Source organism: Ambystoma mexicanum, chromosome 7p, assembly GCF_040938575.1.
Source record: "Ambystoma mexicanum isolate Mex_15411 chromosome 7p, UKY_AmexF1_1, whole genome shotgun sequence".
NCBI classification, from domain to species: Eukaryota; Metazoa; Chordata; class Amphibia; order Caudata; family Ambystomatidae; genus Ambystoma; species Ambystoma mexicanum.
The window spans coordinates 742,500,799-743,615,993 of NC_090939.1; the positions used below are offsets into that span (position 1 = coordinate 742,500,799).

The window sequence follows — 1,115,195 nt, forward strand, 5'->3', positions numbered from 1 at the left end:
TGTGGGAAAATTCATGAGACACAACAGCATAACGTGAAGGTAAACCCCTCCCCTTCAGATGTGGCTCAGGAAACATCTATTAATGGAGGGCACACTATCCAAATTGAGGAGCAGGAGGTGGGGCACCCGTCAATGAGTTGGACGCATCTGCAGACATTTTCTTTTCCAGAAAGCAGCGTCACCTGGCTAAAAAAGCAGCAACTTGCAAAAATAACACCAAGAAGGTGGTTATTCAGCACCCCATTAAATCACCTGCAAAGAAATCTAAGAAGGCCAGGAAGAAAGCTGCCCGCAACAGAAAGTGCCATAGTAAGGGAATGGGCAGCCTGACTAGCTGGGTGATTGAAGACAAATCTGCAGAAAATATGAATTCATCACTGGCTGACAGTGACAACTGTAACACCTCTATTATATCACTGCCGGGGCAGGAAGAAAGGGACATAGCTTCCACTCCCAATAATCATCCAAGCCCCGTAGATAAAACGATTCTTAGCCCATGGCTAATTTACCTACTGTGGATCATAACTTAGGTAATAAGATCTGCTTAATTAAAAACCTAAATCAACAAAGTAGGGGTAAATGGCTTACGAGATCTGCCTTCCTGGGAAGTCTACATTTAATTCCTCAATTGCGGGTACTGGTGTCTGAAGACTTCACATTTGTGGAGCCACTTGAGGAAGAAACCACAATGTTTCGCCGATTCATTGCAGTTATGCAAATACAGTCGAAGTGCTGCAGAACTTCTGTACTCAACATATGGAAGGGGACACCGCCTTGGATGTTGATCTGGAGGCGGAAGATCCTACCTTAACCATAATCCCTAGGGGCCCACTGAACAAACTAATACCAGGGGCATTCCTATCTGAGAAGGACAAGGTCCAGCTTGAGGACATACAGAAAAATGTAAAATGGTTAGCAAAATCGCTTCCTGTAGCATTACAAAAACAATGAGCAACAACTATAATGCCATGGAACACCCGGGGTTTTTCTCATATTCACTCTGTCTCTGCGTCACTTTCATATATTGTGCAACATAATATTTTTCTTCTTCAGGAGACTTGGTTGGTGTCCCCTATAGTTATAGATGGCTATTGTATTTATCAATCAGGTGCCAGAAAGGGGCAGAAGGGGAGACCATATGGTGGCCTAAACACAGGTATAAAGAATGCTTTAAATTCGGATTTGATCTTCTCGACTCCACATATCCTGGCAGTGGAAATGTGTATGCCCCCGGGTAGAAATTACACGAAACCTCTGCTCATAAATGTCTACTATTCTCCTGGGTACCCATATAGGGATCAAATACAAGAAGACTTACAGGAGGTTTTTTTGACGTGGAACAATGAGGGTAATATGGTGGGAATTCTGGATGCGGGCAATTCTATTGCTGCTGTATAGAGGGTCTGGGAACCAAGGTTAAGGGGAAACTGGTGACCAGTAGTATTATGCCAAACAATTCAACGGATAAAGAGGGGGAGGGATGGATACATTTTTTTCACTCCTGGGAATTGGAGATGGTCAATGACCGCTCAAGAAGTGACTGTGCAGGTAAATTTACATTGAAGTCAGGTAATTCAGTAGCAGTCCTGGACTATATGTTTGTGAACAACTCGCTTGCCATAGGGATGGAGGATTTCTGTGTTAGTCCCAATGACTGGAGTGATTACGAGGCTTTAGAGTTAAGTATTGATTCCGTACCCCCTCAGGCAAGTAGTATCTGTTCGGGACCGCTGGGAACAAACCAGAGTGGCAATAAAGAAAACTGGTCAGATCGTAATATCTTGAAGGCAGGCCACAGCCATTTGGCTTAGACCAGATGTCCTGACCTTTCAGGGTTTGACCATAAACGCTATTGAGTATTGGATATGCACTTTTTCAGTCACCCATGCAAGGGTCAGGACGATGGTCCCTTTTAAAGGTACTAAGCCATGTAGGCCGTATGATAAAGCTATCTGAGAAAACAAATGTATGCTGAGACATGATCTCCGCAAACTAAAAGGAATGAATTTACCCTACGAGACATTCTGTAGGCAGGGGAGAGTGCTAAAAAACAATTATAGAAATTGGGTGAAAAGGTGGAAGTGGAATAGTAATAACTTGTTATGCCAAAATATGATTAAGACTCTGGCTTCAAGAGATATGCGTAGTATTTGGGCTATCCTAGGTGAGGCAAAGGGAAATGGCAGTAATAATATGATTAACCCCATTAAAAGTGAAATATGGGAAAAATATTTGCAAGAACGCAACTTGGGTTTAACAGCACCAAGAGCGATGAGGGTGGAACAGAAACCGCCTGGCGTGCCTCTTAACATTTTTGAAGACGATATCTATAAAAATATAGAGCTTGGCAAATGCCATGCTTCGGCACAACTCTTTCTTTTCGTCCTCACTACTTAAAATAAAACTGTATCCGATAAAGTATTAAGTGAAGGTAAAATTCCGAGTTCCTGGCAAACAGCCCACCTTGTTCCAATTTTGAAGAAAGGCTCTCCCCTTAAACCTGGGGAACTGTCACTTACTATCAATGCTGGATTCCTCAGGCAAACTTTTTGCCTCATTTCTGCTCAAAGAATTGCAACAATGGGTTGAGCGTGAACATATAATAGAAAAATATCAAAGTGGCTTCCGTGCGGGATATTCAACGACCCATAACCTTCTGTTGCTTGATCATTTGGTTGATCAGGCTCAGATGATAAACAGACCACCTTTGTATGCAGTTTTTGTTGACCTTAAAGCAGCTTTTGATATGGTCAGTAGGGATTTGCTGTGGAAAAAATTGGAATTGTTAGGCTGTCCTGCTGGTCTGCCATTTTTTGTCTAAAACTACTGCATAGCAATAATACGGTCTCGTTGAGATTAGATAACTCTGGCACTCTGACTCCCCCTATCAATCAATATGTGGGAGTTAAGCAAGGGTGCGTTACCACTCCCATTCTGTACAATTTATTTGTGTGTGATCTCCCAGATTATTTGGCACAGATCAAAGCCTTCCCGCCCAAAATTGGAGCGTCCCACTGTTGGGTCCTGGCATACGCTGACAATCTGGTACTGCTGAATCACACATTTAGTCATATTCAGCGTATTGCCAGGGGCCTGTGGGATTATGCGGAAGAAAATGGGCTGGTTATTAATGAAGCCAAAACCCAAATTATGCTGTTCACATCTAAACAAGTGGCCCGCCCTAGGCTATGTATTCACGATACTGTGATAAACTACTGTCCACTGTATAAATATTTGGGCATCGAGTTTGAAACTAAAAAGGGCTATAAAATCTGCATTGAAAATTGGATTAGAAAGGTGACACAATTTACTGCGTTAATCGTCCAATTTGCTAGAAAACAGGCTGGCTATTCCCTACCTGGTATAAATGCAATGCCTGATTCCGTCAACCATTTATGGGCTAGAGAGTCTAATGGGAATTGAACTGGACTGGCTTCAACTTCTCGAAGCAAGATTTTGGAGAAAGTTGTTAGGGTTACCCCAGTGTATCCCGATTGCCATATTGCGGATTTAACTTGGTCTCCTTTCCCTGAAAGCCATGGTGTTAAAGAAAAGAGCAATGCTTATTATACATTTGTGGAATGGTACAGCCAATCCTTTACTAAACACCCTTGGTGGTATGATAAAGGATATGGAAACCAAGTCAGGTTTAACCAGAGAGATAGCCCAAATGTTTGAGGAAATTGAGTGGACTTATAACTGGGGAGAAGATAGTCCTAACCTTTGATACCGCCTTACAAAACATATTGAATTGTGGAACTGGTGTGAACATTTTAAGCACTTGGGCTCCCACAAACGTTACACCTTTGTTACTGACAGGTTGTATACCTTTAAAAAAAATGCAACCGTATCTGGCACTTTGTCGATCCAAGGAACTGAGGAGATTTATATTACTCCTGCGAATTAACAGGCTTCCAGTTCTGAGTGTGGTTGGTCCGGCATTGGCCCTCCCACTATCTGACAGGACAGGACATGTCGCATATGCGGAAGGAATACTGAACTGGAGACGATAAGGCATGTACCTACCAGTAAATGTAGTAAATTGAAGATGGTATACCTGAAATATCTTGGTAAATTAGTTCATCACCAAGATTCGGTAAAGAGAGCAACTTTCTGGAAATCCAGTGTAAAAGCTCCAAATAAAGGTACATTTCTGGCGCTTTTCTGGGTATGGAAGGTTGCAGAGGGCTATTTAAAGTAGCCCAGCTGAGGCCTTCAATTTACCCTGTGGAAGGACAGAATAGTGACAACTATACCTCGGATTAATTGGGTGGCGCTAAATGTCAGTGTGAAGGATGTGGATCAGCATTTATGCCAGCTCTTTCGCGTCTATTATCACTCCTATCATTATTCTGTGATTAGGTGATCAGGGGATCTCATTTTTATTCATGGCCCTGATATACACTTTCTATTTTGCAAATATATCTGATTCAGTGCCATTCAACAGTCACATTTCCATTGCTGTTGAACCGAGATTGGGTATCAATTAGGCGCGTGGCTGATGGCTAGGTAAAAGGTTTGCCTAGTAAATAGTGATACTGTTTTTGAGTGGTGATTGTAGAATTCCGTGTTGGATTCAATGTTTTTTTTTAACATATTGATAATTGTTGAATGGAAATAAATGTGAGATGGCGTTTTCTCACCTTTGCTGACAGAAAAAGCTGAGTTGGTTAGAAAATACTGTACCAAGCAGCCCACATCAATATTGCAAAGGGATCTCACCATCCTTCCAACTCTTAAATGGCAGTGGCAATACAGACTTTATGCTGGAGATGCGTGTGATCATGAATTTAGCCAACAAAAATATAGAGGGGGAAAAAGCAATCGAAATGCACTGATGTAATGTAGAGCAATGCAAACAATCGATACAGTACTGCTCATAGACAAAAAGCGGAACTTGCAAGCGCTGTTTCATGCCATGCATTATTAAGCGGTCAGTGTATTATTGTCCCTTCATTAAAAGGGGCTTGAGCAGTACTCAGCAAGACCATAGAGTTCTAAAATGTGGAATGTTCTTCTATTTTGTGGATTCTCAAAAAGCTGAGTGCGGATCTCTGAGACACATAGATCAACATGGCAATTTAAAGGGATTTTGTTTGGAAAAGTAAGAAAAGCAAAGAGGTTCAACTCGGGCTTCTCCTTGGGCTGAAACAAGTATGCAACTGCATCACATCATTAGGCCAACACGTGTTTCACTCCTAAACTAGAGCTTCTTCGGGTCCTGTGATATATATCTAACCTTTTCCTCAATTGATTCTCTATTTCCTAATATTCAGGTATTCATAACGATAACAATAGTACAGCATTACTTGCTGATCATTAAAGGGATTTAATGCTGACAGAAATTGTCAAGTCACTGGTGCTGCAGTTCATTTATCCAGATCAGTTCTGTAAATCATTAGAGTTAATTAGTGTAATCTCATCATGTTCGGATTTTTATTTAAATTTAATATTGATGCCCGAAGCCATTGAAAGGGGCCCCTAGGGGACCCTGATGTCTATGGAAACAAGGTGAGTCACCACACACGATAGATACGCCAGACATGAGGTTGTATTCCCAAAGCTAGGGTTTATTGCAAAGCAAAAGTCTCAGTTGGCCAACTCGGTCTCACGCCCCGCAACGTGTATCTCTAGACCTCGAGGGACGCAAGGGACTGAATTACGTACATCAGTTACATATATACAAAATGCATATCAAACAATCAGCTATGACATGTTTAACACCCCCCCTTTTATTGGGTTTCTTTGAACTTGGTGTGATGATGGACATCTCCGACAACTATGACACCTTCAAACATCTATTCTAGTAACAATTTGCAATTTGTGAGTGCGAAGGCATCTTTCAGTTGTTGAATAGAACACATCGCTTCTGTTCTTGCAAGCGAGCTTCATACGGGGGGAAGAGTTGCATTCCGGACCTTGCTATCTATTAGGTGCTATTCGTGTCCTGGGAGCCGACACGCTCTAGCGGGCTCAGCAAAGGGGGGCCGTAAGAAAAGCATAATTCAAGCCTTTAGCGGTATTATTCTAACATATTCTACCATATAACGAGACTGGCTGGCAGCTGCAAAATGATTAAATGCCCTGCAGCTCTGCTTCAAGGCTACATTCGGGAGGGAGCTGGGCATTCTTCCTGGCGCTGCCTACGTTTGTGTTTCAACAAACTCTTGTTATCCTCTCGGCCCTGCAGCCTTGCCCTTTTCACATACAGACAGCAATGTTTTACAGTCGAGCAGTGTAAGCGTAAAATATACTGCGAAGCAATAGGAACAGAAAGCAATGAGCAATGGAGCAATGGTTAGAAAACAAAATGGCGATTCTTGTTACATCAAAATGGCCGTTCATTGGCAAACTCGAAAACCTATATTCTATCATATCGTGCATGAGACGGTTGGCCCACAGCCACCAAAATATGTTTGCGGTCACAAAGTATAGGTATCCATTTTTCTAGACTGACAAACCCTCCTTTGGCCGTATGCCAAACGTCTCATCTATTTATTGAAACCTCCTCTAGTGATGATGAGTCTGAAGTACTTATGTCTGAATTTTGCATGCTATCGTAAACATCATCGTCTTCATCAATATCTATTGCCATCAACTCTTTTACTGCTCTCATCTCATTTGGGTCTGGGACAGTTCGACCATGAGGTTGTTTTTTCTTTGTCATCATATGCATACATCCTTCCGTACATCCCTCAGTTACCTCAGCGCAAACTATGGGTAGACAATGTATACAACAACAGCACGTTAGGAATATTCCAAACACCACTACTAATATTGAGATCAACTTCCATCCCCAAGAACGTAGTATTCCCCAAAACCAAGATCCTATTCACTAGCTCCCTTCTCCAGTAGGGAGTTCAGAGCTTAAGACGTGCATTTTCTTTATTGCTTCAAAGATCGTGAGGGAATAGTCATCGACATAAACGCAACACGCTGATCCCACTATTTTGCAAATTCCCCAACGATCAACCAGGATCACATCGAGAGCCATTCTATTTTGCAGCGTCATTAACCTGATTCCTCATTCTTCCAATGTCATGTTAAATAGTATATCTGTTGTTGTGTTTATTGTATTTTTTAGGATTCTGGACAGTTGCCTTATCTTATAGGAGTTCACTATCTGCCCTAAGAATGGAATGAATGATTTTGCTACATCAGTTGCTATTAAAACACCCTCGTCAGTCCTTTTGACTCTAGTTCTGGATAATCTGGCCATGGCTACTGTTTCTAAGAGGAATACTCCTGGGAACAGTAGTCCTAGGTAACATGTACCTCCCCAGTTTCTGGGCAACCAAGGATATGCTTTCTCTCCACATATAAAATAAACTGGATCACCTACACATACTGGTTCTATTTCCCATTTTAATACCACTGTATTCATACAACCAGTATATGTTCCGACTGAAAAAGAGCCTTTCTTGTTTAGACAAAAAGGGACAGTTCTTTGGCTATAATTCACCGTGTAAAATGGGGGGATTGCATCTTTGTCCCCTTCTGTTCTTACACGAAACGTCATTACAGATATTTTTTCTGGTGGGGACCATCTATCTCGTCTATTTTGTCGTGTTATTTTTTGTGTACTTTTCCTCGTGGGCTCTGGGGCTATTACTTGTGCTTTATGGAAAATGGAACAACCCACAGGCTTTATTATTATCTCCTCAAACTCATTCATGTTGGTTCTGTCTAATTGACCCGTATTACTCTCATTCCATTTCCCATAGAACATTGCACCTAAAGATGCACTACATGCAGAACTTAATGGTAGTGGCTGCACATACCACCCTATTCCTTTCCCAGCATGCTGTGGTAAATGGGCACATACCCAGCAATTTTTTTTCTTCAGAATTGCATGTTTCATGTTCATGATCAATAGCAAAGTATTATTTCCAAAACCTTCCCTGTGTCTTTCTTCCATTGGGGGCAGGGTATAAGTGATCACCTGAACCGGGCTTTCAGTAGTGGATATATTAAACATTGGTAAAAACATTTCTAATGGGTGTATTGTTTCCACCCACCATAATATTAGGGCTGTCCATATTGGTGCTACCACGCTCATGAAGCACATTATTATTGTCAGTACCAGCATACAATTTGTTTTGCCATGTGTTTTTCTTAAGCTTACAGTCTTTATAATTGACTCATTCTCAGCGGTGGTGGTGCAGGAGGAGGCTAGAACCGGTCCCGGCATGTTTCTCGTCGTCCTTCTTCTTTCTTATCACAGTTCGTTGTGGATATCTCTCTTCGTCGCGTTTGCTCTGATGTCAATAAGTTCAACGGAATTGTCACAGTTCAGTTCTGCCTGTCCTTATTTTTGCCTGGATTCGATTATTCGTTTTTAGGCGAGATCACTTGTCTTTTCTTATACTGCTCAGAGGACCTTTGATCAGTTATCTTATCGCCTTAGTATCATGTGTGCCCAGCTTGTCCGCTCTGGTTCCTGACACATGTACTTTTAATCAGTTATCTCATTTGCCATAGTACCATGTGCGCCCAGCTTGTACGCTCTGGTTCCTGACACACGTACTTTTATGATCGCACCGAGGAGCCGCGAGTCTTGAATTGTCCGACTTGCACAATTCTCACGCTTCTCTCCTCTACACCTCTAGTTCCTTCTCCGTCCATGAGCTGAACCAGAGGTTGACATAAACACCAAAAAGAACTGTAGATCATTTTGTCTTTCGAGGCTGCAAGTTGTATCGCCTCACTCCTGGTATCGTGTGATCCGTGAACAGTGCCGGTGCACTTCCAGATTCAGGCTCAAAGCCAGCCTGTGGCGCTACTTCAGGTGCTGGTGTGTGCCGCGCCAATGATGCAGATCCGTTCTTTGGCGTGCTGGCAAATGCTGGTGGGCGCCAAAGGGGTACACAATTTGTTTCTGCTAGTATTTCCAAGGCAGATTTCGTGTCGGCCAGCAGTGATGTCGATTCTGCTGGGCAACGTTGGGGCACTCTTTGCCCTTCCCCCTCTTTGCCAATCGTCTCAGGCTTTGTTTCGAGTTTCACTTCTCTTTTTGGCAGATTAGGTGGCTGCTTACTGGCAACAGTTTCTTTCGTTTCTGGGACCGCTGTCTCTTTCCGGTCATCAGTGTCGGGCAAGTCTTTCAGTGCAGTTGGAATCTTCTTGGCATAGGTGGCATGGATCCACGACTTCCTTCCATCCACCCGTATTGCCGTCTGCGTCGCCAAGAGTACTTGATAAGGCCCGCGCCACCTGGGTGCTAATGATGACTTTCTTTCAAAAAAATTTAGCAGCACCCAGTCGCCTGGCTCCAGCGCGTGCCCCGGACCGGTGTATCTCACTGGTAACGCCTCCTGCTCCTGCTGATGAATTAAACACAATTTCTGCATTAAAAGGCCACAATAAGTACTAAGCACAGGATGTTCTATCTCACTAAGTCGTTTTGGCTGTGGTGCGCCCCATACATTTGCCGGCCTCCCCATCATGATCTTGTACGGGGAGAGCCCAGTTTTAGCCTGTACAGACGTACGCATGCATAATAGTGCTATTGGTAATGCATCCACCCAACTCAACTTGCTTCCCGCACAAATCTTGCTAATCTTTGATTTAAGAATCCCGTTGTGCCTCTCCACAACACCGGCAGAACTCGGATGCCTTGAACTATGGAATCTCTTATCAATCTGAAGACCAGCACATATCTGTAATACCACTGCACCCACAAAATGTGGTCCATTATCAGACCATAGGACACGGGGCAAGCCAAATCTGGAAAAGTACTCCTTCAACATTACTTTTGCTGTGCTCATTGCTGTGCAGTCCTTCAAGGGATATGCCTCCACCCACTTACTGAATGCACAGATCACCACCAAGACGTATTTTAAGTTTTGGCACCTCTCCATCTCTATGAAATCAAAATGGATCCCCTCAAATGGCATAGAGGGCGGGCCAAAACTGCCTGTTGGAGTCACTGTTCCCTTCCCTACATTGTGTTGCAAACACGTGATACAGTTCTGCACCAACCTCTCTGCATTCTTTTTTATGTTTACATTCTGCCAAACTGTAGAAAGGTGCTGTATTATCTTCTTCGCACAGATGTGCGTAGGGCTGTGGGCCATTGTGACCATTGCAGTCACGTACGAATTTGGCAACATCCAGTTTCTAGTTCCCTTGTCCACCCAACAACCCTCCAGATCCAACTCAGCAGATCTCTCTGCCCACCCCTGTATTTCATCGGCCGTAGCTTCGGCCTGCATTTCTTTGACAGTGGCAACTCCATTTTCTATCATACAGGGTACTTCCTCCGTCTGAACCATCATCATTTTGCTATTCAAATCAGTGGCAGTTTGTTTTGCAATTCTGTCTGCAAACGCGTTTCCCTCTCCTACTTTGCATGTTACTTTTTTATGTGCCTCGCATTTCACTATTGCTAGGCGCTTTGGAAACGTGAGTGCAGACAGCAATCGTACAATCAAAGGGCCATGTTGAATTCTGGCGCCATGTGATGTCAAAAACCCTCTCTCAGCCCAGAGTCAACCAAAGTTATGAACCACTCCAAAAGCATACTGACTATCAGTATATATATTCACATTCAAATTTTCAGAAATCTCGCAGGCTCTGGTTGCTGCTATTATTTCTGCGTCTTGTGCTGAATTATAGGGAATTCTTTTGCTTTCTACAACGCTCTCTAGGGTAGTGATAGCATATGCGGCAGTTGTCGTGCCATCTGGTAATTTAAAACATGAGCCGTCACAAAATAACTCTCCATCTGGCTCTTTCTGTGGGATATCACTTAAATCAACTCTCCCCTTAGTTTCTTCCTCAGTGACCATTAAGAAATCGTGGGGGGGTGATTCATTCTTCCCAATTTCTTTTATGGTTGGTGGCATTAATTCTGCAGGATTCAAAGCGCTACACCTCATAATTTGGATATGGGGCGCGAACAAGATAATCTCATATCTTGTCAATCTAGCAGAGGTGAGGTGTTGCGTCTGTGTCCCATTTAATAGAATGTCTATGATATGTGGCACCATCAAAATTAAAGTGTGCCCAATACCATCCCTTCTGTTTGTTTCACTGACACAGCAGCCGCCGCGACAGATCGCAAACATCGTGGTAGTGCGCGCGCTACAGGGTCCAGCGCAAAAGAAAATAGCCGCACGGCCTATATCTTCCACCTTGTTCCTGTGTCAAAACTGCCAATGCACATCCTTCACTTTCACACACAAATAGTCTAAAAATGTTCTCATAATTCGGCGTACCCAAAACTGGAGCCGAGCATAATGCAGTTTTCAAACCATCAACTGCTTTCTGGCATTCCTCATCCCACTGCAAAGGCATAACCGCATCCTTCCTAGTTAAATTCACCAACGGCTTCACAATTAACGCGAAATTACCAATCCATTGTTGGCAATATGAAGCCATGCCTATTATGGCTCTGACTCCTTTTTGTGTCTTTGGAATAGGCATACAAGAAATACATTCTATGCGTTCTGGCGTTTTCTCCCTCCTTTCGAAAGTAGGTAGCCCAAATAGGCCACCTCCTTTCGATTATATTGAAATTTCTTCAAACTAGCTTTGTGGCCATGTGCCGCTAGGTATGACTAGTAATACAGTGCTTTCTTTACAAATCTCCTATGTGTCTGCAGCTAGCAATAGATTGTCTATGTATTGCAAGAGTACACAACCCACGGGTAATTACAGCATGTCTAGCTGCTCTTTTAATGCTCTACTGTAAATACTTGGACTTTCCGTGTAACCTTGCGGAATCCGCGTAAATGTAAATGATCGTCCTCCTAATGTGAACGCAAACAAATATCTGCTGTCCTTGTCCACTGGAATACTGAAGAACGCGTTTTTCAAATCTACTACACTAAAATATTCTGCTGAAACAGGTATCATTGTCAATATTGTAGTGACATCTGGCACTAGAGGAAATTGTGGACTACCTTATTCAATGCACGCAAATCAATTATGAAACGGTATGGTACCTCATTGCCTCCTTTTTTATAAACCGGAAGAATCGGGCTGTTGCATGTACTGCCTGTAATTTCCTCGATTACCCCTAATATCACCAAATCTGTAACAATACTCTTCAATCCTTTCTCACCTTCAGCCGAAATTCTGTATTGGGGTATTCGCGGTAGGGTAACACCTTCTTTCAAGATGATCTTTACTGGCTCTATCTTTAAACATCCTACATCATTGTCATGCATTGCCCATATAAAGGTTGGTACTTTACTTAGTTCCCCTGGTAACCCTTCAGACATGAATTCTGACACAGGGGCATCGTGTGGCCAAATCGTTAGGAACACCCCGTCTGCCTTACAATGTATAATGGAACCTAGTTTTTTCAACAAATTTAATCCCAACAAATTCTCCCCACAATTTTCTGTTAAAAGGAAAGGACAATGTTCAGTGAATGGTCCTATAGTAACTGGGACTGGTTGGGACACTGGGTTTATGACTGGTGTACCTGCGAACCCTACGGAAACATTCTTTGGCCCTGAAAGTGGTATATCCGGAACCAAGTGGTGGTCTATTGAACACTTCTGTGCTCCTGTATCTACAAGAAAGCGGTGCTCCTCATTCCCGACTCTCATTTCTAAATAGGGTCCTCTCTGATTCACGGGAATAGACACTGGTTCCGACCCCTGTCCTGGCTGTCCTATTGGGGAAATAACACATTGTCCGATGTGTAATCATTGCTGTTACTGTAATACGTGTTTGGCTGTGTATCGAAAACTTTCCCACTCTTCCCTCTATTTCCCCCACTCTGGTTTCCATATTGTTGATTTTGCTGTCCCTGACTCTGGTTTGGGGCATTTTGGTTTTGGCCTTGGTTTTGATTACCTCCGTTATTGTGATGCTGCTGCATACTATTCCTATTTGGTCCATTCGCTCCTGGGTGTCCTCTATGCTGTCTCCTCTTACCAGACCCGTTTCTATTCTGTAGATGCAGACATTGCGCTCGCCAATGTCCTTCCTCCTTACAATACGCACACTGATTCGGTCCCACTGTTCCCCCATGCATATTCAAATTACTCCTTCCTTGAGCGTTCCCTCGCCCTCTATTATGTCCTACTACTTGCTGCATTAATACCTGTGTTCTCAAAAGGCATTCTTTCAAGTCTGCCCCCACCTGTTTTAGCAATGATAATTCGTTCACCATCTCCTTCTGTCCCAGTAACGGTAACTGCTGCCGTTTATTATGCGACCTCTTTTGCCCCTGTCTGCCGATATCCCCACTCCTGTACGCAGGTGTAGTAAACATTTTGACAGGTGTAGTAAACATTTTGACATAATCATTATCTAATTCATCTCTAAGCTCAAAAGTCTATATACATGTTCTCTCACTTCTTCATCCCTCTCCCTACAGCGTGCTAATGCATTCAAATCTAACAATCGCTGCGGTGGTAATTTCCCAATTAACTGTTTCCATTTCTCCACCAAATATTCACCCATGCATTCCAACACTACCTGTCTTTCGTTGCTTCTTCGGAAGTCATACATCGAAGCCAATGCTGCCGTCCCATCATTCCCGTCTATATACATCTCTGCCTGTTGCTGCAATTCCACCTTCCTTTCTTTGCTGATTGCGCTGCGAGATACCCTCGTGCATCCCCGTTGGTCAGTCCCGCCTCTTGCCCCTGTGGTTTCAACTTCAACCCCGGGAGGAACGGACGGTACCGAGTCTCTGTCTGAGGCGGGAGGTGCGGATGGGACAATGGGAACAGGGAATGTCTGTTGTGGGCCTAGTTGGCTAATAGGAAGTGTTATGTGCGTGGTCTGAGCCTGTGGCTGTGGGAGGGCTTCAGCTACCGGAGGGGGAGCTTGGGCTACGGGCGGGGTCTGGGCAATAGCTACTGACGTGTCTGGTCTTACTTCTGATCTTGGGCCTTGTTTTGTATGGGTCAATATATTTTCTATTAATTCATCTGCTATGTGTAATTCCCGTTGTGGATATATCTTTTCTATATTCAACTGGTCTCGCCTACCTGCCCTTCTTAGACTCTCAGTCCACTCCTCCTCTTCTTTCTCTTCCGCTACTTCACCTTTCGATTTGTGCCTGCGCGCATGCTTCGCTCTGCTTTTAAATCGGAGCATTGCTTCCTTTCTCCAGTCTTTAATAGTCTCAAATGCTGCAGGACGCGCTTTCTTTCTTATCAACACCCTTTCCAGGTTATCTATCATCGCTATCTCAAAACTACCATTAATCGGCCACTGATGGTCTTGTTGCTTTCTGGTTTGCCTATGCCATGTCTCACAGAATATTATCGCACCCACTCCATACTTCACATACATCTCATACGCCAGCGTTCCCCCAGGTGGTACAATTTGGCCATCTTCCAAAGATTGTCTACCGCAGCGGAAAAACCCAGCTAAGGTGGACAATACCCCAGGCATGTTTCAACCTTCCCCTGGTTAATCAACCTTACCTAGGGCGTTTGATTTTGCAAAGTCAACTCTCAACCAATATCAGGATTACTTTGAATCGGGGAATGACTCACCTGATAAATCAAGTCGTCTGTATACTGACGCACCAAAGGACGGTGTGTCTGCGTTTCTTGGCTTCCGCCTCGTTTCGGGACCCTCGCCTCCTTGTTCTCTAGCCAGGCACGTCGATCAGGGATCAGATGTGTGCAGATCTGCAAAGGAATCTCTCATCACTTTTACAGGGCGCCCCGAAAACCTCTTGATCCCGGCTCGATCGGCCCGTCCTCGCCATTCTCCGCCTTACTCAATTACAACGTTATGCGATGGAACAAGTGGGGGAGGGTCCCTATTCGGGCGCCATCTTGAAAGGGGCCCCTAGGGGACCCTGACGTCTATGAAAACAAGAAGAGTCACCACACACGATAGATACGCCAGACATGAGGTTGTATTCCCAAAGCTAGGGTTTATTGCAAAGCAAAAGTCTCAGTTGGCCAACTCGGTCTCACGCCCCGCGACGTGTTTCTCTAGACCTCGAGGGACACAAGAGACTGAATTACGTACATCAGTTACATATATACAAAATGCATATCAAACAATCAGCTATGACATGTTTAACACCCCCCCTTTTATTGGGTTTCTTTGAACTTGGTGTGATGATGGACATCTCCGACAACTATGACACCTTCAAACATCTATTCTAGTAACAATTTGCAATTTGTGAGTGCAAAGGCATCTTTCAGTTGTTGAATAGAACACAGCGCTTCTGTTCTTGGAAGCGAGCTTCATACGGTGGGTAGAGTTGCATTCCGGACCTTGCTATCTATTAGGTGCTATTCGTGTCCTGGGAGCCGACATGCTCTAGCGGGCTCAGCAAAGGGGGGCTGTAAGAAAAGCATAATTCAAGCCTTTAGCAGTATTATTCTAACATATTCTACCATATAACGAGACTGGCTGGAAGCTGCAAAATGATTAAATGCCCTGCAGCTCTGCTTCAAGGCTACATTCGGGAGGGAGCCGGGCATTCTTCCTGGCGCTGCCTACATTTGTGTTTCAACGAACTCTTGTTGTCCTCTCGGCCCTGCGGCCTTGTCCTTTTCACATACAGACAACAATGTTTTACAGTCGAGGAGTGCAAGCAGAAAATATACTGCAAAGCAATAGGAACAGAAAGCAATGAGCAATGGTTAGAAAACAAAATGGCGATTCTTGTTACATCAAAATGGCCGTTCATTGGCAAACTCGAAAACCTATATTCTGTCATATCGTGCATGAGACGGTTGGCCCACGGCCACCAAAATACATTTGCGGTCACAAAGTATAGGTATCCATTTTTCTAGACTGACACCATGAGGGCTGTTCTCTGCACACTGTGTAATGAAATTACAAGTTCAACCTAGCAGACCAAAATATGGACCACAAGGAGAACACATTTAATTCAAAATAATAGAACATGATGAGATCACACAAATTGATCCCAATGTTTAATTAAACTTATTGTGCATAGGCAGAGACATCCAATCAACGCATCTCGCCTCTATGTTGGCCCCAAATGATATCTGATATATGTCTGATACAGCTCTTTGAGAGACCAGGTATCCTTTTGCCACTAGATGTCTCATTGACACTCAAGAGTGGCCGAAACTACTGCATCTCCATGCCTTGTCCACAATGCATAAGAGAGCAGCATTCTCAGTCACATGAGCACTCCTGCTGGCCTTGCAGCCATAGCATTATTAGACTAAAGATGAAAACAGAAAGATACTCTCTGAAATGCGCCACGTGTTCATTTAATGTTGTTATTTATGCCCATTGGTTAACACGTGTTTCGGCTTAGGGGCCTTTTTCAAAACCGGACATGTGCCGAAGCGTCGTAAAACTGCTTTGTGCAGTAGTGTAGATTACTTGTCACGTTTTGTTGTCCCGGGTTAATTCCCAGGTCCCAATTTCACTGGGGCTCACATCCCCTTGCGGCCGCGATCCCTGTTAGACTAAAGGTCGGAACACTTACCGGGAAGGAAGCAAGCAGCCAAAACTGTTGAGTTGAAGCTCCGAATCCGATGCTCACCTTTTTTATTTGTCTTATTTCAACTACTTAACAAAGGCACCAGTGAAATTCTGATGACATAACTTTAAATGGCCTCGACCAGTTAATTGAACAGACTAAAAAAATATCTCTTGCTCGACATCACTGATGGACTATTTTTAGTCTGGCCAATGATACTAATGACACAAAATCACATTACTATCCTTTTGTTTTAAGTGTAGGCTACTGCAGGTTATGATATGCTGGAGTATAACACTATATATTATTATTATTTTGTTTTTTCGGTGTAATCCAAGCATTCAAGGTAAACCCACTTTGACAGCCGATGAAAGGAGTTATAATTCTGGATAGAGGCAGATGTACACAGCCGATATGTTTACAAACACTAGTGCACCTTTCAATCAATCCGTGTGTTTTAATTGCAGGGTACTGCAGAGTGACAGTGCAACAGCAAAAGGTAGTTGTGTGCCACTTGGCTACGATGGAAATTGATCCTATTACTAGTAGTGTTAGCAGTAGTAGTAATATTGCTATTATTTTCTTTTCTTTGTAGACCAAAGGAGGCCATTTCAGTTCACTATAAGAAAAAGCATTGCAGAGGTTCAAACACAGCCTCTAGGGTTGCTCCCTTATTAAAGTCAAGTGTCCAACCATCTCCCCTGCCAATGCATGCTTAGGTAGCACTGCAAGCACATACAAGCTTAAGGTCAGCACTGTACATCTGACAGTGGGCATTCATCTAAAGACAGTCAGTGCCATCCTGTCGGTGGCACTGTGTGCCCGCACTGCAGGGCAGTGGACAGTGCAGCAGGCTGGGTACGGCTACACCTCGCACATGGGTAGGGCGGTTTCGAGTCTAGCTCTGCACCAGGGAGAGAGTTGAACAGTGGAGATATTTAGCTTTAAGGCCTATCAGCTACAGGAACAATGTGTGGGAGGTTGCTCGACAAGATGCAGGGTCTTGTATTGCGGCAAAGGGTGCAAAGGGAGAACCTCCCTCCACGGGCTGTCCTCAGAACTTGATTGATGGTAGGGAGATAAAAATGGGTCTGTTGAACATGAGATCCTTAAATAAGCACGCATTAGATATACATGATTTCCTGACCTCTCACAACCTAGATATCCTCTGTGTCACAGAAACTTGGTTAACAGATGCAAGTAGTCCAACTATCGAGCTGGCAGTTCCATATGGATATTTCATCATCTGTAAAAATTAACCCACGGGATATGGAGGAGAGGTGGCAGTGATTGCAAAAAAATGCATTCCATTCTTCAACAGTATGAGTATTTGCAAAGATTGCCAGGTTTTGCATTTAAAAATCACCCCATCCCTGTGTAGTTGTATTAATCTGATTCTGGTGTACCCGCCCCCACAGGACATGACCAATTTTAACAAGGACCTAAGACAAATCATAAAACCCATTAATTGTACAAATTGTTCCATGTTGGTAGTGGGGGACGTAAACCGATGGCTCCATAATGCTAGAGATAAAGAAGCCAGCTCATTAGAAGAAGCAGTCCTATATCTGGATGTAAAGTGGAAAATATTGAACCCACTGCCATCTACGGAAATAATCTTGATTGGGTGATCTCCAGGAATCTTGATGTAGCCATGAAGAGCACTACTTCATGCCTAGGGTCTGACCACTGCATCGCAGAGTTTACTATCTACCTAAAAGAAACACCAAAAACGTACCCAAACTCAACTATAACCGTGTATAATCGCAACTTTAAAAAGGTGACACCCCTCCCCCCCAAGAATTGTTCACAGGAAATTATGTTATCGACTAAGAGCGGAGACAACACAGAAATACTGGTAGAAACCTATAACAATATTTTGACCAAGATAGTGGACAAAATTGCCCCTGTAGCAAGGAGAGTAGCGAGGGAAAACAAGAACTATAACAAATGATTTTTCAACTATCTATTAAACCTGAATAAACAGAAGAGAAGCACAGAGCGTGCATGTTTAAAACACCCATCAGCCCCAAATAGAGATATATGGAAGGATTTGGAAGCAGATTATGAAGCCAAAATAGATACTGCGAAAAGGAACTTCTATAATAAAGAGATTATAGGAGCAGCGAACAACACTAAGAAACTTTTTGAAATCCTGAAATCTCTAGAAAAACCAAGGCATTTCACGCTACTGAGGAAGACTGTAATGACGTTCAACAGGCCCATTACCAATTCAAATATTCTGCTAAAGATCTTAGACAGGTTGGCCACAAAACAGCTGCAAACCCACCAGGAGTCAGCATATATATGCCACAACAAGCAATCAGGGTTCAGATCGGATCATCATATGGAGACGGCTGTCCTGGATCTACAAACCAATATGTTATAGTTGATGGACCGAGGGAAAAATTGGCATTTGGTCCTTCTTGACTTGTCCGCAGCTTTTGATCTGCTGGATCGTGATCGTCGGGCTGAAATACTATGACCCAAAGGCCATAAAATGGATTCAATACTTTTTATCTGGGAGACAATCATCGGTTTGTTGGGAAGGTGCTTCATCTCATATGGCTACCATCCTTTGTGGAATTCCACAGGGAGCATGTCTCTCGTCAACACCTTTTATCTGTATATTAGATCTCTCCGTAGCCTGCTGGAATCATATTGTGTTTTGCGTTTTCCAACTATGCAGACAATACCCATCTGATCCTGGAAATCCACAGGGATTACAACACTGACACTAGGAACCTAACTTCAATCTATGGGGTGATAGAGCAATGAATTAATGAAAATTGGCTATGTCTCAATGGAGCAAAAACCGAACTGTTATTGTTTGGTAGCCCAGAGGCAAGAGCAAATCTAGGGAGTGAATATCAACAATTTCTCATCAAAGACAGTCCCATAACCGTAGTTGAAAAAGTGAAGACTCTGGGAGTGTTTATTAACGCCTCTCTCAGTACTGAGACACAGACAGGCTACCTAGAAAAAAATGTAAGTATTACCTGAAACTTCTTAGGAATATTAAACCTTCAGTTCAGAAGTGCACTGTGCCTCGATTGGTCGAGCCATTATTCTTTCACGGCTCGACTACTGCAACTCCCTATATATTGGGGCCAGAAAATAATGTATTCACCGCTTGCAAACTCTCCAAAATGTTGCATTCTAGATTATCAAGAGAACTCCTAGGCAGGAACATATATTATCAGGGAGGGAATACCTACACTGGTTGCCTATCTCAGCCTGGATTCACTTTAAAACAGATACCCTGGTGCACAAGTGCTTACATGGAAAAGCGCCAATATATCTTAAGTCCCGCATGTTCCTCTATCGCCCCAACCGTGCCCTCAGGTCGGCTAACACTGGAACAATCAGATCTCTTCGGTTTAAAAATGCAGGGGTTCTCGGTAAGGCCTTCCCGTGTGTGGAACTCACTCCCAAGCATGCTCCATTTGGAGAGAAACATTTCAAACATTCCGTGCTTAATTGAAAAACCTGCTCTTCAAATAAATGAATTCCAGCCAAACTCAGAAAAAAAGGCTGTCTGTCCTTTTATGTATGTCCTGTTTTAATCGTGTCTTCCGTGTGTATGTTGGCACCCTGATGCCTGAGGGGTACCGGCGCGATACAAACCAATAACTAAAAAATAAATAAATAAAAATTGCGTGTCGACCATTGACCAATTACAAAGGCTGATGACAGCTTAGTACAGCAGATTTATATTGACAATGCTTATGTCAATGAAAACCTATACATTTTATTTCTGCCCCCTGCATCAACTTGTCATTGTGTGACTCGTAAGCACATACCTTATCAATCTAAAAATGCACCCACCCTTGTTTACATTTCTATGGTTGCGCCATAAATAATGAGAATTATTTTTCTCAAGGTACTTGTAAACTTCCTTGGATGTCTTTTTGTGCTGTATCTGAAGTGTAACTAACCCGACAATCCTCCAAAAAGTCTACCAATACGCTCATGTGTGTTTCAAACATCTGTTTCAAGAACTGTAATTATTCACATTGTTTTTTTAGAAAGTAAATGGGTTTGTTTTCATCATTCTTTGGTAGGAAACCCATTACTTTGTCACCATGAAGGTATAAATGGTTGGAATTTAGAGCATGATGTTCCAGGAAATTTGATTCCCCGATGCCCATCGAGAATTGTAACTGATCTGTTTGTTAAGTGCTGTGACTCTTCCATGCTAGATAAATCCACACACAAAATAAAAAAGTGATGGAGACTGGGGATTTCATTGCCTTTTTCTAAGTATGTCGAATGGCACACCTGGGGCCTGATCATGTAACATTTGCATAGGTACTAACAATTGAGCAACTGCTTAGATAATACAAAATGGAGCAAACAGGTGTTGCCACAATGCCTATTATCTGAAAAGTGTACTCTTGTGCAAAAATGTATTCGACTAAGTTGTAATATCTGTGTTGCATAGCTTAAGAAGAAATGTGTTTACAAAATGTATTTTCATGTATTTTTATGTTAAACATAGTAAATAAAAAACATCTGCTTAATTTTTGTCCTAGTGAAAACATTTTTAGACAATACGGTTTGGAGCTAGGCCAGTTTGCAACATTGTGTAATACTGAATCAGAAAGATTGGCGCTGAATTCATTTGCTCCATTTTCTTGCACAGTGGCAACGTTTGGATAATCTGGCCGCAGGAGTTAGCACAGGAACTGCTCAGTGAGATGGAAGTAGGGGGTACCTCGTGCGACCCTGTGGTGCCCTCACCCACCCGTCCCTGTTCCTGACATGCACACCATCAGGTTTTCCCCTGATCACACCGAGAAGATATGCGAGTTAGGAGCCCGTAGAGGCAAGATGAAGGTGCACATGAAGGTGGGCGCACGCACCCAGAGCCTCATCCCAGCCCTCACCCTACCTTCTAACGATATGCACTTCAGTTGTGAGGAAAATGAGTGAAAGGAAGAAAGATGAGTGCAACCAGGGGCGTAGGAGACGCGTACAATCTGGGGAACAAGGGACACCTTGTGGACTTTGCTACAGACACAAACCAACCCATATTAAACCAACATGAGGCCAGGCCAGCCGAGTACTGAAGTTGCAGTCCATCGCATGGAAAACGCACAAACCTGACTGCATTTCACTGTTTGGTGGGACGGCGAACCCAGCCCAAACCACGTGCTATACCCCACCTCTTTGGTGGAGGATTCGTAAATGTAATAAGCATTGCAAAAGTGGGCACTTGAAGTGTCTATAGTGACATTGTCTTCTTTATCGTCAACTTATTCTCCCTCAATTCCATGCACTAGCATCACATGTCCCGTAGTCCCATGAAATGCTCATCCCATCATGTTCTCATCTTCAAGCTCTTGCTAGCAAATGCTGGATACCCAACGCTGGGTACTCTATTCCATTAGTCCACGATCACATTCCATGGCAGATAAAGCCATCAAAAGCCAGGTCCTAATTTCACACCATATGCCAGGCACTGCCATGATAGATTGCCATCAAATGTCCAAGAAGTCATCACGTAGCCAAGAACACTGTCACCTGCCCAGCTTCTTAGCTCATTGAAAGAATTGGTAATTGCCCCATTGCCAAGGATTGGAAATAAATGGCCAGATATTGCTGCATTGCTAGGGGTGGTTCATCAAATGACCACATACTTTTGCCCACAGGCATCAACAATTCCTGAGCTCACTGTATTGTCAAACATGGCCATAAACTGCCTAGGTACTTACGTTAGTAAAGACTGCCATCAAATCCCCATCTACCCACCCTATAGGCACACACTTCCAGCTTGTTCATTCAATTTCCTAGCATTGCCACTAAGTGTCCAGGTATTCACTAGTTGCTAGAGATTTGCTTGACGAGGCCAGTTACACAATCATTGCTAGAGATTGCCATCAAATTCCCTGGTGCTCACCCCATTGACAGGGATTGCCATAAAATTCCCAGGAACGTCAACCATTGCCAAGGATTGACATCAACTGTGTATGTAGCTTCCGAGTTGTCAAGGTTTAGCAGGACATGCCCAGGTACTTGCCCCATTTCTGTCAATCTCCTGGGTACTTTACATTTTGTGGAGGATTTCCATCAATAGCAAATTGCCCAGGAGTTTGCCCTTTTGCCAAGCTTTGCCATCAAGTACCGAGGCACTTGCTGCACTACCAAGGACTGCCATGAAATGTACAAATATCTTCCACATTGCCAATGAATGACGTCAGCTGCTCAGCTGCATGACCCTGTGCCATCGATTGCCATGAACTAGCCACATACTTGCCCTTTCTACCTCCCCATGCACCTGTCTTGTCTGAAGTGCTGGCGTCCAGGGTATGCAGCAAGGATGTATTCTCTCCTCTGCACCAATAGAGCACGTGGCATTAGAAGTAGAGTGCCATGCCATGGGACTCCAGCAGCCTTGCCTGCCTCCTCACTACGAGTGCTGTTTTTTTGTTGGTTCTGTAGGATCACATCAGCGACTGGGAGGGGGATTTCAATATGTATCCCCCAGAAGAAGAATCATGAACACCTGGAAAATAAACCAAGGGAGGGGTGTTTCCTATAAGGTTGTAAGCAAATTATAAAAGGTGCACAACTTTTAAACCGAAAAGGCTGTACTTAAATATTTCATGCAGAGTACAATCTTAGCAAGAGATTTTACAGAGATCTTGACCAGATGGTCTTGTGGGTGGTGTCATACCCCTGATCCTAACAACCACTGTTCGAAGCCTAGCTTCAGCACCACACCAATGTTTAAAGCAGCCCGAACCCACTAAAATAAATGAAGGGTACATATGGATTTCCCCAGATTCTGGGAAAATTTGATTCCTGTCAGCACTGCCTACTGCCACTGACATTGTGAGTGGGAAGTTGGGGGGGAGGGGTGAGAGAGTGCGGCATGCTCCTGCTGCAAAGCAGGGAGGTTGTGATAAAAGGGGAGGGGGTTCAGGGAAAGCATGTCAAAGGCAGCATTAGTGGTGCATGGCATCTCTGCTGTTTTCTTTAATACGCCCAGTTCCCCAGTCCTAGTTCCCAGGAATCGGAAGGTTGTCGGAATAGGGGAGGCAACCAATAAGGACAAGTGTTCGTGGCAGTGTAGTGCAAGCCACCGGCGAGTGAGATGCGGCAAAGCGAATTCCAGTGTCTTGATCTCCTGATGGCAACCTGTGTGGCCTGAGATGCTCTCGCTTCTCAGGGTGCTGTTGTGTAGCGGGCATAAGGAGAACGCACTTCACCATTTATGCTGATCTGTGGGATACTGTAGACAACAGGGGAGTTGCTAGGTCTGGAAAAGACCCGGGGCTAAGCTGATGTCAGAACTGTTGGGACTGGGGGCTAGCTAGTCTTTTGGCTGTAGCTCCTGAGATTCTATCTGGGGCTACAACCAAAAGATCAGGGGCTATAGCCCCCTTAGCCCCCCCTAGCAACGCCCCTGGTAGACAACCACAGAACATAAAGTGTGCTTTGCATTTGTCACTTTCTGGCATAACAAGTATGGCTCCACTTTATGCCTTCATCTTTATGCCAGTCGCTCTTCTGCTGACTTCTGACTTCACCCCCAAAACCCAGGTTATTATCCCAGAAGTTCTATGTGTCCCTGGTGCTGTTCTTCACTTTATATATTTTCCGGATGTATCTTCTAATCCCTTGCTTGTCGCTCCATTCTGCTCAGACCCCCTGTGCCTCATCCTTTGTATACCCTGTGCCCCTTCTTCTTGTCCAGTTGACTTTTCTTCAGCACCCTGCCGCTGACACCCAACTTATGCTGCGTCCTCCATGGCACAAGCATGTGTGCATGGGGAGTATGTTCACTCTGGGAGGGTATACGCCATCCTACTAAGTGGTCAACATGTTCCCCACCAGTGTTTCCACACACTACATTGTCGTTTGCGTTCCACACATGCTGTGTTTCTACTCTAATGGCCTTTTTGCCCTTGCCATTCTATGTGGCACTAAATAAGGGTGAGCAGAGAGTGTGTGACTGGAATGCAGCAAGAGGGCCACTGAGCCACTGTGGGCTTCATTCTCTGCATTCTTTGCAGGAAGAAAAGGGGACAATAGAACATTATTTGAAAAGGTGATTTTCGAGAAAAAAAGGAAAACGCATCTAATGCCTAGGCATTTGCACCGTCGCAGCCCACGAACCAGTCCTGACCTCACGTTAAACAACAAAATCAATGGTTTGGCACTGGCAGCACCTGACTTGAGCGCCGGCCTGAGTATGCGTCTCTGCTTGCCTGCGCCACTTGCCTCCTCATGCAGCGTCACTCACCTCAGAAACCAGCAGACTCAGCACCTCGGCATTGGTACCCCATCTGCAGTCACTCAGCAGAGGCAGGGCTGTCACAAGATGTGGTGAGGCCCGGGTCAACACATTTGGTGAGGCCCCCTTTCGTAATTATGCACTGGGCCAGCAGTGGCACCTTTGCAAACAGGGGACTCGAGAAATCTCCCCTTGAGTTTGTGTGAAGGAACCCAAATATGGTTTATTACTGCAACTGCAAATCAACTACAGCAAAGTTAGATTTCTCTGCTAAAGAAAGGTTTATGCCAGACTAACTTTTGTATCATATGCGTAAATATATATAGGATGGCATGATGGCGTGTAGTGCATGACGCCAGCATTAACGAGCACCCTGCCCCTGTATGCGTATTAAAACACACATCATACACAGTGACAGATATATGATGTACAATGGAGTCTGGTGAATTTCTGAACTGAAGAGGCTTAAATGTTTCTGCCAATTATGCAGGATCGACAGAGCACAGTGAGGGTGCCCAAACCAAAAAAGGGTTGTTTGAGGGGGTTTCTCAGTCCCAAGAAAATGTTTGAAACATTGGATTACAATTATGCATTTTATAGCACTTTCTTTGTGAAATTGGGTAGAAATCCGTACAGTTTGCAATTGGTTTTGTATGAAAGCACATGGAAAAACCCAATAGTTGCAAGTCAACAAACGTGCACAGGAACATTTTCCAATACATTTCATGCCGCCATTGCACACAACATATGCTAGTATAAAAATATATTCATGCTTGTTCCCATGTGGTCCACGCAGACTGCACCAATATATTCCATTATTAGCATGTACCGACTCCCAGACGGTAAGCATGCCATGCCACAGAAAGTATGTGCAGGGTGACTGTGCATCATAAATGTTATTACTGGCTTGAATGGTCTAAATTCAGTGTGGGCCAATTTAGCCCAGTAGTATGTTTGCTTTAACCTTGATGCATAGTCCTGTGCAATATGGGAAAGCAAAACAAGCATTGGCAATGTTAACAGTTTGGGCTTTCATGTATGCATGGTAAAGGCACTGCTGTATTGGTATTAACTGGCCTTTGATGGTAGCAAGTGCAAACTGTTTTGAGTACCTGAGCATCTAATAGCAGTGCCTGGCAAATGCCTAACACTTAAGTACAAGCCAAAACTGTTGGCTTTGCCAATGTTTGTTTTTAACAGGACTTCAGTGAAAGACACGCAGGGTGCAACACCACTGACCAGTTCGGGCTCCAGCCCCTCCCAAAATGTTAGGTTTTGTTGACTCGCCCTGGCTGCATGGGTGGAGCGAGCTCCTGGCTAGGGAGGGCTGAAGCCCTCCCACTTTGAGGCAGAAGGCCACTTTCAATGTGTCGCCAACCCGTAGCTCTCATTATGGAGCGGCAGCAGATCAAACATGCAGAGTACATAAGCCTATCTATACAATATTAACAGGCTAACTTTGATAAAGCCAAAGTCTTAACTTCTGGTCTCAGTTTTTAGATTGCCCACCTCTCCAGCGATTAGCATAGCATTATGAAAGTAAAGAGCCTCTGGATTGGGGTGAAAGGTATGACCAGTGGCCAAAGGGAAGGGGAAATAGGTATCCAGCTTCCTAGCTGGGCTCAGGGTATTGGGAGGGAAGTGGGAGCAGGGCTTTTTGAAGATGTGTCAGGGCTGGTGGGGGCCCATTTCTTTGCGATGTTTGTGGGCCACCCCTGGCCTTACAGATTGGAGAAATAGGCCAGGCACCTGTGGAGTGCTTAAATCAATAATGAAGTCAAAATAATACAGTGAGATGGTTAAAAGCTACAGATTATCAGTAGGTGTCTGTGTCATAAGACTGCCAACACAGGGGCAGCTGCTTGGGGGCCCATTTCAACTGCAAAAGCTGAAAGACCCAGACTCCATCCCTCAGCGAGGAGACTGACAGTGCAATGGGTTTATTTGCCCCACTCACTATCCACTTTCAAAACTGTCATCCAGCCGCTGCCGGGTTGACCAACAGAGCCGTGGCCAGACGGACCAAGACACAGACGTTAAACGTAGGCCAAGGCTTCACTGTTAACAAAGGCCTTGCAATTACTAACATAAAACATTTCACTGTTAGCACCTGCATTCATAAACATACTTTTTTAGGTAACTGAAATTGTGATGTGGGGTTAGCATCTCACAGCATTCTCACAGCATTCCTTGAGTGTGACGTTTCAGAAATGAAGGAGTTAGCTGCTTGTAACATTGAAGCTTCCACAGAATAGTCTCATTCGAATGTCAAAAGATGTTAGATGTGCCCACACAAGTAAGTTTGCGCCTCCCCCACATTTGAAGTGTTAGTCCCACTCTGTCACCCCCCCAAAATGTTAGCCTAGGCGCACCTCTGATGCCATGATCCCACCCCTTAATTAGGTGGCCCGCAGGTCTGCTAAATTTACGGGTGGGGGCTGGCAAACACACTCACATATAACACTTTCACCCATGCATTCATCCACCAGTCACACAACTGCTTGCATGCATGCATGCATACATAAAACCAAACACAGCATTGACACCAACATAAACGCACACATTCATGCACATATACATAGTAATTTAAATACACATACTTACAATTTTAAATTAAAATAAAATCACTTACCTTGCCTCCATGCACCCTTGAAAAGCCCCCGCGCAGCTACGGGACATGTAGACTTGCTGTCTGACAGGAGAGAACTCCTCTCCGATCAGTCAGTGTGTTCACGCTAAGCAACGTGAACACACTGACTGACAGGAGAGGAGTCCTCTCTTGCCATTCAGCATGTCTAATTTGTCAGCAGAATAACAGGAGGCAGTAGAGCTCAATTCTGAGCCCTGCTGTCTCCTACTATTTTGCTGTTTGTTACGGAGCCAAACGGCTTCGCAACAAACGGCAAAATCATTGCAGGGGCAGAGAGGAGACAGCACAGTCCCCCGTGTGAATGATGGTCATGGATGAACTGTACTACCTTCTACTGAGGAGAGGGTGCCGCGAGGCCCCCCGCAAGCGTGAGGCCTCGGCATGTTGCCCCTCCTGCCCCCCTCTTGTGACAGCCCTGAGCAGAGAGCACGTGCAGTTTCGTTCCCGGACCAGGCAGTGCCGTGCCCCTCAAATGTGCGCGTGCAGAAACAAAATATCACTGGCAGGCAGCACCAGTCACAAGCAAAGCCTTCACTTCAGTTGGAAAAATAACCCCTGCCTTTCCCTCGCCTCGCTTCTGATTGTGGAGATTGTGTGGGGGGGGACATTACATTATATCCTCCCTGCTCAAAATTGTGGTGGGGATTTGTCTCCTCACCCCCCATTTCCTACCCCCATGAGTGCAACCCTATGCTGGCAGTAAGGCCCAGGTTTTCCTTGGACCACTGCGCTGCATTTCTGACAGAGGAACATTTTCTGTTCATCATCACGTGTTTATTTTGGATTATTAATCCATTAAACATACAAACATCTGTTAACACAATACATTAAACTGCACCATGTCAGTAAAGATGACATCATTTAAGTACGATTCATCAAAACAATTTAAACATTTGCAAGGCTCACGCCTCCCCGCCCTCCATAAAAAGCCCTCTTCTTGTCCATGTTAGGAAGTTTGCCAGGGCACAACGCACCATCACATTTGACGAAGGACAACAGAAAATTCATTGCTGGTAAGTGGTGCCTGAGGCCACCCACTGCTTTGGAGAAGCCCTTGCATGTGATTTCCTTAGATCATTGTAGAAAGGGAAGAATAACCCCAGTGGATCAAAGTCTCCACTTCCCCACAAAAGCAGCATGTATTTGTACCCTCAATACAATTCTTCATCCAGGTATATAAAACAGCCCTAACTGGTAACAGATTGATCTGGCTCTGGTAAGAAAGTGCCTGTGCTAATTTATATGCACATTCAGAAGATCGCTTGCTAGGCCTTCTACGGATGGCAACGAATATACCGACGGACCTGAGATTTTAAAAGCATAGCATCCTCTCTGATGTTTTCCAGGTAGTATAAAACCTTTGATTTAAGCTCTCCCTGAGAGATGTTCCCATCTGTGTTGGGATCATCGAAATAGGAATCTATAGATGTTTAATTTAAGCTTTTTATCTGCCCAAGCTTATGCTAGCCACCCGGGGAGATTATGTTACTTATCAAATCCTTAGTTTAAAGCCCGAGTTCGCCAGACCACAGATCCTGCCATACTTGTACTGATCTCGAGAAGATGGTATCGGTCAGGCAAGCAGTTGTAGTTTCAATGTGGACCAGGTAAACTGAAGTAGCAGGTGGGACAATTAGAAGCCGTTTAAGAAGGTAATCCTCAGCTTTTTGCAGGGATTCTAGCTTTCCATAGCCCCAAACCTCACATCCATAACATTGCAAAGGAATCACTCTGCCCCTGTAAATTGTTAGCATGTGTTTGGCCGAACCATGTTTCAGCGGCTTTGCAAATCTAAAAATACTGCCTACAATTTGCTGCATCTTCGCAGTTTGCTTTGCAGTGTGATCAGTCCAAGTCAATCGGCTGTTAAATGTCAAGCTCAAGTAGCCAAAGGACGAGCACTGTGAGAGCTGCTGACCCTCCAAGACCGTGGGCGGCCACCTGACAGCAGATCGCGGTGATGCACATCACAATGTGTTTTGACAAATTTGCTTCTAGATGCCTAGACTTCATGTATGAGGAATATTCCTCCACCAGGATTTGTAAGGATCTTGCAACAAGAACATTATCAGCAGCATAGCTGAGGGCTGGCAGTCTCCTTGCCCGACAACGAGGGACTGAGTAGACTCTAAACATGAAGCTTGGGAGTTCACATAAAGGTTCAAAAGAAGAGGGGCCAAAATGTACCTCTGCCGGACACCATTGTTGACTGAGATATATTTGCTTAGTTCACCTCCAGGTCCATGCCAAACACAAATTCCAGAATTCTCATGATGTGCTTCCATCATTCGAATGAGGGGTCTCAGGGCCCCCATCTTGTCCAGGGTTTCCCCAAGAAGTGTTCTCTCCATATGGTCAAAAGCGGAACCACAGGCCATGAATGCCACGTAGACGGGAGAGTTCAGGACCAATGCATATTTGGCGAAGATTAGATACAAATTGAGGCCCTGATCAACAGTACCCGTGCCAGCCCTGAACGCTAGCTCCATGTCCGACAAAACGTTTTCTGTCACTTTTGCATTTGACACAAATGTTTGTCGCTTGGAAAAGTGACATAAAAGTACCACTGAGGCAGCACAAAGCAAAATGAAGAACCTTTGCATTTAGTATTTAGCCACGGGCATCATTAGGCAACCAAGGTTCAGCTGCTTGCCAGGACATTTGCGTTGCACATGCATTTATTAGCTGTAACACATCTGAACATTATTTTGTTTTGAGACATTTATACAGAACCTAACTACCATTATCATGGCCTTTAAGTGCTGTAGGATGTTGGTGAATTCGGTAGACCATAGTCTGGCCATGAAATGATAAATCATATATTGCATTTCAAGCAATTAACATAATTAAATGTACAGTACATTGCAGGTAAATAACAAGATCAACTGTACATTACATTGTAGGGTGAAACAACTATTGCTTTGGTCGAGATGACTAGTATACTGTAACAGAACGTAAAGCAGTTGTTATGTGCAATCACTAGTTTACTGACTATGGGCCTCATTACACGGACGGCGGTGGACCAAGGTGCTAGCAGCACCTTGGTCCATGCCGCTAAAATACCGACACCGCCTTGGAGGAAAGGGGAATTACCGCCCTATTCCAAGGTTGCTGGGGCGGTAATTCCCCCTTCCCCCATTTCCCTTCCCGATTCCCATTTTTGCCCCATAGGGCATAATGGGAATGGGGAAGGTGCTAATTACAGCACTGCAAATTGCGGTACCGTAATTAGCTCCCTGGTCCCTTTGCGGGTTGGTTTTTAACACCTGCAAAAAGCAGGCGTTAAAGTCTCCAACCCGCAAAGGGACCTCGTAGTAAGGCAGTAAGGGTTAACGGTCACCGGTACCATTAACGGTGACCGTTAACCCTTACCACCGTCCGTGTAATGAGGCCCTATGTCACTAAACTAGTGATTGCTGGCATGAAAACCAAATTAGGTCATGCAACTGTGCCGGCTGTTATTGGGATGCTGCACTAAAAGGTGGAGTTAGCAAAGTGAGTTTAAATGCGGCTATGTATCCTAAAGCAACTGATTTCAGTTGTGGGCTCTGCAGTCACATGAGAAACTGTACATTACATTGCAGGAAAATAACAATTGTTTTGGTAGATATGAGTGGTACTATAACTATTGTGCTGAAGTTCCCTGTCTGACCTTGCTGACTGACTATGGGGTGGTCCAAGGGGGTGGGTGCCACTTGATGAACCCACAGGAGGTATGCAGGGCATAACCTGGCCCCAAATGGGTGCCAGCACTATGGCAGGGGGCAGTCATAGGAGTACTCACATCCTTATCATCCATACAGACTAATACAACCTAGGGGACAGTCATAAGTGCGCTTATAAGCTCACCACCCTATAGCCATTCATGACCACCTAGTGGGTAGTCATAGGGTCATTCCCACCCCCACTGTCGGTACTGACATTCAAAATCATCAATGAAGTAGTCCCCGGGGTACGCAACCCTCACTACTCCTACCCACACCAGTAACCATCAAAAAGTGAGGAGAAGGTCCATCACCTTAGACTCGTTCTCATAAAGCCAACAATGTGAGAGAGCTATCCTAGCTTACACACCAGTCCCAAATTGGTAGCATAGGAAATTAAGCCTCTCCGTTTAAGGGAACAATTTTACAATATTTCCATATTACTCACCTTTGCACAGCCGTGGATATTCATTTGCCCCAGAATCACATGGACACTGCAAAGAAGTAAACAAAAGAGGTATATTTTCAAGGTCTTGCTAGCATTGTGGGGAATACAAAGTTGAAAATGATCTGGGACAAAGGCATTGTTAATGTAACCATTGGCTTCCAATGCTCAACAGGATTATTTGACTCCAGATTGACATGCGGTAGGAACTGAGGGACCCGAACTAAAACAGGCAATCACAGAAGGGGTTCGAGAGGCAGGAAAATAACCCCTACACATGTCAATGGCTAATGGTAAGCCTTCATGTAACCTTGCGCCAACTCCCTTTCAAACGACATAGCAGCCAACACATGGCCCAATCACAAAGCAGCCCTGCCCTCAGTATACAGGAGCCCCATACTCTTAGCACCACAAAAGCAGAGGAAGGACTCTACTAGAAACATTTGTCAGTGTGGGGAGTTCAAGTAGGATTTGGAAGAACGAATTTGGTGGAGAGTGTTGAGAGAGAGGGAGGCTTAGATAGAGGATTGCAGGCAGAGACGTTTTGAGGCTGGAGAGAGTTGTAGTTTGTAGGTAGGTGGAGTGTCACTGAGAAAGAGAGACAGAGAAAGCAAATCAAGGAGATTGGAAGGAGAAGTTTAATTAGAGGTGAAGGGGAGTTGCCACATAGAAGAGAAGAGTTTTTAGGAAGAGAAGGAGGTTACCCACATGAGAAAGAGATGTGAGGAGGTTGGAGGAATATTTGGTACTGTCGGGAGGAGAGAACAGAAGATTGAAGGGAGGTCCCCGAGATGGGAGGAGAAGGATTTGGTTCCATGTGGAGAGAAAGAGTGTGGGAAGGAGGGAGGAAAGGAATCATCAGGAGCAAAGTGGTCAAAATAGGTGAAAAGGTGACAGAATAGTTGGCAGGGGAGATACAGCTGCAAGAGGAGAACAGGTGCCAATATTAGAGAGAAAAACCAGGGAGGTTACAAAGGACCACTTTGGTTCAGTCCACAGAGGAACAAAATGGTGCAATCTCACTGAGATCAGGAAACCTACTGCTGGAGGGATCTGAAAGGGGGTGCACTGGGGACGAGGACCATAGAGCAGGGAGGTGGTCAGCTCGATTACTACGCAAATTCCACGAGATAACCCTACCAAACCAGGCGCAGGAAGCATACCATTAGGAGGGGCCTTGAGCAGGAAGACTGTCATATATACTGGGGAACAGGCAGGGGCAAGATGGGTTAAGGACCTGGCAAACTAGACACACCTTGCAGGCATCCACTGCTCCCATTCCACCCTCTCACAATAGGGCTCACTTTACAACTGGCCACGGCCCCCTTAGATGAGCATGATTGGTTCAGCCACACTTCCTGTACACCCAACAGGGGCCCTGGCAGCCCTTTCATTGAACCTTACAGCACGCTCTAGTCTCTGGGCATGGTTGGCTTTAAAAGCCACGCCCAAAGGCAGATCCGTGCTTCGTGTTACATGTGTAGCTTCAAGCAACACGCTCACCGTAATCCTGCTTACTCCAATCCTTGAGTGAGAAACCTTGAAGAACTTCAGTCACCTTGATCCGCTTCTAGCTTCGGATGCTAATGGGTATCAGATGTATGTGATTAAGGATAAGTACCTGACTTTGCCTGAACTGATTAACGGGGCATGTCCAATGAGATATGTAAGTGTTAGCCTCTTTACTCTCAGTCATCCTCTCCCTTGGCCCAGTGTTTGTGTAAAAAGGGGGGAGTGGAACGTTGCAGAATCCTACAAAAATAGAATGGGGTAAAGGCATGGGAAAGGGGGGATACCGCGACTCACTATCGGTTGCCTCACCCCCACTCCCACTCCCCAAAGTTCCCCCACCCGGGTGATTCTCATGCATGCTCCTGGAACTCTGCACCTAAGAGGAAATGAAAGACAAAAAGACAATACCTTTGAGTGCCCGTGGTTGATCCTTCTCCTGGCTCGCCCTCGCAAGTGCGCTCGCAAGCTGCAGCACAACTTACCCGAACTCCTTGGTGAACCAGGGCAGCACTGTGAGTCTTCGCGTACTTCCCTTCCTCAGCAAACTCTTCTAAGAAACCTGTGGAAAGAGGACAAGGATTAATCTTGCATTTACGACGCATTTCTCTCACGCACAATTAGCATACAAGCGCTTAGCATACAGAACTCGCCATAACCCAAGGCTACACCGCAGCCGTTCAGCGCTGCTTCGAATACTTACCTTCATATACTCACGTACCTATGAACTGGGAACAGCACCGGATCCAGTGAAGCAACTGGATATCCGAATTTACCAGCAACAGCACACCTGAAATCCTGCTGGGTGTAGAAACTCAGTGGAATTGAACAACAGTGATACCAGACCCAGCACCAAGTGGAGTAAATGGTCCGTGGGCCCCAGAGACATAGCGCCCCTGCTTCATTCAGGATGGAGAGTTTGCCCAATTAATCCTCAAGGTGAGCCAAACCCCTTACCCAACATCATCACAGCACACTATAGGGGGAGGGAAAAGGGGGGCTCAGGGTCCAGATCTTGACAGTCTAAGCATCTTTACCTTTCCAATGGCAGGTAGTTTGCGGTCCAACTCTTGGGGTCCCAAGGAAGCAGGGAAAGGTCTAGAAGGCTTCATCACTCCCGCAGAGACCCAGATGAGTGTGACAGTTGCAAACATATCGTACAATTCTGAACCAGGCATTCAGCAATCTTTGGAATGTTGTCATTGTACCATACTGGGTATAATTGTTTGCAAATGCTCTTCGCACAAATGTGTGCTGGCCCATGTGCCATACTAACCACAGCAGTCATATATAGCCGTTAGGCAGCATCCATTGTTGTTTCTCTTTGTCCACCCAACAACCCTCATTATCCAAACCCACTAGACCATCACCCTATTGTTTTATTTCTTCTGCGGTTGCCTCAGCCTGAATCTCTTTCACACTGTTAATCCCTTCCTTCATCATCCCAGTCTCAGCAATCCATCTAGCCAAATCAAATACATACATTTTCGAGTGTGGATCAGTGGCACTTTGTTTGGCTATCTTGTCAGCAAAAGCGTTCCCTTTTCCTATGTCGTCAGTCACCCTCTGGTGAGCGGCACATTTCATTATTGCTAGTTGTGTAGGAAGTGCTAATGCGGACTGTAAATTTAAGCACCATGTTGAATCTCAGTACCATGAGATGTTAAGAAACCCCTCTCAGCCCATAACCTTCCAAAATTGTGAGCTACTCTGAAGGCGTACTGGCTATCGGTGAATATATTTGCTTTAAGTCTCTTTGATATCTCACAGGCTCTAGTTAAAGCAATCATTTCTGCTGCTTGGGCAGAGTTATGCGGTATCCTCATGCTCTCGATGACCTTACCTTTGGTTGTGATTGCATAGGCAGCAGTGGAAGTGCCATCAGGCAGCTTGAAACACGAAGCATCACAAAATAGCTCCTCACCAGGAGATTTTAAAGGTGTATCACTCAGATCGACTCTTCCTTTCGTCTCTTGTTCAGTGACGTAAAGGCAATCATGGGAGGAGTCATGAGTGCGGTCCTCCTCGCATGGAGACGGCAAATGTTCAGCTGGATTCAAAGAACAGCATCTCTTAATTTGGATGTGAGGTGCGAATAGAATCAACTCATACCTTGTGAGTCGTGCAGATGTGAGATGCTGAGTCTGTGTTCTGTTTAACAGAACATCTACTGGGTGAGGTACCATCATGGTTAAAGAGTGACCAAGAACCATACCTTCACTTTGTTTTACTGAGACGGCAGCAGCAGCTACTGTCATGAACCGTCATCTACGTCCTTTCTGGACCTCCTGGTCCCTGACTCTCAGGGAATTGCATGCAGGTATCCTTCCAACATGGCCGCCCGGAACGGAATGCTCCGGATCAATCTATACATTCCACGCTGCTCATCCTACAAAAGAGACACGCCCCGTGGCTCTGTGCGTCTCAACGCTACCGCTACCTATATTCAGACATGCTTAGCCGGAGTTCGATCGGGGTTCTCGCTTGATTCCTTGTTCCCAGTTCCTTGAATCCCCTCCTGTTCCCTTCCCTCTCCAATCTCCTGGAAAACCTTCTGCGCTCGAATCACGGTCCTCCGTGCCTCCGAGCGTACCTTATTTACTTCCTGGAATTACCCTGGACTTTATGAACGCTCCTGGAAGCTGAACCGCTACTCTCATGCTGGACGCCGAAGATCGGCGTTCGGGTCTATACAAATCCCGGACCGTAAAGGAGAAGAAATCCCAGAAGGTCGCAAGTACACAACAGAAACAGGTGAGAAGGGGAGAAACTTGTGACAGATTGAGACGCCTTAAAAACGATACACATTCAGAGATGGAAGCAGCAGTCCAATACTTCATGCCAGGCATGCAGGAATTAACAACGGAGGTATAGAACCTCAAGGCAGAGAATGCAGCATGAAAGCAGCTAGTTCTATCACGTGATTCCGCAACCAAAGAAAATGTAATATTGGGACGAATAGTGGACACGTATGACGGTTCTTCCAAGACTCTCCGCTCCTTCCTTGATTCGTGTTTAGTTCACTTCACTTTCAAGCCCTACTACTTCTCCACTCCTAGAGCAAAGGTGGGTTTATGATCTCACACCTCACTGGAAATGCATTAACTTGGGCAACCCCCCTAGTCAATACAAGCAACGCTCTCCTGGATGACTATGATGGCTTTGTGAGAGCCCTTAAGGAAATGTTTGATCGCCCAGAGCAGGTATATGGTGCTCAAGAGAGACTACTCAAGATTCAACAAGGGTCCCAGGATATGCTCACCTATGTTACTCGTTTCAAACAACTTGTGAAAAAAGCAGACTGGTCTCCAGAAGCTAGTTTTACACTCTTCCTAAGGGGGCTGAACGAAGAAATAAAAGATGAGCTTGCTAGGGTGGCCTGCCCAGCTCTCCTTCCAGGCTCTTATGGATCTATCCTTACAGATAGATTTCCGAATCCAAGAAAGAAGAGCAGAGAAGAGGAAGTCTATGGCAAGTTTCCAAAGACCATCACAGAACATGCCCCTAGGGCAGAGTCTACTGTTCCTTCTACCCCGGACGCAGAACCTATGCAACTAGGATCCTTTCGTGGACCCATTACCCCTCAAGAAAGGATGCGACAAATCCATACTGGTCTGTGCATGTATTGCGCCTCCGATAAACATCTTGTGAGAGAATGTCCCATTGCTCCTCCACGGCATTCGGAAAATGCCAGCTCACGATCCTAGATGGAGCACAGTGTCGGGAGAGAGATGTTTGCTCCACATCAATTCCATCCTTGAACTCTCCTGGACAAAATAACCTTGTGGTTCTCCAGGCCCTACTATCTTCTTCCAAGACAGAATCCTACCCCATCCTGGCATTAGTTGACTGCGGAGCTATGGGCATATTTCTAGATCAAGGTTGGGTCACTGCTCATAACATTCCACATGAAAGCCGAGTTACAATGCAACCAGTAGAGGCAGTTGATGGAAGGCCTCTTTACTCAGGACCCATTACCCTTCAGACTAAAGAGATTATACTTTCTATTAATCACCATCAAGAGAGAATCAAATTTGATCTCATTAAATCAGCCCATTTTCCGATGGTTCTTGGAATGCCCTGGCTGCAGAGGCACAATCCTTACATCAACTGGGCAGCCGGCTCACTGTTTCTTGGATCTGAATATTGTATGGCTCACTGCATATCCCTGTATACCTTACCAAAGCCTTCTAGAGACTTTCAAGAGAACCAACAAAGTCCAGTCACCGTTTCTAACATCATCCAGATTCCCAGGGCCTACCAAGCCTTTTCTGATGTTTTTTCAACCGCGGTAGGTCAAGCTCTCCCTCCTCACAGGCCAGAGGATTGTGCCATCGATACCGAACCCACAGCTGTGATTCCTTTCGGCAGAATGTTTATATTATCTGAACCTGAAAAGAAGGCTCTCCGAGAATACCTGGATACTAACCTGGAAAATGGCACCATACGCCCGTCCAAATCTCCAGTGGGTGCTTCATTGTTCTTCGTTCCAAAGAAAGATACCAAATAACTCAGACCATGCCTGGACTACCGTGGTCTAAATCAGTGCACTCTCAAGGATCGTTATCCTCTACCCCTCATCTCGGATATCCTGGAAGCAGTCAGAGGTGCAGTAATCTTCACAAAATTAGACCTAAGGGGTGCTTACCATCTCATTCGTATAAAGGAAGGTGACGAATGGAAAACAGCCTTTAGAACTCCCTTCGGCCATTTTTAATACCGGGTCATGCCCTTTGGACTTGCTAATGCCCAGCAGTTTTTCAACGTTTCATGGATAGGGTGTTCTCGGACATGCTGTTCCTCTTCATTATCGTCTACCTGGATGACATCTTGATCTACTCCAAGGACCTTCTAAGGCATGAAGAGCATGTTAAGGCAGTCTTACAACGATTACGTGAACACAAACTCCTAGCTAAACCCGAGAAATGCCTGTTTCACGTCACTTCTGGTCATTACTTAGGATTTGTCCTTAGTCCAGAAGGAATTGGAATGGATCCTTCAAAGGTAAAGGCCATACTATCTTGGCCGGCTCCCACATCTGTGAAACAGATTCAATCTTTCCTGGGACTTGCCAATTTTTACCAAAAGTTCATACCGTCCTTCTCTGAAATTGTTCAACTGATCATTGCTCTCTTGAAGAAAGATGCTCCATTTCTCTGGTCTACAGATCAAGACAAGGTATACCATCGATTAAAGACAGAGGTTACTGAAGCCCCCATCCTGGCTCAACCCGATATTAACCGGCCATTCCTAGTGGAGATGGATGCATCCAATTACGCCATAGGAGCAGTACTAAAACAGGAAATTGGAGCACCCCATTGCTTATCTTTCATGAACCCTGACGCCCAGTGAGACTCATTATTCCGTCTTGGAAAAGGAACTGCTAGCCATCCGCCAAGCCTTCACAGAATGCCGACATCTACTCCTGGGAGCTAGGCATCCAGTCCAAGTCCATACGGACCATCGAAATCTTCAAGTTCTACAATCTTTGGAGTGTAGGAACAGTCGTCAGGCCCGTTAGGCCTTCTTCTTTGCCCAGTACCATCATGTCCCTGGATCACAAAACATAATTGCCGATGCCCTTTCCAGATGTCCTGACTATGACAACTCTGAGGATCGGGCCTTTCCAAAGATGTTTCCTCACACGATCTTTGTTGCCCAAGCACTCACCCTCCTGGAGAATATCCAAGGCCAAACTCGACTTTCGGACCTCTGGAAGGAACACAAGAGAAATAACAGATGGAATCTCACAGCTAAGGACGGGTATCCATTCAAAGATAATCGCTTAGTCATTCCCACTCCTGGACTGAGACAAAGGATTACAAGCCTATGTCATGATACCTTACATTCGGGACATCGTGGGATAACCAACACTCTCCATCTAGTACAAAGACAGTTTTGGTGGCCCAAGATGAAGGATGATATTAGGATCCATGTCCAAACATGCGCAGTTTGCAATCAGAACAAACATGATAATAAGAAGCCAGCCGGACTCCTACTGCAACCAGCAATACCAACAAGACCTTGGGAATTCATCGCCACTGATTTTATTGTGGAATTACCACCCTCTAGAGGCTACACAACAATCATGGTCACTATTGATTTGTTTACTCATATGGCTCATTTTACACCCTTATCCAAACTACCTTCCTCATCAGACCTTGCCGGAATTTTCCTGGAACATATATTCTGACTTCATGGGTTGCCTTCCAAGATCATTTCAGAACGTGGACCTCAGTACATATCTCAGTTTTGGAAGCAAGTATGTTGTATTCTGGGAATCCAACGTGCCTCATCCTCTAGCTACCATCCACAAACCAATGGAGCCACGGAACGTGTGAACCAGACTCTCGAACAATATCTACAATGTTTCGCCACCAAAGTTCAGGATGATTGGTCACTTCTAATACCTATGGCTGAATTTGCCTATAACAATTCAGATCATTCAGCTATCAAGACCAGTCCCTTCTTCTGTAGTCAAGGATTCCATCCATCTGTCCTACCCTCCGTACTCCCACATCCTACTCCAGTACCTTCAGTAGACTCCTGGATCGAAAACCTCATCACAATACATAAGGAGGTTAAGGAATACCTAGAACGGGCCCGAGAAGATGTCAAACGTTATGCTGACTCTAAAAGAAGACATGGACCTTCCTATTCAGTAGGAGATAAGGTTTGGTTATCCTCAAAGTGCCTTCTCAAACACCTGCGCCCCAATAAACTGGCTCCCAGATACTACAGTCCCTTTTCCATACAAGAAATCATCAACCCAGTGGCCTTTCGACTTCGGTTACCTTAATCTTGGAAAATAATCCATCCAGTCTTTCACACTTCTCTGTTAAAACCATACATTCAGTCATCCCGAACAGCTCCTAGATCTACCCCTGTTATTGTAAATGATCAACTGGAATACGAGGTTTCCAGGATTTGTGACTCAAGATATCGACGTGGTCAACTACAATATCTGGTTGAGTGGAAAGGGTACCCTTCCAGTGAGCGTACCTGGGAACCTGTGTCAAACATGATTGCTCCCAGATTGGTTCGACGATTTCATCTGATCCATCCGGGCAAACCCGGAGGAGCTGGTTTCCAGAGAAGGCATACTGTCATGAACCGTCGTCTACGTCCTTTCTGGACCTCCTGGTCCCTGACTCGCAGGGGATTGCATGCAGTTATCCTTCCAACATGGCCACCCGAAACGGAATGCTCCGGATCAGTTTATGTGTTCCACGCTGCTCATCCTACAAAAGAGACATGCCCCCGCGGCTCTGCGCGGCTAAACACTACCGCTACCTGTAGTCAGACGTGCTTAGCCGGAGTTTGATCGGGGCTCCCATTTGATTCCTTGTTCCCAGTTCCTTGAATCCCCACCTGTTCCCTTCCCTCTCCAATCTCCTGGAAAACCTTCTGTGCTCAAGTCACGGTCCTCTGTGCCTCCGAGCGTACCTTATTTACTTCCTGGATTTACCCTGGGCTTTTTGAACGCTCCTGGAAACTGAACCGCTACTCTCACGCTGGACACCGAAGATCGGCGTTCGGGTCTATACAAATCCCAGACCATAAAGGAGAAGAAATCCCAGAAGTTCGCAAGTACACAACAGAAACAGGTGAGAAGGGGAGAGACTTGTGACAGCTACAGCTTTCAAACATTCCGTAAAGCGCATGCAACAGGGTCTAATGTGGTGGAAAAATAGCCGCACAGTCTGCTTCTTCTCCTATGTTTCTGTGTCAAAACAGCCAAAGCGCTACCATCTGTTTCATGCACAAACAGGAAAAAACCCTTTCTGTAATTTGGTGTACCTAGCGCTGGCGCTGAACATAGCGCAGCCTTAAGCAGATCAAAAGTTTTCTGACAATTCGTGTCCCTGGGTAAAGGCAAAGGAACATCCTTCTTTGTCAGTGCCAACATTGGTTTAATCAAAAGCGACAAATTCGGGATCCACTGTCTACAATAAGAAGTCATGACAATAAAAGCTCAGACCTCTTTCTGTGTCTTTGGAACTGCCATGTCAGAGATGCTTTGTATACGTTCAGGTGTCAGGCGTCTACCCTCCTTTGACAGGAGATAGCCTAAATAGGTGACTTCCTGTTGACAATAGTGAAACTTCTTTAACAAAGCCTTATTACCATGCATCACCAGATGGAGCAATAATAACACGGTACCCTCCTTGCAAGTGTCCTCAGAGTCAGCAGCAATAAGCAAATCATCGATGTATTGTAGCAATGTGCAAGTGGACGGTAATTTAAGCATATCCAACTGTTCTTTTAGGGCCCTATTGTAAATGCTCGGACTCTCGGTGTATCCCTGTGGGACACCTGTGAACGTAAAGGAGCGTCCTCCTAAGGAGAATGCAAAAAAGTACCTACTATCAGCGTGAATAGGAATACTAAAGAATGCGTTCTTTAAATCTACAACACTAAAATGAGTGGCCGTAGACGGAATCATAGTCAAAATGGTGGTGATATCAGGGACAATAGGAAACTGTGGCGCTACTATTTTGTTAATCGCGCGCAAATCAATGACGAAATGGTATGGCAAAACATTGTCACCTTTCTTATAAACAGGCAGAATCGGGATATTGCATACACTTCCGGAAATCTCTTCAATCACTCCTCGATGTATGAAATCAGAAACAATACTCTTCAACACACGTTCACCCTCTACAGATATTTTGTACTGCGGAATACGTGGGAATGTAATCCCTGATTTAAGAACAATTCGAACAGGTTCCACATTTAAAATGTCTACATCATTGTCATTAACTGCCCATAAATGCGTAGGCACCTTGCACAATTCACTCAGTAAAGGCAAAGATACGCATTGCGACATGTAGTATACTTGAAATCGTCAAGTATACTCCATCCGGAGAACAATAAATCACAGCATTCAATTTCTTCAACAGATTTAAACCCAACAAATTTTCGCTGCAGTTTGTTGTCAATAGAAATGGACACAAATCAGTGAACGGTCCTAACACAATCGGCACTTGTTGCAAAACTGGACTAATGACAGGCATAATGGAAAACCCTAAGGAAACATTACTCTGCCCTGACAGTGGTATATCTGGAACCCGCATATGGTCAATAGACACTTTTGAGCTCCTGTATCTACTAGAAAGACATGCTCCCTATTCCCACGTTCATCTCTACGTAGGGTCCTTTCTGGTCGACGGGAATAGGTATAGGTTCCAGAATCTGTTTCGGGCTGTCCTAATGGAAAAAGACATCATTGGATGTAAAGTCTTCAGTGAAGAAAGAGTATGTAGTATTGCCGAAAATGTTTCCACTACCCGTATTCTGTTGCTGTCCCCCTTGACCACTCATATTTCCATCCTGCATTTAATTCTGTGGATTCTGATTCTGTGTAAACTGATTTCTATTTGGTCCAGTCATACCATTGCAAACTCTCGATCGTCTTCCAATTGTCCCATTCATACCATTCATCCTATGTTGGAGAGACGCACATTGTGCTCTCCAATGACCCTCCTGTCTGTAATACGTACATTGGTTCATGTGTACTGGACCCATCTGTGGTACGAACTGACCCCTAAATTGTGTATTCCCACGTGGGATCCTCTCGCTATCCGCTGCAAAAGGACTCTAATCTTCAAGTCTCCTATCTTCTTCTTCACCTTCTCTTTCTCAACGTTTACCCTATTTTCGTAATACTTGGCCATGTGTAGTACCTTGGATTGCGATTTTGCCTGCCATGCCCTCTCAGATGTTACAATCTGCGACTGAATGTTAGGCAACAATCCTCACACAAATTTGTCAACAAAAAATCTCTTTCCATGTTCTGTACCCAAATCCTGACTACTGAAATCCGAAAAGACCTGTTCAAACCGGTTGAAATACTCTGTCGCACCCTCAGTCTTCCCTTGCATGCATGCTGTTAGTTTATCCCAAATAATCCTTTTCTCGGGTACCAAGGTTTTGAGTTCAGTCACTATATGATTCCGCAGCATCAATATGCTTTGTGGTGGTTTCTCGGCTGCTTTTCTTGACCCATCAGCTTGTTCTAACGCACCCCAGGTATCTCCCATGGCGGGTTGGTCATCAACAGTCCTAATCTGCTTCCATAGGTCTGCTGGCAGAATCACAGGAAACAACAAATCGATATCCCACAGAGTAAAAACTGAAGAATTTATTACAGACTCTTTTTCTTTATAGAACCCTGTAGGATTCTTCCTAATTTCGGGAATTGATTGCTTAAGAGTATTCACCTCCTGTCTTGAAAATGGAACATGAACAAATTGCGAAATATAGTGCGCTGGAATAGTTGAGGCAGGTGTTTGTCCTACAGATGGAATTTCTACCTTCGGGACAAGGGTCAGAGGAACCTCTTTCATTGACAACTGTACAGTTGGAAGTTCGGAACGTTTATTAAGTAGTAAAGCCAAATCGAGTGACAATGAAGTTAGCGCAGTATCAGGTGAAAATGCATGTTTATAAATAACTATAATATCAGTCGGACAACACATGTTTCTCTTCAAACATTCATCTTGCAAATACTCAACCATCACTTGTAATACCTTTCGCTGCATAAATGGGGAATACTGACTAAAAGCATCATGCACATCAATAGGTGAAATCGAAACATCTGATATCCACCTAAGGGCGTTTCTCGTACATATACGCATTTGTTCGCTGACAAGTTTCAATGGGGTAAAAACCATTTCTGAACATATGAAGTCTGTCGCGCATCTCCATCTAGTTATTCCCGATGTAAGCAATCAAGTTCCCTTTTATATACAAACAACTTTGAAACATGAGCACGTATTTTCACCACAGTGTCTCTAGAACGGGACAAGAATTCAAATCCTGCAACAGTCAAACCAGTTAGTTCCCCCAAACCTCAGCGAGATACATCCCTATTCGCTTTATCAATATCTTCTGTTCAGGAATACCCCCATGATCTGGCATGGCACTCATAGTGGCTGCTTTGTCACCCCCTTCAATATACGTTTCAGCCCATTCACGCATTTCCTTCTTTCTTTCTTGAGGGATCATGCTGCGTGTTCCTATTCTCAAATCATTGTCAATTGCCTCATGTACTGCAAGTGAGGTAGCATCATAAGTATTCGGTAAAGAAATTAAAAGCAAATCGTGTGCACTAGCTGGTGGAGGAAATACCACTAATGGAGCGGTTGGTACTGTTATTGCTAAGGCTACTGAAGGCGGTACGGGTGCAGATGTCTGTATGGGAGGAGATTTATATGGAGGTGGTGCACTTGGATCGGGCCTTCTCTCATCTAACAATTTATTTATTAACTCGTCTGATGCATGTAAATCTTTTTAAGGGTATATTTTCTGCACATCTAACTGAAAAGCCCTATCCATACTTCTAATAGCGTATACCTGTTTCTGCTCGTCATGTGCTAAGGCTTTTTCAGCTTGTGTCATGTGTTTGTGAGAATGTTTCTCTCTGCTTTTGAGATGTTGAGTGGCTTCCTTCCGCCATCCTCTGATGATGTCAAAAGCAGCAGGCCTAGCCTTCTTCCGTAACAATACATTTTCTAAATGCTGTATTCTAGCTAATTCCAAACTTCCTAGCTCTGGCCACTGAAGGTATGAGACATGTCTGGTTTGTCGATGCCAAATATCATTGAATACAATAGCACTTAATCCAAACTTAAGGTACATTTCATACGCTGGCGACCCCTTGTGTGGCGACGGTTGGCTATGTCCTAAATCACTAGATTGTCTTCTTCTGCAACAAAACATTGCTAAACAGGATGACAATTTACCAGGCATACTGAAAATACTGTCTACCTGGCCAATATATTTACGCATAAATACTACAAATACAAATATCAGGAGAATGCCGGTCTGAAACAGACTCACCTGATTCCAATCGATTCCAAAGTATCAATGTCGTGGCTGGCGGTTTTCCCAAATAACAAATCAGCCTTGAGTCCGGGAACCTTGCTGTGATGACCTCTAGGCGAAGCGCGACGAACGGAGACCAAGAGCAGCAGTCTGATAGGAAACTCGTCTCTTGTGCTGGGACCCCCAGTACTCACTGATCCCATTTCGATGGCCTCGACTCCTCAAAGCGACGGATCATCATTGGAAGGGTCCCTGTTTGGGCGCCACCTTGTTAGTTCAAAAATGAGGCTACTAAAAAGGAATGAAATCACACCAGTCACGAGGAGCAAAATACAATGTTTATTTGCATTTTGTACGAAAGTTTCAGTCTCAGTCATGCATGTGCACAGGCATAGTGTAGAGTGATCCCAGAACGCTGGGCAATGTCCCGTTATGTACCTTCCAGATAGCATATACCAAGCTTGTCCTACGCCTACATGTATTGGGGTTCATGACCTATAGACGTGGACAACTACCATAGCAACATATAGCGAAAACCTGCACATCATGTCTTGAGACAGTTTACTGTCTGGGAACAAGGCAAGTCGGAGTGTGGGAGCATATCTTGTTCTCTAGTATAAGGCAACATTCCTCTCGCTACTTATATGTGTTGCTCTTAGAGCCTAAGGTCAGTCTGCATTTCAGCTTAGCAATACGGTTCCTCTAAAGGAGCACGTTTCAGAGGTACTTTATTGCATTTAACAGTGGAGAGAAAAACACAGCCCCGACAGGATGGCACCTAATTTAAGATTAACTATGCTCTGTGTGAGAGCTTCAAGGTTCTTCAGCGAAAGACAAACAATGGGTTCAGCAATACGTGCATTCCTGAACGGGAGTGTCAGAAAGGTTCATGGAGCAGTCTTTTACCACGTGCATGATGAAATGGACAGTGACTCGAGCAAAGCAACCAAAATGGCAAAAAAACAAAATGGCAGTCTAGTGAGCATACTGCGGTTCAATGTGTGTGTGCATAGGCCAACATTATACCATTGCATTACTAAACAAATGCATGCTTACAGTGGAGTGGAAGCCCTAGGTCCCCTTGTTGGCCTGCCAGTCATGAGGATCTCCAACGCTGTGCATCATCCTGCTTTCAAGTTAAACACGATTTCCGGAAAATACAAACACAGATCAATAGAAATAAAATCATGGTTTAATTTTTGTGAGAACGCAAAGCTTTCTATGGCTGCATCAAATGTGAACATTACCGCAAGCTAGAACGTTTCAAGGTGCTATGATGTAGCCACTAAAACTGACTTCTTCAGTGATACGAGAAATCCCCTATTGGGAAAACTCAATACTGTTAACCTTGCCTACTTGCCAATGCCACTGTTTCCCCTCAGCCAGGAGTCCCAGTGATAGCAGGGTGAGGGTAGCAAAATGGGAGGGCTACATCTGATAATGAAAGTGAGGACTGACAGATGGCCGGCAGTGAAGTTCAATGTATTGCACATTGTAGTGCATTTGGCAGGGCTATCTAAAGCCTCAGATGAACTTTCCATCATGGCTTTTGGTCAATAACTCATTGTTATTTTAGCATGTAGTTGTGACAAGAATTGTACACCAGGGGACAGATTGTCCAAGCCTCGGCTGCCAATGGTGCACATCTTTCTTTCAGGTTAGTTTCCCATGGATAAAGAGAAAATGCTGCTACTGAACATGTACAGAGTGCTCCAGAGTGGCACAACACTTTACTTGTGCCGTCTGCTGGCTTTCACACTAGATAGCACAAGTGCAGAATTTTAGGTACAAAATTTGACAACTCTTTGAAGGTGGCAGGGACCTTGTGGAGGATTCAGTTTGTAATTGGGTCCTCGGCTGTTTTCAAATGCTAGTTTTCAATTTGTTAGTTGTTCCCTTAATCCGTAATTTACAGCTTATATTGTGCATGTGACAGGAAAAAGTGTATTTCTTGTGATTTATAGAGATAAAATAGACTGGTCTACATTTTTCAAACTTGGCAGCAAGTGTCCTTCCACACATAGAGGGGACCAGAGATAAAGAAGGATTACATCAGAAAATGGAAGGTAAAATAGAAATAAAACAAGGGGTGTGGCCAAGAGTGGGGGCATGTAGATGTGTCCTGCATTGACTCCCAGGATCCCACAGCTTGCTGGGGCTGCCTCTGCCCCATTTGAGGTCCTGGTTAACCTGCTTTTGGCCCCCAAAGATTCCTTACAAACTCCAGCAAAATTTGAGGACTTGAGCCTGAGTGGTGGAGGAGAAGTGGCTACTTGAAGCTACCAGTGGTCGCCTGTTTCTGTATTCTATATGCAGCACTGGGAGTTGAAATACTGACAGGCTCAGGGTTGCCCAAAAAGCATTACTCTGACACTTCAGTGAGCCTCAGAAATGCCTTTCTTTGGCCTGACAGGGGTTTATTGCCCAAGACATGAGCAGGAAGCCATGGGGCCAGGCCTCCTGGAATCCCCGACAACAGAAAAGGCTTGCCTCTGTGGACATGAAACCATGATATTAGCTCAAGAGCAATCGAAGAAACACCCTGGGCAAGTATTAGCCAAGGTTCACGCTTCTCTGGAAAATCTTCAATGAAAGAGGAGGCACCAGCTATAAAGAATGACATTGAACAAATGTTGTTAGAATTGAAGAGGGACATTAAGGACAGTACGATAGACCTGTCGAAAGTGTTAGCAGATCTTGATAAGCATGAGTTGGTGGCAGAAAAAAAGTCTGGATGAAGTGACAGACACTATGTGTGACCAAACTCAAAAGCAGGCAGCGCTGCCTAATTGCCTGGTTGTGGTGGGATCCCAAATTGATGCAATTTGGATGAAGCAGGAGGATGATAAGAACAGAGCCTGTTCAAATAACATTAGGATAAGGGGAATCCATAGACACATTCAACACAGAAATGCGGATGAATTTGCTCAAGTCCTCTTCAGAGGCATTTTTTAATTCCAAAAATTATGCTGAAATGGTGCTTCATCAAACACACCATATTTACTCCATCTACTAACATAATCCCTCCCTGCTGTACTGACCCTTGTACACTTCTTCCAGTGAAGCAAAAAGATAAGGGTAGCAGCTAGACAGTCTCAGGAGATTGTGTTCAGATATGCCAAAATTGCTCTCTTTCAGAGCCTGGCTCAGTGGAAAAGTCTTCAATTGGTCAAGGGAAGTCTCTGGGACAATACGGTTAAATATAGATGGAGTCACCCAAGAATGCTACTGTTCAACTAGAAAAAGCAGTGAATTTGATTAAGAGTGACCCAGAAGAGACAGACTGCAATTATTATCCATCGGAGATCATGTAGGAAAAGAAGTTATGAGAGGGGGAGATGGCCTTCTGGGCAGGGTCATCAAGTCCAGGGCCATATAAGAAGGGAATTTAAGGGTTTGGAAATCAATTGATGAAAGTGCCTAAATGTATAGCTATTCTAGATGGGTTTGTGGGCTTGTAGGTTTTTTAAAAATAAATCTGTGTTGCATTCTGCTTACTATGCCATGTTAGTATTATATAGTTTTATAGCAGGAACCTGCTCAGGAGCAATGGAGCCCTGTACAGGTCATACAGCAAAATATTGGTAGGGAGAATTTAGCAAGTCATCAAGTAAACATTAGTAACAATCATAAGAGTACAATATACAGATGGGGTGTGCACAAGATAGCGAGACTCTAGGTAAAACCAAGATGATGTTGGAAGAGCAAGGCCTTCAGTTAATTCTTAAACTAAAGGAGACTTGGAGCAGTCACGATTTCCCCCTGGATGGAGTTCCAGAGGATCGGAGAGTAGCGTGAGAAGGACCGTTTCCTAGTTTTCTCCTTGCAAGTCAGTCTAGTTTCTAGTCTGGTGAAAGTCTTCCTGTGAGATGATCATGTGCAGCCCAATGGTTTTAGTTTGGCCACCAGGTAGGCTGGCGTACCAGCGATGTGTGTCTCGTAGGTGAGGCACTCATTTTTTAACCAGATCCTAGCCGGGAAGGGGAACCAGTGTATGTGAGCAAATTTCCTAACGTCATTGATGAGCCTAGCTGTGGCATGCTGGGTTGCTTTGTGGGGGGCCAGTTGAGCAGCTGGGACCCCTACGAGGAGGACTTTACCCCCTTCAATAAGCATGAGCAATAGGATGTGTTTCACCGTTTTGAAGTCCTGTGTCAGGAGGAAGGGCTTGATCTTGCGGCATGGAGATATCTAATACCATTGCTGGTGGTGGAAGACCGTACAAGGGTTTGGCTCTCGACTGAAGTTTTGAGGCTTCTGTAAACAGGGTTATTATGTTGGTTGCATTGAGAAAGTTCCTATGAAAGGAGTGGGAAATGGGGCATGGAGGAGGGGTTGGGTGGTTTAGGCTGGGGGAAGGAAAGAAAAAGAAACGACCTAGGCTAATTAGCCATTGGTGTGGGTCACACTCCTATAAATCCCCCTAGGGGTTAAATGTCTTGTCTCTTATCCTTAGAAACAGTGAAATCGAATTTCAAAATGTTTTTTGATAAATTCATGATATCTTGGTTATTTGCAATAAAAAATTGGTTAAACATCACCAATTTGTTTAATGCTGAATTGCAGGCAAATGAAAAACCCTCTGGCTAATGCATTTCGGAAATGTTCCTTCTTCAGAGCCGGGTTTAACTACATAGTATTCTTCAAACATAATACAGTTCAAATAGACATTACATTTTTTGCAAAAACAGAGTACCCACAAGTGACAGAAAAATACATAACACAGAAGAGAGAGAACATTGTAGACTGTCAGTAACTTTAGCAAAAGAAGGTTCATGTTTGGATAAAACTTACACATTGCTTTGTTTTTATTCAACCTGGTTTGTTAATGTTCAAAGTGGTTTTTAAAACAACATTGTTGTGCATTCCCTTTGGTTATATCATTACTTGTAAGTGTGGCTAGTTAATTGTCTAAACAAATGATATGTTAACATGTTCGTTAAGGTGCATGGTTCTATCTATATTGTACAAGATTGTGCCTGGTGAATCACCCTCCTTCACCCTATCTTGGCACTAACCTGATAGCAGGTAACTTCCCTGCTCAGGATCCGCGTTAATGTTCGATCTTGGTCTGCATTCGCAGAGCGCTGCGAAAATGAAGCATTGTATCGCTCGTGAATCATCTTATTTATGTATAAAACAGTGTCACTGCTGTCAACCCCCCTGTTTGTGAGATCGCTGCGCTTACCTTCAAAGCGCATACAGCGCTGATGCAGTACTTGCTTCATTGGCATTCAGGTTAGCTCTGAAGCCCGGTCACTGTATGTAAGTTCAAGATTGCCGTGGCAACGTTTGTATATAAAATGGCGGCTCGCTGTAGAGCATGCTGGCCATATTGATGTGGCAAAAGATGGTGGCTGTACAATCAACGGCCAAACTTCATTTCTGTCAAGTTGTGCTTAGAAATGCTTAGGTTATATTGTGTGTTTCCAAAGCTAATGAACTGTATAGATGGATAACGCTCTTAAGTTCTGCAGCATGTGTATATTTGTAGAGGGCGTGTTCATGACACGCGATGTGTGTGAAGGGAACAATAAAGTGATAATGATAAAGTGAACAATAAAGTGATAATGAAAAAGAAAGTATTGGTAGAAAACTTTTTTTTATTTACAGTCGTTGTGTAAACTTAGTGCTTAAACGGTTCTGATTGCAAAGGAACATGCAATGTTAAATGTAAAAAGAGAAAACAAAATACATCTCTTAGACAATGTTGTTCCCTATTGTTGTCTTACTGTCTACTTCACAATTAAAGGAGCACTTCATGTTTGATGGAACATATGATTTCAAAAGTAAATAAAAATCATGCATATTACTTTGGCAGTAGCGTTCTCTAATGGTATCATTGTGTATATTTAAAAATGGTAAGAGAACATCATAGGTATATCATGGGTGATGGCATTCTTTTAGGCATGATGCATCATTAAGTAACATATATTTGAAAAGTGATGAAGACAAACCTTTTCAAAAAAAGTAATTAACAAACAAGACAGTAGGTTGTTAGACAATCACTACTAAGAAAAGTCTGGTGTATCATAGGAAACAGTTTAGGTCAAGCTCATCTTTCATTCCTCGGGGTGATAATGCATCGAGTCTATCGATCCAATAGGATTCTCTCTGTTGTCTTTTTCTCTTGATGTCCGTAGTAGTGCAATCAATGACTTCTAACACCTGAAATTTAACTTGCGAAATATTGTGCTTCTTTTCATTGAAGTGCTTTGCCACTGCTGAGTTGGTATTCTTATTCCGTATACACGATTTATGTTAATTTATGCAAATTCGTAGTTTCTGGCCTGTTTCTCTCACGTAATACACCCCACAAGGACAGTGTAGGCAGTAAACGCATTCTCTGTGTTGCAGGTTGCATGACATTTTATTGTGATTTGCTCTCCTGTGTATGGATGTAAGACAATGCCTCCTTTAATTATTTTATTGCAATTGCTGCAATTTAAACAAGGAAAAGTACTGGTTCTCATTGTTGAGATACTTTTTCTTGGTTTATCTTCACGTGTGTTTACAACAGGCCTCTTAAATTATTAGATCTTTGGTAAGCAAATATAGGTGGATTGGTGAACAGGTCTTTTGTTCTCTCATCTTTAGTGAGAATTTGCCAGTGTTTTTTAATGCATCTCTTAATTTGCATGCTCAGTGTTGAAAATTTGGACACATATACCAGTGATGGTGATGTTGACTTATTTTTAGGAATAAGGGTATTTGCTCTTGTCTTTGTGGCTACTTCTTCTGTTGCCATTTTCATGTCTTCCCCGGGATACCCACGTTCTTCTATTTTCTCGCTCAATTTGACTAGCTCTTGCTCAAATTCACTCTGGTCACTGATGATCCTTTTAAGGCGTAGCATTTGTCCATAAGGTAAATTTCGTAGAGTGTTTGGAGGATGAAAACTCATCCGATGTAGCAAATTATTTCTATATGTGGGTTTGGTAAACAAGGATGTTGTTATCTGTAGGTTATATGTACATTGATGTTAATATCAAGATAATGTGTCCCAGGGTTTCCTATTTCAGAGATAAATTGGATTTAGTGGTCTATGCTATTGATATATTGTAAACATTCATCCAGTGTTTCTCTTGTGTCTTTCCAGATACCAAAAAAGTCATCAATATAACATACCCACAGTTTAAGTTTGTCCTTCCACTGTGCTTTCTGTAATATGTGGGTGGTCTCGAATTGATACATAAAGGCGTTCACGTATGAAGGTGCCATAGTGGCTCCTATGGCTGTGCCAGCGTTTTGGATATAGTATTCGTTCTTGTATTTGAAGTATGAATTTGTTGAGATGAAAATCAATGGAGACAGAATAACTCCTTAACTACCCCTATCTCTTGTTCTCGTAAAAGGAGCTATTCCACTGCTTCTTTTCCCAGGTCGTGAGGAATACTCATATAAAGACTTATCACATCAATTGTGAAGAGGATATCTTTGTCTGTTAGTTGTGTGTTCTCGAGGATGTTCAGGAAGTGTGTGCTATCCTTAACATATGTTTCGGTTTTCTGTATTACTGGGTTGAGAAAGTAATCAATGTAGGCTGCAAACGGGTGCAATATTCCCCCTGTTGCCGCTACTATTGATCTTCCGGGTGAGTTTGTTAATCCTTTATGTATTTTTGGTAAGAGGTAAAAGTCTGGGGTAATTGTTCTCGGTGTCTGTAAGAATGATTTGGTCTTTTTTTGTGATCATTTCTTTTTCTTCTGCTCTGGTTAATAGAGTTTCCAAATTGTTGCGGATATCATTAATGGGATCATGTTCAATCCTTGAATAGACTGTATGGTCATCCAGTTGTCTCTTGCATTCTCTTTCGTTATCTTGTGTGTTCTGAATTACCAATGCTCCACCTTTATCTGCTGGTTTTATTGTTATGCTGTCATGAGAGTATACATTGCATACTATCGCCATTCCACCTCTACTTAGATTCTTCTTTTGTGGTGCTCCATATTTGATTTTTTTCAGATCAGATATAACCATTCTTTCAAAAATGTCAATTGCAGGTACATTGATTAGTGGTATAAATATACTTTTGGGTTTGAACTCTACTAATTCTGTTGGTTCACGTTCAGTACTTTCATGTTCCATTTCAGCAAAAAACACCTTCAATTTAAGTTTTCTTGTCACGTCTAAATGTCCTTATTTTTCTATTTTTCTGGCTTCTAAATCTGTTTTGTAGCCTTCAAGTTGTTTGTTGGTATCTATCAGAATGTCCTTAAATGTTTCCAAACTTGTGAGTGCTGTGATTTGGGCTGTGAGGTCTTTTATCTCTTGCTCCAAAGACAATAAATTAGCAGACAGTTCTTTGATGGTCAATAAAATGAAATCAAGGGAGCACTTATTGAGTATCTGTTCCCATTTTTGCACAAACTCTTTGCTTTCCTTACATATGGTAGGCTTTAAGCCTATTCTAAGTCCTCGCGGTATTCTCTGTGCTTTGTAGTAGCGTCCTAAAATTACTGCATGTAGTTTGCAGTTAATGGTCTTCCTAATGGTATACTCTAACTGTTTGATTCTTTTATTTGGATCTCTGTCCTGGGTGGCAATTTTAGTATCTTTTTTGAGTCCAAGGATTGCATTTGCCTCTTCAGGTGAAAAGCCTAGTGTGGTTGATCTTAGTTCGTTTTGTTTTCAATTTCTTCGTACAACATTACAGCATGCTACTCCTCAGTTAATTGCATGGAAGTGAAATTACTGAAAATGAAGAGTGGGAGAGGGTGCACAGCTAGTTTCAAGTGTGCTTATGTAATTTGTTTGTTTAATGCTCACTTAAATGTAGTGATGCTTAGTAGGGTGCAACCCACTATGTAGTGCCTTGTGCTGTGCACTCCTTATGGACTGAAAAAGAAAGGACCTAGGCTAATTAGCCATCGGTGTGGGCAGCACTCCTATAAATCCCCCTAGGGGTTAAATGTCTTGTCTCTTATCCTTAGACACAGTGAAATCGAATTTCAAAATGTTTTTTGATAAATTCATTTATTCATGAAATCTTTGTTATTTGCAATAAAAAATTGGTTAAACATCACCAATTTGCTTAATGCTGAATTGCAGGCAAATGAAAAACCCAGTGGCTAATGCAATTCGGAAATGTTCCTTCTTCAGAGCCGCAAAAACAGGGTACCCACAAGTGACAGAAAAACACATAACACAGAAGAGAGAGAACATTGCAGACTGTCAGTAACTTTAGCAAAAGAAGCTTCATTTTTGGATAAAATGTACGCATTGGTTTGTTAGTATTCAACCTGGTTTGTTAATGTTCATTGTGGTTTTTAAAACAACATTGTTGTACGTTCCCTTTGGTTATATCATTACTTGTAAATGTGGCTAGTTAATTGTCTAAAAAAATGATATGTTAACATGTTCGTTAAGGTGCATGGTGCTATCTATATTGTACAAGATTGTGCCTGGTGAATCACCCTCCTTCACCCTATCTTGGCACTAACCTGATAGCAGGTAACTGTATAAAAGATTGTCACTGCTGTCAACCCCCCTGTTTGTGAGATCGCTGCGCTTACCTTCAAAGCGCATACAGCGCTGATGCAGTACTTGCTTCATTGGCGTTCAGGTTAGCTCTAAAGCCTGGTCACTGTATGTAAGTTTAACGTTGCCGTATATTAAATGGCGGCTCGCTGTAGAGCGTGCCGGCCATATTGATCTGGGCAAAAGATGGTCAATGTACAAAAAACTTAATTTCTGTCAAGTTGTGCTTAGAAATGCTTAGGTTATATTGTGTGTTACCAAAGCTAATGAACTGTATAGATGGATAACGCTCCTAAATTTTGTAGAGCGTGTGTTCATGACACGCGATGTGTGTGTGAAGGGAACAATAAAGTGATAATGATAAAGTGAACAATATAGTGATAATGAAAAAGAAAGGATTGGTAGAAAAACGTTTTATTTTATTTTTTTTGGGGCCCAGTGTGTTGTGGTCCTTTCGGATGCAGCTTGTGGGTAGGTAGCAGCACAGTACGTAGCTGGGTTTAACAACCCGGTGAAAGGGAATGTGGTTCGAAATATATGCTTTTTTCACTCTCTTTCCTTGTTCTGGTTTCTCTTTAAATTATGTTTTTTGACACATGCAGGTTGATTGACCAAAGTTCTCTAAGCATGGAGCAAAGAGAGAAATCATACAAATGCAACCAAATGACAAACTTACAGTTAGTAACACTGAACGTGTGTAATTCACCACCTAAACATAAGTGCATTCTGTGCAGCCCGAGCAAAATGTAAGTTTCTATTGTGTTTCTTTTAGAGATCCAACTTTATCCAATAAAAGAAATCAAGCGCATGAGTCATACCTGTTACAATCTTTTTCACTTCGAGTGGGATGAAGAAAAGGGAGGTCGAAGTTTTAAGTCGTCGGGGTACCCAATGTGTGAAAAAAATCTATACGCAGTCATCTGATGAGTAGACTCGTAATGGACAAAGGAAAGTTAAATGGACATCGATTTATACTGATAACGCAGAATACACCAAATAAAAAACAAGAGCATTTCTTTAGAGACATCCTTAAGTGAAGGCTAAATAGAAATCAAGGAAAACCTCAAATGTGTTCTTGATCCCAAGGCAGACAAAATGCTGGTTCCTTCTCAGAGACCTCTCTATAATTGAGATGTGTCTTTTTCTTTAAACTTTACTTCTCTTTGCATAGCTTAGGGCTTTCTAAATCATTGCTATGGAGTTAGTTTTTTCCACACTGAGCTGAGCTATTGAAATTGACCTAAAATACCCCTCAGATGATGTGGCGTTCTCCCTTTGACTGCAAGCTTTTTTGCCCTGCCACCTGGAAGGGAGGAAACCTTGGAGGTTAAATGACATGAGCTTGAGAGATCAAGCTGTCCAATCCTCTATCTCGGATACTTTGACTCCCGTTCTTCCCAGAAAAGTCTGCGAGTGAGTGGATTGAGACATGATTTGGGATGGTTTTAAGTGAGAAATAACCAGCAAAATGACAGCCTACGTGAAAACACGAGAGGAAATGTGTTAATCTATGGTGGACATAGTCAAGTCATGCAAGTCACTCCGCAAACACACCGGTTTCCAAAAGGACTTGCAGGCACTGAGAGCAGCCAGGATCGTTTTACCTAGCTTATCCTTCAGACCAAATAGTCCTATTATTTAAATGTGAAACACTTTTTGGCAGCTATACTGAAGTAGAAGTGGATGCTTTATGTTTTACCAAATCTTTGGGGCATCGAAGGCCCAACCACTTTAGTGATGAGAAAAAAACGGAATTGCGCTTAAAATAGACAAGCTTATAGCAGAAGAACTTGTAGATCATTATCTGGTATTGGTTCCTTTTAAGAAAGCTTTCGCAGAATGACATGGATGATCTGGAAAGACAAATATCTCTGGACGAAGCAGAACATGCAATCAAATTGCTTCTTGGACACAAAGCTCCGGCCCAGATGGCTTCTCCGATGTATATTACTATGTTTTTGGCCAATTGACTGAACATTTCAACTCTACCCTCTAGTCAGGATTGGTCTCACAATCAATGGGAGAATCTATTTAAACCGTTTTACTGAAACCTGGGAAAGAGGCTTCTGATTGCACTTCTTGACAAGGATTATTGTTTTCTAGATCTTCACCAAGATTTTAGCTACATGCCTAAAACAGCTACTTCTGTCAAACCCAACCAGATAGGATTAATTGAATACTGGAACACCCATGAAAACATTTGAATGGAGGTCTAACTGGTTTACTGAGGTAACCACTCTGGTCAGATGTTTGCGCTCCTGGAACTCAGTACACACAAGACATTCAACAGTATAAACTGGGTTTACATCAGGTTGCTGTTGAATGCCTTTGGCCAAGGATTATCCAAATTAATACTCAGCAATTTCCAAACATAAGAAAGTTCGGGTCAGCAACTCAATAACAACTTACTAACCAATATTGATAACCAGCCGCACGTGGCAGGCTTCCCCACACCTAATGTTTGCCTTTTCCATGAAACCACTAGCACAGAGCGTGCACAATAGTATAGCAATACATACAAGGAGCAGAGACATTATCCTTTTCCTACTCCCTTACGTTCCCAGTCCTCATGAGGTATCTCGGATAGATGACGATCGTACTCCCTTAAGAGTGTCCAATGTCTCCAGACCTCACAAGGTATCGAAAGCCTGAGTAGCTGCGATAATATCTCCAAGCGAAGATAAGGAAGAAGTTTGGGGTAATCGTATCTGCCTAATCAAAAATCCATACCGAAGCAGTGATCTCGAATGGCTCTCGCAATGAGAATTTATGACAAGACTGTACTCAGTTCCGCAATTACGAGTATTGCAATCTGACGACTTTCAATTTGTGGAACCATTGAGAGGACCTAATCCAAAGGTTTCAGCATTTCATTGTAAATTTCCGTCTACAGCTCAATGTTGAGGACCTACAAAGATGAAATGTTAGTGTCATGAACTTCAGATCACGCCCCTTTTGGACCTCCTGGTCCTTGTCTCAACGGGGCTTACATTCCGTACTACTTCCAACATGGCCATCCAGAGCTGAAGCCCTTGCTCGCTCCATGCGCTGAACCCGGCGTGATCTATTTATAGACCAATCCTTCCGCGGCTCTGTGCATCTCAATGCTATTGCAGAGTAGCCTCAGACGTGTGTTCGTAGCTCGCGGTATTGTTTCCTTTGTCCCAGTGCTATTACCTGCTCCTGACCCTTTCTCCCTTCCTGATTCCGAGCATTACTAGCTTCTCCTAGACTCCCGGATTCCTGGACTCCGCGTTCCCAGAACTAAACGCAACCTGGAACCAGACGAGACTCGAGCAGCACTGTTCAAGACCAGGAGCATTCGCAAGAAGGCAGCGATCAAAGACACCGGCAAACACCGGACCCAGGTGAGAAGGGGGGAACTCCTTGACAATTAGCAGTAGACGTGGAGATAGATGCTGACTTGAATCAAGTAGACCCTAATTGCGTAGAGACGGAAACCACGGCACCAGCCATTAATACATTTTGGCCTATTCTAACTATTGATAAGAAGGTGGAATTAACAGATATACAACAGGTTTTAAAGTGGCTGGCGGATTCATTGCCCATGATGATTTCAAAGCAATGAGATTTTTCCATTTTGTCATGGAACTGTCAAGGCTTTACCCATTTATTATCACCTGAGGGATCTATGGACCAAATAGCAATGTATAGCTGCATATGTCTACAAGAGACATTGGCTATGGACAATTTGTTTCTTGATGGATTTAAGGTGTATCAGGCCTTTGCCAAGAGAGGAGAAAGAGGCCGACACTATGGGGGTTTACTAATAGGGGTAACAAATGCCTTAAGTTCCAGGCAAATTAATGTGCTTCAGGAAGACAATATAATAGCAGTTGAAATAGAGTATGTATGCAAGGGAAGCCATGAAAGATTGCTGTTAGGGAACCTCTATCACCCCCCCTGGGGCGGTACTGAGAGATCTTATCCAGGATGCCTTGCATGATCTATTGGCAAACTGGTGGATGTTCCAAGAGAATGTATCAGTATGCATTGTTGGCGATTTTAACTGCCATATGGTAGGGGGGAGGAGAGAGTAAACAACACAAAACTAAAATCTAAATGTGTGATGGTTCATGGAAAGTATGACATTGAGGGACTAGGATGGTCACAATTTTTTGAAAAGTGGGAGTTTGAAATGATTAATGCAATAACGAGCAGTGACCACCCGGGCAGACACACATGGAGAAATGGTGCAAAGGTTAGCGCGTTAGACTACATGTTTGTCTGTCCAATAATGGTGCAGCTCATTGAAGACATGAGCATTGCATTTAATAAATGGAGTGATCATGCCACCTTAGCATGCACATTTACTGTTTCCGTTGGGAATAAGGAACCTGGAGGTATAGGAAACATAAATGTGAATCATGCAGGTACAAGAATTTGTTGGTCAGACAAGAATGTGCAGTTAGCAAATGAGGCACTGTCACTGTATGAATAACCTCATTTCTCGGAATTCCACTTGATGTCAATAAATGCGATCGAAAATTGGATTCTTGCATTTGCGGGTAGTCATGCAGTGACTCCAGTTAAAGCCATGATCTGTGTTTGGGGGAAACAACCTCCTTTTGATAGACAGATACGAGATGCAAAGAGATTAATGAGGGCCGAGCTTAAGCAGGCCAAGAAAATCCCTGGGTTTTATCTGTTGACGATCAGGAAAATTAAGAATAGATATTGAGCTATGATTAAGGCCAAGAGAAGTGATGAACGAATTAGATCTTGGCAAAAGCAAGTTCAGACCATCTGCTCCAGAAAGTCTTGGGATATTTAGTTGCTTCTCAGTGAGGCAAGGGGGTCCAAGATAGGACAGTTAGTGAACCCTATTGGTAAGGCAGAATGGGTAAGGTTTCTCGAACATCGCAATGCTACTACTTCCCTATAGGAAACTATACCGATGGGGAAGGCTCCACTTATGACCTCTATCGATATATCACACGCTATGCTTTTGACCGAGATTAAATTATTGAAATCCTCTAGAGCTCCTGGGCCCAATGAGCTGGATAACATGAGCTGAGCCTGAATTTTGGGCCTCACTGCGTACCATCCAGTTCAAAAAAATCTTAGTCGAAGGTAAAATCCCGTACACTTGGCAAACGGTGATTTTCATCTCGGTGTTTAAAAAGGGAAATCGCCTCGATCCAAATAATTACAGGCTTCTCTCTATGCTTGACACGACAGGAAAGTTATTTGCTTCTCTAATTCTTAAAAAACTGCAGGTATGGGTGGACCAGACTAACATCCTCTCTAAGTTCCAAAGTGGATTTAGAAAGGGTTATTCCACTGTAGATAACCTTTTAGTTATGGACATCATGCGAACGAGAGCACGGAAAAGCGGGTATCCTTCCTTGCACGCATTGTACATTGATTTTAAGGCCGCATTTGATTCCATCCCAAGATCTAAACTGTGGCTGAAGCTAAAAATGATGGGTTGTCCTGATGACCTTCTTTTTTATCTTAGATTGTTACATCGCAATACCACCGTGAGATTGAAGTTAGATCAGGAAGGTCATATGACTAAAGAGGTCCCGCAGACTAGAGGGGTCAAACAGGGATGCGTTACTGCCCCACTGGTGTATAATCTATATGTCCACGACATACCAGCTGCAATATCTTTAGCTAACAATTGTCCGCCAATTATCGGCAAAGCTCCCTGTTTGGTTCTAGCTTATGCAGACCATCTAGTCATATTTGATCATACCATCAGTGGGCTACGTAGATCTGCCCTTGCACTCTGGGAGTACTCCGAAAAAGATATACCAATAAAAAAACGAGGCGTGTTAAGCTATTTGTTGGCAATGTTGAAATCATGTATGCACCGTGTTATAGATACCTTGGAATTGATTTTGAACCCAGCGGTAATTTTACCATATGTAAGCGAAATTGTGCCATCAAAGCAGCACTGTTTACTGCATTATTTAAAAGTTGTACTATAAAGCAGGGAGGCTACGCACTGTGTGGAACCTGCTAACTTAAATGATTGTGGATTAGATAATGCATTACTTACTGCAGTCCACCAAGAACTGAGTAAAGAAAGTACCACCTGCCTATTGAATAGACATATGGAAAATGTTTTGAAAGAGATAGGTTGGAACCAACGAGCAGGGTACTAATCAGAGATAATGCAGAATGCCTTGGGGAGAAGGGTAGATTTATGGGACTGGCTGGAGAATTTCGATCACCTCCATAGGCTAAAAAAGTACCAATTTATACAGTTCAGGCTTTATACATTTAAGAGCCTGCAGAAATACCTAAACTTATGTCCCTCTAAGAGACTAAGAAGATGTATTCTGCTTCTAAGGTTGGAACAGCTCCCCACTAAATCAAACACGGGGGTGATAGACAAAGTCCCATTGGAACAACGATATTGCCGTCTTTGTGATACCCAGGAAATCCTTGAGACGGCCAAACATGTGCTGACTGAATGCCACACTATGGCGTACGTAATGAAAAATCATGTTGGCAAATATGTGCATAACAAGGATAGGATTGGGGAGAGTTCCTTTTGGATACATTATACTAATACTGAGAGCATGCATTTGTTAACTGCTCTTTATAACACCTGGCTGAAGGTAGAAACAAAACTGGGTATATCACTGTAAAGATTGGGGGCATCTCCAACTTAGGTATAGGCCATTAAGAGGCTTCTGAAGTTACACCTGTATTATTTATAAAAATCCTGCGGGGTGTGTAGACTCTAATACTGTAAAGTGGTATGCTGAAAGATGTGATCTAAATTGTGGATAGAAAATGAAGTGATTAGGTTTTATCTTGAATTTAAACGATGGTATTATTATGATTGTTATATTACCATCGTTTTTGTTTGTATTGGTTGTTTTTTGTTTCCTTTTTGCTCTTATCATTTATTGTACATTTTATATTTTATATTCTTCTCTTTTATATATGCTATCATGTGTAAAGTTTATTACGTAAACTAAACCACATTAAAGAATGTAATTTATTTATCCTTTTCTTAAATGAGCTATGTAGATCTCTACCGGATGTGATGGAGAAGTTGGGCCGTTTTTGTGAGATCCATGATTTCACTGTCAACTTTTTTTGTAATCCAAATGCATGAACATATCAGAATCCTCAGAAGTGAGGAAAACTTTCAAGGAAACCTTCCCTTTTAAATGGTGTACAGACCGTCTAGTATACCATGGGTCGGACTGGGACAAGGAATAGGCCCGGATACCCATAACAAAGTGGCCCACCCCTCGCCTCAAAAAAGTGTCCCACCCCTCGCCTCACGACCCTTGACCTCTGATGACATCACCGGAAGTGATGTCATTGGACCCCACCTGAAAGTGACATCCCGGGAAGTGATGAAACGCAACCTTTCACCCCTTGACAAAACAGGAAGTGGCATCAAACAGCATTGTTCCTAAGTACACTGCGAAAAATATGGTTATGATTTCACTAATGTGATATACATTTCATACAGGAACGGATCACCATATGTATCATTAATATCTGTGTGTATAGATCCATATTGTCAAATTACTGTGAATGCAAGCAGATGTCCAAGGCCAAATGATAATATGTTATTGTATAGCACTTATGCTTAAGCTCTTTTTTATAGAACAAACATGCATACAATATCGCCCAGCCTGTGTTGGTACTCATTTATCGACCTCAGAAAGATGAAAGGCTGAGATGACCTTGCTGGGATTGGAACCTGCAACCTGCAGATCACACACACATCACAAAAGCGAGTGCTCAACCCACTGAGCTATCATATCAGCTATAGTAAAACAAGCAATTATTCTGTAGTGGATACCATTAAACTGGTAACTGAGATTTAACAGACTACAGCGCTGTCCACTGTTCATGAGGTTCCTGGGACACATGCCTCTGCTGCCAGTCACACAGATGTTGCCTGTTAGAAGGATAGGTGTCATATAGTTGTCTATCACATAACAACTGATCAGAACACACGCCTTAGGTCTGTGACACACACACCCCCCCCAACCGCGCATACTACTGTGAAATACATAACCGTTAATTACACAGCTGCAGTCTCAAACGGTGCGACAGTGCTTGCCGTGCTTATGCAAGTTCCTCCCTGGATAATGTCCTGCCACTCGTCTCCTTGTCATATGCCAGCCTGCTGTCTGTTTCACAACTAATCTCTTGCCCACCGATCTGTAACTCACATGTGCTGAAAGTCATATACGTACCGTTTAGCCAAAGGCACTTACCTGGAAAAAAACAGTAATGGGAGGGTGGAGGAAACAGACAAGGTTGCTATCATATTAGGTCCAGGGACAATTCTGATAGAGTAAGTGCATAGAAGAAAGTAAGGGAGGAGATAGGAAAAGGGAGAAGGGAAAGGAGGAGAGGAAAGAGAGTAAGCAGTCAAAAAGAGTGGAGAAGCAAGAGGGGAGAGCGAATACAATTACAGAAGTCAGTAGTAACATATAATGTTGCAAGCCAGGATACAAGATGAAGATGGGAACAGCATGATTCAGGGCCACCATGAGTACAAGATGCAAAGGAAGTCCAGCATGAGAGTTGAGAAAGAGTGACGCACCGTGAATGAATGAAGTCCATAAAGGTCAAAACCAGCATTGGCCACAAGACAGTGATGGTGAAGGAAGGCACCAGGTGGGCGGGGCTTGCTAAGTGGTGAAAAAGAGCAGCAGGCCGGAAGGTACCAGGTGGGCAGGGCTTAGGCCAGGTGACCTAGATCCACTTGCACCTGCTCCCCATCTGCAAAGGAAAAGAAGCTGGAGGGCTCCTTAAGTAGGGAAACTGTCTTCCTTTGTTGAGTCATCTAAGATGCTCGACCCAGCCCAGTCCAGTTTTCGTCCTGGTAAGGGGGCAGAAAGTGTTCTTGTCTCCGTACAGGACGATATGGCCTGGCTGGTTGACGGGGGCGGTATTGGCGCCCTGATTCTTTTAGATCTGTCAGCGGCGTTTGACACCGTGGATCATACTACCCTGCTCGCCCACCTGGATCTGATCAGTGTCTCTGGTCGGGTATTGGCCTGGTTTGGCTCCTTTCTGGAAGACAGATTCCAAACTGTCTCACTTCCCCCCTTTCTGTCTAAATCTTCTCACCTCTGCTGCGGTGTTCCGCAGGGCTCTGCTCTGTTCCCTATTAAGTTCAACATTTACATCTTTTTGCTGATCTTCCTCATCCGTTCCTATGGCATCAGGTGCTATTTGTATGCAGACGATACCCAGCTACTGATTCGCCTAGATCTGGATCAGGCTGAGGTTTTGTCATGTCTGCACAAGTGCCTGACTGCCGTGGGACAGTGGATGGGGCAAAATTGGCTGAAATTGAATGGTGACAAGACCGAGGTATTGGTGGTGGGTCCCCCCCCCCAATCCTTCACTGTGGATTTCCTCCTTCTGGCCTTCTTCTCTGGGCCCTCTCCTGGCTCCCTCGACAAAGGTAAAGAATGTTAGCGCCATCATGTCAGCCAACCGGCCTTCAAGTTTCCGCGGTATGTCAGCAGGGTCATTTCGAGTTGAAAATTCTTAGGAAAGTGCTCCACCTGATTCCTCCCCTGCTGCGTCCTCCTGTAGTTTCAGTAATGGTTCTTAGCAGGTTGGATTACTGCAACTCTCTGTATCTCACACAGCCCAAGGGGCTGATCGGTAGATTGCAGCATCTCCAGAACCTGGCGGCAAGGCTGGCAATGGGCACTCCATATGGGTTTCATATATCTCCAGTACTCTGCTCTCTTCATTGGCTTGCAGTGGTACAGCGTGTTCAATTTAAGTCGCTTTGCATCGTTCACCGGGTTCTCCTTGGCCAGGGGGCAGAGTATCTCTGTGCTAAATTTGAGCGGTACTTCCCCAACCGTCCACTGTGCTCAGTTTCAGCAGGTTTGTTATGGGTGCCTACCTATCGCCGTTCGCATCTAGGTGGTCAGGCTTTTTCTATTACTGCGTCTCAACTATGGAACAGTCTTCCATTGACTGTGAAGTTACTGTCCAATCACTTAGTCTTTCGGAAGGCTCTGAAGACCTATCTCTTCTAGGTATTTTTGTTCTTGGCTGGGTGCCTCCTGCCTGAAGTTTTCCTTCTCTCAGCGCCAAGATACCCTCGGGTGAATGCGCGCTCCATAAATAACGTTAACATAACATAAGATAACATAACATAACTTAACAAAATTCTCACCATAATGTTTGGATAACGTAATAAAATGACAGACAGCAGGCAAACCTACCCCCTCACGTAGATGGGCTCCCAATGCCCAGTCTCCTTCATGAATCAGGGCTGTTCTGCTTGTTGCTGACTTTCTCTCCCTGTCTCTCTGCAGCGCTGTGCTCGACATGTAACTCATTATCCAGCGCGCACTTCTTTGGGGGTAAAACATTGTCAAAGTCCTCCTTGCGTAATCCCTCTGCCCCTTTGTTTGCCTTTTGTTCATCCCCTTGCGGCTGTTTTGGTCTCGACTCGAGCCATTGCCTCGGCTCCGCTCTAGTCAGCAATCAGATTGCCCTGCTACGATTATTGGCCAATTAATATTGGTTTGAATACAGCGCCAAAGACAAAACAATTTCATTTGTTTTTTCTTTCTACCCTTACGTCCACAAACCGATCCATACCTTTAAAATAACAAGTTTTTTTTGGACAGTCACTTTAAAGCAAGCATTCAATTGCAGCCTCTTTCTCTATATCGGACACTCTCTAATGCTACTTTGGTATTGGTAATCTTCCTCCTCCCCTCACTTTCTCCAACAGAAATGTTTCTTTTGATTAATCTATCCAGCGGAACTCACAAATGAGTACAGCTTTGTGTAAAACTAAGACCCAGAGCCTTCTTTTAGTTTTCCATCTACTACGAAAAACTGTTACTATGGGGGGTGATGTATACATTGGCAAACTCAGTATAACTAAAACAGAAATTCAACCCACTGACACTGTTGTAACAGCCATCCTTGTTCGATTGCATTATCAGTAGTTGTTATTAATATCAACACTGTGTGCCCAAAGGTGCAGTGCGCTCTGCCAGGCCCCCACCTCATTAGGCAAGTCCATCCCAGTGGGTCCGAATGTGGCACGTCGTGCAGAGCACAGCAGGCCGATTCACGTGCCGATGTAGGGGATAAATAGGGTGAGATCCGGCAGCCTGGGTTCAGTTTGCAGGGCTGTGTGCCAAATCAGAATCAATGATCTTGTGTCGTGTGTGGAAGCCTCCAGGCTCCTCCTGCAGCCTGCCCTGATGGCACGGTCCTTCAAGGGTGGGCGAGCAGTTGCAGGATGTTACTTTTTTTTTTACAAAACACTGGGAGCGGGGCCAGGCTGAGGCTCGCTCCCAGTGTTTTGTAAAAAAGTAACATTTCCTTCACTATCAGTTCACCTGGTGCCATGGTGTCTGGCGCCGACTCGCTGCCTGCATGCCCTGATCATGCAGAGCAGATCAGAGTAGAAAGGGCCTGCAGGCAGCCCTGAGCCGGCGAGTGACCATCCTAGGCATGGGCTTGAAACCAGCCCCTCGCCTGCCTCTAAAGGATTTAGGCTGACGGCCCAATCCAACCCTGAGAATACCTAGGTGTAAAGTTCACTATTTTGTATGAATACTTATGTAAAGCCAGTAACCCTGCACTGTACAAAGCTTCAACGATGATCTTGAGATTTGGGACCCCCAGAAAATCTCATGGTTGAGGCATAATTCAGCTATTAAAATGACTTTATGTTTTCAAGCCCTTACAATTATGATTCCTATCATTGCGATCGACTGGCTACAAAGGACATTGTTTGTCTTTATTTGTGGTTAAGAGTCCCTAGAGTCCCTAATGTCAGAAAGTATCCAATTGCTACAAAGATAGTCCCATTTCTGAATGGTCTCTTGCCCAGCGGATTATGGGTTGGAAGGACAATTAACGGTTCTTCACTAGGCTCTCGATTCCCAGTTTATTCTTGCCCAGCTTGGTTAAATTGGGCTTGGTTCTCTTGTGCTGTCCACTGCATGCTCTTTGCACTAATGGCATAAGAGGATTGAAATTGTGGGGATCCATGCGGGCTGGGACGGTCTACTACTCCATAGTAAATAATCCAGTTTTCTCCCGGGGATATCAAGGAGCTGCTAGGGAACTTGGGAACGCTCTGCACCTCTCACACTTCCTCACCACCACTCTGAAGGAAAACTACTCACATTGATTGACTGCAAACCCAACTTCCAGCTAGGGGAGGGTACGGATTTTAGAGATGTCCTGTTATGCCAATGGACCCCCCAGAAAGACATCTTATATGTGGGCCCTAGAATCCCTTAGGATTATCGGTAGCTGAGGTATCGCCAAAGGTCTAATCTCTCAACTCCATAGGCTTCTTGACAGTTCCTAACGATGTAATTTACAGCTTTACGTAACTAAATGGGAGCATAAGCTTGGTATCTCGATCACCGACCAGGCCTGGTTTAACATTTGGAAGGGTACTCTCAAATGTACCTTGATCAAGGAGTGTGCTCATAAAATCTGCTTCAGTTGGTGCATGACTCATTTGGGGAATCCACTTAATTTACACAAGCTCCTGCTAGGGGAACTTTGTATAAATTGGAGATCTGGGGCATATGTGGTCGAAATACCCCAAAGCCCAGCCAAATTGGAAAGAGGTCCTAACCCAAGTGAAGGAGTTCATGGGTATTCAGCTTCCTATTTACCCATTAGGGTTAATTCTTGGAAAGAAGAGGAAGATGAGGCATACCCAATGTCCAGGTCCAAAGCAGCCTTGACCATGCATTAATAGAATGCATCCCATCTGTCTCTAACACAGTTTTGGAAATCCCTGAATGGCCCAGTCATGGCACACTGGTGACTAGTGGGTTAGGAAGTCTTAACCATGGAGCAGGTTTCTGCCTTCATTTCAGATGACCTCCCTACATCAAAACATGGTCACCCCTCATTGAATATGTGAAAGTCTGATAAGTACTGTTAAAGGGCTTCCCGGGGCTGTGAAATGGTTGCTGTAATTAGGCCTGCTAGGGGTTAACTTGCTAGGAGGGTGGTGGGCTATTTTGTTTGGGTTGTGATGTAGCAGTTCATCCGTAATGAAATACAAAGCCCTGAATGAAAAGAAGATCCCGCCCTAATTACATATTGAATTTTTCATTAATGTTGTTAAATGTGAACCTTTTTATTTCTTTTCTTAATGCAAATGGTGTGTTCCTTCTGAAATGTGGTTCAACATACAGTGGAGTGTTGATTTATGTACTATGTTTACACTCTTGATTTTTCTTTATGGCCTCTCTGGTTTATATGTCATTTATAAAAAATAAACAAAGCTTAAAAAAAATAAAAATAAACATACTACAAATGGTCCATATGTTCATATTGGTTCCTTGCCCCGTTACTTAGATGCTAATAATAAATGCGTGGAGCCCAATTGTGTGTGTCAAACTCATTTAATTTCTATTCACTCTCTGTCCTTCCGTTTCCCTTCTTCCTCCCCGTCTGCCCTCCTCGCGCATGCCCTTCCCTGTCAGGTGTCCCCGCCCACCTTTTAAGGGAGCCACTCCATTTTCCTCTACAACATTCACCCCTTGCTTATCAAGAAGCCTCTGGTGCTCACATTTGCTCAATCAGCCTGGAAGGTTTCTGAATGACCCAGTGGGGTCGCCCAGGGGATTTGTGAGTCTCTTCTAATTCCCCTTCACCGGTCTTTGCCAGGTTCTCCACTGACAGTTCCATCATTTTCTCCTCTGGCTATCTCTTTCTTATCTTCATCTGTTCTACGTCTCCTCTGTGTGGTTCTATAGTTTTGGTGTCCCTGTTTGCAGTCTGCAAAAGAAGGAGGCATTTTGTGTTATGTCATGCCCAGCCCTTGCGCTGTGATCATAGACCTTTGACTTCGGTCACCTGAAAGAGATCAGGGTCACATTGTGTGTCTGTGCTTCTCTGCTGTCTCTGACAGACTAGAACTTGTTCTCCAATCAGCAGCTGTGGCTTCTTCGCCCACGTCATTGATCGGCCCATACTTTCACTTTCCTTTTCCTCTTGGCATCTCGTTCCTCAATCGCTGTGTGTTGTTCCTGCATGTAGTCTTAAAATTGCAGGAGGTGATTTTGGGGTTTGTATCAAATCATTATCTCTGTTGGAGTCTTCCCTGTGGCCTTGTGGGGTGTACTTTGTAGATTTGCAGCATCTGGCACAGTGCTCGGGGAAACGGCAATTGATCAATGAGGGCTTTCTACCGTGTTCCCTTGATGGTGGACATGAATCGTTCCACCATCCCATTCGCTTGGGGCCAGGGTGGTGTGGTTTTCTGGTGGTGGAATCCAAGATGTGCTGCAAAACCGTCCTCAAGTCATTGCTTTGGAACGGGAGTCCGTTGTCTGTTTTGACTATGTTTGGTATGCCGGACTCACAAAATATTTTGTCTAGAACCCCCACCATACTGTTGAATGCTGTGGACTGCACCATCTTCACCAATGGGAATCATGAATATTCATCCATGGTCACTAGTAAGTGTCCCCCTTCTTTCCATAGAAGTCTATTGCCATTTGCTGCCTTGGAAAGTAACACAATCGTATAGGGCACAGCGCTGTTCTCGCTGCCGCTCTCTGACAGGCCTGGCAGTGTGTTTGTATGTCATCCATCACTGCATCCATGTAGGGGAATCACATCTGATTGCACAATATCTTTTCGTGTTTGCCAGTACTCGATGGCCCTCGTGTGTCTTATTGACAACAGTTTTTCTCAGGGCTTTGGATATTACAAGACAACTGCGTCTCAATAGGATTCCCTGTTCGGTGATGACTAGCTCATCTTATATCTTGGCCATCCTTTCTATCTCTTTCATGTCAACCTTTTTGCTCTTTTGCAACCCTGTCGGTGGTTCTTCCACTTGTTCGTGTTGGTGAGCTGCACTGCAGCCTTAATGTTGGCATCTTGTCTGCTTTTGTCAGTGAATGTTGTTAGGGTAAGCGTCGGGGACAGTGCATTTTCTGACAGATATTGGATCTGGTGTTTGGCTTCTTCCGCTAAAGTGTCTTTTGCTTGTCCTTCCGGGTGTCTGAATAGGTAGTCTGTCGGATTTGCCTCCCCACCAGTTTATGAACAATGTGGAAGCTGCATTGCTGGAGCCTGACACCCCACCTTTCAATGCATGGGGGCATCCTGGTCTTCGGGTTCCATAATATGGATAGTAGTGCCTTGTGGTCCGTGACTAGAGTGAACCATTGGCCAATGAAAAAATCAAGGAACTTTACACAGCCCATACCGCAGCTAAACTTTCTCTTTCGGCTTGTGAGTATGCTGTTTCAGTGGCAGATAGGGCTCTGCTGGTGTAGGCAACTATGCGTTGTCCGGGCTGTTCCACAGATTCTCTCTGGGCTAGGATTGCTCTCAACCCTATCGGGCTGGCATCTACTGTTTTTTTTTTCTGGTTCCCACTTGGAATCGAAGTATTCCATTCTGTGTTTGGTGACAAGGTCATCTTTAATGGTCTTGAACACTACCATGCACTCGATGCTCCATTCAAATGGTGCATCCTTTTTGAGAATCTTCCTGAGTGGGTCTGTCAGCGTGGGGTATTTGGGGAGGTACCAGGCACAGTGCCCCGCCACGTCCACAAATTAACTGAGTTCTGAGTCGTCAGTTGATGGGTCAAGCTTACAATCACACTTATTTTGTCTGGATCAGCAGTCATACCCTTGTCTGAGAGGGTGTGCCCCAAAGATTTCAAACTGGGCTTGTTGTTATCATATTTGGCCCTGTTAAGGGTGAGGCCTGCTACCTGTAAGATCTCACATATCTGCAATAGTGCTCTATCTTGCTGGTCCTGGGATGTGCTGAACACCAATATACTGTTGCTGTAGTTAAAAGCAGCCATCACTGGTGAGATCAACCAGCGAATAGTCTCCTGGGATATTTCCACGGTGGACAATATCCCAAGGTTTAGGTGCTTATAGAGAAAGAGCCCTTCATGGGTCGCAAACATGGTGATGGGCCTGGAGTCGGGGTGGATAACCAGCTGGTGGTAACCCTAGTTGATGTCGAGCTTTGAAAATTGCATGGCCTAGTTCGGTTTTATAATCATGTCCTCTATACTCAGACTACGATGTCTCTCTCTCTGGATGCAGTGCTTGGTATGTGCATGTCGACGCAGAGTCGCAGGTGTCCATTGTCCTTCGGCCCCTCACTGTCTCAATTATGTAATTGTCAAGAAGTACTTGCAGCTCTCGGGACAACTTTGCTTGCAAGTGGAATCCCATTCTGCGTGGGTGTTGGGGGCCGGGGTCACAGTCATATCCACGTGGAGGGTGATTACTGAGTCTTTGAGCTTGCCCATGCCCTCAAATAGTGCCGGGAATGTTGCTTTTATTCACTGGATTTTCATATCCTGCTCTGTCACCATATTCACTGTCAGAAGTCCCTTCACGATCTCCAAATGGTTATAGTGGATGTCAATGAGGGCCAGAGCACGTGCGGTACGGCAAACGCCTGCCTGTGTTGGAACTCTGCATCACATGTATTATTGCAGATACGATGTGCTCTTTGTGATGTAGATCACATCGGAATTGTCCCGTTGATGGAAGCATTGGAATATTCTAATCAGGGAGGGAGTCAGTGGGTAGAGGTCACTTATCATCTGGTAGAGGTTTGCATTCATAACATTTACAGTGTCCACGATAAATTGATGTCCATGATAAATGAGTGATTCAACCCTCTTATCTGGATGGTCACTCTTGGGGCTGTGCCATCGTCAGCCTCTGCATAAGTCGCACATACTCCCGGCTGTATCAGTCATTTTGGGCATAGCCCTCCAGAGCATACACATCTTCCTCCTGACCACTGGGTGGGTTCTCATACAGGTCCCTCATGTATCCGGTGTCATACATTTCTGGATGGCATGCATACAGCTCCACTGTGTATGGTGGGTAGTCTTGCTCTTCCTGATAATGTGGCAGTGTATGCAGGGTGAAGTCTTCCATCGCTTTGATGAACCTGGTCTGGTGTTGGGGCAGTAGCATGTTTCTTCCTTGTGATGATCTCTGGACGGGCTGCTCGGGGTACGTTCTGGTGGTCTATCCTGCCGGCACAGGGGACCTGTATCCTGGGAGGGCTGGTCCTTTTTCCTTTCACATTGCCTGAAATGGTTTTCTCGCCCACACCTCATGCACATTTGCCTGAGGGCTGGGCACTGTCCTCGATGTGGAAATTCAAACCCGCATCTGTAGCATTGCCTTTTTCCTTGAGACCTATGGTATGGGCCACTTTGCCCTGCTCTGAGCAGACTGCCTTGATTCCTGAAGCCTGTTGTCGATGTGGCCTGTAGTGCGGCAACATTGTCTGATTTCCTGGGATTCTCTATGGCGACGGCTTGAACATCCACTCTCTCATACGTGCATGGCTAAGTCCAGGATTTCTGGTAGCGACAGCATTTTTTTCAGCAGGTGTTTCCGGAAGACTGACTATGTGCACCCCTCTATGATCCTGAGTCTAATAGCCTTGTTATATGGAAAGTTTGTGAAGCCGCAGTATGTGATTTTCTTTTGGCGTCTGAAGACAAACTCCCCAATCATTTCATGGGGTCCTTGGGCACATTGATTGAAGGAGTACCTCTCATAGTCACGGTTGGGTAGCACAATAAATGTTCTGTTTGCTGCTGCAATCAACATTGCGTAGGTAGTTTTCTCTTGTGGTGGGATTGTCTTTAGGATGCCCTTTATCTCTTTTCCTACCAGGTTGGTAAAAATATCCGATAGATTGGGCGAGTCCTGGTCACCCACAGCTCTTATGAAGTCATTAAATTCCTTCATCCATTCTTCCCACCTTTGTCCTTGGTCATGTTGAGGTTGTAGGGAAAACGGGCCTGGTCTCCTTAGGAATGCTGCTCTTGATGACATGTGTGCCATGATGCCTGCTGGTGCTCCTGCCCTTGCCTGTGCTGCAGGGTCAGTGGCTGCTTGTGCGTTGTTCACCATCTCCACTGGTAGGCTGACGTCTGTTTGAACTGACTCATTTGCTCTTGTTGCCTCTCCCTTTCCTTTACGTCTGTACCCATCTTCGCCTGACCTGTGTGGTCCTTCTCTTGGTCTGGGGCCCATTTCGGCCATACCTTCTCACTGGCGGTAGCCTTGTCTTTCTTGCACCCCTATCCACCTTTTTATGTGGACTCTTTGCTTTAGGTGTCTTTACTGGAGATCTGCGAGTTCCTCTTTGGGCCAGTATGCATAACCCTCCACTCTATTACAGTGTCTCTGGCATTACATTGTGAGTGTTGGTTATTCCTCTCGGCCACAGAGTCCTTGCCGATGTACCATCCTACTGTCCTGTGTATTTTCCCCTTTTTTCCAAACTTCAGGTTGGTGCACTCATTCTTTTATCTTTATTTCTTTTTTCTCTGTGACTCTTTGTCAAGTTTAATGGTTTTCCGTTCTTATTTCTGCTTGTCTCCCTTCCTTTTTATCAATTGATGTGTATTTAGTCCTTCTTTTTTCTTTGACATCCACCTCTGTGGCTGCAGGGCCCTGCTCACTGACGTGCCCCTCCTCGGCCTGCGGTCAGCTGTTCCTATTCCCTCGTTTGTTGCCCTCTATCCTCTTTTCCTGTTTCATCATGTATGTTTATTTGTTCTGTTCCGTGTGAGCCAGACATCCACTTTCTGGTTGTGTGCCCTTCCCAGAACCGACAGGATCTCAGCTACTCAAACGGTTTCCTTACCGCGTAGTCTGGCAGCTCCTGCCAAGCAGCGCTCCTCAATGCAGCCGGTCCTTTTCCTTGGAAGAGGTCGGAAACTCGCATAGCGGCTCCAGGCTCCACTTCTCCTCCTGTGCTGAACTACGTGTTCTGGCATCAGCAGGCAGGCGCAACCCAGCTAGCAAACGTGGGCCGCCTCATCGCCAGTTGTTGGGGCCTCAACCGGTTACCTCGATGCTATTGATAAATGCACAGAGCCCAATTGTGTGTATGCCAACCTCCTTTATTTTCTAATCTCTCTCTGTCCTTCCGTTCCACTTGTTCCTCCCCTTCCTCCCCGCTCCTGCGTGCCCTCCCCTGTCATGTGTCCTCCCTTAGCATGGGCATCCCAGTGCCTTGTCCTCCCCCTCCTCCATGCTCTGCCCCCCCCTTCTACCCCCCCTCTCCACCCCTCTTGCGACCCGGCATACATATGTCATACATCGTACGTTGGAGAGAACCACTCGAACACGTTTGTAAAGTTGGAAGATTAAAATGCCACAGCAGCTTTATTTTGCATAAAGTCTTGGAGTTATCTTACAGGCAATCCGTAATTCACCACTACAGGTAGCTACTCTGTGTGCGGCTATCTAGGTATCCCTTGCCCTCCCCCCCTCTCCCTTACCGTCTTCGTCCGATGGACGCCTCGGGTTGAGCCCGGCCCTTGCTAATAACCTCTCTCTACCCCCGGCCGTTTGTAAAGTTCCCATGACCGTGTTGTCAATGTCCCCCCGATTTTCACTAGGTCTTGGTTGGGAATGCCCTGCCCCCCTTCCCCCTGACACTTCCCCTGTGTCCTAGATAAAACCGGCAGCCACGCGGTACCTCGCTAGTGTTCAGGTTCCTATACCGGCACCACCACAAGTGCCCCAACGTTACACATATCGCACATCCGTTGTTGAGGCTGACACCGACCTCCGATGTCGGCCCCCCTTTCTGCCTGCCTATATGGTCGTCGCTTTGCGACGCCCGCCTATTATTTTGTCCTTTCTACTCTCCTCTGCCCCCCCTGCATCCCCCAATTGCTGCTTGTACTGGAAGCCCACTCCTATCTATGCTATGCCGCCCCCTATGTCTCCCTTCTGTCTTGCTGAGCCCCTAAGAACTTCCCCAGTTCCCTCTCCCCCAGGGCCTCCCTGTGAAGCCTGACCCAGTGCCCCCCCTTCCCGCGTAATGTCTCTAACGAGTGCCCTATCCCTTCTCCATCCTTCCTATCCCAAGCTTGCTCCTCCGCTCCCCAGGTCCTTCATTCCCCCCCATAGGCCGCCTTCCCAGCACAGTTCTTCCGTACCCCGTCTCCAGTCCCCCCAGTTTTGGTCCTTGCCCCCCTCCCTTGCCTTGGAACTGGCTTCCTCCCCCCTGTTCCCTCTATTCGCCTTGCCGCCCCTGTCTTGGATCCCCCACCTCCCTCCCCTTCCTGCCCTCCTCCTTCCGTGAAGACTTCCCCTTGCTGTTATTTAGTCACCGCTACCTGCCCCCCCCCATAGTCTCCTCTTGTCCCCCCCCGACCAACTTCCCTTGATGGCCTTGTTTGTGAGTTTGTTATTCGCCTCCCGCAATTTTGGGCTTGGAATTGGCTCCCAAGTCCCCTACATCCCTCCCCTTTTTCCCAGGGCATCCCCCGAGCCTATTACTCTTGAGGCGCCGTACAACTAATCTGTTGGCTGATCATTCCCCTGTGGGTCTGCCAGTGCTTCGTTCAGGGATTGGTCTGTGACACCTCCAAGACTCTCTGCTGGCTGCCGGCGGCAGAGAGTTCCCCCCAGCCGGCACAGGGCCCTTCGTGGTCTAAACGGCGCTCGCCATTCCATTAGCATCCCTCCTCCTCGTTCCTTCCCACGGTTTGTTTCTAACATTGAGCGTTCCGTACCACGCAACCTGAACCATCGGCTTCCACACTAAACATACTGCCACTTGTGTATACGCGTGTTATAAATTCCCTATTGCATAGACTCATGTGGCGTTTACTAGTGAACCTTGCCTCACAAAATAAATGCCTGGTCGATCCCCGTCCACACCACGCCGCGCATTTTTTTTTTTTTTGGTTCGCCAGCAGCTTCTCTCTACCAGAATAAAACACTATCGGAAAAGCTTCATTGAAAGTAACAGACTGAACATTTTGCTTGCCGACAGCTGAGCGCCATTTTTGCGTCATCGACAAGTTTTGCCGATGCTGATGCCCAAACTATGCCGTATTGTTGCTGTACTCTGCAAATTATTCCCTAAAATGCATAGAACTCATGTGGTAATTAAGGAAACCTCACCGGCACGCATTCTTTACCCCATGAAGTGTCGCAAAAAAAAAAAAAAAAAAAATTATCCGCACTTACATAACATAAAATCGCCCCGAGTACCATTGGAAAAGTGGTTCGCAACACACCATGACAAAAGGCAGGTCATTACAATTCATCCCAGATTGTTAAGGTAATAGGCAAGGGGGCTGCTGGTAGAATAAGTTCCAAATAGTGTACTTTAAACCATATTTGGTCGTTAACCTTGGTCACATCTACAACACTACTCCTGAAACGCGCCTAACATGACCCAAACAAATTGGCTCACACTAACACGTTGGGGGGCGGGGGGCATTTTGTCCATTGCTCTAGCTCCATTTTGTATTAGTCGGTGATGCCTGGCCCCAATGTAGCAAAGGCCATGGCATTCCCTGCCGTCCAATGTCAGGTCCACGCGGGCCGTTTCTCGTGCACAGACATTTTTTATTCTTAAAAGTGCGGAAAACTTAGGCAGGGAGCAACACACTAACCTATAAATATCTGAATAACACCTCGGGGAACAGGTGGCGCACGCCACAGACATGGCCCCTTTTTCAGGTGGACTCTTCTACGAGCGTGGGCCGGCGTCTGCCCCATTAGCTGCTGCTTTTGAAGCCACCTGTCTGTGGCGATTGACTGAAGCCAGCAGTATGGAAGTTACACGAGGAGACGGCTGACAAGGTTGGAGGGAGGGTTTTTCAAACAAGGCTTTATTTTAATGGATACACTGTAATGTATCTGCCTCACGCCCAGAGTCCTCGTGGGCCCCCTTTTAACCCCACTGTGCCAGTTGTCACCTGCTCTTGACTTACTCCGCCGTGTGCACACCTGTTAAGTGGTTCCAGCTTTTGGCCAGTAAATCAGGGACTTTTGTAGCTTGACAGAATTTCATTTTCATTAACATAAAAAAGAGCTGCATTCAAGTGTATTTCAGGGCAGTGGACTGCGTCTTAAGGGTGATCATGCTATCCCTGCACAATCAAAATTACATTCGAACACAGTTTGTTGCTAGGGAAAATGTTACCCCCCTAAGATTACTGCGCTCGTTACTAAACCCCCCCACCCCCCCTTTCCCTAACGCTAACCAACGCTGAGGCCTTCCTGTGCCACATTCCTTGCTTCCGAGCCCACCACCCCCCAAACCACCCCCCGCACTGCCAGTGAAGTGCAGTTAAACCTCGGTAGCCTGCTAGGTTTTGCTCCGCCACACCGCGCCCGCACACTAATGGCCCTCCTTCTCTTTGTTCATTCAGCTGCCCTCCCCGTCATAAACCCTTACATACCGAGCCCGACGCCAACAACGCTCCTTATCCCGACGCTACCGCCGCTCTCCCGGAACAAACGAAACACGATCCCTTCAACTCCCGAGATCACAATCCCTCCTTTCTGCACGTTCCTCACGAACCCTGCTACTCCTGCCACAGGAACCCCAGACGACTTCTCCTTCCTGGAACTGCATTCCACCAAACAAAAACGATAATCCGACGAGGCAGGAAACCGAGGGAGACTGTGCTGTGTCTTGTACAGCCTGTGTCTTTGTGGGGCATGTTTCTCCCTTGGTTTCCTGGCCCGCCCCTTGCCTTTGGCGCGCTCCCGTTCCTCACTTCCGGGGGAGGGCTATCTGTTCCTCCCTGCCCCCAGGCCTGTTGGAGTCGTGGGGGGGGGGAGGTCGGCTGGGCAGCCCCCACTAAGGGGCGGCGCCCGCCATGCCCCCTTCGCTGGCGCGTTCGCCAGTGTTTTTTAAGACACCCACTCTATTTTCCCCTACAACACTTCAGTGCACGAAAACATCTGTGGTTTCACCTCCCATATCGCATGCAATAGAAGAATACCACAAACACCACACATACTAACAAGGCCAACACGTTTGTTTTTTTTGTAGAGGCATCAGAGTTCTCCAACGTCATTTGTTATACATCGGAGTATGTGCACCCTTGGGTTTTGCGAGTCGATGCGTTTGTTTTATTTTCACAGCCGACCTGATTGCAGAACTGGGGACTGGGGAAGCAGGGACTCTACGCCCATCTTCTACTATTGTCAGTGGGAAACGAGCATGTTGGAATCCGTGCTTTTCCCTGCCTCATAGTGCATAATGAAGATTCCCCCTGCTAATAGCGCAGGGAGCTCTTGATTCTATTAAAGACAAGGAGGCGAGCATTAAGCTTTCTCTTCTTTTAATTCACTCTCCAGCAGTTTCAACAAACATCATATTTTGTGAAAACATTACAATTTTTTTTTTATTTATTTTTTTTTTAGAAAACTTCATATCCCATCATTCTCTGTAGTCCTGGCCTCTAGCCTCTGTGCCTTAGTCCTTCCTGTTCCTGTGTTCCTCCTCTTCTTTGACTGCTTAACTGTAAACCTTTGTAACCTTAACTAGCCAACGGGCTCAACCAGTTCACTTTCCCTGCTTCCTGCAGACTTCGACCTCTTGCTTCGGAACTTGCAATCCGATCGGAACAATTCCTTACTGCACTAGCTTTCACCCGTTCTTTTGGTCATCTCCTAGTGTCAGAAATGAAACAATAGAAATATGTTAGGGCTGGGAATACACACCCTATTTTCAGGAGAAAACGGACATCATGATTATGCACAATTCATATATCTTTCATTACAATATTCTTCCCGTTTTCAGTGTATTTGGGTCGGGAATTTAATGCTCGCCTCCTTGTCTTTAATAGAATCAAGAGCTCCCTGCGCTATTAGCAGGGGGAATCTTCATTCTATGTCAAGACGGAGGCGAGCATTAAGCTTGTTCAAAGCTTCTTGCCACTGCACTTGCTACCGTGCTGATTGGTCTAAAATAAAAAGTCCTAAAGGTCTTATCATTAGCCCAATCTGCTGCCTTCATGATATCTTGTAGGGTCGCGCCTTGCCCTAGTGCTTTAGACGCCATCGCTCCTCTAACTGAGTGTGCCCCGAATGCTGACACATCAATGCCTGCTAGACTCATGATACCTCTGACCCATCTAGCTATCGTGGCTGCTGCCACGCCTTTGTGCGGCTTCCTGCGTGCTATAAGTAGCTGTGTAGTTCCTACCGGTCTAATTTCTGCTGTCCTATTCTCATACTCCTTAATGCATGATGCTACGCACCATTTCGGATAGTCCTGCATGTATGGGTATGAGATTGTAGCTGAGTCTGTCTTAGTTCTTTCTGCCAGATAAAAGGTTACTCCTTCCGGGCCATATGTTTTCCTATCTAATTCTAGCGCCCTCACGTCTGCTACTCTCCTGCACGACACCATACACAGTAACATGGCCAGTTTCCCTGACAATTGTTCTAAAGATAGATATCTGTCGCCGGGCCAGTCTGATAGCAGTTTTAGCACCACTGATACGTCCCAAAGCACTTTGTACTTACGTTGCGGCGGTTGTCTAAATCTTATTCCTTTCAAGAGTCTAATCACTGCTGTATTCTCCCCTACTAGTGTGCCGTCTAGCGGTGCATGCCCTGCCGAAATTGCAGATCTGTAGACTCCAATGGTCCTATACGCTTTGCCATCTTGCAGAAGTTCTGCTAGAAAATTCAGTATCTCGACTAAAGGTGCAGAAACGGGATGAAGATCTCTCCTTCTGCACCATGCCGACCACTTATTCCAAGCTGCGTCGTAGCTCCTTCTGGTCGAGGGAGCCCAAGAATCGGCGATGAGACTTGCAGCTTGCGCCAAAATACCTGGGAGGTTCCAGCGTCTCCTGCTATCCTGCACTCCATCAATGGCAGCGTCCCCCTCACTCTCAGAGGGTGAAATGACCCAACTGGGTCCGTGAGCAGGTCCACTCTTCGCGGTAACATTCTCGGATAGTCTATTAGCATTTCCATGAGTGCCGGAAACCAGACTTGTGATTTCCATATAGGGGCTATCAGTATCAGATTCGCCGCTTCCCTGCGCGCTTTCGCTAGCACTCTGCTCAACCTTAAGAATGGCGGGAAAGCATAAAGGATCTGTTCCCTCCAGTCTTGCAGGAAAGTGTCTACTCCTGCTGGGTCTAATCTCCAGCTGAAGAACCTCTTCGTCTGTGCGTTCAGTCTGGACGCAAACAGATCTCTATAAATCGGCCCCCAGCGCTCCTCCAGCTGTCGGAATACTGCTATGTCCAACTTCCAGTCGCTGGAGTACGAGAGGTATCTGGAGTTCCAGTCCGCTATCACATTTTGCGCTCCTGGCAGATATTCTGCCACTACCGAAATCCCAGATTACAGGCAGGAGTGCCAAAAATCTTTGGCTATCTCCGCTAGGAGCTTGGATCTCGTTCCTCCTAAATGATTGATATATTTCACTGCTGAAATGTTGTCCATTTGCAACAGAATACAGGAGTTCACTTCTTCTTTCGTAAACGCCTTGATCGCAAATGACCCTGCTAGTAATTCTAGACAATTGATGTGAAGCTTGAGTTCTTCCGAACTCCACTTCCCCCCTGTCTGCAGTTTTCCGCAGCGGGCTCCCCAGCCTGCTCTGCTGGCGTCTGACTCTATTATCAGGTCCGGCCGGTCGCCAAAAATGGCTCTCCCGTTCCACGCTTCCATATTCACTAACCACCACTCCAGTTCTGTTCTGGCTTCCTGGTCGATGTGCACTAGCTGATGATATTGTAGGCCCTGCTGAAGGTACCTTATCTTTAGTCTCTGCAGGGCCCGATAGTGTAGGGGACCCGGAAATATGGCTTGTATGGAGGCCGCTAGGAGCCCTACTACTCGCGCTAGGGCACGCAGCGATATAACCGTACTGCTGAGACATGTCTTTATCTCTCTTTTTATGTCTCGTATTTTCTTGTTTGGAAGTTCTAGTGTTGCTGATCTGGTATCTACTACGAAACCTAGAAATTCTATTCTCCTGACTGGCTTTGTTTCGGATTTTTCTCGATTCACTAGGAACCCTAGTGATGTCAGGAGATTCACTACCCAGTCGGTCTGATAGTGGAGAGTTTCCCTGCAATTGGCCATCAGAAGGATATCGTCCAGATAGATAATCATGCGAATCCCCTTCTCCCTGATCGCTGCCGCTACTGGTTTCATAATTTTTGTGAAGGCCCAAGGTGCTGATGCTAGGCCGAATGGCATGGTGGCAAACTGCCATAATCGCTCGCCCCAATAAAACGCTAGGAATGGACGGAAGTCTGCTCGGACGGGTATCGTTAGATAGGCGTCCTTGAGGTCTATCCTCACTAACCAGTCGTCTTGCCGAAGTGTGTCTCTGAGGTGATGAGTTCCTTCCATTTTGAAATGGTTGTAAGACACCCATCTGTTCATGACTTTTAGGTTTATCACGGGTCGCACCTTGTCCTTCCGGTGGACCAAAAACATGTTGCTCACAAACTTGGGTGGGCCCCTGCAAGGCTCTATCGCCTGTTTTCTCGCTAACTGCAGCAGTTCTGTATGCAGGAGATCTATCTCTCTTTGAGATTTCGCTAGGGGGCGAGGTGTCTGCTTCTGAGTGGGAAATTCTATGAAATCTATGAGCATGCCTTTTACTGTCTGCAGCACCCATGCATCGCTGGAAAGCGCTTGCCAGTTTTCCCAGAAAATAGCTGTCCTCCCCCCCACTGGAGGATAGTCTGTGACTCTCACCTGCGGGGAAGTTGTGGCCTCTCCCCTGTCCTCTGCTACGTCTTCCTCTCGGGAAGCGACCCCTCGGAGGGAAGAAAGTGTCTGGTTGTCTGCTTTCCCAGTAGTTATTCCTGTTTCCTTGAGGCCTCCTGAATGATTGGTAGCGACCGGCCGATCGGCCTCTAGAGCGACCGGTCCCTCCAAAAATTTGCGTCGGGAAGATCTTTTTCATGGACGCCTGTGCCTTATCTAGGGACGTGTATGTTCCCACGAACCTTCCCATTTCTTTTCCGAAGGTTTCCCCAAATAGCAAGCCTTGTGCTGCTTCGCCCGCTTCGTAGGATGACAGATCCCCTAATTTCTGATCAATCTTTAACAGGAGCCCTTTCCTGCGTTCCGAAGAAATTGCGCAGTTTGCATTGCCTAACAGGCATACCGCTCTTTGGGCCCAGTTTGCCAGAACTCCTGGGTCCACCTCCTCTCCTGTGTCCTTAGCACGTTCGGCCAGGTCCATGATTTTTGCCAATGGTCCCGCTATGTCCAGAAGCTTCTCCTGGCAGCTTTTCCAAGAGCGGTCAATACCTTTTCTCGGGTCTTTGTTCGCTTTCGAGACGAAAGACAACATTTTCGGGTCCAGCTCCGGAGCCTCTGCTACCTTGCCTGGTAAATCTGGCTTCGGGCATTCTGCCCTCATTCTTTGCCTGACTTCTTTTTCTAGGGCTTTACACAGTCTCTGCGACATATATTTTGTCACTCTTGGTGATGGCACCCATTCGGATGATCTAGGGTTTCTGATCTCCTCGGGGTTAAACATATCGGATGTCTCATCCTCCTCTAGGTTATTGAGCTTCCTGAGCCTCTTCCTCGGCGGAGGTTGGCTGCTCTCGTCCCCTTCATTATCCGCCTCTTCTTGCGAGGAGGTAGGGGATCCTGGGGTCTCCTCTTCGGGAAAACCTCCTTCCATGTTGCCCATATTATCATCCCCTGGGTAGGGGGTCTCGAGGCTTGGCACCTGTGTTCTTTTTATGAACGCTTCTCTGAGCTTACTAAAAGCGTCTACAGCCTCCGGGGTCTCAGTAATTGCCCCCTCTGATTGGCCCGGGGGGTCAGAAGAGTCTTTGCTCTTCCGGGCCTTGCTACACCCCTTGGGATCCTTTACAGTGACCCTGGTGGATGTGCTGTCTTCGGTGCATTTATTTTGAGTACTCAGCTATAGCTCGATAGTATGTAGCCTGTCTTGTAGGGGTCTCACCCCCTGTGCTACTGCCTCTGTGAGCGAGTCTCCCAGCACTTCCTTAAAGCTGTAGGCTAAATCCTCTGGGTAGGTAGCCTCTTCTTCGTCACTCCATTCGAAGTTAGACATTGTTGTGCTGTATAGGTGCCTCTCAATACCTTGTCAGGTGTAGGTGCACGTCCACTGCTCTGCTCTGTGAGGCTCACCTGACTGCTTTTGTACTGCTGTGCAGTGTCTCTCAATAAGGCTTTCTGCCCGAATTTTGAAGGTAATTGTGCAGTTCACATTAGTTTCCGGAGCTTATCTCTGCTCCGTGGCACGAACTCGGTGAAAATCCTTTCAAATTCGGACTCCGTCCGATGCTCCGTGTGTTTAGCTCCTCCCCCCCAAGGGTGGGGGCCCCGAGGAGCCGAGCGCTACGCTCTTATGGGTCTGTGAGCGCATGTGATCGCGTGATCTCGCAGAAGGGGGGAGGACTCACCTCCCTCTTAAGCGCGAGCTTCCGTGTGCTCGCGCTCTGCCCCTGCAAGGGTGGGGGCTTTGATAATTTCTTAGCGCGAGCAAGAAGGGAAACTTCCCGCTCGCGTTGTTGGCCCCGCCCCTCCAAAGGTGGGGGCCGCGAGCCCCGATCGCGCTAGCGAGCGCTGCGGGCTGACTGAAAAGGCTCGGCAGGCCCCTAACGGGCCGAGTAATGCGACACGGGGCCGCCGAGTCCTTCCACCTCTAAACTACAACGTTCGCGCTGCGCTTTGGTTATACAAATAGAGCAAATGAAACCTTAATACTAAACTCTACTACATCTAGCATTAGTTCACGCCACTTGCATATACACACACAAACTTTACGGAGCTCTACTGAAACGATGTTACTTATCTGGAGAGCAGGAAAAGAAGAGGAGGAACACAGGAACAGGAAGGACTAAGGCACAGAGGCTAGAGGCCAGGACTACAGAGAATGATGGGATATGAAGTTTTCTAAAAAAAAAAAAAAAAAAATATTGTAATGTTTTCACAAAATATGATGTTTGTTGAAACTGCTGGAGAGTGAATTAAAAGAAGAGAAAGCTTAATGCTCGCCTCCGTCTTGACATAGAATCACTCCATGCCATACTGTGTGTATCCATTTGCAATACACAACTGGTAAGGGATACACACAGCATGGAATGTTTGCAATGCAGTGCTGCGTCCAGTGATCAGCTCAGTCCTCTCCATGTAATGACATCAGTGGTCACAGTTGAAAAATGTATGGGTTTTGTCGCCAATCAGCATCATTAAATATGGGCTGTGCTCTCATTGCATGTCCAGTTTCTCCTCAGCCTCCTTAGCGAGACTGTCCCTAACCCTGACTAAATTTAATGTTTGAGCAATGGATAAAGACGATAAAACCGAAATGCTTTATTCGGAGGAAGTCGTGAGATGGGAGGGCCCCACCGTTTCAAAAAATGTGATCTCAGAATGGAACCACTCAGTGCAACAAGCATTGTTATACGGTTACAACCCCCTCCACCAGAATACACGTCTTGACATAAAAAGGGTAGCATTACATTAGTCTGACAGGGTTCTCTTCACGAAATAACGTGAGTGGGGCTGCTGCTGGTGGATGGTGCTCTGTAAAGTGCCTCAGCCGTTTTCTCTGTCGATGGCTTTAGAGACCATTGATGTCAGTGCCTTTAAGCGCGTGCTATTCAGGAGAGAAATGACATCTGCTGATGTCTGGAAGCCCTGCCAAACAAAGCGACATTCTTTTGCATTACACATATTCAGCCAGACTCAATAGAAGTCAATGGCAGATAAGTACTGTGATGTTAACCCATTCAATGTATACCCAGGTTGGGCGATTATATTCCGTTTCTTTTAACAACAAAAAAGGCAGGGGTTGGGGGTGAAGGGGGACTTCTATGGACTGCATTGGGGATGTGCCTGCTGGTGTCGCTTGGGAACACGTGCTTCATCTGGATCCTGAGCTTTTGGGGTTTTGTTTTATTTCTTCTGGATTGCGCATGGCCATTTTTGCAAAACTGGATGACTTTTGCTCTTGGGACGTCTGGAGTTTATTTCTTTGTGCCTTGGATTTTGTTTCCTCTCCCTTACCTGCCGTCCCGGTACTGTTCTGGTAAGGTCTCTGCGTTTTCATCTGTGGACTTAATGCCCGTTTGCATCTACGTCAGGCGGGGATCTCTGACCTTTGGACTGCTGCAGCTAATAGGAATTATTCATAGGTGTATCAACCTTTTGACGCCCAGAATCAGGTAGGAGTACTACACGGGGGCGAGGTGGAAGAAGCAGACTACCCTGAGGGGTTGCGTTCCATATGTTACCATAGCAATATTTCCCAGCTTTATCTTCCCTGTAGCGACTGCTGGTTCCTGACTTATTCCTACCTTTTCACCTGAGCCCATGGCCTTGCAATTATATTGTATTCCTGCAGGCGGGATTCTCAGAAGGAAAATCTCCCCGCTAGGGGGGCCATTGACCGTCATATACTTATATGAAAGGGCAGTGGTGCTTGCAGAGGTGCTATAGATCATGACAGATTGAGGAGCCCATATATTTATCCCCCACTGTTGTCATGCAAACTAACCACAATTATATGGCTGCATTATTGCAGGTCTTTTCAAATGTATGCACTGACATGGCAGCAGCTCATGCATCTTTGTATCACTGCATGGATCAAGTCCAGAGTTCAGTTCAACCGTGGCCCCGATGATGAGTTTGAAGACAGTACCGCTACAGTTTCCGGTACCTGTTCCTCCGGTTCCTAGTGTTCCACCTTTCATGCTGCCAGGCCCGTTTCCCCTAGCCCCACCGGAGTGTTTTTTTGGCGATCCAAAAACATATAGGACTTTTATCAATCAGTAAAAACTACATTTTCTGTGTTGCCCTTTGGCGTTTCCAGATGCCACTATTAAAGCTGCTTTTGTCCTATCGCATTTAGGAGGCACTGCGGCTGCTTGGGCTAATCCTCTTTTGGAGGCTAATGACCCTGGCCTAGATGACTTTGATACTCTACTGCGGGCTATGAATGTGGTTTTCGATGCAAGATATGGAGCACAGGCTTCTGGTCTTCAATTCCTGGCCCTAACACAGTGTAAAACCCCTCTCTTGACTTATTTGGCTTGTTTTAACCAGCTGGCAGCCAAAACCACTTGGCCTGAGCAGAAAAAGGCAGCTGTCTTCTATTGGGGTTTCTCAGAAGAGTTGAATGATGCCATTACGGTAGTCCCATCTCTTTTTCAGACTTGTTGGATCTTGTCCTACAGGTCGATGCACGCATGTTACAGAGGTGTGGTGAGAGGAAGATACCCTACATGCACCCAGGGAAAACTGATGCTACTCCGCCTGTTGTGTCCGGGGAACCGGAACCCATGCAGTTCGGCGTTACCTGGGGACCTCTGACCTGGGAAAAGAGAGAAAGACGCATGTCACTTAATTTGTGTCTTTACTGTGGTCAGACAGGACATTTTATCTGTGCTTGCCCAAAAAAGATCCACTAATCATCTGGGAAACACCAAGACTCGCCCATGAAGACAGCCGTGTGGACGAGTCCTGTTGATTTTGGCTTGATCAATTCCCATTCATGTCTGCATATGTTCCCATGTCCTTCACTTTCTCTGATACCCGAGAACTGAATGCCCCTATGGTGATCGACTCAGGGGCAACTGGTAATTATATGGATATCGAGTTTTCTAAAGCCAGTGGTTTTCCTATCCAGGCCAAAACTACCTCCAATGCTGTATGGGCCACGGACGGCCCTCTTCTGACATCCGGCCAAATTATAAAACAAACCAGTTGTTACGCTCACCTGGTTCCCACAGGGGCGTCGATCGGACCCGGACAGCTGCGGTCTCCACCAATGTGATGCATAGTGCAGAGATGACAGTCTGGACTGGCCCGCCTAATCTCGTCTGCTTGACCCGTAGAAGTATTCTCCTGCAAGTGGAGAAAGGGATTTAGCCACCTGTGGATTTTAGTGATGGCCCCTCCCCACTGTTCTAGTTCTCCCCACTAGTCACCTCCGATATCCCCTTTTAGTAACCTCACCTTATGTTTTTAAATGTTGAGCTCTCCATCCTGCGTGGCATGCAGGAGCACGTAGATACCAGTTACTTCACTGGTTTGAAGGTACTGGAGGAGTTCCGGAGGAATATTGACTCCGGGGTTTATAAAGTTCGAAGAGTTCAATATGTCCGATGTTCACTCTTGTTCCATTCCCTTGTTGAATTGCAGCTAAAAAATATTGTCTGGAGGCTGCTGATGGCATTCAGGTAAGAGTCTGTATTACCCAACACTATCTGGTAAAAATTGCATGAGTTTAACTTGTTGTATTCTCTCCCTTTATAGGTGCGGCATAAGAAGATGTGGTGTATTAAAGGGTAATGCCTCCGGTGGTAAATCATGTAAGCCTATGGTGGTAAAAGTGATTGTATTTGTTGGCTCTCTCTTAGCTCACCTTGTTGTTCCTTTTGTTTTCGCCCAGGTGCTGGAGTTCGCCGAAGAAAATGATGGAGGCAGCGCCGAGTCGAAAGATGCTGTGTACTGGTGGGTATAACACGACGCTGCTGCTGGCGATGCGAAGCGTGCTGAAGTAATGTCCTTTCAGGCTCGGAGACGTGCTGGGTCCAGAATCAGGTAGGGGATTAAAATAATGTCCGTGATCTAACCTTTTCTCCTTCTTTCCCTTTTTTCTAGGAGCTCTGGATTCGAGGCGGGTGTGGCAGAAGACTGGATGCTGACTTGTAGGCACGGTGAGCGTTACGCTGCAGAATGCAGAATAACGCGAAGCGTGTGCTGCTGTTCGGGCGTGGTTTAAATAGCCTCCAAAGTAGTTCCAGGTAAGAAGTTCCCAGAACCACACCCGAGTAAAAAATAGTCCCTGTAATAAAATAGTCCCATCCAGGCCTCACGTTGGCTTGTGTTCATTTGCAGCATGGTCTGCATGAGGTAAGTAATGTCTATGAGCCTGGCGCCTATTGCGCCAGGACTGATTTCTAAAATGAGCCTGGCACCTAAGGCGCCAGGACTGAACCCAAACAGCCCCCAGCCGGGGCTGCTGGGGTTTTAATAGGTATCTGGATGCCTGCTCCTGGGGCTGATGGGCTTGAATCGGATGCCCGGGAGGAGGCATCATGACAACACTCCCCCCCAAGGCCCCTCCTAAAGTTGTTCTTCCCCTTGGCCCTGGCTTGTCTGGTAAGTTCCGATGGAATTTTTTCACCAATCGAGGAGCATGAACGTGTTCGCTAGGTTCCCATGACCTTTCTTGTGGTCCGTAACCCTTCCAGTCGATTAAATAAAAAAGTCTTGATTTAACCATCTTAGAGTCCAGGATGTCCTTAACTTCGAATTCAGGTTCTCCATCTATTAGGATGGGGTCAGGTGGTTTGGTTAATCTTGTTCCAGGTTGAACTGGTTTTAGAAGTGAAACATGAAAGAGAGGATGAACTTGCATATTAGAGGGTAATTCTAATTTGACGGCCACCGGGTTGATAATGGCCTTAATGGTGTAAGGTCCCAAATATCTAGGATTAAAAGTCTGAGTTCCTTTCAGAGGTATGTGTCTTGTAGCCAGCCAAACTTGATCTCCAATCCGATATGGTGGAGTCTCACTTCTATGTTGATCAGCATTTTTCTTGTATTTTTCTTTTGCTTGTTTCAAATGTTCAGTTGCCTCCTTAAAGGCCTGTGTAATAGTAGAGTGCAGATGGGTCACTGCCGGCATTTCTAAATGCTGGGGCGAATCGAGTTCTGAGGTTCGAGGATGAAGTCCATATATGGTATAAAAGGGGCTTTGTCCCGTTCCTGAATGTACAGAGTTATTGTATGCGTATTCAGAAATCCATAAAATATCCTTCCAATTACTTTCGGTTTGGTGAAGCATACAACATAGGTATTGTTCAAGAGTCTGGTTGGTCCTCTCCGTCTGACCATCGGTTCGAGGATGGTGACTGGTGGATAACCTTACGTCGATTTGCGCCAATTGACAAAAAAATTTCCAAAATTGCGAAATGAACTGACTACCCCGGTCAGAAATCAATACGGAAGGAAATCCATGTATTCGAACAATGTTTTCGATAAATCCCTTGCCCAAAATTGAAGCGGAAGGTAATCCTTTTAAAGGAATAAAGTGGGCCATCTTGGAAAAAAGATCCACAATAACTAGAATGGTGTTGAATCCATTACATGGCGGTAGATCTGTAATAAAGTTTAAAGACAAAGTGTGCCATGATGCGGGTGGAATATCTAAAGGTTGTAAAAGACCAGCTGGTTTTTTCTTCTGACTTTTGTTTTGGGCGCAGATCCCACAAGACAGTACAAATGACTTTATGTCTTTTCGACAGGTGGGCCACCAGAATTGTCTTTTAATTTTAGCTTCAGTCTTTGCAATACCTGGGTGCCCTTCCATCAGAGCATCATGGTAATTGGAGATGACTAGTTCTTGTAGTTCCTTGTGTGGTAGAAATAGATGCCGTTGATAGTAAGGTAAGTCATTGATGACTGAATAATCTTGGCCCTTTTTCATCCAGTCCTGCAGGGCTGCTGAATCGAAAAGTTGTTGGATTTTTAAATGAATATCTTCTAAAGTCTGTAGAGTAGTTATGCCAAGAATTCTTTGTTCTGGGATTATAGGCACCGGTTCTGGGTTCGAATATGCTTCTCCCATCCCTATTTGGGATAAGGCATCTGCCTTACCATTCTTGCAACCTGGTCGATAAGTGATCACGAAATCGAATTCGGCAAGGAATAATGCCCATCGAAGTTGACGCGATGATTGGGCCTTGGCTGTTTTTAAATACTGCAGGTTCCTGTGATCGGTGATTACAGTAATGGTGTGCCTGGCACCGAGAAGATAATGCCACCAAGCCTTGAGGCGGATTTGATGGCTAACAACTCTTTATCGGTAACCGCATAGTTTAACTCAGGGGCCGAGAACTTTCTGGACCAAAATGCTACTGGTTGAAGTGGACCGGTTTCAGGATCCTTCTGGGACAGGAGAGCTCCCATTACTAAACTGGATGCATCGGTTTCAACTAGTTATGGGAGCTCGGGGCGTGGATGCTTTAAGACAGGTGCCGACGTGAATTTCAATTTCAGCTCTTTGAAGGCCCTTTCAGCCTCTTCGGTCCACAAGAAGCGTTTGTTTTTTCGCAAAAGTGCTATGATGGGATGTACAACATGTGAGAAGTCAGGAATAAATCTGTGGTAGAAATTAGCAAATCCAAGCATGTTTGTACCCCTTTAACTGAACTGGGTGATGGCCACTTGAGAATTGCATCAACCTTTCGAGAGTCCATTCGGACTCCTTTTGGAGTCAGGATAAATCCAAGGAATTCAACTCTGTAGTATGAAAAACACATTTTTCTAATTTTGCATATAACTTGTGTTGGCGTAGTTTCTCGAGGACTGCACGAACGTGCTTAACATGGTCTGATTCTGAGGAGGAGTACACTAGAATATCGTCTATGTATACGACAACACAGACGTCAATGAGTTCACGAAGGACATCGTTTATAAAATACTGGAAGGCTGCTGGTGCATTGCACAACGCGAAGGGCATCACCTGATATTCGAATAATCCATACTTGGTACAAAAGGCAGTCTTCCATTCGTCGCCTTTCTTTACACGTACCAGATGATATGCCCCTCGGAGATCTAATTTAGTGTAGATGCAAGCATCCTTTACTTGGTGTAGTAATTCAGGGATCAGAGGCAATGGGTATCGGTTCTTCACCGTAATCTGATTTAATGTGCGGTAGTCTATGCATGTTCTGAGGTCGCCTTCCTTTTTTAGGTACAAAGAATAAAGCTGAGGATGCAGGGGACTTGGATGGACGAATGAAGCCATTAGCAAGGTATTGGTCCAAGTATTGTCGTAGGTGAAGGTTTTCGGGTTCTGTAAGGGCATAGATCCTACTGCATGGAGGTTGTGCACCGGGTATGAGGTCGATTTGGCAATCGTATGATCTGTGAGGTGGTAAGGTTTTTGCCTGTTCTTTTTGGAAAACATCCTGGAATTCTTGATATTCCTGAGGTAACTGCACGACTGGATTAGTGACTGTGGCCAGACCTTTGTTCAAGGTTTTTTCCGGGTAACAGGTGTGTGTACAATCCGGGAAGGTTATTCTCTTCTCTCGCCAATCAATACAAGGATTATGTGTTTCCAACCCCAGTATTATTTGGAACTGAGGGGCTTTGATTAAATCAAACACTATAGTCTCTCGATGCCCATCTTGACCCAACAGTGTCATCTCTGTGGTGGAATGAGTTACAGGCCCAGAGGCAATTTCAGTTCCGTCGACTGTGGTGATGACATCCAAAGTGGTCTTTTTGCAGAGAGGTAGATTCATCCTAGAAGCCAATTTGTGGTCCATATAGTTTTCTACGGCCCCGCTATCGATGTACGCCCTTACTGCGTGTATACGTGAAGGCTGCCTTGGATCAATAAGGACCATTGGTATGATTAGATGCAAGGTCTGAGTGTCCTTCTTCAAGCTCGGCAAGCGGACCTCTACGCTTGGCGGGCGTCGTCTTTTCCCGAATCAGGCTCTTTTTGATTTCTTTCTTGGATGGTTTTATAGGGCAATCCTGTAGATAATGTCCTGAGGCCCCACAGTACAGACACAATTGCAATTGCATATGCCGTCTCCTTTCTCTTTCCTTTTGAGTTAAGGGTCCCTTAACCCCCCCGATCTGCATAGGTTCTGATGCATCTGTTCCTTTGGTGGTAACATTGGGTTTAACCAATACCCGATTCCCGAACTTAGCTCGATCAGCCTTTCTATTCTGAAGTCGGTGGTCTAACTGGACCACTAAGTCTATATATATTGCGCAATCCTGAGGTGGGTTCACAACTTGGGCCAAAACCTCTTTGAGTTCACCCCGAAGTCCACGATGAAATAATGTAACTCGTTTTTCCTCTGGCCATCCGGTTTCCACCACCAACCTGTTGAAGGTTGCAATATAGGTTAGCAGATCCTGATTACCTTGTCGTAGGGATAAAAGTTCGTTATCCAGGGCCTGTCCCTGTGAATGTCTGGCGAATAGTCTTTCCATGCTCAATTGAAAACACTGAAAATCCCAAAGAAGAGGGTCATCCTGGTTGACTAGTGGAATTGACCAATCCGCTGCGCTGCCACTAAGGTATGATAGTACAAAGGCTACTTTGGCTTGGTCATTTGGAAAAACTCCAGGTCTGCATAAAAATTGCAAGCGGTATTGGTTCATGAACACCGCAAACCTTTTCGGGTCCCCAGCAAAACGTTCGGGTGGAGCTAAAGGAATGCTCCCTGGTAGAACCACTTTCACAGGATTGCTCGATGAAACGGGAGTTGGATTCCCCACGAGTCCAGGTAGTGGAGTTTGCCCAGCTTGGTTTTGCAGCAGTTGTCTAGCAAGATCATCAGTGTGCTCTTTTGACATAATCAGTTCTCTCCTGAGGGCATTGGTTTCTTGGCGCGCGGAGTGCACTTCTGCAACTAAATTCCCCCAACAATTGGGCTAGTTGGTCGGTTTCTGAGGTTTCCATTACACCCGGGTGGGTATTGTAGATAGGCTTTGCATTCTGTTACGCTCACCTGGTTCCCACAAGGGCGTCGATCGGACCCAGACAGCTGCGGTCTCCACCAACGTGATGCGTAGTGCAGAGATGACAGTCTGGACTGGCCCGCCTAATCTCGTCTGCTTGACCCGTAGAAGTATTCTCCTGCAAGTGGAGAAAGGGATTTAGCCACCTGTGGATTTTAGTGATGGCCCCTCCCCACTGTTCTCGTTCTCCCCACTAGTCACCTCCGATATCCCCTTTTAGTAACCTCACCTTATGTTTTTAAATGTTGAGCTCTCCATCCTGCGTGGCATGCAGGGGCGCGTAGATACCAGTTACTTCACTGGTTTGAAGGTACTGGAGGAGTTCCGGAGGAATATTGACTTCGGGGTTTATAAAGTTCAAAGAGTTCAATATGTCCGATGTTCACTCTTGTTCCATTCCCTTGTTGAATTGCAGCTAAAAATATTGTCTGGAGGCTGCTGATGGCGTTCAGGTAAGAGTCTGTATTACCCAACACTGTCCGGTAAAAGTTGCATGAGTTTAACTTGTTGTTTTCTCTCCCTTTATAGGTGTGGCATAAGAAGATGTGGTGTATTAAAGGGTAATGCCTCCGGTGGTAAATCAGGTAAGCCTATGGTGGAAAAGTGATTGTATTTGTCGGCTGTCTCTCAGCTCACCTTGTTATTCCTTTTGTTTTCCCTCAGGTGCTGCAGTTCGCCGAAGAAAATGATGGAGGCAGAGCCGAGTCGAAAGATGCTGTGGACTGGTGAATATAACGCGACGCTGCTGCTGGCGATGCGAAGCGTGCTGAAGTAATGTCCTTTCAGGCTCGGAGACGTGCTGGGTCCGGAATCAGGTAAGGAATTAAAATAATGTCCGTGATCTAACCTTTTCTCCTTCTTTCCCCTTTTTCTAGGAGCTCTGGATTCGAGGTGGGCGTGGCAGAAGACTGGATGCTGACTTGCAGGCACGGTGAGCGTTACGCTGCAGAATGCAGAATAACGCGAAGCGTGTGCTGCTGTTCGGGCGTGGTTTAAATAGCCTCCAAAGTAGTTCCGGGTAAGAAGTTCCACAGAACCACACCTGAGTAAAAAATAGTCCCTGTAATAAAATAGTCCCATCCAGGCCTCACGTTGGCTTGGATTCATTTGCAGCATGGTCTGCATGAGGTAAGTAATGTCTTTGAGCCTGGTGCCTATGGAGCCAGGACTGATTTCTAAGATGAGCCTTGCGCCTAAGGCACCAGGACTGAACCCAAACAGCCCCCAGACGGGGCTGCTGGGGTTTTAATAGGTATCTGGATGCCTTCTCCCGGGGCTGATGGACTCTAACCGGATGCCCGGGGGTAGGCATCATGGCACCAGTCCTGTACAGATGTCTCCCTTTCAGGGACATAAGGAACAGTTGTCTTTTGAACTTATCACAACACCACAATTTGGCATTATATTAAACTTGCCTCGGCTGCACCTTCACAACTCTGTTATCGACTGGGTTGGTCCACCTGTCACCTTTTCCTCACTGTATTGCACCGGTCACTGTCTTGTCTCTGGTCTTCCTGCTACATGTTCTCCCTGTTTGGCCTTGTTATCTGCTCTAGCTAGTATCAATGCGTTTTCCCAGCATCCTGCTTCCTTGGTGCCAAAGGTGTATCATGAATACCTGGATATATTCGAAAAAGAACAATCAGAGCAATTACCACTGCATAGGGTTTACGATTGTCCCATAGACCTAGAACCCGGAGCCACCATGCCACATGGCCAGATTTACTCCCTTACGGTTAAAGAAGAGGTGATAGTGAAAGAATATGTAGAGAAGTCGCTACAGCAGGTTCATATTCAACCATCTCAATCTCCTGCAGCCTCTCCTATCTTTTTTGTGCTGAAGAAGGGTGGAGAATTACAACCATGTGTGGACTTCAGAGCCTTGACTGCTGTGACAATAAAGAATCAGTATCCTTTGCCCTTGATATCTGAGCTCCTGGACCAGCTGCAATCATCAGTTATTAATACCAAATTAGACTTGAAGGGGGCATATAACATGGTCCGGATGCATCACAGTGATGAATGGAAAACGTAATTTAAAACAAGGCATGGCCCATTCGAGTACCTGGTAATGCCATTCAGTCTCTATATTGCCCCAGCCACTTTTCAGTATTTCATCAATGATGTGCTTTGGGACAATGATTGTTTTGTGGTTGTCTAATTAGATGACATATTGATACACTCTGATTCCTTGAGATACACATCCTACATTTCGTCGGGTATTACAGAGACTCTGGGAATATTCTCTTTCGCTGAAGTGGAGAAGGAGTGTTCCACTCCAACATGATGGAGTTTCTGGACTTTATCCTGGCTCCATAGAGTATTCCAATGAGTGATGACAAGGTACAGGCAGTGCTTGATTGGCCTACCCCCCTCTCTGGTTAAGGCATTACAATCCTTCCTGGGATTCACCAGTTGCTATCTGTGGTTTATCGCTTCCTTTTCTAACATAGCAATCCCTCTCACGAGATTGACTCGTCCATCAGTACCCTTTGTATGGAACACAGAGGCACAAACAGCCTTTCAAACACTGAAAGAGTCCTTCATGATGTCCTGGTCCTTAAACATCTGAACCCTTCTCTACCGTTCATCGTGGAGGCTGATGCTTCTGCAGTAGCCATCGGTGCCATCCTTTCACAGAGATGACCGACCATGCACCAGTTTCATCCTGTAGCATTCTACTCCCACACCCTCTAACCCTGTGAGCAGAATTGTACCATCATGGAACAGGAGCTTTTGGCAATAAGGGCATCTTTTAAGGAAGGGCGATAGCATCTCTTGGGTGCTAAACATCCGGTCATTGTGTATTCAGATCACCATAATCTGCACGCGCTCTCCCATGCTAAATGCTCCAATGCACAACACATCTGCTGGCATCTATTTTTTGCCATGTTTAATTTCTTAGTGTCTTACTGACCGGGTTGCTTGCATGGCAAAGCAAATTCCCTGACTAGATTAGGGGCTAGTGTTGATCCACCCTGTTTTGAGTATCCCATTTTGCTCAAAGTTGCAGTAGTGCGCGTTTGTATCATTTCCACCCCATTATTGGACTCCATTCAGTTTTGGGGTACAAAACATCCCATTGACCTAGAAACCATCAATGCCCATGTAATTGATGGTTTTCCATATGTGCAGGATCGTCTGTATAGTCCTACAGAAGCCACTCACCTACTGGCACTACAATGGTCTCACAATTCCAAATTGGCTGCCCATCCAGGTCAATGTAAAACCTTGGATCAATTACATAGGTGGTGTTGGTGGCCTAATATGAAATTAGACTTAGTAGATAACCTCATTACCTGTGCTGTCTGTGCGCAAAGCAAAACTGCCTCGGTTAAACAGATTGGTCTCCTTCAAGCCATGCCCATTCCACACAAATCGTGGTACGTGATCTCAATGGATTTTGTTGTAGAGAGGTCACCTGTGCAGGGTATGACTACTGTGTTGGTCATGGTCGACACCTTCACTAATATGGCTCGGTTTATACCCTGCCAGAAGATACCAACAGCAGCAGAATTAGCATCTTTGTTTTTTTATCATGTTGTTAGTCTTTTAGTTTTACCCTCTATTATCGTTTCAGATCAGGGAACCCAGTTCATGTCTCATTTCTGGCATGCCTTGACAGGTTCTTTGAGGATACAATCATGTTTTGCTTCCTCTTACCATCCTCAGATAGATGGACAAACTGAGATGGTGACTGCCACCATGTAATAGTTCCTGCTTTGCTTATGTCTCCAATATCAAGAAAGCTGGCTCTCTGTTCTAGGGGTGGCTGAGTTTCAATTTAAGAACACCATCCTTTTGTCAGTTGGCTTTTCCCCTTTCTTTGCTCTGTATGGCAACATCCGCGTTCATTACCCCAGGAGCCTGTTTTGTCAGGGGCTGTCCCTGCGGCTGGAGATTTGATGCAATCATTACATCAGATAGCTTGTCTATGCATCAACATCTAAAAAAGGCACAGGATAATACCCAACGCTGCATTGTTGCATTGCATCGGGGTATCAACCCGGAGACAAGGAATGACTGTCCACCAAACATTTGCATATACGTGGTAAACACAAACTGAAGCCCTGCTACGAAGGTCCCTACGAAGGTGACAAATGCATCAACCCTGTATCATTGCGACTGCACATACCAAAACTATGGCACGTAAATACGGTCTTTCATGTCAGCCTCATTAGACCGTATGTGTCAGGAAATCGGCTTCTGCCAAAACCCGCTCCAATTACAGTGGACAGTGAGGAAGACTATGAGGTCAATGCTATCATAGACGTGTACCTGTCGAGGACAATGTTATTATTCGGTTGATTGGAAGGTTTAAGGTCCCGAGGATCGGACCTTGAAGCCTGCCTCGAACATACATGCGCCACGGCTATTGCGTTAGTTTCATGCATATCGCCAGCATATTTGTAAAGGTGGGGGTTCTTTGTGAGGCGGGTACTGTCAGGACTTACCATGCTGTCCCTGGCCAGCGGCATGGTCCCGCTCCAGGCGGGGACTGACATCTTCCGTGGCGCCTGATGCAACGGGCATGCCAGGCCCAACATCAACGTTATGACTGTGTCTTCATTCCTCCGGTGTCCCGCATGTGTGCAGGCTTGCGCCGGCACTTTCACCCCGCCCCCTGAAAAAACGACATCACCCAGCAGGCCATGCACTGCGTCATGTGACAAGGATGTTTTTATGGCTTGCCACATCATCAGGAAGTGTTCTCATTTAACATACCAGCATTTGCAAGACCGTGCTCCTCAAAAGTGTTTCTTCCTGTGGTGAGCGGCGTTGTGATTTCTTTTGATCTGCAGTTTTTTCCCATTCTTACAACCTTGACTCTGTGTACATTGGATTGACTTGGTTTTCCCTACTGGCTAGGTACTTGGCGTTTTTGACTCCCTTTGGATCCATATACCCTTCTATGGATTGCATTGTGGATTTCCTTGGAGGTTGTATCGCTTTGGAACACCTGCTTCATCTGGATCCTGATTTTGTTTTTGTTTTTGTTTTTTTCTTCTGCATAGCGCATGGACTTTGTGGAACTGTGCCATTTTTACTAACTGGTTGATTTTTACCCATTTGTTTTACTCTCCCTCAGCTGCCGTCCTCGTGCCATTCAGGTAAGGTCCCTGCGCTTTCATCTGTGGGCTTTAGGCCCGTTAGCGTCTATGTCAGTGGGGCACTTTTGGTAGGAATTATTCATAGGTGTATCAAGATTTTGACATCCAGAATCAGGCTTTTCAGTTTCTTTGTACTACAAGGGAGGAGGTGGAAGAAGTAGACTACCATCAGGGGTTGCGGTTTGTAGGTTATCTTAACAATATGTCCCTGCTTTTTCTTTCCTGTGGCGTCTGTTGGTTCCTGACCTATGCCTGCCTTTTCACCTGAGTCCGTGGCCTTGCAATTACATAGGGCCTCATTACGACCCAGGCGGTAAGGGGTTTACGGCAGCGTAAACAGCGCCGACCCTTACCGCCTGAGTACGAGGTCCCTTAGTGCCATGGCGGATTTAACACCTGCTTTTAGGCGCTAAGGGACCATGGAGTTAATTACGCCACCGTAATTTACGGTGGCGTAATTAACGCCTTCCCCACTCCCATTATGCCCTATGGGGCAAAAATGGGAATGGGGAAGGGTAAATGGGGATTGGGGACTTACCGCCCCGCCAAGGTCGGAATGAGGCGGTAAGTCCGCCAACCACCATGGCGTAAACATAGTTTACGCCATGGTGGTAAAGTCACGGCCCAGGCGGTAACTTACCGCCTGGGTCGTAATGAGGCCCATAGTATTCTTGCATGCGCCCTTCTCAAAAGGAAAGTCACTCCAGATGGGAGCCTGTAATATACTTGTGTGAAAGGGCAGTGGTGCTTGCGGAGGTGCTACAGATCGTGACAGTAACAATCACAGACATATGTTGTCCTATTTAGAGTTCAGCAGCGTGCACATTTATTTGAGAGAAATATAGCAAAAGTGTGAAAGAAGCAATATGCTGAATTGATGTGGCTAGTAATCTTTTGGAGAGAATGGGCTGTCGCTTTGCAACGCTTACGGGTTTTTCTCTGACTGTGGACACCACCCATTCCGATTTCTACATCTGTGTTCGATGCATCACCAAAATCCCATTTTCTAGTATTTGTGAAACCTTTCCCAATACTCCAAACAAAGCAAACTTCTTTTTTTTGGCATAAAATCGAGCTGGCCCCCCAGGAAATAGATGGAATGTAAGAACTGCCCATCTACCTAGTCTGTTTACGTTATTGACTTGCTTACTTTATGCACCAAGCTCTGATTGGCCTCCAGGTTTCTCTCTGTTTTCTCATTGCATTGCTTTACTGTGTCTGTTGTTTACCAGGCCTTTTTTCTTGATTACATGTGTTGTCTTGACCACTTCTGGTTCCATATGCTTCATGCATTCAGTAATCTATGGTTGTTGTGGTGCTGGCCCTTTAGGGGCGCGCGCGCGACGGAGTGACGTCCACTCCGTCGCATGCAGGTATAAATAAACGGGGCATTCCCGGCGGCCTCAGAGCCACCGGAGAGCCCACACGACCAACACCTCGTCTCCGTGTATGTGTTTTCAGGGAGTGGGGGGCTCACGGGGAGGCGGTGACTGCACACGCTAACAGTGGCGATGAGCGTCGGATACTTGCCCGGGACAGGCGGTGATCTTTGGAAAGGTGAGCGATGATCTATTGTGAGGCGCTCCTTCTGAAATATGCTGCGGAGAGTGGAGTGACACACGCGGTCGGCGGACATTTTGCACAATAGGCCCTGGGAGGCCACGGCTTCATAACGAAGCGACGGTGAGCCATCCAGGCCACATTTTTGGACAATCCAGTAGCGGACAGATACTAGAGGCAGCAAATGCCATTTTCAGGGTGATTCATTTGCTTTTTCACTGTTTTTCACCGAGTGATTGGGTGTGGAACCAAGGAAGGCCTACTGGGGTATGTTTGGGGCCCACTCTGCTCAATTTATGGATCCTCTACTTTGCCTGGCTACCTGATCTGCTACATTGTGGAGCTGCTCCTGCCTTACTGAGCCTGAGGAACATTTGGCATCTGTGGGTTGCCAGTGGCCACGTCAAGGAACATCCTCTACAGAGGGACACTGAGTGGTGTGGTGGTGAGTTGCGGACCTTTTTTCTCTACATCCCAGGGGTGCCTGTGCGCTTGCCACCATGAGCCAGATTAGAGATGTACTTCCGGGCCACAATGGAGACTAGTGATGACAGTAGGTTGGCCACCCTCCTATATTGTGCAGGCCCTGCAGTCCACAAAATTTTTCTGTCCCTTCAACCAGCGTATGGGTCATTTGCGGCGGACAAAGATGCGCTCCACAATCACTTTCTACCAATGGCGAATGCAGATTATGAACATTTTCTGATGGGGGCTGCACGTCAGAAGGATGATGAGACTCTTGACGTGTTCCATGGGAGGCTGCGCAGACTGGCAGTACCATGTGCATGGAATGACCCAGACACCATGATTCATAACCAACTCATCCAGGGGTGTGTGTCGGGCAAACTGCTCCGTCAAATCCTGCGTGAGCCAGGCATCACCCTTCCGTACATTCTGGAACTGGGGAGGTGCCATGAGGTCTCTGAGCTGTGTGCAACCAGGATGGAGGCCAGAGTGCGCCCCAACAAAGCAGATGACAACTGCGCAGTCGGTAGAGGCCGTGGACCCAGGTGCCTGGCGGGTGACCAGGGAGCGAGATGGCAAGCAGTGCTCAAAATGTGGATATGATCTCCCACACCCAGCAGAGTACCCGGTCATTGGGAAAATGTGTGGCCGGTGTGGGGGTGCTGACCATTATGCCCAGATGTGCAGGGCTGTGGCTCCCACAGTGGTCCCCAGAGGGCCCGTTCGAGCTAGCTCCTTCCGCCCCCAGAGGTCATCAAATGTAGCACAGGTGGACCAAGGGGATAGAGGCGCCCTGCCTGAGGGCGACAAAGATGAAGAAGACGAAGAGAACATATTCTTCGTGTCCAGCGTGGGTGTCCTGAGACCCAATGCCAAACGACAGCCCAGGTGCAACGTGCTAGTGAACAGGGACTCAATACCGATGCTGGTGGAGACTGGTGCGTCAGTCAACGTCATGGCCAGGGAACACTATGACACCATGCAATCCCCGCCGGTCCTGACTGCGCCAAAGGTGCGCCTCTTCACTTTTGGGGGCGACCAGCCTATTCCCTTCGATGGTGCATTTGTGGCAAGCGTGCAGTATGGGAACACATCAGTCCGGGCCCGATTCTACGTGACAGCGGTAAGCAACAATACCCTGCTATGCTGTGCTGTGGCAGAGGCCCTGGGGATCGTGACATTTGCATACTCGGTATACCTGGACGACATACAGGTGTTACTGGACAAGCATGCACCGTTGTTTGAAGGTATTGGACAGATGAGTCCATTCAACCTGTGGCGCTCAAACATCGGTGAGTGCCATTCATTCTCAGAGACCTGGTGGATCAGGAATTGGACAACCTAGTGGGGTTAGACACCCTGTGGGTGTCTCCCATTGTAATCGCCCGCAAGCCCAAGCAACCCCCACCATTGACGATATCATAACAAAACTACAGGAGGCAAAGTTCTTCTCCAAGCTGGACCTCAGAGCTGGGTACCATCAGGTGGTCCTACACCCAGAATCACGATGTTCACCATGCACAGGGGTCTGTACAGGTATAAAAGACTGAGCTTTGGTGTATCCTCAGCGGCTGAGGTGTTCCAGAACATCATCAGAGGGTCACTGGCAGACCTGGAAGGAGTCCTCAACATCAGCGATGATATCCTGGTGTTTGAGAGGTCAGAGGCCGAACATCTGGCACGCCTGGTTAAAACATTTGAGCGCCTACGCTCGCTGGGACTCACTTTGCACAGGGACAAGTGCGAGTTTCTCAAGACAACAATTGAGTTCTTCGGGTTTGTCTTTAAAGCGGATGGAGTGTCACCTGATCCGCGCAAGGTGAGGGACATTCAGGAGGCAAGGCCACCAGAGAATGTAGCTGAGGTGAGAAGCTTTCTGGGCATGGTCACGTACTGTGGCCGCTTCATCCGGAACCTGGTATCCCGTTCCAAGCCGTTGAGGACCCTGACAAAGAAGGATACCACATGGCAATGGGGGCCACTTGAGCAAGCAGCCTTTGACGACATCAAAGGCGCCCTAGCTGCTGATGACACCAATGCGTTTTTCGACCCAGGGCTACAGACTGAGATCGTTGTGGATGCCAGCCTGTACGGCCTAGGGGCAGTGCTCATGCAAGTCGGAAGGGACCATGCGGTCCGCCCGATTGCCTACGCCAGCAAGGCACTCTCTGAGACTAAGCAGCAGTACCGTAAATAGAGCGCGAGGCACTGGCCATGCTGTGGGGCTGCAGACATTTCCGCCTGTACATCTTGGGAAGACCTGTCACTGTAATTACGGACCACAAACCCCTGCTTCCCATTATGGCGGGGTGCTCGTCTAAACCACCGGTGAGGATAGAGAGCTGGATGCTGGCGCCCCTCGAATATGGAGTGTCGTTGGTCTACCGCCCAGGGAGCAATAACATGGCTGACTACCTCTCCAGGCACCCAAGAAGGGGCCTCCAATCCTCCACCGGCACAGAGGAGGCGGAGGAGCACGTCCGGCTGGTGATAGAAACTGCCACCCCAAACTCAATGCAGGTGGAGGAGCTGGAACTTGCATCAAAGAGTGACGAGTGTTTTGGCATCCTGAAGACGGCTATTGAACAAGGGGCCTGGAAGTCTGTGTTGGAAGCCTTGGGCCAAAGGACAAATGAGGCGAAGGTGGCGCTGGAGCAGCTCTGGAGAGTGCGGGAGGAGCTGACGTTCTCGGACTCAGGCTTGTTGCTGAGGGAAGACAGGATCGTGATTCCCAATGCAAAGGTCCAGCAAGTTATCGCCCTGGCATACCAAGGGCATCAGGGAGCTCCCAAAACGAAAGCTCACTTCAGGCAAAAGGTGTGGTTCCTGGAACTGGAGAGAAAAGTGGAAGAGTTTGTGGCGTCTTGTGTGTGGTGCCAGGCAGCCTCACCAGCACAACGTGAGCCATCCATCGAGACCATGCCCGCGGAACAAGGCTGTGGGAAGTGGTCCATGCCGACTTTGGATCAACAACGAGAGGCACCCACTTCCTAGTAGTAGTGGACGAGTGGTCCCGATATCCGGAGGTGGAGTTTGTGGAGTCGGTGGCTTTTGACAAAGTCGTGGTGGCACTGGAGAAGATTTTTGCCACCCATGGACTGCCCACAGTGTTGTGCTCCGACAATAAAGCGCCATTACAGGGTGACAGCTTTGCAGACCTTATAAAGGACTATGGTATCCATCATAGGAAGGTCACCCCGCTATGGCCTCAGGCGAATGGGGAGGCTGAGCGCATGATGCGCACTCTGAATAAGGTGTTCAGAATTGCGCAAGGAAAGGGAGAGCGCCTGCAAAGGGCACTGTATGTCTTCCTACGGGGTTATCGGACCACACCACACTCGTCCATGGGTGTGGCACCAGCAGAAGCACTGTTTCAGAGATGCCCGAGGGACATTATACCGGAGGTGGTCGAGCGAGAGCCGGCTGTCATCAATAATGACCAGGTGGAGGAAGAACGCAGAGTGAGGACAGAAATGGAGAATAACAGGAGAGGCTTGAGACCGCCTAGGATTTCCCCGGGTGATGAAGTGCTTGTGAGGAATCGTCACCCACAGGGCAAGCTGTCCCTCACGTATGAACCATCTCCGTTGGACGTGGTGGCTGTCAAGGGATCAATGGTAACCGCGTCCAACCGAACTGCGTCCGTCACCAGAAACGCCAGCTTCTTTAAGAGGCTGGGTGAGCCAAGAGTGGACACTCCTGAGGAAGTGGTCCTGGAGGAAGCACCGGATGAAGGGGGGGTCGTCCCTCCCCAGTGGAGTCTCCAGCCCGCGGTGGGCCAGGGGAAGGGACACCGGCCAGAGAGACAGGCAGGAGGTACCCCCTGAGAACAGGGGGTTGGAAACCTGCCCATTTTACGGACTATGTGACGGACTAAGAAGGCGGTGCTGCGTGATACAGACTGTACCACTGTTTATGTGGGGTGCCCACTGGGGATCCAGGGCGGGTACCAATAAACGGGGGTCAGTTGGGTTTTGTTAATGTGTGCTGTTAATGTGTGTTAATTAGATCCTCGCTTTTCAGTTTCTTTGTTATGGAAAAGGAGGAGTGTGGGCTGGCCCGTTAAGGGCGCGCACGCGACGGAGTGACGTCCACTCCGTCGTGTGTGGGTATAAATAAACAGGGCGTTCCCGGCGGCCTCAGAGCCACCGGGGAGCCCACACAATCAACACTTTGTCTCCGTGTCTGTGTGTTCGGGGGGTGGGGGGCTCACAGGGAGGCGGTGACTGCACACCGCTAAGAGTTGTGACACCGCATTTCTTCACAGTAACCTTGCATCTATTGTCATATTGCGTCATCTCTAGTCGTAGCAGGAGTCATCATCTATAAGAATGTGTTCTCTTGCTAAGTGCATTCTCTTTTGAGAGAGAGAGAGAGAGAGAGAGAGAGAAAGAGAGAGAGAGAGAGAGAAAGAGACCCCTATGTAACAAGTCTCATCCATTCCAGTGCCACTATGTTTCTGGAATGGAATACTTTAGCGAAATACAATTTCACCATGTCTGTGAACCCTAGCCCACTAATGACAAAGGGATTCATTTTGTTCAGGGGAAGCGTAAGAAACATGCATAAAAGCCTTCTGTAAGGGTTTTACCCATGTTTCCTATGTCGGGCCCCATTGTCATAAATGTGTATGGCAGAAATGAGTGGAGCGACATAAGTTGCGTTTCCACCGGCCCCCTTCCTCTTCGCCATAAAAATGGTCCAGCATTTGCACCGACGTGCATTTTCATGCCAGAGCAAATGCTGGGGATCCCTATGGGGTCTACAGTCTTTATGCACTAGCCAAAAGCAGGAGGACCTCTATAGGGATCAATCGTAAACGCTGCCTGACATACGTACATGGCAGTATTGTTGACTTAATTTGCATGCTTGTACGTCGCCTTTTGCCCTGCACTTATGCCTACATTAACCGGTCACCACTACCAAATTACGTGTCTCAATAAAATGAGTCCCTAAGTCTACTGTTATTAGCAGAAACCTCTTGGACATCATTGCAAATTGATGTCATATAGAGACTGCTAGAGCAACCAAGACTATTTGCTGTATTTCATGATTATTTTAAACACCCAGCAAAGCACGTTCGCCAAATTTACCAATGCTTTCTCATCACTGTAGTTAGCTGTATCTGTTCTCCTGTACCAGGTGATTTGAGGAGGAGCGCTAGGATCTTTTTAGTCTTTTTCAATGCACTATTTTGCATGCAAAAGGATACACAGAGCAAAGCATTGAAGTATGTAGCAGCGTCTTAGACCAGCCGATTACCTCAGCCATGTACAGGCCCACAGTCAGGGAATGGGTGGTCCTGCCACCATTAAGGCAGACCCAAAAATCCGCAAAAATGCGGTCAATTTATTTGCTCTGAAATGACAGCAAGTATGCTTTTTGTATTCGAGACATGTTCTTTTTGGACCAGCAGAGGGCGAACTTTGCTCACTCGCAGTTCAATATTGCTCAACACAATAGGATGACATATGTTTCATATTGGTTATAGCTAACTGGAAGCATTAAGTCAAGAAGTATGGTGGTGCTAAATCAGGAGGTTTTTAAGATGGGAATCCCTATGGACTTGAACAATGTTTTCAAACACCGTAAAACAAATATCACACACGTATGTACCTATCCAACAACACTTGAAATGGAACCTTGCCTCGCGTTTTAGGAAGCTAGAATTCAGGTCTTGGTGAAAAGTAAAGGCTTAGCATACTTTTTGAATGTATGACAAATTCTGAAATCCAACAAGTGAACGAGCTCCGCCAGCTGTGCAAAGGACTTATGTTTGATTTTGGAGCATGAGCATACGGTTTCAATTACACGTCCTTCCTCGTCCCAGTATTTACCTTTGAGCACACTCCATGCTCACAGGAACTCCTTTTTCATACGGACCTCATCAGGCCCCTCATAGGAGGTATAACCTCCCACTTACTCAGTTCTTTTTGTTGCTGTTGGAACTTCTAGATCCTCTCCTTTCTGGGCTTGTGAGGGGCGACACTGGTGACCATCACTGGCTCAGTGACTCCCTTGTGGGGTTTGGAGGCTGGCTGGGCATTTGGATGCCTGCCAGGCACCCCTGCAGGGCTGGAGGGGTCCTGCGGATGTTTTCCGGTGGCCTCTGCCTCTTGGGGTGTGGCGCATGGCCGCCTGGATTGGATTTCTCCTGCTTCTGATCCTGGGGCCTGGGGTTCCATGCCCCGCCCTGGATCGCAGGTGAGAGAGGGGGGTTGGTTGCAGGGTTTTCTTCATCCCACCACCCTGGGGTTGCCCGGCTCCGGTGTTGTTTTCTGGCCGGGCCGCCTCTGTTGCTGCAGTGCAGCGGCCCAGCCTGTGATGTACACACTGGCTGGGGCCTCCGCTGTGGCAGCTCCTTGTTGCTGGTTGCTCCACCTGGCATTGTTCACCTGGGAAGAGAAGCCTCCTGGGGCACAGGCTCTTTCTGTTTGCCGGTGTTGACCGTCCCCTTCCTATTGCTTTCGCGGATGTGATTTCTGAGCTGCTGTGGGTCTGGGGCTTCCTTGTTACTGGGCTCCAGCATCACCCTGGCAATGCTTTGTTGTCCGCTGGGGCGCACATGGTTTCCCAGGCTTTTTACAATTTAAAAGCAGGAGCCTTGTATGGTTTTCTCTGCTTTCAGCTTGCTTCTGCCATGGGGAAGAATACCGCTAAGAGGCATCATGTGGATGTGGCTTCTTCCTCTACCTCCAGGCCTGTGAAACGAAGGTGGGTGACTGCCCCTGTCCTGGTGTTTCCAGGGGTGATTTCAAGGCTATTTTTAAGGAGTTTATGTCCAACCATGTTGCTGGTCTTGGTGGTTCACAACCTGCTCCCATGTCTTCTTCTTCCTGCACCTCTACTCCTTCGGACACCACTGCGTCCCCCCCTTTCCTCTGAGTACAAGAAGCCACTGGGAAGTACTTGGACAAGGACGAGGTCCAGCTGGTGATGGACCAGTTCGACTTTTCCATGGGGTTTCAAGAGCCATCAGTGGTGGAGGGTGCTGCTGAGCCTTCTATTAGACAGTACAAACATTCTCCCAAACGGGGTCTTCCATTGATTTCGGACATTAGGCACAAGATCCTGTGTGAATGGGACCGTCTAGAACAGATGTCCATGTCCCGGTTTATGGTGAGTTTGTACCCTCTCCGGGGTGAGGAGTCCTGACTGCCTGCCACAGTGGAGTTGGATGACATTCTGAGCAACCTGTTGGGACGTTCCTCCATGTCGGCGGATGAATTGGCTGCCAGGGACCCGGTGGACCGGATGGTGGATTCTGCCCTCAAGAAGTCCTACGTGGGGTCTCATCTGGCTTTGTGATCCAACACCTGTGGCTTCTATGCCGTGGACACTGTGTTTCCTGATTTTTGGTTGCTGCGTAAGTTACTGGATGATTGCACCAACTGTTCCCAGGTCCTTTCAGACTTGCAGAGACAGGATGAGTTCGTTTCAGACCTGTTTTATGGTGGTGTTCACGGTACTGCAGTGGCCATGGGCATCACTGTGTCTCTGGCAGGCAGCATTGTGTCTTGGGGATTGGAAGGTGGAGGGGTCCTAGAAGTCCTCTGCTTTGAAGCTTCCCTTTGAAGGTTGGAAGTTGTTTGATGACACTCTGGAGACTAAAGTTCACCGGGTCTTGAAGGCAGATAAGCATGCGGACAGGTTGAGGAAGAAGGTGGCTCCTGCAGCTGCCAGTGGTTTTCATCCTCCTTGCAAGTCTTATGTCCCTCGTCCCCAGAAACATCGTAAGAAGCAGGGTTTCCGGGGTCCTTTCGGTCATCCAAGGTCTCCCCCCCAAGCCTCAGTCCTGATGCCCAGTCTTGGCCGGTGAGGGGCATTTGTTTTGCTTTTCTCAGATCTGGGACCTATTGGCCTCTGACTCCTGGACTCGTTCCACGGTTCGTCTCGGGTACCGGCTGGACTTTGTTTCCCTTCCTCCGGAGTCCGGTCTCTGTTGACTCCTCTACCCAGGGACATCTGTCGCTGGGTGGCCTTGCGCTCTGCCCTCCAGGACCTTCTTCAGAAGCGAGCCATTGTCCAGGGGACATTGGGCCAGAGGGGGACTGGCTTCTATTCTTTGGTGTTTCTCGTCCCCAAGTCAAAGGGGGCTATCGTTTCACCTCATCATCAACCTACAGAATTGTAATGCCTTGGTTCAGACTAGGCGCTTCAAGATGGAGACCCTGCAGTCCGTCATCCTGGTAGTGTCACGGGGGGATTGGTTGGTTTCTCTTGACCTACAGGACGCTTATTACCATGTCCCGATCATCCGGAGTCATCAACGTTTCCTGCGGTTTGCCTTGGGGCAGGATCACTATCAATTCCGGCTTCTGCCCTTTGGTCTCAAATCTGCAACGTGGGTCTTCACAAAGCTGTTGGCTGTCACAACCTCTAGCCCTGTAGCACCTGTCCCCACCAATCCGGTAACTCATTCACACATATATACCCCAAGTCTTCCCCGTGGGTTTCATAAAGTACCACCACATCTCCATAACACAGCATTGGGAATCTGGAGGGGACCCAGTTGGACCCAGGCATGGCACTTCTGGCACCGTTGCATTGTTTAGCATTGAGTTAGTCCATTGTTTAGTATTGAGTTAGTCATTCAACATGGAGAGGAATCAGCCTAGAACTAATTGTGGATAGCAGTCTATTCTCTTGGTGTGGCTGGCTATATAAGCCACACCCAGGCATGCCTCCACGCTTCTCGTTAGCCTGCCTCACAGCAGCTGAACGCTCACCGTGCTCCGGATCATTCAACTGCATGTTCGTAGCAGCCTCAGTGCCCCCGGGCCACTCGCGAGTCATTGCAGATCTGCCGAGCCCATCCAGCTTCCTTCCGCGGCTTCCCTCACCTGTTTCCAGCTTCCGCAACGCCTTCAGGCCGGCCCCCTGTCATCTCGCGGCTCACTTACTTCCAGTTTTTGGGTCCGCGACGTTCTCAAGCTCCTTCTTCAGCACACCGTGGCTGGTCGGCTTCCAGCTTCATTCACAAACTCCTCTCCGCTCCGGAATCCTGCAGAAAGAAACGAGAGAGCAAGAAGGCATTAGCACGCATGCACCAGAACCCAACCAGGTACGCCTGAAAGGGCTAGACCCCTAAAGGGACACTAGTGCAACTTACCTTGAGCAAAAAGGGACAGAATACCTGCGCACATCGAACTAATAAACGCTAAAACAGTGCAGCAGGCAATTAGAAGGCATACAGAAAAGAAAAGGCAAAGAGCTTGATAAAGAAGAAGCAGGAAGGGAAGTCCTGTACACTTCAAACTAATAACGCTCCAAACCAGCGCAACGAGGAATTACCCAACGCCATAGCAGTCTTGGGCATAGAATTAACATCAGTGAAGTAACTGATGATTCTGGACTATTGCACCCCTGCTGAGGAATGAGAGCAGGATGGAGAGCCCACTTACTATATAGATAAGGTGAGCGCATTTACAGGCGGGTGGTTCACAGGGAGTGGGGGAAGAGGTGTACATACTATCCTGTTTTCAAGTATTGACGGCCCCATTCTTTATTCCCATCCCAGACACAGTTATTCCTGTCAACCCTGAAGAGGCAGTCCAGAGTTCGACCCTGCACGGAGGTTCCAGGCGCTCCCGCAGAGCTAAATTGAGTGTAATATTGGCTCCACTAGTGGCGTCTTTTCACCTGGCCGGGATTCAGATATCCCCCTACTTCAACAATTGGTTGATCTGGGCCAGGTCCCGGCTCTGGGTCCCGGCTCTGGGTGGTGGCCCATCTTCATCTTGTCTGTCGTGCACTGGTCCGGTGGGGAGACCAGTGAGACAAGCGAGAGGCAAAGAAAGACCAGAGGGGCTCTCTGAATAATGTAACAGGGTAGAGGACCCATGCTCTGCCGTCCTAGTAACATATGAGAGAATCAAATAGATCATGCTTTGCAGCAAATGTTAAACGAGAAAGGAACAGAGTCCAGCTCTTCATTCAGAATAACAAAGGCAAAGAAAGGCTAGGCTCTGAAGCCAGCATGAGATGGAATAAGAGGGACCAGGCTCATCGTTAGAGGCAGGCCCGGCCCTCGCAGGGGTGCTAGAGGGGCAGCCCACATAGCGGGCTGCCCCTCTGGCCACCTCCCTGGGTCCACATACACCCCACCTACTAGGCATCCACCGGGTCCGACACATCCGGCCGCCAACCTGGGTAGTGCTTGTAAGGGGGTGGGCTTGCGATCGCTCATCCTCTTTTTTTGCGATACCCCCCTCCACCCCCGGAGGACAGTCAAAGCAGCAACATCACACACCTGGTCCCTCTACTCCCATAACAGGGGTTATTCAGAGGTATAAACAAGATTTCCTCTTTCTTTGAAACCTCCATCTTTCCATCCCAAGAGGCACACACGCCTCCTTGCCCCACACCAAAAAAGTAGCAACTTGCAGTTGGCAGAAAAGGCTTCAACTCCATTATGTGGCAGGAGTCAACTTAAAGGTGATCTGCCTCTTAACGAACTGGCGTCCTAGCTGTGGCCCACTGGAAGTAATTGTTATTTCCTCGCTCTTACCATGATCTCATAGTCAGATGAAAAAAACAGAAATGCAACATACAAAGACATGTTCTTTGCTGCTGCATCCTTTAATTTTCTTCTGTTTTCTTATTTCTTTTCTCTTGTTTTATACAGTGATATTTGTAATTTAATACGTACTGCTATTTTAATTCTAATTTTGTGAAAAGTCGAGTTCTTTGACTAAAACACAATAATTAAATAAATTAAGCAAAGTCCCCAACATGTCCCCTGCCCCCCCCCCCCAGATTTTATGTGTCTCTTACACCCCTGAATCCGACCCTGCTGATAAGCAGCCACATAGGTGAGAAGTGGCCCTGCACGGGCTGGAATAATACCTGTCCAGGCGGCTTTGATCAAGCCGCACAGAGCCAGGCCAAATGCTGTGCCTCAGGCAATCTTTGCCCGTTAAATAACTGGCTCCAGAGGCAGGAGAACAGAAACTTTCACTCCAAACAGAGCACACACGTTTTCTTCTTTCTTTTCTCTCCCCGCTGTTACAGCTGTCCGAGCCCTGCATGGGGCTCAGAAACTGCCACAAGCGTCACTTTTCCTCTGCTCTTTACCTTCTTTTACTCCGCTGTTGCAGCTGTCCACGCCCTGCACGGGGCTCTGAGGCTACCACAAGTAGTGTTTTTCACCTCTCTACCTTGTTCGCACACACGGCAAACTGCTTGAAAGGTTTCTTGCCTTTCACGAAAGCCCTGCTCAGCCCGCATTCGCAGAAAACTTAATACCTGAAATCGGGCGCGGCTATTCGCTGCAGAGCTGGTCTCGGGTTTCGCATCGGCTTCAGGTGCGCTAAGCAGCCTGGGAAAAGGTTTCCTCTCATTGTGTCCACACTTGGCTGCAACGCATGCAGCAGGAATCCACTGCCCTGGGATCTCTTCTCTTTTGGGAGAATAACCAGCGCAGCCAAGAGGTAGTGACTACTCCCAATGTTATGGTTACCCAATGATGACTGAAACATAGTGTCAGTGTTTGGCAATAAAAGGCTGTGGTTTTTATTGCACATAGCATAATAGTATAAAAATGTAATTACACATAGTACACAATGTACACTTTTGGGCATGAGGTCCAGGGTTGTGTCTCTGCCCTGTGCCGCCACACCTGGATGTGTTGCCGGCCTTCCAGGTTCCCCCAAAAGTTACTTATCTACATCCTCTTGCTTACTGCTAGACCATTTACAATTTCTGTATGGAAATTGTGCATACCTTTGTCTGATAGGTCCGTCCCGTTGCTGTGAAACAGCTCAGGATTAGCCAATGAAATGGCACTGTGACTGATGAAATGGATTCTCCTACTTGTGCAGAATTTTTCCAGCGCCCTGTTGAAATGTTTCCTTGCTATATCTATAACTTTATATGAATTTGCCCCCAACCATATCTTTCTGGGCAGCATTGCTGAATAGAATGTCTCAGTCTTTATCCAGTTATGTGTGATGCCTGCCAGGGATGAGCACGTATCAGCTAGCAATTGTTTTCTCCTTTGTTCCACCAAATCTTTGCCCCCCAGGTGTATAATAAAATATTCAGGTGGATCCCAGAAATCTACTAAATCTACGAGCCGGTCATGTATCTCGGACCATTTCATGCCCCTGTACCTCCACCATGACGTGATGGTGTTTTGGAATCACAGTCTCTCTTGTTTCTTCCGACCATCTCCCTGTCCTGAAAATGAACGTGTGTCCTATTATCCACGCAGACTTCAGAGCGGCATCTTGATCTGTTTGTAAGAAAAGCATCATATGAGTTCTGGTCTTATATAACCTTTGTAACAGTCTTCAACCCCCTATTGATTTAACCTTTTGAGGCCCCAGCCCCCTTGCCTAGCGGTTGTTGCCGCCCCTGTTCTAAAGGAATGAGTTCCATACTCCGTGCTGTCCCAATCAGCCTTTACAATGGTTTTCATAAGCACTGTTTTAAACTGTAATTGACTTAAAGCGCTGCCGTCTCTGTGCACCACGAAACGACCCCCCAACGCATGGGCGGCTCTTGGTGTACTGGTTGGTGATACACACCGGGAAGTTTGCCTTGTCCTCTATGCTTTATTCATTTCTCTTTGCCCCCTGTCTTAGATGTTTGCACTTCCATAGCGATACTATCTACTTTTACCTGGACATCCAATATGCCCAAGCCATTGCTAGCTTTTGTACTTAATGCGATAGGTTCGCTTACCCTGAACGCCCCGAAATATGCCATGGTAAATGCTGCTCTAAACAGATTTGTCTCATATGGGTGTGAGCATACTGTATCTAGTAAGCCAATTAAAATTACCAGTTTCTCAAAATTCAAAGTGCGCCTTTTGTCCTTCTATGGGCCCTCCAGTTTCCCCCAAAAAATGTTATTTATTTTTCTTTATTGTGTTTTAGTTCAAAAGAACTTTTCACAAAGAATGAACATAGACAAAACATTTAGATATATGCAGAGAAAATAAAAAGGTACATACTCATTAGCCAATTAAATATAATAAAATAATACTGCATTTAAATTTATCACCAACATATAATGTACATTATTAAAAGAAAGTTGATTGCATACTTTACATAGTTTACATAGATTAATTATAAAATACAATAGAACAGACATACAAAACACACACCGCATCTAAATACATCTAAATCTCGTTCAATTCATCAACTAGGAGAAAAAGATGACCATAACAGAAACATCATAACTTAGCGTAACCCAAACTCAAAAGGAAGAGAAATCAGATATAATTATAGTTCTGTTAATAACTTTACATTTTCTTCAAACTGCCTAAGGCAAAAATTCGCCACCTTCCATATCTGGGTTGTTGCAATTATTAAATTCCTTTTCCACCGTGCTAAACATCTCATCCAAAACCTTTCGCTGGCAATGTAAGTCAAATCATATTCATATTTTTCCCAAAAAAATTCGAACTATTTCTTATAGATGTAACTCATATTCTTACAACAGGTAAGTACATGTCTTATAGTTTCTTTCTCATTTTCATTACAGCACAGTCTGCGCATTCTCCTTTCCTCCAGGATATTTAGCCAAGCCCCCTGTACCCCCAGAACATTTAGGGGCCAATTCATAGAATTCGGCGCACAAGTGGCGCACGCGGCTGGCGCACAGTGTGCGCGTGCGGTAGTCTGCACCAGCCGCGTGCGCCGAAACACATTCAGGCGCACAGCGTATTCATGGATTCCAACATCCACAACCAGCCGTGGCGCAGAGTGGCGCAGCGACCCTGCAGCAGCGTCAGTTACGCCCCAAGAACGCTCCTTGCGCAGGGAAAAGCCATCAAAATCCCCAATCCATCGCAAAGGGCAGCAGCAAACGCAGAGCGGGGAGCGTGTATTTCAGGGGTGTGCGGGTGTCCCCACACGCGATAGGCCTGGGTACGTGTATTACAGGGGTGCGCGAGAAAATCTACACGCGATTGGGCTGGGTACGTGGATTTCAGGGGTGCGCGAGAAAATCTACACGCGATTGGCCTGGGTACGTGTATTACAGGGGTGCGCGAGAAAATCTACACGCGATTGGGCTGGGTACGTGGATTTCAGGGGTGCGCGAGAAAATCTACACGCGATTGGGCTGGGTACGTGGATTTCAGGGGTGCGCGAGAAATTCTACACGCGATTGGCCTGGGTACGTGGATTTCAGGGGTGCGCGAGAAATTCTACACGCGATTGGGCTGGGTACGTGGATTTCAGGGGTGCGCGAGAAATTCTACACGCGATTGGCCTGGGTACGTGGATTTCAGGGGTGCGCGAGAAAATCTACACGCGATTGGGCTGGGTACGTGGATTTCAGGGGTGCGCGAGAAATTCTACACGCGATTGGCCTGGGTACGTGGATTTCAGGGGTGCGCGAGAAATTCTACACGCGATTGGCCTGGGTACGTGGATTTCAGGGGTGCGCGAGAAAATCTACACGCGATTGGGCTGGGTACGTGGATTTCAGGGGTGCACGAGAAATTCTACACGCGATTGGCCTGGGTACGTGGATTTCAGGGGTGCGCGAGAAAATCTACACGCGATTGGGCTGGGTACGTGGATTTCAGGGGTGCGCGAGAACTCCTACACGCGATTGGGCCTGTGCGAGTGGGGCAGTGTATTACGTAGGTGTGCGGGAAGTTGAAGAGGTGAATTGCCAGTGTGGATCCTCCCAGGTCTCCCCTCTACCCCCTCCATGACCTCTGCAGGCAGCCCACACCACAGGGGACTACCCTGCACCCCTGGTCATGTCCCGCAGGCAGCCCATCCACCATGGGCATGCCCCCCAGCCAAGCCATATGTCCCCTTGCACCCCCACCCCCCAGCACCGTGGGGCACCTGCCAGCAGGCCCCCAACCATGTCCCACTCATGTCCCCTTGCACCCCCACCCCTCCAGTCACCAGGGGCAGCCTCCACCAGGCCCCCACCCATGTCTCCCACCACCCCCACCCCTCCAGTCACCAGGGGCAGCCTCCACAAGGCCCCCACCCATGTCTCCCACCACCCCCACCCCCCAGTCACCAGGGGCAGCCTCCACCAGGCCCCCACCCATGTCTCCCACCACCCCCACTCCCCAGTCACCAGGGGCAGCCTCCACAAGGCCCCCACCCATGTCTCCCACCACCCCCACCCCCCAGTCACCAGGGGCAGCCTCCACAAGGCCCCCAACCATGTCTCCCACCACCCCCACCCCTCCAGTCACCAGGGGCAGCCTCCACCAGGCCCCCACCCATGTCTCCCACCACCCCCACCCCTCCAGTCACCAGGGGCAGCCTCCACAAGGCCCCCACCCATGTCTCCCACCACCCCCACCCCCCCAGTCACCAGGGGCAGCCTCCACAAGGCCGCCACCCATGTCTCCCACCACCCCCACCCCCCAGTCACCAGGGGCAGCCTCCACCAGGCCCCCACCCATGTCTCCCACCACCCCCACCCCCCAGTCACCAGGGGCAGCCTCCACCAGGCCCCCAACCATGTCTCCCACCACCCCCACCCCTCCAGTCACCAGGGGCAGCCTCCACAAGGCCCCCACCCATGTCTCCCACCACCCCCACTCCCCCAGTCACCAGGGGCAGCCTCCACAAGGCCGCCACCCATGTCTCCCACCACCCCCACCCCCCAGTCACCAGGGGCAGCCTCCACCAGGCCCCCACCCATGTCTCCCACCACCCCCACTCCCCAGTCACCAGGGGCAGCCTCCACAAGGCCCCCACCCATGTCTCCCACCACCCCCACCCCCCAGTCACCAGGGGCAGCCTCCACAAGGCCCCCACCCATGTCTCCCACCACCCCCACCCCCCAGTCACCAGGGGCAGCCTCCACAAGGCCCCCAACCATGTCTCCCAGCACCCCCACCCCTCCAGTCACCAGGGGCAGCCTCCACCAGGCCCCCACCCATGTCTCCCACCACCCCCACCCCTCCAGTCACCAGGGGCAGCCTCCACAAGGCCCCCACCCATGTCTCCCACCACCCCCACTCCCCCAGTCACCAAGGGCAGCCTCCACAAGGCCCCCACCCATGTCTCCCACCACCCCCACCCCCCAGTCACCAGGGGCAGCCTCCACAAGGCCCCCACCCATGTCTCCCACCACCCCCACTCCCCCAGTCACCAGGGGCAGCCTCCACAAGGCCCCCACCCATGTCTCCCACCACCCCCACCCCCCAGTCACCAGGGGCAGCCTCCACAAGGCCCCCACCCATGTCTCACACCACCCCCACCCCTCCAGTCACCAGGGGCAGCCTCCACAAGGCCCCCCACCATGTCTCCCACCACCCCCACCCCCAGCAGGCCCCCACTCATGTCCCCTTGCACCCCCACCCCCAGCACTGTGGGGCACCTGCCAGCAGGCCCCCAACCATGTCTCCCACCACCCCCACCCCTCCAGTCACCAGGGGCAGCCTCCACAAGGCCCCCCACCATGTCTCCCACCACCCCCACCCCCAGCAGGCCCCCACTCATGTCCCCTTGCACCCCCACCCCCCAGCACTGTGGGGCACCTGCCAGCAGGCCCCCAACCATGTCCCACTCATGTCCCCTTGCACCCCCACCCCCCAGCAGGCCCCTACTCATGTCCCCCTGCACCCCCACCCCCCAGCACTGTGGGGCACCTACCAGCAGGCCCCCAACCATGTCCCCTTGCACCCCCACCCCCCAGCACTGTGGGGCACCTGCCAGCAGGCCCCCAACCATGTCTCCCACCACCCCACCCCTCCAGTCACCAGGGGCAGCCTCCACAAGGCCCCCCACCATGTCTCCCACCACCCCCACCCCCAGCAGGCCCCCACTCATGTCCCCTTGCACCCCCACCCCCCAGCACTGTGGGGCACCTGCCAGCAGGCCCCCAACCATGTCCCACTCATGTACCCTTGCACCCCCACCCCCCAGCAGGCCCCTACTCATGTCCCCCTGCACCCCCACCCCCCAGCACTGTGGGGCACCTGCCAGCAGGCCCCCAATCATGTCCCCTTGCACCCCCACCTGCCAGCAGGCCCCCAACCATGTCTCCCACCACCCCACCCCTCCAGTCACCAGGGGCAGCCTCCACAAGGCCCCCCACCATGTCTCCCACCACCCCCACCCCCAGCAGGCCCCCACTCATGTCCCCTTGCACCCCCACCCCCCAGCACTGTGGGGCACCTGCCAGCAGGCCCCCAACCATGTCCCACTCATGTACCCTTGCACCCCCACCCCCCAGCAGGCCCCTACTCATGTCCCCCTGCACCCCCACCCCCCAGCACTGTGGGGCACCTGCCAGCAGGCCCCCAACCATGTCCCCTTGCACCCCCACCCCCCAGCACTGTGGGGCACCTGCCAGCAGGCCCCCAACCATGTCCCACTCATGTCCCCTTGCACCCCCACCCCCCAGCAGGCCCCCACTCATGTCCCCCTGCACCCCCACCCCCCAGCACTGTGGGGCACCTGCCAGCAGGCCCCCAACCATGTCCCACTCATGTCCCCTTGCACCCCCACCCCCCAGCACTGTGGGGCACCTGCCAGCAGGCCCCCAACCATGTCCCACTCATGTCCCCTTGCACCCCCACCCCCCAGCACTGTGGGGCACCTGCCAGCAGGCCCCCAACCATGTCCCACTCATGTCCCCTTGCACCCCCACCCCCCAGCACTGTGGGGCACCTGCCAGCAGGCCCCCAACCATGTCCCCTTGCACCCCCACCCCCCAGCACTGTGGGGCACCTGCCAGCAGGCCCCCAACCATGTCTCCCACCACCCCCACCCCTCCAGTCACCAGGGGCAGCCTCCACAAGGCCCCCCACCATGTCTCCCACCACCCCCACCCCCAGCAGGCCCCCACTCATGTCCCCTTGCACCCCCACCCCCCAGCACTGTGGGGCACCTGCCAGCAGGCCCCCAACCATGTCCCACTCATGTCCCCTTGCACCCCCACCCCCAGCAGGCCCCTACTCATGTCCCCCTGCACCCCCACCCCCAGCACTGTGGGGCACCTGCCAGCAGGCCCCCAATCATGTCCCCTTGCACCCCCACCCCCCAGCAGGCCCCCACTCATGTCCCCCTGCACCCCCACCCCCCAGCACTGTGGGGCACCTGCCAGCAGGCCCCCAACCATGTCCCCTTGCACCCCCACCCCCCAGCACTGTGGGGCACCTGCCAGCAGGCCCCCAACCATGTCCCACTCATGTCCCCTTGCACCCCCACCCCCCAGCAGGCCCCCACTCATGTCCCCCTGCACCCCCACCCCCCAGCACTGTGGGGCACCTGCCAGCAGGCCCCCAACCATGTCCCACTCATGTCCCCTTGCACCCCCACCCCCCAGCACTGTGGGGCACCTGCCAGCAGGCCCCCAACCATGTCCCACTCATGTCCCCTTGCACCCCCACCCCCCAGCACTGTGGGGCACCTGCCAGCAGGCCCCCAACCATGTCCCCTTGCACCCCCACCCCCCAGCACTGTGGGGCACCTGCCAGCAGGCCCCCAACCATGTCTCCCACCACCCCCACCCCTCCAGTCACCAGGGGCAGCCTCCACAAGGCCCCCCACCATGTCTCCCACCACCCCCACCCCCAGCAGGCCCCCACTCATGTCCCCTTGCACCCCCACCCCCCAGCACTGTGGGGCACCTGCCAGCAGGCCCCCAACCATGTCCCATTCATGTCCCCTTGCACCCCCACCCCCAGCAGGCCCCTACTCATGTCCCCCTGCACCCCCACCCCCCAGCACTGTGGGGCACCTGCCAGCAGGCCCCCAATCATGTCCCCTTGCACCCCCACCCCCAGCAGGCCCCCACTCATGTCCCCCTGCACCCCCACCCCCCAGCACTGTGGGGCACCTGCCAGCAGGCCCCCAACCATGTCCCCTTGCACCCCCACCCCCCAGCACTGTGGGGCACCTGCCAGCAGGCCCCCAACCATGTCCCACTCATGTCCCCTTGCACCCCCACCCCCCAGCAGGCCCCCACTCATGTCCCCCTGCACCCCCACCCCCCAGCACTGTGGGGCACCTGCCAGCAGGCCCCCAATCATGTCCCCTTGCACCCCCACCCCCCAGCAGGCCCCCACTCATGTCCCCCTGCACCCCCACCCCCCAGCACTGTGGGGCACCTGCCAGCAGGCCCCCACTCATGTCCCCCTGCACCACCACCCCCCAGCACTGTGGGGCACCTGCCAGCAGGCCCCCAACCATGTCCCACTCATGTCCCCTTGCACCCCCACCCCCCAGCACTGTGGGGCACCTGCCAGCAGGCCCCCAACCATGTCCCCTTGCACCCCCACCCCCCAGCAGGCCCCCACTCATGTCCCCCTGCACCCCCACCCCCCAGCACTGTGGGGCACCTGCCAGCAGGCCCCCAACCATGTCCCACTCATGTCCCCTTGCACCCCCACTTCCCAGCAGGCCCCCACTCATGTCCCCTTGCACCCCCACCCCCCAGCACTGTGGGGCACCTGCCAGCAGGCCCCCACTCATGTCCCCCTGCACCGCCACCCCCCAGCACTGTGGGGCACCTGCCAGCAGGCCCCCAACCATGTCCTACTCATGTCCCCTTGCAACCCCATCCCCCAGCAGGCCCCCACTCATGTCCCCCTGCACCCCCACCCCCCAGCACTGTGGGGCACCTGCCAGCAGGCCCCCAACCATGTCCCCTTGCACCCCCACCCCCCAGCAGGCCCCCACTCATGTCCCCCTGCCCCCAGGTCCTGACGAAACGCAATCATGGCAGTAATGGGCAGCATACCCAGCACAAACACCCAGCCAAGGATTGCATCCACCCACATAGTAGATGCAATTAAATGATACAACCCCAATGGCAAGTGTGTAAATGAACACATGTCCCTCACACACACATACACAATGGGTGCAAGTGAATGTCAAAACCCATATCATGACATGCATGAAACCAATGAGAAAATACCACAAATGTAAGTAATAAATAGATGTATTAAAGATGAAAATGAAGTAAAGAAATAAAACACACAACAATGGGGATGACAAAACAAATGGTCCATGTCCGAGAACTAATAGAAAAAATCAAAAAACAAAGGAATCCAAAAACTAATGTAGTCCAAAGCAAAATAATGGGGGGAAAAATAAGGAAAAACCATTGCCTCATGGTGAACACAAATATAAATCCAACAAATGTTTTCCAAACATCAAATTATGTACAAGAACATCCCAGGGTCCATGAGCCCAACACCATAAATTAAACCTACTACTACTAACTAATAATAAAAATATATACAGAAAAGTGGCCATTGTCCGAGCGGTCCAAAAAAAAGTTAAAAAATAAAGGAAAACTAACACTAACTAACTAAAGAACTATATACAATGGCAGCGGGCAAGTCCTGCGGCTCACTCTGTGATGTTGCCGGCCAGGGCATCCTCGAACTCCATGTCGATGTCCCGGAGGCGGGACTCTGTCCTGGCCCCGAGGTCTCGCAGGGACAACCCCGTGTCCACCTCAAACTCCCTGCGAGCTTCCTCGAGGCACTCAGCCTGCCTCAACGCCCGACGCATGGAGAACTCCGCCCTGACCATGGTGAGCCGCTCCTCTTCCGCCCGCTGCCGCTCCGCACCTATCCGCTGGACCAACTGCTCCCACACGGAAGACACTGCCATCCCAGGGTTCTCCTGCCCTCCGGCCGATGCCTGCCCCTCTGATCTTGATGGCCCCGAGCCATGATGCCTCCCACGTCGAGCCTGCTGCTGCCTCCGACGCCACTGCCTCTGCCAGCACGACGGCATCCAGGCTGATGGAATCCACCGATGCGGTCGTGCACGTGCCCTGCCAGATGATGCCGGCACATCCTCCATCTGCAGGGGGACAGTTGCTGGTGTGTCCACCCCTGCTGGACCTTCGACTCCCGACTGTGGCAGGGATGGGGTCCCCACCGAGCTGGCTGTGTTGGTCGGGGCAGGTCCACAGGGGGCCCTGGTGGCATCTGGGCCGGAAGACGGCATGGAGCACGACTGGCGCATAGCCACCACAGAGGAGGAGAGGGTCGCCAGAAGGCCACACACATGTAGGAAACCCCCGACCATGGCGGCTCCCAAATGGTTCACGTACGCACGGTGCTCTTCGTGATGATGTGCATGCTCCTCCCGGGAAGCATGCACCTCATCACGAATGCCAGCCGTGCGCAACGCGACACCAATCAGGACCCTCTCCACACGGCCAGGGGTCCCCTCGTCCGCAGGTAGAGGAGTGTCAGATGACATGGACATCTCCCCTACCTGCGGACGGGCCTGGGATGGGGCATCCCTGCTGGTGCATGGTGGTGCAGTCACAGTGTCAGGGACAGTGACATGCATAGGCACCTCCACGGCGACCTGTGCTGCCTCCTGCCCCTGGCCCTGGACTGCACCACTTGCACCAGCGGGGATGCCCCCACCAGGCCCCATGTGTGGCTCAGTAGCGGCCTCCTCCCCCTCTGTGGAAACCACCAACCTGGATGTCTCCACGCCGTCTTCCGCCGGTGCAAGCCCCTGTGGGGGCTCACCCACCCCTTCCGCTGCAGCCGTGGTGGCATCCCCGCCGCTCTGCTCCACAGCGCCTTCTCCGCCCTCTTCTTCACTTGCCACTGTGTAGAGGGAGACATAGAACACAAGCATCAGGGTACTGTACAATGGTCCCCTAGACAGGAAGCAACAGCAGATGAGTGGCACTGTCATACATCACTTCCATCATGTCCCTCCACAACACATGGGTCAGTGCAGGCAAAACACATACAGTAACAGGCATGGCGCATGCCATGGACATTGGCATACATGACCAGGGGACTCATGATTCATACAATGTTGGTTTTAAACTCACATGCATCATGGGTCTTGCCATCACATGCACACACCTCACCGTAGTTCCATCCATCTGGCCTCGTACACCACAGACGCAGTGGATACAAGGATGACTAGGCTGCATCAGTGAATCTGAACATTGTCACAGACATGTGTCATGCATCCATGGCAGTTACAAGTCACAGACACGCAGGTCAGACACACACACATGGACACCATACGTGTAAATGGGACGAGCACCCATCCCTCACCCCCACCCATGTCCAGGAACAGAGACTGCCATGCTTCCATGTGTCCATTCCGCACAGAGCCCCCCATGTTGCAATAGAACACATGCACCAACCATGTGGTTCACACATCACTGTACTCACATGCCTGACCATGATGTCCCTGCACACACACATACGTACATGGCCTATGTCACACATACAGGCAGGTATCAGACAACCAGCACACTGCAAAATGCCCTGTCTCACACAGTAATGCTTGGCCACTTACCGGCCAACTCCAGATTGGTCTGCCTCCGAAGGATCTGGGCATGGAGCGCTGGGTCTACGCGTTCCAGGACCCTCATCTGGATGTCACTCAGGCGTGCCCGGCCCCCCTCCGCGAGGCGCCGGGCCTTATTGAGGGTCCTGGACCTCAAGTCCTCCCAGCGCTTCTTGATGTGCTTGATGTCGCGGGTTGCCACCCCCTCCGCGTTGATGGCAACCACTACATCGTCCCAGATCCTCTCCCGTCCTTCCTTGTTGGCGCGTGGTCTTCCGAAGAGGGCATCATAATGCCCCAGGACATGCTCCACCAGGACACCAACTTCCTTCTCACTGAAGCTGGTGGCCCTCTGCCTCTCTGGCTGGGGGTCGCCACTGGTCTCAGATGGTGCTTGCCCCGACATGGCGACCCCCGAGGCAGGCGTGGGTGGGCAACTGGGTCCTGGGGCTGGGCTGTGGAGCGATGGTATCCCAGTTGGGAGTCTACTGTTCCAGCAGGGGTCGACACAGCAACTGGACCCCTGCAGATGGCTGATGTGCAGGCACCAAATGGCAGGGCACGGTGGCAGCAGGCAGGCAGGCAGGCAGGCAGGCAGCAGCAGATGGCACCTGGGAGGCTGCTCGGGGCACTGGGGGGCAGTGATTCGGCCTTCAGGGCAGGAGCGTGGTCTTCCGTGTGTATTCGCGTGGCCAGCTTGATACGGAGTGATTTGGCACGTGAAAAATCTGCACGTCAGCGTGTAATTCGAGGAAAGACCCTTAGCGCGTAAGCGCGTCTGTAACGCATACGCATTTTCATTGGACCAAAGGCCCTCAGCGCGTGAGCGCGTCTGTGACGTGTCGTGCGAGGGTGTATCCCTCATTGCACGTGATGACAGAACACACGTGGATTTCAACCAATCGCGTGTGAAAGTTCACGGCACCCCGGAACACACGTACCCAGGCCAATCGCGTGTAGATTTTCTCGCGCACCCCTGTAATACATGTACCCAGGCCAATCGCGTGTGGAACTACCCACGCACCCGGAAACACACGTACCCAGGCTAATCGCGCGTGTAATGCGCGTAATCGCGCGTGAAAAACTGCACGTCCGCATGTGACGTGACGCGCGCGTGCGTTTCCCTCAGCACGGGTTAAAGGTGAGCGGGCCCAGCAGTTCGCTGTACGTGCCTTCCGTGGAGACCGACGTGTGTTGCTGCTTCCAGTTGTTTCGCGCGCCATCTACTTCACAGCTCTCAAGGACGTATCTCTTCTTTTGGCGGGGGTATTGGCTACGCGTGTTTTTCTGCATCGCGCTAGTCAGACGGTGAGTCGCAAACGCTCCTTTTCCCACTGCGGGTGCCCCTGTGTATTGCACCCATTTTCGATGTCATCGTAGCCTGCGTGTCCCACGCGTACGCGTTATTCGTGTTACTGGGTGCCACCGCGTACTGCGGGAGGTTAAATCCACGCACGTAGGCTGCAGGGTTGCGTGCACGGTTTTACTGCAGTTTTGGGGTGCCTGAGCGTTGCGTGACCCGTCACCACATCACCGGGGTCACATACAGCCTTGCAGGTGCAGGGGGGCTGTTAACATCTTGCTTCCCACCCCCTTCACCCCAATTGCCCAGGTCAATTGTGCTGTACACCTCCCATTGGCACCACTCCATCTGTGCCAGCACTATTACATCTGTGCCATGGTTGGGAGGCCACCAAAGGTGAGGGGCGCCTCAGCTGGGCGTACTCCTCGTGGCGGGCGTGGTCGGGGACGTGGCCGTGGTGACCAGGGAGTAGGGGGACTCCAGGGTGTCCAGGGCAGCCACAGAGGGGGAAGAGGCAGGGGTGCGCCACTTGAGCACAATGTTGTGCCATGTGTTGGTGCAGCCATGCCACCACCCCCTGTGGTTCCGGGGGATGCAGCTCCTGCATCTGGCACTGGCACCCGTATGACCCGGCAGTCCGTTCCATCGACTGCCACTGGCCCAAGGGTAGCGGTAGCTGCAGGTGCAGCTGTGGACACCGCCACCCAGGCTCAGGGTCTGCCAGCGCAGGCTGCGTTGGCACTTGAAGAGCCCTTGGTAGATCTCCAACAGGCCAGGGGGGAAACCATAGGGGCACGCCGGGCTGCTCAGACCAAGACACGTGTCCCTGGGGCAGTCATGTCATCTGCTGCCCCGAACAGCCGGGTGTTGGCAAGTGCAGGGGCAGATGCACCCAACAGCACCCCGGTTGTGAGTCTGCCAACCAGGACCGTTGCAGTCAATGACCCTGCCACAGCTGATGTTGCTGCGCAGGGTCCATTAGTGGGCACCCAGCTGCCACTGACACAAGTCAGGCCTTTGGTCATCCCTCCACCTGCCACTCCCTCGGCTCAATCCACCGAACCCACTGGCCATACTGGTCAGGGCGGCATTAGCCAGCCAGGGTCTGCGCCACAGTCCAAGAGGAGGAAGGTTGCACCTGCAGCACAGGCTGGGACCCCACACACAGCCACGACCTCCTGCACGTCGAGGAAGAAGCCTTTCTGTAAGCAGGAACTGGACTTCCTCGTGGACTACGTGCGGGGACACAGCCGTGACATGCTAGTGGGTGCCAATAGTCAGACTACGGCTGCCCAACGTGACACCCACTGGAAGCATGTTGCGGAACATGTCAGTTCATTCGGCCATGAGGTGCGCACGGCGCAGGAGTGCAAAAAGCGCTGGAATGACATCAAGCGCAGCACTAAGGCTAAGCGTGCCTCAAATTACAACTTGACTCTGGTGACTGGCGGTGGGCCTGCACCAGAGGAGGAAGAACTCACTCCGCATGAGGCTCTCGTTGCGGAGTTCATACCACCAGAATTGGTCGAAGGTGTGGGAGAGATGCTGGACTTTGATGCCCAGTCCAGTGAGTGTTGATGCGTAGTTGTTGAGGACGTGTGTGTTTCACTTGTGGGATGTGTTGTGCATGATTGCTGCTACATGTGACGTGTACATGGTTCTGATGTGTAAGTAATGCAAGGCTACCGTCATGCATGTCTCCTCTGCCTGCATGCGGGACTCCATGTGGGCATGCTCCCTTGCCCCTCCTCCGCCACTCTGCACCCCAGTTCCACCTTTGCACTGGTCTGCTACATTCTTGCCAATGTGTAGTTTCTTGTTCATGTGTCCTGTGTAGATGCTAACTTCCAGCTTAGAAACTGCCAGACATATGCCATGTGGTACAGCCTTAGTACTCGATGCAGGGTATCCCACTTGTACTGTGCATGGGTCAGATGTCCCGCAGGGACATGAGTGCCCATTCATGCTCCATGTGCATTGCACGCATGCCCCTATGTGTCCTTGACTGGATGATCACTGTAATATGAGTCCTTGGTTACATACATTGCCTGCCATATTATCGGCCTCCCCATGTCAACTGTGGCTCAGTCCTGCGTTGCACACATGTTTAGGCTCTGACAATCTGTGTGGCTCACAGGCCTCAGCCTGTTCAATGGCCAATGACTCTGTCCAACTCTTGTCGTGTCTTCTTCACACGTGGCTGGCCTCCGGATCTTCCATCATGTGTCCTGCCCACTGTCCCAGCATCATTTGCAGTGTTGTAATTTGAATCACATGAAGCTGTTGATGCCAGTCAACACTGCTTGTCAATACACAGGTGTATGGGCAGCCTTTTGATACCATGCTAGGCATCCCTGCTTTGGTACTGGGGTGGAGGGGTGCTTGGCTGCTAGACATGGTACACATTGAATACACAATGCACGTGATGTCTGAATTTGACATTGCACTGCCTTCACATTTCCTGGCACACACCATGGAGTGCTTGTATATGTAGGTAGTGAGTGGCGTACACATTTTCAGCACTGCATAGACCCACTTCCATGCAAACTGCCACCTTTCAACAGGTCTGATCACAGTAGCTATTCAAAGTAGACCCAGCATGCATGCCAGGTCATTTGTTGTGTGTCACATGTCTGCCGGATGCCTTTGCTGTCGGTTTGTGTGTGTGTTGTGTGCTTCTGACATGTGTAGTGACCTTTTCCTCTCTATTTTTCAGGTGATGACGCAATGGATGCAGAGGATGGTGTTGTCATGCCAGACACAGGGTTGGTAAGACCACATCAACCCGGCACTAGTGGGGGTCGTGGGGTGGTAGGCCACGAAACCCCCCAAGTGCTGCAGTCCATCCTGTCTCTGGCTGCCTATGAGTCCAGCCTTGATGACGACTCTGACGTCCATGTTGAGTTGGATGAGCATCAAGTCCATGTGTCAGGGGTGAGTGATTCTGATGTGGACACTCCTCTGTCTGCGACACCTGCACTGAGGGATCAGACAGTCTTGGTTCCTCCGCCCGTGGTGGATCGGGACGCAGGGTCACCCTCCACACCAGTCACTGATGTGCCTGGGACATCACGTTGACGGGGGCATATAGTCGTGCACCCGCAGGCGGTGCCAACACAGCGAGGACCTCCGGTCCTTGGGTCCCGCAGGGGTCAAGCCCGGCAACGCGGTCGCCGCGCGCAACCGCTGTATACTGAGTGGGAGCAAGACATGACTGCCAATTCCGAACGGCAGGGGGCAGCAATGGAGAACATCGCTGACAGCATGGAGCGTGTGGCCCGATCTGTGCTCCCCCCTGCTAGGCAGGTGCTTCTCCAGCAGCAGGCGGCACGGTCCACGGCCCGCTCGCTCAGGCTGGGCATGGCGGCCTCAGACAGGGCACGCCAGGCTGAAATGTCGTCTCTGCGTCAAGCAATTGCTGCTCACGCAGAGGCGCACATGGATGCCCTGAGGGAGGAGTATGCCTCCCTCAGATCCACTCTGGGTGTCCTTATGATGTCCCAGAGGCAGCAGGCAGAGGAGAGGTTTGCACAGCTTGAGCGCACCATCTCGGCTGAGCTACAGGCTTGCCGGGAGGTGCAGCGGTTGTCCAGCCAGGCCATGCAGGAGGAACTCCGTGTTACACGTGCTACCTTGCAAGAGGAAGCACGTGTATCACGTGAGGTTCTGCATGCAGACCTATGTAACATCGCCACACAGAACCAGGCTCACCTGTCCGGCAGACTTGCTGCCGACGAGGGGCAAGCTGCGGCTAGGCGTGGCCAGGCTACTGTGCCACGTCCTCCTTTCCGGGATGAGCCAGACTCGGACGACCATCTATCTCCCACATAGGTCGTGCTGTGCAGGCGTTGAGCCCATGGAGGTATTTTTTTTTGGCTCAGCATCATCGCATGTGGATGTTGAGCAGCACCCTGTACCTCCCCCCTCCTGGGTGCCTCCCCTCCCCCCCGGGTCGTATGTGGCCATTTTTGATTTTTCGTTTAGTTTAGTTAGTTAAGTTTCTGTTTGATAGTTAGTTTAAATAGGTAATGTAGGTTTTCCATAGTTAGTGTAATTAGTTAATAGTTGAGTTAGTTTAAAATTTGTAGTCTATTGTGCTTTCATGTGACAGTGCGGTGCCTTGTGGTTTTTGAAGGCATCCACTGTCTGTTCCAGCTGGGCCCTTCATGGTTGTCTTGTGTATGTGTTTGCTGCTTGGGTTCCTTGACTCACATATGCCACTCCTGCCTCCCTTATCCATGGGCTCGCAAGGATGGTTCGGTGTTACAGAATTTTACACAAGGGCTTTGGACTGTCATATCTGTGGCATGTCTGGTGCTTTGTGACTTGTGTTGACACCCCTAGTGGGGATGATTTAGGTGTAATTGTCCACTGCTCAGCTTTTGCTAGATGGGGTGTGTCATGATTAATGTGGACATTGATTGCTATGCATTGTGTATTATGTCTCATTTCTTTCCTGTACACGTGCCTGTTGCAATTCATGCTGTAGATAGTGTTCCACACTTTGGAAGTCAAAGACGGACTGATGGTGTGATTTGTGATGTGACTCTCTGACATGGTCAAGTAATGAGATGCCTGATGAGACACACACAGATCACTTTGATGCATTAATCATTTGTTTCATGCACTTTCTGCAGGGGGATGAGGCACCAGAGCACCTTTGCCAGCAGACATGGCCCATTGGACGACGGATTTCCTGACCCGTTTGTTGGTGCCCACATGCACATGTGTGCACGAGCAGAGCCACAGTGATTGCAGACCCACATCCTAGAACTGCTGACATGTTCCAAGGAACTCCAGGCAAGGTGAGCATCACAGGGGGGCCACGACACAGCAAAGCTTGCACCAGGCGAGTTGCACATGCAGGCTTAGTCACAGCACTGAGGGTGAGCTTAGACAAATATTGGTGTTGAAGCACACAATGCAGCTCAGATGTGTTTGTGGACTGATGGCTGTTGATAGTAGGGTTGCCTGGGACACATGCAGGGGCAGTGGCACATACCCTGCGGTACACCAAGGTTCATTGAGGCACTTGTATCAACCATGTAGCCTTCCGAGACATGGAAAGGGGCAGCTCACAGGGACATACAGCAAGGGACATACTTGGGTGCAGTGCATGTCTATTCCACGTACTTCATGATAAATGCACTGCCAACTTTGTTTTGGTCATGGTGGTACGCAACTTGCTCTGTAGTCATGGCTTGCCATATGGGTCTGTCTGCTTACCCAGGGAACATTGCATGTTGTGTGAATTGTGACACATTGGTGTTCCATTTGCCACGCACCCACCAGCGCCTGACTTACTGCATTGACTGTGTATGACCCGTCACAGGGGTGATGTTATATATGGGTACGAAGCATCGAGCACTGATTGTCTGTTTGTAGAGTAGTTTGTTGCTATGGGGCATGTTTTGTGTTGTGTTTTCGTGTAATTGGCACATACAGGTTGTTGACTGTGTCTCTCTTTGCAGCATTGGAGTGCTCCTGTAACCGGCCCTGAGAGTGCGCAGGCAGGAGGCCAGCACTCAAAACCAGAGCTAAGTGTCTTGTTGTTTTCCTTACAAACTGCCCTGCATAGGCTTGCTGGGGAGTGTACTGATGCATGGATGTATGTGTGGTCCTATTTGGTATGTTTTTTTCCCTATTCACCCGTGATCCTATGCAATTATGAAACCTGTACCCTCTACCCGGTGTTCCTGCTTCCCGTGCCTATCCAAGCAACGTTCCCTGACCCTCTTTCCCCACTGGGGTTGCGGATGCCTGTGTAAGCCCCGAACTTGCAGGCGCCAAAACCCTAGAGGGGGTGGTTGGTTCGTACCACTCCTGAGCCTGGACTATAGAAGGCCATGACAATGATGTCCAAGTTTGTTTGGATTGTGTATGTGTTCATGCAGGTTGTAAATTTTCGTGCATTCCCTAGTTTCATGTGTCATTCCTCCTCCCCTCACCTGCCACTCATTCCAGTCATCCAGTGTGTATACTGGAGGGGTGGGGGTGGTGGGAGACATGGGTGGGGGCCTTGTGGAGGCTGCCCCTGGTGACTGGAGGGGTGGGGGTGGTGGGAGACATGGTTGGGGGCCTGCTGGCAGGTGCCCCACAGTGCTGGGGGGTGGGGGTGCAGGGGGACATGAGTGGGGGCCTGCTGGGGGGTGGGGGTGCAAGGGGACATGGTTGGGGGCCTGCTGGCAGGTGCCCCACAGTGCTGGGGGGTGGGGGTGCAGGGGGACATGAGTGGGGGCCTGCTGGGGGGTGGGGGTGCAAGGGGACATGGTTGGGGGCCTGCTGGCAGGTGCCCCACAGTGCTGGGGGGTGGGGGTGCAAGGGGACATGAGTGGGGGCCTGCTGGGGGGTGGGGGTGCAAGGGGACATGAGTGGGACATGGTTGGGGGCCTGCTGGCAGGTGTCCCACAGTGCTGGGGGGTGGGGGTGCAGGGGGACATGTGTGGGGGCCTGCTGGGGGGTGGGGGTGCAAGGGGACATGGTTGGGGGCCTGCTGGCAGGTGCCCCACAGTGCTGGGGGGTGGGGGTGCAAGGGGACATGAGTGGGACATGGTTGGGGGCCTGCTGGCAGGTGCCCCACAGTGCTGGGGGGTGGGGGTGCAGAGGGACATGGTTGGGGGCCTGCTGGGGGGTGGGGGTGCAAGGGGACATGGTTGGGGGCCTGCTGGCAGGTGCCCCACAGTGCTGGGGGGTGGGGGTGCAAGGGGACATGAGTGGGACATGGTTGGGGGCCTGCTGGGGGGTGGGGGTGGTGGGAGACATGGTTGGGGGCCTGGTGGAGGCTGCCCCTGGTGACTGGAGGGGTGGGGGTGGTGGGAGACATGGGTGGGGGCCTGGTGGAGGCTGCCCCTGGTGACTGGAGGGGTGGGGGTGGTGGGAGACATGGGTGGGGGCCTGGTGGAGGCTGCCCCTGGTGACTGGAGGGGTGGGTGTGGTGGGAGACATGGGTGGGGGCCTTGTGGAGGCTGCCCCTGGTGACTGGAGGGGTGGGGGTGGTGGGAGACATGGGTGGGGGCCTGGTGGAGGCTGCCCCTGGTGACTGGAGGGGTGGGGGTGGTGGGAGACATGGGTGGGGGCCTTGTGGAGGCTGCCCCTGGTGACTGGAGGGGTGGGGGTGGTGGGAGACATGGGTGGGGGCCTTGTGGAGGCTGCCCCTGGTGACTGGGTGGTGGGGGTGGTGGAGACATGGGTGGGGGCCTTGTGGAGGCTGCCCCTGGTGACTGGAGGGGTGGGGGTGGTGGGAGACATGGGTAGGGGCCTGGTGGAGGCTGCCCCTGGTGACTGGAGGGGTGGGGGTGGTGTGAGACATGGGTGGGGGCCTTGTGGAGGCTGCCCCTGGTGACTGGGTGGTGGGGGTGGTGTGAGACATGGGTGGGGGCCTTGTGGAGGCTGCCCCTGGTGACTGGGGGGTGGGGGTGGTGGGAGACATGGGTGGGGGCCTGGTGGAGGCTGCCCCTGGTGACTGGAGGGGTGGGGGTGGTGTGAGACATGGGTGGGGGCCTGGTGGAGGCTGCCCCTGGTGACTGGGGGGTGGGGGTGCAAGGGGACATGAGTGGGACATGGTTGGGGGCCTGCTGGCAGGTGCCCCACGGTGCTGGGGGGTGGGGGTGCAAGGGGACATGTGGCTTGGCTGGGGGGCATGCCCATGGTGGATGGGCTGCCTGCGGGACATGACCAGGGGTGCAGGGTAGTCCCCTGTGGTGTGGGCTGCCTGCAGAGGTCGTGGAGGGGGTAGAGGGGAGACCTGGGAGGACCCACACTGGCAATTCACCTCTTCAACTTCCCGCACACCCACGTAATACACTGCCCCACTCGCACAGGCCCAATCGCGTGTAGGATTTCTCGCGCACCCCTGTAATACACGTACCCAGGCCAATCGCGTGTAGATTTTCTCGCGCACCCCTGAAATCCACGTACCCAGGCCAATCGCGTGTAGCATTTCTCGCGCACCCCTGAAATCCACGTACCCAGGCCAATCGTGTGTAGATTTTCTCGCGCACCCCTGTAATACACGTACCCAGGCCAATCGCGTGTAGATTTTCTCGCGCACCCCTGAAATCCACGTACCCAGGCCAATCGCGTGTAGCATTTCTCGCGCACCCCTGTATTACACGTACCCAGGCCAATCGCGTGTAGATTTTCTCGCGCACCCCTGTAATACACGTACCCAGGCCAATCGCGTGTAGCATTTCTCGCGCACCCCTGAAATCCACGTACCCAGGCCAATCGCGTGTAGATTTTCTCGCGCACACCTGTAATACACGTACCTAGGCCAATCGCGTGTAGAATTTCTCGCGCACCCCTGAAATCCACGTACCCCGCTCAATCGCGTATTTAACTTCCCGCGCGCCACTTTTTTGATGCCCTGGGACTCTACCGCCAGCCTTCGTGTGGCGGCCGTGTTTCAGCTTGTGCGTGTCTTTGGCTGTGCGTGGCTTTGCCCTATTCGATTCCATGAATACGTGTGGTTCGAGTGCGTGTGGGCGTTCCGTCTGCTTCCCTGCAGTACATCCCCAGTTACGCCCTTATTTTCGCGTGTTGTTCCCCATTCCGCGCGTTACGCCCCATGTCCCGCCCACTTTCTGGTGTGTGCGCTGCGGTTGTGCCCTTTCAATGTGCGCGTCGCGCACGCCTTTCGCGATGTTGCAGTGACGTGTGCGCCATGCACGGGTTTGGCGCACATCCCGAGGAAGACACGCGCAGGGACTTCCATGAATCGCACGCGTGCGCGTGCGCCTCTTTTTTTCCGCTTGCGCCTGCTTGCGCCTGCTTGCGCGTAGATTTTCGGCGCACGTTTGTTCCATGAATCGGCCCCTTAGTCTATTTAACTTCATATCCAGGAATATTTTCCGATTTACCTTTGAGGGCAAAAGCTTTAGGTAGAACTGAGGTTTTTCATACAGGAAAGGTAGTTTTGCAAACGACCCCAAGGAGCCAAATTCATCGACCCTATCATTGATGTAGGACCAGTCCCACTTTTCCAAGACATTTTTCAAGATCTTCAGCACCGCCCCCTCACCATGGTCACATTTTGGGACAAAAGCAATTCTCTCGAAAACCTCCTGTATTTTTTTCTGGAATTTATTCAGGGCCCCCACATTTCCTCCCTTTAAAACTTCATGTAGTATATGCAGTAGTGAGCCTTGCTCTGCATACCTTATTTTGATATATAACTTTGCTCTGTTATAATCAATTTGGGTAGATAAATAAATCAGACCCATTTCTAACCGGATGACCTGGATAGGTGTATAGTTAGAGAGACCTAACAATCTCCTCCATATCACACCTTCTGTCACATCCGCCCATTCAGACCAATCAGAAAAGGAGGCTTCCAAGGCATACAAAAACATTGCAACCAGCTTTTGCTTATAGATGTCAACAATTCCCAGTAAGCTAAAGCCTGCTGTTTTCTTAGAGAAGCTTACAACAGCTGCTAGGGTTGCCATTATCTTGGTTTGTTTGCTCTTTTGGACTAGTGGGTTCATTTTCTTCCTCTCACCACATATTTCCTGGCCCAAATATTTGTAGCTGTTAACTTTCCTTATTGATCCCAGTGAGCATAATAAGGTGTTTTTTTTTTACAGCAGTGTACCCCAAAGCTCATAAATTGTGTTTTTTTTCAAGTTAATTATGAGACCGTTCTTTTCTGCGTATTCACACAGGGCTGATGCACTATTATGTATGTTATCAATGCACTGCAGGTTGGATCTGAACCCCCTTGAATTTTAGCAAAATAGGTTACTGCTGTCAGGTGTCTTTTCGCCCAATCTTTTTTTCTTCCCCTGGTTGTATGCCCATTCCAGAAATATGTTAATCTCTTTTGTCATTACTGCTTCTACAGGTGTTAAACCTCTGACATTTAGTACCGTTTTCAGACAATTACTATATTGTGCAGTGGTGTTGGCAGCCAATCTTTGTGAGGCCCAATAATAACCCCGTTGCAGGGTCCGTGTTTCTTGTATGAAGCGTCTCTGACAGTGTTTCCCAACACTCTCTTTGAACCTCTGTCATGCATGTGTCAGCCTCTGGGGATATTTGCCGAAATGTGTTCCACTGAAATCGAGATAATGCGTCTGCAATGTTATTATCTGTGCCAGCGATCTGTTTTTCCCTTATTTCAATGTTTCTGTTCAGAAATATGATGATCATGGCCCTTTGTATGCGTAACACCAGTTGGCAGGTGGTAGATCTCCTGTTTACGATTCCCACTACTGCCATGTTATCTGACCATGCAATAAGTTCAGTGTTTGCTAACACTCTCCTCAGATGTGGAGTGCAAGCCAGATGGGGATGATCTCTAATAGCTTAATGTTTCTCATCAGGCCTTGTGTTTGCCATGCTTTGGGGCATAACCCTGCACACCATGCTGTGCCCAGTATTGCCCAAAAACCTTTGCTCCCTGCTGCATCAGAAAATAGAACTCTCTGATTGTCCATATTTAATGGCGTGTGCCATATTGTCGTACCAATGAAATCTGCCAGAAATTCCTCCCATACCAGTAAATCTCTTAATTTCTTCCCCCAACCTTATGTGTAAGTGGGGTTTCTTGCAGCCCTTTGTGCTCATTTCCAGGCTCCTTGAAAACACTTTCCCTTGTGGAATCACTCTGGCTGCAAAGTTGAGGCTCCCTGCTAGTGACTGTATCTCCTTAACGGTTCTCTAATCTTTTCCTCGAAGAGCTCTGATTCTTTTAAGCAACTTTCCCTGGTGGGATCCTACATTCCCCTGCCGCTGAGTCTATCGCTATGCCCAGGAAAATTATTCTTGTAGCTGGGTCAGTAGTTTTTTCTCTTTTGCCAGTGGTATGCCCCATTGGGCTGCCTTATTTATCATTTCTGCCAGTGATTCCTGGCATTCTCCTGTACATGGCTGACCTATCAGTAGGGTATCGTCCAGTTAATGCAGCCCCAGGTCGTTTTTTCAAGAATGCTCATTGGAAAAATGTATTGAATTGTTCAAAAAGTGCACATGATATTGCATACCCCATTGACAGGCATTTGTCTACATAACATTTATTTTCAAACGTGAAACCTAACCACGGTTGAGATTTGGGGTATATTGGCAGTAATCTAAATGCTGACTCTGTGTCTAATTTTGTCATTAATGCGGTTCTGCCACATTTTTTGATTACTCTATAAGGGCCTCATGGAAATGCATCTATGTCACTGCTGTTTCCGTCTCGGGAATCCCATTGTTCACTGACTGGCCCTGAGGGCAGGGCAAATGATGTATTAGTCTAAATTGCCCTGGTTCCTTTTTGGAACCAGACCCAGAGGTAGACAGATGTATTCCCTGAATGGGATTTCTTCCCAGGGGCCTCTAATCCTACCTAGGTCTATTTCTTTCTGTATTGTATTCCTTACTATTGTTGGATTCTCCATTGCAGATTTTAGATTTTTTGGGATGACTTTGGAGCCCTGTCCCTGTAATGGGATGCAGAAACCCTCCAAAACCCTCATTTTTTATAGACTGCCCTACATCTTTGTCCAGGTATGCTGCCATTTAGTGCATGAATTTCATGTCTCTAATGGGTGTTTTGCCTGGTGTCTCTGTCCTCTTTTCTGGGGCCTTTATTTGGTAATTTGGTGCATCCGCTGCTGCTTTGTTCCCCCCCCCATATTTTGCACTTGCATGCTTATATCTGCACTCCCTGCCCCAGACGCAATAGCCTTTCTCACATTTCTAACATGTAATGTTGCTCCTATTTGTGTTTTGTGGTTTGTTTGCATTCTGGCTGCGGGTATTTGACCTAGCCACCCATGGCTGCTTTTTCCGAATGGGCTCCTTGCTCTTATTATGATTTTCTGGTTCTGTGCCTTTACTGCTGATTGTTTGTGGAGTTTTTGTGTGAGTTGCACTCTTCTCTGCGCAGCATGGTGTTTTGGTCTTTAGCACCTCCTGAATGTATAGGCTACTCTGTACCATATCCCATTCCATTTATGAGCATACCACCATGGCCCTCCTAAACTGTTCATCATAGGTTAGCCATGCTACTCCTCCAAAAACTTCCCTAACTTCTCTTATTTTGTCTACATAAGCAAATAGCGCCCTGCCTTTGTTGCGGGTCTTTTCTAAAATTACCTTTGGCATTATGTTAAATGCCTTCAACCAGTTATCCCAGCTGTGCTCGACCGGTGATTTCCTTGCCAATATCTTCTCCTTGATCCCTAAAAACATCTTAACCCTTCTGATGGGCCTCTAATAATGAAAACATTTCTATGTATCCTTTTTTCCATATTGTTTCTTTAGCCACTTGCTCAATAATCCAAACTAAAGATGCCTTAAACCGGTTTAGTACCTGTTTCTCCAGCTCTTTTAGTGTCTCTAGTAACAACAGAAGGGATAGAAGCTTTGAGGGGGAAATGCCAGAAGGCATGCAGCATGAGTCTCACCTGCTGGGAACAATAGTTTGGCCTGGACTGGGTAACCCGAAAATTATGCAGGCAAAGGATTGGGTCACAGGAGGACAGCAATTCTGGAACAGAGGAAGGGACACCCAGCAAGAAGGTACACAGAGAGAAGGAGGGGAGATCTTCAAAGACCAGAAGCAGAGCCAGCAGCAGCTCTGGAAAGAAGCACACAGAGAAAAATGAAGAACACAGGAAAAAAGAGGGAAAGAGTGGGGAAAATGATTATGGAAGTGGTTCAAGGACATCATTTACAGCAGGATGAAATTATTTGGGGGGAAATGGAATTTTGTTTTGCAAAATGGGAAAAAACAAGAAGGAGACTGAGAGAGACAGCACAGACAGCAGTGAGGATGAAGAAAGGAACCACCTGAAAGCATGGGTAGAAAGCACAGCACAAATGAAGGGTAACACAGGCACAGACCACAATATAGTAAGCAAAGGAGCTTTTAAAACAAAATTTGGTAGAGCCACTGCAGGCAACGAGCCCCAGAAAACATTCAAAAGAACATTAGCTTGGCATATAGAAAAGAAAGTTAAAAGGAAAATATGGAGGTAAGAATTTATCGAAATGTTCACACTGCTAGAATTCCAAAAAAGGCTTATGATGTGACTAAAGAGGAGAAGAAGGATGAGGACAAGAGTTTAGCAAAGAAAGTGCCAATGGGACAAAGTTTCAGGACTTGGTTAAGGGCTTTCAACATATTAGCAACCATGTTAGAACAATTCCAAGCAGAGGGGTAGCATTGATAGCCTTCCAGTCCCACATTCCGGAAGTTCATGATGCCTTTGGGGGAGAGGCCTGGCTCAACTATTGTCACTGTCATTGTCACTGAGGCTGCTTCCCTGGAATATTGGACTGCCATGACTCTCTTACCATATTCTGTTTGGGTTAGTTCCCTCCTTGATTTACCTGTACTCCCTTCTCAGAGGGTACTCAACTCTTCCTGTCATGCTCTCATGTGAAGCTTATCTATACTCACCTCTACCATCTGACTACCACTCTAAATTCCTTAACTACTGGTCTCCCATTTAACTTTTAAGTCAAACTTGGGTGTATTCTTGCATTTACTTGAAAGTCAAACTTGGGTGTATTCTTGCATTTACTTGAAAGTCAAACTTGGGTGTATTTTTGCATTTACTTGAAAGTCAAACTTGGGTGTATTTTTGCATTTACTTGAAAATGAAACTTGGGTGTATTCTTGCATTTACTTGAAAGTCAAACTTGGGTGTATTTTTGCATTTATTTGAAAGTCAAACGTGGGTGTATTTCTGCATTTAACATTTGGCCATTGATTGTAACCTGCTAGCCCAGTGACTGTTTAATACTGCTTTACTTGCTTACTCCTCCCTCTGCCTCTTCTCATTTCCACTCATGGCGCTTTCTGTTTCTCCCATCTATTCCAACTGCTTCTCTATCAACTACCCTTCCTTTCTCACTAAGTCCGGAAAAAAGAAATTTAAAAAGGATATCTTGGCCTCCAACCCTGGACTCTCCATCTCTGATACCTATAGCAGCGCCTCTTCCAGACAGACCCTCACCGACATCCTCTTTGTTGTTCCTTCGCGGGATATATGGACCCCCCATATGATCTCTGTGCTTTGTCCTGTCTCCTCCTCTCCCATTAATGGTGGCACTCGCTGGGATGTCCTCATGGCTTCTTTCGACTCCTCCAGAGTCATCCTTAATGTCCACCTAAATGGCACTGTCATGGTCCAAGGTCCTCAGGCCAATCTCCTCCTCTTCGATAGGCGTGTACCTCGCCTCATCAACTTCCTCTCATCTCCAGCTGTCCCCTCCTCTCACTCCCTGGCTACCTTACCCACTTTTTCCTCCTCCTCTGCCACTCTTCAGGCAGGCTACCTGCACAACTCTGCAGGGCGTACCTCTGATTTGTACCCCTCCCCGGAAGGTCTTTAAGGCTGGCAACCTTCTTCATCTTGCCACTCTCAACTCTCGCTCTGCTGTCAAACACGCCTCTGACATCTGCGACCTCCTTGAAGAACTGTACCTTGATGTCCTCGGTCTTACGGAGACATGGTTCACGGCTAGCTCTGTCACAAGCTTTGACACTCTACTCCCTGAGGGCTACAAGATCCTCTCCGCACCCAGATCCACTCGACCTGGAGGGGGCGTAGCCCTGATCTTTCCTGAGTGGATTCCTGCCACTATCATTCCCATTCAGATTTCCTGTTCTTTTGAATGCCATGTCTGCAGGCTCTCACTCTCTCCTAGGCACTCTCTTACTGTTGCTACTCTCTACCGGCCCCCCGGACAAATCACCTCTTTTCTCTCTGAGTGGGCCGACCTCCCTCCTGGCCTCAACCACTCAACTCCTCCTCCTTGGTGACGTCAACATTCACCTCGATTCTCACTGTCCCTCATCGCTGCTCTTTCGCAACCTCTGCGATACCCTCTCCTTCTCTATCCTCCCCTCTGGCCCGACAAACTCTGCAGGACACACACTTGATGTCTTGATCTCCCCTAGCCTCCCCCTCTCTATTCCTCTGACCACTCCTCTCTCTTGGAGTGACCACTGCCTCATCTCCTCCCATCTCTCACTCTCTTCTCCCCAAGCCAACCACACCCCAGCACTTCCACTTACTTTCTCGGACATCCGACCTACGAAGCGTGTGTCAGCTGAGGCTTTCGCTGCCACCTTCTCTCCCCCTCCTCCTCCCCTGGCTGACTCACACCCCGACATAACCCTGTCCCTTCTCTACTCTTCTATCTCTGATACTCTTGATGCTCTTGCCCCAGTCATGAGGATCCGCTTGAAGTCCAAAGCCAATTCCTGGTATGACTCCGACCTAGCTACACTTAAACGTAAATGTAGGGCGGCTGAGAGGAAATGGAGGTCTTCTTGCTCATCCTCTGACAAACTGGCCTGTCGCCTGCTCCAAAGGCAATACCGACTCTCTGTCCGCACTAAGAAGAGAGCCCACATTCAAGCCCGTGTCTCTGCGGCATCCAACAACTTGGCCGAACTCTTTAAAATCTGCAAGGAGCTTGCCAACCCTGCAGCAGTCTCCTCCCCTCCTCTTGCCTCCCAGGCCCTCTGCAATGCCCTTGCCTCGCACTTTATCTCTAAAACCCAGGACATCCTGTCCACCCTCGCCTCCCCTCCCCCTCCTATTTCTTCTCAGTCTGTGCTTGGAGACCCCCCTTTAAGCACCCCCCATCATCCTTCTCTTCCTTTCCTATTTTCTCCTCTGACGAGGTCGCTAGACAAGTCCGATCTATGAAAGTCTCGTCAAAACAGGTTTATCCCTGTTCCTCCAAAACCATCAAGGACCACATTGACACCCTCGCTCCTGCCCTTGCTGATTTTTGCAACCACTCGTTTGTATCAGGATCCTTCCCCTCCCCTCTGAAGCACTCCCCTTCTCAAGAAACCCCCAGCTGATCCTTCCTGTCCTGCAAACTATCGCCCAATTTCCATTACCCCTTTTCTGGGCAAACTCCTGGAAAAGCTGGCCATCTCTCAGCTTAACCTTCATTCAGATTCTGTTGGTTGTCTCCATGACCACCAGTCTGGCTTCAGAGCGGCCAGAAGCACGGAAACTGCTCTCCTCAATATCCGTGAAGATCTGGTCTCCAACCTTAATTCTAACATTCCCTCTGTCCTCATCCTTCTTGATCTCTCTTCTGCCTTCGACACGGTCAACCACACCATCCTGCTCAACCGTCTCCGTGATAATCTGGGTATCACTGATCAGGCTCTGGCCTGGCTGACCTCTTTCCTCTCTGATCGACCCTCCCAGGTCCAACTGGGGTCTTTCCTATTATCTATCTTCCTCTCCACCTGTGGGGTTCCCCAGGGGTCTAACCTCTCACCCTGGCTTTTCAACCAATACCTGGCAACTCTCGCTCACTGCATTGCCATTTTCTGCTCAAATTTCCAGTGCTACGCGGATGACACTCAACTCATTTTCCGGCTGCCCTCGGCCACCTCCTCTCCCTCTCTCATTTCTGACTGCCTAACTGCCATTCAAAATTGGTGTGCCGCCAATGATCTTTGTCTGAATGCCAGCAAGACGGAGATCCTCCTCATCGGCGCACCATCTCCATCCTTTTCCCTCACTCTCTGGCCGGCATCCCTTGGCCCTCCTCCTACCCCTACCTTCGAGGCTAAGGACCTTGGCATCATCTTTGACTCCACACTTTCCTTCTCGGCCCATATCTCTGATGTCTCTAAAAAGTCAAACTTCCGACTGCACCTCCTCAGAGGTATTCTGCCTTTCCTCTCCTTCCCCCAGAAGCTCATGGTATCCCAAGCTCTGGTTCTCTCTAGCTTGGACTATTGTAACAGCCTCTTTGTAAATCTACCTGCCTCTACTCTCCGCCCTCTACAACTTATCCAGAACAGGACTGCGAGACTTGTCCTTGGCCTCAAGCCCTGGGATCATATCTCTCCAGCTTTGAAATCTCTCCATTGGCTCCCAGTGGATGCAAGGATTAAATTCAAAACCCTCTGCATTGTCCACAAGGCTTTCTGGGGCCTGGGTCCAAAATACCTTCAGCTATCCCTCCGCAAATACCTCCCCTCTCAAGCTCTTCGCTCCTCTACCTCTAACTCCCTCAGGCTCAGTCGTTTTTCAAAGAAACGAGCTGAGGGTAGATCTCTATCTTCGGCTGGGGCTTCCCTTTGGAACAGCCTCCCTGCCACTCTAAAACTTGAGGAGAACCATCTCCGGTTCTGGAAGCACCTCAAGACCTTCCTTGTTGCTTCTGCCGTCGCTCCCCTTCTCCCCTGCTGATCTGCTCTCTTGGCACTGTGCACCTGACCACCCTTTGTCCCCTGGGCCCAGGTACCTGCTCACCCTGCCACCTTCCTGCACTGCCTACTGGCCACCCCTTGCACCGGGGACTGTATCTGTACCCATACAGCACCCCTCCCATTTTTCTTCTTTTTCTGCACTTATTCAGACTTACCCAGTCTGCTGCCTTAAACACAGCACTTGCCACTTGCTGGCTGCACTACCACAGTTTGCCTCAATTTTCTATTTATTTTATTTATCTGCGCTCCTCGGCTTCTGCACTTTCCACTCTCCCCCTTCCATGCACTTTTTCCCTTTTCCCTTTCCCATGCACTTGCGCGTTCTCAATGTCACTGGGCCAAGTAAGATCGTTTTTATGTTGTGCTGTGTTCTCCCTTGTTCCCCTCCCTTGCCTAGTCGCGCTCTGAAACACTTGTGTATGAGCGCGATACAAATAAAATATCATATCATATCATAACTATGACAGATACTCAGAGCTGGGGTGAGATGAGGTAGAAGCAAACTTGTACATTTTCAATGTTTTAAAAACCAAAACAATACAGGCAGCAATACCCACGGCCTAGCAGGCAGGCAAAAAAGCCCAATAACACATCCAAGCACAATGACAGCTACCAACAATATGACAAGTGGGGCAGCCCTTTCGTAAGAAGCAGCCCTGGTGGGCCAATACATATATCCAAAACACAACCCACCACCCTGCATCCTCTATGGGGAGCACCCAGAGTGGAAGCACAACAGCATGCTGGACGTTTGAGAAGGGGTTTTGCCACTGGATGGACGACAGCAGATACAGACACCAATGTAGCAAATGTGGGGGAGAACACAGCAGTGCCAAATGCACAAAAAACATACCCAAGTACGTTAAAGCAGAAGACCTCTAGAGCAGAAACAAACATAGGCATTTCATCTATAAAGATACAAGCAATGGCAAAATGGCTAGATTTATACCCAGACCAAGAGACCAGCCTTTATATTACCGGTACAACGTCCTTTCATCGCGGGACATTTTTTTGCAGGTTTTTTTACCGTGAATTATTTAATGAAAAAAATGCATCAAATGTTTTTGGGGGGATTAGAAAATTATATATATGGGATGTGGGTGACTGGGGTGTTTAGTGGGAACCCAAAACATTTTTTTTTTAAATGTGATGGGTTTTTTCGTTAAAAAATTCACGGTAAAAAACCCAGCGAAAAAACATCCCGGAATGAAATGACATGGAACCATATTACCAAGGGTCTCACAAAAGGTTTCATCATCCCTTTCAGAGGAAACAGCTCACCAAACATACCCAAAAATCTCAAATCAGCAAGTGAAAAGAAAGAAATTGTAAGGGCAAAAATACAGAAGGAATTAGACCTGAGCAGGGTGAGTGGCCCCAGGGAAGACGCTCCATTCCCAAGTTCATTTGTTCCCCGCTAGGAATGGTTCCCAAAAAGGAAGGAGAATTCAGGTTAATACACCACCTATCTTACCGCCCCTCCACCCCCGACAGGTCAGTGAACAATGGCATTTCAGAACTAAAATCAGCAGTTTCATATACCAGCTTTCAGAAAGCCATCAAGTTAGTAAAGAAGGCATGGAAAGGGGCCCTACAAGCCAAGGTGGGCATCGAAGCACATGAGCAGAAGACAGGCTGGCCTATTGGAGATGTGCGCATGGAGAAAGAAAGCATGACAATCTTATTAAGAAAGTCAAAAACGGACCAAGGAGGGGAAAGGTAGAATGATAAACCTTTATGGCGTAGATGATAAAGATAACTGTCCAATATGGTTCACAAAGAATTTCCTCACCACACACCCTTATCTAGGGGGATAGTTTCTGATTCACAGAGATGGCAAGGCACTCAGCTGTTTCCAATTTCAGGCAGTCAAGAAGAAAGTGATCGCCAAGGCATGATGGAACCTTTTTAGAATAGGGGCAGCAACATTAGCATGGAAGGGAGGCCTGGGGCCATCGGGAGTGAAACAGCTGGGGGCTGGGTATCGGGCTGTTACAAAAGATACATAAGGCCCGAATTAATCTAACGCAACATTCCCTTGACAGATGATGACAGCTCCTACAGGTCAGCCTGGATTGTAGGGCACTCCTTTGTGTCAAATACAGGAAGATGGACCGAGGACACAAGGGAAGGATTACAATTCAAAAACACCACCACCTCGTTGTGGGGCACCCCAAGCACGCAATAGGAAGAAATACATGACAAGTTAACTGACCTAGTGGGATTCAGAGACCCCTCCTGGAGTACCTAGTAATACACCTGGGGGACAATTAGGGAAGAAACAATTAATGCATGAAATATGCTCATCTTTGACGGGCATACTGCACTGCTGGAAAGAGAGTAATTTCTATGTCTGAAATACTACCCAGAAAACAATGGAGGGGTGCTTATCTAACAAAGCCATAGACCTAGCAAGAAAGAAACTCAACAAAGGTATCACAAATGTTTGCAGGCGCATGGGTTTGATTTTTATTAAACATGGGGGTATATCAACGGGCAACCAGGGTTTGTTCCACAAGGAGGGGACACACCCAACAATAAAAGGGATGGACATGTTTTCTATGGGGATCCTCAATGTCCTAGCAGAGAGGGGATGTAAATAGAGTTATTTTGGGGAACCCGAGTGCCCGGGGACCCATTCAAATGTAGTGGCATGGTCCAGAAAGGAAGCTGCCATCAGGCACAGGGATGCAGCACCAGCCAGATAACATAACAGGTCCACAGAGACGGACCTGGGAAAATGGAACTGTAGGACTAATGTCACGCTGGTGGCACACTGTTGGCTAAGGACAACCTTCGTTTGGCTTGCCAGAGTGCCCAAAAGAACAGAGCAAAGACAATGCAGCACACCTGCTATTGGGAATCATAATACTCAGAATGTAATTGGTATTATGTTTAATAAAGCCTACAGCCTTTTTATTGCCACTACAATCGTTCTATGGGTAATGATTATGGATGCAATGAGTTACAGTGATGTACAACTGCTTATGCTTTTCGTCAGTTTATGCCTTGTGGACTACTCAGTGCGATATGATCCATGCGGGTCACATCGGCTGTTGCTGGAATGCAACAGCTTGTAGCCATGTTGGAATGGTCAAGTCCTGCCGTGGTCCCCATCAATGCATCTTATGATACACCATTGCATCATCGCATTTTGACTGGAGGGTTCTCCACTTAAGTGCCTGAACAATTTGTCACTGGAACGCCGAACATCCGTATGGTAATTTCATCTGCATGATTTGGGGCAATGCGTTTTTCTTGGAAGCAAGACAACGCATAGCAACACAGGTTCGCATCCCGGTCTTGCACTTAGAAACTGGTCTCCGGTATTACGCCCGTTATAAAACAACAATTATAATTATGTGCAGGCTTGGGTTACCTCAGAACAGCCTTTCGGGCAGGATCTGCATGTACAGTTTTCAATTTAGGAACTTACTCGTAAACATTGCCTTGGCAAATGCACCAACATTGTAACTTTTCTCCAGGTCATGGAATATTTCAGTGGTCACTATCAGGCTGACACCCTGTAGTCCTCCGTTCATTATCCACTGTACTTGCGTCTTACTTTTTACTTCAATTGTGGCCATTTGCTTACCATCTGGCTGGGAAAGTAGTTCACAAAGCGCTTTTCTACAGTTGGTACGGGTTATCCTGCGAACCACAACAATCAAGAAGTGAGCATACACCTTTTCTAATTCCAGCTTGCCATGGAGCCATGTGCTATTCACCCTATGCATGCAAAAAGACTCGGGCTTCTTAGCATGGCACCCACGCAAACTCACTTATTCATGAGACTGTTCAGACGATAATCTCCTTGCGTGTTTATTCCCACAGGCTGACTTTGTTCAATCCGTGGGGTGCATTGTTTACTGCTTGTGTAATCAGTGTAGTTTCGCCAATGCATATTTTGATGTATATTTCTCTTACAGGTGGGTGGGTTACTGTGAGCAATGTTCCCTTTCGGTTATGTCTCCTGCAGTATCGATATTGGGTATGTGGTTTAAGCATTGCATGCGTCCAATTGATTATTCTTTCTACCCTCGTATGTTTTAGTGCTAGACATTGTTGCACTCCTGGTGCTTGATAATCTACAGAGTGTTATTGCATGTTTAATAGGCATGTGTTTATCTTGAACACATGAGTATCTATACAAATGTTACATGAATTGTTGCAGGCTTTAGCCTATGTTGTGCCTATTATCATTCAACAGATAGGCAAGTTAAATTCATATTGACATCTTTCTTAATTAGTTGATATAGCTGAATTAATCAACTTTACAACATAGTTAAAAAAGGTGAAGAAAAATACATTTATACAATAAAACATTTCTTAAAACAATTTTAAACAAAACAATTTTAAGCAAAACAAAACACGACAAAATATATATTTTTTTAAATCAATCAAGAAGGCGTCCAAAATTTCATCTAATCTTCTCTAAAATTATTTTTGACTCTTAACAAAACAAAACACATTATTTCAGCCTAATTTGACAAAAATGGCCTCCAGAAATCTCTTAATTGCAATATACACTGACATCCGATTTGTTGAGAAGAACACATTCCATTTTTCCTTTAAATCAAGAGTTTGATATTGACAGTGTTTAAGTAAAAATAGTTCTTGTTCTTTCGAAGCCCCCCTGGACAAACCATAAACAAGTGCCACAATGATTCTCTTTTTTGTTTGTTTCTACATAGACGACAGAAATCTAGTGATTTATCAAGTACCTTTCGCTTATCCAAAATTTCTTCTGTATTGCACAGATTAAATCGAAAGCGTAGTATCGCAGCACGGAAAACTGGGTTCGGATATCGTAGCAAATATGGCTCACATTCGCCAAATTTCTTCCTTGCAAATGTATTATCTCTAAACAGTTTATACATGGAGCATGTTTCTCGAGTTTGGATCCAATCATATAGATACAATTTGTTTTTTGCTCTATCTGGATTCTCCAGAAGGGTTTGCAAGGTTATGTCCGCCGCTAACAAAGTGGCAAACACAGAATTACACCCCTTCTCTGCAAATGGTTGCTTTGATTTTAAGATATACTCTGCAAGCACTGATAACAAATTTTCAGATTTCTCTGTTAGCATGCATTTTCTAAACAGAGCACAGTGGCGCCACTGAAACCTAACGACTAATGATAGTAGTCCAATTTCATGCCGAATAAGTGCGCTTGGCGTACACTGTGGCAGGTTTAAGACCCTCCTCCAAAATTTACTGTCGAGTCTCTCTAAAGTGTTCCCCATGTTTCTAAGCCATATAAAAGGACAGGAACTGTCTTTTGGTTGTAATAAGTAATTATCGGTTTTTATTAAGAATTTGCCATATTTAAACAAAATGATTTTCGATTGCAAAGTTGCTGTTATTACTCTTTGGTTCAGTAGCGCCAGATGGGCTCGGTTAGATTGCTGGGTATCAATTTGCATCCCAAGATAAGTATATTGATGAACTACTTCTAGATCTACCCCTTGCAACAACCATCTGAATTTGTTCGACTTCCTTTGTCGAGCATTACAAATCATAATTTTTGTTTTACTTATATTAATCATAAGTTGGTTATGAGAAAGGTAGTCTGCCAATGCATGCAATGATTTTTGTAGGCCACTAGGGGTTTTTGATATCAGAATCAAATCATCCGCATATAATAAAGCCGGCACCTTCGCTTTACCCAAAGCAGGAGGGTCACACATCAGGTTTTGAAAGATCTCTGGGATGTCATAAATAAAGAAGTTGAACAGGGCAGATGCAAGAATGCATCCATGTCTCAACCCCTTTTTAGAGGAGACAGAAGATGACAGCAATCCCTCCACATTCAATCTCACTTGTAGAGAGGTTTCAGTGTGTAATTTATTTATTATGTCAATAATGGTGACTGGGCACTTGACTCTTTGCAATTTCTGCATCAAGATCTCACGGGACACTGAATCAAAGGCTGCATAAAAGTCAATGTAGACAAAGTACAGAGGTTGCTTGTCAATACGGGCATGCAGCGTGGCGCACTCCCTTGATCCTGCTTCCCAAAGATGTTTTGCAAGGAACCCTGCCTTCCGCCATAATGGGCCCACATAACCACGGTAAGCCTTGGGGCTTGTTCCTGTACCTTTAGCAGGGAAACCAGAAATCTGTAAATCCAAGACTTACCAGCCACTCACGAACAAAGGACCACTCTGCAACCTTTCTTGTACTTCGGCAAGCTGTGTTGATTTGCCTCTGCCCACTATCTTGTAGCTTACACACTCCTAATGTATGAGGTTAGCCATGCCATATTGACCGCTTTGCCTCACTAAGATCCTCCCCACCTGTGCTGACACCAGCCTCTACCTAAGCTATGACTGCCCACTAAAGTTCAATGGGGAGCCACACCGTGCTATCCCCTCGCCTAGCCAATGTCTTGGGCAGCCTGCAAGCCTATGTTGAACATTGCCCACTGTGCCTTTGTGTATCTTAGTCACTGCAGCCCACCGCGCCTTGCCTTTGTGTATTTTAGTCACTGCCTATGCTGATCTTTGCCCACTGTGCCTTTGTGCAATTTAGTCACTGCAGCCCACTGTGCCTTGGTGTATTTTAGTCACTGCCTATGCTGATCTTTGCCCACTGTGCCTTGGTGTATTTTAGTCACTGCCTGTGCTGATCTTTGCGCACTGTGCCTTTGTGTAATTTAGTCACTGCCTATGCTGATCTTTGCCCACTGTGCCTTGGTGTATTTTAGTCACTGCCTATGCTGATCTTTTCCCACTGTGCCTTTGTGCAATTTAGTCACTGCCTATGCTGATCTTTGCCCACTGTGCCTTTGTGCAATTTAGTCACTGCCTATGCTGATCTTTGCCCACTGTGCCTTGGTGTATTTTAGTCACTGCCTATGCTGATCTCGGCCCACTGTGCCTTGGTGTATTTTAGTCACTGCAGCCCACTGTGCTTTGTGTAATTTAGTCAGTGCCTATGCTGATCTTTGCCCACTGTGCCTTGATGTATTTTAGTCAATGCAGCCCACTGTGCCTTTGTATAATTTAGTCACTGCAGCCCACTGTGCCTTTGTGTAACTTAGTCATTGCCTATGCTGATCCTTGCCTACTGCGCTAATGTGTAATTCAGTTAATGCAGTCTACTGTGCTCTTGCTATTTGTACCTTAGTCATTGTAGCCCATTGAGCCTATGCTATCTTCTGCCCATCTGAAGCAGCCTACCCAGCCTACTGTGTTTATTGGAATTTAGTTCTACATCATGAGTAGCACACCTTGCAGCCTGCTATTGTACTTACCTCTAATTATCTTCCACCACAGAGAGGACAATAGCCTCCCCACAGTGCCCACGAGACCCCTAAACAATTCTACCATGACCATCCTCCATACCGACACCAGTATGGAACACCCGGATCTGAGTCCCTCAACTGAGTTTCCTAGCAACCCATGTAGTCTACTCCGTAGAAATTCTAGGCTTAGAGCCAGACTCTCAAAACTCCATGAGCCTCTGACTAGAACCCTACCTCCCACTAACAAAAGATCTAATACCCAGAAGGCTAATATCGACCATCTCAATAACCGGAGACTTCCTCCCACCTTTACCAAAATGTAACCGCCTCATCCGATAGCCCCCCCCCAAAGGGGGATTAATAAATGCCAGATCCCTGACAGCACATGCCACAGACATCTGTGATTTGATAGTGCTCGATAACTTGGACTTCATCGCGATTACAGAGTCTTGGCTGCATGACGCAGCAGGGCCCCTACTCTCCTTAGCAATCCCAGAAAACTTTACAATACTCAGGCAAGACAGAACCAATATGCGCGGTGGCGGTATTGCTATCATCGCAAGGACTAGCTTAGGTGTGAGAATTTCACCTACAATAGCATCCGATTCATGTGAATTGCTCACCCTTAAACTTCCACTAGCCAGCTCCCAAACATTGACTATCCACCTCATCTACAGACCACCTGGACCTCTAGGGACATTTGAGGAGGACTTCCACAACTTACTCTCCAACAACCTTAAAACCTCCTCCCAAATACTTGTCCTAGGGGACTTCAATTTGGGCTTCAATGACCCCTCAGATAAAAATGCCACCACCATTGCCAATTCCCTCTCCAATCTGGGTATGACGCAAAAAACTCTAGAACCCACTCACAATAAAGGGAGAATCCTTGATTGGCTAGTAGACTACAACTGTACAGCCAATATCAAAGCCATTATCCCTCAACCTTGGACAGACCATTTCTTCCTGTCATTTGAATTATCTACCTCCAGACCACCTCCACCAGCTGCCATCATGGCCCCGCCTTGCCTAACAAGAAATAAAAAGAGTATCACCAGAGATAAAGTGATCCCGGCTATTCTACCTACCCTCAACGGACTAGAGGATCATTTAGACCCAGAAACTTTAGTCAATGAGTACAACAAAATTATGTTAACTACCCTTGACAACATCGTACCTCTTAAACTCAGACAAAGTAAACCCAAATCTCACCTAAACAAATGGTTTACCCCTGAACTAAAGGATCTGCGTCTACACAAGAGGAGTTGCGAAACTGCATGGAGGCTTACCCCTTCAGAAGATCATAAAATGAAATTAACAGAAATCTCCTCCCAATATAAAAAAGAAATCCATTTGGCCAAACAGAACTCATTCAATAAGCGTATTTCCAACGCCAACTCAAGCATGAGGGAACTGTTCACCATCCTCAAGGAACTGAGTCACCCATCCCCATTCCGGATGTATGCACCAAAGATAATACTTGGTGCTCTGACATTCAGCAAGCCTTAGCAAATAAAATGTCCTTACTCTAAACGAAAATAGCCAAAAAGAAAGCCTCCCTTACACAATAATCTAAGACCAACAATTCCTTTATGGACCTTGCCCCAAAGGCTCAGGACCCAGCTATACGGTTCATGTTCTCTAAAACCTCTATCCTTGAGGTGGAGAAAGTCATCCTCTCTCTCAAGCCATAAAAGTGTCAGGGCGATTCCTGCCCTGCCCAGCTTATAAAAGATGCTGCTACGGATCTTTCCCCGTTTATTGCCAAACTTGTCAACTCCGTATTCACGTCCGGCACGGTGCCTATCAATCTAAAACCATCCTGGGTACTACCATTGCTCAAAAAGCAAGTGCTAGACCCTCTTATACCCACAAACTACCGTCCCATTAGAACAGTCCCCTTCCTGCTTAAAATCTTGGATAAGATTGCCTATAATCAAATCCAAAGTTTTCTGGAACAACATAAACTCTTAGGAGAGCGCCAATCAGGATTCCGTCCACAACACGGCACAGAGACTGCCCTCATTGACCTAAAGGCACAAATAGATGATCTAAGAGATAAAGGAAAAATGGCTCTCTCTCTTGCTGCTGGACCTCTCGGCGGCCTTTGACCTCGTGGACCATGGGGTACTTCGCAGCCATTTAGACTCTGCCGCACATTTCTCCAGAGAGGCCATAACTTGGATTGAATCCTTTCTTAGCAACAGGACCATGAGGGTGTTCTCCCCATCGGCAGCGGCTGACCCAGTACCCATCCGGTGCGGAGTTCCTCAGGGCTCGTGTGTCTCCCCGACTCTTTACAACATATTTACTAAACCCTTTTTGGATGATCTGGACCATCTCGGTATCACCTACACGAATTATGCAGATGATACCCAGATTCTCCTCCCACTTTCTGGGGATTACAATAAGGATTTGGCCTTGGTAAATAGGGTGTATATCATCGTCCATGCATGGATGGCAACTCATGGTCTATGCCTGAACAATGATAAAACAGAGTTGATCATCCTAGGGACGCATTCTAACCTCAAAAAACTCAGCCAGGACTATACCTCATTCGAAATTGATGGGAATATCATCAAGGTATCGAAAAACGTGAAGACACTTGGCTTCTATTTGGATGCCACCCTTTCTTTCGATAAACAGGTGAAGTCATTGGATTCAGCAACCGCCTACACATGCAAGCTCATTAGAGCAGGCAAACACTTTCTCTCGGACAACAATTGCCTTATCCTAGTGAGAGCACTAATCCTCTCGAGGCTTGACTATTGTAATGCCCTCTATTTGGAGCAAATAAATCCATCACCCACCGAATTAAAATTTTACAAAACAACGCCTTGCGAGCCACCCTTGCTGTGTCTAAAAGATCGCATATTTCAAAGATCAGGCGTCAAAACAACTGGCTGTCTACCCAAAATAAAATCCACTTAAAAAGTAGTGTACCTGGTTCACAAAGCCCTGAACAATGCCGCACCGAGCTATCTCTGTAACAAACTCACAAAAAGAAACCACACACGCCCAGCCAGAACTCCAAATGCCAATAGCCTCATCATTCCAAGATTCAGGCTAACTAAGGCGGGGGTAGCAGCTTCCAGGTTCAAGCAGCCCTTGAGGAGCAGCCCTTTCCAAAATTCAGAACCAACTACATTCATCTGCTGAAGTCTGCCAATGATTAGCCCATTAGCGCCCACATATCCTCTCGCAACCCTAGCATTTACACACCACTATCCTGTTCTCCTTTGATCTTATGGACTTCCTCACTCTGCCCACCTGGCCGATGAGCTAACGTCCATCCAGTGCCTGTATATATACTGTCCTTATTGTACATTTTGCATGTATTTTGTGTGTAAATTGCAATTGCCGCCTACCTGTGATATATTGTATTTTGTATTTTGTATTCTGTATGCATCCCATGACCCTACCCTGTAACTTAAGCTTTGCATTTTCTGTACTGCTGCGCCCGGCTACCTTCAGGTCTGTTGCGCATTATAAGTGAATAAAACAAACAAACAAACAAACATGGTGTCGAATTGCATGCAATGTCATCAAATTGACACTTGTTCCCATCCCTCGTACAAAGCCTGTTTGACAGTGGTCTATCTTGTGATGTTTTGCAGTCCATAGATTGAATTCTCGCAAAACACATCGGGAGAAGATTTTCCCTATGAAGTCAAGCAGTGATATAGGCCTATAATTTTGAGGCATGGTACGATTACCCTTTTTGTATATTGGAATTATCACTGCTTTCGCCACGAGAAAGGAATTACTTTCCTTTCAACAATATTCAGAAAGATGGTATGTAAAATCATTGCCCATTCATGCGGATGGGCTTTCAAGATGGCATTGGTCAGTCCATCTGGCTCTGGTGCTCGTGAACCAGAGGATTTTTTGATGAACTCCTCAATGTCTTCTTTTTCGATGTTTAACAGCCAGTTGTCACATTTAATTATTTGTGGGGTTTGAAATGGCCATGAAAGTGTGTGAGCCATTGTTCTTCAGTGACCCCATTAATTTGAGCTGCCAGTTGTTTCTTTCCCAACAAATTATTCAAAATTGACCACATGTCAGCTGAGTTTTTCGAAGATCAGGTTCTCAACATAGTCTCGCCATCCCGCTGATATTTAATGGCCCTTCTTGCTGAAGTCCAGTTTCTATACCGACATTTGGCGGAACAAAGGGCAGCCTTTCTGTCATCTTTGGGTATATATTTTAATGCATTCTTTTCACGCCGCATATCGGCCTTTCTTTCCCTTTGCTCTTGATCAAAGCAATGGTTTTTTGGTCTTTTGCTGGTGTTCAGGCCATTCCTGCATTTAAAGGCCAGTAAGGCACTTGTGTAGAGAGAATATTTAAAGTTAACTACATTCCACCTCAGCAGTGTGCCCAAATGGGCTAGCTTGTCTTCGTTCCAGCAAAACCTCGTTTTACTGTTATTTATTTCCAAGTGTGACAGTAATGTTCTCTTTGAGGAACTACAAGCTTTGTTTTCCAAGACCATGACATCGTTAAAATATCATGGTCACTGAAGAGTTGCTTAACCACCTCAAAGCAATCAATATGGTTGAATAGTAATCTATCAGTATATGTAAAGTTAATGGTGCTTTTCAACAGTCCTCTTGACCATGTTGGCAGGGGTGGCATATCACCCTCGGTTGCACCATTCATCATTTTTAATTGTCGTTCTTCCATTAAATCCATCCATTTGGTCACTTCCGATTTTTTTTGTTCTCTCTTGTCCAAACAATGTAGATTTAGATCGCCTACCAGGATAATACTTGTGACTTCTGTATCCACGGCTAGTAGGTCAAGGGTGTCCGTTATTCCTTTCAAGAACATGTTTTCACCAATGGCCTATGGATTTCGATAAATATTTACCAAAGCAATAACTTGATCCATAAATGAGATCCTGACTGATTGTGTAAACTGATTAACCTCAGCCCAGGGGCGCAAAGTACAGGATGAACTCAGTTTAGTCGCCACCATCAGTCCCGAAGTGGGTCTACCCTCAGCGACCAACAATGCTGGAACCAATAGTAGATCATAGTCATTCCAGACGGGCGGATTCCTCAACCAGGTTTCTTGGAACACTAATATATCGAAGTCTCTGAGATGTTTTGCTAATGAACTCGTTAAATGAGAGTGACCTCTGGTGTTCCAGCTTGAAAGCCTGATGGTAGCTGCCTCTTCTCGCCCATTCACCCCATTGCTCTGAGGTTATGTGTGGTGTGAAGGGCAAAGTGACCCTGTGGAGGCCTGACGGGCCCCACTAATATGTTTGTTTATTAAGGTTTTAGTGTGGTCAGAGGTCTTGGAAGTCACTTGATCTTGCGTGATGATAAAACCTAGGTCAAACAACTCCTCTTTGGCCTCCCAAATCGTCCACGCCACCAGTCCTGAAGAAATCCAAAGTCTAGCCATCACAGGTTGATATAAGTTCAGAAATTCGACCTGTGCCAGATCAACTGTGGTGAGGTCAATAAGCAGGGAAGTATCCTTGAAGATATTCAGAATATTTGCCCGGCACAGTGTATATTGCTTAAAGGGTGCGGGTAGACACTTTATAATGAATGTGTATTGATCCATTTTGGGTCTTTGGTCAGCTCGATTTTGAATTCTATTTTCGGTCAGTGTTCGTAGTGGGTAGGTCTTGTGCTCTTGAATACTGCGATTTTAACAACGCAGTTGAGTAGGGGTCCCCTCTGCCTTGTTGCATAGAAATGGTTGCACTCTTACTCTGCTGGCATCTACATTCCAAAGGTTTTACCGGAGCCGAGCTTTAAAATTATCTGAAGTAGTAACAAATCCTCCTTGGTTACCATCAATGTTTTTGCTGATCTTCGGACTCTGATGGCTGTTATTCTGTGCTTGTGAGTCCAAATAGGCATCTACATCTTCGCAAATCTCTTTTCTGCGCAATTCTAAGTTCTGTTTCTCCTTTTCAGCCAACGTCCTCACTTGAATTTGCCCATCTTTTATTTTTGTCTCCAATGTTACTCTTACCTCCCCATTTATACCTTTCTGACCAGGGGATCGTTCTTTAGTTATTTCATCTACCAGGTCGTCCAACGGTTGGTGAGATGGAGCAAACACGACTGCCTTCTTGTAACCTGCCAAAGACTTGTTTTTCTTTCGCATTAGTTTATATTTGTTTATGACTGCAGAGCTCGCATTCTGTTGTCGCGTCGCCCATAGTTTCCTGATGAACTGTCTAGCAGATGAATTAGGAATAACATCTTATTTTTGATGTTTTTTGATTTCTTCACTTCTTTTGTTTCAGTTACACTCAAAACTTATTTCGAGTAGGTCTTTAGCGCTTTTTTATTTCCATTCTTAGGCTGAAATATGTAGTAGATTTTCTGATTGGTGCCACACGTTCTGGTATTCGCTGGCTCTTGGTTCACCCTTAAATCCATATTTGGGTCGAAGGCACTAGGAGGCCGAACTTTGCTAAATATTGGTAGCACAGGTGTAGGAGCAATATTGATGTAATGAAGAGGCACCTGTGGCACAGGGATGATGTCATTAGGAGGCTGCCGATCTTTCAATTCAACTTGTGGCTTGCTTGTAGTGAGGGATGTTTGTTTTTTAATCCATTCAGCTATATGGTTGATTTGAAGCGCCTGTTGCGAAATCTTGAGATCAAGCGTTTCAAATAACAGTCCTAGACTAACTAGAGCCATATTAATTTCAGCTAGTGTAATTTCTAATAATGGAGGTTGTGAAATCGGCTCTTGCACTTGTGTCATAGGCATAGGCCGTCTTGGAGTTGTGGCTACAAACGAGACAGAAGCACAAGTGGAAAGAGATTTGTTCTCATATTGCGCCCATGAGGAGCTTAATAAATTATCTTTGTGTAACCTATTTGAAAAGCTAGCATGTAGTGACGGATCAGATAAAGAAGTTTGAGCCAGGTCAAGTGTAGGCACCACACTGGTCGTCATTGGGGTAGAGACGTTGTTACTCTCACGGACAACTCGGAAACTGATATATGGGAGTCATCGCAGGGACAGCTTATGGATTTAGACCCTGCAACTCTAGGAGGTAAGGTGTAATTGACCTGCGCGCTCGCATTAAGCGGACCTTGAGCATGATGCGATTCTTTGATTGTTTCGGTCTCGCCACATGACTTAGATCCACCATGATCTGTAAGTGGCTTGACTAAGGCCCCAGAGACACTCCTCCCCACCCCCCTCCCAAGTCTTTCGGCCCCTGAGTTCGAACTGTGGGTAACACAATAGTCCCGGATATCATGCCTGAATGGGTCTTTTTTGGCTGCCGGTGTCAGGATAATATTTTTTTGGGAGACTTTCCATCGAGCGTGAGCACTGGGGCCCGCCGCCATATTGAAAACAGTTAACGTTGTGCAGTCATAATGTCGAAAAATAATGTCGAATTACAAAAAAGTCGAAAACATAATGTCGAAAAAAAAAATTTGAATGCTTTATTTTTTTATTTATTTGTTTTTTTTGGGTTCCGCATGCATGTAAAAAAGGTTAAAACAGGAAAAAAAATAAAAAGACGGGGTGTTGGTGGGGAACCCCCCATTTCGACCAAAAAAAGTAAAAAAGACATTTGAATTTTTTTTTTCGACATTAAGTTTTCGACTTTTTGACTTTCGACATTATGTGTTTAGACATTATGTATGACTATAAACCACAGTTAATGTATCAGGCATGTTGGTTTTTAAAGTGTACACGATATGATGCATGCAGAACCCAGTTATCTTAGTTTCACCAACTAAGAATTATACAAATAATAAACTAATAAAGAAAAATAAGAAAGAATAAAAATAAGGAACACTAAAATAATAAAACACTCACAATTTGCAAATGTCAAATAGGACTAAAACAATACCAGGATGCACGTCAACAGACACTGTCAGCAAAAAAAACGAAAAATATGTTCTGGTGCATACACTAGGACTCACCAGATGAGGTCACAACAATCAAAACACCAACCTAGGGTGAAATGCCCGATTTACTTCAGCTCTAAGCTAGAGGCCCTGAAGACCAGGCCCCCTCACCGCCCTCGATCCCCGTGGACAGCCGCAGACAGCCCTTAACAACAGCGCTTCACAAAAAGCGCACGCGCATAAAGCACGAGATTTCCCGGGTTAAATGGATTGTGGGTGGAGAGGGCGGGACCAAGGCACATAGGAAATTCCTCTTTTTAGTCCTTTCTTGCCTTCTCCTTTCTGTAGAAAGAGAGAGGTCAGCGTCAGTGTTTCAGTCACAAAAGCCAGATGGCATCAATCTCTTACACTGTAGCAGTTGTACCCTTTCAGCCGTGATGCGTTGACTGGTAAACACTAGAATCACAGGATACGGCACTCCAAACAGCGAGTCCAGCCGTAGACAGCCCTTAACAACAGTGCTTCACAAAAAGAGCGCACGCATAAAGCGTGAGATTTCCAGGTTAAATAGATTGTGGGTGGAGAGGGCGGGACCAAGGCACATAGGAAATTCCACTTTTTAGTCCTTTCTTGCCTTCTCCTTTCCTTTCAGCCATGACGCGTTGACTAGTAACCACTAGAATCACAGGATACGGCACTCCAAACAGCCGTGACATCTTGCTTCGCTTTGTTGGTGAGTACTTCTGCACATTTGTTTTACTGCTGATAGTGCAATGATATTTCTGAGGTTAAATTGTGGTTATTAGTGAAAGTACACTATTGTGTCTGTATATATTTACACGTTGTGATGACCGCATGCTAGAATGATTCCATGCTATTTTTACAGAATGTCCGCGAGAAAGCTCAGCATTTTTTTTTTTTTTTTCATGTTTTATTTTCATTTTACTTATAACAACAAAACATGAAATAACAAAGAAATTCGTAGCAAAAACTATATACATAATTACAAACACATAAATGCCCTCTCCCCCCCCTTGCAGATGCTCAGCATTATTGTATAGGTTTTACGCTTGCTAGTGAGTGGGCACTGGTAGATTGCAAGCTGGTCTTTCTGTTCCCACCAATGGGTACACAGCATTTAGAAGTTATATAGTGTGAGCTGTTTCTGGGTGACATGCATGACATTGATTGTTGATTAATATGTGCACATTTGTTGCAACAAGGTCTTGATAGCTAGCATGCATCTGTTGAACGAGCTCAGTGCTTATCTTATGTTTATGTTTATTAAGTTTATATAGCGCTATACCTCTGATTTGCTCATTTGTTCAGAGCTTTCTTCTTGCTTCATGTGGTCTAGTGAGTAATTAACTCCTAAAAACATGCCCTCCTCACGTTCGTTCCCTTGTGGTGTACGTTGTCTTCAATGTGCTCTCTTGTCATGTTTGTGGCTTCTCTTTTCACTCACTCACTGACTTACATGTTTTATTTCTGAGGGGTGGTGGCTTGTGTTTCGGTCACTCCTTGGTTTGTATTGGTCTTATAGGGTGTTTGTCAGGTTGATTTATCTGGCATGATTGTGGGTTACGTTGTGATGTGGCTTTTTGGTTGCACAACAGGGATTCGGTTGTAGTTTCAGTTGCTCTGTTTTGCTGAGCGTGGTTTGTGCGCAGGGCAGTGGCGTCTCCAGGAAACAAACTTAGGAGAGACATAGAAGGGTGGGGGAGGGGTGGGGGGTGACACCTATACATGAGTGGCGTGTATGCTTTTCCCAAATGTAAGTGGGAGAATTAGCCCAAAGTGACCCAGGGGAGGTAAAATGGTGTATTTTTAGAGCACAATGTTTGAGGAAAGTTGGCTAAAGAAATATTTACGAGCAATTCCGTAGGAAAAATTAAATATTCTAATACTTCTGATGCCATTGTGTTAACTGTAAGTACAATAGCAACTATATACCATAGGTCCATATGAATGACAGCAGTTTTACTATTGTGCCAGGATATCATGCAGTACACATTGCTGGGTTCGGAAATACCACATATAACCTTAGTGTGGCCCAAACGGTGCAGGGTGCTATCAATTCAGGGTGATTTGAGTTGCTAATTAATGTGCCAACCTGCCTGGGGTACTGTTTAAGTACACCATGGTTTTCTTAAACACAGCTATGTTCCACTCAATGTGCCAGCTGCCAGTTACGCATAGCCTTGCCAGTTTTAAACAACTCTTGTTAATCACAGTCAGCATGCCAGTTCCAACAGTGCCATGCCAGCCTTGCTGGAGCCTGCCCCTGTATGACATGTTCTGATGTAAGTGCAGTCTCAAATCCAGAAATAATGCCAACGTATGCCTGATCAACCACCATATGCAATGTTTAGCCTTCCATGTGCTGCAATAATATGCCAAGTGTGGCTTTAAATGCCCCAATAATGCCATGTTATGGTTGATAGAGTTACCATATGTAGGTTAGAGCCCCACAAGACCAAACTCAAATGACCCAACACCACCACCACCCAGGGTGCAAGCCCCATACCTGGCATCATACCTCCCACATCCCAAAGCACCAGCCCTATACCTGGCACCATGCCCCCACCACCCAGTGCACAAGCCACAGGGACTTGGCATCCTGCCCAACCACCCAGGGCACACACCCTATGCCTGACATTGTGCTCCCCCAGCAGCCAGAGCACAAGCCCCATACCTGGTATCCTGTTCCGAACCAAGACAGCAAGCCCCATCCCTGCCATCTTGCCCCTCCCACCCAGAGCACATGCCCCTTACCTGCACCCCACCACATCCCATGCACAAATCCTATGCATGAATCCTGCCCTCGACCACCCAGAGCACAGTCCCTACACCTGTCATCCAGCTCCCCCGACACCAAGATTTCAAGCACCATACCTGGCATCCTGTTCCCCACCACACAAAGCACAAGCCCTATACCCCCGCGCCCCTCCAGGATTGCAAGCCTGATACCTGGCATCCTGCCCCCAAAACCCAGAGCACAAGCCCTATGCCAGGCAACCTGCCCCCTCTCACCCAAAAGCACAAGCCCAATACCTCACATTCTGCCCTACCACCAAGAGCAGAAGCCCTATATCTGGCAACCTGCCACACCCAGAACACAAGCACCGTACATGGCATTCTGTCCCCACAACTCAGAGCACAAGCCCTATAGTTAGCATCCTGCCCTCCACTACCCAAAACACACGCTCCGTACTTGGCATCCTGCCCCCACTACTCATGGGACAAGCCCCATACCTGGCATTCTGCCACCCATCACCTACAGCATAAGCCCCATACTTGGCATCCTGGCCCCCACTACGCATAGCACAAGACCCAAACCTGTCATCATATCCCCCACCACCCAGAGCACAAGCCCCATACTTGGTATCATACCCTCACCACCAAGATTGCAAGATCCATACCTGGCGTCCCGCCCCCACTACCCAGAGCACAAGCCATATACCTGGCATCCTGCCCTCCCACTAATCAGATCCCAAGCCCCATACCTGGCATCATGTCCCCCACCACCCAGAGTACATACCCCTTACCTGGCATCCTGTCCCCTTCACTGCCCAGCGCACAAGCCCCATACATGGTCCCCTGCCCCCACTCCCCAGACCACAAGCCAGATAGCTGGCATCCTGCCCTCCTACTAACCAGAGCACATGCCATACATGGTATCATGTCCCCCACCACCCAGAGCACATGCCCCTTACCTGGCATCCTGTCCACTTCACTACCCAGAGCACAGGCCCCATACCTGGCATCCTGCCTCCACTACCCAGAGCACAATCGCCATAGCTGGCATTCTGCACCCTCACTGCGCAGAGCACAGGCCCCATAAAAGACATCCGGCCCCCACCACCAAGATTACAAGGCCCATACCTGGCATCCTGACCCTCAACAGCCAGAATAGAATCCCCATACCTGGTTCCCACATCCCACTCCCCACAGCAGAAGCCCCATACCATTCAGGCCATGGAAACACCCCCTCCCAAACAAGCCACTTGGAGCGGTGGTGGGCATCGCTGATTGAAAGGCCTAATGATGTTGATCCCAATGTGTCAGCCCAGAAGTGCATTTCCCTTCTGTTCTTTGTTGTTCTATGCTGGCTGGGGTACAGGGGCACAAGGGGAGGCACAACATGTTGTAGGTAAGTCAGGTATCTCCCCTGGCCCTACCCTACTGGCTCAGGGGTGGCAGACCCAGGTCTCGGTGTGGAAGGAGCAAATGAACGAAGGAAGGCTGGTGTATTGAAGTGTGCTTTGAATATGCCAGCGGTTGCACTATATGTACGCAAGGTTTGCGGACAGCCGTTACAGGTCAATGCTCCAGGTATCATACCCGAGGGATGGCAGGCTTGGGCGAAAGCAGTTGTTGTTTGCTCTGCCTGTGGGCATGTTTGGAGCCTGGTCATGCAGCTTGTGGTTGATGCATGTTCTAGATGTTGAGTAAGAGTGATTTCATTTCGAAGTGATTGTGAATGTTCTATTGTGGCTCAGAGACCCACCTCTTCTATGTGCATCGGTGTACATCTTGGGTGGAGTTCCCACTCCTTATGTGCTTTGTGATTATTTTTTCCTTGGAACAACCATACTTTAGCATTGATTCAGGATGGATTCCTCTGTTGGTTGATTACATCTACGTTTCAGTGCTCGGCTCTTGCTGTTTGTTTCAGGAAGAGTGGTGTGGTATTCCCCGAGCCTTGTGTCTTGTGCTTAGAGTGGCTGCCAAGCTCTGTGTTTGTGGAATACTGAGAATTGAATGTGAGGGAAAGTTCTAGGGTTGACATTTGGGGTGAGACAGGATGGGTTCATGGAGAGGGCGATTGCCTTTCATGGAGTATGTTGCCTAACTACATTCTTGTTTCCTGTGAATACAATAAAGACTCACCTTTGGTATCCTATGGATTCCATCATAGTCCTGCGGCTGCCATGCTTCAGTACTGGATACCACAAATATTAGGCTTAGTAACTGGATCTCATCTTACAAACATAGATGCAAGTATAGGAGAATTATGAGTAATAGAAGAGTTTACCTAATTGTGCCTCAAAATGTACTAATCAGTGTCATTTCCCCATCACAGATGCAGGCAAAAAGATCGACTGGGACATCACTTACAGAGAAGGACAAGATTATCTGAAAAACCAGCTGAGGTCCATCTGTGATGACATCATTCATTGGTCCTGGCCAGAAGTGTTGATAGAAGACACCAAAGTCCCAGCAAACCTGTGGCCATGAAGAGAAATCGGGTAGTACACGAGGTGGCAGCACAAAATTGAAGAACGGGGATGCACGTTTAGTGCCTATGGGTCTATTTTAGGCATTTGGTCTCCAAAGTATCAGCTGACCAAAGGAATCTGGCCAAGCTGTATCTAAGACTCGGTCATCCACAGGGACATCTGAGAAATGAAGATTCCAGAAGACGTGTTGCGCGTACCCAAATTGAAACCAGACATCAATTGGAATGGGAATGGACTACGTTCTATTGCTGTGAGAACATCTGCAAATCCAATATTTCGAGAAAGTACAACAAAAACCACTTTCTTCGAAAATAAACATTCCATCAAAGAATAAAAACCAATAAAATACATGTGCTGTGTTATTGAAATGAAATACAATAAACATACATTATTGCAAAATCACTCACAAAATAAAAACTGGATGTACCCTATGAATTGACAACATCTGATTTGGCAAGAAACGTGCACCTTTAATGCAATAATAAATACAATGTGCAATAGACAGATCTGTAATTACACCAGCTGAGGTCCATCTGTGGTGACATCATTCATTGGTCCTGGCCAGAAGTGTTGATAGAAGACACCAAAGTCCCAGCAAACCTGTGGCCATGAAGAGAAATCGGGTAGTACACGAGGTGGTAGCACAAAATTGAAGAACGGGGATGCACGTTTAGTGCCTATGGGTCTATTTTAGGCATTGGTCTCCAAAGTATCAGCTGACCAAAGTAATCTGGCCAAGCTGTATCTAAGACTCGGTCATCCACAGGGACATCTGAGAAATGAAGATTCCAGAAGACGTGTTGCGCGTACCCAAATTGAAACCAGACATCAATTGGAATGGGAATGGACTACGTTCTATTGCTGTGAGAACATCTGCAAATCCAATATTTCGAGAAAGTACAACAAAAACCACTTTCTTCGAAAATAAACATTCCATCAAAGAATAAAAACCAATAAAATACATGTGCTGTGTTATTGAAATGAAATACAATAAACATACATTATTGCAAAATCACTCACAAAATAAAAACTGGATGTACCCTATGAATTGACAACATCTGATTTGGCAAGAAACGTGCACCTTTAATGCAATAATAAATACAATGTGCAATAGACAGATCTGTAATTGATCAAAATAATTGAAAAGCCACAAAAACATGTCCCACCCCCCAAGCTCACAATATCGGGAAAAGGAATTTCTTCCTCCAAACCAAGTACATAGGGCAGAAAAACATGAAGTGCAATAGATCATTTGCGTTAAACCAAGGACAACCACACTTACACTCAGTATTAAATTTGTCTTCCGGAATGCGGTCGCTATCTCCCTAGAATAGTACATCTGCTCCAAAACAAAGGACGATTGCCTGTTTCCTTGGATTTATGAGCCATTGTACATAACCTGGTCTAGCAACAAGAACATTCCTATGATAAAAAGATATACTTTGTTATTTAAGCTTGCTTTCCTTCCTAATCCTGTATTTATAGTCTAAAAACTGCCCACCATTTTTGTTAAAAAAAAAGTGTCAAACCGATGATATGCAAAGTAGATATAATATAGTGTAACGAAGGGGAAGAGGTACGGATATTTGACAACATAACATCTTCAACCAGGCGTCTTGTTAACAACAGATGAGGATTTTCCCATGGTCGCAGCCAATAGAGCAATGGCTGCAAGGATAGAAGGTCTTCAATATACTTCAAATCACATTTTTCATGCAAAAAATAACCTGGAAAAACCCAGGGACACGCCCATGATTTTTCTCAAAAGCTGATTTTCATTCACTCGAGCAGCCTTAGAAAGTGGCTGCACCATAAGTCAACAGCGGAGCCGATTTGGTCTGATAAATCCGGATACTGTGCTCAAACGGCAGCCCACCTGGTTTCCTGTCGCAACTCACAATTGAGCCATTGATTTGGGTGACCTTAGACACTTGTTTTTTGATATGCAAATCCCACCTCATGTCACAGGAAATTGTTACTTCCAAATAGCGAAAAGAACCAATCCAGTCCAGTTTCTTATCTTTACTTGATATTGCATTGTTATGTTATGTTATGGGAATTTATTAAGCGCACGTACGGTGAAGGCATCATGACGCTAGTGGCAGCTAGCAGATATCATAACAGAGTAAAAAGCAGTTAAAATAACAATGTTTTCAATTTGCCTAAGGGTTAACTACCACCAATACACATAACCTTTGCCTTGTCTATGTTGATTGTCAAATCTTTTGTCCCATGTAATCGCTGAACCTGTTAACCAATATTTGCAGAGCGTGCTATGTCCTAGCCATCAGATGTGCGTTGTTCAAATACAACACACACACCTTCTTTTTTCTAGCCATTCTGGGTACATCTCTTTTCTAATTAGACAGCCTGTGTGGCAACGAATTTATATACGGGTTAAAAAGTAAAGGTGCTAAAACACCTCCCTGTCTTACACCTTGAGATACCTGGAATGCTTGCGTTGTTTTGCCTCATGCCCCCATTCTTACTCTTGCTCTTAACTTGGTATGCAGAGCAACCAAAACCTGCAAGAACGGTTCTGGAATTACCAAATCAGTTAAGACCTTCCAGAGCTTGTCACAATGAATACAATCAAAGGCTCTGGAAAGATCCATAAATCCCAAATATAACATGCCTTTATATCCTTGGACATACTTTTCTAGGACCAAACTTAAATTCATAATTTTGATCTGATGTGCCTATGCCTTCTCGGAAACCATACTGATATTCCATCAAAATTTGGTTATCTAGTGCCCAATCAATAATTTTACAATTCAATACTCGGCCAAACAACTTTGCCGAAGTATCGATCAGAGAAATTGGCTGATAACATGCCAGGTCACATTTATTGCCTTTCTTAAAAATTGGTATTATGACTGCCTCCTTCCAAGAATCTGGTATGAATCGCTTACTCTGTGTACCTCGAGGAAATTCACGACCTCCTAGATAAATACTCTCGCCTGTTCCAGGGGATAGGACAGATGGCTGGCGATCTAGTGAGGCTACACATCGATGAGTCAGTGCAGCCCATCGCTCTGAAACACTGTAGAGTACCCTTTCACCTGAGAGAACTAGTGGACAAAGAACTGGACAATTTCGTCAACCTGGACATCATCGAAAAGGTTGAAGGTCCCACACCATGGGTGTCCCCCCTATTGTGGTTGCCAGGAAACCCAAACAACCCGATTCAGTAAGGATCTGCGTCGACATGAGGCTTCCCAACAAGTCCATACGGAGGGAGCGACTCCTAACACCAACGATCAATGACGTTATCACAGAGCTACAAGGAGCTTGCTACGTCTCGAAGCTTGACCTCAGGGCCGGATATCAACAGGTCCTCCTGAACCCAGTCAAGATATATCACGAACTTCACCACCCACAGAGGTCTATACAGGTACAAAAGACTCCATTTTGGGGTGTCATCGGCAGCCGAGGTATTTCTAAATATAATCAGAGGCGCCCTGGCAGATCTTGATGGGGTATCGAACATCAGCGACGACATCCTTGTATTTGCAAAGACTGAGGCAGACCATCTATGCAAGCTGGCCAAGACGTTTGAGCGGCTGCAGTCTCTGGGCCTTACCCTCCATCGGGAAAAATGCAAATTTCTACGACCAACCATCGAGTTCTGTGGGTTCATATTCAAAGAGGGTGGCATGTCCACGGACCCAAGGAAAGTGAAGGACATTAAGGAGGCCCGGCCCCCGGAGAATGTGTCCGAGGTGAGGAGTTTTGTAGGGATGGTGGCCTACTGCGGACGATTTATTAAGAACTTGGCATTCAGGCCAGAGCCCCTCAGGGCCCTCACCAAGAAAGAGACAGTGTGGCAGTGGGCTGTCTCGAACAGGCAGCGTTTGAAGACATCAAAGGTGCCCTCACAGCAGAGGACACAATGGCGTTTTTCGACCCTGCACTCCAGTCAGAGATAATTGTGAATGCTAGCCAGTTTGGCCTGGGTGCTGTATTAACGCAGATCGGCCCTGATGGCAGCGTCCGCCTAGTGGCGGATGCTGTCGGACACCGAACAGCGCTACTCCCAGATCAAGCGGGAGGCCCTTGCTGTCCTGTGGGGGTGCAGCCACTTCAGGCTGTACGTCCTGGGCAGGCCCATAACTGTTGTGAATGACCATAAGCACCTGCTCCCCATTCTGGCTGGGTCGTCATCAAAACCACCGGCAAGAATTGAATGCTGGATGCTCGCATTTCTTGAGTATGGGGTCTTGCTGGTGTATCCTCTCACTCTCACCCTGTCTCGCTCATATTTCCTCTTGCTCATCATCAATGGCACCATCTTTCAGTGGCTTCCTCTCTTGCTCTGTTCCCCTTCTCTTTCTCTTGCACACCTGCACCTCTTATCGCATCCACCTTTGAAACATTGCACTCCTCCTTGCATCCTGGTGCGTATAAATGCAAAGAACAACATTAAACTCAAAATCATTGACTTTGCCAATGCTTGTTTATCAAGAAGGGCGCTAACTCTGTTTCCAGAAAGCCCATCCTTTAGTGTTATAAAGGGGAGACTTGACGGTCTGATCTGCTTCATCGCCTCTCTACCGAAACTCGAGGTTGTGCTCACACCTGCGACTTCCCTTCAGGTCGCTTAGGCCACTGCTACAAGAAGTCTGCGGAGTCTCAGGAGCCCACTGTTTTCTGATGGCCGACGACCATTAATGGGTTTAGCAATTAGACTTACTGCTTTAATAAACAGGCTCGCTGAAGGCACTGGGCCCAAAAGGCAGCTGACATGGGAAGAGGCAGCGCTGGAAAAATTAATGTGGAAACCGAAGAGTTCCCCAGAGAAGCTAATTGATGATGTGGACTCAGCATGGATTGGAACAAATGTTCTTGAAGTAGGAAATGTTGACAGAGATGTAATGCACATAACATGATACAACACAATTAAGAAAACAACTGTTTAATTGAATGATGCGAGAAGAACGTTTCAACGCTGTGTGGCTCAGTGAAAAAAAGATGGGGAAGATTAGGATGCTTTTTATTGAGGCAATGTGGCATATCGATGTTACAGATAACCTGGGAATAACCTTTTGGTACCTCATGTCAAAGTCGCACTGGCCAGGATCCTTACTGGGAGAATGCCAGTTGGCCAGCTTCAGAAATGCCTCCTGCCCTAGACCAAAAGAAATGCTGACTTAACATTAATCAATGCTTATCAATCAGGTGGAATGTTCAAAGAACAGTTCCCAAGCAATGATGGGCTTTTCTCTGCTACACATTTAAGCACTGAGTAAGCTGGTTCTAAAATGTTCATTGGCTGTTTATTATTATTATAATTATTTTTATTGTGCATTCTGGTTAGCATAAAAAACATAAACACAAATGTATATATATAAAAAATATTCAAATACCATTGTTCACCGTTCACACAATAATCACAATTATCAGGAATAGCATAAAAATATAAAACATGATGAATAGATGCTAAATGGTCTTATAATACGGCCAATTAATTAACATACAAATAATACAATCATACCAATTAATAATCTGTATAAAAACCTTCAAATCATATTTGTTCAGAATGCCCTAATCAAGTCAACTTTCCATGAAGTCAACTACTCACGACCCAACAAGAGCCTCACTATCTTCTGCCATACATAAAAGCCTGCACCAATAGCTGTGTATTCATTAGCATTTATTAAACCGTTCGGAAAAAGTTTATTACATCCAAAAAATGATATGGGGCCTCATTACAATTGTGCCAGTCCGGAAACAAGGGTGCCGGGAAGCTGACCGCCACACTGCAAGTCTGCCTGTCGGGGCCGCTGCCCTGCCGGGTGCATCGGCCCCGGTAGGCAGAGCCGTCACAGGTGCACCGGCACAGTTAGCAACAGTGCCCGTGCTTCCGGCTCCCCACTCCCATAGAGTCCTATGGGAATGGGGACTTACAAAATCCGCCGCCTGACTTCCCGCGCTGCCGGGATTTGTAATGTCCCGGTGGCACTGGGAAGTCAAGCGCCGGATCCGGTGTTACCGCCGTACTCGTAATGAGGCACATGGTCTTATTAAATGTAAAATTGCATAGGCCCTGCTAAAAAATAAGAAACTAAAAAGAAATCACTTGATAAGCCGTTTCAAGCCTTTTCCTGCCATTCTCTAATCAGCACATAAGCAGGTTCTAATTCAAAATGTCTGTGACCTATATATGCCTGGGTGGGGACTGATAATGCTTAAATATGGAATGCCGCAAACAGTTTGCTTAGTCAATGCTTCAGAAAGACCTTTCAATTTGACTAGGTCGTTAACTAATAATTTAGGGCCGAATTGTTGCTGTTATGTGCATCTGTCTTGGGAGGATATCTCAGTGGCAACTTGCTCGCCTTGGTAGCAAGATGACACGGAGCACCACAGGTTTGATCCACTGGTCCACGGGTTCTCCGGGTATTAAGCACGTTATAAATAACCCATCATATCATATCTCTGCCTCACTACCCACCAGCCCAAAGGTTGCCTCAACAGAGAGACGCCTGGTATGACAGTGGTTATCACAGGCCGCTCTTGCCAGGGGTCACTTCCTCTTCTACAATGAATGCAAGTGTCTCAACGCCCTGGCAGTTGTTTTTCTCATCAATGGAACGCCACAGCAGATACATTTCAGTTTGATGGAAGAAACACTTGTGTACAGGCACGTTATAAATGCCATATATTATCAGGGGCCTTGTGTAGTTGGCCATCCCCAGGAAGACTCCCAAATGTAACTTCAGCAGATCGACCATTTGCTTAATCTTAATATTAATCCCTCTTTCTTTTAGAGGTATTTGAAATGGTTCTGTACCCCTGGCATGTCTTAAGGGGCTGTAGTGCCTTATAAGGCTCCACTTTTTTTTATAGCCATCCTCAATAACTTGGTTAACAATTGGGGTCTGTTCTGACATGTAACATTTAGGGGGGCTGCTTATTGATTGTAGTAGGCCTTGTTAAATTCTATTGTGTCTCAGAGAGTACAAAAACGCATTCAATGTGAAGATGTACAGTGAGAAATTCAGACAAAAATAGATATAATTCAGACAGCTTTTAAATTTATTTTGCTGCTGGATGCATTTAGTAGTCATGCATCAATAGTATTCAAAAAGAGAGGTATTTGTAAAGATAGCAGACACAAATGCAAATAAATTCTTCACAAATGCTAGGTGTGAAGGGAGGTTAATTCTTAGTCTTAACCTTACCCTTACACAATCATTTATAAGGTAAGTTGCAAAAAAATTCAATGATAAAACTGGGTAATGCTATAAAGAGCACTGTGTAACCACCACCTTTTGTGACAAGTGATTAATGTGTATTCAATACAGGACAATCCAAACAGAAGCAAAAGATGCGAAAACTCTTTGTTGTCTATAGCCAGGCTGAAGGGTGACCTCATACATGGTCGACGTCTAGAAGTGGATCAAAAAGATGTTGGGACCAGGAGAGAAATCTAAGAATTGGTCCTTAGGACGTTTCGGCCGAAAGCCTTCATCTTGGGCCTGGGGTAGGTCTCCCTTAGGGGCTGCAATGCTGCATGTATTTGAGGGTTGCTTGTAGCACCAAGGTAAAGTGAGGTGCGCAAAAAAACAGGTCTATTATTGGCTGCAGGCTGTGGAGGGCTTGCTGATAGACTTTTGTGTGAAAGTTTCACATGAGAGGCGAGGGCAGTAAACCAGCTAGTGTCCGTAGAATTACAGACCCGTCTGGAATGGTGGCTGTGTTATGTCCAAAGCGTTATATGGTCTTGGGCTGAAATCCGAGTCCAAAGCTCTCTGTTGGTTTAGCGATCGAAATCGCGTGTGCGGCTTGTGAGTTAATCGCCGCGTACACCGGAGAGAAAGCATAACTTTGACAAGTGCTACCAAAATGATTGCATGTGCAACCCTATCTTCAAATCCGGTGTGCTCCCTTTATTTCCAGGTCTTCTTTCTCTGTGCTTTCTTTTACATGGATGAGTTATACTATTTTGATCAGTTTGCTTCCTGTTACTCAAAGTACTCTTTTTTAATAGAACCGTGATTGACATTCTTTTATTTTGGTACCACAATAATATTGTTGCTTAGTCTGCTTCTGTACTAGGTCACTGCCTCTGCTCCCCCCACATCCCTTCCCCCAACGTGGATAGCCTGCCCTCGGCCTGAATTTTGAATTTGAATGTATAACTCGCTATAAACCGAAAAAAACGCATCTAAGCGCAGGTGGTTAATCAGTGAGGGAAATTCCAATCTATTAAGCTCGACTGGGCCCTGCCAGGAAGTAATGAGCCCAATTACAATACTGGTTAATTAAACAAGTGTGTTTTTAGTGACTTACAAAATTTGGGAAGCGCTGGAATACTACAGGTATCCAGTGGCAATGAGTTCCACAATCTGGGACCACAGACTGAAAAAAACGCCCATCTCCCCTAAAAAAGTATCTAGAATACAGAACGACCTGCAGTTTTTCTGAGGTACGTAAAGAGTGAGTTGGCTCATAACGAGTCCATCTTTCAGAAAGATATTGAGAGGCAAGGTTCTGTACACATTTAAAAACCAAATAAAGCATCTTAAAAATCGATCCTCTGTTTGATGGGCAGCCAGTGTAAAGATCTCCTCAAAGACGCGATTGGTGCAGAATTCGGACTTTGAATAGAAGTCGTACTGCTGTGTTCTGTGCTCTCTGCAGCTGGCTCAATTGTCACTCTGGAATACCTGCGAGCGTGCTATTACCATATTTCCGTCTGGAGTTGATCAGAGCTGCCACCACCGGCACATTATCTATCTGGGAGATAAAACGCAGTGCCAGATGCAGTAGGCTGAGAGAGTAGAACACTTATTGCGCCTTGGCTCCCACTTGATGTTCGCTGTGGAAGTTGGACTGCCAAATGCAGCCCAGATTTTGTACCTTTAACTCAAAACTTAGTTGTGAGCAAAAGATAGAAGTAGGTGGTCAACATTTGGCTTGGTCCACCAAGAGGTGTTTAGGACCAACCAGAAACACCTCTGTTTTGGTAGGGCTCAATTGAAACCAATTGAGTGACATCCACTCGGCCACCTCTTCTACTGTACTACTTTATGCAGTGACTGTACCGACTTGTTGACTTTATATATCTCAGTATCACCATCATAGTAATGAAAACACAGGTCAAAAAGATACACATTAAAGGCCGTAGATAGAGATTAAATAGAAGGGGCGATAAAGTGGATCATGGAGGAATCCACAATTCAATTGTGAAGTATCCGAAAGATAGCCTGTTAACTTGACTGTGGAGACTGATTAGATAAGAGGGACCTAAACCGTTGCACAGAACCACCTCCCACTGACCCCAATCTTGACAGTAGAATCCCATGGTCCACTATGTACAATGTTGCCGAGGGGTCTAGAATTACCAGTAGGGTTAGCTCTCCATCATCTGCTGCTTTAAGGATATTGTCCATGGGTGGCGGACGCGCAAGCTCGTGACCAAGATGGCCACAACCGTTTGAGCTGTGCGAGTGTAGGCTAGGAGGAGGAGGTCAGAGTCCGGTGATTCCCCTCAGGAGCAGCTGCGAACCAAGTTTGAGGACCCAAACGCAGTCACGTTATAGCCCAGAGTCTTAAACGGGCTGGGAGACGCCATGTGGAGGTGCAACCATGGGCTGCGGGCCAGGTGAAACCAGAGCGAGCAGCGTGTGGAAGGACTGGAGCCCAGCTGCTGACTGCCAGACCCAAAGGCCGGGTGACAAAGCACACCTCGCTGGGCGGTGCAGGTCCCCCCAGGGACAGAGAGAGCAGGTGTGGCAGTGCCATTTTGCCTGGTGCCAGGGTGGCAGGCTGCTTGCGCGCAGCCACCTCAGAGCTTGCATCGGGCGGAAGGTGGCCAGCGGCAGTTGGCATCCTGGAAGTGCTCTGCTTTGTGATAGAGCTGGCTGCTCCTGGGAGGAGCCAGGAGTGGTCTAGAGTGCACGGGGATCCTAGTAACTGACTGGATTATCAACTAGTGCCTCTGAGAGTACTGGAGGGGAGCAGGGGAAGGACTTTTAGTGCTAAGTAATATTGCATTTGGTTATATTCTTGGATCCGCTCTGATTTTCAGGACAGGTGTATGTTCTCCTGTTTAATACTGCACCCTCATCTTCACTTCCTGTTTTGGCTGCATTCTCCCTGCACACAACACGATAGATGAGCATGGGTCTGAGGCATAGGTCAATCATTTAAAGGAGTAACTTTCGCCTGTCGTGGGTCGCATCAGATTTTTATTGCTGATTTACCCTCCTTGTGGATGCAGGCGTGTGATGGTGCAGGCTCTGGCTGATGGGTTGAGGGCTACTGTGCATTGAGGCCCTCCACCTTTTGCTTCTGCCCCCTTCTTTATCTGCTTAACTATTACTTGTGCGGTCTGGCTAGACCGAGCACACCTGCAGAGTGTGAAGGTGGGCAGGACAAGGGCTCTAGGACAGTTACTCTGGAGTGGAGGCAGCCTGGGGGTCCCTGAGGGGTAACTGAAGATAAGTCTCCCCTGGCCGACTGCTCTGGGGCAGCACATATCCCTTTGGTGGCAGCAGGTGGTGGCTGTTGGATGGCTCAGGGCAACAAGAAGCAGGGCCACCTACAATCTACCCAGAAGGAGTCCTTGGCTCTTTTACAAGGGCACCATAGGGACATCCTGTTCTGTGGGGCAAGAGAAGGCGATGATGGTTGGGTCGGCCCCAACTACGCCTGGGGTGTCCACAAGTCCGGCTCCAGAGTTTAGTCTTATATTGGCGGGGATGAAGAGTGGCTTTGCATCTGTGAACACCAAACTTGACGGTATGGAAAACAAAATGGACAGCATGCAGGAGCGTATCGAGAAGAAAAGTGTCAGTCTCCACGAGGCTGAACACAGAGTGGGTGTGCTGGAAGATCGGAGCTCTGAGGTAACCCAGGCAATCGGTGTGATGCAGCGGGAGTTGAAGGACATTTGTGATAAGAACGAAGATCTGTATCTCGTCGTAACAACATAACAGTGGTCAGGATCCTGGAATCGGGTTTGGCGCAGAACATGAAACTGTTTATGGAATCCTTTATCAGGGAAGTCCCTGCTCTCCTCCCAGTTCTTAAGTGAGAGAGCTCATCGCATGTCAGTACAGAAGCCTAGACTGGGGCAGAATCCACGACCGCTTATTGCGAGAATGCTTAACTCCCAGGACCACAATGTCATATTGCACAGAGCTCGTGAACAGGGGGACCTGCAATTCAAGGAGTCCAGAGTGTTGTTGTACCTGGATGTTACTCCAATGATGCAGAGAGTCTGACTGCCATTTCTGGCTGCCAAATGAATTTTAAATGAGCAGGGGTTACAATATACCCTTCTAAACTTTTTAGATCCAGCTGAGGTGGTTGTTTTTGTGGAGTCCCTGCCTAAAACCTGATGGGGAGGCGATTGGGGGTGGTCTGCATCGTGATGTTGTATTGCTCCCATGCTGTTTATTTTTTTACTCTTTTGTTGGGGAGAGGAGGGTGTAGGATGTTGGTACTTTTGGTTACTATTGAGCACAGTTGCCGTTTAGTGATGGTTATGTAGCGAAGCGGGTCAGTTGCTGATTATCCTGCTGTGTAATTGGCCTCTTCCTCCAAGGGTCTGCTCCTATTGGTTGGGCCATCAAAGTCGCTGAATCCGGCGTCCCCGAGCAGGTGTCCACATTGGTGGTGTTCGGATGACTGGGTGGGAGGTCATTGGGGGATATCACTGCAGGTTGGCGTTGGGCAGTGGGGGTGGGAGGGATATGAGTAATTTGAGTGGGGTTGTGGTGGGGTTTGTATTCAAAAGGGTTCACATGGCTCTGCGCCCTGTTGGGCTTGTTGATGTGGGTCAAGAGTCATGATATAAAGATGACTGTCCGATAGGTGCAGCAATGATGGCAACGGGGGGTGCGAGACAGGAGTTGCGCACCCTCCTCAGTTGGAATGTGCGTGGCCTTAACAACCATGCTAAAATACGTAAGATACTGGCGTATCGGACTGGCACAGAGCTAAGATCATGATGCTCCAGGAGAGGAGACTCCTTTGGTAGGGGTGATAAACAAGGTGTTTGCTAAATTGTGGGGTGACGCTCGCTTTTACGCCCCATATTCCTCATACTCTTGCAGGGTTCTAACAATCATTCATAAGTCATTGGGGTTTTGACCTCTGAGCATGGAATGTGATCCCAATGTGTGGTACCTGATTGTTTCTGGGACGCTGGCGTCGCAAGTGGTCACATTGGTTAATGTATTTGGACCAATGGCTCCCTCTGTCTTAAGTGCTTGGCATACTCGCGTACACAGTTGATTGTGGTGGGTGATTTTAATACAATTTTGCATTCATAGTTGGACAGATCAATGTCTGGGGCGTGCATGCTGACACTGGCAGCTAAAGCTATACATGGGGGTTTGGAAGACCTAGGCTTGCTCGATCTTTGCAGGACGTTGTACCCTGGTGAACAGGATTTTTTACTACTCTGTCCATGACATCAGGGACGTCATTTCACCAATATGCCAGGGGTAACGGAAGTGACATCACATGACCCTTGACCTCTGATGACATCACAGGAAGTGATGTCATTTGACTGCACCCCGAAGTGCGGAGCAGGACGATTAGGCGCAGCCAGTTCGGCACGGGCCGATTCGCCGGGAGCCAATTGGGCGCGCCCATTTTGGCGCGCCCAATTCGGCGCTGCGACATTTGGCCGCGGGGATGTTTGGGAGCGGGGTGGGGGTTACAGTATTTTTTTTATATGATTTGCGCAAATGATGTTTTGGCGCGGGGAGGGGGTTACAGTATTTTTTTACAGTATTTATTTTAAAGCACATGCTTTAGAGTATTTTTTATTGTGAATTGCCCGAATACTTTGTTATTTTTTTTTTCTTTATCAATTGTTCAATCATGGGACTTAAATATAAAACTTTTGCTGCCCAGGCACAAGGCCAGTTTGGTCTTGTGGTTAAGTTCAAAGCCTCACAATCTTGCAGGCCATGGTTCGTGGCTGGGCTAAAGCTTTTAATTTTATTCTATCTGCAAAATATCACATTATTTTTATTTAAAAGGGGGAATTAACGAAAGGTTCTGTTTATCCACAAACCATGGCCTGCAAGACTCTGGGGTAAAGAACTTAATGCAAGGCCACTACCTTAGAGGTGGTAGCTGGGAGGTGGTAGTGGGCAGGGGGTGGAGGAGCGAGGTGGTAGCTGGCAGGTGGTGGGAGGCAGTAGTGGGCAGGGGGTGGGGGAGAGAGGTGGTAGCTGGCAGGGGGTTAGAGGTGGTAACTGGCAGGTGGTGGGAGGGGGAGGTGGTAGTGGGCAGGTGGTGGGAGGGGGGAAGTGGTAGTGGGCAGGGGGTGGAGGAGCGAGGTGGTAGCTGGCAGGTGGTGGGAGGGGGGAGGTGGTAGTGGGCAGGGGCTGGAGGAGCGAGGTGGTAGCTGGCAGGTGGTGGGAGATGGTAGTGGGCAGGGGTGGAGGAGACAGGTGGTAGCTGGCAGGGGGTTAGAGGTGGTAGCTGGCAGGTGGTGGGAGGGGGAGGTGGTAGTGGGCAGGGGGTGGAGGAGCGAGGTGGTAGCTGGCAGGTGGTGGCAGGTGGTAGTGGGCAGGGGGTGGAGGAGAGAGGTGGTAGCTGGCAGGGGGTTAGAGGTGGTAGCGGGCAGGTGGTGGGAGGGGGAGGTGTTAGTGGGCAGGTGGTGGGAGGGGGGAGGTGGTAGTGGGCAGGGGGTGGAGGAGCGAGGTGGTAGCTGGCAGGTGTGGGAGGGGGGAGGTGGTAGTGGGCAGGTGGGGGAGGTGGTAGTGGGCAGGGGAGGAGGAGCGAGGTGGTAGCTGGCAGGTGGTGGGAGGTGGTAGTGGGCAGGGGGTGGAGGAGAGAGGTGGTAGCTGACAGGTGGTGGGAGGTGGTAGTGGGCAGGTGGTGGGAGGAGAGGGGTGGTAGTGGGTAGAGGGTTCTTTTCTATTGTGAATTGCCAAATGCTTTATTATTCTTTTTTTATTAGACTGTTCAATCATGGGGGTTAAATATGTAACTTTTGAAGCCCCAGGCAGAAGGCCAGTTTGGTCTTGTGGATAAGTTCCAAGCCTCACAATCTTGCAGGCCATGGTTCGTGGCTGGCCTAAAGCTTTTAATTTTATTCTATTTGCAAAATATCACATTATTTTTTTTTTCAAATAGAATAAAATTAAAAGCTTTAGCCCAGCCACAAACCATGGCCTGCAAGATTGTGTGGCATGGAACTTAACCACAAGACCAAACTGGCCTTGTGCCTGGGGCAGCAAAAGTTGCATATTTAACTCGCATAATTAAACAGCCTAATAAAAAAATAATAATAATAAAGCAGTTGGGCAATTCACAATATAAAATACTACACTTCACGCCAGTCACTTGACCCCAAATTATTTTCAAATGCAACACGTTGTCAGGCACAGTTCCTGTCAACGTGCTGCATTTGAAAATAATTATGCTTTTAAATTTGGCGTGAGGGAGTTTAGATGTGGCTGCAATGTCAGCCACATCCAAACGTCCTTCGCGCCAAATCGGCGGTGCCAGAAAGGCTCCCGCGCCGAAATGGGCGCGGCGAAATGGCCGCTGCGGCCAACTGGCTGCGCCGAACCGGCCCGCGGCGAAAGGGGGTATAACGCCGAAGTGATGTCACGGGAAGCAATGGAACATGACCTTTCACCCCTTGACAAAACAGCACACTACGAAAAATATGGTTACAACATCACTATAATGTGATAAATATTTCATAAAAGAATGGGTCACCATACGTATAATTAATATCAGTGTGTATAGGCCCATATTACCAAATTACTGCGAATGCAAGCGGACATCCAAGGCCAAATGATAATGATGTGTTACTATGTAGCACTTAAGCCTAAGCGCTTTATATAGAACAAATATACATACAATTCCACCCAACCTGTGTTGGTACTCATTTATCGACCTCAGAAAGATGACAGGCTGAGTTGAGCTATTTAGGAACGGGCTAAATCAGTGGCTCACACCCTGAAGTGTGCCTGAAATAAACCTTTAATGAGTCTAGCAATTATTGTATAGAATTCCAGAAAGACACATTGGGCCTCATTACGAGTCTGGCGGCAACCAGCCGGTTTTTCCGGCTCGGTTACCGCCGGACTCGTATTACCATTCCGCCTCCGTGACTCCTGGAATTACCAGGGCATTACAGTCTTGGTGTCCTGGGAATTCCGGAGGCGGAATTCGGTAAATCCCCATTCCCATTGAGTCCCATAGGACTCAATGGGAATGGGGAAGTGGAAACACCGGCACCATCTCGTGATGGTACCGGTGTTCCCACGTCAGCCTGCAGACGGGCGGTGTTAAACCCGCCAGGTCAGACCTGGCGGGAATGACACCTCCCGCCTGCAGGACTCGGGATCGGGCGGTCCGGAAATAACAGTGGCAGCGGGTTTACCGCCACTGTTATTTCCGGACCGCCCGACCCGTAATGAGGCCCATTATTTGTTATTCCTATTCTTTCTTATTTAGGGTCACTGATGAAAGTGTTACACTTGTGGAACCTGAACAAGAAAGCCATCCACTCCAGAAACAAAGAGCCACATGGCGCTGGCCACAGCCTATGAGCTTACATTAAAACAATAAAAAAAGAACTTTTTTCGCAGCTGGGACCCCTGTCGACCCGCAAATTATGTCCCTGCTGCTGGTGTTGACAAATAGGTGCCGGAGCTTGGTCCCAGCAAACACTGGCACAACTTAAGCACTGCTTACATGTCAATGCTGCCCTCTGCGTCCGCTAGTGCATCCAGTGTCGCTAGTGTCCGCTCCTGCCATTGGATCTACAAGTTCCACAGCTGCCAATTAGCACGTATGTATAATTTGTGTCAGGTCCTGCCACTAGTGCCAACTTCTGTCACAACTTCTCCAAGGTCATAGTATGGTTGAATCGCATTGATGCAGAATTGCCAGCAGCACAGCAGGCACACTTGCCTTCTAAGTGAATAGATGAAAGAATTCTACTATCCCTGGATAGAATCGTCAACTGGCTCCAACAACAGTTCCTGGGAAAACGCTTCCTTCAGTCATCCTGTAGTGGCTGTGGGCGTGCGCATCAGCTCTCAGGTAGTTCTACCGCTGGACTCTGCTTCCTTCAGCTCCGATCTTGACACTGTTGAACAATGATAAATCATGCATTGTTTAAGTAACATCAAGGATAGTTCTCTCATGTCGGGTATGTGTAGTTTTGTGTTGGCATCACTAATAGGCTCAGGCACAGCTGTGCACTAACTACTCTGCTCTTCAAACTATATCGTGCAGATCTACTCGAGGCTACCAAGCATAAAGAAATTCAAGATATATTCCTAATGGGATTATTTTAAAAAATAAACTAATATTGACAGAATGAAATCATATTCAATGCTTTATGAAAATACACAATATCATTAAATCATGAATCTATTTCATGACATGCTGGCTTCCTATTAAGCTACAAACGCTTGTTATTTTAAAACAGTAGAAAGAAAAAGGAAATAAGAAACAAACAACAGCATCAAACCATTTGTGTTTTTTTGATTACTAAAATTCAATTGTTAAAATCTTTGAGAGTGGTATTTACTATAAGATTCCTTGAGTCACAGGGCTGCGTGACTTCGTTTGGACGCCCTGATCAATTGTGTTTTTTTACTACTTGTCCTACCTGTGTAGATTAGGGAATCGCCAGGAGCCCTATTGACTATACTTCTAAACAAACAACTCCATATTTCCCTGTTTCAAGACACGTGAGATCCTACACAATCAAGACCTTAATCTCCAAATTGATCTACTCCAAATCCAGTCCCTCTTTACTTACTGCTGCTGTCCCCAGATCATCATTATTGTCATGTTCTTGTTTCCTTCAAAGGCATTAATGTTTTGCATTAGATATAGGCATTTGGTTGGCAGTGATTAAGTTAGGAATTGCTTGCAGATTCCCACGCTATTCCCCCAGTTGCAATGCGGCGGGCCCTCCAAGACAATCCCCCTAACACTTAAGAGGCATAGGCTCATGAAGGCTATGCTGATGATACACAGCTAATACTCGAGCGTGACGGGAAGTATGACACTGATGCTGCACATTTCCCAAATCTACAGAGTGATTGGACACTGGATGACCACCCACTGGATGTGCCGCAAAGGCGGTAACATGGAGCTTGTGGTTTTTGGCTAATCCTAATCCCAAGCCCAAGCTAAATGGGATTCCAGATATTCTAATTTTAGCATCGAGGATGGCAACATTTCCACACTTCAGCAAGTAAAAACCTTCGGCGTCTACCTGGAATCCTCTCTGAGTGCAGAGGCACAGGTCAACCACGTGACAAAAAACTGACAATACCACCTTAGGCTGCTCAGGCACATAAAATCTTTTATTTCACAAGAAAACTGTATTCCCATAGCCCAAGCTATTATTTTTGCAAGGCTCGACTATTGTAATGCCCTCCTAAGGGGTGCTAATAAAGGGTGTCTTGACAAACTTCAGGTCCTGCAGAATGTTTCTCTGAGAGACCACATCTCTACTCTGTGAGAAACCTGAAGGTGTCTCCATAGCTAGTCCCCGGGGATCTGCCATCCAGGTGGCCAGGACACGGCCATCGCTATTTGATCCAATTCCTGGGGGTGGACCAGTGAGGGAGGATCACCTGGATGGGGGTTCCTTGGGGAGTGGGAGTGGGACTCCGACAGGTGAGTCGTGGCAACCCCCTTCTTTCAACACCTTTTCCCCATCCTACCACGTAGGATATTCCAAAACACTGGCCCCCCTTTTCCGACACAAACACTTTTGCACAACATGAAAGACAACCGACTAACACCAGAGCCGTTGTGTTAGGAAAGATTTCGTAATTGTAGGTAATTTTCCTTCCATGTGGCAACCCCTAAACTTTTTGCTGTTGTTTTGCACCTTGTTCTTGACTTTGCCAGAGAAGTGCAGCCTTCTGCTGAACTCCTCTGGGCTTTCGCTCCTTCTTACGGGGAAACTGACATGCCCTTAAGACAGTCAGTACCGGGGAACGCTGTTTCCCGTAGTTTCTTTCATCGTGTTGCGGCTTTCGCGCAACATGACACAAGAGGGCACTGTAAGCTAAGTTACAGCTCTCTTGGGTCTCTAGCCTTCTACAGGCCCTAGATACTCTTTTAGGATGGTATTTGATCGGTGCAAGTCATTCAGGGACTCGAATGGTGGCAGCGATCGTTTTGTTTATTTTGAGCTCCTTTTGGCGTTCTGAGCACTTTTTTCGCACTGAACCCAAAATGGTGGCCTGGCTCCCAAAATGGCCAAACCACGAGGCTCCTTTGTCTTGTCCACTGACCGTCTTGCTCCCTTCACCTTCCCCAGGTCGAGAGACCCGGGGCCTTCCTTATTTGGGCATGTACTTTCCCGCGAAACGTGGTTGCTTTCGCGGGCTTCTACATGTCGTTTGTGTGCCTCCAGGGTGTGGGCTGGGATGTCTGGTCCCAATACACATCCTGGGTGCCAGAGAGTCTAGGGTGGTGTGAATGCCTGGGACCACCGTGGTCCGTGATTGGTCCGCGTATGGTATGTGTGTTGATGAGCGGATCTCCCATTGGCTCCCCTCCGTTTTGGCGCGAAGGGAACCATGGATAAGAGGGAGCTGGAAACACCACTACCATGTCGATCTCCTGAGTTCTCACGAACGAAGGAATACAGGAGCCAAGTATCCTGCAACCAAGAGGCTGGACCGAGGAATCGCTGGTGACCCGCTGAAGGAATCCTCCTTTGCACTGCTGTCGTCCTGTGAAACCCTTTCCTCCTTTGATCGAACCAGAAGGCCTGTACTGGTGCTTCGACCTTTGGAATAGCAGGAACAGCTATTCCCGGCGACTTCATCATCTCCTGCCAAGTAAGCCTTCGGAAGTGTCTCTGGGCCATCCAGTTGACTGACCAGCTTACAAGGGAGTCCTGCTCTGTAACTGCCACCAGGTTGTGTTGTATTTCGAGTCCTGGTCACTCTCCCACGCTTCGTACACTTGGCGTTCCCAAGTCTGAAGGGAGGAGTGTACATTTGGCTCGGATACACACGGCCGCTCCGTTGTCCTGCTGCGGCAACAAACTGTGCTGGTTTCGTCGATTGGGACGTCTTTTTGCTCTACACGACTACGAGGCGTTTCCTGCTCTTCTGAACCTGCCAGCTGCTGAAACTAACGTGGAGAAGCCTGGGTCTGCTTGCTTCGGGGACCGGTGAGTAGTATAGCTAGGATCTGGTCGCCCTCCTGCAGTAGCCCATTGCTTTTCCCCGCTGTGTAAAAACAGCACCCTTTTGTCCGTACTCGCGCTCTGCTTCTGCTCGCTGTGGAGGCTGCGCTTGAGTTGCGGAACCTGTTCTCCTTCTGCTGTGCACTAACCCGAACTGCCTGACTTCCTCCGAAGAGCTTCTCCTTTTGCCCGTTGGCACCGGCGTGGCAGGTACTTTGAGCACAAGGCTCCACTCTTCGCAGGGCTCGGACTTCCATCTAGTTAGGTGCCTCTGAAGGCGAACTGAGTCTAAAGCGTTATCGCACTGCCTGTTTTCCTTCCCTTTCAGGTGGACTACACATTTCGTGCTTATAACGCTAGCGACTGTTGTATTTGTATATATATTGTGTTGATATGGTATGTGTTGGTTTAATATTGTGATATTGTGATTTTCTCGCTACGGTCATTGTTTTAAAGGCCTTAAAATAAATGTGTATCTATTTTTGATATAACAACTGTTTGGAGTAGTTTGTAAGCGCTCTTGCTTTGTGTGCTCATTGCGGGCTTTCAGTCACCCTCACCCCTCTTGAGACCTAGTCTTGACCGCCGCGATCGCTACCTTGATTGGTCTGGCTCGTCCAGAGGTTACCCTGTTCCAAGTAATTAGGTTGGCCTTCTGAACTTCTGCGCCACCAGGACAGAGTTCAGAAATCCGTCTTAACAAATTGGTGTACAGCGGTGGGATACGACTGAAGGTATCCAGTGTTGCGCACGAACTAAGGCATTTCAGGTTATTCCAACCAGTACACGTAGTGAATTGTTGTAGTATAACTTTAAAAAGGCCATAGTCCTATCAAACAGTATGGAAACAAATACCTTGTTAACTTTAAATGCTTCCAAATCAGAAACGCTGAAAAAGATGTGTGCGGAGAGAGGTGTTTCCTCTCAAGGCACAAAATTGGAAATGATCCAGAGAATCGTGGCGTGGCAAGAAGCGCAGCTTGACGCTATAACTTCTGAGGACAGTGCAGAAGGTGGTAGGGCTGCTCTCACTGGTAGAACCGACGGTTCTGCCGCTGCACTGATCCATCGCGACCACGAGGACAGGGAGGACGAGATGTCTAATGTTTCCTCTGCCAGTGCTGATGGGGAGGCTATGCTTGAATTCAAGAAGCAAGAGCTGCGGTTTAGGCAGCAGGAGCTTGAATTCAGCATAGCCAAACTACAAATCGAACAGGCAGAAAAACAGAAAGACAGGGATCACCAGTTGGAACTGGCCAAGCTTCAGGTTGCAAATGGGTCCAAGGGTCCTGGACATGGGTCTGGGGCTTCCTCTCATCCACGGTTTCCGAAAGATCTGCTCAGTGTGTATGAAGAAAGGAATGACATTATGGACTGGCTGAATGCGTTTGAGTATGCATGCGAGGTTCAAGAAGTTGACAATGCTGATAAGATTGCGTGGTTGCTCAGTAGACTGCCCCATTCTGGCTGTAGTGCCATTATGGAAATGTCGAAGGCTGAGCGAGCGGATTTCGCAATGTTAAAGCAAACTCTCATTTTAAAGTTTGGGAAGACTCCGGCCCAATATTTAAAGCGTTTTCTAGAGTATAAGAAAAAGGAAGGTGGTACTTGGGTATCTTATGTCGCTGAATCTTTGAAAAACTTAACTGGCTGGGTCGAAGGTTATAAGGTTTCTACCTTCGAAGGCATGATAAATCTTGTCATGCTGGAACATATTTTTGCTTCTTCTTCCCCGGAGCTTAAGCAGCATTTGGCCGATTTGAAGGAGATAGATCCTAAGAAGCTGGCCATTGCAGCAGACTTATGGGTGTCACATCGAGTGTCCCATAAGGACAAAACTCATCCTGGTAAGCAGGAGGAAGGGAAAAAGTCCAAAGATACGGAGGGTGGGGAATCTGCTAAATCTTCTTCCCATAAGGGCCACAAACAGAACAACAAGGGTAAGACACAAGAGAACTCACAGGGCAGTGGAGGTCCGCCTCCGAAACAGAACTCTGGTTACAATAAGCCTCCCTACGTAAACAGACCCACGGGGCTTGTTTTTCTTGTGGAGCAACTGACCACGTGAAGGGGGATCCCCGTTGTAAGGTTAGACCTTTGGGGGTCCACTCCGCTAATCTGGCCTTCTCCTCCTACGAGGAAGAAGAGATTACAGGAGCATCCTTCTCCTCAGACTCATTTCCCAGCGGAATAGAGGCTGAGGTAGTTTTAGTGTCCCTGGGTTCCTGGGAGCCTAAAGTCGCAGAGGCTTATGCTAGGATTCCGGATAATACCAAGCACTACTTTAAAGACAGTGTGCTGATCAATGGAGTGGATACTCCAGCTCTTAGGGATAGTGGGTGCAGTCGCACTGTAGTGGATTCTACCTTGGTAGACTCAGAGGAAGTTGCCAGAGCTACTCTGATGCCCACTAAGTTGGCTGACGGCCCCCTCCGTATGTTTCCAGTAATACCTGTAAATCTTACTTTAAATGGTACAGCAGTCAGGATTCCAGTGAGCATTCAGAGAAACGTCCCGGGAAAGGTCTTGTTGGGTAATGATCTCAGAGCTTTAGGGCTCGTAGGAGACACTGCCGAAAGACCCTACACACGGTCTCAAGCACGGGCAGCATTGGCCAAGTCCAATACGCTGCCCCAGCCAAAGGGGAAACCCAAGGCGAAAGGAGTCTACAAGTCAAAACGAGGGAAAGAGAATATTCCCCCGAGCTCGCCTACCACTGCGGTGGAGGAAGTTGGTCAATCGCCCGGGCCTGACGAGGAGGTGGCGATGCCTGAAGTATTCGACCCCAACGATCATCCTGAACTAAAAGACTTGTTAGTTGAAGGAGGTCCTGATAGGGACGAATTCAGTAAAGGCCAACGTGAGTGCCCATCTCTGGAAGGCCTAAGGAGACAGGCCTGCTCCCAGCTTGAGGGTAAACCTCCTGGGATGCATAGGATTTACCAGGAAGGTGGACTTCTGTATAGTGAGCCCACAGAGTCTACAGGAGGAGACCATAGGAGGTTGGTGGTTCCCCTTGCTGTTAGGCCCTTCCTCCTGCAGTTGGCGCATGTCGTTCCCCTTGCTGGTCACCTTGGTATGAGGAGGACCAAGCAAAGGTTATCCATGCACTTCTACTGGCCCAAGATGGGGGAACAAGTAGAAAGTCACTGCAGGAGTTGTGCCGCCTGCCAGTTGTCTGGTAAGGTTGGCGCGACAATCCAAGCTCCGTTGGTACCGCTCCCAGTTGTGGGGGTACCATTTGAAAGGGTAGGGATCGACATGGTTGGTCCCCTTGACCCGCAAACATCCTCGAGCAATAGGTTTATCCTGGTGCTGGTCGACCATGCAACCAGGTATCCTGAGGCCATCCCATTTACAACTGTAACTGCCAAGTCAGTTGCAGAAGCTTTACTCGGCATATTTACTAGGGTTGGCTTCCCTAAAGAAGTTGTGTCGGATCATGGCAGCAACTTTATGTCGAAGTATAGGCAGGCTATGTGGAAAGAATGTGGGGTCACCTACAGGTTCTCTTCTGCATACCACCCCCAGACCAATGGTCTGGGGGGGCATTTCAACAGGACGTTAAAGAGCGTGATTGGGGCTCTGGAGGAGCCTCAGAGAAGAAAATGGGATCTTCTTGTTTCATGCTTACTGTTTGCCTACCGAGAGGTACCACAGGAGGGTGTTGGCTTCAGCCCCTTCGAACTTCTGTTCGGTCATCCCGTGCGGGGACCCTTAGCCATCGTCAAAGAGGGATGGGAGATGCCCACTCCCCCTGTTACTACCAATGTAGTTGATTATGTGCTAGGGCTCAGAAAACGGATGGTACTTCTTATGGGCTTGGCTAGTGATAAATTGAAGGCAGGGCAAGCGCTGGTGAAACATTGGTACGACCAGAAAGCTTCCCTCATCAACTTTGCACTTGGTCAGCAAGTCCTGATCATGAATCCCATAAGGCCTCGAGCTTTACAGGACAAATGGTCAGGCCCTTACCCAGTGGTGGAGCCCCTGGGTGAGGTTAGCTATTCAGTGGACCTTGGAAGGCCTGGACAGGCTCTAAAAGTGTTTCACGTGAATAGGCTGAAGGCTTTCGGCCCAAGCGTCGAAATCGCAGCACTGCTACTGGCTTCAGACGTTGCGGGAGAGGAGTCTGAACCTCTCCCCGACCTGTTCCCAAGCAGTCCTTCAGATGGCTCTTTTGAGGGTGCCCGAGTGGCCCCTCACCAAAATGGACAAGGCTCAGTGGTTTACCTTGGACATGAAGTAGGTGGAGGGAGGAGACAGCCTCTACTCAGTCAGGTACAAGCAGTACAAGACTGGCCTACCCCCACTATGCAAACCCAAGTGAGAGCCTTTTTAGGACTCACGGGGTATTACCGCACTTTTGTGGCAGACTATGGCACCATAGCTGCTCCTCTGACTGCCCTCACAACTCCGAAGAAACCCAAGAAGGTAACTTGGACCGACGAGTGTGAGAAGGCCTTCAATGGCTTGAAAGACTCCTTGTGCCAGGCCCCTGTCCTCAGGGCCCCTGATTATCAAAGACCTTTTATCGTGCAGACGGATGCCTCTGACACTGGGATAGGAGCTGTACTATCACAAGTAGATGAGAAGGGTAAGGAACACCCTATCGGTTTTATTAGTCGCCAGCTTAAGGACAGAGAGCTCAGGTGGTCCACGGTAGAGAAAGAATGTTTCTCTGTTGTGTGGGCCCTAAGGAAGCTGAGGCCCTACCTCTATGGGACCCACTTCACTGTGCAGACTGACCATAAGCCGTTAAAGTGGCTAATGAACATGAAGGGGGAGAATCCAAAGTTGCTTAGGTGGTCCATAAGTCTACAAGGCTTCGACTTCACTATCGAGCATAGGCCAGGTGTCCAACATAGCAATGCTGATGGGTTGTCCAGAATGTTTAACCGACCTGAACAAGAGACTCATCCAGGGGTGGATTAGTTCCCCCTGTCCATAGTCTGGGAGGGGCGAGTGTTAGGAAAGATTTCGTAATTGTAGGTAATTTTCCTTCCATGTGGCAACCCCTAAACTTTTTGCTGTTGTTTTGCACCTTGTTCTTGACTTTGCCAGAGAAGTGCAGCCTTCTGCTGCACTCCTCTGGGCTTTCACTCCTTCTTACGGGGAAACTGACATGCCCTTAAGACAGTCAGTACCGGGGAACGCTGTTTCCCGTAGTTTCTTTCATCGTGTTGCGGCTTTCGCGCAACATGACACAAGAGGGCACTGTAAGCTAAGTTACAGCTCTCTTGGGTCTCTAGCCTTCTACAGGCCCTAGATACTCTTTTAGGATGGTATTTGATCGGTGCAAGTCATTCAGGGACTCGAATGGTGGCAGCGATCGTTTTGTTTATTTTGAGCTCCTTTTGGCGTTCTGAGCACGTTTTTCGCACTGAACCCAAAATGGTGGCCTGGCTCCCAAAATGGCCAGACCACGAGGCTCCTTTGTCTTGTCCACTGACCGTCTTGCTCCCTTCACCTTCCCCAGGTCGAGAGACCCGGGGCCTTCCTTATTTGGGCATGTACTTTCCCGCGAAACGTGGTTGCTTTCGCGGGCTTCTACATGTCGTTTGTGTGCCTCCAGGGTGTGGGCTGGGATGTCTGGTCCCAATACACATCCTGGGTGCCAGAGAGTCTAGGGTGGTGTGAATGCCTGGGACCACCGTGGTCCGTGATTGGTCCGCGTATGGTATGTGTGTTGATGAGCGGATCTCCCATTGGCTCCCCTCCGTTTTGGCGCGAAGGGAACCGTGGATAAGAGGGAGCTGGAAACACCACTACCATGTCGATCTCCTGAGTTCTCACGAACGAAGGAATACAGGAGCCAAGTATCCTGCAACCAAGAGGCTGGACCGAGGAATCGCTGGTGACCCGCTGAAGGAATCCTCCTTTGCACTACTGTCGTCCTGTGAAACCCTTTCCTCCTTTGATCGAACCAGAAGGCCTGTACTGGTGCTTCGACCTTTGGAATAGCAGGAACAGCTATTCCCGGCGACTTCATCATCTCCTGCCAAGTAAGCCTTCGGAAGTGTCTCTGGGCCATCCAGTTGACTGACCAGCTTACAAGGGAGTCCTGCTCTGTAACTGCCGCCAGGTTGTGTTGTATTTCGAGTCCTGGTCACTCTCCCACGCTTCGTACACTTGGCGTTCCCAAGTCTGAAGGGAGGAGTGTACATTTGGCTCGGATACACACGGCCGCTCCGTTGTCCTGCTGCGGCAACAAACTGTGCTGGTTTCGTCGATTGGGACGTCTTTTTGCTCTACACGACTACGAGGCGTTTCCTGCTCTTCTGAACCTGCCAGCTGCTGAAACTAACGTGGAGAAGCCTGGGTCTGCTTGCTTCGGGGACCGGTGAGTAGTATAGCTAGGATCTGGTCGCCCTCCTGCAGTAGCCCATTGCTTTTCCCCGCTGTGTAAAAACAGCACCCTTTTGTCCGTACTCGCGCTCTGCTTCTGCTCGCTGTGGAGGCTGCGCTTGAGTTGCGGAACCTGTTCTCCTTCTGCTGTGCACTAACCCGAACTGCCTGACTTCCTCCGAAGAGCTTCTCCTTTTGCCCGTTGGCACCGGCGTGGCAGGTACTTTGAGCACAAGGCTCCACTCTTCGCAGGGCTCGGACTTCCATCTAGTTAGGTGCCTCTGAAGGCGAACTGAGTCTAAAGCGTTATCGCACTGCCTGTTTTCCTTCCCTTTCAGGTGGACTACACATTTCGTGCTTATAACGCTAGCGACTGTTGTATTTGTATATATATTGTGTTGATATGGTATGTGTTGGTTTAATATTGTGATATTGTGATTTTCTCGCTACGGTCATTGTTTTAAAGGCCTTAAAATAAATGTGTATCTATTTTTGATATAACAACTGTTTGGAGTAGTTTGTAAGCGCTCTTGCTTTGTGTGCTCATTGCGGGCTTTCAGTCACCCTCACCCCTCTTGAGACCTAGTCTTGACCGCCGCGATCGCTACCTTGATTGGTCTGGCTCGTCCAGAGGTTACCCTGTTCCAAGTAATTAGGTTGGCCTTCTGAACTTCTGCGCCACCAGAACAGAGTTCAGAAATCCGTCTTAACACCGTTTAACTGACATGTCCCAATACAAGGGTCAGGCAAAGTCAGGCAATTGACCAGAATCACACACACCTGACGGCCCTTTCCCTTCACCACAGGGATAAAAGGTGGAGCACAAGAGCACAAGAACAGCAAGGCAGAGCGCACAACGTGAGAGCTAACTCAGCACGGCAGTTCAAGAGGAGAAGAAAGACGGCGCATACAGAGAGGGTGACCAGTAGAGAAGCGACCTTGCCCTTTCTGACCAAGGCCTGTGAAACCTCTGCAGAAGTGATAAGACTGCCAACAATAACCAGCGTGTGTTGCTGCAGATGTCTACGGTATACAAGATCCTCCTCCGCTGATGACCAAGCCGGAGAGAAACGTGGGTCTCTGTTGTACCAAACTTGACTCGAAGGAGAAGAAATCCAAGCATATCATCACAGCCGGTGCGACGAAGGGTGAGTCGATAAGAAACCGAAATGTGTTGAACGAAAAGTAGCCAACAGCTAATTTGAACTTTAAAAAGTTTAAAGGAACTATTGATGAAAGAGGGGGAAAACTAGCAACAGAGGAGTCCGGCACCACTTGGGTGCTCACGTAGGAAACTCTGGGCGATTACCCGAAGGTAGAAACTACCATAACCAGAAGCCCTTGGGAAGAGGAGGAAAGAGGTCAAAGTGGTCATACAGGGGTCTTGTAAATTCCTCTCTACCATCGAAAGTCTTTGATCGACAGATGATTGCGGAGCTAAGGGAAATTAATTCCGCTTGGTGAAATGAGCACACGAATAGTGTGTTGTAAAAGTTGACAAGCGTGAACCCGGCAGATGGAAGTCGACAGAAAGGGACGAAGCCTGAAGAATTGTTTGAAAAGACATTAACACTCATGAAAGTAAGACAGTCCACAGTGAACAAGAAGGAGAGAGGCTAACGTCTGTAAGGGGTCCGAGCCTGAAAGAGGGAAATCCAGGGCTGGAAAGTTATCACTTAAAGTTCATTGGAAAAGGAACTGTTTAGTTGATTTGTTGAATACGATTTATGAAGGGTCTACGCCCAGAAGAGGGGGACCCTGGGGTGAAGCCATCACCCAAAGCATACCTAGAAAAGAACTTTGTGTTTGTTTGTTGGATACATCAGGACTCGAAGGCAAGAAACTTTTTATTGAAAAGAGGTTTAACCTTTGAAGAACCTGATAGCTGGTACGGAACTGTCGGCTTGTGTTGGGAAAGCTTGTGTGTGTGCTGTGCTCAGGAGACCCGCCACATCCCATGCTCAAAACATGGGCAAAGGAAACCCCTGGCAATCACATCCTGACTTATTATTTTTGAACACTTCTTTCTTTATTGAAAACCCTATCCCACACTCTTTCTGTAATTAGTTGTAAGAATTTGGCAATAGTATTTTTTTAGTATATGAATTGACTTTGACAAGATGCCACAAGGACCGCCTTATTTTTCATTTGATGGTCGAAGCTTGCTCCCATTTTAGATTTAGGTTAGGCATTTTTCCACCCTGCATTTACAGTTTAATAAACACTTTGAACTGTGATCACTTGCGTCTGTCTTTACGGTTGCCAACATGAGTTCCTTACAACTCTCATTAGGGCTATACATTGGCTCCCGGTAGCTGCTTGAATTTAATTCAAGGCAGCTGCATTGGTTCATAAGTTCCTCCATGGTAAAGCCCCAACATATTTGAAGGACATACTCGTCATTTATGAACCAAAGAGGACTTTATGTTTGGGCAACTCTGCTTAAAATACAGCCCTAGATGTAAGCGGACAACTGGTCTAGGTAGGTCTATCCCAGTTGTGGCGCCTCACTTTTGGAACTCCCTGCCTTTGGAGTTGCAACATGAAGATGATCTGCTCTCATTCTGCAAATCCCTAAAAACTCTGCTGTTCAGCTGAAGGGTGTTTTTCTATAAGGTCTTCTGAGACGTCTGCATTGTCCTGTCACGGATGTTTGTACTGCTGTGCTTATGTGTGCCCTGATGTCTTTGGATTTTCGGCACGTTAGAAATAAACAAATAAAAATAACAAGAAGAATCTTGGAGAGGGGAATTGTTGTCCTTTATGGATGCATCTGTTGCATTTTCTATGGATTAAGTGCTTTCCTCTACCATAACATACTAAAGCATGGGATTCTTCTGTAGAGATATTCTTCTCACAGGAACCCTCTTAGGGACTATTAGCACCAGGGTAAAAGGGACTAGTAAAGGTACTGTGGGGTCTATTTCTATACCTAAAAGAGGCCCAAAAAAAGAGGAAGCAACTTGAGCACAAAGGGTTTGCTGTGCCATTCCTAGGCTGGAAGGCCTTAGTGCTCTGCCAGTACCAGGACTGTTACTAAGTGATGTAATTCAAACCCTAATAAGGCCCTCGGGCCAGGAGGCAAACCAGAACATGGCCTAAAAGGCTAAATAGATGGAATGGCTTTCACTGCAAATGGCGGATAATGCTAATACTAATGATGATGATGATGGCTTTTTTGATGCTGATGATGGCATTTTTGGTGTCTTCCCTTCTGCTTTTCCCAGATGGTGAAAGCAAGGACATTCAGGAGTACAATAATATGGCCACTGCCTTGGCAGATTCGGATTCAGGGGCTTTCAAAGAGGATGAGACAGGACAATCAGTGTTTTAGGATATCAGAGAGTATCCTATGTTTGACCCATCAGTCATTGCTCACCCTCATTCTAGAAAATGGGGTCTTCTTTAAAGGGGGCCTGAGTATAGGGATGCCTTTTTGATGTATATATTTGATGAAATAGGACACAGAAAGTTGAAGGCTGGATGCCCTCACCTCAACACTCTGCAAGAATTGAAGGCTACCCAGGTTTTGGATCACAATATAAATTAAACCTTCTCTAAATATAAAAGGTATCATTCAAAAGGGTAGACAGGATTTGGACATCATGTCAGAATAGACTCTTTAATGTTTTAAAGTCGCTCAGTGAAAATTTTAGACCTTGTGCAAGAGATCATATTCTTAGAAAAGAGCTAGAGGTTCCCAGTAACTGGGCACAGGGAGCCATTTGTCTTTTGGGCAATGCTAAAGCACTCATCGCGCCTGAGAGACAAAAGGGAGGTTTACTCAAGATAAGCCCACATTGAATGGTTTGGCAGAGATCAAGGACATCTTATGTTTGGAGACACCTTTTCCTGTATCTTGGCCTCTACAGGAAAACTTTTGCATTTATTGACAAGGCAGAGAGACCCCTGGTGTGTATTTACTCCTGGGCTATCTGCAAGGTCAGGCAGGGTAGAAGGCGTTCTACTGGCTCTTGCTCTGGAATCTTAGGTGGCAGGAACAGACCTAGGTTTACCCAACAATAATATACAAGCAAACCCCTACCTTTTTCCCCAAAGAGGACAGGGTTTCAGAACCAGAGGAGCATGGGTTACCAAGAAAAAGAATTCCATTAACAAGTTTTTGTTCATCCTCAATCTTTGTGGGGTATGGGAGAGGCTTCTATTTTATTCCATATATTTGGCAGATTGTTTCTCAGGACCCTTCAGTTTGGGAGAGGTTAGAAGGTTTCATGACTCATTTTGTTTCCTTACCTGTACAAACAAATCCCCAAAACCCGTGTTCATCAAGAAGGGCATTCTCCTAGAATAGGAGGTTCAGGAGCTGTAAAAAAAAAGACAACCATAAAGTTGGCTCCATCATTTCTACATGGGATTGTCTGCAGTCATTTTCTAGTCCATAAGAAGGCCTCTGGCCAGTTATCAAACCCAGGGGACCTCAACAAGTTTCTGCTTTACCAGCATTTCAAGAGAGGGATGATCTTGGTGTTATGAGGTGTATTGAAGCCAGGGAATTGGTTGGTCAACTTGGATTTAAAAGATGAGCATTTTGCAGTTCTAATTTGTGCTCCTCACAGGAGCTTTCTTCATTCAAGTGTAAAGGGAAACAAAACTAGTTTTCTTCCCTCACCTTCCACCTACCCTCTGCACCGTAGTGCTTCACGAATTACTGAGGCTAATGGTGGCTTACCTCTGGGCACAGAGAACGAAAATGATTATACATGCGGATGGTAGCGTCTTCTTATGGCATCCTCGAAACAGTTGGTCCTCCACAAACTGGGACTAGCAATCCTCCTGCTTCAGGATGTGGGTGTTCAGCATCAAATAGGAGTCAACAGATTCCTTCATTCCAGGCGATGGCATTTTTGGGATTTGTAATAGCCTACGAATCATTCACATTCTGTCTTCCCAGATCAAAGATTGCACTGCTAAAGGAAGAATTGATGAATAGACTTCTTTTTCCGGTGCTATCCATAGAATTTTTGGCCCAGAATATAGGGCTCTGTCATCCTCAATACAAGTGTTTTTTTCCAACTGTGTTACACTAAACGGCTCTTAAAGGGCTAAAAGTAGGAGCTTTCTGAAATGGGCTAGGAAACTGGGATTGGGTTATGTTTTCAGGCAGTGCAAGGGAAGAAATCTGGTGGTGATTTACAATCTGGAGGTGTGAAACACAAGAGCTATTTTCCCACGTGCTCCAGATCTGCGATTAGCATCAGATGCAACTTTATCGAGTTTGGAGGCCAGATGAGACCCTTTTCAGACTGGAAGACCCGATTCTCAAGAAGGAATCATTGTGACACATCAACAGTTTCAAAATTCTAGCCAGGTCATTTGCGATTCAGAGTTTTGAGAAGAACTATTCTTCTTCTGTCATAAGCCTCCTTATGGACAATCATGCAGTGATTGGATATAGCAACAGTCGGAGTCGAAACATCTTTCAGACCTTGCAAAAAAGAATTTGGAAATGTGCTTGCGAAACAGGATAAAGGTCAAGGCAGAGTTGGGACTCAAAATGTGTGCTTTGCGTTCCTGCCACTGGGAAAACACGAGCAACTGGAGACAAAACAGAAAGGTTTTTCAGCTACTTCATCAGCATTGGAGAACCTTTCAGATCAATTTGAGTGCATCACATCTTAACAATAACTTTCGCTCTTCTTCAGAGGGAGAGCAGGTTAATTTGCACTACAAAACATATGCTTTGTTTCAGATGTGACGTTCAAGGAATGCATTATGCATTCCCTCCCTTTTCAATGATTGTGGGGACCCTGCTTTATGCCAAAAGACAACAAAGCTCCCTGGGATGAATAATCCCCTTTTGGTAAGCTTAGTATTGGTTTCCCTTAGTAATGGAGATGGCCACAGGCAGTCATCTGATACTCCGGTCCATGTGGAATGTTCTCCCTTAGTCTTCTGGCATGGCAAATCTACGGGGTAGGTGTGACTGTTTATGCTTCTGAACCCCCTTGTCCTCCCGTACCTCCACACTCTCCTCACCTGAACTTCCGGAGTGGTCTGTATCTAGTAGATTCCGCCGGCTTAGGTAGTCTCTTCCCTTTTTTGGTAGCACTTGCCCATCTCGGAGTGAAGCCACAGTGACCGCTGACTGGACAGGCGTCCCGGGACTCCTCTTCCGGGAGCAGGCCGGAAGATAAGGGAAAAACCCACACGGGGAAAAAACCCTTAGCGAGGAGATCGTAGGCAGGCGAAAGTCCAAGGCAGAACTTGCCCGTATGAAGAAGTGCCGAAATCCGCCGGAAGGATGACGAGGAACACACTCCGGTAGCTGAGGAGATTACTGCGGTTGAGTAGAGGAATCCCTACGAGGTAGAGGACCGGCAGCCGTGGAGGGTAATGTACTATCGAACCACCAGGCCCCGAGAACACGGCCCATAGAGAAAGAGGAAGTGAGAAAGGGAAAACTAGAGGACTGCTAACGGAGAGGGTAGCAGCAAAGGAGAAAAGCAGGGCCCGCCGCCGAAGCAGCAACTGAGAGGGGAAAAGAGAGAACACAGGGATCACCGAAAGATCAGCGAGAGAAAAAGGAAGAGGGGAGATCCACTGCCGGAGAAGAAGGCAGAGAGACAGAAGAAAAGAAGGTAAACAGATTTGCTAGGAGAGCGAAAACAAGCCGGCACCACGATCCGCTGCAGAAGCCGAAGCGGGCAGAGGATAACAGGAGGAGCCGCTAAACAGAGCAAAGGAACCAGGGTAGCTGGAGTGAGAACCAGCGAGGTTGAAACGCAGCGACTGCCGGGAGGAAGGAGAATTTAACTCCCGGCAGCCCCGCGCCCGGTCAATGGGCCTATACCAGAAACAAAGAAGGGACTGCACTCCATATAGACCAGTTCGCAGTCTCCAACGTGGAAGGAGCCGCCAACCGCGGTGGCGATTGCGAATGACAGTATGCCCTCCTCCCCACCTTGCCGCCCCGGGTTTCCCTGGGTAACGGCGGAGAAATTGGGCTAGCAGTCTTGGTGCGTGAACTTGAGAAGCCCTTTCCCAAGAGTCCTCCGACTCAGGATAGCCCTTCCAGGACAAAAGGTATTCAAGACGCCCACAATAAAACCTGGAATCGCGGACACGAGATACCTCATACTCATCTGACTCCGGAGAACGTGCCGGAGCAGACTTGGGAATGGGTCTGTGGTGAAGATCAGGATAGTATGGCTTGAGAAGAGAAGAATGAAAAACAGGGTGAATGCGGCGAAGAGTGAACGGAAGCCGGAGACGATAAGCCACTGGATTCACCTTTGAGAGAATGGGAAAAGGACGCAGAAATCTAGGAGATAATTTAGAAGGCCATGTCCATCTGGGCAAAAACCGGGTGGATAGCCACACCTGATCACCGGGCTCCCAGGCCAGACAATCTTTGCGGTGTCTATCGGCACAGGATTTTGTCCGTTGACGGCTGGCCTCCAGACTCCGGATAGCGGAAGACTGGGCATCCTTGATGTTTCCTAAGACTTCTTCTACTGCCGGGGAGTTGGTGTACTCGGGAACATCTGGAAACACAGAACGGGGGTGAACCCCATAAGTACAGAAGAAAGGAGAGAGTCCGGTGGCAGAATGCCTGGTGTTGTTATAAGAGAATTCAGCAGTAGGAAGTAATGAGATCCAGTTGTCTTGATATTGGGTGACGTAGCACCGTAAGTATTGCTCCAGAGTAGCGTTGAGGCATTCCGTCTGACCATTAGATTCCGGGTGAAAACCCAAAGACAGAGCCCTTTCAATGCCCAACCGGTTGCACAAGGCAGTCCAAAATTTTGAGATGTACTGGCTACCCCGATCGGAAATTATCTTATCGGGAAGACCATGCAGCTTGAAAACATCCCGAGAAAAAAACCTCTGCCATTTTGGCAGAAGTGGGCAGACCTGGAAGAGGGGAGAAATGCGCCAGCTTAGAAAAAGCATCCACCGTAACCATGATGCAGGTACAGGCTTCGGAGAGTGGTAGGTCGACGATGAAATCAGTGGAGATCAATCCCCATGGACGAACAGGGAGTTCGACCTGAGTCAACAGACCCAATGGTTTCCTCAGGCGATTCTTGGCTCTGGCACAAATCGGTCAGGCTTTGACATACTCATAGGTCTCCTTCTTAGCGTTTGGCCAAAGAAAAGTTATAGAGAGGAGCTCAAGAGTGTTATCGGCTCCTCTATGTCCGGCAGAGCGAGAGTCATGACTCCACTTCAGGATCTTAGTGCGTAGGGGACCCGCCGGAATGTACAATCTCCTTTTGTAGAAAAGCCAGCCCCCTTTTTGTTGAAAAGGAGAGGTAGGGCGTAAGGACATTCGAGGCATTTCTTGAACTAGGGCTGTTTTAACCTCTTGAAGGAAAGAACCGATGAAAGCCAAAATCTGATTTCGGTTAAACATGGACTCATTCCTGATGGCAGTGTGCTCTTTAGTGGAATCCTTGTGGGACAAGGCATCTGCCAAACTGTTCTGGGACGTAGGGATATAAGTGACTTGGAACTCGAACTGTGCAAAAAGGTGTGCCCACCTAGCCTGCCTGGAATTTGAACACTCCAATTCTTGAAGAACCTTGAGATTCTTGTGATCGGTTCTGATCAGAAATTGATGTCTGGCTCCTAATAGCAGATGTCGCCACTCTTCACAGGCAAGTTTCATGGCCAATAGCTCCTTTTCTAGCACCGAATAGTTGAGTTGACTAGAAGAAAGAGTTTTTGATAAATACGCCACCGGATGTTCTACACCCTACATGGTCTAAAGAAGAACGGCTCCTACCGCGACCGCCGAAGCATCCGTTTCCAGGATAAATGGTCGTGTTTGATCTGGGTGCTGGAGAATGGGAGCAGAACAAAAAAGGCTTTTAAGATAACAGAAACTCTTTCTGGCCTCATCCGACCAGGAAAACGGGAATGCCTCCTTCTTGAGCAGTCACGTAATGGGGTACACCACATCAGAAAAATTAGCGATGAATCGTCGGTAGTAGTTTGCTAGTCCCAATAATCTTTGGACCTCCCGAACAGAAGTAGGGGCCGGCCAGTCGAGAATGGCTTCAACCTTGGTCTGATCCATGGCGACTCCTTCTTCAGAAAGGACGAATCCGAGATAATGTACTGAGGATACTGCGAATTTGCATTTTTCTGCCTTGACTGCAACTGGTTCTCCTGGAACCGAGACAACACATGGGTGACATGTTTGACATGTTCCTTCATGTTGGGGGAGAAAACCAGGATATCGTCAAGGTAGATTATGACTGAGACCGACAGTAAATTTGAGAACATCCTGTCCATGAATCTTTGGAACGCCGCCGGTGCGTTCACCAATCCGAACTGCATCACCCTATACTCATAAAGACCGTATGGGGTATGAAAGGCCGTCTTCCATTCGTCCCCTTCGGTTATGCAGAGCAGATGGTATGCATTCCTGAGATCTAACTTGGTGAAAATCCGTGCTCCTTGCACAGCTTCGATGATGTCGGTTATGAGTGGCATGGGATACCGATCACGAACGGTCACCTTGTTAAGACCCCAGTAGTCAATACAGGGTCGGAGATCGGTGGTGTCTTTCTTTTTGATGAAAAATAGAGATGCACCGGCAGGAGGCTTTGAAGGGCGGATAAGTCCATTCTCCAAATTTGTGTCCAAATAGCTCCTTAGTACCTTCCTTTCTTACTGGGTAAGCGAGAACATTCGCCCAAATGGAACCAGAGCAGTAGGTTCGAGATCAATCGAGCAGTCTTCTGGCCGATGGGGAGGTAGTCGAGCGTGAAGGTTCTCTTGGAATACCTCAGAGTATTCAGCACAAAAGTTGGGAAGAGTGTGAATCCCCACATGATCATTGGAGAGAACCCTAACAGACTGTTGATCTTCTCTAGCTTCTGACGGAAGACAGTTGGCAGTACAGTAGGGGGAACAAAAGCTCAGTTGGTTTTCGGTCCAATTGATGCGAGGGTTGTGCCTGCAAAGCCAAGGAATACCTAAAATAATGGGGAAATGAGCAGCCCTAATGATGTCGAATTGCAGGACCTCCGTGTGTTGATTGATGACCAAAGAAAGCTGCTCTGTGGTATGAGTGATAAGTCCAGAAGATAAAGGTGCACCGTCGACTCCTTCCACCTTCTGACCTTCCTTCCGGGATATCCGTGTTAGACCCATCTTATCTGCCCACAGAGTGTCCACGAAGTTGCCTGCCGCTCCGCAATCCAGTAAGGCCAGTGTTTCCACCGGTATACCCTTGAGGAGCAAGTGGACTGATAAAACCATCAGTCTGGAATCATCTTGAGATTCTGAGGCCGACACTGAAAGAGTCACGTAGGGACGATGAAGAATATCTGAATTCCCCCGGACACCGGTCCCTATAGGCACCGAGGGTAATCGTTTCCCGCCTTCTTCTCTGGCAATTCAGAGCAGTCTTTGAGGACATGTTGGTCAGAACCGCAATAAGCGCACAGTCCTTTCTCTCTTCTTCGTCGTCTCTCGGCAGAAGACAGAGGTGCTCTTGTGGCGCCGATTTGCATCGGTTCGTCAGCTGGGTTATAAGAGAAGCGTCCAGAGGAAGAGTGTGAGGGGGGTCCACTGGAATTCCCGATCCTTTTTGTTTCCGCCGTTCAGTCCTTCTCTCTTGGAGACGGAACTCGATGTGTAAAGCAGCAGCGAGTAGATCTGAAAAAGTGGGAGAGCGGGGAGATCTGGCTAACTTGATCCTTGATCTCTTCTCTCAGACCCCTCCTGAAAATAGCATACTGCGCCTGTTCGGGCCACCCAGCCCCTGCCGCCAGTGTCTTGAAGGATGAGATGTATGTCAATACATCTAGAGTACCTTGTCTTACATCAAGCAAATCTTCACATGCGGTAAAAGATAATTCAGGACGTTCAAAGGTCTGTTTTAATAAGTTCTGAAACCCAGAGAAGTCCTGCAGAATGGCATTACCACTTGTCACCAATGGAGTGGCCCAGGCCAAAGCGTTCCCCGTCATATTGGAGATAAGAAACCCCACTCTGGCCTGGTCCGTAGAAAAAGTATGAGGTCTGAAGGTGAAGTAGATGGGACAGGCTTCCAGGAATTCCTTCACTCTCTTAGTTGAACCATCAAACTTTCCTGAAGAAAGGGCCATAGGGGGTAGTTCTGGAGGGTGGGAGGGTTCCCTGGCTGATACCATCTGTTTAAGGAGGGCATTCTCGGTCTTAACACCCTGTAATTCCAGTGACATTGCTTGGAAAGCCTTCCATAGCTCCTGGACTTGTTCTTCAACTGACATCTTGATAACTCTCAGCGTTTCAATCTGTGACTGTTTATGCTTCTGAACCCCCTTGTCCTCCCGTACCTCCACACTCTCCTCACCTGAACTTCCGGAGTTGTCTTTATCTAGTAGATTCCGCCGCCTTAGGTAGTCTCTTCCCTTTTTTGGTAGCACTTGCCCGTCTCGGAGTGAAACCACAGTGACCGCTGACTGGACAGGCGTCCCGGGACTCCTCTTCCGGGAGCAGGCCGGAAGATAAGGGAAAAACCCACACGGGGAAAAAACCCTTAGCGAGGAGATCGTAGGCAGGCGAAAGTCCAAGGCAGAACTTGCCGGTATGAAGAAGTGCTGAAATCCGCCGGAAGGATGACGAGGAACACACTCCGGTAGCTGAGGAGATTACTGCGGTTGAGTAGAGGAATCCCTACAAGGTAGAGGACCGGCAGCCGTGGAGGGTAATGTACTGCCGAACCACCAGGCCCCAAGAACACGGCCCAGAGAGAAAGAGGAAGTGAGAAAGGGAAAACTAGAGGACCGCTAACAGAGAGGGTAGCGGCAAAGGAGAAAAGCAGGGCCCGCCGCCGAAGCAGCAACTGAGAGGGGAAAAGAGAGAACACAGGGATCGCCGAAAGATCAGCGAGAGAAAAAGGAAGAGGGGAGATCCACTGCCGGAGGAGAAGGCAGAGAGACAGAAGAAAAGTAGGTAAACAGATTCGCCAGGAGAGCGAAAACAAGCCGGCACCACAATCCGCTGCAGAAGCCGAAGCGGGCAGAGGATAACAGGAGGAGCCGCTAAACAGCGCGAAGGAACCAGGGTAGCTGGAGCGAGAACCAGCGAGGTTGAAACGCAGCGACTGCCGGGAGGAAGGAGAATTTAACTCCCGACAGCCCTGCGCCCGGCCAATGGGCCTATACCAGAAACAAAGGAGGGACTGCACTCCCTATCTGCCAGTTCGCAGTCTCCAACGTGGAAGGAGCAGCCAACCGCGGTGGCGATTGCGGATGACAGTAGGTGGTCAATCAGCAGAAGCTGTGAACTTCCTTAGGCAGTCATGAGCACCCAGCACCATTGGTTCCTGTGACTGCCCATTGAAGGTGTGGATATGTTGGTGCGATCAGACGAGTGTGGACCTCTTTACGGCAGGCCTGGTCCCTATGTACATTTATTTGGCTGCACTTTTTAATTCAAGATCTTATCGAACTGTAAATATCTATCAATAAGCTATTTCTTCTTTTCACAGTTGGGAAGGGGGTGCACAAATGGGTCTTTTTCCTTTGGTTTCTGAGGAGAGTTCTATGGGTGGCCTTTCTTTACAGCAACTGTAGGAAAAGTTACCTATGCTCATGTGCCTGGTGCCTTTTCAAAGAGTAGCAGATGTGAGGGCTTTAGACCCGCCAGGCCCATCTTTCACATGAGATGATGTCTAATTTCGAGAATTTAGAAGGACAAAGGCTGGCTCCTCTAGAACCGATGTCTGTGATTTTCCAGATGGACACTCTCTTGTGTGGCTGGATGTCTAAAATAATACAAACACCAGACTGCTCCTCTAGGCAGATGCCCAGACCAGTCTAGATCGGTGGGCTTGGTAGGTTATGGCCCAAGAGGGAACAGACAGATACTTATTTGGTGCCTATTCCTCCAAAAGGCTATGGCTTTCAAAGTCTTTTTTGCAGGATCCAGACTTCAGGATATCTTTAGGGAGACAGACTGATCTAATTAATCCATCATTGGCAGCATTACTGTAAACCTACTGCCTAGGATTCTTCTACAGTGCTTTCTTTGCTTGAATATGCATATATGGAAGCCTCTGCATCATGACATAGAATGTGGATTATTCCTCGTAAATTACTTTGGAGAGCTGAGATTCTACTTATGAGCACAATGGTGAGTATTATCAATCCCAACGAATATCTGACCCTCCCTAATAGTGCAGTGTTTCAGAGTCAGAGGGCTTCCAATTCCAGAATTTCTTCTGGAGGTACTGAAAGTACTTCAGAGGATTCTTCCTGGTCTCCAACGTTACGGGGTGTCCTGTTTTGCCTCCTGATGCTTCCACAATTAATGGATGTGGAACATCTCTTACAGCTCAAAAAGAGGCAGTGGTTTTGGCTGAGATCAATTTAAGGAGGAAGGAGTTGATTGTGTGGGAAGTCGCATGTCCTGGGAGCAGGAAATTATGGGGAGGTGGTAGTTTAAAAGATACTCACGGATTTCTTATTTTGTTTTTCTAATTGCTTTAAAAAATAAAAGCGTTTAGGGCATTCTACTAACATTCATGGTCTTTAATAGAATCTCTACTCTCTGCCGCAACTTAATAGGAATAATCAATTTGTTTTCAAATTCTGACCCTAATGTACCTTATCACCAACATATCTGACAAAATATGACATTCCTTAAACTATGCACATCATTCAGAAGAAACAATAGACACTCCATACAATGAGTGATAAATGGTATGTTGCATGGTAAGCAAGTAGTTTATATACCACTGTGGTTGGGAGATGATAGAAACAACTGAAATATGAAATTTAGCCAAGATTGCTTCACATGTTTTTGATTGTATATTGCGTATCAAAGCGGGACCTGCGTTTCAGCTTGGTTGGCCAATAGTTCAGAAAGTCAGGCCTCCTTCAGGGCAAGAATAGCTTCAGGATCACATCAGTTGCTCGTTTTGGATACTGAAGAAATAAACATAAACAAATCAGGATATTGTTCCTATTGATTTGTTTGATATAGTTTAAAATATTTTAAGTTGTTATATTAGACTACCTAGAAGCCAGTATTGGAGGGAAAGAAGTCAGAAGAGTTCATCATATTTTGTGATAGAATTAAAAAGCAATTATGTTATGGTGACTGAGAAGATTAACACAAAATGGATGATACCCTAAAATGAATTGATGATGAATTTCACTTTTTAAGAGGATAGTGTTCACTTAAAATTGTTTCACCACCAAGACATGTTTAGTTCAGAATATTCTATTTGTAGACCCATATACCTTCAGTACGTTTGCTTTCTGTTTCTTTTCAATTCTGTAAAACTGTGTGTTTGTGAAGAAGTATGATAACCAGCTTTCATAGTCTCTACGAGTAGCCAAATAAAAGTCAAAGAGACAAGGGAGAGATCCTGCACAGTGGTGAACATCTGCCCTTTTACCCAGACTATAGTGCTGCCGCTCAGAAGCAGCAGCAGATGTTTTTGACGGAATTAAGAGAATCCTGCGACAATGAAAGTCATAGTATTCATTGCTTCCACCAACCCAACTGAGGAAAGTCCTAAGGTGGCGCTAGTTCACATACGAAGCGCTACCTTGCACTGGTGATATGGCAAATGGCAAGCACACAGGAGTGGTCTAACTTAAAAGGTCACGACTGACTGTATTGTAGGCATATTCAATACGGATTCTCTCTGTAGATGTGTTTGTATTGCTAATCAAGCCATTGGACAGGTTGGTGTGGGGGGCGGCTTTTGATTGGTAGGATGGAGGCCTGCCCCTTTATGTTGATGTGTGTATGTGCCACATTTGTAATAATTCCAGGTTTGGCTCTAGTCTACTCGTACCACAGCGTGTCAGGTAGAGTGTTTTATTTGTTATCTCTACTGGTGGTTGGGGTCATGCTGCTCCATCACCTTATGGGGTTCACGGGCAGTTTTTGTTATGCCTCAGGTTTGGGCATGTGGGAGGTCGGCTGGGCAGGTGGGAATTGATATTGGTGGCTCCACTAAGATATGAAAAGTTGGTCGCTATTAGGTTCACTTGCTTTTACAGTTTTACTTGGTGGCCTGATGTCTGGGAAAGTCAAATTATTAATGTCCACCAGGATACCGGCAAACGGAATTACCATTAATGCCACTTGGTACGGTGGAATTATCGTTGGATTACAAGTGGCAGTAGCGGGTGTAAATCTCCATTTCAAATTGGACTCCATGGGGGATTTTGCCAGTATTAGCGGCAACAGTAATACCGGTGCTGGCAATACCAGTGTTTTTTGCCAGCAAGATGCCCGAATGAACTCCAGCTCTTACCTGGAGGTCATTCCTCATGAGCACCACACACCGTGGGTAATAAGCAGCGCTTAGATACCAACGGTGTATTATTCCGCCACCTGGCCGGCAAACTCGTAGTTGGCCGGTGCGGTAACGTGCCGGTATATGTTATTACCGGCATGTTGTTACCGCACTGGCCAAACCGTAATAAGGCGTAATGTCCTGAATGTTATACTTCAGGTAACTTGCAGCCAGTTCAGGACGGGGTAAGATGGTGAAATGTAACGAGCAGGTGAGCAACCGCAGAGCACCCATTCTATAATACTTTCAATGAACTAATAAAGATGGAATCGTACCGGCACCATTTTAAAACGAGTACAATCAATTTGAGAATTGAATAGGGTACTTAACCAAAGCGACACAAACATTCTGCTGGAAAGAATATAGAATATGGAAAACATTGACAAAAACAACAACGTGCACCCCTGGATCCCCAACTTGGCCATGTCCGACAATATGTGTATGTGCTTCATTGCCCTCGTAACTCACCAGTCCATAACATTGAAGCCACATCCTGACACCCAGTACCACTCCACCGCTGAACATGTCAGATTTTAGGCAACAATCCGATCACCATAACAAAAGTCACTTTCAAATAAATTGGCTTGTCAAAAGAGTGGTTTATCTTACAGCTGCATGGGCCACACATTTTGGCAATCAGCCGCGTATGCTGAACCACACAATTGAACTGGGACGGGACATGCAATTTAGACTATTTACTTGTGAAAATCAACATCCGTTCACTTGTATCGGCCCACCTGGAAGGCCGGTGAAATGAACACTGTTAGAAAATGGCGATCATTTGGTCTGCAGCGTCTCTAAAACAGAGAAAGAGATCTAAGCTTGAAGATAGGCGGTGGCTAGCAATCTAGTGAAGCGCAGACATGAAAACAATGGCTCGGAATTTCACCTCCTGCTGAAAAGGACAGGTACTGAAGCACCTAGGTCTGCGGTCCCCGTTGGCAATTTACAAGAACCGGTTCCCCCGTCCCCGCCGGCAATGAGGCAATGCTCATTAAGGAATAGGGACACTAATAGGCTTGCACCCTAAGGGAACCAACAGCTCGAAATAGGCAGTGCTGGAAAACTTAATGTGGAACAAGGGACAATCCCCAGAGAAGATCATTGGAGGATCTAAGTGTACCATCATGAGAGGTACAGATGCTCTGACGGCAAGACTTGCTTTAACCGCTTGGGGAGGAAAGGCGACTTGAAGGATGCATCAGAAAAGAATCTCAAATAAACTATTTTATAGCAACTAAATGACAGGGCAGGCCATTTTTTGGATTTAAGAAGAGAAATACTTCTGATGGCCAGAAGGAAAATAAATTCGGGGAACAAAAAAAGCAACAATCAGTGGTGCCTCAGCTTCTTGTCCCCCATAAGTACCTGATCAGGAGGGAACTATGGGTAGTATCATGGATACTAAAGGGTGTTGTGAGCTGTGTACTGGCATCACAATAAAGTTCAAAGCAACATATCGACGCACCACAAACAATATACTAAAACTCTATGTGCTAATGACTGTGTGTTCAAACGTTCATGAAAAATCGTTGATATTTTTCCATCAATTGAGTTCATTTTGTTTTCTTTTGGGGTCCCGTCATTCTGAAGAGGTGAGACACATATCACCACATTTTCCTCATAGCTGCTGTGCCCTGTAACTAGACTCCAGCTGGGGCCCCATGCTGTAACGCTTACACAACTACTACAAATGGAGCAAGCGCACTTCCCATAAGTTTTGCTGATTGGGAAACATTGAATAGAGCAAAAAGACTTTGCCCCAATCCATAAACATTTTTCCACTGGGGTAAAAGTGTGCCATCTGATTGTTCTACTATTTTCACTGCATCACTTAAAAAGCCTCTGTGTTTCACATTTTAAAATTGGAGCAACATTTTTCTTTCCTTCTTGCAGAAGCAGCAAACCAGTTTGTGCGCTCAAGTTTTCTTGCGTTGGTCGAAGTCATGTTGATATCTTGTTGACACGCAATTTAGAGGCCTTCTTTACTTTCGATTTGCTATTTGAAGAGACTGTCGGTGAGTAAACGTGGACTAAAGTTTGTCATTGTGGTTGCATCGTGTTTTGAAGCTTCATGTTGTCATAGTGTCGGTGCTACATTCGGAGCAAGCTCTATTCCCTATCACGCAGGCAGAAAATCTGGCCACGGCCACTTGAATCCACTGCAAATATATGCAGGTATACGTAATAAGAATTGAGGCAAATCCTGGTGTGCATTTCGTGCACATTTGCACTTTGTGCCGAAGCACCCGCATCCGATTATTTTTATGATGGTTTCTCCATCCTCTCTCTGCATGCATTTCAGCTCGAGAAAGGCACAGGGCCTCATTATGTGTATGGCGGTGCAGGTCAAAATGGGCTATAATGTTTTTACCGTTGCTTTATCGCACCACTGTACGACGAGATTTGGAGGTAAAGTGAAGGAGTTACCCGCCAAAGAAATGCTGACGTTAAATCCTCCACTTTACCAGGGACGGGACCCCTGTGTTTTCCCTTGCTAGCCCTGCAGTCTCCCTTGCTACACTGCAATCTCCCTTGCTACCCCTGTAAGAAAAGGTAGCAAGGGAGGTTGCAGAAGTCCCCACAGCCCCTGCGGTGCGGGAGCCCCGCCACACCAGGTCTGGGGGTGTCCTGGCACAGTCTTCACCCATCAGGGCGAACGATGGGCTCAGGCTTGCTTCGTGAGAAGGAAGTGCTCAGTAGGGGTTGGAGCTGACCGTGACATGTGGCACGTGTCATATGCCATGTTCCGCTCCAACCCCTTCTCCGACTTTCTTGCGGCTCATATACAGCTCTCTCAGCTTCCTGGTTCCTGTTTGTGAGCAGCACTGAGGTGCCGAGAGTGGCCTGTAGTGACGTACCGAAGCTGGAAAAACAGGTAAGTAGGCTTTTTTAAAAATGTGATGTGTATTTTGCATGTGTCACATGCGTGTCAGATGTATCTATGTGCTATGGGTCAGTGAGTGGTGGGTGAATTAGATGAAATGTGATATAGTGTGTGTGTTTGAATGCTCTGGATGGGTCAGTGTGTTCCTGTGTAGATAATGCAGTAAGAGAAGGTGTATGAGTGAGTAACTGGTGGGTGAATGAGTATGAATTTTATAGTGTGTGTTTGAATGTCCTCGGTGGGTGGATGTGTGCCTGTGTAGAGAATGCAGCGAGAGTGGATGTAAGAGAAGGTGTATAAGTAAGTGACTAGTGGGTGAATGAGAATGAATGTGATAGTGTGTTTCAATGTTCTGGATGGGTACGTGTCTGCGTGGAGAATGCAGTGTGAGTGGAGGTGTATGGGTCAGTGAATGGTAGGGGAATGAGTAGGAATGTGATAGTGTGTGTTTGAATGTTCTGGGTGGGTGCGTTCCTGTGTGGAGAATGCAGTGCAAGTGGATGTGAAAGGTTTATGGGTGAGTGAATAGGGGGGTGTTTGTGTGTGTTTGTGTAAATGGTCCGGGTGGGTGGGTGCCAGTGTATGTGAGAGAAGGTATATGGGTGAATGACTCGTGGGTGAATGGGTATCAATGTGATTTTGTGTGTGAATGTTCTGGATGGGTGGGTGCATGCCTGTGTGGTGAATGCAGTGTGAATGAATGTGAGAGAAGATGTATGGGTGGGTGAAATGGGATGCCTGCATGTGTGCGTGTAAGTCCCTGGGAGACTGGGGATCACTAGATCATTTTTGACACACCCTTTATTCACTTTTTGCATGTTTTACTGGAATTTTTGGGCAAAGCCAAGTTCATGTGTGTTACTACATAGCTAGACTGGCATTTTGGTGCAGCCAGTACAACAATTGAGGTCTTGGGTGCACACCAATGGTTCTAATGAGAGTAACTTTGAGATATATAAATATTAATGCTCATTTTCTAGAGGTTGGAGGTGCAGAGGAGGAAAAAAGGCTTTGGCACAAGACCTTAATACATACAAGAAAAACAGAAGAGGATCCACGATTGGAACCCTCCCGTCCCCTGCACACTGTCAAAATCTGCCCTTCTGGCGGTTAATAATTCGTTTTACAAATGTAGAATTCAGTTATCCTTTTTGAATTACAATGAAATGTTTCAATCACAAAACAAAATTACCAGTTGAATTTCTAAAATAACAGCATTTAATCAAAAAAAATATACAAGTGAAAGCGCATCCAAGTGTTAAATGTGTATGGCCGACGCATTTCTAGGTCATTCCTCTTCTTCACAGGCCTATTGGAGTTGTTGATGTCATACACAGAGAAAGAAAACATACAATAGCCTGTAGAGTCCAACCCATACGTTCAATGCAGTAAAGTACAAAATCAATTCAAAACAGTACATCAGAAAAAGTACATATATTATCGAGTAAATATCCATATGTCATGTGTAACCAAAATCTTTGATGTCTCCCTATGATTAGGCTCATGCTTGAGTATATAAATCATGTCTAGCTTGTCCCTAACTCAAAAGAGAACATTCATCGCAATGATAGACTCACGTAGTACTCTAGCAAAGTCTAGCCATTGTTTACTGTGGCATCTTTGATAAAGCAATCATGATAAGTATTACCTCACTAGACTGATGGTTTGGTGTAGCAGCCTGTATATTTCTTACTTTAGCATTACCTTTAATAATTAACTGAGCATCTTTGATGAAGCAAGGATGATAAGTGTTCTTATGGGTCTAGACTGGCTTACATTGGAACCAGTTTGGACATGTTTACTTATTGTGACATGTCACTTTTAATGGGCAGATCAATGGGAGCATTTTCTTACATAGGAGTACTGGCATATATTGGCAGAGACAGCTTTGTGCCTAGTGGCAGTAATGATACTATAAAAAAACATCTAAAAGCCAACATGAGTATGTTTTTATATGGCAATAGTAGCATATGTTGGTGGAGTCAGCATGGAACTGTATGGGCACAGCCAGCATGAAAATGTTTTTATACTGTCATACATTGAAGCGACCAACATGTCAATGCATTGGGAAAAGCGTATAACGCTCACCTTTGCTCCGCAGGGGCACCTGGAAACCTCCGCTACAACTCTGGTATGCACTGGGGCGCAGGATAGTGAAGCGTGTATCTGGAAAGGAATGTGCACAAATGTCAGCTAATGCTATGCTCAGGAAATAACCACCACCCGGTACCACCCTATGCCCAACCTCTGGGGTCCTCTCTCACCTGTTTAAATGTTTCAGGAAGCTCTCTGTCCTGTTATATCTCAACAGGAGCGCTTGTAGACTCAACCAGTTACTTCACTGCCTGCTGGGTTCCGCCCAGACCTGCTGTGGGGTAAAGTTCTTTAAATGGGATTTTCCCCAGTGGTTTGGTACAAATGCTCACGTAACAGTCCTCTTGCGACTGGTCCTTGGAGTTGTGAGACTAGTGTCTTTGTTCAGTCTTGCACTGCTATGATGATGCAGTATGTTTTGGGAGTCTATTGAGTTCCAATTCCAATGTTGGAGTCTTGATTCAGTTCCAGTGTTGGAGTCTTGCTTTAGTTTAAATATCAATGCCTGTCCAAATATACCCTTTGCTGGTGTAGCGCCTCTATTAACAGCAATCACACAAGTAGGCACCTTATTGTGCTTCCTTTGCACTTATGGTGTGAGCACAAGAGATCTGAGTCTTTAACTAACCTTCTTGTGTTTTTTTCCTTATGACAGGAACAGCGCTGACTGCTGTTATTCATCGTGCAGAAGCCGTTCACGAAGCAGAACGGGGCCCGCGGGACAAAACAGCTGATGAGCGAGCGATGCGTGAAGAGCCAGAAGGATTCCTGGATATTGAAAACGAAGGTCCTGAAAGGCGTTGCAGTGAAGACAGAGTGCAGGTAACAGCTGACAAGAACCAGAGGCTGCGCGCGAGCAGACTGTAATGCTTTTCTTTTTTCTTTTGCAGGGAACGGTGCCGGGAGCGTCACGCTGCAGAAGCAGAACGACGCGAAGCAGGGATCGTGGTTTGGGCGTGGCTTTTATAGTAGGTCAGCAGCCACGCCCAGGAGACTGGCCTGCTACAGCAAAGTAGTGCCTATCTTAAAGGTGCAAACAGGAACAACATACACACGATCCGTGATTGCTTAATCCCAGAAGGTGTTTCAGATTCCAGTATTAGTCCATGCATGCCCATAAATGCCAGTCAGTGAAATACCCCATTTAAGCAATGTACTCAAGTGTTTCTGGTATGCCCCCAAACCCGCCATGCCTTAACCCACCTTGCCCCTGCCTGCAACCTGACTCGAGACCACCTACAGTTCTTCAGATGGTGTTTTGGGGCACTAAGACTGGGGCAAGAGACCAGGCCCCCGGAATCCAGACCTGTGACCGTGACAATGGGCTTGTGCACTTTTCTTTCCACATTAATTTTTATTGAACATTTTTCAGTAGGCAATACACTGCATTCAAAACCAAAACAGCAACTGAAACAAACCCTTTTTATTCCCCTCCCCCCTCTCTGTACCCTGCCCCGCAAATGAGCTACCATGACCAACCGTCCGGGTGGACCTTCAGAGCAATAATTGAGACCAAACCTTCAGTTTTAACTAGCGTTTCAGGTTCACTGCGTCACATCTGTGCCCCACAGGAGTCTCCCTCTGCCCAGGAGACCATTGGTTCTACCAAAACCGGTGCCCGCCTTTCCGGTTAGAGCTCTAGGCCTGCACATCCTTCTTTTAACAACACAGCGCCCCACTCAGAAAACTTTCCAAATTATCATTTGCCATCACTGACAATTTCTCATATATAAAGATATCCCACATTCCGAAGCATGACTTCTGCAATTTTCAGGAACCTAGGGGTTTCTGAATCAGTGGCCGGGTTACCTAACAAAATCTCAAGGTAGTGTAATTCAGCGGCCATTCCTACCAGTCCCTTGATCCTGCTAAACCATCTTCCCCTTGAGTGGTCTCCCCTTTCATACCACTAATTGTATCTATTACTTCCTGGGCAGTAATGGGCACTTCCAGAGGTTCTGCTTTTTCCAGAGGGAGGCACGGAATCAGAAGGGAGTCAAGTAAACGGTCCATCTCAGACCTGTCTCCATTGTATTCTGAGGTGTAGAGTGTGTCGTAGAATCTGCAGAACTCCTCCACTATCTGCGCGTCCTAAAGATGCCTAGTACCCTCAGTTGAATAAATTGCGTCTACCCTCTGACTTTTCCTCAGCTCCTTCAACCTCCATGCCAGTCTTGTGTCCGCCTTCTCCCCCTCCTACATATATTTTTGTTACAAGAAGGCTAATTTTCGTTCTGTTTGGGTGACCAAGAGGGCATTTAGTTTAGCTCTATGTTCTTGCAGTTCAGCCCACTTCCCTGGAAACATTTGGGACTTCAGTTTACCCCTGGGTTGGATAGCCTCAATTCTTTCTTTAAGGACCTTCTCTTCAAAAGCCTTTTCCTTTTTCCTCCTTAACCCCATCCCTATTAGTACTTCTCTTATTGTGGCCTTGAATGCCTCCCAGACCCTCGTTGTCTCCACCTCCTCATTGTCATTAATTTCAAAGAATTCTTAAATCGCCATTAGGAGTGCCAACTCTTTGTCTCAGAGCAGCAAGTCGTTGCAGGACCACCTAGCATTTTGTGGAGGTTCCGTGGGCATCCCAATTTGGACCTTCACCAAGTCATGATCTAACCACGGAACCGTCTCGACCATGCATTCGCTCACTCGCTCCCACAGGGAGGAATCGACCAGGGCGTAGTCTATTCTTGAAAACATATCCTTGTCTCCTTGTATGTATGTCCACCAAGCCCAGCTCTGCGTTCACCCTCTGGAAGCGGCAGCTGTCCACTCTTGTGCGATGGTGTAGGAACAGGGACATCCCCTCTTTCTGTCATTCTCGGGGTTTAACACCATATGAAAATCACCTCCTATTACCAAGGGACCATCGGCAAAGGTAAACATTCTGTTCCCAACCAATTCCCAATGCGGTCCTGGGCTTCATTTGGGTAGTAGATGGAGGCCAACATAATCACTGCGCCCTTAATCTCCCCCATAACCATCACGAAGCGGCCCTCTGGGTCTTTGCATTGTACATTTAGTGTAAACTGCAGCCTACTGGATACTAGGAGCGCAACTCCTTTTTTTTGTTGGACCGGAGGTATGGTATACGTCTTTTATTGACTTAGCTCTCAAAATCGGTTCCCTCCCCCTCAACCAATGAGTCCCCTGTAGGAACATGAAATACAATTTTAACCGATCAAATTAATTTACAACTAGGGACCTTTTATGGGGGGAATTCAAACCTCTCACATTCAGTGAACCCAACGCCAGGATGTGTCTTGTGTCATCCATTTGGGGGACGCACAACTCTCATATATCTCTCATGTTCTGGATCCCGATGTGCGCTCCCTCTACGGTTTGCTATTTTACCTCTCTCAAAGTGCATGTCAATTCCCCTGGGAACTGGTCTGGACAGTAGTAGCTTGAAAAGGTTGACTCATACGTTAAGTAATAGTAAACCGCCCAACTCCCCCCTGCCCCCCGGGTGCTTGGATCGCCTGCGACATTGAACTTGCCACTGTCCCAGGCCACCAACTCATACCCCCTTGGGCCTGGTTGATGCCAAATACCACCTCTGAGCCCCCTCCAATTAGCCCAACTATAATAGAAAAGAAAAACACATACATCTCCACCCCCGGATAGAATGAAAATAGTAGAGATCCCCCGTAGGAGAGCTAGACCGCTCATTGGGAGAGTGCCCCATCTCAGGGACACTAGCCGAGGACCTAAGAAGCAGAGAGACGGAGACAGAGAAACTGGCTGAGCATCGGCTAAACATTCAATCAACTAAATTGCTTCTCCGACTCAGACCCAAAGCAGGTTCCTCTGAGGCTCTCAACCGTTTCACCAAGGATAGTCTCTCCGTACACTACCAAGTAGCCATCCTCGGCCGCCATTAGGTGGAGGGGGAGGCGGATTTCACCTCCCCGGTTTCCTCAGCCTCGCCCTGCATCAAGCAGTGGTGATACTGGATTGAGTTTCTTAAATTTCCTATAGCTGCGAACACAGCACCTGTCCACAAATCCCTCAGACTTCTAGGATTCACTGAGTCTTTCCCCTTGAAGCTGTGGGGCATTGGCCGGGGCGGCTTCACATAACAGCTCCTGTGTCACCCTCTGTAAATCGTCCTCTGTTACAAGGTTGAATGTATATCCATCATACTCAAAAGAGAGGGATAAAGGAAACCCCCACCTGTAATGCACTCCTTTAGTATTAAGCCACTTTGTTAGGAGCCCACAAATCCTCCTTCTTGTCAGAATAAATGAAGAGAGATCCTGGTAGACAGTTATCTGTGAGTTCTCCCACTCTATTGGGCCCCTCTTCCTTGCCAATTATAAGATCTTTGACTTCTCAGTGAAGTAGTGAAATCTTTCCACAATGGACCTTCACCCCTAGATCTTCCTCCTGCTCTGTGGGCCCTGTCCATAGTTGGTTTGTTGGTGTTTTCTTCATTGAAGAGTTTCCTGACCACTGCATTGATGGTATTGACAATGTTGATCTGGGACTCCTCGTCTCGCTCCAGAAAGCCAAAAAACCTAAGATGACTGCATCTTTCTCGGTTTTCAAAGTCGTCCATCTTTAGGGCACACTTATCCTCTTTCCGCTTCAATTCCGAGACCCTCATATCGATTTGAGTTTCAAGAAGATCCACAGAGGTATGGTTGGCCTCAAGGTCTTGTATTTGGTCATCCATACTGTCTACTCTTTCATCCAGACCATCTAGCCTCTTGCCTATGTCAGCCCTAAAGCCCCTTATTTCATCCAAGAGTGTGGCCATGCTTTTACTCATGAGAACGCCCCTTAAACCTCCATCTAGGAGTAGAGGTGATGCCCAGAGTGTAGCGAAGACTTTAGGTGATGAACTGCATGATTATTTGACATGTATGACCTCTAGCATCTCTCTCATTTCAGATCAACTGAAGTGCCAGGGTGGGTCGGTCACAGAACACAGAAGAAGACAATTCAGCAACCAACCTGTTACGCTCACCTGGTATCCACAGGGACGCCACCCAGCCCTGGCTGGATGATTTGCACTCTCGAACCCTCTCCCGGTCCCTTGGTAATGCCTCCGATTAAAAATGGGTCTGCAATATTCGAGAGCTGGATTCAATACCAGATTGTCTTTATGTTTTCCCACCTCCCTTGGCCTTAACTCCTTCCTCCTCCTTGGGCCTTCTGCTCACCTTAATATTGCAAAAGGTGGATTCTCCGTCCTGCTCCTCATGGCAGGGGCGTGTAGATGTGGGGGCGAGCAGCGACCAAGTTACTTCACTGGTGCAAGCCCCTCTGTGGGAATCCAGGCCTGCTGCGACTCCGTAGTTTTGCTGCTTTACAGTCTTTATATGTAGTTCTTATGTTCCTCTTAGTTCGAATAATAATGTCTTGCTTCTTTCATTTTAGGTATGGAAAGGTATTTTGGTGTGGTCATGCAGATTGAAGATGAGCATGGGCCGGTAGGCGAAAGTGCGCTGTGCGTGATGCTGTCCGGTGAGTAATGTGCGATGCGTGGTGCTGTTTCTCCTTTTATATTGCTAACCTGTGTCTTTTCTCTCCTTGCAGGTTGCGATGTTCCTCGCCAAGCACCGTAATGTTCCAGCAATGATACTGACCAGGAGATGACTACCCAGGTAAGAATTGTGTGGCTTTCTTCATTCGGGAGGAAACGTGAGTAAAACCTTACTAATGCTGTCTTTCTTTCTCCTCTTTCCAGCTATGGTATTCCAGGATGCATGCGGTGCCAGATGATGGAGTTCATACCTTCATGTGAGTGGAACTGAAGTCAGCGATGGACTGAAGACAGGATACTGTTCCAGGTAAGTTTCGTAGTGTTCTTTCTCTCTCTGCAGGTCTTTGGTTTCAGGTAAGCTGGCATCAAAGAACTGGACACGGTGAGCGTTACGCTGCCCACAGCAGAATAACGCAAAGCATGTTCTGCTGTTTGGGTGCGGTTTAAATAGTCTCAGGTAAAGTAGTCCAGGTAAAATAGCCCCAGGCCAAGCCTGCCATGCCCAAAGTAGTCCAGGTAAAGTAGTCCCATGCCTGCCACACCCAAAAGACTAGACCGAATAGCTAATTTCCTTGTAACTGAGCTATGTGTGTGCCTCCATGTTGGCTGAACCCCTCTAAGTTAAATAGTCCCAAGTTAATAGTCCCATTCTAATGTTGGTCTTCATGATGGTTATGAGCCTGGTGCCAAAGGCTGAGTCCAAGAGAGTCTTGGATGAGGTTTTAAGGCCTTTGACCTGGCCCTAACTGGAAGGCTGACTTGCCAGGGAGGGCCAGGTGCAAGGGTCATGACAGCACTCCCCCCAAGGCCCCTCTCACCGTGGCATTTCTGCCTGGTCCTGGTTTGGCTGGGTAATTCTGATGGAACTTTTTAATTAAGCGAGGTGCAGGGAAGTATTCACTAGGTTCCCATGATCTGTCTTGATGGCCGGATCCCTTCCAATTAACTAAGTAGTATAGTTTGGATCTTGTGTATTTTGAGTCTAGGATATCCTTCACGTCAAACTCTGGTTCTCCGTCAACTAATATTGGTTTTGGTGGTGTTGTAACCCGAGTACCGGGTTGTACCGGTTTCAGGAGTGATACATGAAACACAGAATTAATCTGCATAGTGGGTGGTACGGCTAATTTAACTGCCACCGGATATATTATGGATTCAATAGAATAAGGTGCCAGATATCGGGGATGAAAGGTCTGAGTCCCTTTTATGGGCACATATTTTGATGCTAACCAAACCTTGTCTCCAATTTGATAGTCGGGGGCTTTAATACGATGTTGGTCAGCACATTTCTTTTGTCTGTTCTTGGCTTGGAGTAAATGTTCTGCTGCTTCTTTGAAGGCCTGGGAAATAGTCGTATGTAGGGTTTTAACCGCTGGCATTTCCAAAGGGGTTGGGAGATTAAATTCTGAAGTACGTGGATGTCTACCATATATAGTGTAGAAAGGGGTTTGTCCCGTGCTGGTGTGTAATGAATTATTATAGGCATATTCAGCTATCCATAACAAGTCCTTCCAATTTCTTTCCACTTGATGTAACATGCAACGTAAGTATTGCTCGAGGGTTTGGTTTGTTCTTTCTGTTTGGCCATCTGTTTGAGGATGGTGACTTGTGGATAGTCGAATGTCAATTTGGGCCATTGAACAGCATTTCCTCCAGAAGTTGGATACGGACTGACAACCTCGATCTGAGATCAAGACGGATGGAAAGCCATGTAGCCGTACGATTTCCTCCAGGAATACTTTTGCTAAATTGGATGCATTTGGAAGAGCCTTAAAAAAAATAAAGTGTGCAATTTTAGAGAACAAGTCTACAACTACTAAGATGATGTTGAATCCTTGTCTGGGAGGTAGATCTGTAATGAAATCAAGGGACAGTGTGTGCCATTGTGCGGGAAGAATTTCCAATGGTTGGAGAAGACCAGCTGGTTTCTGCTTTTGGGACTTGTTTTGTGCACACACACACCTCAAGATTGAATAAATTGTATGCTGTATTTACGACTTGTGGGCCACCAATAGTTTTGTTTTACTTTAGCTACAGTTTTGGCAATTCCAGGATGATCTTCAATCAGGGAGTCGTGATAACCCGAAATAACCTGCTCTTGTAAATCTTTACTTGGCAAGTACAGATGGTTCCTAAAATATGGTAACTGGTCTTTAATGTTCTCCTTGAGTACATGAGTACACCACTCTTGTGAGAAAGTGGGATTCATTAAGAGTTGGATCTTGTTTTGGAGTTCACCCTGTGTCAATGCTGTCGTAAGACCCAGGAGTTTGTCTTCTGGGATGGTGGCTACTGGATCTGGAGTTATGTATACCTTTTCATCAACACCCATGTGGGACAAGGCGTCGGCCTTTCAGTTTCAGACTCCTGGCCAGTAGGTGATCACATAGTCATATTCAGCGAAGAAAAGAGCCCACCACAGTTGACGGGATGATTGAGCCTTTGCTGTTTTTAGGTATTGCAGGTTTCGATGATCAGTTATGACCGTGACAGTATGTCTAGCACCAAGGAGATAGTGTCGCCATGCCTTGAAAGCTGATTTTATAGCCAAGAGTTCTTTGTCTGTAATAGCATAGTTGAGTTCGGGAGGTGAGAATTTTTGTGACCAGAAGGCCACAGGGTGTAACGGGCCAGTTCCTGGATCCCTTTGTGAGAGAACAGTTCCCATAGCCATGCCAGAGGCATCTGTTTCAACTATATAAGGGAGGTCTGGGCGAGGATGCCGTAGAACTGGAGCAGAAGTGAATTTTTTCTTCAGTTCTTGAAAGGCCTTCTCTGCTTCTTCGGTCCAATGGATATTTTTATTGTTTTTTCTCAATAGTGATGTAATTGGATGCACTATTTGGGAAAAATCTGGGATGAATCGGCAGTAAAAGTTTGCAAAGCCCAACATACTCTGGATTCCTTTAAATGAAGTTGGTGACGGCCAGTTAAGAATGGCATCTACCTTGTGCCTATTCATTCTGATACCTTTTGGTGTGAGGATAAAACCGAGGAACTCCACTTCGGTGACATGAAAAGAGCATTTTTCGAGTTTAGCATACAGTTTATGTTGGCAGAGTTTAGTAAGGATAGAGCGAACATGCCTGACATGGTCTTCTTTTGTAGCAGAATACACTAAGATGTCATCAATGTAAAAGCAAACGTCGATTAAGTCCCGCAAAACATCATTCATAAAGTACTGGAATGCAGCAGGAGCGTTGCAAAGTCCAAAAGGCATTACCTGCATTCATACAAGCCGTATTTGGTACAAAAGGCGGTTTCCATTCGTCTCCTTTCTTCACTCGAACAAGATGGTATGCCCCCCTAAGGTCCAGTTTGGTATAGATTTGGGCGTCTTTGACTTGATCCAATAATTCAGGAATAAGGGGCAGTGGATAACGGTTTTTTACTGTGACCTGGTTTAATGCGCGATAGTCGATGCAAGGCCTCAAATCTCCTTCCTTCTTTGGTCCGAAGAATAAGGGACTGGCTGCCGGTGATTTAGATGGGCGTATAAATCCATTTGCCAGGTACTGATCAAGATAAGATTTCAAATGGAGGTTTTCTGGTTCAGTAAGTGCATAGATACGACCAAAAGGAATTTGCGCACCAGGTATGAGGTCAATCTGACAATCGTAGGGCCTGTGCGGTGGTAGAGTATTAGCTTGTTCTTTCTGGAACACGTCTTGAAAATCTTGGTATTCATTTGGTAGAGTACTAGTCATACCTAGTACAATCGCCGCCGTACTGGGAGTAGCAGATGTACATAAGTCTGTTTTCCCATTTTCTTGTTAATAACAGGTGCGAGCACAATCATCGGAAAAGGCCAACTTCTTGGCACGCCAATCTATTAGAGGGTTGTGAGTTACCAACCATGGCATCCCTAAGATCAGTCGAAACTGAGGAGCTTTGATGAGATTGAATGCAATAGATTCTCGGTGTCCATCCTGGCACAGTAGGGTTAGTGCTGCTGTACATTGGGTTACTGGTCCGGAAGCTATTTCTGTCCCATCAACAGTAGTAACTTTTTCATTAGTCAACTTAGAGCATAAGGGAAGCCCCATCTCTGCTTCTAGATCTTGGTCTACATAATTCCCAACTGCTCCGCTGTCTATGTATGCTTCGACAGCATGCATCCGAGACGGTTGTTGGTGATTGATCAAAATTACTGATAATGCAAAGTGTGAGATCTGTGGCTCATCCTTCTCGCTCAACAAGTGGACCTCTAAGCTTGCCAGGCTTGGTAGTTTTCCAACTCCTTGTTATTAACTTCCTTCTCTGTGGCTCCAACAGTTCTCCTTGGTGGTTTCACTGGACATTCTTTGAGGAAGTGGCCTGATTTGCCGCAATATAAGCATAATTACTGTTGCCTTCTCTTGTCTCTTTCAGTTTTAGTTAAAGGGGGCCGTACACCTCCGATTTGCATGGGTTCTACCGTGTTTTCCAATGTACGTGTAACATTATCCTTTGACTGGACATACACAGCTCGAGTGTCTAACCTTATCCGGTCCGCTTTTCGGTCTTGTAATCTGTGATCTAATTGCACCACAAGGTTGATGAATTCTCCACAGTCTTTAGGTGGGTAAACCACTTGAGCATAGACATCCTTTAGTTCCCCTCATAGACCCCGATGAAATAGTGTGGTCCCTTTTTCCTCAGGCCACCCAGCTTCAATGACCAGTCTGTTCAATGTTGCTATATATGTAAGCAAGTCTTGACTTCCTTGACGGAGTGACAAAAGTTTGTTGTCTAATGCTTGGCCTTGGGTATGACGAGCAAAGAGTTTTTCTATTTCCATCTGGAAACCCCCAAAGTCATGTAACAACAGGTTATCCTGACTTACCAATGGTACCGACCAATCCGCAGCACTGCCACTCAGATATGGCAAGACAAAAGCAACCCGTGCTTGGTCGTTAGGAAAAGCCCCAGGTCTGCAAAGGAAATGGAGACGACACTGGTTCATGAACGTTGCGTACTTCTTGGGGTCCCCTGTAAATCGTTCAGGTGGGGCTAAAGAAACTGCCCCAGAAAGGATTATTTGTGCTGGATTGGTGGAAGAAGTTGGTACAGGTGCTGGCGGAATCTTACCAGGCAATGGGGTCTGTCCTGCTTGTGATTGGATAAATTGTCTACCTATTTCGTCGGTATGATACTTAGTAACAATCAAATCCCTCCTAAGAGCATTGGTTTCTTGCCTGGCTGAATGAACTTCAGCACAGAATTGTCCCAACAACTGAACTAACTGGTCAGTCTCTGAAGTCTCCATGATGCCCAGGTGGATGATATTATTGAGGCTTTGCATTCTGTTACGCTCACATGGTATCCACGGGGATGTCACCCGGCCCTGGTTGGATGATTTGCACTCTCGAACCCTCTCCCGGTCCCTTTTTAATGCCTCTGGTTAAAGATGGGTCTGCAATATAGGAGAGCTGGATTCAATACCAGATTGTCTTTATGTTTTCCCACCTCCCTTGGCCTCAACTCCTTCCTCCCCCTTGGGCCTTCTCCTCACCTTAATATTGTAAAAGGTGGATTCTCCATCCTGCTCCTCGTGGCAAAGGCGTGTAGATGTGGGGGCAAGCAGCGGCCAAGTTACTTCACTGGTACAAGCCCCTCTGTGGGAATCCAGGCCTGCTGCGACTCCGTAGGTTTGCTGCTTTACAGTCTTTATATGCAGTTCTTATGTTCCTCTTAGTTCGAATAATAATGTCTTGCTTCTTTCCTTTTAGGTATGGAAACTTATTTTGTTGTTGTCATGCAGTTTGAAGATGAGCATGGGCTGGTAGGCGAAAGCGCGGTGTGCGCGATGCTGTCCGGTGAGTAATGCACGATGCGCTGCACTGTTTCGCCTTTTGTATTGCTAACCTGTGTCCTTTCTCTCCTTGCACGTTGCGATGTTCCTTGCCAAGCGCCGTAATGTTCCAGCAATAATACTGACCAGGAGATGACTACCCAGGTAAGAATTGTGTGGCTTTCTTCATTCGGGAGGAAACGTGAGTAAATGCTTACTAATGCGGTCTTTCTTTCTCCTCTTTCCAGGTTATGGTATTCCAGGATGCATGCGGTGCCGGATGATGGAGTTCATACCTTCAGGTGAGTGGAACTGAAGTCAGTGATGGATTGAAGACAGGATACTGTTCCAGGTAAGTTTCATAGTGTTCTTTCTCTCTCTGCAGGTCCTTGGTTTCAGGTAAGCTGGAATAAAAAAACTGGACACGGTGAGCGTTACGCTGCCCACAGCAGAATAACACAAAGCATGTTCTGCTGTTTGGGTGCGGTTTAAATAGTCTCAGGTAAAGTAGTCCAGGTAAAATAGTCCCAGGCCTGCCACACCCAGAGTAGTCCAGGTAAAGTAGTCCCAGGCCTGCCACACCCAAAAGAGAAGACCGCATAGCTCATTTCCTTGTAACTGAGCTATGTGTGTGCCTCCATGTTGGCTGAACCCCCCTAAGTTAAATAGTACCAAGTTAATAGTCCCATTCTAATAGTAATCCTCATGATGGTTATGAGCATGGCGCCAAAGGCGCCAGGACTGACTCCCAGAGAGTCTTGGATGAGGTTTTAAGGCCTTTGACCTGGCCCTAACTGGAAGGCTGACTTGCCAGTGAGGGCCAGGGGCAAGGGTCATGACACAACCCACATGAACATTTATTGGCACCCGAGTTATATGTTGGAGACCTACTTTTGGTCAAGAATTTTACTAGAAAGTTGCATGAGCCACGTTTTGATGGCCGCTTTCGCACTGAAAATATAACCTCTTCAGCTGTGAAGGTCCAAGGGAGACGAGATTGGCTTCACTTAGGGGATGTGAAAGCACATAAAGGTGAGACCTTCCCTCTCACTGTTGCAGATCCAAAAGCAAGGCAAGAAGAAGAATTTCTGCGTGTGCAGACTTGATCGATGACGAAGAAGGAGGACAATAAAGCAACTATTTGTGAATGATACAGATTTAGCTTGGACTAAAATTTGGTGGACACTCTTCATAGATATTTTAGCAGGAGTGCAAAGACTTGCTGAGAATTTTAGTAGGCCGAAATGTTCTTTATAAACACATTGAAGCATCAAAGTTATGTCTAAACGTTAGTTCTTGATCAGAAATTGGAAACAAGATCAGTATCCAGATTCATTTCGTGGTGCATATCTGTTCTGAACAGTTAAACACTTCATACTTACGCACAGTGATGCCCATCGGCTTGTGCTTGTTATTTTAATGTTTATACTTCAATCTTATCCTGCTCTTGTCCGAAGAGATGTTGATATTCACACTTTTTACAGGATCCTAACAACGGCCCTGTGATAAGAAGGCTCATCATTGCCATAAACAAGCAGATCTTACAATTACAGGTGTAAAGAGATTTAATGGGTGTATTAAAAATGAGAAATATAGAACCTGGCACAGTTCTAGAGAATGAACAAGTGCAACAAGTGCCAGGATGGTGCAAAAAGTGGTTGCCGATGTTTTTGTGCATAATATATGCCTGTACAATTACTCTCTTTGTCTTTCGGTTTCTCCTCTTTCACAGTCTCTATCATGCTAGTACTCCCACTGATGTAGAGGCCTCTATGGTCCCCCCCCCCCCACTACGAGATCCGCTTTTCACTTACTTCATGAGTATTACGCAACCTTTACATTTGGGAGACATAAGAGAAATGCAGAGGAAGATAATGGGGGGATAAATACCTATATAGATAATGCAGCACACTAGAGTAATAATATGTGATATCAGCACATGAGACAGGTAGGAGAGAAAACATCTGGTTTGCTTTCATATTCTAATGGATTCTGCAGTGGATGGCAAATATCTTCAAGTTTCTTGGAGCAATACTGGTGATGGTGATGTTTAGATTTTGTGTGATCAGGATAATAATTGCTCAATGCAAAAAGACAGCAAAGAAAGTAGTGGGAATGAAGATCATGATCGATGTTGAATCAGGGTTTGGACCCAAGGAATTGACAGATTAATATATCTGAAAATGCATAGAGGCCAGCATCGTAGCACCTGAAGGAACAAAGTTCCTGTACCCAAAGAATCATAAGAAGTATGTGGGACGATGGGGCTATTGTAATCTGAATGGACAGTGCAACTACATGACCTGGAGTGTAGTTGAGCATGTCAAATCAGCCGGCACCCTGAGGGGGGTGATGAAGATCTGGACTCCAAAGAAGCTCTTCTTCAAGAGAAAATACCAAGATATAGAGACCATTGAAGAGGCGGTTGATGACTCGACCAGAGGGGGGAATGTAGAGGAGCAGCTGTATACCTCTACAGGAAATCCTGCTCCCCTACTCCTATATGTTGGAAGCCCGAGATCATGCCATCCATGACACCAGCAGTTGTTACCATACCTCGGTGAGTATTCGAAAGAAAATACCACCTGAGAAAGCCCTATCAAATGTATTCCTGAAGAGACGACAATCTGAGGGAGGAACTCTCTGAAGGAATATGAAAAAGAGCAAAAAGAGGAGCTAGTGACATCACACGAGAGACAAATATGATGCACTAAGAAGAGTGGATGAAGAGAATGCATGGACCTTACAGAAACGGATGACGCAGTTAAGAATCGAGTAAACTTTCATATGCTAGAAGAAGATTGCATGTGTACGAAGAAGCGCGAAAAATGCAAGCCTTTCAATAACTGTACAGATGCAGTAACGCAAGTAGACTAAATGATCATTGAAGCTGGCTATACACAGTGAATAGACTGCAGGTGAACCCGACATTGTATAGAAGCTGGACATCGGTGTCATGAATTTAGTAAACCCGGACCCATGGAGAGGAAAGGCAGAGAACTGTGTCACAGCAAGAATTAGCTGAGATCGGGGGTACGAATGGTGAGGCTGTCGGGCCTGGTACCAAAGCTGAAGCACGTTAGGGCCGGTCATCTATTCTTGAAGGCAGCAAACATGAGGCGCCAAATCATCCCTTGTTAAGGTGAAAAGAAAGAAACCAAGTATGCCAAGTTTTATTCATTTAAGACATTTAAATGCTGCAAAATTGACCAAATCGCGGTCTCTTGTCATGTGAGCCAAGGATGGAAATAGAGTTCGGCTTGGAGTCCTAGAACAACAATAGTGCATGCACGCACTCCCTTAGATCACCTTCAGGAAGGAGACTTCCTTCACGGCCTTCTGGAAAGCCCTCAAAACCACTCTCTTCAATTAGCCCTGTTCACCCCTTCTTCATTAACGGCCCCACATCCTGTATCCTCAGTGCACCATTACCTGGCAAGGTGCTGCATCGGCCGTTGTCTGCTATTCTCTCCTCTCTGTCACTGTTGTAAAGGTTCAATGTAACCATGAACCACCACTGTTTCCTTGGTTTTCTGTATCCACAAACCACCTGTCCTATGTCTTTTTGCACTACTTTCATGTTTGCCTTGTAACTAAGCTAAGTTTTCTTTTGTACCTGCAACAGTGCCACGATTGCCCAAGGGCTGCTTTGTGCGCTTTGCAAATGTAAAAGAATAAATTAAATAAAATAAATTTTCCCCGAGACAAGAATACGCTGCAAAGCCAAGTTCAAAGACAATCTTCATGGCAGAAGGTATGGGTGATGAGAAATGTTGGGCTAATTGGGTGGGGAGGTAAAGTCAGGTCCACTTCCTGGCACCTGGGTTTTAGCTTACGTGCTGCTAAGTGAACCAAATGTTCCAGACATGGCATAAGCACGCCAGCCAATTGCAGAGGGCCTTATAATGATGGGCCTTATAGTTTGAAGACCAATGATATACTGTGTACTTAATTGTGTTGAAGATGACATGTGTTAGAGATAGGCATGAGTTGTCCACCTGACAGTAGATATCCAATCACAATGCCACCCCTTATAAAAAAAAGTATACTTGGATGTTCCCCTTGAACGTATCACAACCCCTCATAGGTTTTTCTCATTTGCCATGTAGTATAACGTCACATATGATGAATTTTTTGTATATAAATGTGTTTTTATGATAAATTCACTGAGAGCTCGAGCGAACGTCCGTTCTTGTCTGTTTTAACTCCCTGTTTTAGATCATTGTTAATAAAACAGCAATCTTTGCCATCTTCCGGGGTTGGTTCTATTATTTGGTGTCAGAGTTATTCTGCATCTCAATCCATTGCATGCACGCCACCCAAAGGGCCACATGCTCAATGGTGGCTGTGCCAAATGGTTAAGGTAAGGATGAAGTGTCCTCCCTTCTCTTTGCTTCAGAACAAAGTGACAACGAGTTAACAAGCTCCAACTGTGGTTCAGAGAGAGAGGGACCTATGTTGAGGATCGGAAACTCCTGTTGATTGCTCAGACACGGATACGAGTTGAGCTGTGAAGCTTCCAGATAGAAGTGGGCAGAGTTGGAGGAGAGGAGAGGAGAGGCTGTGCTATCTAGCGTTGGTGATTGTTGCTAAGCGACGGCAATGCACACTGCAATGTAGCTGTTAAGCAGGCCTACCATTAGTGGTGGGTTGGCAGCCACACCCAGTAGTCAAGAAGGGGCCTTGCAGGTGGATTGAGTGAACACACAAAAATAAAGAGTAAGGCTAATTTACTGTCAGAGACAGACCAGTCCAAGTTCAGAGAAGCGTAAGCTAAGGAAAGCACTGATCTGTCATTGCCAATGCCCTAAGTTGCTCCCAAGTTGCTTGTTATTTTTACAATCACTGGAGGAACCAATGGTGTCATGGAAGGACTGGAAGGAAGGCTTCCAGACATGGGTGTTGGCAATGTTTAACCCCAATTACGCAGTGGAGAGGAAATATGCACTTTTATTTCACTGCTTATGCCATGTAGGACAAGACATCTTTACAAGACTGCCTGAACCACGCAGTGGCCATGGAGAACACGTTTTAAACGCATTTGAACGTAATGTGGCCAAGCTAACAAGCATTTCAAGGTTAAGGAAAACAAAATACTGGCACACTATTACTTTGCAAGTAGAGAGCAAAAGTTAGGACAAACTATAGAAGAGTTTATGACAGTGCTTTAAGGTCTGCGAGTTTGCTCACTGTCAGAAAGAACACCTATGAGACCAACTAATGATAAAGTGTATAAATGACAAGATGAGAGAGCAACTGTGGAAGGAGAAGGACCCTACACTGAATAGGGTTACTGAGATAGCAAAGCAATTGAATATACTGAAGAATGCATAAAGGAACTTGGCCAACTGATGATGGTGGCATGGCCAATGCAATAATGGGACTGAATAGAAGAACATTGTCCAGGGATAATGACACAGGTCAGCAACGTGAGCTCATGCAGAAGAACCAGCAAAGCTGAACGAGTACAAGTAGCAAAGATACACGTCAACACTTGCTGACTGAGAGAGGGCTCAGGGCTCAATGTAAAGCAGTGCCATAGGTGTGGAAGTACATAACATTTGTTTATGGACAAGGAATGTTTTGCGTTTCCTGTGAATGCAGGTAGTGCAGGAATAAAGGACATTTAGCCAGGCGCTGCTGATTTCGGCAAGGGCACAGGAGAAAGATTAATGAAGTTTGTGATGGAGAAGTTTGCGCTGAAGAGGATGAGGAAGCCACCTTAATCCATTCGGTTAATGGGGTCAGAAAGAAAAAACCTCATGCACAACTAAGGATGAATGGAGTATAGATGAACATGCTAGTTGATAGGGTAATGGCCCAAAATGTTGCCCTCAGAATTCCGACATCCCCAAAATTCTGACTTGTTTTTCTTTTATCGACCCTGCTTGCACCACATATATATGTTGGGGGGGGTATGGGATATAATAGTAGTATGGAGGGGGTCCCCCGCATATGTATGTGGTGTAAAGGGGGTTTTAAAAAAGAAAAAGCAAAGTCAACATTTTTGGCCGTCGGAATTATGTGGGTCGTAGTGAGCACATATATCCATTGATAGTGATGCAGATTAAACATTAATAAGATGTGACATATGAAAGGGAGCTTTGAATTGGTGTACGCTTAATGAATCTAGGGTGAGAGCGAACACATATGGTGAAAATCCCATACCCATTATTGGGGAGTTGGATGCCGAGTTGGAATTTTTGGGGAGATGTACGAAGCAAACCATTTTTATAACCAGTTTCAGAGGTAACTAGTTGTCCTGGGATCACCAAGGAGATCTGGGCATCAAATTGGATCCCAATAGACAACAACAAGTGTACACGGTTGAAGAAGAAGTATAGGCTGAAGCAAAGGAACTGACGCATGAGATAATCAAGTGGGTGCATAGTGTGTTTAGTGATCAAGTAGGTTGCCTGAAGGGGTTTGTGCAAAAGATTAAGTTGAAGAGGGATGCTGTGCCTGTGGTGTCTAAACTCAGATCGGTACCATATGCGTTGAGGAAAGAAGTTTATAAAGAACTCTGCAGGTTGCAAAGGGAGGGTATATTTGAAGCTGCTGATGCTTCTGGATGGGTTAGTGCCATTGTTGTAGTGAGAAAGTCAAGTGAAGCAGTAAGGTTGTGCATAAACTTGTGGGAGCTGAATAAAAACATCATTACAGAGAAGTTTCCCTAACCCAAATTTAATTAACTAGTTTCTGAGGTATCAGGAGCAAAGTTGTTTGCCGTATTGGAACTAAAGTCACCATATGACTAGGCGAGATTACATCCAGAAGCAGCTGAATTTACTACCTTCATAACACCATTTGGGTTGGTATTGGCAGCCACTGTATTCCAAAAAAGAATGCATACATTGTTACATGGCATGTTGGGAGTACACTACTGTCAGGATGACATCTTAGTATGGTGTTGTGAGGAAGGAGGATGATCATGATAGAAGGCTGAAAGGAGTTTTAGAAAATTCTGTGAGTCAAGACCCGTGTTGATGTTGGGGGAAGTGTAAACTTAACCGAGACAAAGTAAACTACCTGGGCCATGAACTGTCAGCAAAAGGAGTTCAACCCACTTTGTATACACTCATGGCAATTTTTGATATGCTGGTCCCACGCTATGAATCCAAAGTAGCATATTTCCCCGTATTGATTGATTATTATGTAAAGTTAGTAAAAGGCATGGCTGCCAAAATCAAGAACATGAGAAAGTTAACGAGGAAGGGCAGCATTTATTTATTTATTTTTAATCCTTTAACACGCTACACACCCATAGGCCTCAGAGTGCACATCAAGACAGAAGAAAGCAGAGAGGAATTAAGAGGAGCAGATCAGGCAGAGAGAAAATGTAAAATCCCAATCATCAGAGTTGAAGAGCATAGTTTTGATTAGCTTTTTGAAGACCGGAAGTGAGGATGACAGTTTGCAAGCAGATGGGAGCATGTTCAATTCCTGGGGAGCACGAACCTCAGAGAAGGTGCCTTTGAACCTTTTTAGGCGAAAGCGAGGTTGATATAGTGAGTGACAGTTATTAGAGCGCAACGCTCTAATTGGTTAAACATGAGAGATTCTTTGTTCGAGATAAAGAGGAGTGACGGCATTCTGGCATTTGTAAGTCAGGGAGAGTATTTTATGTCTAATTCAGTTTTTAACCGGAAGCCAATGTAACTTTTTTATATTGTTAGAAACATGATCATTCTTGGCAAGACCATATATTTCCCTGGCGGCTCAATTTTGTGCACTTTGCAGGCAAGCAAGATTAGATTGTGAAGTGCTGATAAACAGGCTATTGCAGTAATCAAGCCACCATTGTATTAGGACTGTGGCCAAAAGAGACTTATTTTTAATACAGAGGTATAGCTTAATTTGATAACGTAACTTGGTGATGTACCCAAAAGATGAGGGCATGCTTGAAACATGTTGTTTCATGGAAAGTTGGGGGTCCAGTGTGACACAGAGCTTTAACTGATTTAATGATCAGAATATGGTTGCCCATTATAGATAGATGGCAATACCTCAGGTCAATGTTCTTCAAGCAGGAGCTTGTATCAAGAATGAGAAGCACCGTTTTCTCGGTGTTAAGCGCTAGAGAGTTATGGGCCATCCAGGTTTGAATTTCATTGTAAATGTAATTCATATTTTTGAGGTCAGTGGCATAGGTACCTGACAGCTCGAAGAGGACTTGGGTGTCATTAGCATACTTTAAATTTGGACACCTAGGTCCTCAAGAAGATCAGGTAATGGTCTGGTGTATACATTTGTATTTGTATTTGTTTATTATTATTATCGCGCACAGAACACTGAGGTAACTGGGCACTGGAGAACTTGATTGTTACAGGCATAAATAAGACAATGACAACAGATAAAAGACCAGTGGTTACAGATCGGTCTGAGGACAGTAAATTACAGGTGAATGTTACAGGCACAAGTAAACGCTGACGGGGGTAGGAAGTGCAATGGTTACAGTTAGGTCTGATGACAATAATGAGTACAATCAGTGGAAGGGGGGCACTTCATCAGCTGGGCTTATTGCTAAACCAGATTTTTACTCCAGTTTTGAAAGTTAAGAAGGAGGGTTCTAGTCTGTGAGAAAGAGGCAGAGAGTTCCAGTTTTTGGCTGCTTGGACAGGGAAGCTAGCACCTCCTGCCATTTTTAGATTGAACCTTGGTACCACAAGGCGATTGGATTGGGCATATCTGGTATGCCCGAATGGTTGGTGCTTGCTCAATTTGTCTGACAGATAGCTGCATTAGACAGATATTTGTGTGTGATTGCCAACAGACAGAAAGTGATTCTGTCATGAACAGCAAGCCAGTTGGCTTCTCGCCTGATAGCAGAGATGTGGCAGGATCTGGGAAGATTAAGTGCTGCTCTCAATGAATTATTTTGTAAGACCTGAAGCTTGTTGAAGTTCTGTTCAGAGGATCCTAGGAAGAGTGTATTACAGTAGTCAATCTTTGATAACGCTAGGGCTCTGGCAAGCGTTATGCAACTATTAGTGGACAAGTAGGATTTGCAGCTGTAGATTAGCTTATTAGTGTAGGCAGTGGAGGATTCCACAGCACGGACTTATTTTTTTAGGGACAAGGTCGAGTCCAGATAGACTCCCAAGGTTTTTATTTCCTTGGTGACTTTGATCCAGTTCCCGTCAATAATGAAGGATGTGTAACTTTCGTCAAGTTTGTTTAAGCGCACCTGCGTGCCGACAATAAGAAGTTCGGTCTTATCATCATGAAGGAACAGGCTGTTGGTGGCCATCCAGGCCTGGATTTCTATGTAGATATCATTGATTCATTTAGAGTCCTTATTGTAGTGGCCGGTAAGTGGCATAAGGACCTGGGTGTCATCGGCATAGTTCATTAAAAAGAGTCATGTTTTGCTGGTCAACTAAAATGTGAGAGGGAGTTTAAGGACATCAAGAAGGATACTATTGAAGCACAAGTATTGAGAAGGTTTCGTGAGGACTTAGAAACCATATGGTATACTGATGCTTGCGAACCTGGAATAGGGGTGTTAATGGTGCAATGATGGGATAGAAGAGCACACTATTGAGTTTGCCTTGAAGACCCTTAAGGAAGCAGAAACAAGGTATTCAGTTATGGAACAGAAGGCACCAACATGTGTCTTGGAAATACACAAGTTTAGAGCTTATTTTTAGGGAAGGTATTTTGTTATAAGGACAGATCACAAAACGTTAGTAGCAATGTTTAACAGAAAGGTAATGGATGGAATTTCACAGAGGGTAGCAACATGGATTACTAGTGTATAAGGACTGAGGTTTAGGGTACAGTATGTTGTGGGAAAGAGGAATGTGATAGGTGACGGACCTTCGAGGAATTCTGTGTGCGCAGTTTGAGAATGAGGATATGGAACCAATGGAAGTGATGTGAGAGACATATTTGTGATGGAGCAAGGAATAAACAAGGAAAAGTGGGATGCACCATGCAACAATGATTAATCATATGCCATGGTGAAGAAATCAGTGGAATCTGGTTGGCAAATGGCAGAGGATAGAGGTGTGAGCAGGTATTATAGGAGGGTCAAGAATGAGCTTGGGATTCAAGATGAGTATTGTGGTGAACCTGAAGAAGGAGGCTGACACATGGATGACATTTTGGGGGTGTTTATTTAACTAAAAGAACATTCCTATCTATCCCTAATGCTAAAAGGGATTTCCCCCAACTACAAAATGAAACTAAGGGTGCTTGTCCATCATCAAAATCAACAGTAGTCCTCAGTCCAGACCTAATCACTATCTGACCCTACCACTGTGAAAAACAACATCAAAACATAAGACAAAGCAATAGGCTCTCAGCTTGGGCTATGCCCGGCTTACCATCCTCTGAATCTCTCTCTGGAGATGATTTTCAGTTCATACAAAAATAGTTAGAAAAGAAGTGTTCCAGATTTGGTGTCTTCATAGGAAGAGAACAATGTGGTATTCCAGGATTATTACAAAACCATGTATTCAAGTACAAACACCTATGAAGAGAGAGAGCCCTTGGATTGTCTAGAACAAGTGCAACAGCCTCACTTGTCAGATGATGTCAGGACCACATTAGAGGCACTGATAGGGGAAGGGGAGATCCGGCGTGCTATTAAATCTCTGCAGAAGGGCAAGATGCTGGAATTCGATGGACTCCCGGTTGAATTTTACACAACCTTCATAGATCTGCTAGTACCGCAGTTACAGAAAGTATATAGTTATGCTGTGTGTGTCGGAGCTCTCCCGCAATCAATGCGTGAAGCCACAATCATTGTGTTACTCAAACCCCAGAAAGATCTGAGATATTGTGGCTCTTTTCGTCCGATTTCATTGATCAACATAGATGTCAAAATATTGTGTAAAATAATAGCCTTGCAGTTGTTCAATGTAGTTCCTAAATTGATTCTGCCGGTTAAATGTGGCTTCATCAAAGGGAGGAACACTTCTATGAATATCACATTATGGATAAAGTTAAAGATTCAAGAGAGGAACTGGTGATAATGTCCCTTAATGCGGTTAAGGCCTTCGATTCACTTGAATGGTCCTGGTTATTTAAAGTGTTATGAAATTATGGATTAAGGCTGACAATACTGCAGAGTATCTGTACAAATAACCGAAAATAAATAAAGGAATTGACAAAAATGTCGAATTTGGCACAGGAGAAATAACTGAATTCCCATAATTGTAATTTGCGATTTGAAATTTGTTATTTATAACACACTTAATATCCAGAGGTTTCTAAGCAGGGTTGCGGGGGTGTCCCTTGCTCCCCTTGATCGACAATATGGGACTTCGGGGATTGCATGGGTGGCCCCCTGCTTCCATTAAAAGGAAAGCAGGGAATGAAAGGTTACAAAAAGAAAAGGACCCTGCTTCGCCGGTTCTCATCCACGTAAGAGAAGGGAACTGTCGTCACAGAGAGACAGGGAGTTGGCAGCACACAGCAATGTGTTCTGCCAAAAGGTAAGTAAGGGAGTGGGAAGGGGAGCGGGTTCACAGAGTGGCATTTTGCTGCCGGGTGATGTTCATGATTGTTGCTTTTTTAAAATTTCAGGTTAATAATTTTCTGATTCTAAATTTTCGTAATCAAAATAATCACAGACATCCTACTGCAGTGGATCCGTTTACTGTCCCACGGACGAAGGGCAAGCGTTAAGACTGTAGTCTGAACTCTATAGACGGACCCTGTAAAGGGGCACCAGACAGGGTTGCCCGGTATCTCTGATACTATTCCCCCCTGGCATGGGACCCCTTGTCTAGCCATTTTAGGAAATGCATATCTGAGGAGGGTATACGGGTTGATGGACGCACACATACGATTTCCATTTATGGTGATGATGCGTTATTGTACGAGTGTACTCCTTTGTACAATATTCCCATTATCCTGTTGGTACTAGACAATTTCAGAGCGTTGTCTGGGTTCCGGATCAATAAGGATAAATTCATACATTTTCTCCTAGGTGGAATGAGACACATACTTTCATGGAATTTAGGGCACATTTGTATAACACAGGAAGGACACTGACACGGGTTCTAATAGACAGAATAGCATTATGCAAAATGACATTCCTTCCGTGACTATTGTATTTTTTCAACAATATCCATTATATGATAAAGAAGGTCTTTTTTCAGATGTTAGATGTCAAAATCAATGAATTACTATGGGGTACTGGTAGGTGTAGATTGGCGCTATCAATGCTGCTGAGGCCTTACCAGGAAGGTGGTTTGTCCCTTCCGGACTACGAACTGTATTTCCTTGCACCCAGCTGCAATATGCACTTCACTGGAATGATCCAGCTGAAGTTGAGGTTTGCATGCTATTGGGGGGGGGGGGTGCTGCTTAATATATCGTTAAGGGATTGAGCTAATATGGGACATAATGGGCTCTAAAAGGAATCCTTATATAGTACGGGTAGTATGGATGACGTGAAAGAGACTTCTGACTAAATTACGATTGACTGCACTTTGCCACCCTGATTTACCTATTGGATTTGACAAGATCCTGTTTGGGATACATAGGGATATGGGTCTTTCCACTTTGCAGTATACTGATTGGACATCTTCAGCGAGGGTTCTTTGCTCTCCTTCAATCACTGGGCAGAGGAATATGACATGCCCTAAGGACACTTTTTGAATTATGCCAGCATAGTTGGGAGAAGGACCCAATTGTGGTCGGTTATACCAGACAAGCTGGAATCCATCCCATTGCTGCAGGAATTCTTTTCAATATGGAAAGGGAAAGGAATGCATTCGCAGATTTATAAAGAATTATTACATGGAAGGCCGACCCCTGTCCGTGTGCTTAAAGGTCAATGGGAAAACTAATTGGGCTATGCAATAACAGAGCGGGAATGGCTTGCGATGTGAGAACACAATAAAAAGGTATCCAGGAACACCAGGTTCAAATTGATCCAGTTCAATTTCCTTCAAAAGGTCTACATGATTCCGGCTAGGATGCATGTCATTGCCCTAGTGTTGCCCAACGCATGTCCTAGATGTAATCAAGATTCTGCAGGCATTGGCACATAGCTTGGGAGTGCCCTGTGATCCAATGCTATTGGAAGGAGGTAATAGACAAGATCAACACATTACTTTATTGGTCCTATGAACACGATCTGGCCTTGTCCTTATTGGGTAAATTACCAGGTAACTAGAAAGAGAAACAAAGGACAAAGATTGCCCACTTTCCATTGTTATTGGCGAAAACAAGGTTAGAAATAGCAAGGAAGTTTTCCCACTTATCCTTCAATGGGTGTTGGATATAAAAAGCCAAATCAGAGGTGCTATGCCAGGATACATATGTGGACATGGAGGAGAGTGTATTGTTGGATTGGGTGCAACTGTTGAATGCTCTCACAACCTCTCCCGATTTGAAACACCTTGAGGAAGAATGCTTCATTTTCTGGGGGTTGTACTGGTGGCTCATGCCCCGGAGCTATTGGTGGGGAGCTTAAAGGAAATTGTTGTTCGACTTGGTTGCTGAGAGGACTGAGATGGCGTGATGGTACTTACAGAACCAACTGACTGAGGGAGAAGGCCTTGATCAGTACAATGTCCGCAATATTGCTTAAATTGAGGGTATTACGTTGCCGCCTTCTTGGATGTATTATGAGAGGCAATATCAGATATGTTGCCAATAATGTACATGCTCAGACTCCTTGACTGTTTGTTTCTTATGTTATTTTCCAAATCAATAAAAATATTTAAAAAAAAGAAAGGAAGTGTTCTCAGCTCTTCCGTTAGCCCCGTCAGAAGTTGTAAGTCTTTATATAGATCAAATGTCTCAAATTTGCTATGTGGAGGAATGTTTTCCTTATTGCTTTTTCAGCACCTTGACCACTTTCTTTCTATTGGTTCTATAATTGGTACAGGTTTATGGCACCCTCCTGATTCCCTTCTCCTTGTGATTGTACCAGTATCACAAATTTTCAGGGACTCTCCAGGCCCCTCTGACTTTCAAGTTTCTTATCCTCCCAGGTTGTGAATGTGCTTCTTGCCAAGATTTAATTCTCAGATTTAGATGTCCCTATAACCCTCCTTGCCATTCTCTTTTTCTCTGTTGGTTTCTGCTTGCCTCCCTCTACCTTGGGCAACCCTGGTACCTTTTATGCCTCTGGGTGTGCTCCAATGGGATGGCATCCTAGCAGGGTTGATGCCGTTCGCCCTTCTTCATGGTGTCGCCGGCACGTAAGCAACTGCTTCTGCCTGACTTGGCAGTCTCTGCGGTCCTCACGTTCCAAGAGGACAATTCTCTCCTCCAGTCTTTCCTGGACTCTGTGTAGTTTCTCAGGTCCCTGACCCACCACGGCTGCAACATGGTCACGCCACCAGGTAAAACAGTCCTTTCATCCCTGTCTCTTGCTTGGCTGTTTCTCCTTTCACAGTGCCGGCCTTCTGGCATCTCTGACTTCGCTCTGCATCTCTCCATGCTACCGCTAGCTCCGCGGTCTAGCACGGCACCGCCCCTCTAGGGCATCAGTTAAGTCAGAGGCTTGCCTTCACATAGGATTTTTCCTCCTCCATTCAAGTTTCCTCCTCCCTTTATTCTCGGTGTTGTCCTTCAAAGGGGTGTGTTGCTTTTCGCCAGTTGCTGAGTTCAAGGGAATGCCAGTATTACCTTGAGCCAATGATGTAAAAGCAATGCCAGTATTTTTTGGATGCTAAACAGAAGTAACATCAGTTTCTTCTATTCCCATATATGCAGACCGTGTCTTGTTCATAGGGAGCTCCTTGTAGGAATGCGAGTCTTTGTCCCCTAACGGGGAATCACTCCGAGTGAGGTCCCGATTAGCCTCACCACTAGGGAGGGTCTTGCTTAGTGGGCTCACCTTCATAGCCTTAAAGTGGGTGGCTCCCCTTTGGGAAGAAGAGCCAACTTGTTCATATCCGTCACATAATCGTTCCTATTAAGTGAGGTGCTCCCCCATGGGTGGGAAGTGGGAAGCAACATAAAGAGTCCACATTGCCTTGTTCTTTCCCTTTTCGATGTTCGACAGAGAAACAAAATAGCTGCTGATCTAGAAACCATCTCATGACCCGTGCGTTGGAATCTTTCTGAAGGCTCATCCAGGTTAGAGGGTGAGTGATCTGTTATGAATCAGAATTGTGAGGGGTCAAAAATGTGAGATGGACAACTTTGCAAAGAGTTTTTAAAATTCACCATTTTATTAAATAAAAAAGGTTGGATAAACACCTCACTATCCATACCGTAACAAGGATTTTCCGGCATAAAGTAACTAACGGAAGCACTCTAGCAAAGGATATCTGTCCCTCACACCGATAGATTCAATACATCAATAAGGAAATACATGGCAGTTCAAAACAACACAAAAATAATATAATAGAACAATTAAAGTTGTGATATGACCACAGTTCCTTCTCATGATCCGGGTCAATTCCGCTTCTCTTGATTATAGCAGGTTTCTGCTCCACATTTCAAAAGGAAACAAGGAAATCCGAGTTGGAAACAAAGTTTTAACTCAGTTCTTGGTGGCTTTAATTTGAACACCAGAAAGATCCAGTTCCAACACTTTAATGGTGTACTAAAAAAAAAATGTTTTTTCTCCACTTTTAGCAGGAATAAACCTCAGAAGTCACTTCTTCACATATACAACAATATTTGCCTTTGTCAGGATGATTTGCCACAAGTGAATACTTCAGAAGAATTGTAATTCCTCGCCAACAGGTTTATACAGTTCTTCCTGCAACAATCTAAATGATATAACAAATTATTGTCTTTGTTGTGACTACAATTCAGCACTTCATCAACTTCTACCTGGTTTACTCACATGCCAGGCCTCACCTACTACTTCAAAGGTTTGCCATCTGGGTATACTCCCCTGCCTGAACAGCTCTTCACAAACAGCACATGATTTAGTGGTAACATTCAACTTAGAACAACTTCACAGTGTTCATAGCTTTAAACTTTTAGCAACCTCTCAAGGAAACAAGATTCACATTGGTGCTCTTTAATACTGCTCTGCAATGTATGCTCCTCTCCTTCTGAATAACCTTTCGTTTAGAAGGGCAGCCTTTTGCCACTTTTGTTTCCCCACTGCACAAGTAGCCAAGGACAGAGTTTTATTCTGCGTTTTTTTTGTCTTTGGCAATGTGTGTTTATATTAGCTGTTATATAGTTCATCAGATATGTATAACACACTTCACAACCCTTGGGTCTTCCATTACTCCCCTGTTTCCTTTGGCAATATCTTTTATACTTATATTGCTTAGATTTTAGTCTCTCTTGGCTTGGGTAATGGTTGTAGGCATTAGCTTTTAACAACTCCTTAAGACATTCCTCTTCTCCTTTTCCTTCTCCCTCCCTTTACCCTGCTAACCTCTATCCCTCTCTCCCACCTTTTCCACACAGCTTGCTAACTGGCCGCCGGGTGTACCTCAGAATCTCACAGGTCCCTGGCACTCTCGCCAGTCCACTCGCACAAGCCTCCGGGCCAGTACTTGCCTCATCGCTACTGCACTTGGTCAATGACCCATGAGAGTGACATCTCTCAGCACTTACCCCAGCTTCTGACTCACTGGGTGCACTTCACCCTCCCCCCACTCCACTCTCCTGTACAGTCTGTGCACTTGAACAATCTCAAGGTGCCATGCCTTGTAGAACGTCTATCTTCCCTGTCTCCCCTCCTTGCATGGTGGTGCCTCAATGCACTTGGAAAAACTGCAGAATTTTCGTCAGAACTATTTGCTGTTATCTACACTGTTAATTGTATTATATGCACTTACTCTGCCTGTGCAGACTTGTATCGTTCAGAAATTCAAGGGCTTTAAATGTGTGTTGTTTTCCCCCTTGTCCCCTCCCTCCTTGAGCACTTTGAAACACTTGTCTTGTGTATAGGCGCTTTACAAATAAACATTACCATACCAATGTTGCCTCACCGGGTTGTTGGCCCTCCCATAAACTCACATGCTTAAATTTATAGTCACTTGCTTTCTTATAATGCCACTTTTGCTGCTTTCGGATAGTTCGGTATTCAAAAGTATGACTACCACTTCTTTCACTCACACGCATGTGATACTGCCTGCTTGGAACACGTGAGCAGTCTCGGAGTGCCCTGGAACCACTTTCATGCTGTGAACTCAACGGGTAAGTTGCTCGCTCCCGATCCTCTCCGTCTTTACAGGCCTTCTGCTGCAGTGGCTCCCTACGAACCAGCAAACAGTCTCTCCTGGTCCACCTTTGCCAAAGCCACTCATTGCTGGAACCTTCTATGCTCCTGAGAGTCTCTGGTGCACGCCAGCCACCAGATACCTCTCAAGAAGGAAAATATCCCTTGCTGCTTTCACTTCCCGCTATGCAGCCTCTGCCGAATGCACCTTTAATGGGTAAGCGTTCCCTCGACACGCTACCCGCTGCACGACCTCTGCACCTGGGACATCTAGAGGCATAGACCCTCTCTGGACCAGCCACTGTCTTTGACTTCCCAATGGTCCCGGTGTCTCCTCTCTCTAGTCCCGACCTCAACTGCATACACGTTCTGCACGGCTCTTGCTCACACTGCTTTCCTCCTGCTCCTCCTCTGCCTCGGCTTCTCTTCTCTCTTCTAATGCCAGCATCTGAGGGGTCCTTTTAAGCCTCTCAGTCTCCCTTAGGAGTGGGTCATTTACATTAATTAGTTGACCACTCCTGCATTGTTCCTCTTCAGCCCTCTTCCTCGTCACAGTACTTATGGGATTATGGGACTTGAAGTCCGCTGTAACAAAGTTAGTTTTTCTATTACTCATAACCTTTTCTAAAGAGGCATCATAAGGATCAGTCAAAGGGCTTTAATGATAAGAGGAATAAAGTTCTTTTGAATTTAGACCATTAATATTTGCACACTTCATTTCACTACATGTTTGGGTGTTAGTAGAGCTTTTAGTTACATGAGTCTTTTTGGTTTGAGAAGGGGTTTCATTTCTCTTTATGTCAAAGGGTTGCAGACTATTTTTACCAACAGTAAAGTGTTCAACTTATGGAATAGACAGATTTTTATGACAACAAGCAATTATATACTTTAGCATTTGTGCTAGGTCCTCCCTAGAGGAAGCCAAATACTGTGTCTCACCTCACAGATTCCTCTCACTCTGTTACGCTCACCTGGCTCCCACAGGGGCGTCGGTCGGACCCGGACAGCTGCGGTCTCCACCAACGTGATGCGTAGTGCAGAGATGACTGACTTGACTGGCCCTTCTAATCTTGTCTGCTTGACCCGTAGAAGTATTCTCCTGCAAGTGGAGAGATGGATTTAGCCACCCGTGGATTCAAGTGATGGGACCCCCCACAGTCCCCCCCACTAATCACCTCCCAAGTGCCCTCTCATCAATCTCACCTTATATTCTTGAAAGATGAGCTCTCCATGCTGCATGGATTGCAGGGGCGCGTTGATGCCAGTTACTTCACTGGTTTGAAGGCGTGGGAGAGTTCCGCAGAGTATTGACTCTGAGGTTCCTGGCAAGGACCAGTAAGTATCAAGTTCATAGAGTTCAATATGTCCGATGTTTCACTCTTGTCCCCCCTTCCTTCCTTGTCTTGCATCTGAGATCGTGAGAAGATGCTCTTGTGGCAGCTGGTGGCGCTCAGGTAAGAGTCTGTATTACCCGACGCTGTCCGGTAAATCTTGCACGTGTTTAACGTGTTGTTTTCTCTCTCTTTGCAGGTGTGGCACATGAAGATGTGGAGAGTTATAGAATAATGTCTCCGGTGGTAAATCAGGTAAGTCTATGGTGATAAGAGTTATATTTGTTGGTTTTCACGGCTCACCTTGTTGTTTTCTTTTGTCCCCCAGGTGCCGGAGTTCGGCGAAGAAATGAAGGAGGCAGCGCCGAATCGGAAGATACTGCGAGGACTGGTGAGTATGGTGCGGCGCTGCAGCTGGAGATGCGACGCGTACAGAAATGATGTTCTTTCCAGGTCAAGAGGCGAGATGGATCCGGAATCAGGTGAGGAATTCGAAAATAGCTCATTTTCTCACCTTGTCCTTTTCTTTCCTCTTTGTTTTAGGAGCTCCAGATTCGAGGCGGGCGTGGCAAAAGACTGGATGCAGACTGCAGGCACAGTGAGCATTACACTGCTGGATGCAGAATAACGCGAAGCGTGTGCTGCTGTTCGAGCGTGGTTTAAATAGCCTCCAAAGTAGTTCCAGGTAAGAAGTTCCCCAGAACCACGCCCGAGTAAAAAATAGTCCCTGTAATAAAATAGTCCCATCCAGGCCTCACGTTGGCTTGGACTCACTTGCAGCATGGTCTGCAGCAGGTAAGTAAAGTCTATGAGCCTGGCGCCTATGGCGCCAGGACTGAACCCAAACAGCCCCCAGCCGGGGCTGTTGGGGTTTTAATAAGTATCTGGATACCTGCTCCCGGAGCTGATGTGTTTGGTCCTGATGACCGGGGGTAGGCATCATGACACACTCCCCTGGGCCTTTTCTCCCCCCAGGTGATCCTCCCACAGAACACCACCCCCAAGGTCAGGATCAGGAAGTGTCTGCCTTTCCCTGGCCACCTGGGAGGAGACTTGAGGCAGAGGTTTAGTGAGGGATCCGTAGGATTCATCACAGAATCTTTTTCCTGTCAGATAGCAAAGCAGGTGTAATAACACCCATTTGATGGACAAGGCTTCTAATTGAACTGTTGCATATGCCTGTTCTCAAGGGAACAACTTCCAGCGTGTATATAAGATGGGGTGTTCCATCCCATCATGTTCTTGGAACAATACTGCTCCCAACCCGACCATAGAGGCATCGGTCTGGAGGATAAACTATTTGTTAAAGGCCTGCATTTTCAAGAGGGGTTGCAGGCACAATATTTGTTTCAAACTCGCAAATGTTGATCTTCTTTTCCCCCAGCAAGCTTTTGAGATTGAACATTTTTCAATGTATCAGTGAGTTTGATGGCCAAGGTAGAATAATTGGTGATAAACAATAAGTATTAGCCTGTCACTCCTAGGAATGCTCAAAGTTCCCTTTTTGTCTTAGGTACAGGTGTTTGTTGTACCGCCTTGACTTTTTCAGAAAGAGTTTTAATAGGTTGTTTCCTTACAACGTAGCAAAGGTACTTTGCAGCTGCCTCGGCCAGATGATATTTCTTAAGCCTGCTCCCCTGAGGGCTTGTGAAATTACACAAAAGCGGTGCATATGTTCCAGCCAGGTTTTACTGTGGCTTACAATATTATCCAAATATGCTCCAGAAAAGGCAGCGTAGGGTTTTAATATCTTGTCCATCAGCCTTTGGAATGTAGCAGGAGCTCCGTGCAAGGCAAAGGGAAGTATCTTAAAACGAAAAAGCCCTTGAGGTGTGGAGAAAGCAGGCTTTACTCTATCGGTTGGATTTAGGGGCACCTGAAGATATTCCCTTTGTAAAGTCAAGAGTAGAGATATATTTGGATGATGCTAACTTCTCAATGAGTTCATTGATTCGTGTCGTGGGGTAGTTGTTGAACATAGAAATGGAGTTCAGTTTCCGGAAATCTATACAGAACCTCCAAGTCTTGTCCGGTTTGGCCACTAACATGATGGGGAAGACCAGGGCCTCTCTGATGGCTCGATGATTTTGGCCTTGAGCATTCTGGTGAGCATATTTTCTATACATTTTCTCCTTGCATCCAAGATTCGGTAAGGTTTCAAATTTAGCGTCTGCCTGGTAGGTGTACTAATAAAATGGAAAACAATATTCACTCTACCTGGCTGTTCAGAGAATACCTCTGGTAATTGTCTGAACACATCACTAACGTCTTCATGTTGGCAAGGGGGTAGATGGCTGGATATTAATTGGCTCTCTAGGTTTGGTCTGTAAGGAGTGTGGCCATGGTCACTGTAATTTCCTCTACTGGGTTGATCTTTCATTCATTTAACAAGTTCACATGGTATACCTACATCTTCTGACATCTATCCAGTTGGGCCACTATATAATTCAAGGGACCTTTTCCACAATTCTAAAGGGAGCATACCATTTATAAATCAGCTTGTTCTCTGTAGTGGGAAGGAGAACTAAGATTGATTCCCATATGGAGAAGGGTCCTTCTACAACTTTTCTATCATGCAGAGCCTTCTAGTGTTCTTGGGTTCTGCCTAAACAGTGTTTAACAATTTCCCTAACAGCAGCAATATGGGCTTTAATTTTCTGTGCTGTTTGGGACATGGGTAGAGTAGCCTCTTCTCTCTTTTCCCAGTTCACTTTTAGCATGTCAAGTACGTCTCGAGGTTCCCTTCCATACAGTAATTCAAATGGAGAGTATCTTAGAGACACCTGCAGCGTTTTCCTAACAGCAAAGAGCCCAGGGAATCATGACTTCCCTATTAGGTCCATCAGTCTCTACCAACTTATGCAGAAATATTTTAAAATTTTGATTGTACAAGCCCATCAGTCTTAGGGTGGTACACCGATGTATGCAAAGTCTTAATGTGTAACATCTCCTGGATGTCCTGCATAATCTTGGACATAAAAGTTAGTGCCTTTGTCCGTGAGGATTTCCTTTGGGAATCCAACTCGGGCCAGGAAAGGGAGTAGATGCGTTATCATTCCACCTCAGGAACAATACTAGTCAGCCAATAATTTCGTGATACCGAGTAGCATAGTCAACAATTGAAAGAATTAACTTGTTCCCCAAGTTAGATGTTTCTAGAGGGCCCACGATGTGCATTGCTATGCGTGACAAGGATACCTCAGGGATTAGTAGAGGTTGTAATGGGGCTTGGGGTACTGGAGTGGCTGTGTTTTTTTGGCATAGCTCACAGTCGTGATATAACTCTTCACGTCCACAAATACTCTTGGCCAAAAGAACCTTACTACTACTTAGCTATGGGTTTTCCCTATTTCTTGGTATGTGGCGGTAGGATGGCAATGTGCCAGCTCCAACACTATCCTCCTGAGAATTCGGGGAACCACCAGTTGAGTTTGTGGAAGACTGTCCCTCCCAAAGGGCCCTCTATATAACAATCCCTTTTTAAGGAAGAAAAAGGGCCTGGCTTGACTTTGCCCAGCCTCTTCTGACGTTACCCTCCCAAAGGTCTCTGTGAGGGCTGCATCATTCCTTTGGGCAAAGGCAAGGTTGGGAATTGGCGCAATGTCTTTAGTCTCCCCAGGGTCTATATCCTCTCTCAGGAGGTCAGCCTCTCCAAACCCTAGTGCGCCCCTTTTGGTGTCCCTTAGGATTTCTACTTCTTATGGAACTGGGATGAGGGCATGTTCAAGAATCCCGTGTACTAAGGATTCTCCCTGCTTGACCACATAGGGTGAGACACGTGGTTATGAATGATGTTCTTAACCTCTGAGATAATGCGGAACTATTACACCAGCCACAACATCTAGGACATATCGCCAGGCCGGACCTGACTTTGTGGCCTGCCGCACAGGTATCAGGTGGAGGGGAAACACTATGCCGTGTAGGTACCAAGCGTCTCTCGTTAGGCGGTAAGGGGACCTCCTTGACACTATAAAAATTGAATCTGATAGATTGTGTGGTTGCTAGTGTGTGAGGTTTGCCCTTTGTGGGCAATATGGAAAAGGCAGCATCACACCCGCGGAGACAAGAAACCGTTACTGTTGACTATGAGTTCAACAGTTCGAATAGGGTTTCAGCCAGTGTTCTGATATTATTCAACAGATCACAGGATGGACCAGCGTTGATTGGTGGTTTCTTCCCCTTTTTGTTACAGGCCAGATTGCATCCTGAAGGAGGACCTATCGAGGTCTGAAATGCACTGGCCATTAATTTCTCTAATTTGTAAGTACTTGAAAATACATTTCTGAAGAACCTACTGGGTTTACAGACTCCTGCCCCAAACCCACAAGTTTTACTTGCGTTAGACCTGCAACCCGTTAGAAAATTATGCTGGGCAAAAGCAGTTTCCTTTTGGCTAAGGATATGTAATTATTTGAACCTGCTCAAATATCAAGGGGCACTAGAGGATATAATGAACACAGAAGGGAGCAATGAGCTTGCCTTGGTTATTATCTTTAAAAAACTTCCAGGCCTCTGGACTAACCCAGCTGCTATTAATACCAATTCAAAGGGCAATCTGCGGCATGCTCTTATGAACAAAAGTGAAGCAGAGATTGAAAGGAAACCGTAGACCTCATCCGAATGCTGTAGATACTGTGCCATAGAGGCAGAACCAGGGCTATGAAGATGACCTAGACCTAGGCCCTCATTACAACCCAGGCGTTAAGGGGTTAACTGCGCCGTAAAAGGTGGCGGCGCCGTTAAACCCTTAACGCCTGATTACGAGGTCCCTTTGCGGGTGGCTCTTTAACGCATGCTTTTAGCAGGCGTTAAAAAACCAACCCGCAAAGGGACCTTGGTGCTAAGTACGGTGCTGCAATTTGCAGCACCGTACTTAGCGCCTTCCCCATTCCCATTGAGCCCTATGGGGCAAAAATGGGAATGGGGAAGGGCCATGGCGGCATGGGGAATTACCACCCCGCCAACCTCGGAATGGGGCGGTAATTCCCTATTCCGCCATGGCGGAGTCGGTAAATTACCGGCATGGACCATGGTGCTATTAGCACCATGGTCCCAACGCCTGGGTCGTAATGAGGGCCCTAATGTCTCCCAAGGCAATGAGGGCGAGGTGGAACACCAATTCTAGTCCAGTCTGCCCTCTCTGTTCAGGCCTTACGGAAGACGTGGTCCATTTTCTCCTTTTCTAACCTAATTACGCATACCTGAGAAAAGGATCACTAATACCTCTCTTTGTCCAATATTCTCCGACTACTGTTGCTGAGGCTGTACTAATCTGCCCAGCAGCTAAAGACCACCTTACCGCTGTTACCACAGGGTGGTTCTTGATTAGGGCGTGGCGAAAGAGGGCAACATTTGTGAATTAGTTCTAAATATATGGAACTGACTCACAACCTCACCTTCAAGCTGGTCCTAGCTACAGGGAATCTCCGCTATTTATGCTGCTCCATCTCTGGACTTAACACATATTCTTAGGCATATTGGCATTCTAAGAGTTTCATTGTTTTTTACCATCTACCCGAAGAGGTCTGAAAAAATGCTGATACTACCTTGTACTTGTTGAACCATCATGCACTTTAGGCATATTTGCACATCATAAACCCAATTCTATGTCGAGACAGGAGGCGAGCATCATGCTTTTCTTTCTTTATTGCTGCATATACAGCAATTTCAAATTTAAACATTTTAGCACATTTCCAAACTGATCAACACATTTTTTGTTCGTTTTGCGCTTGCAACTAAAAAGGGATTGTTAGTTTCTCTCCACTTTAAAATGTTTCCTAAGAACTACAACCCCCCACAACTCTGTTTTCTTGTAGTCCAGTCTTGGCCCCAGTATCCAATCAGGCTCTGCCCCATGCTATATGTAGTCCTCTTTCCTAGTACATCTCCTCTTCCTTTGTTGCTGCATGCAGATATAAGTACTTATACTTATGTTACTTTCTCCATAACACAATGAAACCGTGTGTGAGCGTATGGTTGCTTGGAATACTGTTAGCACGCGAGTGTATTAATAATGTTAGGATTATCAAACACAGTGGGCCTCATTACACGGAAGGCGGTGAGCCATGGCGCTATTAGCGCCATGGCTCATGCCGGTAAAATACCGGCACCGCCTTGGCGGAAAGGGGATTTACCGCCCCATTCCAAGGTTGGTGGGGCGGTAAATCCCCCTTCCGCCATTGCCCTTCCCCATTACTGCCCCATAGGGCTCTATGGGAATGGGGAAGGCGCTAATTACGGCACCACAATTTTGCAGTGCCGTAATTAGCTCCGAGGTCCCTTAGCGGGTTGGTTTTTAACGCCTGCAAAAAGCAGGCGTTAAAGCACCAACCCGCTAAGGGACCTCGTAGTAAGGCGGTAATGGTTAACTGTCACCGTTACCATTAACGGTGGCCGTTAAACATTACCGCCTTCCGTGTAATGAGGCCCAGTGTGTTGTGACAGGCCGATTTAGACGCGCGTAGCATTGGCGCGAGCGCAAGTTACCGTTTTCATTTTTTTCTTAATGTTTCCACTCATGAAGTGTATCGGAGGTTGGGGCCGGAGCCGCAGGCGGACGCACCCGCGTTAGGAAGCTGGCCCCACCTCCTCCTTAAGCAGTTTGCATTGACGCACGGAGGTCTCTAGGACCCCGTGGATGCCGGCGAGTGAGGAGGTTTTCCCTCCTAACTCGCTTAGTTCGACGAATCTCCTCAGAGAAATTTCCTTTGCGCTTGCACATGGGCAGAGCTGACTTCCCATACAGTGTGACGCGCAAGAGAAGGCATAATATAAGCATTAAAAAAAGAACAAAAGAGAGAAAGACACAGAAATATAACGCTCCGTGTGGCTCATCAGCCGAGTTCCCTTCAGCAGCTCGTAGTAGCTCATTCACTAAAATGGCACATTATAAAGAGCACACAGTGTCTCAGAGCATAACCCCAGAATGGAGTGCTGAAGAATGGGGAGAGAAACCTGCAGCAGAAGAGGAGGCTCTCCCTCAGCTTTAAGAGGGTTCTACGAAATTCCTTGTCGCAGGCAGTTACTGAGAGAATGATGCCTCTAGCCCAAAGGTTAGACCTCCAGGAGGCAATGCTTTATAAGCAAAAGGAGGAAAGTGAGAAACACACGAGGTAGAGGGCACTGAGCCCGGGGAAGGGAACATCAGCAAGACACCCCGAATCTGGGGTTGACAAGGGCTGTAAGAAAGCTCGGAAGAGGACTAACTCTTTGATGCCCCTGAGCACCAAAAAAGGGGTAGACTTAACGCCCCAAGAGTTAGCCAACCCTGTAAGTAGGCTGAAGAAAACCTTTTTGATGAGGGTGGCAGTGCCAGACTCTCGACCCTGCCCCAGGGGTGAAAAATGCGGGGGAGAAGGAGGATGCAGGCTATTCACCAGATGATGAGGGTGAGGAGGACATTGTTATGCCTCAACCCAGGAATACAAGGAAGCCTCATGACGAAGAAGAAGAAAGTCTTCTGGACATGTTTGACACTGAGGCAATTGCGCATCCGAGGTCCTCAGAATGGGTGCCATCGCCCAGAGTGGCCCAATATATGGCACAACACCTGCGAAAGCCGCTAGACAGGGAAGTCAGAGGCAAGATGACGGCAGAATGTCCCAGAACACTGCTGCCGGGGAAGGTCACAGACACCTGTCATGATGCCTACCCCCGGCAATCCGGATCAAGCCCATCGGCCCTGGGAGCAGGCATCCAGATATTTAGCAAAACCCCAGCAGCCCCAGCTGGGGGCTGTCTGGGTTCAGTCCTGGTGCCTTAGGCACCAGGCTCATAATAGAAATCAGTCCTGGCGCCATGGGCGCCAGGGTCATAGACTTTACTTACCTCATGCAGACCATGCTGCAAATGAATCCAAGCCAACGTGAGGCCTGGATGGGACTATTTTACTACAGGGACTATTTTTTACTCGGGTGTGGTTCTAGGGACTTCTTACCTGGAACTACTTTGGAGGCTATTTAAACCACGACCGAACAGCAGCACATGCTTCGCGTTATTCTGCATCCAGCAGCGTAACGCTCACCGTGCCTGCAGTCAGCATCCAGTCTTCAGCCACGCCCGCCTCGAATCCAGAGCTGCTAGCAATAGAAGAAAGAAGAAGGAAAGGTTAGAAAACAGATATTATTCCAATCCTTACCTGAATGCCGGATCCATCGCGTCTTCGAACTTGAAAAGGACATTATTCTACACGCGTTGCATCGCCAGCTGCAGCGCCGTGCCATACTCACCAGTCCTCACAGCATTTTTCGATCCGGCGCAGCCTCCATCATTTTCTCCGCCAAATTCCACCATCTAGGGGACAAAAGAAACATAAGGTGAGCCGAGAGAGCCAACAAATACAACGTCTCCACCATAGACTTACCTGATTAACAACCGGAGGCATTATTCTGCAACAAACCGCAACTTCTTACACCGCACCTGTAAGGAGAGAGAAAACAGCAATTTAAACACACGCATCTTTTGCCGGACAGTGTTGGGTAATACAGACTCTTACCTGAACACCATCAGCTGCCACAAGACAATCTTCCCTTCGACCCAGCTGCAACACAAGAAAGCAATGTACATGAGTGAACATCGGACATATTGAACTCTTTTGAACTTTATACTTACGGGTTCTCGCCTGGAACCTCGGAGTCAATATTCATCCGGAACTCTTCCAACACCTTCAAACCAGTGAAGTAACTAGTATCTACACACCCCTGCATTTCACGCAGGATGGAGAGCTAATCATTTACAAACATAAGTGAGCTTCCTGAAAGTGAATATTGGTGGTGATTAGTGGGGAGAACAGTGGGGTGCCATTACTCAAATCCACGGGTGGCTAAATCCCTTTCTCCACTTGCAGGAGAATACTTCTATGGGTCAAGCAAACGAGATTAGGCGGTCCAGTCCAGTCTGTCATCTCTGCACTACGCTTCATGTTGGAGGAGGTCGCAGCTGTCCGGATCCGATCGACGCCCCTGTGGGAGCCAGGTGAGCGTAACAGAACGCAAAGCCTATCTATAAATTCCCACTCGGGCGTTATGAAAACCTCCGAAACAGACCAACTAGCCCAATTATTAGGGGAACTTAGGGCGGAAGTGCACTCTGCGCGCCAAGAGACTAATGCCCTCAGGACAGAACTGGTTGTGTCAAAGGAACGCACAGATGATCTTGCTAGACAACTGCTGCAAAATCAAGCTGGGCAAACACCCCTACCTGGAACTCGGGGGAAACCCAGCTCCTGTTTCATCGAGCAATCCTGTGCAAGTAATCCTACCAGGGGCTATTCCTTTAGTTCCACCCGAACGTTTTGCTGGGGACCCAAAAAGGTTCGCAGTGTTTATGAATCAATGCCACTTGCACTTTTTGAGCGTAACACCCCAGAATTGGACCCGAAAATGGTGACATTCGTCAAGAAGGTGAAAAAAGATATAAGGAAAGGAGTAGATAGAGCGTGGCGAGGGTGTCAGGACAGAGTCCTGAACCTGGCAGGCCTGCTCGCCAAAATAATGGACCTGGCAGAAAAAGCCAGAGATACAGGAAAACCAGTAGATGCGGTGGCGCTGGGAAGTTGGGCCCAACGGGCAGTGTGTCTATTGGGCAATGCTAACTGCGCCCTGTCGGCTAAAAGCAGGTGGGGAGTATTACTCAAGATTGATAGCAAGTTGAGGCATCTTGCCTCATAACAGGCAAGCAGAGAAGCAAAAGATCTATTATTTGGAGACACCTTTGCTCTAGAAATGTCTCAATTTGTTGGGACATATTCAGCACTTGAAAAAGCCCAAAGCTCCATCCAGCAAATTTTTCCGGTTCGGGTTTTTGCAGGGACCGGACGGCAAAGAGGTCGGGCGTCTGGTCGTTTTGGCCAGTACAGAAGACCTCAAGGACACAGAGCCCAATACTGGGAGAGTCGCAAACAAGACAATTTTTTCCCGACCGGAGATCGCTTCCCCAGGAATCGCGGGGGAGAGGCGCCTACAGGCAGTCGAACACACCAAGCGTGAGTACCCATCGAGCAGTCCTTCCGAAAGTGGGAGGCACAAAGCGTTGGTTCTTGAGTGTATGTCAATAATTTTCCAGCGATGCATGGCTGCTGCAAGCAGTTTCAGGTATGCAGTTAGAATTTGTAGGCAACCCTGCGCAAGTGCGAGTACCAGCAGAGACACATATGCCCCTATAAGAGCAGCAGCTGCTGTACAGCAAACTGTGCAACCTAGCAGACAAGGGAGCAATAGAGAGAGAGAGAGAGAGAGAGACAAGAGGATGAAGGGTTCCTCAGCAACATGTTTTTAGTACACAGGGGAGAAAAGATAAGACCAGTGATCAACTTGAAGAGTTTGAACGAGTGGGTGGTATACTGACATTTCAAGATGGAGGGTATACACCTACTGCAAGACCTGCTCAGGACAAAGCACTGGCTGGTCAGATTAGATCGCAAGGACGCTTATCTTACCATCCCGATAGCAGTGCAACATCTGAGATATCTTCGGTTCCGATGGGGGACAGACATTTGGAGATTCACATGTCTTCCTTTTGGGCTACCATCCGCGCTATGGGCATTTACCAAGATTATGTGCCGAGTGGCAGCAGCCATTCGAGAGAGGGAGATCAGGATTATCTTGTATCTAGAAGATATCCTCATCCTAGGGCAGAGTGCTGCAAACCTACAAGAACAGGCAGCTTGGGTGTGCAAACTCCTATCTTCTCTCGGCTTTGTCGTTAACAGAGAAAAATACGACCTACACCCATCTCAGAGGATGGAGTTTCTGGGGTTCGTGGTAGACACCAGGAAGACTTTGCAAGAGCTCCAGACGGCAAAGATAAAGGCCATAAAGAAGGAACTGAGGGCCATAGTAGCGAAGAAGTTTGTGTTGCTTCAAAGTCTAGCATGGATAGTTGGGCCACTAGCAGCCTCCATACAAGCCATATTTCCCGGCCCATTCCATTACAGAGCTCTTCAGAGGCTGAAAATAAGACACCTCAGGGGAGGCCTAGGCTATCATCAATTAGTGATATTAGACCAAGAAGCCATCACCGAGCTTCACTGGTGGCTGCAAAACATGGAAGCCTAGAATTGCAGGGCCATTTTCGGAGACACCCCGGACGTGGTGATAGAGTCAGACGCGAGCAGAGCCAGGTGGGGAGGGCGATGCGGCTCCTTGGAAACCAGGGGGAAATGGTCCAAAGAAGAGCTGTCGCTTCACATAAACTGCTTAGAACTCCTAGCAGGGTCTTTCGCAGTGCAGGCCTTCACCAAGGAACAAGCCAAAGGCTGTGTTCTTCTCAAAATGGACAATATTTCGGCGGTCTGATATATCAGCAGGCTAGGAGGAACGTCCTCCAAGATGTTGGCCAAACTAGCGAAGGAGTTTTGGCATCATTGTCTACGGCAACGGATATCAGTGTCAGCAGAATACTTGCCAGGGGTTCAGAATACGATAGCGGACTGGAATTCATGATATTTGGTAGACTTCAGACGTGTTCGAGCAGTCTCAGGAGTTAGGGGGTCCCCTAGACACCAACCTGTTTGCATCCAGGCTGAATGCGCAGATCCCCAAGTTTTTCAGCTGGAGAATAGACCCAGTGGCAGCAGGGACGGATGTGTTTTTGCAACAGTGGAAGGGAGCGGTTCACTACCCCTTTCCCCCGTTCGTAATGCTGACGAGAGTCCTAACGAAAGTCCACAGGGAGCAGGCAGAGCTAGTGCTTGTAGTTCCGATATGGAAGTCACAGCTGTGGTTTCCAGTAGTGAAGGAACTTTCTACCGATTTCCTGATTGCTGATTCCTCACAGAGTCGACATCCTTCGGAGTCTGAACGGTCAGCTCCATCCCCTAGTACTGGGAGACATACTGCGCCTGATGGCATGCAGAGTTTCGGGCAAAGATGGCAGCTGCCACGAATTTCGCAGCTCGCTGCTGAGTGTATCAGAGACTCCTGGGCGCCATCTACCATCAGGAGCTATGTTGCCACGTGGAAGCGCTGGAGCGCATACTGCGCAGGAGTCAGTACTGATCCTGTTTCGGCCCTTGTAGTGCAGATACTGAACTTCCTAGCTCAACGATTTGCAGAAGGTGTTGCATACAGGACCATAGGTGTGTACAGATCGGCTCTCACGGCGGGTGATGAGAGGGTAGACGATAGACCGGTAGGCGAACACTTGGCCATTTTACGGCTACTGAAAGGTATTACGATGCAGAAGCTGTAGGAACCCAAGTATTCCTCTCTCTCCTTTCCTGATCCCAACTGTCGGGGGAAACTAGCCATGCTTCTGTTCATCATAGCTTGCAGAAGGGTCTCAGACGTGAAAGCCTTAGAGGTTGACAGAAAGATATTTTACCCGGAACGAGTTGCCTTTAATGTGGTGAATAGGACAAAGTCAGATTCTACAATAATCTCTTACCCATATTTTCCCAATAATAGCAAGTTATGCGTAGCGCAATGCATTAAAGACTACGAGATAGCAACGACACAGGTTAGACCGAGGGGGGTCACGCAGCTTTTGATTGCGCGTAGGAAGCCATTTCATGCAGTAGCGACAGCCACGATTGCTAGATGGGTTTGAGAGGTAATCCACTGGGCTGGCATTGATTTAGCACTGTTTGGAACGCATTCAGTAAGGGGCACGATGGCTTCTAGAGCGTTTTCCGCAGGTGTCCTATTGCAAGATGTCATGAAGGCTGCTGATTGGTCGAATGAGTCCACATTCAAAACCTTTTATTTCAAACCTATCTCCCAGATAGCGAATACAGTAATTGACAGCTTTGAACAAGTATAATGCTCGCTTCCTGTCTCGACATAGAATGAAGATTGCCCATGCTGAGACGGCTGGACAGTCTTGATTCTATTAAAGACAAGTAGGCGAGCATTATATCCCACCCAGGGATATGTAATAAAAGGGCTTCTGTAAAGTGTTCTGTCACATATTTTAAGTGGAATCCGCCCTTATGATTATGTCTCCATTTGTCGCAGGAGAAGACCAGAAACAGACTTGAGCTGAGAAGATCGGCAAGTGCAAGAGTACAGTTCTAAAGATCTGTTGGATTGTTGGGAATCCAGAGAAGAGGTTCCAGTTCCGTTGGTTAAAAGTTGACAGTGGATGACAGTTGACAGTGGATGTTAAATGTTGGATGGACATTAGCTTCCAAAGAGAGAGGAGGCGTACTAGGAAAGAGGACTACATATAGCATGGGGTAGAGCCTGATTGGACACTGTGTCCAAGACTGGACTTCAAGAAAACAGAGCGTTATTGGGGTTTGTAGTCCTTAGAAAACATTTTAAAGTGGAGAGAAACTAACAATCACTTTTTAGTTGCAAGCGCAAAACGAACAAAAAATGTGTTGATCAATTTGGAAATGTGTTAAAATGTTTCAATTTGAAATTGCTGTATATTGATGATTGATGTGTGATGTTGTTTTAAAGGTTTGTATAAACCAATAAAAACAAACAAACAAATAAATAAATAATTGCTGTATATACAGTAATAAAGAAAAAAAGCATAATGCTTGCCTCCTTGTCTTTAAAAGAATCAAGACTGTCCAGCGCTCTCAGTATGGGCAATCTTCATTGCTGTTTAATAATTATTTATTGTTTAATATAAAGGGGCATGGAAAACGCTGCTATTCCTTTGCACTTGCTGGATTATCAGGCACTTTTGCGCCTTTCAAATCCAATTGTTGCGCAATAGTTTATGCTGCTCTGTCTGTGGAATTAACATGTGCCCATGTGTTCCTGTGATGTGATGTCCTGAGATAACACTAGTGGGCCTCATCATGAGTTGGGCGGTAGCCCTTATATGTGGTGGTAATGGGGTTATTGCCACATTTAAGGGTCCACTCAATCATGAGTATGGCGTGTTTATCACCAGCTCAGATTTTCGGAGCAATTACCATGCGGTAATACTGCCAGCGGTAATTGCACTGAAATTGGGGAATAACTTTTAACACCCAACCCGTGATCCACAGTAATACCACTTAACGGGTGGGCGGGCAGTAACGCAAATAAAGTTGGGCGATATCCCACTCGAGATACCACCCAATTTGTGATGAGGAAAACTATGTTTTAAATGTAAAGACTTTCAACAAGTTGGCTTTTATGGTAAAAAATACCGAAATAAAGCTGTAACGAACAAACAAGCAGTGGCCATTGTTGTCTGCTTGTACGCAGAATAAATAACTTTCTTCACCATCTTTTCCTCAATATCATATATAACTGCAAAGACCATATTTTGTTTTCGATATTTTAACCTTAAATTATCAAACATTACAGCATTCTTAGCTGTTGATCAGTGTGCAGCCATCACTGTGGGTTATCCCCCCGTCCTTCCATGAACATAGATTTGTTTGCTTCACTCAGTTTGAGGAGAGCTCGAGAGAAGTACATGTTGGTGGTGGTAGATATGTTGTCAAAGTGCCTGGAAATGTGCATACTGAATGGTACATCGGCAGCAAGTTTGATCCGATTTCTGGAATCGATATTTTGGAGGGAAGGGTTTCCCAAAAGGGTAATCGCAGACATTGGTTCACAAATTCTAGCAAGAGAATTTAAAGAATTTCCAAATAGATATGGTGTCAATCAGATTACCACAGCATCTTATCACCCCAAGGGTGTGTTACAACAGGGCATTCATGGAAGCAGTTAGAATGGCAGTTAGTCCTGAAAGGGACTGGGTGACGGGTTTTCCAATATAGGATCACACTTTATGATTCTACAGGAGTGATACCTTTTGAACTCCTGCTAGGGAGTAAGCCAAACACTCATGTGTGTCCAAGCTGGATGGGAAGATCCAGGATGGTTGAGGTGGAATTGGAGTGTTCAATATAGGTTGAGGGAGTCTGGTGCCAAGTCTAAGGAAACGTATAATGTAAAGAACAGCGTGAGTGAACTGAGGTGTGAACCAGGAGCAACTCTCAAAGTTAAATTGCCAAGACATGTAAAGAAAGGGAAATTGATGTTTTCAGACAAGAAGATGGTTGTTGATGATTACGGCAATGCAGTAAAATTACAAGGAGGTGGCGGGTGCAACAAAAGTAGGATTGTGAGAGTTCGAAGTTAACAATGCCATGCTGGGTTTCACATCACTCTGGGTGATTTATAGGTCATGTCTATAGTTATTCAGTGTACATAGTTGGCATGGCCAATCATTTATCAGTTTAGACATGAAGGCGAGGAGGAGTGTTGTGTTTTTAAGTTGCAAGTGCTTTCACTTTGTACATATTTGTTCATAATGGCTGATGACATCATCTGATTGGAATGTTGACAATTGAATGTGGAGAGAGACAAGGAATGTGAGAAGAATTGAGAGAAAGATTTAGAGGCATGGATAGGACGGTCTGTGAGTGGGGAGTTCAGCAAGATTTAATGACACAAATTGATAAATAAAGGTGGCCGTGCCAGCTGGTTAACGTAAGGATGAAGTTCCCTATGTAAGAAAGGCATGGTATCAAACAGTAAGAGAGACACAAGTGATCACAGTTCAAGGATGTTAATTGAACTTCAACTGGGTTTAAAATCTCCTATCTAATCCTAAATCTAAAGATGGGAGCAAGCTACGACCATCAAAAATAATAACGCAGTCCTAGTGGTGTCTTGTCAAAATAAAAGGGCCTATACTAATAAACCCATTGCCAATCCTTACTTCTAAATACAAATAGTGTGGGAAACAAGGTTATGCAAAAGAAAAGTGTTAAAGAAATGATATGTTAGGATCTTCAATCCGTTGTCTTCCCTTCTCCACGTTTTCAGCATGGGACAAGGCGGCACAGTCGAGCTTAGAACACTCTCTGACTTCTCTAGCATGACGATGCAGTTCAAGAATCGCGGCCTTCTGTGCCAAAGTCTCTTTGTCATTCAAAGTCTCTTATTTCAGAGGGCCTGATGCTTCACGACAACACATAAAAGTTCCTTTCTTTCTCAGGATTTTCACTTATACAACTTCTTGGGTGATTTACTGTTCACCCTGTGTCCCCCTCTGCTAGTCTCATACCCACTTTAATACTAAATCTTCAATGGGTCTCCCTCGGCCGTGCTCGGACCAATTCATCTATTTTTCCAAGCTTTCTCTGTTTCATCAAATTCAAAGACTTTGGACTGTACGCAGGATTTTGCTTGACCCATGCCAGATCACTTTGATTCACATTTATTCGTTCACTTTCAAATGATCTCCCTCTGCCGGGCTCGGATCAAATGAATCTACTTTCGTCACTCTGTTGGATACCTTACAGAGACCCTTGATTGAGCACCCATACAGTGCCGGACCACTCTGTCGAAGGTATTGTAGTTTGCTTCAAAGTTCAATCACTCATCAGCAGTTCACCTCACTTGCGCCTCTCATCACTTGCGTTTTAACAATGTTCGATCCAGCGTTCGCCATACAATGTTGCTGCTTGCAACCTTGGAGTCAACACAGACCAGTCTTGTATCAGTCTCACCAACTCACTGGCTGTGTTGCTTTTTCTGAACCGGCTTTGTTCTTGGAGACAAGGACCGTACCACTGTGGCTGGTGAGGCTCCCTGCCTTGATTATTGACGTCTGAGGGACCCAGGTATCTCTGACACACAATGCAGGATTCTTCAGTCTGGTTTCCTGGTCTTACGCTTCCTGTTGAGATTTCGGGAGAGTATCGGTACCTTATGGAATAGGTCAAGGGAATATCCCCCCTTGCAATCTCCTTAGGTTTTGCAGCCTTTCGTTTCTTACTCAGCTGCCATCTCGAAACTGCTGTTTCCTCGCTTGCTTTGCCTCCCTCAGAGTTTGCTCTCATGGTCCGCCTTTTATCTGTGTGGGGAAGTGTAATGGAAGTCAGGTGTGAGTGATTGTCGATAATTGCCTGACCTCACTTGACCATAGTATTGGGACATGTCAGGTACATGGCTCAGGTGTTAGTCTGTTTTTCCTTAGAGCGGGCAGTGATACAGTGTTTGTGTTGTAAAAGGGGGGATAGAGTTCCTAAATAACCTACCGGGTAGGATGGTGGTAAAGGTGTTACAGGGAAGGGGATACTGCACCTCAACATCCGGTTTCCCACTCCCACTCCTCGAAGACCCCTCGCCCAAGTGATCCTCCCACACTGGTCCACCCCAGGAACTGGATTTAAAAGCGATGGCCATGTCCTGGCCACCTGGATGACAGATCCCCAGGGACTAGTGGGTGAGACACCATCTGGTTTCTCACACCTACCTTCTCTTTGCTTCAGAACAAAGTCTGTGTACCATCATTAGAAAGGATACATGAGACGAGGCCAGGGAGAGAGGTAATTACTTCTGGAGATGGTCAAAGATTCTCCATTTTTTGAGATTTCTACAACATTCGTATACCTAAAAAGTGAAAGATTGCGCATAAGAGTTTGTAACTTTTAAAATTATAGATTAGGTTTGTACATTGAAATAACCTGGTAGTAATAAGCACCTATTATGTTTTAGGTTATTGCCTCAAATGAATTCCCCATTGTTATTTCTCTTTGTGTTAGGTTAATAAGATATTTCCTTCCTCTTTTTAAGAATCAAATGCCTGAAAACAAAAACAAAGGAATATCTAAGCATTAAGTACCTAGAATTAAACCTAGTGGCTCTAGAAAAAGGCAAAATGATCATGGGTACTCATAATTCACTCAGACAAGGTCCCACAGTATGCTTACCTCTGCAGCATGTTGGTGGCTGTAGACACATGATGCCACCATTTTGTTTGAGTTTATATACTCTCACGTTAGCTTCCATTTTGGGGAATGTTAACCAATCACAGTATATCTTTATTTGTAACATCCCTTTTCATGGAGTCAGGCAAAAGACTGTTAGTCTCTTTTATGAAGGATGTTGGCCAATCACAGGGTATCTTATTGGTGACATATGGTTTCATGGAATTAGAGAAAGGACTGTGTTAGTCTACATTTTGGAGGAATTTCACTAATCACAGCATATATTATTGGTGACATCCTTTGTCATGGTTTTAGAGAGAGGACTAATGCAGGGGCTCACCGCTATTAACAGCCATTTTGATAAATTTGCAATTTGAAACAAATTGGATTCATTGCAGTTTAATGTAAAAAGAGTCCATTGTGTGATTGTGCACCCCCACACCCTCCGCAACACCCCCCAAAAAATGCCCTCCATCTCTTGCATGTAAAAATAAAGAAATAACTAATGAGACAGACGTTTTTTAATGGCTGTCATGTTGTTAAGGTAAATACTGCCGCATTTCTATTGCAGAGCTTCCTTTTGTCAATGTCCATTTGACAATAGTTCAAACAATCTGATTAGATGTTAACAAACAGAGCGTTTTTAGACATTGTATCCATAACTGATGTGTAAATGTAAAGAAAGGATTTACAAGACAGTTATCATTTTAGTAAGGTTAATACTATATTGATGTTTAATGTAAACAAGTCGAAGTCGGCTTATGGTACTATATCCATTTCATTCATAGTTTATTCTTTATAGAAAAAACACGTTTTGCCTATTTTTAGTTTACTACATTTATTCTGTCTCATTGTACGGAAGATGTGTGTGTCTCTTCAGCTGTAATCATGTATCATGCCAAACATATGCCTTCAAACAGTATTCTCATTTTGCAGTTTGTGGTATTGTGTTACTGTCAGTGGAATGTGCTGGGCTGTGCAATGTGTGGGTGGAATGTTGGTGCTGTTTGAGTGGTGGTGTTCTGAGGGACAGTCGGAGTGAGCTGGGCTGGTGTGTGGACAGGCCAGTGTTTGTCCTGTGCTACACTTGGACAACCAGTGTACGTCCGAGAACAATAAACATATTGAATTTACCTGGTTTCCTGATTGATACTTGCATGAAGAACCCCCAACTTGTTTACTTCACAGTTCATGTCTTTGATAGCTTTCTTACATTTTATACATTATTTATATTCTTAACCTTTCAATGGAAAAAAGCAATGGACTTTTGTGTACTGACCCTCATGTTATATATGTTGTGGGATCTTCTAGAAGTTATGTTGTAATCATATATAACCCTACCTACAAACTGTTGTTCCCAAGTTGCTCGCAATGGGCAGCTTCACCTTATGGATTGGCATGGAAGACTTTACCGTACAGGTTGACAATGCTAACTCCAGCCCAGTCATAGGCCTAGTAGGTAACATGGATGCATGTTTCAGCAACCAGCCTGGAAGAGCACCCACTTGTATCAACCAAAATATGTATTCTTGAACAATACAATAAGAAGACTTATATGTACTATCCTCCCAGATGATACATACTCCTATCCCGATGTAAGGTCCACACCATTGACAAGTCCAATCCAATCCATTACAAATATAAGCCAGACAGAGTTACATGACAGAAAACACTGCCCCTTAGTTTCAAAGTTTCTGAAATCCCAAGGTCTTATGGAAACCATCCTTTTAAACATTAACATGCATTGCAGTAGTCCCAGTAACAAATATAAGAAGACAGTATTATGAAAAAAACGAATGTAAGTAGTACATCTTAAAAATCAACTGCCATGAAGAGAGGAAGCTGGAATCTTGCACTCCATTGATGCAAATCTAGCACCGACAAGGAGAGGAAGTTCTGCAAAATACAGAGTGAATGTTTGGACCCTGGCACTTACTACAGCCTTTAATCCCATGCTAAAGAGATCTAAAAACCCAGTTTCCTGGAAACAGGCGGTTATCAACACAGTACATAAGGAGGGCAGGAGAGACAGCCCATCAGCCTACAGGCCCATCTCCCCTTCTGACTCCAATTTTAAAGTATTTTGTAGGGGCCTTGTTAGACCAATGGGTCAGTAAAAACAATATTTTGGCCAGAATTCAACTGGGCTTCTGTTGTGGTCTTGGGGCCACTGAGAAAGCCCCTGAGCACAGCATTTGATAATGCAAACAGGGCTAAACTGTCAACTGTGCTCAGGTCTCTAGACTGCCATGTTGAAGATACTTTTAGATAATCACTAGGAAACAAAGGCATGTGTCAGAAGTCGAGGTTTGGGACGCTGTACATTTTACTTGCCCACTGAGACAGGAGTCCGGAAGGAGTGCTTTTTAGCACCCCTCCTGTTCTCCTGTATATCAATGTACTTCAAGGACCATTAGTGGAGGTAGGAGCGGACGTTCCTAACATTGGCAACGTGTAATTTCCTGTGCTGGCTTACGCAGACGATACAGTTCTGCTCGCCAGGACACCTTGAGCCTTCAATCTTTGATAGATATACCGATTTTATGACACAAAAGGGATCTGCCAGTTAATTCCTCAAAATCAGCTATACTTGTCTGCTCCACTGCTTACAAGCAGAAAGCTATCCCAAAAATGTATAGTAACACAAATATCATACCCAGAGGGTCCTCTTTTGACTACCTTGGTGTATGCTTCCCTACTCGCTTAACTGGGTCTGAGCACATAAAAACACAAGCTGCTAAGATGACACAAGGTTTGGGAGGGGTCTCTCTTTTCCTCAAAATGTGTAAAGTGCAACCAATTGTCATGATTCTAAAGGTATCGAAATCGGTAGCAAAGTATGGTACTACGGTTTGGGTCTTTGTAAATCTGACCTCCCTAAAAACGATTGAGAATGGTTTTATCAAAAGAATTCTAGCTTTACAGAGATCAGCTGCATATTATGCCACCGATTTAGAACTAGGACTAGGTAGTTTGGAAGATGAGTTGGCACTTGTAGCAGGGCACCATTGGCTACGTATCTGGTCCAATCCAAAAGCAGATCCCGCCCATTTTCTAATTACCACGCGCCTATACACAAGAAACACTTGTGTATAGGCGCGTTATAAATGCCATATCATATCATATCATAGCAGTATATTAAACAAGTAAAGAGGAAACATGATTCCTTGGTTAAAATACATTAGGCAACTGCTCAGCTCTATTTATGCACAGTGGCACTTAAGCCAGCCTTATATTTCAGAGCACACCATGGCACTTTGTTTTAGAGAGTGCTTTTGTTCGAATTTGCGAGAACTAAGAGAAGGCAACAAGACTATGTAACACTCTAACTGTACACATCTGGCGCTCTCATCCACAATTCCACAGGATTATTTAATCTGGAGTAATCAGGTGTCTGATAGAACGTTTATTACTAGGGTGAGATTTCTCTGCATAGCACTGAATGCAGTTACTGCAAAATGGAAAGCTACTCCTGACGATCAAAACAGCCCACTTTGTGGCCACATTTCTGATGATTTAATGCACTTTATGTTCTTCTGCCCTGCTTATTGACTAGTGAGAACGAGAACAATATTCTTGATTTTGCATGATGCTGGTTTTTACCAATGTCGCCTTCACTGTGTTAATTTTTAAGGGCTGAAACCCAATTGGTGTGCTGGTCCTTATTGTCCTATGTCAGGCAAGCTTTAAATATTAGAAAGGTCTTTTTATTGTGGAATTGATCTGTCATGTTTTATCTCCTTACTTCTTTTAATTCTTATATAATGTAGGCATGTTTCCTATTTCTGTTTGTTTTATGGAACAACTATTTAAGCAATAAACCCGAGCCGCGGGGACATTACTGAGTCAGGTAATGCCCCGGTGGTGAGGTGCTTTTTGCTATTAATACTGCGGCCTGCAAGACAAAGGTACTAATAGCATTTTTTCTGTCCCGAAACACTGCATTTTGGAATAAATAAACAAATAAATAAATGTTTTTAAAAATGGCCGCCGTGAAAGGGAAAACGGAGTCCATTTTCCCTTTCCATGGCGGCCATCGGGAGCGGGCGCGCTGGGGACAGAAGTGTTCCCAGTGCGTTCGCTCCCGAAAAAAGAGAAAAAGGATGGTGTGTGGGCTTGGGGGGGTGGGGAGTCGGTAGTTTGCAGGGGCCGGGTGTGGAAGAAAGAAAATACGTACCTGAATCCCCGGCGGGGGACAATGGCAGCCTCCAGCCATGTGGAGGCTCAGAGCGAGGATTGCCCCGTTTCGAACCTCCTCATTGGCTGAGGGGCTGCCACGCACCCTGCTGGGAACAAAGGATAGGCATCCCGGCTGAGGGATTCCCAGTCGGGTAAAGCCCTGGCGAGGGCCAATTAGAATGTGTCACGACCCGTATAAAAAAAAAAAACCTGGCCAGCCCATGGGCCAGGAGGGGCCTTGGATCGGGTCTCAAACAAACTCAGGCATCCTTTGCAGAAGCCCTCTTGGGGCCAGACCTGGCGCCGTTGGCGCCAGGCTCATACTTCATGAGGACTTGTGTTTTGGGACTACTTTTTTTCCAGTGCCAGCCAACATGGAGGCACCCACATAGCTTGGTTCTCTTGTAACCAAGCTATGCAGTGTAGTGTTTTGGGTGTGGTAGCCTCGGAACTACTTTACCTGGACTACTTTTCTGAAGCTATTTAAACCACACCCGACTTGAATGACACACTTCGCGTTACTTTGCAATCCTGCAACGTGACGCTCATCGTGTTCAGCTGTGTACCTGTGAACCTCAGAAGAACAGCATCTGAAAAACAAAAGGACATCGTTAATAGCAGCAGCTTACCTGTAATTCCATCGCTAACTGCTCTCAGCTCCTGCAAACAGCATCCAAGGATCAGCGACCCTCCCGGACAAACGGATCTGCAAAAAAGGGAGAAACAGGACATTAGACATTTTACAATCGTGCCGGAAGCTTACCTCACAAGTCACGCGATCGACCAGCATCGCATTGGGACTTCTTGCTCCAGATGAGCACCGCAATCTACGGGAACAAAAAGACAATAGGTTAGCAAAGGCAAGGCATCATAGCGCTGCACATAGCGCCTACTTACCGCATCAAGGCTCCCTCGATGCACCATTATCTACCGGCGAGTCTCAACTCTGCCAACGTTCCACAGTGAACTTCCGCTCACCTAAGGAAAGAGAAAAGACATTATTTAACCAAAGAAAGGCATACAAGCATAACAGTAATAAGACCTACCTGAAAGACTCAAAAGGGCCGGCATCAGTAAAGTAACTAGATCGCACTTGCCCACAAAGGAGAACGCGCTCCTGCCAAGAAGGCAGGATGGAGAGCACCCCAAAACCCATTACAAGGTGAGGAAAGGTCCGGGCAGGGGCTGCGGGCATACGGGGTGTTGGGAGGCTCTTACCCCAGTTGCCCAGTCTTGAACATTTCCCACCTGTATTCCAGGCAGAACTTCTCCGCTGATCATACCTGGGAGCCGCTGAGAAGGATACCAGAGTCCCCACAGCTGGGTGGCGTCCCCGTGGATACCAGGTGAGCGTAACAGAATGTTTGTTACATTCTGATTGACACTCGCCGGTTTCTAATACGAAATAAACTTGAAACTGAACGATGAGGCAAGTAACCAATCAAAGTGATTGCTCATGATCTCCTTGAATGTCACTCACCTGCACTTCCTAAAGAACTCCCTCTGTGACTTGCAAGAATGATGGGAAGACATGTTTAACTTCTTCCACAAGAAAATAATCAGTGTAACGCCATTGCCCAAACTGATTGTTAGCCCTACTGCCACCTTTAATGTAAAATCCACACTCCAATTCGTGTATCTCCTTTCATTTCCCAGCATTGAACGTTGCCAAAAAAGAAGCCATGTATTTCAGAGGAACAAACCTCAAGCGAGATTCCTCTACAGCATCAGACCTAAATTGATTTTCCTAACGCCTACCTCCAACCTACGGTTGAATGCATCTCTTCATAAGAGATAAGTGTCAAAACTAATGAAGCATGCCAGATCAACATATCTAGAGTATGCAAATTAAATGTGGATGGGTATGCCCCACTAACAGGTGAATTAGTTACAAAGACAGCAAAAGCAGGCAACTCGAACGAGTCATCATTTAAACATCTTCAATGCTTATAAATACTGAAGAACAGTAATATGTTATTACTACTAGAAATGCCTCATGAAAAACAGGTGCACAAAAAGAACACATAACAGATTACACAAAGTAGTACTGAAACAGGAGTTTTTAACCTTTCACAATGTGAGTAGAGAGGGAGGTGACCGAAGGGTAGATTGAAGCAAATCCTGAAATATTGTGGTTTCAATATCCAGATAACACATGGATATGAAACACAGATCTCGTACCAAGGTATTGTCTTCACCAGGAACAGGCAGACCACGATGAAGAACTTAAAAAAAAATCATAGGTAATACATGCTCCTAAGTAGAAAGGTGAGGTGCTCTGGAACTAAGCCTGTGGGTGAAATTGAACCTAATAAAAATAATACTTCTGCCAAAAAATCCTATATCCTTTAAACACATCTGGGTGCAGGTACCATCCAAACACTTCTCCAGGACAGAGAAGATGTTCAAGGGCTTGCTGGTGGAAGATGGGAAACCAAAGTTGTGGAATGAACGGTTGAGCACCGCAACAAGATGTGGGATTTGGCTAACTGGTAGTGCAGAAATATCAGAATACAGTTCTTCTAAATTAATGTATTGCTCTTCTGGGTGAGCATTCTACAGAAAACCATCATGGGTGGAAATGAAACAAGAATTGATGCCAGTTGGCAAACCAAGGGGGGGGATTATGAAAGAGAGAGCAAGGCCCTTTCAGACCAGGATAACCTGAAGGCTGCAACAAGGCTGCAACAAAAATGACTAGAACATGCACGTGCTCGGAAGGAAAGTATAGAAGAAATGCATACATTGGAAATATTACAACAGCAATATGCGTATCGAGTGTGGAAAGGGATAAGATTGAATTGAAAAAGGTGAGAGATCCCTGTGATAACTTGATTGACTTAATGGCGGAAAAGGGTATTTGTTATGCCAAAAAAAATTCTGGGAGGCTGGAGACAAAAGTGGTAAATTATTGTCCGGCAAACTTAAAGAAATAGTGGAGAAGGCAAGCATAAGATGTATAAAGCGTGATGATGGGAAAACAGTAATAAAAAGCTCTGAAATGTGTTATTGTTTTCGGGATTATTATTCAAAATTGTATACAGAAGATATATCTCTGAATAGTACAGATTTGGAAAATTTCTTAGGAAAATTAAACTTCCAACATTACTGCCAGAATGGAAAATTGGGATGGATGCAAAATTAAATCAAAATTATTGAGGTGCTAGAGGCAATTAAACAACTTAATGTTGGAAAATCCCTGTGTACTGATGGGTTGATAGTAGAATTTTATAAATTATATGCATCTCAACTCACAAAACACTTATGTGATGTGTTTAATCATTCTATATATACAGGATTGCTGTGTAAAACGATAAAGGAAGCTATAATTGTCTTGTTACCTAAGCCAGATAAAGATCATACTCAATGTGGTAATTACAGACCGATATCTCTACTGAATGTGGATTTAAAGATCTTTACAAAAATATGGGCAAATCGATTGAGCAAATACATAGGTGAGCTGGTGGAAAAATCTCAGGTAGGGTTTATGTTGGGAAGGTTTGGATATGATAACATCAGAACGATTTTGGATATTCTAGGTATGAAGGGTGGAGAGAAAACAAATTCAATAATGCCATTTTTTGATGCGGAGAGAGTCTTTGACAAGTTTAACTGGAAGTTCCTGGAATATACTTTAGGAAAAATGGGAATTGGCATGGTCTTCCTATGAGTAACAAATAGTTTATACTGGGATATATCGGCAAAGGTACAAATAAATGGGTCAGTGTCGGCCTCATTTCTGTTGTCAAGGGGCACTAGGCAAGGATGTCTGTTGTCTCCATATTTATTTAACTTGGCGCTAGAATCATTAGCTGCATACATTAGGCAAAAAAGTGACGTACACAGGATTCAAATAGGAGGGGAGGAATTGAAAATACTAGCGTACACAGACACAACACATATATAACGGTGTTACTCTCTAATCCAGATGAATGTTGTCCGATACTGAAAACAATGTTTGAAGAAGTGGGGAAACTGTTGGGACATTAGATCAACTTGAATAAGACAGTCATTTTTCCACTTACAGCAGACTGTGATAAAGGTGTGCTAGCATCATGGAATTGTAGCTGGTCGGTGTCTGGAGTAAAATATTTAGGTGTAGAGATTTTAAGCGAAAAAAGTTCATCATAATATTGATATAGTAATCAGTAAATTATGAATGGACATTAAAAATGGGATAGGATGATTTTATCGGTTTGGGCAAAAATGAATGCAACGAAAATTATTTTATTACCAAAAGGTGTTATATATAATACAGTCCCTACCCCTACTGTTGCTGAAAAAGATTTCACAGAAGGTTGATGTAGTTTCCAAAATATTGTGTGGGAGGGCGAGTAAACGTGCAACAATACCAAAATGTATCCTACAATGTAGTGTAAAAGAATTTGGATAACCAGATCTCGTAAAATATCATAGATGGTTTCTTCTGAAGAAAGCAAAATATTATTTTGATAATAAAAGAGTTCGCGGACACAAATTGGTTGAAAATAGAGGAGGGTGTTTATAAAGCCGTGTTTCATAGATAACTTGTATACAACGGAGAAACTGCCGGGGAGGAGTGGGAGAGTGCCAACAATAGCGGCTACAAAGGTGGCGTTGATATCCTGGTTTAAGGAGAATGACCAAACAAAATATGGTTTAATTACAATGCATCACTTTGGCATAATCCAGCCATTCAAATACAAAATAAATATCTCCATTGGTTACATTGGATTAATCGGGGTATATTAAGAATAGGAGATGTTGTGAGGGAGAACAGAGTTTTGGAATTTGAAGAGTTACAACTATGGTTTGGGCTACACAGGAAAGAGTTGAACCATTATAGGAAGCTGAAGGAGTTGTTGATTGTATGGATGAGTATGTTGGTTGGGATGCTTGAGTCAAGACCTGGGATCTGTAGTTTGTTTGATGGAATTAAACAGAGTGTGTGTAAGTACTTGAATATGAAGCCCATGGAATCTGCTCATTTAGTTTCATGGACAGGAATGAGGGAAAATGGTCAGAAGATACTGTTATGCAGTTATCACAGAGGGTTTGGGATGATTTACTGAAGGTTTCTCTGAAGGCAAAGATGGAAACAGGACTGAGATTGATAAAACAAAGTTTTGGGTCAGCTTTATTGGACTCCGGTCAAGATGTATAAATTAGGGTTGCTTGAAGATGACTTGTGTTAGGGGTGTAGACTAGAGAGAGACACTTTATTGCATCAACTTTGGGATTGCTCACGAGTACAGACTTATTGGAGAGAGGTACTGGATAGATTAAATATGATTTTGGGTATTACTTTCCTAAGAACAGCTGAACATGTGATTTTATTACCGCATGATGGGAGGTGTTCCATTGCATGAGGGTTTGATGACTGGATTGATAAGGATTTGATGATTGGTGTAAAATTAGTTACAAAGGTCTGGAAAACTAGAAAAAAAAATCTATAGATGATTGGATTGCAGAAATGTTAATGTTATCTAAATATGAAAGAGTAATGCTAATGAATAAGAGACATGAACATCTATATCTATTGTCGTGGGATCCATTCAATAACGTATACAAGTGAGTGAGTGTTTTCTTGTGTGTGTTGTCTTGTACTATGTTGTGGTTGTGTGGGTTTCATCCACTACTTGTTTACTTATGGATTAAAACATGTTGATTCAAGGTGATTTTTGTGGAGCTAAATTGAATGCTATGACTGTACAAACGACCTATTCAAACTAATGGAGCACAGTTGGTGTGTTCATCTGTGATTCACATGATGCTGAAAGAGACATGATTGAAAGGTGATCTAAATGTTTCCTTTTCTGTGTGATTTTGAAAATATTTGTTGTATCAATGAAATTAAACAAATCATTTAAAAAAAAGACTTCAAAAAGGAAAGACAGCTGGAGATCGTTTTCACTTAATATACACATCTTCAGTCTCTGAACAAGGAATGTTATTCTACCTTTGATATAAACTAAGTAATAGGAATTTGTTTTGGGAAGGGACATTTCACCACAGACCCATTGTTAGATTGCCAAAAGTTCTTTGAAGCCTGGAGTACAAAGAAGAACACAGAAGAGAGGTTATTTGACAATGTATCTCAGGGTTCGATTACGGGGCCACAGAACTGTAAACAGGCTGGCACCGGCAACAAGTCAGTTATTTTGCTTACCAGAGACCAAAAGAGATTTACCAAGATGGCAGCCATATTTGGAAATAAGAATGTGTTTACTTCCAAGCCTCGTTCTCACAATCAAGTAACCCATGACTTCATGTTAAGGTATTTAAAAATGTATAAATAATAGTGATACGTTTTCTTTGCAATTGCTGTCTAATTGCTTTTTCAGAGCCTATGGAAATCCTAGTTTTTGGTTTAACAATCTTTCTATTTTGTTGTGTGTGGGGGCACTTCCTTTGAAGCTTATCTGGACTGATTATTAGTTTTACTGTTTGGGACTTCCTCCCACCTTTGATGCAAACTATTTATAGTTTCTAATGACAATGGCTGCTTTTGCTAGCCATAGAAACTCCAGTTTGCTGCGGTCTACTGTTGTCATTGGCGTGCAAGTTCGGATACATATCAAAGCGATATGGCATTGTCTCAAACTAGAATGGAACTTCACAGTTAATCAGGGCTCATTGATAGTGTAGCAATCAAGCCCAACGCGAGATCCTCTTTGATAATCAGGTATTCTATCAAAACCCTTGTAAGGTAGGCCCAAAAACCTGAATACCCAAAGAAATCAATCCATTTAGCAATAAAAGTGCACGAATAGCTAGAAAAACTAAAGTTTATTACATGCAGTCACAGCCGGGAAAATTACAAGCATCGTGCAACGTGTCCTCATTAAATTGCGACTCATATAGGAGCGAGTGAGTGACATCATAGCTTTAACATTGTTTCAAGATGCATGTACATTATTATTCACTGATTGGACAGTGGTTGCTGTCCCCTACACATGTCTATACAATTTCTAGCCCTATGTTCACTACTGGCCTGCTCCCGCCCCCCACAATCCCCATCACCACGCCCCTCCCATGCACAACACAAACCCCCAAACACATGTGCCTGTTCACTAAAGTGCAAGTTTCAACTTATTCCTACACTTTTATTTTAAAACAAAACCATTTCAGAATGGTTTCTTTTCAAAATCAAAGTATAGGAACAATAAAACTTAATTAAAAAGAGTAGAGGAGCACTGTTTCCACCCATTTCGACCACTAGCTTTAACAGTTTTAAGATATATCTAAATTATTACTCACCGATTGGACAGTGGTTGCTGTCCCCTACACATTTCTATACAATACTCAGCCCTATTGGCCTATCCAACCCCTTATGACCAATCTAACAACCTCTTCTTGACAATGAACTAATGATGAAGTTATCCTACTTCTCCATTTTTATTGGTTGTTGTGCATGCTTACATTTGGCAACATGCAAATGGCTATCCCACCTTGCACGTTGCATGATGGGTTTCTGCCCCCTTCATTAACCAATTCTTTTGTTCGATGTAGAAATTGTGGCAACAAAAAAGGAATATCTCATCATTTTCTCATGGGACCCAAATGCTGGCACCTTCTGATCGTTCTCAGCCTTGTGACCGAACAAATGAAAGCTAATATTTGGTCTTCTGTTCGGAAACATGTTTCACCTTAAGAAAATGTCCTTGCTTTCTCATTGTGTGTCTACATGATGTCTCTATATGACATATTGTTTGTGCTACTCTAGGAGCATAATAAATGTGTGAATCTTAAATGTACATATATGTGTGGATATGTGTTTGTATATGGCTTATTTATGTTTTATGAAAATATCTGGTTGTGGGACAGTAGGGTCACTTATTTCCCCCGCCCTTCCGTGATACTTTGCTTTATTCCCTGTATTTGAATATGTGTCCTTTTGCCTCTATTGTCGAAGTTCTCGTGTTGCTTGGTATTTGTAGCTTCTAGATAAGTGGCAATTTACAGACAGAGGACAGTGTTTTTCCCTGCTGCTCTGCTGCAGCTGTCCGTTACCCAGCGCACAACCTTGTTCTCACCAAACTGTGGCCTTCACCTTACAACTTTTAAGTACTGTGTAAGAACACTGTTATATTTTCCCTCGCCTGGAGCTTGGCAACCTGCTTTGCCCTGTGCTTCTGACCAATCCCTATGTACTTTTTGCCTTTGCCTCTAAAGGCTCTGACTTTGTTCATGCACCATCTAGAATAGGCATATATTAAGTGTATTTTACTGAGACGAACGATCCATGTGCTTCTTGTGGCCTAATAAAATCCTAGTGCAATTAATAGGCGATAAGACAGATCGGTGCTGCTTTGTAACTACTACCTGTGACATTACTAAACAAAGGCTTTGCCAATGCTTGTAGTGCCCTTTGCATCTTCTTCTGATTATACATGTGTGTCAAACCCAATGTACTACTGCTCAATATTTGCCTACTTCATCATGTCAGATGGGCTGTCTCACAATGTACGTTTCTGCTTTGTATATTTATATTGCTGCCCTACATTTCTTCACAGAGTGCTCTTAGAAATGTATCTCTCGCCCTTGCCGCTCACATAAAGCAGGAGGGGCACACCTGTAACATTTTAACAGCACTTCCGGCTTCAGCTTCACACGGCCGAATCTGCGCGCATTCAAACAACAACGTGCTACATCTTTACACACGGCTAGACACGTGACAACCTTGGCTGGCAGTAAAGTGGTGTGTCTATTTCTCCACTTTCCTGGTTGTGTTCTGATCTGAGACACCGAACGCCGACACGCGTCAGTGGCCTTCCTGAATATGCATCTATATGCATGGCAAAATATGAGTCTACCATTGCTGTGAACTCAGCGGTCCGCTTCATCTATTATGTTGAAGTAGTAAACGCCTGCACTTTTGATTTCCGCAACCACAGCGCCTACAATGGCTTTGATCTATTCCTGTTACTATCACATCGAGCGTCTGCCAATACATTGCTAAGCAATTCTAAAGGGCAACTTTGGGGCTTTTATCCCTTGCCACAAGGACGACATCTAACGCCTGTAGACCTCACCCATATTAAAGAAATTATTCAGATTGACGTCACTCACGTCAACTTTTTTTCTCACTGAGCCTGGAGAAGCAAATCAGTGATGCTACGCATGCATTATAAAATGGGGTAAATCAATAACTCAAAGATTTCCTGGAAGAAATCCTTTGTCCTGAAGATGGCCGTTACATCTACTTCTGAAAAGACACCAGAGATAGTGTCCAAATTAACCTTTGGCCGATATATGTCAACAATCTCGTAAAAGATCACTAATGATAGTGGTCTGGTGAATAATTTTTTAGTGACTTACAGCCCTGTTTACTCTATGTTTTAGTTTCTTGAGTGTTTGTAATGTCTGTGCATGCACTTGTTCAGTCCTTTTTGAGTACTGTTCTTTTAAATTTTGTAGAATAAACATTAAATATTTTTTTTTTCTTTCGAATTTATCTGTCTTTCCTACTCCTTAAAGAATTATCTTCTTAACTGAGTGATCATAATGTTGTTTGAATGCTAAACACCTTGTAAAAACCAACCACTCCAATCTATAACCTTCAGGCCCTTGTAGAGAGGGGTAATCAATTATCTGTTCTCTTTGTCCAGATGCATTTTAACAGGGCCCCAGTCCACTCTATAGGGATTTGTTTAATGTATACTTCCTCTCAGCTTTGGGGTATTGGGAGTACATCCCAACATTCCCCCTTTTCATTCCTTCCTTAACAAACTCTGTCATTAACTCCTTGTCCCTCAGTTCTTCCTCCATTGCCCAATCGTATATAGTCTTTGGCTCCCATATTTTGCATACTTCATGTAAGTTTCCTCCCCCCTTTGCATAATCCCAGGGGCTGCATCCCAGGAAATTGCAATCGTCATTCGCTGTGTGATTGTCATAGTATGATAGACAGTTTTCTGGATCTGGTGGCAGGGACCATATGCTACCTCGGAGTCCTGTTGGGTGTTCTGTGCGCACCATCTTTGATTTTGTTATTATTTCCACCTTCTCTGTCTGGGTGTGTTCATCTTTACTAAGAGAAGTGTCATCTCCTGTTCTTACTGCAAGCAATCTTACATTATTTCCTCTGGACATACAACAGGTCTGTACTACTTGGTATAGACACCAAATAAAAATGATGAGCACAAGAATAGGGAAAAGTACTTTGCATATGATGGTTAGCCAGCTTGGCATCCAGGAAAATTATTTGGCCAACCAATCTGATTCCTTGGCAATTCCTCCCTCTACCTCCATTCCTGTCTGCAGGTCATGGAGTGCTTTGATGGCTATACTTAATGAGCCATTGTCCCTGTAATTTGGGGGCACATAGGTGCAACATGTTGCGCTGATCTTCTTACAAACTCTTCCCTGCCTTGCTGTGAGGAGATCCATTACTAAGCAATTTTGAAGTGTTACAATATGTAGAGCTCTCAGTTCTTCACATACAGCATTGAGGCCATGCTCTGACACTTTGGCTAATCATATGACATTCTAGGACATGGTTTTCAGGCATTTGGCATTCATGGCTGTCTGCACTCCAGGGGCTAGACACAATGTAAAAAGAGAGCTTGGTTTTAGAAAAAACTCTGCAGTGCATTGGTATCTTCTCCAAAGCATCTTCTGATTCTTTGCTGGAATAATTTGACCTTTTTCTGTGGGACAATGTCAGTGGGCTTCTATTTTGTGTCGATGGGGGCATTGAAGGCTATTGGGGGCATCCATTTGGGATTGAAAGGTGTTTCTCAGATATGAGTAGTACTGGTGCATGCAGAGTTAAAACAAAGCACACACCATTCCATTATAGTGGTAAGTGGAAATAAGCTTTATTTCCACACTGCCAGAAAATATCCATGACGGTGGCAGTACCTTCACGTAACGCAGGCATGGCAAAGGTCCAGTTCAAATTAATGTTCTGTCCCAGGGGTACACGTTCTTTGCCTGTGAAGACGAATGAAGGTCAAGTGACTTTGTGTGTCTTAACAGGTTGTTCATGCTGTGGCAAACGTGTTAATCTACTAACAAGAGAGGCCCATATACTTATGCATTTTTCATCTGTGGACCTTATCACATCTTCTGTATATCTCACCAGTCCCTCTGCTATGAACACTGAGTACCCCATCACCCATTTCTTGTTGCAGCAGTTTGCTCCTTCAATGTTTATTTGTGGCTTTACTGTACAACATATATAATTGTATCCATTTTGACCTGCACATTCTGCTTTGTTAACTTTTTCCAACCTTGCATGTAATGTGTGTCCCTGGAACTGGTCCTGTATCTTGCAGCGAACCAGGTGTGCCAAGCACGGAGTCTCTAAAGCTAACACTTCCTTTGATATAAACAATCTGGGGGTGCCAACTGCGTGTGGTATCAACCCACAAACATAGCATGAATTATACTGGGCTCTGCGTATTACTATCATACTATCATACCACACATTTGTCCCTTCCAAATGGTGTTCATCTCTGTTATTGGCTTGTTTGTTTTCTTCTATTTGAAATTATCTTTTTTGTCCAGTCACAAGGTTTTTACTAATCACTGTTACATTTTCTACATTGTCTCCATTAGTCCCTCTACTAGCAACCCCTATATTCAGCATTTCCATCATAGAATAAGAAAAGAGAAGAGAGAAAAACAAACAGGAAATCCCTATGTACAGTTTCTTCATTCTTTTGCTACTCTCTGTATGTGCCTCAAAAATACGTGCTGGCCACTCTGTTCCTGTTTGCCCAAATGGGTGAACTGGATTCATACAGTTTTTCATAATCTCTATTCTACTCAACTTTGGTTAGTGATGCTTTGTTCTGTGTTTGCTTATTGCTGAGTCTCCAGTGCTGTACTGGTATGCCGTTGAACGTCACATGGATGTACCCAGGCACAACAATGTTTCAATTTCACTGTGGTAGTTGTGGCATACATCACCTTGTGTGAACCCATGAACTTAGGCTCTCTCTGCTTCCTGTTGTGCGTCCTCACATAGACGTTCTCACTGGGATGAAGTTTTATGAGCTGTAGTGAGTTTGCATTGCTTGAGTTTTGCGTTTTGCGTTTTGACACGCTTTGGAGGTTTGCTGGTGTGAAATAAGCTCGGCTCATGTTGACAAATCCCTAAGGTACACATTAAATTCTGCCCCCACGACCTCTGCGCTTATGTGAGCGTCTGTCATTGTTCGAGCTGAGGTAACCGGTGCGTGCAACACTTTTATTTTCTTAAATATTAGGATGGTGCAAGGCCTAACTTGCCCTATGCTAAGGTAGGATTTCCCTACCTAAAGAAACTAAGGTCTGAGTCAGAAGTCTGTGTCCAAAACCTTTACTTGCCCTCACAACTAAAGCTCAACAATGTGTAGGGATGTCGGCAACAAAAGAAATAGTGTTCCAATTAAGGTTCTGAGCTTCTTCTAGCTCTTGGCATACTTTCCAGTTCCACTTCCCCAAGTTCAAAACAGTTCCAAAAGTCCTCAGGGTTCCCTTCCCCAAGACGACAACATAGTTCACAAAGTTTCGGGATTGCCTTCGACAAGGCATCAGCTCTTCCAGCTTGTAAACTTACAAGCAGTTCAGGCTTCGTAGTTTTAAAAACCAGTTGCAGGTCAACTTTATAATCCTTCAGGCTTTTCAACAGTTCATACAGATTACTCTCTTTCTCATTGACTTCAGCAATCCTATTGTAAAGTGTAGGTTCTTTATCCTTACTGTCTTTGGCTTTTTCCAAGCAGGGTATCCTTGTTCTAGGCACAGTTGTCATACCACACAGTCCTACCATCACAGGTCACGCAACCGATAACCCTTGGTACTCTTGTAGCTTGCAATATTCTTTAGGTTTTCTTGCTAACACAGGTTTCTCTCTCACTGCACCTCTGCTTTGGTTTATATTAATTGCTGATTCTCCTTGGCAGTCTCTGGGCTAGTTATCACAATGTAATCTTCCACACAACTCACTCCCTAGGGCTCATGCCCTTCCACCGCTTTGCTTTCACTGTATTCATGAGTGCTCATCTCTTGCTTTTCAATATATTCATAAAGATTCATCATTTGCCTTTAAGTGTTTATCACTTGCTTTTTCACAAAATGTTCAAGACGGTTACTTCATAAATGTTCATTAATTTGTTTTCACTTCATTCGTAGGTTCTTCACAACTTTCCTTTAATTCGGTATTCAATAATACTTGTTTCACATTTAGGTTAATTTAATTATAATTGGCAGCTTGCTCGAAATCCAATAAATTCTCACTTTGGTTTCACCCTTGATTGCCACACGTTTCAGTTCATTCAGCATTACCATATGCCCACTTGTAGCTGCAGAAGAGCCCCGGTATGAATTCTTTATTCCACTCACCGGTACTCGGCCGCTCCTCCGGGTGTCCTCTCTTTTCTTTCTTCTGGTGTCCTTCATCTCCACATACACTTTTTGGGAGCCCAGCGAGCAGCGCTCGCCTTCTGCATGTTGCTGCTAGCTCCGATCTTCCCTCGCGGATGCTACCAGTGGCAGTGCAGTACTTGGGAGTCTCCCGTGTCCTACAGCTCGTGGTGCGGGCACAAGGCAAAGGAGACTGTAGCGGTCTTCACCCTCTCATCTCGCGGCACATTCGGGCCCCAGTGTCACAGTCACTCCTCCTGTGCACCCGGCGTCGTGTCCTCCAGGCAGGACCCTCCTTGGCAGCTCCCTCCTGGGCATGTTTCTTCCAGGTCGCTTCCTCTCAGGCAGGCTTCTCTAAAGCCAGTCTCTCCCATGCCAGTTTCACTCAGGCTGTTTTTTCCTCGCCCACTGGCAGTTCCACCTTTTATGCACCTGTTACCTATGAACTGGTTACAGGTGCCAGTCTTTGATTTCAATTACTAGACTATTATTAATTCTATTTTCTGGACATGCCTTTCTCTTGCAATAGTCTTCCTCTGCAGTTCTCTTCCTCGTCTCAGTACCAGAGTGGTGTGAATGAATGTTAGTGTGTACAACTCCTAGTCGCCTCTTCCTCGTCCCATTACCAGAGTGGTGTGAATGAGTAGAAGTAAGAGGAAATGACTGGCAATAACCTATGAAGGTGGGGGAAGGGTAGGATTTATTCTTACAAGGGAAAGGGGTATACCTTGTCTTAATCAAAGACAACGGTCCTCATTATGAGTCAGCCGTTCCGGAAACAACAGTGGCGGTAAATCCACCACCACCGTTGTTTCCGGACCGGCTGATTTTCGAGTCCTGCAGGTGGGAGGCGTCACTCCCGCCAGGTCTGACCTGGCGGAAGTAACACCACCCGTCTGCAGGCGGACATGGAAACACCGGCTCTGTCATAGACGGAACCAGTGTTTCCATGGTCCCCATCCCCATGGAGTCCTGTGGGACTCCATGGGAATGGGGATTTACAGAATTCCGCCTCAAGAATTACCGGGTCACCAGGGTTGTAATGCCTGTGATTCCGGCAACCACAGAGGTGACACAGTATTACCGGTCCAGCGGCAGCCTGCCGGTTTTTCCGGCACGGCTACCGCCGGACTCGTAATGAAACTCATCCTCTTCTCACTCGCCAAAAGTCCCTCCACCCAGGTGATCCTCCTTCACATCTCTACCCCCAGGGTCGGGATCCAAGAGCAATGGCCTTTCCCTGGCCACCTGAGAAGAGGGTCCAAGGGGAGTATATGTGATGATGCCATCAGGTTCCTCACATACCCTCCCCCTATGCGGGTTGAACCTGAATGTTTCACATGGAAACCCGGAGAGAAAGTCTACGTTACCTTGCTATCAACCTTTACGGTGTTCCACTGTGAAACAATAGTTTTGAAGGTCCATGTACCACTGCATAACTCTTGGATTGGATTCCTTTCTCTGACTAATCCACACTAAAGGGGAGTGGTCTGTGATTAGTTGAAATTTGTGACACAAGAGGTATTTTTTGAGATGTAGTACAGCCCACTTAATTACCAGTGCCTCAACCTCGATAACTGAGTAGTTCTTCTCTCTGGGAAACAGCTTCCAACTGATGTACAATATCGGGTGTTCTAGTCCGTTATGATTTTGAGATAAAATAGCCCATGGTACCATTAAGGAAGTATCGGTTTGTATTAAGAATTCTTTGGAAAATCTGCTACGGGGCTCTGGCACAGGGTTTGTTTTAAGGTGGTGTAACAAATATCATCTTCCTCATCCCATTGGATTGTTTGGGGCACAGCATTTTTAAGTGTGTCAATTAGTCATGAGGTTTTGCGTGAAACGTTTGGAATGAACCAGTGGTAGTAACCGATTACCCCAAAAAGGCTCTCAGATCTTTCTTGATTTTTGGTGTGGGTTTATCAAGAACAGCTCTAACCTTTTCCTGCTGGGTTTGGACAGTGCCATTAACCACAAAACAAAACTAGATATTTAACTGCAGATTGAGCCATAACAAAAATTGAGCCTAAGAAGTGAACTGAATAACCTCAGCGCTTTAAGATGAGTAGCAATTGCCCTGGAGATGGATGGGGATGCAGATTTTATTCTTACATCATTAATCAAAATGACTCGGTTAGTTGGTAAAAAGGATAACTGTTTTATTTTCAATTGTCTAAAACAGGGAGCACAACGAACATCAACGAATTCGCGCAATCCTCTTACTCAACAAGTTTCATTAAAAATTGAGCTTTTATATCCAAAGCATGTCATCATTGATGTTGGCCTATTTCATTACCAACATCATCCTACGTGGCAAATTACAAAAACCTAGTGGCAACTGTGATAGGCTCTAAGTGAACATCTAAGTATATGATCTATACTGGTATGGGACACTGAGAAAAAGTGATAGGTTTCTTTACATCAGGTGAGGCAACTAAGCCCTCCCCTCAAAATGGCCACTATGAGCGTCACTAACTACACAATGTCCCATTGGCTACACAAACTATAGGACCCTTAATTACACGGTCCCCTACAATTGGTTGGCACTCTAACCTTCGTCAGTACTTTTCCATCTACGTCTAGCAGCACGCAAAATGGACTTCCAGGTGCTGGTGAGCTCGTCTTAACCCCAGCTTCCCACCAATTAGCATATCAATCTATCATCACCTCAGTGGTCTGCTGGCAATTAGGCTTTGAAGTTCGGCCTTGAGTTTGTTCTGTACTGTGGAGAATCAGGGGAGTGAATGCACGCTCTGCCCTCATGCGTAGATGTGAGTATCTTGCTCATCCAACTTCATCCTTCCATGTGACTGAAGGCCATGACCTTAAGCTTTCACTGTCTTTAACATACTATTTTTGAATAGACCTCTGACATCTTCCTTGCTTGTTCGTGTCTTTTGATCCGGAGTTTTGTTCTTTCCCACGATTTGTATCCAATGCTAGTTGACTTCAGCCTGATAAAACCTTGGCTTCTTGGCTTGGTTTCCTGGCTCATCCAGCCTCGCCTTTTCGAGATTCACTTTTAATTCATGTGTTTTCTTAATGCGACACACTGGAAATGAGGCCTTCTCTCTAAAGTCCAGCTCTGCTATAACACGTAATGGAAACATCGATCTTTTACTCTTTATGCATATATGTATATATTGGTGCATGTGGCAATCTACTATAAAGCTAGCCTCAAGAATACTTTGTCTGTTTGCGTTTCTTTTGCATCTGTACACGTGAAAACTGACTTGATATCTTCATCCACTTCGGCTTCACTTCTTAGCTCCCACCTATGTGGTGAACATCTGATACAACAGCATCTGAACTGCCCATGCTGTGGAAAATCAAGTCTGATGCGCAGGAAATAACATTACAACGCCATCCTCTCAGCAAAATCCTGATCCTGCCCCAACTGTAGCCATCTCCGGAGACAATCAAAAACTATTACCAGTAATATTCTATCCCGCCTTTTTGTCCTGATTAGTCATCTGCACTAGATACACGCTGACTCAGTGAGTACACTCATAATGTATGTATGTACCATAACGATTATAATTCGCTAACTTAACTCTGAACACACATCTAACTACTGCCTAATTGCTATTGACGGCATTACTTACCACTCTTCCTTATGTAGCACTGTTGCATGTCGTCTCTCGAACCTGGGTTAGCCTGGGACACTGTAGCTAACTTTTCTGAACTGAACTAAACCTTTTTCGAACTACCTCCACAAACTTTGAAGGCTCTGTGTAACTGTCTGATCTTGGGCACCTTCCGCCTGGCTCCCTTGAAAGTGGGCCTGGCACCTAAACTTCCTTGCTCACCAGTAGACTGTGCCTTCCTAACTTGCAGTGGTTCTTTAAAAAGTGTTTAGTGTGTATGGTTCCATAATTCTGCTTTTCCCTCCCTTTTTATTTAACTTGTTGGAGTGCCATCGAACGTTAAGCACTCACCTCTGTCTGGAAATAAGTGGTGTTAACTAAGACTTGTCCAACAAGTAATCAGGGATGTACATATGATAATAGTGATTGTGTTTTGAACTTATCTTAACAATTTAGTGCTAGTGTGTTTTATAAGTGTGTGTTAAATAAATAATCATATACTTTCACACCCAAGCTCTGGTCAGTGTTTGCTTGTGCTACTGTATTTCTGTACCTATTTTGTATGCTCTGTATACTGCCTAACTCTTCTTGAGGGAAGTCTGACTGCTCAGCCACAGATACCAAGTGAATCTGTGTGGTACAGACTGCTACCAAGTGGGTTTACTGCCAAACACCTGTAGTCTTAAATCTTTTGCAGTGGTCCCTAAGGGAACTGCACAGGTTTCTGCCTAACACACTAGATACCATTGCACACCTCAAACTTAGACCGAGCAAGCCTAAAGCACATCTGAATAAATGGTTCATGCCCCAACTCAAAGACCTTAGACTTCTAAAAAGGAGCTGTGAAAATACATGGAGACTTCTCCCTTCCACAACTAATAAAACTAAACTCACCGAAATCTCCTCTCAATACAAAAAGGAAATCTTCCTTGCTAAACGCAATTCCTACAACAAAGGCATCTCTAGTGCCAACTCTAGTACTAAAGAATTGTTCCCCATCCTTATGGAACTTGAATCCCCCATCATCACCCCTGAAATCTGTACCAAGGACAAAACATGGTGCTCTGTCATACAAGAGGCCCTCTCTAACAAAGTGACTACCCTTTAAAATAAAATATCTAAAAAAAACAATCCCTTAACTACCCACCTACCCACAGTGCTCCGAATAGCCTCTCGAAGGAAATACTGGCTAACCTGACCCCCCGATTCACTTTCACCAAAACCTTTATTCTTGAGGCAGAGAAAGTCATTCTTTCACTCAAGCCCTCGAACTGCCAGGGAGACCTCTGCCCTGGCCAGCTCATAAAAGACGCTGCAAGAGATCTTGCCCCCTTCATAGCCAAACTTATTAATGCCTCATTTGCATCTGGCACTGTCCCATCCAACCTTAAACAATCATGGGTGTTCCCACTACTAAAAAAAAACATTGTTAGATCCACTCATTCCTACCAACTACCACCCCATTAAAACTGTACCCTTCTTGCTCAAGATCCTAGATAAAGTCGCATATCTCCAGATTCAAAAATATCTGGAATCTCACAAACATCTAGGTGCTTGTCAATCAGGCTTCCGCCCCAAACATGGAACTGAGACCGCCCTTATTGATTTAAAGGCACAGGTCGACGAGCTGAGAGACAAGGGGAAAAACGGCCCTCCTCCTACTTCTCGACCTTTCAGCTGCTTTCAACCGTGTGGATTACAAGGTCCTATGCAGACACCTGAACTCAGCTGCTCAGAGGCCATAATAGGGATTGAGTCATTTCTAAGGAAACGAACAATGAGGGTTTTCTCTCCCTTAGCGGCAGCAGACCCCATTCCTATCACCTCTGGTGTCCCCCAAGGGTCCTGTGTCTCCCCCAACATATTTACTAAGCCCCTCTTTGATGATCTGGACCTTCTTGGTATCACCTACACTAATTATGCAGATGATACCCAGATTCTCCTCCCACTTTCCCGGGATTACCACAAGGATTTGGCCTTGGTCAATAGGTTGTATCTCATCATCCAGGCATGGATGGCTACTCATGGTCTATGTCTGAATGATGAAAAAACAGAGCTTATCATTCTGGGAACCAACACTAATATGAAAAAACGAGGACAGGATTACTCATCCTTCATCATTGATGGTAATCTTATCAAGGTGGCAAAGGAGGTAACAACACTTGGTTTCTACCTCGACTCCACCCTTTCTTTTTTTTTTTTTATTGTGTTAACCATTAGGTTTTTACAAAGTTGAAATCAAAATCAAAATCAATCTTCCTCCTTCGGACACCACTTGATTCCGTCGAGTCGGGAATTAGTCTAGCTCGCCAAGACTATTGCTCCGAGCTGACTGGCCGGTCACATCCGTCCGGTGTGTTCGCTCTTCTGAGAGCAGCGTCCAGGAATTTTGCGGTCATCCTAGACCATCTGGGCGAGTCTCCAGTAATTAGCCTGCTCCAGCGGGTTTCTTCATCGAGACTGATTTCATTAGATGCAAGTGGTGCCAGATAAGTTAGTCTTTCAGTTGTTAGGGCTGTACATGACATTAGAAGGTGGTAGATCGTTTCCTTGCTGGAGGGATCTCCACACAGGCGACATTGATTGTCTAAAGCGCCATCACGAGCCGCTAAAATTTCCCTTGTGTTTAGCAGGTTCAGCCGTGCTCTCATGAATGTCTTCCTCAGCTTCTTCTCCGGGAATTTTTCGCAGTATTTTAGAGGCTCCCTAAGCCGATTGTATGTGGGAGGTAGGTGCTTTAATGATTTGTATTGGAGGACCCTTTCAGCGGTGTTAATCCAATCTTGATCGTCCAGTTTCTTCTTTACCCTCCCCGGGTTATTGAGGAGTGTTTCGGTTGAGCAGGCCACTTCTTCCAGTTTTTCATGTATTTTATTTACCCACGCCAAAAGCGGTTTACTGGAGCCCTTTGTAATTTCGATTTTCATGAGCTGGAAGATTGGTAACGAGTCTGGCGACAGGATTTTTCTGTACAATTGGACCGCACTTTGGATTAACACTGCGGATAATGATTGCAGTCCAAGATCGCGACGAATGGCAGGCATAGGTGCGGATTTTGGGAGTGCTAGAACAGACTTCCAGAGATAACCTTCCAGTTTAGGCCAAATTTCCACTGGTAGTGATAGGTTTGCCGCCATTCCGTAAGTTAGAGCTGGTATGACCTTGGACTTGTAAAACTGAATGGCTGGGGACCATGAAAATTTGCCAAATTTATTGTCAACAGCACGTGTTTGGGAGGTAAGGCTGCAGGTTTTTTCCCATAGCGAATTCAGGAGTGAGTTGTCTTTCAGTGAGTTATCAATCATCACGCCTAGATATTTGAACTCGTTCACAGACTCAATTTTGGTTTTGTTCAGATTCCATGTGGGTGTTTTCTTGCAATCTTTAGAGCTTTTGAGGAAGGAGATGATTTTTGTTTTCTGTGAATTGATCTTTAAGTTGTTGGACTCCATATATTTTGATAAATTGTCGATCTGTCTTTGGAGTCCGATGGCCGTCTGGTCCAGCAAGATCAAGTCGTCCGCGTACCACAATCTGGACATTTTTACCTCACCCAGCTTCGGAGGAAACGCTCGAACCGCTTTTTCGGTCTCTTGAAAATCGCCAATAAAGGCGATGAAGAGCGCTGGGGCTAGGGGACAGCCTTGTTTAACCCCTCTTTCGGTGCGGATTGGATCCGATAAGCTTCCCTGTTGACACAACCTCACTCTCAGTGAAGTTTTTGAGTGGAGGGATTTAATAGGGTCCAAGATTGGTTTGGGGCACTTCCAGCTTTCTAGCTTTGCCCACAATTTGGCTAGATCCACTGTGTCAAACGCCTGTGATAGGTCAATCATGGCCAGACTCCACCCTTTCTCTAGCTAAACAAGTAAACGCTATGGCCTCTGCCACAGCCTACACTTGTAAGCTGATTAGATCTGGCAAATCCTTCCTCTCGGACGATAATTGCATGACCCTGGCAGGAGCCCTGATCCTATCTAGGCTCGACTATTGCAGTGCACTATACATTGGTGCCAACAAATCTATTATCCAAAAGATCCCATCCTTCAAGATAATGCCCTAAGAGCAGCTCTTGGCGTGCCTAAAAGATCACACATCTCAGCGATAAGGTGCCAAAACAACTAGCTCTCTAACCTTAACAAGATTCAGTTAAAAACAGCCTCCCTTACACATAAAGCATTGAATAATGCTGCCCCTAGTTACCTCATTAACAGATTCCAAAGAAGATCTTCCACTAGACCTTCAAGACTTATCAATACTAATTGCATAACTATCCCCAGATTTAGGCTCTCCAAGGTTGGTGGGAGCAGCTTCCATGTTAAAGCTGCCCAATTATGGAACTCCCTACCACACCACATTAGCGAAGACCAGCCCTACCCTAAGTTCTGACTAAGCTACATCAACTGGCTCAAGTCAAATGACATCTAACTGCCCACATCTACGTATCCCTTAATTTGGATCTTCTTCCAGCACCACTACTCTCTTCTTGTATACTTGGTAGTACCTGCATTGTCTACTTGCACGTATCATATATATTTGCTGCTACCTGCTGCAAGGTCATTCTGCATGCATGCTGTATCAAGTACTACACTGTAATTATTCGTACCTGTATATATTGTATATTCCACTGTGTGTTCTCCCTTTTAGACTGTTTTGCCAATTATGTAACCTGTTAATCAAGCTTCGCATCATCTGTAATTGCTGCGCCCTGATACCCTTGGGTCTGGTGCGCATTATAAATGAATAAACTAAACTAAACTAAACTTTATGGCATAAGCTTCTTCACCTTGATCCCAAAATGTCACTTATCGTTAATACTTTCTTGATTCCTTATAGAATATCTGCATTCTCTAGTCTCTGCATCATTTCTAGGAAAGTCAGCTCTGCTTTGTGTGACGTCACCATTCGTCTTGACCATTCATTTGCTCTGCTTCTTCCCGGATTTCATTCAAATGACCATTATATTACCTTGTATGCAGGTACGTTTTTTTTCAATGGGAATCTTGCCTCCAGGATTCTCCTAGGTATCGGTATTTTCACTTGTACCGCACGGTCTCAACAGCACTCATAACAATGAAAAATCCAATAGAAAATTGTAAAAGGTACAAAGTAATTTACCCTGCTTAATGTGGGCCAAGGTTTTGCACCTGACAGTATTTATTATTTTGGATATCATTACAAATAGATTTGCAGTAAACGAAAATGCTGAATCCTCATTACACCGCACAATTGGATCAAAGGTGTAGGGGTGTCCCCTGCTTGCCCTGTACTGTTTAAGGGGAATGGCAGTTGTCGGGGGGTGGGGGGGTCCCTGCAGTCGCAAGGCCGATATTGTGCCATTGCACAATGGCTGTGATATCTTTGTGATAACTGCACGCCTGCATCTTTGCATTCAGAATTTCCATTTGCAACATTTTCGGGAGTGCACTGGTCACAAAGATCCATTATTTTGCACTACCAAAAACTCAATCAAACCAACTGGTGCTACAAATGCCCCAAGACCTTTAACATAATGGTTAGCATGCAAAATCCTCAATGGCATAATTGGACAATAGTTTATACACGATTACCTGTTATGTATCCTTTGCAGATATTATTTTCATGAACAGTCTTCCTATCTGCAGTGAAGCACCTCCCCTAAAAAGGCCTCATTACGAGTTTGGCTGTAATTTATTTGAATTACTGCCAAACATGTTTACCGTTGCTGTCACTCAGACCATTGGATTTACCCGGTATTACGATTGGGGTAATGCCGGTCTTAGTCCCTATTTTTGGAGTCCATGGGGATTTTGACAGACTTATTACAAGCATTAAATCCGCTGTGATAGGACCATCGGCCCATAGAATACCTGTGCATTCATGGCAGTAACTGGCATTGGATATTTTCCCTCAAGGACACAGGAACAAGTTGCTCCAGAGTCTACAAGAAATGAAAATGTCTTGCCTCCTTTCATCACCTTGACCCGTGGTTCCTCTTGGGGTCTGGTGTCACAGATAGTACTGAACACATCAGGTCGCTCTGTGGGCTGTTCTATTGTGGATATAAATTCATCCCTGTACCTGTAAAAGGATTTCCTCCTACCATGACCACACTCCCTAATTTTAGTGTGGGTGCTTGCTGGGCTCCTGTAATCATATTCCATTGTGGTACCATGGCCTGTTGTGTCTGTGCTTGCTGAGTTTGTACCTGTTGTGTTTGCATGGGTACTTGCTGCCATTGCCCTGGTGGCATTTGCATTTGCAATGGTGCTTGATGTATTTGCTGTGGTTGGAGCGCATATGTCTGAGCCTGCGTCTGATCTTGGCCATAATACTCTTGAGGTTCTGTATTATATTGCGGAACATAGCCCATCCCCCCTCTTTGAGCTTGCCAATTTTTCTGCATGCCTCCTCTGCTGTTACATGTTCTGGCGATGTGTCCTATTCTCTTGCAATTCCAGCATTGTTGGGGCTGTCCGCCATTATATCCTTCTCTTCCCGGAGGGTTTTGAAATGCACCTCATCTTCCTCGTCTAGGCCCGGTCCCTCTTCCCCTTGCCACAAATTGTACCCACTCTGATCCATGGGTTATACTACATTTTTTTGGCGCACTGACTACATCTCCTGTGTCACCTCACCTTGTTTACTCATCAATACCGTTCCCAGTATGGCTATTTTTGACAACATTCTGGACTAACTTTGCCTCCTCCTGCTTCCTACTCTCAGTTTTATTCTTATTCTTCTCCTGCATCAATCAGCAGTGATGCATGATCATCAATTGTATTTCTGGCCATGGTTTGGCTTACCTTCCCACCTGTTTCTTCATCTGCTGTTGCACTGACTCAGGCAGTCCCCGAGACAAACTGTGGTCAAATAAGGCCAGTGTTTTATCCCACCGTTCACACCTTTCAGGATGCCATCTCTTGAATGTCTTGAATAGAGGTGACAGGGTCCTCATCCTCCCCATTTTCCTAGTCATAATCGCGCCCATATCTGATGTATAGGGATATTGTACTCTGTGTGCTCGCCATACATCTGCTATACAACTATTAAATCGCGCTCCATCATGCATCGTGTTTTGTGCAGTCACACCTGCGTACCCTGCTAGTTTCCAAATATCATCAACTCGCTCTCCTATAATGGCTGCTAGCAAGACTTTTATGTCACCTATGAATAACCTAATTCCTGATGTCATTCTTTCTAATTCATAAATCCATTTTCCTGCTCCGGAAGTCAAACTTGGTACGTTACATCTTACATTCCCTGTATCCATGTGTAGCCACAGTAAATACTGTGCTCATCCTCCCCCTTTCTCTAATAATGGGAAATGTGAAAATCCTGGTTCATAATAATACCTGCCTGCACTTCTCGTTTTCCAGCCGGGCTAGTCTCACCCGTTTGTCTCCATTCTGGTAGTGCCCTTAATATACTTACATAAGGTGGGGGATAGATCCCCTGTACTGCACAATCCCGCTTGTGGTTGATCAGTATATAGTGTTGATTCTGGTGTTCTTTCTATGTGGTTCTCTAGATGTGACCATTTTACTCCTTTTTCTACAATTGATTCTTTTGAAAATCTGCATGCACCCCCCCTTAGCATGCTCTCGTTTTCTTCCCTTTCTTCCTCTGACATTATTATACCCCAGCTTATATGACTGTCATCCTTTTGTGCATCATCAAGATGTAATCTACTTAAAGACAACGTTCTGTGCTCGTCTGTTATGGCATCATCTGAACCTCCTCCAGTTTCCCTCGATAGAGATCCTTCTACGTTCTCTTCGGTTTTATACCCTTCTTTACCCCTCATTTGCCTATACAAAACCTCAATTCTTTGTCCTATGTCTTTTGCATCATGCTCATCGGCCCATGTTGGTATTATTGGTATCCCTTGCAGCTCCCCGGGGGCTGTTGTGACCCTCTATCTTCCTCAAATCTATGTGCTTCTATGACATAGATACTCTATCTCATCATCTTTTAATTCCCTCCTTCTGTTAATTTCTTCCTCATCTCCCTTAATCTTCCTCTCACCTTCTTTGCAACCTAAGTACTTTCATTCTTGGCACTTCTACCTCCTCTCGTTTCTTCTCATCTAGTCCCTTTCTTTCCTCACCTCATACCTTCTTCGTTCTTCCCTTCGCTTGCATGCTCTTTCTTTCTCTTCTTCCGTTTCCTGCTCGTCCCTTTCTCGAACCCCATCAATGCCCTCATTGTCCAGCTTAAGTAATATTTGTCCTCCCATCCATTAGTTCTGTGCTATTGGTATTCCCTTAACTTTTTCTCCATCAGTCTATCTTATCTATACTTTCTCTCATCACACTGTTTATTTTCATTGCATGTCGAGGTATATTTATGTTCTCTGCTTTTGCTCTCTTCTGTGTTATCATCACTGTTATAAGCAGGGGCTCGTATGTTGGATTAACATACCACAATGCTGCTTTCAATTCCTTAAGGGATAAAATCACTTCTCCTCTCTATCTACACTCTTGTTTTTAGGAGATGAACGGGGAGCCAAAGACGTTACATCCTCCCCTTTATGCTGAATAAGCATCCTCTCCTTCTTGGCTGGATCTGCTTTCTTATTCTGGTACATTTTCCATAACTCTAAAACAGCCAACCTTTTCTGTAATTTCTTTTCCTTATATGTGGCATGCATATATGTCGTGATATGACGCATTACTGTTTTTGAAAACAAACTCTCTTGAGGCCAAGGCATGAGTGTCTTATTAGTCGTGCTCAGACTCAGTCTGAATGATATTTCCTTATCTTAGCTTTTTATCTTGGAAATGTCTTTCATAAGTGTAAAAGAGGAGTGTCCTCCATAATGACAAGTTGATCTTGACTGCCTATACTTACCTGACCTTGTATTCTTTTCTTTAGTTTAACAAATATAAAACACTGATCAATTTGAGCTGGCACCATCAATTGCCACTTATTTATCTGAAAATAAAAATATTTTATCTGCTTTTAAAATCTATGCAACAATGTTATTTTTGTTCCTTCTTTTACACTTTGTCAACTTTAAGAATCTTATTGCTTTATCATTGACATTTTAAGAATCTCTTCTTTATTAGTTTACTTTGATTTTTGTACCCTCCTGATTGGCGTCAATCCCTTGTTTAAAAAAAATCTGGTAATCACTTACATTTTTTACTGTTGTTTTATATCTATTAGTTTAAACACAACGAAAGCTTTACACTGACATATTTATAACCCCATACATGTGCACTTCTTTAATTTTTCTGCATACGCTTTCCTTTACTATCTTTAGCAAATGTATCTCATCTCATTTTTATTCCATCTTGCAGTTTGATACACACTCTTCTCATTGGCCTTGCTTCAGGAATCCTTTTTAGTGTGCACCCTTCTGTCCCCTTGGTACCAGGAATCGAGGTATCTACTTCTCTTCTTTATAATCCTCAAAAAATCCTATTACTTTTATATATATATTATTTACAACACAGTCCCTCCGCCTATTTTTGCCACTTTCAATGTTCTACTTACGTCAGTGGCTCAGCTCAAGTCCCTCAGCATCGACTCTCCCTCAACCGACCAGTTCGCCTTCCATCCACAAGGCACATGCAGAGACCAGACAGGAATTTTGGCAAAGGGAGACCTGCCTTCCGTATCTCCTTACATGTGTTTTTGCACACTGTTTTCCACAGGAAGCTCTGCAGTCTTCTGGCTATTGGCGGGAACAGTCAATTGTCCGGAGGTCTGGATCTGGGGCTAGGTTAATTAGACCTGAACCATCCTCTGCTACCAAATTGTGCTCTAACCCCTTGAAGCATCTCTTGTGCTAGATGGGATTACAAATAAAGATCCCAGACCAAATAACGGTACAGACTCAAAGAACATAGCAAAGGATTACTTTATTCTCAATTTATTAAAGCAGGGCAAACTGGCAGACATTGGACTGATGCTTGCAAACTCACACACAAAATGATTACACAGAAGTTTTATACCCCAATATGCATCATCTATGATGTCATCCTATGTGGCAAACTGTAAAACCTATTGACGGGAGGAATAGGTTAGGAGAACATATCTTCTTATAGAATAAATAGGGTTTAGTACAACATTGGCTGTCCCTTCTCTGTAGGGCACGCCTCAAACTACCTCTAAATATGTATAACACTGATTATAGCAGACAAAATGACAGCGGATTAGTCAATGCAACATTGTACAGCAGGTTACCTCATAGACCCACTGATTGGTTGGCATCCTCGCCCAACTTGGGGCATTAGCAGCACGTAAGCTCGTTGTGTGTTTGCTCATGGGTTCTAATAGCTTTATAGACCTCGCCCTTGGACCGTACCATTGTTATGGGCCCTCATACCTCGGTCTTCAGTGCCCATAAAACCCGGTATGGCCCTTGCTGCAGGTCTATGAAGCTATATTATGTTTTTATTTCGTACATGTTTATCTTGTTGCTTCAGTTACATCATCATTCTTAAGTATTTTCAGATCGTTTCAGTATATCTTTGCACATCTTCTTCATGACATCACTCTACCCTCATCTGATTTCACTCAGCACCCCATGATGTCCTATGGTGCAAGCTGACATCCTTCCACACGATATCCTTCCACTCTTTCAGTGTGAGGATATGGTGGTTTGAGTTCATATCATCTCTCGTAGACTCGATGCGGTATATGGACAACACACGGAGTCCCATATAGGGCTCTTATCCTACTGTTCCAATAGGATAGCATTAGGGTGCGGGAGTTAGGGAAAATACGTCCACCTGCTCCTCTACACCTTTACGGAGCACATGGTGGGATGTGCGCCTTATGGGCAATGGTCATCATACAGGCCAGAGGAGGGGAGGTGGTGGTTTGCAGCATTCTTGTTGACCCAGACACGTTTGTGTATTGAATAACAGTGCTGCTTGATGCAGTGTCCCAGATTGGTAAGGAGTGTTAGCGGGTACCATGAGATTTCATCTTCTGACTCGTGGTGACCCCAGAGCTTGCGGCAGAAACAATACTTTCTCTAGATTTACAGGGCCTGGTTGTGGTGGGCACAGACACTGATGGGTATGAGTGACGTACTGTAATGTGCATTGACCCAATGATGCCCCTCAAAGAAGTGCCAGATGCAGAATTGTTTGAGGATTGGGTTGACAATGGACAGATTGTGTTAGCAATTTGTATCCCCTGTGACATTATGGTGCAACATAGGATGGTAGATTGTTCCTTAAAGGCCCTTGTTGCCCCGCCCCCTTCACTGAAAGTGGCTTAGAGAAAATCCCAGAAAGATTATGGACAGCCAATGCCCACGATGTAGGGCTCCTGCAGGGGGTGGCACCGGTCCAAAAAACACTCAAGCCAGATGCAGTATTGCCCTGAGCTAAACAGTATCTGCTGTCTAAAGAGGCTGAGTAGGGCATACTAGACACCATTGTGGCCCTTCTGAATCAGGGAATAATAATGCCCTCCACCTCCCCATGCAAAACAGCTATATACCCAATCAAAAAGGCAAAAGCGGGGGAGTTGGATGATGATACAGGACCTCCGCCCTCTAAATGACATTGTCCAGGCAGTAGTTCCTGTAGTTCCAAACCGTGCAAGAAACTGCAGCATCCCCAAAGCAGCAACCCACTTCACCATGGTGGACCTTAAAAACGCTGCCTTCTCCATACCTGCATATGCATGGGGATGCGTTTTGAGCACACAAGATGGCCTCAGGGATACTGGGAGTCCTGCAGCATTTTCAACAGGATATTACATACCGACTTAGGGAACATTCAAGTGCCCAGTACCATCATTCAGTATGTTGACGATGTGCTTGTGTGTAGTGACAGTGAGCATCAGTGCTGGAAGGGATGACCCTCCTGCAGCTGCTGATATACAAGGGGTACAAGGTAGACAAGGCAAAGCTGCAATATTGTCTACAGGAAGTGCTCTATTTGGGGCAGATGATATCTGTCCACGGGAAGAAAATTATACCCCATCGCGATGCCTCAGTGCGCAGCACTCCCCAGCACAAAACTGTCAAAGAGATGCAGAAATTCCTTGGGTTGTGTAACTACTGCCGAGCATGGATTCTAGATTACGCTGCATACACCAGGCCCTTGTTGCAGGGCCTCAAGGAAGCTCAGAAAAAAAGACTACAAGGTTGCATGGATGGAGGACATGCTCAACAGCTTCAAGGATCTGAAGACGGTCATTTTCACGGCCCCAGTGCTAGCTACCTCTAATTACATCCAAGAGTTTTAGCGGTTCTCCCATTCCAACGGCCAGCTGATGACTGCGGTACTTACGCCAACCAGCATGATGTGCCACAAGCATTGGCCTATTACAGCGGAGTGCTAGATTCTGTGATGCAAGGCCAGTTTCCATGCAAACAATCGCTTGCTGCAGCTGCACTTGCGATTGAGAAAAGATACACAATTGTCATGGGGTGTTCTGTAACACTGTGGGCCTCATTACGACCCAGGCCGTAAGGGGTTAACGGCAGCGTTAACAGCGCCGACCCTTACCGCCTGAGTACGAGGTCCCTTAGCGCCATGGCGCTTTTAACACCTGCTTTTAGCAGGTGTTAAAATCCATGGCGCTAAGGGACCATGGAGTTAATTACGCCACCGTAATTTACGGTGGCGTAATTAACGCCTTCCCCACTCCCATTATACCCTATGGGGCAAAAATGGGAATGGGGAAGGGTAAATGGGGATTGGGGACTTACCGCCCCGCCAAGGTCGGAATGGGGCGGTAAGTCCGCCAACCACCATGGCGTAAACGTAGTTTACGCCATGGTGGTAAAGTCACGGCCCAGGCGGTAACTTACCGCCTGGGTCGTAATGAGGCCCTGTAAGTGGAACACCCGTTCTTCGCCATCTTGGAGCATTCCAAATCAACTTTGACTACACAGCGGGCATCTGTGTATGAGATCATCCTGTCCAGCCGAAACACTCACATAGTAAGGTGTAAAACAGTGAATCCTGTGCCACGTTTTTGAAAGAACCATGTAGAGATGAGGACCTTGCAGGACATGAATGCGTAACATTTGAGGGGCAGGAAGACAACATCCTAAAGTGAGGGACAGCCAATGCGAGGGGGGGTGAGTACCTTTTGTTGACGGGTCAACAGCTATTGACCAGGGAACAGGTTTGAGACATACTAGAGTGGCAGCGGTCCGCCTAGTAGATGGGATCTATGAGGTTTTGGTACAGAAAAGGCTACCCATGAACTATTCGGCCCAAGCAGCAGAACTTATAAAGCTTACTTAGACGCATCTAACATCACAAGGGTGATGTGGCACCATCTATTCTGATTCGGCTTATGTCGACACCATGGTGCATGCAGGCCTTGCCTGTTGGAAGAGAAGGGGTTTTAGGAGGGTTGACGGGTCCCAGGTACAACATGCAGCATTGCTGTATAAATTGATTGATATACTGTTGCAGCCCTCCTTAACGGCGGTGGTGAAATCCACCATCTATACTAACGGCACAGACAACGTCTCACTCAGTAACGCTGCCGCGGATGCGGTGGACAAGCAAGCAGCGTATTTACCGGTGCCAAGTACTTCTGCATACCTAGTGGTGGCAAAGGTTAGAGAACAGCTGCCAGACTCCTCGAATTCCTTACCAATTGCACAACTGATTGAGTTACAAGGACGGGCTACGCAGGAGGAGAAACATTTGTGGTTAAAAAGGGGATGCAAGCAGTCCCCTATGGATTTATTGTGGCAACAAGAAACATCGGGAAAATCAGTTATTCCACACAAATTGCTAATGGTCGCATTCAACCAGCTGTATCATCCTTCACATATGTCAAAACAACATATTGCTGCAGATATACAGGAGGAGTGGTTTGTCCCCAATCTGCAGGAGGTACACTGAAATGGTTAACTGTACCAGCCTCCACACTGAAAAAAGGTGGACCCCAAAAAGTGTTCATGTGTGTTAAAAAAATAACTGTACCACCTGCCAGACTTACAGCACTGGGCTCACCCCCTGAACAATCACAGGTACACTGCTCCACCCTACTGGGCCATTCCGTGAGCTGCATATTGACTATACGGACATGGGCAAAAGGTGTAAAGGGTCTTGCATGCTAAAAGTAGTTGTGTATCCTTTCTCACAGTGGGTGAAGACTGGTCCTTGTACAAACTGCGATGCAAAATGTGTGGCCAAGTTCTTGGTCAGAGATGTTTTCCCTCAGTGGGGCGTGTGCGAAGTATTATGGTCTGACAGCGGCACACACCTTTTCAATGAGCTCTTCAAAGAGATCACAGCACTATTGGGCATCAAACACCGGATGTGTACAATTTACCACCACCAGGACAACAGTGTTGTGGAAAGGATAAATGTGCTTCTTTTTTTAACGTGGTGCAATCTTGGCTAATTTGCTTTTTCGAACTGGGTGCACTGCTTGCACATGCTCGGTTTAGCATGTGCCCGCAACCCTGTAAGGATCACCACTTATCGACCCGTGAGGTGGTAATGGGGCAGCGTATGTACATGCCCCAATCTTAACCCAAGTTCAGTAAAATACTAACCGTTGAAGCCGAGTACTGCACTCTGAGCCTCACCACCTAGTAGCATTACTGAAGAAACACGTGCAACAGCATATTGACTGCTGCTTCATTCCCGCTGTGTTCTTGATTTTGCTTTTTGAAGGTCCTACAACCAACCTACCTCTATGACACACAAAAAGCACTGATATGCACTATTTGCACAAAATAACTCTCTCTCCCTCTCTTTTTTGTCTACTCCTCAATGGATGTACACGGGTCTAACAACTCCATTTATAAAAAGCTAAATTATTTTTTTCAGGAATATTCTCGTATAACAGTGTTTTCCTCCATGTATACATATGTTATGCACTGGGTAGCTGGTCTGTTTTCTATTTCTAGGTTTGGATTAGGAATATATTTCGGGTGGTCATATAAAGAAGGGATAAGAAATGCAAACATTACTAATGGATCTTTTACTAATGGCTCTTTCGGTTTTTTAACACCTGACAATGTTGCACATGTAACTGAAATTAATAATACTGCAGCCCAAGATACACAGCCTAATGCATCTGCTAATGATACACTTGTCATCCAGCAATGCATGTGAAAGCTTGCAAATTTACTCATGTTACCATTATTTCCTAATGTGGTTTCTAACATAATTGCAAATGGTAGTTTCTCCCCTAGAGTTACACATTATGTTGGTCTGCGACGTTTTAAGAGACTAGTTAGAAGGGCCAAATACGATCAGTACTGAGGACATGGGTTAGAAACAATAGAAGATGTGCACCATCGAGAGTCAAGTAATAGTTGGTATGCAAACATGAGCTCAGTGGGGAAAAAGTAGGTTAATGGAAGCTGTTATGTTTGTTCCTTGACACCACATGCTTCAGGAGCCCCCAAGGTATTGTCACAGGAAACTCTGATTTTGGAGGCTCAACAGCTTCTTCAACTGATCTTGTGCAGATTGCGAAGCACTTTCCAAGCAAGAAGCGTGCAACTCAAAGTAATGGATCCTGATCAACTGCAATGTGCTCAAAACCCCAAAAGTGTGCAGTGCTTACAAAGACCGTACCTAAAGTTGGAAGGCGTGAGGTTCATGGCAAGCAGATGGCAAGAAACTAAAATGAGTTGCATGGAATGCAGACTCGTAGGATTCGTAGAAGTGATGCAAAAAGGGAATGCCGTATGGAGCGGGTATTGGAATGAGAAAGTAGCAAAACTCTTGTGGGTCCAGGCAATGGAGAAATCAGTTAAAGTGCAAAAGAAGGAAGAATCCAAACAGTGTTTTTTCAATGGAGGGAGCATATTTGTGGGAACCAATAGTAGGTGCAACAAGACATTATACATTCCAGATTTCAGGAAAGGCCCAGCAGCCGTGATAGATAATTATTGGGTGTGTGGCCAGCAGGCATTTATGCACCTCCCGCCTGTTTGCTGGCCTTGTTGCGCTCGGCTCTCTTGGTGGTCCCTGAAGAACATTTGAAAATGGAACCAGGTGGCTTGTTGGCTCCAACATCTGCACCAGTTGACATCCCCCCCACAGAAGCCCATATTCCTATCTTGCCAGAGAAGGAGAAAAAAGAAAAATTGTGGTTAAGGAGAAGGATGAATTATTTATCACATGATTCCTCACAATTACTCAAAGAAATACCAGATCAATACCGACTCTACAGCAAAGAAGTAACTTTATTGGCATTGTTACTGTTACCAGGAGTGCAAACAGCTGTGAATGCCAAATTGCTCCAAATTGTGTGTTGGGAAGTGATCCAGCTGGCCAATGACACTGAACAAGGCCTTAACGCAGTCAAGATGGAAATGCGTGCAACCAGCTGATGGCGTTGAAGAACCACTACGTGCTGGACCTCCTTACGGCCATGGAAGAAGGGGTCTGCAAAAAGATTGGCGATTCCTGTTGCACCTACGTACCTCCTAATAATAAAGAAAATGGGTCCCTCACAAACATAATAGGGGCCCTGCACATCTTCAGCACTCACATGCAAACAGAAGCTGGCATATAGGTGAGTGATTGGTTTGACGAGCTTTTTTCCTGGGCAACGTCCTGGATAGGGGCTATCGTGAAGATGTTGGTTCCTGTGAGCGTGTTTGTGTTGGCGATGTTCTGCACCTGCCAGTTGGGGCTTCAACGGCGTGCCAAAGCAGTGCCTATTAGCGCAATGATGATGGTCTCCATTGGGGCACAGGAGGCAACCTCCTGGTACAAACAAAACCCAGCACAGTTCAAAGTGATGACCTAGACAAGCCATGCAAGGTTGCAATAGAGTGTCGTATTCACCCCGCAGGCACCACCACAGTTTCCCCACCTGACCCCAAGAATTACACAGAACACTGTGTAGATTCAGCAGGGGACGTAGGGTGTATATATGACATGTGCTCCTGAGTAATAAGCAAGAGCAAGTGTACGAGCTGTATGCATGGTTTGGGTACCATCGGAAGGGTCACCTCCGTACTTGGAAGCTGTAAGATTGGAAAAGGAAAGAATGATACAGGACGAGAGGCTCAGCTAGGAGTTAGTTAATGTAGTATTAATGAAAGGGGGGAATGTTGGGAAGGAGGAATGATCGTCAAAGACCTCCAAACACTTTCGGATGAGGCAGAGGCCTGGAAGTGTGCATTAGGGGCTTGCAGAGGTTACAAGGGGGAGGGGAGTGTCGGCAAGTGTTATAGTGCGGGAGGATGGTGCATGCTTCAGCTTCAGAGTACATTGGGAATCAAACACCATTTTAAATAGCAGAAGTCATATTGAAATTGAGGCCTATCTTTGCGTTGCAGCCAGGACCCCCGGCCTGAGCCACACACATGCAAATTAGCGTATGCATGCGAGAATATGTTGTAGCTTGGGCACCGGTGAGAAAGGCCAGAGCTGCAGAGATTCATAGATCCTTCATTGTCGCATGTTGCCAACATTAGTAGCCCAGAAGGAATGCACCCTACAAGGCCACAAGGGGAGTGAGAGCTCTCTACGAAAAGTGATCCCACGCGAAGGAGGACACAAGCCTCTAACCTTCCCCGTCCCAGCTCTAAATAACAGCGCCCAGATGCCCCTGTCCCAAGAACCCCAGCATTCTAAGGTACCAGTCAGTACCAGACCACCGAACATAAAACTGTTAGACTCCCAATTGATCACTAAGCAAAGACCAGCTGCCTTCACAGTCATAGGCCATGTGATTTGTGCTGTGAAGTGCCGGGAGGGGCAAAACAAAAAAAATCTAAAACCAGGGTGGGGAGCTTGGGACGGGCGCCGATATGTCTGGAATCGAGCTGTAGTTGGTTAGATGCAATGACCTCGAAGTATCCTGTTAGCCCTTGTCTGCAGTGCATGTATTGTTTTTCTTTGTATAATGACAAATTCATTGTAGCTTCATGCCTGATGATGCGCAAGGATAAGCCCACATGGAAGAAGATGGACAGAAGGGGCTGAGAGCAATGTCCTGGCATCCCTTATGGAGCAGGTAGCCTATGTATAGGGTCTCACCAAACAGCCATTTGGATGTATACATTATGTAATTTATGTCATTGATGATGCTGTGTGCCTTCATAAAGAGTTGCTCATACTGATTTTGCCAGAATGTTCTGTGGCAGCAGAGTGCTTTGCTGGCACATCTCTATGTTTGGGGAAATAAACATTGTTTTCCTTGCAAGAGGTGTGCTGGATCTTTTTCCCTAGTGGGTTGTATTTTGTTTGGGTGTGAGCGTTGAAGGGTTTCTCTACACTACCGCCATATCGCCCACTCGTCAACGCAAGTGAGCCCTGCTACCCTGATGTTTGGAGTGCCTATTCAAGTTGGACTCCCGCCTTCATCAGACTTGGACACCTTCGGCTATGAACGATGAGTGGGTGGAACAAGCACAACAAACCTACAACGAACAGGAAAGTCAAACATGACGCGCCACCCCGAGTGGACTCTAAGTGGGAGACATTGCCCTGGTCAAGAACAGGTCACCCCCAAGGAAATTTTCCCTATAGCATGAGTCTTAATCATAGACAATCACAGGTAAAGAACATGGAATAGTGACTGCATCACGACAGAGTGAGACCGTGACCCAGAACTCCAACCACTTTAGGAAAGTGCTACAGCAAATGTGGAGGGAAACACAGGACATGCCACCCCCTCAACCCCCACCCCACCCGAGACCAGCAAAGACACCCCGGCAGAGAACAAGCCACTGCAGCAGTGGGAAGCAGCACCCTCCAGAGACAATGGGCAAAGACAACCTAAGATGACAGCGACCCTGTGCCGAGAGGGTCAGCCTCAGTATTCCCTCTGGAGTAAGCCACAGCTTCCACCAGGCTAAGAGGGTTTGATCTGAATGGAATCTATCAAAGGTCTGGGAACAGTGAGTGACTATTGAAATCCGACAGCAGGGATTTTCATTTTCTGTGAGATTTGCTTTTCCAATTTGAGAATCGATTGATTTGTTAGTTATTATGCACCTACACAAGTGTTTCAAGTGCAACAAGGCAAGGGGGAACAAAGGAAGGACAAGACAACGATCTTACCAGGCCTCGTATCATTGAGATCATGCAAGAGTGCAACAAGTAGTGCAGGGGGAGGGAACAGGGATAGGTACACCCAAAGCAGCAGTGCCCTGAGTAAAGTGAAAGTAAGGCTGGGACTACAGGGGGCAATCCCAGCCCGGTAGTGGAAGGTTTGCCAGGTGGCAGTGCAAGTTGGGCCAGGCGGATAGTGCAGGGGGACTGGTCAGGGGGGGCATGGTGTCTTGTAAGACTCCAAGGACACCAAGCAGCCAGTCAGCAGATGGAGCAGGAGCATGGCAAGGTTAGCAGGGGAGAGGGAGTGAGAAAAAAGAGGAGAAAGGGAGGTCTTGAGGTGCTTCCGGAACTTAAGGTGATCCGGCTCAAGGAGGAGAGAGGCAGGGAGGCCATTTCAGAGGGAGGTACCTGCAGAGGAGAGAGATCTACCCCCCATTCTATGCTTGGAGAAGCGACTCATCCGCAGAGAGTTTGAAGTAGACAAGCGAAGGGCTCTAGGAGGAAGGTACATAGGAAGAGACTTGGAGGTAGTGAGGGCCACGGCCCCAAAAAGCCTTGTGGACAATGCAGGGGGTCTTAAACTTAATCCTTGCTGCACCCGGGAGCCAGTGGAGGGATTTCAGGGCCAGAAAGATGAGGTCCCTGGGCTTGAGGCCATGGATAAGTCTTGCGTTCCTGTTCTGGATGAGTTGAAGAGGGCGAAGAGTAGAGATAGCCAGATTGAGAATGAGGCTGTTTCAGTAGTCCAGCCTCAAAAGAACCAGGGCTCTGAAGACAGTGAGCTTCTGGGTGAAGGTGATAAAAGGTAGAATACCTCTGAGGAGGAACATCTGGAAATGGGCCTTCTTTGCAAGGTCCGAGATGTGTGGAGAGAAGAAGAGAGTGGAGTCGAAAATGACCTCAAAGTTGTTTGTCTCAGAAGAGGGTGAGGGCAGAGGACCCAAGGAGGGTGGCCAGAGTGAGGGGAAAGGCGGGAGCAGGGGTCCCAATGAGAAGGATCTCAGTTTTACTGGCATTAAGGCAGAGATCATTAGAGGTTCACCATGCCTGAATAGCGGATAGACAGTGAGGGATTAGCACGGAGGAGGCTGAGGGTAGTCTGAAAGAGAGCTGTGTGTCATCTGCATAACACTGAAAGTTAGAGGAAAACGTAGAGATCAGGAGGGCCAAAGGGGCCGGATAGACATTGAAGATCTAATGGGAGAGGATTGACTCCTGGGGGAACACCACATGTGGAGAGAGAGGTGGTGGAGAGAAAGGACCCAAGATGAACCTGGGAAGGTCGGTCCAGGAGGAAGGAGATCAGCCATGCCGGAGCCTGATCCGTGATGCCCAGGGTCTTGCAGAGATGAGTAATCAGGATGTTGTGGTTGACTGTGTCAAATCCAGAGGAAAGGTCGAGGAGAATGAGGACAGAGGTGGAGCTATAGTCAAGATTAGAGAGCAGATCTTCACGGGTGTTCAGGAGTGCCTCTGACTGCTCTGAAGCCAGAATGATGGTCATGGAGACAACCAACAGATTCAGTGTGGAGGGTTAGCTGGGAGATAGCCAACTTCTCCAGGAGTTTCCCCAATATAGGAGTGATAGAGATCGGACAATAGTTTCCCGAGTGGAGGGGTCAGCAGAAGACTTTTTTTGTAGGAGGTGCACATGACAGTGCTTGAGAAAAGAGGGGAAAGATCCAGTGGTGAAGGGGTGATTAAAGAAATCGGCCAAGGCTGGAGCGAGAGAACCAATGTAGTCCTAAATGGTTCTGGAGGTGCGGGGGGGGTCACCTGTGTGGATGAGACTTTCATAAACCGGACTTATCAGGAAACATCTTCAGGCATTAAAGGAGAGAGGGGGGGAGAGTAAAAGAGGAGGCCAAGGAGGTCCTGCGTGAGGTGGGGGGACAGAGACATTTGTGATGTCATCTTTGATATCCTGGGTGTTAGTCTTAACAGTGCACAGTGGTGGCGTGAGTTATGGTTGTTTAACTTACCATAACTGGCGAATTTCAGGCGGTTTTCGGTTTTACTTGGAACCATAACGTCCCTTTAACAAAGTTTTTTTACTGAATTTCATAGGTTTTTAGTAGCACAGCTTAACAATAATATCCCTGACTTTATGTGCATGTAACATGGAACATACTGAACCCCCTCTACTGAATTTGATGTCCGCGAACTCTTCCTATGTCCGCGGACAGGCGCGGACAACAGCGGCACTATCCAAAATATCTGGGGGTATCTTTAATTGTTATATCATAACATATGAACACTGCACAAACAAATCAGCACACATACACATTATATGTAGTAATAAATAAGAAGTGTAACCCATATATATATAACACATCAACCATTCATTTAAATACAATATGTTCTAAAATGGATTATACCAAAAGAAGAAAGATAGGCTTCAAACATGATTACCTCACAGAAACTCCACAACTAAGAGCAACAGCAGATCTACAGACCAGTAACACCTTACCAGAAGCTAGTAAGTGTACTTCATTTTACTCATATTTCTAAAATGTCTGTATTAGATACAAAAAAAGTGATTTAATTTTTTTCTCACAGAAATGTCTAGAGGAGCATTTTTCACGTGGGGAAATGTCTGAAGATAGTGAACCTAATGGTAGACACTTTTCTATATAAACCAATTAATAGATATTATTTTATATACATTTAACATATACATTTTATTTGTACAGACCATACAAACATTGAAAATAGTAAACGAAAAGAAATATTGGATAAGTCTCTCCAGCGCATGGAAGAAAAAATGGACATACTCATGGAAAATTTCAACAATTTAAAACATTTTGTGGAGGATCACTTGAAAGAAAAAACTAGATACCATTGTCCCACATGCACCTGTCCCCCCTCACCATATCCCAGTGTTACGTCTCCTACACCTAACAACCCCTCCGCGGTTGCTACGCCCCCACCCTCGGCCTCTTGCCGTCCCACTCGCTCACATACACACCCGATTGCACGCATATTCAGGCGCCCATTCAGTCATCATACCCGGGGGTTTTCCCATACACCTGGCACTTACCTTCCCTCCCGCTCCTGGCAGCTACACTGGAGGCTTCCATGTCACCAGGGTGCCCTGAATGGACGTCGGAGGATCCGCGCGTCACGTGACTCTCCAGCCCTGAATGGACCTCGGAGGATCCGCGCGTCACGCGCCACGTGACTCTCCATTTCCATTGCAGCAATACTTCCGTATCACGTGATCTCTGTCATCCCCATCACGTGATACGCCTTCCTTGGATAAAAGTGTCCGGAAGTCAATGAGCGTCGCTTCACAGCTGTTTCCACCTGGATTCCGTGACGCTCGTTTCATTGTTGACTCTACGGATTTTTCTCGACCACGTTTTCTGTACCACGGATTGCCTTTGCCTTGCCCAAGTATTGACTTTGGATCACCAGTTGCCGGACTACCTTACTACATTGGATTCATAGTGCCTTTGCCCCTTGTTACCTCGTTTTGGAACTGTTGGTTTTCTCGTTGCCTGACCCTTGGACTGTCCCTGGTTTGCCTCACGGATTTGTTTCTTGTCCTGGATTCTTGGCCTCTGGCCTTCACGCTGGGCGCTTGCCTGTCTGCACACCCATCATCTGCCCTCAATCACTTGGGGAATTCCCAACGCCTCCCTGCTGTTATTGGACATCTTTGCCAACACATTAGGTAAGCCTTTTAGGATCATTTCCCTGGGGTTCTACTCTTGCCAACTGCTTTGTGCTTATCCTATAACCTATTGCCTTACAGCGTTCGAGGGGTCCTTTTCTGGCGGTTCCCGAGTCCAGGCCTACGAACCACTTCACCTGTGGCCTCAAAGACCACACAGGCAGTATTTCTGGTGTTGTCTGTGCGGTACTTGGGGACGGAGGTATCCTTACTCTGCACGACCATCAAGTCTGTAACACCCAGTCAATTATCCCCAAACCCTCTCCATAAACAAAAACATTTTGATGAGACTTCCATCCCTTCTTCACCTCATATGAATCCTCTTGAAACCCCCAATTCTCCTGTGTTTGTCTCAGTTTCTGCTTCACCTTCTCTTTCATAAATTTAACATCCATATATAATAAAGTAAAATTATTATATTGTGTCCTAATTCATTTCTTGTTTTTTTTAAAAAAAAAGCAGTTGAGGTGTCCGCAGACAGCACGGGTGTCCGCAATGTCCGTAAAGAAACAAAAATGGGGCCGTCCTAAGGACACTTTACCTGTCCATACTGTTGCCAGGCAAGTTGAAACTGTTCTAAGAACACAAGAGGTGTCCGTGATGTCCGTAATTAATCAAAATGGAGGTGTCCTAAGGACACTATACCTGTCCGTACTGTTCGCTAGCAGGTTGAAACTGTTCTAAGAACACACGAGATGTCCGGGATATCCGCAATTAACCAAAATGGAGATGTTCTAAGAACATTATGCCTGTCCATAATGTTCACAAGCAAGTCCAAACTGTTCTAAGAACACATTTGGTGTCCGGGATGTCCACAATCAAACTAACACACGCGGTGTACTGAAAAGTTCATAAATAAACGAAATGGGGGTGTCCTCAGGACGCCATGCCTGTCCGTATTGTTCGCAGGCGATTTCAAACTGTTCTAAGAACACAGGCAGTATCCTGAAATGATCATAAATAAACAAAATGGGGGTGTCCTGAGGACGCTATGCCTGTCCGTATTGTTTGCAAGCAGATTGAAACTGTTCTAAGAACAAACCCCTGTCCGTAACTGTTCGTTTCAATTGTGTCGCACTTTTAATTAGTTTCAGGACCCGAACAGTGTCCGTAGAACACCAACGCGCATGCGCAAAACAGTTTCAGTGCATTTGGTGTCCTGCGGACACCCGTTCCCTTCGAGGACATGTTTGCGAAGCCATCATGTGGCCGCGCCCACGCTGAGCGTGTGTTCTGACTGCGGACACTGTTCGTGTCCCCGAACAATTTAAAACTACCTTTTCAGGCAATCCACAATATTTTTCAATAATAAATCACCATAGCACAAGTCCCAGACAGTAATGCTGAATTTCTACATACTTTTTGAACCTTTTTTTGGTGTTCGATCTGTCTGCGGACAGCGCGCACAAGCACCCCTATAAAAGGCCACACCCCAGAGCTCATCCTCATTGTGTTTCTGGCTATCTTACAGAACACAGTGCATTTTTGCTGCCAATTTTCCAGATTTATTTCTGAAACCTGATGGCATCCATGGCTGCACTACTGCCACCTGGTGCTACATCTGCCTCAGCACCAACCCCAACCCCTCCACCACCACCACCTCCCCAAGGGCCTGAAGAGGGGAACAGGAGTGAGTATCCAGAGGAGGATGAAGAGGATGATGAGAATGAGGTAGTGGAAGTCCCTACTACCAGCACTCGCCTTGAGTCTTGGGTGTGGTGGTCATTTACCATTCATGGTAACGTACCTAAGGTGCATGCGAACAAAGTCACCTGCAACCAGTGCAAAATGGTACTGAGTCGCGGGAGGCCTGGTTCGTACAGCTTTGGTACGACTACTATGAAGCAACACCTAAGGTCGTTCCACGGTGGGGCCGTTCGCAAGGTTGTACCTTGCAAGGAGCGTAGTAGGTTGACTTCCTCTACTATATCCTCCGTTTCCGATCCTGTCACCACACCTTTGGGACAGCGTATTCCTCCAGCTGCCTCACAGGCCATTCGCAATGCTGATGACCCTTACCTTTCGAGGGTTACAGTTGTGTGTATGTACTGCGACGCAGTACTCTGCAGGGGGGAGAGACTTGAAGTGCTTTTGAGGCTCTGGTCTCAGAGCATGAGAAGACCTGCTCACTACCTAAGTAAGGCCCACCCTACATCTTCCTCTCTCCACCCGCCCTTTCTTATCCCTGTGGTTGGTGTCCCCCCTTTTCCTTCCTCTCCTAGTGTGCCGTGTAAAAAACCCAAAAAATATATAAAACAACAAAAATAAAAAGTAAAAGGCTCTTTTCAGAGCCACCTTTCACAGTTTAAAAATAGAAGTGGAAAATAAATAGAGCAGGGCCTTGTTGTATTTTTTAGAAGTCCGCGGACATCTAAAATTTTGGGGTACTGCCCTATCATAAACATTGCACTTTTGTCTGGGAGGAAGTGGTGGCTCTGAAAAGAGCCTTTTGGTGGTGTTTGTGTAACGCTGACCTGGCTCCCACGGAGGCACTGACCTGGCCTGGATTGCTGTGACCTCTTCAAGCGTGATGCGCAGGATTCGAAACACTGACTGAACTGGACCCCCAAATCTGGCTTGTCTGGCCCGTAGCAAAATCTTTCTGTAGGTGGAGAAAGGAGATTAACTGACTGCGGAGTATTGTGATTGCTTCCCACCTCCCCTTTGCTCTTCTCTGACCACCTCCGAAATCCCCAATCAAGGCTCACCTTAATGTTTGAATGGATGAGCTCTCCATCCTGATTCTGGTGCAGGGGCGTGTATTTGACCAGTTACTTCACTGGTTTCGGAAGGCGAAATGCCGTAAGTATGCAGTTTAAAAAGTTCCAGAGTAGAGTCTTCTCTTTGTTTGCTTTTCTTAACCTGCGATCTGTCCTTATTTTCAGGTGCAGAGTGGAAGTGATGCTTCGAGGGATATTGCCGGAGATAAACTCAGGTGAGTTTGTGATAAAATGATCCCTTTAAATGTCTTTGGATCCCTCTAGTAATGTCTTTCTTTTTTCCCCTTAGGGGCCGGGGTGCGGTACCAGGCCAAGAAGTGGCGCCGACCCGAAATGAGGAGTGGTTCCGTCAAATATGGCCAGGTAAGTCTTGTGACAGAAAATAAGGCTTTCCTCATTTGTTCCTCCTGCTCACCTTTTGTCTCTTCTTCTCCCCTGCAGGTGCAGAGATGTGGCGGAATGCCCAGAAGGTTGCAGTGGATAGGGAAGAGCCCACGAGGCAGGTGAGTGATGCGCGGCGCTGCAACAAGTAGCGCGATGCTTTTAAAGAATGTCTATCTTCAGGATCGCTGGCGTGATGGTTCCGGACACAGGTAGGAAATTAGATTAAGTTCTTGGTTTTCACCTTTTCTCTTCCCTTCCTTCCTTTCAGGTATCCCAAGATCGAGGCGGGCGTGGCTGGAGGCAAGATGCAGGAGCAGGCACGGTGAGAGTTCAGCTGCTAGATGCAGAGCAACGCGAAGCACGTGTGGCAGTCCGGGCGTGGTTTAAATAGCCTTGAAAGAAGTTCAAGGTAAGTATTCTTCCACGGTCCCCACCCAAGTAAAATAGTTCCTTTGATAAAATAGTCCCTCCTAAACCTCATTTGGCTTGAGGCTTCATGCAGCATGGTCTGCGTCAGGTAAGTGCACCAAACACCCTCTTTTGTGAGCCTGGCGCCTTTGGCGCCAGGACTGATGTCCAACATGAGCCTGGCGCCAAAGGCGCCAGGACAAAGACCAAAGAGTCCCTATTAGGGGCCGCTGGGCTTTTACCCGAGGGCATGATGCCTGCTCCCGGGGGTGCTGGGCCTGTCCTGGTGCTCCGGGGGTAGGCATCATGACAGTTTGTTTGTGTTTGAAAAACTTGAAATAGTCAACACCTACTACAAAATGGATGACTGTAATTCCAAAAAAGGTTGCAATGCATTTTGTACATTTCTCAGAAAAATCTGATTTCCAGCATAAGTAAGATGGACTCCATCTCTGCAAAAAATGATTTGCTACGAAAAATAATATTTTCATTGTGAAAAGAGGACATGCCAACATCTCTTAGAAAGGCACAAACAGCCTTATTGACATTGTGCCTCGCTTTCTCCATTTGTGGACCAAATGAAGAAGGCAGCCACATTTGTCTGCGCAATCCAAGAAAAAATTACTGGAGAATTTGGAAACATGTCCATGACCTTACCAAGTCCTTCTTTCATTGCAAATTGCAAAGAAATTCCAGACACATGTCCTAAACTATTCCCTCCACAATGAATTATCATTATGTCTGGATGATGCTCTGTCTCCAAAGTAGCACAGAGAGGTATAGCAAGTCCAACCACTTCATTCCACGATCTCCATGCCAGTGCACTTACACATGTGGGAATCCAAGATCTACAGCTACTCCACAGCTTTCTGCATGCACCTTCAACCAATAAGTCTCCCAAAATCCAAACAATCTGTTTTCTGAAACACACAGCCATAGCTATCTGTTCTTCTCTCAGGAAAAAGAGTATCTGACAAACTCTCTCCTGGCACAACACACCCACTAAACTTTACTGACCAATCCCTTGCTCTGCTCATTCTCATTTGCATGCCTCCCCACCCCAGAATCCCTGTATGTAACACGCGATGCCCGTGGACTACCGCCATGTCCGCGGACATATTGTAACATGGACAGCCCTTCTACCATTTCCACTTCACTCTTTGTGCCATTCCCTCATTGGATATAGCTAAGCAGTCACACGACCATCCACCAATCACATCCAAGACCTCTACATCTAACTGCATCATCATAGATCAGCACTTCAAATGTACTGTTAATCGCTCTGAGTACAAGTGTCATATCAGTGGAAAGCACCTACTACAAGAAATACTGTACAAGTCTCCAAGATTTCTACTTGCAGCTGCATGTATATCCATATGCATGAACACAAACTACAGGTATGCATATTTTCTGTATAGTACATGTACAATTCTTATACTTTCCTATATACAGATTAACTGACTTTTAACTTGTATAACCTATACAATTAACTTACTGTCATTTTTCCCATCTGCTATAATCAACTGTCACTTCCAAACGTATCTGCTATTTAATTTCTTTTTACACACACATTTGCAAAGCATGTTGAACTAACATATTTAAAGTAAAATATAAAGACTGCACATAGTCAAACAAAATTGCATGCACACACTATGTTCAAATATCAAACAACACTTGTACAAAAACATAAAAATCAATGTCTAAATTAACATCAGTGCTATAAACACAAAAAATTACTAATTTGTTTCCTTTACAATTGCAGTGAAGACCACTCTCCTGAAATGCAGCAGCAGAATTTGAAGTACAAACAACAACTAAGAAGAAACCTGCTCATGCCATAAAAAAAGTAAGTTAAATATCACCATCATATTTTTACTATTACTCAAACACACTGTGGGGTTAATTCATGCTATTTCTGTGCCTAAAAATAGAGATTGTGCACCATTCTGTCCACAAATCCCCATTTGTTTAACAGAGATTTACAGGCAGAATGGTGCACAAATCCCCATTTTTCGGCACACAAATGACATAGCTCAGCCCCTAGATTTTTATATTATAGAACAAACAACTGTTTTAATTCTATACCATTAGATTTACTATTTGTGCTTCTCCTCACCACTAGCTTACTTTCTATTGTCATCTGAACCCCAGTTTAGTAGCACATAAATTCAAGAATACCCATCCCAATTAGTTGTAGTTACCCAATGCACAATCACACACCATCACATACATCTTTATCATTATACTCCGACACTCGTGCACACAGCACATATACATTGCAGAACACCCCAACCCATACCTTCTTTATTTTTTTCAACAGACCCTAAAGAATGCCTACCAAAGATCAAGTCCGTAGAAAGCAACGCAGAAGTAGAGCAAATGAAAATAGAAGTGTCCAAAATAAGCATCCATCTGTAGCAGAATTTGCACAAAAAGTTCAAACAAAACAGGTAATACAGTCATTTAGCGAAACAAAACATGCTTCAAGTACAGAAACTTCGCCTCCTCTATCAAAATGTAAAACAAAACAGAAAACGATTAACAAGAATTCAGCTAACACTACTTTTAAAACTGCTCCTATAAATCTTGATATAGTACCAAGTAAGCATACCAAAAAAAGTATTTTAGCAAAAATGTTCCGCCACAGAGTCCTTCAAAATCTTATGAAAACAGGAGAGAATTCATGCACAACCCTTAAAACCTATCGTAGGAAATTAATCTTAGAAGCTTTGATAGACAGTGCAATCCTTCTCAAAAGAAAGTTATTTATTTTAGTGTTAAACAAAATGAAACCACTAACAAAACTAATGACTAAATTACATAAAAGACTTTTCAATAAACAAAATGTCAACAAAAATAACTTCTTAAATATCTGTGTAGGTGAGTGGAGTCACACTACAAGCACACAACCATATTTTAATGAAGAAGCATACAAACAAAAGCAAACAAATACAATTGCCATATATAGCAGTTGACGAGGTTATGAAAAAGTTAATAATACCAAAATGGAACAAGAAATACTGCTTACAAAAATATCCCCAGAAAACTTAGAATTACCTCTCAATTCAACTGAACCAGAACGTCTAGTATACAAATGGCCATGCACGTCAATGTGTAACATTCCCAAAAAATCTTTCAAGTCTTTACGTCAATTCCTCAATCAGTATGTGAAAGGCAAAGACAAAATCAAAATTAAACTGCAAAATATGGATACCTGTCCAGTGCGCAAGTACACAGGACTACAAGGACATTCATTGACCTCCATTTCAGGACCTACTTGCAAAACCACCTTCCATTCTATCAAAATGATATCAACACATCATTCAACTATAAGAAATCTAGTCTATAAACTGTACTATGCTAAAAGTCCTGCTTTAGCACTAGCCAATTTAAATAACATTCTTCTACATGGTACAGCAAAAGACCCATTTGAAGAAATCGACTATACCTAGAAAAAATATTTTGGAAGTGAAAGCCACTTACAGAATGAAATAGCTTTACAACAAATTAGCAACAATTCTACGCATGGCAACCTTCTACTACACACATACAAACAAGAAATACTGAAATTTAAAAGTACATCTGCTGAATTACCAAACCATGTGTGTGTATGTTGCCGCAGAACTTTTTATAAAAGTAACACAAAAACTGTAGACCTAACATACAAAATAGAAGACAATGAAGATTCTAAATGGTTTGAATTAGCCCTCTACCTTATAGCAGAAAAGACATACGAAATTACTGACCCCTTAATACTTTGCAGTTACTGCACTATAAAACTTGACAACAACCAAACTCCTTCACGTGCTATCACAAATAATTTGGAATATTCCCACTACCAAAATCCCTACAACAACTCAATTTATATGAGAGCATCATAATTCAAACAGTGCACCCCTTTCAAGCAATAATATGCCTTCAACCAAAAACAGCAAAATTACCTCCCTCCGAATTGGTGAAAGGCATTCGTGGCAAAGTAGTGTATTTACCATTAGATCTAAAACAAAATGTGCACACTCTGGAAGTGCAATGTCCAATGGAGCAATCTTTAATTATCTTAGTAAATGGTGTACCTACAAAAGACAAAAAAATTGGCAACAACTGGTAGACTTACATAAAGTTAGACAAGCCTTGCAATATCTAAAAGACAATAATGAATACTACAAAGAAATTAATATTGAAGAAAACTTGAAGGAAACCACTGAAATAATTCAAGAGTCACCAGAAACTGGTCAATTTGAGCTTCTAGATCCTGCTACAGTATCCAATACTTTAGACCATTATACAATTCATCCATTGCACTCTAATGACACCGTACAAGATGCACTAGAAACGTACCAAATGCGACAAACAAAAGGATCACCAATCAGCATATGGGAAAAAAGTATAGAAGCACATGCTTTTCCTCTACTCTTCCCTACTGGCAAAGGAGGAAGGTACAATGATAGACCTATTCAAATAACAGCATCAGAATACCGCTTGTTACGGATGTATTCTGAAGATCCACATTTTGTCTAAATCTGGGAATACATATTCCACCTACTCTTTGAAAGTGAACTAGCAACTCTATGTTACGGAGTTGCACACAAATTAAAATCAGGAACCCACTTTCAAAATATGTCAGCTACACAATTATTACAAAAAGTGCAAGAAAAAGATGAGATTTTACAATCAAGTATTACAAAGTATTACAAATCTATTAGCAAACATGCATGGTACTAAAGAGTACTGGTTCCGACGTCATGGAGATGTACGTTGTATGATAAGAAACCTTGGCCCACCCACTTGGTTTGTTACATTACGTTGTGCAGAATATGCATGGGAAGATTTACATGATTTCCTACGCATATCAAACAAAAACAAAACAAACAGATATACTAACACCTGGAGAACTTTTTTCTCTAGATCCTGTTAATGTTTCAAGATATTTTCATCATCGCTTCATTGCTGTGCTATACTTTATTTGCAATAAAACTGTTCCTCCACTCGGAGAAGTGCAACACTCTTTTGGAGAAAATACCAAGCCAGAGGAGCACCACATATCCACATGCTTTTATGGATTAAAGATGCTCATAAATTTGGTCAAGACAATGATGCCACTGTGTTACAGTGTATCGAAAAATATGTCACTTGTGAAATTTCATCGGAAGCAACAAATAGTGATCTTCATGCCCAAATTTTACAATTTCAAAGACAAAAATGTGGCAAATATTGTCGCTGCAAATACAAAAACAAAGGGAAATACTACACCAAATGCTGCTTTGGTTTCCCTAGACCAGTTACAAAAACAGGTCAAGTGAACAACTTCATGTCTTCAGTTAGACATACTGCTAAAGAGAAATCACCTAAAAATACATATTACATAAAAAGAACAGAAGAAGAAAAATATATCAATGATTACAATGCAATCATTGCCCTCTTATGGAAAGCAAACATAGATGTGCAGTACATTGCAGACAATTCCACTGCAGTTGCATATGTTACAGCATACTTAACCAAAGCAGAAAAAACAGAGCTTCAAGACCTCTGGAATGACCTGTCATCAGACAAAACACTGTCTCAGAAATTATACAGCTTGAGCATAAAAATGCTCTCCCATAGAGAACATGGCTCCTATGAAGCAGCAGATCGTTTAACCGGTACTGCTTTGTATGGAAAATCTGAAAATATAGTATGGCTAAGTCTTGGTCCTGCTAAATCTAGAAAAAGAGTTCTGAAATCATATGATGACATAGAAACAATAGCCAAAAATGATCCCAACAGCCAAGACATTTTGAAAAACAATTTGCTGGACACATACTACCCAAACAGAACTACCACTTTGGAAACCATGTGTCTATACCACATAGCCCAAAACTTCACATACAAAAATAATATAAAAACCCGATGAAAAAATAGATACAGAGTGACAAATTGTGAAGGCAGCTTAGTAAAACTCACCAAACCAAATTTAATTAATCATATCAAATTGTCATTAAAGACTCCTCAACATAAAGAACTATATTACATGTCCCTGCTACAACTCTTTAAACCATGGAGAAAAGAAGAAGAAATACTATATAACTATGACTCCTACGAAGATGCGTTCAAAGCAAATGAAAGCATTAACACTGATGTAAACTTTACACACTACAAAACAATGTTGCACAATGAACAGCAACACGAAGAAGAACTCCAGGCCCAACTAGATAAGGACACTCCTGACAGTAGTCAACCTTCTGTAACAATCAAAACTAAACAATGAGCAGCGTAGCATTTTTCAAGAAGTAACAAAGAATTTGCACATGGTGTACAACATGAAAATAAAGAATGCACCTGCCAAAATTACAAACCTATACTACTGTACGTCAGTGGTGAAGCTGGTTCTGGCAAAACATTCTTAATCAAAATCATCAGCAAATTCCTTCAACAATTGACAAACAAACTGTCAGCTGTTGTCACTTCCCCCACAGGTTTAGCTGCCTACAACATAGGCGTGAAGAGGGAAAATCTAGATCAAACTCCTGCCCCTCACCCCAGGCACATCGACAGACAGGACAGCAGGAAAAACAACGAGTGCACATATCATTTGAACCAGGCACCAGCGCACCCATGGGTGACAAATATGCTGAAAGACACCCACTTCACCAACATTGTAACTTCCATGCTACATTAGCCAATGCAGCAATACCAGAATCCACAAAACACAAGAATCCCTGTTTAAAGGCTTGCAGATGCCTATATGAACTAACCTGATCTAATTGCACAGTGTAAAGCCATGTTTCAGGAAAATCATAGCCAAGTGCATTTGTCTCACTGAACACCAGCCGCAGTGGGGATTCGTGCTGACTTCAGCAATGCTCCTCGCAAACCCAGGAGCAGCCAAGGTCGCACAGTAAGATAAGATTACTTTCTTTGAACGACAGTGAACCCTGGCAGACAAACATTTTTAATTCTTCACCAATATGAGTAAGCCACCGCTGAACATCCAGAGCCCAGTGTTTTTCCCTGGGAACAAAAGAAGACCCACACATCATTTGAAACATAATTGTAACAAGAACGGCTCAGCTCTGGCCAATGAACGCTAAGGGCCCAGGGGCGAAAAGCCTGTTTCAGCTAAAGCTGATGGGAACAGATTCATACTGCAACAATTTTAGAATTAAGTAATGGGGGTGCGCAGCTAAACCAACCCACTGACGCAAAAGTCCTAATGTCCAATTATCAGGCTTCCTATAAGGGCTACATAGATAACCTATCACTTAGCAGCCAATAGCAAGATGAGATAGGTTTCTGGGAGCTGGTCCAATCATGTGATGTCAGCCTGCAGTGTGTTACAAAGCTGGCTTGCAAGCCAGCCCCGGGGGAGACGGTGCCTGGATTCTCGCTGTGCACAAAGCTCTGTGTGTTTTTTTGCTGCCCAGAAATAAACACAGTTTGGAACATGTTGCTGCCTGCTTGGGACTCTGCTGCATTTCTTTGGGCAAAATGGGAGGTGTTGGGGTCTCCCATAGCTCAGACCCCCAGAAGCCCGGGTCCAACTTCTCCCTAACAAGTTGGTGCCCTCTGTGAGGCCCATTGCTCATTGTAAGAATGGGCACTGCATGCACAAGCCCTGCATTAAACTGCCCTCCCTGCCGCCGACCCAAGAAGCTGTGGGACCCTCGCCTGCACCTGAAGACCACCGGAAGACGCATTCACCGGGTAAAGGCCTTGGGGGCCACTTGGAAATACCCTGCTTAAGGGCAGGTGAGAGCCCTGCAGAAGAAGGGGTCTGGTGAAGCACCTTGTTGGGGAGTCCGGTAGCAGAGCAAGTGCCAGTGCAGCATAGGAAATGTAAGTACAAGTTCAAGCAAAAAGCAACAAGGGCTTTGAGGGGAGGGCATGATTGTGTGGGGTAACAATGGGCAAATGTTTTAAGTATTAGGAAGTATTGTTGAACAGTATGTGGTAGAAATGTTAAATTGTATTGTCTGAATAAGGACTGGAGCTTTTGTGTGTAGGGAATGTTCGGTCTTCGAGGTAAAAAGTTCTGGTGAATAACCAGGACTATTGACTTGGACTGCAGAAGTATGTAAATAGAGGTTTACCTCTTCCGAGTTGGGCATTGTAGTGTGGATCATGGATGGTGTATTCCTGTAGTGGTTGGTTGACTGGAGCTATCCTAGATTGTGGAAGGTGTTTGACTGGTTAAGTTTCCTGGAGAGAGGCGTTTCATCCGTGAGGCGACGCCACGGGTGCAGTTTAAAACAAACACAAGTTAAGACAGCTGTGGGGGGAGGTATTGTAAATAGCGTGGTTGGTGATTGTACATTGTCTCAAAATTCGCCATATTGGTGGTGATCGGCACGTCAATTGTAGTTGGGACTGGAGCGTTGGCAGTGGTCCCTTCTTGTGTTTATGATTGGGCAGGGTAGTGACTCCCCACGTATCGGACGGAGTGCCGCGCTGGTTGGTCTGGACGGCGATTACATGTACGGGGGTATGGCTTTCCAATGAATTGACGTTGTAGATCAATGAGTAGATGAGGTTCCCTGCTGATTGAGCGTTGTAGTTCAGTGAGTGGATGATGTTTGCCCGCAGGAGGTAGCTAGATTGTTCCCGAGTGCGGAAGATAATTGGCTGGTTAAGCTCCCCAGGTGAGGGGCGTATCACACGCGAGGCGACGCAGTGTGCGCAGTTCGATTATAACAGTTTATTGTGGATTACCTTGCTCCAGTTGTAGCGGGAAGACAGCTGTGGGGATTGTGGGGTTTTATTTTGGGATATTTGTGGGGTTGGAAGCAATGGGTTATTGCGGTTTATAGTCATAATCTCGAATACAAATATGTCGAAAGTCATAATGTCGAAAAAATAAAGTCGAAAACAAAAATGTCGAATTTCTTTTTTTTTGTTGATTTTTATTCGAAATGGGGGGGTTCCCCCCCAACCCCCCTTTTTAATTTTTTTTTTTATGTTTTACCCCTTTTTTTTACCACCGGAACCCCAAAAAAAACATGTAAATTAAAAAAAAAACAATTCGACATTTTTGTTTTCGACATTATTGTTTCGACATTATTGTAATTCGACATTTTGTTTTCGAGATAATGACTGGACACCGGTTATTGCTCTGTGTATGCACATTTGTCGGTTCATTTGTACTGTGTTTTTATTTTGGTGACGTCACCTTTAGATTGATGCATAGGATACAGATTTTTGACGGTGGGGAGCTAGTGGTGTGGATTTGGAGAGGAAGAAGAAGAGGTGACCCACAGGCGGTGTATGGAAGGCACATGCGCATGATTGTGGGGGTGTGCCGGAGAAGGCAATGGTATGGTGGAGATGGGCTGCACATGGAGGGCACTGGCTAAGGTGCAGAGCTAGGAAGGCTGAAAGAAATTTAAAAAAAATAAGAAAAATTTAAAAAAAGAGAAGAGAAATGTTACACTATTTTTTAACTTTTGCTCCCTGAACAGCGGACTATCGAAATTTTCAACTTGAGGTGAGGTAAAAGGTATCGCACAATAGAGGAATGACTCCCCTTCAACTGTTATGTAGGACACAGCCCCATGCCAAGATAAATGAAAAAACATAGTGTGCAAAGATTAAAAAGTACTGAAGGTAAATAAATAAGACCATGGCTGCCATAGGCGGCTTCTCCAGAGGCGTGCAGCAATTGCTACTGACACACATACACAGCACTTACACGGGAAGAGGCTGAAAAGCACCTGGCTACAGTTGAACTGTGGCACATGATGAAAAGAAAAGTGGTAAGGAGTCAGCAGATGCTGAACTAGCACGAGCAAAGCAAAGAGGGGTCCCACCCTTCTGCACATCAGGGAGTGTAATATTTGATGACACAGATAGTAAGCAAGGAATGCATTCCATGAGAGAAATGAAAGCAGCAGCAAGGACAGATATAGGGATCATTTCAACAGACACCACAAGCACCAACACGAGCACTGTCACCACTACATATACAGACACAGACATAACAAATGACAGCACCACCACCCCAGTACTTAACAAGCATCACAACCCAGGGGCATTGAACAGCAGTCAGCGCCCATACAGAACACTGACACAATAGCAACAGTACCGCTTACATGACTGGGAGGGGTCATAATGGTGGGGAACAACCCTTTTAAAGGAAATGGATTGACATACTCCTAATAAGACAGCCCCAGACAAACTTGATTTGTATCATTCTGCCACGCACACTCAATACTGCAGAGGACAATTGCATAGGGGTGGTGATAGCTAACAAAAGATGTTCCTTTGTGGGTGACAGTAGGGAGACTAGGCCATCCATTAGGGAATGGGCATTTGTGACATCACGAGTAGACTGGATATGACGATTTGATTCACAGACAAAGCCATAACTTGTTCAACACCAGGCATACACATGCTGAACGTAAGGAAGATTGTTTAGGTATGTTGGGGGTGCACGGTACAGAGGGGGGTGCGTAAAGATAGTGCGTTGAAAGAGAGTAAATTGGGCTACATTATGAGCACACATCTTTCTGCGAGGAGACTGGGCTCATGCATAAACAAATAAAACAGAGCAATTAAATGAGACACACAAGGTGGAGGAAGGTGCACTTGAGGGGGGAGGCGTACATTTCATTGACAGTTCACCACAGGAGGAGAGAAATAGGGGTAAAGGGTGGATGATCCATGTTCCCAACAGACACCATTTAGAGACAAAATAACACAGTGCAAGTAGTAATGCCACTAGCGCTTTTGAACACAGCACTGGCACAAATGCACTAGCCAACACACATAGGGAAAGAGGTCATTGCTGCACGAATTGGAGAATAATGGTTGTATTAAAATTTGGGAGTAGATAATGGGGGGAGAAATATATTGTTCAAATTTAACAGTAATAGGAAGTAGTGGAGTAATACAATGCTAGGCTTAAATATATGAATAGTTAATAGACTAGGGTTTAATACAAGTGGAAATGTAGTGGGTTACAGGACATGGGAGTAAATTGTGACAGTTGCGATTGAAAGAAAAAGAGGAAATAAATAAATAAATAAATGAGGGGGGTAGCGAATACCTGGTAGCAAATTTCATTAGTACCAGCGTAAAGTGCAGTTCACTGCGGGGCACGCCCTGAGAAGTTGTGAGAGGAGCCATAGAAAAAAAGATTCAAAAACCCTGCGATTATCTTAACTAAGGAACATGATCCTTTTAATTTAGATACACAGCCACCCTATATGACAGATTTACCACCATGACGTTTTCCTGTTTAGCTTGTCAGTGCCTAATGCCCCCCACCACGGGACAAAGGCGCGCACAATAAATAGCTTAAAGTAAAGTACAGTAAATACAAGACTCAAAGGCCCATTTGTACACCACCACCTAAATTACGTGTATATGATCCAAGTGTGTCATGAGTATATTCACTTACATTAAGTGCAGATGATCCAGATGTGTTAAGGATACAGCTACGGGCTAGTGGTTGTCTACCCATTTTCCAGGTAAATTTCAAATTATGTAACAATTTACGGTCAGACCGCCATTGAACACCCACCAGGTGGTGACAGAATTATGCATAAATGTACCCTTGGCTCCTCCCACTAGGACACTGAATAGTGTAAGAGTCATGCATAGAGGTTAGGTCAAGGAATTGAAGAATATGTACATTTTCAGGTCTCAAGCGCTTCTTTTTCATTTCTCGCCAGATACAAAGTACCCAGGGCAGGCCTGAAGACAACGGACTATTAAAACCCAATGGCTAGGGACTAGAGTGGGATATTTTGCCCTCCTGACAGACTTTGTTAGATGTGTAAGGCGTCAAGCCCTACAAAGCGGTGGCCACCCTGGCAACGAGGGAGCAACGATCAACAGGGCCAACGCAACAGATTTTCATGAACTGCAAAACAGCACGAGCACTCCCGAGTTAGGGAAACATGGCCATCCTATGGACCAACGCACACTAGCAACTAGAATAGGGACCGATACACCCATATCCAAAGTTTAATTGAGTTTCATATTATATTTTGTACACCTACAGCTGTAACACTGTTTTGTTCTTTCTCTTTTCCTCGCACATGCAGGTTGTTGCGTATGTATGCTGTTGGAATTGTGTAGGACATTTCCTTAATGTTATCTCCCATTAGACACCTTGAGGACTACTCATTCAACCATTCTGAAGCTTTTTCCCACTCAATTTGCCCACTCTGTCAGAAAACTCAGACCCCTTAGAGCACGTTTCCCTGAAGTATATTTCCTCGCTTACATTGAATACAAAGCCCAAACTTTTCCCCACTTTGAATACAGTGCATATACTGTCGGACTCACATTGAGAAACCCTCAACGGGGAGGTTTCATTTTTGCCCTTAGTGATTGTTTAGTTCGCGGAGCTTGAGGTTACTAACAAGTACTAACGTATTAATAACGCCTTTCTTGCGATTTTCCGGCGTGCAACTTTATCATCTCATCAGCTGCAAGGACCCAGCAGAGTAAGTGGTTATGGGCAAGCCAATAAGGACTATTATCTTCATGATGGGACTGTTAATGATGAACGAAATAATGGGGGGTGGTCATTTAAAAATTATATGTAATAGTGAGCATTACCGCTGTATCCCCTTCTGACATTCCCTAACCCAAGCAGGAGGACTTACGCTGTCAGTGGGTGAGGAAAAAGCAGCTGCGAAGCAAGGAGAGGTAAGCGAAGCCACAAAGGGAGTAAACCAAACACATCACACACATAGCAGAAGTAACAAACAACATGCACACATTTACAAAATTGGTAGGGACACCACTGGGGAGAGCTGTCCTGACTGCTCTTTAATAACTTATGCCTTGAGAGAATTGATTACAACAGATATTACTACAGCAGAGCACGACGCCCATGTATCTCAAAGGGTTCCAAACGTGAAGAAGATTGCAAGGGAAGACAGCAACATTGAGATTGATGAAGAAAAAAAAAAACAACTAGCAAATGAACCAGTGAGCAAGCTGCAAGAGAAAAAAATAAAAAGAAAGAAAAAACAAAAGAGAGGAGAAACAGTAAAAAGCGAAAATATGATAAGTGCCTAACAGAGTGGGACAAGAGAGCGAAGATGGTGACTTGGGTGGAGAATGAAGAAGGACATATACTGTGAAGGCACCAGCCTTAATATTACCAGCACAACAGTGAAAAGAAGTGGACGAGAATGCTGGATGCAAGAAGGTTGAGGAAAGTAGGGAGATGACAGCAGGAACATTAATGCTTATGGACTGCTATTGAGCATATGCATCTAAAGCTCCAGAGAAACTATCACCGAATTGGGGAGGAGACTGTTCGTTGGTGCACATCAGCATGACCTTGTTGGTGATGCTAAAGGAAGATGTGAAGAATAACACATTCCCCAAGATGGAAAACAACGGAAGAAGAGAAAGAGACAGAGGAGTGAAAAGAGGGGGGAATTACTTTTCAAGCGAGACAGAAGCAACATTGGATGAAGTACGAGCATACAAAAGACTGTACAGCAGAATACACATGTGAACACAGAAAGACAAGAACTGGCTAGCATTTGCATAGTAATGGAGGCCATCATGACTGGCTGGTCGATTGAAGGTGATAACCGAAGCACTGGTACCGAGAGCAGCATCATTGTGCAAGATCAAGATACATTGTGAGATGCGAGAGAACAGCAGAAGATGAGATCGGAAAGCAAATAAGAGACATGGTGAAAGGAAGAGCCGGACTAAGGGAGAAGATAGCGGTGTGCGACATGGTTCCAGCAGTAATAAAGGTGGACACTCCCTGTGATCTGAGGAAGTACGAAGAGAAGTGAGCGTGGTGGAACGCAGAAGGAGAACACGCCTACATGTACTGTTCATCGACAACAATGTGAACAATTATGGACACTTCAAAGAATTGACAAAGATATGCAGACCGGAAGGAGGTGAATGTTGCTTGGTGGTGTGGTCGACAAAGTCGACCAGAGGGGGGACTGAAGAGGGAAAATCGAGATCAAACTCCTGCCCCTCACCCCAGGCACATCGACAGACAGGACAGCAGGAAGAACAAGGAGCGCACGTGTCATTTGAACCAGGCCCCAGTGCACCCATGGGTGACAAATATGCTGAAAGACACCCACTTCACCAACATTGCAACTTCCATGCTACATTAGCCAATGCAGCAATACCAGAATTTACAAAACACAAGAATCCCTGTTTAAAGGCTTGCAGATGCCTATTTGAACTAACCTGATCTAATTGCACAGAGTAAAGCCATGTTTTAGGAAGATCACAGCCAAGTGCATTTGTCTCACTTAACACCAGCCGCAGTGGGGATTCGTGCTGACTTCAGCAATGCTCCTCGCAAACCCAGGAGCAGCCAAGGTCGCACAGTAAGATAAGATTACTTTCTTTGAACGACAGTGAACCCTGGCAGACAAATATTTTTAATTCTTCACAAATATGAGTAAGCCACAGCAGAACATCCAGAGCCCAGTGTTTTTTCCTGGGAACGAAAGAAGACCCACACATCATTTGAAACATAATTCTAACAAGAATGGCTCAGCTCTGGCCAATGAACGCTGAGGGCCCAGGGGCGAAAAGCTTGTTTCAGCTAAAACTGATGGGAACAGATTCATACTGCAACAATTTTAGAATTAGGTAATGGGGGTGGCGCAGCTAAACCAACCCACTGACGCAAAAGTCGTAATGTCCAATTATCAGGCTTCCTATAAGGGCTACATAGGTAACCTATCACTTAGCAGCCAATAGCAGGATGAGATAGGTTTCTGGGAGCTGGTCCAATCATGTGATGTCAGCCTGCAGTGTGTTACAAAGCTGGCTTGCAAACCAGCCCCGGGGGAGACAGTGCCTGGATTCTCGCTGTGCACGAAGCTCTCTGTGTGTTTTTTTTGCTGCCCAGAAATAAACGCAGTTTGGAACATGCTGCTGCCTGCTTGGGACTCTGCTGCATTTCTTTGGGCAAAATGGGAGGTGTTGGGGTCTCCCATAGCTTGGACCCCCAGAAGCCCGGGTGGGGGTCCAACTTCTCCCCAACAGCTGGTGTCACTTTACACCGATTACTACTCCTGCCAGTAGAACACCAAAACAAATTAGACTATTACAAACTTTCTACAGAAGCTGCAATGGAACTACGCAGAGTATTAAATCAAATGAAAATGCTACTAATAGATGAAGTGAGCATGGTCTCCAACCTAATGTTGGCTTTGATTCACCTCAGATTACAAGAAGTACTCAAAACAAACTACGATGAGCTCTTTGGAGGAAAACACATTATTGTTTTCGGAGATCTTCAATTGACACCAGTGAAAGGTGAGCCAATTTTTAAAACCTTAGGACACAAACTCTGCCGTAAAAACTGTTGGCAGCATAGGAAATGTCAACCTTTGGCAACATTTCCGATACAGAGAATTAACAGAAAACATGCGGGAATCTGCAGATCTCACTTATGCCAACATCTTAAAAAGTATTAGAGTTGGTATACTATCTCCAGAAGCACAAGCAATATTGAAAACCTGGCACATTCATGCACTTTATGGCGACAATGCACGTGCTATGGATGTTATGGAACAATTAGCACACAAAAATGTCAATTGTATGACCTTAATGCCAACTCTTGCAAGCTGTTTCAAATTCAATGAAACAATGTTAAAAAAAGAAATGCAACCAATAATTGAAATTAGCGCCACAGACAAACTAGATGTACATGGTATGACACTACCCATGTGTGAGCAAGCCACAACAAGACTAAATGGTTTAGAAAATTCTTCGAACACAGCTGGATTGGAAAAAAAATTAAAATTATCCTTAAATTGTAGAGTAATGCTTAAACGTAACCTTGACGTGGATCAAGGACTAGTTATTGGAGAACTGGGTACAGTTGTTGGCTTTCAAACATACCCACATGACAACATTCAGTTTGTCATATTCTCTTTGACAAAACTTTCAGAAGTGAAAAGGATAGGACGCTCAACAGCTCGATTCCTTCTCTTCAAATACATGTATGTACACAGAGAACAATTTTCTCTAACTCTTGCATATACAGTCACCATTCATAAATCATAAGGTCTTACCCTAGACAAAGCATTGATAGATATTGGTAACACAGTCTTTAAAGAAGGCATGAGCTACGTAGCACTATAACGCTTACGTACACTTGACAGTCTATTTCTAATCAACTTTGATGCAAGTAAAGTAAACGCTGATATTCCTTGCATTTTAGAATACAATAGACTTCGTTCACTATACACCCCCATCTAAAAACATATCCTGTTCCACAAAAAGTAAAATGTTGTAAAAGAAAATTAAATCAAATAGAAATGCAACAGGATGTCATTGCAAATCCTCCAAAGAGAGTAAAAGAAACTAATACTTCATCAAGTACCACAAGCAAAAAAGAACCTATTAGGGAAAGTAAACCAGGTACTTCTTCAAAGAAGGAAGGTACTTCTTCAAAGAAGGAAGACAAACTCCAAAAAAAGCACTCAGATACAGAACTACCTAGTCCATTTAAACTTACAAATTTAACTGGTGTAAGTTGCTACTCAAATATAGCAATGAATATTCTATTTCAATTACCACTAATTGTTGACAACATTTACTTACACAGTGCAGACCAATTGTATTTGCAAATGTTAGTACTTCATAGAAACGCAACAAACAATACTGACAACACGTATAGTGTTCATGGAATAGGACAACAATTGGACTACTGTGCTGGAATGGTGAAATTCACTATAAACTCACAGGAAGATCCACAAGAATTTCTAATGTACTTACTACAAGTACTGGAAAACAAAAACATACCTATAAATGAAATCTTCCAGATTTCATACATGTGGAAACATACATGCACTCTCTGCAACAATGTGACACAAGAACACATCCCTAATGAACACTTTGTGTATATATCAATACCTAATTGTGAATCCGTTCCATTTCAGCAACTTGTACAAAATGCAAACCATGGTAGATTATGTACTACCTGCAATTTGGATAAATCGCTCCACTTTAATAATACAAACACATAGTGAATACGTAATACTAATGCTTCTACGTTACAATGCAGATGGTACCAAAAACAACTGTAAACTGACTGGATTCACACATGGTCAAGTATCACTTGGTAAGACAACCTTCAGAACAATAGGTATAATCTACCACACAGGAGCCACAACCAATGCAGGTCACTATACTGCATATATAAAAAAAAATGTAGAGGTTCGAATGTAATGATAGTACCATTACTCTAAAGCAGAGATTACCAGAAAATCTTACAAACGTTTGTTTAATCTTCTTAAAACCAAAATTTATTAACTAATCTGTACTTAAACATTAACAAAACTTCTATCAAAAAACTATAAACTGTTAGAATATGCCAACAGATATCTAACTGCCCCAAGATTGTACAACAACTAAACAGATAAATGAATACCACTAAATTATATCAAACAATAAACAGAATACGCCAACTGGTATCTAACTGTCCCAAGATTTTACAATATCCAAACAGGTAAATCAATATCACTTCATTATAACAAAAAATAGACAGTTAGAATATGCCAACTGGTATCTAACTGCCCCAAGATTTTACAATATCCAAACAGATAAATGAATACCACTTCATTATAACAAAAAATAGACAGTTAGAATATGCCAACAGGCATATAACTGCTCCAAAAAATCTGCAACAAGCCAACATATAGAACATTAGCCAGAAACAACAAGTGAACACCGAAAACAAATAGAGTGTAGCATAACAAAAAAAGTTTTTTTTTTAATCCAACATGGATTTATTTTTCCCCACAGACCCAATGATTTTAGCAACAAACACAGAAACTGAGCAAATTGCACAGTACACTGGTTTGTAATCTACTAAATATGAGGGTACAAAAAAAATAAAGGGGGCAATTCATGGATTATTTGCGCCGGAAAAAAACGGATTTGTGCGCCATTCTGCCCGCAAATCCCTGTTTAACGAATGGGGATTTGCGGGCAGAATGGCGCAAAAATCCTGTTTTTTTCAGCACAAATAATCCATGAATTACCCCCAAAATGTTGATTATTCAATGTTATAAGTCGTTACAAAATACCAATACTAACATGATCTTTTCTTTTATCACAGAAATTAACAAAAAATATATGTACTCCAGTTACTAAAGCAAACAGTAATTATATTATAATAAGTACAACCACTGCAGCAAATCACACCCATAATGACTTATAACTTCAGTGCTTATAAATTTGGTCTTGGCCATGCACCCAAGACTCTAGGCCCTAGCCACAACCACCGCAGCATATCACACCTATATTAGCTAATATCTTCAGAGTATATAAATTTGGTCTTGTCCAGGCACCCAAGACTCTAGGCCCTGCCCACAACCACCACAGTATATCACACTCATACTGGCTTATAACTTCATTGCTTATAAATTTGTTCTTGGGTCCCAAAGTTATAAGCCACTATGGGTGTGATATGCTGCGGTGGTTGTGGCCAGGGCATAGAGTCTTGGGTGCATGGCCGTATCCATGCACCCAAGACTCTATGCCCTGGCCACAACCACCACAGCATATCACACCCATAGAGTCAAATATTTTAACTATGCCATATGGGCACTTTTAATGTCTGCGAACATTATGAGTGTTCTTAGAACATTTTCGTCTTGCCTGCGAACAGTATGGACAGGTATAGCGTCCTAAGGACAACCCCATTTCATTTATTTATGAACATTTCAGAACACAGCGTGTGTTCTTAGAACAGTTTCAACTTGCCTGCGAACAATACGTACAGGCATAGCGTCCTCATGACACACCCATTTCGTTTATTTACGAACATTTCAGAACACTGCGTGTGTTCTTAGGACAGTCTCAGCTTGCTTGCAAACAATACGGACAGGTCTAGCGTCCTCAGAACACCCCCATTTTGTTTATTTACGAACATCCCAGGACACTTGATGTGTTCTTAGAACAATTTCAACTTGCCTGCGAACAATACGGACAATCATAGCGTCCTCAGGACACCCCCATTTCGTTTATTTACGAACATTTCAGGACACCCGTCATGTCCGCGGTCAGAACAAACACAACAGGGGTGCCTGCCACCTAAATAAATACAACATTTAACCCATCTCTTACTCCCCCACCCTCCCCAAACAGTCTTACACGCCAACACAATTCACTAAATAATATTTTTCCACCAAGTTTCACCGCGCTGTCCGCGGATGTCCGTGAATACAAGATGCCGGGCGTGCCCAGGAAATCTGACGCACCACACGCTCTCAACCACCCAATCAGCGAACACATCCAATGTCCGCGGACACGACGCGCATCGCCCAGCCAATCAGGACCCTGTCCGCAGACTGAAAAGGGAAGTGTGTCAGCGGACCGAACATAGATATCACTAATTTTTTGCGACCTACTTTTTGGTCATTTTAAAAAAAAACTACTGGACGGATTTTCACCAAATTTGCAAAAGCACGCTTTTGGGACCAAGCCGCTGCTCCTGGTCCAAATTTGGCAAAAACCCGTCCAGCGGTTTGGGCTGTAGGCGTGAGCAACGTTTTTTCCCCATTCAGTCTATGGGGGAAAAAAACGAAGTTTTGGGACCCCCCTTATAACTTTGCCCCCCAGACCAAACCTCACCAAACTTTGCAAAGTTTGGTGAGGATACGTCCAGTGAGAGCGAAGTTATAAGCCACCCAAAAAGGGGTCTTCCTATGGAAACAGCAACATAACCATAACTACACAGCCACTACTGTGGCTGTGTAATATGTATATGTTGGCGCATGCCGCAATCTATTCACTATAAAGCTAGCCTCAAGAATACTTTGTTTGCTTGCATTTCTTTGCATATGTACACGTGTAAAATAACTTGATATCTTCATCAGTTCTGTAGTATAAGTTTCTTCATCTTGATCCCAAGATGTCACTTATCATTGATACTTTCTTGATGCGTTATAGAATATCTGCATCCTCTTGTCTCTCCATCTCTTCCATGTACGTCAGCTCAGCTTCATGTGACTTCACCATTCTTCGCTTCCATTTATTGGTCCTGCTTCTCCCGGGATTTCATTCAAATGGCCATCATACTGTCTCGTATGAAAGTATGGCTTTCTCAAAGGGAACCTTGCCTCCAGGATTCTCTTCGATATAAGTATTTTCACTGGTACCGCAGGTTTCTCACGATCTGGTTCCCAACATATAAGCAATATAGGTGAAGTGGTTGAGGTGGGGGTACTTGGCTCCTTCTTCACACTCTTCTTAGAGAAGATGGAAAATGTGTATTGCCTTTGGAGCAAGCGGCAGGGCGGTTTGTCAGAGGGTGCACCCGAAGCTCCCCACTTCCGTTCGGCTACTCTGCACTTGCGTTTCAGAGCGGCCAGATCAGAGTCATACCAAGAATTGCACTTGGTGGCAGGCTTCAGGCAGACCCTTATAACAGGGGCAAGGATATCCATAGTGCTAGAGATGGAAAGGCGAAAGTTGGAAAGGGCTGTGTCAGGATGGGAGTCAGCCACAGGAATAGGTGGGGAGAGAAAGTGGAGGCAAAGACGGCCACTGACACTTGTTTCATAGGGTGAATGACCGCAAAGGAAGGTGGCAGTGCAGGGTGGGTCTTTGTCAAGGGAACAGGAAGCATCAAATGAGAAGAAAGTGGTCAGTCAAGGAGAAGTGAGATGAGAACAATCAAAGTGTGGCCGGCAGAGTGAGTCAGACCAGAGGGTAGAATGGAGAAGGAAAGAGAGTCGCATAGGTTGCGAAAAAGCCCAGAGCAGTCTGGGGAGTCCAGGTGGATGTTGAGATCCCAGAGGAGAAGCTGGGAGGTAGAGGAAAGGTGAGAGTAAGTGAGGTCAGCCCATTCAGAGAGGAAGAGGGTGACCTGGCCAGGTGACCAGTAGATGGTGGCCAAGGTCAGAGAGAGGCCAGGAGAGATAGAGAGGCTGCATACTAGGCTTTCAAAGGAGGAATAGGTCCGATTGGGGATGATGGAAGCAGGGATACTCAGGAAAGATCAGGGCCACTCCGCCTCCGTGTCAATTGGGCCTGGGCTCAGAGAGGATCTTGTAGCTCTCAGAGAGTGTGCCAAAACTCGTGACAGAGCTGGCCTTGAACCTTGTCTCGGTAAGAGCAAGAACATACAGGTCCAGGAGTTCAAGGAGGTGGCAGATGTCAGAGGAGTGTTTGACAGCAGAGCAAGAGTTGAGAAAAGCCACATGGAGCAGGATGCCACTTCTGAAAGACTTCAAGGGGGTTGGGGGATACAGGGGAGAGGAGTACCCACCGGAAGTGGCAGTGGAGCCAAGAGGTGGAAGGAGTAGGCGGCAGAGTAGCCAGAGACGTAGTGGATAGCAAGGGAGCCAGAGAGGTGGAGGACTGAGGTGGCTGAGGAGATGGCATAGGAGCCAGAGCAGTAGAAGGAGGTGGCAGATGAGCCAGAGAAGTGGTAGAAAGTATAACAGAAAGGGAACAAAGTTGATGAGGCATCTATCAAATAGTAAGAGATTGGGCTGATTGCCCTGGACCATGACAGTGCTTATTAATGATGACTCTGGAGGACTGGAAGGGGGCCAAGAGGACCTCCCACCGGGTGCCACCATTAATGGGAGAAGAGGAGGGAGGAGAGTGAAGTGCGCCCATAAGAAGTGTCCATAGGTCGGGTGAAGGAACGACAAAGAGGATGTTGGTGCTGTCTGGAGGAAGCACTGACATAGGTGTCAGCAATGGGAAGGCCTGGATGGGAGACTGACCAGGGTGTCCTTCTTGAGATTCTTCTTATCAGTGTTATTGAAAAGAGTAGGATAGGAGATAGAAGAGCAGTTAGAGAAGACAGGGGGAAATTGAGAACACTGTGGTGGGTGTGATAGAGGGAAGAGAAGGAAACACTGCAGAGCTATGCCCCACAGGGTGCACAAGGAGGGATGTGATGTTTTCATATGACCCGTGGACCATCACGGCGTTTGTACATAAAAGGGAATAAATATGGGCAAAAGCCCGGAAAGCGCACTTTGTAGCTACCAGCGGCATAGCACTTTGAGAGCCTCCATATTTAGAACCTGCGGGGCCTGCTGATCACCCAACCCACGATGCCCAATGTAGGATGGCTATCCCTTTGTGACATTTTATATTGCCCGAATTATTTTTACTTTATCCCTGATGAAATGAAGGATGAAGTAACTCTTGCTAAAGCCAACGGTCGGTCAAAACACACGTTCTCTCTTTGTGCCGCCAAGTCTTCTTCAAAAAACCCACAAACACTGTGCAAGATGCCCCCCTTGTATGCAAAGCAGAACCAAACAACGTACCCACACTGAGGACAGTCCTAATTTGTGTCAATTATTTTAATTGTATCTCCAGAATAATGCAAAAGGAATGTGCTTACATTTTCTTTTTTTAAAGTCACATAAAGAACCAAAGAGAAAGTCTTTATAATACAAAAATGTAATGAACTAAACACACTTTATATTCAAATCACTTTTTACAGAAGTTACATGAAAATATTGAAGAGAAAACAACATTAAACAAAGCATTCACAATATATACATAAATTCACAAAAGAGTGTATTCATTAAAAGCAGTTTGGATAAATTTCAACAACTTAATTGGGGAAAAATCCCAGTAGGAAGCGAATTGTTCCTACAGAGTCAGAGGTACCAGGGTGTATGAACAAAATTACCCTGATAAGTACAGAGAGATATTAGTCAGTCAAATACATTTGTATAGTTATCCTCTTGTATGTAAAGTCACTGTTCTGCTATTCTTGGCCACAGTAACATTCCCCTCTAATAAGGATGAGCGAACCCCTCGCGCAGCTGGTGTACACCATCGACTAGGAACACACGGTCTGCAGCTGCGCTGCAGTGAAAGGCAAGAGTCACCGCCGCCTTCTCCCCTGCACTAAATCAACTCCCTTCACTGCACCGGCTGGTACCAGAGAGGCAGGATGGCTCGGAGGCTCGCATGCCGTGCCTACAGATCAACGTGCAGGGGGCGTGGGCTTGTCCACGGAATTGGGAAACAGGTACCGTACGTGTGTCATTTTGTGTGCGCCTTTGGCAACCCTGATTTCGATTACAAAACAAACTCGAGAGCAAATTGACAGAACAAGGCGCCAATCGACTTGTTTACTACTTTGCAAAACGTAGCAGTGGCTGGGGGTGCTAGCTAGCTGATCCCACCTGAAATTAAACTGGCAGCTAGCATGCCTTGGGGACTGCTGTATCACGTTTACGGCACACCGCGGATGAATGCCTCACACTCGCTGTGTCGGCGGTGTAATCGAAGGCACCTGCATAAGTGCCTGGTTGCAACGCGCGCGCGCGCGTTGTGCTGAACACTCCCGTCCGTTTCTCTTGTATACAAGAGTCAGCGAAGAGCGTTCGCAGGGCTGTGCGCCCACCTCCGAGGCATTCTTGTAAACGCCCGACTCAGTGAGCGGAACGCAGGGCGCAAGGACGTGATGCGGTTGTTACTAAGATGGACGTATGAGGAGGCGGGAGCCGGAATTAGAGGGAAAACAAAGCAGCAGGTGCATCATCACAGGCAAACTGTTTCCGGAATGATGCGAGGCGGTGCTTTGGAGTCAGGCGCGTTTTAAGCGTTTAGTTGCTGGAGATTTGTCATCAAGGATTTAATATCGAGGTTTCCTGTCCTATCTCCAGAGAAATGGAGACATTCTGAAGAACTTTCTCAGAACGTGATATCACACTTAACTGAGTTTGGAACTTAATTGGCAAGGCACAGATAAACTGGTGGGAGGCTTGAACAATAAGGTAGTGTTGAGAGTGAACTATGCATGAATGATTGCAAGAATGAATCAATAAATCACTATGGGCAGGCGCATGCAATAAAACAGGAGCGGAGGCAATATACGTCTGATAGCTTTCTTTATTTCCTCTGACTGCCGCCCGAGGCGGTAACCCCGCATCTAGTACCACGTGGGACGCAACCCACTTTCTACCGCCATAGATAGAGGACTATTCCTCTGAGCATGTGATGGCAATGGAGGTAGGACGTTACATCTTCCCCCCTCTTGAACAAACACTTCGCCTGCGTTTAGTTGGATTCTTCAATCCATCTGAGGGGTCTGCGGATGACTCTCTTGGACGGGCTACGCACCCTTGGGGCTGGTTTTTCCAGGGTGCTGTCGCTTTCACTGTCACTGTCATCCGCGTCCCTTTCTTCTTCATGATAAATAGAGTCTGTGTCCGAGGAGTCACTTCTCGATGTTGTTGATGTGTTGACGGTGGTGTCGGTGTTGTTGAAAGTCTTGAAGAAGGATGAATTTCTGGTGATCGTGCCATTGGGGCTAGCAGCGGTTATCATTGACCCTTGAATGTGGGTCACTCTCATGGGCCCTGGCTTGAAAGCAGGCATGTCCTTCGTGACTTGCTTTTGTCGTACTAGTACTTGGTCGCCGATGCAGATGGTGTTGGGTCGTGCATTTCTTCGGACGTCTGTGTACTTCTTCATCTTATCCTTGCTTTCTTGGTCTTTGCTCCTGGCCTTCTTTGTGTGTGAGGACTCGTCCCTCCTTTGCACAAGATGGGGAAGTCGTGTCTTGATGACACGTCCGAACATTAGCATTGATGGACATTCACCAGTTGAGCTGTGCGGTGTATTCCGATACTCTCGTAGTAAGGTGCAGATGGCTTGCATGAACGATCCATTGGTAATGGAGCAGATTTGTAGGGTGCGTTTAAGGTTTCCCATGAAACGTTCTACCATTCCATTTGCCTGGGGCCACAGTGGTGTGACTTTGTGGTGTTGGAAACCTAGATGTTCTGCGAACATGGCGAAGTCGTGGCTCGTGAAAGGAGGTCCATTGTCCGATTTGACTCTGGAGGGTATGCCGTAGTCAGCAAATGTTTTGTCCAGCGCAGGTATGATGGACTGTGCACTGGTCGAGTGAACCAGATGTACTTCTGGGAATCGTGACATTTCATCAATGATCACCAGCACGTATTTTCCGTTTGCCAGCGGGCCAAACATATCTACAGCTACTTCATCCCACACTTTCAGTGGCATCTCCGAGGTTTTGAGTGGCTCGGGAAACGTGCGCGGTGCCACCGCCTGACAGGCTAGGCATTTTCGTAGTAGCTGTTCTACTCGCTCGTCTATGGATGGGAACCATACCTTGGTTCTCAGTTGCCTCTTGGTCGACACCATTCCCCTGTGTCCGGCATGAGCGATGTCTAGTACCTGATCTTGCAGGGTTTTGGGGACGACTATTTTGTTTTCTTTTAGTAATAGGCCTTCCGGTGATGTGGATAGCGTGTGACGAATTAGTTTGAATGTGCGGAAGTGTTGTTCCTCTTCCGTAGACAAAGACGATGCTCCTTTCGTGTTGACCTGCCATTGGTTTGATTTGAGGCAGGTTTGTACTATCTGGAGTAGCTTGTCCTTTTGGGTCTCTTCGAGCAGTTGTGTTGTGGTGATGTATTTAGGCAGCACGCTGCTGATCAGGTATCTTAGATATTGATTTGCTTTGTGTGATTGGCGCTCGTCGTGAGCTGGGAGCGGGTAACGTGATAGAAAGTCGGCAGGGTTGTTGTCTTTGCCTGGTCGATGTATTATCTTGAATGAATACTCTTGTAGTCTTAGACCCCATCTGGCGATTCGGGGTGGCATTCTCGCGGTCGGCTTCCCATAGATGGTGGTGAGGGCCTGGTGATCTGTAATTATGGTGAATGGTCGTCCATACAGAAATAAGTGATAGTGCTCACATGCCCACACTACCGCTAAGCTCTCCTTTTCCGGTTGAGAGTATGCGCATTCTGTCTTGGAGAGGCTGCGGCTGGCATAGGCTACAATTCTTCTTGGTGAGTCAGGGGGTGCACCACGCCTGGATTGTGCCAGGATTGCTCCTAGTCCAACTGGGCTCGCATCTACCGTGAGTTCTGTGTCGAAGTCAGGGTCGTAGTAAGCCATGCAGGAGGCTGTTGCAATTCTCTTCTTGATTTCTTGGAATGCTTCTTCGCAGGCATTTGACCACTGGAATTCCTGATGTTTCCCGGTTAGGAGTCGAAGAGGCGTGCTTACTGAGGCGAAATCCTGTATATATCGGGTGCAGTAGCTCGCCATTCCCAGGAAGGAGCGTACTGCTGAAACTGACGTGGGCGTGGGTGTCTCAACAAGTGCTTGCACCTTTTCCGGGTCTGGTTTTAGGCCATCCTTTGAGAAGATGTGTCCAAAGAATTTGAGCGTGGATTTGCTGATTTCGCATTTGTCCGGGTTGAGTGTGAGGTGGGCATTTTCCAGCGCCATGCAGACTCTCCTCAGAGTGTCATCATGACTTTCTTGTGTGATGCCGAAGATCAAGATATCATCCGAGTAATTTAGACAGTTGGGAATGTGTTTTATCACTTGATGTATCTCATTTTGGAATATTTCGGCGGCCGACGATACTCCAAAGCTGAGTCTTTTGTATCTGAACAGACCTACATGCGTTGAAAAGGTGGTGATATACCTCGAGGTAGGGTGTAGTTCTAGCTGATGGTATCCCTTATTCAGGTCTAGCTTAGAGAACACTTTGGATCCATGCAGTAAGTGCATCATATCAGTCATTCTTGGGGCCAGATGTCGTTCTCGCTCTATGGCTACGTTGGGGGCCCTCATGTCCACGCAAATGCGGATGCTATCCTTGTTGTCTTTCTTCGGCACGGGTACGATGGGAGATACCCAGGGAGTTGGTCCCGATGCTGGCTCTATGATGTCCTGCTGCAATAATGATTGAATCTCGTCCTCCACGTGTCTTTGTATGTTTAGTGGTATGCCTCTGTAGTGTTGTGCTGTCGGGGTTATTTGAGGATTGATATGTAGCTTTACTTGTTTGTCCTTTAATTTGCCTAACCCTTTGAACAAAGAGGGAAACATTTGTTTTATCATGTCTTTGGGGCTGGTAGTGTAAGCCGACATTATTTGATACATGATTTGGATGAGTCCCATTTGAATTGCAGATTTGAAACTCAAGATGATGCCGCCTGGTACGTCTCCTTTTATGACGTATATTTTGATTTTCTGACTCTTGTCTTTGTACTGACAGTGTGCCATGAACATTCCTTGACAATTGAGAGGCGTGTTTGAGCCGTAAGAGTATATTAATGTGTCTGATTCCTTTAGTGACTTCTTGTGGTTGAGTCTTGTGTAGGTCTCATCATTTATGACATTAACTGTTGCCCCTGTGTCAATCAGGAATTCTCTGTTTTGTCCGTTTAATTGTAGTAGCAGCGTGGGACTGTATTCCGTGGCTATGCTGTTTCCAATTGCGTGCACATATCCCCTTTTCCTGTCCCCACTGGATGAGGATGAATGTGAGTCTCGCCTTCTGAGAGGCGAACTTTCTAGGTGTCTGATCTTTTGTCTGGAGTGTCTCCTGCTCGCGTATTCTCTTCTTTCTTCCCGCCTTCTCCCCTCCCGTGGCGTGTCACGGGATGAGCTTTGAGATGAGTGTCTGGATCTTGTGGGTGATTGTCTCCTGCGAGATCTCGGGCTTTCTTTAGCTGGAAATCGGTCTGACCTCCTCGCATCCCGGTGCACTTCGGTGGATGGAAAGAAATTTATGTTTCTGCATACGGATTGGAAATGGTTTTCACCTCCGCACTTGTCACAGTTGTGTCCTATGGCAGGACATGGGCCGACGTGAGGATATTTGAAACCGCACCTATAGCATTTCTTTTGTTCAGTGGGACGTGGTGCTTCTTTGGATGTTCTGATGGGGCATATTGATGCCGTGGAGGCAGACTGGGTGATTTTGATGTTGTCCAGTGATTCAGTCTGCTGCATGAGAGCAGCGTCCGCTCGAGCAAGTTGTAGTATCTCTTCTAATGTCCTGCTCTTTTGCAATAATTTCTTCCTGAATTCTTGAGATGCACAACCGGCAATGGTTTGAGACTTTATTGCTTCTTCCGTTGAATATCTATCGAAATCACAATATTTCGCTCTTTTTCTAAGACGCATTACAAAGCTGTCCATGTTTTCGCTGCTGTCCTGTGTGGAGGTGTGGAAAATATGACGTTCATAGTCGACATTTCGCAGGGGTGCGAAGTAGGCATTCAAAGCATCGATGATACCTTGGAAGGTGTCTGTGGTGGATTCAGGCATTTCGAAAACGATGTCACGTACCACTGGTCCTAGAGAGTGGAGTAGGATACCTCTAAGTCGGCGCTCCTCCCTTACCCCTGACGCATCTATGTAGACATGCAGTTCTTTGAGCCATCTGGCCCATCTGGGAGCAAGGCTACTTGTGTCCGACATGTCAAAAGGCGGCACAGCCAGTAGTTGTAGCGATTCTGAGCCACAATCGTCTTTGTGAGTGGCTTGACGGGGCGTGGAACTGGAGGAGGGGCTCAGAATACTTCTGTCCGAGTTGTCTTCCGACATGTTTGCTTCTTATCCCTGCGCAGATAACGTCTTGGAGGCTTGCCGTGCAGTTTCCAGCCCTCGCGTGCTATGGGATGATCGCACACGTGGTGGGCCTTTGATGCTGGTGCGTTGCGTAATAATGACGAGCGCGATGTAGCTTCGCGCGTGCTGGGCCTGGATGCGCGTGCTGGGCCTGGACGTAGGCCTGGGCCTGGACGTAGGCCTGAGACAGAACGGCAGTAAAGCGTGATGCAATTCCGCACGCGTGCTGTGCTTGATGGGGCCAGAACGGCATACGCGTGCTCTTTCAGCTGAGTACCGCGTGTGATACGCGGCGCGCGTGACACGTAGATCGGCAGCGCCGTGCCGGCAATGAATGGCTATCTAGGAGTCGGGGGCTCTTACTTGACGGCGATGGAGTGCCGCGTGCTTCGTGAACGGCTCCGGAGCAGTAGAGTAGGCGGCTGAAGTCCCGGAGTCTCGAGCTGACGGCTGGCCGGACTTTCATGCGTGGTCCGGTACCGGATTACAGAAACCTCGTCGCCATTGTTGAGAGTGAACTATGCATGAATGATTGCAAGAATGAATCAATAAATCACTATGGGCAGGCGCATGCAATAAAACAGGAGCGGAGGCAATATACGTCTGATAGCTTTCTTTATTTCCTCTGACTGCCGCCCGAGGCGGTAACCCCGCCTCTAGTACCACGTGGGACGCAACCCACTTTCTACCGCCATAGATAGAGGACTATTCCTCTGAGCATGTGATGGCAATGGAGGTAGGACGTTACAGGTAGCAACATCTTAATTCCTCACTATAAATTTTTGGCTACAAATTCCCGAACGCACAGAAAATAACAATACACGACGGCTCCTAAATGGAACGAACATGGTCTGATTACTCACTATTAAGGCGAATTACTCCAGGTCCTGCTCTTCCTTAACACATTGCTCTCAAGGTCCCAACCTCCATGCCAGCAACCCATTCTACCTTTTCTTTTTGTCTATATGTCCCACGCTCTCCCATGAGAGCATAACTTTCTCAGCCACCACCTTCATGCATCAGTTTAATGCAACCTAAAAAATCAAAACCCATTTCACACCGCTCCAGCGTGGGTGAGGCGGTTTGTGAGTTCTGTGATTAAGAGTAGGTGTGTCAGTATGCCATCTGGTGTGGAGGTATAGCTTGAGCATTTTAAATTTTTATTAATTGAAAAGATGTGGGTAATTCTGTTTCTGAAAGTGAGGTCTGCATCTGACCCCCTTTCCAAAATGCTCCATGCCAAAATAATAGTACAATGATGTGCCTCTGCTGTGGTAGTCTCCTGACACTCCATCAACAGCTCCATGGTGCCAGGAAGGTAGGTTTAGTGGTCACATATGCATTCCTGGCAGCTGCTGGAACAGAAAGTTTCAGCAGGCATAGAGGGCTTCCTAATTGTCTGCACCTCTCAATCAAACATAATTGTGTATCATAGTCCGTATTGACATGTTAAACTGTAAAAAATAAACTATGCCAGGTTGTAGCATTGTGGCTACTGAGGTCACGCGCTGAGGTCAAACTGCAGATCCCAACTTCCATTATTTGCTCAAAAGGGTTTCTTACTGAATCACAAAAAGACATGTTTCAAATATAAAATTCAGGACGTACTTATGTTCCCATAATACTCTATGCTTTTATACTAACCCCTGTCACAAATGCTGTGTTTGAAATGTTTGTATTAGCAGTGAAGTGTAACACTCATCTGTTTTTTTTGTATTTTTTCAGTATTGTTTACTAATGTTTTATGTTGGTTGGTTAAGCCGTTCTTCCAAGGCTTTCAATGCACACTGTAAAATAAATACAAATTTGTTGATGAACAAATAAGTGACATGAGCCGAAATGGGTTAATATTTTCTCTTGAGCTGGAGGCACTAGTGACAGCTAATAGGTTTGCAATTCAGACAGTGTGAGCATTTGTGTGTATTCTAAACTAAGGGTTGGGTAACCATTCTCCCACAGAAAGATATTTGTTAAAACTCTTCCACACTTGAGTCTGGTCCCTCGATAAAAAATAAATAAGTGAAAGTACCCAACAGATGCACTTTTATGCAAACCGCCAGGATTGGGTCCTATGAAAAGATACTGTACTGCATATCCTGGCATGGTACTGTGCCCCTCGACACCGCCCCATTCTCCCCACGGCCCACCCCCAAGGATCAGAGGATTCCCCAAACACATTTTTCCCATTTCCAGCAGTGCATAGTGGTAAAGTGGTGGGTGATGGCAGTTTTGCCTGTGTTTACCCATTAATTTTCCACTACGTGTTGGAAACAATTAAAATAGCTACTAAATGCCCCTTTGCCCAAAGGTGCAAGCAGACGTGGTCATATCAATGCAATTTAGGTTTCAAAAACGAAATGACCATATACCATTTTTGATCAACACTTTTCTACAATGTATATATTGTTAAATTGGTTTATCATGTGACTTGTGCACTTTTAAAGTCATCTGTATAAATTGAGTATTATTTTAGGTTTTTAAATCCAACGTATATTTGTACCAGCTTGAGCTGGGAAGGTATGTGATGAAGTACCCACATTTCAGGCTAGTTTCAATTTCTGGTGCAGAGGAGCAGACGCAAACGTTACTGATAGACCCCACCCCCTCACCTCCGACCTATTGGATGAACAACAGGAATACACTGCATGAAACCAGGTATTATTCCAATGCTGCATCGAGTATATGAGAGACGTTATGCACTCAGACAACCGTACCGAATGTATCCAAGAACCAATGTGGCCTGCAGGAGATTTGCAGACACCACTGAATATTCAAGAGCTGTAAAGGGAATCTGATAAGTGTAAAGTGATGTCATAAGGAGAAAACACGATGACACACTAAAACAATATAAGAATACTGAAGGACGTAACTGAAGAAGCAAAGTAAGCATGTGTACGAGTGAGAAGAAACCATATATACAAAGAAAAGATGAGTAGCCAGATGAATAGTAAATGTATATACGCAGAAACGCAAGGTAGATGAGTCGCCTCGAAGCTTGCTGCAGTAGAAAATATAACATGGGTCAAGTGGCCTTGTTGAAAAGATGGACACCGACTCTGAATAAAAGTAAGCGAGAAGCTTGAAGGAGAGAGACCAGAGCTGCAGAGCTCACAGATGCTGAAAATACAAATTTGTGAATGAACAAAGGATAGCTACTGGCCAGAGATCAAGGATGCCACAGTAAGAAGCAAATTGCAGAGTACAAAGGGAGTCAACAAGGATAAGTGATGTATGACGGACATATTTCTCTTAGATTAAGTAAATAAGCGAACATTTACGAATGCCCACTATTGACAATACAGAAAGCATATGTGAGACGGAGCAACCGAGTCTCCATAGGTCGAAAAAGGTAATGACACCCAAGATATTTGAATCAAATAGCGCTAAATAGAAAGGCGAAATGGACAAAATCATGGTGTCCTCACACGTGATTCAAGACTCGAAAACAAGGCCTATTCATTAGGCTATAATTGAAGATAGCGATGTACCTATACTCCCTTAAAACCTCCAGAGAAGAGAACATGCAGCAAGGTCAAGTACAAAGAAGAGGCCTTCGCTGAAGGCTTGACTGATGAGAGATGGTAGACTAATTGGGCAAGTGGGCAGTAGTCTGACGTTGTTCTCTGCACCTGGGTTTCGTTTTGCTTACATGCTGCTAATGAGCCGAATGTGCAAGGTTGGCAGAGAATGCCAACCAATCATAAGGGCCTATGTAATGGTGAACATACAATGTTGCAGGGGCCAATCCGCTGCTGTCATGCTGCTATAATCTGTATTATACGTAGTTTTAGGAGAGTCCAAGGTATGTATGCTAGAAGAGGGGCAGCCAATGATGTTTACTAACACTTATAGAAGTTATAAGTAGATATGTTCCCCTAACCAATCCCTCTGATAGGTTTTATTATTTGCCACGTAGGATGACGTCATAGCTGATGTACATTGAAGTATAAAGCCTTTTACTGAACTAAAATGTATTGAGAGTGCGTGGACTACGATTTGTTGTATTTTGCCATATTCTTAAAGTCTGTCTGGTCATTTTGGTCCATGGTATTGGTAATTCCATTCTGCGCATAAAAGCATTCAAAAGTGCTACTGCACGTTTGGTAGCGGTGCGGATGGTTCAGATCCAGATCCTCAAATTCTTGATGTGTTCCACTTTAGCCGGAAGACTCGAGAGTTTCCTGCGGATAGCAGTGCTACAACACGTGTGACCTGAGATGGTTAGCAGGCGCCCCTTTGAAGAAATTCCTATCCGGTCCCTGCTAACGCCCCGCCGTAGACTGAAGGCAAAGTGGTTGATTAGGGAAGAGTCGATACCGAAGGCCTCGTGCTGAATAACGGATGTAATTGGAACCATCGAAAGTGGCAAATAAGATGGGAAGGGTCGTATTGTGTGTGTATATATATATATATATATATATATATATAAATGAGAGGGAGAACGTAACAGGATTTATTAGGGAAAAGGAGATACCTCGATACATTTTCTCAAGCATGGTGAAGGGACCGCACCAAACTCCGGAAACAGAGTATTATTTAAAGGATTCCTATGGTTACAGCCAAAGAAGTGTGCGTGACACACTCCAAAATGGAGGAAAATAAAGATGAGATATGTCTATCGGGAGACTAGGACAAGAAGATTGTAGAAAAAGTGTGCACGCGTGTTTTGGGGATTTTGAAAAAACTGTCCGTGTAAAAAATGGGAAAAATGTGCTGGGGAATCCTCTGATCCTTGGGAGTGGGCCGTGGGGAGAATGGGTCATTTTTTTGGGAATAGGCTTCGATTGATGGTGCTGGCCTGAAGTGATTGTTGAAGTTTTATTAAATAAATAATAAACTATAAAAACACAGTAAGTATTGAGAGTTAAAAACGACTTGTCATTATGGGGCACACTCCCCTTTTTCATCTATGCAGGACAATTCCAAGATACACATATAAGATTAAGTGTGATATTTGGTGCAGAGTGGGTAAAAGGCATGACTAATCAAACACTTATGACGTTGCCTCAAGAAGGCAGTGCTGCGATACATGACAACATACTTGCATGCTACATGTACAGGGAAGAAGCTATAGAAAAGGTTAGCTGTTTTAGAACTATGGAAGATGTATCAAAGTGAGATAGAAAACCCACCTGAGAAGGAGGGGGTGCTTAGTCAGCATAAAGTGGAGGACATAACGTCTTCAGCTCCTCTTTCTCCCCCTAAAAATGATAGCACAACGGAAGACAAACTGGGAATCTATCCTTTAAAGGAATTAAAAGCAGCAGGTGGGTATGTTAATCCAACATATGCACATTCCGCTGACAGGAAGAGAGATCACATACCTACCACCTTTCTAACCGCCTCCGTCCTCACTGCATATCACTTCTGTTGAACTCAATCAACGTTGGGGGCTCACCACCTGCCCCACCATGCTTCCTGCAACCATCTCCATAATTACTGGGGTAAGCCTGGTGTTTTTGGGAAAGCGCACATGGTGCGGCAAAAATTACCGAAAAAAATGCTGTTAATTGACTTTTTGACATTGTGCACGTTATGGATTAACTTTGATGGAGCTTCTTTATGTGTGCCTCTGTCCTCACTGCATATTTGTGCCTTCTTTTGGCAACCTTGGATCCAGCTTCATTGTTCTATGGCCTTCTAGCATGGCCGCATGGAAATCCCATCTTGTCCTGCAGCCTTGGGTTGGCCCTGCTCCCCCCTCCCATTGGTTGCTCTTGAGTGTCTGTGTGCCCCCTCTCCCCCCCATGAGTGCCTGTGTGCCCCCTCTCCCCCCCATGAGTGCCTTTGTGCCCCCTCTCCCCCATGAGTGCCTGTGTGCCCCCTAACCCCTGATGAGTGTCTGTGTACCCCCTCTGCCCCCATGAGTGTCTGTGTGCCCCCTCTCCCCCATGAGTGTCTGTGTGCCCCCTCTCCCCCCCATGAGTGTCTGTGTGCCCCACCCTGCCTTGCCCCCCCTTTTATTGGCTCTGTGTACCCTTGCCCCTCTTATCTGCCTTTCTACCCCCTCCATAAATCCCTCCTCTTCCACCTTCTTCCTACTCCCATCCCACTTATTTCTCCCTCCTCTCAGCCTTCCCCCTCTTAGCACTTGCTCTTATCATCTGTTCCCTTGGCTTTTGATAGCAGCTTGTCTGTCTCCCCTCCTCCCCTCCTTGTTCCTCTCCCTTCTCCCCCCAGCCCTGCTTTTAAATTTGTCACAGACAAATTTGCACAGAAGCGTGTTTTGTTCATCTCCTTCTCCCCGTCATACCCTCCCACCCCTCCTCTTGTATACCTCCTGCACTACATCAATTGTCGTCAGTCATAGTAATATCACTGCTTGCTTTGTTCTCCTTCTTTTCCCTTCCCTCTTGCCTTACTTGTTTCTATGCACTTGCACTATCAGAAATGTCGACAGGCCTATTACGATAGTTATTTTTCACATTCTGTATTGTTTCAAGGACTTTAACTGAATGTAACTGTATTTTCCTATGTTCCTTCCCCCCTTGAAGCGCTTTGAAACACATTGTGTATAGGCGCTCTATAAATAAACAATCAATAGTGAAAATAGCCTGGAATAAAGTAAGAATAACGAACGTAAATATATGTCCACACGCAACGAACATAAAGAGCATGATGAGAGAAAGGACGGATAGAAATAGAGGAGGAAGACAGAAGACCGAAAAGAGAGAAGGACAAAGTAGGAATGACAATAGTACAAAATGAGTGGATGGGAGGAAAGATACTACTTAAATCAGATGGAAAGGGCATTGACGATGTTGAGGAAATAGAAAAGAAGGAAAAGGAATGAGAAAGGGCATACAAGGAAGAGAAAGAAAGAGTTAGGAACAGAGAAGGTATGAAGAACAGAATATAGAGAAAGATAGAAGAGCAGAAATGTGAAGAAATGGAACCCAAATATTGAAAGAAAGTAGGTTGCAAAGAAGGCGAGAGGAAGAAGAGAACAGAGAGCTGAGGAGAAGGGAAGAAGATACGAGAAGGAGAAGGGGACAAAGAGATGACGAAATAGATCATATTGTTAATAGAAGTATAATACCCATTAAAGCACGAGAGCATTGGGAAGAAGAGAGAGGATCACAACAGCCCTGCAGGGAGTTTCAAGGGATACCGAGACTACAGACATGGGCCGATGAGCATGAGGCAGAAGGAATAGGGAAACTGATTGGACATCTATATAGACAGACAATAGAGAATGGTGGTCATGAGGCTATGGGGAGCGTCGCAGGATCTCCACCAAAGGAAACAGGCGACAGATTGGACAACACATTGATTGCTTAGCATAGAACGCTGTCCTTAAGTAGACTAGAGTCCTCATCATATGTTGGGCAGAGCAGTAAAAATGATATGATATGATAGGTTATTTATTTAGACTTGTCTGTCTCCCCTCCTCGTTCCTCTCCCTCCTCCCCCCAGCCCTGCTTTTAAATTTGTCACAGACAAATTTGCACAGAAGCGTGTTTTGTTCATCTCCTTCTCCCCGTCATACCCTCCCACCCCTCGTCTTGTATACCTCCTGCACTACATCAATTGTCGTCAGTCATAGTAATATTACTGCTTGCTTTGTTCTCCTTCTTTTCCCTTCCCTCTTGCCTTACTTGTTTCTATGCACTTGCACTATCAGAAATGTCGACAGGCCTATTACGATAGTTATTTTTCACATTCTGTATTGTTTCAAGGACTTTAACTGAATGTAACTGTATTTTCCTATGTTCCTTCCCCCCTTGAAGCGCTTTGAAACACATTGTGTATAGGCGCTATATAAATAAACAATCAATAGTGAAAATAGCCTGGAATAAAGTAAGAATAACGAACGTAAATATATGTCCACACGCAACGAACATAAAGAGCATGATGAGAGAAAGGACGGATAGAAATAGAGGAGGAAGACAGAAGACCGAAAGGAGAGAAGGACAAAGTAGGAATGACAATAGTACAAAATGAGTGGATGGGAGGACGGATACTACTTAAATCAGATGGAAAGGGCATTGACGATGTTGAGGAAATAGAAAAGAAGGAAAAGGAATGAGAAAGGGCATACAAGGAAGAGAAAGAAAGAGTTAGGAACAGAGAAGGTATGAAGAACAGAATAAAGAGAAAGATAGAAGAGAAGAAATGTGAAGAAATGGAACCCAAATATTGAAAGAAAGTAGGTTGCAAAGAAGGCGAGAGGAAGAAGAGAACAGAGAGCTGAGGAGAAGGGAAGAAGATACGAGAAGGAGAAGGGGACAAAGAGATGACGAAATAGATCATATTGTTAATAGAAGTATAATACCCATTAAAGCACAAGAGCATTGGGAAGAAGAGAGAGGATCACAACAGCCCTGCAGGGAGTTGCAAGGGATACCGAGACTACAGACATGGGCCGATGAGCATGAGGCAGAAGGAATAGGGAAACTGATTGGACATCTATATAGACAGACAATAGAGAATGGTGGTCATGAGGCTATGGGGAGCGTCGCAGGATCTCCACCAAAGGAAACAGGCGACAGATTGGGCAACACATTGATTGCTTAGTATAGAACGCTGTCCTTAAGTAGACTAGAGTCCTCATCATATGTTGGGCAGAGCAGTAAAAATGATATGATATGATAGGTTATTTATAACGTGCTTAATACCCAGAGGTTTCTAAGCGCGGACCCAGGGATCGAACCTGTGTTGCTCTGTGTCGTCTTGCTTCCAAGGCGAGCACGTTGCCGCTGAGCTATCCTCCAGAGATGCAGTGGTAGCAGTATTACGGCCGCATTACTGCTCTGCCCCCAACTATGAGTTGGGTGGTAAGTCACCCAGCTTTTCCTCCAGCATTGAGCTGGAGGTAAATCTGGTGAGTTACTGCCCATTTGCAGCGCTATTACTGTTGCACTATTAGCGCCCACAAGCCTCATTGGGTCCAATGTACTTAATTGGAATGGGGGCCTCACACAACCACCCTCGCAACTCAGGATCTGGCACTAATTGCGCCAGACCGAGTTGTGATAACGCGTTGTTAGTGTCGGGCGGTATACTCTCAACTTATGATGATGCCCTAGATCTTGATGATGAGGAAAGGGATAATAGTCATACCAGTTGGGGTATAATGATGTCAGACGAAGAGAGGGAGGAGAATGAGACAGCACAAAGAGAAGGTGCCTGTGGTTTTTCGATAGATCCAAGCATAGAAAGAGCAATAAAACGGTCAGATTTAGAAGATCTGAAATAAAAAACAACAGAACCTACACCATATTCTGAACAACCACCAGCATGGTCGTATAGTGCAGGGGACATGTCCCCGCCTTATGTAAGCAGAGTAAGATCATTTCCAGGAAGACGACGAAGAAACTAGCCCCACACGAAGTGTAGGGGGATATGATTTTGTACTAGGATTTACACAATTTCTGTTATTAGAGAAAGAGAGAGGGCGACCACAATATATACCGTGGCCAAAAATGGACATAGAAAATGTGAAATGTAAATTACTTTTTATTTTTGTTTATTTTTATTGTAATTCAGTTTGATACAAACTTTTTATTACATTTCATCACACTCAAATGTATCCTTCATACTTACAAATATGTTGACAATCACTTATGTCACTTTTCTCAGTCATTTCCTTATACAGGCACTTATTCAAAGATTGGTTAAGACAAAATCTAAAAGTCAATAACGGCACATATCGCCATTTGGTTATGGCCCAAATGGAAGATCTGCCACCATTCCATCATGTTCAAAGTCTTGGGAGCAAATTTCCATAGATAGCGGCATCTTTCATTTGTCATTGAGTGGCATTTAGTTACCAAGTGCCTTATGGATTCCTCTGCATTGTTACAAAAATGACACTGACTGTCTGTCAATTGAACCATTTTCCTCATGAACAGCATTTTTTTGGTCGGATATAAATTCAGTCTCAAACGTAAAAATTGATCTCTATGATATCAACTGGGGAATGTGTCCAAAGTATTTCATGGTATATTTCATTGCTCTGGATTCACCCATTAGATCCAATGATGATTTGTAGTTCCTTCTTTTATTATAGGTCTCGATCCAGTCTCTATTAAATCTTTTTTTTTTTTTTACACACATGGGTTCTCTCTTAAAGCTTTGATGGATATATCCAAGTGTTTCAGTTGAACTAAACACTTCATGAACCAAGTTTTTATCAGTCCCTGATATTCCCCTGATGGTGGGAGAAATATCTGGTATGGTTTCACTGATGATTGCATCAATATTTTTCACAGTAATGTCTTCCATAGGACTATAGATTGGAGGGATTGTAGCCCCAACCCGTAGCGAACTGCTACCGTTGGCACACATGTTGGTAGCCATAACACCTTTCTCCAAAATTGCCCTTCGAAAGCATTCGAAATGGCTCAGTTTAAATTAGCCCTGATTCACTGCCAAAAGTTATTGATGAAGATACTTTCTGGATATAAAAAAGGATCACTGGCTTCATAGTGAATTTCCCATACTTTGCATCTTTTTCCCTGTAGTACTAACGTTTTCCATCTTTACTTTCATCTGTTGGATCCAAGCCCATTCTCTAATTGATTTATTAAAGAGAACTCCCAAATAAGAGATGGCCTCTGTTATTTCTATTCGCTCCTTTCCTGCCTTCCAACCAAATATTCGTCCTTTTTCCATTGATTTTCATAGAATGTCATGATTTTTGATTTATTTGCATTTAAACAAGATCATTTTTATTTAGATACTCCTGTAGATGATTTATTTGATGTTGCAAACCGATTTCAGTCATGTCTTTTAACATCAAATCATCTGCGTAAATTATCCAAGACGCTATGTGACCGTTTACTCTTGGTGGAAATATATTTGTGTTCTGGGATGCCAGTGGGAGGTCGGCTATGTATAACTTCAAGATCTGTGCGGCTAGGGGACAGCCCTGTATCACTCCTTTTTCTGTTCTTACGTTTTCTGTCAATTCGCCCTCTGCATTAAGTTGTATTTATATTGTTGTATCTGTGTGTAAGGAAATGATAGCCTGCAAAATGGCCTTCTGTGCACTTCCATGTCCTAAGTTTCTTCCACATTTTCCATTGATTTATGCTGTCAAATGCTTGGCACAGATCTATGAAGGTGAGAAATAAGGTGTATTTTGATCTCAGAGTTTCAGGCTTTAGCACATTTAGGAGGAACAGATTTAAGTCAGTGCCTACTCCTTTAGTAAAGCCAGTTTGTCTTACATCAATAATTCCCGATTCTTCTGCCCAGTTTAATAGATGTTTTTGAAAAAATGACACAAACCGCTTTCCGATTACGTCTAGCAGTGCAATCGGACGGTAGTTCCTAGGGCTAGCCCTGGCCCCATTTTAAAAAATGGGGACCACTATCGCTGATTTTCCAGGACGATGGAAGTTTTTTAAACTTTGAGATTTGATGGAATAAGACTTCTCAGTCACCAATGTTTTGTTTTAACATGTTTGTAATTCTGTCGGGCCAGATGATCCTGAATTTTTTAGTTTTTGAATAACTTTTTGGTCTTTTTGTATGTTGAAGTCCCAGGTGACTACCATATCTTCCCACATTTCAATAGCTTCCTCCTTTGGTTTGGAGAAGGCCGCGTTTAACCCACTTTTTTGCACTTATGCTGTTACTCAGTGCGCCTTTTTGACTTAGTGTGCCTTCATTGATTATCGCCCATGTTTCTCCTGAATTGAGTTTGTAAATGGATTTTAGCATTCTTTCCGCCTGCTCTTGATCCTGCAGCGTCCTAAATGCAATAACCCAATTTCAATATTGTTGCTTTCTTTTTTTATGAGCAGTTCACTATTTTGAAATGAGGCCTTCTTGATCTTCTTAATATCTCTTCAGAGAATTTTCTTTTTTGCGCTACAATCTCTAGACTATGTACATGCTTCAGTTTTTGAAAGGGCCTTTTGAACCCTACATTTATACATTTCGAACAATGAGGCATAGTTTGAGTCTTGTGTTTTTTCCTCATATTTGTTACAAAGAACTTCAGGGCATCTGCCCTTGGCTTCTCCCATCTCACATTCAAGGTATCATGTTCACTATTCACAGTTTTAATGACTTTCAGCTCAATTATGGTGTGTAACAAGTTCTTTGAAGACCAAATGAAATCCAATGTTGCTTGAAGGTTGTTTTGGTGCCATGTGGGTCTTGCGGGTATATTTCCTCTAGTCTGACCAATTTCTAGTTTTCAGTGCTTTGGCCTATCTCCTTCCTCGTTCTTTACTTGAGTTGCTCGGGTCTGACAGTTTGTTTATGTGTTTTCTTTCCGCTTCTATGCATGTTACATTTATGTCACCACATAGTATGATGTCAGGATTATTAAAAGTTATCAGACTGCCATCAATCAAGTCCGTCACTGATTCAATCAACCTGTAAATTACCGAGTTTGACTACAGGTGCAGGGAAATGGATGTATGAGTTGGAGAGAATGACAGCAGGAATAACGTTAGTAGTGGGTGAATTAAAAGGCTTACTGGCAGCTATTCTAGGGGAGAGAGCAGACAACATTTGGAGATGAGCAAAGTATGCAAGAGTAACTTAACAGAACACAACACATGATGGAACGCCATTTAATAACTGCAGGACAGACATATGGAGGGCGCTTAGAGTACAGTATCCTGACACATCAGACATGGGTGCGATTATGACAAGGAAAATGAAAGAGGACGAAGATCCTGTTGCTTTTAGTCAGACGATTCAGGAACGTTGGTGCCTCGAGACGAGAGAACAGGGATAAAACAGTGGCATTATTTTATCATATTTTATGTTGTGGACTGCCCGAGCCAGTGCAACGGCAGATAAAGAAACAGGTAGGGATGGAAGCAAAGCCATGGCCAGAAATACATTTGACCATTATATATCATTGCCGACTATTGCAAGAGAAAAATAAGAACAAAGCTGACAATAGAAAGCAGGAGGAAGTAAACTTAGTACAGAAAACATTGTCAACCTTCGCTATAGAAGGAGCAGTATTGACAAGTGGTGAAGGCGTTACTACACAAGAATACGGTGAGTACAGCAAAGCAATGTAGTGCACCCTATGGATCAGAGTGGGTGCAGTGCTTGGCCATGAGGTGAAGGGAATGGACCTAGAGGACAAGGTGGATTTCAAAACCCTCAAGGGGGAGGAGGATTTAATGGGGGACAGCCACAATAATGCTGGAATTGTGGGAGAACAGGACATATAGCCGAAACGTGTAGAAGTAGAGGAAGAGGCATGTAACAGAACTGGCTGGCAAGCTCCAAGAGGTGGGGATGGGCTATTCTCCACAGTATAATACAGAATCACAGGAATATTATGCCCAAGATCACACACAGTATCAGATAGGCGTGCCACAAATACAGCAAGCACAGCAGATCCCACAGCAAATGCAGTCGCCACTGGGACAACCACAGCACAACAAACACACGCACAACAGCCACAGTATGAACTGGTGCAACAAGCAACAGTGCTACAATGGAAGGTGAATATAGGAATCCCACAGGTGTCCACCCCCAGGATAGGGAGTGTGACAGTAGTGGGATGGAATCCTTTCACAGGTACCAGGATGAATTTATATCCACAATAGTTCCACCCACAGAGCGACCTGATGTGTTCAGTACTATCTGTGACACCAGACCCACCAGAGGAACCAAGGGTTAGGGTAACGATAGGAGGCAAGACATTTTTGTTCCTCGTGGATACAGAAGCAACTTGTTCCTGTGTTCGAGAGGGAAAATACTCAATGTCTGCCATTGCCATGAATGCGCAGGGATTATCTGGGGCCACAAGTTTGGGTCCTTTTACTGACAAATTACCACTTTCTATAGGTGAATATGATGTGTCAATGCCACTATTATATTCCTGGTAGACACCAGTTAACATATTAGGACGTGACTTGATGACAAAGTGACATATGATGATATCCTTTACTGAGAAAGGGACAGTGGGCCTCATCGCGAGTTGGACTTGAGTCCTTAAATGTGGCGGTAGCAATATCACTGCTGCATTTAAAGGTTGGTCTAATCACAAGCTGGGGGATAATTGTTGTTTTACCACCAACTTTTTGCTGGAGGTAAAAATGTCCACTTACCGCCTGTTTTTGGCCGTTTTTATGGTGCTATTATCGCTGGGTGTGCGTGGAGGTTTATTCAGGATCTCCACCCCTTAAACAATATTGTTGAATACATTTAAAGAATGCCTGCTTTTCAATTCCCCTGCATGAAGACTCACAGGATTTGACTTAATTTTCATATAGAAACCAACGCCTGAAACATACAAGACTGCCTCAGGGGTACTGTGAGACCCCATACATCTTTAATAGAGACCTTCAGATGCACCTAGGTAACATACAACTTGAGTGCATGATAATTCAGTACGTAGATGACATATAAACGACAATACTAGCGGAAAAAGAATAAACAGTAGACAAAGAAAAATTACAATATTGTCAGGAAGAGGTCCAGTACATAGGACAGCTTATCTCTCAACAGAGGAGAAAAGTGACACCTGAGAGAGCAGAAGCAATAATGAAAACTTCAAAACCTGAGACAATAAGGGAAATGCAACCATTTCTCAGCCTATGTAATTATTGTAGGGCCTGGGTTTTTGACTATAGTACATATATTTGACCACTTCTAAAAGGACTCAAGGAAGGGCAGATAAACAAAAGTAAGCTACATGGACAGATAACATGATTGATGGATTCGAAAGAATTGAAAGGGCGATTTGAACAGCCCCTGCATTAGGAATATCAGACTATATAATGAAGAGTTTTATTTATTCTCACATTCAAATGGAGAAGTGATGATAGCAGTACTTACACAGAAGATGACATTAGAACATGGACATAAACCACTTACTATAGTGGGATTTTATACCCGTAATGAAAGGATGTTATCCTTGTGAACAAGCATTAGCAGTTGCTGGTTTCAAAATCGAGAAAGCTAAAAGTATTACAATGGGATGCTCAATAACATTATTTGTCGAGCACTCCCTGTTTGCCATTTCAGAGAAACCCAAAAGTACATTGACTACACAAAGAGCATCTGGATACAAAGTGATTTTTTTCGAATCCAGCAATCAAAATTGTTAGATGCAGAATATTGAATCCAGCAACAGTTATAGCAGAGCCAGTATAAAAGGAGAACTATGTACATGGCTGACAATGTATACTGAATTTTATGATGATATTTCCCATATCAGAAAAAAATGCTCTTGGAGGGGGGAAGTTGCCTTTATTGATGGTTCTTCTAAAATTGATCAAATGACTGCTAAAAGGCATACTGGGATGTTAGTAGTGAAGTTGAAAAAGAATGGTGAATTTGAGGTAGTGACTAGTGTGAGATTTCCTTCACATTGTTGAGTGCAGGCTGCATAATTAGTGGCGCTCATCGCTGCGCTTCAGCGATTTGAAGATGAGGAAGTGACAGTGTATTCTGACTCTGCCTACATGACGGCAACTGTACACGCAAGGTTGTCACGTTGGAAACAGGGGGCAGGGGTTTCTCCGGGTATTTGACACTCTTATGCAGCATGCGTCTCTATTGGGCAAGCCCATTAAAGTACTAAAGCTACCATTGGCAATTGCCGTCATGAAATACACAGCCCATACTAAAGGGGCAGACTTGATTTCTCACTGTAACAAAGCCGCAGATGTAGAGGCCAAAAGAGCAGCATATTTCACAAATATTTCTGAATATTTAGAATTGGAGGATGTTAAGCAAAGATCAGAATGATGCATGCTAATGCAGGAGGGTTTTAATATGTTGTCCATTGTACAGTTAATTGAGCTGCAAGATTGAGCTCCACAGGAAGAGCATGATTTATGGAAGAGAGGGGGGTGTTCTTTATCCCCCACTGAGACTATATGGAGACAGGACAGTACTGGAAATTCAGTTATGCCTCTAGCATTATTAAAGGTGGCAATGGAGCAGCTTCACTACCCCACACACACCACCAGAGATAGTCTTGCTGCAATGATCGCAGAAGACTGGCTTACACCAAATTTGTTAGAACATGTTGCACAGTTTATTGTAAATTACATGGTGTGCCAGAAATTCACAGCATGGCACACCTTGCAAACAGTGAGAGCAGCAATCCCTAGACCCAATGGTCTGTTTCTGCATATCGATTATGTGGATATGTAACAAGTCTGTAACGGTTACAGGTACATGTTAGTAGTATGTCCCTTTTCCAGATAGATTGAGGCAGGTCCATGCACACACCCCGATGCCACATGCACTGCCAAGTTTCTCGTGCATGAGGTGTTTCCCAGATGGTGTGTGTGCAAAGTACTGTGGTCTGATAATGGCCTGAATTTTGTAAATAAATTGTTTGAACAGATAGTTCTTCGATTAGGCACAAAACACACGTTTTCCTCTACCTATATCACCCACAGGTGAATGGTGTCTATGAGAGGCTAAACAGACTTCTCAAAGAAAGGATTGCTAAAATGAAAATCACTCTGAAAAAGGGATGGCTACATTGCCTAACCCTTACTTTATTTGCTCTGAGAAACCAGCCTGGCTCAGATCAGCACCTAACTCCTCATGGGTTGGTTACTGGATGACGCACAAGAGTACCCCTTGCTCCTCCCACTTAAGTAAAAACTGATGCCCACAGTGTAGCAAAAACATTAGGTGATCAGATCCAAGATTATTTAACAAATATGTTTGTAAGTGTTTCTTTTATTTCTCGAAGGATCAAAAATCAGAGAGCAGGGTCAAAGAAGATTGATGAAGACGGTGAAGTCTCATTGAAACAGCCTAGTTTGTACCCAGGGTACTCATTAAGAGTTTTGTACATACTTGGAACACGCCCAATTTGAGGGACCATCCCTAGGAAAGGCTGTGAAACTTCAAGGGAGATGTGCCTGGTTACACCTGAATGACGTAAAGCACTACAAGGGAGGGACCCCGACCTCTCCAGCACCTGTTGACAGTGAAGCAAGAGAAGAGGTTCTACACATGCGGACCAGATCGGCTACCAAGGGGAAGGGCAAATAATCAATGGATTAAAAACGATCCAGAACAAATTGACATTTCCTAAAATCTAACAGGGAATGAATGGACTTGCTGCAGTTCCAGAACTTTTTCAGTTGAACTAAAAAGAGATTATACATATTAAAAATGACACACAAAGATTGTACGACACACTATATGTTACCTGATATGTTGCACATATTTCTGCATTCTGTTTTTGTATACATACACTGAACATATCTCCAGCAGTATTGCGATGAAACGGTTCCCAGTCAATTGGTCGAAAACATTTGGTCGACAGGACAACTGGTCGACACCATTTGGTCGAATGCCAAATGGTCGAATTTTTTTTTTTTTTTTACCCCTTTTTTGGTTTTTTTTGGGGGGGTCCCCCCCCCCAACCCCCTTTTTTTCTTTTTTTTTTTTTCCCACACGAAAACCCACAAAACACATATATATATATATATAAAAAAAAAAAAAAATCGACCATTTGGCATTCGACCAAATGGTGTCGACCAAATTGCAGTCGACCAGTTTGCTGTCGACCAATTGACTGGACACCCGATGAAACTTGAACATTGTTGTCTTTTTTGGAAATCCTAAAAACAGTCCTATCATTCAGAGTTATTATGGCCATTATAATCCAGTTCCTATCATAGGAGTGCAGATTCAAAAAAGTGATTGAAGATGAATAACTGAATTAAAAATGGTAATTTTCCATTATATAAGGCACACCTTACTAACAAGAAGATCAGCTACTCCAAAAGAGATCATGTGGCGTTTGAATACAATGGCAATACGTCTTGTACCTACATTTTGCTTTATGTTCTGTCCAGGGACGTCATTTCACCAAAATGCCAGGGGTAGTGGAAGTGACATCACATGACCCTTGACCTCTGATGACATCACAATAAGTGATGCCATTTGACGCCCACCCTGAAGTGATATCATGGGAAGCGATAGAACATGACCTTTCAACACTGTAATGAATTAGTCTAGCAATTATTGTATCGAATTTACTGCTCAAAGTGTTACACTTGTGGAACCACCTGTTTTTTTTAACAGGCCTCAACATACATTCCAGCCCTTCCAGAAACAAAGAGCCACATGGGTGGCACTGGCCACAGCCCAGGAGCTTTAATGTAAAAAAAAAAACATTTAAAAAAAAGAATGTATTAAATATTTTTTTTAGGGGCAGCAGGGGAGACCACAGGGGTAGCAAGGGAAACCTTAGGGGTTGCAGTTGACCCCGAAATGACGTCCCCGGTTCTGTCTTTATTTTATTATACTTTCTACATTTCGTGAGCTATTGTTTTATAGGCCAAAGGAAATATTCCAGAATGTAACATCCATTCTTATTCCTGACAAAAGCACAAGTGATATTTTTCCTGACATTTCCATACAAATTGTTTGAATTAAAGAGATATTGGGAAAGACAAGGAAGGTATACATTCATATCTTGACAATTCCAACCATTTAAAGAATAACATGTGGTATCAGCACATGAAGAAAGTGGGGAGAAAAATGACAGATGAAAGCTGCTATGTATGTTTCCCTACACCTTATGCCTTGGGAACTTCTAAAACATTCATAACAACAGAGGTATCAATACAAAAGGCACACTGCCTGACACACCTTGCACTTTGCCTAACAAGAGGACAATTTCAAGGCAGGACAGCATCCATAGTGTGGGTGAATAAAGCGACATCCCAAAGAGAAGACCATTATGTGCAAGACATGAAGTCAAGAGCAAAGCAAGAAACCACAAGCGAGGCAATAATCTGCGGTTAACACCCAGCAGCAGAAGTGCATAGTCCAACCCAAGCTCATCTTTTCCCATCTCAAGTGCACATGTGTATAATGCAGATAATCTCTAACAATGTGTGCAATACAGATATATTCCCACATATCAGTTTGCTGAAACCCATCAGAGTTAGTCATTTCCAACAAATCGTCTCATATGTTAGATTTCCACCATGAAGATAACGTCACTAGATCACCCAATGCACAGTGTATTGCCACACTTGCAGCTCTCAACTCGCGCTTGTCATACTCCAAATAAGAAGTGATTAATACGCTCATATATATCCATTCAGAGAGCCACAGAGCAGATTCTTCCCCACCAAAGATCTCCGTAACACCCCAACTGTAAGCACCCTTCTTTAGATAAATACGAGATCACAACTACGCCTACAGAGTCACATCCAATAAGAACCATGGACCTGCATACAATTCCTTTTAAATGCGTTGTGCATTAGTAGAGGTTATCAGGAAGCACTCTAGCAACCTATCCACTGTATTAGAAACATGCATGTTGTCGATCTGTTCTCAGTATGAGGTAGGAGTTACTTTATCCAGGATCATTGCCTTTCATGCCGTCTTCCTCTACATGATTTGCAAGGCTGAATCAAAACAAAACTCCTATTGACACTGAAAAGAACTCATGGGCACCGTAGATGTGGGTTTGAAAGACAACCAATTGCAGTGTCCACTCCACACCACATGGGGCTTTCATGTTGTATCGGCACATAACCGCTATTCCTATTGGAATGTGGTGATTAAAGTTTGCTTGTGAGCACACCACGGCCATCGGAGGGACGTTTGTTATGAACACGATATAAAACATCCTAACAAATAGAACTCAAGGAGATATTAAATTGTTTAGTGGCAGTGGCCATGATACCTCGAACCGACCATTGGATGTAAAAGTTAGAGTGGGGGACCATGCACTGTACTAAGAAACCAGCAGTCTGACAGTATATAACGACACAACTCGGGCAAGTGCACTGACCTTCCATGGTAAAGATACTATGATAAAAAAGAGTTTTGCTTGTTCCGCCGCACACCAAAGCACCATTGATGCATGACGGTCATGTAGCATGAGCGTTAGGGAAAATTCCAGGTACTTTCCTCTAATGCAAATTCTCCGGCATGTTAAATTACAACAATACACGAGCGGAAACCGTTTAAAACATAACGGTAAACATGAACGTCAACCAAGAAACTCAGAAACATAATTTAAAAAAAAATAATTATAAAGTTGAACAAAATTCCAAGAAATTATTTCTCTTTTTTTTTTCTGATGAGTTTTTGAGACACAGAGGCAGAGATGCTTCCATAGGTTCAGGATCTAAGTCAGTTAAAAAAGCTTCAGCTTGTTTGCAGTCCACAAATGAATGCACCTGGCCTTCCACTATAATCCGGAGTATCGCTGGGTAGATCATATAGTATTTAAGATGTTTATTTTTAGTCTTCTCCTTAGCAACATGGAAACGCCTCCTTTTCTCCATAATGTCCTTGCTCAAATCAGCAAAAATCATTATTGTATTTCCTCTCCAGGCAAGATCTCCATTTTCACGAGACTTCCTCAGAATTAGCTCTCTGGTTGGGTACCTTAAAAACTTTACAATAAAATGTCTAGGTCTCTGTCCCAAGGCTGGTTTTTGGCCAAGTGACCTATGTGCTCTTTCAATTTAAAGCGGCATCTTTGGGTCCAAGTTAAGCATAGAGGTTAACACCTTTTCAAGGAAGGATATAGGGTTACCATGTTCGGCATTTTCAGGAAATCCTGCAATCCGTACATTGCGCCTTGAGAAATGTTCTTGCTCAGAGAGTTTAGAAGATAACCTTTCATTTGCCATCTCCAGATGTCTGATTTGATATGCTAGCTGCATGACATGGTCATCCACTGTTGTAAGGTGTTTCTCCACAGAAACTACCTTTGTGGTAAGATCAAAGTATCTCTCTTCTGAGGGGGGATCAGTTTAGCCTTAATATCAGCCATATCAGCCGTCATTTTGGTGTGCAAATCCAAAATCTTATCATCTCTTCCTTCTTCTTCTCCTCCTTTTTGTCTTTTGGCAGGTTGAACAGTCTCAATAATACATGAATCTTCAGCCATAGTGATAATGGATAGTATTTTCAGCAGTTGACACAGGAGCTCAGCACCTAAGCAGCCATTCCTGAAGTTAGCAGTTTTTGAATCCCTTGCTTGTGGTTTCTTTTAGCTATGCTGTGGGCCCTGCGCTGCAACTTTACTCTATATGAGCAGCCTCGCCTGATTGTGAACGAGGAAAGAAGAAAACTGTGTTTTTGTCTGTTTCAGATAGTGTATTGACCGGGTTGGAACATTGCTGATGGTCTCTGTCAATGTGTGTAATATTATTTATGAATGACTTTGAAGGGTTATAAGTTTGGTTGAAATAACAGAATTACATTACTTTAGGGCATATTCGTTTGGTCTTCTTATAATATGTCACTTAATGTTTATATTGGGTAGCTACTGTTTGGTTGTACATTTTAAATAGAACACATGATTGTTTAGTGTAGGTGAATAGTTTTAGGGGGAAGTATATTATTGAGTCTGTTACTCACATAGAAATAGGTCACTGGGGGTAACATTATGGCGAGAATATCACACACTATTAGTAAGTTGAGTTTGATGCAATAACTAGATGGATAGTTTATATCTTTTATAAATTGGCACTGATTTCTGAAGGGTGGTTATGAATAGATCTTGCTTTGTAAATATTGTAGCCCTTAGTGAGCCTGATTACTATTGGGCTCTTTTTATTCGATTCATTTATATGTTTTTGTCTTTTGTGTTGTTGTTTGTTTGGGAGGGGTTAGAACTTCTTCTACCCTGATTCAATTTGTTGTCACTCTATTGTCACTCTAATGTTGTTTGATCTTTATTTTTGTGAGGAACATTTTATCTGTGTTAAACATATATTGAATAATGGTCATATTTAAACTAGAAAGTACAATGATATGGGTTTGTTCACTATAGGCACTTGGAATGTCAGAGGTCTGAAGTGTCCTTCTAAAAGGAAGAACATCTTATCCAGGATTTGGAGGTAAAGGATAGATGTGATTCTAATACAAGAGGCACACTTTGAGGATGGCACGAAGACTCTTCTTACTAATACTAGATACACAAAAGTGTGGCTTAACTGTTATTTCACAAATTCACGAGGTGTTGGGATCATGATTAGGAGAGGGTTGGGTATAAGTGTGGATAAAATGAAGATGAAATGTTTACTATCGGCTCAGTTTATGACCCATGTGCAGCGGGGGACATTTTTGTTTACTCTCTGACTAAACTTTTAGTTGAAATGAGGGGGGAAGTAGTTGTTTTAGGAGGGGATTTCAATTGTATTATGGACTTTAGGTTAAATCTTCGGCATGCTCTTTTACTGGCCAAAGATGTAGTAGAGAATTTTGGGATTTTATAGAAACTTTTGATTTAGTAGGCTCTTGGAGGCTATTGCATCCAAATATGAAGGAATTTTCATTTTATTCCCCAGTTCACGACTCCTTTTCAATGATTGACTACTTACTCACTTTGGATAGATTGGTTGAGACAATAATTGAAGCTAGGATATGTGAGCAGCATCTCTCAGATCATTCCACTGATTTTGGTTAAATGACTTCTTGTTCCACGCTCTCTGGATTCTGCTAGATGGAGACTAAAACCATTTATTCTGAAAGGGGAAAATGCATTAAGGTCACTTTCCAGTTTTGTGTCAAATTATTTCAATGGTAAAAAGAAATACTGCTGACGGTTTAGTGGTGTGGGATGCACTTAAGAGCTCAGCTAGAGGTGAATTGATGAATTGACAAGCTAGAGTGAGGAAGGAGGGAGAAGCAAAAATGAGGGATCTTGAGCTGGAACTGGGAAGACTACAATCTGTCTATGCACATAGTGGAGCTGTTAAGGACCGTTTAAAGATGAACAGATTGAATGAGCAGTTACGTCTAGAGTCTGAGGTTCAAGCTGACCGTGGAACATTTTATTCTAAACAACGCTTTTGGGAGAAGGGGGGATTGTGGTGGTAAATTGCTTACAAATACTTTAAAGGGTCTGTGTGAGAGGTCCTTTGTTCAAAAAATTTAAAATGAGTCTGGTAGAATTATTGTAAAAAGAAAAGAAATTAGTGAGTGTTTTCATACTTATTATGGATCTTTAAATACTGAGGAACATGATCTGTTGGAAAATGACCTGGTAGAGTTTTTTGACAAGATTGAAGTTCCTTGTCTGTCTGATGATGCCAGTGAATTTCTAGACGCTCCTATATTGGTAGAGGAGGTTTTGGAGGCTATTAAAAAGTTGAAGGCCGGGAAGTCGCATGGCCCAGATGGTTTACCGACTGAGTTTTTACCAAACTTTCACTGAGCAGTTAGCACCAGAGTTATGCGAACTCTACAATCGGTTTCTTATGGAGGGTACTTTATGCCCCTCTTTGAGAGAAGCGGTGGTATCAGTGATCTCCAAAAGATGGAAAAGATGTATCAAATTGCTGTAATTATCACCCCATATCGCTCCTGAATGTGGATGCAAAGATATTTACGAAAATGTTAAATTCTAGGCTGGATAAACATATAGGTGCTTTAATTGATAAGACTCGAGTGGGTTTTATGAAGCAACGTCATGGATATGATAATTTTAGGACCCTCTTAGATATTTTAAATTTGTCATCCGCGGGATCAGATTATTTATTTTTTTAATTTCTAGACGCTGAGAAGGCATTTTATAGTGTGAATTGGGCTTTCTTAAGCTTTGCATTGGCAAAGATGGGGTTTGGACCCTTATTCATAAATGCTGTTGGGGCTTTACAGTCGGATATCAGTGCCAGGGTCTGGGTAAATGGGTCTCTTTCAACTTCTTTTTATTTAAAGGTATGCGTCAGGGATGTATTATCGTCTTATCTGTTTAATTTGGCTCTTGAACCATTTTTAATATACATTCGGCAGTCCAACTGTTTGTCAGGCTTTAAAATTGGGGAGATTGAAGTTAAGATTCTGGCTTATGCGGATGATGTAACAATTGTTCTTGATAATCCTGAAGTAGGGGGTGGCATTTTATGGAATATGATTAATGAGTTTGGTAGACTCTCAGGTTATAAGATTAATTGGGAGATGACTGTTGTGTTCCCGGCTTGGGATACTCCAGTGCGTAGACAGTTATTAGATTGTAATTGTTAGGGGGAAAATAATCAGGTGCAATATTTGGGGGTATTCTTGTCCAGGGATATGAAAGGAATAGTTGGGCTCAATATTGACAAGGTTTTAGAAATTATTAGGAATATTGTCCATAAATGGAACAAGCTCCAGTTATCCCTCTGGGCAAAGATCAATGCTATCAAAATGTTGCTCTTACCCAAAGTATTATATATTTTCCAGTCTCTACCTTTAAAATTAAAAAGATAAGTTTGGGGTTGTGTAGAACGTGTTTTTCAGGAATTCTTATGGGGTGTTGGGAAAAAAAGGAGGATACCTCGATATTTGATGATTAGAAGTGTGCAAGATGGGGGTTTTGGCTATCCTATCATTGAAAATGATTACAAAAGTTTTTTGATTAAAAAGTCAGTCTTCTATTTTTCTATGAATGATCCAGGAGTTCAAATATGGGCTCAATTAGAAGAATTTAAAATGAGATTCTTTCGAATTGAATCTTTATATTCGCTTTGTAAATTGCCTAGATCGCTTAGTCATTTACAGGCTGTACTTGCTACCAAAAATGCAGTCACATCAGTGATTGTAGGGGGGGGGCAAGGACTGTATTTATATGAAGAGGCCTCCATCTGGCAGAACCCAGGGTTACAGATTGTTAATAAGATGATATGTTGGAAACGTTGGATGGATAAGGGTATATTGCTTATAAGGGATGTCTGGGGTGTGGAGGGTATGCTATCATTTGAGCTTCTGAAGGGGAAGTATGCACTCCATAATCGGGAGCTAAGGAGATATAACTTGTTAAATAGTTTGATATCTGAGAGAGTATTAATGCTTGATAAACCTTTGTTACAAAGGCCGGAAAGGTGTAGTTTTCTTGTAGTTGCTCCTCATGTAGTGTCGAGTTTTAAAGCTGTTCCGGAAGAGGAAAGGATTCTAATTTTAAGGAATAATTTACGTATTGCATGGTGTGAAGAATTGGGTGGGGAAATTACGATGAAGGATTGGGTAAGTCTTTGGAAGGTCCCAGAAAGGATGAAGATTGATCTGAATCTACGGTACATTCAGCAGAGGATTTTGGGGCGTCTTTTTTGGACCCCGGTTAAGATGCACAGATTTGGTTTAAGAGAGGATAATGAATTCTGGAGTTGCTCTGAGGAAGAAGGCACTATGCTTCACATGTTATGGGGTTGTTTGAGGGTTAGGGGTTTGTGGAGTGATATCTCAGATAGAGTGGACTTGGTTTGGAACATATCCTTCCCTAAGACACAGTTATCGGTACATTTGAAATCTCCAATTGGCACTCGTCATCTGAGTTATGCAACTCTATGTTGGGTTACTAAAGTGGTTCTGGCGGCGACAGAGCACATTTTGCGCCTCTGGAAGACGAGGAAAAAGCCATGTATTGAAGAATGGTTAATATAGGTGCAGTAGCTCTCACGGTTTGAAAAGAATACATTTTGTGCATTAAATGGAGCAGAGTTTTACAAAGAGCAATGGGGTGCTTTTAATGAACTTTATGCTTGAGATGAGTGGTAACAGGTTCCGATCTGTTTAATCAACTTTAGAGTGGTTAATTTGATGAGGTGATTTGGTGTTTGTCTTGTTTTGTGTGATGTTGTGTTTTATGTTTTTTATAGATAATACTTTTACTTATTTTTGATTCTGTGTCATTTCAAAGTATGATTATTCAATTATAATAGGGGTATTTTGATTATTTCACATGTTTTTTCCGTTCTCTTTATACCAATTTGTTTAACGATGTAATGCTTTATTTATATTCTTAATACTTTCCATATATTTTATGTGTTGCAATGATGTAATTCTTTTGAAAATTAAAATAAAGTTGTTAAATAAAAGAGCAAAGCAAGAGACAATGCACCGAATAATAAAATATGAACAGTCTGGAATAAATGGAGCAGGAATCAAAGTTGAGGAAAATTGGATGCTACAATGCAAGGAATAGATAGGAAAAAAAATGTGAATGCTGGGAAAGAGGTCAACAACGAATTAAAGGGACAGTCCTTACTCCTGAGGGAGGAAGCAACGGATTTATCGTGTGTAAAGCAATGGCATTGATAGGACAATGGGAAGTAGTTGTGGTAAATGCAGAAAGTGAATGCAAGTACCAATTGCCTAAGATCGCAAGGTTGTTAACACCATGAGTCGATGATGAGGTGTGTCCTTATGCTTCAAATAATGTCACGATGAAAGTCGCAGTAAATCTCAAGTGTTGCTGTGATGTTGATGTACCAGGCATGAAGGAAGGCACAGCAGTCATGATGGACCACTACTGCGCCTGTGGATCAAGAGCATAAATGAAGTTGCCACCAGAATGGGGAGGAGTTTGGTTATTAGTACTGATAAGCATTCCAGCCTTAGTTGTATTACAAGGCGACCTGCAGATCACAGATTTTCTGAAAATCGATGTACACCTGAGGTAGAAAAGATTGCTTAATCTTATTTGTCATAAAAGGGAGAACTACTTCTCAGCAAAATCAATAACTGCATATTATGATATTCCAGATGAGCATAAATTGTTCAGCAGAACGGCAGTGATATTCACATCTATCTTTATGCCAGGAATTCAGACTGCAGTAAACGCTGCACTGTAGACTAATTGGACAAGTGAGCAGTAGTCTGATGTTGTTCTCTGCACCTGGGTTTCCTTTTACTTACGTGCTGCTAGTGAGCCGAATGTCGAAGGTTGGCAGAGAATACCAACCAATCGTAAGGGCTGATGTAATGTTGAACATACAATATTGCAGGGGCCAATCCACTGCTGTTATGCTGCTATAATCTGTATTATACTACAGTTAGAGGAGAGTCCAAGGTATGCCTGCCAGATGAGGGGCAGCCAATGATGTCACTAACACTTATAGAAGTTATAAGTAGATATGTTCCCCTAACCAATTCCTCTGTCCGATAGGTTTTATTATTTTCCACATAGGATGACGTCATAGCTGATGTACATTGAAGTATGATGCCATTTAGAGAACTAAAAGGTATTGAGAGAGTGCATGGAGTATAATTAGATGTTCACCAGGTTTCCCTTATTTATTGAGCTGATAATAAAGTAGTATTTTGCCATATTCTTTGAGTCTGGCCGGTTATTTGGGTCAACGATTATTTGTTATGGAAATTCCACTCTGCGCATAACAATGCTCAAAATTGCTAGTGCACACTGGCTTCACCACAAAACAGAAGTGTTTGATCCTGGACAAATCATTCAGTCTAACCGTGTCTTAACCACCAAAACTAGATGGCTCTAGAAGTGATTCAGTTTGCAATGCACACTTTTCACAAAAAGTCTCATTCAAGGTTTAACAAACTAACGTTGTTCCATATATAATAATAGTGAACCTTCATTTTACCATACAAATTAGCAAATGTTGTTTTCAAACGTGTCTGTTGATTTGAGGATATTGGTTATATTTCCATTTGCTGTTGCACCCTGTCTCTCGCCTGCATACTAGCATTAACTCAACTAAACAACTCAATTAAAAATGTGCAGGCAAAATGCACATAAAAGAACAATTTTGTAATTCAAACTGACATTTTTTAAGCCACATATTGTCCCTTTTGTATGCTGCAGTGAGGCGGAGACCAAGATACCAGGCCCCTCCTCCACAGCCTGCTGGGAGTAGCCACGGTATTCAGATAGGCATTGTTAGAGCTCACTCAAGCTGAGATAGAATAGGGGCTGGGTGCCACGCTGTTCAGCTCTCACATATAAGAGGAGTCCTCACCCTTGATTTTCCCCACCCAGACCATAAAGGCATGGCTGTGGTGTGTGTACTGCGTGGGAGTAAATGGGAATGGTGGTAAGAAGGAGCTTATATAGAATGACTTGGAGCAAAGGTAAAGGGGGAGTGGATGGAATAGAAATGGCAGAGCAGATGGAAAAAGAAGAGCAGAAGACTGATTTTGCCACTCAATTGTTCTTGCTTCACTTTTGCTCTCGGCTTGTAGTGTGATTTCAGGCTCATGTGAATATAAGGTGCATACAATTTATTCTTAGGGAATGATTAACTGGAGTTCCCCTCTCAGGCTCTTGTTCAGGGGTCTGCAGTGGGCAGTTTTTATGTTTCCAGTTATGGCGGTGGTTTTCACACCTCTTCCCTTTCCTCCCACCATCTCTCCCTCTCATACTCAATGTCCCTCAGTTCGTTCCCTCAATCTATTCTTCTCTTCCCACGTTAGCCTCCCATCCCTCCCTCATTCTTTATTCTTTGCTCATCTCTCTTCCCAAACCCACTCCCGGCGCCATTGCTCTTTTCCTCTACCTTCCACAGTTCTCTCTCTTGCCATCACCCTGCCTCTTTCTCCCGCTGGATGCACTTAGACTGGTTTGTGGTACGCATCCTCGTCCAGGAAAATGCAGAGAAGGTTGCTGTTTTGATCTGCTTTGTGAAATCCTAATAAAGGGTTGTTTATTTCGTGTACTGCAGGCTGCCTATCACTGGCATTGATATAATGTGATGGCAAAGCCATAGCGGGGCTTCACAGGCCCCAGGTCATAAAAGTCTGTTTCTTTCAAGTCTTGTCTTTTATTACTGAGCTGGGGCAGACCCAAGTGTGAAATGGAGAGTGCTAATGACCCCCTTCTCTGGACGTCACAGCTCACTGGAAAGGCGCCATTATCATTCAAAAGCCCCTTACCCTGTGTATACTTTGCAGTAAATACCTTCATCACAGAAACCTGTTTTTTTTAAACCTACCAATGACGAGATTTGATGTGTCTAATTTGTTGACATGACAACCGTGTGTTAATATTGCATTGCTTGCTTGCACATTTTATTCACAAGATGCTTGGGTGAAACGGTGACTTTTGTGGCGTTAAGACAATATTGCAGTATACAGAGATGTCTGGTTGTCTCTTAGAAGGTAAGACATTTTTAAGCATAACATTGTCAATGTTTTACGGACTCCTTGATTTTGGGCAATAATGTGTTTAAAATTAATGTTTTAAACAAGGAAAGTGTTTTAAAGGAAACGCATACGAGCATGGGTATCACTTTAGACAGAGTGCCGCCACCAGGCTCTTTCTCTCCGAAAGTCTCCATAGAGAAGTGGTGGAGAATGGGAGCAGTGCAGTGGGCGGAGTCATCGTTTGAGAGCGAGGGCGACAGAGAGACTACCGCAAAATCATGGGAGAGTGAGAGGCGGGTGAAAGAGGCAAAGAAAAAGAGAAGGTGGACTGGTGAAAGGGACAGAATGAAAGAGAAAGGAAGAAAAAGAAAGAATGGAAAGAAACTGAAATGCAGAAAGTCAAAACAAAAAAATATAAAAAATGAAAGAGGAAAAAGATAGTGAAGAAGAAACGGTTCACCATCATAAAAATAGCACACAGAAACGTGTTTTTTTTATTCGAATCTAGAAGAAAAATCCTTCAACTAATTTCCAAAATTACCATATTTTACAAACATACCCGAAGAGGCTCATGGCACGAGCCCTGCAAATGCCTGGAGATGTTGCTGCCGTTCACTGGGAGCTGCACCTGCACAGGACGGCAGAGGTGACGGGGCGAGGAGGTGCGCACGCCTTGTTCTGATAAATTGGCAGTGGACAGCACTTGGCACAAGGTGACAGAACTTCAACACTGCTCCCAATGAGCTGGGCAGTTATGATCTGGAGGACCCAACCAAGATGCCCATTCAACTGGGGTGGGGGTGGAATGTACCAACTGTTGGAAACCACAAACCGGTACATCTAGCAATGGAGGAGCTGCACAAGTTGCGGCCATAGCTAATCTTCTGAGCGGAAGGTAAGTGTCTCAAGCAATGGTAGACAACAAGGAAAGCCTATGTGCCATATTGCCGAGAACTTTGTCTAAGCCATGTGAGGTGGGGAAATACATCTTTGACTAGTTTGAGGCATTATAATCAGCTTTCCAACTCCAGGAGGTGGAAGCAGGATTGTGGGGTACAGCCCTCATGAGCTGTTACTGACGGCAGGGACTGATGTTATTGAGTTGGCTTCAGAGGAAAGGGCTGTTTACACCAAATTGAAGGCATTCTTTCTCAGAGAGCTTGCAAAAAGGGGAATTAAACGTTTTAGGCATTTACAGATCAGCCCTTGTAGTATCTGAGTGGGTGGGCCAATGTTAACAAAGGTGGCACATTCGAAGGACTGTTTAGAGTCCATGCAAGCATGTTTTTACACATTCTGAGGCAGAGTTCCACCAGTATCTAGGGAACTAGGACATCACCGACCCTAGGAGGTTTTCCAAGCGTTCAAATAGATATGCTATTGAGTACTGAGTCCAGAAAAAAGGATTCCGTGAACACATTCAAACCAGAGAAAAAAGGTTTCTGATAAAAGTAAACCAAAGGAGGGTAAGAACAAAGGTTCTTAGAATTCTGCCTTGAATTGCCCTCAAAAGCACAAGGAGAAATCCCAGCCACATGGTTCATCGTTTCTCACAGAAAAGAGGTGTGAGGATATGCCTATCACTGGGGCACCCACATTCTCAGCACCTAAAGGTTACTTTCGATGTGGGGTCCTGACACATAGGAAGGGAGATACAGCCCGTAAGGTTAGACTCAAACAGGACGTTGTCAGTGCTGGCCTCGTGGAGAAGGCCAACCTTATTGTGGGCATTTTAACTTTAATCCTCACTAGGCCAGAGAGTGGTCAAATGTTCCCTAGTGACTCTTGAATTGCAAAGGTATCTGGTCTTCGAGAAAGCCCTTGTTCCCGAAAATACTGAGATCTTTTTTGGGCACATCTTCATTGATGGGAATAAAGCTCCCGCTTTAACAGAGCTGCTATTGTCACTGCTGTCAAGCGACAATGGGTTCAGGAAGAAATGATAATGTGTGTGTGTGAGAGGTCACATAGGGAGGGTACATAGCTGTGCAGAGAGATGTTGCAGGGAGCCGAAGCCTAAGCAGGGCAAAACGGATCCAGTCAGCTCCCACTTGGAAAGGCTGCCCTGACAGCACCCTCTGGGGAAGTCACTCCCTTCCTGCATCTGCTTCATATTTTTTTGCCTCCCTATTTTAACCAGCCGCACAGCCATGTCCGTTGTAGAAGACTTTGGGAACATGCTGCGCAAGTTCACGCGGGTCTTTCTAGGGGAGTAGAGCACCGCCTGAGGATGACCCTTTTAGATTGATGCATGTTGGGGCAAGTTACATTTTACTGGCTGCCTCAGAAGAGTTTCGCGACTTTGCTGACTGTCTTGGAGTGCATCCGGAGCCTATATTTCTTAAAGGTGACTGCGGGCTTAGAGCCTTGGAGCTTTAGGGTCTCGGTTTTATAGGGTCCTTATCCTACTCAGTTGCAATTGAAAATGATAGCAGGAAACAATGGGAAAGTGCAAAGCACTCAACTGCCAGGTAGAAGGCAAGGGCAAGAAACCAAAGATGAATGGATTGCCCGCACTGACCCCCACAGAGAAGTCCCAAAACTAATTAGATGCATGCCTGAAGGAAGTTGCAGGAAAATTGGATCAATACATTCTGATAGCAGAACCAAGCCCTTGTCGCTAATTAACAGCGAACACCTGCCAACCCATTGGAGAAACCAAGGTGACCCAATTGAATACGATAAGGAAACATGCACAAGCTGCACTTACCTTTACCCATCTACAACCATTGAGGAAGCTGACTTGAGAAGGGATGAACTGATCAACCCCAGCTCTGCTGTGTCCAAAACAGGACACAAACAATTCTTGACTTTGGGCCAAAGGGACTCAGCCCGGAAAACAACTCAGTTGAATCTAAAACGTCTTCAAGATTGGATAAGCAGGAGCTAAAAGCAGCTCCTGGGTATCCAGCAGTAACCAGGGACCAGGAGCTGCCACTGGGGAATGAGGCGCTAGGAAATAATGTTCTGCCAATCTAACTTCCACATGAGATGGAAATATATAATTTTGTCCATTATTCATTTATGACCCATTATGCTTTAACTGTTGTGTAGATGTGTCCTAAAGTTTATTTATAGATTCTCTCAGTGAAAGTCACATAGGTGTGTTTGTTTGGCATCAGTTGGTCTGGCTTCTGTTGGTGGTTGGTGTAACGCTAACCATGCTCTTCTAAGCTACTGGCAGGAGCTAAATGGCTCCCTGCTCCCCTCATTTTCGAATCCTACCATTAATGACTGCCCCCCCCCCTCCAACTCCCCTGTGGAGGTCGTACTGTCTTTCTTTAGAGACCATGGCAGAACTTGAACATAATACTCAAGCAATCATGGATTTTGTAGTTAATTTTAAATCAATTAGTCTGAACCCTTTAGCTATAATGGATGATTTGATTAGTACTCTTAAGCAGGAAGCACTCGCACACACTGGCACTTTTTGCTCACCCCTCCAAGACATCCAAGTTAAAGAAACATTGCCTAATATGCGCACTAACCAAACTAGCCAGTGTTGTCCAAACAGGCCTAATGATGTGGATGAGCCACCCTAGCACTAGTTATGCTTTAAAGGGAAGTGTGACCACTAAAGTAACTGTGCATTCCATGGATAATAAACCTAATAAAAATTCCCTTTTCCTTCCTAATTCTAAAACCTTAAAACCAGCACCAAATCTTCCTCTTTCGACGTTAAATGTACCCCCAGCAGCGATACCTCTGGTGGCAGTAACAGTGGAGTCTAAAACTCTGTCTGCAGGCCATAAAGAAACCTCTTCAACATTAATCAATAAGGTAACTAATTGGATAAATACTAATATAAGAAGCCCCCTAATTAACCCAATAGGAGTCTGTATGGCAGGAAGAATTCACTGGGTTGGGGACACCACCAAATCATTTGATGGGGACTGGATTGCCATTACTTTTTTAAAACCCTAGTCTGACAAATTACATACTTGGATCCAATCCAGGTAGGCATAATGAGATTCCTGGTGCTAGCATAGTTCCCCTATCTTTCTTTAACGCGGTGGATCTTTATCTACCGTAAACTGACAAAATTAAAATATTCAATAGATCTAGCAGCAATAACAGAAGGTGCTTCCTCCATAGCAGACATGTTAATAGCTGGGTCTGTAGAGGCTGGGGGTTGACATAAGTTCCAGAGCGCCCCCTACTACTTAGAAGTGTCTTAACAGTTGGAACAAGACCACCAAGACCACTTCTCTGCTAGATGTGTCAGTCATTGCGATCAGGTTCCAATTTGATGTGCTTTCCTCTATTGAGGAAACCGATTGACTCACATCACCTGCTACCAACGACATACCCACCATTGTCCCTGCATTATTAAATAACCAAAATCCCCGGATCCAACCTGGCAATCTAACCTCATTTATATCCTGGAACATTGCAGGGGCCAGGAGCAACTGGGATAGGCCAGACATCACTAGTTTCTTGATGCAGTTTGATGTCATCCTCCTACAGGAGACCTGAATGCTAGACGAATTACTCCTGGATGGGTATGTCACATTTCAAATCAGAGCCCAAAAGAACATAAGGTGGTCAACAGTCTGGTGGCATGGCGATACAGAGTCTGGACTGTAGCAAAATCGTAATTAATCCTGTCACTAACGATCTGCAAGCTTAAGGTAACCAGCACAGATGCTATGGTAATCATTCATTTTTGTTAACACCCTGCACAAAGCAAATCTTGAAAGTTGGTTAACTGGTTTTAAAACACTTCTTGGCACTCAATGCACACATTGTTATATGGATTACTATTATCTTATTATGGGTGGGGACTTCAACTTGAAAACACGGAATGGGCCCTCCTTTGACTTACATAATCCATCTGAAGATCGATCATTGGGAATATCCCCCCTTCCCATGTTTGACACCCGCGTGTGCGCTAATGGGTAAAACATTTAGAGATAGGCCAGGGAATTCTACCTTTAATGGGAACCAAGGCAGTTCGTCCAGAGACTACATTTGCTTCCCTGCAGCCCAGTGGAACCTGATTAGCGATTCCTTTTTTATATATAGCAGAGGACGTGATGAGTGACCACTTGCCTATTGTTTTGAAATTTTAAATCCCTTACATAAGATCATTCAGTGCGGATTACCTGCATTTGGATAGAGTAATAACCACCAAGATGAACCACACTTTAAAATGGAACTTGCAGACAATCTTACACTGCAGAAGAGCACAACTCCACACTGATGTCTTTAATATTGTCAGGGGTGTTGGAACCCAATCAGGCACTTGATATATTCAATACTCCGAGAACCAACATAACATATGCCAGTTCAGGTTTCACACAGTAACCCTCTCCTAGATAGTGCCAAAGACTGTATCAGGGCCAAACGTTCTCATTTAGCATGATTAAGGAATCAATTAACAACTAGAAATGACATTGTCACGGCTAGAACAAAGTATAAACTAGCTCTCCAATCCCGCAAAAAAAGGTCTGGAAGATTAGGCCTAGGACGAGCTAGCTGCAGCAGCTGAGGATTCTAACTCCAAGAAATGCTGGGAGTTAATCACGTTTGTTCCATTCTATAGAACCAAGGCTAGTAATCCCAACACTGTTGTGTCGGATACAGATTGGGTAAAACACTTTTCTGCATTGTACAACTCAGGCATAGCACTAGCTGAGAACAAAGGTGGAATGTTTGAAAATATTTCTAACCACCCTTTGCAAACAGTCACATTTTCGGTGACTGAAGTAAAACAATAACTGTCTCGCTGTCTGGGGCCGGACGGAATCCCTGCAGATCTGTTCTGGTCAGAAACAGACCTATGGTTGGCCAATCCTTACTATTGGCTTCAACACGACTATAGCAAGTGAGTCCCTTTCCTTCTCCTGGCGCTCAGCAATAATTTACCCAATTTTAAAAAGGGGGACAGAGCATAGCTGGCATCATATAGACTAATTTCCTTGTTTGATTATGTGACAAATTGGATTCTGCCTTGCAGGAGTACAAGGATGAGTTGGGGTAAAGTGGCTCACGGAGCCCTCTCACCTCTACAAACCAAAGCACAATGCAATCATAAATGTAAAACGGGGGCAGTTAAGAGATATACCTCCTTCGCCTTTTATGGTAATGTGGGCTGAGGGAAGGCTATTCTCTTAAGAGGGGTTTGAAGGTAAAGCAGTAGTGACCCAAACAACACAGCATCACATTTCAAAATAATGGAAATGTCCAATCAAGGTTCTTTAAAAATAGAAACACTTTAATTAAACACACCATATGCATGTAGAACGAAAAGAGATTATTACACAAAAATCATCCCCAAGGGAAGAGCAGAGAAGATGCAACAGACTGAAGAAAGTAGCACTCTGAGAGTAGTTTCAGGGGTGGTCGGTAACGTACTACCATAAAAAGGATGTCTACTAGGGGTGAATGCAGGTACTCTGTGCAGTAGAACAGCGGCTCTTCAATGATGCAGGTTTGGGCGGTCCCAGGAACGCTTCGCAGTTGGCCAGGCCGAGTCAGGCTTTAGCCGCTGACAGGGGTTGATGAATAACTCTCCAGAAGTTCAGTCGGCAGGCGACGGTCATTGAAGTGGTGATCTTGGGTGCCATGGTTATAACACCTGTTTAGAGTCGCTGAGTGACTCTCCAGTGATTTGGTTCGCGTCCCAACAGTGAGCAGTTGCTTTGGCCTAACTGTTGATGAGCTTGGGCTGGGACACAATGCTGTGTTGAGCTGGTTGAAGGTGCAAGCAAATGTTCGAATGGTGGAGGAGCACAACAGCCTCTTGATCCAGGTGCAGTGAACGGGGAACTTTGGTTGGTTTAGTCCTCTGGTTGCTGTGAGGCCCAGTCAGGGGGACTCGAGGAGAAGGTGATTCCGTTCAGTGTCTGCTCTCCCAGCTTAGGAGATTCCAGTGTAAAGTGATAGGTCCTGATCCACAGCCGAGGTTACTCTCAATTGGCCCTGAGAGTGGTAGGGGACAGATCTTCCTTCTGCCATGGATAATTCCTTCTTCACCTCAGGCTGAGTGCTTTGGAGAGTACAACTCTCCCAAATGAAGTCCAATGAGATCTTCAGACGGAATCTGCGACCTCAAAGTATCTGAGAGGAACTGAGCGAATCTGCCAAAGGGGTGGAAGACCCCTTCTTTTAAGTTCAAAAGCCCTCAGGTGATTGGATGTAAGCTAGCCTGCCTTAGTGTTCCAATCCCTGCTCCAGACAGAGTGGACTTTGACCTGTTGATGTCACACCCAAAGTGATTTGTGTCAGAGGAAGAGGAGGGAACAAGAAAGAGAAGGAGAGACTGTGAAATTCAAGATGATGGAAGCCTCCTTCCCTTGACCAGAACCCTCCTGCCTATCATAATCCCACCCCTTCCCTTCTCACTGAGAACAAAGGTCAGATATGCATCACCCTGGTCTGAGGCTACTCCATTTGAATGGCTGTGCTTCTTTGATACCCAGACCTGGGACAGCAGCATGCTGTGCGAATGTCTCAGGTGGAGGGTGCTATCTGCTCTCACATAAAGATAAGGAGGAGGCCTGGCCCTCCAGGTTCTCTGCTTCCAGCATGGGCAACCCATGATCGCCATAGTTCTGGGTACAGAGGGGCATATCTTAAATGCTGACTCTGTGTCCCAGGAACTTGTCTTAGTAGCTTTAAAGTGGGCATCTCGTGACCTTAGAACCTGCTATGTGCCGTGAGTAGAGCGGGTGCCATGGATCAGGCTACTGTTGCAGCAGGGCACAAGTGGACAATGCTTCTGGTATGGAGTTGACAGAAAAAGAGGAATGTGGTTGGCAGATTATCCCTTTCTGAGTTGGAATTACCCTCATCATTCTATTGGTTAATAAAAATGTAAAAAAGCCAGGACTTTGCACCCTTGTCAGATGGGAATTCCTCACATGCGCCCAGCCAAAAAGGTTGAGACTCGCCCCTCTGAGTGTCTGGCTCATCCTCCTGTGAAAGTACCTACTGAGGCCATCTGCATTGGGGTGCTGCGATCCAGGTTTGTCTTGAATGCCCACGTCCAACCCCTGTAGGGAAATGGCCCAACGCGGTAACATGGGATTCTCTCCCTGCATGGGTATAAGCCACCTCAGAGAGCTGGGGTCGATTTGGACAGTGAAGTGAGACCCAAATGTGTAGGCTTTCAACTTGCATATTGAACAAAACTACCGCAAATGTCTCCTCAATGGTAGCCCAGTTGTGCTCTCACTTGGTCAAGTGCCTACACAGGTACGCACATGGTTTTTCTACCCCTTCAGAGTTCAGTTGCACTAATATTGCACTGATGCCAAATTCACAACAGTCTGTCTGTATGATAAACTCTTGCCCAAAATCCGGGATCTTTGGAATTGGGCCTTGCATATGCCGTCCTTCAAGCTCTGGAAGGACCACTGACAAGCAGGGGTCCAGGTGACCTTTTTTCTGTAGTTTCTTCGATGTGACATAGTTTAAGGATAGGGCAAGTGCCCCATTCCCCTCAACAAAAGGCCTTTAATAACCTGTGAGGCCAAGGAAGGCTCCCACTTGAGTCTAGGTAGTGGGGATGTCCCAATTTTTCACTACCTGGACTTTACGCTGGAGAGGCTGTTTCGTACCGCCACCTACTTGGTGACTCAGGTAAGTCACAGTACCCTGGTACCTGGATGTCCTGATAGTCAAGCCAGCCTTCCTCAGGGGATAAATGCTCTTCCCAGTTGTTGCTGAATATCGCCACATCGTCTAGGTAGGCGACACTGAAGTCTTCCAGCCTCTTGGGGCCTGCTTCACCATTCTCTGGAAGGTGGCAGGGGCCTTCTTTAATCCAAAAGGCATAACCGTGAACTGGCAGTGCCTGCCTGGGGTGGAGAATGCAGACCTCTCTTTCGCATTATCAGGCAGACCGACCTGCTAGTACCCTGCTGTGAGGTCAAAGGTACTCATGAACTTGGCAACACCAAACCAGTCAATGAGTTAATTTGCCTGAGAGATGGGGGTGTGCGCCTGTCTTCATGACAATATTGTGCGCCCGGTAATCCATGCAAAAGCGGACCTTGATTTTCCCGCTACTGGACCTTTTTGGGATCAATAGAACTGGGCTAGCCCAGGGGCTGTGGAATGGCTCGATCGTCCCAAGGTCAAAATCTTGGAAACTCCCTCCTTGATGGCGTCTTTGACCATGTCGGACATCGAGTGAATACTACTTTTCACCGGTTTACTGTCTCCACTGTCGATATCATGGACACACCAATTAATCTTTCCGGGAGTCAGCGAGAAAAGTCAGACAAACTGATCCAGCAGCCACTGGCAGTCCTGCCGTTGCTGTTCAGTGAGGTCTAGAGAGATTTGAACTCCCTTGAGAGATCCGTCAGTGGGCTGTGTGCGACAAGTCAGTGAGGGGATCTGTCTCCTCCTTGGTCTCTTCATCCGTGACCATAGCCATCAATACGTCATCCCTGCTATAATGGGGCTTAAGGGAGACTTGATGTGTCTGCCACAGGTTCTTCTTCTCAATGAGGTAGTTCACCTCAGCTATCTTTTCCAGCACCACATAGAGCCCAGTCCACTTGTTGTACAATGCACTGGGTTTGATGGGTTCCATTGTCCAGTCCATCGGGCCCGGTGTGTACTCAGTCAGGGTGGCCTTCTGGTCATGCCAGTGTTTCATGAGCTCCTGATTTGCCTTCGGTTTATGGGTTCTCTGTTCCCTGTACGTAGCCATCTTGGATCCAAGACCAAGCACATAGTCCACTATGTCATGTAAAGGAGCTCCGGGATTGCCCTCCCATCCTTCCTGCCCCTGATGTAACGGACCCCTAACAGAATGGCCAAACAGGTGCTTAAAGGGACTGAACCCAACACTGTTCTGTGGCACCTCCCGGTAAGAGAACAGGAGTCATGGCAGGAGAATATTCCACTTTTTCCTTAGGGGCTCATCCAAACCGCCAATCATGCCGTTGAGGGTCTTGTTGAATCACCCAACAAACTGTTTGTCTGTGGGTGAAAGACAGTGGAGAACTTGTAGGTTACTCCACATTCATCACACATTGCCTTCATTTGCGAGGATATGAAGATGGATTCCCCTGTCAGAAATGACTTCTCCAGGGAATCCCACATGAGAGAATATCCTGATGCGAGCCTTCACGACCACATGGGCTTTGATGCTCCTCAGAGGGACAGCCTCTGGGTACCAGGTCGCATAATCAACCACAACCGAGATAGACCGGTTTCCTGAGGAGGTTTGCGGATCCAAAGGAACCACAATGTCCACACCTATCCTCTCGAAAGGCCACCCAACCACGGGTAGTGGAATTGTGGGGGACTTGGTGGCACTGCCAGCCTTGCCGGCTGCTTGGCAAGTGTTGCAGGACTGGACACATTATTTTATCTTTGACCCCAGCTGAGGCCAATAGAAGTGGGCATTCACCCTGTTGCCCGTCTTTGGCAATCTGAGATGACCTGCCAACGTGATGTCATTAGCCAAGTCCAGAATGAACTTTCTATGGCACTGGAGAACCACCAAACACCGGCTGACCCCTGCCTTAGAAGTCTTGTGCTCACTGTACAGGAGACTGTTTTCCTAGTACCCTGAACATCCCTGGGGGGCCCACCCCCTTGGGCCTGCTTCTTTGCCTGTTCACGCAGATCTGCCAAAATCAGATAGTCGCGCTGTGCCTGGCAAAGTTCAGCCTGATTTGGGCCCCCAGCTAAGCGCAAGTCACTTGCCTCAGGAGACCGCTGAAACTACTGTGTCCTCCAACTCAGGTTCAGGTTCTACATCTGTACGCGACCCGTAATTCACAGAGTCGACTGCCGCTGCAGCAGGCCCTTCAGTGGCCACTAGATCCCCTTTGGCAGGAGCAGGTGTCTGTGGACTCTGGATCCAGAATGGGTAGTATCGGTCTTATGCCAGTGTTAGCGAGCCCATAGACCCATGGCCACCAGTGCTGCTTCCCGGGCTGCCTCCTTTGCCCTAAATCATGTGACTGCAGTAGTGACTTTGGTGTTGGTTTTATCATTTACCAGCAGACAGTCTACTGGAATGTCATCTTTCACAGCAACGCAGAGCTGCGAGGTTTCCCCCGCAAACTGAACCCCACATTATCCAGTGGGATTCAGGTGACAGTGGATGTGAGAGGACCAGGTCATCCCTGGTCCTCTCGCATTCACTATGAGTGAATGCGAGAGATACTCACAGCAGTATAACAAAGTGCTGGGACTATGCTCCCGTTAATGAACACATGGTCCTAAAAGATCCCTGTATTCGCTGGAACCAAGGCCTCTTGGGAGACCGAGTACCTTTCCTGCTCAGAGATTTGAGAGTGTATTCGGCCAACCCCAGGCCGTGTGGGAATTCATCATCTAAGATGCCCACATTGACTCTGTCTCCTTCTTCCTCCTACTCCATGAGCATAGGGCTAACTACACCCAGCTTGGGCCTACCTTTGCAGGTGGAATCTCCCTTTCTATGCCTCTGATCTCTGCAGACAAAGCAGCCTTGAGGGGCTGTGAATGTGAGTGCCCCAGTGCTAGGGGTGCACTCACTTCCCTTTGTGATGTAGTGGACGATGCAGGTGACTGGTATTTCCCCTCTCATTTTTGGGGCCCTTTCCTAACAAGAGGTTGCAGATCTTTGTCCTTACCCTCTGTGACGAATCTGAATATATTGTCCCTTCTAGGGTGAGACCTTTCTCATGGGGCCAGGGCGTTGCATCTACAGTACAAAAGTCCTCCTCGGGGTGGTGCACTGAGAGAGGATCACATGGGGAAGGAATCCCTTTATGGGCTTGGGACGACCATCAGCAGAAAATGCAGTTTGACCCCGCTTCAGTACACTCAACCTCTTTTCCAACCGTACATTCTCTTTTCACCCTCTCTAGATAGAGCCAATGTGTTCTGTTGCCAAGTTAGCCAACTAAACATGCATAACAAGACTAAACGATCAGGTAGTACAAAGTATCATGCATTCACTCTTAAAACTGATACTGTGACGTCGAAGATGGCCGGGAGTCCAAGGATCATGCTGGAGAAGCAGAGTGAGAGGTCTAGCTTCTCAACAGTGGTGACAGGCCTCAAGCAGGACAACAATCCCGCATGGGAGTTTGAAAGCGGCTCAGCTGGGATGTAGAGAGAAGAGAGTGGTCCTCTGAGGAGGAACAGCAGGAGTTGTGCACAGGAGCAGGTGACACAAGCCAGAGGGCTAGCGGGAACCAGGGGAAGGAGTGAATCCGAAGGTTGTCGTGCACGAGAGGACTACTTAGGTTGCTACTGAATTAATCCTCTGAGTGCCCTAGGCCATGGTGAAGCATGTGGAAGAGAGAACTTGCTGATGGGAAGTGTCTGGAGACTGCAGACTCACTGCAGACCCCGTGTGACGCTGAACGCTACCGGAGCGTCGCAAATCGCAGCTGCCCGGAAACCTATGTTACCTGCAAGAAGGAAAGAAACTGGTATGCTGGTTGCCCGGGAGGTGCTGGAGGCCCGGGGAAGCAATGGGGAGCCCAGGGAAGCAGGAAAGGGAGCATCCTGGACACTGAGATTAATGAGGAAGAGTTGTGTACTTGGCAGGAGAGTGAACCAAGCAGATACAACACAACAGTGCGAGTCTGAGAGTCCACCCAAATAAGAGGTCGAGGCTAAGAGGGTCTGGGACCCGGAATGAAGGAGAAGCAAAGCAGAAATAGTGGTTTGCTTGGTAGGAGAGTGAACCAGGCGGACACCAAGCTACAGTGCGAATCTGGGACCCACACCCGAATAAGATATTGAAAATAAGAGGATTTTGAACCCTGATTGAAAACAAGGCAAATAAGGAGGACTTGTATATTTGACAGGAGAGTGAACCAAGCGAATACAATGCAACACTGCAAGTCTGGGACCCGCATCCAAATGAGAAACCAAAGGTTGAACTGACAAATACTAAGAGGGTCTGGGACCATGTGAGAGAAAGAGAGACAGTCTGTGAAGGAACACTGGCTCGACAGGAGAGTGAACCAAGCCGTGTAAGATATTGCAAGTCTGGGACTCGCACCCACATTAGAGGTTGAGAATTTAAGAGATAAGAATATTGAACTGACAAAAGTAATCCTACAGTTTGTATCAAACTGCCAAATTGGTAGGATAACGAAGCGTGAAGACAAGACAAAATCCCTTGTGAATTGCCAAGTGACACTTTCCTGGAATGGGACAAAAGAGGCTCAGAAACCCTCAAAGAATTGCATAAGATAAGGAGGAGTCCAGGGGATAGGAGAACAACCCTATCATTTGAACTTTGCATTTTGGAACATTATGTTGCATCACTTTTTGGTTACCAGAGAGACTGGGAACTGTTCTGTTGGTTGCAAACACAAAGAACACTTTTTACTTTGAGAAGAGATCATCATTGCATAGTTGTTTAGATTATTAGTGTTAGGGATAGAATTAGGTTTTGGGACACTATATTGACAGAATCTTTAGTTTTGGACTGCCTGACAATTTCTCTAGTTTCCTTTGAAGTAGGGAAACCCCTCTTAGCTTTAGGGACAGAGAGGCATTTTTCCAACCCTTTTTTCATTAATAAAGGTTTATACCCCAAAACATGCCACCATTGTTTCCGAGCCTTACTTCGGCACCCTTACACCTTTTTGAATGTTTTTTTCTCAACCCCCTTGTTATCTGGCTTGGATGCAACAGCCATTGGTTTCTTCTGGACACGAGTAGCCATAAACCTGTTAGTTTCCTTTGCAAGCCCCTATTGGTCTGTGATACTCTTGTCCACCAGATGCTGGAATAACTCCATCTCACATTGTTTAAGAATGCTCTCAGATGCAATCAGATTAAACATGACCATAAATGTGTCAAATTTTTTACCTGTGAACCAACCACTCAAATATTCATGGATTGATGTGTAAACCTCAAAGGTTTGACTTTCCTTTTTGGTGAGCTCTCTAAAGCTCTTGAGGTATTGTTCTGAGGTCTTGCAGAACTTCCTGAGGATGGCACCCTTCATCTTGGAATAGATCAGCCTCTCTTCAGGAGTCAACTGAATAAAAATACCTGTCGGTAGACGGCTCATAAGAGATGCACCCCACAACCCCTCTTCCACGTCCTGAAGGCAGAAAGCTAACTCCTTCCCCATCTCATACAGGTGGACTAAGTCCTTGGGGAGGTGGTGCCTAGGCTTTCCTTGGGAACCACTGCTGGAGACACTACTTTACTCACTGGAAGTCTTGGTGGCTTCCTTCTAGGCCCCTGATCAGGCTCCGTTAAGGTACGTAGGGTCGTGGTGGTCGGGCAGCACGCAGGTGTCTAGTAGGAGTGAATGCAGGTGCCCAGTGCAGTAGAATGCCAGATTTTCAAATATGCTGCGAGGAGGTTGATGAATGACGCATCAGCAGTTCGAGTCGGTGGGAGACGGTCATTGAAGTGGTGATCTTGGGTGCTTCGATGGGTGATGGGTGATCAATGAGGCAGCAGTTCAAGGTCTAGCTGAGCTGAGCCATGGTTGTAACCCCCAGTTAGAGTTGGTGTGTGACTCTCCAATGGTTTGGCTCGGGTCCCGGGATTGAGTAGTCTCTGTGACGTACCTGGTGACGAGCTTTGGCTGGAACACAATGCTGTGTCGAACTGGTTGAAGGTGCAAGCAAATGTTGGAAAGGTGGAGGAGCACAGCAACCAGTGCTGGTGACTTTCCTTCTTCTCCAGGTGTGGTGAACACAGAGAAGACAGTGTGGTGATCAGGGAGATTCGGCTGGTTTGGTCCACCGGTTGCTGTGAGGCCATTTCAGAGGACTCGAGGATAGGGTGATTCTATTCAGGATCTGATCTCTCAGCTCAGGAGATTCTGGTGCAGAGTGGTAGGTCCTGGTCCACCACAGAGGTTACTCCTGATGGGCCCTGGTAGTGGTAGGGGACAGATCTTTCTTCTGCCTTGGATGATTCCTTCTTCATCTTAGGCTGAGGACTTTTGAGAGTATGTCTCCCCCAGAGGAGATCCAGTGAGATCTTTGGAACGAATCTGCAGCCTTAAAGGACCCGAGGGTAGCTAAGTGTATCTGCCCCCTTCTTTTAAGAGCAAACGTCCGCTGGTGATAGGACTAAAACTAGCCTAGCCTGCATTACTGGTCCAAACCCTGCTCCAGATGGAGTGTACTCTGCCCAGCTGATGCCACACCCAAAGTGCTTTGATCTAGAAGAAGTGGATGGGACAGGAAAGAGAGAGATGAAGAGATGGAGAGAGAGAGAGAGAGAGGGAGAGAGAGGGAGAGAGAGGGAGAGAGAGAGAGAGAGAGAGAGAGAGAAACAGTGAAATTGAAGATAGTGGAAGCCTCCTTCCTTTGACAAGAACCCTCCTGCTTGTATGATCCCTCCCCTCCCCTTCTCAGTGAGAACAAAGGCCTTTAGATATGGGTGTTACCTGCCCTCACGAAGATATCAAGGAGGGGAGGCCCAGCCTTCCAGATTCTCATCCTGCCATTTGGCGGGCTACACTCGGCTGACGAGAAAACACATCACCTTCCACAGCAGAACTGATTAACAGGAGCTGTCACATGTGCGATATCAATTGGAATGTGGCGGTCGTGATCATAAGTAGCACCATGCACTATGCCTGAACATTTCGAGTTTACCCTGCCACCAGCATAGGCGACCCATGATCACCATAGTCTTGGGTACAGAGGGGCATATCCTAAATGCTGCTTCTGCCCCCAAAGGAGTTAGATGTCTCTGCAGCTGTCAAGTGGGCATCTCGTGACCTTTGAACCTGCTCTGTGCCACGAGTAGAGCAGGTGCCACGGGTCAGGCCACTGATGCAGCAGGGCACGAGTGCACTATCTATGCTTCTGGCATGGAGTCGACGGAAAAGCAGAATGTACCCTCATCATTCTATCCTTTTGGTTAATACAAATCGAACTGCACCAAGGATTTTTCAGTCAACTCAGGTGTCCAACAGGGCTGTGTCCCCGACCCTCTCCATTTTTCCATATATATAAATAGGGTACATGAAAGTTTAGTTAATATCAAGGCAGATGTTCTGAGAAAAGGGAATTTTAGTTGCCCTTATTGGCTTACGCCAAAGATGCAGTGCTGATATCAAGAACTCCAAGAGCACTCCAACACCTCATCACGGCGTACACTGTCTTTATGCACAACCTCGGATTGCTGGTTAATGTGGGCAAACCTGCAGTAATGGTTTGCCTTCAAGATAGGCGACAAGTAATGATATAAAAAATGTACTGTAACAACATTGAAATTCCACATGCCAGTGAATTTGATTATCTCGAAATGTGCTTTTCAACAAACCTCCTTGGTGTCCTACATATACTTAAACAATCAATTAAATGTAAATATGGGGCTTTACTGATGTGGACGATTTACAAGTGGCAAAACATTATTTTATCAAAAAATGTCTTGCATTGCCACAATTGACTCCAAATTTTGTCACTCACTAGAAACTAGGTCTTTGCTTCTTGACCGATTACTTTATTATACAGCCTATTTTTCATTGACCTCATATATGGACATACCCAAAGACCTTTCAGAACGCTTCAATAGGAAAAATCCCTCCAGACCTACAAGGACAGTCAGCCCTAACTGCCTCCTAGTGCCCAGATTTAAACTTACCACTATTGGAGGATCCAGCTTCCCAGTCAAGGCAGCTCAGTTATGGAACGCCCTACCTCTTGCACTTAGATCCGACCAAACGTTCAACAACTTCAGAAAGAATACCATAAAATGCTCACCGAGAATGCAACATAAATGGCACTCTACCTCTCGCACCTCCACTTGTACTCTACCTGACTTGCTATTTTGTTCGCCATTGATCTGACTGTTTGGTGGCGCTCTATCTACACTTGTACTTGTCTCACCTGTAGAGCCAAAAAAACTGTCTACTCTGTAACTTGCTTGTTCTGTAACTTGTAACTTCTGTAACCAAGCTGTAAACTTCCTTGTCTCTTGCGCCCTGCTACCTCAGGGTCCGGTGCGCATAACAAATAAACAAACAAACAAACAAACAAAGACTGAACTAACCCAATTTATTAATTTAGCAAGTTTGGTTAAAAGGGGTGCAGTACGCATCAGATGACTAATTCTTCATTAGACGTGTCTGGAGAAAATAGGTTGTCAGAGCTATCTATTGGCACCACAAATCTTGGGTCAACCCTCAGCCTCTCAATTAAGGGCTAAGATTTCTTCCTCCATGCGTGAGAGCTGAGAAACCAAAGAACTAGTTACTTCAATAGGAGCATGTGATAATTACTTTGAACAGCATCTAAAACTATTTGCAGTGGGACAATAATCATTTTGAAAGGTATGCCATAGCAAGAGCCAAATTCAATTGCCTGCTGTCACGGTCGGTGACGGTGGGATGGCAGCACCAAAACCCTTTGAAAAAGTATTGCCCAATATGTTTTGCTCCTGAAGAGGACTTGCTTCATTTCATGTTTTCTCTGCAAAGCATATTGCGATATACGGACAAAAACGTTGAAACTTTTCCTTAGAGAACTTAGTTTCACACAGTGTTGCGCAGCACTATTGTTTTAGTTACGGGCAGTCGCCCGGACTGCATGGTGCGTGTTGAAATACGTGAGGCAGGCACTGTATAGAAGAAATTGCCTACTAACAACATACATATTGAAAGAATTATGATTTATCACATTTGTCTTATGTGATGCTGCAGATTATTTGAGTATGGTAACCAGTGATTCCCAAGTTGCATTCTCTTGATAGACGAAATAATTGGAAGGACACACAAGAATTGTTGTTTTAACCGTTGTCTAGTTTTAACGCTCTGTGGAACCCTGGGGACTACATGAAATGTTTGCACTCATTATATCTGGGTTTTAATCTACCTAATGAAATAGTACCCAAATTCAATTTTGAAGGCCTATTTAAATCTGAACTATATCGAATAATGTCCAATCTCAAAAGTATTTTTTATTTAGGTTTCAACTTGTTTTATTATATTTCTAATTCTCTGATGAACTGGTAAATGAACTGGAGACCTGGTGTATATAGTTTTGTATTTCACAGCCTAACTGGTATCTAGCTGAGAAATCCAAAGATTGCTAATAGAAGCCAATATACTGCAGTAGGACTCTGACGTTAATGCTCTCTTGAGCAACGATTTACTTCTTTTTAACTGTCTGATACTTGATGTTGTATTTTTATTATTATCATGTATGTGTTGTGATCAATGTATTTATTATCTTCTTTTATTGTCTTTGCTGTTGCTTTTATGGCTCAATGCTGAATAAAGCTTATTGATTGAATAATTCCAGCTCCAGACAGTTTTTCAGAGGGTTTGGTGGCCTTAGCCAATTCCTCCTGGCGATGGTAGAGTTGTGCTGGAGGGGGGAAACCTGTTAGCGATGTTTGGCAGTAAAATAATCTATTCAGGTAGAGTGCCAAGAAATGACCTGTTTCCAAGAAATGTCACTGGCCACTAGATCTATGGCTAATTGCTTCCCATTTAGCTAGTTTAGAAGACCCTGCCAAGCCCATCACCAAAAATCCATCGGAAATTGCAAAATAATGGGAATGGAGCAAACAATTGCTTGCACAGACTGTTTGGCACACAGGCAGTAAAATGTCTTCCATTATCCATCATATAACTTCAGCGCGGATGACCTCTGGACTTCTGAATGGCCAGCATCAGCTGTAGCATCAGACTGTGCCTCCGCACACTTTGCCTCTCAATTTTCAAACCACCCCAACATGGTATGTGGAGGTTGCAGCACACGGAAACACCCTGAAAGAACATAGGGAAAACAGCAGTAACCTCACCAGGGACACAGCCAGCTCGATCAGCAGAGGATACCACAACCGCCTTTGGCCACAATGAGCACCACCACAATCCTTTCCAACTTGAGTCTCTGAGCTTGACAAGGACCGTTTGAATTATAGGCAGAGGCAGAAAGGCACAGAGAAGCCCTTCCAGCCAGGCACTGCCATAGCACCTACTCCCCAGTCACATAAAACTGGGAACCTAGGGGACAAGTGTCGAAGCTGAGCATCCTGTCGAGAGGCAAGAAGGACAACCACCAGAAAGGCCAACCTCTGTTATAACAGGTGAAACACCACCTGGCATAAACATCTAAGAAGAGAAGGCAAAGCCTGTTTAAAACTATCCAACAGAGCACTGTCTGTTCCCCCTGTCTGGACTACACTTAGAGCAGTTTTGCCCTCTGGCCAGCATCCCAACTGGAAAGCAAGATCTTCCAGCAACCAAGACCAAGTACTCCCATGTTGGCTCAGAAAGGCTCTAGCGTACGTGTTGACGCCTGGATTAAGTGACAAATCGCGGGATTCAGTCACTTCTCCCCGGGGGGGGGGGAGCCTTTCCTTGTGAGGCTTGGCAGGTGAGCCCACTACCCGATATTCCCCCTAGGGGGGGGTGGAAAGTGGGACCTCACAGGGAGATACTACCCCCTTGAGGACAAGGACTCCCATTCCTAAGAGGAACTTCCCAAATCTTTAACTCTTGAACCAACAGTAACATCACGGCCGGCTTAATAAAGGCCCAGTAGACCAAGCCACTGTTTGTAATTGTGCCATATGATCCACATTCCAACCAGAAGACTACTGTGAAGCAGAAGAGTGAGCGAGTGAATAATACTGACCACTCAGTGGGTAGAAACCAGCAATACTGTGATGAGGAGCAACAAGCGAGTGATGGAGAGCGATCAACTGGAAGAGTAAAAGGACTATAATCCTTCACTGAGATCAGTGATAAGTGAAAACCCGGGAGTTTCAAACCAGCATTGGCGTGAAAGCTGATTGAAAACCGGGAGATTCTCTGTGTTGAGGAAGCAACCAGCTTGCGGGCGAGGAAAGCACCACGAGAACTGAACGCAAAGGAGAGCTGGGGAAGGAAACCCCTAAGACGAGAGCTAGTGATGAGTGGTGGCGTGACCCAAGAGAGGTGGACTGTTCAGTATTGTAACTACGCCAAGACCAGTGTGACGCTGGCACCGCGGGCAAGAAGCAGAGAAAGACGGAGAGAAGGCAGAAGCCGTCCTGTACTGACCAAACGAAGAGAAGTCCCTATCAAGCAGGCCTGGTGACACTTGGAATGGAAGGTAACAAGGACGGCGGGAGGCCCGGGAGGGAACACGAGTATAGCAAATATCCGAATGACTTGTCACAGTAGTCCTGATGTAAGAAAGTCAAGCACAGAATCTTATTGCCACACTCCTCAGGGGACCTATTCTACTTGTCCCAGGGATACGAGAACGAATCAAGAGAGAGAATCATTGTAGGACTCATCTTCCTTGTCTCAGTACCACCAGAAATAATCTAGAAAACGAGAATCATTATTGGAGTCATCCTATTCATCTCAGTAATACACAAAGTGGCCAAGAGAATAAGAATAACTATTGGGTCTATCGTACTGGCCCCAGCGAAAGAACCAGTGAACCAGAAAAGGAGAATTCTGACATAGGATATCTTATTCATGAGGAGTTAAAGAACCGTAGGAAGATGGAGATCTGGAACAACATAATGATAGGTTCTATTTTCCCAGTGATACTAGAGAAAGAGAGACTTTCAGACACTTGTGAAAAGCACAATAAAAGAAAATCAAAGGCCAAGAACGCTGAAGAAGAGGACTTTACAAAGTCAAGAAAAAGGGGAACCAGGGAGTTGGGAAAAGTCCCCTAAAGGAACTGAATGACTTAATACAGCAGATAGCCAAAAACATTCTAAGAATGATATATTAAGGCTGGGGAATCCTTTCAAGAAAAAGGGACTCCGTCTCCTGGGCTTTAGTTTTGTCTTAGTGGTACAGTCAGTGCAGCTTAGTTTTGGGCGGAGGACAGACTGTTCACTTTGGACTTCGAAACAGACAACGAGCACTCTAGTTAGTTTTGTTAGGCAGGGAAATCCATAGATGGGGACAGTGATGTATTTTACTTATTTCAATAAAACATTTGTAAGAATGCCAAAAATGGGTCTGTCTCCACCTTCTGAGCTACTAGAATTAGTACAGATGACCCCTTGATGCTGGAAGTGCATCTCCCCTCAGTGTTGCCCCGCAGCAGAGGCCACTGGCATCTGTAGGAATTGTTTGTCAAATGCTACTGCAGCAGAAACCGCTCAGGAGATTCTCCTGTTCAGCCATCTATGAAGCTTCTTTCAGCCTTGGAGTGAGTGATATCCTGTCACCAATGTACTGAAGTGTCGATTTCCGGAGAGACTGCTCTAAGTTTAGAAGAAAATGCAAAGACTGCAGAATCCTGCAAATGAGCCTCATATGACTGACCAAGAGATTCCGAGAAGCAACCCGGATTAGCTAAACATCCAGGGATAGGAAAGCCTGGAATCCTAGGGCATGAAGATGTGAGATCACCGGGAACATCACTTTGGTAAACACTATCGGGCATCAAACACAATCCCAATTTGATTAGAGAAATAACCCTCCAAAAAGGTGCGGCCAGATGCAAATTCATCAAGTCCAGAACTAGCCGGAATTTGCTGTTTGGTTTTGGAACAACTAAGATGAAAGTGTGTATCCCAGATATCTCCTTCGGGGGAACGTCTGAAATTGCCTCTAATCTCCACAAGACCACGACCTTCTGGAGCACAGACAATGCCATCTTTCATCACATGGGAACGTGGGTTATTATTGATTTGGGCCGGGATGATGGCTCGGGGGCAATATGTTTGTCTTGGAAGTAATACAATGCATAGCCACACAGGTTCGAATCCCGGTTACGTGCTTAGAAACTGGACTGGTCCCCGGTATTAAGCGTGTTATAAAATAACTATTATAATCATAATTAATTCCAGCAGCAGAGGGTGGGAGGTAAATTCATTCCTTTACCCCTTCCTGTAGTACTCGCCTCTGATGTCCACCTGAATGCCAGTCCCTAAGGGGCAAGCCATGGCACTCTAACACAACTGCACTCATCATCACAGCAGCCTCACAAACACCATCATAGGCTAAGCTTGCAAGCATTTCCATCTGCAATTGCACATAGTACAGGCCACGCTCTCACCAACAACCAAAAAGCACCCAACATGGGAGTGGCAGTATCAAGGTGACTGTGGAATCGAGGAAGGTGAGATGAGCCCCAGTGCACGTCATCTGCAATGCAGTATCTGCCTTTCTGACCACTTGGTTCCACACAACAGCCTTATCCGAGGCCATGTACGAGCGACTCACCCCGAAAGACCGGATCATGTCTGCCTGCATCAACTGCGGAAGCAAATGTCCCCCCACCACCAAGGGATATAAGTGGGACATGATGTAAGGTACACACTCCTCAAGTTCCTTCGATTCTTTCAGGGCCACAATTCCCAGAAGTAAAGAAAACCCTAGCACGAGGATATGTTTGATGAGTTGGAGGGAAGGCCCAGCGCCAGAGACCACTACTCCAAAACAGCCGGCATCCATCCAGAGCCGTCCCAATCCGAAACCTGAAACAGCACTATAGCTAGGACCTCCACATTAAGACATGTCCTCCTGGGCTCCTCTGTTTTACCACTGTCCATTTCAGATGAAGACTAATAGCCCTCATTGGTAGAGGACATGGATGTCCAATACAGCACCCAATTGGATTCCTGACTCAGTCTCGCCTCCACCCTCAATGCTGCCTGGAAAAAACAGACTAACTGCCTCGCCAACAGCACAGGCTAGCCTTGTCTTCAGTGCCCAGCAATCCTAGCTGAAGAAGGAGGAGGCCATATAGGGTCCTTATTGGAGGACCAAAGCCTTTGTCCCTCAGCATACCTCCTCAAACTCACAGCAGCATGGAACAGCCACTGACAGTAAGAATGGAACAGCCGCCGACGGTAAGAATTGTCATGCACAGAGCCCAAAACAACTGAGCTGACTCCACACACACATCTAATAAAAACTCTAGGCCCCACGCCAAAAAGCATGCACAACTGCAGCACCTCAGCCATGTTGGTTTGGCGTGCACCAGAGAGATCACTCTCTATTGTAGCAACATGCTTATTTTTTTAAATCTAAAATAATTCAATATCGCTGCAAAAACTTTCAGAAGCAAACTGTGAAACTCCGAGCCACTCATTTAGGGACGGCGGCACGCACCTGCCCCAAATGTAGATACTTAAAGGCAGGCAGCCACGTGTGGCACACTAGGACACTTATACCGACTCGCAGTGCAGTGCATATAAAAAGGCAAACACTGTTTGTGGTAGCGACACAACACAATAGGATTCAAATCCTGCGCGGCCCTGTCAAAGGAACAGCACATCGCCCCCATGGCACAGCTCCTTCAGGGAAAGGGGCGATGTAACTCGGGCACTGAACAGACGCTCATGTCAATGCCCCATGCCAGAGGCACAGCCCAAGACTCCCCACATTAAGTCCTACCTGACACCATAGAAGAGCGACTCTCCATTCTGGGCCAAATGCTTGGTCACGCCTCTTTGGGAGGATCCACTCAGCTCAGCAGGGCTGCCACTCAGTTGACCAATCTTGCAACTGTTGTAACTCGCCCTGTGGTCACACAAGCCAGCCCCGATCAGTGCTGGCGGCACCCAATATACTTTCCAAGTACCTTTGTTGCGGTCTGGCTCACAGGCACAAGGGCCAGGCGGAGGGTTGCTGGGGGCACCCAGCAGACACTTCCAGATCACACGGCTGGCATCAGTTGCTGGTAGCTCCCAGGCTAGCAACTGTGCTGTGGTCACTCAGTGTGAAAGTGGGCCAGGGCCTCCCAGGTTACACATGCTGATCTGGGGGCACCCACGGCATAAGCCTGTATGTAAGCCAGGCTAGCAGGGCTGTGTTCACACAGCATGAGCCTGCAGGACCAATAATGAGATAGAGTGACAGAAGTACCATTCATGGAGACTGCCTCCGTCCTGTAGTACAGAAAGATGTGCAGGTAGTGGGGGAGCACACATAGTTGCCCCTCAACAGCCCAGCTTTGAAAGTATAGCAGCAGGCATCTACGCACAAGAATTTCCGTCAGGACGGCAGGAAAAATAAAAATGAGGCATGAATCATGATGAAGGCCTATGTTGGAGTCTGTTTCAATGTCAGGGCAAAAAAGCTTATGACTAATTAAACTATAATGTTCTACAAATACGAATGATTACAATAGTCCGTTATGACCTTCATTTGCTCTTTAATACCATCCTTTTAGGCACAACACTGAACCAAGAAGCTTGCAAATGTCTGCATGCTGTGTTGTGCCAGTTCATATCTACTACCACACTATAAGGCACCTCCTATACTCTGGAACTATATATGGATCATTTCCTTACAATTTTCCATGAAAGAAAACCAATTGATGATCAGTCTGCAGGCACATGTCCCCAAACATGGGAAGCACGGAAAATGAAGAAGGAGAACAAGCCACAGCCTCTCTCTTAATTCGAATACAAACATTACTGTCCAAAAGAACATGCGGTGCAATTCATCCTATCTGTGGACCTGGCGCTTCCGCTGATATCATTTCGACACAGCCTTTTTGGGGATTTTCTTACTTTTAGATCATAAAGGCAAGGCTAAAAAATAGCAAGTTGCAACCAACTAACTGTGGCGTTGCCCCGTGAGGGAGACGCGCACGCGGTGACGTGACGTTGGACGTCGCCGCGTGCGTCTTAAATAAACGGGGCGTTCCCGGCCGCGTCAGAGCGACCGGGGAGCCCGAAGCACACAGACGTGTCTGGTCTGAGTCTGTGGGTGGAGGGGCTCACGGGCACGCGTGGGGGCACCCAGAGACCCCCAACAGTGGCGACGAGTGTTGGTGCCCGGGCCCGGCGGTGAGAGCGATCCCGGATAATTTTTCTCCGACGACGGAACATCCGCGGATGTTTCGTCTCACGCTGTGGCCGCGGACCATACACGCGGCTGGCGGCCATCTTGCGCATGTGGCTGAGGAACTTCCGAAAGCTCCGGTTTGGAGTCGGAAGGCCATCCAAGCCCAATTTTTGGATTTGCTGACTGCGGGCAGCCTAACCCGCAGGCCCATGCCTGAATTTTGATGTTTTGGCCAATTTTCAGTCTGTAACGTCGTGTGGTAGCTGGAAGATGGACTGAGGTGGCTGGGCCTTCTCAGCCCACTCCATTTTTGGAAGCTCAATTTTTGGAACACTTGGTTCAAGGACCCTCTTCAACCCCTTCATCATCACGTGGGTGATGGCATGCCCGCTCCTGAGATCCACGTTGGAGCGAGACGCCTCAAGGTAACTTCTTTAACCCTTTCATCATCACGAGGGTGGTGGCAGTGTGGGGAGAGGTGCAAGTTGCGGCCCTCAGGACTAGAACGAGGGTGCCTGTGCGCTTGGGCCCATGAGTGATTTCGGCGCCCTGGAGGGTGCGACTGCCACGGCCTCGGAGGATTCGCAGGACGAAGACCTGGCAGATTTGTTTCAACAGAATCCCCCACAGCCAACCCCACATCCTGCGACGTCTGGTGCCGCTCTTCCCCCGAACCAACCACCACCCCTGGCCATGGCCCAAGCCAGGGCGCAAGTGGCCTTGCAGCCCATTTCGGAGTTTGACGCTACGGGTCCTCCGTCCAGCCTGGGCCCCCGATGGAGAAGATGGATTGGACGGCTGGACATGTACTTTCGGGCCGCCCAGGTCACGGACAATGACAGCAAGGTGGCTACGATGCTGTATTTGGCCGGAGCAGCTGTACAGGAGATATTTGAGTCGTTAACTCCGGTGGACAACTCCTATGACCAAGCCAAAGCCGCCCTCCTCGCGCATTTCATTCCCCTTGCCAACGTGGACTATGAGAGGTTCGTCATGCTGTCGGCCAGACAAAAGGAGGATGAAACGCTCGACACCTTCTATGGCCGCCTGCGCCGCCTATCCCAAGGGTGTGCGTGGGGGGATGCGGAGGATATGATGAGGACCATGCTAATCCAGGCATGTTCATCTGGCAAGCTGAGGCGACAGGTCCTGAGAGAGCCCGGACTCACCCAGTCCAGAATCCTGGAGCTCGGGCGGTGCCATGAGGTGGCGGAGGCCCGTGCCAACAAGATGGAGGCCGGATCCCGCGCAGCGAGGCCGGAAGAGGTGTGCGCTGTCTGGCGAGGCGGCAGAGGGGTGCGAAGGCCCGGTGGGGCTCCCAGAGACAGAGCTGGTAAGCCAGTGGAGTCATGCCAGAAGTGCGGATATGACCTCCCCCACTCGTCTGAGTGCATGGCAATAGGAAAGATCTGCGGACGCTGTGGGGTGCCCGACCACTTCTCGAGGGTGTGCAGGGCGACCCTGCCTGTACTGATTCCGAGGGGACAACCCCGTCTGTGGACCCCTCGCCAAAACCGCCCGCCCAATGTAGCTCAGGTGGAACAGGCGGGAGAGGAGACGCCGGCGGAAGAAGCGGAGGAAGAGGATGAGGAGAATATCTTCTTCGTCTCCAGCATGGAAGTCCTCAAGGGGAGGAGCAGGAGACAGCCGAGATGCGTCGTGGAGGTGAACTGCTCGCCGGTCCCGGTGCTGGTCGACACGGGGGCCTCAGTCAACGTAATGGCGAGAGGTCATTATGCCGCGCTCAACCCACCCCCGAGGCTGGCGACGCCGAGAGCCCGCATTTTTGCGTTTGGTGGGCGGGAGCCCCTGCCACTGGACGGTGCGTTTGTCGCCAAGGTGGAGCATGACGGGTCGAAGATCAAGGCCCGCTTCTACGTGACTCCGGTGAGCAGCAACACCCTGTTGAGTTGTGCGGCAGCGGAGGCTCTTGGCATAGTGAGCTTCGCGTACTCAGTCTACTTAGAGGACATCAACGATCTGCTGGACAAATATGCTGACATCTTTAAAGGGATTGGGAGAATGAAGGGTGACCCCGTGAGGCTCCACATTGATGAGTCGGTGCAGCCCGTGGCTCTGAAACACAGGCGGATCCCGTTTCATCTAAGGGACCAGGTGGACAGGGAACTAGACAACCTGGTGAACCTGGACATAATCGAAAAGGTGGAGGGCCCCACACCATGGGTATCCCCTATCGTAGTGGCGAGGAAACCAAAACAGCCGGACTCCGTCCGGATCTGTGTGGACATGAGGCTGCCCAACAAGGCCATCAGGAGAGAACGACACCTGACCCCGACAATCGATGACATCATTGCTGAAGTGCAGGGGGCCCGGTTCTTCTCTAAGTTGGACTTACGAGCTGGATACCACCAAGTTGTCCTCCACCCAGAGTCCCGATATATTACAACCTTCACTACCCACAGGGGGCTCTACCGATACAAGCGGCTGAGTTTCGGAGTGTCGTCAGCAGCCGAGGTATTTCAGAACTTGATCCGAGGCGCTCTCGCAGACCTGGAGGGCGTCCTAAACATTAGTGACGACATTCTGGTCTTTGCCAGGACGGAACTTGAACATCTGAAACGTCTGGCCAAGACCCTCGAGAGGCTGCAGTCGCTGGGGCTCACTCTCCACAAGGACAAGTGCGAGTTCCTCCGCCCGACCATTGAGTTCTTTGGTTTCATCTTCAAGGAGGGCGGTGTATCTCCGGACCCCAGGAAGGTCCAGGACATCAGGACCGCGCGCCCCCCTGAGTCGGCGTCAGATGTGCGGAGCTTCCTGGGAATGGTAACATACTGTGGGCGCTTCATCAGGAATCTCGCCTCGAGGTCGGAGCCTCTGAGGGCCCTGACGAAAAAGGATACCACCTGGCAGTGGGGCCCGTTGGAACAGTCGGCGTTCGAGGACATCAAAGGCGCCCTGACAGCAGATGATACCGTGGCTTTTTTTGACCCCGCCCTGGAGTCCGAGATTGTGGTGGACGCCAGCCCGTTTGGCCTCGGTGCTGTGCTCACCCAAGTGGGCAGAGATGGGGGGATAAGGCCAGTGGCATATGCCAGCAAAGCCCTCTCCGAGACCGAACAGAGATACTCGCAGATTGAACGCGAGGCCCTGGCTGTCTTGTGGGGCTGTCGGCATTTTCGGCTTTATGTGCTGGGGAGACCCGTGACAGTGGTAACGGACCACAAGCCGCTGCTTCCGATCATGGCCGGATCATCTTCGAAACCACCAGCCAGAATCGAGAGGTGGATGTTGGCCCTTCTGGAGTATAGCGTCACCCTGATCTACCGGCTGGGTGCCAACAATGCGGCTGACTACCTGTCCAGGCACCCGGTGGGCGGTGGAGGACCCGCACAAGACTCGTGTGCTGAGGAAGCCGATGACCACGTCAGGATGGTGGTAGAGGGTGCCACCCCCAACGCAATGCCGCTACCCGAACTGGAGAGTGCTGCGGCCAATGACGAGTGTTTCCGCATCTTGAGGAGCTCGATGCGGTCGGGGTCCTGGAAGTCCGTGCTGGAATTGGTGGCAGGGCGCACTCAAGAAGCTAAAGTGACCCTCGAGCAACTCTGGAAGGTAAAGGACGAACTGTCCTTCACGGAGTCGGGCCTGCTGCTGCGGGGCGATCGCCTGGTGGTGCCGGGCTCCAAGATCCATGAAGTCATCAACCTGGCACACCAGGGACACCAAGGGGCCGCCAAGACGAAGGCGAGGCTGAGGCTGAAGGTGTGGTTTCCCGAGCTAGAAAAAAAAGTGGACGACTTCGTAGCGGCCTGTGTGTGGTGCCAGGCGGCCTCCCCAGTCCAGCGGGAGCCTGAAATCGAAGTAATGCCACGAGGGACCCGGCCGTGGGAGGTTGTACATGCGGACTTCGGATCCACGACCGTAGGCACTCACTTCCTGGCCATTGTGGATGAATACTCCCGATACCCTGAGGTGGAATTCGTCGAGTCGGTGGCATTTGAGCACGTGGTGGGCGCTGTGGAGAAAATCTTTGCCACCCATGGGTTTCCCGTGACTCTGTGCTCGGACAATGGGTCCCCATTCCAGAGCGCTAGGTTCTCGGAATTTCTGGAGAGCTGTGGAGTGGCGCACCGGAAGGTGTCCCCGCTGTGGCCCCATGCGAACGGGGACGCGGAGAGGCTGATGAGGACATTGAACAAAACATTCCGGATAGCCCAGGGACAGGGCCAGCCCCTCCAGCGGGCGCTATACCAGTTCTTGAGAGTGTACCGCACCACCCCACACGCCTCAACGGGGGTGGCCCCGGCTGAAGTCCTGTTCCGAAGGTGCCCCCGAGGTCTCCTCCCGGAGGTACATGAAAAGGAACCCGGCGTAATAGATGACCAACGGGTGGAAGCGGAGCGACAGGCAAGGACACATCAAGAGAACATACGGCGGGGTCTTCGTCCGCAGCGGCTGGAACCGGGCGACGAAGTGCTGATCAGGAATCGGCATCCCCACGGAAAACTCTCGCTCCCATATGAACCGGAGCCGCTGGACGTGGTAGCAGTAAAGGGATCGATGGTAACGGCTTCGGACGGGAAGTCGGCTGTCACTCGGAATGTGAGCTTCTTTAAGAAACTGGGGGACTCTCGAGCTGAGCTCCCGCCTGACCCGGATGAGACTGTCCTCCCGGATGAAGATACCCCCCGGGGGGAACTCGTGGGGTCGCCAGAACGAGGCACTGGAGCAGCTGGGACTCCTGCGGCTGAGGTAGGCGGGAGGTACCCCCAGAGGGCTGGGCGAGGGAGACCGGCCTATCTCGGAGACTATGTGCTGGGGCCGATTGACTGTGTTCCGGAGTAAGGGGAAGCGGGAGGCTGACATTAAAGGGGCATGGGCTCTGAGTTTGTAATTGTTATGTTGTGTGCAGTGCAATTTTTGGAAGTGTCTGTTGTTGTTCCTCCCGGAAAAAGGAGGAGTGTGGCGTTGCCCCGTGAGGGAGACGCGCACGCTGCGACGTGACGTTGGACGTCGCCGCGTGCGTCTTAAATAAACGTGGCGTTCCCGGCCGCGTCAGAGCGACCGGGGAGCCCGAAGCACACAGACGTGTCTGGTCTGAGTCTGTGGGTGGAGGGGCTCACGGGCACGCGTGGGGGCACCCAGAGACCCCCAACACTAACCAAGCATAACATGTGACTTGCCCCCTTAGTGCTCCACATGCACACGGCACACCATTTCTTTCGTACTCGCCAAGTGTCTATTATTGTTCGCCAATGACTAGTAGCGAATGCAAATGCTGCGACCTAATTAAATGGATGGTAAACTGTACATGTAAACATAAAGCAATGCTAGAAAATTCAAATACTTTGCAAATGTGCCCGTAAAGGACACGTTACACATTTGAAGAAAGTAGTTCACTTCTGTTAATCACACAGAGGGCAGTCATACTAGCAGAGGAATTCTAAAGCCATAAATCGCTTTGATATCTACCAGACAGTGTAATTAACATGACCCTGGCTGACAGACTGAGAAACCAATGAGCTTGTCAATTCGGCGAAAAGGCAAAGGGGTGAAAGTGGCGCCATTATGTAGGAGCTCCTACTTTGGCAAACAGCACATCTGCTGCCAGCTGATGGTCCTGGGCTTAATGGCAACCCTCATTTGGCATGAGGTACTGGTAGGCATAGCCTTAAAAGATCGAATTACTGAATTTGCTGAAGTCAGTGAAGTCAGGGGTTGCTTAAGAATCGGAGGTGGTACACTGTTAAGTAGGGGAGAGCTTCTCTGCATATGTCATGCCTTTGTTTATGTTCTCTAAATTACTTAAAGACAAAGGTACCCACTTGCTTTCATGATTAACCAGTAGGAGTCAAGAATTGGAGTGTTACCTTGAGGCGTTGTTATCAGGGGAAAGTTTGTTTTTCAGGCATATGTGGAAGGAGGTGAAGGGGAGTTCTGTTCCGAGAGTGTTCCGCAGTTTGGGCTCATCAGCAGAACATCTCCCGTCCAATAGTTGATTTCCCGAGTCCAGCTTACTACCATTGACTGGGTGCCATTTACTGAGCTCTATTTTCTTTTATGTTTAGCCACATTCATTTCTTTCAACTCATTTCAATTCTTTTTTTACAACACTGAGATTTCACATGTCGACAAGGAAAAGTGTACATTAGAACAACATGCAGTAACGTCATGCATATGTTCCTCTGTATCACCCAGTCACTGACAACTCTCTCCCACTCATCCTCTTATTTAAAATTCTCCCCTCTTCTTGCTCCTTGTGTGCTCAATATGTTGTTTTATATGACCCTACATAGCCAACAAGCCACTTGGTTCCTGTCCCCATCGTATTTGGCCCAGTCGCATCATCACCTGGAAGCGATTTCCTCTATCATTTCAAATTTCTCTCCTACCGTTCAGCAGCGGACGCTGCTTTTTCTGGGGGCGACCAGGCCTGCATCACCTATTCCAAGTCTCCCGCCTTAGCACCTTTGGCCTGACCAGCAAAGTATCCCTAATCATCTTGTCATTCCCAATACCTTTCTGAAAGCTGAGCAGCGGTAACGTTTCTCATAGCTTTTCCCTGGTATGCAATTAGCATTTCTTGTGAGTCCAATTTCAGAAAAGTTCTCCCTCCTTTCTTCTTCCACATCCCAAAAGAATCTCTGCATTTAAAGTTTGCGTATCCCCTTATCAAATGAAATCAGCCCTCCATTTCTCCCTCGCAGTTCCTGGACCTTTCTCCGACCCTTCTCCCCATCTCTTGAAGTCTTTTGTGTGTGGATCTTATGCACAAACTTATATTGTAAAAGTCCAATAGTAATGACTTTTGCTGAGGATATGGCCTCCTCCCCTTTTCAGTCTTCAACCTGCCCAGATCTCTCTCCCACTCCTTTTCAATTTGCCCGGCTATACGCTGCCTCTATAGTGTATTCAGCTGGGCACACATTGCAGAAATTGATCCTTTTTGTCACCCGATCTCAATAGCCTCTTCAGGTGAATTTCTCCCTTTTGTCCTCCCTGCTATTTTGAAGCTCCTCCTCCTAGTATGGCCAATTTTCAGATAGTTGTAGAACTTTTCTGTATGCAGGCCAACCTACTTCCTACAGGTTTCAAACGTGCACAGGTTCATCCCTTCATATAATATATAACAATTGTAAATTCACAATATCTGGGTGGTCTTTGTTGTCCCCTAGAGTGCCCACCTGCTTTGCCATGCCTAGGTTTTCTCTGATCATGTGCCATATTCGTATTGATTGTCCCACCATGGTTGGGACTCCTAGTCTGCCAGGCCCATCTTCCCAGCATACTCCAACATCAGCAGTCTCTCGGCTTGACTCCTCTCTATGGTCACTTGTAATGTTCTGCTGTCCCGTCTGTTCAGAGCTTTGTCTGCACTGCTTAGATTTGCTTTTTAAGGGCTTGGAGTTGTGGGACATTCATATTCCTTAAAGAAACGATGTTACTTGTACAACTAAATGAGTAACCCTAATGCACTCCTATGGGGAATCCTCCCTCTAAACAGATCATTTATTAAACATCTCATCGTCAAAAAACAAGACACCTTGTTGAAAATTCAAACTTCACCAATTTATAAATGGTGTTAATTTACAAGGTAAACCCCAGATATAATAAAGGACAGGTACAGCAAAAATAGTAGTGTATCACAATATTCAAAAATTCTCAAGATACAAGAAGCCTAAATACATTCCATAAAGTAATGCAGCTCATCTTCAGCCTATGGAATAGGATCTTATAATATCCCACATCTTCCCAACGCGTTTTGGATAACATAACGTATCCTTCTTCAGGGGTATAACGCCAGCAAGTTCATTTCTGTAATTCACATTCAGCAAATATCCCACTCTGTCATGGCTCATGCCACATTGCACTTGTCACGCCACGCCATGTAGGGATAACCTCTCTTCCATTTCCCCAACAGCACACACTGTAGCTGTTGTGAACTCGGCCAACGAGGCAAAGACTATTCCTACCCATGATTGATACAATCATACACTACAATTGTGCCCAGACTGCACATCCCCTTGAAAGGTTGTCAGTACCTCTTGAAGACTCTGGTACAGGAATACCCTTGCGCCTCCGTTTACAGCTCTATTTACTTGTATTCGCTCATCTTTTCTTGCCAATCAAGATGAGTACAGTAGACATTTTGCACAGCAGTGGAGGGTGGGGGAGGTGCCCTGCCTAAATTCATACCCCCCCCCCCAGGAGATATCATTATCTGTCAATAGTTCAGGCATTTATTAATTGTTTTTACTCATCCACTGGAAGAGGGCCTATTTCAAGCTGTTCCAGTGCTGTCTGCAAAACTCTACATTCCAAGGAGTGAAAAGCTACATCAAGTGACATTATTGCTATGCTCTTCATGACCTTGTCTGCTATCCTCGAGTTCTGTTCTGTTGTTAACTCTGGTATAAAGTCATTCTGGTTGGGTTGCAGGATTTTGGTTAAGTGGCTGAACAATTCTCGTGGTTAGGGTGCTAGGTAAGATTTTAAAGTCCTAGTGGAGAAGTGATAATGGCCTGATAGTGGCCTGTATGACCGACTAAGAGTTTTCCACTTGCATTCCTTTGGGGGTCACGTAATTAGTTGTGTACCATGATTTCATCTCCACAAAATAATACATTGCAAGCTACTGCATGGTAGTTTTCATTGTACGGATAAAATAGTTATATGTAGAAATGTAGCGGTGTGAAGGGATGGCAAGGCTTTGGGACAGGAGAGGACTTGTGTGAAGGTGAGGGTTTATAGGTGGGGATCCGCCCATTAAAAGAAAATAAAAAAAACCAAGATTAAATCTTCCGCAGAGTGCGTTAACACTTGATAATTTGTGAAGATGAAATGGCATCCAACTTTATTTAATTGCACATGTTTTTCATAATATGCATCTTCTTCGGGCAGCTGGGGCACAGTTTTGTCAATATCCGGGTCATGAAGTCCTTTTCTTTCCAGTAGTGTTCTGGCAGAAGCCAGAAGGCAGAAGTCAAGTTCTGTGCCTTGTTTTTGGCCAGCCCTGAATGGCATCTGTTAGGAAAGATTTTCCTTGGGTGCAATTTTCCCTCCAGTTATGGACCCTCCAAACTGTTTGCTTATGTTTGGCTTACCTAACCTGACTTTTACCAGTGGAGTCCTCTGGGCTTTTTCTCATTTGTTATGGGGAAACTGACATGTCCTACAGGTTGTCTACTGGGAAACTATGTTTACCTTAGTCTTTGACTATGTTGCAATATCTTGGTAACTTTTTTATCTATGTGCCAAGTACTTTACAGTACTGCGCACAGGGGTCCTTTTGTTTTATGGCCCTAGCCACACTCTAAGGATTTTTTGGTGTTTGTACAAATCAGCCTAGGATGCACTGGTGCCTGCAGTTTACTTTTGAAGTATTTTTACTTCGTTTTTGTGGACCATACCGTGTTTACCTCGTTTGGCTCAAGACTGTGGCCAGTGCCAAAAATGTGCGTGCCACAAAGTCTTTTGTACTGTCCTTTGGTCATTTTGTCAATTTGGCTTCCCCCAGGTCAAGAGACCTGAATATTCCTTATTTGGGCATGCAGCCTCCTGCAAAAACGGCATCTTTCGCAGTCTCCTGCATGTCACGTCTGCTAGTGCCCAGGAAGAGGGTTGGGACTGTCTGGTCCCAAACCACACTACTGTATGTCTGGTAGGCCTGAATGACTGGAACCACCGTGGGCCACGATTGGCCCACGACTGGCGTGCATGCAAGAGAGCAGATCTTCCATTGGCAGTCCAGATTTGAGCGCAAAGCGAATCTTGGAAAAGAGAAGGGGCTTTGCATCCATTCCAGGTCGATCACCTGAAGTTCACACCAAACTACAGAAGGAGCCTATTACCCTGAACGAAAGAGCAGACTCGTGGAACCACCAGAGACATGCTGGAAGGTTGGGCACCATGACCCTGCTGTTTTCCCGTCAGACCCCAGCTTTTGTATTGTACCAAGAAAGCCTGCAGGGGCGCTTTGAGCCTTTGGAGTAGTGGGACCAACTACTCTCAGCACCTCCTGCTTACATTCGCAAAGAGCCTCTACGGAAGTATTCCTGGATGATCCAGCAAACTGATCAGCTCAAACCCGGGGTATCGTACAGGAGCGCTGCCATCCCGAGTTGAGGCTCGAGACTTTGGGAATCGCTTACTTGTGGTCCTGGGCCCTGTCCTGCCAAAACGTTGTGCTTGCTCCGCTGGGTCGTGATTTATGAGAGTGCGCCATGCCGCGAGCATTAGCGGTCTCTGAGTCACCGCGCTTCGGTGACTGTCGCTGTATTTGCCTGCAGACCTGCCCCCCATGTTCTGAGACGTTCTGCATCAGAACTATCCTTCTCCTTTCTTCAAGAGCTGAGAAAAGGCTACTGTATCACCACAGACAATCGTCCCCTCCCGCAGCTGCTGAGAGCTAGAGCGACCTGTAACTGCAGGGGTGAAACCTGCGAGCGAACTGAACTAGACTGGCAAAGTTTGGCCTGGACTATGTCGAGGGTTGGTGCGTACCTGCATCACTTACCGGTGGCCCCCTGAAGCATCCATCTGCTTTACGCACGAGAATCCCTGAAAAGATACTTGCCTTAGCTATGCTAGCCTGCGCTCCCCAGCTATTCCTGAACTCCGAAAGTCACTCTATCTGCAAGGGTAGACCCTCCTCAAGGAGTAGGGCTTTATTCTTCATCGCCTCAACACCCTTCCTGAGCAGCTACTGCTCCCCTGAAGGGAACGCGATTTTTGCTTTACACACAACCGCACGTTGTTAACGCACTGCTGTATATTGAGCATAAGGCTCCTTAGTTCTTAGGGCTGGACTGCATAAAATAGGGATTGATTTCGAAGAACTTCCTACTGCAATATCTGTGTTGAACCTACCTTTTCTGTTGCAGGTAGTGGTTATTCTCTCCCCTTTCATCAGCATTAGGCTTACCGCATTTTGTATATATGTTACATAGTGAAAAGTGTGTATGGTAACTATTTTATGATTACTGTGGTTTAATTGTGTTTAGCTATAACGGCCTACAATAAATGTGTTTTTGATATACATCTGTCTAAGAGTATTCTGTGGAGTTTTATTGTGGGCTTCGATCACTCTCACGCCTCGTGAGAATGTGTTGACCGCCTGCCAAGCTACCGTAGATTGGGCTGGTTTGTCCAGAAGGTTCCCCTGTTCCACTAAACTAGGGTGGCCTCTTATACTTCTGCCCACCAGGTCAGAGTTTAGAAATCCATCTTAACAACATCTATACATTGTATGTGTCAATTTGTGAGGCATGCTGCCTGATCTGCTGAATTTGTTACAACTGGTACCAGTTTCACTTCCTAAAAAAAACACACCACAATATTGTTAATACAGAACACCGGTCTGATATCCGTGACACTGCACATTAAATTCAGGAGTTGCTAAATTTGGATGTAGTGATATTCGAGACGGGGGAGAACTGTACGTCTAACCTGTTCCAAATAAAAGTAAGTGCCTGCCCTCTGTCCATGGACTGCTATACCCCAGGGTTACCCATTGCCATGCATTGCCATGCATCAGACAGAGCACCACCCAGAATTTGTGCAGGAACCAGGTAAACCACCTAGCATAGGGAGGCAGAAATTGTTAATGTTTGTGGATGCGACAGTACCCATGGATTTTGTAGACTCCCAAAAATGCTCCATGCTCCTCCCCAGTCTGTGGTCAAAAGTTCAAAGGCTTTTTTGCAGCCTGACTCCTTATCTGGGGAGTGTGGTTGACGAAATTAACATGTGTTATGAGATCATGATGCAGCTTGAGGAGTCATTTGCACTGAAGAGAAGCATTGTCAGAGAAAGGCACATATTGTACCTGTTTTACCAATTACAAGGTGAATCAATGGAGCAGTACGTTGCTGCTCTACATGCCCTCACGATGACTTATGAGTTTGGGGCATTCCTCAACAAAGTCCTGAGAGACTAGCTGATGGTGCACCTTAATAACAAGCAGATAAGAGAAAAACACGAGATGATGCATCATAGGAGCCCCACACTGGAACTGGCCATAGCATTGACCATACCGACGGTGCAGAAAAGAATCTGGGCTGAGGAGATGAATAGATGTCTCCTTTTCTACCATTTTGAGGATACACCAGGTGACAGAAGGACATGCCTGTCCAGTTTCTGCCACAAGTACGCCTAACCCTCCTAGAAGAGCTGAGTACTCCAGAGACAGCTCCATTGCTCAATGAGTGAATTCCAATTCATGCATGGCCACCAACAAGAAATATTTGTCATGTGGCAAGCAAGGACATTTTGCCAGGGTGTGAAAAAACCGATGTAAACTTCAGAAACCTTACCATGACAAAAACAATGCGTCTCTCGCCCAGGAGCAGGATTCTGAGCTACCACCCAGTGGATGGATGGTCTTGACAATCAGTTGCCTGGGTGATGAAAATGTTGCTCCCACAGAGGATGTCCTCTTCGTCCACGAGGGGGCGGCCCTATTTTATTCCAGATCACAATACACCATAAGTTAAAAGGACTTGTATGACAGATCATTCAGACGCATTGTGGGCCAACTTAAACCACCTTACACAGGATACTAGGTGAGGGTAGTGTGGTACTTCAAGTTAACCCTTCAATTCCAACCCTTATGGGTTTCTTAATTAATGCTAAATCGGCGGGGGGGGGGGCACTGCAACAATATTCATGATCTGCTGGAAGAAAGGGTTTCCGACGTTTTATGTATTACTGAGATATGGTTTTCTGCCAGTTCTGATCCGAATGTTTGGCAGATGCTGCCTGACTCCTATAACATAATACACTTGAATAGCCCCCCACCCCCACCTTCAGGGTGGTGGCCTTGTTGTAAATTATTGTGCCTCCATTAAATGTTCCCTAATTCCCCTTGAGCATTATTTGCCTCATGAACTTTTATTGGTAAGGGTACAGCCAACCCCTAATATGTCTATCCATATCTTATAGATATATCGCGCACCTTCACAAGGCCTAGCCAGTTTTGTAAATGACTTTCCGCAGTTTACTATGGATTTAGCCCTTAATCATCCGAATGTGGTTCTTATGGGTGACTTTAATTCCCACACTAATGATCCTGCAGATCTCTGCATGCACAAAGCCTGGTGACTAGCCTTGCAGGGTCTCTTATGGATTTCCGTAATCACCTTCGCACACACTGTGGCGGAAACGCACTGGAATTAGTTTTCTCTGAAACTACACGTACTGCCACTTTCAGCCCTCTCCCAGCGTTATGGTCAGATCATTTCTTGTTACCGCTCATCATTGCCTCATCCAATGGCCCCCATAAACCCTCTTCCTGTCCTCAAACATGGTGTTTTTGTAGCAAAGTGGACCCTCTCATACTAGCAGATTGCTTGGTGGCAGCTACTAACCACGCTGTGGTGTGTGACAGTCAAGAGTCGTGCACCGCATTACTTACGCCCTGATTGAAGGAGCTGATTTTTTTTACTTTCGGTCAGTCTAAGCCATCCGAATCCTGGTTCACCACTAGTTTGTGTACCTGCAAACAAGTTTGTCACTGCCTTCAGCGTAGGTGACATGCAAATTATGACCAGGAAGCTCCATTTGCCTATAAACAAGCAGTGGCACACTTTTGTAAAATGATCGGTAAGGCAAAATCACAGTTCTATGCGAGCCGCATTACTGATGAAGACTGTTCAACGCAGGAACTTTTTTAGATTGCTAAAGAACTTTCCTCTCTCCAACTAGTGAAAAACAATATCTCGGCTCACAGGTGAAATGTGATGCTATTAATACTTTATTTTCTGAAAAGATTTGCTTGATTCGCCAAGCTACTGTTAACGAGAGTAGGACTTTAGCTGAGGCTGGTCAGAAGAAAGGGTCTCCTATCGCACTGGCCGAATGACTCCAACCGGGATTATTTCAATTCAAACCGGAGGACGACACAATTGTGGCTAAGTCTTTGGCCCAATTCAAAACAGCATTCCTGAGTGACTCTGTTCCGCTATACATTCTTCAAGCACTTCCTCAGAAAGTTATTTCTATGTTCACTGCAGTGATTACCGGCCGATAGCCTTACTGCCGGTCTTAATGAAAATGATGCAGGCCATAATCACCCTGCTTTTCTCCCGTTTCCTGGAAACCAGTAATTGCCTACATCCCTACCAATCGGGTTTTAGGCCTCTGATGGGTACAGAGTCTGTCGTGATCTCACTTCTGGGTGCTCTAGCCGTGCTAAAGAGCTGTGGAGGGGTCAGGGTGCTGATTCTTCTTGACCTCCCTGCAGCCTTTGATACAGTGGATCATGGCATTCTCCTGGGCTGCCTGGAGCAGGTGGGGATCTCGGGTGTCCCACTGGCATGGTTTGCTTCAGGCCTGTCAGGCCTGTCGTTCTCCTCCTTCTCTTCCCTGTGGTGTTCCCCAGGCATCAGCGCTGCCATCACTTCTGTTTAATCTGTTTTTGCAACCGCTGGCGGACCTAATCCCAGATTTTTTAGTACATTTCTATATTTACTTTGACGACACACAACTTGTATTCCGACTTGATTCGCCTACAATAGAGCTCCCCTGTAAACTGAGAGACTGCTTGTCAGCTGTAGGGAGCTGGGGTTGAAGCTCAACTGGAAAAAACAGAAGCCCTTGTGTTTGATTCCTAGATGGCTAAAACCAACTGCAGCTCAGGTTTTTGGCCAGAATCTTTAGGCTCATGTCCCATCCCCAGTGGTCTGGGTGTTAGGCTTCTAACCTACTAGCTCTCAAGAAGCTCAGATATTGACATTCTGCAACACGGGTTAAATTAAAAGTGCTAAGAAAGATTCTCCCTCTTCTACCTACCAACTGTTGTACAAAGGTGGTCAGCTCAGCGATCATGGGATCACTGGATTACTGTAATGCGGTCTACCTGGGACAGCCAGCGTTTCAGTTGCAGTGGCTGCAAGTGGTCCAGAATTCTGCAGCAGTGTTGGCTCTAGATGCACCAAGACTCACGATCTCTGCGAGCTTGCTGCGGCAGCTTCATTGGCTGCCGTGACAGCCAGAGTTGAGTTTAAGATCTTATGTATTACTCACCAGGCTCTTCAAAAAACTGGGTCAGCCTTTTTGAAGACTAAACTGGAGTGTTACCAGCCCACTAGGTGCCTCTGCTGATCCTCCCAAGCGCTACTAATTGCTATCAGAGAGCTTGGTTGGGTGGCCGTTCCTTTTCAATTCATGCTCCTACCTTGCATGACATTGGAGACTATCTTCCGTTTCATAAAGCTTTGAAGACTCATCTTTTGTAACACTCCTCCTGATGTTGTAGCACACTTGGACTGTCCGTCCTTCTTAGATCCTAGATGCCTTCGGACCTGAGTCCTTGCTCTATAAGTATGGTACATTACGTTACATTATATTACATTATAATTCAAACACTGTTCAGTGTGGGTCTAGTCTCTATTCAAAAGAAAGAGGCACTCCTCCTGGGATACTGTCACAGGTTTCCCCCTTTCTCGCCTGTTTTCGCGGCTTGATGGATTCCATTGTAGAAGATTTCTTCCTTATGGTTCGGGTCTTGTACAAGCCCGCTCGGCCGTCTTCGGCTTTCAGTGTTCGTTCAACTTCTTGTCCAGGTTCGAGAGTAAACTCCAGGAAATCCAGGAAAAAAATAAGGGGAAAGCACTCGGAGGCGGGTGCACGGATTCCGGGAGAAGGTTGGGTAAGAAGGAGAAGGGATGGAATGGAGCAAGGGACCGGGAACCAGGAAAGCAACAAAGTTCCGCGAAGGCGAACTACGGAGCACACGTCTAGCCACAGCTAACAATAGCGTTGAGACGCGCGGAAGCGCGGGGGTGGGCTATTTTATCGAGTGTGCTGCAATGAACGCGAAGACTGGTAGGCAGCGTTCATTGTTTGTGGCCATATCGGTAGTACAACAGAGTGCAAGCCCCGGCGTGACAGGGACCAGGAGGTCCAGAAGGGGCGTGTCCGATAGGTCATGACAGCATGCCTCCTCCAAAAACCCGTCCCGCCAGGTTTTCCCGGGTGTATGAGATGGAACCTTCGGAGTAACCTGAGGGTATTTAAATTGGAGACGGGTTCCCAAGTGCGTTCACTGGGTGGATATCCTTTCCATTCCACCAGGTACTGGAGCTGACCACGTTTATATCTGGAGTCACATATTTGGGAGACTTCATATTCCAGTTGGTCATTGACAAAGACAGGGCTAGGTCTGAGGTTAGTCCGAGAGGTCTGGATGTATGGTTTTAGTAGAGATGTTTGAAAAACTGGGTGGATCTTCTTCCAGGAATCTGGCAATTTGAGGCAAAAGGCCACTGGGTTGATGATTTCTTTTATAGGAAAAGGCCCATAATATCGGGGAGCCAGTTTATTTGGCCGTAGATGTTGAGGCAGTAGTTTCGAGGATAACCATACTTTATCGCCTATTGCGTAGGAGGGGCCTGGTCTTCTCTTTGAGTCCGCCTAATGTTTGGTCTGATTCCGGGCTCTTTCTAGCTGTTCTTTGGCTTCTCTTTGACAATTGATAAGTGTTTCAATCCAGGAATCGACTGTAGGAACCGGTGTAGGATGGGGGAAGACAGAAGGTAGAACCGAAGGGTGGAACCCCTGGCTGCAGAAAAAGGGCTGGTTTTAACAGCCGAGTGATCCGAGTTATTATAGGCGAATTCAGCCAGAGGTATTAAAAGGGACCAATCATTCTGGACCTTGGTAGCAAAACATTGAAGATATTGTTCTAAGGTTTGATTCACACGTTCAGTAGCTCCGTTGGTTTGGGGATGATAGCCTGAGGAGAGAGCACGTTGAATTCCTAGTATTCGACAAATGTGTTTCCAAAACTGAGAGATGTATTGGGGTCCTCTGTCCAATATTATCTTGGAAGGGAGACCATGAAGCCGGAATATGTGTTCCAAGAAAATTCCAGCAAGTTCTGATGAGGATGGTAGTTTATACAGGGGTGTAAAATGAGCCAAATGACTGAACAAGTCAATGGTGACCATGATAGTCGTGTATCCCCTGGAAGGTTTCAATTCCACAATGAAGTCTGTAGCGATAAATTCCCAGGGCCTTGTTGGTAGTGTAGGCTGCAGTAGGAGACCCGCCGGTCTCTTGTTGTCATGTTTGTTCTGACTACAGACAGAACAGGCTTGGAAGTACAGCTTTACGTCAGTCTTCATTCTAGGCCACCAGAATTGCCTTTGTATGAGACGGAGGGTATTGGTAATGCCACGATGTCCAGAGTGAAGTGTATCGTGGCAAAGGTTTATTATCCTTTGTTGTAGTTTCTGTGTGGAATGACTAAAGCATAATCTTTGCACAAATATCTGCCTTTCGTGTTCCGATTATCTGCGTTTTGCCAACTGTTTTTGTCCTAGTGTCTATGTTTCTGCGCCCTGATAGCTGCGTGCTTTGGTTGCAATATAAATAAATAACTAAATAAATGAACAAATTTAAACAAATTTTAGAAAATGCAGTACGACATTGTAAACATTTAGTCTGCCGCACGGCCACATCTAAACAGAAGTTCTCTGGTGTAATATGTTCTATGCTCGAATTTCAATTGGATATGACTAAAACGAACAAGAATAGCTACCTCTCTAGGGGTCATTAAGTCCTCTTGCCACTCCATGTCCATTCCCAATTTTTGTTGAAGGTTCGTCTAAGGGTGCTGTGAAAAAACTGAAGGCATTTCCACACCTACTCCCCTTGGATCCTCTTCTCAGGTGGCCAGGGAAAGGCCATCGCTTTTGGATCCTGAGCCTGGCGGTGCAGATGTGAGGGAGGATCACCTGGGTGGATTTCCATTGTGATAAACCTTACCCAGCTCCTACATTTATAGTTTGCCAGTCTTTTCCTCTTATTTCTCCTCAGTCACACCACTCTAGTACTGGGACGAGGAGGAGGCGACTAGGAGTTATGCACAGTAACATTCAGTTACACCACTCTGGTACTGAGTGAGGAAGAGGCCTGTAAACTATTGCAAGGGTCAGGCATGTCCCAAGAACATAAGTAATTGGAGTCAGGCAATTGAGTTGAAGAGCTCGCACCTGCTACCTGTTAACAGGTCACAGGTGCATAAAAGGTGGAGCCACCAGTTGAGGAGGGGAGACCAGCAGGAGGGGAGCCAGGCCGGGTGTTGCAGGCCTGAGAGGGGAGAAATCCTGCTAAGAAGGAAGCTGCTGAGGGGGGTGCTGCCTGGAGCCCAGGACATTGGTAATTATCAGGGAGGGACTGCGATGCCGGGCCCGAGCGAGCGGTGAGAGGGTTAATGCTGTCAGAGCCTTCTTCGGTCGGGTGCTCACAGACAGAGCTTTGATGCACGTAAGAGACCCCAGCGCTGCAAGCCATTGTTAGTGTCCACGAGTGACGGGCTGAGCTGCTGGCAACCCACAGCGAGAATTCCAAAAGGCGACATGTGCGCAGAGCCGATAATGAAGAGAGAAGCCACCCGGAGGAGCCGCCAAGGTACGGTGAGTGAAGCAGAGAGCGCTTCTAGGGCTACTACAGGACAGATATGACTGCCGGATGAATGTCAAATATGTGTAATTGAAAGTGAACCCAAAGTGAGGGGCTTTATTGAACAATGCGAGCAAGTTGAACTATAAGTGAAAGAAAGTAAATTAAGCATTATTGAATACTGAACTAAAGGAAAGCTTCGATGAGCCTACAAATGGAATACAAACATGTGCAAAACACACCTAGTGAATATTGAAAGCCAAAGAATGAATATTACTGAGTAAAGTGGAAAACAAGTAATGAACATTGCTAAAGATTGTGAAAGTAAGGTGGTGAAAGAGAGCGAGCACCACAGAGTGGAGTATGTGGAAGAACACATTGTGGAAAAGCGAAGAGAATGCCAAGGAGAAACCAAAGTGAATGTGACCCCGAGCACAGGTGTAATGACAGAGAAACCTGTATGGGCAAGAAAGCTTAGGCTTATCGGTTTGCGTGACCAGTAATGGGGGGACTGTGTGGTCCAAAAACTGTGCCTAGACCGAGAATACCCGATTGAAAAAGCCAAGGAAAATGCAGATAACAAATCTCCACGTATGAAATAGATTGCTGTAGTGAATACAGAAGATAGCAATCTGTGCAAACCATTGAGGAGCCTGAAAGAGTGTATAGTTCACCTGGAACTGGTTTTGAGTATTAAGAGACTGGAACTTATTGTGAATTGGCAAGCTGGACAAGCAAACGTGTTGGGGAAGGGAAACCTAAGACCATGTGAACTTTGATGTTGCCTTGGGGAAGGGAACGCCAAGGCCCTTTTGGAACTGTGTTATCGTCTTGGGGAACGAACCCCAAGGGATTTTTGAGAACTGTTTTGAATTTGGGGAAGGGAAGCTGGAAAATGAGCCAAGAGCTGGAAGAAGCTCAGAACTTTATTTGGAATACTACTTCTTTTGTTGTTGACTTCCCAACATAGTATTTTGCTTTAGTTGTGATGGCAAGTATAGGTTTTGGACACAGACAGACTTTTGAGTTGAACTTACTGAATCACACTATCCTTAGTTTCTTCAGGTAGGGAAATCCCACCTTAGTATAGGACAAGTTAGGCCTTACACCATCCTGACATTTACGTTAATAAACCTATTTTGTTTGAACTTTGAATCTGTTGTCTGTGTCTTGCTTCATGATGCGTTTACAGCACATTGTAAAACTATAAGGGATCTGTACAAAGTCGAAATTGCCTTCTCAGCAAGGAGCTCTGTGTGCATATTAGCCTCCACCAGGGTCTATTCGGGGCAGTCATTCTTTTGGAACTGCGACCACATGGCATGCTCGAATTGGATATATTGATAGTTGTCTAACTGACAATTGTGAACTCTGCTTCAGTTCATGGAATGACCGTAGATGACCCTCTGTGAGCACATCAGCCACAACTCTTAGGTTTGTGTCATGATGCCTACCCCGGGCATCCGGATCAAGCCCATCAGCCCCGGGAGCAGGCATCCAGGTATTTCATAAAAACCCCAGCTGCCCCGGCTGGGGGCTGTCTGGGTTCAGTCCTGGCGCCTTAGGCGCCAGGCTCATAGACTTTACTTTCCTCATTCAGACCATGCTGCAAATGAATCCAAGCCAACGCGAGGCCTGGATGGGACTATTTTACTACAGGGACTATTTTTTACTCTGGTGTGGTTCTAGGGACTTCTTACCTGGAACTACTTTGGAGGCTATTTAAACCACGCCCGAACAGCAGCACATGCTTCGCGTTATTCTGCATCCAGCAGCGTAACGCCCACCGTGCCTGCAGTCAGCATCCAGTCTTCAGCCACGCCTGTCTCGAATCCTGAGCTCCTAGCAATCGAAGAAAGAAGAAGGAAAGGTTAGAAAACAGATATTATTTCAATCCTGACCTGAATTCCGGATCCATCACGTCTTCGAACTTGAAAAGGACATTATTCTACACGTGTTGCATCGCCAGCTGGAGCGCCGCGCCATACTCGCCAGTCCTCACAGCATTTTTCGATCCAGCGCAGCCTCCATCATTTTCTCCGCCAAATTCCACCATCTACGGGACAAAAGAAACATAAGGTGAGCTGAGAGAGCCAACAAATACAACCTCTCCACCATAGACTTGCCTGATTAACAACCAGAGGCATTATTCTGTAACAAACTGCAACTTCTTACACCGCACCTGTAAGGAGATAGAAACTAGCAATTTAAACACACACATCTTTTGCCGGATAGTGTTGGGTAATACAGACTCTTTCTTACCTGAACACCATCAGCTGCCACAAGACAATCTTCCCTTGGACCCAGCTGCAACACAAGAAAGGAATGTACAAGAGTGAACATCGGACATATTGAACTCTTTGAACTTTATACTTACGGGTTCTCGCCTGAAACCTCAGAGTCAATATTCATCCGGAACTCTTCCAACGCCCTCAAACCAGTGAAGTAACTGGTATCTACGCCCCCCTGCATTCCACGCAGGATGGAGAGCTCATCATTTACAAACATAAGGTGAGCTTACTGAAAGTGAATATCGGTGGTGATTAGTGGGGAGAACAGTGGGGTGCCATTACTAAAATCCACGGGTGGCTAAATCCCTTTCTCCACTTGCAGGAGAATACTTCTACTGATCAAGCAGACGAGATTAGGCAGTCCAGTCCAGTCTGTCATCTCTGCACTACGCTTCACGTTGGAGGAGGTCGTAGCTGTCCGGGTCCGATCGACGCCCCTGTGGGAGCCAGGTGAGCGTAACAGAACGCAAAGCCTATCTACAAATTCCCACCCGGGCGTTATGGAAACCTCCGAAACAGACCAACTAGCCCAATTATTAGGGGAACTTAGGGCGGAAGTGCACTCTGCGCGCCAAGAGACTAATGCCCTCAGGAGAGAACTGATTGTGTCAAAGGAACGCACAGATGATCTTGCTAGACAACTGCTGCAAAATCAAGCTGGGCAAACACCCCTACCTGGACTCGGGGGAAACCCAGCTCCTGTTTCATCGAGCAATCCTGTGCAATTAATCTTACCAGGGGCTATTCCTTTAGCTCCACCCGAACGCTTTGCTGGGGACCCAAAAAGGTTTGCAGTGTTTATGAATCAATGCCGCTTGCACTTTTTATGCAGACCTGGAGCTTTTCCAAATGACCAAGCCAAAGTAGCCTTTGTACTATCATATCTTAGTGGCAGCGCAGCTGACTGGTAAATTCCACTAGTCAACCAGGATGATCCTCTTCTTCGGGATTTTCAGGGTTTTCAAAGAAGCATGGGAAGACTATTCGCCAGACATTCACGGGGACAGGCCCTGGATAACGAACTTTATCCCTTCGACAGGGTAATCGGGATCTGCTAACCTATATCGCAACCTTCAATAGGTTGGTGGTGGAAACCAGATGGCCTGAGGAGAAACGAATTACATTATTTCATCGTGGGCTTCGGGGAGAACTCAAAGATGTTTTGGCTCAAGTTGTGAACCCACCTCAGGATTGCGCAGAAAATATAGACTTAGTGGTCCAGTTAGACCACCGACTTCAGAATAGAAAGGCTGATCGAGCTAAGTTCGAGAGTCGGGTATGGGTTAAACCCAATGTTACCCCCAAAGGAACAGATGCATCAGAACCTATGCAGATCGGGGGGTTAAAGGACCCTTGACTCAAAAGGAAAGAGAAAAGAGACAGCAGATGCAATTGTGTCTGTACTGTGGAACCGCAGGACATTTTCTACGGGATTGCCCTATAAAACCACCCAAGAAAGCAGTAGGAGTTGCTGACAAAAGTCAAATAGAGCCTGATTCGGGAAATGACCACGCCCGACAAGCGTAGAGGTCCGCTTGCCGAGCTTAAAGAAGGACACTCAGACCTCCCACCTAATTATACCAATGCTCCTAATTGATCCAAGGCAGCCATCACGTATGCACGCAGTAAGGGCATACATTGATAGCGGGGCTGTAGGAAACTACATGGACCACGAATTGGCCTCAAGGATGAATCTACCCCTTTGCAAAAAGACTGCTTCGGATGTCATCACAACAGTCGATGGAACTGAAATTACCTCTGGGCCTGTAACTCATTCCACTACTGAGCTGACACTGTTGGGTGACGATGGGCATCGAGAAACTATTGTGTTTGATTTAATCAAGGCCCCGCAATTCCAAATAATTCTGGGAATGCCATGGTTGGAAACACATAATCCTTGTATTGATTGGCGAGAGAAGAGAGTGACCTTCCCAGATTGTGCACACACCTGTTACCTGGAAAAAACCTTAAACAAAAGCCTGGCCACCGTTACTAATCCAGTTGTGCAGTTACCTCAGGAATATCAAGAATTTCAGGATGTTTTTCAAAAAGAACAGGCAAATACCTTACCACCTCACAGATCATACGATTGTCAAATTGACCTAGTACCCGGTGCACAACCTCCATGCAGTAGAATCTACGCCCTTACGGAACCCAAAAATCTTCACCTATGACAATATCTGGACCAATACCTTGCTAATGGCTTAATTCGTCCATCCAAATCTCCTGCATCCCCAGCTCTATTCTTCGTGCCTAAAAAGGAAGGTGACCTTAGAACGTGCATAGACTACCGCGCATTAAATCAGATTACAGTAAAAAATCGATACCCATTGCCTCTGATCCCCGAATTACTAGACCAAGTAAAGGATGCTTGTATCTACACTAAGTTAGACCTCCGAGGGGCATATCATCTGGTACGTGTAAAGAAAGGCGATGAATGGAAGACTGCCTTCCGCACCAAGTACGGGTTATTCGAATACCAGGTGATGCCCTTCGGGTTGTGCAATGCACCAGCAGCCTTCCAGTATTTTATGAACGATGTCCTTTGTGAACTCATTGACGTCTGTGTTGTCGTGTACATAGACAATATTCTAGTGTACTCCTCCTCAGAATCAGACCATGTGAAGCACGTTCGTGCAGTCCTAGAGAAACTACGCCAGCACAGGTTATACGCAAAATTGGAGAAATGTGTTTTTCATTCTACAGAAGTTGAATTCCTGGGATTTATCCTGACTCCAAAAGGAGTTCGAATGGACTCTCGAAAGGTGTACGCAATCCTCAAGTGGCCATCACCCAGTTCTGTTAAAGGGGTACAAAGCATGCTTGGATTTGCTAATTTCTATTGCAGATTTATTCCTGAATTCTCACATATTGTACACCCCATCACAGCACTTTTGCGAAAAAACAAATGTTTTTTGTGGACCGAAGAGGCTGAAAGAGCCTTCCAAGAGCTAAAATCGAAATTCACGTCTGCACCTGTCTTAAAGCATCCACGCCCTGAGCTTCCAAACATAGTTGAAACCGATGCACCCAGTTTAGCCATGGGAGCTGTCCAGTCTCAGAAGGATCCCGAAACTGGTCAACTTCATCCAGTAGCATTCTGGTCAAGAAAGTTCTCAGCACCCGAATTAAACTATGCGGTTACTGGTAAGAGTTATTAGCCATCAAGTCCGGCTTCAAGGCTTGGCGGCATTATCTTCTCGGTGCCAGGCATACCATCACTGTAATCACTGATCACAGGAATATGCAGTATTTGAAAACAGCCAAGGCCCAATCATCGCGTCAACTTCGGTGGGCATTATTCTTTGCCGAATTCGATTTCGTGATCACTTATCGACCAGGTTGTAAAAATGGCAAGGCAGATGCTCTTTCCCGAATAGGGATGGGAGAAGTATATTCGAACCCGGAACCGGTGCCTATAATTTCAGAACAAAGAATTCTTGGCATAACTACTCTACACAATCTAGAAGACATACATTTAAAATTCCAACAACTTTTCGATCCAGCAGCCCTGCAGAACTGGGTAAAGAAAGGCCAAGATTATTCAGTCATCAATGACCTGCCTTACTATCAAGGACGTCTATTTCTACCACACAAGGAACTACAAGAACTAGTCATCTCCAATTATCATGACGCCCTTATGGAAGGACACCGAGGTATGGCAAAAACCGAAGCTAAAATTAAAAGACAATTCTGGTGGCCCACCTGGCGAAAGGACATAAAGTCATTTGTGATGTCTTGTGGTATCTGCGCCCAAAACAAAAGTCCGACGAAAAAACCAGCTGGGCTTTTACAACCTTTGGATATTCCACCTACACCATGGCACACCTTGTCTTTAGACTTCATTACAGATCTACCTCCGTGTAATGGATTTAACACCATTCTAGTTATTGTGGATCTTTTTTCCAAAATGGCCCACTTTATTCCTTTAAAAGGATTACCTTCCGCTTCGATTTTGGCCAAGGAATTTCTCAAAAACATTGTCTGAATCCATGGATTTCCTTCCGTATTGGTCTCTAACCGAGGTAGTCAATTCATTTCGCAATTTTGGAAGAAATGCTGGCAATTGGCGCAAATCGACGTAAGGCTATCAACCAGTCACCACCCCCAAACTGAGGGTCAGACGAAGAGGACCAAACATACTCTTGAAGAATACCTACGTTGTATGCTACACCAAACCGAAAGCAATTGGAAAGATATTTTATGGATTTCCGAATACGCATACAATAACTCCGTACATTCAGGAACCAGACAAAGCACCTTTTATACCATATATGGACATCATCCTCGAACCTCAGAACTCGATTCGCCTCAACACTTAGAAATGCCTGCCTGATTAGTGTGTGTGTCATTTTACTGAAAGCGTTTTATATTATTGTCGTTGGTAGAAAAGCCAGTTTTGTTTTACTTTATCCCATTTTTCTGTCATTTGAATTTCTGCTTTTAAATTACTTTCTTTTTGAATGGTCCACGCCCTGCACAATTAGGGGGGTGCTGAGGCCGCCCCTTTGGAGACGGACTTGCGGGTGCTTTTCAACCCGTTCTGAGTCCACGGTTCTTGTTTCTCCCTCATAACTGCCACGTAGGGCTGGAACCATAGTCTGTTTTTCATTTTGATCCCATAGCCATCCAGGGATTGGACTATACGCACCGTTACATCATGTGTAGGTCCCGCCGGATGCGCCGCGGATGAGCGCAGCAGGCTGGCACCGAAGTTGCGACTAAGTTAAGCCTGTCTGTGCCCGTCTGTCCCTCAGCTAGCCTTTGGTCGTTTGAGAAACTGTCCACTTCTTCATTTTCTAGGTTGATTAACTGAGCTCATCAGGGTGACCCAGGTATGAGGGGAATGAAAAGACTGTTTATTAGATTCCAGAGATGTGATTAATTTGGTAGAAAATCTGAACTTTGATTCCGACACACAAATATTGGTTACATTCGACATTGAGGCTCTCTATACAAACATACCCCAAGAAAGAGCTGTACAGAGCTTACAAATCATACTCAATAGACAACCATTTCCACATGGTGTTCCTACTAATTTTCTGTGTGAAGCTGCCAAGTTAGTTCTAACCAACAGTTTTTTCAAATTCAAGGAAGAATTCTTTCTACAAACTAAAGGGACTGCTATGGGCTGTACTTTTGCCCCAAATTTAGCCATCATCTTTATGGCTCTTCTTGAGGAAGAAATAATCTTGGCAAACTCAAATCCCTTCCGGCAACAGATGAAGTTATATCGCCGATACATTGACGACATACTCTTAATATGGGAAGGCAATACTCAGTCTTTAATTCAATTCGTGGAGTGGCTCAATAAAGTTGATTCAGATATTCATTTCACGTTTGAGCATTCCACTACGAGGATTGCTTTCTTAGATTTATCTATCTTTGAACAAAGAGGTGTCTTACGAACTGAATTATTCAGAAAGATAACGGAAAGGAACACCACACTCTGTTTTGAGAGTCAACACCCCTCCAGTTTACTACAGAACTTACCTTTTGGTATGTTCCTACGGTTACGCCGGAATTGTTCTGATATTGATAATTTTACCAAACATGCCATTATCCTTGAAAATAGACTATTAGAACGAGGTTACCCTAAAAAGCTTATTAAACACTCTAGAAAGAGAGCCCGTTATGCAAATCGAGATCTGCTACTATTACCTTAAAATGAGAACACCAAAAAAGAACAATTGGTTTGTGTCTCGACCTATTGCAAATACAGTAATACCATTAAAGGCATCATTTAAAAAAATTGGCGGGTCTTGAAGGCATCCGGCATGATCTTGCCAAAACCCTTATTTGCTTTCAAGAAAGGCAAAAATCTAAAACAAAAAATGACACGTGCAAGTAGAACCCCAGTTAAACCAACCGCGATCAGAGACACCCGGTGATAGGGCATTACCCATGCACGTCATGTACTGCCTGCAAGTTCTCAAAAAAAATGACTTCTTTCCTAATGGAAAATAAAACCTGGGACTTACGCACCTTTACAACGTGTAAAAGTAAAAACGTCATTTATGCAATTTTATGTCCTTGCAAAATGATGTATATTGGAAAAACCACGAGAGAAGTAAGTACCAGAATTAATGAGCATCGCTCAAAAATTAATACTCGGAATCTGAATGCTGCTATGGTAATCCATTTTGTTCAAATGGGCCATACTGCGGAACAAATGGAGTGGTTCTGTATTGAAAAAGTAATTGCCTCCAATGTAGCCCAAATGACCAAAAAACTGGCTTACAAAGAACAATTATGGATCTTTAACCTAAAAACTTTAACTAATGGTCTTAACACACTAGAACCAGGGTTTTCATATTCTTAAAGGGTGTCCACAACTGAGACGATGACGTGGGAAATCCCTTGAGTCCCGCCCACCGCGAGCCTGTTGATGCTCTAGAGAACGAGAAAAACAGGCCGGCATACCATTCATAGTCCGTTTTTTACCTTGATTGACAATTTGCAGTCACATGAGCGGTCTTTTTGGTCAAGGGTTCCTCCTACCGCGGTCAACTGACTGCGCTAGCATAGTATTTAAGAAGCCGTAAGAATAGCTTTTACGTCGCCAGAGGGGTGCCGTTGGTTACAGATTTGACATACCTTGTGAGCGAGCATATTTTCAACAGCTCGTCCCGGAATAGTAAGTAGATTTGCCCCCCTTTTTTCATGCCAGAAAGTATATATTTTTTCAACCACGAGTCGCCCAGTATTTAATAGTTTCGCACACAGTGAGTTTTCGGCCCCGTTGAATTGTATATGCCTTCGGCTGTTGACATCCTTCCAATGCCGGGCCCTCTCCCGTTAGTAACGTGAGCCCTGGCGATTGATTATCTTTTCTCAGGGAGTTTTACCTGAATTGTTATTGTGATTTGTGCGACTTAGCTTCGCCCTAACTTACCATATCAATATTTTGACCATCTCTCTCTCCATCCTTTCTCTCATTTATATAGAGAACGGGAGAGTTTTGAATTCCTGGTTGCACCCCTTGAGTCTATGAAAATTAATATTGGAGGATTGATCCTTTCCTCCTAAATGGTGTGTCCTGCAGAAAAACAGCTACTGTAGGATCAAACTATTCCCATATCCCCGGCTGATGGTTACGCAGTACAGACGTGTTGGGACATCGCATATTTGTATAGCTGGTACTCCTGTTCTTCATATCAGGAATTTTCAGCTGTCTTTCTTTCTCTCTCTTCATTCATGAAGGTTAGTTATTAAAAATTAGGCTTGTGGGTGCTCGCACAGCACACTGCTTGTATAAATAGATCACGCGAGTTTAACACATGGGAATTCACATCTTCCTACTAACTAAATGGGTCTGCTTGACGGCCACGAGTGGTGGATTCTCTCTGCACTTTGGGGTTCAATTACTATGGTAGCACTGTTTATAGCATTCAAAGTACCCCCCTTGGAGTCATGGTACAAGGTTGGGGGCAGGTTCTGTTGATTTTAAATCACTTTTAATGAATATTAATTGGTTGATAATTGGGGGGTTTCCCTTTGTTTTTTCTAGTGACTCTATGATGAGGTCTCATATATGTATGTTTCCCTGTCTTTCTAGAGTTGAATTGTTATTCTCCTGATGAAGGCGTAACTTAATTAAAGTTAAATACGCCGAAACCGGTTGAGAAACCAGTGATGAGGTCAACTTTGGACATCGATGTGACCCATCTAAACTGATGACCACTTGAGCAATTTGTTGTTGTGGCTTTTCATATATATTTATTATATATCTCTCTCTCTTTTTTATGAAGACAATAAGTAAATCAATTGTTATGACTTTTTTAGGATAAAGTTTTAACTCACATGTATTATTGTGATGTATGTATGAATGGTTAATGGATGCCTGTGTATGAATGGGATTATATGTGAAATTATGTGTTCTTAATATCTTTCCTGCGATGTAAAATTGTTGAGTGCTATGATTAATTCTCGATTAAAATTTGATATTTAAATAATGGATCAAGTTTAATTAAATTTCTTGATTCCTTTGTTTCCAAAATTGTATCCTCTGGATTCTTTCTTTCCGTAATTAGTAATGTACTAATACCCTGACCCAGAGTGTGGGGTTTCCTGTGTCCTTCAGATAAATATATAATCATTTTGGTGGCCAGGAATGGACAGTGAGGTGGATAGGAAGGTCCGCCAATGCAGGGAAGTAAGGCAGTGAGAGAGGTTCCTCTCTCACCTGTGCAGGTTCCGAGTGAACTTGGAAAAAGATAGCAGTAAATCTTATGGGTCCCATCCAAGGTTTGGGGGACGGTTTTAAGTTTGTTGTGGTTATGGTTGATTACCATTTAAAGTGGTTGGAGTGGAGGGCTTTGAGGGAAGCTACCACGGGTGAACATTTAGCATTTTTTGAGGACGTGTTTTACAGAGAGGGTTTTCCGTCTGAAATTATTATGGACAATGGAGTTCGGTTTTGCTCAGAGACAATGAAGGTGTTTCTCTTACGCTTTCGGATAAGTCATTTGCACATGGCTTTATACCACCCGAGAGCGAATGGATTAGTAGAGCGTGCCAATAGGTTTCCCAAAGGGGGCATACAGCTGGCACTGAGATCTGAGTTATCATGGATGGAAGTTCTGAAAGAGATGGTGTGGAGCTATTGCACCACACCCCACTCTATCACCAAAGTTTCACCATTCGTATCATTAAAGGAACGTTAGCCAGCCACAAAGTTGTGTCCCGATTGGTTGGGGTTATCAGGGTGTGTGGATGTTGACTGACATGAAGTCATGAAACTGATAGCGAAGGCTCAGAATGAGTATAAGCACAGTTTTGACATTGCAGCTAATGTCAAGGTACAGGAGTGGTCAGTTGGGGAATTGGTTTTGATAAAGAATCCCAGATGTGGGTCTAAATGTCTGGAGAGTAAGTTCTTTGGCCCCAAGAGGATCACAGCTGTTCGGGATGGTGTTGTGATTGTAGAAGGAGGTGAGGTTTGGTCCAAGGTGAGGTTGGTCAAGAGTGGTGCTGGGATGAGTGATGAGTTGGAAATGGAGAAGGAGGGTGTTGATAACAATGGTCTGAAGAGTGTGATGGAGAAGGTAGTTGTGAGTTTCAGTACACCAGAAACCAATGGCCAGATAATTGATCAACAAAAAGGAAGGATTAAGAAAATGCCAATCAGATTCAAAGACTTCTATTGCAATTAATGTGTTGGTTTGTGTGTTGTTTTTGTTTCATTATAAGGAGGGAGATGTGTTGTGTTTTGTACTTGGTTTGTTTTTGATGAGGTTCCAGAACTGATTCAAGTTCTGGAACCTAACAGTTGCTGGAGCTGACCCGGGCTGCCTGTGCCTGTTGCTCGCTCTGTTTTATCTTAAGTAAACTATCTTGCCTGATATCTGTGCCTTCACTCTCAACAGAGAGCTCCTCCAAGAGATTGGCATACGCTGGCCCTCTGTGCCCCATCAAGACCACATTCAACCATTTATAATAATCCACGAACGCCTCGCAGATTTTATCTTCCTCCGTGACCTCCCCCCTTCGCGTGATTACGCTGTGAACATGTCTGGGGGGCATGTCCCATTGTTCCAGCCATGCCATCAGTTTCACAGCCTTGTTCTCGACCTCGTATACTCTAGTGCCAGATGCCAAGTAGGCCTGCTTCTCTGTGTCAGTGGCAAGGGTGCAATAAGAGCCCCTCGCCTTCAACAACTGATGCGGTTTTCCCAGGGATCAATCACTAAGCAATTGATGCTCCAGACGCAGCAGCAGGAGCTCAACATCGGTCATCTTAGTAAGCCTCTCCCTCTCCCTGGCAGCAATGGCCAAAATTGCCTACCCCCACCCTCAAAACTTCCTTTTATGCTTACCAAAGTATCCTGCTGCTACTCACCAGAGGTATTAAATCCAACTTATTCTACTGTTTTGTTCTGGTTTTGTTCTACAGTTGGCCCACCACTGGGGGAATACCAAAAAATACAAATTCAATCCCCAGGAAGAACGCCCCTTCACTGGTGCCTTGCCCATGATAATCAACAGCAGAGAGTGATCAGAAAGGCATCTGGGTGGGAGCTGCGTGTCGGAAACCCTGTAAGAGTCCGAGTGGAGCACATAAAAGTAGTCAATCCTTGATAGGAATAGCTGTGCCCCCGAATGGAAGGAATAGTCTGGCTCCTGTGGATGCATCTCATGGCCTACATCCACCAGCCCATTTACGCTCACAAATTACGCTGAGTTTCGTGTGACCCCGATTCAACCCCTTTGGACCTGGCAAGCAATCTCGCCTGCTGTCCATCACATCATTAAAATCCCCACCCATGAGCCAGAGGTCGACCTGCTTTTAAACGAACAACCCCCGAAGCTCGCAAAGGTGATCCATATTCAGTGGCGGCGGGGCCTACACACAGAGCAGCCCGAGAGTCTCCGCCCTGAGCGATCATATCAACAACATATATCTCCGCCTGATGTCCCAAACAACCAAGGAGGTGGTAAACGGTGTGTGCTTCCGAACCAGCACCATCACTCCCTTCGAGCTCATTATAAGCCCTGCATTCACATTTGTTGTATAAATCTTTTGAAAAACATGCACTCTGTTCCCATCACATGCATTTCTTGAAGGAATGCGAATGTGGGTCTATGCCTATTCAGAGCCTGCAACACCATACCCTGCTTGGTCTTGTTGCAGAGGCCATTCCATTCCAAGACATATACACCACCTTCATGTCCTCAACTGCACTCATTCAGTCGGCTTTGGGCAGATCTAAAAAAAATCGTGCGATTTGCGACATTGAGCAAGGAATAGTAATTGCATGTAGCATCACAAATATGTGTGCCCTGCATGTGTAACACAAAACGAAAATGTCCCCTTTAAACCAAACATACCCCCCCCCATCTCATACATCCCATAAACTTGGTATATCTGCCACCCAACATTGAACACTCCACTAAAGATACCTATATCGGGGGCAATGAAAGCAAAAATGTATCCCCGCCGACCCAACCAGCCCGCCGTCTAGGCCCTCCCCCCTTCCACTGAGAACCTCCATCACCACTTCCCCACAGTCATCCACCCCTACACCAATTACTTAAAGGTAGAACCAAACTTGGAGCATGAAAACAATTATCCCACAGAGTCCGGGCCCCGTCATTCCCTCATTCAAAAAGACTTTGCCCCATAATCAGTCACCCTTGTCCACCATATCAATGTCCTGCGTGCCGTCTGCATGCAAGCCTCTGCAAAGCCAGGGTTCTGTCCTGTTGCATGGGAACTTTGCTGGTCCCCTACGTCCTCGGTATCACAGGAGGCCTTCCGCGGTCGCCACTGCTCCCGGACATACACCATACACTGCCCCTTAGTCTGCTATAAGTATGGGAACAACCCTTGGTTTCCACCCAGTCTCAAACTTCGTCAGGGTAGTTAAAAAAGAAGAATTTGTTGTACGCCAGCACCTTGAGTCTGAGTGGATAAAACATCATGTATTTAAATTTAATGTACCTCAGTTTCTTTTTAACCGTATTGTATGTCTTCCACTGCATTTTATTTTTATTTATTTATTTGAATTTATAAAACGTACACCGAACGGCCCTGAGGCATCGTGATGCTGTTAAAGAAGACTCATCACAAGATTCCCTTAGGTACATACAGAGATACAATATGGTACAGAAAACCCTAACAGAGCTGAACATTTATACATACAATTAAAGAATTAGCATGGTAAATTACAATTACAGAATTAGGCATGGTAGGTTCCATGGGTTACATGTGCACTACCTGGATGAGATGCCTAGTTGAAGAGCTTGCATCTGCAGCTCCTGGGTCAAGTCGGGGAAAATGAGTATCGTGGTACCGCCAACCTCAAACAGGGCACACCTCTTAGCGTCCTGAAGCACTGCCTCCCAGTCATGGAAATTTGGATGTTCAGCACTTTTTTTTGTGTGTGTTTTAGTTTATAACAAACCTTTTTACACATTTCACTTTGCTTAAAACTTTACATTAAATTATTCCATAATTTTTTAACTATTTATCGATTACTTTCCTGTTATCTCAGTCATTGTGTCTGATTTTAAAATAGCTTCAATCCGAATTGATATTGCTGTTTGATTTACATCACGCTCATACACAAGTGTTTTAGAGTGTGAAAAATGCCAATCGTTCTTTCTTAGTTGGTGTTTTTAGGGAAATCTTTGTCTAGAACTTTTTCCAAAAAATCGATTCCTGCACAGACACGGGTTGGCTTATGACCAAGTAGGAACATATTCCACTATTCATCTGGCGTCAGTGTTAATGCATTTTTCACATGATCCAAAAGAAAGCTTGTGCGTGTTACTGTTAGTGCCACGTATTCCGTAAGCAGATGGTTGATTGTTTCAAACGTTCCTGTGTCTTTGCAAAACCGACATATAGCATCATTGCAGTTTTCCCTTTTCTGAGTGAATAGACGATCTTTCGTTGGGTATAAATTTAGTCTTAATCGAAGGAATTGATTCCTGTGGAACCTTCTTGGGAATGTTACGAGGTAGTTCAGAGTCGTATTTAATGCACGCTCCTCATGCTGTAGATCCAACATAGATTTATACTGGTTTCTCTGTTCTTGCAATTCTATCCAATTCAGTTTTTTTAGCTTTTTTTTAACTGCACATGGATTGGAAACCAAACATTCTATTGTGGTGCTCAGGTGGTCTAGATGGAGAATACATTTATTGTGCCATTTTTGTAATAGCCATGTGTGTGAAGTTTAGCAATTGAGGGGCAACCACTGGCGGTCTCCTGCCAGGAAGTCTGTGTGCCCTTTCTATCGTGAACCATTTTGATAGCCCTTTGACGCCCAGCGTTTACACTATGATCTTTTTGAGATATAGTTCCGTACTATGCTCTTACTCCCCTTTGGCGATTCCAAGAATATGTGTGCTACATCCCCTGGAGCGACAGTCTGCGTCCACCATTCTGTCTTCCAGGGTTCGAGTGGCCGCTGCCAGTCCATTCATTCTGACCTGTAGGGCAGCAATGGTGTCCTCTGCTTCGGACATCCACTTTTCCACCATGGTAACTCTCTTGTTGACTTTCTTCAGGTCTGCTCGCACTAGCAACACCTCCATCCCACAGACTGTATTTTATTATCTAACAATGAGCCAGGCAGTCTTTTTGATCGCTGCAACCTCTGCTAGCACTGCATGGTCTGTGTGCATCCAATATGGCAGTGTCAACGCTCGATCCGCCTGCTCCCAGGCTCCTCCGTCTCAATACTTCCCAGAAATTCAAAGCTCACACACGGGCCATTGGCAGACATCCCCAGGGCTTCCCCTCAATTGGGGTCCACAGTGGGTGCCATAGAAGAATCTTTCAAGATTTTAACGGGGCACCCGACCAAATCTCCGGTATTTACATCCAAAGCTCTCTGCATCAAGCCACGCCCCCTTAAATATGTTTTCTTGATTAATTCTTTAGTTTGTCATATGTCATTATGTATGCTTTTTGATTTTCTGAAATCCTTTGATTCAACCTAACTCCGATCACTATCAGGAACCACATACATTGTTGTATGAATTTATAAATAATGGCACTCCTCTGATAAAATTCTATTGCTTGAAGACAGTCCCTATGTTGACTTATGGGGCACAGTGCGCTCCAGTTGAGTTGGGAGCTATGGTACACTCTAGAAGGTCTTTTCTGGAGGTCTGTCCTTGGGCTGCGGAACTGTATTCCAATTGTGGTAATACGAAGAGAATTAGGTCTCACCTCACTAACTACAATCATGAACTGGAAAACGCTATCTTTCTGCCGGAAATGTTTGCTGCCACCACCTGATAGTGGTTTTTTCCTACTTGGGCAAGCCATTAAGACAGAAAGGGAATGGCCTCTAGTGGAATGGGGTGAGAAATGTGTGAGCTTACTCAAATCGATTGATGCCACAGAGAAACTCCTAATAGAAAATCCAGATCATGTAAAAAGGAACTGTACGAGTACGATTGGATTGAGACCCTAGACCTTGCGCCGTCATCAAAACTTTATGGGCAGTACTGCACATCATTAAATTAACTAGGAACAACTCCCTTGTACTTCAACAAGTTCCCCTCAGCTATCTTACGACAGCAATTTATAAGATTGCGCCTTAACCTACTTCCAACCAAAGAGATCTTAGAAGTAAGGAAAGCCAAAGGAACAAGAGACTATGCTGCAGGTCGATGTGGCCACAAACTGGAATCGCTACGCCACTTGATCATGAACTGCCAGACCATGGCCCATATTCGACTTAATCTATTACAAAGATTTTTTTGTGGAAAATCGAACCTTGACTAATGGAGACATCTGGCTACTTCTGCTACAAGGAACCAGTCTATCCTTAACATTCACTTTACTAGAACTGGTCTCAATTATATTTGTAAAAGTTGAGGAGAAAAAGAGAGTCTAAATTGTTTAGTTATTTATTAACATCAATCTTTCTGCTTCTTTTTTTTAATGCTTTTCCATCTCTTCTTTCCTCCTCAAAGGACCTAGCAACGTAAAGATTTATGGTATAGCTCTGCTAAGCTCGTTTCGTTATGCACTCCTGCTTTTTGTACTATTTCCACATGCAAATTGGCTCTTATCTGTTATGTATCTTTTTATTTTTTTAGTTTTGTCTAAACACATTTCTATTGTCTATCCTATTTAACTTTGGTGATATGAATAAGCTCTACATATGGGTAAAAAAGATTCAATTGAAACTATAATGCTAATAAAAAAAATTACAAAAATAATAATGTCACTATAGTTTTATATATACATTACCTTGCCAATAGGAACACATTTTTGTTTATATGACTTCATGTACATGTTCACTTATTTTCTGTGTATAACTCACTACCATACCCTTACCTTGAACCAACTATTTCACCACGTGCCTACCTCTGGCAAACACTCATTCTTGAGGGAGTTGTGTTGTGTTTGGTATATATGATGGGATGGAGGTGTGTTGTGTCTTGTCTTATGGAAATGATCCTTTGCAGATCAGCTGCTGGCCATTCCTCATTGTTCTTAGAATGCTGGTGAGTGTGGGAGATTGACAGCTCAAGGAATGTTAGATGACTCATAATATGTTAGTGTTCTGAAAAGTGTTAGTTGAGATCTGAGCTGATATGCCGGAGGATGGCCGGTGGGTGTGCCCCTACTACTAACTTCCAAGAGTAACTGGAACCTGCAACTATGTAAATTATGCTCTGTACTTTTCTATCATGGAGTCTGGAGCCATCTGTCCTGATCTCCTTTTCTGGAGAAGTTTGCTATATAACAAGTAGGTACAGTCTAGTTGTTGCCTAATTAATTTGAACTCGAGATCCATGAGTTTGCAAATTTGCTCCTGGCTGCAACTGTGCCTGATTTTCAGCAAGTTACTCTACTCCTACCAAATGTATCTAAACTGTAAGTAGTGACCACTTAGAAGTTCGATGTTCAGTAACCGAACATGATGCTATTTTACGCCTTGTCCCTTAACCAGCCGTTGTGGAATTTGGTAGATCATCAGAAAGCACCACAACCAAAATCCACCTCCATGGTGATTGTCATTATCATTCTTTTTTTGCACGGTGTAGCACAATATTTATAGCCATCTCCCAGAAGTGCATGTAAAGATGATGTAACACAGGCCTCCAGTTGCTGGGGATGTAGTTTGGACGCTACCCAGCAAATTTTGTGAGTGTTCAAGAGTATGTGTTAGTGCATGAGGATGAAATTAATAACACGGCTTAATGATTCCTTCTGAATACTGCCTTAGAAACCACATGCTGCTAATCAGTTTCTCCCCTCCCCCCTCTCCTCTCTATCCTCCCATGCCACCTCCCTGAACACCCCTCATTAGTGGATGTGCCAGAAGTGGCTTGCAGCACCCGCAGCGTAGACTAAGGAGAGTGCGGTCTGCAGAAGGGACTGAATGGGAGCGGCGAGCGCCTGTCTGTGATCCCACGCTGGAGGCTCTGTGCGGCTAGGCGCCATGGGATGCGGCACTTCTGTGGTGACGGAGAGTCAAGCCAAGAAATCGGAGAAAGGTAAGTCATGCTCCCAGCTCCCACTTGCTCTGATCCTCAAGCTTCTGCCTTGCTTGCCTTTCTGTTATCTGCCCAGAAAGAGAGTGCAATTGCACTTACTAATTATAATGGCCATTTAAAGCGCACACAAGATAAACTGCACAGAAAGGTCTCGAGGCTCTTCCGTAGAGCAAAGAGGCTTTGGACCGGAGCATTATTTAACATAACCGTTCACCTCTCACAAACTGCCATAGTTTGTGTTTTTCTGTGTGGTAACCCATTGTAAGTCACTTCTCAGTGCTTGGTAGCAGAGCCAGCGCAGTTATTTTTCTGGCATGTTCGTAGTCAGTAAAAAACTCTGTGATTGAAGTTCAAATAGCTTGCAGAGGAATCCCCGGGATCTGCAACCTGCTTTCATGCTGCCTGGCCCCAGGCAATGCTAGCTGGGGCTCATGGGCGTTGTAGTCGAACACAGTCAAAGGTACCTCATGTACTGTAGTCTTCATTTGTAAATACTGTGCCTTATGTACTCACGTATGACTTGTGGCGCGCGGCGCGTGCAGTACATATGCAATCTTCTCCAGGAGCGCCTTGCCGCTTGCAGCCTACGCATCCAACCTGTCTATACCTTGGGGAAGTTGCTGTCATTGCGATTTCTAATGGTCGAAATAGCTGAAGGAAAGATGACATCATTGTGTCTTTTTGTTAAGCGTACAGAGCCATGTCGTCTGCTATGGGGAGGGTGAGGCGTACATCCTTTGAAAAGTTTAGAGTTAGGATTTCATGCTTGTAGCTCTCTTGCTCAGCTAAAATTTGCTAGGGTGCTCGGGTGTAACAGGAGGAGGCTGGTGGACTGCTTTGTACATCTGTATAATGAAGGTCCACTGTTTCCAATGGGCCGCTCATGTATTCGGCCCCACGGGGTTGACAGGGAAACGCTCTCCCCGAGACAATATCGCTGACAGGTCAAGTTAGGACAACAGCCCGGACGAAAGACACTGTTCACACTGCACAATGTTCTCTCTCTCGTCTGCCATCTCATCCCATCCCACCTGTCGTCGGGCCATTGTCTCTCCGCTGACTAGGATGCAATGGAAATATTCATGGCGAGGACTTTTTTTTTTTACTTTAGCCATAATCCCCCACCCCGCCCGCCGCCCACACACACACACCCTGGCCAAGAATAGGTTCTCTGGTAACTGCTTTCTTTTAATGGCTGGTCGGTACTAGTAGGTGGATTCCAGTGTAGTCAAATGCGGAAACAGCAAAGGGAGGTGGGAAGCAGTGGGGGCAAATTAACCTCTTTTCAAGCAACCTCGTGGCCTCTGGGGACCCTAAACGTAGCCACACATGTTCCCCATTATCTGAAGCTCATGTGGTTGGGGGCCCTTTGCGGTCATGGGCGTACTAAAAAAAACGCTCTTTTACGTCTGCCAGCGTGCCTGCTTATGATGACGTAGAGACTCATCACACTTCCTCCCGTCGCCTATTTCTGCAGAGGCAGCGTGCCGAGAGGCAGCGTTCACAAGACACCTCATTGGGTTGGGTGCCTGCAATACATCATTGTGTAAACTGCAGATACCGGGTTGCTGTACCAGCAGGGCCTTCTGCTCTTCCCAGGTAAACAAAGCGAGTGCCATTTGCCGAGAACTGCAATTATTAGTTAAGCTCGCAGAAACCATTCATTTGTTGTATGTACGGCGTACATGGCCAACCCTGCTATCGTTTGTTTTAAAAAGAGTTTACGAAAATAAAGCAAGGGGAAGGGTGGGCGAGAGGCACATTTGAAACAAATAAAAAGCAACATTCAGAACCCTTTGATATGGCCACTATGCCACTATATTTAATGTGCACCTACCTGCGGGTATGTCTAGCTTCGGAAGGGGATATTATGATTTATTTTCTGTACCTTGGCGCAGCCTTGGCGACAGGTCTTTAGCGCACGCGCTGGCTTTTTGCTACTCCCAGTTCCCTCGGGTTTGCTAACAGATGCCTTTATTCAATTACTCCTCATAGAGACACGCCCCCCAGGAGTGCTGTGTGGTAAATAAGCAGGGGACCGTCTCCTTTCCCTTCTCGCCTCCTACTGCTGCGCCGGCTATTTGTGTCCGTCTGCTTACAAGAAAGACTGATACGGGTACTAGCGCCTGTGAAGAAGAAAAAAACACGAGGCATTTTGCTGTGAAAACCCTACAGCCACGGTTTATTGCCTAGTAAGCAAAGTAGTGCTTGTAGTGTATAAAAACTCGCATAGTTAGGCGCCGGTGGTTTCAGATTAAGGAAACCACACAGGGCCTGATTCACAGAAGTGTTTTGTAATGGCGCAATCCCATAGGAAAAAGCTGTGCGAATCAATGCGCTGTTCCAGATACAAGATGTCTTTTTAAGTGGGTTGCATGATGAAGGGGTGCCAACTTTTAGATTTACCCAGGAGGATGCAGGGACATGCGTTCCTCTGAGCACAACCTGCAACCTATGTGCTGTCGCCTGAAGTGCCCCTACAGGCGTGACATCACATCAAGTGACCAACAACCTGGGTGAGCGGGCACAGCTAAAGTTCAATCTGCTGGTAATTGTTCTATGAACCCTTAACATTATCTGTTCATTCAATTTGGGGGGGCAGACTCAGTGCCTCCGCACGGGGCACTTCCAATTCAAGCATCAACCAGACCTAGGCTAGAAAGCCCATGGGGAGGGCTGCGCTGTCTTAGTCTAGCTCAACGGCTAGAAGACCGTCGTGAATGTTCATGCACTTTTCATCTGCGTTTCACAATAAAGAATTGCTACACCAATTGTTTTTTCAAGAACCAAAGTGTATTTTTTCTCAAACAAATTATTTCATGCCATTGCAAGTGTGCCACTGCATTTCGGACGGCGTAGTCCTTCACCAGGGCAAATTAGAAAACTGTGTATATTACATAGAGAACATTTGAAAGGGCTCAAGGCCCGAAATGTAGCAATTAAATCCACAAACCGTGATCTTGCCACCGTGATCCATAAAAATTGGGATTATCAGGTGACACCACAGGCACGTGCGTGTGGGAGACATGCTGGCTAGGACTCATATGTTAATATCACGCCACTTCAGAATTAGATTTCACATGTATCATTTATTCCTAACAGGCAAACTTATAGCAACGATCTTGTGAATGAAATGTGTTCGGTAGTTTGATGATCCAACTTTTTGAATTGGAAAGGCGCAACTCTCATTTGTATTTTACATTTATATCGCGCTCGTGACTGACAAAACCGTATAGCGGCGCAGATGAAATAACACATTCATGTAAAACAGAACAGCGACAAAAGGAAAGCAGCGGAAAAGAAGAGTCTAAAGTAAAGCTACCTGAACAAGAATGTCTTCAGGGCCCTACGAAACTGATATAATGATTGGATGGTTCTAATTTCGATTGGGAGTGAATTCCAAACCTTTGGACCAAAAACAGCAAATCTTCTGTCTCCTCTTGTTGTATACACTGAATAGGGAATTGGCATGAGATGACGATCTTTAGATCGCAGAGATCTTATGAGTTGGTAGGGCTGAATCAGTTCGCTCAAATATGTCGGGGCAAGTCCATTCATACACTTAAGGACAAGGCAAGCAATCTTAAATCTGATACGGTCTTCAACAACTAGTCAATGTAAGACACAGCGAGACAGGTACACATGGGCATTTTTACACAACTTAAAGATCATCCTAATTGCCGCATTTTGGGCTTTTTGGAGTCTCTGGATTTGTTTAGACGGAATATTGGTCAACTGACTTTTACAATAGCTGACTATTACCACAAAATGCACAAGCAACCGAGGATAGTAAGAGAGTCTAAACCAACCACGGGGGATTCGGGAGAGTCCTCTCCCCGGAAACATTTTAAAAAATAATGGGTAAAAATGTTGCAGTTTGCACCATATATTCTGTGAGAAATTGGGTCAAAAGCCAAATAGTTTACATTTGGTTTTGTTGGGTAACAAATAAAAAAAAACAATTGATGCAACTCACCAACAGCGCACATGAACTGCATTCCATCAACCCCACCTTACTTCCCAACTGTGAATCCATCTCAGCTAAACTCTCACCCAATGCCACCATCACCCTCCACCTCATCTATCAATCTCCAGGTCCAATCGCGACCTTCGAGGATGACCTCGCCCAACTCATCTCGTCAAACCTCAAGCCTACCACCCAACTCCTAATCTTGGGCGACTTCAACCTTGGCATCAATGACCCCTCTGACACAGATGCCTTCCTTATCCAACTCCTCTGCAGTCTTGAGCTGCATCCAACGCATCACAGACCACACGCATTCCCATGGCTGCATCCTAGACTGGCTCTTGGACCATGAAAGTAATATCACAGTCCTATCCAACCTTACTTGCCCTTGGTCAGATCACCATACCTTCACCCTCCCCATCCCAAGCAAACGCAGGCATCCATGCCATAATCCATCTACCACCCCAACCACTATTCTGGCCCCTTGCACCTGCAACCTGACCAGCGCCAGGCTCATCCCTCTTCTTAACCACGGCCCTCCAACCGCAGGACACTGCCACCTTGGTAGAATGCTACAACACCATGCTAAGTAAAACCATAGACCTCTTGCCCCCCACGCAAAGTCTGGAAAGCCAAAAACATTCTACACCTCAACTCATGTTTCAACCCCGATCTCCGGGCCAGCCAAGCTAAAAAAAAGAGTAGCCAAAGCTGCCTGGCATAAATACCTTACCTCAGCAAACAAAGCTCACTTTTCTAAAATGTCCCTCTTTTACAAACAAGCAATTCATGCCACCAAAGCTGCCGTCTACAATTATAGAATCACCAAGGCGTTCTCTAGTTCTCATGAACTGTTCTCCATCCTCCGAAACCAAGAGACCCTCATCAACCCACCTGCATCTCGACCCTCTCCAACATCATCAAGGGTTTCAAACCTTAACGCTGTAAAGGTGATATCTGCCAAGCCTCCATTGTAAAATAATACATAGAGCCCCTACTTCCACTCATCTCTGCCACCATTAACTCCTCCTCGCCACTTACACTGTTCCTTCCACTCCACTGCTCAAAAAGCCCTCCCTTGACCCGGCAATCCCTACCAGCTACTGACCCATAACTACTGACCCCTTCCTTCAGAAAATTGACAGAGTTGCCTACCTACAAATCCAGAAATTCCTCAAATCTCACCACATTCTGGGCATTCAGCAATCAAGTTTCTGCCCAAAACAGCCTTTCTAGACCTTAAGAATCAGCTAGATGATGCAAACGACCTTGGCAACCCCTCCCTCCTCTATATGCTCGAACTCTCAGCGGCCTTCGACCTTGTTGATCACCAGGTGCTCTGCCACCACCTTACATCCTCAGCCCACTTCTCACTGAATTATGCCAAATGGGTCGCCTCTTTCCTAGATGACAGATTCTTTTGAGCCTTTGCTGGTGGTGCTGTCGCAAGACCCATACCTATATCCTGTGGAGTACCCTGAAGGCGAGCGTCCCCAGATAGCATGCCCTCCCCGCAATGAGAGGCAAGAATGGAATCTCCCACGAATGGGAATAAGGCTAGGACCAAGTGCGGGTGAGCTTAAGGGAAGCTTTATCTAAGTCAAAATAGGGCATGCAAAGAACTCTGCAGACTCCAAGAGCGCTCTGTCTGACAATCGCAAAGACAGGCGTTTATATTTACAAACAGTGTCATAGGCACCTACACACTATAGGGGGCACATAACATGGGGATTGGGTGGCGTCGACTAACTATATGTGCAGCTGTGATGTGTCTCTCTGTGGTTGGTGGACACCGCCGGGTGCCAACGTGGGGTGGGCAGGTCAGCTGGGCTCATCCGGGAGGCGCTGTCCGGTCAGGCGTGGTCAGTGTCATTGATGGACGTCTTTCTTGGCTTTCTGCCCTAAGGGCCAGGCACACCCCATTCATTCAATGCTGCAATGCCAGTTGTCCTGTAAATCCTACAATAGGTTATTCTACAGGTTAGTATAACACAGGAGGAATGTGCATTAGGTGGGATACTTTGGCGATACATCAATACTGGGTTACTGTTATCCTGTTGACTAGGTATTATCGGCCATGGGGTCGGGTCTCAGGGCACGGGGTAAGCTGTCCGAGCTTTGGGTCTCGTTAGAAGTCATGACGGATGCTGTTACACAATGTTAGTGCAATACTAGGTGTCTTCTTTTACAAGCGTCATTGATCTGGGGTGAAATGGTGGGTCGTGGGACCTATGAGGGGGCACCTCTGGCCTCTGGTTATGGCCGGATTTTGCTGCTGGGCTGTAAATAATTCAGGTGGCTGTTCGTGGCCATGTGAGCTGCGGGGGGGGGAATCATAAATGCTTGAAGCGGCTCCAGCCGAATTCGGGGAGGTGAGGCAGTGTAGCTCGGGCCTTTGCTTTCTCTGGCAGGCTTCAATGGGAAGGGAGGGGAGGTGGACTTGGATATGCCCACAATGATAGTCTTCTCGCAAGCTGCAAATTGTATTGAAAATGAAGGGATTTGTATAATGTAAAATGGCTAAAGGGTTACACGTCTATAGTCTTTAAATCAGTACACAGTAATTTCAGAACACGTTAACTATATCAACAGTTCTATTAGTCTTTACAGGGTAAGTAATTGCAAGATTAACAGCGCTAGCATCATATTGTAAACACGATACGTGAGGTAGCATTAGGGTTGGTGGAGCACGCAGGAGCAACAGACCAATACGGTTGACAGTGGTAGAATACACGGTAAACTCGTACATTTACATTTGATGGCATTCTATGTATCTCGTTAAGCAATTTACATGAGCTCACAATAGTGTCGTGCTTGTGTTCCTTTGCACTCTAGAAGCATCAGGGTAGTCATGGCATAGGGACTTGGTATCACTCTCTTTACATTACCCCTAGAGAAGTACATAGTAGGAGGCAAGGGGCCCAGAGTGTGTGTGCATACTGAGGGGGTTTGAGTATCGTGACCATGTGGTCACACAATGACACATTCTTCTGTTCGTACAGTGTTTGTAGATTTTTGACACGGAGGTCGTGCAGAAGGGATATCATTGTAATGCAATATATACATATATGTATATATGTATATATGTATGAGCAGTTTCTTGGTGTTGGATTAAGGCTTTTGTTTCATCGAGGACGGTTTACAGTTATTTTCCAAGCCAGCCCCGATACCCGGGTTACGCTGAGGATAATGATGCACTGCGGAAGGTGAAAGATACAGTGTTTGCTGTAACACTAGCTCATGTCCGACTGGTCGTGGGAACGGGCTTTCAGCGGTCCTGCCAGGGAGCGGAGGCAACAGGGTAGACGAGGACTCTCTGAAGGTGGGGGCCGTGCTGCAGCGCACAAGGAGTCATGTCTTAAGATGGCGTTCTGGTTTTCAAAATGGTTTCCTGGGCCTAGCCAAATACAGTATGTTTAGTCGATGTGTCGGCCAGTGGTCCACCCATCACCTGGGCCCTGGTGGTAGGGGGTCCCCTGACGAGTCCTAGACATCACAAGGAGGGGACTGCAGGGGAGGGGGGTCTCTTTGACCTGTCCTCCCATACATTTCCCCCGCTTTCATTACTTAAGTAACGAATACTTTAAGTCCCCCAATCGCTCACATTCCTTTTCATCTGCCACTCCCTCATCCCATGCCGGGTGCCCTTTATGGGCATCCAGGCCCTGCATACCCCCCTCAGGCTTTCTCCCCTTCTAGCATATTCATATGGGGTACAAGTCAAGTATATACAGTCCCTCTCCCCTTCCAGGTCTACCCACACCTCCATATACCATTCAAGTTCCCGGGGCTCTCTAATTGTTGTGTGCCATAATCTGTCTACTATATCCCCATTGCGGTATACCGGCACCATCTGGTATTTAGGCCCAGGCTCTTCGCCTGTTTGTACTTGAGCTTCCTGCATAGCTTGCACTGTGCCTCGAGCATTGCCCATTGTCACCATCATCAATGTACCGTTTGGTACAGCACCTGCACAACATCGAAGGCCCATCTGGCACACACAAAAAATCAGAAGTAAAAACACTACTGTGGGCATTAGTAGTTTGACAGTCATTCCCAACCATGATGGAACCCAGGAGAAGAGGTTGTCGAACCACGTGCTTGCTTCTGCCCCATCTTCCGTTTTCATTCTTTCTCCTAGGTTGTGCACTGCTGCGATCACGTGGGACAATGTACCATTATCTGCGTCTTCAGAAGGTACGAAAGTGCAGCATGCGCTTCCAATTTTTTGGCAAACACCTCCATCCATTGCTGTTAATAGGTCTAGGACATACCTATTTGCATTGTCATTAGCCGCAGGGCTCTCAGCTCTACCTTGATCACGTTGAAACCTTCTTCAGTATCGTTTGCTAACTGGATCAGCTCCCAAAGTGTTATTTGGAGCCACTTAGCATTTCCCCGTGCCTGGATGCTTGGAATGAGTGAGGCAAAGAAAGTCTCTGTGGAGCTAAACAATCGATATGTGTCTGGGATCTGTGCCAATAGCTCTGATGATGCTTTGGATATGTAGTTTGATGATCGCCTGTTTCGGGACAGCATTTCTTCCTTGTTGCCAGAGGACAAAACATACATCTGTGGTTCTTCTGTTGGTTGGGCCTCGTTTTTGCGGGGGGCGTCTTGCCCTTTCCTGCCCCCACCGATGTGGCTCTCTGGTATCACCATTAGTGCTGAATGTAGTGTGGCCAATGAGCAACTGCCGCTCCATGATTGTGGGAGATGCAAGTATGCCTGGCGGCGGCCACATACCCAGTACATGTCCATGAGTGCTGCTGTCCCCTTCCTCATGTCTGGGATCGTGAGAGTCCTGTTGCAGTCTTTGTTTATTCCCATTGCGGTCTTTCCTTCCCCCTGGAAGCATAGTTCATATGTTATTTCTTGCTGCAGCCTAAACGGTTTTTCAATGGCAGTCACCCATGTTAACTCTGTGATGTGCTCCTTCCAGATGGGTGTACACGTTCTTTCGATCCACTGCAGCTTTTCAGGTGACACTCCCCGCAGCGCCTCCGCTTTACATGTAACTTCTTCGTCTTTCCATCTGTTGTCTGTGAACAATGTCCCCTTTATTACAAAGAATGGTTCTTTCAGACATATTACTCCTTCCACTTTCGGGTAGCATGTTTTCTCGTTCTGCAGCATGCTAAAAGTTATTTCGTGTGCCTGAAAGGTGTTCTTAATTCTGCACAGCGTAATATGAAGGAGACATTGGGCGTTTATCAGAGGCAATTCTTTTGGTAGCAACACCTTGGGCGTTCCTGAGGCATGGGGGATAAGGGAACAGACATAGCAACTCTCATTTGTTGTTTGTTTGGCAGTCGCGCTCATGTCTGCATACTATTTTCATTTGATCTAAACCCAGACCATGATACTTGTCATACTTTCTACTTCCCACCTCCCTTTTCCTTCTATTATTTCTAAGATATCTAGCAGCTTCATGGGCAATGTGTGATCTATACCCCCCTTTTCCCACACCCCCCTCTTCCCATTCATCATATAGCAATGCAAACTGTTCTGCCATCTTTTTGTTCTCTTCTGTTATTCTATGATGTAATGTACTGGTTGCTGTAGGGGTGGTTACTTGTGTGGGCGAGGTGGTGGGGGTATTGTAAAGCCACGATATGACAGAAGGGTTGCGGCCATTTAGACTGTGGGCATTGTAATTCGAGACATTTGGCTGGGGGCTTATGCTAGCATTCGTTTTTTTGCACTGCTTTTCTTGGAGTGGGTGATTGTTTTGGGCAGCTTCGTGTTATACTCCCATACAAGCTGGTATCCGTTCCATACCAAAAAATCACCTTCTCTTGCTCTTTCAGTTGTTATATTTCTATTTGCAATATTACTTCTGTTCCCACCTCCCCCCTCATTCATCTCAACAGAGATGAATGCTATGAACCAATATGTGCTTATGCTGAACAGTATCACAAAAAATAATACGATACACACAGACAATCCACATTCATACGAATATCTACAACTTTCTACTATAGCATTTCTATATCTTGATAATCTATTGTTCTCCGTGGCGGGCTGCCCGTTTGTTGCCATGGTTGTTTCTATTTGAAACATAAAAGTGCATTAAGTATATACATGTAAACATTTTCTTTTCGTATTGTAGCCACCATACAGTTATAATGTGAGATAGAGGGAGAGAGAGGGGAGGGGTGTAGAAAGAATGAGAGAGAAAGAGAGAGAGAGAGAGAGAGAGAGAGAGAGAGATAGACATATTCTCATTCTCATTCATATGTGATCACTTTTTCAATTTTTCACTTCAATGTTATTCATTTATCTTTTTCTCGTACCTGTAATTCAAATTTTTTTGTTTTTTTTGTTAGCATATTAATATTTCTGATACACTTCTTTTTAGCTGTATCTTTTTCATTTAATGTTTCATTTGTTGTTGTTTGCTGTTGTCTGTGCTTCCTCATTCACTTCCGACTGAACATTATTGTACGCCCTCCGTACATCTATTAAATGTATCCAGTACCTCAGCCCTTTAACCTTTACTGCTGTGGGAGTACAAAAAACTACTTTGTAGGGGCCATGGAATCTTGTGGCACTCCATCTGCGCACAAAACTTCTAACATATATAAAATCCCCTGGCATCAGTTGTCCTTGGGGGTCCTGTGCCACAAATGACAGCTTGGTTTCCCTCTTCTCTTGTAAATGGCCTTGAAAGTTGTCTTGAGATTGCACGCGCTTCCCTAGTCAGTTTTTTCAGATAATCAGTAAACTCTTCTCCTAATATCGTGGCGCTTCTATGTGCATCTGAGTTTCTATGCAGCAGGGAGTGTGCTGTATGCATTCATCTCCCCGGCACGATCTTGTGCGGGGACAAGTGGTGGTCCTTACTTGGCTGGTTCCTTAGTTCGAATAGTGCTAGGGGTAAACAATACACCCAGTTTTTTTTGAGTGAGAAGCATAATTTGGACAATCTTCCTTTTAATAGGCCGTTGATCTTCTTGACAACGCCATTGCTTTGGGGGGGATTAATCGAGCAAAGCTTGTGTTTGATCCCCAATAATGCAGTAACTTCCTTGAACAGTTCGTTCACAAAATGAGTGCTGTTGTCTGAGCGAATCACGTCGCAAATTCCCCAGCGCGGGAATACTTCTCTCACTAGGAACTTTGCGGCGCACTTGGCATTAGGACGTGCACATGGACCAGCCTCAACCCACCTTGAGAATGGACATACAACTACTATCATGTAGCGTTCCCCATTACACCTTTCCCCTATGTCTGCGTAATCAATATGTAGTTCCCGGAAGGGCTCTGGGGGTTTTGGAATTGTCCCTCTGAGTGTCCGCAAAATCATCCCCGAATTGTATATCTGACACGTTGTGCACTCCATTGCTAATCCTGATATATGTTCCTGGATCCCTGGCACAAACCAATCTTCCTGTATCTCTGCTGCTATGTGTTGTTTGGCATTGTGTGCTGGAAAGTGTAATTGCTGGAACGCTATCTCCATCAATTTAATGGGCATCACTACCTTACCAGTGTTGTTCTGGCGCCATAGTAAATCCGTTGCCGATTGGCTGCAACCCCTTTTTTGCCACAATGCTTTTTCTTCTTTACTTGCTCCTTCCTGTAACTCTAGTATTTGTGATATGGGCATGGCATTGTACCCTTCTGGTAGTTCCTCACTCGCTTGTTGTTGCAATATGTATTCACCTGCAGCTTCCTTTTGGAAATATGATGCCACCTTGGCGGCAGCGTCCACTGCCGCGTTTCCCAAAGATACAATATCTGTATTGGACGTATGTGCTTGGCACTTGACGATTGCCACCATTGTAGGTTCTTTAAGTGCCTCAGTTAATTCCTGTAGCAACTCGGCATGTTGTACTGGGGTCCCATCCGCCCTGCGAAACCCTCTCTGCCCCCACCGGGCCAGACCACCGTGTACCGTAGTTGTCATGTATGCTGAATCTGTGTATATTGTGACTGTGCATCCCTTGGCTGCACGTAAGGCTTCAATAAGGGCAACAAGTTCTGCTGCTTGTGCGGAAAAGTGTGATGGTAGGTGATATTGTACTAACACTTCGTACTCACCTTCTTCTAATCTCACTACCGCCATTCCTACATGTTTTTCACCTGTAACGTGTCAATGGATGCTGATCCATCTACAAAGTACACTTCTCCTTCTGTCAGGGCATTTTCACTTACCACCGGGCCCTCACCCTGTTCTCCTGTGTATGTTGCACAATCGTGGTTTTGCATGTCTTCTACTGTGCATGGCTCTGTGATGGATGTCGCCGGATTTACTGTTCTACACCTCACTATGTGGATGTTAGCGCTGGATAATATTATCTCATACGCTGTTGCTCGCTATGTTGTTAGTGTGCTTTTTGATCTTTCCAGTATTGCGAAAAGGGAGTGTTCCACATATAATGTAACGGAGCATCCCATTACTATAGTGGCACTTTTCTCAATGGTGAACGTGGCGGCAGCGAGAGACTGTTCGCACGCGAAGTGGCCTTGCATTACTGCGTCGAGTGCGCCACTTTAGTAAGCCAATGGCTTGTGTCCCATGGATGTCTTTTATGTCAGAATGGCTGTCATTAGTGTTCCCTTGCAGTGGGAAAATAGGTAAAATTTGCATTCATAGTCCAGGTTGGCGAGTACTGGAGCGCTTGAAATTAGCTGTTTCAGTGACGCAAATGAGTCACTCATTTCTTTTCACCATTTTATTTCTTTACTCTCCCGCTGGGCCTCCTTGAGTGCTTGTTGTAAGGTTCTTGTGTATTCTGCGTAGTTTAGTATCCATGCTCTGCAATAGTTGCACATTCCTAAAAACAGTTGCATTTCTTTTACATTTTTTGGCTCTCTTACTGCCGTGATCGCTTCTACTCTGTCAGGTATTATCTTTTTGCCATCCTTTGATATCAGCTGTCCCAGGTATATTACTTCTGGTTGACAGTATTGTAGTTTCCCTCTGTCCACGTTGTACCCTTTGTGGGCCAGCAGTGTTAGGAGTGTAACTGAGTCCTTCCTGCACTCTTCCTCATTCTGTGCGCATATGAGCAAGTCATCTACGTACTGAATGATTGTGCTCTCCGCTGTCAGGTTTCCCAAATCTTCGTGGAGGATACGATTGAATATACTGGGGCTCTCACAGTAACCCTGTGGTAACCTGCAATGCTCATATCTTTTCCCCCCTAGTGTAAATGCTGTCAAGTATCTGCTCTCTTCTGCCAGGGGAATGGAGAAAAATGCATTTTTCAAATCAACTACTGTGAAATGTGATGCATTTTTTGGGATACTGCAAAGTATCGATGCAGGGTTCGGGACTAGAGGAAACTCTTTTTGTATGACGTCATTTAGTGGGCGTAGGTCCTGGATCATCCTCCATGCCCCTCCCTTTGCTTTTTTGATTGGGTAAATGCAAGTATTACATGGGGAATTTGAGGGTATTGTTATTCCCTGAGCCAATAAAGCACTTATCGTTTCTTCTATCCCTTCCTCAGCTTCACAGGACAATGGGTACTGTTTGACTCGGGGCAGGATTGCTCTTGGTTTTAGTTTTATCGTGACTGGGGTAACTCCGTGCAACAATCTTACATCATGGGGGCCTGTAGTCCACAAGTTGCTTGGCACTAGTTTCATGTCGTCATCAAAAAAGGAAGGTGGTGCTCCCACTACAGCCATTAACTGTACAGGCACTTGTCTCGTCTGTATCAAGATATCCCATGGTATTGCTATTTCCATTATTATTTCTCCGTCAGTTTCTGAGTCTGAAAAGAGATCCTCATCTGATAGATCACGTAAGGCAATGTCAGCATTGATGCACAACACAGTGCGCCATTCACACCCATCTATGTCCATACCAATTACTGCAATTCTTTTGGCTGATATCTGTACCGCATGCAAATCTAAAGATATCACTGACCCCGGTGTAATGTCTGTGCGTACTATTGGGCGGAAGATGAATTCTGTTGCTACCCTCCAGTCTAATCTTTTCAGCTCAGGTACTTCTCGTGCTAGAGCTTTCAACCCTTCAATGAACACACTTTCGTCTACCGGCATGCCACGTATCTCTGGTGCTGTTGTTCGTGCATGTACCACTAGCATTACATGCAGCGGGCATATTCCTGGGGTGGAGCAAACTATCCCTCTTTCTGTGAAGGATATAGTCTTATTGAGCTTACTGAGAAGGTCCCTTCCGAGCAAGTTTATTGGGGAATGTTCGTAATATAGTAGGGGCGTCCTCACTGTCTTACCCCCCACTGTCACATCCAACTCTTCTGTGTAAGGAACTTCGATGACAGCCCCAGAGAACCCCTGGGTCTCCAACCTACGGTTAGAAAGCGGAAACCGACCCTCACGTATGCATGATTTTTCAGCTCCCGAATCCACCATAAATATGAACTGCTTGTCTCCCATCTGCGCCCCCACTAATGGTTCCTCCGCTGCATTGTAGGTGGTAGATAGGATGGGACACGCAAGTGTTCCCTGTGGGCTGTCATATGCTGGCTGCCTCATGGTTCCCCCTTGACTAAAGACATTGCCTGACACTACTGCTACACCACTGTAGGGGGCGGGGGCAGGTGCCCTGTTCGCAACTGTGGCGAACGGGTTTCCTGGTGTGTAGTGCATAGGTTCATCGTTCTGTGGGTGACCCTGTGTTCTATTGTTTTGAGCGGGTCTTTGGTCCACATACCCTTGCTCCTGTTGCCTCTGTTGTCTTCCCATTGGGAGGCCATATGGGCTCCCTGGGTGGGGGTTACCGTATTGCTCCATATCCTGAAATCCGTTGTTTGGTCTGTTCCTACATTCTCGTGAGAAGTGCCCCCACCTCCCGCAATTCCAGCAGCTCCCTTGTGCACCTCTGGGGCCTTGCCCCCCATATCCTCCATTACCACCGTACCCCTGCCCCCCTCCTTTGCGACCCCTGTACCCACCTAGTCCTCCTCGAGGGGCCCAATCCTGCCACTGCGGACATCCGTACTCCTCCTGTCCGTTCCACTGTTGTTGTGCCGCTCCTGCCCAATTCGCTGCCATCCTCCCCTGTATTGCTACCAGCCTCTCCTCCTCCTCGTCTCCCTCCTTACTATGTGGGAGCGCTGCAACTGCTGCAGCGACCTTCACCAGTTTCGTTTGTATTAACTTGGCCTCATCTGCCAATCTTTTTTGTGTTATTTCCTTTTCTCGTTCCTTTATTCGTTTGCAATGGTGTACTATTATACTCTGTATTTCGGGCCACCCCTTCGCCTCGATCCCTGCAATTTTGTCAAGTGCTTTCTGTACCTCTTTAGGCAGGCCTCTCTTGATTATGAAATAAAATAATGATGTTGACTGGTACCAGGGCGTGCCCGTTTCCGCTCTCCACATCTCCTGTACCCGAAAAATGTAATCCATAGCATCCTCCCCCTCGTTCATTGTGCATTGCATAACCGACTGCAAGTCTAGTGTATCTGGAAATGTCTCTCTTAATGCATCCCACACTCGTGCTCGCACTGTGTTAAATGAGGCACCATCATGACGGTCACAATCTAATGTCACCCCCGGAAAACCGGCTTTTATCCATACTCTATCTGCTTGGTCCCCAACCGCTGATACAAGTAGGCTTTTTACATCCCCTACCGCTAGTGGGACCCCCGCTGTGTGCTTCTCGAATGCATACATCCACTTACTTGTCCCTCCTGACAGCGGTGGTAACAATTTTAACAGATTGGCCTTATCCATTTGAGCCCAGGGTATGTAGTTTGGTCTCCCTCCTCCCCTGTGTATCAATGGGAGTTGTAACTTCCCCTTTGTCGTTCTACTTGTACTCACCTTCGTTCCCTTCTTTCCTAGTGGAGCCATTCTTCCCAACCTATTTCTTAATCGCCCTGTCCATTCCTCATCCATTGTTCTCCCCAGATGAGCACTATCCATTCTCCCACTCTCTTCTCCCATTGCCACACTTAATCTCCCACCTTCTTCTTCATAGTCTTCCACATCACACCACAAATCCTCTCTTCCCCCTGTGACCAAAATTTCGTCATCAGCATGTTCACTCGCCCCGTCTATTTCTATTATTCGCATGGGCTCTTCTTGTATTCTGAACAATATTTCCCCCTTCTTCCATCCCTCCTCAATCGCCCTGTCATTGTTTTGTGCCCTTGGTGTTTGCTCTGGCCGGGCAGCAGTAGTCCCACTTTGCTCAGAGATATTTTTAATTCTAGATAATTCCACTCTTGCTATTGAGAGCCTGGTATCTAAATCCTCTGTTAACTTCTCTATGTCTACTGTGGGTGTGCATATCTGTCCACACTGTCTATGACCCTCATATGGCGGGGGTGCAGTTGGGCCATGTGTTGTTGTAGCTTGAGTTGGGGGCACATAGGTGGGGTCGCTATACCCTTCTGCGGGCACCGGTTTATTAAGTATAGGGTACAACCGTGTCACTTCACCTGTTTTTTCTTCCTCAGTCACTTCTTTATCGCCTTTGGGTATCAGTAACGGGTTGTCTGTGGTGGATGGCAAATTGGTCGTCGGCTCTATCTTTTTGATAGGAGGCACCTCTTCAAACAATCGCCAGAGATCTAATATCTCCCTCCTATTGTGGAACTGTTTCCCCTTATATTTCATAAAGATGCATGTAGCCACCATGTCTAGAACATTTTTATCAAAAGATCCTCCTTCGGGCCATATTTGGGGCAGACCTTCTCCCGTTAACTCCGTGACCCACTGATCGTGGTACTTTCTAATGCGTTCAGCATATCCAGGTAAACTCTTACAGATATGGGCCAGGGGTGTCTCTGTCCTCATTGTATGTGGTTGGCTTGTATAACAATATATATATAGATATGTATCTCTAAAACTTTATACTTTTCTGACACCTTGGCAATAAGGGAGTGTGCGGTTGTGTAGTTTATACTAAAAATTACTTAGGGGGCACATACAAGAGCAAACCACCTTCTGCACACTACCAATATTTCCAGCACAAATACTCAAAAGAAACAGCCTAATTCATTGGGCTTACCACCTTATAATGTCCGTAGGTCACACTTACCATGACCACACCATGATCATGCACATTTTACAATTCACTAAAATCATCATAACATGGCTTTGTTTCAACACATATAATGCATATACAATGATAGTCGATACCCTATCGGAAGTTAACCTTTAATCTCTGTCTTCCCTCCCTTCTTTCACCCAGTCTTTCTTCATTTGATATGAGGTCCCCCTTTTTCACGCAAATCTCTTTTTGTCTTTACTCAGTATTTGACCTATTTTCATTTATAGACCCAGAAAGAATGAAAGAAAAGCATTTACTAATATATTTACTGTGTCTCCCTTTTCTTCCAGACACCTTTATCTTATTCTCCACTTGTTCATATATTCCCAGTACTAGTCAAGATAGCACTATGCGGCACCGCCTTCTACCCCCTTGCAGAGTTAGGTCCCCGTCTCTTTATCTCTTTTCACCTTTTGATCCTAATGGCCATATGCAAAGAAAAAGAAAAGAAATGATAGTATTGATTCTAGTGATCCCAAACGTGTCCCCTTTTTAATTGACCTCGTTTTTTTTGTTTTTTTTTTTAAATCCTGCTCCCTTCCCCTACTCCCATTATCCCTTATGATCACTCGCACTTAATACTCACGTGCCCGTCTTGAACCGAGAGTCTCAGAACTGGGTTTGTCCAGGCGGCGCTGCCACACGCTCAACGGCCAGCCCCAGCTCCGGCGAGCGGTACTGAAAGGGGATTTTTTGAAACGGGATCCCTTCCCTTTTCTCTAATACGTGCGCACTTCTAAGCGTACCAGTCGCCGTAGGCGGGTAGCTTTCCGGAGCAGGCGTACTGTGCGTCTCCCCTTTAGACCGGAGATTTTCGTGCCAGAGGGGACGGAAAGGATGTACCAGGAGATGTAATCACGCAATCGGGGTCACCACTGAAGGCGAGCGTCCCCAGATAGCACGACCTTCCCCGCAATGAGAAGCAAGAATGGACTCTCCCACGAATGGGAATAAGGCTAGGACCAAGTGCGGGTGAGCTTAAGGGAAGCTTTATCTAAGTCAAAATAGGGCATGCAAAGAACTTTGCAGACTCCGAGAGCGCTCTGTCTGACAATCGCAAAGACAGGCGTTTATATTTACAAACAGTGTCATAGGCACCTGGACACTATAGGGGGCACATAGACATGGGGATTGGGTGGCGTCGACTAACTATATGTGCAGCTGTGATGCGTCTCTCTGTGATTGGTGGACACCGCCGGGTGCCAACGTGGGGTGGGCAGGTCAGCTGGGCTCATCCGGGAGGCGCTGTCCGGTCAGACATGGTCAGTGTCATTGATGGACGTCTTTCTTGGCTTTCTGCCCTAAGGGCCAGGCACACCCCATTCATTCAATGCTGCAATGTCAGTTGTCCTGTAAATCCTACAATAGGTTATTCTACAGGTTAGTATAACACAGGAGGAATGTGCATTAGGTGGGATACTTTGGCGATACATCAATACTGGGTTACTGTTATCCTGTTGACTAGGTATTATAGGCCATGGGGTCGGGTCTCAGGGCACGGGGTAAGCTGTCCGAGCTTTGGGTCTCGTTAGAAGTCATGACGGATGCTTTTACACAATGTTAGTGCAATATTACGTGTCTTCTTTTACAAGCGTCATTGATCTGGGGTGAACTGGTGGGTCGTGGGACCTATGAGGGGGCACCTCTGGCCTCTGGTTATGGCCGGATTTTGCTGCTGGGCTGTAAATAATTCAGGTGGCTGTTCCTGGCCATGTGAGCTGCGGGGGGTGGAAATCATGAATGCTTGAAGCGTCTCCAGCCGAATTGGGGGAGGTGAGGCAGTGTAGCTCGGGCCTTTGCTTTCTCTGGCAGGCTTCAATGGGAAGGGAGGGGAGGTGGCCTTGGATATGCCCACAATGATAGTCTTCTCGCAAGCTGCAAATTGTTTTGAAAACGAAGGGATTCGTATAATGTAAAATGGCTAAAGGGTTACACGTCTATAGTCTTTACATCAGTACACAGTAATTTCAGAACACTTTAACTATATCAACAGTTCTATTAGTCTCTACAGGGTAAGTAATTGCAAGATTAACAGCGCTAGCATCATATTGTAAACACGATACGTGAGGTAGCATTAGGGTTGGTGGAGCACACAGGAGCAACAGACCAATACGGTTGACAGTGGTAGAATACACGGTAAACTCGTACATTTACATTTGATGGCATTCTATGTATCTCGTTAAGCAATTTACATGAGCTCACAATACTGCTGTGCTTGTGTTCCTTTGCACTCTAGCAGCATCAGGGTAGTCCTGGCATAGGGACTTGGTATCACTCTCTTTACATTACCCCTAGAGAAGTACATAGTAGGAGGCCAGGGGCCCTGAGTGTGTGCGCATACTGAGGGGGTTTGAGTATCGTGACCATGTGGTCACACAATGACACATTCTTCTTTTCGTACAGTGTGTTTAGATTTTTGACACCGTAGTCGTGCAGAAGGGATATCATTGTAATGCAATATATACATATACGTATATATGTATATATGTATGAGCAGTTTCTTGGTGTTGGATTAAGGCTTTTGTTTAATCGAGGACAGTTTACAGTTATTTTCCAAGCCAGCCCCGCTACCCGGGTCACGCTGAGGATAATGATGCACTGCGGAAGGTGAAAGATACAGTGTTTGCTCTAACACTAGCTCATGTCCGACTGGTCGTGGGAACAGGCTTTCAGCGGATCTGCCAGGGAGCGGAGGCAACAGGGTAAACGAGGACTCTCTGAAGGTGGGGGCCATGCTGCAGCGCACATGGAGTCATGTCTTAAGATGGCGTTCTGGTTTTCAAAATGGTTTCCTGGGCCTAGCCAAATACAGTATGTTTAGTCGATGTGTCGGCCAGTGGTCCACCCATCACCTGGGCCCTGGTGGTAGGGGGTCCCCTGACGAGTCCTAGACATAACAAGGAGGGGACTGCAGGGGAGGGGGGTCTCTTTGACCTGTCCTCCCATACAACCCCAAGGTATCTGTGTCTCCCCCACCCTCTACAATGTGTATAGAAAACCACTGTTCGACCATCTTGACTTGCTAGGCATCTCATATACTAACTATTTCGATGACATGCACATTCTCATCCCCCTCTCTGGTGACCATACTCAGGATACTCTCAGAGTGAACACGATCTGTGAAGCTATCCAATCCAGTATCGCCTCACACAGCCTCTGTTGCAACAATGAATAAACAGAGCTCCTCCTCCTCGCCCCCCCGGCACCCCTTGCCAAATTAAACCAGGCTTACAAGGTGTTCATCATCGACAGGCACAACTCTGTTGTCACCTCCGTAAAAATTCTGGGCATGTACCTAGACTGTTCTCTAAGAATGACTCAATTCATCAACGCCAGTAAACTTTTCCTGCCAGCTAAGAATCGGCTTGAAGTAGCCCGTGCCCTCATCAGCTCCAAACTTGACTATTGTAATTCACTACTATGTGGCACCTATGAAAAAACCATGAACAAGTTACAAATAATACAAAACAATGCCCTCCGGGCTGCGCCAAACATTGGCAAGCACAACCACATCTCGGAGGCCAGGAAGACTGCCCACTGGCTCCCACTTAAGGACAGAATCAAGTTCAAGATCCTCTCCATCAACCACTGCTACCTGTCTAACAACGTCCCCTACACCTCGCTCAAAAAAACAAGAAACACACCCTGGCAAGGCCCTCAAGAATGGCCCACAAGCATTGCCTCATCACACTTAGATTTAATCGCAAATGGTTGAGGGGGATCCAGTTTACCTGTGAAAGTGGCCATTCCCCCAAAAATACAAACCCAAACTCAGAATAAATGGACACACCCTAGTAGGGAATGAGACCAGAAGAAAGATTGCGAGCCGAACAAAGAAAACTTTATATAATAGAAAGTAGGGCATGCAGAGGACTCTGCTGCTCAGAGAGCGCTCTGCCAATAATACAGAAACATGACATTTTAACCACAATCCTCGTCATTGATGATGATTTCTATAAGTGTTACATGGTGCCACTTCATTGGCTCATTTAGCTAATACATTATACGCTACACGGTGATGGTGCTGCTTTATTTTCTGGAGCTGAACGTGTTGCTTCTTGTGGCATGTGAGTCAGCTGGGCTCATCTGGGAGGGGTGAAGGACAGGTTGAGTCCACACCGTCAGTCATCTAACTAATCTAAACTACACAATAATTATTGGTATGTAATGATTAATATAAGACATACAACTTTATACAAGTTCACCAACCTCGTCTCCTCCAATACCAACCTTGGTTCCCAAACTATCCTTTTGGAGACCTTGGTCTTGGACTTGGTTTTCAGGACTCTAACAACCCACAAGCACTAGCCATACAAATTTCCATCACCCAATTGGGTTTCAAACACAGAATCACAGAACCAACTCATTCCAAAGGTCGCACATTGGATTGGGTGTCCGACCTTAATTGCTCCATCACGATTCTTCAAAATGAACCAGTGACCTGTTCAGACCACCACTATATCATTCTCCATCCAAGGTATCATCCCCCCCCAGCGTCACTTCAGCCCCACCCACACTCTCAAGAATTTGCTGCAACATCTCAATTGATAGTCTTAGACCGCTTATCAACAATATCCTGGTGCATCTAAGTTTAAGGACCTTGATTCCAATGAATTGGTTGACCTGTATAATGCTACACTCAAATCAGCGCTAGACACCACCGCACCCCTTAAATTAAGAAAAGATAAACCCATCGCCCATCTCAACGAGTGGTTTACACTTGAATTAAAAATGTTAAGAAACTCCAAAAGGACAGTGGAAACCACTTGGTGCAAATCACCCACCAGCCAGAATAAAATCTCATTCACCTCAGCAGCTGCAACCTACAAGGCGGCCATCCTAGCCACTAAAAAAGAAGCTTACGACACCAGAATCCACAATGCCAAATCAAGTACCAAAGAGCTCTTTAGCATCCTAAAGGAGCTTGAATCTCCAGAACCTCCCTCCCAGGATTGTACCAAGGACGCGGCCTGGTGCACAAAAATCCAACAAGCACTAGCTGACAAAATCACTTTACTACAAAGTAAGATTGAATCTAAAAAATCTAGCCTCCCAAGTTGCCACAGTTCGAAACCTACGCGAGAGTATAGTCATCCTCAATGTACACCTTTTGCTTTCTCCCAAATAACGCCAAAGGAAGTGGAAGACATCATCAAAACTCTGAAACCTTCACATGTCAAAGACTTGGCCCCATTCATCGCCACACTGATAAACCCCTCCTTCAAGTCCAACCAAGTCCCTAACAACCTCAAGAAAGACTAGGTTATGCCTCTCCTAAAAAAACAATTAAAAAACCAACCTTGACCCGAACACTCCAACTAATTACAGGCCCATCACAACCATCCCCTTCCTTTTAAAAATGTTAGACTGAGTCGCATACCTGCAAATTCAGAAGCACCTAGAGGAAAATAACCCTTTAGGCCTCTGACAATCCGGTTTCAGGCCAAGACACGGAATAGAGACCACTCTCCTAGACCTGAAGATCCAAATAGACGAGGCGAAGGACAAAGGTAAGTTAGTGATCGTCCTGCTCCTAGACTTGTCAGCGGCCTTTGACCTCGTCTACCACCAAATCTTAACCGGGCATCTCACTACAGCTGCTGCCTTCTCTACCGATGCATCTGACTGAATCAACTCCTTTCTCTCCAATCGGGCCACTAGGGTTTTTTCTCCATCAGCTTCAGCTGACCCAAGCCCCATACTTTGTGGAGTCCCTCAAGGTTTGTGCGTGTCACACACGCTCTATAACATATTTACAAAGCTCCTATTCGATCGACTGGACAACCTGGGTGTCATCTACACTAATTATGCAGATGACACCCAAGTCCTCATCCCGCTCTCTGGCTGCTATGATCAGGACTCTAAAATGCTGAATGATGCTAGAAATCCAGGCCTGGATGGCTTCCAATGGTTTATGCCTCAAAGACCGAGCTCCTGATTGTCAGCACTCAGGCACGCTCGAACAGGCTTGATCATAGGTATGCATCCTTCAGTATCAACGGTAACATGATCCAGGTATCCAAAGAGATAAAAACTCTGGGGGTCTATCTTGATTCAACACTGTCTCTCAAGAAACAAGTCAGCTCTGTGCCAGCCTCCACAGCTTACACCAATAAGATAATCTACAGCTTAAAATCTTACCTTTCCACTAGCAGCTGCCTAAAACTAGCCAGAGCACTAGCACTATCAAAAATCGACTACTGCAACACACTCTTTCTAGGCTTTTCGGAATTCAACCTAAACAGGCTTCAGGTCCTCCAAAACAGCTCATTGAGAGCCGCACTTAACCTACCTAGAGCCAGCCACATTTCAACACGTAGACGTAATGCCAACTGGCTGTCAGTGCGGGACAGAATCACTCTCTGTACTTTGGCAATCACTCACAAGTGCCTTGCAAACACAGCCCCCTAAAACTTGTCCGACAAATTCTGCAAGCACCAACCATGTCGCACCACCAGATCTGCCCTTTCTCATTGCCTCACAGTACCCGGGTTCAACCTAAAATCTGCAGGAGGAGCGAGCTTCCCTGTCCAAGCAGCCAAACGTTTGAACTCCATTCCCCCTTCTTACAGACAAGAACCCTCCTTCCTGAAATTCAAATCTGAAATAAAAAAATGGTTGAGCAACAAGCTACTCCCTTTAGAACTCTGCTGGAGGTAGCTGACTACCACCCCAAGCTCTACTCTATGTCTGTCTGATGCACTTGCTCTTATGTCACTGTACTAATGCCAGACCTATCTGTAACCTCTGGTCTTCCTAACTGTTATCACGTTATTTTAATTTACAAATGCCCGACCCAGCTGTAACCCCTGGTCTTCCAAACTCTTATTACTTTATTGCTCTTCTACATGTGTGTAACTCATACGTTTTCCAGCGCCCAGTTACCCCAGGGTTCGGTGTGCGATATAAATAATAAAAAAATACAAAAAATACAAAATATGCAGGGTCGTCTATAAATTGTAGTAAAAGGCGCACATTCTTGACCTGGGCCTCAGTGGGGACAGGGGCCAGCTAGGGCGGCCCATGGCGATGGGTCCCCCACCGTCTATTACATCAAAGAAACACAGGGGAGAAAGGGTTACACAGGCAATCATTCCTAAAGGTGGGGGGTTTGGAGGAGCTGGGGCAGGATTGTAGAGACAAATGGTTTTCACAAGCCCGGCTTCGGCCCGGTCACACACAGGGCAATGATCTCAGAGGAAGAGAAGAAATACATTGTCAGTTTGCAACAATTCACGGCCATGCTTCCGTGAGAACAGGACAGCTGTGGTGCAGAGACAGGGGAGGGTGAGGAGACGGTGCTTGGCTAGCTGTGCGCGGCGCTGGAATAGAGGAGAGAGGGATTATTGGGAATAAGAGTGCAGCCTAATAAAACATGGAGTCAGGGCTAATGCAAAATGGAGTGTGGGGGCTTACAAAATGGAATTTGTTATGTTTCATGTATTGGCTCCCAAGCTCCGTCGCCGATAGCCCGGACACAGGGATGTCTCCAGCAATTGAATAAGCATAACTTCCACTTCATACTGGATGTAGGGGGGGTCAAATGGACCCTTCCTCCCTTACATTCCCCGCTTACGTTACATCTAAAGTAACGAAGATGCTGGGGCCCTCAAACGTTTCCGTTCTTCTGCCTCTAACACTGGTTCATCCCAGGCAGGGGTCCCCTTGATGGACATCCAAGCCCTAAATACAGATCTTAGGCTTTGTCCCCTTCTGGCATATTCATCAGGGGTGCAGGTCATATAAATGCACCCCCCTTCTCCACCCAGGTCCACCCATACCTCCTTGTACCATTCTAATTCATAGGGTCCTTTAATAGTGGTATGGTGCAGGTTGTCTACCCTGTCCCCTGTGTTATACACAACAGTCATTCAATATTTAGGTTCAGGGTTCTCGCCTGTTTGTACTTGGGCATCTCTTGCCACCTGTGGTACCTTTGCTGGGCTGCCCATTGTCACTATCATCATTGCACTGTTGGGGATTGACTTTGCAGAGCATCGAATCCCTACTTGGCACACACAAAAAATCAACAGGAAAAATACTACGTTGGGCACCAACAGCTTCATGACAGTCCCAAACCACGATGGTGCCCACTCAAAAAGTGCGTTGAACCAGTTGCTGGATTATACACCGCCCTCATTCTTCATCCTTTCGCTGAGATTGTGTACTGCATCTATGACGTGAGATAATGTCCCATTGTCAGCATCGGCAGAAGGCACGAACGTGCAACATTGCTGTAAGCAGGTCCAGCACATACCTATTCTGCATGGTCATCAACCTTAGGGCTCTAAGTTCCACCTTGATGACGTTGAACACTTCTTCGGTGTCGTTTGCCAGTTGGATCAATTCCCAGCAAATTATTTATAACCATTTGACGGTTTCTCGGGCCTGGATACTTGGTATCAGTGATGCAAAGAATGTCTCTGCTGATGTAAAAAGCTTACATTTGTCAGGTATTTGTGCCAAAAGTTCAGAAGAGTCTGTGGAGATGTAATTCGAGGCCCTCCTTTTTGGAGACAGTCTGTAATGCAGCTGATCTTCTGACAGTACGTCATACATAGAGGGTTCTTCGGTTGTTGACTGGGGTGCCGGTGACATCTTGGCTGGCAATTACCATCAGGGCCGAGTGCTGCGTGGCCAGGTCAAAAGTACCACTCCATGACGGCGGGAGGTGCAAGTATGCCTGTTTGCCGCACACCCAGTAAGTGTCCATTAAAGCCGCCGTTCTGTTCTTCATGTCAGGCAGGATGAGTGTCTTGTTGCAGTGTTTGTTTGTGCCCATTGGCACTTTCCCTTCTCCGTGGAAACACAGTTTGTATTGCAGTTCACGTTGGATCTTGATTGGTTTTTCGAGAGCTGTTACCCAGGTCAGTTTGGTGATGTGCTGAGACCAGGATGGAGTGCTTGTTTTTTTGACCCATTGAAGTTTTTCATCAGATAGTCCTCGCAATGCTTCTGCTTTACACATGACTGTTTCTTCTTGCCATCTATTTTCTGTGAACATTGTCCACTTGATAACAAAAAATGGCTCCTTTATGCAGAGTACTCCTTGAGGCTTGCTGTGGCAGGTTTCCTCAATTTTAAGCAGTTGTAACGAGACAGTATGTGCTTTGAAGGTACTCCGAATTAGATACAGTGCAAGATGAATAAGACACTGGGCATCCGCAATAGGTGTTTCCTGGGGTCTTAGGATTTTAGGTGTTCCTGAGGCATGGGGTATCAAGGAGCACACATAGCAACTTTCATTAGTTGCTTCTTTAGCCATGGTGCTCATGTCAGCATACCATTTATTTGATTGAACAGGGTGGCGTGGGTCTTCTACTGCGTCCAAGCCAAGACCATGATATGCATCATATCTCTTCTGCCCTGCCCCCCCTTTCCTTCTACTACTCCATAATGTAACTTCATTAGCCTCTGGTGGCGGATAGGGAAAATGCCAGCAACCACCTTTTTGCTTTTTTTGTAAATTGGCTGCCAATACTATGGAGTGGAGGGGGTGAATGGGGTAAGAATTTCACTCCCAACAAGCATGTGATTGTCGCTTGAGATAGGATCTGAGGTTGTCTCTACATTAACATGTGGAAACATTAACACAACAGGAGGTAGACTGTTTTCATCATATACATTAGATTCATTCTCATCTGCATCAATTATTGAGTATTCAACCTATGGCGCCTTAATAGTTATATTTTTATGCAGCGTAGTGAGGTTTGTGGAAACATTGTGGGCCCAAATCGTTTTAAAACCATCCCATATTAAGTGGGTTCCTTTTTGTATCAGTTTTACCCCTTTGCCCCATTACAATAATAAAAGAAATTGCCCAGTACAGTCCTAAGCATAACAATATTGATGAGAACACAATAGCAGTAAAACACAGCCACACTCATATGAGTAGGCTCTAGTTGCACTAATATTTCCCCTATTGATAACTACAGGTGTAGCGCTTTCATTGAGGGCCCTCCTTTCTGCCATGTTTGTACATAGAGAGTGAAATATAACAGGATAGGTACACATTCATTTACATCCATTTACTTTTTTATATTTCCTGAGGGTAAAAGGACTATTTCTCGTACGGGAAACCAGTAAGAGAGAGAGAGAGAGATGTCAAGGAGGGAGATAGCATGGAAAGTATGAATTATAATAAATGCATTTTTAGAGAACAGACAAAAGAGGGGGGTAAATAGGGGACAAATCATAAATGCACATTTGGCGATTATATAAACATTTTAATATCTTGTTTTTTGGTAATTATTTACATAATTTTCACATTTTCTTTATACTTACACATTTTACATCCTTTTTTCCCCGCTATGTTCTTATTTACTCACTACTTTGTAAATTCCCTTCGGCTACAGTTGTGCTTTGTTGCCCTTGCTCTTCCCGTTCTGGCACTGTACGACTGTGTGCTTTCCTAACATCGGAGAGGTGTATCCAATATTTCAGGCCCTTAACTTTCACCGAAGATGGTGTGCAATACACTACTTCATAAGGGCCATGAAATCTTGGAGAATTCCATCTTCTCACAAAACTCCTTATGTACATCCATTCTCCGGGCATTAGCTGTGTATCGGGACTATCTGCTGGCAGTGTTTGTGTCAGTTTCACTTTCTCATGTGAAGGGGGGTGCAACCTGTTTTGCTATACTTCTTACCGCACGTGTGAGTTGTGTCAAATAGTCTTTAAACTCTTCACCCAGTATCGTGGCTTTTCTATGTGCGTCAGATGTCTTTCTAATTGGAGAGATTGGGGTTTGCATACATCTCCCTGTTACTATCTCATGTGGGGACAAGTGGCGGTCTTTACTTGGCTGTGTGCGCAATGGAAACAGTGCTATGGACAGGCAATATATCCAATTTTTCTTAAGTGTGTGACACAATTTTGACACCCTGCTTTTACGGAGGCCGTTAATTTTTTTCAACAACCTTGTTCGCTTGAAGCTGGTAAATGCAACATAACTTGTGTTTTATCCCTAGCAGGGATGTTACGTCTTTAAATAGGTCGTTTACAAAGTGCGTCCCGTTGTCGGAGCGTATGATGTGACAAATGCCCCATCGCGGGAAAACCTCTCTGACTGAAAATGTTGCCTCACATTTAGCATCTGGGTGGGTTCAGGGTCCTGCCTCCACCCAGCATGAAAAGGGGCAGACCACCACAATGAGATATCTTGCTCCGTTGCACCTTTGCCCCATGTCTGCATAATCAATGTGCAATTCACGTAAGGGTCCGATGGGGCAGGGCAACGTTTCTCGCAGCGTTCTCAACTTCATTCCTGAGTTGTATGTCTGACATGTTGTGCATTCTATAGTTAATTTTGCTATGTGTTCCTGCAACTGTGGGACAAACCAATCTTCCTGTATATCTGCTGCTATGTGTTTTGTTGCTGTGTGTGCCGGGAAGTGCAAGTGTTGAAATGCAAGTTGTAAAAGCTCTAAAGGCATTACTGCTTTGAAGCCCGCACTGGAGTAAAGGGCGCTGCTGTTGTCTGCTGTTTGACTGGTCTACAGATTTGAAACTTATATTGAACTTTAACCGCACGGATTGTAAGCCTACCAGTAAAGATGCAGTCCCGCTCCGATTCGCATCAGACTGATGGCTGGAGCCGTCAGCGGTTGAAGTGAGCAGGGACTGGTGGAGAGCTTCCCTCTCTCTCCAGTGGCGAGCGTCACGTGACTCCATCAAGCCACACCTACAAGAAGCCTCCTACTAAAGCAGCACAGCGCTCTTGCGGCGTGAAGCCCGCAGTGGAGTAAGCTGTTTGTGGCTGGTTGCGGTAATAATAGTTCATTATCAAAGAGGGAGGAGTTGAATTCCATAAGCTCGCAGCGTTTGGGGAGCAAGATTGTCGTTGTTTACGGCGCTCAGTGATGATGCGAAAGGCCACAGATGAAGAAGGGAGGCGCTTGAGGTGTCAGTGCACACGAGGGGATAAAACAACGGTTTGGAACACCGTAGTCCCCTAAAACCAGTTCCACCCTTCTAATTTGGAGGTAAGACTACTAATGTGAAATCCTTAAACACTTCCAATACAAATATTTTGTTGCACAACGTATCCACGCTTTCAATGACTGAATCTTCTGATCACCATATCTAGGTGACTGTATGTCCCCCCTTACCCTTCTCTGTGAGCCCAAGGTGAGATCTAAGCATGGGGGAAGTTTTGGGGAGTGAGCCGGCTACTGGGCACTATGACTCTTCTACTCGTCCTTGTGTCTCTGGGGAATTTGTAGAACCTATCAGGGAGGACGGTGAGGAGGAATCTGTGATCAGTTTCCCCAATGCCCCCATTCGTGACGGTTTTCACAGCGGGGGCCGCAGTTCTGGCCCACAGGAAAACCGACAGGCCCACACGGTATCCGTGGAAGGTCTAACGGACAGGTTGTGTGCTGCGCATGGGCCATCAAATGCGCACAAAGTACTGGACACCATGGATCTGGGGGTCTGTGCTGAACCATCATCCGGAGCACTGAACTCACACTATGTTAACAAATTACAATTGCCAATTGATATTCATCCTCCACCTAAAACAAGGGAAAATGGGAGTTCAGTATCAAGTTCTTCAGATTTGAACCACGTTGATCTTACCCATAACGCAGAATACCAAAGAGAGACTGTGAATTCTTTAAATAATACCGGTGATCATTTGGAATCTTGGGAAGTCATCACGGATTTGGGACAGTGTTTAAACTCGACAGACATAGACATCTCTCAAGCTAATCGAAGAACAAGACCAGCAAACAAAAAACAAACTTTTCAACCCTTAAAAAACCAGTTAACGTTGAGGAAGAAAGCTAAATCTACGGTTAAAAAAGGGGATCCTCTGGGACACTTGCCAGCAATCCTGAAGAAAAAGGAGCCATCTCATAATCCTACAGACAAAGAAGACAAAGCACTTAGAATCTATAATAAAATCAACCTCGGGCCAAAGAATGTTCCTGAAGAATCAACGCTCCTAATTTCTTCTTTAAAAAGAAACACGACGAGCACCTCGTGCTCGGTGAACTATCGGATGTGGAAATCTTACAAGGAACCGAATTGTCTTCAACTTGGAATTAGGAGGTCCCCCAAGTCTTCCCTTGGATAACTACAAATTTGGAAAAGAACAACCAGGTGAGCCTTTCAAGGAGCAACCAGGCTATCAAAAGACTGAAGAGCCAACAAATTTATTAGACTCTTGTTGGGAAAAAAAACAACGTGAATCCATACCCTGATACCCTGCGGATCAACAGGGAGAAAGGAAAAGAATGAACCAAAGTTCCAACGAGACTACGGGAACCATTAACATTAGTGTGCAGGTTATTAAGCTACCATTTGTAGATACGCAGACACCTCAGGTGATTGCCCCTTGAGTGGTCTCAACAAAGAACGGTGCTCATAACGATCCAGCCCACTTGAACATATCTGTACACAAAGATATAATGTGGCTATCGGCAAGTGACCCTAATGATCTTCTGCCTAAAACGGGCAGTACTTTGGATTCCGTCAACTCATCGCCACATCCATTGTCAAGAAGGCATTTCTCATCTCGACTGTCTGACCTCCCAGAGAAGGATTCTGCCTCAAAAAAGCCGGACTTGATGGACTTGATGTCCATTATTACTATTGCACTGGCGCCTTTTGCAAAACTTTATGAGGGGATTAACGATACAGTCATTGCAATGACACACACAAAAATGACATACCTGGAAGGATATATCGGAGCTTATGAAAATCACAATGAACCTGTATGCAATAAAGTGTCATATAAGAGAGAGCCCATTAAAGTTACAACAAAGGACCAAAGTACTGAAACCGAAAATTTGATCCGGTGCTCAAGATCCACTCAAACATTGTCAACGAAGGATATGAAATTGATGGATTAATTGCCACCAAAGGTAAGCTCAACTGGAGACATGGAGGTTCCAAGTAAATCTAACGTGAATTACATTAAGGAAAGCGTACCCCACACATTGACACCCATAGATGCCAGGGAAAAAGAGATAACAGACGAGAATGACGCAATTCTCATGAAGCAAAACTTAAAAAGAACAAGGCCAAATGGCTGTGTTGTACTGAAGCTGACCGGGGAAGCTGACAAATGCGCCTACATTCAGCTCAGACTATGAATGTTCCTAAAGATACTACATATCCGGTATTTAGGCCTGTAATGAACACCAAAGGATCAGTAGCAAGGAGTGTAACCTTTGCAGAGAAACTGATACCCGAGACTTTAGCTAGTGAGCAGCGTGACGAAAATGAAGACAAGCGGGCGCTCTCAGTTCTTGCACAAACCAGAGATAAAAACAAACTCCCTGTAACTTCTTCGTCTGAAATCACCTATGTTGACCTAACCCAAGCCCAAACATCGTGGTCTCAAGTGATGGAACCCTCTGGCAATGATTCCGTAGATTTGGCAAATTTATCGGTTCACTCTAACGAAGATCTGGAGTCCGACCTTTATTGTCAGGGGGTGGTAAACAAACCTCCTCAAGAGCCACCCAAAGAGTCAAATGAAGACAAACAGAGTTTCTCCTCCCCACCGTTCATGTCTCTTGCTGAAAGGAGGGAAAAGGCGGTTCTATTGCAACAAGAGAGCCTGACTGTCATAACTCATGAGAAGAACTGGTCCTTTACAGATCCAAAGAATCAGGGTACCACCAACCAAGAATCCGTAGGTGGTCATGTTGAGATGACAAAAGGGGTAAGAAGTACAGGACCCCACCTCCAAGAGTGGGAAGGAACTGGCCATCTAATCATGAAGTAAAACTTCAAAAAAAACAACGGAAATCAGAGTAATCATAGAGACACAAGTAGGCCTTACTCAAAAGAGGAACTAAATAATGGGGAAAGGCTCACCTATGAAGAAAAAATAAAAAGTGAACAAAACTTTCTCCTGAAGGCAATCGAAAAATCAGATAAAGTGATCCTTAATCGAAAGAACATCATGGAGCTGTTCCAACGTATTCCTTCATTAAGAGTAATTAGAATTAGAACAGTAATTAGAACAGAGGACATACAAAATTTACCTACATGTTCCTTCTCTGGTGGTGTGCCTGCTAATTCTCAAAGCAGTGGAAAGTCTTATCATCTTGGGCTATGATCGATCAGAATGTGGGAACAATGAGAGGTTTCAGACTCTAAGCCGTCCCTTAACCAAAGACCGCCCTCTCACAGCACGCGTATAGTAAACAAACAGTGTCTCGTCCTAGCTGGAGAAGAACTGACAAGAATGAACTAGACGGTAGGGATGATGAGCTAGCTATGAGAAAGGAAGTTCGCAATTCAGATACCAACAAGGCAAGAGAACCCCTCGGTCTCGACAGGACCAATATAGTAACTTACAAATCCTTAGAAACAGACGATATCGAATCATCCATTGGCCTCTCGAATGTGGATCGTATGCCTAAAGGCCCCTTGAAAAAACTGTTGGTAACTTTTGCAGCTGGAGAAATGAGCCTAGCAGAAAGTCCCGAACATCACAGAGAGAAAGAACTAGCTGCGCTCAAGGAAGGGAAGCAATGAACTTGGATATTGAGAGCTCTTGACTCCGGAAATCGTAGTTAGCCACCCCAGGAAGGGTGTGTCACAGAAGAACTTGCTTGGATCCCCAGCAAAAAGAACATCCAGTTGAAATTGGCTCATGGAATACAAGAGGCTTCGACCATCTTTTGAGGCCCTCGGACCTCCACTTAGGTGATTACGATATATTGTGTCTCAAAGAGACATGGCTTAGGGATAAACCATATATGGACGGATTTGTAACTTACCTGGCACCAGCAACAAAGGGTCTTCTTGGCCGTCCATCATCAGGTCTTTTGACCCTGGTCAGGTCATATAACGAACTGCAAGTTATAAAGGTGATTGAATCATCCTTATTTTTTCAAGTACTCCTAGTAAAGTGGGAAAGGAGCCCTGAGTACCAGGGCCGTCCCCCTGTAACGGAGATTATAATATTTAATTCCTACTGGAACCCTATGGCACAAAGTGATGAACAATTTCTACACAAAGTGAACTCCATCCTCCAAAAAATCTCTGCAGAACACGATTTGGCCCATCTGATCATGTGTGGTGATTTCAACCTATCATTCCCAGGTGTTACAGAAGGTACAACAGCGTGCCGTTTGAAAACTGCAGCAAGTAAGAGAGAAATCAAGTTGGCAAAAATACTGAAGATCTATGATAGGGTAAACCTCCATTCCCTAAGAGGAACAAATGAAAATTTGATCCCAACCTGGGAAAAGGGCAATGCGAGTGCGACACTAGATCACATCTTTGTCAACCAGGAATTTCTTGGACTCATTACAAAATTCCAAGTGGTATCCACCACAAACCGCGATCATAAGCTGCTGGAATTCACGTGGACAGCGTTTCAGGAGACGAGAAGGCGGATGCAGTTCGAAATCGAAGAAACTGGGGGAAGAATAAAACTTAAAGTCAAAGCCAGCAACCTGGGAGATTTGATTGAAAAATATACTGAGGCAGACATAAACAAAAATCATTTCACGCCGGACTTCGCTCAATATCTAAACATCTACAGGCACACGGTTAAGAATGAAAAACCTAACTTGACCGGCCGTAGCCATACGTATGACAAAGTTTTGGTTGCTGAGAGGAAGAAATTGAGGAAAATTCTCCGGCTGGTAAAGAAAACAAAGCTCATAAGGGATATTGAGGCGGCAGCCGTGGCGAAAAAGACTTATAAAAACTGGCTGAAAGGACACAAAGCAGTAATGTATCAAGCAGACGCCGAAGCACTTTTTTGGTTGTTAGACGGCCGCAACTCAAGGGAATTCTGGCGAATAATAAAATCATTTACAAGTGGGACGATAAATACCCTACACAACTGTGTAGATGAACAAAAATGGATATCCCACTTTACAGAACTCTTTAAAAATCCCAACGCAGAGTATCAACCTCTGGTGTCTAAACCAGAAGTAATGTGGTCACTGCTCATTGATGTAACATCCATCGAAATTAAAATTCGTAAATTGAAAAACTGTAGAGCACCGGGCCCGGATGACTTAACAAATGCTCATCTGAAACAAGCCCCGGAACAATGGGCGGTGTTTATCAGAGCGGTTTTTGACAGAATTATGAAAACAAAATCAATACCTCCCTCATGGAAAAAAGCGACCATAGTGCCAATCTACAAGCCCGGCTCCAGAGATAATCCTAAGAACTATAGGCCTATAGCCTTGATAGATGTTGTTGGCAAGCTCTATGGGTCCTCATTATTGGACTCCTTTCAATCCTGGGCCACAGAAGCAAATGTCACTGATCCATTTCAAGCAGGATTTGTGAAAAACATCAGAAACCTGGTTAACATCCTCCTAATTAACACCTTAAAGGAGAAAACAAAAATGGAGGACCCCCAATCTATGTGGTTCAGGCTTTTGACCAGGTCAACAGGGAGCGCCTCTGGGAAAAAATAACAAGAAACAAATGCCCTGATTCTATTTTGGAACAAATTCAAGCTCTTCACACAGATACATCAGTAGCTGTCAGACTAGATCAACAAGGAACTATCTCCAAACTGATCTCCACGTCGAGAGGCGTCAAGCGGAGCTGCCCTTTGGCCACGACCTTGTTTTGTGTGTATTTATGGGATTTCAAAAATACAGAGCCTCAGGTTAGATCATTTCCACCAAATCTGGGTGGGTCCAAGATCTTGCGTCTTCTCTACATGGGCGATTTAATCATCTTGGATCAGACCCCAATAGGGCTTCAGAGGCAGCTGGATAATCTGAGTGCATACATAAGAACCAACAATTTGAAAATTAACACATCCAAAACTCAGATTATGATATTCCAAAAATCATTAAAAGCAAAGGTTAATTTTACTTGGCTTCTGGAGGGAGAAAAAATTCAGACGGTGGAAGAATTTAAGTATTTGGGGGTTACCTTAAGCAATAATCCCACAGACAAGAACATGCAACAAAAACTGTGGGAGAAGATGAAGCGCTTACTTGCCCAGGCTAAGAGTTTTGAAAGAAAATTCTGTAGATTCTCTTTACAACCAATAATTCAATTTTACAGAACAAAAGTTGTTTCAGCGATTCTCCATGGAACTGACACTTTTCTAACTCTGCCAGAGGATCTATGGTGGAAATTTTAAAGTCTTTTCTGGAGAAGCCTATTGAATCTTCCACCTTCAACTCCTATGATCCTGATCCGAAAGGAACTGTGTGTCTCATCTTTAAGTGCTATTCGAGACAGAAATCATTTAAGTCTCTTCCGAAAACTGATAACTCCTAACCGCCCAAAAATTGTCAATATTATTCATGAGGAACTGTATGATCTGAACTATAGCCTTCCTAAATCATGGGCAGAGAAAGCTAGAGATATCCTGAAGGATATAGGATCCTCAGAACTTGAACTCATAAACAATCCAACTAAAGTGACCACGAAATCGGAAATATGGGTTTGGATACGGACACAAGATTCTGCTTTAACATATAAATCAGTTTTGCATCTCGTTCTGGTAAGCCGGAAACTGAATGACACAAGACCTTATCTGAGAACATTTCCAAACCGTGAGTCACGGCAAAAGCTTATGAGAGCTCGTCTGAACATTATCTCCACAAACGAAGTCAGAGCCATTAGAGGGATCTCGTCCTCCTATCTCTGTCTGTTCTGTGATAAGAAGGAACAAAAAGAAACCATCAGACACCTTCTCTTGGACGGTACAAGTTTGGAGAAAGAGAGACTGACTCATATGCTACACTTATTCAAGGTCATATCTTACTACGACGAGGAGGTCTGGTGGAACCGTTTAATGGAGGGAGAGAGACCGCACAAATCTATCGCGGTGACTCAATTCCTGCAGAGCATCGATCTCATGAAATCTTAGAAACAGATCGTGCTACTATGCCTTTCATTTTGTCCCCTGCTCTTTCTCTTCCCTCTCTATTTCCATCTCTCTCCTTGAATCTCTTGAAGGGCTGCGTTAATTTTCTTTGATTTGCAACGATTGATGTAAGATGTGCTTTTTTTGTTTTGTTTTTTGTAAAAGAATGTGAAAACATTTTAATATAAAAAAATACTACTTTTCTTGTGCTATCTTGGCGCCACAGGAGATCTGTTGCTGACTGTGTGCACCCCCTCTTTGCCCACATCTCTTGTTCTTCTATTGGAGCTCTTTTCTGTAAATCTATTATTTGTGAAACTGACATCAAGTTGTATCCCGGCTCTCTTTCCTCCTATACATTTCCTTTTAGTATATATTCTGCTATTTGGGGCTTTTGAAAGTAGGCTGCCTGTTTCGCAGCGGCGTCTGCTGCCGCGTTTCCCAAGGAGATGATGTCACTGTTATTAGTGTGGGCTTGGCACTTCACTAGGGCCACTACAGAGGGTTCTGCTAGTGCTTCTATTAGTTCCTTCAGGGGCTCTGCGTGCTGGAACGGGGATCCATCTGCCCTCTTGAAACCTCTCCTTCCCCACCTTGACAACCCACCATGTACGGTTGTGGTCATGTATGCCGAATCAGAATATATTGTCACTGTGCACCCCTTTGCCATGTGTAATGCTTCAATCAGTGCTACAAGTTCTGCCGCCTGTGCTGAAAAATGCATGGGTAAAGGTTTCTGTACAATCATCTTGTACTCCCCATCCTCCAATCTCACAACTGCTGATCCTACATGCTTACCCCCGTCTCTGGGCATATTTACATGATCCGTCCACAAAATACACTTCACCTTCCTCTAGGGCATTCTCATTTTCTCATTTCTCATGGGAATGTCATCAGCTTCTCCCTCGTATGTGGCACAGTCATGATTTTGCATGTCCTCTAATCTGCATGGCTCTCTGATGAATATGGCTGGGTTTACTGTTTTGCAGCGCACTATGTGAATGTTGGAGATAGAAAGTATAATCTCGTATGCTGTTGCTCTTTGTGTTGTGAGTGTGGACTTGGATCTCTCAAGAATCGCGAATAAAGAGTGCTCAACGAACAATGTTACTGAGCATCCCGTTACAATGGTGGCGCTTTTTTCAGTTGCAAAGGTGGCGGCTGCGAGAGCCTGTTCGCAAGTGAAGTGTCCTTGCATTACAGCGTCAAGTGTGCCGCTGTAGTAGGCTAAAGGTTTGTGCCCTAGAGATGTTTTTTGAGTCAGTACTGCTGTCATAAGTGTCCCATCACAGTGTGAGAACAGGTAAAATTCCTGTTCATAGTCTGGGGTGGCTAGGACTGGGACGGTGGAAATTAGCTCTTTCAGTGTGTTAAAGGCCATATTCATGTCTTGTGTCCATGCAATTGCTGAAATCTCTCTTTGTGCTTCTTTTAGGGCCTGCAATAGGGGTCTCGTGTAGGCTGCATAGCCTAATATCCACGCTCGGCAATAGTTACATATGCCGAGAAACTTCTGCATGTCCTTTGCGGTGTGAGGCCTAATGGTTGCGCACACTGCTGTTGCTCTGTCTGGGAGTATTCGTTTGCCATCCTTTGATATTAATTGGCCCAAGTACAGCACTTCTGTCAAGCAATATTGTACCTTTTCTCTGTCTACCTTGTACCCTTTTTCTGCCAATAGATTTAACAATGTAATCGACTCTGTCCTGCACTGTTCTTCTCTTTCACCACAAATTAGGAGATCTACATTTTGTATCACTGTGCTTTTGACATCAATGTTACCAAGGTCTTCATGCAGTTGTCTGTTAAAAATGCTGGAGATTTCGCAATAACCCTGGGGCAACCTGCAATGTTCATATCTTTCCCCCCCTAGGGTAAAGGCAGTTGGGTATTGTGAGATTGGATCCAGTTGTACCGAGAAACATGAATTTTTCAAGTCTATCACATTGAAACATGTGGCAGATTTTGGAATGCTGCACAAAATGGATTCAGGATTTGGGACAAGGGGAAACTCCTTCTGTATGATGTCATTAAGTGGGCATAAATCCTGTATCATCCTCCAAGCCCTGACCTTTGCTTTTTTAATCAGATAAATGGCTGTATTACAAGGTGAATTTGATGGCACAATGATGCCCTGTTATAATAAGGCCTGTATTGTCTCTTTTATCCCTTCCTCTGCTTCTCGTGACAGGGGGGTATTGTTTCACTTGGGGTAATACTGCACCAGGCTTGAGTTTTATTTTGACGGGTGTGACTTCTTGCAAGAGGCCTACATCATGGGGATTGGCTGTCCATATTTTGGGGGGCACCTATTGCATGTTTTCATCAAAAAATGTTACAGGTGCACTGACAACGCCCATGAGGGGATTTGTTACTTGTCTGTGCTGAATGATTATGTCACAAGGCATGCAAATTTCCATTATTATCTCTCCATCGTTGTCATTGTCAGTGAACAGCTCCTCATCTGCGAGGTCGCGCAGCGCTATATTGGGGTCTATGCATAGGACTGTTCGCCACTTGCATCCATGCGTGTCCAAACCCACCACTGCGATACATGTCACTGACACTTGTACACCCTGCAAATCTAGGGATAATATGGTCCCAGGCACCACTTTGCGGGCAGCTACGGGGCAGAAAACAAAGTCAGAAGGTCTTCTCCATTCTTGTCGTGTTATCTCGGGTACTACTCTTGCCAAAACCTGTATTCCATACACAAACATGTCTGTATCAATAGGCACGGCCCTGACCGCTACCTCATTTGCTACTGTGTTAATTAGTAGCATCGCTCTGAGGCAACATATTCCCGGGTTCAAACACACTATGCCTCTTTCAGTTAAGGATATTGTCATGTTGAGCTTTCTGAGGAGGTCCCTGCCCAGCAAATTTACTGGTGAGTCTTCGTGGTACAATAGGGGTGCTCGAACTGTCTTCCCACCTACTGATATATCCAAATCTTTAGTGTGAGGAACCGTGACTACATCCCCAGAAAACCCTGCGTTTCCAACTTCCGGTCCGACAGCGGAACCCGGCCTTCCATTAGACACAATTTTTCCACCCCCGAGTCCACCATAAAGATTAACTGTTTATTTCCTATCTGTGCCCCCACCAGTGGTTCCTCGTCTGCACATAGGGTAGTCGATAGGATTGGACATGCAAGTACTCTCTGCGGGCTGTCCTAGTCTGGTGTGTATTTGTCCCTGGTAAAGAAAAAACATTTTCCCCAACCATGGCCATTCCTCGGAATGGTGCTGGTGCCCCATTAGCAGTGGTGACAAAAGGGCTGTTGTGTGTGTTTATCATTTGGTTCTGTCGTGTTAATCGCTGCTGTGTTCCTTGTGGCGGTGCTCTCTGCCCTTGTGTATAACGAGTGTCAACCTGCTCCTCTTGTCTGTATCTACCCATAGGTAGCCCATATGGCCTACCCAGGTGGGGGAAACCATACTGCTGTTCATTGTTCATCCCTGGTACATTTGGATAGTATGGCATGAGACGGGCGTGACATTCCCTCGCAATGTGGCCCCACCTACCACATGACCAGTATACTCCCTGTCCTCCTTCCCCTAGGGGGCCCCGTCTCTGTACCCTCCTCTCTGTCCTCGGTACCCACCTCTTCCTCTTCCAGGTCTTCCTTGCCATTGGGGCCCTCCATACTGCTCCTCTCCAGCCCATTGCTCTTGTCCGTTTGCTGCCCAAGAGGCTGCTATTCTTGCTGGCACTACTACTACTGGCCCCTCCTCCTCGTCTCCCTGTCTCTCGGCGGGGAGGGGGACTGTTACTGCCGCGACCTTCACCAATTTATTTTGTGCAAGCTTCTCTTCGTCTGCTTATCTCCTTTGTGCAATATCCTTCTCCCTTTCTTTGAACCTCCTGCAGTGATGTACTATAATGCTCTGTATTTCTGGCCAACCCTTGGCTTCTATCCTAGCAATTTTATCAAGGGCCTTCTGTACCTCATTTGGGAGGCCTCTTTTGATAATGAAGTAAAAAAGGGAGGTGGACTGGTCCCAAGCGGTGCCCGTCTCCACCCTCCACCTACCTGAACCCAAAGAATGAATTGCGCAACATCCTCGTCATCCCCCATTGTGCATTGCATCACCGAGTGTAAATCAGGGGTGTCAGGGAATGTTCTCCGCAATGCATCCCACACCTGTGCCCTCACATTATTAAACAAAGCTCCATCATGGCGGTCACAATCTATTGTCACTCCTGGGAACCCTGCCTTCACCCATACTCTGTTTGCTTGATCACCCACTGCAGACACGAGTAAGCTCTTGACATCTCCTATTGCTAGTTGGACCCCGGCAGAGTTTTTCTCAAAAGCATATTTCTGTTTACTCATACCCCAAGAGAGAGGGGGCATTGTTTTTAACAAATTAGCTTTATCCAAGGAACGTAGTAAGGCCTCCCCACCCCCTTGTGGATGAGAGGTATCTGCAGGTTTGATATCCCTCTCCCCTTACCTACCTTTGTTCCCTTCCTTTTTGCCAGCGCCATTTTTCCCATCCTATTTCTCAACCTTCCCTGCCACCCTTCATCGTCCCCTTCTCTCAGTGGTGTCCACTGCAGCAGTGGTATACCCCTGGTCTGGCTCCTTCCTCGTATTCATCGAGATCGCTCCAAAATTCCTCTTCCCTATCTGATGTCACACTAACTTGTCCTGTATTTACCTGCTCATCTTCCTTCTCTATTCGTATTACCTTGACAGGTGTACTATCAACGCGGAAGAGGAAGTCTCCTGACTTCCACTCATCCTCGGCTGTCCCAGAGGACGTTTTTGATGGCAGGGGCGGTGGAGTCTGCCCACCCACTGGCAGAAGCTGCGAACTCTCACACAGTGCTCTAAGTCGGGTTAACTCTGCTTGGGTAGTGCTCATTTGATTTTCTAGGTCCGGAGTGAGGCATCATAAATGTAGTGGGTGTGTGCTCGTTGGGCCGTACAGACCTTTAGGGTCGTAAGTGGGAGGGGGAGCTACTGCCGGTGTGGTGGGTGCACTTGGCTGGGGCAAATACGATGGGTCACAATATCCTCCAGCAGGTTTGGTCAACAACGGGTATAGCTTTTTAGGTTCTTCCCCCTTACCTTTTTCTTCCCCTCCCTCTTCCTGAGTTGCTGTCACTTGCGACTCTCTATCTTTGTTTTTAACTCGTGGAACCTCTTCAAACATACGCCACAGGTCTAATACCTCTCTTCTATTTTGGAGCTGCTTGCCCTTGTATTTGATCGATAGGTATGTTGCTACAAGGTCCAACACTGTTTTATCGAAGGACCCTCCATCTGGCCATATTTAAGACGACCCCTCCCACCTTCATTTCCGTTAATCACTGCTCATGGTACTTTTTTATCTTCTCACTATATAATGGGAGGTGTTAACATATGTGTAAGAGGGGCATATCCGTACCCATTATTTGTATTTATTAGTTAAACTTGTGTGTATGTATAGATGTCTCAATTGCTGCTATCAATTCTTTATATGTTTGTAATTCTATTACCACAACAAACAAAAACTTTCTACCACTGTACATCAAAACATTATGACCATGCTTTAGTCAAATTTTGAACATTTTGTAGTAATGACAAATAACCAAAGAACATTGAACACTTAACACATTGATGTGACGCAATGATGTACCATACTCACAACAAAGAACATAAAACATGTACCTGTACTTCCATCATTACTCATTACCCAGTGCTATAGAACCAGAGTCTCCCCCCCCTCATTCACTCTCCACAGTCACCCCTCCCTGGCCCCTTTGGGCCGACCTCTACAGAATGTTTACCAAAAGTAAAGAAAAAGAGCAACTAATAATTTCCGAGTCTTCTCCATATACAAGACTCCCACTTATTTCTTGTTCATCCTTCATAATCCTGTACTGGTCAAGACAGTACTACGCTGCGCCGCCTTCCACCCTCTTTCAGAGCTAGGTTCCCGTATCTCCTCTTATTCTGTCACCTTATACAAAATCCAAATGGCCATATGCAGAAAGAAAGGAAAATTGCTCAATCATACATACTCTATACCCACCAGTTGTTCCCTAATGACTTAATCTGACTATTCCCTCTACCCTAACTCCTCCTTTAATTTTTCTCGAAATCAATACTCACTTGACCGTGTTGATCCGAGAGCCTCCGTGCACAGTTTATCCACAATCGGGGATGCCGCCCCCAATCAAGAGCAGAATCCGACTCTGGTGAGCAGTTGGTTGGGCATTTGCAAAGCTGGGACCCGTGGAACCTGTTCAGGAGTGTACGCATTTTAAGATATCAGTCAGCCATAGGTGGAGGCGGTCTTGTTTGGGGTGCCCCGGATCTCGCAGCAATGCTCTGGGGCTTTCCCGTATCATCACTTAGTCGGGTCACGAAGTGAAAGCAGTCATTGCCCAAAAAATACAAACTCAAATTCAGAATAAATGGACACTCCCCAGTAGGGAATGAGACCAGGGGAAAGATTGCGAGTCAAACAAAGAAAACTTTATATAATAGAAAGTAGGGCATGCAGAGGACTCTGCTGCTCCAAGAGCGCTCTGCCAACAATACAGAAACATGACATTTTAACCACAATCCTCGTCATTGATGATGATTTCTATAAGTGTTTCATGGTGCCACTTAATTGGCTTGTTGAGCTAATACATTATACACTATAAGGTGACGGTGCTGCTCGATTGGCTGGAGCTGAACTTGTTGCTTCTTGTGGCATGTGGGTCAGCTGGGCTCATCTGAGAGGGGTGAAGGTCAGGCTGAGTCCACACCGTCAGTCGTCTAACTAATCTAAACTACACAATAATTATTGGCATGTAATGATTAATATAAGACATAAAACTTTATACAAAATATGCAGGGTCATGTCTAAATTGTAGTAAAAGGCGCACATTCTCGTCCTAGGCCTCAGTGGGGACAGAGGCGCAATGGTCCAGGTGCCTTATCTGGGAGTGCCCTCCTGAGATTTATGGACATGGAGCCTCATGGTTCAAACGAATGGATTGATCAGTGTTAGTACAGGGAGAATATATGATCACTCTGGAATAGTTATACAGGGGGCCATCTAGGGTGGCCCATGGGGATGGGTCCCACCGTCTGCTACATGAAAGAAACACAGGGGAGCAAGCGTTACACAGGCAATAATTCCAAAAGATGGGGGGTTTGGAGGAGCTGGGGCAGGTTTGGGGAGACGAATGGTTTTCACAAGCCAGACTTTGGCCTGGTCACACACAGGGCAATGATCTCAGAGGAAGAGAAGAAATGCATTGTCAGTTTGCAACAATTTGCGCCCAAACTTCTGTGAGAGCAGGCCAGCCACGTCGCAGAGACAGGGGAGGAGGAGGAGGAGGAGGAGAGGGGGGTGCTCGGCTAACTATGTGCGGCACTGGAAGAGGGGAGAGAGGGCTTATTGGGAATCAGAGTGCAGCCTAATAAAACATGGAGTCGGGGCTAATGCAAAATGGAGTCTGGGGATGTACGAAATGGAATTTGTTATGTGTCATGCAATGGCTCCCAAGCTCCGTCGCTGATAGCCCGGACATAGGGACGTCTCCAACAATTGAATGAGCATAACTTCCACTTCATACAGGTTGTAGGGGGGTCAAAAGGACCATTCCTCCCTTACACCTTTCCGTGCTTCCGTCCTGCGGAACGACCTCTTGCCCCACCTGCAAAATTACCCATCTTACAAAATCTTCTGAAAAAACCTCAAAACCCAACTCTTCAAGTAACTGTTTCCCCCCCCCTTGCTCTGTTTTCCCTCCTGTCTTTCTGCAACTCAGGAGGATAGCTCAGGGGCAATGTGCTTGCCTTGGAAGCAAGACGACGTGGAGCAACACAGGTTCGATTCCTGAGTCCGTGCTTAGAAACCTCTGGGTATTAAGCTCGTTATAAATAATCAATCATATCAATCATATTAACTGTTTTCTGCTCCACTGTAACTAGCTCTTAGATGACCACAGGCTGTGCGTGCTTGTATAAATATTTAAATAAATAAATACATTTTCACAATATATGTCAGTATAAAAAACATGTTCATGTTGGCTGCGCCCATAGATGTCCATGCAGGCTTCACCAATACATGCCAGAATTAGTATACAAGAACATGCTCCTGTTGGCTTTGCCAGTAAAAAATGTCATGTCACAGTGAGAATATATATCCAAACTGACTGCACCAATAAAGGCCAGTCTAGCCACTTAATAACACTCCTCATGTTTAGTTTACCCTTGATGCCCAGTAAAATAAATCCATGCCACAGGAAAAAAAAAGATAACATGACTGGCTGCAGCAATGTAGGCCCGTCTATCCACATAACAACAATTATGTTTGCTTTTACCATGATGCCTAGCAAAAAATTCCATGCCAGTGCCACTGTAAGAATGTGTATCAAGACTGGTTGCAGCACATAGCCATGTAGCAACAATTACCATGCAAGTGTTGTTATGTGGCTAGACTGGACTTCATTGCGGCCACATGACCACAGGCTTTCAGAATGCGGCAGCTAGGCTGGCCCTCTGTGCCGCCCAGATTGGCCCACTCTCATGACCTCCTGTATTGGCTCCCAGTGAAGTCTCAGGTGGACTTTAAAATTCTCTGTATGGTCCATCGGGCCATCCACGCTACAGGCGCTATGTTCCTCCAGTTGAGGCTGGCTCTCTATCAACCTAAGAGGGACCTTCGCTCGGCTGGCCAGTTCTTGCTGACTGTTCCCCATTTTTGTTCTTCCTTGATGGGAGGTAAATCCTTTTCGGTGATGGCACCAACGTTCTGGAATGCACTCCCCGCTGCACGTCAGGAGCATTAATGCACTATCCGTTTTCCATAGGCATTTAGAAACATTTCTGTTCTGAGTCTTTCTACTCCCTCTATGGTGATTCACTGCCACTAGCACCTTGATGCCTTCGGGTCTTTGTCGTGCTTTATAAATCGGTATACAATACAATACGATGCGGACTAAAATGACTTCTGTGTTTCCCAGGCGGCAGGCTGTGCGGGCACCGCTCTAAGGCCCCCTTTTGCCTATTCGGGGCTTCTGGTGGCTCGGCAGGTTTTTTCGCCTTTTCTCCTTATTTTCCCGGTGCACCTGCAAGTATCAATGTGACATTACCTGCTTACTGCTCTGTGTAGCAGGTCCATCGCTCTGTATTGCCTTTTACTTTTGTATACCTGACTACTGTTGCTGACGTAATGCCTTGATCCTATGTTTCTTCCTGTTGCTGCTATACTTGATTTTATTTCCCCTTGTGTATGCTGTTGTTGCTTCCCTTATGCTTACATGTTAATGCCCCTAGAGCTCCTACTTCCTTCACCAGCATTCTCCTGTCTCTTCTGTTGCTCATATTTATGCACCATTGCTTACTATGCAATTGCTGTCTCCTTCTCGTCCTCTCTTATGCCAGTTGTCCTCTTTTGATTTTTCCCCTCAAACTCCCTTTTCTCTGTCTTTACTCATGTTGTACCTCATCTTGATTGTTATTGTGGTCTCTCAAACATTCAGTCCCCTACCTGCTTAGTCCAGTGTTGTCTGCATGCCTGATATAGCCCCCCAGTCTATGATTGAGGCTTTCCCAGCCCTTAGTCTATGAGGTGAGGCTTTGCCAGCCCTCAGTCACCTGCCTGCTTAGTCCAGTGTTGTCTGCATGCCTGATGTAGCCCCTCAGTCTATGAGGTGAGGCTTTCCCAGCCCTCAGTCACCTGCCTGCTTAGTCCAGTGTTGTCTGCATTCCTGATGTAGCCCCCACTGTATGAGGTGAGGCTTTGCCAGCCCTCAGTCACCTACCTGCTTAGTCCAGTGTTGTCTGCATGCCTGATGTAGCCCCACACTGTATGAGGTGAGGCTTTGCCAGCACTCAGTCACCTGCCTGCTTAGTCCAGTGTTGTCTGCATGCCTGATGTAGCCCCTCAGTCTATGATTGAGGCTTTCCCAACCCTTAGTCTATGAGGTGAGGCTTTGCCAGCCCTCAGTCACCTGCCTGCTTAGTCCAGTGTTGTCTGCATGCCTGATGTAGCCCCTCAGTCTATGAGGTGAGGCTTTCCCAGCCCTCAGTCACCTGCCTGCTTAGTCCAGTGTTGTCTGCATTCCTGATGTAGCCCCCACTGTATGAGGTGAGGCTTTGCCAGCCCTCAGTCACCTACCTGCTTAGTCCAGTGTTGTCTGCATGCCTGGTGTAGCCCCCCACTGTATGAGGTGAGGCTTTGCCAGCACTCAGTCACCTACCTGCTTAGTCCAGTGTTGTCTGCATGCCTGATATAGCCCCCCAGTCTATGATTGAGGCGTTCCCAGCCCTTAGTCTATGAGGTGAGGCTTTGCCAGCCCTCAGTCACCTGCCTGCTTAGTCCAGTGTTGTCTGCATGCCTGATGTAGCCCCTCATTCCCAGCCCTCAGTCACTTGCCTGCTTAGTCCAGTGTTGTCTGCATTCCTGATGTAGCCCCCACTGTATGAGGTGACGCTTTGCCAGCCCTCAGTCACCTACCTGCTTAGTCCAGTGTTGTCTGCATGCCTGATGTAGCCCCCCACTGTATGAGGTGAGGCTTTGCCAGCACTCAGTCACCTACCTGCTTAGTCCAGTGTTGTCTGCATGCCTGATGTAGCCCCTTAGCCTATGAGGTGAGGCTTTGCCAGCCCTGAGTCACCTACCTGCTTAGTCCAGTGTTGGCTGCATGCCTGGTGTAGCCCCTCAGTCTATGAGGTGAGGCTTTCCCAGCCCTCAGACACCTGCCTGCTTAGTCCAGTGTTGTCTGCATTCCTGATGTAGCCCCCACTGTATGAGGTGAGGCTTTGCCAGCCCTGAGTCACCTACCTGCTTAGTCCAGTGTTGGCTGCATGCCTGGTGTAGCCCCTCAGTCTATGAGGTGAGGCTTTCCCAGCCCTCAGTCACCTGCCTGTTTAGTCCAGTGTTGTCTGCATTCCTGATGTAGCCCCCACTGTATGAGGTGAGGCTTTGCCAGCCCTGAGTCACCTACCTGCTTAGTCCAGTGTTGTCTGCATGCCTGATGTAGCCCCTCACGTCTTGTGGTGAGGCTTTTCCAGTGTGCACTCACGCATTCCTGATTGTCCTAATTGCATTCTGGTTTCCTAATGTAATCTACCTAGCTGTTCTTGCACTTTCAATTGTTGTTGTGTCTTGTACCCCTTCCCTCTTCCCCTCTGCACGACCCTTCCTCCCGCTGCCCCCTTTTATTTTCAGCACTTGCAGATTCCAAATCGTCTTACGACCTAGTCGGAATGTTATTCTTTGTTTGTCTTCCTCCCTCTTCGCCTCCTTCACCTTCACCTCCCTCTTCTCCTCTGCTCTCATGCCTTAGCACTTGCACATTGCGAACGTTTCAAGACCTTTTAAGAACGTTTGTTTTTATTTTGTACCTTTCTTCCCCCTTCCCTATCTCCGCTCCCTGTCTTGATGCACCTGGAACCACTTTTTGCTGTATAGTACGCATTACAAATACACAAAAAATAAAAATAAAGATATCTTTGCTTAGATTTTTCGTGTGATCACTAGAGAGACCTCAGACCTGCATTCTAGGAATACCACATTTTCCAGTGATAGTGTTGGTGTGCCACCATGGGCGAACTCACTGACTTATTTACGACAGAGAGCTATATGTGGTAGTCTTGTGGTAATTTCCACTACCTTATATACGGTAGGGAGCTATGTTCAGAGAGTCTCTCTTCCCGTTGGCTCATGTACCTCCAACAAGCTATGCTACAGTCACTCACAATTATTCATACTGATTTTGACATGCACACATCTGTCTTAAAATGACCATTGCACTGTTTAAAAATCTCCCCACATCATCAGCATTGTAATGGTAAACAATAAACATCACCCGTCTGTTTTCAAATATTTTTCTGTATTATAAAAGTTGTATTTAAAAACGATCTCATTCTTTACAGAAATAAAATGGTACAGTCAAAGCATTGTCTGTGACACTCTGCAAAGATAGTGGCGGAGAACAGAACTCTAATTGCAACATTAGCACTCGATTAAGACACGCACAGGAATCCTACACTGACTGCATATTACCGTACACACTCAGCTCCCACACTTCTCATTACCTTATCTTTTTAGTTGTTCTCTTTGTGAATGTGGCTCTCTTGGATTAACTCCAGCAAAAAGGAACGCTTGCCTTCTCAAACCGGGGTCATTGCCTGGAATTCTCAGCTTTTGCAGATAGGAATGCCTCAGCCAGTGGAAAGGTCCTTCTTTCAGCTCTCCCCAATCTCGACTGCAGCAGGACACAGGAATCTGCATTCAGTCAGGAGCCCCACAGCCAGGTCTTCTCCCCAATAGTGCAGAAAGATGTCTGCCTGTCTTTTTCCCTGATACTGCCCACTAAAACTTTCCTCTCAGCCCTCTGTATGACGTGTCCCAATGAAATCCATCATCTCTCATCCTCCTACTCTTCAACAATAGCTTCGCTTATACATTTGCAATTGTTGCAAATCTGACTTCCTTCTTCCTGCAGTTACTGTGCACAAAAACACGGAGAATCAGGCAGAGAAGAGAAGAAAAAATCTCTGCACACGCATTTAAATGGTTTTCAGAGTATGCCTAATTCTGCAGTGGAGAACACATTTTATTAGTGGGTTATGTTAAATAAGGTTTTATTAGTCAGGTTAATTGTTAATAGGTTAGCTGTTAATTTTCAAATGTGTCTCTAGCAATATAGGCATTTCAGGTGAAAAATAGTGTGCATTTTTAAATGAGCACGTGTGCTTTTAACTGTAAAAATAGATTTGCATCTTATATGTTAAAATCGTTTTTGACTGAATAGCCTGTCTTTCCTTGTTAATCTGGTAACCCATATAGCAATGCACCGCACCCTTGTGGTGGTGCTGCAAAAAAATGTGCTACTTGTGAAGTAGTGCTGTACTCTGTACTGTAACACGCCAAATATCCTTACATATACCCTCCTTTTGTTTTTAGAACTTGGCTATAATCCAAGCCAATTCCAAAAAACAACTAGTTCTATTTTATATACAATATAGCAATCCAACAAATGAATATTCATGTGCATCAATGAAAATTTGCAATCAACATTTCATCTGGGTCCATCAGTTCATAAAATGTTCCACATTTGCCTTCTCAGTGGAATTGGCATTACTTTAAGTTTAAATTTTCCAAGTCAATTAAAAACAATGAAATAAAACAACTAACTAAAACAAATAAGTAATAAAACAAATTAAAATAAATAATTAAAATAATAAATACGTGGAACTTCATATGCCGGAACTTTTGTTTTGTCTCTTTTGGTATGTCCCGACCAGCGATGTTATTCGGTTCATTCGAGTACTCTTTCATCTTGGCAATCTTGAATCCACAGTAGTCATCTCTTTTGGCATTCCGGTTATTTTGTCTTCACCTCCACCTGGAGGCAGGCATCTTTTGGTCTTCATCCAGGGGACTCCAGGACTCCATCGTCTCCCGTGGCCTCTGATCCCGGAACCTCCGACCAAATAATGTTAATTGTCTAAATCAAAATAGAAAATAAACAGATTAAGTACATAGCACAATACTAACTTCATCCTTTTGCCAAAAATAAAACATGCTTGGTAAAAATATTTCGTTTTTTTTTTTCTTTCTTCTGAAATTAAACACAAGTTAAAAGAAAACAAACACATATAAAACAGCATTCAATATTTAATACACTTTCTCTCTGCACACCAACCATGAGCTTCCATTATATGTGCATTTATTTATTTATTTATATTTATTTTATATTATATTTTACATATACTACAGTGTTTATGTGCCATCATAACAATCAACTTTTTAACTTCTTTGTCACTGCCTCCTGATTGTACCCATTTATTTTCTCTTTTTGTGTTCAAGTGATTTTATCTGTTTCTACATGCTCAAGCCGCCTGATCTCATGTCTGGGATGGCATGGTTTGATTTGATTTACATGGACAAACTGCTCTATTGCTGTTTCACCTTCATTTTTCAAAATTTTATACACTACAGGAGAAACCTTATCTATAATTCTTGGAATCCCTGGTCACACCCCTTCTCTCCTCCTTTCTGGAATCCTCTAGGATCTTTAATCCTGCCCAGGCAGGTTTCAGACCTGGTAGGGGAACGGAGAGTGTGCTTGTCTCAGTGCAAGATGACATGTCTAGACTCGCAGACGCAGGTGGAGTTGGAGCTCTGATTCTGCTGGATTTGTCTGCCGCATTTGATACAGTGGACCATCCTATTCTCCTCTCTCGCCTAGCACAAATCGGGATCTCTGGATCAGTTCTGGCTTGGTTTACCTCCTTTCTTGCAGACCGCACTCAGACCCTTGCCATGCCCCCTTTCCTTTCTGTCCCCTGTGCCCTCACCTGTGGTGTTCCCCAGGGATCCTCTCTTTCCCCTATTCTATTCAATATCTACATATGGGCTCTGGTCTGCCTTATCCGTTCGTATGGACTTAATTGCTATTCCTACGCGGATGACACTCAAATCCTGATCCGTTTGGATCAGGATCATATCAAGGCTTCAGCTTCTCTTCACGACTGTTTGACATCAGTCGGCATTTGGATGGACCAAAATTGGCTCAAGCTTAACGGCGATAAAACTGAGGTGATGTTGGTGGGTTGTCCCCCCCGCCCATCACTTTGGACCCCTGCTTTCTGGCCCACCTCACTGGGCCCTCTGCCTTGTCCAGTGGACAAAGTAAAGAACTTAGGAGTTATTCTCTCCACTTCCTTGTCCATGTCAAACCAGGTCTCTACGGTCTGCCAATCTGCCCATCACCAGATCAGGATACTCAAGAGGGTCCTCCCTATGATCCCAGAGGCTATGCGTCCTCCTGTGGTAGCCGCATTAGTCCTCTCACGGTTGGACTATTGCAACTCCTTATACCTTGCCCAGCCAATGGGCCTTCTCCAACGTCTCCAGCGCATACAGAACCTGGCAGCCAGACTGGCCACAGGTTCCCCCTATGGAGCTCACATCTCGCCAGTGCTTCGCCAACTTCACTGGCTCCCGGTGGCCCAGCGAGTTAAGTTCAAGTCACTATGCATTGTCCACCGGGCAATCCAGGGCCTAGGTGCTGAGTTTCTCCAAACTAAATTTGTCCGTTATATACCAGAACGCAACCTTCGCTCCCTGAACACCAACCTTTTGGTGGTTCCTAAGTACAATCGGGAAAGACTCGGCGGCAGAGCATTTTCCATTGCTGCGGCAAGGCTGTGGAACGCCCTCCCACTGCCACTCAAGTCTATCTCCAACCATCTGGCTTTCAGGAAAGCCCTGAAAACTACCTTATTCTAGCCCCCCGACTATTACTACTCTTCCTGTGTGACAGTTTCCTCATCAGCGCCATGATGCCCCTGGGCGACCGTGCGCTCTACAAATTTAGGTAACATAACATAACATAACATAATTCGAAATGGCCCCTGCCAGGCTGCTAGAAATTTAGAATTTTTCTGTTTACTTTTTCCAAAATGAAACTTGTACACCTGATCCCCTACATTGTATTCCTTTACTGATGTCTTTTTGTCATAATATGACTTAGCACTGTCAGCAGCCCTTTCCAGATTTCTCTGCACAAAAGCAAATGCATGTTGCAAATGCCTCCTCAGTTCATCAATATATTCATGAACCGTGGATGCACTCACTAGAGTTTGCTCATGTGTTCTGTATAGTAGGTGTTGTGGTAACACCATTTTCCTACCTGTCAAGACCTCATGGGGGCTAACACCTGTTGCTTTGGCAGGAGTCGACCTGATTGCCATCAGAACCAACGGTAAACGTAAATCCCAGCTGGAACCTGCTTCTGCCACAAATTTCTTTAAAATATCCACAACAGACCTATTGCTTCTTTCAACTGTACCTGAAGACGCCGCCCGATATGCGATATGTAGTTTCCTTTTCACACCTAGTATTTGCCATACCTTACTCATTAGAGTACTTGTGAAATGACTTCCTCTGTCTGACTCAATTCTTTGTGGCAACCCAAACCTTGAGAACACATGGTTCACCAGTAATGTGGCTGCTGTTTGCGCACTACAATCTGGTGCAGGGATGCACTCAATCCACTTCGACATCAAACATACCACACTCAAAATATAACGGTGTCCCCTGCTCGACCTTTTTAAAGGACCTACATAGTCTATTTGCAAATCTGACCATGGGAGAGTTAGGCCTCTTTTCATCAATGGTGCTCTATGCATTGGTGAAGCAGGTTTAAATTGGGCGCATACTAGACATCCTCTAGTATATAATTCCACATCTTGGGACATATGTGGCCAGTAAGCATAATCTTTTAGTATTTCTAATGTCTTTTGTGAACCTCTATGGCCTGCAGTTATGGCATCATGTGCATGGTGTAGCATTAGTCCTCTGAATGAAAGGGGTACTACCCACTGTATTTGCCCTGTTATGGACTCTCTAATCATGAGCCCATCCTGTAATCTAATTTGTGTTTTGTTCTTTAATAACACCCTCAACTCTTCTTTTCCCATACAATCTTTTTCTGTTACAGGATTTTGTTCAGGATCTATCAAATGATTATAATAGATTCCCAAAATTTGATCATTCTTTTGTGCCTCAATCAAATCTTGGTCTGGCGTGTCATGACTCCACTGCACCACCGGTTGATCTACCTCCTTTGGTGCTTTAGAACGTGTGACTGCATCAATTTGTATTTCACCCATTAAATAATCAATAGGTAGCAATTCTCCCATCACAGCCCCAATCTTAGCCAGATGGTCTGCCTTATCATTTCCCTCCTTATCCTCTCCTGGTGTTTTTAAATGCCCACGAATTTTTCTCCAGTATATTGTTAAATTATTTTCTGACACCAATTTGTCTATGGCTTGTATCATTTTTCCATGTTTAAGTGGCTTTTTGTTGTATGTAACCATGCCTCTTGCTTTCCAACCAGGCAAATACTCCACAAAGCTATTCCGTGCATAGTCAGAATCAGTCACCAGGACAATTTCACTGAACTTTTTATCAACTGCAGTAGCAATTGCTTTATAGATGGCTGCCAATTCCGCCACCTGACTGCTCCTATCTCCAATCCTCATCCCTATACTAGGAACGCCTTCACATTTCAACCAGACATTTCCTATTCCTGCCACTAATTGTATATTACTGTCATTTTCAATGTGAAAAGCACAACCATCCACATATACAGTTGGCAAATCCTTGCATGTTTTTTCATCAAAAGCTTTGTGTGATGATTGTTCAAATTCCTGCAAACTAGTTTCCACTTCCATTTCATTTGGTATTTGTTCAGCTGCACAATCATGTAAGTCAGCTAACCCTTGAGCAATTGGGCTCTTTTTATTTTGTCCATATCTCACTTCTACGGGAAAACCTTGTAATGCCAGCGTCCATGAAGTGATTCTGGATTGCGCTAGATTGCCTGATCTAATTCTTTTACTCTCTAAAAATTGCAAAGGTTGATGATTTGTTTCAATAATCACCTTTTCTCCCTGAACAATGGGGCGAAAATGTTGTAGCGCCCACACAGTGGTTAATAGGGCCTTCTCACATTCATTAAATTTCATTTCAACTTGGGAAAATGCCTTACTTGCATATGCAATGGTTTTGGGATTCAAATCGTGTTTTTGTGATAACACTGCTGACATACAATGTTCAGAAAAGCCTATTTCTATAAAGAAATCCCTGTCCTTTATGGGGTATGCTAAACATGGTGCCTTTACAAGACATTCCTTCAATCTAGCCACTGCATCAGACTGCTCTCTTTCCCATCTCCAGGGAGTATTTAGTTTAAGCAGTTTAGTCAATGGTTGAGTGATTTCTGCATAATTCTCAATGAACTTTCTGTTATAGCCTGTCATCCCTAATAAACTTTTTACTCCCTTCACATTTTTAGGATCTTTTAATCTTTGTATGGCCTCTATTTTCTTCCTTTGTGGATTTAGCCCATGTTCAGTCACTTCATGCCCTAGAAAGTTCACTTTTTTCTTGCACCATTGTGCTTTTTGCAAAGATACTTTGGCGCCTGCTTTCTGCAATTGGCCAAGCACATGTCTTATTTCATCAAAATGGCTTTTAAGGTTTTCATTTTTTATCAGGACATCATCCACATAAACTATTGTTCCTCTTTCCGCTGCATCCGGCATGGCCTTTCTCAAAAATATGCCAAATTCACTCCCACTATTGATGTACCCGAACGGAGCTCTAAGCCAGGCATATTGAGTCCTGTCAAATGTAAAGGAAAATAAGTGTTGTATCTCCTCTGCCAATGGCACACACCAATATCCAGAGGTGAGATCTAACGTGGTAAATACATTTGAACCATGTATCTGAGCTAGGCCCTGATCAATGAATGGTAGTGGCCATCTAGATACTGGTACTCTTTTATTTAACTCTCTTAAGTCTGCACACAGCCGCCATTGACCATTTGGCTTTAACACACCTAAAATAGGCGTATTGGATGTGCTATGAATGGGCCTAATTATTCCCCGTGATTCCAAATTTTTAATAATCTCTGCCAATGATTCTAAACATGCCAGCGGTAGTCTATACTGGCGTACAAACACTGGATTTCTGCTACAACCTTCTGGTAGTGTGGCCACATGTAAATCAGTTAAACCACAATCATAAGCATCTTTTGCAAATACATCCTTAAACTCCATAAATATTTCCCTCAGGTCGTTTCGATCCCCATCGCTGTCACATGCATCCGCTAAGGAGATCTGCTCTTCTACCATTCTGGAAAATTCTGGAAACTCTTCTGGTAAAGGAATCTCAGCGCTTTCCTCTAACTGTGTGGCTGTGTCTTTTTGTAGAGCTGCCACTTTTAAATATTTTGGCATATCAGCTTCCACTTCAATGGGCTGATTTCCTGTTTCATTTTCATTTAAATTAAATATTATGCAATCCTCTTGATGGCAGCACACTGTCTCATTTGAATCATAAGGATACACAGAATGAATTTTAAATATTCCTTTGGGCTGAGAGTCCAGGTGTTCTGGCAACTCGCCCTTGGCATCTACATATTTTTCAGGAATATTCCCAATCACCATGTTATTTAAATCTGCTGTATAATGTGATTTTTGTATGGCCATTCCTAATGGGGAGTTTTCCTCTAAATGAATATCCTGACAACCTTTATTATTTACCATGATTTTTACAGATCCCTCACCAATGTCTACCAATGGAATGTATTCATAATCCAGGCCTTGCTGTTTTATGGATTCATTCAGGCATACAAATGCATCGGAGCCTTTCATCTGCTGTCCATTTTTGCATTTCAGTGTTATTGCAAACTGTTTTGTAAATGCAGGAATAATAGTATTTTTCCTCATTTGTAATTCGACTGCATAAGGAACCAGTTGTGCACAATGATAAGCCTTTCTTTTGTCTTCAAATTCAGGTGCCGGCCCACCTAGGCGTGACCATATTTTTTGATTAAGGAAATCTAACACCATACACATTCTGTGCATGATGTCATTGCCCATGTAAAATTCATTTTGTGCTCCACTCACTATCCATACATTATGGTAAATTGTTTTCTGCCCAATGCTAATTTTAAGCATGCATCTGCATGTAATTCAGTTTTCAAAGTCTGGACTGTCCAACCCAGAAACATATTGGTTTTTAATCCTAAATTTCGGGATTTCTTCCCTCTCCATAATTTTTTGCAACAATTTCTCATTAATGAAACTCCTTTCATGTTCAAGCGCTAAAGTGGCTTTTATTGTTTTAAGATAATCATTTATACCAACGTGAACCCATGGTTGCTCATCTTCCATGTGTATTTCTGCCAGAGTGGTAATGTGTTTTTCTGAATCTGTTTTAGGAACAGTATTCTGTTTGCATGTATTCTCTTTTAAATAGAAACGTAATGTGTGCTCATCTATAGCAGTCTGCCAATCTTTCCTTGGGTCCAAGTATATTTGTACAGGTAGTTTTTCATTGTCGCTCTGATCTTTGTCTTGACACATTAATATAACAGTGACACTAGGTATGCAGCTATTCTGGAGATATACCTCCACAGCATCATTTGTTTTGGCAACGGTGTGACATTCTTTTATATTGCTGTTTTGTGATTTTAGTTTCTTAGGCCTCAATGGTTTTTTGGTTAAGGACCACAGCACTCCATTCACCCCATCTATGAGAGGAGACAATCTTTTCAGGCAATCTGTCCCCATCAGAAATGGAATTTCACAAATAGATGTGATCAATACCTCTTGTTTCATTCTGTGCTTTCCTATTTTTATGTCAACCTCAGTTACACCTATGATGGGCACCTCCTCCCCATTAAAGTTATGCACTGGGCCTTGATTTTCCTTCACTGTGATCTGACTCTGTGGAGGCCTCCCTTCATTGATACTCTTTACCAGCTCCTTGGACATAATTGTGGCCTGTGCGCCAGTGTCAATCATAGCAAAGGTGTGGCATTTTTCTTCTACAGTGATGGGTGCATAATATCTGTCCTCAACTTCCTCTAATACACATAAGAAATGTGAATTCTTACTGATTTCAGGGCTCACCTTTCTCAGGTCTTTTTCACTTTTGGCTAAGCACATTGGTAAATGAAAAGACATTTTTCCCTCCTTTTCACCCATTTCTGCGCGAGAGACTTTATGCATTTCTCCATGATCAGAGGTTTTTTGGAGTGTGGCCACTGTTCGCCCATTCATCTGGGTAGCATCAGAGACCACATTACAATCCTCCAACTGAACATGTGTAACAACATCATTCAGCAATTTGTCATTTTTTAATTCTGTGCATTTGTGATCATTTAGTGTAATACCAGCCCTTTCAGCCTCTTCAAAAATATGTGGCTCAAAGAATTCTTCAGGTGATTGACTTGTACCCTCCTTGTGAGTATTTCCTTTTTCTGTCTGTGTTTGGTCATTGTTTTGATTGCCCAGGGAAGGAGCTATGGCATCCCCACTTACTCCCTGTTCACTGGTATTCCCCATGCATGAGTCATTTTTCTTAAATCTGTTCCTTTGTTCTTTTGGAATTCCTAATGTTTCTTTTTCATTTGTGCAAATCTTTACTGTTTTATTTAGCTCTAAGTTAAACCGTACCTCTTTTTTAGAAGTATTTGCACTTTCTGTCACAATTTCATTTACTGGTACTTTCATTTTTAATCCATTAGGCATCTCAGAGTCGTTATGCAAAATTATATCAGAGCAATCTGTCATTTTGGCACTGCAGTTATCATGAGTACTTAGTCACTTTTCGGAAGCCCCCCGGTCATTGCTATGGCCATCAGCCCCCTCTTTGGAAGGTTGTTTTTGCGCTGTATAGAGCTTTCCTATTTGCTCAGCTAACATTTTCACTTGGGCCTCAAGGCACTGGAACCTTTCCATCTCTCTAGGATCCTCTTTCTGTGGCCTAGGTCGATATTGGTTGTTTTCCCCCTGATTGGATCTATTCTGATACCTCTCAGGTGATTGATACCGGTTGGGATGGTTTCTGAACTCTTGATTCATTTGTGGAGGGGAGCGGGTTGCACCCATCCTTTGATTATAGTCCCTTGGTGGGGAATCATCGTATTGGCGTGGACTGTAGTTCACGTTTTGCCTCATGTCCTGTCTCTCAGATTGTGGGTACTGGCCCCTATGTTGATTTCCATTATCAGTAAATCGATCCACATATCGGGGCCTATCCTGATTACCATATATCATGGTGTTGGGATCAAACCTACTCTGTGTCCCCAATGACTGGTAGGGACCATCATTTCTTTGATCTTGATTTTGTCTCTGGTTATTGTTCATACCTGCCATATCAGACCGGTATCTTACCCGGGGTCTATCCCCTAAGTACCTAGGGCTGATGTAGCTCTCTCTATTACTAGGATCATGTGTTTGGAACATTGGTACAGGCAATGGCGATCTTTGTTGATTACCCCTTTGTTCAGGTGTCACATTATTTTTACCTTGACTTTGAGCAGACTCAAGGGACATTTTGGCTGACCTGATTTCCATTACTGTGGCTGAGGGTTCTTTAGATTTATGCCTGGTATCTTTCATTTTATCACTTTCTCTACCCTGACAATAGAGTACCTCATATAGCTTTGTGCTTTGATGTACAATCCATTCAAGGGACTTGTCACGGTCAAATTCACGGACCAATTGGGATATGATGTCTTTCTGTAGCCCATAGAAGTATGCAGTTTTAAACTCATTGGAATTTGAGTCAAAAGATACATCAAAGCGAGAGAATGCTCTTTTTAAGTCTTGTAAAAATTGGCGAGGGGATGTATTAGGTCCAGCAGTAATTGTGTACGCGACTTTCTTTGCCTCCTGCAATGACTGAAAAGGAGAAAAATGACGCCTAATTTCTTTTTCAAACTCCAGCCATGTCATATTCTGCTGTTCATTTAATCCCCTTATGATGCTGGCCGTCGGGGCATCTAAAGTTAAATGAAAATATTGTCTGTACTGTTCCCTAGGTATCTGGAGTGCTTTAAAAATGTCATGTACCGCTTCTAAGTGATCCTCAATGCAGCATTCACCTCCCTTTTTAAATGGTTTGATCATGGCTTTAATGGATTTCATTATTTTTATGGGGCTACTTGTTGCAATGCATGGAATTGCACTATTTTGTGATTCAATCCTGTTTTCAGGTGTATGAGATTGGTGGCTGCCCCCAATGGGAGTATCAAATCCCCCAAGGGCGCTGCAACCAAGTTCAGTCACCGGCCCAGTCTCTGGGGCACTAGCTCTTTGGGCAGAGCTAGACTTCACCTCCACTCCATTGAATGTGGTACCCTGCCGCCTCTCCTGGGACCTGGGAATGCACATTTGCTGTTCTAAGTCCTTACACTTTTTAAGGAGTCTATTGGCTTCATCATGCAAATAATTATTTTCATCACTCATTTTATTAATCACCTCCTGCATATCGCACATTTGCATTTGGCATTCATTGAACTCTTTATTTCTCTTGTCTCTTTCTTGAATCATTTTAATCATTTCTTGTTCTGCACTCTGGAGATCACCTTCTTTTTCACAATGTTCTTTTTGTAAAATCTGCATTTCTGAAACAACCTCATCTTTATCCTGCCTAATGTGATCCACTAAGGCTTTTAAGTGTGCCAATTCTTGCTCACTATCTTCAAATTGTTTCTTGCTTTTGGATAACTGAGTATCAAAGTCTCTGCATTTTAATTGCATGTCTTTTTGGCATACATCCAATTCTGCTCTCAACATTTCCTGATTTTTACTTGCCCCCTCTAATTCAGTCTTTAACCTGTTAATTAGCTGAGTATCATTCTCTTGCATTTGCAGGGACTTGTTTAAAATAAACCATATTTTGCCGCATAGCCGTATTAAACAGTCTTTCTCTGCACTTTTATCAGCTGCATTCAATAATCTTGTAAGGCAGACCTGAATTATGCTGCCTTCTGCAAAAATATTGTCTAGTTTTTCTTTCTGCACCTCACCCTGAATGCGGTTACTCCATTCTAACGTGCTATTCGAAGACCAATTCCCATGTGCAAATAACTTTGCCTCTAAATATTGCACTAGATCTGAGAATGTGGTTTCCCTTTGTGACATTCTGAAATTCGTTTTTAGTGGCACACTGCTATTATAAAATGGGTTCCCTTTAATGTGCAAATGGCAGTGTGAGACACGCTTGCCACGCCCAGTAGGTACTCTATGATCACTTTCCCGGCCTGCAACGCACCATAAATATGTAGGGTATTATGTGGAGATTTGGGGCCTGACGGTATTTTATTACCGCCGAAAAATAACTTAGCAATAATCACTCTTTGTATTCAGATTTGGCCATGTGCAACAATAATACAATGGACATGCATTATTTCAGCACCCAGACCTGCATATTTGGTATACGTGGTTGGTGGTATTTTGGTGAGCATAATTCCCTTGTTTTATTTGTGGCCCCAATGTCCAGAATCCCTTATCTTTGCTTAGATTTTTCGTGTGATCACTAGAGAGACCTCAGACCTGCATTCTAGGAATACCACATTTTCCAGTGATAGTGTTGGTGTGCCACCATGGGCGAACTCACTGACTTATTTACGACAGAGAGCTATATGTGGTAGTCTTGTGGTAATTTCCACTACCTTATATACGGTAGGGAGCTATGTTCAGAGAGTCTCTCTTCCCGTTGGCTCATGTACCTCCAACAAGCTATGCTACAGTCACTCACAATTATTCATACTGATTTTGACATGCACACATCTGTCTTAAAATGACCATTGCACTGTTTAAAAATCTCCCCACATCATCAGCATTGTAATGGTAAACAATAAACATCACCCGTCTGTTTTCAAATATTTTTCTGTATTATAAAAGTTGTATTTAAAAACGATCTCATTCTTTACAGAAATAAAATGGTACAGTCAAAGCATTGTCTGTGACACTCTGCAAAGATAGTGGCGGAGAACAGAACTCAAATTGCAACATTAGCACTCGATTAAGACACGCACAGGAATCCTACACTGACTGCATATTACCGTACACACTCAGCTCCCACACTTCTCATTACCTTATCTTTTTAGTTGTTCTCTTTGTGAATGTGGCTCTCTTGGATTAACTCCAGCAAAAAGGAACGCTTGCCTTCTCAAACCGGGGTCATTGCCTGGAATTCTCAGCTTTTGCAGATAGGAATGCCTCAGCCAGTGGAAAGGTCCTTCTTTCAGCTCTCCCCAATCTCGACTGCAGCAGGACACAGGAATCTGCATTCAGTCAGGAGCCCCACAGCCAGGTCTTCTCCCCAATAGTGCAGAAAGATGTCTGCCTGTCTTTTTCCCTGATACTGCCCACTAAAACTTTCCTCTCAGCCCTCTGTATGACGTGTCCCAATGAAATCCATCATCTCTCATCCTCCTACTCTTCAACAATAGCTTCGCTTATACATTTGCAATTGTTGCAAATCTGACTTCCTTCTTCCTGCAGTTACTGTGCACAAAAACACGGAGAATCAGGCAGAGAAGAGAAGAAAAAATCTCTGCACACGCATTTAAATGGTTTTCAGAGTATGCCTAATTCTGCAGTGGAGAACACATTTTATTAGTGGGTTATGTTAAATAAGGTTTTATTAGTCAGGTTAATTGTTAATAGGTTAGCTGTTAATTTTCAAATGTGTCTCTAGCAATATAGGCATTTCAGGTGAAAAATAGTGTGCATTTTTAAATGAGCACGTGTGCTTTTAACTGTAAAAATAGATTTGCATCTTATATGTTAAAATCGTTTTTGACTGAATAGCCTGTCTTTCCTTGTTAATCTGGTAACCCATATAGCAATGCACCGCACCCTTGTGGTGGTGCTGCAAAAAAATGTGCTACTTGTGAAGTAGTGCTGTACTCTGTACTGTAACACGCCAAATATCCTTACAGGCTTTTCCAGTGTGCACTCACGCATTCCTGATTGTCCTAATTGCATTCTGGTTTCCTAATGTAATCTACCTAGCTGTTCTTGCACTTTCAATTGTTGTTGTGTCTTGTACCCCTTCCCTCTTCCCCTCTGCACGACCCTTCCTCCCGCTGCCCCCTTTTATTTTCAGCACTTGCAGATTCCAAATCGTCTTACGACCTAGTCGGAATGTTATTCTTTGTTTGTCTTCCTCCCTCTTCGCCTCCTTCACCTTCACCTCCCTCTTCTCCTCTGCTCTCATGCCTTAGCACTTGCACATTGCGAACGTTTCAAGACCTTTTAAGAACGTTTGTTTTTATTTTGTACCTTTCTTCCCCCTTCCCTATCTCCGCTCCCTGTCTTGATGCACCTGGAACCACTTTTTGCTGTATAGTACGCATTACAAATACACAAAAAATAAAAATAAAGATAACATCACTAACAGGTCTCCATTTTGCCAGCTAAGGAAATGAGACTCATTTGGGTGGAGTTATTTGCCCATGATCATACAGATTGTTAAAGTGGGGCAGCCAGACTTTATACCCATACACTTTATATGTTGCACAGTTTGTACTCTGTTAGGTTTTAGGCTGCACATGCGACCGTTGCAACTTAATTTTGCACCAACATACTATGGGCCTGATTCACGGAGCATTTTTCGATGGGATTGCGCCATTCTAAAATTCTCCTGTAAATCAGGCTCTACGTGTTTTGCATAGACCCCTTGAAATAACTAAACATGTACTCCGAGCATGGCAAACAACGTCTACCTTTTTGTGTGTGGTGAGAGGACTTATCTCGAGGTGTGACCTTTGACACGGATGGGTAGAAGAGAAGTGACCTTGGTTCGGCAAGCCAGGCTCTGGGTAGTGGTGCGATGGGAGCGAGGGTAGGATGTGTGCCTGTGCTTCGAAATCATTCCTTTATAGAAAGGTCAAATAATACCTGCTCCTCCGTCCTGTTGGCCCCAAATGACCCGCTGGTCTGAAAGAAGGGCAAGGGTAACCCACTAAAAGTGATGCTTTTCTATCACGTGTCCAAACTAATCAAAAAGTATGTTTTCAGTTTGCCCCCTGTGAGGATTGATGTAGTCTGCAAGCCATGCTTTACTTTACTCATTCTGTTTTTCACAGTATTAGTAGCTGTGTTTTCCCAATACTATAAATGCAAAAGTACCAGAATGCAAAAAGATGGGAGCCTAATACCTAGTTCTCGATGAACATCTCACACATGACAGAGGCCAAATTGCGACGTGTATCTCCCCGCAGGGTTATACAAGTGTGTGTGTACAGTCACCTCCTCCTAGTCATTGTTTGAAAAAGGCATGCAGAGTATTTTGCATGCAGTGAATACAAGTTACGATGATTATCTCTGTTGGTCCAATCACCATCTGAAAGCCGCAATATCCATGGACAAATGCTGTGGGTTGGGGGTGTTAGGAGGTTCTTTAGCACCCATGGTAGAGGAGCCGTCTCACCTGCCCTGCATTTGTATAGCACGCAAGCAATACCGAAAACCCCGTATGCAGGTGAACTATGGGGGCCATACGAAAGTTGAGCCACTTAGTGTCTCTGAAAACAATTTAATAGGGCCCTTTTGGAATGCAACTTTCAGGAGCCCCCATGGCCAGTAAGGGAGTGTAATTTACATCCCATTGCTGCAGTTGTAGGAATTAAACCGTTGCTGTATTGGGTGCGCATCTGGACTAACCCCAACCTAATCCAGAATCTATTTGCCTTGAACAATCTGATTTACATAAATGGCTCACGCTCGCTCCCATGGTTCAGGTGTGTACGTTGCACTTGACAAACCTGTAGAGCTGTCCAGAGGCCATTCTTGCTGGTGCTAAAGAACCAGTTAAAAGAGCAAGTCTTGAGTTCATGCATAGTATAATGCAGCAGGATTGCAAGAAGTTTAGCACTGGCTCCCTATATCTAAACCTAAAACCGGTGGCAGGCTTCGAGGATTATCTGGACCTGATCAGACGTGGGTATGCACCTGCCTTTTTTATTCAACTACGCACTAACACTTTGAAAGGTGGCTCCTATACCGCCAAATGCAAACCTTTTAATGACCCTAGATGCCCGGTGTGTGGTGCAGCAGCAGAGACTGTCCCACGTGTGTTCATTCTTTTGTGTTGGTTTTACTGACCTGAGGGAGAAATACCTTCTCCCACTGTGCAGGTTAAAACAAATTAGGACCACACGCTTGGTACTGAATCTTCATAAGAAAACCAGTGATCGAAACACTGCCTTCTTTATTTCAAAATACCTCTATCTGGTGTGGCTAAGAAGATCAAAGTGGGTGTAACTGGGGGTTCTGCATTCCTACCACCTGGCTTTGAAACTATTTGTTTTAGTGCAATGCGTATTTGTATATATTAATGTAATCGAGACGGAACCGAGTAGGGCCAGGCTGTATGTTTATATGTATAAGGTTGCTTTGCTATGTTATACCACTTTTTTTCACTAATGCTTGGTCTTTAAATACCCTCGAGCTGGCGGTGTGATCTGGTCACAATGTGCCCCGTGGTGTCTACACTGTTTTAAACTTATAATTGGATGCAATTTGAACGTGTAATGTATTAAGATTGATATTTTGTTACCCTGGCTGCTAGAATGGGATTTTATTGTTTTGTTTTAAGAATGTAAATTGATACTTTTATGGCAATTGCCAAATAATGGTATGTAACTATAAGAATACTAGTTACATTTCTGCAACAACAAAAAAACGAAGTTTTGGAAATCCACTGTTGGTTTTCATTTTTAAAAAGAGTTTTACTTTGGAATTGAGTCAATCTATTTTTATTAATAAAAAAAAAACGTTTAAGCAGACATACTGAGCAAACAGCGTGCTACAGTCTTTTGGATTTCACTTTGGGGCGTACAGGGCCTCATTTCACGTTTACTGGCCCAGACATATGCAGCTGCATCAGCTGTAGGCTCCAATAAATGGCTGGCCATAGTAAGCAAAGCAGCTGTGAAAATAAGTGGAAAAAAGCAATTCCACCACTAGGAGCGTAGCACCTGTGAGGACTCAGCACTAAAGTCGTTGTCGCCAGACCGGGGCACAGCTACTTATGTTTTGTTCAAATCCTTTTCAACCAATGCTTGGAAATTAACAATGTCACTATCAGCTATGAAGCAGAAGAGCTGCCCATGGGCCCTGAGACGCACAGCCACAGTGGTTGAAACCTTGTAACCCTTGAGGATCCAAGAACACAGTAGAATTGCTTTAGGGAGGACGAATTTGGACAGCATGAATGAGGGAGCAAACAGATTCTAATCATCCACATTAGAGTGCTGGGTGAGTCGGAAAAGCTGGACCCCCCCCTCAAGAGCGTCACCACTGACGGAATCGCACTTTGGTGCAGATGGCAATCTTGCCCATCTAGGCCGCAGCTAGTGCCAAGAGGTCTTGCAAATGGTGAAAGTGCTGCTTCACAAAAATCTTAAAACATAACCAGGTACAAAAGGCATGCAGACACATGGACTTTCTCAGAGGTAGGATCCCCCAATCTCGCCACTTTCTTCGTTTTCATTTTGCGCTCTACTGCACAACAGAGACACTGTGGTGGCCTGCCTCTGGTCACTAGGGTGGGCCACAGATGATTTCGGGGCACCTGACGGGGCACCAAGACGCTGCGCTCACGCAGCTATGGGATGGCTGGGGTCACCCTGGCACGTCCGGATCACCGGACCAAAACCTTAAGGCTGGGGGCACCACAGCAATGGAAGCCTCGGCACTGGTGGCACCCAGGCCAGGCTTCAGGGACAGGCCGCGACCACGCGGTATGGACCCTCCAATAACTGACACAGACACGAGTTGCCGCTTCCTGGAGCTCTGCTGCAGTGCCTTGTGCGTCCCGGCAGAGCTCCTTTTATTAGAGAGGCGTCATGAAAATCGTCATGACGCTCTCTCACGCTGGAAACACCAGAAACACTAGACCCACACATAACACCCCTCCTTTATTATAAGCAAACAAAAATTCACGGCCCACTGCAAACACAAGGTGCATTCCAGTCTGCGCACTACCTACTAACTACTCAAAGCCTGGAGCTTTAACCACTGCAAAGAAACCGGTGTGTACCAGTCCGCACACCATGTGGCCCGACAGCGGGCTGTTCCAGCTCAGAAGATTCCTGGATCGAACTGGCCAGTGGCGCTGCTGCGGGACAAGAAGAATATATTTTCTTCATCTTCCTCCTCCCCCCACATCATACTGCATTCTCCTTTGTTCTTCCGCCACTTGGACCGCAGACACTCTGGGGGTCTTTCTCCCCTTCAACTCATCCCTCCCCCGATGTCCCCACCATGCTGGCTGGTGTCGGGGCGAGGTACACCCGTGCAAAGTGATCTACCTTTCCGCACCTCCCACAGATGTGACTTTTCGCAGGGCAGTCCTGCGGGTGTGTGTTAGAACACCTACCTGTGCGTGGCGACGGGGCCCTAGGGGGCGTGCTGGTTCCTGGCAGTTGTACCCACGTCTCAGGTTGTGGAGACGACGCACTGCTCTGAGCACATTTCCCGGCGGAGTCTCTCTGTCCTGACCCGTGTAGGGCACGGGTGCCGTTCACGTAGCTGTTCGAGCGAGCTTGCGTTCAAAGCCTCATTCGCGCGGCGGCACCCGTTCGCGCATGCGCATTGCAGCGCGGTTCAAGCCTCTTTAAGCTACTTAAGCGATCTGAATTTGTTCTTCACCGCGTCTCAACGCGGTTGGTTTCCTCCCGCTTCGCTTCCCTGTTCCTTGGGTTCTTGGGTCCTGGTCCTGGGCTGGGTCCTCTCCTGTTCCTCCTCTAGTCAGGGCTGCCTTACTGCTTCTTCTTCCCCTTACCTGTTCTCCTGTGCACCCTGGAACCTCTCTCCCTGGTTCCCCTTCCTGCTCCTTTTCGATTTGCCTGAGTTGCCCGCCTCCTGCTTGGGTTCCTGTGGTCCTGGTCCGCTTCTCTGGCTTCTGTGGATCTCTGTTCTTTATTCTGCATTGGTGCCCTGGACTCACTGCTTACCTGCACCGGTACCTTGGGGCTTACTGTTTACCTGCATTGGTACCTTGGACTTGCTGCTACTCGCATTTAGGTACCTTGAACATTCTGCTTACCTGTACTGGCTACCTTGAACTTTCACCACCCTGGATAGCTGCTTGGAATACTTCGCCAGTATTTGCCAGTAACATCTACGACCTTCCCTATCAGTGCTTGCACTGTTCTGGCGCCACGTTAATATTGGGAAGTGTCATTCGTGGCGTCAGGAGCTGGCCCCAGTTCAATCCTGTGTTACAGGACGGGTCAGGGGTCGGTTCTTTGCGTCACTTTTCTTCATTTGCGGAAGACTTCACCAGCTACTTGTCTACCCCTACCACGACCTGGCTAATTCGGCACGCAAGACTCCTGGAGATACAGGTACGCCTCGTCCTCGGGACGCTCAACTTAACAGTGTGGAAGATCCCACCCACACTGATGGCATATTGTGCCACTGGGGTCTCTCCTTGGCCAGTCTCCTCTCCTCATCGGCTTTCCTCACCACTTGCCGACAGCTGACACCTCCTCCAGCTTGACTCACTGCATGGGGGCCTCCAGCTTGAGGTGTTGTCTGGATGAGTCCATGACTGAGGGCCGCATCTCTGCCAGTTCCTGAGCACGGTCAAGGTCCAGTATTCGGTCGAGGGTCAGCGCTGGGTCCCTCAGGACTTGCTTGCGCAGCTTTGAGGCGCTGCAGCCGTAGATGATCTGCACCCTGATCTCGTTCTCCTCGAAATTTCCCAGTGCACAGGACAGTGCAATGCCACGCAGCTTCCCGTGAAAGGCATCGAGGCTCTCCCCTTCCTCCTGCAGCGCACATCTCATCCTGAATCGTTCATAGTCCCTGTTGACCATGGGTCTGAAGTATTCGTTCAGGGCTGCGATTGCGGCATCATAGGTCTGATTTGGGGGCCTTAATGTCTTGAACAGTCTCTGGAGGGCCAGTCCGGCAGAGTACATGAGTGTTGGGCGTTTGGTCTTGTCCTTCATTTCCACCACCACGAAGTATAGCTCCAGGGTCTCCACCCTGGCTGTCCACCAGGGTCCCAGACTGGAAGGCGCGCCCACCACGTCAAAGTGAAGTAGTGGTGCGAGCTGTCCTCGACAGGCCCCCCTCGTCGTCCGACATGATGAACCCTGGGCTGGCACGAGATGTACTTACGGCTGATGGATCTTAGGGTGCCTGTCCCCTTGTGGACGTCTTTGAGGGCGCACAAGTACTCCCCCGGGGAGCCTCTACCGTTGGGGTATGGTAATTGGTTAGTGCGGGTGACACAACCACTGTTTCTTGGTCCTCCTGTGCCGAGGTCCCAGAGGGCGCACAAGCACTCCTTGGGGAGCCGCTACCCCATGGGAAGGCTGGGGTGAGGGTGAGCAAACATGGAAGGGTTATTGACACCCTGGGCCCTCCCAGATGCCTGGGCACTCAGGCCGTGTAGCACTGTCCAGGGGAGGACCTTCCTCCTACTTATTGCCACGCCATTGCAAAATTGGGACCAAAAAAAGGGGGGGGGGAGAACCCAGACAATCTCTTTCTTCCTGTTCCCGATAGCCGTTGTTCTTGGGCTTCTTTAGACTCACACTTTCAGAGCCAGCTGCCTCGTAAGAGTCACCACCGCAGCCCAGTTCTGTGGTCCATGCCCCTTATCTTTGTTCAAAATGGCCCGACATCCGCAGCCTCCTCAGGTCGCACCTCGGGCAGGAAATCGAGAATACATTTCACCCATGTGCGGGCCCGGGTCTTGGTGGTGGTGCACACCCAACCCCCACTCCGGGCGGGCTGTCCAGAACCCCCACCGCCACGGGCTTGATCGAATCGGGTCCGCCCCGTTTTTGGGGCCTCGTACTGCCCAGGACCCAGAACAGGCCTCTTTACTTTTATGTCACTGCTGAAGAACAGGTACTGATGGGTCTTCCTCCGCTGTGGACTCACCGGGTCCTCCAGCGATGATGGGGTGCACGAGGACCAGCCACAGCCCTCGGCACCTTTACCGCCACTGGCCCGCCTCGGCTCTGCCCCCTTCCTTTGTAGTTGCTCACGCCGCGCGGCCCGCGTGGCTGCCCCACACACGCAGCCGATGCCGCACCAGACTTCCTTCGCCCATGTGGGTTCTTTGCTCGCCTCCGCTACAGAGGCACCTGGCGACCCATGCACTGCAGGGCACACGGGACCCAGACTGCCTCATTGCCACCTGCGGTCACCGGGGCGGGCCACAGATGATTTCGTGGCACCCGACGGGGCACCAAGGTGCTGCGCTCATGCAGCTATGGGATGGCCGGGGTCACCCTGGCACGTCCGGATAACCGGACCAAAACCTTAAGGCTGGGGCCACCACAGCAATGGAAGCCTCGGCACTGGGGGCATCCTGGCCAGGCTTTGGGGACAGGCCGTGTCCATGCGGTATGGACCCTCCAATAACTGGCACAGACACGAGTTGCTGCTTCCTGTGGCTCTGCTGCACTGCCTTGTGCGGGCCAGCAGAGCCACTTTTATTAGAGAGGCGTCATGACATCGTCATGACGCTCTCGTGCACTGGAAACACCAGAAACACTAGACCCACACATAACAGACGCCATCTTGTTCCTCACAGCAAGGGCTGTTTTAATTTGGCAGTAAAGACTTGAATAGCATATGTAGATTGGTGCACACCCCCTTTTATGGACTTTCTATTCCCTTTATATTCGAAGGAGCCTGACTTTGGATATGTGCCCCGTGGCAGGTGTTCCATTCCGCTAAAACATTGCTCCCAGAACATTCCTCTAGAAAGAGGACTGCATGCCACTTTCACAGTGTCCACAGAACATTTCCCCATGGGATGCCCCAAGAGACTGCCATACGCCCCTTTGCCAATATTTCCAGAGTGTTGACACAGTCATTTTCACAATGCTTCCAGCAATTGCCCCATTTCAGCTTTCAGATTGCCCCCGAAACATGGCATAATTCCCCTTTCACAGTGTCCCCAGACACATTTCCAGTGCCTGTTTTAATATCTGAAAACAAACGTATTTTTGCAACTGTCACCACGAGGCTAGACAGTGTCCCCGTGTCACTGTCACATTGCACCACATTGTTCGCAGTGGCACTAGACAATTGACCGTTCCATTTTCACATTTTTCCCAGAACAATTGCCAGATGCCAAATTCACAGTGCTTCAAGGCAATTGCTCCGTGACATTTTCACAATGACCTCAGATAACTGACTGACCTATGCCACCTTCACATTCCCTCATGAAAATGACCCTGTGCCACTACAAAAGTACTTATTGGCACCACAATGGTTTTTCCATCGCTGGCTTTAGGTATTTGACATTGCCCTCACACACAACCATGGGTCCGGGTGACTGATGGGAAATCTGGTGTTTGGAAGACCAGCCTGCCCATCACCCAGCACTGAGTGGCTAGTTTTCCCATATATTGTCCCTGATTGTGCCTCTGGTGGGGCTCATCAAGTTAGTCCGGCCTGCAGCTTATGACAGGCAGGGGCATGTTGGGGTAAATAAAGCTTTTTCCTGCCCGAGGTGCTGTATTAGGGGCCAATGGCAGTGAATAGAGCTAGCAACGTCATCGTCTGGCAGCCATGACTTTCCAGCACCCTGCAATATGCTATGCATGTGCCAATGGTGCAGAAACACTTACGTGCATCCCAGGACCCTACGTGCATGACAGTGCATGTGTCGGGGACCATGAGTCTTTTCATTTGTAATTAATGGATCCACACTCTTCAAAATACGTTATCATAGGGAGCAGGTGCCAAACACACACTTGCCCGCCAATACAATTTAAGTTGCATGGTGCTGAAATTATTATTTATTTTTTTATTTTTTTTAATTTTTATACGGTTTGTTCAACCTTTAAAAACACAGGACAGGAAAATCACACCCAATCAACAACATCTCCTTATCCTTTTTTAAAATCCATTTCCCTCGCCACCCTTCTACACACAATTTCACAAGTTACATGAATCTTGGTGTCCAAGCCGTATTCACTGCAAAGGTTCATTCGACTCTGGGCACTTGAGTTGGTTCCTTCATGTCCAATCTTGTTTTTAAGACCTGGAGCAACGTTATCAGATTAAACAATACAGTTCGGTTTGAGCCTTCGAAGAACATTTCCCACCATTTTTCCAAGCTCCTTGGGCTAATATTATGAATGATTGACGAAAAAATCTGTCCTCTTTCTTTCTCAAAACTCGGGCATGACATGATCAAGTGCTTTAGAGATTCTATATCAAGATTGCAGAAGCGGCACCTTTGATCAATATTTGCATACTTAGGCCAAGAGCTTAAACGTTCTTTTGTACTTAGTGCGTTTAATCTGAATCTCATGTACAAGGCTCTTGCGTGCTGATTTGGCAGATGCGTTAGGTAAGAGTGGCATTGATTGAAAGCTTTCGCCTCGCCTGGGACTTCGTGCATTAACTTACACTTTGTTCTTTGATCACAGGTCTTAATCCAATCTAGCCGCCAAATCTTCATCTTTGCTGCATCCGGATTTTCCACTAGCAAAGCAGTAGTGATGTCGTACTCGCCTAACAGATCTTGACATAGCTGATTCCACTTGGCGAGTATTGTATAATCTTTTGCACTATCAGGCATATGCACAATTAGAAATTGGGGTGCCGGAGTCCTTAGCACCGTTTTACGGTAAAGGCTTAGCAGGTTCCACAGAACTCTTGCATGTATTGAGATTAAGCCAAGTTCGTATCGTATACAAACAGTTGCGACCCCCCTCGGTAGGTGAAGTACACGAGACCAAAAGATGTTTTCTAGTGAGTTCCATAAGTCATTAGAGCAGCCGAAGGCATTTTCCCCTCCGTAGATCAGACTCAGGACCACTTTCTGCTGAAAAAATAAAATTGCCGGCTTCAGCGAAAATTTGCCATATTTGTTGTTAATTAAGCATGCTTGGCTTGCTAATTGCCGACATTTACTTTTTACCACTTCCATCCAAGGTGCATCGTTTCTGCTTGCACTGATGGTCATACCTAGATATTTCGTACGTTTTACAATCTTGATGCGTTCGTTGGCAATATACCAATGCTCTTTCGACCCCTTACCGAGGACTCCTTGAAGGTTCCCCAATATCAAATTTTCGGTTTTTAGTCTATTGATTTGCAATCCGTTTGATGTTATGTGGGTATTTATCAGATTCATTTTTCGCTGAAGACCTATCGGCGTCTGGTCTATTAAGACGAGATCGTCAGCGTATAGCAGGTAGTTGATGGGTACTCCGTGGATTTTTGGGGGGAACAGATTGTTACCACAAAAAATCTCGTTCACATCCGATATAAACAAGTTGAATATTGTTGCTGCTAAGGGGCAGCCCTGCTTCACACCCTTAAGTGTTTTGATTTTTGCAGACAGAGTGCCCTTCAAGTCCAACCGAACTCTAATAGACGTCTCAGAGTGTAGTTCCTGAATTGCACTCAATAAACTAGGCGGACAGTCCCATTTACTCAGTTTTTCCCACATCCTCTCTCTGTTGATACTATCAAACGCCTGCGAGAGGTCAATCAGAGCCAAATAGATTTTTGTATTAGTTCTGAGTGCTTCCATCTTTAGGAGATTTAATAGCAACAGGTTGAGGCCACAACCTATTCCTCTTACGAATCCAGCTTGTCTCTGATCTATGTGCTTAGATTCTTTTGCCCACCTCACAAGTTTGCGTTGAAGCAGAGTTGCATAAATCTTCCCCACAACATAAAGAAGTGCTATCGGGCGATAGTTTTTAGGGTTGGTTCGATCACCTTTTTTAAAGATGGGAACCACAATAGCACTTTTCCATGAGTTGGGGGTAGATCCACTCATTGCAATGCGATTAAACAGAGTGACACAGAAGTCTGCCCATAGTTCTGGATTACGTTTGATTGTGTAATTAGTTAGTCCATCAGGACCTGGCGCTCTGGATTCACTCAATCCCTTGATTATTAAGAGAATTTCATCTCTTTCAAATTGCAAGTCCCATTTGGATTCGGGCAGGAATATACTGGCGCTTGTTGGATCGTCTTTGCTGAATAATGTAGAGTAGAATTCGACCCAGGCTTGCTCACTAACAGCATTAGCCTGTAGAGCATATTGTGATGTTGCACTGTTGTTTATTAGACTCCAGAATTCAGCTGAATTGCGCCCCTCCATTTTTTCCATCATCTTCTCAGAGTCATTTTGTAATATAATGGCCGCGTGTGACTTAAGCCAATGTTTGTATTTCTGTTTGATCATTCTTCGAATTTGTTTTACATTTATATTGGAGATGGTTTTGGTTTTCCTTAATTCCTGTCTCATCAGTCGTTTATGCTGTAGCACACAAAGATCAAATTTGTGTTTACGGTGTAATTGAACATGGCTCAATTTAGATCTTCTTTCTTCAAATTGAACTAGTAAATGTTGATATTCGAGAGCCTCAGTATTTCCTTTAAATTTTGATGTTATTGCCTCTACTTCAGTATCTAAAAGATTAAGTCGAATCCTGCTTGGGCCTATTTTTACCATATGAGGCCATACTTGCTGCGGGCAGGCACATTTTTTGTGAAGAGTCAGTTGTACCATTTCATGATCACTATGAACCATTTTTTGGACGTTGAGGTGCAGAACTCTCTTAAGAAGATTTTCGGTTACGAAAATGTAATCAAGTACTGATGTTGATTCATCTCTTCTCCAAGTTGACTGCGCCGGAATATCGCCTATGGTGTTGCTGTTTAGCATGTGTATTGCACGAAGGTCCATTGCATCGCACCATTGAGCTGCTTTAGGTTCAAGTTGGAATTTCTCTTTCACGCAGTCCAAGTTCAAATCACCACAAACAATCAGATTCAGCGAGGCTTCTGTCCCAAGGAGGTCGTCTATCACAGTTGTCACAGTGTCAAGAAAAGAAGATGCAAGTTTGTTTCGATGGTTCCAATATACATTAAGAATATGTAGGCGGTCAATGTTCTTTTCATTAGGTTGGGATACGCCAATTGTTGAAAGTTGAATAAAGGGAGACAGGTTCTGAGAGTCTATAATCCTGAAACCCGCCGCCTTTCTCACTGCTGTCAGCAAACCCGACATAGGTCTTCCTTTGGCTTGGCGAATCGCCGGGTTACAAACAATTTCAAAGCCTTCTAAAAGAGGACTGGAGCTTAGCCAAGTTTCTTGAAGGCACAGCAAATCCAAATTAGTTGCCCATGGTGTTTGAAACAAGTGGCTAAAGCCTCTAGTATTCCAGGAAGCCAGTCGACAGACATTTTGTGTCTCAGACGTCTGGCGTTATTTATTATCACTCTTATTTAACGAGCCTGCAAGCCAAGACCAATCAGATTCTACTTGAGTTAAAGCGGGCTCACTTGCACTTTCCGCAAATGTCTTAGAACTGCGTATGGGTCCATTCACAGTGATTCGTATACACTCTCCTGTCAGCATGTGTTTAGATGATTTTGCCACAGAGATAGGCTTCAGTGCTGGGCTTTCAGACAATATAGCGGATGGTCGTGTTTCAGGCTGCTGTGTGTAGGCTCGACTCTTCCCATCTACTGTGCCACAAGGATCTCTTTTGTGAATTGGCAATTGCAAGCAGCCATCTGCTCTTGATATATCGAACCCCAAGGACATTAGGACAGGCCCAGCATCAAGCAAAGCTTCAGCAATCAATTTTGATTGAAGATGTAAAATGACAGCATCATTTTTCTTCTCGTCATAGAATTCTACAATTCTAAGATCGTCAGATTCAATTGCTCTTAGGCTAGGAATCAGGTGACACAACCAGAGTACGTTGTGCCGATTTAAGATTAGATCATCCGAAGATTCAATACGCTCGAGTAACAAGCGTTGCAGACTATGAGAATCTTGTTTCGCTGAATGAGATTCTCTTTCCTTATTGGCGTTTTGTTTCATCTTCGGTAATTTCTGCGTCTCATGTTGTAACTTAACCCGAGGGCTAAGTACCGGTCCCCTAGGAAACCTTCCAGGGTCACAAGATACACCAGCGAGATCAGGGAGCACCGTCTCGCTAGCCGTCGGCATCTTCACCTGTCCGTTACATCCTATGCTGACAACCTTATTAAGCGGTAAGGCACTAGACGCTCTCGCCCTTACTTCGAGCAGCTTTCTTTTGTCCTCTAGCGTTGTAAATTTCAAATTTACCGCTTCTTTTTCAGATGATGAACTGGTTATTAGTGGGATCAATTGACATGTTCTGGATAAAGTCTGTGTTTCGTCTGAGATTATCATTCCATTGTTATGTGCATTAGAGGACATCAATGATGACCGCTTACCATCACCTACGACCTGATCGGCCGTCGACTGTTGGTTGTTCTGCAATTGTGCCGGGACAACAGATTGGCCCACTTTTGTGGCCAGTGGTGGCAAATTCTCTTCTGCTGTTGGTACTTTGAGGACAAACATTGACCGTTCATGATCGTCTTTTATTTCACTGTTGCACAGGTCTTCGTCCTCGTAGGTTGAAACATTTATCAAAGTGTCGGATATATCACTGATGCGGGTATAAGAGTCATTCGAATCCTTGGCTGCTTTTGAACTGCTTTTTTCAGTTTGGTTGCGAGCTGTTTGAGCTAAGTTTGTGGACACACCGTTCACCCTTATGTCCACATTTTTAAGGTTCATCAGAAACTTGAGCGAGTTGTTGTTGCGTCTCTTAGCTTTCTTTTTCGGTTGTTTTTTAGTCTTCATTCCTAGGGCCCCATTTACGGAGCTGTTTGAATTACTCGTCTTCTGTGAATCCCCAGCAGGTTTAAATATAGAAAATAGCCCAGTGGGTTCCACCTCAATGTTCTTCGCTGCCTGAGATAGGACAGAGGAGTGCGGCTCCTGAATGATGACTTCATTCGACGTGGATGGTCTTTGTGGATCTTGTAGAGCCAGGTTTGCCACGTCTTGGGCCTCCATTACCACTTTGGCGAAACCAGACTTGGGACTCGTTACTTCACTACTAATTGGAGTATGAACCTTTGATGCGACCACGCAGCAGTCGTTATATCCATCCAAACTGGCAATAGAGTGTTCCACAAGCACATTCGCCTTAGCATACGTCTGTTGGTCGGAGGCAGCTACTGTTGATATCTGTACATCATTTGCAGTTTTTTGTGTTTGGCACTTTAGACAAAGAGGATCACTTGTTTGCACATCACATCCTTTATTTTTATGGAATATTTTCAAGGCTTCCTTAGCAACCTCTGGCAGTAGTTTTTTGTCAATATTTGCATTTGTAATTTGATTTAGAAGTGCGGCCTCTGTTATATCTGACTTCCTAATCATCTCTTCAACCATATTCTTAGATTCCGACATTTCCTTTCCAAGGTTTGCTGAGTTATTGGACAATCTGTAGACCCCTGCAGATAGGTCTTTGATCGTATCATTTAAACTTTCATATAGTTTAAGAAAAGGAGCAATCGATAAGTTTAGAGAGGACATTATCAAGGCCTGTAGATCTTGCATTGTTGGCATGTTCCTTGCAGATTCAGGCATGGTTGCTTTACTAGGCACACCTTTCTTTTTGTAAACAGGCCGTCTAATCTTGGGATATGGCCGCTCCATCAACGAAGAATCGGAAGACACTTGTCCAGTGAGGACGTCACTAGGTGCTTCATCCGAGTTACAAGAGTCATGCTCTATTTCTGGGGGCAGAGTGCAGTGAGGTGAAATACTGTACACAAGCCTTTTAGCCTTTTTATTTTGAGAGCATCTCAAACTGGGTGAAAGGCTTTCATCACGTCTCGTGCGCTTCGTCAGGTAACCAGCTCCATTCTTCTGACGCTTCTCAAGTAGAGGACGTGTCCCACTGTCGACTTGGCAGCACTCGCTTTCCATGTCAGCCGTTTTAGAATCATCAATGTTTTTGCCGATTTTGACCTTAGATGTTCTTTGTTGATTTATGCGAGTGAGATCAGCCAGCAATTTGTTAACCACCTCCAGCGAGTTTCTTCGCTCTCTACCATATACTATGTCGGTGTCAGTGATGGAGTGAGTATTCGCTGAAACTTTATGTTGGAGGTCTAAAGCGGGGCTCAACCGCCTTATTTCACAACTTTCCAAAGATCAACTAAACACAGCATCGTCGTCAGCACTGCCTATGGAGTGCCGTGGGACATCAACTGTAAGCACGGTAGTGGATCGTGCAGATTCTAGAGTCTCCGGATCACAGCACTGCGTCGACTTTTTGGGAGGCTCTGTTTCACAAAAAACACTCTCGGTGTTACTATTCGGGGAGTCATCATTAGGCGACCGTCGGCGAGACTCGCTTAGAGACGGGCCAACCGGCTCTGCTGTTAAATTGGGGATCATACCCAACTCTTGAGGGGCAGTAAGTGGAGAGTTAGAGGAACAGAGACTTTATAGCACTGGCATGGACAGATGGCCAGTCGCTAACTTCTTGCCTTTGCAGTTTTTCTGAATTGCATCACACATATCAGACCCATCCAGCACACAGGCCAGTCTCGCTCCAACCACAAGTTCGACCGCACGCATTGAGGGCACATCGTTCGTGTCAGTCACAGCAGACAGTAAGCCACAGGGCTTATCCGACAAACCAAACAGCGGGTTTATCAAGGGGCTTGACAATATTTGCTGTGTATGTTGTTCGGCAAGTGCACGATTTGCCACTTTAGGTGCGAATAAGGGTTCAGGCGTGGTAAGTTGAGCACAGGCATTCGTGTTGGCACTTACTTGTTGAAAGGCAGCGGTAGATAATTCCGTGGAGGCGTTAGTTACGTTAGATGTCAATTCAGCCGGCTCCTCTAATACACTGCTCACAGTTTCAGCCCAGACCGCCATGTCAGCCCTGCCTCGTTTTCTCATGGCCGTTATTTCCATTGTGGCAGCTTCGAACCTCCGCTGCGCCCGCGTTTTGGGCGAGAGGACCACCTTCATCATCTTCTCAAGGGAATGCACGGGACCTCGCACCCCAGACTCCTAAGACTCCCAAGACTCAGCGCCGACTCCGCGTCCGCTCCGCGGGAGAATCGGGTCTTTCAGCACGCTCGGCACGCCCACAGCCGAATCAGGAATCAGGCAGCAGTGAAGACACACTGCGAAATCACTGCGAAATCAAGGCGATCAGGGAGACACTCCGTTCACTCCCAAGACTCAGCGCCGACTCCGCGTCCGCTCCGCGGGAGAATCGGGTCTTTCAGCACGCTCGGCACGCCCACAGCCGAATCAGGAATCAGGCAGCAGTGAAGACACACTGCGAAATCACTGCGAAATCAAGGCGATCAGGGAGACACTCCGTTCACTCCCAAGACTCAGCACCGACTCCGCGTCCGCTCCGCGGGAGAATCGGGTCTTTCAGCACGCTCGGCACGCCCACAGCCGAATCAGGAATCAGGCAGCAGTGAAGACACACTGCGAAATCACTGCGAAATCAAGGCGATCAGGGAGACACTCCGTTCACTCCCAAGACTCAGCACCGACTCCGCTTATTATTTTCATCTGTGGGCTGCCTTTCCCTACCCAATTGATGGTCCCTCTCTGCTCCCGAGACGTAATTACTGAAACAGCATTTTAATCAGCTTTTGTAAGAAACAAATTCAAGGGGGCGTGGCTAGGCAGCACGCCATGCGGACGTGTCTGCTGTAAGCTCCATGGAAGGGTGCCTGACTGAGCCCCTTTTAATGCCCTAAATGCTGCGACTTGATGCTGGATCTTTTTGGAGGCTTCCCCGAATCGGAGGAGCTGTGCTGGAGCCTATTTTAGGCTGTGCTGAAGGAGATCCAGGGTCTGGAACCCGAGCTGCTAGGAGGTGCGATCGCCAACACACAAAATGGCGGGCGGACCGTTAGAACCCCAGCGGCGCTACGCTTTGGTCCTGTGTATGAGGCGGGTGGCTCAGCGCTAAAGCCTGGGAGAATCTGAGCTCTGTGTAGACCTGTGCGGCAGAGACACGGAGAGACGGCCACGCTGCTTGAGAGAAAGAACCCCTGCAGGCAAAGTGCAAAGTGCAGGAGACCCAGGTCCCCTCTGGGCAGCAACCGCGCTGCAGAAGCCGCCCCCAGCATAGAACAGCCTGTGAGGGAGAGTGGAGGAGGAGATCAGTTCTGCCTGGGAGAGGCATCGAAGAAGGTAAGGGGTGCGGGCGGGTGAACCCCCGGTCTGGAGCGCTTGTGCTGAGAGCGGGCTGCCTCGGTGTACCGCTGTGCGCTTTTGCAAGTATGGCGGCAGGAAGGCGCGAGCGGGGCTCGCAGCCCCTAAGCGGTAAGCTTGCTCGCCTGTGCTGACTTCCGGCGGCTGAAGTGAGAAGGAATGACCCCCTCTAGGCAATCACCTGGTCTGTTGGAGGACGGCAGGAAGATCGGATAGCTGGTGCGCCCGGTTTCTGATGGTGGTCGCCCAGATTCTGTTGGTGATTGCCCCGGGCCAGGGTAATTTAGTGGTCCTACACCAGGAGGCCCACGAATTGGGACACTGTTAGCACTGAGTGAGTCCTTGGCGCTTTAATAAATTTGCGCATTGCGGAATGCTCCATTGAGGTAGATTCGCACCTGGTGATTTTCAGCGAGCCGGGCATGGGTTTTGTCACCTGCTTCCTCTGATAATGCACAGATCTGCACACAAACATAAAAGGAGTGAAATAACAGCATTCCTGACTCCCTCCACCTCTGTGGCCCAGAAGATGCAATCTACCAAAGCTGATGTCCACGACTCACTGGGGGCGGAATCATCTCTTGAACCTGCTCTGTCCAAAAAATGCTTCGCAGAAATGCTAAGAACCCTCAAGCAGGATATTACCCAAGAGATTAAACTGGAAATAAAATCTTCTAAGGACTCCCTAGCTCGTTCTATTGCTGATCTGAGTTCCCTCTTGACAGTCCTAGAGGGCAGAGTTAATGACTTAGAACATATGGTGTGTGAACAAGAACATGGGAATGAGGAGCTCACTAAGAGAGTTGGGAGCATGGAAGACCGGCTTGATGAGGTATGGGCCAAACAAGCGGACTTGGAGAACCATTTCAGGAGAAATAATATACGGTTATGGGGGATTCCAAGGCAAATTGTAGATCAGGATCTCCCTGAATATGTGCAGGCTCTATTGAAATCTTTGCTGTCCCTTGGTGACTTAAGTGAGCTGATTTTAGACAGGACCCACTGAGTCTACTCGTCAGTCCAGCAGAGGCAGAACCTCCTTCCCGACGTTCTCTCCAGGGTCCACTTCTTTCATCAAAAGGAGGAAATAATGGCAGCGGCTAGAAAGGTGGAGCCAGTGATCTTCCGTGGCTCCACAATAACTCTGTTCCAGTATCTATCACCTTATACGATTGCGAACCGTAGGCGCCTCCAGAAGGTCACGGCTTGGCTTCAAGCAAAAAAGATCCGGTATCGCTGGGGATACCCATGCAAGCTACTCTTTGACCTTCACAACCGTCCTACTCTATCGGTTTGGAGGATGAAGCGAAGGAGCTGATGTTGGAATCCACTGATGACGACACTACCAGGCGATCTGCCGAATTGAGAGAATCAGCTGCAAGCCCCACGCCGAAAGATAAGAGAAGGAAACCCAAAGGCTGGGCTGCTGGAAAAGGGACTTTGGGTCTGGGATCGGGGAGCGATGGCCCTACCTGACCTGACTGGGGTTGTTTTGCTTTGATTTAGTGCCTTCTGGAGTTTATATGGGTTGGTGAGCTCTGTTGCCCTGGATGCAGGTAGCTGGCCTGTGGACTAGGTTTACTTGGGGCCTCCTGCTTGATGAGGAGCTGTTTCGACCCTTGCAGTTGGGAATTATTCGGCAGGGCAAACATTTGACTACGATGGAGCCCTTCAATGTTGGTCAAGTTCTATGTTTGTTATGGTTGAATATTTGGGTATTCTGAGTTAAACTCAAGGCGAGAATGATGGTGGTCTAGTTGGGCGCCCGGAAATGGATTGCGCTTACTGTTGTCGGCCTTTGGGTGATGATATATTGCTGTGAAAGGGCTGTCGTGGCCTGTTATCCTTTCGTATTTACTTTTATCTATTATGTTATATATGAATCTTTCTTGATTTTTGGGCATGGACTATCTCATAGTTTGTGTTGTTTTCCTTATTTTTGGTGCTTTTTTCACAATGTCGGCTGTAAAGCCGCTCTGTTAACTTGTGATTGGCTCTCACCTGATTGTAGAAATACTATGATATTCAGAATGTATAATGGCAGTGTACATGATGGAAATGCTGGAGCACATGAGGGCTGGAAGCTGGTGGGGCTGGTTATTATGTATATGGTGTTGTGGGGAGGCCGATGCGATACAAGAGTGACTAACCTGCCTGTTAACTGCCTCACGCTGAACGTGCAGGGCCTAAATTCCCCTCTAACATGTAAAGCGCTATTTCACAGATTGATTACCCTCAACCCTGAGGTCATATTTCTCCAGGAAACTCATCTACTGCAGTCTGATGAGTTTTGGCTGGACAATAAAACATACCCTTTTAGATATTGCGCTTCCTCTGAATTAAAGAAGCGAGGAGTATCCATTTTAATGCATAGGGATATCCTATTGCATCAACTAAATGTGATTGGGGAGGGAAATTAATGGTGATGTTTACACTGCGAGCCTTTGGGCAAGGCTCTGTCTGTTGATTCACATGGTTGCCTTGTATATCCATCTCCGATTGAACTTACGGACAAGGTCCGGTTATTTAAGGAATTATGACTATCAAATGCAAAGGGAGGAAAGGGACTGATGCTTGATGTTATTTGTTGATTATTATACTCTGAAAACTCAATACAAATATTATTTAAAAAAAAAAAAAGAAACAAATTCAATAACTGCAAAGAGTTGAAAATCAGCCTCTGTGGTTATGCCTCGACCTAATATACACTGACACACATCCCTAAACAGCCACTTGCTCAAACATTGGATGAGGTTCAATTCTATGTTCATAATGCACAGCTCCTTCTTGAATAAAGGCTGCAAATTCTAGAGTCCACGACACCTATTGATCTAAAATGTGAGGTCGGAAACTGTTGCCTTCAAAGGTTGCAGAAGCATGGGTGTCAAACCCTTAGCGACTGGAGGGCCAAACTCTAGGAGGAGCTGGATCTAAGATCAATCTTCAAGCAAGCATGTGTTACTCGTTGTTTCGATTCGGTACCGCCCTACCTCTCAGTGATGATCTTTTCTTCCATTGATGGACAAACCACCAGCAAAATGGGAGCTAGCCGGCCTTCTCCTACTGTGTCCTGATCTCACTCTGGGACAGCAGTTTACTGAAGTGCCAATTGATGATGACACCCCCGCTCTGACATTGCTGCAGTCCAACATACTTCGAGGAACAGTGGCCTTCCAGAAAGTCGGCTACTATTTACGTAGCAATCATGACAGCAGATGTCCAAAACACCTACACGAGTGCTGCGAAATGGTAACTGGGTTACATACACAGAACATTCCAAAATAAATAGCACTTCAAATGCATATTTGTATGACTAAGCACCATTGCCTGTTGCTCAATAGGGAATACGCATGAAAGTCATCGTTCATCAACAAACTGTCACAAAGTGAATATAGACCAACCAAGCCACAAGGTTACAGTGTACAGGATAATTGCTTTTTAAGGGTTAGTGAGTAAAAAGTAAGGGGCCATACTAAAGCTATCAGGGTGACTTGGCAAAGGATGATGATTCTTTCAAAGCCATCCCCCTCTCCAGCTGGGGATATCAAATAGCTGTTGCTTTTGAATCATCGGGCCAATGTCTCCGAGAGTTAAACTTGCCAGCGGGGAAAGGAGAACTTTCTGGGAACCGCAATACAAATGATCTGAGGGTAAAATAATAAACAGCATTTCTGCAAGAATCGAAACAACCCAAAACAAAAGTCTCCCCTTGAGATTTCAGGTCATTGCCAATCACTGAAAGTGGCTGTCAGGTCTTTGTTTTGTGATCTCCTGTATCCCTGTCTTGTTCGGCTAATCTTCAAAAGTGATGCCTCCCTTTGGTCCTCTCTCCCCATGTGTGGTTTCTGTCCTGGCTTGGGTAAGGAGAAGGATCCGGTTTGACATCTGATAAAACCCCAGAGCCTTTGGCCAGAGGCAGAAGAGGTTAACTCTGCTATAGGCTTGCTCTGTCCTTGGGTTATCCTCCTCCTCTCCAATCTCCTCTAACTGTGGAAACTCTTTATTCACTTTCCAAGGGGAAATGTCCTCTGCTTTCCATTAAAAACTTTCTCACTCCTCTTGTACGGTCTGGTCTGTCCTTGCTTTCTCAACTCCTCATTCTCCTGTAATATCTCCTCCACCAGCTTGCTATTGATTACTTCTGCCTCCTTCTTCCTTTTTCTCCACCACTCCTTGTTTGAAAACTCCCTCCTTTGCACCAACTGCAGTAAGCTTTTCCTCCTAGCTCTCGGCTCTTTTCTTTTATTATTCCTCTCAGTCTCCTTTGTCAAATGTTCCTCTCATAACAAACTTATTTTTGCTCCAATCCACCCACGTTCTTCTCACTCCCTCCAGAATAACTTCAACCTCCATCCCTCCTCCACATAGCCCTCTCCCTCTTCTACCTTGATATCACCTCCAACTTCTATATATTCCTTATCTCCCTCTTCATCGACTCCACCGACCTCCTTCCAGCTCCTTTCACTCCTTGCTCCAAACGGCTCCAAATTGTTTCTGACACCGTCTTCAACCACCCACCCCAACATGTCGCTTTTAGAAAAGATTTCCATTTATGGGTAATTTTCCCTCCAGTTGTAAACCCCCCAAACTGTTGCTGTGGTCTGACCATCCTAGCCTGACTTTTACCAGTGGAGCCCAGCCTTCTGCTGTAGTCTGCTGGGCTTTTGCTCATTTTGTTATGGGGAAACTAACCTGCCCTTAAGACTGTCAGTACTGGGAGACTTTGGGCCTCATTACGACCCTGCCGGTCCGGAATGAACGGTGGTGGTAAAACCGCCGCCACTGTTCTTTCCGGACCAGCTGATTAATAGTCCTGCAGGCGGGAGGTGTCACTCCCGCCAGGTCTGACCTGGCGGGTTTAACACCACCCGCCTGCCGGCGGACATGGAAACACCGGCTCTGTCATAGACGGAGCCAGTGTTTCCATTGTCCCCATCCCCATGGAGTCCTATGGGGCTCCATGGGAATGGGGACTTACACAATTCCGCCTCCCAAATTCCCGGGTCACCGGGGTCATAATGCCTCAGTGATTCCAGGAATCACGGAGGCAGAATGGTAATAAGGGTCCGGCGGTAACCTGCCAGTTTTTCCGGCTCGGTCACCGACGGACTCGTAATGAGGCCTTTGTTTCCCTTAGTCTTTCACTTTGTTGCTATTCTTTAGTAACTCTTTATCAGTGCACAAAGTACTTTACAGTACAGTGCTCTGGGGTCCCATTTTAATTTTTAAGGCTCTAGACACCCTGGAAGGATTTGTGGTGAATGTACAAGTGTGCCTTGGACAGAGCTTGTTGCAGCTATTACTTTTTAGGTATTTTCAACTCTTTTCTATGGTCTATACCGCTTTTACCGCGTTGGGCCTAGGACAGTGGCCAGTGCCTAAAATGGCCATGCCAGGAACTCCTTTGTTCTGTCCTTTGGCCATCTTGTCTGTCTCTTTGCCTTCCTCAGCTCAAACCTATTTGGCCATGCAGACCCCTTCCCAAATCGAAGCTTTCGCAGGCTTTTGCATGCCTTGTGTGTGTGCCTCCAGGATGTGGGATGGGACTGTCTAGTTCCAATACACATCCTGGCTGCCAGGATGTCTGGTGTGCTGGGATGACTGGGACCACTGTGGTCCGTGATTGGTCCACGCCTGGGATGGTTGTATGTGAGCAGATCTCTCATTGGTTTCTCTTCGTTTTGTCATTAAGGAGATTTTGGATAAGAGAAGGCATCTTACACCCATTCCAGGTTGATCTTCTGAGTTCACACCGAACTCAGTAAAGGAGCTAAGTATCCTGAAGCAACGAAGCAGATCCGTGGAGCTGCTGGTGACCCACTAGAAGGCTTGGCACCCTCAGCACACTGTTATCCCGTTGGACCCCCTGATTCTGATCAAACCTAAAAGGCCTCCAAGGGCGCTTCGATCCATTGGAATAGTGGGACCAACTATTCTCGGCACCCCCCTCTCCCATGCACTTGCGTGTTCTCAATGTCACTGGGCCTAGTAAGATCGCTGTTTTGTTCTCCCCTGTTGCCCTCCCTTGCCTTGTCGCGCTCTGAAACACTTGTGTACGAGCGCAATAGAAATAAAATATCAATCAATCAATCAAAAAACCTCCAACGTAACCTGTAACCAAGCCTTTGCGGAAGTGATACTGGACCGCCCAGTGAACTGACAAGTTCCTACGGGACCTTTGCCCTGGAACCGCCAGCCTCTCGTGTTTCGACTTGAGCCTTTGGAGACTGTAAGCTCTGGGTATAAGGCACTGTCCCACCGAGTTTCGTAAACCTAGCATTCCTTGGTCTGGACTCACAAGCATATGCCTGAACCCGAGCACATGCGGTCAGCGTGTCACCAGGTATGGTGACGAACTTTGTGGGTGCCTTGCTACTGTGCCCCCCCTGTGCCCTCAGACTCGCTGCTGTGGAACTGGCCTAATCCCTTCACCAGGAGCTGAGAAATCTCCACTGTCCCGCCACAGAATCATTCCTGGAATGCAGCCTCTGAAACGTACAACTGCAGGATTCGAACCTGCGACCAAAGTGGCCTCGACTGCCAAAGTTTGGTCCGGAGTGCGCTGAGGGTCGGTGATACCTTTCAACCCTTACCGGTGGGCCCTGGTGCATCCATCCATTTTTACACACGTGTGCCTTGAGGGCCACTCTTCTTTATCGAAGTAGCCTGTCGTAAAGAGCTGTTCCCAACTCTCGGATCCTGTTCTGCCATCTTGAAAGACCCACCTCGAATAGTGGGAACTTATTCTTCACTGCCTCACCCACCTTCCTGAGTCGCTACAGCCCCTCGAAGAGACCCTGTTTTGATGTAACCGCATGATCGCGTGCGCCAGCACTGAAAGTACTTTTGAGCTCAAGGCTCCACTCATCTTAGGGACTGGACTGACTCTTAGCTAGGATGTGAATTGTGAAGGACTGCCACAGAGATATTCGCACTGTATAACTCCTTTCTTTGCACGTTGTGGAACTATAATGAGTAATAACCCTGTTGGCCATTGGTTACTGTATGTATGTTTGCTAGATTAGTGTTGCGTTGGTTTTGTTAATACTGCTGAGTAATTACTTTGTGTTTGACTTAAAAGGCCTTGAACATATGTATATATATCTTTGATATACACCTGACTGAGAGTAATTTGCGGTGGTGTTTGCTGTGTGCTCATTGTGGGCTTTTGATCAACCTCACCAATCCTGAGACCTAGGCTCGACCGCCACCAATGGTACCTTGATTGGTCTGGCTTGCCAGAAGGTTACCCTGTTCCAAGAAACTAGGCCGGCCTTCTGAACCTCTGCCCACCAGGTCAGAGTTCATAAATCCATCTTCACAAATTGGTGTGAAGCGGTGAGATGGGATCAAAGGTACCCATTGTTGCGCACTGGTAAAGGTGCCCAGATTACATTTACCCAGGACACATAGTGACCTTAGTAGTAACTTAACAGTAAAGGCTAACGACCTATCTTAAAACATGGAAGCAACAACATAACCTTGAATGCTTCCAAGTCAGAAACACTGAGAATGATGTGTACTGAGAGAGGCTTATCTACTCAAGGTACATAGAGTGAAATGATCAAAAGGATTATGGATTGGTAAGAGGTGCATCTCGATGCCATTACCTCAGATGAGATTGCAGAAGGTGGTGGGACTGCTCTCACTGACAGCTCTAGCAGAGCTGTCGCTGCACTCATCCATGGGGTCCATTAAGACAGGGATGATGTAGAGTCCCAAGTTTTATCTGTCAGCTCTGATGCGGAAACCATGCTTGATTTCAAGAAGTAAGAACTGCAGTTTAAGCAGAAGGAGCTCGAGTTCAACATGACAAAGCTGAGAGTTGAGCAGGCACAAAACAAAAGAACAGGGATCACCAGTTGGAGCTGGCCAAGATTCAGGATACAACTGGCTTCTCCAAGGAATCTGGACATGGGTCTGTGTCCTCCTCTCATCCAAGATTTCCTGAAGATCTGCTCAGTATGTATGATGAGAAGAATGACATTATGGACTGGCTGACTGCATTTGAGTATACATGTGAGGTCTAGGAGGTTGTGGATGCTGATAAGATTGCATGGCTGCTCAGTTGACTACTCCATTCTGGCTGCAGTGCCATTATGGACATTTCTAAGACTGATAGAGTAGATTTTGCAAAATTAAAGCAAACTCTCATCTTAAAGTTTGGGAAGACTCCTGCTCAATGCCTAAAGAGATGCAGAGAGTACAAAAAGAAAGAAGGTAACACATGGGTGTCCTATGCTACTGAATCCCTGAAGAACTTGATTGGCTGGGTTAAAGGCTATAAGGACTCCCCCTTTGAGGGTATGATATGTTTAGTCATGCTTGAACATATTTTTGCATCTTTTTCCCCTGAGCTTAAGCAGCACTTGGCTGATTCAAAGGAGTTATAGGCAGCAGATTTATGGATGTCACACAGTGTGTCCCTTAAGGACAAGACTACTCCTGGTAATCAGGAGGAGGGGAGAAATCACAAACATAAAGAGGGTGGAGGATCTTATAAAACTTCCTCCCAAAGGAGCCACAAAAAGAAATTCAAGGGTAGGTCCCAGGAGAATGTTCTGGGTAGTGGGAGTTATACTCCCAGACAGAACTCCGGTTATAGTAAGTCTCCCTATGTCCCAAGACCCAGTGGATCTTGTTTGGCGTGTGGAGCAAATGACCATGTGAAGGGGGACCCCAGATGCAAGGTCAAAACCTAGGGGGTCCACTTTGTGAATCTGGCCTTCCCCTCCTATAAGGAGGAAGAGATCACAGGGGCATCCTTCTTCTCAAACTCCTTCCCCAGTGGGATAGAATCTGAGGTAGGCCTAGTCTCCCTGGGTTCCTGGGAGCCTAAAGTCTCAGAGACTTAGGCTGGCATTGCAGAAAATACCAAGCACTACTTTAAGGACAGTGTGATATTCAATGGAGTAGATACTCCTGCCCCTAGGGATAGTGGGGCCAGCAGAACTGTGGTGGATTACACTTTGGTAAACCCAGAGGAGCTTGCCAGAGCTCCCCTGATGCCCACCAAGTTAGCTGATGGTCCCCCTCTAAAGTTCTCACTAATGGCTGTCAATCTTACTATAAATGGTACAATGGTCCGGACTCCCGTGAGCATTCAGAGGCAAGCCCCATGTAAGGTCCTGCGGGGAAATGATCTCAGAGACTTGGGTCTTGTGGGTAAGAGAGCAGAGAGACCACGCAGAAGGTCGCAAACGAGGGCTGCCTTGGCCAAGACCAAGGCAAAGTGCAAGCCAAAGAGGAAACCCAAGGCTAAAGGAGTCAATAAAGACAAGAGAGCAAAAGAAAACATTACCCTAACTAACCTACCACCTTGGTGGAGGTAGTTTGCCAAACACCTGATCCTGATGAGGAAGAGGTGTTGCCTGAAATTCTTAATACACATGACCATCCTGAACTCCAAAGTTTATTAGTTGAAGGTGGTCCTGATAGGGTTGAGTTTAGTAAGGGCCAAAGAGAGCGCTCATCTTTGGACGGCCTAAGGAGACAGGCCTACTCCCAGCTTGTGGGTGAACCTCCTGGGAAGCACAGGATTTATTGGGAAGGTGGGCTCCTCTACAGTTAACCCACAGAGTCTTCCAAAGGAGACCATAGGAGGTTGATGGTTCCCCTTCATGTAAGACCCTTCCTCTTGCAGCTGGCACATGAAGTCCCCCTTGCTGGTCACCTTGGCATCAAGAGAGCCAAGCAAAGGTTAGCCATGCCCTTCTGCTGGCCCAAGATGGGGGTCCGGGTAGAAAGTCACTGCAGGAGTTTTGCCACCTGCTACTTAGCTGGAAAAAGTGGCACAACAATCCAAGCTCCATTGGTACCACTCCCAGTTGTGGGGGTACAATTTGAGAGGGTAGGGATTGACATTGCTGGTCCTATTGACCCTCAAACATCCTCAGACAATAGGGTTATCCTGGTGCTGGTCGACCAAGCCACCAGATATCCTGAGGCCATCCCATCAAAGACTGTAACTGCCAAGTCAGTCTCAAAAGCTTTGCTTGGCATATTCACTAGGGTTGGCTTCCCTAAAGAAGTTGTGTCTGATAGGGGCAGCAACCTCATGTCCGAGTAAATGCCAGCCATGTGGAAGGAGTGTGGGGTTACTTACAAGTTTTCCTCAGCATATCACTCCAAAGCAATGGCTTAGTTGAGAGGTTCAATACAACTCTCAAAAGCATGATTGGGGCTCTTAAAGAGCCCCACACGAGAAAATGGGATCTACTTCTACCATGCCTATTGTTTGCCTACAGAGAGGTACCTCAAGAGCGGGTTGGCTTCAGCCCCTTTGAGCTTCTTTTTGGTCACCCTGTTAGGGGACCCTTGGCTATAGTCAAGGAGGGCTAGGAGATGCCTACTCCCCCTATCGCTACCAATGTAGTAGAGTATGTGCTAGGCTTAAGGGAGAGGATGGTCCTCCTGATGGCTCAGGCTAGTGATAAGGTGAAGGCTGGGCAAGCTCTGGTGAAGCACTGGTATGACCAGAAAGCTTCCCTTGTCAACTTTACACCAGGCCAGCAAATCCTGATAATGAACCATATATGGCCTAGAGCTTTGCAGGATAAATGGTCAGGCCCTTACTCGATAGTGGAGCCACTGGGTGAGGTCAACTATTTAGTGGACCCTGGAATGGCTGGACAGGCTCCAAAAGTGTTCCATGTGAATAGGGTGAAGGCTTTCATCCCTAATGTTATAAATAGCTGCACTGCTGTTGGCTTCAAATGTAGAGGAGGAAGCGTAAGAACCTCTTCCTGATCTGTTCCAGGGCAGTCCTTCAGACAGCTCTATTGAGGGTGTCAAAGTGGCCCCTCGCCTGACTTCTGGTCAGCAAGATGAGGTGATAAGTTTACTGAGGCAATTTTCCCCCTTGTTTACCCTAGTTGACACCTTGGTGCAAACATGACATTGACACAGGAGATAGTGTACCCACCAAAAGCAGGGCAACAGGATGTCAGATAAGGTGAGATCCTACATCAAGTCAGAGGTCAACAAGATATTAGATCTTGGGGTGATTGAACCCTCCAGTAGTCCTTAGTTCCGTTCTGTGGTTCTAGCTCCAAAAGAAGGTTCCTCCGAGTTGAGGTTTTGTGTGGGTTACAGGGCTCTGAATGCTGTCACCAAGACAGATGCACGCCCCTTGCTTAGAACTGATGAACTGGTGGATACCTTGGATGCCTTCAAGTACCTCAGCACATTTGACCTCATTGCAGGGTATTGGCAAATAGCCCTAGCAGAACATGCCAAGGAGAAGACAGCATTCTCAACTCTCAACTCCAGAAGGCCTTTACCAGTTCAGGGTAATGCCATTTGGATTAAAGAATGCACCTACCACTTTTCAGAGGCTTGTGAATCATGTATTTAATGGGTTCGATGAATTCTGTCTTGCATATCTGGATGATATAGCAGTTTTCAATGCCACCAGGGAGGATCATGTGAAACACTTGGGAATAGTATTACAGGCTCCTCAGAAAGCCCACTTGACCATAAAGGCCAGTAAGTGCCAGATTGGACAAGGATCTGTGGTTTACTTTGGGCATGAATTAGGTGGAGGGGGGATTCAGCCTCTACCCAGTAAAGTACAAGCAGTACAAGACTGGCCTACCTCCACTACACAAACCCAGGTGAGAGCCTTATTAGGTCTCACTGGGTATTACAGAACTCCATGCTAGATGATGGTACCATAGCTGCCACTCTGACTGCTCTCTCAACTCCTAAGAAAATCAAGAAGGTCTCTTGGTCTGAGGAGTGTGGGAAGGCCTTCAATGGCTTAAAAGATTCCTTGTGCCAGGCACCTGTTCTCAGGGCCCCTGACTACAAAATACCTTTTATTGTGCAGACAGATGCTTCTGACACTGGGATAGGTGCTGTACTATTACAGGTAGATGAGAAAGCCAAGGAACACCCAATTGTAATCATAAGTCACCAGTTTAAGGACAAAGAGCTCAGGTAGTCCACAGTAGAGAAACAAGTTTTCTCTGTTGTGTGGGCCCTAAGGAAGCTGAGGCCCTACCTATGGGACCCACTTCACTGTGCAAAGTGACAATAAAAAGTGGCTCATGGACATGAAGGGAGAGCATCCTAAGTTGCTCAGGTGGTCTATAAGCCTGCAAGGGTTTGACTTCACCATTGAGCACAGGCAATATATCCAACATAGCAATGCTGATGGGTGGTCCAGAATGTTTAACCAACCTGAACCAGAAGGTCACCCAGGGGTGCATTGGTTCCCCCTGTCCTTGGTCTGAGAGGGGCGAGTGTTAGGAAAGACTTCCATATATGGGTAATTTTCCCTCCAGTTGTGAATCCCTCAACATGTTGCTGTTGCCTGGACATCCTAGCCTGACTTTTGCCAGTGCAGACAAGCCTTCTGCTGTACTCCCCTGGGCTTTTGCTCATTTTGTTATGCGGAAAGTGACATGCCTTAACACTGTCAGTACTGGGAGACTTTACTTCTCTTAGTCTTTCACTTTGTTGCTATTCTTTAGTAACATTATATCAGTGGACAAAGTGCCTTACAGTACAGTGCGCTGGGGTCCCTTTTTCATTTTTAAGGCCCTAGATCAAAGGATATTTGGTGAATGAACAAGTGTGCCTTGGACACAGCTGGCGGCAGCTGTTACTTTTTATGCATTTTCAACTTTTTTCTATGGTCTATTCCACATTTTCTGTGTATGGCCCAGGACACATAGCACCTTCACATTGGAATGCCCTACCTCCCACCATACGAGGCGAGGCTTCCCTCAAGACCTTTCGCAAAGCCATGAAAACGGTGCTCTTCACCTGAAGTACACCATAATCTACAGCCAAACCTGTTTATCACATAAATGAACCATGCTTATATGTATATTATATGTATCCTAATGTATATCTGCTCTATTTTTGCTCAATGTATAACTGGTTCTCCCCGTGTGCCCTCTCCCTGTAACTAAGCTCCCCTCAAGTAACAGTGCCTCGATGCCCAAGAGCTGCTGTGTGCTATACAAATGTAATAAATAAATAAATAAACAGCGGCCGGTGCCTAAAATGTCCATTCCACGAGGTCCTTTGTTCTGGTATTTTGCCATCTTGTCTATCCCTTTGCCTTCCCCAGGTCAAGCAGCCCCGGGAAATTCCTTATTTGGTCATGCAGACCCCCGTGCAAACCAAAGCTTTTGCGGGCTTTTGCATTCCTTGTGTTTGTGCCTCCAGAATGCAAAAAGTAAAATTTAATACAATTCTTGTCAGGAAATGCATACAGATATCTAGGGATTTCCACACGATTCATCCATACATACCTCTGTTCACTTGAGTTGCTAGTTGGTTTAAGTCCTTTTCTTTACCAGCCTTGTGTATTGCCGTTTTTTTTTAGGCGCTTCATATTAGGAACACAGTATGTCAACCAAATTGAATCATTTTCTTTTGACCACTTCATATACATACTGGTAAAGTATGTTAAAGTGCATAATATCGCATTTATCTCAATGGTATCAAATATTCACATTAATTCTACTACCATTGTTGCATTATCTAATAAATATAACTTGGTATACAACATTGCAGTTTTGTATTCTAACGTATCGACAATACACATTAGATTACATTCCAACTTGATAGATTCAATCGTTAGTGATTTAGGTAGCCTAAGTAGGATTTAAAAGTTTTCCTTCATATCTACATAGTTCCACCTTATACTTTTTGCCCCATATCTCAGCACCATATAATAAGCATGGAATCACTTTTGCAGAGTATAACATACCGTATTCAAAGATTAACCGCCTTGATTCCCAATAAAGTGGCTAAGCTTAAATGTTCCTTTTGCCGTATTTCCTCAATGCTTTTCCCATCAAGTTAAATACTTTAAAAAAAAATAATACAATATGAGAATGCACCAATCGTCGCAGCTCCAAACCTCTATATTTCACTTTACTTCGATCTACCTATTCAATGAACATCATTAGTCAACTAAATAAATAAATAATCCAATTTCATCCTTTCACCACAATCTATTATTTTTCGTTTCTTCAATACCTCATAATTTCTTTACCATATACAACATACAGGCAGACAGACAAACTGACAGACTGGCCGGCCTACATAAATCTCTGTCGACGCTCCTCGTGACTTCTCTTGCCCCTAAGAATGACTCTGATTGGAGTATAAATTGTTCTCTTTAATGATTCTTAATCGTTCATAGCCTAGGTATGTCCACTTGGACTTTGGAACAATTTCTTCTAAAAACGTCACTTGACGAAGGATTCTGAACTTATCATATGGATCGCTCCTCGCCTATATAACTTAAACTATGACGTTCTTCGTCCTTAAACTAAACATACCCTAACCAACCCTCCATTACTCTTTCCCCGTTATCCCTTAATCACTTTCCCTGCTCAATACCCATTCATCGTTTGCCCTCTCTCTGTCTACTCACCATTTGTGTTTTCAGCTTCTGACCCTCGAGATCGCCTCCTCTTCAACCAGCTGCTTCAGCCTTCCGTCCGCTTAGCTGCCTGTAGAAATCGGGAGGGGAATTACGTGAAACGAGGGACCCGTCCCACCTGTCTTCAGTGACTTGCACGTTTTTTACTAATGGCCGCTATCTACAGGGAGCTTCACGTTCCTCCAGCTAAATGGCGGAGGACACTCAATATTTCAAGACCCCTAAATGCCTACTTGGTTGATCGGTTTTTAACCATCCTCTTTCTGCTACCACATGAACCTGTGTACCTAACACTAGGCCCTTTAAGATGAGGTAGCAATACTTTGAGATGGATGGGGATGCAGAATATACTCAAACATCAATAATCTGACTGACTCAGAAAGTTGACAAAGTACGTCTGATTTAATATCAATTGTCTAAAACGGGGAGTATAACGAACATCCGCTCGATCTTCTCACTCAGCGAGTTTCATAAAAATTCAGGTTATATAACAAATACTCATCATCATTGATGTTAATCTACGTGGCAAACTACAAAAACCTATTTGGGAAAGTGATAGGCTTAAAGGGAACATTTAGGTATACGTTCCATACTTGTTCGGGAAAGTGATTGGGTTTCTAACATCAGGTGGGCAACTAAGCCCTCCTCTAGTGCAAGTCACTATGATGTCATCAAATACACAACGTCCCATTGGTTACATAAACTATAGGACTCCCTATTACGTGGCACTCTACAATTGGTTGCCCACCTTCTACTCCTCTGTAATATTCCACACACATTAGCAGCATGCAGGCTGGCACCCAGGTGCTGGTAGGCTGGTCATGACCATAGCTTCCCACCTAATTAGCTTGCCATCTATCATCACTCTTACTGTCTGCCAGTCAATTAGCCTTTGAACATGGCCTTGGGAATGTTCTCTGTGCATGAAAATAAAAGGGAGTATAGGCATACTCTGTCTCTTGGTTTTGATACAGCTTAACTCAGTATCTATTTTCATCCGACCATGTGACAGGAGACCATGTTTCAGAGCTTATCTGCATTTAAAATACTATTAAATGATGAACCTCTGATGTCTTCAATGTTCTTGCTCCTCACCTCAAACAGGAGTTTGTTCTTTTCACACGTTTTGTAGCTACTGCATGAACATCCAACTCACAGTGGCCTTGACTTCTTGGTGCTGGGCCAGCCAAGCCTTTCTTGAATCCACCTCCGTCATTAAATCGTTTTCCAACTGCGCCACACTGAAAAAGCCTTTCTATTCAAGGGTCCAGACTATGCTAAAGTGCGTGGTGGAATATCCATAGTCTATACATTCCTATGCATATACGTTGGCGGATCGGCGCAATCTATTCACTACATAGCCAGCCTTTAAGAATACTTTGTCTGCTTGCTTTACTGTGTCTGTATACTTGTAAAAATTAGTTTGCATTTTCTTCATCGTTTCTGTAGCATGAACATTATTCATTTCGAGCCCGAAATGTTGCTCACCTTTAACACCTCCTCCTTAAATCTAATAGAATGTTTATGGTTGGTCTTCAGCATATTTTCTGGATGCATCAGCACTGCTTCACATGATGTCATCAGTCTTCCTTCTCGTTTATTTTCACACAGGATTTCATTCAAATGACCATCATATTGTCGTGAGTGTATATATGGATTCCTCAATGTGTACCTTACTTCCAGGATACTTTTCGGTGTAGGTATTTTGACTGGTACTAAACGTGTCTCACACTCTGGCTCCCAACATATAGGCATCATGGGGGCGGAGCTTTGAGTGGGGATACTTGGCTCCACCTCTACAGCACCATGCCTGAATAGCGGAGAGACAGTCAGGGATGAGTGAGGAGGAGGAGGCCGAGGGTAGCCTGAAAGTGAGCTGTGTGCCATCTGCGTAACACTGAAAGTTAGAGGAAAAGGTAGAGATTAGCAGAGCCAAGGGGGCCAGATAGACATTGAAAAACCAGGGGGAGAGGATAGAGCCCTGTGAAACACCACATGTGAAGAGTGTGGTGGTCAAGAGGAAGGACCCAAGTTCAATTTGGGAAGGTCGGTCCAAGAAGAAAGAGGACAGCCACGCCAGAGCCTGATCTGTGATACCTAGGGTTTTGCATTTATGAGTGGTCAGGATGTTGTGGTTCACCATGTCAAAAGCAGAGGAAAGGTCAAGGAGAATGAGGACAGAGGGAGAGTTAGAGTCCAGGTTAGAGAGCAGATCTTCACAGGTGGTCAGGACAGCAGTTTCCGTGCCTCTGGCTGATCTGAAGCCAGACTCATGGTCATGAAGACAACCAACAGCTTCGGTGTGGAGGGTAAGCTGGGAGATAGCCAACTTCTCCAGGAGTTTGCCCAGGAAAGGAGAGATAGAGATTGGGCAATATTTTGCCGGAGTGGAGGGGTCGACGGAAGGCTATTTTAGAAGGGGGTGCACAAGGGAATGCTTGAAAGGAGAGGGGAAGAATCCAGTGGCAAAAGAGTGGTTGCAAAGATCGGCCAAGGCTGGAGCGAGTTAACCAATGCTCTCCTTAATGGTTCTGGAGGGGCAGGGGGACACCTGTTTGGATGAGACTTTCATAGACCAGACTAGTCTGGAAACCTCATCAGGTGTGACAGGAGAGAGGGAGGGGAGGAGGAGAGGCGAGAGTGTGGCCAAGGAAGGCCAGAGAGAGGTAGAGGGTGGGAGGGGAGAAGAGGAGAGCGAGCAAAGGATGTCCTCGGTTTTAGTAATGGAATGAGAGGTCCGAGCAAAGGGCCTGGGTAGGAGTGGAAGCAGAAGATACTGCAGTAGGATTGGCCAGCTCCTTGCATATTTTGAATAGTTTGGCTGTGCTATTAGAGGCCGCAGAGTTGCCAGCTTGAATATAGATCCTCTTTTATTGCCTTTGGAGTAGGCGGCAGGCCAGTTTGTCAGAGGCTGTACCTGAAGCTCCCCGTTTCCGTTCAGCTGCTCTGCACTTGCGTTTCAGAGCAGCCAGTTCGGAGTCATACCAAAAGTTGCATTTTTTGGCAGGCTTCATGCTGATCCTCATGACAGGGGCAAGGATGTCCAGTGTGTTACAGATAGAAAGGTGGAGGTTGGAAAGGGCTGTGTCAGGATGCGAGTCTGCCGCGGGAGAAGCAAGTGGAGAGAAAGTGGCGGCAAAGGCAGCTACTGACACTTGCTTCATATGTGGAATGACCGCAAAGGAAGCTGGCAGTGCCTGGTGAGCCTTTGCCGGGCGGGGGGCAGGAAGTTAAGTTGCCTTATACAATACCATCAATAGCTCACCGATCCTCTTGTTGCATGTTCTATATATATATGTGGGCTGACAGTGGCTGTAACAGCAATTGTGGTTGAGGAGCTTGCTGACATTCTTTGTAATCATAAGGAGCTTCTAAGTGCTCACCCCACATCCCTTTTCATGTATCTGAATTCTTAACATGCTCTACTTGCACATCCTGGGTTATAGTGCACATGTGTCTTGATTCCTGAGTGTACGTTGTTTGACTCAAAGCTATACACTCTGTGATCTTGTGCACATTTATATTCCCATAGTCACTACCTTTTTCCTCTCAGAAGGTACTAGGGGATAAATACTAATCCGATAAGAAGACATTAATACAAAGAGGCCATTGGAAAGACTGGTACATCAGAAGAGTCAAGTCAATCTCATGCAATCGTTTAGGGTTAGTTTCTTAATGGTAGGGTCAGGATATAACTAGCTTTGGATCGAGGGCTTTTCTTTCTTTGGCACTTTCTGATGACAGATGAGCACCTTTAGTTCCTTTAGCTAGGCAGGGAAACCCCTTTAGAATAGGGAGAGCTAGGCCGTTTTCTTATCATTTAACAAAAGCAATTTAGAAATGTCTTTAAAGAGTCTGACTTCTTCCAACCCACCACAGCTCATATAGAACTCATCCATTAGAAAGGCAGCCGCATCTCTACCTGGATCCTATAAGAAGGTGCTCAAGCCAGAAGGCTAAGTAAATATTTCATATATTTGTTTTCCAACATCTGAAGACGCTCAGTTTTATGAAATACAGAAATCCAAATACCATACAAAGGTATTTACTTTGGATTTGCTGTATCTGCCTTTAATAGCGAGGGAACGGGACGGGCCTTGAACCTTGCATGACTTTAACGATTGTTATCACTTTAAATGTTGCAAGCTTTATTTATGTCCTTTAGTCATGGCATGACTAGTAGTTTGGTATTTGAGGCTGCACTTGACATCAGACAGCCACACACCATTGGCTTTGCCGTTGGTTGTTTCTGTAGGCATTCTGCGTGATGCGGATATCTGAACATTGTATTGGCTCTCAATATCTTGCACTTTTGTATTTAATTATAAATATGTATTTATTGCAAACGAAATGTGCGTTGCTCTGATGCACCAAACCACGGGCATATTGATTAGTGGAGCACCCCCGCCATTGCTGGGAGGTTTACAAACTTTTGCAAAGTCATGATGTAGTGGCTTGTGCATTAAACAGGATGGTGGTGGAAGGACCTTGAAATGGTAAAGGGGGACAGCGCAAGATAGACCTTAAAGAAACCTACCGTAATTGCAGTATTTGCAGTATTTACACATATGTACTGATCAGCTGATAGTGGTGTGAATTGAATTGATATTTTATTCATATCGTGCTCATACACAAGTGTTTCAAAGCGCGACAAGGCAAGGGAGCGGAACCGGGAAGAACAAAACAACGATCATTGGTTTGTCTGGGGTGATAGCACTCTGGCACTCACCCCCCTCCCTCTGGTATTTAAGGATCATCTTGAAGACAATCACTGTTGTAATGTCCTTCATTTAAGTGAGTGGGGAGTTTCAGTAATGAGGAATCATGAGGGTGAATGGACGAAAGCGGGAGACTGCACAGAATGATGGGGGGTATGGTTAGGTTGGGGAGAGCTTGGGAGTGTAGCGTGGTGGTAGGTGACGAGTATCAGAAAATAGATTGAAGCATGTGTGGATTTAAAAATAAGAAGGAATTTGAACATGGAGACATTTTGCATGGATAACCAACATGCGTGAAGGCGGTGCAGATAGGTTGCGAGGAGCATAGGCGGTTTTAGACGATACCGGTAGAAAACATACTCACTTTGTGGAGAGGAGGAAACGAGCAGAGGGAACATTCCCGCCACGAGAAGGGGGGAGCAGCAATCCAGCATGCTGAGGACCCAGTGGGGATGATTGTGTTGATAGAGTGACACATAAGGCACATATCGATTTAATAGTTGTTCAGTAGGTTAAGAATGAAAGACGTTGCAGTGAAGGTGATAAGATGCTGAAGTTTCAGATATCTGTCAAAGTGTACCCCTGGATTGTGAGCCTTGGATGATGGGGTAATGAGGTCAGGGGGAAGGGTATGGAGGCGGGAATATGTGGTGCGACATTGTAGGCAGGGAGAAAGGTCACTTTCTGTTTTAGAGGAGTTGAGCATCCAGCAATGCAGGTCCATTCATTGGTGGATAGCAGATAGGCAGTTAGGGATGCAAGACGACAGAACAGGGGTGAAGGAGGGTGAAGCGAAGACGCTTCGAGTACCAGAGACAAGCAGATGATATGAGAATCCATGGTAGCTGATGGGTTTGCTAAGGGAAGCAGTTTTGGGTGCGCGGCGGGGAGGGCATTAATTACATATTCTTGCAAGTCACCTAATAAGTGCGAGGTGGTGCAAAAGTCCCAGTGGTTCAGGACATTGAAAAGGAGTAGTCAGCCAGGTCGGTGGGCCACCAAAGCTAGGGCAGTGACCCAAACGCTCAAATGAGAGAGAGCCTAAAGTAGCCAGGGATTGTGAACTGTGCCAAATGAGTAATTGAAATCAAGGAGAATGAGATCGACTACAGATGGCATTGGTGAGCAGTAGTGAGCGAGTAGGAGACGTGGGTAAGCGCGATCTCCTGTCATAGGCATAGGATCTACAAAAGAGTTGAAACCAAACAATTGTGGCACACTCCTTGTTTATTGATATACAAACACAGAGGTTGAAGCAAGGCAACTAATCAATAAAAAAAGTGAAAAAACGATGGCTCTAAGAGGCAGCTCCTGTAATATAACAGAGATATGTCTCACTATAACAATGAAGAGGTCCAAGGAAAACACAGTTAAGCAAGACTAATGTTCAAATCCTATCCTAAGATAGGACAGTAGTACTGAGTCCAAATTGCCTAGTCAACAACGGTTTGTGGGCAGAGTTGTGTTGCCCTGGGTAGTTCAAACAAAGGGTCCGATTCATGGAATACATTGTGTGGTAAATAGAGACTTTTTGGTTGTTTTTTCGGTGCCTTTTTGCCATATGTTAACTGCTTTCCAAGTGAAACATTAAATCCTTTTTTATTCAATTTCTATGGAGAGCAGATTTTCTAAAACAAAGGTGCTTGGTAAGTGCCACAGCAGTTATACCATAGACAGATGAGGTGTTAGTGAACACAGTTGTAAAATAAGGTGAATGGACCGAGGTAGCTCGGTGAATTCTCCTGTATAGTGGGACAAAGAGTAGCTTGACTTTTTTAAACTCCAATCCAAGTATAGTGAAATATCATGGTCCTCTCCCTAAATTTGTGGGAGGATCAATCTGTAGTCTGGCGTAGAATTTTTGGTTTTGTAGTATATTTCTGCCAAGACACAGAGTAGAAAAAGCCGACCGGTTTCAGTGGTAATAGGTCATTGGACCACTTTCATCAGGGCTACTAAAACAAGCACTAGGTAGAGTGCTGTCTTCATTGATTTTTATTCAGCATGATCTAACTTGGCTGTTTTCAGGAGGCGTGTTTCGCAGTAGCATAACACGCTGTATGAAGATATTTCAATCAAAAGGAATTTAGCGTAATGCTGATGTATGTTTACCCTCTGAACATTTGCACTGCTCCAATAAAAACATGTTAACCTCCACAGTTTCAAGGTTGTTGCATTGATAAAGTCCTCATTAATTGGAGCTGCTTGGTTTGTGGTTGTTTTATGTTAATACAATGCTTGGGAATCATTAAGGGGGCCACGTCATGCTTTCAGCTAGGATAACATTGCTGGAATTTGGGGAGACTCTACCCACTCTAAAAAGGGGAAGTGTAGAGCTCTGTAGCCTTCTCACTAAGCTATTGACGGACTTACTATTGCTCCCTTCCGGGTCCCACATGGCTACGCCAAATGGTGTAGCATTTAGGCACACATGCCCTAAGAGTAAAAAGAGGCTGTTTGTTATAGTTGTTTACTTGGGAAAACCCCATGAGTTAAGTTGTTGTTTACAAAGGATTAGATGCATTTCAATGGTAGCAAGTTCACGGGGATTTACCGTTATAACTGAGAAAACCATACTTTGCATTCTATCGTGGGTGGTGAACACTTTGTTTTAACGCTTGTGCAGATTTTCAATGTATGCTGGAAGTGCATCTGTATATGATGGCCCCTGTGGCGGCTGGCGAATCTCTTAATTGGAAAGGCGTAAACATTTACCATGACTGTGTGTCAGCGACCTAGCATTGCGTGGGAGCTCCAAACAACTGATGGGATTTTGGGGAAGGGGTATTTTTCATCCGAGAAATGCTTTAAATAATAATGGGTTAATATGGTGCATTTAGCAACACCATTTCTATGAAAAATAATGTAAAATGCAAACAGTTTAAAATCGTTTTTTGTAGGGTAACAAATGAAAAAATAAAATGGATACCAGCTAACCAACAATGCATAAGCGCATTTTTCAACTCATTTTCATTATGCTATTCGTGACACTATATGCCAGTATTCTGCCAGTGTAAACACTTCTAATGGTGGCTGTGCCATGAATGGCACTATAGCCATGTAAGAACACGCAGCATGTTGCCTTTGCCCATAATGCTGCTAAAAATGACATTCCACTGTAAGAAACCATGTTCACACTGGCTGCACCAATGTAGTGCAGTATCCACAAGAAAGAAAACTCATCAGGTTGGCTTTTCTCATAATGGCAGTAAAATGCCATGCCACTATAGGAGCACACGTCCAGACAGGTGCACCAACGTAGGCCAGTATCCATTCCCCATGTAAGATCTTTAATGTTGGCATTGCCCTTATTGCCAATAGAAATACCATTTAGGTAAATAAGTCAATCCTTGCTGTACCAATGTAGGCCAGTATCCTTTACACATGTGAGAACACTCGTGTTGACTTTGCCCATAATGCCAGTAAAAATGCCATGCCACTATAAGAAAACATGTCAATACTGGCTGCACTGATGCAGGCCAGTATCCATTCTCCACGTAACAACTCTCACCATGTTTGCTTTGCTCATAATGCCAGTAAAAATGCCATGCCACTATAAGGAAACATGTCCATAATCGCTGCACCAATGTAGGCCAGTATCCAAACATAAGAACACTCATCGTGTTGACTTTGCCTACAGGGGAAACATGTCCATACTGCACCAATGTAGGCCAGTGTTCATTCCCTTCACATGAACACTAATATTGACTTTGCTCATAATGCCAGCACAAATTACATGCTCACAATAGGAACCTTTTCCATACTGGCTGCTCCAAAATAAACCAGAATCCAATCATAAGAACACTCATATTGGCTTTGCTTTAAATGCTAGTTAAAATGGCAAACCAATGTAAGACAATATGTCTATTCTGGCTGCGCAATGTAGGCCAGTATCCAAATGGGAAAATACCCCCCTCATGCAGCATTCATTGGCACACATGCACACACATACATACTACTACATTCACCATAGGCTCACTAAGGCACACTTGCATCCACATTCAAACACACTCATTCATACACAAACACACAGACACACACACATATATATATATATATATTATATATATATATAGTCACAGAAACTACAAACTCAGCCATAAATATTTATACCCACTCAGCACTAAATATTTAAACCCTTACTTTGGCTCAGACAACTCCCCTTTCCATGTGCCATCAGCTTGCAGTGTATTAGAGTTTGGAACCTCCCTCTTCACCCCTCCCACTACCTTCCTGTCATCGGCCAGGAGGGAGGTCAGCATTCTGACACTACCTCGAGCCTAAGACAGGCATGCAGAGAGAGGAATGAAGACCCCTTAATTTACATAACAAGCCCGAATTTTCGAACACCAACTGGGAAAAATGAGCGGCGTGACGTCATGACAGTCTCCCTACTGCCTTTCACAGGCTGTACTTGAATCAAGCATAGGTGTTCCATATCGACAGCCCTGCTACTTGCACAGTACTCTGAGCCCCATTAGGGACACCACAAACTTTTTTGTATTTGCAGAAAATCCAAATATATTTGGAAGCTTTTAAATGCAAAGACTGCATTTGCATTTGTAAGGAAGAAAATGTGCTTGTTTTATAATGCAAATGGAGGTTATTGTGCCATGCAGGTACTTTTCTAGACCCACAGAGTCACGACAGGTGTAGGTGCAGCACCCTCATGCCACATATTGACTGGCTGCCACTAGATGGTTCCCTGGGCCATAACATGTAAGTACCTTGGCATATTATGGGAATATGCAGCAAATTAATGCACTAACAGAGCATATGGTGTCAATAGCGGGCAAACAGTGTGAAAACCAAGTTATATGATGATAGTCTCTGGCAAATGCTTATCCAATGCCTATATGCACGCCTAAACTGTTTCCATTGCCAGTGCTTGTTGGCTGTTATTTTAAGCTTCCCTTAAACAAATTCAATCAGTGGAATATTGGGGTTGGGGTGGCTTGAAAAGGTTGGGTTCTGAAGCAATATATCTTGATTGGTTTCTCATGTACATACACCTTGGAAAGTTTTGTGGCGGTCTCAATTGGTCTTACTTGATTTCTTCTTTTAAAAACATGGACAATACAGTTGTGGCTAGTAAGTGCCGCTGAAAGCGCTGCCTATAAACCGAAACTACTGTTATGGGAAGTTAAGATAGGAGAGCGATGACATATGAGGAAGGACATGCAGCCTGTGAGTGTTGTTTGGCTTTTTACCAGCTAATTGACCGCCCCATGCCATGCAAATCCCTATGGCAATTTCCACCTATTACATGCCCCTCCAAGCCCAAAAGACATTCCACCGAGTTCTCTTTGAGCTAGCATTATCAAGCTGTAACATCAGACAGACTTTCTACTGTGAAGGGCCTACAGTATCTCAGAGCAGCATTCTGAGAGTTAATGGCTTAATTGCAGCTTATAATGGCTACTGTCCCAATAAAAATGTCTTAACCACGTGTGCGTTCATCCACTTGATTTATAAAGGCTTTCTGGGGCCTGGGACCTAGCTACATGCAAGGCTGCCTCCCTAAATACTGTCCCCCGCGAGCCCTCTGCTCATCTACCTCCAACCTTCTGCGAGTGTGCTGTTTCTCCAAGCAGAGATTTGGTTGGAGATCCTTATCCTCTGCAGGTGCCTCCCTCTGGAATAGTCTCCCTGCCGCCCTCTGTCTGGAGCCTGATCTTCTTAAGTTTTGGAAACTCCTCAAGACCTTTCTCTTCTCTTCTTTCTCCCTCCCTCTACCCTGTTAACCTAGTCCTCTGCTTGTTCCCTCTCTCCCTCCTCTTTCCTTACAACTTACTGACTGGCCGCTTGGTGTACCTCAGAGTCTCACAGGTCCCTGGCACCCCCGCCAGTCCTCTTTCGCACTTGCCTCAGGGCCCTACATCCCATCCACCGTCACTGCACTTGAGAAATAACCCATGAGAGTGGCTCTCTCTGCACGTACCCCAGTCTCCACTGACGGGTGCACTTAGATCTCCCCCTCCTTGTGACCGTCTGTGCAATTGCACGATCTGTACGCATCGCACCTGAACATCGTCTGTCTGTTCTCCCTTGATTGCACCCGTTAAAACTGCAAAACTGCCATCATGCCTATTTGCTGTGTCTCAAACTGTTAAATGTATTCTACGCACTTACTCTCCCTGTGCAGACTATTCGCGTCTCCGAATTTCAAGGGCTCTGAGCGACTGTTGATTTTTCTTCATGTTTCCACCCTTCTTGAGCGCTTTGAAACACTTGCTTGTGTACAGGCGCTTTATAAATAAACAATACCAATACCAAACAATCAATACCAATAAACCGGATACACCTTTGCAGCTCTACTCTAGTAAGAAACAAGCATCTGAGGTCCTGTGTATACGTGCACACAAATATAGAAAATACGAAGATAGATCAACAGAACGGGTTTATTTGCTGTTGCTATACAGTTGAAAAAAATGGAAAAGACAGAATTTCACTTAGCAGTGCTTTTGCACTTAAGCCTTGTGGGTGACAGTACAACGGCTGGAATGGCAGACTGCAAAGTTACCCATATTCAATCTGCATTCCGCAAAATGGCTTCATTCGTGTCAGTACATAGCATTGTTCATTTTCATTTTGCCTTTGGTGCCAATGCTTGTGCGTCTGGAAGCATATTTTCACATGGACACAACCATCAAATGCAGAAGAATAATCACAGGGACTGAATTGGACATGATGTTTACAAACAACAAATAAGCGTTGAGAAATACTTCCAACTATATTATCGCTGGGAAACACTGCCAAGAACATAATAAAACATATGAATGATGACTGCGGATATCTCAAAGGCCCTAAAAACCTACCGGTCCTGCGGGAAGGCGCTGAGCCCAGTCAACAGACAACCCGCTTTACCCTGCACTTTTTTGGAAACCATGTTCACATGGCACTTGCCCACGCTGTGGCTTCACTGGCACGTGAACGCATTTTGTGATTATGCCAACGCAGTGGTGCTCGTTTTATCTTGACCTTGGAAGCTGGCTCAGCCCTGCTGAGCAGGGGCGTTGCTAGGGGGGGGGGGCTAAGGGGGCTATAGCCCCTAATCTTTTGGTTGTAGCCCCGGATAGAATCTCAGGAGCTACAGCCAAAAGACTAGATAGCCCCCAGTCCCAACAGTTCCGACATCAGCTTAGCCCCAAGTCTTTTCCAGACCTAGCAACTCCCCTGCTGCTGAGTGTGAAGCCAGAGGCCGCCGTGACGAGTCACGAAACGCAAGCTGTCCTCATCAAAGGGCCGTTGCACAATCCTCACACTGCATGTCGCTGCAATCATTTGTTGTCCCTAGATGAGCCCTTTCACCAACATAGCTAACTTCTTAACTAAATGTGTAATTTGAGAAGTGCAATATTTTAAGCGCTAAAAAGCAGAAACTGTTTTTGATGAAACTACACAAAATACAGTGATAACTTAACTGATCAGTTTATGTTCCCCTTTTGTTTAAATTGTGCATTTGTTTGCAATATCACTGCAACCAATCCCTTTTTCTTTTCCAATCAAGTGATTTATTGACTGCTTCAAAGGTGCCCTTTTCATTTAGCACATTTCAAGTAACATGCACACTGAGTATTCACTCATCAGCCATTGCTTATTAGTCGTATGCCCCAAGGTATCTTTTTTTTTTTTTTAAGGTGAAATGTTTCATTGTCTTTCTCGTGTTTGCATATTATTGTATCAAGGCTCATTCAATTGGTTATTCCCATTTATTTATTTGTTTGAATTTATAACGCACACAACGGCCCGGGGGCACTGCAGCGCTGTTAGAGTGAGCTTGCTTGGTTATGGTTTACATGGTGGGTGTAACATTGATACAAACACATTGCGGCTAGTGTTTTGCTTTGACTTTGCAGTGTGCAAACATTTCGCAGGATCCAATGTGGCTTTCTTCCATCAGAAGTGTCCATTATTCCACGTGTGTGGTGTGGTGTCCAGTCATTATTTCGACTACAAAAGGGTTGAATACAATACGTTCGAAGCAAAAGGATCGAAAAAAAAAACAATGACTGAATCCTTTTTTTAAAATGTATTTTTTTGTGTGTGTTTGGTATAGGAAAAATGATGAGTGGTTTTTCCCCAAAAAACAGGGGTTTGGGGGGACCCTCCCACCCCCAAAAAAAGAGCATTCGGTCATTTTTTTTCCGACCCTTTTGATTCGAACGTATTGTATTCGACCCTTTTATATTCGAAACTTTAACTATAAACCGCGTGGTGTAGATTTTCACGTAGGATTCTGGGATGTTCATTCTCAAATTGCTGAATGGGATTAGAAGTAAGATCACACTGTTGTTTAGTTGTGGCTATTAAGTGGCACTGAAACTGCTTCCTGTAGGCTGTGGCTATTGTCATGGGAAGTTAAGATAAGGGAGAGAGAGAGATTTTAGGAGGGACTGACACCCAGTGGGTGTTGTTTACCCCTCCATTGACTGCCCCTGGCTATGCTAGTCCTCACAGCCGTTGCCACCCCTCCCCACCCAAAACATAATCCTGGGTTGGCAAAGCCATGTATATAATAGGACTGTCCTATAAGACAATCACAGTTCACTCATATGAAACAAAAAGCAAGCGTTCAGCTTATCTATCTATCTGTAGTGCATGACCGTGTGGCTCTGATCCGGAGGTGAACTTTCACTGGTGAGTTCTCGGTGCCTCTGTGAAAGTGGAGCTTTTTAGCTGAAATGGCCTATTCTACCATCACCTTGCAGATAGAAGGGGCTGTTTATTACATCGATAGTAGAGTATTATTTCAAAGCCACAGGAGGATAGCTTAGGGGCAACGCGCTCGACCTTGGAAGCAAGACAACACTGAGCAACACGGGTTCGACCCCCGTCCACGCTTAGAAACCTCTGGGTATTAAGCATGTTATAAATGACCAATTATAATTAGATTATAAAGCAGTCGTCTGCTAATAAATGGTTTATTTGCAACTCGAAATGGCCTATAGTGTAAGAAAAATGAATGTCTTAACCAGGTGTGGCATTGGCCACTTGATTTATAAGCAGTATGTATATCCTTGCATCTGAAGTGCTATTGAAAACAAGCTTCCAAAGTCCTCTTAACAACAAGCACTGGGAAAGCCTGAACTTTCAGCGTGTTTATAGACACTAGTCAGGCACTTCTACCATATTATTGGGTAATCGCACCATTTTCCAGCTGTTGCCGTCTTATGGCTAGGTAGTCCCATTATCGCAGTGCCTGCCTAGCCCATACCTACACATAAACCAAACTGTTGGCTTTGCCAATGCTTGTCTTGAACAGAATCTGCCCTGAGAAAGCTTTGAGCAAGAGCAGAACTTCTGAGCAGTTTCTGTTTCTGCCCGATGCATTGCAATAAAGTGAAGGCTCTTTATGGAGACATTTGAAGATTGGGGTGGGGTGTTTGCTCTTCCCCTGTGGGTGTCAGTAGAGCCCATGAGTTGGCTATACCTGCAACCAAAACACCCTGCGCCAAAGGAAGGCTCCTGTAAACACCCGAGCTCTGGCTGTGCTGAAGTGGGGGCCAGGAGTAGGGGGTCTCGGCTACACAATAGCAGAAATCCCCATTTTCCACCGTTGTGATGGAATACATGAAACTGCAAAACACTTGTAAGAAACAAATAGGGATCTCCTTGGGACAGGAATAATTAATCCCTCTTGATGGGTCACATTTTCCAGGTCTGCCAGAGGGGAATGACTGGGATTTCCCGCCGGTCTCAATGCTCTTTTTATTCTCCTCCCCCGGGAGGATGTGACGTACAAACAAACAAGTGGATGTCTTTTTATAATTCATAATTGATCGCAATTACAATTAGCTTTTTCATTGCATTATGCCATAACGTTTTCGAAAAAGCAAGTCTTTGCCATTCGTTGTTTGTATTATGGCTAAAGCAGAGATGTTTTTAGTATTCAGTACTAAAGCAACAATTGAGAATTAAGACCAGGATTATAATTTAAACGGTGCTTTCATACAAATGCAATACTGATTTATTTTTGCTTACAGAAAGTAGGACTACCTACAGTTTTCATAGAAACCTTTCAGTTGCAGAGTATTGCAGATAATCATCCATTTGAAGTTTCAGTTATTATGGGATGACCATATATTTTGGCAGTCTTGTGACCTTGCAAGGCTTCTTTAATGTGAGATGTATGTAAATTTTCTCTGACCAGTCACTACCCGAAGGTGCATGTAACTGTTTGGTCCAGGCTGTGAGATCCAGTTCCCCTGTTTGCCTTGGATTGTGCTGATGGTTATCCCTGCACATTGAGTTCAGCAGAAGCATTCGAAAAGAAACCATGTCCTTTCTTAGTCCTCTGTGACGTGGAGCTCTTGCCCCTCTGCTGCAGCTTTACAGAGCGTGCATGTCATGAACCTGGAGAGACATTGGCGTGCTGGAGAATTATGGCACCTGTTTCAGAGCCTGAATGTTTCAGAAGAGGAGCAGCAGAGCTGTTTTTATGGTCAAATGGTGAAATGCCATTTTAAGATTGTGCTCTTCTTTTTCCTCTTAATCCAGGGGTCCTCGATATTACCTGTGGATTGATACCTGACATGTTTAATACCCTACCTCTCCACATTCGCACTGCATCCTCCACCGCCACTTTCAGAAAGATCCTCAAAACATACCTGTTTCCCCACACATAACCCTACTCTCGTCCACTGCTATCACTTGTCTTTCCTAATCTTCCTATCTTTTCTTGAAAACATTTTGTAACTTCTTTTTTCGACTCATACCTTTTCAATATGCGAACCATTTATGGCCCTGTGAGACCCCCCGGCAACCTCTAAACAAAAAATTTAAATAAATAAATATCATGTAATCAAATGAGGGATTTTCTAACCTATGGCTTTTTATTACAAATACAGAATGTTATATCCGACTATAAGCATTCAATTTTTATTGTTTTACAATTTGTTTGACCCTACATCCATCAATCAATCAATCAAAAACCGATTTACCTAATTCATAATTATTGTTCTTGTTACGTATTATAAAATCACACCCATTTAATATTGCCCAAGTGAAAGGTGTCTGCTTTCTCCCACTTTCTAGCACTTTGCCCACATATTCTAGGACTAGAGTTTGTATAATTATTCTGTCCCTAGAATATGGTGGAAATGGTGTATAGTGAGAGGAAAAAGGAACATAGTTTCTACTTTAACATTAAGTGAGCATTCCTAGTAGTGAGCATCCCTAGTAGTTTACATGTTTAGCATACATTGGGCCTCATTCCGACCCTGGCGTTAACCAAGGCGCTAATAGCGCCTTGGTTGATGCCGTTATCTTTCCGACTCCGCCATGGTGAATGGCGGAATTACCGTCCCATTCCAAGGTTGGCGGGGTCGGTAATTCCCCATTCACCAAGGGCCCTTCCCCATTCCCATTTTTGCCCCATAGGGCTCAATGGGAATGGGGGAGGCGCTAATTACGGCACTGTAAATTACGGTGCCGTAATTAGCTCCTAGGTCCCTTTGCGGGTTGGTTTTTTAACGCCTGCAAAAAGCAGGCGTTAAGTACCAACCCGCAAAGGGAACTCAGAGTAGGGCGGTAAGGGTTTAACGGCACCGGTCTTGTTAACGGTGACCGTTAACCCTTACCGCCCGACTCGGATTGACCCCCATTGTATGAAACGTAAAACTCATAATAACTCCCAGTAATGTGTCTTTGCTTTGCAAATATGTTCTACATAGGAATGTCTTCTAATTTTACCTGTTAGGGTTTCAACTTCTCTGTCCAAATCTATTGTATTGAAACAGTTATAGATACAACATTAACAAATGCCTGTGTTCCTTCTAAAAAGACTTTTTATTCCTTCTAAACATTTTTTTAAAAAACATCTTTTTATTCAACTCTTTCTTCTTTTTCTTTTTTCCTTTTTCGTATACACATAATCACAGAGTCATAGTGAAAGGTTGACGGTTACAGAACATGGTCATTGGTTAAAAAACACGAGCCCAACTAAGGCATGACAGTGTATACTGTTTACCCGGTTCCATTACTTTCCCATCCATCGCATTTGCCCAGCCCCATGTCTCCTCTCTTCCCCTCATGTCATGTGAACACCACTTTCAGTATTCAGGGGGGCTTCAAGTCCGCTGTGGAGTGTAGCTCATTTGACAATTGTCTCCAGTCTACCGCCACCCCATCTTCCAACATTGGGTCCCGAGTCGGTTGCAGGATATCTAGCTCCGTCATTCCCGACCTAAGGAAGTCTTACATCCATTGCATCAGAGACGGGCCCCAGGGTTTCTTGCATGTTATGGCCACCCTCCTTTTGGCTAATATCAGCATGAATTGCACTTTATGACGATTCCCACTTGGCAATAACCCCATGTACACACTCTCAGGGTGCATTCAAAACTGGAACCCAGTAGCTCATTGATCTTTGACACCACTGACTGCCAGAATCCTGTAATGACCAAGCATCCCCACATCATGTGCCAGATCCCTGCCGGTCCAGCCCCACATCTCGGACAATTTGCACTCTAAATGTTATTCATTGCGTGTAATTTCACAGGAGTTACATATACCCTATGCAGGACATTGAACTGTATCAATTGAAATCTGTAATTTCTTGAGACCTTTCGGATCTGTTTCCACATTGCCCCCCAATCTGCCTCTGAGATCTGTTCCCCCACATCTTTTTCCCACTTGCCCTTAACTACCAGCTCCTCCAAGGGAAACAGCTCCCGTAGTGCCTGATAAATTCGAGAGATCCTAGCCCTCTCATCCCTCTGTGCCAGCAACACCTGTATTAATGCGCGCCCATATTCTTGCTAAGTGCTTAAACATTGCCCCATGGGCTAGTAATTGCCCTCTAGAGATCCCATATCACTGTCTCCATTCCAAAAAACAGCATCACTTTCCTTCCTTCAAACAAAGCCCCCACCAAATCAAACTCCTTTTCCATCAACACCAGGAACCCCATTCTTTGTATAGCCAACCAAAGTCCTGAGTCAGTGCTCGACTGTAGATTTGCGCTATAGAGTCCCAGCACCTGCCTGCTCCTTAAAAGTTTCTTCCAAATCTCCTGCACTACCTGAAATACCATTGTGGTCTCCTTCCCCACGATGGTTGCCCACAGTAACTCCACTCCGATGGGTCATTAGGGTCCCCAATTACCCCGACAGGAACTCTCCTGTGGCATCTGCCCACATCAACACTGCATGCAGTTGTGCTGTCATAAAATAGCACTCATAATTCGGCATATTAAGGCCCCCTTCTTGGCACACACGTTGCAGCGTTGCTAGTGAGATGCTCCTCCTCCCTAAATTCAACAGTAGCTCTCCAACCTGTTCATCGATTATCTTAAAGAAGACCTTCTTGATGGTGTATGGGATGTTGGTAAAATAGTAAAGGAGTCTCGGGAGGATGACCATTTTGCATAATGCTACTCTGCCCATCAGTGACAACGGCAGTTTCTTTCAGAATTGGATTGAGTCCCCTATCCCTGAGAGTGCCCTACCTGTATTATATACAAATGTCTCTTCGATAATGCGAAATATCTGAATGCCCAAATACCGAAACGACCCCCCCCTCCCAATTTGGGAGGGCCATGAGGTCTCGACTTCAGAGACCCCCTAATGGGAACAACAATGATTTTTCTCTGCTAATGCGGAAGCCAGATAATTTTCAAAAGTTGCTCAGTACTTCTAATAAAATTGATAGGTTGTCTAACGGGTTTCCCACGTACAACAGCAAGTCGTCAGCATACAGAGGGATCACATGTCATATCCCTCCTGCCAGGATGCCTGCATCCCACATTTCTGCTTGAGATACCTTGCTAATGGGTCCAGTACCATTAAAAACAATATTGGGGAGACCGGACAACCCTGTTGCGTCCCTCTACTTAACGTCCATCATTGTGACACCCAGTCATTTGTCTTCACTCTTGCCATTGGTCAACTATACAGGAGTTGCAGCCACTGGCATTTATTGTTCCCAAACCCATAGGCTCCCAACACTCGGAACAACCATTCCCATTCTACGGAATTAATGGCCTTCATGGCCTCAAATGAGGCCAATGCCATGTCCTCCTGAGAATCCTGAACCTGGTCCATTCCATGGTGATAGGATGTGCACTTGAGGGGGTCTTTACGCTCCTTTAATAGGATCATTATTATCGCTTCCCGCATTGAGTCTGGGAGAATCCCTGTCTCAAAGGCCTCATCATAGACTTTCTTAAATTGGGGGACCAGTAATTAGTCAAACCTGCAGTAGAATTCCACCAGGAATCTGTCACTTCCTGGAGCTTTGCCTTTCCCCATTGTCCGCAGTGCACCTCGTATTTTGATTTCCTCAATTGGCTTGTCTAGCTTCCCCCAGACATCGCTCGCCAGGACCGGTAACTGTGCCATATCTAAAAGTTCCTGTGCATCATCACCCAAGTACATATCTTCACATGTGTACAAGGATTGATAGAAATGTTGGAAGGTTTCATTAATGCCCGCCTGTGAAGTGGTCAACTCCCCAAACTCCCCGTCTAATTGGGTTATGGTATGCAGAAGCTGTTCCCCGCCAGATCAGCCAAGCCAATAATCGCCCTGTGGTGTCCCCCTCGCCGCGAATCCATATGTCTCTCTGACTCCTATCAAATTTGGAAAGTGAGTCCTGTGCTTCCCGATGAGACGCCAGCGCATCGGCTAGTTCCGTCCCTCTACACCGTTCCGCCACTATTTCCTGTTCCAAATTAGTTATCTCCCCTTCCAGTTTCCGCAACTTCTCCTTCAGTCTTCTTGACCTCATATTGATTTAGCTATACAAATTCCCCTAACCTTGATCTTGAAAGCCTCCCAAAGGGTTCCCCACCTTTCCACTGAACCTTCGTTAATTAAAAAAAAACACACCATCTCTTCCCTCAACGTTTCTCTAAATGCTACCTCTTCCAAAGCCATGGACGATGGCCTCCAAGAGTTCAATGATGGCCTCTGTCATATCCTCCCATGGTCGTCACCAAGGGTGAGTGATTCAAGAGGATCCTTACCAAGTATTTAATTTCACTAAACCTGCTGAAACATATAGACCAATCGTGAGTAGGATCCATGACCCCAGAGAAGTAGGAATAGCTGCAGTACCGCCCATGAGACTCCCTCTACATCTCCACCAAGTCCCAGTCCCCCGCTGTCTTCCATAAAGACGACACTGCCTACTGTTTTAGTAACCCTGATTTCCCTGTGCCATCTAAGCTAGGGTTCAAAAGACAATTAAAGCCCCCCACCCCCATATGAACAACCCCCCTCGATATCCTCCCACCAATTGCACCACCAATGGGAAATATTCCCTGTCATCTACATTGGGAGCATAAGAGTTGACCACGCAGATGTCTCCAACACCCCCTGAAGTGCGACCGTCCTTCCGTCCTCATCAGTGATCACCTTGCCTACCTGTAGAAGTACCCCCGCTACTACCCAAATCAGCACCCCTCTTGCGAATTTTGAAAAAGATGTACCAACCACCACCCCTCCCCACTATCTCCTGAGCACATCCAGGTCTTTGCGTACCATACGGGTTTCTTGTATCAGAGCCAGCTGTACCCCATTTCATTTCAAGAACCCCACTACCCGTTGACATTTCAATTTTTTACCCAGTTCTCTGACATTCCAAGTCCCAATTTTCAAGCAATCACCTCCCATGCCTGCCACAGCTCTCCATTTTCCACATGTTCCTTCCTGTTTCATCACTCCAATGTTCTGTGTATACTGTCTCAATCTGTTCTTTCAGCCTGATTTTGAACTCCAACCAACTAGGCAACCGTGTCCAACTTATTTGCACACCCAACTCCCCCATACCCTCCACCCAACCCTCCCCCAATTGCATTCATCCTCCCCTCATGGCACCCACTGCCACCGTTTCCTCACCCCCCAACCCGCCCCTTTCATCTCCCCCTTTGTATTCCCCCAACCTAACTTATAAACAGTATACCCTCCCCAACTCCTGTATGTTAGCATGGCGAGTGAGATCTCAGTGTCGAGGTGGGCAAATCCTCCTCCCCGCTTTGAACTGCCTGCCTTTGTACACACTCTCTGTCAAAGCATAAACAACATTATGCCCCGTCCCTTTAAAAAGACCAGGGTAGGCTTCAACTACCCCCGTCATTCTTGTCTCGTCCCCCTGCCCCTCCCCTCCATCTCTGCCCTCCACAGGTTTTTCCTTCGGTGCCTTCTTATCTAGCCAGTCCCATGTCTGGCGAGGGAAGGTAAAGAAAAATAATGTATTTGCCCTCAACAATCACCCTGAGTTTCACTGGAAAAATAGTCATGTACCACAGGTTCAGTTCCAGGAGTCTGCTCTGAACCGAGTCAAATTACCTCCTTTGATGGTGGACCTTCTGTGTGAAGTCGGGGAATATCAGGACTCATATCATTTCCCGTCTCAATATAGCCCACTTTTTGTGCCACCTGCAATACTGTATCTCTGTCCCTGAAGTTCAGCAGTCTGGCCACGATTGCCCTGGGCTGACCCCCTGGCGGATGGTGACTACCCGGTACACTATGGGCACACTCCACTGTAAATAGTTTGGAAAGTCCTTTGGGTCGTAGCATCTCCAGGAAATATTTTACGATGTAGAGTTCAATAGACTTCCCCCCCCCCTGTTCCTCTGAGACCTCCACCAGGCGGATATTGTACCGTTGTGACCGGCCTTTGGAGTCCTCTGCTTTCACTTCCAGGCCTCTCTTTGCACCTACCAGGCTGCGCACCTGGTTCTTCAGCAGGCCTACTTCGTTCTCCACTGTACTGACCCGCTGCTCCACTTCTGTTACTTGATCACTAACTTTCCGCAGATCCCCCCTCGCCAATGACACGTCGACTCCGACCTCCTTTATTTTTCCCTTCAGGGACGTTTTGGAATCCTGTATCGCCGCCATTAACCCTTCAATCGTGACCCCTTCTCCAGCATCCACCCCCGCTTCCAGCTTCTCCACATCTCACTCCACTGATTTTGCCGGCTTATGCCTGAAAGCAGCGTATCTGTCAATTTTCTGCTGTCCCTTGACCGTGATGTCTCTGTGGGCCTGTATCTAGTTTGTTAGGATTCTTATGCCTGCCCACCAGGGGTCTGTGCTCCTGTTGCTGCTGCGTCCTGGCTTCTCCCACAGGGCCACTGACCCTTTATTCGTCTTGTCTCTCCTGGAGGCCCCCTCCCCCACTATCAATAATGAAGTGGTAGGATTCTGCCCCTCTGGCTGTTTCCCCCGGGTCACATCAGTCAGGGTCCAGAGATCATGGTCCCAGGGCTGCTCTGCACTGTCTCTCCTCACCCCACTGTCCAGGGTTACGTCCCACACTCCCTCTCAAATGCCAGGGAGATATGCTCCTGTAATGCAGGCTGCGCTCTCCTCAATGTCTCTGCAAGTCCTCTTGTTTACACATCTCGCCTGCTCTGCTGTCCAGGCAAGGACTTCCAGATGATGCTGTCCTCATATGCCGTCCTGTCACCACTCAGGTTGTTGGTTCTCCCCCAGCCCTCTCACCTGGGCGGATCAGCTGTGCTTCGCTGGTTTGCCCACTGTAGTGTTTCACCCCCTGGAGGCGTGGCTCCCCGAGCCCTGGAATGGTCGTGCTCTGCTCCGTCATTCATCCATGCGTGTCCCTCCTTCCTGTACCGCCAAGGTCCGCAAACTCGGGCAGCGACACAGTGGTTCAAAAATGGCACTCGTGCCCCGTCCTCACTTCAGACGCGTCGCGTCTAGTCTCTCGCTTTCGACAGTGGTCTTGCTCGGAAAGCAGTCAGAATACCACAGGGTCACTCCTCTGTTGATCGCAGCAGGACTGTAGATGATTAGGTGTGTGAATCGGAATGATTGTCGAGGGATATTAGGCGGACCAGGCAGAGCAGTGAAAGTCACATCTCCATCTTGCTCCCGCCAGGCCATGCCCTATTCCTTCTAAACTTTAATTATCAGTAATGATTTTTACTATGTTCTTGTAAATATTTGACCCTATCTGTTTCCTGCACTGTACATCTTACAAACACCCTTCCTTCATGTATCATACCTACAGTCTATTGCTTGTTGTTTTCACCCAGAAATCTATGTGCATCAAAAGCTGAATTTCCCTCTGCAGTCCTGGCTACAGAGTGTTCTGGATCCACATTTCATCCAAGTAGGAGTGGCCGTCGTTTCCATGGAGTACTATGTGTATGCTTTATCTGGAGTCACACAGGAATTGAAGCCCCAGCTTCTAATTCTATTACAACCTTAGAAATCGCTTCCAGTGAAATGGCTTTGCTCAGCCCCCCAGGAGTCCTTCCACTGGGGAAATTGTAAAAGATAAAATAATTGGATTCTACATCTTCTATGCTACGAGGGTTTGCCAACGGCTACTGGAAGGACCAGCAAACATGGAAGATCATTACACAGTCCTAACAAAGGCAATAAAGCTAGATGTTCGCTGGAGAAGTCTCTACCGCACAACCCTAAAAAGTGATGTTAAGTTATGTTAGCTAGGATTAGACGTTTTCCAGACCCTGAAGATGCCTTCAGAAAAACAAGCTGTGTGCTATGAAAGCAACTATCACAGTGTGAACTAAGCTGTATTCTATCATAAGCTAAATGATTATCATGGTGCACACTTGTGCATTCCGTACATGTTATTTCGGGTTATGGCCCAGTATAGACAATCCCAATATTGTCTCTCTAGCTTCTCCTACCAGGTCACAACACGCTGCCAATTGGGATCTCCGATACCAGAAGCAGGATTCCCTTTTTTCTTCAGTGGTTGATTACTACATTTCTCAGTCAATGGTCTTTCTGAGGACCAAGGCTGGGCTCTCTTCTGTAGTTACTCCATCCAAAGTTGGGGCTTTGATTCCCATTAGCAAGGCCACACTTCACCCATCCAGAAGATGTACCAGTCAGAGACTTTGGACTTTTCAGCACCTTGAAGCCATCATGTTTGGTCTCCATAAAAAAATACTTACTCTCATGTGCATATAAAAAACACAGAATTATAGTGGTGGAGTCAACAGAATGTAAGAGAAATGGAACCCCACCTTTGCTTCACCCAGAAATATTGTTTCCATCCCTCTTGCTTGGATGGGGATGAATCTTGGCAGAGTTCAAGCCCTTCATCCTCCACCTGCCAGTAACGCGAGAGCAGCCCACTTCAGGCAACAGCCCATTGTCCAATATGGCCCTCTATGATGCGGTCACCCATGCAGCCTGAGATTAGGCCCCAGGATCCGGAGCGTAAACGAAGGCACCTTGGGTTACACAACAGCCATAGAACCCCACTAATGCTGATGTTTTTGTAGCCTTATCTACTTAGAAAAATTAGAGTATGTGCACCTAGCTGTGTCCCCATATCTCCTGCCCCTATTCACTGTATGAGCAGGAGGTTCTCTTGATAAAAGCATCCATCAGGGTGAGAGCAAGGGAGCAGGGAGGACCTCTGTGCTGACAAGTGGAGGGAGACGCATAGAACTGCATGCCCGGGAGTTGCTCAATGCCACAGTCCCCAATATGCTCCCCAATAAAAGTCACTGTGAGACCCCGTTTTATGATCAGTCTCACCCCTACATGCATGCATCCAACTTGTGTTAATATGAGTATAATGGTGTAGCTTCTGAAGGCATCAGTTTTCCCCAGGTCCCAAAAGTGATTTCTTCTAAACATATACTCTCTGCTTATGTAATGTATCAATTAGTAAATCATGGCACTGCCAGTGCAGGGAAAAACAAAAGCTTTTTGAATCACGTAGTCATGGAAGCCCTCTGTTAACCTAATGTCTTCTCTATTTCTTCGTTAGCGATCAAAGCAGCGATTCTGATTCAGCGATGGTATCGCTGCTACACCGCCCGGCTGGAGATGCGCAGGCGCTACACTCTCAGCATTTTCCAATCTATTGAGTATGCTGAGGAGCAAGACCAGCTGCAGGTGTGTCCACAAGCCTTTCTTGCTTATGTTTTGAGCTATCTATCCCTATGCAGAGGTGAAGACAGGGAGTGGCACGGGGGACAACGCCCTCTGTCATTGCCCCAGGACCCACCCTGCAATTCTGACTGCTGAAGAGGGAGAATATTTGCTTTGCGTGCTCGATGTGAACATACACGTTAATCATTTGTGGACTTGCACATCTTATGTTATGCATTATAAGAAGCTGCAGTCCTGTGTTAAATATTGACTACAAGCCGTGTGCCTTTATCATAGAAGTTCTTAAGGGGTGTGTTGGAGCCTTGAAAGTAGTACAACCCTGTAGGCAGGGTCTCGAGTAATATTTAGGCTGACATCATGTTGTGCTTTTATTTTTAGTGATTTGGGTATAGACTATACACGAATGAAAAATAACATGATGATAAATGATAACACAGCCAGAACTTTCAGAATATGATGTGAAAACAGCAGTGTGAATGAAGTATTTGGGTGAACAAACTGAACAGGTGTTTGTCTGCCGTATAATTTTTTTACTGTTCATACCCAGCAGTTATTTTGCATGAATATTACTGCTGCAGAAGTAGAGTGACACATGTATTTATATAAGGAGCTCACATAGTACAAAGATAGCCAGCAGGCAATCGAGAGCTGTGCAAGCAAAGGGGAGAACGATGGGGAGAACTGGTTTAATCCTGTAGGGCTGGGATCACATACCAGACATCTTTGTGGAATCTGCATGTTTGAATTCTAGGGTTCTTTTTGTGTTTCGTCCTTGCACAGTGGATACGATGAGTACCATTTAGTTGGTTAAAGGCAACTTCTGTGATTTACAATACAGCGAAGATAGCCTTTAAAAGCCCACATTCTGGCCTGGTGACGAATAAGTGACAGAGAAACTTGCAGCCTGATGCAATATGATCTTTCGTTGGTTGTCGCAGCCATTCTAGGTATTCATGCAATCTTAGAATGCTGTCCTTGAAACTAAAAGAAGGCTGTGCAGAGAAGGTACGCGAGATGCACAGCCCGAGTGGAGCCCCTAGGATGGCACTAGCCAGGAAAAGGGGGACACAAAAAAACAAAATGAGCGATACCAAGGAAAACGAGTAGGGTGGGTCATCACTGGTAAACTGTAACCGTAATATAACAAAGACCCAGCCTACTATGCACTCAAGATGCTGAAGGCAGAAGCCAATTAGAACAGAACTTCATGGTGCTATCATGATGGAATACTTAAGAAATGGGACGTTCCTGCATAAGTTAGTCATCCGTAACGAGCCCTGGCTTTTTTTAGACAATACACATTTAATCATTCAAGGGAGTTACATCGCCAATAAATATTGTCGTGATTGGGTGATCCTAACCATCGATACCGCGAAAGAAATTTCAGACAAGATCACAGGTGAACTTACAATTTTGGAAGATGATATTAAGAAATGAGTTTCCCTAGACGTGTATAAAAAAGACTGAAGGAAACAATGAAGAAAATTCATGAGTTGGAAGAGGCTACCACAAGAGAATGCATCAGGAGAATGAAGAAATACCTGACTAATTTCTCCCATGAGAAAGCTTTTTCAGATACATACATGAAGGTTATGATCCTTTTACCAACCCTCCTCCACGACAACAAAATACCAAAAGAGTGAATCGATGTTAGAATCCTCAAAGACAGTTAAGGAACTGAGCACTAAGAGAAAAGTTACACTAATACACATACTTGAGGTCACAGTTCCCAGAGACACTAGTGCCACCGAGCAACAAGACAGATCCTTTGAAGACCTTAGCTTAGAAACCAAATTGAGAGTTCTCATCCACTTGACAAACTATTTCAATAAAAGTACTGAACTCTAAGTTATGTGTTTGGGCTCCGGGCGCGCACTGCTGACGGTGCGCGGGAACGCCCCTTTTATTCCTTCATGCGGGGGAGTTGCAACACTCTGTCGTGTGTTGCCACGTGACTCACAACACCATCGAATCCCACATTGCGCGTGTCCTAATCTGATAAATATGTTTCTGCATTAATAGTTCATACATACATCACAGACGCTCCCTGCATAATTGTGAAGGCACATTAAATATAGCTTTGACTCACGCAGATCATAGCACAGTTGTAAAACATATGAGCATACAACATGATGGCTCTAAGCAAGTGCTGTTTAAAGCTATAAGGGTGGGTGTCCCAGCAGCATTCGTAAGGAACATATTCGGTACATACAATTCCATGGCTGGGAATGCTCCTGGATTGACTATGAATGGAAACAACACATTATGGAGATTCACATCGTCCTGGTTGTCATAAACTTTCAAAGCACAATATATCGTGACTCTGTGAGGTTCTATTGTTGGTTATACTTCCCCTCCTTTTTAAGTATAATAGTGTTCAATGATAACCGCCAGAAATTACTTCTTGCACAAACACGTGAATCACTGCCATTGTGTGCAGTACTAGTCACCAGTGCAAGGGTGTACTTTCTGAATTACAGTTCCATCTACTAGCTCTTTGGTGTTCTATATTGTGGCATACATACACAATGTAGGACTGACAACATGCACCTGCTTGTTTATTATATGCAACTGTACCCCAGTCAGAATACCAGGAAAATCATGAATGGGTCCAGAACAAAGGCCATTTGTTGCTTCAGAGGAACTTGGCAGTGGCTCTTTAGAGAAGCCGTAGGATGCATTATCTGATGCACGTGGGGAAACAGGCCTATCATGCCTTGACCATGTCTAGTATGGGAGTACAGTCGTGAGCAACATGATCTGGAACCTAAGTTAGGATTTGGGACACATTAAGCAAAGTGGTAACTCCTATTAGCACCCTGGGCAGATCCTGCAAACAACTTTGTAGCTCCAAACTCGGGCTGATCCTACAAATCCAAGCCTGGGTTCAAAGCAAGCCACAAGCTGTGCACACACCCACCTGCCTTCTGAAAACTCTGTGATCCCCCAACTGCCTAACCACACACCAACCCCACTCACCTAAAGAGGCACCTCCTTGCTACTTCTGCATTTCCCCTAGCAGCGGTCGCAAACCACATCATAGAAATGGAAGAGTGGGCTCATCATCGATCTCGCCTGTCCTTTCCAAGGCTGCCATCTTTAGTGTGTTTTTTGTCAGTCTGAAACAACAGGTTTCGTGCTCGCTGCAGCCTGTTATTTCAGACAAAATAATTGCTTTCCGAAGCCCTCTTTGTAAACTTGGGGTGTCAATTGCAATTATCAAAATGATAAGCTCATGTCTTTTAACCTGAGGCTGCGGGCCATTATCACCTGGTACAGGCCGGGGAACAAGTAATTATTGCTTTATTTCATGAGTTACTCGGATCCGTTTTCAGTAGAATCCTAAGGTTTGTGGTGTTAGGTGGTCTGATCTGTACTGTTTTTAGGTGTTTCTGTGCTCTCCCTTTGATCAGATTGCTCCTGGGTGAGACTTTACTCCTTCTCTTTCTGTGTTTGATTTGCCAGTCTTCTGGTGAAAGCATCTGGATTATCTGGAGCATCTGGTTTGGAGATATGATTGAAATATTCACTTTAGTTAGAAAATGTTGATTGCTGGGTTTCACATTTCACCTTCTATTATCATCTTCCTTTCTGTACACATCATTGTTGGATAATGGATACTCTCCGAAATAGTGTTCCAGTTCAACCTTAAGCTAATCTTGACACATGTTACTAACCCTAGCTTCAGATAAGAATGCTATTTCCATGTTGAGAAACTAGATACCTGACTTCCTGTTCATACCTGTGTTGTTTTCATCAGCATTCTTTTAACCACCCATAGTGTCAAGTTGATAGGCTTGATACAGTATGATTCTGGCCAACTCCCACCATGGATTACTCTAAAACATAAGGTTACTGGTAGTCTGGCATTCCTTCTCAGCATTACATAATACATTGAGTACTCAGGTGAATCATTCTTGGTGCAATTGTAGGCCTGAACCAACATTGCTATGTGTTGGCTTATCTTCTGTTCTGGTTGCTGGATGCCAAGCAAGTCCAAAATCACCCCTTTGAACCGTTCTACTTGACCGTCTTCCTGGGGATGGTATGGCATTGTCCATGACTTCTTTATGATCACCAGCTTCTGAATCTACACGTTTGGACTCTAAACCTGATCCTATTAGAGTGTGGAGGGAGGCATGCTGACAATCATAATGCACAAATGACTTTCTTAACTCTGTGGCAACAGGTGAAGCGTTATGGTCTTTGTGGGAAAAGATTGTGCATGTTTGGTGAATTGGTCCATCGTCACTAGAAAATGTTGTTAGTCATACCCAAAGAAAGGTGAGATTGAGTTAACATGTGATTGCTTGATGACACATGCAGGCTGCATACCTTGCTGGAGTTTTTCTGGCCATGCACTGACTTCCACTGTTTACAGTTTGAATGTACACCTAATGATAATAGGGCAAATTGAACCTTCTTTTCACCATTTACATTCGGTTTTCAATCCCCACGTATCCATTCTGGTCATACAAGGAATGGTATACTTGCTTCCTGTTCTTTCTGATTAACAGTAATCTGCATATGGCCTAATGCTGCGAAGAGGATGCAGGCATCTAGATCATTATGCTTCTTATTGGTGGCTTGCTAGCCGTTTGCTTTCATGCTCAGCACTACATCCCAGCCGGTTTGTCATTTGCCTTCATTAAATGTACTCTCCTTTTGAAGTGGGTATCTTAGAGGTCTCTAAATGTGCAACATTGCAATAGACACCAGTATAGTACGGTGTCTGGTAAGGCTACTAAGAATTCCCCAGCTCTGAGAGGAATTCAATCTGTATGCAGATGGGATTTCTGTATGTCTCTGTCCCAGATGCTGACAACTTACTGCAGGCATGTCATTTCAAAGTGTTAGTTTGATGAGGTTGTCTTGCTTTCATTGGTGGCAGGACCAATGCTGATTTGCATTCAGCTGGTCCCCTTCTGCAAAGACACTGAAAACAATGGTATGGGCATTTGACCTGGGCAATGCCAGTGGTTATGTTTAATTCCAAATGTCCCTGCATCACTTTTGGTTTTAGTTTTTCTCTCGGTGTGAGAGGATCTTACGAGACATGGGTCACTTGACTGCTTCTCCACATGGAACAAAGCAGCACAACGCTTATCTGGCTTAACACAGTTGAAATATGTACTTGTCTTTCCCTGAAGTGGGGATGTGGACTATCATTCCAGGCTCGACTGCTCCCTTTGGCAGCAGGACGACGTTTGTTTTGCATGTGACTGCAGGCTTGTGCAGTGGTGAAGATGGTCTAAAAACAATGGTATGGCAGGTTGCCCAAAGCAATGGCACTAGTTATGAATAATTCTAAACCTTCAGCCATCCATCAATTGTTTGTTTTTGTTCTCTTCCTAGGTGAGAAAGTATTTGCCCAAACATGGGTCCCTTGCTCCCTTGCTCGCTGCAAAAGGTACACCTCACTGAAGAGGCTCAACAAACAAAAACAGGTCTGCCATTCATCTGTTCCTGTGACGATGGGATGCACTCTTAACAGTTTGGGTTGGACTACTGACATTGATGGCAGGGCCAAGACTGATTTGCATTTGGCTGGTCCCTAATGGCACATGCTAACAAAAAAATAATGATGTGCAAGGTTGACCACATCAATGCCAGTGGTTGTGTTTATTTCATTACCTTCATCCATCACATTTTGACTTTAGGAAGACCAACAAAATCAGGGATTAGTCACAGTGCCAGTGGTGTCCAGCTTAACGAGCTAAAGAATGTAGGAGAATCCCCACTTCACTAGAATTCAGTTGACAGGATAGTTGTCAATTATTGTCAGGAATGGAGGACTATCTTGCCTTACAATTGTGTGTGGCTCATAGAAACAAACAGCACTTTACACCGTGCAACCTCTGATCAAAATTCAGAAGAAAGTTAGGCATTGTGGGTGGGCACCCCGTTGGAGGAAAACATGCAATGCAGAATAAAAGATTCCATGTGATCGTAACGAAAAAATAAATAACGAAAACATTTTTAATGAACCTAAAATACCAAAAAACAACCTTTTTTTACCTGTGGGGTTTGGTGGGTCCCCCCAAACCCATTGTTTCCCTAGGTTTATAACCCCATTCCAACCCCCTCCCCACCCGTTTTAATCCATTATCCCACCCCATATATATTTGTAATAAATCATTCTGTGTTTTGCAGTATTTTAGGTTAGTTAAAAAAAGTTACTTGTTATTTTAAATGTGTTAGCATCACTTCAAGTCTGTGTTTTCCCCTATGTATATGTTTCATATGATGTGAGTGGACCCTAAGTGAATTACTGTAAGAACATATTTGAAGTATAAGTCTACAAATATAGTACTTTTTGAATTTTTTGTTCCTGGCTGTTACTGGCCTACACCTATCAGTAAAGGAAAAATGAGTGAGCCTGACATGTGATGTCATCAATGACATTTGTGATGTCATCTTTGATGTCCTGGGTGTTAGTCTGAGCAGTGCACGGCGGTGGCGCGAGTTATGGTTGCTTAGCATACCATAACTTGCGAATTTCAGGGGTTTTTCGGTTTTACTTGGAACCATAACATACCTTTAACAAAGTTTTTTCACTGAATTTCATAGGTTTTTAATAGCGCAACTTAACCATAATGTCCCTTTAACAACGTTTTATTTACTGAATATAGATATACGTAGTGTGAATTTGATAGGTGTTTACTAGGATTCCGTTAGTTTATATACATGTAACATAGAACATACTGAGCCCGCAGCTAGTGATTTTGATGTCCGCAGACAGTGCGTATGTCCGCGGACAGACGCGGTCAACATCAACACTATCCAAAAAGTCAGGGGGTATCTTACATTGTTGTATCATGCAATAGAAATACTGAACAAGTTCAAAAAGCAGCACATAAACACATTACATGTAATAATAAATAAGAAGTGGAAACTATATATGTAAGACATCAACCACCCATTTAATTAGCATATGCACCAGAATGGAATATATCAAAACAAAATATATATGCCTCCAACATAATTACCTCACAGAAACTGCACAGCAAAAAGCAACAGCAGACCTATACAACAGTAACAACAAAACTTACCAAAAACTAGTAAGTAAACTTTTCTTATATATTTCTAAACTTTCTGTATTTGGTACACTAAAAATAATACATTTTCTTTTACACAGAAATGTGAAATACTTTGGAATGGCTGGAAGAAAATGTCCCACGGGATGAAATGAGTGAAGACAGTGATACTAATGGTAGACACAACACTTCTCTATATAAGCCAATTAATAACCATTACTTTATGTGTACTTAACACTTTTTTTTTAACAGACCATACAAACAGTGAAAATAATATACCAAGAGAGAAATTAGAAAATGCTTTGCAGCGAATGGAACAAAACATGGATATGCTAATGAAAAATGTCAATCTTTTAAAACATTTTGTGGAGGACCACATAAAAGAAAACATTAAATATCACTGTCCCACATGTAGCTGTTCTCCCTCTCCATGTCCCAGTCAACTATACCCAAACCATCCTCACCAAGAAAAACGTTATGATGAGACTTCCATTCCTTCATCCCCTCCCATCCATCATCTCCAAACCCCTAATTCTCCTGTGTTTGTTTCAGTTTCTGCTTCCCCCTCTCTTTCATACATTTTTTATTTGCATACAATAATAAAATATTATGTGTGTTGTTACTTTATTCCTCTGTGTCCTATTTTTTTTTAAAATGACGTTAGTGTGTCCGCGGGCACTATACCTGTCCGTACTCAAAATGGGGGTGTTCTTAGAACACACTCGATGTCTGGGATGTCCGCAATTAACCAAAATGGGGGTGTCCTAAGGACACTATACCTGTCCGTACAGTCCGCAATCAAAATGGAACTGCTCTTAGAACACACTCGATGTCCGGGATGTCCGTAATTACCCAAAAGGGGAGTGTCCGCAGGACGTCTGTAATCATTTAAATTAAGGTGTCCTACTTACATCCCCCTGTTCGCAATGTCCGCAACCAGAATGGATATGTCCATAGAACACTTATCCCGTCCGCAATGTTATGACCCACATTTATTTTATTCAGGGTCTTCGACACTGTCCGTAGAACACCTGCGAACATGCGCACAACACCCATGGGTCCTACAAATATCGCGCCTGTCTGTAACTGTCCGCTGCACATGTGCCGCACTTTTAATTAGTTCAGGGACTAGAACACTGTCCGTAGAACACCTGCACGCATGCGCACAACTTATCCTGCACATTTGGTGTCCTACAGACAGCCGCCCCATTCGCGAACGTGTCCGCGACGTCATCATGTGACCACACCCACACTGAGCGTGTGTCCTTATTTGCAGACACTGTACAGGCCCCCAAACATTTTAAAAGTGCTTTTTTGGACAATCCATGGTATTTTACAGTAGAAGTTCACCATTGCACATATCCCAGACAATGTTCCTGGCGATCTACATACTTTTTGGAACTTTTTTGCCTTTTTTTGGTGTTCAATCTGTCCGCGAAGCATGCACCAGCACCCCTATAAAAGGCCACACCCTAGAATTGCTCCTCATTGTGCTTCTGGCTACCTGACAGAGCATTGCTTTTGACCTGCATTCATTGCATTGCTGCTGAGTTCAGCCTGCTATCCTCCAGATGGCAACCATGGCTGCTTCGGCTTTATCACCACCCCCACCCCCTCCACCATCACCACCTCCCCAAGGACCTGCAGAGGGGAACAGGCATGAGGATGCAGAGGAGATGGATGAAGAGGATGAAGAGGCTAAGGTAGTGGAAGTCCCTACTACCAGCACTTACCGTGAGTCTTGGGTGTGGCGATTAGTTACCACTCTTGATGGAGTGCCAAAAGCTTGTGCGAATATGGTGATCTGCAATCAGTGCTGCATGGGGCCTAGTCGTGGAAGGCCTGGTTCATATAGCTTTGGTACAACATCAATGAAGCGACACTTGAAGTCGTTCCACAGTGGGGCTATTTGTAAGGTTGTACCTTGCGATAAACGTAGTAGGTTGAGTTCCCCTGCAGCATCCTCTGTTTCCGCTCCTGCCACCACAAGAGACACTCCTGTGGGACAGCGCATCCCTCCAGCTGCCTCGCAGGCCATTCATGATGCTGTTGACCCTTATCTTTCGAGGGTCACAATATTGTGCATGTACTGCGACGCAGTACTCTGTAGGGGGAAGAATCTTCGGAGTGCTTTCGAGACTGCGGTCAAGGAGCAGGAGAAGAACTGCCCACTACCTGAATAAGACCCACCCTACATCTTCCTCTCTCTACCTGCCCTTTCTTACCCCGTGGTTGGTGTCCCTTCCTTACCCTCCTTTCCCCTCCTTTCCTTGTGTGTCATGTTTAATAAAACAGAAAAAATTTAAAAACAACAATAACAAAACAAAAAAGGCTCTTTTCAGAGCCACCTTTCACAGTTCAAAAATAGAAGTGGCAAATAAATGGTGCAGGGCCCTGTGCATTTTTTACAAGTCCGCGTACAGTCCGTGGACATTTAATTTTTTGAGGGTCTGCCCTATTAGAACTATTGCACTTTTCTCTGAAAGGAAGTGGTGGCTCTGAAAAGAGCCTTTTGGTGGGTTTTTTTTGTGTTTCAAAAACTTCAAATGATTAACACCTACTGCAAAATGTATTGATGTAATTCCAAAAAAGGTTGCAATGCATTTTGTATATTTCACAGAAAAATCTGATTGCCAGCATAAGTAAGGTGTACTACATCTCTGCAAAAAATGTATGTGCTACGAAACATAATATATTCATTGTGAAAAGAGGACATGCCAACATCTCTTAAAAAGCGACAAACAGCCTTATTGACATTGCGCGTCGCTTTCTCCATTTGTGGACCAAATGAAGAAGAACGCAGCCACATTTGTCTCTGCGCAATACGGGAACAAATTACTTGGGAATTTGGAAGCATGTCCATAACCTTCCCAAGTCCTTCTTTCATTGCAAATTGCAAAGAAATTCCAGACACATGTCCTAAACTGTTCCCTCCACAATAAATAATAATAATGTCTGGATGACTCTGTGTTACCAAAGTAGCGCAAAGAGGTACCAAATCCAGCCACTTCATTCCACTCACTCCATGCCAGTGCACTTCCACATGAGGGAATCGAAGATGTGCAACCACTCCACAGCGTTCTGCATGCACCTCAAACCATTTTATCCATGAGTCTCCCAAAATCCATATAATCTGTTTTCTGAAACACACAAAAAGACTTTCTGACAAACTCTCTCCTTACACAACACACCTGGTAAACCTTATTGACCAATCCCTTGCTCTGCTCAGTCTCATTTGCATGCCTCTCAACCCCAAAATCCCTGTATGTAATACGCGTTGTCCGCGGACAAATTGAAAAATCTGAGCGCGGTGAATGTAAATTTAAATAGTGTGCCCCATTTCCCCTTTGAGGTTGGCTCTGAAAAGAGCCTTTTTTGGTTTTTTTGCAGATGCTTGAGAGAGACCTTTTATTTTGTATTGTTTTGTTTTTCTTTTCTTATTTTATTCCACAAATCTTCACATTAGCTTCTCCAAAGCAACCCTTTTGTTTCAAAACATCATGGCATTTCCCATAAAAGATAAAGAAATGCCATCTTCTTTAAAATAAACAACATTACCAGAATCAATGTTCTCATTATCACAAAAGAACATGCGAGCTCTAAGCATGGAAGCAAACATGCCTCGGTTGATTGCACACCTAGCAATGTTTTGTTGAGGACAAAAAACAGAACTATTGTCCCATATTGCCCTAGGTACTAAATCAGAAAAAATAACTTTGGCATTTGGAAGGACTTTCATTACTGCTTGAACCAAGTGTTCCAAATCTGCCAACAAAGTAGGGGCACTGACATAGCCCAAATGCAAAGCACCACAGTGCAAAACTACCACATGGGGACTGTTCACCCTGCCCATATCTTCACAAACTTGTACAATTCCCTGCACATTGAAATCAAGCACAGTGCTCCACACCACCTCCACTCCTTTAACCTCAAAATTGTTTGCCACATTCCTGCATTTAGCATACTGCTCCAAACCATGCACAAAGATATCTCCAACCACCAACACCCTGACTTTCTCCACCTCTGCCATCTTCACTACACACAGCCTCTTTCAACTCAAATCCACAACCTCAACACCTGATTGGCTAATCCCTACAGTCCTATTTCCATGCCAAATATGTGCAGAAATCCCCAATGTGGCACATCCTGTCCGCGGACAGTCGCGATGTCTGTGGAGCGCATAACTCTTGGGAAGCCCTTCTACCCTTTCCACTTCACTCTCTGCACCATTCCCTCATTGGCTACAGCTAAGCAGTCACACAACCATCCAGCAATCACATCCAAGAACTCTACATCTAACTCCATCATCATAGTTCAGCACTTCAGATGTACTGTTGATCACTCTGAGTACAAGTCTCATGTCATTGGAAAGCACCTACTACAAAAACTACTGTACAAGTCTCCAAGATTTCCACTTGCAGCTTCATGCATATCCACATGCTTGAATACAAACTATAGGTATGCATATTTTCTGCACAGTACATGTACAGTGTACAGGTGTATCTCGTACCCACACATTGGAATGTCCTACCTCCCACCCTCCGAGGTAAGGCCTCCCTCTTCTCCTTCGTAAAGCTATAAAAACTATTCTCTTCAAATAAGGCCCCTTCTATCAGCTATGAATACTAACCTGCGACCCATTGCATGAAGCTGTATTGATGGATTTAGGTGCTGAGTTGTATTTATGTACTGATTTGTAAATGCACCCTACGACTGCTACCACTTATGTAACGCTGTAACTAAGCTCTTGTAAGTAACACTGCTTCAATGCCCCTGGGCTGTTTGCGCACTATATAAATGTAATAAATATATAAATAAATAAATGTAGCTCTTGTATAAATGCATATAAACAGGGTAACTGCCACTTAACCTGTATAACCTACAAAATGAACTTACTGTAATTTCTCCCATCTGCTATAATCAACTGTCACTTGCAAACCTATCTGCTCTCCCAATTTTTTTTTACACACACAGCTATCTAAAAAAGTGTCATTTCATATTAAAAGATGGGAGAAATAACAGTGTAATTGTAGAAACACACTTTGTAGTGTATTATAAAATTACACGCAGCCAGGATGAGTTCATGCATCTTTATACACTCACACAGATAGACACTATCATTAGAAAGGCTCCCAGCTGAAACAACACCACTGCCTCTACATCAAATCCTTCTGCTTTATTACCCACACCTTCACAAATGCATACATTCCATGCTTTGCTTTACAGTTTCTGCCATTTACCCTATAAAAATAGCAAAATAAGTATATGATTATTTCTTCTATCTCCTAACATCCAGTAACACAGCCTTAAGAAGCCAAGTGACCTACATACGCTTAGTATTATACTCATTTGTAAAGCATGTTCAACTAACAGATTCTAAGTAAAATATACAGGCTGCACATAGGCAAAGGAAACTGCATGTACACACTATGTTCAGTTATCAAAAAACATTACTACTACAAAAACCAAATAATCAATGTCTAAATTAACAACAGTGCTATGAACACACAAATGTACTAACTTCTTTCTTTTACAATTGCAGTGAAAACCACTCTCCAGAAATGCAGCAGCATCTGAAGTATGAACAACAACTCAGAAGAAACCTACTCTTTCCATACAATAAAGTAAGTACAATAGTAACATAATGTTCTAACTGTTACTCAAACACACTAGAATGTTAGTATTGCAGAACAAACAACTGTTTTAATTCTATACCATTAGATTTAGTATTAGTGCTTCCCCTCACTACAAGCTTACTTTGTATTGTAATCTGAACCCCAGTATAGTAACACACAAATACAAGAATAGCCTTCCCAACTTGTTGTAGCTGCCCATTGCACAATCACACACCTCTACATACATCCTTACCATCATACTCAGACACTCATGCATACAGCACACATACATTGCACAACAGCCCAACCACACTTTCTTTTTTCTCCAACAGACCCCAAAGAATGTCTACCAAAAAGCAACTCAGTAGAAAGCAACACAGAAACAGATCAAATCAAAATAAGTGTCCAAAATAAGCATCCATCTGTAGCAGAATTTGTACAAAAAGTTCAAACAAAACAGCTAATACAGTCATTAAGCGAAACAAAACAAACTTCCAGTACAGCAACTTTGCCGCCTCTTTCAAAATGTAAAACGAAACAAAGCAATTAACAAGAATTCAGCTACCACTACTGCTAGCACTGCACCTATAAATCTTAATGTAGTGGCAAGTAACCATACCAAAAAAAGTATTTTACAAAACATTTTCTGCCACAGAGTCCTTCAGAACCTTATAAAAACAGGAGAGAAATCATGCACAACCTTTCAAACCTACCGTAGAAAATTAATTTTAGAAGCTCTCGTAGACAGTGCAAGCCTTCTCAAAAGGAAGTTATTTATTTCTGTTTTAAACAGAATGAAACCACTAACAAAACAAACTACTAAACTACAAAAAAGACTTATCAATAAACGGAATGTCAACAAAAATAACTTCTTAAATATGTGTTGAGGTGAATGGAGTCACACCATGAGCACAGAACCTTATTTTAAATGAAGAAGCATACAAACAAAAACAAACAAATACAATTGCCTTACATAGCAGTGGACGAGGGTATGAAAAACTTAATAATACCATAATGGAACAAGAAATGCTGCTCACAAAAATATCCCCAGAAAACTCAGTATCACCTCTCCATTCCACTGAACCAAAACGCCCAGTGTACAAATGGCCGTGCACGTCAATGTGTAACATTGCCACAAAAATCTTTCAAATCTTTGTCAGTTCCTGAATCAGTATGTGAAAGGCAAAGAAAATTCAAAATGAAACTACTACAAAATATGGATACCTGTCCAGTGCGCAAATACACAGGACTACAAGGACATTCTTTAGCCTGTATTTCAGGACCTATTTGCAAAAGCACCTTCCATCATATCAAAATGATATCAACACATCATTCAACTATAAGAAATCTGGTCCATAAACTGTACTATGCTAAAAGTCCTGCTTTAGCACTAGCCAATTTAAGTAACAATCTTCTACATGGTACTGCCAAAGAACTACTCGAAGAAATAGAGCATATCCAGAGAAAATATTTTGGAAGTGAAAGCCACTTTTAAAATGCAATAGTTTTACAACAGACTAGCAACAACTGTACAGATGACAACCTTCCGCTACACACATGCAAAAAAGAAATACTAAAATTTAAAAGTACATCTGCTGAAGTACCAAATCATGTGTGTGTGTGTGTGCGTGTTGCCGCAGAACTTTTTTATAAAAGTAGCACAAAAACTGTAGACATAACGTACAAAATAGAAGACCATGAAGATTACAAATGGTTTGAATTAGCTCTCTACCTTATAGCACTAAACAAATACGAAATTACTGAGCCCTTAATACTTTGCAGTTACTGCACTGCAAAACTTAACAACCAAACTCCTTCACGTGCTATCACAAATAACTTGGAATTATTCCCACTACCAAAACCCCTGCAACAACTCAATTTATATGAGAGCATCATAATTCAAACAGTGCGCCCATTTCAAGCAATAATACTCCTTCAACCAAAAACAGCAACATTACCTCCCTCTGAATTAGGCATTTGTGGCAAAGTAGTTTATTTACCATTAGATCTGAAAGAAAATGTATACACTCTGGGAGTGCAACGTCCAATAGATCAATCTTTAATTGTCTTAGTAAATGGTGTACCTAAAAAAGACAACACATTTTGGTAGCAACTCGTGGACTTACATAAAGTTAGACAAGCCTTGCAATAGACAACAATGAAAACTACAAAGAAATTAACATTGAAGAAAACCTGAGAAACCATTGAAATAATTCAAGAGTCACCAGAAACTGGTCAATTTCAACTTCTAGATCCTGCTACAGTATGCAATATTTTAGACCATTATACAATTCGTCCATTACACTCTAAAGACACCAGAAGTGATGAACTCGAAACGTACCAAATGTGACAAGCCAAAGGATCACCAATCAGCATATGGGAAAAAAGTATAGAAGCATGTGTCTTTCCTCTACTCTTTCCTACTGGAAAAGGAGGAAGGTACGATGATAGACCCACACAAATGACAGCATCAGAATACCGCTCTTTACGAATGTCTTCTGAAGATCCCAGATTTAGACAAAATGTGGAATACATATTCCACCTTCTCTTCGAAAGTGAACTAGCAACTCTATGCTGCGGAGTTGCACACAAATTGAAATCAGGTACCCATTTTCAAAATATGTCAGCTACGCAATTACTACAAAAAGTGCAAGAAAAAGATGAGGTTCTACAGTCAAGCATTACAAATCTTTTAGCAAACATGCGTGGTACAAAAGAATACTGGTTCTGACGTCACAGAGATGTATGCTGTATGATAATAAACCTTGGCCCACCCACTTGGCTCGTTACATTAAGTTGTGCAGAATATACATGGGAAGATTTACATGATTTCCTACGCATAGCAAAAAAAAAAAATAAACAAACATCGATATACTAACACCTGGAGAACTCTGCTCTCTAGATCCTGTTAATGTTTCAAGATATTTCCATTATCGCTTCATTGCTATGCTTCATTTTATTTGTAATAAAACGGTTCCTCCCCTCGGAGAAGTGCAACACTTTTTTGGGAGAAAAGAATACCAAGCCAGAGGAGCACCACATATCCACATGCTTTCATGGATTACAGATGCTCCTAAATTTGGTCAAGACAGTGATGCCACTGTTTTACAGTTTATCGAAAAATATGTCACTTGTGAAATTCCTTCACAAACAACACATGGTGACCTTCATGCACAAATTTTACAATTTCAAAGACACAAATGTGGGAAATGTTGTTGTCGCAAATATTTTAAAAAAGGGAAATACTTCACCAAATGCTGCTTTGGTTTCCCTAGACCAGTTACACAACAGGTCAATTTAACAACTTCATGTCTTCAGTTAGACATAGTGTCAAAGGAACACATAGCCTAAGAACACATAGTACATAAAAAGGACAGAAGAAGCAAAATATATCAATGATTACAATGCAATTATTGCCCTCTTATGGAATGCAAACATAGATGTGCAGTACATTACAGGCAATTCCACTGCAGTTGCACGAAATGTCACAGCCTAATTAACCAAAGCAGAAAAAACAGAGCTTCAAGACCTCTGGGATGACTTATCATCTGACAAAACACTGTCACAGAAATTTGGAAACCATGTGTCTATACCACATAGCCCAAAACTTCAAATACAAAAATAATATAAAACCAGATCAAAGGAAAGGTAGATACAGAGTGACAAATTGTGAAGTCAGCTTAGTGAAACTTACCAAACGAAGCTTAATTAATCATATAAAATTGTCATTAAAAACTCCTCAACATAAGGAACTATATTACATGTCCCTGCTACAACGTTTTAAACCATGGAGAAAAGAAGACTAGTTACTAGATACCTATGACTCCCATGAAGAGTCTTTCAAAGCAAATGAAAGTACTATAACAGATGTAAACGTTATACAGTACAAAACAATGTTGCACAATGAACAGCAACACGAAGAAGAACTCCAGGCCCAAGTAGGTGAGCACACTCCCGAGAGTAGTCAACCTTCTGTAACAGGAAGCCAAGAACCACTGGGACAGCCACTAATAGCAAATGAGGCAGAATTACTATGACAGAAGTACAAAAGACCATGTGTCAGTATGAACAAGCTACAGAAGACTTCACTGTACTGAAATCAAAACTGAACAATGAGCAGCGTAGCATTTTCTAAGAAGTAACAAAACAAATTGAACATGGTGTACAACATGAAAATAAAAACTGTACCTGCCAAAAATAAAACATATACTGCTATACGTCAGTGGTGAAGCTGGTTCAGGCAAAACATTCTTAATCAAAATCATCAGCAAATTCCTTCAACAATTGACATACAACAAACTGTCAGCTGTTTTAACTGCCCCCACAGGTTTAGCTGCCTACAACATAGGCGGTGTCACTTTACACCGATTACTACTCCTTCCAGTAGAACACCAAAACAAATTAGATTATTACAAACTTTCTACAGAAGCTGCAATGGAACTACGCAGAGTTTTGAAACAAATGAAAATGCTACTAATAGATGAGGTGAGCATGGTCTCCAACCTAATGTTGGCTTTGATTCACCTCAGATTACAAGAGGTACTCAAAACAGACTACGAAGAGCTCTTTGGAGGAAAACACATTAATGTTTTCGGAGATCTTCAATTAACACCAGTGAAAGCTGAACCAATGTTTAAAACCTTAGGGCACAAACTCTGCCTTGGCAACATTTCCAATACAGAGAATTAACAAAAAACATGCGCCACTCTGCAGACCTCACATGCGCCAACATTTTAAAAAGTATTAGAGTTGTTGTACTATCTCAAGAAGCACAAGCAATATTAAAAACCAGGCATATCCATGCACTCTATGGCCATAACTCATGTGCTACTGATGTCATGGAACAATTAGCACACAAAAATGTCAATTGTATGTCCTTGATGCCAACTCTTGCAAGCCGTTCAAAATTTAATGAAACCACATTGAAAAAAGAAATGCAACCAATAATTGAAATTTGCTCCACAGACAACGTGGACGTACATGGTATGACACTACTCATGTGTCAACAAGCCACAACAAGACTACATACCTTAGAAAACTCTATCTCCAACACAGCTGGTTTGGAGAAAATATTAAAATTATCTTTAAACTGTAGAGTAATGCTTAAACGTAAACGTGACGTGGAGCTAAGACTAGTTAATGGAGCACTTGGTACAGTTGTTGGCTTTCAAACATACCCACGTGACAACATTCAGTTTGTCAATATTCTCTTTGACAAACTATCAGAAGTTAAAAGGATAGGACGCTCAACATCCCGCTTCCTTCTTTTCAAAGACATGTATGTACGCAGACATTTTTTTTCTCTAACTCTAGCATACACAGGTACCATTCACAAATCACAAGATCTTACCCTAGGTAAAGCATTGATAGATATTGGGAGCACAGTCTTTAAAGAAGGCATGAGCTATGTATCACTATCACGCTTATGTACACTTGACTGACTATTTCTAATCAACTTTGATGCAAGTAAAGTAAATGCTGATATTACTTGCATTCTAGAATACAATAGACTACGTTCACTGTACACTCCCATCTAAAAACCTATCCTGTTCCACAAAAAGCAAAATGTTGTAAAAGAAAACTACTTCAAACAGAAGCGATACAGGATCTCACTGCAATTCCTCCAAAGAAAGTAAAAGAAGCGAATACTTCATCAAGTACCACAACCAAAGAAAAATCTACTGCTCAAAGTAACTCGAGTACTTCTTCAAAGAACCAACACACACTCAGAACAAATGACTTGGACACAGAACTGTCAGGTCCATTAAAATGTTCAAATACAACTGGTGTAAATTGCTACGCAAATGTAGCAATAAATATTCTATTCCGATTGCCACCAATTATTGACAACATTTACTTACACAATACAGACCAATTGTGTTTGCAAATGTTAGTCCTTCATAGAAATGCAACCAACAATCGTGACAACACCTACAGTGTTTCTGGAATAAGACAAGTATTAGACTACTGTGCTGGAATGGTCGAATTCACTATAAACTCACAAGAAGATCCACAAGATCCACAAGAATTTCTAATGTACTTACTACAAGTACTGGAAAACAAAAACATACCTATAAATGAAATCCTCCAGATTTCATACATGTGGAAACATACATGCACTCTAATGAACGCTTTGTGTATGTATCCATACCCAACTGTGAATCCATTCCATTTCAGCAACTTGTACAAATGCAAACCATGGCAGATGATGTAGTACCTGCAATTCAGATAATCGCTCCACCTTACAAATAAAGACGCATAGTAAATACGTAATAGTAATGCTTTTACGTTACAATGCAGATGGTACCAAAAACAACTGCAAGCTGACTTGATTCACACATGGTCAAGTATCACTTGGTAAGAAAACCTTCACAACAATAGGGATGATCTTCCATGCAGAAGCCACAACCAATGCATGTCACTACACTGCATATATAAAAAAGAAATGCGGATGGTTTGAATGTAATGATATTAACATTACTCTAAAACAAAGATTACCAGCAAATCTTGTAAATGCTTATTTAATATTCTTAAAACCAAAACCAAAAATGTAATGACTGATCTGTGCATAAACATTAAGAAAACTTCAATTACAAAACTATAAACAGTTAGAATATGCCAACAGGTATCGAACTACCCCAAGATTCTGCAACAACCAAACAGATAAATCAATACCACTAAAATATAACAATAAATAAGCAGTTAGAATACGCCAACATGTATCTAACTGCCCCAATCCAGCATGATTTTTGTCTCCCACAGACCCAATGATTTAATAAACAAATGCAGAAACTGAGCACATTGTACAGTACACTGGTTTGAAAAATAGTACTTCTAAAGTACTAAATACGAGGGTCAAAATAATGCAGACATGTCTATTATTTAATGCAATAACTCATTCTGAACTACCTACACTAACATATGATCTTTTCTTTTATCACACAGATTGAAAAAGAATATCTGCTCCAGTTACTCATGTCATGAAAAAAATATATCCAATCACAAAAAGTCAAACAGTAAGTATATAATAATTCGACTCACAAATACTGCTGCATAACACAACCATTCAAGCAAACATCTAACCATACACCACAATCCAAAATGTTTACTTCCATGGGTATGTTATACTGCAGTGCTTGTTACTAAAGTCTACAATCTTAATTGCATGACTTAGACAAAACTTCACATACAAACTCTACAAATCAAACAGTACACAAATGTTTTGGTTATTGATTATTTGATGGATGTTTGATTCTATGGGTGTGTTATGCTGTGGTGTTGTGGCCAGGGCCTAGAGTCTTGGGTGCAAGGCCGAATGGGAGCCATGCACCAAGACTCTAGGCCCTGACCACAACCACCGCAGCTTAACACACCCATAGAATCAAACATTTTGACTGTGGTATGTGGGCTGCTTATAGGGGATATTTAATTACAATCAATGCTCTACTAACAACCCAAAACCAACATCATACTAAAGTAAAATAGCTAGTAGTGCGTCCAGCATTTAGTATGTCCACGGACAGTCGCGGTGACCGCAGACATCGTAAACACATCAGGGGCACCTGCCACCTAAACAACTACAGCATTTGACCCATCTCTTACTCCCACACCTTTCCCAAGCACTCCTACACACCAACACACTCCCCGAAATTGTATTTTTCCTCTATCCGCCACCGCGCTGTCCGCGTATGTTCGCGGATCCAAGATGGCAGGCTTATCAAAACAATGTGACGCACCTCACGCTTCATCCCAGCCAATCAGAGAACACGGACATGACACAAGCCGATAAGCCAATCAGTGTCCTGTCCACAGAGCGAACATAGATATCACTAATTTTTTTAGACTAACTTTTTGGTCGTTTAAAAAACAACTACTGGACGGATTTCCACCATATTTACAAAAGCACGCTTTCAGGACCAAGCCGCTGCTCCTGCCACAAATTTGGTGAAAATCCGTCCAGCGGTTTGAGCTGTAGGCGTGAGAAAAGTTTTTTCCCCATTCACTCTATGGGAAAAAAATACATTTTGGGACCCCCCTATAACTTTGCCCCCCCTGGACCAAACCTCACTAAACTTTGCAAAAAAAATTCTGAGTGGGCCGTATACTTTTTTTGCAAAGTTTGGTGAGGATTTGTCCAGGCAAATTTATAAGCCACCCAAAAAGTGCTCTTCCTATGGGATTAGCAATTTAAGCATAACTATATGGCCGCTACCGCAGGGCATGTAATATGCATATATTTTGATGCTAACGATATTGTCTCATCCTATATCGATTTTGAAAATATATTGATATATCTCCAAAACTCGATATATCTCCCAGCCTAGCTGCAAGACACTATAGTGACCACTCTGCACTACGATATAGCTCCCCACCCTAATATGGCAAATACGTTTCCTACTGCACAGTAACTAGGAATGCTGATCTAAGAAGGCTGGACATTGCCACATTCAGCCAGTTTAAATATTCCAACCTGCATTCTCCGCTGGTGCTCCACGAGTGTGCAATTCTTTTCCTGTTGAATCCCGGTTGGTCCCCTCTCTGTTAGGAACTGTTTAACTTGGGCATTATTTATCTTGATCTCTTTTGTTTTTATCCTTTTTGTTTTTTTTCTTTATTACAGTATTTTTCACACTTTTCTTTCGTCTTACTCTGGGTGAAATCGAAGTAGTGAAATATTTTGTATTTTATTTGTATTCTATTGTTCAGTGCTCTGCTACATTCATGTTTAGGGTGCGCTTTAGAAATAATTGAAATACATAAATAAGCTCTGGATGCTGATAAAAGCCATTGTAACAAGAAAGGAGCTTACACAAAGTCTGCTGGCTCCTAAGATATTTCACGAGCAGGGTGTAACTCTTCCAACCAACCAAATATTGGAATTTGCCTAAAATAAATGGGAAACGCAAATCTTTGGCATCAAGCTTCTTATTGGTAGCCGTGACAACTAGAGCTCAGGTCTAAGACCACATTCAATTATATCAGTTTCACATGGTTTAACCTGAGAGACATGGAAAACAGTTTGGATCTTCCAAGTCCTGGGCAACTTCACGCAGATAGCCACAAGAATGATAACATGGTGCAAAAGCCAGATGAAAGCTTCAGCAGCAACAAATATGCAGGTAGGAACTTCCTAAGAATACCTTTTAAGAGCCTACCCCAGATTTGTCAGTGCTTTTCTTTATAGTCCTCTTTGATTTCCTTAAGTTTAAGAGCCACGGCTCGCAGACTATTCGTGTTTTTTTCAAAATATTTATCAGAAGCTTCACACTTCAGGTTTGTTTTGTTTGTTTGTTTGTTTGTTTGTTTGTTTATTCATTTGTATTGCGCGCCACACCCGAAGGTATAAGGGCGCAGGAGCAGATAGGTTATTCTCAGTTTGCTTACAGTGCTGTACAGCAATTTACAGTGTGTACATAGGTTAAAGCAGTTGCGATGGATGCAGTGATTGTTCTTTATCCACTGAATGTAGTTCCGTCTAAAGTGGGTGTAGGTTTGAGGTGTCCTTAAGGAAGGTGGTAGGGAATTCCAGTGTTGAGCTGCTTTCACCTGGAAGCTGTTGCTGCCTGTTTTGGTTTGTTTGAACCTGGGAACTGTGAGCAGGTTTGCATTGGTGGTTCTGGTGGGCCTGTTAGGGGTGTATCTTTTTATTCTGTCGGCTAAGTAGCGAGGGGCTGCATTGTTAAGGCATTTGTGTGTTAAGGAGGCTACTTTGAGCAGGATTTTGTTGGTGGTGGTGAGCCAGTTATGGGTTCTCCTGATGTTGGAAATGTGTTCTCTCTTGGGGATGCTAAGCGCTGCTCTGAGAGCATTGTTTTGCAGAGTCTGGATTTTATTAGTAACCTGTTTGTTGGCTCCTACATAAAGGGCGTTACAATAGTCCAGTTTTGATAGTACAAGGGCTCTGGCTAGGGTAATGCAGCTCTGGGTGGATAGGAAAGGTTTGGCTGCTCTTATTAGCTTATATGTGTAGGCTGTGTAAGAGGACATGGAGCTAACCTTTTTGTGGAAGGAGAGGGAGGAATCTAGGTAGATTCCTAGGATTTTCACTTCCTTGGCTACTTTGATAGAGTTGCCATCTATAATGAAGCTGGTGTAGTTGTGATCCAGTTTGTTTAGGTTTGGGGTGGATCCGAGGATGATGAGTTCAGTCTTATCATCATTCAGGCATAGACTGTGGGAGGCCATCCATGTCTGGATGATGAGGTACACCCTGTTCACCAAGTCCAAATCCTTATTGTAATCTCCAGTCAACAGGATGAGGATCTGGGTATCATCGGCGTAGTTAGTGTAGGTGATACCCAGACCGTCAAGATCATCAAACGGGCTTCGTGAACATGTTGTTCAGTGTGGGGGCGATGCATGATCCCTGAGGGACTCCGCATTTGATGGGCATGGGATCAGCGGAGGCTGAAGTGGAGAAGACACGCATAGATCTGTTACTCAGGAACGACTCAATCCAGCCGATGGCTTCTTGGGAGAAATGGGCAGCCAAGTCCAAGTGGTTACATAGAATTTTGTGATCTACTTGATCGAATGCTGCAGAGAGGTCTACAAGAAGCAGTAAAGCAGTTTTCCCATTATCTCTCAGAGTGCGATTTGAGCCTTAAGATCAATGAGAGCAGTTTCTGTCCCATGTTGGGGTCTAAAGCCTGATTGCCGGATTCCCAGGAGATGGGTTTGTTCGAGGTATTTTTGTATTTGTTGATAGGCTGCCTTATCTAATATTTTGAGCAAGAAGGGGGCGGTGGTGATGGGTCTGTAGTTAGTGGGTATAGCCACGGGTATAGGGAGGGTTTTTTGAGTAGAGGGAGAACCTAAGACTCTTTGAGATTGTTGGGGATGATGCCTGAAGAGAAGGAGGCGTTAATGAGTTTGGTAATGAATGGTGAGAGGTCTCTTGCCGCATCTTTAATGATTTGTGAAGGGCAAGGTTCGCCCTGACAATTTGACGGTTTAAGGCTGAGGATGATTTTTTCCACTTCTAACATAGAGACTTTGGAAAAGGTGAAGCGGGTGAGTGGGTTGGGTATAGGGTTCTGGGGTGTGGGGTGTGGGGGAGTGTTAGTGGAGTTGGTAGAGTTAGTTAGGGATTCTTTCTTGTTTTTGATTTTGATTTGTAGGCCTGCGACTTTATTGGAGCGGGCATTTTGGACACTAGAGCACCATTGTTTATCTTTCACACATGTGTCTGGGACTAGTACAGGTGTTTCCAGCTCTTTGATGATAGTAAACAATTCTTTAGTACTAGATTTGGTTTCTGATATTCTCTGGTTATATGATTCTTTAACGATTATGATTTCTTTTTTGTATGTGGATGCTATTTTATTGAGGATCAGCTTGTTATTGTCTGTAGGTGATTGTCTCCAGGCTTGTTTCTTTTGACGTTTCTCTAATCTGAGAGCTTTTAAGTGGGTAGAGAACCAAGTGATCAAGTGTTTTTTCGGCTTACATTTTCTCAGTTTTAGCGGTGCAATAGAGTCTAAGGCTGAGCGCATGATTTTGTTGTAACCTTCTACGAGGTAGTGAGGATTGGAGGTAGCTGAAAGTTGGTTCAAAGTCGGGAGAATGAGTGGGATAAGTTTTTCCACTGTGATGTTTTTCTTGCTTCTCGTAGGGATAGCTGTGGCTAGTAGGTTATTGGTGATGGGGCTTGAGGCTTCAAGGGTGAAGGTGAGGAGATGGTGGTCGGACCATGGTTGAGGGGAGTTGGCGGTGATGGAGGCCACACAGTTATGGTCTGCTACCCAGTCAAGGGTTCTCCCTTTGTTGTGGGTAGGGGTGGACACTCTTTGGGTAAAGCCTAATTCTGACAGGGTATTGTTAATGAGGGTAGCCTGGGGGGCTTTGGGGTCTTTGAGCCCTAGGTTTAAGTCTCCTAAGAGGAGGCCCTGGGAGGTATTTTTTAAGTTGTTGGTAAGGATGGTAGTGAGTTTAGTTAGTTTAGTTTAGTTTATTATTTGATAATGCGCTCCAAAACCCAGGGGTAGCCGGACGCAGCAGTTACAAGAATACTTAGGCTTAAGGTTGCGTACATACAAAAGGATACATACAGAATATGCATTATATGAGTTATTAACATATATACAAAACCAATATACAAGAAATACAGGAATGTGAATCCCTCTTAGGTCTGGTATCGGGGGAGTCAAAGGTGGTTATGCGCAATGATAGGGCCAGGTTCAGTGGGTTAGTTGTCGTTACTCCAGAGCCAACTTTTCACCTTACTCCTGAAACTAGAGTAGGGTAGATTAGCTCTCAATGCCATGGGGAGTGAATTCCAAGCCCAGGCCGCTCTAACAGGGAAAGCTAGCTCTGCCTGCTTTAGTTAGTCTAAATCTGGGGGTTTCAAGTAGGGAGTGGATAGAGGCTCTGGTATGGTGAGTAGAGGATTTTCTAGTCAGTCTAGCCGAGATGTAGGGGGGCGCAGTGTTGTTCAGTCCTTTATGTGTGAGAGATAGTATTTTAAGGAGAACTCTGTCATTGATTTTTAGCCAGTGGTTGTCTTTCCTAATATTAGATATATGTGCTCTGCGAGGTATGTCAAGGGCTGCTCTAAGAGCATTATTCTGCAATATTTGCAATTTGTTAGTGACAGTTTTATTGGCGCCCGCATAAAGGGCATTACAGTAATCCAGTTTGGACATTACTAGGGCATTGGCTAGTGTGATACAATTGGTTGTGGACAGGTAAGGTCTGCAGGCCCTGATTAATTTGCAAGTGTAGGCTGTGGAGGAAGCCAAAGCGTTAACTTGTTTTTTGAAAGATAAAGTGGAATCAAGGTAGAAGCCTAGTGTTTTTACCTCCGTTGCCACTTTGATTATATTACCGTCTATATTGAAGGCACTGTAGTTGGGGCTGAGTTTTTTAAGGTTGGAGTCGGTACCCAGTATCTGTATCTCTGTTTTATCGACATTCAGGCAGAGGCCATGTGAGGCCATCCATGCCTGAATGATGAGGTAAATCTTATTTACTAGAGCTGTGTCTTCAACAAAGTTGCCAGATAGTGGTATGAGGATCTGCGTATCGTCCGCGTAGTTGGTGTAAGTTACCCCCAATCTGTCAAGTTTGTCAAAGAGTGGCTTAGTAAATATATTGTACATTGTGGGGGAGACCCATGAACCTTGTGGGACGCCACAGGTGATATGTATTGGGTCTGCTGAGGCTAATGGGGAGAACACTCTTATCGTACGGTTAGCTAGGAAGGATTGTACCCATGCTATAGCTTCACTTGAGAAATGGGCGGCAGATGCTAGATGGTTGCATAACACTGCGTGGTCCACTAGGTCGAAGGCCGCCGATAAGTCAAGGAGGAGGAGCATAGCTGTTTTACCTTTATCCTTCAACTCGTCGATTTGTGTCTTAAGGTCGATTAGGGCCGTTTCAGTACCATGTAGTGGTCTGAAGCCAGATTGGCGTGATCCTAGTAGTTGGTTTGTCTCCAGGTAGTTTTGGATCTGGAGGTAAGCTACTCTGTCAATGATTTTAAGGAGAAATGGGGCCGTAGTAATGGGCCTATAATTAGTTGGGATGGCTGGGTCAAGGGTCTGTTTTTTCAGGAGAGGCAGCACCCAGGATTCTTTAAGGCTAGTGGGTACAGTGCTAGATCTGAAGGAGGAATTTATTAATTTAGAGCTGAAAGGCGCTAGGTCTCTGGCTGCATCCTTAATGACTTGTGCTGGGCAGCTGTCACCTTGGCAGTTGGATGGTTTCAAGGATAATATCACCTTTTCGGTTTCCAATATAGATATGTTAGAGAATCTGAATGGTTTGCAGTTGTTTTGAGTGACTATTCTAGGTATATCTGCCATGTGGGAGGTATGGGTTCCAGTGTCATTTAGGGATGCTTTCTTCTTAGCAATTTTCTTTTGAAGAGTTGTAATTTTATTGGCTAGAGCATTTTGGATGCTAGTGCACCATTGTTTGTCCTTGGGGGCATTATCTATGGGTGTGATTGGGTTTTCCATTTCTCGGAGGATGGAGAAGAGTTCTTTGGAGTTAGAGTTAGCTTTGCTAATTCTCTCATTGAATGTATTCTTTTTGGTTTGGATTATTTCCTTCTTATATTTTTTGGCCAAATTGTCAAGTGAGGTTTTATTCTCAACTGAGGGTGTATGCCTCCAAATAGCTTGGAGTTTGCGTTTTTGGATCCGTAATTCCTTGAGGTAGGGGGTGAACCAGGTGTTAAGATGAGATTCTCGTTTGCTTTTGCGCAGTTTAATAGGGGCAATAGTATCCAGGGCTTTTGACATAGTGTTGTTGAATGTCCCAACTAGCATGTTAGGGTCAGAATTGATGGCGCTAGCAGAGAGGGCAGGTAGGAGGAGAGGAAGTAGTTTATCAGCTGTGATTTCTTTTTTGCTTCTAGTAGGCATAGGTGGAGCTGAAGTAAGCTTGTCTAGTTTGGGAGGCTCTATGGTAGATGAGAAACAAATAAGGTGGTGGTCAGTCTACGTTTGTGGTAAAATGTTGGATATGGTCATGGCGCAGTTTCGGTTAGCTATCCAATCTAATGTCCGTCCTTTTGTGTGTGTAGGGGCTAAAACTTGTTGGGTAAGGCCATGATCGATTAGGATTGATTGGATGGAGTGGGCCTGTTTGTCTGTGGCGTCATTAAATCCCAGGTTAAAGTCACCTAGTAACAGGAGCTGAGTGGAATCTTTGATGATATTCGAGAGGAGGCTAGATAGGTCTTCCTCAAAGTTACCTAATGGGCCTGGTGGTCTATACACCAGAAGGACAGTTAATGTACTGTTGTTAGAGATAGGTATTTTAGCAGAAAGAAGTTCACAGGATGTGATGGCTGGGTGTGGGGTGCGCCTTAAAGCTAGTTTCGTTTTGGCAATAATGGCCAGGCCACCTCCCCTAGAGTTAGGTCGATCGACTCTTAGTATATCGTAGCCGTCTGGTATGGCAATCATAAGTGCAGGGCCCGCAGCATCATGGAGCAAGGTCTCAGTAATGGCTAGTAGATCTAAATTGTCCATGGCTAGTATATCGGCAATTTCCGTATTGTGGGCTATGAGGGACCTTGCATTGATGAGGGCTCCTGATAGGGTAGGAGTTGTGATTATTTTTTGAGTGGGTCTGGGACTAGGGAGATTGGGTCTCTTCTGGTTGTGGAGGAAGTTAGTATGTGTTGTTGCGCGTCTTTCTGCAGCTAGGGCAGGAGGGTTGGAGTCAGAGGCAGTTGGAGTTAGTCTGGACCCAGGTGGTCTAGTTCTTTTGTTTTTTAGGTCGTACAACCGTGGTAATCTCGCTCTGAGTCGCATATTTCTCTCTTGAGGGTTACAAGGTATGGCGTTAGTGTAGGCCATTGTTATGATGGTGATGGGAATGGTCCACAGTAGGGAACAGAGTATGAGTGTACGGTAAGTCTTAGTAGAGCACATGTTAAGGGACAGGTTGCAGTAGCGCCAAGGTACGGCAGTCCCAGCAATTACTAAAATGCAATGAACAGGAGGGGCACCTAAGTGCAGTAATCCCAGTAATGGCTAGAATGCAATGAACAGGAGGGGCACCTAAGTGCAGTAATCCCTGTACTGGCTAAAATGCAATGAACAGGGGAGGCACCTAGGTGCAACAGTCCCAGTAATGGCTAAAATGCAGTGAACAGGGGAGGCACCTAAGTGCAGTAATCCCAACAATGACTAAAATGCAGTGAACAGGGGAGGCACCTGAGTGCAGCAGTCCCAACAATGACTAAAATGCAGTGATTAAAGTGACCCAGCAATGACTAAAATGCAATGAACAGGGGAGGCACCTAGGTGCAACAGTCCCAGCAATGACTAAAATGCAGTGAACAGGGGAGCCACCTAAGTGCAGTAATCCCAACAATGACTAAAATGCAGTGATTAAAGTGACCCAGCAATGACTAAAATGCAATGAACAGGGGGGGCACCTAAGTGCAACAGTCCCAACAATGACTGAAATGCAGTGATGAAAGTGACCCAGCAATGACTAAAATGCAGTGAACAGGGGAGGCACCTGAGTGCAGCAGTCCCAACAATGACTAAAAAGCGTAATAAGATTACATTGCGGTAGGGCAGGTGCATGTATAGGCCGGGAAGTAAATAGGCGTCTGGTCAGCAGACCATGCAAACTGCTAAGTATCATAAGAAGTTTATTGATACAACCCGGTGGGCCCTCGGTACCCAGCACAAACTGTGCCTAATCAGGGGGAAGGTGCAAAATTTTGAGTACAGTGATCAGTAGGGGGTTTAGGTCATAGCCTGTGTCTGATGAGGGGAACAGAGTACTCACATGGATCCATATCCGAGTGATGCAGTGGCAGAGATTTAGGCTGACGACACGTACGGCCGCGGACAGGCGCAGACAGGCCCTTTAGCTCGCCCTTCAGCGCAAGCTTCCGCACGGCGGCTTCCGCCTGGCGGTGGGGGCGGGTGCAGGATAAGGGGCCAGGCAGCCAATCAGGGCGTCCGCAGTTCGTGCACCTTTGCAGTGTGCGTCGGCCGGCGAACAATGTGGCGGCCATTGACCGCATTGGGTAAAATGGGCGCGGGATGCGCCTCAGGATGCCTTCGTCGTCAGGATCCCTCAGAGAAGGGCAGGTGCTGCCAAATGTGCCCAGTGCACATTGTCGGGAAAAATGCAACCAGCGGGATGCTGTTTGCAAGCCACGGCGTGGCCTCAAATCTCGATGGCTCCATCCTGGGGGAGAAAGGGGGCTCCTGCTCGCTCCTCTCGTCGGGTCAGCTGCAGAGTGGGGGGAGAAGGGCGCAGACAGGCCCTTTAGCTCGCCCTTCAGTGCGAGCTTCCGCGCAGCGGCTTCCGCCTGGCGGTGGGGGCGGGTGCAGGATAAGGGGCCAGGCAGCCAATCAGGGTGTCCGCAGGTCGTGCACCTTTACAGTGTGTGTCGGCCGGCGAACGATGTGGCGGCCATTGACCGCCTTGCGTAAAATGGGCGCGGGATGCGCCTCAGGATGCCTTCGTCATCTTCTTTGAAGGAGCCTAAGGGTCCAGGAGGTCTGTAGAATAAGTGAATGGTGATAGTTTGGGAATTGGCAGTGGGCAGCTTAGCTGTGAGTGATTCGCATGATGGGAGGTTGTTTGTGGTATCAAGTCTAATGTTGAGGTGTGTTTTGGCAATTATGGCGAGGCCTCCGCCTCTGGATTCTGTTCTGTCCGCTCGGAGGATAGTATAGTCGTCAGGGATGGCTTGTGAGAGAGCTTGGCCAGCGGCTGCATGGAGCCAGGACTTGGTGATGGCTAGGAAGTCTAGTTCTTCTGCTAGAATGAGGTCTGTTATATCTGTGGCATGGGATACTACAGATCGCGCATTCATTAAGGTGCCTCTTAAGGGTGGGGCGATAGTTTTTAGTGTGGGTAGGTATGGTGGCTGTGTTGTGAACCTTAGGCTTGGTCATAATATTAGTTAGGCTATGCTTGGGTCTGTCCATGGGATGGATAGTGGGGGGGCCCGTGTGCCTGGGTGGGGTCTTGTTAGTCAGTTTCGACTGGATGGAGTCGCTGGCACGAGGCTCATATAGTTTAGGTAGTCTGGCATGTAATCTGGCATTTCTAGCGGAAGGGCTGCATGGCGTGGAGAGGTGGGGCAGAATAGGTGTGGCACAAGGCATAATGGATGGGGGAGTAGTGCCTATGGAGGCAGAGCTAGAGGTAAAGCTTGGATAGCTAGATGAGTGGATGAGGTGGAGAATTGCTCTCAGCAGTGCTGAGTAGATGCCTGGTAGGTACATTCTGTTGGGTGTGGGTAAGGTGTGACAATCAAATGGCAGGGCAGATATAGGCTGAGTGCAGCATGAATGCTGAATGCCACAATCAGATGGCAGTGCAACTAGATACTGAATGTAACGATCAAGTGGCAGGGCAGCTGGGTGCTAAATGCGACAATCAAATGGAAGTGCAGGTAGCTTCTAGATGCAACATAGATGAAAAAAGCGATAATCAAACGGCAGGGCAGCTAGGTACAAAATGCAGTAATGAAATGGCAATCAGATGGCAGGGCGGGCAGCTACTAGATGCAACATAGATGAAGAATGTGATAGTCAAAAGGCAGGGCAGCTAGGTGCAAAATACAATGATCAAATGGCAATCAAATGGCAGGGCGGGTAGCTACTAGATGCAACATAGATGAAGAATGTGATAATCAAATTGCAGGGCAACTAGGTGCAAAATACAGTGATCAAATGGCAATCAAGTGGCAAGGCAGGTAGATACTAGATGTGACATGGCTGCTAGGTGCAACAATCAGAGGTTGTAACAGTACACAGTGTATGGTGAAGCTCCTTGGTGTCCTCGTGGTGTTGTTCTAGCGTGTGTGGGAGTCAATGGTGTGCGAGCTCTTGCGCAGGTCATGAATGAGAAGCAGTACAATGGGTTAGATGGCTAGTGTCAAGTGAAAAGTGCAGTAGTTATGGCCAAATCCACATATATATATGGTATGGCACCTGTCTTGGAGCTAGGTTCTCAAGCAGCACAAGAGTTCAAGTACAGGTGCTTAATAGTTGAAAAGTGTGAGCAGACGTACTTACAATTGAATTACAGTATAGCAGTTAAAGGCATAGGTAGTGCATACAAACAAAAGAAAGGAGTGCAATCTGGGTAGCCGAATACAAAGACTTATTATAATCAAGCGCCTTTCTGTGCAACAACATCTTCCAAATAGATTGTTTGTCATTCACAAAGCACTGTACGTGCTGCTCCAAAGCCGGATTCTCCTTCTCAGTCTGTCTCTTTAATCTCCCCCCAAAAAAGCCTATTTCATTCAATAGCCACAGGTAAATGCTAGGGGTGAACATGCCCATCCTAGAAAACATATCTACTGTCACCATTGTGTGCCACACCCTACAAACAAGGGTAGTTCAGCAATAGCGTTCTAAGATTGAGCAGCAACATACACTGGTTCTAAAACAGCTGGTAACTGACAGAGTAACATCCTCTGAGCACATTTGCAAAACTGAAGGTTGATGGCTGAAAGTGTTTGAATTAATCATAACTGCTGTCATTTCTCTGGGTAATGGTATGGTAATGTTTATTTGTAAAGCGCCTATACACAAAGCAAGCGTTTCAAAGCACTCCAGGGGGGAGGGAACAAGGGGAAAAACAACAGTCATTCAGAGCCCTTGAATTTCTGAATGATACAAATCTGCACAGGCAGAGTATGTGCATATAATACAATTAACAGTGTAGATAACAGCAAATAGGTCTGACAACGATTCTGCAGTTTTTCCAAGTGCATTGAGGTGCCACCATGCAAATAGGCGGGGTGGCAAGGGAAGACAGATAGACAAAACTTCAAGACATGGTACGTTCAGATCGTGCAAGTGCACAGACGGTACAGGAGAGGGGAAAGAGGTAGGACAAGTGCAGAGGGGGCGGAGTCCAAGTGCACCCAGTCAGTAAGAAGCTGGGGTAAATGCTGAGAGATGCTACTCTCATGGGTCATTTACCAAGTGCATTGACAATGAAGTAAGTGCAGGGCCCGGAGGCAAGTGCAAGTGGACTGGACGAGGGTGCAGGTACCTGAGAGACTCTGAGGTACACCCGGCAGCCAGTCATCAAGCTGTGCAGAAAAGGAGGGAGATAGGGATAGAGCGGAGAGAGAGGTTAGCAGGGTAGAGGGAGAGAGAAGGAAGAGGAATGTCTTAATGAGTTACTGGAACTTAAGGAGTTCAGGCTCAAGACGGAGGGCGGCAGGGAGGCTATTCCATAGGGAGTCTGCAGCTGAGGATAAAGATCTCCCTCCAAATCTCTGCTTGGAGAACCGGCTCACTCGCAGAAGGTTGAAGGTAGATAAGCAGGGGGCTCGGGAAGGACAGTATTTAGGTAGACATTGTTGCAGATAGGTAGGTCCCAGGCCCCAGAAAGCCTTGTGGACAATGCAGAGGGTCTTGAACTTGATCCTTACAGCCATGGGGAACTGGGCTTGAGGCCAAGGATGTCTTGCAGTTCTGTAACCCACCAGCGCATCGTTTTTCAGCCTGCTATGCCATTACAGAAATAGAATGTGAGGTACCAATAGGAAATGCAACAGGACTTCCTTCCTGACCTACTTCCATGCATACCACCATTACCTACCTAACAGTTATGAAGTCTGCAGATGTTCGATGTCTTTGGAACCATCCTAGCCATCTCAGTGAAAGGACGCAATCATTATAAACATAAGTGGCCATAGTAGAATCATCCATCTGTAATGTCAGGATGCAGTTCAAGGATGCCATCTCAAGTGGCAGTTGCTGCAGATTTTCCACTCTCAAACCTCAACTAGTGGAGCCACGGACCCAACAAGTGGGACACATCTTGAACCACCCATTGACTCACCGTAGACCTTTGACGGGCTGCTACCAATCCTACAGGCCGCCATAATGTGCCCAGTGCATAACCGTTCCAACAGCGGACTTGGCTCTTCAGATGCAGGCTTGGAACTTTTTAGTAGCAGCGCACTTCGAGTCTTGAAACTCAAGGTTGTGCAGGGCAAGTGACTGTTTGACCCAGACAAGCATCAGCTGATGAAAGCAATAGGTCTCACATTTCTCTTGTAACCTCATATAGCAGAGTGCCACGTCTTTCTAGGCTAGTATCCACATGAATTATGGAGAGGTTCTGGGTGTCACTGTGAGCTATCACTGGTGTGGATCAAGATGTTAAATACTTGCTGCCATTGCAAGCTACATCTCAACCCAAACAGCTGTCATACTCTAAAGAGTGGCACCTCTGTGGTTTTCACATTCGTCAGTGACTTCTAAATCAGTGGGCGGTCTATGGAGATTTCAATCACTGAGCTGCTGATGGTGCTGAAACTTGGTACAGACTTGCAGTAGCAGTTTCAGAATTCCAAGCACCCTCTGAAGGTAGTTGAGGATTGGATGGCCTGTGCCAGCATTGGATTGCCTCTACTTTGAACGGTTTGGAGACAATGCCATCTGCAGATAGATGTGTCCAATATATTTAATGGTGCTCTGACACAACTGGCAATTTCCCAAAGATTCTTCAATCCCTTTTCCTTCAGGAAATTAAACACCAGAAGAAGTCACTCCTTAAATGTTTCAGAGTATTTCCAAGAACTTTACTATGGAGAACAGAAAAATGTGACAAGGGTGATTGTAAGGCAGACCTATGCAACTTTGGCCGTTCCTGCCAAGGTAAAATTGTGTTCTCTTATGTCGGTTATAGGAATTCTGGTACTTTAATCACTTGTTTCCTGGGAGTCCTGTTCTCAAGGAAACAAACAAATTCGTGGACAAGCAGTATTGCAAGAATTTTGGCTGAATTTAGATTGAAGAGGTCGTTATTCCTATTGGTAATTCTGGTGAATGTTGTGCTTGAGGTCATCTGCTCAGCTAGGCTAGTGTTTACAGGTGATACATGGTTAAAGTCCATGCATATTGTGGATCGACCAGTTCTCGTGGGACCCTGTCTAGGGTCCCAAACACGGCTCAGGTGACTGCAACCACTGTGGTTAAGCGAGGACTTTGATCTTGTGCTGCACAGACTGGAGCAGGTATAATCAGGTCAAGGTGCACCCTGACCACATAGTGGGGTGTGCATATGTGAACCTCTCCCTCCAAGAGTTTTCAGAGGTGCTGTAAGTGTTGCAACTCCATCTGATGCTGGGAAGGCTGGCAACATGTCCACCAAATTAAGTGCTCTACCCACACATCTGTTTTCATCTTGCATGACACAGAGATGAATACTAAGAGGCCTGACCCAGCTCTTTATTCTTCTGAAGTTGATAAATTGGGTACCGTATAATAACACCTATTTGGCTGTGTAGGCAAAATGTTTGTATTACCTTCAGGGCAGGTAATGCAAACTTTCAATGGCATCCATCTTCTTCTCCGCCTCTGACACCTTTATCCCTTGAAGCATATCGATGGCTCGATCAGGTCAGATTTGATACTTACCCTTTCCCATGAGGACTGGGAAATCCCCCCCAAAAAAGGCACCAGCCTCACATGAATCCCCCCTTCCACTAGGGGTGGGGTCAGTGATGTCTTGCCTGCCCTATCAGGAGCTCGCACTGAGCATCAGCCACATCTCTTGAGAACACCACACAACTCGATGCACAGAGCCACCAGACACTGTGTATTGATTCTCAAAATGAGCAGAAGTAAACACTAAATTATAATATGGAAATGTGTGAACTAAACGTATGCCGATACTGTTTATTCTCAATAAATAACCTTGCTTATAAAAACAATCTGAAAACTGGAAAGCAACTGTGTATGAGGAGGGTCTCATGCAGGGATATTAGGAGTATACTGCATCTGGGGAGCAGTCCCCGATAAAATGCCCAGGCTTCAGCCGTCAACTGGAGATTTGCAGTATCCAGCATTCGGGATTCGAAGTTCCAGGCGTCCATCGTCCTGAGTTCGAGTCACTCCACAAAAATGCCAGCTCAATGAGTACAACTTCAGTGAGGGCTTCCAGCCAGGTTGGGCCAGATGACAGCCATGGGAGATCAGTATCACAGGGAGCCAGATCTGGGTCGTAACCACTTCGGTCCCTGCAACGACATGATGAAGCATAGGTAGTCCCTTCAACTTTAGCTAACTGAACAATATTGGGTACATCCATTATGGGAGTGATGGCATATTGTAAGCTTCTTTATTTTTAGTGTTATGGAATGTATAAAATAAATAAACCAAGTGCATCAATCGCATGGGCTAACCCTGCACAAATGGGCATTAAACATGCCTATAGGCATGGGCGAGCATTTAAGTACTCAACTCAAAGCATGGTTCCGAACATTGAAATGAACATTAAAATAATGCAATCGCTCAAACCTATATAGACGCGAGTCATGAGGGGATTCAAACCAAGCATTGACATACCTGATTCCCCTCATTCATAGGTCGATCAATTTGAACCAGTTTCCCCAGGTATGTTTTAGTACAAATTAAATTCAAATTCTTTCGAACTCAAAATAATATACTATCAGAATGACAGTGCATGCAATCAAATAAAAATAAAATAGATTTAATTAGCAGGAAAAATGGGACAAAAGTCACAATAGGGTTGAGGCAAAAAGTACTCTCATCTTTCGAATGGGGTTTGAATATATATATATATATATATATATATATATATATATATATATATATTTAGATACATTGTCATCGAACTGGTTTGCTTTTCCCCAGTTATGTAGCATAATGCAGAATACGTTCGGAGCTCGGCAGTGCGCTGTACAGTAGACTCTGCAGGTAATCTCAACAAAGATGCATATTTTTTATTTAGATCTCTTTTTAGGGAACCAGTGTAGAATAAAACAATCAGCCCTAATCAACACAAGCAGCAAAAGCGAGTGCATACCAAAACCTGGAGTGAATGTGTCCCCCCACAATAGGCCAGGTATCCAGCTTTGACTATATATCCCGCCGGTGATTTATAACATATTGCCCCTCTTCTTTGCCAAGACCGCTATATAAGACCTGTGCATCATATAGTGTATGATTTTTCATTCTGGCTTTACGCGGCACCGACTTGACCTTGCCCCAGAGATGGTTACGCAGCATCGACTTGACTTTGCCCCAGAGATGTCTCCAGAGTTTGTCATCTGGGGGCTCCAGCAAGTTTCCTTCGATCATGCTCTAACTTGCAATGGTGGGAGTTGGATACTCTTGTATTTCTCTGTACAGTTTAGGGGCCGGTCTACCGCCACAATCAAAGCTGCTATATAAGCGGGACTTTGTGAGTGTTCTTCTGAATCATTTCCCACTTTCTATGCAACCCCCACTATTCCTGCATAGGACAAAAACATACCCGCAAGCATAACATAATAATCTTCCATTCCACAAATGTCACCATCTACCCATCCCAAATTGCTCTCATAGTTCCACAAAGCCTGCAAGCTCTCAAAATCTCTTTTGTGGAGCGGCCTCCAAGGAGGTCACAAGGTACCATCCACATACTTGATTGTGAATAGTCAAACTCCTTCAGTCAGTTTCCATTTAATCCTCGACTATACTGCCCACATTTTGCACACTACTAAGGGTTAACATTGTCACATAAAAACTTGGAAGAAATGCATTTAATTTCAGCAATACCCCTCAGTGGGTTTCCTGTTCCCGAGATGTAATAAATATGGTGGGGCAAAAGTATAGTTTTATCCACACAAATTAGAAAACAAATGATGCGAACAGCCCAGTGATGTTCCTCGCTCAACCCTTGGACTGGAAATGCTTGGGAATTGTTAAAGCGACCTTAGATTAACTGTGACCAGCAGATGGCTTCCCCATCAATATCACCACAGATTAAACAAATCATGCACTAAATAGTCTGAGCCGGTGCTCATGATCATGCATATTACAAGATTGCTGGGTTATGTTACACCAGCGTAGGACAATATTGGCACCGACCAGCAGTAGCAAAATGTTGTTTTTGTACTATCCATGTCCAAAATGCACACAATGGTAATACCATGACATCACCTTGTACATTCGTCAATCATCAGTATATGTCCTCAAAAGATGTTCCAAATCACATATTTTAATATTCAAAAAGAACTCAAAAACACAAGACCCTGACAAAAAGATCTAAAACACTTAAAAAGCATATGCACATGTTACAATACAATATATACAAAGCAAAAAAAACAATTTTAAACAATTAAAAGACACAGGAAACAAAAGTTGGAACCTGAAAACCGAGAACAGTGCCAAATTAATTGTTATTATTCCACACTGTGCTCATCATAGCCCGACTTATATAAGTTTCTGTCCTTAGTGTTGTGTGTTAACTGGACATTCCTCAGGGGCAATCACATCTCTTGTGCTCTGAAATGGCAGTCCTTTTCCGCTCAAAATTCTATTCTTAGTTTTCAAAAAAGATATTCCAAAATCTGTGGGTGCAACAAAGACAATATAAATATATCAATATGTGGGCGTCACAGGTTTGCATTACTACACCTAGCCCTAGCCCTCAATACCAAAAGGGGAAGAAAAAGGTAGGAAAATGTGACTATATCTCTACCTGAAAACTGGCGTCCCAAGAGAATAATTTTCTTAGGCCAAATAAGGTTACAACTCCTTAGTTCTGTAGACACTGGTCGTCTAGTCCAACAACAGACCCCACGGTTAAACTGTACCAAAACAAAATAATTTCAAAGGTTCATCTTTAAGTGAGGAGGCAGAATGCAAACAAATTGCCAATGCATTTCGGACCTGATTTACAGTCCTTCAGGGCGAATTCTATAGTTCCAGAAAAACAAACAAAAGTACTTTTTTTAGTCACTCGAGTACAATAACTTGGTCTATTGCACCAATTATACTCAAACATCAGAACCACATACACTTTGTTAAAAAATATTGCATCAATTACATTAAACCTAAGTACAGGCAACAGAGCAGAGCCATGTGTTGATGTGAACCAATACAATCGTTACACTTGATTCCATTTCAAGTACCTGTGATAAGATGAACCTTTGCCGCATATCCCAATGCGGCCAGCTAAGATAATTAGTCTTTTTCAAAAAAATCAAAAATACGATTTCATTAATCACATCCGGTTCACACGTGAATATTCTTAACTTGCATTCTCTGAAAAAATACAGAAAAGCGCCTCATTGGTAGTATATAAATGCTTTCAATGTATAAAATGGCTACAATAGAATTACATCTCGTGAGTTTGTATCCTTATTAGTAATTGTCGTTCGTACCTTGTCAAAGAAACAATCCATCTTGATACGTGAATTTGCTTTATGCAACGTGGCAGAAAATGCAATATGATCATGGTTGAAACTATGACTCTTGTGCGCCTGCTCTGGTCTGAGTGAGGCCTGTGTAATGAAGGAATGTGTTTAAGGAAATTGGATTTAAAAGAAGTTGTTAAAAAAAAGGGGAAGCTAACTATGCTGCAATCTCTTACCTGGAAGCTCCTGCAACGAACAGCACGTCCCTGCGGTCTGATCTGCTGCTACGGTATCGGCGTTTCGCAAAAAGACACGTTACCAAGGTAAAGCTAATATATACAAAGTAACGTCTGTGAGCGACATGACGTGACGTTGCCAGTCGCTACTGGTCATCTAGGTAACCTGGATTCTGTTTCTACTGCTGAGGCTAATCAATCTAAAGTTCCAGAAACGCTAAGTAAAAACGCTGTAAACATGCAGTGAGTCACTGATATGTAGTTAGTGTGAAAAATGATTAATGCATTTTACCATAATGAGGTTACAAGAACCTTGTGTGTCTTGTACTAGGTTTAGGTATTCTATAATGTTTGATTTGAACTACACTTTTTATGCGTGACTAGGAGCCTATAATTACAATAAACCATAGCATCATTGAATGCTGATGGGTACCTGGGCAATCTCGACCTAGTATACACGAATACACTCCCCTTACCAAATACATACTCATGTTCTGATTGTGAAACACGTATACTGAAAATGTATGTTAAAACAAACCATGTTGTCCAAATTTTAGTAAATAGGTTCACAAAATGTCAACAAGTACTTAGAATAAATTGAGTAATCCCCAATATTCAATTATTTATATACAGTGAAGCTTACCTCAAGATTGAGAAACCAACCGTATAGCTCTGCTGTTAGCGCAAAATAATCAATTACAATGTTTAGTTAGTGACTAGATAACTGCAATAATAAAAAAGGCAGAAAAATAAGTATGTTGACATGTGCTAGAAAGTAACTATCACCAACTTTCAAAACAGCTCAAAATACAGAAAAGTCATTTCCCAACATTTTTCTGATCAATACCACGTAGGTACAGACTCCTGCCCTACAAACATATTGTACACTATCTGATTCTTTTTCCCATACAGATCATATTGTTCTTGCACATATTATATTCATATGAAGCAATGTAAATCCAATTCTTCATTTAATCCATGAGGAGAGACTGTGTCTAATCATTCTATCCAATAAGCTTCACGTTGTTGTAATTTTTTTGTCACGCTGGTTCTAATATTTGATGCGCCAATAACTTCCAAAATCTGAACACGCATTTGTGAGACTTGATGGTTCGCTTGATTGAAGTGTCTGCCAACTGGAGAGTACTGATTCTTAGTTCTAATGTTGGATTTGTGCTAGTTCCATCTAACTTGAGCCTTCCTGCTTGTCTGTCCAAAATACAGTAAGCCACAGGGGCATTTAATGCAGTATAACTCCTTCTGTCATGCAAGTTGAGTAGCTCTTAATTCTTATCTTTTCCCCAGTTCTGGGATGCGTTACATTGTTGCCTTTTGTGATATTGTTGCAATTGGTGCATGACATGCAGGGAAAGGTTTCTTGTTTCTTTGAAATTAATCTTGTTCTCTTCTTTGGTTTTGTTCTGACAAGCAAATCTTCCCTGGTTGGAAAAAACTGGTTTATCCTCAAATAGATTTTGAAACTTGTCATCACAGGTCAATATAGGCCAGTGCTTGAGTATGATTCTCTTGATTTTGGGTGACTGTACGCTATATCTGCTCACATATACAAGTGGATTCTCTTTTGTAGTTTTAGTTTTGACGGTCAACAGATTAGATCTCTCCTGTAATCTTACTTTCTCTGAGGTAGCTAACAGTTCATCCTCTTTATATCCCCGCTCCTTGAATTTATTCAACATCACTTTATTTTCCTGTTCAAATTGGCAATCTGTATTGATAATTATCTGAAGCAGTTGGCTGTATGATAGGCTCTTTATTATCGCTGGGGGAAAACTCATTCTGTGTAAAAGATTGTTTTTGTCCGTAGGTTTATGGTATACGTTGGTGTCAAATGTGGGTGCTTTAGGGATTATCAGGGCATCCAAAAAATTAATACTTGGGTGACCAATCTCAAACGTGAATTGAATACTGGAGTCAATCGAGTTGATATATGTCAAAAATGAGTTAAGAGTCTCTTGTGTATCATTCCAGATTAAAAAGATATCATCTATATATCTCCCCCAATGTTTTGTGTACTGTTGCCACACAGGGTGTTTGATGATATGGTAATATTCAAACTTCAGCATAAACGAGTTTGCATATGTTGGGGCCATTGTTGCCCCCATTGCCGTTCCGCTTATTTGTGAATAGTACTGTTTTTCATATTGGAAGTAGCCTTTCTTTGCAATAAATTCCAGTAGTATCATAATCCATTCTTCTGAGGCGCCTATCTCTTCTTCTTGTAGTAACAACCATTCCACTGCCTGTTGTCCTAGGCAATGTGAAATCGAGGTGTACAGACTATTGACATCGATGGTTACTAGAAGATCATGTTCATCAAGTTCAATCGGTGCAAGTTTATTAAGGAAATCTGTAGTATCCTTGATGTAAGTGGGATGTCTTTGTATGATTGGTTGCAGAATGGTATCGATATAGATACCTAGTGGTTGAAGAATACTTTGAGTAGCAGCCACTATTGGATGTCCAGGTGGCTTAAGTAATGTCTTGTGGATTTTGGGAAGCAAATACAGATGCTGTGTCTTCGGAAAACATTGTGTCAAAAAGATTTTTGTTTTATCGCTTATCCATTCGTTCTCTTCCGCCATCTCCAACATTGATTTCAAATCTTCTGCAATTTCTCTGGTCGGATTGCATGGTAATGCCTTGTATACCTTTGTGTCTTTCAATTGTCTTAGGCACTCTTCTCTGTAGTCATCAGTATTCATTACTACTAGTGCCCTGCCCTTGTCTGCCGGGCGGATAGTGATAGTTTCATCCTCGTATAACTTTCTAATTATTGACAGTTCACTCTTGTTGAGATTATGAAATCTTGGAGTTTTAAACAAAGTCTTCTTCAAGTCTCGTAAAATGGCTTCATGGTAGATGTCAATCGTTCCATGTGGTAACGGTGGTGAACATGGACTCTTGGGTTTCAGTTCCAGATAGTTGTTGAGTGTCTCTGTTTCTGGAATATCAACATCTGCGAAGTAGGCTTTCAGTTTAATTTTACAAAAACTTGAAAAGTTCTATTTTGGTATCAAAAAGGCTAGTGCCAAATGTCGGTACAAAGCTAAGTCTCTCTGCCAAACTTAAATTACGATCAGATATATTGATGATTAGGTCTTCCTGCTCAGATACCTGTTCGTTAGTTTCTCTGTGTTTCCTTTTCCTGCCACCCCTCCTGGTTCTTTTCTTCCTCTGTCCTTTTGTAAAAAAGGCTGTCTGAGTGGTCTGTCATCTCCTGTCGCAGAGTTCTCTGTAGTGATTGTTTGTTCTTAACTGTTGGAGGTTGTTGGAATCCTCAATGTACTAGGACATGGTTGGGAGTTGGAATCAGATCTTGATTGATCAGAGGAGCTTTTGGTTTGCTGTAGTTGGCATGAGTGCCTGTATTTTTCCATCCACGTATACACTTCATCATTGTGATAGTCATAAGTGTCCCTCTTGTACTTGTGAATTTTTTTGTTTTCCAGTTATGATTTATATTGTTCCAGTTGTCCATTAATATCATCTAACATAGTTACCATATCTTCTCCACTAAGACACTTACTCAAATCTGTTTTGATTTCCTCAATATAAACGACCTATGCAGAGAATTCACAGCATATGCACATCATTAGAACACATCAGGCCTTGAGCAGCACTCTCCTACACTGGCCACTATCCAGATCACATTCCCAGTGTGTGGCACAAGCAAATAAACATTCCAATAATTTAAACTGGTTCTCTGGATCTTGTCCCCTGAATGATGTATCCTGTGTTCCTGTGAATGTAGTAATTGACTGTTTTTCCCACGACCAGAGGTTTCAAGTTCAATGCTTATTAACATATTTGACCCATGTGGCCTTTAGGGAATGAAAGTACCAGCACAACATTTTAAAAAAATCAAGCAGATTTCGAAGGGAATCTAACATCCATATAAATACACAAAGATGGAAAAAAGTCTAGAGGCAGTTTTTTTTAGTTGTGATCCTTCTGCAGAAGCCACACCATCTCCAGAGGTAACACACCCTCTTGTTGCCCATGCTTCTCTGCAATAACCTGATGTGTATATAGTAACCATTTGGTTCAGTTCACTTAGGAAGCAGAAAACATCCATATCGTGTCCATACTATCTGCCTTCACCCAACAGATTTAGTATTTTACATCTGCAGATCTCGTGATGTAAAGGCCAAAGCAGGATTAAATGCCTTAGATCCTCCCTCCAAGTCCTCCAACAAGGGAAAATGGTACTTAGTTCTCTTTTCCTAGTGGCCATCAAAGTTGAAAATCAAACCATTTACTCTGACTGGAGCGAAGAGTTTCCTTTCCTGAGGAATGGCGAGAGATACTAAGTAGACTTGAGGCTGCTCTGCAATCTCAAAGTCACCAACCCACGGAATAGTGTTTAATTGCAGCCTGCCATTGTTGCCAGCTCTGAGTGAGACCTTTTGTGCTGGGTAGGAACTTTGGGATCCTAGTGAGTGTAGATTGAGATCTAATTACGTGAGCTCCTCCTCAAGTGACAGTCTGAACTTTGATGGGCATGATCAACTGAAGTCTTCCTTCCATGAACGCTCCACCAAGTGATTTGCTTGTGCTCTGGTCCTTTTTTTTGCATGTAGCTTTGACGCATTCCACATCCTCTGCATGGTAGAATTGCATGCCATAGTGAATTCCTTATCGATGGTAGGAAAGATCTTTGGCTCTATGTTTAGTGTTTTTGTACATTTTAATATTGGCTCCGGCAAATGTGTCACACCAATCTAATGTTCCCACCTATTCAATCCCACTCCACAATTCCAGGCAAAGAACAGACAAGTGAGGTATTCAACAATCAAGAGAGCCCGAGAGCCCAAAATGGGAAATCAGCTGTAGGCAGAAACACCGCGGCATGTAAACACAACTGCGTTGTATTTCTGCCTGCCTTGGCTTTCACTTTGGGTCTCCGGTGCTCCCAGGGAGCACCGGAGACCCAAAGTGATAGCCACAGCAGGCAGAAACACAACACGGTTGTGTTTGAAAACGCTGCGGTTTTTCTTTCCGAGTTTCTCAGGCTCCTCCGAAACGGAGGAGCCTGAGAAACTTGGAAAGAAAAACGGCAGCATTTTCAAACACAACGTTGTATTTATGTTTGCGGTCGCTTCAAAAGCGACCGCAAACATAAATACAACGTTTTTAAAGCTGCAGTTTTATTTCTAAGTTTTCCGGGCTCCTCCAGCCCGGAAAACTTAGAAAAATAACTGCAGCTAGTGCTTATTTTAAAAAATAAACAAATAGCACTTACCGAGATTCAGCTTCAGCTTTCCTGCTCTGGTCTCCGTTCCCCGTCCTCCGCGTACAGCACCAATGAAGGAAAAGCCACCCAGCGGTAGCTTTTGTTTACTACAGCTGGCTGGCTTTTCCTTCATTAGTGCCGCAAAAGCCAACAAAATGGATGCGCCCATGTGCTTGCTTTTGCGAATTTTGAGCTTGAATAGCTCAAAATTTTACATAGGAAGTTAAAAAAAAATGTGCAAGTATTTTTTTTTTAATGTTGCCTATCTATTTTTTAAATACATTTCTTTACTGGACTATCCCTTTAAATCTCTCCAGGACAAAATGACTGTGCCAAAATAAAATAGAAATGAAGAAATCACTAATTTCCAATACGGACCCTGTCATGAATTCACACCTTACTAGCAACAACGAACAACCTCAATTCAACTTCTCACCATTATCCATTAAAGAGGTAGAAAACATTATACTGAAACTCAAACCATCAAATTGCAAAGGAGACGCTTGCCCTGCTCCTCTTGTCAAAGAAGCTGTCAAGGAACTAGCCCCTTTTATCACCAGAGTTATTAACGACTCTTTCGAAACCAGCATAGTACCGAACAATCTAAAGGATGCGTGGGTACTCCAGCTACTAAAAAAACCTTCACTAGACCCTAACATTCCATCTAACTACAGACCAATCACAACGGTCCCCTTTCTGTTGAAAATTCTTGACAGTGCTGCATATTTGCAAATACAACATCACCTAGAATCCAACAACTTACTAGGACTGAGGCAATCAGGATTCAGACACAGACATGGAACTGATCGACCGCAAAACCCAAATTCAGTCGCTGAAAGACAAAGGCAACTTGGCTTTGCTTCTCTCTCTTGACTTATCTGCAGGCTTCAATTTGGTGAATCACAAAACACTATGCAAACACCTCTCTAGAGCTGGCCGCTTTTCAGACCAAGCCAATACTTGGATTGAATCCTTCCTCAATAACAGATCTATGAGGATCTTTGCACCTTCTGCCTCTGCTACACCTACTCCTGTCACTTGTGGGGTGCCCCAAGGTTCATGTGTGTCTCCTACTCTCTGCAATGTATTCACCAAACCTCTCTTTGATGAGCTTGACTATCTGGGCATCACTTACGACAACTACGCTGACGAAACCCAGATACTCATCCCAATCACTGGTGATTATATTGTGGATAGTGGGACACTCAAAAACATTTACCTTATCATAGAAGCTTGGATGGCAAAGCACAGGCTCTGTCTTAATGATAAGACAGAGCTGCTCCTCCTGGGCTCTCCCGCTAAGCTGAACAACTTGAATGCCCTATTTTCCTCATTTAACATTGACAGCAATACAATTAAAGTAGCCCATGTGGTGAAAACTCTAGGAATTTACCTAGATTCTGCACTAACACTAACTAGACAAACCAACACCATGGCTTCCTCATCCGCCTACACCTGTAAGCTTATTACAGCTTGCCGCCGGTACCTACCCCCAGCCAACTGCATTATAATAGCCAGAGCCTTAGTCCTCTCTAAACTGGATTATTGTAACACACTATAATTGGGTACTTCTAAACAGAACCTTAATAAAATTCAAGTTCTGCAAAATAATGCCATTTGGGCAGCCTTAAACATTCCAAGGAATTCCCACATATCGGAAACCAGACATTAACTAAATGGCTGAACATTAACCAACGAATAACCTACAAAACAGTTTCCCTCACCCACAAAAGCCTCTGCAACCAAGCCCCTACCTACCTGTCTGAACTCTTAAGTTATGCCTACACATGAGAATAGCAACTTACAATGCAAATTGATTCTGTTCTTTCACTCCAGCTCTTTTGTCTTCATTGCTTCATTTATAATTGCATACTGATCTTTTCCTTGTTCATCACACATAAAAATGAAATTAATGCATATCCGTTCCTATTCTTTCACACAATATAGTTTGAATGAATTACTAACATGCCATGATAAAAGAAAACATTACATATTTTCACATTGACTCAAATACACCTTTTGCTGTAATGACATCATCTTTCCATATGCTATTCACATTGGAAAGACATATTCAGAGTGCCACCATGTCGTACTTCCATTGCAGAACAGCTCATTGTCACTCCCCTTACAACATGGTTTGTCAATTAAACTCCACCTTATACAGTTGCCTTTTTTTGTTTTCTGCTGTACTTTTCTGCCTCTACTTTTGCTCTTTCATGTTTTGGCCTATCTCTTCTCTCTCACTGGTCTGCCCAGAGCGCTTGACACTTTTCTCCTCAACTGTGCAATGTCGACAATCTTAATACCTATCCCTCCCAGCCCCCACCATCAATCCCCTCCTGCATCCCCTCTTAGTACCATTTGATTGCTTAATGCGCATTCAGTATGTAACAGATCTCATTCAAGACTTGATATTATTTTTTGTTTTACCTCCTGTTTGTTACTGAAATATGGACCCTTCTCTCAGAAGATTCTGCTACTCCTGCCTCACTTTTTCCCCAGCCACCACATTTTCACATTACCCCCAGACCTCAGGTTGGGGACGTGGGACTGTTTTTTTTTATACCATACCTCTTACATACCAACCCCTTGCTGTATGTCTTTACCTCAGTTTTCTTCATTTGAAATTCGTTTTATCTCCTTCTCTAAAGCTCACTCGCTGACATTTCTTTTTGTCTATGATCCTCCTGGCCCTCATTCCTCCTTCTGTGATGACCTTGCCTACCTTTTATCTGCTTGCCTTCCTTCTTGCCCCTTTTTCCTCTTAGAGGACTCTAATCTTCTTCTCTCATTATCTCACGCGTCCTCTCCATTCCTCCCACTACTGGATTCCTACAACTTCTCTCAGCTTTCTTCTCCCTATCACATATTTCTGTCTCCTCTTTAGATCTAATTTTCTCAGTTACTCCCTTGGCCTCTGATACGACATCTAGCCTCTTTCCAGCCACCAACCATTTACTTCTTTATTTTCCCTTCCCCTCCTTCTCCCTACTCTACTCCTTCTCCCTCTAACCTTCTCTGTCCATGTCACAATCTTCCTGCCTATAATTTACCTAGTTTAATTCTCACATCATTAGCCTCCCACCCCTCACTTTCACCTTTTCTCTCCTGTCTCCTGATGACACTCTATCTTCTTGGAATTCTTATCTTGTAAATACCATTGATATTCTTCACCCTTCTAAACCTTTTCAACACTCGCGCTGGCCTCCTCAACCTTGGCTCTCCCCTGATCTTTTGTCACTACATTCTTCCATGCGCTAGGCGCTAGGCAAAAGAAATTCAGCGGCATATCTTTTTCATCTCTCATTGCGGCACTCTTCTTACGACTTTTCTCTTTTACTGTATAAAAGGCTTACTATTGGGGTGATGGCGAGCAGCCAGGCATTGAGGCTGCGTTTCCTTTTTGCTCCCGTAGGATGCTTATCAAAATACTCTAAATTTTGCCTGTTTTGGTTCTATACTGAAGGAATAGGGCCCGGATGCCCTATTGACTCATACGGCAGTGGTGCAGTCACCGACTCATGGCAGCAGTCACCGATTCATGGCAGCATTGATCAAGCAGAGGCCTCACTGGCAGATATTGTTGTGCACAAAATAGTGCCTGCGGCTTCGTGGCACACTAAGTGAAGACCCATGGGGCTGTGGACATTGGCAGGGTCTGGTCGTCTGAGAACAGGGTCGCCTGGAAGAGGCCCTGTGCTGCTGCTGCGGAGACGGTGCGACAGGGAGAACTGTGGCGCCCGTCGCTGGGACACATCAAGGTTGTCCTGGTGCAGCAAGGAGGTGCAAGGACATTTGTCCATGTGGGTGCGCTGGTCCTGAGCACTGCAGTTTGAGCCCCCGGGTGAGAAGAGCAGTCCTGGAGGGTGTGCTCTGCCGCAGCAGTGTAGCCTGATGCCACAGGTGGGGGTGTGATCCCCTTGTGCAGCACAAACTGTGCTGAAAGTGCTTCTGAGTATGGACAGGCCTGTGTGAGATTGGGCGGCCCACCTGGGTACTTCCTGTTCTCTTTTGGAGATTACCCTGACATAGCAGCACGGGCTGTCGAGCACCTGAATTGAAGAGTCCCTTGAGGGCAGCAACTGCAGGACAAACTTGGCGCTAAAGAGTGCCCACAACTTGTGCTCCTTTTACCATTCTTGCAGAGCGCCCCTGGTGTGAGCGTGATTGCCCCTGAAGCTGTGGCCCCTGGTTGGTAGGGCCTGGATATACTGGCATACTCTGTGTTGCTTCTAGTGATCACCTGCTAAGCATCGAGGGGTGGTTGGCTTTCCCCCAGGACACTTAAGATTGTGAGGCTCTCTTGGATTGGTGAGGGTTAAGGGGGATCATACACTAGACACCAGAGATTCAGCTCAGCTTACTATCAGAGTCCAAATCTTGGAACATTGCAGACAGTGCTCTTGGCTCCATAGACTGATTGTGACGTGGTGTGGAGGCCGGTCCTGGATGGTCTGGTGGCTTTGATGCTGCGGTGCAGGTGCGCTTTGGTGATGCGGGCTCTGCGTGAACTTACCTGGTAGGATTGGGCATTCCCTGGTGGCATAGGCATTGCCTGTTGTTTTGTGAGTGCATGTCTCATTATTCATTATTTGCTCACACATACTGATGCAGCTGCACAGCCTGGATTTGCCTCACATAGTATGCGCTCCTATATTGGTCACAAATGCCTGATAAGCATCAGAGAGGCAAGGCCAAGCAAACAGTCATGGAGGCCTTTGTGCAAAAGCTTAGCGCAGGAGCGACACTGCCGCCTTTTGTAGCTGAGGAGAAATCTGCCCCATCATCCAAGAGCCTGCAGGGGAAGAACTACATTCTAGTGGCAATTGCATCACTGAAGGCTTCTGTGGAGCAGAAAATCGATGCAGTCATTGTGGATGTTGGACTGCTCAGGTAAGATGTACATGCACTGTCGGATTGGATAGGTACAGCAGAAACACAATTGTGGGCTAACACAACTAACATTACTAACACCCAATCTCAGGTGACTGAGCTGATCGACAAAGTGCGCGTGCTAGAACATCAGGTCGAGGACTCCGAAGGTTGAGCCCGAAGGAATAACATGAGGATCCGTGGGCTACCTGAAGGAGAGGAGTGGAACTAGCCAACGCCCTACATTGAGAAACTTCTCTTGCAAGAAGTGGGACCTGGCATGATAACGCAGGGTTTCACGGTGGAGAGGACGCACAGTTATTATCCAGAAGACCCCCCGAAGAACTCTGATCGCGAGAATTATGATTTATAAGGACATGGAAAGGATCATGGCCTTCTCCAGAGATGGAGTGAGCTTTGTGCATGCATCAGCGAAGTTGGCAATTTACCTCGACTACAGAGTGCTGGCGCAGTGGCTCAGGGCAATGTTTGGCCCCACCAAGGAGAAGTTGTGCATGGCAGATATATGGTAGATTCTCCATAATGGCAGGTCCCATTTATTTGAAGACACGGCAGAGACGCACCCTTGGATGGAGGCGTTGGGGATCGCACAGCTCCTGGACAGAGTGAATAGTGCCCCGAAACATTTTGGTGACAAATATTGGTCTGACCCTTCATCTACTTGAGCAATGGAGGGGAATGTTGGAGTAGCAGAATGTGGGAGCACAACACCTGAAGACCTCAGGACGTGAACAAGAGTTTAGTCGGCTCTCCGCACCAACTGCTGCGACAGCCCAATCGACAAAAAGTTTAGATGCCTGTTTTAAGGCATCACGTTGCTGTATGCCACCTTTTCAGGGGGGGGGGGCGGAAGAGGCAGTGGGGCCAGAGTACGAGATTTGTTACTGTTCTATTGGTTCACGGTTTGGGAAACGGTTTGAGGTTGGACTCTCCCTTATTTTATTGTTTTTTACTCCTTTTGAAGGGTGTGTTCACCTTGCTCACTGCATCTTAGTATGTTGTCAAGACTACACAGTGTAGAGGAGGAGCCAGGTACCCTTAATCCAACTGCCCGCCCATATTACCTGTCTGTTGGAAACCAAAGTATGAGACATACGTGGAGCAGTTGAACAGACAAAGAGCAGGGTATTGACTCTACGCTGTACCAGTGAAAGTACCAATAGCTAAGAAGATCTGGGAGGCAAGGTACCCGTTAAGAAAACCATACCTGCATACAAGAAAATAAGATGGCCATCTGAATGAAATCCCAGAAGAAGCAGAGCAAATGAAGGACAAAGATGAATGGTGATGTCACACAGAATCAAGCTGATGTCTGCAGAAGAGATGCAAAGACCAGAGAAGGCAGATATACTATAAGGCATCAAGAAAGTATCAAGGATAAGTGAAATCTTGGGATCAAGGTGAAAAAGCTTATGCCATAGAACCAGATGAAGATATTAGGATAGTTTACACGTGTAAAGATGCAAAAGAAATTCAGACAAAGTAATCATGAGGCTAGCTTTATAGTAAATAGATTGCGGCAAGCGCAAATATATATATATATATGCATATGGATGAGTAAAGAATGGACGTTTCCACTATGCATTATAAGCAGTGATGGACAGTAGCAAGAAGGCCTCATTTTAGTGTGTCGCAGTTAAAAAGCAAATTGAATTACAAAATGAATCTCAGCAAAGGAGTTGGATGAGCCAAGGAAGCCATGGTCTTATCAAACTGCATTGAACTGACATTGGATACAATTCGTGTGAAATAACAGAAACTCCTGTTCAGAAGGCTTGATCAAAACAAAAGACGCCAGAAGACTATTAGAAAATAGTATTTTAATATACTAAAAGGCTCGATTCCATATACTCCAGTCACGTGGAAGAATGAAGTTGGAAGAACGAGGTGGTCACAGGTACGCACTAGGGCAGAGTGTGCCCACAATCCTTAAAATTTCTCAGAGCACAGCGCAAACTCAAGTCCAAGCTTCAAAGCCCTCATTGACACTGGACCATTGAGGTGACAGTGGCTTGATTTGCTAATTGGTGGGAAGCTAGTGTTAAGACGAGCTCATCCGCACCTGGATGTTCAGCCTGCCTGCTGCTAGACGTAGGTGGAAAAGTACTGACGGGGTAGAAGCCAAAAAATTGTAGAGGACCGCATAATTAAGGGTCCTATAGTTTGTGTAGCCAATGGAACGTCGTGTATTTAGTGACTTTCATAGTGGCCATTTTAAAGGGAGGGCTTAGTTGCCCCACCTGATGTTAAGTACCCTATCTGTCAGGATTAATCCGGTGAGTACAAAGGCAGCGAATATGGCAAGGGAAATGTGCATAAAATCGCACAGTGAATAACCTTGAATCAAACAACGTGCACACAAGAACCACGACTCATATATACTAAAACCCAGGAGTGCAGATAGAGTGAAACAAAAATACCTATATATGAAAAGGAATGTGGGGTAAGCACTTAGAACCTCCTTATGACTGAAAGGAAAGTCGGCAAACTCCTTACCCACTATGCTATTACAGATACTGACAGCGCTAAACCCACGTAGAGGGCAAGCAAGGACAGGATCTGTGTGCTGACACTCTGGATGGTACTGAATAAGGAACTTAGAAACAGTACTCACGAGAACCGGAAAGACCACTTGAATGTCAGTAAACCCACGAACCCAGTTGATCAAACAGGGACCCAGAAGGCTATAACAGCAATGGGTGGGGGATAACTAAATACCTAAGACCTAAGTCAAGGAGCAAGTAGGAATTGTGATTAAAGAAATAGTGAGGAAAACAAAAGGCATTCACACAGGGACTAGTTACAACAGCACCCCACACCTAAATAATCAAATGGGAAATAAATGCAGAAGTGAAATGGAAAACATGGCATGGATCCCAATAGGAAGTAACGATCAGGAGCAGGGAAAATGATATCACAAAAGGAAACCTTACCCACCCATCCAAGGAGAAAAGGGAGGAAACTAAATCTAAAAAAGGAAAGACTAATGCATCAAGTTTTTCAGTAGCAAAGGACAGCATCAAAGAAACAGAAAACACAGGCAAATTGGGCTGCATCAAAGGGTAAAGCACAGAGAAAGGCTGCCTGCAGACAGAGGAAGACAGAAAAGGAAATCCAGAAAGCAGAAATCAATTAAGCACATGAATCTGAAATCCAGGGCGGAGGAACAAGAAATAGGAACTATGAACTAGGCACAAAGGCAAGGAACAAGGGACTAGTCACAACAGGAACACTGCAACGATGACCAGCGCTGGACTGAAGCAAACTGAGATTTTTAAAGCTGCTTAACGAGCACACCCATCAGGTGTGCCGCCTGCTGCACCTGCAGCCACAGGTGTTGCCTATCCTCCACCCAACCTTGTCCTGCAAGGGAGGAGGTGAAGCAGTGAGCCAGGCATTCTGGGAAGCATAGTCATTTGATTAAAGTAGCATGCTGGCTGCCAAAATCCTGGAATGGATCCGGAAAGGAAGTAACTTGGAAAATAAGGTTTTAGCGCTCCCAATTCATCACAGCACTGTAGCATTAGGTTCGTAGGAAATGTCCAGTAGGGAATAAACCCCAAAACATGCCCCCAAGTGGCGGGAACGGGAGCGAAGGGAGCGAGTCGTGACAGTATACCCCCTTCCACGGCCGTCTCCAGGCGACCGTCACCCGCACAAAACATCTTCCTTCTATGATAGGAGCGCTTTGACTTTGGAGGTGGCACTCATGGAAACGGTGGCCTGTGGGCAAAAGCAGATGGACTGGAATTAATAGAATCAAGCTGCAGTCTAGAAGAGTCATAGGCAGGCTTCTGGTGAGGAAGAGACTCATGGTTCGAAGAAAGGCATGAAAGACTTGCAGGACCTGAAGCAGAGTTGGAAGGTCCAGGAAGCTCAGTCACTGGGAGTGGACACTTAAAAGTCTTTGAGGAGGGAGGCAGGCTGGTGCAACATGCCTTAGACAATGGTAGAAGCCCTGTTAGCTTTTCTGCCGAGAGTGGACACGCAGGAGATGAGGAAACTGCAGGTTTTAGGAAATGTTTATGTTCAGAAAAAGAAGGTGGCGGCCGAGGTATAGGTTCGGATCCTTTTCTGTCATCCATCTGGGAAAAGGCTTGTGGTTGAAAGTGAATAAGGTTTGACTGCATATGTTCCATGCCTTGGAGGCCTGGAAGTCCTAAGGGTTGTTCGAGGCTGGCACTCCCGGTGACAGTCGTGTAGCCACCTTGTTGCACGTGGGATACAACCGCAGGGACGTTTGGCATACTGATAGGAGTGATAGATGCAGTACTTAGTACATCAGGCACACGCGCAGCAGGAGCAATAACAGGCACATCTTGAACTGCAGCAGTCATTCCCTTCCTTTGGCTACTAGCACCCAACTGGTGCTGCTGCTGGGGGGCCGTGCCCGTCCCTTCCTTCGGGCTCATGCGTGATCCGGCAACAAAAAAGCTGTCAAGCGGCTGATCCGAACCGGACCCCAGATGCGAACCACCCAGCCCGCTATCCTGGTCGGCTACTTGTTCGGTGACTGGGCCGTGGCGGATGGTATCCGTCTCCCTCTCGTAGTACTCCAGGCAAGTCCAATGGCCTCGCATGTAAGGCTCTCCCGAATCATTATCCAGCTTGATGTTTCTGAAGAGAGAGCTGGCAGATGTTTCAGACTCAGATGTTGCATCTTCAGGAGGCTTTGATGCTACAGTCAAGCAGTGGGGAGAATTGTCTTGTGAAAAAGGCAGGCAATCTGGTGATCCCCCTGAAGCATACAAAGGGCTGGCTGGACCTTCATCGGTAAGAAATGGTTGGGATTCAGGAGGAATCTTTGGAGCAGAAGAATATGCAGCAGGATCTGACAGTGTAGACAGGTACACCTCCGATATTGGCCGCAAGACTGAGAAGGATACAGGTCTCGCATGAACTGAAGCCAAACTAGCAGTAGGCTCTGGGACCGTTGACATGCACTTAGAATATACTACCGGAGGCTCCATGGCTGAAGGATAATCTGCTGGATAAGTCACTGTAGCCGAAGACCGGCATGCCAAAGGAAATTCTGAGGCTGAAGGCATGCAAGCTGGAGCCATCTCGTTAGCTGAAGACAAACTTGTCAAGGTCTTTGGCACTGACCACGTACATGGTGAAGGCTCTTGAGTGAATGGCAGACATGGCAGTTGTTCATTGATTGAAGACACGTGTGTCAAAGATGACTGCTGAGCTGTGGACTGGATAATAGAAGAGTCAATGGTTGTAGGAGGACAGACTGAAGTCCCAGAAGTAGACAGACACATTTGTGGCTCAGGAATGGAAAACACCTTTAGGGCAGTTGACTCCTTGGCACCAGTAACCAAAGACTGAGCTGTACCCCTGCAGTCCCTCTCCTTAGTGGATGGCACAGAGTCTCTTCCTTTGTAGAAGTCAATATCAACCAGAGGAATCACCATAGTAAAGTCTCTGTTAATCAGGATTTCGTCAATTGTCCATTCCTCTGTCTTAGCTTCTGAAAGTGGCAGATTAACAATCAACAGTTCAGGAATCGTCTGCCAGGTTTTTGGTTCAGTATCCTGTGGAATGGGTCCATCAAAATCTGAAATCTGTACTGTCTCTGACTGTTTGTTGTGACCAAAATTGGCAGAAGGAAGAGCGAACACAGAGGTAGCATCGTTTTCCACATCAACTTGAACGTCTACTTCAGTCTCAGCAGCAAGATCAAGGGCAGAACCTAAGCCTACAGTAGTGACTGATTCTGTGTATGTCACCATTGTGGATTGTGTTTGGAAATCAGAAGCAATTATGTGTTCAAGCTCAGAATCATGACAAACTGCTACACAGGAAATATTAGGTAAAGGAGTGGCTTGTAAATCTTTAGCTAACTGCAATCCCTGACAAACAGCAGAACAATTGTCAGAAACTGTGCCCAGATTAAGCGCTGTGCTAGAAGAAAGACTTTCACTCTCAATAAATCTAACATATTGACAAATATCATGGTTTACCAAAGTCTCTGCACTCAGGGGCTGAACAGTGTTCACTTCATCAACATCAACAGATAAAGTCTGAGGTGTATTCAGTAAAGAGTGCAAGGTCTTATTCTCTTCTTGTAAAGAAATGAATTCTTGTCTTAACTCCTCAAGCTTAGCTCTTAGCATGCCCTGCATTAACTGTACATCACTATCAGTAGGCACAGGGGGAGGCATAGTGGCATCAGGGCTGGATCTTGCACTAGCAATCTGGATGTGCACCGATTGTACATTGTCATCTACTGCTTGCAGGTTCTGAGATTTATACTTTCTCTTACCAATTTGGTCTGTGTTTCCCTTAAGCAAACTATTGACATTAGACCTCTTGGCATTAGGGACTACAGTATGTTCTTGTGCAAAGGAGTATGCTTTAGACTGAGGGTAGAAAACAGAAGTTATGCAAGGAACCCCTCCATTCTTTATGTTTGTACCATGAAACTGTTCATTCTGAGGTGAAGCACAACTGGAATCATGGGGTTCAACAACAGAGGTACTCTTGTATAATACGTCTAACAGTGTGTTGTTTTCTGCTGCTAAGGCTTGTGCTGACATAGAATCTGGATCAGAATAAAAGACAGAACTAGGATCAGGCAATGTAAGATGTGCCATCCTGTGGGAAAAATACTCTGCACGTAAATGCCCATTTGTGACAAGGAGTTCATTTAAGTCAGGAATAGTGATTGTCACAGGTAAATGTAGGGGAAGCCTTCTGTACAAATTTATTAGAGGCCTTGCTGCCTTTCTTTCTTAAACTTGCCATATTCAATGGGAATTTAGGGCTGGTCATTCTGTCAGGATTAATCAGGTGAGTACTGTCAGGACTGGCTGGGTTAGTAACAGGAAGAGTTTGTTCATAGGATTAACATTGTGCTTGCCCAAGTCAAGATGGAGCGAAAGAAACTCAATCTGATTGGTTAAAGGAACAATGATATGTTTGGTTTGCCTGATTGGTGGAGAGAACAATGGGTTTGATTCTTGGGAGGTGAGCAAGATTCTAAACTGCCTTTCATCCAGAGAAATTCAGTGGCTGGTTGTGTTTTAGTTAAGCTCCTTAAGTAAGGCCTTTTCAGAGCTCAGAAGATCAACTAAAGAAGTAAGAATTTCGTTTGCTGATCCATTTGAAACAAGAAGTCATCAGGTGGGATCGTTTCTTTAAAGATTTAAAATTGTCACAGTGAACTTTCATTTTTTTTAAGAACATTTAAAAAGTTAACTAAATTTCAAAGTCATTTTGAGAAAAGAGACATATACAGTTGAAGTTATTATTAAGGAAGACAAGTTTGAAGATATGCGTAGGAGTTTAAATGAAATTAACTGCGTGTAATGCTCTTAAAGACTGTTAAATGTGTGCGCGAGCTCGCAAGTTGTAGTTTACGTGTTTTTTGAAGACGCGCGGGTATTCGGAGCGATAGAGCGCGTGTCCAAAAGATTGCGCGAGCGAATTTTAGCGCGTGTCCATTTTAACGTAAATGACGTCTCATGGAAAAGCGCGTGTGGGTATGCGATAGAGCGCGAGTCCATTTTGGTGAAGCGCGAGTGGTTTTAAGCGCGTGAACTGTTTTACGTGAAATCCATTTCGTCTCTCCGCGTGAGTTCGGTAGCGATAGAGCGCGAGTCCATTTTTAACCAGCGCGCGTGATTTTTATCGCGTGTACGTATTTTTTCATGCGCGTGTGTTTGTTAAGAATCGCGTGTGGATTTTAAAAGCGTGCGCGTGTGTTTGTTAAGAATCGCGTGTGGATTTTTAAACGCGAGCGCGTGTGTTGCTAAGAATCGCGTGTGTATTTTTAACGCGAGGACAATTCTTCACGTCTTCTGATTTTTACGTGTTTATCGCACACGCTATTCAAGGAAGAAACTATACGTTCTTATGTAAATAAAGAAAACTATGCACACGCATAAGGAAGCAATATTCCAGGAAGTTGAAGAATGCTTATTTTCTTAATGTAATTTATGCAAATGGACTTCAATATTTCAGAGAAAGACTGCCAATATGAAAGCATTGAAAATTACCTAAGGTTAAAGAAAACTCTGAAGCAAGAGGAAAGTTTAATCCAGAAATGGTGTTTGCAAAAAACCATCACTTTAGAATTCTAGAGAGACTAAGTGGTTTGAACTGTATGCACAACACAAGAGACATTTACAAGATATCACACACAGATTAATAGCCTCTAAGTCTTTTACTGAGGTTAAGAGGTAATGAGTTTAGAATTTATTTAGAATACTTTTAGAAAATAGAATTTTCTTATTACATAAATAACCAGGTGTATTTGTTTACTACAGATACCAGAGCCTACCAGACGGTTGCAGGGCTGCAGTGTCTCCGTTGTTATTTTATCCCAATTCCCCTTTCCCTTTCTTGGGGTTTTCAGCTCAGCTTATAATTAAGGGTTGAGAGGTGAACTCCTAGTGAGGGTCTGTGGGGCCAGCATCAGCTCCTGTGGAATTCAGTCAAGCCGGACCCTGACAGGATGAAAGGCCCACGATAATATTTTCCACCTGAGCTGATATGGATCCCACAGAGACACTAGCAAGTTCCATAAGGGACATGTTTTCAGAGTTAAGGGAGGAAATGAGGGCTGTGCGAAAAGAAAACCAGGAATTACAAGTTAAGTTTGAAGAGTTAAACTCCAAGGTTACCCGTAAGGGTGAAGAAATTTCTTTGGAGTCAAGAGATTCAGAAAATACTAGTAGGGAATTACCAGTGTTAATCAGAGAGGATTTGGGTGAAGGAACGAGTTCTCAGGGAAGAAGTAGGGGAAGTTTGAATGTACCTATAGGTCCAGTCCCCTTAGCACCTCCAGAGCGTTTTGGGGGAGATGTCAAGAAATGCCAGATTTTCCTTACCCAGTGTGAACTTCATTTCCTTTGTAGACCTGAAGCCTTTAATACAGACGCTTCTAAAATAGCTTTTATACTGTCTTACCTTACTGGTGAGGCGGCAACTTGGTCAGTATTATTAGTTGGTCAAGAGAATCCTATACTAAAGAACTTGTTAGCCTTCAAGTTAGAATTTAAAAAGATGTTTGATAGACGCCAATTATCTCAAGAAGTAGATGGAGAATTATTAGAGTTAAAACAGGGAACCAAAGATTTGGTGTCTTACATTACACAGTTCAGATCTTTAGTATTAGAGAGCAATTGGCCAGAAGAGAAGCGATCTTCTTTATTCTATAGAGGCTTGAAGGAGGAATTGAAAGATGCATTATCTACAATTGTTAATAGACCTACTTCATGCGAGGATTTAATTAATCTTGTCATACAAATTGACTATAGATTAGGGGAACGTAAGGCTGAGCGTAGAAGAGGAGGAGTTGAGCAACCCAGAGTTTTCCCTAGAATTGATAAAGGAAGATTAGAATTTGTAAATAAAGAATTGAGAACTGGGAATGTAGAGAGAGTAAATAAGGTGAGAGGTCCTTTAACTAAGGAGGAGAAGGATAGACAAAGACAGAATAATTTATGTTTATATTGTGGGAAATCAGGACACTTTGTTGGAAATTGCCCTTGGTGTCCAAAGACTTCCGCCTCTCCTAACAGTTCCAGAAATCAACAAGTGGCAAATACTATTCAGGCAGCGGTACCACATATTACTTTGAATGTATCCTTATATATTAAAGAGGAATTAAAGGGAAGTGGTCCAGTAGTAATAGATTCAGGAGCCACTGGTAACTTCATGGATTGGAATGTGGTTAAAGATATGAATGTGCCTTATGTGATAAAAAGTATACCAGAGTATGTGAGAGCGGTGGATGGGTCTCAACTGACATCAGGTTTAATTACACACGAAACAATCCCATTGGAAATGGAAATTGGAGGACACTGGGAGGAAATTGTGTTTGAATTGATTGACACTCCACAGTTGAAAATCATTTTGGGAATGCCTTGGTTGACGTATCATAACCTCAGATTGATTGGGGAAAAAGAGTGGTGAAATTGGATTCTACTTTTTGTGTTACAAATTGTTGTAGAGAAATAATTCAGGAAAATGTTTCTAGTGGTAATTGTTCAGAAGTAGTGGAAGGTTTGGTGAATTTGGGAACTATAGTACATTCTATAGGGGCTGTAATGGGAGAATTACCAAAATGTTACCATGATTTCAATGATGTGTTTAGTGAAAAGGAAGCTAATGAATTACCTCCTCATAGAGAGTATGATTGTAAAATTGACTTAGAACCAGGGGCCCACATTCCTTGCAGTCTCATCTATGCCTTAACAGAAAAAGAAAATCAACATTTGAAAGATTACATCCAAGAACATTTGAATAAGGGGTTCATCAGGCACTCTCAGTCGCCAGCGGCTTCTCCATTATTTCTTGTTCCTAAAAAAGAAGGCACCTTACGAACATGCATAGATTATAGGGCATTAAACAAGATAACAATTAAAAACAGATATCCGCTACCTTTAATCTCAGTAATGTTAGACCAAATTCAAGGAGCCTCAGTGTTTACCAAACTAGATCTTCGTGGAGCATATCATTTGGTGCGAGTACGTCAAGGTGATGAATGGAAAACAGCATTTAGAACAAAATTTGGTCTTTTTGAATATCAAGTAATGCCATTCAGATTGTGTAACGCTCCTGCGGCTTTTCAATTTTTTATAAATGAGATATTAAGAGACTTTATTGACATCTTTGTAGTAGTGTACATAGATGACATTCTCATTTATTCTAAGGATATAATGCAACATGAAGAACATGTAAAGAAAGTGTTACAACGACTAAGGGAGAATAAACTATTTGCTAAGTTAGAAAAGAGCCAATTTCACACCAAGGAAGTGGAATTTTTAGGTTTTATGATTTCTCCCAAAGGTTTGGAAATGGATATGAAGAAAATTAAGGCAGTTGAACAGTGGCCAACTCCAACTTGTGTTAAAGATATCCAAAGCTTCCTGGGCTTTGCAAATTTTTACAGGAGATTCATTAAAAATTTCTCTCAAACTGTTGCTCCTATCACCAAATTATTGAAGAAAGGAATGAAATTTGAGTGGAAAGATGAGGCGGATCAAGCTTTCAAAACATTGAACTGTTTTACATCTGGACCGATCTTATTACACCCAGATCCTTCACAACCATTTTTTGTGGAGGCAGATGCTTCTAATGTTGCAATTGGAGCAGTGCTTTCTCAAAGGCACCCTGAAACTGGACAGTTGCATCCTGTGGCCTATCTATCTAAGAAATTGCTTCCAGCAGAAGTGAACTACACAATTACAGACAGAGAACTCCTGGCAATCAAGAAGGCATTTCAGGAATGGAGACATTATCTGTTGGGAGCAAGATTCACAGTAACCGTTTTAACCGATCATAGAAATCTTCTGTTTTTGAAATCTGCTCGAACACTTTCACCTCGACAACTTAGGTGGTCACTTTTCTTTTCAGAATACGATTTTGTGATAACATTCAAGCCTGGGCGGTTAAACGGTAAAGCGGATGCTTTATCACGACAAGGACCTTCGGGAGAAGTTGAAAATCAATTATTACCAGAACCAGTGATTGCAGAAGAAAAATTTATCCTCAGTACTACAAAGGAAGAGAATCAGCTTCTTAAAAAGATTCTAAAGGAATTACCAGAAGATGATATTCAATCTTGGTTAGCGGAGGATTCTGGAAGACATTTAATTGAAGGATTTCCATGTGTCCATTCTAAAATTTACCTTCCAAGCAAGGAACTGCAAAAGGAAATTATACAAGAATGTCATGAATCCGAGTTGGTAGGTCACCCTGGAATTCGTAAGACTATTGAACTGGTTGAGAGAAAATTTTGGTGGAAAGAAATGAAAAAAGATATTGAAGACTATGTGAAAACATGTGAAGTCTGTGCTCGAGTAAAGTCAGGAGGAGGAAAACCATCTGGGTTATTAAATCCATTACCAGTACCCCCTAGTCCTTGGTTTACAATCTCTATGGATTATATTGTAGATCTTCCCAAAGATCAAGGTTACACTACAGTATTAGTAGTTGTGGATTTACTCACTAAAGCTGGGCATTTCATTCCCATGAAAGGAGAGGCTTCTGCAAGGAATCTGGCAAAAAGTTTTTTGCAAGAAGTGGTACGATTACATGGTCTACCAACACAAATTATATCAGATCGAGGGTCTCAGTTCATTTCTAAGTTTTGGCGAGCTTTCTGTACAGAGTTGGGAATTGAGGTAAAACTTTCTTCAGGTTATCACCCACAGACCAACGGCCAAACAGAGCGAGTAAATCAGGAATTGGAAAAATATATTAGGGCTTTTTGGCAAGAAAGAGGAAGTTGGGTATATCTTCTTTGGCTAGCAGAGTTTAGTTATAATAATTCTGTCAAGGATTCTACTAAGTATTCTCCATTTTTTAGCAATTATGGTTTTCACCCACGATTTTTGAAAGAAGTGTTGCCATCTGAGTATTCTAATCCAGAGGTTGAGCAGCGATTGACTTGTATTAGAGATGGTTTAGTAAAAGCTAAAGAAACTTTAGAAAAAAGCAAGTTAAGATTCAAGACATTTGCTGATAAGAAACGTCGTAAAGCACCACATTATCAGGTGGGTCAAAAAGTTTGGCTGTCCACAAAAAACTTACATTTAAAGGGAAGAACTAAATTTAGTCCGAGATTTATTGGTCCATTTGAAATAGAAAGAATAATAAATCCCGTAGCAATCAAATTAAAATTACCCGCAAGTATCAAAAGTCATCCTACATTTCATGTCAGCTTAGTGAAACCTTGTGTGTCAGGAACTAGATTAGGGAAACCACCACCAGCAGTTTACACAGAAGAAAATGAAGAAGAGTTTGAAGTTAAGAAAATCTTAGATTCCAGGATTGTTAGAGGTACCTTGCAGTATCTTATTGACTGGAAGGGATACGGTCCGGAGGAAAGATCTTGGGAGGATCAAGTAGATGTACATGCCCCTCAATTGATAAAAAAGTTTCACAAGAGGTTCCCTACTAAGCCAGGCCCTGGGACAGGGCTTTGAAGAGGGGGGTACTGTCAGGACTGGCTGGGTTAGTAACAGGAAGAGTTTGTTCATAGGATTAACATTGTGCTTGCCCAAGTCGAGATGGAGCGAAAGAAACTCAATCTGATTGGTTAAAGGAACAATGATATGTTTGGTTTGCCTGATTGGTGGAGAGAACAATGGGTTTGATTCTTGGGAGGTGAGCAAGATTCTAAACTGCCTTTCATCCAGAGAAATTCAGTGGCTGGTTGTGTTTTAGTTAAGCTCCTTAAGTAAGGCCTTTTCAGAGCTCAGAAGATCAACTAAAGAAATAAGAATTTCGTTTGCTGATCCATTTGAAACAAGAAGTCATCAGGTGGGATCGTTTCTTTAAAGATTTAAAATTGTCACAGTGAACTTTCATTTTTTTTAAGAACATTTAAAAAGTTAACTAAATTTCAAAGTCATTTTGAGAAAAGAGACATTTACAGTTCAAGTTATTATTAAGGAAGACAAGTTTGAAGATATGCGTAGGAGTTTAAATGAAATTAACTGCGTGTAATGCTCTTAAAGACTGTTAAATGTGTGCGCGAGCTCGCAAGTTGTAGTTTACGTGTTTTTTGAAGACGCGCGGGTATTCGGAGCGATAGAGCGCGTGTCCAAAAGATTGCGCGAGCGAATTTTAGCGCGTGTCCATTTTAACGTAAATGACGTCTCATGGAAAAGCGCGTGTGGGTATGCCAGAGAGCGCGAGTCCATTTTGGTGAAGGGCGAGTGGTTTTAAGCGCGTGAACTGTTTTACGTGAAATCCATTTCGTCTCTCCGCGTGAGTTCGGTAGCGATAGAGCGCGAGTCCATTTTTAACCAGCGCGCGTGATTTTTATCGCGTGTACGTATTTTTTCATGCGCGTGTGATTGTTAAGAATCGCGTGTGGATTTTTAAACGCGAGCGCGTGTGTTGCTAAGAATCGCGTGTGTATTTTTAACGCGAGGACAATTCTTCACGTCTTCTGATTTTTACGTGTTTATCGCACACGCTATTCAAGGAAGAAACTATACGTTCTTATGTAAATAAAGAAAACTATGCACACGCATAAGGAAGCAATATTCCAGGAAGTTGAAGAATGCTTATTTTCTTAATGTAATTTATGCAAATGGACTTCAATATTTCAGAGAAAGACTGCCAATATGAAAGCATTGAAAATTACCTAAGGTTAAAGAAAACTCTGAAGCAAGAGGAAAGTTTAATCCAGAAATGGTGTTTGCAAAAAACCATCACTTTAGAATTCTAGAGAGACTAAGTGGTTTGAACTGTATGCACAACACAAGAGACATTTACAAGATATCACACACAGATTAATAGCCTCTAAGTCTTTTACTGAGGTTAAGAGGTAATGAGTTTAGAATTTATTTAGAATACTTTTAGAAAATAGAATTTTCTTATTACATAATTAACCAGGTGTATTTGTTTACCACAGATACCAGAGCCTACCAGACGGTTGCAGGGCTGCAGTGTCTCCGTTGTTATTTTATCCCAATTCCCCTTTCCCTTTCTTGGGGTTTTCAGCTCAGCTTATAATTAAGGGTTGAGAGGTGAACTCCTAGTGAGGGTCTGTGGGGCCAGCATCAGCTCCTGTGGAATTCAGTCAAGCCGGACCCTGACAAGTACAAAGGCAGCGAATATGGCAAGGGAAATGTGCACAAAATCGCACAGTGAATAACCTTGAATCAAACAACGTGCACACAAGAACCACGACTCATATATACTAAAACCCAGGAGTGCAGATAGAGTGAAACAAAAATACCTATATATGAAAAGGAATGTGGGGTAAGCACTTAGAACCTCCTTATGACTGAAAGGAAAGTCGGCAAACTCCTTACCCACTATGCTATTACAGATACTGACAGCGCTAAACCCACGTAGAGGGCACGCAAGGACAGGATCTGTGTGCTGACACTCTGGATGGTACTGAATAAGGAACTTAGAAACAGTACTCACGAGAACCGGAAGACCACTTGAATGTCAGTAAACCCACGAACCCAGTTGATCAAACAGGGACCCAGAAGGCTATAACAGCAATGGGTGGGGGATAACTAAATACCTAAGACCTAAGTCAAGGAGCAAGTAGGAATTGTGATTAAAGAAATAGTGAGGAAAACAAAAGGCATTCACACAGGGACTAGTTACAACAGCACCCCACACCTAAATAATCAAATGGGAAATAAATGCAGAAGTGAAATGGAAAACATGGCATGGATCCCAATAGGAAGTAACGATCAGGAGCAGGGAAAATGATATCACAAAAGGAAACCTTACCCACCCATCCAAGGAGAAAAGGCAGGAAACTAAATCTAAAAAAGGAAAGACTAATGCATCAAGTTTTTCAGTAGCAAAGGACAGCATCAAAGAAACAGAAAACACAGGCAAATTGGGCTGCATCAAAGGGTAAAGCACAGAGAAAGGCTGCCTGCAGACAAAGGAAGACAGAAAAGGAAATCCAGAAAGCAGAAATCAATTAAGCACATGAATCTGAAATCCAGGGCGGAGGAACAAGAAATAGGAACTATGAACTAGGCACAAAGGCAAGGAACAGGGACTAGTCACAACAGGAACACTGCAACGATGACCAGCGCTGGACTGAAGCAAACTGAGATTTTTAAAGCTGCTTAACAAGCACACCCATCAGGTGTGCCGCCTGCTGCACCTGCAGCCAAAGGTGTTGCCTATCCTCCACCCAACCTTGTCCTGCAAGGGAGGAGGTGAAGCAGTGAGCCAGGCATTCTGGGAAGCATAGTCATTTGATTAAAGTAGCATGCTGGCTGCCAAAAACCTGGAATGGATCCGGAGGGGAAGTAACTTGGAAAATAAGGTTTTAGCGCTCCCAATTCATCACAGCACTGTAGCATTAGGTTCGTAGGAAATGTCCAGTAGGCAATAAACCCCAAAACATGCCCCCAAGTGGCGGGAACGGGAGCGAAGGGAGCGAGTCGTGACAGTATACCCCCTTCCACGGCCGTTTCCAGGCGACCGTCACCCGCACAAAACATCTTCCTTCTATGATAGGAGCGCTTTGACTTTGGAGGTGGCACTGATGGAAACGGTGGCCTGTGGGCAAAAGCAGATGGACTGGAATTAATAGAATCAAGCTGCAGTCTAGAAGAGTCATAGGCAGGCTTCTGGTGAGGAAGAGACTCATGGTTCGAAGAAAGGCATGAAAGACTTGCAGGACCTGAAGCAGAGTTGGAAGGTCCAGGAAGCTCAGTCACTGGGAGTGGACACTTAAAAGTCTTTGAGGAGGGAGGCAGGCTGGTGCAACATGCCTTAGACAATGGTAGAAGCCCTGTTAGCCTTTCTGCCGAGAGTGTACACGTAGGAGATGAGGAAACTGCAGGTTATAGGAAATGTTTATGTTCAGAAAAAGAAGGTGGCGGCCGAGGTATAGGTTCGGATCCTTTTCTGTCATCCATCTGGGAAAAGGCTTGTGGTTGAAAGTGACTAAGGTTTGACTGCATATGTTCCATGCCTTGGAGGCCTGGAAGTCCTATGGGTTGCTCGAGGCTGGCACTCCCGGTGACAGTCGTGTAGCCACCTTGTTGCACGTGGGATACAACCGCAGGGACGTTTGGCATACTGATAGGAGTGATAGATGCAGTACTTAGTACATCAGGCACAATCGCAGCAGGAGCAATAACAGGCACATCTTGAACTGCAGCAGTCATTCCCTTCCTTTGGCTACTAGCACCCAACTGGTGCTGCTGCTCGGGGGCCGTGCCCGTCCCTTCCTTCGGGCTCATGCGTGATCCGGCAACAAAAAAGCTGTCAAGCGGCTGATCTGAACCGGACCCCAGATGCGAACCACCCAGCCCGCTATCCTGGTCGGCTACTTGTTCGGTGACTGGGCCGTGGCGGATGGTATCCGTCTCCCTCTCGTAGTACTCCAGGCAAGTCCAATGGCCTCGCATGTAAGGCTCTCCCGAATCATGATCCAGCTTGATGTTTCTGAAGAGAGAGCTGGCAGATGTTTCAGACTCAGATGTTGCATCTTCGGGAGGCTTTGATGCTACAGTCAAGCAGTGGGGAGAATTGTCTTGTGAAAAAGGCAGGCAATCTGGTGATCCCCCTGAAGCATACAATGGGCTGGCTGGACCTTCATCGGTAAGAAATGGTTGGGATTCAGGAGGAATCTTTGGAGCAGAAGAATATGCAGCAGGATCTGACAGTGTAGACAGGTACACCTCCGATATTGGCCGCAAGGCTGAGAAGGATACAGGTCTCTCATGAACTGAAGCCAAACTAGCAGTAGGCTCTGGGACCGAAGACATGCACTTACAATGTACTACCGGAGGCTCCATCGCTGAAGGATAATCTGCTGGATGAGTCACTGTAGCCGAAGACAGGCATGCCAGAGGAAATTCTGAGGCTGAAGGCATGCAAGCTGGAGCCATCTCGTTAGCGGAAGACAAACTTGTCAAGGTCTTTGGCACTGACCACGTAAATGGTGAAGGCTCTTGAGTGAATGGCAGACATGGCAGTTGTTCATTGATTGAAGACACGTGTGTCAAAGATGACTGCTGAGCTGTGGACTGGATAATAGAAGAGTCCATGGTTGTAGGAGGACAGACTGAAGTCCCAGAAGTAGACAGACACATTTGTGGCTCAGGAATGGAAAACACCTTTAGGGCAGTTGACTCCTTGGCACCAGTAACCAAAGACTGAGCTGTACCCCTGCAGTCCCTCTCCTTAGTGGATGGCACAGAGTCTCTTCCTTTGTAGAAGTCAATATCAACCAGAGGAATCACCATAATAAAGTCTCTGTTAATCAGGATTTCGTCAATTGTCCATTCCTCTGTCTTAGCTTCTGAAAGTGGCAGATTAACAATCAACAGTTCAGGAATCGTCTGCCAGGTTTTTGGTTCAGTATCCTGTGGAATGGGTCCATCAAAATCTGAAATCTGTACTGTCTCTGACTGTTTGTTGTGACCAAAATTGGCAGAAGGAAGAGCGAACACAGAGGTAGCATCGTTTTCCACATCAACTTGAACGTCTACTTCAGTCTCAGCAGCAAGATCAAGGGCAGAACCTAAGTCTACAGTAGTGACTGATTCTGTGTATGTCACCATTGTGGATTGTGTTTGGAAATCAGAAGCAAGTGTGTGTTCAAGCTCAGAATTATGAGAAACTGCTACACAGGAAATTTTAGGTAAAGGAGTGGCTTGTAAATCTTTAGCTAACTGCAATCCCTGACAAACAGCAGAACAATTGTCAGAAACTGTGCCCAGATTAAGCGCTGTGCTAGAAGAAAGACTTTCACTCTCAATAGATCTAACATATTGACAAATATCATGGTTTACCAAAGTCTCTGCACTCAGGGGCTGAACAGTGTTCACTTCATCAACATCAACAGATAAAGTCTGAGGTGTATTCAGTAAAGAGTGCAAGGTCTTATTCTCTTCTTGTAAAGAAATGAATTCTTGTCTTAACTCCTCAAGCTTAGCTCTTAGCATGCCCTGCATTAACTGTACATCACTATCAGTAGGCACAGGGGGAGGCATAGTGGCATCAGGGCTGGATCTTGCACTAGCAATCTGGATGTGCACCGATTGTACATTGTGATCTACTGCTTGCAGGTTCTGAGATTTATACTTTCTCTTACCAATTTGGTCTGTGTTTCCCTTAAGCAAACTATTGACATTAGACCTCTTGGCATTAGGGACTACAGTATGTGCTTGTGCAAAGGAGTATGCTTTAGACTGAGGGTAGAAAACAGAAGTTATGCAAGGAACCCCTCCATTCTTTATGTTTGTACCATGAAACTGTTCATTCTGAGGTGAAGCACACTGGAATCATGGGGTTCAACAACAGAGGTACTCTTGTATAATACGTTTAACAGTGTGTTGTTTTCTGCTGCTAAGGCTTGTGCTGACATAGAATCTGGATCAGAATAAAAGACAGAACTAGGATCAGGCAATGTAAGATGTGCCATCCTGTGGGAAAAATACTCTGCACGTAAATGCCCATTCGTGACAAGGAGTTCATTTAAGTCAGGACTAGTGATTGTCACAGGTAAATGTAGGGGAAGCCTTCTGTACACATTTATTAGAAGCCTTGCTGCCTTTCTTTCTTAAACTTGCCATATTCAATGGGAATTTAGGGCTGGTCATTCTGTCAGGATTAATCAGGTGAGTACAAAGGCAGCGAATATGGCAAGGGAAATGTGCACAAAATCGCACAGTGAATAACCTTGAATCAAACAACGTGCACACAAGAACCACGACTCATATATACTAAAACCCAGGAGTGCAGATAGAGTGAAACAAAAATACCTATATATGAAAAGGAATGTGGGGTAAGCACTTAGAACCTCCTTATGACTGAAAGGAAAGTCGGCAAACTCCTTACCCACTATGCTATTACAGATGCTGACAGCGCTAAGCCCACGTAGAGGGCAAGCAAGGACAGGATCTGTGTGCTGACACTCTGGATGGTACTGAATAAGGAACTTAGAAACAGTACTCACGAGAACCGGAAAGACCACTTGAATGTCAGTAAACCCACGAACCCAGTTGATCAAACAGGGACCCAGAAGGCTAAAACAGCAATGGGTGGAGGATAACTAAATACCTAAGACCTAAGTCAAGGAGCAAGTAGGAATTGTGATTAAAGAAATAGTGAGGAAAACAAAAGGCATTCACACAGGGACTAGTTACAACAGCACCCCACACCTAAATAATCAAATGGGAAATAAATGCAGAAGTGAAATGGAAAAAATGGCATGGATCCCAATAGGAAGTAACGATCAGGAGCAGGGAAAATGATATCACAAAAGGAAACCTTACCCACCCATCCAAGGAGAAAAGGCAAGAAACTAAATCTAAAAAAGGAAAGACTAATGCATCAAGTTTTTCAGTAGCAAAGGACAGCATCAAAGAAACAGAAAACACAGGAAAATTGGGCTGCATCAAAGGGTAAAGCACAGAGAAAGGCTGCCTACAGACAGAGGAAGACAGAAAAGGAAATCCAGAAAGCAGAAATCAATTAAGCACATGAATCTGAAATCCAGGGCGGAGGAACAAGAAACAGGAACTAGGAACTAGGCACAAAAGCTAGGAACAAGGAACAAGGGACTAGTCACAACAGGAACACTGCAACGATGACCAGCGCTGGACTGAAGCAAACTGAGATTTTTAAAGCTGCTTAACGAGCACACCCATCAGGTGTGCCGCCTGCTGCACCTGCAGCCACAGGTGTTGCCTATCCTCCACCCAACCTTGTCCTGCAAGGGAGGAGGTGAAGCAGTGAGCCAGGCATTCTGGGAAGCATAGTCATTTGATTAAAGTAGCATGCTGGCTGCCAAAAACCTGGAATGGATCCGGAAGGGATGTAACTTGGAAAATAAGGTTTTAGCGCTCCCAATTCATCACAGCACTGTAGCATTAGGTTCGGAGGAAATGTCCAGTAGGGAATAAACCCCAAAACATGCCCCCAAGTGGCGGGAACGGGAGCGAAGGGAGCGAGTCGTGACACTATCACTCTCCTTCATGGTTCTATACTGATATGGAACTTATACTTAGATATTCACTTAGACCCAATCACTCCCTCCGATAGGCTTTGTAGTTTGCCACGTAGGATGACGTTCGTAATGACACAGATTAGCACGTCACTGATGATGATTTTGCAGGATAAAACCTCTGTTTTTACTAAAGATAAGTTGAGTGAGAGGATTGAGCGAATGCTAATGTTCTCCCTGCTTTAGATACTTGATATTACAACGGACTTCCTTTTGCCAAATTACCTGAATCGTCTTGATTATTGATGTATGAATAAAATCTGCATCCCCATCCTTCTCCAGGGTAATTGCTACTCATCAAAGGGGCTGGGATATCCAGTTCACTTGGTAGCAGAGAGAGGATGGTTTATTAAAAATCCATCGACATAAGTAAACATAATATTGCACGACTTTTGCCATTCGGCTGACAAGACGTAAAGTTCCCTGTACATAGTGGTTAGTGTAATTATCAAGACCTTGCAAGGTGGTCGTGACGGGTCCTCTAGTTTCCATAGAATCCCCTCCCACGTCTATGTGAAGCTGATCGGACAACAGTTGGAAGAGGCGGTAAAAGAGGCATGCGATTCAGAGAGTCAGAAGAGGAACATGCGAATGGTGAGTAGAAACTGAGGAGAGTGGCAAATTGATGCATGCGTAGTAAATAAAGCGAAGTGATAAGGGGAAAAGAGAGCAACGGAGGGAAGCAGGATAAACACAACGTGAGAATAAGAGTGTTAAAGTATTGAATAGATGTTGACTTGAGTGTGGCCGAGCAATAAGAATCATGAGAGAGGCCACGATAAAGAGGATACGCCCTATTCTTAAGTTTTAAAGAATGTTAGAAGAAATCTTAATCTAGAGTCCTGTAACGGATGATGTAGAAAACAGGTCCGATTTAAAACGGTCCTAAAGATATTGATTTAGGTTCGGTGAGGAGCATTTTTAGAGGGCAAGACGGATCCCAGAAAAGGGCTGTGGAGATAGATATATGTAACTGGTTGAGTATGTCTGTTTGTCCATTCGCTTTATGTATTTATGTATTGATGATGATGTCATATTTGAAGAAAATTGATGATAAATAGAGAAGCACGAAGTTGAAAAAGAAATTGATTGTTTTTATTGCACTTCGTGGTTGTTTTTTAGCAAGATTAAAATAAAAACTGTGACCGAAGGGATTGGAGCTTGTGACGGTTGGTGCTCGCTCATATTGGGCCTCATTCCGAGTACGGCGCTAACCAATGGCGCTATTAACGCCTTGGTTGACGCCGTACCCGGACCGGCAGCGCCTTGGTGGATGGCGGAATTACCGCCCCATTCCAAGGTTGGGGGGGCGGTAATTCCCCATTCACCAAGGCTCTTCCCCATTCCCAAATGAGCCCCCATAGGGCTCAATGTGAATGGGGAAGATGCAAATAACGGTGACCGTTCATTACGGTCACCGTTATTGGCTTGGAGGCCCCTTTGCGCCCTCGACTTTAACACCTGCTCAAAGCAGGCGTTAAGGGCGAGGGCGCAAAGGGAACTTGGAGTATGGCGGTAAGGGATCACCGCCACCGGTCTCGTTACCGGTGGCCGCTATCCCTTACCGCCATACTCGGAATGAGGCCCATTGTGTTGTTTTTCTGAAAAGTACTTCTAAATCTGTGATTAAAGCAAGCAAGCGTTAACAAGTTAAGAGCGAAAGGTTAAGGATGGAGGATGTTACTCCACTTGTGCACTTCTGCAAGCATTTGCCGAAACATGCACCCAAACTTAGACAGTATAGTGCAGGATGGGTTAAAGGAACCGCAGATAAAATATTTATGCCGTGGCCGCAAGGAGGGTCACTATCAAAGGCAGTCCTGCAGCATATGACAACATATTTGCATGTAGCATATAATGCAAAAGAAGCTAGACAAGCGCCTAGCGAGCTTAGAACTCTGGAAAATGTACCAGGAGGAGCGAGATGAGCCACCTCCTATAGACTGGATACTTAATATGTGAGTTGATGGTGAAGAGCCCTCTGCTCCACTCGCCCCGTCTGAAATAAAAGACGAGAATAAGAAAGATGATGGGTTATACCCATTGAGGGAGCTTAAAGCAGCAGCAGGGTATAGCAACCCGGCATATGAGTCACCTACGCAAAGTTGTGACGAGGGCCCAGAGAAAAATACTGAGAAAGATGTAATTTCTAAGGTCCCGAGGGAAAAGGAGAGACAAGATAAGGAACAAAGCAACCAAGCAAGTACGTCTCTAGATATAGGAAGTGAAATAAAGATATGGAAAGGAGAAAGAGATAAAGCTGATGAGATAGAGCTCTTACAGAACTAATGGATGGGTGGTCAGATTTTGCTTAAACTCGATGGTAAAAGCATTGAGGATGTAAAACCAAGAGAAGATCAAGATGAGCAAGATAAAAAAGACAAAGAAAGGGAGGAACGATTGAAAGATAAAGGGGCAAAAGGGAAAGATAGACAGAGATGAGAGTAGTTATATGAAGACGAGCAAGCAAAAAAACAAGAGAGAGCAGAGGAGCAAAGGAAACAATAGACAAAGAACAATTGATGATCAGGAAAGACTAGAAAGAAAAAGAATAGAAGAGGAGGAGCAAAAGATAAGAGAAAAAATAATACTGAGACGAAGGGATGAGGAGATACGAAGGTCAAATGAGAGAAGGGATATGAAGAAAAAAGAGGAAGATAGAGTGAAAGATTAATTGAGAAAGCAAAGAGAATTTGACAATGATATAGAACGCAAAAGAAGGCAGAGAGCACGCTATCTTGATTGCCTGGAAAAGGAACTAAGAGATCCTAATCCACAAGTAGCATGGGAGGATATAGAGCAATTCTTTCCAGAATACGAGTCATTACCAGGCACGTCTAGAGCAAATCTAGAAGACGAGTTTGACTCTAGGAGCATTGTGGAAACGATCGATAAAGTATTCCATGAAATGAGAGCCCAGAAAGAGTCAAGGGGGAAGGGAAAAAATGATCGACTTGAGAGCACTCAGTTATGTGACACAGAGGAAGCCTCATGTAGTACGAAGCATAAGGAGCTGTGTCTAGATAGACTAACTCTAAATAGATATAACGAAGAGAGAAGTTGCGCAAGTTGGGCACAAGAAATGTCAGACGAAGACAGGGAAACCTTCCATCGGGAAGAGAGAGATGACGCATGTGGTCCTGAGGGATGCTTTCCTATGGATAAGGAAGTAAGATGGTCGGATTTGAACGCACCTATACCTAGGGCGTCAGCACCATTGACACAGTCAGACAGACCTAAAGGGCGACTAGATTGGTGAGAGGGGGGTGTCGCTGATTTATGTAAGCAGATTAAGATAATTGCCAAGTAGAAGGCGATATGGGAATATCGTCCCTGCGGTAGACAGATAAATGATGAGAGAAGAGAATGAGTTTGGGGCTTCGCAGTTTACCTTGCTAGAGAAAGGAGGAACAAGACCACAGTATATTCCATGGCCTCAAATGAATAGAGATAATTTAAGGTGTAAACTCCGGAGTTTAACTTCTGGTGCTGGGATATGGATACATGATTTAGAAAAAATGATGGGAGGAAACACGTTGGCTATAGGGGACATTGAGGGTCTCCTAATCGCCGTGCTTGGTGAGAGAGTTGATGACGTGTGGACAAGGGCAGGGTACCCTGGTGTGACTACAGTCAACACTGCTCACGATGGAGCACCATTCAATAACTGTAGAGCGGCAGTCTGGAAAGCCCTTAGAGTACCGTATCCGGACACGTCCGATATGGGAGCTATAATGACGAAAAAGATGAAGGACGGGGATGACCCGCTTGTTTACATTCAAAATTTTCAGGTGGCATGGAGCTTGGAAACACGCAAATCTTGGGGAAAATCTATGCTGGTGTTCTATTATATATTATGCCAAGGGCTGTCAGAGCCAGTACAAAAGCAGCTCAAGAAATGAGTGGTTATAGAAGCAAAACTGTGGTTGGAAATTCAGCTGACCATTACGCATTACTACAGACTCCTGCAGTAAAGGAATCACAAAAAAGACGATATTAGGAAGGGCCAAGAGGCAAAGCTAGTGCAGAAAAAATTGTCCAAGTATGCCATTGAAGGGACAATGTTGACGAGTGCAGATGGATCGAATTCACAGCAAACAGTGAACATGCCACAGATGAATAATCAAAGGCAGTTTGATCAAAACAATAGTGGATTTACTCCACGGGGAAGAGGATTGTGAGGACGAGATTGGCTAGGTAATCAAGGGAATTGGCAGAATAATCAGGGACTCTTTCAGAATAACCAAGGTGGGTTTCGGAATTTGCAGGATGGGCAGGTTGCAAAACCACTGCCTATATGCTGGACCTGTGGAATGACAGGGCACTTTGCTCGCATGTGTAGAAGTCAAGAGTTAGTGCAAAATGGCAATTTTTTGAGAGGGGGGGATGTCAAATCCGCCTGCATATTTGCAGCAGAATGGAGATGGATTTACTCAGAATCAAACGATGCAGCAGCAAGCGCCGAGAGAGCAGCAAGGCCTGCAACCACAACAGGTAGCAGTTAATCCACCACAAGGACAGTCACAGCAGTCACTTATGTAACTTCAGCAAACCACAAGCACAGGACAGTTAATAACTCCTAGAGTAGGGGTGTCACTGTCGATGGAGGGAATCCTTTCACAGGTAACGGATTGAGGCTGTACCCGCAATAGGTCAACTCACTCTGAGACCTGATGTGTTCAATACTATCCGTGATGCCGAATCCTCACGAGGAACCAAAGGTAGATGTCAGTATAGGAGGAAAACGTTTTTCGTTTTTAATAGACACGGGTGCAATACGCTCATGTATGCGAGAGGGAAATGTTCAATGTCTGGCAATGCCATGAATACTCAGGGATTCACGGGAGCGACAAGCAGAGATCCTTTCACTGAAGAATAACCAGTCTCTATAGGAGAATGTGACATGAAGGTGCCATTGCTATATTCGAGGCAAACACCTATTAATATATTGGGACGAGATTTAATGACAAAGTTGAATATGACCATTTCATTTACTGATGAAGGCATAGTGTGTTCCACACCAGGAATGCATTATTTAAACGTATGTGAAATTATTATGGCTTTTTCAGGACAGATAGCTGCGAGAGCAATACCGTTAGAACCATAGGTTTTTCATTATGGAGTACACATTCCATTGTCATGGCTACCAGGCATAGCAGGCAGAACAATGAGAACACCCAATGAATTTCTTTTCAGACCAAGAATACCTGTGCTTGAATAGGAGGGACGAGTCTTTCCGTTAAAGCTACAAGCAGCCAAAGTGCGAGGAGAAATGGTTTTGCTTGATGGAAATGATGAAGGCGGACAATGGTGCGCATTATGGAACACCAGCCCCTATGACGTAGGCCTACTGAAGGGGGTTGGAGAACTGATGATTACATTGAAACCAGAAGCAATTTTACCTCGAGCACAACAGTATCCTATATCTCGAGAGGCAGATGAAGGTATTTGTAAGATGATTTCCGCCATGATGGATCAGGGTATTTCACAGGGCTGGGGGTTGGAAGACATTCATTAATGCTACAGAGCAGTCTCTCTAATGCAGCGGCAAGGCCTTGTGTTCGTTTCTGTCCGCAGTTGTGCACAGGTTTTTTTTTTTTTAATTAAGAGCGCGTGTGTTAGAAACTGCGGCGACTCTTCAAGGTTGGGCATCTCGGCACAACATTAATGCGTGTGTGATAAGGTGCAGTGGAAATTGAGTCAGTCGTGTGCGTGAGACCGTGTTTGTCGGTTTTCAGCACGAGAAGGAGGCACGAGTCGAACCTATCATTTCATGCGTCGTGAACGGGTTCCTGCTTGCGCACGGCTCAGAGAAAGTCTTATACGCGCGTCTTGGTGAAAGACTTCATGCGTGCGGTTCTGTTTCTGTTTTCATGTGCGCGGCTCAGAAGATTTCTTTTCGCGCGGGCAACTTAAGTGATGCGCATGTTTTTTTTATACTAGCGAGAGAAACTAACACGGCGCAAAGACACTATTTACTTTCATTAATGCCTGTGCCTTGCAATTGCAGCGGCAGCAGCAAGGAGTTTCCGGAGGAATTTCACCAGTGAATCTACTAGGCTAGTGAAGCACTAAAAACATACCAATAGAAAGAGTACAGCAGACCTTAAAGGAGAAACATGTTGTGATGCAAAAAGCTGTTTTTTCAGAACTCTTGGTAGTAAAAGAAACATTATTTGAGTATTACTAAAGAGTGATGGAAAAGAATATCTTCAGATAGCCAGAAAAGTAAAGTAAAAGACAAGTGTCCTGTACTGGAGAAGGAATCTCAAAACCATGGGTTCACTTTCCTTTTGGAATTAAAGAAAAGTGAAAAAATACTTATACATAAATACCTTAGCAGGAAATGAAGCAAATTACAGTACGGATTCTTTTCATTTGGAGTTTGTGTGTAAAGAGTCAGATTATTGAACTCATAATTTCTAGAACAGTCTACAATATAAACTCATGGGGTCTCATTACGAGGTTGGCGGAATGGGTTTACCTGCACCGGTAATGGTGCCGATGCTGGTAAACCCATTCCGCCCTACTACAAGGTTCCCTTGCAGAACCCGCTCAGAACGTCTGGTCAGACCAGACGCCTTTTGCGGGTCCCGCAAGGGGACCAGGGGCTCAAATGGGAATGGGGATCGTTTTTTTGAATGAGGAATTACCGGGTCCTCCAAGGTTGGAATGACCCAGTAATTCCTCATTCAAGGAACCCGGACACGATTTTGGAGGCAGCCATGGCGCTAATAGCACCATGGCTACCTCCAAACTCGTAATGAGGCCAATGGTTAGTTATATGGAAAAGTAATTCATGTGAAAACACAGTCTCTAAGCTAAAGGCAGAGGCTCAGCAGGTAACAGTTCTACACTATTGTAATTTTCCTCTGAGGGTAGGAATCATACTATGTATATATAACCAGATCCATTTGTTTTACTACAGATTGCAAGGACGGCTAAAAGATTGGGAGTCTGCAGTTCCTTGTTTGTTGTTTTATCCACTTCCACTTTCCCTTTCTTGGGGATTTCATCTCAGCTGTATTTATTAGAGTTGAGCAGGAACTCTTTGTGAGGGTCTGTGGGATTGGCATCAGCTCCTGCAGATTTCGGCACGCCAGGCCTGACAGTATTCTAGTGCAGTCAGAGTCACCATGTAATACTGCGGTGTACCCTATCAAAATATCAAAGAGGGGGTTGAGCCGTTTAATTCAAGATCTTAGGCCGATAAACCAGATTGAAGAAGCCAAGATCCCTCTAGTTCCTAACCCGTCTACAGTCTTATGTAATATACCTGTTGAAGTACGATGTTTCACGGTGATTGACTTAAAGAACACATTTTTCTCAATCCCATTGCACAAAGACTTGCAGGATCTGACGTCATTTACCTTTAGACAAACACGTCTGAAAAGTATTTGTTTACCACAAGGGTATTGTGAGTCCCCATAGATTTTCAATAGAGTCCTTCAGATGGACTTAAGCAATATCGCTTTAGAAAGTGTTGTGTTGCAATACATAGATGACATTTTAGTTTGCAGTACCTCAGAGGAAGAGTGCAGACGTGATTCTGTTCAGCTGATGATTATACTCACTGAAAAAGGATATAAAGTTGACAAAGAAAAGTTACAATATTGTCAACAAGGGGTGCTATGCATAGGCCAATTGATTTCACATGAAGGAAAGAAGGTTACCCCTGAAAGAGCTCAGGCTATTTTGAAAACTGCAAAGCCACACACGATAAAACACATGCAGAGATTTTTAGGATTATATAATTATGTCAGGGCATGGGTCTTTGACTACAGCTCGTATATAAGACCTTTGTTGCAGGCCTTAAAGAAAGCACGGGCAACGCAGGAAACAATTGTGTGGACTGAGGAAATGGAAGAAGGGTTTGATAAATTCAAAAAAGCAATTTGCACAGCTCCAGTTTTAGGGATTCCTAATTATACTGAGGAATTCTTTTAGTTCTCACGTACAGATGGCACTGTAATGACAGCAGTACTCACGCAGAGAACCACGTTGCTGTACAAGCCCCTTCCATATTACCGTGTAATCTTAGACCCAGTAATGAGAAGTCATTTCCCGTGCGAACAAAGTTTAGCAGCCACCGCATTCGCCATTGGAGAAGGCTGCAAGCATAGTGATGGGATATTCCATGACGTTATTCTTTGAGCCCGCATTATTTGCTATTTTAGAGAAACCAAAGGGCACATTCACATCTCAAAGGGCTGCTGCCTATGAGGTAGTCATATCAAATCCAGCAATAAAAATAGTCTGATGTAAAATAGTGAATCCTGCCATGTTTATAGCTGAGCCAATGACAGGAGAGCTTGAACACGATTGCGCAAACTATGAAGAGTTTTATGATGAAATCCCTAGAATAAAAGAGAACGCATTAACAGGAGGCGAGATTGTTTTCATTGACAGTTCTATCAAAATCAATCATCAATCAATCAAAATAATGGACCGAGATATACAGGTGCCAATAAAGCACACGGCTAATGGGGAATTTCAGGTGCTTAAAAGTACTAGATTGCCATCTTATTATTCAGCACAGACAGCAGAATTATTGGCATTGATACTCACGCTCGAGGATCACACAGACCAGGAAGTAACAGTGTACAGTAACTCTGCCTATAAGATGTTGAAGGTGCATGCAGGGTTAGCACGTTGGAAAAGGAGGGGCTACCTCCGAGCAGACGGCACACCAGTACAGCACGCCACCTTATTGGACAGGCTTATTAAAGCACTAGAACTCCCAGTAAGCATCACAGTCATCAAGTGTGCAGCTCACACTAAAAGGGCATATTTTATCTCACGTGGAAATTAAGCAGCAGATATTGAGGCCAAGTGTGTAGCAAATACAGATAAAGAAATGATGAATGTTGAAACTCCTAACATAAATGAAAAAATGGTTGTTATGATGACTGTATCTGAAAGTTATAATAACCTGTCAAAAATGCAGTTGGTAGAGGTCCAAGGGGAAGCACCTCAAGAGGAAAAGAATTTGTGGACACAAAGAGGGTGTTCTTTAAACCCCTCTGATGCATTGTGGCGACAAGACAGCACTGGTAAACTGGTGATGCCTGTAGCCTTATTAAAGGTGGTGCAGCTACACCACCCCGCACCCACAACGAGGGAGAATCTCGCTGCAACTATTGCTGAGGATTGGTTTGTACCAAATCTATTAGAGCATGTTGCATTTTATGTAGTGAATTGTCTTGTGTGCCAAAAATGTACGGCTGGGCATACACTGTGCACAGTTAGGGAAGTTATTCTGAGACCTAATGGCCCTTTTCAGCATTTGCATATCGACTATGTTGACATGATACAAGTATCTTATGAATATAGATACCTGATCGTAGTAGTGTGTCCCTTTTCAAGGTGGATTGAAGCAGGTCCTTGTACACCACCAGATTACACCTGTGTAGCAGAATTCTTAATGTAAATAATGGAAGTATTTCCTAGATGGGAAATATGTGAGCTAATGAGATCAGACAATGACCCACATTTTGTGAATCAAACATTTGAACAGATCATCCTGTTGCTTGGTATAAAGCACAAGTTTTATTTGGCTTATCATCCACAAGGAAATGGGATCTGTGAGAGGCTCAATAGCCTGCTCAATGAAAGAATAGCCAAATTGAAGCTTACTTTGAAGAAAGGGTCGTTGCATTGCCTACCATTGGCATTATATGCTTTAAGGAACCAACCAGGTTCTAACCACCATCTCGCCATGAGCCAGTGACAGGGAGACGAATGAGGACACCCATGATGCCTCCATCCAGAGTTTGAAGTGATGCTCAGCCAACTGCAGATTTGCTAGGAATGGAATTGTGTGACTATTTGAACTGTATAACTTCAAGTATACCTGTCATTTTAGGACAGCTGCAGCGACAAGGGTGTAGGGCAGAATAGAACACAGAAGGAGGTGCTTCAACAAATGAATCTCAAGAATTACATGTTCCCCAACTTTTACCTGGAGATGCGGTCTTAGTCCATAATCATACCAGGAAGAAGTGGGACGAACCCCGCTTCAACGGTCCGTTCATCGTGGAAGACGTCTCGCCATCTGCTGTCAAAGTGCAGGGCAGGTGTGCTTGGAATTTCCTAGCTAATGTAAAGATCTTTGCTGGAGAAACCCCTCTGCCCACACCCGTCCAAGAAGCAAAGACAACCATCAGGGAAGAGCCACAGCACATGAAAACAAGACCTACAATGAGGAAGAAGGACGCAGAATCTGTCAACTAAAGACAAAGAGTTCATTGGACTGTGGCTTGTTTCAAATACTCTGTGCAGTCATTACATGGTTGAGGAACAATTCTTTGTTCTTAAGACACAGAGAAGCTTGTTAAAAAACTTTGGACTGAGGCATGCTTAAGCCTTAATAAAAAGAGGATTATGCCAGATTCTGATCGTGGTTACAGCAATTAGAAGAGGGTGCAATACCCTGATTCATTTCGCACTGAATTCCTGTTTGGACCTACCTATGGTGGTACCCAGTGATGACTTTTCTGGGCTTGTTCTTACTTATTTCGAGTTGGTGTTGCACTCTTTCCCTTCACTGGTGAGGAGACCTAATCGCATTCCTGCTTTCTTACAAGATCCTAAGAATGGCCAAGTTATAAGAAGATTGCTTATAGTTATCACTGAACAAATTTTGCAATTGCCTGAGTACAGCAAGGAGAGCACAAATGCCCCTATCAACTGATGCAGCTCAAAGACTAGTCAATGTGTTGTTCATTCGTTTGATTGAGGAATATCCACATCTTGTTTGAAGGCACACTGATGTGCTCACCTTTCTGAGGGATCCTAGAAACACTGCACATTTGAATATGATCTTGGAAGGCATTATAATCCAAGTGAGCATATATTCAGAGCAAAATCACAGATCGGTGTGAAACTTTCCTTCGAGGGATATATAATTTTAGTCTATATTTAAAAATAAGTTTGCTCATTCACCCCTTATATGGAAAGCTGCAGCCGTAATGGCCAATGAGTTACCCATGTAGATCATGGACCAGATTTGGTCTGAGAGATATCCATTTTCTGTGCTTAAAAACTCCTGATAACCTTTCCTATACTGGAGAAGTAGTACTTTGCAACCAGTAAGGACGTGTCGCAGGGTTTCTATTTGGGCAGAACATAGTCTACATGCCATTTGTCTCTGGTTATTCCCTCCCATGCACCAATTTAATCTTGTACTGGTAGTAGATTTAAGCTCTGCTTGGCTCTTTAACATCTACCTTGCTCTCCTTTCACGCTCCCATCTCCTCCTTCTCCTCCAACTTCCATTGTTACGCAGACGTGTCTTTTTCAAACTTCCTGCTGACCCTCTTGCACCCTTCATCATCCCCGACTGCCTATCTGCCATCCAGTCCTGGTGCACCTCCAATGATCTCTGCCTCAACGCCTGTAAAACTGGGATACTTCCCATCGGGACCCCTGCTCCCTCCTTCTTCCCTTCACTGAGGCCTCCCTCCTTGGGCTCTCACCCTGCCCCTTCATCTGAAGCCAGAAACCTTGGAGTCATCTTCGACTCCTCTTTCTCCTTCCTCCCTCACACTCAGGACATTGCAACGGAGTCCCACTTTCAGCTCTTCCTTCGCAAAGGAATTCTCCCTTTTCTTACTTTCCCCCAGAGGCTCAATGTTACCCGAGCCCTGGTTCTCTCTAGGCGTGACTATTGCAATAGCCTCCTCCTGAATCTACATTCTTCCACTCTGTGACCCCTCCAGCTAATCCAGAATAGGGCAGCAAGACTTATCCTTGGCCTTAAGTCCAGGGACCGCATCTCTCCTGCCCTAAAAAGTCTTCATTGGCTCCTGGTTCCTGCTAGGATTAAATTAAAATCCCTCTGCATTATACACACGGCTGTCTGGGCCCGGGGATCACACTATCTTCAACTTTATCTTACTAAATACTCTCCCTCTAGACCACTATGCTCTTCTGTCACCAACTCTTTGTGTGTAAAGCATTTTGCTAAACAGAGGGTTGGTGGTTGATCGCTTTCCTCAGCTGGCTCCCTCCTATGGAACAGCCCCTCCCCACCCGGCCTCTGCACCTTGAGCAGGACTTTCTTAAATTCTGAAAGCTCCTCAAGTTTTCCTTTTTACTTCCTCCTTCCCTTCTTCTCTTCTCTGCTAATCCCACTGTTGCTGTGATTAGTGTCCGGGGGCCTTATGCATCCTTGGATCTCCTGACCTCCAACACCGATTCGACCCAGCCCCTGTCTAATCTCAGCACTTGCCTTGGCACTTACTCCTCATGTGGCCCCTGGCCAAATAGCACCTGGCCTAGCACCATACCTTTTGTGTATCCCTCCCGCATGGCCTCAATGCTTCCACCACAATTCCTGCACACATACGTTTTAATGACATGCCATCTACCAAGGATCGTGATCTCTGCCTTCAACGTATAAGCACTAATACTCTGAGATATCAATATGGGAGACCCGAAGTATGTGTATGAATCAACCACTTTCAATGTAGTGCCTCCCAAAAAACAAGCACATTTAGGGCTTCTTTGACGCTTCCTACCCAGTATCATAACCTTGCTTTTATTTTGGTTGATGGTTAGTCCATTTTCCTCTGCATATTTTTCTAATCCTAAGGGGGTCTGATCCATAACAACTGTATCATCGGCGTAGCAGAGGAAAGGAACGGGTGGCCCAGCTAGTTTCGTGGGATAATACTTACATTTGTGCACTACGCTAGGTAAATCACTTACTTAAAGATTATATATTGATTGTGCTGGGGCACAACCTTGTTTCATCCCCCATTGTTGGAATTTCATGCTATAAAGTGTCATATCCATACACAGTTTAATGGTAACATTTATGTTGTTTTTCTAAGCCAGCACTCTCTGATTCATTAAAAAATCAATTTTTGGTTGAAATTTGTAAAATATATTCATGTAATTTATGAGTCCATTTGTTAACATTTTGGAATCAAATTTCTTTCAGCTGTCAAACTTTTTCACATTCATGTTGGATCACTTCACTCAACTCAATGGGTCTGGTCCAGGTAAGAGAAATCGATGAGACTGCATTTTCTATTAACATTTGAATCTACAGATGTAGAACTTTCCCCGGCATGTAATAATTTAAACAGAATCTAGTAAAGTGGACACAGACAGAAATGTTATGATTGTTCTTGTTGGGGTTTAGTCATTGTTTCACTCTTGTGTGGTAGCTGTTATTTACAAAGTATTATATAATTTCCTACCTCTTAACTATTGATATTTCACTTGACATAAGAAAATTATTAAAAAGTGTGACTTGCCATAGACAATTCAAGATTCTACAATGGTTTAATGAAATCTCAATTTAAGAACATCTTTGCTCATAAATGTCCTTTTACAAACCTATAATCCCAATTTTGTATTCGTTTGCTGAAATGTATCTGAAAGTCGAGGAATCTCATTGGTCAAACATCTGCAGCTGAAGCATGTACCCATTTTCATAATTATTCCCTAAAGTTGCACCCAAAGTGGTGCCAATGTTAGAAAATATTTCCAGTTATTTTATGAATCTTGTGGATCATTTTGAATGCTAGTTACCAAAAGTCCTGAAAAGGGCACTTAGAAATCAGTTAATACAAGTATGAAGCATGTGTCAACACTCCTCTTATGGACTTTGGGGAAAATACAATTCCTGAATTAGACAGAGCATTACTTGGCCTAAAAAGTCTTTAAGATTTCATCTAAGCTCATTCTTATTCTTGTCCTCACTAGCAGCATAAATATCACTGTACTTTCCAATCCTTATCAGAAAACGTGTTATTGTGATAGAATGTGATACACTTGCACACAGTGCACCCATGCTATATACTTTCATTGATCTATTGTCCCAAACAATGTTTTAGATGCAAGTCAGATCAATTAAACATTTATGATAGGTTGAATAGTGACTTCTGGATTCTTTTATTTAATTCAATTAACCCATGATTCCAGTGGCAATATAGGGATGCTCTTTACTCTCTGCTTTAATCTCAGTTGGGGCAAGAATAAGGGATCTATTTGGAATGATGGTACAGAGGGGCTGGAATATCCACCTGATGACAGACATGATAAGAACTGTCCAAAGCTTTGATTACATGATAATTGCATAAGCTCACCTTTCCCTATGCTGCCAGAAAGCAGCAGTGGAGCAAAGAAGGGATTGTCAGTGTTCAGCCTTTCAAAAGTATTCAACTCCCATTGCTTTCCCCCCTCATCACCCCTTCACCCATGTGTTGGCTTAGGTATGCCAGAGGTCACCGTCTCAGCTCCCAGGGCCCAACAACCCTCCCCCAGTATAAAAATGGAGGACTCAGCAAAGGGCAAGTTAGAACTGTCGTTTATTCCACAAACCAGCAGGGATTGTACAGCACAATCGAAAATTCCCAGAATCACTGCTCCCAATCTCATGTCGGGCCATTTTGTTGTATTCCTGCATGACAATATTGGCTCTTCCCCGAAAAACTTACAGGTCCTTCTGGTTGGGTGATTGGAGTGGCATCCCTTTGGCTAGCACATATAGATCTTGGTTGATTGGCCTTCACATGTCAGGTGGCTGGCCTGCCCCTTCCCCGAGACCCTATTTATTACGGTTTATAGTGACATTTTCGAATGCCTTTTTCTCAAATGAAAAATGCCGAAAAAAATGTTGAATATTTTTTTTAATTTTTTTTTTAATAGGGGTGGGAGGTTTCCCCACAATCGCCTGTTTTTTTTATTGACCCTTTTTTTTAACTAACTAAACCAAAAAAATATATAAAATAAAAAAAATAATATTCAGATTTTTTTTTCCGACATTTCTTTTTTCGACATAAAGGCATTCGAAAATGTGCATTCGAAATTTTAACTGGATACCATTTATTACATTGTTGCAGGGTTGCAGGATTACCATTGGCCCTTGTCCTCTGCCATCCACCCCTGGAATTCTGTTCCCTTATTGGCTGGAGCTGACCTTCCCAAGCCTGGAACCCAGCTCTGTTTTCAAGGTGATTAGAATGACTATGTGTTCCCAAAGTAACTGTTACTATTACCACCTTTGCCTGTGCCCTACTGGGGTCTGTCCGAATAGTGAGTTGCTTTGTGCGTTTTTAACTCTTCAGGCTGTCATGCTCCTGGTGATGAGGAGGGGCAGTCCAGAAACCCTCTCTTCAGTCCCCCCTCAGATCGACTTATGATAGCATATGGCATTTATAATGCGCCTATACGTAAGTGTTTAAAGACACGACAAGGCAAGGGAGGGGAAACAGAGGGAGGACCAAACAATGATCTTACTAGGCCTAGTGACATTGAGATCGTGCAAGCGCAGGAGAGCGAGAGGGGATACATGCCAGGGGAGAGGGGGTGGGAGGGTGGATAAGTGCAGCACAAGAAATAAGAACACAAGTAGTGCAGCCAACAGGTAGCAAGTGCGAGTGTTAGAAGTGCAGTATCTAATAAGTGCAGGAAAGGGGACTGTAGGTTTACAGATGCAGACCACAAGTGCAGGGGGTACCAGGAAGCAGTGTGGGTATGCAGCTGGATAATCAGAGACCTGGGCCCGAATTCAGAGGGTTGCCAGGTGCCCAGTGTATGTATCAGACAGGAGATCAGGAGGGGAGAGGAAGAAAGAAGGCAGAAGCAAAGAGGAAGGTCTTGAGGTGCTTCCAGAACCGGAGATGGCTCTACTCAAGTTTCAGAGAGGCAAGGAGGCTGTTCCAGAGGGAGGCACCAGCCGAGGGAAGACATCTGCCCCCAACTTGTTACTTAGAGAAGCGGCTGACTCTCAAGGAGTTGGAAGTGGAGTAGCGAAGAGCTCACGTAGGAAGATATTTCTATAGAGAGAGTTGGAGGTATTGCGGTCTCAGGCCCCAGAAAGCATTGTGGATAATGCAGAGAGTCTTGAACTTGATATTTGCCGCCACTGGGAGCCAATGGAGAGATTTCAGAGGTGGAGAGATGCGCTGCCTGGGCTTGAGGCCAAGGACAAGTCTTGCAGTCCTGTTCTGGATGAGTTGTAGAGGATGGAGAGTAGAGGCAGGTAGATTTAGAAAGAAGCTGTTGCAGAGAGAACCAGAATTCTGGAGACAGTGAGTTTCTGGGGGAAAGTGAGGAAAGGAAGAATACATCTGAGGAGGTGCAGTTGATAGTTTGACTTCTTAGAGACATCAGAGATGTGAGAAGAGGAGAGTGTGGAGCCAAAGATGACTCTGAGGTTCTTAGCCTCACAGGTGAGAGCAGGAAGAGGGCCCAGAGTGGGCGGCCAGATAGTGACAGGAAAGGAAGGTGCTGATAGCCGATGAGGAGGATCTCTGTCTTACTGGCACTAAGGCAGAGATCATTGGCTGCACACCACTCCTGGATTACAGACAGACAACCCGGGATGAGAGAGGGAGAGGAGGTGGCTCATCCCCCTCGACCAAACCAACATACTTCATCACTGTTGCTTTTGGTAGCCATATCTTCGTTACTCCTCCAAGATGTCCATAGTAATTTGCAGGTCATCGAAACTCCAGGTCATATAACTTCAGTCCCCTTCTGAGTTGCACCATAACCATTTCGCCCAGTATCTGTTGTTGTCAAAGAGACTGTCGAATGTTATCCTCTCAGTCGGGAACAATGGGCACTCTTTCATCCTTGCCCGCAGGTTATTTCTTTCTTCCACTATCTTGTTCTTCTCTTCTTCAACATTCACATCTACAAACACTTTCCCCTATTGTCTTCTCAGTAGTTTTGTGACATTGTTTAATGCAGATCTTAATAACAAATAGTCCTGCTAGTACTAATATTAGCGCCTCTAGTAATACCTTCAGTCCATCCGCTAACCATGTTGGCAGTCATTACCATATGTATGACAACCAGCTCTGGTCTATTCCTGTTCCTTTGGCTTCCTCCTCCATTTTGGCATGCATTTTCGATAATCTTGTCACTGCTTCTGTCAGTGTGCCATCTCTCTATCATTTGCGGGCCCGAACGTGCAACAGAAACACTCGATCTTGGCTCAAACTCCCCCTTCAATTGCTGTGAGAAGGTCTAGAACATATCTGTTCTAGAGAGCCATCAACCTTACTGCTCAGAGCTCTTCTTTCATCGCGTTGAAGCCATTTACTGTAGAGTTTATTGTCTGAATCAGCTCCCATCTTGTTATCTGCAACCATTTTGTGTTTGTGTACATTTGCACAGCTGGAACTACTGACGTAAAAAACATTTCTGTTCTATTGAACAGCTGATGTTCAGGTGACACATCATCCAGAGATGCTTCTGATGCTGATGAAAAATAGTTGTCTCTTTTCACGCTACTCACTTCTACTGACCTCTTCTCTCTTCCCTTTTCTTCTTCTTCTACTGATCTCTTCTTCCTCTTGTTGTCATCCATTTTAGAGAAGTCATCCATCTTGATGTCCTTTTGTGGCACCACCAGTGCTGGCATATTGATATCTACCATGAGTAAACTCCTTCCCAGTTGGGTGGCAGCTTCTCGTATGCCTTGGATCCGCACACGCAATAGTGATCCATTAATATTGCTGTGCCAAACTTAATTGCTGGATGCTTCTGTGTACCTGCCTTCAGAGTTTTCTCCAACCTTCACTGCACCGTCATTCTGGAAACATAATGCTGGTTTGTTCAGTGGTATTATGGGCCTTGGTCCAGATTCATTGTCTACCCAGGTCAGTAACTTGCTGCTTGGATCCCATACCTTCAGGCACTTGTCATTTTCTCCTTGTACTGTGTTTACCGGTGCTTGTACTAGGGCGTGTGCCTTTCTACTTACTAGTCCCTTCTTCCGCTGCATATACCTGGCTATACACAAGCATTTATGGTATTTCCCAACATCCTTCTCCTATTTCCTTGACCCCCCTCTTCGGGCAGGGTAATTCCTCAGTGTTATTGTTTTTGTCTCTCCTTCCTGTGGGCCGTCAGTTATGTATTGTATGGCATGATTAGTTGCCAATAATTGTTTGTCATGTCAAGAGTCTTTCTAGAATTGTCTTCATAGGGAAACATTGGCTTGGACATCCATCTCAATGTTGCTGTTTTCCCTTGGAATCATCCTCGGGTTGTAACCATTGATGGGTACATGAGGCATTGTGCTTTTGCGGCTGGTATTTCAGTTGCTATAAGCATTCTGGAGATGGCATAGCGGATTAATGAGCAGACATGGCAGCTTTCTCCAGTGGGGTATTTGCCCACTTTGGTCATGTGCTTGTACCACATGTTAGATACTCTAGATATAGGTTCACCCCTCCCATGTCTGTGTCAACACTGCGTTTACCTCTCCTTACTGGGCTCATTGTGCTCCCCTGTCCACCTGACATGGTCGTTCTACCTGCTGAAGTTGGGGTAATGTTAGTAGAGGATACAACGGTAGCACTAGACACGAGGGACAAGACAAAATAAGCACTTTTTTAATAACAGTTTCCATAACGTACGCTGCTTGGATCCTGGTGCAGCTTGAAGATATCAGTTGCATGCCTAAAATGCACAATGCAAGTGTTATTGGATTAGTATTGTATTTGTATTTGTATTTATTTATTTGTAAAACGCAGCCAGGCCCGGGGGCATACGGGTGCGTAAGTTAGAGCTGGTTACAGTTACATTTGAATGAAGTAGACAAGGGTTATGTTACGGTTACAGATAGATACATACATTAGTATTACAGATACGAACATACATGTTGCAATGTTCATGTGGCAGGCAGTGGAGGCTGCCGATAAAATAGAATCTAAAATAAAATAAATTATTTACAATATGTGCAGTGGGCAGTCAGTCGATCATGATCTGGGAATTTTAGGCTGTCATTGTGTCCATGTTGTGAAGCCAGCGCTTCGTGTTACGTTTGAATAGGTTAAAGGAAGGTTCTGACCTAAGGAACGCGGGCAGTGTATTCCATAATTTGGATGCTTGAACAGGGAAGCTAGCTCCACCCGAGTTAAGGAGTTTGAATTTCGGTATGGACATAGTGTTTGCTTGAGCTGCTCTGAGTGGTCTTGATGATGTATGTGGTGTAAGTTGGTTGGTGAGGTAGGCTGGTGCAAGGTTGGCCCTGGCTTTGTGTGTGAGGGCCAATGTTTTGAGAGATATTCTATGCTCTACTGGGAGCCAATGTAGATTACGTCTAGTCTCAGAAATATGTGACTTTTTAGGGATGTTGAGGGCTGCCCTGATGGCATTATTTTGAATTACTTGTAGTTTGTTGATATTTGTGTGGCTAGTGCCTAAATAAAGGGCATTACAATAGTCTATTTTGGACAAGACTAATGCTCTAGAAAGAGTAATGCAGTTGGGTGTGGAGATGAACGGCCTGCATGCAGTGATCAATTTGCAGGTGTAAGCGGCTGATGATGCTACTGCATTGGTTTGTTTGGAGAAGGATAAGGTGGCATCAATGTAGATGCCTAGGGTTTTTGGGTTGTTTGAGACGGAGATAAGATTACCATCTATAGTGAAAGATTTGAAAGCAGAGTTTAGATTTTTTAGTTTGGCATGTGTACCAAGGATGATCAACTCAGTTTTTTCGTCATTGAGACAAAGTCCATGATGTGCCATCCATGCTTGTATAACTGAGTATATTTCATTGAGTGTTTTGCTGTCTGTTTCGTAGTCACCCGAGATGGGAATGAGTATCTGGGTGTCGTCCGCATGATTGGTATACGTGACACCCAGATAGTCAAGGATATCGAAGTGGGGCTTTGTAAATAAATTATAGAGCGTCAGGGACACACAAGAGCCTTGCGGGACTCCACAAGGTATTGGTGAAGGTTCAGCTAAATCAGTGGGAGAGAAGACCCTCATGGTTCTGTTCACCAAGAAGGAACTGATCCAGGTAGTGGCTGCGTCTGAAAAGTGAGCTGCAGTTTTCAAATGGTGACAGAGTGTTTGGTGGTTGACCAAGTCAAAAGCTGCTGACAGGTCAAGCAGTAAGAGGAGTGCAAGTTTGCCGTTGTCTTTTAGGATTTGGATCTGGGTAGTGAGATCTATTAGTGCGGTTTCTGTGCCGTGTCTGGGTCGGAAGCCGGATTGCCTTAGTCCCAGAAGATTGTTCGATTCTAGATAAGCCTGTATTTGCAGATAAGCTGCTCTATCCAGTATTTTTAATAAGAAAGGTACAGTTGTTATTGGCCTGTAGTTAGATGGGTTGGCTAGGTCCAGAGCAGGTTTTTTGAGTAGAGGAATGACCCAAGCTTTTAAGTTATCAGGCACAACTCCGGATTTGAAGGCGGCATTGATGAGGTTAGTAATAAATGGTGCCAGGTCATGTGCTGCTGCTTTGATGATCGGGGCAGGGCAGGCATCATCTTGGCAATTTGATGGTTTAAGTTACCTAATGATGTTTTCTACTTCCCAAATTGAGAGGGGAGAGAAACTGAATGGCTTACTAGTTGACTTAAAGGTAGGTGACTTGTTAGGAAGTTGTTTGTAGTCAGGGTCAGCGAGTAGCAGGGATTTTTTCACATTGATTTTTGATTGTAGGCGAGTTATTTTGTCTAATAGGGCCTTCTGAATGTTACTGCACCATAGTGCGTCTGTGACACATTTGTCAATAGGGGCATTAGGGGATTCTAATTCTTTTAGAATCTCGAAAAGTTCTTTTGTGTTGGATTCCGCTTGCGTAATCCTTTTGTTGTAGGTGTCTTTTTTATCAAGTAGGATGGCTTCTTTGTAACTAGTGGATGCTACGGTTAGCTCATTCTTATTGGTTACTGTAGGGCACTTTTTCCAGTGTACTTCTGCAGTTCTCTTAGTTTTGCGTAGTTCTCTTAGCTGCGGCGTGAACCATGTATTCAGGTGACGTTGTGGTTTAGATTTCCGCAATTTTAGGGGGGCGATGGTGTTCAGTGCTTTGAGAATTGCCTGATTGTAACTATCCACTAAGACTGTGGGGTCAGAGTCAGAATCAATGTTGTTCAGAAGGGGGAGTAATAACGGTAGGAGTTTATCAGGTGTAATCTCTTTCTTGTTTCTCGTGCTGGTAGCTGGAGCGATGATAGGGGCCGGGTGTTGTGTGTTGGCTTTGATGGAAAAGGTTATTTTATGATGGTCCGACCAGATACAAGGGTCATTAGATAAGAGATCAATACAGCAGTTGAGGTGAGTGAGCCAGTCCAGTGTTGTTCCTTTGATATGTGTAGGCTCATGAATAATGTGGGAGTGACCCAAGTCGGATAATGTATTGGCTAGATCATGGGCGTTAGTATTCTTAGGGTCGTTAAAACCAAGATTAAAATCCCCGAGTAGGATAGTTTGTGAGTTAAGTTTAGTGTCAGTGGTTATGAGTGATACAATATCCTCTATAAAAGAAGAAATGGGTCCTGGTGGTCGGTAGATAAGGTGCACTGTTGCTGTGTGGTTAGGTGATAGAGGTAGTTTGATGGACAGGGATTCAGCAGAGGGGATTTGAATGTCCTGAATGACTCTAATGTCAAGGGTATTTCTGAATATGAAGGCGAGTCCGCCTCCCTTCACCTGATTGGTGTTTCTGTCGCATCTAATACTAGCATAATCATTTGGTATAGCAAGGGCCAGAGATGGGCCGGAGGCAGCATTAAGCCAGGTTTCCGTAACTGCTAGAAGATCAAGCTTTTCATGAGTTATGAAGTCAGCGATGTCCAAAGCTTGGGCAGGGAGAGACCTAGCATTCACCAAGGCTGCTTTGATGGATGTGTCTTTTTGCAGGGGGTTTTTGTGGTAGTATGGGTTGGTCATGCGAAAGGATGGGGGCTAGCTTACTGTCTGAATCAGTGGCCAGATTGGCTAAGTTGTTGTCCTTACGCAGATGTTTGTAGCTAGTGTAAGCGTACGGTTGGGGTTTTTTAGTCCACAATCGGGCCCCTAATCTAGAATTTCTAATTAAAATGCTAGGGTGGTGCGAGCATGGTGAGGTAGGAGCGTAGTTATTTGTGGTAATGTTGCAAGATAGGGTAGAGCTATAATATAGCTTCAGGTATGGGCGCTGTTTAAGTGGGGTGGTTCTGGAATTTAGTCTAAGGTTTCTATTAGTAGTAGTACCAGGTTGGTTAGGTGATGGTCTGGTAGCAAAGTGACGTATCCAGATTGCTGGATCATCCAGGTAAGGGTTTGCAGATGCCATGGTGCTAAACTGTGAAGTGTGGGTAATAGTTACCTTGCGTGTGCTGGTATATGTGTCTTGGTTGGTGTGTAGGTGGGGTTGACCAGTCCAGCGTCTAGTGTAAATGTACAGTAGATGGATGAGAGTAGTTAGGTACCAATACATGGTGTGGGTACAGTGACAAGCGACCAAACAGGTCTCAGATAGGTCACAGGGTTCAGTAGCTAGCGACCAAAGTGTCTAGATAGGTCACAGGGTACATTGGCAGATGACCAGGAGGGTCTAAATAGGTTACAGAGTGCAGTAGCTGGCGACCAAAGGGTCTGAATAGGTCACAGGGTACAATGGCAAGGGTCTAAATAGGTCAAAAGGAAGGCAATTAACACTGGTCCGCAGCATCATGGGTCGGAGGACGGTCAGGTAGGAAATGCAGACAGGGTCAGTAGGGCAGCACATGGTAACAGATGACTCAAATGCAAATAGTCAACACCTAAGTTTGAGGTACTAGCAGGTGACTAAGAATGCAAATAGGCAACACCTAAGTTTGAGGTACTAGCAGGTAACTAAGAATGCTTAGTCACCTGCTATTAATTTAAGCCCCACGGATCATGAAGGCTGCCATAACAAAAATGAATAGTTGTTCCCACACAGCTTTAATTATAGGCTCTCGTACTGATGGGTTTCCTCTTTCTAGTTGTGGGTAAACTTGGGCCAGATATGCTATGAAGACATGGAAATACACATTAGGGTGACCTCTCTGTGTTCTGTTGGATCTCCTAACAATTTGAAGAAATTGGCCTTTGAAGGTTTCAGGATGGGGATCAGTGGGAAGCATGGAAGAAATGCAATAAAAACAGTCACACTTTCATGATGAATGTGTGCAGAAAGAAAAATAACAGACAGCCTACCCGCCATCTGGATGTGTAGGAAGTCCCTGCCCTAATTCTCCTGCCCGTGAGTGAGTAACCATTGGGTGTACTCTGCTGGGCTGCACTGATTCTAGGTTATTGTTTTGCTCTTCTGGTTGTGGATTGTTGGCCCTGTCGATGTTGGTGCTAGGAGAGGCCACTGCTTTGTAGGGCTTGATTTCGCCAAAGTCATTCCAAGTGGTCTTTCCGACTAATTTGATGGCCCACTCAGTTACCTACCAGTTCAATCACGTGTGGGCCTGGGAACACCGGAGCATCCCATTTGCAGGAGAAATTATGCAAAAGTACAATTTTACCTGGGTACAGAGGTGGCTGCTTACGTAAGTCCTTGTTGGTTTCGTTGCTGTCGCTCTCGTATCTGGCTTCAGACCTCTCCTGTTGTCTTTGAAGATAGCGAGAAATAAAAGAGGCACTAGCAATCAAAGAAGATATATACTCGTACATTTCTTGACCCAATACATCTGACACATTTTTTAAGCATCTTTGATTGCCCTTATGGGAGGAGCCAGGGGAAGTCGCATCTGCCGTCCATCCTGTCACCACCTCATGTGGGGTTAAATGGTGGTTGGACCCGGACTTATTGCGCAGTATGAACAAGGCAAAGTGAAGGCAATGGAGCCAGTTTTTATTCAGTGTCTTTTTAGTTTTGGCTATAGCCTCCTTGAGCAAGCCATTGAGGCGCTCACATCTGCCGTTTGCTTGTGGATGATAGGCACAGGAGAATTTGTGTTGTACTCCTAACAAGGTTGTGATGTGCCAGAACATCTCATTGGCGAAGTGAGGGCCGTTTTCAGACCGCGGGACCTCACACAAGCCCCATCGTGGACATATCTCCCGGACCAGGAATTTTGCAGCTGTAAAGGCATCAGGATCGGAAAAAGGACCGGCCTCGGTCCAATGGTAAAATGGACATACACCACTATCTTTTAGAGGTACCCTTGGCAAACTTGGATCATGTCGACATAGTCAATGTGCAGGTGTTGGAATAGACCCACTGGGCGAGATATGGCTCCTCTCACTACCCACAATGTCTGACCTAGAGTATATTGTTTACACACTAGACAATTAGTCATGAATTCAGCCGTTGTGTTCCACCAAGTTAGGAAAGAACCATGTTTCTCCAATATGAGCAACATGCACCTCCTTCCATGTATGGGTTGGATAGTTATTTGTGTCAGCACTGTGTGCAGTAATGCGAAAGGCATTACCACCTTCCCTGTATTGTTTTGCCACCATAGGGCGTCTGTCGGAGACAATATACATCCCCTGCTTAGCCACAGCTCCATTTCTTCCCTGGGTTCAACTCCCTGCAGCTCCATAACCTGTGTTACTGGTAATGTATTGTACCCCTCTTTAAGTATCATAGTTCTTGCATAATTGCATGCGTGGGACAAGGCCTCCATTTCTAAAATGTCCCCAAAATAGGCAGGAACTTTTGCTTTGGTGTCTCGTGCTTTGTTACCCCTGTAGATGGGATCCTCCTCCTTTGTGTGTGCTTGGCACTTCACTATTGCTAGTCGCTATGGTAGATCAATGACCTTAACAATCTCTCCAATAGGAGTGCGTGCTGCACCGGTGACCCATCAGCACGCCTGAAGCCCCTCTGCATCGAACGTGACATCCCAGAATGCATTGTGGATGTCACCTAGGCTGAATCCGAGTAAATTGCCACTTCCTCCTCCCTGCTGTCTTTACTGCCAATATTAAGGCCACTAATTCTGCTGCTTGTGCAGAGTAATGTGACTGCAGGTGTGCGCTTGTCAATGCCTTGCTTGTCCCATCCTCTCTCAACCTCATGACAACTGTCCCAGTATGGCTTTCCCCAGTCATTTGGTCAATTGTTGAAGACCCATCAATGTAAAGGACATCTCCCCCTTTAAGTGCATCCTCCTGTACCTTGTGAGTATCGAAGAATTATTCTAATTTTGCTCTGCAGTCATGTGCATAGTCGCCTTTCTTTAAGACTTTTCTGATGAAAGTTGCCAGGTCGACGAATCTGCATCTCACTATCTTGAGGGCTGGGTTTGATAGTAACACCTCGTATCCAGTAGATCTCGGTGTTGTCAGTGTGCTATTCAGTCTTTCCAGTATTGCAACGAGAGCAAGCTCCACGTAGAGAATGGTGCTGCACCCCACGGTAATACTCGCTGACTTTTCCACTCTGAATGCAGCTGCAGCCAATGCCTGTTCGCAACAATAGTGTCCCCTCATGACTGGGTATAATTTCCCATTGTAATAGGCTAGAGGCTTGTGCCTCATGCTTGTCTTCTGTGTCAGTACTGCGGTCGTAACCACTCCATCGGAGTGTGAGAATATGAACAACTCTTTTTGGTAATCTGGGAACCCTAACACTGGATCTGTGTTCCTTCAGCTTGTCAAATGCCTCAGTCATTTCTGTTGTTCATTGTTATGTCTTCTCTCCTCTTTGTGCTTCCTTCAGTGCGCTCAGTAGGGGCCTAGTGTAAGTGCTGTAGTTGAATAACCCATTCCCTGCAGTAACTGCATAGTTCTAGGAACTGCTGCATTTGACTTACAGTTGTGGGTCTTGCTGTCCTGCATATTGCTTCCGCCCTTTCTGGAGTCACTTTTCTGACATTGGGTATATCTTCTGTCCAATGTAGAACACTTCTGCCTGGCAATATTGTAGCTTTGTTTTGTCTACATTGTAGCCCTTTTCTGCAAGTACTTTCAACATGTGTATTGAGTCATTTCCACACTGTTCCTCTGTCTTGCTGCAAATTAATATGTCATCTACATACTGTATGACTGTGCTCTCCATCTGTACATTGCCTAGGTCCATTTGGAGTACCCTATTGAATATGGAAGGTGATTCACAGTACCCTTGAGTAACTCTTGTATGTTTCCACTTCAATCCTGTGAGTCTGGGTGTATTGGTATAGAGAAGAATGCATTCTTCAAATCTATGACCGTGACGTAGGCAGCTTCCGTGGGGCTGCTACACAAAATTGTCGCCTTCATTGGAACTAAAGGATATTCTGCTTCTATAATGTGGTTAAAAGGGCGGAAGTCCTGTATAAAATGCTATGACCCCCTCTGTAGCCTTTTTGACAGGTTACACAGCCGTGTTGCATGGTGATTCTGATGGCACTAGGATGCCCTGTTTCACTAGGGCTGCAATGGTCTCATAGATGCCTTCGTCTACCTCTCTCGAAAGTGGGTATTGCTTAACTTGTGGTAAAATTGCTCCTGAATTCAGCTTTATTTTCAGTGCTCCTTTTCCCCTTCTGAAGCCCCACATCATAGGGACTTGTGGTCCATAAAATGCTGGAGACCTTTGCCAAATCCTCCTCGAGAACGGTCGTGGTGCTTTCAGCTCCATCGCCATTCTCTGTGGTACCTCTCTGTAATGTATGGTCACCCAATATGTGATACTCATTTCGAACACAATCTTGTGGTCTGATCTGTTGTCTTTGAATAGTTCTTTGTCTGTGACTGTGGTCAACCTGTATCCTTCTGCCACAGCAATCACTGCTCGCCATGGTTGCCCTGTGTTGTCTGTCCCATGCACTGCTATCCAGTCATCCCCCACTATTACTTCCTCTAATTCTAGTGGTACTATTGTCCCTATCCTGACTTGAATAAGTACTTGTTTGGAATGCAACACATTTTTCCCTGAATCCCTGGGAGCCATGCTATTATTATTTCAGTCCCATACTGGAACAGCTCCATCGTCTACTGGCACCCCCCTCTGTACCCTTTGTCCACAATAGGCCTGAATTATTTACCTCATGTTTAGAAGGTATTTCCCTGGTGTGGAACACACTATCCCATGGGCAGTGAATGAAATGGTTATTTTAAGTCTGCTCTTGATGTCTCTCCAAGTATATTTACAGGTGTCTGTCGAGAATAAAGTTGGGGCAGAGCTAAGTCATGTCACCTATCGTCACTCCTATACGTGCTTCCTTCACAGGATTGGGTGTAATCGATAGGATGGAATACATCAAATCCGTCTGTGGGCTGTCCTATTGAGGGTATAATGACGTTCCTTTCCCTAAGAATGGGTTGCTCCCCCACTACAGTGACCCTGCCCTAGTTTCCCAATGGGAGTCGTTGTCATGGAGTCCTTGCGTGCCACTGTCCTGTCATTTGGTTGTGTGCTGTTCTGCATCTGCAGTATTTTCTGTGCTGTGTATGTGCATTGTGTGTTACCCTGCATCTGTGGTATCTGTGGTGCTTGCAAATTTTGCTGAATAGGCGCTTGCATGTGTGGTACCTGTGTCATGAGCTGGTGTGTCTGTGGGTTTGCGTTTGGTGTCTGTCCTTGGTGGTGTGTCTGGTCCTGGGCATACAACTCATTCTGTTCTCCTTGATATGCTGGCTGGTATTGCATTCCCCCATTTTGTTGTCCCTCCCCTGCTTCTGCATACCATCAGGATATGCCCTATCTGCCCACACACCCAACCGTGGGGTGGTTCACTCACTTACCTCTGAAACCCCCCAGAAAACCTAGAAAACCATTCTGGGACCTGCTACATTTGCTGCCCATATCCTCGAAACCCCCCAGAAATCCCCTTGGTTCTGCTGCATCTGATGCCTGTACCTTTGCCCCCTTGGTGGCCCCTCTCTTCCTCAGAACCCATGCTGTGGATCCTCCACCCCATGAACCCACGTCCCGCAGGCGGTGGTGCGTATGATATGATATGATAGGTTATTTATAACGTGCTTAATACTCTGAGGTTTCTAAGCGCAGACCCAGGGATCAAACCTGTGTTGCTCTGTGTCGTTGAGCACGTTGCCCTGAGCTATCCTCCTGAGACTGCGTACTGCTTCTGTGGTGCCCCTTCTCCTCCCGTGCTTATTAATACCGCTACTTCCATGGTGTATTTAGATAGCTTCTTCGGTACTAACTTTGCCTCCTAATTTCTTTGCTCATGCTTTTTCTTCGCATTCTCTTGCATTAACCTACAGTAATGTACTATTGTGAGTTGTATTTCTGACCAAGGCTTGGCTTCCATTCCCACCAACTTCTACAGTTGCCTTTGCACCTGTTCTGGCAACCCTTGGCATAACATATTATAGAATAATGCCACTGTTTTGTCCCATGGTTCTCATGTTTCAAGGCACCAAAGCTCTTGAATAGTCTGAATGTAGTGTAAGGGGTCTTCATCTTCCCCCATTTTGCGTGCCATAATTTCACTAATATCTGACGTGTCTGGGTCCTGTGTCCGTAGAGCTTGCCTTACAGCCGTTCGGAAGTTAGAAAATGTGCGTCTTTGTGCGCTCTGTCCTGGGTGATTACTCCTGGGTACCCTGCCCTTTTCTAAACATCATCAGCGACTTCCCCGAGGATCGCTACCAATAGTCCCTTTACATTTTCCCACTGCTAACTTCTGTTCTGCTGTCACCCTTTCCATTTCATATATCCATTTCCCCACACCCACATTTAATGAGGGTAGCCTATGCCTCAAGTTGTCCTTATCTATATGCTTCCATGGTATGTATTGAGGTTGCCCCTTCCCTTTTCCAGGAAGGGCAACTGTGTAAACCTGATCTCCCCATTCGTTCCTTGTGTCAGCCTAATCTGCCGATCCGATCTCTCCGCGTCTTTAGTGTCAGGACATGCCTTTGCCAGTTCTCCCTTCCTTCATCCAGGAAGGTCTCCAAGCCTCTGCACGTATGGGATTAGGTCATCCAAACTGCGTGATGTGTCCCTCGACTGTCGTGATCTGTTATCCTTGTCATCCCTAGATCTCCGTGTGTCCCAGTCTACTTCCCATGTCACGCTTATATCTGCATGTATATAGAAAAGTGCCACTGAGAACAGCTACCCGCCTACACATGTACTGGGTGTGTCTAGTTGCAACAAGTGCTATCAATCATGTAAGTCAATAGATCAAAACATGAAAAATAGAGATAAACATATTTTAATTTATAAGTATAAAAACACTCAAAATATTTCTAAAAAAGAGACAAAAAATGCATTTTGTTAACACAGAAACATCACATAAAATGACAATTTGTGAAAGTCGGTATCTTCAACCAACTGAACCAAACAAAATCACTGGATTGGAACAATATTGTGAGGTTAGTAAAAAAGTGAGGTAGACATGTTGCTATTACATATATCCTCAATTAATCATTTATTTGTCCTTGGCTCTGTCTCTTCAGGACGTTAGATAGTGGCTTCAAAGGTTAGATGACAGAAGGAAGTTCATTGATTGCCCTTTCACATTATAGCAATCTTTTCATTGCTTCTTTGGCATGTGTGGCATCCAATTGGGTCGGGATCTGAACCGAATTCAATTGTTGAAACTGTGGATTCTCACAGTTTTTGAAACTTCAAGTCCAGTGGACAATACGGCTGCCTGGAGCCTTGATAGCCATAGTTTTCATGTATTTTAATCCAGCACTCGGGAGGATTTTTGGCCGTAGATACAGTCTCGTTGGTGTGTCCCTATCAGCAACTCTCTGTCTGCCGCACTCTGAGCCATATTGTCCACTGTATCTGTAATGGTTGCTGGACATTTTTTGAGAAACTTTCGCATTGTGGCCATGGCTTAGTCAATTCACCCTCTGTGTTCTTTGTCCATTCCATGCTATATTTACAAATCTTGTCCTTACATCGTGGAAGGGACTTACATAGGAGCTGTAGGGGCGTATCCCCCCGCGCGTCCAATGATAAATTGCTTTATACTTACTCAACCTCAAGTCGAGGCTTTCGATACTTCTGTTATTATACAAGCACAAAGAATACTTTCAATTCAGTTTCTTTTATTTTACAAATACCAGTTTTTGTCAATTCTTCCTGAGCCTCTCTTGCTCCCAATCAACCTGTCAGGCAAGCTCTGCGTACTGCCCTTCTGCAACTGTCTGTCACACCAGGCACACCCACCAATCTTGCGCATGCACCTTCCACACACTGCCACTGAATAGCCTACTCTGTCAATTTTAAGTTCTCGATACCAACTTCTGTACCTCGCCGTGCGGTCTCAGTCCTATGCACAGGGCCTGCGGTGACGTCACCACTTCACTAAATAAGGGACTGCTAGGGATCACTTAAACCGCACACAATGAACAACCCCAACATGAACCCACAGCTGTCTTCCTGCCTCCTAACAGGGGATACCAATATTTCTTGTGTTCGATCTGTACCTACAGCGTCGCCTTCTAGACAAAACGCCTCTGATTCCACGAGACTTAACCAGAAGAACACCTTCCGCAATCTAGGCTAGCTCCCTTTGCTAAGCCTTTATACAGGGATACCATCATCCATGACCCAAGCTAAAATGCCCAATCCACAGGGAATCCAATTTTCACATACCTTCTGTTATCCGTACCCTTAAGTCAATAGTCTATGTTATTCACCAGAACTTTTACCTCAAGACCGAATCTTCCCTAACCACAGAAATTACATCCACCTCTGCTCCTTTCCCTACTGTGCTTCACAATACTCAACACTAGAAAACAATACTCAACAATACTTCAAAGATACTCAACAATACTTGTTACCAACCCACACCCAACATTACTTTACCACCCTCCTCAGTTGCCGTGTGGCTGAGTCAATACTTGCACTGTGTGGTCTTCTGACGCTGTTCAGCTACCGGCTCCCCAAAAGCTGCCATGTCCCCATTCTGGTCTTCTGGACCGCGGGCAGGACATTTCCAAGCTGGCCCCTGACAGGCTTTGCATGGGGGACTAGCCCTCCCAGTAGGGCTTGTTTTCTGTGAGGTGCCCTCCAGGTGCTGCGGTTGAAAAGGGAGTTTATGCAGAGCGGGCGTAGTCAACCATTCTCTGCTACTAACATGTTGGCTTAGGTATACAAGAGGTCTGGGGGTTATTACGAGCTCACCGTCTCAGCTCCCAGGATCCAAAGATCCTCCCCCAAGGGAGGACTCAGCCAAGGGCAAGTTAGAACTGTTGTTTATTCCTCAAACCGATAGGGATCATACAGGAAATTCAGAAATTTCCAGAATCACCACTCCTGAGCCTGTGTCAGGCCATTTTGTTGCATTCCTGCATCACAACATGGTATCACCACTCGCTCCCTTCGCTCCCGTTCCCACCACTTGGGGGCATGGTTTGGGGTTTATTCCCTACTGGACTTTTCCTTCGAACCTTATGCTACAGTGCTGTGATGAATGGGGAGCGCTAAATCCCTATTTTCCAAGCTACTTCCCTTCCGGATCCATTCCAGGTTTTTGGCAGACAGCATGCTTCTTTAACCAAATGACTATGCTTCCCAGAATGCCTGGCCCACTGCTTCACCTCCACCCTTGCAGGACAAGGTTGGGTGGAGGATAGGCAACACCTGTGGCTGCAGGTGCAGCAATCAGCACACCTGAGGCGTGTGCTCGTTAAGCAGCTTTAAAAGCCTCAGTCTTACTTCAGTCCAGCGCTGGTCATCGTTTGCAGTGTTCCTGTTGTGACTAGTCCCTTGTTCCTTGTTCCTTGCCTTTGTACCTAGTTCCTAGTTCCTGTTTTCTTGTTCCTCCGCCCTGAATCTCGGATTCATGCGCTAATTGATTTCTGCTCCCTTGATTCCCTTTTTGTCTTCCTCTGTTTGCAGGCAGCATTTCTCAGTGCTTTCCCCTTTTAGATGCAGCCCAGTTTGTCTGTGTTCTATATTTCTTTGACTCTGTCCTTTGCTGCTGTAAACCCGTATGCCTTAGCCTTCCTCTTAGATTAGCTTCCTGTCTTTTCCTTGGAGGGGTAGGGAGAAGTTTGCATTGGTTATTTCGTTTTTCCCTGCTCCTGATCCTTACTTTCTATTGGGATCCATTCCATGTTTTCCATTGCACTTCTGCATTTATTTCCCATTTGATTATTAGGTGTGGTGTGCTGTTGTAGCTAGCTCCTGTGTGAATGCTTATGTTTTCCTCACTAATTTGTAATCACTATTCCAACTTAGGTATTTAGTTTTCCTCCCATTGCTGTTCTAGCCTTTCTGGGTCCCAGTTTCATCAACAGGATTCGTGGGCTAGCTGACATTCAAGAGGTTTATCTCGTCCTCGTGAGTACTGTTCTTTAGTTCCCTTATTTAATACCATCAAGAGTGTTAGTTCACAGATCCTGTCATTGCTTGCCCTCCACGTGGGTTTAGCGCTGTCAGTACCTGTAACAGCAATTGGGGGTAAGGCGCTTGCCGACTTTCCTCGCGGTCAGGTGCTTACCCCACATCCCTTTTCATATATTGGTTTTGTTGTCACACTCTATTTGCACTCCTGGGTTCTAGCATACATGAGTCGTTGTTCCTGTGTGCACGTAGTTTAATTCGAAGCTATTCACTGTGTGATTTAGTGCACATTTCCCTTGCCATATTCGCTGCCTTTGTACTCGCCTGACTAATCCTGACACATGGACCCTTCCCCGAAAAACCCATGGGTCCTACTGGTTGGGTGATTGGAGTGGTATCCCTTATGGATAGCACCTATAGATCTTGGCTGATTGGCCCCCACATGTCAGGTGGCTGGCCTGCCCCTTTCCAGAGAAACTATCTATTACATTATTGCGTGGTTGCCGGATTTCCATTGGCCCTTGCCCTCTGCCATACACCCCTGGATTTCTGTTCCCTGATTGGCTGGAGCTGATCTCCCCAGGCCTGGGACCCAGTTCTGTTCTCAGCGCTCTGTGCACCTTCTGAAGGTGATGAGAATGAATGTGTTTTCCCAATGTAACTGTTAGTATTACACTGTGAGAGTGCCCTCAGTGTTGCAACATTGTTAATGATTCCATGTTTCACTTCATGTCTGTGTTGCTGAGAACCATTAATCTTCCCACCGTAGGTGAATGACCATTGTCTAGCTCGGCTGCATCACTTGCTTGAGGACCATAAAATCGAGCTCTTCTGGTCTGCAATTTATGAGGATTTATTCTGTTTTTTTGCAGATGGCCCCTCGTTGTTTTAGGTTTGGGATGTGCTGTTTGTCTCTGACCTTGGCTGCGAGCCCTGGCCTGCTGTTCTGTGCAGCCTGGTTCTGCTTTCTCTCGTCTCCCATCCTGCGCCTTGTGGCCTCATGTAATCCTCATTATACTTATACTATGATTTCTACATAGCTATGCCGTGTAAGGGTGTCACGGTTTTAGTTTTATGACGGTACGATAACCTTCTTGCCAAATGACGGTATATCATGGTTATCGCAGTATAGCAGGTGGAGTTAACTAATCTTAACAATAACTTGATAACCTGCACGCCACAGATCAATGGAGGCTGATGGTAGTATACGCTTGTGCACATACACACACACACACACACGCACTCTCTCTTTATGTTACAGCCTTTAGTTTACTTGCAGGCCAAAAGGTGTTCAGTTATCACAGATATGTTACCCTTTGGTATGGCAGCAGGGAATACCCACAGAGATGAGTGAATTTTGCAGTGTGACTTATTATATGTAAATTCAGTGATAGAACCAGGGAAATCCCCCATTGTCATATGTTTAGCAAACATTATCCATTATAAATATATAAACCTCAAAGCCACCCACCCAAAGTAAACCCTTTTCCTTCTTGGCACTGTATTTATTCGTCCTATTGCTAGCATATTGATTTTGTGTCAGGCACGTGTGGTTTATGGAATGGCATTAAAAACTGCTCCAACTGAAACTACTTGGCAGACGGCACATCCAACAGTGCAAGACCAAGACTGCGCAGCACTTGCTTACTGCAGCCTTTCCAAATCAGATTGAAAAGCACACTTAACGGTATAAACGGTATAAACAATGTGACGGTTATAATTGTCCAATTAAGTGGTTCACGATATCTTTAACGGTATACCGTTATACCGTTACATCCCTAATGCCGTGCTATTTTTCCCATAGGTTAGTCATATTTGGTCTTTCCAGGCTCCTTATGTGATCCTGTAATTCCATAGGGTTAGTTGCGATCAGCGGCTGCAAGTTTGCTCTGCATCTCTTTGTTAGCCTTGCGTTCAGTGTTTCTGCACTTGGCTAATGAGAAAAATAATAAAAGCTTTTGACAGTATGTATATGTATCTGTCCTCTTTATACAGAACTGTGTAAGCATGTTCTTCATGTGTGCATGTGTATGTTCGTGTAACTGTGCATGGCTGCGAGTGCACTTTTTTACTAACGTGGCTATGTCGTTGTGTCAATAATGACGTCAGCACATTGGTTTCTCGGCATTACTCTGGCATCCATCGATGCATTTGGGTCCACGACCAGTATTGATGCACCTGTGTCCAAAAACACATTCACTGGATAAGGGTTGAATGGCTGTCTAAGAGGGTATCTGTCTGAATATGTGGATGTCGCTGGCCCTCCTGGGGGCTGTATGAATAGTGAGTTGCTTCATGCGTTTTTAACACTTTGTGCTCTCATGTTCCTTGGGGTGAGGAGGGGAATTCCAGGAATCCTCTCTTTACATGGTTCACAACTTTGGGGATGGCTTTGACAGTGACCTGAAGCTCTACCAGTTCATCATGGTCAGTGGTACCAGATGACCAGACTCAACCTCCTAAACATTAGAAACATCCCTGCATTCCCTTTTCTCCACCTTTGTGCTGATCCTACTTCTTGATCTTGGACTCTGTTCTTTTGCTTCCCTGAACAAAGTCAACAATTTTGCTATAACTCCCCATCTCCTCCCCCACCTCTACCTTCTGTCACCAGGTTGCATGTGCCCCTTTGCAAAATAGCACTCTCTTTAAATTCCTGCTCCTTGTCTATAAATCCATCTATGGTCTTCCCACCCACTACCTCTCAGAAGGAATCTCATTTTATCTCCCTCTTGAACTCTCTGCTCATCTCCTCTTCACAACTTATCAGTCTCCCCAGTGCCTCCTTCTGCTTCCCCCCCATTTCCTGCTTGCAACACTCCAGTGGATTGATCACCTTTCAGCCATCAAAGCCATCTCTTCAGTGGAGGCACAAACTCCATCTACTAGCAATATATGTACCGCTCAATCTCTCCTTCCCACCTATCCAAACCAACAGTCCAATCCACCTTTCCCGCATTCTGCCTTCAAGACTATCCTATGTAATTTGTACATATATAAATACTGGCCTCAGGCTCTCAATACTAAACATTCTGTAATGTCTTCCTGTCCCTTTCTCTGGTGTATGTTCCTACACTTACCCCTCCACAATCTGGTAGATGTCATTCAATTCAACAATGCCCTTATGTAAAGGCTCCTTAACATAGGACTGCCTCTGCTCTCTGCTATTGCCCACTTTGTAAGTCATTTATTTTCAAAGTGACACCCTACTCTTGAATACATACAAATGTAAAAAAAAAACAATAAACACTGTCTATACTGATGCTATCATTCTGTCGTAGCCTCTCAAGCAAGACCATTGGAGAGGTGGCCTTGACCTTTAGTATAATAATGTAAATATAAAGTATATTTCTATATAGTGCTTCAAGCCAGACTCCAGGCCAGGAGGATAGCTCAGGTGCAACACATTTATCTTGGAAGCAAGACAGCCAAGAGCAGCACAGGCTTGAATCCCTCTCCTACGCTTCGAGACCAGTTTCCAGTATTTAGTGTGTTATAAAAGATGAATTAATTAATTTTAATTAATTCTGCTTCTAAGTAGTGTAATAAAAGGTGGTATTATCTAATGTAATGGAACTCATTTCTTTTGACCTTCGAAGAATGAAGGGCTGAATCTGCCCTGCCGGAATTCAGACATGTCCTGCAGGCTGAACACATATGTCTGATTGCTTAACTCACTATATCTATATTGTAGTGTGCATATAAACTGGAAGAAGCTTATGATGTCACTCTTTCCATCCCATGAATGCTAAGTCGCTAAATGTATTTCTGAACCCTTTATCACTCTATATTTATATCACCCCCCAGCTCCTCAATATCCTTCGTTGAAAGTCAACTGCCCTTATTTAAGTTCCATAAAGCCTATCGAACAAACTTCTTATGCTTACAGATTTCTATCACAAGCATGAAGACTTCTCAGATAACTTATCCCAAGGAACTCATCTAGCAAGATCTCTTGCTCATCTAAGTGCAACCTGTGATGAATCTGGGAAATTCCTACCTTCTCCTTTAGGTGGAGCCACCCCCTGTGAGGCTAGATGGTTGAGCCTGCTTAGCAAAACTCTCCCTAGGGGTCTGGCAAAGCGGGACTTCACTGGGAGTGACTACTCTCCAAGGCACAAGGACTCCCATTCCTATAAAGAACTCCCTTTGAAGAATACTCTGTCTGCATCCCCTTGATCCCAGCATCTGATGAAAAACAACATGCCCCTTTGAAGTATGGCAGCGAGAAGAAAGAGACAAGAAATCTTGAATGAAGGAGGAAGAATCCTATGCTGAGGAGATCGTTAGAAGTGAAAACGTCCTGAAGGAGCAGAGGCACGCTACACTGCAAAGCCAGTGGTAGCATGGAGAAACAAGAGAGGAACGAGAGACGTCCGAAGGCAGGCACTGAGAAGGGTGATATTGCCGAGATGGGAGAAGATCGTAATACTTGGTTATGTGACCATGCTGCAGCCGTGGTGCGTCTGAGGCCCGCAAACAGATGCTGAGGCCAGGGAACAAAGGAGGAACGAATACTCTGCTCTCAATGAAAGGATCATTGAAATTGCCAAGATGGGCAGGAGAAGGAAAGCAGCCCGCTGGAGCAGACCTGAAGGCAGAGAAGGTCCAGGGTTGCCAAGGGTGGACGGAGGTTAGTTGCACTAAATGAGGAGAGAGAAATAAACAATCCAGGGGACCCGAGGGCCCGGAGAGCCCTAAAGAGATAAAGGGCATTGTTCAACTAATGAAGGGAACCAGAAGGGTTAAATCAATCTATACAAAGCATAATGCTAGGGCAAAGTAAATATCCAACTTGGTGGCTACGGACTATGGGAATAATCCATCCCCTTCAAGAATTCGAGACATTTGAAATGTTGACCTCGAGTCCGGCTCCTTCTAATACGCCATATTTGGTGTCAGAAGTGGGATGTAGAGCATCTGATAGAATTTTGGGACTCGTGCTATTCACAAAGTTGTCCATAAAGGCCAAAGCACTCACACAGGCAACCCCACAGTCTATCGGGTTTGACTTATGTAGCATAGAGGAAGTTCATATACCCCTTAACAAAAGATGCTTAATACCTTGTCTGGCGATATGCCCTGGATGTCGCAGCCGGTGTACTAGATACTGACTATCAGGGAGAGGTTAAGATAATCCTCCATAACCAAAGGCCCAACCTCTAGGTGGTCAATGATGCGGATGCCGCAGCTCAGCGGATCTTTGAACAGGCCATCACCCTGGTTCCCCAAGAGGTGGAGGCACTAATGGGAAAAGTATTGGCTTTTTAGGATTTGGGAAAGCTGACCTCCCTATGAACGAAACAACTATAGTAGAAGCCTGAGGACATCACCCCGTTACCCTACCTTGCCTTTGCCCAGAGGAATGATCCCGCCTTTACCAAGGCCTTCATTAAAAAGGGGTTGTTTTATAGAGGGGATACTGGGAGAGACAGTCTTCCCAAGATTGAGTTGGTGATCCCCCAGAGCCACAGGAGGATAATGTTGGAGCTGGCACATTCCCATCTAACTGCTGTTCACCAGGGAATATGGAAAACCAAAGCAAGGAGATGCCCCGATTTTGTTGGCCCTGAGTATTTGCAGACCTAAAAAGCTATGTCAAGACCTGTCGGATCTGCCAAAAACTGCAGCCACTCCATTACCCCAGGCTCCATTACAACCCCTACCAATCATTGAAGTGCCATTTTCCCCATAACCATGGGCATAGTGGGCCCATTAAAACATCTAAGTTGGCCAACAATTTTATACTTGTACTTGTTGACTACGCGACATGCTATCCCAAAGTGTTTCCCCTCATAAACAACAAAGAAGTCAACAGATTTTAAAACACTTACTTCCCTTTCTTACCCGAGTTGGGTTTCTGAATGAAATCCTCATGAACCAAGGTACCACCTTTATATCCAAAATTCTGCACCAGAATTCTGCAAGAGTTCAAGGACATTTTACCCATCAAAACTTTGTATACCTCAGTGTACCACCCTCAAACAGATGGCTTTGTGGAAAGGTTCAATCCAACCTTAAAAAGAATACTCCACAAGATAGTACAGACTGATGGCCATAATTACAACATCATGATTCCCTGAGCCCTCTTTGCTAGTAAGAAAATACCTCCAGCATCTCTAGGATATTCCCCCTTTGCTTTTTTAAATGGAAGAGAACCTTGAGATGCACCTGATATACTTATAGAGACATGGGAAGAAAGAGAAGAGGCTACCCTACACATTTCACAAACAGTCCAGAAACTTTAAACCGATATGATGGCTGTGAGTGAACACATGAAACTTCATTTAGGTAGAGTCCAAGAGCATCAGAAGACTCTGCATGACAAACAAACTGTAGCTGAATCTTTTTCTATAAGTGAATCGTAGTTCTCCTCCCCACTTCGTAAAAAACAAAAGTTTCTAAATTGTATGGTCCCAATAAAATTCTGGAGAAAAAGGGTCCCTTGACCTATGTAGTTACCCAAGCAGCTAGATGTCAGAAGACACAGATATACCATGTTAATCTCTTAAGAGTGGAAGGTCGACCCAGTGGAAGAAGCCACTGTAACCATGCCCACACACCTTAGGGATAAAGAACTACGAAGCTAACTATACCTAGCAATCTACCACCCTCCCAACAAGAAGACCTGCAGGGCTTGTTGAAACAGTTCCCAGACAGACAGTTAGCGTTATTAATTTCTTCAAGTAGATTCTGTGATGAATCTGATTATGTCATTGCTCCTGCCCCTTGGATATCCTCGCCGCATGTGGCCAGTGGACAGCAGCTGCAGCTTGATCCTGACTCTGGGGGTGACTATATGAGAGAGGACCACATGGGGGAAGCGACCTTCAGGGGGATAACATGACATCATCAAGTGAGACATGGTATCCCTCTTTCCCTTTTAGGGATATTCCCTCCATTCCTCATGCCTTGATGGCAAACTGCCATAATCCCCTTTGACAACATGCCAAGTCTACTGACAGTACTGTTCAATATCATATAATGAACAAAGTGACAAAAAATTAGCCAAGGAAGAGGCAAGGAGCAATGATGATTGCTCCCAATGAGAACCAACACCAGCAGTCTAGAAGCTGAAAGAAACCGATTGGCGCTTCACGGTTTAAAACCATGTCGGGAAGAGAAATATGGAGTTTGTCTTCTTCATCCTGGCGCAGATCAAGGACGCTGCGAGAATGCGAGATCCGACTAGCTATGCACTGCCGGGGAACCAAAGCTGTCACATTGACAGGCGAGCGGAGAAACCAGGAGTGCCGCGACCTGCAGCAGTGCAGAAGATAGGGTGGCAAGACACAGCCAGAAGGCAGCCTGGTGAGCGACGTGGTCAGGGAAGCTTTGCGGAGGCTGTGGCAAAGCAGGAGGAAACAAGCTGTGCTTCCTGACAGCCTAGGGAGATGGGACGACTGAGGACCGAACGTCTGCCGGAGGTGCCTGCATGGTCAGAGAGAGCCACGAGAGCTGGAGAAGCACCCAATTCAGAGTTGGGAATGCTGAAAGACTGCAGGAAAAGAACCTGTGAGCCCAGGGAAAGGGTCGGGACACCGAAGCACTGTCGGGCAAAGTAACGGAAGCCCTAGACAGTGGGACTGGGGTCTGGGACCCACTATATGAACTTGGGGAAGACCAAGAAAGGAAAACCAGAGGGACATTTTGTGTATGAAGACCTGGCAGAAGGGTATAACAGGTATTTTTGTGTATCAAAGTGAATGAATAAATTAAGAGAACTGGGCACATGCTGTGTTATGAAACTGCATGTGAGAAGTCCAGACAAAAAAAACATATCAGGCGCCCTATGAGATTGGAACTCACACTCATGAGTTTGAATTGAAAGTCCTGGCAGGAGATTTTACCAGGAAAAGCCAAGTGTATGAAGTAAACTGCATAAGAAAGTCCTGGCAGGAGAGTATACCAAGCAATGCCAAGTGTGTGAAGTAAATTGCATAAAAGGGCCTGGCAGGAGAGACCAGGCAAGCCCAAGTGTGGGTAATGAACTGCATAAGAAAATCCCAAGGAAGACTCATGCCCTTAGGATTTTGATTGAATGTGGAAGAGAACCTGGCAGGGGAGTATATCAGGTATTCTGTGGGTCTGGCACCCTCACCCAAGTTGTGGTATTGTGAACACTGTATCTCAAGAAAGACACATGCCCTTAGGATTGTGAATTACAGTGAAGGTGGAAAGAAACCTGGGGAAGTGAGTAACTTCCCCAGGAGTAGATTGCGACACCAAGAGGAGGGAGCTATCCTCTTGTTCTACATCATTTGTTTTTAACTTTTGTTTTGTGGGAGAGAAACCTAGAGCAAGGGATTTGTTCCCTGGAACTGTGAATAATAACCATTTGAAAAGTTTGTTGGATTTATACATTTTTGTTGCATTTGAACATTTTGCGCACTTTCAAGATCAAAGACAATGGGGCTCATTACGAGTATGGCAGTGCGGGAAACAATTGGCGTTAACGGAAATACTGCCACTTTTACTGCTCTGCCATACTTCTAGTTTGGCCCTGGAGTCTGGGATTTACCTCCAGCATCATGCTCAAGGTAAATTCTCCCACTTTCCACCAAGGCTTCAGCAAAATTGGCCCTAGGTAATTCCGCTGAAATTCCCCAAGGAGTCCTATGGATTCCAAATTAATGGGACTAACACTTCTACCACCACTTGTAACCCGGACCAAGTGGTGATAGCAGTAATTCCATTGGGCGATATTCCAGTGGATTTAGCACCAGAATACCACCCAACTCCTGAGGCCCAATATCCTTTGCACCATTACTTTTAGAATGTGAGGTCTAGGATAGGATTTCAGACACAAGACATTTTTGATTTGGACTTCTTGACACAGGACAGACCCTTAGTTTTGTTTGAGGTAGGGAAATACCTCCTATATTAGGGATAGTGGGGCATTTTCCAACTCATTTATTATTTAATGAAAGTCTATAATCAAAAACATGAGTCCTCTGTGTCCGCGTCTCATTCCTGGTTCCTCACAATTCATACGCCAGCTGGGCAGTCGGTAAACTTGAAACCTTACAGGATCTCAGAGGTGAGAAGGAAAATCACAGCAACAGAGCTTAAAGCTGACATCACGGAGCCGTCAGAGAGCCCGTGGCATTCTCCCATTGTTTCAGTGGCAAAACCACCCAAGTCTTGGAGGTTCTGTATCAATTTGCGAAAATATAACTCAATTTCTACGTTCGACAACTATACCATGCCACAAATCGATGAACTCAGCCAAGTACATCACCCTTGATATGACCAGGCGATATTGGGGATTTTGGCAGGTACCCCTAAATCCAGCTGTTAGGGAAAAGGCAGCCTTCTCCACACATCAGGGGCTTTTCCGATTTAAAGCACTTCCCTTAGGGAAACACAGAGCACCTGCTACCTTTCAGAGGTTAATGGAGAAAGTTGTAGACTCTACTTTAACTTTTCTGGGGCACATTTGGCTGATATTGTCATCCATAGTAAAAACCTGGCCAGAGCACATGCACCACTTCTATGCAATTTCATGAGCCCTCAGGAGAGTGGGGTTAAGGATAAACCCAAGAAATCCCATCTGGCCCAGTCGGCCGTAAAGTACCTGGCGTATTTTATGGGAAATGGGCTAATAAAACCCAGACCGAAAAAGTCAAGACTGTACAACAAACCCCTGTACTTAAGGCCATATGGGATCTCCGAGCATTCCTGGGATTGACCGGCTACTTTCGATGCTTCATCCCTAGCTATTCCACTGTGGCCGACGATCGCACAAACTATAGAATGCAGAACTCCAAAAGCTTGTCTGGGGAAAAGATCACACTATCTTTGAGGGGCTAAAAAAAATGTTGTGTCAAGAACCTAGCTTGAAAATTCTAGACTTTAACCGGGAGTTCATCCTCGAGATCAATGCCTGTCGGTTTGAGGGAAGTGTTGTCCTTAGAACATGATGATATGTAACACCCCATATGGAATACCAGCATGAATTTGTTCCCCTGAGAATAGGCATATGTTACAGTTGAACTAGAAGCCTTAGACATCAAATAGGCAATACTAAATATCCTATACTACCTAGCAGCAAAGAAACTAAGTCTCGTGATGGATCACTCACCCCTGACCTGGATGAGTCTGAGGATGGATTCCAATGCCCAGGTCAAGCAATGGTTTCTAGATCCACAGCCATTATGTTTCTGTGGAACATTGAAAAGGGAAAGAACAAAGAAACATGGACTTTTTAAGTTGCCTCTCTTATCATTGAAGGGGGAGCCTCTCGCTTAATGGGAGGGGTATGACGAATTTGGAAATTCGTCCCTTCTCCTTTAGGGGAAGCCATGCCCTGCTAAACAAGACCCTCCCTAGGGGTCTGGGAAAGTGGAACCTTGCTGGGAGTGACTCCCCTCTAGGGGACAAGGACTGCCATTCCTATAAGGAACTTCCTATGAAGAATACTCTCTCTGCATACATGGGAGTAGAAAAGGCATTCAAACCCTATTGATATTATTTCCATATCTTTGGCTCAAGGTAATGCTGGAATCACCTTGAAACCAGCAGCTGGTGAAAAACCACACCCTCATTTGAAGTACGGCAGTGAGAATAAAAGGATGAACCTTGAATGGAGAAGGAAGAATTGTACGCAGAGGCGAGCCTCTCGCGTGAGAACGTCTTTGGGGGGTTGGAGCCATGTTACTCAGCGGAGCCAGCAGTAACATGGAGAAACAAAAAGAGGATCGAGGGACGCTGGTAGGCTGGCATCGAGAACAGCTCTATTGCCAAGGCAGAGACAGATGACCACACTGCAGCCATGGTGGGCCTGGGGCCAGTGAACAGATTCTGGGACCAGGGAATAACGAAGGAATGAATCCTCCGGTCTCACTGTGGGGATAACTGAAACTGTTGAGATGGGCAGAAGGGCTGTCTTACCTGGTGGCGTGACCATGCCACTGCCGTGGTGGTTTTTGGTGAGAGACATACACAATCCAAAGTACCTGAGGGGCATGGAGAGCCCTAGAGAGATAAGGGACATTGTCCAGGCCAATCATGTTTTTGCACAACACAGAAGAGGTGATGGCTGGAAGGTTTGGAATTAATCCTAAACTCTGGCATTGCTCTGGGCAACCCTCCAGACCATTGTTCTTCAACCTGCTAAGCCATTACAAAAGGGGAAAGAACAAATGAAAATCAGGCTTAATCCCACCTCAAAAGTGTCAGTCCAGCCCAAACTGCTAGGTCACATCCCTTCTGCTCAAGACCACAAGCATTCCCACACATGTTTCGGCCTCATTGTGCGTCATCAGTGAGGAGTTGCTTGGGTCTCTAGGCCCACAATGCTTGAGACCCACATTTGGATATGCCTGTCCCACTCGGGCTGACTTATGCAAAACAAAAGAGGTGATGGCTGGAAGGTTTGGAATTAATCCTAACTTCTGGAATTGCTGTGGGCAACCCTCCACACCATCGTTCTTCAGCCTGCCAAGCCATTACAGAAGGGGAAGAATAAATGCAAATCAGGCTAGTCCCACCCCAAAAGGGGCAGTCCAGCCAGAACTGCTAGGTCACATCCCTTTTGCGCGCGACCACAAGCATCCCCAGATATTTTAAGGCGTCATTTGCAATGACGCAGATGGGCTAAAAAACGGTGGTGTGAAGGTTGCCCAGAGCAATGCCAGTGGTTCACATTTATTCAAAACCTTCCCCCATCACTTTTTTGGTTACAACAAAGTTTTTAGACAATAATGAATTTGGCGGAGTTAGGCAGCATATTCATTGAATACCTCAATTTGACCAAATTTGCTGTTGATAGTCACATTTTCCATGATACACATGCGAATCTGCCAAAAAGCTTTAGGAGCTTATAGAGGGCGCACTACAAAATTGTGTCTAGGCACTGTGACAAGTTTGATGTAGCCAGTGAAAGGGGCAAGGGAATTGAAGAAGGAAGGTAATTCTAGACCTTCATTCAATTGAATGAAGGCCAGGTTTTCTGGAGTTTTCTGAAATTAATCAAGGTTGATTGATTGATGGATGGGGGGGTGGGCAGAGAGTCCCAGAGATGGGATTGCAACAGAGAAAGCTCTGTCTCCTATTCTGAGGTGTTTGCTGGGACGGATTGAGAAGGTAGGAGTTGGTCAGCAGAGCAGAGATCGCTACTAAGGTGATGGGGATAAACGTTGCTTTTCATGTAGTTGGGAGCCATGCCTTTGATACATTTCCAGGTGAGGCAGATATATTTAAAGGTAGTGCTGTGTTTAACTTATAGCCAGTGGTGATCTGTTATGAGGGGAGCGAATGGTAGATGTTTGTGAACGCTGGAAAAGAGGCATCCAGCTGCTTTTTCCACCAGATTGAATCTTTTAATTTGGAAGGCCAGAATATGTCGTACAAAGCATTTGCAAAATCCAGGCAAGAGTTGACAAGAGATCCCACAATGGCAGAATGATTTTCATGTCAGATGGACGGCAGAGGCGTAGCCAGAATTTTATCACTTGAACGATTTGGGAGTCTATGGTTAAGTCGGCATCCCCGAAGATCCAGATGATTTTAGCTTTGGAGGAGATGGATGTGTTGGAGCCAAAGAAGCTAAGCTTTGGCAAAGGATCTTGGTATTTGTTTAGTAGCGCTTCGTGGTCTTGTAGAAGGACCTCAATTGTTTCCTGTTATTCTCCAAATCGGCAGCTGGGTTCTGACAACTGTTATGGAAGCATGAGCGCAAGGTCTACAATGTGCCACGCAAACGTGTCGCACGGAAAACATTCCCACCATGTACCTCACAGGCTATCACAATCGGGCTCTCAGAGTGTCACACTGGTTCTCCATCTGCCCCATACACAGCATCTCTTCATCTCCCCTCTTCTGCACTCGGCTTCTCTTGGTATCATTTTTATTTGTCGTGCTCTGAAGCAAAAAACGTTCAATATGCATCACTTTGCTAAAATATACATTAATAAACAATCCGAAAACACCACAAAAATCCACGACTTTGGTTCCACATTACAATCTAAGCTACAGACTTCTTTGCACTGTGTAATGTAATGTATCTGGGCCTTACATAGGTTGGTTCCTTCTATTTCGTGGCATTTTGGCACTAGGTTCTGCAAGAGAGACAAAGTGCCAGCAGAGGAAAAGGCAAGGTGCAAATCTCGGTGTGTTGATAGTGTTACGTTGCATGTCCCCCTGCCTATCTGCTGGTGAGATTCTTGGTGAGTTGGAAGTGTAAGTTTGTGCTGCCATAGGCACCCCAGATGTTATTTTCTGTTGCGAGATTCACCCTATGAGTATGAGTAGATGTGGGGGTGCAAAGTTATAGGATGATGGTGAAGACAAGAGCGGCGAGTCTGATGTGGGCAGTTCCCTGAGTGGCTGAGCTTCTGCTGGGTGTGTCTTAGTTGATTAATGTATACCTTGTACACAGGATGAGGAAGCGTGATGGTGATGGTAATGGTGATGAATAACAACATTATTTAGTGGGTGCAGAAGATTGGTTATTTATTTGAGACTATGTTTGGGGTGGTAGGTTCCTTGAAGCGCTATAAAGTCCAATCGGTCCCAAATTCCTCCAATCATCCTTGATATTACCATGCATTTTTAAATCGGATTTCTCTGGATACAGGTGTTTGTTGTGCATTTTTGAGGTCCAGTTAAAGCAGTTCCAGGTATTCATGAGTGTTTCTACCCCCTTTTGACTATCTGGATTTCTTGGTTTAGATGACAGCCTGTGTGGGTGTCTGGTTGATGATTAATACCTGATTTTAGCATGCCCAATTTGGGGTGTTATCCCTTGCATACACAACTTCCCTGTTGCCCCACATGTTGAATAAACAATACTACAGCTTTCAAGCATATGTGTTCTTGTTTGTGGGCATACGAGTTTCAGGATTTCAGTAGTCAAGGTTTAGAAAGAAAGACAATTTAGTAAGAATGGCAATTAAAAGTAAAACCCGCCAGACTCGTCATTGAACTCACATCTGCAACTGCCTACTAAATGTGACATGACCGTTAAGCAATCAAATCCATAAATTGATTAGATGTGAACTGAAAACACTTTTCTTTAACGATGATGCAATGAGCATAATTGTGGTTTGACTCCCATCTTAGATACTGCCCCATACTTCTGAAGTAGCCAAACAGGCGGCATTCAGCTCGCTGCAAGTAATGTAAGCCATAGCTTAATCTAGAGAGGCATAGCATAACACATACCCTTGACCACTTATAGGAGCAATGCAGTGACACCACCAGTCACTCACATGTATCAAAGGAAAACACGGGTGGTAGAGAGACAGGACCTTGGTACTGGGTGCAGAGGCCACTCCTTTAGATAGGGCAGGCGGGTGTTGAGAGAAACATGACCCCTTTCTAAATATCACCCCTACACTGTTAAGGAGGCAGACGACTCCCCCACTGCCAGAAGATCCCTTCTGTGAAAATTCTCAGGGAGGCAAATCCATGCACCTCTGTGAGGGCATCTCTCGATGCTCAGCCAATGGTGGCCTTGTTGAATTCATATCATGCTTTTTTCCCATTTGTTATCTTGCACATGTTATTGTGAATTTAGTGTGTTTGAATTGCCAATTACCTGTTAAACCTATATTTCCCTCAACAACAAATATCGGAGCGGCGAGGCAAAGTACTGTTATCTTATGCAGCCCAATCCTTTTTGTCTAACATGTCCCTCTTCCTTTGCACATGGGGAATACATTATTCAGGCTCATTTGTATGTACTCACGGAGATGCTATGATTATCCTCAGAAATAAAAATTAAAAAAAGAAACCACAACAGAATATTAATGAAAAATGCCATGCTCCTTTGCAGACTAACCATGAAAAATCCCAAAGAATAAAATTAGTTGGGGACGGTACAGCATGTGATGGTAGGCACAGTATGCACTGGTGATAAAGCCACACGAACAGTCCTGGTCTCAGACACTCGCTTCCTCCTACTTAAGCAGGATTTTATGACTGTAGCAAAGATGGGGCCTCATTACGACCCTGGCGCTAAGCGAAAAACGATGGCGGTAAATGATTACCGCCATCGTTTTCCGCTAGGTCCGATTATGACCCTTGACCGTTAACTACGATGCCATTAGTGGCATCGTAGCGAACGCTGCCGCTATCTGCGCCAAGGACGCGCGTACGCGACCTCCCACACCGTACTTAGCGCCATCGCGGAAAGGTACGCGAATGCCGACCCAAGCGGACATGCACCTAATGCCATCACCCAGCCCGTTAAGTACCTTACCGCCATGGCGCTAAGTACGCCATCGCGAACCAACCGTAAATGGCCATGTAAAGTGAATCCAGCTGCCACAGGTGCACAGAAAAAGCACAGGTGGAGGCAATACAGACTCAGGAAGTACAAAAAGAGCACACCCCACCCCTTCCCACACCCAGTCACACTCCACAATGATACCAATACGACTTGCAATGTTGGGGCTGGAGGACCTGATAGCAATGCAAGTGCTACTACAACAACAACAACAACAGTTAGCACAGAGGAGACGCAGGAGGAGAAGGAGGGCAAGGCAGGGCCAGCAAGCCCCACCAGCACAGCCAGTGCCACCACGCAGGCAGCCCCCAATCCCACACATCAGAGCCAGTCCATTCAACCTCACTGCTGAGCAGATCCACACCCTGTACCATTTGGACCGGGACACCATCACCGCCATCGTAGACATGACACACAACGACATCGTCAGCATGATAGAAAGTCCAACCGCCATCCCACCCCTACTGAAGGTAGTGTCTGTACTCCACTTCCTGGCCACAGGCACCTACCAGCACACAGTGGGGCACTTGCATGGCATTTCACAACCATTATTCTCACGTACACTTATCCAAGTGCTCGATGCCCTCCTCAAGCACACAGACGACCACATCTCATTACCACGGACTGCCCAGGAGATTGCAAACACCAAAGTGGGTTTCCATGCACTAGCCGGCATACCTGGTTGCATTGGTGCCATCGACTGCACCCATGTGGCATTGGTGGTTCCACATGCCATGGAGGTACCGTACCGCAACCGGAAACAATTCCACTCAATCAACGTGCAAATGGTCTGTGACTCCAACAAGATCATCACACATTGTTGTGCCCGATTCCCCGGATCAACCCATGATTCAATGGTCCTGAGGAACTCCACAATACCACGCTACATGGAGCGACATGCAGGCCCAAGATCCTGGCTACTCGGTGAGTCTAATGTCATGACCATGGAAATGTGAAGTGGGTAGGTGAATGACGTACCAATGCATACTCCACCTGGCTGAAACGGGGGGAATGATGCATACTCCACCTGGCTGAAAGGGGGGGAATGATGCATACTCCACCTGGCTGAAAGGGGGGGGATATGATGCATACTCCACCTGGCTGAAAGGGGGGGGAATGATGCATACTCCACCTGGCTGAAAGGGGGGGGAATGATGCATGCTCCACCTGGCTGAAAGGGGCGGGGATGATGCATACTCCACCTGGCTGAAAGGGGGGGAATGATGCATACTCCACCTGGCTGAAAGGGGGGAATGATGCATACTCCACCTGGCTGAAAGGGGGGGGATGATGCATACTTCACCTGGCTGAAAGGGGGGGGTGATGCATACTCCACCTGGCTGTGAGTAGCAGAGAGAACGGAGACAGATCATACCCTAAGCAACCCAAACTCCACCCAACACCAGTAAAGCCAATACCCAATGTATGCAGCCCTACCATGTGAATGAGGTTGTGTCCCAACCATGACACAACCATCTGCAAGTGCATTCTACCAATTCAGGCCACATTGCCAACAATGAAATGCACCTACATGCACGTCACCAAACACCATCAACCGAAAGGCCTGTCCCCCATAACTGCCCACGAAGGAGGCACATGACGGACAGAAACATCAACACACCATTACACAGACAGCAGGGCCCCCAAAATGTTCCTATCAACATCAGCATTGCTCACTGGGGTCATATGAGGCCCACAGCAATGTTGCAATGATGTGCGCATTGACATCACAGGACACGTGCCAGGCCAACAAAACAAACGGCATGAACGGACACAGTGGATGGGCACTCACAATGCACTCCACCCCTCTGCATGCATTGGGTGATGGCATGCAAAACAGGCCGTGAGAGCCATGAGCATATACTGGTCGCATTGTGTGAATCAATTAGTGCATTTAGAAGTGGTCCAAAGTAACAGTTGGATGCAAGCCATGGTGGCACATCATGTTCTTGATCAGACGTCATGACTGACACATACATTCTCGCCTACATACAGGTGATGCAGGCTATCCCCTGAAGAGGTGGCTCCTTACACCAGTCCGGAACCCGCAGAACCAGCACGAGGAGGACTTCAACCGTGCACATACACGTACCCGTGGGGTCATTGAGCAGACATTCGGCCTATTGAAGGCAGGGTTCCGATGCCTCAGCAGGTCTGGTGGGGCACTCCTGTACCGCCATGAGAAGGTGGCAAAGATGGTCATGGCATGTATCATGCTACACAATATGTGCATCAGACGAAATGTGCCCCTGCCCCCTGACGCAGAACTGCAACCACCTGACGATGAGGAGGGTGCAGATGGGGCCGCACCTCATGGAGGAGGCGATGCACAGGAGGGGCGTGAAATGCGTCAAAATATCATCAACCAATGCTTCTAGCACACACGGCTGGTGTGTATCACATGGAGACGGCACTTGGGGCACTGTGTGTCTCTGGGACATGCACACTGTGGACTGTACACCAATAAAGCACACATATGCAATGAAAATGTCCACACATTTGATTTCGGAAAAAGGAAAAAGTGTATTTTAATCATAAATTGTTGTGACACACACCCTCCCCCCTCCCCCCTGCACACCCCAACACACCCCCTCTCCCCTCCCCCCTGCACACCCCAACACACCCCCTCCCCCCTGCACACCCCAACACACCCCCTCCCCCCTGCCTCCTCCCCCCTGCACACCCCAACACACCCCCTGTGAATGTCTACAGATGCCTTTAACAGTGGGCACAGGCTATTACAAGCCCCCTCTCCCGGCCCCCGGGGCACCCCTGCCTGTGGAGCGCAGGTTCCGTCCTGAACGTCGGACGGGGCTGCTCTGGGCAGAACTGGCAGCGGAGGATGTCCCTGCCTGCTCCCGTGCATACATGTCCTGTAGGGTGTGGGAGAGCTCTGAGAGCACACGGCGCACCCCGGCAAGTTCGCCACAAATGTCCCTTGACGTGGACTGCATTGCATCCCTCAGGGTGTCAGTGCTCCGCACAGTTTCAGCCCTTAGGGTCTCCGTAGCCTGTTCCATGGCTGCCCTAGCCCCCACACATTCCGCAGCATGCTCGGTGAGTAGCATGGACAGCTGTTGCTGACGTTGAATGATGTCCTCAAGGGACTGTTGCCCCTGCTGGGCCATGCCCATTGCCGGTGGTGTGATGGAGGGGCTGCTCCCCTCCTGTGGACTTAGAGCTGGGCATGGGGTAGATGGCCACTCCTCTTCCTCTGTGTGCCCCTGTGTGGGATCCTCATGGGGGCTGGCATGGGACAAACAGGGGGAATGTGGAAGCTCAGTGGGGCGTCTGACGTCGTGCTCCTCAATGTCGGAGTCAGAGCATGCTGCAATGGCAGCTGATTCTCCAATGGTGCTGCTGGCCGCAGAACCGGTGCCTTCTGTGGCAGGCAATGTTGGAACAGGTGGTGCTGCTGCTGCTGGCCTGCTGCCTACTGGGGTGCTTGCCGGTGGACCATCCTGTTTGCTGGCAGTGGATTGTGCTTGCTGTGGGGTCTGGTTCACTGCAGCTGAGGTTGAGTGGATTGTCTTGGCCTTCTTGGCTTTTTCTGTCGCAGGGGTGTCCTCGTGCTCGGGGTGTGAATCTGTGCCTGTGGTGGAGCAAAGGAGGGAGAGCGTTATTGATGGGTCTGCGGACATTGGAATGACAATGATTGACATGATTTTGGTCAGTAGATGAGGCACATTTGAGGCAGGGGCATGCAGGTTGTCTCCTTTTTGTGTGGAATGAGGATGGAGGTATGTGGGTGCCGGCAGTTAGGGTGTGCTTGCTACATGCATACAGGGTGGAGCTCGCATGTGGCTGTGGGCAGTGTCCAGCTGATGTGTTGCATTTACACTCTAGGGCAACATTGTGCTACACATGAATGGACTTCAGTGACTATGGCATGTCTTCATTTGTGGCACCTACCTTCATCGCCTGATGTTGGTACTCCTCTTTCCATCCCTCCGACGCCTTCGATGCCTTCCATGCCTATCGTGCTGGCACATATTTCCTCCCACGGTTGGAGTTTCAGTGGGGATTCAGAACCTCCACCGGTAGCCAGGCCAAGGTTGCGGTTGGCGGAGATGATGCTTCTGACGCCTAGCCTAAGGTCATCCCACCGCTTCCTGCACTGCTGCGGGGTGCGGGGTACAGTCCCCACCGCGCTGACACGCTCTGCCACCAGGGCCCATATGGCCTTCTTTTTGGCTATCGCCGGCCTGGTCATTTGCATAGAAAAAACTACGGCTGCATTGTCTTGAAGAGTCTCAGCAAGCATGCTCAGTTCCTCCCGGGAGAATCTGTCCTGGCACTGGCGATCGCATGCCTTCTTGACAACTTTGGGCATTTTTGGGTGGTTAAGTGGGTGGGTGATGGGTTGGGACAGGTATCAGGGTTGGATCTGGTGTTGTTGGGAAGGATGGCAATGGATTGTGTTTTTAAAGATGGCCGCCATGCTGTTTCCCATTCCGCCGCGATGACTCTATTTCCGGTATCGCTTTTTTACGGTGACCGCTAATTACGGCCACCGCTAATTACGGTGGCCGCTAAGATGGGTGGCGGTAGTGCACCTTGCGCGGCCTACGATGCCGGTAGGGGCCATTTCTGCCATGGCGTTATTTACATTACCGCCATGGCGTAATGCTCGTGCGCGATGGGTCGGAATGTGGTGCTCTTTCCGCCATCGGTCCACGGCGTAAACGTTCATTACGCCATGGCAGTAATGTCGGCTTCTTACCGCCAGGGTCACAATGAGGCCCATGGTAATGCGTGGCGTGCTTCAGCCGTTTCTCAGGGTGGCTCATGAGAACCCAACGTGGTGGGTCAGCTTGTAAATTCACATCTGAATGACATTTTAATTAGCTGCTAAACTGAAGCGAGTTGTGGTACAAGTTTAGACGGGTTTAAAGTTTTGTTAGAATCAAAATATACTGCTATCATTAGTTATCTTATTTTAAAGCAGTAATACGTTTGTCTTAGTCTCGATCACAGACCATAGTTTGCACATATTGGCATTGTGTAGGTTTAAAAATAAAATAAAGATATATATATATATATATGTATGTAATGTCTGCACAGCATATTGCATCAAAGCCTTAACATTTCTGTAAGGTGAGGGGATTAACTGAATGCTTACAAAAAAGAACCAGGTTTTGAATACTGTGAGAAAGTGTAGGCCAGTAATGTCCCACAGAGATTGGTGGTCAATGTGACCAAGAATGTGTTTCGGAGATTTATTCAAAGTCCTCAGGTGAGGAATGTGAAACTATTCTAAAGGCAAGGTGAGGGTTTCAATTAAACAATTGACACATCTATACATGTGTAGCAATGGCAGAGCAGTCAGGCTTCGCTCAAGGGAGGGCAGAGGGCTAGTGAAAAAGCACAATTAGTCCCGATAGAATATGCAGAAGGACCTTTAATTTGATGCTCTAGAAAAGTATATAACAGTTACTTTAGACAGACCCTTTACACTCCTAAAGTTAAATGTATGACCTGTACCTGGTGGTAATGCAAGCACATTATAATGCTAAGAGGTGAGGAGAAAATGGGATGACTATACATAAGCAGTTCCATGTCATTTCGCCGGCACCCATTTTTACAACGGGTGTTTTGCCGCAGTAATTCTTTTTACGAAAAACTTAATTGAAATGTTTTTTAAATTATTTTTGGGGGGTTCCCCCTGCACCCCTTCATTTTACAATTTTTTTATTTCCCTTCCCCCAACCCTTAATTTGCCCTTTCCCATCCCCACTACAAATTTTGATGGAGTTTTTCATAAAAAAACTTGGGCCAAAACACCTGTCGTAAAAACGGGTGTCGGCGAAAAGCCGCCATATCACATAAGCAGCATGCATTACTTTGCCACGATTGTGACCCACAAAAGCCAATGCATAAACAGTCACAGTATTACTACACAGTAGAACAGGTAATCACAGGTCAACCATATACTTAAGTGTAGTACCTAGAGGGAGTGAAAGCAAGCGTCCCCAAACAGCACGATCCTCCCCGCAATGAGAGACAATGAAGGACTCTCCCAAAATGGGAATAAGGCCAAGACAGAGTGCGGGTGAGCGTAAATGGGAGTTTATCAATCAGAATTGGGCATGCAAAGAACTCTGCAAACTCCGAGAGCGCTCTGTCTGACAATAGCAAAGACAGGCGTATATATTTACAAAAAACGTCATCAAAACCTACATACTATAGGGGGCACAAGTTCATTGGGATTGGGTGGCGACGACTAACTATAGGTGCTGCTGCGGCGTGGTTGGTCTTGGCTGAAGGACGTCATTGGTCACCCTCGTGGGTTGGGCTGGGCCTGGCAGGTCGGCTTGAGTTCATCCGGGCGGTGTTGGTGTGCCAATGCTGCCTGGGGCAGAGATGAATGCCTTTCCTGACTTACTTGCCCTCGGCCATGCACACCGCAGTCATTCAGTCATTTACAGTGTTATTCTCTTTAGTAAATCTTCCAATAGGTTATTTTATAGGTTAATGCAACACAGGAGAAATGCACCTTGTGAGGGGTCTGGAGGTAATATATCGAGGCCTGGTTACCCGTGTCCTGTTGACCGGGGCCATAGGTCGAGGGGCTAAGCTTCGGGGACTGGGGCGGGTGGTACAGGTCTTTCTGTCTTGTTAGAAGTGGTTATGGATGTTTCGCTGTGTGTTGTCAAAGTGTTGGGTGTCCTGATTGCACAGGGCCATAAGTCTGAGACGGTCCGGTGGGTTGTGGGGTTTACGAGGGGGGCGCTTGAGTTTAGACAAAGGTTTACTGTTGTGCTGTAAATAATGCAGGTGGCTGGCCGCGGCCTTGGGTGCTGCAGTGGGGCTACAAATCTTTGAAGCGGCTCCAGTCGGGTCGGGGGAGGTGTGATAGCGCAGAGCGGGCCTCTGTTCTCATGTCTTGGCAGCCTTCGCAGGGTGGGAGGGGGATACATCGAGACCTTGTACGCATTCACAAAGGTATCTCCCTCGTGTGTTGCTGAATGTAGGTAAAGACATCGCAAACATTTGAACACCTTCTATAATACTTATTTAAAATCACTTCAAAACATGCATTTAACCTTTGCTGGATGTGTCTCGATTACACCCAGTCCGAGCACCATATTTGTACATTATATTCTAGCAGCTACAGTGTTTTAGTTGCATGCATATACATTCGCAGTAAATGAGGTAGTAGTTGGATCAGTGGAGTACATAGAAAACGACCCGCCACTGTACGTGACGGTGGTGGCACAGAAGGGGCTTAAACATACGCACATGATAAGTGCATTCTCGCGCATCCTTTACATAAGTTCATAGTATAGTTGCATTCGCTTTCTCGTGTACTCTAGCAGCATTAGCTTTAGTTATGGCGCAAAACCATGGGAGGTAGGCTGCCCAGTGATACACGCAACAAACAGATCCCTGGAGCGTTCCATTATTATTAGCATCCACCTGCAATGGTGTGAGCTCGCCATTGCTTATATCATGGGAGCATGCTCTCTCATTTTAATACATTCTACAGGCGTTTGTAATATAGGAGATTTTGTGGAAGAAAGCATACTTTTGCAAGAGATCTTGACATTAATATATACATATATATAAAGACTGTCTGCCATCAGATGACCATTTTACCGTTCTTCTCATTGTTCAGGCCTGCTGGCCGGGTCATGCTGATAGCGATAGTACACTGCGGGAGGTGAACTGTTACAATGTTAGCGTATTGCGCTAGCTCATGTCCGTCTTGTTCGTGGGAACGTGCTCGCAGCGGATCTGCCAGGGTGCTGCGGCAACAGGGATGTGACTCTCCAAGGGTGGGGGCCGCGCTACAGTGCGCTGAGCTCACACCATCTTTACCGGGCAAAGAATGGTTTCTGGGCCTAGCTAAATTTGTGTGGCAATCAATACATGTGGGCACTCGATACGTGTGGGCAATGTCTCCAGTGGGTGAGCCCTCCACCACCTGGGCCCGGGTGGCACGAGGGAACGCCCAATGAGCCATAGCCCTCACCTGGGGAAGAAACGCAGGCGAGAGGGGTCTCCTGGACCAGTCCTCCCCTACATTTCCCCCCTTTCGTTACTTAAGTAACAAATTCTTTAAATCCTCTATCCTCCTACATTCTGCTTCGTCCATCACTGCCTCATCCCTGCAGGAGTTCCTTTGATAGGCATCCATGCTCTGCACACCCCCCTTAAGCTCTCACCTCTCCTGGCGTATTCATCTGGAGTACACGTGAGATATATACATCCACCATCTCCCTCCAAATCCACCCAAACTTCCTCGTACCATTCTAGTATGCGGGGCTCTTTGATGGTGGTGTGCCACAGCTTATCTACAATATCCTTGTCGTGGTACATGGGCACCAGTTGGTACCTGGGTGTGTTGTCTACCCCTGTTTGTACTTGTGCTTCTTGCATCGTTTTTATTGTACCGTGTGAGTTGCCCATTGTCACCATCATCATTGCACCATTTGGTACTGCGTTAGCACAGACTCGAAGACCCACCTGGCACAGGCAGAAAATCAAAAGGAGGAACACCACAGCTGGCATCAGAAATTTCACCGTTGTTCCGAGCCATGAGGGGACCCAGGAGAAGATGTTATCGAACCATGTACTATCTTCTGCTCCGCCTTCCATCTTCATTTTTTCTCCTAGGTTGTGGACTGCTTCGATCACATGGGACAGGGAGCCGTTCTCTGCGTCTTCAGAAGGTACGAAAGTGCAGCAGGCACTTCCTATTTTTCGGCAAACACCGCCGTCCATCGCCGTCAACAGGTCCAGGACATACCTGTTTTGCATGGTCATCAGTCGCAAGGCTCTTAGTTCGACCTTTATTATGTTAAAACCTTCTTCAGTGTCGTTTGCCAGCTGAATTAATTCCCAACGGGTTATCTGGAGCCATTTTGCGTTAGCCCTTGCTTGGACACTTGATACGAGCGAGGCAAAAAATGTTCCTGCTGAGCTGAATAATCGATATTTGTCTGGGATCTGAGCCAATAGTTCTGATGACGCCTTTGATATATAGTTTGATGCTCGTCTGTTACGGGTCAGCACCTCTCCCTTGCTTCCAGAAGACAGGACATAGATTTGTGACTCTGAAGTTGGGTGGGCCACACTTTGCATGCGCTTCTGTGTCCTTTTGCTCCCATCAATGTGGCTTTCTGGTTTTACCATTAGAGCTGAGTGCAGAGTGGCCATTGAGCAGCTGCCACTCCACGACGGGGGGAGGTGTAGGTATGCCTGGTTGCCGCATACCCAATATGTGTCCATAAGGGCCGCAGTCCCTTTTCTTAGATCTGGGATGGTGAGGGTCTTGTTACAGCTCTTGTTTGTTCCCATGGGGGTTCTCCCTTCTCCTTTAAAACACAGTTCATAGTCTATTTCACTCTGCAGCTTGAAAGGCTTTTCGATGGGCGTAACCCAAGTTAACTTTGAAATGTGTTCCTTCCATACGGGTGTGCACGTTTCTTCTATCCATTGCAATTTCTCCGGTGCCACACCCCTCAGTGCTTCAGCTTTACACATTACTTCTTCGTTCTTCCACTTGTTATCAGAAAAAAGTGTCCCTTCGATTGCAAAAAATGGTTCTTTCAGACATACAACCCCTGACGGTTTTGGGTAGCACGTTTTCTCGTTCTGCAGCATTTGAAAAGTCACTTCATGTGCCTGGAAGGTGTTCTTAATTCTGCATAACGTGAGATGAAGGAGACACTGGGCATCTATAATCGGCAACTCTTTGGGTAATAGTACTTTGGGTGTACCTGATGCGTGAGGGATGAGGGAGCAAACATAACAGCTCTCGTTTGTTGTTTGTTTAGCTGTGGTCTCATGTCGGCATACCACTTATTTGTTTGGTGGGGGTGTCGAGGGTCTTCCATCTCATCTAGACCTAGCCCATAGTACTCATCATACTTCCTCCTCCCTGCTTCCCTCTTCCGTCTGTTGTTCTTATTCCTCATATACTTCCCAATTCCCTGGGCAAGGGACAAACTAGACCCCCCTTTCTCATTCCCGCCCCCCTTCACCCAGTCATCATATAATCTTTCATGTGTTGCTTTCATTCTTTGATTGTCTATGGCCATGGGGGCAGGTTGGCTGGTGGGGGTGTTATACAACCAGGATATGGCAGAGGGGTTTCGGTCGTTTAAGCTGTGAGCACTGTAACTAGACATCTCAGGTGGGGACAGTGTGTTATTTTGCCTTTTCCCCTTTGGACCTCCATCTAGTGAGATGACAACATTGGATGGCGTAGTATAGTAGCCCCACACAAGTTTATTTCCGTCCCATACCAAGAAATCACCTTCCCTTGTATTGGCATTGACACTTGCAGTTGTATTGGCCCCAGTAGTTGTGTTGTTCCCTCCCCCCTCGTTCATCTCGATAGAGATGAACGCTATGAACCAGTATGTAACCAGACCAAACAATAATGTAAAAAACAATATTATGCACGCAGATAGTCCACATTCATACGAATATATGCATTTCACAGTTAACCACTCTCTAATTCTAGTAAATCTATCCGTTGCAGGCCGCCCGTTAGATGCCATGGAAGCTCCTGTTTTAAGATATAAAAGTGCATTGAGTGCATACATGTAAACATTTTGCTAGCACCATCAGTGCCAATATACATGTGACGGGGGATGGAAAGGGGTGGGGAGACGGGGAGGGGTATTCACAGACAAGGGTGTATACAGGCTATAATTTGGCATTCCATTAACTATACATATATATATGTATATATATATACACTAAACCAGGTAAAAGTTAATATCTTTATCAGTTGTGCATTTATTCAAGTTTAGTACCAACACATACACATAAGTTCATATTCAGTCATTCTGCTCAGTTGCATCGTTTGCTGTTGTCTGTGCCTCCCCATCTACCTCCTCTTGTACGTTGCTATATGCTTTCCGTACGTCGGTCAAGTGCACCCAGTACCTCAATCCTTTGACCTTCACTGCCGTGGGCGTGCAAAATATTACTTCGTATGGGCCATGGAATCGTGGTGCATTCCACCGACGCACAAAGCTTCTGACATAAATCCAGTCGCCTGGCATTAGCTGTAGCTGTTGCCCTGGCTCCGTGACAGCGCCTGTTACATTTCCCTCTTCTCTAGTGAAGGGTGGGGAGAGTTGCTTTGATATCACGCGCGCTGCCCTTGTCAATTTCTTTAAATAATCTGTGAACTCATCTCCCAATATCGCGGCGCTCCTGTGAGCGTCTGAGTGTTCGCGCAGTGGCGAGTGTGCTGTGTTCATCCTTCTCCCAGTCACGATCTCGTGCGGGGACAAATGGTGGTCTTTGCTTGGCTGATTTCGTAACTCAAATAGCGCAAGCGGTAGGCAGTAAATCCAATTCTTCTTTAATGAGAAGCATAGTTTTGATAGCCTGCCCTTCAATAGTCCGTTCATCTTTTCCACTACGCCATTACTTTGAGGATGATAAATTGAACATAATTTGTGTTTTATTCCCAATAATGTAGTGACTTCCTTAAAAAGCTCATTCACAAAATGAGTGCCGTTGTCTGAGCGAATCACGTCACAAATTCCCCAGCGTGGGAATACTTCCCTTACTAGGAACTTGGCGGCGCTCTTGGCATCCGGTCGTGCGCAAGGTCCTGCTTCCACCCATCTTGAAAATGGGCACACAACCACGATCATGTACCGTGCGCCGTTACACCTTTCCCCCATGTCTGCGTAATCTATATGCAGTTCCTTGAATGGGCCAATGGGTTTAGGAATTGTTCCCCGTAGAGTGCGTAATGTCATTCCTGAATTGTATATTTGGCATGTTGTACATTCCATTGCCAATCTAGACACATGCTCCTGGAGACAGGGCACGAACCATTCTTCCTGTATTTCTGCTGCAATGTGTTGTTTGGTGTTATGTGCAGGGAAGTGTAGTTGTTGAAATGCAATCTCTAATAGCTGTATTGGCATTACCACTTTCCCCGAGTTATTTTGCCGCCACAGCAGGTCTGTTCCTGACTTGCTGCACCCTCGCTTTGTCCACATTAATTTTTCCTCTGCACTGGCTCCTTCCTGCAATTCTATTATTTGTGGTATGGGCATCATATTATATCCTTCTGGGGGCTCGTCGTTTCTCTTGTTCTTAAGCATGTACTCACCTGTGTCATTTTTCTGAAAATAGGAAGCCTCCTTGGCGGCAGCGTCCGCTGCCGCGTTTCCTAAAGACACAACATCTGTGTTGGACGTATGTGCTTGGCACTTTACTATTGCTACTGCAGTAGGGTTTTGCAGGGCCTCAATTAACTCTTTCAACAATTCTGCATGTTGTACTGGTGTTCCGTCTGCCCGCCTAAATCCCCTACGCCCCCATCTTGCCAGTCCTCCATGTACTGTCGTGGTCATGTAAGCTGAGTCTGTGTATATCGTCACTGCACAACCCTTTGCTGCATGTAGTGCTTCTATGAGCGCAATCAGTTCTGCTGCCTGTGCGGAGTAATGTGATGGGAGGCGGTATTGTACCAGTGTTTCATACTCACCGTCTTCTAACCTCACCACTGCCATGCCAACGTGTTTCTCTCCCGTGTCCACATCAATTGATGCGGACCCATCCACAAAGTACACTTCCCCCTCGCTTAGAGCGTTCTCACACACCACTGTGTCTTCCCCTCTTTCTCCTGTGTAGGTTGCGCAATCGTGGGTCTGCATGCCTTCCAGTGTGCACGCTTCTGTAATGAATGTGGCGGGATTCACTGTCTTGCATCTCACTATATGGATGTTGGCACTGGACAATATAATCTCGTAGGCGGTCGCCCGCTGTGTGGTCAGTGTGCTTTTTGATCTTTCGAGTATTGCAAATAATGAATGTTCCACAAACAATGTCACAGGGCAGCCCATTACTATTGTGGCACTTTTTTCAATCGCGAATGCGGCTGCAGCGAGTGATTGCTCGCACGCGAAATGGCCCTGCATCACGGCGTCTAAAGTACCACTATAGTAAGCCAATGGCTTGTGTCCTAAGGACGTTTTTTGTGTCAGGACTGCTGTCATCAGTGTTTCTTTGCAGTGTGAGAATAGGTAAAACTCTCGTCCATAATCAGGGTTTGCGAGTACTGGGGTGCTTGAAATCACAGGGTTCGGGACTAGAGGGAACTCCTTCTGACTGGGGTCCCTGTTGCTGGCCCGTGGTACCCTGGCCGGGGTTTCTTAGTTGCTGCTGTCCCATTGGAAGACCATATGGGCTTCCTGGGTGTGGATGACCATAATTCTCCTCCTCCTGGAACCCATGGTGTTGTCTACTTCTGCACTCCCTGGAGTAATGCCCCCATCGTCCACAGTTCCAGCAACTCCCCTGGGGGCCCCTGGGACCCTGCCATCCGTTTCCTCCCATTCCCCCGTACCCTTGTCCGCCTCCTCTCCGGCCCCTGTACCCACCTCGTCCCCCTCGAGGGGTCCACTCTTGCCACTGCGGACTTCCACCTTGCTCCTGCTCAGTCCACTGCCGTTGTGCTGTTCCCGCCCAATTAGTTGCTACCCTTCCTTGGAGTGCTATCAGCCCCTCCTCCTCATCATCTCCCTCTCTACTGTGTGGGAGCGCGGCTACTGCTGCTGCAACCTTCACTAGCTTTGACTGTACTAACTTCGCCTCGTCTGCCAATCTTTTCTGCGCCACCTCCTTCTCCCTCTCCTTTATTCGTTTACAATGGTGTACTATTATGCTCTGAATTTCTGGCCATCCCTTTGCTTCAATACCTGCTATCTTGTCAAGCGCCTTCTGCACTTCCTTTGGGAGCCCTCTCTTTATAATAAAATAAAATAAAGATGTCGATTGATACCAGGGCATGCCCGTTTCTGCTCTCCACATCTCTTGGACCCGAAAAATGTAATCCATAGCCTCCTCCCCGTCATTCATTGTACACTGCATTACTGACTGCAAGTCCGGTGTGTCTGGGAATGTTTCGCGTAAAGCATCCCACACCCTGGCACGCACTGTGTTAAAGGATGCCCCATCATGGCGGTCACAGTCTAACGTTACTCCCGGGAAACCGGCTTTTACCCATACTCTTTCAGCCTGATCGCCTACTGCTGACACGAGCAGACTTTTCACATCTCCTATAGCTAGGGGTACCCCAGCAGTATGTTTCTCAAAGGCATATATCCACTTACTTGCCCCTCCTGATAACGGGGGCAATAGCTTTAATAAATTGGCTTTCTCCATCTGTGCCCATGGGATATAATTGGGCCTCCCTCCTCCCCTGTGTATCAACGGGAGCTGTAGCTTTCCTTTCGCCGTCCCATCCGGGCCCGTTTTGGCTGCTGGTGTTCCCAGTGATGCCATTTTCCACACTCTGTTCCTTAATCGCCCCGTCCATTCATCGTCCAGTGTTCTCATTGAACAGGTACCTTCCTCCCCCTCGCTTCCCCCCCCCATCGCCATACTCAACCTGTCTCTTTCTTCTAACTCGTCCCTTATATCACACAGCAATTCCTCACTAATTCCCCCAAGCCTTTCTTCATTTACAACATCTCCCCCTCGGGGCCCTACTTCTATTATTCGCGTTGGTTCTTCCTCAATTCTGAACAGGATCTCGCCCTTTTTCCACCCCTCTTCGGGCTTTCTATGTTCACCTGGTGTTCTGGACGTACGCCCTGATCTAGTTGCATCTAGTGCTGTTCGTTCGCATATGTCTTTTATCCTTGAGAGCTCGTCTTTCGCTATCGACAGTCTTGACTCTAAATCTTCTGTGAGCTTCTCTATATCTACCCTTTGTGTGCCTGCCTGGGCTCGCTCCCTCGTGCTTTCATATGGCGGAGGTGCCGTGGGCCGGTGGGGTGTAGTATCTTTCGGGGGAGGTATGTAAGTGGGGTCACTGTACCCTTCTGCGGGCACAGGCTTCTTTAATATCGGGTACAAACTTATTACCTCCACTGGTGGCGCTACACTTGGCACTTCTTTGACATCTTTCTGTATCAGTAGTGGATTGTCTGTGGTGGATGGGAGATCAGGACTTAATACTGGTGTTTTAGGCGGTGGTATCTCTTCAAATAACCTCCAAAGATCTAATACTTCCCTCCTATTTTGCAGCTGCTTTCCTTTGTATTTTAGGGAAATGCATGTGGCCACCGTATCCAGAACACTTTTATCAAAGGTCCCTCCCTCGGGCCAAATCTGAGGTAACCCCTCCCCCTTGAGCTCGGTCACCCATTGGTCGTGATATTTTTTAATCCGCTCCGGGTATCCTGGGAGATTCTTACAAATATGTGATAAGGGTGTTTCAGCCCCCATCTCTGTGTCCTCCTAGTGCTGGTGTGTTTCCGTGTGTTTGCAACTACAATGTAAATGCAGTATCAATGTTATTCTTTATATTTTACTTCGCATTCAATGTTGGCTCCCTTTGCGCTCCCCTCCTCCCTGACTGCACAATACAGAACTGGCCGTACACAATGTCTATTCTGTTCTCTTTGGGGGGCACATACAAGAGCAACCCATCCCTTATTTTGACAACGTCAGCCTGGAAATCAAAAAGGTACTCACTCACTTCACTATATTGACGTTATCTGAAAAGGGAAAAAAGTTTTATCCGACCACACTTATCATGACCATTTAACTATTATGCATTTATAACCGCTTCATATATTCACAACATCAAAATCTCTTCTAGCACATACGAGGTGCACACACCTCTTGGCACCACTCCATTCACCATTCAAGCTGCCCTCCCTTTCCTCCCTAGCCGGCTGTCCCTGTTCGTCTTATTTGGATATCTTGATGCGCATATATATATGGATATTAACCTGCTTTTCCCCCCTTCTAATAGGACTCTTTTTCTCTTACTGTCTCCCTAAGTTTGTGCTAATCACAGTTCTTTATTCTCCCCCCTACCCTTAAAGAAAGGAAAAAAGTAATAGCGGTCACTAATGTACTCCCAGTGTCCCCTTTTGCTGAACACTTTTATTTTATACTCCACTTCTTCATATATTCCCAGTACTAGTCAAGATAGCACTATGCGGCGCCGCCTTCCACCCCCTTTCGGAGCTAGGTTCCCGTCACTTTTATCTCTTATTCACCTCTTGATCCTAATGGCCATATGCAAAGAAAAAGCAAGGAAAATTTATGATCCTTAGTAGATCTGCGTACCCCCTCTTCGTTTCCTGTCCTACACTTCTCTCCCCGCTCCCTTTAAAATCGCTCGCACTCAGTACTCACGTGCCCGTCTTGAACCGATAGTCTCCGAAACTGGGTCCGTCCAGGCAGTGTCGCCGTCAGCTCAACAGTCAGCCCCGGCTCCGGCGAGCGGTACTCAAAGGGAATTTTTCAACCGGGATCCCGTACCCCCTCTCTATTGAGTGCGCACTTCTTAGTGTACCGGTCGCCGTTGGCGGGCAGCCTCCCGGAGCCGGCTCACCGTGCGTATCCCTTTTCGACCGGAGATTCTCGTGCCAAAAGGGGACGGTTATAAGGAGTTAGGAAGAATTAAAAATCACGCTATCGGGGTCACCACTGAAAGCAAGCGTCCCCAAACAGCACGATCCTCCCCGCAATGAGAGACAATGAAGGACTCTCCCAAAATGGGAATAAGGCCAAGACAGAGTGCGGGTGAGCGTAAATGGGAGTTTATCAATCAGAATTGGGCATGCAAAGAACTCTGCAACCTCCGAGAGCGCTCTGTCTGACAATAGCAAAGACAGGCGTATATATTTACAAAAAACGTCATCAAAACCTACATACTATAGGGGGCACAAGTTCATTGGGATTGGGTGGCGACGACTAACTATAGGTGCTGCTGCGGCGTGGTTGGTCTTGGCTGAAGGACGTCATTGGTCACCCTCGTGGGTTGGGCTGGGCCTGGCAGGTCGGCTTGAGTTCATCCGGGCGGTGTTGGTGTGCCAATGCTGCCTGGGGCAGAGATGAATGCCTTTCCTGACTTACTTGCCCTCGGCCATGCACACCGCAGTCATTCAGTCATTTACAGTGTTATTCTCTTTAGTAAATCTTCCAATAGGTTATTTTATAGGTTAATGCAACACAGGAGGAATGCACCTTGTGAGGGGTCTGGAGGTAATATATCGAGGCCTGGTTACCCGTGTCCTGTTGACCGGGGCCATAGGTCGAGGGGCTAAGCTTCGGGGACTGGGGCGGGTGGTACAGGTCTTTCTGTCTTGTTAGAAGTGGTTATGGATGTTTCGCTGTGTGTTGTCAAAGTGTTGGGTGTCCTGATTGCACAGGGCCATAAGTCTGAGACGGTCCGGTGGGTTGTGGGGTTTACGAGGGGGGCGCTTGAGTTTAGACAAAGGTTTACTGCTGTGCTGTAAATAATGCAGGTGGCTGGCCGCGGCCTTGGGTTCTGCAGTGGGGCTACAAATCTTTGAAGCGGCTCCAGTCGGGTCGGGGGAGGTGTGATAGCGCAGAGCGGGCCTCTGTTCTCATGTCTTGGCAGCCTTCGCAGGGTGGGAGGGGGATACATCGAGACCTTGTACGCATTCACAAAGGTATCTCCCTCGTGTGTTGCTGAATGTAGGTAAAGACATCGCAAACATTTGAACACCTTCTATAATACTTATTTAAAATCACTTCAAAACATGCATTTAACCTTTGCTGGATGTGTCTCGATTACACCCAGTCCGAGCACCATATTTGTACATTATATTCTAGCAGCTACAGTGTTTTAGTTACATGCATATACATTCGCAGTAAATGAGGTAGTAGTTGGATCAGTGGAGTACATAGAAAACGACCCGCCACTGTACGTGACGGTGGTGGCACAGAAGGGGCTTAAACATACGCACATGATAAGTGCATTCTCGCGCATCCTTTACATAAGTTCATAGTATAGTTGCATTCGCTTTCTCGTGTACTCTAGCAGCATTAGCTTTAGTTATGGCCCAAAACCATGGGAGGTAGGCTGCCCAGTGATACACGCAACAAACAGATCCCTGGAGCGTTCCATTATTATTAGCATCCACCTGCAATGGTGTGAGCTCGCCATTGCTTATATCATGGGAGCATGCTCTCTCATTTTAATACATTCTACAGGCGTTTGTAATATAGGAGATTTTGTGGAAGAAAGCATACTTTTGCAAGAGATCTTGACATTAATATATACATATATATAAAGACTGTCTGCCATCAGATGACCATTTTACCGTTCTTCTCATTGTTCAGGCCTGCTGGCCGGGTCATGCTGATAGCGATAGTACACTGCGGGAGGTGAACTGTTACAATGTTAGCGTATTGCGCTAGCTCATGTCCGTCTTGTTCGTGGGAACGTGCTCGCAGCGGATCTGCCAGGGTGCTGCGGCAACAGGGATGTGACTCTCCAAGGGTGGGGGCCGCGCTACAGTGCGCTGAGCTCACACCATCTTTACCGGGCAAAGAATGGTTTCTGGGCCTAGCTAAATTTGTGTGGCAATCAATACATGTGGGCACTCGATACGTGTGGGCAATGTCTCCAGTGGGTGAGCCCTCCACCACCTGGGCCCGGGTGGCACGAGGGAACGCCCAATGAGCCATAGCCCTCACCTGGGGAAGAAACGCAGGCGAGAGGGGTCTCCTGGACCAGTCCTCCCCTACATTTCCCCCCTTTCGTTACTTAAGTAACGAATTCTTTAAATCCTCTATCCTCCTACATTCTGCTTCGTCCATCACTGCCTCATCCCTGCAGGAGTTCCTTTGATAGGCATCCATGCTCTGCACACCCCCCTTAAGCTCTCACCTCTCCTGGCGTATTCATCTGGAGTACACGTGAGATATATACATCCACCATCTCCCTCCAAATCCACCCAAACTTCCTCGTACCATTCTAGTATGCGGGGCTCTTTGATGGTGGTGTGCCACAGCTTATCTACAATATCCTTGTCGTGGTACATGGGCACCAGTTGGTACCTGGGTGTGTTGTCTACCCCTGTTTGTACTTGTGCTTCTTGCATCGTTTTTATTGTACCGTGTGAGTTGCCCATTGTCACCATCATCATTGCACCATTTGGTACTGCGTTAGCACAGACTCGAAGACCCACCTGGCACAGGCAGAAAATCAAAAGGAGGAACACCACAGCTGGCATCAGAAATTTCACCGTTGTTCCGAGCCATGAGGGGACCCAGGAGAAGATGTTATCGAACCATGTACTATCTTCTGCTCCGCCTTCCATCTTCATTTTTTCTCCTAGGTTGTGGACTGCTTCGATCACATGGGACAGGGAGCCGTTCTCTGCGTCTTCAGAAGGTACGAAAGTGCAGCAGGCACTTCCTATTTTTCGGCAAACACCGCCGTCCATCGCCGTCAACAGGTCCAGGACATACCTGTTTTGCATGGTCATCAGTCGCAAGGCTCTTAGTTCGACCTTTATTATGTTAAAACCTTCTTCAGTGTCGTTTGCCAGCTGAATTAATTCCCAACGGGTTATCTGGAGCCATTTTGCGTTAGCCCTTGCTTGGACACTTGATACAAGCGAGGCAAAAAATGTTCCTGCTGAGCTGAATAATCGATATTTGTCTGGGATCTGAGCCAATAGTTCTGATGACGCCTTTGATATATAGTTTGATGCTCGTCTGTTACGGGTCAGCACCTCTCCCTTGCTTCCAGAAGACAGGACATAGATTTGTGACTCTGAAGTTGGGTGGGCCACACTTTGCATGCGCTTCTGTGTCCTTTTGCTCCCATCAATGTGGCTTTCTGGTTTTACCATTAGAGCTGAGTGCAGAGTGGCCATTGAGCAGCTGCCACTCCACGACGGGGGGAGGTGTAGGTATGCCTGGTTGCCGCATACCCAATATGTGTCCATAAGGGCCGCAGTCCCTTTTCTTAGATCTGGGATGGTGAGGGTCTTGTTACAGCTCTTGTTTGTTCCCATGGGGGTTCTCCCTTCTCCTTTAAAACACAGTTCATAGTCTATTTCACTCTGCAGCTTGAAAGGCTTTTCGATGGGCGTAACCCAAGTTAACTTTGAAATGTGTTCCTTCCATACGGGTGTGCACGTTTCTTCTATCCATTGCAATTTCTCCGGTGCCACACCCCTCAGTGCTTCAGCTTTACACATTACTTCTTCGTTCTTCCACTTGTTATCAGAAAAAAGTGTCCCTTCGATTGCAAAAAATGGTTCTTTCAGACATACAACCCCTGACGGTTTTGGGTAGCACGTTTTCTCGTTCTGCAGCATTTGAAAAGTCACTTCATGTGCCTGGAAGGTGTTCTTAATTCTGCATAACGTGAGATGAAGGAGACACTGGGCATCTATAATCGGCAACTCTTTGGGTAATAGTACTTTGGGTGTACCTGATGCGTGAGGGATGAGGGAGCAAACATAACAGCTCTCGTTTGTTGTTTGTTTAGCTGTGGTCTCATGTCGGCATACCACTTATTTGTTTGGTGGGGGTGTCGAGGGTCTTCCATCTTATCTAGACCTAGCCCATAGTACTCATCATACTTCCTCCTCCCTGCTTCCCTCTTCCGTCTGTTGTTCTTATTCCTCATATACTTCCCAATTCCCTGGGCAAGGGACAAACTAGACCCCCCTTTCTCATTCCCGCCCCCCTTCACCCAGTCATCATATAATCTTTCATGTGTTGCTTTCATTCTTTGATTGTCTATGGCCATGGGGGCAGGTTGGCTGGTGGGGGTGTTATACAACCAGGATATGGCAGAGGGGTTTCGGTCGTTTAAGCTGTGAGTACTGTAACTAGACATCTCAGGTGGGGACAGTGTGTTATTTTGCCTTTTCCCCTTTGGACCTCCATCTAGTGAGATGACAACATTGGATGGCGTAGTATAGTAGCCCCACACAAGTTTATTTCCGTCCCATACCAAGAAATCACCTTCCCTTGTATTGGCATTGACACTTGCAGTTGTATTGGCCCCAGTAGTTGTGTTGTTCCCTCCCCCCTCGTTCATCTCGATAGAGATGAACGCTATGAACCAGTATGTAACCAGACCAAACAATAATGTAAAAAACAATATTATGCACGCAGATAGTCCACATTCATACGAATATATGCATTTCACAGTTAACCACTCTCTAATTCTAGTAAATCTATCCGTTGCAGGCCGCCCGTTAGATGCCATGGAAGCTCCTGTTTTAAGATATAAAAGTGCATTGAGTGCATACATGTAAACATTTTGCTAGCACCATCAGTGCCAATATACATGTGACGGGGGATGGAAAGGGGTGGGGAGACGGGGAGGGGTATTCACAGACAAGGGTGTATACAGGCTATAATTTGGCATTCCATTAACTATACATATATATATGTATATATATACACTAAACCAGGTAAAAGTTAATATCTTTATCAGTTGTGCATTTATTCAAGTTTAGTACCAACACATACACATAAGTTCATATTCAGTCATTCTGCTCAGTTGCATCGTTTGCTGTTGTCTGTGCCTCCCCATCTACCTCCTCTTGTACGTTGCTATATGCTTTCCGTACGTCGGTCAAGTGCACCCAGTACCTCAATCCTTTGACCTTCACTGCCGTGGGCGTGCAAAATATTACTTCGTATGGGCCATGGAATCGTGGTGCATTCCACCGACGCACAAAGCTTCTGACATAAATCCAGTCGCCTGGCATTAGCTGTAGCTGTTGCCCTGGCTCCGTGACAGCGCCTGTTACATTTCCCTCTTCTCTAGTGAAGGGTGGGGAGAGTTGCTTTGATATCACGCGCGCTGCCCTTGTCAATTTCTTTAAATAATCTGTGAACTCATCTCCCAATATCGCGGCGCTCCTGTGAGCGTCTGAGTGTTCGCGCAGTGGCGAGTGTGCTGTGTTCATCCTTCTCCCAGTCACGATCTCGTGCGGGGACAAATGGTGGTCTTTGCTTGGCTGATTTCGTAACTCAAATAGCGCAAGCGGTAGGCAGTAAATCCAATTCTTCTTTAATGAGAAGCATAGTTTTGATAGCCTGCCCTTCAATAGTCCGTTCATCTTTTCCACTACGCCATTACTTTGAGGATGATAAATTGAACATAATTTGTGTTTTATTCCCAATAATGTAGTGACTTCCTTAAAAAGCTCATTCACAAAATGAGTGCCGTTGTCTGAGCGAATCACGTCACAAATTCCCCAGCGTGGGAATACTTCCCTTACTAGGAACTTGGCGGCGCTCTTGGCATCCGGTCGTGCGCAAGGTCCTGCTTCCACCCATCTTGAAAATGGGCACACAACCACGATCATGTACCGTGCGCCGTTACACCTTTCCCCCATGTCTGCGTAATCTATATGCAGTTCCTTGAATGGGCCAATGGGTTTAGGAATTGTTCCCCGTAGAGTGCGTAATGTCATTCCTGAATTGTATATTTGGCATGTTGTACATTCCATTGCCAATCTAGACACATGCTCCTGGAGACAGGGCACGAACCATTCTTCCTGTATTTCTGCTGCAATGTGTTGTTTGGTGTTATGTGCAGGGAAGTGTAGTTGTTGAAATGCAATCTCTAATAGCTGTATTGGCATTACCACTTTCCCCGAGTTATTTTGCCGCCACAGCAGGTCTGTTCCTGACTTGCTGCACCCTCGCTTTGTCCACATTAATTTTTCCTCTGCACTGGCTCCTTCCTGCAATTCTATTATTTGTGGTATGGGCATCATATTATATCCTTCTGGGGGCTCGTCGTTTCTCTTGTTCTTAAGCATGTACTCACCTGTGTCATTTTTCTGAAAATAGGAAGCCTCCTTGGCGGCAGCGTCCGCTGCCGCGTTTCCTAAAGACACAACATCTGTGTTGGACGTATGTGCTTGGCACTTTACTATTGCTACTGCAGTAGGGTTTTGCAGGGCCTCAATTAACTCTTTCAACAATTCTGCATGTTGTACTGGTGTTCCGTCTGCCCGCCTAAATCCCCTACGCCCCCATCTTGCCAGTCCTCCATGTACTGTCGTGGTCATGTAAGCTGAGTCTGTGTATATCGTCACTGCACAACCCTTTGCTGCATGTAGTGCTTCTATGAGCGCAATCAGTTCTGCTGCCTGTGCGGAGTAATGTGATGGGAGGCGGTATTGTACCAGTGTTTCATACTCACCGTCTTCTAACCTCACCACTGCCATGCCAACGTGTTTCTCTCCCGTGTCCACATCAATTGATGCGGACCCATCCACAAAGTACACTTCCCCCTCGCTTAGAGCGTTCTCACACACCACTGTGTCTTCCCCTCTTTCTCCTGTGTAGGTTGCGCAATCGTGGGTCTGCATGCCTTCCAGTGTGCACGCTTCTGTAATGAATGTGGCGGGATTCACTGTCTTGCATCTCACTATATGGATGTTGGCACTGGACAATATAATCTCGTAGGCGGTCGCCCGCTGTGTGGTCAGTGTGCTTTTTGATCTTTCGAGTATTGCAAATAATGAATGTTCCACAAACAATGTCACAGGGCAGCCCATTACTATTGTGGCACTTTTTTCAATCGCGAATGCGGCTGCAGCGAGTGATTGCTCGCACGCGAAATGGCCCTGCATCACGGCGTCTAAAGTACCACTATAGTAAGCCAATGGCTTGTGTCCTAAGGACGTTTTTTGTGTCAGGACTGCTGTCATCAGTGTTTCTTTGCAGTGTGAGAATAGGTAAAACTCTCGTCCATAATCAGGGTTTGCGAGTACTGGGGTGCTTGAAATCACAGGGTTCGGGACTAGAGGGAACTCCTTCTGACTGGGGTCCCTGTTGCTGGCCCGTGGTACCCTGGCCGGGGTTTCTTAGTTGCTGCTGTCCCATTGGAAGACCATATGGGCTTCCTGGGTGTGGATGACCATAATTCTCCTCCTCCTGGAACCCATGGTGTTGTCTACTTCTGCACTCCCTGGAGTAATGCCCCCATCGTCCACAGTTCCAGCAACTCCCCTGGGGGCCCCTGGGACCCTGCCATCCGTTTCCTCCCATTCCCCCGTACCCTTGTCCGCCTCCTCTCCGGCCCCTGTACCCACCTCGTCCCCCTCGAGGGGTCCACTCTTGCCACTGCGGACTTCCACCTTGCTCCTGCTCAGTCCACTGCCGTTGTGCTGTTCCCGCCCAATTAGTTGCTACCCTTCCTTGGAGTGCTATCAGCCCCTCCTCCTCATCATCTCCCTCTCTACTGTGTGGGAGCGCGGCTACTGCTGCTGCAACCTTCACTAGCTTTGACTGTACTAACTTCGCCTCGTCTGCCAATCTTTTCTGCGCCACCTCCTTCTCCCTCTCCTTTATTCGTTTACAATGGTGTACTATTATGCTCTGAATTTCTGGCCATCCCTTTGCTTCAATACCTGCTATCTTGTCAAGCGCCTTCTGCACTTCCTTTGGGAGCCCTCTCTTTATAATAAAATAAAATAAAGATGTCGATTGATACCAGGGCATGCCCGTTTCTGCTCTCCACATCTCTTGGACCCGAAAAATGTAATCCATAGCCTCCTCCCCGTCATTCATTGTACACTGCATTACTGACTGCAAGTCCGGTGTGTCTGGGAATGTTTCGCGTAAAGCATCCCACACCCTGGCACGCACTGTGTTAAAGGATGCCCCATCATGGCGGTCACAGTCTAACGTTACTCCCGGGAAACCGGCTTTTACCCATACTCTTTCAGCCTGATTGCCTACTGCTGACACGAGCAGACTTTTCACATCTCCTATAGCTAGGGGTACCCCAGCAGTATGTTTCTCAAAGGCATATATCCACTTACTTGCCCCTCCTGATAACGGGGGCAATAGCTTTAATAAATTGGCTTTCTCCATCTGTGCCCATGGGATATAATTGGGCCTCCCTCCTCCCCTGTGTATCAACGGGAGCTGTAGCTTTCCTTTCGCCGTCCCATCCGGGCCCGTTTTGGCTGCTGGTGTTCCCAGTGATGCCATTTTCCCCACTCTGTTCCTTAATCGCCCCGTCCATTCATCGTCCAGTGTTCTCATTGAACAGGTACCTTCCTCCCCCTCGCTTCCCCCTCCCATCGCCATACTCAACCTGTCTCTTTCTTCTAACTCGTCCCTTATATCACACAGCAATTCCTCACTAATTCCCCCAAGCCTTTCTTCATTTACAACATCTCCCCCTCGGGGCCCTACTTCTATTATTCGCGTTGGTTCTTCCTCAATTCTGAACAGGATCTCGCCCTTTTTCCACCCCTCTTCGGGCTTTCTATGTTCACCTGGTGTTCTGGACGTACGCCCTGATCTAGTTGCATCTAGTGCTGTTCGTTCGCATATGTCTTTTATCCTTGAGAGCTCGTCTTTCGCTATCGACAGTCTTGACTCTAAATCTTCTGTGAGCTTCTCTATATCTACCCTTTGTGTGCCTGCCTGGGCTCGCTCCCTCGTGCTTTCATATGGCGGAGGTGCCGTGGGCCGGTGGGGTGTAGTATCTTTCGGGGGAGGTATGTAAGTGGGGTCACTGTACCCTTCTGCGGGCACAGGCTTCTTTAATATCGGGTACAAACTTATTACCTCCACTGGTGGCGCTACACTTGGCACTTCTTTGACATCTTTCTGTATCAGTAGTGGATTGTCTGTGGTGGATGGGAGATCAGGACTTAATACTGGTGTTTTAGGCGGTGGTATCTCTTCAAATAACCTCCAAAGATCTAATACTTCCCTCCTATTTTGCAGCTGCTTTCCTTTGTATTTTAGGGAAATGCATGTGGCCACCGTATCCAGAACACTTTTATCAAAGGTCCCTCCCTCGGGCCAAATCTGAGGTAACCCCTCCCCCTTGAGCTCGGTCACCCATTGGTCGTGATATTTTTTAATCCGCTCCGGGTATCCTGGGAGATTCTTACAAATATGTGATAAGGGTGTTTCAGCCCCCATCTCTGTGTCCTCCTAGTGCTGGTGTGTTTCCGTGTGTTTGCAACTACAATGTAAATGCAGTATCAATGTTATTCTTTATATTTTACTTCGCATTCAATGTTGGCTCCCTTTGCGCTCCCCTCCTCCCTGACTGCACAATACAGAACTGGCCGTACACAATGTCTATTCTGTTCTCTTTGGGGGGCACATACAAGAGCAACCCATCCCTTATTTTGACAACGTCAGCCTGGAAATCAAAAAGGTACTCACTCACTTCACTATATTGACGTTATCTGAAAAGGGAAAAAAGTTTTATCCGACCACACTTATCATGACCATTTAACTATTATGCATTTATAACCGCTTCATATATTCACAACATCAAAATCTCTTCTAGCACATACGAGGTGCACACACCTCTTGGCACCACTCCATTCACCATTCAAGCTGCCCTCCCTTTCCTCCCTAGCCGGCTGTCCCTGTTCGTCTTATTTGGATATCTTGATGCGCATATATATATGGATATTAACCTGCTTTTCCCCCCTTCTAATAGGACTCTTTTTCTCTTACTGTCTCCCTAAGTTTGTGCTAATCACAGTTCTTTATTCTCCCCCCTACCCTTAAAGAAAGGAAAAAAGTAATAGCGGTCACTAATGTACTCCCAGTGTCCCCTTTTGCTGAACACTTTTATTTTATACTCCACTTCTTCATATATTCCCAGTACTAGTCAAGATAGCACTATGCGGCGCCGCCTTCCACCCCCTTTCGGAGCTAGGTTCCCGTCACTTTTATCTCTTATTCACCTCTTGATCCTAATGGCCATATGCAAAGAAAAAGCAAGGAAAATTTATGATCCTTAGTAGATCTGCGTACCCCCTCTTCGTTTCCTGTCCTACACTTCTCTCCCCGCTCCCTTTAAAATCGCTCGCACTCAGTACTCACGTGCCCGTCTTGAACCGATAGTCTCCGAAACTGGGTCCGTCCAGGCAGTGTCGCCGTCAGCTCAACAGTCAGCCCCGGCTCCGGCGAGCGGTACTCAAAGGGAATTTTTCAACCGGGATCCCGTACCCCCTCTCTATTGAGTGCGCACTTCTTAGTGTACCGGTCGCCGTTGGCGGGCAGCCTCCCGGAGCCGGCTCACCGTGCGTATCCCTTTTCGACCGGAGATTCTCGTGCCAAAAGGGGACGGTTATAAGGAGTTAGGAAGAATTAAAAATCACGCTATCGGGGTCACCACTGAAAGCAAGCGTCCCCAAACAGCACGATCCTCCCCGCAATGAGAGACAATGAAGGACTCTCCCAAAATGGGAATAAGGCCAAGACAGAGTGCGGGTGAGCGTAAATGGGAGTTTATCAATCAGAATTGGGCATGCAAAGAACTCTGCAACCTCTGAGAGCGCTCTGTCTGACAATAGCAAAGACAGGCGTATATATTTACAAAAAACGTCATCAAAACCTACATACTATAGGGGGCACAAGTTCATTGGGATTGGGTGGCGACGACTAACTATAGGTGCTGCTGCGGCGTGGTTGGTCTTGGCTGAAGGACGTCATTGGTCACCCTCGTGGGTTGGGCTGGGCCTGGCAGGTCGGCTTGAGTTCATCCGGGCGGTGTTGGTGTGCCAATGCTGCCTGGGGCAGAGATGAATGCCTTTCCTGACTTACTTGCCCTCGGCCATGCACACCGCAGTCATTCAGTCATTTACAGTGTTATTCTCTTTAGTAAATCTTCCAATAGGTTATTTTATAGGTTAATGCAACACAGGAGGAATGCACCTTGTGAGGGGTCTGGAGGTAATATATCGAGGCCTGGTTACCCGTGTCCTGTTGACCGGGGCCATAGGTCGAGGGGCTAAGCTTCGGGGACTGGGGCGGGTGGTACAGGTCTTTCTGTCTTGTTAGAAGTGGTTATGGATGTTTCGCTGTGTGTTGTCAAAGTGTTGGGTGTCCTGATTGCACAGGGCCATAAGTCTGAGACGGTCCGGTGGGTTGTGGGGTTTACGAGGGGGGCGCTTGAGTTTAGACAAAGGTTTACTGCTGTGCTGTAAATAATGCAGGTGGCTGGCCGCGGCCTTGGGTTCTGCAGTGGGGCTACAAATCTTTGAAGCGGCTCCAGTCGGGTCGGGGGAGGTGTGATAGCGCAGAGCGGGCCTCTGTTCTCATGTCTTGGCAGCCTTCGCAGGGTGGGAGGGGGATACATCGAGACCTTGTACGCATTCACAAAGGTATCTCCCTCGTGTGTTGCTGAATGTAGGTAAAGACATCGCAAACATTTGAACACCTTCTATAATACTTATTTAAAATCACTTCAAAACATGCATTTAACCTTTGCTGGATGTGTCTCGATTACACCCAGTCCGAGCACCATATTTGTACATTATATTCTAGCAGCTACAGTGTTTTAGTTACATGCATATACATTCGCAGTAAATGAGGTAGTAGTTGGATCAGTGGAGTACATAGAAAACGACCCGCCACTGTACGTGACGGTGGTGGCACAGAAGGGGCTTAAACATACGCACATGATAAGTGCATTCTCGCGCATCCTTTACATAAGTTCATAGTATAGTTGCATTCGCTTTCTCGTGTACTCTAGCAGCATTAGCTTTAGTTATGGCCCAAAACCATGGGAGGTAGGCTGCCCAGTGATACACGCAACAAACAGATCCCTGGAGCGTTCCATTATTATTAGCATCCACCTGCAATGGTGTGAGCTCGCCATTGCTTATATCATGGGAGCATGCTCTCTCATTTTAATACATTCTACAGGCGTTTGTAATATAGGAGATTTTGTGGAAGAAAGCATACTTTTGCAAGAGATCTTGACATTAATATATACATATATATAAAGACTGTCTGCCATCAGATGACCATTTTACCGTTCTTCTCATTGTTCAGGCCTGCTGGCCGGGTCATGCTGATAGCGATAGTACACTGCGGGAGGTGAACTGTTACAATGTTAGCGTATTGCGCTAGCTCATGTCCGTCTTGTTCGTGGGAACGTGCTCGCAGCGGATCTGCCAGGGTGCTGCGGCAACAGGGATGTGACTCTCCAAGGGTGGGGGCCGCGCTACAGTGCGCTGAGCTCACACCATCTTTACCGGGCAAAGAATGGTTTCTGGGCCTAGCTAAATTTGTGTGGCAATCAATACATGTGGGCACTCGATACGTGTGGGCAATGTCTCCAGTGGGTGAGCCCTCCACCACCTGGGCCCGGGTGGCACGAGGGAACGCCCAATGAGCCATAGCCCTCACCTGGGGAAGAAACGCAGGCGAGAGGGGTCTCCTGGACCAGTCCTCCCCTACAGGAGCAAAGGGGTTAAAACATTTAAAAAATGCTCAGAAGTCCACCAAATGTCATGTACACAATGGGCTTATAATACCAGACCTACATAGTCTAACACACACCTAGAAAAGGGTGGATACAGTATAACTAAAGCAAGCTGTAGTAAAACCTTTCAATGGGCAGGAGGGCAGTCTAGTGATTTAATACTTTATTGATTCCAGGAAATCACAAGTACCAGTTAGAAATCCAGTCTCTGCTGTAAAGCACTAGGGGACTCCCCATACATGTCCAAGTTTAGGTAAAACCACGTTTTGCTGACTTTAGTAGGTTAAAAGTTTGTAAAGGTTTCTGCATGGCAAATTGCAGGACCAATTCTACCAGGAGTTGTCCTTGTGGGTCAAAGTCAGTTAAGCAACCAACCATAGCGAACACAGTGGCACCCCATTTGAAGAGGTCCAGTTCATGTTTGAGATCCAGACAAGTAGAGATCCAGGCAGGATGTGGGTCAATTTAAGTGAACGGAAATTCATGTTAGGGGGGCTGAGTCACCCCACTACTTGTGGACCTATTGGAATGCTGAATACGATTCCTAAGAAAATGTCAAGGCCCCAAGGAACAGAGGACAAGTATTTATGGTGCTAGTCACTGAGGTTTCGGCTACAAAATGGGAAGAAAATCAAGTAAGTATAAAGCTTCTTTTACAAGGCTGGGACAAGGATTTGGTACCCAGAGACCTGAATCCTGGACCAGCAATGACACTGACGGATGAAAAGAAGAACGACGTGTGTTTCCTGGAGAATGACACACAAGCCAGAAACGGCAGCAGAAGCGATGGGGGAGGCCAAAGGAAGATGAGGGATCCTGATCAACGGTAAACAGGCAGTTCAAGCGGCAAGCCAGGGCATCTGGATAACAAAGAAAAGTCCCACAATTGGCGCAATGGATGAAAATTACCCAGGATGACCCAAGACAGAAGTGAAGAAGAGTGGTGTGACATACTATATTTCCAATTCAGGGGTCTTTTTACCTCAAGTTGGTTGGTCCAGTAGTAGTTTGAAAGGAAGCGGTGCAGCAATTACCCAATATTGGTCCCAACCAGTCAGTCCAGCTAGTAAAGAGGTCATGTGGGGATGATGGTGAACATACCAAGAAGGACTTCCAACAACCTGAAGAAGAAACCGTAGAAACGGACAAAGGAACCAGGGTCCAACCAATCCGACCAAACTAGGTCCTCAAATTAACTAGTCCATCTTTGTTGCAATCCACCAGCAATTCAGGTAAGTATATACGGCTCTGAGTAATGTACAGAATCTCCCCTAGAAAAGCACATTACCTCAAAGGCTGGCCTAAGCTCACCCTCCAATAGCACACGAGGGAGTTATACAAAGAATTTGAGCAGCCAGGCAACCAGGTTGGGCCTAAAATCCACCGAACACTCCAGTGCACCCACACAGGATGCATGTAGGACCTATCTGGGGTAGAAAGCCAGGCTAATCGGGTCTAAGTCACACTAGAGGGTGTAGGGCGGGGCTCACAAGGATCCAATGTCAGCACAACAGACATTTTTGGCCTGAATAGTGGTCCACACAGACAAAAGGATAGACAAAAATTAAATGGCATAGAGAAAGGTTTAACAAATTCATGAGCTCCCCAATGGCTACCGTACTGGTACATTAGGCTATTAATGCGGTAAGAAATGCCACAACACCAGTGAAGCCAAAGCTAATTTGCACTTGACACCAGCCAACTCCATAACACACTTGTAGGGTAATAGAATTACTCTGGGAACAAAATGTGATGCTTAAAACACTACCATAGTAGCGACATTTGCTACTGGAGCAGCAGAAAACAAAAATCACAGTAGTGGCTGGAGAACTTCTGTACAAGTCCCTCGGGCCACACAAGTAAAGTTAAACAAATCCAGGCATGTAGGCCAACAAAAAGAAAGCAAAAACAGTTGGAGAGTCCCAAGTAATGAATTCTGCACTACCATCTTGGCATTTTTTTCAGTGCATCGTCTTCCCTCCATTGATATGGATGTAGTAGTGAGAGGTTCAAACAAGTTCATGTTGGAGGAGGTTCATAGCGCCAGAAATGGCCTTGAAGCCGGCGCATTCACTTCCAGTTCAGAGCTGGAGGTGAATGCCCCGGAACACGGGATTGGGCGGAACAGTAAATGCGGCGGCAATAGCGTTACCGCCACATTTTACAGCACCGCCCAACTCATGATGAGGCCCCTAGTATCAATAATGTGGGCTTAAATCTAGAGAGAAGGGTCAAAGGTGATACAGCAGGTTTTAACTTTTTTGGTTGTGATGATGTTATGGAGCAGAATGCCTGAGTTGGGATATCTGGATCACAGGTGGAGATCTTTTGTAGGTGCAAACGTACAAAACTCAATTTTGATAATATTTAGAGAGTATACTTTTATTCAAATGATTGGCTTTGACTCAGGGGAATGGAGATATGGCAGTGGTGTTGTGTGCCATTGCTTAAGATTGCTGTGCATGCAAAGGCCAATGACAAAAGATTGGACTTGTTCCCCAGAGGATTCATGTGAAACACTCACTCAGCCACACAGTCCTAGCCACAGGCACTTACCTGATTTTTCATCCCATGCTGGCATCACAATGGCTACCAGAATCCTGGCCCCTTGTGCTTGTACGGAGCTACGTGGTATGCAGCTGAGCATATAGGGCCCTTTGGGTATTGTGCATGCAATGGATGGGTATGCAGAAATACTCTGACACCAAATAATTGTACCAACTCAGGAAGATGGCAAAGGTTGCTGTTTCATTAACTAAAACAGGGATTTACTACGGACACCAACGGACGTTCACTCGAGCTCTCAATGGATTTCTCATAAAAGTATCCTTTTATACAATAAATACGTGAGACGTGACGTCATACTAAGTGGCAAATAAGAAAAACCTAAGACGGGTTGTGATAGGTACAAGGGCAACATCCAAGTATACTTTCTATAAGGGGTGGTATTGTGATTGGTATGCCTACCTCTTAAACATTTAATCTTCAACACTATTAAGTACACAGTATATCATTGGCTCTCAAACTATAAGGCCCTTCATTTCATGGCCCTCTATAATTGATTGGCACGCTCGGGCCATGTCTGGAAATTCGGTTCACTTAGCAGCACGCAAGCTCAGACCCAGGTGCCAGGAGGTGGACTTGACTTTACCTCCCCACCCAATTAGCCCATCATCTCTCATCACCCATGCCTTCTGTCATGAATATTGTCTTTGAACTTGGCCTTGCAGAGTATTCTTGTCTCTGGGAATATAAGGGGGTGTGAGCATGCACTATTGTTGTTCTAGAACTCCATGCTCAACTGTATTTCTATCCTTGGCTCACGTTAGAGGAGACCATGATTTGGTCCATTTTGCAGCATTTAAATGTCTTAAATGAATAAACCTTAGCACGCTTGGTGTTCTTTCTTTGCACCTTAACAAGGGATGATTCAGCTTCTCACGTTCACTGCCTTCAAGAATAGATAACCGGCCTTGGCTGCTTCAGCTTTGACACCAGGCCAGACAGCCTCCCCATTCCTGTCCACGAGCTCAGCGTATTCTTGCTACGACACAGCTCTCAGCCTTTCGTCTCCATGGGTCCTGGCTTACTAAATTCATGTCACAGATGTCCACGTTCTACACAATGGTGGATTTGCCTGCAGTCTATTCTCTACTTATAGCTAACTTCTATGCTCACTTAGTCTACTTGCGTTACAGCGTCTGTACAGTTATTGAACGGCTTGCATTTTCTGCAGTGTTTCACACACATGCAATCTTCTTTTCGCATATGAAAGTTTACTCTATTTTTAATTTCGTCATCTGTTTCTATGCGGTCCATGCATTCTCTTCAGTATTCTCAGGGCGTCACGTTCGTCTTTCCTGATATCAGCAGCTCTTCTTTTGCTCTTTTTCATATTCCTTCAGGAAGTTCCTCCCTCAGATTATCATCTCTTCTGGGATACATTTGATAAGGTTTTCTCAGAGGATACCTTCTTTCGAATATTCGCTGGTATGGTCAATATTTGTGGTGTCAAACATTGCACAATCTCAGGCTTCCAACATACAGTAAGTAGGGAAGTGGAACTTCCTGCAGAGGCATGTTACTGCCCCTCTACATTACCCCCTCTGTTAGAGTAATCAACCACCTCTTCAATGGTCTCCACAACTTAGTATTTTCTCTTGAAGAAGTGCTTCTTCTAAGTCCAGATCATCACTCCCCCCCTCAGGGTGCTGGATTATTTAACATGTTCATCCGCACTCCAGGTTATATAGTTGCACTGGCCATTCGGATTACAACAGACCCATGATCACACGTACTTATGATTGTTTGGATACAGGAACTTCATTCCTTCGGTATTATGATGCTATGATGCTGGCCTCTGTGTATTTTCTAACATCTTCATCAGTCAATTCTTTGGGTCCAAACCCTGATTCGACATCGATCATGATCTTTATTCCTACTGCCTTCTTTGTTGTCTTCTTACATTGGGCAATTGTTATCCTGATCACACCAAATCCAAACATCACCATTACCAATATTGCTCCAAGAAACTTGAAGACGTTTGCCATCCACTGCGGAATCCATGAGAATATGGAAGCAAACCAAATATCATCTATAATGTCCTCTGTCTCGTCTTACATCTTGTTATGGAGGTTTGTCAGCAATGTTATGGCCTCTGTCGAGGTCCCATTCTCGTTATTGTGAGAAGGCATGAATGTGCAACATGAAGGCCCAATTTTGGTGCAAAATCCTCCTTCTATCGCTGTGATCATGTAAAGGTTATCTGTTCTGCGGGGTCATTAGTCGTTTGGCCCTCAGCTTTTCTTTGATAGCATTGAATCCCTTTATGGTGGTGTTGATTGTCTGCAGAAACTCCCATCTCGTAATCTGCAACCACTTGGCAGCGTCTGGATCCCAGGCATGAATATAGTCGTAAATATTGAAGCAGTCTTGTTGAACAACCTGTGCTCATAAGGAATAGAGTCATATGCTTCTATTGATTTGGCTGAGAAGTAATTCCCTCTTATGATTCAATTAAGAAATTCAATTGCTCTTCTCTTTCTCAAATGGGCATCTACCTTTGGAAATTCTCCAATGTTCAGGTTGCTCTGAGGAATCACTAATGCTAGAACATGGATGAGCACCAAAGAGCATGTTCCTCCCCAATCCTTGGTCAACTTCATGTAGGTCTTAGGCCCACAAGCACACTATCGGCTGTCCCTGATACCATCCTACAAACGCCAACTGTAGTTCTGCAGTGTTTGTTGTCTCCTATATTATTCTTTCCATGTCCCCGAAAGCACAATGTCGCATTTTCCAATGGGATCACAACCATTTGGCCTGATTCATCTTCTACTTATGTCAGCAGTTTGGCATGTTTAGCCCATGACTTCAAACATCCATAATTCACTCTCTGCTCCTCTTGCACATATTCTGGCTTTAGTAGATGAGCTGCACAGGACATCAGTCCTTCTTCCCATCCCTTCCTGGATTTCACTCATCCATTGACTAAAACCTAAGTTTGCTCCCAACATCTAGGTCATGGGTGCACAACATACGGCCCGCGGGCCAGTTGCGGCCCGCCATGCCCTTTTGACCGGCCCGCGAGGCACAAAGACTTTCCTAATGGAGGGCGGCCCGTGGCCACCCTCCATTAGGAAAGTCTTTGTTGTCTTCCGGGCCGGTGAAAACACTGGCCCTCATTGGCTCAGCACACACATGCATCACGTCGCTCCTACGAGCCACGTAATGCGTGTGTGCTGCACCAATGGAGGGCCAGCACTACGGCTGGCGTGGTCCATAAGGCTTGATGCCGGAAGGCATTTCAGCCTTGGACCACTCCAGCCGTAGTACGATTCCAGCGTTCCAGCTTACCTGCCTTCCAGCACGTCTCCGGTAAGTGCTCTGTTTGTGTTTGTGTGTCGGGTTTGTTTTGCTTTATGTTTGTGTGTGTATGTTGGGGGGGCAGGGGGGGTGTCGGATGTGTATGAATGTTTGTATTTGAATGTATTTTGTGTGTATGTTGAGATGCGGGGGTGGGGGGTGTATCGGATGTGTATGAATGTTTGTATTTGAATGTATTTTGTGTGTATGTTGAGATGCGGGGGTGGGGGGGGGGTGTCGGATGTGTATGAATGTTTGTATTTGAATGTATTTTGTGTGTATGTTGAGATGCGGGGGTGGGGGGGTGTGTCGTATGTGTATGAATGTTTGTATTTGAATGTATTTTGCGTGTATGTTGAGATGCAGGGGTGGGGGGTGTGTCGGATGTGTATGAATGTTTGTATTTGAATGTATTTTGCGTGTATATTGAGATGTGGGGGGGTGTGTCGGATGTGTATGAATGTTTGTATTTGAATGTATTTTGCGTGTATGTTGAGATGCGGGGGTGGGGGGGTGTGTCGGATGTGTATGAATGTTTGTATTTGAATGTATTTTGCGTGTATGTTGAGATGCGGGGGTGAGGGTGTGTGTCGGATGTGTATGAATGTTTGTATTTGAATGTATTTTGTGTGTATGTTGAGATACGGGGGTGGGGGGTGTGTCGGATGTGTATGAATGTTTGTATTTGAATGTATTTTGTGTGTATGTTGAGATGCAGGGGTGGGGGGGTGTGTCGGATGTGTATGAATGTTTGTATTTGAATGTATTTTGGGTGTATGTTGAGATGCGGGGGCGGGGGGGTGTGTCGGATGTGTATGAATGTTTGTATTTGAATGTATTTTGCGTGTATGTTGAGATGCGGGGGTGAGGGGGTGTGTCGGATGTGTATGAATGTTTGTATTTTGTGTGTATTTTGAGATGTGGGGGGGTGTGTGAATGTTTGTATTTGAATGTATTTTGTGTGTATGTTGAGATGCGGGGGTGGGGGGTGTCGGATGTGTGTCGGATGTGTATGAATGTTTTGATTTGAATGTTTTTTGTGTTCTGAGTTGGGGGGTGGGGGTTCGGGTCTGTATGGGTGCATGTTTGTGTGTGTGTGCTGAGTTGGGGGGTGGGGGTTCGGGTCTGTATGGGTGCTTGTTTGTGTGTCTGCTGAGTTGGGGGGCTGGGGGGGTTCGGGTCTGTATGGGTGCATGCTTGAGTGTGTGTGTGCTGAGTTGGGGGTGGGGGGTTTGGAGCTGGGGGGTGGGGGGTTCGGGTCTTTATGGGTGCATGTTTGTGTGTGTGCTGATTTGGGGGGTGGGGGTTCGAGTCTGTATGGGTGCATGTTTGTGTGTGTGCTGAGTTGGGAAGTGGGGGGTTCGGGTCTGTATGGGTGCATGTTTGTGTGTGTGCTGAGTTGGGGGGTGGGGGATCGGGTCTGTATGGGTGCATGTGTGTGTGTGTGTGCTGAGTTGGGGGGTGGGGGTTTGGGTCTGTATGGGTGCATGTTTGTGTGTGTGCTGAGTTGGGGGGTGGGGGTTTGGGTCTGTATGGGTGCATGTTTGTGTGTGTGCTGAGTTGGGGGGTGGGGGGTTCGGGTCTGTATGGGTGCATGCTTGAGAGTGTGTGTGCTGAGTTGGGGGTGGGGGGTTTGGAGTTGGGGGGTGGGGGTTCGGGTCTTTATGGGTGCATGTTTGTGTGTGTGCTGAGTTGGGTGGTGGGGGTTCGGGTCTGTATTGGTGCATGTTTGTGTGTGTGTGCTGAGTTGGGGGGTTTGGTTGGGGGTGAGGGGGCCATGGGGTGGGGGGTTTGGTTGGGGGTGAGGGGGCCATGGGGTGGGGGGTTTGGTTGGGGGTGAGGAGGCCATGGGGCATAGTGTTTGGTTGGGGGTGAGGAGGCCATGGGGCATAGTGTTTGGTTGGGGGTGAGGAGGCCATGGGGCATAGTGTTTGGTTGGGGGTGAGGGGGACATGGGGCATGGTGTTTGGTTGGGGGTGAGGGGTCCATGGGGCATAGTGTTTGGTTGGGGGTGAGGGGGCCATGGGGCATAGTTATTGGTTGGGGGTGAGGGGCCATGGGGCATAATGTTTGGTTGGGGTGAGGGGGCCATGGGGCATAGTGTTTGATTGGGGGTAAGGGGGCCCTGGGGCATAGTGTTTGGTTGGGGTGAGGAGGCCCTGGGGCATAGTGTTTGGTTGGGGGTGAGGGGGCCATGGGGCATAGTGTTTGGTTGGGGGTGAGGGGGCCATGGGGCATAATGTTTGGTTGGGGTGAGGGGGCCATGGGGCATAGTGTTTGGTTGGGGGTAAGGGGGCACTGGGGCATAGTGTTTGGTTGGGGGTGAGGGTGCCATGGGGCATAGTGTATCTAGGGTCAATAAAATATATATGTTAATTAAACAGGCGAGATACAATAACTAAATAGAAAGAAATTATAACAATGGAAAATGTGTAGTACAAAATGTAAGTTTGAAATGCAAATAAAAATCGTTACCCCTCAAAAACATTCTTTTTCCATGTGTTTAGTACAAATTGGGGGTTTAAAAAGCCTCCTGCCACGCCCCGCCTACCGCCCCGCCCACATTTACTTTTCGGCCCACTATAGCCCTCATGCAAGGTACTTTCGGCCCTCTGTCAAAATCAGTTGTGCACCCCTGATCCAGGTGATCTAGCTATTTCTGTCACATCAGGGCAGTTCATTCTCTACATCTCTTCAATGACTACCTCGTTCTGTCCTGCTGCAGGATACATAAACATCTTGCTCTTCCATCCATGTTCCTTTTCCATCTGTGTAGTCTTGATATAATCATCTTGGTATGCAAATTACCATTTCGATCTCCATCATAAGGTGGGCCAACTTCCCTGGAATTGTTCTCCGGTCATACATGCTGCAAGATGAATGAGGCATCTGGTATTATGCTCTGTAACTTCTCTGGAAATGAAAGTTTGCACTGTATTCATGTATTCATGGCATATGCTATGAGAGCAAAGATGTAGCAGCTCTCCTTAAAGGTTCTTTCTCCCACCATTCTCATGTGATACTACCACATGTTATTACCCAAGTGTGCTGCATTGTCTAAATATGTATTTATCCCCTCATTATCGTCCTCTGCATTTCTAATATGTCACCCATATGCAAATGTTGTGTAATAATCATGAAGCAAATCAAAAGCAGTTCTCACTGTGGGGAGAACTATAGGGGCCTCTGCCTCAGCACTAGTACCAACATGATAGAGACTGTGAAAAAGGAGGAACAGAAAGACAAAGATAGTAATCATACTGGCATATATTATGCACAAAAACATAGGCCTCCATTTTTCGTGCCATCCTGGCACTTGTTGCACTTGTTCATTCTCTAGAACCCTGCCAGCTTTTTCATTTCTCATTTTTAATACAATCATCACATTTCTTTATACTTGCAACTGTAAAATGTGCTCAGTTATTGCAAATAAGGCATTCTAATTACAGGGCCATTTTTAGGATCCTGTAAAGAAATGCGAATATCAACGTCTCTTCTGACAAGAGCAGGAATAGCTTGATATATAAAAACAGCCAGCACAAGCTGATGAACATCACTGTCAGTAAGTACCATATGTTTAACTGCTTAGAACAGGTATGCACCAGGAAATGAATCTGGATACTGATCTTGTTTCCAATTTCTGATCAAGAACTGACATTTAGACATACCTTTGACACGTCAATGTGCTTGTAAAGTTCATTTTTAGCCTACTAAAATTCTCAGCAAGTCTTTGTACTCCTGCTAAAGTATATAAGGAGCGTCCTCTGAATTTTAGTCCAAGCCAAATCTGTATTATTCACTGGTCGCTGCTTTATCGTCCTTCTTCGTCATCGATCGAGTCTGCACATGCTGAAATTCTTCTTCTTGCCTTGCTTCTGGATTGGCAACGGTGGGAGGGTGCGTCTCACCTTTATAGGCTTTTACATCGCCTAGTTGAAGCCAAGCTTGTCTCCCTTGGACCTTCACAGCTGAAGGTGTTATATCCTTGACGCAAAAGGGTTCATTAAAGCGAGGCTCATGCCACTTTCTAGTAAAATTCTTGATTAGCACTAGGTCTTAGGTGCAGATTATAGTTGATCTGGGTTGGTTGTTGAATTATCATGTCAAATAGTCATGCAATTCATCACCTAATGTTTTAGCTACACTCTGGGAGGAGTGAAGGGTGTTCTCATACACTGCCCCATCACTAGTTCATGAGGGGTGAGGTGATGGTCTCATTCCGAAGGGCATAAAACGCTAATGGTAGGCTGTCTAGCCATCCCTTCTTCAAAGTTAATTTAATCTTGGCAATCCCTTCTTTTAGAAGGCCATTGAGTCTCTCACATATCCTGTTCGTAATTGTAGCGGCACTGGAAAGCCGGTGATGCTAATGGCATCACCGGCTTTCCAGTGCTATCTTGTCGCCACAATGCTTCTGTGGGGGGTAAAGAACACCCCCTTCGTTTACACAATTTCTGCTCTTCCTGTGGTGCACTCCCTTGAATCTCATTAGTTGGGTTATCGAAGTTTGTCAGGTTGTTGCCGCCCCGATGGATGGTCAATACATAGGGCCTGTGATGCCTACCCAACAGCTGGTCCATGTGCCCCTGTAACTGAGGCCATCTCATCCCAGGCCCCCAATGCCACTAGATCCGATACTCGCCAGCGGTCATCCTCTCTCTTTCTGCCGTCCATTTGGCCCCTGCCCTAGTCACAAAAGAATGACCCACTACCCAAATGGACCGTCTCCTCCTTCGGGCTGCTGTTAATCGGAGGGAGATGAGAAGGAGATACATTAATACTACATTTTGTCCGTCCTTATGTACCTCCTAAAACACCCCGACTTCCAACCCCCGATTCTCATGATTGCCTCAGGCCCCATTCCCAGCTCGGCTGCTGACATAACCGCCCAATTCTAAAAGAATGTGTTCCAACACCTCTCCTGTCACTCCCATCCCTTTCAAAGCCATGTCCATCATGCTCCTGAACTGGATCCTGCTCAGGGCCGACCCATCTCAAATAGAGGTGACCCCGCACCGGCCTGTTGCCTCTCCTGTAAGTAAGCTGACAGCCCTGCTACTGGACACACTATGCTCCCCTGTATGCTATAAAGGGTGACTGTTCTCCCTTTTCCCTTCTGATCAGTCTTAGATCTCCTTAAATAAATGCATACCCGCTCCTTTGATAATTGCACATCTTCCAGCCTTAAAAACCTATAGGCCCCATCCCTCTCTATTCTCAAGTACCAGCTTGCTCACTTTGATGGCTCCAAAAAAGGCCAATGTAAAAGCTGCCCATGAACAAGACCCTCACCCCCTCGCTGCAGCAAATCTTGCGCAGAGTCTCTATTAAACTGTGCAATTTCACAATATCAATGGTCCGCCTTGCATCAGGCTTTTTCTCTGCTTGCTTTGCCCAACCTTTCATTGCCATTACGATGTAATGCTCCTTGGTGGGATCGGGCTTTCCCCCTAGTTTGTAGTAATGTGCTATTGCTGCCAAATGGTAGGACATCCAGGATCTGGTTTTCCCAGACCGCCATCCCCATCCGACAAAGGCGCATACTGGCGCTACCCTTTGGAGCTCTGTCAAAATGTGTTCTTGAAAGGCCAGGAATCACTCCAAGCACCCCCGTAACTCCTTGCTGTGCCCGGGCCCAGGGCTGTATGGACGAGTGAGCTCAGGTTTCCCAATCATGCCCCACCACTGAACATTGAACAGGGTCATCCTCTTGCTTGCCTCTGGATAGTTCCCTGAAATGTCTCTCACTGCAAACAAGAGAGAGAGTCAGCTGCCACGTTCTTTACTCCTGGAATGTGTTCAATTTGAGCAGGCTTGTAGTCAGCTTCCTCAGTAACCGCAGTACCCTCAAATTGCTGGATGACCTCTGACTAAGATTTGTACCACTGCCAGGTTATCTAGCCACATAATCACTCTCCTATTCGCTAATGACTTACCCAAAAGCCTGAAAGCAACCACAATAGGAAACAGATCCAGCAGAGTGATGTCCCTGGTAATTCCCTCCTGATGCCATGCTGCCGACCAGGCTTGCCCTCACCATTCGCTCCCCAAAATAGCCCCAAATCCATGGGAGCCTGAAGAGTCAGTGAAACGCCTGAGTTTCTTGCTAGTGACCGACTGCTCCCACCAAAGTAGTACCCCATTGAAATCCTCCAGGAAACCAGCCCACATCTTGAGATCCTCTTTAACCGCTGCCCCCAGCCGCATGTGCTGGGAAGCGTGTTGCAGCCCTACGATCCTGAGTTCAATGCTCCTGGCGAACACTTTCCCTGCATGGATTACCTTACCCGCAAAGTTCAAATTCACTGTCAATGATTGCAGCTCCCTCAGGGTGGCCATACTTCTACCCCTTAATTCTCTGATTGTTTCTTTAAGCTTCATCACTTTGTCCTTTAGCAGACTTGACTTCCACCCCACTCAGTCTATCTTTAGTTCCAGGAATGTAAGCCTCATGAGCGGGCCCGCTGTCTTCCCCTTCGTCAAGGGGATCCCCATCTGCTCCATCAATGCCTGGTACCTGTTCATGAGTGCACCACATTCATCTGTCCCTTCTTTCCCAATGAACAAGAAGTCGTCGAGGTAGTGCATTACCACACCGCCCTGAGCCCTCTGGTTCAATGCATACTCCAAAAAAGTACTGAATTTTTCAAAATAAGTGCAAGAAATAGCCATCGGTAGGTACCTGTCATAATAATAAGATTCCTTCACTTTGAAACTCAGCAAATGGTAGCGTTCCTTGCTAATTGGCAGTAGCCTGAAGGCTGACTCATTGTAAGCCTTCCCCATCAATGTGCCTCTCCCCAAGGCCCTCACTAGCTCAATTGCATCCTCAAATGAAGAATAATGCACCCTACAGCTCTCTTCAGCAATGCCATCGTTCACAGACGTACCCTCTGGGAATGATAGGTGCTGTATGAGACAAAACTGCCCCTCTTCCCTCTTGGGCCCAGGCCCAGGGGTGACACCATAAAGTTCTCCAATGGTGCGGTAGTGAATGGGCCCACTACCCTGCCCAGCTTAATCTCTTTACCAATTTTATTCTGGCATTCTCACAGCTGATTTTAGATTGTCTGCTTCCCTGCTCCCCATTGCCCCGCTGTAAGGGATTCTAAACCCCCACCTGAAACCTTCCCAAAGTAATTTAGCATCAGTATTATTGTGGTATGGATTAAAAAATGGGATCAATTTATGCAGGAGTACGGGAGTGGGCAAGTGGGTGTCAATTACACTTAGGCTTCTCTTTGGTTTTCCTGCTACTCCTCTGATTTCCCTCATCTGATGAAAACGTGCTGTGATTCCCTGCCCCTTTGCCACCTGTGTGCTTCAATCTGCAGATTTTGCCAAAGGGGCAATACCCTTGCTCAAACTTCCAGCAAACCGCTTGCTCCCCCTGCTGATAACTGGATCAACTATTCCAGGAGGAGCACCCAGGCAAGGACCCCCTCCTCCTATCCCCTTAAAACCACCTCTTCTTTTTATAATAAGGCTTCTCGTCCTGAGCCGTGTCCCCCGTCTCCCTTGATGATACCATTTTCTCGATGTAACCCGTAACATCTACCTCATCCCAAGACATTGCAGGCCAAATCTGCATTTTTAGCCTAAAACCCCTATCATACTTTAATCAAGCTTTGCCGCCATAGGTCAGGTATGCGTTATGGATGTATTGCTTATATGCAAATACTTATATGCCCCAGCATCCTGAGGGAACTTTTCTATCATAATCGATGCCAACATCCTAAAAGTCGCCAGCCAGTTGTGGATGTTCTCCTCTTAACCTTCTCCCCGTCTTTCTCCCTTTCTTTCTCTGACAACTCGCGGAAACCAAACCCCACCAGCTCCATATCTAGCAAGGAAAAGATCTCAAAATACTCCTTCTGCCAAATACTCTCCTTGTAAGCCAAAGGCATGTGCCAAACTAAAGCGGTGCCTGCTGTACGTACTGGTGTGAAACCCGGCATCACCCTCCCATGCTGCATAGCATTACCCCACACAATACCTTGCCCTAGGCTGGCCGCCGATTTTGCCATCGCCTGCTGCAGCTGGCTGGCCTCCCCGAGAGACATTTCCCTGGGCAGTGAGGCAGCTTGACTCATGATCGCGGGGCTCATCACCCCCTGCCCTCAAGCCACGCATCCTCTGCAGTTCCCCTTGCTGATGTACCGCCTCAGCATTCCTTCCCACTTGATTAAATGCATTGACATTTCCATACAACATCTGACCATACCCTGCATTTCCCCATGCTTGCAAGAATTGCATAACCATACATTTAACTTGTTCCAAGGATGCAGGTCCCTCTGATGACTCTGCCGCCGTGCTGGCTGCATGCGTGTTCGATGTACTGCTGCTACTCCTTGGAACCTCCTCAGGCAGGGCCGCTGGGTTGGCAACAGGCCCCTGCTTCTTGCCTCTGCCTTTGTCACCCCCAGCTGCTTTCCACTTTTTGTCCCCTTCAGTTTGCTGCCTAATTGCCTTGGCCTTAGCGGTCAATGTCCGTCTCCTTTTAGATACCGGCTCTTCATCCTTGCTAGGACCCGTTTCTTCATCTTCAATGGTCTGAATCTGTTGCCTAGCCTCTTCTTCTGTGTAATTCAGGAACAACAATGGGGATTGTGACCTATTGCTTGTCCCAGCCACTTCCCCATCGAAATGTGATGCAACCTTCTGCAACCATTTTGGCCTGTATTTGGTAGCTGCCCTGCATGCCATCATGATGAATTTCTCCAAGTCTTTTTCAGGGCAGCAGAACCCTGACGTGCCCCCACCTTGTGTGGACATCTTGCTTGTTTCAGCGGCCTCCAGGCACACGCACTGTGAGGGATTGGCTTCCTGTACTTTATAATGCACTTGCCCGCACTTATCTGTTGCCCCTGCAGTGGCTCTTGTGCACACGCACTGCTGCAGCGGGCCTTGGGCACACGCACAGCTTGAGGTTACTGATCCGTCCTTTCTGCTTTCGAACAAGCTGTGGGTCCAACCTCAAATTCCTAGTCAACCAATGCACTGCCTTGCAGGCTCACGCAGTGCTGTTACAGTGAATGTCCAGAAATTAACTTATACGCCATTGAGGGCAGGAACTGCACGCTTGTGCGTGTTTTGTAACTGTAGCACACGTTATGTATTCAGTTTAGTCCGGCTTGTCCTTTGCTCACTGCCGCCGCCAGTTGCATTAGTTTATATCACCTTTGCCCTAGCCTTTCTTAGCTTGAAATTATGCAGTTATTTGGCAACGTCTGCTTTTCACCCTAATGTGACGCGGATTACCAATGCGTCCGCTCCGGTTTGTTGCCGCTGTGCCGTGGAGGGGGCCCGGAATGTTTGCCCCACTACCGCAAGCTTTCAAGTACAGCCGGGATGCCGTTGAAAGAAGGCTAGCGGGCAGGTGAACTCTCCACCTCCACCTCTTCACTCACCTCTAAACCTTGGTCTTTCATTCCACGGCTTCCCTGCACTGTCCCAGACACCAGAGGCCCTCCTCCTCTTTAGACGCTCTGCTCCGATGCTGAAGCTCCTCGCGTTGCCTCCTGGCTACTCCGGCAGCACTTCTCCTCGGCGCCCGATCCGCTAAAACAAAGGCACCTTGCACCTCGCAGCGTCCCACAGGCACACGCACCGCAATCTGGCAGTATTTCCAACAAAAGACCCCTCGATCCTTGTGGCGCCTCACAATCTCTTCTTGGCTTGCATACTCGATCTTCTGGATACTAACCGACAATGCTGCCCTCCAAAAACCAAGTCCAAAACAAAGCAAAACTGCGAAACAAAACGAAACTGCTGCCTCCTTCGAGCGTACGGCGTCCTTGTGCTGTAATTCTCAGGTAGCTCAATGCCCGGCGGCTTATAAGCCCTCTGGCACGTCCCCACCTTTGTTTATTTTTGCGGGCATGCTCGCTCCTTTGGAGGGCTTCCAGCTCCTCTTGTTTTCCGGGCTTGCCCGCACTCCTCCACCTTACCCAGGGAGGAGGGAGGAGGATGCTGCCCTGTTATGTGGGTGCCTCCTCCATTTCACCTCCAGCCTCACTGCCTCGTCGCACGCTTCTGCCTATGGAGTCTAACCTAATCAGCCTTCAGGGACCTGCCATGCACCTGGCTTTTCACATGCCTCATAGATGCTTTGCTGCATGCTCGTTCCTCCTCCTACCACTCTCACACATGCTGTAAGCTTGGGATATAAATGTCCCTTTTTGTTCTTCCTCCATACTCATTCACTGCTCCTCCTCAGATCTTGTGCCTTCCTCCTGCTTCTGTGCTCCTTTTATCACCCATTGCTCCCCAGATCATTTCCACTCGTCCTTCTGCTTTTCTGCTCCTCCTTTTACCACCACCTAAGGTGTATTCTCTCCTGCTGCTACTCTGCTCCCCCTTCACCACCTCCTCCTACTTCTCTGCGCCTCCTTTCACCACCTCCTCCACCAGTTCTTTCCATCCTCCTCCTTTCACCACCTCCTCATGTGATCTGATTCCTTTTTATGGCTCCTGTTCTCCTCCTGCCACATCCTACTCCCTCCTATTCAACCAGCATGTTCTTTGTTCATAACAAAATAACACTCACCACCACCTTTATCAAACACCCACACCGTTGCTCCTTTTGTGCTTGCTTTTGTTTGCCTTGCTTTCCTCTTGGCCGAGCTCCCAGTGAGGGTCTGTGCATGTGAGTGATTTCTTTTGTCAGTGCGAGTTTGGCTGGGTTTTAACAAGCCTTTTTGTCTTCAGGTGTGGTTGTTTGAGACATGGCTCTCCTGTATTCTCTGGATCGAGGCCATTAGGAGCCGGTCTACCATACTCTATTCTCACTGACACTCATGCATGCATGGGCGGTGTCAGTGCTTCTTGGGTGGCAACTCCATTTGGGAACAACTTCAATCTGGTACACTTGACTTGAGAAAAATCAAAACAGTTACCAGCTACACTTGCTTCATTTCTTTGGGCATTCTTTAAAGGGACAGCTGTCTTCACCCACCGGCCCCCAACCTACTTGTTGTGGGGGTTCCAAGGTGTCTCTCTCATCTTCACCACTCCTGGCCTCTACATCACCTTTCCCCAAACAGAGGACAGTGTCACACAACCTACTGCAGTCCCAGGCTTGCTGAATCTAGAGAGGCTTTTTCCCGCACCATTTTTGGCTTTTTCGTCTCTTGCAGACCCTCCTCTGTCTTCCCATTACATTTGATCCTTTTTAATAATCAAGAACAGCAAATATGATATCATGTAAATGATGGCAAGAGCAGTGGAGAAGGTGTAGCGCTGAGGTTTTATAGGATTGGGTATGATTACGGATCTGGTCTTACTTTTATGTATCTATTAGTTCGAAATTATTCAAACCAGTGTAAAGAGATTAGGGAACATTTGCCACATCTGGAGAAAGGATTTGGGGGTCCATGGAGTCAAGAAGTGCTAACAGGTAAAGAAGGACCAGGTGACTGAAGCTGCTAGCTTGATATGATAGCCGAGGTCAGGCACCAATGTAACCATAGCAGACTTGGTGCTGTAATATGCACATAATCTGAATTGCATGGCATGATATGGCTGATTTGAGGACCGATTTTAGCCACGTGGTGACTGAAGAATTTCAAATTATAATTAAAAGAAGGGAAGCAGCCACATGTTTATAGTTCAGTGATATATTTAGGCTCAGGGTGAGAAGGAGAGTTTCCTCAGTCCAGGTTTGACCAAACCAAGCTTTAGGAGGCCCTGGGGGTAGGTCTTGGGAAAAGCTGAGATTGCAGAAATGAAGTCCTTGGAGGGAGAGTGGGATGAGCTCTTTTGAAGAAGTTGGGGACCAACAGTCCAGGCATGATCCAGAAAGCTTATTTTTCTCATTTGATGAAATGTATGGATGGAGGTGTATTTGATTGGATGAAGAATGCACAGAGAGAAGGTTAGGGCTGCCTTGATTTTGTAAATTCTGTATGAATGTTCTACATCTTGATGCAGTATTCTTCGGAAAGAGTAATCGGGGAAGTGTTATTAATGGGTTTTGAAGTAGTGCAGTATTTTAAACTACTCCTTAGATTTGTTTGATGCACTTTTGATGAAGCGTGGGAGCTCCTTTGCTAGTTGAATTTCTTGAGTGTACTAAGACTGAGTGCTCTTACCTTGCAGCTTGTCTGAAGATGGAGTAGGACTTCCTTTCTGTCTTGGGTCAAGCTGTTAATTGAACAACCAAAGTCGCTAAGATTCATGCGCAGGGCAAACATTTTTTCTAGATTATGTCTACAGTTTATAAAATGGCTTTGAGAGCTTCAAGGAGGTTTAAAGTATTTTGATGAAGAGCAGGCTTTGGATTCTGGGGGTGAAAGATGAGTTAAAGGCTTGGATGTAAGGTTGGACTTTGGGGGAATTACCCTTAATAGAGAAACGAAGGACTTGGTTCAGAAGCAGACCAATATTAGAGAATGGTAAGACATCGGAGAGTGACCAGGATGCATCAAGGAGTGATAAAATGGGAGAAATTATATTGATCTGAGGAAATAAGGCTACAAAGGATTTAACCAGTGGTGTGGTAAGACCACTAGCTATTTGGAGGAGCCCAGTAACTGAGTTGTATTAAGAAACGAGAAGGCAAAAGAGTCAGGGTTCATGTATCCAGATGGTGAAGTCTCCGGCAATAATGATGTTCCAGAAACTGTTTTGAAGGGGTGTGATGAGTTCAAGGAAATTTTCTAGAAATCTAGGATTTCTGCCAGGGGCTTGTAAGGGATTCAAGTATAAGTGGAGTAGAGTTAGGACTTGGGAGATTGATGAAGAGAGGTTTGAAAGGACGGAAAGGGGAGGCCTATTGTATTGAATGGGAGAGGGTACTGATTAACAACTACTTGACTTTTACATTGCTTGTTGATGTTGAGTGAAGGGTTTGCAGGGATCCGGGCTAAGGAGGTCTAAGACATGTTTTGGCTAGAATTGAATTATTCGCTGGGTGAACTAAGAGAAGATCATTGATTAGAAACACATCATTATTGGCTTATTAAAGGTTACGTTTTTCAATGAGGGAGAATGTTTTATCTAAAAGAAGGTTTTTAGTGGGGCCACTGAGGATATTGAGGGAATAGAAAGGGTTGTTTGTACTGGTATGGATGAATTTTATTGAGTTACAAAGGGAAGCAACCATCCTTTATGGCTGACCATAAAACTGGATAAGGGAGGCAGCACCCACAAGCAAGCTCTGCAGCTGATGCAACGGGTGGTAATGGCAGTGGTTCAGACAGTTCCTCCAGAGACGTAATGTCATCAGGTAATATGAAGAGTGAAAAGGATGGGATTGGTGTTGGCAGGAAGGACAAATCTGATTTGTGGTACCAGATACTCCAGATGAGGGAGATAGCTAGATCCTGAGTCAGAGCAACAATATCAAGGGAGACCATCTGTGCATGGTGATCAAACACCCGTCGGGCTTTGGAATCATCCCAGTTAAGTTCAACTTTGCGGCTTGACCCACGCAAGCAGCTACCATATCAAAGCTGCAGATGACCTCTGCATTGTCACTACTTGGGCCATCAGTAATTTGTGAATTCCTTCACAGTGGCACACTCGGGCAATTGCTGTCTGTTTGGGTTCAATCGCAGAGAGAGTTTCAAGACTGAATTGTTTTCAGGGATAATTTGTCAGTCACACAAACATAGTGTATATATAGAATTCATGTGTATATCCTGTTATATCATATAGTGGTTGTCCAAGATGTGCCCTTTCCCTAGGATGCCTCATCTAAATGAGTTTATACAACAGCAGCAAGAATGGTCATAATTGCATATGTTGTGTTTCATTCTTTCATGTTCTGATCCATGCCTTGCCCGGATTTGTAATGCCTCCTATTCCACTTGATGTTTTAGTGTCTTTTTCCTTTTCCAAAAAAAGTGTTTGTTGACTATCTAGCCGCACCCAGGTTACCAGCCATTTCCACAACTCTATGGGCAGTTCATAGGGATAGTTTATTTTCCAAACCGTAGATATTGACTTTTGTATTTCCTCTGTAGAGATATCTACGTCTGAGTCTCATTGAGTCTGTTATCTGGGGAACCTGTATGTTCTTGAGCAACCCCTATAATTCCTCAAAGTTCACTCTTAGTCATCGGCAGTAGAGGCTTTTTGTAGAAATAGGCAAAGAACTAGTTTAATCAGAAATAATTCCAACTCTGGTGGCCTGCGCATTCATTATGTACTCTTTTTCCTGGCTGCCTTTAGGATCACACCTGATCTCTAAAATTCAGTTAAACAATTCCTACTGATGTTCTGACTAGAAGAGCAGAGGGAGTCAACTTCACAGGCATTAAGTGTTTAGTTTGTTTGGAAAATATGTGTGACAGCCCTGTTGGCCACACAGTCTTCTTGAACAACCCCTTGTGGTAGAATTCTGCTGGTGTGCCCTCTTTGCATTCCGGGAGGCCAATTTCAGACATTGTTACTTCTGGAGTATCCCTCTGCCTCTTTGGCTCGGTCTACTGCCATTCCGTTTTCCCCAGTTGCTACTGGCTCACCACGCAGTCTGTGACTCTGTGCCTTGGGAAGAGCTGCCCCTTCCCTTTCTAGGAATTGATGCTTCGTTACGAGTCAGGTTCCAGTCACTCTATCCAATGTATACCATAAGGAAGTCTTGGCCGAGCAGCACTGGCAGTTCCATGTTATCTCAGCTCAGGGTGTCACACACTCTGCTTTCTGGCAATCCTGCTTTGCTCACCATTCCAGTGGGCTGATTCCCAGAGCCCAACAATAACCGCAGTATTCTTATGGTGCCCCTGTGTCCCTCTCTTCTACACTGATCCCTGTTGGCATCAGTCCAGTCTTCCTCTTCCTTGCAGCACATTATCCCCCTACTAAAGGACCCTCAGTTATGGACTGCCATTTTGTTCCTCAACACACTTCCTGTCATCCCTTCCTCCTTCAGCACCTAATTAACCAATTCCAGTCAGTCCTCTGGAACGACCACCGCTGTACACCACTGGTTAAGCCTTCACCTGGCAACTTGCTAAAGGTTATGTTTTTCTAAAAAGATGGGCCGGTGTCACGCTTTTCTTTTTTTAACAGTAAAAAGGTTGGATCTTTGCGCCAAGTTAAAATACTGTTGGGGCCTAATTGGCTTCGGCTGTGTTGTACGGTGCTGAGGTTTGGGTACGAACACCAAGCCTTTGGAAATTGGAGAAATCTTTATTTTTGTTTTTTACTTTCTTTATTAAACTGCACATTATCCATCCCACTCTGTCTAGAATATGGATGTTTGGGGATTGAGTATGTGGCAATCCTTACACCCATTTGATTATGCCTCCACCTCTAGCCAACTCTGGAACTTATTGCATATTGAGGAACAATACTGGATGTTTTGCATTTGGACAGGGGGTTTGCTTGGCCATGCACTAGCCTTGTTTGTTCTACCTTGTATATAAGTGGTTGGTAGTGCCTTTGGGATAATCGTGAGGTTCTCAATCGTGACCACCTACAAAAGGTCAAGGCATCCTATTGGGATTGGGCAATAGTGGACCGGTTGCAAGAAGTTTGCGGTAACCCCTTGTTTGTTACATTGTATATCAAGTTTAAATTTGTGCGCTAACTTACCTAGTTCAAGTAGAAACTATTTCAGAAAAAGAACCTCTATATGAAATGTCATCTGTGGATATTGCCACTGGCATTTTCACACAGACATTGAACCACCAGAAGCATTCCAAATGTGCTTTGTGCTCTTTTGATTCAGAAAATTATTTTGTGTCTCTAGCGCCCTATTCTTGTATTCAAAAGAAAGCATTGGTTATTTCCGCTATTTAGGTGTTCATAGGGTGTCCTTTATGCAGGGAGCAATTGATCTATTTACACATTTTTACTAACCAATATTGTGGTATAATCTGTTGCTTCTTTTATTTCTGTGGCCTAGACAATTGGGTGTAGATTGACTAAGACTATTTGATGAATGTCATGTATCTAATTATTAGCTAATTGAAACACAATTTTTATTGTAACGCTTTTACTGTTTGCTTGTTTTGGTTTTGGATATTTAATATGGTTTTATGATAATCCATCTATTTACCCCACATTGGAGCTAATTTTGTATGCGGGCTTAACGGAAGGCTTAAAAGCATTATGCCTTCCATTAACATTACCCTCCATTTTCATCCATTTGTATGGCAGAGAGCAGGTGTGGAATGCAACATGCGTTTCCACAGCCTTTCTTGTCTCTGTCATACAAATGCTCCAGCATTTGCGCTGGCATGGATTTTCATGCTGGCGCAAATGCTGGAGGTCCCTACGGGAGTCGCCAATTGTATGCACCAGTGTAAAGCAGGCGGAAACCATTCTAAACGTTGCATCCCGGGCAGGCTCACAAGTCAGCTAGGGTAATTTTGAATACTAATTACCATGCGCACATGATAAGCATTGTTCACAATGAAAATTAAACGCTGCGCAACACGCTAGCATGTCAGGCAGTGTTTACTCACTTTGCATGACAGAGTACAAAAGTGGAGGGTAGAAGGTGGCGTACACACGTGTATGCCACTTTTTGGCGTGCGCTTTTGTACTCTGCAGTGCAAATGTCAAAAGTTTGGCGGCTGGAAGCCTCCTATGTTTATGTCAACACATAACGGCTCCCGCTGCCAAATTACTCAGTTGACAAACATGACCTCCATATAGTTTTAAAATGTATGGCAGATTTCTTTCCTTGCCATTATCATTATTTAGTTGTTGTTTTTTTTCTTTAAAGGATATTAATTTCCGAATTAAGCTGTTACTAATACTACTTCCAGTGCTATAATGGGTAAAGGCATTATTGTATGTCACCATGGAGCTTTTGTGATGCCCAGACCCAGCACGTTGATTATAGTGCACCAGATAGTTTGCATTTTGTTTGCTCCGCACACCTGTTCTTTTTCACATTGTTTGATCTCCCCCATCACTTTCCTCTTTTTTTTCCTTTCAGATTTGATTTCTCATCTTTTCAACGCTTCAGGGGACCGCAGGGGGAGCATTGATGGGTGCAAATCCATGGAGTACGAGAAAGTACAAGTCCCCGATTCATACGACGGTCCGCGGCTCTCCTTTCCCCTCACCATCACGGATACTAATGCATTACTCCATGCCTTCAAGAACCAACAGGCATGTTACACTAGATTGAGGTTAAAAATGAAATTCCAGTTGTGCATTTTAGAAACTCTGGCATGTAAATTAGAACATAAAATGTCCTTAGTGCAATCTCTTCACAAAAAAAGGTGACTTACGCAAAGATGACAATTACTGCTAAGCATTGTGTTTCAAGTGAGCTTCCAGCAAACCATTATATTGTATGTGAGCACTCCTGAAATGATTACGATGTTGAGAGTATATACAGCACTGACTGTAACAGAAACAATACATTTTCACCACTCTGTTATGTTATATGGCATTTGTATAGCACCTAATGCCATTGGTATGGTCTCAACGCACTGTGGGTTAATGCCCTTGGGGGATCGAAGTCAGAGGTATGAGAATTGGAAGGAGGATTTTAGAACGTGTGTGTGCATTTTAACCAGCACGAAGGAAGGTAGGCCGGAGAAGTCCATGCTAGTGGCCCAAGTAGATCTGGCTAGTGGATGGGTGGTGTGATAGGCTGCCAAGAGTGTAGGCAAGTAAAGGAGACTGATTAGGTGCCCAGGTGGACCGAATTATTTTCGTGGGACTCGGCTCCATTCTAATGGCAGAGGTGATGTGGGTAATGAAATTGAGTAGTGAATTGTTGCAGATGTATGCAGGTGGGCTGCCACGCCCCGGTAGCGATACGCCTATGTTTCATTGAGATGGAGTGCTATGCATACCCGAGAGTCAAGGACGATATCTAGTTGCAATGAGGGCATGCAGATTGTATCATACGGATCAAATGGAATTCTTTCTGTGCACGCTAGGTACAGTCTTGTCTCTTCAAGAGAGTCATCGGGGCCCCCACCTACCTGTCAGGGGGTGATTGTTCACACAGGAGGAGGACTAGGTTAGTCAATATGCAGAAGGGAAGAGCCAGGTCTTGAATGCCTTCCGGAAAGCTAGGTGGTCCGCTATACAGCGGATGCTAAATAGAATTGAGTTTCAGATGGCGGGAACTTGGACAGAGAAAGACGATCCCCCTATACTGGTCGATTCTGCGACTGGGATGACAAGGAGGACAGCTGTCCCTATTCTCAGGTTTTTGGTGGGACTGTGTGTTTTGAGCTTGTGTTGAAGATATTCTGGTCCTGTGTTGTGCAGGGCTCGGTGTGTGATGCACATTGCCTTGAAGGTAGATCGATGCCCGATCGGCAGCCAGTGAAGAACACAGAAGGCGGTTGAAATGTGTCCTCTGGGGTATAGGGCAAGAAGGAACCTTGCGGCAATGTTTTGAGCCCTTCAGAGATTTCTGAGTTTTGATGCAGGCGCACCCAGGTACAGGGTGCTAGCATAGTCTAGGCGTGAGAGGATGATAGATGTGATTACGGTGACTGTGTGGAAAGGTCAGGTAGGGGAAGATGCTTTGGAGAATGTGTAGGTGTAGTTAGTAAGATTTTGACACTGAGCTGATGTGCTGTGATAGTGTTATGTCTGAGTCCATAGTGCATCCAAGGATTTTTACTGTATTGGAGGTAGAAAGGGTTGGGCCTAGAGAGAGCAGCCAAAGGGTGGTGGGTTGTGGGAAGAGGGCAGCATTCCCACAGATCATGATTTCAGTTCTTCCAGTGTTGAGAAGGATGGGGTTTGCAGTCATCCAGTGGTCGATTTCTGTGAGGCATGACACAGGTCGGGGCTGGTGTGTTGTTAGGGTCCTTTGGGATCTTGAAAATTATTTGTGTCTCATTTGTGTAGTGGTAGCAAGATAGGTTGTGTGAGCAGATGATATTGGGACGGGGCTTAGGTACATGTTAAAGAGCAGAGGAGAGAGGCACCCTGTGGTACTCCATGAGTAACAGGGTGGGGCATCGAGGAGATGGGAGGCTTATGTATTATTTGGGATCTGTTGGAGAGGACGGAGGAAAACCACTTCAAGGCTGCATCCCTGATGCCAAGAGCATGGAGTCTGTCCATGAGGGTGAGGTGGTCAATAGTGTCCAAGGCCGCCGAGAGGTAGAGAAGGATTACAGCGGCACAACCTTCCAAATCTGAGGTTCCATTCAGATCAACCCAGGTGGACAGTAGGCACAATTCAGTAGTGGGCTGAAGCCAGATTGGGCGGGGTCGAGGAGATTGGTTTCTGTGCAAAGGCATAGCTAGGTGTATGCTGATCGTTCGATTAGTTTAGCTATGAAACAGTTGTTTGAGAGAGGTCTGTAGTTGGCCTGTAGAAGGAGGTCAAGGGTGGGTTTTATTGAGCAATGGTTTGATGTACAAGGTCTTAAAAACTGCTGGGAAAGTGCCAGAAGTGAGAGATGTGTAAATAATCGATCTTGCGATGATGCCGGCAAAGGTTGAGGGTGGGGTTTCGTTTAAAAGGAGGGCAGGAGTGTTCAATGGATCCTGAGGGTCAGCTGTTAGCCAGTAGCTTTAGAAATTCAGGGTGGGTGATAGAAGAGAAGATGGCGAAGAGTGAGTGTGTGGAGGACAGGTCTGAGAGCCTGGACGTGGATGCAGGCAGGGATTGGTGGGAGAAATACTATTTTATTGCCAATGGCTAGGTTTCTTTGTAGGGCTGTGGTGTGCCAGTGGTCAGAGAGGGAGTCAGAGAGTGCTTGAGTGTGGGAGGGGTGCGGAGCTGCAAGAACGGGCACTGAATTCAGAGATAATCTTGTGCAGTTCCCTACACAGGTTTGGGTTATTGGGGATCCTATTCCAGAAAAATAAATGTTGGCCATGCATATTTCTGACATATAGACTTTGAGCTGCTGGGTGTAAGCTGTTCTTTCTGCTGCAATGAGTCTTCCCGCCATCTGCGTTCAAGGATGTGGTTCTGGGTTTTAAGAGATTTGCGAGCTGAGGTGAACCATGTGGTGGAGAGGCCTTATGTGTTGGAGATGGGTCTGATATGGGTGAGTGGGCTTCTGAGAGCCATTGATATGATATGATTGTTTATTTATATAGCGCCTATACACAATGTGTTTCAAAGTTTCATTGATTAAAATGGCTTATGGAGTATTGACCTGACTGGAGTGGAAAGAAGAGAAAGGAAGCAAGCAAGGAATCTGCCAGGTCCGGAATTACTTTGACCTTGTTGAATAGAAGGGTGCGGATGGGGTGGTCTTGGGGATGTCACTGAGGAAAGGGGGTCTACGGTCCAGCGAGTGAAGAAGATGGCTGCATGGTCCATCCAGACCGGTGTCTGAGGACGGAGCGTTGTGATCAGGTGAGGAGTGCTGAAGATTGTGTTTAGGGCGTGGCCTGCAGGATGTTGTGGTACAGATACTAGTTGTGCCAGAAGCAGGGATTCCAGGATGTCTAGAATGGGTTGCATCATGGGGTTATGTGGTACATCAAACCAGAAATTGAAATTCCTAGCATAATGAGGGAGTGGTGAGAAACCAGGAGGGCAACTAGAGAGTCGCTGAGATTTTCTGCAAAATGTCTATTGTAGCAAGGGAGTCTGTATATGAGTAGGAAGCTGTGAGTGAGTGTGGGGGTCAGGAGATATTTTACTAGGATGGATTCATAATCTGAGTTGCAGGATTGTTCTCAGAATGTGATATGGATTGGAGGGATTTTTATAGGATAGAAATGTTGCCTACCCTGCTTATTCTCTTTTGCACAATAAGTGTGGCTTGAAGGGAAGGCCTTGTGTGCAATGGCCCGGAAGTATTGGGAGAACCAGGTTTCTGTGATGAAGAGGATGTCCAGTCTAAAACAAAGAGAACACCCTTGTGATGCTGCCACATGGTAGACATCTTGGTACAACCATGTCATGCCATGCGTGCATAATAAAGTGCTTCTTTGTTAAGAGAACAAGACAGAACACTTCGATTCCATTGCCTGACACACCAAAAAATATCCCTAAACATCAAACTAATGCATAGATTGTCCTATATCGACCTTTAACTAATAAACAAATACGCCCACACTCACTGGTCTCATCACCTTCTCCCCCTGATCTCAATTTTCCCCTTCAGATGTCAAAGCTGGTCTTCTATCACCAAACTCATGGCCAGATCTCATGTCCATCAACAAGAACTCACCACCATCTTCTTGACCTCACAGCTCCTGGGTCTTTTGGTTTCAACCAGTCGCCACGCTAGCCTGCCAGGCCTAGCTACATCTTACTCCTATCCCTAGTACAAAAGTGTAAGCTCACAATCAACTCATATCCTGGTGATGCTTGAAGACCTTGCTCCTTTATCAGCTCTAGGGCATAATGCCCTCATCCCAGATGCCCTTCTCAACAATGTTTAAAAGGGTCTTCCCCACCAAGTGTTTAGTGCCAGTCTCCTTCATTAGCTTAACACATTTCTGTTGTCTGATTGTGCACTGCCCATTGAAGTGGCCTTCTCTAGTGTGTGTATAATATATTTTTTGTTTTAGAAAACACCAGACAACTATTAAATGAGCACCATCTTATTGGGTGCAAGTGGAAGTTTAGATGTGGTCAGACATATGGTGGGCACACATGCAGAGTATTCATAACGCATACAGTCCGGAGATTCAATATTGTGTTGGAAATTATTTTCTTACTCATTATGTATGAGGAACTGGGGATTCAGAACGTTGACTGGTTACAACTCCTTTTAGACTAGGGTTTTAGAGGATTCCCTACACTACTTGTCATTTACTTTTATAATCTTGGCGGCACACAGGGTACCCTTTGCAAAGATACAGTACCCTGCATCTCTGGGAACCGCCTCCCGCACGTTTCTTTCTTTTCTCCCACTGTTGATATGCCAAAACTAAACCAAACTGACCCTTGTGACAGAGCCCCATGTTTGTTTGTTTGTTTGTTTTATTTTTTATTTGTAGTGCGCACCAGACCCAAGGGTATCGGGGCGCAAAGCATAATAATACATTCAGCTTGGTTACATATAAGAAAAGTACAAAACAGATGTCAGAGTTGCAAGCATGTCGCTAATGTTGGGAGTTGCACCACCGTGATTAATCTACCTGTTATGCTGTAACCGAAATAAATAAAGTTGTTTTAAAAAAAAAAAGATGTCAGAGAATACATATGCATGGATACAAGGTTTCATATAGGAGCAAGTGCACAACAGATATCAGAAAATACATGTGTAAAGATAAACAGGCACCCTGGGGAGTCAGGCTGCGGACGGTAAGATCCAATTGGTTACATGATAGACTATTTACGTAACTAAAAACAGGTCAAATATACAGAATATACAGATGCAGAGAAGTACAGAGCATCAAGGAGGTATGAGAAGAGTAAGAAGTGTCTAAAGTTGCAACTATGCATGGGGAGGACAGTGCGGCAGATGGGCAGGTAACTCGGAGTGGTGTTGATTAGGTTAAAGACATAAGGGGCAGAGTTATTATCAAATGTGTCTATGGGCAAGAGCAATTACTTGTCATTTTCTTTCAACCAATAAGTCAAGTTCTGTCTTAATTTGGTAAAGGTTTGGTCCACTCTCAGTGGAGGTGGCAGGGAGTTCCACAGTTGTGCTGACTTAACTGTGGTTAGTAGATGAGGCTGGGGAGACCATGGGACTCGGGTGCCAACACCCATTATGTTATGCGGGTCCGGAGGAGGAAAAGGGAGATCCCTCTGTTTGCCAACCTATCGAACCTGTGGTGCTCACCCCGTTATCCTTACCTTTGCCCATCACCCACCACTTAATGAGCAAACCCATGTTGGAAATTCCTACCTGCCCAAATCCCTACTACTCATCAACGCCTGTGGGAGTGCACCCTTTTCATAACAGATGCCTGAAGCATCTCCTGGAACTTGTATTAAATACCATTTGTCATTTACCCTGTTGACAAGATACTAAAGTTGTGACAGCAGGACCTGCAAGGAAATCAGCAGATATGGAAGCACACATCTGCCTCCAAAGGGTATTCAAAAGTGGTTTCACATTAGGAAAATCACCAGGTACTCCTCTTTAATGGACAGCAAACTTTCAGCAAGGCTGCTCAGCCACCATGAGAGAAGGCAGGGAGTTCAGCTTGCAGCCATGGAGGAGACACCCAACATCAGCTATTTCGAGAGCAGTGTGAGATGGCTGACACCCCTCTTGTAAATTCACTTTGTGGTGTTGTACAGGCAGGTGAAGAGCAGTGCACTACATCTCTGACGGATAGTTAAAATTTCCACAGCCAATCCCTGCACTGTTTCTGAGGTCGTATACCATGAATTGTGGGAACTCTACTCAGCCCCCCTGGGCCAGACAAAGTAGTACCCCATACAACTCAGTAAGGAGACCCCCAAAGACTGATGATCAATCGGCTGTATAGGTGGACGAGCTCTGTTTGGAGGTGGGGAGGGGGCAGAGCTGCATGCTGAGCCAATGAGAGAAGAGGGTGCATATTTGGGTAGTGCTAAATCTCAAGATGAGGGACCTTGTGGGTGTTTTCCCTGAGTTGGCCGGGAGGCGGGAGTACATTCTGCATCTCATTACTCTAGAGTGATCAGAAAAGACCTTGCTTCATAGATCTCCCAGAAGCTGTTGCCTCTGCATTCACCTTTAAACCATTTGCACTTGGGGCAGAACTCTGGGGACCATCCCAAACACTATATGCCCATAAAACCGTGCATCTGTCGAGTTATTCCTTTGAAGCCCGGGTCCAAGGAGAAACCATGCCATGGCTCCAGACTGAAGACGACCAATGCTTCAAAGAGTCTTCAGTGCACATACTGTGGAAGCTGCCCTGTGCTGCTGTAATGCTCCGTACTGCTGCAATGCTCTACAGCACACAGACACTAGCAGTGACAGTGATTTTTGCTGTAGAACTCCACTGCGCCAAAACAACCGTTTACCCAAATATAAATAATGCTACACAGATCAGAGGGACAGATATGTCCCGGAAAGCTATTCTTCTGAGAAATGTTCAAGTCTAATACATTTTTTGGATTCATAAGACTGTGTTTCACCATCAACATGGGCGTAGCTGTGATTCCGTGTGGTGACCGTCAAGTCACTGTGAGGTCTAGGTTTTTGTCTGTACCTCAGCATCCAGCGTTTTCTTTCACTCGCGTGTTGTACGTGATTAATAGGGACACATCCCTTTTAAGAACACACACACGAGGAAGCGGGAGGAGGGCGGAAAGGGAGGGGACAAGGAGAGAAAGGGGGTTACGAGGAGGACATGAATAAAGGAGGTTCACTGTACAAGTGGCTCTGTCTCTTTATTGTGCATGGCCCAGTGTGTTTGGTGAGAGCCCCACCCCACCCCAACACCACGGGTTGGCGCCTAATAACTTTGAGTGGCAAGTGACTGATTAAGGGAGCTTTTCTCTCGCAAATGAAGGAACGGCTACACCATCGCAGAAGATTCCCGAAGCTGATGCCACTGTGTGCATCTTTGCTGCACTCATTCGCACCAACTTTGCGTATACACAGATGGCCTCATTACGACCCAGGCGGTAAGTTACCGCCTGGGTCGTACCCTTACCACCATAGTGTAAACTACGTTTACACCATGGTGGATGGCGGATTTACCGCCCCATTCCAAGGTGAGTGGGGCGGTAAATCCCCATTTCCCATTTTCCCCTTCCCCATTCCCATTTTTGCCCCATAGGGCATAATGGGAGTGGGGAAGGCGCTAATTACGCCACCGTAAATTACGGTGGCGTAATTAGCACCATGGTCCCTTAGCGCCATGGATTTTAACGCCTGCAAAAAGCAGGCGTTAATATCACCATGGCGCTAATGGACCTTGTAATCAGGCGTTAAGGGTCGGCGCCGTTTACGACGCCGTTAGCCCCTTAACGCCTGATTCGTAATGAGGCCCAGAGACTGTAGCGCAAAAGCAGTGGGTGGGTGGAAGGCATTTGCTGTGTCTACACCCACCCCCCCATGCCACTGACTTTGGCCCTCATTACGACCCTGGCGGAAAGGGGTTTACGCCGGCGTAAACCATGGCGCCCCTTTCCGCCTGAGTACGAGTTCCCTTAGCGCCATGGTGATTTTAACGCCTGCTTTTAGCAGGCGTTAAAATCCATGGCGCTAAGGGACCTTGTTGTTAATTACGCCACCGTAATTTACGGTGGCGTAATTAACGCCTTCCCCACTCCCATTATACCCTATGGGGCAAAAATGGGAATGGGGAAGGGTAAATGGGGATTGGGGACTTTCCGCCCCGCCAAGGTCGGAATGGGGCAGTAAGTCCGCCAACCACCATGGCGGAGTTGGCAGCTTAGCGCCATGGACCATGGTGCATATAGCACCATGGTTCTCCGCCAAGGTCGTAATGAGGGCCTTTGCATTTTAAATGTACATTGATACACTTCATCCAGTCTTGGTGTGGGATAGCCAGAAGTCGAATGCAACCTGTGTTATGTAAACGTGGCGCGTGGAAGTTGTTGGACTTCTTCACACTTTGTTCTCCCCCGTTTTGTCTTACCGGCACAGATTCTCCACGTCCGCTATGTTCTACAACTGCTGCACGAAACCAAAAAGTACATCAAACAGTTGCCAAACATTGTTCACTTGTCAACCTCCTACTCCAAGGAGATCACCATCTGTGGTAAGCAGCTGCTGAAGCTAGCGCCCCCTACTGTCTTCAATGGATGCTAGTCATGTTTTCTGCAAGTAATACCAAGCCAGTTCTGATTGTTTTCGCTGCATTATGCGCTTTGTAGTTCTAGATTTCCCCATTATAACTGTTGACGAGGACAACAAATGGTAGAATGGGCCATGTTGGCATGCATGCAACATTTATTTATTTATTTATTAGCATTTAAAAAGCGCGCATCAGCCCTGAGGCATTGTGGCAACATGAGACTGTTCAATTGCTGGGTGGACAATATCCATGTAGACCGGAACTGTGACATTCATTTCGTATGTATTGCATTTGTAATAACCTTTGTATTGCATGCCCATCTAAGTATATTAAATAATGAAAAAGAAAAACAATATTTAGGTAGTCCACCATGGTTCTATGTTATTACAATGATCGTCATTTTTTCGATGGGTTTTTAACCTAAATGTTGCTTGAAAAAAGAAATCGAAATCTTTGTTTTCATTTCAGGTGTTCTCCCTCAACCGCCCTCCCCTATTAATTTAACATTATTCCCTACCACCTACCCCTTATATGCCCTTACCCATTATCCCATGTATATATATTTTTTTCAATTAGTTTTTCAGAAAACATTTTTGGTAAAGAACCCATTTGAAAAAAGACTGTTGATGTAACAACGTTGTACTGCCCACCACAGTTATTAAATCATCTCCTCTTATAGAAAACTGGATTTCCTGGCAATGCCCCAATTTTTTAGAGGTTTATTAATCAAAAAAGATAATTATGCTTACAACGGGCCCCACATTTCATCAACATCCACAAACTCTCAACCCTGGCACAAGGAGAGAGACCAGGAACCATGGTACCACCAAAATAGGCTCAACCGAACTTGACAGGCCTAACGGAAAGACAACATAATACCACTAACTACCATAAACTAATCAATATAGCTTACTACATCCCGGAAAACCCTCTCACCACTAACCCTACTAAAATTATCCATTTTCCTACAAACACACCGCTTTGCCACCAAATATAACGCACATGTACCTCTAACGCAGCACCAACTGGAAATCACACTGCAAACCCAACATCGCCTCTGACATCCCACTCTATAGCAACAGGCTCAAACCCCAACACTACACCACAGACACACAAAAGAACCCCATGCAAACTCATGCACCAAACTACAATGCCAAACCTATACCTTCTAGAAGGAACCCACCCCTGAGTGCCTGTTTTTTTCTGAACTGAAGCTACCAACAGCACAGCAAAGGCCCTCTTGCCGTCGACCCTCTCCATCCCACTAATTAACCCTCCCCTAACCCTCCTTTCTTTTCAGATCCCTACTAGCGCCGGGAAACCATGAAACCGGCAGCGTAGTGCTGTATAAATCTCAATGATCTAACACTCTGGGGTACATTCTGGGGCTAGATATGCAGGCCCTTTCCCCCATGTGGCGGCCATTCCCTCCATGATGAAGATGGAACAATTGTCAACTTTGACAGTGAACCCCTTATTGCAGCATAGAGCATGCTACAGGTAATGTTGCTATTTAAGGGTGCCACAATAAATACAGCAAACCAACGAAGAACAACTAGATATGTGCTGCATCCAGAACCAGTACGTGAAGGTTAATTCCCGCAAGAACAGCATTGATACCATCATATTAATTATCTATACCGCAAACACCAGGAACTAAATTGTATCTCAGTGTCTCAGCCACATCAAACTCCAAATATGGGCTGCAGGTTATTATCCGATAGTTGTGCCTAACTAAGATCACTTGAGCATTTGGGGTCAGCGGAGCTTTGCTTATGTGCTTGGGTTCCCACGCTCTCGACAAAGCTCTTGCCATTGACCAGCAACTCTGGGTCAAGCGGAGCACCCAGCTCAGTTCCATCCAGGATGTGTGCACTGGTATGCCGGAGATTCGGAAGGCTTGCGTTCCCGTGATCCCAAGTGGTTTGGCTTTCACGTCCACATGAGCACCTATTGTGCACTGGGTTTGAAGCCTAAGGCTCATTGACACATTTCTCTCTCTCTCTCTCTCTCTCTCTCTCTCTCTCTCTCTCTCTCTCTCTCTCTCTCTCTCTCTCTCTCTCTCTCTCTCTCTCTCTCTTCTCTCTCTCTTCTCTCTCTCTTCTCTCTCTTCTCTTCTCTCTCTCTTCTCTCTCTCTTCTCTCTCTCTTCTCTCTCTTCTCTTCTCTCTCTTCTCTTCTCTCTCTTCTCTCTCTTCTTTCTCTTCTCTCTCTTCTCTCTCTTCTCTCTCTCCCTTCTCCCCCCTACCCCCTCCATGGGTAGGCAATGCAAGCAAAGGGCACGCTGCTACAAACCAGTGCAGAGCATAGTGACCCACAGTGAAACAGCAAATCACCTGTGCCAGTTTTCTAAGGCAGCCATCTGCCCTTGTTCCAAACTGGCGCGAATTAGGCTTGGGCCAATAGAGAAAATATTTTTCCCTAGAAGTTTGTTTAATTCCAGCCAGGGCACTGTTTGACACCCATTTCTTCTGAATTTGTGTGACTTGTCTTTCCTCACTTTTCACCTTTCCATGTGCAAGTTCACTCTACGGACATGTCTATGCTATTGGCATCCTTCCTTTCGAGTCAGGGTGCCATACGAAGCACAATTTGTGACACCCTGCTCACTGTTCGCATGGGATTCTTTGATTCTTTATGAATCTCCAAGTGCCCCCAGTTAGCGCACAAAAGAAAGTGAGCATTGCAATAGCCACAGTTTGATCCTTGTCGGTACAATCTTTATACATGGAACCCTGTGGGCTTTCTGCAGAGATCAATGGTTGCATGAAGCAGCGCCCAAGGTACCGATGCATTGCTATACGTGTTCTGTCTGCATGCAAAATATGGACTAATGACATATACAATGCGACTACAATATCTGTGTGTATATTCCTACTATAAGAGTGTAAAATAAAATGGTCTGCTTGCAATTTCGCTTCTGGAATGTACGTGTTTTTTTGCATTGCTATATCAGTTTTTTTAAAGTCTCAGTTCTTTCTATTGCTTTCAGGGGACTTGCACGGGAAACTGGATGACCTCTTGTTGATATTCTACAAGGTAAACTACAAACGCTCCATGTGAACTGATGACTCAAGCTTTTTCAGGCAGTTGACGCAGCTGATGATGCTCTCAGCGGCTGGCTAAACGTTGATCCGCTGTGGTCAACCTGTCACTCTCCACATGTTTTGGGATACAACTCCCATGATCCCTTCCCACTCACTTAACTGGCTGGTGCTGATGGGAGTTTTAGGCCAAAACCTCTGGAGGGTGGGAGGTTGGCTACCCATCATCTAGACCAGTGGCGGGTCCAGACTCTTTTGACTGGGGTGGCCCAAGTGGGGCACTGACTAATGCAGGGGTGGCATGAAGTACGAGCACACACACACATAATGATCATAGTTTAGGATAATGGGGTGGCACCTGTGGTGGCCGATCAGATTCCAGGGGTGGCATGTGCTGCCCGAGGCCACTCCTCGGACACGCCACTGATCTAGACAGGTATGCATGTATGTACTGTGCGAAAGCCAAACTGGACTCAATATCCAAACATGACAGCCTGGGCGGCTTGAATTGGATAAACGGTCTGTTATTTATCTGATAGGCGTGATATATTTTGCTGAATATCGGAAACTGTAATCAACAAGTAATCTGAAACACTTAAATACGGTTGAATGGTTGCAGTTCCCTCTCTATACCCCTGAATTATTATTATATTTGCATAGTGCCTCCTGTAAAATGAAATCCTCTCTAAGTGCCTACAGGCTGCCGAGTAGAAATACCAAGGAGACATTCATTCCAACTACCCATCATAGTGGCAGACAAAATATTTATGGTTGATCATCCTGTTTCATATCCTATAAAAGTATATGCTATCAGATTTTTTAGCTGAATACATGTGTGAATACTATTTTTTAAACGGCTAGGTAGGTAGGATAGCTCTGAGCATTGAGCACTAGAAATGATGAACATCTGCCCTTTTTTTTTCTTCAAACTTTATTTAAATCGTTTGCAATCATGGAGTAAAACTCCCACAGTGAAAATTGAGGTGCGAAATACCTCATATACCACCCCTTTTCATGCCCTTAGGACCTCACACTCCTACCCCGTACACAACCCGCCCCTGCCAATCCCCAATGGAGTGATCCCTGTGTCTTCAACAGTTTCGCCGAACCCTTTCCGTGAGTCGTGGTTTGTGTTTGTGCTGGAAAATGTTGGTCATACTCCAGGATCGCGGGCCAAATGTCTGTGAACCAATGTTGGATTCTCTCCCTGGTCACAGTGACCCTTTCCGTGAACAGGATGTCCCAAACCTTACTCCACCACATCAGTAGCTGCGGGCCATGGGGTGATTTCCAGGTTCTGGCAATTGTGATCTTTCCTGCTAAGAGGAGCTGGTGATCAGTTTGGCTGTGTTCCCCACCCTAGGGTGAACCTCCTGAATCGGGACTCCCAGTAAAATCACTTTGGGCTCCATTGAGAGTTTGACCTGGGTGATCCCTCTATCACATTGAGCACCTTCTCCCAAAAAGTTCGAGCAAGGGGGCAATCCCACCACATGTATACATCTGTCCCCTGGGCCCCACAATATCACCAGCATATTGGGTTCAAGGAGTTCTCGATGTGGTGTAAACGACCTGGAGGATAATACCAGCGTAGAGTTTCCTTAAAAGCGCACTTGTTATTTGTCACACAAATTAAGGAAGAATAGTTCCTTGTCCATATGTCCACCCAGGAGTGTTCCTCCACTGGGTGGCCCAAGTCTGCTTCCCATTGGGCCATATAATTAGGTCGCAGAATTAACATGTCATCTTGCAGGAGCCTACATAGTTTAGAGATGTCTCCCTTATCCCCTCTGCGGGATCCGTACTGGTAGGACGAGCAAAAGTCGAGGAATCTGGGGAGCAGGTTCATTTTACTAGCCATAATCCTACCCATCAACAATATCTCCTGGACCACCCATCTCTCCAAGTCTGCCTCCAATTCTTTAAAGAGGTGTGGGAAATTGGCCACATATAATTCCTTCGGACAAGCTGGAATGTGCAACCCCAAATATTCTATGGGTATCTGACCCTGTGAAATTGGACAGACAGGTTGAAGGGTTTCCACCTCTCGCCGTTATCCCCACCCCTAGGGCTGCAGATTTATGATAGTTAATTTCAAAGGCCGACACATGACTAAAGCAGTCTAATTCTTGGCGGTAAGATTGTACGGAAGGATGAATATTAGTTAGGGTGACTATCACCTTGTAATGGTTATGGCCCACCCTCACCCCCTCAATTGTGGAGTTATTACATATCCTGAGGGCGAAGGGTTCCATTATTAAAGTGAAAATTAACAGGGTTAGAGGGCACCCCTGCCTTGTCCTGTACATAAGCGATATAGGCTCAGTTTGCCCAGAAGTTCACTCGCAGGGACGTTTTCGGAGAGCTGTAGTTAGCTAGAAGCATCTTCTTGAAAAGCGGCCAAAAGTGAAAAGCCTCTAAATTGAACTGCATAAAGGCCCAATCAACTCTATCAAACGCCTTAATTGCATCCAGTGCCAGGAGTGCCAGTTTACACTTTTCGAAGGATGCTATTTGCACTAGGTTCAGGGCCCAGCAAATATTATCCCCTTTAGTTCTACTGAGGATGAAACCAGTTTGGTCTCCGTCTGTTAATTTGGGTAGGATATTGGCTAGCTGGTTGGCTAAAATTTTGGAGTATATGCTGGCGACTATGTTGAGCAAAGAGATCGACCTATAGGAGGTGCAATATTTAAGCTCTTTCTCTGGCTTCAACAGTAGGATTGTTGAAGAGGCCTGCATGGTGGGAGTTGTGCTGCCAGTTTGACGAAAAAAGTTAGACGTGCAAGAGGGGCCAATAATTGAGCTCGAAAGAGTTTGCGTTAAACCCATCATGGCCTGGGGCCCTAGCTTTCAAAGATTTAATGACAAAATCCACCTCCTCGGATGTAATCTGAAGCTCTAGGGTTTCCCTGTCTGCTTCAGTAAGGTGTGGGAGAGTGGCCCCTTCTATATACTGTTTCTGGTCTGCTGGGATGCGAGGGGTAGCCGACATGATATCAAGCAGATAGGCCGCCGCTAGCTGTAGCTTAGCCTCTTCTGAATATTGAATTGTCCCCTGTGAGTCTCGTAGGCCCACTATTGTATTCCTATGCTGAGTTTTCGCCAGTCTCCTAACCAGATATTTACTGGCCTTATTACCCTTGGCGTAATATCCCTATCTCGTTTTAAGAAGCAATTGAGCTGTTTCTTCAGCATAATGGGGTTCCAATTTATTCCGGGCAACCAGCAAGGAACGGTTGCCTTAGGGGACCATCCCTTTTTATTTTTGGCTTCTGCATCTCCCTTTCGAATTGGGCCCTTGTTTCTGACCTGCGTTTCTGGTAGGCCGCTGTATGGGCTATCAGTTCCCCCCTAATTACTGCTTTCATGGCTTCCTAAGTGGTCCCTATTGAAGCAAGGCCTATGGGGTTCTCCAAGAAATAGTTCTGCATAGCTTTTGCAATCCCATTCCTGAGAGCCATATCATTTAAAATCATGTCGTATAAACTCCATCAGGGCCTAGAAGGGGGCTTAGGATGAAAGATTCAGGCTGATAGGAGTAGCGAAACATGGTCAGACAGGACTCTCCTTTCTATGACCACCTCGTCGACATACAACATAAGTTGGGGGCTGGCCAAGAGTAGGTCTATGCGGGAGGACGTACGATGCACGTGAGAGAAGCAAGAAATGTCTTTCACCCCTGGGTTTAGTACTCTCCACAAATCTACCACCCCCAATGATTTGAAAAAGTAAAGTAATCCCAATGTGATTTTAAAGTCTTTAGATGTGTTTTATCAGTGAGGGGGTCTGGGACCTCATTAAAATCCCTGTTAGGGAGAATTCTGCCTAACAATCCCCACCTGTTACCACTTCACCCTACAGAAAGGGGTGCAGATTGCACTCTAGGGCCAGCAGAAAGGCCTCCTGCCCCTCATTAGGGGCGTAGACAGAGATCAGGGTATACAGCTTGCCAACTAGTATTCCTTTAAACCCTGTGTACCGACCCTCCGTGCAGTACAGAGTCTCTAGCTACACAAAGGGAACCCCTTTTGCCAGAAGGATGGCTGTGCCCTCTTTTTTCAAGACATTGGAAGCCAGAAATTGTTTCGGAAAGGCTCTATTGCGCAAGTGGGCGAAGTCTGATGGGACCAAGTGAGTTTCTTGCAGAAATATCACAGAGCCATTTAGGTCCTTCAGCCGTTGTAGAATGGATTTCTGTTGAGTTGCTGAGTTTAGGCCTTTCACATTAAGGGTCAAAAAGTTTAGCTTCTCATGTGGGGTGGGGGTTGTCCAGGAGTTCAGTTCCATTGTGGAAGAGGAGGTCTGGGGCGAGTTTACGTCTGCCCTTTTTTGGGAGCCAGATGAGTTGTTTGGGCAGGATTGAAGGAGAGGCAAGATATTATGGGTATGAAGGCTTGTGACTGAGAAGCAACTGCTTCCTTTGGATTTGTGGCATGTTCATGATCTGAAACTTCCTGGAAGTGCAACGATGGAGAGATTATGCCCAAAAATGGGTGTTCAGGCCTAATCCTGTTCTCTAGGCAAAAAGGAGCATTTGCATAGAGGCATTTGCGTAGGAGTTGCACACGTTTGTATTTTGTTCTGCTCCAACTAGTACTGGTGGATGGATTGGAGGGTAGAGGGCAGTGGGTCGGGACATTTTTGGGGGAGATGTGAGGGAAGGGGATTGTTTTTCTCTGTCGATGTCTTATTGGTTTTTTGGGGGGCTGGTTAAGGTATAAAAAATGATAATCGACTTTGATACTGCTAACAGCTCTCATGATAAGCTTTTAGTCTGCGTCTGAAACATACGGTGCAGTTCTTTTAGTCATTTGTACACCAGTTACGACTTTCAGGATTTTCCTGCATGCCACCTTGATTTTTAGTGCATAGAGTTTTGCCGAAGGTGTCATGCATGTGGGTGGCCTTCGATGGCTGCAATAGTTGCTCAATCCGCTGTGATAATGCATTTGGGGGAGTTTGGGTACTTTTTGGGCACAAAGAACATTATTTCAATTTTGGATCTGTTTTACTTTGACCGGTTTTCAGGCCATCAACGTTGCGATGTGTTTAAAACATATGTTGATTGCACTGCAGTCTTTCTGGGCGTTGGTGATGTTCAGAAGTATATTCGTGCTAACCCAGCTGCGGTTGGAGTGGACATCATGATAGCTGGTTATCACTCAAACCAGTTAAATCTCAATATTGACATGGATGGGAGAAAAAGGAAAACTTGAATCACATTAAATGGGCACTGGTCCCTCTTTGGTAAGCTCTAGGCTGAGTAACATTCTTAGGCTATAGTAATCTGGAAAGGATATGAGAATTATTTTAGCACTAGGTTTAGTGTAGAGAGTACTTTCAGAAGAATTGCATAATGCACAGTGGTGACTGCCAATGATGCAGCAGACTGCACTGTCATCTTGTCTTGCTACTTAATCACGGTCTCTTTTCTCACTTTGTACATTAGTCGTCCAAATCATCATTGACACATTTTTCTCAGAGTAACTCCAATTCAGCCATCCTCTACCCATTGTAGAATGTGGCTCTTTGGAAACATGACTAAGCATTTATCATAGATTAAGTTAATTGAATGTGTTCAATACAAGGACAACAGTCTAGTCGTTTTAAGACCCCTTTCAGTTTTTCTCTGAAATGTGTTGTTTTTCCCCTTCCACGCGTGTGCCATCAGCAGAGTAGACCTTGGCACCAATATATTGAATCCTTCCTGTGGATCATTTGTAAATCCTGAACTCGGAGGTCTCCCATTTGTAACTTCCTTCCAGTCCGAAGAGGCTCAATTTACCATCACGCTCTGCCTGTGGTTAGGCAGCCATTTGTTGATGTTTACACTAATAGCCACATCAAAGTCAATTTTCCGGAATATTTGTATTTATTTTTATTTTTATTTGCGCATTTATAGCAGCGCACCAAACACTCGGGCATCTGTGTGCTAGTTGCATGGGTACGGTTACAAAAGTGGGAGCAATTCAAACCACTAATTAAACGGGTGGGTCTTTTGTTTTTTTCTGAAGAGTTGGTAAGATGTCTCAGACCGTAAATGGGGTGGGAGATAGTTCCAGAGTTTGCCCACAACGGTGGGGAAGCTTGAGCCACCTGCACGTGTAAGTCTGAATCTGGCGCTGAGTAGTTGCTGGCTGTTAGAAGATCTGAGTTGTCTGGCTGGCAAGTATTTCTCGATGCTCTGGCCGAAGTAGGTCAGGATTTTGTTCGCTAGGCAGCGGTATGCAATCGTGAGGATTTTAAATTGGATTCTTTCCCGGATGTGGAGCCAGTGCACTGGGCGCCTTAACTCAGAGATGTGATCAGATTTGTTCAAGTCCAGGGCGGCTCTGAGGGCATTGATTTGAATGAAGCCTGTTTAGGTTTTTGTCTGAGGTCCCACAAGTAGGGCATTGCAGTAGGCTAATTTGGACAACACAAGAGCGCGTGCAACTGAGAGGCGGTTGGTGGTGGATAAGAAATATCTGCTTGCTCGTATAGGTTTTGTTGTGTAGACTGTTGCAGAAACGATGTTGCTGATTTGACGGGTCATGTTGAGAGAGGCTTCAAGGTAGATGCACAATGTTTTGACTGATGTGGAGACTGGTTTATTGTGGTCATATATGGAGAAGAGCCGGTAAGCCGGGTCAAGGTTTGAGAGACGGGATGAGGGGCCAACTAGGAGCAGCTTTGTCTTCTCGTCATTAAGACATAGGCTGTGTTGGGCCTTCCAAGTTTGGATGATTGTGTAGTTGGCATTTACGGTGGTATAGTTCTGGTCGTAAAAGCCTGTCAGGGGGATGAGTATCATCCATGTAATTCATGAAGGGAGTCTAGGTAGTCGAACAAAGGTTTTGTATACGTATTAGAGGGTAGGGGTGACGCATGAGGCTTGTGGGACACTGCATGGCATTGGAGTAGGAGAGCCGAGACTTCGCCAACATAGACTTGCAATGTTCTGTTTTTGAGGCAGGAGGCAGCCCAGTTGGTTGCTTCCGGGGAACAGTACGCGACTGATGACAGGCGATGGCAGAGGGTCTTGTGATCCACCAGGCCGAATGCGGCAGAGAAATCAAACAACATCAGGAGGGAGAGTTTTCCTGCATCATTGGCATCGTCTAGTTGATTCTTGAGGTCAAGGTGGGCTGTTTCAGTTCCGTGACCAGGGCGAAAGCCAGACTGGCGGGGGCTGAGGATGGATTGATCTTCCAGAAAGGCTTGTATTTTGGTGTAAGCAATTCTATTTAGGATTTTCAGAAGGAATGGGATAGTGATGATGGGTCGATAAGTGGTGTGTATGGCAGAATCCAGAGAAGGTTTTTTTTAACAAAGGGATGATCCAAGAGTCTTTAAGACAGGAGGGGACGTTGTTGTAGGGAGTCACAATGGCTGTGATGAGGGGGGAAAGCGGTGCCAGGCATTGTTTGACTGTAAATATCCTATACATTTGTAACTGGGCATGAAGGGCAGAATTCGAGGTAGAGCAAGCCAACTGCATCCCTTGGTCCAGGATATTTGTATTGTTCTTTAATGTTCTCCAAGAAGGACATCAGATGTGTGTGTATTATGCTTAATTTGATAAACTGTCCTCCTGCCAGCATTTAATGTCTCTTATTGATTTTCTTGGTTCTTACTGGCTATTGAAGTCAAGCATGTTTTGTGGTCATTTCAAGGCTAACTAATTCTTTCATTCCTTAGTTTTGTAATTTTGAAGTACCACCTAAATGTGATCCAAAATGAATTCATACTGCATCTGTGTAGAGATGTGATTTGTCGTATTGGAGGCAGCTATAGATGCTGTGTGTTGTTCGACTGTACGGCCTTGTGTCCTGGTTATCATGCATTTAAAGATCAGGCTTTCAGTGTTATTTGCATTGGCGTAGGTTTTGTAGTGTCATCGGTGCGCACGCACTTGGGGGTCGGCACCTTCACCAACCATTGGCAAACGCATTCAGCCTCTGTCCACCATGGGTGGTCGTTGCCAAGCGTGACTGATCATCAACAGCTATGGTCGGCCATCGCACAACAACAGTCGACCATTGCTGATAGTTGCCAGTCATCACCACACAGGCCACCTGCCCTATCTTTCTGCTTGATACCTAGTAGGAGGCTTATGTGACTGAATCAGTTCTCTTTAACAAAGCCACACCTGTTTTCTTAGGGTGTGTTAACAATTGATCGTTTCTGCCCTTTAGCATTGCATTGTGTGTGTAAAATAAGCTTTTGGTAGTGCCACTGTTCACTCCTTAAAATGAACCGTGCTCAATGACTTATGAAACCTACCTCCTGTTAATGGAGCATTTGTGTCTTCGGTCTATGCGTGTTGATCAATTGACTATTTCTGGTTTGAGTTTTAAAAAATGGCTGCACCAATTCCGAACAAATTTATAAGACAGTAAGAAAGAGAATTGCCTTTCGTTATTTCCTCGTTTTATAATGCACCAAATTGCACTAAACGACTATGAAGAATCCATATTATTAACAAAGCAGAAGAACGGACAGTCATTTTTAAGCAAAATAGGTTTTAAGAGCAGTTATTTCCATAGGTCTTTTGCATGTCGCATTATCTCTATTCCTTAGCTTCAGAGTAAACATCACACAACGCTGCCGTTCTCAGCAATCCCTCTGAAAGTGCTGCACATTTTCTCACGTTTCCAGCTGCGATTTCTGTAAGCTGCGCCTAATGATCTGTGTGGCATTGCTGTTTCTTGCAGAATGGCCTTCCGTCCGCAGACAACCCTTACCTGTTCAATGGCGACTTTGTGGACAGAGGAAAGAACTCCATAGAAATACTCATGATCCTCTTCGCATTTCTTCTTGTGTATCCCAACAACCTGCATTTGAACCGGGGGAACCACGAGGACCACATAATGAACCTGAGGTAACAAGGGAATTATATTTTATTTTCTATAGTGCGTGTGGAATGCCACAGAGAGCCTTCACATTTGTTTGACTGGATAGCTCGGGGGTTAGGTGCTCGCCTCTCACATGGTTCAAGCCTACACTTTGCCAGATAGAATCTTGTGGCAAGGCCAGGAATTACTTTTATCCTTGCAAGGTGGATACATTGAGCACCAAATTGGGAGATATCCATAGCTATTATGACACCATGTATATAAGATTAGGAATTTGTCTATAGAAAAATCTGTGTATATAGCCATACAGCATCTGTATCTATAGAATTATGAAACAGGTTTACTATGACAGAAACATCACTCTATAGCCTGGGAGAAGGGTTATCACGATAAGGATACTCCCTCCCCCCGCACCCCAGGGTGTATATGGCTATTAGCACATGGTAGCAATACATGTTTTGAAGTTGTTGTGGTGAAGTCAAATGTGGTGCTTTAAGGGTGGGTAAAGGAAACGGACAAACTGAGTTAGTAAATTAAATGTGGTTTTGTTTTGGAGCATTTAAATACCATGATTGGCTTTATAAGTTAAGTATTTTAATTGTAACTTGGTTGAAATGGAAAAGATTTAACATGAGCATGCATTAGGTGTCATGTAAACGTAAACAGTTTCTCTAAAAGAAAGTGAAAGCATTTTCCGATGTTTTATCTTTCTCATTCTGTGTTAAATAGCATGTTGCAGCCAAAAAAAAAGGTCTTGACAGAGAGAAAGTGGTTTGTTTTGTAATTAAATCTTACCTGGTAATGGCTGGTAAATGCTCCAGACAGAATGTTCAGAATGCAGTCAATTCCAGTAGTTATTGACTGCAATCTAAACATTCTGATTGGCTGAGAGGAGGTCAATAACAATTTCCATTTGCTAAATGAATAAAGGACCTCCTACCATAGACGAACAATAGGTATGCAATGTTTATTTTAAAAATATAATCCAGTTAACAAAAAAGAAAAGTACGTTCTGTTCTTTCAAAACTTGGTTTGCTATCACAGTTACTGGATTCAAAGATCTCTGGCATAGCTCTAGGCAACCCTCCAGACCATCGCTCTTCACCTGCCAAGCCATTACAAAAGGGGAAAGACCATATGCAAATCAGGCTTGCCCTCCCCCCACCCCCCAAAACGGGCAGTCCAGCCCAAACTGCTTTTTCAGATCTCTTCTGCATGAGACCACAAGAATCCACAGACATGTTTCAGCCTGTTGGACCTCCTCAGTGAAGCGTAGCTTGGGTCTCTAGGCTCCGGAGGCATGGGACCCACGCCTGGGCATACCTATCCTATATGAGGTGACTTCAGCAAAACAAATGCGGTGATGGCTGAAAGGTTTAGAATGAATCGTAACCTCTGGCATTGCTCTGGGCAACCTCCAGACCATCATTCTTCATCTGCTAAGCCATTACAAAAGGGGAAAAACCATATTCATATTAAGCTTGGTCCCACCCCAAAAGGTTCAGTCCAGCCCGAACTGCTTGGTCACATCTCTTCTGCACTACACGACAAGCATCCCTAGAAATGTTTTGACCTGTTGCGCCTCATCAGTGAGGAGTAGCTTGGGTCTCCAGGCTCAGCAGGCACTGGACCCACGTCTGGGCATACCCGTCCCCCTCAGGGTGACTACAGCAAAACAAAAGAGGTGATGGCTGGAAGGTTTCAAATTAATCTCAGCCTCTGGTTTTGCTTTGGGTAACTCTCCAGACCGTCGTCCTTTGTCTGCCAAGCCATTACAAAAAGGGTAAGATCACATGCACATCAGACTTGGTCCCATCCCAAAAGGGACAGTTCAGTCTACACTGCTTGGTCACATCCCTTCTACACAAGACCACAAGCATATCCAGACATGGCATGGCCTGTTGGGCCTCATCAGTGAGGAGTAGTCTGGTTCTCATGGCTGAGCAGGCAAGGGACCCACGTCTGGGCTCTTTTAAACAAGGTCTGATCTAAAAAAATACTCTAAATAGAATAACATTGAAAGAGATGTATTTTTCTCAGCCTCTGGAGTTCGTATATGGCCAATTGCATTTTTCTACTGACATTTTCAGCTGCGGCAGTGAGTGGCCTTTCCTCAGATGTTATTGCTTCACCATAGGCATTGGAAGGATTGGTATTACAAGTGAAACATATTTCAAAACGGGTTTATGAAAACATCTGATGCTCCTTCCTTAAAATGACCAAGGAATATGGCCTACCTGGAGTGCTGATTTTAAAATATTCAGTGCAGCTTTTGATGCATTAGGTGCACATTTTCAGCCAGAAGTAGTAGAAGAGAGGCATTTGCTGTTAGTGATGCTGCTCTGTCCAATACCATGTTAAGTTATGTGATTGGTTTCTCTGTTACCGTGTGGCTGTTTCCATGCGTGATTTGATCCTCTGCCCCATTAGCCCTTCTTTTCTTCCCTCATTGGTGGTCTGGTAATGAAAATGAGAGCGAGAAGCATGCATGATTTATTGCAACTTAGGGTTTTCTTTACTTAGGCATTGTTTTCAAGAACCAGAAGCAGACTGGCACAGAGCCAGAGCTAGAAAAAACAAACTGACCAAGCGGTGGAACTTCACTAATGACCATGGTAGCAATATCTTGAAGCCAGTGTCAGTAAGTTTTCCAAGCAACTTAACTTCTAAGAGGAAAACACACAAAGGCCTGGATGTTGTTTGTATGTATTGGGTAGTATTTTTCTTGATCACCTTAGAGAACCCCACACTTTGCTATTGATGCTCCGATCTCATCAAATGTTGGCTATGGCAGTGTCTTCATACTTGGCTACCTCTCGTTCCACAGCCACAGGCTCCGAACAGTTCCAAAAGCCATGTATTCTGATGTGCCTGAAGAGAAGAGGGTAGCAACTCTACATACCCTCCACAAGTTACCCATCACCAAACCTTCTCAAATTAAGTCACTCTGCATTGTACTGTTTTCCTTCAGCACACAAAGACTTCCACTTTCTGTCACAAAATTCCAACACTAGACCCCTACCAGAAGATATTTTTTCTCCGCTGATGGTCTCATCCACGCTCTTCGCTTATATTGAGTATTTGGCTTCTCAGGCTGTGCATCCAGACTCTGTAACCTTCTCCTGTCATTGATTTTGAATATCTCCAATCATGCAAATTTCAATTAGGCTGGTAAAGCATCAGTAACTCTGAGAACTCTGATAATCACTAACGAACATCACATATCAGAAGTGCCTATTCTGAAAATAAAACTCGGCCCCCCAAACTGTTAAAGGCAAGCTATAAATATACAATTTGCAAGATATTCTTCAAAATAGGGGACTGTTATTTAAGAGTGTTTTTTTTTTTAAATCTTATTATGACATCAGTGGATTCCAATTTTCATCTGCTGTAAAAACCACTTTGCCCCTCTTCCTTGTTGTAGTCCTTCACAAGGGTGAGCCCTTGTCTGGGAAACCTGCAAAAAGACTAGACTGAAAATGTGAAATTAATGTTTAGCTTTGTCCTTATTCTTGTAATGATTAATTTAATCATATTATGCCCTGCCCACCCCTAAATAACATTAAGAACAGTAAAGTATAGTAGTAAAATATATTTTTGCTGAAGGAAAAGAAATACATTATTTCTTCAAAGAATACAATTTTTGGTAGAGTACTCCTGATGGACTTTTTGTTTTTGGTTTTCCTTAAATATCATTCATTACTTTCCATGCTCAACTCAATTTTGTACTCTGAAGACTTGTGCCTTGAGTTCCACATATGATTTATTTGGTTCAATAACTGTCTCCTCTTCACTCTCCCTGGCTTCATCTTCTTCGTCCTCTCTATCCTGAAAATCTAGTCCACCCAGGGGAAGTCTCCTATTTATCCCACTCATCACTTCTTCCGTTATATGTCTGCCTTCCTATGGCTTGCCTTTTCTCCAACTTCCTAATGCTCCAATGTCATCCTTTTTCTTCCTATCTAGACTGTAACATCTTCTCATACCCTTCTTCATCCCCGTTATCCAACAACCATTCCTGCTCATAATGTCATTAACTTCCTTGTGGCGTCTCTCTAAACTTCTCTCTCTTTCTGTCTTTTTCTGGGAGCGAATGCCCCCTAATATCATCAACTTCTTTTGCTGCCTTTCTTTGCTGCTTTCTACCTCTCATCTCTTGTTTTCTCTTTCTTCCTCTTTTACCTTTCTCTTTCCATCTGTTCCCTTCTTTGTTTATCATGTTTCCTTTCTTCTCAATTTTCCTCTCTTTTGCATCTCTTTCTCTCTCCTCCTCCATTCCTTTCTCTAACTTCCTTTGCCTTTTCAGTCGAATCATCAATGCACTTTCCGTCTAGTTTAAGCATTAAGCATTATCTGTCCAACCCACCCATTCAGTGGGTATTACTGTTGTCTCCCCCAGATCATCTTGCCTGCCTCTCTGTCTCTGAAACTCTTCCCCAGCTTCTGTTAACCTTGCTTTCAGTTCTCAGTGCTCGTCATAGTCTTCATGTGTGGGCACTGGTCCCTGTTTGTTTTCCCTACACTTATGTCTTCACTACTATATGAGGGAGGTGCATGTATGGAAAAAGTATATCCGGCTGTAGCTTTTAATACAAGTAATGTGTATAATCCCTGTGCTGTCGAGGATGAGTCACTGCTCTGGGACACAGGAGGAGAACGGTGGGTGCTATCCCCCCTTCAGCATGCTAATTATGCATCCATTCCTTCACAGATGGCTCCTTCCTCCTCCCCATACATTTTCCATAGTTCTAGAATGGCCAATTTATAATGCAACTGTTTTCCCTTATGTGAAGCATGTAAATAGGTGCACATGTGTTGCATTACTGTTTTTGAGTGAGTGCCTTCTTGTGGCCAGGGCATAAACATTTTGCGTGCCGTGTCCCGAACACACTGTGTGTGGTATTTAAGGATTCTGTCCTTTTACCAGGATAATGCTTTGCATCAGTGAATAATCGAGTATCTCCCTTGTTGATATGTCACAACACATCTTACAAATACTTAAGTTTGTATTTTGTTTCTCGCTCAACCCCTTTCACATTCTTCCCCAATAATACTTCTCCACAAATTAATACTTCTGCATCTCTCTCCGAGACCATGCCTCCCATGTCATACAATCCTTCTGAGCGGCACCACAAATGCCACTAATGCTCTGAGCAGCCCCACCTGACTGCTCACACACCGGACCACACTCCTCAGTCCACACCACCACTTTTCGTCCTCTACAAAAACACAAAAATTGACCTTTACAAGGCCTAAGCTATCTTACAACATGAGGCTGGCGCCAGCAACTACTACATAACTAAATACAATACAGCTGTCTTCTCGACTCCTGCCGTGGTAACCTGTCTCTTCTATTATTACTGCCCCATATAGAAGCTTATCATGTGAACTTTACCAACCCTTGTGGGAAGCTAATTCCTTTTAACTTCAGATGTCCACAATATTTAAAAAAACGTTTTCCCAATGTAGCCATGCGTATGTCACAGTTACCTCCGTAGATCTCCTGAAGGTCTTCGGCATTGCGTTTCTCCTAACAACGAGCTGCCCTCTCCCCTGTGGGGACCAGACAGGATATTTCTATGAAGGGGGCTCCTGTTGACCTCTCTCTGTTACACATAATCTGACTCTCCACAGGTCACCTCTGCATTCTACGGGCCTCAGGGGGGAGCCCTTGACAGTCTGACGATGCTTAGCAAACCATCCTTTGCTACCATCTGTTAAGACGGCCCAGGAAAGTCCCCAATTATCCAGAGGACTTGGAGTCAATCCACACTGGACTACAAAACCGAGTAGGTCAAGTGCATGGCAAAATCTACATTTATTATCATCCATATAAAGCAGGGACAGCATACAAGCATTAGACGTTCACGGCTCTCAGATGATACATAGGAAATAGTTGGTTAAATACTGCAAACTCGTCATTACAAACATCATAACCTAAACTTAGCTGCAAAAGCCTATGAGGAATGGGGATTGGTTAGTGGTGGTGGCTACATATAGACTCTATAAGTACAAAACATTTCATTAGATTAAAACAATCTGTTGGCTCCACCTGGTGCCACCCCTATATTGGTATAGGAAAAAATACCTAATTTCTACAATAGGAAATTGGTTGGAATACTTAATGGGTGGCCTAACATTGGGGCTTCTAATTGCTTGGCTTCTTGCTAACCAACCTTAAAAACTTGACAGGCCATCAAGACATGAGACAGACAAGGGGTAGGGGGAGAGAGGCCCATGGGACTGGTCATTGTTCATTAAAGAAGTTACCATCCCTTATCCCTGGGCCATGAGCCAGGTTGATGTCTTTGTACTTTGCCTTCTGCTGCGTCTTGTGTCTGTGTGTACATGTAGGAAGTACGGCAGGTGTCTTATTTGTGTCCATTTCTAATGATAGGTACTGTATTCCAATTATGGGTAATGTGTGATGGGACCCTGTATGAAATTAAATGGAATATGAAACTCCTATTTATTGGGATTTAAGGTAATATAACCATGGGGGCTGTGTTTTTCGTTGTCTCTAGGGACACTCTTGAGTTATTCGTCATAGAGGTTTTTGGCTTGCCACATTACAGAACCTGGCCTACAAAGGCTGGTTGTGCTTTTATAAACTTGAATTGATCTGGGAGTATACAGCTTGCTTCTTAGAAATTACTATTTCCTGCCTTTGCTTCTCCATTCCTATCCTCCCTTATTTCTTTGTAACCTTTCTTTTGTAACCTTGACTTGGGTCGCTGGATACTGTCTGGGCTCTGCACAGATCTTTATTTCTGTGCACCACAATACACGGAAGAAGACGATGGGGTTAGTTTACCGGCTCAGAGATTCGTCCCCATAAATAGCTTACGTATGTTACGTATGTTTCTCAACAAAAAGAATCTCAGGCGCTGATGTGTTGTGATACCTTCAAGTCGATAAAATTTCAAGCCCTAACTATCAACAGTTACAAGACTACTCAAGAACATGTAGCAAAAAACATTTTTTTAGAAAAAATACTTCAAATTTATTAGATCAATAAGACAATGTAATACTAGAAAATCATTAAACAGTTTCTTAAAACGAATCTAAAAAAGAAAGATGTTCTTCTGTGCATTCAGTGTTTTGAGTTTTCTAGAAGTCTTCAGACCTTCTGTTCGATTAAGAGCATGCTGCGTCTTCCATTTGAAAGAAATGGCTGCCCACTTATATTCTTGTTACTATGTTAGTGAGCTATATTTGCCTGTTGTTTATGTTGCATTCACCTTAAACATCAGGCATGTTAGTATTCTTCATGTCTTGTGCATGTTATGTTAATAGGCTTCATGTATAAATGCATAATTTACCTAGTGTCTGCATTTTTTCATGTGGAGTGCATGTGTGCTTCATGTCTAATACATGTGCTTGTTACTGTTAACGTTAGTTTTTGCTTTTGCCATCTATAGTTTAAATTGTCTCTATGTCTTGCTTTACCTGTCCGGGATAAGGGCTGTATGGTTGCCTCAGTGAGTATTGTGTGATACTTGGTCGGGGGGGGGGACAGAAGCTATGGATGGCATATTCATCTGCCTCTCAACACTTCCATCTGGTCTAATCTTTTGAGGCTGGATCCACCCCTTCTCAAAGAGCATGGCAGCCTCCAGTTGGGACCTACCATGGCACACTCTGGCAACTTGACTCCTTCAGAGTGGGGCGGACGGGAGGGCCGCGAGGGCACAGGCAAATTAGTGTTTCTGGATATACCAGCAAGACTGCCAGAAAGTGTGGTAGCTGCCATGGGTTGTTCCTCATCTATGCAAATTCAACATGCCACACCTTTTAGGTCTGCCTATGCAGACATTGTTATAGGAGGCTTTATCTGTAAACGATGCCATTTCTGCTGTGGCCTGCTCAGTCAGTGCTGCAGCATCCGAGGAAGACTGACACAGTGCCTCCGCCCATCTGGAAGCGCATAATCAAAATCACCTGCCGCGTCATTCCGAAGATGCTCTGGGGTTTTTCTTCCTGGATATATAATAAGAAATTAAACCACAGGTCCCAGGAAAGCAAAGCAACAACCAGAACTGAGGAGAGGAACGCTTCTCTGGCACAGTGAAACTATTGCAGTGGCGATGCGGCACAGTATAAAAGCATAGAAACAGCACAAGTGGCTTGTTACCTTGCTTAGATCACTTTTAAGAGAACAAGTGAAAAGGGGAAAACCAGTTCTTAGGTAATGTTACAGGTTTCTTTATAACCCAGTAGGATTTAATGATGATATTTGTGAGGTTTTTATGTCCCAGTATTTGTACAGCCACGTGATGACTCCTGAGGTGCTGCTGTGTTAGGGGACAAGGGTCTGTGAGAGGGGAAACTGCAGCGGTGCGAGGGTGCCATTGCACCAAGGGGGAAGATATCATGATGGTTCTGTGTTTTTAATCAGGGGCACGTGTCATGTGATGCCATTTCCTGTGATTGTGTTGTCAGGTCAAATGTCACGCCATGTAATGTCCCGTAGTGACATCATTATGCTAATTACCAATTTAGGAACTTGAAAAATCGTACAGTACCTTTTTTGGGTCAATAAGTGTTGGTAATTATACACAATCACACTTAATAATAATTTCAAAGCTTCCAAAAAGACCCGTATCCTGTGTAACCATTCCACAGTCGCCAGCAAACAGCACATCACATGTCGGGACTTGTAGTTTTCCGTTATGTGTTCATTAAAGGCCTGCCGAGTGTTGCTGGATTAAATACCAAGACTGCCAGAAAGTGTCGCAGCTGAAAGGGGGTCTTCCGCAGCCACACCGTTTAGATTTGATTATGCAGGAATGGTCCTACAAACCTTTACTCTAAGCAATGCCATCTCTAATGTTAAACATGCCTCAGTTTACTCGCATTTGTTTTTTTACTTAAAATTAAACGTTGATTTTATTCACAGTGATCTGCCTTTTATTGTTAGTCTATATTTCTAATTGAACATATGTTACTGTTTCAGGTACGGCTTCACGAACGAATTAATGGAAAAGTACAAGGTACGGCTTTGCTTTCTTACTTACATCAGTGGAGTTCCTGATACAAACAAGCATGTTGCAAAGGCAACAGTTTTGGCTTTTGTGTAGGCATGGGAGAGGCATTTGTCAGGAACTGACATAATAGTACCACCTGGCCATAAGATGCAAACAGCTAGAAATGTGTGTATTTTCCTGGGCATATGACTAAAGTCCCTGGCAAATGCCTACTACTTATGGACCAACCAAAACGGTTGGCTTTGTTAATGCTTTATTAACAAGACTTCAGTGCAATGAACAGATCTAAATAAAGTAGCTGAATGCACACTTGGTTAAGACAGTTTTGTTACCCCTGTAGCATATTTAAAGCTGCAGGTAATCCATTAACTTTCAGCAGACTGCTTAGAAATAACACTGGCAGGCCAACGTTTGATGTTACTACACAGTAGATCTAACTCAAAGAACTCCCAGGAGGATGTGTTTTTTGGCGGGGAGGGCCGGTATTGGTTGTGCGTTCCCATAGGTATTAGAATGCCCAGCCATGAAAAGTCATTGAGTGGGTAAATAGCCAAAAACACGCCCATGCTGGGTTTCCCTCCTCACATGTCATCTCCCTCCCAGCTGTACTCTAATGCAATAAAGCGCCTCCTAATAGTCAAAACTATACGGGATGTGGCGCCGCCTCACCAGGGAGCCATATTCTAACACCTGCATTCCTAATGATAGTGGTAGAAAATTAGATTGATTGCTACAATAATTGTTCTCTGGTATGATGTACAATCTTATTTAGAACTTTCTTTTCCTTTAAAAGTATTATTACAGAAAGAAACTGAGAGATGAGCATGCACACTTAAATGCACTTACAAACAATAGATAAAGGGTACATAAAGGGGAGGTGGAAGGGGCTCGACGGAAGATCACATTCGTGCAGTGGTCAAAGTGTACGAAAAGAAATAGTGGCACCTTTTCAACCCCCAATTCTTATTAGACACATGGAAAAAGAATACCTTTTTGGAGGTGTACAGGTCTTTATTTGTATTTAAAACTTAGATTTTGTAGTACACATTTTCCATTCCACTTTTATCATTTCTTTCTTTGCAAAGGACATATTGACACTAGAATAAATATGCAAATCATACAGGATGAAACAGTGAACCAGACATACTTTATCAGTGGGAAACATTGCAGCGTTTCTGAGCTGTCAGTTTCTGGATCTCGGGCTCCAGTGATGTTGTTCCTACTCTCAGGATAGCATGGAGATGTTGGTCAGTGAGTCTTGTCCTTAGGCTGGATTTATGTAGTTTTGTTTGCGAAAAAACATGCTAACAAATGTAAGTACTGCCAAACATAAATACCATCTTTAATGCTTCCTGTAACAGATTGGGGAATTGAGCAGTGTTCAGAGACTGATAAAAGGCTAATACAGTCATCTCTCTGTGCTTATTTTTTGAGGGCAAAACAGCACTGAAGTTCAATAATTTCCAGTTGAAGTTCAGGTTGCACACTGTCAACATCAACAGAGAAAGGGTCTGCAAAAAGTTTAAAAGAGGCTCGCTGTGATTTGAATTGTGTGAAACGGTTCTCAAAAACATTTTGCAGTTCCTTCAGGACCTTCACATGCTGATCCAATCCTACAGACTTGTCATGGGTGAAAACCTCTGCACATGCAGGGAAGTGTACCAGCACCCCTTTCTCCAGTTGGGTTGTCAGAAGCCTTAACTTTATTTCAAAGGCACAAACTGCCTCAAGCAGATCCGATATTAGATTTTGGCTTCCTTGCAACTTTAAATTTAAATCATTCAAATGGCCTGTCAGGTCAGTCAGAAAAGCAAAGTCGGCTACCCAGTCAATATCTTGCATGAAAGAAGTAAGCATTCCCTTTTCATCAAGGAATGCTTTTATTTTCTGCCATAAAGCAAAGAATCGCTTCAGAGCATTGCCACGACTAAGCCGTCAAACATCAGTGTGATGTAGGACATCACCATAATCTGCCTTTACCTCTTCTAAAAACGCCTGAAACAATCTGTGATTTAAAGAGCGTGCACGGATAAAATGAACAGTTTTCACAATGAAGTCCATGACTTCTGTGAATTTGAAATGTTTTGCACATAATGCCTCCTGATGTATGATGCAGTGATCATTTTTTAAATGGACAGACTTCTCGCCCAACTGTCTTTTCAAGCAGCCGATAAAACCATTTTGCTCCCCAACCATGGCTGGCGCCCAATCAGTCGTCACGCCTACTAGAGTCTCCCAATGCAAATTGAAATCATCAATGTCTTTTTGAAAGGCGTTAAAAATGTCAGCACCAGTAGTCCTGCCATGCAAAGATACCAGGGAAGCTAGTTCCTGAAATACTTTGCATTAGTTATTGACCCCCCAAATGAAAATTAAGAGTTGGGCTGTGTTACTTGCACCTGTGCTCTCATCAAGGGCAGCTGGAAAGAACTTGACATCCTTACATTGCATTTTCAGTTGGTTGTAACAATTGTCAGCCATGTCTACAATACGCCGCTGGATACTCATCCGTGAAAGGGGAACATTTCCAAAAGCATCTTTTTTTTCTTTACATACTGCCTCGCAAATCTCCATCAGGCAGTCTTTTACAAAATCCCCATCTGTGAACGGACATGCTGACCTTGCAATAAGATGTGCAACCTTATAACTCGCAAAGGTGGCACATTCAGATTCTTTTTTTTTCTGGGCAAAAACACCCTGTTGCTTAGTCAGCTGTGTTTATAGCTCCCCAGCTTTCTTATTTCTTGCTTCCCCCTGCACATCCTTATATTGTGAATGTTTTGTTTCACAATGGCGGCAGATATATTCCCTGGGGACTGTTATGAGACACAAGTGCACATTAGGTTTGGACTCGATGAAAAAAAACTTCAGTCCACTCCTTCTTAAACTCCTGGTGCTCCTGGTCGATCTTTCTTTTTTTAACTGCACTGGACATTGGCAGGGACATCTTTGGAGCACAAAAAGTGATGCAGTGCACCCTGGAGCCTGTGTACTGAGATGGAGTACCAACGGTAAAGGGCAGGTTCAATGGTACTTCGGGGTAGATATGAACTCCACTTTTATGCTCCCACTACGACAGTCCAAGTCTAGAGTATATACAAATTAGATACTTTTTAGAGAAGCCTAGAAGTGACAATAGAACAAGATCAGATAAAGAACATAGCCTTGCCAGCATACCTTTTCATGCACTTATTGATGGATACTTCCTTCAGGAATAGCGGGCTGCATAGAATTTCAAACTGCTATGTGGTGAATGCAGGGATTGGCTGGCCCTACTACCATAGCCATTTGAAACTGTGGCAGAGCTGCGCCGTCCACATCCCACCTTCGAAAGAAACATTCAGCCAGAGCACAAAATGTAGAAACCGGCACAAATCCACTGTCGGAAACCTAAACTTTCTGGAAAAGTCATTTTTGTAGAACTAAAACACCCATAAGGTGTACCCTGGAAAGTTGGTCCTCAATATAGGAGGACAGTGGCAGGGACAGTATTTTGGACTGCTATAATTTGCTGTTTGGGTCAGCCATACTCTTGGGACTATAGCCTTCATTGGGTCGCGTTTCAACAAAAGGCGAAGGAGGTACATATCTTAACTTTGCCCGTTGTAGCTTTATGTTGTTCAAAGAGCCACAAAGAGAACCCAAGCTACTCTAGTGTCATAAGAAACAGTTTTTACCTGGTCGGGGGTCTGAAGTCTACGTTTGTTCCTAGTTTCTAGGCTCTCTGCATGAAGGTGGATCCGGGCGCTTTCTTGTTCGTTCCCCTGTCAGCTGCTTTGTCTATCTGGAATTGGGAGATGAGATTACACCATTACAAACCATCACCCAACACCACATGACGGCTACCAACCAAAAACGCACCTACGTAACTTTGAGAAGCTCATCCACACTGGCAGCACAAAACCTTTTAACAATCACCCACACTTCAGAATGAGTGATCTGTTCCCTTTTCAAAGCATGAAGGCAGGAGGAAACACCCCACTGGGGGACCAGGTGGACTTTCTTTACCAAATGAGCTCCTTGGAAAGAGGCCAAGCCCAGCAGGAAGTCCAGCCACATAAAAGCATGGCCGGCCTCCTCCTCCCAGGGCACAAAAACACTGCTCCCTGCCCTTTGTGCCCTTGGTGCCCTGTTTACAAACTCGTTTAGAGGCACTTGATGGGTGACCTTATTTACTCAGGAACCTGTGGATTTGTTTATCATTACATTAGCAGGTAATGAAGCAGAAAAGCTGCCTGGTCCTCCCACCAATTAACATGACAAAAACCAGTGTTTGGGTATTGTGCTGCAATTACCCATATGGGATCTGGGAAAGGATGCGAGAGATTAAAATAGACCTGGTAGGGATTACTTCACCCAGGTCATAAGCAAGCAGAGAAATGTACAGATGTGTAGGAAGAGGCAGCATCCTAAATAAGCAATAGTGCTACATTTGAAGTTTCTTTTGTCTCAAATGAGATGTGCTATTCACAAATAGCATTTAAATGTGTGCATTCAAAAGTCCTCCCCTCTCCCCCATTACACATTTGCGCAAACCAGGGGGCGTTTCTGCACATTTTAAAGCAGACCCTGAACTGACAAATGGGATGTTCTTTAAAATGTTCAGAATACAAACTTTCCTCTGGGTGTCTTTCCGGAGGGAGAGGGGTGTGCATTGCACAAGCATATACCATCCATACATACACCCATACAGACCCAAACCCCCCTCCCCATCTCAGCATACAAACTAACAAGCATACACCATGCATACATACACCCATACAGGCCAGAACCCCTCACCCCCATCTCAGCATACAAACAAGCCTACACCATGCACACATACACCCATACAGACCCGAACCCACCAACCCCCAACTCAGCAAACAAACTAACAAGAATATACCATGCACCCAGACAGACCTGCACCCCCAGCTCAGCATACAAATGAACAAGCATACACCATGCACTCATACAGAACCGAACCTCCCACCCCCAACTCGGCATACAAACTAACACGCATACACCATGCACTCAAACAGATATGAACCCCCATCCCCTGCATCTCACCGTACACTGCATTTCCACACAAAAACAAACATACAGACAGAACCGAGACCCACACCCTTGCCCCGCATCTCAACATACACTGCACGTCCACACACAAACAAACATACAGGCAGACCCGACACCCCCTGCCCCAGCATCTCAACATACAGTGCACTTCCACACAAAGACAAACATGCAGACAGACCCGGCAACCCCCCCCCCCCGCCCCTGCATCTCAACATACACTGCACTTTGACACAAAAACAAACATACAGACAGACCTGACACCCCCCACATCTCAACATACACACATTATTTTGTGATGTGAGGCACACTTTTGAGACTCGGTATGTGTTTTGTACTGTTATAAAGGTATTGGGACCACTCTGCCTCCTGTGACATCTAAACGGGCTTCCTGCCATTTCCCCACTTATCCACGGACTCCTGATCCATGCTTATTGTCCCGCCTAAATTCCACCCTCACTCTCTCATCTTTCCTGCCCATAACTGCTCCACCCATTTCCACATACTCTTGCTTCCCCGCAGGTGGCCGTGCCGATATGACATAGTAAATTGCCTGCTCTCCGTGTACCCTTACCGATAACCCACCCGCAACGGCTCCCTTTCTTTCTGGCTACTCACTTCCCCACCTTTAAATGTCATCACTCTTCCTACTCCTCCGCTTTCAATACATTTGTGCCCACCTGTGCTGTGATATGTCCCACTGGCGGTTACCATACAAACCTGCTAGTCTCATTGCAAGCATACTACTCGGAGGTCTCTTGTGGTAGTCATCCTTGCGTTGTTATATCACTGCATGCCTTGCTTTGTGGGTACTAGATACAGTATTTATTATTCGAAATCCAAGACTATAACAATGTTTGTGCTAAGAGTAACATACATTTTTATCTTGCAAAACCAATGACAGTACAGCATGAGGTAGTGTACCAGAGTTCCGCCATTAATACCCAAGTACTCCTGGGACTATCTCCAACTTAAAATGATGAGCGGTGTACCTGATGCAAGTATATTGATGACCTTGAAAGCCTCTCTGGGGTTTTGTAATTTTGTATGAAAAATCTTGCAGCATTAGTAGGAAGGTGGCATTCATGAACAAGACTGCATAGCAAGGTGGGCAGGTTTGCGCAGCACTGGGTTAGTCCCTAAAGGTTGCTCTTCAGAATGGATTCTCTGGAACCAGGAATCCTATGCAAGCTTGAGAGAAGAATCTTGCCTGATCAAATATGTTCTTTAGCTACTGTTGATAACAAGAATAACGCAAAGAGAAATCTTCCCTTTTTTGCAGTCCCACGGCAGAAAGATCTTACATCATTTGCAGGACATCTACAGCTGGCTTCCCCTCGCCACTGTGATAGACAACAAAGTCCTTGTGCTCCATGGAGGAATTTCCGACGCCACTGACCTAGATTTCCTGGCCTCTCTGGAAAGGAATAAGGTAAGGAGCTGGCATATGCAGTGGCATTTTCTTCTGGGGTGTATCTCAGCTCCCTGAACCTCCTAAAGGAACCTTTCTCATTCCAATTAGACCTAATGCAGAATGCACACGGCTGGCTTCCAAAGGAAGTCACGTTTATAGGGACAGAATTATCTTCCCAGGAAGCTAGATTTATAGTGATGAGATTACCTTTCCAGGAAGCCTTGTTTCAAGTGGGCGGGGTATTATTCTTACTTAGAGTCAAGGGGATTTCTTCCCAGGTAACCATGCTTCTAGTAAATGGTTTGACTTCCTTGGAAGCCATGTTTATAGTGAAAGGATTGCCTTTCCAAGACGCCAAGCTTATAGGGAAAGGGGTGGGTTCACAGTAGTAAACCATGTTCAAATATGAAGAGATTATTTTACCAGGAAGCCCTTTTTACACTGAATGGTTTGCCTTACTATGAATCCATGTTTATCGTGAAGGGATTATCTCCTCTGGAAGCCAAGCTTTAGTGAAGGGATGGGTTCACAGTATGCCATGTTTGTAATGACAGGATTTCTCCACAGGAAGCATGACCTGGCTTCCCAGACATCTAGTTTAATAGGGAAAGGATGGACTTTCCAGGAAGCAATCCTTATAGTACAGGGATTCTTTCATTAGGTGTTCTCCTCAGCTATATGTAGGAACTCTTGATGGTCAAACATAAATGATATCGATCAGTTGTGGCATTAACCACACTGGTGCTATTTAGTAGGTGCCCGGTTTCTAAACTCAACCTCAATGGTTTTCTCTTTATTACTTGAATTTTAGACCAGTTGCCAACAAGTTGTTTTGTATGTACTGCTTCCAGGGAGGGATCCCCCAGTAGCCACCCATATGGGAGTAGAGCACAACTGTGCACCGCCAATGAATCTGAACACCCACACGTTTGCCATAACAACTACCTCTCTGAGCAAATACCGCCGAAAATGCTATCCTCCAGAGACCAAGCACAATCCTACACTGTGAATCATCAGAAGTATATCTCTGAATTGGCCAGCCTAGACTCAAGCAAATGTCAATAATATACGCAGTAGAGTGCATACATCACAATTTGTGTTCCATGAAATTTGAAAAATTCAGGCTGGTTGTTCATTTTTCTTTTCGAAATGTTCCTTTAGCTTTTCAGTGCATGAGAGCTGCAGTAGATCAGTGTGTTAGTCACCGAGAATTCAATTTGAAATCTCGTTACATTTTGTTCGTTATCACCTCGTGCGCTCAAGACTGTAATCCATACGGTATTATCCAATGCATGGATATGTTGCTGGAGCCTGATCGGATTTTGACTTTGTATTCTTTGAATAGATTCTTTATTTATTGTAAAATGCGAGTCCACCGTGAACAATATGTTTCTGGTTATCCAGAACCCGTTTTCAAATGCTGTAAATAATGAACTATTTCAATCCAAAAAATCGCGCGCATGTCTACTGTTACAGAGTGGCCCTCCCATGTGTGTTGCCCCTTTAAGGAGATGTGGCCCTCCCATGTGCATTGCCGTTGCCCAAGCTAATAAAAGGGAGCGTTGAAGGCACGTGCAACAGAACGGCTGCAGACTCCGATACGGAATGACTTGAGATCGTCTCTCATTAAGGCCAGCAGGACCACCCTGTACAAGCAGGGCCTGCAGGCCAGGTCGCCATGGGGCCCCCTTGCCAAGAGAGCATCCAGGGTCTGCATGTACCGGTAGGTCTCAACCTGCCACCCCTAGAGGCACGGGGCCTCATAGGTGCTGGTGTCTCATAGCACCTCGGGGGTTTAGGGGGTGCAATATCCATGACCAGTCCCAACCCATCAATCCTCCGAGGCACTGGGCCTTCGTGGTGCTGGTGTCCCAGAGTACCACAAGGGGGCTGGTGCAATGTCCATGGCCAGCCCCCCGTCACATTGTCGACGAGGAAGTCGGAATCTCCAAAGAATCTCCAAAGAAAAGGAGAAGAAGATGACGAGCCCCGCAAGGCAGTGTCCCTGCCCCTCACTTGTATTGGTGAGGAAAAGGAGGTTGAGCGAGAAAAGGAGTGCCCGACCCCCACCGCAAGCCAGTATTGGCCTGCGCCTCACTGCCTTAGCTTCAGTGCAGGCCCGGGCCACCCTGTGGTGGGGTGCGCCCACGGCATTCCGCCACAAGAAAATAAAAAATGTGTGTGCCCGCCCAAGGGGGAAGGAACAGAGTGGCCAATGCTGCGAGGAAAAGATGTCTCACACTGATGGAGAGCGGTGCTGCCCTACCCCCAGGGAAGAAGATATGAAGTGGCCGTGGCCGCAGGAGAAGCAACGTCTCCCACCTGGGGAGGGAGCTGCGCTGTTGTCCGCCCCGCCGGGGAAAGACAAGGTGAGGTGACAGCCCTGCCGTGCTGCAGGGGGCAAAATGTTGCATTTTGCTGGAGGGGAGAGTGGCGCTGCCCTGCCCCCAGTCCCCAGGGGAGAGTCAGGGAGAAGAGGCACCCTTTGCCATGGGTCCTCACCGGCCGCAGCCGTGCCCAGGGGAGGATCCAGCCTGCACCCCCGTGGCATCCGCCGCACCAGATGAAAGAACCGCCGTGGCCCCCACTGTTAACCTGGGCCTGGCAGTGAAACAAATGAAGAGCTCCAGTCGGGAGTGAATGCCTGGAGGTGGGTGTCCCCTGCAGGCAGCAACACGGTCATGTGTGTTGTGGTGCTGCCCGAGCCCCAGCATGAGCCTAGTCCTTGTGGCTGTGAAATGGAGGAGGTGCTCCGGTCTGCAGCACTGCCATAGTCTTCCCATCCCTCCTGAAGCACTCCCTTGTGCACCCCCTTCCTAAGAAACCCTCTGCCGACCCCACACGCCCAGCTAACTATCACCCAATCTCTATCACTCCCTTCCTGGGCAAGTTCCTGGAGAAACTAGCCATCTCCCAGCTGAATCTCCACATTGAATCTGTTGGTTGTATTCATGACCATCAGCCTGGCTTCAAAGCTGCCAGAAGCATGGAAACTGCTATCCTGAACATCCGTTAAGACCTGCTTTCCAACCTCGATTCTAACACCCCTTGCGTCCTCATCCTGCTTGATCTCTCTTCTGCCTTTGATTCTGTCAACCAAGCCATCCTGCTCAACCATCTCCGTGATAACCTGGGTATCACTGGTCAGGCTCTGGCGTGGCTGACCTCGTTCCTCTCTGACCGACCCTCCCAGGTCCAACTTGGGTCCTTGCTCTCTGCTGTCTTTTACTCTACCTGTGGTGTCCCCCAGGGGTCTAACCTCTCTCCCTGGCTTTTCAACCAATACCTGGTGCTCCTTGCCCACCGCATCGCCACTCTCTGCCCCAAATTTCAGTGCTATGTGGATGACACCCAGCTCATTTGCAGGCTACCCTCGGCCGCCTCCTCCCCGTCCTTCATCTCTGACTGTCTGTCTGCTATTCAGGAGTGGTGTGCCACCAATGACCTCTGCCTTAATGCCAGCAAGTCTGAGATTCTCCACCCGCTCCCTCCTTCCCTGTAGCTCTCTGGCCGGCCTCTCTTGGCCCTCCTCCTGCTCCCACCTTTGAGGCTGAAAACCTCGGGGTCATCTTCGACTCCACACTCTCCTTCTCTCCTCACATCTCTGACGTCTCTAAGAAGTCACACTACCAACTGAATCTCCTCAGAGGTATTCTTCCTTTCCTCTCCTTCCCCCAGAAGCTCACTGTCTCCAGAGCTCTGGTTCTCTCTAGGCTGGACTATTGCAACAGCCTCTTTCTAAATCTGCCTGCTTCTACTCTCCGCCCTTTGCAACCTATCCAGAACAGGACTGCGAGACTTGTCCTAGGCCTCAAGCCCAGGGATCGTATCTCTCCAGGACTGAAACCTCTGCACTGGCTCCCAGTGGTTACGAGGATTAGGTTCAAAACCCTCTGCATCCTCCACAAGGCCTTCTGGGGCCTGGGGCCACAATACCTTCAACTCTCTCTCTTCGTAAATATCTTCCTTCTCGAACTCTCTGCTCATCCTCCTCCATCTCCCTCAGGGTCAGTCGCTTCTATAAGCAACAAGTTGGTGGTAGATCTCTTTCTTCGGCTGGAGCCTCCCACTGGAACAGCCTCCCTGCCTCCCTCAAACTAGAGGAGAACCATCTCCGGTTCCGGAAGCACCTCGAAACCTTTCTCTTTGCTTCTGCCTTTTCTCCTCCTCTCCTCTACTGACCTCCTGGCTGTTACCGGAACTGCACTGGCGACCTGGACACCCTCTGATCTCGGGCCCAGGACCCCCACCAGCGTCACACACCTGCACTGCCCACCTGGCAACCCCTGCACTAGGGGACTGGTTCTGTATCCCTACCTCCCCCCTACCAGCCCTTGACACCTGATGTATGCACTTACCATTGCACTTTCTCACATACTGCACTGTCCCTGCCCGTCCCATGCACTTGCACGATCTGAATGACACCTGGCCTAGTAGGATAGTTGTCCGTCCTCCCTTTGTTCCCCTCCCTTGCCTCATCGCACCTTGAAACTCTTGTGTATAGGCGCATTATAAATGCCATATCATATCATATATGAATCAAGCAACCTGCCTTTCACACAATAAACAATCCCTGCATAGAGCTGTCAAGAGCCATATTTCCTTTCAAGCAAGCAATTGGTTCCAGTCCTGGTGGGTCAACTCCCTAACTTAATGCATTGTGGTATTTGTAGTCCAGATCATCTTCAATCCAGGTCCATGAAGACGGTCTGCATGACCATAGTGTCAGGCTTCAAAATAGCAATTGGCAAATTGAACACATCATGGGAATGTCATTGCATGACCGTTGAACCAAGACATGACATGATGATCAGAGAAAATGCTTTCTTGTCCTGGCAGTCTGAGCAGTCCAATTACTGCCCAGAAGCATACCCATTTACAGGCAGAGAATAAAGTGCTTAAAATCAGAGCAGAAAGTGAGGGGCATCCTTGCTCCGCAGGCACCAACAATGGAGGCATAGCATTACAAGCCTGAGTCATCAGATGGTGGAAACGAGAAAAGGAATTAATAAAGTGTTCCATGTCAGCACATGCCACAAGGCAGAGATCTTGAGGCGGCACCAATAATGGCCACACTTCCTCCAATGGAGGACGTCCACCCTCACGCCCATCTGAACTCCAAGCCCAGGGTATGTAACCATCTTGCGCTCTGCACACTGTACACCTCCCCAGCAGGGCCATGCCTGAAACCCTGAACGCGACGGAGTGGACAAGAGGAAGACCCTCAAGCACTAGATTGGAAGTGCTCAGTGCTGCCAGATGATCAGAGAAAAAAATCCAACCATGCACCTGGAACACTAGCCAATCCCTGCTCTGCCAACCAAGCGAGCCACCCGTGCACTGCAACAGCGGTTGAGAGGCAAGGCACAGCGAGGGTGAAAGTAATCACCCTGGCACAGTGTTAGGTGTATCGACCCACGTTCAAGTTATTATGCTGCAACATTTGGTGCTGTGGGCTTAGAAAATCCAAGATGGCTGAAAAGCCCACATTTGCGCCAGATTCCAGGACAAATGCGCAGATTTTGCGCACACCAAAATGGTCACCAGACCTGCCACCCACCAGTGCGAGCGTGATGGGCCAGAAGCGCCATGAGTGAAACGTGGTGCCAAAGGAAAAACAGCAGTGCCTGTTAGCTCAAAAAGTGCTTTGAAATCACCTTTGTTTCTCTGAATGCAAGCTCAAAATGCCTATTTCAAACATTGCAAGATATTCAAAAATCTTACTGAACACCAGCAGACGTCTGGTAGAATGAAGTCTTGTGTGGATACCAAATCTGGAAAGATGAAGAGCCTAAAATAATGTTCATAACAAAACTGGCTGAGCTGTGGATATCAGCAGTTTAAGTGAAATGGAATTTAAAGCCACTAAAATCAAAATGTTTAAAATAAATGAGTGACCTACTTTTGAGTGTCACATAGGTTGCAACTGCTTAAATGTCATGGTTTTGAACTTAGAATAAGCGTCTAGCTGAATGTGTCAAAACTGTAAGTTTGATTTGAATGAAGAAAAATGGGAACAAAAGTGACCTTTGGCTGAAGCCTGGCTTAAAGGAGATTGAATTCTGCCCGGCAACTACCCCCTACAGGAGTTGAAACTTGCCCAGCAACTGCATTCACAGGCCTGACCTGCCTTCTGCTGCCCCACCAAAAGGAGATTACACCTCTCTGATTGAATCAGGGGAGGAGTACCTGGGACTGCAGGAAAACAGAACAATGAACTTCCCTTTGCTCCAAGCAATTGCTAAATAAGGTGGTCATAAATGGCTTCCTCTTGGAAGGAAATGGGAGGGGCACTGCCTCTGTGAGCCAGCTGAGCTTGGAGGAAGTGGACGAACCAGAAATTCCCCCATGTGCTTTGGGGAACCACACCCCTCCGAGCCAGAGCATAATTTTAGAAAGATGGATAATTCATAGTACATAATTGTCAAAATTATATCAATAATATCATTATTCCTGTGATTTTTTTCTGTGCACATTTCAAGAGGTGTTAGGACTATGTGGTATGTTCTGGGGGTAGTAGCGGAAAATAGGGTATTACTCCAAATGTCTGTATGTTAAAAATCTGACACTTCATCATCATCATCTGATGCCCATATTCCTTGCGCACATTAGTGTAAATTCTGGAAAGGTTTAGAGGTTGTGTTCTGGATGAAAAGGGCAGAACTCTGTCAGAAGTGAACACAACATCTTACAAAGACCGGGATCGCATGGTTTGGCGCTACAGCAAATATGTTAACCGGACATACAATATTAGAAAAATTGTACATAGATAAATATGCATTGGAATCAAAAATAGATTTGTGTGCAAAGGACAAGGGGAGTGTTCTTTCTGTATGCCATAAAAAAGTCTCATGACACGGGATGACTCACAACTCAGTTCTCCAGTCAGGCGACAGAGAATCCTATAGCCTATCAGGATCCTCAGAGGGTTGGGCTTAGAAAGTCAGCCTTTCCACCCACTTTCAAAAGACATAAAAAGAGCCACTGAGACTCAGGTAGACTGCTCTTTCCACTTTCTTGCGAAGCACTTTGCCGGACCAGACAATATCCATAAGGACCATATCCAAAACTTAGACTTCAGATAGATTCCAGAACTTTGAAGCAGAAGGCCTACTGCAAGCTAAAAGTATTCTCAGCTGGCCTTATAATTTTGCAAACTGATTTACCCCACACTTCCAAGGGGCACATCAGAATAAAACAGCCGGGCTGTGCTGTTTGATTCTAGCCAAGAACTCTGTGCCAGAACCAGACCTCTATGCAGTGCCAAGAACTTTTGCCAGAACCAGAGATCCAGACCCGCAGAGCAGTGAGAACCGCAGCTAATCCTGTTGACCAGATCTGTGATGAGGCCCATTCCTTCCAAAATCAGGAGTGAGTATCCAGCCAGAGCTGTGCAAAACCAATCTCTTAGTTTAAAATAATCTAATGCAAACCATTTCCACCTATTTAGAACTGCATAGAAATCGTGTGTCCATTCTGTGATTTCAAACCTGTGAAAGTGCCATTTGTCGTTTGAATCTTACTTTATTTCTGAGAATCTACCTCCACTTAATCGTCCGTATCTTTTGAACGATACTTGCTAGGAACGAGATTTAACTTTCATTTTAAAGCTAAGATCCTCAGCTTTCCAACAAGCCCAAGACTTTCTACTCCGCCGCGAATTGCAATTTGGCTCAGTTTTACCACACGTTAAAAATAGCTGTCTTTTGCTTGCAGCTGCTGAACTCCGTTTTCAACCTGATAATCATTCATGAATCACTGATAGTGTTGACCTGAACCAATCTTAAGTAGCTATCACCTACCCTGAATCTCCTATAGGGAATTAAAATCATTTTAGCATATTTTTCACTTCATTGCAAATCACATTAAAAGTATTTCTGCATGTTTTAAAAGCATACCAGTTGCTCCAAGCTTGCTAGGGGGGATCTGGAATTTGTATTACATGTGATTGTATTCCTGAAAACTGTGTGCTCTTCTTCCATCTCCTTATATTGCATAGGGGGGGGGAGTGAATTGTCAAAAGAAAAAGTGATCATATTATCTCTTGTGGAAACCATCTCAGTTATTTCTGTGCTGCATTCTTTCCCATCATTGCATTTCCTTGAAACCATAAAAGCATTCTCAACTACCTTATCCTCTCTATACCAACTCCTAAGTAATTAAAAAAGTGTGCTAGTGTAATATTATCCATTGTTGATCACTGTCATATTCATAAGTGTGCTATCAAATATTAATGTATTTATAAAAGTGTCATATATATCTTGTTTAATTTTTCAATAAATCTTTTAATTTGTGAAACAAACCTACTTCTTGGCTCAGTGAGGCCAGGGGGATTCAAAGAGAGGGGCGTTATACAAGGGTTTATCATCCAGATCTATGAACTTGTCATAAAAATATATAAATAAGGGCTTCCCTTGGGCATCCGAGGCTAGGCATTGACTTAGCTGGAGTGCTGAATTGAAGTCACTTAACAACAGTGGCCCTCATTACGACCCTGGCGGAAAGCGACTGACCGGAGCGCCACAGCGTAAATAGCGTTTCCGCCATTGCACGAAGGAGCAAAGTGCGGCCCATTCCGACCCATCGGGCACGAGCACCACGGCATGGCGGAAGTGCAAAGTCCGCGATGGCGGAAATGACCCCAAAACGGCCCACACCGCTGCCGTACGGCGCCCTAGGTGCAATACCGCCACCCCTCTTAGCGGTCACCGCAGTGTGCGCCTACCGGAAAGTACGGTGCCCGGAAATATACGGAAACGGAAGTTAAAACATGGGCCCGGAACGGGAAACATCCCGGCGTACACCTATAAATACACTAAAACCACACAACCACTAAAATCACTACCCTGAAACACACCCCAACCCGTCAACCACCCTAGCGAAACCAAGAAAAATGGGAAAAGCAGCGAAGAAAGCGTGCGACCGCAAGCGGCAGGTCCACTTCTCCCGTGAGGAACTCACCGTGCTAACAGAGACCCTCCAGGAGAATGCTGCCGTCGTCTTCTGCACGCAAATGACCAGGACGGCACTTGCAAACAAGAAGGCCATATGGGCTCTGGTGGCACAGCGGGTAAGTGCGGTGGGGACCGCACCCCGCACCCCACAGCAATGCCGCAAGCGATGGGACGACCTGCGGATACGCGTCCGCAGCATACTCTCTGCCAACCGCAACATTGCCACAGCCACCGGGGGAGGTCCTGAATCACCCATCAAGTTGACCCCCTGGGAAGAAATCTGTGCCTCCACCATCGGAATGGAGAGCATAGAGGGAGTCGGAGGGATGGAGAAAGGAGTGCAGACATCCGAAGATACAGGTAGGTGGGCCAGATAAAACAATGCCAAATCCACACAGTCCATCCATGTGAAGTACCATGCGTCCACATAGTGCAACAGAAACACATGTCCAGGAGAACGTCCACACACATCGGCCTGATAGCGCACGTTAAAACCCACAATAAATACATAAATAATTAAAAACCCCTAATACACGCACTACACGTGCAGCAGGCACACCCTAACTGCAGGCTGCCAAACAACTGCACCCTCACTCCACACACAAATCAAAGCACCTCCAAGGCCCCGACCCAAATCACCCTCAGGTACCACCCCAATGCATGTGATACAATGCCATTCCAATTCTCACAGACCCATCAATAACCCTCGCCCTCCTCTACTCCACCACAGGGTCCGATCCAAACGACGAGCTACAGGACACCCCTACCAGCACACCTGCAAAGAGGGCCAAGACCAACGGCCAGAGACCCTCCACCTCAGCTGCACGCATCAAGACACGGCAGCAGCACAAATCAGGTGGCAGCACAGAGGAGGGAACATCAACAGGCACCCCAGCAGCCAGCATGCCCACAACACCACCACCACAGGTCCCCCCAATGGATGCCACAGAAGGCACTGCCTCTGGTGGCAGCAGCACCATAGGTGACACCCCATTGATGGCAGCATGCTCCGACACAGAAAACGGGGATGCCGAAGTCAGATCCATCCATGACCTGTCCCAATCCCCCTGTCTGTCCCATCCCGCACAACATGAGGATACCACGCAGGGGCACCCACAAGACGACGACTGGCCATCCCCCACAAGCCCTGTGGCAAGGCAACATGAGGACAACAGCCCCTCTGTGACACCCCAGCAAATGGCCTTGGCCCAGCAGAGGCAACAGTCCCTCGACCAGTTGATCGAACAACAGCAGCAACTGGCCACGCTCCTCAAGGACCATGCTGATGAATGTGGGGGCACTAAGGCAGACATAGAAACATTAACTGAGACACTTAGGGCACAAATCGAGAGTAGCACCGAGAGCCTGAGAGTCCAAATGGAGAGAAGCACCGAGAGCCTGAGAGTCCAAATGGAGAGAAGCACCGAGAGCCTCAGGGGGGAACTGCATGCGACGGCCAAGGACGTATGTGCCGAACTTGCCGCAGTGCGCCGTGTGCTCACTGAGCTCTCGCAAACCCTTAGGGACATGCATGGACGTGAGCAGGCAGACACATCATCCGTTGCAAGTTCCGTCCAGGGCAGCCCCCAACGTAGATCTGGAAGGAACCTGCGCTCCACAGGCAGGGGTGCCCCTGATACCCGCAGAGGGGGCATGCAATAGCGACAGCCCACTGACAATGAGCATCTTTGGACACTGGTGTTCGGGGGGGAGGTAGGGGGGTGGAGGGGGTGTGTTGGGCTCACTTGGGTGGCGGGTCGATAGGGTGTTCAACATGACATCACATATGCCATAAAAAGTGCACGATCAACCAATGAGATGTGTGGACATTGATCTTTGTGTACTAGGCCATCATAGGCGTACAGTCCATATTGTGCATGTCCCAGACACACGCAGTGCCACGAGTCCCGTGTCCATGTATCAGCCACCAGGCGTGAGTGCTAGAAGCATACATCAATGAGATGCTGACGAATGTCACGGGCCTCCGGTGCCTCGCAGACTCCATGAGGTGCTGCCACATCCCCACCCTCATCATGACCATCTTCAGGTGCTTGCAGTTCTGCGTCAGGGGGCATGGGCACATTTCTACGTACGCACATGTTGTGGAGCATGACACATGCCATCACCATCTTTGCAACCTTCTCATGGCGGTACAGGAGTGCCCCGCCAGACCTGCTGAGGCAGCGGAAACGGCCCTTCAGTAGGCCGAATGCCTGTTCTATGACTACACGGGTACGTGAGTGGGCATGGTTGTAGTCCTCCTCATGCTGGTCCCGTGGGTTCCGGACTGGTGTGAGGAGCCATCTCTTCAGTGGATATCCAGCATCACCTGTATGTGGACGAGAAACGTATGATGTGGAATGCCATTGATACGTACGCACACCCCCCCCCCCCTTCCTGCCAGGTCATTGCCAATTCACATACCCCACATCATCATGCATGTAATGAGACTCACCGAGTAGCCAGGATCTGTTCCCTGCGTGTCGCTCCATGTAGCGTGGTATTGTAGAGTTCCTCAAGACCATAGAATCATGGGTTGATCCAGGGAATCGGGCACAACAATGTGTAATGATCCTGTTGGAGTCACACACCATTTGTACATTCAGGGAATGAAATTGTTTTCGGTTGCGGTACTGGGCCTCCATGGCATGTGGGACGACCAATTCAACATGGGTGCAGTCGATGGCACCAATGCAACCCGGTATGCCGGCAAGTGCATGGAATCCCACTTTCGTGTTTGTAATTTCCTGCTCCGAGCGTGGTAGGGAGATGTAGTCGTCTGCGTGCTGCAGGAGGGCATCGAGCACTTGCAATAGTGTCCGTGAGAACAGTGGCTGAGAAATGCCATGCAACTGTCCGACTGTGTGCTGGTAGGTGCCTGTGGCCAGGAAGTGGAGTACAGACACCACCTTCAGTAGGGGTGGGATGGCGGTTGGGCTATCTATCATGCTGACAAGGTCAGCCTGTGTCATGTCCACAATGGCGGCTATGGTGTCCCGGTCCAAACGGTAGAGGGTGTGGATCTGCTCATCAGTGAGGTTGAACGGATGTGCTCGGAGGCGTGGGATTGCGGGCTGCCTGCGTGGTGGTAATGGCTGTGCTGGTGGGCCTTGCTGGCCCTGCCTTGGCCTCCTCCTCCTCCTGCGTCTCCTCCGTGCTGCTGGTTGTAGTTGGTGTTCGTCTTCTTCTTGGAGTTGGAGCACTTGCAGTGCTATCAGGTCCCCCAGGGCCAACATCGCGAGTCCTGCCGGTAGCATTTCGGTGTGGTTGTGGGAGGAGACTGGCTGTGCAATTTATGTGTTTTCAGGCTGTATGGCCTCCACCTGTGGTGATTCATTCCACCTGTGCAAACTGCCCTCCCCTTTGGCCGAGCACGTCACGCGCACAACGCTGCAATTCGGGGAATGGTATCTTGCTATTGCTATCATGTATTTGTACCCGATGGCCGTGTAAGATTGGTTGATATGTTCATTCGGCTATGGTCCCATTGTTTCCCATTCTATCTGTGCAGTCGCGAACAGACTTGTGAAGGGTCAGTGGAACGTAGTACTCGAGTAACGGTGGGCCCTCATGCATCACTGTACCGAGTTGCAACGACGGGCGGGGCGTCCCATTCGTGGGTGAAGGCAGTTGCCATTTTCACACACAGCCGCACTCGATGGAATAATTAGTGATTTCAAACGGCCACAGATGCCTTTCCGACGTGGTGTTGCAAATGAGGAATTCGAAGGGCGGCGCTTTCGGTTTCCAGCTAGCGGCGAGGAGATGCCCACAGGTCTGACTGCAAATATAACGTTCTATTGTTCAATGTCCTTGAGACAGGGCCCATGGCGAGGGAGCAATGATTGATATGAATAGTTTGGGATGCGCAATAGCTACGTGGGCGATGAGGCCGGCCGTTCCCAAATACATGTTACTTCACAACACTGGAATTACGGGCTGGGGCACTGTGGATTTTGCAGGCTGCATAACGCACAGACTCAATGGATGTTTCTAATGTTATGTGAGTAATTATTCAGGCGTTTTGATCCCGGGATGAGGGAATGATGAATGGATGCATGGGCAGGTGATTTGATACAGAGTTTGCCATGTACAGGGCTTCTTGGGATCTATCCGCCTCCCCTACGCTATGTGATGCAGGGCTGCCATAGTGGGACCATCGTCTATCTGGCCTTGTTGAGCCCTCCCTGTCTCGAGGCGCCCTCAGACACTTGTGTCCATGCACGTTAACATTCCCATCTGATGGATTCTGTTTTGACAGACGCATGCACAGGTACACTCGTTTGTGATGGTGTTTGCACCTCGATATAGATGGTTATGAGTCGCAAGTGGTTTTGGGGTGGTGATGATCCTTTTGAGTGGGCTAGCATGCATATGGCTGTGGATTTCGTGTGATCATTGAAGTGAGTTGTTCGAATGTAGTTCTGATGGCCATTCTGTTCTTTTTCTTTTCTTTTGGTTGACAGGTATCTCCTCCCCTTTTGCCACTGCCATCTGTATGCCACTCCTGCAGATGGATTTTACTCCCGACACCTGCTGCTTCGTGTTAATCAGTGGAGCAGCATTACGATCTTATGGGACGATCGCCAATGGCCCACATGCCCTTACGCAGTACTGGTGGCTCGGAGCAACATTTCGGCCTTTCAGCTGGACTAGTGCCTCCCCATTGGGACGGCCCTGCGGTTCTGTGCGCTTCCATGTTGCCTTTTCGTACGTGAATGTGGCTCTGTGTACCATGGGGGAACAGGGCGACACACAAGTAGTGGCTGGTCATTTCTTGCGGATGCAGCCCACAATGGTGATTAGTGTTTTGGAGTTCATGGCCTGATGGCTGTATGGGCTTGGTGACTTTGATGTGCATAAATTGCTATTCTGATTTGGCCCGTGTAGCGTTTTTCTTTGCAAGTGATGTGGCATATGCCTATTTGGGGGGCGATGTATTGTGAGGAGATCTGCATTGGGTTCCAGCTTCGGGGTTTAGTTGCGTGGTACTGTACTGGGCGCGTTTGCCTACTAAGCCCGTGAGGTCAGGGATGGGGGCTGCCTATATGACAGTTTGAATGTTGTCATGCTCAGGGGCGGGGGATTGGGTTTTGTGTAACAGATGCCGGTCAGCCAGGTGGACTGGTGGAATGATGTGATTTTCGGAATATTGCTGGTCACAGGTGCCTGTGTTTGCGTGCGTTTCTTGGTGGGGGACTGTGGTCATGTCCATTGGGATGGCTTCTGTATTCGTGCCATCTGTGCCCTGCAGCTCCCATTGGCCCCTCTTGTGTTTCTTTTGTTCGTTGGCATGCATGGGTGACTTGTACATTTCAATGGTTGCATTGTGACTTCATTGCACCTACGGGGAGTTGTACTTTGTGGGCAGGGAGCGGTGTACAGGCACTCAGTGGGGCCGTTTACGGTTGATTCGCGATGCCGTACTTCTCGCCATGGCGGAATGGTACATTACGCCATGCCTGATGGCGTTAGGTACATGTCCGCTAGGGTCGGAATTGGCGTACCCTTGCGCCATGGTGGTGTTTGCGGTTTGGCATGGCGCGCGCGCGCGTGCTTGGTGCAGTTAGCGTTGGCGTTCACTACGGTGTCGCTAATGGCTTCGTACTTTGCGGTGACGGGTCATAGTCGCACCGAGCGCTATTCGATGGCGGTATTGCATTTCCGCCATCGTTTTTCGATTTCCGCCAGGGTCGTAATGAGGGCCAGTGTCATTAGGAAAACAGGACACCCTGCCATGGATGTCCCCCAGCCAACTTTATTTATATTAATACAAACAGCTTACCTTATTGCATACCAAAACTAGGTTTTTATGAAAAATGGGTGGGTTAAAACAGCAGTTACATAGTCTTCTTTTTCTCTAAAGAGGAAACGCCCCGTGCTCACACAGAAACTGCATGCAGTCATGGTAATAGAAAACGGACTACCCTTCAAATGGTGTGATGTTCTGGGATAGAACAAACATTAGACCCTGGTTTCCCTGAAAGTGTCCCTATAGTTGGACAAGTAACATGTAAATATGTTTACTAATAGCTTTGCATGTGGTCAAAGCATATACTTCATTGCAATACTTAAATCAGCAGCATAAGCGTAAAAACAAAGGTACAACCTCCAAGTATGCATTCAATAACACCTTGATGTACAGCCATCAATCTAAGTAATTGAACACTGTTTTCATAGTAGTTTGCAAGTGTGGTAATTCAAAGTACACAACAACTTAAACACTAAAGCATGCGTGCCGTGGTTTCATTAAAAAAAGTACAAAGTGTTAAGTTACATTGTGGTAGGTTTTATTGGGGGAGGGGCGAGTAGCTAGTTACATGCAGAGGGTATGGGTGTGGGGGAAGGGTGGTGCAGGGGGTGGGTATAAATATTGAGAAGTGACTGCTTGTGCTAATTCCCCATGCACATTTAGAACATGCAGCATCAGTGCTGAAACCAGCCAAAGAATTACTGTATGAGCTAATAATGCAGAATGATTTCGAGCATTTGAGAAATAGTTCCTACATTTAGCACTACCTCTACCCCATGCAGAAATCACCATGAAACTCTACTGCACCATGAAAGCCACAAAAAATGACTATGCAGTCTTATGTGCTCGTCGCCACTGTTGCATGTTTCCAGAATGCTCATCCTGCCCCTGTGAGCCCCCCAAGCCACAGAGCACACTCCACAAGATGCTTGCTGTCCGTGCTCCATGGTTGCACTGACGCGGCCGTGGCAACGCCCCGTTTATTAGAAACACACGCGACAGAGTTGCGTCACTCTGCCGTGTGTGTGCCCTTAAAGGGGCAGGCACCACAGTCTGTGAGAAAAAGGGAAAGAAATGCCTAACGCCCTTCAAGGGCGTTGCTCCCATCGTAGGATTTTCAGTATCATGCTTGCAGTATTCATGACATTTTTGGTCACCCATAAGTATTAGGTCCCCATAGATCAGAGTTCTACAAACTACGGCCCTGTAGATGTTTTGCACTACGACTCCCATGACCCCTCACTATTACCTATGCTGGCTGAGGCTGATGGGAGTTGTAGTGGCAAACGCCTAGCGAGCCCAGCGCTGCAGACCTTTGCCATAGATGAAGGAGCAGTCTCAGGAGGTCAACAAAGAAGGGTAGCGTAGTGAGTCCATCAAAGCCACTTTGTGCATCACAGCACACTTGATTAATAACAATCTCTCCCTAAAAATGTACCTCCAGACACTGTGAAAGAGTTGAAGCTTTTTACCCATACCATATTACATTATCTGCCACTGGCCCATTTTTGTGCAAGGTGGAGTGCAGTGTGCCCTGCACCCAGTGAAATCATTATTCTCGTGCCTGGTTAAATACAATTCAGCAGCTGCATGCAAAACCTCCAGCTGTATGTTCTGGGGCCCCCAGGGTCGGACTGAGGCAAGAAGTTGTCTCGGGCACCAATTAAAACGTGGCCCACAGTTGCAAATGGCATTTGATTCCTTTTGTGACAGGCTGTTTCAGTAGTACCCAAGGCGGACTTTTTTGGTGAAACATGATGGAAATTGTGCATATTAAAGAATATGTATTCAGTATCAATGGTCAAAATGACTAGCCGCATGGTTAAGTAAATCATCAAACTGGCACACATTGGCCAAAAAAGCGGCCCACTTTGACCCCAAAAAACTGGCCCACAATACCATTTTGGGTTTGGGCATGGCCCTATTGCCCTATAGGACGGTCCGAGCCTGGACCCTAGTGGAAAAGCCGTGCAAACTCAGGGTTGCCCCTGACAGCGTGTGGAGGTGCAGACCCACCTGGCCGCTGGTCTTTCTGAGGGCTCCACAAAAGCTGAGGATCATTGTACTGGTGCGTACATCTACACCAGTGGTTTTGGCCCCTGCTATTTGAGCCCTCCTCTGTGCCCTGGTAGATATTTCAATAAGTTTTCCTCAAGAGAGTATGTTCTGTTACTACAGTCGCATAATTATGGATCGCAGAATTGTCTGTTGGTTTGACTGTTCTGGTAACAAAAGAAGCCCAACCTCAGAGAGCACCCTTTTTTAGACACTCCTTTGGATGCGTTGCAAGGTACGCTCATGATGGGACTTTTCTATATTTCAAGGGGATCCCATTGATCCTTCTGTTTCTGTTCAAAACGGCAAAGATGCACACAAGCCTCATAACTTATGTGTATGAAATGTATAAAGTGCACTGTTCCCTATGTCATCTTGGCACTGCCTGGGAGGGAAGAGAAAAGTGTGAACAGTGCGACAAAACAATCCAAAATTGTCTGTGGGCCCAATTACCAAGTCACAAGGGGCTAAGATGGCAAAAGCTCAAACTTACAGAAAGGCATTGTTGGAGCGAAGGCAAGAAGTGGGAGCATAGGATGTGAGCCTAGGTGAAAGAAAAGAGGGACCTATGCCATGAACAGCATGATCAATTAGGCCTAATTGTAAATAGAGCTCCCTCGGATTGGCAAGCATTGCAGTCTAGCAAGGTTAGCAGAGATGGTGCAGGGGAGGGTGGACTAGGACAAGATGAGCAGCTTCACAATCTGAAGCCTGATCCGATTAAACTCCAGCGACCCCAGGGTGACAGAATGCCATCTGCTCGGGAGGGCAGTCCTGTGATTTTTTTTTTTGTTGATCTTTGCTGTGTTAAATGATGTTTTTCTCTCTCAGCAAGTGGGCTCTGATAAACAGGCCTCACTTTCGAAATAAATGCTCCATGCTGAAAAGTAGAGTTTACACGTGTGTATTTTGCTGGGCCCTGTCTACTGACGCACTAGCAGCTGTGATGTGATTTGGCAGTTTGGCAACCACAGAGGAACATGTGCCTTTCGTAAACAGCCTGCTGGAGCCCAATTAATTCCAACAGCCATGGGATGTCTTAAAAAGTACTTGTACTCATGTTAAAAATACCCGATAGAGTGGCAGATGAGGAGGTAGAGTTAAACCTACCAAAATGCAGTCTGATGTAATTTGTTATTTCCTCATGATTTCCACTGGACTTGAAGGACAGAGCAATGTGTGTATTGTTTCTGGCCTGGAAGGTTCACCCACAACACATGATCTAAGGGGCCTTTGCAACACAATGGGGAAGTCACCCCAGGACGATATTTACTATAGTCACTTTGATCTCATGCAGACCCGGGAAAGGGAAAGGACAGTGTAGCTAAAGGGGACCTTCACCCTAGGGAAGGGGCCAGCCATCTTGAAATTGCCAGGCTCCCACTTCCTTCCTGGGACCCTCCAAATCCCAACTTCCTGCAGGCACGGCACTCTGGGAGCAGACAACACAAGAAATAACCTTTGTTACAGCAGCAAGAGTTGGTGTCTTACAGATGCCTTGGAATTAATCAATCCAAGTGTGGAAGGGACTATATAAGGGGGTGAGACCTGTGAGAAACCAAAGGGTGCTTCACCTGCTAGTCCCCAGGGGGCCAGGGCATGGCCATCGCCCTTGGATCCAGACCCTGCTGGTGGACCAGTATTGGAGGATCACCTGGTTGAGATGTCTTCGGGGAGTGGAGGTGGGACAGCCGATGGTGATACGTGGTATTCCTCCCTTTCCCGTACCCATGATCCCTCCTATTTCATAGGATTCTTCGATGTCCCAACTTCCACCCCCTTTTTCTACACAAATAATGGGCTGAAGAAGAGGGCGAGAGTAGCAATGCTAACTGTTACATATCACATTGGACATGTCCCCCTAATTGGGTCAGGCAAAGTCAGGCACTTGACTCTAAGTGCATACATCTCATACCAATTAGCTCTTCTCACACGAATAAAAGGCAGAACATATAGACACACTCTGTGCAAGGTGGAACGCGAGTAAGAGCATATCTTTCAGGGCGAAGGAGAACCTACTGGAGCAAAGCAACGGAACGACGAATGAGAGCCATGGGTGGAGAACCCCAGGAGTTCCCTGCAGGAGGTAATTGCCTCCAAAAGGCCACGAAAGACATGTGGAGAAGGCTGAATACCGAAAAAGAAGGCGGCATTGTGTTGCAAGGACATCAGCGACCCTCCCGGGTGAATGACAGAGTTGGGGAAGCGAGGCCAAGCCTGTGGTACTAACCTTGACTCGTAAACTGGAGGACAGTAAGACAAGAAAGAAATGCACACAGCCAGTGAGTTGGCAAGCGACGTGAGAGACCAGTGTGTGCACAATTGAAGGCTACATGCGTGTGGATGAGACGCAAAGAAATGCAGACCTGCGAATGAACCTTGAAGTAAAGTCAGCGATACTGAGTAATGGAGTGGTCCGGCAAAAGGAAGTAGCTGAATCGAAAGTCTCTGTAAAAGGTGAAAAGTTTGTAGCGATTAAGTGAGTGAACTGTAAAAGTGAGGTGATTGAAATGAACCCTGAGAGAAGGGGAAAGTAAAAAGGTGAACGTTGAACTTTGATGCATAAGACAGTGAACTACAAAGATCAGGAAGCACTGGGGCAACTATCATAAGAGTATGAGTTGAAAGATGGAAAGTCAAAGTGGTCCTGGGGAGGTCTTTAGAAAAAGCCATGCACATTCGTAAGTCTTCAACATCAGGAAACGGTCCGAGCATGAGTGAAGGAGACCGGAAATGTAATAAGTTAGGGAAAGGGAACCCCTAAAGAAGGTGAATTAAGCTTGGGGAAGGGAACCGCTGCAAGTGTTCTGTTTTACTGTGAACGGTCTGAGCCCGATCAAGGGAGACTGACATGTACTTTTTTTTTAAGAGGTCTGAGCCCGACAGAGCGGGACCGACGTGAACTTTATGGTGAACTGTGTTTTGGAAATTGTAAAGTAAGACTTTAACGTGGAAGGCCAGGCGGGCCTTGATCTACGTTTTGAGCTGCCTTTGTATTAAGAATCTGAGCCAGTGTGTGTCATCTTGCCCACATGGACCGCCTTAATCCGTGATGTCCAACATGGGGAGGAGAGCTGACGATGGTGATATGTGGTATTCCTCCCTTTCCCATACCTATGATCCCTCCTATTTCATAGGATTCTCCGATGTCCCAACTTCCACCCCCTTTTTCTACACAAACAGCCAATGAGGAGGCTTGAAGTGCGCCATCCTCGCTCCGCGCCTCCACACAGCTGGATGCCTCCATCATCCACCGCAAGGGATTCAGGTAAGTTTTTTGTTTTTTTTTTGCCTCCCCACTCCCCTGCACACAATCCACTCCCCACCCTCCCAACCCCTCTTACCTTTGTATTTCTCCTTTTTGGGAGCAAACGTGCTGGGAACATTTCTGTCCCAGGCGCTTCCGCTCCCGAAGGGCACCATGAAAAGGGAAAACGGACTGCATTTTCCCTTCCTGTTGGCCATTTCCTTTGACATTTTTTTCTGGCGGGCCGGGATACTAATAGCTATAAACCCCTCGCCAGGAGCTAAATTCCTACAAAAGAAAATAACAATCTACAAGTCAACGAGACTCCTCAGATCAAGCAACAAAATCCACCTGAAACAAAAACCATACCTTAAGAAAAAACGTGGGGCTCCTCCTTCTCCCACTTAGCCGCAAAAACCTGAAACAACATCCCGAAAGAAATAAGAAACACCAAAGACCACATACAATTCAGAAAATTACTAAAAACCTGGCTCTTCACCACCACAGATTCAAACTGAAAAACCAAAACAACCGAACGGGAAAAACAAAGAAATGGATGACTAAATTTAGGATGACACTGACAACACCCAGAACCGACCAGAGAAACTCTTACTACAACAAGAGAGACGATTCTAAGTCGAATAGGACACAAGCGACACCCATGAGGACAGAAATCGGCATCCATAGCCAACTCCAGCCAACAACCTCACCAGCTCCTTAATTGCTACCAGGTATCATACTTGTATAGAGTTGTTTGAATGTTAGCACTTGCCACACTTGAACTAAGTTGTGGACATTGGTATGGGCATTGACCGTATGGAGATGTGAATGAAGGCAGGTGCCAGCCCTGGACGTAATTGCAAGCGCTGGCATGTGCCACATTTCGAAGGGGCTGTGAGCGATAGTCTGCAAAAACAACTGAATATGATGATGATTGCCAACCACCTGCCACATATGGATGGTTTAGCCTGGGCTAGTCAATGCCACGCACCGACTAGATTGGGAATGCTCTGTGGGCCAGATTTGAAGGGACGCACGAATGCCTGCCTGCCCCAGATACAGACAGGGGTCACGTAGGTGGCCGAGCCGAACTTGGGTAAGGTTATGAATGTGAGTGGATGCCATGTGTGAAAGGGACTGTGAGTATCAGACGGCCCAGATCAGGACTGAGACGCAGAGATGCTCCTGCACCCCACCTGGAGAGAATACAGAAATTCAGTGCATCACTTCCGGACAGCAATGCCAATTAACCAATCCACTAACAATTTCACCCCTCTGCATACACCTCTCAAACACAACCACAAGCCTACAACACAACATTCTGCACAAACTTCACTACACTGCAACAACAAAACAAATCACACATAGACTCGCACAAATGCACACAACGACTACCGACCGTAAAACACCCAAAGCCCAGCCAACGGACCCACCTGGCTGAGGCCGCCAACAGCACATCACTGCTCTCTTGCACTTTTCCAGCTTATTCCCACTAACTCAACCCCTCCCCTTTTTTAAGAGCCACCAGAGCATCAGGGGACCACTCCGGTGGTGATAATGCGCGGTACAAATATCCATTAACATTAACTCTTCGCTCAGGCCTATAACTATGGGCCCCGGGGCATTACCTGACTCAGTAATGCCCTCGCGGTTCGGGGCTTTATTGCTTAAGTATAGGCCATTTTGATTTGACAGACTGAACTAGGACTGTTTTATTTATTATTTGATGGTCGAGACTACTCTCATTTTAGCTATAGGGCAAAGTAAGAGTTTCTCCAACCCCATTGAAACTTCAATAAAGGTTTTACAAATTGTACCTTTTGTGTCAGTGCCATATTTGTGATACCATGCCTCACTTAAAGACCCCACCTTAATGGAATCATCTTTGAGTTCACTTTGGTTAGGCATATCAAATAACCATCTCGAGGAATCATCCTGGACATAAGTTGAAGAAGATTCCACTGGAGCTTTGCTGGGGTAAAAGCTGCCCAGAGTCCCCATCCATTGTGCTGAAGATAAATGTTTCCAACAAGGGTGCCGACCCTCCCCAAAATGGCTTCAGGGTAACATTTGAAGTGAGCTGCTGGAGGGAGGCCTGACTGCTGCTGGAACACCAGTACTTGTGACTCTATCTGCTGAGGGAACAGCCATACAAGTGTACCAGGCAACCTTCCTAGTTGGGAAGGGCAGAAGACAGACTCACCTTCCCTCAGGGACCCGGTCAAAAAGTGCCAAAGCACCAATGGCAAAAAGATGCTGGCTTTGGCTCTGTCTGTAATTTGGAACCTGTGCAAGTGATTCAAATGTCTTCTAGCTGCCACAAAGAACCTACAGAGCTGCTTCCTACATTCTCTCAACTTCAAGCTACTTAGAGCGCGTTCAAGCGGACCCAACCAGACTATGCTTTTCCAAGCTCCCTCATGCCAGGAGCCTTTGCTGCATGCCAAAGCACATTATGTTGTTGAATCAAGTCGTGCCAGCGTGTGCTAAATCCACTTTTCTCACATCAAGACACTATTGAGCATTTAAACTAAGGCGACTTAACATTGCTTTCCTGTCCCAAGCTGCTTCGAGCCATGAGCCATTGCTGCTTGTTGATTCGCACAGTGTTGTTGCATCCATCCTGTCCGTCCATCTTGCCAGCTCAAAACACCTCAACACACCGAACAGGCCTGGTGTCCTGGCCCGACACTGGTGAGACCCTGAAAGAAGATACAAAGGTATATGTGAGTGGTTCTGTCCCCCTGGCTTTGGTCTCTGGGCCCTAGTGACATTTAAGTCCCCACTTAAAGATATATTCTTGAAATTGTTTGAGTTATCTTCAAGTTTGTTTACCTGTAGACTCCTTTACTTTAATACCCAAAGTTCCCTTTTGTCCCAAAATCTATCTCAATGCAGCCCATTATATGGATTGGGTGTTAGTGTTTTTACTAGTCTCTTTAACCTTTTACTTAAAGTCTTATTTTATAGAACTTTGATTCTATATTTTTTTCATTTTGGTACTCACCGTACAAGTGATGTTTTGGATGCTTTCTTGCTGGCTCACATCCTCTTGGAGAGTATAGCCTCCTCTCGGCCAATACTACCTTAAAAGGCGAAGGAGGCATACTATTCATGTTGTGTGCCTGTTTCACCTTTATGATTGAGATCACTGCTGTTCTAGTCGTAGTGTGATGCTGGGCGTGAGCTTAGAAACCACTACTCATCCCTGTACTCCATCAAAGCACTAGTCATTTGGTCAAATGCTGTTAGGTGGATACAGAAGATGCTATATGCTGTGGCAGAAGAAAAGGAGGAACCTTTTAAATATTTTCATAGAGAACGAACAACTTTGAACAGCAGCATTAATTAGCAGGACTAGAGATGATTATCAAATGTAAAACAAATGTTTTGGGGAGTAATGGAGTAAACAGGAACTGGTGCCATGTCATGAGTCTAAAAACTAGGCGACCCGGCTCCCACTATTAGTACCTGTGTTTTGTCAGTGTTGAGCTTGAAAAGTTTGAAGCCATCCGGCGATCGATGGCGTTCATGCCCTCTGCAAAATGGGAAGAGGTTCCATGACTCTGACCCATCCAGAGGAGGGTCTGGGTGAAATCTACAGAAGCATAAACTTGAAAACAGAGACCATGGATAAGATGAGCTTGAAGACAATCATAAAGATTAAAAAGAAGAGGGGAAAGAGCAGAAGCCTGAGGGACCCCTCAAGAGAGAAGGTAAAGAAAAAGATCCATAGAAAGGGATTGATAGTGTTCTGCCGAAAAGCAGCCACTCCAGGTTAACACTGAGGCAGAGACCCCCCACCTTGGCCATCTGATACAAAAAGATGACATTCTCGACAGCACTATATGATAATGATGAGGGCAGTGACAGTGCCGCTATTTTATGCTAGGTGAGATCAACAAATGAAGCCACTAGATCTGACTCAGTGCCTGTGGCTGAGTGGAAACTTTTTTTTTAAAATTAAGTATATTATTAGATTCTAGAAGATTTCGAAGCAGGGAGGGTGATCGCAAATTATATGACATAAATTTAGTTTTGATGTAATTTTCCTGGTACTAGCCCATTTGTTTGCAGGCCCATTTGGTCTTGTTTTTTTTTTACACATTTCACTGCAAATGTAGATGGGGTGTTAGGTTTAATTATTTATTACGGTGGGTGATGTGGTGGGGTTGCAGGGTGGGGGGTCTCTCCCAGCTTTCTTTTTTCGGTGAAATGTGTAAAAAAAAATTAAATTAAAAACAGTTGTTGTGGGCAACGTGAGCGCTGTGACTGTGTCATGACGCTCACATGCCCAGTTAATAAAAGGGGCTCTGCTGGCGCTGCGAGGGCAGAGCAGCAGAGCCCCAGGAAGTGGCAACTCGTGTCTGTGATTATTGTGTGTGTGGGCCTGCCACATGGTCGTGGCCTTGTGTGTGCGGCGCGGCCCGAGTGCCATCGGAGCCGCGACCGCTGGGAACCAGGGGGTGCCACCCCCTCACGTCGGATCCTGCGCCCGGTGATACCGGGCGCCGCAGGGTGCCTCCCTGCCCAAGGCACGCCGGCTGTCCGCCGACGTGCACACCGCCGTCGGGTGATCCCGACGGCATCAGAGGGCTGCCCCGGAGACCGGAGGCAGCCCCCAACACTGGCGACGAGGAAGTCGCGCCCGCCAGCTGGTGCTTGCGGCGGGCGAAGTCGTGGACCCGCGCACGCGGCCGCAGTCGGCGGCCGTGTAAGGACGCATGGAGCGGCCCTCCAGTTGTAAGGAGGCGGTGCCTGGAACTCCGACCCACGGCGACGCTGCACGGAGCGGGGAGAACACCCGCTGAACACCCGGGCTGCCACGGGTGAAAACCTTAGTTTTCAAAAAAAAAAGTGAGGTTTCCTTTCCTCGCAGGGCGGAAAAGGGGACGTGGCCTGGAGTGCTCGCCCACGGATCGTGGGAAGGGCTTCATCAACGGCCTGTGTTTCCCCGAGCACCGACGGGGAGGAGCGAAGGAGGCGTGGCCCACGTGGGAGCCCCACGATCGAAAAGGGGTCGGGGGCCCGGTCCCTGTCTCGTGTGCGGAGCCGGTAGGAAGGCTCCCCATGCCCGGTCCTCAGCGGTGAACGGCCTACTCGAAGAAAAGGGGACAATAACCCCTCCACAGGCCGCATTTGTGCCACGCCTGAGGGTAGCGGCTCCACCCGGAGTGCTTGTGCGCCCTCTAGGGTTCCAGAAGAGGAAGGCCCTTAAACAAGGGTGTGGTCACCGGGAAACGGGCAGTGCCCCCACAGGCCAAACCGGCGTCAGGCCTTGGTGTTGCGGTTCCACCTAGAGTGCTCGTGTGCCCCTGGCCAGGGAGAACGCCAGGCACCCATCGACAGCTACCTGAGCCTGGCAACGGCAAGCGCACACCAACACTGGTGATTGGCGGATGACGTCCTCACCTGCCAACAGCATGTCGGACGATGAAGGGGTATGTAGGGGTCAGCTGGCACCAATACCCCATTTTGACGTCCTCAGTGCGCCGGCAAGTCTGGGGGCCCGGTGGGTGGCCTGGGTGGAGAACCTGGAGTTGTACTTCGAGGCAATGGAGATCAAAGACGCCGCCAAACGCCCGACACTCCTATACTCTGCCGGGCTGGCCGTCCAGAGACTGTTCAAGACACTAAAGCCCCAAAATCAATCGTACGGTGCAGCCGTCGCAGCCCTGAACGAATACTTCAGACCCATGGTCAACAGGGACTATGAGAGGTTCAGGATGAGGTGTGCGAAGCAGGAGGAAGGGGAAAGCCTTGATGCATTCCACGGGAAGCTGCGCGGCATTGCACTGGGCTGTGACCTGGGGAACTTCGAGGAGGATGAGATCCGGGCGCAAATCATCTATGGCTGCAGCTCCACCAAACTGCACAAGCAGGTTCTGAGGGACCCAGCGCTGACCCTTGATCGAATACTGGAGCTTGGCCGGGCCCAGGAACTGGCAGAGGTGCGGGCCTTGGTCATGGACTCCTCCAGAAACCAGCAAAAGATGGAGGTCCCCACGCAGCGAGTGAAGGTTGAGGAGGTGGCGGCTGTCAGCAGGAGGCCAGGAGGAAGAGTGATGAGGAGGGGAGACTGGCCGAAGAGAGACCCCAATGCCACAATATGTAAACAGTGTGGGTGGGATCTGCCTCACCCGCAGGACTGCCCGGCGATGGGACAAATCTGTGGAAGGTGCGGGAAAGGAGACCACTTCGCACGAGTGTGCCTCGCTCCAGCCCCAGCCGGCATGATGGGGGCGTCAGGGGGGAGTGAGGTGAAGGGGAGAAGGACCCCCAAAGTGGCGGCGGTCCAGGTGGGGGAGAGTCCCCGAGAAGCACCGTATGATGTGGGGGAGGAGTACGAAGAGAATGTATTCTTCTTGTCCTGCAGCGGCGCCGAGGGCCAGTTTGATCCCGTAATCTTCTGAGTGGGAGGACCCCGTCATGGGGCCCCATGGTGCGGGGACTGGAGCACATCTGTTTTGTCTTGCGGTGTCAAAAGAAATATGTTTGGGTTGGAGTAGCTGTTAGCTGGTGCGCGGACTGGGATGCACCAAATGTTTGCGGTGGGGTGTCGTTGGTTTTTGTTTGTTTATAATAAAGGAGGGATGTTGTGTGGGGGTCTAGTTGTTGTGGGCAACATGAGCGCCGTGACTGTGTCATGACGCTCACGTGCCCAGTTAATAAAAGGGGCTCTGCTGGCGCTGCGAGGGCAGAGCAGCAGAGCCCCAGGAAGTGCCAACTCGTGTCTGTGATTATTGTGTGTGTGGGCCTGCCACGTGGTTGTGGCCTTGTGTGTGCGGCGCGGCCCGAGTGCCATCGGAGCCGCGACCGCTGGGAACCAGGGGGTGCCACCCCCTCACGTCGGATCCTGCGCCCGGTGATACCGGGCGCCGCAGGGTGCCTCCCTGCCCAAGGCACGCCGGCTGTCCGCTGACATGCACACCGCCGTCGGGTGATCCCGACGGCATCAGAGGGCTGCCCCGGAGACCGGAGGCAGCCCCCAACAGGCCACGAACACATTTTCTCGAGCAAACATCATAGAACCATTTTCCTTTGGGTTTTAGTGCAGCTATATTGCCATTTACGCAAACCTACTCACAGATATCTTCTTTAGTCAGAGGACACTGCACCCTAGTGCAGGAGGCCGCTAGTCAAGTATATTTTGCCAGCATGATGGCAGTTCATAGTAGCTTGAAGCAGGTCTTGAGGTGAAGACTGGGCAAGAGAGTTCCATGGTCTCTGACAGACCCTTTTGGCCCACTTCAGAAGCAAATCATTCAGAGAATTCAACTTCCTTCAAGTTGCTAGCACATGTGCAAGTATCCAGCTGATCATCAATCCTACGAGAAAAATCTAAGCACAACCATCGCCCATCGTGATCCAAGAACAGCAAAACACACACATCGCCTTCTGTCCCCAATGATCCTGTTCACATGAGTCGCGCATAAGCCCTCACTATTATTTCAAGGAAAGAAATCGCTTCCGGGAATGCCATCCTTCTCTTCAGAACGTGTCCATTTTGTAGTTAAAAACATGTGAACAAAGCCTACAGGAACAGACCCCAAAGGGAGTGTGTTCCGCAGAGCGATGGTCCGCACTGTAAATAGCTTACTGTATGAAGATAATGGTTGGTTTCAGCTTTACAAGGCAGTTCCCTGTTCCTTGTATATTTCCTTGCTTTTCATTTGCGCACTTACGTAAAAAAAGTTAAAGGAGCATATACAGCTATGATCTAAGTGGTTTAAAGTGACTTTTTCGAATGCCTTTTTCTCAACACAAATAAGGCGAATAAAAAAAGAATTCAAATGTTTTTTTATTTAATTTTTTTATTTGGGAGGGCCCGTTTTTTTTTTCATTTACACTTTTTTTTTTACTAACTAAACCGAAGAAAAAAAAACACATTTTTTTCGGCAAATTTGTTTTAGACAAAAAGGCTTTCGAAAATGTGCATTCGACGATTTAACTGGATACCATCTAGGTGTACAGTGAAAGCAAGACAGATCCGTGAGCAATATTTGGGAAACTTGAAAACAAACAAAATAGGGGGAAGCTGATATTAATTTGTCTTGTTGGCATGCTGATCTAAAATGCTTTGCATGCATCACCAAAGGTATGTGCCCATGTGTCAGGGTATATGCTTATAGACACCTATCATTCCTTAACTGAAAGTCTTACACGTGTTGTGAGTCTTGGAAAGATGGAAGTTGAAAACAATTCTGCAGGGAATAAAAACGTAGAAACCTGTGTTTACACAGGCTGTCCAGCGAGTGCGTGTAATATAAGAAATATTGTGACCAACAATTCAGGTCACAAAGGCCTACAGTAATATCCATGCCAAGGGGCGATGGTGGTGTGGATGGATGGAATTACGCATTGAGCAGGGAATAGTAGATTGCCAGGAGGGAGCTCTTTCTGGCAAGCAGATGTCACTCCCCCAGGGGTGGGTTGTTGGCATTGCCGCTGCCTGCCTATCTAATCCAGTCCTTCCTTCAACCAATGCCATACATGCATCGTGGTACTTGCGGAGGTGTCTCGTGAATTGGAGATGGAAAAGCCCTGCCACCTATTTCAAACCATCCGGCGCACTTCCAGAAACCCATAAAGTTCAACTCAAATTACTTTAGAGAGAGAGCATCTGTCTTATGCATTGTCATTTCTTTTTATTTGCAAAGAATGTACAGAGTGTTTTTTTCTTGTGCAACGATTGTGTGTGTTGTATTCTCCTGTATGGTATTATTTTACGTGGAATGACTAGGTGTAGTCATGTATTCTGTAGTACGGTGGTATTTTATGTGTACCAACTGTGTGTGGTTGTATATTCTTGTGAGGAATTCGACCATTCGCCCGAGTGTGTGCACTCGCCTAGGCTTTTTTTAAATTTTGTAAGGAAATTGATGAGAGATCAACCTCCAGAAAATATGTGGGGCTAATCCGTACACATTTTCCTATACCCGCCGCACAACAAACGCATAGTCACGTGTACTCTGGGTGGACACAGCCTACAGGTGCAGTCTTCCTGTCATGTTCAGCTGGAATATGACAGCCACGGGTAAATCAAAGCATCTCAAGAAGGGGAAGGCAAAACCTTCCTCCTGCCATGGCCAGCCTCATTGATAGGATATGATATGACATTTATAACGTGCCTATACACAAGTGTTTCAAGGCGCGACGAGGCAAGGGAGGGGGAACAGAGGGAAGACAGACAACAATCCTACTTGGCCAGGTGTCATTCAGATCGCGCAAGTGCATGGGAAGAGGAAGGAGGAGAAGTGCGGGGGAAAAGGGGAGAGGACAGTGCAGTACATGGGGTAAGACAATGAATAAACAATAAGTAAAAATACGGCAGGCAGGTGGCAAGTGAAAGGGTAAGTGCAGACGTCCGGTGTCGAGTGCTGGAGGTGGGACTGTAGGGATACAGAAAATAATCACCAAGTGCCGGGGTTGCCAGGGAGGCAGTGCAGGAGTGTGACTAGCGGGGGAGGGGATCTGGGCCTGAGATCAGAGGATGGCCAGGTAACTAGTGCAGTTTCAGTGTCAGCCAGGAAATCAGCAGGGGAGAGGAGGAGAAAAAGCAGACGCAAAGAGAACGGTTTTGAGGTGCTTCCGGAACCGAAGATGATTCTCCTCAAGTTTCAGGGAGGCTGCTCCAGAGGGAGGCCCCAGCCGAAGAAAGAGATCTACCACCAACCAGTTGCTTGAAAAAGCGACTGACCATGATGGAATTGGAGGCAGATGAGCAAAGAGCTTGAGAAGGAAGGTATTTAGGAAGAGAGAGTTGAAAGTATTGAGGCCCCAGGCCCCAGAAGGCCTTGTGGACGATGCAAAGGGTTTTGAACTTAATCCTCGCAGCCACTGGGAGCAGGTGCAGAGATTTCAGTCATGGAGAGATACAATCCCTGGGCTTTAGGCCAAGGACAAGTCTTGCAGTCCTGTTCTGGTTAAGTTGCAGGGGGCGGAGAGTAGAAACAGGCAGATTTAGAAAGAGGCTGTTGCAATAGTCCAGCCTGGAGAGAACCAGAGCTCTGGAGACAGTGAACTTCTGGGGGAAGGAGAGGACAGGAAGAATACCTCTGAGGAGGTGCAGCTGGTAGTGTGACTTCTTAGAGACGTCAGAGATGTGAGGAGAGAAGGAGAGTGTAGAGTCGAAGATGACCCTGTGATTTTTAGCCATTTTAACTGACAAAGGTTTCATGGATCCACCCTCTCCTTTGTCCGCCTGCTGGTGGCAGTACATATTGATGAGAAGTTAATTGAAGCAGCCCTGAGAGAAGCCTGGACGCAGAGCTGGCAAAGTGGACTGGAAAGTCAACACCTTTTTGATTTGCATCTGTGTCAACCTGAAGTCAGCTCCTGCCCCTTAATATCAGCGGCAGTGAACTGTAATGTCTGCGACAACTGTTTACTGTAGGCAACCCCCTCAGGGAGATGCCCTTTCAGAGGGTAGAAGTATGTGATTTGATCAAGAACACAGAGAGCTCAATTAACCAGAGAGGCCCTTTGCTCCACAACAGACAGGAAGATGGGTGGGACTTAGTAGTACATGTTTCACCTTTACTGTTTCTGTTGCAAAGCACTCTGGTAATGACCTCACGCATAACAGAAGATTGGTTCATTAAGGTAGGCTTAGCCTGCACCAATCACTATGTATGTATGTATGTATTTCTACTTGTATAGCGCCGGTAGCCCACGGGCATCAGGGCACTTGGACAAAGACAAACACAAACACATATAGTGAGATGGACCTCACCAGATTCTAACGCAGTGCTAACATTAGAGGATAGGGACTACCTTACTCATTTAAAGAGCAATGTCTTAAGACTTTTGCTAAATGCTAGGTGGTTGTTTTCAGTTCTTAAGGCCTCTGGCAAGTTGTTCCACTGTTGTGGAGCAAGGACCACAAAGGAGCTACCCAACCCTGAGTTCAGTCTAAACTTGGGAACAACCAGCAGGCACTTTCCCTCTGATCGTAGCCATCTATATGGAGTGTAGGGTACTATGCTGTTCTTCAAGTAGCCTGGGGCTTTGCCATAAAGGCACTTATGCACCAGAGTAAGAGTTTTACATTTTATCCGTTCCTCAACTCTAACCCAGTGAAGGGAGACTCTCGCATTCGTTACGTGTTCCCTTCTTTTCAGTTCTGTAACTAATCTAACTGTGTCATTTTGAATAACTTGGCATCTGGCCAAGTCCTTAGCTGAAGCCCCTATGAAGAGGGCGTTCCCATAGTCTAACCTGGATAAAATGATAGCTCTGGCTATTGTAACCAGGTTTCTTTCATCCAGGAAAGGCTTAATGGCTTTAATAAGCCTGAGATAGTAGGCCGTGTTCTTTAGCAGGTATTTGGTCATGCACATCGGAATTAACCAATGCGTTAACCATCATGCCAAGGGTATTGACTTGGGAGGATACTCGAATCTTGGAATCCTTTATCTGAAAGGACGTAAATGCCTCCCCAAGTTTGGCTAACTGATGACTTGAACCGAAAATCAACAATTCAGTTTTAGAATTGTTCAAACACATCCAATTGGCCTGCATCCACTCGTCAATCATCCTGTAGACTTTGCCTATTGTGACGCTATCAGCATCATCATTTCCCTTAAATTCTAAAATTAGCTGTGTGTCGTCAGCGTAGTTCGTGAAAAACACTCCAGCTTTCACGAGGATGCTACACAGGGCCCTCATATATATGTTAAAAAGCATAGGTGACAAGCTGGCACCCTGAGGAACCCCGAAAATGATAGAGCATGGGTCAGAGAAACTACTTCCCCAGTGAACTCTAGCCTGGCGGTCTGATAAGAAGGATACCAGCCACTTTATCACTTTTTCTGAGCAGCCTACATTTTCCCTGAGGGCTTTGATAAGGAGTTGATAGTCTACGAGATCAAAAGCAGCACTTAGATCTAGTAGCATCAGCAACCCTACCTTGTTTCCATCCACCATACTCAACATATGGTTCTGGAGATCCAGCATCGCTGTCTCCGTGCTGTGTGGGGCTCTAAAACATGATTGTTGCTGGTGTAGAGTTGAGTGGTTCTCCACATACAGTTGTAGTTGCTGGGTGGCTATTTTGTCCAGGACTTTGAGGACAAAATTAGAATTCGTAATACGGCAAAGGTTGGCTGGGTCCTTAGGATCCAAACCTGCCTTTTTTACTAAAGGTGTAATGGTGACCTTTTTAACTAAGCCCTCCTAAAAGGAAGCATTCACTATTTCCACTATAATAGGTGCAAAGATTTCTTTATGTTGCAGATTAATGCTTGATGGTAGTATATTTTCTGCACAGGAAGTTGGTCTCATGTGATTCAATATTTCTATCAACTCAGCTTCTGTGACTGTTTCAAACTTGAAAGGCATAGCTCCGAGGCTGATGGCATCTTCCACTGGAGATATTGACTGGTTCAAGGATTCTCTAGCCTTAATTATATTTTGCCTAGCTTTATCTATCTTGGCTAAAAAGGCCTCCTGTACAATATTACAGTCTGCCTCTGTGGGCAGAAACGGAGGAGTGAGAATCTTTGGTTTTTCAATACTTTTCAAAATGTCAAAGAGTTTATTGGTTTTATTTTCTGCATTTTCAATTTCCACGTTGACATTTTTTTTCTTAGCATTCATAATTAATTCTCTATACTTCTTATCCATGTTTTTCCATTTAATCTTATTTTTCTCAGATTTATCTGCCAACCACTTCCTTTCCAAGGCCATTTTTTCCTTCTTGGTAGTAAAGAGCTCAGTGGTAAACCATTTTTGATTGTTGTTATTTTTCCTGACTAACATGGTTTAAAAAGGAGCCTCCAGCTCAACCAATTCTTGTATACACTTAGTATATTTTTTTTAATAAAGTCACACAGTCATCTTGCTCCTGAAATGAGAGCATAATTCTATCCAGGCATGTCTGGAGGTGTACTTTAGTGAGGTTTTTAAAGTTCCTGCTACCTACCTGGATGTGAGGATTGTGTTGTAGGGGGTGAACCAGCAATTTTAAGGTCGAAGAGACCTCCAGATGCATGGCTTGGTTTTACAATCCTGGGTCTGAGTGTTATAGGCGCACAGCCAATCCAACCGATTCCCTTGGGGAGTGTTAGGATCCTTGTTCTTAACTGAAAACTCAAGGTTATTTAGTGCTTTTTCTAGAGCGATAGCTCCCTTATCATTCTTGTTACCCCGCCAGAAATTAAAGTCTCCGGCCACAAGGGTGGACACATTTATAGATCTTAGATTAGCCAGTTGAGAGCATAGTTCAACCGTAAAATCTGAGACCAACGCCGGTGGTCTATATACTACAATCAGGTTGAAGCAATAATTAGGTGAATAGATTAATTTCAAATTAATATCTTCACACCCGCTGCAGCTAAAATTAGCTTTAACATTTTTTAGATTGCCTTTAGCAATTATTGTGACCCCCCACCCTGAACTTGCTGCCTATTCTCATTATAAACTGTGTACCCAGCCGGTATTGCCTGCTCACAAGTAGGTCCGATAGGGTCTCTTAACTAGGTTTCAGTCACGCAAAGTATATCGTAATTATTTTCCATAATCAGCTCCTTAATATTCAGTGCGTGTTTGGACATCGAGCGAGTGTTTAGCAAGCCTACTTTGAGGCTAATACTCTGCTCCAATGGAGCACTGAAAGAGTCTGCTTTAGAGTGGCATATTTTTGTACTCTCAGAAGCTTCGCCGCCCTCCATCCCCCCTTTGGCAACCTTAACCCCCAAAAAACAGAAGGACAAGTGCTTACCTTGGCTACTTAAGGAACGCTCCAAACAGAGGGGTTGCGAGCAGAGCACACCCAGAGCAAACCGGAGTTAACCGGCCCCTATGCGCCGGCACTTACGCGCCTGACGTATTTCTAAATAGATCCGCGAGCTACAATTATGCAGGGACTTGTAGTTCCCAGCGCTCCGGTCTTCTTGGCAAAAACACAGTTGCCGGAAGCAGACGGGCGTGAGTCTGGAGACTGAAGTTATTCAAAGAGGGTTACACGATTCGAAATTCACCGGCTTCTGCCTACAGAAGGTCAAATTAAAACAATGCAAACGCTCCTTCTATTTAAAAGTTACTGCAAACTAAAATCGAATTCACACAAAATTACAATTAAAACATCAGCTGACTAGTCTGATCTTCCTTTCTTACTTAAAAACAAAGGACTAAAATTCTGGATGACTAACTAGCAGGGATACTGTACATCAAAGGAAGCTGTTCCTATTTATACCGGAGTTAACCGGCCCCTATGCGCCGGGGCTTACGCGCCTGACGTGTTTCTAAATAGTCCTGCGAACTACAATTATGCAGGGACTTGTACTTCCCAGCGCTCCGGTCTTCTTAGCAACAACACAGTTGCCAGAAGCAGACGGGCGTGAGTTTGGAGACTGTAGTTATTCAAAGAGGGTTACACGATTCGAAATTCACAGGCTTCTGCCTACAGAAGGTCAAATTAAAACAATACAAACGCTCCTTCTATTTAAAAGTTACTGCAAACTAATATCGAATTCACACACAATTACAATTAAAACATCAGCTGACTAGTCTGATCTTCCTTTCTTACTTAAAAACAAAGGACTAAAACACTGGGGCCAATTTGGCTTCAAAAGAGGGCTGAGCCCCTCTCTTAGTAGATCATCTGAGAACTTTGCAAGGAGTAGCAAGAAGAACTCACTGGCACCCTGGCTGAAAGTACAGTCTGCCTTACATCTTCCACCAGTGAAGGAAGGCCAGGAAAAGCAAGAGGGAAGCAAGATCCCTCCTCTAAACATCTCCCACGGAACAGAGGGAGATACGGAATCTAGTAAAGCCTCCAAGCCCCTTCAGAACCGGTAAACAGCCGGCACACAGCATGCCCTGTTAGGCTCTGCAAGCAAGCTTCCTAGGTGGGAAGTGCCAGAGAGTCTCTGAACCAAACAAAGGACAAGGCTGTTGCCTGCAACACTCTCCTCAGGTTTGGGCTGCTCCCCTTAAAGGACGACACACGCCCAGCAAAGTATCTAAGAGGAGTTCATCGACAAGCATCAACCAGCATCCACTTTTAAGGACATTTTTAGAGGCAGTCGAGCTCCTCGAGCTGCAACCGACTGCACCGCTGACTGCTGTCATGCTGCTATCGCTCACGCGTCCGACAAGCCTCGACCAGTGCTTGAGACACGCCAACCAGCACTGAGACAACAATTCCTGACCCCAAGCCACCGTATAGGTCTGCCTGCAGCCTTCCGTCCAGCCTCACTAGAAACTGCCTGCCGCCTGATACACGCAGCAGTCTCCGGTCTTGAACTCTCTCTCGAAGATGCAAAGCGCCCTGAAACCGACTAGATGCTGTCGAGCACCAAGAACCTCTACAAGCACAAAATACATTGTGGTTCTGTCCCCCTGGTACTTCTGCGAAGGCACCTAGTGACATTTTAAGATCCATTGATTCCTTTGTGCTGAAACCAAGTATCCATGAAATATTGAGATTAATTACTTTACCAACTACCCTCCTGTCAGTATCCAGAGTGCACCCCGGTTCCTTCTTGAAACTATCTGTACTCTGCATTCCTTTACAGGGTGGGTTGTATTTTGTAGTGTGCTAGATATTTTGTATACAACCTTGACTGGACAGTCCCTTTTATCATTGGGTAATAATTGTATTTTCTCTGTGTTGCAACTAACCAACAATGCACGACCTTGCGGACATAAGTCTGCCGTTCCTTCCACGTTTCCAAAATTGGACAAGGAGGTTTATAATTTGCTTTTGTTTCCAATCTGTTTGGATCTCATTTGGTGTACTAGAGGTGTGAGGCTGATTGATGCTTTAGAAACCGATATTCATTCCTGGACCACTGGTGCCCCAGAAGTTGATTTGTCATAATTCTCCTCTAGGGTGGTACTTTATGTGGAATGACTGGGTGTGGTCATATTTTCTCACGAAGGATGGTATTTTATGTTGAACAACAGTATCATCCTATATTCTTTTCTGTGGAGCGATTATGTGTGGTTGTGCATTATCCTCTAGGGTGGTATTTAATGTGAAACGATTGCGTGCGCTCCTGTATTCTTCTGTCGAATGGTATTTTATGTTGAAAGACTGTATATGGTTGTGTATTCTCTAGTAAGGTGTTATTCTATGTAGAACGACCGCGTGTAGATCTGTTTTACCCTGTAAGATGGTGCACTGAGACTGCGTGTTAAGCTAGGACCTAGTCCCAGGAGTACTTGGGTATTAATGGAGGAACTCTGGTACACTACCTCATTCTGTACGTTAGGCCAGGATGGGCTTCTAAAACAGTTTTGGGAGCCTCCATTGCACTCTACAGGGTCTGTTGCAAAGATAAAGAGCATATAAGGGAAGCCAAATCCACCTGCTGGACATAGGAGGAGATCCTAATGGCATTAGTCAATAGGCAGCTGGCCATTCTTATTAGATTTGACCTTTCTACTGATTGTAATGTGGTGGACTATACATTCCCCCTTCACCTCTGATTCCCCAAAGCAGCTTTTTAAAATGTGGCCTTTTGCTGGTTTTTAAGGGCTCATGGCTCAGGTGGTAGGATTGTGTTACTTTTATTTTTAAATGAGAGTTCTAGGGGCAGCACAAAATAACTATTCTTAATTCAAGCCCTTCCAACTTAAGGTGTATGAAAGCTAAATGCTTTTTAGTAAGCTATGCCTTGCAATGGGGGTTCACCTCTTCTGACTTCACCCTTTGTGCTGCTCATACATGTTACTGCCCTTCACCCTTCTGGGACAGTCCCGACAGTATGATTTGTCCTCCATTGCCCTGGTAAATTTCACGATTTCCTTAATGATTTCTCAATCAAAATAAAGAAGAACATTGGATGGAATATGTGTTGTCCAGAATGGAGACATTTTCTATGGGTTGATTTTTGAGCATGTGGGGGTTTGGGGGGTCAGGATGGTTGAATGTAGGGGAGCAGGGACCACATGCATTTGGAGGACAAACCACTGAGTGCCCCTTGTTAGAGAAAGTGGGCAATATTCTATTATTAAGGTTGTGAACCTCAGAGTAGCACTCCTTCAATAGAACTGCAGCTTGTGTAACTCTGCAGCTTGTGTAACTCAGGCATGGTGTAACAGAGGTATATGTAAAGGGTGCAGATTACGCAATGGGCCCTCACCGGGTGAGGGCATGGACCAACCCAGGGTCTTACAAGCAAGTGTGTCCAAGAAATTATTGCTGAATGAAAACGTGTTTGTTGTTTGACAGACTATCATTTGATAGACATTATTTTGTCACCTATATGTGCTTGACTTGAACTAGACCTTTTGTTTGTTATGTGGGGGATCACGCCATGTCCCTCTCCTTGCCCCAAACTCCTGCACCCTCACCTTCCTAGTACTCTGCCCAAAGCACACACATACATATATTTCCATATATGTGTCTGTGCATTAGGTCAAATCAACCAAATTAAATCAACCAAATGTAGACTAACAAAGGATAGTCTGTCAATCAACGGCATACCGAATGAAAAAGGGGAAATCAGATCAATGTTTCTCATTTTGAATCAGTAGTATGAATGGGAAAGCTACTGTGCAAACCTCAACAGTGAAGATGTCTGGTGGATGGTTGGGAAGGCCCTGGGGACTGCAGTGCACTACATGCAATACAATGGGAAAATAAGAACTGTAGAGGAGCAGCCGAATGCCTCTGCCGGAAGTCCCGCCCCCATCCTGCCTATATGCTGGAAACCAGAAATTGTGCCATGCATGACACCAGTGGTTGTGCCTATTCTGCGGAGAGTCTTTGAGAAAATGTATCCACTAAGAAAACACTATCTGATGTATCCCTGTAGAGATGACAGTCTCTTGGAAGAGGTCCCCGAAGGAATATGAAGACGAAAGAAAGAGAAGTAGGTGACATCACAAGATATCAGAGTGAAGCACTGAGAAGAGTGACTGAAGAAGAGGATGTATAGACCTTATGGAATCTGATGACGAAGTAAAGAATCAAATAAACGTTCATATGCGAAGTAAAGATTGCACGAGTGAAGAGCACTGCAGAGAAGGCAAGCCGTTTAATAACTGTACAGATGCAGCAACGCAAGTAGACTAAGTAATCTTAGAAGCTGGCTATATGTAGTGAATAGACTGCAGGCAGTGCCACCATTATATAGAATGTGGTCTTGGTGTCACAATTTTAGTAAGTTTAAGCCCATGGAGAAGATGGCTGAAAGCTGTGTCGCAGCAAGAAAGCAGCTGGAATCGAGGAAAGACCGAGAAAGGCTGTTTGGCCTGGTGTCAAAGGCTGGAACAGACAAACACTGGTTTTATATCCTTGAAGAACCGTGAACGTGAGAGGCTGAGCTATCCCTTGTTAAGGTGCAAAGAAAGAACATTGAGTGCCAAGTTTATTCATGTAATGCAAGTAAATGCTAGAAAATTAGCCGAATCGCGGTCTCCTGTCACGTGGGCTATGGATGGAACTAGAAGTTGGGCATGCACCTCTAGACTTAAGATAGCATGTGCTCACACTCCCATATATTCCTAGGAGCAAGAATACATTGCAGGCCAAGTTCTAAGGCAGTCTCCATGGCAGAAGGCATGGATGATGAGCGATGTTGGACTAATTGGGTGGGGAGACACGGTCAAAGTCCACCCACTGACACCTGGGGTACCAGCTCATGTGCTGCTAGTGAGCCGAATGTTCCGGAAGGGCATAAGCGTGCCAACCAATTATAGAAGGCCATATATAGCCTTATAGTTTGATAGCCATTAAGGAGCTGTGTCGAATAACTGTTGAAGATGACTTGCACTAGGGGTGGGCATAAGTTGTCCACCTGACTGTAGAGACCCAATCACAACCCGACCCCTTATAGAAAGTATACTTAGATGTTCCCTTTAAGCCTATTACAACCCCATGTAGATTTTTCTCATTTTCCACATAGTATGGCATCACGTATGACGAGTTTTTACTATATAAATGTAATTTTTATGAAATGCTTCGAGTGAGATTATGCTGTGCGATGTCTGTTGATGTCCGTTGTAACTCTCTATTTTAGATAATTGATAATAAAACAGTAAAACAACATTGCCTTCTTCCTTAGTTGGTTTGATTATTTGGTGTAAGAGGTACTCTGTATCCCATCTATTGCACGATATGCTACCTATTTAAGGGCCATAAGCTCACAGAACCAATGCGAAATAACTGTAGCAAATGAAACACATTCACAATGAAGCAAGGTAATAGGAGACTTAAACTTCACACAAGAATCACTACATACGCAATGCAACGATTACTGAAAACAGGGATGCTGGTCAAAATCAATTGGCAGAATTCAAAGCAAGCTAAATGCAAATGATACTCAATAATGTAAAATAATATGCTAGGTGAATGCAAATGATCTACAACAAGAAAGAATAATAGCAGCTTTCTCTGACATGGACTGGATGTTATGAAAGTAGTATTTACACAGTTCATTGGGTGTAGGGAAGGCATGGTATCAATAACAGACACATTAGATGCAAGTTACAAATCCATTATTTTGGTTGGGTTGGTAGAATTCCTAAATGGCCCTAACTTTAGAATGGGAGTCTCGACCATTAAACAAATAACAAACAAATTCAAGTCAGTCTAGTTAAAATAAAAAGGCCTATACTAAAAAAAGAAAACAACCTTGCCCTCCTTCTCAAATGACAAATGTGTTAAGGGAATCCAAAAGGAAAAATAGTGTCTTAAAAGAAATCTCAGAATAGCTTATGTAACAACTCCCTTCCCCACATTCAGCAGGACCGGGTCTCGAGAGTTCCTTAAAAGGGATAGGTGTATGGCACAGTTCTATCAGTCTTGCACACTTTGGCTTACTGGTACAATTCAGCAGTTCATGCATGAGGCTTCGAGCTTTTGGCAGTTCAATCAGTTCCTTAGGCTTCATCTGCCTTGCCACAAATACACAGTTCTACTCTCTGTTTTTAGTTTGCCACAATTCAACACAGGCTTCCCTCCGCCAGGCTCGAGCCTGCCTTTCTTTTCACATTCACCTTTTTACTTTATCACAGTTCAACACAGGTTTCCCTCTGCTGGGCTCTAGCCTGTCTTTCTATTTGTGGGGGTTACCTTCCCCACTTTCCTTTACACTTAACACCACAGTTCAGCACAGGCTTCCCTCTGCCGGGCTCCAGCATGTCTTTCTCTTTGTGGGGTTCACTTCCCCACATTTTTGTTTTTATATCTTTTTACTGTCGAAGATTTTTGAAACTGCAAGGATTTTACATAGACCTCTGCATGACCACTTCGACATCTCTTTAAACAATTCAACAATCTTCATCACCTTGCAACACCAATGCTTCTTTGTATGTGTAGTTTCTTATTCTTTTTACTTTGCCCTCTTGGCCTCTTTCAAAGTTCATATACTTTGCCCTATTGGCATATTCAGAGTTTATATACTTTGCTTTTCACTTATTCAACTTTCGTTCGGGATCGCAGTTGCTTTCGGGTTCCACTTCAATACACTTCAACTCCCAGAACATTTCCCAGAGACTTTTGAATGTGTGATTCCTCCTCGCAGGACCACTCTGTTACTTTGTATACTTTCCTCACAATTCAGCAATCGTCCTTTCCATTACGCATTTTATCGGCACATGCACAACCTTCAACTTTTGGTTACAGTTGCTTTTGCCTTTTAACACAGACCGGGCTTTTGTTGCCTTTGATAACTCAACGGCCGTGTTAATTGGGCTTCTTTCTTCAACGCCTTTCATGTAGCAGTCAAGGCCGTTCCCAACGCCTCCTCTGCTTCTTCCCAACTCTGTTGTTCTCTCGGGAGGATAGCGGGCTGCTTTGAAGCACCTTGAAAGTTTCTCCTTTTCCGCTCACTCGGTTTTAGTCTTGGAACGCTTATGGCTTCCTGAAAGTGTCGACTTCTCACCTGACTCTCTCTCGTTCTTTGCAACTGCTATCAGCCCCTTGGCCTTCTGACTTCCATTGCCTGGATTGCATCAGGCCTGAAAGAGCTGCTCCTTCTCGTAACCAGACTCGCTCTGCTGGGTCTCATTAAAGGGACAGAGCCATTGCAAGTCAGTAGAGGCAATCTTCCTGGCCTCGTTACTCATCTTCCTTGGCTCAGTAGTGTTGTCAATGTGAAGTGGGGAGGAATTATGGGAGCTGTAGTTTCCCATACAATAAGCAGGGATAGGGGTTATATGGGTTGTGGAAAAAGGGGAATACCATATCTCACCATCAGGTGCTTCTCCCCCACTCCGCGTGGACCCCCTATCCAGGTGATCCTCCCTCGCTTGTCCGCCCCCAGGGTCAGGATCCAAAAGCGATGTTCTTTCCCAGGCCACCCGAGTACAGAATTCCCGGGGACTAGGTTGTGAAACACCCTCTGGTTTTTCACATAGGGAAAACATTACAACAGGTTAAATACTGCACAGTCGGAATAAATGCAGTCAGTTCAAAATACTCAGGGGATGTTCTGTGTGCAGAGGCAACTGAAACTATTTAAATGAAAAACTCTCCATTTTAACTTCAATAGTGACACTGAAGCACATTGCATCCGTAAAGCTACATACAATGAGTTAAGACAGCACACCCAAGCGCACGCAGTATTTTTTCAAAATGGTCGCTAGGATTCACGGTTAACTATAACTGCTTTATATACTTCACACAAGGGAAACACATGTTAAAAATACAGGTACCCAAAACTTGTTATGCTAGGGGTTCTGATGAACACCATATAATTCAAAAACAAGTAGGTAACAAATGAACCCATCACCAATAGCATATTATAATACACCTAAAACTTGAAAATGGATGCTCAGCACCTGGGGCTGGGCTGTTTGCAATATCTTCATTTATTTACACTTTCTTTCAGAGACATTTGGGGTTATCTAAGGAGAGGAATACTGACCGGGTAAAAGGCTAAGATACCTTGGGAAAAGTTTGCCAGAGGTTACCATGGCAGGTGGGAGCCAATCCTCACCGCAGATCCTACCCATGGGTTAGGGAATTAATTTACTAGACCCTGATTTGTTGGGAGCTCTTTCTTTCTCGTTTGGTCTTTGGACACTGCAGCTGACAAGGTGTGCCAATGGTCAGCCGTGGAAACCTTCCCTCAGTTACTGCAGCTCTGACTCACAGGAAAGGTAGCGGTAGCTGCAGCTCAGCCGGGACACGGGTAGCTCAGCTGAATCCCCACAATAACAATCAAGTCCGACTGCATGGTAGGACAGGACACAGAGCAAACCACCCAACAACAAATGTTCAGAGCAGTTTTTGTCTCGGTGCACAACTAGATGCAGAAACAGGCTTCCTCAAAGGAGGTCTTGAAAGCACATGGTGACGCAACAACAGAATCCTATTGTAGGGGCAAGGTCGACATGTCAAACCAGGGCTTGGCTCAGATTTTCTTGGGGGTGGATACATACCAAGGACAGTTGCAAGGGGTTCAGGGAGGATCTACCAAGTGCTCCCGGGTTGAGGGTGCAATAACTGCATATTTCCAACACACACAAAGTATATGACTGGAAAGCTAGTGAGAAAACAGTGTTACTTGAACTAAAATGATGCAAATACGGACATGGCTAAAAGAGTTACGCAATGTTTTATGATGAAATCAAGTGAATTATTCAATTAAAACATCCAAACATGCCTCCTGGACACTCTCAGGACAGAGTAGTATTGCTGTCTTCTTCTTCCAGATGCCAGAAAACCCAAAACACAACTCAGTGTAAAGTATAGCAGAACATTAGGTGGCAGGAAGAATGGTTTGCAACATGAGGGTTCTACCAGAGCTGACAAACAAGGAATCACAGGTCAACGTTGGGGGCCCAGGATACTTGGTGGCTCTGAGGGGATTCAGAGTTTTGAGCTGAGGAAAGTTCCAACTCTGAGTCATGATCCTTGGAAAAACAGTGCCTTACTTTCAATTACATGGCTGTTCATATAGTTCAATGTACGTTTACAGCACACAATTCATAATTGATCTTCTAATATGAAAACACAGCTATTACTTCCCAGGGGCCATCAGGGCATCATCTGATGCTCTGGGTTTGAAGACCACAGTATCAGAGCAAACGTTACTGATGCCCTGTGAATGAAATGGACTTTGGTTAAAGGGAAGCGTTTGCTTTCCCCATTTTAGGAATCTGGATGTACTCGGAGGGAGATTCAGGCGGGGAGGGGACTACTGGGGAGGGTCAAGGATACTTGAACTGTCATGATTTACTAGGAAGCCGGCTGTCCGGCACTGAGTTCCTGGGACTGTCTTCTGCTCTATGACAAGGACCAAGGGAGGTTGACCACGAGATCCTCCCAATACCACCCCTGGGCTCACCATCCACTGACTCAGGGAGGCACCCTCAGCCACCGCCTTGGCCCTCAGAACCAGGCAGGATACTTTGTCACTGAACCCATTAAAAAATCCACCACTTACAATTGCAGTATTGGCCATTGCAGTATTCCAAAATGGGAATCCAAAATGGTGAATAACTGGGCCTCGAAATACCGTGGTGAATTGCCATTACCTCGTGCAGTAATGGTATCTGATTTACTGTCAGACACGTAATGAGTTGCATAGTGTAGCAACCATGTTGAAATCATGGGCGTCTTTATTTTGGTTGTGTACGGGAGGCAGGCCTTTGGAGAGGCTAGCAGCAAATCTGTCAAATGGGAAATTCCATAAAGTGACTAACGCAATACATTTCAGTGTAACCCTTGCAACCACCACAGCAAGGTTGATTGAATGTGAATGTTGTCCTGCCCAGTTACAATGCCTGTTGATCATGTCTTTCTTTCATTGTAGTTCAGGACTGCTTTGCGACCTCCAAAATCTAGAGCAGGAAGCAGCCAGTCCAATAACAGAACTGGCCAAAGAGCAGAGGAGTCCCCACCAGTAACTGAGCATGCGGGAGGCCTTCCTGCAGGGACTGTGGACAATGGCACTAAAAAGCACACCACTGACACTGGCCATGGTGGCACCAACCCCAAGGAAGTGGAAAGTGTGGAGAGGAAGGAGTCTGTTGCATTTTTCCACGCCGGCTACAGGGGCAGCCCTACCCTTGAGCTGCCCTTCCTGGACTCCAGTGCACAGCTGTCGGCTCCCCTGACCCCAGAACTAACAGCATTGGAACAGGAAGAGTGGAAACAGGTACTGTGGTTGAAAAGAAATCCAGATTCTGTTTTAATCCTATTTGATAGCACCAATTCTTTTATGCAGCTAAATGTAAAGCACAGCGGAAGTGGGAGGGGGTCTGTCCTTGCAGTATGGTTGTGAAATGTATTGCCATATATTGGCTTTTTCTAGGGCCTAACGGAATTCGGTTAATAGTTCTTGCATGGTTTCATTGAACCAGTACCCACTTTTAGGTCTGACCAGTGTGAGCTTTAGATTGCTGCCAGAGCTCACGCAGATTTATATTAGAGAGCTTGTGCGGGTGCCAGTCAAATATTCCGTCATGCAGAAAAAGTGAACCAAAGAAAAAGCATTTTTTAGCAGTAGCATTTAATAAGAGCAAGTTTACAGTTTAAGTTGATGAGAGATTTGTCACATGATGCTTTTAAAGGCGTAGTTAGTTTCCATGCTGGCTGAATCATTGTTTTTGTTTGTTAATGTTAAAGGTTTTTATACTGTGCACTGCTGCCACCTGCATGGTCTCTAGGCGCTAAGGTGGTTCTGTAAAATAAGAAGGGGAGGTGGGAATGTTAGTGGGAAGAGCGGGAAAAGATCCACAGTGCTGCGATGTGCTGTTGGCAGTTTCAGTTCGGAAACACTGTTCGCTGGGCCTGGGTGCGACATTAGAAAGGAGGGCGCCATGTGGTGTTGTGCAAGATTGTGCGTTTCGTTTTGTGGTTGTGTTTTCTGAAGTACGTGCGGTTTACTCTGTTGTAGAGGTCTGGTTGTATTTAGTGCAGAATGTGAGCGGTCTATGCAGGAACGTTGAGTTCAGTACGGATTGTTAGTGGCAGTCGTAATCGTTCCTTTTTGATTAGTTGTGCCTGCCTCCCAAGTTTCACTTCTGGGTTTAATGATAACTGTTGCCTCAGGGGTCATAGTTCCTATGCTTATCTGGCATTCCGCCAGCTGTCCAAATTCTTTTTTGCGGGCCCTATTTCTGGCTAGGTGACGTGTTCCCTTCCCTAAGGGTATCCAAAGGGGACGGATAGTTCTCTTCCTCGCTACCCTTAGGAAATTGCCTATTATCTGTCCGTCGGGTCTGGTGCGATACTCCTGTACATTTGCTGGCCCTCACTGGGGGTACGCTTAGGCTGGGTGTTTCCCTGTCCTGTTTTACCCTCCCCATGTCTCATGCCTGGTGCAATCGTGTTATGCTGCATTGGTTTATAGTGATTTTTTCGAATGAAACTTATTCGAATGCCATTATCTCGAAAACATTACGTCGAAAAAAAATGCGAATGTGTATTTTATTTATTTCTTTTGTTTTAATGGGGGGTTCCCCCAAAACCCCATTTTTTTGAACACTTAAACACTAAACGTATTAAATAAAAAAAATACATTCGAAAAAAAAATTTGCGGCAAAATGTTTTCGAGATAATTGCATTTCGAAAAAATGCATTCGAAAAAATGACCGGATCCCGCTGCTTCACTAGTCAAACAAAGCATATATAACTTTTGTGACTCCACACAGTGTTTTGAGATAACCTATCACCATCTCAAAATACACTGTCAAGAGACCATCAATATTTAAATAGGCTCCACACCTGTAGTAGTTAATTTAAACACTTAACAGTGCTCAGGGACTGATCCTGACTGTTTCCTTTGGTCTCTATGTGATTATTTGTGAGAACATATGTACGTTGCGATGCCCCTGGCACTGTACACTTCCTTTCTCCATCTTATCGAGCTTGCATCCAGTCTGAAAGGCTCCAGTTCTACTGATAGCCCAAATATGCCCTCGCAAGAAATCGCATTGGAAAATGATACTCCGCTGTTTAAACTGTGGTAAACAAAGTGTCATTGACAGAGTGAGCTAGGACCCGGATACCTAGCAGCCATTTATAACCAGTTTATTTTCAGCTGGTTTCCCTAGTTTCCTTTCCGTGTTTACAGTGAAAAGGTGCAGTGATCTATTTAGGGACAGGAACCCTGCGCAGCTTGTATTTTGGAAGTTGGAGAAATGGTATCCAGTGATGTTACCGAAATGATAATAATGAATGAATTATTACCGAAACAAAAAAAGAAAGGTAAATATGAAGGGAGTGGGGGTAGACGGTTAAAGGTGTGGGGGCGGTTCAGGGTCGGGTAACAAACATTGGGAAACGGGGGTTTGGGGGACCCCCCAATATAAAAAGAAATTATTTTTTTTCTGGTAAGGATTCATCAGAAATCATTTCAGTAAGATCACATGGAAGCCGGACAAATGTATATGAAGGAGCCATGTAAAATATTTGCCACGTCTTAAATTGCACAGCCTGTAGTGTGAGGCAGAAAGGATCGATAACACGGAGAGCAGAAAGGGAGCAGCCAATGCCAATACACAGATGTCCTCACAGGAAATCACCAGGAGGTCAACACTCCTCTCCAGTATAGGAAACCGCAACCGATTTTGCTTCGTACATTTTAGCCCACCCAGCATAAGTGTTGGCCTTGTTGAGGTACTTTGTTTAGCCACGCGGGCCTGCTTTCTGCTGTTGATTAGGTGGGCTTACAGGCCAGTTTTGATCACACTCTGCCGTGGTCAGCAGGCACGCAAATCATCGAACTGACAACCTGCAACATTAGATGCCTATTGTGGCTTTGTGACATAGGCTGAGTAGTGTGGGTTCCCCCCCCCTGCTCTTGGCCCTGTTGTTGTATGCCCTGACCCAGAAATGATAATGCGTACACAGTTCTGTTTGCGTGGAAAAATTAGTGGCCGTAGGCCTTTTTATTATATACAACAATGACGCTATACACTGGTTATGACAACTGTACTGTAGCTAACACTTTTTTGGGCACCTCGTGTCCAGGGGTTGGGATGCCCCCCTTTCCTTTAGCCTCCATTTCGTTGTCCTGTGGCATCCTTTCCTGGACACGTGCCGCCGCCTACGACTTCTCTTATACCGTGTACCGTGAAAAAAGTACTCGGCGTTCCTGTTCCGGCTTTCCTCCTTCCTTTCTTGTAGGGCGGGTTGGGTGGAAAACGAATCCTTTACCGCCTTATCCAGGCCCTGGGAGCTTACCCGAGTGAGGTGAGCTCCTAACCTGGTTGTGACTTGGTCCTGCTTCTCTGGGGTATTTATACCCCTTTCACCTTTTGTTGTGCTGATTGCGGGCCGGTGCTCCTTCCTGTCCTCCGCCCCACCCCTGTTACTTTCCCACCTTGCCTCTACCTTCTTGCGTGTCTTTGAGGCACGCCGCGGGTGGGGGCGCCGCTCTGGCTGCCCCTCCCTTTTGTTTTCCCGCCTGTTGTGCTCCCCCCAGCCTGCGCCTAACTCCCCAGGCCCTCCATCGTGCCGCACTTCGTGCAGCACGGGGCCTGGGGCACTTAACTCGGGTGTCGCTTTTAACGTATCATTTTGTTTTTACTTTTATTTTTCAGAGAGAGTTACATCAAAGCAGAGCCACCACATCAGTTTATCAAATACAGTTGTGATGTACATTTGCATATTTCACGGTTGACATAACAGGTTAGGGTGATGTTGGAGGCGTAGCATCATTGTCCGATAGCATATTACATAGATAGAGTCGGAACGGGGCCCAAATGTCTTTAGGTCGACAGGTTAGCGAAACGGTCAATACCAATTGTTCCTCACATTCATTCACCATCGAAAAGTCCTTAAGGAAGTCTTCTCTACTTGGTACACTAACGGACTTCCAGTACTTCAAAATACAGCCTTTTGTGATAAGACATGCAATATTAAACAGTTCCCTGGTGGTCTCTGCCACCTTGCCAATGTCCCCTAAAGGGTATTTCAACTGAGAGGGGGATGCAGGGATTGACGTGATCTCCTCAAGGATTTCTGCAACCTCTCCCCAAAATCTTGTCACTAGGGGGCATGCCCAATATGCATTCGCATTCGGTGAGTCAAACTTTAGGCATTTTCCCGTGCATTTTCCCGTGCAGCCGCCCACAAATTTAGCCAACCTAGCTGGGGTATAATGGAGTTGATTCAGTATTTTAAATTGAATCACTCACAATCCTGAGTTCATGGATACAGTTCTAATGAGCTGAAAACATCAAAGCCATAGAGTTTAGTTTAATTCAATGCCAAGTCTCGTTCCCAGACCTCCTTAATGGTGTTACATGAACCAGAATGCGACTGAACCAAGGTGTATAACACTGAGACCCCTTTCCTTTGTCCTCCAACCGTTGTCATGGCTCTTATACATTCGTGAGTAGAGGGCTCCTCAGGGAACATTGGCCATTTATAAGAAAATACAGCCTTCATTCAGTGGGATTGAAAACGTTTGAGCTGCCCATCTCCCACTGATTCGACAAAGTCTCCCAGTTCACAGAATGTGCCCCCCGGGAACATATCACGCATCTAGAATTGTTTACTTGGGTCCCATGACCTCTGCAGGCCCTTGTCAAACGTGGGTGCAATGCTGGGGAAGTTTCATAGTGGAATTTCCGGATCATATGGGGTTGTCAGTCTGATCCTCTTATATATCTTGGACCACGCATGCGTTGTGGTGCTTACAGCGTCAAATTCGCAAGAGTCTTTATATTTAGGGCTGAAAATGCCTGATCTTACATCAATGGGGGAGGCAGCGTATTTCTCTAGAGGGATATGTGTGGCTGTGTCATCAGGGTCAAACCAATGTTTAGCGAATTGTGCCTGGGACACAAAGTAATACAAATCAAAGTTGGGGGCTGAAATACTGCCCTTCTAGAATGGTTCCGCCAATTTGGCCCATTTCAGTCTTGCCGTCTTTCTGCCCCACCCAATAGAGGTGGCGAATGTTTGGAGCTTCACAAAGAAGGTTTTTCCAGTTAACATGTCTTTTTTTTAATATCGCCTTTAGAAGAAATTGAAGGCTAAGTGGTCTCTGAGATGATGCAAAACTGTGACCTGCTGCTCCCAAACTGCACTATAGGTAATAAAGAAATACAGAGCCTCTAAATAACCCATGATTAATACAGCTATTAAAAGACACTTACAGAGGCCCATTTTGGAGTTCCCATACTTTGGCAGCGGGGACCTTTCTACTTTTACACTTAAGCGCAGTCTGGTCTCCACTGCCAAATTTTCCTCATTTGCATGGCAGAGTGCAAAGGAGAGGCAAGAAGTCAGCCTGCACGCTTGTACTGACTGCCATGCATGCACGGCAGGCAGCGTTCACAATTGATTCCTATGGAGTCCGTCTGCAGCTTGATGGTGCAAAAGCCAGCAGACTCTATAGGAAGCCCCAGTATTTATGCCACCATGAAAATCCATGTCGGTGCAAAAGAAGGGGTAATTGTATGGTGGAGAAGGAAGGGAGCGGATGAAACGTAAGTTACGCTCCACCCCTCCACTCCACCATACAAATGAATGAAAATTTGCCGTAACGTAAATGATATGCATAAAAGCATTACGCAAGGATTTTTATCCATGTCATTCCTGTTACGCAGGGCTCAAAATGAGCTCCATAATGCTGAGCTTGACTCAAACTAGTCAGATTAGAATGCAGGGAAAGCAAAGTAAATTGGGATCTTTGAATCCCTGAGCTACCAAAAGTTCATGACCAGTACATTGAAGATTTCACAAGTCGTACAGTCCAATATTCCTCGCCTCGTGCGGTACAGTTATGAACATGTAAAAATACATTTTGCGCATACTGTTTGGACCATGATGGCATGATGCAACCACCGCAAAACTGAGGGTTGGCAATCCCTGCGCCCCTCACCATCCGTGCTAACACACCTCAGCTCAACTGCAATAAAAACAATATTTTAAATGACTTTGTTTTAGCCTAAAAAAGGGAAATATACCCATATCGAATATAATGTAAGTGCTCCACGAGAACCCTCGGGAATCAAGTCCAGATGAAAAGGCCGAAGACGGGGCACTCATAGAAAAGCCGGGGTAGGTGAGGTGTAAGAGAGTTATAGAAGCAATGGCGTAATCAGCTGTTACAGCAGGTGCATGCACATTTGAACCAAACATCCCTGCGGCTTTTCCTTCGAGGTGCTATTACCTATGATAATGGCACTAATTTTACCTGGCAAAATTAGGCTGGAATGTGAACCTTAGGGAATGGGAATTATGAGAAGTTTGCAAACTTCACACATAATGCAATCATGATGACAAACAAAAATAAACAATGTTGGTGACCAGTAGTGCATATCAAGTCCACCTCTGCTGGCTGCTTGGGTTTGTAATGAATGGTGTCACCTCCAGGCCTTTCTATTGATCTCACCCCCATTTACTAACAAGTGCTTCTTCATGAGGTGTCTCGCAGTAGAATCATCTCATTAGAATGCTTTGTTGGCTATTTGCAACCGGATGAACAACGTTGTCTGCACAGTTGGCTAATGAGTGTTTACAGCTTCCTGTTCCATTACTTGGCTGTCACCAATCAAACACTCTCGTCCATTTCTTGGGGTGTGCAAAGCGAACACCTCCCCAGGAACCCAGGTATTTTGAGGATGCAGGGTCAGCTGGTCCCAGACATAATTCAGAGTTTAATTTACAGGCTCTACCCCTGTTGGTCTGTTTTTATTTGGTTTACATTCAAGTACAAAGACAGAAACCAAATGGCACAGATTCTGTAATGTTTGTTATCAGCAAAACATTTTGAATCAGGAGCGATTTGTAGTAGATTGCCGCAGATACAGCAGTGTGTGGGTATTTGAGAGTGACTATTATTAGTGGGCTATCCCTTAAGTGCAGATGTTCGGTGATTAGATACGTGAAGGATGCATAACAAGCATGCAGTATATAACATTGACTATAGGCAGGTGATCTTATCAGGCATTGTCTTTCACTGTTTTATCTTTAAGTTTGCCTGGTACATCAGTAAAACTCAGAAGCGATTTGTTCAGAAGTCTATTAACATATATCTGTGACAACTAGAGTTAATAAGATATGTGGTCAAGTGGCTACATTTCAGATTGAGCCCACATCCTGGCTTAGCCAAAGGGTGTGATCCTGGTGAAATCATGTACTCTCACTATACCTTAGTTGCAAAAATGAATCGCCCCCCCCCTCCCTAGAAGCTATTGAGTGCCTCACTAATGGTTTAATAGGCTATAGTTGTTTACAAAGGCAAACAATATGCCTTGTTGATAATGCACATGCTTTCTTTGTTACACTGCATTCACAGTAAAAATACATTTTTCACGTTTCCAAATGTGTGGGACGCCCTCAGGTTCTTGGTTACAAGTGGTCTTAATAATTGTTGGGAGGGGTTTCAGTACATTTAACAAAAACATGCTTACATGATTTAATGGGTGACAAGTGTCTTCTAGCTTCACTTGTTCTTTTAATTGAGGGTAAAATGCTCAAAACAATACATTACTCAACAATAAATGCTTTTACAGCAGGAGAATCTAGGAGAGTGTGCTTTGGTCCATGAACATACACATGACATAATATAATTGAGTTATGTGTTGCAATATGCTCTACTTTGGTTTGTTTAACAATGTATTTTTAAGTACTTGAGTTAAAACGTTTTAAAAAATTGCTTTTGTTCAGACTGCAATAATTGTATAATCTTGGGGAGGGGTTGCAGTGCAGGGTTTGCAGTATGTGCCTATTCTTCTGTTTCTCTTTGGGCGCTATAGATTGCAGAAACTGTTCTGGCTGCGGACACTCCCCCCCACAGGCCTGCCACTGCTTTCCCATGTTTGGCACTATTGTGAAGACCGCTAGAGGGTTAACCATTTCCCCACAGTAACCCTTTGAGGCAGTTCTTGAATTGAACCTGACCTTTAGTGCTCAAATACTCATTAACTTATAGGCCAAGCATACACTTAATAGATTGAATGTGTATCCAATAACACATACAATGACTGGTTCTTTTAGACAGCAAATATTCATGGCATAGCTGTTTTTTTTTTTGTCAACAGTACCTTTGGAAATGTGTCAGCCGGAGTATGGACTGCAGCCAGATAGGCTGAATGAAGGCAGGGCACAGCACATGCTGCTGCTACAAAAAAAGCTAGGAAAATAGTATTCCAGTATGTAATTCTGTTTGCAGTTTCATATGTATACGTTGGTCTTGTGTATTGTAACATATGACCTGCTGGCGGCTGCAAAGGTTTGGGCTACAGGGCATGATAGCTGACAGAGACCTTACAGTCTGCACAGTTAACAAGCATACATGTAATCAATTGAACATGTTTTCAGTGACAGATCACCTACACAAACAGGAAACAAAAATACTACAAAATATATCTGTATTGACCAAATGGGCTAGCAATGTTTGAATACAAGTCGCAGAGTCTGTCGAAGGTATAATACTGATGCTGTCCCTTTGCTAAAGTTAGGGTGAAAGAATGACTTGCACGTTTGCCTGTTAACTCTTTCCTATTCAGTAAAAACACTCAGCCCTTTTCTCTAGATCTGCATAGATCAAGCCAAACAACCAGTCCTAAAACCCATCATTTTACTTTTGAAACACCAATACTGAAGTGCTGCGATTGTGCATTACTCAAATAAGTGTTTTAAGTGATGTACATAATAATACGTGTTACAAGGTTTTTCAAACATTCGAGATAACCATCTGTTTTGCAAAACTAGCAGAGAAATTGAGTATTTTTGTAAAATGGACAAGTTCCTTTCCAGAAGCCATTTTTGTAGGATTAGGGTTATTTCTAAAATATACCTTCTGTTGGCACCCTAACATTTATTGACAAAAGCAGGAGTACCATTATTACATGATCATGCAATGACAAGTTCCCACATTTGAGTTCACCTCCTAAATTGCAGTCTTGGTTCAACTGCATGTGTGCCTACTGTGAGCTCAGGCAAAATGTAAGCAGCAGCTTTGCTAAAACATCATTGTACAGCTCAGCCTTGAGCGCAGAGCCCAGGCCTGATTCACACAAATGTGGCACTGAGTAGAAATGAAAATGCAAATGTCATTGAATATCATCTGCATGGGTGTGGATGATTAATGTTAAAGGTATTTATATAGCGCACCGTCACCAGCGGAGTTGGTCCCCAGACGCTCAGGCGGATCTGTAAACAAGGAGGGTGGGTAGGGTTAGTTGGGTGGAGGGGGAGTGGGAGAAGTGGTGTGCTGTTGGCGGCTTCAGTTCGATATCCACCGTGCACTGAGCTTTGGTGTGAGTATCGGACCGGGCGAGACCTTGTGTGCTGTTGGTGCTGTTTATGTGGTGTTTGTTGCTGGACGAGAGATGATTGTGTCTATTTTTGGGTGTGTTAGGTATGCAAAGATTTGAAAGTTGGGTTAGTGGGGTCTGTATCCTGGTACTGGTACATCTTGTTTCATTTTAATTGTGTTCCTATGGGTTGGGTTATTGCTAATTTCCTTTTTGGGCCGTCAGACTGTTGTGTGTGATGGCGTGGCGCGCTCCCAGCTGTATCCTAATGAGCGTTGTATAATGTGATTGGGTATGTCTAATTCTCTCCCTCTGGTGTAGGAGCTGGGGGTTGGGTGCTCCTTGTTCCCTTGCTATCTATTGTCACATGGGTCTGTTGGAGCTTAGGTGTGGTTCAGGGCCAGGGTGCTGTTGATGAGTTGTCCTAGTACTTCCGTCTTGGTCTGCCTTTGTATTCAGTCTTTAGTGTCCTCCTATCATGACTAGCTCACAGTTGGTTGTTCGGTATGTCGTTGAGTGTCTTGCTTGGATTCTTTTCAGAAGATTGCTTGGTGGGAATCGGGTTCTGTGTCTTTATTCATCATTGTTTTAGTTGTGTGCGTGTGTGTGTGTCACTGTGGGCGGTCTTCTAGTTACGAAGTGAAGAGCTAGGATTTGAGCAGTTTTCTCAATAGTAGGTAGTTTCTTGTGTTGCATATGTTCTTCGGTAGGTCGTTCCAAGTTTTCGTTGCTTGGTGGAAGAAGATCCTCTGAGTTTTCTTTTATTGTAGGGTTTTGGTTCCAGGTTTATGTCGTTGCTTGATCTGAGCTTTCTTGTTGGTTGATGCAGGCATGATTTGTCTCTCAGGAACTCAGCGCCTTGTTTGTGTACAGCTCTGTGCATGATGCATATTGTTTTGAATTTTATTTGTTGTTTTATTGGTAGCCAATGTAGTGTTTTTTGCGCAGGTGTGATGTCTTCTCTTCTGGGTTGTTTGAGATGCAATCTGGCTGCCGCATTTTGTATGCATTGTAGTTTTTTTAGAAGTCGTTCAGGCATACCCAAGTATAGGCTACTGGCGTAATATACCATGCACATGACGAGAGCGATGATGGTGATTGCTTTGTTGGCGAATGACAGGAATGGTAGGATCCTTTTTGCCGCTCGCAGGAGAAAGAAGCATTTCTTGAGTAGAGTGTTTACTTGTGGCTCTAGAGTAAATTTGTTGTCCATCAAGACTCCCAGGTTTAGGGTGACAGATCCAGATTAACCTTTTTCTCCATGGTTCAGCCAGCCTTGCTTGCTAGCTAATATTGGCCTTAGGGCATCAGTGCCTAAATCCTACGTCTTTTACATTGATTTTGAAAAGTAAATCAATCATGGTCTGTAATCTAGATCTCTTCCACAAAACTGTAATCTTGTCTCCTTCCAAAACTAAGCAAGCCCACATCCAAGTTCAGACTACCCACTATAACAAATTGAAACCTGCTTGGAAATAATTTTCGCATTGACTTTCAATTTATTCTAAAATTCAGCAGTGTAAATGGTCAATAAAAATGGTATCATTCCCTAGGTGTTCTCCCATTGACAATTTCCTCAACAACGATAAGCAAACCAGCTGCCTGTTTCATTGTATTGACTGCCTGTTCAGCCTGTTTTTTTCATTAGAAGTACTAGATTTTTCATAATGGATGACCATCAAAATTATTCTAAAGCAGCATATTGTATATGGAGAGTTACAAAATAGTGTTCATTGTCCAAAGGTTTGTACTCCATGAAATATGAACAGCTATTTTAAAAGGCAATAAAACATGAAGCTAATTAGTATGCAACCGAAGACTTTCTATATACAAATACGTTGTGTTATATAAAACTGTTTGATTTGCTTTGTGAACGTGGCAGTTAACTATTAAAATGGAACACATTTTAAAAATGATTAGTCTGCTAAAGCGCCTCTGGTAACTAAAATGGAGCATGTTTTCAAATGAATAACAAGGTGTTTAAATATGTGGTGTCTTGTATGTGAAGGCCTCCACATTTGTAGGAATTGAATTTGCATTCTGTGAAAAACGATCACGGGTAAATTGCAGATAAAGTCGAGTTAGTGCATAGTCTGTTGGCACAGCTCATGTTATAGTTTGTAAAAGCGGGGAAATGTGAAAAGGACTTTCGAATCTGTGTGTGACCTGTGAAACCTGTGTCAAATAAGCACATTTTGAATTAAAGAGAGCTTTGAAATAGAGACGCACATCCCTGTGTAATTGTTGCAACATTTTAAACCCAATAGTAAGTGAACTACATACATTCCCCAAGCGGCAGTGTCTAATTACAACAATACGAAATCCGGGAGATGTGAATAAGATCAGGTGGATTTCTGGGGCGTGCATTGTAGATCCTTTTCACAGATGTCAATTAAAACACAAATCGTGCTAGAGATCATACATAGAGATCAGGAATGCGGCAAACATTATGAAGAGGTTGCAATGGGAATTTTCTTAAAGGGAAATCTACAAAAATAAGAAGGGCACGCCCAAGAAGTCTGGCTTTGGAAATGCAGTGGGTAGGCCTTTTTCATCCCGTGAAACGTCTTACTTTCTGTGTTTTCAAAGCCATACCTATTTGCTTTGCCAGTGCTTGTTGAATGAAGAATCCTCACAGCTGGCTTTTTTGTTGAGAATCCCAGGAGTGACCATAAAATGACTGTACATTATGACCCCTCAGTACAGGCCTGAGGTTTATTGAGAGCCTTAGTCCATATATGTCGTAGTCTGTTAAACCTTATTTTCTTCTCTGGGGAATTATGGAGTTAAACGAGCGTGTTTCAGATCCTTGCAAGTTATGAATAGCTGCCTTTTTACATTCTCAATCTTCTGTGTTGTGCCTGGAGAGGTTGCCCTCAGCAGCGTTGATTATGTAGATGGGCTTAACTGTATAATGTGCCACCAAAGGGTTTGTAGTTCTCGAGTTCCATCTTTCCAAACCATTACACAATTGTTAATAGGGCCCCCTGTTGAATCCAACACTGCACCCGCTCCCTCCTCCCGCCCATATCATCAAGACAAATAGGAACATTTTACACTGATGTATTGGTTCAATATATTTTTTATTTACAAAGTCACTATTACATAAATCCAGCACTTGAAATTGCACTCTGAAGTGGAAGGCCAATTTGTTCAATGAGATTTAATCTCACGGTGGGGGTTTATCCCGTGACGCCCAGATTTTTCTGTTTCATAACAATGATTCAATGCAATGGGAATCATTTTTTAAAATGTATAACTAGCACGAGGTTTTGAGGGGGGACTGCTTATGCTTACACCCGTGTGCACGGTTCTCTCCTTGCTGTTTTGATTGTTTCTATGCCTGGGTGTAAATCCAGCATGGAAATCCAGGCGGACCTGTATATCCCTGCTCTTTTAATCCTAATGCATATACAAGTGTAAATGCTGCTCACAGTGACCATTCCTTCTAGATGCCATTTACACGAATCCCTAGGAATTCCTCCAGGTTTATTGCATGTGAAAAAAAAGTGGAGTCCATAAGGCGCCATGCATTGCGCCTTCATGAGAAGTCCATACCAGCTGAGTTGAGATGCTTGTGCATTGGATGCATGGAGCCACTCCGGTATGTGGAAGCAGTCGTTACGCTCTGCAGCTCTGTGCGTCAATGGCAAGTACATTCCACAGTTAGTGATGTAATGGTGACTACATTTGAGAACGCGAAAGCCTTCACCCCCATGAAAATGAGGCCCAATAGGTTTTCATTAATGTGTACTGACCATGTTGTCTTATCATAGACTCGCCCACTGTAGCCAACCTTCGCTTCTGTGGTTATCTTAACTTCTAACAGGATGCCCTGCCTCATACCCGGTAAGAACATGGAATATATCATCAACCCCGGTCTTTCATGACTGCCATGGAGAAAAAAAGGCCTGCTGGCATGCTAATGAGCATAAACGCAAAGTGGTCTCTGCACCTTTCTGGTAGGCAACTGAAAGACTTAGGAAGCGCTGTGACACGGACTGGTGAGTAGAGAAGGAGGGTGAAGGTGGAGGAACGCAGACCTCCCATCCATGCATGTATCTCGCACTCTCCACTGCCTGCAGTCTGCAGGGGTTGGGAAATATGGGGCATGATATTTCCTGAAACCGATTATCTTCAAGCTAGTTGGATGATGCTTTTAGGTTGCCAGCCTGTTGGATAGGGCACTAATGGCATTACAGACGTCTCAGTGGGCACACAGAACACCTTTGTGACGGTGCTGCCCTCAAGGACCAGCTCAGTCGGTACTTCATGTGATTAGTGTTGTCTAAAGTCGTGCAAAGTATGTTTTCATATCAAGGCCTTTTGAGCTTTGTCAGGACTATAAACTGTTTCATTGAACATGGGTACATTTGCTACCTCTGTATTCAGTTTCCTGTGTTCTGTGCCTGTTTGTGCAAATCCCCCTTTCAGTGTCTAAGTGTGGTCTTGAACTGTCCAGGAAGGGATATTTGATGCCTGTCTTAACATTGCTCCTCCCATTTTAAGAAGACCCTGACTAAGGTGATGCGGCCGACAGTGAGCAATGCATGGAGGCAGGCATCTGGATTGACCGTGATGATATTATGGACACATTCTAATGATTCAGGAAGTGAGCTACTCAGAATGCTATTCTGAGCGGTGTTTGCCAAATCCCTAGACTCCTGCCCCGAACACCCCATCTTAAACCTGGTGTGATGATAGTAACTACTGGCAAACTGGGGTTGCTAGTCCTGGGAATCATGAAGGTGAACACCAGGTCATTTGTCTACCGCAATTCAATTATTATGGAATTGCCCCTGCCTGGTGTTCATCACAGAAAGTTGGCTTACTCCGGTAATGGACTCTCGATTGGTTGACCTCATGCAACCAGTTCTAGAAGAAATGGGTAGTATGTTGCTGTGGTTTCCCAATGGGAACTCATCTATACCACCTTCAATCCCCTGCACCACAGACTGGTCTTTTCGGAACACGTGCATACTCTGTATTATGAGGAAGACTCAAGTTGCATGGATGCCAGGGTGACTTTATTCCACAGCTGTGGGGGATGGTCCATCACGTGACGGTAGAATTCCTGTATTTGATTGTGTTGGAGGATGTAAAAAATGGGTGAATTACCTCTTCAACTTTGAGGCAGCAGAATATCTGAACACCATGCTGTCCACCCACCAGATTTTCCTTGGCCTGGCACATAGACATGGTGATACACTCAACCTAAATTTTGTGGTGGGTGTGTCTGTGTGAGGAGTTAGTTTTCCTAACCTTCCATAGACTGCAAGTTGATTGACAAAGAAATTGGACTCACCATGTCTCTCTTCAATTGATGTGAGGGGTGCAAGGTTGCAGAAGTGTGAGTATGCCACGGTGCTGGCATGCTTGTTGGTAAAGACTTTTACTATAGAAATAAAGAAAAGGAAAAACCTATCTTGCCCTAATTCTATGAGGGTTTGCCCTACCTCAACTAAAACACTAAGGACTCTGTCAGGATGTCTTGTAAAATAATAAGTCCACCGTTCTGTGTTCAAGCCTATTTCCATCCCTTACGCTAACCTAACTAAGGTAAAACTGGGCGTCTCCTTGATTCAGAAGGAGGCTTCTTTCGCTCTGGATGTAGACCTTTAAAGTTTAGTTTGTAGTGCGAAAACACAAGGAGTGATTCCTTGAACACAGTTCACAAGTATCAATTCCCAAATGTATTGTTAAGTCTGGATCACTATCTGACTAAAGTGTAGCGCTTTTCTTCATAAAAATACTTGGCTATCGAACTCAGAATTCCAACAAATGTCTCTTTCTCTTTCACATGGGTCCCAGATCCCTCTGGGTTGTTTGTTACTTCCTGCCTTATTTAAAAACTCCTCTGTCTCTTCTCTGTGGCTCCCAGACCCCCTTTATATTATTCCGGGCACTTTGTGACTTGTTCTGGACCTCATCCTCTTGACCATATACTCCTTCGCTCTTGTATGGATCCCAGACCCCTTGTGCTTGGCTTTTGTTCCCTTGTCCAACTTCATATGGATCCCAGACCCTACTGTATTGCTTTCGCAGGTTCCCTACCCCAACTTCACTCACTGTCTAACTGAACAGACCTGGTGTACTCTGCTTCCAGGTACTGTTTCACATATGATAGTTTATACAGTTAATTTCAATCTCTCTCTTCTTGGTTTTCTCAGGGTCCCCGACCCATATACATTTTCTTTGCCTCTGCAGTTCACTTGGGATACATTCCCCTTTGATTGGTTTCCCAAGACACTTGGTTTACTCTCCTGCCAAGTGTCTACTGACGCAGCATATGTCTGTCTTTTTAATCTCTCCCTTCTCGAATGTGCTAGGGTCCCTGACCATTTACTTGGGCTTTGCCTCTGCTGTTCACTTTGGTCCCAGACCCTTCGGTATTGGCTTCCCTGGTTACTTTTTACTCTCCTGCCAAGTGTCCACTAATGCGGTATATGTCTGTACCTTTATATTTCCGTTTGGGTCTTTGACCCAGGTTTTATCATCTGTTTTACTTCGTATTGGGTCCCCACCCTCTTTAAGGTCCCCTGGTTCAGTTCCCAGCCCCTCTCATGGACCCAGGTAGTACCCATACCTTGCTTTCGGTTTCTTGCTGTGTGGCGCCTTCCTATGGCTTTTCTGACTTTGTGTGGGCAAGCTTCTGCTTCTCTGTTGGCTCCCGCTGTGATCACCATCCCTGCTCCAGCTTCAGCGAGTCGGACTGTCGAGCTACGCTCCAGGAGGTGTCTCAAGTCCTCCACGTGCTTGGTTTCCTTTTCCTTTTCCTTTCTCGTGGCCTGCCGAACCTTGGCAGCACCCTTAGAGATGGCGGTGTCTCCACACCGGCGTCATCTCTACACCAGCGTCACGGTCCACAGATTTTATCTGTGTCTCTGTCTGCGACATTCAAACTTCGCTCTGGGCTCCTTGGGGGCTGGCTTTGACAATTGACATTATCCTTCTTCTAATTTGTACTCTGAGTAACCAATAGGCATTCTCCAGCAACTAGACTGCATTTGATGCTTCTCATAGGTTTTCTTCATTATTCCATCCTTTCTCCTCGTCACAGTACTGAACTGATGATCATTACAGAACACAGTGGTACTCTTCTTTGTCTCAGTATTTTTCTGAGACTTGATTCCCTCAACTCTACAAAGATAGAAAGAGGTGTGGGGGACCAGAGGGTGCTGAGTGGAGTGAAAGGAAGGAGGGAACAGGGATGATTGAGGGGAATGCCTCGTTCTCCCAAGGAGATTGTCCCCATGTAATCCACCTGCTGATTACCACCGCCAGGGGGACTATCGGGTAGCGGCCTCACCTCCCTGGCCTCATTGGAAGGGCCTCCCCCCTGGAAGCAGTAACAATACCCTAGGATTTGTCAAAGGGGGCAGAGGCTGCCCAAGCTCAACTGGTTTGACATGTCCTTAAAGTCCCACGCAACTCTTCTTGCACAATGACTTTGATGCCTGACTAAAGCAGTATCATTTAGCTCTCAAAGTAGCTGTCGAAAGAATTACCCCTCAACGCGTAATCCTACACGAAAGAGCCTGAACATCCTATGGTATTCCTGTGAGCGCAGACATTTGTGCCATGATAAGCAAAAGAAAGAATGCTGCTTGGGTAGCAGCCAGCAGGAAGTAGACGGGAACGCTTGAAGGATTTATCAATGCGGTTTACAGGCGCAATATGCCGGCAACAAAAGTCTTATGTTTTCAGAGTCAGAGGGATAGCTCAGCAAGGTAAGCCCTCACCTCAGACATGGGGTGGGCTGGCGTTTATAAATTCAACTCCCCAGCACAGCTAATCTATCCTTCTGAGGTTGATAAATTAAGCATAATTAAATTTGGTAATAAAATCACCTATTATTACAGCACTTTGAAGTTGAAGGAATCTGGAATGAAGCGCTATATTAAAATAATCGCGAGGAAGTTGCTTCTTAGCGCATCCAAATGAAAGGTGTGAATGAGGGATGGAGCTTGTCTTAAATAGCTTCGTAGAGATTCAGATCAGCTTACGTCGACACACAAAACAAGTGCAGTGTGATGAGAAACAATACAATAAATGCAAGGTGGGAGTACAACAGTACAAGGGCACAGGCATCAACAATAAGTGCAAGGAGAAAGTACCTACCACCATCTTTGCCTCTAAACGCCCACCCTCTGCAGCCAGTAAATCTGTGGTATCGTTAACGAACTGTGATTCGCAAGGGTTCCAGATGCCACTTCAAGTGATGTGATGCTGGGACTGGGGCGGGCATGGGGAACATCCTCTGGCTACTCACACCATGCCACGTGAGAAAGGCAAGGGTTTGCCACAATTTAACCATAGCTTCTCTCACCCCTTTGAGAGAACCTAGGAACAGCATTGACAGAGAACCAGCAGTGCCTTTATGCTTGGCTCCCCTAACGCAGGTGCAGATACCCCTCCTAAATCTCCCTGAAGGAAAGAAGGGGATCTGAGCCAGGACAGGGAAACCAAGGGGTAGTCATCCAGTGCCCATACGAGGCCTTATACATGTAATTCCAGTTAACCAGGGTGACATAACCCTATGGGTGGGGTCACAGTGTGACAACCAGAAAAGGGATGCCCCACAAGAGGAATTAGCTAGCCCAAAGTCCCACATCACACTTGGAAGCCATCCTCAGGGGCAGTACTCACCGGCCATGCTCTAAACCAGTGACCTAAAGAGGAAGGAGCAGGTAGGACTCCAGTTTTCCTGATGTAGATCATGAAGCTGCGGCCCAGCATAGACTAGAGATCCACCCAATTCCAGAGAACTATGACTCACAAGTTCCTTTACTAATCCAGTACACTTATTTCCTGTAACCCAGAGTGAACTTTGAAGGAGGGAGAAAAGCGCTATAAAAACACAAGAGCTCATTTAATAGTTGATGGAGTTCAGAGTACTCACTTGTAGCTGGTTGGAGAAGAAAGTGGAGAAGGGGCGGGAAAAGGAGCGGGAGAAGGAGATAGAAGACTGGAGTAGAGTCCCCTGCGCCTGTGGGAGCAGAAGATAGGATTGTGCAAGAGCCCAAATACTAGGATAGGAGATAGGAGTCTGCAGGCGAGACCCAGGAGGCTGGGGAAAGACAGATCTTGAATGTGGAGAGTTAGAGACCCTGTTGGCTGGAAGAGGAAAGGTCCAGAAGGTTGGGGAAAGGAACTACCAGAAGGTTGCAGAGAAAGTGGAGGAGTAGGGGACTCATACTTTTGTATGAGAAGTGCCCAGATGGGATAAGAAGGGGGAAGAGTTGGACAATCTTAACTATTGTAAAAGAGGTCCCCAAAGAAGGGGCCCAAAAGAGTGAAAAAGGAGAGTAGATGGCTGAAAGATACTGATGAGAAGTGTATAAGAAAAGAGCAAGAGATAAAGAAAAGCAGAGTTGGCGAGAAGTTGTTGAAAGAGGTGGTGAAGAAGGAGGAGAAGAAAATGAAAAGCTGAAGGGGAGGTGCTGGTAGAGAGAAGCGTGGAGCTAAATATTCTTAAAAGAGGCAGTGGGCACTAAGGTCAAAAAGGGTATGCCAAAGAAGACAGACAATCTAGTGCAAGAATTGTGGGAGCGTGACTTGAGGTGAAACACCGGGAAAAAGAAATTCTAGCAGGTGGCTGAAAGAGCAAGCCCCTGGAAGAGCGTGAACGAGTGAAGGCCCTAGTGAGCACCCTGCCTCAGCTTTAGGGCAGAATCCTGTCATCCTGTGGTCCCACTCCCTGCGGAAAGGCCCCTCCGCTCATGACCCCACTTACAGTGTTCAACAACACAGTCAAAGTACAGCGACAAAACCTGGGACTGGGAACCGCGAAGAAGCGACCCAGAGAACTGTGGGAACCAGGGTGCAGGATCCCTTAAACCGGGGCATAATAAGCTGACTAGTTCTTGTGTAGATTTGCCAGGCGATAGCCAGCCGTGGATGAACTGAAAACTAGCATAACATTTTTTTGAACACGTTACTTGCTCAAGAGACACTTTCCCCTTTCAAGAGGTCCTAGAGGTCTAACCTACCGTGGAGAATAACTATCCCGAGAGTTTTCTGTTTAATTCAGATTCAACCAGCGTTATGTATTGGCCTAACCTGTCACATTGTAAATAGATCCTTTGTTAACCCTATTCCCAGGTCTGGCTTGTTTATTGATCAATGGTAGTCTTGTGACATAACTTAAGTGGCAGTTCTACATCTAGATGTCTTAAATTAGAGCCCATTGCCAGCAACATTTGATCATAGTAAAGACAAAATGCTAAGGAGCTCTTTACAGAGAACATTTATTGTAGCAGGCATACCTTATGCCTAAATTGCTGTGAATCTAACAGTACTCTGTGTGGGGTCTGCTTTAGAACAGAGTAGAGAAGCCAAGATGTGATGAGGTAATGTGTGAAGATACAATTTGTACTACACAGGACTATTCATTATACAGTAGCTTTCAATATACTTATGGGCCATTTCGGTTAACAGCCATACATGTCACAGTGTTACCTAAAATATATCCATGGATGGTCACCTCTAGTTTAGAACAACATTTTCAAAGCTCTATGGGTTTGCAGCCATTAAGAGTAACACTTAAAGGTTTGCTCCATATGAGATAATTGTTATTGTCTTATAGGGCAGCTGTATTTAATAACCAGCTTTATCATCCCAAGGCTAACAGCTCACAACAAGGCAGCAACCTCAAATGCCTTTCACTCTTATTTTGTGTCATCTGTGGGCTGTAGCATACATCCTTATGATTAGAGCATTGGGGCTTTCTTATCAAACACCACCATTATCTTGGTGGGTTTAAAAAATGAAAGAAACAAAACCCTTCACCATATAATATGAGTACCACTATGTGTATTCAGTGATTATAATAAATGTTTATATTTTTGCTCCAGTTGAGAAAAATGGCAATGTCTTAAAGGCAGCTGCTATTTTATACACAGCTTTATCTGTTCGAGCACACATTGCAACCTCATTCGGCATCATCAATAATAATGTAGTTGACAGCTGTGAAGAATCCTACTGATCCCTCATTGAAACCCTGCCTAAAGTTTCCTCCCATGGGGCCAAGGGAAGGCAGGCGCTTCCTGATCCCAACCCTGCCGGGTGGTCTACTGCGGGGGGATCACTTGGGAGGAGACGGGCTCAGGGTGTTGAAATTTCATGGGATGAGGCACAGTATTTTTCCTCTGATAGGAATAATCTTACCACTGTGCCTGAAGAGGTTATGGATTATTGTCATTTCAATGTCGCTCAACCTGTCTTTAGATCCAAGATTGTGAACCCTAAGTTTATAAAATCTGAAAAACCTATACTGAGGGTACAATGTGAAAGATTATGGAAATGTCTTCACTAAACCATCTTCCTCTGTGGTAACTAATTCTCCTAATCCCTCTGTTAAAAGCAGTAAAGGTAATTAAATCTACCGTTACAAATAATGCAGAAGTGGAAACACTACAAGTCCCAGAATCCTAGAGGTACTGAGACAAGGGAAAGGGCTGAAGAGGCATGTAGACATATCAGTCAGGCAATTAGGCCTAGTAGCCATTGCAGTAGTCAGGCATTTAAGGCTAATAGCCTACACCTGAAGACAATCATTAAACCTGTGAGGCATAAAAGGTCCCATCAGGAAAGGAGTAGAGGAAGGAGCTGGAACGAGAGCTGGGAGGTTGGCTATAGCAATGGGAGCAGAGAAGAAGCACAAGGCTGGCAAATCACAAGGAAGTGGGAGCCCAGAAGGGACGCCGGAATGTGGAGACAGCAGATTTACTTGCAAGTTCCGAGAGAGTTTTTTTCTCCCAAAATCTGAAGTGCAGAGGCTGAGTAATGGAAGAAGTGCAGTAGACTAAGTTTTTCACATGTGAGCCTGATTTCCGTGATTGCAGAGCTGTGAATGTGCAGGAGACTAAGGCCAGAAGCAGAAGTCAAGCCGAGGGTCTCTGGATAAAAAGGAACTCCCAAATCAATTAACTGGAACTGATGACACCTGTGCTGAAACAGGGTGTGGGTTTCCAGTGAGACAGAAGAAGTAGAAGTGGTAGAGGAAGTCAGGAAACCAGTGCAACCCGCAAAACCAGTGTCTATGAAACGGTGAGTGAAGCACAGCATTCAAATGCACTGCGCAAGCCTTGCCAGTAACTCTAAGCAGCTCCTAAGTGACTTGCGTATTGTTAAATTCGAGTGAAAGCTGTTCGTCATAACCAAATTCTAGTTAACAATGAAATTGTAGCACTTGCATATACCGTGAACTCGTGTAAGAAGCTAAAGTCATTGAAACCCATTGTTGATTGTTGCTGTATAATCGAGTGGTCGCTTGTCCCTAATCAAGAAGAGGGAACGCTTTCAGAACATTACCGAATACCTAACTTTGACATAATATGAACTACAAGTTACAAAGCATGAAAGCTACATGAAAAGAAGGTTGTGTGTGCCTAATTGTAATTCCTAAAGGAAGTCAGAACTTCATTCTTGCCATTAAACACGAATACAATTCTTTATTCAACTTTAAAACCTTGAAATCCACTTTAAAGAGAGGTTGCATGTGCCTAATTGTGTACTGTATACTGTAACTAGAAGTGACATTTTTTCCATCTCTAATAAGTGAAGAGTCGAAAGTATTGAAGAGAAGAACAAGCATTACGTAAGCCAAGAGCATCCCCTCTTTTACAGTGAAACCAGTGTTGCCAAAAGCTGAAGAGCCATCCAACTACCCAGTAAAGTTGTTAACACTCAAGTGGCCTAAGATACAAGTGTGCCATTGTTACCTGAAGCTGAGAGAGTGGCACCAAGGTGAGTTTAGGGCCCTTTAGTAACGTGCTTGCAGTTGATGGGATTACAGAATAACTCTGACTCCAAATAATTGAACCAACTCAAGAAGTCGGCAAAGATACTGTTTTAATAACAATGATCTAAAACAGGGAGTTACAACGGACATCAATGGACATTTGCTCAATCTGTCTCAGATTTGTCATAAAAACACATTAATATACAAGAAATGTGCCAGAGGTGATGTCATACTATGTGGCAAATAATAGAAAACCTATGAGGAATTGTGATAGGCTTAAGGGGAACATCTAAGTACTCATTACATAGGACATAGGATTGCAATTAGCTGCCCACTGTTAGGTGGACAATATATGCCTACCTCTAAAACATGTTATTGTCTAGATCGTTAAGTATACACTTTTCAATTGGTCTTCAAACTATAAGGTCCTTTGTTATACGGACCTCTACAGTTGGTTGGCATGCTTGTGCCATATCTGGAACATTCGGTTCACATAGCAGCACATAAGCCCAGACCCAGATGCAACGAGGTAGACCCGACTCTACCTCCCCACCCAATAACTCCAACATCTCTCATCGCCCATGCCTTCTGCCATGAAGATTGTCTCTGAACTTGACCTTACAAAGTATCCTTGTCTCTGGGAATACATGGGAGTGTAGGCACTCGCTATCGTTGTTCAACTCTATTGTCATCCTTGGCTCACCTGACAGGAGACCACCATTTCGCAGGTTTTTAAATGTCTCAAATGAATAGAACTTGCCACTTTCGGTGTTCTTTCTTTGCACCTTAACAAGAGATGATTCATCCTTTGCACGTTCAAGAATAGATAACCGTCCTTGGATGCTTCAGTTTTGATACCAGTCCAGACCGCCTCTCCATGCAGCTCAATGAATTCAGCTTATTCTTGCTGCAACACAATTTTCGCCTTTGGGTTCTGGTTTACTAAATTCATGACCCTGTTGCCCAGATTATATACAATGGCGGCTTCGCCTGCATTCTATTCACTGTGTATAGCCAGCTTCTATGATGACTTAATCTACCTTGCGTTTCAGCATCTTTACAATTATTGAACGGTTGATTTTCTACAGTGCTTTGTACACGTGCAATCTTCTTCTTGTAGATGAAAGTTTACTCAATTCTTTACTTCGACATTAGGTTCTGTAAGATCCATGCAGCCTCTTCAGTCAACATCTCAGGACGTCGCACATGTCTCTTGTGACCTCACTAGTTCCACTCTTTGCTCTTTTTCATATTCCTTCAGGGAGTTCCTCCCTCAGATTGTCATCTCTTCGGGGATACCTTCAATATGGTTGTCTCAATGGGTATTTTCTTTCGAATATACGCTGCAGTATTGGCACAACTGCTGGTGTCAATCAAGGCACTATGTCAGCTTTCCAACATATAGAAGGTAGGGGGTCAGGACTTCCTACAGAGGCATGCAACTGCTCCTCTACAAAGGCTTCTTGGTAATTACTGGGCTGAACTGGCATAAAGGTGTGAGTAAAGCTGGGGACGGGGGGCTAATAGCTTGTGAAGAATATTTTGAAGTAAAATACAACCTGTCGTGCTAAAGACTGCTGAAGCTAGAAAGAAGGGAGTCTGATGGGTAGAAGCAGGTTGATCCTATGGTAGACAGACAGATGGATGCGATGCGGCTGCCCCTTTTCAGAAAGTTCATTAAAAGTAAGAGGGCCTCATTACGACCTCGGCGGTAGCCATGATGCTATTGGCGGCATGGCTGCCGCCGAAATCGCGTCCGGGTTCCCAGAATGAGGGATTACCGGTCCATTCCGAGTTCGGAGGGCCCAGTAATTCCTCCTTCTAGGAACCCGGGCCCGGACCTTCCCCATTCCCATTTCAGCCCCCATAGGGCTGAATTGGAATGGGCGAGGGAGCAAACAACGGGCGATTACGAGCGGCCCGTTGTTTGCTCCCGCCTCCCCTCGCGGGACCCGCACAACACTAGGTTATTCATATATTGTGTTAATACTGTTTATTGTATTGTGTTGATATTTATTTCTTTGTATATTGGTTGTTTAGTGTGAGGGTCAGTTTCTCATGCTAGAGAATGTCCCCTTTTTAAACTAGGTAGGGAATTCCTTTGTAGAGCAGGGCAAGTGACTCCTCACACAGCCCTGCAATTGGAGACTTGTGCCATGTTTACCAAATGCCATTAATATTATAGTGCAAGAAAAGAGCGTTCTATCATATAATGGGGCTCATTACGAGTCGGGCGGTAAAACAGGCAGGCTGCCGTCGGACCCATAGGGATTTACCGGCTCCGGACTTGCCGGACTTACTGGGACATAACAGCCCCGGTGGTCTGGTAATTCCAGAGCCGGCATTCTGATACTCCCCATTCCCATGGAGTCCACGGGAATGGGGGCAGTGAAAACACCAGCACCATGCGGTAGTGGTGCCAGTGTTTGCACGCCCGTGTGCGGCCGGTGGCATTACGCCTGCCAGGTCAGACCTGGCGGGTGTGACACCACACGGCCACATAACTCGGAGTTAGCCGTTCCAGAAAACGGTGCCGGTACATTTTACCGGCACCGTTAAATCCGGATCGGCTAACTTGTAATGAGGGAAAATGTGTGTCCAGAATAGACCATTTCAGTCAACAAGCCCCACCTGTCACAGCACCACCATCCATTGAAGTTCAACCCCAGTTCAATGCCGTATAGGAAAACACTACGGATATTCAGTCAGTAAAAGAAATGGCTTTTTGCTCCATTTGAGATTAATCTCATTGTCTTCAAATGCAGTCCTATTTTATCCATAGCTCCAGGAGCCCAGGATTGACAGCTCTTAAGGATGCAACCACAACATGCAGCTTTCACCCTCATAGGGGTTATACGTGTCATGTTGCTAATATAATGGCAATAAGAGCATTGGGGCATGTTTACCAAATATCAGCCGAATAACAGTGGACTTACTCTTCTTTTTCTCGTTGTATTTTTTTTAATTTGAATGTTATGTTTGTTTTGGTGTTTGTATAGCTCTCACATGCTACAGTTAAGGCCACTTCCAAGCACTTGGATATATGTTCTGCAAGGTCAGCCTTAACAAACAGAAGAGCAACGGTGGGTCCCTGGGCACCAAGGTCACAGGAGAGACATGATAAAGGTCCCAGCCCAGAGAAAGCAGTCTTACCAACTTCAATATTTATTTCAGAGATCATTTGGCATTCGATGTGATTGTCGATGTCACAATATGCATGCAGGATCACGCTTCTCTCTTGAGGCCAACTTGTCTCCATATTGCCCTTCATGAAAAGATGAGAAGCATGTGTTAAATGCACTATTATTATTTAAATATAAAATAAGTTTTACGGTAAATTTTGTTTAATAAAACTAAAAGTCACAGTTCAGTGCCCAATCTTTTGAGTTTCATTTAGAATTCCCAACATTTCTGTGAACCAATTTAAGATGTATATTTACCAATCAATATCCCCCTTCTCAATTGTGTTATGTTATTGGAATGTATAGAATAGACTCCTGCCATTTGCATGGTCTCCAGGCCCCCTGACAGTTCAGATGGAGAGGGGTTGGGATTAGGTTAGTGGATGAGAAAGGGGGAAATGAAAGATAACTTTGCGGTTGTGTTGATGCGTGCAGAGCAGAAGTAGCCATAGCTCTGCAAGCGGGTCACATTGCTAGGCGTCCTGTGTCTAGAGCACAGCAGCTGCATTTGTATCCATAGGGGAGCCTTGCATGCTAACAGTCCTTGGATGCTTTGACGAGGATTGTGATATGTGTGTTGATTGTATCAGTGTAGTATTCTGGTGTTTGATGCCTTTTGGGAGGGTCTATTCAACTGCTGTGTGCGAGTGGCTTAGCTGGTATAAGTGCAGCGGGTTTGAGTTCAGTGGTCGAGAAGGTTATTGCTGGGAGGTTAGTATGGGGGACACTTGGAGCATCCATCCGGTGTGGCCATGGCAACATCTCGTTATCGGTGCCTTTCAAGTAAGGGCGTTCTTCAGTGATGTCCTGAGGCACCCTGGAGTAGGCTGGTTTCTCTGGTAGTGGTCAGAGTATAACAAAAAACAGAGTGCATGACAGTGCGAGCTGATCTTGCCAGTGAACACTCGCCTAATTACATACAATAATACACAAATTACAATTGAGATAATTGAAGTTCACATTCTTACTCCTGGGGTGAGTCATTTTAAATGTGGTGTCCGATTTGGTGGCGGCTCTGGCATATTTTGCAGCCCTCTCCAAGTGCAGTGTATAGTGATTCAGAAAAGCCTGTCGGGTCAAAATCCCGTCTGATTGCTGGTTCTCATTGTTTTGTGTAACAGTCCACAATTGTCTGTCTGCAGGTAATTGATGTTCTGTGGAGTGATCCAAGAAACCAAATGGGCTGCTCACCAAACAGCTTCCGGGGCGGTGGCTGCTACTTTGGTCCGGATGTTACTACAAAAATCCTTAACAAGTACAATCTGAAGATGCTGATCAGGTCTCATGAGTGCAAACAGGACGGCTATGAGATATGTCATGATGGGAAGGTAAGGGACTGCGCATTAGAAAGAAGGTGTTTGCTTTGTATTGTGATTGAAGGAAGCGCGACCACATAAAAGGGTATCACAGCACTTGATTGTTTTGGAATTCAAGAGAAAAGGGCTGATCAGAATGGTTATGTTTTGACTCTCCTTCTGCAGTTGTATAAGGCTCCACTGCAGTGAATGTCTAGTGGTAGCTCATTCCAGTATCTAGCATCTACTACTTCGGATGTCAGAAATGGCAATTTTAGTGGTTTCTCTTTGGGGGCCAGTAAGATGTGTGCTATTTTATACAGTGTTTTAAATAACTGGGCGCTGGCCAGTGAAAGGCTTTGTGGACTATATAATGCCCACTTGAAACTTATTCTGGATTTCCCCATAAGTTAATGCAGCCTTCTAAGAATTGGAGTATAAGAGCATCCCTCCGAGTTTTTGTGACTATACGCACCTCTACATTATGCTATACCTGTAGACGATGAATAGTATACTCCGTGGCTGCAGCATACAGGGTGTTGCAATAGTCTCATTTAGAAGCAACAATTGCACACGCCATTGTAGCACATTTTTTAATTTGCCCTAAAAGTATCAAGTAGCAAGTCATGGAACTAAGTATCTGATTTGTTCATGGAATCGGAGTGCGTTGAGTCGGTATTACCCACTTTATTTATTTAATGTGATTTCGTTTATAGAATAAACTTTACACATAATATGCATAAAAACATAACACAATTATCCATATAACACCAAAGAAACACAAACAGAAAAAAGTAACCAAGAAAAAAACACACTAATTACATTCCCCATGTCATCACTATAGAATGAAAGAAACATATATTACCCACTTTGCTCATAGACAATTTCACTGAATCTTGTTCCCTGTAAAAAACCTTTTACCTCATTTGACCGCAAAAATGTAGCTTGGGTTTGGCTAAAGTGTATAGGAAGGTAGGAGTTGAGTTAAGGTTGAGCGGAGATGCAGGAGACACCCCCACCACCCCGACATTATTGTGGTCAAATGGGGTAAAATGAAATGTGGGGAAACAGGACTTGATGAAATGGTCTGTGAATAAATGCCAGAGATCATTCGAGCCAAGAGTAATGCCAAAGTGTTTACCTTTATTTGGGTTTTAATGGTATATTTAGAGAATTGAATATTTGAGTAAATGTCAAAAGCTTTTTGTAGATGGTGAGGAGTGGTTACTAATAACATTTTAATTGTCTTGGTTTGAACCAAGGCAATGTTTGTCATTGACTTTTCTACATGATTGAAAATCCATTGAATTCGACAGATAACTGAAAAATAATGTGTCATCAGCATAATTCTGAAATATGGCACCCATTTTAGTTACCAAATCACATAGAGGATTCATATAAATATTAAACAGGATTGGTGGTAAGCATGTTCCCTGGGGGACACCATAATCTGCCGGTGTTTCAGCAGAAACAAATTCTCCAACTTTGACACAGGAAAATCTAATTTTCAAAAAAAGCAGGAATCCAGCCAGTGACATCATTAGATACATCCGCCACTTCGTCAATGCACTGCAGTAAAATAGATTGTGGCGTGTATCACAGGCAGCTGAAAATGCGAATAACATAAGGAGCCCTGTGTTCCCCAGATCAGTAATCTGAAGGAAGGAGTCCATCTCATCAATAAGAAACAGTTCCGTGCCTCTATCGGGGTGGGCACCTGATTATCTCACGGCTATTGATGTTTTTCCAAGTAAGATTAAAGTAGCTACTTTGCCCAGCAGTTTCAAAAGAAATGGGGAGTTAGTGGTTGGGCGATATTTAGAAGATAGATTAGGGTTCAATGCTGGCTTCTTACGAAGTGATGTAATCCATTCTTCTTTTAAGGCATTTTGAACAGCACTGTCTCTAAATGAGGCATGTATAAATTGTATGTATACGCAGTCCTTTCTGACATAAGAAGGGTGGTGCACACCTGGGCAATTAGTTGGTCTAAGGGAGGTGACGATCTCCTTAGTTTCTTGGCTGGAAACAGGCCAGAACTCAAACTTTTCTATATTATCCAGTGTACACTCAAGTGGTAAGTGGTGCCAGAATAGTCTGCCTGTTTCTCTTTCTATAGTGGGCAGGAATATTTTATTACTGGAAAATAAGGTCATGTTATCTTTTTTTGTAAGGGCCAGTTGAATTTCATTACATCGTTCCTCTGATAGTTAAGAAATAATATTAATTTAGCACAGATTATTATGACCTTCCAAGACTGTAAATCATTATTCAGTAGAGTTAGCAGAGCTGTTGATTTGATGAGCGAAAATAATATTTTTCTGGTTGCAATCATGGCAGATTTGTAGCATTTTGTCGATGTTTTCAGCAATTCTCAGATTTAGGCTTCCTTCTCCATTTACATTCCAGGCTTCTAAGGGTGGCTCTCTGAAGTTATAGTTTCGATGAATATCGGTTATTACCTAGAGTATGAATGATTCTGGTCCTGATGGGGATGACGCTGTTAATTGTTTGGATGAGGAACAAATTATAAATATTAGCAATATGATCTGTAGAAGCTTTGTTTTTTCTGTCAGCCTCGATGTTTAGCAGAAGAGGATTTAGGGTGTTGGGGCCAGTTTTTGTTTTTGGGTTGTGCAGGTTGCAGTGCCTTATAAGACGGTAGGGAGAAAAACAAACCTGGGTGATCAGACCAATTAATAGGGATGCCCTTCTGATCTGTCAGCATAATGGTTCAAGAGAGAATCCAATCCAGTGTGCGTCCTTTATTATGAGTAGGAGCAGTGGTTCAGAATTGACAATCGGGTACCACAGGAGACTCCTTCCAGCACAATGCTTGTGAGTCATTGACATAATTAATATCAAACCTAAAGTTCCTAAGCAAAATGAGAGGGGTTGTTTGTCTCACGGAATTAAAAATACTTAAAAAATATAATCTCATAAAATTAGAATCATACTGAAATTAAAAATTGGTAGAAGCAGGTTCTTTGTTTCCCATGAACCTCCAGAATTTTGCATCTTGAGATATCATGAAATCGATAAGTCTGTATTTATACATATTCTTTCAGAATAAGCGTGACCGCTTCACACCCCTTCTCTTCCCGGCAGTCTGCTAGAGGTGAGCACAGTAAATTCTTCTGGGCGGTGATACAATAGGAGCTCCAGGATAGACCTTGAACCATGTTTCTGATAATGTTAGAAAATCCACGTGGTAATAGCTAGTAAAATGTTCTATTTCTAGTGAATGACATAGCACTGATGAGAATGCCTATTGAAAACTCGTGGCTTGCAGATAGCCCTAATACAGAGCAACAACAACTTTTTATATTGAATTTACTGAACACAGGGGCCACAATTAAAGAACTGGGCGCAAGAAAATAATTTCATGTGCCTTCTGGTTGAGGTAGTCTTCGTCTTATTTCTTACCTCGTTTGGGCGACACTACCGTTGTCAACAGTAAATTACTTGTTATATGTATATATAATGCAGTTGTATTTCAAGTACTAAACAAGAACAGTTTAACAGTTAAAACTCTTATGAGCAGCTGAACGAAAGAAAGCAATTGAAACTGCTGAGCATATAAACAAGTTACAGCAGCTAATATTTGAGGTGGAGTTGATCCTCTGTGTATCAGATGTTTGAGTACCTCAGGTATAGCATTATTTGGTGGCGCACTGGCTTCCCGCGGGTTCATTTTGCAGAGAATCTGGATAGATGTCTTGCTGTGCCAAAACTAGACCGGGTTTTGCCCCCGGGATTCCCCTCTGAGACTGTGAATCTGTTTCCGCAGGCGCCCAGTGGAAACTCTTCTTTGACATAATCTAGATCCTCTTTTGTTGAAGATGTGTGACTGGCGGCACATACTACATCCCGCCTTTTCCTAGCATGCGACTTGCGTTTGACTTTGCTTTGCCGTATCCTCCTTCGGAGGAAGTTTCCAAATCCGTAGTGGGTACTTATATCTTGAACCAGTATGTGAAGTTACGTTCTCAGCTACGATGGTGGCACATTAGGGAGGTTCTCAACAGGACAAAGCAAGAAAATAGAGCCTCAAAAGGGAGCTCTTGCCCCTAAGGGAAAATGGACCACTAGAGTCCACGGAAAAATCTTCCTTCTTCTTGCAGTGGCTGGTTGTCATCGACTCCCCTCATCCTTTCATTTCCTGCATTCTCTACGTTACTCCTCTCAAATGCTGATCAAAAAGAGGACTGCAGAGACAGGCACTATTGAATCGGCAGAACATTTGACAAATCCTTGTCTTATTCACACCATGCAGCTCAAGCTCATCTGGGGCCTAACATAAATGGTAGGCGTCAAAGCCTTGTGCAAGGCTTTTATGCCTTACCTTCACATCACACCCCTTTTTCCATCATTTGTATGGCCCCAGCATTTGCTTCGCATGCATTTTTATGTCAGTGCAAATGCTGGGGATCCCTATAGAGCCCGCCGGATTTATGCCCCTGCATAAAGCATGAAAACTCCATAGGGATCCATTGTAAATGCTGCCTAAAATATGCATGTCAGGCAGCGTTTAATTGTAATTGTAAAAGCTACCTGCCATGCAACCATTGCAGGCAGTGTTAACTCATTTGCATGTTGGAGAAGAAATGACCAGAATTTTGCAGTGTTGAGCCGCCTACGTGTATGTCTACACATAATGGCTCGCCACTAGTAAATTACTCTTTGGAGAAAAATGCTGCCGTATGTAATTCCTTGACATGTCAACAGCGCTGATTTCAGTGCTACTGCATGGGAATTTCGGGGTAGACAAATTTCCAGCACGGCGGGTATAGGTGAATTTCCCAGGTCGCTGATCTTTACCAGGCACCTGGTCTCAGGAAACAGCATCACTTGGTTATCCTGCAGCCCGTCACTTTTTTCAGACCTCAATAATCTTAACATGCCATTCAGTTCTCTCTTTTCATCCTTTTCTTGATGCCATCCCCTCACCTCCATATTCAAGCTCCATTTGACCCACAACCCTCCTCCAACCTCCTCATCTTGTACCTCTTCCTTCCTGCTCCACATCCATCCCTTCCAGCTCTTCCTTCTCCCCAAGACCATCCTCGTCCTCTGAAGGAGAACCAAAATAGCCACGAAGACACACGCCAGGGCAGCGCTCTGGAGGAGAGCAACGCACTTTGCCGGGATTCATTTTTTCTTTTATAGAAGTCTCCTATTGAGACCCAGGGACTGATCTTCAGTAACATACAACTGTAGTTGCTGATCCAAGAACCCAACCATTTAACAGCTGAAGGATGGAGACACGACCGCAAAGTACTTCCATGAATATTTGACATCTGGACCTGAAAACAGCCAAAAGGTCCTGATTGTGTGGTACAGTCTGCCTTTGGCCAGAACTTGGATTGTGTTAGATATTTCTCCCTTTTGGGCATCTGATCTGCACAGGCAGGATCAGGAGAAACACTCCCACGGTAGCCAGGGCATCTTTAAGATATAAAATAGTCAGGAAGCACGGCTGCATATCTTGCCTTCAGTACACAATCTAACAGTGGTTGGCAGCAGAGCCCACTGCCATTAGACCAATCGGCTGTTGCGTGGCTTAAAATTGGTTCTGCCATTGGACTGAAAATTCCGTATCGAGCGGATGGATCACATCTATAATGGACTTGACAAACTTCAGGTGAGCTTCTAAACTGTGCTGTGACCTTGTGGTTGACCCAATCCTTAACATTTAATGATTTCTGGAATCCTGAGCCTTAGGGCCATGACATTATCCAGCTAACCTGGAGCCTGGAGAAAAATACGGACATATGGAAACCACATTCCTCCTCTTGGCTCTTTATTGATCAGCATTGCCTAATTGAATGCAAAATGTATTGGCTACGCCTGTTTCAAATATCTGTCAGCCACAGGCTTGCTCTGCAGGCAGTATAGTTAGGAAAGCTTAAGTGCCCTGTCACAGAACTACTGTGGCTGTCATATCTAAAGCGTGGCTCTAAAGGGCTAGGCTTTTGCTTGTTTTAGGAAAATATGCATGTAACCTTAACAGTTATATGCATGCATGCATGCATGTATGTATGCATGGAATGTTATCAATAACAAAACATTGAATGCAGTGCTGTACAGACCACAGTGGCCTCTCCTCCTTCTCATCCATCATTATAGTTTCTAAAAGGCCAGTGAAATGCTACTTTGGCCTTATTTGATATATTACTAGTTATGCTCTAATGTATTTTGATCCTTAAGTTGTTGGTTTTTCCAATTTACTTTATTGATGTGTCGACTACTTCTAACCACTGCTTGGTTGATTAACACCTTTTCATGGGAACTTTACTGAGCGCTTATGACTCAAGGGCCACCTCATTGGCTTGCACCTGTGCTTTCTCAGAGATTAGGTTACAGCGGATTGTTATTTCAGAGTGGAATCTGAATCATAGCACGGTCGTGGGAGGTAAGGGGGCAGGAATAGCTAAAGGCCATTGAGCAAAAAGAGGCCAGAACTGCCCTGCCGGCTACACCAAACAAACTGGAAAAAGTGAATTGAGTGTCTGAACCAACTAGCAAAATTGGGATGGGCAACCACTAGGACTGTGTGTAAAAAGGTTATGCCTCCCACCCCTTCCATCTACAGCAACACCCATCCCACCCCTCACGCCCCCAATCATTAGACAGGTACCGGGCTCTGTATCCAAGATCACTCATCCAGTTGGGCCATCCTCTTGCGGTCCAGGTTTCTAGACAGGGCTGTGGCTCATCATCCTGTCATGTAATGTATCTTCAAATAACTATACACCTATCATCTCATTTCTGGGACCTCAATTACATCCCAGGTCTGATTGAAAGGGTGGCTTATTAAATGCAACCCAGTTATTGGCCCAATGGGGCCGCCACTAGGCCGCCTCAAGGAGCCAAACAGGCTAGAGGGTGATCTGTTTATTGGATCCCCTCTCCCCACACCCCCCAAAGCCCTCCTCCACCAATTCTTGAGGAATTCCATAACCCCAAGCCAGTTCTGCAGCAGCCACGACCTGGGGTGCTGCAGCCTCAAAACCACCTTCAATATATTTGAACGGTGGATCAATACTTTCTGTATAATGCTGGAAGCCTTTCATTGTAAAGTGCTGTACTGCTTTTGAGCTCGGTTAACCCTGTAAGCTATAACATAAAATAAAATAAAATGTTGTCTACCTTAAAAGGCTCCCAAAGTATTCTATTGACACTAACCCTCAGAAGACCAACCAAAGAAATAGTCAACCATGAGGATAGGGATCTGAAATGCTGTCCCTCAGATTAATGCCTTCATGGAAGCACCCATTCAACCAGTTTTTAGATGAAACATGGCATGGTAATGACACAAGGCTCCCCTGCGAAGCACCAGATAGAATTGTCTGCCACAGACAGCGTGCTGTACCGGGGCTCTGTATCCGAGGTCCAGGCATCCTGGTGCCATTTAGAAGATAGGCAGATACATGTTTGCTTGGCAAGGGCAGGGTTATTGCCTCTTTTCTTTGGATTAGCAGGAAATGGGTCCATGTCATTTCTCCTTCATTATACCATGTCAAAGAGGAGCACAGCAGACAATTGATGGAAGATGCTTTTTGTGCTGTGAAAGGAAAATGGTCAGAGGCACAACGCATACACGCATCGTGATACCTGCCACCGGACACAGAACTAGCATGATCTCCCTAAACAACCAAAATTGATCATATATATATATTGCTTGCTCTTTTCCCCGATGGTCCCACTAACAAGTCGCACCGTCCTTCTCTTCCTGCTCTTCATAGAAAGTGATCGCTTCCTCTCAGCCCCTGTTATCCCTCGGTCCCCTTCTTCCCGTTCACAGTGTTTCCGTTCCTAACATTTCTGTCCAAATCCTGGCCAAACTCCACGCTCACATTCACACATGCGTCCACAGACTCACCTTGGTGTGAACAGTCCTTATCCCATTGCACTACCCACCATCTCACCCACCTTCCCGCCCTTCTCTGGATTACATTAATTCATGCTGGACAGTTCTACCCACCTCAACCTCAATGCCACAGCCTCCCTTCAGGTCTCAGTAATCATTGTCTGATAGTCCAGCCCATCTCCCCACTCACTTCTCCAAGCGTCTCATGGTCACTGTGATCCCTGCCTGAAAGGGCCTCTGCTTTACTGCCTAAGTCTCCATCCTCTGTTTGGTCATATTAATGCTCAACTGGTGGTCTCATACCACGTCTCTCCCAGCCTCCATGCTCTAGTCCCTGTAACAGTGATCACTGCCAGGCTGTCCTCACTAACTTCCTGTCCACTCCTCCGCCATCCTCCCTAACACGTTTATGCCTGCGTATTTATTTGATTTATTTATTTAATGGTTTTTTTATAATGTGCCTAATACCATACCTGAGTTTGGTTTCTAAGCGCGGATCCGGGATTCAAACCTCTGTTGCTCGGCGTGGTCTTGCTTCCAAGACCAGCGCATTGCCCCTGTGCTATCCTGCGTGCCAGCACTCCTCCACCACGGCCTTCCCTGAAATATAGTCAGCATTGGGCTTCCCCATTATTTGTCAAGCTCAGAAGTTAAAGCTGGCTGTTCCCCTTGGCTGTTCACCCCCACCCTATCATTGATCTCTGCCTAGGCCCTACAGTAAGCCTTTCCCCACTCCCCTATTTAGGTCCCGCTCCTGTCAACTCCATTTTAAGCAATATGTTTAAGCAATGACATATTTTAGCTAATTTTGGAAAGAAATTAAATGAAATAACACAAAGCTAGGCCATGCTTACAATCACATCCTCACGCCTGAGCAAGTAAAGACTTCAATTTGAAAGATCACACAACCAAGGGGCTAATAATGAACACAGCAATCAGGAATGGCCTCCAGCATCTGGAATAGTTGAATTAGGTAAGGGTTCACATGTTATTGAAATTATTTCCACACACAGGTTACACTTGAGTCATAGCACTGTGGCAGATCCATGCATGCGTTACTGTGGCGTGCACTAGAAAGAGTGAAATACCAGCACTCCAACAGTCTAAAATTGTGACTACGGACCTGAATTTAAAAATTGAAAGAAGAGAGCTGCTTTACGGGCAGGCTGAGTGAGCATTCACTGTGGGAGTTTCCAAGACTTATGAACAGGTCTGATCCTCAAGCCCCGCTAAGACTATGGGAATTATCAAGAGCAATTTACATGTGTTCTAATGCATTGCAGTGTCGCAAGCGGATTCCCGCCAAGATCCTAGTGGCCAGAGAATGTTCAAGGGGGGGTCAGCAGAAGCTCCAGGAGCTTGGCACATCCTGGGAGACCCAATTAGGCAATAAGCTCCGAGCTGGGGCAGTGGGGGCGAGGGGCATTACCGCTTCATGTAATGTCTGGGGCCCATAGTTAAAGGCCCGAGTGAAGCAAAGCGAAGCATTACAGCTACCACCCAAGAGAAGCCTTTGACAAAATGGCAGGTTGGGTTTGAATGAGCATACTCATTATTTGCATGCCTATGAAAAAGTGTCCGGGCATCATTTCTTATTCATTCACAGAGTGCAAACTGCGGCTGCGTATGTATGGGTAAACAAATCGCTGCAGTGCAATAATAACAAAAGAAGAAAAAGATGGTGCCAGTGTGAATTAGCATTTCATATGAGCACAAAGGCTGATGCGAAGTAGGATTGAGCAGTGTCATTGAGTGTGGGATAGCGTGCATGATAAAAAAGGTGTGGGGGTGGGCAATGATGTCTATAATTTACCTTGCACAGATTATCATCAACTAATATTGTTTCCTTTTGGGGTAGTAGGAAGGTTTCGCAAGAAAAAAGCCATATGAAGGCATGGGAGGGAGATGGAACTTCTTTTAGCATAGTGGTCTCTGTTAATGCGATGGATATTTAATTTCGATACTTGTTTATTTGTATCATACTCGCAGGTGGTCACAATATTTTCTGCCTCCAACTACTACGAAGAGGGCAGCAACCGAGGGGCGTACTTGAAGCTGGGTCCGGATCTGGTGCCGCGTTTTGTACAGTACCAAGTCAGTAAATCCACGCGCAAACTGACTCTTCAACAGAGGTGAGAACTGAGTTTGCGGGAGCTAGGCCAAACTCTCAGCAATAGTTTCACTCCCAAGGAGCGGAAAAACAAAGGTCCCTTTCCCTTTGCCTGTGTTGAATTTGGATGAGCTACAGTTTGAAACCTTGCACTTTCATCATGGCACATTTTTCTTTCTATTGTTCCAGGTTCTTTCTCCCTCTGCTCCTGGGCTTGCTTTCCTCGTCAAGGAGACATTTTGGGCAATGCTGCAGGGCATCCCAAAAGCGAGGCAGGGTAGCTGCTGTTACCATCAGCAGCCTGGGAGAGGGGCAGTCCCAACCTTATCTCAGCCTGCTCCTCTCCTCCCCCAGCTCCAGAGACGCGCAGTCTCTGCAGCACAACGCCAAGGAAGGGTGAGGTGTGAACAGTCACCTCACACTTCCTCCAAACAGCAAGGTGCTAAGCACCATAAGGAAACCAACAGTCAGGCAGGGCCCAGGTTCAAAGAACTGCCCCCATCAGGGGGCCAGACAGTCGGCTATCCGACCGGGGGCTGTGACAACAGCAGCCCCCACTAGATACATAACAAAGACCCAGGGCCTCCCTGGGTCTTATAAATAAGAGCAGCATGCTCTGAGCAAACACAATCTGTTTGTGGACCCTGAAGGGGGACCCAAACAAACAGGAGGTTCACTGTTGACTCAGTGTCTTCCAAAGTTTTTGCTTCTTTACCAAAGAACCCTCCCACCATACAAAAGAAGGGAGAAGAACAAAAAGAAGTACAGAGCACTGTACGGTGCCCACAACAAGTCGTGGGACACAAGAAGGCGGGCACGGACCAGAGGGGGTAACCTCAGGACCCGGTGGCCAAAAGTATGATACAATTATGATATGTGATATTGTGTATTGCCATAACCATATCTGTACAGTAAAATCCTACAGCCTTTTATTGCCAACACTTGACGCAAGTTGTGAGCCAATTATTACAGGTGAGGGTTTGGGGGTCAGCCAATACCAATGCATGCATATGGGTTCAGCAGTTATAGAGTTTCTTGTTAAGTAGAGATTTTCTGCAGTCTGCAGCTGGCAGGCCACTTCTGAACCTGTATGCGAGCCTGCCCTCACCTGACAGGATCTAAAGTAATAGACATACAACCCAGCTCCTATTCAACTCCCAGATCACAGAAAGCTCTCAGAGAATGTACATTTGACATTACAGGACAAGATGCACTTACATTTCCATGAATTTGAGTACAGTAGACAATTCGCCTTATTTATTTACATTTGCATTTACTGTTTTTGTGAAAGTAAAACTGGCATAAGGGGCATCACAGTCCTTCACAAAATGCTGCTGCAAGTATCTTTTTTTTCTTTCCGAATTTCCATTCCCACCTTTTCAAGTTGCGTACCTTTTTAGCTATCCCTTTGTAACTTGGCTTTTCCAATGGAATCAAAGAGGGAAAATATTTGATGATCGAGCAGCAATTGTAGCAGGACCTGGGCCTGTACCAAAAAATTCTCAGTGGGTTCCTCTAGCAGCGCAGAGATGCTGCATGAGGACCACACCAGGGCATTGCCCCCATTAATAAGATGAGCCTGAGTCCAGCTGCAACCCACCGGAGAATCACAACATACCTGCACAGAGCTGCTGGGCTGGCCACCTTTCTGTCAAAGTGTGTCAGTGGTACACATGCACTCATGCCACACGGTCACTGTTTTATAAGCTGAAGGGTACCGCCCTACTCTGACTGGGACTGGGAAGGAAGTTTACAAAACAAGCAAGAGCATCCCAGCAGGAAGAATTGACTCGAATTACAATAGTGAAATAATTCACTGCACACTGTCTCAATGTGGAAAGATTGAGAAAGCATCACATATAAATGGGTGCCTGTACTCGCTACCTCTAGTAGTGAGTGTCCTTTCATCGGTTCGCTAATCAACAAGAAACCATCTTCATATGGGGTTAAATCACACACATTAATCTGCCATAATGGCAATTTGACAACTGTAATTTTGTGCATGCACTCCGTATTGAACATACAGCTTATTTATGAAAAAAGAACAATTTATTTAAATAGCTGTCAAAAATCTACAAATTCAAATATTAACAGATTTCAACCTAAATAGAAAATAATGATTCCCAAAGCAAAAGTAAAAATATAATCTAAAAACAACAAAATACAACAGGTTACATAAATCAAGTTAATAACCAGAATATATTCATTTAGAAACAATATCTCATTTTTCATAACCTTTGTATATATGTTTTAATTTCACTAAGTCGTATATTCCATTATTTCAATGTTTTGCAGATCTACTCGGGGTAGATTAATGTGTGTGATTTAACCCCATATGAAGATGGTTTCTTGTTGATTAGTGAACCGATGAAAGGACACTCAATACTAAAGGTAGCGAGTAGAGGCACCCATATATATGTGATGCTTTCTCAATCTTTACACATTGAGACAGTGTGCAGTGAATTATTTCACTATTGTAATTCGAGTCAATTCTTCCTGCTGGGACGCTCTTGCTTGTTTTGTACGCAGTCACTGTTTAGCATGGGTGCAGCGGGCCTTCATGTGAAAGGGGTTCTATGCCTCCACCCCTAAGTAGTGGGGTTCTGTGGAGGGACTCTGGGGCCTTCTTTTTCCTCTCTATGGAAAAATACACTCGGGATGTGGTTTGCATTAGAGCTAATTCCCCTCTTTCAAATGCATCCGCACAAAGTTAGCAGGTATTACAGAAGGGGTCCACGGGCGCGGATTACTTAATGTGACTTTTCATGCAAAAGAATAATCTTAGACATGGAATTTAAGTTTAGAAAACACTTTGATTTTACTCTTTTGTCCATGGTCCAGCGCTGAATGGAGTTTGGTAGGGCTCCTGTCCCCTTTTATACCCCCCTTCCCAAGCAATTTGCTTGAAAGCCCATGGCAGGAAGAGCTGATAGGTAACTTTGGCCTCTCCCTGAGGAAAGCGGGTCAGACCGCGTGAGCTCTTTTGCCTTTTGTTCCTGCTAGAACCTTTGGACCCCTAGTCTGAGCTTCTGTGCAGGCCAATGTGACTAGCAAGCCTGACATCTCCCGTGCTTATCTGGCCAGTCTGGGCTCTGAGTTGGGACTGGAGGCCTAAGGATGCCACCAGGTTGTTTACACCTAAGCGACTCTGGGTTCACCAATTCCCGGGTCAGAGCCTTCATGCACTTCCATGCAACAATTGTAGTATCTGCCCAACTGTGATCTTGCTGCCGACAGATTGGAGGGACACTATATATAAGCGACGCACCTCTCAAAACGCGCGTCTGTGCTCATACATGCCATACGCAGACCGCCAATGCCTTGCACACAGAGCAATTCTGAAACCGCTCTCTACCGACATCAAACAGAACTCTACACCAACTTGCATACCACCGTCCAGCCAGTGCATCCTAGCACCACAGGCACACAAGGCTGCCCTTCTGGACACACAGGCCTCTATTCCCTAGACACAACTAGAAGCAGACCTGCATGCAGGGCATGGGTACTTCAGATGTCATGCCCAAAACAAAAGCAAAGCTGTCTTGCATTTGTCCTCTCACCCCACTAAATTAACCAAGCCCCCTCTCTTTCAGACGCCCTTGAGCACATTTAGTCCATAAAAATTGCAGCAGTGTGCCTTGTAAATGCTGGTAACATAACAACATACTATTCCCTCTTTTTCACCTTGTTGGCAATGCCTGCTTCTGTAGGCAGCATGGGGCACAAAGCTGTGCCAAAGATGCTGGATAAAGCAGCAAAAGAATTTAGAATATAGAACCACAGAACCCCACCTGGTATCCCACGCTCCCCCCAGGCCAAGCACCAGTTATTCTTTTTCTGCCTAGCAGTCAAAATGGAGTACTGTTCATGAGGTCTTCTAATTTTTGGGTACATTTGTGTTTTATTTTTCACAATGCTGACCTGATTTTTGGTGTGCAAGTCCTTGGTTCCCACACTGCTATGTTTAAAATATCTCAAACCGTTTGGGTTTTTCCCAAAATGTTTTTATTAAAACCTTAAACATTTCTATTCCCTTATCCCCATAGGTCTTTTGCTGCATATCACATATTTCAAGGTGTGTATCCGCTACGCACATATCTTCTCAGCTGCTCACCCGCACACAGCATTTGTCATGTGGCCCGGCAACTGGAATCCTGTGCCGTACTGTGTCTTCCATGCAGGAATCGTGCCTTGGTCCATACAGAGTTGTCTTCGGTATGCGCAGGGAAAGGACAGGATCCAGAGTTAGAGTCGAAGGGAAAATTCACCCTCAACCACTGAGCTTTAGATTTAGAGATGGGGGTTTCTGCACCATACTCGGTGTGCATGGTGGAGGCTTCTAACCTGATTTCTGATGTCCAAGAACATTTTCTGTGTCTGCCTTTAGCTATCATGAAAAGTTTTGCCCCCAATGCAATATGGATGAGTCCAATCTCTGTAGAGTGAGAACCATCTCCTCCACTGTGAAAACCTTTACTTTGCTCTTAGTTTAATACATGCCATTAAGGCTTACAAGTCGAGGCAACCTTTGAAATCAGAGTCTAATGCCCCCAGAAAAAAAGAGGTGGCTCCGTTCCAACATTAAGCTAGTGGTTGCAATGTTGGTGGTTCCAGTAAAATGTTCCGTCAGACATGTTTCAAATACTGGCACCCACACTCGACATTCATCCAAACACATTTCCCACACCAGTACGCAGCAAGATAAGCCTGTTTAACATCCAAGGACGAGACATTTTAAAATACTAGTGGGTCTCATATATTGTCAAAGGTTACTGCTTGAGGCTTCTGCCACTATCACCTACGCCAACAGAAGAAAACCCACAAAACTCCTATCTCTAGTTTCGTTTGAGCAGTGTGGCATTCCAGAGCTTGCGATGGGATGGAGACTCTAGACTGCAGGAGAAAGAGAGAGAAAGAGAAAGAGAGAGAAACAACGCAGACAAGAGAAGAAGGTCCGTTGGGGTCTTTACTATAAAACTGGACCAATTATATACACAAAGAATATCAACAAACTGATGTGGAGTTGTGCGGGTGCATCATTACATTTGGGACGAGCGACCAGTGATGAGGCCCACGGTACCCACCATCACGAAGCAACCGAATGGCAGCAAGATAGTCACCATAGTGATGGGATCAGAATTCTGTAAGAATATACATTTATCCATAGTCCGGTAAGCAGGAATTCAGCAATAGTGTAATCGGAGGACAGCTGCACTCTGAAGGAAGTCCCTGACGGTGAAACAGTTGGGAAGCTGCAAGGACAAATAGGCAGCCATTGCTGGTTACTAGGGTACGTTGAATTAGAAAAAGGAACCTGGCAACACCCATACCGGCACACATAAACAAAGAAGAACTGTTCCCAATTAACATATACCGGTAAAGTCCAGTCGAAGGGTGCACAACTTGAAGGAGGATCAGTTACTGTGAAGGACTTGAAGGAGGATCAGTTACTGAGCATCTAGACCCTGGCAATGCTGCAATAAAAATAAAAGAAAGACCAAGCATCCATGTTAATGTAGAGTGGGCATGTGATGTAAACATGGAATAATAATGGGAAATAAGGAACTTTGACTAGGAGGCAGTGTGGTACAATAGCAAAGGTGAGGTTGTGACATTGACAAAAGTAAGGAAGATGTAGTCTCACACAAATACTACCAATCTGTGAAGTGAACCAGGATCAGGACATTGCAAGCATCAGCCAAATGCCACTATGCAGGGGGTGCTCCTACCACCTTTCTTTCTCACGGCAGAACATGGAAGAGTTGTGTGAAAATTTTAACGAGGCAGTATTTGCGGTAGACGATGATGCAGGATATGCCATTGTTATTGTTACGTTTATTTCAGATGAAAGAAATATCCATAAAAACGCAAGTTAAAATTGCATTACACAACATGAAAAGGAGATAATTAACATACATTCACAAATATTAAATTACACAGTTAAGAATAAAATTGTTACAATGCATCCACAAACATTACATTAATGTTACAAGGCCAGACGGTGCTCAGATCACGCCTCGTTCAAGTCTTTCTGTTGAGCCCTAATTTCCCCATTCGCAAAGTGCACTAGTCACAGAGGGATACATGTTCAAAAGGAAGCAACATCTAGATCTCACCTAAACATTTCCTCCAGAACAGAGCTGGTCTTAGATAAGTCATCATGCTCCACCCAACTAAGGGGGTGCCCACCCATATCAAGAACATTTGGGTAAATCTGCATTGCATGATCCTGGTAGTTTTAAGAATAGGCTTCAAAGTTTATTGAGGTATGCCAGCATAGCTAGGACAAAAAAAGCATAAAATGCAATAGGTCCTCATCCTGAGTAGGGCAAAAGAGGCAGTATTTTTCTAAGGGTTTGCGGGACCATGTTGCTGTGACTGCACTGATGGGCCGTTAAGGCGAGCTCTCTTAATAGGGTTCCTTTCTGCCGGGTTGTTTTCCCATAGCAAATATTCTTTGGTGGAGTTTGAAGCAATTATTATGTGGTTCCAGTTAGTGGTTATGTCTATTTCACATGATTTGCGCTGATCTTGAATAAAAGATAGAAATCATGCTTTTAGTTGGGTTACCATCTTAGGGTCCAGATTGGCCAGGGTCCTAGCTATATGTGCAGAATTGACCTTTTTAATGTGGTCTAGCCATGGAATTGCACTGGACCCGGATTTGCCCGTTAGAGTTGGTATAACATGCTGATTTTGTTGGGCTTTGGGTTTCTCCACAAACTGAGCCAGTGAAAAATTGTCTCGAGGGTCAGATGATCAGATAAATAGTCAAGGCCCAGTTCTAGGTGCACCACATAGTTAGGAGCCAATCGTGGCAATCCTAGCACCTTCTTAATGAAGTAATTTTCTGCACTTGGAGAGATTTGGTATTTGAATAACTCCATAAGGAATTGCCATATTTGGAAACTGTGGCTGCTTTAGAGTTGTTTACTTGCAGAATAACTCGCCGGTCAAGTGCCACAGCGGGTAGAGCGCTCGCTTTGTCATCTGTGCAGAGCCTGCTGATGCAGGTTCGAATCCTGACAGGGCCAAACTCTGCCTTTCATCCTTCCGAGGTCGATAAATGAGCACCACACACTGTGGGTAATAATAAGCAACGCTCAGATACCTGAGGGTTTGTAGCGCTATATAAATGCGAAATTATTATTATTATTAATGTTCAGTGTTTGATTTTTAAACTGTCTCTTGACCCTGTCTCCTTCCCCAAAGCTTGGATGAAGTGGATTGTTCGCTTATAAACATGGCATACATTAATTCGTTTTCTTGTGAATCGGATGCCTAAGAAATCATATTCTTTGACCTGGCAATTTACATTGTTCCCACTGTACACAGGTGGAAACTTGATTTTTCTTGCTCCTAGTTGGCAAAACATCACAGCAGATTTTCCCACATTAACCCTTAGATCCCTCTCAGACATGAATTCCGTATGGGACGAGATCAGAGATTGTAGCGCATGGGGGGTGCATGCTATAAGGACACTATTGTCCGCATAGGCCAATGCAGGATATTGAATGTTTCCTAATTTAGGCATACTCTGTCTTAATTAGAGTTTCTTGCAAACTAGTAGGGGGCCAGTACACAGCCATGGCGTACACCGGAGCAGACATTAAATATTCAGTGCACTGGCAAGCACACCTACTCCTCACACATGCCTTGGTTTTGTGATGGAGGTAAATTAATAGGATTAGCAAGTCTATCAGGCAATTTAGCTACCTGAGCATGGACCAGAGTTTAGCCTGATTGACCTTGTCAAAGGCTGTGCCCAGGTCCATAAATGCCAGATCTATAGGTTAAGGTGAGCATGTACAGATTTAAAGCTTGGTCACATGAGCGAACCCCTGGTCTGAAGCCCAGTTAAATATTGGAGAATATTGGATTGTTATGCACCCACTGTGTATCTGTTCCTCTGTGTCCTGGTAACACCGCTACTGTGCAGCATACGCGGGCAAATTTTATTTAGTTCGAGCTGCCCACCCACATCCTACAGGTAGCTATACAGATAAACATCCCAGTTGCTGTACCTGATAAACACCCAGTGTCTCCCAAAATTGTTGGTGCACGTGTGTCGCACTATTGCTCAGTAGAGAAGTGGCAACGGTGTGCATAGAACACCTATGCACATGCATACAACGTATTCTGCCCAGAACGCGTCCTGCGGACAGCCGTCCCAAGGGAGAACAGTGTTAACGTCACCATACGAGCCCCTATTTCAGGGACGCGATCCGAATCCTCGGACAGCAGAAAAGTGTTGTGCAATGTACAGCGTGTTTTTCGGAAAGTACACGCTTACAAGCACACCACAATGTGCCATTGCATGTGTATATATTTTTCTCAACAATGTAGGCCTGTTTTCTGGGTGCAAGTTCTCCACAGCAGCCTTACAAAAGGCCACACCCCAGAGCTTCTCAGCAATCTGTTTGTAGCTTTTCAGAACAGAGTAGCAAGCCACATTGGTTTGCCCTGTAAGTGATGTTGCACCGGATCTGCTGTGCTACATTGCCTTTGCAAGTAGTGGCAACAATGTCAGCCCGGCCCAGTACGCACAGTAATGGAGAAAAGTATTAATGGCCCTTTCTGTGACCCACACCCTCAGTTGCGATAGTCCCCAATGTTCCATTCCCATGGGTAGCATGCTGAAAACGATAGTATGTGGCACGTGTGTTTCCCAAAGTACGGGGAGGGCCGTGCCCCAATAAAGTAAAAATATTCCTTCTTCCCTTTCCACTTTCTTCTTTCCAGCACGCTGTCATTGGGTGCTGGTAAAATGTTCCACACGCGGATGGCAATCACATTGAAGAGCTCTCCATGTACCAGTATCAGTTATGTACACCAGTCCTGTGCGTACACAGCACACCCAGAAACTTTATTGCGCAATACCTCAGCCTCCACAGTGCCATTTCCATGGCCACGCTCAAAATCCCTGGATGTGTTTTTCATGCTGCATGCGGACCTGGGAGAATAAATTGCAACCAGGATAGGGGAGTTTGTTTCTAGTGGCGGCTCTGAAAAGAGCCTTTTTTTTTAAGGTGCTTCTAGAGAAACACCTTTTTTCGGTTTATATTTGATATTGTTTGTTCTTGTGCTCACATTGTTACAGTAAACTCTTGCATCCTGTAGATTGGCAAACAAAACAGCATTACAAATGGGTGACAACGAAATGCCATTTGCATGGAAAAACTCTACATTTCCACAACTAATGAGGTCATTGTTACAGAAGAACATCCCATGAGCGGACAAAAAAATCACACATGCTTCTGTTGATGAGACACCGTCCGAACTCTGGCTCGGAACAACATACATTAGCATTGTCCCATACTCTTCTTGGTATCATGGATGAGGGAAAAAGCCTCTTCACTACATTCAGCAACCTCTTCAGTCAACGAAACGAACCTAAACAAGACACGTAACCAAAATGCATGCCCCCGTAGTGCACTAACGACAACATCAACACGAGCCGAAGTGCCCAGGCCTCTGCAAAGTGCATGCATATCGGTGAAACTGTAGTCATAGATAGCACTCCACAATGTGTCCACTCCTTCCAAACCGAAATTGCCATCAAAGTGTCTTTCCAGGGCATACTTGTGCAGATCTATCACAAAGGCATCACCCAAAGTCAACACAATGCGTTTCTCTGTTTCAGCCAGCCTCACTATGCAGAGTAATGTAAAATAGTTTGACCGCCCCTTCCTGTGAACCACACCCTCAGTGCATGATTGGCTAATCCCCACAGTCCCATTTCCACTGGCCCGCATGGTGAGAAGGGCAGAATGTGGCACGTGCGCTTCCCAAAGTACCACGACGGCCGCACCCCAGTAAAGCAGGAGCAGTCCTTCTTCCCTTTCCACAATTTTTTGTCCACCACTACCTCATTGGGTACGGGTAAATAGTCACATACGCATCCACTAATACCATCCAAGAAGTTTGCCTCTAACACTGTCAGTTCTACACAACACTTCATATGTACCGTTACAAATTCAGCCTGCAAGTGTCCTACCATTGCAAAGCAGTTGGGCGATCTGAGTGACACCTGGCCTAGTAGGTTCATGGTCTCTGTCTCCCCTCTGTTCCCCCTCCCTTGCCTCATCGCACCTTACAAAACTTGTGTATAGGTGCATTATAAATGGCATATCATACAGTTTTACATCCTATGATATCATACACACATTATATTCATACAACAGGATGCCTGCCACTTACCTTGTACACTTCACAGGTTTTTATTTTTTCTCTCTCTATGAGTTTCTGTTTGCTTCTCCTTCAATTTCTTTTTTTTTTTTAAATTGTGTTGATGGTCATGTCATTAGCATACAGCACAATTAAATAGATGTGGTATAACAAAGGTATTTTGAAAGGCACAGCATAATAGATTAAACATTATCACTGCGATGGCATACGTGAGTTTTCATCATCAGTTACCATATCACATAGGTATATTCTGAATGGGGTCCAGATGTCCTTTGGATGACTCGTTCTGGGCAACATCATCACATATTGTTCCTCACATTCATTCACATATGTGAGTTCCCTAAGAATATGATCGATACGCGGTGCTTGAGGATTTTTTCAACTTTGCAGTATACATTCTTTCGCTACCACACAGACGATTTATGGTCACCGCTTCTTGCACAGTGTAAAAGAAAATAGTATTGCCAATGGCGTTCAAAGAAATGCCATTTGCATAGAAGCAGTATATATTTTACAACTTCATGCTCTCATAGTGGGTGGAGAACATCCCATTAGTGCACATAAACGCAGACATGCTTCTGTTTATAAGACACCTTACGAGCTCTGGTTGGGGACACATTACACCAGCTTGGTCCCATACTCCTCTTAGTGGAATGGTTGAGAAAGCGACCTTCGCGGTATGAAAAATCTGCATCACTGCATTCAACTTCTTCAGGTGACGGAGCAAACGTCCACACGACATGTAACCCAAATGTAGACCTCCATAATGCACGACGACAACTTGAACAGTAACGGTAGAGGCCACAAAGAGTCCATTCCTTCCAACCCAAAATTAGCAGCTACGCCTCTTTGCACGGCATACTTGTGCAAATCTTGTACAAAGATATCACCCACGATCAGCACTGTGTGTCTCTCCATCTCTACCAACCTCATTTCACAGAGAGTATTGGGAAAAAGTAGAACCGCCCATTCATGTGAACCACACCCTTGACACCTGATTCCATAATCCCCACAGTTCCATTTTCATGGCCACCATTCTCAGAATGACAGGATGTGGCACATGCGCTTTCCCAGCTACAGTGAGGCTTACACCCTAGTAAAGCAGGAACAGTCCTTCTCCCCTCTCCACTGTTCTTCTTCCAGCACTCCCTCATTGAGTACTGTGAAATATTCACGCATGCATGCAGCAATCACAGCCAAGAACTCTGCATCCAACACTATCATTTCTGTACAGCACTCCATATTTACTGTTGAACACTCGAGTACACGTCGCGTGTTCTTCCAAAGCACCTTCAGTACAAAGTTCTGGAAAAAAAACACGATTTCAGCATCGAAAATCATCCAGAGTGGCACCCATCACGCCTGCGACCATGCACACAAGAGTTTACTGCTTGCCCACACCCAGCACAACACAATGGAGCCATGCATGCGAACATGTGGTCAGAAACCACAATTCACAAACGTAGCATAGCCAGCAGCATTTCTACCCAACCTCAGTACCATAACACAGCTATCCATGAAAACATGTAACAGGTAGCAAATTCCACAAACATACCACTGCCTCCACCATCCCTAACCACTTCTATTCACAAAGTATTATGTCACTGCCAACCAAAGCACACAATCTTCACAACTACTCCCAGGAAGATACACAAACCAGAATATCCAAGCACATAGAAGATTCACTTCAACCCTACCCTCTTCGATTGTGATAGTGTTCAACAGTGCACCCATTGGGCACAATGCAGGACTTTTCACTGCACAATCTCCAGCCATACACCGAAAACCATAGGATGATCTAACAATGACGATGCCCATGGAAACAACAATATAAGCATGTCCGCACACTTCTGGTGCACCAAGAAGAGTAAAATGTCCTCCACAACCATTCGGTAAAGGTGACCACCCTCTGAGAGATGCAGTCAAAACTGCATTGCTGCGGTGGGTGTGGTGAAGGCCGTGGCTTTTGGGTGCATGACCTACGGCCTATGGCCTTTGGCCATGAACCCAATTATCTAGGCATTGGCCGCACCCACCACAATGTAATCCAGCTGCTCATGGCAACATGTCACCAAGTCCCACATCCACACACGTACCACAGCCACCGGCATTCCTACCCAACCTCTGCACCGTTATACAGCGATGCATAGAAACATGCACCTTTTAGCAGAATCTACAAACTTAACACAGCCTCCGGAACCCCTACCCACTTTCATTCACATACGATTGTGTTACTGCCAACTGAACCAACCAACAATATATGCATGTCAGCTGACTTCTGGTGCTCTATGAAGTCTACAATGTACTCCACAACTATTCGGTAAAGGTGAGCACCCTCTGACAGAGGCAGTCTAAACTGCATTGCTGCAGTGGGTGTGGGCAAATCCTAGACTATTGGGTGCATGGCCTACGGCCTACAGCCTTTGGCCATGCACCCAATAGTCTAGGCCTTGCTCACACCCACTGCAACGTAATGCAGCCATGTATGGCAACATGTGACCAACTACCACACTCCACATACGTACCACAGCCACCGCTACCCAACCTCTGCACCGTAATACAGCTATGCATGGCAACATGCAACAGTTAGCAGAATCTACAACACCCATTACGCCTTTGACCATGCACACAAGAGTCTACTGATTGCCCACACCCAGCACAACATAATGGAGCCATGCATGTGAACATGTGGCCAGAAACCACAATCCACAAACATAACATAGCCAGCGGCACTTCTACCCAACCTCAGTACCATAACACAGTGATGCATGGGGACACCCATTGCAGACCACTGTGCCTTGGTGGCTGCCCAGCTTTGGCTCTGGGTAATGTAAAGCAACATCTTCTCAGTGGTGGTGCATGCTCATGGTGACATCAGTCAGTCTTTGTCACTCCTCTCGAACAAGAGGTAGAGCAGAACGTTATTGTGAATTGCAGGTTAGGATGAGGCCTCCTTTTGCAGCAAAACACAATCAGGAGTATCGTCTTCCATGTCCTGGATGTGGAAAGGGCTGAAATCATTTGTGGGTTTTAGAGGTTTGTTAGGCCATATTTGCATACCTTCTGTCCTTAGTACATTTCGTCTTTCTTTCAAGTTGATGGCTGAGAGCTTTCCTATCAACCTCTGGTGTGTGATTGCTTATTTTCTGCCAGGAAGGAAGCCGTGTCACAACTCTTCCTGTTCCTCAGTTCTATGGTTGCTGTACTGTTGGTCGTCACTTGGTCTCGGCTCCAACGGCCCTCAATGTTGGCATGTCCTTTTTCCTACACAGCAATCTCACCACCAGGCAGTGATAGAAGTGTACCAAAAAAGTAGTGGAACTGTGACTCGGACGGGGACAGAATAGGCAGGAAAGAAGCAACGTGCAACATATTTTTCAAGGGTTGCAGTCCTGCTGGTTGACAGCCAATTGAGTTGAAACAGATTTCAGTTCAGCTGTAACTGATATCCAGTGGTAAAATGGAGAAGTGTGCTTTAACTACACAAAGAACAGTTATAGGAATAGTGCAAATGTTTGCAAGAAGTAGTGGAGCTGTTAACAGTGCCACCGGGTCACTCCTCATTGCTCTGTTTTCAGTTCAGTGGCAGCACCAGCGTAATGTCATCCATATATACGCAACAAAATGGACAACAGAATGGGTTGTCTCCTCTATCTTGAAAGATTGCAACGCCCCATAAATTCAATCCCAGTAATGGATCAACTTGGTGCGACTTCTGTTCTGTATAATTTGTCAGTTGACATGAAGTCTCCGAGAGTAAAGTGTACATCTGGAGGCTGTGTTAATGGTATGTCCTGCAGGGGTGGGGGAGGTGCATCAAGGCTGAGATCGTCTTTTCCAGCACTTCGTTTTCTGTTCACTCTGATGGAAAGCAGGGAGTTAGGATATTCTGTATTATTACAAAAATATGAGATGTTTTGATTTGTTTGATATGTTCTGCTTTTGCAGGATCGCTCATTGGATTACTTACGTTACCCTTCCCTTGTTTTTTAATTGTATTATATTTTGTTAACACTGTTGTATACTGCTTGTATTTGATGGATTGGAAATGATAAATTATTAATAAAAAAAAAAGACGAATCAGGGAGTTCCTTAGTTCATGTGTGGTTACCAGCAATTACGTATGCTGACAACAAACCCCAAGGTTAGGGTGAGGCCTCCTTTTCCAAAGGAGGGTCGCAGTGTGTTTTTTTTTCTATTATAGGAAAACGTGCCCTTACTGCAAGCAGTCTCCCTTGATGGAGACACTGCAGATGTTCTTTGCCTCCTTTTTTTCCCTCATGAAACCACATTCTGGCAATAGCCAGTGTTCCTGCGGTCACAGGCTGGGCTCAGAGGGGTGTGGAGGCCAGATGTTAGGTGGACATACAAGCAGCCAGAGCACCAAGTGGAAAACGGGGGTTGTTCATTGCAAACCAGGTTAAGCAACACCCCTGGTGGAGGTTTTAATGAAGTCGCCGATAAACTATCATTTGACATCGCTGTTCTGTGGTTGCTGGTTTGCGAAGCCCACCCTGTCAACGCCATGTGAACACAGCAGTTTCAAGAAACGGGAGGGATGAATATTGTTAAACGTACCAAAATAATTCCATCATGAAATAAGGGGTATGAAAGCTTTGAAGAAATGCATATTCATTGTCCTTCTCGCTCTGTCTTCTCCTGCTTTTTTGGTCAGAGCTGTGTGGCTTGCTTGCTACACTTGTGAAATATCAATCTCCACACACAGAAATACATGAACCTTGTTAAGGTAGTGGGACAGTACTTATATTCTATTTTACGTGATGTCATGGCAAGGCAGAAAATAAAGGATTGCCTGGGTAGAAATAGGATTGAAATCACTAATTCATGGTTGTCTCTTGCTTCTTCTCAGGCTGAGTGTCGCAGAAGGATCGGCCTTGAGGTCACTGCGAGAGAAGCTTTATGCGCACAAATCGGAACTCCTAGCAGCTTTCCGGAAACACGATGAGAAGGAGGCAGGTAATGGAAATAGAAGGCAGAGCACCACAGACACAGTCAAAGTGTGGGGACAGTCTAGTCTAGACTCTAGTGCCTACAGCTGCCTTTTCCAACTCTTACCATCATCCGGAGTGAAATCTCCACCTTCACAGTTATGGCAGCCTTGGGCTTATTTTGAAATGGAGCCACACATTCCTGTTTAGGCACAGCTAGAGGGAATCCACAGGTTCGCTTTACTAGTCACCTGCAGATGTTTATCTTGCCACGGATAGCGTAAAAACCTGTACGTGCACTGAGATGCAAACGAAGCCGGTCAAGTGGCACAGCGAGTAGAGCGCTCGCTTTGACACCCGTGCAGAGCCTGCTAACGCAGGTTAGAATCCCGGCAAGGCCAAACTCAGCCTTTCATCCTTCCGAGGTCGATAAATGAGCACCACACACCGTGGGTAATAATAAGCATCCCTCAGATACCTGAGGGTTTGTAGCGTTATATAAATGCAAAATTATTATTATTAAAAAGATGGAGCTGATGACAGAACAACAAGCCTGTCAGCGTCGCCAGTATTCAGTGCAGTGACTAGGCTAAGGGTCTACAATCCTTTGGCTCTCCAGGAGTTTGGACTTCAACTTCTATGAGCTCCAGTCAGCATACTTAATGGTGAGGCTGCATGGGAGTTGCAGTCCCAAACATCTGTTGAGCTGCCTGCAGGTTGCAGATCCCTCAAAGTAGATGAAGGGGCTCATGTTGAGAAGCCCAGTATCTGTAAAACCAAAAAGTATTATTACCAAATATATTCATACCCAGTTTGAGGTGTTTACCTCATGCAATACTTTGTAAGTACTGCATATGGTAACACGTCTCTATTATGCATTAAAATACATTAAAATACCTACTGAAAACTGGAGATATTGCTCCTTAATTTCTCTTGCACCCAAAAGGTTGAGATAACATTTTTAGGCCATGCCACCCCCCCCACCCGAACCTCCCACCATTAAAAAGAGAAGGTATGTTCTTGCGTTTCCCTTCACTTTCTGATCAAAAAGACAGATGTGTGAGCACTGCACAGGGGTGAGAATGTGAGCATCTGTGGTACTCACATTGTCACTCCCTTTGTGCATGGAGGTGCACCATGACCAGAAGGGTCATTTCTGGCCTTTCTGTGCATGTCTTCTCGACTTGACACTGTCTGTAATGAATCTCCATACCTCAAACAGGGTTGTAAATGCATTTTTCTCAAAGAAATTTCTGCCGAATTGGCAGCACAAATTCGGAACTCTGCCCATGGTGAAGTAACATGGGTACAAGCAACCATTGAAGACAAAGAAACTGTACTACTTAGCTGGGGTCCATTAAGACTATGTATAAAGTAAAATACTGCTTTCGGTACTTTTCCACATGCAGTGCATTCTGATGCTTCCACATATATCATGACTACTGCCGCTAGGGCAGTGAAGTCATGCCAAACGGTGTTTCCTGCTAATGTATGCAGCTTGAGTATTCCTCTGATCCAGGGATTCTCTGATCCAGTGGTGTAGCACAAAATCTCCCCCCCCCCCACGAACCATGTGGAGTGGGCCCCAGCTCACAATAAATCGCAGGTCGCACCACATTTGCGCAATACACACGAACGTGCTGCTGCAGAGGTACGCTGCACACTGTAATAGGAGAAGGATATATATATATATGTTTTAATGCATTACACAGCACAGAAAAATTGGCTAAAAAGCCAGAGCGTTTGGCAATTGTTTTGTAGGGTGACCCAGTCAAAAGATCCAATACATACATGTCACCAACAGGGCACGGGAACATTAATGCTTTAATTAATTGAGTGCTTTGCTATTAAAAATGTCATGCCACAATGAAAATATGTCCAACTGGCTTCACATTATAGACAAGTCTAGACACGTAATAACATATTACAGTAAAGCCTGCCAGGCCACATTTAAACATACCTAGACTGGTTGCACCAAAATGCCAGTCAAAGTAATAACGCTTGGTTGTTTTTATCACAGATGCCCAGAAGAATATACAATGCTACAGTAAGAAACGGCTAGACTGGCAGCACCCACATTTTAGTCTAGCCAGGTATTTACACTCAGCAGGGCTGCTTTATCAGAGATGCCCAGTTAAAAAAAAGTCAAGCCAAACTAAAAAAATACTAGACTGGCTGCACCAAAATGCCTCTCTAGCCACTAATATCACATTTCATGCCTGCTTAGCCTGGCGATGGATTACCATTACAATTTATCACACAATCCCTACTCCCCAACACAGCCCCTCTCCCTCCAACCTCCTGACCCAACACCCAAAATCAGGACCTCGGCCCAGAATTACCTCCACATCCCTCTTCCTTGCCCCAGTGCTTACATATGAGGCACCTTGCCTCATAGGTAAGTACCAAGACAATGAAGAGTCAGGTTCGGACTAATGAAGATTACAGATAACTAATCCAGGCATTACCTCCATGTCCTACTTCCTCATCCCAGTACATGTGTATGAGGAAAAATGCCTCATACACAAGTACTGGGACGGGGAAGAATGGGGCTACAAATACTGAAGGATGCCTATACGTAATCATGGCATTAAACACAATCAGTAGCACAAAACCATTGATCTGACTGGGCTTCAGTCCTCTACCCCACCCCCTGAAATTTTAGGCTATGTTGACTCGACCTGGCTGAACTACAAAGCCATTGTCGGACAGAACAGGAAATCAATGTTAAACGGCACCTGGGTTTCGCTGTTAACAAAGGCCCTGCAATTACTAATGTAGAACTTTTCACTGTTAGTTATTAAGCAGTTGAAATAGTGATGTGGGTTTAGTACTTGCTTGCCAGTGGAGTGATTGGAAGGGTAGAGAGGGGACAGGAGTCCGCTCATTCTCACAGTGGGTGCTTTCAGACTTAAAGGAGAGAGTTAACTGCTTGTAAAATTGAAGCCGCACTAGAATAGTTTCATTAGAATGCGTAAAGAAGTTAGATGCCCCCACACAAATACGTTTCTCCCTCCCCCACCGCCCATGAAGTTAGCGCCTCTCCCAACATTTGAAGGGTTAGCTCCCCCGAAATGTAGGTTTTGTGGAGCCCCTGAACACAAGCACACACCATTCAACATACACACACGTACATGCACGCACACACATTTAGAGAAAATAAATGTTCTTACCTTTAATGTGCTGGTCCATGGAACGAGCCCTGCAGCAGCCAGGAATGCTTGTTCCGATCATCTGCAGAGGATCTGGAGGCCTCCGTGTTATGGGGTGGAGGGAAACCCCATTACTTCGAAAAGAAATGGTTTCTTTCTGAAGTCACTCTAACTTCATAAAGAAACTATATCCATTAAAGGACCAAACCGGAACAGAAATCGTTTCTTTATTAATAATTTCTTTAGTCTGAGGGTGCCCCCTCCCAGGATATGTGCGAGGACCCCGCACTGCGTGGGCTGCTGGGGTCCTCGCTATGCCAGTGCTCTGAACATGTTTTTGGGTGGCATCGCAGTGGTTGAGTAAATTATGCTAAAGTAGCCACGTGCATAGCTGTAATGAAATGCCCCAAGCCTGCTCCATCAGCATCGTTCGTGCGGGCTACAATTACTGTGTTTTTCACACAGTCTTTTGCAATCGGCGATAAATGAAGCATGGCAGAGGTTTCTTAGGCAAGTTGCATCTTCAGTTAAGTATTAGGATGGCACAAATGGATTTCAAAGCCCTCACTCAAGTCAATTGACTAACAACGTAAATGTATTTTTCAAACTTTGGTAAGCTGACTGGTCCACCAGTTTGCCTTTTTAAATATGCAATGAATGGGCTCACTGTCTTTGCATTGGTCATTTTAATTCACATCATCCACAAGCTGCAAGCCTATGTTGAACAGTGACTTAAAACAGGTGACTTTATCATACAAGCTCTTCTTGGCTGGGTGCATTATAGCTTGCAAGTAATGCAGTCTCTGGGACAGTTTATAGTCATCTGAAGTTGTCCCATGCCAGGTGTGAAATAGTCAGTCCTGGCTTTTAGGCTCACTTCTTATTGCATTCAAGTATGTGTAGTCAGCATTTCCAATGGGGAAAAACTACAAGTACTCTACAGAAACTCATAATGTTGTACTAAAAAGGTTACGGCTGTAGACTACATCTTGCAAGCTTACCCGCCAGCTGTTTCATCAGGCCTTCTGCTTTTGTGGGCTTTTTTTTTTTTTTATTAAAAATTTTTGTTTTTGATGCAAACGCATCTTTACAAACAAAAAAAAAATACAGATCAGAAATACAGATCAAATCTTCCAGTAATTCATTCACTTATGACATTCTATCCAAGATTAAACAGAAATAAAAAGCTATTCTTATAGTATAGATCAAAATGACATAATTCTTATAAGAGAACAAAAACACAAGTAACATAACATAATAAGCAATACATTGCACCGGCAAGGCTGATAAAGACAATACATTGGACATAGCAACATGTTACATAGAAATGCCTTATAATGTATAAATTGCTGCTATCATATGTTTTCAGAGCGTGTTAAGCAATCGCAATGCAGATTCAATAGTTTTCACTAGGCGAACAGTTGCGATAACAATAGAGTTGCAAAAGCCCCTCATACAACAAGACCATATAAGTTCTCTCCCAATTTCTGAATGAGTAGAAGCAAAAGCCTTAAGATTCAGTATTCTTTCTGTTTCGAATAACGGACAAGACAAAAACAGGTGTTTTAAGGTTTCAGGGATGTCTGTTTTTTTACAGAATCTGCAGGATGTCTTTACAGTAGCATTTGCATCTTCTCCCCAGTGTTTTGTGCGTGTACTTGTATGTACAAGATCTAAACGAAAACGCATATACTCTGTCCTAATTTCAGCACTAGGGCAGAGCAGAAGATATGGTTGACATGGAATTTGTGCGTGTCTAAAGGACGCATATTCTGAAAAGGAGGAGTAAGTTGCAATCTGATCACATGTAATTGCCCAGTCATTCCAAAAGAGACGTTTATGTGCAGTAAGTAATTTATACTCGAGTTCTTGAGAGGTAATATTTATACCAGATAAGATAGTACATATTCGCTTTTGAAAAAGCTTAATTGACTTGGGCTGCAGCGAGTGTAACATTTGATAGAGATCTTCATAAAGAGAGTTTGTCATCGGAAACTGCATCTTTGCAAAGATTTTGCATCTTTGCAAATATTTTGAGAATGCGCCAATTGTGTCGCGCTCCAAGAGAGTTTTAACCCAGTTCAAGCTTTTGTGGGCTTTTGAATGTATACTCGGCAGTTGTGATTTGCGCTGCTTCACACGCAGTTTGCTGTTATGGGGCAACACAAAACACATTTACTACTGAACTTGTGAAGTAGGACCATCCCCAGGGGCTGAGTCAGCAACATGTGCTATGCAGACATCTGCGTGCAGCGTGCGCCTGTATTTCGGGAATTACGGCCGCGTTGTCTCTGCCTTTCATCATTTCACAGTCGAGCAAGAATGAATTGGTTCATTGTGACATCGGCTGTGTTGCAGAAAGTCTACAGTTGTGAGCAATACACACGAGTGAGTTGTTATTGGTAACTATAATAGGGACGTGTATATGTCACAGGACAATGTGCAAGACGTAGATGAGATTACAGGACACACTTATGAAAAGGAGAAAACAAATTCCTCGCTAAAGCCTACCAAATTTAGACAGCCACTGATATTGCCTCATACAAACACGCATGCCAAACCTAGTGAGATTTCTTGCGCTTTCACTAGCCGAAAATGAATGTTGGGACATCTGTGTTTTTTGTATTACGTTTTCTCTAGGTCCCTCCCCAACCCCCTAAAAAAAACCCCACCATTTTGGGACATACATCTCAGAACTGCCTACTTCAGATTTTTATATGTTGGGCACGCCTGTAGCCCTTGCCCAGGAACGGCTGCAAAAAACTCAAAAATGGCAACAGCCAAACTCGACACGTTCACTTTTTAAAATCCCCAAAATGTGTCTATAGTTCTCACCTGCGCAGAGTAACAACAAATGTATGCGGACGAGATACACGTGCCAATACACCCACACAATGACTGAAATTCAACAAGCACGGAATACAAAATAAGCACCTATAATATGCACAAAATGATAGTGACCACAACAGGCATAGTCAAGAGAGACAGGCAATAAGTGCGGAATGACTACATTGACTGACTAGGCTTGGAATGCCTATACAAACTGTCCCCTCCAACTCCCCCCGCGCCCTTATAACACCAAACACACAACCTTAAGTTCCACTACATTACTGCCTTACTAGACTCGGTTTAGTGGCGTAGTGGGAGTTACCCTTTTGGCATTCCCAACGTTTGTTGACTTTTTATGGGCAGTAGCCTTAACTCTTTTAAATGTGTGTGTTTCGGTGCGACTCTCATGTTTGTCTGTGGTTGGGGGCGCACATGCAGATTCATGTTCAGCCTCCTCCTTTGACACGTGCAACAGGTTCATCAGTAAAAGATGTCAATTTCATGTTTATTTATTTATTTATCTATCAATTTATAACGCGTACCCGAGGACTTAAAGGCGCAGACATAAAACAGTGACATGACAGAAACATAATTCCTGGAGAAACGGGTACCTGATGGCAAACGGCTATCTAGCAGAGTTTAAGAAAAAAATAAATGTTTTTAATTTCTTTTTGAAGTCTTCTGTCGAGACAATAGTTCTAAGAGCAGGAGCCCGGCATTCCACACTAGAGGGGCGGCTATGCCGAAGGCTCGATTACCTGCTTTGTTCGTATTACATTTTCCTTGGAAATGCCTGTTTGTACAATATAATGCAGTGCTGACTACTTTTTTAATGATGCTTTATATCCCCTAAAAGAGTTTGAGCAAAGCGATTGTACTCCTCACATATATTTTGGGGGACATTCCAATAAATGTAAATAAATATATATCTGAAGCTTTTGCAGCTGCTTTCATTCAAATGCTTTGCATAGGTCACCATCTAGTGGTTGACTCAGGGTATCACATACTTTTTCGAATTCGAACACAGTGTATCAACAAGCAGGACATGTTATGTTATGTTAATTAGATTTTATACTGCGCACCTCACCACCATGGTGGTCTAAGAGCGCCGGAACCTTGTCCATGTGGGTGAACTGTGACTCCACCCCGGGTGCAAAGCAGACGTGGGGTGAAAAGGAGATGAGGATAAAGGTGAGCAGGAATTGGGGCAGCGGGAGAAAATCGGAGGGAGAACAGAAGATAAAAGTGACAAGGGGAGGGCAAGATAACATGAGGAATGAGTGGTGGCATTAGCTGGGGTGCTTGTATAGTAGTATAGGTTTAGACCAAAACGGCCATGAAAAGAATCGGGAGCTGTCCATAATGGGCAAGTCAGTTGTTGTTAGTTAGAAGTGCAAAGCGTTGTAGGTTTAATTATAAGTGGGGTTATGAATGTGTGATGGCCTTGAGATGTGCTCCAGAGCTCCTGGATGTTGTGGAGGTGATGTAAACTATTCAAGATTGTATGTATGTTATATTGCTTGGACCTGCTCAAATGGAAAATGCGTTCTTTAACTGGACTATAGGCTTGCATTAAAAATAAATCTCATCGGTTATTCTCTCCCTACAAGCCTTTTCTTCTTGCACTATTCTTTCTTGCCACTTATATACCCGTTTACACCTTTGATATTTGCATAATGCCTGCAGGATACGCTCATACATCCTAACATGTGAGCTACTCATTGGTTAAGTCTGACTCTAAAATGTGCTCTTGTAATTCCCTGTGGAGTTGCTCGTCTTAGTTGTGTTTGTATTTACCAACATTATTGAAAAAAGCTCTTTGGTGGTGGCCATGACTATGTTAAAAGTCATGGTATCGAAAATGGGGACCCATTAAATTCCCATTGGTATTTTAGGGCACCTAACTGTTGTGTGTTTTTTTATCTGGATCCAAATGCTGCTGGGTGCCAACATTTTCAAACAGCACTTTAATTAAAATTAGCTGTCATTGGTATATACTGCTTCATTCATTTTATTGTTTGGTGGGGTGATGCCAACAGGGACCTTCTCTGTGTTTGTGATACTTTGGAAAGTGTCTTTTGAAAGCTTCCACTTCGATTGTCCCCTTCCTTAAAGCGTTGAAGCAGAGCAGGGTCTTCACTCACAATCACCCCATTGTACCATGAAGGGCAGGGGTCTGCAAATGCGGCTCGCCTGGCATTTTGGACTCTGACTCCTATAATCTCTCATCATTCACTGTGATGGATAGAGGTGTGCAGGAGTTGCAGGGCAAAGCATCTGCAGAGCGAAAGGCTGAGGTCTTGTTCTGTAGGATAGGATGTAGTCTTGAGTCATTTGGGGCTAAGAAGTGGGTTAATGAAGTAAAGTACCAAGAGATCATTCAGGTTATGGGCGTTCCTATTTAAATGGTCATTATTATGAACACCCTGCATGTGGGAGCCAACCAAACGGGAGGCTAGGAACGTGGGATGACACTGGCGATTCCAAGCTGCCTGAAGGATCGTTCACCCACCCACCATCTTTCCCCACATTCTGTTCCCTTTTTTTAAAATCCCCCCCATCCCCACTTAACTCATTTCAGCAGTGGCAAGTGCCACTACTGCAGCTACTGTTACTCCTTCTCTCTGCTCTGGATGGCCGCCATGGAAAGGGAAGAGGGCTCGGTACGGAGCTCCATCTTCCCATTCCATGCTGCAGCTACTGCTACTCCTTCGCTCTGCTCCGGATGACCGCCATGGAAAGGGAAGAGGGCTCGGTATGGAGCTCTGTCTTCCCATTCCATGGCAGCCATCTTTGAACAGTCTTTTCTTTCGCCGTTCACAGAAAGAAATTACTTTCAATATGCCCTGTTCGTTTGGGCCTTTAACTCGGATCCCCGGCCGTTAACACCTGTTCCATCCCTTAGAATGGGTGGTTAACACCATTGTAGTAAAGAATTCTCATGGATGGTGTTAAAGAGTTCCCCGTCTTCAGCTCAAATGTTATGTTATGTTATGGTGATTTATACAGCACACCACTGCCATTTACATGGTCTCAAGGCATGTCAAGTGTGCAGCTGTATCCCAGCCCTCCTAAAAGTTGCTGAACCTTTTTAAAAGATAGCCTATCTTAAAAAATAATTGCATAATCCAATTTGGCTTTCATCATGCAGATTACCATTTCTGGGTAGTAATGCTTCTGTTTCAGTGCTGCAACAGCATTTCCTCACCTTTTAAAGGTGGATTCTCTTGCTGTCCCCATCATCCCTCTTTTCCTCCCCATCTAAAATCCTTGCCCTTAGGAGCACTGTTTAAAGGCGTGAAACAGGAATTCCAGCAGCAGTGTTAATTTCTGTGATCATTGAACCAGCGGCCGGTGACCTAACACTAGCCAACCAACACCACAGAGCGAAGCTAGGTGGGAATAAAAGGAGGCACTCGTCCAAAACCTAAAGGAAAAGGGTTCCTGTAAAATAGACCAGATGGGAGAATTTACACTCGCATCAGCATCCTGTATTGCTCAGAGAATCTTAGCCATGCTTGAGTGAAGGCTAATCCCAACCTAAATCGGAGACTGCGACTGGAAGATCTGTTGTACATTCCTCTCAATCAGATTGGCACAAAAAGTATTAGAACCTCTTACATCTGCCCTTTCCTTCTAGAGTGCCATTTTGCAGAATTGCAAATGGATTGTAACGGTGCATGTACTTAGCGTGTTATAAGGATATATTTGGTAAAGGTTGTGGCTCCACACCACCCGCTCATTCCACCGTTGTTGTTTTGAACTGCCTCCTATCTGGCTTTGGTAAAGCATATTCATTTCAACTTTGATGATTGTTTTCATTGCTTCATTTAATGTTGCTGATGGCATTTAATAAACAACCATTTTGGATGCTAGTTTCCAGAGAAAAAGAGATCCGACTGAAACAGATTCTGAAATAGTCTAGTATGAAGAATTGTGTCTTCTGATGTCTTTTGCGGAGGATGCATGAGGATGGCTGGCAAACACATCATGGGGTCGTGTCCATAAATTGTGTCAGAGACAGGAAAAATAGCTTGCTTTCATTGACTTAGTAAAAAATGTATAGGGTAAGCAACAAGAGTATTCGATAAGCGGCACATCGTCCACCACCCAATGACTTAGGGAGAGCAGACTAAATTATAAATTGTAAATTAGGGAAAAGTAGGTCAAGGTCCAATACATGTGTGGACATTCTATGGCATGTCCTAATTGTTAAAGACAATGAGCTAGACACCTCCACAGTGTTAAAGGAATGAGATCCCGGTCGCGGTTAAGTGCATTACCATAATCAAAGTGAGTTCCACCTTTTTGAACTTTCGCTGTTGTTTGTCTTAGCGGGAGCTGTGCTTGCGATTTTCAAACAGCTCAGCTTGTTGCTTCGAGTGTGATATTGGAAGTGTTTAATGGTCACACTTCTTACTTTGTCAGGAAGAATTTCCATCAGTGAATGGGTCTCATCGGTGGAATCCGTGATCCACCTGGATCTCCCGTGGAGGACTTTGCGTTCTAGGCTGGTGCGGCTGGCTCCTGACGGATGTGTCGAGTACCACTCATGCTTTGAAGATCTTCAAATGGAGCCTCCAGTAAATCAAGTGAGAGAAATTGAGCGCCTTGTCACTTGCTACTAATGAAATCTGAAACATTTCACACACTGTAGAGTCTTCTTCAAGGTCCATTGACGTTTCTGCAGTGAACCGAGTTCAGCAGTAAATACACAGCCATGAGCGAATTGACCTTTTTCAGATTCAAGTTCAGATTTGTATTTCCATTGTCGCTTATTTGTGAGTTCCAGGAATTCCGCAATGTCCACTTTTTGGCCCATTGACCCATCTACAACGTACACACACAGAGTTGCAGGGAGGGCAGGGCTCCCCTACACAACCACCTACACACATTCAGGTTTTGGGGCAGTAACAGAAATAACCCTTCACTGGTACTTCATCTCTGCATAATGTACAACTAGTAGAGGGCACTCTGCCAATGAAAGCCAAGCTTCTGAACACTTAAACTATCATTATTCTTATTATTATATGGGTAATTATTGAGCACAGACCTAACTTCAGGAAGCAATGGAGTGCTTTGCAATCATAGGGGGAAGAACACAGTGAAGGAAGCAGAGTAAAAAAGGAGCAGGGAGATAACAGGGGAAGGTGGGCAATTGGCTGCATGGGGGAAGACAGTGGGAAGCTGATCGAGTCTCTGGTAGGGTGGGCAGTGCAGGGTGTGTGGATGTGAGAAGCCATTCCATTAAGAGGAAGGTCTTGAGCTTTTTCTTGAACTGTAGAAGTGATGGGGCAAGTCTGATGTTGACAGCGAGGAGGTTCCAGAGTCTTGGCGCGTAGACAGAGAAGGCCCGTCTTCTGGTTCTTTCCTTCCTGTACTGTCAGAATGAAAGTCTGCACATATCCTTACTTCTGGTGGATTGCAGGCCTCCAGAGATGCTGAGTTTCTCAGTGAGGTAGCTTTGGAACTTCAGGAGGACAGCCTTGTAGACGATGCAACAGGATTTGAAGATGATACAGGCCTGCAGTGGGAGCCAGTGCAGTTAGATGAGGATCGGGTTGATGTGATCGAATTTGCAGAGTCCTTTAATGAGTCTTGCTCAAGCGTGCAGGACACATTTCAGGGTTGCCAAGGTAGTCACCAGAAGGCTTTCCAAAAGAGCAGTGCCACCATCCAGGTGGGATAAGATCAATACTTGGAGAGCATATTTGAAATTGCTTTCTGAGATGAAGGGTTTGATTTTACAACAGAGAGGAAGTTGGTACCAGGCAGTTTGTTTCTTCCTTGCTAAGTGCTGTTTGAATGTGAGGTATATGTTGATGTTGAACCCAAGGAACTTTTGCACAGGGGGCCAGCTAGGGTGTGAATCCCTCAAGGTTCATAGCAGAGAACCAGGTTTGGATGTCAGGGTGTTCAGTGTTGTTGGTCAGCAGTAGGAATTCAGTCTTGGAGGGGTTGAGCTTCAGGTAAGCACTGGACCCCAGGACTGGATCAATGTGAGGCAGGCTTGAGTCTGTGGATGTTTTCGATGGAAGATGACTTGAGGTAGATCTGCATGCCATCTGCGTATTGCTGAATATGGATGTTGTGTGGAAAGAGGAGGGTTTTGAGCGGTTCCATGTAAAGATTAAAGATCACGAGGGAAGAATCCATTTGTACGAGCTGTTGGCGGTTTTCAAGGTAGAATTCGAATCAGCTGAGGACGATCTCGCTTATCCCCATGTGGCAATGTAGATTGACGGTGAGTGTCTGGTGGTCTACTGTGACAAAGGCTGCTGAGAGGTCAAGGAGAACTAGGAGGCAAGGATGGCCATCTTCGAGGATTTTAAGGGCATCGTCAATCACCTTGATTGTAGCCATTTATGTGCTGCATCAGGGTCTGAAACCAGATTGGTAGGACTGAATGGGGTTTATTGGCTTTGATGTGTTGGAGGAGTTGTGTGGTTAGTGCTTTCTCAAGGATCTTACTTAGAAAGGGAAGATGGGTAATGGGGCGGTATTCGCTTCGTCAGGGTCCAGTGTTGGTTTGTTAAGTGGCAGGATTTATATGATCTTGAGGGTCGAGGGGAAAGTGCCTTGAGTTAGGGAGCGGCTAATGATTGTCAGGTAAGGGAGGAGTGCTTCAGTCGGAGGGGTCTTGAGTAAGGCGGCAGGGAGGCTGTCATCCACATACCATGTGGCCTTGAGGGATGCTAAGTTGGCAGTGAGTTCTTTCATAGTTAGTGTCTTGAAAGTTCTCAAAATAATTGTGGTTTTGCGAGATGGGATGTCTAGTGAGCTGTCAGTTGTGGCGTTGGTGTCTATGTGTTGGCGGATCATGTTTATCTTGTTGATGAAGAAAGAGTTGATGTCAGTGGATATTTCGATGGAGTGTGCTACGGGAGGGTCGGGCACAGGGTTAATGCAGTGCTTGATGGCTTTGAAGAGGGCTCTGCTTTCATTGTTGGCCTTGGCTATGGTGTTTGGTAGTATTTGGCCCTGGCATTGTTGATCCGTTACCTGCATGTAGCACAGAGTTCCTTGAGCAGTGTGAGGTTGGAGGCACTGCAGGATTTTTCCCAATTTTTTCTAATGGTTTGTTTGTTGAGTTTGAGTTCTTGAGTGTACTACAGTGCTGAAGGTTTAGACTTGAGGCTGTGCCATTTCACTGGGGCCTGGCGGTTGATGTTGTTTGTGAGGGTGTTATTGAGTTTTTGGAGAAGCGAGTTACAGTCCTGCTTCATCAGAGGTACATCACCCTATGTGAGGTGGAGTTTGGTGAGCTCTACTGTGAGATCCTGCACTTGAAGTTCTTGAAGGATCTGAAGACTTGATTGCTTGGTTTCCAATGGCTTTGCTTGAGAAGTGTGGTCTGACTAATCCCAAGGGGGATTGCCAGATGGTCCGACCAGTGGAGTGGAATAGGAGAGTTGCGATGAAGGGTAGGCTGTGTGGCGATGAAGTTGAGGGCATTACCTTTCCTGTGAGTTGGTTTTTTCATGTGCTGTGTGAGGTTCTGTTTGCTGAGTAGGCAGTAGACATCTTTCTTCATTGACTTGGTTGCTGGATTGCCAGGGAAATTGAAGTCGCAGAGGAAAATGTTGCCATGCGTGAGAAGCTTAGTGGTGACCAAGTCCGTGAAGTCTTCAATGGAGGAGGTGTTGGGCTTGGGTGGTCTGTAGATGAGATGAAAAGTGACTGTGTCTGTTGGGGAAGCAGTAAATGGTAGGGTAGGTTTTCGAAAGAGCCGATGGTGGTGACGTCCATTTAGGTGCATGGCAATGATGCCTTGTGAATGATGGCAAGGCGTCCGCCGATCTTGTTTGGATGGTCTCATTGTAGAATTCTGTAGATGTTGGGGGTGAGGACAACTAGGATGTGGATGCAGGTGGATGTGAGCCAGGTCTCAGTAATGAAGATGGCATCTTAGTTGTGTGTGGTGGTGAGGTTGGTGATGTCAGCTGCATGGTTGTTTGCTGAGCAGACATTGGTGAGCATCCATTTTTGTATAATGGTGGATGATGGGGTGTATGGTGACAAGGGTGTTGCGATGCAGTGCCCATGATGTTGCTGGTGAGCTGCACTGTTGGCGACGAGTGGTGATGGTTTGATTGGGCTGTTGGGAGAGAGGAGTCAAACACATATTTAAGGGAGCTTACCTGATGTTAAGAGGGTAAGGGTGTTTGGTCCTGGGTCTGCCGTTCACTTCGGACGCCCAGGCGAGAGACACCCTTGATCTCAGAGCTAAGAGCAGAAAGGAAGAGGAAGGGCTAATAAGGTGGGTGGTGCTTAGGCCATGTGACCTATACCGACTTGCACCTCCTCACCGACTGCAAAGGAGAGAGGATGGAGAGCTGCATAAGTAGGGAAAAAGGGAGCGGCAAAACAAGAAGCCACCAACAGATTAACAGTGATTGGCAGGTGAGCACGACTCTGTTATTCAATGTTCACAACCCAGTTTCACTAGCATGCTGCTGCCACTGAGAGACCCACAACAGCACACACAGCCAACTAACCCAGTACTGACATTGGCGGCAAGGAAGACCGAGGTCCTGACTCTACAGCAAACACACACTTGGGAATAGTCACACACCCAACCTCACTGCAGAGCTCTCTCAGTAGAGAAACCCACCACTAGCAGACATCTCCCACAACACACCAAGCCCCTGGATCCACCACTTACCATTTGGAGGCTGCCCAATGTCAATGGAAGACAAATACCACACTGCTTGAAATAACAGAACAATGCCACATTTTTAAATCCAACATACCCAATTTTTTAAGTGCTGCATTGGCTACTGCGATGGCTTTTGTGAGCTTGTTGCACATTGGTAATATATATCTGTAGTTGCATGAAAATATATGTAGCAAACAATGAATATTATTAGATTTGACTTTCATGTATGTCAAGTATTTTGATCAAAAGTGGCTGACACCAGAATGCCTAAAGGAAATGCCTTGTGTCTTCCATAGGTACACGTTTGATAGAAGCCACAGACCTCTTTATCGAATGCAGTCTGTGTTGGCACTAATGCATATGTTGACGTTTGCTTTCGCGTTTGTACTGTTCCCATAGCAGGGGTATTTGGGAGCACAGGTCTCCGCAGAACATCGGGACACTTGCCTAGTGGACCGCTTTGATGGGCACATTTCACGTGGGTCTGGGGTGCGTTTGGGGCAAGGCATACTATTCAAGCATATATTTGTATTTTATTTATTTGTATAGCAATCCAGGCCCAAAGGCATCCGGGCGCGTATCTTAGAACAACAAGTAACAGCAAGGTACAGTTAAGGCAGTGGTTGAAGTTACAGTTAAGGCAAAGGTTATAGTTACATTGGAATACAAGCAGTAAACATGTACAGAGTGATGCAATACATAAAGTACATGAAAACGCAGTAGATCGGTGGTAGTTGTCAAGGAGTAAGAAGAAGAATGTAGAGTATCGGGGCGAATGTCAGTTAGTCAAGTGTGGTAGATATCCAAAGCTTGGCTCTTTGTTTGAATAAGGTTGGAGAAGATATGGATCTGGTGGTAAGTGGAAGTGAGTTCCATAGTTTAGAGGCTAGAACTGGGAAACTTACACCCACAGCTTTCTGAAGTTTGTATCTGGGAATGTTTAGGCAATGTGTGTGGGCTGATCTGAGTTACCTGGTGGGTGCATGCTGAGAGAATCGAGAGGCTAGGTAGATGGGGGCCTGATTGTTTACACATTTGTGTGTGAGTGCAAGGGATTTCAGTGATATCCGTTGGGTAACTGAAAGCCAGTGTAGACTCTTCCTAGTTTCAGAGATGTGTGCAGATCTGGGGATGTTGAGGGCCACTCTAATAGCATTATTTTGGGTTACCTGGAGTTTGTTGATGTTAAGTTGGCTAGTCCCTTGATACAATGCATTACAGTAATCAAGTTTAGGCATAACCAATGTCCTGGCCAGAGTAATGCAGTTCTGTGTAGAGAGGAAGGGGCGGCAGGCTGTAATAAGCTTGCATGTGTAGGCAGAGGCAGCGACAACCGCATTGGTTTGTCTGTTGAGGGAGAGCGTAGAATCGAGATAGATTCCTAGAGCTTTGCTGTCGTTAGACACTTTGATGGAGTTGCCATCAATGTCGAAGGTTTTGAACAATGGGTCAAGCTTGTTCAGTCTCTCTTGGGTACCCAGGATGAGGAGCTCTGTCTCGTCATCGTTGAGACAGAGCTCATGTTGGGCCATCCATGCTTGGATGACTTGGTATATGTCATTCAGAGATTTGGAGTCAGCCATGTAGTCACCAGTAATGGGAAGGAGTATCTGGGTGTCATCAGCATAGTTGGTGTAGGCGACACCCGGATAATCAAGTACATCAAACAATGGTTTGGTTAATACATTATGAAGTGTAGGTGAAACACAAGAACCTCTCATGTGTCTGTTGTCCAGGAAGGAACTGATCCAGTAGGTAGCTTATTCCGAGAAGTGGCCAGCTGATTTCAAATGGCGGCAGAGGATTTGATGATTGACCAACTCAAAAGCTGCCGATAGGTCAAGAAGTAGTAGGAGGGCTAGTTTGCCATTGGCCCTCATTACGACCCTGGCGGAAAGTGACTGACCGGACCGCCACAGCGTAAATAGCGTTTCCGCCATTGCACGAAGGAGCAAAGTGCGGCCCATTCCGACCCATCGGGCACGAGCACCACGGCATGGCGGAAGTGCAAAGTCCGCGATGGCGGAAATGAACCCAAAACGGCCCACACCGCCGCCGTACGGCGCCCTAGGTGCAATACCGCCACCCATCACAGCGGACACCGCAGTGTGCGCCTACCGGAAAGTACGGTGACCGGAAATATACGGAAACGGAAGTTAAAACATGGGCCCGGAACGGGAAACATCCCGCCGTACACCTATAAAACCACTAAAACCACACAACCACTAAAATCACTACCCTGAGACACACCCCAACCCGTCATCCACCCTAGCGAAACCAAGAAAAATGGGAAAAGTAGCGAAGAAAGCGTGCGACCGCAAGTGGCAGGTCCACTTCTCCCGTGAGGAACTCACCGTGCTAACAGAGACCCTCCAGGAGAATGCTGCCGTCGTCTTCTGCACGCAAATGACCAGGACGGCACTTGCAAACAAGAAGGCCATATGGGCTCTGGTGGCACAGCGGGTAAGTGCGGTGGGGACCGCACCCCGCACCCCACAGCAATGCCGTAAGCGATGGGACGACCTGCGGATACGCGTCCGCAGCATACTCTCTGCCAACCGCAACATTGCCACAGCCACCGGGGGAGGTCCTGAATCACCCATCAAGTTGACCCCCTGGGAAGAAATCTGTGCCTCCACCATCGGAATGGAGAGCATAGAGGGAGTCGGAGGGATGGAGAAAGGAGTGCAGACATCCGAAGATTCAGGTAGGTGGCCCAAATAAAACAATGCCAAATCCACAAAGTCCATCGATGTGAAGTACCATGCGTCCACATAGAGCAACAGAAACACATGTCCAGGAGAACGGCCACACACATCGGCCTGATAGCGCACGTTAAGACCCACAATAAATACATAAATAATTAAAAACCCCTAAAACACGCACTACACGTGCAGCAGGCACACCCTAACTGCAGGCTGCCAAACAACTGCACCCTCACTCCACACACAAATGAAAGCACCTCCAAGGCCCCGACCCAAATCACCCTCAGGTACCACCCCAATGCATGTGATACAATGCCATTCCAATTCCCACAGACCCATCAATAACCCTCGCCCTCCTTTACTCCACCACAGGGTCCGATCCAAACGACGAGCTTCAGGACACCCCTACCAGCACACCTGCAAAGAGGGCCAAGACCAACGGCCAAAGACCCTCCACCTCAGCTGCACGCATCAAGACACGGCAGCAGCACAAATCAGGTGGCAGCACAGAGGAGGGAACATCAACAGGCACCCCAGCAGCCAGCATGCCCACAACACCACCACCACAGGTCCCCCCAACGGATGCCACAGAAGGCACTGCCTCCGGTGGCAGCAGCACCATAGGTGACACCCCATTGATGGCAGCATGCTCCGACACAGAAGACGGGGATGTCGAAGTCAGATCCATCCATGACCTGTCCCAATCCCCCTGTCTGTCCCATCCCGTACAACATGAGGATACCACGCAGGGACACCCACAAGACGACGACTGGCCATCCCCCACAAGCCCTGTGGCAGGGCAACATGAGGACAACAGCCCCTCTGTGACACCCCCGCAAATGGCCATGGCCCAGCAGAGGCAACAGTCCCTCGACCAGTTAATCGTGCAACAGCAGCAACTGGCCACGCTCCTCAAGGACCATGCCGATGAATGTGGGGGCACTAAGGCAGACATAGAAACATCAACTGAGACACTTAGGGCAGAAATGGAGAGAGGTACAGAGACACTAAGGGCACAAATGGAGAGAAGCACCGAGAGCCTGAGGGGGGAACTGCATGCGACGTCCAAGGACATATGTGCCGAACTTGCCGCAGTGCGCCGTGTGCTCACTGAGCTCTCGCAAACCCTTAGGGACATGCATGGACGTGAGCAGGCAGAGACATCATCCGTTGCAAGTTCCGTCCAGGGCAGCCCCCAACGTAGATCTGGGAGGAACCTGCGCTCCACAGGCAGGGGTGCCCCTGATACCCGCAGAGGGGGCTTGCAATAGCGACTGCCCACTGACAATGAGCATCTTTGGACACTGGTGTTCGGGGGGGAGGTGGGAGGGTGGAGGGGGTGTGTTGGGCTTACTTGGGTGGCGGGTCGATAGGGTGTACAACATGATATCACATATGCCATAAAAAGTGCACGATCAACCAATGAGATGTGTGGACATTGATCTTTGTGTACTAGGCCATCATAGGCGTACAGTCCATATTGTGCATGTCCCAGACACACACAGTGCCACGAGTCCCGTGTCCATGTATCAGCCACCAGGCGTGAGTGCTAGAAGCATACATCAATGAGATGCTGACGAATGTCACGGGCCTCCGGTGCCTCGCAGACTCCTTGAGGTGCTGCCACATCCCCACCCTCATCATGACCATCATCAGGTGCTTGCAGTTCTGCGTCAGGGGGCATGGGCACATTTCTACGTACGCACATGTTGTGGAGCATGACACATGCCATCACCATCTTTGCAACCTTCTCATGGCGGTACAGGAGTGCCCCGCCAGACCTGCTGAGGCAGCGGAAACGACCCTTCAGTAGGCCGAATGCCTGTTCAATGACTACACGGGTACGTGAGTGGGCATGGTTGTAGTCCTCCTCATGCTGGTCCCGTGGGTTCCGGACTGGTGTGAGGAGCCATCTCTTCAGTGGATATCCAGCATCACCTGTATGTGGACGAGAAACGTATGATGTGGAATGCCATTGCTACGTACGCACACCCCCCCCCCCCTTCCTGCCAGGTCATTGCCGAATCACATACCCCACATTATCATGCATGTAATGAGACTCACCGAGTAGCCAGGATCTGTTCCCTGCGTGTCGCTCCATGTAGCGTGGTATTGTAGAGTTCCTCAAGACCATAGAATCATGGGTTGATCCAGGGAATCGGGCACAACAATGTGTAATGATCCTGTTGGAGTCGCACACCATTTGTACATTCAGAGAATGAAATTGTTTTCGGTTGCGGTACTGGGCCTCCATGGCATGTGGGACGACCAATTCCACATGGGTGCAGTCGATGGCACCAATGCAACCCGGTATGCCGGCAAGTGCATGGAATCCCACTTTTGTGTTGGTAATTTCCTGCTCCGAGCGTGGTAGGGAGATGTAGTCGTCTGCGTGCTGCAGGAGGGCATCGAGCACTTGCAATAGTGTCCGTGAGAACAGTGGCTGAGAAATGCCATGCAACTGTCCGACTGTGTGCTGGTAGGTGCCTGTGGCCAGGAAGTGGAGTACAGACACCACCTTCAGTAGGGGTGGGATGGCGGTTGGGCTATCTATCATGCTGACAAGGTCAGCCTGTGTCATGTCCACAATGGCGGCTATGGTGTCCCGGTCCAAACGGTAGAGGGTGTGGATCTGCTCATCAGTGAGGTTGAACGGATGTGCTCGGAGGCGTGGGATTGCGGGCTGCCTGCGTGGTGGTAGTGGCTGTGCTGGCGGCCCTTGCTGGCCCTGCCTTGGCCTCCTCCTCCTGCGTCTCCTCCGTGCGGCCGGTTGTAGTTGGTGTTCGTCTTCTTCTTGGAGTTGGAGTACTTGCAGTGCTATCAGGTCCCCCAGGGCCAACATCGCGAGTCCTGCCGGTAGCATTTCGGTGTGGTTGTGGGAGGAGACTGGCTGTGCAATTTATGTGTTTTCAGGCTGAATGGCCTCCACCTGTGGTGATTCATTCCACCTGTGCAAACTGCTCTCCCCTTTGGCCGAGCACGTCCCGCGCACAACGCTGCAATTCGTGGAATGGCATCTTGCTATTGCAATCATGTATTTGTACCCGATGGCCGTGTAACATTGGTTGATATGTTCATTCTGCTGTGGTCCCATTGTTTCACATACTATCTGTGCAGTCGCGAACAGAGTTGTGAAGGGTCAGTGGAACGTAGTACTCGAGTAACGGTGGGCCCTCATTCATCACTGTACCGAGTTGCAACGACGGGCGGGGCGTCCCATTCGTGGGTGAAGGCAGTTGCCATTTTCACACACAGCCGCACTCGATGGATTAATTAGTGTTTTCAAACGGCCACAGATGCCTCTTCGACGTGATGTTGCAAATGAGGAATTCGAAGGGCGGCGCTTTCGGTTTTCAGCTAGCGGCGAGGAGATGCCCACATGTCTGACTGCAAATATAACGTTCTATTGTTCAATGTCCTTGGGACAGGGGCCATGGCGAGAATGCAATGATTGATATGAATAGTATGGGATGCGCAATAGCGTAGTGGACGATAAGGCAGGACGTTCCCAAATACATGTTACTTCACTACACTGGAATTACGGGCTGGGGCACTGTGGATTTTGCAGGCTGCATAACGCGCAGACTCAATGGATATTTCTAATGTTATGTGAGTAAGTATTCAGGCGTTTTAATCCCGGGATGAGGGAATGATGAATGGATGCATGGGCAGGTGATTTGATACAGAGTTTGCCATGTACAGGGCTTCTTGGGATCTATCCGCCTCCCCTACGCTATGTGATGCAGGGCTGCCATAGTGGGACCATCGTCTATCTGGCCTTGTTGAGCCCTCCCTGTCTCGACGCGCCCTCAGACACTTGTGTCCATGCACGTTACCAATCCCATCAGATGGATTCTGTTTTCACAGGCGCATGCACAGGTACACTCGTTTGTGATGGTGTTTACACCTCGATATAGATAGTTATGAGTCGCAAGTGGTTTCTGGGTGGTGATGGACCTTTGGAGTGGGCTAGCATGCATGTGGCTGTGGATTTAGTGTGATCATTGCAGTGAGTTGTTGGAATGTAGTACTGATGGCCATTCTGTTCTTTTTCTTTTCTTTTGGTTGACAGGTATCTCCTCCCCTTTTGCCACTGCCATCTGTATGCCACTCCTGCAGATGGGTTTTACTCCCGACACCTGCTGCTTCGTGTTAATCAGTGGAGCAGCATTACGATCTTATGGGACGATCGCCAATGGGCCACATGCCCTTACGCAGTACTGGTGGCTCGGAGCAACATTTCGGCCTTTCAGCTGGACTAGTGCCTCCCCATTGGGACGGCCCTGCGGTTCTGTGCGCTTCCATGTTGCCTTTTCGTACGTGAATGTGGCTCTGTGTACCATGAGGGAACAGGGCGTCACACAAGTAGTGGCTGGTCATTTCTTGCGGATGCAGCCCACAATGGTGAAATGTGTTTTGGAGTTCATGGCCTGATGGCTGTATGGGCTTGGTGATTTTGATGTGCATTAAATTTCTATTCTGATTTGGCCCGTGTAGCGTTCTTCTTTGCAAGTGATGTGGCATATGCCTATTTGGGGGGCGATGTATTGTGAGGAGATCTGCACTGGGTTCCAGCTTCGGAGTTTAGTTGCGTGGTACTGTACTGGGCGCGTTTGCCTACGAAGCCCGTGAGGTCAGGGATGGGGGCTGCCAATATGACAGTTTGAATGTTGTCATGCTCAGGGGCGGGGGATTGGGTTTTGTGTAACAGATGCCGGTCAGCCAGGTGGACTGGTGGAATGATGTGATTTTCGGAATATTGCTGGTCACAGGTGCCTGTGTTTGCGTGCGTTTCTTGGTGGGGGACTGTGGTCATGTCCATTGGGATGGCTTCTGTATTCGTGCCATCTGTGCCCTGCAGCTCCCATTGGCCCCTGTTGTGTTTCTATTGTTCGTTGGCATGCATGGGTGACTTGTACATTTCACTGGTTGCATTGTGGCTTTGTTGCACCTACGGGGAGTTGTACTTTGTGGGCAGGGAGCGGTGTACGGGCACTCAGTGGGGCCGTTTACGGTTGATTCGCGATGCCGTACTTCTCACCATGGCGGAATGGTGCATTCCGCCATGCTTGATGGCGTTAGGTACATGTCCGCTAGGGTCGGAATTGGCGTACCGTTGCGCCATGGTGGTGTTTACGGTTTGGCATGGCGCGCGCGCGCGTGCTTGGTGCAGTTAGCGTTGGCGTTCACTACGGTGTCGCTAATGGCATCGTACTTTGCGGTGACGGGTCATAGTCGCACCGAGCGCTATTCGATGGCGGTATTGCATTTCCGCCATCGTTTTCCGAATTCCGCCAGGGTCGTAATGAGGGCCATTGTCTTTTAAATCCTCAATTTGAGTTTTGAGATCTAGTAGGGCTGTTTCTGTCCCATGCTTAGGTCTAAATCCGGATTGTCTAGTACCAAGTAAATTGTTGGTTTCTAGGTATTTCTGCATCTGTAAGTAGGCTGCTCTGTCTAGTATTTTTAGTAGAAACGGGACCGTGGTAATGGGTCTATAATTGGATAGTATACAAGGGTCAAGGGAGGGGTTTTTCAACAATGGGATGACTCAGGAGTCCTTGAGATTATCAGGGACGATGCCTGATTGAAATGAGGAGTTAATAAAGGTGGTGATGAAAGGGGCAAGATCATGCGTGGATTCCTTAATGATGGGGGCAAGGCAGGAGTCGCCCTGGCAGTTGGAAGGTTTTAATTTACTGATGATATTTTCAACCTCTAGGATGGTGAGAGGCATGAAGCTGAACAGAGTATGAGTAAAGGAAGGGGTGGCCATCTTAAATGCCAGGTGTTAGGTTTGGGAGGTGGTTAGTAAACAATTTTGTTTAGCATTGATTTTAGACTGTAGAGTGGTTATTTTGGTGAGGAGGGCTTTTTGAATATTGTTGCACCATGTGTTGTCTTTGCTGCAGGTTTCAGGGATGGGCGAAGGGGATTCTAGTTCTTTAAGAATTTTGAATAGCTCCTTTGTGTTGGATTCTGCCTGCGAGATGCGTAAGTTGTATGTCTCTTTTTTGCTTGTACAATCGCTTCCTTTTAATTCAGGGATGCTATGAAGAGGTTGTCTTTATTGGTCTCGCAAGGGAGACTTTTCCAGAGAGCTGGTATATGATATATGATAACAGCACTTAGCTGTCACTTCAATCTTTCCTAGTACATCAATGGCCCTGCTGTTCTTAGTGCACAAGTAGCTCTTTATCATGATGCAACACAGCATGAATGTTACAGCTGCATCTTAGTGTCTTAGTGCTTGAAAAGTGTCAGGGTTGTATCTATAATTACACAAGCGGTGGCATTCCCTTGCCCCCGCTGCATAGTACGGGGGATTAACGGGTATGGGCATCAATTGTGTGAGGGAGCATCGGTGAGTAGAAAGGGATACCCTCTGTCACTTTTTTTAACACAGACCTTCTGTCACCTGCTGACATAGAACCCCCTTGAAATGGGCTTGCGCTACCAGCATAGGAGTATGTGCATTTCTTGTATTTAAAAGGCAAAGTAGAAACTATTAATGCCTGCAGTGCAGTACATCCAATGAGAGAGGGTACCGTTCCTTCTTGCCGTGAGTACTTAACATTCGGCAAGAAACTACGAGCAGCAGCATCATGGTTCATTTGCGCATTTACGAATGCGCAATCACAATAGTGCCTGTGCAAATACTGCTTTAGTGTAGCTTCATTGATGCTAAACTCATTCCCTATGCGCAGTGCGTGAGCATGTACAAAGCTATCATAATTCCATCCCAGACGTGCCAGACATTCAAGCGGCGCGCAGCAGCAGCTCTAAGCAGTATCCTGAGGCCAGGGCTGGTCTTACACCAGATTGCACCCCAGGCCGGAAGCATCATTGGCGCCCCCACGCCCCATAAATGACAACAAAAAAATAGTATGTTACAAATGTTGTAAATAGGGCACTCTATAAAGAACTGGATGGAAATACAAATGCAATAGAAAATGCATAATTTAGATACTAGATGACAGTCTTAGAATATTACCTGTATTATGTGTTCAAAAAGTAACTTTTCTTGACTTTGCCCTTTGCCACCAGTGAGCTTAAACATGAATTGCCCACTGAAGAGCTCTAAACCCTTCTTTGTCAGCACATGGCTGATGTGGAGGAACCAATGTTAGAAGGCAATGAGGTGATAACACTTCTGTATATCCCGTGGGATGAGAAAACAAGCCTGTAATGCAAGCACTGCAAAGCGCACATTTTAAGCCCCAGAACGAAAATGGAGAAATTAATTTATTGAAAGACTGCTGACTGGAAACCTGAGGTTGGAAGCCGCTGTAAAACAATTGTGATCACAAAGATAATGGGTCTTCTTTTATATGTGTGTGCGCACACAAAATTTACACCGATCCAAGGACAGAGCACATCTTAACATACAAGCAACTCTTTTCCCAAATCTATAATGAAACATCTTCAAAAAGGTTATGTTTATTCATTTTGGATCAACTGAATGTAAAAGTAATTTCAGAGCTAATACATCAGTGCCTCTCCATCAACCACCAGCAGACTAAAGTAGCCTTCATCACCATCACCACATGTTGTGAAATCAAAAAAGGGCTGACAGCATTGTAAAGGTGTAGACACTAGCACCCTGAGCTGAGCAGATTGATTAGTTCCAACAGGAGGCCTCCCCACTGAACCACAGCCCTGAAAGTGGGGTTTGAAAGTGGTGTTTGGGCTGCAATGTTGACATCGACAAGTTCCTGGTACGAGCTACTTATAATGGAACATTGATGTAACAATGCAAGATTTGTAGTACGTCTTCTCCTTGCACCAATGTGGCAGGCGTTCAAATGAAGGCACTAGGCAGTGCACCACGTTTCCACTCTCCAGGGAGGTTTTGGACACAGCTTGTTAAAGGTAGCTTGTCATTGCCCCAGGCATGCAGAGCGTGCTGTGTCCCCATGGTGACTGCACCGAGGTTGGGTTTGATGTACTGGCTCCACCGCTTCTGCTGCTTCAGAATATAATCACATCAGCAATGAATGCTAAACCTTCACCAGTCACACACACGTGGGCCTGGCTGCATTCAGAATCTGTCATGATGCCCGCTCCCGGGGAGCCGGTTCAAGCCCTGCGTCCCCGAAAGCGGACATCCAGTCCCCAAGGAAGGACCCAGCAACCCCATATAGGGGTCCTTTGGTCAGTGTCCTGGTGCCTATGGCGCCAGGCTCATAAAAGACATCAGTCCTGGCGCCATAGGCGCCAGGCTCATTATGAGAGTGCTTGGGTGCACTTACCTGATGCAGACTATGCTGCAGGATCCCGGCCTCCTTGAGGCCTGAAAGGAACTACTTTACCTGTGGGACTAATTTACCATCCGGGCGTGGTCGGGGAAGGATACATACCTGATTGGAGGAAGGATACATACCTGGAACTTCTTCCAAGGCTATTTAAACCCCCCCCCCGAACAGCCACACGTGCTTCGCGTTGTTCTGCATCTAGCAGCTGGACGCTCACCGTGTCTGCTCCTGCATCCTGACTTCTGCCACGCCTGCCAGCATCCTGGATCACCTGCAAAGGAAGAGAAGAAGAGAACAGAAGAAGGAAAAGTCCTTACCTGCTAAATCCGCATCCCGGAGACATCTCGCCGACAATCCTGAAAAGGAAGACTTTTATTTAAAAGCTCATCGCGTCGATCGCTGCAGCGCCGCATTCCCCTCACCTTTGCAGGGCGCCTCCATGTTCAGCAGCGATCATCCGGATTCGCAGTCACGCCCCAGCGCCTAGGGAGAAAAAGACAAGAACAAAAGGTGAGAGAGAGAAGGGAATAAGGAAAGCTAAATCTCCATGTTAAGACTTACCTGTTGATTTGGCATTTCCGGACCCCGGCCCCTAAGGGGAAAAAGAGACATCAGCGTTAATGAGCGAATGAAAAGACATTACCAAAAAACGCTCATTAAAGACTTACCTGATTTCTACAAGGATTTCACCTCTCATCTTGGGTCGGTGCCTGTTCCCCGGCATTCCGTACCCCAGCCCCTATGGGGAAAAAGACACTAGCATTAGTACATTAATGCATGGACACAAGGGAAACCTCTTATCAAAAAACTTACCTGGAAGCCAAGCAAGTTTGTGTCATGATCTCTGCTTCCAAAAGGTTAGGACTTACCCAACTCCCTTGGAAGCAGACCCATAACCCAGGTTCCGAGTGCCAACCAGTCCCAATTGGGACCTTTTGGACCCTGTCCTGGCGCCAGTGGCACCAGGCTCATAAATATGCCCAGTCCCAGCGCTGGAAGCGCCGGGCTCATAATGCTTGGGTGGACTTACCTGCAGCAGACCATGCTGCTTACTTACCTGCCAGTTGAGCCTCTAATCCTCTTCTGTTTGGGACTACTTTTCCTGTTGGGTGGGGCAGGAGCCACTCCCTAGGTTCAGAACACTGGAACTCTTCTGGAAAGCAGGAACTCTTTTCTTACCTAGGCGAGGCTGTGGAAGGAGACACCTAAGCACTACAGGAGGCTATTTAAACCACACCCGATGGATGAATCTTGCTTTGCGTTATTCTGCATCCTCTGCAGCAGAACGCTCATCGTGTCTTCTGCATCTGATCCTGGGCCTAAGGGAAAAAGGCTTACCATCCTGAATCCAGTCTTCAGCAACACCTATAAAGACAAGAAAGAACAGGTTAGCACTACGGTCTTCAGTGACAGCGCTTCTCTTACCTGGTCCATCGGCTGTCATCAACGCCTCGCGCTGCATTCCGGCATCTGAAAGACAAAGGCTTACCTACTTTTCGCGTGCTCCGGAGGTCTTCGCACTGCATTCCGGCATCTGAAAGACAAAAGCTTACCAACTCTTCGCACGCTCCGGAGGCCTTCGGCGCTGCATCCCGCATCTGAAAGACAAAAGAAGGTGCGTTTAAAGACATTGGGTAACTTTATTACTCACGTGCCATTACTCCTTCCCACGCCGAACCCAATGGGTATTCCGGCACCCTTCAGCAGCTCCGAACTTGTACCTGCAAGATAAAAGGACAGTTGGTGCGCATCGTGAAGCAGGCAACAAGCGCTTACTTACGTGCTTCCAGGCGGTTCTATTCCTCACACGGGTTCCATCCTCAACTCACTTCAGCCCGTCATCCGCCATCGCCGGAACCCTGCAAAACAAGAGACATCATTACAAAAGACTTTTAAAGACATTTGAAATACTCGGAACGTACCGTTCGTGCAGTAAACGACGGACAGCAGTCCTCTGAGGTCAAGAGGCCTGCACCCTTATCCAGTGAAGAAACTGGTTACGGCACCCTGCCCCGAGGCAGATGGAGAGCTCGGCGTTCACTTACCTAAGGTGAGAGCGTTAACCTTTGGGGTTCTACAGGAGAAGAAAAATGGAAGAAGAGAGAGACACCCAATAACCCCAGTTCATTAATCCCATATTTTCTATCCGCAGACATCTTAATCTTCGAGTCAGACATACAGTGCACAGAGGTCCAGCCCAAAGAGCCAACCGTGTGTTACACATCACCTTTGAAGATACGGTATTCGCCCAGTCAAGACCGGCGCCTCTGCGGGAATCAGGTGAGCGTTACAGAACGCAAAGCCTACCGCAAAACTCCCGCCCAGGCGCTATGGAAACCTCGGATACCGACCAGCTAGCCCAGTTACTTGGGGAACTAAGAGCAGAAGTGCATGCAGCCCGTCAGGAAACGAACGCTCTAAGAAGGGAACTGATTATTTCCAAGGAGCGAACAGACGATCTCGCTAGACAATTGCTACAGTCACAAGCTGGACAGACCCCATTACCCGCATCAGGGACAAATCTTCCTTCAACCTCCTCTATGAATCCAGTGCAAATCAACCTACCTGGGAATGTACCTCTGGCTCCGCCCGAACGATTTTCTGGTGACCCAAAGAGGTTTGCAGTATTTGTTAATCAGTGCCGGTTGCATTTCTTATGCCGGCCAGCAGCCTTTCCAACTGATCAAGCTAAAGTAGCTTTCGTGCTTTCGTACCTTAGTGGCAATGCGGCAGACTGGTCGATCCCTCTAGTTAATCAAGATGATCCGGTTCTCCATGATTTTCAAGCTTTTCAGCTCAGTATGGAAAAACTGTTCGCAAGACATTCACAGGGGCAGGCCTTGGACAATGAGCTTCTTTCGTTGCGACAGGGTAATCAAGACCTTTTGGCTTATATTGCGTCTTTCAACAGACTGATAGTGGAAACTCAATGGCCTGAGGACAAAAGGATTACGCTGTTTTATAGAGGTCTACGTGGAGAGCTCAAAGATGTGTTAGCCCAAGTAGTGAATCCCCCGCAAGACTGTTCGGACTATATAGACTTAGTCGTTCAAATAGATCACAGACTGCAGAACAGGAAGGCCGATCGTTCCAAGTTTGATGCTCGAGTATTTTCCAAACCACCAACTCCTTCCAAAGGAGTAGACTCCGGGGAACCCATGCAAATAGGGGGCCTGAAAGGACCACTAACACAAAAGGAGCGGGAAAGGAGAAAACTGTTGCAACTATGCCTCTATTGCGGAAACTCAGGGCACTTTCTTCGAGACTGTCCGGTGAAACCAGCCAAGAAGGCAGTAGGAGCTGCAGTTACCAAGGTCACAAACTCTGAGCAGGGAAACAACCTCGCCCGACAAGAATAGAGGTCCTCTTGCCGAGCGTTAAAACCAGTTCCGTGACCTCGCATTTCGTGATACCTATGGTCCTCATTAGCCCTGATCATCCGGATCGATTACATGCGATTGAAGCTTACGTCGACAGCGGTGCCATCGGCAATTATGTGGATCATGAAATGGTTTTGAGGATGAATCTAACTCTTTGTCCCAAGGCTGTAAAGGACGTCATTACTACGGTGGATGGTACGGAGATAGCCTCCGGACCAGTAACGCATACCACTCAAGAAGTGACGCTAGTAAGTCAAGATGGACACCATGAGAAGATCGTGTTCGATGTGATCAAGGCCCCTCAGTTCCAGATTATTCTAGGAATACCTTGGTTAGAGAAACACAATCCTTAGATCGATTGGCGAGCAAGAACGGTTCAGTTTCCAGAATGTGTCTCTACTTGTCACCCTCCACCTGGTGTTGCACTGGCAGCAATTTCTTCGGAGACTCCCCAGTTACCTCCCGAATACCTAGAATTCCAAGATGTTTTCCGGAAGGATCAGGCTAACTCTCTACCTCCTCATAGGTTTTATGACTGCCAGATAGACCTGATACCTGGATCTACTCCTCCTTGTAGTAGAATTTATGCCCTCACCGAGCCTGAGAACCTTCACCTCCGACAATACCTGGATCAATACCTAGCAAATGGGTTTATTCGTCCTTCCAAGTCCCCTGCTTCTTCAGCTTTGTTCTTCGTTCCAAAAAAAGAAGGGGACCTTAGAACTTGTATAGATTATCGCGCCCTGAACCAGATCACCGTTAAGAATAGATATCCGTTACCTTTGATCCCTGAACTCCTGGACCAAGTCAGAAAAGCATGCATATATACAAAGCTGGATCTTAGAGGAGCCTACCACTTGGTACGAGTAAAAGAGGGCGATGAATGGAAGACGGCCTTCCGCACCAAGTATGGGCTATTTGAATATCAGGTCATGCCCTTCGGACTTTGCAATGCCCCGGCCGCCTTTCAATATTTTATGAACGATGTCCTCAGAGAGCTCATAGATGTGTGTGTTGTTGTTTACATTGACGACATCCTCGTTTATTCTTCATCGGAATCTGAACATCGGAAACACGTGAAAATGGTCCTCGAGAGATTGCGTCAAGACAAACTTTTCGCCAAGTTGGAAAAATGTGTTTTCAACATGACTGAAGTTGAGTTCTTGGGATTCATATTATCACCTAGCGGAGTGCGTATGGATTCAAAGAAGGTCGATGCAATTCTCAAATGGCCATCACCATCCTCCGTAAAAGGTGTTCAAAGCATGTTAGGCTTTGCTAACTTTTACCGCAGGTTTATCCCCGAATTCTCTCGAATAGTCCAGCCCATCACCGCCTTGTTAAAGAAAAACAAACGTTTTGAATGGTCTACCGAGGCGGAGCAAGCTTTCCAGAATTTGAAGACTAAATTTATCTCTGCACCAATTTTAAAACATCCTCGCCCCGAACTCCCCTACATCGTTGAAACTGATGCTTCGAGCCCTGCCATGGGGGCAGTTCTATCACAAAAGGACCCAGTAACCAATCAGTTGCATCCCGTGGCATTTTGGTCCCGCAAATTCTCGCCTCCTGAAATCAATTACACTATTACTGATAAGGAACTTCTGGCTATCAAGTCTGCCTTTAAGGCTTGGCGGCATTATCTTCTGGGGGCCCGACACACCGTTACTGTGATTACGGATCACCGAAACCTGCAATATTTGAAAACCGCAAAAGCCCAATCCTCTAGACAACTCCGTTGGGCACTATTCTTTGCCGAGTTTGACTTCATAATTACCTATCGACCTGGTACAAAAAACGGTAAAGCTGATGCCCTTTCTCGGATGGGAGTGGAAGAACACTTGATCAACCCTAAACCTGTACCTATCATTCCCGAACAAAGAATTCTGGGTGTAATCGCCACACAATCCATAGAGGAAGTTAAGGATAAAGCCAGGCAACTTGTAACTCCAGCAGACATACAGAATTGGCATCTGCAGGGAAAGGACTTTGCAGTGAAGGACAACTTATTGTATTTCCAAGAACGATTATACCTGCCCAGCACAGATTTACAGAAAAAGGTAATCTCTTGTTATCACGATTCCTTAATGGAAGGACATCCCGGTATGACCAAAACCTCAGAAAAGATCAAGCGCTACTTCTGGTGGCCGTCTTGGAAAAAAGATATCAGAGACTTTATAATGTCCTGTGGAGTATGCGCCCAAAACAAGAGTCAAAAGGAAAAACCAGCCGGCCTCTTACGCCCTATTGACATCCCACCTCGCCCTTGGCATACGCTTTCTATGGACTTCATCACCGATCTACCTCCATGCTCCGGATACAATACGATCCTAGTAATCGTGGACTTATTCTCCAAGATTACGCATTTCATTCCACTCAAAGGCTTGCCAACAGCAACAACTCTGGCCCGAGAATTTCTCGAAAACATCGTCCGACTGCACGGTTTTCCTTCAGTTCTAATTTCGGATCGAGGTAGTCAATTTATTTCTCATTTTTGGCGAAGTTGCTGTCGGTCGGCTCAAATTGATGTGAGACTATCGACCAGTCACCACCCTCAAACCGACGGACAAACCGAGAGGACCAATCAAACTCTGGAACAGTATTTACACTGCATGCTGCAACAATTTGAAAAAACTTGGAAAGATATCCTTTGGATAGCCGAATATGCCTACAATAACTCTGTCCACTCGGGAACTGGGAAAACCCCGTTTTTTCTTCTATACGGCAGTCACCCTCGAACCTCGGAGTTGGATCCACTCCAAGATCTTGGAACACCAGCAGTAGACTACCTGCATTCTACAATCACCCAAGCCTTTAAGGAAGCCGTTTCTCACCTTCAAAGGGCTAAGGAACAATACAAGAAAGGAACAGATCAACATCGGAAGGAAGCCCCCCAATATCAAGTAGGAGATCAAGTCTGGTTATCCACCAAATATCTACCTCTAAAAGGACCACGCACATTCAACCCAAGATACCTTGGTCCCTATTCCATCACTACCATAGTAAACCCAGTAGCGGTCAAGTTGGACTTGCCCCCTCACATGAAGATACATCCGGTCTTCCACGTCTCTCTATTAAAACCCGTGCAACCTCAAACCCGACTAACTAAATCTCCAAAACCTATCCTAGTTGATGGAGAACTGGAGTTTGAAGTCAAAAGCATCCTGGACTCCAAGATCTACAAATCTAAACTATTTTACCTAATTGACTGGAAAGGCTACGGCCCCCAAGAAAGATCCTGGGAACCTGCAGAATATGTCCACGCTCCTCGTCTAATCAAAAGATTTCATCGAACATTCCCTGACAAGCCCAAACCCCCGGAGAAGCCCGGTTTGGGAGGGGCCTTGAGGAGGGGTGCTGTCATGATCTCTGCTTCCAAAAGGTCAGGACTTACCCAACTCCCTTGGAAGCAGACCCATAACCCAGGTTCCGAGTGCCAACCAGTCCCAATTGGGACCTTTTGGACCCTGTCCTGGCGCCAGTGGCACCAGGCTCATAAATATGCCCAGTCCCAGCGCTGGAAGCGCCGGGCTCATAATGCTTGGGTGGACTTACCTGCAGCAGACCATGCTGCTTACTTACCTGCCAGTTGAGCCTCTAATCCTCTTCTGTTTGGGACTACTTTTCCTGTTGGGTGGGGCAGGAGCCACTCCCTAGGTTCAGAACACTGGAACTCTTCTGGAAAGCAGGAACTCTTTTCTTACCTAGGCGAGGCTGTGGAAGGAGACACCTAAGCACTACAGGAGGCTATTTAAACCACACCCGATGGATGAATCTTGCTTTGCGTTATTCTGCATCCTCTGCAGCAGAACGCTCATCGTGTCTTCTGCATCTGATCCTGGGCCTAAGGGAAAAAGGCTTACCATCCTGCATCCAGTCTTCAGCAACACCTATAAAGACAAGAAAGAACAGGTTAGCACTACGGTCTTCAGTGACAGCGCTTCTCTTACCTGGTCCATCGGCTGTCATCAACGCCTCGCGCTGCATTCCGGCATCTGAAAGACAAAGGCTTACCTACTCTTCGCGTGCTCCGGAGGTCTTCGCACTGCATTCCGGCATCTGAAAGACAAAAGCTTACCAACTCTTCGCACGCTCCGGAGGCCTTCGGCGCTGCATCCCGCATCTGAAAGACAAAAGAAGGTGCGTTTAAAGACATTGGGTAACTTTATTACTCACGTGCCATTACTCCTTCCCACGCCGAACCCAGTGGGTATTCCGGCACCCTTCAGCAGCTCCGAACTTGTACCTGCAAGATAAAAGGACAGTTAGTGCGCATCGTGAAGCAGGCAACAAGCGCTTACTTACGTGCTTCCAGGCGCTTCTATTCCTCACACGGGTTCCATCCTCAACTCACTTCAGCCCGTCATCCGCCATCGCCGGAACCCTGCAAAACAAGAGACATCATTACAAAAGACTTTTAAAGACATTTGAAATACTCGGAACTTACCGTTCGTGCAGTAAACAACGGACAGCAGTCCTCTGAGGTCAAGAGGCCTGCACCCTTATCCAGTGAAGAAACTGGTTACGGCACCCTGCCCCGAGGCAGATGGAGAGCTCGGCGTTCACTTACCTAAGGTGAGAGCGTTAACCTTTGGGGTTCTACAGGAGAAGAAAAAGGGAAGAAGAGAGAGACACCCAATAACCCCAGTTCATTAATCCCATATTTTCTATCCGCAGACATCTTAATCTTCGAGTCAGACATACAGTGCACAGAGGTCCAGCCCAAAGAGCCAACCGTGTGTTACACATCACCTTTGAAGATACGGTATTCGCCCAGTCAAGACCGGCGCCTCTGCGGGAATCAGGTGAGCGTTACAGTTTGGTTCTCACCAATCCAAAAATCCAGTGAAGTAACTGGATACCAACGCGCCCCTGCATCAGAAGCAGGATGGAGAGCTCGTCCTTCCAGACCCTAAGGTGAGACGCTACGGGGAATCACAGAAGGGTTTCGAGGAGGGTGAGAGGGGCAAGTTGGAGGCCGATTGCATTACCCCGCAGACAGTTAATCCCCTATTTTCGCCTACAGAAGGATACTTCTGCGAGCCAGACAAACCAGATTTGGGGGCCCGGTCCAGTCCGTCTTCCAAACCCTGCGCATCACCTTAGAAGAGGTCACAGCAGCGCGAACCAGGCCAGCGCCTCCGTGGTGAGCGTTACAGAACGCGAAGTCTTCCTACAAATTCCCACCCAGGCGCTATGGAAAGTTCTGAGACTGATCAGTTGGCCCAATTACTGGGGGAATTACGGGCCGAAGTACATGCCGCTCGTCAAGAGACTAATGCCCTCTGGAGGGAATTAATAATATCAAAGGAAAGAACTGATGACCTGGCCAGACAGCTTTTGCAAGGTCAAGCTGGGCAAACTCCTCTATCCGGTTCCGGAGGGAACCCCGCTCCTGTGGTTTCCAGTAACCCTGTGCAGATTAATCTACCTGGAAACATGCCGCTGGCCCCACCCGAACGCTTTGCTGGGGACCCCAAACGATTTGCCATATTCATGAATCAATGTCGTTTGCACTTCCTATGCAGACCTGGGGCCTTCCCTAATGATCAGACCAAGGTAGCCTTTGTATTGTCATATCTCAGCGGCTGTGCTGCCGATTGGTCAGTTCCACTGGTTACTGAAGATGACCCGATTCTCCGTGATTTTCAAGGGTTTCAAGCAAGCATGGAAAGGTTATTTTGCTCGACACTCTCAGGGGCAGGCTCTGGATGGCGAACTTCTATCCCTGCGACAGGGCAATCAGGACCTCCTATTCTATATTGCAACCTTTAATAGACTAATTGTGGAAACGGGATGGCCAGAGGATAAAAGAGTCACGTTGTTTTATCGAGGCCTACGCGGAGAACTTAAAGATGTCTTGGCCCAAGTTGTAAATCCGCCCCAAGAATGCACAGAGTATATAGACTTAGTGGTCCAATTGGATCACAGACTTCAAAACAGAAAAGCAGATCGGTCCAGGTTTGAGACCCGGGTGTTGGTCAAGACCCATGCTAACCCCAAGGGAGTTGATGTCTCTGAGCCTATGTAAATTGGAGGGGTTAAAGGACCCTTAACTCAAAAGGAACGTGAAAGGAGGCGGCACTTAAAATTATGTCTTTATTGTGGGAATTCTGGACACTTTCTCCGAGATTGCCCGGCAAAACCGCCCCGAAAGGCGGTAGGAGCCGCTGATAAAAACCATGAAGACTCTGTTTCGGGAAACGACTCCGCCCGCCAAGCGTAGGGGTCCGCTTGCCGAGCTTGAAAACTAACTCTCAGACCTCGCATTTCATTGTGCCAATGGTTCTCGTAGATCCAGAACAGCCTAAGCGGTTGCATGCAATAAAGGCATACATCGACAGTGGGGCTATTGGAAACTATGTGGATCGTGAATTGGTCTCTAGGATTAACCTCCCTCTCCGTCCTAAAATCAGCAAAGATGTCATCACCACAGTCGATGGAACTGAAATTGCCTCTGGACCGGTAACACATTCCACTACTGAGGTGACTCTTATTGGTCCCGACGGCCATCGGGTGGGTGTTGTGTTTGATGTAATCAAGGCTCCACAGTTTCAGGTTATTCTTGGAATCCCTTGGTTAGAGACACATAATCCTCGAATTGATTGGCGAGCTAAGAGAATAACCTTCCCGGATTGTACACAAACCTGCTACCCAGAAAACCTGAAGATTAATCTAGCATCTGTAACCTCTGCCTCTATACAACTACCTCCGGAATACCAAGACTTTCAGGACGTCTTCCAAAAGGAACAGGCCAACACGTTACCTCCTCACAGATCGTACGATTGCCAAATCGATCTGGTGCCCGGTGCACAACCCCCTTGTATCAGGATTTATGCCCTTACCGAACCTGAGAACCCGCATTTGAGACAATATTTGGATCAATACCTAGCTAATGGTTTTATTCGCCCGTCAAAGTCCCCGGCATCCTCGGCTTTGTTCTTCGTGCCCAAAAAAGAAGTCGACCTTAGAACTTGTATCGATTACCGCGCATTGAACCAGATAACGGTTAAAAACCGTTATCCTCTGCCTCTGATCCCTGAACTCCTTGACCAGGTGAAGGACGCTTGCATATACACCAAGTTAGATCTCCGGGGGGCTTATCATCTGGTACGAGTTAAAGAAGGCGACGAATGGAAAACTGCCTTCCGTACTAAATACGGATTATTCGAGTACCAGGTGATGCCTTTCGGATTGTGTAACGCGTCGGCTGCCTTCCAATACTTCATGAATGATGTCCTTCGGGAACTCATCGATGTTTGTGTAGTCGTATATATCGATGACATTCTGGTGACTCCTCTTCGGAATCTGATCACAGAAAACACGTCAGGGCAGTACTTGAAAAACTGCACCAACACAAACTATTTGCTAAATTGGAGAAATGTGTTTTCCATACCACAGAAGTCGAGTTTCTAGGTTTCATCCTGACACCCAAAGGAGTCCGAATGGACTCAAGAAAAGTGGATGCCATCCTCAAATGGCCATCACCTAGCTCTGTAAAAGGGGTTCAAAGCATGCTCGGCTTTTCCAATTTCTATCGCAGGTTTATCCTGGAATTTTCACGCGTGGTACAACCCATTATTGCACTCTTGAGGAAAAATAAACGTTTTGAATGGTCTGAAGAAGCCGAGCAGGCCTTTCAGGATTTAAAAGCTAAGTTTCCCTCCGCACCTATATTGAAACACCCGCGTCCAGATCTCCCTTATGTCGTCGAGACTGACGCATCCAGCCTAGCCATGGGAGCTGTCCTGTCCCAAAGAGATCCCGAAACCAACCAACTGCATCCCGTAGCATTTTGGTTCAGAAAATTCTCGGCACCCGAGGTTAATTATGCAATCACTGACAAAGAACTGTTAGCCATTAAGTCCGCTTTTAAAGCCTGGCGGCATTATCTGCTTGGCGCTCGACATACCATCACAGTGATCACTGATCACTGGAATTTACAGTATTTGAAAACCGCCAAGGCTCAGTCATCACGGCAGCTCCGATGGGCTTTGTTTTTCGCTGAATTTGATTTCGTGATTACCTATCGACCTGGCTGCAAGAATGGCAAAGCAGACGCCTTATCCCGAATTGGAATGGGAGAATCTGATACAAACTCAGAACCAGTACCAATAATTCCCGAACAGAGGATTCTAGGCATGACTTCGTTACAGACGCTTGAAGACATTCAAGCCAGAGTGAAACAACTCCTGGACCCTACAACCTTACAGGATTGGATACAAAAGGGATCAGACTTTACCATAGATAATGGTTTACCTTATTTCCAAGGACGCTTATTCCTGCCACATAAGGAATTACACAATCTAGTTATTTCCGGTTATCATGATACATTAATAGAGGGACACCCCGGTATTGCCAAGACAGAGGAAAAGGTGAAACGACAATTTTGGTGGCCCCCTTGGCGAAAAGATGTTAAATCTTTTGTGATGTCCTGTGGTGTTTGCGCCCAAAATAAAAGTCAAAAGGAAAGACCAGCCGGTCTCCTTCAACCTCTAGACATACCGCCAGCACCCTGGCACACCCTATCAATGGATTTTATTACGGACCTGCCTCCTTGTTCGGGGTACAATACTATTCTGGTAATTGTGGATTTGTTTTCCAAAATGGCCCACTTTATTCCTTTGAAAGGTTTACCTTCAGCTTCTGTCCTAGCCAAAGAATTCCTCGAAAATATTGTTCGGCTACATGGATTCCCATCTATACTAATCTCTGACCGGGAAGCCAATTAATTTCCCACTTTTGGCGCAAATGTTGTCAAATGGCGCAGATCGACGTATGATTATCGACCAGTCACCACCCTCAGACCGATGGTCAGACTGAGAGGACAAATCAGACCCTTGAGCAGTACTTACGGTGTATGTTACAGCAATCTGAAAGCAACTGGAAAGACATTCTTTGGATAGCCGAATACGCATATAATAATTCGGTACACTCTGGAACTGGCCACAGTCCTTTTTATACTTTGTTTGGGCATCACCCTCGAACCTCAAACCTTGACTCACCTCAGAACCTCGGAATGCCTGCAGTAGAACATCTGCATTCTACAATTACCCAAGCCTTCAAAGAGGCAACTACGCTTTTTACAACAAGCCAAGAGAAAATACAAGGAGAATGCTGATCTACATCAGAGTGAAGCACCTCCGTATCAGATTGGGGATCAAGTGTGGTTAGCAACCAGACATTTACCACTCAAAGGGCCTCGAACTTTTAACCCAAAATATCTGGGACCTTATTCTATTACGGCAATAATTAACCCAGTGGCTGTTAAACTTGATTTACCAGCTGGTATGCGAATTCACCCTGTTTTTCATGTGTCACTTCTGAAACCAGTGGTACCCGGAACCCGACTACTCAAACCTCCAGAACCTATTCTAATAGATGGGGAGCCCGAATTTGAAGTGAAGAACATTTTAGACTCAAAAAAGTTTAGGTCAAAACTGTTCTACCTAATTGATTGGAAGGGGTACGGACCTCAGGAGAGGTCGTGGGAACCCAGCGACCATGTGCATGCACCTCGATTAGTCAGGAAATTCCACCGACTCTTCCCAGACAAACCAAAACCCCCGGAGGGAACAACCTTGGGAGGGGTCTTGGGGGGGAGTGCTGTCATGATGCCCGCTCCCGGGGAGCCGGTTCAAGCCCTGCGTCCCCGAAAGCGGACATCCAGTCCCCAAGGAAGGACCCAGCAACCCCATATAGGGGCCCTTTGGACAGTGTCCTGGCGCCTATGGCTCCAGGCTCATAAAAGACATCAGTCCTGGCGCCATAGGCGCCAGGCTCATTATGATAGTGCTTGGGTGCACTTACCTGATGCAGACCATGCTGCAGGATCCCGGCCTCCTTGAGGCCTGAAAGGAACTACTTTACCTGTGGGACTAATTTACCATCCGGGCGTGGTCGGGGAAGGATACATACCTGATTGGAGGAAGGATACATACCTGGAACTTCTTCCAAGGCTATTTAAACCCCACCCGAACAGCCACACGTGCTTCGCGTTGTTCTGCATCTAGCAGCTGGACACTCACCGTGTCTGCTCCTGCATCCTGACTTCTGCCACGCCTGCCAGCATCCTGGATCACCTGCAAAGGAAGAGAAGAAGAGAACAGAAGAAGGAAAAGTCCTTACCTGCTAAATCCGCATCCCGGAGAAATCTCGCCGACAATCCTGAAAAGGAAGACTTTTATTTAAAAGCTCATCGCGTCGATCGCTGCAGCGCCGCATTCCACTCACCTTTGCAGGGCGCCTCCATGTTCAGCAGCGATCATCCGGATTCGCAGTCACGCCCCAGCGCCTAGGGAGAAAAAGACAAGAACAAAAGGTGAGAGAGAGAAGGGAATAAGGAAAGCTAAATCTCCATGTTAAGACTTACCTGTTGATTCATTCCCTCTTCATTTCGGGTCCTCGCCGCATCCTGGCATTTCCGGACCCCGGCCCCTAAGGGGAAAAAGAGACATCAGCTTTAATGAGCGAATGAAAAGACATTACCAAAAAACGCTCATTAAAGACTTACCTGATTTCTACAAGGATTTCACCTCTCATCTCTGGTCGGTGCCTGTTCTCCGGCATTCCGTACCCCGGCCCCTATGGGGAAAAAGACACTAGCATTAGTACCTTAATGCATGGACACAAGGGGAACCTCTTATCAAAAAACTTACCTGGAAGCCAAGCAAGTTTGGTTCCCACCAATCCGAAAATCCAGTGAAGTAACTGGATACCAACGCGCCCCTGCATCAGAAGCAGGATGGAGAGCTCCTCCTTCCAGACCCTAAGGTGAGACGCTACGGGGAATCACAGAAGGGTTTCGAGGAGGGTGAGAGGGGAAAGTGGGAGGCCGATTGCATTGCCCCGCAGACAGTTAATCCCCTATTTTCGCCTACAGAAGGATACTTCTGCGAGCCAGACAAATCAGATTTGGGGGCCCGGTCCAGTCCGTCTTCCAAACCCTGCGCATCACCGTAGAAGAGGTCACAGCAGCACGAACCAGGCCAGCGCCTCCGTGGGAGTCAGGTGAGCGTTACAGAATCCCCTCATGCAGTACCCACCTAGGCTAAGGGAGGTACGATGGCAGACTCCCTACACAGTCAAGGATCACGCCCCAGGCAAGCCCCCTAGTCTACCAAACATTGTAGTACATCATTGAAGTTCACCAATTCTATTTCACTCCAATGTGATCTGCTCCTGGATGTCTTCAGCCGCTGTTTAGCTCCAGTGTGGTTTTGCTCTAGGTGTTCGCCTGGTGTCTTTTGCCAATTGTATTTGCACCCGCAGCAGTGTACTCTTCTGGGACTCTCCCCACAGTGACTCTGCTCCGAGAAGAACACCACTTTTAGGTTGTCCTCATCATGGCTACAGATATGAACTGGTGGTGTCCAGTTAGAGAAAATAATTCTGCTTTGTGAATCTATTTTTTTTTTTAAAGTGAAGATGTAATTGCTGATTGCGTGCTTTGTTTCCTGCAGGGCATACATCACTGCCCTGAGCAAATAAGGAATCGCCGTCGGCTGGGCCTCCTAAAGTGCAGCCGATCTGACCTTATTTATGTCTCCGTATTTGCTGTCACCAACCACGGCCCCCCTTGGAGTGAGTGCTGGCGGCGCCACTGGCCAGAGGACTCCTTTCCTATGAGGGCAGTGAGATGGAGCGTGTTGGCATTGAGGCATGCTTTGGTGCGCCTGGCTCTCAAGCCATCTTTCAACTTCTTTCCACTGTGAGGCCAGGAAAAAACAGGCCCCTGATCCCACCTTGTCGGCTGACACGCCACAAAACGAAACTTTTCTAAGTGCTTGAATAAAAACTGTGTTTAGCAACTCACCCAGTACTCTCAAGTTTGCTAGTTTCATGCGTGAGGAACCCATCCATTTTTTTTCTTGGCATTCTAGTATTTGTATTTGTAAAGATAAAATGGTAAAGACAAAACAACAAGTCCCAGAATTCCAAGAAAAACATTGGACTGAAAATCACTTGATGAGGTTCTCACGCATGGAACTGGGAAATTTGAGAGCTCTGCTCTCTTTTCTTGGTTTTTGTTTTCCTATTGAAAATGGCCCCTTTGCCAAGAAGGCTTCTTTTTCCCTTGCATATGTCATGTCTGTGACGTTCCCACTAATCAGCTGGAGTAAAAGAAAGACTTACTCTAAACAGCTGGAGTAAAATAAAGTCTATGATACCCAGGCAAGACCTGTTGGAGTTTGCAAAAGTTGATAAGAAAGAAGGAAGACATTTAGTTAAGCACATGGTACTAGCCTGGCTGCTTTGCTGGACAGCAGCAGCAGCAGCAGCCGTGGCCCAGGCATCATGCAATAAGTCAGACGGTGCTTTCGCTCTCAGAATCTGAGTCTGATTTCAAATTCAAGTAGCATTTTTGTTTACATAGATATCTTACTGCCGTACCGTACATACCACTTAATTAAATTAATCAATGCAAAAGCATCATGATACAGTGTGTGTGCGTTGATCTTCTTGGCGCCCCCTGGAGGCTGGCACCTCAAACAGCCGCCTGCACGGCCTTATGACCAGCCAAGCCTGAGGCGGTGAGGGCGCGCACTCTTTTCCATGTGAAGCTCTGCTGCCTCTTGTGGTAGAGTTAGTATGACATGTGGCTCAAACTGCAACTTTAATATTTTTCTTTGTCTTTACAATTCCCCTCACATTTAACTTAATCTTGCATTGAGAAATTAAAGTGTATCAATGACGTATGAGCTTTTCTGATCTCTAAACATTTATTTAAAGAAAAACATTTTAAATCACAATTACAGAAAGTTTAGAAGACAGAAAAATGTCACAGATTTCACTAAGGAAGAGCAAATGCAATCCCTCTTTATGGCGCACAGAAAGCAGAAACAAATCTGAACACCCACTTGTTGTTATTATTGTCAAAGAGCTACGTCATACATATTATATGCTGGTGGTGGATACTTCTAGACAGACGGTCTGCAACACTTTGCTCTCCAGATGAATTGGACTAGAACTACACCTCGCCAGCTTTATCAATAGTGGGGGATCATGGAGTCGCATTTCGAAACATCTGGAGAGCGACGGGTTGCCGGGACCATCTTAAAACTGGGGTGAATACTGACCGCAGGACACTGAGCACCTGTGCCGAGCACAAAGACATGTATGCCACCTATTGTTCCCCATGGACACGCCAAAGTGGCAGGGATCATGGCCTGCCGGTCGCCCTATGGGTAATGGTGGTTCTGCAAGGATGGGCAGGGCACAGTAGAGAACGGCATAATTCATGCAGCGATGTAAACCAACAGCTTTCCTTCCCCAGCATATGTTCAGCAAGTTGACACGTCTTGTGAGGAGACCCACATATGTTGCATAGTGATTCAAGCGTTAGGGCCCTGCAACAAGCACCCCAGGAAGGTACACAACAGATTCTGCTTGTCACAATACAGGTGACTGCTCTGCCCCACACTTGCTAATGTTGGCTATATATTTTTAAGTTGCCTGATGTGGCACTGGCCAACTGAGTTCCAATTCCCAGTGGACTTTCTGATGCCTTCAGTTTCAGACACTGTGAATTGCTTGTAGGAGCAGAGAAAGATGAGTCCTTGTCCTTTGAAGATGTAGGAATGGCGATAAAACATACACTGATATGATATGATAGGTTATTTATAATGCGCTTAATACCCAGAGGTTTCTAAGCGTGGACCCGGGGGTCGAACCTGTGGTGCTCCATGACGTCTAGCTTCAAGGCGAGCACGTTGCCCCTGAGCTATCCTCCCGAGATACTGTGTAAAGAATTCTTTTTGAGAGTGCCAAAGGAAAGGAGTGAGTGAAGAAAACCAAACACTGTTCCCTACCAATTGCTGGCCAACAAGGAGAAACACTTGGGGAGAAAGGAATGATCTGGTGTCACGCTCTACTCTGTAAATCCCCAACTGGAAGTTACATTTATGACCCATATCACCTATGGAACTGCCATGTCCTAACGAGACCCTCTTTCCTCTTGTCCCAATGCTGAGATTTAGTAGCAAACCAAGCAGAACATTATGACAGTAGGCCTCATACCAATTATTGGTAGCACTCAAACTAAAGGAAGAGTGGGTAAATCACGAGAATGAAACATTTGAGTAATATAAACACATCCAGATTGGAGCAAAAGGGACTGCCATTTGTTTGACTTTTGCACAGTGTTTATATTTTTATCACAAATGCCAAGAATCACACCACAATATATTTGTTCTCATACTCTAGCCGGACCCAACTTTAATAGAATGGGCTGCGTACCGACAATCTACAGCTCTGTTTTACCCCTATTCAAGGCTAGGTTATTCCAGACCATCTAGTTCTCAATGGCGGTATAGACTCTGTTTAATTCTACTTCATCCCTCATATGAGAACCAACCATGGGGACGACACACTGCGTGCCGTACGGATAATTGGTAAACATGATCCCTTCTTGATCCAGCAGTGCAAAGAAGGGTGCCATAAGTATATTATAAAGGCACAGAGAAACACAAGCACCTGCAGAACAATAAAGTCGATGGTGACCGGAAGGTCCTCTGCCTCCTCCCAGAAGACTGTTTCTCTAGTATTCAGAAAAGAGGCAGTCCAGCGTACTGCCGCTGGTGAGAAGTTGGCCACTGCCTCCAACCTGGCGACCAGTATAGAGTGGTTAACCAGTTCGAAGGCAGCCGATAGGTCCAAAAGCATCAGCATTGAGGCAAGCCCCTTGTCCAACCGCTCAGCAGCCTGGTCTTAAGTTCCAATAACACTGTTTCAATTCCGTATCCCACTCTGAAGCCTGATTGGTGAGGGTTCCGAACGGGAATGTTATTAAAATGTTGGGAAATCTGCCCATACATGACCCAATCCAAAATTTAGAGTAAAAATGGCATGTTTGTAATGGGCCTGTAATTGAGTGGAACCTCCGTGGGTAAAGAGTTTTTTTTTAGGATGGGGGGTAACCCAGGCTTGTTTGAGATCTGCCGGCACATGACCTTGTAAAAGTGAGGCATTTACACATTTGTAGATAGCAACCAACAAAGTTGGAGGGCAGGTTTTAACTATCATGGACGAACAAGGGTCCCCTTTACAGCTAGTGATTTTTAATTGGTTCACTATAACTGACAACTCATCCACCGTAATGGTGAAAAAAGTGAACTGGGTTATGGAGGGACTTCTTTTAAATGATTCCATTCCCTCATTGATGGACTCAGAAGGGAGATCATCTTTCCTACACCCTAAATCAGCTCTGGTACCCTTCAGTTTATCGGACATGGCGTCCTGAATGTCCTGACACCAAGCGGCGTCCTTTACTAGTTGGCCCATATTAGAAGAACTTGTAGTTTCCTGTTCTTTAAGAATTTTGAAGAGTTCCTTAACCTCTGATTGGGCATTCAGGATTCTTGAGTTAAGGGAACTTTTCTTAGCTTCCACAATTGTACATTTGTAAACCTTGGCCGCACTTTTATATTCCGCCAACGCACTTAGCGAAGGATGCAGAAGATTTTAATTTTTTCAATTCTGAAGAGAAGGAGGGATTATTTCTCGCCACTTCCCTAACTTTTCTGCGTTTAAGTAGAGCCAAGGAGTTGGTGATGACCTCCAGATTAGATTGGAGAATTTTGGCCATTCCTATAGTGGAGTCATGAGATGAAAAATGCATATTGTGGCTCAAAAAAGGTTCATCATTTCTTCCATGTATACATCCTATTGTTTCATCCCAGGTGAGTAGCTTACCACAACCCTTATAGATCTGATTGCATCCCCCTTTGCCTCTGTCATCATTTCCCAAATTAATAAACTTTGAACGTGTAAAATATTCCTTACACTTTCTATACAGATAAGCCTTTTAAGACAGATCCAAGCCACCTTCGTAATACTCGCAAACCGTTTTGTCCCCCTCAAGCTGCACGTAAACAAAACCATTAACGTAATTTTTCCAGAAAATAGAAATTAGTATTCCTTCCCCTGATCATTGCTATCCCCATGCGGAATGCCCTTCCATTTATTGCATGTCGTGTTTTTTCCAGTAACATTTATTCTGTTCATTCTCTTCATCATACTTTTTTATAGTGATTCTTCCAAACTTGCAGGTCCCAAAAATCTTCTTGCTGGTACCTCCCTCCAATTTCTCTTATCTTTGTCCACACGATCATACCTTGATTTAGGACCCTCCTTTATCTCTTGCTGCATTTGTGTTATCTCTTCTATGCTCTTCATCTTATAGGCCCTCTCCTGGATTCCTTTTTTAGTCAAATGGATGTTTGAGGATTCAAATGTTAATATGTTAGGTTAGTAAAATGTATAGAGCACAATGTTCACCCGGAGGTATCTTGGCGCTAGAGAGGGAGGAGAGTAGACAAGAACCAGAGCGAGAAATTAAAACAGACATGTTTTCAACGCTTTCCTGAAGCTCAGATGGTCAGACAAGTTTTCTACTGTTAGAGGTAGGTTGTTCCACATTTGTGCGGCTACAATACAAAAATCACGGCCACCAATGCATGATCTATGAAATGTTGGGACCGACAGCCGACCGCAGAGGCTGAGCTGAGAGAACGGGTCAGGATATAGCGAGTGAATTTCACCTGGAAGTACTCAGCCCCCTGTCCGTGCAGTGCCCGATGTACTATACAGAGAGCCTTCACTCGCTATATCCTGACCCGTTCTCTCAGCTCAGCCTCTGCGGTCGGCTGTCGGTCCAACACCTCGGTCTTGTCTCCATTCAGTTTCAACCAATTCTGGCTCATCCACTCACCAACAGCAGTCAGAACTGACGAAGGCATGACGGCACCTCATTCTGATTAAGATCTAACCGTATCAAGAACTGCCTGTCGTCGGCATAAGAATAGCACCTGACGCCAAGGGAGCAGATGAGACAGATCAGTGGCCAGATATAAATGTTAGAGAATGGGTAACACGGCGGATCCCTGCGGAACACCTCAGGACAGGTGGAAAGAGACAGAAAAAAAGAGGCAAGAGACAACACCTGTGTGTGATCATCTGAAAAGGAAGAAAACCAGGCTAGGACCTGACCCAATATGCCAATTTGTGACAGGCGGGTGAGCAAGGTGGGGTGGTCGACCGTGTCAAATGCCGCTGATAGGTCCAATAAAATCAGGGTGCCCACCACACCTGCATCAACCAATCTGACCATGTCATTGAGCACCGAAACCAAAATGCTTTCTGTTCCTCGGCAGGGCCTAAAACCCGATTGAGCAGGGTCAAGCAATAGAGAGGCTCCCAGAAATGAAGACAGAAGGGGAGAGACCAGAGATTTCAGCAATTTCGTAGAAAAAGGAAGCAAGAAAATAGGCCGAAAATTAGAAAGGACGAGGGATCCAAGGTAGGTTTTTTCAGGAGGGCAATGCCAGTGGCAATCTTCAATGCAGAAGGGATCACCCCAGTCTGACAAGCTACATTTATAGCCAAGGTGAAGTCCGTTAGAAGATCACTGAATATCTCTTTCATGACAACTAGAGGTATCACATCCTGGGGCGAGCCAGATCGAATACGTTGAAGGCAGTCAGTACCATCTCCTCAGTAAAGAGTGGAAAGGAGGACCATTTTTCCACTATGACTAGATTACCTAGACCTAACAGTTGCCTGTCAGGAGCAGAGACAGGTGCAGACGCAGTGATACTGTTCTGAATAGCCTCTATTTTGTATATGGAAAAGTGGGCTAGGGAAATGCTTTATTTCCTCCGGCATGGCAGCAGACAAATCCAGGACTATCAGCACTTTAGCCCCCTCAAACTCAATAACCTCGTTTTATCAACCCCTGGCTAATATATCCATTTTATCTGTAAAGTACTTGCATTTTGCTAGCATTGGTGTGGGTTTGTCTGTGAGCCCTATGTAATCTATCTTGGACTATCTCTTTGCCACCTTCATCTGTGTACACACTGTCCTAGATGCTTTTCCCCATTCTTTCCAGTTCATCTGCTGATTCGCTGTCTTTTTGTGGCATTCTCACGAGATAGAGGTATTTCGCTCTGTTTTCTGCATTAATTCTTTGTCTTTCTATTAAAGATCGTTTTCTGCGATTAAAAATGCAGTTCCAGTAATGCCGTGGTTAATCAATTGCTCTCCAATGTGTCAATATGGTTCTCAATTTTGTTGACCTTACCCCGGAGTTCTTAGACCGTAGTCTGTATGTCTGATTCGAACGCTTTAATTTTTTCTAATATATGCATGATATCCGCTCTCGTGGCCCTCTCCACTGTTGCCAGCCTTCCGGAGTGTGTATTCCTCTCCAACTCGTTCATGACATCACACATAACAGAAGGGATTCCAAGACAATTACCAAATGCCCCTTGCCCTCAGTGCCTGTTGGGCAAATCTGGACTCTAACTCTTAGAAACCTTTGTCCGTCTCAGGTACACTGTGTGGCATAACTTGGGAAGTTCGCTACACGTCACCTTCTAGGGGACAGGGCATATGGAGCTCTGAGAGTGCTCTATTTTATTTTTGAGGGACTTAAATCTTAACTGGGGACAGAAGCCGTGTCAGGGGCAGCAGTAAAGCGCGGCCGCGCCACCTAGTCCCCCACTCACCTCCTGCACCCATCCTCACTAGTGTAATGTGCTTACTTTGTGCTGGCAGCAACGCCCTTCTTCCCTATGCCTCACTTTGCCCAGCTCAGGGATACACAGATTCACTATACAAAGGGCAAAGCTAGTACGGTTCTGTCAAGAATCTTCTCCATCGTCTGGAGCTAGGAGCCCTGTGGCGCACTTCACTCGGTCAAGGCATGCGGCCCAAGCCTGTTGGATACCTGGGCTGACATGGGAGCTCTGCATAGCATATCGGACTTATACAGGTCCAGCTGGGATCCCTTCCATCTCCTGTGTATTGGGGACACATGGCTTACCAAGCACAATGAGAGCCCATTGTTTGAGTCTGCTGCACAACTCTATTGTATTACCTTTTGCACAAAAGGTATTGATGTTTTACTGTGGCAGTGATGCGCCTTCTTGGGCCACGTGTCTTACTCCTCGAAGAAGAAAATCATTGCTATTGCAACACCATAGACAGTGAAGGAATGAACAATAACAATGATGACCTGTGACTAGAAGGCCATCTGGCTGCCCATAAAATGGGCTGGGCAGCTTCAATAAGAACCCTTGTCTGTGCATCACCCGAGATCCCAGTTGGCCATGCTGCCTATTGTTCTACTTGCTCCATTGTAGTAAAGGGATTAGAGAGGAAACCTGTGAGGCATACTCCTTCCTTTCAGATAAAGTAGGTACTACATCTCCTGTGTTCCTGCTGTACAAAGGAATGCAGCTCTCAAACTTTAGAAGAAATATTGTTCATTTTGAGCACCCCAAAACTAAACACATTTACATGAGTTAATATATGTATTAGCGCGAGGATGCCCGCCATCTAATCAACTGATGTGGAATCCAGGCTTTATCTACATATAAATATCCTCTCCCCAAGGTGTCCACGACTCTGGGTACTCTTATGTTTTGCCTTACCTCCGGTCCCCTAGTGTTCGTCCCCATTCCTTTCTCTGCCCACACTTACTCCTTCCATCCTCCCTACCTTGTGGACCGCTGATCTTCCGCTGATCCCATCCCCCATCTGGGCAGCCTTCGGCCTGTAACCTCATCCACGAGCACGCACCTTCTTTGTACCATGGAAATGGAAGAGGGGCTCCACTCAGAGTCCTATGTTTCATTTCCATAGTGGACATCTTTTCTTTCATACACTGCTTCCACGGGTGGCACTGTTGCCAAGGCGCATAGTTTGAACTTTGAACTTGGTTTTAGCACCCAGAGTGTTTTCCTTCGATGCAAATTGTAGAAGTACCTGGTTCTAAGGCGTATACTGTCCGTTAATGGCCTAGGGCCCTCTTTAAAGACCCTCAGTGCGCTCGAGTTTATTCATTCAGGTTCGGGCTGTTACTACCCTGTAATGCCCTTAGAACTGAGTATTATCGTTTAATTGAGAGATGACAGTGAACTGGTCGTTGAGATGTGACAGTGAATAAGTGTTCTGTATTAGCAAGTACCAGTTGCTGTGTGTCCTTTGAAACATTGGCATGCATGCTACTGGTGGACCGCTGCCAAGGATCATGTTTGCGTTTAATATACTCTGCAGTTCACCCAATAGATTTAAAAGACTCCTGTTATTCTTGGCCACCGATGTTGACAACACAGCTTAAGTATGTTAGTGTAGCTGAAACCTGATCACCTGATGAGCCTATTTGTAGAAATAGTTTTTATATAGCTTTAAGTGCAGCATTTACTGAGTCTTCTTAAACTATCCAATGTTTCCAGAATGTTTTATTGGATTATTGCCTCTATGTACTCAGAATTAAAACCTACTAGAATTTCAGATTAACATGTCTGAAATCTGCACTGATATACTGAATGGGCCCCTTTGATCGTTAACTACTTATAATGGTAAGGGTTTAACCATAATCCACTCTGCTGTTGGAGCGCTCAGTGAAATACTGTTTTGTGGTACAATCCACTAAATCACTAGTCATGGTACAGTCTTTCACTGTAAAACGGAGGACCTGATTTATAAAGGTTTTCACTATGGAGCAAACCAGAGAAGCCCTTAGCCGTCTCAATTTTATTTTTTATCCTGACCTGTACTTTTTACAGTGCAGTGAAGCTTTAAGCTTCACTACACTGGGCCTCATTACGAGTTGGGCGCAAAGGGATACCGGGCACCGATAAGGAGACCGGTGCCGGTAATCCCTTTGCGCCCTATTCCGAGTTCCCTTAGCGGGTCCCTTCCTTAATGCCTGGTTTTACCAGGCGTTATGGAAGGGACCCGTTAAGGTACTTCAGAGCTAATAACATGTCCTACAGGCTGTCAGTCCAGGGAAACATTGTTTCCCTTAGTCTTGTGACTTTGTTACTACTTTTAGTCACTTGTGGTAACCTTTATCATTGTACAATGCATCTTACAATGCAGTACAATGGGGTTCATTTTTTGTTTTGCCCTTCACTAACACTCAAAGGATTTTTGGTTACTATAGGTGTGGTAAATGGACAAGCTGGTGTCAGCAGTTACTTTTAACTGTTTTTGGTCCTTTCCGTTTTAGCCTTACCGTGTTTGGCTACTAACTGTGGCTAGTGTCCAAACACAGCCGTGCCACAAGATTTTTCGCTTGTCTTTTTGCCACCTTGTTCTTTAGCCTTATTCCTGGCTTGTGAAGGCAGGAACATCTTTATATGGATTTCCAGTGCCTGGGAAAGCAGAGGCTTTTGGTGGGCTTCTGGAGGGCTATCTGTGTGTGCTGGCAGAATGTGGGCTGGGGCTGTCTGGTCCCAATCCACAAACTGGTTTCAGTGTGTCTGAGCGGTCCTGATTGGACCACTGCTGGGGTGTGTGTGTGGCTAGTCTTGCTATTGGCTAGTGGGAGTTTCGGCTCTTACCTGGCTTTTAGGATAAGAAGAGGACCCCTGCACCCAGAGATCTCTTCAGAGATCCTGGAGTAACCTGAAGGAGCCAAGACTCCTGTGCAGCTGTGAAACGTGTGAAGAGACCGGAGACTCGACTGGAGGAGGCCTGGCAACCAATTTCTGCTGCTGTCCTGGTGGAGCCCTGTCTTGCTTGTGATCTTCAGCAGTCCTGCAATGGAGCTGTGACCCTTGGAGTGGAGAGAGCATCCATTCCTGACCTCTGCTTGATACCCTACAAAGAGGAGCCTTCAGAAGTGTCCCGGGACCATCCTGTGGCTGACCAGCTCAGATATGATATATGATCGGTTATTTATAATGCGCTTAATAACCAGAGGTTTCTAAGCGCGGATTTGGGATCAAACCTGTGTTGCTCCGTCTCGTTTTGCTTCCAAGGCGATCACATTGCCCCTGAGCTATCCTCCAGAGACTCAGAGTCTGGGCTACCGTGCTGCTGACATCACTGTTCCGAGTTGCAAACTGGAACTTGGGGGATCTTCAGCTTGTCCTACAAAACTTAGCTCAGTGAAATCTCAGAGTCCCAGCTTCAAGGGGACCTGAGATAGGAGGGAAAGGGGTCCTGCATCAAGTTTTGCTGCATTCTTCATCCAAGAGTCCTTGCACCAGCAAAAGGTGCAAACCAGAGATCATCTCAAACCTGCAACCCTTGCAAATCGAGGACTGCGGTTGACGGCGGGAAAGCAACCTCAGACCTTCTTCCATTGACCTGCCAAGTCTGGGGAAGAATCAGAGTATGGGGGTAAGTTACAGTGGTTCTTACCTGCTCCTAAACTCCCTTTAAAGGTTTTCCTAACTTTTACAAAACTTGTATTATACTTTGGTTTTACCATAGCTTGCTGCTGCAAGCATTCCAAAAGTTGGGGACACTTCTGTTAGTTAGAATGCTTTGTCTTCTAAGCCTTGGAACTGTTCACTGGACTCCAGAGACCCTACCTTCATTTTTTCCAGCTTCACAAACTTTTTCGGAACATTCCTGAACTTTTGGGCATAAGGCCCCAGACAATTTAGGGAAGGACTTTTGAAATTATGGGTTAACTCTCTGTGGACCTCTGGTGTATAATCAAATCTGTACTTCCTTTTACAGGAGTTTGATTTGTAGTAAGGCCTCAACCAGTGGCTGTATATATGTAATCTATTATTAGTGTTGTGTGATATTTCTACCTGTTCGTATTCATTGCTCAGTGATATTTAGCCATAAATAAATAACTGTATTTTTATACATACTGTCTAAGTGTAATCTGTGATTCCCATTGTGTGTACTCATTGTGGACCCTTTACAAGCTTGCCACCTCTTGAGACTTAGCCTAGACCCTTGTCACTGCTACCTTGAACTGGGTGACTACAGCTCCCCAGAGTTGTCCCTGTCACAATATAGGTTGGCCTTCTATACATCTGTCCACCGGGCCAGAGTATAGAAAATCAGTCCTAACACTGTGTCACAAAGTTTAAAGCTGCAGCAAATATAGATATGCCCGGAGCATCTTTGAAATTAATGTGCAAGTGCGATTCACACTGATTTGCACAAGTGTGTCACAGAGATGCTCCAGGCATCTCCAGATTTGCTGTAGTACTAAGCTTGTAAACTAGGTATAAAGTAGCACGTGCAGATCAGATGCCAAAGATGCTGAGGGGCATTTGCTGCAGTTTATGGCTGTGTTCCAGTTCATATTTTTGTGAATCAAGCGCACAGTTGTTACTCTCAAGCTCCTTCAGCTAGCCAGCAAACTTCACCTCTGAGTCTAGCTTAAGATGGCCTCCTCCTGTCCTCCATGGGGAGTACGCAGAGTGTGAGAGATCTTTGCTATTTCTGTGGAAAAAGCTGATGTCTTGGGACCTTCTAGCAAGGCGAGGAAGGGAATAATGTACTTGGCTTACACTGCACTAGACAATCATTAACCCTGAGAGGTGTGCCTTGTGAAACCGATGCTATGCAGCCTGTTTCCAGCTACTGAGGATCACCTGCATCGATCTGTGTGTCAAAATAATTCTGGTAAACATTCATTCCGTACGTCCCAAAGGTAATATTACCTAAATTACTGTCACCACAACTACACAGTGCCCTCTGGGTAATCCCCTCCAACTCACTGTGGAGCTCATCTTTATCAATTTTTGTCATTTGCATGGCAAAGTACAAACATGCAGGGCAAAAGGTGGACTATACACTTGCACGCTGGCTTTCGCTCTGCACTCTTGCATTCCGCCGTGCAATGTGAGTAAACACTGCCTGGAAGGCAGCATTTACTCTTAATTGTGAGTACCACTTGCCATGCCTGAATGCCAAACCGTGCTCACAATTACAATGCAATGCTGCCCTCCTTGCTTGCATGTTGGGCAGCATTTAATTTTCATTGCGTTCACTGCTTACCAAGCGCGCATGTGTGAGCATGTCAGGCATCATTTAATTATAATTGTACATGCTCCTTGCCACGCACAAGGCTTTTACGCCTTCGATTAACGTTACACCCCCATACAAAATGAGCTCCTATGTGTCGGTCTCATAAAATGTCCCTCAGGCAATCCGGTTTTAACTGGATTCCAACTGACACACACAATCGCTAAATGGAAGGTGGGTTCTCCCTGAGGTCCGCTATCAATGTTTACTACTTTCCATAAACGTCCTTACTTTGACGAAAAACCCTATTGTATTAGGTATTTTTTTACAGTAAGGAAACAAAAGTCCACTACATTTATGATAAAGCACAAAGCATTCAAAACATGTTCCTAAATTATCCTCACAGGTCAGCTGAACAAACAGTTCCACGTAAGAAAATGCTCTGCAAAGCTATGTAAAACCAAACCTGCGACACAATGCTTGGGTTCTAAATGGCATTCCAATCATATTCATGAGTGGTCATTTCTGCAACTATGTTTGAATGGCCATCGATGTATTTCTGTCACATTTCTAATGTAACTTCTAGCCCTTTGAAGGTGTCCCCTCTAGGCAGTATCTACAAGAAACTTGTCTTCCAACAGGCAGGGTGGATTCCGGGCAATAACAATCCTTACCACTTCACCACACTTTAATCCCTGAAAACCAGAAGAATCCCACTGGCAAGGTAGTGCCTTTTGAGAGAACGGCCAGACCTGGGCCAACACTAGATGAAGCTGGACTAGGAAATGTCCATGGAAGGGAAGCAGCCGTTACTGGATTTCTGCCATTTGCTAACTGATAGAATATCATCCAATGTGCTAGATAACACACTTCCACTTGCTATGTGCAGACCATTCAAAAATTAACAACTGTTGAGCTCACTGATCGGATTCACCCGCACATTACAGATGGGACTAACGAAACAGCAACCGTATGAAAGATTAATATAAATGTTCACTTTTTATATAATACTAAAAATGTGCCTCTGTCGACTTGCACTCAATTCCTCCGGCCTGTAAAAAAATTGAAGTAAGGGGGAGATTGAAAGAGCGCTGTCATACATATCTATGGAACAATAATAGATTTGGCTTCCCTGTATGTCAGAGTTGAAGAAGGCCAAGTCTTTTTTTGTGAGTGGGACGGATTCGCCATAAAATGTATTTAATTTCTGGAGCTAATTCAGAGATTATTATGTGTGCTACTAGTGACTACTCAATGCTCCAAAAAAAAAAAAAATAAATGCGGGGGTGGCTCCTTTAAGTTATTTGGTAAGTTTCACAAACTATTTCCACCTTTGGAAATAGATTTTAATATTCCAAGTGTGTTGGTTCCAGTGCTGCAGAAGTAGGGATGTACCAGAAATAGTAGTTAAACTATGAGCACTGCTGTAGTGAAGAGCAAAGTGTCTGTTAAGGGTTTCGGGGTGAGGCGGTTAGACGGTCAAGTTGGTGTGATGGGCAAAAGAATGTGGGCCAACTGGATTGGCTTTTGTTTTCTTTTCTTCTGTAAAATCTGGTTCGGTTTAGAGTATCTTTGGGAGGTTTTTCTCCTACAAATTCTAGAAATTCTGCAAAAAGTGTGGAGTAAGTGGCTGTTTAGATGCTTTTTCCATTGCCAACCTTCATATCAATTATTATATTGGTGTAAAATAGTTACCCAATCTTTGAATATATAATAGTTCATGTACAGTAGTTGTTAAGTGATGTCTGTTTCCCAAACAACTATGTAAATGCAGAGGAGGGAAAATCCTGATTTTCTAGTGTAGCTCAATAATGTAGTCAGATGTTACTCTCTGACTCTGCACAGGCTTTCGGAGATACGGCAGCAGATGCTGATAATGACCCTTGTGGGGTCCAAAACAGTTGTGTTTATGTAATGTAAGGGGTCTTGTATAGCACCCTTTTGCCACTTTTGGTGGCCATGCTATGCATGGCTCTGTAAGCAAAAGGGAGTAGGGGTCATTGGCAGGACAGAGGGAAAGGCAGATGTGAAACCTGTGGTGTTGATGTGTTCCGGTCGGAAGTACCCGATTCCTGTGGGTCGATCTGATTTCAGTGGGTTTGGCAGAATCAGTAGGGCGTGTGCTATCCATGGTGAAAAGTCCAAGATCTGATAACCTTCAGCGCTTGGATCTGGTCAGCCACTGGCGGGCTATGTTGGGGCTCAAGAGGAGGAGACCTTAGTCACTCATAGCTCAGTTAGTGTTGATGTGCTAATGGTTAGATCTGTGGTGGCTTTCTATGTGGAATTTGTGAGTCTAGTTTAAGGTGGTAGGAGATCTAATTTGGGCGATGGTTAGTTGGGGGTTAAGGAGGGTAGACCCCTTAAGGCGAAAGAACCCGCAACCCTGCGCTTCGGTCACTGGCCTCCTGCAGAGAGCTCCCATTTCACTATCTCACATTTCCACCGTCAATAGCTCGCTCTACTTCTCTCTCTTTCTCTCTAGCTTTGTCTCAATAAGATCAGTGTACCTCAGGTAGAACAAAACAAGGATTTGAGATTTGGCAGATGAGGGGAAGGGACACTCTGCAAACTCCACTCATAACCATACACATGCTAAGGTTTATGGGACTGAAGAACGTTTGCTTAAGAGAAAAGTCTGATTGAAATTTAAGGACTAGAGGAAACCATTTCACCTTCCTTCGTTTGTTAGTGGCAGGTTTAGAGATGCCTCAAACCTCACACTAACATCCTAAGGTGCTGTGCTTAGTGGCCTGCTGTGACTTTTGCCCCTCAGGGTAATACCCATTGGGAACCGGGGGGGGCAAGAGGTTAGTCAGGAGTACATCACGGTAAGGGCCAGAATCCCTGCTTATTCTTCCAGAGGTCTACCCTTCTGCCTCCTACAAGCCTTAAACTCATTCCACACAGTGAGTTTGTTTGTAAGTAAGATTGTGGCCTGATGGTAAGATTGATGGAAGGTGAATATGGCATGAGGGTTGTGAGTGCGTGATGTTACTTATTTTAGGGATGTGAGTGCGCTCTGGCGTGGCAGACCCATGACCTTTGTGTGGCAGGCTTAGGTGAGAGGTGTATATGCCATGAGGATTTTGAACGTGGAAAAGGTTTGTTCTCTTTAAGAGATGGATGGGTATCGGGGGTGGCAGGCCCGAGTGCATGGAGCTATGTTGTATCATATGGATGTGAAATTTAGTTACGTGATGCGTGTAGATTATGCTGTTGGTGGGTTGGGAATGTGGAAATGTTGGTGGTAAGTTTGTTGTTTATTTTGAATGCAATTGGTCCTGTTAGGAGATGTTGATAGATTGCTAAGCCCTTCCTCTTATCTTAAAAGGAAGGGGGATGTGCAGTATTATGTCTGCTCCAGCCACCATGGTGGAATGTAGAATGCACGTGAAACCTAGGGTGCCCTGAGGTTCCATGAGTAACGGTTGGGGGCATTCAGAATGGGAGCTAGACTAGAAGGATTTCTCTTGCCCGCTCTCTCACCTACCTCCTAACTTGTTACCTGTAACTGAATAAAGCACACGTTCCTTTTGCACTTACATGGTCCTGTGTGCTTCCTGCGTCCTTCCTCTGTCTCCTGTGGTCCAGGACACTACACCTACTAATTTAAATAAAGAGCTATGCTTCAACTGCAAAACAAACAGTCCGGGAACTGTTAAAATGGTAAGAAAAAGTAGTCAAACTATCAACAGCAAAAAGTAGTTACTGCAACTCAGTTCCCTTTAGTTCCCGCTTCCTTCAACCACTACACATCTGGCAACCTAAACCAGTAGTCCACATTTACATTAGATTATTTGGCTTATGATTTGGAAATTCTCAACACCATTGTATAAGGCAGCCAACCTTTACAGTACAATAACAGAAACGTGCCACATATCTTTACTGTACAGCATCCTGAATTAATCAGTTTATAACAGGGAGTCACCATTGTAAGTACACTTGGGCTGCATATGTCCTGTAACCAGATATTATATACATTCTGGAAGCAAATCATGCATATGTCCTATAACTAATGTTTTCTTTGTCTTCTAATAGGTGCAACCATCTTTGGTAGAGACTCTATGCAGATACAGGACAGACCTGGAGATCATATTTAATATAATAGACAAGGATCACTCAGGTACGTTTTCCACCACCCGCCATTCATTGCTTCATTTTAGAAATACACGATATGTTTGCATTGGCAAATTACCCATTTGGCTGATAAATACGCAAACTGAAGGATACGTATTCATTTTCAATTTGTATATAATAATGAACAGAAATCAGAAGGGCACAGAAATTGTAATCAGGGTGAGCCAGAGATAAAGAAAGTAGGAGCTAGGGGGCCTCATTAGGACCCTGGCGGTCCCGTAATGAACGGTGCCGGTACGGGACCGGCACCGTTCCTTACGGGATGCCCTATTACGAGGCCTGTTAGCGGGTCCCGCTTTTCACGTCTGGTCTAACCAGACGTGAAAAGCGGGACCCGCTAGCAGGCCAGGATGCTAACAACGGGCCTGTCATTAACGAGCCCGTTGTTAGCATCCTCCCCATTCCCATTGAGCCCTATGGGGTTCAAATGGGAATGGGGATTGATTTTTACTGGGTCCAAGAAAAGGACAATTACCGGGTCCGCCAAGGTCGGCATAACCCGGTTATTGCCCTTTTCTTGGACCTGGTAAAAAATCATTACCGGCGGCAGCCGTGCCCTTAATAAGGGCATGGCAACCGCCAGGGTCGTAATGAGGCTCAGGGTCTGACAAAGTAAGACCCGGGTTGGGAGAGGCGGCGAGGGGGGCAATTGTTCATTCAGGAAGTGGAAGCGGTAGATTGGACCATTCAAACTGCTCCCTCTATTTCCATGGCAACGGCACAGGAACTGCCTCAGAAAAACTCCTGATGTCATCCTCTTGTATCCCATCATAGGGAAGCCAGCCGTAGCACCTGTGCGGGCCCTCTGATCACTGGACAGCCAGCGACTTTGGGGGACCATCCCATTGTGGGGCTGTTCCATGACAGGACCGATCCCTGTTATGTGACTGTTGATTCTGCTTCCTGGCCCAGCTCAGGGCATATTTGACAAAGACAGCGGAATGAAGTCCCGTTCCACCGTTGTGTTCCTCATGAACCAAGGGCAGTGTTTCATCCACCCCTTATAGAGGGAAAGTGGAAGGAAATACGAAGAGAAAAAAAAGCGAAAAGGACATCCTTTTTCTCCCCTCAAAGCAGGACGTTGAACCATGTAGATGAGGCTATATCAGGAAATTAACCTTTGGGCAAGCTCCATGAAATCCCTCGGGGCTGCTTCCCTTTGTATTGGATGGAGGAATCCTGTTCATCACAGTGGGACTAGAGCTAGGCATATACAGTGTGTTCTACTGAGCCTGTCCCTTATGGACTTCTGGGCACATTTTTGCTATTTTTCTTTGTTTCCTTTAGTCCTTCAGTCCATCTGCAAGTGTTCTGATCACAGCATGGTTACAGATAGAATTCTAAAGTTCCTTTTTTGCCACACCCGACTAGCCCCAGCCATGCTGACATTTGAGGTAGCCTGTGTAGCGGCTGCATGGGTACACGAGCTGCCTGCAGGTGTCAGCACTTCGGATTAGAAGAAACAAAAAGGCATAGGGCCTCATTATAAGTTTTCCGGTCCTAGAACTACCGATAAGCATGCCGGTACCGTAGTTCCCGGACCGGCAAACTACGAGTTATGCTCGCGGGTGCCTTTCTGTACCCACGAGCACAGCATGTCGGATGCACCAGCACCGTTATAAACGGTGCTGGTGCATCCACTTCCCCATTCCCATTGAGCCCTTTGGGGCTCAAATGGGAATGAGGAGTAACGGATTCCGGCCCCTGGGACATACAGGGTCCGATAAGGTCGGAATGGCCCTGTATATCCCCATTGCCAGGGGCCGGAAAAAATGTAACTCCGGCGGCAGCCGTGTCTGTTTTACAGGCACGGCTACCGCCAGGGTTGTAATGAGGCCTAGAGCCTTTTCTTTTTTCTAAACTGAAGTGCGGGCACCTCTAAGCAGCTGGTGCAACCGTTCAGTGCGGGCTTCCTGATGGCCCTGTACTCTGAAACAGGAGCCAGCCCTCCTTTTGTTTCTGAGTAAATAGCCATCACCCAGCATGAAGCCCCTTAGCTCCTCGCACTGGTTGATGGCTATTTGCTCAGAAACAAAGGGAGAGCTGGGCAGTCCAGCCTTCCTCCCGTTTCAGAGTACGGAGCCCTCAGCAGCAGGCAGCACTTTCATTCAAGGAGCCCGTGGTAAAGCATTGCACCACGTGGCTCCTTGAATGAAAAGGCTGCCTGCTGGGTGTGAGCTGGGGCACACTAGTGTCACACCTTTGCAGCGCCCAGCCCCTTCTTTTGTTTAAAAGGGGGTTGGGAGGTTGGGTGCATCAAAGGTAATACTGCCAGTGCGCCCCAGCTCTCCTTCTTTTAGCAGCCCCACCCCTTAGGCGAGGGGGGGTCTCGATAGGGGGCATGGCCTAAGCACACCCGTACTTAGGCCACACACTCTAACGAGAGCCCCCCTCAATTTCTAATCCCACTTAAAGCACTGCTGTCAACCAACATAGACCTGTAGACTAAGTAATTGCTTATTGCTGCCGGATAATGTAAGTTGGGGAAGGGTCATTGTCTCAAGTGATAATTGTGCCTCCCAAGGTCTATATGGCTATTTGTACATAGTGGGAATAGCAATGAAGGTTTAGGAGTTGTGGTAGTGAAATAAAAGACAATGGGCCTCATTCCGAGTATGGCTAACCCCATTCCACGTACCAGGTCCGGGTTCCTTGAATGGGGAAATACCGGGCCATTCCGACCTTGGAGGGCCCGGTATTTCCCCATTCAAGGAACCTGGACCAGGTACATCCCCATTCCCATTTGAGCCCCCATAGGGCTCAATGGGAATGGGGAGGGTGCTAACAACGGGCCCTTTAATGTCGGGCCCGTTGTTAGCATCCTGGCCTGCTCACGGGAACCCGCAAGCAGACCTCGTAATGAGTTGGTAGGGGGTTAACGGCGCCGGCAGCTCGATCCCCTACCGCCAGGGTCGTAATGAGGCCCAGTGTAATCGTGAGTAAAGTACATAAACAAAGCGTGTTAGTAAATTAAATATGGCTTTATTTTGTAACGTTTAAATAAGGTTGTCTTTATAAGGTAAAGGCTTTCAATTTCACACTTAGTTGAACTGTAACATTTTTAACATGAACATGCATTAATGTAAAAGTAAACACTTTATACAGAAGTTAAAGCCTTTCCCCAAGTTTTATCTTTCAGTGTGGTGCTTTTAATTTGATGTGGTGCTTTTAATTTGAAGTTGCAATTAAAAAATCTTCCAAAATTCTTTAAAAAAACAATTCTGGGAAATTGCATTAATATGTCTTGAATTCCAAGCATTCTGATTGGCTGAGAGGGGGTTAATGATGGCTTAATGTGTCATTAGAACTGGTTTCCTTTTTGTGATTATTCCATACTGAAATTCATTTTGCTTTAAGCGTTCTTCTACATGGCTTTATCACAAGTTGGGCGCTAACCCCCGGCGGTATTACCGCCGGGGCTATTAGCCCTACCACCAAACCCCCCAGCGCTATAAGCGCCAGATCACAGATTTGGGGGAACGATAAATCCCTATTCCCCATTGGGCCCATTCGGGAATCTCCCATTCCCCATTGTGCCCAATGGGGAATGTTTGGCGCTATTACCGCTGGCGGTAATAGCGCCGAAAATCAGCAAAATCACTGCAGATTCCCCTAGCTCAGAGCTGGGGGAAAATCCGCCAAGCCCGTGATTTGGCGGACCCTTAAACACGGCAGTAATAACGTTACGGCCGCATTTAAGGGTTACCACCAAACTCGTGATGAGCCTTTGTAATGCTGATAAAATATTTGAGCTATTGTGTTCTTTTTCTTGTTTTATTCATCAGTACAATTTCCTTTTTTTCTGTATGACTGAACAGCCTTTTTTGTTTGTCATAGAATTATTTTGGCAGGGCAAGGGTTTCATCAAGATGATTCTGTCTTAACACACGGTAGAAGTTTGCAGGCCATGAACGGTGTGGGATCCCTCCACTCTGATATGGGCCTTTTCCATGTGTAACTCGCTGTGGCTTTTCTTGCTTGCTTACTGTAGCAGGCCTGCTTCCAGAAGCATTGTTTGCTATGGCATGGCTTGGGCCTGGCACTTCAGTGCAGTTTTTTTTCAAGGATTGTCAGTTTGCTTGTGTAGGACATATTGCCCCTAATATGAGAATGGTAGAATCAGTATTTTTGTTGTCATACTTGGTCAAAACTTTCAACATCGCTTTGGACAATGAATTGGCGTTCTCAAAACAGAGCACACTGAAAGGTTATGCAACAGGGATATTCCAAAAATAGGCAAACTCCTCCACCTTCGCCACCCTCCTCCATTCTGGAGGATGCCCAGATGTCATCCTGAAAATCCTCCCCACCCAGTGCAAGCAAGACATTATAAAAGCGAAGACTGCCCATTACATAGACACCTTCACCTGAAATGGTCCTGAGAACAACCTACAAACCCTACTCCAGAATTTACCCAAATAGCTTATCCAACAGACCAGACAAGATCTCAACAACATTGTCTAGTCTCCCAAGCCTATCATTAGTAGACTCAACCTATCTGACTTCATTACATCAGCAAAGTCATCAAACATTTAACATTTAATGAACATAGCAAACCTCTCCTTCTCCAGCATTGGATCTTTCATGGATTCACATGCTGTGAATATTTCCCATCGTCAGGCTGGGAAAACCTCGGTAACTTTAACATAGTGTTTTCCTATGGACAATTTCGACACTCAGTGTCCTATCGACGTCTTTTTTGGGTGCTTTCGGCTGCATCAATACGATTCCTAGTATAAATGGCCTCGCCCCTGCGGCTTCCCTTCAGATTTCAACCGTCTCAAAACTGTTGGGATCACCTTGTGTTTTCTCTCCAGAAAATTGCTCTTCATGTTCTACACGTGCTTTCGCTCTTTTGTGCTTGTTCAGGCCAGTCATGTCATCTATGGGCCCAAAGAGATCGTTGTTTCGGCCGTGTTAGACCTGCGGCCTCAAGAAGGTCTACGAAGGGGATGGACATGCAGACTGCATATATTGCCTGTATCCCAATCATTCTGCTGACAACTGTGAGGTTTCTCAAGGCTTCTCCCAGAAGACGTTAAAGTCACCGCAATCAGCAGTTGATTTTTGGCTGAATGAGGGTACTTTCCCGGGCTCGGAAGTTGGTTCGGCCCGCAGGGGCAAGTCCTCAACTACGGCAGAGGAGATGTCATCTTCACATCTGAGGGCGAGGTCTGCGGAACCCCCCTCTAAGAAGCAGCGCACAGCAGTACCAGCGTTGGCAGTGCAGAAAGTCAGTGAGTCCTCTGGGCATCAGAGTAGAGGGTCGGGAGGCCGCTCTCAGGCCAAGGCACGAGGACTGAGAAGCCGAGTGAATTGAGCGCCAGGCTGTCAAAGTCCTCGGCGGCTGTTAAGGAGAAGCCTAAGTCTCGAGTGTCCTCCTCTTCGACAAAGCACTCGGCGTCGACAGACCGGCACTGTTCCTCTTCAGGCTGTGAATCTTCCAAACATAGCTCCAGTTCCATGTCCAAGTGGTCAACTTCGCCGGAGAAGGCTAGGCCGGTGGCAGCCTTGGTCCCGTCACTGAGGGGTTCATCTACGGACGCTGGTGGTGCTGCCTTCTATTCCTTCGCCGGACGTGGTGACAACTGCACCGTCGTCGACCGGGATAGATTCCTCATCGACGACTGAGGCGGCAGGTGCGCCGTTGACTTTGGAGGTGCCGCGGCAGTCTGGTTCCGGCTTTGGGCCTTTGCTCCCATTGGAGATACTTCAGCAAGACGCCACCACATGCACCTTGGACTCTAGTCCGAAAGAGTAGCGTCAGGCATTGGATCTGCAGCCGGCAGGTCCATCCACATCAGGAGGCCTAGTGGCTGGTCCGCTCTTCCCACCCCTTTAGAAACTAAGGGAATGACAGATTTGCAGGCTCCCGCGACAAGGGCTACGGTCGCCCCAGTTATTCCTCCCAAGGGTTCCAGCGTTCTTTCCAGTCCACCCAGAGGAACCAGGACTTTCAAGGGCAGAGGAAGAGGGGTCCTGCAGCCTCAGCTACTAGAGGCATGTGGTCCAAGCCTCAGCAATGACTGCCATATAGGCAGTCAACTAGTGGGCAGAGTGGCGCACCATGTCGACGAGTGGAGGATGATTACAAAGCACAGATGGGTGCTGGATGCAATATGTTATGGCCACTGGTTGGAGTTTCGGCGCACGCAGCTCCCTATCCCACCAGGGAAGGTGTTGCAGCTGCATCTACCAATCTTGCGGCAGGAGGTGTGTCTGATGTTGGAAAAAGGGGCGATAGAACCGGTCCCGGTGTCGGAACGAGGACAGGGTGTGTACTCCCGGTATTTTGTGATCAAAAAGCCAAATGGAAAATGCCGCTCTATTCTGGACCCTCGGCCATTGAACAAGAATCTGCAGCGCCAGAAATTCAAGATGCTGATGTTGCAAGACATCATACGCTCGGTCCAGGCTGGAGAATTCTTGGCGTCGTTGGACCTCGTGGAAGCTTATTTCCACATCCCCATGCTTCCGGGGCATCGCAAGTTCCTACGGTTCATGGTTTGCGACGAGCATTACCAGTTTCAGGTTCTCCTGTTTGGCCTCAAGTCGGCTCCCAGGGCGTTCACCAAGTGCCTGACTCGAGTGGCTGCCTTTCTCTGCAGGGAGGGGAATCATGTTTATCCATACCTGGACGACTGGTTGGTCAGGGGATCGTCTCCTCAAAGGACGTCAGAATCTCTCCATGCTTCAATGCTCCTGTTACAGCAGCTGGGCTTTGCGGTCAACTTCGCAAAATCTTGTCTGACGCCATCCAGAGACCTGGTTTTCCTAGGGGCCCAGTTTCACATGCATCTCAATCTGGTGAAGCCGTCGGTCGACAGAATTCACAAGGTGATCTCCAGGGAGGCCTTGTGGGGGACAGGAACGTCAGTAACGGTCCGTGGTTACATGTCTTTTCTTGGATCCATGGTGTCCTGCATCCTGCTCATCCCAAATAGTCATCTGTTTATGAGGCCACTGCAGGAGTTTCTTGCCTCCAGGGGGTCACAGAGTCTTGGTTCCTGGTCTGACAAAGTTGTCATCTCCTGAGCTTTGGCGGAGGTCCTGCGGTGGTGGACTTGCTCCAACAACAGGGGCATGCCCCTAGTGGAGCCTGAATTTCAGTACACGATCATGACGGACGCGTCCCAGGTGGATTGGGGTGCGCACCTCGGCCAGTTTCAGGTTCAGGGCATTTGGTCTCTTAAAGAGGCATCATTACACATCAACATTCTGGAATTGAAGGCGGTGCACTGGGCTCTGAAGTAGTTTCTGCCTCTCCTTCAGGGTACAGTGATCTGGATTCTGACAAACAACACCACCACAATGTTTTACCTGCGCAAGCAGGGCGACACACACTCATGGCTCATGTCCCATGAGGCGCAGGCGGTCTGGTATTGGGCCATTGCTCACAGGATTCACATCACTGCTTACCATTTGCCAGGGGATCAGAATGGTCAGGCGGATGTATTCAGCAGGGACGCAGGTCCATTGCACAAATGGAAACTGATGGACGCCCAGGTGGCGCAAATTTTCAGGGAGTAGGGGTCTCCCCCTCTGGACTTGTTCACCAACCCGAAAAACAAACAGTGCCCGGACTTTGTCAGCAGGGTGGCTCATCCAGACTACAGGGGGGGACGCGTTCTCATTCCCGTGGACGGGCCTGTTCACGTACGCGTTTCCTCTGTTTCATCTGATCCAGAGAACGATCCAGATGGTGCGCAAGGTCCAGTGCAGGGTGATCTTGGTGGCTCTGTTCTGGCCCCAGCATGCTTGGTTCTCAGATCTGCTTCACCTCTCGGTGTACGACCCACTTCATCTGGGGTCGGAATTGGATCTGCTATCAGAGGACGACGGCAAGGTGTGGCATCACGACCCAGCATCCCTCAGTCTTGCGGCATGGCTCCTGACTACTCCGAATTTGGACATCTAGGGTTCCTTCAGGATTGCCCACTGATCTTGGCGGCAGCAAGGGCACCCTCTACCAAAGTATCTTACTGTCGTAAGTGGGTTAGGTTCTGTGCCTGGTGCGCGGAGCAACCGGACGTACAGCCATTGGAAGTGTCACCAGCTCAATTTCTGCCGTATCTTCTGCTGCTGGTGAATGGGGGGCTGGCTTTGTCTTCGATCAAGGTGCATTTGGCTGCCATCTCCCTGTTCACGAGACAACGCAACTCTACACCTCTCTTCAGCGACAGGTTGGTCAAACACTTCCTCAAAGGCCTTTTCAGGATGTTTCCCCCAGAGAAGAGGTTTTCTCCAGTATGGAGTGTCAATGTGGTACTCTGAGCTCTCATGAAGCTGCCGTTTGAACCCATGTCGACGGCGGTGATGTTGCTCATGTGGAAAGTCGCTTTTCTGGTGCCTATTACACCTGCCTAAAGTGTCGTCGGAGTTTCACAAGAATTCTACGATTGCCATCCCCATGTTTTTCACTAAGTCTACCACTCCTGCGGAAAAGGCGCTGCATTCATTGGACGTTAAGAAGGCATTGAAGTTTTATCTCGGCCGAACTCAAGTCTTCAGGATGTCAAGGCAGCTGTTTGTGGTTTTTGGCCCGTCCAACAGTGGGCAAGCTATTTCGAAGCACAGATTTTCCGTTGGGTCTCCTCTACGATCACCTTTAGCCACAGGAAGGCTTGCGAGCCATTGTGGGCCGTTCCTAAGGCCCATTCTACAAGATCCATGGCGCATACCTCCACCAGACACTGCTGTCTGGGACAACAGCATGTGGAGGATGTGCAGGTGGGACGTGTGGTCCTGCAATGCCTGTTCCCATAAGTTAGGCCCCACTGCTTCCGGGGTGTGGTTTTTCTTTCTCATACCTATTGTTGGATGATGTTAATTCTGTTGATTACTATGTCCTAGGGCATGGGGCTTTGTTTGCCTGTCATGGACCAATGGTTTATCATACTGCTATGTAATCTATTCACAGAATGTGAAGCCATGAATGATCCATTGCTGGAGAAGGGAGTAGTTTCTTACCTGTAACTCCATTTCTCCAGCATTGGTATCTTTCATGGATCCACATGCGCCCACCGCCGCTACTGCAGGCAAACCTTGGTTCGAGTTTCCTCTACTTTGGGAGGTTAAAATTTGAAGGGAAGTCGCGGGGGCTGGGCTATTTATACCAGACGTCCTATTGGTGCAGTCGAAAGGACCCAAAAAAGATGTTGATAGGGCACTCAGTGTCAAAGTTTTCCACAGGAAACACTATGTTAAAGTTATGAAGGCTTTCCCAGCCTGATGACCAGAAATATTGACAGCATGTGAATCCATGAAAGATACCAACGCTGGGGAAATGGAGTTACAGGTAAGAAACTACTCCCTTAGCCTTGGTCACCTTTCCTCCTCACCTTCAAATGCAACCAAAATGTACTGCTCTTCAAGACACTCCACCTGGGCCCACAGGGCCATCCCAGCACACTCCTTCTTGGGAACAGTGAGCAGTACTTAAAAGGACAGTAGCTCCACAGATAAAAACACACATGTACTATCTCATCCTCCTCCACCATCCCTATCCAATAGTATTCAACTCAAAACGTAGCACCAAAACATCAACCATTCATGTGATCAATGATGTGCTTTCAATATATTCAATAATGAAAATATTTTTTTATCCTCTGCCCATTCATTGCTATCACACAGTCTTTCAACAAATCTCTTGTACAGAGGTATCTACAGATGGAATCAGTAACATATCCCGTCATCTCTCAAGTGAGGTCCCCCTGGTGATTCCATTCTATCTCTGATGATCTTTAACCTGTACATGGAAATCCAAGGGGGGGGTCTTGCTTGCCAATGAAGGGATAGCCATTTCCCAGGACAATTGCAAAGTTTGATTCTCAGAAAATTGAGCATCTACAAATAGTGTCAAAAATTTGCTTTTTCAGGCTTTCCAGTTATTGAAAATGCACAGGTCATCATTTTCACAATGTTGATCTTCACATATCCCGGTGGATGTGTCCCAGTGCAACTGGTGCACTGGACAGCCCCCTAGCAAACATTATTGTCGGGTCCACACACCCCACATTCCCTATGCCTGTTCTAAACTTGTGCAGTTCAGACCAAAGCCAAAGCTCTGTATTGGCTCTTCAAGAAATGTCCATTCCACCCGGTCAAATACCTTTTCGGCATCTAATGACAATAGAACAGGATCAGACTAAACCCCTCGCTGCTCGCTCATTAAGTCAATAGATTTTCCAATACTATCAGCTCCATCACGACCTCTCACAAAGCCCACTTTGTTAAAATGCAACAATTTGAGAAGAATCTTGAACCTTATTGCTAGCACTTTTGCGAGAACCTCAGTGTCCAAATTTAATAACAATATAAGGCCTTTAAAATGTGCAGCCTTTAGGGTCCTACACATCTTTCGGCATCACCAAAATAACCACTTCCGCAAGGGAAGTAGTATCCTGTAATCTAGTGTAACTATAAATACAGCAGCTAGCTTAGGGGAGAGGCTCTTTGTGAAATATCTCGTACAACTGAACAGTAAAGCAATCTGGGTCAGAGGCCTTCCCTGATTTTTATACTCTTGATTGCTAAGGAAAACTCCATATTAGTAACAGGCTCTCCAAATTCCTCATTCCTTGTTATAAGAGTTCCAGGAACGTAAGAGGCCAAGCATAATTTAATTTGGCCTTTAATGGATTGTGTCTCAGAGGAATAGTAATGTTTATCTTAAATTTCAAAGAACCCAGGAATGCCATATGGGTTTCTCACTCATCCCCTGGTTCATTAAACACCACATCTACCCAGTGGCCCTCCCTTTGCATCCTGATTCTTCTAACCAACATGGAGTCAGTTTGGCCCTTATTTTCACAAAACATTTGGTTAAAGAATCTAAGTTTCTTATACATTTTGCCCATTTGCAAAGTCCTAACCTCCTGCCTGAGTGGCTCTAGTTCCAGCAATATTATGTTCTGCCACAGGAATGGACCTATAGAACTCTTGTTCAAATCAAATACCTTGGCCTTAAGTTGTGACTCCCTTAAGCTTTTCTCTTTTTTTTCTTAGCTCCTTCTGTCATGAAATATGGGTTTGTTTACATCCTAGACCATCCTGAGTGAACCTCTCCCCCCTCATTAGTTTGAAATAATTGCACAATGCTTTGTCTCATGGATTCTCGAAAAATGTGATCTCTCAACAAGAGGTTGTTACATTGCCTCCTCCCCTTATTCTTCCCTGTGAGGTCAAGATCCAAAGTCAACACTACCATATCATTGTCATACCAAGTTACAGGAGTAATCTTTCGCTCTATTGGTAGGGATAGGGACTGCTGGTCATCCTTTCGAATAATGTAATCCTTCAAATGTGGAATAGCTCTTTTGGGAATATGAGTAAAATGCCAAATGTCAACAGCCTGGGTTGGTCCCACTACAAGTGTCACATAACCCATATAACTTCAGTAAAGAGCTTGGCTAATTTAATGGCTGCTCTACCTCCCGGGAAACCCCCGCAGAGTGGGACTTGGACACTCTGAGTGAATCATTGAATTACAGTCTCCACTCAAGACGAAGAACCCGTCTGCCTATTCAAAGACTTTGTTTATGGCCTGTTCAATAAACATTAGTTGCCACTGATTTGGAACATATAAAGAGCGTGTTGACTTGAAATCTTTTTTTTAGGCCTTTAACCATTCTTTCAAAGCACTTCTTTACCTCACTATGACCGAGTCTGAATCTGCTTGTCAAAAAAGTGCCTACTGCATTTTTCTTTTTCTGATGTGAGCCCCAATAGGACAGACCTATCCCGAGTCTTTAAATTGCGGTTTCTTGACCCACTTTATAATGAGATTCTTGCACAAATAGTTTATACAGGGCCTTTTTCTTGAACTCTCTTGCAAGTAAATCTTGTTTAGAAGAGGACTTCAGCCCCTCCATGTTGAAGTATCCCACAGAGCATCCCAACGACTTTGAGGCGTTCATCGTAACTGCATTGCAATTCTCCAGTCTCTGTGCCAAACCAGGCAATCTTTTTCATTCCCAATCAGCCCTTAAAGCAAGCAAGAATGCTACTCAACCAAAAAAAAAATGGTCGCAGTCCAATTCCCTTCCAGTTGATCTTCCCTCCTCTTCTTATGGAACAAAAAATCTTGGCTAACATCAAAATGAAAAAACATGAATGTATGACTCTTTCCCTGCTTCATCGCACTCTTTCCTAATAAGAAATACCCAGCCATATTCAGAAGCATAACATGCGAATATGAGAATTGATCCTGGAGGTTAGAACATCTTAATCCAGCTGTTTTCTTCCATTTCTTGCTCATCTAAAAGCATTCCATTCCTCTTCCAAACATTAACCAGTTTAGTTCTTGTTTCTTTGGAACAGATTACAAACTCTATGATTCTGTATAAACTTCAAGAGCTCCTCTTGAAGCGCTAGTAGCATTTCCGTAACATACTTAACTAATTACAAAGTCACTTGATCAAGGTTTTCCTTCTTCCGCCCAACCCCGGAGGAGTATTCACCTTCATGTATTTTTTTTATCCTGACTTCCGGAATCTTTTTGGTTGTCGGTTTTATGTGAAAATGTCCCCTGGAAAAAGTCGCCAAGTACACAACCTTTTTCCCTGCACCCCTAAAATCCCTCCTCCCCCCACATATATTAGGACGGGTAAAATATTCTGTTCTAACTCCAGTCCTAGAATATTTTAGTAAAGTGCTTGAGTTTTGTGGGAGTGCACATTTCAGGAAATGTCACCCCCTGGCAACCTTTTCCCAGGGGACTTTATCACTGGATATCTCGTTGTCCATTGTCATGTTTCTGGGAGACCGGCACTGAATGACCAGCTTCAGCTTGGGTTCCTTCCAAATACCTCATCAAGCACTTTGTAACCTTTGGAATTTCCTCCATTTGGTTGACGGTCTAAATCCCTGCACTAATCTCAAATAGCAAAGCGAAGGGGAGGAGGGGGTAAACCCATCTGTATTTTGTAACATGTTCTCGCAGCCAAGTTGTGAGCGAGTGAGATTCACATCTTTTTCTTAAAGTAAGGACAGAAAGACCTTGAGGGATATGCGCCTTCGCTGATTTATATTCAACCCTCTGCTTTCCTCTTAACTTGTATAAGTTCTGATGATTATCTGTTTAATAGTAACAGCATACCACTATGGATCTAACCCCCCGCAAAAATGCACACTCTTCTGTGTGCTCTGTCAGTAGCCAAATCCATACCACCTTCATCTTGAAATATTGAGGAGAGAATCTCTTTAACCATCTTTTGAACATGAAACAACCTGAAAATAAAAACAACTTACCCGCTGAACATCAGAAACCGCGAATCCTTCTTCCTTCACCTGACGACAGACTCAAAAACAAACCTCACGTTCATACTCATCTTTAGACCACTGACCTATGACTTAACCTTTGAAGACACCTTCATAGAAGTCATCATGAACCTGGCCATCAAACACGATCACCTGATAATCCTCTGGGACTTCAAAATATGGTTTGAAGAAGAGAATGAAAACTCACAAAAATCACTAATCAAGCACCTCGAGACAATGAAACTACGCCAGATGGTTAAAGGTGCGACACACATAGCGGGACACACACTTGGCGCAATCTTCGCCAACAAAAAACGAATCTCAACTGCCCTGGCAATACAAATACTATTGAGCGACCACCTCATCATACCGTTCGTGATCCAACTAACAGCTAAAGAACCCAAACATCCCCAAGAGTTCACTACGATCTGGAAAAGAAACTGGAATACCATCAAAAGCAGTAACTTAAAATAACAACTGGAATCCTCAAAACCATCAACCGCAGCCCTTGATGGAATGGACCAAGACTAAAAAAGCAGACCTAATCAAGAACTGGGTCGCCGAAACAATAGACAGCATCTCCCCGGAAAAACCCTTCATCCCATCACAAAAGAAAACAGTGGCAAGATGGTTTACACCCCAACTCAATACAATGAAAAAAACAAACTGGAAACTTGAACTAGAATGGCGGAGAAACTACGAGCAGGCCAAAAGAATGAAGTATCAAAAACAAGTCTGAGCATAAAAAAAGGAAACGCTCAAAGCCAAAAAGGAATACTACGGCAACCGAATCACAAAAGCCACCAACACCCAGAAAGAGCTATTCAACATAGTAAATGAGATGAGAAATTCACCTGGATGTAATAACGCATCGGTAACTTCACACAATCTATGCAATGATCTTGCAGACTTCTTTGAAAATAAAAATCCCTGACATACATTGGATTATACAAAGTAGGCCAATCAACCAGACTGTGCGCCATCCCCTACCTACCCTGGAATCACAGAACAAGCTGCAAAGCTTCACCCAAATATTGGGAGAGACATTTCTCAAGCTGGTGAAACAAAGCAGCAAAGCAGGCTCCCCAATGGACTATTGCCCACCTGACATCTATAAATGAATTCTGACACAGGGCACAGCATTGGAATGCCACATAAACCACTTCAACAAATCACTTTTCAAATCTGCGTACATCAAACTGCTTCTCAAGTATACAATGGGCAATGTGGAAGGCCTCTCTAACTACAGACCGATATCAAACATTCCCTTTCTGGCAAAGCTACTAGAGACCTATGTCTATGAACAAACACTGGAACACATAGAAAACCAACTATTGGACCAGGCACAAGTTCGCTTCAGACCCATGAGAGGGGCAGAGGCGGCATTTCTCTCCATTTGGGACAACCTAAAGACCAATGCAGATTCCAACACAAACTCGGCACTGATACTACTCGACCTCTCCGCAGTGTTCGACACAGTCAGTCACAATATCCTCATCAAGAGACTCGAGAAAATAGGGATCATCTGCATTTTGGCTTGTCAATAAAGAGGAGGACTATCAGTGAGCATAATAACCATATGAATTAAGGGCCCTTGTGCACCTTGTTTTTAAAAATCTGCTTGTTCAAGCTTCAAACGGATAATTAAGTGTTTGATTAGGTTTGATTTTAAGAGCGCAGTGTGTCACTCTCTTTAGGTATGCGCCAGACCCTTCAATTTCCCCAGTGTGTCTGATCTAGGATTAGGTATACTAACTGGGCATTGGTTACTGCTAACTCCTTTCCCACCGGTAGACTACTTTCAGTCAGATAGTTTGCACCCCCCATCTCCAGCTCTCTGCTGCTTCTCTGTAATGCTTCGTGCTCGTCAAATGTATTGATTGGCTCAGAGCCTCACTGCTTTAATTGAAGATTCTCGAATGGGAACCCTCTGCAACACTTACTTCACATACACTTTACCAATATTTCTGATTCGATCTGTCCCATTTCAATTTCATTATTTTGGTCTCGGTGAGATGACCCACCCGCCTCCCCATCTCTCAGAGCACTTATCCGCTCTGCATGTAACTCTCCTACTGAGCAGCGTGACCTTTCTCATACTTATATGTACCGTGAAGCTCTGGCAGTTGAACAGTATGATCAACCGGTTCCATGTGTTAGTATCCCTGCAAAAATATTGCCATACAAAAATGCTGCTGTATTTTTGCACCGATATGAACCCACTGAACCTGCGGCAGATACCCCCGCAATCCCCATATTATTTTAAAGGGAACGGGGGACACCCCCGCAATCGTGCTCCCATTTACCCGAAAATGTATCCCCACTAATAATATCGCCAATGGGCGTTCCCGATGACCATATATATGGCAATATTATTGGTGGGGATATTATTACCTGATTCCGATCAACCCTCATTCCCCATCCAGTGAGCAAGTGCCCCGCATTTCAACATGCAGCACCACTGTGCCTGCCCACTCCGCAGGCTGCTCTCCTTGCCAGGCGCCTGCAAATACAAATTGTGTCAGGCTCCATGGAATCTTCTCTCAGCTTCCCCAGTGCATCACGCCTTCGCTAAACTCCTTGATCAAAAACTGTCTTGGGGAAGAGATTTATTTGAGGAAGCACTTCTTTGTTCTGTGTGGAGGGGTGGGCGCCCCACAATTAGGTAGGTATTGTAGCTGTGCCGATTTTGTCGTAATTATTTCCTCGTCGACAGCCCACTTTCACCGAAAGGCAGCTTGTCTGTAAACCGTCTATGTGCTTACTGCGCATCCTTGAGGCGAGGCACTAGGAAGTAATGGGGGACGGGATTCGTTGTCTGCGTGTCTGTGTGTATTTGAGAGAGGGTGTGACTGAGGATAGGGAGAATGGGGTGGGGTGAACGGCATGGTGCGGGCAAAAGAGCTGGGATTGCGGGGGTGTCCCCTGCAGGAAACATGACTGAGCCTGAGGGGAGAAGGGTGGTAAAGGGAACAGGGGTTGCTGGGGCGTCGACCGCATTGGGAACGGTCAGGGAAGGTGGCACGGAAAGGGAAAGATGCTTGCCACAGGGCCAAAACTGGGCCCGGGCAACCAGGCTTTGATGAAATCGGCCTGAGTTTAAACATCATAGATCCAGTATCCTCTCCCTATCATTTGAGTTTTATTTGAAAACTGCTCCCAGCAGCACACTGGAATACACTCATCAGTCAACATATGCCCGGAGGTGATGAATTGTGGGCACCAGAAGATGCTACCCTGGGTTCTGACAAGTGGGGAGGCGTGATGAAAGGCAAAGCAAACACCTTTTTCAACTGGGGGAGTTGGTAGAGTTGCCATGGTCATTTGACCTTTAACCTTTGTTCCATGTTGGATCTGGCCACACCTGCATACATCCATAAAAATCCTCTTTGTGACAGCAAAATTAACTAGAATGAATGGAACATGGCCTTGGTTCACGCAGACAAACTGAGGTTAATTTCAAAACTTGGCTTGACCTTGTGCATACAAATCTCCAACATATGTTTTTGCGCCAGTCCTCTGCATCTCATTCTTTAGTAATGTTTATGCTTTTTCCCATAGGTTTGATCTCTAATGAGGAGTTCCGACAGACCTGGAAACTCTTCAGCTCTCATCTCCACATCGAAATCGACGACGCGACCATCGATGAACTTGCCCGCACGATTGACGCCAACAAAGATGGCAGCATTGACTTCAACGAGTTCTTGGAGGCTTTTCGCGTGGTTCACAAATTCCAGAAGAAAGAGGACCAGCAATGAGAGAGGAACTCAGGCTCAGTTGGTTAGGCGCACTTATGTCTTGTGCGGCTGAGCATTAGACACCACGACCTGCAAGAGGGCCCCAGGCGGAACAGATAGAGCGGGTCAGTAACCAAGGAAGCCTAGGGATTCTAGTTTGGAAAGTGGTCCCTCAACAACTCAATGTGCTGTAGCAACAGCAATGCTGGCAACGTGCAGTAGCATAACAGTTGGACAGCAACAGTAGTTGAACAGGAAGAGACCTACATGAGAAGATATGCAGTGAGTGCTCTTTGTTGCCAGAAGAATTCTATCGGCAGCCAACGATTCTGTGGATTGCTTGAACTGCTTTGGTTTTAAATGATCTGTGCACTTTGAGGATTCTATTTTGCTTACATGGTTTCTCGGGAGGCATGGAAGCTAGTACCTTTCCTCTGATGTCTGGCCGTGTTGTTGCTTCTAAAGGAAGTCTGCTGGGTGAATTGGGTCCGTTCTCCACTATGCATGTACCAATTGCCGTGCTAGATCAGTAGGAGGGCTTGCGCGATAGTCTGAACAAATGCATGTGAATTATTAGGCACACAACGAAAGCATTGCATTGCTGGGTTTCTAATAGCCTTTCAACCAGGTGTCACTTGATGCTGGGTTACATAGGCGCACATGCAATCATCATGATTCCCTAATGATAGGCTCCACCAGCAATGACCGACAATGTTCACTCGGCTCCTCGTCCCAACATGATGAAAGCAAACACAAAAAGACTCGGAGAGAATAAGAAAAGAGTGCATTTGTAACTTAACCTGCGAGATCAAAAGCCATGTAAACCTACTGCCAGGCCAATGGCCTTAACCAATGAATTCTCGAAAATGCACTGTGATCTTGACAGACAGACCTGGTCAGAATTTATTTTGATAGCTTACTACATCACGAGGACACTACAAAGATGACAATGCGTCCAAAAGTGTATGAGAAAATGATGAGTCTCAGTAAAAGTCCCAAATGTTTTTCATATTTTAAGAAACAGTAATTGCTGTGTTCACCTCTACTGGGAATGCCTGGCTGCCTGCTGCCTTTTTAACTATTTTGTCACGTGTGAATAATTCAATTTGGAAGGCCTCGCTTCACTTCAGCGCTAATAAAGTTCTATATTTTACCTTTTGGTACGTTTGCAGAATTATGATTTGTGACAGCACAGGAGCGTTTTTCAAAATGCCGATCTCTTGGCATCTGCTAATGCCAGCATCAAAGCACCCGAGTGAGCCAGGGAGAAGGCCCTGTATCTGAGGGCAGAATGCCGCAAATGTGCAAGGTCCACGCCCCCCACCCAAACCCCCACCAGCCGTGATTTAGACATGTTTATGTATCGTAATATGATTGAATGAAAACAAGCCTTGGCAAAGCCAATAGTTGTGGTTATTGTATAATGGAATTGTTTTCTGTGTTGCTAGGTATTGCGATCATATGCCCAGGGACCCATGCTATTTGCTAACTGTTAGCATCACACATGTCCTATGGCATGCATGCGAAGAGCCACAGATTAGCTTGCTGTCTCTCTATATTTTTGGTACAACTCCTGCAGGCCTAATGTTGTTAAAACAACATGCCGGGTAAATGATAATTTGCCAAATTTAGGCAAACCGCTTCCATATAACACGAAGTGACTAGATGGATCCAGTTTATTAAAGTTCCCATAGTGTTGATTAATGCCATGACTGATGCAAACCAATACACCTAGCAATGCCCATGGCTGCCACCCATGGTTCTGGACAATCTACTGCAGGCAGTGACTGATGGTGCACCCTAGATCTGGGAAACCTGTCCATTTCCTACTACCGATATTGGGTCTGCAAAAATGTGATCTATTGAGCCTGCTAAGCAGCTCGCGCATTGGCAGGGCATCCCTCAAGCATACCCACATAACTGCGTCTCAAGAGTTTGTGGGGTACACCTCTAATCATTGTAGAGTGGTTGGTATTGTCTTTTTCATTCGTAAGCACCATGGCAAGTAGTAATGAAGACACATGGGTGGTAGGGTGTTGGTCCAAGATCACACAGTTACTGTCAAGTAGTGAAGCAGGAATATGAACCAAAATGATTTGTTTTTTTATTAGACACCACATCGATAAACCAATAGGAACAACATTGACAAAGTCAATAGCTTTGGCTGATGTATAGGCATTGGCACGTTAAGAACCCACACTGTTTTTGGGTGTCATGATTTAGGCTGATGCATGCAGATTGGGATAAGCATCATGTGTCCACGATAAAGAAATGTAACAGCATATGTGCATGGAAGGGAGGAAGGGAGGCAGAGAGGAGGAGGGTGGCCGGGACAGATGGTGAGGAACAGGAAGTGAAAGGAGGGGATTACCTTCTAGGGATGTTTCATTTTCAGTCATTGTGTTCAGAGGTGGTGGTAGGAGTGGAGTGACAGGAGTATTCACCCAATCAGGATCTGCTTGAATCTTTAAGGCACATCCTGCTTGCATCCTTGCACCGAAGGAAGGAAACATCTAGCCACAACTTCTGTATCTTTACACGATTCTGAAACCACAGACTGCAGGAATATTTTGTCCACAAGTACCTTTGGTTTCATCCAAAAGAAAAAAAACGAGATTGTGTCATTAGAATGCAGCATCCTAACCCTCTTTCCAGCAGTCCCCGGCAGCCCTCACTTTCTAGGGGCTCCCTCCTGGACTGTCAGCACAGTGCACAATCACTGACAGACCCTGAAGGACAGTGCGAGGACACAGAAGCACAGCCAAAACGTCCGGTAGCTGCTGCTAACAATTAGAAAAAGAGATTAATAACGTTCCCAGTAACACCCAATGTGTCCTAATGTGGTGCTTTTAAACTGTTATAATGCCAGCAAGCGTTGCCGGTAACCACTCTACGCTTCTTCTTCATATGTTTGCATCAGTCCCCTGGGGCTGTCCCCTGCCATCTTGCTTGTCGTTTAGAGTGTTGATCTGGTTCCTGAGGCACTCTTCACACTTTTTCTGTCATGCAAAGGGTTAATCCTCTAATAGTTTATTGAGAGGCCACCCTCAACACAGGGAGTTGCTTCCTGCCCCGAACAAGGTGTCACACAACAAACTGTTCAATGTCACTTCTTTGTTCAGCCCTATTTCCAATTCATCTCATACTCCTTGGATCTCTCTCCCTGAGCTACCAATGATCCAAGAACGAGGCCAGTGTACAGGAAATATATTTGTATTTATTTGAATGATAGATAATAGAGATCGCACTAAACTACACATGCCACCTTCTTTGTGGCTCACAATTAAACTTATTATTATTGTTACACAAATAGACCACACAAGCTGGTTGGGAAAAGCACACATCACAAGACTTTAATGTATCCTGATTTCACTTCATGAAATAAGCAACACTGGTCAATGAACAACATCAATTTACATATGCAATGCAGTGCAATTTTGATTTTCCTGCGCACTTAAAAGGCTAGCAGTTTGGTTGACAGATTTTTACAAATGCATATGGCATTTATTATTTCACCCACTTTTTTGCTTTAAAATAAACACAGGGTGAATTAGCAGTTTGTTTTTCAGACCCTCCCTACTTTGATCTGGGTTGGAGAAGTCGTACAGAAACATTGGGATGATTTGGGAAGTTTGGATTTCAGACCCCCCGACCCCCTACTTTGATCTGGGTTGGGGAAGCCGGACAGACAATATTGGGATGATTTAAGAATTCTTGATTTCAGTCCCCCTCCACTTAAAGGCCTGTGTTGGGGAAGTTGGGCGGTAAAATGGGGATGATTTTATTAGTTTTAGTTTGGGGACAAAGACACCCTTCTTGCTTAAAGAAGTGAGGGTTAACAGGAAAAATAGGATTACTCAATTACATTACAGTCTATAGCTTTCAGTGCACACTGGGAATGAGCTATGCTAATTTCAGATGTTAACAAAAATCACCCTGTGGTGTTCTGCCAAAGGGAATTTATGAAATTAATATTTTTTAGTTAACTAGGCTGAGGATCTACAGAGTCCGCCCCTCCCCCCAGCCAATATAAAGGTAAGTATTTCAGGTAAGCAGACTCCCCCACCGTCTGGTTTCAAATGGCTCAATTCTACTTACATTTAAAACCTCTGTTTAAAGTTCAGGAAAGCCAGCTGCATTTGAGGACCCTCTTGGAAGACAGGGCAGGGGTCTGGTCACTCCCTCATAATGATGTTCCCCAGCTCTTCACCATAGGACCCATTCAGCTTTTAGGCCTCCCCAGTAATAGACAGCTCCACCCAAATGCGATTTCAGCAATCTCCTTTGGTGTTTCCTTGCAGCTGTCTGATGGTAATTTTTAGCAGCTCTTCCCTCATAGTGCATCCACTTTATATACCAGTGATGACACCATCAAGATTTCAATGTTGTGCGGTGCCTTGCAAGAATTCCTGTGCCTTTGATTTGACCTTCACATTCCTCTCTAAGCCTCAGCCCATCCCCCGTCTAAGGATTGGATCAGGAGTTTAGAACAAAAATATTGCAACTCCCCTTTAAAATTCCTCTTTTTTCTTATGTCAACTTTAGCCAAAAAGTAGCTATATGGCAAAACATTGTGATTTACTAGTAACTGCCATAATGTATACATTTTGTGATACAGCTAATCATGGGGAATTGAATAAACCGACAGCTAGGTCCGCACCATGTTGCACAGGCATTTGGCAATTTTCCACCATTTTTACAATAAGCCTAATAGTGATGCACATGCAATTTACTTTCTAGGTACCTCATGTTATCCTCCACTAGCATGCCAATTCTCAAATTCGGGACATGTTCAGAGGAGCCAGAAACACATTTTAAATTACCCTTAACTTTCCCTAACTAGCAGGTGGACACATTTTATTTCAACAGATTGGCTTGAAATTATCTAAAAAATAAAACATGCAGGTATGCAGTGCAAATTATGGTTGCACAGTAAATGCATCAATTGGGATAATCCATTTAAACTAATAGGAAATCTTCCTATTATGCAAATGTGAGCTCCCTTTTCCGCCAGACCATTTGCCATTCCTGGCCAGATTCTGCCCAGACCTTCCTGGACTTTTATCTGTACTAGACCACCATTTGGATCTGAAAAACCTATTTTCTTGTATTTTTTCAGAGTTTCAGCTTCCCTTGATTGTAGCCCCTCCCCACATTCAAATCACACACTGGCCAGGGACATTTGTCCTGCACAGAGCCTAGCCTTCAGAGACAGCAGGTCTGGGGAAAATTTGCTTTCACCACCCTTCATGCAGGCCACATTGTATTGCAGTTCTAAATAGTTGGGATGCACAAACCAGGCTTGCAGTGGGGGGGAAGTCATTTGCCAATCCTGCCCAGAGACCAACCGCTTGTCCTTGGCTGAAAGGAACTCACAGATTGCATTTTCTAGTATCAGCCTTTATTCTTTGACATACAGTGTGTTTACTGATCAGGGTTCACTTTGCTTTTGCATCAATGGATTTCTTCTTTCTTCTCACACAGCATTGGCTTTTAGATGACATTTGAAAGGACATGGCTGTTTCTTTCAGTTATTAATAAAACACACTTTTAATTATCTGCTGTTCATTTTTCTGCTGAAAAGTGAGTCTGAATTTTCACAGTGCACCACTTTTTGAAAGGTGGCAGTTTCAGTGAAAATTCTGCATTTATTTCTTATAATCAAACTAATAAGCCAGTCGCTACCAGTGGTGGAAATGGAAAAAAATTGGTAGGGGATCCCACAAGGGCCGAGATGGGGGTGGAGTTTGGGCTGGGGGGTGGTATCCATGAAGGCGGGGCTTAGAGTGGCAGAGCTGGCAGTTGACCTCCGATCAAAGTAAATGTCTAAAATAATAGTTCAAAACAGCAATATCAAACATTCTGGCACAAGAGGAATGAATGGCCATGTGCAACTATGGGCCACTTTTGCATTGGTGCCGAGACAATTTTATGTCCCAGTCCCACCCTGGCAGCCAGTATGCAGACGCATAACATTTGCCACAGCATCACTCACAAACCACACTTTTACTCTGTGCAGGAACCTAAACAAGACAAATTACACAGGGTCACCGGAGTCAGCACACATTCAAATCTGGCCTCTGCATATTCTTCAATGAACCTCTAACTATGATTAGTGAGTCCAAGATGGCTTTGTAATTCTCACAGAGTAGTAGGGTCTTTTAATTTAATTAAGGCTTCCACCTTCCTCACCTGGGGCTTAAGACTCTCGGGCGTAATCTTGTGCCCTAAGAAGTTCACTCTTGTCTTACACCACTGTGCCTTCTGCAAGCACAGTTTTGCTCTGGCTCTCTGCAACTGTGGTAGAACATAGCAGATCTCTGCTATATATTCCTCCACCCTTGTGCTCTTGATCAGAACATCATCTACACAGGCCAGGATTCCCCTTTTGCCCAAATCAGGCATGGCCTTATGTAGAAATATGTTGAACTCATTGCCAGAGTTTATGTATCCAAAGGAGGTTCGGGTCCACCTGTACTGCTGCCCCCCAAAGGTAAAGGCAAGCTTGTACTGGTCTTCCCTACTCATGGGTACTGTCCAGTTGCCGTTGATCATGTCAATGGCGCAGCACACCTTGATCTGTGCCAGTCCTTGGTCGATGTAGGGAAGTGGCCATCTTGACATGTGGACCCATTTGTTCCACTCCCTCAAGTCTGCACATAGACTCCATTGGCCATTTCGTTTGAGTATCCTGAGTACCAGATTGTTGAAGGTACTGTGGATCGGACAAATTATCCCACAGGATTCTAAATTCTTAATAATCTCTGTGAGTGGTTCCATGGATGCGAGAGGTAACCGGTATTGTTTCACAAATACAGGAGCCAACTTGGGTTCTGTGTGTATGGTGGTTGAATGAATGCATGTGCGTCCACAGTCATATGAGTCCACTGAAAATATATCTTGGAATTCCAGGAAGACCTGTTTCCGTTTGTGTCTTTGCTCCTCGGTCTCACAGGCATCAGCAAGATTGATCCTTTCCTCGACCATCTGCTTGAAACCTGGAAATACCTCAAGCTTGGCAATTTCAGTGGTATACTCCAGCTGTGTGGAGAGATCTCTTTTGATGTTGTTGACCTGGACAGTGGGTTCCAGGGATGTGAGGTAGTGGTCCTTGACTTGGAACCCTACCTCCCCCCTCCTGATGCCACAGGTCACGTCTTTGACCCAGTAGAGGCAGGAAGAGTACACCATGAAATTCCCCCCATGCATAGTACAAAACTTTTATGGCGGAATACCATCGCTGATATCGAAACTGTCATTTGGGATTGGTCCCATGATTTCATTACCTAAATCAATAGAATAATGTTGGGCATCAACCGCCATTCCAATAAAGGCGCCTGCACCCAAAGTGATACTGTTATCCACCAATATTCGAATGGTGTTGTGTTCTAGGTCTACTGGAGGTGTCGGATTTAAATACAAACCTTGTTGTTGGAGAAGGGATTTAATTTATATAGGTATCTTGATGTTTGAGGTTCTGAGCTTGCTTAATTTTGAGGGGAATAGTGAATTGTTGCACCCGTCCTGGGATGGTAACCTCTTCTCATACTTCAACTTCAACAGCATAAGGCAGCGATTGAGTTGACCAGAATGCTTTTTCTGTGTTGTCAAAACCCATGGGGATACACAGTCGTCACCAGGCTTTATCATTAATGAGGTCCAAAATGATTGCAAATCAATTGAGAATGTCACTGCCCAGATAAAAGGCAAAAGGGAAAACTCTCACAACCCAACAATTATGCTCTATGCTTTTGTTGCCAACTGACATTTTTAGCATACCGCTGTTAGGCAGGAGATGTTTGGAGTTTCCACACCTACTTCCCATATGTCAATCAATTTAAATGTGGGAATGGTCTGAACTTTTGGGAGTTTCCTGAATCATTCTCCGCTGATGAAGCTCCTTCCATTATTCAGGCATACTCTGGCAAGCACAGGTTCCTCCCCATCATTTATCTAAATGGGGAAAAATAACCGTTCACCTGTTTTCTAAATGTCCGTCACATATTGAACTGGTTCTTCCTTGTCTGGTTTCACGGGATGCAACGTTTCTTCTGATTTTGGATTAGTGTAAAATGTTAGGTGTTCCCTTCCAGTGTGGATTGTGACTTAAAACTGGGAGGAAGGTTGATTTTCAAGAATGGAGAAGGGATTCCATCACCAGTGTGTTTTCCTACAGTACAGAGATGACAGTGATGTCTGGGACTTGGTTGTTCTTGAAATGGACAGGTACCATTCATGCTTACATAAATGGTACTCATTTTTAATTGTATAGGCAGGTAATTCTGGGTCCAGAGGACCTTGTTTACACAGTCGATCAGAAGTGATAACCCCCTCAGAAGATCGTTCCTCACAGGGGTGTTGCTAGGCCTGGAAAATATCTGGGGCTATGCTAATTTTGAGACTGTCTGGACCGGGGTTAGCTAGCCTTTTTGGTTGTAACCACTGAGCTTCTATCCGGGGCTACAACCAAAAGACCTGGGGCTGTAGCCCCCTCAGCCCCTCCCTCCCCTAGCAATGCCCCTGGTTCCTCAGTAAACAAGGTATACCCTCTGCAGTCATAACTATCACCAGATGGTTAAGTCAATGTCACCCAATTTTTATTTCCAGATCTGCAGACATTTTGACAGAAATGTCATTCCCATCGGAATGTTGGAGTTGTCCTAAAAGTGGTGCAAGGGGAATTTGGTGGCCCTCCCCCCGTCTTCAGTTTGGTTGGTCAAATGCCTTTTTGGACAGGAGGGTGGCTTGGAAAACAGTATCCACCAAAGCTGATAATTCACACTGACCCTGCACCTTGACCAGTGCATAGAATCAGACTTCTTTCTCCTCCATGGTGCAAAGAAAGCGTGAGTTTTTTCACAGCCCACTGGTCATTTTCTTTATATTGAACTCGGACACTGTGCGATCGTGGGCGATTTTCTGTGTCGGAGATTGGGAATCTGTAAAGAAAATGTTGCAACTAACAATGGGCGTATGTGGGGAATTCTCATTTTCCTCCGATTCTTTGCTGTCCCCCTTTACCTGCCCACAGTTCTCAAAACCTCTTTTGGGTGAGGACATCTCTGTTTCTACCTTACCTGGCTCACATTTTTGGGGTAGAATAGTTTCTTATTTTGAGTCGGCCTCTATACTTACCCTGTCCCACTCAGGGTCTTTGAGACCCATTTTTCTTTGGAAGGGATCCCCCATTTCTGAAAGAGAAGGTCTGCTTAACTGAGTCCTCCAAGGAATCTTCTCTTTCAAATTGGATAATCTTAAGATCTTGCACAAAGTAGGTTCTTCTTTGGTCTCTCCTACTTACCCATTGCTCTTTGAGTTTTAACATTTCACGGGTAGAGGTCACTTTCAGGCTGAGAGGTTTTTAGGGGTTCTGTTTGGGTGAAAAAGGAAGCTTCCTCTAGGGCTTGGCGTCTCCCTTCCACCTGCGCCCCGTCCTCTGGAAACTGTGGTTTGTCAGACATTTCCAATCATCACCGCCCCCACCCCCTCCCACCCGGGCATCAGCCCTGGGTGTTGGGGCATTCTGGGAAGCATGAGTTAGGTTGAGGATTAGACTGAGACCTCAGCATGTGCCACAGGTTGTCGGTCAGTTGCTGGACCTGTTTCTCCATCTGCAAGACCTCTTCTGGGTTGTAGGGAGGTCTCAAAAAGGGTAACTGTCCCTGCTCCCAGAGTAGCTCGGGTACTGGAAATCCCCCCCCATAATTTTCCATCCTGAATCTCCCTTCTCCCAGGTTCATGGACCTATTGTCCTGGAACCTGGGAGAGAGAGGAGGATTATTGTGGAAGTTCTTGTTCGGGGGATATCTTGGGAAAAGTTCAGATTGGGAGGTGGAGTGATACTTCTCTCCTGAGGGAAGTTTGGATGGAAGTTTCTCAGGTCAGAACTTACCTGATTGGTTCCCCCCCTTGGGCCGGGGGAGTGTATACATACCCCAAGATTGGATTGGTAGTCTTGTACCTAGGGCTTATATAGGTGGCAGGTTCAGAGGGGTCATTGGTCTGAGATCCTGCCTGACTACCCTTTGATTGGGCGGGGTCGAAAGGTGTCCTCTGCCTTTCATTCTGCTTTTTGGCAGAAGGAGTATTTTAAGGCCCCCTGTCTCCAGATCCAATGGAGGGGTTGTTTTTACCTCTGCCACCTTCGCAGCAGCAGGTGTGTTAGTTGGTTTGGGTTTTTTTGGGGTGTTTTTATTCTATGTGGGCTTCTGGACCTCATAGATCCTGGTGGTCTGTTCAATCGCCCAATCCAGGGTCCTGTGTTCATGAAAATCATGCACCAACGGAGTCATTGTTTATTTGGGGAGCGCATGGAAATATGTAGTTATGAACTCCCTACTATTTGTGTTCATCCCCGGGAAGTCTGAACAAATGCCTGCTATAACTCCTACACATACTCTGTCGGCGCTTGATCCTCCCCACATTGCCAATTATATGCAGCCTTATGGGCCTCTCATAGGTTCCTATGTGTGGATTTTTTTTTCAAAATGGCTGCCTTATAGGTGGATCATCCGCCCGTCCCGAAAAGAAATTGGAGTACTCGGGAGAGAACGTCCATTTCACAAACTCCATACAATTTACGTCATTTTTTATTGCAACATGAGGATATCATTTGTTTATACAATTCTAGATGTTACCACACTGAATACTTAGCGTTTTTATGGTATGGCCTTCCTTTATCTCTGCACCTGAGTCCATTCACCTTCTGACTCAGAGCTGCTATTGGTACTCCATTCCCTATCTTTTGGGTCTCTATCAGACTGGGAATACCTCCAAGTACCTCAGGGTCTTTTCCCCTGTAGTCACCTTTTGTCACAGGATAATACTCAGTCTCCACCACCCAGATAGTCTGGGGAAATGCACACCTTCCCCTGAATGTAAGGAGGTTTTTAATGTGCCCCTCCTGGGCTGAAGCTTTACATGTTCTTCTCCAGCAAAGCAAGCTAAGTGGTCTCTCTGCAATCTCATTTTTTTAAAGTCCAACTCCCTCTTTTCCTCATCAAGGGAGTTTTCATGGTCTGAAATACTCACATGATGATTCACAACTTCCCAAGAAAACACTAGTCCGGCCACTTTCCCTTCTGTGTGGTAGAGGTGAGTAATCCTCAATCTCAGATAAGGACTGGCCTTCTGGATCAGTTTGGCTAGGCCTGGGTAAGTCTAAAGACTAGTTACCTCATGTTTCCTTGCGTTTTATAGGTGGAAAGCATGAGGTCAGTCGCAGTTGGCCTATAGGAAGGTGTGGTTAACTGGCAGGAGGTTGCTGATGGGGAGGGCATCACCCCTGGACCAGAGGGCTCTTTCCCATACCCAGATTGGTCAGGGCGCCTCAATGCCTGTTTGTAATTTTCAATTTCACTTGTCAAACTCTCACACCTACTTCCCTCTGTCATTATTTCCTGATGGTGTTCAGAGAGCTGGCTTTTTAACTCTGACACCTGGGCCTGATTGACCCCAAGCACTACTCTGGGCCATTAATCGATATTTCAGTTTCCTGATTTCATTCCCACTTGACTCATTTCTGTTTTGTGTGGCCTGCATTGTGCACGCATATTCAAAGTGGTTTGCTTTCAAAATCTCTTTCTCTTGCACATTTCTACACTGCGCTGCTTGTAGAAAGGTCAGCTTCCATTTGCCTCACACGCTCCACGAGTTCTAAATTTTCTTGCCTATGATTGACTCTTTTCTGCACCCATTTTTAACTGATGCACCTCCTGTGCAAGGAGACTAGTCTCCTGGTTCAAGAGGTCCTTTTCCTTCACCAGTTGAATTTTCTTTTTTAAAGTGTGTACCTTCTAATATATCTGATCAAAGTCATTTTGGGAATCAACCCCTTTTATAATTAACTGACTTTTCATTTTTCAACTCTCAGTCTGATTCTGCGCACATACCTCACTCTTCTGCACTCATCCTTCCACTAACTGCAAGTGGAAGTATAGATAAGCTGTGAGCTGAGCCATTTGACTATCCCACCTTCACACCAGATGTCAATTCCTTTGGATGTAACATCTTGAATCATTTTAGTGTGCAAGCTCCCTTCATCCGCCTCTGTCCACCCACCACGAATGAACAGCATAGTAAGGAAATGTCTCCTGGAATCATCTAATTTAATTGCATTCATTTTCTTTTTAAATGGCTTTTTTGCAAAACATTTTTGTAGAATTTCCTTTGCACAGGGACAAAAAGCCCCCTGTTCCCGCTTAATTCCCACTCACAATGCCAAATCAAAATCAATTCTTAATCAATCTTAGTTTTACACCTATGCACCTGCCTGGGAATCAAGGGCCAAGTCCTTGCCACACTTTAACAAAGCAAAGATGAATTTCCCTCCACCTTAATGCAATTACATCAAAATGAATTGTCTGTCACAGTGCACTTCTCATGAGTCAAAAATGGCCAGCCAAATCCTGGCCACAAGCCCCCAATTTGTAACAGTTTATTGAGAGGCCACCCTCAACAATGGGAGTTCCTTCCCTCACCAATCAAGGTGTCACAACAAACTGTTTAATTCAGTTCTTATTCACCCCTATTTCAAATTAATCTCATACACCTTGGATCCTTCCCCCTGAGCTACCAATGTTCCAAGAACCAGGCCGTTGTACAGGAAATATATTTGTATTTATTTGAATGATAGATAATGCGGACCATACTAAACTACACATGCCACCTTCTTTGTGGTTCACAATTAAACTTATTGTTACAAAAATAGATCATACAAGCTGGTTGGGAAAAACACAAATCACAATACATTACTTTATCCTGATTTCACTTCACAAAATAATCAACAATGGTCAATGAACAAAATCAATGTACATATGCAATACTGTGCAATTTTGATTTTCCTGCCCGCTTAAAAGGGTAGCAGTTTGTTTTTCAGAATTGTACAAATGCATAAGGCAATTATTATTTCACGCACACATTTGCTTTAAAATAAGCGCAGTGTGATTTAGCAGTTTGTTTTTCAGACCCTCCCCCTACTTTGGTCAGGGGTGGGGAAGTTACAGAGAAGGATGATTTGGGAAGTTTGGATTTCAGAACTCCCTCTACTTAAAGGCCAGAGTTGGGGTAGCTGGACAGACAAAATTGGGATGATATAAGAATGTTGGATTGTCAGCCCCCCCTACACTTAAAGGCCTGTGTTGGGGAAGTTGGACGCTAAAATGGGGATGCTTTTTTTAGTTCTAGTTTGGGGACAAAGACACTGCTCTTCCTAAAAGAAGTCAGGGTTAACAAGAAAAATAGGATCACCCAATTACATTACAGTCTATAGTTTTCAGCGCCCAGTAGGAATGATCTTTGTTAATTTTGAATTTGAACAAAAATCACCCCTTGGTGTTCCGCAAAGGGGAATTAATTAAATTAATATTTTTAGTTAAATAGGCTAAGTATCTATAAAGTTTTGCCCTCTCCTGACCGCACAGTGTTAGGGAGAATTCTCATAGATGTGCTAATTCCCTTCAACTTAGAGACCCCCAGCAACTTTGCTGGATTTTTAAGGTCTTGATTTTTTACCTGGAAAGAGTGTGGCCCTTTCTTCCCTCCACTCTTTCATGTGTTTTGATGTGTGTTTTACACTTGTGTTCTTTGATTATGGAGTTTTAAGATAACTTCGTAGGCATCATCTTTTCATATGTGTTACACAGCACCCTCAGTGCAGTGACACAGGGATGTCTCTTTAGACTTCCCAAATGTTTAAATACCTCTCTGGGATAAACTACTGTTTTCCAGAGAATGTAAAGTGAAATTGCCTTTACTAGTCTTTCCAAATGTATAGACACAGCACACCACATCTTACAATTGAGTGCTGGAGGGGGTACATAGTATCCCCTCTGTGTAACTACGCATGTAGCAGTCAAATGCTACCCTTTCCTATTGAAAAGGCTGGTGGCAGTAGTTTTACAACAAACTACCAAGATTTTTCCTGAGCACGAACACTGGTAGCTAAAAATCACCAGAGCCATGTTTTTCAAGATGGCGCCTTAAGCCCCTTTGTTTAAACAGGTCCCGGTCTTCTTTTTTCGCCATTTCTTTTTGGAAAGGTCCTTCTAGTGTTTGTCTCTGCGCCCCAAACCAGGTTTGGTCAGTTTGTTCATATGCCTTTGGTGGGCTTCAGGACTGAAGACCGCCTCTGGCGTCTGAGCGTCTGGGGTGGGCAGGAAGTGAGGGAGGTGCCCGAAACTCCCTGTGCTTAGTCTCCTAGGAGACCCAAATGCACTCTGGCGTGATTGGCTGGCTGACTGTCCGTCAAGGACAGCCACCCTGCTGGGTGAGTGACAGCTAGGCTGGAATGAATGGGAGAAAACTGTTTAAAAGGCTAGTCTCTTGGACTGGAAAGTGGAGTCGACCACTGGAACGAAAGAACCGAAGACGAGCTGGAAGAGGACAGCTGCTGCAGCTCCTTGACCGTTGGTTTGCCCGGTGAAGCCCTGCTACAGGTCCGAATTGCCAAGTTCATCTCGACAGAGAAGCCCTTCAAGGACGGCTTCTTCCTTTGACTTGGTGGGACCAATCAACTTGTAAGCCACCTGGATACCATTCTCAAGGCTGGTTAGGATTAACCAGGGAGAGGCACACCAGCTTGTGCGCTTTAATCAACAGTTACTGGAACTGAAGTGACTGCATCTTGTTTGCTTGTTCGACGATCCAGTGCAGTGCAGGAGTCCCCCAAAGTCCTCCCTCTTGTCCCCACGACTGAGGCTCAGGAACAGTGAGATCTGCAGGACCTGCCAGGAACCAACGTCTTCAGCTGCATTTTGTTCTTCATACTAAGGTACTGTGCCAACCCGATTGAGAGAACGCCACTCTTGCAGTGAAAGTTCATGGAACATTACCAACTTGCAGGCCTAATCAGCTTGTGACCCAACACATGATTCTTTTTCGCCTAAACTACTTCTGAGAACTTTCGCAATGAATTTACCGTTTGATACCAGAACTGCTCTTTCCTATCCAGAACACTAGCCCATTGACTTTGGCCTTGGCCTAGTGACTTGAATTGAACTCTTCTGGTGAACTGAAACTATTTGCACTGTCGAATAAGTATATGTGATCTATTCTACTTACCTTGTCCCTTTTGCTCACTTCTAAGTAACTGAACTGCCATTTGACTCCTATTTCAGGGAAGTTCAAACTGTCTCAAAATCTTGGAGTTTTGTATTGAAGTGTATTGGTATATAATATTAAGATTTCTTCTTCTAGTGAAATGTTTTCTAAATGATTGTGCAATAAATTAATAAGTGTTTTTACCATGAAACCTTGAGTATTAGTGTCTACTTGAACCACTGTGATTGAAAGACCTCTGTGTGACTTATTGTATTGCTCACATTCCCTCTTGAGATACGCTTGGCTGCTCAGCTCACTACCAAAAACTGTATGCTACAGACTTATACCAAAGGTTGCTTTGACTTACACCTGTAGTCCTAATTGTATGTGGTGGTCCCAGAGGGTACTGCATGCAATTCTGCCTAACACTGGTGTACAGCGGTGAGGATAAATTATAGTTGTTACATTGAAAGTGCTGCTCTTACTTTTGTTCGAATAACCTTCACAAGGATAAGCACCACTAGAAAAGCAATTGTTGTATAATGCCAGATATGGATAACTTCAAACAGGAGGCCCTGATCATTCTAACAGTAGATCAACTAAAAGATATGTGTAAAGTCTGGTCTCTCTCTTGTTAAGGGAAAGAAAAATGAATTGATTGAGAAATTATTCAATCATTAAAGACTGGGAGGTAGAGCTATAACCCCTACGACCGCAGCAAATGTGGATAATGTTGATGTTAATGATAATGATTCAGAGTTCTAATGTTATTGATGAGTTAGAAGAGTCTGAGGAGTCTCAGGATGTGAGCCCCACTGCACCTCTACTTGCTTTAGGTCCTCAAGCTATAACCACAGGGACCCTACCAGGTCCAGTACTGAGTCCAGAATGTGTCTCCTCTTGAAAAAAAGAGACTTGAGTTAGAATTTAAAAGGCTCCAAATGCAAACTGAAAGCAAGCATCAAGAACTCAGGCTTAGAGAAATGGAATTGAATCATGAACTTGAAATGAAGAAATTGTCTCTTGAAAATGGTTCTCATCCAGAGTCTTCTAGGTCTTCCAGTCCTAAGAGGCCTCACATGCCTAAAGAAGCTGTGAGCATGTATGAGGTGAAGCTTGATATTTTGGATTGGTTGGCTGCTTTTGAATATAACTATGGGATTCAGGGTTTCACAGGGAATCAGTTGATTCCTTGGCTTTTGTCTAGGCTCCCCCAGGTTGCAACTGATGCTGTAATGGAGGTGGGGGGACTTCAAAGATTGGAGTATGAAAATGTGAAGCTAGCTTTGATAGCTAGATTTGGGAAAACTCCTTCCCAGTACCATAAGAGGTTTAGGGCCCTCAAAAAGCATGATGGTACCCCATGGGCTACCTGGGTGTGTGAATGTTTGAAAAACGTAGATGGCTGGGTAAAAGGTTACATAGTTAACACTTTTGAAGGAATGAGAAATGTATTTTTGTTAGTATCTATTGTTGATGCCTGCTCTGCTGAACTGAGACAGCACTTGACTGACTCTAAGGAAATTGATCCAAAGAAGTTAGCAAAGGCTGCTGACTTGTGGGTTGCCAACAGGGATACTCACAGGGATTCTGGGGCAACCCAGAAGAAGGATGAGGGGAAACAGCACAAGAAAGATGGCAAAGATAATTCTAATACCTCCAACCCAAAAGAGGGTCCCAAACATAAAAAGGGTAAGCCACAAGAGAAACCGAATCAAGCTAGTGAAACCCCTGGTGCCAAACCAGAGGGGGGTCAGCAGAGACCCCCATTTGTCAAAACATTTGGAAAATGTTATGCTTGTGGGTCTACTGACCATGTGAAGGGGATCACAGATGCAAGGGTAAACCTTCAGGGATCCACACTATCTCCTTAGCCTTCTCCCCAGAGGAAGAAGTACATGTGACAAGCAGCAACTTTCAAGTACTGGCTGAAGACCCCATTGGAGTCTCTGACAGTGTTTCTTTAGTGTCCCTGGGTCTGTGGGAACAGCATAATTTAGATGTCTATAATTTGATTCCAGATAACACAAAAGAATATTACAAGGACCGTGTACATGTAAATGGACAGGAAACCCCTGCCATTAGAGACACTTGGGCCAGCATTAAAGTAGTGGATGAATCTTTTTTCAAGGCAGAGGATGTTGCTAAGGCACCCAAAAGCCTCACTAAACTTGCTGGAGGCCCTGTCCAAATGCTACCTAGACTACAAGCTCTCATCCATTGCAACAACATGACTGTTAAGCTACCTTGAGGTGAGGTGTCCGGGATAGTCCTGTCGGGGAATGAATTAAAAACTCTTGGAGTTGTATCAAGTACCCGCAGGCCTCCCAGGAAAAGGAAACGGGAGTAGCCAAGGAGGGCAAGGGAGAGTACCTTAAATGGCTCTCCAGAGGATGTTACAGTCGAGTCTATAACACCCAGCCCACAGCAGCTACTAACTGCTATTTCAAGGAAGAATGAGACAAAAGGGAAACCCAAGCTCTCAAGGAAAAAGTCAGAAAGCACTCATGTGCTACCAACAAGGACGTCCCTGAGAGGACTGTCCAAGGTCACACCTGTGATTTCTCCACCAGCTGCGGCTGAGTGTGAGAAACAACCAGGAAAGGTTGAATCAGCTGCTGAAGATTTAGAGCTGGAAGAAGACCTGACCCCTGCTGGAGATCTGGGTCCTAAAGACCACCCTGAGCTGCATTATTTACTGGCAGAAGGTGGCCCCTGTAGGGCAGACTTTAGCAGAGGCCAGAGAGAGTGTCCTACTCTTGAGGGTCTACACCAACAGGCAGCTTCCCAGCTGGACGGGTCAGAGCCAGGGAAGCATATGTTGTACTGGGAAGATGGCCTCTTCTACAGTGCACCAACTGAGTCTATCCCAGGGGACTACAGAAGACTGGTAGTGCCTCTAGAGATAAGACACAAGTTCCTACAGTTAACCCACAAGATTCCTTTGGCTGGTCACTTGAGCTTCAAGAAAACCAAGGAAAGGCTTTCTCTATATTTCTACTGGCCTAAGTTGGGGGCTGATGTAGATAAATTCTGTAGGAGCTGTCACACTTGTAGATCTCTGGCAAGAGTGGAGCCAAGAATGTGGCAACTTTGGTGCCCCTCCCAGTGGTGGGAGTCCCTTTTGAGAGGGTAGGAATCGACATTGTTGGTCCCTTAGACCCTCCAACCTCTTCAGGCAATCGATTTTTTATTGGCTGTAGTAGACCATGCTACTAGGTAAGCTGAAGCCATACCTATGAGGACTGTTACAGCTCAGGCTGTTGCTAAGGCCCTGCTTGGTATTTTTACCAGAGTGAGTTTTCCTAAGGAAGTCATCTCTGACAGGGGATCAAACTTCATGTCCCACTAGATGCAGGCCATGTGGAAAAACTGTGGAGTGACTTGCAATTTCTCAACTGCCTACCATCTCCAGACGAATGTGTTGGTAGAGAGGTTAAACCCTACTATGAAGAGCATGATAGGTGCCTTAGAAGAACCCCTTAGAAGAAAGTGGGACCTTCTACTGCCATACCTTCTCTTTGCTTATAGAGAAGTCCCTCAGGAGGGAGTTGGATTTAGTCCCTTTGAGCTTCTCTATGGTCATACAGTTAGAGGCCCATTGGCCCTAATTAAGGAGTGCTCCTTCCCCCAAGCCAGTGAGAGTCACTCACTATGTGTTAGATCTCCGGAGGAGAATGACACACATGATGGCAGAAGCATCTGATAACTTAAAAGCAGGTCAGGCTCTGGTGAAGCATTGGCATGACCAGAAGGCCAACATGGTTGAGTTTACTCAAGACTAGCAAGTTTTAGTTATGGTTCCTACAAGGCCTTACAGGACAAATGGATAGGACCATTCAAGGTTGTGGGAGAACTCAGAGAGGGCAACTATCTGGTGGATTTAGGCAATCCAGAGGAGGCCCCCAGGGTCTTCACACCAACTGTCTAAAAGCTTATGTCACCAGACCAGAAGTGGGAGCTTTGCTTCCAGCTTCAGCTCAAGAGGAGGAAGAGAGTGAACCTCTACCTGATCTCTTCAGGAGACAACCTTTAGATGAGAAAATAGGAGTTAATCTCTCTTCTATTCTGACACTGGAACAACAACAGGAGTGCAAGTTTCTGTTAAATCAGTGCCTCCATGTTTTCACTGTAACCAGGCCTGACCCCTTGGGGCCAGCATGACATTCTCACTGGTGACTGTTTACCTGTTAAATGCAGAGGTTACAGGATGTCAGATAATGTCAGAGCCCACATAAAGGAAGAGGTCAACAAGATGCTTGATCTCGGGGTAATAGAACCCTCTACCAGTCCATGGTCTAGTCCAGTTGTGCTAGTACCAAATGCAGGATCCAAGGAGTTGAGATTTTGTGTGGACTATAGAGCTCTAAATGCAGTCACTAAGACTTTACTAAGAAGAGATGATCTGGTGGACAAACTTGGTTCAGCCAAGTACCTCAGTACATTTGACCTAACGTCAGGCTATTGGCAAATAACTCTGACAGACCATGCCAAGATGAAAACTGCATTTTCAACCCCAGCAGGCCTCTACCAGTCTATGGTAAGGCCTTTTGGATTAAAGAAAGCACATGCAACATTCCAAAGGATGATTAATTAAGTTCTGAATGGGATGGAGGACTTCTGCATGGCATACTTGGATGACATTGCAGTGTTCAGCCCTACTTGGAAGGAACACATTGACCACTTAGATATGTTTTGCAGGCTCTTGAGCAGGCCCATCTGACCATAAAGGCAAGTAAATGTCAAATTGGTCAGAGCAAAGTGGTCTGCCTTGGACATGAGGTAGGAGGAGTTGGAATAAGGCTATTGCCTAGAAAAGTACAAGCTGTACAAGAATGGGCAACCCCTACTACTCAAACCCAAGTGAGAGCCTTCCTAGGTCTCACTGGTTATTATAGGAACTTCATTGAGAACTATGGGTGCATAGCTTCTCCCTTGAATGTGGTCTCCTCTCCAAAACTTCCTAAAAAGGTCAGATGGAATGAGGAGTGCAACAAGGCATTTGAAGGACTTAAAACAGCCCTTTGTCAAGCTCCAGTCCTAAGAGCTCCTGACTACAGCCAAACCTTCATAGTGAAAACAGATGCTTCCTATAGGTGCAGTTCTGAGTCAGCTGGATGAGAATGTTAGGGAGCACCCCATCTGCTTCTTCAGCAGAAAGCCGAAGGAACCAGAAACAAGGTGGGCAACCATTGAAAGAGAATGTTTTGCTATTGTGTGGTAACTGAAGAAGTTTAGGCCATACTTGTATGGATCTACTTTTGTGATTCAGACTGACCACCAACCCTTGAGATGGCTAATGCAGATGAAGGGGAAGAATCCTAAATTGTTAAGATGGTCAGTCAGCCTCCAGGGGTTTGATGTTACCATTGAACACAGGTTAGGGTGTAATCACCAAAATGCTGATGGTCTCCTGTCCCTTAGTCTGGGGGGGTGGGGGGCGAGTGTTAGGGAGAATTCTCATAAATGTGCTAATTCCCTTCACCTTAGAGACCCCCAGCAACTTTGCTGGATTTTAGAGGCCTTGATTTTTTACCTGGAAAGAGTGTGAGCCTTTCTTTCCCACTCTTTCATGTGTTTTGATGTGTGTTTTACACTTGTGTTCTTTGAATATGGAGTTTTAAGATAACTCCATAGGCATCATCTTTCATGTGTGTTACACAGCACCCTCAGTGCAGTGACACAGGGTTGTCTCTTTAGACTTCCCAAAGGTTTAAATACCTTCTCTGGGATAAACCACTGTTTCCCAGAGAATGTAAAGTGAAATTGACTTTACTAGTCTTTCCAAATTTATAGACCCAGCACACACCATCTTACATTGGAATGCTGGAGGGGTTTCATAGTATCCCCTGTATCTAACTACTCATGCAGCAGTGAAGCTACCCTTTCCTATTGAAAAGGCTGGGGGCAGTGGTTTTACCACAAACTAACATGATGGTTCCTGAGCGCGATCACCGGTAGCTAAAAATCACGGGAGCCATGTTTTTCAAGGTGGCACCTTAAGCCCCTTTATCTTAACAGGTCCCGGTCTTCTTTTTTCGCCATTTTATTTTGGAAAGGTCCTTCTAGTGTTTGTCTCTGCGCGCCAAACCAGGTTTGGTCCCTTTGTTTGTATGCCTTTGGCGGGCTTCAGGACTGAAGACCGCCTCTGGCGTCTTAGTGTCTTGGGTGGGCAGGAAGTGAGGGAGGTGCCTGAAACTCCCTGTGCTTAGTCTCCTAGGAGACCCAAATGCACTCTCGCGTGATTGGCTGGCTGACTGTCCGGCAAGGACAGCCACCCTGCTGGGTGAGTGACAGCTAGGCTGGAATGAATGGGAGAAAACTGTTTAAAAGGTGAGTCTCTTGGACTGAAAAGCAGAGTCGACCACTGGAACGAAAGAACCGAAGACGAGCTGTAAGAGGACGGCTGCTGCAACTCCTGGACCATTGGTTTGACTGGTAAAGCCCTGCTGCAGGTCCGAATTGCCAAGATCATCTCAACAGAGAATCCCTTCAAGGACGACTTCTTCCTTTGAGTTGGTGGGACCAATCAACTCGTAAGCCACCTGGATACCATTCTCAAGACTGGTTAGGATTAACCAGGGAGAGGGACACCAGCTTGTGCGCTTTAATCGACAGCTACTGGAACTGAAGTGACTCCATCTTGTTTGATTTTTTGATGATCCCGTGCAGTGCAGGAATCCCCTGACATCCTCACTCTTGTCCCCACGACTGAGGCTCAGGAACAGTGAGATCTGCAGGACCTGCCAGGAACCAACGTCTTCACCTGCATTTTGTTCTTCATACTAAGGTACTGTGCCAACCCGATTTAGAAAACGCCACTCTCACGGTGAAAGTTCGTGCAACTTAACCAACTTGCAGGCCTAATCAGCTTGTGACCCAACAAATGATTCTTTTTCGCCTAAACTACTTCTGAGAACTTTCGCAAAGACTTTACTGTTTGATACCAGAACTGCTCTTTCCTATCCAGAACACTAGCCCATTGACTTTGGCCTAGGCCTATTGACTTGAATTGAACTCTTCTGGTGAATTGAAACTATTTGCACTGTTGAATACGTGATCTATTCTAATTACCTTGTCCCTTTTGCTCACTTCTAAGTAACTGAACTGCCATTTGACTCCTATTTCAGGGAAGTTCAAACTGTCCCAAAATCTTGGAGTTTTGTATTGAAGTGTATTGGTATATAATATTAAAATTTCTTCTTCTAGTGAAATGTTTTCTAAATGATTGTGTAATAAATTAATAAGTGTTTTTACCAAGAAACCTCGAGTATAAGTGTCTACTTGAACCACTGTGATCGAAAGACCTATGTGTAACTTCTTGTACTGCTCAGATTCACTCTTGAGATAAGCCTGGCTGCACAGGTTGCTATCAAGAAAGGTTGGTTTTATTTATACCTGTAGTCCTAATTGTATGTGGTGGTCCCAGAGGGTACTGCATGCAATTCTGCCTAACACAGACTATAAAAGGAAAGGATTTCAGGCAATTAGACTCCCCCACCTTTTGGTTTCAAATGGCTCAATTCTACTTACATTTAAAACCTCTGTTTAAAGTTCAGGAAAGCCAGCTGCATTTCCAGACCTCCTTCGAGGATAGGACAGCGGTCTGGTCACTCCACTCTCAAGGATGGTCCCCAGCTCTTCACCCTAGGGCCCATTCAGCTTTTAGGCCTGGTAAGGAAGGCATGGTATCAAAGACAGACACAAGTTATCACAGTTAAAGGATGTTTATTAAACTTTAAAAATGGGTTAGATAAATGCCTAATCTAAACCTAAATCTAGGATGGGAGCAAGCTTTGACCATCAAATAATAGTACAGTCCTAGTGGACTCTAGTCAAATAAACAGGGCCTATACTAAAAAACAATATTGTCAATCCTTACCACTAAGCTGCAGAGGAGTGTGGGCTAATGTTCACAAGAAAAGAAAGAAGTGTTCACAAAATGATGTCAGGATGTTATGGCCAGGGTCTCCCTGCCCCACATTTTTAGCAGGGGATTCTTGAGCCCAGAACAGTCATGTGCCTACCCAGCACCAGCCTACAGTTCTTTTCTCTATATCAGTGCCTTCTGTGCCCAAGTCTCTTCTCATACAAAGTCTCTTGCTTCAGAGAGCCTGATATGCCAAAACCAACAAAACAAAGGTTCTTTCTGTTAATCCTTACAGTGAGCGATTACTCTTCACCCTTTGCTCCCCCCTCAGCCAGGCTGTGATGTTTCTCTCAATGGTAGCCTCTCCAAGCACTTGTCAATTTAAACAGAGGCTTCCGAAGGGCAATCACATCCCACTGGGTCACTCTGTTATTCTATGGCAAGTGTGTGCTTCACAATATCACAGTTCACACAGCGTTCCCCTCAGCGGGCGTAAACGCCAGTTTCACAATTCCCTCAGTCGGGTTCACACTTTCCACAGTTCACAATGTCTAAATCTCATCAGAAAGTTAAATCCCATCAGAAAGTGGGGGTGCCTTCCCATAGCTTTCTCTTGGCATCCCTCTGTCTTGTTCACATTTGCCACAGTTCAACAAAAAGTCATTCTAGACCTCTTAGGTTCTTCCCTTTGCCTAAATCCGGGTCTCAGTCCACAGTCAGGCTTTCTCTAAAGCCCCCAGTGAGGCTTCGCACAGTTCATTCATCACAATCTTCTAGGATGTGTTAGGATTCACCCCAATTTTCAGGCATCCCTCAGTCGGGTTCATGTCGGCCTCCACAATGTTTCAAAGACTTTCAACTGTACAAGGGGTTTGGTTTGACCCTCATATGGCCACCTTGACACCTCACACCTGCCTCCCCTAAGGCCTCTTGGTACTTGTTGTTTCTCCTGGTTTGGGAGAGGGGGCACCAGCCAGAGACCTTCGAATAAGCACCCACTTGGCGCTGGACCACTCTATCTCTGGTGCCAGTTTCTCGTACAAAAGTTCACAAGGTTTCCCTCTACCGGACTCGGACCCCTCCCACAAAGTTCACAGGGTCTCCCTCTGCCAGGCTCGGACCCTTCTCACAAAGTTCCCAAGGGTCCCCCTCTGCCGGGCTCAGACCCCTCTCACAAAGTTCACAAGGGTCTCCCTCTGCTGGGCTCAGACCACAGTCACAGAGTTCACAAGGGTCTCCCTCTTCCAGGCTCGGACCCCTCTCACAAAGTTCACAAGGGTCTCCCTCTGGCAGGCTCAGACCCTTCTCACAAAGTTCACTAGGGCAGGGTCTCCCTCTGCCGGGCTCAGACCCCTCTCATAAAGTTCGCAATCTCCAAAAGTATGTTTTTGGGACTACCAGTCCCAGAATGCACTTTTGATAATTTTTCTCCCACCTCCCATAACGACATTCCATGTTTTGAGAGCTGTAGGAGCCACAAAGGGGATTTTTCAATGAGGTCAGTATCTTACCTCCTGCCCCTCATGTACCTGGTTTCGCCCTGTCTGTCCCCAGGGGAGGAGTTCTGCTGTAGGTACTGGCAGGCAACCCCAAGCAGCCCCTGGCCTTGCCTTCTGGAAGTACAGCTCCCTCCTCCACACTGAAATCTCCTCTTAAATAGCAGAACCAGTGTTTGTGCAGTTTTATCCTGCTCCAGGTCCTCCAGGGCTTCTGCAGCTCACTAGGGCTTTCTCCTTCTCTCCGGCACATTCCAGCATCCCCAAGGCTCTCAGAGTGTGGTTTCCTGCTCGGCCTCTTATGCTGCCTGGGAGAGACAAGTGGAGTCAGGTGCAAGTAATTAAAGAGGGAGGCCTGACTTAGCCTGGCCTCATTGATGGGACAGTCTGCTGTAGAAAGGGGAGAGTCTGTTTTCTGTGTCTGTGATTCCCTGTTGCTAATGTTCATCCTCTCGATCTCTCTCCTCCTCGTCTCAGTGACATTAGAAAAGAAGAGAGGTGAGGAATTATGGTGATTGTAGTTTTCACTAGTACGTTTAGGAAAATCCAGAAAATACTGTCGAGAAAGGGGGGGGGGGGTAGTCCTGTTGTCGCACATGGTGAGTGGTCTATGAGAAAGTGTGTGTGTTTGGAAGGGGGTGGGGGATGGGGTTCCTAAATATCCTACCTGGTAGGAAGGGGAAAAGGTGTTATAAGGAAGGGTCTCACCCTTCTGTGTCCCACTTCCACTGCCTGAGGACCCCTAATCCAGGTGATCCTCCCACACTGGTCCACTCCCTGGAACAGGATCCAACAGTGATGGCCTTGTCCTGGCCACCTGGATGACAAATCCCTGGGAATCAGCATGTGAGACACCTTCTGGTTTCTCACAGCCTCCCCAGCAATACAAAACTCCACCCAGATGCAACTGCAACAATCTCCTTTGGTGTTTCTTTACAGCTGTCAGATGGTCATGTTTAGCAGCTCTCCCCTTCCCTCATAGTGCATCCATTTTATATATCAGTGATGACACCATCAGAATTTCAATGTTGGGTGGTGCCCTACAAGAATTCCCGGACCTTCGTTTGGACATTCCTCTTCAACCCCAGCCCATCCCCCGTATAAGGATTGGATCAGGAGTCTAGAACAGAAATGTTGCAACTCCCCTTTAAAATTCCTTTGTTTTTCTTATGTCAACCTTAGCTAAAAAGTAGCTATATGGCAAAACTGTGTGATTTACTAGTAACTGTCATATTGTATATATTTTCTGATTCAGCTACTCATGGTGAATTGAATAAAACGACAGCCAGGTCCGCACCATGTTGGATATGCATTTGGCAATTTTCCACCATTTTTTACAAAAAAACATAATTATTATGCACATGCAATTTACTCTGCAAGTACCTAATTTTACCCTCCACCAGCATGCCGATTTTCAAATTTGTGACATGTTCTGAGCAGCCAGAAACGCATGATAGCTTGCCATTACATTTCCTCAAGTCGGAAGGTGGGCACATTTTATATCTACAAATCTCCTTGAAATTATCCACACAAAAAAAACATACAGGTATGCAATGCGACTTGTGCTTGCTGAGAAAATGCATCAATTGTGATAGTCCATTTAAACTAATAGGAAATCTTCATGTTAAGCAAATGTGAGCTACACTTCCTCCAGCCCTTTTGCCATTCCTGGTCAGTGTGTGACCAGAGCTTCCGGGACTGTGTTTTTACTAGCCCCTTTTTTGTTTGTAGTTAGTAGCCTGCCAGTCGTAATTGCTTGGGAGACATGAGCTACACAGAGATATCCCACTGTGTGAGTCTAGAAATTACCCTAACAAAACACCAAAAAACACTTGCACACCAATTTCCAATCAGAATTCCACAAAGCATGGGTAGTAGTCATTCTTAAAGTAGGTTAGTAATATTTAAGGTGCAGGGGAGAAAGGCTCAGCCTTGGTATCTAGGCCGGAGTACAATAGAGAACAAGAAGAAATCCAAAATTTGGAGAACTGCGTCCCCTGCACACTTTCAAAAGGGCCAAAGGCCTAAATGGATTAAATGAAAAAGAATTTTTTCAAAAAAATTACTCAGCAATGCAATTTAGTGTCTCTTTAGGATGCAGAGTTCCAGTGTGTAAAGGTTCAAGAAAGAAGGAAACATTCCAGAAGTCGGTTTCTTTAGAGAAAGATGGTCTTCTCTTATTTGTTGATTTTTTCTAGTTGCCCAACGCGTTTCGAGATATCATTCTCTCTTCATCAGGGGCTTATGTTTCAAAATCAAATGTCACAAGCATCTACCAAAAACATATATAGAAAATAAATCAGATTCAATCATTTTATCCAAAACATTTTTTTACACCTAAATGGTAGAAAAAACTCATTATGCCTCAAACAGTTTAACTTTTCCAAGCAGAGCTTAATTTTAAACAGTGTTTCTATTTTCAAAACCTAGGATTATTACAAAATGGATAACATATCCTTTGTGTCATTGGCTGTCTAGAAATGACTTGATCTCAAACATTTAGTAATCAAACATTGTTTTTAAAGAAAATAACAGTGGAAATGTCTGAAGACTGATGAACTTAGGTTTTTAGTTCTTATGCATGATTTATGCTCCGTCCACCTGTCTTTGGCCCTTCTGTTGGTTTTCCCAACATAGTATTTTCCACAGGGACATCATATCGCATAAACGACATTTTTTGTGTCACATGTCGCAATTTTTTTTAGGAAAATCTTCTTGCCTGTTTGTGGGTGACGTATATGATCACCTTTAATCAGATTGTTACAGACAAGTGGGCGGAGCATAAATCATGCATAAGAACTAAAAACTTAAGTTCACCAGTCTTTAGACATTTCCAAGACATGAGACATAACGTCTCTCAAATGAGACTAACAATATTGGAAGTCATAAGTCCATTTAGCAGAGGGGGCAATTTACCTAAATTATTGGCACAAAGGGAACTGTTCTGGATCAATAAACTTGATGCTATGACTCCCCTAGGACTAAATGAAGAATACTACCTAGGTCCATTCCTGTAGGCATACATTCATATTGCACGTACAAAGTCAACATTCAGTTTCTTTGAATCTCACCACTATGTGCTTGTGATTATGTTACAAATGTTCCAAGTAGAGCAAACAAAATTTGGAACATTATAAATGCCGATTGAGATCAACACAAGATTGTACACCCATCTGTCTTGGGGTTAGACAATATTGAAAAATGACTTCTTCCACTTCTTTTTATGTAAAACATTTTTTATGTGATTCTACTTCTATGTGATTCCACTCATGAAGATTTTAATATGGACCCTAAAGCTTTTTTCCTGTTTCTCGAATAACCAGTCTCTACAGGCTTTCCACCTTCCCTACACGGGAAGTATTACACCCTCTTCCACCTGTGTTCTTTTATCCATACACTCCTAGCTTTCATCTTTAGTACCAACATACATTCGCGAATAAGGTCATTGACACATACTTGATATACCCTACCAGATGGGTAGCCCAGGCACGGGTGGCATCACTAACTCTGACGCCAATAGAACGTTAGCGCATTTTGTTATGATCTGCCCAACAGACTTTGTTCAACAAATGAGTAATACTGGTGTCGCTCGCGCTTAGCGCGAGTGACGTCTTCACCTCTGACGCCGCTCGCGCATGCGTGAGTGACGTCATCACCTCTGACGCCGCTCGTACGTGTGGGTGATGCCGCTCGCGCGCGCAGATGACATCACAGGACCCACTCAACATATAAAAATAGAGCCGCAGCGGAAGCAGTCGGATAGCTGACCTTCCTGACTGCTGCTCTGGGACAGCCGTCTGTACAAACAAGGTAATATGGATGCCCCTTTATCCTTTTACCATCATTAACTGATCTTTGCACACTCCGACTTTCTTTCTTACACTTTAACATTTTTTAGGAGTCAGATACTGGCTTTCATTACTTGAGACTTGTCTGTCTCCACTGAACCATATTCACCAGGGAGAATACCAGCTCCCAGCCCTGGCACTGAGCTTCCCTTTTTTAGATTGTTGAAGAAGGGTGAGTTCCCCCCTCTTTCTTACTCCTTTTCAAAAATATCTTTAGACCCACATAGTCTAAGTGAGATAGTACAGCTTAAATCTTACCCTGTTATCTTTCCATCTTCATTTCTAACACAAGATGGGCCTTTGTTAATGCACTGTTATTTTCTTTAAAAACATCATTTGATTACTAAATGTTTGAGATCAAGGCATTTCTAGACAGCCAATGACACAACGGATATGTTATCCATTTTGTAATAATCCTAGGTTTTGAAAATAGAAATACTGTTTAAAATTAAGCTCTGCTTGGACAAGTTAAACTGTTTGAGGCATAATGAGTTTTTTCTACCTTTTAGGTATAAAAAAATGTTTTGGATAAAATGATTGAATCTGATTTATTTTCTATATATGTTTTTGTAGATGCTTGTGACATTTGATTTTGAAACATAAGCCCTTGATGAAAAGAGAATGATATCTCGAAACGTGTTGGGCAACTAGAAAAAATCAATAAATAAGAGAAGACCATCTTTCTCTAAAGAAACCGACTTCTGGAATGTTTCCTTCTTTCTTGAACCTTTACACACTGGAACTCTGAATCCTAAAGAGACACTAAATTGCATTGCTGAGTAATTTTTTTGAAAAAATTCTTTTTCATTTAATCCATTTAGGCCTTTGGCCCTTTTGAAAAGTGTGCAGGGGACGCAGTTCTCCAAATTTTGGATTTCTTCTTGTTCTCTCTAGAAATTACCCTCCCATAGCATAGGCGATGTATTTTGTTGGCCGAAGACCAACCACATCATGTATTCAGCATTGGTAATACAGACGCATGAGGATGACCAAAGTGCGTCCATTTTGATGGAATAAGAATTCGCCATTTTGTCTAATTTTCGCTTCTTGCTTTTTGTTCAAACTGCTTTGCTGTAAGCTTATTCTATTCCGCTATTTTATTGTTGCTCGTGCACAGAGCAAGGCCACAAGATACATGTTGAAACACAACGCAGGCAATCCAGGCAGCAATGCCCGGTCTCCTCCCTCACAAGTCCTTGGAAGCAAGCAACAAGGCATTTAATCACTACGCAGGTGCCAGCTAGTCTCACTGATGCGGTAGAAATGGTAGGAAAGAACAATTAATGGCTTGAATTATGCTCTCTTTTACGGCCCCTCTTCACTGGGCCCTGTAAAGGGAGTTGACCCCTAGCACACAAATAGAAACTAGAAGATAGCAAGGCCTGGAATGTGTCTCTCCCCTGCACGCAGCTTGCTTGAAAGAACAAGAGCAGTGTATTCCCTAAAGCAAAGAATCATGTCTGCAAGTCCGCAGATTGCAAACTGTTGCTAAAATGAATATCTGAAGGTGACATATTTGTCACAATTGACAATCATCGAATCCATTTCAAAGGAAATACATTATGAGCGGTATTGAACATGTCATTACGGATAGTGAGATGTTCGTTTTGTATATATGTAACTGTTGTATAATGCTCGCTCTCTTGCGTCCCTCGGGTTCTGGAGACACATGTTGCGGGACGTGAGACCCAGTTGGCCAACTGAGACCATTTGCTTTGCAATAAACCCTAGCTTTTGGGAAGTGAACATCGTGTCTGGTGTATCAGTTAGTGTGTGCTGATTGTGCCTTGTTTCCATACGCGAGGTTCCCCTAAGGGCCCCATCAAAATGGCGCCCAAATAGGGACCCTCCCCCACTTGTTCCATCGTGTACGTTGTAATTTAAAGAAGGTGAGAGGAGAAAACGAAGCGAGGACAAGACGGTCGAACTGGGATCAAGAGGTGTTCGGGGCACCCCTTTGAAAGTGATGAGAGACTCCTTTGCAGATCTGTACACAGCTGATCCCTGATTGATGCGTCCGGCAGAGAACAAGGAGGCGAGAGTCCCGAAACGAGGCAGAGTGAGCCAAGATACGCAGGCACAACGATTTTTGGTTGCGTCAGTATACGGACGAATTGCATCTTGAAAGACGTATTGGTTGATCAGGTGAGTCGTGCCCCGATTCTAAATAACCCTGATATTGGTTGAGAGTTGGTTTTGCAAAATCAAACGCCCAGGGTAAGGTTGAAATTAGCCGAGGGTAAGGTTAAAACATGCCTTTGGTATTGTCTTCCTGCCTAGTGGGTTTTTTCCACTGCGGTAGACAATCTTTGGAAACTGGCCAGGTCACGCCACCCATGGGGTCGCCGGCATATGAAATGTATGTGAAGTATGGTGTGGGGGCGGTAATGTTTTGTGAAATTTGGCATAGGCAAACCAGGCATGAAGAAGATTTACAATGGCCAAAACACAAGAGTAATGAGATTTCGAGGATAGATTATTTGGAAAAAGTATTGCTGAAAAAAAAAACACGCCATGCGGCCTTTTACGTCATTAGAGATTGGAGGAAGGAAGCCATGATTCATTGGAAAAGCAGGGAGAAAAATGCATGCAGGCACAAGTCAAAAACAGAAAGAGTGAAAGAGCAGGATGAAATGGAATGGGATGATAATTTGAGAAAGTCAGAGAGATGTGGTCAGTTGGGGGTAGACAAAATATATCTTCAACAAGAATTGCATTCATCAGATGAGTTAATAAATAAAATATTAACTGAGACAAGGCAAGAACGCCCAAAAAGAGAGACTAAGAGGATTGCCCCAGTGCCTATTGCTCAACCCCCTTTAGTTGCCCAGCCCCTTCCAGCAGCCCAGATCCCAGTGCAGCCACAGATCATACAGCAAGCAGCGCCATGGCCCGCAACTCCAGCACCGCAGCAGCTACTCCCCGTTCCCGTTGTCCCATCCGCACCTCCCTCTCAAGACATTCCCCTTCCCCCTCCGCCCATTGAACTTGATTTCACTGTAATGAGAGAAGACGATAGAGAGAGAGAGAGAGAGAGAGAGGGGACGGCACAAAGTGAGTGCACTAGAGTAACCCGTAGTGCGGTCAGCAAGGAGAGAAAACGAGAGTTTAAAGAACAGGCAGAGATGTACATAGACGGAAATGATGAAATATCAATGCTGGACTCGATGTATGATTTCAAAAAGAATGGTGAAAAGCAGGTATTGTTGGAATGCATGAGAGAATATTTAATGGAGAGATGGAAGCAGTTAATTGGAATGGTAACACCACAGAAGTTGCAGGATTTGAATGTGTTGGCACGATGTAGAGAGAGAGATGAAGAGATAAAAGAACATGTGGACAGGCTTTTTGAATTTAAAAATGAACTTGATGATGCATATGCTGAAATGTTTGCCATGCCAAGGTATAGGAATAAAGATATAAGGAGGGATAGGAAAGAGGCGGTACCATATGTGCAGCAGTGATTTCTTCTGTCATCAAGACAGACTAGTGAAAAGTTGGAAGTATGTACACAAGAAGCGCTAAAATGGATCACAGATCCTAGTATTCCCACGATGGAAGTGCACGAAATATTTGATCAATACACATTGCCAATGAAAAGAAAAGCATTGCAGGTGATGGTTGAATATTTGCAGGAAAAAGACATAGACAATAAACAAGTTAGCCCCCCCCGAATTGATGGCAATATATAAAAGAGCAATAGAACGCGGAACGGGAGAAACAGCCTCATCACTTGACTTGGGAATAGTATTGCATATGAGGGAGGGAGGAGGAAAAGTGAGTATGGTATTTCCTATGAGGGAAGTCCCACGTACTTCTGTGCCGAAAGTAGAAATTCCTGCATCAGGTAATCAATCAGCACAAGTAACGGAAGCGCATTATACAGCACAGTATGTGCATGTCCCGTTCTCCAGACAAGAGGTAAATAATATAAAACAAACGATTCCTGATTTGAGGAAGAATCCGGCGGAATTCTATAAGGAAATAGAGTCCTATTTGAGATCGTCCATTTTTACCATGAATGATATAAAATATTTCCAGTAATTTTGCCAGCGGATATATGGAAGCAAATAAGGAAAATAGATGATGATGATGCCTACGGTGCCACATCGGAAGATCTAGTAAAAGAGGATAAGGATAGAAAAGCAGGCGAGAAAACATCGCCAAATATGGTAGCGCTACCAGGACGAATAATAAAAAAACTGAAAACAATTGTTCCGGAAAAAAGAATTGTCTGGGACAAATTAACTGCATGTGTTCAAAACAAAGATGAATTATCTACAGATTAGTTCAATAGATTTGAGGAAGTGTTTACAGATTTTAGTGGACAGGATGCAAGCACTGAGGCAGGTAAAAGACTATTTGTTGATAAGTATGTGAGAGGGTTAATACCTCCAATTCAAAACTTAATAATGACATCAGAAAGTGCATGGCAAGCAAAATCACTAAGTGAGCTATTGCAAATAGCCCAGTATTATGAGAATAGGGTGAACACAGAGAAAGAAGAAAAGGACAGGGTAAATTTGAAAACGAGGATGTTACTTCAGCAGGTGACTGGACACAATAGAGGGACAGGGAATGCGCAAGGGAGAAGTAATTCTAACATGCATGGGGGGCCTTTGGGATTACATCAGTGTGCATATTGTAGAGAAGAGGGTCATTGGAGAGCGCAATGTCCACACTTGCAAAACAGTGTTAGGGAGAATTCTCTGTTTAGGCTGAATTTCCTAACCTATTGAGTCCCCCAGCAGCTTTGCTGGATTTTTGGGGTTTATTTTTTTCTCCTGCAAAGAGTGGGACTCTTTTACCCTCACTCTTGGGCATGATTTGAGTGTGTTTCTTTGAATCTAGATGTGTTTAATGGGCTATGGGGTCTTTTACTCCATAGGGCTTCATGTATTTTTGTGATGTGTGTTACACAGCACCCTCAGTGCAGTGACACAGGGGTGTCATAGTGACCCTCCAGTATAGACTCCATACCCTGGGACTGACTACTGTCTCCCAGGGCATGTAAAGTCACCGTTGACTTTACTAGTCTTAATTTCTGAACAGAACTAGTACAAACCATCATATTGTGGACGTACTGGCTGGGGCAATTCAATTGCCCCAGGGTCTGTTAGTCGAGGGGGCACGTCTCCGTCCCCCCTGATCGAGTTTTGGCTGGTGGCAGTGGATACTACTTTTTATATTCAACCGCAAATATTTTCCTATGGGATTTCCCATTGTTTTAGGCTACTATCTTTATTTAATTATTTACGGTAGCCTCGAACATACCGCCGGTTTATTTAATTAATATTAATTCTCCGGTTGGTATTTTTTGCCAAAACCTGATTCTAAAATGGCGTTTGTGTTCTCTTCTGTGACTCCAACCCAAGTCGAGCCCTTTGTTCCACTTTTTGAGTGACAGCTAGGCTGAGTGAATGGGGGTTTTCTGCATAACAGCAGGGCTTTGGGGACTGGAACTTCAGAAGTCACCACAGGACCTAAGAATCCAACGAGGGAGAAGCTGAGCCGACCTGCCACGACACCACCACCGGTGGAGCCCTGCTGGACCGCCTCACCACTTTTCCCAACGACAGAGGAGATCTCCCGCCGGAGAGTCTTCTTCCTTTGACTGGTAGGGATAACCAGTTTCACCATCTTTTCACCTTCCCGACGTACCTCGTGGCCGCCTTGCCTGTGCCAAGCACCCCGGCAACCGGGATACCACGTTTTACCACGACCACGAAACAAAGGTACCACCTTTAACCGGAAAACTCCGCGGCTGGTTTCTTCCCTGGTAGTGCAACGACCTTCATCTTTCCTCCAAGTCGAGATCTTCTCTTCCCCTGGATGACGAAGCAACTTGCACCCACTGCCAGGAACAACTGCCACCGCTGGAGGATCCTTCCCACTTAAGGTACCGTGTCCCGCCTGGCTTCCCTTGCTACCGACTGTACGGGGTAGATTTAGCCCCCAGCTTTCGAACCTGGGTTAGCCTGGGACACCCTGGCTAAAATTTCCTAAGCCTCTCTAAACTCTTTTTGAACTCTCTGCAAGACTTTCTAAGCCTAGAGTAACTGTGTGATCTTGGGCGCATTTGTGCTCTGCTCTCTCTAAGAGTGGGCCCAGCCTTTGGACTTTGGCTCACCAGTGACTTCTGCTCTTCTGCCTTGCTAACAGTGTTCCTGAACCTTAGAGTGGTGTACCTTTCCATATTCTGTCTTTTTCCCTGGTGTTTTACTGTGACTTATCTGATAAGGAAAGAGAAGTGTACATATTACAATAGTAACTGTGTTTAGAATATTTTACAACAAGAGTGCTGGAGTGTTTCAAACCGTGTGTTTTTAAATAAATAATTATATACTTTGATACCAAAGCTCTGGTCAGTGTTTGCTTGTATTATCGTATCTGAGTGCCTATTGTGTATACTTTGCATACTGTCTAACTCTTCTTGAGGGAAGTCTGACTGCTCAGCCACAGCTACCAGGTAAATCTGGGTGGTACAGACTGCTACCAAGTGGGTTTACTAGCAACACCTGTAGTCTTAATTCTTTTGCAGTGTTCCCTAAGGGAACTGCACAGATTTCTGCCTAACACTGGTGTACAGCGGTGGGAATTCTATTGAGTATACACTTTAGAGTGCTTTAGGATAGCTTAGTACAACTAACCACAAAGCTTAGCACTGAAAAAGTAATCTTTCTAACATGTCAACTATGGAAACTTAGTCAAGAGTCCCTTGCTACAAAGACTGCTGATTGTTTAAGAGTACTATGCAAGCATAAGAACCTCCTGACTGAAGGCAAGAAAATGGAATTAATAGAAAGGTTGTTAGCTAACCAAAGTCTGGATGATGGTTCAGAGGAACCTACCATGACAGAAAATGTAGATAACAGTATAGAAATTGATATTGATCAAAATGTTGATAATCTTGAGGAAGAGTCAGAAGAGGAGGGTGAGGCTGCTGTGACTGTCCCCCCTAGGCCTCTGTCTGCTCTACCTGCTGTACCTGCTGGGCCTTTGCCAAGTCCCACACTTACTCCTCAATATCTTGAATTAGACAAAATGAAACTTGAACTAGAGTTCAAGAGACTGAATACTCAGGCTGAACAGAGACATCAGGAAATGAATCAAGAACTAAGGCTAAGGGAAATGGAGCTCAAGCATGAGCTAGAAATGAAGACATTATCTGTCGAAAATGCTGCTCTCTCTGGCTCCTCTAGAAGTTCCAGTCCTAAAAGACCCCGGATGCCTAAAGAATTGGTTGGTATGTATGAGCCTAAGTTGGATGTGTTGGATTGGTTGTCTCTGTTTGAATATAATCATGGGCTTCAGAACATCACAGGAAATGACTTACTCACCTGGTTGTTCTCTAGGCTTCCCCCTGTTGCAACTGATGTGGTAATGGAGTTGGGGGAGGAGGATAGGAAAGAGTATGAATGTGTGAAACTAGCTCTGATAGCTAGATTTGGGAAGACCCCTTCCCAGTATCTTAAGAGGTTTAGAACCCTCAAAAAGCATGATGGTACCCCTTGGGCTACCTGGGTGAGTGAATGTTTGAAAAACTTAGAGGGATGGATTAAGGGTTACAAGGTGAACACTTATGAAGGTATGAAAAATCTTTTTATGTTGGAGTCAATTTATGATGCCTGCTCTCCTGAGCTCAGACAGCACTTGGCTAATTCAAAGGAATTAGATTCCAGAAAACTTACTAAGGCTGCTGACTTGTGGGTTGCCAACAGGGCCACTCACAAGGATTCAGGGGTCACTCAGAAAAGGGATGAAGGAAAGCAGCCACCTAAAGTGAATCCAGAGAATTCTAATACCTCCCATACCAAAGAGGGTCACAAACAACACAATAACCAGGGTAAGCCCCAGGGTAAACCAAATCCGGCTCGTGTACCTTCTGGTCAACAACCAGAAGGAGGTCATAACAAGCCACCCTTTCAGAGAGCATTTGGACAATGCTATATCTGTAAGGCTACTGACCATATCAAAGGGGATCCCAGATGCAAGGGTAAACCTGCAGGGATCAGCACAGTCTCCTTAGCCTTCACTCCTGAGGATGAAGTACAGATGGCTAGTGCCCACTTTGAACTCTTTTCTGAAGAACCCTTGGGTCTTCAAGCAACTGTAAACTTAGAGCCTATGGGTCTGGTTAGTCCCCAGAATAGGGCTGTGTATAACTCCCTACCTGTTAACTCTAAGGTGTATTATGTGGACAGTGTTCTTGTCAATGGCCAGGATACTCCTGCCAGGAGAGACACTGGGGCCAGCAGAACAGTAGTGGATGAAAGCTTCTTTCAACCTGAGGATGTGGCAAAAGCACCCAAAGGTCCCACTAAGATGTCTGGAGGCCCTGTCCAAATGGTTCCTATTCTACCAGCCCTCATTCAGTGTAACAACATGACAGTGAGGTTCCCTGTCAGTGTTCAGACTGAGGTGCCTGGGAAAGTCCTCTTGGGGAATGACCTGAGAACTCTAGGAGTAGTGTCACATACCCCCAGGCCTCCCAGTATGGAGAACCAGAACCTAACCAAATTGGCTAGAGAGGCCACCTTAAGGGACCACTCTAAGCCTGTGGGAACCTCTACTGAGACCCCCACTTCAGGCCCTGGTGTTAGTAAGTTGACCTCTAACCCAGGCACATTTCAGGCTAGTACATTAGGGAAATGGGAGCCCCAACCAAGCTCCATCATTGTTCCCCCAGTTTTAGAGTCTGTGACCCCCCCTACTTCTGAGGAAGAGGAGGATGGACCTACTGGACCCTTACCTAGGCCTGAGAGAACTGGTAATTCTCAATGCTGGTGGAAAACCAGGAAAGAAAAGTCTAAGGCCAAAAACCTTCAGACTGTTGGACCTTCTACTGAAGACCCCAACCCAAATCCTAGTATTAGGGGGGAAACTCCTAAAGTAGGTAAGGTTAGATCTAAGAGGAAGGGGAAGCAGGTACATTGCCTAACCCCAACCCCTCCAACCAAGAGGCCTAAGACCCAGCCTGCTCCCACAAGAGAGGTGGTGAGGAACCTTGGAGGCCCCTCTAGATCTAAGGGAATCCTTTATAAGGACCCCTTGAAAAAGCCTAACACAGGTTCAGAAGTTGTACCAACTTCTGAGGGACTGGTCAACCAGATCCCCTATAACTTTAAAAAGACTGATGTTCCTCAAAGGGTTTGTAGGTCATATAGCTTACAAAGGAAAACCTTTGATTGGGCCATAGAACATAGGTCAAGGTGTCACCCTCAAAATGCTGATGACTCTCTAGGATGTATGTCATCGACTAGAGGTATGAGGTTCATCCAGGAGTGGATTAAATCCTCCTGTCCCTTAGTCTGGGGGGGGGGGGCGAGTGTTAGGGAGAATTCTCTGTTTAGTCTGAATTTCCTAACCTAGTGAGTCCCCCAGCAGCTTTGCTGGATTTTGGGGGTTTATTTTTTTCTCCTGCCAAGAGTGAGACTCTTTTACCCTCACTCTTGGGCATGATTTGAGTGTGTTTCTTTGAATCTAGATGTGTTTAATGGACTATGGGGTCTTTTACTCCATAGGGCTTCATGTGTTTTTGGGATGTGTGTTACACAGCACCCTCAGTGCAGTGACACAGGGGTGCCATAGTGACCCCCCGGTATAGACTCCATACCCTGGGACTGACTACTGTCTCCCAGGGCATGTAAAGTCACCATTGACTTTACTAGTCTTAAATTCTGAACAGAACTAGTACAAACCATCATATTTTGGACGTACTGGCTGGGGCAATTCAATTGCCCCAGGGTCTGTTAGTCGAGGGGGCACGTCTCCGTCCCCCCTGATCGAGCTTTGGCTGGTGGCAGTGGGTACTACTTTTTATATTCAACCGTGAATATTTTCCTATGGGATTTCCCATTGTTTTAGGCTACTATCTTTATTTAATTATTTACGGTAGCCTCGAACATACCGCCGGTTTATTTAATTAATATTAATTCCCACCTTCCGACTTGAGGAAAAACCTAAGTTAATTAATATTAATTCTCCGGTTGGTATTTTTTGCCAAAACTTGATTCTAAAATGGCGTTTGTGTTCTCTTCTGTGACTCCAACCCAAGTCGAGCCCTTTGTTCCACTTTTTGGCGGGCTTCTCCACAGAAGCCCTCCAAAGTGGTGCCACTCTGTCTGGGGTACTTAGGAGGGGTGGAGGGGGATTTAGGCACCCTGGACTGAGTTGCCTAGGCAACTCAAGTCGCACTCCGTCCTGATTCGCCCAAGTGGTGAGCCGGCCGGCTCACCACTTAGCATGTTTGAGTGACAGCTAGGCTGAGTGAATGGGGGTTTTCTGCATAAAAGCAGGGCTTTGGGGACTGGAACTTCAGAAGTCGCCACAGGACCTAAGAATCCGACGAGGGAGAAGCTGAGCCGACCTGCCACGACACCACCACCGGTGGAGCCCTGCTGGACCGCCTCACCACTTTTCCCAACGACAGAGGAGATCTCTCGCCGGAGAGTCTTCTTCCTTTGACTGGTGGGGATAACCAGTTTCACCGTCTTTTTGCCTTTCCGACGTACCTCGTGGCCGCCTTGCCTGTGCCAAGCACCCCGGCAACCGGGATACCACGTTTTACCACGACCGCGAAACAAAGGTACCACCTTTAACCGGAAAACTCTGCGGCTTGTTTCTTCCCTGGTAGTGCAACGACCTTCATCTTTCCTCCAAGTCGAGATCTTCTCTTCCCCAGGACGATGACGCAACTTGCACCCACTGCCAGGAACAACTGCCACCGCTGGAGGAGCCTTCCCACTTAAGGTACCGTGTCCCGCCTGGCTTCCCTTGCTACGGATTGTACGGGGTAGATTTAGCCCCCAGCTTTCGAACCTGGGTTAGCCTGGGACACCCTGGCTAAACTTTCCTAAGCCTCTCTAAACTCTTTTTGAACTCTCTGCAAGACTTTCTAAGCCTAGAGTAACTGTGTGATCTTGGGCGCATTTGTGCTCTGCTCTCTCTAAGAGTGGGCCCAGCCTTTGGACTTTGGCTCAACAGTGACTTTTGCTCTTCTGCCTTGCTAACAGTGTTCCTGAACCTTAGAGTGGTGTACCTTTCCATATTCTGTCTTTTTCCCTCCCTTTCTCACAAACTTATTGGAGTGCCATCTAGTTTAGCGCTCACCTCTGTATGAAAATAAGTGGTGTTTTACTGTGACTTATCTGATAAGGAAAGAGGGGTGTACATATTACAATAGTAACTGTGTTTAGAATATTTTACAACAAGAGTGCTGGAGTGTTTCAAACCGTGTGTTTTTAAATAAATAATTATATACTTTGATTCCAAAGCTCTGGTCAGTGTTTGCTTGTATTATCGTATCTGAGTGCCTATTGTGTATACTTTGCATACTGTCTAACTCTTCTTGAGGGAAGTCTGACTGCTCAGCCACAGCTACCAGGTAAATCTGGGTGGTACAGACTGCTACCAAGTGGGTTTACTGCCAACACCTGTAGTCTTAAATCTTTTGCAGTGTTCCCTAAGGGAACTGCACAGGTTTCTGCCTAACAAACAGGAACGAGTTTGGTCAGAGAAGACCGCACAGGGGACACCCGAGAACAAATGGACAGAGTAGAAATAATAATATGCAGCAACACCAGAATAATCAAGGAAATGGCACTCAGAATCAGAGCCAAGAACAGAGTCAGGTTCCTTTTAACCAGAATCAGAGTGGGCAAAATAAAGGCAGAAGCAGAAACATTTTTGACACACAACCCAATACATATTATTGTGGCGACTACACATCGGACGATCTGTTGTTTCCCCAAGATCCCCAATAGGTCAGCCCAGGACAGGGGTTGGAACCAGTGTCCATTCCCGTGAATCAAAAAGGACCCTACGTAGAAATGAAAGTCGGGAATAGAGAGCACAACTTTCTTGTAGACACAGTAGCGCAAAAATGCTCAATAGACCACCATTTGGTTCCGGAAATACCACTGTCAGGGCAAAGTAATATTTCAGTAGGGTTCGCAGGTACGCCAGTAATAAATCCAGTGTCCCAATCAGTACCAGTAACATTAGGTCCATTTACTGAAAATTGCCCTTTTATCTTAAAGGATAGTTCCGGGACTTTTTTTTTATTGTCCCTACGGGTCGGCCATGTGTTTGTAAGCATAAATCGGTAGATCGTAGGAAACTTTCCTATGGACCTTACCCGACTTTTCGCCCATTATCGCACTCGAAATCAGCCTCCATTTTGTGATAATCCTATCATTCCGCCGCATCGACCTGGCTCACCTGCCTTTGCGGCACTAAATCAAATCCCCCGCCCCTGAGCCTGACATCAGCAGACGCGTACTGCCCATTTCAAGCAAGTCTCGTGTCAACAATCGCTGCGCCTCAGCTATTGACGTGTTGCCATGGAAATGGCAGGACGCCTCTTTCCCCAATAAGTATAAACAGACCGTTTCACAACATACAGCAGCAGATTTTCGATTCCATTCCTCTCTCTGTGTTACTTTGAGTATTCTGTGACTCGTTTCAGTGCTCTGGTCAGCTACCTTCGCCGCTTGTAGCCCGTGTGAACACCTGTACCATCTCTGTAAATTATTTTACTATCTTTACCGCACAATGGCCACAATAATGCCGTATATGTACGAGCCCGAGTACACCGAGGAGGAACTACTGGAAAGGCAAGCACGCGAAAACGATGAGGATTCGGACGGCAGTTGGGAGGACCAGTCAACGGATGAAGAGCCTGGACCATGTCGCATGGACGGCGTCTCCACCTGGTGCACGTGCAATCGGTGCGAGCTAATGCCAACTGAGGAGGAGAACTGCTGCTGCCGTGAAAATTCCGGGTGCTTGGCCTACATTTCGGAAAGCGAGCAAAGTCTGCAGGAAGGCGAGCAAAGTCCGCAATGCATCACCGAGCTGCCAGAGTTCAGGGAAGCCTGCCTCTCACGGACAGTGTTGAGGATGATGATGGTGCTTATGCACGAACTTCGTGGCACTGTTTGTCCGCGTAATCCGAGTAACGAGTAAGTATACTCTGTTTGTGATGTCAGTGATGCCACCACTATTTCATGGTCGTCTCCCACATATAAAATTACATTTACATATCATTCGAACGCATGTAAATTGGTTCCATATAGTGCATTTTCGAGATATAATTTTTTTCTAAGAAAAATGACATGTGTTACCTGAATCGACATTGATAAGAAAGTTTGGTCAGTTTAATACAGTTTGCATCTTTTTTTTTCACAGGTGGTACAGGCTGGTGGCCTATCGTTGCTTCACTTGGTGGCTTCACGGGAGGCTCGGACACCGCGTTCGGAGAGTAATACCTGCCTGTGCGGTACTTGCCATTAGACAACATTTCCCCAGTGACAGTGGACAATACCGCGGATTTTCCCTCGATGTGCTGCAACCTCAACTTTACAATGTGTAATGTTTATTATTTATGTTTAACTAAAATCTAAAATAAAGCCCAACATATATTTTAGCAATGGTTGTTTTGATTTTTTAAATGAATCTAGTGTGTCTCCGTTGAATAGCCTTCCAGTGCCTTGTCTTGTCACACCACATGTCTCCGGCCAGCATCCTCCCTCACGCTGGCCGCACACCTTCAATCCACATAACCGTTGAACCCATATATGCCGCAGTCATACATATATTATTTTGTGGGTTGGCATCAAGCGTTGGCAATAAAAAGCTGTTGGATTTTATTGATACAAAACATGGTTATAGGTAAATAATAAATATGGTTGATCATAATAAATCCTCTTTTTGGGCACCGGGTACAGAGATGACCCCCATATATTCTCCTGGGAGGGTGAGGTATTTATAAACTCACCCCCCTGCCTTCCATGTAGTAGATCCTGCAGCCATCCTCTTACATTCAGTTAGATGGCCTCTCCTTGGTGAGGCCCTGCGGCAAACGGGTCTTGTCTGCACGACCACCGCCCCGATCCACCCCCCCGCCCTATCAAAGGCAGTTCGCACCGGGGTACTTGTGCTGGCAAGTGGAGCTGTCAGGGAGCGATAAAGGCCAAGAGGTGCCAAAGACCATGTACACTTCAAAGTGGTCTATAGAGCATGGGTTGTTGTTCCCATGTCTACCTCCAGACCCCGTGTCTCCTGCCAAGCATCCCCCCTCACGCTGGACGGCCCCCTGCAATCCACATAAGTGTGTCTCCATTCACGAGTCTTCCTGTGTCTTGTCTGCACGACCACCGCCCCGATCCACCCCCCCGCCCTATCAAAGGCAGTTCGCACCGGGGTACTTGTGCTGGCAAGTGGAGCTGTCAGGGAGCGATAAAGGCCAAGAGGTGCCAAAGACCATGTACACTTCAAAGTGGTCTATAGAGCATGGGTTGTTGTTCCCATGTCTACCTCCAGACCCCGTGTCTCCTGCCAAGCATCCCCCCTCACGCTGGACGGCCCCCTGCAATCCACATAAGTGTGTCTCCATTCACGAGTCTTCCTGTGTCTTGTCTGCACGACCACCGCCCCGATCCACCCCCGCCCTATCAAAGGCAGTTCGCACCGGGGTACTTGTGCTGGCAAGTGGAGCTGTCAGGGAGCGATAAAGGCCAAGAGGTGCCAAAGACCATGTACACTTCAAAGTGGTCTATAGAGCATGGGTTGTTGTTCCCATGTCTACCTCCAGACCCCGTGTCTCCTGCCAAGCATCCCCCCTCACGCTGGACGGCCCCCTGCAATCCACATAAGTGTGTCTCCATTCACGAGTCTTCCTGTGTCTTGTCTGCACGACCACCGCCCCGATCCACCCCCCGCCCTATCAAAGGCAGTTCGCACCGGGGTACTTGTGCTGGCAAGTGGAGCTGTCAGGGAGCGATAAAGGCCAAGAGGTGCCAAAGACCATGTACACTTCAAAGTGGTCTATAGAGCATGGGTTGTTGTTCCCATGTCTACCTCCAGACCCCGTGTCTCCTGCCAAGCATCCCCCCTCACGCTGGACGGCCCCCTGCAATCCACATAAGTGTGTCTCCATTCACGAGTCTTCCTGTGTCTTGTCTGCACGACCACCGCCCCGATCCACCCCCCGCCCTATCAAAGGCAGTTCGCACCGGGGTACTTGCACTGCTGGCAAGTGGAGCTGTCAGGGAGCGATAAAGGCCAAGAGGTGCCAAAGACCATGTACACTTCAAAGTGGTCTATAGAGCATGGGTTTGTTGTTCCCATGTCTACCTCCAGACCCTGTGTCTCCTGCCAAGCATCCCCCCTCACGCTGGACGGCCCCCTGCAGACCGCATAATGCCACGACATATACACGTCATTCATTCACAAACACACCCCTGTTTCGAATTCTTTATAACCCACTTCATATTTCTAATGAGAACTTCTTTGCGCTTTGCTAGTCAACCCGTGAAGGTGCTGGTTATCTGCTCTTCGTCTCTGTGAACTTCCGTGACCACTTTGAGCAAACTCGTCAGTTTGCAACCTGTGAACTGCTCCCTGTTCTACGACAAGAAACTACTCTGATCCCTGCATCTAACTGTTTGTTCGTCAAGGTAAGTCCATGTACCATAATCATTTTGCGTCCAATTTTTTAATTTATATCTATTTGCTAGTAGTCATCAAATTGCATCCATGTTTTCTTTTCGTTCACGACAGTACATGCAAGGAACTAGTCACATGTTCTGAGTTTAGTCAAATTACTTTTTCTATTTTTTGAAAGTTATTGAAATACTTATCCGCATGTGAATAACGTGTATAGTTCCAAGAACCAAAACGGACCTTGCATTGAACCTTTTATGTGTCATTTAATGTTTTAACACATTGGTATTCATAGAGAATTGTTGATCTTTACTTTTCAGAACTTTCCATAATGCCTGCCTGTTCCATTGGCGGTTGCCCTTCGAAGACCCATAACAAATCTGAAGATACTATAATGCATGTTTTCCCTAAGACAATAGATCAGATAAGAGAATGGGTCCGATATTGCGGATATCCAGCCTCTGAGCTAGAAAGTAGAGTCCTTGAAGTCTTTGCGGACAAGAGGGGTGATCGATACCGCATCTGCAGCAGGCACTTTAGCCCAGACATGTACTCCACATCATTGCTAATAAAGAAGAAAACACCGCGAGCGAGGCGAAAATTGCTCTCAACCGCTATTCCCACTCTATTCGTCCACATCCCTCCACTGGTGAGTCAAGTTTACGTATTTGTCTCTCGGCCTTGCGGTAGTGTGTAGCATTAGCTAACAATAATTTCCCCATTTATGTATCCACTCAATATGAAGGCGGAAGATTCTCCATCCGTGTCGTTATTGCAGTCATCAGCCACTTCAAGCGCCTATCGGGTAATCTTACTTAGCTATTCTGACACTGACTTGTTTTAGGCATGTAAATCAATAGTTTTAATTGATCGTGTAATCATTTTACCTAATGGTACACCACAGTACTCGTCCTCTAGTCTTTGTTTTCAGTTATAATTATTGTTATCCAAAATAATGCAAGTACTGTCTTTCAGGGAGATGCTGAGGAGTCCAACGCATTGACGACAACCGTAGATGTCACTCAGATGCTCGAGGTACGTTTCCGGACAGTTCCATCGATGGAGATCATCAGATCTTGCATTCTTGTAGCGTGATTGTTACACACAATGTTTCTTTCGTTTTTAGCCATTGGTATGTCCTTCTGTCGTCGCCCTCCTATGTGTCTTCTTTTTTCAATATTGTGTTCATTACTAATGAAAGTCCTATGTTTCAGGGAGTCGATGGAGCATTAGTCCAAGAAGAAGGGGGAGCATGCAGTTACGGGTCGGCGCAACAGCTTGCAGAAGTGTGCACCGCAGTTACAGCGTCCCTTGATGTTCTTATGCATTTCGAGGTATGGATACTGACAGATCAATCATGCGAGATCAAATGACGTGATTACATCCGCTATACTTCCTTCTTTATTAACGCAAGTACTATGTTTCAGGGAGCTGACGGAGCTTCTTCAACAAGAACATCACCCCTAGTAGTTGATGCAGATCTCTGGGTGGTGACACTTCCAACGATGGAGCAAATCGAATCATATTTAGATATCCATTATTTATTTTAGACAACTGATCATTTGTGCAGGTCTATTTAGATGAGCCGTTGACGCCTGCAGAAAGTTTATGTTATTTTAAACAAAATAGAAAACCATACTAATGCAATTACTGTGTTTCAGGGAGTTGCTGAAGCGTCATCTTCAATAATATCATCAATGGAAGTCTATGCGGAGCCCGAGGTATGGATCTTGACAGTTCAATCTAACTAGATCAACAATGCGTGAACTATTGTCGTTTGAATGTTCTACACAATGCGTTCATTCGTGTTTTGCTATTGAGATGTACGTATGGGTATTGGTCCCCAAGTACATTTTGTGTTTTCAATATTATTATACATACTAATGAAAGTTCTATGTTTCAGGGAGTCGATGGAGCCTCAGTGAGTGATGGATGTGCTTATCATGAAAATATAGTCGTTGCAGCGCGAGAGGAAGTGGAGACATGCACACACGAGTCGGAGCAACAGCGTCCAGATGTTGAATTTCTAGGCAAGAAAGTTTCAAAGAAAAGAAAGCAAAAGAAGGTTAGTGTCCTGTTCACTATATTATGTTGTCTTTCACTGTCAATAGTTCAATACTGTAAGTTGTGTTTAAACTGAACATCCCTTTTCTAATCTGTCCTCTAGTTGCGAGTGGGTGTAAGAACTAGATCTACACAGACAGTGAAGCGAACGAGAGATGTTGCTTGTCAAACCTTTTGGCAGGGACTTGAGACTGGAGATGCATCGTGCCAATGGGAAGAATATGAAGTGATTGACAACGGAGCTATACCACCACCAGCCATTGATAGTGAATGTCCTCCTGGTAGTTTGGATGCAGTCGGAGATCAATTCACAGAATCCACACCCGCAAAAAATAAGAGCGCGCGAAAGTTGAAGACATTGTTTTTTTCTCCCATCTCCGGACAAGGAACAGATGTTGCAATGGAAGAGAATGAAGTGGACGACAATGAAACACCATCAATATCACTCAGCATAGCGGAAGACGATATCAGAGATTGTACCTTTCATGCGAGTGACATGTCCTCAACGTTACAGGCCGAACCAGCTGGGATGCAGAGTGACAGTATAAGGAAAGAGGCCAAATTCATTGTATTCGATAGCTGTTTGATGGATATTATTATGATGATGAAATGTGGGCATTGGGTTGGTGGGGAAGTATGTGGGGAGCCATTGATTAATGTGACTCGTGCAATTCGAGGCACTAACCTTAAAATACATGCCAGCTGTACACAATATCATCCGTTCGCATGGTCTGCACAACCCATGCTGGGGCAACTGCCAGCAGGCAATCTACTTTGTGCAGCGGCCGCACTTTTTAGTGGTTCAAGTTTTAAAAAGTTACAGTATTTCTTTCAGTTTGTGGGAATCCATTTCATTGCGAAAAGTCAGTTCTACAAATACCAAACCGATTATCTATTTCCAGCCATCAGCGAAGCTTGGAGAATGGAAAAAATGTCAATGGAAAGTACATTCGCGGGCAAACGCTTCAGGCTAGCCGGTGATGGACAGTGCGACAGCCCAGGATTTTCAGCCAAGTACTGCACCTACCACTTTCAGGACATGGAAAGTAAGAAAATTGTCAGTTCGGTGGTCGTGCAGGTGTCACAAAGTACATCCTCAGTGGCCATGGAGAAAGTTGGCTTTGTAGCATCATTGCAAGAACTACAATCGCGGGGAATGGTGATCGACCTGATAGCCACGGACAGACACGTTTCAATTGCCAAGACAATGAGAGAAGAGTACAAAAATATAAATCACCAATTTGACGTATGGCATCTTGCAAAAACAATCAATAAAAAATTGTCGGCTGCAGGAAAAAAAAAAGATATGCAAGGTATTTCACAGTGGTCCAAGTCAATCAGCAACCATCTTTGGTGGAGCTCAAAAACATGTGAAGGGTCGTTGGAAATTCTACTGGAAAAATGGCGGTCAGTAATGTTGCACTGTAGCAACGTACATCGATGGTCGACAAATGAGCATTTCCACAAATGTGAACATGGCCATTTGTCCACAGAGGAGGCACGGAAGAAGAAGTGGTTGATTCCTTCATCACCCACTCACAAGGCCATTGAAAAGATTGTATTTGATAAAACTATAACAAGAGATTTGAGGGGACTCACGGAATTCTGCCACACAGGAGATTTGGAGGTGTTCCACAATATGTGCCTAAAGTACAGGCCCAAAAGATTGCATTTTGGCATGGAAGGCATGATAAATCGGACTCTTCTAGCGGTCTTGGCACATAACCATAATGTTGGCCGTCAACAAAGTAGGACGACCGGAACTTTAGGGACGCTTCGCTACAATAAGGCCTTCACTAAAAGAAGTAAACAATGGGTGATCAAACCAGTGTTTGAGGATATGCAATATGAGTTTATTGAGAGACTTATCGTAGATGTCCTCGATAGGCACATACATGGAGTGGTGAACGAACCTATGCAGGGGACAACTGCATTGCCACCCAACATTGCCTCTGTTCCATGTCCACCTAAAGCAGAGCTCATTGAGAAATACACATCACGGTTTAAATGATTGTAATTTGATTGTCTGTTCTCTCGAGTCTCCTCATGTTGCAGGCCCATTGCAATTAAACCAAACAGTAATATAAATCATTTTTACAAAAATTATAGAATGTTTCCGTATTACAAACACATGGCCGACCCATAGGGACAATAAAAAAAAAGGCACGCAGACAAGATGCCCTTACACTAACTGGAGCTAACTAGAAATGTGTGCTCGCTCAAAGTGAAGGTCAGCTGCTTTGATGTTTTGCTCGGGTGGCGGAACGGCCCACGACCCAGTATAAGGTTCTATTGTGATTTGACCTTGACAGGCCGGGACCATCCTGAAAGACTAAGAAAAGATAATGAATAAAATTTCAGAAACGAAACGATGAGCCACGTTCATTAGAAGAAGTAACGTCGGCAAAGAAGGAGTGGTGTTTCGGGTCTGCCCTACACAGAGACACAATGGAAAATGCAAATATAATGTAAGTAACTTTTGATGAGTTTATACCGCAATTTCATTACTATACAGTGGCTTTAAAGACGGGTTCAGTTGTACTTGTTCGTTCTATGTGGCATATTGTTTTCTACCGCGCACTATCTTGAGGAGAAACATCTGCTTTTACTGAAGCACCTCAAAACCTTCCTCTTTGCTTCTGCTTTCTCTCTCCCTCTCCCCTGCTACAACTGGTCCACTGTCTGCGACCTCGGTCCTGGGCCCTTCCACTCTCCACCTGCACTGCCTCCCTGTCAACCCCTGCACTGGGGGACTGTCTCAGTATCCTACAGCCCCCCCTTCCCAGCACTTGTTCTGCACTTACCTTGCACTTGCCACCAGCTGGCCCTATTTATTTATTATTTTATGCTACTTACCTTGTACTCCACTCCCCCCCCTCCCTGCCTCGCCACGCCTTTAAACACTTGTGTACACCCAGTAGCGCTGTCCTCGCTATGATTTTAATAAGGATCTGATGGTGAGACTAATTTCATTTTTTATGTTTTTAGGTACATCATTCACTACTGTCTGTGTCACGAGTACCGGACACCGGCGGACGGCTTCTACAGCCGCCAGTTGCTTCTCCGCGTGAACAACGTTACCACCCTGACCATTTTATGGGACGATCGCCAAGTACAAGTATGCCCTTACGCGGTACTAACGGTTAGATGCAACATACCTACCGTTGTGGTGGCCTAGTGCCTCGTTGTTGGAACAGCCATGCGATTATCAGTGCGACCGAAGAGCTTATTTTTATCGTAAACCAACACCCTGTGTACTGCACACGAACATCGCTTCCCTCAAGACGAACTAATTTGGATCGAGAGCAAAGAAAAATGCAAATCGCTGAATATTCTCTAAACATTTGATGTCCAATAAACGTACTTTGCCAAATGTACAATCTTGCCGTTTGCTTTTAAACCACAGTTTCACATTCCGAATTGTGGTGCTGTATTGTGAGATGCTCTAAGACCCTGTGTACAGCAAAGGACCATCGCGTTCCTCAATACGAACTTTTTGGAACATGAGCAAATAAAAATGCAAATCGCTGAATATTCTCTAAACATTTGATGTCAAATAAATGTACTTTACCACATTTACAATCTTGCGGTTTGATTTCAAAGTACAGTTTCATATTCCGAATTGTGGTGCGCTGTATTGTGAGCTGATCTGTGTTGATTTCCGGGGTCTGTGTGGAGTCGCGTAGAAGACGCCTGGGCGCGTTTGCCTACGCAGCTCAGTCACGTCACGGATAGAGGCGGGGAATATGAATGTTTTGATAAAGTCTGTTTCAGGGGCGGGGGATTTGATTTAGTGCCGCAAAGGCAGGTGAGCCAGGTCGATGCGGCGGAATGATAGGATTATCACAAAATGGAGGCTGATTTCGAGTGCGATAATGGGCGAAAAGTCGGGTAAGGTCCATAGGAAAGTTTCCTACGATCTACCGATTTATGCTTACAAACACATGGCCGACCCGTAGGGACAATAAAAAAAAAGTCCCGGAACTATCCTTTAAAGGGATGGTCTAGTAAAATGTTTTATTTAAAAAATAGATAGGCCACATAAAAAAAAATACTAGCATCCTCCGTTTTAAAACTTCCTATGTAAAATTTTGAGCTATTCAAGCTCAAAATTCGAAAAAGCAAGCACAGGGGCGCAGCCATTTTGTGAAATGGAGGCCCTCCTGTGCTGGCTTTTGCTTTTGCGGCACTAATGAAGGAAAAGCCAGCCAGCTGTAGTAAACAAAGTCTACCGCTGGGTGGCTTTCCCTTCATTAGTGCCGGGACTCGGAGGACGCGGACCGGAGACCAGAGCAGGAAAGCTGCAGCTGAATTTCGGTAAGTGCTATTTATTTTTTTTACAAAAAATAAGCACTAGCTGCGTTTTTTTTTTCTAAGTTTTCCGGGCTGGAGGAGCCCGGAAAACTTAGAAATAAAACCGCAGCTTTAAAAACGTTGTATTTATGTTTGCGGTCGCTTTTGAAGCGACCGCAAACATAAATACAACGTTATTGTGTTGGAAAACGCTGCGGTTTTTCGTTCCAAGTTTCTCAGGCTCCTCCGGCTCGGAGGAGCCTGAGAAACTTGGAAAGAAAAACCGCAGCGTTTTCCAACACAACCGCGTGTGTTTCTGCCTGCTGTGGATATCACTTTGGGTCTCCGGTGCTCCCAGGGGAGCACCGGAGACCCAAAGTGAAAGCCACAGCAGGCAGAAACACATGCGGTTATGTTTACATGCCGCGTAGTGTTTCTACCTGCAGCTGATTTCCCATTTGGGGCTCTCGGGCTCCCCGTGGAGCCCGAGAGCCCCAAATGGAAAAGCAGATTCAGGCAGACACAACGCGGTTGTTTTCCGCAATGCCGCGTTGTGTCTGCCTGAATCTGCTTTTCCATTTGGGGCTCTCGGGCTCCCCGTGGGGAGCCCGAGAGCCCCAAATGGTAAAGCACATTCAGGCAGACACAATGCGGTTGTGTTGGAAAACGCTGTGGTTTTTCTTTCCAAGTTTCTCAGGCTCCTCTGAGCCGGAGGAGCCTGAGAAACTTGGAACGAAAAACTGCAGCGTTTTCCAACACAATAACGTTGTATTTATGTTTGTGGCCGCTTCAAAAGGGACCGCAAACATAAATACAACGTTTTTAAAGCTGCGGTTTTATTTCTAAGTTTTCCGGGCTCCTCCAGCCCGGAAAACTTAGAAAAAAAAACGCAGCTAGTGCTTATTTTTTGTAAAAAAAATAAATAGCACTTACCGAGATTCAGCTGCAGCTTTCCTGCTCTGGTCTCCGGTTCGCGTCCTCCGAGTCCCGGCACTAATGAAGGGAAAACCTCCCAGCGGTAGACTTTGTTTACTACAGCTGGCTGGCTTTTCCTTCATTAGTGCCGCAAAAGCCAGCACAGGAGGGCCTCCATTTCACAAAATGGCTGCGCCCCTGTGCTTGCTTTTTCGAATTTTGAGCTTGAATAGCTCAAAATTTTACATAGGAAGTTTTAAAACGGAGGATGCTAGTATTTTTTTTTTTATGTGGCCTATCTATTTTTTAAATAAACATTTTTACTAGACCATCCCTTTAACAGAAAATTGTGGGGAGAATCTTTTAGGATTAAATATGTTGAAAAAACTGAGTGCAGTTATCCATTGATAATTTTGCCACAGAACATACCAGTGTCCGAATTTTTGTCCAAACCTTTGCCGGGGAAGTTGAGTGAGGTACCAGCTTGCATATGGGCAATGAATGACAATGATGTGGGATGCTTGAAAATAGAGCCAGTAAAATTGTTTTGAAGGAGGGAATCACATTGTCACGTATTCCTCAATACAAGATTTCAATGGAGGGAGAGAAAGCATTGAAAAATATTGTTTCAGATTTGGTAAAATTGAAGGTAATTGAAGAAATTACAGGTAGCACATGTAACAGCCCCATTCTCCCGGCGTATAAGAAAGGAGGTAATGAGATACTGTATCCTTTCATAATTGATCTGCGAGCATTGAACAAAGTGGTTGACCCTCAATTCCCATTGGTCCCAGACGTCACCACGATTTTGACAATGATACCCGCCTCGGCAGAATATTTTAGTGTAATAGACCTTAAAAATGCTTTTTTCAGCATCCCAGTACACAAATTTAGCAGATACCTGTTTGCTTTCACTTTAGGAGGGTGGACATTCACATTCACGTGCATTCCACAAGGCTATACAGAGAGTCAGAGTATTTATAGCAGAGCATTGAAAGAACAGCTAGATATGTCAGAACTACCGGCAGGTTGCGTATTATTACAATATATAGATGATTTATTAATTGCTGCGGATACGGAAAAAATGTGTAAAGAAAGTACTGTCTTATTATTGTCACACTTAGCAGCACATGGCCATAAAGCTAGTTTGAAGACATTCCAGTATTGTCGAAAGGAGGTGGCTTATTTGGGCTACCTACTTTCGAAAGAGGGGAGAAGACTGACACCAGAAAGAATAGAGAGTATTGCTGGTATGCCTATTCCAAAAACACAGAAAGGAGTCAGAGCCATAATGCCGGCAGTGGATAGTGAACTTTGCAATGATTGTGAAACCAATGGTGGCATTGACAAAAAAGGATGCTGTGATGCCTTTGCAATGGAATGAAGAATGGAAGAGAGCATTTGATCTGCTCAAAACTGCATTGTGCTCCGCTCCAGTTTTGGGCACACCAAATTATGAAAAAATGTTCAGATTGTTTGTGCATGAGAATGAAGGCTGTGCGTTGGCTGTCAGGAACAAGGTGGAAGAAATAGACCGTGCGGTTATTTTTCTTCTGCGCTGGACCCTGTCACTTGCGCGTTACCACGTTGTTTGCGAGCTGTTGCAGCGGCTGCTGCATCAGTGAAACAAACTGAAGGAATGGTGCTGGGGCACACCTTGATTTTAATGGTGCCATATGCCATCGACGTTCTATTAAATAGAACGCAGACGCAACACCTCACGTCCGCTAGATTGACTAGATATGAAATTGTCCTATTTGCACCACACATCCAAATTATGAGGTGTAGTGCTTTGAATCCTGCAGAATTAATGCCGCTGCCCAATGGAGAACTAGGTGAGAGTGAATCACCCCCCCATGATTTTTTAATGGTTACTGAGGAAGAAACGAAAGGAAGAATTGATTTAACAGACACTCCACAGAAAGAGCCAGATGGAGAACTATTTTGTGATGGCTCTTGTTTCAAATTTCCTGATGGCACATCAACTGCTCCTATGCTATTACGACACAGAAAAGTATTGTAGAAAGTAAAAAAAAAACCTACAACTCTGCACAAGCCACGGAGATAATAGCATTAACCAGAGCATGTGAAATTTCTGAAAATCTGAGTGTAAATATATATATTGACAGCCAATACGCCTTTGGGGTGGTACATAACTTTGGCCGACTCTGGGCTGAGAGGGGTTTCTTGACATCACTTGGAACCAGAATTCAAGGTGGGCCTTTGATTGTGCGATTGCTGTATGCACTTACGTGTCCAAAGCACCTAGCAATAGTGAAATGCGAGGCGCATAAAAAGATAACATGTAAAGTGGGAGAGGGAAACGCATTTGCAGACAGGATTGCGAAGCAAACTGCCACTGATTTGAATACCAAGATGTTAACAGTACAGTCAGAGGAAGTGCCTTGCATAATAGAGGATGGGATTGCCACTGTTAAAGAGATGCAGGCAGAAGCCACTGCTGAAGAAATACAAAAATGGGCTGAGGGCTCCGCAGAACTAGATGTGGAAGGTTATTGGGTGGACAAGCAAAGTAGAAATTGGATGCTGCCCAACTCCTATGTAACCGTGATGGTCACAATGGCTCATAGTCCCACACACATTTGTGCAAGAACGATAGTCCAGCACTTAGCCACAGTATGGCAAAACACACACATAAAATAAAATGCAGAAAGACTTTTACAGAATTGCATTACGTGTCTACAACACAATGTGGGGAAGGGGACAGTGACTCCAACAGATAGTTTTGGCCCACCTTCTATGCCATTTGAGGTAATCCATTTTGATTTCATAGAAATGGAAAGGTGTCAAAACTTGAAATATGTTCCAGTGGTTGTATGTGCGTTCAGTAAGTGGGTGGAAGCATGTCCATTGAAGGACTGCACTGCCATGAGCACTGCAAAAGTGATGTTGAAGGAGCATTTCTCCCTGTTTGGTTTGCCCCGGGTCATATGGTCAGATAATGGCCCAAATTCTGTAGGCGCAGTGGTACTACAGATTTGCGCAGGTCTCCAGATTGACAAACGATTCCATTGCGCCAGACATCCCATGAGTGCTGGCCTTGTTGAGCACCAGAACGGCATATTGAAAGCCAAGATTAGCAAAATCTGTGCAGGGAATAAATTGCGTTGGATAGACACATTGCCCCTAGCGTTATTGTGCATGCGCACATCTGTGCAGGCAAGGACTGGGCTCTCCCCTTATGAAATCATGATGGGGAGGCCGGCGAATGTTTGGTGTGTGCCACGACTGAGGCGATTGAGAGAAGTTGAGTATCCTGTGCTCAGTACATATTGTACCCTGTTAATACAGAAATTGCATTTGATTCATCAACAGGTGCAGGAGGCTCTACCCATCAGATACATTGGTCCGGGGCATTCGCTAAAGCCAGGCGACTGGATCCTGGTGAAAATTTTTGAAAGGAAATCATCGCTTGCACCCAGATGGCGTGGACCCTACCAGGTACTTTTGGCAACACAAACAGCAGTCCGTGTGGACGGTAAGAAGGCGTGGATACATGCCACACATACAAAGAAAGTTCCATCATCCTTGAAAGAACTGCCCGATCCAGATGACCAGAAAGAGGCAGCTGCTTCTGAAACTAAGGAAATTGTTGCCAGTCCTTTGCCGCAAAGTCTGTCTGACCCTGAAACAAAGCCCGGAAAGATTGCTATAAAGGAGGAAGGGCTAAGAGTGCCCCAACGTTGCCCAGCAGAATCTGCATCACTGCTGGCTGACACAAAACCCACCTCGACACTTTGGCGCCCACCACTTATCTTTACGCTGCAGGCTAGCACTGAGCCTGAGTCCGGAAGTGCACCTGCACTATTCATTGATCACACAGTACCAGGAGTAAGGCGGTATAATTTTCGGCCTCGAAACAAGGAGTGATATAATCTTCGTTTTCTTGATCTTTGTTGCCTCTGTTTCCCATCACGGATGAAGTGGGAACCGGAGGCCTAGGAGAGAGAGAGGCGTGGGAGTTGTGCAAATCCGACAGCTCTAGAACGCGGCTCCCCGGTGCTATCTGTGGAAAAAGTCCATGTGTAGATCACCCCTCACGGACAAGAGGGGCTCATATGGTATGAAGGCAATTGATAACTGCTCTGGAGTTCTTTGAGTGATGTGCAGAAGCACGATAAATCTTGCCCAACGTATAGCAATCCAGGCTGGTGGGAACTGGGAAAAAAACACTTTGTTGACATTCCTGAACTTACTAACATTTGAACGAGTACAACGATAAGAGGTATTCACGACAAACATTGTTGGAGAAGAAGAATCAAGAAAAAATGCCTGCACCAGCTTTGGCCCCCTCCTGCACCGCTGCTGATAATGAGTTAACTATAGAGCCTCTAAGGTTACAGAAAAAACACTGTCAGAAAAATTGTATGCTGATCCTAACAATAGTCATGTGTGTTATGAGTATACTAGCACCGATAATGACAGTGTTGGTACTATGGTATTTAGAAGAATTACACCCATTAGAAGTGTTCTTACTTATTAAAAATATTTCTGCCACTGAAAGCCCGGTACATGTAATTACGTATACTCTGTCCCCAATGGAAGAAAGACGCAGGGAAGGATATGGAAATAACACACTACTGCTAATAATGAATATGACACACTCGATTCTGAGAAAAAACTATTGTTGGGTTTGTGCTCACTTACCACAGCATAGTGGTAAGGAATAGGTTGGTATGTGCAGCCATTTCCATTAAATTCTGCATATTACGCATCCTTAAGTGCATTGTACTATGGGAAATGGAATAAGAGTAAAACGGGTCAATTAGATAGAACAAATATGGATGAATTCGAGGAGATGGTAATGAAACCTGTAGGTTGCTCTATATTTACCAAAGAAAGATTAATAAAACCAGCAGTCACACCAAAAGATAGATTATATGTGCCATATAAATCATCTGTAATTACGTTTCATATGAACCTAGAAGAAAATAAAGATACAGTGCCCCCCTCCTATGCAGTAAATTACAGTCCACGCTCTTGTCCATTTTGACTAAAGAAAAAAGGCTCCTATTCAGTAGGAACATACACCCGATGTATGAACATTGCAATCCTGGAGAGAACCAGTGTATATAGGTGACCCTGTCTATTTCATATGTGGAGAAAAAGCTTATCCCTGGTTACCTAGAATCTGGGAAGGTACTTGTTATTTGGGGATTCTGTTTCCAGGGGTGTTTCTTTCAAGAACAGCCGACATAGCCAAACTATCTAGATCAAGACCACGACGAGGCGAGGAGGGGGGATTAATTACGGAGGACATAGCAAAGTCATTTATACCATTTTGGGGCCAAGCAATAAACTCCTATAATATAAGACAACTATCCGGAATATTAGAGAAAACGATAAATGTAACAACAGATATACTATACAACATGACATTGGAGGAAAAAGGAATTAGATTGATGACACTCCAAAATAGGCTGGCTACTGACGTCATTTTGGCTGATCGTGGGGGAGTTTCCAAAATCGTGGGATCATCGTGTTGCATATTTGTAAGTGACTCATCTCCTATGATTTTTGAAGCAATAAAAAAGTTACACGTTTTGAGCTCCAACCTCCATCCTCCAGAAGGTAGTTGGGAATTGAAGATAAGCTCCTGGTTTTGGGAAATATTACGCTCATGGGGATGGAAACTAGTTGCAATCCTAGTAGCAGTGCTAGGAATATTTATGACATGTTGTTGCATACACTGTTTACCAATAACTTGCACTGAAATAAGTGAGGAGTGTGTACATATAGTAACACAGGAAAAATCTCCTGGGTCGGATACTCAAATAAATCATGAAATTAAGATGGTGAAAGAATTCATGTCAATCAATATTGATGACAATAATGACGATTATAGTAGTATGCAAAGTTCGGAATCAGATACTTGGTCAGAAGAGGATGCAATGTATGGATGATGCGTTTGGCTTACGGCCAAGAAGAGGGTTGGTGAGTCTAGAAATTACCCTCCCATAGCATAGGCGATGTATTTTGTTGGCCGAAGACCAACCACATCATGTATTCAGCATCGGTAATAAAGACTCATGAGGATGACCAAAGTGCGCCCATTTTGATGGAATAAGAATTTGCCATTTTGTCTAATTTTCGCTTCTTGCTTTTTTTTCAAACTGCTTTGCTGTAAGCTTATTCTATTCCACTATTTTATTGCTGCTCATGCATAGAGCAAGGCCACAAGATACATGTTGAAACACAAAGTAGGCAATCCAGGCAGCAATGCCCGGTCTCCTCCCTCACAAGTCCTTGGAAGTAAGCAACAAGGCATTTAATCACTACGCAGGTGCCAGCTAGTCTCACTGATGCAGTAGAAATGGCAGGAACGACTAATTAATGGCTTGAATTATGCTCTCTTTTACAGCCCCCCTTCACTGGGCCCTGTAGAGCGAGTTGACCCCTAGCACATGAATAGAAACTAGAAGATAGCAAGGCCTGGAATGTGTGTCTCCCCTGCACGCAGCTTGCTTGAAAGAACAAGAGAAGTGTATTCCTTAAAACAAAGAATCATGTCTGCAAGTCTGCAGATTGCAAACTGTTGCTAAAATGAATGTCTGAAGGTGACATATGTGTCACAATTGTCAATCATCGAATCCATTTCAAAGGAAATATATTATGGGCGGTATTGAACATGTCATTACTGATAGTGAGATGTTCGTTTTGTATATATGTAACTGTTGTATAATGCTCGCTCTCTTGCGCCCCTTGGGGTCTGGAGACACACGTTGCGGAACGTGAGACCCAGTTGGCCAACTGAGACTATTTGCTTTGCAATAAACCCTAGCTTTTGGGAAGTGAACCTCGTGTCTGGTGTATCAGTTAGTGTGTGGTGATTGTGCCTTGTTTCCCTTACGCGAGGCTCCCCTAGGGTCCCCATCAATTGCAGAAAATGAGCTAGGCCAGCCCTCATGCCACAAGGCCCTGCTGCCATCTGGCATCCTGTCCTGTCATCTGTAGTGGAACACCATTTTGATCTGAAAAACCTTCTATTTTCTTGTCTTTTTTTCAGAGTTTCTGCTTCCCTTGATTGTAACCCCTCCCCACATTCCAGTCAGTCAGTCACTGGCTAGTGCCATTTGTCCTTCACAGAGCCAAGCTTTTAGAGACAGCAGGTCTGGCAAAAGTTTGCATTCACCACCCTTCAGGCAGGCCACATTTCATTGCAGTTTCAAATAGTTGGGATGCACGAACCAGGCTTGCAGTAGGCAAAGCCATTTTCCAATTCTGCCCAGAGACGAACCCATTGTCTTTGGCTGAAAGGAGCTCACAGATCACATTTTCTAACATCAGCCTTTATTCTTTTACATACGGTGTGTTTTACTGAGCAGGGTTCACTTTGCTATTGCATCAATGGATGTCTTCTTCCTTTTCACACAGCATTGTTTTTTAAAGATGCCAGCTGAAAGTAAAGGGCTGTTTCTTTCAGTCATTAATAAAATACACTTTTCATTACCTGCTGTTCGTTTTTCTGCAGAAAAGTGGGTCTTAATTCTCACAGTGCCTCACCTTTTGACTGGTGGCAGTTTCAGTGAAAATGCTGCATTTATTCCTCAGCCAGCAATGTGATGTGCATTTCCAATCTGCACTTGGATTACATATTTGTTTTCACTTTCTCTGGATTTCAACTGCCGAAAGACACTAAATAGGCCCATTTTCAGCATGAAGGTTTTTGAATGCTGGCAGGTCATTTTCACAGTGGTCCCTTCAGTTCAGTTGGTTTGGGGCCTTTGATTAAACCCCACAATCCACCCCTCTCCTTCGTTCAATCTTCTGGTACCCGTATGGTGCCTTAGACTCCATGAATAAGTAGTTCATTTATTATCATTTGGAAGCCATAGATGGCCTGGAGTACATACGGCCAAAGCCCCGTGAACACGCAAGGACCGAGGGTTGGATGCTGTTTGCATTTGCACCTGCGGCTATGTAGGCTGGTGGCTCAGATTCTGATAGCCAGTTTCTAGAAGTTTAGAGCCGCATCGCACACTGTTTTCATAAAAAGGCAACATTGTTATGGACACAGACATTTTGCACAAAATGTAAATCATCTGAATCCAAAACTGATTTTGTGACGGCATGGTGCGTGATTATCTCATAAGGGGTCTTCTTTTTTTCCAATGCCACGAATTGACGCTCCAAGACGCCCTGTGGGTGACCACAGACCCTTCCATTCATGGTGCCATCACCATTATGAAAACAGACAGGCAGTCAGTGTCAGTCAGTACAATACTTAATTCAGATTAAAATACTTCCATAAAAGCAGAACACCATCATCTCATAAAAAAATTCCATTCCATGCAAACATTGTGAAACCTTTAAAAAAAATACACACATGTCCTAAGAAGTCTTTGTACAGGCACATTCACGATAATAAATATGTGCAGAGCCAACATCTTGCTCCCTATTGGGATTCAGGGTAGATTGCATTAAAACCTATTCCGTTGGATCTATACCTAATTGCTTTCCAAAAAGCAATTAAAGTACACTCTTATAAAAGGCCGAGCATACATACAACTACTTAGCCTGACCTTAAAGTACACATTTAATATGTATGCAGCAGGGCTAGAGCCTAAGATGTATAGCTTGGGCCCAGAAACTCAACACCCAGCCTGGCCTCCATCCCTTAATACCTCTTCTCTCGTTTTCCAAGCTCTACAGATATAGAGGGACAGTGCCCATCCCGTGATGGGCGCTTCCACATTTAGTAAGAAATAGAATGCCCGAACAATGCTGGGTGGAATTCTTTTTCCAGAAAAGCTGGCACCAACAGCCTTGTTCACAGAGACTCGTAAACTGGGGAGAAAAAAGAACTGTGACATCTCCTCCGCCTCGGCATAACACATCAGACATCTCTCCTCGCTGACTTGGCCTGTACGTTTTGCTAAAAGTTCACCTAATCATAAACAGTGAAATCGGGCTTTAGTAATCAGACTCCCATGAAATTTAAAATGACTCCATGTCAAATAATCTTTGATTGAGTCTGATGCTAAAATCATGAATTCCCTGTTGGCGGGTTTCATAATCTCCCGGCACCCTCTTGTCTCCTTGATCATTGTTTTAACTCTTTTTTTTTTTTTTTAAGATCATTACTCATAACAGAATTAAGGAAGGTCAGGGTATAAACATGGGAAGCAGCATTAGCATGATTTAACATGCTTTTGATGCGTGAAAACCATTTCATGTGTTCAACACCCCTCATGTACCTAGACATGATGGGTTAATGTGGCTTTGGGATTGTAATCCATAGAAGATCGGTTCTAATGTAAGCTCCTCCTGAATGAAATCAGTGGATCATGAAGGAAGTCAGGAGGCCTAAACCCAAGTAAGAGATGTGTGCAGTGAGTAGATGTTGTGATAATGATGGTGGCAGGAGGCGGTTTTAAGGAGACCCAGAGTTCAGGCTGCCAACAGAAAGGAATGCAATACTCAACCCAGACAGACTATCCACAAATGTGGTATCCACTCTCTCATCCCCAATCACTAACAAGGCCAAGCTTGGGGGAAGGTATGTGTGTCGAGGTGGGCCATTTGCAATGATGGGGAGAAGGTTCAAAGAGGAGGTATTTACCAGGCACAGTAGCAGTGCCCATACTATACACTTTCCATTCACTTTACTCAGATGAAACTGCTATCCGGTTTAGTTTAGTTTCGTTTGTTTATTTATAAAGCGCGTCCGAACCCTCAGGTAACTGGGCGCATAATCATGTGCACAGCACAGTTACATATCGTTACACAAACACCTTAATACACCAGTCAGAGCATACATTAGTCCAGGCTCTGAGTAATTACATACAAGAATAAAGTATACAGAGAACAGTGTACAAGATAGTTACAGTGGAGAGTGAGGACCGGGTTACAGGATGGTGCTGAATCGGATAAAGCCAGGGTGAACATTACTACATGGTGGCGAACGGCGGCTGGCCGAACGTGTCATTGAGAGATTGGATGTTTAGGCTAGTAACCATGATTTTACCATGGCTCTGAATGGCCAGAATACGGCTTCCGATCTAATTACAAGAGGGAGGGTATTCCAGCATTGTGCTGTGAGCACTGGGAAGCTTGAACCTCCTGCTGTTTTTAGGTTATAGTTGGGGATCTTTAGTTGGTGCAGGTAAGGGGTTCTGGTGGGTCTAGTGGAGCAATGTCTAGCAAATTTCTCTGAGAGGTAGCGAGGGGCGGTGCGTGACAGGCACTTATAGGTGATGACCAGGGTTCTTAGCTTGATTCTGTCGCGGATCGGGAGCCAGTGGACTTCTTTGCTAGCCGTGGATATGTGAGCCTTGCGCGGGAGGTTAAGGGCACATCTTAGTGCATTATTTTGCAGGATCTGGAGCCTGTTCAAGTTTTTTGTGGTAGTGCCTAGGTAGAGTGTGTTGCAATAGTCTAATTTAGACAATATCAACGCTCTTGATAAGGTGAGGCAACTAGAGGTGGAGAGAAAAGGCCTATAGGCATTGATCAATTTATTGGTGTAGGTGGTGGCTGAGATGGTGGAGTTTATTTGTTTTTTTAGTGACAAGGTGGAGTCGAGGTACACACCTAGTGTTTTGACCTCTTTGGAGATTTTATGATTTTGCCGTCAATGGTAAAGGATTGATACCTTTGGTCTAGTTTGTTGAGGCAAGCCTGGGAGCCCCGATAAGCAGTTCTGTCTTATCGTTGTTGAGGCAAAGACTGTGTGTGGCCATCCAGGCTTGGATTTCTAAGTAGATTTCATTAAGCTTTGCAGCATCCTCTTCATAGCTGCCAATGAGAGTGATGAGGACCTGGGTGTCGTCTGCATAATTAGTGTAGCTGACACCCAGATCGTCAAGACGGTCAAAGAGGAGCTTCGTGAAGATATTGTAAAGTGTGGGGGAAATGGAGGAGCCTTGGGGCACTCCACATGTGATTGGGATAGGGTCTGCAGCCGCAGTGGGGGCGAATACCCTAGTAGACCTGTCAGACAAAAATGACTGGATCCACTTAGTGGCATTCTGAGAGAATGCAGCAGCCGAGGAGAGGTGCTGAGTGAGGATCTGGTGGTCAACCAGATCGAAGGCAGCAGATAGATCCAACAAGAGCAAAATGGCCAGTTTGCCCTGATCTTTGGCATCATCCATTTGGATTTTTAGATCCAAGAGGGCAGTTTCAGTCCCGTGCCTTGGTCTAAAGCCAGATTGTCGCAGGCCTAGGAGGTTGTTGTCTTCCAAATGTTGTTGTATTTGGAGGTAGGCTACCCTGTCTAAGATTTTGAGGAGAAATGGGACTGTGGTGATGGGCCTGTAATTTGTGGGGACGTTGGGGTCTAGGTTGGGTTTTTTGAGCAGGGGTAGGACCCACCCTTCTTTAAGGTTATTGGGGACCACTGAGTTTTTGAAAGAAGCATTGATCAAGGAGGTGATGAGAGGGGCTAACTCATTAGCCCCGTCTTTGATGGCGGAGGCAGGACAAATGTCACCTTTGTAGTTCGATGGTTTGAGACTGGTGATTATCTTGATTACTTCCTCTTCTGTGACTGGTGAGAAGTGGAAGGAAGGGCAATTGGGGGTGGTGTGGTTTATTATGTTGATGGGATTCTGTTTGGAGGCAAGGTTGGCTTTTTTTGCATCTATCTTAGTTTGTAGGAGGGCAATTTTATTAGCGAAGGCCAGCTGGATATTATTGCAGCAGGCCTTGTCTTTAATGCAGTCCGCTGAAGGAGGCAGTGGTGATTCCAGTTCCCTTAGTATAGAGATTACTTCTTGGGTGCCAGATTTGGCGTTTTGTATTCTCATGTTATAAGATCTCTTTTTTTAGCATTTAAGATGGCGGATTTGTAGGTGGAGGCTGCTGAGGCAAATTTCTTTAGTGGAAAGAGAAGGGGCTTTTCGCCAGCTAGTTTCTGCAGTTCTTTTGATATTGCGGAGAGCCTTTAATTCTGCTGAGAACCATTTGTTGGAGTGGGCAATGGGTTTGGCTTTTTCGTTGTTTAAGAGGAGCTATCTGGTTGAGAGCTAGTTCTAGTATTGTTGTATAGGTCTACAATGGCTGATGGGTTGTCATTTTGCGTAGGTAGATTAGTTTTACTGATAGGCACGAGAAGAGGTCTAAGGTTCTCTATAGTGATGTTGCGGTTATTTTTGGAGATTATTTGAGGTAACCTAGTGGGTAGTGTGGTAGATGGTATGGATCTGGGTAGAGAGAAGGTAATAAGGTGGTGGTCAGTCCAAGCACAAGGAGTGATGTCGGTCAATGAGAAGTTGCAGTTGGCGTCTGCAAGCCAGTCCAAGGATCTTTCTTTTGTTTGTGTAGGTTTATTAATGTGTTGGGTGAGGCCTAGATGAGTAATGGTGTCATTAATGGAGGTGGCCTGATTGTCATTGGGGTCATTAAGTCCCAAGTTGAAGTCGCCCATAATGATGATTTGAGATTTAGGTTTCAGGTTGGTAGTGAGTAAGAGAGAGATATCTTCTTCAAAGGTGGAGGGGGGTCCTGGAGGTCTGTATATAATGTGGAGAAGGATAGTTTGGGTGTCAGATAATGGGAGTTTGACGGATAGGAGTTCGGCTGAAGGTAGGGTTGTGCTAGTTACTTCTCTGATGTTTAGGGTGGATTTCGTAATAATTGCTATTCCTCCTCCTATTCCATTTTTTCTGTCAGCTCGGATGATGGTGTAGTTATCCGGGGTGGCTAGAGCTATTGTGGTACCGGCTGCTAGGTGGAGCCATGTCTCAGTGATAGCGATAAAGTCTAGGTGGTTGGTGGAGATAATGTCGGCGACATCAGTGGCGTGGGCTACCAATGAGCGTGCGTTGATGAGAGATCCTTTGATGGAGGTCAGTGGAAGGTTGACTTTCGTGAGTGGTGGTGGGTGAGGTGTTGCAGGCTTGTGACTCAGTGGCGGGTCAGTAAGTGAGGTGGGCTGCGTGAGATTCCTAGCCTGATTAGTGAGCATTCTGGTGAGTTTTACATCAGGATTAGTGCGATGGCTGAGTCTAGCGTTTCTATTCATGGTCGGTGGGGCTGCGTTCAAGAAGGTGGTAGAGGATACAACAAGGCGAGAAGCTAATCTTGTATTTCTAAGAGGTGTGGGAAAGGGTATTAAGGGTGTAGGTGGGCTGGCGAATCTATTTATCCAGTCCGCTGGAGATAGTAGGTCTGGGTAAAGTGGTGTGGTTGTGTAGGCACAGTTCTGAAGTGAGATATTCTGGAACAGAGGGAGGGGAGTAGCCATAGTTAGAGTGCACCTCTAAGTGAGGCCATCATGGGTAACTTGGCTCTGGAGATAGAGGCAGTGAGGTTCATAAATTATTAGCAAGAATAGTTTGTACGTTCAGCTAACGTGTGTGTGGACACTAGTTAGGCGTTTCAATGGCAATAATATGGGCATCAACTCAAATTGCAGTGTGCAGAGGGCAGTGTGGAATGCAATTCAGGGCGCAGGGCACCTCTAGGCTAGTCAATGCAATTACAAATGGGCTAAATGCAATTCAGGGCGCAGGGCACCTCTAGGCTAGTCAATGCAATTACAAATGGGCTAAATGCAATTCAGGGCGCAGGGTTCCTCTAGGCTAGTCAATGCAATTACAAATGGGCTAAATGCAATTCGTGGCGCAGGGTACCTCTAGGCTAGTCGATGCAATTTATAAATGGGCTAAATGCAATTCAGGGCGCAGGGCACCTCTAGGCTAGTCAATGTAATTACAAATGGGCTAAATGCAATTCAAGGCGCAGGGTACCTCTTGGCTAGTCAATGCAATTTATAAATGGGCTAAATGCAATTCAGGGCGCAGGGCACCTCTAGGCATAAAAGAGACATTTGGGTGCGATGCATCCATTGAGTGTTGTAGTACATCTTAGATAACGTACATATGTAATAGTGCTGCTGAGCAGTAGGCGCTAAATGGCACAGTAGGGCGGGAAGGCCAGGTATAACAAGACATGCAGGGACATCACCCACAAGACACATTTGGCAGTGGGAGTCGATGAGTAGGGAGGAGGATGACAATGCACGTGATTCAGGCTAGGGGCATGGTCATAGCAGTCAGGCTGTATAGGCATAGGCAGGACCAGCAGTACATGTTGAGAGAGTGGTCACACGTATGTGCACTGAGGCAGGTTTGGGCTACTGTGGCAGTGCAGTGTCTGAGGAGGGATGGAGGAGTACTAGCTAGCAGTTAGCTAGCAACGAGCACAATGAGCCAACATGGCTAGCCTGAGTGGAGGCAGGGCGGTTGCACCGCCGGACGGAGTGACTACACAATGTAATGACAGGCCATATCTGAACAGTTAGCAAATTAACCTCGGTAATGCCGCTTGCACAATTAGGCAGAGCACTGGCACGCAGTGAGAGCTCTATTAAGCGTAGGGGTACATACGGACTAGGATGTGACCGAATATCAATCGGAGCGTCCCGACTAACTTCGTATGTCGGTAGGAATGAAGCGGAGTGCAGACAGTTCGAATGGGTTTACTATGTAAATTGTCTTACGGTTCGAGGCAGCGGTTCCTTGTCTTGCAGTTCTTTATCCGTCACATGGAACTTGCTGTAGGCAGAGGGGTGGGCGGCAGAAAAAAGGGCAGAGAGTATGGGCGAACGGCAAGGAAGGCTGAGGACAGGCTTGGGACAGGAAGCCTTTGTGGTCCTGCCTTCGTGGAAATGCTGGCTCCCGCCTCCCAGTTTCTATTGGCCCTTACAAGCGGGGCAGCAGCCAATCAGTGACCACATGGAGCTCAGCACAAGAAGCTAAGGTGCTGTTTAACAGAAACTTCAGCAGGCGGCCATCTTGGAATGGTGGAACCGCATGGTCATCAATGGAGGTTCACTCCAAACGGTTGTAAAGGCAAGCAAGAGCTGATGGCCAAATATATTTCGCTCTTACATGCAATTAGGGCAATTGTGGCAGCAGAATTCGGCAGATATTCGGCATCAGTGGCAGTTGGTAATTTTCGTGCGGTTGTGCAGCACATTAAGCCTTAAGGCTTACCTTGTATCACAATGTGCCTGCACAGCTTCTCCATTGGCAGGGACTGCTCCAGCAGTGGGAGAAGGGGAGCTCCTGCTCCTTCAGGTTGATAGTGGAAGCGGTTCAGGCTCTGGCCACTCTGTTGTTCCTAAAGAAATAAATGTTGCCACATTTCCCCACCCAAAGTAAACTTATTGTTCCAGACACGTTTTTTTCGGGACCTATTAAAGGCACAAGATTTGTCAGCTGGGCTATAAACTGTGCAATGTTCACTAAAATGCATGTCTCAAGGCAATCCCCCTCCATTTTAGATTGGGGTGAGCAACGCCTACTATGCATGAAACTCGACCTCAAAAGTGTCTATCATTAGACACAGCTCTACTCTGATTTCATTGGCCACTCTGGAAGGAGTTCAATAGACCACGAAGCCCTTCGGCCTGTCCTCAGCAGCCTCTTGTTACCAACGGCTCAGCGCTCACCTCCTCAGAGGCATTGCCATCCTTCTTAATTTCAAGGTGTCGATGTATGAACAGGCTGAGAAATTGCATAACCACTTGCTTGAGCAACTACTGAGGAAAATCCATGTCGTCAGTTGTTTCAATTGATGATGCAGTATCAAGCCGGCACAATTTCACGTGGGGCCGTGACACCCTAAACTGTCCTGATTGAATTAATCAGCTAGACACTTTCGCAGACGAATAGGGGCCAACTATGTTCAATTACGAGGCTTTCAGGCTATTATACGCCGGTTGTGACAGACTTTTCAGTCAGAACTGGAACACTACATGCGCTGTTGAAGATAGAGGTATCTTTTTAACTGGGGTGATCAGTGCCGAGCAGTATTGAAACCCATCAATCTGGATGCCATCCACGCTCCTTGCCTTCACTACTTCCAGCCGCAGAGACCAAAGTTCATTACTGTTGATTCCAGCGCATAAGGTGTAAGAGTAGACATGATGCGGCAAGATGCAGCTTCGGAAGATGTTGTAGCATTTTTTTTCCCATTCACTCACCAACCTGAAGAATTATTCTTCGCTTGCCTGAAACATTCCACGCCGCACTGACCATGAACTTCTGATCCACATTCTAATGCTAGAGCAAGGAGTAAACTACTGCAAAGCGACTGGGGCTTTGCTTTGAGGTTGAATGCATTCCCAGGTGGTGCAACCAACAGTTGGATGTCTTTCCAGATCCTCCATTCCAGGCGTCAGCAACATGGACTGGGACACGCATGTGTGTGTGGTAGCTTGGGTTCAATATGCCTTTAACAGGCCAATGGCAGCATCAGGGAATTCCAGTGGCTGCACCTCACCAGAGCTATCCACTTCTGATGGCCTTCAGTACGTAAGTAAGTGAGGGTGACCGTCGGAGAAGAGCCTGGTCCATGGTCTCCAACCTTTCTAGAAAATTGCAGCTCAATTAGCAGAAGAATCCGGCCTCATGGTGCAAGGCAACAAGCTGGTTACCCTGTATTCCTTTTGGGATGCGCCTGTCTGACTAGCACACAAAGACTGTTAAGACATCAAGATTTTCAAGAGACCCTTGTGAGAAATATGCATGTGGCTGACTATGGATAGAGAAGGGGAACATTGCTGTGTGTTCTACTTGTCGAGAAGGAGATATGATACAGGCTATGCAGGCCCCACCGCTGTCCAGCATGTAATGGACACAAAACCTGCCATCTTCATCATTGTCCCCTAGGCTCACTCCTTCTAGCTTGCCAGGTTTGTTGATATCTTGCATTAGTGTCTGTGTGTTTCCTCGTAGGTGCTGTCTGGCAGTTGGGTTGGGTATCCCCAGGCCCATTAGGTTTTGTCATGAAGACCCCCTGCCGGGTGGAAGCCTCACTCTTATACCAAAGTCCTGGAGCCACCACAAAACCTATTGAGTTGTGGCTGTTGGAGAGATGTGCGGGGCATGGGGGGTTAATTTCCCTTTGGACTGTGTGAGATTTCCGGACTTGTGGGAGACAGCAGGGTACATTGTTGGAAAGAAGGAGCAGGTATTCTGACCCCTGCCAGACCGACTGTTGAATGCCTGACACACACCTCATTGCCCTGCCCTTGACAGGCCCTGTTAGCAGTCTACTGAGCATGTTAGAGTGAGATTTGAGGCATCTCCTATCCTGCCATCCAGCATACCCCAAAGGTGAAATGGGTAACTGCGGTCCCCAAATTTCAAGCAACCCTTTTTTTTAAACAAAGTTTCTTGCCTCCGATGGCTGTACATGAAAATATCTCATTTCTCACTGTGGTACATTTCTTTCTTGTACCCCCTTTTATTGCAAATGTATGCAGGGGAGACCCCCCACATCCCCACTAAGTTAATAAAGACCCCAAACCAACCCTCATCTATAATTTTCCTGAAATGCGATTTAAGAAATCCCATGTTATGGGCTTTGCAGTGATATTCAATGTTTTCGACCTATCCCCCAGTGATAAACCTTAGATTGTGGCTTAGGGTAATGATTGGAGATTCCAGAATGTTCCCTTTCCCTCACCTGCCAAATCACACATGTTTATTTTGTTGTAAATGAGATGAAATATAATATATTTCAAAGAAGGAGAGAAAGAAAGAAAGTGATTAAAACTGGCAATGTGAGAAAATGAAATGGGACCTGTCTGCAAAAGGCCAATGATAGGAGTGCAGGCTTGCAAGTTATTTTGACCCGTAAAAGCTACTCCCCCAACCCCCAGACTAAACAAATCCCCTCAAAGATCTCCTACCACCTTACACTGTACACACAACCCACTCCATAAGACGGCTGCCACAGGCCTACACATTATCACATCAACATTAACCAAAGCATGACAAAACTCTCCTCTTTAGCCCTATTACACTCTTTCACGTCAGCGGATAGCCAGATCCAAAGTGCTGTAACTTATTGGGTCTTGGGCTCTTCCCAATAAGATACTGTCTTAATAACGCTGCTCCACTTTACCTCTCCGCAAGATTCACAAGAACAAAACCCACAAGAATCATCAGATCCGCTAACTCCAACAATATATCCATACCCAGAGTTAAACTGACTAGAGTCGGTGGATGTAGCTTTCAGGTGAAAGCAGCTCAACTCTGGAACTCCCTACCATCCACCTTGAAGACCGACCAACCCTACCTCACTTTCCGACATAACCTCATAACGTGGATCAAAAATGCAGACATACAATAGTTCACCCATTGCCTGGACTTATTTATCCATAGTAGTTTCTGATCAGGACTGTAAATACATGCATCCTCTTTTGCCTATTATATATTTTTGTACATGTCTGTTGTATATTACTATATATTTCCTTGTTTTGCTTCTCTATTTTGGCCATTTGCTCCTGTAACTAAGCTTCAAGTTGTCTTATAAAATGCTCCCGGTTACCCGATGATCTGTGGCTGCTTACTTTGCCAATCTCTGGGTCTGGTGCGCAATACAAGTAATAAAAACAAACAAACAAACACAACTTTCATGCATCTCTGCCAAATCCATAGAAAGCACACAGGAACTGGACACTTAGGACCTACACCCATCAACACCACAGGTTTTGCGTCTGCCTTTCCTACTGTCCCACTAATGACCTTTGACAATTTTTTTTTTCTGACAGAGACACGTGTAGCGAGGCCACCAATAATGACAGAGGACGCTACACAAGACCACTTACATTCTGTGGACTCCTGGTCCTCACTGACTGCACGTCGATGTTGATCGAGACATGAACGCCACACCTGTAAAATGTTGAAGAACATCGTGCAGACTGCAAGTTGCCACAGATATCGTGAATCGGGCTGTGGCGTTCAGTTAATGCTCAGGGGCTTGATGCTGCACCTCCACAGCCAATTAGTTAAACAATGGAAATCAACCCTTTACAAGTGGAACATGTCAACAGGTTCTTAAAAGAGAGCTTGCAACTGGCAAAGCAAATGGCGTGCATTTTCATACTAAATGTCAAGGTACCACGGTCCCAGAAGAGATGGACTCAGCAAGAGTGTGGCCGAAGGAGCTGTGCATGCTGCCACGCGCCACCGCAATGTACAGGTAAGGTTGGGGAAAAACTCAAATATAAGCACAACGTTCCTCACAGATATACATTGAAATTGTGAATGTTCAAAAGGTCCTGCAGTATGATGCTGTGGTGTAAAGGGGAAAGGTGTGGAATCTGTGCAGAGAAGCATGATGTTGGAGCACATGTCAAGGAAAATGCTCCATCCAATCCCGAACCACTCACAGCAAAGAAGTGCCACCTGAGGAAATCATTCACTGCCACTGGCCAAGACAATGAAGACCACACAGTGAAATGCCAAAGCACAGAACCCAGAAGACTTAACCACAGAAGGTGCTGACGTCACAGGAGATGACATTGATCATATGGATTTAATCTTGGAAATTGTAAAGAACCCAACATGTCATCACCGGAGCAGAGCACAGAGCGCCCTAATGAAGGGCAATGCATGGCCAGGGAGAGGAGGGTGGTGCTTTGCCATCTAGACTTTGCAATGTAGTGTTTTACGTATGGTGCATTCAGCTTCTCCCTTGCGCCCTCCCTGACCTTCCTGCACTGCTTTATCTTCCGGGCAGTGCATGTACCCCAAGTATGTCACTGGACTGCTGGCAGAATATGCGTGGCACTAAAAGAAGCGTGCATGCATGGAGAGACTAGAAAGACGACGCAAGGGTGAAGAGAGCGGTGGGAGCGCAGTGGGAACTCCCAGTGCTGATACCAACTACAGAAAGAGAGATTGGAAAGTAAGCAGCCACAGATCATCCGCTCTCAGAGTGGCCCTTCCCAATTGCCACAGACAGATAAGCTACTGTGTACTGTGCCCCCATTCACACCTACTTGTTTTCCTCCCCTGCCCCTCCAGCACTATCTGAAATGTCATCAGGTCTAGTACTATAGTCGCTTGTTTTGTTCCTCTCCCTACTCTCTCTGAGCCCTCTCCCTCACCTCATGTAATTCTCCGGCTCTACCAGAAATGTCCTCAGGCCTAGTACGTTAGTCACCAGTCTGTTCCCATTTTGCTCCTATCTATGTCTTAGATCTTGCACTATCTGAAATGTCGCTAGGTGGAGTACGGTAGTCGCCTGTCTGTTTCCATTTCCTTCCCACTCTCCGCCACCCTTCCTTATCTATGTCTTAGATCATGAACTATCTGAAATGTCGCTAGGCCGAGTACGATAGTTAATTTCACATTCTTGTTGTTCATGGCCTGTATTTTCCCTTGTTCCCTCCCTTGTCGTGAAGCGCTTTGAAACACATTGTGTATAGGCGCTATATAAATCAACTATCATATCATAAACTATCATTATATTTCTTGCATCAGTTGAAAGTTGCAGTCAAGGGAAATAGGCAAAACCTTCAGGGACCTTCTCCAAGTTCCCTTGATAGACAGCTCAAGCGCCTTAAACTGAGATGTAGCATTTCACACATGCAGATGAGCCTCCTCCATCTTGCCAGTGCTGATAAGTGCTATCTGGTGGCCATGGGTGTGGAAGCGGAATGCAGGCAGCAAACCCCATTGGTTGCACAGAGCGTTGGAACTGTTGTGCCCACTTCACATCATCACCAGACAAGACAATGCTGTAGGTACCAGGGACTACCCACGGAATTTGGGCTCGGGTCATGGGTTTGGCTGGGAGGGGCTTCATGAGCATCACCGTGAGGTAGAAGAACAATGTGGGCATAGCCTCTGCACGCGGATCTATGGCAGGTTTCAGGCAGGTTGTAGGAGGAGGGGCAACCAGCAGTGGCTGTCCTGTGCTATCTGCTACACCAAGAGGCTTCTGTACTGTGCCAAACGAGGGGGGCTTGGGGAGGTAAGCAGTACTTACTAAGCACAGGCACCTTGTGGTACCTACAACCTGCTTTCTCTCTCGCCACCTGTGACATACATATATTCCTGCCAGAACATGGAAAGAGAAAATGGACTACAACTAGGAAATCTATTTTGCTCGAAAGTGTGCGGCCATACTATAACAGTAGCCACAGAGCATACGCTACCAGTGGAATATTTTGCAGGAAAGAAATCAAATGATACTTCATGTAATACAAATGTACTCATTATCATTTCATGTGATTGGTGAAATATGAACATTTTTTACCATCTTGGAATAATGATAATTTTCTGTTTTTTTCAAAACCTCTTATTAAGACTACTTTAATATATATGGTCTAAAATAAGCAGCATTTTCATTTTCGTAATTGGTCGGTGAAATCTTCAGCTTATGTCATACAGATCAGTAGGAGGTTATAGGAACTAGACCTGTCTAAAATGGCCATGGTGCCTCATGGCTATCATTTCTATGTTCATTATTCAATAACTAATTTCAAGATCCTTCTCCTATTTCTCCAAGCAGGATGGAGCCCGTCTAAAAGCAATCCTCTTCCACGACTTCTATCGCTCTTGATCAAGCCGTCATTCTTTCTATTCAAGAGTGACATCTAAAATTACGCTAGATAAGACCCTATCCACAAAGGACCCCAGAAGGAACAGCGCTGAAGAGAGAAGATGCTCCAGAGCTGGGACCTCAGACCAGAGCTGTGATGGGAGGGGCGCAATGGAGTGAGTTAAAACCTCATCCTTAAAATGCTGATAGGATCACAGACTGGGAAAGAAAGAAGAAACGGGGCAAGCACAAGGAGCCCGAAATAGAAATAAGCAAAACAGAAGCTTGTACTGCAACCAAAATGTTGGCTAAGTTAGTTTTTCAGCATCAGTTAAAGACATCAGTCAGACATTCCTCACCGTGACAGCACTGGAAATTCAAAGGAAAACGAGCATAAGAGCATAAAACAAGGGAACAGGATGCCAGAAGAAAGGCCTTAGTTTCAATTCCCAAACTAAGATTCAATTCCCAATAATTGAAATCTCTTGAAACTGTGCAAACATAATCTCTGGGAGTAAAGAAGAAAAATATGGTTAATTGAGCCAACGGCACAGAGGACGCTTCAGTTACCCCAATATCTTCAGCACGATCATGTGACCCCCCCCCCCCAAGTGTACTCGATATAGACATACATTCTCTTTTTGTTTGTATATGTGTTTGGCATCATCGTGCTAGAATTTATGCTAATTATTATACTACCCTTTGGCTGTTTTAGTGATTATTGATTGTATCAAGATTTTGTAAGACATATTTTTATACTGTGATATTCTCTAAATAAAAATCGTATACGACATTAGTATTAAGAAGTACCTTTGGCCCTGATATGTTCCTCTTGAATATACTGTTATGTCCAAAAGAATAATCATTTTATGAATGATTTGTATGTATAAGTTGCCCATTGCCCTGGCCGCAATCTTTGTACTCAAATTGGATATAGAGGCAGACTTAACCTGCTCCTAATTCTGTTCTTTCTGTGTCCAGTTTAGGTTATTGGGGCCATAGAGCACCATGGCTGTTACTCATCCTCGCTCCCATCCAATAAATGCCTATCCTTGCTGTAACTATCGGTAAAACCTGTATCAAAATCATTACTTGCTATGAATGTTGAAAGAGTGCTGCATTTGCCTTTTCTTCTCTCCCTCTTTTCTTTAGCATCTAACCACTGTTCCTGCACGAAAAAGAAAAGGAAGCAGAAGGTAAGTTGGGTTGGGAGGGAGGGGAAGAAAAAAAAAAAAGAACCTGCGTCTCCACACTGCTGGAGACTGCTATCGTCCCCCACCGGGGACGCAGGAACAAGCAGGTAAGTGGGGTGGGGAGGGCAGGGAGGAAGGAGGGAAGGGAAGAAAAAAAAATCTTACCTGAGTCCCCAGTGGGGGACGAAGGCAGCCTCTCAGCCGGGGGGGGGGGGGGCTCGGAGCGGGAATGGCCCCGCTTCGAGCCTCCTCATTGGCTGAGGGGCTGCCACGCCCCCCGCCGAGGACAAGATGGCTGGAATCCCGGCCGAGAATCAAAGGATGCGTGTTGCATTCTGCTTGACACTCGCCGGGTACTAATGTCAATTACGGTACAGGTGAAGCATATCAACTGCAAAGGATATGAGTGCTACAGAGGATGCGAGGCACACCATAGATAAGCACGCTGAGTGTTGCGGCACTGAGCCTTCCTGTGCATAAGCTCTCCAGACACTGGATGGAGCAACGGAAGGAAATGAGACAGGAGTTGGAGGAGGTGGGCCACTGTTGAGTTGGGAGCACTACAATTGTGGAACTACAGCGCCTGATCGGTCTTCTTGTGATCGGTCTTCTTGTGCTGGTTTCTCTTAGGACTGTGCTCCACTGTCCTAGTTTGGGAAAATGGCAGAAGAGTTGGAGACCCCACACAGTTGCGCTGGGTACTTGCAAACTCTATGTCTAAGTAAACCTAGATACTGGTATATTGTATCTTTTGAGGAGTTGGCAACAAAGTTTCAAGTTTAGTGTAACACATGTGTTTTATTTGTGTAGCCAAACATTACACTCAACTCAGAACTTTGTTGCCAACACCTTAAAAGATACAACATACCAGTATCTAGCTTTACTTAGACATAGGACCTCATTACAACCCTGCTGGTCCGGTAACAACGCTGCCGGTAGGCTTACCGGCACCATTGACCCCGGACCGGCAGAGAACACATTTGCAGGCTGGGTGCCTTTCTGCCTGCCAGGTCTGACGGAGCAGGCGGAAAGGCACCCGCTCACAGACTTTGACGGTAGCACCGGCACCATTATAAATGGTGCCGGTGCTACCGTCTTCCCCATTCCCATTGAGTCCTATGGGACTCAAATGGGAATGGGGAGTGACTTTTTCAGATGCCTGGCTTCAGGGACCGCCAGGGCTGTAATGCCCCGGTGATTCCCCATTGCCAGGCACCAGACAAAATACACAACTCCGGAGGCAGCCTGCCGTTTTTACCGGCACGGCTACCGCCGGAGTTGTAATGAGGCCCATAGATTTTGCAAGTACCCAGCGCAACAGTGTGGGGTGTCCAACTCTTCTCGTATTATTATTAGGGTATTTGTTGAGCATGAACCAAGTTTCAGGAAGCAACAGATCGCTTTACAAGTCATTGGGGGTGTTGCACAGTGTGGGAAGCAGAGCTGCAAAGTAGAGGGAGCTAACAATGGGGCAGGCGGTAGGCGAGCAACAAATAACCATCTAAAGGCTGGCGAGGCACAGACGGTAAGACTGAGAGCTGTATTAAATAGTAGACTGCCATAAACCTCCTCTCAGTGTGGTGAGTGTGTCAAGATTGACAGTGATCCCGAGCCAGGTGTTTGATGTCCTCCTGCACATGACCCATTGGCACATCCCATTCCCCACCAGGCCTGCCAAGATCAATGCAAGGTTCTGTGAGATCGTCAGCATTGCAAGGGTCCCTGGGAGTTGGACTGTCCCTACTTTGCTCGGGTCTCTCTCTCTATCTCTCTCTCTCTCGTTCTCGCTATAGGGCAAGAGAGCATACCTTTAGGATCTGCAACCTCAGCACAAAGCACTGCAATCTCGCCTTTCCCTCTCCTCCTAACTAACTGAACCCACCCACTTCCTTCCAGATCCGCCAGAGTGTCTGAGGTCCACCATGAAAATGGCAGTGGTGTATCCTTTTAGTAACCTTGCCCGTGGTTCCTGCGTTTGGGAGTTTGGTTTGGAGTTGAGCTATCTTATTCCTAAACCGGTGATTATTGGAGTAGTTTTATGGTTTACTCTGTTTCATCTTGCCGAGGCACCCGGTGACACTGCTTGCGATGAGTAAGGGTGTTATAATAGGGGTGGTCATTGATGGGTGCTCTGTGGTCAGGAACGCTTGCAGCAATGTGCCTGTGTCTATTTTGTTCAGAGTTTTATTGGGGGAGCAGAGAGCCAATGTTGATGTGATTTGCTGTCAAGTTCATTTTTATCCACTTAATTTACTAGGACAAGGCAAACCAGTATACTGATGCATTATGTGTGGTTTTCAGCCGTGATACAGAAGATAATCCGAGGTGTTAGCTGTGAAAGCCTGCATGTGTTGACCTTTACGTTTTTTACACCCATACGATCACACGACCAAAGTGCTATAAATATAAGACGAACGTAAAAGTATATCAAAAAAGGTAGCAGGCGCTCCTCTCCAGAAAGAACATGGCATGATAACCTGTTCTGAGATGAGAGTTTGCAGCACACCCATCTCACTGTACCTTTCACAGATGGGAAATATCCATTTGCATATCAGTCTTTGTCCCGCCCACATGGGCAGTCCAGCACCGAAATTCAATGGCAATTCCTCTCTGAACAAGAGTACCATCAGCAACCCCATACACGTGTTTCAGCCTTGTTGGGCATCATCAGTGAGGTGAAGCTGTGCCTCTCTGAGCACGGTGAGCAGGAAGTCCACGTCTGGTTGCCCCCAGGTAACTCAGGGTGACCAACCCCAAGTTCCTTGCAAACAGTGATCGAAGTGAGCGGGAGCGGTCGGGAGCGGTGCTCCTATACTTTTTTAAATTACCCTTTACAGCTCCTATACTTTTATTTTAAAAAGAAACCGTTCCAGAATGCTTTCGTTTTAAAATAAAAGTGTAGGAAGAAGTTGAAATCTTCACTTTCAGTGCACTGCACTGAATGTTCCCTTAAACAGCAGGTGCAAGTGTTTGGGGTGTGTGTTGTGTGTGGGAGGGGTCGTGGCAATGGGGTTTGTGGGGAGTGGGTGCAGGCCAGCAGGAAAGAGTTCCACTACTTCTTTTCGTACACTTTGACCACTGCTTGCAAATATTTCAAAAAAGGTAGCAGGCGCTCCTTTCCAGAAGAAACATGGCATGATAACCTGTTCTGAGACGAGGGTTTGCAGCACACGCAAAAGTATATTATGTTACTCGATTGTATTCCCTGCTCCGCTATCATTTGCATGCGAAGAGCAGGGGGTTGTTGGGTTTCGTTAGTCCAGCGAGAGCAAAAGGCAACGTAGCTTTGCTGTTGTGTGAATGCACGTCAGAAGAACCAGGGCTCTGCATATTGGGATGATTTCGAGGTGGTGTGGGTTGAGGGAGCTTGAGTCATTTGTATCCAGAAGGAAGTTTGAGTATGTTAGTGAGGATAACAGGCAGTCAATATCTGAATGGGCATTTCGAGGCTCCTATCTGGCCTAGCGTCTCGGGAGGATAGCTCAGGTGTAACGTGCTCGCCTTGGAAGCAAAACGACATGGAGCAACATGGGTTTGATCCCCGGGTCCGCGCTTAGAAACCTCTGGGTATTAAGCGCATTATAAATAACCTATCATATCATAGCGGTGTGGATGTGGGCGTAGAGGTGTGCATAAAAGCAAAGTCAACGTGGTAACATCACAGTAAGGGGAATACCTAGGGTAGAGCACAGTGGACAACACGAAGGGACAAAACACAATGGGGGAGTGGCTAACAGCAGATGGGAGTGGGGGAGCACCCAGGAACAGGTTGATGTAGGGGAGTAGAAAAGTAGTGTCCAACAGTAGGTTACTTTAAAAATATTAAGGGCTTGTTGCTGTGCCATGTGGGCGAATCCAAGGCTAGCCAAAGTCTTTCGGGATATCCACAGAAAACAAATATAAATACAGCAAGTACAAATGCGAGATATTAATGCAGTGACTGGTTATCGCTAATCTGATGCAGTTGGGGCTTTCGAGGACCAGAATCTGAGACCCCCGGCCTCACAGATCCCTCATGTATCCAGTAGGGAGAGCCTGCTTTGAGATAGAGGGACTATACTAGCGAGGTTGGTGATACGCACTTAGAAGGCCATGTGCTTTTTCTTCGGAGGATGAGAGGAGAGCCACAGGCCAAAAAGGGGTCAGGCTGGTGACTCATTTCACCTGCAAGAATTGGCATGATTTGTAAGCAAGGATATGCATTTCTTTATGAGAGACCTGGAAGCAGAGTCTCGTTTTTTTGTATGTCCTGCAAGCGATGAGGTGTGCTAGCTAATCCTGTCAGGCATTATTACTTTTGACTGTATGGTGTTTGTTTTAAGCTGAAACTATTGCACTGGAGTACCGATAGAAGGGAGGTGGGGTGCGAGGAGGGACACAAAGCCTATGGGGTTGTTTGGTTATTTACACCCCCACTGAACACCCATGGCCATGCTACTCACTGTGATCATTTTCATCCACTGCCCTCTCTCCTATCCTGTGATCTCTTTGAGTGCTCTCTATCATGTAGTGACATCAAAATCTATGCTATATAGGAGCTGCCCATGTTAAATGTAATGTAATATTAAATCTGCTAAAAACAAGCATAAGCAAAGCCAACAATTTTGATTTGTGTACAGGTATTATATACCCATGTGCCAGGCACGGATATCATAGGCCCAGATACTCATACCATTTTCCAACTGTTGCCATATTCTGGTCAAGTAGCACCACTATGTCTGTGCCTGGAAAACGCCTACCCCATGCCTCCACAAGTGACCAACACTGTTGGGTTTGACAATCCTTGTTTTACGTGCAAAGAGCAGTGAAAGGAACTGGTGATGTGCTTCCTGTGGATACGGGGGGGGGCGGAGGGGGGAGCTGTAATACCTTAGTGTCTAAAGGGCGCTCCCAACAATAATAATCTATACAAGGGGGCTGGCCAGAGCATCATTTGCACTGCAGCACAGCCCCCTAGAAATGCAAAGGTCTCTTTTGAGGATACAGTTGCCGACATGTTTCTAAAAATGGCGCATCTAAAAATAGTGCAAGCTCTGTGCTATTTTTAGATTCTGAATGTCTTTAAAAAATGAGCCGCATCTTCAAATATAAGCTCCATGATATTGTGTGCACCATACATCTCCGACACATGTCTCAATCTATGGGATGAAAGGTAAAACAAGTGAGACAATTCTGTGGCAGAGAAGACTAACGGGTACATTAACACATATTGGGCTCATTAAGCCGTGCCATGATGCCGAGGAGTTCTGCTATAACACTCTACGCTGCCCAATGTTGCTTCTGAGAGCTAGCTGTCACTGGCATGGCAGGGACCCCTGAAAACCCTGCGATATGGGGCTGGGGGGTTGGGGGGGGCACACCGTCCTTTCTCCTTTCGGGGGAGAAGTCCTGGCCCTCTCAGCACTCTGACTTCAGAAATACATGATTTCTTTCAGAAGTCAGAGTAGGAGCTGCCGTTGTGGTTTCAGCACCAGATGGGGAACCCCCGGCTCCACCGGGCATGTTAGGAACTAGAAAGCTCTTCCCGCTTCCTCGTTCCTGTCGGCATGGAGTGCGGGAGCTGGAGGCCTTCAAGGAGAGGAGCACTGAGTCCCTCAGAGGTAGTCAGATTTGGGACGCGAAACAGATAAGGAAAATAAAGTATTGTAAGTGTGTACACGTGCAAGGATGTTGCACGTTTGTGTATGTTTGTATGTAACCATGTGCGAATGCATGCAAGGGTGTATCTGTGTAAGGCTCAGTGTGAATGGCATGTGTGTGCATGGGTGTAAGGGCATGCGTGACTGAGAATGCAATGTGAATGTTCTGGGATGTCCATGTGCAGAATACTGTGTGAATGTTGTAGCTGCGCACGTTAATAAGTGAGGTAAAGAAGCTGTAAGGGTGAGTGACTGTTGGATGAATGAGTATGAGGGGCTAGGGTCCAGGCAGGGGGCTCTCTTGAATCACAATCTGATTTTAAAATCACAATATGATTTGATGTCACACATTTTACATCAGACAAAGCAGAGGTGTCACGTTACTGTAAATCATGGTGTCACATTGGAAAAAGTACTACAAAAGCAAAGGCAGAATAACAGCAATATAGGTAGCGATTTCCTTTTGTAATATTCTCAAGAGGGTTGTCTATTGAGATCCCCTCCTAGTGAACAGGAAAATAATCTGTGTTTCATGCTTAACTGTTCATTTTTGTCCTCCTGTCTTTCACACTGTATTAAACATTCTTTTATGCCACCCCAACTTTGGGATTAATTCATTTTTATGTCCTTTTTCATTTGTTTTTTAATCTGTATGTGTAATTGGCCAGCAGTATGCAGCTATATTGAATTATTAAAAATGATATAAATTAATAATTTCTTTGATATTTACTGTCCTTTCCCACCTTTTCTAGTATTGACATGCTTTCTTTTGGTATCATTACTGTGGCAATAATCCCCGAAACTGCGGGCCATTACCGCCTAAGGTAATGCCCTGGGGCCCATATGCAAGGGCCTTAACGAAGGCTCTGGGGGCATTACCGTAGGCGGTAATGGGCCGCAGTCAAGGGGCTTATTGCCATTACTACCCCGGCCCTTTAGACCGGGGTACTAAAAGCATTATTTTCTATTCCAAAACGCCGGAGCGTTTCAGAACAGAAAAAAAAAATGTAAAACAAATTGCCGCCGGGTTAGGGAAAACAGAGTCCGTTTTCCCTTTCCATGGCAGCCATTAAAAAGATAGGAAAAAAGTAAACAAATAAAATGGCCGCTATGGAAAGGGAGAAGGGACTACACGTTGTTCCTTCTTCCTTTCAATGATGACCTGTTGCAGATCGGGAACGGACGCGCTGGGGACTGAAGTGTTTCCAGGGCGTCTGCCATCGGAATGGAGAAAAAAGAGACGGTAAGTGGGGGTGGGAGAGTGGAAAGGGAATTCGGGGGAGATTGAGGGGGGCAGGGGAGAAGACTTACCTAATTCCCCGGCGAGGGGAGATGGCGGCTGCCGGCCGTGAGGAGGCTCAGGGCAGCGGGATTGCCATGTGGTAATGCCCGTATTCTGTGCCTCCCCATTGGCTGGGAGGCTGCTACACCCACCTCGCTAATGTACATAATAATATTGGTCAGGCACAGAGGTGGCTGCTACATTTGGGTTCCCTAGGCCACGTCAGCCTCCTTGTTTCAAAGCTAGGTGAACGATTTAAAGTTCTTATGAAACCAAGGATTTACATCTTTCACCTAGTGCCGTGCACAGCGTGCCCCTGCGGCAGCAGGATCATCATGCACATTGCACATGTGTGGTGGTCCAGGCCGACTCAGAGTGTGACGCAGCTGTGCTTTGTTGCCGAGCTTGTGAGGCCCTCACGTTGTGTGCTACGCCACTGCCATCTGTGTCAACGAAAGCCCCCCAAAAAGCAGAGGCAGCTACATTAAAATGAAGCAAAAGAAAAAGAGGTTTGGGGAACGAATGAAAGAAAGAAAGCAATGGTAGGGACTAAAAGTTATGTGCGTGTAACATGTATTTACAATTTTTCAATTATTTCGAAACAAGGTCACATCGCGCCATCAAACGGAGACGCGCATCGTTGTCTACTGTTACCACACACCAGTCAGTCCTGTGCAGAAGGGGTCTGCAATATTTGGCTCTCCAGATGTTTTGGTTTATGGGTCGGGTCCCACCGCCTCAGACCACACAGTGAATAGAGGGGGGTCATGGAAGGTGTCATCCAAAACCTCTGGAGCGCCGCAGGTTGCCGACCCCCGCACTACAGGCCACGCCATTTATTAAGTGCTAGGACCATGTAACTGCTGCAGGAGGGGACAGCATGACTTGTCCAATGGCACATCATGCCAGGGGGGGCCAGAAACCGAGCGCAAACTCACAGCTTCACCCTTGAACGCTTGACCAGAGCTGGTCCTGCAAGAGCCATACAACCATCACACGTGTTCCCAGCTGAACATGAACCCCCGGGACACATGAATCCCCTTCAATATCAAAACAAGACCTGCTTGAGGTGGGAAAGCAGGAGCGGGCCAGGCGCCTGTGAGGAATTCACTGCACTGCAGACTCCCGCCATGTGCCCTGTTCCCGGGATGGACTATTTTTAGCTGCCTTTTTGCTGGGATCTGGAAAGACAGGATACATTCGTGAAAATCATTAATACCTAAAAGGCGGGCGCATTCAGGTCTGCAGGAGCGAGAGGTGCACACAAAAGGTTTCCTTTGAAAACATATATGCTTAGTACCATAAACCTTTCTCGACAGAAAAGCTCTTCCAGTAGAAGTCTAAACACCATCATGTGGGACAATACTTAGCGTCTCCTTGAAGTCTCGCGTTACTATGATGACCTCTTGCATCTCCTATCAAACCACTCCTTCACTGTATTGCGTTGCTGCCCATCTTCTGGACGCTTACTGCACTGTATGTATGCTTGTTTCTCGGAAACGCCGGCCTCCACCCAATATTGTCCTTACGGAATGCATTGGGCTTCTCTCTGTCCCGCTTTCCTGGCACTTACCATATCCAAATGTGTCTAACGCCTGTGAAAGATTAGATGGCGGTACCACTTTCTTTTGCATTCGAGGCACTATGAAGGGACTGTGTCCTCAGTTGGCGCTATATAAAAAATAAACAAAAATACCATTTTATTGGTATATAAAGCACGTTTGCCCATTCTCCAAAACAATGGAATTGTGTGGCGTGGTTAATTTGACCCAGGCCCCGGGCCGCATGAAATGCGGAACGATAGAGGGTCTGGGAGTTTAGGCGCGGGGTGGGGGGAAAACGGCGAGAAGCGTAGGGAGGGGCGTCCGAATGGCGCCACAAGAAACAAAGGCCCAGGAAGGGCAGGAAGCAGCACCTGGGTAGGTGCGAAATATAACAACAGGAGGTCAGGGGGTAACCCGGCCGCCCCCAGGAATAAACAAAAGGCCGGGGGGGTATAAGTAAGCCTGGAAAAGGAGAGGCGGCACAAACCAGGTAAGAGCTCACCTCTCTCGGGTAGGCTCTTGGTACCTGGAGAAGGGAAAGGAAAAACGTTTGCTCTTGCGGGCTCACGCGCTTTCGACCCTTCTATAAACGGAGCTCTCGCAGGTGCACGCATTTTATACAGCGTTCGTCGCTTGAGACTAACGCGGCAACCGAGACGGCACCGGAGCGAGCGAGAGGGAGAGTCGTTGCAGTTGCCAGAACCGGCAGAATTCAGACGAGAAAGATGGCGGAGGGGTGAGCGAAGAGGGCCGGGGAATTCTCAGATTGGGCAAGAAAAGCGGAGAAGGAGTATGGAGCCCAATGGGTGCTGGAAGTAATGCAGAAAGAAGAAAGGGCGAAGGCAGCATCACCCCTACTGTTCATCGAACACAGCAGCAGTGAGGGCGAGGAAGAAGTGCCACAAGGACAGAAGAGGGGGAGAACGGAGACGGGGAGAACGGAGGAGGAGACGGAGACGATGGGCAAGAAAAAGAGAAAAGATAAAAAGAAAGGTACTGTGAATAATAATGTTGGGAATAAAATAGTAAAGATGTTAAAAATTGCGTCACGGTTTCGGGTAAGTCGCCCAGAACCAATGACAAGAAGAGCAGACGGGGGAAGAAAAGCAGGGAAGAATGGTTGGGAAATTCGTCAGAGGAATCCAGCAGTGAGGATGAAGAAAGGGATCATCTAAAAGCTTGGGTAAAGTGGAAAGGAGTGGTGAGCAAGGAAAAGCGGAGTGGGGTAGAGGGGGCAGGGATAAAACCCAAAGAGGCCCCGGTCCCTACCCCACAGGGGGCACCAGTTGAGCCCAAGGAAGTTCCGGTCCCGACACCGCAAGGGACACCAGTAGTCCCAGTGCCACAAGGAGCGCCAATTGTAGCGACGCTGCAAAGCACGACGGTAGTCCCAAACATAGGGGCGGGGGCAACAACAACGGCGGTAACGGTAGAGAACGGGGCACCACTCATGACGAAGTATGGTAGACCAACCATGGGTAAAGATGCACAGGGCAGGTCAATGAAAGCGATGGCTTGGTACATAAATGACAAAGTAAAGGAAAAAATTTGGAGAAAGGAGTTGATCGATATATTTACATAATTAGATTGTCAAAAGAGGGGGATGAATGTGGCAGTCGAAGACATGAAAGAGGATGAAAAGAGTTTACTCAAAAGGGGGCCAGTAGTTAGGAACTTCGATAATTGGATGTCGGCCTTTACCATAATGTCGACAATCATATTACAGAAATTCCCGGAGGATGGGGTAGCGTTAGTTGCTTACCAACAGAGGGTGCTGAAGGTCCACGCAGCGTTTGGGGGGGACGCATGGCTAGAGTACGACCATGAGTTCCGAAAGGAGATGGACTGCTTCCCGGACATGGGCTGGGACGAAGAAAATTTCAACCTTTACATCTTTAATGTGCTGAAAGAAAAATGGGATTCCAAGGAGCGGAATACAGGTGGTCAGCAGAGAAGGCAGTACTGGCAGAGCGATTACAAGACAGATTACAGATCTAGTAACCGAAGATACAACTCCAGCTTCGACAGATACAGGGAACGGAGTTTTCGGAATGGAAATTTTGGGCCACAGAGAGGATGGCAGAGCAGCCTGCCCCCAACAACACAAGGGGGGGGAGTGGGAGCCCGGGTACGGCTCGGACAGAACTAGGGCAATGCAGGAGTTTTGAAAAAGGGGTACCATGCAGCTGGGGTTGGAAGTGCAAATTCAGCCACAAATGCGAGAAATGCAAGGGAGACCACAGCAGTTCCAAGTGCACAAGGGCTGCAGCTCCGAGCAGCAGAAGAGACGAGACACAGAAATAAGAACTGGAGCAGGAAAGGGGCCACACCGGTAAAGATCGAGAGAATGGAAAAGTGGCTCCGAGATTACCCCGACCAAGAAGCGGCAGAGCAGATTAGGCGAGGGTTTAGTGAAGGTTTCAACATCCCATTCACCGGCCAAGGAGCGTGAGACATTCCCAGGAATCTGAAATCAGCAAGGGAAAACATGGAGATAGTGACCAAGAAGATCATGAAGGAAGTGGAACTAGGGAGGGTGGAGGGCCCATTCTCGGCACTACCCTTTGCAGAATTCTTGTGCTCTCTGCTAGGGCTGGTGCCAAAGAAAGAGGAAGGGGAGTACAGGTTGATACACCACCTATCCTACCCCCCGGGGGCCTCAGTGAACGACGGCATCGCGCAAAGCGAAGCAACAGTAACATATTCGGATTTCGAAGACGCAGTGGAATTGGTTCGAAAATCAGGGGAAGGGGCATGGATGGCGAAAGCAGACATTAAATCGGCATTTCGCCTGTTGCCAGTCAACAGCGGATCACAAAAATGGCTATGTATGCACTGGGAGGGGGAATACTTCATCGACAGGTGCCTCCCAATGGGTTGTGCCATCTCGTGCGCATATTTCGAGAGGGTGAGTTCATTCTTACAATGGGCAGTGGCACATGAGATGTGGGAGTCCATGATGGTACATTACCTAGATGATTTTTTATTTGTCGGCCCCAAAGGGACAGACATGTGCAAGGCAACACTAGACAAATTCGTAGAAATAACGAGTGAGTGGGGCATTCCTCTGGCAGATGAGAAAACGACAGGGCCAGCACAGGTGATCCAGTTTCTAGGTATAGAGATCGACTCAAACAAGGGGAGGTGTCGGATCCCAGAGGACAAAGTGACGGAGCTAATCAAAACAATACAGGAGCTACGAGGAAGAAACAAGGCAACCGTGAAGGAGTTACAAGCACTGGCAGGGAAACTGAACTTCGCAGGGAGAGTCATACCGCAGGGAAAAGTGTTCCAGAGAAGGATCAAGCTGAAGACAAGAGGTGCTACCAAAGGGCACCACAAGGTCAGGCTAGGAGGAGGAATCAAGAGAGACTTAGAAGTCTGGGCTGAATTTTTGGTGAACTTCAGGGGTACAGTGATATGGCGCTCGCCAGTGAATGAGGAAGGTAGAAGAGTGTTATTCACTTACGCAGCCGGTGGTTTTGGTTTTGGAGCAATACTGGGGAGAAAATGGTGTGCAGATGAGTGGCCGGAATCTTGGCAGGTGGCGGAATGGACAAAGAACATAACGCTACTAGAGCTCTTCCCGATATGGGTCGCGTTATGTGCATGGGGGAAGGAGGTAGGCAATAAGGAGTTGGCGGTATGGTCGGACAACATGGCGGTAGTACATGTGTTAAACAAGGGAAGTGCATCATGCAGTGTAGTGTTGGAATTGATGAGGGCAATCACATTGGAAAGTCTGATGTTAAATACATGCATAAGGGCGAGGCATATTGCAGGAGAGGAAAATGTGGTGGCTGATGCAATCTCTCGTTTTCAGTGGGAGAGATTCAGAGAGCAGAGGCCGGACGCCGACAAGGAACAGACGCCCACGCCACGAAAGGCATGGGTCCCGTTGAAGGCACTAGAAAGGAAAGCACGGTTGGCCTCAAGGTCGACTCAAAAGTGGTGGAAAAAGAGTGGAAAAAAGAAAGGGTCATCGACAAGCTGACCAGGAATGCCCTGACATACAAGACGGGTAAGCGGTACGCAAAGATGGTAAAACATGTGTTGTTGGAAAGAGGTGTAAAAGTGATGGATGAAATATCAACGGAAGGAGTCTGTGAATTCCTGGAAGGGGCATTTGCCAAAGGTAAAAAGAAAAGCTGGGCAGCAGCGCATCTGGCGGCGGTGGCATATACCGCAAAAGTGGCGGGCATACCGGACCCGACTGACAGCGATAAGATAAAATATGCGATGAGGGGATGGGCGAAGCTAGAGGGGAAGAAGCCAGATAGCAGAAGGCCGGTCAATTTTGGGAAGTTGATAATTTTACTGAAAGTGCTACCTAATATATGCAGCAGCACATACAAAACTGCGCTGTTCAGGGCAGCATTCACGCTAGCGTACTACGGGGCTTTCAGAATAGGGGAACTGGTGGCCAGGAATACGATGACAGGAGACGGCCTGGGAAGGAAAGATATCAGTATGGGCGACAAAGGTATGTCAATAATGCTAAGGAAATCTAAGACAGACCAAACAGGGAGGGGGAGAGCGATAGATCTCAATTGCATCAGAGAGAAGGACCACTGTCCCAGATGCACCACCAGGGAATTTTTAGAGCTGCGACCAGAAACTGACGGGCAGCTATTGATACATAGGGACGGCCGCGCGCTCAGCAGGTATCAGTTTCAAGCGGTATTGAAGCAGGCAGTGGCAAAGGCGGGATGGGATCCAGCCGAGTTTGGGACACACTCCTTCCGGATAGGGGCAGCAACCTCTGCGTGGCCGGGGGGCCTGGGGACGAAGGGGGTGAAACGAATTGGGGGATGGAAATCACAATGTTTTAGGAGATACATAAGGGAGGAACTGATATGATATTTATCTCCCCCGTTTCCACAGAGGTCGGACCCTACAAATCGGCCTGGATAGTGGGGCACTCTTTTGTGACCCGGGCAGGCAGGTGGCTGGAAGAGGTGAATCAAGGATTACATTTCAGGAACACAATCACGTCATGGTGGGGCCTCCCGGGGATGCACTGGGCGGACATCCACGACAGGCTATCGGACTTAATACGTTACAGGGAACCCCCCGAGTACCTGGTTAAACATTTAGGGGGGAATGATCTGGTGAGCACGAACAGGGGCAAATTGCAAAGAGAGATCTGCGACTCACTGCATAGCTTGGCTCGCAGCTGATGGAAGACAGAGATTTTTATGTCAGAGATAATACCTAGAAGGATCTGGCATGGGGCACAAAAAAGACATGCGATCGAGACAGCGAGGAAAAAGTTAAACAAATCAGTAGAGAAGTACTGCAAGAGTACAGGTCTACATTTCATAAGACATGGTTTACACCGAAGCAACCCGGACATGTTCCACCAAGATGGAGTGCCCCTATCAAAGGTTGGGATGGGGTTTTTTTCCGACAACATTTTTAGGGCACTCCAAGCAAGAGGCTGTAGGTAGGGGGCTTTTGGGGCGGACCTGAGTGGGTGTAAAGGACACCCACTCAGGTGTGGCGGCATGTGCCCAGGAACGAAGGCTCAGGGATAACAAAGACTCAGAAGGAGCCTTGAGCGGCTTCGGAACTGGACACAATGTGCCCAAAAGCATATGTATATGTAATGTTTTGTTATAATGGATTTTCTGTAAGAAAAATAAAATGCCTACGGCCTACAAATTTTCCATACACACAAAGTTGTCTGTAACTCATTATTCGGTAGGGTTCTGGTAAGAGCAGCAAGGTGAACCCACACTACTCAGCCTATGACCCAGGCCCCGGGCCGCATGAAATGCGGAACGATAGAGGGTCTGGGAGTTTAGGCGCGGGGTGGGGGGAAAACGGCGTGAAGCGTAGGGAGGGGCGTCCGAATGGCGCCACAAGAAACAAAGGCCCAGGAAGGGCAGGAAGCAGCACCTGGGTAGGTGCGAAATATAACAACAGGAGGTCAGGGGGTAACCCGGCCGCCCCAGGAAGGAACAAAAGGCCGGGGGGTATAAGTAAGCCTGGAAAAGGAGAGGCGGCACAAACCAGGTAAGAGCTCACCTCTCTCGGGTAGGCTCTTGGTACCTGGAGAAGGGAAAGGAAAAACGTTGCCACCCAACCCACCCTGCAAAAAGAAACGGAGGAGGTGGGGGTGTGCAGGCAGGAGCCAGGACGCCGAGTACTCCTTCGGTATACGGTACAAGATGGTGCAAAAGTGGGAAAAAAGAACGCCGAGTACTCTTTCGGTACACGGTCCAAGGGAAGAAGGAATAAACAAGAGGAAAGAACACTGAGTACTCTTTCGGTACACGGTTCAAGAAACGTCGTAGGCGGCATGTGCCCAGGAACGAAGGCTCAGGGATAACAAAGACTCAGAAGGAGCCTTGAGCGGCTTCGGAACTGGACACAATGTGCCCAAAAGCATATGTATATGTAATGTTTTTTTATAATGGATTTTCCGTAAGAAAAATAAAATGCCTACGGCCTACAAATTTTCCATACACACAAAGTTGTCTGTAACTCATTATTAGGTAGGGTTCTGGTAAGAGCAGCAAGGTGAACCCACACTACTCAGCCTATAAGGCAAAGGCTCAAAGCCCTGTTCTCCTGAACAGAATCCACTCCATGTTTTTAGGGAAAGCTGTTTACTGTTAGGTGGGCTCTTGGATGTAGCCACTTAATAATAGTGGGAAGCATGCAGAATATATACACCATAATTCATCAGCCCAGATGTCTTACAATTTTTCACATATACCAATTCTAGGCTTTCATTTGATATCCAATGCATTTTTCCTCTCGCACTCCACGTTTTAGAATTAGCGGCTACACTCCTACAGTCGAGCAACACTTTACACAACACTTCTGCTAAAAGAACATGGCTACCTTTAACGCCAACAGTTCAAATTGTAGCTATACACATACATGACTATCCTCTTACACACACCCTCCAGCTTAGTTCCCTAGTGTATGTCTCCCCACCCACACCCATGCCATTTAGACATGGGTGGCAGCAAGGACTGGGCCAAGCCCTCGTGCTCTTTAATGGCCATTATGCTCACATGCATACTAGCACCTCTTAACTTTTCCCATACTTCAGACTTCGGTCCCTCCAAGGGCTTTCAACATACAGCGCTTTGGGACCATACCCATGGTGAAAGACGCTATACAAATGACAACATTAAATGAAAGCACCCAAAAGGAACTTGCATACAATGAATCTAAAGTTCTCCTTTTGATGGGGGCGGTAAATGTTCTGGAGATGGTAAGGACGCATGAAGAGAAACACTGCTGTGTTTCTGTGCAACCAGGAGATTTTAATCTTGACTCCCTTAACGGAGCAGGAAATGCGCCCTCTGTGCAGGGAACGCACCAACGTATCTGTGCTATAACATTTTGGTGCGGGTTAAGGGCCATTGATCCCTACAGATTCTGCCGGAGCTTTTTTGTATGCATGGGGCAGGCAAACTCGATAAGAATGCATGGTAATTGTGGCCGCCATGTTAGAACATGGCGGCCACCATTGCCGATCACTCCTGTGCACAGAAAGGCATTTTCAGTTTGAGACTCTATTCCTGTGCCAATATCCGATGGAACGGACCACGTAGACGTATGCGGGTGGGGCGCCGGTCAACTCCGCTGCACATTCAGGCCTCGTCAAAATGATGCGTTAACGGAAGTCATTATTGTAGCCAGTGGTACTCGCTAAAACCCTGGTTTTGATGGGCCCATAGTCGAAGACCCCTCATTTAAGGTATCAACCCGAGGTAAACTCACACATGATTGTTTCCATGGTGTTGGCACACATACATAATTACCAGTATATGTACATGTGCGTAGTGCTGCACTCATTGCATTCCTTCTATCAGCAAATCATGTTCGACTTCCCCTTACTACTTCCGAAGTGCCTCTGTCTTTCCCTGGAAAGTGCTCGTATGGGCTAAGGTTCTCCTTCTGTGCTGGCTGGGCCAACAGGAATTCCACTGGTGCCAACGTGAGTGTACATCACCATCTGGGCCAACAGGAATTCCACTGGTGCCAACGTGAGTGTACATCACCATCTGGGCCAACAGGAATTCCACTGGTGCCAACGTGAGTGTACATCACCATCGGCCGTTACCATGGAGACGCTGCAATTGTATGTAAACTGAGGGAATGCAGTCATGTGGCAATGAATGTGAGATTGCTGCAATCACCCAGTGTCTAGTTGACTTCGTACAGCCACATTCAGGAGCATGCAACTAGTCTGCGACACCACTGATAAGAAACTCTACCCATTTAAGAAAACCCCCGCCTGCCAGTATTGCTGCTGCACATGAGAGCATTGAGGTGGTGGCAGAGGAGCAGTACATGTGTTGCTTTCATGTGCGGCACTTGGTGCATGCCTACCAGCTATAAGATGGTTAAGTGCCCAGTGGTAGAGCGAGAGGCAATGTTGGGTGTGTTGTTTTGGCTAGAGGTGCTTTTTATGTGCCAGATTGGTGACGGTGGAGCTCAACAAGGTTTCATGGTGATGCAAGGTGATCCTGCACCGATTGGATTGGCGCGTCAGTTTAATAGCTTGACCAGTTGGGCCATATGCAGAGCACTGCTCAAGCTGGGATTGCCATTCAGAGATCAAGCGTGTAGCAGGGCCTGGATCCAGGGGGATTTGTTTGTAATTTCAAGGGGTTTGCTTGGAGGATGAAGTGGTAGAGGAGGTGGGGTGGGATAAGAGGTAGAGGGAGAACAGTGGCGGAGAAGGTTTGATCCAAGAGTGTTGTCCAGGATATGTTTCAGGGCTGTATTTCCCATGGTGCATTGGCAGTGGCGTGGCATGGCAAGGAGTAGCAATGAGTCAGTGGTGGTCCTGACTCAATCCCCTGTGTCAAATAGACCCAAACGAGGGACACTCAGAGTCCGTGAATGTGTGAGATTTTCAACTGAGGATTGAAGGAAAGAACAGGCCAGTGTCGACCCCCTGAAGGACGGCAGGGCCATTTTTACCAGAATCCTGGGATGCGGTGGAGAGACAAAACGACCATAACAGGAAGGTTGAGAAGGATAAGCCGACCAGTCAGAAGTTGTACAGGACACCACTATTTATACCTACGTGCGGCAAGGGCGGATCAGTGAGATAACCATCTGCAGAGGGAGAGAGGTGACAGTGACTTAATAAAATGGCAACACATTGTCTACCGTGCGTATCAAAAAGATATTGATGAACTTACATGATGCATTTCACACACCAAAGGGTTTCTTGGCGCTTGAATAAAAGGCAGTGTTATGCAGATGAGTGGTACTCTTTATCAATCCCAAGAAGATGGAAGAGTTTTGAAACTCAAGCTAATGGCCACCTTCAGGCTATGCACAGCAGATTTCTACTACAACGGCTCAGTCTACTGGGTTAGAGTACCATCTCTTCCCAGAAGTAACCTATTCCACTTGCTCACTGGTTAGTACAAAGTCATCACAATGACTCTTGGTTGCTTCTGCTCAGCACCGCTCTACCCTCTCAGATATTCTGCTCATCACCCCACCGCCCTCTCAGATCTCCTGCTCAGCACCCCACTACACTCTCAGATCTCCTGCTCAGCACCCCACTACCCTCTCAGATCTCCTGCTCAGCACTCCACCATCCTCTCAGATCTCCTGCTCAGCACCCCACATCCTCTCAGATCTCCTGCTCAGCACCACTCTACCCTCTCAGATCTCCCGTTCAGCACCCCACCACCCTCTCAGATCTCCTGCTCAGCACCCCACCACCCTCTCAGATCTCCTGCTCAGCACCCCACTACCTTCTCAGATTTCTGTATTAAACTCCAAGTAGAATATGAGAGGGTGAGGAAATGAGGGGTTGCATGGATGGACACTGGCTCGTTAATATCAACTCAAGCTACTGGCCACCTGCAGGCTATGTACAGCAGATTTCTACTACGGTCTACTGGGTTAGAGTACCAGCTCTTCCCAGAAGTAACCTATTCCACATGCTCACTGGTTAGTACACAGTCATCACAATGACTCTTGGTTGCTTCTGCTCAGCACCGCTCTACCCTCTCAGATATTCTGCTCATCACCCCAAAGCCCTCTCAGATCTCCTGCTCAGCACCCCACTACCCTCTCAGATCTCCTGATCATCACCCCACTACACTCTCAGATCTCCTGCTCAGCACCCCACTACCCTCTCAGATCTCCTGCTCAGCACTCCACCATCCTCTCAGATCTCCTGCTCAGCACCCCACACCCTCTCAGATCTCCTGCTCAGCACCACTCTACCCTCTCAGATCTCCCGTTCAGCACCCCACCACCCTCTAAGATCTCCTGCTCAGAACCCCACCACCCTCTCAGATCTCCTGCTCAGCACCCCACTACCTTCTCAGATTTCTGTATTAAACTCCAAGTAGAATATGAGAGGGTGAGGAAATGAGGGGTTGCATGGATGGACACTGGCTCGTTAATATCAACTCAAGCTACTGGCCACCTGCAGGCTATGTACAGCAGATTTCTACTACGGTCTACTGGGTTAGAGTACCAGCTCTTCCCAGAAGTAACCTATTCCACATGCTCACTGGTTAGTACACAGTCATCACAATGACATTTGGTTGTGTCACTCTGGGCTGGCTCTTCCCCTAAGGAGGAAGCTGTTCACCTAGGATATCTCTCAAAGTGCGGCAGCATTGAAATAAGAATCTCCCAAACCTGGCCTCAGATCTCCTGCTCAGCACCCCACACACTCTCAGATCTCCTGCACAGCACCCCACTACCCTCTCAGATCTCTGTATTAAACTCCAATTAGAATATGAGAGGGTGAGGAAATGAGGGGTTGCATGGATGGACACTGGCCCATTAATAACCCCACATCTTGTGGCCCATCTTTGGCCCTGGGATCCACACAAAGGCTTCCTACTGCTGGCCACCTGCACCCAGTTGTAGTGATGGTGGGTCCATCAGTGAGTGAGCATCCTGCGGGATCTCAGTCCAAGCATAGATGAAGTAGCATTGTGCTAACCAATGATCCAGGCGTGCTGCCAGCCCAGTGCCGACAAGTGTGTTCCCACAGGGAGTCAAGCCTCTTTCTCACATCCCCCAGCTACTATATGGCTTGGAATTCTCTGTACCGGTCCATATAGTCTCACTCTACTGAGTGAGGCATCAGTCATGAAGGACTGCCAACCATTTAAGCGCTGGTGGCTGCGACCATTATCCCATCAGCATTGAGCCAGCAGGGCATTTTCTCTTGCACTCTCTTATGATGAGCACACAGATCTCCTGGCCCTACAGTTTGAGGTGCACTTCTGTACCACGTATTACTGATGTCAATAACAATGGCACTATGTTCTGGGTTACTGGGCACTTAGGCATTACTGTAGTTTCCGCCTAGAGTGAGAACCACCTGTAGAGTCAGCACAGAGCTGGTTATACATCTATGGTCAATAACCTGCCACAATGGGATACATTCCCCTCTATCTGCTAGGTTAGATGTCCTAAGTAACAAGGCCAATGCACTGTATGTCATTTTTTTCATCCAAAGAAACTGTGACAGCTGATGAGTTTTTCAATTGAAGTGGCATGAAGGGTTCCCCATAAATATGCGGGAGCAACTGAGCAGAGCGAGGGAGCCTGAATCAACCAAGGGATGTTCTGGGGGAATTCTCCCTGCACACATTTTTAAAATAATGGTGCATTTTACAGCACACCTTTATGAAAAATTGGGTAAAAAGCCACAAAGCTTGCAATTGTTTTTGGCGGGTAACTCATGAAAAAATCCAATAGATCCTCCTCAACACCTGGGCCATCATGTTGCCCCGGAACCATGTCATTCCATCGAGGGATGTTTTTTCACTGGGTTTTTTACCGCAGATTTTTTAACGAGAAAACTCATCGAATTTTATTTTTTTTTCATTTTTGGGGGTTCCTACCCAAACCCCCAACCCCTTGAATTTTTTATATATTCCTGAACACCCACATGTCAAATATATATTTTTCTAACCCCCCCTAAAAATGTTGATGTGTTTTCTTTGTTAAAAAATCAGCTGCAAATAACCTTGTAAAAAAACATCCTGCGATGAAAGAACGTTGTACCATCGCCCCTCTTGCCAACGGACTCACTAAACCCCACCCGCCCCTCTCCTCCCTTCCACCCGATACAGCTGTACCCCTCCTCTCAGCTCCTCTGTATCCTACCCCCAATGTATATCTGTTCTGTTGTATACCTCTGGAAAGCGCTCAGTTATGTATCTGTATTGTTGTGTACCTCTGTAAAGCGCTCCGTTATGTATCTGTATTGTTGTATACCTCTGTAAAGCACGCCGTTATGTATCTGTTCTGTTGTATACCTCTGTAAAGCGCTCAGTTATGTATCTGTATTGTTGTGTACCTCTGTAAAGCGCTCCGTTATGTATCTGTATTGTTGTATACCTCTGTAAAGCGCTCCGTTATGTATCTGTATTGTTGTATACCTCTGTAAAGCGCTCAGTTATGTATCTGTATTGTTGTATACCTCTGTAAAGCACTCCGTTATGTATCTGTATTGTTGTGTACCTCTGTAAAGCGCTCCGTTATGTATCTGTATTGTTGTGTACCTCTGTAAAGAACGCCGTTATGTATCTGTATTATTGTATACCTCTGTAAAGCGCGCCGTTATGTATCTGTATTGTTGTATACCTCTGTAAAGCGCTCCGTTATGTATCTGTATTGTTGTGTACCTCTGTAAAGCGCTCTGTTATGTATCTGTATTGTTGTGTACCTCTGTAAAGCGCTCTGTTATGTATCTGTATTGTTGTGTACCTCTGTAAAGCACGCCATTGCTTCTTGAAGCTGGGACGGTGCTCAATTGATACAATAGTAGGAATAATACATGCTACTCACAAACAGTGCACAGGAGCATTTTCCAATGCGTTTTGAAGATGCCTTTTCCCACAATATGTAACTACATTTCCAAGCTGGCTGCATCAATATCCGCCAGCCTTCCTATATACAAACATACTCATATTTGCTTTGCCCGCAATGCCGTAGTGTGCAATACGAAAATATGTCCACGCTGGCTCTGGCAATATATGGGTGACAGATGGGTCGGCGCCCAGTCGCTCATTATAGAGGGGTAGCCCCTGCTAGTAAATCAAGTCTGAATCTACCTGGAAAACAAATTCTTCTTGTGTTTTATGCTTTTTTTGTGTTTTCCAATAGGATTTATGGTATGACATTTCCTCAAACCTCAAAAATAGCCTCCCTCTTCTTTCACTAACTCTCCAAAAGTGACTTATGCGGGTGGCCTCTCTGGCACTTGCCCGAGCAACCGGGTGAAGACTCACTAAGGAGTTGAGCAACCAGGCAAACTATCTAGACCTCAGAAAACAACTCAACACCCATCTGTTCCCACAACACCATGCATCTAGACAGAGTTCAGAGACCTCCACTTGCAAGCTGCTTAGTTGCTCCAGCGGCGACGTAGCGCAATGGAAGAGCTCTTACCATAGTAAAGCATGGCTTGTCCCGGCCCTCAAATGGACAGAACACTTTACAGAAAAATGTTCCCAAAAAAGTATGGCAAAGCCACTACAGACTGGTCAACTGTACCCAACTGCTGGAACCATAAGTTACCAGTTCTACGCAAGCTGTACTGCATTCCAGTGGTGAGAAAGATTAATACTGTGCTGGATAGACCCTACTATGAGACTGGCCCTACCTTCAAAATCAACGGTTAATTATGAGCCTGCCCACACCCGCCTCTCCTCGTCCCTACAGGCTGTGATGTCCAATGCTGCAACAAACTGATATGCAGTGAAGTCGTGCTATGGTGCGTCCGCTGAAGCAATAGAATTCTCTTGTAGTCGCCATTCATTGTGTTGAGGCTAACTCACGTTTTCAAGAGTCCAAAGAACTGTTTTTTTTTTAACCAGTGGCCGTACTCTGCGTTAGGAAGCCATGCCTTGCTATGTCATCTTGCATTTGTATAGCGCCTCCTGCCACAGGTCATGCCGTTACAGCGCTGTTGCCGGTCAGAGTGGCATCATAGAACACGTAGTAGTGTTAGGGAGGGGCAAAGTCAGGTAGATACTTGGGATGAAGGGTAGGAATAGATAAGATGCTCAGGAAGGCAGGAGAAGAGAAAGGTGGAGGAGCTTTGTGTACAACTGGTATGAATTTATTGTGGGACTCAACAGTATTCTATGGGGTAAAACCTGCCCTTTAAAAATAACTTGACATCGCATAACAACTTCCAACCTAGTAAAATGAAAAACACACTATGCAAATGAGTGGGGGTTTTGCAAGATCTGAAAAGATCTGGGGCTGTGCTAATTTTGAGAGTGTCAGGACTGGAGGCTAGCTAGCCTTTTTGGTTGTAACCCCTGAGCTTCTATCCGGGGCTACAGTCAAAACACCCGGGGCTATAGCTCCCTAAGACCACCCCTAGCAAAGCCTCTGCAAATGAGCACCTGACTGCTTCAACTTGTCCCCATTTTGACGACATGCTTCTAAACATGGCTGCCTTTTCACAAGAAGCTCTTGTCTTAAACACCAAGGGGTTATGGCACCATGAAATGCGTGCGCTCTATGATCTCCAACTGTACCCTTTCATTACTGACTGCCCCTTACTGTTCGCAGCTTTTAACTTTTTTACAAGCTTAAACATAATTGCTCAGCGATAAAGAGATTTTGTTTTTCTCGTCAGCAAACTAACATGTCGACAGCTGAGTTCGTAGCTAGAGTTTCCGCTCTCAGAGCGCGCCAATATTTATGAGAAGGCCTAATGCGCGAGAAACAACCGTGCTGCGGCCTGCTTCCGCTTGTTCAAAGGTTTCTTACACAATCATTTGCAAATGATTCCCTTTAATAGGCGCAGACTTTGTAGTTTTTTTTTTTAACTTTCAACCAGACTCTATTATGCAGCGCAGCTGCTGCCTAACCTTTTAAGGTATACCTAATGCTTTCCATAATTCTACATTTTTTCAATGTTTCCAGATATTGAAAAACGTGTTTGTCAGTAAGGGTGGGCGCATTTCATGCCACTCATTTGGAGGCAGGTGAATTTCAACCTGATTCCACATTTTTGGAAATTAGCATACAATACGCACGAGATAACATTTTTAAATAGTACATCACACCAGACTACTCCCTCTTCTAAATGTTGAGATAATAACTGGGGATAAAGTACCTTCTACCGTACGCTATAGGAATACTGAAAGAATGTCTGTCTAAGGTCGCGGAACCCTGGGGTCATGTGCAACATAGTTTGTAAGTAAGGAGGAATTCTGCTCGGTGCTGGCGCCATTGTGGCATCACAATTTAACTGTAATAACTGATTACAGAGTTCTAGTGTTGTCTTTTTCTTATTACAGGTCAGTAGTGAGGGCACAACTAGCCTGTAATGTATGGGATCAGGTACCCCATGCTGTGTGTTATAAGATATTGCAAGTCACTGAGGCATTTCTGAGGCGTTCTTTTAAGAGGAATGAGGGTGAAGGCCGAGTTCGTTTATAAGGTCATCAACTCCAAAGTAACTTGCTATATCCTTTTTAAATACGGGTGGGCATTTTATTCCTTATAATATGGCCACACACGCTGCCATCACCTTTATTACCTGGCCGCCTGCTTAATCTATTATAACTGATCTTCCATTTGCAGATCCATGGAATCAATATGGAATCTGTTTGGAATTGCAAATAGAATACGCAGCTCCTAATGTGTTGCCGAAAAATAGCTTTAGCCGTTCAAAACAATGTATTGAAAAGGTGCTTTCATTTTTTTGCTTTAAAATATGTAGTAGCGTGCAGATTCGTGCTCACATATGTTAAACTCCAGCAGTGCACACATTAAACAGTTTACCATGAACAATTCCTTGTCATTTAATGGTTGCAAAGTGTCACAGAAACCTTTTTTTACAAGCAAGACATTTGAAAAGATTGTCACCGGTTAAAATAAGCGCAATAGTAACAGCTGACATCACGCTCTCCGGTGGCTCAAGCGACATCCATTGTGGGATCTCAACTGAAGCGTAATAACCGATTACAACACAGTTGTGATGCCATTTTATTTTAGAGGTCAATTATGATGTCACAAGTAGCCTTTACTAAGAACATTATTTCCAGACTTTTATAAAGATATTGCAGACTGTCAGGTATTGTAGGGAAATGATTTGCAGGCTTTTATGTGGGTATTGCAGGTTGCCATGCATAATAGGGTTATTTATATTTGTATTTATTTGAATTTATTTTTATTTATATAGTGCTTTCCCCAAAGTGCTGCACATGATAGAGAAAACAGTACAAGATCAAGTGAAGCGGCATGGAAATGGGATAGGAATGACTGGCTGCAAGAATAACATTTGCTCAGGTACTTCCCTCACCCATAACGAAAATCAAAAGTAGCACTCATGAATAGCCTTACAGTACTGCTTAGCTTCAAAGTGAGGAAGGGGCCAGCCCCCTCAGGCCATGTTGCTCTAAGTGGTCTTGTAACATTGAATTTTTTATTAGGCACCATGGCCGGAAGGGGGCTGGCCTTTTACTCATTTTGAAGCTAAGCAGGGTCAGTCCTGGTTACTGCCGGGTTGGGAGACCTGGGTCTTCAGCGATTTTTCACCCTCAATGTCACTCTGGCTGTAAAAATATCAATTGTTTTAATTATGCCCCAAACATTGCAGGCTTTGAGAACTCCCAATGTTTTTAGTTAATGCCCTGTGTGATTAAATCATTTAGGATCACACACTTTGGTTAAGCAGCGTGCTACAAGCCACTTGTTTTATGGCCGATCTCTTGGTGACTGTTGCGATACATCGCACGACCCAAATACCCTCATTTAAGCAGCACAGAAAAGGCTAAACAATTATCTGCAAAGGTTCCTGTTTTAATATCCTTTCTTTTTGCTGACTAAGTGATGCATATTTGATTTATGATCATATGTTTCAATTACTACTCCTCTTATATTTTTCAGGGTGCTTTATCACGTGACTTTGTGCTTTAAAAGTACACACAATTCTACAAACTAAGATTATAATTATAATACATTTCTCACATGTATTTGCCTCAGGATTCAGACAATTAATAGGTTTCTACCTTGTAGATACATTGGTGCTTTGAAAACGAGATTTATTGAAAAGTATATTAGTTTAGCCTTTGAACAACAACTTTGCAGAAATAATTTTTCTGTTCCCAATATTGAAGATGGACTAGGAGAAGATGAAGTCTCCCCTGCTTTTGTAATTGGAAACTGTGGAAACAGGAAGACAGGGCTCAAATTCCTGCTACCACACTTCATACATTATGTGATCGTGAGCAAATCACTGTTCATCATTGTGCTTTATTTTCCTTAAGTATGTGTAGAGAAACCTGCACTCATATGGGTTTATACTCTACAGTTGAGGAGACAGGATGACAATTGAGGGTCTTATTTTGTGGAGGTGAGTACACAGGGTGCAGGTATGGGTGTTGTGCTGTGGGCAGGGAAGCAGGAAGGAAGGTATGGGTATCTTGCCATGTGAAAGGAAGCGCCCCCAATTTCAGCACGATCCTCCCCGCAATGAGAGACAATAAGGGACTCTCCCGTAGTGGGAATAAGACCAAGACAGAGTGCGGGTGAGCGTAAGTGGGAGTTTATCCAAAGAATAAGGCATGCAAAGAACTCTGCAACCTCCGAGAGCGCTCTGTCTGACAATAGCAAAGACAGGCGTATTTCTAATACAAAAAACGTCATCAGAACCTACACACTATAGGGGGCACAAGTTAATTGGGATTGGGTGGCGTCGACTAACTATAGGTGTTGCTGCAGCGTGGTTGGTCTTGGCGTGAGGACGTCACTGGTCAGCCTCGTGGGTTGGGTTGGGCCTGGCAGGCCAGCTTGAGGTCATCCGAGCGGTGTTGGTATGCTGGGGCAGCCTGTGACAAAGATGAATACCTTTCCTGACTCGTTTGCCCTAGGCCATGCACACTGCAGTTATTCAAGAAACGACATCTAAGTTCATCAATAAATCGCTCAGCAGTTTGTCTTATAAAATAAACGCAACACATGAGGAATGCACCTCGTGAGAGGTCCGGTGGTTATCGGTTGGGGTGAGATTTACCTGTGTTCTATTGACCGGTATTTTAGGTCGAGGGGCTGGGCTCTGGGGCCTGAGCCGAATGATACATGTCTGTCTGCCGCGTTAGAAGTTATTATATAAATGGGTCTCTGTGTCTTGTCCCAGTGATGGGGGTCGTCTTTGCACGGGGTCATGATTCTTGGGGTGGTCTAGGGGGGGTTGTGGAATTTACGAGAGGGTGCTGGTAGATCAGTGGATTCAAACGTGGGTTTATTACCGTGCTGTAAATAACACAGGTGGCGGGCGGTGGCCTTGGGTGCGGTACCGGGGCCTCTGACTCTCTGAAGCGGCTCCAGCTTGGTTGGGGGAGGTGAGGGAGCGCGGCACAGGCCTTAGCTTCTTTATCTGGCAGGCTTGGTAGGGTGGGAGGGAGAATGGCCTTGCATATATTCACAAAGGTTTTTTCCTCGTGCGTTGCTAACTTTTGAATGCAGAACTTTTATAATGTTCCGCCTTATTTTGATGTTATTTAAACACACATATATATTTCAATTTCGTTACACATTTCTTTAATACAGTCGGTCCGAGTACCTTTTCATTACCTAACATTATATTTACTACATGGTGTGATTATTTTATGTACATTAGACGTTACACGAGGTAGTTCTAGGTTATGGCCTACAGAAATTGATGCTCGCTGCTTTAGGTGATTAAGAAAACATATATGAGTTCAGGTTTCTACATAAAATTGTAAGAACACTTATACAGATAAAGGCTATACATTTGGTCGACATCTTTCTCTGTGGTTATAGCAGCACTAGTCCAGACCTGGGGTGGTATCATGTAACGTTACATCTTTATGGTTTATTCACAGTTTACAGGATCTGTTTAAACAGAGGTAGTTCGTTAATACCAATACTTGAATTATTTTCTACTTTCTTCAGATAGTGATGCTTCAGCTTTTTTCCCGTCACCCCGGCCTCGCGGACCAGGTCATGCGGGGTGCAATATTACATTGTGAACGATAAAATGTTACAGTGTTAGCATCTCGGGTTAGCTCATACCCGACTTTCTCATGGGAACGCGCTCGCAGCGGATCTACCAGGGCTATTGCGGCGGCAGAGATGCATGAAAGGCCCTCCAAAGGTGGGGGCCTCGTTACAGTGTGCTGAACTCACGCCATGTTTGCTAGACAAGATGGCTTCTAGGCCTAACTGATTTTTGGTATATGCAGGGAACGGATACGTGTGGGCAATGTCGTCGGCGGGTGAGCCCTCCTCCACCTGGGCCCGGGTGGCATGAGGGGACGCCCACCGAGTCATGGTCCTCACCTGGGGAGAAGGCTGCAGGTGAGGAGGGCCTCGCGGCCAGTCCTCCCCTACATTTCCCCCCTTTCGTTACTAAAGTAACGAATTCTTTAGCTCTTCTAATCTTCTACATTCTTGCTCCTCTATCACTGCGTCATCCCATGCAGGTGTTCCTTTTCTAGGCATCCAGGCTCTGCATACCCCCCTCAAGCTCTCACCTCTTCTAGCATACTCATCTGGTGTACATGTTAAATATATACAGTCACCAGTTTCTTCCAAGTCTACCCAGACCTCCTCATACCATTCCAGTTCCACGTCTCGGGGTTCTTTGATAGTGGTGTGCCATAGTTTATCTACTATGTACTTATCACGGCACATAGGCACTAACTGGTATCTGGGAGTGTTATCTGTTCCTGTCTGTACATGTACTTCTTGTGTCGCCTTAATTGTACCACCAGAGTTGCCCATTGTCACCATCATCATTGCACCGTTAGGGACTGCGTTAGCACAACATCGGAGGCCCACCTGGCACAGGCAGAACACCACGAGGAGGACCACCACAACTGGTATCAAGAACTTCATCGCCATTCCAAGCCATGAGGGAACCCAGGAGAAGATATTGTCGAACCATGAGCTATCTTTAGCCCCACCTTCCAGCTTCATCTTCTCTCCCAGGTTATGTACTGCTTCAATGACATGGGACAGGGACCCATTTTCTGCGTCTTCAGAAGGTACGAACGTGCAGCACGCACTTCCTATTTTTCGGCAAACACCTCCATCGATCGCTGTTAGCAGGTCCAGAACATACCTGTTCTGCATGGTCATTAGTCGCAGAGCTCGTAGTTCCACCTTTATTATGTTGAACCCTTCTTCAGTGTCATTGGCCAGCTGAATCAGTTCCCACCGTGTGATCTGGAGCCATTTTGCATTTGCTCTTGCTTGGACACTTGAAACTAGTGAGGCAAAAAATGTTTCCACGGAGCTGAACAGGCGATACCTGTCTGGGATCTGTGCCAATAAATCGGATGATGCTTGTGATATGTAGTTTGATGCTCGCTTGTTCCGTGATAGCTCCTCTTCTTTCCCTCCGGAGGACAGGACATAGAGGTGCGCTTCTGCAGTGGGAGACGTCGCATCCTTGTTCACGTTTCCTTGCGTCCTTTTATTTTCGTCGACGTGACTTTCTGGAATCACCATTAGGGCCGAATGCAAAGTGGCCATTGAGCAGCTGCCACTCCATGCCTGGGGAAGGTGCAAGTAAGCCTGATTCCCGCATACCCAGTATGTGTCCATTAGTGCTGCTGTTCCTTTTTTCATGTCTGGGATGGTGAGAGTTTTGTTACAGTTTTTATTCGTTCCCATTGCCACTTTTCCTTCTCCCTTGAAACATAGTTCGTTTTGTATTTCACTTTGTAGCTTGAAGGGTTTCTCCATCGCTGTTACCCATGTTAGTTTAGAGATGTGTTCTTTCCATATTGGTAAGCACGTTTTTTCCATCCACCGCAGCTTGTCTGGTTGGACACCTCTCAGTGCTTCCGCTTTGCACAGTACTTCTTCATCTTTCCATTTGTTTTCGGAAAACAGCGTCCCTTGTATTGCAAAGAAAGGTTCTTTAAGACAGACCACTCCAGACGCTTTTGAATAGCACGTTTTGTTGTCCTGTATCATTTTGAAAGAGACATCGTGTGCTTGGAAGGTGTTCTTTATTCTACACAGTGTGAGATGAAGGAGACATTGGGCATCCACAATGGGCAATTCTCTTGGCAACAACACTTTGGGTGTACCTGATGCATGGGGGATGAGCGAACAGACATAGCAGCTTTCATTGGTTGTCTGTTTAGCTGTTGTACTCATATCTGCATACCATTTATTTGCTTGGTGGGGGTGTCGTGGGTCTTCCATCTTGTCTAATCCTAACCCATAATACTCATCATACCCCCTCCTGCTTGTCTCTCTTCTTCGCCTACTTCTCTCCCTCCTCCTATACCTTTTAGTTTCGATAGGTGAAAGAATAGGCCCCCCTTTCTCATTCCCACCCCCCTTTTCCAATTCCTCATATAGGAACTTGTGTTCTGTCATCGTAATTACTTTTCCATTTTCCTCAATAAACAACAAATCGCTGTTTTGTATCGGGGCGGGAAGGGTAGCGGGGCTGTTATATATTTCAGGTATGGACATTGTGTCATTTTCCATATCTTTATCTCTTGATTGTGACGGGGCAGCAGTGGGTGGTGCAGTATAGTAACCCCATACAAGGTGTGATCCATCCCAGACCAAAAAATCACCTTCTTTAATATTCATACTTGTAATTGAATTTGTGCCAGGGGCAAGGGTGGTGTTACTCCCCCCTCCCCCCTCGTTCATCTCGGTAGAGATGAACGCTATGACCCAATATGTCACCAGGCAAAATATTGAGATGAAGAACACAATAACACACATTGATAAACCACATTCGTATGAATATGTCAATCTATCTACTAACGTTTCTCTAAATCTAACAAATCTACTAGTTGCAGCCTGCCCATTCGATGCCATAGTAAATCCTGTTTGAAACATAAAAGTGCATTAAGTACAAGCATGTAAACATTTATAACGTTGTGACATTTTTTCGACAAAGTATGGGAGTGGGTGAGGGAGGGGGTGTGTCCACAGACAAGGTAACTTTACAATCATTACTATCCGTACATTATTTCATATATAAAAAGGAAAGTCGAGAGAAAAAAACTTCTCCAAAACCAAAAAAAACCCACAAAAACCTTCAAAAGTTGTAAAAAATTATATATATATATATATACATATTTATTTCAATACACTTGTCGTGCGCCAGTCGCGTTCAATGTTCATCACTTAATGCACACAAAATTCCCATCATTCATTCTGCACAACTTCATTGTCCGCAGTTGCCTGTGCCTCGTCCTGTACCTCACCTTCCACGGCGCTATAGGCTCTGCGTACGTCTGTCAAATGTACCCAGTATCGTAGGCCCTTCACCTTTACTGCTGTGGGTGTGCAAAACACTACCTCATAAGGGCCATGGAAACGTGGCGCATTCCACCTTCGCACAAAACTTCTGACATATATAAGGTCACCAGGCATTAGTTGTAATGGTTTTTCAGGCAGTGTCTCTGTTTCTGTTGTGTTCCCCTCCTCTCTTGTAGAGGGGGGGGCTAGTTGCTTCGCAATTACGCGCGCTGCCCGTGTCAGTTTTTTCAAATACTCTGTGAACTCCTCTCCCAATATCGCTGCACTTCTGTGTGCATCAGAACGTTCACGGAGAGGCGAATGCGCTGTGTGCATTCTCCTTCCCGTGACGATCTCATGCGGGGACAAATGGTGGTCTTTACTTGGCTGATTTCGTAACTCAAACAGGGCCAAAGGCAGGCAGTACATCCAGGTCTTTTTAAGGGAAAAACACAGTTTTGACAATCTGCTTTTTAACAGACCGTTCATCTTTTCCACTACGCCATTACTTTGAGGATGATAAATCGAACATAATTTGTGCTTTATTCCCAATAGCGTAGTCACTTCCTTGAATAGTTCATTAACAAAATGCGTGCCGTTGTCTGAGCGAATAACTTCGCAAATCCCCCAGCGCGGGAATACTTCCCGCACTAGGAACTTCGCGGCGCCCTTCGCATCAGGGCGCGCACAGGGGCCTGCCTCCACCCACCTCGAAAATGGACATACAACCACAATCATGTAGCGAGCCCCGTTACATCTTTCTCCCATGTCTACATAATCAATGTGGAGCTCTCTGAATGGGCCATTTGGTTTTGGTATCGTTCCTCTCAGTGTGCGCAATGTCATACCTGAGTTGTAAATCTGACATGTCGTGCATTCTAAAGCCAGCCTTGTGATGTGTTCATGGAGGCAAGGTGCAAACCAATCTTCTTGTATGTCCGCCATTATGTGTTGCTTTGCGTTATGTGCGGGAAAGTGTAGTTGTTGAAATGCTATTTCTAACAATGTAACTGGCATTACCGCTTTTCCTGAAATTTTTTGTCGCCACAATAAATCAGTCGGCGATTTGCTGCATCCCCTCTTAGTCCACAGCAATTTTTCTTCTGCACTAGCTCCCTCTTGCAGCTCTATTATTTCCTGTGTGGGCATCATGTTGTATCCTGTGGGGACCTCTTGGCTTGCTGTGTGGTGCAACATGTACTCTCCTACTTCACCTTTCTGTAAATACGAAGCTTCTTTGGCAGCGGCGTCTGCTGCCGCGTTCCCCAAAGATATAAAATCTGTATTTGTGGTGTGGGCTTGGCATTTTACGATGGCCACTGCCGTGGGGTCTTGTAGGGCCTCAATCAGTTCTTTCAATAATTCTGCATGCTGAACCGGTGTTCCATCTGCTCGTCGAAACCCTCTCCGCCCCCACCGTGCCAACCCGCCGTGTACTGTTGTTGTCATGTATGCTGAGTCGGTATATATTGTCACTGCGCACCCCTTGGCGGCATGCAATGCTTCTATTAGCGCTATTAGTTCTGCTGCTTGGGCTGAATAGTGTGATGGGAGGCGGTGTTGCACTAGTGTCTCGTATTCATCTTCCTCTAATCGTACAACTGCCATACCCACATGTTTCTCTCCTGTCTCCATGTCTATTGATGCTGACCCGTCCACGAAATACACCTCTCCCTCGTTCAGGGCATTCTCAAAAATCACTTGATCCTGACCTTCGTCACCTGTGTATGTAGCGCAGTTGTGGTTCTGCATGTCCTCTACGGTGCACGCCTCTGTGATGAATGTGGCCGGGTTCACTGTTTTACATCTTACTATGTGGATGTTTGCGCTGGACAGTATTATTTCATATGCGGTGGCGCGTTGTGTCGTCAATGTGCTCTTTGATCGCTCTAATATTGCAAAGAGTGAGTGTTCCACAAACAGTGTCACAGGACAGCCCATCACTATCGTGGCACTTTTCTCAATCGCGAACGCGGCTGCAGCTAGGGATTGCTCGCACGCGAAATGACCTTGCATTACTGCGTCTAGGGTGCCACTATAGTAAGCCAGTGGTTTGTGCCCTAACGATGTCTTTTGTGTCAGTACTGCTGTCATCAGTGTTCCTTTGCAGTGTGAGAATAAGAAGAATTTGCGCCCATAATCTGGATTTGCCAGTACTGGAGCGCTTGATATCAGCTCTTTTAGTGAGTTAAATGCTGTGTTCATCTCTTCTGTCCATTCTATGTGTTTGTTTTCCTGCTGTGCCTCTTTTAGTGCCTGTAACAAGGGCCTTGTGTATGCTGCATAATCCAATATCCATGCTCGGCAATAGTTGCACATACCCAGAAATTTCTGCATCTCTTTTACTGTTTTGGGCTCCCCAACTGCTCTAATCGCCTGTGCCCTGTCTGGTATGATCCGCTTGCCATCCTTTGATATCAGCTGTCCCAAGTATAGGACCTCTGTCAGACAGTATTGTAACTTCCCCTTGTCCACCTTGTACCCTTTATTGGCCAATAATGTCAGGAGTGTTATTGAGTCCTTTCTACACTCTTCCTCAGTTTGTGCACAAATCAATAAATCATCAACGTAATGAATCACTGTGCTTTCTACAGACAAATTCCCCAGATCTTCATGTAGTACCCTGTTGAATATGCTTGGGCTCTCGCAATATCCTTGTGGTAGTCTGCAGTGTTCGAACCTCCTCCCCCCTAGTGTAAACGCTGTTAAGTACCTGCTCTCTTCTGCTAAGGGAATCGAGAAAAATGCATTTTTTAAGTCAATAACTGTGAAGTGGGATGCCGTTTTCGGAATGTTGCACAGTATTGTCGCCGGGTTCGGGACTAAAGGGAACTCCTTCTGAATCACATCATTGAGTGGGCGTAAATCTTGTATCATCCTCCATGAACCTCCCTTCGCCTTTTTAATTGGGTAAATGCATGTGATGCATGGGGAGTTTGAGGGCACTATTATTCCTTGTGCTAGCAGTGCATCTAGTGTCTCTCTGATCCCTTCTTCTGCTTCGCCTGACAATGGATATTGTTTTACCCGGGGTAGAATTGCTCCCGGTTTCAGTTTTATTACCACAGGCTGAACCCCATGTAATAACCCCACATCATGGGGGCCATTTGTCCATATGTTAGTGGGTACTAACCTCATGTCGTCATCAAAAAATGCATGTGGTGCTCCTACTACTGCCATTAATTCAACTTGAGTTTTTCTGGCTGTAACTACAATGTCGCACGGCATTGCTAGTTCCATCACTATTTCGCCATCTGTCTCAGTGTCAGAAAATAGCTCCTCGTCCGAGAGCTCCCTCAGTGGGATATTTGCATTTGTACACAGTACTGTCCGCCACTCACATCCTTCCATGTCAACGCCAATCACACATATTCTGTTTGCTGACACGTGTACTGCGTGTAAATCCAACGATAGCACTGACCCGGGAGCAGTGTCGGGGCTTGCTATGGGGCGGAAAAGGAATTCGGCTGGAATCCTCCAATCCATCCTTTTTAGTTCTGGTACTATGAGAGCCAATGTTCTCATGCCCTCAACAAACATCTCCTCGTTTCTTGGTAACCCTCTGATCTCTTGCATGATTGTGTGGCCGTGTATTACTGCTAATATGCGGAGGGGGCATATGCCTGGCGTCGAACATACGATACCGCTCCCTGTGAATGATATTGTCATGTTTAGTTTGCTTAAGAGATCTCTCCCCAGTAAATTAATGGGAGAGTGTTCATAGTACAGTAAGGGTGCTTTCACTGTTTTACCCCCCACTGTCACATCCAATGCCTCTGTGTAAGGAACTTCAATTACAGCCCCAGAGAACCCCTGCGTCTCTAACGTTCTATTAGATAACGGGAACCGGCCCTCTCTAATGCATGATTTCTCCGCTCCCGAATCCACCATGAATATGAACTGCTTGTCTCCTATCTGCGCTCCTATCAATGGTTCCTCTGATGCATTGTGGGTCGTAGATAGTACTGGACACGCAAGTGCTCTCTGTGGGCTGTCCTATGCGGGGTTTCTCATTGCCCCCCCTTGATCAAAAATGTTCCCCGAAACTACTGACACCCCGCTGTAAGGTGCGGGAGCAGGCGCTCCGTTAGCTACTGTGGCGAAAGTGTTACCTGGCGTGTATTGCATATTGTCATTATTCTGTGGGTGGTTTTGTGTTCTGTACTGATGTCCGTGTAGTTGTGCGTTACTTCTTTGTCCTACATTTTCTGGTTGTTGGTATTGTCCCATGGGGAGGCCGTAGGGGCTTCCTGGGTGGGGGTGACCGTACTGTTCTGTCTCCTGGAACCCGTTGTTTTGTCTGCTCCTGCACTCTCTTGAGTAGTGCCCCCATCTCCCACAATTCCAGCAGCTCCCCTGTGGACCTCTGGGACCCTGCCACCCATTTCCTCCCATTCCTCCATACCCTTGTCCTCCTCTTCGGCCCCTGTACCCACCTCTTCCCCCTCTTGGGGCCCACTCTTGCCACGTTGGACCTCCGTTCTGCTCCTGCTCAGTCCACTGTCGTTGTCCTTGTCCTGCCCAATTTGCTGCTATTCTTCCTTGTATTGCTATTTGCCCCTCCTCTCCTTCGTCTCCCTCCCTCATGAGTGGGAGCCCTGCTACCGCTGCTGCAACCTTCACTAGCTTTGATTGTACCAACTTTGCCTCGTCTGCCAACCTTTTCTGTGCTACTTCCCTCTCTCTCTCTTTGATCCTTTTGCAATGGTGCACTATTATACTTTGGATCTCTGGCCACCCCTTTGCCTCAACGCCCGCTATTTTATCGAGTGCCTTCTGCACCTCTTTTGGGAGCCCTCTCTTAATGATAAAATAAAATAGAGATGTGGATTGGTGCCAGGGCGTGCCCGTTTCCGCTCTCCACATCTCCTGCACCCGGAGAATGTAATCCATAGCATCCTCCCCGTCATTCATTGTACATTGCATTACTGACTGTAAATCAGGGGTATCTGGGAATGTCTCCCGCAGTGCGTCCCACACCCTTGCTCGTACTGTATTAAAGGAAGCCCCATCATGGCGATCACAGTCCAACGTCACGGCCGGGAAACCAGCCTTAGCCCATACTCTGTCCGCTTGATCTCCTACTGCGGTTACTAGTAGGCTTTTCACATCGCCTACTGCCAACGGTATGCCGGCGGTATGTTTCTCAAATGCATATATCCACTTGCTCGCCCCTCCTGACAGTTGGGGCAATAATTTCATTAAATTAGCCTTATCCATCTGAGCCCATGGTATATAGTTTGGTCTCCCCCCCCTCTGTGTATCAATGGAAGTTGTAACTTCCCTTTTGCGGTTGCACCCTCCCTTTCCTTAGTCGCTGCTGACTCCAATGACGCCATCTTCCCCACCCTATTTCTTAGTCGTCCCATCCATTCGTCGTCTATAGTCCCTAGCGAACATGCACCGTCCACCTCCTCGCTTTCCCCTCCTACTGCCATACTTAACCTATCACTCTCATCCAACCCTCCTCTGACATCACATAACAAGTCCTCTCTGATCCCTCTCTCTCGTGATACATCACCAATGCTCCCTTCCACTGCTCCTACCTCTATTATTCGTGTCGGCTCTTCCTCAATTCTGAACAGTATTTCCCCCTTTTTCCATCCTTCCTCAATTTGTCTACTTTCGCTCGACGCTCTAGACGTGCGTCCTGAGTGTGTAGGGGCGCACGCCGTGCGCTCACATATGTCTTTTATTCTTGAGAGTTCATCCCTTGCCACAGTAAGCCTCGACTCTAAGTCACTCGTTAGCTTCTCTATATCCACCCTCTGTGTGCTTCCCTGGGCGCGCTCTCTGGTGCTTTCGTATGGCGGGGGGGCTGTTGGTCTTTGTGGTGTACCAGTTGTGGGGGGAGGCACATAAGTAGGGTCGCTATATCCTGCTGCGGGGGCTGGTTTAGGTAATATCGGGTACAAACTAATCACCTCCGCAGGTTGTTCTGTACTTAGCTGTTCCTTTTCCTCTCTTGGAATCATCAGTGGGTTATCTGTGGTGGAAGGTAGATCAATATTTGGTGCCGGAGCTTTGGGTGGGGGTACTTCCTCAAACAATCTCCAGAGGTCTAATATCTCCTTCCTATTTTGCCATTGTTTCCCCTTATACTTGAGGCTAATGCATGTTCGTACCATATCAAGAACGCTTTTGTCAAAAGACCCTCCCTCGGGCCAAATCTGGGGCAGACCCTCCCCTTTCAATTCTGTTACCCATTGATCGTGATATTTATTTATTCGTTCAGCGTATCCCGGTAAGCTCTTACAAATATGTGACAAGGGAGTTTCGGCCCCCATCCTCTAAATCACTAACACAGCCGTGTCCACCTTCTTTACTTTTAGTTAGGTGTAGATATGTGTATGTATACCTTTATGGCACAGACAAGAGCGGACGTCTCAAAAATTATCACCCAATTTTATTCACTGCGCAAATCCTTTCTCACTCACCATAGCTCATCTCCTTCCCATTCCCATACACTCTCATGTGAATCCACTTGCAACTGATCAATTACTAGTTATGACCAACACTCTCTGGCACCACCTCGCGGTCAACCGTTCGTCTCCAATACTCACACGGTGCGCGCACCCTTCACAATGCTTTTCCACTCACACCTCGTCTCTTTTTTTTTTTTCCCTCCCTTTCCTCCCTGGCCAGCTGTCCCTGTTTTTCTGCTAAAGTTACTATGTTCACGTCTGTACGTGCCACTACTTAATCCCCACTCCTACAGATGTGCTCCCTATTTTATAGTTCTTCTACAAGTATATTTATCTTATACCCTTTTCGCTTTCTCCCCCTGCCCCGTGGAATGGAAAAAAGAAATAGAGAGAGTAGCAATCACTAAAAAATATTCCCGGTGTCTCCCTTTGCCAGACACCAATAACTTATTTCTTACTTCTTCATATATTCCCAGTACTAGTTTAGATAGCACTATGCGGCGCCGCCTTCCACCCCCTTTCGGAGCTAGGTTTCCGTCACTTCTACCACTTCACTTATTTCTTACTCCTAATGGCCATATGCAAAGAAAAGATAAAGAAAGTTTCAAGACCCGTCTTTAGTAGACCCCCGTTATTCTTCTCCTCTACCTGTCCCCGTTCTCCTGTTATAATTTCCCCTCCCTTCCCCTTTACGATCGCTCGCACTCAGTACTCACGTGCCCGTCTTGAACCGATAGTCTCCGAAACTGGGTCCGTCCAGGCAGTGTCACCGGTAACTCAACGGTCAGCCCCTGGCTCCGGCGAGCGGCACTCAAAGGGGATTTTTTTCCAATCGGGATCCCGTACCCTTTCTCATTGAGTGCGCACTTCTTATTGTGCCGGTCGCCGTTGGCGGGCAGCCTCCCGGAGCCGGCTCACCGTGCGTATCCCTTCTCGACCGGAGATTCTCGTGCCACAAGGGGGTCGTTAAAAAGGAGTTAGGAAAAAATAATTTGGAGATATCACGCTATCGGGGTCACCACTGAAAGGAAGCGCCCCCAATTTCAGCACGATCCTCCCCGCAATGAGAGACAATAAGGGACTTTCCCGTAGTGGGAATAAGACCAAGACAGAGTGCGGGTGAGCGTAAGTGGGAGTTTATCCAAAGAATAAGGCATGCAAAGAACTCTGCAACCTCCGAGAGCGCTCTGTCTGACAATAGCAAAGACAGGCGTATTTCTAATACAAAAAACGTCATCAGAACCTACACACTATAGGGGGCACAAGTTAATTGGGATTGGGTGGCGTCGACTAACTATAGGTGTTGCTGCAGCGTGGTTGGTCTTGGCGTGAGGACGTCACTGGTCAGCCTCGTGGGTTGGGTTGGGCCTGGCAGGCCAGCTTGAGGTCATCCGAGCGGTGTTGGTATGCTGGGGCAGCCTGTGACAAAGATGAATACCTTTCCTGACTCGTTTGCCCTAGGCCATGCACACTGCAGTTATTCAAGAAACGACATCTAAGTTCATCAATAAATCGCTCAGCAGTTTGTCTTATAAAATAAACGCAACACATGAGGAATGCACCTCGTGAGAGGTCCGGTGGTTATCGGTTGGGGTGAGATTTACCTGTGTTCTATTGACCGGTATTTTAGGTCGAGGGGCTGGGCTCTGGGGCCTGAGCCGAATGATACATGTCTGTCTGCCGCGTTAGAAGTTATTATATAAATGGGTCTCTGTGTCTTGTCCCAGTGATGGGGGTCGTCTTTGCACGGGGTCATGATTCTTGGGGTGGTCTAGGGGGGGTTGTGGAATTTACGAGAGGGTGCTGGTAGATCAGTGGATTCAAACGTGGGTTTATTACCGTGCTGTAAATAACACAGGTGGCGGGCTGTGGCCTTGGGTGCGGTACCGGGGCCTCTGACTCTCTGAAGCGGCTCCAGCTTGGTTGGGGGAGGTGAGGGAGCGCGGCACAGGCCTTAGCTTCTTTATCTGGCAGGCTTGGTAGGGTGGGAGGGAGAATGGCCTTGCATATATTCACAAAGGTTTTTTCCTCGTGCGTTGCTAACTTTTGAATGCAGAACTTTTATAATGTTCCGCCTTATTTTGATGTTATTTAAACACACATATATATTTCAATTTCGTTACACATTTCTTTAATACAGTCGGTCCGAGTACCTTTTCATTACCTAACATTATATTTACTACATGGTGTGATTATTTTATGTACATTAGACGTTACACGAGGTAGTTCTAGGTTATGGCCTACAGAAATTGATGCTCGCTGCTTTAGGTGATTAAGAAAACATATATGAGTTCAGGTTTCTACATAAAATTGTAAGAACACTTATACAGATAAAGGCTATACATTTGGTCGACATCTTTCTCTGTGGTTATAGCAGCACTAGTCCAGACCTGGGGTGGTATCATGTAACGTTACATCTTTATGGTTTATTCACAGTTTACAGGATCTGTTTAAACAGAGGTAGTTCGTTAATACCAATACTTGAATTATTTTCTACTTTCTTCAGATAGTGATGCTTCAGCTTTTTTCCCGTCACCCCGGCCTCGCGGACCAGGTCATGCGGGGTGCAATATTACATTGTGAACGATAAAATGTTACAGTGTTAGCATCTCGGGTTAGCTCATACCCGACTTTCTCATGGGAACGCGCTCGCAGCGGATCTACCAGGGCTATTGCGGCGGCAGAGATGCATGAAAGGCCCTCCAAAGGTGGGGGCCTCGTTACAGTGTGCTGAACTCACGCCATGTTTGCTAGACAAGATGGCTTCTAGGCCTAACTGATTTTTGGTATATGCAGGGAACGGATACGTGTGGGCAATGTCGTCGGCGGGTGAGCCCTCCTCCACCTGGGCCCGGGTGGCATGAGGGGACGCCCACCGAGTCATGGTCCTCACCTGGGGAGAAGGCTGCAGGTGAGGAGGGCCTCGCGGCCAGTCCTCCCCTACACATGCTAGCTCATGTTTGACTACTAGTGGAAATCCAGACCTCCTATTCAGCAACGGCTTTACTCTACCAATGAATTCTCTAACCTTCGCCACCTCTTTACATTGTTCTAAAAATAGAGATGAGATGCGATGGGAAGCGATGTAGCCTGCTGTCAGATTACAAACTGGTACACTTTGAAAACTAGGCTCAAATCCCAGCTTTCCTTTTTCACCAATTATATTATCCTGGTGAAATAATGTTGTTATGCTTGGTAAGTGAGAGAATTTCTAGGGGTACGGGTCTGTAAGAAACCACAAATATAACTGAAAAATATGTTGCAGAAAAGAAAAAGTAATGTCAATAATGTCTACTATATATACTTGAGAATGTCTGGGCGGAAGAGAGGTTGGTATTGCGATTACTTGCTCTGTAAATTGGGGGCCCCTGCACTCTGGGTTTGGGCCATTACACTATGAGCCAGAAAAGTAAACTGGCGCCCCCGGGGTAAATGCTGCCAGTCCTCCCCTGGTTACACCCAGGCACTGGCGCGTTTAGTCACTGTTTCTCCACTTGTTGGGCCTTCGCACTCCCTAACAAAAGTGTTGCCAAACACATCTCTTTCTCGGCAGTGGCAGCCAGGCTCTAACTTGCAGTAGCTGACCTCTGCCCATGTAAGGAGCCCACGCCTGTCAAGGGACAAGTTCAAGTGGTAGAAGTGTACAAAAAAAGTAGTGGAACTAGGACTCAGAAGAGGAAGGAAGGCAGCAACGTGCAACACAATTTTTAAAGGTTGCAGCCTGGCTGGTTAACAGCCAATTGAGTTGAAACAGATTTCACTTGACCTGTAACTGCAATCTGGTGGTAAAGTGGAGAAGTGGTGCTTTAACTTCACAAAGAACAGCCCCGGAGCGGTGAAAATGGTTGCAAAAAGTCGTGGAGCTGTTAACAGTAAAAAAAAAAATAAAGGTAGTGGAACAACGCGCCCGATCGTTCCCGCACACTTCGACCAATGGGGACAACTACCTTGGGTGGTGGTCAATTACCACACGTTAGAGACCACTAGCACTGCAAGGGTTGTGAATTGGGCCGTGTACTTGCTCTGGCAGCTGCTGTGTGATGTCATATAGAACGGTAATAGGTTATTGCAGTTGCATAATGAAGCCATGATCTTATGACAGGTGAGCAGTGGTGTTACTTAGCTGGAAAAAAAAAGAACATTATTTTGAGGTTAACAGCTTATTATTTAAAACTCTTGCAGGCTTCCAAATATTCTATAGAGCCCTATAATGTAGGATATAGTATACATTATTCTGTTGCCTTGTTGTTTTTTGCTTGTTTTGATTCGAGCAGTTTAGTCTGCATCTTTTACCGAATTGTCCAGGGGGACAGGAGTCGGACGAGATGACTTGGGGAGGAAAGGGGGTGGGGCAGAGGAAGGAAGCACGAGGCTGAGCCTGGCTTTGCACTTACTCCAAGGTAATCACACAGTGTACTGAAGACATCAGTAGCGCACCGCTGCCCGGGGTCCTCCAGCCCGCGCTCCTTGATGCAGACGCAACGTGTGGTGTGCGAAAGGTGAGCCAGAGGACCGGTGGCAGCTCTGCGTCTCCTCGCACTGGGAATCACTCGTGACGCATTCCGCCGCGCACAGAGAAAAGGCTCGGGCACAGAAGCGGACCCTGGGGTCCCCACCCCACGCCCCCTTGCCTGCTCATACGCCGTCCCTCCTTACTGTGTGGTGTTTGGGATAGTGGGCACGTTCAGCGTCCTCATGGAGTTCTCCCGAGCCTATGCTCTCTGGATAATCCTCGCCATGAAAGACAGTAAGTAATGCGTGAGTGCGTGTGTGTCTGTGGGAGAACGCAAGCACTTAAAACCAAACATGTTAAGCTATTACGTCAGGGATGCGTGGGGTGAAGTGGGTCGTCTTGAATATCGTTTTTTTCAAGATAAATCTCATGTTTTTATTTAGTGCCAAGCAGCGGAGTTCCCATCTTTCAAGACACACCAGGGTGTTTTACGCTCCCTTGGCGCGCGCGCACGCACGCACGCACACCCCCCCCCCTCCCCTTCAATTGAGGAGGCCATTTCAAATTCTGCAACCTATCCACAAGACCATGCTTTGTAAAGCACGTCGTGCCCGGTATGGGTAAAGACCAAAGTGCCCAGTTTTAAGGTAATTGCGGAAAGGTGCTTTCCTTTAAATGGCATTGTGAAAAGAAGGGTAAAGGCACTTTGTGCAGTGAGAGTGCATGCACTTTAAATGAACTTGATGCTGTAGATGTTAGTGATGTTAGTGATGTGAAATCGTGCACGCATTTACATTGTCCTGGAACAGATAATAATTTCGCATTTCTATAGCGCTACGAACCCTCAGGTATGTCAAAGCGAGCGCTCTACTCACTGTCCCACTTGACCGGCCGATATATAGACCCGACGATATATAGACGCTAAGATTTCACGGCAAATGGTTGCATAGTTTTATGAACTGTGCCAGCCGGTCACCATTAATAATTGTGTTTCTGTCCAGATGTGGAATGGGTAAGAGTGGCCATCTCTTCTTCTCATACCAGAGTCTGGTGTGAGCTGCCTGCACCCCCTGCATGAACTCCTGCAAGCAGTGGTGCGATGTGTTCAGCTTTTCAGGGGAGGGCATCTTTCCTTCCACGCCTAGCGCCGACAACAACCCTACCTCACGGCAATGGGATCTGATAACTGCACACTAGTGTACCTATTCCAGCCGCGCACTATTTAGGGTGACCAGATTTCAAAAGTAGAACACCGGGGCAGGGCAACTAACATAAAAGTAGGACTAACTCTTGAAAGTCGCTGTCAAGGCTCTACACTGGAGTAGCGGTTGGAGGAGAAGGGGGTTTAAGTTTTACTGTTCAAATAAACACAGATTATGATTAATTTATGAGATTGTGCATTCATGCCTATGAAGACCGGCTACCAGAAACCGGGACCACTGCAGCATCCAACGGAAACATAATCTTGAGAAAGGGGGACAGAGCAGCAAAAAGCGGGACAATCCCGGCAAAACCGGGACGTCTGGTCACCCTAGCAGTATTGTGCATGCTGTAAAACTATTAGTACTGTTTACTAACGCCTCACTTTAGTTGCCTGTTCACATTTACCCCAACCAGCCATCACAAGGCGCAAATGCTTCGCTTGAGGTTGTTTCAAGTGGACAGTGTTTCCTCTCAACCAGGGGTCAAGTCCAAAAGATATAAGTGGGGGGACTCATTAACATATGCAATGGGATGTGACGTCACCAGGAATTAGCATATCAAGGTGAAATATGCACATTTCATTGAATTGGCTTTGCATAACCAGCCATAATGAACAGAATGTCATTTGCCTTTCGTGAAATCAACACACACTCAAAACCAAGATAAGGATATTATCTTCTAATACTATTTTTGAAAGCATTAAGATGTGTGCATGTTTTAAACTCCAAGAACCAATGCAAATGTTTTCCCTGGGACTTGCAGTACTCAAATAGGATATTTCATCTTTAGCTGTTTGTTGTTTTCGTTCAGGTTACATAGTGCAGTGGTGAAGTGTCCAGTCTACAATCCTAACGACTCTGGTTCGACCCCTCTTGTCGGCATAAAGTCAAAGTGGACATCCAAAATTTCTTATTTTAGCTGTGGGGGTTGGGAGTTGGGGGTGGGGTGAGGGCTGAGTCCACCCTTGGAATAAAGTGGGGGGTCTCCACCCCCCCACGCCCGCGTGTACCCTCGACTTGAGCCCTGCTCTCAACTTCGATGCACTTTGTTCCCTCTGAACAATAATGAATAATACTGTACACGCAGTGGAGTAACTTTGGTGAAAATGTTGGTGGGGACGGGGGGACATTAAAACCAAAGAAAAGGTGCCCCAGCCAAATGAATGGGCACAAAATGGTGTGCATTGACAATTGGTGGGGACAAATACCCCTGTCCCCCCCCTTAAAATTACGCCACCGTGTACACGTTTATTTCTCACTCTTTGTGCTCTCGAAACTTATCGGCGTTTGGACGCAGCCCCACCTGACAGGCAAAAGGACGAGGCGGATACAGAAAGGAATGTGTCCGTGATTGTCGAAAGTCATTCGGCGGCAGCCATGCCACCAATAGTAGCATGGCTACCGCCGAGGTCGTAATGAGGCCCATTGAGCGATGTTTGCTTTTGGCAGGCCAAGCGCTGCCTGGTTACAGATCACGGGTCTGACAGAAAAAAAGCGCGTTTTGCAATGGGCTCGTGTCATGGGAAATAGTTTTGTACATCAGGCCAAGGACTCTGTCATAGAGCTTCATGAATAAATGAAAATGTAAAGCGAGTGCCCCTTCAGAGTGTGGGATCCCACAGCGTGCCCTTGAATTTGCGATGGATACTCCTGCAGAAGTGGCCACAAGTAGCTTTGTGGTCTTCTGTTGGGGATTGTGGCAGTTTTGGAGATGACAGTGCGTAGTTTGTTTCAGGCGTGTTTGCTTTCTGCCCCTCATGACGAGCGTTCTGTGTCATGAGGATGAAAAGAATTGGGAAGCCGGAGAACTGTCGCTCTTTAATTTCAACTCTGCTTTACCCCAAGTAGAACCGACTGTAATCAGCAGTGATGTGCGGGGGCTGTGGGGGCGGGGAGGGATAGCAGAAGAATACCAGCAGATAGACATTAACATTTAGCAGAACCCCCCACACTGCACGTATGTGCAAACTGTGATGGCACCAAGATTACCCAGAGAGTGGTACGGACTAGCCTCTGGTTCCTTTCAGCAGACCCAGCAGCTGGTAAGAAAGCTCAGTGGGTTGAGCGTAAACGGCATATGTCATCCTTTTGTCACCTGCAGAGGACACCTGCAAATTCCGGGAGGCCAGACTTGTCATTTCTTTCTTTAGAGTGCAACAAAATGAGTACAATTAAGTTGGGCACTCATAGCATCATTTTTGTTAGTCACGTAGTAGCCTCTCATTTTGTGGCGTGAGCTCTATTAAAGAACCATTAAAATTATATTTTAAAGAAAATGACCTCCCCTTAACGAAACAAAGCTTCTCTTTACTGAACTCTTGGTGCGCTCACTCCTTAAGCACCAAGTCACGTGATAAAGCAACCTGAACAAGTATTAGAAGTAGTCATTGAAACATATGATCAAGAAGCAAGTATGTATCACTTAGGAAAAAGAAAGGGGGTCAAGCCAGTACCACAGTCGGGTGCAGTGACATGCAGGTCAGACATAGATCTCAGCAACAGCCAGTAGTGACATGATTTTCATTCATTCAGAGACCCAACCCAGCAACAAGGCATGTCAACTTTTAAGAGCTTTCTCCAAATGTCTCCTGTTACTATTATGGGATCCCAGCAATGAGAGCTTCCTACGGTAGTGCACTGTCAATGCTATGGGACCCCAGCAGTTTGAGCTTCCTCCAGTAGTTTATTTATTGTTCAATTGTAATGCTCCTATACAGAAGTGTTTTGAGACGCAGCAAGGCAGGAGGTGGTGGGGGGTGGCAAGGTAGGGAAAATGAGTGATCCAAATAGACGTTACGATATTCATATCGTGTAAGTGCAGTACCAACAAGTGCATAGGGGGAGGGAGATGGGGAAGTGCAGGAACTGGGTGGGAGGGCCCATGAGAAAGGAGAGTGCCAGGGGGGCCAGGTGGAGAGGACCAGGGGGAAGCAGAGAGAGGGGGGTGGTCCACAACTAAGTGTGAGTTAAGAGGCTAGAATGGCTCCAAGGGGTGGAAGCCACACCAGCCAATAATAGGTGAGGGGCCCAAGAGGGCAAGTGCAAGAAGGAGGCAGGGTCAGGGGGGAACAGGTACGGTAAACTGGTCAGGGGATCGTCTGGCGCCCGGAATGACTCTGAAGGAACCAGGCCACCAGTGTCAGCAGTGAGGAGATTAGCAGGGGAGTGGAGGGGGAAGAGGAGAAAAAGAAGGTCTTGAGAAGCTTCCGGAATTTAAGAAAATCTGGCTCAAGGCTGAGATGGGCAGGGAGGTCATTCCAGAGGAAGGCTCCTGCGGAGGAGAGAGATCTACCCCGCACTCTCTGCTTGGAGAAACACCTGATTTGCAGATAGTTACAGCTAGAAGAGCAAAGGGCTCTAGTAGGGAGGTATTTAGGGAGGGTTGGATATAGCGTGGACCCAGGCCCGAGTAAGTCTTGTGGATGATGCAGAGGGTCTTGCATTTGATCCTTGCAGCAGCCAGAAGCCAGTGGAGAGATTTAAGGACTGGGGAGATGCGGTCCCTGGTCTTGAGGCCAAGGACAAGTCTCACAGTCCTATTCTGGATTAGTTGAAGGGGGCACAGGAGGAGTTAGGAAGACTGAGGAATAGGCTGTTGCAATAGTCCAGCCATGGAGAAAATCAACTCTCTGGAGAAATTGCGTTTCTGGTGGAGGTTGTGGAAGGGGAAAATGCCTCTGAGGAGGTCTAGCTGAAAGTGGACCTTCTTGGCCAAGACCATGATGTGAGGGTAGAAGGAAAGAGAGGAGTCAAAAATGACGCCAAACTTCTTTGCTTCTCACAAGGGTGAAGGGAATGCACCGTTAAGGCTTTAGGACCCCAGCAGTGTGCACCTTCTGCAGTAGGGACCCCTCAATGCTATTGAACCACAACAGTGTGAGCTTCCCGCCGTAGTGCACTGTCAATGTTTTGGGACTCCAAGGTTACAAACTTGTTGTGACAAAGGAATAAAGGAAGGGGAAAAGAGATATCAGAGGTGGAAGAAACAGAGGAAGCAGTAAAGAAAATAATTTCCTTTTTTTGAAAAGGTTAAGATGTAGAAAGCGAGAGTGCACCCAAGATTGAATGGAGAGTAATCATGCGGTATCTTAGCATGAACAGCATCAGTAAAAGAAGAGAAGGAGAGGTAGAACACAGAATCATCAGCATAGAAATGGCATGTCAGCCCAAAAGTTTTAATATTATCCGCAAGTGAGAAGGTATAGAGTGCGAAGAGAAGAGGGCCAAGCACCGATGCCTGGGGTACTCCATCGAGTAGTTGGAAGGTGGGTGAGGAGTTGCCACCCCAAGTAATTGAAAAAGAGTAATCAGAGAGATAAGATTGAAACCAGCTGAGAGCAGATCCAGAAATACCTACAAAGGATAGAGAAGATAGAAGAAGAGTGTGATCCACCATGTCCAAAGCAGCAGAAAGATCAACGAGGATCAGAATGGAAGATTACTTAGAGTGATGTGCCGATAGCAAGGAGTTAGACACACTACTAAGAGCAGTTTCCATGGTGTGGAAAGGCCAGAATCCAGATTGAAGGGGAGAAAGGAGGGAGTTATGATCCAGGTAAGTAGAAAGTTGAGTTATACAATATGTACAACCATTTTTTAGAGGTAGGGAAGGAGAGAGATAGGATGGAAATTAGCAGGAGAGGAACAGTGATGGGAAGGTTTTTTTAGGCATAGGAAGGGCCATTGTATGTTAAAAGGTCAAAGGGAAATGTGAGGTGGACAGAGAAAGATTAAAGGTGGTAGTTAGAAAGGTGAGAAGTGAAGGAAAGATGTTGGTAATGTTGGTAATAAGGGATGTAGGAACAGGGTCTAAAGGAGAGGCAGAGGGATGAGCACGAACAATAAAACAGGCAGCATCAGGGTCGGAGAGAAGTGAGACGGACGAGATGGTTGAGGGAGTAGGAGAAGGAGAAGGAATGTGGGAGATGGTGAGTGGAAAAAGGTTTGGAAGAGGTACGTAAGTGAAGAACCTTATTGTTAAAGAAATTAGCAAGTCAGAAGGTATGAGAGGATGCCAGTGATGGATCAAAAGAAGGATGGGCACAAATACAATATAGGATCTGAAAAAGCTGACGTGGTCAAAGAGAGAGAGAGAGGGAGAGAATGAGATCAGAGTAGTAGAGCCTTTTTGCTTTTAGTAATTGAGAATCATAGGAGGAGTGAAGGGATGATAGCGAGAGGTCAGTGAAGGATTCTAATTTTTTTCCAGCAAAATTTTGTGTGAGGAATGAAGCAACAAGAGATCAGGTGTCAGCCAAGGTTGAGGGAGTTTGTGGGAGGGGAAAAAGGGGCACGTAGGATGGAAAATGTCAAGGGTGTTGATCAGAGCTGTGTTAAGGGAAGAGGAGGCAGAGTCTACAAAGCGACAAGAGAAATTGGGGAGAAAAGGAAGAGAGTTTGAATGAAATGAGGGATATTGAAGAGACAGAGGTCACAATGGAAGAAAGTGGGGTTAAGGGAGAGGAGAGGACTGAGTGGTGAGGGATGGAATGAGAAGGGGAGAATAAAGTGATCTGATTAGAAGAAAGGGGAGATAGAGATAAGAGAATCTACAATATGGGAAGAGACTATAGGGCCAAGTGAGGAACCCAAACTATGCGAGGGAGGGGTAGCGTGTTGGAAGATTTGATGAGATTGAAGTAAAGGAACCAAGGGGCAGTCTAAGTGTGGTTTATAGAGATGGAGATTAAAGTCACCCAGCAAAAAATGGAAGTTCAAATGGTAGGCCAGAAGACAGAAGAAAACCCAAACTGTCACAGTAGGACGATAGGGGCCCGGAGGGTCGTAAATGATCAACGAAGCAAGGGTGGAAGGCATGGTAGTGCACACAAAGGGATACTCAAAGAAGTGAAAGAGAGAGGAGGGGAGGAAGCAAGGGTAAGGGAAGAAGGAAGCAGAAGGTCAGTGCAACTCGCTTTGCCGGAGAGGCGAGGGGTGTGGGCGAATCCAGTTGAAGAAGAGACCAGAGAGGCAGGAGTTGTGGTGCTGGAGGATGATACCCAAGTTTTGGTTAAGCACAGCCATTGAAGATTGAGACAGAGTGAGAAGAATAGTAGCTGGGTATAGGGTTAGGTATGAGGGAGAGATGTAGAACAATAAGTAGGAGAGTAATTTTACAGTGGGATTGAATAACAAGCTGCGAGTTGTTTAAATTAGTCCCAGGGTCCTTTCAGTTCCAAGGCAAGCAGCAGGCAAAAAGCTTGGAGATAGAGTAAGGGAGATAAAAAGCATGATGAAAGTTAAGAGAAAGTCTGCAGAACGGAAAATGGAAGTTTCACCAGTCTCAAACAGGACCATACAGGAAGAGATGCTGCCCTTGGATAGGCGCCCTTTGACTGTGATTCCTGGGCTGCGACGCTCATGGCTCAGAGCTGGGTAATAAGGGAGGAAAGAGCAGTATCATGACCAGCCCAGCTCGAGGTAATATGGTTACGATATCACTATAATGTGATGTACATTTCATACAAGAATGGATCGCCATATGTATCGTTAAGATCAGTGTGTATAGGCCCATATTACCAACTTACTGTGAATGCAAGCAGACGTCCAAGGCCAGATGATAATGATGTGTTATTATATAGCACTTAACGCTTAAGCGCTTTACATAGAAGAAATATACACCCAATGTCACCCAACCTCTGTTGGTACCCATTTATCGACCTCAGAAGAATGAAAGGCTGAGTTGAGGAGTTTAAGAACAGATTAAATCAGTGACTCACCCCCTAAAGTGTGCCTGAAATAAACCTTTAATGGGTTTAGCAATTATTGTATAGAATTCCAGAAAGACGCATTTTTTGGCATTCCTATTCTTTCTTATTTAGGGTCAGTGCTGAAAGTGTTAGACTTGTAGCACTCCTGTTCTTCTTTTTCTTCTTTTCCTAAGGGGCCTGAACAAGTAGGCCAGCCACTCTAGAATTGAAGAGCCACAGGGTGCTAGCCACAGCCCAGGAGCTTGCATTGAAGAAAAAAAAAACCCTTTTTCTTTTAGAGGTCGCAAGGGAGACCTTTGGCGACCCCCAAATGACGTCCCTGAGTACCAGGGAGAGGGAAGGGAAGTGCGATCAGGGCAGCAATGCTCTAAGTAAGTGCATCCAGGGGAGCGCGGGGCTGGGTAAGTGCAAGGAAGCACCGTTAATAAAAGACGTAAAAGCCTTGCGCAAGGCCTTTACGTCTTTCATCCACGTTACTCCTGGCCGAAAATGAGCCCCCTTATAGTTCACAGAATCAATTTAGCAACCCCGGAAGGATGAATGGCTGAAGAAGCCCCGGCGGGATTCAAACCTGCTACATGTAAGCTGGCAAAGAGCCTGACATAGACAGGCTGTGACCTGAGCGGCAAGGCATGTCCTCTTTTGCAGAGATCCCAACCAGTCATGTTACATGCAGGGGAGCGGATGACTTTGGAGGTGCCATTGCTGCCTTTCATGGGTTACTGGAATACTACTCGCAGTGTGCTGTTAAGGAAGAGACACATCTACCCTTTTTGTAGATGTGTACACTCTTTGCTACTTTCTTTATTTGATGATCAGGGCTGTTGTAGTTCCCCACCATATTAGTGTGCACGCTGCCTTGCATCTGGGGTTTCTTCTGAGCCTACCTGCACTTGGATCACAAACTCTCCTGTGTTTGGCCTTGAATCTACCTACCACTCTTTGGGTCTCTGAATGTTGCATTGTGGGCGAGTGTCAGACTACTCTACCTAGTATGTGTTTGTTTGTGGGTTTGCAGATCTGCACATCCCAGAACACCTTAGATCACTCTTTATCAGTATTTATTAGTGCCACCTAATCCCTTGTTTCATATCCACAGGGCGTATGTGGGTTGGTGTAGTACTGTCCACTTTCTCTGAATTCTCTCTGAATTCTGGTAGGGGTGAGTGTTAGGAAAGATTTCATGATTGTATGTAATTTTCCCTCCATGTGTCAACCCCCAAACTTTTTGCTGCTGTTTTACACCCTGATCTAGACTTTGCCAGAGAAGCGCAGCCTTCCACTGCACTCCTCTGGGCTTTCGCTCAATTCTTCTGGGGAAACTGACATGCCCTTAAGACAGTCAGTACTGGGTGACTTTGTTTCCCTTAGTCCTTTCCTCATGTTGCTGCTTTTGTGCAACATGAAACAAGAGTGCACTGTAACTTACATTACTGTGCTCTTGGGTCTCTAGTCATTCCAAAGGCCCTAGAAACTCTTGCTGGACTTATTATGAACTGTGCAAGTGTGTCACGGACAGGAATGGTGGCAGCTATCATTTCTCTTGTGTTTTGAACCCTTTTTCGCCATGTTATCCGCGCTTACTGCGTTTGGCACAAATGGGTGGCCTGGCTGCAAAATGGCCATGCCACAAGGTTCTTTGTTCTGTCCTCTGACCGTCTTGCCCCTTCACCTTCCCCAGGTCGAGCCGACCCGGGTCAGTCCTTATTTGGTCATGCACTTTCCCACGAAACCAAAAGCTTTCGCGGGCTTCTGCATGCCTTGTGTGTATGCCTCCAGGATGTGGGCTGGGATGTCTGTTCCCAATACACATCCTGGGTGCCAGAGAGTCTGGAGTGTCCTGAATGCCTGGGACCACTGTGATCCGTGATAGGTCCACATATGGTTTGAGTGTTTGTGAGCAGATCTCCCATTGGGTCCTCTCAGTTTTGGCGCAAAGGGAACTTTGGATAAGAGGAGACTGAAAACACCACTACCATGTCGATCTCCTGAGTTCACACCAAACAAGGGATAAGGAGCCAAGTATCCTGCAACAAGAAGCTGAGTCGAGGAACCGCTGGTGACCCTCTGAAGGTTTGGCACCCTGAGCCGCTGTCGTCCTGTGAGACCCCTCTGCATCTGATCGTCCTAGAAGGTCTGCGAAGGTGCTTCGACCCATTGGAATAGTGGGATCAACTATTCCCGGCACCTTCATCAAACCTTGCAGGTAAGCCTCTTCGGAAGTGTCCCTGGGCCAACGAGTGCGCTGACCAGCTTACGCAGGACGTTTTGCTCTGTCACCGCCGCTGTTTTGGAGAAGCCCTCGAAACTTGGTCTATTGCTTGCTCTGCGTCCACGGCACCCTCACATCGAATTTCGTACACTTGGCATTCCCAGGTCTGAAGTGAGACGAGTGCGCCTGGACCAGAGTAAACGCGGTTGCCGTGTTGCCCTGCTGTGGTAACAACCTGTGCATGTTTGCTGCATTTGGGACACCCTCGACCCTGCATCCTGCTGCGCGGAATCTACATGGTGTCGAGACGTCCTGATCATCGCATTTGAACCTGCCAGCAACGTGAACTGAACTGGAGAAGTCTGGGTCTGCCTGCGTCGGGGACCGGTGAGTAGTCCATACCCCAATCGGTGGCCCCTCGCGCAGGAGCCCGTTTCTTTTCTACCGCTGTTGCGAAATAGCGACTCTATCCCGCACTCTCACCCTGCCTCTGCCCACAAGTGGAGGCCTTGCTTGAGTAGTGGGGACTTATTCTTCATCGCTTCATTCACCTTCCTGAACTGCCTGAGACCCTTGAAGAGACCCTACTTTATCCATTGGCACCAGTGCATGCAGGTACTTTTGAGCATAAGGCTCCTCTCTTCGTAGGGCTCGGACTTCCTCCTAGTTAGGTGTATTGCTGTTGTCGAACTGGGTCTAATGATTACTTGCACTGCCTGTTTTCCTCCCCATCTAGGTGGTCTACATATTACATGCTCATAACTCCTTAGACCCCTCGGTCTTGTATATATATTGTATTGATTGTGATGTCTTGGTTTACTTTAGTATTATTGTGATTCTTTGCTATGGTCGGTGTTACAAAGGCCTTGTAATAAATGTGTCTATATTTTTAATATAACACCTGTCTGGAGTAATTTGTAAGTGTCCTTGCTTTGTGTGCTCACTGAGTTCTTTCAGTCACCCTCACCCCTCTTGAGACTTAGTCTTGACCGCCGCCATCGCTACCCTGATTGGTCTGGCTTGTCCAGAGGTTACCTTGTTCCAAGAAACTAGGCTGGCCTTCTGAACCTCGGCCCCTCCAGGTCCGAGTTCAAAAATCCATCTTAGCAGCTGCTGGTGACACTCTTCATTTGTGGGCGTTAATGTGCTCGCTGCATCAGGGTTTACAGTGGCAGATCTTTTGTGGCTGATGTTTACGGGTTGTCCTGTCGGTCCCTTTTCTTCCTGCGTTGTATCCTGATACAAATATTGTCTTCTCTGTCGTTGTTGTTGCATGGCTCATGTTTGGGTGCTAAAGAGTGTTAGTCAAATAGTGGGGACTGTTTGCTATATCCTCAAAGATTAAGGACTGTGATGATAAAGTAGGGTGAAGTGGTTATGCTACAATCACTCCTTAATTATTCCCTCGCCCCCACACATTCATGTGGAATGCATGTTCGAACATTATGGTAATGCTTAGGTACTGGTCAGGTGCTTTTTATGTTAGGGAAGTGGGGGGGCTTCCTTTTTTTAATGAAAGGGCTAGTGCGGTTGCCTGTTTCCTGGTCATTGCTCACCCTGAGAGACAAGAAAGAGAAGGCTTCATTGCAATGAAGATTACTGGCAGTAATCCTAGCAATCCGGCTTCTCACACTTGCATAGTTGTACTGACATATTTGAGACATACAAATAGGTTTTGTGGATTAAGCCATTCACACAAAGCTTTTGTAGGTATGGTATAACAGACAATTATATCCAGTGTACCATGGCATTGTGACTGCCATTCTAGAAACTCTGTTTCAAAACCCATTGGAGCTCATTTTAATTGAGCCCTTAATTTGGCGGCGGGGATCCGCTACGTGTAGATTTACATATAGGCGGCTCCCCGTCACCAAATTTTCATCATTTTCATGACAGAGTGCAAAAGGGCAAGAGGCGCCTTTTGCCTTTCCCTTTTCCACTCCGCCGTGCAAATTGAGTAAACACTGCCTGCCATGTATAGTGTCCGCCTGCTTTGTGCTGGTTCAAAAATACAGCGAGCTCCATAGGGATCCCCAGCATTTGCAGAAGCACATTTGTTGGGTTATTTGTATGGCAGAGAGGAAGGGAGCGGCGGGAATGGAAGTTTCGTTCCACCCCTCCTCACTGCCATACAAATCAACGACAATGGGGAGCACCGTTAATGAACAACGTAAAAGGCTTGTGTAAGGCATTTTACGTCTTTCATCCATGTTACTCCTGGACGAAAATGAGCCCCCTCATAGTTGACGGAATCCCACTCGAGGTTCATTTGAGGTGCTTCTCTCATTTGGATGTAATTGTAGGGCCTGCTGTTGGACCTAATGAAGCCGTGGCCTTACTATTACTAGCAGGTCTCTGCATAGAGCTCCAGGCTGCACTGTCATCGTTTCTATTATTACTACTCAATTAAATGGTACTCAATTTAGCGACCTGGGAAGGATGAATGGCTGAGTCAGCCTTGCCAGGATTCAAACTTGCTACATGTAAGCTGGCAAAGTGCCTGACAATTACCTAAAATGAACCTGCTGAAAAGTGGCTTTGCACTGCCGACACAAACCCTGATTTATGGAACTGTGCAAAGTGTATTTTTGCTATGCAAAGTTGTCAGTGCATATTCATTTTTGCAGTACAAAATGACTTTGCACGGACTTTCAACTGCAAAAAAAAACCACTTTGCACATTTCCATGAAATTCTCTGAGCAGAAGCTCAGTGTGCTTGAGGAGAAGGTGGTGTCCGATACAGAGGAGCTGTATGGGTAACAAAACTGCAAAGCACCCCAGCAGTGGAAGAACGCCATCTGGGCTAAAATCCGGGACATGGTGGTGTCTGTAGAATATGTCCCACAGCACAGTGAGGACATGCACAAGAGGTGGAACGACCTCAAAGCCCAAGTTTGCCCCCTCATCTCCAACCACCATCGGGAGACGGCAGCCACTAGAGGAGAAACTGTTGTCCTGCTGCATCTGACACCCTGAGAGGAGACGGTGAGCAGCATCCTCCACATGACAGAACTGGAGGGCGTGGGATCGGCAGAGGACAGAGCCAGCAGCTAGGAAGAGCCAGGTGTATACATGAGTGAATAATGGGTCCACTGCACAACAACACCAATAGCACGTTGTCATACGCATACTTCTAGCCATCCAGCTGAGAGTATCCCAGATAATGCACAATAAATCAATGTGACACCTCAGGACAGTACATCAGGAGGCATGGAAGGTGTGAACCCTCTTAAATACTCACCATGTAGAAGGAGGAGGCCATGATGTAGGACACATACAACTACCATGGAACAGCAAGTATCATGGACATTCACCCAATCACATGTCACATTGCCACAATCACTTGCCAGCATGCCAAGCACCCATGTACAGACACATCAGTCAAACACGTAACATATGGCTCTGGATCAACACCTCTAGACGTGTGGCTCAAACTGACAACAAGTTCAACAGACCAATAGCATCAAGACCTAATGTTGCAGTGAAACTGCCATATCTGGCAGGGAACCCTTCAGCTGACAGTACAACAGGATACGCAAGCAACATTGGGCCAGCCCTACACGGTCACACATTACCTTGGGCAACTGGGAAGCACATGACACCACAATCCAATCAAGACACACATTTCCGATTGTCCATATGCACACCCAACCATCAAGCCAGTAAACCATCATACTGTCTGCTTCATGAAGAAGGCCCCCATGGGTCTATACACCCTGTCTGTAACCCCATAGTACCTAGAACACTACATGAGAGCACTACAGGATATAGGACATGCTGCACCCATGAAGGGAAGTGCCCACAAGACCCCCAATACATCCCTTTCCAAGGGTACTGCTGCTGCCACCTCTGGGGGCACAGGCACCCCTGCCACAGTCGTGCCACCAACTCTGGCCCTGGGACCAAGCTACTGCACCTGCTGACATAGCGGTACCTGAGTCTGCCACCACTGACTCAACCTCTGCAGCTTCCCCTGTGAGTTAGATGTACCCGGATTCCTCCCCCTGCCCAGCGTATTGGCCATGTAGTCCACACCCCGGTTATAGGTGAAAGGATCTAAAACAAAAGGATCGAATGCCTTTTTTTCGACACCAAAAGTGCGGGAAAAAAAAGTTTTGAATGCTTTTTAAAAACATTTTTTTGGGGGGGGGGTTCCCTAACAACCCCCCCTTTCCTTTAAAAAAAACGTTTTTATGCATACTAAACCAAAAAATATATAAATACATAAATATAAAAGCATTTGAATTTTTTTTCTGGTCCTTTTGGATTCGAAAAAAAGGGCATTCGATCCTTTGTTTTCGATCCTTTGACTGGACACCCAGACCCCCCCCCCTTGACAAATTGCTGTGCTCTCCATTGACCCTGTCCCGGGGACACAGATTCCCCAACTTAGGATGACGAGGGGCAAGCAGACCAGGCATTCAGGAATGGCGCCCCCATCTGTCTCCCAGGCCAGTGCAGGAACACGCCCTAAATGCCACCTGGGAGAGGCTTGCCCAGATCCGGCAGCACCAGTAGGGAGCACAGCAGATAGCCCAGGAGCAACTGGGACACTCCAAGGCAATGCAGGATACAGTGCTGGGTGCCTCCAGGCGGATGGCCACTGCCCTGAGCCTGCCATGTAAGCTTGTGGCAGACACCACTGCCAACAACACCCTAATGAGCCAAAGGGTACAGGAGTTGGCTGAGCATATGTCTGCCCCACATGAGACCCTGCCCAGGGCCATCACCCTCACAATGCAGCACCTCTGGGGCAGTGAACCTGCCAGTTCCGTGTTGGCCACCCAAACTGGGGGATCAGTGGCAAGGACACTACCAAGGAAAGGGGACAAAAGGAGAAGGTAGTGGACACATTAATGGGACAGACTGTAGACCACGGGTCTGTGGGGAGAGTGATGTTGCTGGGAATGATGGTATGGTGAAGGTGATGGTTTTGGGGATAGAGTTGTGGGAGGGGGATGGTTTTGGGGATGTAGGTGTGGGGAGGGTGATGGTGTTGGGGATGAGGGTGTGGGGAGGGTGATGGTGTTGGTGATGAGGTGCACAGTTGTACAATAAAACACTTGATACTACAGCCATTGGATCCAGTGCTCGTTTCATTAGAGTGATACGTGTGAATACAGTGGCAGTTAAATGTACTGTGACATGTGTCTATATGTGCTTCAAGAAATAGTTGTCAATTATGTCCTGCCGGACAATACGTCCTTCCATCAATTCCTCATGTCTATTGTGAGGAGCCCTGTCGTTACCTGCATCTTCTTCACCATCTGAGTTGGGGCGTGCAATGTCCTCTTCTGGAGGCATGGGTATATTTTGGCGTGTGCACATGTTGTGCAGCATTGCGCAAGTGACAACAATCTTACCCACTTTTACTGGAGTGTGCATTAGTGCCCACCGTGTCTGGTGGAGGCACCCTAACCTTCCCTTCAGTAGTCCAAACAAGCGTTCTATGCATGTCTTGGTCCTTACGTGTGCCTCATTATAGACTGTCTCCTGCAGCCAGTGTGCCAGGGTATCTCACACCCTGATAGCAGCGGATAGCCTAAGTCACCTAGAACAGGTAGGAAGAAGAGTGCTGAACATTACAGTTTTGCTTCTAAATGCTAATTGCATTCACTATTGTGCTGGTGCACTTTGTGTGCTCAAATGCGTGTAGGACTGACACATGTTCTTCATGGAAGTGAAGGCATTGTAGTGGCTTTGTGTGGGTACATGCAGGAGTATTCAGTATGTTCTCATGTGTCTCTGCGTCCAGCATTAGTTGGATTATGGGCCCTGGGCTACTGAGTGCCACATTAAATATGGTTCATGGGACTTGTAGTTTCCTCACATATGATCTCATGCCTGTCTCCATGTGTGTCTCTGTTCAGCATCATCATCAGACACCATCCTCACCCAAGAACCATGTACGCTGTTCTCTATGTGTGTCCATATATGCAGGGAGGGGGCTGCTCCTCAGGACCATGGAATCATGTGTGGAACTTGGGATTTGTTCGCAGCATTGGCTGATGGTCAGATATTAATCACATGTCATCTGGATGTTCATGGAATGGTACTGTTTATGATTCCTGTATGCAGGCTCCACTGCCTGGGGTGGCACCAATGTCACATGTGTGCAGTTAAGTGCTGCAATTACATTAGGGAAATGGGCGATGGCATAGAATCTTACCTTTGCTGCATGCACCTGGTCCTGTGTGGTGGGCAGCGAGATGTGCCGATGGACAGGCCTCATGAGCGTGTCCAACACTTGCACCAGCACTATTGAGAATGTTGGCTAGGACATGCCATGCTGTATCCCTACAGTTTGCAGAAATGCACCTGTGGCACAGATGTGGAAGGTGGACACAAGCTTTAGCAGTGGTGGAATTGCAGTTCTGAAGTATATGGCACTCTGGAGATCTGCCTTTATGAGCATCAACAGCGCTCCTATGATGTTCCTGTCCAAGCAATACAGCAAGACCAACTGTCTATCAGTCAGAGTCCAGGGGGACAGATAGACACATGGTATGGGCAGTCTCTGCAACCCATGTCTCCTCCAACTTTGAGCTGCTTGTATCCTTACATGCAGTGGCCTTGCATGCTGCTGGAGCACAATGAACAGCAACTGGTTATAGATGCCGTAATTCAAGTCTGGTTATGGATGTGTGTTGCTTGGAAGTGCATTTGGGGAGGGTGTGGGCCTTAAGTGCATGTTTGGAGGCTATTATTGGCACCTATGCCTGATTCCCATCACCTTGATGCTTTTACCTCCACATTTTGGGAGGGGGTAACTGCACTGTATATTTGGTGCAATTACCGTCAATCGTTGGCAGTATTTCATCTGTAATTTCACTTGTAATATGGCAGAATTAGCATTTGTGTTTTTGGTGATAATTCCGATGGAATTAATTTCGCTGGGGCTGATTGTGCCAATTTTTGGTGGAATTTCTGTCAGAGGTAATTCCCTCGTGGGCTAATTCCACCAGTGGAATTAGCTCCATTTTTTATGTCCTGTAATTCGGCAGAGTGGTAAAAGAGGCAGTAACCTGTTTACCGCCACTTTTACCACTTACCGCTGAACTGAGGCCTTAGTTTATGAAGAGGTCCTGTAGAAAATTGACACATGACTTAGATGAGTGAGAGATTACAATTGAACTAAGATAAGTAATTTATTTGTGACTCCGGCTACTACATTCCAGTAATAACATTGCATGACATAAACGTGTGCGATATTGTTTGTCAGGGTGAGGAGAACATGTCCACATGTTTTGGAGGTAGGCAGGTGAGTGTGCCATCTTTCTGCGGCCAGGCAAAATAATTGTTGCTTCTGCAGAAAAGGTCTTAGAAGTTGTTTGCACTGGATTAGATATGGACTAGGTTCAATGGCTCTAAATCAGCATGACGTGGTTTTCTGTCCAGAAATATACTTGTTGGTTACATAGGAAAAGACTCATAGTTGTGTACTGGTAAAGGATTACATTCCATGGCTGTAAATCAGTGCTTCATCTATCGATCCCTTGCATGAGTAAGGAAAATGTAGGCTGGCAAATTCTTTTGATGACATTTATCTTGGCCGGGAAAACAGCACAAGTTAAGAAACAGTTACAATTCATTGCCGAAAGGAAAGGGAGACTTAGATATCCGGATCTTTACAATGATTTCATTATTTTATAGCATCTCAGATGAAGGCAAAAACTGAATTGATGCAAAAATAGTTGGAAAAGCACTGGCCTTTTTAAAAATAAAAACAGGCCTTTGCACGACCAACCCTGCTTCGCAAGCATAACAAAGCACCCAACCTCTATGTAAAAACAATAAGGAAAGCAAGTTTTGGGGTGGTTGGGATACTATTGCGAGACACCTGGGCCTCCTCTACTTCCTTCCCTTCTGATTTTACACCACCGAGGGATTACACAGAATTCATGCAGGGAATGACTACCAAAGGTTTTGGTAAATGGTTTGAAGGAAGGTGTTGGAAAGTGAGAGACCTACTGCAGCAAGGAATATTTAAATCCTTTGGACAATGTCAGAAATATTTTGCTTTAGAATCAAGGCAACATTTCAGATACTGAGAACTCAGGCATTGAGAGATGTACCTCTCTATGAGAACGTGGGCGCTAATAGAAATCAGAGCTTTGAAACGGGTTCTTCTAGGTGCGGAATAGCCGCAGGTTTGAGTTAAAATATTTATGAGGTCCTGATTGGAGCAGGGAAATCAACAGACTGGATACAGAGATGGAGATGGCAGGGGGATATAGGCATAGGTATCAATGATACAATATGGGATACCATTAGTGAGAGAAAGCATGAAACATCGAAACATCGATGTGCTCCTCATGCAGTGTGCAGGAAAACAAATGAACATTAAGGACGGATGGGATTGTACCATGGAAAGACTCAAACGTACTGACCTGCCCAAGAGTGTTTAATGCAAGAGTATGTGGTGATAAAGACACTGTATTACACACATTGTGGGTTTGTCCTGCATTGGCAGGATTTTGGTTGGAGATTAGCAGGCCGATTCATGGAATGAATGTGCGCCGAAAAAACGGCGCACGCGTGCGAAAACATGCGATTCGCAGTGAAATAGCGAAAATCGCAGTGCAAGTGCGATTATCGCACAGAAAACATCGCACATCAATTCATGGAAGTCTGGGCACGCGCAAAATGTGGGATGTGCGCTGAAAAAGTGCGCGGCGCACGCTGGCGCACGCTGGCGCACAGGTCATCAAACGCCGTGCGATAAGGCCACAGTGAATTCGCACATAGCGCGGCGCACATAACAAAAGTAGGCGTAACACGGGGCGTCACACGCAGAATGGGGAACAACTCGTGAAAATGTGGGCGTCACGGGGGAAGTACAGGAGGCAAGTGCGCAGAACGCCCACACGCTTGCCTACAACACGTATTCATGGAATCGAATAGGGAAAAACAGAGCACGGCCAAAGACGCGCACAGGCCCATACATGTCCGCCACACGAAAGCAGGCGGTAGCGTCCCTGCGCAGGAAAAAAATGTGTGGCAAAGTCCTACACGCGCGAGAAGGCCCACACGCGATCGGGCCTGGGGGAGAGTGTGCGTGTATTTCAGAGGTGCGCGAGAAGTTTCTCACACGCGATTGGCCTGGGCGCGTGTATTTCAGGGGCTCGCGGGTGTTTTCACACGCGATCGGGCCTGGGGGAGCGGGGTACGTGTATTTCAGGGGCTCGCGGGTGGTTTTACACGCGATCAGGCCTGGGGGAGCAGGGTCCCACTCACCGTCTGCCTTGCGTGTAGAAGAACGCGTAGCCAACACCCAACAATGCGTGCTGACGCGCTTACGTGCTTACGCGCTAAGGGCCTTTCCTCGATTCACACGCTGACGTGCAGAATTTTCACGTGCCAAATCACTCTGTATCAAGCTGGCCACGCGTAAGCACACGGAAGACCACGCTCCTGCCCAGAAGGCCGAACTACTGCCCCCCAGAGCCCCGAGCACGCTCCCACCTGCCATCTGCTGCTGCCTAACTGCCTGCTGCCCACGTGCCCTGCCATTTGCTGCCTGCACATCAGCCAGGGGTGCTGTTGCTGTGACCACCCCTGCTGGAACCGAAGACTCCCGACTGGGATTCCATCGCTCCACAGCCCAGCCCCAGGACCCAGTTGCCCACCCACTCCTGCCTCTGGGGTTGTCATGTCGGGCACTGCAACATCTGGCACCACTGACAACCCCCGGCCAGAGAGGCAGAGGGGCACCAGCTGCAGTGCCACCGAAGTTGGTGTCCTGGTGGAGCAAGTCCTGGGGCAGTATGATGCCCTCTTCGGAAGTTCCCGCGCCGACAAGGAAGGACGGACTCGGATCTGGACTGACATCGTGACTGCCATCAACGCGGAGGGGGTGGCAGTCCGCGACTTCCAACATGTCAAGAAGCGCTGGGAGGACTTCAGGTCCAGGATCCTGAACAAGGCCCGGCGCCTCTTGAAGGCAGCGGATGCCAAGGGGCGCCGGGGCCACTTGTCAGAAGTTCAGATGAGGGTCCTGGAACGCATATCCCCAGCGCTCCACGTCCAGGTCCTTGAGAGGCAGACCCGTCTGGAGTCGAGCGGTAAGTGTACATGCATCATGATTGAAAGCTGTACGTGTGGTGATGTTTCAGTAGTGTGCAGGTTGCACATCTGTTTGTATGGGGTCGAGTATGGGTGGGGGTGTACAGGGCCGTGGGGCTAACACATGCGAGGGCTGTAATGTGTGAGACATGGATGGTGCTTGTGTGTGTAGGCTTGCATGCCAGATGCAGTTGTGTGGGCACACATGTTTGGATGAATATGTATGTAAGTAGACATGTCCGTGATGTCACGCATGTATGTTGTTTTCAGCTGCATGTATCAGCACTGTGTACATGTGCATTTGTGTGTATTTGACAAGGGTGCAACAGTGATGCAACATGGATGCATGTGACAGCGGGATGTGGAAGCCTGATTGGCAGATGTGACATGGATGCCCATCTGTACACTGCGACACTTGGCAGAGGTGTACACATGCATGCAAGTGTGGTGGTGTGTGTACATGTGTGGTGCACTTCCTGTGTTGCATGTGATGTCTGGCTCAGCTTTGCCTTCTCATGCTGTTGTATGGGTATGGATGGTGCTGGCAGTTGCGATATGGCTGTGGTATGGCTCATGTGTGCGAGTTGAAATGACATGTGTGTTGGGGATTGTGGTGGCATGTCTGAGGTTTGCCAATGCCACTCATGTACAACTGTCATGTGTGTATGTGTCCATTGTACAGTGCCCTGATGCCTGTGTTTTATTTCTCCCTGTCTGCAGCGTCAACTGATGAAGAGGGCGGAGAAGGTGCTGTGGAGCACAGCGGCGGGGATCCCACCGCCAGCCGGAGACGCAAGGCCCGGCTCCCCTCCCATGTTGCCATCTCGTCGGGGAGTGAGGAGTCCGGTGCCGCGTCCCAGGCTGCAGCTGCCGGGGGGAGGTCCAAGAGGCGGAGGTTGGAGTTGGACTCCTCGGCAGCAGAAGGGGCAGCTGGGACCCCACAGGGCCCAACGGGGGAAGATGGCACGGAGTCATCCAGGTTGGTGGGGGGTTTGGTGGAGGAGGAGGCCGTGCAAGCAACAGAGATGGGGTCTGGAGGTGGGGATCCCACTGGTGCTAGTGGTGCAGTGCAGGACCAGGGACAGGAGGCAGCACAGGCCGCCGCGGAGGTGCCTGTGTGCAATCCTGTCCCTGATCCTGTCCCTGCATCATCTTGCACCAGCAGGGATGCCTACGTCCAGACCCGTTTTCAGGCAGGGGATGAGCAAACGACAACTGGCCTTCCTCTGCCTGCGGACGTGGCTATCCGGGTCCGGGTTGAGCCTGTCCTGACTGGTGTGGCGTTGTGTCAACGGGCCATGCGAGGTGACCTGCAGTCTTTTCATGAGGAGACTGCACGTCATCTCGAATGGCTCGTTGACCACGTCAGCCTGCTGGGACAGGTCACCCAGGCCGGATTCCTCCGTTTGATGGGGCTTGCTACGACCCCCTCCTCAACTGAACCCCCTACGCGCCAGTCGTCCTCCGTGCCATCCTTCCACCCATCAGTCACCTGGGTGCCCTGTGGAGCTGCCTCTGACGGTGCGGCCAGGCTGGTGGAGGAGGCATCCCTGCCACATTCGGGAGTCGGATGTCCAGCAGGCGTGGCCACATCAACGACTGCACCCCAGCCGGCGGAGGATGTGCAGGCAGCAGGAGGCAGTGCACAGGCAGAGGCACAGCAGCAGCAGCCACGTGGTGGGAGCCATGATGGCTCGGGGCCTTCAACATCGGAGGGGCAGGCATCGGCCGGAGGGCAGGAGGACCCAGGACAGAGAGTGGCTTCCGTGTGGCAGCGGTTGGGCCACGCCATAGATGCGGAGCGGCAGCGGGCGGAAGAGGCACGGCTCACAATGGTCAGGGCGGAGAACTCCATGCGGAGTGCCCTGAGGCGGGCCGAGTGCCTCGAAGCAATCCGCAGGGGGTTGGAGGTGGACATGTCGACGGCCCTGCGGACCCTCTGGGCCATGGAGGAGGACTGCCTCTGGGACATTGAGCAGGAGTTCGATGATGCCCTGGGCCGGGACATCCAAAAGTGAGCCGTCAGACTAGCCCGCTGCCCTTGAACATAGTTATGTAGGTAGTGTTAGGTTTCCTTTGTTTTTTGATTTATTTTGGACCTTTTGGACATTGGCCACATTTTTGTATATAGTTTATTTTATTAGTTAGTTTTGTTACATAGGTTTCATTTCTTTTGTTGGGATGATGGACCCTGGCTTGTTCGTCTGTCCATAGTTCACTGTTGGATTTTATTTTTCTTTCACAATTTACCCATGGAGCAATGGCTTTCAATTATTATTTCCCATTGGATTTTCTTTTGTGGACAGTGACTTTGGACACCATTACTTTGGATTATGATTTTTGGTTTTGCTTTTTTTCACGGACATGCTTCTTTTAATTTTTGTACATTCCCATTTCTGTTTCTTTATTTTTGAATCTATTTATGTTTCCTTTAATACATATTTTTTTATCGAACTTCAATGTGTAGTGACAACAATCACTGTGATGTGTAGTATCATCTCATTGGTTTCATGCATATCATGATATGGGTTTTGAGATTCACTGACACCCATTGGGTGTATGTGAGGGACATGTGTTTGTTTCGAAACTTGCAATTGGTGTTCTGTCATGTAATTGCCATTTCTGAGTGGGTGGATGCAATACTCGGGTGGGTATTTTGCATTTGGAGGCTGACCATAGGGACCAGGGATCTAGATTGTGATGACATGTTGGCTGGGGAACATGAGTTGGGGCCTGCTGGCAGGTGCCCCACAGTGCTGGGGGGTGGGGGTGGTGGGGAACATGAGTTGGACATGGGTGGGGGCCTGCTGGCAGGTGCCCCACAGTGCTGGGGGGTGGGGGTGGTGGGGAACATGAGTTGGACATGGGTGGGGGCCTGCTGGCAGGTGCCCCACAGTGCTGTGGGGTGGGGGTGGTGGGGAACATGAGTTGGACATGGGTGGGGGCCTGCTGGCAGGTGCCCCACAGTGCTGGGGGGTGGGGGTGGTGGGGACATGAGTCGGACATGTGTGGGGGCCTGCTGGCAGGTGCCCCACAGTGCTGGGGGGTGAGGGTGCAAGGGGACATGAGTTGGTGATCATTAGTGCAAGAAGACATGTGCCTTTGCTGGGGGGCATGCCCATGTTGGGTGGGCTGCCTGCGGGACATGACCAGGGATGCAGGGTAGTCCCCTGTGGAGTGGGCTGCCTGCAGGGGCCGTGCAGGGTGTACAGGGAACACCTGGGAGGACCCACACTGCCAAATCACATGTAGGACTCCCCGGCACCCCTGAAATACATGTACCCTGCTGAAATCGCGTGTGGTACTTCTTGCGCACCCCTGAGATACACGCGCCCAGGTCAATCGCGTGTGGAACTTCTCGCGCACCCTTGAAATACCCGCACGCAGCCCAATCACGTGTGAAACTTCCCGCGCACCCCTGAAATACCTGCACACAGCCCAATCGCGTGTGAAACTTCTCGCGCACCTCTGAAATACACGCGCCCAGGCCAATCGCGTGTGGAACTTCTCGCGCACCCCTGAAATACACGCGCCCAGGCCAATCGCGTGTGGAACTTCTCGCGCACCCCTGAAATACACGCGCCCAGGCCAATCGCGTGTGAAACTTCCCGCGCACCTCTGAAATACACGCGCCCAGGCCAATCGCGTGTGAAACTTCCCGTGCACCTCTGAAATACAGGCGCCCAGGCCAATCGTGTGTGGAACTTCTCGCGCACCTCTGAAATACACGCACACGCTCCCCCAGGCCAATCGCGTGTGGAACTTCTCGCGCACCCCTGAAATACACGCGCCCAGGCCAATCGCGTGTGGAACTTCTCGCGCACCCCTGAAATACACGCGCCCAGGCCAATCGCGTGTGAAACTTCCCGTGCACCTCTGAAATACAGGCGCCCAGGCCAATCGTGTGTGGAACTTCTCGCGCACCTCTGAAATACACGCACACGCTCCCCCAGGCCAATCGCGTGTGGAACTTCTCGCGCACCCCTGAAATACACGCGCCCAGGCCAATCGCGTGTGGAACTTCTCGCGCACCTCTGAAATACACGCACACGCTCCCCCAGGCCAATCGCGTGTGGAACTTCTCGCGCACCTCGGAAATACATGCGCCCAGGCCAATCGCATGTGGAACTTCTTGCGTACCCCTGAGATACACGCGCCCAGGCCAATCACGTGTGGAACTTCTCGCGCACCCCTGAAATACACGCGCCCAGGCCAATCGCGTGTGGAACTTCTTGCGCACCCCTGAAATACACGCGCCCAGGCCAATCGCGTGTGGAACTTCTCGCACACCCCTGAAATACACACGCCCAGGCCAATCACGTGTGGAACTTATCGCGCACCTCTGAAATACACGCACATGCTCCCCCAGGCCAATCGTGTGTGGAACTTCTCGCGCACCCCTGAAATACACGCGCCCAGGCCAATCGTGTGTGGAACTTCTCGCGCACCCCTGGAATACACGTGCCCAGGCCAATCGCGTGTGGAACTTCTCACGCACCCCTGAAATACACGCACCCAGGCTAATCGCGTGTGAAACTTCCCGCGCACCTCTGAAATACAGGCGCCCAGGCCAATCGCGTGGGAACTTCTCGCGCACCTCTGAAATACACGCACACGCTCCCCCAGGCCAATCGTGTGTGGAACTTCTCGCGCACCCCTGAAATACACGCGCCCAGGCCAATCGCGTGTGGAACTTCTCGCGCACCTCTGAAATACACGCAGACGCTCCCCCAGGCCAATCGCGTGTGGAACTTATCGCGCACCTCGGAAATACACGCGCCCAGGCCAATCGCGTGTGGAACTTCTCGCGCACCCCTGAGATACACGCGCCCAGGCCAATCGCGTGTGGAACTTCTCACGCACCCCTGAAATACACGCGCCCAGGCCAATGGCGTGTGGAACTTCTCGCGCACCCCTGAAATACACGCGCCCAGGGCAATCGCGTGTGGAACTTCTCGTGCACCCCTGAAATACACACGCCCAGGCCAATCACGTGTGGAACTTCTCGCGCACCCCTGAAATACATGCGCCCAGGTCAATCGCGTGTGGAACTTCTCGCGCACCTCTGAAATACACGCACACGCTCCCCCAGGCCAATCGCATATGGAACTTCTCGCGCACTCCTGAAATACAGGCGCCCAGGCCAATCGTGTATGGAACTTCTCGCGCACCTCTGAAATACACGCACACGCTCCCCCAGGCCAATCGCGTGTGGAACTTCTCGCGCACCCCTGAAATACACGCGCCCAGGCCAATCGCGTGTGGAACTTCTCGCACACCTCGGAAATACACGCACACGCTCCCCCAGGCCAATCGTGTGTGGAACTTCTCGCGCACCTCGGAAATACACGTGCCCAGGCCAATCGCGTGTGGAACTTCTCGCGCACCCCTGAGATACACGCGCCCAGGCCAATCGCGTGTGGAACTTCTCGCGCACCCCTGAAATACACGCGCCCAGGCCAATCGCGTGTGGAACTTCTCGCGCAACCCTGAAATACACGCGCCCAGGCCAATCGCGTGTGGAACTTCTTGCACACCCCTGAAATACACGCACCCAGGCCATTCGCGTGTAGAACTTCTCGCGCACCCCTGAAATACAGGCACACGCTCCCCCAGGCCCGATCGCGTGTGAATCTTCTCGCACACGCGTGTTCCTGACACCCGTAATACGCGTTCCTCGCTTTGCGTTTGCTGTTTGCCAGTCCGGTGAACTGGTACAGTGTTGGTGCAGCCCTTTGCGATGGTTTTGCGATCTTGATGGCTTTTCCTTGCGCGAGGGCGTTCTTGGGGCGTAACTGGCGCTGCTGCAGGGTCGCTGCGCCACTCTGCGCCACGTCTGCTTTTGGAGGCGAGAATCCATGAATACGCTGTGCGCGGAAATTGATTTTATCGCACGCGGCTGGCGCAGACATTCGCACGGGCACGCTGTGCGCCAGCCGCGTGCGACACTTTTGTGAGGAATTAAATGAATCGGCCTGTAGATCGGAGATGTGAGAAATATTAGGACATCAGATACCTGAAGATCCTCTATATTTTACATTTGGAGCTGTAGACGAATTTCACTATATGTAGATGTGGGACAGAGGTCACTTAGCTACCCAATGTGTTTAGCTGCCAAATTAGTGATTGGGATGTTGTGGAAATCTGAGATTCTCGTGTTATTTCAGTGGAACAACTAACAGCCGCAATCCTCGGAATGGACAAGAAATTTCAAAAGACATTGGGTTCCTCTTATAGGGTAAATGAGAAAGCATTTCATGGCACTCTCATGGCCAGTAAGGCTGCCTGGAATCAAGCTATTGGATCAATTAAATGCAACCCACTCTGTGATCCATAGTATATTCTGCTTTGTTTGGAAACATACAGTACTCCTCATCTGTGTCATAGGGATGTGGAGGTAGAGGGGGGATGCGATTGGCAGAGCTTGTTTATGACCTGTATTATATCATATTTTGATGTCCTTCGATTCTCAAAATGTAATCAAAATGTTTTTCAAAAAATGAAATCCGTGCTCCATTTTTGTGTGACCAGAAAATAACGTGTTGCTTGCATAGGAAAAGTCATAGAATTCTTCGGATGTAGCTAGATATAACATCCAGGGCCAGCAAATTAGTGTGACATCTTTTTTTCGTGCCCAGAGAAAATACTGTTTGCTTACAAGAACAGTTGTATAATTATTTGGACGTAGGAGAGGGCATTCAGTGTCTTTATCTGAGGGCTTCAACGTTTTGTGGACAGTCAAAACACGTGTTGCTTGCATAGCAAAAGTATCAAATTTCATCGGAGGTGGAAAAGTGCGTTCAGTGTCTCCAACTGAGTGAGTAATATTGTGGTTTGACAAAACGCAAGTTCCTTGCACAGGAACACCCTTATAATTCTTTGGAGGAAGGAGAGTGCATTCAGCGGCTGTAACTGTTACGTGTGCAGCAAAAGAGTTAGCATTTATAAGAGCTCGGCTGAGATTACATTTAGCACCTGGAAATCAGTGTGCAATGCAAGTTCCATGATGTAGTGACTACTACCAGCACTAGATCCCAGTGTCCACATGACATAAATGCACGTGACGTGACATTTCTTGTCAGTGAAGAGAAGGACATGATAGACATTTTTGGAGGAAAGCAGGAGATTCCATTCAGTCATTGCCAACCAGCGTGCCACCTGTCTGTGGTTATAGAAAATATTTGCTCAATGTTTAGAAGTCTTATAATTCTTTGAAGGGAGGAGAAGATTACGTTCAGTGGCTGTATATCAGTGCAACATTGTTTTTTTATCCATGACTTATGTAGAACAAGTCTTAGAATTATTTGGAGGTAAAATAGTGCATGCAGTGTCTCTTACTAAATGTGTCATCTTTTTGTGTAAATGCAAAATACTTGTTGCTGGCGTAGGAAAATCTTATCATTCTTTAACGGCAGAATAGTGCTTTCAGTGGCTTTCACTGAGTGAACCACCTTATTTCGGCTTGATCAAAACCCTTGTTATTTGCATAGGAAAAGACTGTGGGGGTCATTAAGACCCTGGCGCTGAGGGGTTAACAGCGCTGTAAAAAGCTGCGGCGCCGTTAACCCCTTAGCGCCTAATTACGAGGTGCCTTTGTGGGACCCGACCTGAACGGCTGGTCTGGACCCGCAAAGGGACCTTCTAGGTAATTACGGTACCGCAATTTGCGGTACCGTAATTACCGCCTTCCCCAGTCCCATTGAGCCCTATGGGGCAAAAATGGGAATGGGGAAGGGCCAATGTTCAATGGGGAATTACCACCCCGCCGACCTTGGAATGGGGTGGTGATTCCCCATTGAACATTGGCAGACTCGTTACGATACCGGCAGCAACCATGGTGCTAATAGCGCCATGGGTTACCGCCAGTGTTGTAATGAGGGCCTTAGAATTTTGCAGCCATATGATAGGACATTTATTGGCTGTAAATCAGTTGAGCATCTTTTTGGGAGCATAGAAAATACTTATTTCATGTGTTGGGAAAATCTTAGAGTAATTTTAGAGTATGTGAAAACTGCATGCGGGGGACCGCAAATGTTAGCAGTTACGTGCTGTTGGGTCCCCTGCTGGGTCCCCTGCATACACGTTTCAACATTTACAAAAGCGGAGTGTGTTTGTGAAGAGAAAAATAAGTAAATGGCCTTTACTATGTACTTTATGCTCTTTTGTAAATAACTAAACACTGTCGCAAATGTATGGTTTGCAGGTGGTGTTCTATAATGGATTCCTATTGAAGCCACCTGCTGTTTAGCAGGTGCAAATGTGAGGTCCGTTGCATAGAAATACAACAACTCACAGGGCTCCAGGATTAAATGCAGCCCCCACCTCCTGCCTTTCCTAATCTATATATTTCATATGTAGGATATGTATGAAAAACCCTCATGGGGATATATTAATAATACATGTTTTTCTAATTCAATCATCATGTGTTTCTTCCCTTGAGCGCTAGCGTGAATCGTTCGCATCTGCGTGCTTTCTTGACCGTACCTTATTGTTCACTTTCGATAAAGAGGACACCTGGAATCCATACCCCACAAACTTAGATTCCATTATCAATTCTAACATTTGGCAGTGAGTTGCCTAGATGTGCAGTCCCTTCCCCAGTGAACGTCCTTATTAACTATTATGTGACAGAAACATTTTGATACAAACTGACATGCATGTGAACAATGGCACACGCATCGAACATTTGGGAGGTACGTGTTTTTGAAGTTATTAGGAGTATTGTTTGTATTTTTGCACTTATGTTAGTCATGCATTTGACCTAGTCCGGTGATTTATATGTGTAGCATTAGGATGTAGTAGTGAGTAGTGCACCTGTGTCCAATTATATGCATGCATGGCAGCATTTATGGTGGTATCACACTAGAGGTGGAGGTACGAAACATATGTAGTGTTTTGATAAAAATCATTCAATTAGAATAACATTTATTTTTTGTATCCCCACTAGTGGGGGCACATATGTAAAATATGTATTTGATAGAATTCCACGGGTTTTACATCTGAATGAAAATATCATGCAGACCTAAACCCTGGTGCTTTTCCGAGTTGGAGGAGGAATGTAAAGCAGAGATGCAAGCTCTGCTTTATACCCATCCTACACCTTGGAAAGGCATGAACATGTCCTGGAGTGTAAAAGTACAGAGCTAATGCCTTGCTCTTACGCCTTACTTTTGGACTCCACGGCATTAAAGTTGACTCCTTTAGGATTCTTTGAAGGTAAGAGAAGATTAGATTCAATGCACCATCTTCTGTGGCCAGAGACATTACTTGTGTGCATAGACAAAGGGGGTCATTACGAGTGAGGCGGTAAGGGGTTAATGGCACTGGTAAAGGTGCTGGATCCGTCACCCCCTTACCACCTCATTACGAGTCTGCTCGCGGGAACCCGCTAAGGACGCCTGGTTTTACCAGTTGCCCTTAGCGGGTCCCGCGAGCAGACCGGGGTGCTAACAACGGGCCCGTTATTAACGGGCCCGTTGTTAGCACCCTCCCCATTCCCATTGAGCCCTATGGGGGCTCGAATGGGAATGGGGATGTACCGGGTCCGGGTTCCTTGAATGAGGAATTACCAGGCCCTCCAAGGTTGGAATGGCCCGGTAATTCCTCATTCAAGGAACCCGCACCCGGTACCCAGTAAGGGGGTAGCCATGCCGCTATTAGCGGCATGGTTACCTCCTACAGTGTAATGACCCCCAAAGTCTTATACCTATTGTGAGGTAAGAGATTGCATTTCATTTCTGTTAATTACTGTGCCATCTTTTTGTTGCCAGACAAAACACATCCTACTAGTTCTTCTGGATCTGTTAACTGCGTTGGACATAATTGACCATCAAACTCTACTCACCGTCCTCTCACACAGGATGGGATTCCCTGGAATTGTTATGAAATAGTTCACATTCTATCTACCCACCAAGATATTGCTTGCCTTCGCTCATGGCTTTCACCCATTCAAACGTTGATGACAAGTGCCTGCTTGAAGCTTAACCCCACCAAGATGGAATACCTACTTATGGGCCACCCTTGCAAGCTGGATCTACTCTGAAGTGACCGGACAAAATGCGCTTGAACATGATAAACCATCACCCCATCCTCTCAGACAAATTACTAGGCTTCATAGTTGGATACCAATCCATCATTACAACAGCACATCATGAAAAAAGGCTCAAACAGCTTACTATCAAACCGCTGTAGTCCGCAAGATCAAGCCTTCTCTCCCATCTAGAACTTCCCAATGGAGGTGCAGGCCCCGGTGATTTTGCATCTCGACAGGGTTAACAGCCCCACTGTGCAGATTGGAGGAGCTGTATGGCACAGCCTGCTCTATAGGGGATGCCAGGCTGCAATTGGCCGCTGCTTCCCAGTCGATCTGGTGGCACATAGGTCAGCTGGGCTCATCTCCGCAGTGAAGGTCAGGACAAATGTGACACATATCTAACTTTTCAAGCTAAACAACAGGAACTGAGAATAATATGAGAATAATGGCGAGCATAAAATCCTTGCATGAATGGGGGTACTTAGAGAAAATGGGTTCATATATTGGCATTCCGACCTCTACATTCAGGGCTTCATTGATACCACGGTCCCGCTCCCAGGTGTCTCCCCTTGGGGGTTTGATTTACTATTGATGTTCCCTGATGGCTTATGATACAAACAGACGTGTGTTAGTTTGGGATTAGGTCTATGGTGGGTTTCCTGGAATGGTCAATGCGAGGGGGTCAAATGTGTATCAACATGAAAGAGTGTGGAGGGTCGGGGACTGGTGGGCCCTGGCCTGGTGGGATAGGGGGTGAGAGGGCATGGGCAGTATAGTGAAGATGGATGGGCACTTGTGCTGGGGCCTGCTTCAATCTCACGCTCTCCACATTCTGTGGAAGTGATACTAAACAATTGCAACAATAAATGGCTGGACCTCCATGAGAACAAGGCTCGTGCAGAGCTGGCAGGTGGTGGCAGTGTCTTGGGCTCTCTGTGTGAGGTGCTGGGGAAGGGAGAGCTGAGTTTACAGAGGGATGCGCCAATGCAAAATAGTGTCTGTTCTCGGGCCTGTGGGCAACGCTAGTCATATAAGTCTCTATGTTTTATCATAAGGGGATGTGCCATGGGGGAGGGTGTCTCTCCCCCCTTGGCCTACACGTGATCTACTTACTGCGGGAAAGGTTAGGTGGGTGGGATAGGACTACCTCCTTCCCAACATTCTTCCCTTTTGTTTCTCGTAAAGGAACGAATACCCTCCCCCAGTATTTGTATGTTCCTCAGCCCTCTTCACTGCTTCGTCCCATGCCGGGGTACCTTTAATGGGCATCCATGCTCTACACACACTTCTTAAACTCTCCCCACATGGTGCATATTCTTCAGGAGTACATGTCCTGTAAATACATCCCCCATCCCCATCCAGGTCAACCTACACCTCCTTGTAATTTTCATTATCTTGGGGCTTTTTGATAGTAGTATGATAATAGTTATCTACATAACACTGCCTTAGCCAAAAGTAAACTTGCTTACTGCTGATTGTGCACTGCCCTAGCTAAAGTAAACTTGCCCACTGTGGATTTTGCCCGGCCCAGCATAATCACACTTGCCTATTGCTGCGACGTACCTCCCCCTAGGTGCACATCCACCATGCTCTTCAGGGCGCTCCTTATACTGTACCACATTCTGCCCTCCGAAGCAGCGATTATCACCCAGCCTCGCACACATCCGGTACAGCCAACACACCTTCAGCCATCAGACACCTTATCGCTCCCTCGCCTTGCCCCCCCCCCAAAACCTGCACATGGTGACCCCCTGAATGGTCCTTATGACACCTACCCTAGGCCTCCAGCACCTCAACACTGACATTAACCCATACTTCAATGACCCAGCCCTCTGGCTGGAACACTTCGCTAGTAAACCCACTCCGAATCAACCGTGTTCCTTATCTCTCAGAAACAAAAGATTAGGCACCAGATTCCGCATACGCCCCACCCGTAGTAACCTCCCCAAGCAAACACGACACACACCACCGTGCTCACCCACTGCACCTACCAATGGCAAACCCTCCTCTACAGAGGCGAAACTGTCGATTATCAAGGGCGCCCTCATCAACACCAGATCCCTCCCAGCGCACGCTCTAGATATAGCAGACCTTATAACATCTTCAGATCTTGACTTCATTGCCATAGCTGAAACTTGGCTTCATGCCGCATCCGGTCCCTCCTTGTCCCTTGCTATACCACCCGGCTTCGGCATCATGAGATGTGACCGTACATTGGCTTCCCACACCAGAGGTGGTGCCCTAGCCATTATCCACAAAACCACTCTGGATTTAAGAGTATCGACCAACACTAAACTCGAGTCCGCTGAACCTTTATCAGTCAAACTCGCACTTACACCTAATCAAACAGCCACACTCCACCTAACCTACAGGCCCCCAGGCCCTGCATCCTCCTTTGTCGGTTAAATTTCCACCCTCCTCCTTGATAATGCAAAAACTAACTCACAAATTATCATCCTTGGAGACCTCAATCTGGGACTTGGCGACCCCAAAGATTCCATAGCACTAGGCTTGGAAAACGCCCTTTCTAATTCTGGCTTCACCGTGCACATCCAAGAGCCCACACACTCTAAAGGCAGGACCCTAGACTGGCTAGCCAGCTCTAACTGCAATATCAACGTCCTGGCCAACACCCCTTGCTTATGGTCAGACCACCACATCATCACTTTCAATATTGAAGCTTCCCCCTGTATCCCAACCTTGATAGCGCCTGCTCTTCCGACCAGAAATAAAAAGGACATAACCAAGGAGAAACTTCTCCCTCTGCTACTCCCTTCGCTTAAAGCGGCCACTGACTCCTGTAATGACCCCACCTCCCTAGCTGACATCTAAAACTGTAGCATGCTCACAGCTATAGACTCTATTGCCCCCATTAAACTGAGGAAGGCCAAACCACGGGCACACCTTAACTCTTGGTTCACTCCACATTTAAGAGTACTTTGCAAAATCAAACGCTGTGCCAAAAATTGTTGGAAAAGTCACCCTTCTGACACGCACAAAGACGGTTTTTTCTTGGCATCGCTCACCTACAAAGCAGACATTATAGAGGTGAAAAAAGAGTCCCTTAATAATCGCATCTTGCAAGCTGACTCCAACTCTAAGGAACTCTTTAAAATCCTAAAAGAGCGCGAAACTCCCGTTACCCCTCCTGACACTTGCATTAAAGATAGCAAATGGTGTGCTAACATTCAGGCAGCGTTACTGAATAAAATCACCACGCTTCAAGCTAAAATCATAGCTAAACAAGACACCCTGAAATTGGACAATCGCCCTCCTACCCTAGCTGGGGCCCTCTCCCCTGACTTGCCTAATCTCAAACGGTTCGCCTTCTCACCGCTCACCACTGCGGAGGTGGAAAACATTATCCTGAGGATCAAACCTTCCAACTGCCAGGGTGATCCCTGCTCTGCACCAATCATTAAGGAATCTGCCCACAATATGGCCCCATTCATCACTTCCTTCATCAATGCCTCCTTTAAAACAGGAACTGTCCCTGACAACCTTAAGGACGCATGGGTGATCCCCCTGCTCGAAAAACCCTCCCTTGACCCTAGCATACCCACCAACTACAGACCTATTACTACTGTCCCGTTCCTGCTAAAAATCCTAGACCGCGCAGCATACTTGCAAATCCAAGAGTACTTGGAAGCCAATAATCTTCTAGGTCTTAGACAATCTGACTTCCGCCTCAGACACGGAACAGAGACAGCTCTACTAGACCTAAAAACTCAAATTGAAGTCTTAAAGGACAATGGCAAACTTGCCCTGTTACTTTTACTTGACCTCTCTGCGGCATTCGATTTGGTCAACCACCAAATCTTATGCAAGCATCTTCACTCTGCTGCCCATTTCTCTCCATCAGCTACGGCCTGGATCAAATCATTCTTGAGCAATAGATCTATGCGGGTCTTTTCTCAATCTGCAGCTGCAGATCCTTCCCCTATTCACTGCGGCGTCCCCCAGGGCTCTTGCGTGTCGCCAACACTCTATAATGTTTTTACAAAACCACTCTTTGATGTACTTGACTACCTGGGTGTCTCTTACACGAATTACGCTGTTGACACCCAGATACTCATTCCCATCACTGGTGACTACCTGGCTGACACCAAGGCCCTGAATAGCGTCTACCTGGTCATCCAAGCTTGGATGGCACAACACCACCTATGCCTCAATGATGACAAGACTGAGCTCCTCATCTTGGGTACCACACAACGCATTAGTAAACTTGAGCCGGCCTACCATTCGTTTGTCATCGATGGCAACACCATCCAAGTTTCGAAAGACACTAAAACCTTACGCGTCTACTTTGACGCCACCTTATCCCTTTCCCGACAAACAAATGCAGTCAGATCTGACTCAGCATACACCCGCAAACGCATTGCAGCCTACAGGCCATTTCTGACCACCCCAAACTCAGTCACAATGGCCAGAACCCTCGTCATGGCTAAAATCGACTATGGTAGCGCCCTCTACCTAGGAACCAGCCAAGTGAATCTGAACAAATTGCAAATCTCCCAGAACCACGCCATTAGAGTGGCCCTAAACATCCCGCGAAACCACCACATCTCGGAATCTAGAGCCAATCTACACTGGCTACCGGTCAAACAGAGAATTGCACTGAAAGCCTTATGCCTTACCCACAAATGCCTAGCCAACCAAGCCCCCCATATCTCTGCAGCCGGCTATCCCGCCACGTGCCTACCCGCCCTCAAAGAACCGCCCAGACCCACTGTTTAACCATCCCTAGGTTCAAATTACAAAAAGCGGGTGGATCAAGCTTCCCCGTCTTAGCCTCCAAGCTTTGGAATGCCCTTCCCCTCACCATCGGATCAGAAGAAGGCTTTAGTGCCTTCAAGTCCAAAACGAAATCCTGGCTTTTCAATCAGCCTTGAAACTTAGATGTCGTATGTACATGGGAGCCCTGTCAAAGTAAAACGCCTGCTCCAATCTCCACTCTGTAAATGATGTATATTTCTGTATGTTCTGAATACTTTGCACTGTACCCAAATTTGAATATATGTATACTCGTTATGTAACCATGCCCTAAATTGCGCCCTGATGCCTCCGGGCCTGACAGTGCACGTTACAAATAAAACAAAAATACAAATCATCCCCTCTATGGTATATTGCCACCATGCAGTATTTTGGCTCATCATTCTCATCAGTTTGTACCTGTGCTTCCCTAGTATCATGAGGGACCTTTTTATTAACATTCCTATTACTGATTGTCACAATCATCATCGCACTATTCGGAACCGCTTTTGTGTAGCATCGGAGGACTAACTGGTACACACAGAAGATCAGCAGGAAGAACACAATGATGGGTATCAGCATCTCATGATTGTTCCAAGCCACAAGGGTACCCAGCTGAACGCCATAATGAACCAGTCATTTTCTTGCACTACTTCTTTTCTCATTTTTACCCCAAGTTCATGCACTGCTGTGATCACGTGTGAAAGCGTCCCATTTTCAGCATCTGAAGAAGCAACAAATGTGCAACATGGAGTTCCGATTTTCTTGCAAACACCACCTTCCATAGCAGTGAGAAGGTCTAATACGTAGCGATTTTGCATTGTCATTAGTCGGAGGGCTCATTGTTCCGTAGTTCCACCTTGATGACGTTAAAGCCATCCTCAGTGTCTTTTACCAGCTGGATGAGCTCCCATCTCACTATCTGCAACCATTTGGTGTTTGCTCTTGCTTGAACGCTGGGTACAAGTGATGTGAAAAATATTTCTGCTGAGTTAAAGAGTTTGTATTCATCGGGAATCTGTGCAAGGAGGTCAGAGGACTCTTGAGATAGGTAGTTAGAGGCGCACTTTATCCGGAACAGGGTATCATGCCGCTCTTCTTTGGGGCATATTGTCACACCGCGGCCGTGGAAACTCTGGGCAAGATGGAGGCGGTATTGAGCCTCTCTACCGGTCCGTTTGACGCTCTAGTCGTCTTGGACCGGCAGGTATAAGAGGAGACCACGCCCCCTGCAACTCGCGTTGCAACTCGCATTCGTCGGTCTATTGACTTTCGCTTTGCTGCAGTGCCTTACTTACGAGTTTTTTCCCTTTGATTTTGCCTGTGCCTTCCCTGGTTATCCCTTCTCGTTCAGACCCCTTTTTCTCCTGTCTAGCCTCTTTCACGAGTTTCTCTTACCTTCGGTCTGCCTTTCCGCGGCTGTTTGTTTCCCGACTTAGGCTCACTTTTCGAGTGCGCCTTCCGATTTCTGTTTCCCTTTATTTCTACCTCAGGGTCTAGTGGGCTCTGTTTACCATCCGCTGTGTTTCTCGGGTCAGTCACATTCTTTTCTGTGTTTTCACCCACCTTCTATTCTCTCTCGCTATCTTTCTCTCTCGCTCGCTCTCTCTCTCGCTCTCTCTCTCTCTCTCTCTCTCTCGCTCTCTCTCTCTCTCTCTCTTTCTCGCTCTCTCTTTCTCTCGCTCTCTTTCTCCCTGGATTTCTCGGGTACTCTCACCTGCTTGTTATCTTCATCTCTTCTTGTTTTCTCCAGATTCCTATTGTGGCTATCCTTACCTCTTTAGCCTCCGGTATCCTTTTCCATTTGCCTCCTGTTTTGAATAGTTCCTTGCTTCCAGCGAGCTGCCGAACCCCATTCTCTCACAGAGCATCGCTTGGAGCGAATCCTTATCCAGGAAGATCAGGCCTTCATTTAACTTGCTGTTTCACCTGATACGGGACTACACCAGCCTCTCCAGTCTTCCCATCGGATCGACCAATCCCATCGACTAACACACAGGGTTTTTTCTGCCAACAGGCTTTTTCCCTGTTTGAGGAACGGACTCCCCTGGGTTCACCTGACTGCCAGATCCATAGGCGGGCAAGGTGGCCTCGGGGGGAGAACGTCCCTATCTCTTCGAAGGCAAGAAGGGAAGAAGGACTATCAAGTCAAGTGACGAAAGAGAGAGTCCCCAGATGGAAAGAAGAAGGAGACCGAGGCCACCGAACCCCACTGAAGACCCAGGTGAGGAGTCTCAGGGGGAAGGAACTTCATCATATTGTGACAGATTGCAACGCCACACAACCGGCATGGCCTCCTTGGAACAATACCAGGAGATGGTGACTGCTATTCAGGGCCTTCAAGCCGAGGTTCAGAATCTCCGAACCGAGAACGCTAACCTACGCCAACAAGTAGCGGCACGAGAAGAAACCCGAGGCGATCTACCTCCCCTGACTTTTTCTTTTGGGAAGTATGATGGCAATCCGAAACTCCTAAAGGAATTCCTGAACGCTTGTATGATTTATTTCACATTTCGACCAAGGGCATATGAACTGGATAGAGCCAAGGTAGGGTTTCTTGTTTCCAACCTTGCTGGCAACGCATTGGCTTGGGCAACCCCACTGATAGCACTCGCAGATCCTGCCATATCGGATTATTCTCAGTTCACTCAACTGCTGCGTTCCAGATTTGAGAGACCAGAGGTCCAGTATTCTTCCTATGAAGCCCTTCTAGATCTCCGTCAAGGCAATCAAGATGTACAGACTTATGCCTCTACTTTTACCAAATTGGCCACAGACTCAGGATGGCCAGATTCGGCCCAGCAGACCCTTTTTCGTCGAGGCTTACATGATGAGCTCAAGGATGAGCTAGCCAGGATGGCGCGTCCTACCTCCTTTCAAGAATTGGTTACGTTATCCCTGCAATTAGAGTACAGACTGCAGGAACGGAGGTTAGAAAGAAGGAGATTCAGACCACATCCCTCAGGAGGGATTCCCACTGCTAGTTCTTCTAACCGACCCCAACAGGAAGAGCCTATGCAGATAGGGACAACCCGAGGCCCTTTGACCCCCGAGGAACGCAAGAGACGCAGAGACCTGGGTCTTTGCATGTACTGCGGATCTCCGAAACATTTGCTCTGGAATTGTCCAGAGGTACCCCCGAGACGCCCGGGAAACGCGCCTCCCCGGTCCTGAGCAGGGAAAGGAACCGGGCAGAATCGAAGAATCCCTGCAATTCCACCCACCAGGATCCTTCTGCGGATAATAACAGCCTTATGGTGTTTTCTGTGCGCCTTACCTTTGATTCCTCTCCATCTGTAGAAGTCTTAGCCATGCTGGATTGTGGTGCGGCCGGGAACTTTATTGATATCCAGTGGGCTCAAGAACAAGGCATACCCCTGCGTCGGAAGGCCTGCCCTTTGCCTGTAGAAGGGGTAGATGGAGCTCGCCTTTCCTCCGGTCCCATCATTAAGGAGACAGTTCCGGCTAACATGTCCTTGTCTCAGCACCAAGAACAGATCGTATTTGATGTTATAAGAGCAGCTCATTTCCCAATCATCCTGGGCATACCCTGGCTACGTAAACATAATCCCAGGATTGATTGGTCTGCGAATACCGTCTGTTTTTTGTCACAGTACTGCTCGAAGGAATGTCTATCACAACCCCCTCCTTTGATGAGGAAGGGGATAGCACTCTCGACTTTCACGACAGTGGTCCAAACGATTCCACCGCGTTATCAGGAGTATGCTGAAATCTTCGAAGACAGACTACCTCGTACTCTACCCCCAGATCGAGCCGAGGACTGCGGTATCGATCTAAAGCCTGAGGCATCTGTTCCCTTTGGTCGTATGTACCCTATGTCACTACCGGAAAGAAGAGCATTGAAGGAGTATTTGGATGCCAATCTGCAAAACGGTTTAATACAAGAATCCCATTCTCCGGCAGGGGCCTCAATGTTCTTCATTCCTAAGAAGGGTACTACGGAATTAAGACCGTGTATAGACTACCGTGGGCTGAACAGCCTGACTATCAGGGACAGGTACCCTATGCCCCTCATAAAGGAGGTACTTGAAGCAGTGGAAGGAGCCTCAATCTTTACAAAGCTAGACCTTCGAGGAGCCTATCATTTGTTGAGAATAAGGGAGGGAGATGAGTGGAAAACGGCTTTTAGAACTCCCTTGGGACACTTTGAGTATAGGGTGATGCCCTTCGGACTAGTGAATGCTCCTGCCGTGTTCCAACGTTTTGTAGATAAGATCTTCTCAGATATGCTATATATCTCGGTGGTGGTCTATTTAGACGATATCTTGATCTTCTCTTCCTCCCTCTCTGAACATCGAAGGCACGTCACGCAAGTTCTTCAAAGGTTGAGAGAACATCAACTACTGGTTAAACCCGAGAAATGTGTTTTTGAAGCCTCCTCAGTATCTTATTTAGGGTTCGTTCTTTCAAAAGAGGGGGTACAGATGGATTCGGAGAAAGTTAAGGCAGTTCTTCAATGGCCTACTCCAAGGAATCCCAAGGATATACAGAGATTTCTGGGACTATCTAACTTTTACAGAAGATTTATTCCTGGCTTCTCGGATATTGTTCTACCAATCACCCGTTTGCTTAAGAAAGGCCAGAAGTTCGAATGGGATAAGGAGGCGGATCAGGCCTTTCTATTACTTAAGAGGACATTCACCACCGCTCCTATCCTAGTGCAACCAAATCAGTCTCTTCCTTTTGTGGTGGAGACGGATGCTTCCGGAGGTGCCATTGGAGCTGCTCTCCTACAATCAGGCAAAGACGGAGCAGAACATCCGGTAGCATATTATTCCAGAACTCTTACACCTAATGAGAGGAACTACTCTGTGTTGGAACGAGAATTACTGGCGATTCGTCAGGCATGCATTGAATGGAGGCATTTACTTCAGGGGGCTGCCCATCCATTTCTGGTTCGCACTGACCACCGGAATCTTAAGGTTTTGCAACAGATGGAATGCCGCAATTCTCGTCACGCCCGATGGGCGTATTTTTTTTCCCAGTTCGACTTTGAGATAACCTACATTCCAGGAAAGGAGAATGCCCTAGCGGACGCTCTGTCCCGCAGTCTGGAGCCCAAAGAAGATCAGGGCCTGGGTGAGATGCTCTCTGGTAAGAGAATCCTAGGAATGGTCAACTCCTTCATACAAGAAGTAGAGCGCTCGACCAGTCTCTCTGAAGTCTCTCCCGACCATATGACCCTCATGGAAAGAAGAGGGAAGCTATACTTTCATCGAAGATCACTGTACTTACCATCGGAAAAACTCCAGACGCAAGCCATATTCTGGTGCCATGACCTTCCTTCGGCAGGACATAAGGGCCATGGGGCAACACTACATCTGATATCCAGATATTTCTGGTGGCCGACTATGGACCAGGACGTCAGAACATATGTGATGGCTTGTCCGGTATGTGCGGCTAATAAACCCATTACTCATCGCCCCATGGGGTTGCTCCAACAAGAACCTCTACCATCACAACCTTGGGAACACATTTCCACTGATTTCATCGTGGATCTCCCTCTCTCTATGGGATCCACAGCAATCATGGTTACGGTGGATACATTGAGCAAGATGGCTCACTTCTCTCCCTTGCCTGGCTTGCCTTCTGCATCCGAAACCGCCGAAGTGTTCCTGAGAGATATAGTAAGATTGCATGGTCTACCTCGGACCATAGTTTCCGATAGGGGGTCCCAATTTACGTCCCGATTCTGGTCAGCCTTATGTAGTGCTTTGGGTATAAAGAGAGCCTTATCCTCTGGTTATCATCCCCAAAGCAACGGACAAACAGAACGCCTAAATTCCACTCTCGAACAATATCTCCGTTGCTTTTGTCATCAGGAACAAGATAAGTGGAAGTCCTTTCTAACTTTGGTAGAATTTACTTACAACAACACCAAACATTCGGCAACTGGCTTCAGCCCCTTCTACTTCACCTACGGTTATCATCCGAGGCATATACCTCTCTTTGGGGTTCCTCCAACTTCAGTCCCTTCGGTAGACCAGCGCCTGTTTGATCTTCGATCCATCCAGAGGGAAGCAGCTCAGAAGCTGGAGGCAAGTAGGATTCGATACAAGAAGTATGCTGATAAGAAGAGATCTCCTAACCCCAAATGGGAAGTGGGGACTAAGGTCTGGTTGTCAACCAAATATCTCCCACGTTGGGTTCATCCTGGTAAATTCTCAGCCCGCTTTATAGGCCCATTTCCCATTTTATCTCAAGTAAACCCAGTGGCCTTTCGATTACGTCTGCCTTCCAGTCTGAAAAGGATACACCCTGTTTTTCATACCTCCCTCCTGAAGGCTTATCATCCAGATCCCATGGGCCGTCGTATACCCTCCTCTATACACCAAGATCCCGAACCGGAAGAATATGAAGTGGAGAGGCTGGTTGATTCACGTTACAAGCATGGAACTATACAATATCTGGTCCAGTGGAAGGGATATTCTGTAGCAGAACGGTCTTGGGAGCCCAGATGTCATATCCACGCCCCACGACTTCTAAGACAGTTCCATCGCCTACATCCAGGAAAACCCGGGGGAGAGTCGATGAAGAGAGGGCATACTGTCACACCGCGGCCGTGGAAACTCTGGGCAAGATGGAGGCGGTATTGAGCCTCTCTACCGGTCCGTTTGACGCTCTAGTCGTCTTGGACCGGCAGGTATAAGAGGAGACCACGCCCCCTGCAACTCGCGTTGCAACTCGCATTCATCGGTCTATTGACTTTCGCTTTGCTGCAGTGCCTTACTTACGAGTTTTTTCCCTTGGATTTTGCCTGTGCCTTCCCTGGTTATCCCTTCTCGTTCAGACCCCTTTATCTCCTGTCTAGCCTCTTTCACGAGTTTCTCTTACCTTCGGTCTGCCTTTCCGCGGCTGTTTGTTTCCCGACTTAGGCTCACTTTTCGAGTGCGCCTTCCGATTTCTGTTTCCCTTTATTTCTACCTCGGGGTCTAGTGGGCTCTGTTTACCATCCGCTGTGTTTCTCGGGTCAGTCACATTCTTTTCTGTGTTTTCACCCACCTTCTATTCTCTCTCGCTATCTCTCTCTCTCGCTCGCGCTCTCTCTCGCTCTCTCTCTCTCTCTCTTTCTCGCTCTCTCTTTCTCTCGCTCTCTTTCTCCCTGGATTTCTCGGGTACTCTCACCTGCTTGTTATCTTCATCTCTTCTTGTTTTCTCCAGATTCCTATTGTGGCTATCCTTACCTCTTTAGCCTCCGGTATCCTTTTCCATTTGCCTCCTGTTTGGAATAGTTCCTTGCTTCCAGCGAGCTGCCGAACCCCATTCTCTCACAGAGCATCGCTTGGAGTGAACCCTTATCCAGGAAGATCAGGCCTTCGTTTAACTTGCTGTTTCACCTGATACGGGACTACACCAGCCTCTCCAGTCTTCCCATCGGATCGACCAATCCCATCGACTAACACACAGGGTTTTTTCTGCCATCAGGCTTTTTCCCTGTTTGAGGAACGGACTCCCCTGGGTTCACCTGACTGCCAGATCCATAGGCGGGCAAGGTGGCCTCGGGGGGAGAACGTCCCTATCTCTTCGAACGCAAGAAGGGAAGAAGGACTATCAAGTCAAGTGACGAAAGAGAGAGTCCCCAGACGGAAAGAAGAAGGAGACCGAGGCCACCGAACCCCACTGAAGACCCAGGTGAGGAGTCTCAGGGGGAAGGAACTTCATCATATTGTGACACATATGCAAAAGATGGGTGTTGTGCTTCGGTTGGTTGAGGTCCCCTTTGTCGTTCTTGAGGCCCCGCTCCCCCCTTTATATTCTCTTCCGGTATCACTAGCAGTGCAGAGTGCAGTGTTGCAAGTGTACAATAGCCCCTCCAGGATGGTGGGAGGTGCAAGAATGCCTGTTTGCTGCACACCGAATAATAGTCCATTAGAGCAGCAGTGCCTTTCCGAAGATATGGGATGATGAGAGTTCTGTTGCAGCATGTGTTAGAACCCATTGACACTATTCCTTCCCCATAGAAACAAAGTTCATAATTCTCCTCTTGCTGGACCTTGATCGTGTTTTTTGAGGGCTGGGACCCATGTCAGCTTGGTGATATGCTCTGTCCATATTTGTGCACATGTCTTGTCCATCCATTCCAGGCTTTGATCTGACAAGCTACGCAGTCCTTCAGCCTTGCACATGTAGGTTGACTCTTGCCATTTGTTTTCCACGAAGCAGGTGCCCTTGATTGCCAGGATTGGTTCTTTGAAACACTTTCGACCTTGCGATCCCTCTTTGCAAATCTTTTTGTCTGGTTGGAGCAGTTTAAATCTTACTGTGCGTGCCTGAGAGGAGCTCTTTATCCTGCAAAGTGTAAGGTGGATGAGGCATTGGCCTTGTACTAAGGGGTCTTCTTGAGTCACTAAAACCTTGGGCCTCCCAGAAGCATGCAGTATTAAAGAACACACATATCAGCTGCCATTGGTCCATAATTTTCCTGTTGCACTCATATTAGAATACCAACTGTTAGACTGCCCTGGATGATGAAGGTCCTCAACCGTGTCTAATCCCAAAATATGGTAGGCATCATATCTGTGTTGACATGCCTGTCTTTTCTTTCTTCTTTTATGCAAGAGAGATTGTTGTTTCTCTGTCAATCTTCTACACAGTATATCAGTGGTGCATAGTCATCCTTGTGCATTTGTGGGTTGCCGACTGTAGATTGGAAAAATAACAGTATCTACATTTACATTAGTATCTGTGGTTTCTTTTCGGAATACCATAGTGGGGGAGAAGGGACTCGATTTCATATTGGAAACTGGGGTATGGAACACATTATAGCTTTCATTAAGCATTGAGGTAGATATTATGTTAGGTTGTGCGGTAGTTTGAGAAAGTGTAAACATGGTGGGGGGTGGTAACTTCACAGTTAATGCAATCAATGTGCTTTCAGTTCCGTTATCCATAAATAATTAATCCCTGGGTTCACTTTGGTCACATTCTTATGCAGACTCATTACATTTAGGGACATATTACTGCCTCCCTTCCATATCATCCCCTGCCCCCTTCTTTTATATGGTGCCCCCAGATAAAAGATGCTGCCCAATACACTCCTAAAAACAGTACAGTGATCGTGAATACTATGGCAATAAAATGAAAGCCACAATCATAGCTGAATGCTTGCGTGACGCTTATCCTATTCCTTCTGCTATCTGACTGGACATTGTTAACGTTAAGTTCCGTCAGCTCCAACATCGTTGCACCTATAAAAAAGAATAATACGGGGTGAGCATTAATAAAGTTTTAGAAGGGATGAGACATAAGGGTGAAAAAGGAATGTGAAAGAGAAGAAAAGAGATAAAGTGAGAGAAAGAGAGAGCGAGAGAGAGAGAGAGAGAGAGCACTCATTATTTATAATGCATATTAAAATGTTGATACTTCATGTTCCTCTTCATATTTACATAGTTTTGTTGTATTTCTTATACCCAGCAACCTTTTTAAGGTACAGCAGCATTTCTTTCATTATTATCCAGGTTTTCTGGTGCTACACTGTCCTGTGCCTTTCTGATATCCGAGAGGTGGATCGAGTACCTTAATCCCTTTACTTTTACAGTCAGGGCGGTACAATAGATCACCTCATAGGGTCCATGGAATCTCTGTGAGTTCCATTTTCGCACAAAACTCGGCACATATACTAGCTCCCCTGGCATTAGTGGTTGTGCTGGTCTGTCTGATGCTGCAGTTGTTGTATTTGTCTGTATCTGTATCGCACTTTCCACTTCTCTCCTCTTCCATGCACTTTACCCCTCTCCCTCTCCCATGCACTTGCGCGTTCTCAATGTCATTGGGCCTAGTAAGATCACTGTTTTGTTCTCCCCTGTTCCCCTCCCTTGCCTTGTCGCGCTCTGAAACACTTTGTACGAGCGCGATAGAAATAAAATATCAATACCAATATCAATCTCACTGCATGTGTGAGCTGTGTCAAGTATTTCTTAAATTCTTCTCCTAGTACAGTGGCTGTTCTTTGTGCATCAGATATTCTTCTCACTGCTGACAATGGCATTTGCATGCACCGGCCAGTCACTATTTCATGGGGGGACAGGTGGTCGTCCTTGCTAGGCTGGATGCGCAGCTGGAAAAGAGCTAAAGGCAGGCAGTACACCCAGTTCTTTTTTAAGGAGTGGTGCAGTTTTAATAACCTACTCTTAAGGAGGCCGTTGCTTTTCTCAACCCTCCGTTTGCTCGTGGGTCATAAATCAAGCAGATTTTATGTTTTATTCCTAGCAATGACATCACTTCTTTGAACAGATTGTTTACAAAGTGCGTTCTGTTGTCAGATCATATGACATTGCATATCCCCCATCGGGGGAACACCTCTCTGATGAAGAACTTGGCTGCCTGCACATTTTGTGTCCAGGTGGGCACAGGGCCCTGCTTCCACCCATCGCAAAAAGGGACACACCACCACAATCAAATATCTGGCTCCATTACATCTCTCTCCAATGTCTGCATAATCAATATGCAGCTCACGGAAGGGCCCTACAGGGTAAGGTAATGTCCCCCTTAGTGTTCTGAGAGTCATCCCTGAATTAAATACTTGACATGTTGCACATTCCATTACCATTTTGTTAAGGTACTCCTGGAGGTTTGGGATAAAACAATCTTCATGGAGATAGGCGGCAATGTGTTTTTTTGACATATGTGCTGGAAAGTGCAATTGTTCGAATGCCACGTACGGCAATTCTACGGGCATAACCACTTTCTCTGTTGTGTCCTGTCTCCACAATAAATCAGTGGGCGACTGTGTGCACTGTCGTTTGATCCATAACTCTTGCTCTGTGGGTGGGGCTCTCTTCTGTGATTCTATGATTTGGGCAATAGGTAATGAATTTTAGCCCTCTGCTGGTTTTGGATTTGTCTTGTTTTCTTACCAATATGCATTCTGTGCTCATTGGTATGGCCAGAGATGCTGCTTCTTTGGCTGCTTCTTAATCGGGTATCCCCAGAGATATCTCATCATCATTATGGGTATGGGCTTGGCATTTTACCAGGGCCAGTACAGAGGGTTCTTCAAGTGCTTCAATCAATTTATTCAATAACTATGCATGTTGTACCGGGGACCCATCAGCTCTCCTGAACCCCCCTTCTCCTCCATCTGGATAGTCTAGCATGTACCGTAGTGGTCACACATGCCGAATCAGAATATATTGTTACTGTGCATCCCTTTGCAGCATGGAGTGCCTCAATCATTGCTACTAATTCTGCAGCATGGGTGCTTTAATGCAAGGGCAAGCGTTTCTTAACCAGTACCTCATATTCCCCATCTTGCAGTCTCACTACTGCTGATCTGAAATGTTTTTCACCCGTTTCTTGGCAAATGGATGCTGATCCATCTACGAAAAACACTTCTCCTTCCTGTAGTGCATTTTCCCTTTCTTTAGAAATATCATCTCCCTCTCCCTCATATGTGGCACAATAATGTTCCTTGTAAAGTGCATGGTTCTGTGAGGAAAGTTGCTGGGTTTACTGATTTGCATCTTACCACATTAATATTGGGGCTCGAGAGTATTATCTCGTAAGCTGACGCCCTTTGTGTGGTGAGAGTGGATTTCAATCTTTTTAGTTTGGTGAACAGGGAGTATTCTACGTACAGAGTGACACAGCACCCCATGACAATTGTTGAACTCTTTTCAATAGCAAAGGCGGCAACTGCAAGAGCCTGTTCGCAAGTGAAGTGACCCTGCATTACCGAATCGAGTGTAGCACTGTAGTATGCCAGATGTCTGTGGCCCATGGATATCTTTTGTGTCAACACAGCTGTCATTAGGGTCCCATTGGAGTGCAAGAACAGGTAAAATTCCCGCTCGTAATCAGGTGTGGCTATAACTGGGGCCGTGCTGATCAATTATTTTAGGCTATCAAATGCTGTCTGCATTTTTGCTGTTCACATTACATGAGTCTTGTCTTTCTGCGCCTCTTTTAGCCCCTGCAAGAGAGGCCTGGTGTATGCTGCATAATCCAGTATCCATGCCATATAGTAGTTGCATTTCCCCAGGAACTTCTGCATGTCCTTGACTGTGTATGGTCTGGCTGAGGCGCGCACTGTTGCCACCCTGTCGAGCATTATTCTCTTACCATCTTTTGAAATCAATTGGCTCGAGTACAGGACCTCAGTCAGACAGTATTGCAATTGTTTCTTGTCTAATTTGTATACCTAATGTGCCAGGAGTTGGAGCAGGGCAATGGAATCTCTTCGACAACTCTCTTCACTTTTGCTGCAGATTAGGAGGTCATCTACGTACTGATTGATGGTTCTCGGGACTTGAATATTGCCAAGATCTTCATGCAATATCCTGTTAAATATGTTGGGGCTCTCCCAGTACCCCTGGGGCAGTTGACAGTGTTCATACCTCCTCCCACCCCGTGTTAATGCTGTGATATATTGGGATTTTGGATCAAGGGGCACTGAAAATAAGGCATTTTTTAAATCGACCATGGTAAAATGAGTGGCCTGTTTCAGAATACTACACAAAATGGGAGCAGGATTCGGGACAAGAGGGAACTCCTTTTGGACAATATTGTTATGTGGGCGGAGGTCCTGGATCATTCGCCAAAACCCCCCTGTCGCTTTCTTAATCGGGTACACGGCCGTGTTGCATGGAGAGTTTGCAGGGACAATTATTCCCTGCTGCAAGAGTGCACTTTGTGGTTATTGGATCCCTTCCTCTGCTTCTCTGAACAGGGGGTATTGCTTGATCCTGGGTAATATCGCTCCTGGTTTTAGGGTTGTTTTTATAGGCGTCACTTCTCTCAATAATCCTACATCATGGGGGGTTGTGGTCCAAAAGTGGGGAGGCACTTGTTGCATGTCTGTGTCATAGTAAGAAGGTCATCTGCTGACAACAGCCATGAGAGGGCTTAGTGCCTTTCTGTACCATCACTTCAGAGGGGATGCTAATTTCCGAAATAATTTCCCGTCATTGTTGTCATCAGTGAACAGTTCCTCATCCGTTAGCTGGCGCAATGGTATGTTTGGGTCAATGATCAACACTGTGCACAATTAGCATCCATGCATGTTCATCCCTATTGCCACTATTCTCTTTGCAGACACTTGCACCCCTTCTAGATCTAAAGACAGTATTGTGCCAGCAACCATCTCAGGGGCAGCTACATGGTGGAATACAAAATCAGAGGGCACTTTCCGCTCTTTCCTGGCGAGCTCGGGCACTGCTCTAGCCAAGAAACTAATCCCATACACCAACATCTCGGGATTTACCAGTACTCCCCTCACCTTTAGTTCATTGGCCATGGTATGTATCAGCAGCATCGCTTGGAGCAAGCACATGCCTGGGGTGGAGAAAACACGGTGAATGGTAGCTTGCTGCAATGGTCATGTTTAGCTTGCTGAGTAAATCTCGTCCCAATAAATTGACAGGGGAACTTTCATAGTAGATTAGGGGTGCTCGCACTGATTTTTCCCCTCTATCTTGACATCTAAATCTTCTGTATAAGGAACCATTACTACGCCCCAGAGAAACCTTGCATTTTGAGAGTTTGGCCAGGCAACGGAAAATCACCTTTACATATGCATGATTTCTCCATCCCCGAGTTCACCATAAAGATAAACTGTTTGTTCCCTATCTCTGCCCCCACCAGTAGTTCCTCTTCTGGATGGAAGGTAGTGGATTGGATTGGACTGGACACACAAGTGCTCACTGTGGGCTGTCGTAGTGAGGGTGGGTGTCTTGTTCCCGGCCAAGAGAAAATATTTTCACTGAGCACACACGCCTCGTGGTAGGGTTCTGGTGCGCTGGTTGGGGTGGTGGAGAAAGGATTGTTGTGCTGTTGGGGCGTCTGGTTGGGGGAGTTTTGCTATGATTGCATGTTATGAGGGGGGTGGCAGAGTGTTTTGTAACCAGGTGGTAGAGGGGACTGCTGCGCATACTGCAGGGGTTGCTCGTAAGCCCCTTGTGGAAGGCTGTACGGGCTCCCCAGGTGAGAGTGTCCACATTGGGGTAAGCTGTAATAAGGTTGGTTATATTGATAGTTTCCACCTTGCCTACTGCAGCATTCCCTCAAGAAGTGGCCCCACCTCCCACACGACCAGCATTGCCCTGTACCCCCTCCTCTGAGCCCTTGTCCCTCAACCCCCTCCTCTCTGTCCCCGTAACCTACCTCGTCCTCTAGCCGGTCTTCCTTGCCACTGGGGTCCCATGTATTGCTGCTGTCCTCCCCACTGTTCTTGCCCGTTGTCTGTCCACACTGCAGCCATCCTTGCCTTTGCAGCCACCGAGCCACCCCCCTCTTCTCCTAGCTGATATGAGGGCAGTGCTGCTGATACTGCTGCGACCTTCACTAATTTCATCTACACTAGTTTCGATTCTTCAGCTAATCTCCTCTGAATTGTTTCTTTTTCCCTTTTTAGATCCCCCTACAGTGGTGAAATATAATTCTCTGAATCTCAGGCCATCCTTTGGCTTCTATCCCTGCTATCTTGACAAAGGCCTGCTGTACTTCATTTGGGAGGCCTCGCTTAATGATGAAATAAAATAGGGAGGTAAACTGGTCCCACGCGGTGCCTGTTACCGCACGCCACATCACCTGGTCTCGAAGAATGAACTGCACAGTGTCTTCCTCATCCCCCATACTGCATTGCATTATGGAATGTAAATCAGGGCTATCGGAAAAGGTCCTCCGCAGAGCATCCCACACTTGCGCTCAGAGATTGTTAAATGATGCCCCATCATGGGTATCATTGCTTATAGTCACACCCGGGAAACCTGCTTTAACCCACACTGTGTTGGCTTGATCTCTAATTGCTGATACCAGGAGGCTTTTAATAGCTGCGTTTTTCTCAAAGGCACAAATCCATTTTCCTGCACCTGCTCTGAGTGGGGGGAGGGACTTGAGATTGTTTTTGTCCATCTGTGCCCAGCGTACATAGTGGGACTGCCCTGCTCCCTTATGGATGAGAGGCATCTGTAGTTTTGATTTTAACTTACCGCTGTACATCTTTGTTCCTTTCTTTTTTGCTAAAGCCATCCTTCCGATTCTGTTTTGGAGCCTTGCCTCCCATGTCTCCCCCATTCTGGGGGAGACCCATTGCACCTGCTGTATCCCTCCCACGGCACCTTCTTCCGATTTATCAAAATCGCTCCAATACTCTTGCCTCACCGAGGCCACAGTGTCATTTCCCAGACTGTCAGTTTCCCCTTCCCGTTCTACTCGTACTGCCTGTATGGGCACACTGTGAATCCTGAATAGGAAGTCTCCAGATTCCCAGTCATCTTCTGGGATGAGAGGAGTCTCCCTTGGAGGTGGGGGCCCTTCCCCTGACCCTCGTGTTGCTTCACACACAGCTCGTAATCGAGCCAATTCTGTACGGGTGGAGGTTTACGCCACCTTAAGATCTTGGGTAGTTACTCCAGTGGGAGCAGGGGTGGTGGTAGATGGGTCATACGGTGGGGGTGGGGCTGTACCTGGGCTAATGGGCGTACTGACCCATGATATATACGTTGGATTTGTGTACCCTTCCGCCGGCGTTGTGAGCAATGGGTATATTTTCTTGGGTTCCTCCTCCCCCTTCTCCTTTCTCCTTCATTTACCCTCATTAATGCTAGCACTTCTGACCTTTTTTCATTATTATTTGTGGCGGAGGCTTCTTCGAACATCCTCCACAAATCTAACATGTCCCTTCTGTTTTGAAGCTGCTTTCCTTTATATTTTGCTGTTAGGTACGTGGACAGGTGCTCTAGCTTTCCCTTATCAAAAGACCCTTCTTCCAGTCAAGCATGTGATAGTCCCTCCCCCTTCGTTTCTGCCACCCATTGATCATGATACGTCTTAATTCGCTCACTATAAAGGCGGAGGTGTTTGCAAATATGGGATAGTGGAGTGTCCATCCCCATTACCAAAGATCTTTTGCCTTTTGTGTACGTTGCCCCAATACTTGTAGGGCTTTTCCTTCCCTTTACCCCCTCTGCTATACTTGAGGCCTTCTTTTTACCACTATCAATAAAGGCTTATAACATATATTCTTAACATCACAATATACCGCACAATTACATACAAATAACATGGAACAGTTTAAAAACCAACAAAAACAGACCTACAACAATAACCAAAAGTATATACCCCAACCCCTTCATTCACATCACCTCTGTCCCTCCTGGGCCTTCTTCCACATATATAAAAACACTGAAACTAACAAGCTAAAACAATAATTACTACTTATTCCCGAGCCCTCTAATTATATGGGGCTCCTACATTTATCTCTATATATATTCTCTGCACTGGTCGGGACAATGCACCGGGCGCCGCCTTCCACCCTTGTTCAGAGCTATGTTCCCGTATCTCCTCTGTATTTTCTACTTATTTCTCTATAAAAAAATAATGCCATAAAAAAGGAAAAAGCGCTTCACTTCAAATAACCACACACTTTGCTCACATTCAACCCTTGCGTGTTCCCTTCAATCATACCGCTTCATATTCCCCAAATCCCATCGTTCGTTTGTCCATGCAATTTATACTTACATGCCCGTGTTCTTTCAAGAGCCTCCGTTTGTGGTCTATTCACAATGTCTGGGCCTCTCCCTGAGTCCGCGCCCGGCTCAGGCAAGCCGCGGGATATTCGCAAAGCCAGAACCCACAAGAACCTTTTTCTTCTGCGTACATGTTCTGGGGACTGGTGAGCAGTAGGTGTGGATGGCCTTGCTGGAGAAGCCCTGGAACTTGCCGCAGGTACGGGGGTTTCGAAGAAATCACGCAAAGGGGCCACCAAATGATGGTGGGCACCCAAACATGTGTCCTCACAGAATGCGAAAGTAAAGATAACACACCCATCAGGGAATGAGACCAAGAGATAAGTTGAAGGAAAACAAACTTTATATAGAATAAAGTATGCAAGCAAAGAACTCTGCCGCCCGAGACTGCTCTGCTAAAAGTTACACGGGCAGCACATTATAAGAAACAATTTCATCATCAGTGACATCATTATGTAAGGTACAAAATCACAGAGTGGATTGGAGGGGTTGTATGGCACAGCCTGCTCTATAGGGGATGCCAGGCTGCAATTCGGCCGGTGCTTCCCAGTTAATCTGGTGGCACATGGGTCAGCTGGGCCCATCTCTGCAGTGAAGGTCAGGACAAATGTGACACATGTCTAACTATCTAAGGAACTGATGATATGAGAATAATGGCAAGCATAAAATCCTTGCATGAATGGGGGCACTTAGAGAAAATAAGTTAATATTGGCATTCCGACCTTTACATTCAGGGATTCATTGATACCAGGGTCCCGCTCCCAGGTGTCTCCCCCTGGGGGTTTGATCTACTATTTATGTTCCTTGATGTCTCATGATACGAACAGACGTGTGTTTGTTTGGTGAAAATATACTGCTGCACATGATTAAGTCTATGGTGGGTGTCCTGGAATGGTCAATGCGAGGGGGTCAGATGTGTATCAACATGAAAGAGAGTGGAGGGTCGGGCACTGGTGGGCCCTGGCCTGGCGGGGTGGTGGTTGAGAGGGCATGGAATTTAGTGAATATGGATGGGCACTTGTGCTGGGGCCTGCCTCGATCTCACGCCCTGCAGAGAGCTTTCTGTGAAAGTGATACTAAACAATTGCAACAATAAATGGCTGGACTTCCGTGAGATCAAGGCTTGCATGGAACTGGCAGATGGTGGCAGTATCTTGGGTTCTCCGTGTGAGGTGCTGAGGAAGGGAGAACTGAGTTTACAGAGGGATGATTTTTGGGCCTAGTAAAAAAGATGGTACTTGCGTCCGGCTTTGAAATGTCTGACATCAGGGATTGGATGCAGAGGAATTGGCTTAAGCTCAATGTTTACAAGACTGAGGTCATGGTGCTGGGCGCTGACTCTGTGGCATGTTTTCCTTGGTTGGCTGCTTTCTGGTCTTCTGTTCTAGGTCTGCTTCCTCACCCAGTTACTACTGTAAAAAAGATGGGTATTAAAATTGCCTTGCCACTCTAGGTAGAGCATCATATTAAGGCCAGATGTAGCGCCGCCCACTTCAAGCTTAAAATACTCAGAAGGTTATTCCTTTTGTTCCAGCTGAGCCATGTGGCCTGGTGGTTCTTCCTCCATTATGGGGAATTTAGATTTTTGCAACGCCACCCTACTTGCTCAACCTAAGTGCACTGGCTCCCGATTGCCAGTCAGATTAAATTTAAAACCCTTTGCATGGTTCATCAGCCCTTTCACGCTTTTGGAGCTGCTTTTCTCTGTCAAAAGATTAGGAGATATTGTCCCTCAATGAACCTTCATTCCGCTAATATTTTTTTGCTTCATGTACCCCGCTTTTGTAAATCCACTGTTGGTGGCAGAGCCTTTCAGTGGTGGCTCCCGTTTTGTGGAATTCTCTTCCCTTGTCCCTTCGGATTATTGAGGATCATCTATGATTCCAAAAAGCATTGAAAACATTTTTGTTCAATCACTGAATGTGTCTCTTTTTTTGCGCCTTCTTTATAGTCTTCTTTTCTTGGCGGTTGTTGGGCACTCTCCTTTTCCTGTGTCCCTTTCTTAGCGTCAGGACACCCTTGGGTAACAGTTGCGCTTTACATGTTTCTTAACATAACATAACATAACATAACAGGACTTCCAGCAGTTCGCCTGGGTCTCGTCGAAGTGCCCACCATGCTGCGGCTCGCCTTCTCAATAGATCTAGGAAATTTTAATACATAACCCCACCTTGGGTGAATTACACTGACTCTCCATCTTGGTTAGGTTCTCATTCAAAACTGTGTGCCTCACCTATGTAATGTAGCCCTGATCTTTCCTGAGTGGATTCATGCCTCCATCAATCCCACTCAGACTTACTCCTCTTACGAATGCCTTGTCTGCAGGCTCTCTCGCTCTCCTAGCCATTCTCTTATTGTGACTACTATCTACCGGCCTCCTGGTCAAATCACTTCATTTCTCTCTGAGTGGGCAGACCTCTCCTCCTTCCTCCTGGCCTCAACCACTCAACTCCTCCTCCTTGGTGACCTCAATATCCATCTAGACTCCCCTTGTTCATCCTCTGTACTCTTCGTGACCTCTGCTCCTCCCTCTCCCTTTCTCTCCTCCCCTCTGGCCTGACTCACTCTGCAGGGCACACACTTGATATCTTGATCTCCCCTGGCCTCCGCCTCTCTACCCCCCTGACCACTCCTCTCTCCTGGAGTGATCACTCCCTACTCTCCTCTCATCTCTCCCTCTCTTCCCCCCAGGCCAAGCCTACCCCAACATTGCCCTCTACCTTCTTGGACATCCGGCTCATGAAGCGTGTGTCTCTGGAGGCTTTTGCCGCCACCTTCTCTTCCTCCCCTCCACCTCTGGCTGACTTGCATCCTGACACAGCCCAGTCTCTGCTCTACTCTTCTATTTCTGATACTCTTGATGCTCGTTCCACTGTCATTAGGATCTGTTTGAAGTCCAAAGCCAAATGCAATTCTTGGTATGACTCTGACCTAGCTACACTTAAACATAAGTGTAGGGTGGCTGAGAGGAAATGGAGGGCTTCTTGTTTATCCTCTGACAAACTGGCCTGTCACCTGCTCCAAAGGCAATACCGACTCTCTGTCCACACCAAGAGGAGAGCCCACATCCAAGCCTGTGTCTCTGCAGCATCTAATAACTCGGCCGAACTCTTTAAAATCTGCAAGGAGCTGGCCAACCCTGCTGCAGTTTCTACCCCCCCTGTCGCATCACTGTCTCTTTGCAATGCTCTTGTCTCTCATTTCACCACAAAAACCCAGGACATACTGTCCACCCTCTCCTCCCGTCCTCTCCCTTCTCCTTCTGTGAATACTGACCCTCCTTCAGTCACCCCCTCCCTCTTTCTCTTCCTTTCCTCTTTTCTCGCCTGAAAGTCAGAGCTATGAAGGCCTCGTCAAAACAGGTTCATCATTGTTCCTCTAAAACCATCAAGGACCACATTGATACCTTTGCTCCGGCCCCTGCCGATTTCTGCAACCACTCCTTTGCCTCAGGTGCCTTCCCCTCCCCTCTGAAGCACTCTCTTGTACATCCTTTTCTCAAGAAACCCAGAGCTGATCCTTCTTGTCCGGCTAACTATTGCCCAATTTCCATTTCTCCTTTTCTGGGAAAACTCCTGGAAAAGCTGGCCATCTCTCAGCTTAAACTTCATTCTGATACTGTTGGCTGTCTCGACGACCATCATTCTGGCTTTAAAGTAGCCAGAAGTACGGAAACTGCTCTCCTGAACATCCATGAAGAGCTGCTCTCCAATCTTGACTCTACCATTCCCTCTGTCCTCATCCTAATAGCTCACTCTTCTGCCTTCGACACGGTCAACCATACCATCTTGCTCAACAGTCTCAGTGACACCCTGGGTATCACCGATCAGGCTGTGGCCTGGCTGACCTCTTTCGTTTCTGATCGACCCTCCCAGGTCCAACGTGGGTCCTTCTTTTCATCTATCTCCCTTTCTACCTGTGGTGTGCCCCAGGGGTGTAACCTCTCGACCCTGCTTTTCAACCAATACCTGGCAACTCTTGCCCACTGCATTGCCATTTTCTGCTCCAATTTCCAGTGCAATGCTGATGACACTCAACTCATTTTCAGGCTTCCCTCGGCCACCTTCTCTCCTTCTCTCATCTCTGATTGCCTACCTGCCATTCAGGATGGGTGTGCCACTAACAAACTCTGCCTGAATGCCAGCAAAACAGATATCCTTCTCATCGGCACACTTTCACCTTCATTTCCCCTCACTCTCTGGCCGGCCTCCGGTCATCTTTGATTCCATGCTTTCCTTCTCTGCATACATCCACATGCCAATGAAAATGTTGAAGAATCTTAATGAGTCCAACTACTGTAGTGAGAAATGTAAAGTAGATGGAGTCAATAAGATTATTTTTTTTAGTTCTATTTTTTAACTGTGAATGGTGGATCCTAAAGGAACCTTTTTTGTGGTGTTTTTTGATTTGGCATTTGTCTTTTCATGAAGGCCAGAAACTAGGGTGGGGAGGGAAATGGGGGAAGGGCCAGGAGTGAAAAATACAGAGAGGCACGTGGAAAGGGAAAGATGTTGTGTGCGCCTTAAATCTAAGGTTAGGGACAATGTTTCTCATGCTCCTTGATTGCAGCCTCGAAAGCACTTCGAAACCGCTTCTCCTGCACAGTGGTTTGTTGCAGTATATACAGAGTACTGTTGTCTTCGCAAGATATAGATCAACTGCCTCTTTTATGGCTTGCAAGGTAGATGGTGGGATCTTACATCTCACAGGAGTAGCCTGTGTGGTGGCAGTATTGGTTGAAGAACATGAGGTAGAGGAAGACAGTCTATTACTTCCTGAAAAAAACAACAGCCTTTCTCAGAGCAACCCAGTGGTTGGATTTGGTGTGGCATCGCATGGAGGTGGTCCAGTAGGAGTACTGCCCAGGTTGTCCGTGAGTGAGTACAATGTTGCTCTAGTACTCAGTGAATTTCACCTTTGTAGCCTTAGCCTTTGGTACAGCCCCAACAGTGGTAAAAAAAACTGCCACACCCATGATTCTTTCTGGTTGCTGGAGGTAGGCATTTCCTCTTTCTCAACTCCTCTTGACTGTTTTCTGCATGATTGTATTTTTTTCATTGTGGAGGCCGTCTAGGTGGACTACTACCTAGACGGCCTCCACAATGAAAAAAATACAATACATACATGCCACCTCCCTAGGAGCCACTAGGCTCCTAGGGAGGCGGCATGGGCATGGTTGGTGTTATTTTCGAAGTTAAATAGCAGTTGTGCTAATATTGTTCGAAGCATGCGTTCTCTCTTGGATTGCAGATTAAAAATCAATAAGAATAGGTCTAGGAGCTTTGCAAGGGTACATTTATTACTTGAAACTTCCTAGATTAGCTGAAAAAGCAGTTCCGAACTGTTCTCAAAGCGCGGACACCTTCGCGAACATGTCCACACAATGTGCGCTCGTGTTGTCACGTGACACTGCCGGAGTAGTCTGCAGTGACGTCAGATGTTCGTGAACATCGTCAAACAGGAAACGGTGCTAAAAAGTTGCAGAACATTTTTAGAAGTGTTATAAATGTTGCTAGGAGGTGGGGAATCGCTCAGTGTTTACTTGAAAACTTTCTTGATTGGATGAAAATGCTCATATATTGAGGGTAAATATGATCTTAGGAACTTGTAGCACATTAGGGTGGACTGGTAAAAACCTATGAAATTCAGTGAAAAAACATTGTTAAAGGGACGTTATGGTTAAGTTGCACTAATAAAAACCAATAAATTCAGTGAAAAAACGTTGTTAAAGGGACATTGTGGTTACAAGTATTACCGAAAACCCCCAGAAATTCGCCAGTTATGGTAAGCTAAGCACCATAACTCGCACCACCACTGTGCACTGCTAAGACTAGCACCCATGACATCAAAGATGACATCACAAATGATTTGTTTATTAGAGAGAACAAAATTGAAACAAGACCGAATAGAAAAGCAGTTGCTTCCAACTCTATTCTTCATGGCAAAAGCCATCACCCTAACAAGCTCAAGGCCAGTATACCATCTGGAGAAATGATCCGAGCTAAACGTAATTGCTCCTTTGACCAAGATTTCCAGGCAGAAGCCTAACAAAATGGGTGCACGTTTTCTTGAGAGAGGCTAAGCCAAAATCAACATAATAAAGGCCTATGACCAAACAGTCGTTAGGGAAGTGAAGTAGCATTTGAGAGTTAAACTTCCCAAGAATAATGAAAGAGAGCAAATCAGATTCATTACTACCTTTACCAGACAAGCTAAGGAAATTAGACTAATTCTACAAAGGCATTGGTAGATTTTGAGTGCAGATGAAGATCTATGTAGGACAATTGGCGATAGGCCTTCGATGACGTTTTCCAAAGCCAAATCATTGAAAGACCTGATAGCCACCAGTATGGTAGACTCGAGAATTTTGATAGAGAACTGGCTATATACTAAGAACCAAAAGAAAGGCTTTGGTAAATGCAACATTTGCAAAATGTGTAAATATGCAGAGAAGAGAGAAACAGTCAAGTATGGGTATAATTTAGAATAAAACTTGGAAGATCAAACAGAGAATTAACTGTCTTACGAAATTTGTAGTGTATGCTATGTATGTACATGTAATTTGATGTGAATAGGCTCTACCATATGTCAACCAAAACTGAGAATATTGCAACACTACAGAGCTATTTTGAATCAGGGCATTAATTACCTGTTGGCTGTTCATTTCTCCAAGAAACATGCCAGGGATTCCAATGGAATGAGGTTTTTTGCATTAGCACATGTTCCCATACATAAAAGGAATGGTAACAGAGAGCGGAGGTTGAGAAACTTGGATTCGAAACTCATTATCACTTTCAACACTAAAAAAACAAAAGGACATAATGCTGGTGAAGAATTAGCTATTCATCTTGTAGAAGACTGAAACTGGATAGCTGTTCCTTGTATGTGAGGAAGATATTGTGTTATATCAACTTCCAGATTTAAGCTAATGGTTGCTTATGTGCAGCTATAGGTGGAAATAAGTGAGATTTAAGGTGTGTGCTGTTTAGGAGGGAATAGTGTCAAAGTACCTTAACATTCCTATCATATAATTGGAGTGTAGAGTTACTAAGTTAGAAGACCCATATGTTCAAGTTGTAAGATCTGGAGATATTGTCTCATATTACAATGCTGGGATAGATCTCAATTGTCGTATGGCCCACTTGGGCGGTACCGACACACGATATATACCTTCTATGTCATTGGCAGTTTATCAGTGTAATGATGGATCTCCATCCATTTGGTAGTTTGGGAGCTTAATTGCGTATTTGAACACATTTACACATTTTCACTTTAAAACCCTAATTTACTGCATATGGTCACTTTCCTAGGGGTGATTATTAATTACCTGCAGTAGTGTGAGCCTGATAGTTTGCCCACTTGGGCGACCCTGAGACTGCAATTGCTATCCATTTTTGAACTATTCTAAGATAGATCCCCTAAAATATGAGTTTAGGAACTAGATGTCGTATTTGCACAATAAAGCACTTTAGCATGTTGACACTTGAACATTTGCACAAAGTCAGAGGTAATTATTTATTACCTGGAGGTAGTGTTAAACTGTGACAGCGATAGGAATTAGTTTGCTTATTTGCACAATATGGCATCCTAGCATGTTGACACTTTTAACATCCGCGCAATTATTTACTACCTATAGGTGGCATTAACTTGTGATAGCGATAGCCCACTTGGGCGGTACCGAGATAATATATGCTACGTGCTACTGAGCAGTCCTATAATAGTTCCTTACTTAGATCGGAGTTAGATAGCTAATTCTTACAACTATGCACACAGTCACTTTAAATAGAAGGGTATTGGCCCTTTAATAGCGAGTGCCTCCGAAATAGAGTGCTTTCTTGTTGCTTTTATATCATATGCGGTATCAATGAGAATGATATGAGTAAAATATAATGTACATTGTATTCAATGTGGTAAAGGACATGAATGCTGCCGCATAATTATTGGTTTTCAAAAGGTTGCTCTGTTTAACCTGTGGAGCTGCAGGTTTCACTGCAATGGTAATTGAATTTAATATAATATATTTTATCTAAAGGGCATATTTCCCAATGTATATCGAAAAAATGAATAAGCGAACATCAATGTATAAATGTGTGTTTGTAATGAACGTTTAAGAATATTGAAAAGTAATCAGTGCATTTAATGACCAGGATATACTAGATTAAGATGGCCGCCCTGTTTTGAGCCGTATTGAAAGGTGTTTTTAGTTAGAGTGACATGACCAGAATGAAGGATTATCCCGTGTTCAGAAATAAAAGTAACCTGAGAGCATAAGGCTGTAAAGAAAAGCCTGAGGAAGTCCACGAGTTGCGATGTAACGCGTGGCACAACTGCAGCAGTTGTAACACCCAGCAACCAGTTCGTAAATCTGTGCTGACTATAAAGTTTTACCTGATGAAATGTTGTCATTAATAAAAGTTATGTTTAGCACTACTAATTTGGGATTGAGCGCTTGTGTTATTGGGCTGTGATAGTATTGTGTGTCACACATCTTAGACACACATTTACAAACACAGCAGTGTGTGAATATTAAAACGGTTATTTTTCCCTGAACCGGCACACGAGCACCCGCTTGAGCACGTGTCATCGCCACTATGAGGGTCATCTTTCTATATATGTCCCTATAACAAGGACACAGGAACCCACTAATACACAATTGAATATTTCTGCGATGAATATGAATTTGAGCCTATTCTCTAAAGAGATGATCTCTCAATATTTAATTTTGATTTTCACCAGTCTAAATCCAAACGTTCCTTTTTTTACTTTCAATGGTTATCTATTAATACTATCTGATCGACCCCCAGCATATCAAGCATGGACACATTCAGTTCCATAAACCTTGCTAATAGTTTTTTAGAAATGCTATGTGGACTCTAGCAACATCAGAGTACAAATAATTCAACAATGGATTGAGAATTTTAAAATAGGTTTGAAGTTTATTCCACAAAATCAAGTATTTAAGGGGGTCTAGCCTCTATGGGTAACAAATGATCGATGCAGGTAAGGATTTTTGGAGATGTAATACCGTCTTCCAAATAAATCTCTCAAGCTCAGACAAACACGTTCACTTTTTAGTGTTCAGCTCGAAGACAGATAGCAGAGATTCCATTATTTTTATTTTATAAAAATGGAATAGGCACAATATAGAGCAATACCTCAAGCTTATTCTCCTCATTTGAGCAATTAGGGGGACAGCACTCAACCTAATTATAGCTAAGAACTCATATTCAGTGTTAACTAATGAGAAATTAAAGGTGAGGTATACAAGTTATTTTATCACTGGTATTACTTCCTCATCCAATGTCCAGTTGAACCTAAAACATTTAGCTGGACAGGACAGATTAAAAAAATAAAGATGAGAGTTTTAATTATATTATTATTCCTAGAGAAAACTGCCAAATCATTAATTTGTGTTGCAATCCGATTGGGGCTGCATCAAAAAGAATGACATCATCAGCAAACGCTAACCATGAAAGACACAAAATTCCCAGTCGGACCGTATGGGTGTGAGCTGAGTCCATAGTTTCTCTTATAACATAAATATAAAGGTGAAAATGTTTTGAAACCAAGGCACATCCTTGGCACAAGCCAATAGATGTTAAAATCTCCCTTGACACCGTTCTTTCCAAATTTCACCTAACCTGTGCTTTTGTTTTTTTATGTAATAACATAAACATATTTAAGATTTAAGAAGCCCTCTTGGAATTCCAGTGTAGCGATTTCTTCAATAGGTTTTTACAATCCACACAGTCACATGCTGCTGTCAAATGTGGAAAGGCCATATACACATGACCTTTGTCTCTTCCATTGGCCAGATCGTGTAATAGCGACAGAATTTGCCACTGTGGACTGTCCTCATGCGTTCTCTAAAACCCCCTGTATATTTTGATAGCCGACCAGATTCTCCTACCCAAGATTCCATATTGCCCAGTATTACTGAAGTAAAAATCTTACTGAGGCATCCATCAATGCAACAGGTTGATAATTACAGGAATTTGCTCTATCTATTGTATATTAGAACCATTTATGCTTTATGCCAAGAAAGGGCAATTGTGAGGGTATCTATTATTAAATTGTTAGTATATCCTCCCACAGTTCAGGATCCTGTTTCACAGTTATATTTCTTAACTTGTCAGGAGTAGGGTCTCTTGATTTCTTTGTTTTTATAATGTGGTCTGCTATGCCATCTCTTCCAAAAGAGCCCCGCCAATTCTTAAGATTTTTCCAATCAAATGTACTTGCAAAGATAAAATTTGGAACTAAAGTAAATGATTCTGAAAAACATACATACCATGTATATACCTGACAGAGCCTCCAATTTCACTCATGTACAACCCTACAGATAAGGGGTGTGTCGGCCACTTTTACTCCATAAAATTAGGCAAATACTCTAAACAAATACAAATGGGGAGTACAAATACTGCCAACAAAAAAATGTACACGCACATAAAAGCTAGCTTTCATCCACAGAGCTCCATTGATATTTTTGGACCAATAGTACACGTGTTGCCACAGGAAGAAACCCTGTTATCATCACTATCTAATTTGAAGAGGTAAACATGTATATTTTAATGTGAATGTAAAACTAGGTGCAAATAAATATACTTTACAAAACACCTATTTTACAGGTCATTTTAATTTTACTTCCTTATTAAATACTCCCTTTGGAAGTGGAACTTACTTTGTTTACTCACTAAAAAATCCTTTTACTCCCAGCTTTACAAAATAGGGAGTAAAGTACTCCCTCTTCAAAATGCTATCTGGAGCACAGCTCATGTATGTCACTGGCTTATGCTGACTCCTACCCAATAGTCATCTCAGATTATGTTTTAACTCCCTTTTCTTTGCTAAAATCACATAGTTGAATACATATAGATGGCTACAATTCTTTGCAACATGGCCCTTTTTCAGTGAACTCATAAACATTCTATCTACTGTCATAGATAGATTTACTGTATTAAACAGTGTCACCCAGTGGTCGAAGTGTACGAAAAGAAGTAGTGGAATTATGTTCCCTACTGGCCTGCACCGCTCCCCACAGACCCCATCGCCGCGCCCCCTCCGATGCACAATAACATTTTAAAAAAAGATGTGCCTGCTCTTTAAGGAAACGTCCTGTGCAGTGCACTGAAAGTGCAAGTTTCAACTTCTTCCTACACTTTTACAAAACGAAACTGTTCCTGAACGGTTCCTTTTAAAAATAAAAGTATAGGAATGGTAAAACTTAATTAAAATAAGTAGAGGAGCACCGCTCACGTCCGCTCCCGCCCACTTCGACCACTAGTGTCACCTTATCTGCCTCAATCAAATTATAAACCTAAACATTAAGCTTCTTGGTATAGTCTCTCAACAAGGCAGCTCTCTAAATAACTTGATTACCAGATCTATTTCAATATGAGATATTTGATTATTTTGGGACATATATGGCAAGTTTATCTCACAACTCAGGCATGCATGGTGGCTGGATTCCATAAAACTGCATTAAGTTATCAAATAAACATTAGTAATAATGATCACAGTACGATATATACAGACAGGGGTGTACACAAGATAGCCAGAATCTAGGTTACACCAAGGTGTTGTTGGAACAGCCAGGTCTTCAGTTCTTTCGTAAACTGAAGGGGACTCGAGAAGTCTGGGTTGCTACCAGAATGGAGCTCTAGGGGACCGGAGCGTAGCCTGAAAAGTACTCTCTCCTAGTTCTCTCCGTGCAAGCCAGTCTAGTTCCCATTCTGGCAATGGTCTTACTACGAGATGATCATGAGCTGCCCGATGCTTTTTGTTTGGCTGCCATATGGTACGGTGCCACGATCTAACAGCTTTCACTAGTACTAGATCCTAGTGTCCAAATTACATAAATGTACATGACATTTCGTGTCTATGAAGAAATGAACAGCACATATTTATGTTTGGCAGCCGAGAGATTACATTTAATGGCAGTAAATAAGTGTGCTGAAACTGAAACTGGACTGGTTACCTGGCCACCCTCTGATCTCGGGCCCAGGCCCCCTCCTCCTCCAGTCACACACCTGCATTGCCTTCCTGGTAACCCCATCTCTTGGGGACTGTTTTCTGCATCTCTTTTGTCCCACTACCAGCACTTACACTGATGTCTGCACTTACCCTTGCACTTGCCACCTGCTGGCCGTACTTCTATTTATTATTTATTTTTTTATCCCATGTACTGCACTGTCCCCTCCTCCCCTCTCCCCCGCACTTTCACCCTTTCCCCCTTCCCATGCACTTGCGCGATCTGAACGATACCTGGCCTAGTAGGATAGTTGTCTGTCCTCCTCCTGTTCCCCCTCCCTTGCCTCGTCGCGCCTTCAAACACTTGTGTATAGGCACGTTATAAATGCCATATCATATCATATCATGCACTCTTTTTGTGGCCAAAGAAAATATTTTATTCGCATCAAAAAGTCTTAAAAGTATTTTGCGTTTGACTAGAGAATTAAATGGCTGTAACTGAGTGTGTCATTGTCTTCTAGTGAGACAAATCACGTGCTGCTTGTGTAAAAAAAATCTCATAATTCCTTAGAGGTATGAGGATATTACAGTCAGTGTTAGTAAATGCATGTACCATCTTTTTTGTGGCCAGCCAAAACACTTGGTGCTTCACAGAAAAAGTCTTACAATTCTTTGACAGTCAGAGGAAATTATTTTCAGTAGCTATGCATCACTGTGACATATTTATATGCAAAGACAAAACACGTGTTGCTTGCACTTGAAATATTTTAAGCTTCTGTGGCGGTAGGAGTTTCTATGCAGTGGCTGTCAATCAGTACTCCATCCCGGTTGCTTGCTTACAAAAAAATATATAATTATTTGAAGGTAGCAGAGTAGAAGGTAGCAGGTAGCAGAGTGCATTCAGTGTCTGTAACAGAGCATGTCATTGTTTGTGGCAAGACAAAACATTTGATTCCTAGACAGGAAAAGACTTAGATTTTCTTGTGGGTAGGAGGTGATTCGCATTCAGTACTTCTAAATCATTGTGCATCACCCCTGCCTACGTTCAGTGCCTGCTTCTTAGATAACAATAAAAACATGATATAAACACACTTGACATTTCTTGTCAGTGAGGAAAAGAACACTACAGAATGGTTTGGAAGCAGGCAGAATATTCCATTCAGTGGCTGCAAATCAGTGTGTCATCTTTTCACAGGCATAGCTCACTGTTGTTGCTTGCATAGGAACGTTCTTATATTTCTTTGGTGGTAGTAGAGATTATATTCAATGTTTGTAAATCAGTGTGCCCCCTTTTTCTGGCCAGACCAAATACTTGTTGCTTGAAAAACTCAAAATAACAAAATGTCACTTCACATATGGCGGTCACATTCTTGGACGGGCCCTGCCAAGTATTATTTAAAATACCACCTTATTATTTGCACTGCCATTCTCAGAAATTAAACCATATTTCTGCATCGAGATCAGAATGAGTGTTAAGCATTCTGCCACATAATGACACGCAGACCCACAATGCACCCTAATGCCATCATAGTATTATCATTATGGAGGTGTTATCCTAGTTTAAAAGGCTAAATGAAGTAAACAAGCAGGAACATACAAATGCTAGCCTGTCTTGGGGACACACTCTGCAGGCAAGCCATTGAGGAAGAGACAATGTGCCTCATTACAACTGTGCCGGTCTGGAAACAACAGTGCCGGTAAGCTTACCCGTACCGTTGTTTCCGGACCAGCACACTATGGGTTTGCCTACCGAAGCCGCTGTGCCCCACAGGGCTGACCCTGCCACACACAGCGGCCACAGTAGGCAAGCCGTCACGGAAGCACCAGCCCCGTTATCGGATAGGACTCTATGGGAGTGGGCACTTACAAATTGCCGGTGCCTAACTTCACAGACTGCCGGGGTTGTAATCCCCCCGGTGTTACCGGGAAGTCAGGTGCCGGTAATGAATTCCGAGACCAGCGGTAACCCGTCGGTAGCACAGGCAGGGTTACCGCTGGACTCGGAATGAGGCCCAATGCCTCCTATTTTCTTCCGTGCATGCAGTCCTGAACAATTTACAGAGAAGTATTTGAGGGCTATGCCTTGATACCCTTCTGGCCACTGAGACACCCTATTATCAGCTCATGGGAGGCGGCTCCGAAGGCCACTCAAAGGTAAAGCAGCATCTTTTCTCCCAAAGAGCTCTTATCTTTTAATCCTGGCAGCTCATCCGTGATGTTCCTTAGAGCTGATTCTCTGATACATAAGGAGAAGAATCCAGACTGGAAAGAAGCAAGTAAAATGCATCATTCAAGATATTCCAAAAATACGAAAAAAGAACAACACAGGTTCATTCTGGAAAAAAGTTTATGACAAGGGCAGGCCCAATAAACTAATTGCAGGTGCCTCAATCCTAACTTTAGAGACCTTTCTTAAGACTTCCCTGGGGAATAGGCCTGTAATTGATGCAGCGTACCATTCTGGAACCTTGGCTCAATGGTTTTATACTGGTAATGTTGAAGCAATTGATAGGCTGTTAAACCGTCTGCCTTATTCTGTGGCTCCGGGAACTGATGGACTTTGTTATGCCCTGATGAAAAATGATACCACACGGGGTTCTATGTTGCACAATTGTTTTCAATCTATTCGTGCAGTTGGCAGTTTATCCATGAGCTGGCCACACAATGTTAGAGTCCATATCTAGAAACGTGGTCATCTAAATGATCCTTGCAGCTAGAGAATTTTGGCCATGCTAGAAGCTCCTGCCAATGTGTTTGTGCAGGTACTTTTGCAAGAACTATTGTGTTGGATAAATAACAACTCCATACTACCTATAAACAAAACACTTCAACAAAACACCTACTACCATCTTACCTCTACTTACAGAAGGAGAATGGGCAAAATGTCACTGTAACTCTAGGTATGCAATTTGTATATTGACTTTAGTGCTGCATTCAATACAGTCAACCGTCAGCTTCTATGGGCCAAATTAAATAGATGGGGCATTCTGGAGGGTTCCGGAGGGTTCTCTCCAGATGATAATTGCCCTACATGAGAACATGACAGCGGTGATGTGCACTAATTGGAATGGATTACTGACTGGCTAACTACCCACTTAGACCGGACTTCAGCAGGGCTGTGTGTTGGCCCCTACCATCTTTAATCTAAATCTTATCGATCTCAATGCTGTGCCTAGCCCAATCACTGCCTATCCCCCAAGAATTGGAAGAATGAAGCTGCAGTGGCTGGGCTATGCTGGCGATATTGGGTTACTAGATTGCACCCCATTTGGCCTGCAGAATCAAATAACTGCTCTTCAGTTGTCTGTAAGTGACCACTCCCTGTTTATTCACTACTAAAATAACGGATCTCATGGTATTTAACGGCACTAAAAATAACAAGAGATAGAAGTGGATTATAAATCAAGCAGCAGTGGATGGGGTCTCTCCTTATAGCTACATAGTTGTGCACATCTACCAACAATTGTTGTGGAAACATTATTTCGAACATTTGCAGTGCACAACTAATCAGATACTGGCTGGCCTGAGGGTTTTTTTCCGAAACCATTAATAGTTCTATAGGAATTGAAATTGGCACCGAAACATTATTTCGAAAATTTGCAGTGCACAACTAAGCAGATACTGGCTGGCCTGAGGGTTTTTTTCCGAAACCATTAATAGTTCTATAGGAATTGAAATTGGCACCGAAACATTATTTCGAACATTTGCAGTGCACAACTAAGCAGATACTGGCTGGCCTGAGGGTTTTTTTCCGAAACCATTAATAGATCTATAGGAATTGAAATTGGCACCGATGATGCTCTGGGGTGCTGAGATTTGGAAATCAAAAAAGCTGAATGCTATCTGCTCCTTGGACAACGGCGGCATTCAATATCTATTCTCGCTTTCGGAAAAAACCTCCGGCTGAATATATTACAGTAGAATTTGGACTTATTCCAATATATTTTCAGATGATACAGGAGAGAATAAATTTCTATAACAAATTCAAATTGTTCACATATAATAGCATGAAGCAATCATTGATGCTAGCCTGCGTCTCTATCATCAGGCAGTGTGGGAGCTCCACTCCTGGCCAAGTGCAGCGTGGAGTTTCACTTTGGACTAAACTTCTTGTTAGATCTAACATCAGTAGATTGGAGGGAGGCTTCCACATATTTGTTAAAAAAGCACTTGAGGATGTAGCCTACGAAAATAACATAATGACATAATCACGAAATCGCTTTCTAGAGTTTACTTACCCACTTTGTTTGGTCTCAGGAGGATAGCTCAGGGGCAACGTGCTCGCCTTAGACGGGAGACGTTTCATCGATCCCCGGATCTGCGCTTAGAAACTTCGGGGTATTAAGCGCGTTATAAGTAACCTATCATATCGTTTCAGATTCCACAATATGTATATACATTTCCAAAAACTAAAATCAGAAGGTACTACCTGCGTCTTAGATCTAGCAATTTACCAACGATGGGAAGTATCCGACCATGGAAAAATAAGCATATGTGAAGTAGGATTTGCCGAATTTGTTGCTCAGAGGAAGTTGAGTCTGCAAAACATCTAATACTCGACTCCACACAGACTAGTCCATACCAAATGACATATTTTAAAGAGCACTATGCACCAAACAAAGGAAATCATTTGGACTTGTATTATGGAAGGCAATGATTGTTTATAATGTATTCTGCTATCCATGAGTGGTATGAATTTGAAATAATACTGTGTAAGCAAATTACATTAATTTTGTGTAATGTAAATTAACCTGAAAATGATATTATTATTGTATCAAATGATTCTTTTTACTCGTTTTTCATCTTATTTCTTTCCTTCCTTCCTTCCTTCCTTCCTTCCTTCCTTCCTTCCTTCCTTCCTTCCTTCCTTCCTTCCTTCCTTCCTTCCTTCCTTCCTTCCTTCCTTCCTTCCTTCCTTCCTTCCTTCCTTCCTTCCTTCCTTCCTTCCTTCCTTCCTTCCTTCCTATATATTTATGTATAAAAAGCTATGTTTACATGGCTGTATTATACTAAATAAATATATATTCAAAGACCACCACTTTCTTTAAAACATTTGTTATAAATGGAGCTCGGGGAGCAAAACTGATGCATACTCAGGTAGCCTTTATTTTGGTACAATCATTGCCGGCTGTTCATCATTAATGTGTGCTGTTTAGAGAACTTGAAGTTGCTTGGGTCCCATAGACGACTTAGCCAGAAAAGCTGATTAAACACCCAATCCAATGGGTATCTTGTGGGTCCCTAATTTCCTCTGGGCTGAAAGCTCTAAATAGGAGCTCATAAAGGAAGGATGGGGTAAAACTAGGATGCATAGATGTCCACTCATTGGGGGAAAAAGAATTATGCTTCCTGTACATCACAACGTAAAAAGCTCTTGGGGTGGCCTACAAATAATAATAAAACTAATAACGTGCTATTTATACAGCACTTTTACTTTTTTTTTTTAAATAGTTTTTATTATTTTTCAAGTACAACACAGAACAACTCATAACTCCCCCTCAAGATCCCCCCTCCCCGTTCCCCTATGGAGGCAATTGGGAAAGTGGCATTTATAATGTCTTGGAAATGATGATTCAAAGAATGTTTAATAGTCTTATCTTATGTGGGCACCATTGGAGCATATAGTCACTTTGAAGATACTGCAGGATGTCTCCCCACAACTCCTGGAATTCCTCCGGGGAGCCCTGTATTTTGGTTGTCATCCACTCCAGTGTTATAAAGTTCCATACCTTCTGGAGCCATTGGAGCTGCGTGGGGCGGTTCCCTCTTCTTCCAGCATTGAGCTATTTTCAACCATGCCGCAGTGATGAGGACCATTAGACCTTTCCATTGACGCCTGTTATGTGATCTTCTCGCCTGGTCCCACAACCCCGCCAGCCACACACCCTCCCCCAGTTCCTCAGCTCCCTGGACCATTCTCCCCGTTTGCGCCTTGATTTCCATCCAAAAGGCTGAAAGTGCTGGACACTCCCACCAGATACGTATCCAATCTCCCCGCTGTTGACAGCCTCTCCAACATAGCCCATCAGAGTATGGGTAGATTGACTGCAATTTTGCCGGGGTGAGATGCCACTGCAGGAGAACTTTTTGCCACATTTCCTGCAGCTGGATTAACCGTGTGAGTCTCGGCAACTCTCGCCAGACGTCCTGCCACTGGGATCGGATCTCGGAATCGTTCTCCCTAGTGTATGTTCCCACCTTTTTATGTAGGCCCAGCTGACGCCCTCACCTTTTTCGTTCAGGAGGGAGTACAGGTTTGAAATCAGCTTGGTGGATCCTGAATCTGTTTTCAGAAACGTCTCGAATTTTGTCAATGGCCTTGTCCCTGCTTCCTTGTATTGTGGAGTATTTAACCAATGCACCAATTGTGTGTGCCGAAATGCTTCTTTCGAGGGAATTCCAAATTCGCGTGTACACTCCTCGAATTACCTTATGTCTTGGCCTTCAAACATGTCCTTGATCTTGGAGAAGCCCGCCTGTTCCCAGGCGGCAAATACATTGGGACTCTGACCAGGGGGAAAGTCCGGATTTCCAAACAGCGGGGTGAATGGTGACAGGATCGTAGTGATGCTTCCTCTCCTGACTGCTAAGTCCCAGGCCTCTAGGCCTGCCCGCATGACTACACTAATTTTGGTGTTTGGGTGCCTAAGGCTCTTTTTGTCCCACAGGAGGTTGGAAAGTGGGGCTCCCGCAACTGCGACATCTTGCTTAGCCCAGATTTGTTGAGGGGATCTTGCCACCCATTCCTAAATAACCCTCAGTTGTGAAGCTTCATGATATCTTCGAAAGTGCGGCAGCGCCATCCCTCCCTCCCATGTGTGGGCTGTCATCGCTGTCATGGCTACTCTGGGTTTCTTCTGCTGCCAGACGTAGGCGGAGACAATTCTGTTCAAGGCCCTGAAAAAGGAGTTCGGCGGCGTCAGCAGGAGTGCTTGAAAGTAGTAGAGGACTTTCGATAAAATGGTCATCTTGACCGCAGAGATCCCCCCCCACCACGACGTGTTGAGTGGGCTCCATTTTTCTAATAAACCCTGAAGAAGAGTGAGCAGGGCCGGAAAGTTCGCTGAATAAAGTTTGGTTGTTGATGGGGTCAATCTGATGCCTAATTAGGGGATACAATATTGTGCTAACTTCATTCCCAATTTCTGAGATAAAGTGGATACTGTCCCCCCGATCTACCAAGAGATTTAGGATCTCTGATTTATTCTTATTTATTTTGAGCCCCGAGACATCCCCGAACTCCTCAAGTTCCTGGATTAGCACTGGTAGGGATTGTCTGGTTTCGTAAGGGGTATCAACATGTCATCCGCAAAGGCCATGGCCTTATGTTCTTTGCCGCCCATTGGGATCCCTCGGATGAGCTGGTGTGTCCGTATTTTCGACAAGAGTGGCTCCAGGAACAGGGCATAGAGAAGAGGGGACAGAGGGCAGCCCTGCTTTGTGCCTCTGGATAATGCCACCCTAGATGAGAGGGTTCCATTCAGGGAAATTCGTATCGAGGGGCTCCTGTAGTTAGCCCTAACCATTTGCATAAACCTCCTCCCGGACCCCATGCGCCCTATCGAACGCTTTTTCGGTATCCAAAGCGGCAAGTGCTGCTTGTGGGTTTGATTTTGAGTGCTCAACTTTCTCAATGAGGTGACACACGCCTTGTGTTGTCTGCCGTCTGACGTGTGGGGATGAAGCCTGCTTGGTCTGGGTCCACTAGTGTTGTGAGGTGCTTGGAGAGCCTGTTTGCCAGGATCTTAGTGTAGATTTTAGCATCTAGATTGATCAACACTATCGGGCGATAGGGGCCCAGCTGCGATGGATCTTTAGCCGGCTTAGGAAAGAGCACTAGTTTTGCTTCATTCATGGATGGTGTAAGATCGCCTTGTGATCTGAACATATTATATAGGGCGGTGAGTCTTGGGATTAGGGCCGTTTGGAATTTCTTATAAAATGCACCCGTGTAGCCGTCCGGGCCCGGAGCCTTATTTTTAGGGACTTTCTTAATGGCCTCTGCGACTTCCGCCGATTCAGTATCTCTTTCCAACAGGGATCTGGACTCCTCCGTCAGTCTGGGCAGGGTTATCTGATCCATATATGCTTCCTGGGCTTCTCTTGATGGATTTGCTGAGTTATATAGTGCCTGATAGTACTCCTTCTTTACTTCCCCCATTTCTGCATTCGTTGTTACCGTTTCTCTGTGTGCGTTTTTTAATGCTAGAATCATCCCCTTGCGAGTTTTTTCATGGAGCTGCCTCGCCAGGTGTTTGTCAGCCCTGTTGGCATACATATAATATTTTTGCTTTGTTTTAAGCAGGGCCGATTCGGCCTTTCTAGTTTGCAGCAGGTTGAGCTGGCCCTGAACGTGTTTCAGTGCTCTTTTCGTTGCTCTACTTGGGTTATTCACCTCCTCCCTCCTTGCTTCCTCTATGTTCTGCTCCAGTTCTTCTTCCCACTGGAAAAGATGCTTATCTCGTCTTACTTTGAGCGCTATCAGCTCTCCCCTCAAAACTGCCTTAAAGGCGTCCCACAACACTCCCTGTGAAATCTCCCCTGTGTTGTTCTCGCTGAAGTAGGTTTCTATCTTCTCTTCTATCCCCTCCACCGCCACCTCGTCCCCGAGGAGATCCTCGGGGAATCTCCAAGACCACAGGCGCCCCTCACGTGACCCCAGGGCCATTGTTGCCACAAGAGGTGCATGGTCTGAAAGGGAGATCTGGCCGTGCCGCATCTCTTTCGTTCTCCCGACAAGCCCGGTTGAGGTCCAAATATAGTCTATTCTGGATTGTGTATTGTGAACGTGGGAGAAGTATGTGTATCCCTTTTCATTTCCATTTTTTGCCTGCCAAAGGTCATGCAGGGACAGCGCCTCAAATGCTTTTCTGAGGGACTTTGATGGGGCCTTGGTATCGTAGCAAGTAGTAGCACTTCTATCTAAGCTGGGAGACCAGGCCATGTTCAGGTCGTCACCAAGGATTATATCTCCTGTCGCAAACTCCTCCAGGGATACCAATGTTTCTTTAAGAAAACCTTCCTGTCCCGTGTTAGGAGCGTACACAGCCGCCAAGGTGATGCGCCTTCCTCCTAGTTGGGCGTTCAGGAAAATAAATCTTCCCTCTTTATCTTCCTTGTGATCTTGGATCTTCATGGCGATATTGTCTCGCACCGCAATAAGAACTCCCGCTCTCTTCCCGGTTGCGTTCGATTGGAATACTTTTGCATATCCCCTTAATTTAATCTTGGCTCTGTCGCTCCGCTTTATATGGGTCTCCTGATATAGAAGGATATCCGCCTTCCATCTCTTGGCCTGCCTGTCCAGCTTGGCTCGTTTCGCTGGTGTGTTCATCCATCTGATATTTTGAGAAAGAATTGTCACTTGCTCCATGATAGTCCTATTATGGGAAACTCAGCTGACCCTGGGCCCACACCACCATTCCTTTCTGTTCTCGTGAGTCCCTTAGCCTGATCCCAATTTGCCTCCAGAACCTCCAAAACCTCACCCCCCCTCCCATTCCATAACCAAACAGTTTGTCGAGGGAGGGCCACGAAGCTAAACGCCCACGGACGAATTGTCCAGAGCTCCCAAACCCTTTTTCAAGTTGTGAGGAATCCTAAACCCCACTAGCATTCCAGGCGTTGCGAATGGCCCTTCGTCGGGGCCTGCCAATGACATTTCGGTCGAGACTCCTTATGTTTTGCTTCCTGGGTTGAGATAAAGCTTAGCCTTCTTATTGTCCTCCCATCTGCGCACTGGATCTTAGGATTTTGTTCTTAATTTACGATTCCGCCCCTTGCCTTTTCTCTGCACCGTTGACCAGCCTTCTTGTGCGTACAGGCCCCGCGCTCTTCTTTGTGGAAGCGATTGTGCTCTAGTTGTTTCGCTTTGAAGCCCCAGGATCTTTTCTCCCTCTTCACACGTGGTGACTCTGTGTTGTGCGCCGTCCCATTCGAAGAGGAGACCAAAAGGGAACGTCCATCTATATTTTACTTTGTTGCTTATCAGGTGCTGGACCACCGGTCCCATCTGCCGCCTCTTGAGCAGGGTGGATTGCGCAAGATCTTGGTAGAGATATACTTCCTGGCCATTTATTCTTGTTGGCGCTGTGAACCTTGCCTTGCGGAGTATCTGCTCCTTCTGTGTATTGGATGTTATGGCAGCCAGGACGTCCCGTGGTCTCGCTCCCTGCTCATTTATCCTTTTGGGGCCCACTCTGTGAAGTTTGTCAATTTTTACTTGCTGATCCGACTCGCTGATCCGTCTGCCAAGATCTCAGTGAAAAGTTGTGTGACTGTCCCAATGAGGTCTCCATCTGTTATTGATTCCGGCAAGTTCTTAATCCTAATGTTGGACCTTCTCCATCTATTTTCTAGATCTTCACATTGGGTTTCAAGTAAGGTGGTGGCCTGGGCTATTTGGTCGAGGGTTTCGTCGGTCGCATGTGCGCCCTCCTCCACCTGCTGCGCTTGCCTCTCCAGGATGTCCGTTCGTTCTTCTAGCTTAGCTAAGTCTCGTTTAATTTCCTGGATGGACTGCTTCATTTCGTCCCGAAGCAGTTTGAACCGAGACTGTACAGAGCTGAGCAGCTGCGCTTGAAGCTCCTTGAAGCACTCCTGCATTTCCATCTTGTTCATTGTGCTCCCCGACATACCTTCCTGAATTAATTCAGAATCTGTGGACAGCAATTTCTTGGTTGCAGAGTTTGGGGTGGCCCGCGTGGACCACAATTGTCTAAGGTTTCTAGTTTGGTTCCGCGGGGGCGGGGAGCGTGCCGGGGTATTCTTCCTTGGTTTGGACATTAAAGCCTGCCACTCTGCCAAATCTATCGTGCCACTGATGGATCCTTTACCCTGATGTAAGGTCAGATGATCACTGAAGTACGCGGAGGGGTGGGGGGAGGTCCTCCCCACTCTGGGGTTGTGAAAAGTCCTAAACCAATTTCTGCCCGAATTGGGCTGCAGGCCACATAAAACCTACTGTTCTCGAGCTCCCCCTGCTGGCCCCCTAACGTTACCCCTCTGGTTTCAAAATCGGGTGCAGATCCTTGTCATGGAGTGCTGCTCTCACAGTCTACCCCAGGGCTGCATGCACGGGTCCGGGAGTGATGGGCTGCTGGATGGGACGTGCACCTGCCCGACGATGGAATAGCAGCTGGGGGGGCCGTGTCCGCTCCTGGGTCCCCTTCCGGTGGCCAGCCTGAGACTCCCTCGGAGACAGCCCCGCCTCTGTTGGCTCTCCCGAGGGCCCCGATCCTCTGGAAACGCGTCCGGTGTCAGGCATCCGATGCGGAATGCTCCGGCACAGCAATGCCCGCTCTCGTCGGGCCTCTCTCCCTGGGGTCCCCAGGGGGGAGAAAGCCAGCCAGCAGCTGTTGGCAGCCTCTCGGGGCCGTCCACCCCCTCCGAGGTCTCCTCTGATGTAGCGGGCGCACCTTGGCGGAGTCTGATGATCGGCCGCCCTGCTCGGACAGCTCTCCCCTCGGCGCCCGCCCTCGCGGCCGCTGTCCTCACACCAGCGCAGACTCCCAACACAGGCAGCCGCCCGTAGCACCGCTTGCTCTCGTCATATTTATGCCCCAGCTTGCGCGTGTCATAGTCGGTTGTAGGCTGTTGCTCGACCGAAAAGCTTCGGTATATTGCTTCTGTACCGCGGCCCGGCCGGGAGAATCCCTCACGTACATCCTCCCGTGCTGGCCGCCATCTTGGAATCTCCACTTTTACTTTTTTATATACATTTATTATTACCCACTCGAAATTGATACTCACTTTATATAGCTCAGAAGGACGAAAGACTGAGTTGACTTTGCTGGGGTTTGAACCTGCGATCTAAAGATCACACACTGATCGTAGCAGCAAATGCTTAACCTACCGAGTTATCTAACTGGCTTAATGTCCTCCAGCAACTTCAGAGCAGTCATTAGAGGGAAATGCTTGTTCAATGTGGATGTGGTCTTTTTGTTTAAATGTCTTGTGTGGTTCGAGCCCCCCTTGATTAGCAGATGACTGCAGCAGAAACCACAGGGAATGGGAAATATTTGAGTCATTACCAGTAAGATGAGCACATCTCATCTGCTTCCCAATGCCAACACACCACACAGCTCAACAGTGAGATCAGAAAACTGTCCTTACTCCCAAGAAAACAAAAACTGCACTCACTAATAAAGTAAACCCTTTTCTTAAACGTTGTGAAGCAGTGTCGATGTCCATCGTTTACAGTAATTTCATTGACCACAATGCATTCTTGGTCTTCTACTTCGACTCTTCTATGCCAACCTTTGTATATGTGTGTTTCTGCGTGTGTGTGGAGTGGATGGAAAGGGTTTGTGGCTGTGGTAGGGGCAGAGAGGCGGTAGACTATAGGGCCCTGTTAAAAGAAAAAAAAAGAAAATATAGGTATCAAAGTAGAAGACCGTAAAGTAGATGTGGTCATAGAATCAAACAGAACCCTGCCAACTCTCTGCACGATTATTCTGCAAGGACCTGAAAGCACACTACAAATGTTAATGTTCAGATCTAATAAGGGATACCTTCAGTTGTGTTATTGTTTCACAATGGCATGCAGCTTGCTATTATGCATGACATACTTGCAGTATGGAATTCCACAAACATATTGAGGCACATATTATAGAAATCGGTTCTAAGTAATTCCATCCATCCAATAACTACACTGAAGATCTCATCAGAGGTGAACATTTGGAGTGTGCTTTCTAGTCTTTAAGGAATAATCTCATAGGGAGTTGGCAGTGATCTCAAATTGTCCCAGGTCAGGTGTGAAGCGATCAGCCAGGTTTTGTGTTCTTCACATATTGGTACTTGTCCTGCAATGACTTAACAGGAAGGCAAAATAATTTTAATTCGCCATATCGTGTGGTCTCCGCAGGTCATAATCAGACCAGATCAGGCTGATAACAGGTCATGGTGATTGCATGGTGGGAAAATGTCTCTCCTGGGTTGTGAATGAAAGGCCATTGTGATGGTATAACGTAAAAGGCTGACCATGTGCTGCTGGCAAGTCTGCTGGTTCATGATTCCTGTACTGACTTCCTGACATCGCATTTTTGGTAGTTCTCATCTGCTCTCACCCCTTCCCTTTTTAAAGGACAAGGGGCGGTTTGAATAACATGAAAAAACACTGGGGCGTTGGTAACTGCCATGGAAAGCTTTTAAAATGTGAACAGGAATTAATGTGGAGTTGTGTTTTAAGTATTTTTATGATGCATAATTAAATGATAAGTGATCTTTGGAAAGTATTTTATTCATTTAATGTTTGTAATGGCTTTTTGTGTCAACACGCCCATTTGAATCTGAAAAAGTACATGTGTTGAAATGCCAGGAGTTGCAGAAAAGCTCAAATCTGGGCAGGGGCATCTTGAAGTCTCTTTTCCACATAGTATTGAGAATGGAGTCTAAAGGATGGCAGGTGAGAAAAGTGACAAATCATTTGGCATCATTATTAGTTTCACTGGCCACCATCATGCCCTTATTGAGTAGTTTCTCCACCAACCCGCACGCCAGTGACTGTCTTAACTCTTGAAGAGTGTAAGGAATCCCCCTTTATCCCCAACCATTGCCTTGTTGTTTCTCTCCCCTCGTTTATAAGGGTGTGTGAACCCCCTCCAAACTGAACTTGGGGGACTAGCCCTATCTAGACATGGATATTCAACATTTTCGCAAGAACTCGCATAGCCTGCCCGGCAGTCCACAACCATGTCGCAACCCCCTACAAACGATTCAAAGTACATAGATTCTTTAGGCCATTTAGGTGTGGAAAAAACATGTCTTTCATCTTCATTTTACAAACTCGCAATGCCTTTTAGGAATTTGGTGTAAATCGGTTTAATGGTTACTTAAAGAAACGAATTTCAAAGTAAGATACCCCCTTCAAAATCTTGGCAGTGATCCACAACGGTAGATCGTAGGAACCATGTGAAAATGGGAACTATCAGCTGAAGAATGAGAGTTCACTGCTTGACCCCAAGGAGCAGATGAGGGATAAAATAAGGTCTTCCAGTACTGTTTTAAGGAATAAAAAAGCTGCTGTGTTGATTAACATATTTTTTGGATCTATGTCTTAAGGCCGGTTACAAAAGGCCGAACCAGCGGATTCCAGAACAAACGGCTGCATTCTGTAGGTACTGCCTATTATAACCTTCCCTTTCCCACACCCCCCCTCCGGATCCCTCACTGCTGCAAACCACCCTCCACCCCTCTACACAAGCCTCCACCCCTACACCTCACTTTCCTGCCACAGGATCCGGCTGCCTCCTTCTAATGGTCTAGATACTGCGTCCCCGGAAGCACGACGCCTAGCAGTTCACACTTTTCTGCACAACCTTTTGTGCCTCTGGCTTCTGGGGATGAGGTAACTAGACAGTGAATATATTGTTCACCACTATCCTGAATCTGCACTGCTTCATATCCTGGATCTTCTCGGACCCCCTAAAAAATGGTAAAGTGTCAGATGATATGATATAAGTAATTTATAACACGCCTATACACAAGTATTTCTAGGTGCGACAAGACAAGGGAGGGAGGACAGAAGAAGGACAAAACAATAATCTTACTAGGCCTTGTGTCATTCAGATTGCGCAAGTGCGGGGCGGAGAAGTGCCGGGGGGAGGCGGGAAGGGGAGAGTGCAAGTAACTCATAAGTGCTGCCGGGAGGTGGCTCATAAGTGCAGAGAGTCAGGGGACACTAGGGTTGCAGATACAGTCCCTTGAGTGGTTAGAAGGCCCGGAGGCAGTGCAAGGGCAAATGGTCCTGCAGGAACCTGGTCCCGTAAATTCAAAGGGCGGCCAGGTAACCAGTATGCGCAGCAGACAGGGATATCAGCAAGGGAGAGGGAGAAAGTAAGCGGAATTAAAAGCGAATGTCTTGGGTTGCTTCCGGCACCTTGGATGGTCCTGCTCAAGTTTGACAGAGGCAGGGAGGCTGTCCCAGAGAGAGGCCCCAGCTGAGGACAGTGATCTAGCCCCCCCCTCTCTGCCTGGAGAAGCATTTGACCCTCAGAGAGTTGGAGGTGGATGAGCGAAGGGCTCGAGAAGGAAGACGCTTAGGAAGAGAACGTTGGATGTAGTGTGGTCCAAAGGGTCAGAGCCCAGAAAGCAGTTAAGAGGTCTGAAACATAAAACCGCTTCAGATTCACAGCTCAGGCTTCAATTCTGTGATCCGGAGGGTAAACCCTTAGAATATTTGTGATTCCAGATAAATTACCAGGTTGTGAGATGAAGAATGTGTGCTCCCCGAAAGGGCAATGCCATGTGTATAGGCAAGCACTCGGCATCAGGCCAGGTGCTTTTAAAAACGACGAGCTGAACTATGGGGCGAAAGGGATTTGTTTGACATTAGGAGCCTTCTTGAAATTACGTAGACAGAGAATGGAAGTCCTGAGATGGGCTAAGGTGCTTACAAGTGCATCCCGGAAGCTATCAAAATTGCCGAGACCTATTTGAGAGTGCTTGACTGAAGCTTGGGGGTGGTTGCAGTGTGATGTCTGTATACTTATTGAGAAGAAACTGTAATACAGAACATGTATTATTTCAGAAAGGCATATCATTTCAAAGCCTCAGCAATTCACCCCAAAAGGTATGTTTTTTGTGTGTAAATCGTCGGTCTCAGCACTGTCAGTTAAAACACTATTGGAATTCTATTAACAACGACTGAACACAGCCTGACGCCAACTTTCTGTGGCACAACTCATGGTCTCATTGATATTGGTGGTACCAACGGCAATTCATCCTCAGTCCTCTTATGTTATCATAGTCATAGGACATGGAAACAGGCCAATAACATGAGGATTACGCTTTATATGAATATGTAAAGAACAGAACATTTATATTACGCCCTTTGTTTCTTCCGTACAGGCTTTGTTACTGCTGGATGTCGAGGCGTAGGGCACTTAGCGAATGGGCGTGCCTTTTTCCGCTATGGTGGCCTTTACGTGACTTTCACCTGCAACCCTGGCTTCTGGCTTTTTGGACATCGCAGCAGCAGCTGTGTGGGCGGAAAATGGAGAAGAGCGCCTCCGATGTGTGTAGGTAGGTTACAAACTCTAAATCCAGGGGCTTTGGTTTCCACCATAACAGCACATCCTCCAAAGCAGAGAGTTTGCCATTTGCTACACGTCCATGGAACTTTATGGTTCCGCAGAAGGCTCGTGCTTGGATCACAGTTCACAAGTGTGTTTTAAGATGGCGGCCTGTCAATCATACAGTACAAATGCAGGATTCATGTGTTAAACCAGAATCTCTAGTTATTGCATATTCAGCGACTGCAGATACAGTGTTTCCCTGTGTGCCATGGAGTTCCCTCAGACCTGCACACGGCGCAGTGATGTTGTCCTTTGCCTTGTCATATTTTAAACTGCGAGAGCGTGATGTGCAAGGTTTTGTCTGTTAGGCTCTATGCCCTTTGTTCCCAAATTAATCCTTGATAGAAATGTTAAGTTGAAACTGTGCTTTGATGTACACCTTCCTTTTGCTCCCTGGTGTGTTGCCCCCTTACACTCCGAGGCCCAATTTGGACTTTTACTTCCTTCCACTCTTCATCTCTACCTAACTCTGCTCCACACTTGCGTTGTCCTTTCTTAATTCCCCCTTCCCAATTGCTAGATTGTAACCGAATTGCATGCTTGGGTTGAAGGGCGTTTTTGATGTTATCTATTTATGTGTGTGCTTATTTATTCCTCCTTTCACTTAGTTTTTTGGGATATGATGCCGGTTTTAGTTAGACAGGCATGTGGCGTTGTCATGGTCTGTCATGTTGTTTCAGCCGGCATTGCCATGCTGCTCGGTACAATGCCAACTAGCACTTTGAAGCAGCTAAAAGGTGACATATAGTGCTCCAAAAATACCCAAATAAATCATAGATACGCATGAGTTGCACTCAGTTCATGGAAAGGGCCATAACTAGCAAAGTAGACCTGCAAATTGGACTGCAAGCAGAGGCCACGCCCCTGTTGGAATGAGGATCCCGTGTTGCCCTCCATCAACAGGACATGGTAACTGGAGCCATGGGCGAGAAGAGTAGATAAGGCTCAATTATACGGATTGACACCCAGAAGATCCCAGCCTCAGTCCAAGAGGAGTCCTGCCTCACACAACACTACAAACATCCCCATAAAGTTTTAGCAGGCCTTAAAAACTTCCAGAACGTCAGGTCCAGAAACATGCTCCCAGAGGATCCACAGTTTAATATCTACCCTCATTTATGAGTGCCCATAGTCCCTCCCAGATTTCCTGTCTATAGGGCATGTCCTTTCGATGCCCAAGATCTTTGCATTCCTGTTTTCTTGTGCATGGTTTTTTCGACATACTCAGGCTCACAATGAAACCATCGCACAGTGAAAGGCCTAAAACACTACTTGGACAAAATACATGCTAATTTCCTTACACATTTTGCACTAAAAGACAGGCCTACGCCCTCTGAGACGACTACAGGGGCGATTTGATGCAGTACAAAAACTTTGTAACATAACATATAGATAAAAACTGGAAATTTGGCCAAAATGAAAATTAAAGATGTTGTTCATTTTTTGGGGACTCCCGAAAATTGCCAATTTATATTTCTGACAAAACAAAAGGTACAAGTCTAATAATTTTCTGGGACTGAATTGGGGACCATGAGATCTTTATCTCTGTCCCTGGGACCCTAAGATGTACTTGAAAGATATTTCAATGCAATGAAAGAGCGCAGCATGGACTAGCCGATGACTGGCACTATTAAAGTTTGCATGTTGTATCATGTCGAGAGTAAGTTGCCCATTGAGTCATTTTTTTCTAACTATTTTCAGAGTTGCAGGCTAGCATTTAGAGAAAAACGACAAATCCCAGAATGCAAAGTGAAAACCAGGACTGGTTTAGCTGCTATTAAAACTACCTGCAATCTATGTTATATTGACTCCAAGAAATGACATCCTGCACCTTAGAATATACAGTACAATACATGACAAATGCAATATATATTTCCCATGAAACAGGCGGCAGAAGGTTTAATGAGCTGCAAAGAGGGACTGAAGTCAAATGCAATAATGCTCTAGTGTATTTTGATTTTTTGCTGTTGCTCATGCAATTTCAAACTCAGATGTATACATTTAATAATTACTCTTTGGCCATGAACATTATTTCAATATAATATTGTGTGCAGTAGAAAATGTACATTGCCCATGCCCATCAGTCACAAAGCTCGATGATGCTCTACGGCAGTACTTCACCGAGATTGGGGCACGCTGCAGTGCGCCTCATCAAAGTACTAAGAACATGCGACCACATCTCGCTATCCTTACAGAACCGCATTAGCCACTTCTTCAAACATGTGTCATGTTCAAGACTGCTTGCTTCACCTACAAAGCAGTCACAAGCAAAACACCACCCTACTTGACCAAGAAACCCACCATCTCCTGAGGATAGCACACCACCAAAACCCCCAACAACACCAGGCTGGAAACAAAGGACTGCAAGAGGGAAAAAGCAGGAACTAGGTCTTTTCCTCCAATGCACCTTGCCTCTGGAACAAGTTACTAGCGCTGATAAGAATTCCCCCTTCTAGCCTGCAATTCAGGAAAGACCTCAAGACTCTACTCTTTAAAGAACATCTCATCAATCGAAGATCACTCCACACAAACCTTTTTCCCCCCTCTCTGGTGCACCACCATCCTGTGCTACCCAAACCCATCTAAGCTCCTCTGCTACGCCTGAACCCTACTTGTAACCTCCTTGGTGCGCTCTTCCCCATAATACAGTGCTTTGTTGTTTCCCAGCAAGATTCACACATTTTAAATCCCATACATAATACATACTGTTGTGGAGTGGCTTCTGCAGAACATGGAACTGCAGAGTGGAAGCTTAACCTCCACCATGTCATGTAGCATGTTTAGAAGTGGTAGAATGTTTTTCTTTAGTTAAGAAGTGAGTTGGCTGTTTAGTAGGTTATGGAGGATGTGCTGGGGGTCTTAAGGATTGTACTTGCAAGAATAAACAAGATATTCTTCTGCAACTGAACTGTGTGAGCTGCCTTATTACATTGGCGTTGAGGATTGACCACCCACCATCCAGCATCCATGATAGAAAAATGCAGTTAATCGACCATTGGACCGTACTTTGCTGGAGAAGTGTCGTGTAACAACAGATCAGAAACTGTATATACAGTGCAGCTACTGGAGTCCATTGTGCTGTAGAAGAGTGCCGTGGATCAAGGTAGCGTAAAGCAGGACAGAGCTGCTGCCATCCGTGAGAAGAATATAGTTCGCCACGTTACTGAATTGGAGACAGCCGGCTGACCGATTCTGGAAACCTTGTTTTGTTGTTAAGTATATTACATAAGATTCGCCTCGAAAAGTGTACAGCTTGCATGTTGGGATAAATGCTGAGAGCCTAATAGGAACATGCTCGGACATACAGAGCTTAATTTTAAACTCCAGCATACATTAACATAGGACACGCTAAGCGTTGCTTGGCAACAGTCGAGTGCAGACGTCAAGAAACAGCAGAAGGGAATTACCTTATCGGAACTGCTGAAGAGTGCTGCGTATCCATGTACGACCAGTGAACACTCCGTGAAGAAACACTGCGGATCCCGGAAGACAGAGCAGGAGGAAAAGCGGTCACGCTACTCGTGTGATTAAGGAAAGCAGTCGTGTTGCCCATGTGATTACGTATCACAAGCCGATGGCAACGTGGTGACGAAACCCGAAACATAAGCAGCGTAATGGTGCTGCTATGCAATGGCAAGTATAAGCCAGGGCGCTACAGAGTGGAGAAGGGGGATCAATGTTGCTGAGGAATAAAGACGCCAGACAGTATTCCAAATTATTTATTTCCCATACACTGTGGAAGTCGCGTTCAGGGGGAAAGAAGAAAAGGATGATTCAGAGCTACACCAAGCACTGAGGGCTCCAGGCATGTAGATTGAGTGCTTAAGTTAAAGAGGCTATGAGGAGACAACACACATTGGGCCTATGGGTGTTGGGCGCATGTGTTACATCAGGTACTCCACAGTAAGGTTTTCTTTTAATGACCATCGAAGCAACGCATTTCAGATAAAACCTCAAGTGATACTAACCTAACCAATACCTCTGGTATAAAGAGTGGGTAAGTGCATTCTCCAAAGTGCACATTGGAGCGCGATGGCTGTAGCATGAGTTCCAGGCCCACCATTATATTTGGCAAACCCAGGGGCCAGAAAAATCAAGTGGGGCGCATGGAAAAAGGTGTTTCTCCATTATATAAAGGGTGCCTGCGGTAACTCTATCTCCGCAGAAAGAAGAGTTTCATTGTTGATGCATTTTCTAGGATTTGAGGGGCAGCACATTTATGAACACTACCCGATATATCCAAGATAGATTTGGAGAATGGAGCAAATGAATTTTAGGCGGCACATCTGAAACTAGACTGCCATTTGGAAGTAAAAACTAGCACTGTGTTAGAAAGATACAATTTTGGGCCAAGGCAGCAACGAGAGGGGGAGTCAGTTGAAGAATACATAACTGCACTACGACAGTTGGCTATTAATTGTAAGTTCCGGGAAAAATTGGACGAACATATAATTTATGATCTATGGATGTAACAATAAGATTAGAGAAGAGATATGGTTGAAAGATGACCCATATCTAGATGAGCAATTTTGATTGCTAAGGGAGTCGAGCACACAATGACGTGTGTTGCCAAACTTGGTAGAAAAGATAACAAGGTAATACCTACTGAAATTTTGAGGGTGAGTGATGGAAATAAAGATTTTAAGAAGATAAAGAAGAAAAGTGGGAGAATGCATAACCAAAGTGGGTTTTGAAATATGGAGTGGAAGGTTGAAAGATTGAAGACATTTAAGATTGAGGAGAGGTTGTGGTTTAGTTGTGGGAGTGCGTCGCATTTTGCAGGTTCTCCGGTGAGCCCGGGGAGGAAGGTGACATGAAACAAATGTAAACGGTGGGGGCATTTTGCCAATTGTTGCAAAAACTATTCCATGCCTAGAGAGAAGAAAGTTTTATATGTGTTGGATGAGATGTGCCAGTCAGCAGTGGAGGAAGTAGAAGAACATGTTGAAATTGTTACAGTGAACATGGTGGTGTGTGGTGAGGAAGACGCATGTGACAGTCCCTTTGCGGATATATTAGTGAATGGTAAGAATGTGAACATAATGGCGGATTCTGGGGCAAAATTATCTTTAATGTTGCGTGAAATTTATGAGAAAGTTGTTGGTGGGGATGTCAAAGATCTGTTACCGTCAGATAGAAGACCAGGTGTATACAACCTTGGCAGGATAGATGTTATGGGATACTTCATGGCCACATTGAGGTTTAAAGGGAGGGAGATGCAAGGAAAGGTGTATGTTACTAAGAGAGGGAAACGTTGTTAGGATGGAGAGAAAAGAAAGGTTTACTTGCACATAAGGCTGGATCCTGAAGTAGCCGCGGTAAGTATTACAAAGACGATCAATGTGGAAATGTAATATATATTTATTAAGTTAATATAACTACATTACAATGTAGTAAAAGGAGGAGGGAGACAACTAGTAGCAGAGGGAGCTGGACAGTTATCATTCAACTCAGTCCATCCTTCTAGAACCCTGTATGCCTCTGAGTTCCAAGTGTTCTATTATTACACACCATGATGTGGTCAGGCATGTCCCTCAGTCATCAGGCAGATTCTATTATAATAATAAATACTACAGATCCCAATGCAGAGGAACAGGTGCTACATGTGAATGATGATATGCAAATTGTGTGGGAAAATCCCAAAGCATTTTCTAAAAAAATTGGGTGTGTGAGTGACATGCTTCACAAGATAGTTTGGAAGGAAGGGAGCAAGCCAATTGTAGCAAAACTACATCCCCTACCCATGGTACTGAGAGATGGAGTGAGAGGAGAACTAGAGAAATTGAATGAAGCAGGTATAATTGAGCAAGCGAGAAGCACCGAATGGGTGTCTCCCATTGTGATAGTAAAAAAAAGCAGTGGCTAGTTGAGATTGTGTCGATTTAAGAGAATTGATCCAATGTGTTGTTGTACAGAGGCATTTTTTCTAAGTTAGACATGCCGTCATCGTACCATCAAATCAGATTAGATGAAGACTCCAAGAACTCACTGCATTTATTACCCATGAAGGAATATTTCAATATTGTAGAATGCCATTTGGGTTGGTATCAGACTCCTCAGTCTTTCAAAAAGTGATGTACAAGCTACTGAAAGGTCTTCCTGGGTTATGTTGCTTTCAAGATGACATGCTTGTGTGTGGTAATGATCAGCAAAGTCATGAAATAAGTCTCAGGAGATTGGTGAACATTTTGGGTGAGAGGGGAGTGACAATGAGGGTGGAAAAGTGTATTTTCGGGACGGAGGTCATAGAATATCTAGGTCATGAGATTTCAGGAGAAGGTTTGAGACCAAAGACAGACATGGTAAATGGGATTATGAGAGTCAGATCTCTGGAAGCAAAAGCTGATTTGAGATCTTTCCTCAGTATGGTGGAATTCTACAAAAAATGTGTTTGTGGGTTTGCTGATAACATGGTGAAAATGAGGAGTTTATTGAGGAAAGGAGTAGAGTTCATCTGGGATGTGGGGTGCAAGAAAGAATTCAAACGATAAAGAGAGAAATAGATATGCCAAGACCCTTGCAATGTTTGACACCAAGAGGATGAGCATGCTAGTGATTACAGTATTGGAGCAGTGTTATCTCAAGTAGGAGAAGAGAATGATGAGTTGATTGTCACGTATGTGTCAAGAATGCTGAGAGGGACTAAAATAATCTATTCTGTATTGGAGAAAGAGGCTCTGCCCTGCCATTGGGTGGTAGAGAAGTTTAAGAATTTTGTTGGGGGAGCTGAATTTGTGATTAGGACCGATCATAAACCATTGAAAGACATATTTGAAAGAAAAGGGTTGGAAAAGATATCGAGAAGAGTAGCATTTTGGGTTGTGAGAATGCAGGGACATGAATTCAGTATGGTGGTGGTGTCTGGGAGAGAGAATGTTTGTGCAGACCATGTTTCTAGATTAATGGTGAATGAACAGGAGAGAGAGGGTGAAAGGAAAGGTGAGGTCATCACCGGCACTGTATTTGTGAATCACAAAGGTATCATTACCAGGGAAGAGTGGTTAAGAGGTTTGAGAGAAGATGAGAATTTCATGATCGATGATACAATATGTGCAAGGAGGATGGCCTGAGAAGAGATTGTTGAATGGAGAGGAAATAGCTTTGTGGGATTTGAAAATGGAATTACGAGGCGAAGGAGGCCTTTTGTATAAATATGATAGGGTGGTAGTGCGAGGACTCTGAGGATGAGGATGGTAGAGGCAGCCCATCGGGGGCACATAGGTATGTCAAAGATCAAAGGAGTTCTAAGAAATGATTATTGGTGGCCGGAATTTGATAGAGATGTAGAGAGGATGATTGGGGGGTGTGTTGAGTGTGAGGCATCAGGTAAGAATGTGATGGCGAAAGAACAACCCATGGTGAAACTGGATGACTCGCCAGAGTGTCGAGTGAGTTGGGTCTGGATATTTTGGGCCCGGTGGACATGGGGTGAGGACGTGGAAGCTTTATGTTGGTGTTAGTGGATTTGTTTTCGAGATGGGCAGAGTTTCAGATCGTGACGGATTTATCATCCCAGAGTGTGATTACATTTATGCAGGGAGTGTTTGAGAGAGAGGGATCACCAGATTCCATTTTGACTGATAACAGAAAAGAATTTGTGGGTTGAGATTTCCGGGAGTATTTGAGGTTAAGTGGCGTGAAGCATAAGAAAACTGCATTGCACCACCCGCAAACAAATTGTATAGTTGAGAGAGCAAATAGACCTATAATGGATGCAGTGCAAATGGCAGAGCATGTGGAAGAGTCAGAAAAATCATGGATAGACACAGGTTATATGCGTTACGCCTGGCTCCCCATGCTAGTACGGGAGTAAGTCTGTTTGAGCTCATGAGAGGAAGAAAGACGAATACCAGAGTGGTACCTCCATGGCTCGGAAGGACTTGTGAATCAGATTGCATGGTGGGAGATGTGAGGGCCAGAACAAATGCCAGAAAAAGAGAATATGTAAGGAGAATAAATAAGAAGTCTGGAAGGAGAGAGGTGAAGGTGGAGGTAGGAGATTGGGTTTGAATAAGGAAATGAGTTGTGGGAAGGAAAGGAGAATTGTTGTAGAGCAGTTTCGTGCCAGTGAGGCAAGTGTTGAAGGGAGCTGTGAGAGTGGAAGGAGGTCAAGTACGGAATTTAAGAAGGTTGGCTGTGGTAAACCCAGTGTGGGGGCTTAATATAATAAGCTGAGGATGTGACAAGATTGCTAACATAAGCTTTCATGTTAAGTTGTTGGTCAAGGAAGACGCCCAGCGTCTTAACCTTCTTTTGGACAACAATTCTTGTGTCCTCTATACAAAAGCTCTCATACACAGGTCTGAATTTCCTAACCAGATTGGCAGTGCCCAAGACCAAGAACTCAATTTTATCTCTGTTCAGAGCCAGGGCATTCTGTTCCATCCAGTTTTCAATGTGATTCATCTTTATCATAAGTACCTGTAAGTGGGATGACATACTGAGTGTCATCAGTGTAATTTGTAAACGCTATCCCATTTTGCTCTACAAGTGCAAAGAACGTTGCCATAAAGATGTTATATAGGCAAGGTGAAATACAGGCTCTCTGGGGTACACCAAATTTCAAAACTGTGGGAAGACCTTCCGCCTCACCACTGTAGACTCTACCATTCCCTATTACTCAGGACAAAGAAATCCATTGGGCTGCCTTGTTCTAGAAGTTGGCCACATCCTTCAACCTAGAGATCAGGATGGCATGATCCACAAGGTCGAATGCCGCCAACAAATAATGACATACCGTTGTCCATACGATCCAATAATCTGGCTTTCAGTTGTAACAGAGCGGTCTCATTTCCAAATCCCTGCCTAAACCCTGATTGATGTGTATTAGGGATATGATGAGCATTAAGATGAGCAGAGATTTGGACATAAGCTACCCGATCCAAGATCTTAAGCAGGAAAGGGGTATTTGTGATGGGTCTATAGTTTAGCGGTATATCATCCGGTAAGCCTGTTTTTTTTTTAAAGATGGGCATTATCCATGCCTTTTTAAGCCCCAAGGGCACTGAATTTTCTTGGAAAGAGGAATTCACAAAATTGCAAATAGCGTCTAGCAAAATGGGAGAACAAGATTTAATAATGACTGCTGAACAGGGATCCCCTTTACAAGTAGTGGTTTTTAGGTGTTTTATAATTTTTGCTAATTCAGATCCAGTTATGGTCGTAAAACTGAACTGAGGAATAAGAGGGTTTTTTGCTAAAATAATATTGTCACTAGCTCCTAATAATTTGGATTGAACACCTCTTTTTGGGCAATATCTAGCTTGATTTTGTTAAGTTTGCCCTGCAAGGCTTCTTGAATTGATGAACACCAGGCAGCATCTTTAGTAACATAGCCAGTATCCTGAAGTTGTGGGGTTTCCTGCTCTTTAAGGATTTTGAAAAATAACTTTACTTCAGATTGTGCACTCTGGATTCTGGGATTAAGGGTTTTTTTTTGGCTTCAAGTATAGCTAATTTGTATTCTTTAGATGCCCCTTTGTAGGCTGCCAGAGACAACAAAGAATGGTTAGATGTCCATGCATAAAAGCACTTAAGAGTGGAGGCTTTAAGTTTCTTTAAGTCAGGAGAAAACAAAGTATTACTATTATGTGCATCCTTCCGAAATGTCTTTTTCAGAGGTTCATCGGTGTTCGAAATATTAATAAAGGAAGATGAGAGAGTATTATATAACTCTTCAGCTGAGTCTAAATTAGATAGATTTGCAATAGCTGGTCTAAGCAGGGGTTCGATGCGCTCCCGGGTAAGATTCCTCTGATTTCTACATAAGAACTCTTGCTTGTGCAAGCCTCTTATTTTAATTGGAAATTTGCAATGCACCTGCAAGGACGGCCAGCCAGCCAACCAGCACTGGGTGAATTGCATTCAGGTTACCATGGAGACTAAGGACCGGGCGTTCCGGGCACCTCCCTCGCTTCCTGCCCTGCCAAATACAATGGAGCCGAAGGCGCATTTCAGCACTGAAGCCCGCCAAAGACAAAACGTACAAAGGGACCCAAACCTGGTTTGGCATGCAGAGCAAAACCCAAGAAATACCTCACAAGCAAGAAATGCCGAAAAAAGAAGACCAGGGCCATTTTGATAAAAATGGGCACCCATGGGTGCAATACTGCAGCTGAGGATTCAGCCTGCGGTACAAACGCACACTGGTAGCAAAATTAAACCACTGCCACCAGCCATTAAATGCATTGAGGGTAACAGAAACAATGTTACATGAGTAAGTAGGAAAAGGTGCTTCTAAGTAACCCTCCCCCCCAGTACTTCCACATAAGATGGCCTGTACTGGACCTACATAAGAAAAACAGGTAAGTAAAGTCAAATTCACTTTACTACTCTTGGGAACAGTAGTTTACCCAACAGAAGGTTTTTAAATCTTAAGAGAAATCCAAAGTACTTCTCTGTGACACTGCACTGAAGGTGCTTTGTGTCACAATACAAAAGGATAATACCTATGGAGTTTGTCAGACTCCAAAATCAAAAGAAATACTGAGTCCAAATCAGATAAAAAATACATGAGCGAGTGAGAAAAAGGTCTCACTCACTCCAGGATAAAAATCTACAGTCCTAAAGTCCAGCAAAATAGCTGGAGGTCTCTATGGCTGAGGGGAATTAGCACAGAAAGGAGAATTCTCCCTAACACGTACCCATCAGGCAACAGAACTAACTAACAACAGCAACATCATATCTACGAAACTAAAGCTATCTGACTCACTCACTCACTCTCCATCACTCTTCACACCATCTACCGACCCCCAGGCCCATCCCTGACCTCACCACATCACGCTCTCCTCCAAGACTATCCACATGGGTGACTTTAATCCCGGCCTGAATGACTCTGATGACCCAGCAGCCCTATCACTGTCCAATTTGCTTAGCGCCCTTGGCTTCCACCGCTGTGTCAGCACCCCCACTCACAATAAATGTAGGACTCTTGACTGGATGGCTGACCTCAACTCTCAGATATCTCTCCTCTCTAACAACCCCTGCCCATGAGACCACAACATTGTGCAATTCTGCATTTCACCGGTCATCCAACCACCGCCCATCCTCATCTCACTGTCCCCTACCCTGGCCAAAAAAACTCCAAAAAAACTCACTACAGAACTCTAAGCCCCCCTGCTTAGCTCACTCCTACCCAAGCCCAATTTCTCCAAAGACCCTACCACGCTTGCCAACCTATACACCGTAACACTAACTGCAGCTATCAACACCATAGCTCCACTAAAGCCCTGCAAACTTAAACCATCCGCTCATAGAAACTCATGGTTTACCCCCCCAGAAACTCACCAACAAGTGGGTAGCTTAAACAAACTGGAAGAAATCACCACCTGAGGCCAGCAAGCTTCTGTACACAACAGCTGCCAATCTCTACAAAGAAAACATCATCGCTGCCAAATCCTCCACCTACAATGCCTGCATTGGATATGCCAAATCTAACACTCATGAGATTTTCATCATTCTCAGAGAATTAGAAACTCCTAACACCCCCCCCCCCCCCACCACCTTAACCAAAGATGCCACATGGTGTTCTGACTTGCAAAAGGATTGAAACCCTTCAAAAGAAAATTGACACCAAACAAGCCACGATCCAACCCTCTCTAAGTCCCTGGACTGCCCCCAGCCCCTCCACTGACAACTGCCTGGACCCTCTTTTGTTTCACAGCTCCAATATCTCCAAAGAAGTTAAAGCC

The 1,115,195-nt window shown here is 45.7% G+C and overlaps 1 protein-coding gene across 2 annotated transcripts; it reads left to right on the forward strand.

The window, feature by feature from the left end:
• Positions 1 to 322,828: 322,828 nt before the first annotated feature.
• On the forward strand, positions 322,829 to 910,107 carry PPEF1 (protein phosphatase with EF-hand domain 1). 2 transcript variants are annotated; one of them, XM_069636855.1, is made up of 17 exons: positions 322,830 to 323,018; positions 418,252 to 418,438; positions 535,459 to 535,586; positions 617,650 to 617,710; positions 703,624 to 703,799; positions 712,142 to 712,256; positions 715,284 to 715,330; positions 724,035 to 724,201; positions 733,132 to 733,168; positions 739,494 to 739,643; positions 783,351 to 783,695; positions 809,829 to 810,014; positions 819,844 to 819,986; positions 835,023 to 835,129; positions 845,511 to 845,674; positions 891,853 to 891,937; positions 908,773 to 910,107. In XM_069636855.1, exons 2-17 carry the CDS (start codon positions 418,384 to 418,386, stop codon positions 908,967 to 908,969), a joined length of 2,163 nt encoding a protein of 720 aa, XP_069492956.1. In that variant the 5' UTR covers positions 322,830 to 323,018; positions 418,252 to 418,383; the 3' UTR covers positions 908,970 to 910,107. The 2 variants fall into 2 exon arrangements, with proteins under 2 accessions (XP_069492957.1, XP_069492956.1); XM_069636856.1 differs by lacking the exon at positions 845,511 to 845,674 and having other exon boundaries at positions 322,829 to 323,018; positions 908,773 to 908,903.
• Positions 910,108 to 1,115,195: the final 205,088 nt, after the last annotated feature.

Bases quoted from the DNA above. Each gene is read 5' to 3' on its own strand.
- PPEF1 (XM_069636855.1), top strand. From the start codon at position 418,384: ATGGGATGCGGCACTTCTGTGGTGACGGAGAGTCAAGCCAAGAAATCG. The intron at 715,331-724,034 runs GTAAACTACAAA...TGTTTCTTGCAG, and splicing joins TCTTGTTGATATTCTACAAG to AATGGCCTTCCGTCCGCAGA. The intron at 845,675-891,852 runs GTGAGAGAAATT...GTCTTCTAATAG, and splicing joins TGGAGCCTCCAGTAAATCAA to GTGCAACCATCTTTGGTAGA.